Source organism: Rhinopithecus roxellana, chromosome 10, assembly GCF_007565055.1.
Source record: "Rhinopithecus roxellana isolate Shanxi Qingling chromosome 10, ASM756505v1, whole genome shotgun sequence".
Classification (NCBI taxonomy): Eukaryota; Metazoa; Chordata; class Mammalia; order Primates; family Cercopithecidae; genus Rhinopithecus; species Rhinopithecus roxellana.
Window position 1 is genome coordinate 28,072,579 of NC_044558.1, and position 1,131,889 is coordinate 29,204,467.

The 1,131,889-nt window shown below is 36.7% G+C and overlaps 2 protein-coding genes and 4 pseudogenes across 6 annotated transcripts; 3 read left to right on the forward strand and 3 right to left on the reverse strand.

Annotated features, from left to right (window-relative positions):
- The first annotated feature begins 130,700 nt into the window (after positions 1-130,700).
- LOC104659533 lies at positions 130,701-131,572 on the forward strand (annotated as a pseudogene). The gene has a single exon (XR_004059659.1). The product of XR_004059659.1 is annotated as a shieldin complex subunit 2 pseudogene (transcript).
- A 29,524-nt stretch (positions 131,573-161,096) lies between these two features.
- On the reverse strand, positions 161,097-161,625 carry LOC104659535 (annotated as a pseudogene).
- An 80,015-nt stretch (positions 161,626-241,640) lies between these two features.
- Positions 241,641-842,269, forward strand: SYT1 (synaptotagmin 1). Of its 3 annotated transcripts, XM_030939619.1 has the most exons (12): positions 241,641-241,994; positions 242,651-242,762; positions 355,263-355,387; positions 420,154-420,219; positions 595,040-595,222; positions 670,152-670,336; positions 675,820-675,942; positions 680,077-680,244; positions 683,411-683,578; positions 735,709-735,826; positions 833,996-834,129; positions 839,166-840,300. In XM_030939619.1, exons 5-12 carry the CDS (start codon positions 595,057-595,059, stop codon positions 839,370-839,372), a joined length of 1,269 nt encoding a protein of 422 aa, XP_030795479.1. In that variant the 5' UTR covers positions 241,641-241,994; positions 242,651-242,762; positions 355,263-355,387; positions 420,154-420,219; positions 595,040-595,056; the 3' UTR covers positions 839,373-840,300. The 3 variants fall into 3 exon arrangements, with proteins under 3 accessions (XP_030795479.1, XP_030795480.1, XP_010378725.1); XM_030939620.1 differs by lacking the exons at positions 241,641-241,994; positions 420,154-420,219 and having other exon boundaries at positions 242,427-242,762; positions 675,829-675,942; positions 839,166-842,269; XM_010380423.2 differs by lacking the exons at positions 241,641-241,994; positions 242,651-242,762; positions 355,263-355,387 and adding an exon at positions 418,533-418,691 and having other exon boundaries at positions 839,166-840,536.
- A 26,648-nt stretch (positions 842,270-868,917) lies between these two features.
- LOC104675771 lies at positions 868,918-869,454 on the reverse strand (annotated as a pseudogene).
- A 45,671-nt stretch (positions 869,455-915,125) lies between these two features.
- Positions 915,126-930,338, forward strand: LOC104675774 (annotated as a pseudogene).
- A 27,524-nt stretch (positions 930,339-957,862) lies between these two features.
- Positions 957,863-1,049,721, reverse strand: PAWR (pro-apoptotic WT1 regulator). 2 transcript variants are annotated; one of them, XM_030939993.1, is made up of 7 exons: positions 1,049,487-1,049,721; positions 1,048,333-1,048,995; positions 995,205-995,336; positions 986,143-986,177; positions 966,153-966,300; positions 963,998-964,102; positions 957,863-959,117 (listed from the first exon to the last, which is right to left on the reverse strand). In XM_030939993.1, exons 2-7 carry the CDS (start codon positions 1,048,846-1,048,848, stop codon positions 959,031-959,033), a joined length of 1,023 nt encoding a protein of 340 aa, XP_030795853.1. In that variant the 5' UTR covers positions 1,048,849-1,048,995; positions 1,049,487-1,049,721; the 3' UTR covers positions 957,863-959,030. The 2 variants fall into 2 exon arrangements, with proteins under 2 accessions (XP_030795853.1, XP_030795854.1); XM_030939994.1 differs by lacking the exon at positions 1,049,487-1,049,721 and adding an exon at positions 1,049,160-1,049,194.
- Between the last annotated feature and the right edge of the window lie 82,168 nt (positions 1,049,722-1,131,889).

The window sequence follows — 1,131,889 nt, forward strand, 5'->3', positions numbered from 1 at the left end:
CCCTGTCTCTACCAAAACAAAAAACAAAAACCAAACAAACAAAAAAGAAAATTAGCTGGGCATGGTAGTGTGTGTGCTTGTGATCCCAGCTACTCAGGAGGCTGAAGTAGGAGGATCCCTTGAGCCCAGGAGGCGGAGGTTGCAGAGAGTGGAGATTGTGCCACTGCACTCCAGCCTGAGCGACAAAGGGAGACCCTATCTCTCTCTCTCTTTCTGTCTGTCTCTGTGTGTGTGTGTGTGTGTGTGTGTGTGTGTGTGTGTGTGTGTATAATCTCACTGAATGGTAGACCACGAGGTGGCTGTGAGAGTAGAAATATTTGAATTGTCAAAGAATAATTACATCATACAGAGTTAAATAAGGAAGGAAGACTTTACTCAAGATAATTGCAATAATGGAGAGAGTTCAATCTCTCTTCTTTATTTCCACTGAAACAAAAAGTGGGAAATGACGGAGTTGCTTGTTTACTTTTTAGGTGGTTCATTATGTAGCAAAGGTAAACAAAAGATAGGCTATATGAAATATTTTTATAGTTAGAAAATGAAGATTTTGTAAAACTATATTCAGACACCCGAATCACATCTCTTTCCCTCCCATGCCGTCCCTCCCAATCCAATGCTAACATACTTATAGTTAACCATTTTTATTAATTTCTTGCTTATTCATCCAGTTTTTTAAAAGCTCTCTCTCTCTCTCTATATATATATATATTTGAAATGCACATAGTAGGAGAGCTTTTAAGCACTGTAGTGAGCCAGTGGAAATGTACTGGAGAAGTTGGCTTGAGGATGGGGTGGAGCTTGGTCAATGTGATGAATCCATTTGTCCCTGCTTATTGGTGCTTATCTAAGCCTTCTACCTTCCCACAAAGATTGGGAAACAAGGACCTTATCTTTCTTAACAATTACATTTCAAAGGAATGGTTTCCAGGTTATTGAAAAAGACATTCCTGGGTTGTAAAACTGGCCAGAGACTAGGAAATTCGGATCTTAAAGGAGGAATGCTGTAAGTTAGAGTGATTAGGAGCCTACAGTTAGGAAGAAACCTAAAGTTTAATCAAACTGAGGGAAACTTTAAGATCCTCTAAGTGGATTTTACTGATGTTAGAATTTCTAGGCCATGGTGATTATAAAAAGCAGAGCAAATTTAAAACAGTTTTTAAAATGTTTCTTTAAAAGACAATTTAACAGTCAATACACACCCTTATTGCCCGCACCTCAGGGCAGGCTACTGTAACTGCCCTCCAGTTGCTATGCTACTGCAGGTGAGATTAATTTTATACACTTGTCAATAAGAGTTTTAAATCTATTTTATATTCTCAAAGATACATATGAAGTCATGCCATTCACTAAAATGAACAAGAAATTACAAAACAAAGTAGGTAGAAGTGAAACAAGAATAGGTTTACAGGCCAGGTATGGTGGCTCACGCCTAAAATCCCAGCCCTTTGGGAGGCTAAGGCAGGCAGATCGATCACCTGAGGTCGAGAATTCAAGACTAGACTGGCCAAAATAGCTAAAACCTGTCTTTACTAAAAATACAAAAAAAAAAAAAAAAAAAAAAAAAAAAAAAAAAAAAAAAAAAAATTAGCTGGGCGTGGTGGTGAATGCCTGTAATTCTAGCTACTCGGGAGGCTGAGGCAGGAAAATTGCTTGAACCTGGAAGGCAGAGGTTGCAGTGAGCCAAGATCACACCACTGCACTCCAGCCTGGTGACACAGTGAGACTCCATCTCAAAAAAAAAAAAAAGGTGTATAGTATATGAAAAGAAGCAGTTAGATATATTGCAAACGAAAATGATGGTTGGGCGAGACAGCTCACGCCTGTAATCTCAGCACTTTGGGAGGTCGAGGCAGGCGGATCACGAGGTCAGGAGATCGAGACCATCCTGGCTAACACGGTGAAACCCTGTCTCTACTAAAAATACAAAAAATTTAGCTGGGCGTGGTGGCACGCGCCTGTAGTCCCAGTTACTCAGGAGGCTGAGGCAGGAGAATGGCGTGAACCCGGGAGGCCGAACTTGCTGTGAGCCAAGATAGTGCCACTGCACTCCAGCCTGGGTGACAGAGCGAGACTCTATCTCTGTCTCAAAAAAAAAAAAAAAAAAGAAGGAATTAGATGTATTGTAAATAAAAGTGATATTTCCTGGAATAAGTATTCTATCAGGCTCAATTCTAGAGAATTAGTGAACTGAAGAGTAGTACTATTATTGAGACTCAGGAAACAATATTCCAAAATGAAGGCATCAGAAGAAGCCTCAGAAGCAAAAGCTTTTCTTTAACCTTCTCCTGCCCTCCTGTCTCTCAGTTCCTTCTCTCTGAAGATTAGCCATAGAAACTAGAATCCCTCTTCCCCAAGGTGGGCCATAGAAACTAGACTCCCTTGTCCCCAAAGCCAGCCATAAATCCTAAAAATGTTACTCTACCTTTCCCTCCACCTTTCTGTGTAAAAACTGGCCAAGAAGAAATTATCTGACCTACATTGTTTGACTATAGGTCATAATATCCCATTCCAGAGAGGGTCCTGTCCCATATCCAGAAGAAGGAGTACTGCACAGAGAGGACAAGAAGAATCAAAATGCAGGGTTTCTTCACTCAGTCTATTGCTATTAGTTCATACAATTTTTTTTTGTCCAATTATATTTCTACACAGCTATCTATACTTCATTGAACCTAATGGACAATTTCCCCCGAAATTCTGTGTCTTCATTCTGAAAGCTCCCATGTACATGTTAATAAAATGTGTATGCCTTTTCTTAGATTAATCTGTCTTTTGTGGGTTAATTTTTAAGTGAAATTTCAAAGGGTAAAAGGGAGGTTTCCCCTTGGCCTCCACGCTGTGATAAAACTAGATACTCAGCGCAAAGTGATAGAATAGTTAAGTTATTTGAAAGGTAGCTCGTGATACGCCAACAAATACCTAATGGGAATTCTTGAATATAAGAATAGAGGAAATAGTAGAAAAGTAATCATTAAATGGCAAATAAGCAACATTTTTTTTCCAAATTAATGACACACATTCTCAGATTAAAGGTTTACTGTAAGTTTTTGCAGGATCAATACAGTTACATCTCAACATGTTGTATTGAAACCTAAGAACGTCAGATACACAAACAAAAATGCTTAGAAAAGTTACTGGAGTGAATTCAAATTACCACCTTCAACAAAAAACAATTACAATCAACACATACCTCATTAAAAACAAAAAGAAATATCTGAAAGTGGTGAGGGATAATAGTTGTGAAACGAAGATATTGTAACTTGTTAAATTATAAGTTATGTGCACAGGTAAAATAAATATATTTTTAGTCACAGCATGTCTAAGAGAGTTAACTCCAAAAAAAAGTGAAAGGCCGGGCACGGTGGCTCAAGCCTGTAATCCCAGCACTTTGGGAGGCCGAGACGGGCGGATCACGAGGTCAGGAGATCGAGACCATCCCGGCTAACACGGTGAAACCCCGTCTCTACTAAAAAATACAAAAAACTAGCTGGGCGAGGTGGCGGGCGCCTGTGGTCCCAGCTACTCCAGAGGCTGAGCCAGGAGAATGGCGTGAACCCGGGAGGCGGAGCTTGCAGTGAGCTGAGATCCGGCCACTGCACTCTCCAGCTCCGGGTGACAGAGCGAGACTCCGTCTCAAAAAAAAAAAAAAAAAAAAAAAAAAAAAGTGAAACCAGGAAATAGGAAACAATGTTGAGTACATAACTGATAAAATATTTTGAAAGTTAAATATAAAATAGTGATATTTTTATTTTTTAACTATACTTCAGATTCAGAATACAACTGCAAAAATATTTCTGTTCTTGCCGGGCGCCGTGGTTCAAGCCTGTAATCCCAGCACTTTGGGAGGCCGAGACGGGCGGACCATGAGGTCAGGAGATCCAAACCATCCTGGCTCACACGGTGAAACCCCGTCTCTAGTAAAAAAAAAAGTACAAAAAACTAGCCGGGAGAGGTGGCGGGTGCCTGTAGTTCCAGCTACTCGGGAGGCAGGAGAATGGCGTAAACCCAGGAGGTGGAGCTTGCAGTGAGCTGAGATCTGGCCACTGTACTCTAACCTGGGCGACAGAGCGAGATTCCGTCTCAAAAAAAAAAAAAAAAAAAATTCTGTTCTTGTACATTGTGAAAATGTAAAACGATTTAAAATATACTATCAAATTTTAAAATTAAGCAGTCATATTTCAAGAGGTAACCAAAAATTAGAAATACAATCTATAGCTCCCAGAGCAGCACGGGTAAAGCAGGAGGAAGGGAGATGACAAAATTATGTCAAGCTACAAGAAGGCAAAAAAAAGTTCATGTATTATTAATTAATCACAAGATAAGTAAGAAATAAACTCACTTATTAAGAGTGATACAGATTATTAGATTAGCAATCCAGTTGCATTTTACTTATGTTAAAAAAAAATCCAGGATTATTTATATTGAAACTACAGGAAAGTTCAGTATGATTGCTAGTTCAAAATAAACAGTATTTTTTCCCTATACCAGAAAACATCTAACTAGGAAAGATAGTTTCAGAATACTGTTCATAGAATTTTACATTTCTTAAAAGTATATCTAGCAAAATATGCAAGATCACATGAAAAAGTTATAAAATATTGAAGCATAAGACAGCATTCAAAAAAATGGAAATTATAATGTGCTTATGAACAGAAAGACGCAATACCTTGAAGATGTTAATCTGCCTCAATTAATCTATAAATCCAATGCAATTCCAATTAAAAAAAAAAGGAATTTTCATGAATAGAACAAGCTGACCCAAGAAAGCATTGCCATGTACAAAAGACCAAGAGCAGCTAAAGTAATTTTGAAAAACAACCAAATATAATAACTTTTTTCCTGAAAAGCATCAAAATATGCTATTAAAATGTCATCATAATTAAAACAATTTTACTTAGACAAACACACTGAAGGAACAGAATAGTGAGACCGGAAATAAACCCTCATATGCATGGAAAGCGAAGTATGAATGAGATAGCATTAGCAATCAGTGTGGAAGGAATGATTTACTCAAAACAATATTGCCAAGGTAATTGGCTAAATAGTAATATACCAAATAGAAAAAAAACATTAAAATAGATAAATAGATTCTAATTTTGTTGTCAACCTGTGTGAAGACACACATGCACATGCATGCACAAAATTTATAACTGATTAAAAGCTTTGAAAAACATTGAAAATTTTAGAAAAAGGATAACATGTTTATGATTTTAGGAGAAAATTCTTCAATAGCAAGCATCATTTTTAAGACTTTATACCACTCCCCCCGCCAAAAAAAAAATGTGAATTAAGAGTTAGGAGAAGCTAAAAATGGCGAGAAGGTTTTTAACCAACAAAGGAAGAGCATCCAGAATAAATATAGAACACTCTCCAATTATAAACATACAGACATGACCCCAAATAAGAACATTTGGAAAATGGACAACAGTAAAGCAAATTGGCAATCCATGTAAGCAAAACATAATTGACCAAGAAATGCCTAAAAAGAAGCTAAGCACAAAAGAAAAACTATTTATTTCACCCATCAAAGTGGCAGTATACAAAATACGAACAAAAATAAGTACTTTTGAAAAAATGGAGAAATGCCTTCCTTCTTGATGCATGTATTCATTGAAAATTTCAAAGCGCAAATAGACAAATTTGTAAATTGAAAAAACACATTATCTTCCTACCTAGCAATTCCATTTAGAGGTGTACTCCTGAGAAATGATCCAACTCACACATGTACAGACATATTGCAATGCTTATTACAGTTTTTTTATAGCAAGAAAAATTAGAAACAAGCTGGGCATGGTGGCTCTTGCCTGTAATACGAGCACTTTGGGAGGCTGAGACAGGAGGATAGGTTGAACCAGGAGGTTAAGACCAGACTGGGGAACATAGTGAGACCCCATCTCTACAAAAATAAAATAAAATAAAATAAAATAAAAAAATAAAAATAAAAAAAAATTAGCCAGGTATGATGTGTGCCTGTAGTCCCAGCTACTCAGGAAACTGAGGTAAAAGGATCATTTGAGCCTGGGAGGTCAAGGCTACAGTTAGCAGTGATCATGTCACTGCACTTCAGCCTGAGTGACAGAGCAAGTTCCCAACCCAAGAAAAAAATTTGGAAACACCCAAAACATCCATTATCAGAAGATTAGATAAGTCCATTTTTGTATGTTTACATATAAAGATACCAAACAGCATTTAATATGAGTGAATTATAATTAGGTTAAATATGTCAACATGAATAGATCTCAAAAGCATAATATAGAGTAAAAGAAATTAATTACAAAATGATAAGCATAATATAGTTCTTAAAAAATAGAAATTGAAAACATGCCAAATTTATATCTTGCTTATGTTTTCTTTCATATGTAAAATAGTATAAAATACTGAAAAAGATTTTTAAAATTCCAGTTGGGAAGGAATAAGTTATTCTAGGAGAATTATGCAAAAGGCTTGAAGATGATTTGTCATTGTTATGGGTTGCCTTTTTTTCCTCCTAAATTCATATGTTGAAGTCCTAAGCCCCAGTACCTCAAAATGTGATTTTACCTCGAAATAAGGTCATTGTAAATGTAATTGGTTAAACTAAGATGTCATAATGAATAGGGTGATCTCTTAATCCAATATAACTAGTGTCCTCATAAAAAGGAAAATTTTGGACATGGACACACACACACACAAAGAATGCCATGTGAAGATTGGCATTTCACTTGAGCAAGGCAACAAACTCCTAGCAGCTGGCGGACAGACCTATAGCAGATACTTTCCTAGCACTTTCAAACAAGGATGGTTCTGCCAACACTTTAATTTCAGACTTCTGGTTTCTAGAATTGTGAGATGACAAATTTCTCTTGTTCAAGTCACTCAATCTATGGTACCTTTTCAGGAAACCCTAGCAAATTAATACAGTAATGCTTAAAAATTTCTTTAAAATTATCTATGGCAACTATTGTACAAATTTTTAAATTAATAAACTGTAGACTTATTCTCTATAGTTTTCTTTGAAGTTTGCATAATTTTGAAAAGTAAAAGTGAATTCCAATCTAAAGGAATAATTAATAAAATGGAAAAGTTGAACAAGCATGTTCATTTGAGGAAGCTAGAATATGAGTATTAAAAAGTCAGCTTTATGAAAGGCAAGAGAAAAATTGCAAAAATGTGTACATACAGAAGTAGTAAACAGAAACACAATACAATAAAAATCATTATTTAATTTTAAGAAGCAAACTCTGAAAATTCAATTAATAGGAAAGATTTATAAGCAGAAAATATATAAAAATTGATTATGTCAAGGTATACAGAGATTTTTAAGGAATAATGATACAATTAGCAAATTTGTATTCTAATATACTTAAATATCTTGAGAAAGAGGATGATTTCTTTTTGTAACTGTAAAATAACTGATATACAATTTTTTTTAACTATAAAACATCCAATATATATTGTCACCTATAACCCCTTGTTTCAATGAAACCTATGGAGGCATGGAAATCTTAGGTACTGTAGCTGGTTGGATCCCTACAAAGAAATGGGAGATGATAGAGGATTTTGATATTACAGAAGTAGAAACATTACTCTGAGAAAGTCCTCAGTACATTGTTTTTGTAAATACATATATCTATATACAGACATACACACACACACATATATACACATATGTATATATGTGTGTGTACATGCATACATATACACACATGTACATGTGTGTACATATGTACATATGTGCATGTATACATATGTATATGTGTGTATTTGTGTGTGCATATATGTATATACATATATCTATATATGTACATATGTATATGTGTGTTTATGTGTGTGTGTTTATATATGTACATGTGTGTCTATATGTGTGTGGTGTATATATGTACATGTGTTTATATGTGTATATATACGTGTGTGTGTATATGTGTGTGTGTATATATATACACACAAATGGATAGTGAGGGCAAAGTTGTAGGTAAAATGTAAGTTTATTATACGGTTGGGCAGAATGGACATTGAGAAACTCTTAGAAAAACAATTTTGCAAACTTAACAACCTTCAAAATATTCTCTTTCCTTCAATAAATCTATTTCACAGAATTGAGTCTAAGGAAATCATCAAAAATTTAAAAAATGTTTTGTCAACTATGGTCATCATCTGTAATAGTAAAAACCAGAAATCAACAATTGGAAAATTACTATGTAAATTACAGTAATTTACATTCTGTAATATTTTAAATAAACTTGATTGAGAGCTTTAATGATGTAAAAAATGCTTATGATATAGCATGATTCCATTTTTCTAATTTTATACAGAGAATGAAATAAATTATGTGAACAATAATTGGAAAAGGGAAACATCAAAATATGAAGACAGTACATCTTCAAGTGGTGGTCTAATGGTCCATTTTTATTATTTTGTTGATAATGGCATAAATTTTTTGTATTTTCCAAGTCTTCTTGAAAACAATGTATTATGTTGCAGTCATGAAACACACTTTTGAAAAGGTGACTTTTAATTTTTCATCAACGTTAAGGCTTTGTCTTGTTATGAAATACTGCAACAATTGTTAGGTATCTACACTGCACTAGGCAAACAGTTGTTAGGAAAATGAATTTGACAGGAACTCTTCGGACATGTTAGCAATCTAGTTAACATAAAGGCATTAAGTGATAAAAAGTAATTTTAAGAGCTTATCATCTCTTGCCTGGAATATTATAACAGACTCTCACTGCATCTCTGTCTCCTGTATCCCACCCTTCAGTTCATTTTCTGCACCGTTGCCAGAACGCTCTGTCTAAAGCACAAATTCGATCATGCCTTTTGCTTCCTAACCTTATTTGGCTCCCCTTGGTCTGAAGCACTGATTCTCAACCATGACTGCACATTAAAGTCACCCTGGTGAGTTTTTTAAAAGCTCTAGTGCCCAGACCTTCCTCCCCACCATAAAGCCCTGGAGTTCCTGATTCAATTAGTCTTGGGTAGCGCCAAAGCATCTATTTTTCAAAGCTCACAGAATTAAGGATCTTAGAATAGCATATAACGTCATTCTATGGAAAGGTCTGGCTATGTTTCCAGCCATTTCTTACCACTTTTTCTAAGTGAACTCTGAATGTTAGGCTGTTCTTCAAAAATGTCGTAATATTTCACGACTCTGTTTTTACCTATGATTTTTCTTTCCATTGTTACCTGGAGTTCTCCCACTTATCCTTCAAAATTCTATCCAATCAGTCATTGAGGAAGCCTTCTCTGTCTTCTCTAAGGCAGAGGTAGGTGCCTCTATCCACAGCAGGGGAAGAAGCAGCCCATACACAGCTAAACATGGAGAGATTCAGTCCTGCAGCACAGTGAGCCATTACAAAAAAATAGGAGGCGATAGAAGATTTTGACATTTCAAAGGTAGAATCATCACTTGGTAGAGTCCTCAGTACACTGTTTGGTACATGTTCTTTTACGTTTCTTTCTCCTACACCATACTGGAAGCTCTTTGAAGGCAAGGATTTTATCACGTTGATCTTTATGTATATTAGCACTTAGTCCAATATCAGGCAGTTTGTGGGTACTCAACCAATGTTTTTAAAAATAAATATAACAAATAACCATTAATCCAGTATATGATAAATGCCAAATGTATGGTACAGAATGAAATATGGTAGGAATTCGAAGGAGAGCAAGATTTCTGGACAAAGTCTCCATTGCATCACAGTACAAGGGGAAGCTTTGGGTTCACTTAGAATGGGGTGCCATTTGCTAGGTGGGTGACTATAAACAAATTACTTAATCTTTCTGAGGCTTCATTTCCCCAAGTATTGTGAGGATAGCCATCCTGATTTCACAGGTTGTCTGGAAAGTATGTAATGAGCCTGGCAGATACAGGTGGTCAGTGAATGTTGGCTCCTGTCCCTCTTATTTATTGTTTATTCCATTGTAATTAAGACTTTCTCTACAAGCTATATGCTCCTTGGAGGCAGAGACAATATCTTACATACAAGTGCTGTTTCATAGTATAGAGCAATACTTACCACAAAGCAAGTGCTCAATAGTTTTTGAAATAAAGAGAAATTATATAAGATTGAAGGTTGATTTGAATTTTATTTTACTAATTTATTTTTTTTTTGAGATGGGGTCTCACTCTGTTGCCTGGGCTGGAGTTCAGTGGCATGATCTCAGTTCACTGCAACTTCTGCCTCCTGGGTTCAAGCGATTCTCCTGTCTCAGCCTCCCGAGTAGCTGGGATTACGGACACCCGGCACTATGCCCGGCTAATTTTTTGTATTTTTAGTAGAGACGGGGTTTCACCATGTTGGCCAGGCTGGTCTCGAACTCCTGACCTCGTGATTCGCCCACCTTGGCCTCCCAAAGTATTGGGATTACAGGCTTGAGCCACTGCGCCCAGCCTAGGTTGCATTTTAGTATATAAAAATGGAGCAAGATGGTGAGAGGGAGTAATATTGACAATGAAAGTGAAAAAATAAATTCAGTGTGCAGAGTAAAACGATCAAGGTGGAGGTCCCAGAGGAAGAGTCAACTCAGTGAAGGAAATGATTCAAGTAAGAGATTTAGTGGAACAGTGTTCAGAAAAGAAGGGTAAGTCCTTGTTGTGAAAAAAAATAATAATAAGGATTTGAGCTATTATTTGTTACATAACAGGGAGCCATAGAAGCATTTCAAGCAGAAATGTAACATACTCTTTAGCTCAAGGTCCAAGATAATTTCTAAGATGTGTGTAGGGTGAAAGGGAGGTAAAACACATTATAAGCATTGAGAACACTTGCAAGAAATATCATTAGTATTAATTATTTATGTTTTATAGTCCTGAAATAAAATGACTTCAAAAGAAATAAGCATGAAGCATTGGACAATTAATATTACATGATAGATTTATAGGCTACGATAGGGAAAGACATAAGAAGCATGCAAAATAAGAAAATTGAAAAATAAGCTTGAGAACTGAGGGAAGATAAATTCAGCATTAGACAAGTGGTGGTTGCATCTCTAAATAAATGACCAGTAGGCATTTGGGGAGGTGGGACTGGATGGACTCATAATTACACAATTATCACCTAGTTAAAAGTTACAAGATCAGAGTAGATGAGGAGGCTGACCCAAAATGACAAAGACAATGGGAGCAGGCCAGTTTGTCTCAGGAGAACAAACAAATAGATGTTAGGAACCAAAGAAAAAGCATACAACCTTCGTATGCTTTGCAGAATTCTGATATTTGTTTTGTTTGGTTTTGTTTTGTTTTGTAACTAGAAACAATGCTTCAGGGAAAAGCTGAGTTCCATCTTTGGATGCATTTAAGGCAATCATTTTAGGAAGATAATTTGATAAATGATTTCCCATCATGTATATATACTGCTAGAACGTGGAATTCTGCTGTAATGACCCATGATTTACTTCCTTAAAACCACATAATGACTTTTTAATATTCATATGGGTAAAAGTTAATAATGAGTTAATAATGATATTCCTTAATTTTATCTCCTCTAAAATAATTAGAATTACATAGAAATTTTACCATATACTTTACAGATAATTCTTAGTAAATTTCCTTTTATATAAATGAAATGACAGCAGTATTATCATTTTAATCTGAAATAATTATGAATTATTCAAAAAGTACCATTTTCAGCATTCTTCCATCAGTGTCTTCGATCTGGATGAACTGATGGGCATTCTATCCTTTACAAATTAATCTCCAATTAAAAGTTCCTCTTTGGGATGTGGGTGCTGATAATTTTAATAAGGAACCATGGAATGGATTATTTCATTACTACTTGGATGTAGTAGACTTTCATGGGCTTTCAAATGTAGGGCTTTTTAAAATAAAATTCAAAGTAGCCCAAAACAACTGGATATCTTACTTAAAAGTATGTTACTCAAATGAAAATCTCTCTTCTGTGCACACGTTCATGTCAGCTTGAAAATTAAATGCCAGATATTTCTTTCCTACTGGAATCGATACTCTATCATTTCTTTTTCTCTTTTCAAAAAGATTATTTCCTTTAAAAATGAAATACTACTAAAACCTCCTGTGTAATATTGGAGTGTTTTTTATAAAAACAAACAGAAAAAGGCAATGGAAAATTTCAAGCTTACAAACATAGGCTACATAACACAGAATTGGTCCTGAAGTTTCTCAAATGTATAAAAAATGGTAAAGGAAGAAAGAGATAAAATTCATGTTTCTACTATTTCTCTCAAAAATCTAGGAAATTTTCTTGTTTACTGATTCACCAGTGACTTGCATGTGTGGAAGCAGAAATTTTCCACACAATCCCAGTTGTGTGGAAAATTGTCTTAGACTGGAAGCTGCTTTGACAAACACAAAGACTCCTGCTTAAATGCCAAGAGACTCTGCCAATCTACCCATAGTACTGCAGTTAGCTGACAAACAGATATTAAACAAAGCTCCTTCACTCTGTGACTTCCTGTTGATAAGTTTCATGAACACCTTTCTTCCTAAAACAATAGGCAAAGAAAAAGCTGGAAGCCTTCTTGGCAATTCATACATGATAATGTTGACAGTCCTCATCCTAGCTTCTCCTTAAGGGTGTTTGTCCGTCAACTATCAAACTGTAAAATACACAGTTCACATCATAAAATGTCTGCTTCCACACATGCAAGTCACTGGTGAATCAGTAAACAAGAAAATTTCCTAGATTTTTGAGAGAAATAGTAGAAACATGAATAAAAGCCTTATGTAGCAAGATCCCATTTGAAAAATGTTTAGGAACTAAGGCGAAACTAATCCTCATTAATGATTTTAATTAAGTCTCTAACCATCAATTTATTTTCATTCCTGTTAAGTGAACAGATAGATGCCCAGAGGCAGAGACTGTTCTTGTAAGTACTGTGGCTATGAGATTTGTGAGAGATTCCCATAAACCCTGCTCTGTGCTGGTACCTTCCACTTCCCTTCACCGATGATCCTCTCAGAAATGTCAACTTACTCAGTATTTAATGGGCCTCTACTTTGAAAGTGATGTCACAAGGGATCCAATGAACCATCTTCCTCACATCTTACCTGGAGAAAGTAATGTTCTATAACAGATTCTACTTTCATCCAAGCACAAAGGAAAAATGATTTTCCATACTTAAACAAGAAAGACATCAAGATGGGGGATGGTGGGAGTGAGCAAGAAAGATGCACTCACTCCCTCCTGGCGTGACATCAGGGTAGGAGCCCACCAAGCTGGGGCCCTTAAGAGGAGCCCTCATTGTCATTTGCCTCCCAAACATTCCTAAATAGATTTTTTTTATATACGTGCAAAGCAGGTATCTTTCATTTTTTTCCCAAGAAATAAAGGTCAACTGTGTTGGAGAGAATATAAGTGTTCTTAGGTAGCTGCTTTTTGATAAAAGAACAATAATTTTGTATATATTTCTTTTGTTTTCTTAAAGTTCTTACTTCTGCATCTCAGAGATGCTTGACTTCTGAGCAAACCTAAAGCTACTAGGGGCTGAACCAGTTAAAGAGTAGAATATGTATGAGCGTTTTTGTTTTCTCTATTTTACATTACTGATCTAAATCACAAATACTCTAAACTTACAATAGAGAAAAATTAGCAATAGGAGAAATAGTTTATAGGAAATCTTTTGCAATACAGTCTGTCAAATCCCATAATTGGTAAAAGACTAGCTGGTCTTTACAAAAATTGGGGGGGAGATCAGAATTGGGAAAATAAAATATCTATAATTAGATATTTTAGAATCAAAGGCAACTGTCCTGTATTCCATAACTATGTAAAGCAGGATTAACAGCAGACTGGAGTTGAATTTGAAATAATTGATTCATATTTTTGAGATAGCACTACTGAATATTTATCAAATGTTTTATCTCTAAAGGGTACATTGACTTTTTTCCTGAAAAATTCAGATAGTCTCATCACCAAGCAGACTAAAATGACAACCTAGCAAAGGCAAGATTATTCTTTCTTCCTTCATTGGCTAAGCAAAATCCTAAGTGAATGCTGACTCTCAAAGTAGTCACTTTCTCCTTAGTCTTAGAACTTTGTAACCTGAACTTTTCCTGACACCATAAGGACTACAAGAGCACTGCTTTATACAGTTATCAATGCCTTCCTAATTTAGAATCTGCCCTTATCTAGAATCTGACCTTAAAATAACCAAACCTTTGGGGATCAGAGCAGGTTTGAGATCCCCATAAAAAGTAAAGGTGAAGTGAAGAATCGAGGAAAGTTGAGAGGGACAGCCCTTCCTACCCAATCCCTTTTACACAACCTCAACAAAGGTTGTTAGCTCTACAAACCAAGGACTTGCGATTTTATTGGCCGTTATGCTTACAGGATGAGTTTTGTGTACAAAAGGGTAAAAATCCAAGGGTATATTGGGATGCTCTTTCTTCTCTGGACCAATTTTTTTTTTTTTTTTTTGAGACGGAGTCTGGCTCTGTCTCCCAGGCTGGAGTACAGTGGCCGGATCTCAGCTCACTGCAAGCTCCGCCTCCCGGGTTTACGCCATTCTCCTGCCTCAGCCTCCCGAGTAGCTGGGACTACAGGCGTCCGCCACCTTGCCCGGCTAGTTTTTTTTTGTATTTTTAGTAGAGACGGGGTTTCACTGTGTTAGCCAGGATGGTCTCGATCTCCTGACCTCGTGATCCGCCCGTCTCGGCCTCCCAAAGTGCTGGGATTACAGGCTTGAGCCACCGCACCCGGCCTCTGGACCAATTTTTAAAAGGAAGTTGGGGAAATAAAATGAGGATCGAGAGAACTGTTTACCCTTATAGAAGGCTAGTTATTTTATTGTCTATCTTCTCTCTCTCTTTGTTTCTCTTTCTCTCTCTTCTCTTTGATTCCCATACTACCTTCAAAATAGAATGGATCCTGAAGGTTTTCTCAAGGCCTTTGAGGAGGAATGCTCTGTCTTGTTTCCCCTCTACCCCACCTCATACAGTTTTATTCTTTTATAATTTTTTTTTTATAAGAAGACAAGCTCTATTGCGGAAAACCATTTCTTATGGAACTGCCTTGAGAATTGAATACAAAGGCACAGCATGGAATAAAAACCATTTTGTGCACATAATTTTCCCCATGATTATTTTTCTATTAGGAAGCTTTTGCAGATATCTGGTTAATTTAGAACAAGTCTAAATAGTATGACTTCATTTAAATTTCAGCTACCTCATGATGATATTTGTACCAAGAGCGCAGGCCTGGACTCAGGCTTGGTGCTCTACCCCACTGTGGCCAAGCTGATACCCAAGGTGCAAGACAGAGTCCCCCTTACTATTTCCCAAGCTTTTCTAAAACAGAAAGAGTCTGTCACCATGGCCACCACAGCTATGAATGTGCTGGCTCACACCTGAAGACAGCACATATCACAGACCAAGGCCCACAGTGTATTACTGGTTATCACTGTTATTCAGGGTCCAGGGGCTCTTTAGTCAGTAGGTCATGAATCCTTCCAGGTCTTCGCTGTGACAGGGCAGAACTGAGTTCAGTGTGAAGTCCCCCAGTTGCTGCACTCTCCCTCTCCCAAGTGCATATATTTCTCCATGCCACCTGGCTGCTGCAAGGGTGTGGGGGCAAGGGGTGGAAAAATCTCAGTATGTCACATGCCCCCAGTCCACTGGCCCTGCACCCAGCTCAGCACGAGGACTTACCTAGGAGTCGCAGTCCTTGTGGCCTAGGCCTGCAAAAAAATGTTCACCTACAGTCCCAGAGCACTCCAGCTTTGAAGCCAGGTATTGCCTTCTTCTCTATAGCTATAAAAGTCCTAGATGGCATCTTCTTTCAATGGAAGATGATTTTGCCTCTATTAAACATTTGTTGTTTAGTGTAGCCATCTTCATCAATTCTCTTAGCTAGATCTTCTGGGTAACTTGCTTAAGCTTCTCTATCAGCATTTTCTGCTTCACCCTGCACTTTGATCTTATGAAGATGACTTCCTTCTTAAACCTCTTGAACCAATCTCTGCTAGCTTTCAACTTATTTCATGCAGCTTCCTCACCTCTCTCAGCCTTTATAGAATAGAAGACAGTTAGGGCCTTGCTCTGAATTAGGCTTTAGCTTAAGGGAATATTGTGACTGGTGATCTTCTATCCAGACCAATAAAACTTTCTCTAGATAAGTGAAAAGTCTGCTTCACTTTCTTATTATTCATGTATTCACTAGGGTGGCACTTTTAATTTCCTTGAAGAACTTTTTATTTACATTTAGAACTTAGCTGTTAGATGCAAGAAGCTTAGTTCCACCCTCTCTCAGCTGTCAACATGCCTTCCTCACTAAATGTAATCATTTCTAGTTTTTTATTTAAAGTGAGACATGTGATTCTTGCTTTCACTGCAACATTTAGAGGCCATTGCAGAATTATTAATTGTCCTAATTTTAATATTGTTGTGTCTTAGAGAATAGGAAGGCCTGAGGCAAGAGAGCAAGACAGGAACAGCTGATCGGTGGAGCAATCGGAACACACACAACTTTTATCAATTAAGTAATTCACTCAAAACAATTACAATAGGAACATCAAATATCACTGACCAGAGATCATAACAGATATCAATAATAAATGATTTGAAATATTGCAAGAATTACCAAAATATGATACCGAGAAATGAAATGACTGCATGCTATTAGAAAAATGGCATTGGTAGACATTCTTGGCACATGGTTGCCACAAACTTTCAGTTTGCAGAGAACACAGTGTCTGTGATGCACAAGAAAATGAGGTGCAATAAGGTGAAGCATGCCTACACTGACTTCGGCCCTGAGAAAATATAAAATAATACTACCCACAATGAAATTAAACCTATTTAAGAAGATTAAACATATACATAAACATAATAAAATAGCATTAATAATAAGTGGAATGAGAGAAGTAAACAAGACTTAAAAATCTTACAGTTTACCTGAGTAAGGAGATTTTTTTTTTTTCCATTTAGGGTTATGGAGGAGGGTTCTAGGAAAGAGTAGATTTTGAGCAGAGACTTGATAAATCAACATGATATCAGCAAAGTTCACATTAATAGTTATTCCTTGTCATAAGTGTGACAGAGGAAAGGTATGGAAAATTGAAACTTGTGAGTATACTTTAAAAATGGAAAATAGTCTAGTTTGAGAATACTTAATGGAATGGCAGGATTATAACTCCAAACTTGGAATGGGATTAGTTCATGAAGAAGCTTGAATAGTCATGTGAGCTCTCTGTATTTTAGTCTGAAGAAAATGTGGATCTGGCCATGATTTTGGAACAGAGGTTCAAACTAATGATACAGAATGTTTCATCTGATAATGTGTGCTTACTATACTTTCTGAGACTAAGACTACATCCTAGCTCTCAAGTAAGAGCCTCCTTGTTTGCCCTTAAATATGTTTTCAATACTGCTTCCAGAATGATCTCCACATAACACAAAATGGAACATGCCCTGTCCAAGCCTTCAATGGTTCCTCAATATTTAATGGGATAAAGAAAATGATTTTATGTGGCTTTCCAGACCTTCCATAGCTGGGAGCGTACCTCTGCTTTAGTGTAATGTTTTGTTACAGTCTACATGAAGAGTATCTGTAGTCTACATGGGAGAGAATCTGAAGAGTATTTTAAAATGTGAAAACTGACTTAAGTAGATGTAATACAATGAAGAGAAACTGCAGTTGACTTTATGCAGGGTGACATGAAAAATAGTGGTAATCATTTAAATAGCTAAACTAGAAGAAAGAAAGCTAAACCATTAGAAAACCGGGATAATCATTTTGTATTTCTACTTGTTCAATGAGAGAAACTAAAAATTTACCAGGCTAAAATCTTTTCATATGCAATGAATACATGGGATCCAGAACTCAACTGTCCAGAGAAGTAGCTCTAGAAATTCAATATTGATAGTTTTCAGCATAATGATGAAAGTGGAAGCCACACACTTATTAAAGTTGACAGGGGACCAAGAATGGTGTTTCATACCTGTAACCCCAGCACTTTGGGCAGCTGAGGTGGGAGGATTGCCTGAGCCTGGGAAGTCGAGGGTATAGTGACCTATGATCACACCAAAATACTCCAGCCCAGGCAGTAGAGCAAGATCCTGTCTGAAAAAATAAATACATGAAAATTTAAAAGTTAACGAGGAAATTGTGTAGAAGGCAAGAGGAGCCAAAGAATAATTGACTATAATGTGTACAATTAGTAAATGGATGTAAGAGACACCTTGGGGAAAAACAAAAATTCCTTACCAGAGAAGATCTTTCTAACAAACCTCTCGAAACTAAAATGCCACACACACAGCATACACCTTCAGGTATGCACTCACTAGCACACACATACTATCCGTTTCCCATCCCCCTGCCCTGCTTTATTGGTCTTAGAACTTTTTACCATCACTTATTTATTCTGAATACGTATAATGTATGTCTCCTTTCATGGTAACAGGGACTTTGTTTTATCTCACAGTACTCCTGCTTCTGGAACAGTGCTTAGTGCATGGAGAGATCATTGTTAAAATGGCTAAATATAAAACAAAAGCATAAACCGAGATGATACTGAGACCTCTTCTTCTCTGTTTTTAAAGACAGGGTCTCACTCTGCTGCCCAGGCTGGAGAGAAGTGGCTTGATCATCCTCACTGCAGCCACAATCTCCTGGGCTCAAGCAATCCTCTCACCTCAGCCTCTCAAGTAGCTGGGACTACAGGCATGCATCATCACGCCCAGCTAACTGAGACATTTTCTAGCAATACTAAGTATTTCAGCATTTGGGAATGGTGAAAATGAGTAATTTACACAGTGTCACTCAGGATTCTGTATGGAGAAATTCTTAAGAGCTATCAGAGACACTGTTGAAAAGATGGGTCATGAAACTAAACTAAGTGAAGAGGCAGATAAAACTAGAAGGGGATGATGGGCTTGGAAAGAAAGGAGACTGAAGAACCTGAGACCAAAAGAAGAATAAAGAATAGCATTTGCAAGCATGAAGACAGGAGAAAGGAGACGTTATATAGATTGCAGTGAGGGACAAGACATATTAAATTCAAGATGCTGCTTCAGCTCATTTTTCTTTCTCGAGGGATTTATTTTTTAACTATTTCTCTGTCTTCAACAGTTACCTAAATGAAATATATTGAATGTTTGCCTCTAAAGAAGAATTCAATGAAGGTTAGCTATTATCTTTTATGTATTATTATTTGTTTATTGGCAAAGGGCTTCTACACAAGTTTTCCGACTTAGTTCTCTAGATCATTCAAGATTTATCATTCCAATGCTGACTTCAGGCATCTCAGATTTAACTTACTCAAAATAGAATTTAGCAGTTCTCTTCAAGGAAAAGTTTTGTTCTTTCCTAATGTCACAGTAAATAGCATCATACACCCAGGTATACAAGTTAAAAGAAAAGAATCATTAATTACCTTTCCCTTTCAGCCATAGTCACATTCAGTCACCATATCCTGCCAATTCCCACTCAGAAATTTCTCCAAAATTGGATCCCCATTCATCCATTCTACTGCCTCTCTCATTTTGGCCCCCACCATTACTCTCCTAAACTATTAGAGCAACCTTTTGTTCCAGTCATCAGCTGTATATACATGTCACTGTCCACATGAAGAGTAAATGATATATTTGGTGAGAATCTGATGAGCATTTTAAAATGTGAAAACTGATTTAAGTAGATGTAATACAAAGAAGGGAAATTGCAATTGACTTTATGCTGGGTGACTCGGAACCCATTTTCCACACTGTTATCATTACTATTTTTCTAAAATTCCAATCATGTCACTAACACTCAAGGTATCTGATGGCTCCTGATTGACCATGGGATAAAAACCATACTTTCATTTACTGTATATTACTCACTGTGCCAGTGCCCAAGGTACTATGATGAACAAGGCGGTTGTGATCTACCCTTCCTATCTTGACTCCCCTTTACTTGATGCTCATCTACAGCACTTCATTGCCATGCCTTCTCTTTCCTTCACATTGTATTTATCAACATCCAAGAACATTCCAGACCTTTGCACGATTTAGTGTTAGTACATGCTAATCCCACTATCTAAGAAACAGTACCTGCCAACATTCAAATGAGACATTTCTCAAATTCAAATATACATACATACAGATATATGCATGTATATATCAGACACATATATATATGCTTTACAGAATGAATGGCATTTGGGATATTTCTCAAATGGTCAAGATATTTTTTCTTATCTGTCCCAGGACTCTGCTTATGCTATTATAATACATATCATGTTTATCTTTCTCTTTCCACTTTATTATGATCTCCTGCCAAAATTTATTATAACCAAAGCCTTACACAGTATCTGACACAAATTATATGCTGAATGAATGGGAACTAGTACTGGGAAGCATATGAGTATACTGGTGATACTATAAAGCCAATAGAAGGTGATAAGCACAGGTTTTGGAGAGAAATATCCCTAATTTGAATTCTAAAATCACTACATTTTGGTTGTAGTACTTGAGCTAGTCACTTAATGTTCTTTTTTTCCTTACGTATTATGATAGAAATCTCCAGTCATACATAGAGTCAACAAGAATAGTGTTATGAACCATCCCCATGCATTCATCACCCATTATCAGTAATTATAATATGTCTAATCTTATTTCATCTATACTCAATATATTGTTTTCCTCTCTCCTTCTGAATTTTTTTTTTTTTTTTTTTTTTTTTTTTTCCTGACAGAGTCTCACTCTGTTGCCCAGGTTGGAGCGTGGTGGCACAATCTTGGCTCACTGCAACCCCTGCCTCCTGGATTCAGTCTATTCTCCTGCCTTAGCCTCCCAAGCAGCTGGGATTCCAGGTACACATCACCATGCCTGACTAACCTTTATATTTTTACTAGAGATGGGGTTTCACCATGTTGACCAGTTTGGTTTTAAACTCCTGACCTCAGGTGATCGGCCTGTCTCCGCCTCCCAAAGTGCTGGGATTACAGGCATGACCCACCGTGCCCCGCCCATCTGAAGTATTTTGAAGCAAATCTCAACTTCATAAACTTTAACCCATAAATACTTTAGCATGTATCACTAAAAGATAAGGACTCTCTATTTTTTATAAGACCTCATCTTGTCTCAAAGAAATTAATAATAATTTATTAATATCATCAAATATCCATTTAGTTCAGATTTTCCCAACTATCTCTAAATAAGCATATGTGTTTTCTAAACCACTAGCTTGTTTGAATCAGCATCCTAATGATTTTTACATTTATGTGTTGATATGTCTTTTAAGTACCTTTTAATTTGTAAGTTTCTTCTTTCTCTTCTTTATATCCTCCTCGCTGTTGAAGAAACTGGGCATGTAGAGCTGTGCTTCTCAAATGTTAACGTAACTGTGAATAACCTAAGGATATTGTTAAAATGCAGATTCTGACTCAGTAGGTCTGGATTGAGGCCAGAAAGTCTATATTTCTAACAAGCTCTCTTGTAATGCCAAAGCTGCTAGTTCATGGGCCGTACTTTGAGAAACAAGACTGTAGAATATCTCACATTCTGGATTTTGCTTATTCCGTCTTCTTAATGTAATTTGCCATGTTACTCTGTACTTTGTGACACCCTGTAAAACAATAAACCTGGAGTAATGCTTCTTGACATTGGACTCAATAGAATCCTCTGGGGTACATTAAAAAATCATCATGTCTAGGTCAAACTTTAGACAGGATATTCAGAATAAAATTCCTTGATTCTTTTTTTTTAACCAGTTTTAAAAACAATTAGTTATTTTCCTAGCATCTTCCAAAGTATTGTACTTAAATTTACCTATTTATATCAATATGTTTGTACCTATTTATCTATATACATATAAAATAATTATAATTTTTACTAGAAAAGAAATTATAAATCTTGCAATACATGTATTGATGAACCATTTAACTGCAAAATATATTGCTTTCTTCTCGGTGGTGGTGCTTTTTCTTCTTCTTTGTTTTGTTTTGTTTTTTGGAGGGGGTAGGGGCTTTTGTGTTCTCTCTCTAGGAGCCCTAAGAGAACAAAAGTCTCAGTGAAGATATGCCATTATCAGCCATAAGTACACCCTGTAATTTGGTTCTCATATCTCTGCGAAGGCCTGGACTTCCCCAGACCTGGGTTTTTGCCTCCCAGCTGCATGTATGGTTTACTCCCTGCATCCTAGAAGCCCCAGGGCAGTGTGAGAGCTGCTGTGGCTCTCTGCTGTCACTAGCAGGATGAGGGAAATTATTTTCCATATGCCCAGATCTTCCCTCACTGTTCTCCCTTTTTAGGCCAAGTACAGATTTTTATCAGAAACAAACAAACAAAAAAATCTTTGTCTTCAAACAGTGCTGCTTTCCTCTGTAGAATTCCACAAAGCAGTGAATGGTGGGCTTGGCTACTTGCTCAGAATAGAGAGAAGAGGTAAAAATATGGAGAACAAAATCAACAAAAACATACCTTGTGACATGTAATTGTCATTGGCACAAGTCACTTGTCTACTTTTTCACTTTCTTCATGTAGTTTTCAAGAAAGCATTTACGTTAAATCCAGTCTTAAATTTTACTTTATAGAAACACAACAAAAGATTTCATGGATGTGGAACATTCAACATATATATCAGCCATGAAAAATTTATACTTAATCTGAAAACCTTCAGAAAATATTTTATGTTTATTTGTCTATTGCAGGGCTAAGAATTTTGATCTGCGTCTGCCTTCTAATCAGAGAGGTTATGTTTAAACAAAGTACTCCAAATGAAAATAACCCACTTGAATATAATAATCAATTTTGAGTGGCTTTTTGTTTTCGCAATTTACAATGGGATTTTAAAAACAAAACATACACAAGATCAGGGTACTTTAAAACATTTGTGTAAAATAGCTCTGAATTTTAAACACAGAGGCTAAAAACATGATGAAAACTCAAAATATCGTCCAAAGGTAAACTAAATGATACGGTAAGATGGAGGCTAATTTTTCTTCAACTTCTGCTGTTGATTTATATCTATTATTTTTTCACCATTATGTAACAGAATTCATTGAGGAGTGGGAGCCTTGACGTCTATACTGGTATTATAATTATTACAATTAGCATCACACTAAATAAATTACAAAATGTATGCCAGTGTATATGTGCTTGTGTACCTACTTGAAAACTCATTCAATCCTAACAACACCCCGTGAGACAGTACTACTTATTATGATCATTTTATTGAGATGGAAACTGAAGTTCAAAAGGATAAAAGCTTGTAGATAAAAATCAATATTTTCCAAACTAGAACTCAGGTTTTCTGACTGCAAATTCTTTTGTATGTATGTGCTTTTGTATGCACATACCAGATGATATGTGCCCTGAGAAGTATAATGATGTTGAAACCAACCATATCTATGATTAGGTATTCAAAAATGATTTGCCAATAATGTATAATACACAAATAATTGTGAATTTTGATATCACATTAAGAACTTAAAATACCTTTATTACTTTGATATCATTTTAGCCTACCAAGAAGTGTGTGAGCTAATACTTGAACACCAAACCGACAGGTGCAAAAGCAGAGGTCTAATAAAGTTATAGACCAAAATTACTAATTCATATTGCTGCAGAAGCCAGAAAAAGATTCCAGTCCAGGCCGAGGCAGGTGAATCACAATGTCAGGAGTTCGAGACTAGCCTGGCCACCCTGGTGAAACCCTGTCTCTATTAAACAAAAAAATACAAAAATCAGCTGGGCATGATGGCAGGCGCATGTAGTCCCAGCTGTTCAAGAGGCTGAGGCAGGAGAATTGCTTGGACCCGGAAGGGAGGTGGAGGTTGCACTGAGCCAAGATGGTGCCACTGCACTCCAACCTGGGTGACAGAACCAGACTCTGCCTCAAAAAAAAAAAAAAAAAAAAAAAGATTCCAGCCCTTCTGATTCCCCAAAGTGACCCATTCCACTAGAACTACTTTACTTATAAATATTTATCTAGACTAAAATTTAGCAACAAAATCAGATTTACTCACTTATACCCATTTCAGGACTACAAAGCTGTTTAAACTACTGTGGAGGGAAAATATGCATATGAATGAGGGAGTGAATTTTCTTTTAGAAAAAGAAAACAGCTATGTTTGCAACTTGTAATTATACAAATCTGCTACACAGTTTTATATGTACTGCAGCTAACCTTTACCCTACTCATTGGTTTAATCCTTTAGCCCAATATTTAACCATAAAGCAAATTATAAAATAAACATTTGGTGCAAATGAGAACAGACATGTTTTGTTTTCAAAGGTAAGGATGTTAACCTGCTTACAAATTACTCTCTGAGATTCATCCTACATCATTAAGACGTTGACTGTTATCAACATCATACTTTCAGGATTTTCTATCTCTCAAACAAATTTTGCACAGAGAAAATGAACATGTTGTGCAGTAGAGTCCCCAGGGCCTCGCAAACCACACAGCTGTAAAAAGCTCCTCTTTTGAAGTGAGTTGGGCTAAAGTAGAAAGGTTTATTTAGGCCCGTATATGAGATGATTCAGGAGGAAAGTCCTTTTCAGCCCAATTACCACTAGCTGAGTTGGGAAATCTGTCTTGATACCTTTATCCAAGAAATGAGTATTTGGATATCCAATGCTTAATGGAAATTGAGGGGAGGGCTCTGATACTTAAACAGCAAAATATTCAGCCAAATCTCACACTAAAATTTTAAGTATTTCTCATAGAAGAAGAAAGTAACTGCATAGCTTACAGTGACACCAAAGATTCAATGTGAATCAAATATATTTTGAAGATTCTAAAAGTCTGCTGGAAGCTTCAGACAGCCTGTCAGCAAGCTAGCCATGTGACTAATCAGAGGTAACATCAGAACTACCAGTTTCCCAAGCAGGAAAGCCTTCCAAGAAGCCATATGCCACTAGAAATGTGTCGGTCAAAATTTAGCATCTGAATCTAATGCTTGATTTCAGCTCAGCTAAAAGATATCATAGAATGCTTCCACTTCCCACTGAAATTCTCTCTTGCCTTCAATTAAATTGTTATGTTATTTAGTGCCCAGAGGGTACAACAAGTAGGTATGAATTACATATATATATATATATATATGTCACTAAGAAACAAGGATCTTAAACTTCAGAAGCAAATAACCTTATTGAAATATAGTGGACAGTGTTATGATGCATAACACTGTCCCAAGCCTTCTTAGTCCCTTCAAGGTCTTAACTCCTGAATCATGAAACCCAGGTATAAGAAAGGTACTGAAAACATCTTGCATACAGGTACAAAATATAAATATGTCTATGCTTCCAGGGCTGTTTGCATGTTAACAGGGACCAAGAAACCTTAAGTCAAAATAATGACACTCTAGGGAATTAACTTCAGGTCCAAGTGAGCTGGAGGCAGACGTATATTTCAGGGCACTGGTCCCTGTTCAGCATCCCAGAAATCATAGGACCTGAACAGGTGATTGCCCAGCTATATGCAAGTTTAGTCCCTAATTAGATTATATTAGTCCAATTGCCTATAAAGCAAAGATTTCTTTTGCCTCAATAATAATAAACCAAAAATAACAACAAAAATATGATTAGCACTGTATGGTACTTACGCATCTATTAATTAATCTCAACAACCTTGAGTTATGAAAAGCACTTATTTTTATATTCTCTTTTTCTCAGAAATGAAAAGGCAGACTTGGGAGGTCTAGATTAGTTGCTTATACATGACAACTCTTATGAATTAGAATGAACTTGTGAGCTGATGAAACTGAGTCCTCACCAGTGATGGTAGTGTATTCCAGAGGCAAACATGCCTAACACAGTGAACATTTTTATTCAATGAACAATGAGATTAGTAGCTATTACTACATGGGCAAGTGCTACGGGCATGAAATGTGGGAAAAAGCAAGTTCAGACAACAGCCAGAAGATTATAATAAAAGAGATCGGTGAAATTAAAGGAAAAATGAAAGAAATAAAAATAAAATCAAAGGTAATAACAAAAATATCCACAGATACTCTGTTTCTGTTATTTGAAAAAGGGAGAAAATTGATTATGAATATCATATATGAAGAATTTTCCTGACCAAGTCTCAGTGAGATATAGAATTTAAATTGTGAAAATTATGAGAATCTTCAAAAATGTCACCCACAATCTTGACCAAAACACGCTGTAAGTTGCTGCCAAACGACTGGACAGAGAGAAAGGCAAGAGACCATTTCTGACTACAAAACAATTTCTGCATGAAAACATAAAGATGGAGCCTGTGAATATGACTACATTGACTCCATTTTATAATATTCTTCAATAATGACCACCAATGAGATACATGCATATATCCAAATAAAACTGGGGAACGAATGGAATATTCAGAAGAGCTAGACAAAGCACTTAAAGCAAGCATTAGTGATAGAATCCCGAGCAGGGTAAATTATTTTACTTATATGTATTTTTCAATATGTTACGTTAATAAAAGGCTGGACTATTCAGGCCACTTTGTATATTTTTGATAACTCCCTACCTAGTTTCTACCATCTTCCTAACAAATGTAAAATATTATTAGGATAAGTCCTATTTCTTAAGCCTTGATAACAATGTAATATGAAGGAGAGCTTAAGGCAATAGAGGCTCCCATTTCATTTTTCCAATGTGCTCTGAGGTGAGCTCAAATGTGCAATATCATTAGGAATTATGACAATGTTTCATAAAAATTGAACTAAATTTACGTAAACATGATGAAAAAGACACATTAGGAAATTGTTTCACATTAGCTAAGATGTTTCACATTACCTTCACACTTACCTAACATTTAGGATAAACTTTAGGCCTTCATTAAATGATAGCCTAATTGGTTAACAAAGTTATTGATATTGCTCATTTTCTGTTTCTCGTGCCAGACTCTTAAGAGAATAATAAGATTAATTTAATACAGAGAAATAAAAGGAGTTCTGAAGGTTAATGAAACCAAGGGTAGCAGAGAAGGAAGATGTTAGTTCTGGCGCACCAGCTGCGTATTTCAAGTACAGAAGCATCTGTCTCCTGTCTGTGGGCCTATTACTATTAAATTTGTCAAAGCAACAGCACCTAATGGAGCCTTATGTGTTTTTTCAGGGAAAGGGCATTTGTTTGACAAAGTCAAAAAAGAGTTCTTGAGTTCACGGAAAACTCACGTTTTGAAAACATAGTTTCCTTCATACATTTTTGAACTTAGGTCTTTTATTTCTTGCCTTCATCAAGTCTTACAGATCAGCCTGGCCAATGTAGTGAAACCCTGTTTCTACTAAAAATACAAAAATTAGCCAGGCATGGTGGCGGGCGCCTGTAGTTCCAGCTACTCAGGAAGCTGAGGCAGGAGAATGGCGTGAACCTGGGAGGTGGAGCTTGCAGTAAGCTGAGACTGAGCCACTGCTCTCCAGCCTGGGTGACAGAGCGAGACTCTGTCTCAAAAAAAAAAAAAGAATACCACCTGTGAGGAACCATACAAATAAAGGGGTACAAACTCAGCATGACTACGCTATATAATTACGGAACACACACAACATTTGTTAAGTTTGGCATCTTATGTGGGCACAGTTTGTGATGCCCCAAAACAATTCCAATGTAACATAAAAGATTACTGATCACAAGTCACCACAGAAGATGTAATAATAATGAAAAAGTTTGAAATATTGTGAGAATTACCAAAATGTAACACAGAAACTCAAAGTAAACACAGGCTGTTGGAAAAATGGCACTGATAGACTTGCTCTAGGCAAGGTTGCCACAAAACTTCAATTTGTAAAAAACACAATGTCTGCAAAGTGCAATAAAGAGAAGCACAATAAAAAGAGGTAGGTCTGTATACCTAAAATGTTCAATTTAAAAAGGCATAAACAAAATTCAATAGGTTTCCTATATACTGGTGAGAAATATATATATTTCCTATGAGAAAATTTGCTTTCTCATAGTTTCCTGATTGGATTATAAACGAAAATATTTTGGAAGGTAACTTCTTTGACATGATAATTTATTTCTAGAAAATTCTCCTACACAAAGAAAAAAAAAAGTAAGTATTGAAAAAAGTAGCCTTAAGCACATGATGTTTATCTAGCTGTATCTATATAAGTGAAAGACAGGAGGCAACATAAATATTTAGTAAAGTAATACTAAATGGATAAATACCCTCTTGATGTAATCTCACACTACTATAAACAATGATAGTTATGCTTATTCAAAATAATATAGAAAGTGCTTATGTTGCCATGACAAATTTTTTAAGTATACTAAATTATTTATATAATATCAACATACTCTTTATTTAACATAAATCAAACCTCAAATATAATGCATAGAAAACTAGGACACACACCAAGTATTCATTATGGCTATTTTTATGTGATGAGAAAATAGTTGTTTTTGTCTTTATTTCTTTAATTGTCTAGGTATTCTTTCTCATAATTTCTTACATGGCTACATTTTATAATGAAAAATGTTTGACCTTTTATTTCAATGAGTAAAATAGACAATCAGACTTATAAAAAGAAAGACTGATTAATGCAATTATTGTCTGCAATTAGTACTCTGGGCATAACAGCTTTTATAACCTACTTAATAAATGCACAGTCTTAAATGTCGTTGGTATGCTTAGTAGTTCCTTAAACCCCATTAAAGTATACATCCCTTATATATTTCATTTTAAACTGGTTCTATTACTTTTTCCTATGTCTAAAATTGAAGTTCAGAGCTTTTAAACTATTATAATAGGACATCATCGTCATCATCATCATCATCATCATCCTTTTCACCATCATCCTTATCATCATTATCATCATCTCACTTTAGGCAATTAACAGAGATACTCGGAAAATCTCTATGTGTTATTCCAGGCTAGCCCTCTAATAAATTCAAAGACTTCTCACATGCTTTTATATTTGGTGAACTATTTTAGATAACTTTTGTTTTATAGCCCAATGCAAATTTTTTTAGGCCAACTTATTCCAGAGGCAGAATTTTGTTTTATAGTAAACATATGTGCCTTGGGTCGGGCATGGTGGCTCACGCCTGTAATCCCAGCACTTTGGGAGGCTGAGGCGGGTGGATCACCTGAGGTCAGAAGTTCAAGACCAGCCTGGCCATCCCGGTGAAACCCCATTTCTACTAAAAATACAAATATTAGCTGGGCATGGTGGCAGATGCCTGTAATCTGAGCTACTCAGGAGGCTGAATCAGGAGAATCACTTGAACCTGGGAGGTGGAGTTTGCAGTGACCCAAGACTGCGCCGTTGCACTCCAGCCTGGGTGACAGAGCAAGACTCTTAAAAAAAAAAAAGGGGGGGGGGGTCTAATTGAAAGACTCAAACAATCATTAGTCATTCTAAGAATCCTTAATCCAATAGCCACTATGCATTTATACCTGATTTTGTTACTTTATGGTGAGTAATTACCACCTGCGTCCTGGAGAAAGCCTTGATAAGAGAAGCTAATTTCCATTTTCATGTTTACCATTTCTTTACATAAATTATTATAGATCAAGCTCCTGATTCACATTTTGTTTTAATCAAACCTTTTTAAAAATCCTGATACCATCAATAGAAGAACAAGCCAGATTCTATTTAATAATGGAATTACATTGTTATCGACATACCAAAAATTGAATTTTGATCCTTCCTACTGTCAAATAACATACAACGATTCAGTTCAGTCTTCCATTAAAATTTCACATTTATTTGTTTGTTTTCAAACTCAAACCCTTTTATGCTCAGCTTGATGGCAAGTTATCGTATGATTAAAATGAAGGTACCCAACACTTCTACCAAAACCATTATTGACCCAGACATAAGTCACATACCAAGGAAAATGGCCATTACATTAAATTCATGAAGATTCTAGAATCTAAGGTCATGTCTATCTACATGGTCCTCTGAAAAGTGTTACTGTGGCTACAAAATCAATTTGTGATGCCTGTCCTCATTGGGAAAGCAATCACTTCTGAGGCCTTTAAGCTTTAACTCTCTGATATTCAACAGCATAGTCCTGTTATTTCTTCATCAAACTTGTCAAACATGACTAATCACTTGTACATATAAAGATTGCCTAGAGCTTACCTCAGGCCATATAAATTATACATGTAAGATATAAAAACTGTACAGTTATAAAATAGGTGACAACTGTAATATCTAACATAATGAAAGAGGTTAAGATTCAAAAACAAGCTTGATTGGTCTTTTTGTTCTATGTTGAATTTAACCATCTTTAGGTCTCCAATCTAGTCTTTACCCTGTTCAAAGGAAGAGAGCTGGGAGAGGAAGAGGTACAAACTCCCTCAAATTACACTAAATTCTGGCTTCACTGTCATGAAAGAGAAGTCCTCCAAGGGATACAACAGCCAGTGAGAATAATTTGGATAAATATCGTCTAACCAGACTCTTGCATTCTCTGAAAATGTTAACATGTAGTGGTCACAATCAAGTCATGCATTCTCTGGCCTTGTTTACCACAATTATTAATGAGCTAACCCTGAAAATACTCGATCTAACACAAAAGGGGTCAGGTTCCTTTAACACGAAGTGTGTCAGAGAAGAGAGAGCCCAAGGTGTTATCCTGAAATTCTAGAAGACTTTCAATGTGGCCTAATGCTTTACTCTCAGGGAGCAAGCCAGAAGCGTTGCATTTTCTGTAAGAATCTCTAACCCACTTAGCACTCTATCTCCTGGGCCTGGCCTTTTGTTTGTTTGCCTTAAGCCTAGACCTGATTTAGTTAGACAAGCAGACTCAGTCAGAGTCTTGTCATTCAAAATCCCTTCCTGAGCCTTTTTTTATTTTATTAATATCATTAGTCTGTTCCCAACACCCTGTGAAGACTTTCTCAATTATCATGTTCCTCATATATCAACATTTAAATTCCAAGATAAATGTAAACAAGCTACTTTGGGTTGCAAAGTACAACAAATATATACACACATGTATTATATTTAAATGTATTTAAAAGTCACAAGCTTGCAATTTAAAAGAAATGTATGGAGGTCCTTTTATAAGGCAAATAAGCTTGAAATAAAGCAGTGAGGAAACGTGTATTAGAGTAAGCATGGGTTGTGAATTACAAGAGTCAGATACATGTCCCAACCCTCCCAAAGGCTTATTGTATAATCTCAGGCAAGTAAATCACTGAACCTCCCAACTACGATTTTTGTTCTTTACAACTGGAGTATTGGATTATATAATCCCCATGTTCCCAGTAGCTTTAAAATTTAACTAAATTATGTTTTAATTAACCACCTGAGTTATGAGCCCTCAGCTTCTACAGTTTATCAACACAAATGACCCTCTGCATATGCAGTGTCCACTTCTACCCGTGAGTTACATCTCATACCTCACATGCCACCCACGCAAAAGTTTTAGGCCCTTGCTCTAAATAGAGACAATTATAACTTATGCCAAATGAGACATTGGCTGGGATTTTGCCATCTTCTGTATTTAGGGACACTAATTCCTTAGCTTTAAAAGGTAGGATCATTTTTTCCTTTCTCACAGAATTACTGTAAACATTCAATAAAATAATGCATATGCTGATGCTAGTATATCTGGAGGAGAAAAGAGTAAGTTTGATTTTTCACATTTAGATAGAATTGCCTATAAGCCATTGGTTATTCTGGCCCCAAACCATGACAGATATTTTACTAATGTGAACTTGCTATTAGTCAATAATTTATTGGTCCATCTTTTCTCTTTTCCCCTTTATTCGCCTTCATCCCCAGCAAGGCTGTGAATTCACCAGTAGCAGAGCCTATGCTCATAATGAAATTCACTGTAGTATCTACATTGTTTGGCACAGTATTTTGCACATTTTAAGACTTCATGTTTAATGAAGGTGATGGTAATTTTGGCAATACACAAGAAATGGTTTCAGAAAAATTTAGGGAGACCAATTAGAAGACAATTAAAGTAATACAATAGAAATTTGATTTCTAAGAAATAGAAATTTCTAAGTTTGTAACTTAGAAAACAGTATTAGCAGTGAGAATGCAGTTATGTGGATGGATTTGCGATACATTTATAAGGTAGAGTCATCAGTACTAGCTGATGAAGTGGACGTGAGGGGGAGGGAGAGAGAGCAGTCAAGGACAATCACCAGCCTTCTAGCTTTAATCGGGTGAAAGGTGGTGTCATTTACAGAGAAGAGTAGAGGTTTTGTACATATTAAGTCTGAGATGACTGTGAGCTATCCAAATGTCAAACAGATGGTTGAATATGAGAATCTTGAAATCAGAAGCAGCATGACAGCTTTAGAAATACAGCATTCAGATTATAAATTATAAGTGAAGTCATGGAAGTCCATGGAATTTCCTAGATGAAAGGATATTGAATCGGGGACCTAGAAGAGAATCCTGATAATTTCTCATATTTAATAACCTAGTTGAGAAAAAATAACCAATAATGAGAACAAGGAATAGATGACAGAGATACTGGAGCAAAATCTAGAGATGTTATCATGAAAGTCAAGGGCAGAAGGTATTTCTAGTAAAAGAAAGTTACCAGCGGTATCACATTCTACTAAATCAGCTAAATCATAAAAACATTTTCAATATTTATACCATTTTTATATTGCACTATTGTAAATTGTTTGCAAACTACAGAAAACTAAAAAGAAAGAAAGTAAAACAAACACTCATAATCCTATAACTCTGAGATAACTCCAAATAACTTGATATGTAGCCTACTGGTACTTTTTTGATATATACATCACAGATATTTTAAATACCACAATCATAGCATTTTTTAAATAAAAATAATATGTTACTATAGCTATATTTGGCATAACATTAAATCAGTCATTGAACACCTCTTATAATCTGTTTTAGGCACAGGAGATAGCAGGATAAATCTCAATAAGCTGCAGTTTGATAAGGTATGGTAAAAAATAAAATAATTAGAGTATAAATGAAATAATGGAAAAACAAGTAATTAACTAAGGAAAAGCACCATAAAGGGGGAAGTACTCTTCTCAGATCATAAGAATTGATTCCATTTGTCTTTGCGACACTCCTACGCAAGCAGCACAATTGTTTTCCTAAATTCATAGATAAGAAAACTGAAGCATAGATGATTAATAACTTACCTGAGATCACACAGCTAATACGTGATATAGCCAGGAATCAACCAAGACAATCCAATAGCAGAGCCTGTGCTCTTCATCACCATGTGATGCTGCTTCCTATCACCTGTAGGACTTTATTTAGCAGAAGGTATGCACAAACGCGGGGAGATACAAGTCCATGATCTACTAAAGGAAGAGTCAGATGTTTTCTGTAGCAGTACAGAGTGTCAGTGTAAAATAGTGGAGGAGATCAGACTGGGAGAATAGGTTGCAGATAGATTATAAAAGCATTTATGCCATATTAAGGAATTTGGACCTTACCCTTGAGGCAATAGGGAGCCACTGAATGATTTTATGCAGGAGGAGGACATAAATTCTGTGTGGACTTCCAACTCAAAATATTGGCATCACCAATTTCAGTTCTAACGTGTCAGAAATCATTTGTTTCTCTTTCTTTTCACAGCATTATACTTTAACTTGTTTTTAGAAGCATAGAGGCATTAATAATAAAATTAGCAGTAATGACATCTTAGATGGAACAAGAAGTCTGTGCCTCACTCCAAGGGGCAGTTGGGAGAATGTTAGGACATGTACTGTGTGCCTTTGTTTAGATATAAATGTCTTCAGAGAGTTTATGACCAATTGGAAGGGCCATTTCTTCCTGTTTCTTGTGTTCCCCAGGTAGCAACTGAAGAAGGTGCAGGCCAATGAGACATTATCTTTAAATGTTAAGAGGATACAACTGAGTAAGTGGAAGAGCACATATTTACTACTGGAGATAGTTCTGATTAGGGTATATATTTTCTAGTACTTTGCTACAAAGTCATTCCTTACTGCTTTGTGACTACATTGGATATGTTTTCTTTAACTTCATTTTCCTGTCTTGTAGAATACACATGATTTTACTAGAAAATACAGAATTTCAAATCAAGGATATAACTTAAGATATTATTAGTTTCCAGATCCACAAAATATTTTTAATGCACTTGGGAATTTGTCTTTCAGGTTTTCAAGGTGTTTGATATCATATAGAGCAAATGTTTTGGAAACATGAATATAGTCTTACCTTTTTAAATTGATATTAAAGGTATCTATTTTCTAATTGATATAAAAGGTTTTCTATAGGAAAACCTTTTCCCAGAACTATTAAATGGAAAAAAAAAAAAAAAAAAAAAAAAAAAAAAAACAACTAAGTTAAATTTATAGACCTTGATTTTTATTTCCTCATTTTAAATGGGAGTGCCAGAGAAAAACCAAAGTGACTAAAAGATACGAAAAAAAGGCATAAAGTGTAGAGCTGAATCATTTTCAGAGCACTGGTAATAGGATTTGTTCATGCTCCATTTTAGCAAATGAATATGGAAGGGACAGACAATGTTTTATTTGGGAAATTAGACCATTTCCTTTCTCAGTTAACTGTAAACAACCCGTGAGATTTTATGAGCTTCCTTTTATGTTGCAGCTGAAATTTGTAGAGCTACGGATTCTGTTATTCTGCTTCCTAGAGACCAAAGGTAATTAGTCATGGTTTGCCAAAATCCAGTCTCACAAGCAGAATATTAAATTAAGGTGAATAAGTATGCCCCCACATTCAGGAAATTTAAGCAGCAGAACAAATAAAAAGGAAAGGAGTTTTGCTCTGTTGGATAGATTAAAAGCTAGTACTGAGCCTTGAATTCTAAGGCTGAGCTCTGCCACTCCCTTGTTGTTTATGAGAAACTCTGTTAAAGCTGGAAAAGTCCTAGGCAAAAAATCTCACTTTATCGCTTTATGTAGCCACTCCCCTCCATCTTTGTTCAACACACTATCCTCTCACACTCCCACCACCCCATCATCAGTTGCCTCTTCTTTTAATCTGATTCACATCAAGGTAAAAATGACTTGATATTGGGGGGTGATGTGTGGAATAAGCAAAGCTAATCCCCAAGGAATAAGTTTCCAATAATGAACAATAGGCAATATAACACTTCAATCAGCACACTGTTTCGAAGCTTATGAGTTTAGGTAGTTTTCCCAGGTCTCACTGAATGATGCTAATTAGGCAGCATGATTTTGCTCTTCCTAAACTTGAATCCCGAATTCTCTAAATACATACACTTGGACACAGCTATAAAAAACCTTGGGTGTAATACTTCATCTCTCTGGTTTTAGTTTCCTCATCTCTACAGCTGAAATGACAATAATAATGCCAGCCTTATTACCTCGCAACCACCCCATAATACCTCTTGAGTATCTGGAACTACAGGTGCATGCCACTAGGCCTGGCTCAATTTTTAATTTTTAGTGGAGACAGGGTGTCCCTGTGTTGTGAGGGCTGGTCTCGAACTCCTGAGCTCAAGTAATCCTCCCTGATTGAGAGGATTGTCCCAGGCCGGGAAGGGAGGTATTATAGGGTTGTCAGGAGGAATAAAAGAGCTACAATTGTCTTGGTCACAGCAAGCACTCAATAATTGTTAGCTGTTATTTATTTATAAATGTTCTCAGGGTTCTAAAGGAAAAAGATAAATGCTCGGCATCAATTTTGTTAACAATTTCCCAAAATCATTATTATTATTAAGAATAGGCCAGCATGGTGGCACACACCTGTGATCCCAACTACTTAGGAAGCTGAGGTGGAAGGATCACTTGAGCCCAGGAGTTTGAGGGCCCAGTGAATGGTGACTGTGCCGCTGCACTCCAGCCTGCGTGACAGAGCAAGACCCTCAAGAAAAAAATATATATATGTCAAACTTATCATTTATGATTTGTGGGTTAAAATATTTAAAATATTTGCAATTTCCTCTGCCAAACTTACAGTTTTTGTAGCACCGCTCCTTTTTTTTTTTTTTTTTTTTTAGACAGAGTCTTGTTCTGTCACCCAGACCAGAGGAGTGCAGTGGTGTGATGTTGGTTCACTACAACCTCTGCCTCCTGAGCTCAAGCCATTCTTGAGCCTCAGCCTCCAAAGTAGCTGTGATTACAGGCATGTGCCACCCCACCCCTGGCTAATTTTTGTACTGTTAGTAGATGTGGGGTTTCACCATGTTGTCTAGGCTGATTGCCAACTGCTGGCCTCTAGTCATCTGCCCACCTCAGCCTCCCAAAGTGCTGGAATTACAGGCCTGCACCACCGCACCCAGCCTAGCACTCCCTTCTTACAAAGAGTTGGTAGAGGTAGGATTGATGTATCATGATGTAGTAGAAAAATGCTTGGACTTAGTTCTCCATGAACTGGAGGTGGCAATTGCCCACTTTGTTGAGTCATAGTGGTATATGGAGGACACTAGTTATCTAGATTAATCAAACAGCATATTAAAGAAAGAGGAAGAAGGCGGCTTGTGGAGGTATATAAATTCAGCCATGGTAAGATGTCTCCATTTCTACTTTCCACCAAATAGAACTTTCTACGGAGTAATCCATTAATTGTCTTAGTCCATTCAGGATGTTATAACAAAATACCATAAACTGGATGATTTACAAACCACAATTCTAAATACTGGGAAAGTCCAGGGTGAAGGTTCCAGCAGATTTGGTGTCTGGGGAGTGCCTCTTTCCTAGACTACTGTCTTTTCACTACAACCTAGCATGATGGAAGGGAGGAGGGTGCTCTCTGGAGTCTCTTTTATAAGGGCATGAGAAAAAGAAAAGTAGAGAAAACAGCTCAGAGCAATCTGGGCTATGCAAGATATGCAGGTTGCAGGTTCACGTGAGTATGGGACTTCAGACTTCAGTCAACTTGCCGCTGGCCCTGCCATGGCCCCATTATCTTCATGTTGCTAGAATTTATAATACAGTGAACAATGTATAGTCAATCAATAGCTTATGTTATTTTAATATGAATTTTTGGTAAATGCCTCAGGAACTGCCTCTTTTTTTCCTTTAAAAATTTACTTGTAACTGCTGCTAATCAGAGCTTATATTCAGGGCAATAGAATCTATGCTTCTGAATTGTTACTTCTCAAGCTTAGCCCAAGCAAACTCTCTACTTACATTAATTTTTGACTCAGCATCTTCCTTTGGGTTGACACATCTCATGTAGCTAATAGGATTCAGAGTGACTCCCTCTGACCACCTGGTACTCCTCTTTTTTTTTTCTTTGAAACAGTTTCACGCTTGTCACCCAGGCTGGAGTGCAGTGGCACGACCTTCAGCTTACTGCAACCTCCACCTCCCAGGTTCAAGCGAGTCTCCTGTCTCAGTCTCCCGAGTAGCTGGGATTACAGGCATGCTCCACCATGTCCAGCTAATTTTGTATTTTCAGTAGAGACAAGGTTTCACCATGTTGGCCAGATTGGTCTCCAACTCCGACCTCAAGTAATCTGCCTGCCTTGGCCTCCCAAAGTGCTGGTATTACAGGCGTGAGCCACCGCGCCTGGCCTGGTACTTCTCTTGAAAGTGGCACTTGGAACAGCACACACTCTTCATCTGTAGATGTTTCATTGGGTATTTCAGGTGAGTTCTCCTGAATTCAGACCTCCAAATCTTTGACTGGAGATCTAGACTTTATTTGAGCTGTTTTCAAACCCTCTCTTTTTTTAAAAAGTGAGAATTTTGGTCTCTTCTTTAGACAGGAGATTCAGGTAAAAAAGCGCTGCAGAGAACCACCTTTTATTCAGCTTCTGTCTCACAGCAGACGTTTAGGTCCTTGTTCATTCCTGGGCGTAGGCTGAACTAACTCTAGGAGAAATTTAGTTTATAGTTTAAACAAAGACAGTAACAGCCCTTTCCCAAAGCAGACCTCCTTCTTGTCTCAGGACTAGATTGCCTCTGTAGGACTAACATTAGCCAAAGGACTAACATTGGCCACAAGATTAGAAATTATGGTTTAGGAATCCTGCAGCTGGAGGCTACATGATTCTGACCCTCCCTAAACTGCTCCAAAGATTAGTGCTTGAGATATTTTGCAGACTCCGCACTTGATGGATCAGCTGGCACCACCCAGCTCAAGTAGGCACCGGTGGTTTCATTTTACATAGCAAGCTTTTAAGATTGCAGCTGTTTTCTATTGCTTGAAACTTCAGACTTAGCTTCTCATTTGTGACCAACTCCTCTTAGTTTCTTCTTTTCTTTTTTTTTTGAGACGGAGTCTCGCTCTGCCGCCCAGGCTGGAGTGCAGTGGCCGGATCTCAGCTCACTGCAAGCTCCGCCTCCCGGGTTCACGCCATTCTCCTGCCTCAGCCTCCCGAGTAGCTGGGACTACAGGCGCCCGCCAGGTCGTCCGGCTATTTTGTATTTTTAGTAGAGACGGGGGTTTCACCGTGTTAGCCAGGATGGTCTCGATCTCCTGACCTCGTGATCCGCCCATCTCGGCCTCCCAAAGTGCTGGGATTACAGGCTTGAGCCACCGCGCCCGGCCAACTCCTCTTAGTTTCTAACTGAAAAGTGTGCCCCCATTTGCTCTTCTGCATGAGTATAATATGAGAGTCTTGTTCTCCACACCTTGAGCGCTCTGCTACCATCTAGCAGTTAGAGGCAGTCCAAGATACATCACACTTTAACCCTAAATACATTCCTGGCCTCAATCACTTTAGAAAAGCTTCTGAATTATGGAAAATCAAATTTCAAAATCTAAACACTTTTTTAAAAACATCAGATTAATTTATGTATAACATTATAGGGCATCCTTTTGTAAATATCTAGGAAAATGAAGCCACCTAACCCTGAATAATCATTAGAATCGGTAGCCAAAATACAGATTCTTTGAAATGTCTGAAATAATTTATTTGCACTCACATTTAGAAAAACTTGGTCTTTGGTTGGTTTTAGAACCAAACAAACTGAATGAAAGACCTGGTTTATGTTTGTCATGCCTAAAATCTGATAAGAGAAAGCTGATTTTAGGCTCTACTTTTAATATCTTTCAGCTTTTCCTCTTTTGGATCCTGTTTCTGGGAATTTTGTCCTTTGACTAAAACCCCCTTTTAAATGTTTTTCTCCTCTGTTTGCTTACTATTGAAAGCGTCTTTGCAAAATTGTGACTGAGACAGTGAAAGAAATCTAACTTAACTGACTTCATCTTGCTTCTAACCTCCAAGCTGTCCTTGTTCATTCCTGGGCGTAGGCTGAACTAACTCTAGGAGAAATTTAGTTTATCGTTTAAACAAAGACGGTAACAGCCCTTTCCCAAAGCAGACCTCCTTCTTGTCTCAGAACTAGATTGCCTCTGTAGGACTAACATTAGCCAAAGGACTAACATTGGCCACAAGATTAGAAATTATGGTTTAGGAATCCTGCAGCTGGAGGCTACATGATTCTGACCCTCCCTAAACTGCTCCAAAGATTAGTGCTTGAGATATTTTGCAGACTCCGCACTTGATGGATCAGCTGGCACCACCCAGATCAATAAACTGACTCATCCGATCTTGTGGCCCCCACCCAGGAGCTGACTCAGCACAAGAAGACAGCTTTGACTCCCTATGATTTCATCCCTGACCAATCAGCACTGCTGGCTCACTGACTTCCCCCCACCCACCACGTTATCCTTAAAAACTCTGCTCTCCGAATGCTCAGGGAGACTGATTTGAGTAATAATAAAACTCTGGTCTCCCACACAGCCGGCTCCGCTTGAATTTTTCTTTCTCTATTGCAGTTCCCCTGTCTTGACGAATCAGTTCTCTCTCGGCGATGGGCAAGGGACAACACTATCTTGTTGTCATGATTTTTGCTGAAGAATGTAAAACTATACTGATTTTTTTGTTTGTTTGTTTGTTTTTGAGATGGAGTTTTGCTCTTGTTGCCCAGGCTGGAGTGCAATGGTGCGATCTCAGCTCACTGCAACCTCCACCTCCCAGGATCAAGCAATTCTCCCGCCTCAAACTCTCTACTAGCTGGGATTACAGGCATGAGCCACCACCCTCAGCTAATTTTTGTATTTTTAGTAGAGATAGGGATTCACCATGTTGGCCAGGCTGGTCTCAAACTCCTGACCTCACGTGATCCATCCCCGCTTGGCCTCCCAAAGTGCTGGGATTACAGGCATGAGTCACAGTGCCTGGCCTGTATTGATGTTTTAGAAAGCTTCAAATCTCTCAAAATTAGTTCCTCTAAGATTTATTCTTCTATTACCTTCCACTTTTGCTCCTCCTTTCTTTTGCCATATTGATACCACATGAAGAAATCTAGAGGAGACAACTAATGACTTTGAGATCCCTTGAAAAACAGAAAAAAGCACTACTCACCCCGCCTACTTTGTGGGGTTTTCTGTTTTCCTTGTAAAGCCTGAAGAGTTCTGGGCAGTTTCTTCTCAGTTTCAAAAAGCTCTGCTCTATTTTGCACTATGTTACCTGAATCTCCTTGGTTTGGGGTGGTAGCCGGGATTACTTTGTATTGTGAGCGATAACTTGACTTTTTTGTGTGCAATGGCCGGCAAGTTACCTGTGAAAGTTGCACTTTTGAAAATGGCTGACAGCAGTTGCAATGAATGGATGTAACTGCAGGGGGCCTACCTACGTCTTTGTGCACTTAGATAAAAAAGGCACTGCTTACACATTTAGAGAAATGTCTTTTTGGTAACATGTACTATCGAAGCTTGTGTAGCCCAGTGTCATGGCTTTTCCCTCTTTTTGGGACCCAAGATTCAGTGTAAAAGTGGGATCCTTGATTTTTAAACATGTAGATACTTTGCCTTCCAATTGTACCCTCTTTTCAAATTTAAATATTAGACCCTGGAAACTATAAATGCTTTCTCTGCTCTACTCATTAAAGCACTCTACCCTGATGTCAGTAATCTAATAAAGAAACAAAGTTGAAAAGATCACCTATCCAACTAGATTGGTCTCCAAAATATGACTTTCAGGCATTTAGCTGGTTATTTTGAAACTTTTTGTAAAGAAATTTACATCTGTAAAGGAAATCTCCATTTGTAATGGCATTTCCCTGCAACCAAGCCATTAGAAACTTTTTGTTTGTTTGTTTGTTTGTTTGTTTGGAGATAGTGTCTTGCTATGTTGCCCAGCCTGGTCTTGAACTCCTGGGCTCAAGCAATCCTCCCACCTTGGCCTCCCAAAGTGCTGGGATTACAGGCATCAACCACCATGCGCAGCAAGCCATTGGAAACTTACAATGGGAAAGGCATTGGCTTTACATTTAAATACCAAACCTTACCTTAGTTTAAGCTACTTTTTCTCACAATCTTGTCTTGACTGGTTATTTCTGTTTCCACAAACAATGGTGTTTAGATCTAAGTTCTATGCCTATGGAATGTTAATTTTCACTTGAGTCACATCTTTGAAAATGAAAATTTAGGGTTGCCTAGCTAACAATTTTTTATAGCAATGGTACAGGTAATAAATAAATTGATAAGCTAAAGGAGGAAAGAAAATTATTTGAAAATCGACAAGTGAAGAATCTTATATAGCTACAAGATTTGTTTCTTTGTTCCTATGTCTGTAGGTTTATATCGGTCATGTATGTAATATTTCACTACCAAAATATATGAAAGAACTCTAATTAATTGGACTTAAGAAAAAGTGCTTGAATCAAGTATTTATCAGAAAAATAGAAACTGATTCAAATGTCTTTTAGTTCACATGACTGGTAATTATTTGGTAAATAAAACTGGTTTTATGGTTTAAGGAAAGCAGCCATCTCTTCTACCAGCGAAAATACCCATGTATTTTAACTTGATGGTTTTACAGGCTGTAGAAATGATGAACAAAGAAATAACTTGAGTTGATAGCTAGCTTTTTAAAATAAGCTACTCAAGCATAATTGTTAAGAATGAATAAATTGGCCGGGCATGGTTGCTCACACCTGTAATCCCAGCACTTTGGGAGGCTGAGGTAGGTGGATCACGTGAGGAGAGGAGTTTGAGAACAGCCTGGCCAACATGGCAAAACCCCGTCTCTACTAAAAGTACAATATCAGCCAGGCATGGTGGTGGATGCCTGTAATCCCAGCTACTCAGGAGGCTGAGGCAGGAGAAACACGTTAACCTGGGAGGCAGAGGTTACAGTGAGCTGAGATTGTGCTACTGCAAACCAGCCTGGGTGACAGAGAGAGACTCTGTCTCAAAAAAAAAAAAAAAAAAAAAGAGAGATTGAATAAATTACGTTAATGTAAATGGAATAAAAGCCCAGCACTCTCGGAGGCCGAGGTGGGTGGATCACCTGAGGTCGGGAGTTTGTGACCAGCCTGGCCAACATGGTAAAACCCTAACTCTACTAAAAATAAAAAAATTAGCTGGGGTATGGTGGCACATCCTTGTGATTCCAGCTACTCGGGAAGCTGAGGCAGGAAAATTGTTTGAACCCAAGAGGCAGAGGTTGCAGTGAGCTGAGATCACACCACTACACTCCAGCTGGATGACAGAGCGAGACTCTGTCTCAAAAAAAAATAAAAAATCATAAAATATCTGAGTCATTTCTATAGAAAATCTAAATGCATTTAGATCTTTTAATAAACAAAAATTGTGAAAATGTCTTTCTAGAAATTATGAAATGATTTCATCTATAAATACTGATATAAAACAGTTCGAAATTACCTACTTTTGGGTTTTCCCTGGAAGATAGGATTACTAAGAGTTAAAATTGTTGTTAATATGTGTAATTAAAATTAAGTATAACAGAAACAATTTCACATAAAGAGTGTATAAAGAAAGCAATATGTAAAGAAAGCTGAAGAGAAATTAATTTTTTTCCTTTTAGGTGAGAGACAACTGTGTGTTTGAAATTATAAGAGGAAAAGAGAAGTAAATTTTATTTCTGAGATAGACAGCCAAAATAAAAAAGGAAATATAGGACAAAACTAAAGGTTTAAACAATCTGTAGAAAGTTTGTGAAAGGTTTATCTTGTGAAAGATTCGGTATGTGATCCAATTGGCTAAAATTAAAAGGGAATACTTAGATTTTGTTTGTTTTTGAGATGGAGTCTGGCTCTGTTACCTAGGTTGAAGTGCAGTGGCACGATCTCGGCTTACTGCAACCTCCGTCTCCTGGGTTCAAGAGATTCTCCTGCCTTATCCTCCTGAGTAGCTGGGAATACAGGTGCCCACAACCATGCCTGGCTAATTTTTTTTTTATTTTTAGTAGAGACGGGGTTTCACCATATTGGCCTGGCTGGTCTCGAACTCCTGACCTTGTGATCTGCCCACCTTGGCCTTCCAAAGTGCTGGGATGACAGGTGTGGGCCACTGCACCTGCCCAGGGAATACTTAATTTTTCTAAATATTTATAATTAATATCAAAATCACGCTGACATAAAGAGTGTGAGGGCCTGTGTTAGAATAACAGGATTTTCTTAGAGTATTGATCTGCTCTTTAACTGAAATTGTTAGTTTTGCAAGGTTTGTGAAAATCTTATCTTTTGTGGTCAAAGCTATTGAGATTGGATGAATATGTTTATAAGTTTATACTAATATGCTGATGCAAAGAGAGAATTTGGTTTTCTCTTTTGTACAGAATTTTCACATAATAGCCATAAGTGATCATAAGACTTCGTTCACCTTTTGAGTAAACTGCAAAATAAAAATAAAGCGAGAAAGACAGATTGTGTTGGGGCTCCTGCTGTCTTTATTAGATGTTTTGATTGTTTAAAAACCTGATTCTTCTATCAAAGATAAAAGATTTTGCTTTTTGAAATCTTTGAATTATCATTTTGGTTAATTGAACTATTAGTTTAGAGTGACCTATGATCCCATTTTTATCAAGTGTTTTAAACCTTTAATATTTAATATACTATTGGGGAACTCAACCCCAATATTTCAACATAGGTTCTTTCTATCTACTGTAAGTGTTGTCCAGCGAGAAATAAAGAGAGACAGTACAGAGAGACGAATTTTACAGCTGGGCTGCCAGGGATGACATCACATATCAGTAGGACCGTGATGCTTGCCTGAGTCTCAGACCAGCAAGTTTTTATTAAGGGTTTCAAAAGGGGAGGGGTGTAAGAACAGAGAGTAGGTACAAAGATCACATGCTTCAAAGAGCAAAAAGCAGAACCACTGATAAGGGTCTATGTTCAGTGGTGCACGTATTGTCTTGATAAACATCTTAAACAACAGAAAACAGGGTTCTAGAGCAGAGAACCAGTCTGACCACAAATTTACCAGGGCTGAGTTTTCCCAACCCTAGTAAGCCTGAGGGTACTGCAGGAGACCAGGGCTTATTTCAGTCCTTATCTCAACTGCACAAGACAGACATTTCCGGAGTGCCCATTTATAGACCTCCCCCAATGAATGCATTTCTTCCCCAGGGTATTAATATTAATATTCCTTGCTAGGAAAATAATTTAGCGATATGTTTCCTACTTGCACGTCCATTTATAGACTCTCTGCAAGAAGAAAATATAAGTCTTTTTGCCCGAACCCGCAGGCAGGCAGACCTTATGGTTGCCTTCCCTTGTTCCATAAAAATTACTATTGTTCTGTTCTTTTTCAAGGTGCACTGATTTCATGTTGTTCAAACACACATTTTACAATCAATATGTACAGTTAACACAATTATCATAGTGGTCCTGAGGTGATGTACATCCTCAGCTTACAAAGATAACAGGATTAAGAGATTAAAGACAGGCATAAGAAATTATAAAAGTATTATTTGAGAACTAATAAATGTCCATACTAAAATGAGATCTTCACAATTTATATTCCTCTGCCACGGCTCCAGCTAGTCCCTCCATTTGGGGTCTCTGACTTCCCATAACAACATACTTCCAAAAATAAAATTTTAAATTCTAAAATTAAGTCTTTTCTTAACCCCTGGAAGCCCAAAGGTTTATTAGGCTCTATTAGGTTCTTATTAGGCTTATGTGGTATATTAAAATCTTATTTAAAACATTGTCAAATAAGAAACTCTGTTTAACTTTGTTTAAGTTATATTTATATGAATGTTAATATGTGTTCCACACTTTTACAATAGTCCTAAAATTCTGATATGTCTATATATATGTTATTAGAGGTTAGTGTAGTTATTATTAGAAATTGTTGTATGTCACATAAAAGACCAAATTTCCTTATTAATAGTGGTTTACAATTGGCTATAGACCAAAATTTGCCTGTTTTTCAAGGAAATTCATGGAAAAGGACACTGAAATGTACTCTTGAATACAAGTTTTTAAGTTTGGAGGTCATATAATAAACTGATGTGTTCATGAAGATTGCTAACCCAACATCAAATAGAATGAAAATTAATTACATGACACTAAACTAATTAGGAGCGACATGATTTTTAGAGCTTTTTATTTGAAATTTTGCTGATTATTTTTATATTTTGTTTTCCAGAGCCAGGAAAACTTTTTTCTTTGAGCTATTTATAACTTATAACCATTGCATAAAATGTAACTTTGTGAGCAAAATGGAAACATTTGCCTCTCCACCCGGTTTTTCCAAAACTTGGAAACTATTTGTGAGCATTCTGATTTTATGATAATCCAGGTATTTGCATAAGCTCAATATGAATCTGTTTTCTGTAACAGGACATAATTAGAGACACTGGTTGTTTTATCAAGGTCTTGACTGAAGTGACATGTTTTGTGACCAAACTGCTTTGAGGAATTGAGGTTGACTTTTATAGACATGATAAAAAGCACTGTGTAAAGGCAGGCCTGGTACTTTGTCTTCATGATTCTCTTAATTTAATTTTATTTTATTTTATTGGCTCTCACCTTTTTTTTGTTTTGTTTTGTTTTGTTTTGTTTTGTTTTGTTTTGTGATGGAGTTTTGCTCTTGTTGCCCAGGCTGGAGTGCAATCTCGGCTCACTGCAACCTCTGCCTCCTGGGTTCAAGTGATTCTCCTACCTCAGCTTCCTGAGTAACTGGGATTATAGGCATGCACCATCATGCCTGGCTTATTTTGTATTTTTAGTAGAGATGGGGTTTCTTCTTGTTGGTCAAGCTGGTCTCAAACTCCCGACCTCAGGTGATCCACCTGCCTCAGCCTCCCAATGTGCTGGGATTACAGGCATGAACCACCATGCCCAGCCCTAGCAAAACCGACTTTAAAAATGTATACAGTCAATCACTATTCTTACTGAACTTTATGCAAATAATCAGACTAAGTATAATACTACTAGTTATTTTGCAAGTAAATTGACTCTACTAAGATTTATTTTTGGTAAAAATAGGAACTGGAGAGAGAATACAATTGTGTGCACTTGTTAATAGATTATTTCAGCCCTAACCATTGTTTTTGAATTTTTATTATTTTATTAAAATTTGGACCTAATCTCCAATGGAGTAGATGTATCTCTCATTGTTTTACTTCTTCTGAGAAAACCAAAAACATGAAATTCCAAGATTAGAGGTGATTTAACAAGCAGCAGCAATTACATAAATCAGTGACTTGACTGAGGACTATCGAGGAATGAGCCTTCCCAGCACCAAGGGATGAGAACCTCTATCTCTATAACCTAAGCAGAGATTTATTATCATGCTTCCATGGGAAGATTTTTTTATCAATGGAGGGGAAATGAGAAAAGAAAAAATAGCGTACAGTAGTTTGAGTTACATGAGTTATGGAGACGGAGGGAGATATGAGTGTGGGATTTCAGTCATGCCCCTCCATTTCCCTCACCCATGCCTGGAGGAAATTATTTAAGTCTTTTTATTCCCGGCTAACTGCCTCAGCTGTTATCTTCATGTTCCTGGAATTTGCGATAAAAAGAACAATATATAGTCAATCAATCATTTATTTTGTTTCACTAATTATTGATAAACAACTCAGGAACTGCCTCTTCTTTCTCTTTAAAAATCCACTTGTAACCCGTTGCTGATTATCAGAGTGTATATTCAGGGCAACTTGAATCTATGTTCATGGATTGCAATTCTCAAGCTTGACCCAAATAAACTCTCTACTTATACTAATTTTGCTGCAGCGTCTTCCTTTTAGGTTGACGGGCATTAATCACATTCATGTGCCCTTGTAACTTAATCACTTCCCAAAGACCCCATTTCCTAATATCATCACCTTGGAGGTGAGGATTTCACATAGAAAATTTGGCAGGACACAAACATTCAGACAATAAAAGTGTTAATCTGGGCTGAATGGACCCTGCTTTCCTAATGTCCATTGGGAAGACGAATCAGCCAATGTGTAGCATTGACTATCTCTACTTGTTTCTCTCTTGGCTTTTGTATCATTTCTGGTTTTCCTCCTACTTTAGTGACCATTATATCTCAGGTTGATTTTTATTGTCTTATCTTTTTTTAACTCTCTCATTTAAAAGTCCAGTCATTAATTGCCCCACTGTTATTCATATGCAACATTCCACTTGGAAAATCTCAGTAGATTCAACTACCATTTTTAAGTGGGTTACTCCCAAAACACACCTATCTGTAGTTTAGCCTTCTCGGCTCTACTTTGGACTAACCAGCTACTTGCTGTAAACCTCCATGAGATATTACACAATCATCTGACACTTAGCCCAGTACTGAACTTAACTCAAATCCCAAGTGAAAAGAATTTTTTACACTCTATCTTGGAAAATTACACTACTATCAACCCAGTCACTCAAGCCAGAACCTAAAAGTCCTCTTAGTAAAGTGCTTTGTATGTAACCTCCATTATCACCGCTTATGTCTATTCTCCCTTAATATTTCTCACATGTCTCCAATCCACCACTGTAATTTAATTTAGCCTCTCCTGGCTTCTTGACTGATTGAATATAATAGCCATAAAGTGGTCTCCCTACATTTGATATTCTCATTCTTAAGTCTTTCCTCTCACTATGACCAGTGATCCCTCATATGGCAAACTGAACTTGTCTTTCTGCTTAAAACTTGTAATAGCCTCCCACAGCTTTCAAGATAAAATTTAAAATATATAGGCTGGTACATGGGTATTCACACTCTGACCTTGACTCTTCGTCTATCATTGGACTGTGACTGCAGTATCCACATTTATCCCCTTGAGGCCACAGGACAGTTTCTGACACAGGCATCAAGATCAGCAATTGAATTCAGGCAATGCATTGAATTCCACTTGAGACACTCTCTATTACACCAAATTACTTCCAGAGACAAAGGAAGGAACTAAAACTGGCTTTCCAACATTTGAGAGTAGTTGGCCATGGATGTGGAAAATTCAGTGACATAATGTGTAAATAATGCTAGTTGGACTCCACAAGCCGGTTTGAGCTAGATGAAGTACAGAGTACCCAGGCTAATTAGTGGTGTCTTTTTCAGACTTAAGTACTATAAGTATAGAAATCATATATTAATGGACTTTGTATATATGGTGCTTAATACACTAACTAGTCAAATTATTATTTAGGGAATAAAAGAAAAAGCAATAGGGGAGGACATAAGAGCGTTTATTTGGCACCTCACTCACTTCCTACATTTCCTTCATTATTATAGTATTCGATGTGATAGAAGATGAGAGAAAAGGAAAATATTCACCAGAATTTTAAAACATTTACTGAGGTAGGATTTACATATGGTAGTGCCTCCTTTTCTGAGGTTTCATCTTCTTTTTTTTTTTTTTTTTTTTTTATTATTATACTTTAAGTTCTAGGGTACATGTGCATAACGTGCAGGTTTGTTACATATGTATACTTGTGCCATGTTGGTGTGCTGCACCCATCACCTCGTCAGCACCCATCAATTCGTCATTTATATCAGGTATAACTCCCAGTGCAATCCCTCCCCCCTTCCCCCTCCCCATGATAGGCCCCAGTGTGTGATGTTCCCCTTCCCGAGTCTAAGTGATCTCATTGTTCAGTTCCCACCTATAAGTGAGAACATGCGGTGTTTGGTTTTCTCTTCTTGTGATAGTTTGCTAAGAATGATGGTTTCCAGCTGCATCCATGTCCCTACAAAGGACAAAAACTCATCCATTTTTATGGCTGCATAGTATTCCATGGTGTATATGTGCCACATTTTCTTCATCCAGTCTGTCACTGATGGACATTTGGGTTGATTCCAAGTCTTTGCTATTGTGAATAGTGCCACAATAAACATACGTGTGCATGTGTCTTTATAGCAGCATGATTTATAATCCTTTGGGTATATACCCAGTAGTGGGATGGCTGGGTCATATGGTACATCTAGTTCTAGATCCTTGAGGAATTGCCATACTGTTTTCCATAATGGTTGAACTAGTTTACAATCCCACCAACAGTGTAAAAGTGTTCCTATTTCTCCACATCCTCTCCAGCACCTGTTGTTTCCTGACTTCTTAATGATTGCCATTCTAACTGGTGTGAGATTGTATCTCATTATGGTTTTGATTTGCATTTCTCTGATGGCGAGTGATGATGAGCATTTTTTCATGTGTCTGTTGGCTGTATGAATGTCTTCTTTTGAGAAATGTCTGTTCATATCCTTTGCCCACTTTTTGATGGGTTTTTTTTTTTTTTTTTCTTGTAAATTTGTTTGAGTTCTTTGTAGGTTCTGGATATTAGCCCTTTGTCAGATGAGTAGATTGCAAAAATTTTCTCCCATTCTGTAGGTTGCCTGTTCACTCTGATGGTAGTTTCTTTTGCTGTGCAGAAGCTCTTTAGTTTAATTGGATCCCATTTGTCAATTTTGGCTTTTGCTGCCATTGCTTTCGGTGTTTTAGACATGAAGTCCTTGCCCATGCCTATGTCCTGAATGGTACTACCTAGGTTTTCTTCTAGAGTTTTTATGGTATTAAGTCTAACATTTAAGTCTCTAATCCATCTTGAATTAATTTTCATATAAGGAGTAAGGAAAGGATCCAGTTTCAGCTTTCTACTTATGGCTAGCCAATTTTCCCAGCACCATTTATTAAATAGGGAATCCTTTCCCCATTTCTTGTTTCTCTCAGGTTTGTCAAAGATCAGATGGCTGTAGATGTGTGGTATTATTTCTGAGGACTCTGTTCTGTTCCATTGGTCTATATCTCTGTTTTGGTACCAGTACCATGCTGTTTTGGTTACTGTAGCCTTGTAGTAGTAGTTTGAAGTCAGGTAGCATGATGCCTCCAGCTTTGTTCTTTTGACTTAGGATTATCTTGGCAATGCAGGCTCTTTTTTGGTTCCATATGAACTTTAAAACAGTTTTTTCCAATTCCGTGAAGAAAGTCATTGGTAGCTTGATGGGGATGGCATTGAATCTATAAATAACCTTGGCCAGTATGGCCATTTTCACGATATTGATTCTTCCTATCCATGAGCATGGTATGTTCTTCCATTTGTTTGTGTCCTCTTTGATTTCACTGAGCGGTGGTTTGTAGTTCTCCTTGAAGAGGTCCTTTACATCCCTTGGAAGTTGGATTCCTAGGTATTTTATTCTCTTTGAAGCAATTGTGAATGGAAGTTCATTCATGATTTGGCTCTCTGTTTGTCTGATACTGGTGTATAAGAATGCTTGTGATTTTTGCACATTAATTTTGTATCCTGAGACTTTGCTGAAGTTGCTTATCAGCTTAAGGAGATTTTGGGCTGAGACAATGGGGTTTTCTAAATATACAATCATGTCATCTGCAAACAGGGACAATTTGACTTCTTCTTTTCCTAACTGAATACCCTTGATTTCTTTCTCTTGCCTGATTGCCCTAGCCAGAACTTCCAACACTATGTTGAATAGGAGTGGTGAGAGAGGGCATCCCTGTCTTGTGCCAGTTTTCAAAGGGAATTTTTCCAGTTTTTGCCCATTCAATATGATATTGGCTGTGGGTTTGTCATAAATAGCTCTTATTGTTTTGAGGTACGTTCCATCAATACCGAATTTATTGAGCATTTTTAGCATGAAGGGCTGTTAAATTTTGTCAAAAGCCTTTTCTGCATCTATTGAGATAATCATGTGGTTCTTGTCTTTGGTTCTGCTTATATACTGGATTACGTTTAGTGATTTGCGAATGTTGAACCAGCCTTGCATCCCAGGGATGAAGCCCACTTGATCATGGTGGATAAGCTTTTTGATGTGCTGCTGAATCTGGTTTGCCAGTATTTTATTGAGGATTTTTGCATCGATGTTCATCAGGGATATTGGTCTAAAATTCTCTTTTTTTGTTGTGTCTCTGCCAGGCTTTGGTATCAGGATGATGTTGGCCTCATAAAATGAGTTAGGGAGAATTCTGAGGTTTCATCTTCTTAGTTTTTTTTTTTTTTTTTTTTTTTTTTTTTTGAGATGGAGTCTCGCTCTGTCACCCAGGCTAGAGTGCAGTGGCCGGATCTCAGCTCACTGCAAGCTCCGCCTCCCGGGTTTACGCCATTCTCCTGCCTCAGCCTCCCGAGTAGCTGGGACTACAAGCTCCCGCCACCTCGCCCGGCTAGTTTTTTATATTTTTTAGTAGAGACGGGGTTTCACCGGGTTAGCCAGGATGGTCTCGATCTCCTGACCTTGTGATCCGCCCGTCTCGGCCTCCCGAAGTGCTGGGATTACAGGCTTGAGCCACCGCGCCCGGCCATCTTCTTAGTTTTTGCTACCTGTAGTCAACCTCAGTCCATAAATATTACATAGAAATTTCCAGAAATAAATAATTTCTAAGTTTTAAATTGTTTGTGGTTCTGAGTAGTGTGATGAAACGTTGCAGTGTCTCCCTCTGTCAGGGGATTGGTTCCAGGACCCTCTTAGGATACCAAAAGCCAAGGATGTTCAAACTCCTTATATAAAATGGGATACTGTTTACATATAACGTATTCACATCTTCCCATGTACTTTAAATCATCTCTAAATTACTTATAATATCTAATGCTATGTAAGTAGTTTTTCTACCTAGTGTTTTATTTGTGTTATTTTTCTTGTTATACTGTTATTTTTTATTTATTTAAAAATATTTTTTATTTGTAGTTGGTTGAATCTGTGGAGGTAGAATCCACAGAGGGTCAATTACAATAGCCTGATGCTACATCACAATGCCTACATCATTCACGTCACTTCATCTCATTATGTAGGCATTTTATCATCTCAAATTCTCACAGAAAGAAGGGTGAGTATAGTGCAGTGAGATAGAGAGATCACATTCACATAACTTTTATTACAATGTATTGTTATAATTGTTCCAGTTTATTATTAGTTATTGTTGTTAACCTCTTAATGCACCTAATTTATAAACTAAACTTTATTACAGATATGAATGTACAGTCTTAATGTCACTTTTTTTTCTTTTTTATTTTGAGATGGAGTTTCACTCTATTGCCCAGGCTGGATGCAGTGGCCTGATATCGGCTCACTGCAACCTCCACCTCCTGGGTTCAAGCAATACTCAGCCTCCCGAGTAGCTGGGATTACAGGCAATTGCCACTAAGCCCGGCTAAAGTTTGTATTTTTATTAGAGATGGGGTTTCACCATGTTGGCCAGGCTGGTCTTGAACTCTCAACTTCAAGTGATCCACCCACCTCGGCCTCCTAAAGTGCTGGGATTGCAGGCATGAGCCACCATGCCTGGCCCAGTCTTAATGTTACTTCATGATAGAAATACATTCTGAGAAATGCAGCAGTAGGTGATTTTATTGTTGTGCAAACATCAAAAAGTGTACATACATCAACCGAGATGCTATAGCCAGTACACACCTAGTCTATATGGTACAGCCTATTTATCGCTCCTAGGCGACAACCTGTACAGCATGCTGCTGTACTGAAAACTGTAGTCATTTGTAACTCAATCGTAGCATGTGTGTATCTAAACATAGAATAGGTACAGTAAAGAAATGATATAAAAGATAACAAATGGTACACCTGGATAGGCCACTTACCATGAATGAAATTTGCAGGGCTGGAAGTTGCTCTAGGTGAGGCAGTGAATGAGTAATAAGTCAATGTGAAGGCCTAGGGCATTACTCTATATTACTATAACATTAGTAAACACTGTATATACATACCTAGGCTACACTCAGTTTACAAAACAGTACTTTCCTTTCTTTAATACTCACATAATTTTAGCTTATTGTAACTTTAACTTTATAAACTTTTTAAATTTGTTAAGCTTTTTGACATTTTATAATAAAACTTAGCTTTAAACTCACATTACACAATTGTAGAAAACATTTTTATCTCTTTATTCTGTACGCTTTTTCCACTTTTAAAATATTAATTTTTTACTTTTTAAATTTTTTTGTTAAATTGTAAGCACAAACACACACATTAGCCTAGGCCTACACAGCGTCAGGATCACCAGTATCACTGTCTTCCAACCTCCACATCTTATCCCACTGAAGCTCTTCAAGGACAATAACACACATGGAGTTGTCATTTCTATGATAACAATGCCTGGATCTGGAATAACTCCTGAAGGACCTGACTTAGGCTATTTTACAGTTAACTTTTTTTTTTTAATAGGGAAAAGGAGTAAACTATAATAATGATAAAAATATAGTATAGTGAATACATAAACCAGTAACATATTTATTGTCATTATCAAGTATTATGCACTGTAAATAATTCTATGTGTTATACTTTTATACAAGTGGCAGCCCAGTAGGTTTGTTTGCACTGATGTCACCAGAAACACATGAGTAATGCGTTGTGCTGCAACATTACAATGGCTATGATATTACTGGTGGTAGGAATTTTTCAGCTGCATTATAATCTAGGGGATCACTGTCATATATGTGGTCTATCCTTGACTGAAACTTTGTTGTACAGCTAATGACTACATAGAAACCAACATTGTGCTTATAGGGTTCAGTACTATCTTCAGTTTCAGGCATCCACTAAAGGTCTTGGAATGTACCCCCATGAATAAGTGGGGACTACTAGACAGTAAATGCACATTTTTAACTGTACAGTATGATGCATTTTCACAAATGTATATTCCAGTATAACCACTACTCCAATCCAGGTATAAAAAATTTCCATCACCCTAATTCTTTCATGATCCTTTTCCATCAATCCTTCACCTCCACCCAAGTAGCCATGTTTCTTATTTCTAACACCATAAATTTATTTGCCTGTTTTTGAGCCTCATTTAAATGGAATCATGTAATGTACACGTTTTAATTTCTGGCTTTTATTACTCATCATAAGGTTTTAAGAACTGACCCATAAACTTGAAAGGTTCAATCATAAGTTATTTTTTATCACTAACACTTCACTAGATTAATACAAATACACCCAAATTTATTTGTACACTCACTTTTTGGTAGACATTTCCACCCACCAACACTCCATCACTCAGTTTTTGATGATTATAAATAAAGTTTCTGTGAAAATTCTTATACAAATATTTCAGGAGACATATGCTTTTATTTTGTGGAAGTAGAAACTTAGGAGTGGAATTGCTTGTTCACATGGTAAATATGTGTTTAAATTGATAAGAAATTGCAAACTATTTTCTAAAATAGTCATTGATTTTACAGCAACAGTGCTCCAAATTGGGGTAACATTTAATATTAGCAGTGTTTATAATTTTAGCCATTCTAATAAATTGTAATTGTAGTTTTAATTTGAATTTTCCTGATTACTGGTGATGGTGACCATCTTACATGCTTACTGTCCGTTATATGATATCTTTTGTAAGGTGTCTGTTCACATCTTTTACCCGTTTTTATTGTTTATCATTTTATTATTGAGTTCTACATGACAGACTATTTATATATATAATGAATATTTATAATACATGTGTAATTTTTTTCTGAATCTGTGGCTTGTGGGGTTTTTTCCTTAACAATGTCTTTTGAATAGTAGAAATTTTTAATTTTGATGAAGTCCAATTTATTATTTTATATTTTGATTCATGCCTTTTTATTCTAAGAAAGGTTTTCTACCCCAAGATTATGAATACATTATTTTATTAATTTTGAATTAACTTTTGTGTATGTATATCAGTTAAAGTTAGATATGGGTTAGGATTAGATATGATGTAGTATTCATTATTTTCCATGTGAATGTCCATTTTCTCCAGATAATTCATTGAAAATTTTCCTTCCACCGTTGAATGGGTTTGTCATTTTGTCATCCATTGGCCATATAGGTGTTTGTATATTTCTGGACTCTCTATTCTGTACTACCAATCTATTTATGGATCCTTACAGCATACCACACAATTTTAATTGGTATAGGTTAATAGTAATTTGTGACATTAAGTAGTAGATATCTGCTCAATTCATTCTTTCAAGACTATTTTGGCTATTTGGTGTACTTTGCATGTAATAATTTTATATATGTTAGAACCAGCCTGTTTCTACCAGGAGAAGAAAAAGAAAACAAAAAGTGAGGAGAGGAGAGGGGAAGGGAGGAGAGGAGAGGGGAAGGGAGAAGAGGAGAGGGGAGGGGAAGGAAGGGGAAAGGAGGGGAGGGGAAGGAAGGGGAAAGGATGGGAGAGGAAGGGAGCAGAGAGGAAGGGAGGGGAGGGGAAGGGGAAAGGAGGGGAGAGGAGAGGAGAGGAAGGGAGCAGACAGGAAGGGAGAGGAGAAGAGAGGAGGGGAGTAGAGAGGAGAGGAGAGAAGAGGCGAAGAGAGGAGAGGAAAGGAGAGGAGAGGAGAGGAGAGGAGAAGAGGAGGAAGCGAGGGAGGGAGGAAAACTTGCCAAGATTTTGATTGGGACTGATCAATTTTGGTGAAATTGACATCTTAACAGGTTGACTCATCCAATAATTTGACATATTTCTTCATTTGTTAACTATAGTTTCTCTCAACAGTGTGTTGTAGTTTTTCAGTGTAGATATCTTAAATATTTGTATTAAATATATTTCTTTTTTATTTTAAAATCAGAGATGACGTCTTGCTATGTTGCCCAGGCTGGTCTCAAATTCCTCGACTCAAGCAATTCTGCCTTGGCCTCCCAAAGTGCTAGAATTACAGACGTGAGCCACCGTGCCTGACCCATATTCCCCACTGCATGATCTTATAAATGATAGAAGTTCTAAATTGTGTTATCTAACTGTTGCTAGTTTCAAAAAATTCAGTTGAGTTTTGTATATAGACCTTGTAAACCATGTAATCTGGACAATTTGCTTAGTAATTGCATCATTTCTTTTCTTTTCTGTTTGGCAGATTTTTTAAAAATTCGCTATGAATACAGCTACGTTGACTATAAAAAATGTACATTTCACTTTTTCCTTTCCAGTCTTTATTATTTTTTCTTCTTTTACGTGCTTTATTGCACTGATTGGTAACTCCAGTGCAGTATTGTTAGAAATGATGAAAACAAAGCTTAGCTAGTTCTGTCAGAAAGGAAACCATTTTAATCTTTAAGTATGATGCTAACTATAATTTTTTTATAGATGACCTTTATCAGATTGAAGTTTTTCTATTTCAATTTTATTGAGATTTTTTTTTTTTTTTTTTTTTTTTTTTTTTTTTTTTTGAGACAGAGTCTTGCTCTGTTGCCCAGGCTGGAGTGCAGTGGCGGGATCTCAGCTCACTGCAAGCTCCGCCTCCCGGGTTTACGCCATTCTCCTGCCTCAGCCTCCCGAGTAGCTGGGACTACAGGCGCCCGCCACCTCGCCCGGCTAATTTTTTTTATTTTTTAGTAGAGACGGGGTTTCACCGGGTTAGCCAGGATGGTCTCAATCTCCTGACCTCGTGATCCGCCCGTCTCAGCCTCCCAAAGTGCTGGGATTACAGGCTTGAGCCACCGCGCCCGGCCTTATTGAGATTTTTTAATGAATGGATACAAAATTTGATCAAATGCCATTTTTGCATATATTGAAATATCCATACAATTTCTTAAATGTTTCATGGAATTCACCAGTGAAGTCATTTGAGCCTAAAGTTTTATTTGAGGTAGTGTCAAATTATGAGTTCAAGTTACTTAACAGATATAAGGTTATTCAGGATCTCGATTTGTTCTTGGATTAGTTTTGGTAACTTGTGATTTTCAAGAAGTTTGTCAATTTCACCTGCGTTGTCAAATTTACTGGCATAAAATTATTAATAATATCCCTGTATTATTCTTTGAATACCTGTGGAATATATAGCGATTGCTTCCCTTTATTGTTGATATTGGTAATTTGCATTTTCTCTCTGTTTTGTTGTTGTTCATTGTAGGTACAATTTTATTAACTTTGTTTCTGTTTTCCAGAAGCAGGTTTAATTTCATTGATTGTCTCCATTTCCTGTTTCTATCCCATAATTTTCACTTACTTTTTAAAATTTTCTATTCTGCTAACTTCGAGTTTAATTTGTTCACCTTTTGCTAGCTTCTTAAAGTGGAAACCTGGACAAAAGATTTTAGAGCTTTCTTCTTTTCAAAATCTATACATTTTCTCTAGGAGCTGTGTAAAAAAGGTTCAGTATACTCTGCTCAATTATAGAGGCTGGTTTCTCCCTGCAATTTCGCTTATCAAGATTTCATTGCAAATGCTACTTTTTCTTAATTTCACTAAGTATGATTTTTATTTTTTTATTTTTCTTGTTTTCAGCATGGGAGAAATGGTCTTTCAAATCCTTTTGCATCTGGACAGTCATGGTGCCTCACACCTATAATCCCAGCACTTTGAGAGGCTGAGGAGGAGTTTGAGACCAGCTTGGACAACATGGTGAAACCCCATCTCTACTAAAAATACAAAAAATTAGCTGGGATGGTGGCTTGCATCTGTAGTCACAGCTGCTTGGGAGGCTGAGGCAGGAGAATCGCTTGAACTCAAGAGGCGGAAGTTGCAGTGAGTCCAGATTGTGCCATTGCACTACAGCCTGGGCGACAGAGTGGGACTCTGTTCAAACAAAACAAAACAAAACAAAACAAAAACCCTTCTACTTCTAACCTGGCTACCTGGTAGTGAAAGTTTATTTAATGACTGTTTAAAATACATATCCTGAACATACAGAGGTTCTGCTAAAATCTAGTTTATGAAACATTCATATATTCTTAGTATCTTTCACCATTTTCCTGATTTACTCCTAAGTAAAATCCTAGCATATTAATTCTGAATAATCTCAGAAAAATTACTTTAAAACTCAAAATGATAAATATTAGAGGTATAGTTCAAGGCTTAACTTTCCAGGCAAGGAAACAACCAGTTATCATTTTAATTCATTCCTCTAAATGAGTTACTAATCTGCTCAATTCCAAGATAAGTTACTCAAAGAATCTCTTTCACATCTTTTTATTTCTGCTTTAATTTTTTTAAGTAAAAAACAGTACTGTAAAGTGATTGTTAAGTATAAAATATCTTCAAAGAAAAAAGAATGAAGGAACATTTTATTCTATCATAAGACTCATTCAACAGATATTACATTCTTTTATATGAATTTTCTTTTTGGCCTTTTCAATAAATGACAGCTATTACTTGTATTTTAGAACATGCACACTTCAATACTCAGAGAAATTGCCAGGGATCGCTAAAGGGTCACTTTTTTTTTTTCTTCTTTGAGACGGAGTCTTGCTCTGTCCCCCAGGCTGGAGTGCAGTGGCACGATCTCCGCTCAGCAACCTCCACCTACCGGGTTCAGGCAATTCTCCTGCCTCAGTCTCCCAAGTAGCTTGGACTACAAGCTCACGCCGCCACGACTGGCTAATTTTTGTATTTTAGTGGAGATGGATTTCACCATGTTGCCCAAGCTGGTTGCGAACTCCTGAGCTCAGGCAATCTGCCCGCCTCGTCCTCCCAAAGTGCTGGGATTACAGGCGTGAGCCACCGCGCCTCGCCAGGGTCACCTTTTTCTTTGTGGATTAATCATGTCAGATAACCCCACTGTGATAAGCTAAAGCCATACCCACTGGATGATTTTATTTCAATAGATTTCATTTTCTTCTTTTGACTGCCACTTTCTCTCTGGTTACATTAGAGAAAAGCAGAAAGAAGTCCCATTGTGAAGAGAAACCAGGAAAAAGCTTTGCTACAAGGCAAGAGCTAATTCACTATTCTGTAGGGACTGATATTCATCTATCTTTCAATAAAAGCTAATGGTTCAATAGGCCCAATGCACCCAGCTAATCTAGAAAGAAGTTGACGCTTGGGAACAGGGATTCAATCAAGATTCATGCATAAGTGCTATTACTACATATAAAATATACTTGTAACTACTTGATATAAGATATGACCAATTTGAGAACATAACTAACTGACTTTAGCCTTGGCAACATTGCATAGACATTTGAAAATGTGATGCTACTGCATATATCAGTTTGGGTAATATAGCAAATGTTTATATCAATTAGAAAATAAATAAATGAATTTCTGACCTGGAAATCAGCCATGCATTCCCAAGGTCCTTTAAAAGATTGAAAATATGTAAGTGATGCCATCTAAAAATAACTCAGTGACTGCTGTTTACTATTCAGTATTCAGATATTCTAATAAAATGAAATAAGCTTCCCTATGAAAGGTATTTTTGCTGAACATTCCCAAGGGTAAGAGCAATTTCCTTTTTAGATGAGTAATGTGTTAGTTAAAGGCACGACTATGCAGTGCATATCAAGTTCTGTAAGCAGATAGGAATTCATGAGCAGAGAAAGAAAGCAAGTGAGAAATCAGGAGCATAGAATTCTGAGACAATTAAAGTTCTTAAATAGGTAAGAAACAGAGTAGTTTCTGCATGATTAACTGCATGACTTGGGGATAGCATTGGGTAATCAGTGCAAAAATAAAAAAGTCTCCTAAAATACCTTTTCTTTACTTAATTGTATACTCTTTCTTTAGGTGGTTAGTTTTAGTTAACACAGAGAAATGTTAATGCTAAATTGCTGCCAATTGCATGAAGATATAGACATTTAAAAGTGTGATTTTAATTTATCAAATACTCCTAATATAAAAGCCACATGCTACTGTTTCCATCATTTAAGCCACAATAATATCAACTTTCAGTTTTATTTGGGATTTTGTTCTGCATCTAAAGGCAAAAAGTTAATTTTTAAAAGGGGTACGATGTCCTCATGATGTGTTAAATGCAACTACATTTGTCTATATTTACATGGGGTTTTATGTAAAGCACATGCATTTAATTGATACTTATTCACTTGACATTTTACTAACAAGTGTTTGAGTATTCTCTGGTATTTGAGTATGCTGAAACTATGTTAATATTGGTCTAAGCAAGTAGAAAGTGTACCATGGTGAGTTATTTCTTCTTAATATAATAGATATTAAATTAAACCCTAAGAGTTGTATTACATATTGAACACTCATTGTAAAAGCTCTCTACTAGGACTTAAATTTGATCATCAGAAAAATGACATGTGACTCTATGATCTCCTACACCTTTTCTTATTCTATTACTGTATAACTATGTGATTGTAGTTTTGACTTATAAAGGATAGAAGTAGGCCTCGTATCTTAACCCAAGGAAGTGCTGTGCAAAAGTTTTCAGATTACCAGATTCATCTCTAGATAGCTGTGACCTTTGAGAGATTCAGAAGCATCAACAACAATTGACAGGTTTTTTTTTTATTATTATTTAAGGTTAAAATGCATTACTCATCCCTGTAAAATTTAAAGAATGAACTTTGCATTCTGTAAAAGCTTTGTTCATCTGTAAACCAGAGTGGTTTGCAAAATGGTAGCTATTTGGCTTGGAAGCATATCTTTTTATTTGTGAATCCTAGAATGAAACTAAACAACCTCACAATGGACTACTAATATTTAATGTTTATTGACCACTAAATATATGCCAAGAATTCTTCCAAATGCTCTAATATATGAACCTATGTAATCTTCACAACAATTATTTGAGACAGATATTATAAGTATTGTTATATCCATTTTACAGATGATACACATGTGAACAATTAACTTGCACAAGGTATAGTAAGTAGCAGATTAAGAATTCAACACAGACATTCTGCCTCCAAAGTCCGCACTTACAATTAATATTCTATAGTGTTTCTATGTAATACATGTTAAATTGAACGATGTCATCTATAGTTCCACATCACTGGTTTTTGTTTTTGTTTTTTTTTAATCACCAAATTAGATAACATGGAGCATCCTAGTGGTCTGTAACAGCTGAGTCCTGCTTGCAAAGGAGGTCATAGGGACCCAAGTTTTCAAGGTCTTTTCCTTCCAGACCCTTATTTATTAATGTATTCATTTAAATATTAGCCAGTGTCTTAATCTACTTGGGCTACTATTTTAAAAAGGAGCCATAGACTAGGTGGCTTAAACAGCAGATACTTACTTTCTCACAGTTCTGAAGGCTGAGAGTCTGAAATCAAGGAACCAACATGGTCAAGTTTTGGTCCCTCTTCCTGGCTCACAGGTATTCTCTTATCACTGTGTCCTTACACAGCTGAGACAGAAAGCTATGGTGTTTCTTCCTCTTTGTATGAGGGTGCTAATCCCATCATGCAGGTTCTATTTTTATGAGCTCATCAAAACCTAATGACCTCTCCAAAGGTCCACTTTCTAATACCATTACATGGGGGGTTAGAGATTCAAGTCATAAATTTAAACAGTCCCCAACATGGAGCTTGTAACAGCTAGCCACTGTTCTAGGCACTGGGGATGCAGTAGTGAATAAAGGAGACAAAAATGCCTTGCCCACATGGAACTCATGTCTCATAGGGAAGAGAGTAAGATAAATGAGTAAAATAAATAGACTATTTGATATTAGTAAGTGCTATGGGAGAAAAAAGAGGAAAGGAATGCTAGGAAATATAATGTGCAATTGAATAGGATAGTCGAGAAAGCCTTTCTGAGAATCTTGGTTGACTCAATCTGAATAGGCTATGATGGAGAAGGCAACTGCAAAGGACTTGAGGGGAGCTTAGGGCGTCTGTTCGAGACAATGAAGCAGGGTGGCCCAACTGGTGTGAATTAGACAGAAAGTGTAAGGAATTTGGTTAAAGAAGTAAAAGAAAGGCCCAGACCATGAAGGTCCTTGCAACTCATAATATGAACTTCAGATTTTATTCTGAGTAAAACAAAAGCTATTAAAGGATTTTGAGCAGAGGAGTGGCATGTTCTGAACGTTCATTTGAACAGAATAATTCTGACTGCTTTGCTGAAAATAAACTGAAGATAGGAACAAGAGCTGAAGCAGAGAGACCAGTTAGGAGGCTAACACGTCAAATCATTAAGAGATTAGGCAAATGGGTGCTAATCATGCCTCGTATGAATTGACCAAATGTTTTATTTGCTGCAGAGAGAAAATGTGAATATGATTTTAATGCTAATTTGGGAAGACTTCCAAGAAAGTTGGCATAGTGCACAATGCATTAATCTCTCTCAAACTCTTTGAACAAAAACAAACTTGAATTGGATATAAACTACATATACAATGAAACTAAACTGTGGCAGTAAAGTCCATACTTAACATTCTGAAAGTAGTCTGCTAGAAAATATAAAATGAAGACATAAATGAAGTATTCTGTGATTGCAATAAATATTACTTGTAATACTAAATATGAAAAAGAGTTTAAAGGTGGATGATAACATTCTGAAGACCACTACTAAATTCTTAATCTGCAGATCAATAGTGAGAAATGTTCATGGACACATTTGCATTCTGTAGAACAGGATGGATAGTGAGCAAGAAACCTCTTGACCGTACAGAATAACTTTGATTCCTAATGTAAGAGAAAAGGGAGCAGATTGTAGCAATAGCTGGATCAGAGGAGAGACAAGGGAACAAAAGGTGGGAATATTAGGGGTCAACAAAGATACCCTGTGTATAAATTCAATAGCAAAATTCTGTGGGCTACAGATATGCACATTGGATGTAACTTTTCCCAAGGTTGGTATTCATTTTTGGAAGCCTAGATATGGAGCTCCCATACTCGCCTCACACCTATTTGACCAGAAATGCCAGTAGGAGCTGGGGTTCAATGAACCTGTAGGAAAAATCAGCAAAATGTTGACTGCATACTGCCCTTTTTCCCTTACTACCCACTTCTCCAAGCAGCTGAATAAGCTTTAGCAGTTGAACGCTGAGCATTCCAATTTAAGATATTGAGTGATATGATGGAAAGAAGAAAGGAAGTCAAAGAGAATTTCTGCACAGTGTTTGGAAACAATTACTGGCCTTAGTGAAAGTGTCTACACTGAAGTCAAGATTAATTGCAGTATTTAATTGATACAAATGTTTTTCAAGATAATGAAAGAAGATAAAGTTGTATGCAAAGCATAGATAAGTCAGCTTTTTGATTTTAGAAAAGAATTGCTTACTCTGTCCAGCAAATTAAAGATATAAAAGCGAAGATACAAAATATCAAATAAATTGTCAATTGGAAAAGGAGCTACTACAACTAATAAAATTGATAATTTCAAAAACATATTGAAAAGAGCAAAAACATACTATTAGTGTTTTTTCAATGGCATACCAGACAAATTTGAAGAGTACAAATACAACACTGAGAAAAAAGGAAAGAGATTAATGTTCTCAATGCAAAAACTTGATTGGAAAAATTTGGCTGGACAAAGTTAAACAAGTAAGGAAGACTTTATTCAAGGCTATTGCAATAACGAAGAAAAACCAGAATGCAATGTGACCTTGACTCTGCTAAAAAAGGAGTAAGAGAATTTTTAAGTTCTGGAGTATGGAGATCCTAGTCTATCTGTGTGTGCTAATTGGTCTCACCCAAAGGAAAGGTAAGTTTTTTCCATATCTTCATGACAGGAGATAATTACACAACTTGGAGAAAGACAAGCTAGTCTCCTACCCTCCTACAAAGATTGGGAGATAGTTGGTGCTATCTCTTTTAACGATTACGCCTGCTCCTCCTTCACCTTCTGCCATAATTGTAAGCTTCCAGAGGTCTCCCCAAAAGCTGAGCAGAAGCGAGCATCATGCTTTCCATATAGCCTGCCAAACCATCAGCCAATTAATTCCCTTTTCTATAAATTACCCAGTCTCAGGTATTTCTTTAGAGCAACGCAAGAATGGTCTACTACAGTCCCAGACTTACAATGTTTTGACTTTTCATTTATTAGGGTAGTAGATGCAGTTTTGACATTTTGACTATGGGTTTATTAGGAAGTAACATCATTGTTAGTAAAAAAACAAAACAAAACAAAAAAAAAACTGTATATTTCATTGTAAAACAAGATAACTGAGACTATATCATCAAAACCATTTGGCCTTAGAGCTTGTATGGAAACAAAAGTTCATATTCGTTTTCTTCTAGGCAGCCAGAAGTGAATACAAACCAAGCATTAAAGTTGCCTACCTATCTTTTTTAAAAAATCAGTTTTTATAGTGATACAGTATAATTTCTGGAGCCAATGAAGTCAATCAAATTCAGTTTTAATCACAGCCGTTGTTTCACTTTCTAAGTGACATAACGGCTGCCATGGCAAAATACCAAAGGTTGGGTGGCTGAAACAACAGAAATTTATTTTCTCAGTTTTGGAGGCTGGAAGTCCACGATCAACTTGTTGGCAAGTTTGGTTTCTCCTGAGACCTCTTTCCTTGTCTTGCAAATGCCTGCCTTCTTGCCATTCTCACACAATCTTTTCTGTGTTTATGTGAATTCATGTTATCTCTTCATGTTGGATTAAGGCCCTCCTTCATGGCCTTATTTAACCTAATTCCTCCTTAAAGGCCTTGTCTTCAAATGCAATTATATTCAGAGTTAGGACTTCAACACATGAATTTGAGGGAACATCATTCAGTCCCACCCTCTGCATGTCCCCGCCAATCCATGTCCTCTCTCATGCAAAATACATTCACCCCTCCCAATAGTCTCAAACATCTTAACTAATTCCAGCATCAACTCTAAGTCCAGAGTATCATCTACATATATAAATTAGGTAACCATGAAACTTGAAGTATGATTTATCCTGAAGTTAAATTTCTCTCTAGCTGTGAACCTGTGAAACTCGATAAGTTATATGTTTCCAACATACAATGGTGGAATAGGGATAGGGCAGACATTCCCACTCAAAGGGAGAAATTGATAAGAAGTCAGGGGTGACAAGTCCCCAGTAAGTTCAAAACCTAGCAAGGCAAACTCTATTAGATCGTGAGGCTCAGAATAATCCTCTTCATCTCAATGCTTGTGGCAGCATCATCCCCATGGCCCTAGAAGGTAGGACTCACCCCCATCATTCTGGGCACCCAAGTTTGTTCCTGAGGCACTGGCTGGCAGTAGCATGGCTTGATGGCACTGGCTGGCAGTAGCATGGCCTGCTGAAACCAACAATGAACAGGCTTGACCTTTGAAACCAAGAAGAAAACAACTTGCACCCTCTGCCTCCCCAGGCCTGAGCACTCAGGACCAATCGCGATGGAGATGTCAAAATTAAAGATCTCTGAATCGCCCCCAGAGTCGTTCTTTCCTTTTCTTGAAGGATGGTGTGCACATTCTACACAAACAGCTCTATTGCCCCATCCTGTGGAATCTAGAAGTCTGCTAGCCTTCTTTTATTTTGTTCTGTTTCTGTTACCTTTTGTCCCACCTGGCAGTGTTTCCACTGGTATAAATCTGTCTCTGTTCCCAGTTTCTGCTGATGAAAGATTACATCCATGAGTCACAGCCATCATCTCTTTATTAAACGATTTTTTCAGCCAACCCCTTGGAGTTCTCTCCAGAATACACTTTCTCTTTTTTCACAATATACATAGGTTGGGAATTTTTTAAATCTTTACATCTGACTTCCTTTTACTTAACAATCCCTTTGGCCAGGCATGGTGGCTCACGCCTGTAATCCCAGCACTTTGGGAGGCCTAGGCGGGTGGATCACGAGGTCAGGAGATCGAGACCATCCTGGCTAACACGGTGAAACCCCGTCTCTACTAAAAATACAAAAAATTAGCCGGACGTGGTGGCGGGCGCCTGTAGTCCCAGCTACTCGGGAGGCTGAGGCAGGAGAATGGCGTGAATCCGGGAGGCAGAGCTTGCAGTGAGCCGAGATCGCACCACTGCGCTCCAGCCTGGGTGACAGAGCAAGATTCTGTCTAAAAAAAAAAAAAAAAAAAAAAAATTCCTTCAATTTATCTCCCTCCTCTTACATTTTACTATAGGCAGTAAAGAGAACTAGACAATATCATCAACACTTCTTAGAAATCTCCTCAGCTAAATATCCAAGTTTTTCATTTTTGATTTTGCTTTTCTTAAAACATTAGAAAACAATTGAGCCAAGATCTTTGCCACTTTATAACAAGGAAAGCCTTTCCTCCAGTTTCCAATGACTTATTGCTCATTTCTATCTGAGACCTCACCAGAATCACCTTTAAAGTCTATGTTCCCAACAACCAGCTCTTTAAGGCAACATAGGCATTTTTCAACATGCACCTGAAAACTTTTTCAACCCATTACCAGTTTCAAAGTCACTTTTATCTGTGTAGGTATTTGTTACAGCAGTATCTCACTTCACAGTATGAAAATCTGTATTAGTTAGGGTTCTCCAGAGAAAGAGAACTAATAGAATATACAGATGATGAATTTACTATAAGGAATTGGAGGCCAAAATCTGTAGTTTAGGCCAATATACTCAATAACCAGGAGAGTGGATTCTATAGTTCCAATGAGAAGACTGGCGGTAGTGTGGAGACCCAGGAGAGCCAATAGTGCAGATGGAATCCAAAGGCAATTTGCTGAATTCCCTCTTGCACAGGGAGGCAGGTCTTTTTGCTCTAGTCAGGGCTTCCATCTGAGGTTGGATGAGCCTCATCCGTATTATGAAAGGCAATCTGCTTTACCCAAAGTCCGCTGATTCAAATGCTAATCTCATTCAAACAGCCTCCAAGTTGGCATATAAATGTAAACATCAAAGAGTTAGATTATGTTCATTTATCTTGATTGTGCTAATGGTTTCATGGGTGTACACAAATATGAAAACTTACCAAATGATATATTTTAAATATTTACAGTTATTATATGTCAAATATACCTCAATACAGCTGTTAAAATATTATGAGAAACAAAATAAACTAGTCTTTATGTTAAAGAGCTGTTAAAATATTATGAGAAACAAACTAGTTTTTATGTGCATATAAAATAATCATATAATTTACTGATAAAGAGCACTCTATAATTTTTTAAGGAAGCTCTATAAAGCACAACAGTGGTAAGAAAAATTAATCATAAACAGATGTTTAAGAAAACAATATCTCTAATGAATAGGGTCATCTAATGAGTAGGGATCTGCCACAAGAAAAGGTCAGCAAGTTTGCATTTATCTTTGTATTCATTTATTGCCATGTGATGTGTACTAAAATACATATCTGAAATCTAACCCCCCCATTAAGAAATAAAAATTTTGGCTCATAAATATTTGCCTATTTTAATTAAATTTGCTTATTCCTTTACTTTCTTAATCCAAAGTTTTAAAAAATATGTTTTACATCTATAGTAATAAAATCATTTCTGTTTAGTTTGAACAAACTGGTGGTTTTACAAAATAACTTTCTAATAAGAGACAGCAAGATCAATATATACAGAAGCTGGCACCAAGTGTCACAAGTCAAAATGTAATGCAAAGTAGATTCAATAAGTATCCTTGAGAGGTAAGTTGTTAAATTTTGCGATATTTTTAAAATTCACAACTAGCTGTTTCTCCCAAGTTGTATGAAGCTCTGCCTGATATTTGTTTATCACTCTGAGCAATATACCTGTCTACTGTTAGTAAGCCTCTGATTTAGTATGAAGCTGCTGCTTATATAAGCAACAGGTCTAAATTACATAGCACAGTAATGAATAAATACATACTGATGTAGTCATAAGAATTCAATTAGTAAATACAGTGAATTTAAGGGAAAAGTTATCATCATTTGGGGAGCTCTCTGTATCTGACTCCAAACAATAAAAAGATTTTTATGTACATCCACTAATTTTTTCTTTGAATTGCCTATTTTTGGTTCTGAGATATTACTTGTATACTTGTTAGTATTTAAGTCACCCCCCTACTTATCAGGGGAATTTGGGAATTATATTACTCTTTATAAACAGAAGGTTTCATTTGTAGAGAAGAGTAAATAATTATGTGAATGAGATATAAAGTATTTTATCAATAAATGCAGCATATGACACTTTGCTTCTTTTCTAGACACTACCTACTTTGCTTTTTAAATGTCATCCATATTTATCAGACCACATACTTCTTGACATTTAGGATTTTTAAAAATCAAATTATAACTGAAGCTTTGACAACAGGAGCTAATTATCAAGGGACTGAAGAGTAACAATTTTTTTTCAAGAGGTAGGCTACAGTAAAAGTGTGAATTATCAGTCATTTGTGATCCTCCTCAGCTGATTATTTATGCTTATTACTATAATGCATTTAAGTCTTTCTTAAAGCACTTAATAGTTCTTGGAAAGTTCCATGGAAAGGTTTAGGAGTTGAGTTTATTAGCCAAGTTATTCTTTCTGTGTTCCCAAGTCATCTGTGTACATCATGTTAGAAAATTGTTCTGAAAATCTTCCACAAAACAAAAAGTCTTACTTGAAAATAAGTGTTTAATGAAGATAATTATTTCTTCATGAAAAGTGAATTAAAACAAATGTTAAAATGTGTTTGATTATTCAAATTTATCTCTTAAAAGCCACATTTCAAAGTATATTAATGACTTGTCAACACTTTATAAACTTTAATATTTCCACTAGACATGTCTGTAAATTATTTATCATCAATTAATATTATAATTACTTTCCTGCTCTCAAACCAGTTCATAATAATATCATCCAACATGTTTAGAAATCTCACGGACCACAGGTGAGGGGGAATATTTACTGGGAAACTTTTAGTAAAAATAGTGGGTTTGTCAGGAATTGTGACGGGTTTGCGACTTTACCCTATTTCAAGGTTAACAAGTTAGTAGACCACAGTTTACATTTGAAAAATATAAATAAACAAGGAAAACATCAATTCACTTTTTGAGCGCAGTATACCCAGATAACAAAACCATACAAAAGCATCACAAGAAAATAAATGAACAAATAAAAATCCCTCATGAATGTAGACACAGAACTCTTCAAAGAACAGTGGTTCTCAAAATGCATTTCTAAATCAGGAGCAGCATCTCCTGAGAACTGACAGAAATGGAAATACTTCAGTCCTATCCCAGAGCTGGGGAATCAAAACTTTCAGAGTAGGGAGGGCTGCTATTGGTGTAAGATACAAGACTCCTGGATCAGAGACTAATAATAGTTTATTTCTCACAGGATTGGCTTTAGACAGAGTATCATTACTTTTACTTTGGTTTTCTGAGGCTTGATTCTTACAGGGTAATATGAAAAGAACCAGTGGACATCTGCATAGGTAGTGGGTTGCATTATAGGAGAAGAACCCTGAGGTTAGAGAACCTGAATATTTTGTAGTGGGCAGTGATTGTGCTTGGCCTGTGCTCTGGAAGGAAATACTATCTTTATCTTTTAAGTTTGTTTGCTTCTCTGGAAAATATAGTGTGGCAACATGGTAGTCAATGCCTCTGATCTCAAGACATTCTATTTCTGAATAGAAACAGGAGAGATTCATAAAGAATTATCTCTCAGTAGTATTTTTTTTCTGGATGTATCTTTATTCACTCTACATAGCAACTCCTCTAATGAGTATTTATCATGTTACTTACATGAAAATTTGTAAAAGCCTCTGTATATTGAGATCTATCAAATTATGTATTTAGTATCAATTCATTTACCATAATTTAGGAATGATATGTAAAAATCCTCACATTTCTACATCAAAGGAAACTTTATTGTTCTGAATAGTACACAAGTCAGCCATATTTCGTCGATATAATAATTCTGGCTTCTATTACTGATTTCTTGTTTAAGAAATCCAGTTCATTTCTTTTTCATTAAAGATATTATTAATGCAGTTTTTTATGTGCAGTAAATATAGAGAATCTGAGATTGAAAATGATCAGCAGTAGTTAAAACAATAGATAGAAAAGGAACAATCCAAGAGCCACAACCATCTATTCCTCTAATAATGGACTACACTTCATAAAGGCTCTCCTAAAAATCCTTTAAGCTGCCGGGCGCGGTGGCTCAAGCCTGTAATCCCAGCACTTTGGGAGGCCGAGACGGGCGAATCACGAGGTCAGGAGATCGAGACCATCCTGGCTAACATGGTGAAACCCGTCTCTACTAAAAAATACAAAAAACTAGCCGGGCGAGGTGGCGGGCGCCTGTAGTCCCAGCTACTCGGGAGGCTGAGGCAGGAGAATGGCGTGAACCCGGGAGGCGGAGCTTGCAGTGAGCTGAGATCCGGCCACTGCACTCCAGCCTGGGCGACAGAGCGAGACTCCGTCTCAAAAAAAAAAAAAAAAAAAAAAAAAAAAAAAAAAAAAATCCTTTAAGCTGATTAAGGTATCTTAAATATGAATCTTTAGAAGGATGTTTTATTAATTTTAAGATAACGCTGACCAGCAGCTATGTACTAGAAAAAAATGCAGCTGAAAAGAAATTGTATTAAAATCAAACATAGTTTAATATAAACACAAATAATAAGGTATAAATAAATCTAAAATGAACAATGGGATAAAAATAATAGAGCCTGAAAATGGCCAATATTTGATGTTTTGGAGGTAGGAATTAACATTGTGCTAGAGATGGAGTAGTTAGGACTTTGTTTTAGAAAGCTTCAGAGTCCCCTGCTTCTAATGTTATGAATAGATGTGGTTCTTCTCATAAGATTTAGCCCCGAAATTAAGTATTCTCCTGCCTTAGTCCTGCCCATAAAATATGAGATATACCATAAATCAGTGGGAACCACCAGGAATACCAGCACTGAGCCATAAAACCATCACCAGAGAGTGGTGTTCACTCATTAGCCAAACACACTAATGCTAGGATGCTTGTTCAAAACCTGTGCCTAATAAGTGCAGTCCTTATTGGGTGGACTTAAAATGACTCAATTGGATACTCTCTTGTGGAGATTTTTAAAATAAGGTGCACAAGTTTTAAACAGACGATTCTTGATTCTAAGAAAAATGAAGCATGATGTGGTTATTGGAGTTGTCCTTTAGCTTAAATCATAGCAAAACATTTTTTTTCTATTCTTCTTAAGTCTGGTACCCATTCAAGCCATGCAGCTGTAAGTCGGATCCAGTAGTCATACAGCTGAACATGGCTTTCCATTATCACTCCCTTCTCCCTGCATTGATAGAATACATCTTCATTATCTAAAATAAGCTGAGTACATATCTTCCCTGAAGGGGGAAGAGTTTCCCTGATACACAAACATAGGATTAATTATGACTGACGCATATAGTTTAAAATATGGTTAACATAATGATAATTGTGTACAAAATTGCTTATGCTACATAAGGCAATTTTCTACGGATCTCTCATTGAGAATTCATTTGTAGAAATTAGGGAAATTATTACTTATGTGTGACTAAGGCGAATAATGTCTGTGTTGACCAAGTGTAGTCCAGACTTATTACCCAGTTTATCTTCTATATCTGTATCAATTTCTCTAGAAATACTTTTTAATATTAATTTGAGAGAATTCTTTCTCTGAATCTGAAGTGGCTCAAAATTTAATTTTAATCAAAGAACTCTTATAAATAGAATTTTTATAGCTCTGGGAACTCTGTTTTAAATTTTATTCTTAATTGCCTAGAAGATAAAATAGGCTTTTTCCTCTTCAATATAGTTTTCCAAATGTATTGGGTCAGCTACAAATTTGACCCCCCACAAAAGGCTTGTCAGATACTCCACAGGACACTGTATCTTTCTGTTCTTTCTCTATAATGCTCTGCCTATATTTATAAAATCACTACAGCAGCTATGTATCCTGTAAATCTGTAATCCAATTATGCTGCAATCTGTTGCAGAAGGTTGGGGGGAGCAGAATTTATCCTGTGAATATGCTTGAGAAGAGGGTTCAACTTGAAAGTACTTCCCATGTGCACAAAAGTCTGATTTCTTGTGCATCACTATTTTTTACAAATCTGGTTTCAACAATGTCTCCTCACTTTCATAGCACTGGTTTTATTATTTCAAGATCTCTGGTGTGTAAAAGTAGTACAATAGGGTAAAATTTTAGCTGTAAAACTGCTTTGTAAATATCTGGGGAAAAGAGAAATCATAAGAATAAATCTACCAATGATAGAAATTACTTTGCTATGTAAGATGAAATTAAAGGTGTGGGCTGGGTGTGGTGGTCAGGCCTGTAATCCCAGCACTTTGGGAGGTCGAGGTGGGTGGATCATGAGGTCAGGAGATGGAGACCATAATGCTTAACACGGTGAAACTCCTCCTCCACTAACAATATAAAAAGTGAGCCGGGCGTCGTGGCGGGCGCCTGTAGTCCCAGCTAGTCCGGAGGCTGAGGCAGGAGAATGGTGTGAACCCGGGAGGCGGAGCTTGCAGTGAGTCGAGGGCGCGCCACTGCACTCCAGCCTGGGCAACAGAGTGAGACACTGTCAAAAAAAGTAAAAATAAAAATAAAACATAAAGGTGTGATTTTTAATTTTTAAAATATATTTAGGGAGTACAAGCACAGATTTCTTACATGCATATATTGCATAGTGGTAAAGTCTGAGCTTTATTGTATCCATAACCTGAATAGAGAACATTGTAGCCAATAGATAATTTTTCAACCCTCACCCCCTCCCATCTTTGTAAAAGGAAGTAATTGTGATTTTGCCATTACTTTCAATGGCAAAAATGACAATATGTTTTGCACCAACCTAATAGATGATCTTTAAGGTTTCTACTAGTTCTAGCACTTTAAATTCATAAGATTATTTTTAATGCCATCCACTAGCCAGTATATGAAAAAAAAAAAAATCTTCTAATAACCACTCCGAAGCTCCATTTTATTTTAGTATTAAAGGCAAACAAAGGCTATAATGAGATAATTGGTCATAGGAAGCATCTCTTTGCCTCTATATAGCATGGTCCTAGCCCATAGACACCTGATGGGCCTCTCTGGACAAAATATTTATACACAAAATTTTCCCAGATTTTTACTTAAATCTCTTACTATGATTGATACAATTGAAATTAATCTATCCGGTCTTCAAATGATTTGATGGGAGAAAGAGATTATGAGAGAGGAGAGGAATGAAGATTCCAAAACAAATGATGGATCCTATTGTTATCTTGGAGACAGGGTCTCCATGTTTTATTTTGTTTCTTGATGTGTAACCATTTTTCTTGCAGAAGAGCACACATACTGAGAAATGAACTGAATGTTTATCATATAACAAATGCCCAGAAGAGGAAAGCTTAATTTTATGAGTGGGTGTTGGATGTGGGGTGAGGAGTTTGGGTTGTTGGAGGTACTGAAACATGTCTCTCTGCCTATGGATAAGATGCATCGATAGCCCCTTCTCTTTTCCTGTGTATCTATGGAGAAATGTTTGTTGATCAAAATGCAGAGAAGAAAAAAACAAACAAACAAACAAACAAAAAACCAGAACAGTACAGGATAGGTAACCCTGATCCCTGGGAATATGAAGCATTCATCAGAGCCATCATTTAAAACCTTTGCATGGAGAAGGTGATTAAATGAGGCTTGAGAAAGTAGGCTCCAAGAGAAGGAGAGGAATTAAGTTTTTATCTAATAAAATAGCAGCCAGCCACAAGCCTGAAAGATTACCCTTTCCTTATCTTCAAACTTTGTAATAGAGCCACAAATATTTGAAATGCTTGTTATGATTGAAGCTCTTGTCATGGCCAATGGTAGAAATAGTTTAGTGACAAAGAGCACACATGAGTCTCCATGAAGGTAGGAACCGAGACCAAACGGGTTTTGAGGAGTTAAGTTTGGATGCTTTCAGGAGTGGCAAGGGAGTCTAGTGTTATGAAGATGGTAAAACTCGTGATCTGAGGCATGCTTATAAATCTCAAACCTTATGAGGCCTCAGATGACCTAAATATATTTAGTCTGTCCAGTTACTTAAACACATTTAGTATGCCCATTAATTATAACACTACACAGCTTCATAAACACAGTGATACAATTTCTGTTTTTGCACTGGGAAGTATCCAGAGACCATCCCATAGCTGAGGGAAGTACTGGACTCCACTCCCTCTGGATCTCAAATTATTCCTTTATTTATACTTCCTTAAATTATATTAAGATGAAAAGGAACTTAATAGTGTTGAGAAGTTTAGCTGAGTTTATATATTCAAAGTACAATTGCCCCTCCCTATCCATGGGTTTCATATCCATGGATTCAACCAACTGCAAAAAAAAAAAAAAAGGATAGTTGCCAAACATGTCCAGACTTTATTGCCGTTATTTCCTAAATAACACAGTATAGTAACTATTTACATAAATTTTACATTACATCAGATATTATAAGTAATCTACAGATGATTTAAAGTATACAAGAGGATGTGAGTAGGTTATGTGTGACTATTATGCTATTTTCTATGAGGGACTTCAGTATCCATGGATTTTGGTATCCATAGGGATCTTAGAATCAATCTTCTGTGAACACTGGGGAACGGCTGTTCTTAGAACTGTTTCTAGCACAAAATAAGGATTCGATGAATTTTAGGTATTGTTGATGTTATCTAATCTGTGCTTTTTTAATCTATTTTTTTATCTAATATTTTTAATTAAAAAAACCATACATCTTACTAAAATGCTTTTTGTTATATGAATAAATAAATGTTTTGATCAAAAAATTTTATGGATTGTCATGAAGGTGTTGTTAGGGAATATTTTATTTTATTTTTGTTAGGGTAAAGGAAGCATGAAAGCATAAACAACACTAAAAGCTAACCAATTAAAAAACTCACATACTGAAAAGTAGAGTGACTTTTCAACAAAAATCACTTGGTTTAACAATTTCATTTTTCAAATGAAGAAACTGAGGGCCAGAGAGTGAGACTCATTCTTAGAAATAAAGTGACAAAAAAAGACCCTAGAACTTAAGTATTTTGACCTCTAGAACCTTTGTTCACCCTGCCACATACACATTGCAGGGAGTTAAAAGGATCAAATGACATTTGATTCAGAGGGAAAAACACACCAAAACAAGCAAACAAGAAAATGAAAGGGTATTTCCTGTGTGAGATATTAATTGGGGTGGGGGAGGAGCTTCTGGCAGTTGTTAATTAAGTAATAGCCTCTTTCTGTTTCCATAGACCTCTATTAAATATTATCTTCGGGGCTGATTTTTGAAAATATTAAATGCAAAATCACAGGACAGTTTATGCACTTTGATTCCACATATGCGTGTGTGCAGGCACAAATGAGACATCTGTATAAAAGACACAGCAAATGAGAAAAGTTGCTTTCTCTGGAAAACAGCATGGTGGTTAGAGGAAGATCCAGTTATTTCAACTGTATACAATCATATACTTAATGTATTTTTATAATAGTATGTCACACTTTACTATTAAAATAATATAAAGCTAACGTAAAATGCTAGTTTTGTCTTTCACCCTTTGACTCTGAAAAGATGAAATTTCTTAACAACATCAACTGTCTTTAAATTCATGCAGAGACAGCTACTTCCTTGCTCTGGACCATCTATATTTTCTTAAATCAGAAGACAAAAATCATGCTATTTATTATTTCATGTCTCCTTATGTCTCCATTGGAATATTTATTTTAAACCCCTCTCCAGGAAGACCTTTAAAAAAAGAAAGAAAACATGATACTCAGTCTAATGTGAATACTGAAATTTATGACAGTAGTAACAAGCACTGTATAGCAATGATTTGCTGTATTTAGATTGCATGTGATCATAAACAAAGAATTGATCTCACACAAGCCTACTTATACTTCCTATGAATGCCATGCAAGCCTACTTACACTTCCTATGAACCCAGAGAGACATTATAAAGTAGCAACTATAGTAAAAAAATTTTCAGATGCAGTGTGTCTTTAATAACGTATTATAGTTTTGTGATTTCCAAGGAGCCATTAAAAAGTACATTTTCTTTATGGTGGGCTTACCAATGCAATTCTTTTTTTATTACAGTTACCTTCCCTTTCTTTTTCAAAACTTTCAAAATCAGTAACAACTGAGTTCACAAAACAATTTCATTGCTATTCTTTATTACATATTTTACAAATAAGCTTTTTATTCTCATATTTTATGATTAACCTATATATGTTAAAGTAGGACTGCTATACAGTCCATGTGCATAACATGCAATCATGTCAGAAGTTCCAGACGTTAACATGTTTGAATATTTCAGAACTAGTAGAAAAACAGCCACCTGAGTTCCCTTAGCACCTCCCCCAGTGTTTTGGCCATCCTGTCAAGATTGCAGCAAGATCCAGAACTGAGGAGCTAACATTTAAGTAGGGAGCCCCTAGGACTCTGCCTTAGCCCCTGCTGATTTGTGACATAATTCTTGTTAAATATTTTGAATATCAAGCATCAAGGGATGCTGATTTGAATTTAAATGTACATTGCATACTATTTTTGTTACCATTTTTATATTAGAAAGTGGAAGAAAAACGTTGCATTTAGGCCCAAGAATGTGGGCTATAACCTTATCACACTGACGTATCTGGTTGGGTTTATTTCGGGGATGTTTTCTGGAATAGTTGTTGGAGGTCCTGCTTTCCAACTGATGATTCACTGGACACCACAACCCAGTTTTAGTAAAAAATGCAAGATCAGGAGTTAGACTGTCTGGATTTGAATCTTGGTTTTGTCACCCCACTAGCTGTGAAATCTTAGGTGATTTTTTAACTTATCTATGCCCTACGTAATGACAATCATAAACAGAGTAATTTTTATACATATTTGATAGCATATTTTTAAAGCATATTTTATACAATTAATATAAAGCACTTATAAAATGTATGAAAAATATTATGTTCAATAAGAATTACTTGTCATTGTTGTGTTGAAGGTCATTGTCAGTATTACTGGGTCATATTGCCATGATTCAGCAGGCCAGAAAATTTCTAGTGATTCGTAAATTTAGACCTAGCTTTCAGAAACGATGAGTGATTGTTTTATATAATCTATTCTGGCAGAAGCACCCCCAAAGTAAAAGTTATCTTTCTGTCTATCAAATAAAATCTTTCTCAGAAAGGCATTCATTAACAAATCACCTTTAATTTAATAAAGTATACTAATGATATGGTATTACAATAATTCAGTTACAATTCTGCTCTGTACTTACCCTGCTTCTCGTCTGTTCCTTGAAAAAAGAGAATATAGTTGATGAACTTCTGCATTCTGCACAGGTTGGAGACAGTAGCAAGCAGAAGAACCACATATATTTAAGTCGATTATCCTGATTCCTCACAGCACTCTTAAATAGTAGTTATCATTATTTCCATTTTACAAACAAGGAAAAAGATGATTAAGAAAGACTAAATAACGTTTCTACGATTACAGACCTAAGTTGAATAACTGTTTTCCAAAATTAAATATTTATGCCATTTGTAAAAGTATTTAATAAATAAATAGCCATGATAAAAGTTGGATAGAATGATCTATGGCAACCCTGCTTCAGTATATCTTCGTAATCTTAGGATGCATTTTTCTTTCTTTTCTTTTTTTTTTTTTTAGACGGAGTCTCACTCTGTCCCCAGGCTGGAGTGCAGTGGCACAATCTCAGCTCACTGCAAACTCCGCCACCTGGGTTCAAGCATTCTTCTGCCTCAGCCTCCAAGTAGCTGGGATTACAGGCGCCCACCACCATGCCCAGCTAATTTTTGTATTTTTAGTAGAGATGGGGTTTCGTTTCACCATATTGGCCAGGATTGTCTTGATCTCTTGACCTGGAGATCCGCCCGCCTCTGCCCCGCAAAGTACTGGGATTACAGGCTTGAGCCACCATGCCTAGTCCTTAGGATGCGTTTTTTTTTTTTTTTTTTTTTTTTTTTTGTTTTGTTTTGTTTTTTTTTGAGACGGAGTCTCGCTCTGTCACCCAGGCTGGAGTGCAGTGGCCAGATCTCAGCTCACTGCAAGCTCCGCCTCCCGGGTTTATGCCATTCTCCTGCCTCAGCCTCCCGAGTAGCTGGGACTACAGGTGCCTGCCACCTCGCCCGGCTAGTTTTTTGTATTTTTTAGTAGAGACGGGGGTTTCACCGTGTTAGCCAGGATGGTCTCGATCTCCTGACCTCGTGATCCGTCCACCTCGGCCTCCCAAAGTGCTGGGATTACAGGCTTGAGCCACCGCGCCCGGCCAGGATGCATTTTTAAAAAAATGTTTAAGAAGGTCAAGCTGCTTTTTTTCACTCCCAAATTAACTCTTATGTGAAAACTATATGCATCATAGCTAAAAAAGGTTTGTCAATATAAGCATATTTTATACTTTCAAATTTACAATATATTGCTGATAAAATCCATGAGTGAGAATAAGTGAAGCAGTTTTGAGTAAAAATGAACTTTTCATCTAAGGGGTTACGGGCATCAGCTGCATAAACCCTTGACATCGAAATCCATTTTTTTCACTTGCATTCACAAGAAAAACCTTTGTTGTATCTTTATTAGTTTTGCCTATGGAAACAGTTTTTCAAGTAGATTTTGTAACCTCAGGTTATTCTTGCATTAAAACTGATCCAAAAGCCTGAAATTGGAATAGAATGATACTTTAGTTTCCAAGTGAAAAATTAGCCATACCTAACATAGATAACTTTTCTGTTTTAATAGTTTTTATTATTTATTTATTTGTTTGTTTGTTTATTTTTGAGACGGAGACTCACTCTCTCCTCCAGGATGGAGTGCAGTGGTGCGATCTTGACTCACTGCAACCTCCACCTCCCGGGCTCAAGAGATTCTCGTGCCTCAGCCTCCCAAATGGCTGAGATTACAGGCACATGCCACCATGCCCAACTAATTTTTGTATTTTTAATAGAGATGAGGTTTCACCATGTTGGCTAGGCTGGTCTTGAACTCCTGACCTTAAGTGATCTGCCCACTACGGCCTCCCAAAGTGCTGGGATTACAAGCATGAGTCACCATGCCTGGCCTTTTAAAATAGTTTTTAAATAAAAGAAGAAATATTCATAAATTACAAAAGCTTTTTAAAAATAAAACCACCTAGTAGATTAAATATTTATTTGATATGTAACAACTCATATAAAATGGTGACGATTCATCTAACTCTTACCTGGTAGGATAGTTATTTATCGCCTTTCCCTTGCTTTGCTTTATTTCCCTTACCTTCTCTTTTCTTGATCTTTCCTCTAATTCTCTTTTGCCTCCACATTTTCAAGCACCTAATTGTGCTCTCTTCTTTCAAGTGCTCTATTCTATCTTTGGAATAATCTTGACAACTCAGCGATTTCTGATGTTGCTGAAAATAATGCATCTCTCTGTGATAAATATGAGATTTAATTAAAAGCAAGAGAATAAGTCCAAAGGAAAAAGACTTGAATGCCAATGCGAAGATGGTTTCTTTTCTAATTCTGAGGCTATCTTAGTGTATTGTTTAATTTTTTTTAGAAAAAGATCCCAGATGCAATAAAATGAGATATTCAATGTGTAACATAAATGATTCTGCCATTTCATTTGTTTTATCATTACTTCTCAAACAAAAGGGAGATTAAATCAAATAATTAAATCAAACCAAAGACAAAGTTGGAGCTAACTCATACTTACATGCCCTAAAATGACCAGCATTTTGTACCTATCTCTATGATGAGGATAAAATTAGATGACTTATCTGGTTTAATGCGAACATTCAGCATGGAATTAATGAATGATTATTATTCATGGAAAAAGTAATGAAACAAAGTGGCTTCCCAAATTGGTAGTATTAGTTGTTGCTTCAGAACAACAATAACAACAAAATAGTTAATGATTCTGCAATTGCATACTTTTTCCAATAAAATTAGCTGGCGTAACCTCTTAAATTTCTGAAATATTTTGCAGTTTGATTATAAAACATTCTCTCAACTGCCAAAGTTCAGCTTCATGCCAAGACAGTAAAGTGCTAAAATTAAATGCCATTCTCATTTTAAACAATTGAAATAAAAAGCCGGTTCATATTGAGTAAATTTAACAAAAGACTTTGACATCAGAGCATCACTGAGAAAAATCCCTAAACAAAAGCACGTTCAATGTTAGTCAGTAAATCCCTGCAAAGCCCTAACCAAAGTCAAAAACATATTATAGTATTTTAATATACTGTGAAATGTTTTCAACTTACATAAAATGGATTAAAAGGGGTTGAACTGTAGGTGTATTTATGCAAGAGCTTGTCTTTGAAAACACCAGTGAAAGAATGACATCTCTGTAAAACTTACCTTTTCATAGAACTTAAACATTGTACAAATCTAGGCTACTTAAACAGATTGTAATTCACCAGGATATTTGATTTGGCTTGACTCCGTAGTACGAAGGATATACTGCTGTAGCATGGTTGTTCATCAAACAGTTCTCTTTGCCCTGCCTAACAACAGCGTGTCCATGGCGATGCAGTTAGCACAGAGCCATGTGAGATCAAGGAACGAGGAATCAAGCTATAGTGTTACTTCAACATTCTTTGCACCATGCAATCTCTCTCTGTAATCTTGTATTTGAAAATCAATGAGTAGAACTAAATTATTAAATGGATGGCCTCAAAAAATTTACAATTACTCTAGAATCGCTAATCAGTCCTGACAGGAGCTTAATCTCAAACTGAGTGTTACTCAGCTCCAGACAAAAGGTATTGAGAGAAGCAAACTAAGGCACAAGTTATGATCTACTCCCTAGGATCTCAAGATTTGTCTTCATAAAAGTAAAGCCATCAGGCACTCATTTTTTAGAATTTTGACCTAGGGAGGCTATAAGAGTCACCCTTATATAAGTTTTTTTAATCTTTTGCATCCGTTGCAAATCATCTTTTTCATTTTTTTGAGAACATTGGCCATTAATTTGTTCATTGTCCTTAGAGACAGCATTGAATAGCAGAAATTTCAGTGAAATGTGTAATAAGAAAATCTACGTTCCTGTCCCAGCTCTGATACTTTCAAGTGCTGTAATCTTTTACAAGGCACTTGATCTCTTTGAGCTTCAGTTTTCTCTGAAAGATAAGCAGGTTGGACCAGGTAGTTTCAACTACCTTTTCTAGGTTCAAATCATCATAAACTTCTGACAATAGTCTCTCTGATATAGGGTGGCAGAGTGTGTCTGACATCTACCTAGTCTCTCAGCTCCAGACTCACCTTTCTGTGCTCTGGCTCTGTGATTCTCAGGGCTGGGACTCTACAAACCACATTTCTCCTTTGCCATCTGATTTTCTCTTAGATTTTGTCTTCAGGAGGCACTATAGGGAGACTGCAAGGCTGAAGGAAGGAAATGGAACTTGCTCCTTTCTGTTTGCTTTTTGTTCCATGAGCAGTGTCTATCCACCATAAGTTGTCCCAGAAATTGGTTTCTGTATCCAGCTACTTTCAATACTACTTCTTTTTCAGTCCTCTACCACCTGTTTAGCCATTTATCTATATCATATTCTGCATTGCCTTTTCCAGTTCTCTGTCTGGACCTAGACTGGTATTTAGAGCATGGTGCAATGGATAGAGCCACATGTATCAAGAAGTCATGAACCTAACTTATTTACCTTATTCACTGTTGCATTTATTGTTTTGCATTACTAAAACAAAGTAAATTCTTGATACAAACTGACTGAGTGAATATGAACTTTTACACAGGTAACCTTGATTCAAGTTCTAACTTGACCACCTTAAAGTCCTGTGACCCTGGGAAAGTGCCTGACATTTCTGATCACCCTCGATTACATAATCTATAAAATACAGAAGTAGAAACTGTGTTTAGTAATTTCTGTTTACTTAAAAAAATGTTTCTTTCTTTCTTTTTTTTTTTTTTGAGAGAGATTGAGAGTCTCACACTATCGCCCAGGCTTGAGTGCAGTGGAGTGATTATGGTTCACTGCAGCCTCAATCTCTTGCCCTTCAGCAATCCTCCTGTCTCAGCCTCCCAAAATGTTGAGATTACAGGTGTGAACCACCATGCTCAGCTGAAATTTTCTTTTATACCATACTGTCCTTAGCATCCAGCAGATGATCTGGCTCACAGTTGATTTTCAATAAATGTGTGTTGATAAATAAAGTGAAGTCTACATGTAATAAACAAAAACAATTTTTATAATTGCTAGAACATGGTAGGTATTTGACCCATTTTGAGTATATCATCATTATTATTGTTTTGTAAGAGTCAAGTTTCCCCAAAGAATAGAAACTGTGTGGGTAAGGACTGTATTTTACATATCTTTCTGATGTCAATGCCTAGCATAGCATCTTGGCATTATTCATATTTATGAATAGATTAATGAAGTATATTGTGAATAATGCTCAACTACACCGAGTGCCTCAACCTGCTCCCAGTTGTAATCATCTACATTTTTATTACTTTAGCTGCATTGTGTATGGACATGGTAAACTTTTGAAATTAAGAGCTTAGGTTTCTTGGGTTCAAAACCCATCTCTACAAATTACTAGTAGTTAACATCTCTGCTCTACATCTTTCTCTTATGTAACAGAGGATTAAAATAGTACCTATCTCTTAGCGTTAGCTTAAGGATTAAATAAATCTTACTGCATTGAAGCGTTTAGACAATGTCAAGCACATGGTAATCATTGATAATGCTAGCTATTTTTATAGAAGCGTTCACCCAGAGCACCTGATATCTTATTTCTGAAATAAGTAAGGTAGATATTGATTATCAATAAACCAATTACTGAGCTGACCATATTCTGGAGATATAACAACTAGTTATTCAGAGTATTCAGTTGATCGTATAAAAATAGATTGACGCTTTTTAAAATAATATTATTATTTTATCAAAGGATGGTGAAGGGGTAAAGGCACAACCTTAGCAATATCAGGTTCATGTAACACCCTGGAAAATGGAACATATAACACAAATCCAAGAAGAAAAATTATATACAATTATAATTCTCATTTTTTCCGCAGTTTAGGTAAAGATGAGACATAAAATAAATGTTACAGTTTAAAAAAATGCTATCCATGCTATCTCTGAACTGTCTGTTTATCTACCTATTTCTCTATCTACTTATAAATATTTCTTAGCACCTACTAAGTGCTAAGTATTATTTGTTTTGCCCATGAACGTTCAGAGTTGTTTTATGATCCAACAGAAATTCAAAACAGAAATCTGGTAGCCTTTTCTTCTTCTTACCCTGTACATCTACCTGCTCACTGTGTGCAACACAAAAATAAACAAAGAAGGCCTTTTTTACATAGTTTATTTATTTTACATCCAATTTTTGAGTCTCCTTTATATACCAGGCTTTGTGCATGGTGCTGATATTAAAACAGGTAGAATAAATCCCTGACCTAAAGAAGTTTAAGGGTTTGTTGTTGTTGTTGTTTTGTGTTTTTCAGGAAAAAATATATACAGTTCTATGGGTGGGTGAAAGTGACTCTACATGGTTTTGTTTATACAAGATACAGATGTGACCTCAAGGTGTTGTATTCAACCTCCTTTAGGTAAGTGAAAGGAAAGACTACAAAGAAGAAATCTTTGGCCTATATCAAACAAAGAGAGAAGTTCTTAAAAGACAAAAACATTAGCTGGAAGGTCGCTGCAAACTAGAGTATCCTAACCCGAAACTCTAATTATTAAATAACCTGATAGATAGTATAAATGGTATTTTAAGACAATAATTTTTCTTTCTTTCTTTCTTTTTTTTTTCTTTTTGAGATGGTATTTCACTCTTGTCACCCAGGCTGAATGCAATGGCTCTGGCTCACCTCACTACAACCTCCACCTCCCGGGTTCAAGCGATTCTCCTGCCTCAGCCTCCTAAGTAGCTGGGATTACAGGCACCCGCCACCACTTCAGTCTAATTTTTTTTTTTTTTAAGTAGAGATGAGGTTTCACCATGTTGGTCAATCTGGTCTCAAAACCCTGACCTCAGGTGATCCACCTTCCTTGGCCTCTCAAAGTGTTGGGATTACAGGCGTGAGCCACCATGCTTGGTCTAATTTTTAAGTAATATTGTTTCTCTGATATAAGCTCCCATATTTGGCTAAGTATAAGACTAGAAGTTTAAAGAGGTTTAAAAATAAGAAAAAATATATATCTAGTCCTTTTAACTATACATCTGTCTACAGGAAAGCATTTTTAAAAATTTTTTAAAGCTATCTCAAATAGATTCGACCATTTTATTTAACCCCAAAATGGCATGTAAAATCCTCACAATTTACAGTTTAATAGAAAAATATATGTACTGTACAGATTATATATGATAGAAAAGTGATCATTGGTGCCTCAGTTTCATCTGTAAAATAGAGATACTAAAAGCACATAGCACATAGGGTTATGGAAAGAAATACATGACCTATATAAAGGGCTTAGAGCCTATCACACAATAAACTATTAATAAATGGATTTATAATTATTATCATCAATATTGTGACAATATTCTAGACAACCATACATATTTTTCAATGACTCTTTAAATGAGACAAAATAGACAGATGGTACTTTTCATGCTAAGTATTTTGCTATATTTATTGTTCTCTTGATATAAAAGTAATAGCATCCAGGCACAGTGGCTCACACATATAATTCTAGCACTTTGGGAAGCCAAGGTGTAAGGATTGCTTGAGCCCAGGAGTTCGATACCAGCCTGGGCAATAGAGTGAGACCCCATCTCTACCCAAAATTTTAAAAATTAGCTGGGCATGGTGGTGTGAGCCTGTGGTCTCAGCTACTCAGTAGGCTGAAGTGGGGGAATTGCTTGTGTCTGGGAGGTTGAGGCTGCAGTGAGCTATGATTACACCACTGCACTCCAGTATGGGTGACCGAACAAGACCCTTTCTCACAAGTAAATAACAACAACAAAAAAATAGTTATTTGCTCCAGAAATTTGATACATTACATTTATTTGTAATATATTATGTATGCATTAATTTAAGGTAGTATGAGATGATTTGTGCCCAGTCTATAATACATTGCATGAAAGACCAAAGAGGGTATCAATATATAAATGGCTTCTACACCCTCCAGCCCTGAAAGTGAGTAGAGGTGGAGGAGAAACATGGTTTGAAAGGTGCAGAGCTAGAAGCTAGTCTGTGAAAAATCTTTCCAATCTTACAGCTCATCCCCAAAAGAACTTGACAGTTTTCCAAAATTAGAGAGTGATTGTAAAAATCTGTGTGGTATTGCCTAACATGGCTTCTAAATCTCAAATAATTATGTATGTATGTATGTATTTATTATTTATTTATTTGTTTATTTTCGTCAGTCTTGCTCTCTGTCGCCCAGGCTGGAGTGCAGTGGCACAATCTTGGCTGACTCTAACCTCTGCTTCCTAGGTTCATGCGATTCTCAAACCTCAGCCTCCCGAGTAGCTGGGATTACAGGCACCCACCACCACACCCAGCTAATTTTTGTATTTTTTGTAGAGACGGGGTTTCACCATGTTGGCCAAGCTGGTCTCGAACTCCTGAGCTCAAGTTATCTACCTGCCTCGGCCTCCCAAAGTGCTAGGATTACAGGTGTGAGCCACCACGCCTGGGCTAAAGCAATTACTTCTAAACTGTCAATAAAATATTCAATCTACCATGATAGAGGAAGAAGTAAACTTTTAAAAAACTTATCTCTGTAGAAAGTGATTTAGAAAATTGCTGTTCTAGGAAGAGCCAATCAAGAAGTCTGCAGCCAAAGTTCGTAGAAAGCAAAAAGTATTAAAAAGGTAAGCAGTTAATAAATACAAATATTACTTTATTTTTTAAATTTTGTGAAACCATGGTCTCAACTGGCTTTTAATTAATTTTACCTTATTTTTATTTCTTTTTTGTTCTTAACATATACTTTGTGCCTATTTTTAGTCCAAATTTTGCTTTTTTATAAATTATTTTATCCTGTAACTGCAGTAGGTGGTTATTTTGTGTTATTTTTTTAAGCCCCTCAAATTGTCTGAGTTCAGGATCCTTTTCCCTGAATACTGTTGTTATCTCTGGTTTATAGGACAGAAAACTGAGTCACGGAGCCAAGTCACACAGCCAGTAAGTGGCAGAGCAAGATTACAGCTATGATGTGTTACGTATGAGAAATGCAAAGGTTGCAACTTTGAAAAAAAGAAATCCAGAGCAAACAGCTCAAACAGCCAATGTGATGGAGAAAAATAAAAAAATACATTATAAGTATTTTAAGGTCAGAGAGGTGTGTGTTTGTGTCCTGAGTAGATTGAGGGGTAGAGAGGAGAGCTTCAGAAGTTTCGAGACTGAGTGAGGAGATGCTCTGACAGTTTGGGAGGAGATGGGGAAGTAAAGCCAGAGAAGAGAGAAGGAAAGAGAAAGATGAGAATGAACGGAGAGAAAGAGTCAGAGAAAACAAAGGTTTTGGTTTCATTGAGCAATCTGTTAGGGTTCCACCTCCAAAGAATAGAAACCTACATGAAAGTTTGTTTTTGAGTAATATTGTGCAAGGAACATATGTGAAGTATGTAGAGAAAATTTATTATTTAGTTCTCTTAATGTTAGCTTACAGTTAAAAAATATATAAGAATAAAGAGCCGGGCGCGGTGGCTCAAGCCTGTAATCCCAGCACTTTGGGAGGCCGAGACGGGCGGATCACAAGGTCAGGAGATCGAGACCATCCTGGCTAACCCGGTGAAACCCCGTCTCTACTAAAAAATACAAAAAAAACTAGCCGGGCGAGGTGGCGGGTGCCTATAGTCCCAGCTACTCGGGAGGCTGAGGCAGGAGAATGGCGTGAACCCGGGAGGCGGAGCTTGCAGTGAGCTGAGATCCGGCCACTGCACTCCAGTTTGGGCTACAGAGCGAGACTCCGTCCGTCTCAAAAAAAAAAAAAAAAAAAAAAAAAGAATAAAGAAACGAGCACAGAAAAGATGAAATAAAAACAGTAGTTATTCCAGGTCTAAGTAAAATTATATGCTATTATTCCATACATTGTAATTAATATACAATAAAATAACATTATTACAGCTTAATGGAGGTTTTAAGTTAAAGCTCATGACTTTAGGGGAATCTTTATTGCATGGTTTGGCTCTGTGTCCCTACCCAAATCTTTTTTTTTTTTTTTGAGACGGAGTCTCGCTCTGTCGCCCAGGCTGGAGTGCAGTGGCCGGATCTCAGCTCACTGCAAGCTCCGCCTCCCGGGTTCACGCCATTCTCCTGCCTCAGCCTCCCGAGTAGCTGGGACTACAGGCGCCCGCCAGGTCGCCCGGCTAGTTTTTTGTATTTTTAGTAGAGACGGGGTTTCACCATGTTAGCCAGGATGGTCTTGATCTCCTGACCTCGTGATCCGCCCGTCTCGGCCTCCCAAAGTGCTGAGATTACAGGCTTGAGCCACCGCGCCCGGCCTCCCAAATCTTATCTCCAATTGTAATCCCCATGTGTTGAGGGGAGGACCTGGTGGGAGGTGAGTGGATTATAGGGGTGGTTTCCTCATGCTGTTCTTGTAATAGTGAGGGAGTTCTCACGAGATCTGACGCTTTAAAAGTGACAGTTTCTGCCGGGCGCGGTGGCTCAAGCCTGTAATCCCAGCACTTTGGGAGGCCGAGACGGGCGGATCACGAGGTCAGGAGATCGAGACCGTCCTGGCTAACACGGTGAAACCCTGTCTCTACTAAAAACTACAGAAAACTAGCCGGGCGAGGTGGTGGCACCTGTAGTCCCACCTACCCGGGAGGCTGTAGTCCCAGCTACCCGGGAGCCTGAGGCAGGAGAATGGCGTGAACCTGGGAGGCGGAGCTTGCAGTGAGCTGAGATCTGGCCACAGCACTCCAGCCTGGGTGACAGAGCGAGACTCCGTCTCAAAAAAAATAAAATAAAATAAAATAAAATAAAATAAAATAAAATAAAATAAAATAAAATAAAATAAAAGTGACAGTTTCCCCTGCACTTTCTCTCTCCTGCTGCCTTGTCTCTCTCCTGCTGCCTTGTGAAGATGGTACTTGTTTCTCCTTCACCTTCCACCATAATGTTAAGTTTCTTGAGGCCTCCCCGGCCATGTGGAACTATGAGTCAATTAAACATCTTTTGTTTATAAATTACCCAGTCTCAGGTAATATCTTTATAGCAGTGTGAAAATGGACTAATATACTTTATTTGCATTGACATAATAAAAAAATAGAGTTTAAAAATCAAAAGGGCCTTAATCACGTAATTACATTGCCACATGGCACCACCAAAACAAAGGTAATCTGCTGATGTGAAATATTTTATCTAGATTGTTTATGTTTTCATCTGTTATATTTTTTCACCCAAATCAGTGAATACAAAATATCTATCTTAGCCAAAGGTTGAGCCATGAACCAAAAAGCTGTTTGCAATATTGGAAATCATTCCTTCACTTATTTACTCATTTATTCAAAAAATATTCAATGCAAATTGTGTTCTGAGCACTGTGCCTTGTGCCAGGCAAACAGTGGTAAGGAAAATGAGGCACAATCACTTCAGTCAAGGAATATACAAAGTAATTGGGAGACAGCCCCTAGTCAAATAACTACATAAATGAACATATGAATTCATTGTGAGATACTTTTAAGAAAGTAATGGAAAGGGAACTTTCCTGAGGATGTGTCTTTTTGAAACAAGAGTGATGGACAGAGAATGTTCTAGTCAAGGGAATCAGTCATGTTAAGGTCCCTGTGCCTTAGCCTAGGAACTAAAGAAAGTAATTTGAGGGTGGAGAATGGATAGAAGAGGAAAAAATTGTGAATGAAGAAAGAGTAAGTGTAAGTGACAATTGAAGTCGGACAGAAGAGAAACAGAGATATCTTGGGTTAGCTGGTAGTGTTGGAGATCGGGAGAAATAAATATGTAGAAGATAAAGTATAAAAGATTTATTGATAAATTAGATATGAGAGGAGTGGTGAAAGGAAGGGCAGAATCATGAATAATTTCCAGATTTCCAATTTGTGCTTCTGGATAGATGGTTCCACTTATTAAGATGGAAAACACCAGAAATGATGGAATATATGGGGTGGGAGGATGCTGGAGATAAGAAAAGTTACTGGGATTACATTGGGCTATTCCAGCGATCTCCTGCTAATACAGCATTATTCTAAGATGCAAGGCTGTATGCTGAGCTACAATTACCTCTAATGATAAAATGTCCATATAGGTATAAATTGCTTAGTAGTGAAGAGTATTTTATCTTCCTCACAGATAATTCTGTAATAGGACCAAGGGAAGTATTACAGCACAGATTACATTTTGTTCTTTAATTAGGTAGCCTCTTCTGGCTCATATAATTGTTAATTTGGTATCAGAATAGAAACAGCATATGTAAACAAGCACACAAGTACAAAGTTGGCCTTCAAAAAAATCTATGCTAAATGTGTTTTTCTCTACGTTATTCCTAAGTAGCCTTTCTGGAACATGTAGTCAGTTTATTATAATCAATTTATTGATCTCATCTCCCAACATAATTTAAACCAGAGTGAAAATATTTCATTTAACAAGAACAAAAAAATCTGGTAAGCTTTTATACTTGGTTAAAACGTATATTTCTAAAGAGTACCATGGAAAAGAAAACATTCTTGCATATCCCAACTGCATTTCTACACAATTTGCATTTGTTAAATTTTCTGACAATTGATGGTATGTAAAACAGATGATAATTATTTGTTTATATTACATTTTCAATAGATTTTTGCTTCCATCAGAAGATAATAAATTTTTTATTATGTTATCCTGAATATAATCCCAATTATTACAGCCCCATAACTTTGTAAATTTATTTTCATTCTTTGTGGATTCTAGGAACAGATGTTGAATACACATCAGATCTTGATTTAATCACTGTATTCCCATGGTGTTAAAAATGCAACGGCTCATGGAATTTTAAAAATTAGAGCTAATTTCAGATGAGAAAATCAAGGACCAGAGAAGTGAAGCAAGCATTGTACAGTCACATAGGAAGCTCCTGACCAGAGGAGGGCTAAAGCTTTGTCATGTGCATCCAAAGCATTGTTGGTTCCACATCACTAAGCACTGCTTCTCCACCAACTGGCTCTTTTATTTAATACCTACCAGGTGCTATAAAGACGACTTGATAGCACATCCAATATTTATTCATCTCTTATCATCTCACTTTTATAGATGAGGAACTTGAGGCATAAGAAAATTAATAACCCCAATACAGGGTCAAACTGAATTCCAACTATGCCGTCTGACTTCTGCATTCATGCAGTTAATCAACACACTATGCTGCCTTTTAGAAAGGCTTTCAAAAAAAACAAATTTGACCATGCTTCTTTTTTAATAATTTAATAATTAATTGTGTATAAATATATAAAAATGTGTACTTTATTTCCTTAATGTGAATAATTTATTTTAAACATTTTCAAGGAAATATTCTCTTGCCAAATTCTAAGAAATCATCATGAAACCTTAGTCAATAACACCTCATAAAGTTAATTTAATATGTTTACTTCTTCATAGGCTAACATTCATTATATTCTTTGGATGAATTCTCATTAATATGACTACTGAGTCAAGTGTAAAGTCAGCAGAGAATCTCCTAATAGTATTCAGAAATAGAATAATGTAATTCAATAAAGGTTCCAGTCTGGTTAGTTTCCTTCTTTTTCGTAGGGAGGAAGTGGTAAAGTAGTAAAGAAAGTCCCAAATGCCTTCACTTTCTCATTATAAGTTTATCAGAATGCACTTATTTGAACCAAATTCTACCCTGCTTTTTTTTTTAAAGGTTTCTATTTAAACATCCATTTTTAAACACCAACATCTATTCTCATCAGATGTGATAGAAAAAAATACTGAATGAACTGAATTAAGCACAGTTAATGTTTTATGGGATTTTCTACCTTGATATTCTCTATATAGAACTAGGGAGAAATGTCTTAAACAAAGAGGAAAAACATTGTTGAACTAGGTGCTAGGTATTTTCACATAGGTCATCTTATTTATCTTTTATTACAGCTCTGAGATAGGCATATGTTTTCTTTATTTTACAAATAAGAAAACTAAGGCAGAAAGACCGAAAATACTATTCAATGCGCAGTCAATTATAGGCAAATTCAGAGCACAGATCCAGAAATACCTGTACTATAGCTGAAGCTTTTTTTTGTATTAAATAGTCTGCAAGGGTAGAGATCACTTCTAAACCTTTCCAAAAAAAAAAGAGAAGCAAGATGGACATTTTTATTTAACGAGACAGAAGCATTTTATAGAAAGGTAGGTAGAAGGGAGAAGTGAGGTAGAGAACAGTATGGATGTAAGATAATAGCTTGGGAAAGAGAGAGAGGAAAAAATGAAAGAGCGAAAAGTCACATACTGGGAAGACAGAGTCGGGATAGGTTGGGGTAACAGAGGGAGAGGAGAGAGGAAAATATTTTCTAGGAGTTACCCTATGGCATAGGTGAGAGACAGAGAGAAAGAAGATTTTAAATAAGGTGTAAAAAAAAAAATGCCTTCAGAATTTATTGTCCTTGGAGTAGCTTTTAAAGACTGAAGCAAAGATGTACATTTTCTTCTGATGGAATCTTGTTACTTGTTTTAATGTAATTTTGCATAAAATCTGGAATGCACGGGCCCTCAATTTTATTAGTGTTACAGAAGATTGATCTATACTGATAAATTTCATTCATAACTATTCTTCCATATTACTGCCAGTATTTTTCCCCTTTCTTTTTACTATGAGGGAAGGGTAGAGAAGAATATAAAAGACATAAAACATGTAAAGTAGTTCTTTCCACTCTAGAAATAAATACAAATATAACATGTTAGCATTTAGCATTTTAGCTAAATTGAAGAAAGCTGAGTTTTGTGATGTTGCGAATAGTTTAATTTAGGCATTAATGACTAAAAGTGTGATTTTTTAGCTACTGCCATACACCTAGATGGACATGAAAAATATGCTTCTCTTATGCCCCAACATTATTTTTAGACATTCATCATTACCCTGTTGTGCCATTTTTCTCAACTTTCCTATGAGCATTACTTATATGTCCTTTGGGGAGTCCAAAATTTCCTGATTTTGTTCATTTACCCACTTAACAAAAACACTGAGTACCTACTTTGTTCCAAATTCCCCATGAAGAATTGTCACTTACACCCACGATTTTTGTGCTGCTAAGTGAATGGGTGTGTCATAGATGACCAACGGAGTAAATATAATTACAATAGATCTTAGAGCCCCTTCCTTCTCCTAATGCATGACTACTTACCATGCCACCCTAGGGAGATGGTAAAAGAGGGTCAGCCCAGGAAGGTATGTTCTATTTTTAAGCAAAAAAAAAAAAAAAAAAAAAAAAAAAAAAAAAAAAAAAAAAACCTAAAATAGCTACTAAAATCTTATTCCTTTTCAAATCAAACTACCTCCCTAGACTAAAGCTTGAAAGTGGCTTAGAAATTTGAAGAGAAATATTCAGTTTAAAAAATAAATGTAGAAGGTTGAAAAATCCTCCTCCAATTGTGAATTATATGGGGGATAAAAATATATGAGTTCGCCATATGTCAGCAGCCGACTTTTGGCCCCTTCTCATTCAGTGTGTCTGGGAGCAAAACACATACCCTTTCTCACCGTCATTGGAGGATATCTCAAGGTACTAACAAGCATCGACTCTGGTTTTTTGTTTTGTTTTGTTTTTGTTTTTGGGACGGAGTCTCGCTCTGTCACCCAGGCTGAAATGCAATGGCATGATCTCGGCTCACTGCAACCTCTGCCTCCTGGGTTCAAGCGATTCTTCTGCCTCAGCCTCCCAAGGAGCTGGGACTACAGGCATGCAGCATCACGCCTGGCTAATTTTTGTATTTTTAGTACAAACAGAGTTTCACCATATTGGCCAGGTGTGAGCCACCGCGCCCAGCACAAGCATCAACTCTTAAAGAGACTTACATTTGAAAAAAGTCTCAACAAGTATGACAGTATCTAGGAAAGCATAAATTATGGAAATTGACTGAATAAAGTTAAAATGTTTATATTAATCATAAACAGACACCTAAAATATAGATCAAACCAAATTTTTAGAATAGATAATTATTTAGGTATTTGAAAATTTCCAGAATAGTAACAAAGATTAAATCTTCCCCCAAATTATTTTAAAGCTAAAAATGGTTTGTATGTAAGCTTAAAATGTTATCATACAAAGAAAGAACAGTTTAATATAACTTATAGAAGGGAAAATCTTGCTGGGCGCAGTGGCTCACGCCTCTAATCCCAGCACTTTGGGAGGCTGAGGCGAGCGGATCACCTGAGGTCAGGAGTTCAAGACCAGCCTGGCCAATATGGCGAAACCCCACCTTTACTAAAAATACAAAAATTAGCCAGTGTGGTGGCAGGTGCCTGTAATCCCAACTACTCGGGAGGCTGAAGCAAGAGAATCACTTGAACCCAGGAGGCGGAGGTTGCAGTGAGCAGAGACTGCACCTTGCACTCCTGCCTGAGGGATAGAGATAATGAGACTTTGTTTCAAAATAAAAGGGAAAATCTTGAGAGAAATCCTTGAGAATTTCATGCAGCAGAATGAAATGCAACAACAAGGTGTGTTTACTCCAAGAAAAAAAGGATAGCTAAACGTTATAAAAATATTTTTATTAAATCCATTATACAAATGCATTTATAAGACTTTGTAAAAGTTATAATCAATTCAAAACATTTGATGAAATTTAACATCTTTTCCCTAATCTCAGAAGCACTCATAAACTAGTGTTTCTGAAAACATACCTCCCATAACATGTTTAAAAATTTTCCATTTGGACCAACAGTAAACATCAAGTTCAATGCTGAAATTCTATAGCAATGCTCTCCAGTAGAATTTAAATCAATATTGACAATGTTCTCTGCACTGTTCAATATGGTGGCACTAGTCAAATAAGGCTGTCAATCCATTGAAATGTTAATAAGAATTTTAAATTGTATTTAAGGCAACTTAAATATATATGTAACTATCACATTAGCTAGTGGCTATTATATTGGAAAGTGCAGGCCCAGATGCAAACGTCTTAAATTGATGAATAAAGCAAAGATACATACTATCACTCCAGTTTTTTTACCACATTCCTTGAAAGTTTCAGATAATGCAATAAAATAACGAAATACCTTGTAAAAAGTGTGAAGAAAAAGATGAGAGTTTAACAGTGTGATGCTTGTATAAGAATAAACAAATCAACAAGATGGAATAAGGAATTTAGCAAAGAATATAAAGATTATGTAATAATGGCCATAAATAATAATAAAATTTTTCATTGGTGAACATACACTAAATAGCTGAATAAATGGTATTAGCAAAACTGGTATTTGGAAAACCATTCAGTATACTTACATCATATTGTATAACGAAATATTCAGATGAGTTATAGACACAAAACTTAAAATCTATAAAAGTACTAATTCAAAATATATTTATGGCATGCCAGCTATGTTCCAACTATTCTATTTTCCAGAATAGTAATGAAGATTAAATCCTCCCCAAATCAGGAACTATTCTATGTTCTGAGGATGCAAGAGTAGTTGAATAGATCTAACTCTTTCCTTCATTACATTAACATCCAGTTTATCTCAAAACAAGCAGCAATATTATTAAGAGTATCCACAGATCTCATTTTGGCATGCTGATTTTCTAAAAAAAAAAAAAAAAAAAAAAAAAAAAAAAAAAAAAAAAAAAAAATGCAGAATTTAAAAGGAAAAACCTAAATAGATATTCACTTATTTTTTATATAAATAAAATCCAACTAGAATAAAAACTCCTTGAAAAACAGACTTTATTTTGTTTACTATTGCATGTCCTTGATGAGAATAGGGTATAGCACACAGTGGATAATCAATAAATCTTGAAGGGAGAAACAGAAAGAAGAAAAGAAAGGAAGGAAGGAAGGAAGGAAGGAAGGAAGGAAGGAAGGAAGGAAGGAAGGAAGGAAGGAAGGAAGGAAGGAAGGAAGGAAGGGAGGGAGGAAGGGAGGAAAGAAAGAAGGACCACATGGTTTTTCTATTAAATCTTACAATGCTGGATTATGGCATTGATGTTAAATTATTTGATAACATTGATAATAATGCAAGAACAGATTTAATGAGATTTCCTTACCCCTGAGCCATTTATAATGCAAATTATATCACTTAGGCCTACACAAGATTGCTCCAAACATTTGATAAGGTGTGTTGGAGAGGATAAAGAATCTTTTAAGATTTTTACAAAAGCAAATGTATTTCAAGAGTCCCTACTGCTATTAATTACCAATTTCATGTTATTCTAGCCAGTGACTTGCAAATCAATGGGAATTATAATGTATTTAATATCATTATTTTAGAATTGAAAGAGTTTTGTGTTTAACAAAATTGCTAAATACTGAATGCGGGAAAAAGAGGGGAAAGCAAAATTAACAAGTCAGCTGAGGGTTTTGGTCTCAAGATGATCTGATCCCTGGAGAAACAAAGGTCTAGCAACCATGCAAGTGACACTGAGAGCAGGATCCATGTTCCTCGAGCTATAGCATAGGGAAAAAGGGTGTGCTTTAAAGTCAGATTAATCTGAATTCCAATTTTTTCTGCTGCAAGTACTGACTCTGTGACCCTTCGATTCTCCATGTATAAGTTTTTATGATAATACTTTACTAGAATGATGCAACTGTTTAACCTAATAGTGATAAAAAGCACTCGCACTGAGCTTGATGAATAGTGGGCACTTAATAAATGCACGACTCAACATGGAGTCCATCTATCCCTGCTCAGTAACTCAGTACACATCTTAAAAGAGTTTTATTCCATGGTCAGATAGCAATTTGCATAGCTGGACAAGAAAAGTTTTACATACACCCAAAATTTCACTAGTAGTACATTAAAACAACAGTGTTTATTGTCACAGAAACCTCATATTTGCTAACATGGTTAGGCTTTTTTTAGTGCCATAGACTCTTTTGTTAAAAGTTCTCCTGTTTTTGAAATTCCAGTCAATGAAAGCGGGAATATTTCTTGTTCTTCAAAGACCAGTTGTGGATAAATTACAAGTAAGATACCACACCTAGTCTGATAGAACTTTTTCAGTCTAAACACAAGTCTTTTCATGTAACCTAGGCTCCATAAAATAAGTGAACCACATCAATTCATAAACGTTATTTCTCAGTAAATTTCAATCTCCACGAAATCCCTTTGAAGAACTTCCATATTGACCTTGGTTGACTCTTGTACTATTCCTGTCATAGTCGCTGATTGATCACAGGGAAAAGTAGGTTGGGATTGAAAAGTGAAAGATGAAGTAAGACTACGAGGACATTTTGGCCCAATTTTCACTTACAACTCATATCCCCCAGCTTGCATGAAAAATGTAAAATGCCAAGTATTGCTTTAAAAAAAAATAGATTTCAATGGAATAAAAAATGTGATATGCTACCTATTCATTGAGATGTTAAGAAAGCAAACTTGACTATTAAAAGTGATACTGGGTGGTCCTTGACAAGCTCTTTCTCTCCTTCTCTGAAAATAGCAGGATGACAAAATTAGGAAATCTTCTATATTTGATTTTGAGAAGCACTGTTTCATTTCAATCCAGATTCAGTTTTCTTTTAAGATTGACAATATGACCTAGCTTTGCAGTGCATTTCTTCCAAAAGCAGTGTACTGAAACAACATTGCAGTATTGATTCATTCTACATGGTTGATAGTGTGATTGTATAATTAGAAGAACTGTGAAAACAGCTTTCACAGCTCTGCCCTTGTTGAAGAAATAAACAGCTCCATAGGCTGAATCTTTAAAACATTAAAGGATTTAAAAAGCAAGTGCTGTGTTTGTGATTCATGCAGCCCATAATAATTAGGGTTACAATTATCATTTAGTTACACGAAAGATACTTGACTGAGCAAAATTTTCTAAGAGAAGGCTTAGCTATTTCTTGACTTACCATAGGTAATAGCAAAAGTTAATGAAGAATGCTTAAAACAGTAGTTCTCAAAATTTAGCATATATATGAATCACCTTAGCATCTTATAAAATTTATATTCCCTGGCCTCCCTCCATGATATTCTGTTTTAATAGGCAGAGTTTGGGTCTAGGAATCTGTATTCTGAATAAACCTCCAGGTTATTTTGTAACAAGCTGTCTTAAGACCACATTTTGAGAAACAACAGAGTAGAACAAAACCTCCCCCTTATATTGGCTAAAAATATTTGTCTTTACTTCACTAAAGACAACTTTTAAATCTACCTAAAAGACACTGCAAATAAGATATAGTAAACAAACCCCCAAATATATATTTTATATATATATAAAATAAGATATAATATATATAGTGAGATATAGTATAAAATAAGATATATTAAATACATATATTTAAAATTTTAAAATAAGATATCATAAGATATCTTACTATATTGTATTTTATATATACATATATAAAAAGATATATATGCTATATAAATATATACAATATCTTACTATATCATTTATATATATATTTCTGGATGTTTTACTGTATCTATGTACTGAGGAACAATCTGGTGACACAGAAATCACTGAGGACATAAAATTATTTCATCACAGCAACCAGGAGACCTAAGGACTGAATCAGAAATCTAGGAAATACCAGTGAAAATCAGATACAGTGGTTTGGAGGGTTTTGTTCCACTTTCAGGTCTGACATACAAAGAAGAGCTTCAAAGTCATCATTCCACTCATTATAACAAGGACACACAGAAATCAGCAACTATTTGGACCCATCAGAGAAATTACGTTTCAGGGTAAGCTTACACACTGAAATCTGGAGAGACAGGACAATATTGAGTCACATCAGAGATAAGTTAACTTGGAGTAGAAAACTGGAGCCATAAATTAACTAGTAGCAACACTTGAAGAGTAATTTTGATGAGTCACTAGAGGTTGAGTGTGAACTAGCATGAGAACGGGAAACTCTTTGGGCTACAGTCTTAGCGGTTCTCCATTCCATTCTGGGCTTTACTTCCAGGAACCTTGCTAGGTTTTCATATTGAAGATCAGAGAAAGACCCCTCTCCTAGCTCTGGCAAAGAGGAGAAACAATAAAAATCCAGGAACTGTGGGACAATTAAAAGCGTGTAATACACATGCTATTGTAATACAAGAAGAAAGAGAGACGGGAGCAACAGAAATATTTGACTTAATAATGGCCAAGAACTTTCCAAAATTAATGAGAAACCCCAAACAATAAATTCAAGAAGCTCCAAGAATAGCAGAATAAATATAAAAATACTAGCAAGCAAAAAAAGCCTATGCATTTTGTTTTTTGTTTTTTTAAATTGGCAGATAATGTTGTATATTTCTATCGTGTACAACATGATGTTTTAAAACACATATACATTGTGGAATAATTAAATCTAGCTAATTAACAAATGCATTACTTCATATAACTTTTGTGGTAAGAGCACATAACATCCACCCTCTTTACATTTTCTGAGAATACAATGTAGTTGCATTAACTATAATCACCTTGCTGTACAATGAATCTCTTGAAATTTCTCGTAACTGTAATCATGTATCTCTTAACTGATATCTCCTCATTCTCCCTTCCCCAGTAATCACCTCAACCTCTGGAAACCACTGATGTACTCTCTACTTCTATAGCTCAACATTTTTAGATTACATGTATGAGTACTATTGTACAGTGTTTGTCTTTCTGTGCCTGCTTTATAATGTCCTCCAGGTTAATCCCTGCTGTTTTAAATGGCAAGATTTCTTTCCTTTTTATAGCTGAATACTATTCCACTGTCTGTATATACATTTTCTTTATCCATTCATACATTGATGGACACTTAAGCTGATTCCATATCTTGGATATTGAGAATAGTTCTGCATAAACATGGGAGCACAGATATCTTTTTGACATACTGATTTCATTCCTTTTGGCTATATACCCACTGATGGGATTTCTGGATCATATGGTAGTTCTATTTTTAATTTTTTGAGGAACTTTCATACTCTTTTCCATATGGCAATACTAATTTACATGCCTACCATAGTGTATGAGGTCCTTTTTCTCCATAGCATCATCAGCACTTTCTTTTGTCTTTTTGGTGACAGCCACTCTAACTGAGGTGAGGTGACACATATAATATGCATATGATTTTCAAACTGCAGAAAATCAACCACAAAATGAAAGTCTGTATCGCAGCCATGGTACAAAAACACCATTTCTATAGAGGAACAAAGAGAAAAGTCACAATGGGCTTCAGGCCAGAAAGCAAGAAAGTAATGAGTGGAGTGAAATATTTAAAGTGATAAAAAAAAAAAAAAAAAAACCCTCAACAACCTAGAATCTTATATCCAGCAAAATTATTTTTCCAAAGTGAAAGGAAGATAACAGAAACTCTAGCAGACCTTCTCTGCAATGAATGTTAAAAACCATTCTTCAAGCAAAAGACAAATGATGTAGGTCACAAATTTGAGTCTGTACAAAGAAAGAGCACCAGACAGGAATAAAGAAAGATAAAATAAAAGATTTTTATTTTTTATTATTAACTTATCTAAAATATAAGCCTTTAAATAAATCAACAATTTAACAATGTGCTAAATGATTATAGAAAATTGATATGTGACTGATAGCAATATCCCAAGTGATGGGAAAGAATTGGGGATAAAATATTCTATTAATAAGATTCCTCTTCAATAGGTGAAGAGTATAGTATGATTTCAGCATCGAATTAAATTAGTTAAACATGGAGTAAATATGTATAGTAAATTCTAGAACAAGCTCTAATTAGTGTATTAAGGAAGAAAATTAAAATGGATTCATCTAAAATGTTCAATTAAAACCAGAAGAGCCAGACAAAGGGAGAAAAAAAACAACAAAACCACTATTAATAGTAAACAGTTACAAACAAGGTAGTATTAATTAAACTAAATTAATAACTAATACTAATTACAAATTATCTAAATGTGCTAATTAAATAACATAAATTTTCCAAATGGATCAAAACAGAAGACCCAACTCTATACTTTCAGACACATGCGTTGAATATAAAGACTATATAAAGTTAAAAGTAAAGGGAAAGGGAAAAATATGTCACATTAACAATAATCAAAAGAAGGCTGTAGTAATTATTTTTATTTCACAAAGAAGATTTCAGAGCAAAGAAAAATATCAAGGATAAAGAGTGGCTTTATGTAATGATAAAAAGGTTAAAAGGTTAATTCTCCAAGAGTGTATAGCAATCTTAACTGTATATGCACATTACAATACACAAAATTTGTGAGGCAAAACTGGATAGAACTTGATATTAGTGTAAGCAATGGAATAAACATCCCTAAGTTTGTTTTTTTTTTTTTTTTTTTTTTGAGATGGAGTCCTGCTCTGTCGCCAGGCTGGAGTGCAGTGGCATGATCTCAGCTCACTGCAACCTCCGACTCCCTGGTTCAAGGTATTCTCCTGCCTCAGCCTCCTGAGTAGTTGGGATTACAGGTGCCCCCCACCACGCCCAACTAATTTTTGTATTCTTTTTTAGTAGAGACATAGTTTCACCATGTTGGCCAGGATGATCTCGATCTCCTGACCTCGTGATTCACCAGCCTCAGCCTCCGAAAGTGCTGGGATTACAAGCGTGAGCCACCGCGTCCAGCCCAAACACCCCTAAAAATTCTTGCCTTCATAATAGTAATAATAACATCCAAAAAAATAACTGGTATACTTTTTTCAAAATCAACCTTTCTAGAATGCTGGAATCTAACCAGAGTCTGGAAGAAACCCAGGGAGCATTCATTCAATAAACAAACCAAAGAAGCAAACAGTTAAATCTTGGAAATAACAGTAAGCTTTGTGGCATTTTAGCTTGTCCTAGTCTCATCTCTTCTTTCCAGCTATGCAGTAATTTTAAAAATTAAACAACCCAAATTCCTAGCGCAGCCTGGAAGGTGTCTGAGGAAACACAATTTATTTACAACCCTTTCAAAGTCTCATGCACAAAGAATTGTCATTATTTAACCTGTCTGCTGGTTCCCTGGAAGACCCTAGTTGCAAGACTGTTTGTATATGACATTACAAAACGTATCTGAGTGTTAGAAAGCCCTTTCTTTCACAGTTGTTTGTTGAAAACAAATACAGCAAGCATTTTAATTTTATAGCTGTCTGGAGTGGTGAATAACAATGCAAACAATAGACTAACTGTAAACCTTAAGAGGCAAATCTGGTGAATAATATGCCTAGAGTCGTTTTGAAAACCTCTGACATGTTCTTCGTAATCTAAAAATTCACATGCATGCTTGTATACATACTGAGGATTGTGTGCATGCCTAGGAAAGACCTGAGAGACCCTGAACATTCACCTCCAGCTGATACTCTGGCAGGTACTTAAAAGCAAAAAATAAAGGCTAAGAGATGTCAACTGCTTGCCTGAGTGTTGAAGACATGCCCCAATATGTACAGAGAGCCTTTGGCAGAGATTGGGATATTCACTGGTTCCAAGCAACAAAGAAAATGTCCGTTCAATATTAACTGACCAGTAAGCTAATTGAGCAGAGATTTCAATGGCCATAACAATAAAAAATGCATATTTTGCAGAATTCATTCAGAAACATCACTAAAACAAATGAAAACTACAGTAAACAGCAACAGCAGCAAACTCTGGTGAAGGCAGAGAACCTGATTTTCAGATTTGCCACATTATATTATTTTACTTGTCCAGTATTCAACGCAAAATTATGACACAAACAAAGCAACAAGAAAGTGCAGCTCATAAACACATAAAAAATAAACAGTAAATACAAACTGTTCTTGTAGAAACCCAGACAGTTGACTTACTAGACAAAGACTTTAAGACAGTTATTTTAAATATGTTAAAGAGCTAAAAAATGTTTCTTTTAAACATGGTTTAAAGAAGTACAGGAAAGTATGAGAATGATGCCTTATCAAATAGAAAATATCATTAAAGATATAGAAATTATTAAAGGAAACCAAATATAAATTCTGAAGTTCAATAGCACAATAACAATGACTAAAATGAAAAAAAAAAATCACTAGAGGAACTTAATAGCATATATGAGCAGATGGAAGAAGAAATCTGGAAACTTGAAGTTAAATGGGATTGTTCAGTTTGATAAACAAAAAGAAAAAATAATGAAGAATAATAAAGAGACCCTAAGAGACCTGTAGGACACCATCAAACGTATCAAGAGAGGTATAATGGGAGTCCTATGAGGACAGAAATGAAAGAAATGGGCAGAAAGAATATTTGAATAAATAATAACCAAAAACTTTCTAAATTTGGTGGAAACATTATATGTTCAAGAAGCTCAATGAATTCCAAGTAGGAAAAACTTAAAAGATCCCCTCCTAAGCACATCATGATCAAATTGTCAAAAGCCAAAGGGTAAGAGAGACTCTTGAAATCAACCAGAGATAAATGACTCATCACACTTATATTGAGGATATAAATTATCCTCAATAATATTTATAGCGAATTTCTCATCAGAAACCATGGAATCCAGAACACAGCTGTGTGACATATTCAAAGTGCTTTAAAAAAAAGTCAACCAAGAATTCTATATACAAGAAACTATTCTTCAAAACTAAAGGAGAAATAAGACATTACCAGGTTTAAAAAAAACACTGAGAAAATTCATTGATGGCAGACTTGAATTAATGTTTATATTAACATTATTTATAATAGCTGAATAGTAGAAAAATCCAATGTTCATCAATTGGTGAATGGATTAATAAAATATGAAATATTCATACAATGGATTATTATTCCACCATAAAAAGTAATGAAGTACTGATACATGTTACAAATGGATGAACCCAGAATACATTATGCTAAGTAAAATAGCCAGATACAAAGGACGACAAATTATACAGTTTCATTTACTTAAAATATCCGAGAATGGAAAAACCCATAGAGATAAAATGTAAGTTAGTGATTGTGAGGAGCTAGGGTAAGTGTGAAGTAGAGAATGGCTGCTAATGGCTATGAAGTATTTTTTTTTTTTTTTTTTTTTTTTGAGACGGAGTCTCGCTCTATCGCCCAGGCTGGAGTGCAGTGGCCGGATCTCAGCTCACTGCAAGCTCCGCCTCCCGGGTTTACGCCATTCTCCTGCCTCAGCCTCCCGAGTAGCTGGGACTACAGGCACCAGCCACCTCGCCCGGCTAGCTTTTTGTATTTTTTAGTAGAGACAGGGTTTCACCGTGTTAGCCAGGATGGTCTCGAACTCCTGACCTCGTGATCCACCCGTCTCGGCCTCCCAAAGTGCTGGGATTACAGGCTTGAGCCACCGCGCCCGGCGAAGTATTTTTTTTTGTTTGTTTTTGTTTTTGTTTTTCGGAGAGAGGTGATAAAAATATTTCAGAATTAAGTAGTGGCTATTATTGCACAACTTTAAATATAATAAAAACCACTGAATTATAAACTGGTGTATTTTATGATATATTTCAATGTAAAAGTCTTGCTAGAACTAAAAAGAGAAATAAATTAATCCACTGTTACAGTTAGAGACTTCAATACCCCTCCATAAATAATTGATAGATGAAGCAGGCAGAATATCAGTAAGGATATAGATTATCTGAACAGCTCAATCAACAAATTTAATCTAATTAATATTTGCAAAATACTCCAGCCAAGTGTAGCAGAATGCATGTCTAAAATGTTTACCAAGAGAACCACAAAGAGCCAAAATAGTCAAAGCTATACTAAGCAAAAAGAACAAAACTGGAGTAACCACATTGTCTGACTTCAAATTATACTACAGAGTAATAATAACCAAAATGGCATGGTACTGGCATTAAGGTAGACACATAGACCAGTGAAACAAAATAGCTAATCCAGAGATAAATTTATGCATCTACAGTAAACTCATGTTCAACAAATGTGCCATGAACATACACTGAGGAAAGGACAGTCTCTTCAATAAACAGCGAGCTGGGAAAACTGTCTATCCATACGTAGAAGAATGAAAACAGACCCCATCTCTTACCATATACAAAAATTAAATAAAAATGATTTAAAGACTCAAATCCAATACCTCAAACTATGAAACTACTAAAAGAAAACAACGGGGGAAACTCTCCAGAACATCGGAGTGGGCAAAGATTTCTTGAGCAATAACCAACAAGCACAGGCTACCAAAACAAAAGTGGAAATATGGGATCACATCAAGTTTAAAAGCTTCTGCATAGCAAAGGAAACAATAAACAAAGGGAAGAGACAAATAGAATGAGACAACATATTTTCAAACTTTCCATCTGACAAGGGATCAGTAACAAGAATATATAAGTTCAAATGACTCTATAGAAAAAATATAGTAACACAACTAAAGATGAGCAAAGACCTGAATAGACATTTCTCTAAAGAAAATATACAAATGGCAAACAAGCATATGAAAAGGTACTCAACTACACTGATCATCAGAGAAATGCAAATCAAAACTACAATGAAATGTCATCTCACCCCAGTTAAAATGGCTTTTATCCAAAAGTCAGATGATAACAAATGCTCGTGAGGATGTGGAGAAAAAAGAACCCTCATACACTGTTGGTGGGAATGTAAATTGCTACAACCACCATGTAGAACTGTTTGGAGACACCTCAAAAAATTAAAAATAGAGCAACCATATGATCCAGCAATCCCACTTCTGGGTATATACCAAAAAAAAAAGGAAATTGGTGTATTAAAGAGATATCTGTACTCCCATGTTTATTGAAGCACTATTCCCAATAGCTAAGATTTGAAAGCAACTTAAGTGTCAATCAACAGATAAATGGATTAAAAAAGTCTGGTATATATATAAAATGAAGTATTATTCTGCCATAAAAGAGAATAATATCCATCATTTTCAACAACATGGATGGAACTAGAGGTCATTACGTTAAGTGAAATAAACCAGGCACAGAAAGACAAACACATGTTCTCACTTATTTTTGGGTGCTAAAAATCAAAACAATTGAACTCATGGAGATAGAGAGTAGAAGGATGGTTACCAGAGGCTAGGAAGGGTAGTGAGGGGTTGGGGCTGGGGAAGTCAGGATGATTAATGAGTACACAAAGATAGAATGAATAACACCTAGTATTCAGTAGCACAACAGAGTGACTACGGTTAAAAAAAAAAAAAAAAAAGTGTACATTTAAAAATAACTAGAAGAGTATAATTGGATTGTTTGAAACACAAAGGATAAATGTTTGAGGCACTGGATACTTGATTTACCCTGATGTGATTATTATGCATTACATGCCTGTATCAAAGTATCTCATGCAATCCATAGATATATACACCTACTATGTGCTCACAAAAATAAAAAATTAAATAAACGTTTACCAAGACAGACCACATTTGGGTCATAAAATATAACTTAATAAATTTCAAACCATAAATTCATACAAAGTATCTTCTCAGACCACATTGGAATTAAACTACAAATCAATAACAAAAAGATAGCTAGAAAATTTCTAAATATTTAGAATAAAACAGCATACTTCCTAATCATCCATTTGCCAAAAAATAAGTGTTAAGAGAAATTTTAAGAATATTTTGAACTCCATGAAAATGAAAGTACGACTTGTAAAAAATTGTGAGAAGCAGTGAAAAGAGTTTAGAGGGAAATTTATAGGATTAAATGTACATACTAGAAAAGAAAAAGGATCTAAGTTTATTAACCTACATTTCTAGTTTAGAATTTAGAAAAAGAAGAGTAGTTTAAACCTAAACAAAGTGGAACAAAGGAACTTCTAAAAAATTAGAGCAGAAATTCATGAATTTGTAGACCAAAAATTAGAGCAAATCAATAAAACTGAAAGCTTGTTATATGAAAAGCTGAATAAAAATAAACTTTTAGCCACACTGAGACCAAAGGAGAGAATATACAAATTGCCAATAGCAGAAATGAAAGAGGGTTATTACTACTGATATCATGAACATAAAAGAATAATAAAGAGATACTTTCATGTGCACAAATTTGAAAACTTAGATGAAATGGATCAATTACTTGAAAAACACAAGCTATAAAAACTCACAAAAGGCGACATAAGTAATCAGAATAGATCTATATCAATTAAAGCAATTGAATTTATAATTAATAACCTTCCAAAACAGAGCACAATGCCTAAATAATTTTACTAATTAATTCTACAAAACATTCAAGGAAGAATTGATAGCAATACTCCGTAATCTCTTTCAGGAAATAGAAGCAGAAGGAACACGGTCTAAAAAGGAAGTAACAGGCCAATATCATTAATAAACATAGATGTAATAATCCTCAACATAGCATTAGCAGATGTAATTCAAAAACTCATAAAAAGAAATATACTCCATATACTCCATAAGTAAGTGGGATTAATTCCAAGTATTCAAGGCTGGTCTAACATTCAAAAATCAATATACCATATCAAAAGGCTAAAGAGAAAAATATTCTGTCCTATTTATTGGTGCAGAAAAAGGTTTTGACCTACTGATGATCACAATGTTCAGCAAACTTCTAATAGAAAAGAACTTTCTAAAGTTAATTATTGAAAAACTTTATTAAAAACCTACAGCTAGTATAATATTTAATGATAAGAGAAAGATATTGAGAAGGCTCTGGTATTGTTTACAACACAAAGATATAATTTCTCAGCACTTTTATTCGGCATCATACTTGAAATTCTACCTAGTGGAATAACATATACATGAATAAACAAATAGCACAGAGATGGAAAATAAAGTCAAAAAAAGTTTTTGTTCCCAAATTGTATGATGGTTTATGGAGAAAGTCCCAAGGAATATTACCCAAAAAAAGAAGAGTACTTAGGCACTAATCTGACAAAATATGTACAGGTTCTATATCTATAAAACTGCAAAATACAAATGCAAGAAATCAAAGAAGAGTTGAATAAACGAGCTATTTCCTGTTCATGGATTGAAAGACTCAATACTGTTGCCAATTCTTCCCCTATCTGATTTTTATATTTAATCAAAATCCCAGAAAACTATTTGGCAGATGTTGACAAGTTGATTCAAAAGTTTATATAGTAGGCTGGGCGCGGTGGCTCAAGCCTGTAATCCCAGCACTTTGGGAGGCCGAGACGGGTGAATCACGAGGTCAGGAGATCGAGACCATCCTGGCTAACACGGTGAAACCCCGTCTCTACTAAAAAATACAAAAATCTAGCCGGGTGAGATGGCGGGCGCCTGTAGTCCCAGCTACTCGGGAGGCTGAGGCAGAGAATGGCGTAAACCCAGGAGGCAGAGCTTGCAGTGAGCTGAGATCCGGCCACTGCACTCCCGCCCAGGCGACAGAGCGAGACTCCGTCTCCAAAAAAAAAAAAAGTTTATATAGAAAGGCAATTCCTAGGCTAGTCAAACAATATGACACCAAAGTTCAAAGGCTTACACTACTTGTTTTTAAATCTTACTATAAAAACTACAGTGATCAAAACGGTGTGATAGTGGAGAAAGAATAGACACATAGATCAATGAAACACAATAGAGATCCCAAATTGACAAACTCAAATACAATATATTGACTTTGGACAAATGTACAAGTCATTTCAATAGTGAAAGATTAATATTTCCTACAAATGATGCTGGAACAATTGGGCATTCACACGCCAGACGTAGATGCAGACCTCACACTTTTCAAAAATATGACTCAAAATGTATCAAAGACTATAAAATACCAACTATAAAATTTCTGGAAGAAAACAGGACAATCTATATGATCTTGTGTTTGATTCTGAAGTTTTAGGTAAAATATGAATAGCCTAATCAATGAAAGAAAAAAAATTGACTGAAATGAAATTTGAAGTTATGGATAAAATATAAATAGCCCAATCAATGAAAGAAAAGGACTGAAATGAAATTTGAAATTTTAGATAAAATATGAATAGCCCAATCAATGAAAGAAAAAAGGAGTGAAATGAAATTTTCTGCTGTGCAAAATTCACTTGTAGAAAGCTTAATAATCTCTCCTCAAAGATATAAGGTCCTAATCTCTCAAACCTGTAAATATTATTTTATATTTGGAAAGAGGAGTCTTTGCAAATGTGATTAAACAAAGGATATTGAGAAGGTAGACTATTAAATGTAATCACCTCTATAAAAAAATAGAAATAAATTTTACACAGACAAAAATGATCACAATATAACCACAAATGCAGAGATTGTAGTGATGTGGCTACAAGCCAAGGAATTCCAACAGCCTCTAGAAGTTGGAAGGGGACAGAAACAGGTGTTTCCCTTGAGCATCTGGAGATTGTGCTGCCAAGCCAACGCTTTGCTTTCAGCCCAGTGAAACCGATTTTGGAATCTGGCCTTCAGAAATGTGTGAGATTATATCTCTATAATTTTAGGTTTTTGTGGTAATTTGTTACAGCAGCCACAGAAAATGAATACAACACTGTTATGAGAATGAAAAAACAAGAAGACTGGGAAAAATATTTGAAAAGTGTGCATCTAATGATGAAACCCCTTATATAATAATAATAATACAAACCATCTAATTTAAAAATGGGCAAAAGATTTGACCAGTCAGCTTAAATATATATATACATGTTTATATATATATTTGTGATATATATTTATATATATGTGATATATATTTACATATAAATTTGTGATATACATATATATCACATAAGTATTTGAAAAGATGCTCAATATCATATACTATACAGGTAATAAAATGCTAACAAGGGCCAGGCACGGTTGCTCACGCCTGTAATCTCAGCACTCTGAGGTGGGCAGATCACCTGAGGTCAGGAGTTCGACACCAACCTGGCCAACACAGCAAAACCTCGTCTCTATTAAAAAAACAAATATTAGCCAGGTGTGGTGGCACGCACCAGTAGTCCTAGGTACTTGGGAACCTGAGGCAGGAGAATTGCTTGAACCTGGGAGGTGGAGGTTGCAGTAAGCCAAGATCGTGCCACTGCACTCCAGCCTGGGTGACAGAGTGAGACTCCATCTCAAAAACAAGTAAATAAATAAATAAAATGCAAACAAAATAACAGTAAGAAAATATTACACACTTATTAGAATGACTAAAATAAAATAAAAAAATGGTAATACCAATTTTGGTAAGCAAACATGGAGCAACAAGAATTCTTGTTCATTACTGTGGGAGGAAAAAAATGGTATAACCACTTCCGAAGACAGGTTGGCAGTTTCGTACAAAGTAGAACATAGTGTTTACACATGATCTAGCATTGCACTTCTAGGTATTCACTCAACTGATTTGAAAACATATGTATATATAACTCTGCATGAGAATGTTTATAGCAGCTTTGTTTATAAACACTCAAAACTGTTATCAACCAAGATGTCCTGAAACTTACAATGGATAAACAACCTGTGATACAGCCATATAATGGAATGCTTTTCTGCAATAAAAATGAATGTGCTATCAAGCCACACAAAGATATGGACGAATCTTAAACAAATATTGTTAAGTGAAAGAAGCCAGCCTAAAAAGGCAATGTATTTTATTACTGCCTTTAAATGGAATTCCTCAAAAGGCAAAACTGTAGAGACAGTAAACAAGAGGCTGTGAGGGGATTGGAGGAGTATGGAGGAATTACATAGATGAAGCAAAGATGATTTATTTTTGGTGGTGAAACTATTATGTGTTATATTGTAATGGTGAATACATTACACTATGCTTTTATCAAAACCCACAGAACTTTACAGCACAAAGAATCAAACTTCACGGATGCAAATCTTAAAAATATTTTTAAAGCCAGGGGATTTAAGGATAGGATGCTGAACATGACAAAAGAACCTTAACTATATTATTAAACTATGAAGTAGCTTCACTTAATGGGGTAGGGCAATAAAAATGCTGACCTAAGTAACTTTGGAAGTGAGTGGAGTCTTTCAAAGTAAAGGCAAAAGGAACTAAACATAGCACTGTACTCTGGTTGATAAAGTTAGTTTCCAAAGGGTTATTTGTTAATGATTCTGAAATTACATATATTGTAATTGCACAGTGAAGTAAGTGGAAGAAGTCGGCAGTCAGTTTCCTCACTGTTTGAGTGGAAGGGTACATGTAATTAGGGATCGTAGGGTAGAATGACCCATGTGCTAATGGATTAAAATGGCAATATTGGTATCAACTCATATCTTGCTTACTGTCAGTAGGTATATTTACATGTAGAAACCTTTGTAGATATGCGTATATACACAGGTTGGTATACACATATTTTCTTTGCTTTCTCAGTTGAGAGTGCTTTTAAACAAATAGTCAAAATGTATAACTTTGATTTCTGAACTTCCTTTTGAAATTCAAAACAATTCTATTGTTTATCAGTGTTATATAGCCCTGATTATTGGCTTTATTCACACCTGAATTAACCAAACAAGAAATCTTAAACAAAAGAGTCTATTCATTCAGTTCATCATTCACTCATTCAAAAAGTATTTACTATGTGTTCATTCTGAGCCAAGAATGTTTCACCTTGGGAATATAAAATCAATAATATTATTGACCTCACGGATTAATGAGGAGGCCATTCAATAAACCTAATAATGATACATGTACTCTATATTTATATCTTTGATACATTAAAATATTTCTAAAACAAGTAAAAGAAAAATGTTCTTACCCTGAAACAAAATTTCAGAGCAAGAAAATGAATTCAGTTCTTGGCTTGGTATTTGACAATTGCCTACATATTTTTTCTTTACCATCCAGCCTGATAGTTGCAGTGTCTTCATTAATCCAATTTTGCACTTAATTCAACAAATTCTTGTTGACATCTAACATAAGATACTCATTCCCTTGTTCAACATTTTTGGAGGATAACTATAAACCTGTTTCTATTTCAAGATTAATTGGACTATTACTTATCCTTAAATAGGTCAGTACAATAGGAGAGAAACACAATTAAAACAAAACAATTTAAATGCACTGTGTCAAGATATGTGCAAAGCATCATGGAACTATAGGACTTACCACTTAACCTAGGCTGAAGGGCAGAGCAGATTCCTGTTAGATACCTTTTTTGAACTGTCAGACTAAAAGTTTGAGAAGGCACATGGACTCCAGAAGCAGACAGGAAAAATGTAAAAAATGAGAAATATACTGCATAAAGAGCATGAACAGTAAGAAAAAAACAAGGTGGCCGGGTGCAATGTCTCACTCCTGCAATCCCAGCACTTTGGGAGGCTGAGGTGGATGGATCATGAGGTCAGGAGATCGAGACCATCCTAGCTAACACAGTGAAACTCCGATTCTACTAAAAATACAAAAAATTAGCCAGGCATGGTGGTGGGCGCCTGCAGTCCCAGCTACTCTGGAGGCTAAGGCAGGAGAATGGTGTGAACCCGGGGGCGGAGCTTGCAGTGAGCCAAGATGGCGCCACTGCACTCCAGCCTGGCTGACTAAGCCAGACTCTGTCTCAAAAGAAAAAAAGAAAAGAAAAGAAAAGAAAAAGAAAAAGAAAAGAAAAGAAAAAAGATAAGGTGAACACACAGGAAACTGAAAGAAATTTAGGATGTCTCTTATGTCAGGCAGGAATGACAGAAGATGAATCTGAAGAAAGAGGGAGACTAAGATTGTAGAGAGGCTTATGCTATGTTATAAAACTTGAATTTTATTCTATGGAATGAGGATAGCACATAAGCTTTAAGATGGAAAATTATATGGGCAGATTAGAAGTGAAAGATGTATTCATCTCCTTGAAAATCTTATAGCCTCAGAAATCAACTTTCTCTTTATAGGAGGTCAATCGTGCTTACTCTTTGAAGAAACCTAGAGTTTAGGGACAAAGAAACAAATTCTTTGCATTGTACCAGTGGCAAGGAGAGATACCAAGGACTCAAAGAAAAATAAACACAGTGAGAGTTCTTATTCTAGTGAATTTATTTATTTATTTATTTTTTGTATAAGAAAGTTGGGACTGTGGATTCTGAGTTCTGAGGCTGATCTTTAGAAATATCTATTTTAAGGACTGGAACATTTGAAGAGCAAGACATCTCTACAACAAGTTGGCATGTGTGGGAGAATGATATTTTGTATACTTTGCGTGATCTGAGCAGGATCACTCAAATGGTCACAAGCAAAGATTATCATAATTGAAATTAAACTTTTGGTTTCTTCTTGTTAAGAATGTGCCTTTTGGTTGGCATTATAAAATGCTTAACACATGAAAGCACCGTCTTTTTAAGCTGGTACAGTGATTACAGAAAAACATAACTTTCCTCTTAGTCAGCCAAACGAAGCAAATTATAGTGAGAGCTGCAAAGAAGAAAATTACATGTTGTCAACACTTTGGGCAATAGAGTAATAATTTTAATAAAAACTTTACCTATTAATTTTGTCAATCACTTTCTTTCTATGTGTTATTGTTGGATGACTAACCATCCCAATGGTCTAGACAGGCTCACATTAAACGTTTTCTTCTTTAGCGAAGGTTTTTCTAGAAGCTTTCATAGCATTTCATATTTTTATTCATTTATCAAAAAGTATGATGAAAGTGACTAGTAATAAACTTGAAGTTGTTGGCCGGGCGCGGTGGCTCAAGCCTGTAATCCCAGCACTTTGGGAGGCCGAGACGGGCAGGATCACAAGGTCAGGAGGTCGAGACCATCCTGGCTAACACGGTGAAACCCCGTCTCTACTAAAAAATACAAAAAACTAGCCGGAGGGGGTGGCGGGCGCCTGTAGTCCCAGCTACTCAGGAGGCTGAGGCAGGAGAAGGGCGTGAACTGAACCTGGGAGGCGGAGCTTGCAGTGAGCTGAGATCCGGCCACAGCACTCCAGCCTGGGCGACAGAGCGAGACTCCGTCTTAAATGAATAAATAAATAAATAAACTTGAAGTTGTTGAGAAGGGTGATAATTTGAAAGAAAAATCTGACAGTGCACTTAATCTCAGATTTAAAGCATCACAGAATTACTTAAAAAGACCAGCACTATTCACAATAGCAAGCACTTGAAACCAACCCAAGTGTCCATCAGTGATAGATTGGATAATGAAAATGTGGCACATACACACCATGGAATACTATGCAGCCATAAAAAGGATAAGTTCATGTCCTTTACAGGGACATGAATGAAGTTGGGAATCATCATTCTCAGCAAACTAACACAGGAACAGAAAATCAAACATTGCATGTTCTCACTTATAAGTGGAAGTTGAACAATGAGAACACATGGACATAGGGAGGGGAACATCACACTCCGGGACCTGTTGGGGAGTAGGGGGCTAGGGGAGGGATAGCATTAGGAGAAATACTTAATATAAATGACAGGTTGATGGTTGCAGCAAACTGCCATGGCACATGTATACCTATGTAACAAACCTGCACGTTCTGCACATGTATCCCAGAACTTAAAGTATAATAAAAAAAGAAAAGAAATGTATTAAAATAATAATGATAACAAGAAAAAAAAGAAGATTATTTAACATATAATGCCACCAGCCTCATCTCTGTTGATCTCAAGAGGGTAAGTAACATTTATATTTTTTAACACAGACATTTCTGATGCACCCCAAAGTTTGAGAATCAGGGTTAGAAAATAATATAACCTTCATAGATCAGTTTAGAAAACTGACTTAAAATTTTATAGCAAGAAAAAGAGTGACTCTTTGCAGTATGCTTAAACATAGAAGTTTTGAAATGCTGTTAAATTCTCTGTTAAAATATACATGTCATTACAATATCTGAGTTGAAGATAAGATTTATTTGAATGACTGAGTACAATAATATTTCATAAAAAGTGCTATCTATGCATTTAGCAAGTTACTTAATCTACTTATATCTTGGTTTCATCTTCTATAAACTGATCAATAATAGCATTTCTATCATAGAGTTTTAAGGGTTAAATGAGATAATATGTAAGGTGTTTGGCATTGGACGTGGTACAGAGTCAACTCTCACTGAATGTTGCATATTGATTTTACCATTACTATTTTTGTATGTATATGATGATGATAGTTCTTATTTAAGTTACAAAATAGAACATAAGTAAAAAGTTGTAATTCTCACTCATAAAATTTGTTTAAATTAGTTTCTAAAACTCTTACATCAGAATAGAAAAACCAGAAGCTTGTGTAGAGTGAAAGGATTCAGGCTTTTTGTAAACAGCTAATCTTAGTATAAACTGGCCAACTTTGCAAAGAAAAGCAACATAGTGAGAGGGAGAGGGAAAGGGTACAAATGAAATTAGTTTGCTTCCAGGACTGCTCCTTTTATCTATTGCTGCATAACAAACCACTCTAAATTTAGTTGCATTAAAATAACATTTTAAAAAATATTATCTCTTGTAGTTCCTGCATTTACTGGGCTCAGCCAAATTTCTCTTTGTTAGGATTTATCATGTGATTGAAGTCAGTAACTGGAACTGGAGGCATATCAAAGGCTTTTTAAAAAATATTTTTTAAAGCTCAACATCACCAATCATCAGCATGCAAATTAAAATCATATTGAGATGTCATCATACAGCAGTCAGAATGGCTTTTATTTAAAAAAGTTAAAAAAAATTGGGAGACCAAGGCAGGAGACTCACATGAGGCCAGGAGTTCAAGACCAGCCTGGTCAACAGAATGAGAGTCTGCTTCTATGACAAGTAAAACAAAACAAAACAAAACAAAAGAAAAAACTATCCAGGCTTGGTGGCATGTGCCTGTAGTCCCAGCTACTTAGGAGTCTGGTGCAGGAGGAGGAAGGATCACTTGAGCTCAGAAGTTCCAGGCTGCAGTGAGCTATGATCACACTACAGTACTCCAGCCTGGGCACAGAGCAAGACCTCATATCTAAAATAAGTAAATAAAAATGAAAAACAACAGATGTTGGCATGGCTGTGGAGACAAGGAAATACTTATGCACTATTGGTGGGAATGCAAATTAGTTATTTCAACCTCTATGGAAAACAGTATGGAGATATTTCAGAGAACCAAAAATAGAACTAACAATTGACCCAGCAGTCCCACCACTGGGTATCTACTCAAGGGAAAATAAATTGTTATATAAAAAACAATACCTGCCCTTGAATGATTATCCCAGCACTATGCACAATAGCAAACACATGGAACCAATCTAAGTGTCAACCAATGATTGATTGGATAAAGGAAATGTACAAATACACCGTGGAATACTATGCAGTCATAACAATGAATGAAATCGTATTTTTTGCAACAACACGTATGGCGTTGGAGGCTATTATCCTAAGTGGACTAACTCAGAGGCAGAAAGCAACAGAATCTAATACCACATGTCCTCATTTATAAGTGGGAACTAAAAATGGGTACACATGGACTTCAAGATGCAGAAAATAGAAACTAAGGACTCCAAAAGGCAAGAGAGTAGGAGGAAGTGAGGGCTGGAAAATTGCCTGCTGGGTACAATATTCAATATTTGGGTGATGGGAACACTAGAAACCCAGTCCCCACTGTGATGCAATATACCTATGTGACAAACAAGCACACATACCCTCTACAACTAAAATAAATAATAAAATACGTTTTTTGTTTTTTTACAAGTTTCATGTTTACAAATTATTACAAAACAGTAGTTTTTTTATACCTCATGCCCAGTTTTCACAATTATTAGCAATTTGCATTAGTATGATATATTTGTCACAATTAATGAACTAATATTGATATACTGTCATTAACTAAAGTCCATAGTTTATTCAAATCTCTTCAGTTTTAGCATAATTTTGTGTTTTAGGATTTCATCCAGCATAATGCATTACATTACATTACATCACATTACATTACATTCTACCTTAGTCTGTTTTCTGCTTCTAGAACAAGATGCTACAGACTGAATAATTTGTAAAGAAAGGAAATTTATCTTTCACAGTTCTGTAGGCTAGGAATTCCAACAGCCTGGCACTGGAACTTTGTGAGGGTCATCCCATGGAAGAAAGGCAAAAGGCAGAAGTAAGCACACTAGGCGGAAAAATATGACTAAACTTATCTTTTTATCAGGAGCTCACTCCCTGATAACTGACTCGCTTTTGTGATCATGGTATTAATCCACTAATGAGGGCAGAATGCTTATGATCTAATCAACTCTTAAAATCACCATCTCTTAGTACTGTTACAAAGGCAATTAATTTTGACACAAGTTTGGTGGGGACATTCAAACCATAGCACATACAGTCATTTCTCCATAAACTCCTTAAACAGCCTTCAGACTCCCTTTGCTTTTGATGACTTTGAGAGTTTTTAGGATGAACAGTCAGATTGCTCATATAATGTTCCTCAGTTAGGGTATGCCTGTTGTATTCCTCATGATTTGACTGGAGTATGTTTTTTTGAGGGGGGGAAGACCGTGGAAGTAAGGGGACATTCTCATCATAAAATGTCAAAGAAACAGTCTGTCAATATGGATTCCCACTGTTGATTAGCTGTATTTATTTTCTATTACTGATATAACAAGTTATCACAAATTTAGCAGTTTAAACAACAATAACAAAATCTTACATTTCTAGAGGTTACAAGTCCAACATGAATCTCACTAAAATGAAAAATGTCAGCAGAGCTGTCCTCTCTTTCCAGAGGCTCTAGAATATTCTCAGGTTCTATCCCAAACTGAGGTCTAAGGGGAGTCGGTGGGCAGGAAGCTGGAAAAACACTTGAGGAATCATAGGCAGTTTCAACATGGCTTTATTGTCTCTCTGGGCATGAACTATATGTACAGGGTCAGCAGGGTAATTATATCCTTTGCAGACAATAGTGGCTCTGAGCCAAGCATGAGCTCACATGAGTGAACACCTAATGAGCCTCACATGGTGTGGCTGCATAATGTGCAGAGTTATGCACCTGCACTCCAAATCCACTGAGTCCTGCTGTGCGGGAAGGCTGCTTTGGCCTACTCCTGACTAAAGCACAGCCATTTCCCTTACAAATAGATTCCATTTTTTTTCTTTTCCAGCTTCAGGATGCTGCCCTCTTCCCTTGACTCCTCGTATCTTTCACCCACCATCAAGGTCAGCAGTGTTGCATCTCTCTCTGTCTTTTCCATTGTCACATCTCCTGACTTTCCTCTTGTGTTTCTGTCTTTCATTTTTAAGGATCTTTGTGATTTCATTGGTCCCACCTGAATAAGATAAGATACTATGCCTATATGAAGGTCAATCGATTAACAATCTCAATTCTTTCTGCCACCTTAATTCTCTCTTGCCCTGTAACAAACATATTCACATGTTCCAGGGACTAGGACATGCAAGTTGTTGAGCCAGTATTATGCCCACTGTCATAATCTTGATTACCTGGATTGAGGTAATGTTTTTCAGGTTTCTCTTCTGTAAGTGTACTCTTTGTTTCCTCGCTTTCTCTACTGTACTCTCTACAAGAAAGTCACTATGAACTGTCCACAGTTAAGGAGTGGGAAAAATATATTCTACTTCCTTAAGAGCAGAATAACTACATAAGTTATTTGGAAGTATTTGTCTATTTTCCCCCATTTATTTCTTATTGAATCATTTTTATAATTATAGACACATGAATATTTATTTTGTGCACTGGTTTATGATCCAGTACAACTTAGTTTACTTTGTATTTCAAGTTTTTTAGCTTGGTTCTTGGGAGCTCATTCAGGTGACTTCTATATCCCTTTAACATGCCCTCATAATATGTAGTTTATTTTTATTTTTTTGAGCATGTTCTTCCTTTCTAGAATTACAAAATGCTCCAGCATCTGTATGTATATTTTGCTCTAGTCCAAGAATCAGTCATTTCTCTAAAACGCCCTTGCTTCTTTTACTGAAGTCCAAAGTCTGGGTGGTAGGTATATTTGTTACTATTAGAGTATCATTGCTTTTAGAACCTCTCAGCTGATAAAGCAAAGAGACATGTGTGTATTAAACTATGCATACAAACATATCTATAAATATTTTATATTTAACCACCTGTATCCATATTAAGCTAAAGATGAGTTAATAATGATGCCTCCAACTCGAATCAATTATTACATGGGTGATGCTACCTTTTTTCCCTTGTGTATTTATAATCTCCTGCTCCATTAATTAGAAATATGACTCCATATTAGTTCATTTTCACACTGCTATAAATAAATACTGGAGACTGGGCAATTTATGAAGAAAAGAGTTTTAATTGACTCACAGTTCCACATGGCTGGGAAGCCTCAGGAAACTTATAATTATGGCAGAAGGCAAAGGGGAAGCAGGCACAATTTTCTCATGGTGGCAGGAGAGACAGAGATAGGGAGGAAGTGCCACTTTTAAACCATTGGATCGCATGAGAACTCACTCACTATCACAGAAATCCACCCCCACGATCCAATCACCTCTCACCAGGTCTCTGCCATGACACATGGGGATTACAATTCAACATGAGATTTGGGTGGGGACAAAAATCCAAACCATATCAGATTCCTACCATCTTCTTCCACTTTATTGTTCAATTTTTCTATACATATGTGGTGGTTTTAGAATTGTTAATGCCTATGCCATGGAAAATAATGTTATCAACCAGAGTGTAATTTTTTCTCTTTCTTTTTTTTTTTTTTTTTTTTTTTTTTTTTTTTTTTTTTTTTTTTTTTTTGAGACAGAGTCTTGCTCTGTTACCCAGGCTGGAATGCAGTGGCATGATCTTGGGTCACTGCAACCTCTGCCTCCTGGGTTCAAACAATTCTACCTTGTCCTCCTAAGTAGCTGGGATTACAGGCAAGTGTCATCATGCCTGGCTAATTTTTGTATTTCACCATGTTGTCTAGGCTGGTCTTGAACTTCTGACCTCAAGTGATCCTCCTACCTTTGCCTTCCAAAGTGCTGGGATTACAGGCATGAGGCACTACACACAGCCCAGAGTGCAATTTTTATGTATACTTTATTTTGCCTTCAGTCTAATACTCTCTGCTTATATCTAAAGTTATTTATATCAGTGCTTTATCTGCCACTCCATTTGGTGAGGTTGTTTTATGTATTTGTAGTATAGTCATGTTGTTTTATTACATTTAGTATTTTATCCTGGAATTCCCTCAACCCCTAAATGATTTTTTAAGCATTGGCATACATAAAAGTTAACACTTTGTACAGTAAAGTTCTGTAAGTTTTAACAGATGCTTAATTCCTGTACTCACTATTAGATTGTCATACAGAACACTTTTAACACCCTAAAAATACCTTTGTGATTCACCTATTCTAACCACTGTCCCCTGAATGCCTGGCAACCAATAATAGGTTTACTCTCTCAAGTTTTGTCATTCCATAATGTTATATAAATTGGAATCATACAGTATGCAGTGTTTTCAGACTGGTTTATTTCCCTAACAATATGCTTTTAAGGTTAATCTATGTCTTTATTTGACTTTATAGTGCATTTCTTTTTATTGGTGAATACTGTGCCATTACACAGATAACCAGAGTTGGTTTATCTATTCACCTATTATTGTGGGACAGCTTGGTTTCATCCAGTTGTTGACTCTTATGAATAAAGTTACTATAAACATTAATGGAAGGTGTTTGTGTGAACATACATTTCAAATCAATCGGGTAAATATATAAGAGCACACCTGTGAAACTGTACAGTAAGACTATGTTTAGCTTTATAAGAAACTTTCAAGCCATTTTCTATAGTCATACCATTTTTTAATCTCTACCAGCAATAAATGAGAGTTCTTATAGTTCTGAATCCTCACAAATATTTATATTGTCAGTGTTTTTAGATTTTAGTCATTCTGACAGATATGTATTATTATCTCAATGTTGTCTTAGTTTTCAATTTTCTGATGGCAAATGATATTGAGCCTGTGGGGAAGGAAAAAGTGTAATATTTCTACAAGTAAAGAGAACATTAAAGTCTTGGACAACAGTCTAGGACAGGGAATGCCAAACTTTTTCTGTAAAGGTTCGGATAGATACTTATACTTCTGGCTTTATGGGCCAGATGATCTCTGTCATAGCTACTTGTCTTTGCTTTTGTTGTTCAAAACAGTCATAGACCATACATAAATGAATGAGTTGATTAAACTGTAAAATTCATTTACAAAAATAGACATTTTGTAAATGAAAAAATTTTCACTTACAAAAATTTACAAATTTGGCCCATGGACTTCGTTTACAGACCGCTGGTTTAGAACAATAATGTAAGCAAAGTTGAAGGGGAAGAAATTTACAAATGCTGTTTTTGAAATAACTAAATAGGATATGTTGGCTAGGATAATGGTTTTGGGTAGAAGAAAATAAAGAGTAAGATTGAAGAGAAATCTGTGAACTGATAGTGTAAATTCTTGAGAAAAGTTGAGAGCATAGAATTTATTATGTTAACAAACAACATCCAAATATAATTAATTAAATATTTATTATTAAATAATAATATAACAATGTAAAGGGCATGTTAAAAACTGACCATAATATAATTTCTTTAATGCCATGACTCTGTGCATTTTTGCATGTTCCCTGTGTGTTCCCAGAGCTTTCTGACTTTCTCATACTGCCTTACAGTAATCTGTTTATAGGCCACGTGGTCCCCTGCATGGAGACTGAGAGCTTCTAGAAGGCAGAGTTTAACTGTTTCTGTATCCCTGATACTGAACACAGCATCTAGTACTTTAAAAAATTAAAATAAAATTCATATATAAATATATACAAATATGTAGGTAAAAATGTATATATACATATTACCTGTGCTCCTTAAAATGGAGTTATCTTGATAAATCCATCATAAGTCAAAAATATTGTATGTCAAAACATATTTAATACCCTGTCAGTCCATCAAAAGTAAAAAAATCACAAGTTGAACTATTTTAAGTCCAGATGCTTTTTGACATACAAGGGGGTTACAACCCAGCCCAAAAAATCTATCATAAAGTCCAAAAATGGTAAGTCAAACCATGGGGATCATCATATATATACATGTCTATATATACATATTTATGCAAATACGTATAGTTTTTTTACAGGAGCGTTGCCTACTTCCGGTTAAAAACTAGCAATAAAGAAATATACATAATCGGCTGGGCGCGATGGCTCAAGCCTGTAATCCCAGCACTTTGGGAGGCCGAGACGGGTGGATCATGAGGTCAGGAGATCGAGACCATCCTGGCGAACAGGGTGAAACCCCGTCTCTACTAAAAAATACAAAAACTAGCCGGGCGAGGTGGCGGGCGCCTGTAGTTCCAACTACTCGGGAGGCTGAGGCAGGAGAATGGCGTGAACCTGAGAGGCGGAGCTTGCAGTGAGCTGAGATCCGGCCACTGCACTCTAGCCTGGGCGACAGAGCGAGACTCCGTCTCAAAAAAAGAAAAGAAAAGAAAAGAAATATACATAATCAAAAGTAAAAGGTCTTCATACCACAAAGACAATGTTATTAAGAATTTATATATACTCTGAAACACTATTTTCTGTTCATCCTAACTTCCTGTCCATATAATATTAAAAAATATGCTAAGCAAATTTTACACAAAGTATATTTTGCGTGTTTGAGTTCAATATAGCATAGTAAGCATAATTCATGTTATCAAATAGTGAGTGTAATTATTTTTCTCATGTCTGCATCAAAATTCATTGAACTGATAAGCCCTAATTAACTTAATAATTCTTCTATTATACAGCATTTAGTTTCCTTCCAATTTTTGCAATTATTAATAAAGCTTCAATAAGAGTCTTTAAGGCTATAGCTATAAATAAATTGAATTAGTATTTTAAAATACATTTCCAAGAATAAGATTACTGAATCCAAATATATATATACCAAGTTATATCACCACCAGTTATGCAAATGTGACTACCTTATAGTCATATCAACATTGCATATGTATGTGTATATACACACGCAAATGTACACAAATATATATATTTAAATAGATTAATTTATTTAAGTAAAATTATACCTGATTATTGCTTCTTCTTGTGCTTATTTGATTAATAATTTATACTATTTTATAATGAATTGATTTCCTACTTGTGTTTTTTATATCATTATCCCATTTCTTTATTGCTGTCTTAATGTTCATATAAATGTGAATGGACTCTTCATACACTACAGTGTTAACCCTTTTTATATCCATGATTAAGATTTTTACCATTTGACATCCCGTGAGTGGTTTTTATTATATTCCTTAAAGACTTTTACATTGTATTCTTATTGTATGTTTCTGAACAGTGATTTGGTGTATTCCTGACCTACTTTCTCACTAATTTGATAGTAGGGGACTATAAATTTATTTTCAATTGTTTGAGTTTTTGTTAGATTGTTGTTTATAGATATATTGTTATATTACTTTAAATATACATAGCAGTCAGGAAAAATACTCTGTGATATTTCTGATTTTATGTATTAATCTAATCTTATGTTTAGACTATTATATGACCAAACACCATTTGGTCACTAACGGTAATGTCTATTAATTATCTTATTATGTAGGAGAATATTGTTAATTTGATTTTTGTGTGATTTTACCACTTTGATCAATCAGAATGATAAGAGAACTAAAATAGTCAAAATCTTTCACTTCAATTGTCTTTTCATGTATATTTTTAATTATCCATTTATTCCTCTTTTATGCACATTTAGCATTGTTTGGTATAACTAGATGTAATGTTTCTATGTTTTAATTGGTGCTTATTTTCTACTCATGATATTATTTTAAAATATATAAACCACAAATTTTGGAACATGGAATTGAAAGTTCTAAATATATTTACCCCTAGAGAAGACCAGTGTTAACCATTTGGCATACAGTTCTTTATTTCTCTTTCTTTTAAATGTACATAGTAATGTTTGTAGAGCTACATCTTTGTTTTTACAAATAAAACTGGGTCTATATTCAACATGCTCATTTCTTTTAATTGCAGTAAAATTTATATATGTGCAATGTACAAATCTTAAAAGTATAATCCTGTGCATATTGAATGTCTATGCAACTGTGTAACCAATATTCCTGTAAAGATTTACAGTCAACTGACTTTTAACAAAAGTGCTGTAATTTCAACAGGTTCACTTGTGGCAAATAAATCTCTCCCCACATACTCTAATTTGTACTAACATAGATAATATTGCCTATGCTTAAATTCCATGTAAATAATATTATACACTATGTATACATTTGATCTGATTTCTTTCACTCCAATGTTGTTTTCAAGATGCAAAAATATTGTATGTAGCATGTGTCAGAAACTCATTTTTCCTATTGTTGGAAATGATTACACCATTGATATAAAATGATATTTGTCCATTGCTCTGACAAAGGATATGTGAGTTGTTTCTAAGTTGTTGTTTTTTTTTATTTTTTATTTTTTTTGAGACAGGCTCTCACTCTGTCATCCAGGCTGGAGTATAGTGGTGCTATCTTGGCTCACTGCAACCTCTTCCTCCCGGGTCCAAGCAATTCTCCTGCCTCAGCCTCCTAAGTAGCTGAGACTACAGGCGCCTGCTACCACGCCTGGCTAATTTTTGTATTTTTTGTAGAGACAGGGTTTTACCATGTTGGCCAGGCTGGTCTCAAACTCCTGACCTCAAGCAATCCATCCACCTTGGCCTCCCAAAGTGCTGGGATTATAGGCTCTAAGTTTGGCTATCAAAATCATTAGGAAAAAAGTAACTGCCAAAATATTTTTCATAATGATCATAACATGTTACCCTTTCATCTCCAACATATAAGTATTCTCTTGTTCCACATCCAAGACAACTTTTGGTATTGACAATTATTTTATTATAATTATAGTGAGATACATATAGCATAATATTTACCATTAGTGACTTTTAGTACATTCACAATGTTGTATAACTATTGGTGCTATCTAGTGCCAGAGTATCTTCATTATTCCAAAGGAAAACCCCATACCCATTAATGAATAACTTTGTCTCCTTCCCACTCTAGATAATAATCAATTTGTCTTCTGTTTCCATGTAATTTTGGCAGTTTCTAATTTTAGCTCTTCTAATAATGAAGTGACAGCTTTAAATTTTCCTTTTTTTTTTTTTTTTTGGTGAATAATGATGTTAAATATCCTTTCTTATGCATATTGGCCTTTCGTATATGTACTTGTATAAACCATCTGAGTAGTTCAATTAGTTTGGATACAAGTTACAGGGCAGGTCAAATATATCAGGGGTCCTCAAACGCTGGGTCACAGACCAGTTCGTGACCTGTTAGCAACTCGGCCACACAGCAGAATGTGAGCCATGGAGGAGCGAAGCTTCATCTGTATTTACAACTGCTCCCTATCACTCGCATCACTACCTGAGTTCCACCTCCTGTTAGATCAGCAGCAACATTAGATTCTCATAGGATCGTGAACCCTGTTGTGAACTGTACATGCAAAGGATCTAGGTTGAATGGTCCTTATGAGAATCTAACGCCTGATGATCTGTCAGTCTCCCATCACCCCCAGATAGTTGCAGTAAGAAAAACTCAGGTCTCCTATGGATTCTACATTATGGTGAGTTATATAATTATTTCATTATGTATTACACCATAATAATAATAGAAATATAGTACACAATAAATATAATATGTTTGAATCATCCCAAAACCATTCCCCCACTGCCCAGGTCTGTGGAAAAATTATCTTCCACAAAACCGGTCACTGGTGCCAAAAAGGTTGGGGACCACTGAAATATATGTATTGAGACTACTATCTCTAAGTTTGTAGCTTATACACATTTTTCATTTCTTCTGATGAACAAAAATTTTAATTTTGATATAGTCTAATTTTTCCCTTTTTAAGATTATTGCTTTTTGTGTCTTCTCTAAGAAATGTTTGCCCATCCCAAGATCATGAGGATATTCTACATTTCCTTCTAGAATTAAGAATTATTTCATATACAGATTTTAAAATCTCACATTGTTAAAATATTGATACTAGCCAAAGTGATCTATAGATTCAATGCAATTCTTATCAAAACATCTATGATATTTTCACAGAAGTAGAAAAAAATTCTAAAATTGATATGGAATCACAAAAGACCCTGAAGAGCCAATGCAAATTTGAGTAAAAATAACAAAGCTAGAGGCATCACACGCCTGGCTTCAAAATACACTACAAAGCTATATAACCAAAATAGCATAGTCCTGGCTTGAAAATAGACACATAAACCAATGGGACACAATAAAGAACCTAAAAATAAATCCATAGATTTACAGCCAACTGACTTTTAACAAAGGAGCAAATAATACACAATAGAGAAAGTAGAGTGGCTTCAATAAATGGTGTTGGAAAAACTGGAAATGCACCTGAAGAAGAATGAGATTAAACCTTTATCTTACACCATATATAAAAATCAACTCAAAAAAGATGTCTTACATTTAAGAGCCAAAGCTGTAAGGCTATTAGAATAAAACATAGCTGAAAAGCTCCATGACATGTGTCTGGGCAATGATTTTTTGTATAAGATCCCAAAAGCATAGGCAACAAAAGCAAAAATAGACAAATGGGATGAACTAAAAAGATTCTGCACAGCAAAGGAAACAATCAACTGAGTGAAAAGACAGCCTATACAATGTGAGAAAATATAAGCCATACATAAGATAAGTGGTTAATATTCAAAATATAGAAAAAACTCAATTCAATAGCAAGAAAACAAATAACCTGATTTTAAAATGGGCAAAGGTCCTGAACAGACATTTTTCAAAAGAGGATACACAAACGTCCAACAGGTATTTGGAAAAAATGCTCGTCATCAGGAAAATAGAAATTAAATTCATAGTGAAATACCACCTTTCTCCAGGTAGAACAGCTATTATCTAAAAGACAAAAGATAAAAAATGTTGGAGAGGACGCTGAGAAATGGGAAATCATGCACACTGTTGGTGAGAATATAAATTAACACAGTCATTATGGAAAACAATAGGCAAGTTCCTCAATAAACCAAAATTAGAACGAACATATAATCCAGCAATCCCAAATGGGTATTTATCCAAAGGAAATAAAATAATCATGTTGTAGATATAACTGCACTCCTATAGCCAACATATGGAATCAACCTAAAATGTCTATCAACAGATTATTCACTATAGCCAACATATGGAATCAACCTAAAATGTCTATCAACAGATTAATGAAGAAAATATGGTGTACATACACAATGGAATACTATTTAGCAAAGAAAAAGAAGAAAATTCTCTCATTTGGGGCAACATTGATGAACCTGGAGGACATTATGTTAAGTGAAATAAGCCAGACACAGAAAAACAAATATTGTATGATTGCATATGTACGTTGATTCTAAAAAAGTAGAACTCATAGAAGTAGAGAGTAGAATGGTGATTAACAGGGACTTGGATGGTGGTGAGAGAGGAAGTTTGGAAGATGTTAGTCAAAAGTTACAAAGTTTCAGGAAGATAGAAGGAGTAAGTTCAAGCGATATATGACTATAGTTAAGAACAGCATGGTGACTATAGTTAAGAACAATGTGTTATATTTTGTATTCTATTTTTTTAAATTATGTATTGTACTCTCGAAAAATTTTAAGAGAGGTCTTATGTTTTAACCACAAAAATTATAACTATGTGAGGTAATGTATATTTTAGTTTGATTTAGCCATTCCACAATGTATACATTTTTCAAAATATAATTTTCACAGAAAATATACAATCTGTCAGTTTCAAAATAAAATGAAACTTACAATAGTGTAGTTCCAATTACTCCATTCTCTTCATTGTTATATGATTTACCTCTACAAAGGTTACAAACTTTACAATAATACACTTTATTTTTTGGTCAATTGACTTTTGAAGAAATCAAGAGAAGAAAAAAAATATTCCTTCATATTTACCCACATATTGGTGATCTTCATTCTTTCTGCAGATCTGAAATCCTATCTGGTATCAGTAACTTTCAGTCTAAAATATTTGCTTTAGCATATTTTGAAGTGTATGTTCATTAGTAACTAATTCTCTCATCTTTTGTTTATCTGGAAATTTTAATTTTCATCCTCATCTTTGAGAGATATTTACAGTACATATGACATTTTGGGGTTTTGAATGTTTTGTTAGTATTTTATTTAATACTTTAAAGATATCATTACATAAGTGGTATCACATAGTCAATATCACCCCACTATCTTCTAGCCTCCATTTTTTCCCACCAATCAAAAGTCTGCTGTCATGATATTCATATTTTTCTATATTCAATGTATCTTTTCCTTTATATTTCATTTTCAAAAATTGACTAAGATAAAGTATGTAGGGTTTTCTTTGTAATTATCCTTCTTAGAGTTCACCAAGCTTATTTATTGAAATTTGCCCTGAATTTAGAGAAATTTCAGATATTATTTCTTCAAATATATTTTTCTTTCCCATTCTCTCCCTGTTTTCTTCCTTGGACTCCAGCATGCAATGATAAACTGCTTGACATTGCCTTATGGTTACTGAGGCTGTATTCCTTTGTTTTTCAACCTTTCTTTACTTGATCTTGTCACGGAATTATTTTTGTCTGTCTTTGATTTCTGACCTTTTATTTTTTAGTCTCAAGTTTGTTGTTATATTCATTTAGAAGATTTTTAAATTGTCAGATATAACTTTTAGTATTAAAATTTTCATTTGGTTCTTGTTTGTGTTTCCTATTTATTTAGATTTTCTATGTATTAATTCTTTATATGTTTTATGTAACTCACCGAACATATTACTACTAGTTATACTGAAGTCTTTGTCTGCTAATTCCAACATCTAGGTCATCCTGAAGGTCTGTTTTTGTTAACTGCTGCCTTCATTTCTGGCCACATACTCTTGTTTCTTTATATTTCTAATAATAATTGTTTTAAATTATATTCTGGACATTGTAGTTGATGTGCTGTAGAGAATCTGAATGTTGTCTTCCTTAAAGAATATTACATTTTGTTTATTTGGGCAAATCAATTACTGTAACACTACTTTATCAATTACACAAATTGATAAGCCAGAAATTTGTCTATGAGACTCCTAGTAAACAGAGGAAAGAAGAAAAGTGAACACAGTATCAATATTGCTAAAAGAAAATCCATATATTTAGGAGAGATAATTATTTTTGACTTGCTAGAATGGTGTGTCTGTGTGTGTTGTTTTATTTTTCCTTCTTTGTGCATATTCTCCACAACTCTCAGCCAAGTACATAAAGGGAGCTCTATCAGAGTTCTGTGCCCATCTCTCTGTCTAGCTGTCTCCTCTTTGGTACCCTATCCAGTACATTCCAGCAACCTCAGCAGCATTTCCAACATCTGCCTCTTCAACTTACCAAGACTTCTGTGCTCTCCTTGGTTTCTATATCCTTGTAGCAACATCTAGAAAGAGACCACAGGTAGAAAGAAAGGGTAAATGTGCAGTTCACCTCATCTATCTCTCTTCTCTTGAGAATCAGAGTTTTTCACTTCTGATGCTTAATGCCTGTCGAGTATTTTATCCAGATTTGGAGTTGGTTGTAGAAGAAGGGGAAGTCTAGTACTAATGGGTGAGAGAAGTCTTGACTGGAGAACTTTGATCAGTTTACAATCACTTTGTGTTACAAAATGATGATAATTTATATTTATAACAATATTGCTCTCTCTATCCTTCAATATTTTTGGTCCAGAGTAACATATTTACCTCGTTTTTTAGCCTTGCATATGTTTTCATATTTTTCTATGAAGCATATTGTTTGTTAAAAATCAATTTAGAAAGTGCTTGAAGGGCTGTTAATTATATTCTGTTGCAATAAAATGGTAAAAAATATTGAATATGAATGGGAAGTTACAAAATTAGGATAACTTTGGAAGTAGTGTTAAAGGGACTGTTATAACAAAAACCTAGTGAAGACAATATAGTGTGTAGGTTACTTCAAGGTCTAAATAAGATAATGACATGGAAATAGAAAAAATTAGATTGTGGCCGGGCGCGGTGGCTCAAGCCTGTAATCCCAGCACTTTGGGAGGCCGAGACGGGCGGATCACGAGGTCAGGAGATCGAGACCATCCTGGCTAACACTGTGAAACCCCGTCTCTACTAAAAAATACAAAAAACTAGCCGGGCGAGGTGGCGGGCGCCTGTAGTCCCAGCTACTCGGAGGCTGAGGCAGGAGAATGGCGTGAACCTGGGAGGCGGAGCTTGCAGTGAGCTGAGATCCGGCCACTGCACTCCAGCCCCGGCGACAGAGTGAGACTCCGTCTCAAAAAAAAAAAAAGAAAAAGAAAAAATTAGATTGTGAGAGATAGGGAGGTTCTGATGACTCAGTGTACGGTATTTCAAAAATCTCTTTTCTATATATGTTACAGAATTGTGAACACTGACATACAATAAAATAGATTACTAAATCAAAGATTCAAAAAATACAATTAAAGTCAAAATGCTCAAATCCTAGACTACATGTTCAAGGACCACAGATTTGCCTATGACATTCCTAGTAAACAAAGAAAAGAAGAAAAGTGATCATGGTATCCATAATGCTAAAAGAAAATCTATATATTTAGGAGAGCATCATTAATTTATTAGTTAGATAGTTTATTTTTTTCCCACCACTTAAGAGAAATTTCCCTGGTGGGTTCTACCAAAAGTAACATATTTCAGGATATTCTGTGGCAACACCTTTATTTTAACCACAATGATACAGTTTGTTCAAGTCACGGAAATACATATTTTGATGTGTGGGAGTAATGTTCTTTCCTTCACCTTGCTCATCCATTCCAAAAGAAGTATATTCACAAATACTGTGTTTTATTATAAAAAGATTGGGTGGTATAGTGTTCTTGATCTGCAGTCCTTTTCCTTGATATTACTCATCAGTGTTCTTTAACTATTTTTGCATTTTCAATCACAGTAATTCTTTCTTCTACATGTAATTCTGCATAACATGCAGGTATATAACTGAATGAATGAATTAAATAGGAGAAAGAAAAATACACTAGTTCTAGATGATAGCTTTCTGTGTTGGAAACAAAAACCTATTTGTTGCAATAACATACACCTACCAGTGTGCCAGTTGGCCAAGTGAGAGATTTAGGAGCAGTAATCTTCTAGAAAATACTGGATCAAGGCTTATAATTGACCTTTTTGATATTTGTTAGAGTTCAGTCTTCTTGCTTTCTATCTTTCTTTAGACTCCAAATGTTGAATCTATGCTAATCTCAACAGGAACTTTTCAGCCCTAGCCTTTCCAGATATAAGAGATATTTGCATAGTGTGAACTTTATACTGATTCTTAGGATTCCTCAGATAAATGTCATTGATGTATTTAAAAATGAATAAAATTCATCTCATAAAACTGATACGGAAAATTAAAGAAAAAAATGTGATTTTCCTTAATTCTAAACTTAAAAGTCACTGTCTTATAACAAGAAAAAATTTAAAACTTTCTATTTCTATATATCTTTGGTCATGATCCTTAAATAAATAATCCTTCACTGGAAAAGAGTAAGAATATTAATTTTGATTATTTTATTTGTCCATGTACTTCCTTCTTTATTTTACTATCTATCACACATGAGTATGAGTTAGTGTCATTATGACAACTCAAATTAGAAACAGCAAAAAGAGATCAGGTAAAAAAGCGGATGAAGGATTTTAGTTTTGGTTGAATTAAATAAATATGATTGCTGAGCCATTTATCTGACTTATTGGTAGGAAGAATTACATGAAAACATTTCCTAAAATGTAAGTAATTTTGAATGTATGATCAATAATCCTACTTTGTCAAGGATTTTTTTTACTATACTACTGGATATTTTATTTGTCACTGGATATCTCTAAATGAGATTATTTTTGAAATTTTAATGTCTTGACTCTTTGATAGATATTTGTATTAGCAATATATATATAATATTAACTAGGCAACTGTTTTTCCTATTTCCTGGAAGATTCCATAAACTTTTTTATTTAAAACCATTTAAAAAGCTATTAATCAAATGATCTGGGGATGTAGCTTGTTTTGGTTATAATTCTTTACAAATTATTTACATACTTAATTATTATTGACTCATTTTGTTTTGTTTCTTCTGTCAATTATGGCCATTTATATCTTCCTAGAAAATTACTGATTTAATATGCATGTTTTCTTGTATCATAATAGAATGGTGTTCTAAAAACTTGGTTTCTTGAGATACTAGATTTGGAAATTGTTAATAGATATGCCAAGAAAAAGTATTTATTAGTAAAGTAGATTAAACAGGCATATAAGTCAGCAATATGCATTCACTATCAATTTTTCTGATTAGCCCTGGAGTCAAAATACCTCCCTATTTTTGTTTACCTCTGGTATTTTTCAAACAGACAATGAGACTTTTATCGCCTATACACAAACATAAATATGCTGTAAAGCAGCGTTCTGTGCAATAATGATTTAGAAACACTAGCGAAAGGAAGGGAGAGGAGGGGTGGGGTGGGGCGGGCCCGCGGGCGGCCGGATCTGCTCGCAGGCCGCACCCGCCTCCGGCTGGGTGTTCAGATGTTGTTATTCATGAGGACCAATGGGTTGGCGAGACAGTACTACAATCAACATTTAGCAGTCAATTGTTAAATCTTGGGAGTTATTCATCTATTCAGCCTGAAGAATAGGCAGTATACAGTTATAAAGGACGGAAGCAGAAAAAAGTTATGTTAACAGTGGAACAGGCCCAAGATCAACATTATGTGCTTGTATTATGGGGTCCTGGAGCAGCCTGGTACCATCAACTTCAAAGGATAAAAGGTTATATTAGGGAATTTAAATATCTTTTTGTTCAGCGCAATTACACACTAGAAAACCTAGAATTGCATACAATGCCTTGGTCATCCTGTGAGTGCTTGTTTGATGATGATATAAGCGCAATTACATTTAAAGCAAAATTTCAAAAAAGTACACCCTCCTTTGTGAAGATATCAGACTTAGCAACCCACCTAGAGGATAAGTGTTCAGGAGTGATTCTAGGTAAAGCCCAGATTTCAGAGCTGGCATTTCCTCAGAAGATAGCTCTAAATGCTCACAGTTCTCTGAAGAGTATTTTCTCTTCTCTTCCCAACATCGTATATACTGGCTGTGCAAAATGTGGATTGGAACTAGAAACAGATGAGAACAGGATCTATAAACAGTGTTTTAGCTGCTTACCATTTACTATGAAGAAAATATACTATAGGCCAGCCTTAATGACTGTAGTTGATGGAAGACATGATGTTTGCATCCGTGTAGAATCAAAGCTGATAGAGAAGATTCTTCTCAACATTTCTGCAGACTGCCTCAACAGAGCGATAGTTCCTTCCTCAGAGATCACCTATGGGATGGTCGTGGCAGACCTGTTCCACTCCTTGTTGGCAGTCAGCGCAGAACCTTGTGTACTGAAGTTTCAGAGCCTTTTTGTATCAGATGAAAACAGCTCTCCATTACAACAAGATTTCTCCCTCCTGGATTTTTATCTTGACATTGTAAAGCATGGAGCTGATGCCCTTCTCTGAGGCCAGAGGAAGAAATTGCAGACATTTCAAGGAGGAAGTACTGAAATGATTTGTCTTTTGAAAGAAATGAATGACAGGACTTTTGCTTTGGATTTTTTATTAAATATATTTTACAAAGAGAATTGCAGTAGATATATAAATTAAAACTGTTTTCTAAGAAAATCCAGTGAGGTTTAAAAAGATTGTTTTTGTTTTTTTGGTTTCTTCCTTTCTTCTGGAGAAATGATCTACCAGTCAAGGCAATATGTAGCCGATCCCTGGGAATTAAAGGTTTGCCCATTTGTTCACTATGTTTAGTCCCTGCTACATTCCAGGCATTGTACTAAGTATGGGGAACTACATGGAAGACATTCCCTCAGAAACTGCTGCAGTGCTTTTGCTTATCCCTACCTAAAAAACCGTTAATGTGAAATCATTTCCTTGATTATAACTATACATGATAATGGATTAGTTTATATAAACCTATGTTTAGACAAGTTGAAAACAAGAGTGTCTTTCTATAAAAAGCATTGAAAATGAAGGAAATGAGATCATGTTTCAATTTATTAAAACGGGGAAGAGCGTTCTGTGGTTAGTTCGTGTCTAGGATTTGAGTGCCTTACTGAATGTATTCACCAGCAAACATATAGCAATCGGTTCTCTCATTGTGATTGTAGAAGCTCTTGTAAAATGGTAGTCATTAATGAGGAAGTATGGAGTGGTACTTATTCTGTAAGTTCAGAGTATGCCAAGTGTTAATATATTATCAAATTGCCTGAAAATAAATTTATGGTGACATAAAAAAAAGAAACACTAGCATATACATATAAAAAGTGATCATCTATATTTGTTTATCTTTTATTAATATTGCCTTTGTAATTCCAAAATAGTAAGTGGACATTGCAAAATATGCATAAATGTAAACGTGAATAAAGTTAGTAAAAGTCTTCATTTGTCTCTTTCAACTTGAGCCTCATTTTATAAAATTTTGAATAGAATGATTATCTTATTCTTCTTAGTTATTAGGTAGTATATAATTTAATCATATAAATTATATGCATTTTTATAGTTTTTAAAGGTCATTTTGATTTTTAATTGAAATTATAATTTAGACTGTTTCTTAACAGTGAATGATTTCTCATTTAAGTTTTTGCTATTAATATTCAGTTTGTTTACCTGTAATTGGAAATTATACCTGGATAAACCTGACTTTTAGGTACTTATGAAAGTATTCTGTGTAGTCTGGTATATAATCAGATTTTATAATATGTAATCTGATGTATAATCAGATTATTTGATGTTTGCAAAAATACATAGTCATGTGTTGTAAAGTAAAATAGTCAACATGAATTCTTATATTAATAACTTATTCATTACACAATATTCATTCATTTTAAAATTCACATGAAAATACCAAGGTTGAAATTTCCAGTTGATCACATTAAAGAAACAGTAGTATAAAGAAATTAAAGGTGTTTGCAAAGAAATATTATAATTGATAGGGCCGGGCGCGGTGGCTCAAGCCTGTAATCCCAGCACTTTGGGAGGCCGAGACGGGCGGATCACGAGGTCAGGAGATCGAGACCATCCTGGCTAACACGGTGAAACCCCGTCTCTACTAAAATATATACAAAAAAAACTAGCTGGGCGAGGTGGTGGGCGCCTGTAGTCCCAGCTACTCAGGAGGCTGAGGCAGGAGAATGGCGTGAACCCGGGAGGCGGAGCTTGCAGTGAGCTGAGATCTGGCCACTGCACTCCAGCCTGGGCGACAGAGCGAGACTCTGCCTCAAAAAAAAAAAAAAAAAAAGAAAGAAAGAAATATTATAATTGATAATAATTCCTTTATTTTAAACTTTGGTTGATCGATTTATTTTTGCCTAATTGGTCTGCACAAAATTTGAATGGTATTTTGCACAACTCAAGTACACTTATTCAATGTTTATTGAATTTATAGTGAGTTTTTGCTTTATTTATTTATGAGACTAGATCTTGCTCTGACACCCAGGCTGGAGTGCAGTGGCATCATCACAACTCACTGCAGCCTCACCCTCCCAAGTTCGAACAAGCTTTCCACCTCAGCCTCTTGACTAGCTAGGATGACAGGTACATGCCACCACACCTGGCTAGTTTTGTGTATTTTTTATTTTAGAGATGAGGTCTCCCTGTGTTGCCCAGGCTGGTCTCAAACTCCTGGCCTCAAGTGATACTTATACATCAGCCTCCCAAAGTGCTGGGATTGTAGGTGTGACCCACCATGCCCAGCCAGTTTTTGCTTTGGGTTGAGTCATTCATTCATTCAACAAATATTTACTGAATATCTACTATATTCTAGATATTTTGCTGGGTACTATCGATATATTAGTTAGAAAAAAATTGAAAGAGCCTGCTCTCATGAAACTCGTTTTCTAGTACCTCAATACCATCTTTGGTGCTGTGATATTTGACATTAAAAGATAATGAAAGGTGTGCATTAATTTTGCCTTTTTTATTACTAAACCTGTTCAGTATAAATAGGCAACTTTGAATATTTGTACTTATACGCAAGTTTGTACTTGCCTGGCATGATTTTTTCCATAGTTGGAATTTTTGTTTTACTTCTTCTTCTATTTCTTTATTGATTGTTCCTTTATAGAGAATATACCATTCTGATAGCCTAGATATTGTTTGCTCTGTTTTTACATTTATGTCTTCTCTTCAGTAACTATGTATTGCTGCATAGCCTAGGGCAAGCAGTTTTTCAATTCCTGAAAATAAAGTCATGTACAATATAGCCAATATTCCCACTCTCCTGAAATATGCCTTCAAGTGGGGAGAGACAGACTATATTTCAGATATTTCTAAGTGCTATGGAGATAATAAAGGCAGTTGAATAGGATAAAGGTGATATGGGATATTCTAGATAAGTGAGCAAAGAAGGATTCTCTGAGTAGGTGGCATTTGCTAATTTCTGAATGAAGATCCTGTCATGCAAAGATTTAAGATAATAAAATTCTAGGGAGTAGCAGTAGAATGTACATGAGATTCAGGAATTGGAGAAAAAGCCATTGCAGCTTAAGTGTGTGGAGCAAGTGGGAGTGAAGGTAGAAGGTATATAGGATTCAGATTACTTAAGGCTTTGGATTTGTAGAGTGGGCTAAGTATGTAACACAATGTTAAAATAAGACCGTGCATGAAGTCTGGCCTCAAATCCGAGAACAACAGTGCAAAGTATTGTGTTATTCTAAGCAATAGAACTTGTATGCAGGACATGCAAAGGAGGTATCCAAAACTGTGTGTGTCAGCTATGAATGCATCTCTCTCCGTGATATTATATGAGCAAAAGCTAAGAATTCCTTAGAGAGAGTGGTTTTTATGAAAAATATAAGAAATTCTATGAAGAGAATGCTGGTTTCTTCCTCCATCTCCATAGACACAAGTCTGGCACATCCTCCCAGTCAAGTAAGAAAGCTTCTATGAGCATATTCAGAAAGATTGGCAAGAATCCAGGGACTGCAAAGGAACTACCACTGATGTCCGTGTCAAGCCCAAAAATACCTAAAGGCCAGAGACTGGCTGGAGGGGTCTGGCCTGACAGAGGTGAGAAAGGTGTGTTGGAAATAGACTGAGGTTCAGAGTTCGGCAGGTAAAGATAGTGAACAATGAGAACACTTGGACACAGGATGGGGAACATCACACACGGGGACCTGTCGTGCGGTGGGGGAAGTGGGGAAGGATAGCATTAGGAGATATACCTAATGTAAATGATGAGTTAATGGGTGCAGCATACCAACATGGCACATGTATACCTATGTAACAAACCTGCACATGCACATGTACCCTAGAACTTAAAGTATTAAGAAAAAAAAAAAAAAAAAAAAAAGATAGTACAGATTTTCCTGTGGAACACATTTGAGGAAGGTAGCTAGGGGAGAGACCAATGGGAAAGGCAACTTCTACTGACTGGGTTTAGGTGGTGAAGACTGTCTGAAGGTAGAGCAAAGGGAAAGTCAAAATTGGCTACCAGAGGAACCACTGCCCACATCAGGGTGCTGCAGGTGAGAGATTTTACTGACAAAACTGGTCTAGCTGAAGAAGTGGAGGCAAAACTTTAAACCCACCACCTTTCTACTTATCAGGTGTGCCCGGCATCAGTGAGGGAAGTACAAATGATTTAAAAGGAAAAACGAAGTCCATTGTTGCTTCAGATCAAATCAGACTTTATAAATCAGAAAAATGAGAATTTTTATCAGTATCTGAGAGTGACTAAAAATCTGTGAAATCTGAATGGTATTTAGGAGCAAGGGTATGAAAAAAGCCTATTTGTATGATTTCATTCCTGTAAGTGTATTTTGTTCAATAAACTGACTCACAGGACTTTAATAATTAGCTCCGTTTATTTTCATAAGTGACAGTATTGTCTTACTTTCTGCATAAATGTAGTCTCCGTTTTTGTTGATGTAATCTGAAAATTACATTGTATTAATAATATTTAAAAAATTATTTACCTTTCCATCAAGAATAACTTTTTAACCTTTATACCATATTCAACCATAGGACACTTTTTAGACAAATTATTTGCCTCTATTCCTCAAAATAAATTTTTATAAAATCATAGTTTCCTTATTCTTTCATTCTTCATGTTATTTATTTCTCAATCACAATTCATCTTTGAGTAATTTTTTAAAGAAAGTATATTAGTCTGAGGATGGTTTTCTATTGTGTTTGCATAGACATGACAACTTGGTTGGGTAAATATTTTCTGGTTGTGCAATCTTTTTACCTTAAAATTCCTGTTTTGTTTTTTGTTACTCAGTATTGCATAGATGTCTGCCAAAAATCTGATTTTGATTCAAAAAGTATTTGTAAAGTTTTGTTTTGCTCTTCCTTTGCCCTTTTTATTATCAAACTTTGTCTATATTTAGGTCTATTTCCCTTAGCTAAAATTTCTTTAGAAAGAAGTTCAAGAACTTCTTCCAGGCCAAAAATATTTTGTTTGTATATTTATTTGATTGCTGCTTTCAATCTACCTAGTCTGTTTCTCATTCTAAGCACTGTATTATGTGCAAAATTAAACTGCCCACTTCTTGTATGGGTTGGTCCCAAGAACAAGCATTTCCTACTTGGAATCTGCATTGGTCAGGTTGTTACAACAGTGTCCTCCCTTCCTGCTTCTCTAGCATTTGTGCCTTCATCTAAAAAGCCTGTTCTGCCTGCATACTGATTTGCTAACATAAATTTGTAAGAAACAAAAGACTGATGACTTGTTTTCTGTTTTCACTACTGATACAGCCTTTCTCTTGATATTTTTCTTTTTTTTTAAGCCATTTCTATGGAAATTTGGGAAGAAGTTGTATTTACCTGTATTCTAGTAAAAATCTTATTCAGACAACCAAAAGCATTTGTTTTAAGCAGTGTTATATGTTGTACCCTTATGAAAATATCTATATCCACATCTCTGAATGTAATGCCTAAGGTGAATTGATATAAGTAGAATTATTGGCTCAAAATCATGACCATTTATATTTTTTGATGTATATTGTCAAACTACTTTCCTGAAACATAATGTCAAATTTTAAATCTCCTACTGTCTGGTTTTCATTTTGATAGGCTAAATTGTGTCTTAATATTTAAGTAAATTTGTATTTTATTCCAGTGAGGTTGGACATAACTTCATAAAATAATTTGGTGTTTTGGCGATTACCTTTTCAGGTCTTCAATTTGTTTTTAAAGCACATTTAGTATGTCACTTATAAATTTGAAAGAGTTATTTGTATATTCAGAATACTGATATCATATATAAGGTTGCGTTAGGCTTACTGCCATGATGAATAGACCCTTAAAAGTCTTTTATTCCTATGCAGATTTTTACTTAACATGGATTGAAGTAATTTTATATATGATTTTAACAAATGCCAACACAGGACTTTTTACAAGTTTTATGAGTAAGTTGTTATGTCCACTATCTTTATAATAGATTACTTATGCTTCATGATTCGTTAGTCTTTTTTTTTTTTTTTTTTTTTTTTTTTGAGAAGGAGTTTCGCTCTTTTTGTCCAGGCTGGAGTGCAATGGCGTGATCTCGGCTCACCGCAACCTCCATCTCCTGGATTTCAAGTGATTCTCCTGCCTCAGTCTCCCCAGTAGCTGGGATTACAGGCATGCGCCACCATGCCCAGCTAATTTTGTATTTTCAATAGAGATGGGGTTTCTCCGTGTTGGTCAGGTTGGTCTTGAACTCGCAAACTCAGGTGATCTGCCCGCCTCGGCCTCCCAAAGTGCTGAGATTACAGGCATGAGCCACCATGCCTGGCCTTTTCAATCTTTTTAACCTCTAAATCTAAGGAGTTAGTATATAAGTATTTTGCCAATATCTTTGTCAAAGATTCCTTTCTTGGAGAGAAAATTTTTGTTGTTGTTTTTATTTCAGCACAATTATTTTAAGTGTGTGTGGGGTTTTTTTTTGGAAAAAGAAAATAAATTTGAAAAAACATTTATGTGTATTGTGGGATTAAGGATGTGGCTCAAAAATCACATTTTTCCCTTACTGGAAGAATAAACATTCAGGGTCAAAATTCATGGAATGCACATGAGAAAGCTGAGTGAATCAAATTATTTCCCAAATTCAAGAACCAAACTGTATTAAAACTCAAAATGTTCTTGTACACCACAAGTTTTTTAAAAATATTTTTAAAGTTATTATTTTTTCCTGTTTATCTCTATAAATCACCATGAAGGAAGGGTCAACCTCTGTTTTGATCATCAATTTTTCCCAATGCTTGTAAGCACACTTGAAAAATATTGTCAGATTAAAGAAAATCTTTGTCAACTACAACAAAAAAACTTAGTTTTATGTCACTGTATTTTGTGTGTGTGTGCGCGCGTGCGCGCACATATTCATCATATGTTCAATAAAACTACATAGGTGGCATGTTTTCTGAGCCCTTGAATAGCTGGAAATTTCACTGTTTTCTAACATAGAAGAAACTTTTCTCTAAACTCCTTAGGTCCTAATCGTCCCAGTACTCTTTCATTATTACTCCATTGCCCTTTGATCTTCTATTACATATGATATAAAATTAAAACTTTCCTTTTAAAAGTTTATAGGTTAGGGACGGGACCTCGTCTCTTTTTGAAATTCAACACTTCTATTGGATATGTCTTGATAAGGATCTTATTTGACTGAGTTGGGACATAGTACAGTGATTCCCTTAATTTATATAATAGATTACTATTTAAAAAACATTTTTTCTCACTTTTAAAACAATATTGCTTTTATTCTTCTTTATTCTTCCAGAGAAGTCAGGGAAATCCACAGTCCACTCATAGACCCAAGAAAGATAAATCAGTGCTTACTGTGAAGGCCATTTAATTTTGGTTTTGTCGTTATGCACCGTTATTGCCAAAAAAACTGATTAATATATTGAAAAACTCATACATTGAGAAAACACTAGAGACACTTCTTTAAAGTCTGAAGTGAGACAAAGATACCACTATTGTCATTACTGTTTAACATAGTACTAAGCTATCAGCCAATAAAATTAGATAGAAGAATGCAGTTAGAGGAATGATAATAGAAATTGAAAGAAGTTTTACAGATGGCATGATTTTATATCTGGAAAACCCAAGAGAATCCATGAAAAAAACTGCTACAAACAATAACAGACTATGATAACATAACAGGAAATAATCATATAGAAATCAATACAATGAGTAACCAATTAGAAGGCACAGCAGAGAAAATCCTATTTTCTATAATAACAATAATAAAAATCAACGGAAAGCCAGAAAAATGTTTATGCACAAACTTAAAACTGCTGTGCAAAATTAGAGAAAAACTTAAAAATCCAATAAAAGACACATAATATATTTAAACAAGTGAAAAATAAAATTGTCCCGACCTGCAGGACAGTCGAACAGACCCTGGAAGGGGGAGTGGGAATGGAGGAGACAAGAAACACGAGAAATGGAGACAAGACAAATAGCCTGATCAAGTCTCGTTTAATGGTGGCGGTGCAATGCCTTATATAGGCTGGCAGGGAAGAGGAAGGGCTCAGAGCAGGCGGGGAGGAGAATAATGAGAGACGTCACCAGGCGCATGCTCGGTAGACTTAGTCTTTCCCGGGCATGGGAGGTTAACTAAGCGCGGGCGGGAAAAGTTCGCGCGCGCGGGTAAAGTTGATGATGAAGAACCAGAAAGTGAGCCATCTTGTCACCACAATGCGGAGCTTAAGCAACAGAGGCCGTGGCAATTTCCGGGCCTCACGGCTCCCGACAGGTCCTCCTTTTTTATATTATTAGCGACTAGAAGATAGTCCCTCGGGAACTGCGCCTGTCTTAGGTTGGAGTGACACATTTCTTCACTGGTACCCGTCATGGGATTAGGCAGTAGCTATGACGGCCCTCCTGTCTTAGGTTAGTGAGAGATGACACTCTCTTACCCGTCATTGGCTGTCCAGTTCAGCGCACAGGGAAGGTGGTTTACGGCAAGCTTAAGTATGGACCACCGTGATCTTCCTGTTCAAGGCGATGATAATGGACCTGTATGGGTTTGGCTTGGATGGCCTCGATTTGTTGCTTAATGAATGTCATGAGCTTATTGAAGATTATAGGCCCCAAAGAGAGTAAGAGCAATAGGCAAAGCAGGGGGCCCAATAACGGTTTAATATAGGGGAGGAGTCCATGGAACCCAGTCCAAAACGGGTTATCAGTCATTTCTTTTCGTCGTTTTTCTAGGTCTTCTTGTAGACGCTTGATTTTATCTCTGACGATCCTGGACTTGTTGGCGTAGAAACAGCACTTTTCCTGTAGAGCTAAGCAGATACCTCCCTGTTCGGCAGTTAATAAATCTAGGCCTCTCCTATTTTGGAGCACTACTTCTGCCAGGGAATCTACTTGATCTTGTAGATCCTGTATAGTACTTGAGATGGCCTGCATATCTGAGATCAATTGGCGAGACAATTTGGTGTATTGAGTAACAGAGACCCCTAGGCTTGAAACCCCAGTTGTTACGGCAGTAGTGATGCCTAGTCCTACAAGTAAGGGGATAAATTGTATTGCCCTTATGGCTCTTCCCAAAAAGCGATCTATAGCTGGAATAGGTACAGGTTCATCTCCAGGGATAATGTCTATATCTGGCAGAAGAGTGGCTAGGATACAAAGTCCTGTCCAGTTTATGGGCAAATATGTATATGCTCTATTGTTGCCGCATATAAAAACTGAACTGTTTGGGGCACACAGCGAATGAGAAACATTAGTGATAATAGAGCAATTAGTAAACTCAGCTATGCCTACGTCAATGTCGTAGGAATTGTTGAGAAGCGGAGAGTAGATGCAAGAGGAGTTAGAGAATTCGAGGGGCTGTACTCGAAGGGGAGGAATGATGGCGCAGAAAGTATTGGGTGTATAACTTGAGTCATTACTGGGCATGGCAAGAGGAACAGGATCTCCCAATGGTAAGCACAGCCAGCAATCATTGGCTAGACCAGAGTTGGAATTATTGAGCAGACTATGTGTAACAGTGAAGAGGTCAAAAGTCTGGGCATCAATTTTTTCTCTCCCTCGAGTTTTGGGCAAGGCCAAGGGGTGGTAGTAAATTTCCGGGTACAAGGACCTTTGCAACTCCTCAAGTTTTTTGTGTACCATAATTTCTCGGGCCTTGTCTTGTGGTCCTCCTCCATCAGAGATATGAAGAGGGGGGCGAATATTCCAGCAGACAGGCTGTCCTACCGTTCCAGTACAGCCAGCTGATATAAGGTTGTTGGTATTTCCTAATACTGTAGGGACATTGCTGGCCCCTATAGTAGGGGTTCTAGATCTTGTTAAGATAGCAGTATAGTATGTTTTACCGCCAGAGGTACATTTTTGATAAGCGGTGAAACAGGAGCTGTGTATAGAGTCCCAAAATGTGGTACAAGGGCAGGTTATGTTATCCCCTCCACTAGATATTCTTGGGGTTAATACACACCTCCACTTAAGGGAATTAGACGGCAGGTATGCTGTGTGAGAGGAGCAAGATACAGTTGTGATATAAGGATTAGGTGGGCTGGCGAAATATCCCCCAGCGCAATCACAAGGCTTACCATGCCGTTGTTGTAATATCGTAAGAGCTTCACGTGGATCACCGAAACCGGCATGAGCCTGGAATGCCTTGTAAGTCAGCACGAGGGTCCAGAGGAATCTGTAATTGGAGTCCATCTCTGCAATAGAGGAGAAGAGTATTCTCAGGGAGAAAATTACTCCCTGGATTGACTATTGTTAGGTACCTGTCTTACCAGTCGTTCTGAGGGGTCTTTCCATTTAACCATGGCAAATTGTTTTTTGGACTCGGAATGCCAAAATCGATCGGCTGCTGATCTGTTCAGGTTATCCAAATTTAAAAAATTTAAAATAAAAAGTGTGTGATTAAGGATATTTCTAGGGGTGCCCTTAGTAGGGTACCATTCTCCCTTTTTTATTTTGTCAATGGTGGTTTTTAAGGATAGGTGTGCTCTTTCAAATATTCCTTGTCCTTGAGGGTTATAGGGAATTCCAGTAATGTGTTTTGTTTGTAATTTAAGACAAAAGTTTTGAAAGGCTTTGGATGTATAGCCAGGACGACTGTCTGTTTTTAGTTGTTTAGGCTTTCCAACTATGGAAAAACAGTGTAGTAAATGAGTTATAACATGTTTGGTAGCTTCACCTGTTTGTAGGGTGGCTAGTATAAATCCACTAAATGTATCTATACATACGTGAATATATTTTAAATTACCAAATTCTGAATAACGGGTGACATCCATTTGCCAGATCATATTGGGAACTAGCCCTCTTGGGTTCACTCCTAAGTGAGGAACTGGTAGGTAGGTTATACATGTCTGACATTGTTTAACTATTTGTCTAGCTTGTTCCCTAGTTATTTTAAACATTAATCTTAGAGTTCAAGCATTAAGGTGGTGTAAGGCATGAGTAGCCTGTGCTTGGGCTAGGTTTGTATTTGTAGCTATGGCTACCGTCTTGGTTGCCATATCAGCCAGTTGGTTGCCCTGGGATAGAGGTCCTGGTAATCCTGAATGAGCTCTAATGTGTCCAAGAAAGAAGGGTGTCGTTCTATTATGTATTAATTGTTGGCATTGTAAAAATAACTTGGCTATATGTGACACATGCTTAATTTGTGCTACTGTCTCAAGCAGAGGTATTGAGTGAACTAAGTATGCACTGTCAGTATAAATATTAAGGGCCTGATTAGGGAAGGCTGACAGCACCGCGATTAGGGCCTGTAATTCTACTAACTGAGCCCAGGTATGGCTGGTTTTGAATTTAACAGTGGTGTCTGCAAAGGTATATGCAGCAGTTCCTGTGGATGACCCATCAGTGAATATTAATAAGGCATTGTCTAAAGGTGTTTTACTGATGACATGAGGAAAGACAAAAGCATGTAGTTTACAAAATTGGATAAGCTTATTTGGCGGGTAATGGTTATCTAAGTTACCAGCATAAGAGGCGCAAGCAATCGGCCACGTTTCAGTGTTTTGCATTAGCCAATGGATTTGTGGCTTAGAATAAGGTTGTATGATCGTAGAGGGTTCAATTCCAAAATATTTTTTGCTATTGTCTCTCCCTAGAATAATTAAATCTGCTATGGCATCATAATAGGGGAGTAATACCTTTTTGGGTGATGAAGGCAAGTGGACCCACATAATAGGGTTATTTTGCCAGAATAAACCAGTAGGTGTTAGTGTTGTGTTAAATATTAAAAGGGTTAATGGCTGTGAATAGTCTATGTTAGTAACAAATTGCTCAGCAATGGCCGCCTCTACTTTATTAAGTGATAAAAGAGCTTCTTTTGATAACGACCTAAGGGACTTAGGGTTGGGGTCACCTCTCAGGGTGTTGAATAAAGGTTTTAAGTCTCCCGTGGTGAGTTTTAAGTATGGCCGGAGCCAATTTATGTCTCCAAGGAGCTTTTGGAAATCATTGAGGGTTTGTAACCTATCTTTACGGATAACTGCCTTTTGATTAGTAATTTTAGGTCCATTTATTTGAAAACCTAAATATGTATAAGGGTCTTGTAGTTGTATTTTTTCTGGAGCTATTTGTAACCCCGCTGTTGTTAGTTCTTGTCTGAGTTGCGCAAAACACTGTAAAACTTGTTCTCCCATTTTTCCTGCTATGAGGATATCATCCATGTAATGTATAATGTATATTTGTTTCCATGTCTCTCTGAGTGTATGGCTGTAGCCACATATTTTTGACACAAGGTGGGACTGTTGGCCATACCTTGAGGTAACACTTTCCATTGGTATCGCTTCATTGGTTCTTTAAAATTTATAGATGGTAAGCTAAAGGCGAATCGTTTTTGGTCAGTAGGATGAAGGGGAATTGTAAAAAAGCAATCTTTAAGGTCTATGATAATTTTAAAATATCCTTGAGGGATTGCTACTGGAGAGGGTAGTCTGGGCTGCAAGGCACCCATGAGGATCATAGTAGCGTTTACTGCCCTTAAATCTTGTAAGAGTCTCCACTTACCGGACCTTTTTCTGATAACAAATATGGGTGTATTCCAGGGAGAGTTACTCTCCGCAATATGCCCTGCCATTAGCTGTTCCTGCACTAACTGTTGGGCCGCAATTAGCTTTTCATTAACTAAAGGCCATTGATGAACCCAAACAGGCTCATCCGACTTCCATGTTATGGGGTCAGCGCACTTTTGGGGTGCAGGCATGTCAATGGCCGAAGCTAAAAATTTCCAAACCCCTTTGTGTTAGATTGTCCTAAGGCTGGAATAGGCCGTTGAATACCATTTTCCCTTTTTCCCAGTCCTTTTCCAGGGCTATAACCTTGGGCTAGCATTTGTGCAGTAACTATATCGTTAGGGCTGCACATCATAATTTTCATCTGGGAGAGTAGGTCTCGGCCCCAAAGATTAACAGGCAATTGAGGGATAACAAATGGTTTAATGAGACCTGAGTTATTTTCTTTGTCTTTCCAGGTGAGGTATTTAGAGCTTTGTCTGGGATTACTGCTTTGCCCAATTCCTCTTAAGTTAGTTAAAGTCTCTGTGGTAGGCCAGTGAGAGGGCCAGTCCTCTTGTTTGATGATGGTTACATCAGCCCCCGTATCTATTAATCCTGTAAACAACTTACCATCTAGCCACAAGGTCAGGGAGGGCTTTTGATTAGTGATTGGCTGTACCCAATATATATTTGAGGATCCAAAACTTCCCTTTCCTCTGTTAGAATGCTGGACTTTATTAGTTGTTTTAATTAGAGGCAGTAGGACTAATTGTGCTATTCTATCCCCTTGAGGGACAGTAATAATATTGTCAACAGCCCTGGCCATTATTTTAATTTCGCCAGTATAGTCGTTATCGATTACTCCTGGAAAAACTTGTAGACCCTTCACAGTGACACTACTTCTTCCCAGGATTAATCCAAAGGTATCAGGAGGCAAAGGCCCATATATTCCAGTGCCTAAAGCTTGTGCTCCCATCTCAGGTGTTAATACTGTGTGGGAGGTGGAACAGAGGTCCAGTCCTGCACTTCCTGGGGTTGCTCTACTAAGTCTTGAAATGGATTGTTGCTGCTGGCTGGAACAAAGCTGACCGCCCCATAAGCTTGTTTCGGGGCCTGGGGCTGGCCCCTCATCCTGTTTCCCTGTTGGGATGGTAAAGGATTTCCCTGTCAGTTTTAGATTTACATTCATTAGCCCAATGTTTTCCTCTTTTACACCTTGGGCAAAGGCCTGGAACCTTTGCTTCGGAGTTTTTATTTGAATCCCCGTGGCAATCTTTTGCAAAATGTCCCCTTTTGCCACATTTAAAACACCCTCCTTTTTCTTTGTTCTTATTATTAAGGAAGTCTTTTACGGTTTGTCCACTGAAAGCTGCGGCCATTGCTAAACCCTGTTGATAGGAGGGCCCAATGTCTGAACAGAGACGGATATATCCAGTTAAGTCTGTTTTCTTTCTATAAGGTCGGATTGCCGCTTGACAAGCTGGATTGGCATTTTCATAAGCCAATTGTTTAACATAATCTACACCCGCCTCGGTATTACCAAAAATCCTTCCTGCGGTTGTTATGAGCCTATGTACAAAATCTGCGAACGGCTCATCAGGTCCCTGCTTGACTCCAGTGAGCGAAGCTCCTGGGTCTCCTTTAACAGGGAGTTTCCTCCAGGCTTTGGTAGCCGCTGCTTGGATTTGAGAAAACAGTCCAGGATCATACTGCATCTGAGCATCGGTTTCTGTGTAATTACCCGAGCCAGTTAGCATATCAAAATCCCAACCATTTCCGGCTTGTTGGTTTCTCTTGGCCGTATCTCCACAATTTTCATAAAATTCTGACTTCCAAATCAGATGGTCGCCTCCGGAAAGAACTGCTCTAACTAAGGTATTCCAATCTATGGGAGTGAGCCAATTTTCGGCCACAGATTCGACTATGGCCAGGGTATACGGGGCAGTAGCTCCGTATTGCGAGACAGCAGTTTTCAGTTCTTTTATTACAGTAAATTCAAACCCATTGTGGTGTCTCCAGGCTCGACCCTGCGTATCTGTAGTTTCCGTTACTGGAAAAACATCTCGAGGAGAGGAATCCTCCCTATCCCTACTACCAAGCGACCTTCCTTTTGGGACATGCTGTCCGGGTCTCTGAGGGTGAGAGGGTTTCTCTACTCCTTTAGGGTATTGAACGCTCTCACTTCCTGTCCTTAATTTCTGCAATCTAGTGATTAAAGACTGATGTAGTTCTTCGAGCTTTATTTGCTCTTCAAGCTGTGCAATTTTTTCTCTAAGCTCCTCTTTTGGGTCTATTACTGCCACAACTGCGGGGACAGAAGCCTTATTATAGGGAGGGGGATAAGTAAGAGTTTGTGGCCAGTCAGAATTATGATATTTTGCTGCCCCTTCCTCTAAATTATCCCAGTCTACTTCTGAAGGGTTAAGGTTAATTTTACTTTTGCTTTCATTAGTTGTAGGTAAAACTGGGTATTTTTTGGCCTTTTCCTTATTTGATGTTTCTATATTTGTTATTGAGGGGACCCCAGCCTCTTCCTCATCGCTTTGTAGCGATATAAGGTCTATTTCTTTATTAGGTATAGATTTTTCGAGGTCGGTTTGGGAGCTGCCTCTTAATATTTCCTCAGTCTGAGTAACCACCGCCATTACCTCAGGATCTTTTTCTTTTTCCTTTTTATCTATTATATCTCTGATTAAGTTCCAATAGGAAAAGGCTGTCACCGGAACCTTTTCTGGTCCAAAAATACTATAGTAATCTTGAAAACAATCTCCCACTCTACGCCACCTCTTTATGTCAATGGTCCCCTCTTGTGGAAACCAAGGGCAGGTTTCTTTTACAAAATCAAAAAACTTAAATAAATCATTACTTTTAACCTTTACTCCTCGTGTTTTTAAAGCCTCTTTTAATTGCCCTACATAAATTTGATGCTGGCTTAATTCTTGTCCCATAATCAGACACTATTACTCACCTCTGGTTCCAACGCGGCAGGCTCCCGCGACGTCCGGAGGAATTTCTTCCACTTTTACTTTCGGCCGACTTTAGTGCCTTCTTCCTCACTTCTTCCCCCATGTCCAGGTCCCTGTCCGGGCGCCAGGTGTCCCGACCTGCAGGACAGTCGAACAGACCCTGGAAGGGGGAGTGGGAATGGAGGAGACAAAAAAACACGAGAAATGGAGACAAGACAAATACCCTGATCAAGTCTCATTTAATGGCGGCGGTGCAATGCCTTATATAGGCTGGCAGGGAAGAGGAAGGGCTCAGAGCAGGCGGGGAGGAGAATAATGAGAGACGTCACCAGGCGCATGCTCGGTAGACTTAGTCTTTCCCGGGCATGGGAGGTTAACTAAGCGCGGGCGGGAAAAGTTTGCGCGCGCGGGTAAAGTTGATGATGAAGAACCAGAAAGTGCGCCATCTTGTCTCCACAATGCGGAGCTTAAGCAACAGAGGCCGCGGCAATTTCCGGGCCTCACGGCTCCGGACATAAAATGTCAATTCTTTCTCAGTTATAAATTTGCATGATTTCTGTAAAAACATCAACAGACTTATTTTTCTGCATTGATTATAAAGTTTGTGTAGAAAAATTAACAAATAAGAATTATAGGGAAACTCCAGCAAAAGGGGGAAAAAAGAAGGCTATTGGGAACACAGTCCTACCAAATATTTAAAAATATTATAAAGGCCCTATAATTAAATGTTCATTATTGGTACAGATCTACCAATATAACAGGGTCCAAAGCCCAAAAACAGATCCAAATGCATGTGGAAAAGTAGCACACAAAGAATAGGACATTTCGAATGTATGGAGAAATAAGGACTTTTTGATAAGGATTATTAAGGCTAGTCATTTGAAAGAGATAACTGAATCTCTATTTCATACCGTACTGCATGATAAGTTACAAATGGATCAGAAATGTAAATGTAAACACTAAAATCATCACGTACTTAAAGAAACAATAGTTAAATTACTTTAAAACTTGAGGATGGAGAATAATTTTAACTATGATTCAAATAATTAGTAGATTTGCACATTAAAAGTTGCATTACAGAAAACACCATAAACAAGTAAAAATAACATACTGACTGATAAATATCTAAGACATAATATACACAAAAAGTTTCCCTATAATTATTGTTTGCTCATTTTTCTATGTGAACTTTACAATCAATGCAGAAAAATAATATACAAAGAGATCTTAAAATTTGAGGAAAATAAAACTATCAATAATTTTTTAACTGGATAAAATATATGAACAGACTATTCAAAGCAAGAAATGAAAATGGTGTTTAAACATGTGAAAAAAGATGTTCACCCTTACTCATAATAATACAAATGAGCATTAAAATTATACCTCGCATTTATCAAAAATCTAAAAATTTGACAACAAGCTCAGTTGTATGGAAACGGGAATATTCATACATTGCTTATGGAAATGCAACAAGCTTTAACGCTTATGGTGAAGAACACAGCAATATCTGGAAGAACTTAAGGGAATTTATTACTCTTTCACCCAATTGGCCACTTGTAGGAGTCTATCCCAAATATATACCAGCAAACTTATAAAATTTCTTAGGCACAAAATTATTATTTGTGTTTATATTTGTAGTGCCACATGATTGGAAACAAATATCTCTCAATTTGGGACTGATTGGTAATCTATAGTCGACCTACGTAATGTATTATTAGGTGGGTGCAAAAGTTATTGCGGTTTTTGCCATTACTTTTAATGTCAAAAACCGCAATTACTTTTGCACCCACCTAATAATATTACACAACTGCAAAATGTTAAGAACATATCCCTAAGCTGATATGTAGTGATCTTCAGGATATAATATGGGATGAAAAAAAAAAAAGAAAGGTGAAAAACAGTATACAAAATATGCTCTTTTGTGTAAGAAAAGGAATAAATGAATACACGTATACAGGTTTTCTTACATTTCTAAAATAATCACTAGGTGGATAAATTTTAAAATAATAAAAATAGATACCCATAGAAGAACTGAGAAATAAGGTCAAGGAGCTAGTGAATAAAAGGTCAGACACTACGGTAAGTATTACAATATTGTTTTTGTCACAACTCTTCTATTTCTGGACTAAGCATAACATCACTGGAGAAAACAAGGAAAAGGCATCTATCTCTACTTTCTGTAAGGTAAAAATGTTTGCATCATGTTTTGGTCAGAGTACAATATGTTTTTAATTGAAATATTATTGACATTATGGCTATTGGAAATTTTGCAGAGAGTGCCAGTATTTTGACGACGAGTCCTACTGTTTTTAATCTGGCAATTTTATTCCTTTTTTTTTTTTTTCTCTTCATAGGCATCTTAAAGGAAAAGAAAATCTAGAAACTGCATTAGACTGCTCATAAAATGTACACACTCACTAAATTATGAAATTGTACTAGTGGTCTTTATGCTATATTTCTAAAATCTAACAAGATATGTACTATTCAGTCTTCTTAAAATGGCTTGGCTAATCTTGTTTGTTTATTTTATTCAGCTGATACTCCAATTCAATCCTGCAAAAGAATAAAACATTTCCCACTTGAAGCTTTACTCAAAATTACTTAACTCTCTAATTATTAAAGGAGAAGACTTTAAGGATTTATTTGTTTTTGCAAGACCAGATCATGGTGTACCTCTTCATTTATAAGATTTCTCTTACATTGCTCCATATTTGTAAATAACTTCCATCATATAATTTCATCATATTTATTGTTATTTTTTCTCAATATTTTATATTTTTGTACCAGTTTTTATATAGGGCAGCTATTTATTTTGGTATATTTAGTTTTTATCCAGACACTGCTATAACATTAGTTCTCATAAATGGAAAAGCATGTTGTCTGCAAGTATTTATGATTATTACGCAAGGTTTTCAAAAATTATAACCAAAATATCTGATTTGTGGCTTATTGATCTAATAAAATATGAGGCTCGTAATTCTTTTCTCACTTCAAATTATAATGAGAATGCCTTCAGAGTTGCATTTACATATGATGCTGGCTGTTCTTTGAATTAAGAGAGAACTTATCTGTAGTTTCTATTGGGGGTTTTCTGATATTCTATTCTTTGGACCCACTTTAAAAAGTGGGAATTCCAGCAAATCTCTTAGGAACACATTCCAATAATTAATAAATCTAATTATCAGGAAATATATTTGTCACTCACTTGAATCTTTAGCACTTCACTTCAAATCAACTACATCTAATACTACGCCTCATGAATTAAGGTAGTTCATTAAAAACATTTTCTCTATAATAACCCATCTGATACAATATTGGAAAGAATTGATTATATCTAATCTAAGCCTCTTCTCTGCTTGGATGAAAAATAAATAAAACTTACTTCACATGGTACTTACATACCTCTGAATCATCACTAAATTTTTCTTGGATGATTTTTCAGAACAGGATAAACAGTCATATTCTTTCTAAATGCGTTAGTGAATCTGCATGTGAAATGTTACTACTGGGAAATTTCTAAGTGAAAACAATAATGGAGAACTTGAATAATGAGACCAGATAATGAGAAAATCCATTCTATTTAAATGCATGCATACATAAGTTAAATGTTAATATAGCTGAAAGAAAACCTAGAGATGCTAAATCTGAGTGGCTTTTATAATGCCAATAAAAATATCTTACTAAAGGGAGAGTGTGGATCATTTTTTGGAGTATTTTCAATGCAGATACAACTAACTAAAGAAAAAAGAGAACTATGAAGACATGGACTTTCATAAACAATATTCATAATTATTAATAATTAAAAATAATTGCACCTCAATATTTTATAATTCATATATTTATACTCTTTGTTCTAAACTTCAAATAACTAAGGAGAGTTGGGAAATCATATATATATATGTATATATATTATATATATGGAGAAAACTGTGGTGTGTTTTAGACAAAAGTAATTTTCCTTTAACTTTTTAGGCAAGTTGCATTCTTTTAAAATGTCAGATTGGATTCCTGTAATTGACATGCATTTGAGATTAAGCAGGTAGTGAGTAGAAGATGTAGATGTCAAGAAACTCTGGCATTATCAGTGAATCCCAGATTAATTTTGTTCTATCTCTCTGTGTCCATTATTCTTCATATGAAAGTTATTACTCTTTAAATTATTCTCCTAGATGCTTCAAAAACATTAAGTGAAGAGTATGCTTATTTGAACAAATACATCGTGGGATAGGTTACAATTACTGTTATTACTTCCAATTCCTTATATAATCATACATTTTATGCATGAAAAATGTTCAAGTGGACACTTGGTCTGATGCTGAAAATTATTTAGTAATAATTTTTAACCTTATTATACCAGAAAAATGTTAATCAAAAGAGAATATTCTAATTTAACTCTAAACAATCATTAGGTAAAAGAAAATTCTTGGGAAATGAGATTTCTGACTTGAAAGTAAATAAGCTTAGAAAATTAGTTTAGCTACATAAAAAATTTTAAGTATGCTGCATAGGAGGTTGTATTTGTCAATCAAATACAACCATGGAGTTTCGATTACTAAAAATGTTAGGTGATTAAAGGTAAATATATACATTGGAAAATACATATGAATTAGAATGGACTTTATTAAATTCTATTAGTAGTTAAATGCATATCAGGGCAATAAAAATACAGATTATATATGTAAGATTATATGGTCTGAAGTTCTCATTTTAGATAATGAGGTAAAACTTTTTTTCTAATTTTCAAAGAGCGTTATTTTTATACATAAAGATTGGGAAGCCCAACATTTTAAAAGAGGACTACATTGATATTATACTATCTCTCTCTCTCTGTCTTTCTCCCTCTCTCTCTTTCTCTCTTTTTCACACACACACACACACACACACACACACACACACACACACACACACGGTATATTGCTTTCAGAAGCAATTCTCAAGACTTGAGACAGATACGTACTTTGTTTTAATTCATTGTTAGTTTTCCTGCTTGGTTTGGTATATTCTAAATAAAGCTCGTTTCATTAATAAATAAATGTATGTATTTGTTAAATTCAGCTGAACGTATTTTTGATCAGTGCAGATTTTGAAACAAACTATAATAATGAAACACTTAGGGTAATATTAATCTTATTTCTTTGTGTTTTTTTTTTTTTTTTTTTTGAGACGGAGTCTCCCTCTGTCGCCCAGGCTGGAGTGCAGTGGCGCGATCTCTGCTCACTGCAAGCTCCGCCTCCCGGGTCCACGCCATTCTCCTGCCTCAGCCTCCCTAGAAGCTGGGACTACAGGCGCCCGCCACCACGCCTGGCTATTTTTTTTTTTTTTTTTGTATTTTTAGTAGAGATGCGGTTTCACCATGTTCGCCAGGATGGTCTCGATCTCCTGACCTCGTGATCCGCCCGCCTCGGCCTCCCAAAGTGCTGGGATTACAGGTGTGAGCCACTGCGCCCGGCCTAATCTTATTTCTTTAAAAATTTTATTTTTATTTCAAAATTGGTTAATTTTATTTTCTCAGAAACTAAAAACACATTTCTTAATCACATTATTTAACTAAAATTTTCAATTTGATTGAAAAAAATGACTTTTTCTCTTGGTAGTCTTCCAGATATGTGCGTTTTACTTCAATATTTATCTGGAGAAGCATGTTGTAAGTATCCCAGGACTGTCTTTATCAGTGGAAAGTAATAAATTAAATATAAACTCCTATCCTTAACCAATACTGTTCACCCTGGGTCTAACTCTGATAGACAGCTATTCCTTCTTCACAGATTGTCAGTGACCTAAGCAAAGCATGCAGAAGTTCTAGCAATTAAGCAGAAGAATTAGGTTTTGAACTCCTAAACACTGAGTGTACTGTGATCACCCATCATAATTAAAATAAAAAATCTTTCAAGTGTCACTAATTTAAATAGGGCTTTTGTTGTTTTATAAAATCCAATGGACCATTCAGAATAGCGGAATGGTTTTTTTTTTTCCTCTTACTATAGCACCAAAGGTCTAATTCAGCCTGTAAAGCAATTCTTCCTGTTTTCCTATGGCCCAACCAGAATTGAAATATGAGGGGAAAATGGATATTATTGATTACTTTTGCTTTTGGTCCTTCTCATTACTTTTGATTTTTCAGTGAAAATAGATTGGGAGAGCAGTGGTTAGTATGCTTGTTATTTAATGATATGGACGAAGTGCTGATATAACTGATAGTTGATTCTGCTTTGAAATTTAAAAGCTTCTCTCACAAATATGGGACTTTTAGGCCGGGCGCGGTGGCTCAAGCCTGTCATCCCAGCACTTTGGGAGGCCGAGATGGGCGGATCACGAGGTCAGGAGATCGAGACCATCCTGGCTAATCTGGTGAAACCCCGTCTCTACTAAAAAAAATACAAGAAACTAGCCGGGTGAAGTGGCGGCTGCCTGTAGTACCAGCTACTCGGGAGGCAGGAGAATGGCGTGAACCCGGGAGGCGGAGCTTGCAGTGAGCTGAGATCCGGCCACTGCACTCCAGCCCCGGCGACACAGCGAGACTCCGTCTCAAAAAAAAAAAAAACACAAATATGGGACTTTTTTCTGGAATAAGCACGTGAAAGTGTAAGGGCATTTATAGGTAATTAAGACTGATAGTAAGGATACATTTAAATGGTTTTTCTAATTTCTAGAACAATGTATTTTCATCTCTAGCCTCAGCTGCTTCTGATAATAGAAGGAAAGAAAGAAGCGGATGGCATTTATCTGGCACATACATATTTTATGTGAACTTTGAATACTCACTCATACAACACAGATCTATTGAGTTCTTACATGACAACTGCTGTTAATAGACACTTGAGATATAATGATGAGCAACACAGATAAACTCCTTACTCTCAAGGAGTTTATAATCTATAAGGAGAAGGTAGAAATTTAACAAACACACAAACTAGAAAAAGTTCTATATACATGGACTTTTAATTTTGCCTAAGGTGTTGTAGCTTGCAACAGAAAAATGTTCCACTAAAGAACAAAAAGACAATCCTGATAAAATAATTTTTACATTATAGGCATTAAAGAAGTACTGAGATAATCAGAATTGGGGTGGGGGTGGGTGTAATCCCTGAAAAACAAGCAGTTTCAAAGTTAAGCAAACCAACATTTTGTAGCCAGTTTACTTAGAATTCTAAACACAGGCAGTAAACTGATGAACACAGTATGGACCCAGAGAGAAGGCCTCTATTGCTAGATCTAGAAGTAGCATGTAGTTATTATTGCCCCATGGAGAGAAAGTGACAAAAAAATAAGCACTTAGATTGTTAGTAAGAAGGGTGGAGCAAATAACTGATTGCCAACACCATCTTAATTTTCACACAGAGTATTTGCCAAATTTTAAAACCACGTAAGACAAGAGATTGAGAAACCAAGCAGAAACTCTCAAAACTTAAAGAAAAATTTTCAATAGCCTCCATGTTAAACAGGATTAGGATTCAGGGTTCGTTTGTGAATACCCAAGTGTGGCTGGAGAGTTACATCCAAGATTATAGGTAAGCCAAAAGTAGACAAAACCTTAGTAATGCTGAAATCCACTTTCGAGCTCAACCTTGATTGGATTACAATAACCTATCTGCATTTTTTTATGTTTAGCAATGGAAAGATTAAACACATTTTGGAGAGTCTCCAAATCCTTAACAATTTTTAATACACAATATCTAATAATCAATTTTTAAAATCGTGTGCTCTTAAAAAGGCAAAACTCCAGCCAAAAGAAAGAGAAAAGGTGGATAATAAAAAAAGACCCCTAGATGACATTGATTTTGAAATTAGAAGACAGGACTTAAAAATAGCTATGATTAACATGTTCAGGAAAATAGAGGAGATGTTAGAAAACAGATTTTCCTGAGAAACTTGGAATTTGTAAAGATAAAGTGAAATTCCAGAACTGAAAAGTAGAGTATGAATGGATGCTGCCAAAAAGAACATCAGTTTAATTGGCTTAAAAAAGAATGACCAGTGATCCCAGTGGGGAAACTGTTCAAGTTGGTCATTTCTTACATCCAGTACAGCACATAAGATATCAAAGGATCAGATTGTGTGACATTTTAGGTCAGTTCCACACTATATGGAAATGTTAACAGAAGTTATTGGATCTGTATCCCCAGGAGTGAAAATAGAAGGAGGGCAAAGCAGCAGAAAATTAGAGGAAATGAATCCTACAGAAGCCTCTGCATCCACAGAGGAAGGAATCAAGATCATCAACTCCAGAAGGCATTAGACTCCTATCTTTTGCATCTCAGAAATATGAGGACCTTCTCAAAAATTCTTTTTTTTTTTTTTTTTTTTTTTTTTTTTTTTTTTTTTGGGACGGAGTCTTGCTCTGTCGCCTGGGCTGGAGTGCAGTGGCCGGATCTCAGCTCACTGCAAGCTCCGCCTCCCGGGTTCACGCCATTCTCCTGCCTCAGCCTCCCGAGTAGCTGGGACTACAGGCGCCCGCCACCTCGCCCGGCTAGTTTTTTGTATTTTTAGTAGAGACGGGGTTTCACCGTGTTAGCCAGGATGGTCTCGATCTCCTGACCTCGTGATCCGCCCATCTCAGCCTCCCAAAGTGCTGGGATTACAGGCTTGAGCCACCGCGCCCGGCTTCAAAAATTCTTTTGGTCACTTAACAGAAATTCTTTGCTTCTACTGTTTGTCCTTTATAATGCATGAAATAACTTATGTTTACATACACTGAAAATGATTATACTTATGTGTCTATGCGTCTTTGAAGGTAAAATAGAGCTCTCAGCTGACCTGAAATATACATGCAGCATGAGTGAAAACTAAACCTTTATTGCCTTATGCCTCTGAGATTATGTTACTGTGAGTTACTGACATGTAACCTGGCTTTATCCTATCTGATACACTTCCCAAAATGATCTGGCCATATGATCATTCTTCATGCTGTGCACCACTTTAGACACACTAGCCTTCTTGCTGTTCCTGAAATGAGCCAGATGCATCTCTGCTTCAATACCTTTGTTCTTGACACCCCAAGGCTGTAATGCCCATTCCATCTGTTATCTGTATGGATCAATCCCTCACTTCCTCCATGTCCTTTGTCAAAAGTCACCTTCTCAATGAAGCCTCCCCTACTGTGTCAACTAACATTTCAATTCTCTCAATAGAATCTCTCTGCCTCCACCTGGCTTAATTATTCTACATATAATTTATCATCATCTAACATACTATATTTTTTCTATTTTTTTATTTTGCTTCTCCTCCACTGCAACATAACTTCCATGAGGGCAGGAAGTTTTTTAATAGTCTTCATTTTTCAGAACCATTTTAGATTTACAGCAAAATTGAGTTGAAGGTACTGAGATAGCCCATATACCCCTGGTCCCACACAACCACAGCCTCCCCATTATCAACATCTCCCACTAACGTGGTACATTTGTTGCAACCGATGAACCTGCCTCGGCACATCATAATCACCCAAAGTCTACAGTTTACGTTAGGGTTCACTTTGGTGTTGTACATTCTGTGGATCTGGACAACTGTATAATGAATGACATATGTCCACCATTACAGTATCATACCAAATACTTTCGCTGTCTTAAAGATGCTCTATGCTGTCTACTAATTCTGGCTTCCTCAACCCTCAACTCAACTCTGAACAGCTACTGATCTTTCTGATCTCCATAGTTTTGCCTTTTCCAGAATGTTATATTGTTGAAATCATATAATAGGTAACTTTTCTCAGATTGGCTTATTTCACATGGTAATGGGTGTAAAAGTTTCTTCCATATCTTTACATGGCATAATAGTTTATTTCTTTTTAGTGCTGAATAGTGTTGCATTCTCTGAATATACCATACTTTGTTTATCCATTCACCTACTGAAAGACGTATTGTTTCCAAGCATTAGCAATTATGAACAAAGCTGCTATAAATATCTATGTGTAGGGTTTTCTTTTTGTGTGTGTGTGTGAAAATAAACTTCTGATTCCTTTGGGGAAGTACCAGTAATTTCTATTGGATCACATAGTAAATATTTGTTTAATGTTGTAAGAAACTGTCAATCCCTATTCCAAAGTGGTTGCACCATTTTGTATTCTTACCAGTAATGAAGGAGAGATCTGGGTGCTCTGTATCTTCACCAACATTTGGTGTTGTCAGTGTTCTTCATTTTGGTCATTCTAATAAGTGTGCAGTAACAATTCATTGCTGCTTTAATTTTCATTTCCATAATGACATGACATGGAGAATATTTTAAACGTGAATTTGCCATCTGTATACCTGTTAATGTCTCTGGCTCATTTTTAAATCAGCCTTTTTTGTTTTCTCTTTTTGAGTTGTAAGAGTTTTGTGTGTGTGTGTGTTTTGGATAATAGTCCTAAGGCCTGCAAATATTTTCTCCCAGTCTTTGGCTTGTCTTCTCATTCTCTTCCCATTTTCTTTCACAGAGCACTTTTTAACTTTAATGAAGCCCAGATTATCAATTATTTCTGTCATGGATTGTACTTTTGTGTTGTATCTGAAAAGTCAACACCAAATCCAAGGTTATCTGGACTTACTTCTATGTTATCCTCCAGGAGTTTTCTGTTTTTGTGTTTTAGGCCTGTAACCTATTTTGAGTTAATTTTTGTGAAGGGCATAATGTCTGTGTCTACACTGATTGTTTTGTATGTGGACGTCCGGTTGTTCCGGCAGGGCAAGATTTTTTTGTCTACTTCTGAACTCAGTCCTCGTTGCCTAAAAAAGTGTCTGCTGCATAGCAGGCTCTCAGTAAATTTTTTAAATGAAATAATATACATTTTATTGTGTTTGTGAATGAGTCACAATAATATAAACACAAAATAAAAATTCACTTGGATTAAGACCTACTCTCTTTTAATGTATGATTATCTATAGGAAAATTATTTTGTACTAGAAATTTGTTAGTGTGAGCTCATTTTTTTTGTTTGTTTTTTATCTAAGAGCTGAAATCAGGAAATTTGAAAGGGTAGAAGATTCAATTAAGAGATGAGGATGGGAATAGTTGAAAGAGAGAAAGAAAGGAGAAAGAAAAGTAGCAAGGCCAGGTAAGCAAGGAATCAACTTTTCAAGTCCTGAAAGCCTTTATGGTCAAAATATTCTAAGGACTCAGTGCTACACCAGCTTTCTAGAAAATAAATGTCTTCACGAATGTCAACACACTATGGATAATGAGTTGGATCTTAGCATAAGAGTCTGGTGGTTTTAGACGAACAAACAAGATAACACTCATTTCACTCAATTGTTATAGAGCAAATTAATATTCATTAGATAAACTTTGTTGAATTCTTATTAGGTTCTGGAAAAACTACCAGACATTTTCACTTTAATTATGTCATTTAATCTTCATAAAAATCTTGAAAGAGACAGAGCCAGGGGTGAAACTCAGCTCTGCTTGACTATGAAGCACAGAGAGTTTGTCAAGTACAGTATTTTGATGGATAGTGCAAATAGGACATTAAGGACTGTTTTTATGTTACATAGAAAAAGAGGTGGAAGAAACCCTCTTCAATGCCAAGATGTATGCACAAAAATCTACAAACATATTATTATTTCGATTTTTTAAAAGAAGTTTACTGGTCTTTAAATGGCTCAAATTGAAAATAAACAAATCAGTTAGTGGCATCAGCCTAAGACACATGATGCATCTTTGTCAGTTGGCTTCATGGCACTTCAGTACCCAGAAGAGGAAAGGTCTCAAAGCAAAGTCACAATGTTAGTGGTTAGGACTCCTGGTTAAATAGGACTATAATGAGTACACATGGAGATTGCCGGGGCCACTGGCCAGTGTTACATTGGTTACGAATTCTGCATATGGCATAGCCTATGAGGAATATGAAAGATGTACATCTCTAATCCTTTAAGGACAAATATTTAACATGAGAAACTGGATGTCCTATCTAAAGAGCGAGTTCCTAAAAAGCCTATTTTTAACTTTACATACACACCTATTACCTGGAATGCCTGAACACATCTTTGACCTGTTGAAAGTAGGATTGAGCAAAAAGAAAAAAATACTCTGTTGAATCAACTGTCTTAGCCCCACTGGAAAGAGGGAAAAAAAATATGACAGTGGCGTATTTCCCACTGAAATTATGTCCCCAAATAACGTGCTCGAATTCTTCTAGCAGGGACACCACGCAATGGTGACTCGGCCTCATGTTTGGTTAGTGTGTGCCAAACGTATTTTCTGCACTGTATCCCGGTTTGACTGCTTGATGTTAACTTCTGAAAATGTTAGCTACAATGTTCTTCATTATGAACATAAACGGGCAAAAATTACTCCTAATAATTCCTATATAAAACTGTAACTTCATGAATACAAACTTGGAAATGAACAGATGGCAAGCATGAATATTTTCCCAAAGTGTCCCAGTGCAAGATGCATTAGCATTATTGACATTTTCTTCCTGTGCTCTGCTCCCAGGAGATTAAAAACTTAATACTTGCCAGGCGCGGGGGCTCAAGCCTGTAATCCCAGCACTTTGGGAGGCCCAGACGGGCGGATCACGAGGTCAGGAGATCGAGACCATCCTGGCTAACACGACGAAACCCCGTCTGTATTAAAAATACAAAAAACTAGCCGGGCGAGGTGGCGGGCGCCTGTAGTCCCAGCTACTCGGGAGGCGGAGGCAGGAGAATGGCGTAAACCCGGGAGGCGGAGCTTGCAGTGAGCTGAGATCCGGCCACGGCACTAAGGCCTGGGCGACAGAGGGAGACTCCATCTCAAAAAAAAAAAAACTTAACACTTACATGTTCACCACTGGCAGAAAGTGATTTCCAGGGACCAACATCTTAGAGAAAAAGAGGGTTCATTCAAACTGGTGCTGAATCCTCGCAGTCAAAAATTCTCTTACAACTATATGCTGTTCCTTCATTTTATGTGACCTTGTAGTTTATTAAAAGCGATCAAAGAGTTCTGGAATCTTATTTTCAAGAACCAGAGAATGGCACAAATTTTAAATTTGGGCAGAGTCCTAGCAGACAGTTATTTCTCAAGGATTTTCCATACAAAAACTGTACTCCATGCTGGGCATATATTTTCTCACCACGACATATGGGCAGTCGAGCCCTGGTGTCAATAAGAACACATCCAGAGTCATATAGCCAGGTATTTTTCAGTTTTTAAATTAAGGTATATTCAAAAATTTCCATGTGCACGTTTACACCACTTTTCTAAATTAATCACCAGGTAATTAAAGCAGATTCACAGATGAATTACTCTCAGTTTAACTACATGCAACAACCATACCAATAACTTTTTCTTCTAAATTTTGCATAACGATGGTTTACAAAAAGTGGTAAAATTTATCATGTTCACAATTGTCATTTTTCAAGGTAGTAGAAGACCAAGATATTTTAAAATGATATAAACTTTAAGCTTTATTAAAACACACACACACACACAGAAAGTCACCTTTCCTCCCATTCCCCACCCCCATCTCACCCCTTTATTTAACATTTCAAGAAAGACTGCCCGAGAAGCACAAGCTCATACGCTACGTTCAGGACCATGATAAATGTAGGCAATAATGAAATAAGTTGAACTTTGCTTCTTAGTGAAGCCACATTTATTTCTTTTTTAAATAAATTTGACTTTTATTGCAGTTCCAATGCATGCTTTTAGCAATATACAACAATTTCCAAAATGTTAAAGTAATTTCAGTCAACTGAGCCTTCAATGGCAGTGCTTATAAATTACATTTATTAGTATGGTCAAGATAAGAAAGGAATTTGGCGGCCGGGCGCGGTGGCTCAAGCCTGTAATCCCAGCACTTTGGGAGGCCGAGGCGGGCGGATCACAAGGTCAGGAGGTCGAGACCATCCTGGCTAACACAGTGAAACCCCGTCTCCACTTAAAAAAATACAAAAAATTAGCCGGGCGAGATGGCGGCGCCTGTAGTCCCAGCTACTCGGGAGGCTGAGGCAGGAGAATGGCGTGGACCCGGGAGGCGGAGCTTGCAGTGAGCTGAGATCCGGCCACTGCACTCCAGCCTGGGCGACAGAGCGAGACTCCGTCTCAAAAAAAAAAAAAAAAAAAAAGAAAGGAACTTGGGCTTTGATTCTAAATTGCAGAATCTTTCTCTGATTCTCTTGGCCGAACTTTTCCTCTTTTTTTTTCTCATTCTTTTCGTTGCTGTCTTCCATCTTTCACGCTCGAATTTCTCTCAGTAAATCAAAAAATGCCTTGTCAACATTAGCTCGTGTTTTACCAGATGTTTCCACATAGTTAACATTCCAATGGTCAGCTCTGTTTTCTGCCTCTTCTACAGAAACCTTTCCTTCTAAATCTGATTTGTTACCAATCAGTAGAAATGGAACATTCTCATCTTCTTTTATTCTTAAAATCTGCTCCCTGAAGTCAGCTGTAGCTGCAAAGGATTCCATTTCTGTAACAGAGAAGACACAGAGAAACCCCTCCCTGCTTCGGAAATGGTTGTCTCTAATTGCAGCATAGTCCTCCTGCCCAGCTGTTTCTAATATATAGATCTGTACTCTCTCGCCATCCAGTACTATTTTCGTCTGATAGGTGCCTTCTTTGGTAAGCTCATAGTCCTCCACAAACTCATCGTACATGAATTGTAGAGTCAGAGCAGCCTTGCCTGCACCGGCACTGCCCACCTGATGACTTTGTGTAAGGCCAAAGTATTCTGATCCTTGGGTTTATTTGCGGCCATCTTGTGTCGTAGTTCTCACCAATAGGTTAGGAAGAATCTGCACAGCGAGCCAGTCCGCTGCCCAGAGGGCTCTGGAAGCAGCGGGTGCGTGGCTCCGGCTGGTGGGTGCTTGGCCCTTGTCGCATGGGAGGCCCCACGCTGGGAGCAGTGGAAGGAGGAGTCTTTATTATTTCTGTTTCACCTGTGATGAATATGATCCTCAGTTGATCGAGGTTTTTAAGAGGTGGTACCAAAATTCATAGCCAGATAGTTCTATCTCCTAGCCTAGTGCTTTTCAAATATTGAAGTGCATGAGATTCACTAGGATGTATTATTAAATGCAGATGTTTATTCCATGAGTCTAACGTGTATCAGATTCATTGTTTCTAACAAACTCCCAGGCGATCTCGATGTTGCTGCTGATGTACCCCACTCTGAATAGCAAGGTCCTAAAAAGTTGAATTCTGAGATATGGAAAGTATGGCAAATACAAGAGTAGCCTGTTTGAGCATTTGGAATCACACAAAAAGAGTAATTAGGCTCTTGTCGTCTTTTTTTCTCCTACAAGGTACAAATCTCAGTAAGCAGCAAGACCGTTTATTACACATCCTCTAACATAGAGAAACAATCAAGAGTTGAACAAAAATAATGGGATAATGGACATAAGCAACCGAACCATGTCATTCTCTTCTGGGGAAGCAGGGATGGTGGTGGAAAGTCCTTGGGTTTCAGCAGGCTTTTGCATATGGTTTCTGTATCAGTTACCTGTGGGTTTGACCACACCTTTTCCCCTATAAACCAGAATGCTATGTGGATTACTGAGAAAGGAAGTAAAATCGAAAAATATTCTTTTTCTAATTATTTTGCAGAAACCGAGCATACCTTGCATGAGACTGCCTAAGTCATTGTGCTCGACTGTGCTTAAAAATTTTGCATCTCGGTTAGATATCACTCCTTACCTGACAGAAAACAATATATGGAAAAGGCCAAGCAATAATCCTCCAAGGACTTCTAAGTGTTCAAGTGAAGGAAAGAGTTACTCATCTTCCTTTAAATCAGAAGCTAGAAATGATTAAACTTAATCAGGAAGGCATGTCAAAAGCCAAGATAGGCCAAAAGCTAGTCCTCTTGCACCAAACAGTTGGTCAAGTTGTAAATGCAGAGAAAAGATTATTGAAAGAAATTAAAAGTGCTACTGCAGTGAACCCATGAATAATTAAGGGGGAAAAAAAAGAAACAGCAGCCTTACTGCTTATCTGGGGAAGTTTTATTTATTTATTTGTTTTTATTTTTAGTGATCTGGATAAAAGAAGAAAGCAGCCACAACAGTCCCTTGCCAAAGCAGAATTCAGAGCAAGGTCCCAACTCTCTTCTATCTTATAAAGGTTGAGAGAGGTAAAGAAGCTGTAGAAAAAGTGTTTGAAGCTAGCAGAGGGTGGTTCATAAGATTTAAAGAAAGAAGCCATGTCCACAGCATCAAATACAAGGTAAAGTGGCAAGTGCTGATGGAGAAGCAGCAGCAAGTTATCCAGATCTACCTAAAACAACCGATGCAAGTGGCTGTAACTAAACAACAGATTTTTAATGCAGATGAAATGGACTTTGGGAAAAAAAATACCAGGTAGGACTTTACTAGCTAGAGAGAAGAAGTCAATACCTGTTTTCAACATGTGAAAGAACAGGCTGACTCTCTTGTTACAGGCTAATGCAGCTGATGACTCAAAGTTAAAGCCAGCACTCAAGTACTCATTAACCATTCCAAAAATCTTAGGGCCCTTGAGAATTATTCTAAATCTACTCTGCCTGTGCTCTATAGATGGAATGACAAAGCCTGGATGACAACACATCCGTTTACAGCATAGCTTGCTGAATATATTTTAAGCCTACTGTTGAGACCTACTGCTCAAAAAAAAAGATTCCTTTCTAAATATCACTGCTCATCGAGAATGCACTTAGTCACCCAAGAGCTCTGATGGAGAAGTACAGTGAGGTTAATACTGCTTCCATTCCTACTAACACAATACCTATTCTGAAGTCTGTGGATCAATACATACATTTTGTAAGGCTAAAACTGTCATAGATCACTATGGATGGATATGGGCAAAATAGATTGATAAACTTCTAGAAAAAATTCACCATTTTAGATGCCATGAAAAGCACTTGTGATTCATGGGAGGAAATATAAATATTAACATTAACAGCTATTTGAAAGAGTTCAATCCAACCCTCATGGATGTCCATGAGGAGTTCAGACTCCAGTGAAGGAAATAATTGTGGATGTGGTGGCTATAGCAAGACAATTAGAAGTGGAGGAGTTTGTGATGTTACTTAATTCTGAAATCTCATAAAACTTGAATGAATGAAGCATTGTTTCTTATGGATGAGCAAAGGAAGTAGTTTCTTGAGACAGAATGTACTTCTGGTGAAGATGTTATGAATATTGTTGAAATAACAACAAAAAGGCCAGGTGTGGTGGTTCATGTCTGTCATCCTAGCACTTTGGGAGGCCGTGGCAGGTGGATCGCTTGAGGTCAGGAGTTATAGACCAGCCTGGCCAACATAGTGAAACCCTGTCTCTACTAAAAATACAAAAATTAGCAAGGCATGGTGGTGCATTCCTGTAATCCCAGCTACTCGGGAAACTGAGGTGGGATAATGACTTGAACCCAGGAGGCGGAGGCTGCAGTGACCTTAGATCATGCCACTCCACTTCAGCCTGGGCAACAGAGTGAGACTCTGTCTCAATTAAAAAAAAAAAAGAAAAGAAAAGAAAGAAAGAAATGAAATGAAATGACAGGAAAGTATTTAGAATAGTCATAAATTTAGTTGATAAAGTAGTGGCAGGGTTTGAAAAGATTGAATCCAAGTTGAAAGAAGTTGTGCTGTGGGTAAACTGCCATCGAGCATCATTGCATGCTACAGAGAAATTTTCATGAAACGAGGAGTCTGTTGATGTGGCAAACTTCATTGTTGTCTTATTTTAAGAAACCCAACCTTCTGCAACTACCATCCTGATCTGTCAGCATCCATCAGCCTTGAGGCAAGACCCTCTACCAGGAAAAAGATTACAACTTACTGAAGGCTTAGATAATTGTTAGCATTTCTTAGCAATAAAGTATTTTTAAATTAAGGTATGTCCATTTTTAATATATAATGCTACTACACTCTTAGACTACAATGCAGTGTAAACATCACTTTCATATGCACTGGGAAACCAAAAAATTTGTGACTCACTTTATTGAAGGGGTCTGGAGCTGAACCCACAGTATATTTGAGGCATGCTTGTACTGTGAGTCTGTGAGTTACATTTTGCAATAATAGGCAATGAACATTTGCAAAATAACTTATTCATGACCTATTACTTGTGTTTCAAAAATTGTATTCAGTTGTATTAAAACTATTTGCATAATTGGAATGTTATTGATTTGACAATAGCTGATGATCCATAGTATGTTAGAGATTAATTTCAAATAACTCAAAACTGATTTTCGAGAGCTTTTACGTTATATTGGCATTTCAATGAAACTCGATTTTAAAAATTGTGTTCCGTTGCCTTGACTGGTTACTTAGCAATTAACATAAAGTTTCCAAAAAGCCTATATACATTTGAGAAGCAAAAAACAAAATTGAGACAAATAACAAACCAAACATATGGTGTTTGAATTGTTTTTTAAATTAAGGACTGTATTTATAGTTGCTGTGTTTGAGTTACTCATATGCAACTGAGAAACTGAATTTTATTTTCCTTCATTGGTTATATTGTCAGGCCTCTGAGCCCAAGCCAAGCCATTGCATCCCCCGTGACTTGTACGTATGCCCAGATGGCCTGAAGCAACTGAAGAATCACAAAAGAAGTGCAAATGCCCTGCCTCGCCTTAACTGATGATATTGCACCACAGAAAAAGTGAAAATGGCCGGTCCTTGCCTTAAGTGATGACATTACCTTGTGAAAGTCCTTTTCCTGGCTCATCTGGGCTGAAAAACCTCCCCCACTGAGCACCTTGTAACCCCACTCCTGCCTGCCAGTGAACAACCCCCCTTTGACTGTAATTTTCCTTTACCTACCCAAATCCTATAAAACAGCCCCACCCTTATCTCCCTTTGCTGACTCTCTTTTCGGACTCAGCCTGCCTGCACCCAGGTGATTAAAAAGCTTTATTGCTCACACAAAGCCTATTTGGTGGTCTCTTCACACAGACGTGCATGACAATTATAGTCAAACCTACAAAGTTATTATTTTCTTTTTAATCATTGTCTTTTCTGTTTTCAGCACTACATTTCTCTTGAAGCTTATAGAATTTACCATGTCAGTCTTCTCCCCAGGGTGACAGTCTCATTTTCTAGAACTTCTGAAAACACATGAACCATGCTTCTTCATAACTTTTTAAAATATTATTTTCTCTTGATTTGCCATGTGAAAATACTGCAAATTAGTAATAATAATCCCATTTCTATGGAAATATTGTAGATACTATTTAATCTTGCTAAATGTTGAACAATTCATGAACTACTTGCTGAAATTCAATAAGCAATTCATGAATACTTGAATCGAGAGATTCTGTTTTTTTTGTTTGTTTGTTTTTTGTTTTGTCAGAAACTGGTAAATACCATCAGTGACAAATATTATTCCATCGAATTCAAACTGGTTATGAAATATCTCAATTTTTAAACTCATCCTGAATCCACTCACAGCAGTGAGAAAGATGAGGTGTGACTACAAGGTAATGAAATTCATTTTCTTATACCAGCTCTCTGAACACAATTCAACAAGAGGAATTCCAAAAATGTTTTAAGCCATGGTAACATCATTATCATCAACATACAGTCTCCCAGGGCAATTCCTAAGAAGGTCAACTCATTGTGGTATTTGTTAATGACTGTTTTTTATTATTTTATTGTCATACTTTGTAAGTTGGTGTAAAGGCACTTTGAAACAGAAGGAATGCCTCTCAGAGGTCCTGGGAGAGCATGATGCAGGGAGCCTCATTCACATCTGAGTACTGAAAAAAGAAAATAAAGTCATTCCCCTCGTATATCAGTATACATCCATATCCTGCTATGGATACATTTTTAATTGCTCTCCTTAAAAGCTTGATCCAAAAGCCTTTGAAGTAAGCAGCCCTCTACTGTTATCCTATTACAAGTAAACAGTCTCTCAATCCTGCCCTGATTTTTAGAGCCAGGGGAAGAAAAGCATTTGGAAATTGTTCTGAAATATAGTTTCTACTAACATTTTCCTATGGGTCATCTTACTAGCCTATTAAACATTTGTAATCACACAGGGCTTAAAATATGGAACTGCAAACACGTTAGCACAGTGTGTAATCTCAGAGCTCAGAAGGGATCCAGCACTCACAGTGAGCTTATTTCCAGAACTCTAGCTGCACCAGCTCTCCAGGGAGCTAAAGCTGCCAGTCCATCCTCCTAACTCCCTTGCAGGAGAATAGGTGGTAGCAACAATTTGTGTGGGCGGAAACTGAAGAAATGGAAGAACACAGTACAAGAGGAGGGGAAGGTGCACATGCATGACAGTGACAGAATAAATGACACAGCTTGAATTCATCGGTGCCTCTGTCCCTGTTTTTAGACTGATGATGTGTGTAACTTCCCCCTCCCTCTTTTTAAATTAGCAAACATAATCCTTACTAAGCACCTCACTGCCTTGCTTCTAGACCACATCAGCGTCTGTCTCCTTTCATACATCATTCTAATACAAAATATGAATGCAGTTTCACTGCTTTTAGAGATTCATTGGGAGTCTACTGACATTTTCCCAAGTACAAGAACACTTAAAAATACATCTTTGTATCAGAATTTCAAACACTGGAATAATAAAGGGATGATGACAAGAATGAGCAAATGGTTTAGGAGAAAATCACAGTCTACTTTCCAAAGTAACAGTTTTTAAAATCCTATTCCTAGCACAAAATTGCAACTAAAATGAAATAATAGATTATGTTAATTAAGTGCTATGTTTCCAGCTTTTTTCTCTCTTCCTCCAAAGAGGGTTGGGGGAATATGAAATGTAGCATGATTTGTTTGGGATGACATGAATAGTCCAATCATACAAATATATTTTTAGTTGGTTTGGTAAATATTGAAAATTTTGCTATATCAATATGTTAGTATGCCCTTTTCTTCAACAACACAGATGTTTAAATCCCCTTTGGCTGCTCATGCAAATTCAGCCTAACCACCAGTTCTGTACCTTGTTGCAATTATCTTTAAAAACACAATTCCCAAGGTAGACTGTTTAAGGCTGGGTGGAACGGTTGCTCTTCGTATTTCTTACACACAATGAGATAGATTATTGTTCATGTGAAAGCCCGTGAACCCTCCCACACAAGAGGGTGATCTATCCACAGCAGTGATAGTTTCTGACTGTAGCTACATTCTTCAGAGGATATTCTTCAATCTGCTATTACCACCCATTACTTTAGATCAGACTATACATAATGCAAGATGGGAAGGTGTGGAAGTTTTAAATGCCCAGTTTCTTTTGACTCCTGAAGACATTCACAGTAGTGGTAGCTTAGCCAGTTCTGTGTATATGGCCTATACCATGAATCAGAACCACTAGTTATTTTATGCTTCTCTTCCACTTCAGTGTATGTGAAAGCTTGCATACAAAAAGAAGGGGTAACAACTATACAGGAAGTAGGACAGGTAAATATAAACACAGAAAGGTAGCCAAGTTAAAATAACTCTTAATTCTTTTAGGACACTTTATAATAAAACAATAATCAGAGTGCAAAATTGATGTAATTAAAAAGTTATGCATACAAGAAAATGTTGAATTACATGTACATTTCAGAATCTCCACTGCAAGTATAGGTGTAGATACCCTCTTATTTTACTTTTGGTAAGTGCTTTTTACAACTTCCATGTTTCAAATGTGTTCTAAACTCTGTGCTACAGAGCTAATGTGAAAATAGCTTATTCTAAAATGGTACTCCTGTTACTGTTACTGCATGTATCCACTTTTGAAAATAATTAGATTGCTTAATATCTTGAAAACTTATGTTGAAAAAAAAACTCATGAATAAAATATTCAATAGGATTGCCGTTTGACAATGTGTGATAATGAATCCCAGTACTACAGTAATGTTATAAAATTGTAACCTCACATTTGATGAAAAATATTCCAAATGCAAACTAAAGATCTTTGGCATATCTTATCATTTAGCTTTACTGAACCACCATCAAATCATCAGAGATTCTGGTAAAGATGAATCAGTCAAAAGTCTGTCTCTTTATGTAAAACTTTCTAGTTTATTTAAAATCTTAAAGATTTAATGGATTATTTGAGATTCACAGAAAATATATTTCAGTTTTCAAAGAAGTTATCTATTTCAAAGACTAAACAGTTTTTTAGTTTTAGTCACGAAGATACTTTGTGAAATAACATATACTATTGGTTAAGATCAAGGGATATGGATTCAGGTCAACCTGAATTTCACCCTATGTTCTTCTATCATTTAGTTGCTTTTGGGGCCTGGATAAATCATAAAGTCACAAAGTCTTGATTTTAAGACTTATAAAATGTAGATGACAAAAATTGATCCCATAGGTATTTTTCTGAGGATTTAAATAATATAAGTAAGTTGTTAAGAACAGTGCCTGGGATATGAGGTGCTATTATTATTACAAATCAAAGGTAAAGCTTAAATTACTATAGATTAAATAGCAATCTCATTAGAGAACATCAGAATGATTGCAAATCCAGTACAAAATATCATTGTTCTGCATTTGGGAAATTATTAAATACCTCTTAATAGCCAATGCCCAAATTTTTAGGATAGCCAAGAACTAACATTATTAAACCTTGAGGAAACAGAGCATCTACCAAATATGTGGGTTGAACTAGCTGGTCTCTAGTATCAACAGTAATATGGACCTAAAATCAGGAGGTTTAAACAGTTCATGCTCAAAAGAAGATTAAAGCTGTCTAAGATGTAAGGACAATCAAGCCAGCCCCCCAAAAATCTTATTTTATTGAAATGAAAATAAAAATGTCAGAGATACTTGAGATGAGGTCTTTCCTTCCTCCAGTAGAGAAGGTAAAAAATGCAGAGGAGAGTCTATGTATTACATGATTCAGCAATTCTTACGGAAGTTTTTCATCTTCTGGTCAGTAGATCAGATATCAGGAAATACAGAAGACTAAATATACCCATTGTTTCTGCTGCGAAAAAGACAGAGTATGATTAAGCTTTCATACCACCCAGGTCCACACCAGACTCAGCTCACCCAGGAATGACTCACTGCTCTGATGGACTGATTGCCCTGGGCTGAGTCAAAGCAGTGATTAAATAGCTTAGAGCTTTGGAGCTGAAGGGAACCTCTGCACTAATTCTCCTTCATGCTTAAATGAAAGCTGATTCTGGAAGAAATCCAGTGATGGCTGGGATTTGGGAGGATGGTCTTCTGCAAAAGCAACCACAGGAACTGATGCCAACAGGCTCTTCACTGAGCAGATGAAGTGCGGGCTGGGGAGCTCTTCGGCTAATTTGTTTTCCATGTATAGTGAATGTTTTCAAACATAAATTATTAATTGTACTTTAAAAGTTGACTGTATAAAATGAATTTTCAGTTAACCTACACTCCAAATGGTCTGCAACAAATAAACAACTAAAATACCAAACATTACTTTACTCAACATATGACTAAGTTATTCCTTTAAATAAAACATTACTCTTTTTTTTTTCCTGGACTCTGTGTTATATTACTTAACATTTATTTTTCCCATGGGAAAACATTATTGTAATGATCCAGAAAGATCCTTTCTAGCCTACTCAAAATAATATATTCTAAATTAATTGGCCTAGTAGTTTATGGTGGATGCTGGTTAGTTTCATAGGTTGAACTTTGTGATGCTGCTGCCAGGGTCACTGGCTTACGTTCTGTGTATCAAGGCGAGCCATAGATATCCATCCACGGCACATCCAGGTGAGCCATAGATATCCACACACTGCATGTCCAGATTATCCATAGATATACATGAACGCATATCCACATTACCCACTGATATCCATGCACCACATGTCCAGGTTACCCATAGATATCCATGCACCAATGTCCAGGTTACCCATAGATATCCATGCACTGTATGGCCAGGTTACCCATAGATATCCATGCACCCCATACCCAGCTTATCCATAGATATCCATGCGCCGCATGTCCAGGTGAGCCATAGATATTCATGCACTGCATGTCCACGTAAGCCATAGATATCCATGCACCGCATGTCCAGGTTACCCATAGATACCCATACACCGCATGTCCAGGTAAGCCATAGATATCCATGCACTGCACGTCCAGGATTATTCATAGATATCCATGCACCGCATGGCCAGGTTCCCCACAGATACCCATGCACCGCATCTCCAGCTTACCCATAAATATCCATGCACCACATGTCCAGGTTACTCACAGATATTCACACACCACATGTTCAAGTGAGCCATACATACCTATACACTGCATGTCCGGGTTATCCATAGGTATCCATGTACTGCACGTCTAGGTTATCCATCAATAACTATGCACTGCATATGCAGCTATTCATAGAGAAAAGTTTAGTTCCATCCCCTCATTTGTGTGCAATTTCACATAAGATAATGAATTTTAACATGTCTACCACCACTTAGATATATTAAATATGTGAGAAGGACTTGATTCAATCCATCATCACTGTGAAACATTGCTCAAAGTGAATACATTTGGGAGAGTTATGAGGACAAAATGCATTTACCAACAAAGTGACTCAAATACATAGATGGATCCTGGACTTCTATAAGTTTATAAGCAAAAACAGATTAACTAACTGACTTTCCATGCAGACTATCTATTGTTATCACAGTGAATAAGGTCATTAAAAATGCATTAAACAAGTGGAATTTCATTTTCAGTTATAAGGTAACAGAAAATGTATTTTTTTCTTCTAGTAGAAATAGGAATATAATAAAAGAAACAGTTCATCATGCTTAGAATCTCCTGCTCTGATACTGTGTTCCTCTCATGAGTTCATGGTTTCTGTTTGTCCAATTTGATTCAAAGAGCCTTGAGCAGTGAGCTCAACAGTGATAAACACAGAGTTGAATTCAGAGCAGCGTTCATACTCTGGAATCCACATTCTAGCTGTCTCATTCGAAAAATGTGTAACTCTCCCAAGCCTTGACTTTCTCATTTGGTAAAGCGGTTTGTAAGCCATAAGATGCTTTTTAAAGAAAGGAGTAGTATTCCCTGAAGTCCCTCATCATGTCTAGCACAATCTCAAACACTTGGTAGATGAAGACACATTGCTAAACCTTTCTAATTGCATATTTAAAATTTAAAATGGCCTATGTTTATCTTTTAAAAATCAAAAGTAGATATTACATCATTGGCTAACACTGAAGAGTACAAGACAGAATAATATGGAAGTTTAAAGAAAAATGTATTTCAATGCTTAATGGAAATTAAATATTTATTTTATTTACTGTATTCCTATAAAGTTTTTAAAGCCTTATGAACACTATTTTACTTTTTGTGAGACAATGTTTGGACTACCCTAAAGAACTAAAAAAAAAAAAAAAAAAAAAAAAAAAAAACCTCATGAAATCCATTGAAATTTGCAATAAAATTTACCAACAGGTTTTCTTCTCTTCTGGTGTCATTCAGCACCACATAGTTTCTTTTCCATCACATACAGCTGTATTGCAAATGATTTTTATCAGTGAGTTTGCATGATTTAGGTCAATTACTGCTTCTGTCTGCTTATGCTATTTAACTGAAAGGGTACTCTTAATTGGCAGAAATTTATTGGTTAAAAGGATTTATCAATTTTTTTCTAACATTTTTATCCTTCCATGAGAGCTACAAAATGGGAAAGAACAGAGAGATTTTTATTCTATTCATGCCTCATCACATAGTAAAATATGAAAGTCATATTAATTTGCACATCACATCTGAAATGCCACACAAATTACATAACCATATGGAAGAGTTAACATCTGAATTAAAATATATTAACCAATTGAAATACTATAACTATGAATATGTGTTTTAAACTTAGTGAGACATTTACTTTGGGATATAGAAAGAATATAAAAATCAAATTTTAATACTACTCAGTGAAATATAATAGGGGCATATTAATATATTTAATTTGGGACATTTGAATTTATTTCTTTGGTGCCACCTTTAATTTCTGTTTCTATTGTTTTGTATTTTTAAAATGTATTCCCTTATATTATAGGTTCAGCTATCTAACTCCCCAGAAAAAGCCATGTCTTTCTCAGTTGGTATTCTCATGTGGCCCACTATATTGTGCCTTACATAGCATAGGGGTAAAGCCATGTTTATTAAAGTAAAAAAAAATTAATAAATAATGCAATGGGTATATTATAGACTATTATGTGAACATTAAAACTCTATGGAAAAATATTTAATAATGGGAAAATATTCATAAAATAATTTGAAAAGACCTAATTTGAAAAGCAGGATACAAAATTTTGTAATCATAGCTATAATCCCAATTTTATGTAGAAATGTGTACATACACTGAGAAAAATGCTGGAGGTTAATACACCACAATCATTTTTTATATACTGAGTGTGTTGAGAGCTAGAAGGTGAGATTAGAGATCTCTCTTTTCTTTCTCATATATTTCTGTATTTTTCAAAATGTCTACAGTGAAGGTACATTAATCGTATAATTAATATGCACCTAATTACCTCTCAAAATATATTTTGAATAATAAATTTATTTTTTAAATGAACAGAATTTAGCTTTAAATTTTTGAGGGGCACTGTCTTACTTCCCCCATTTCCAGTCTGATCTTATGCCTAGAGATACTAATGTTCCTTTTACTACTCTACCAGAATGTAAAATACACTTGAGTCCTTCAGTTACTATCACAAATTGAGGAAAGATCAATTATTCCATCTTCTTTTAATCATGTATTCAACTTAAAATTGCATATACTGAATAGAAAATAATAATAATAAATCTAGTCAGTCAACAATGGAGCATTTCATTATGAAGAACAATGGCAATAAATTTTATTTTAGAGTTCCTGGTTTCCTGCTCCAGTAGTGAAAAAAAAATTGTTTTTTGTTTTTGCTTTTTTTTTTTTTTACAGGGTCAATAATGTATGAGAGAGAATAGTATTTTTTGTTTGATCTTTTAAACTTTAATTTGGGTTTTAAATAAGTTCACAGAACTCTTCAATTTTTATATATTTTTTCCTTTTTGAAAATAATAAATGTTGAAAGGTTCTGTAAAATATAAGTACCACTTAATACGTTGATAAAACAAAGCTACAAAGAAGCATACTGTGTGGAGATGACCCAATTGAGCATGAGTTTTAATGGTAATCTTAGCTGACACTTACCTAATACTGTCTCTTACTTTGTCATTACACTATTACAGGTACAAGTTTGAGTGGCCCATAAATCAAGAGGTTCTCTAATTCTGCCTGAAAAATCAAGACTGATTTATTTAAATTTATCTGAAATCCTAAGGCCCTTAAAGAATGGAAAATTAAATAGAGATATATGGCTCTCTAAGAAGGAACAGACATTGCATTATGGTCTATAAATGCTCTTAACCTGCTTCAGACTTTTAACTTATTAAGGTTCTTTATTTCAGATTAGGGTGTATAAGAAAATAATATGCACTTTATCGAAAAGCTTCAATATATTGTGTTTCACCCATAAAAATTTATCTTAAACTGACCTTGAGAAGCTTTCTAAGAGAGTGCTTTTTTTATTTTTATATTTATTTTTTATTTTTTTTCTTTTAAGGTGAAATCTTCCACTCAAGAATTCTACCCAGGAAGATTAGACGTGGCTTTATCTCTGTTTATCTCTGTTATGCATGTGGAGATTCTTACGGTTGGGTAAATTTTCTAGTCTGTTTTATGCCAGATCCTTGTCTCTCAATTTACCACTCTAATGGTATTTTCTCATTCAACATACACAGTTAAGAGGAAAAGGACATATATTTGCATATATTAAATTACTGCCATCCTTTATTAGATTTATATCTCTAAGTGTTTTCATTTTAAAAACAAAGAATTTAGACTTTTCAAATAACATCCAAAACAAATTAAGGATTACAAAACTTGAATTTTAACATAAGCCTTGAAAAAATGTGAGGTTGAAGAGTTATCTGGTTAATACATCTTTATGGCTTCTCTGCTGCCTGATATATTCCTGTCTAAAATTTTGACCCAAATTTAATATCTCTTGTTATACAAGATTTATATAAAAAGTAATTTCAATTGCTTTCAAATTCATTTGTGTTTCAGTGAAAACAGAATTTACTAATTGCAAATCTTCTGGAAAGCATAGTTTTTTCCTGCCTCTAACTGTACCTTTAAAACTTCAGCCCATAATTCATTCTTTGAAAGAAAAGTACAATTTATAGTATAGTGGTTATGATTATTTAGTAAAGCAAATATGTTGGTAAAATAAGCAACTTTTTTAAAATCTGAAATTATCACCAAGATGAAATTACAGAATTTATAAAAATCACCTCTATCATGAATTACTTTTTACTGAAACAATTTCTAATAACTTATTTTCACAAAGACTTAAGAATTACGCTAGTTGTAGTAGTCCTTCAGAAAAGTTACAGAGACTTAAAGTCTTCATTTTGTAAGAATACCTTTTTTGGGCTGGAACATTGGCTGACTCCCTCCCACAAGATCAATGTTGTATGAAAAATGGAAAACACTCGAAAGAGAAAACCTCACAAAGCTTATGGGGTTCTGTTTTGAACTAGTGTATGTGTTTCGTGTCAGGGGATGGTGAGGAAGGGCAGATAATAAAATTTTTAGCATGGGGCATGGCAATGTTGCAGAAAGATAAGTAGAAAATAACTCTTGGGATTAAGTTTCTGCCATTGCCTTGGAGAGAACAAATGCATGCCCCCACACTGGCCATGATTTAGAGCACCAGTCAGGAGTTTATTAGGAATAAAATGTGGAGCCATATGCATTTGAGATTTTGAGTAAAACAGGTGAAAATAACTAAATGTAAGCAGTGTTTTCACACCCTTTTTTTTCTAAACTTACTGGACTGATAAATTATATTCTAAAGAGGCTCTCCTCCTAATGTTCTTTTGTAGGGATGGTGGTGAAGGTAAAACCTTTTCTGATTTTAGGAAGTGAAAAGGGAATTTCTGTGGTTTTCTGATGATTTCGAATCTTCATCCTAGAGCTTATTTCAGCTCTTCAGAGCTGTCCTGGTCTTTCCAAATTGTCTGCAAATAGCTGATATACTCATAAGCAAATACGTTTACTGGGTAAAATAAAATAAAACAAAACAAAACTTCTCCCAACACAACTGCTTAAACAAACTGTTCTTATTGTGAGTAAGCTAATGTTGAACTAATAGACAAAATAACCCAAACACTTTTTTGTTTGTTTGTTTTGAGATAGAGTCTCGCTCTGTCACCCAGGTTGGAGTGCAGCCTCAGATTACTGCCACCTCTACCTCCCTGGTAGATCACTGGCGCGATCTCAGATCACTGCCACCTCTACCTCCCTGGTTCAACCAATTCCCCTGCCTCAGCCTCCCAAGTAGCTGGGATTACAGGAGCATGCCACCACCCCCGGCTAATTTTTTGTGTGTTTTTAGTAAAGACTGGTTTCACCATGTTGGCCAGACTGGTCTCAAACTCCTGACAGGCAATCCGCCGGCCTCAGCCTTCCAAAGTACTGGGATTACCGGCTTGAGCCACCGCATCCGACCACCCGAACACTTTTATCTTCCCTCTGTAGAATTATATGTTATTGCTGGTCCAGGGAAATGTTATAAAGTTTATCAGCAACCATAAAAGGAGAACATTATTCATAGAAAGCTGTTATGAGAAGAAAAGATATAGTAAGAATCAAAACTTTTTAGCTGAAGCAACATTCCCAAGACATGCCAACCATGAATCAGAGGAAGACTGACACACAACATCAACATAAATTAAACTCAATTGAATCAATTGTTAGAGATAAGACACACCACAATGAAGTAGAAGTTCAAACTAATGAATTTTAAGTAGAAATTCTGAAAGTAGAAATGGAAAATACATTATTTACCAGATTAATTGAAGAAAAATAAAAAGTCACATCTGAAGTAAATATTAAAATAAGAAATGGCCATGGGGGAATAAACATGTTGAGTGTACAGTGATAGATAGAGACAATACACGCAAAAACAACAAAAATAAAATTTCAAAATGTAGATTAAAACATGAATAAAAAAATAAAGATCGAGAAGGCAGGCACGGGAGATCTAACATACCTACAACTGGAATTGGAATATGTAAAAATAAAACAAAATAGTGCAGAAAAACTAAACGTTTTCAAATGTCCTGAAATTAAAAGAGACCTAATCTTTCCACTAAAAAGGTCCATCTTTGTAATCAGAAAAATGAACCCAGAAGGGTCAAGTCCGACACGTATCACAGTAGAATTTTTAGAAAATTTGTGCTTCTAGACAAGAAAATGAACAAACATAACAACAACAAACACAAAGACAAACCAAATCACCTTTTAAAGAAAAAAAAATGGCATTAGAATTTCCAACAGGAAACTACAAACTGTGTGGACCAATATTTTTAAGTTACTGGGAAAAAGTAGTCTAAGCCAAGCATTTTCTTTTGGATAAATTAGTTTTTGAGTATCAGCGCTAATAAAAACTGACTTAAATGTTAAAAAAATACAGAAACTATTTTACTAGAGGAATAAGTAAACATAGGGGACAAAGAGAAAATAACAAATACAATGGTTGACATGTTCTCACAAGTGGGAGCTGAACAGTAAGAACACATGGACACAGGGAGGAAACAACACACACTTCGGGCCTGTTGTTGGGGTCGGGGGAGGAAGAGCATCAGGATACATAGCTAATGCATGTGGGGTTTAATACCTAGGTGATGGGTTGATCTGTGTAGCAAACCAGCACGGCACATGTTTACCTATGTAAAAAACATGTGCATCCTGCATCCTGCACATGTATCCCATAACTTAAAGTATAATAAAATTTTTCAAAATATAGAAGCTTTTTTACTTACGACCCAACCTGAAATATTTACTGGTGGACAAGCATCATCCCACCAACACATGATTGGATACATTTCAAAAAAAATATTTTTTTAGGGAAAAATTCCAATAGAAACACCTAGAAATAAAGCCACATTACTAACAATGAGCCTAACTAGTGAAAATTTTCTGAATATCACTCACAACAGAAGGAATGAGGAAAGCTTGAAGAAATGGCTAATTCTGAGTCTGGAGAGGTATGAGTATGAGATATTCTAAGCCAGAGTATAAGAAGTATGAGATATTCTGAGCCAGAAAGTAGGGAAGATATCAAATATTAATGTACACAAAAGCTAGTTGTGTGAAGAAAATTTAACCAAATTTGGAACAAGTTTAGCTTAAAAGAAGGACAGTAATATTGTAATTGGTATGTATTAAGTATTTAAATATGGACTTTGTGGGGTGTGTGTGCGTGTGTGTGTGTTTGTGAGAGAGAGAGAGAGACAGCGAGAGAGAGAGAAGAATCATATTCTAACATTCCCCAGGCAGAGATCACCAAAAGCTACTAAAACCATAAGACCATTAGGTGAAATGATATTGTGAAAAGATATTCAGCAGGTACAAAAGTGTCACCCAAAATATGTATTGCAAAAGAGAGAACAGTCCTTTACAATAGAGACATTTGTCAATCATGACCTTTAAGTCACTAAGCTTAGCATCACTAATAATGGAGCAAGCTGATATATGTTTCCTATTGTGACATTTTCTGAGGTATATATGATCAACTATGAAGTATTTATTCCAAGAATGCTTAATTTAAATCTGATCAAGTCCGCAGGCATATAATATCCAGTTTATAGGAAACACAGGGCAATTTATTATTATACTACATTAATTGGAACCAAGAAGTGTGGCTATTATGATATTTACAACTTACATTTAAATAATACAAGTATGTATAGGCAAGACAGAAATCACAATTTTGGTTTAGTTATTGAATCTAGGTAAAGGGTAAATAGGTGTTTCTGTATTATTTTTACAACTTTAAATGTTTTTTACACTAAAAAGTTATGGGAGGAACTCAGGTTCAAATTCCTTATAAAACATTGAAACTCAGGTTCAAATTGCTTAACCAAAAATTGTAAGGAAAATCCCACACACACACAAAAATACAATCCTTGGAAACATTTTGGTAAGTTTTAAGATTTCACACACAAAGATATATTTAAGGATATAGACAAAACAATAATACACAAAGAAGAAAAATTAGTTTATCCGAATTTTTAACATTTGATGCAAAGTGGCAGTAGTGTCACATTTTCTAAGAAAGATGTTACTTGGAATTTAACATGTAATACCAGTCATTGCGTAGTTCAACTACAGTGTCATGGTAAATTTTTAAAAAATTATATAAATTACTTGAAGAGAAAAAATCCAAGAGATGCTGCAAGATAAAAATAAAAGCAAGTGATCAAATAACATTGCAAGTTTTGTTGTCATAAAAAATTTACAAGAGTAAGAGTGAGGTTGGAGTGGATGAGGAGATCAGTAAATCAGAGTGTGCTAAAATTCTTATGACAGGTAGAAGCAGTAGATATTATTTTTAAAATAAGGTAAAATGAAGGAATAATACAGAAAAGGTGATACAAATGGAAATAATTAATTAGGGAAAAAATTCAAATAAATCAATGATTATAAAAAGCATCATTGGAGTAACTCAAAAATTAAAGGCAAGTAACAGCAGATTGCATTAAGAAAATAAAAAGATCTGGATGTCTAGATGACAGCAAGGAATACATTCAATTCATAAGGAATCAATGAATTGAAAGTAAAAGAAACATAGAATAAAATACCATGTAAATGCCAATCAAAGAAGGATAGGATGAGTAGGGATGGATAGGTACACTACACAATGATGAAAATACACCAAGATAGTATATAAATTATAAACATGTAAGAAATGTAAAGTTTCATATAAAGTAAATATTATTGATACATCTAAAGAAATAATTTGAGTATTTTACCATCATACTTTAAGATTTCAATATCACTCTCAATTATTGATAGATTATGAGGAAAAGACAAAAATACAGAAGAGCTACCACCTAATAACACAATTAAGTTTTGATCTCATTGAGGGAGAAGTATATATACATACTTCCATGTTTATATATACACACATACCTATATATGTGTGTGTATACAGGTGTGTGTGTATATACATATATATACAGAGAATAGCGTTTATTTAAACACTTATTAAATATTAAACATTAGTAAAAACATACCAAATACTAGGCCTTAAAAAATGCCATATGAATTCAGAAAATTTTTCAAAAAATGCAAAATAAAAAGACTGTGATTTCACCTTATTGGCAATTATGATAGAAGTTCCTAGTGAAAATATAAAGTAAAATTTTCACATTTTGGAGATTAAAAAGAGAATATATTGATAATTAATTCTTCAAAAAGGAACTTGTAGAAATTAAACAACCCTGAAACTGAATAAAAATGAAAACATTATTTGTAAACTTACAGGCTAGATTAAATATAATTGTTCTGCACTTTCCATTATGGTAGTCACCATCTACTCAAGTCTATTTGATTTAAATTTAAACTACTAAACTTGTAAGTGCTCAATGCCACATGTGAAAAAGCAATCTATGAACTGGGGAAAAATTATTGAAAAAGTATATGTGATACATATTTTAATATAGACTACAGTACTCTTACAGCTCAATAACAAAAGAACCAGTCTAGTTACAATAGAAAAAGTTCTGAACAGACATTTTAGAAAAGAGTATACACAAATGCTCAATTAGTACATTAAAAATATTCAATGTCATTAATCATTTGGGAAATGTAAATTAAACTACAGAGAGATACTACTATAAACTAGAATGGTTTAAAGACACTGGCAATCACAAATGTTGGAAAGAATGAAAAAAATTGGAACTCTCCCAGAGCAAGATGGCCGAATAGGAACAGCTCCAGTCTCCAGCTCCCAGTGTGAGCCACACAGAAGACGGATGATTTCTGCAGTTTCAACTGAGGTACCAGATTCATCTCACTGGGGAGTGCCTGACAATGGGTGCTGGTAAGCTGGTGCAGCCCGACCAGGGAGAGCTGAAGCAGGGTGAGGCATCGCCTCACCTGGGAAGCACAAGGGGGAAGGGAATCCCTTTTCCTAGCCAGGGGAACTGAGACACACAACATCTGGAAAATCGGGTAACTCCCACCCTAATACTGTGCTTTACCAAGGGTCTTAGCAAACAGCACACCAGGAGATTATATCCCACACCTGGCCGGGAGGGTCCCATGCCCTCGGAGCCTCCCTCATTGCTAGCACAGCAGTCTGTGATCTAACTGGAAGGCAGCAGCGAGGCTGGGGGAGGGGCACCCGCCATTGCTGAGGCTTAGGTAGGTAAACAAAGCCGCTGGGAAGCTCGAACTGGGTGAAGCCCACAGCAGCTCAAGGAGGCCTGCCTGTCTCCAGACTCCACCTCTGGGGACAGCACACAGCTAAACAAAAAGTAGCAAAAAGCTCTGGAGATGCAAATGACCCTGTCTGACAGCTCTGAAGAGAGCAGTGGATCTCCCAACATAGAGGTTGAGATCTGAGAATGGACAGACTGCCTGCTCAAGTGGGTCCCTGACCCCTGAGTAGCCTAACTGGGAGACATCCTCCACTAGGTGCAGACTGACATCCCACACCTCACACGGCGGGGTACACCCCTGAGAGGAAGCTTCCAGAGCAAGAATCAGACAGGATCACTCGCTGTTTAGCAATATTCTATCTTCTGCAGCCCCTGCTGCTGATACCCAGGCAAACAGGGTCTGGAGTGGACCTCAAGCAATCATCAACAGACCTACAGCTGAGGGTCCTGACTGTTAGAAGGAAAACCAACAAATAGAAAGGACACCCACACCAAAACCCCATCAGTACGTCACCATCATCAAAGACCAAAGGCAGATAAAACCACAAAGATGGGGAAAAAGCAGGGCAGAAAAGCTGGAAATTCAAAAAATCAGAGCGCATCTCCCCCTACAAAGGAACGCAGCTCATCGCCAGCAAGGGATCAAAGCTGGACGGAGAACGACTTTGACGAGTTGAGAGAAGAAGGCTTCAGTCCATCAAACTTCTCAGAGCTAAAGGAGGAATTATGTACCCAGCGCAAAGAAACTAAAAATCTTGAAAAAAGAATTGAAGAATGGATAACTAGAATAATCAATGCAGAGAAGGCCATAAAAGAACTGACAGAGATAAAAACCATGACACAAGAAATACGTGACAAATGCACATGCTTCAGTAACCGACTCCATCAACTAGAAGAAAGAGTATCAGCGATTGTGGATCAAATAAATGAGGGCCGGTCACGGTGGCTCAAGCCTGTAATCCCAGCACTTTGGGAGGCCGAGACGGGCAGATCACAAGGTCAGGAGATCAAGACCACCCTGGCTAATACGGCGAAACCCCGTCTCTACTAAAGAATACAAAAAACTAGCCAGGCGAGGTGGCGGGCGCCTGTAGTCCCAGCTACTCGGGAGGCTGAGGCAGGAGAATGGCGGGAACCCGGGAGGCGGAGCTTGCAGTGAGCTGAGATCCGGCCACCGCACTCCAGCCTGGGCGACAGAGCCAGATTCCGTCTCAAAAAAAAAAATAAAATAAAATAAATAAATAAATAAAGGAAACGAAGCGAGAAGAAAAGTCTAAAGAAAAAAGAGGAAAAAGAAATGAACAAAGCCTGCAAGAAGTATGGGATTATGTGAAAAGACCAAATCTACATCTGATTGGGGTGCCTGAAAGTGAGGGGGAAAATGGAACCAAGTTGGAAAACACTCTGCAGGATATCATCCAGGAGAACTTCCCCAACGTAGCAAGGCAGGCCAACATTCAAATTCAGGAAATACAGACAATGCCACAAAGATACTCCTCCAGAAGAGCAACTCCAAGACACATAATTGTCAGATTCACCAAAGTTGAAATGAAGGAAAAACTGTTAAGGGCAGCCAGAGAGAAAGGTCGGGTTACCCACAAAGGGAAGCCCATCAGACTAACAGCAGATCTCTCGGCAGAAACTCTCCAAGCCAAAAGAGAGTGGGGGCCAATATTCAACGTTCTTAAAGAAAAGAAATTTCAACCCAGAATTTCATATCCAGACAAACTAAGTTTCATAAGTGAAGGAGAAATAAAATCCCTTACAGACAAGCAAATGCTTAGAGTTTTGTCACCACCAGGCCTGCCCTACAAGAGACCCTGAAGGAAGCACTAAACATGGAAAGGAACAACCGGTAACAGCCATTGCAAAAACATGCCAAAATGTAAAGACCATCGATGTTAGGAAGAAACTGCATCAACTAATGAGCAAAATAACCAGCTAATATCACAGTGACAGGATCAACTTCACACATAACAATATTAACCTTAAATGTAAGTGGACTAAATGGTCCAATTAAAAGACACAGAATGGCAAATTGGATAAAGAGTGAAGCCCATCAGTTTGCTGTATTCAGGAGACCCATGTCACATGCAGAGACACACATAGGCTCAAAATAAAGGGATGGAGGAAGATCTACCAAGCAAATGGAGAACAAATAAAAGCAGGAGTTGCAATCCTAGTCTCTGATAAAACAGACTTTAAACCATCAAAGATCAAAAGAGACAAAGAAGGCCATTACATAATGGCAAAGGGATCAATTCAACAGGAAGAGCTAACTATCCTAAATATATATGCACCCAATGCAAGAGCACCCAGATTCATAAAGCAAGTCCTTAGAGACTTGCAAAGAGACTTAGACTCCCATACAATAATAATGGGTGACTTCAACACCCCACTGTCAACATTAGACAGATCAACAAGACAGAAAGTTAACAAGGATATCCAGAACTTGAACTCAACTCTGCACCAAGTGGACCTAATAGACATCTACAGAACTCTCCACCCCAAAGCAACAGAATATACATTCTTCTCAGTACCACATCGCACTTATTCCAAAATTGACCACATAATTGGAAGTAAAGCACTCCTCAGCAAATGTACAAGAACAGAAATTATAACAAACTGTCTCTCAGACCACAGTGCAATCAAACTAGAATTCAAGACTAAGAAACTCAGTCAAAACCGCTCAAGTACGTGGAAACTGAACAACCTGCTCCTGAATGACTACTGGGTACATAACGAAATGAAAGCGGAAATAAAGATGTTCTTTGAAACCAATGAGAACAAAGATATAACATACCAGAATCTCTGGGACACATTTAAAGCAGTGTGTAGAGGGAAATTTATAGCACTAAATGCCCACAAGAGAAAGCTGGAAAGATCTGAAATTGACACTCTAACATCACAATTAAAAGAACTAGAGAAGCAAGATCAAACACATTCAAAAGCTAGGAGAAGGCAACAAATAACTAAGATCAGAGCAGAACTGAAGGAGATAGAGACAAAAAACCCTCCAAAAAATCAATGAATCCAGGAGTTGGTTTTTTAAAAAGATCAACAAAATTGATAGACCGCTAACAAGACTAATAAAGAAGAAAAGAGAGAAGAATCAAATAGACGCAATAAAAAATGATAAAGGGGATATCACCACCAACCCCACAGAAATACAAACTACCATCAGAGAATACTATAAACACCTCTATGCAAATAAATTAGAAAATCTAGAAGAAATGGATAATTTCCTGGACACTTACACTCTCCCAAGACTAAACCAGGAAGAAGTTGAATCCCTGAATAGACCAAGAGCAGGCTCTGAAATTGAGGCAATAATTAATAGACTACCAAGCGAAAAAAGTCCAGGACCAGACGGATTCACAGCTGAATTCTACCAGAGGTACAAGGAGGAGCTGGTACCATTCCTTCTGAAACTATTCCAGTCAATAGAAAAAGAGGGAATCCTCCCTAATTCATTTTATGAGGCCAACATCATCCTGATACCAAAGCCTGGCAGAGACACAACAAAAAAAGAGAATTTTAGACCAATATCCCTGATGAACCTCAATGCAAAAATCCTCAATAAAATACTGGCAAACCGAATCCAGCAGCACATCAAAAAGCTTATCCACCATGATCAAGTAGGCTTCATCCCTGGGATGCAAGGTTGACTCAACATACACAAATCAATAAACGTAATCCAGCATATAAACAGAACCAAAGACAAAAACCACATGATTATCTCAATAGATGCAGAAAAGGCCTTTGACAAAATTCAACAACACTTCATGCTAAAAATTCTCAGTAAATTTGGTATTGATGGAACGTATTTCAAAATAATAAGAGCTATTTATGACAGACTCACAGCCAATATCACACTGAATGTGCAAAACCTGGAAACATTCCCTTTGAAAACTGGCACAGGACAGGGATGCCCTCTCTCACCACTCCTATTCAACATAGTGTTGGAAATTCTGGCTAGGGCAATCAGGCAAAATAAAGAAATCAAGGGTATTCAGTTAGGAAAAGAAGAAGTCAAATTGTCCCTGTTTGCAGATGACATGATTGTGTATTTAGAAAACCCCATCGTCTCAGCCCAAAATCTCCTTAAGCTGATAAGAAACTTCAGCAAAGTCTCAAGATACAAAATTGATGTGAAAAAATCAAAGCATTCTTATACACCAGTGACAGACAAACAGAGAACTAAATCATGAATGAACTTCCATTCACAATTGCTTCAAAGAGAATAAAATACCTAGGAATCCGACTTACAAAAGATGTAAAGGACTTCTTCAAGTAGACCTACAAACCACTGCTCAGTGAAATAAAAGAGGACACAAACAAATGGAAGAACATACCATGCTCATGGATAGGAAGAATCAATATCGTGAAAATGGCCACACTGCTCAAGGTAATTTGTAGATTCAATGCCATCCCCATCAAGCTACTAATGACTTTCTTCACAGAGTTGGAAAAAACTGTTTTTAAGTTCATATGGAACCAAAAAAGAGCCTGCATTGCCAAGACAACCCAAAGTGAAAAGAACCAAGCTGGAGGCATCATGCTACCTGACTTCAAACTATACTACAAGGCTACAGTAACCAAAACAGCATGGTACTGGTACCAAAACAGAGATATAGACCAATGGAACAGAACAGAGTCCTCAGAAATAATACCACACATCTATAGCCATCTGATCTTTGATAAACCTGACAAAAACAAGAAATGGGGAAAGGATTCCCTATTTAATAAATGGTGCTGGGAAAATTGGCTAGCCATAAGTAGAAAGCTGAAACTGGATCCTTTCCTTATTCCTTATATGAAAATTAATTCAAGATGGATTAGAGACTTAAATGGTAGACCTAATACCATAAAATCCCTAGAAGAAAACCTAGGTAATACCTTTCAGGACATAGGCATGGACAAAGACTTTATGTCTAAAACACCGAAAGCAATGGCAAGAAAAGCCAAAATTGACAAATGGGATCTAGTTAAACTAAAGAGCTTCTGCACAGCAAAAGAAACTATCATCAGAGTGAACAGGCAACCTACAGAATGGGAGAAAATTTTTGCAATCTACTCATCTGACAAAGGGCTAACATCCAGAACCTACAAAAAACTCAAACAAATTTACCAGAAAAAAACAACCCCATCAAAAAGTGGGCAAAGGATATGAAGAGACACTTCTCAAAAGAAGACATTCGTACAGCCAACAGACACATGAAAAAATGCCCATCATCACTGGCCATCAGAGAAATGCAAATCAAAGCCACAATGAGATACCATCTCACACCAGTTAGAATGGCAATCATTAAAAAATCAGGAAATAACAGGTGCTGGAGAAGATGTGGAGAAATAGGAACATTTTTACACTGTTAGTGGGATTGTAAACTAATTCAACCATTGTGAAAAACAGTGTGACGATTCCTCAAGGATGTAGAACTAGAAATACCATTTGACCCAGCCATCCCATTACTGGGTATATACCCAAAGGATTATAAATCATGCTGCTATGAAGACACATGCACACGTATGTTTATTGTGGCACTATTCACAATAGCAAAGACTTGGAATCAACCCAAATGCCCATCAGTGACAGAGTGGATTAAGAAAATGTGGCACATATACACCATGGAATACTATGCAGCCATAAAAAAGGATGAGTTTGTGTCCTTTGTAGGGACATGGATGCAGCTGGAAACCATCATTCTCAGCAAACTATCACAAGAACAGAAAATCAAACACCACATGTTCTCACTCATAGGTGGGAATTGAACAATAAGATCACTTGGACTCAGGAAGGGGAACATCACACACCCAGGCCTATTATCGGGGGGGGGGGGGAGGGGGTGGCATTGGGAGTTATACCTGATGTAAATGACAAGTTGATGGGTGCTGACGAGGTGATGGGTGCAGCACACCAACATGGCACAAGTATACATATGTAACAAACCTGCACGTTGTGCACATGTACCCTAGAACTTAAAGTATAATAATAATAAAAAAAATTGGAACTCTCATATACGGCTGGTATGAATTACACATTAGAATATACTTTTACCGTTTCTTCTAAAGACACATGGACACTTACCACATGACCCAGCAATCTCACTCTGAGGTTTACACCAAGAGAAATGAAAATATATGTGGAGTCAAAGATGTATACATGAATGTTAATAAAGACTTTTTCATAATGACCATAAGCTGTAACCCAAATGCCTATCAACAAATAAAAGCATAAACAAGGGGCTGGGCGCGGTGGCTCAAGCCTGTAATCCCAGCACTTTGGGAGGCCGAGACAGGCGGTTCACAAGGTCAGGAAATTGAGACTATCCTGGCTAACACGGTGAAACCTCATTTCTACTAAAAATACCAAAAAAAAAAAAAAAAAAAAAAAAACAACTAGCCGGGCGAGGTGGCGGGAGCCTGTAGTCCCAGCTACTCGGGAGGCTGAGGCAGGAGAATGGCGGGAACCCAGGAGGCGGAGCTTGCAGTGAGCTGAGATCCGGCCACTGCACTCCAGCCTGGGTGACAGAGCGAGACCCTGTCTCAAAAAAAAAAAAAAAAAAAAAAGAAGCATAAACAAATTGTAGCATAAACCTACACAACAAACAACTGCTTACTCACAACAAAAGCATTATGCTAAGTAAAAGAAGGCCAAAACAAACCAAAGAAATTCATGTACTGTGTAATTCCACTTAAATAAAATTCAAATAAAGGAAAAATGAACAATCAACAGTTATTAGTGTTGAAATGGGTATATGGAGGGGATCTACTGCAAGAGGATGTGAGGTTACTTTTTAGGGTCATGGAAATATTCTGTGTCTTGAATGCAGTGTTAGTTACATGGATTTGTACATTTGTCTCAAAACTTACCATACAATTCACTTTACATTGCTGAAATTTACTGTGTGTAAAATATACATCAATTAAGCTGATTATGAATTCCTAGGAAGTAATAATTGTGATAGTAGAACTCATAAAAGCTGTAGAATGCAGGAACATCACAAGTACTTTGTGGAAAACTTATAGCATTAAATATTTATATTAAAAAAGTAGAAAATATCATAATGAAAAAGTTCAAACATTCATCTAAAGAAATGTTAATATACCAAGATATTCAGGACCTGGACTCAAAATTAAACCAAATGGATCTGATAAACATCTAAAGAACTCTCTACTCCAAAACAACAGAATATATATTCTTCTCATTGCCACATGGCATATACTCTAAATCAACCACATAATTCAACATAAAACAATCCTCAACAAATGAAAAAGAATTTATGTCATACCAAACACACTGTCGAACTACAGTGCAATAAAAATAGACATCACAACCAGAAAAAAATCATTCAAAACCATGCAATTACATGGAAATTACACAAGCTGCTCCTGAATAACATTTGGGTAAATAATGAAATTAAGACAGAAATCAAGAAGTTCCTTGAAACCAGTGAGAACAAAGATATAACATACCAGAATCTCTGGGAAAAAGCTAAGGTAGTGTTAAGAGGAAAATTTATAGCACTAAATACCTAAATCAAAATCTTAGAAAAACCTCAAATTAACAACCTAACATCACAGCTAAAAGAACTAGAGAAGCAAGAGCAAATCAACTCCAAAGCCACAGAAGCCAATAAATAACCAAAATCAGAGGAGAATTGAAGGAGATTGAGACATGAAAAAACATTCAAAAGATTAACAAAACCAGGAGGGTTTTGGGGGTTTTTTTTCTTTTTTTTTTTTTTTTTTCTCCTTGATGAACATTTTGTTAGACCTAAAACTATAAAAACCCTAGAAGAAAACCTAGGTAATACCTTTCAGGACATAGGCATGGGCACGGACTTTATGTCTAAAACACCAAAAGCAATGGCAACAAAAGCCAAAATTGACAAATGGGATCTAGTTAAACTAAAGAGCTTCTGCACAGCAAAATAAATTACCATCAGAGTGAACAGGCAACCTACAGAATGGGAGAAAATTTTTGCAAACTACTCATCTGACAAAGGGCTAACATCCAGAACCTACAAAAAACTCAAACAAATTTACCAGAAAAAAACAAACAACCCCATCAAAAAGTGGGCAAAGGATATGAAGAGACACTTCTCAAAAGAAGACATTCGTACAGCCAACAGACACATGAAAAAATGCTCATCATCACTGGCCATCAGAGAAATGCAAATCAAAACCATAATGAGATACCATCTCACACCAGTTAGAATGGCAATCATTAAGAAATCAGGAAACAACAGGTGCTGGAGAGGATGTGAAGACATAGGAACACTTTTACACTGTTGGTGGGAATGTAAACTAGTTCAACCATTGTGGAAAACAGTGTGACAATTCCTCAAGGATGTAGAACTAGAAATACCATTTGACCCAGCCATCCCCTTACTGGGTATATACCCAAAGATTATAAATCATGCTGCTATAAAGACACACGCACACGTATGTTTATTGCTGGCACTATTCACAATAGCAAAGACTTGGAATCAACCCAAATGTCCATCAGTGACAGACTGGATTAAGAAAATGTGGCACATACACATCATGGAATACTATGCAGCCATAAAAAAGGATGAGTTCATGTCCTTTGTTGGGACATGGATGCAGCTGGAAACCATCATTCTCAGCAAAGTATCACAAGAACAGAAATCCAAATACCGCATGTTCTCACTCATAGGTGGGAATTGAACAATGAGATCACTTGGACACAGGGAGGGGAACATCACATACCGGATCCTATTGTGGAGAAGGGGGAGGGAGGAAGGATAGCGTTAGGAGATATACCTAATGTAAATGACAAGTTAATGGGTGCCGCACACCAACATGGCACATGTATATATATGTAACAAACCTGCACATTGTGCACATGTACCCTAGAGCTTTAAGTATGATTAAAAAAAAATTATGGAAATATTAAAGAAAAAAAAACCAAAGAACAAAAAACAAGGTCATGAGGTCAGGAGATCAAGAACAGTCTGGCTAACACGGTGAAACCTTGTCTCTACTAAAATAAAATACGAAAAATTAGCTGGGTGTGGTGGGGCGCACCTGTAATCCCAGCTACTCTGTAGGCTGAGGCACGAGAATCATTTGAACCTGGGAGGTGGAGGTTGCAGTGAGCTGAGATCCTACACTGCACTCCAGCCTGGGCAACAGAGCTAGACTCCATCTAAAAAAAAAAAAGAAAAAAGAAAAGAAAAAGAGAGAGAGAGAGAATCCAAATAAACATGAATATTTAGAAATGAGAAAGACAACATTACCACTAACGCCACAGAAATATAAATAACCTTCAGAGAGTACTACAAACATCTCTATGCACACAAACTAGAAAGTATAGAAGAAATGGATAAATTTCCGGACACATATACCCTTCAAGAAGTGAACCAAGAAGAAATTAATTCCATGAACCGACCAATAACAAGCTCCAAAATTGAATTATTATTATATAGACTACCAACCAATAAAAGCTCAGGACCAGATGGATTCACAGTCAAATTATACCAGATGTACAATGAAGAGCTGGTAACATTTCTACTAAACCTATTCCAAAAAATTGAGGACAAGGAACTCCTCCCCAACACACTCTATGAGGCCGGCATCATCTTGTTACCAAAACCTGGCAGAGACACAAGAAAGAAAGAAAACTTTAAAGTTTGTCTAAGTTTTTAATGTAGGTATTTATTTAAAACCAGCCAATATCCTTGATGAATACTGATGCAAAAATACTCAACAAAATACTACCAAATCAAATCCAGTGGCACATCGAAAAGCTTATCCAGCCGGGGTAGGTGGCTCATGCCTGTAATCCCAGCACCGTGGGAGGCAGAGGCGGGCAGATCACTGAGGTCAAGAGTTCGAGACCAGCCTGGCCAACATGGCAAAACCCCATCTCTACTAAATATACAAAAATTAGCCTGACATGGTGGTGTGCACCTGAAATCCCAGATACTTGGGAGGCTGAGGTAGGAGAATCGCTTGAACCCAGGAGGCGGAGGTTACAGTGAGCCGAGATAGCACAGCCATTGCATTCCAGCCTGGGCAACAAAAGCTTGCTCAAAAATAAAAATAAAAAGCTTATCCACCACAATCAAGTAGGCTTTATTTCTGGGATGTAAGATTGGTTTGACATACACAAATCAATAAATACGATTCATAACAGAAACAAAACTAAAGACAAAATGACAAAACCACATGATTATCTCAATAGATGCAGAAAAGGCTTTTTATAAAACTCAACACTCTTTCATGTTAAAAATTCTCAATAAACTAGATATTGAAAGAACCAATTTTAAAATAATAAGCACCATCTATAACAAATGACACCCAACATCATACTGAACGGGCAAAAGCTGGAAGCATTCCCTTTGAAAACCTTCACAAGACAAAGATGCCCTCTCTCAACACTTCTATTCAACGTAGTATTGAAAGTCCTGGCCAGAGCAATCAAGCAAGACAAAGAAATAAAGTGCATCCAAATAGGAGGAGATGAAGTCAAACTATTCCTGTTTGCAGATGACATGCTTCTATATCTAGAAAACCCCATAGTCTCATCCCAAAAGTTCCTTCAGCAGATAAACAATCTCAGCAAACTTTCAGGATACAAAATTAGTGTGCAAAAATCAGGACCATTTCTACACATCAGCAGCCAAGCCAAGAGCCAAATCAAGAATGTAATCCTATTCACTATTACCACAAAAGTAATAAAATATTTAAGAATACAGCTAGCCAGGGAGGTGAAAGATCCCTACAGGAAGAAATACAAAATACTGCTCAAGAAAATAAGAGATGACACAAACAAATAGAAAAATAGTCCATGCTCATGGACAAGAAGAATTGATATCATTAAAATGGGCATACTGCCCAAAGCAATTTATAGATTTAATGCTATTTCTATTAAATTACCATTCTTCACATAATTAGAAAAAAAACTATTTTAAAATTCAAATGAAACCAAAAATGCATGTGAATAGTCACAGCAATCCTAAGGGAAAAAAAAAAAAAAAGCTGGAGGCATCACATTACTTGACCTCAAACTATATTACAAGGCTACAGTAACCAAAACAACATGGTACTGGTGCAAAAACAGATACATGGACCAATCGAATAGAATAGAGAGCCCAGAAATAAGGCCACACACCTATAATAATTGTCTGATCTTTGACAATGCTGACAAAATAAGGCAATGGAGAAAGGACTCCCTATTTAATAAATGAAGCTGGGATAACTGACTAACCATATGCAAAAGATTGAAACTGGACCCTTTCCTTACCCCATGGTGTAAGATGGGTTTAAGACTTAAATGTCAAATCCAACACTATTAAAACCCTGGAAGATAACATAGTCAATATCATTCTGGACATAGGAATTAGCAAAGATTTCATGATAAAGATTCCAAAAGCAATTGCAACACGAGCAAAAATTCACAAATGGGGTCTAATTAAATTTCAGTAAAAGAAACTATCAATAGAGTAAACAGACAATCTACAGAACAAGAGAAAATATTTGTAAACTACGCATCTGACAAAGGTCTAATATCCAGCATTTATAAGGAACCTAAACAAATTTAAAAAAACAAAAACAAAAACAAAAAACAAAAAACAAATGACCCCATTAGAAAATGGGCGAAGGACATGAACAAACATTTTTTTAAAAGAACATATACATGTGGCCAAAAAGCATACGAAAATATGCACAGTGATTTCTCTGACCATTAGAGGAATGCAAATCAAAACCATGATGAGATCCCATCTCACACCAGTCAGAATGGTTATTATTAAAAGTTAAAAAAAAAAAAAAAACAGATGCTGGCGGCATTGTGGAGAAAAATTTTGTCAGATAATCATTGACAGTTTTACAAGAGTTTTTTTTTTTTTTTTTTTTTTTGAGGCGGAGTCTCGCTCTGTCGCCCGGACTGGAGTGCAGTGGCCAGATCTCAGCTCACTGCAAGCTCCGCCTCCCGGGTTCCCGCCATTCTCCTGCCTCAGCCTCCCGAGTAGCTGGCACTACAGGCGCCCGCCACTTCGCCCGGCTAGTTTTTGTATTTTTAGTAGAGACGGGGTTTCACCGTGTTAGCCAGGATGGTCTCGATCTCCTGACCTCGTGATCCGCCCGTCTCGGCCTCCCAAAGTGCTGGGATTACAGGCTTGAGCCACCGCGCCCGGCCCAAGAGTTTACAATAACCAAAACCAAAACAACAAAAAAATTATAAACCTACAATGACTTTTTAAAAACATTGCTGATACATAATTGTATACATTAATGGGATACAAGTGATATTTTGATAACTGCATACAATGTATAATGATCCAAAGCATTTAGGATATACATTACCTCAAACATTTGTCAATTTTTAATGTGTTGGGAACATTGCTAATCATCTATTCTAGCTATTTCAAAATATACAATATAGTGTCGTTAACTATAGTCACCCTACTGTACTATCAATGCTAGAACTTATTTCTTCCATCTAACTGTGTGTCTGTACCCATTAACCAACCTCTCTTTTTTACTCCCCCAGCCTTTCCCAGCTTCTAGTAGCCATCATTCTACTCTCAACCTCCATGGGATCAAATTTTTAGCTCCCATATATGAGTAAGAACATGTAATATTTATCTTTCTGCCTTATTTCATGTCTGCCTGATTTATTTCACCTAATATAATGACTTCCAGCTCTATTCATGCTGCTCCAAATGACAGGATTTTATTCTGATTTCATTTCCTTTGGGTAAATATCTAGTAGTGACACTGCTAGAAAGTATGGTTGGCCGGGCGCGGTGGCTCAAGCCTGTAATCCCAGCACTTTGGGAGGCCGAGACGGGTGGATCACGAGGTCAGGAGATCGAGACCATCCTGGGTAACACGGTGAAACCCCGTCTCTATTAAAAATACAAAAAACTAGCCGGGCGAGGTGGCAGGCGCCTGTAGTCCCAGCTACTCCGGAGGCTGAGGCAGGAGAATGGCATAAACCCGGGAGGCGGAGCTTGCAGTGAGCTGAGATCCGCCACTGCACTCCAGCCTGGGCGACAAGCGAGACTCCGTCTCAAAAAAAAAAAAAAAAGAAAGTATGGTAGTTCTATTTGAGAAACCACCATAATGTTTTTCATAATGGCTGTACTAATTTACTTTCCTACTAACAGCAGCCTACACTGGCACTTCTTACACAGAAGTAAAGCTTTAAAACTTTTTAGTTTTCAATTAGTCATGACATAGTAAATATGTGTCAATATAGCCAAATCTATATTTAAAATTACCCTTATATCCTCAATTTTTATATGAAAACAAGAGTTTTCTCTCTCACGTAGCCTCTCTCTGTAAAAGCACCTACATGGATTTTTACTGGAATAGTCAATTTGGGTGCTTACATATTCAGATTCCAAGGAGTGAATGAGAATTCAAATGAGATATAACACAAAGCTACAGATACAAATCCATGAATAAAATTTTAATAACTCAAGTTCAGGAAGGTTTATTTATTGCTCACTTACCAGTTTAAGCAGCTAATCCTGATCTTGAAGTAATTAGACCCAGGATTCTTCCATCTTCATTTCACTTTACTGGAGAGCCTTACTGTAATTTCCATCATCCAACCACTTGAACAGGAGAGAAAGGGTGGAGCAGCCCCACCCATCTTTCTAACCCTTGTCCCAGAAAAGGCATGTAGCACTTCCGCTGCATTGCACTGGCTAGGTCTCAGAGACGTGTTTACCTTTAACTGCAAGGAAGCCTGGGACTTGTAGTCAAATTGTGTGCCCTGCCCAAAAAAAGAGCAAATAGATTGCAGTAAACAGCAGTTTCTGATATAGAAATTCATTTCAGTTTGTATTTTAACATTTGAACTGTTAAGTGAAAAAGCTGAGTTCCTCTGGTGAAAAATGTATATGGCATAGTGTCATAAAAAGATGAACAAAGAATCATTATATTTGGGTCCTAGATACCTCTGCCTTTAACAAATGAGTAAATAGACAAATAATTAAAGTTCTGTAAAGTTACATTTTGATCAATTTTCTGACTGGATTATTTCTAAGATTAGCTACAGATTTTAAATGCTATGATTATACTTCTGACAGTTTCCGAGGAGTTGAGCGAGGCTTAAATATACAAAACTCTAGCAAACTGAGAAAGTGAAGAGCACAATCTGAAATAAATATTAAGGTTCATATGGGTGATTTTTATTACATATCAGAGTCAACCTATTCTTTTTGTAGAAATTAAAGTGAGAGTCAGTGGGTAATTATATTATATAACAACTTATTTTCATCACTTTTTAAATTTTATACTTTTTAAATACTATATGCTGACACTACTATTTCTGGCACATAGTAGGCACTCAATAAGTATATGCTGAATTAATAATGATGAATAAATGGACAAAATGAATTAAAATAAAATTTAGGTATTATAGTCTATATTTGTATCAAAAATATCTCTTACCCTAGACATCATCTCCATGGTCAATAGAAAAACATATTGAAAAGGCTCCTATAAAATTTAATACTTAAAAGGCAGTACTCTCTGACATTTTCTTCAGGGCATGTTTTAAATGAAATTCGAATTGGCCTAATAATTAAACTAACTGTAACAAAAATCGAAGAAATGTACTTCTACACCTGGGACTAGTAAATGCATAGATATTATGTAGTTCAAATGAAAAAACACTACATTTTCCCACAACATATTACATACCAGAATTGATATTTTTGGAGGAATTTCCTAAGGGAAAGAACTACAGAAGGAAACATAATATGGAAATATTGGGCCTATTTTCATTCATTTTTCAACTTAAACCTAAAAATATAGTAGCAATAGAGTGGTAGATAAATTAGAGGACTTTGATTTGAAAGCTGGCATAAAGCTTCAAAACACTGTGAAACAATTGCCACATTTCCTATTCTTGAATATAACTATCATCCTGCTCCCACACCAGCTTAAGGCAGTTTTCCTTTCTTCAGTGCTTGTGGGAGAGAAAAATTTACTTATATTAATGTAAATGCAGGCAAGTTCCCTCCACAAATTTATATTCTTACATAATTAATTATCACCTTTGTTATCTGTCCAACAAATATGCATTCATCAAGCATTTCCTTTGGGTCAGGCACAGCTCTAGGTCTGAGTAATACTGGTAAGATAAAAACACATAGTTCCTGTCTTTTTTCAATCTGTACTAAAATAACATAGTGTGGACCAGTACGTACTTTTGATCTCACCAGTATCCCTAATTATAAATGCTGCGCCACTGTATTTACTGAGTTAAAATTTTGAATAATTTGCCATTCACTCATTATAGAAAAGCAAATTGTTCAAAAACTAAAATTAATATAGAGATTAATTTCATGTAAAAAGATAAATGAAGTTAAATAAAGTAGGGTTCAAATCCAATTTCTTTTTTCTTTTATTATCCAGAAGTGTGTGGAAATGCTAGAAAAATGTCATAGAATAACTTAAATATATCTAAAAATCAAAAATAGCTACTTTGGAAGGTAGATATTATATATTAATTCATTTATTCATTCTGCAAATATTTATTCTCACCTTGGGCCAAACATGCAAAGATTTAAAATTTAGATCAAGGGTCTGGTTCATAGTAAATGTTCTATAGTGGTCACTAGTGTTAGACTCACTTATAGAGTCTTAAGTTCACATAAGAGTAGTCAATGATGTTTCACATAAAGAAGAATACAAATGGAAAAGCAGGACAATAGAATGATTTTATATCAGGTCCCCAAATAACATTTGAGAAGCTTGCAGGAAGTAGGCTGAATTGAGAAAAATTCAGTACAAAATTACTCTGGTAAAGTAAAGTGGCAGAAGTTTGATAACTAAGAACTTGTATGATATGCTATAGAACAATGTATAACAGATTTATGTTATAGAAAATTATTCTAATAGCAGCTAGAAGGTAAACTGGAGATGAAACAATACTTGGGTTAGAGAGATCATTTACAAAGCATTTGAAGGCACATATCCATTCCCTCCATGTACCAGGCACAATGATAAGTGACATTGAGGCACAAATGAAGAGACGTCCACTTGTAAATCCAGCAGAGAAAGGATGAGGCTTGAAATGAAGTGGAAGAGGGAATAGTGAGCCATGTATTTGGGAAAACTTTAGAAGGTATAATTGACAACAACATATGACCAAGTACATGTGGGCTTTGAGGAACAGGGAAGTGTCTAGGATGACTGTCAAGTTTCTGACTAAAGCAGCTGAGTAGGCTAGAGGCAGCACAGGGCTGGTGAAGAGTGTGATCTCTAGAGAAAAGACTGTTTGGATTCAAATCTGGACTTCATGATTTTTTAGCTGACATACCTTGGATAAGTAACTCCTCCACTTATTAGCCATATGCCTGAGGTGGAACAGGAAAGATTTGAAGGTCACAAAAGTAGAGAAATCCTCCCAGAACTTGGTTGTTTTTCTGGAGGGAATTGACTGTGTTTGCAGTTTAGGGTTAGTTTTGTTATTGAGAATATTATTTTTAGCAATGTAGGTATAGACACAAGAATATATGTGCAAACCAGACAACCAAGGAGTAATTGCATGAATATTTGATGGTTTGAGGTACCATCAACATTAAATCCTTCCTCTTTCCATTGGTAAAAGAGGGAATAACATGGACAATATTTGTTCTATTTTCTTCTATGGAAACCAAGAACAATTTCACCTAATGGCAGCAAAGCTGTGTGCAAGTATGTAAAACAGAGCCCTGGGTGTCGAATCTGAATCTGAAGCAAATGATGTAAACACATGAAGATGGTTGGAATCTTTAAAATTAGCTGTAGCTAAATCCAGAGACAGAAATGCCTTAGCTGCTTATTTATTTAGTAAGAGCACTTATAATTCTTACTATGCTTCAGGTCCAGTTCTAAGTGTTTTACAAATATTCACTTACTAGGAAATGTTTATTAGTCATTGGCACTTTTCATCAAATACTCTGAACTCATGGTACAGCTGTACTCCCTGACAGTCTTCTGGTTGAGTGAAACCAAATAACCAGTTTTGGCCAATGAGTTAAGTGACAGTAGTTCCTTCTTTAGCCTGGATATAGAAATGAGAATGACAAGACATGGAGCTGTCACCCGCCAACCCATAATAAACATGCACCATGAGTATAAAATATACCTTTATTTAAAAATTGTTGAGATTTTGAAAAGTTGTTACCAAAAAGTAGCCTTCCCTAACCTATCCTGCCCAAGACAAACCTTTATGAGGTAAATACTGTTACTATTCCCATTGTATAGATGAGGAAGCTAAGCCACGGAAAGGTTAAGTACCTTACACAAAGTAACATAAGAGTAAGCAACAGACCCAGGATTCAAATCCAGTCACACTGGCTTCAGAGCTTAGACTATTAATTGATAAGCTATGCTGTCTTTCTAGATTGTCAAACATAAACGATGATTTCTGTGCTTTCTGATTTTTATACTTCCAGACTTGCTCTATACCTGTGTGCCTTATTTATTAACTACCCATTACTAGTGTGGGCCCTCAAATAAGTTTATCTTTTCTTACCTAACATAGAGTTGTTTTGGTGCTTAAAACCAAAAACTCCAAAAGACACATGTATATACGTGCATGGCTTTCTATCTTAAAAGCAACAGGGATTCACTGAACAAGTTAAAATGCAATGTCATAATCCAATTGTATTAAAATAAGTCAAATATCCTACAGAGTGATCTTACATTCTAATTTTATGAATTGGAAGTGTAGTAAAACAAATTTATTTAAAATAAGGATATTAGCAAAATGTCTTCAAGGTCCCAATGAATGGAGTCATGAATCTCATAGAATTTTAAATATTAGGGAAGGGTAACACAGGAATGCTGTGCTCTCTTTATGATGCTAATATCAAATAAATCCTAACTCTAAATATTCATTCCAATTTTTAGAAACTGATTTCTAGAATGTTATGACTAAGAAAATATTTTCTGAAAGTCCCACAGAACTACTTTTCTACTCACTATTGATGCTGAAGTATTTCCAAAAATCCTGGTTAAACATTTGGAACTCTATTTTAAAGGTAACAAAAGAAACTTTGAAAAACTAAGACTGGATTTTACATTTGATGACTGTCAATTACTTTTCAATTTGGCTGTTAAAAATATTGAGAGAGTAAATTGAAAGTTTTTATATCTACCACTAAAAAGTGGAGTTTGTCCTCAGAATGTCTGAGATAGAAATACGTGATGATGCAAAGGCCTAAGAAAATTTTTAGTTACAGTGGCTGGAACTCAATATATACATCTCTGAGAAGCAAAACAATACATACTGTCAACTTTGATTATTTCCATAATTGTCTGCCCCTTTAAATCAGATTTTTAAAATCCGAAACTAATTGAAACAAAATAATAGTTTTACCCATTTTACTTGAAAATTGCAGATAAATTTTATTATTATTTGTATATATTAAACCTCTCCTAGAAAACATAGGACTAGATGTTATTGCACAAAACTAACCATAATTTTTTAGATTTTAGAATTCCCAAGGCAGTTAATGGAGTATAAGGATGATAATTTTGTTTTAGGCCATATAAAAGAAATTATGGTTATAAAGATTTCTGTTTTTTCCTTTTAAAGAATAGTTGCATGTATTTGTTTCTATGTGTGCCTGTTTATTGTAATTTGCTATTTTTTTTTCAGTAATCTCAATTGCAATGACTTCTTTCTATGTGAAGAGAGAATATTAGTAAATTCAGGACCATTGTTTATAAGTAAGGTTTGCCAAAAGATCAATACATTATTTTCTGTAAAAATATAATTTCATGTTTGCATTACAGGAGGATGAATTAACATATGCAAATCCAATGACATTTTCGTTGGAAATCTTGCTGTATAACCCTATCATCTTAATCTACTTAAAGTGAAGTTTGCCCGTTTGTTTAAGTTCTAATATGATTGCTAAGCAAGGACCTTTGCTTAGGAAGTACTGTGGGGAATACAATTCAGAGATTCTGTGAATAAATTTTTGTCATTAACTTTGTCAAGTCACGCTATAATTCTTTTCATAACTTCTCTCCATGGTGGAGTAGAATGATCTGGTAATTTCCTGCCAAGGTAAAACCGTAGGCCAGGAGCTCCCTAACTTCTTAGTTTGCCCCAGCATGAGCCAGCCTGAGAGCTTAGACGCACAGAACCACTAAGATGTTTCAGGTTTTAACTGTCAGGCAGAGGGCCGAAAGCAGTCATAGAATAGTTAAGTATGGCTTGAATATTGTTTTTAAGTAGAATACAAAAGGTGCTTGGCCTAATCAGAAAGTACTGCCTTGTCAACTTTTAAGACTCGCCCAAAACGAATTACCAGTGTCTATTTAGAATCCAGGAAAAGACACCTAAACTGTGGGCAATTAGGATGATTTTTATATTTTTCTACTATATTTCTTCCACGGTAAATATGAAAGAAATAGACTTGTATTGCTTGTTTGGAGAATCTCACTCTTCTGTTATTAATCTCATTATTTGCCTAAGTGCTAACCATGCAATCATTAGATGAAGAAGTATACAACAATAGAAGGAAAATGTATGAATTCTAAAGTAAGGTTATCTCTGAAGTCTGTCAATTATACATTTTCCTATTCCCCTAAATGAGGAGAGAATATTACTTGTAATTATATTATTTAGTTACCGGAAAGAACAAAGATCTAAACATAAGGTTCAAAATCATAATTAGATGGTTCCTTGCAGTGAGCTCAGTAATCCATAATAATTTGATACAAACTGACATTTGGCTAAACCTGTGACAAGGAAAAAAACAAACTTTCATTGGAAAATAAGTAAATAATCTCCTAGGATCTTGAAGTATAGGCTAAAATTAAGGGTTTCTGGCTGAAGATAAGCTGGTAAGAGTTACAGCACTTTCCTCCAGACTTTTAGCAAGCCCACAATCTACAATAGTATCTAGTATTCCTTTTATTTTGCCCTATCACTTGCTTTTCTTTTTCTTCCTTTTTTTTTTTTTTTTTTTTTTTTTTTTTTTTTAAACTCCCCAGTGACTGCAGACATTTTTCTTAACAGGTGATTTTTCAATGAAATGTCATTTTGGCTTTGTGAGTATCCTTAGTGGCATGTACCAAATGACTCATTTCATTTGTGAACAGAGCCAAATTCAAATTTAATTTTCCAGAGGGGACAAGTTAATGTATAACCTATTGTGCCACCTGGCATCCTAAATTAAATTTCCTGAACTGTTTTCACTGAGAACAGAATCAGGTATATTGCTGTGTAAAGGCATTTTCAAGTGTCAGTTGTGACTTCAATCACTCTCATAGTCATATAACCATTTTGTTAAAACGAATAAATAATAAAAACCCAAGATTCTTAATTTCGAAAATGACAATTGAGTTATTTGGCTCTATGGAATTGCAAATGCCTATATTCTGAACATTACAGAAATACTAGAAGTTTTCACTTGGACTTTCATTAAAAATCATATATCCAATAGTTTGCTCAGAACAGAAAACCAAACACCACATGTTCTCATTCATAGGTGGGAACTGAACAATGAGAACACTTTGACACAGAATGGGCAATGTCACACATCGGGGCCTGTCGTGGGGTGGGGGGAAGGGAGGGATAGCATTAGGAGATATACTAATGTAAATGACAAGTTAATGGGTGCAGCACACCAACATGGCACATGTATACATATGTATACATATGTAACAAAACTGCACGTTGTGCACATGTACCCTAGAACTTAAAGTATAAAAAAAAAAGTTAAAAAAAGAAAAATAAAACAAACATCAATAAATAGGAAAGCATCTTTATTAAAAAAACATATATCCGAATGATATGCTTTATGAATACAAACTTAGAGTGAAACTTTAATTTGAAATTCAAACCCAAACAAATTTAATTCCAAGGATTCCAAAGCCCATGTTCTTTCCACCACATAATATTATAGTTCCAGGTATTTTGTTAATTTTTATGGAATATGTGTATATCATTAAATTAAACATAAGAAAAAAACATTTTAGACCACATCAAAATGGCATCTAGACACAAAGCCCTGGTAATATTTTATATGTGTAGCTTTAAAAAAATGAAGTAAAACTCAATAAAGATTCTGTGTTTATGAAATTCTGATTTATTAGGGCCACATTTTTTCTGGAGTAGCCTGACATGTCACCAGAACACAATAATCATCTCTAGCATAATATATATCCTGTAACTCACCAATTTACATTCCAGTAGCAACTTGCTCATTTTTGTACAAATATTCAATTTTTCTCTATATGTTTGACTAAGCCCAAAATGAGCCATTTCAAAGAGCTAACAAATATTATATTTTTTAAATTAATTAAATACAATTTGAATTTATGAATGAATTTTTAAAAAATTTTTATTTGAGAAGTTGTTACTCTCTTTCTTATCCTTAATTGGAAGTTAAGACTACAGATTCTAAGTTAGACCAAGCTTCAAATTACAGGTATGCCATTTATTTGCTGAGTAACCCTGGAAGACAATAATAACAATTTCATTGGCTAATTATGAGAATTAGGCAATTTCATTTGACTAAAGCACTTCAAACAATACCTGCATATAGTGACTACTCAAAAAAATCAAGAAATACCTGTCTAAAATACTTGATTTCTAGTTTATTTATTTTCTCTTTTCCTTCCTTTTTATTTCATTTTTCTGACAAGTGATAAATAATAATTATAAAAAATTAGAATATATGAAAAATAAGAAAACTCATGGCATCTCCATCTAATCACATGTACTATAAATATTTGAGAGTGTTGCTTCTTTTTTAAATTTTATTTTAGGTTCAGGGGTTCATGTGTGGTTTGTCATATAGGTAAACTTGTGTCATGGGGGTTTGGTGTACAGATTATTGCATCACCCAGGTACAAAGCCTAGTACCCAATAGTAATTTTTTCTAATCTTATTCTTCCTCCCACTCTTGGCTCTCAACTATGCCCCAGTATCTGTCATTCCCTTCTTTCTGTCCATATGTACTCGATGTCTAGCTCCCACTTATAAGTGAGAACATGTTATATTTGGTATTCTGTTCCTGTGGTTGCTTACTAAGGATAATGGCCTCCAGCTCCAGCCATGTTACTGCAAAGAACATGACCTTGTTCTTTTTTTTATGGCTGCACAATATTCCACCTTACGTATGTACCACATTTTCTTTAACCAGTTTACCATTGATGGACATTCAGGTAGATTCCATGTTTTTGCTATTGTGAATAGTGCTGCAGTAAACATACACATGTAGGTGTCTTATGGTAGAACAATTTATATTCCTTTGGGTGTATACCCAATAATTAGATTGCTAGATTGAATGTTAGTTCTGTTTTTAGTTCTTGGAGGAATCACCACGCTGCTTTCCACAATAGTCAAACAATTACACTTCCACCAGCAGTGTATAACTGTTCCCTTTTCTCCACAACCTCATCAGCATTTGTCATTTTTTGTCTTTAATAATAGCCATTCTGACAGGCTGAGATTGTATCTCACTGTGGTTTTGGTTCAATTTCTCTAATGATTAGTGATATTAAGCATTTCTTATATACTTGTTGGCCGCATATAGACCTTATTTTAAAAAGTGTCTGTTCATGTCCTTTGCCCACTTTTTAATGGGATTTTGGTTGTTGTTTGTAAATTTGTTTAAGTTCTTTATAAATGCTGGATATTAGATCTTTGTCAGATGCATAGTTTGCAACTATATTTTTCCCTTCTGTAGACTGTTTACTCTGTTGGTAGTTTCTTTTGCTGTGCAGAAACTCTTCAGTTTAATTAGATCCCATTTGTCAATTTTTGCTTTTATTGCAATTACTTTTGGTGCATTGATCATGAAATCTTTGCCAGTTCCTATGTCAAAAATGGTATTGCTTAGGTTACCTTCCAGGGTTTTTATAGTGATGGGTTTTACATTTAATATTTAATCCATTTTGAGTTGATTTTCATAGATGGTGTAAGGAAGGGGTACAGTTTCAATCTTCTGCATATAGCTATCCAGTTACCCCAGCGCTATTTTTTGCATACAGGACCTTTTCCCCATTGCTTGTTTTTGTAAGTTTTGTCAAAGATCAGATGGTTGTAGGTGTATGGCATTATTTCTGGGTTCTCTATTCGGTTCTGTTAGTCTATGTGTCTATTTTCATACTAATACCATGCTGTTTGGATTACTATAGCCCTGTAGTATAGTTTGAAGTTAGGTAACATAATGCCTCCAGCTTTGTTTTTTTGATTACCTAGGCTATTCAGGCTCTTTTTTGGTTCCATTGGTATTTTAAAATAGTTTTTCCTAATTCTGTGAAGAAAATGTTATTGGTAGTTTGAAAGGAATAACATTGAATCTGTAAATTGCTTTAGCCAGTATAGTCATTGTAACAATATTGAGTCTTCCTATTCATGAGCATGAAATGTTTGTCTGGTTAACTGTATTCCTAGGTGTTTTATTCTTTTTGTGACAATTATTACTGGGATTGTGTTCTTGATTTGGCTCTTGGTTTTGATGTTGCTGATGTATAGGAATGCTACTAATTTCTGTATGTTGATTTTGTATCCTGAAACTTTGCTGAAGTTGTTTGTCAGCTGAAGGAGCTATCAAGCAGAGACTGGGGTTTTCTAGATATAGAAGCATGTCACCTGTAAACAGAGATAGTTTGACTTTCTCTCATCCTGTCTGAATGCCTTTTATTTCTTCTCTTGTCTGATTGCTCTGACCAGGACTTCCAATACTACGCTGAACAGAAGTGGTGAGAGAAGACATACTTTCCTTGTGCTGGTTTTCAAGGGGAATGATTCCAGCCTCTGCCCATTCAGTATGCTGTTGGTTGCGGCTCTGTCATAGACAACTCTTATTATTTCAAAGTATGTTCATTCACTACCTAGTTTATTGAAGGTTTTTAACATGAAAGGATGTTGAATTTTATCAAAAACTTTTTCTGTATCTATTGAAGTATAATCACGTGCTTTTTTGTCTTCAGTTTTGTTTCTGTGATGAATCACATTTATTGATTTGTGTATATCAAACCAACCTTGCATCCCAGGAATAAAGCCTACTTGATCATGATACATAAACTCTTGTGCTGCTAGATCTGGTTTACTAGAATTTTGTTCAGTATTTTAGCATCAATGTTCATCAAAGACATTGGCCTGAAGTTTTATTTCTTTGTTGTGTCTCTGCCAGGTTTTGGTATCAGGATGATGGTGGCCTCACAGAATGAGTTGGTAAGGAGTCCCTCCTCCTCAATTTTTTGGAATAGTATCAGTAGAAACGGTATCAGCTCTTCCTTGCACATCTGGTAGTATTTGACTGTGAATCTGTCTGGTCCTGGGGTTTTTTTGGTTGGTAGATTATTTATTACTGATTCAATTTCAGAGCTCATTGTTTGTACGTTCAGGGATTAAATTTCTTCTTCTTTTTCCTAGGAGTACATACATACACTGTTATGATCACATTGCAAGTAAGATTCTTGGTCTTGCCTTATTCATATAATATTACAACAACAGCAAAATATTTTCTAAGAAACACGTAGACATCATTTTAAATATCCACATAATGGTTTAAATTATTAATATATACTAAGTTATCTAACTATATTTCTATTATAGAGCATTTAGTTTATTTTTATCTTTTTATCATTATAGCTAGTGTCAAGATTCATTCATTCACCAACTAAGAGTGTTCTCTAGCCAGGAGCTACAGTAGAAAACAAAAGATGGAGAATCTCTACCTTTGTGAAGCTAATATTGTGGCTGGGGAAGTAATAACATAGACACAGATAAAAACTTCTATATACATATAAATAAGTGGCATGGGACACAAAGAATACTAAGGCAAGACATATGTATAAAAGGTGACGGGGAGTCTCTCTTTTAGACAAGGATGAATTTAGAAAGCTTCTCTGAAGGGGAGATATTTGAACAGACACCTGAATGCAATCCTGATGAGATCATAAAAATGTTAGTGCTTAAAATGTCTCATTATAATTTTTTAAGTATGTGTATATTTATACATATATGAAAAATCAAAGGTGCAGAAATCCTAAATATTTTCATGCCATATCCTAAAGGCACTCTCCAGCAAACATTAATATAAGAAAATCAATAACATGATAACAGCAAAATAAACACATTTGACTCACTGGTTGATAGATGACAGGTTCAAAATATGGCTCAGGGAGTTATGTAATTACTCAGGCCAATTTTCTTGTCTGGCAGTTTACAAGTCATGGATCTGAAAAGGAACTTAGGCTTTATACTTCTCAGCAAAATCTTCTTCATCTATTTATAAAAGAAAATATGGTCAACATCCATGAGTATGATTCTAACAGGCTCATCTGCTTGGGTTCAAACTATTGGCAACAACATATCTACATATTATTATACTTATAAAACAATTTAGAATCTCTTGTGAAATCTCAGTAGACAGAAACCTGTTATATTCAGCAATCTATAACCTGCAAAGAATTTCTTCTGGCAGTCAGGGTGCATAATGGAGGCTGCCTTTGCTTAGAATTTTACATAATCACTGACAGTCAGCCTTCCTGCAGAAGTTCCCATATTCAGCACTACAGCCCTTTGATCATAATGCAATAGGACACATGTCAGAAAATATATTTCTATAAAGTGAAATAAATCTTGTTCTTTAACCCAGAAATGACTATAAACATTACCTTCATGCAAATTTCACTCATATGCATATATTCAGCTTCTGTAAGGAGAACACTGAATGACAATTAGGTAGTGATATTTTTAATTGAGGACAAGATTAAACTTTACTTAGCAGATTGTTACATAGTACAAACAAGCTCAAAACTTTCGTCTATATGCTATAGTGAAAACACAACCTTTTGACCTCAAAGTATTTGAGGTTTTTAAATTTTTCTTTGGCTGAAAGAAAAAGTGAAATTAATTTGGATAAGTCCTCTTGATGAAAAAAATCCATACAATCTTTATGTATCTGTTTTGTTATTTAGTAGTGTGTTTATATATTTACAGATAAAACCCAGCATTTCTTTTTTAGCTTTTTTGTTTGTTTGTTTGTTTGTTTGTTTACAATGTAGTACTATAGGAGCTCAAAAAACCTAAACAAAGCCTTAGGTGCATATACAAGGCTCAAACTGGAGATATGATGGATTTAAGACTGGGCAATGGTAAGAAAGAAGAAAAATAATGAAATGAGAATATAACTAAAACACTAGGAAAGAATTTGTGGTAAGAATGGGCAGATAAGTGTCAGGCATGGTGGCTCACACCTGTAATCCTAGCGCTTTGGAATGCCGAGGCTGACAGATCACTTGAGACCAGGGGTTCAAGACCAGCCTAGCCAACATAGTAAAACCACAGTCTCTATTAAAAATACAAAAAATCAGCTAGGCATGGTGGTGCACATCTGTAATCCCAGCTACTTGGTAGGTTGAGGCAGGAGAATTTCTTGAACCCAGGAGGTGGGGATTGGAGTGAACTGAGATCGGACCACTGCACCCCAGCCTGGGTAGCAGAGCAAGACTGTGTCTAAAAAAAAGGATGTGTAGATAATAATCAGAAGTACCATGAGAAGGAGAAAGCAGAGAAGGAGGTAGGTAGAAAAAAAGACGTAAAGAGTAGATAGAAATAGAAGCAAGAAGAAAGAGAAGAGAAAAGAGGTATTAATAGGGAGGATTAAATCAGCCCACAACAAAATGGAGGTATCAAGAAGGGAAAAGAGGAGAAAGTTAGAGGCAAAGGAAAGATAAATTCCAAGACTGAAAGTTACAGAATACCACTACAACTAGGGATGGATGGATGGATAGACGCATAGATGATAGATAGATAGATAGATAGATAGATAGATAGATAGATAGATAGATAAACTAGCTCATAAAGATACACAACTATCTCAGAAAACACAATATGTGGAAGTTCAACCAGGTCTTTCCAGGAGTTAACACCAGGACTGGAAAGCTGAAAATTTCAAGATCTTATAGTCTTAATTGTATGTACTTGCTCCCTTCTTCTCTTTCTGCAGTTTGGCTTCTAGTTAGAATTTTGTTTTCTCACAGTTGCCAGTTTTTCATCTACTCAGTACGACCAACATCAGAGAATGGCTAGGATTCCGAATTTTAATCCTCGAATATCAAGGGAATTTGTTTGATCCAGTTGTATCAAGGATCCACCTTTGGTACAGTGGGTTTAATCTGCCTTCACTAGGGAGTTAGAATTAAATTGAGATTAGTTAAACTCCCACCTATTAATTGTGGGACAGTTCTCAGGAAAGAAAATCATGAAATAGAAAAGTTTAAAGATGTCAACTTCTTAAAAGTAAAGATAATTAATTTAGAAATAAATGAAAGAAGAATACCTATAAGTTGGTAATGTAAAACTCATGTTGAGAGCAAAAACAAACAGAAGAAGAGATAATAGGAGGGAAGAAATATTACGTTAAAGAGGAATCTCTTCAATTACAACCAGAGTGCTTCATATTAACATCTGTGTTGGTAAACATTTTGTAACACCACAAAAAGTTGGTAAAAATTTTTATAACACCACATTCTGTTCTCTCTAGGACAGAATGTCTACTTATGAATTCACATAATTTAACCTTCTACAACCAACACCTCTTGAGGGCAAAGATTGCGCCTTATTTGTGTTTATGTCAGCATTTCACAAATCGCCAGGCACTTAATCAATAGTTATGGAGTAAATATACCTCATAGTCAAGGTGAAGGTAAAAAAGTTTAGTTAGAGGTGTGATCACATTATACGTATCCATAAATAAACTAAGAATGCACTGTAAGGTATTTCTAGACAACAGGAAGATTGGTGATATTAAATCATACACTGTTAAGACTTTGGTGCTATCTACTGATTCAATAAATTACATATTCATTTTTAAAAAAACCTGTGTGTCTTCTTTTTACCGAGCACATTTTTTCCCAAACATGAAAGGCTATCCATTAGGAAAGATGTGGATAGAATGGCCAACTTGATATACCCAATGCTCGGAATGCTCTAGGTTATGTTCCTTGAGGGAGCTCAGTAAATAACATCCTTCCCTCTCTGGATCTTGAACAAACTGGGGAGCAAGATAAAAGACCAGCATGTGGAGAAACAAAATATCTCCTTTATTATTGACAAAGTTTGAGGAAGGGTAAAATGGGAAAATCAAAATTGCTTTGCTAACTGGACCCACAAAAATAGACCGACTTACCCAAAGAGCAGCTCTGCATTGGGTCAGCCACCTCTGCAGAAGAGCCTGCCACCAGATAAATAAGGAGAAAATATAATATCCATGAGTATTCTTAGAAGTAAGGGAAGAGGAATGACTTACTCCTACCTACAACATTCCAAATTAGTGAACTCATATGATTAGTGAAGTGTATTAACTAATATTGAAGCAAAATACAAAGGAATAATGAGAAAAAATGAGATTAAAAAATTTTTACCAAATTTTGTTTTAAATAAAGATATACGTTTACTCACTAATAATGCCATTGATTTCTGCTTGTAACTAATACATTATTACTGTTTTTATTTATTTCTTAGTGATAGCAATTAAAGCTTTGGTTATAATTCTCCTACATTAATTTAGTGGAAGCTGTCCAATAGTAATCTATTAAATTTTCCCTGTTAAATTAGCATGATTGACTTTTAATGGATCTCTTAATAAACATTATGATGATCAAAAATATTGTGAAATCAAAATCACTCTGAATGACATCTCTGACTTTGTGTAGTAAAACAGTCCTCAAAGTCATGGATTCTGGTCCTCTGAGAAATAATTCAAAATCCATTATTAAAAAATTTCTAGGCCGGGCGCGGTGGCTCAAGCCTGTAATCCCAGCACTTTGGGAGGCCGAGACGGGCGGATCACGAGGTCAGGAGATCGAGACCATCCTGGCTAACACGGTGAAACCCCGTCTCTACTAAAAAATAAAAAATAAAAAAAATAAATAAATAAATAAATAAATAAACTAGCCGGGCGAGGTGGCGGCGCCTGTAGTCCCAGCTACTCGGGAGGCTGAGGCAGGAGAATGGCGTGAACCTGGGAGGCGGAGCTTGCAGTGAGCTGAGATCTGGCCACTGCACTCCAGCCTGGGTGACAGAGTGAGACTCCGTCTCAAAAAAAAAAAAAAAAAAAAAAAAAAAAAATTCTGTACTGCTAGCAAGAAAAATGACAAGTGAACATAGACTAGGTCACATTTAACAAGATTTTTTAAAGAAATAAGCTCTTTAATTAGCTAATTTAAAGTTTTCGTTATAATTCTCCAGTTCTATGATCTTTCCCAATAAAATAGAGATAAAAGAGATGAGATTTGATTTCGAATTAAGGGAGTATAACAGATGGGTCATCTATTTGTATTTGTAAGTTTCGTGTCTTGGGATCATGTGTTCAGTTATTTGGATCACTCATAAAGGCAAACCTTGAGGAGTTTAATTTAACGTAATTTCAAAAACGACATTTCCTCTAGGATATAGATTCTTAAGACCTTCATGTACAGCCAGCAGCTATTTCCCTTTGCTTCTGTGGAAACAAACAACAAGACTCCTTGAATTAGCAAAAACTGGAGAACTTCAATAATTTAACTTGGTTTGTGTCATTAAAAAAAATGCTAAGCTTCATTCTTACAGTCTCTGAGGATATATTTTAAAGAAACTTCTGCAAGTGGTTGAAAGTTGTGCTCTATGCAACTGCAGTAACAGAATGAAAACTGCTTACCTTGGGAACAATCACTATATCATGCTTATGTCATCTGTGAGCTACTTAAATAGTGTACATTGCTGAAGGGGTAGCAAGGCTCATTGTTATGTTTCCCTCTTGCCACTGTCATTTCCTATACTCACTGGGTATTTATTGCGAGAAAAACAAATAGTTTTTATTTTAAGTTTTCATTAGATTTTTATTATTTGTGTAATATATTTTCACCAAAGAAAAAGTAAATATATACATATAATGACAAAAGATAATTTAGGAAATATTTGTCTTTTTTTTTTTTTTTTTTTTTTGAGACAAAGTCTCGCTCTGTCACCCAGGTTGGAGTGAGTGGCACGATCTCCGCTCACTGCAACCTCCGCCTCCCAGATTCAAGCGATTCTCCTCCCTCAGCCTCCAGAGTAGCCGGGATTATGGGAGCCTGCCACCACTCATGGCAAATTTTTGTATTTTTAGTAGATATGGAGTTTCACCATGTTGGCCTGGCTGGTGTCGAACTCCTGACGTCAGGTGATCTGCCAGCCTCAGCCTCCCAAAGTGCTGGAATTACAGGTGTGAGCCACCGTGCCCAGGCAGGAAATATTTGTCTTATAATCTAGCACTTAATTATAAATCATGGTAATATTTTAATTAATAACCATTAAGACATATTTATATGAAAATATTTGTTTTGCTTTGTTTTATTTTTCCTCATTATTCATTTAGCTCATTCATATATAAAGAATATTTCAAATACATTAAACTTATCATTTCTAATGACCCACAAATGTTATAGAAAATCTTTTTAAAAATAAACGAAACATAATAAAGTGGAAATACTATGTATCATTGCTCTGAGACAACTACTAGAAATATTTTAAGATAAATATTTCATTTTCCCAATTTGTATTCTGAATAATTGAAATAACTGAATAATATATATTAAGAACATACCCCATGTCAGTAAATGTGGAGAGACATCAATAGCACAGTGATCCAAAACATCATTTCTAGAACCACATTTCCTGACTTTCTGAATTAAGACTATCACTCAGTTGTGGAAAACAGGACAAATTGCTTAATTTATTGAACCTCATCTCTTTAATGGGGAATAAAGCACTACCTACCACATATGGCTATTGTAAAGTAACTAGTATATAGTATTTTATATAATACTATGTAACTTGAAACAATATTATACCACTAGTATATACTTTGCAAATGAATAGCTATATTATGAACTATTTAACCGATTGTATTTTGATGGACTTTCATGGCATTTCCAATTTGTCACTATTAAATAGAATGCCTGTGATAAAAATCTTTAGACATACTCCTTTTTCATTTATCAAATTATTTTGCACAAAATGGAAAGATAAGTCCAAGATTATTCATTTGAAAGAATTTCAGAAAATACAGAACTTTTAAATTTTAAATCTTAATTACATATGAGTATAAATAAAACTATGAATAAGCACAAAAAGTATCAGAACTCTTCTTGCTGTCAACAAATGCCATTATTTATAACTTGCATGGAGGGACAAAAGGACTCACAATCTTTCAGAAACTTACCTGTTCATAAATAGAAGAATTTCTCTCTTACCAAATTTCTTCTAGAAAGTTTATACCATATATCTTACATCACATATTTTCTGTTTAAAATATTCAAACAAATATTTAAACAAAAATAAAAACTATGTAACATAAGTTTATAAGTAACTGTCAGTGTGTAAATGCTTTGTGTTCAGGGTTTTATTTTAAATTTGTTACTCGTTTTTTGTAACACATCTTTCCAACTGAAGAAGTGATAGACATAATGTGATTTTCAGGCTACCCTCCAAAAGCCTTTATAAATCATGGTGTGTCTGAAATACATAATTTTACCATTTATTACAATCTAATATTGAAACAAAAAATACATGGTGCAAGGAAAATAAAATTTATATTTCTCACAATACTTGATACAGCCACTAGATACTTGCAAAGGATGTTGGCTCTAAGAGAAAGTCTATCAAGCCAGTTCTTTGGGGTTTTGGAAAGGAAAAAAAAAAAAAAACAGAAAGAGATAGAATAACAGAAATGAAAGAGACATAAATAAAGAAAGCTTAGGATTAGGAGACATTCAGCTAAAAATAATAAAAATTTTGGAAAGAGACGGAAGAAGAAAAATAAATCAGTAGCCTTAGGATGGTGATTGATTTTTCCTGATGGTCTCCAGGGCAATTCTTCAAGGACTCAGAGGCAGAAATACTATTTGACCCAGCAATCCCATTACTGGGTATATACCCAAAGAAATAGAAATCATTCTATTATAAAGATACATGCACGCATATGTTTACTGCAGCACTATTCATATAACAAAGACATGGAATCAACCTAAATGCCCATCAATGATAGACAGGTTAAAGAAACTATACAGCCATAGAAAGAAATGAGTTAATGTCCTTTGCATTGACATGGATGGAGCTGGAAGCCATTATTTTCAGCAAATTAACACAGGAACACAAAACCAAATACCGCATGTTCTCACTTATTAGTGAAAGGTGAACGACAAGAACACATGGACACTTGGGAGCGAGCAACATACACTGGGTCCTGTCGGAGGCTGGGAGATGGGAGGAAGGAGAGCAGCAGGAAGAATAGCTAATGGGCTATTCGTAATAACTAAATGCTGGGCTTATTACCTAGGTGAGGGGATGATCCAGGCAGCAAACCACCATGGCACATGTTTACCTGTGTAACGATCGTGGGCATCCTGCACATGTACCACTGAAATTAAAATAAAAGTTGGAGAAAGGAGAACCTGAGTAACGCGAGAAAAATGAACGAAAAGGAAAAGATGTTTTAATATATTGTAGTGGAACATGTATTTTTATATTTTTTAATTTTTTTTCAAAATAAGTGAATAGAGAATGGCCTGTAGGGAGAAAAAGACAAAAGACATAACAAAGAAAAAGTAGAAAATGAGAACGATTACAAATAATTTGAAATAACTACTAATTATAACTATAGATGGACTTAGTTAAAAAATAAAGCAGTTCTCAGGGGAACATGCATAGCCTCAAATGTTTGTTTTCAAAAAAGTAATGACCATAAATTAAGAGGCCAAGTCTTTATTATTTTCTTCTTCCTTCTCCCTCCCTTTCGGATGACATCTTTGGCCACAGATGCGTGTCTTTCACGATTCCTCTCTGAAGTCTCAGCTCTCTGGGGCCAGCCTTCACAGCAGGAGGAACCAGAGAGCATGGCTCCTTAGAGGTGGTAGTTGTTCCCTGATGCTGTGGAACTCTAGATTCTCTCAGCTTCTCTGTATGACCCTTCGAGTCTTTCAACCTTGGCACCCACTTGGCTCTTTGAAATGTTTGCTGTTGAACTACTTAGAACACACTCTAGTTTTGCTGACTCTATCCTTACAGACAGACGAAGGATTTTCCACAATTATTTCCCGCCCCCCACCTGGCAAAATAGTCTGCAAATGATTGTAAAATTCACCACATTAAAATATATACATCTTTTTATCAAAAACAGTGAAAATAAAAGACAAAAATGACAAGATATATGCAACACATATAAATGATTAGTACCCAAAATATGTATAAACATCTATAATAAGCCAAATTAATAACAATATAAGAAAATGCCATAGGTAAGGGAATTTTAACAGAACATCTGCATGGCCCATAAACATATCATAAGCTTAAGTCTATTAGTAATTGTGAAAATGCAAATTTAAATAGCATAATTTTATACTCACTAGATAGAAAAATACTTTAATCTCCCAATATTAACTGTTGACAAGGATGAAAAGCGACCTGAAAATTATACAGTGCTGGAAGCAGTACAAACTGGTTTAACCAATTTCAAAAACAATTTAACATTATATAGTAAACTTAAGATTGCATGTACCCTCAGATCAGTGTTATCTGACTTTTAGAAGTACGTACTCAAAAAATCCTCCATGCTTGCAACAAAAAATATGTGTAAAATTGTTTCCAACAACAACACAGAAGTAGCACAAAAAAGCAAATGTACATCATTTGAGAATCACACAATAAATCCGCATATATTCACATAACGGAATAATATATAGCAGAAAATAAATGACTTACAGCAACACTAAAAAGTATGAACTGATCTCAGCAACTCAAAATTGAGTAATAAAAGTAAATTATAAAATGATAGAGCAGAAATTCAATTATATAAAGTACAAAATTTTTAAATGTACAATTAAATAATGTATTGTTTAATGATATGAAGATGTGGTAAACTATAAAGAAAACTATAAGTATGTAGGGGAATATTAGGCAGCAACTTCTGGGCAGTGGTAATCTCTGAGGGGGGATGCAGTGGCTTGGGTCAAGGAGGGGCATACAGAAAGCTTTAAAGGTAATACTATTTATTTTGGTCAACTAAATAGTGTATAAAAATTGGATGATATTTTCATTGTATATTATTAAATTTAAATATGCTCATAAACATTTATCTGTATCTATGCAACAGGTCCCAAAAGACAAGTTTTTAAAATGACATAAAATTACCAACTTCAGCTAATAATTAAATCCTAAAATACTTCATACCTTAATATGAGTTATTAAACATAATTATTCAATAATTCACTATTATTGGACATCATATACTTGCACCAAACATCATCTCCTGTATAAATTGGGAAAGATATAGTATTTACAACCAGTGTCATTCTGTCTATTTATAGATATATGTTACATATCATGTTTGAGTATTTCTAATTCAGAAAATGTCTATAGTATGTTCTAAAATCTAAAATAAGTAACTTTTCTTAAGTTAAAAAATGTATTCTATCAGCAAAAGATTTAAAATGTAGGCCCTCTTTCTCTGAGTAACATTAAAAATATAATTTTATGATAGTTGAACTTTACATACAGACAAACTTATCTTGATGTAATGAACTCACATTTTATTTAACTTCTTGCTCATTTTTAACCCCAAATAAATTTAGGGAATTCCTATTTATACACCATATTTTCTGAGTTACCTCTTTTAAAGAAATGCCAAACTTAAATATAAGCGTCACAGTAAAAGATTCCAGAACTTAATTCTCAAAATTGATTCACTTGTTTTTATTGATGTGAGATGGACTAAAAACTTTATTGACATTCAGGGTTCCAAGTTTTATTTCCTTGCAGGATTGCCTTTATGATCAGAGGAATAGGTGAACAGCATATCTTAATACAGAAAGAAAAAAGGTCACCATTTTATGAGAAATTTTGCTTAAGATTTATCTGATCATGAAATAATTAAAATCCAGTAATTTTTTGAAATGCCTAAAGTTCTACAAGTCTTAAAAATCTAGTATTAGGTTATCATGTTTCACTGAAATGTTTCCTCTATTGCAATGCTTCCTGAAATGTTTTTTTCTACTTTTTTAACTTACATTCAGTGCTACTTTCCCCACACAGTATGCAACTTGGTCAGTATTTCTTCTCTTATTTTAAATAGAATAAAATGGGTATCAAGGGGTTCTTAATTTTCATATTTCAGATTGTGCCAATTGATACCAATTCCTTACATTTATAATTATAAGTGAGCAATTTTCCAAGTTCAAGTAAAAGCACTTATTCTAAACCTTGGCTTTATTATTTCTATTCTTACAGTTCTTAAATAATTTACAAGTATCACTATCTTCCACTTTAGGTTATTAAGTGAAATCAAGTAATAAATGTACATAGTATAATTACTTGATGATGCTCAATATATTGTAGTAGTAGTATTGCTTCCAGGTGATGAAAATAGTGGAGGTTTGTTTATTTGGAAATCTAAATAAAGAGTGCATAGTACCAGGTATCAAAATCATGCAGAATTTCATAGTCTATGGAATGAGGGGGAAATATACATTAATCATATTATTTGCATCACTTTTAAACTTGGAAACATATAGAAAGACATTTATGTGAATGATATGTTCAATAAGGAAATGAAATGAATACTGACGTTTTTTAACAACATAAGGTTATTTTCTAATACACGAAAAAACTTGTTAAAGAATATGCCTAAAGATCTCACAGCATAAATGTTTTTCACAATTTTAATTAGAAAACTTCCCACAATCCAATTGGAAGGAAAGCAAAAGAAGTGAACTCCTGCAGTGTCATATGTTTGAGAGCAATGAAATCCCTTCAGTCCAAGCATTAATAAGCATTTTCAGACCATAGAATAGTACACTGTCGGCATATTTTAAGAATGAACTTCTGGTTACACAGGAAGATGGGCATGTGTGTGTTTCTCCATCTTTCTTTCAATCATATCAAACATAAAAATATGCCTTATCTGTATAATCCTGTAAATCAAAAACTTGTAATTCCAGAGGGATTGCAATTGTTTACGTTAAAAATAACTTCAAAATGTCTCGGAAGTAAATGATTTAAACTCTAATTTGGATTTAAGAGCTGCTTAACTGTACAGAGCTTCCACAGCTGCTGGACAATACAATTCTGAAAGCACATTAAAAAAAAAATAATAATAAAGGAATCAAAGATGATTCAGGGGTGGAAAAGTAACACTAGTAAGAGAATATTAAAGGAAGAGGGTTATAATGTAAAAAAAGAAAACTAGAACTAGTAATTCCTTTTCACATATAGTTTGTCTAACTTTGTAGAGACTGAGGCAATATGCTGATACCTTATTGGGAAGGGGTATCTGTACTGTTATGCCCTGAAAAAGTATCAGACATTAACTATGGGGTAGGAGAAGACAGATTCAGTATAATATTGTTTCGGTAACTTTCCCATAGAGTGCTACACTTTAAACAGCTTTCTTTGTCTCCCCTTCCTCCCTTCCTTCCTTCCTTCCTTCCTTCCTTCCTTCCTTCCTTCCTTCCTTCCTTCCTTCCTTCCTTCCTTCCTTCCTTCCTTCCTTCCTTTCTTTCTTTCTCTCTCTCTCTCTCCCTCTCTCTCTCTCTCTCTCTCTCTCTCTCTTTCTTTTCTTTCTTTCTTTCTTTCTTGACGGACTGTCGCTCTGTCGCCCAGACTGGAGTGCAGTGGCGCGATTTCGGCTCACGGCAAGCTCCGCCTCCCGGGTTCACGCCATTCTCCTGCCTTAGCTTCCCGAGTAGCTGGGACTACAGGTGTCTGCCACTGCGCCCTGCTACTGTAAACAGCTTTCTTAAAAAAGAAACTTCAATCCAAAACCTCATCAACATTGAAACGAAGTTCTATTTCAAGGGTCTCTTAACAACTCTGTTGATGGCTTTTAACTCATGTGATCATGACCATCAAAAGCGATATTCTTAACACTAAAACATACACTGTTACTCTCTTTTACCGCTATCTCCTGAGCACATGTAATAATTCATCTTTGTAAGTTTTTTATGATTATGAAATACTTATAAAATAAGACATTTATTGTCTTCTCCATTTTAAGGTATACAATCCAGTGGCATTTAATGTCTTAATGATGCTGTCCAATCATCCCCATGATCTAGTTCCAGGAGATCTTTATCACCTCTAAAAGAAACCCATACCCACCAGCAGCCACTGTCCTTAATGGGTTGTCTCTTTCCCCTACAACCCTTGACAACTATTAATATGCTTTGTGTCTCTATGGATTTAACTATTCTGGATATTTTATCTAAGTGGAATGATATAGTATGTGCCCTTTTGTGTCTGGCATTGTTTACTTAGCATAATGTTTTCAAGGTTCATGTATTTTATAAGCATGCACCAGTACTTCATTATTTTTCGTAAAAACCATATTCCATTGTTTGTTTATACCACATTTCGTCTGTTCGTCGATTGATGGACATTTGAGTTGTTTCCACATTTTGACTGTTGGAAATAGTGCTGCTATGAATATAAAATATAGAATTTTTAATTTGAACACTTGTGCTCTATTCTTCGGAGTAGGTATCTACAAGTGGAAATGCTGGGTCATGTGGTACTTGCATGCTTTACTTCTATGTTTTAATTATTGAAGAACTGTTTTCCATAGCAGCTGCATCATTTGACATTCCCACCAGAGATATATATGAAGGTTAACATTTCTCCACATTCTCATCAACACTTATTTTCATTTATTAAATGATTATAGCCACCGTACTGTCTCAGAATTGGCATATCATTTTGCTTTTAATTCTCCCTAATGACTAATGATGTTGAGCATTTTTCATGTACCTGTTAGACATTTGTATATGTTCTTTGAAAAAATGTCTACTGACATTTGCCAGTGTTTCAATTGGGTTGTTTTTATTTTTATTGGTGATTTGCAAATGTTATTTATATACAGATACCATATTTATTTCACTTTGCAGATATTGCTTTATTTTATTTTATTTTATTTTATTTTTTTTACAAATGGAAAGTTTGTGGCAACTCTAAGTCAAGAAGTCTACCAGAACCATTTTTTTTTCCAATGACATGTGCTCACTTTTTGTCTCTATGTCACATTTTGATAATTCATACAATATTTCAAATGCTTTCATTGTTATTATACCTCGTTATGGTCATCTGTGATCAGTAATATTTGATGTTACTATTGTAATCTTTTTTTTTTTTTTTTTTTTGACAGAGTCTCAGTCTGTCACCCAGGCTAGAGTTCAGTGGTGCAATCTCGGCTCACTGCAACCTCTGCTGCCCGGGATTCAAGCAATTATCCTGCCTCAGCCTCCCGAGTAGCTGGGATTACGGGCACTGCCACCGCGCCTGGCTAATTTTTTTTGTATTTTTTGTAGAGACAGGGTTTTGCCATCTTAGCCAGATTGGTCTTGAACTCCTGACCTTGTGATCCACCCACCTTGGCCTCCCCAAGTGCTGGGATTGCAGGCATGAGCCACTGCGCCTGGCTTTGTAACCATTTTGAGGTACCACAAACCTCAGCAAACTTCATTGACGATATTGTGTGTGTTCTGACTGCTCCACTGACTGACTGTTCCCCTGTTTCTCTCCCTCTTCTTAAGCCTCCCTGTTCCCTGAGACAGAGCAATATTATAATTACATGAAGTCATTAATAATCCTACACTGGCTTCTAAGTGTTGAAGTGAAAAGAAGAGTCATGCATCTTTCATTTTAAATCAAAAGCCATAAATGATTAAACTTTGTATGAAAGGCATGTTGGAAGCCACGCTAGGTCAAAAGCTAGGCCTCTTATGCTGTGAATGCAAAGGAAAGGTTCCTGAAGAAAATTAAATGTGCTACTCCAGTAAACACATACATTCATAAAGAAAGTTAAACTATTTTATAACTAATATGGAGAGAGTTTTAGTGGTGTGGATAGAAGATCAGACCACCCACAACATTCCTTTAAGCCAAAGCCTAATACAGAGTAAGGTCCCAACTCTTAAATTCTATGAAAGTGAAAGAAGTGTGGAGGCTGAAGAAAAGAAAGTTTGAAGCTAGCAGGGGTTGGTTCATGAGGTTTAATAAAAGAAGTTTTCTCCATAACATTAAAGTACAAGGTAAAGCAACAAGTGTTGATGGAGAAGCTGCAGAAATTTTCCAGAAGACGTGGCTAACATATTTGGTTGCCACACTAAAGGTGGCCACACTAAATAATATGTCTTTCTTATAAACGAAACAGCCTTATATTGGAAGAAGACGTAATCTAAGACTTTCATAACTAGAGAGAAGTCTATATCTGGCTTCCAAGTTTCAAAATACAGGCCTACTCTCTTGTTAGAGACTAATGCAGCTGGTGACTTTTAGCTGAAGCCAGTGCTCATTTACCATTCCAAAAATCATAGGGCCTTTTAGAATGTTGCTTTATAAATGGATCAACAAAGCCTAGATGACAGCACATCTGTTTGCAGCATGGTTTATTGAATATTTTAAGCCAACTGTTCAGACCTACTGCTCAGAATAAAAGAATCCTCTCAAAATATTGTTGCCCATTGACAATGTGTCTGGTCCCTCAAGAGCTCTGATGGAGATGTACAAGGAAATTAATATTGTTTTCATGCCAGTGAACACAACACCCATTCTGAAGCCCATGGATTAAGGAGTAATTTTAACTTTCAAGTCTTATTATTTAAAGCATACATTTTGTAAGGCTATTGCTGGGATATATTGTGGTTCTTCTGATGGAACTGAGCACAGTAAATTAAAAACTTTCTGGAAAGGATTCGCCCTTCTAGATGCCATTAAGAGCAATAGTGATTCATGAGAGGTAGTCAAGATATCAGGATTAACAGGAATTTAGAAGAAATTGATTTCAACATTCATGGATGATGAGGGACTCAAGACTTCAGTGGAGGAAGCCACTGTAGATGTAGTGAAAATAGCAAGAGAACTCACATTAGGAATGAAGTCTAAGATTTGATTAAATTCCTACAATCTCATGATTAAACTTTAACAGATGAGGAGTTGCTTCTTATTTGTAGCACAGAAAGTGGTTTCTTGAGGTGGAATGTGCTCTTCTTGAAGATGCTGTGATCATTACTGAAATAACAACAGAGGATTTAGAACATTACATAAACCGAGTTGACAGGGCAGTGGCAAGTTTTGAAAGGATTAACTCTAATTTTGAAAGAAGTTCTATTGTGGGTAAAATGCTATCAAACACTATTGCATAGTTCAGAGAAATTTTTCTTGAAAAGTTAATCAATCTAGCAAGCTTCACTGTTGTCTTATTTTAAGAAATTACCAGAGTCACCCCAATCTTCAGCAACCACCACCCTGATCAGCCAGTAGCCAGCCATCAACAGCAAGCAAGACCCACCACCAAAAGCAAAAAGATTACAACTTGCTAAAGACTCAGATTATTGTTAACATATTTTAGCAAAAAATTATCTCTACGTTAAGGCACGTAACTTTTTTAGACATAATGTTTTTGCACATTAATAGACTACTGAATAGTGTGAACATAACTTTTATATGCACTGGGAAACCAAAAATTCATGTGACTCTGTTTACCGAACTATTTGCTTTATTGCAGTGGTTGGGAACCAAATCCACAATATCTATGAGATAGGTCTGTATTCTGGACACCAGAACCTGACCAGATGTATGATTTGCAAGTATTTTCTACCCATATGTGGATTATCTTTTAAGACTCTTGATTGTGTCCTTTGATGGATAAACATTTTTAATTTTGATGAAGTCTAATGTATCTATTTTCTTTTGTCTCTTGTGTTTTTGGTATCATATCTAAGAAACGATTATGAAATCCATGGTTATGAAGATTTACCTCAGTTTTCTTCTAAGAGTTTTATAGTTTTAGCTCTTATCTTTGGGTCTTTGATCCATTTTTAGTTACTTTTTACATACGATGCGAGGTAAAAAAGTACAACGCATTGTTTTGCACATTGCAATCCAATTGTCACAGCACCATTATTGAAAAGATTGCCCTTTCCCTTTTGCAAAGTCTTGTCACCCTTGTCAAAAATTAATTGGTCATAGGTATTTGGTTTATTTCTGTACTTTCAAATCTATTTCATATGTCCACCCTTATGCCAGTACCACATTGGCATTGATTACTGTAGTTTTGTAGTTACTTTTGAGATCACAAAGTGTGAATTTTCCAGTTTTTTAAAAAATGCTGTTTGACTCTTCATTGTTCCTTGCAATCTTATATAAATTTTAGGATCAGCTTTCCGTTTCTACATAAAAGACCATTGACTTTTGATAGAGATTTCATTGATTCTATAAATTGCTTTGAGAAGTGTTGCTATTTAAGTAATATTAAGTTTACAAATTCATGAACATGGAATGTCTTGCCATTTATTTAAGTCTTCTTAAATTTCAACAATTTTAAGAAAATTTTAGTGTACAAGTTTTATACCTCATTTGTTACATTTATTCCTAAATATTTTCTTCTTTTGATGCTATTATGAATAAAAGTGTTTTCTACATTTTGGAGGATTGTTCATTGATAGTATACAGAAATAAAACTGACATTTTGTTTTAATGTTGTATCCTGAAAATTTTTCTGAATTTATTTCTCTAACAGTTGTGTCTTATGGATTCTTTAGAATTTTACATGTTTAAGATCATGTCGGCCGGGCGCTGTGGCTCAAGCCTGTAATTCCAGCACTTTGAGAGGCCGAGAGGGCGGATCACGAGGTCAGAAGATTGAGACCATCCTGGCTAACACGGTGAAACCCCGTCTCTACTAAAAAATACAAAAAACTAGCCGGGCGAGGTGGCGGGCGCCTGTAGTCCCAGCTACTCGGAGGCTGAGGCAGGAGAATGGCGTAAACCCGGGAGGCGGAGCTTGCAGTGAGCTGAGATCCGGCCACTGCACTCCAGCCTGGGTGACAGAGCGAGACTCCGTCTCAAACAAAAAAAAAAAAAAAAAAAGAAAAAAGATCATGTAATTTAACAATAGAGATAATTTTACTTTTTCTTTTCCAATTTAGATGTCTCTTACTTCCTTTTCTTGCCTAAATGCTTGGACTATAACTTACAGTACAATATTGAATAAAAGTACAAAATGAAATTTTTGTCTTTTTCCTGATCTTAATGAGAAAAGTTTTATTCTTTCTGCATTGAGAATCATGTTAGATGTGAGTTTTTCATAAATGCCTTTTATCTTGTTGGGATATTTCCTTTTTATTCCTAGTGTGTTGACTGTTACTATAAAATGGTGTTACATTTTGTGAAACACTTTTTCTTCACCAATTGAGATAATCATATAAGCTGACTTTTTGTTGTTGTTTTTCTTTTCTTTTTTAACCTTTGTTCATAATGTAGTATATGATACAGATTTGTCTCTGTTGAGCCATTCTTGCATTCCTGGTATAAATCCCACTTGTTCGTGGTCTGTTTCTCACTTGGTCATGGTGTATAATCTTTATAATATTTTGCCAGATTCACTTTGGTAGCATATTGTTCAAGATTTTTTTCATCTATGGAAGTAAGGGATATTAATCTGTGTTTTTGTGGTAGTTTTGGTTTTTTATCAGCCCAGGCACATAGAATGAATTAGAAAGCATTACTTCCTCTCCTAATTTCTGAAAGAGTTCAAGGAGAATTGAAGTTAATTTTTCCCTAAAATTTTGGTAGAATTAACCAGTAAAGTGATCTACTCTTGTACTTTTCTTTATTGGGCGGTTTTGTAGGGATATTTTACGTTGTTTTAATTTGCAATTTACCAAACATAAATGATTTGAGCACTGTTAAATGTATTAAACATATTCTTTTGTGACATGTCTGTTGAAATCTGTTCCTCATTTTTTAAATTGCTTAACTATATTTTTATTATTGGATTTTAGGATTTGTTCATATCTCTTGGATACCAATGTGGCTTGCCTACTTAGTTTCTTAAGTATCTTTTGAAGAGATTTTTAATATTAATAGTCTAATTTATCAATATTTTACTCTGATAGTTGTTATTTTATGTGTTCTGCACAGCTAAGAACTCTTTAAATGCTGTAGATTTCAGTCTTTTATTAGAAACGTGCAGCATAAATGATTTATCTCAGTTTGCAATGTGCCTTTTCAATCTTTTAATAATGTTTCATGATGATCAGAAGTTCTTAATTTAACGAAGTTCACTATGTCAATTTTCCATCAATACTTAGTTTTTGCATTTAAGAAAAGTTTGCCTATCTGTACCATGTGAAGATATTTTTCTGTATGTTACACCAGGAGATTTACTGTTTAACTTTCACATTTAGGTCTATGTTCCAATTCCAAAGATACATACATCCAATTGGTTTAGTATTATACATTAAACATAAATCCTTTTTCCCACTGAATTGTAGATATGCCTTTGTTATAATCAGATGACTGTTATAATTACTGAAGCTCTATAATAAATCCTTATACATAGTAGTATAAGATTTTCAATTCAGTTAAACTTCTTTAAGAAATTTTATGGCTACTACAAGACCTTTGGAGCTCCGTATACATTTTTAATCAGCTTGTCAACTTACATTAAACTTGGTATTTAATTGTGCTATAAATCAGCATAAATGAAATTTATTTTTACTCCTCTAATATAAAAATATATTTTTCCATCTTCTTAGGTTTTCTTAATTTTTCCTCATCAATGTTTGTCATATTTAATATAGATGTCATAACTATATTTTGTTAGGTTTAATATTTAACATTCTTTGATGTTATTGTAAAAAGTATTTTAAATGTTATCTATTTCTAATATATAGAGAACTTATTTATTTTTACATATTGATCATATATCCAAAAATTGGTTGTTTATTAACTGTAAGACCATTTATCCTTTCAAAAATTTTTTTGCATACAGAAAAATGTAATTTGCAAATAATGAAATGTTGATTTCTTAATTATTTATAAACACAGAGACACACATACAAATTCCTGGGTGAATTTAATTAGATGGGAATTCTATTTTCCAGAATTTCTTTCTATGTATGATGTAAATAGAGAGTTGGTTCAGCATTACTTGTGTAACATATGAAAGACAGAAATGAAGTTGCAGCTATTGGTCACTGAAGGTCCTCATCCTCAGATGTGATATCAGACAGAAACTGACAAATGTGCAACATAAAGAACTTGTCAATTTCTAGCTTTTCCTCATATCTCTCCATTCTATACCCAGTTTTTCTTCCTAATAATACCCTCAGACCCACAACCAGACCCTTGGCTGCAGACCCACAGACACACAACCACTTTCTATAAATCTCTCCATAAGTTTCATGTGTTAGCTCCTTACTAAATATTAAGCTTACAATTATAAAGGACAGATAACTTAAACCTCTAACTATTTTGTAAAAAGCAAAGAAACAACAAAATGTATTCTCAGGCATTCAGAAGAAAAAAATTTTAATATGCAGAAAAAATATAAAATAGGTTTATATTTTATGATGGGTTGCTTGGAAAACATAAGGGTTGAAACTTGAGGAAGTTTATAAAGAAATAGTTGAGATAAATTTGAAGAAAAAAACACTATAATTAAATCATAAACACTTTTATACTTAAAAATGAAATGTCCTTCAACTTCTAGAGACATTAACAATGTAGACTGTTTATTTTAATTTTAGCACTATTAAGTATGTAGTTTGCAAACATATAAATTGCTACAAAATATTTTAAAGTACCATATAATAGTTAAAATCTTACACATTAAATTTGAGATTAAAATGTACCTCATTGTATTAATAATATTTAATTTCCAGTTCAATCTTTTTATGTTTTAAAAACTGTTTAGTTTAAATAAAAATAAACACATAAATTGTTCAGCTAAGAAACCCATATGTAAGCAGAGAAATAAGGAAATTTTTAAAATAATAAAACAATTGTAAGCAATACTCATTGAATAGCTGATATGAAGTTCTTAATCGTTTCATCATGAATGTTTACATTAGACATGTCAAGACATTTGGTGTAATTTTGATAAAATGCTTAAGAAAGTTATATCGTCTCTACTATAAATACAAAATTAGCCAGGCGTGGTGGCGCATGCCTGTAATCCCAGCTACTCGGGAGGCTGAGGCATGAGAATTGCCTGAAACCGGGAGGCGGAGGTTGAGGTGAGCCGAGATTGTGCCATTGCACTCCAGCCTAGACAACAAGAGTGAAGCTCCATCTAAAAAAAAAAAAAAATCTGTATCTGTATCTTGCAGATACATTTTAATAAAATAAAATCATAGAAATATCAATTGTACACACCTACATTTTTAATAAAGTAATTCTTTGACCAATAAATACCTATCTTATAGTCTTAGGAATAGGCAGCAAAACAAAGTTAGTTTCCCAAATTTTAGACCAATTCAAACTCACTTGAACCACCATTTTTACTAGCTCTTTGCAAACTGTGCTCTGAATTTTCTTTCAATTCAGTCCATTTTCATTCTCATTGACCTTCTCCTAATTAACACTTTTCTAATCAATTCCAAAATCCTCTGGTCTGTTACATATGCCCAGAATCAGCTTGCCATCTCATCACCCCAACATCAGAATGTTAAATTCTTACTATTTAAGCTAACACCACCACAGATTTTTCTTCCCTTGGGAAAAGCTTTTCTGATCATTGAATTGAAATGGCTGCCTTTGCCTAGTTACACCAATTTTTTTTTTAAATGCTTTACTGGCAAAGCCTGAAACTATTCCCAGCTATTTCATTCTGGAGTTTGCCTGGCATCAACATTGTACTCTGACACTACCAATGTAGATGATACAGAAGTAAACTAGGTAAAGCAATAGACATAACATCAGTAGAACCAAGTTACACTCCTATACCATTAATTGTTCTGTAATGTTTATTGTGACCTTTAAACACTCTGAATGTTAATTTCATCCTCTGAAAAGTGGGATCAATGGAAAAGAGATCAGAAGGCTATGAGAATAAGATGATATGGGTACAAATACTCTATAACATACAAAGTATTCCCGTTACAAAATATGCCAATTTTGAAAATATTTTTGTAATATTCTGACATATTGCACTGATGTTTTCTCCTGTGGAAGCAGTATTACATATGGAGGTTAGGAATAGTTAATATGAATTATTATTATTAAGCTTTAGGTGTATAATGGATTACACAGACCCCTTTGAGTCTTCTAGAGGAGCACTATGACAATCCCCCTCTCTCTCTCTCTCTACCTCTACCCCCACATATGTGTGTGTGTGTATATATATATTTAGTAAGCAACCATCTTACAAATAAGCTTTTCATTATAATTTATTAATTTGCTTATTATAAGTAAAGGTACCTGTTGTTTTTATCTTTATATAAAATTATGATCTAAGAAGCTTATGCAAACAGGGTCAATGTTGAGATACAAGTATTCTACCTTATTGTTAAAAATTGTGTGCTAGAACAATAGTACAAATGGCAAGAGTCCTTTTTTCTTATTTTGTTCCATTAATTTGATCACAAATAAGCAACCTCTTCAAAGTACTATCAGAGACCTGTACCTAATTCTCAGAGCTGAATATTTTTGACCTATGCAACACCATCATATCTCCTTTCCATAGGCAACCTAAACTTCACAACTCCCACATTGAACTGACATTCTTTTAAAAATGTACTTTTTCTGTATTTGCACCCTTAGTTAATAACTAATTTAAAATTTTCAATTAACTGAGTCAGAAATCTGCTATCCTCCTATATTTCTCTTTTATCAACTCTGCCCTCGGACCTGAAGAAGTCTTAATTTTATCTGTTAAATATCTCCCCAGTGTGTTCCATCTTACCCATTTACTATCACTGACTTCATTCGGGGCCACCTACATGCTGAGGCTAAGGGCCAGCACATTTTTCTTGTAAAAGACCAGAAAGTGAATATTTTAGGATTTCAGGCCATATAACCTCTGTACCAATTACCTACCTCTGCTGTTGCACCCTGAAAGCAGCCATAGACAACACGTAAGCAAGAGGGTGCTGTTGGGTTTCACAAAAATTTTATTTACAAAAACAAGAAGTCAGCCCTCAGGCTGAGACCACTGAAGCGGCAATTCATGTCTAATCCTGTAATCTCCCTCTCAAATCCATACTCCACATTTTATTTTCTGCATTGAAAAGAAAATCTGACTATATTTATCTCTTTTGGTAGTTCTTTATTATTTGTAGATGCTCAAGGTTTGACCTTCATAATGTAAGTCCTGGCTAAAATTTCAAACTTATTTTGAGAATCCTGGTATACTCACCTAGAGTTCTAAAGTTGCTAAAGTACTTGCGGTTCTTGGCGTCTTACTCATGGATTTGGTAAACATTTATTAAGTACATATTATCTGCCAGTGTGGATTATTTTCTTTTGTGTGAATCGCTCTCTAGACTGAACACCTGGGGTGTGTCAATCTGGTAGCCCAAATTTGCCTCCTCCAGTTTCACTTAAGAGCTTCACATTTTTATTTACTTATTAAATTTTATAATCTTTCTAAGGTTTTCATTTTTAGCTCTTGATTTTCCATCACTATATATTTGATCTACTTTTGTCACTTCAATGCTCACTCATAGTTGCCTGAATCTAAAATACATATTTCTGGTTTCAATTTCTGCTTTAGTTTCAATTCTGTATTTACTATTGTCACATACAAATCCTTTGAAGACATCTCCAACTGAACATATCCAAAACCTGAACCATTAGCTTCCTTTATTTCTTATCTTGATTAGTACAACTATTAAATCAATTACCCAAAGACTCTCAGTTGAATGTAATAAAGACTACATCTTAAGGGTGACAGGAATGTTTATCAAAATTTGAAACTCAACTTTTGTTTATTTCAGCTTATTAATACATTAAGATGAACAGCTCTGTTCTATCTACCTACCAGAGGAAAAGGTAAATTCTCTGTGGATGAATATATTTTAAGGCTCTACATTTTTAATAAAAAATGTGATGCATTCTAAAGGAAAATAATATTAAGTTATGCTGAGAGAAAAAAAAGAATGACAACAATCAAAGGTTAAAAAAACAGACACACAAAGATACAAGTGATACAAATATTGTAATTAATGGTTAAGCCTTTTTTAAAATAATCATGATTGACAGTCAAAAAAGGAGATTAAAAAGGAGAGTGTGAAAATATAGGAAAGGTGTGATAAAATAGAATTATAGTCTATGAAATGAATGAAATAAGGCCAGGCTTGGTTGATCATGCCCATAATCCCAGTACTTTGGGAGGCCGAGGTGGGCAGATCATGAGGTCAGGAGTTTGAGAACAGACTGACCAACGTGGTGAAACCCTGTCTCTACTAAAAATACAAAAATTAACTGGGCGTGGTGGCACGTGCCTGCAGTCCCAGCTACTCAGCAGGCTGAGGCAGGAGAATTGTTTGAACCTGGGAGGTGGAGGTTGCAGTGAGCCAAGATCATGCCATTGCATTCCAGCCTGATGACAGAGTGAGACTCCATCAAAAAAAAAAAAAAAAAAAAAAGTAAAGAAAAGAAATGGATGTTCTAGAACTGAAAAATACAATAATTAAGTATTATTATATGGATTAAACAACAGGTTAAATAGAGTAGAAGACAGAAATTGTATATAAGAATCAAGTTAAACATAATTCCAAGCTGAAAATAAAGAAAGATTGCATATAGAGAGAAAAAGAATGAAAATACACAAAGACTATAACACAGAGGTAGAGCACAGTAAAAATGGTCTAGCATACATATAACAGGAGTCCCAGAACAAGAGAAGGTAAAAGAAAGAAAACAATATATAAAGACACAGTGAGTATAAAATTTTCAAAACTGAGGAAAGATATTAAGCCATAGATTAAAGAAGCTCTGTAAACCCAAAGTAGGACAAATCAAGGGAAACTACAAATTAAAATAAGTTAATAAAATTACTGTAAAACACAGACAAAAAATTTTAGAAGTGATCAGAGTGAAAAATAAATATTATATTTTGAGAACAATAAAATAGATGACTTACTTCTCAACAGAAAACAATAAAATGAAATATTTAATTGCTGAAAGAAAATAACTGACCGCAGAATTCTAAACCCAGTGAAAACATTCCTTAAAATGAAAGCAAATATGAAAAATTTTCACTTCTAGCCATGACAAAATAACAAGTTCCCAACTTATATTCCGTTCATAAAAACACTAGAAAACTGAATAAAATATATGAAACAACTGCTTTCAAATATTGAATACGAAATACATAATTACATTCCCTAAAATAGGGAAAGAAAAGAGTGTTACAACCATCCTGAAATTCTGCCTGGAGGCACTTTCTGTACTGCAGTTTAGAAAGGAGAAACTGAAGCAGTGCAAACTCAAATCATCTTTGAGTTTGTCTGACTCAAGAGAGACCAGTTTGGACAGTCTGAAGCAGCTGGAATTAACAGGTAAGGGAACTGGAAAAGGCACCAGAGACAGAACAGAGATCCTGAAGTCAGCATAGAGATTACTTTGACTCTTTGGGTGAATACTAAGATCCACATGAGGGAAAAAGAGAACTTCCATGAGTGTGTGAACTCAACAGCTCACACAGGGCAGAGAAATAACCAGTTTCTGACCTACTCAAGTGGAGGAACCTTGCTGAACACCCAGAGCATTTAGTGGAGACCTCAGAGAGGTCATGCCTGAGGAAGAAAGCTAAAATAATCCTATAGTAATGGCTACTCTAGATGCACTCTAATGAAGCTAAAAGATAAACCTTAAAATGAACAAGTTGATCTTGGAAAAATAAATCTTCATGCCAATATAAAATTCAACACATTTCAAAAGACGGCAACAATGCTCAGGTGCTTGACAACATAATATTTACAAAGCCTTGTATTTTTCTTTCTATGATCAGGAAGAAAAGCATTAATAGAAAAATAACAGAAATAGCAGAGATGATAGAATTAGCAACAAGGACTTCAAAAGAGCTATCATAAGTTCAAGCATTTAGAGGTAAACAAACACATAACAGAGAAAGAAGTAGAAGATGGGAAACAAAACAACATTCTGAAGTTGAAGGCCCATGATCTGAAAGGAAAATTGATAGGCTAAATAAATATCAAATAAGATACTGAGAAGAAAAGAACAGTGTATAAAGTGACATAGCAATAAAATTATCAACACCCATACTGAAACAAAGAAAAATAAAACGTTAAATATCTGAGTTTTGGTTAACTGTGAGAATATTAAGGAGTCTAACATATGTATAAGTGAAATCTTTATTAAAAAGAAAATAGGTTTAAGGTGGGTAGAAGAAATATTTTAAAGATTAATGGCCCTAACTATAGATTGAAACTCTAAATCCATATATTAAAGAGACTTAATGAACCCAGCCAAAATAAAACAAAGAAAAGCTTCACACACAAAAATTATACTGCCATTGGTAAAAACAAATTATAAATAGTAAATCCTAAAAAAAAATCAGACATTTGGAGACTGTACATGGCGAGGTTTGCAGGGGGGTAGACGATGAAAAATTACTTAAATGGGTACAATGTATAATATTCGGGTGATGGATACACTAAAAGCCCAGCTGCTACCACCTTACAAAATATCCATGTAACAAAATTGCACTTGTATCCATTATATTTATACAAATAAAATAATAAATATTACAATAATAATTATTATAATCACCTCAGTCGAAGAAAATGAAAACATTTTATGAAGGTCAACAAAGAAAATAAATTCCACCCACTTCTATCAAAAGCAATGCAAACTAGAAAATAATAGAATAAGGCTCTAAAGGGCTGGGAAAAACCACACATATTTATCAGTCTAAAATTCTATGTTCAGTGAAAAATTATTCAAAAATTAAGAATAAATTAATGACATTTTCAAACAAACCAATCCTCAGATAATTTGTGAACAGTTGACCTGTACTAACACAAATGTGACAAGACGTTTTTCAAGCTCCCAGAAATATGAACCCAACTGGAAACACAGAAATGCAGAAAACAATAAAGTAAAACAAAAAAAAGTTTGTGAGTAAAGATAAATAAATATTGTGCATTAATAATAATAACCTATAGATTAAAAATATTTGCATAACTATAAATGAATTACTAAAATTCTACTAAAGGTAGCCTAAGGATAAATACAGTTAAACATTTCTATTATTGAAAATCTGGTAAATATATAATGCATATTAGATTGTAGTAAGCAAAGAATAAAAGTTCTATAAAGCAATCACTAAAAAATAGTAAGAATAATGATTAAATAACAAGTAAATAGATGGAAATAAAAAAATAAACATTTTGTTTACCACAGAAAAAGAGGATAAGGAAAAAACAGGGAAAAATATTAAGATAAGTATAGATTAAAATGGTGTACATAACTACATTAAATATAAATGGATTAAACCCTTAGAATATTTTTTAAATTGGAGATAAATAAATATGTACATGTAGCAAAGCATACGTTAAACATAACAGCATACATGAGCTTAAAGTAAAAATACGGAAAAAATATACCATTAAAGTACTAACCAAAAGAAAGTTGATGATGTTACATGATGTTTTGAAATTGCATGATTATTAAGCAAAGTAGATATAACATTGCTAAATAAAAACAGTTATATTTCACAATTTAAAAAAGGAGTCAATCCATTTATTAATAGAAGATAAAACAATTTTAAATCTGATTGTTTCAAATACATAGCTTCAGAATATCTTATAAGCACAATCAACTAAATTCACAATCTACAATCCATATCCACAGTTGTAATACAAGTATTTGACATCTGTATCAATTGTTGACAAGTAAACAGACCAATAAATAATGATATTGAATATTTAAATCATAAAATTTACAAAATGAGCCTAATTGACATAAATAAAATATTGCTAACAACAGACTATACATTATTTTCAAGTGGCCATGTGCTTTTATCAAGATATATCATCTGTTGACCAATAAATCAAGTTTCAACATGTCTTAAAAGATTGAAAATATCCAACCATTCCATTTAAAATAAAGCTAAAAATCAATAAATAATTAAATATCCAAACTGCTTGAAAATTAAGAAATACACTACTAAGCCGGGCGCGGTGGCTCAAGCCTGTAATCCCAGCACTTTGGGAGGCCAAGACGGGTGGATCACGAGGTCAGGAGATCGAGACCATCCTGGCTAACACGGTGAAACCCCGTCTCTACTAAAAAATACGAAAAACTAGCCGGGTGAGGTGGCGGGTGCCTGTAGTCCCAGCTACTCTGTAGTCCCAGCTACTCGGGAGGCTGAGGCAGGAGAATGGCGTAAACCCGGGAGGCAGAGCTTGCAGTGAGCTGAGATCCGGCCACTGCACTCCAGCCTGGGCGACAGAGCGAGACTCTGTCTCAAAAAAAAAAAAAAAAAAAAAGAAAAGAAAAAAAGAAAAGAAATACATTACTAAATAATCAATGGGTCGAAGAAGAAATTACAATACAAATTAGAAACTATTTTGAACCATAATGTAATGAAGATATGACATAACAAAACTGTATGGAAATGTAGCTGAGGCTGTGCTTAGAGGAAAACTTATTCCTTAAGTGTATATATTGGAAAGAATCAAATACTAAAGACAAATTATCTAACCCATTACTTTAAGAGTTTGGAGGAAAAAAACAGCAAGTCAAAAACCTAATGAAATAATAAAAAAGTGATTGTACTTGCAAACAAGTGTTCAAAGGAAATCAAACAAAATAGTTACTATTTTCAAAATATAATCAAATTCATGGGTATCTATCAAAATAGTTCAAAGTATAGCAAAATAAAAGCTACCAACAAGAAATGAAATTAAAGAATATTAATAAGGCTCCTACTGTTACTAAAATACAATGGGGGATATGAATAACTTTTTGCTAATACTTAAATTACTTTATTAATCAATAAATTATTTAAAAACACTATGTACCAAAATAGCTTTTAAAAGAAATAGAAATCAGAAAGCCCTGTAACTCTTAAATAAAATCCATTAGCAAACTTTCCTGTAAATACTCCAGTTTTAAATATAGTTATTTATATTTATATAAATAAAATTTATTTTTAGAAAAAGAAACTAAATATAAAATGATTAAATTTTATTAACTTATACATATAGAGAATATAAAGAAAAAGTGATAGAATTGGACTACACTAAAATAAGTTTCTCATATAAAAAGAAGAAACCTCCCCAAAATTTAAAATATGAGTCAAAAGCTGGGAGAAGATATCTACAGTATATATTAGCCAACAAAGTATTAATATTCAGACTATATCAAGAATTCCAGTGAATCAAAAGGAAAGATTTAAAAATAAATAGATTATGGGCAAAAGATCTGTGAAGGCATTTCACAGAAAAGGAAATATGAATGGTCAATAAATATATGACATTGTTCTCAAATTTTTCGTATAAGAAAAACACAAATTTAAATCTCAAAATATATCATTAGCATCTACCACATTGACAAAAAGTATTAAGATTTGTTGTGATTTATTTTCTTATCCCAAGTAAATATAAACATCAATGGCTAATTTCGGGCTATTTTGTTTTTATAAAATACCTTAAATTATAATTATTTCCAATCTACAAAACCTGGATCCAATTCTTACCACAGGAGAAGCTTACCCAAGAGAAGCTTGTGTATGTGTGACAATGTTCATAGCAGCATTGTATGTAATATAAAATCATCAGAATAATGCAAATATCTAAAGACAGAAGAATGGGTTTAAAATCAATGCAGCAGGGCGCAGTGGCTCTGTAATCCCAGCAGTTTGGGAGGCTGAGGCGGGAGGAACACAAGGTCAAGTGATTGAAACCATCCTGGCCAACATGGGGAAACTAAAAATACAAAAAAAATTAGCTGGGTGTGGTGGCGCACGTCTGTTGTCCCAGCCACTCAGGAGGCTGAAGCAGGAGAATCACCTGAACCTGGGAGGCAGAGGTTGCAGTGAGCCGAGATCACGCCCCTGCACTCCAGCCTGGTGACAGAACAAGACTCCATCTCAAGGAAAAAAAAAAAAAAAAAAAGCTATGCAATTGAACACAATCACGCCTGTAATCCCAGCACTTTGAAAGGTCAAGGCAGGCAGAGCACTTGAGGTCAGGAGTTCAAGACCAGCCTGGCCAACATGATGAAATTCTGTCTCTACTGAAAGTACAAAAATTAGCCAGGCTTGGTGGTGCGTGCCTGTAATCCCAGCTACTTGGGAGGCTGAGGCAGGAGAATCACTTGAATCCAGGAGGCCAAGGTTGCCGGGAGCCGAGATCTCACTACTGCATTCCAGCCTGGGTGACAGAGCAAGTTTCCACCTGAAAAACAGAACAAAACAAAATAAAACAAAACAAAGTGATAAGAAACTAATTTCAGTCACATAAATCTCAAATTTTATTCTTAAACTAAGAAAGCAAGTTGCAGAAATAAATCTTAAAGCATGATTCTATGTATAAAGCATCAAAAACAGGTAAATCTAATACATACGGTAAAACTATAAAGAATAGCAATATAATGATAAACACAAAACACAAGATAGTAGTTACCTTGGTTGTGCAGCTAGGGAGAAATATCAGATGGGGGAGAGAAATAGGTGATGGCAAGGGTTACCTTAATACTTGATTTCTGAAGCTGAATTGTGGGTATACTGGTGGCTTTATTATTAACCTTTACAGCATGCATACTATTTCATAATGAAGTTCTAAGAGTTCTTAAGCCCATAGCTAAAACTCAGTCACCTCATTGATTAAAGAGAGTGATGGAAAAATATCCCCGCTCTAGTTTCATGGATTTCCCTTGGTGGTGATGAGATAATTATATTAATAGATGTGATTCAAGCTGTTCCTACATACAACTTTCAAGTTACTCAGTATTTCTAGAGTCTACTCAACCAGAGTGGTAGTCCTTGAAATAGTCGCAGCTATTTTCAATACATCGTAAATGTCTATTAAGATTATTAAGCCATGGCAGTTGAAGGCATGGAAGAGGGGGAGTCACCCACCGTGTGATCTTCAAAAAATTACTGAACATTTCTGTGTCTCAGGTTTTGCAAAAATGTTTGTTTTTATTTATACTATTGACCTCCTGATACTCAAATCTAGTTATTCAGTTCTACTTAGGATCGATGTGAGGACACACATCCAGGACAGCTAAGGTCCAGGAGATGTCGTTTTTGTTGCACCCATAATAGGTTCCCGCCCCCTGGAGCGGAAGCATGCCCATAGACATAGAACAATCACTCACGTCCCTATCAACCTCTAGCAAATCTTCAATATCCCCAAAGACTTAAATAAACAAATGGAAGTATGCCCATATCCATGGCAGACATTTATGCTGGAGCTGGGGGTAGAAAATCTGGTGTCCTTACCCTTTTTTTTTTTTTTTTTTTTTTTTTTTTTTGAGGCAGAGTCTCACTCTGTCGCCGGGGCTGGAGTGCAGTGGCCGGATCTCAGCTCACTGCAAGCTCCGCCTCCCGGGTTTACGCCATTCTCCTGCCTCAGCCTCCCGAGTAGCTGGGACTACAGGCGCCCGCCACTTTGCCCGGCTAGTTTTTTTGTATTTTTAGTAGAGACTGGGTTTCACCGTGTTAGCCAGGATGGTCTCGATCTCCTGACCTCGTGATCCGCCCGTCTCGGCCTCCCAAAGTGCTGGGATTACAGGCTTGAGCCACCGCGCCCGGCCCCTTACCCTTTTTATTAATTCAATGTCCAGTAAATGAACCTTCCTTAACAGTCCACCAATTTATGGTGCTTTATTTAGTATTAGGTGAACTAGGAACAAGTAGTACAGATTGCATAAAATATTGAAGCAAACTCATATGGTCCGCTCTGCAAAAAGCCATCCAGAAGTGTCCCAGAAAGAATCAAATGTATTTTTCAGCCCTATCAGAACACTAAGAACTACTGCAGAATCAAATTTTGAAGTAGAGGTTTTGATTGTCTACCATCCTTCTCTCCACAATTGTATTATTAAAATAGTTTTATTTTGTTGAAAACACAGACTCCTCTCCCACCCACACCCAACCCTCTATGGCTTTGGGTAACTCGATTAGTCTCTCTGGACACTTTTCAAATAAGTTGAATGAAGCAGCTGAACTATAATTCTCTATGTGTTCAATTAGATAGAAATCATTCCTCTGATTTCAAAGGGAATTAATGTAAACTTTAATGTTGCCCTTGCTTTATTAGCAAACTAGTTTTCACCATGTTATATTCCTTTTATGATAGAGTATTTGAAACATACATCATTTGTTTCTTTTCTAAGACCTTTAGCTAACATTAGCTCAAACTATTTTATTTTGCCCCTGAGATAGATTCACCTAAATGATATTTTCCTTGCTAACCTCAACAGCCTGACACAGTATATTACTTTTTGAGTCACTGTCCTCCTTTTCATTTCCAATATTTTCTTAGTCATATCTTTAAGAAAAGGCTTTTGTAAAGCCACATAGAAAACTACTAGCTCTTTATTTTCCTTTCTTTGGAAATTGTGAAGTTTCGTCGTTCGATTATGGGGCTCTAACTCTCTGCTCCAGAGACTTTACTCCCATCAGTATTCATTTTTTTTCTTCTCCCATTTCTAGATTCTCTTTATTAAATACCATGGATGTTCAGTATAAAAATCCACATGGCCAATTTCTTATCCAATTTTGATATAGGGACTCTTCATATTTTTTCTTCACCCATTGGTTATAAAATAAAATCACTACCAGTAATCCCAGGACAAATGATCTTGAGAAAGATGAGTGGAAGAGAAATAAAAATGATGGCTCTACTGTCTTTAAGGGCATTTTCTAGAAAACAAAACAAAAAAGTGTTCATTTTTTTACCACCAGAATTGGATATTTCTTAATTTTAAAGAATAATATAAAGAAATGTTTTTATGGAAAAAAAAAAAAAGCCTAAGTACACATTCCCCCAGAACTAAATTATTCCTATCCTAGATGATTACAGCGTAAGAATACTACATGCAAGACAGATGACTGTTGTCATTTTACGTATTAAAATTTTCTGTGTCCAGGCGTGGTGGCTCATACCTGTAATCTCAGCACTTTGGGAGGCCAAGGTAGGAGGATCACTTGAGCCCAGGAGTTCAAGACTAGCCTGGGCAAAATGGCCAAAAAAAAAAAAAAAAAAAAAAAAAGCAAAAAATTAGCCCAACATTGTGGCATGCACCTGTAGTCCCAGCTACTAAAGAGGCTAAGCTGGGAGAATCACCCAAGCCTAGGAATTCGAGTATGCAGTGAGCCATGATTGAGCCACTGCACTCTAGCATGGGCTACAGGGTTAGACCCTGTCTCCTCCCTCCAAAAAATAAATAAAAGTTCTTATAACATGAATTAACATCCTTCTACCTTTAATGCTCATAGGTGAAGAGACTATGGCTGACTATTGGCTTAAATGGATGAGTTGATGGGAGGAAACCCAATAACTCAGAAATCTGGAAAAAAATAATAGTAGCAGAAGTAGCAGCAAGAATAATGATAAAATGATAATAATGGTCATTAAGTTCTTGCTATGTGCTTGGAACTAGCACTTTATGTGCACTGCTTTTTTTTAATACAAAAAAAAAAAACCTAATTATAAATGCTGTGTTCTTATGTACATATTTTAGATGAGAAAACTGAGGCTTGGAGGGGTTTTGTACATATTTCAAGGTGACATAGCCAATCAGTGGTGAAGCTGGAATTCTACCCCAATTCTGACACCAGAAAACATTCAATTAATTATCTGTCCTGCAAAGAGAGCAAAAAGTCAGTATCTTGAGAAACACAGATAAAAAGTGAAAAGAATAGTATGATATACATCTATATAAAAAATAAACAAAAAATAGAAAAATTTAGAGAAGTCAATTATTTTTCTTTTTTAAAGAAACAATCCTGGGTAATGATATTTATAAATAGTTTTCACCAGACAGCTAGTGTGGCTACTAAAGATATGAAGTTTAATGATGTGTGAGTCTTGATTAAATGTAACTCTTTTTTGAGACAGAGTCTCGCACTTGTCGCCCAGGCTGGAGTGCAGTGGCGTGATCTCGGCTCACTGCAAGCTCTGCCTCCCGGATTCACGCCATTCTCCTGCCTCAGGCTCCCGAGTAGCTGGGACTTCAGGCGTCCGCCATCACACCCTGCTAATTTTTTGTATTTTTAGTAGAGACGGGGTTTCACCTTATTAGCCAGGATGGTCTCGATCTCCTGACCTCATAATCCGCCTGCCTCGGCCTCCCAAAGTGCTGGGGTTACAGGCGTGAGCCACCACGCCCGGCCGGATTAAATGTAACTCTTTAGTATTATTGATTGACCAGGGAATTCTGGCCTTTCCAACAACATGCAGAATTTTCTTGATACCTCTCTCACGTTGAGTATTCTTTCTGTGGTTTACAGAAACCTTGGCTAAGTTTCCACTTAATGAATTTCTAGTTCTAAAGTCCCTAATTCCCACTCTTGCCATAAGACACACTTTTCTCCTCAGCGCCCCAATCCAATTTAGTTTCTATTCTGATCCTGTAGCCTAAAATAGATGGCAAAGGAAGCATGAAAGTAGTAAATAGATGAATCCAATAAAAAAGGAATAGAGAAAATATTGAAAATGAGATCTTGATCAGAGCAAAATACGAAGAAAAATTAATAACACTTTTTTAACAAAGAGGAAAAAAACATTAAAATGGATTTTTTAAAAGTTCTGAAAATAATATTTTTAAAATACCATACAATCAGGAGATAAATTAATTCTCAATAGCAAAAGATATAGGAATTCTAGATATAAAAGTACTTAAGAAATGGGATAATAAGAGTGACAGAGAGACAGAACAATTGATCTGATCTTCCTTTTAATAAAAATGAGTCTGCTTCAAAAGGCAAAGAGATGATACACACTCTCTGCAAAGTATGATGTTGTCAGCCCAGTAGAAGCAGGAGGACATCTTCAAAACATTTCCAAGAGCTTGGAGATAATTTAGGAATAGGAGGGAGAGTTAAAATCTTAGTATAGCTGCAGCCACCATATAAAGAGTCTTCTTAATATTCATGCACAGAAAATGCTATTAATTTTAAAGTTAAGCACAATATACATGTAAAGCCCATTTCTTATTTTAGCTTGCAGTCTCCCTCAAGGTATTGGGATACAAACCTCTGATACCATTCATGTTGCCAAGGATTCTGGCCACTGAAAGAGAAAGATTGCTAGGTAAGATGTGAAGTAAACAGGAAAAGAAATTGACTAAAACATTGATGAAAAAATCAGCGTCTGGAGCAGAAATTTTAAAATCTGTATTTGTATTCTATTGCCTAATTTCTTCTAAAATAAGCATTTTTTTTTCTATATGCAGCTATTGGTAAATAGGATAAATGTGTCCGTTTTAATCACTGGAATCTAGAAAGTATGCTAGACATATATTTAGAATAAAGATTTATATTAAGTGGATATTATAATAATCCTCTCATACAAAGATGTTTATTGGACAACAAAATTACAGGGTTACTTAATTCTTCTTCGTCTCCTCTTCCTCCTTCTTCTCTTTCTCCTCCCCTTCCTCCTCCTCCAGATTCTTCCTCTCCTTTTTCTCCTGTCGTTTTTTCCTCCTTCTCTCCTTCTTCTTCTCCTTCTGTCCTTCACTAAATAACTGAAATAAAATTTAGACCAAATTCTGTTATCTTCTTTCTCCAACTATGAAATTATTTAAAAATAAGGATTGGAGACTATTTTGGGAAATGGAAAGTGAATATTTACATAAAGTCACAAGTCTGGGGTGCATTATTTTCACACTTCTACCTCTAAGGTTAAACTTCCTATTATTCAAGCATAGTGCAAACACAAGTATTTGTCACTTAGAAGGATATGTTTATATCACGTTGCCTTCTTTTCCCATATACTTAGAATAAGGATCTTAATCTTAAACATTACATAAGTAGAAGAGATTTAATTAAAAACTTGAAGAAATGTGTTACTGTTAATTGAATTCTTGCAACATTTACCTTTGCACACCAATGTTAATAAAACTCCAGTTCAAAGTGGATGGGTTTGGGGAATTGAGATAGCTATTTATTTCCCTACCTGAGATGCCAAGATAATCTTCTCAGTAAAATAAAGAACCCAATTAGGTGAGTTCTCATTTGTAGCTATTGATCAAGTTTACACAAAATGCTAGGATTTCTAAGTAAAACAAATAAGAGGTTCAAAGGCCTTTAAACGAGGTTGAGGGAGTGAGAAAGGGAAATAGTTCTCTGCGTTTTGAAAGCCTTTCACCTGTGGAGCAGATAATGGACGGGCCCCTCTCCCAGCTGGGCTCCGCTCCCGCCCCTAGCCTGGCGCGCGGTCCCTTCCCCCACCCGCTGAGCCTTCCTGTTTGGTATCTTGGCATTACCAAGCTATAAATTGCCTGAGAGCTTAGAGACAATCAGGTCACCACCGCCCTCACAAGGGAAAAGCTTCTTACTTCCGAGCACAACGGTTCAGCTGGGAAGAGAGGAAGCAGGGAGAGATCTGTGCTTTAGTCGTCACTGCTCTGGTAAGGGGTCGAGAGAGATGGGGGAGGGAGGTGGCAAAAAATAAAAATAAAAAGCATCCCCAACAATGCCGCACTTGACCCAAGTCTACAAACTTATTGGTCGCTGCAATGGAAACTCCCAGTGCACTCTCCACGGCCTGGCAGCCGCCGCTGATGGGTGGAGTCGCGTTCCCGGCCCCACCTATGGGACGAAGCTGCTTCTCCTGCATCTCGGCAACACCACACCCTTCGCGGGAAGTCTCCAGGCTTCCAGCAAAGCTCAGCTTATCCCGCCCCCGCTTCCAACCCGGAACCCCAGAAGAACAGCGTGATGAACCTCCAGCAGCTCGGCGGGCCACCTCCCCGCGGCTCAGTTTGAGGACACTTGTGCAGAACCCTTTCATGTTCCCACCCTGCCCAGCTTTCACAACTCCGCCGGGTTAAATGGCCAAAGACAAACTTCTGCCTCTTCTATCCCCGGTCCCAGCTTTTCAAAAATCCACAGCTGGCGAACCCACACACATCGAAACTCCTAGGTCGCTGTTGCAGTCTGGGCATGCTCAGTATCAGGGCAGGTTTTGATTGAAAGTAAAAAAAAAAAAAAAAAAAGCTTTGTATTATGCTCGCTCTCTTTCTCCTGTGCATATGACTTGCTGAACAGGTTTTGGGGCATTCTTGAGTCTACCCAGAGGTTTTATCAGATGCCCTTGATTGTGTCTCCTTGGCATCTGTTCCCCTCTTACTTCACTCCCTCCCCCAACCCGCTTCCCAGGTCCCTGTCCGCTGTGGGGATGGAGGGACACTAACAGAACTGGGATGGGAGATGTTGGCTGAGCGGATCCACCTATTATTAGTGCGCTGGGATTGGCTTCTTGGCGCAGCGTAGCCGAGGTGGAGCCAATCAGGATGCTAGGGCTGGGAGATGATGGGCGGCCGCCTCCTCACTGGAGGGATTCCTGGAGAAGCTGCAGTGTGGGGATGCTTTAGACCGAGTACTGCCCCCAGTGTCTTTCCACCTCCTCCTGCAGCAGCGGCAGCGGCAGCAGCAGTTAGCAGCGGCAACTTGAGGCTGCACCCCGGGCAAGCCCCCAGGGTGGTGCTCAGCCGTGAGGGGGGCTCGACGCCCCGAAGGGGTGTGTGTAGGGTGGGGGCGACCAGCTGGGACCAGCTGGTGGCCCTGGAAAACCTCCCACACACCCACACCCACACACCCCTTTTGTGTTGCAGGCTGCCCCTCCAAGAGCGGAGGCAGCGAGAGCACGCGTGTGCCTCGCGCCGGTCCACGCGGGGAGAGCACCGGGGACCGAGACCGGGCACCACCTCCCGGTCCGCCCTCCAGGTAAGGAAGCGGGACTGGCGGTGCGGCCACCTCAGCGGTGCCTATCTGCTCGAATCCATCCCAAAGATTTTCTTCTCGATACACTTGGGTTTTAGTGGTGGGAGTCTGAGACCTAGGGAGGGATCCCCGGGTGGCCTATTGTGAGAAATATGAGACCACATGTGCATCTCCTGGAAAAGCACTTTGCACAGCGCCTGTGATTTAGAGCTTGGAGTTGATATTGGGCATCCCCCATCTTCTTGCTTCCTCTTTCCTTCTCTTGTTCTCTCTCCTCCGTCCCCCGCCCCCAATCTCAATCTTTTCTCTCTTTCTCTCCCACACCTCCCCTCTCGCCCTCTTCCCACCCTAAGCACGCACAGGGTTTCTTTCTCCTCCTGGAGAGGATTGCCTTTCTTAGAGGAAAGAGGGGGAGTGAAGAAAGGAGAAAGATTTATTTCTGTTGGGGAGAGGGATATGGGGGTGGGTGGGTTGGGGCGTAAACAAGATAGAATACAATCTCTGCGAAAATCAGAGCACAGAAAGCAATTAACCTGAATAAGGGGAGTAGACAAGCCGTCCAGCTTGGGCTGTCAGAGAGGGGAAGCGTCAAGTTTGACTTGATTTCCTCCTTGCAAGAGACTATGTCTCTCACTTGATTCGTTCAAATGGAACAAAAATAAACCGACAATCCAACCCACTTTCAACTGCTTAATTGCTGTTGCTTTTGAGTGCCAACCATCTGACTTTTCCTGTTTCCATCTGTCCTGTGGGACTGACAATTTGGTATTGCACATCAGTGTTAATATCTGAACTTTGAAAGGTTTCTTGAGTAAGAAAAAAAAAAGCACAATTAAAAATAGATTATTACTTTCTTGAGGTTTCTTGGTATGGTCTGTTGTTGGATCAAAAAATGTAAAGTTTCAAAACATTTGCAAGGAACAACAGTTTTATAGGGAGGCTTGGATTTCTACTTTGAGAAAGCTAATCTTCTAGTTAGCTTTGTGTACATGTTGATATTCACTTTCTCCAGTATTAACCCTTTGGTGAAATAAAGCAACTGTTTAACTTTTGTGTGGAAGCTACATTTGTGTATGAATTTTCACTTTATTCTACCTTTCTACTATCTATTTGAATTTTATTGTCTGGATACCAAACTTATGCCTGGCTTTATTTTCTTTTAATAGGAGGATATTTAATGGATGTAAACATGATGTTTATACAATTTCAGCACTCCCTTTAGAAGGCACATGGAGGCTCAGTTGGACAAGAATCCTCCTGTACTGGAACAAAGTTTAGAAAGTAATGCTAGAAAGATAGCCTAAATTTTAAAAATCCTGACGGGGAAAACATTTTTGTAACGTCTTGTTAAAAGAAAGAAAAATATATCAAAACAGCAACATGCCCCTGGCTGCCTGCATAATAGGTCAAGTAAATGGTACTTGTTGGACAGAACCTTTACAGCAGCTTCAGCAGTCTCTTAATTCCATCATTGGGTATATAAGCTTTATTTTCTTAGTATTCATCAGGGACAGCGAAGCGATAGTATTGTCAGATGGAAGGAGGTATAGAGAAGTGCCTAGTTTGATGTAATAGGAAAGCATTCCAAGTGGGTCTTACCTGAACACAGAAAGATCAGCAGATGTTAGTATACAAAACACTTATTTTTATGTATGAGGGGAAATGCAGATTCTTACTTTTTTTTTCTAGAAGTCCACTTGATATAAGAAAAGGGAATCTTCTATCCTAGCTCTGCCTGACCTTCCACACTAATTTGTATCTCAGAGAGTATTTTTTCACTATGTATCTTTAATGTATAAGTTTACACACCAACTTAGAGAAGAGCTGGATTCATTTGCCATCAGTGTAATGTGTACTATTTCTAAACCATTTTGCGTTTGAGGCAATGATCACTCCTACCTAAGCAGAATGACCAAGTCACGAAAAAAGATTTTCTTTCTAGGGCTTTAACATTTGAATGACTTAAAAAAAAAATACTGTCTCTGTTGAAAGCTAACTCTGGTTTTTAGAGGTGCCACCTTTTGGTTACAAGGACAAAGGGACAATCACTTAATTACCTCATGTGTATGTACAACTGAATTAACAAGTTTAGACATGAAAAGATGTACAAAAAGGAAGCCAGCTGTCTTCATGTGAGAAAAATAAAATTTTGTTGTCTCATTTCTCCACTGTCTTAGGAACATGTGAAAATTTAGGCTTGGTTTGTGACATTTATTTTCATGACTCTTTACAAATGTTAATTATAGAAATAACATCTAAAAAGATGGATATGAGTAGTTTTTCACATACTTCTAAAAAATTCAATATCTATATATTGGAAATCAGAACTAATTCCAATATATTGTGAGTGGATTGTGGAGAGACCTTAATGATACATTATAGGAAATTCTTACTCTGTTATCCCACAAAATAGTCTAATGTTACAATTTCATACAGTCTTTATTTTTTTTCCCCTTTGACAGGCTTTTTTAGTAAATCTCATTCATGTTTCACAGTAAACATGATAATTATGTCTTAAGGTATTTTTGTCATAATTGAAGACTGCTAATACATAGGGAAAATCCTAAAATACTAATTTCACAAAAAATACCACATGATTGAGAGTTGTTGCTGAGTAGTTTTGAACTTCATTTTATAATGGAGAATATTAGTTATTTCATCTGGTCAAATTATCAGATAGTTCTGATCAAGAAATATGAAAATGAATAACATTGTATTTATACGATTTGCATATTAGACTGAAAATAAAACTAAAAAATAGTATTAATTATATGCTTGTATTAATTATATGCAAGATGAGCTGGAAGATTAATAAAATAAAATGTAGAATATGTTAGAAATCTGAAAGTTAATTTGAACTTCCCATTAGCCTAATAACACCATTAACATAATATCAGTTCATCACTTTTAATGTCAGTATATTAAATTGATTTTGAGCAAATTCCCAAAACAGTTAGAACCATCTAATCTTAAAGAATACACACTTAATGTAGACAATTATATGAGCCTGAAATATAGTTCTTATGATTTCCAGTTTATGCAACAGCCAAGAAGAGCTATCACTAATTCCAAATTGAAACATAATACTTATTTTCCTAATGGTAATAATTAAGTAATTTGGGGGCAACAAGAAAGTAAAACAGTTTGATTATATAATGGAGCAAATCTTTGTCTAATATTACCAAAAACCCATACCAAAGTTAGACTTTCTGTCATTGTACAGTGTAGGTATGGGTCTTGCATGCATTCTGTTGAAAATACAATATTTTTAAAAATTAAATATCTGATGTAGTTGTCATATTTTAAAAGTTTTAAATAATTTATTTGTCATAAATATATCTGTACCAAAAGTTCAATACATGACGTGGCTGATTTTAGCTGAATTTTTTTCATTGAAGTTGACCAAAGCCATTTAAACAGAGATAAAATATATGGCAATCTGAATAATAATTTCAGTTAGAATTTAAGGATATGTGTGTGTGTGCATGTATATATATATATACGTATGCATATGTTTGTGTGTATATATATATTCCAAAATTATGTAACTTTTTCAAGAAGGATTAGAAACTCATGGACAGTAGGATATAATTTGCTGAAACTAGGGGGTATTCGTGTACAAAGTACCATTTAAAGAAAGATGACGGAGTCTTGGGAATGCTTTTAAGTCTGAGAATACTCAGAGATAATATTAATGGGAACCTAGTTTTTTTTCTTTTAAAATGGGGTTCTATGACTTTGGGCAGAAATGATTTTTATATGTATCATGATTGAAAAAACTCTCAGTACAAGATGATGCACTTCTTTATACAGGTAACAAATAAGTTGAAATCATATTTTTACATGATTTAGATATGATGGCTGATAAAACTTCTGTCTTTCTAAGGCTTTTGGCAGATGTTTCTTTCAATATTTGCATTAAGGTAAACATTCTTAATTTTTTATGTAATTGAATGGCATGATTATCATTGCATTGGGTGAGAGAATGTGGGTTGATATGTTTTGATTCAATTCCTCAAGAAATGATCAACATTTTTTCATAGTCTTTTTGTAAACTTGATTTAAATTTCTCCACTAAGTGTGTCCATTTTCTTAAACAGAAATTTAACATTTAAAAAAAAAGAAAACCACCATTTTTCTTACAGCTGGTCATTTTAAGAGTGTTCTTGAGGAGCTAGTTTTATATGGACTATAAGATAAACTGTGGTAGCTGGGTATATGAACATCACTCTATTCATATGTACTAGCAATACAAAATAAACTTATTTAAAATTGTAGTGCAAATGTATGCTACCTATTACAAGTAAGAGAGCATGCCATCAATTCCTGTCTATATCAATAAAATTTACTTTTGTTTTATTAAAAAAGGAAAACTTTTCTTTAAAGTGGACAATAAATATGTTGCTATGTTGTAGAAATGGTGAACACTAGAGATGCTATTTCTGCAATTTTAAATATAATATTAGAGATTCTATTGCAAAGAATCCTCCTTTTAAAATGGTATCTACATTACATTATTTTAAAAAAGCAGTATTTAAGAGAGTTTCAAAAGAAATTAAACCCTACATTAAAGTAAAATAACACATTTATGGTAGTGTTAGAAATGAATTTTCTAGCATGTCTTTGACAAATGCAAAACAGATATTTTAAAGAATTATTTCTGTAATTGCTCTAATTTTTATGTTTATTTAAACCCCAAGTTCTCATTGCTGATTTCCATACTTTACTAACAAAATAAATGAAAGGTCAAAGTTTATCTTTTTTGGTTACTGCTATTCTGGAGATACAAAGAAAGCATACTGGTCACTCCTATAAATGTCTCACATATAGTATGTTTAGCATATTACTTACGCATATAAAAAGACATTTTGTTAAAGAGGAGCTCTAGAAAATCATAAAGCAGATGAAGATAAAAAAAACATGCCTTCTATTTCTTAGCTGTTTGTACAAAATGAGAGCTGGGGAATTTCCACGTAGAATGGGAATGGCCTATAAACTAGTGTAAGAATTTGGTGAAACTACTTGGTTAAGACATAATTTCCAAGAGTTCATAACAGCCCTGTTGAAAAACATTTCATCACAGATACTAGCTTGCAACCATGCTACGCCAATCATAAATACTGTACACAAGACATTTAGCTAAGTACCTCAGTTAGAAATTAATTTCTGATTGAAATATCCACTTAATTAAATTCAGGTATGGTACTGAAACTTGGTAATACCTTACCTCAAAGAACCTGTTTCTGTACTTGTGAAATGTAGCTTTGTTAATAATTTTAAAGTGCTTAGAGTTCCTATATATATATATATACGTATATATATATATATATACACATATATATATATATATTTTTTTTTTTTGGCCAAAGGGTATTATATAAGTAAAAGCAATTGTGTCTTATTTCCTGTGATAGATAAATGTTTTCTTTTTCTTTTGAAATAATTTACTAAATCAAAGATAAAGTGCACATATGTACTCAAATGCAAACATATTTGAAGAGTTTGAAATGTAAACATTCTTATTTTGCAATTGCTTACATGAGAAGTACAGTCTCCTGTCCTCTTCTATCATGCTTCCTGACAGCAGCCATCATTTCAGTCCCTTGGGAATAGGAAGGAAAGCAGACAAACCACCTGAAAACTCTGGTGAAAGTTCGGGTGATGTGGCCTCCAGGGAACAGCCTCTTGTTTTACTTGACGCTCATTTCCTCTGGGCTAGCCTCCTTGCATGTCACTCCATGCCTACTGTGGGTAGGAAACAGGTACTTGGATTGACTGATTGCTGCTTTGAGATTCCTTGACGTATTTTTTCATCAACATGAAGGCAAAAGGACATGAATACTCAGTTAAAACATACAGAGCTGTACTTTCGTGAACACTTTTAAAATACGATACTGAATCTTATATAATTTTAGGATAATTTATGAAAGAGCTTTTCTTTCTTGGAATTTCTTTTGTTTACTCACAAGTGATCCAAGCAAAAGATGAGGCTGTTAAACCATGAGTCAGTATGGCATTTTTTTTAGCTTAACACCTGAGGATAAAGCTGAGAGGATTGTTTAGAAAGAGTTTCAAGTCATACTTTGAAAATCCATCTGTGTCTTGTTGATGGAGGCCTTTAAATAAGCACATGCTTCATGGTCATTATCCCAGATAACTGACAATTTGTTTTTCTACAAAATCTCTAGATATTATGAAACATCACACACAAGCTTGCTTTTGGGATGGATTATTAATAATGTATTTTTCAGATACAATTGTATGTGAGAGTTTCTGCAAGTGTAAACAACAAGATAACATCCCAGCAGCGGACAGCACTCACTAAAATATCAATTTAGAATTGTCTGCTGTCTCTTTGAGAAGGAGAAAGAGCTAATTGAGTGTCTTTTTTCCCTCATGATGTGCTGGTCTCCAGTATCCCATGCCATACAAACAGTGGGTATGGTCCTTGCTTCCCTCCTATGAAATATGGAAACTGCCTACCTGCTTACTTTTGAGGGGGGGAAAACTTATCTAGAAAGCTTTTTAGACAAATGATTTAATGGCCTTTGAAGCAAGGACAAGTGCTATAACAGCTTATTAAGGGATAGTTGAGCTCTAGCAATCAGGTTTTGAGTTATCAAGATTATTAGAAAGAAAAGTTGACACAGTTTCTCAGGAGAAAGACAAGGAATCAAAGCATTGAAATCTGTTTCTGACTTGGAGTGTCTGCCAGATCCTAGTTTACAAGGCTGGCTTTCTGCCTAATCCCTAGCATTTTCATCAGATTTGAAGACTGAATAAAGTGAGCCTTTGGGCATTAGAGCATATTTCTAGAGCACTGAGACCTCTTCTATAAATAGCATAACTTCACCCTTCTATTATAACCAATGTTCAGAATCCGAGGCCACACTGTTTTTATATTTAAATATGTATAAACCAGATCATTCTGTGCCTGAAAGTACTAGGGTTTTATCTGTCTGTGTACAGGAAATTCTTCTGTGAAAAGCTTAGTTAACAATATGACAATACAAATAATATAACTATTTTTAGTAGTTTTATTAAATTATAATGTTAAATTTAAAAAGCCAAGCATTCACCTTGAGCTACATCTGAGCCTGAGAATTCAAAAAGTGACTTTTCAGTACAAAGCCAACATACGCTTAAATTGACAAAACTGCCCCGCTTTTAAATTGTTTTGTGAAAAAGTACTTGATATGCAAGTTTCCGATGACTTTTTTTCTGGAGAATCTTAGATACTTTCTGAACCACTCTTAGACAACACAGAATGAATATTAATGACAGGAGAGAGCTGACTCCTTCAGGCAAAAGTGGATGAGACAAGTTCTGTTATGCCTTTGAGAATCTGTTTCATCATTTATATATTGAACACATAACAACAGTTTTATTTCTCTTGATTTCTTGACTTTTAGACCTGTATGCATTGAAGCATATTACAACTCACAGCCTGAATAGAAAAGATTTGTTCAGTTCTCTGGTTATAAGAATGATATAGGAATTCCTTTGTGTTCCCTTCCGTTCTGTGCATTTTATTCCTTTCTCGTGTATTCCCTTCCTACTCTGCCCTTCTTCCTTCTTTTCTTCATTCTTTCATATTTCCTTTCTTTTTTCATATCTTAATGAAATATTTTCCTATAGAATCACTAAATGAAGGTTTAGTACTTTTGACTGATAGTAATCTTCACCGGCTGGATTTATTTTGTTTCAACAACCAAGAAATGTAATTCTTAGTTTGTATACATTTTAGGTTAGCTTCACAAAATATATATATAGATAAATAAAGAAGCAGCCTTTTAATTTGTTTATGTAATTGGCACACTTAAATGGAATGTGTCATGATTTGAATGTTTTTAAAATTTTGCATGTAAAGGCTGGCTTGCTGATAATTTCTAAACCAGAACTGTTTGCAGAGAGACAGAATAATGTTTGAGAGTCCAAAAAACTGGCATGTACTATTTGGCATGTTTTTCTTTATTTTCTATTTGGCCATTGCAATGGTAATAAGTTATTGTTTTTGTGACAGGTGTGCAGCACTGTATATTTCTTTATTTCATTGCCTTATTTGATGTTGATAACAAGGAGGTTCTCTCTCTTACAGATGCAATGAAGGAGACCCAAGTGTTGTTACTTGCCTGCAATTACACATTGAGAAAGCCTCTTATATTTTTTTTCTATTGGAACTTACTGCCTCAGCACTTAATAAAGGGGGAAAAAGCATGTTTTGTCATTCTCTTAATATGTAAAAACTAGTTTGCCTTTGCTTATCTAACATCATTATTGAGTAGAGGATATGTAGTCTTTATTTATCCCACTGAAAAAATAAGAAAGATTTGATATGCTATCATTTCTTCTGTGACTTTAATTGCAAAACAAGTTGAGTTTGTGTTGTAAAATTATTCAAGGGACATTTTTTTGTAATCTACAAGAAAAGTCACTAAGCTTGAGTCACTAGGCTAAGTTGGCCTTTAGCAATTGCTATATCACTGTGATGTTAGATAAGTCATCTTATTTGTTTTCTTATTTGTAAACTCCATAGTTCCAAGCCACCAAGTAGGGTGCAGTGAGAAGTGATTAGAATCGTAAGTATTACAGCTTTATCACTAGCTCTCCAAACTTACCTCTTATTATTCTCCTCATTGATATTCATACACATCTTCTTGCTGTTCCATCACATAACATTAATGGAAGTTGTTGAATCTATTGATACTTTTTATCTTCTCTTCCAAGGTAGAATGGTTAAACATTCTGCTTTAAGTGAACATATCCAAACCACAATTATTATTCAATTCAAATGTAAAGTCTATCAGTTGGCAATTCTTTCATTAAGAAACACATTTCAGAGCAATAGCGAATAACCATACCATTGCAATGTGGATTAATATAAATGCATTTATAGCTAATCTGATTGAAGAAAACAGGAATTATAGTTGGGAAGGGCCTATAGAAAGAATACAAAATTATGTGAAACATAGGATAGGTATTAATGGAGATATTTGAATGAATACAGGTAATCATATTGTTTCTTACAATATGTCAGGCACTTTTCTATGTACTTTCCATGCTTCATCCCATTTAATATTCTCAATAACTCCTTGGGATCTATACTAATTTGTTCATAATTTTAAGTGAGAAAGTTGTGGAAAAAGAATAATTGGGTAACTTAAAGAATAATTGGGTAACTTCCCAGGGTCACATTATGTAGTAAGATGTAGAATTAAACCCAAGCTACCTATTTACAGAGCCAATACTCACTCATAGGTAGTCACACAATCAATAAACTCATAAATGGCAGAAGAAGAGAATAGATGGTGGCAAAGAGGTAGAGGTAGAGGTACTCAAAAAAGATTAAATAGTGATAGGCAAAGTGATCCACTTTATAGGTTAGGTCGATATGACCATGACGGCAATAGGATAAAAGTGTGAAACTTAGAGAGCTGGATTCAGATAGCCAACTCTGGAATGGTGAACTTCAATAAGATATTTCCCCAGGAATGAAAATGCAATCATGTTTGTAAATTGTCTAGTACCCTGTTACTATATGGTAGATTTGACCACCTTTGCTCTCTCTTTCTCTTTTTTTATTCTCAGAAATTCTTCTACTTGTAAAAATGCCACCTGACTCAAAATGCTTAAGCAAGAAAAGGGATTTTGGTGCTCATATGACCGTAAAGTTCAGAAATATTCTGACTTCAGTCATAGGTGGATATGGGGACTCACACCATGTGGTCAGAACCAAGCCTATTCTCCGTCCCACCACTGTACCACTAGTACTCAATAATTTAACAACTGGTATGATCATACCAGTGTGAAAAGTCTACCTATAAGAGGCTATCGGCTGAGTTGAATGTTATTTACTTCTAGTTATGGCCTTGCGTTACTCTCTTTGGCTTCCTCACTTTTTAATGCAGAAGGGTAGATAGTCTTTATTCACTTAATTGCAAAGATAAGAAGAAAGTCTTTTACAGAACTTGAAGAAATTTAGCTTAGTAGAACTAAGAACAGCAAATTGCAGAGGCACTTGTGTATAAATGAGAGTTTCAAACCTTTATTAGTTTTGTGAGGAAGGAGGGCTTATTTCAAGGAGTTTATAAAGTTTTAACCTATATATGCTACAGATTAAACATTATCAATTTGTACAAATATATTATACATTTTTATATTTGCTATACCCTGAACTGAAGAGGAAATATTTGGGAATAATATATTTCTTCAGTAAGCATGATGATGTGCCTATTATATGTCAGGCAACATTTGGATGCTGGGGATACAGAAATAAAAATAGTACACAGGTTTCCTGCATGTAGGAACTTACCTTCTAAGGAAGAAGAGAGACCATTAAAAACAACAACAAAACATAGCTATGGTACTTATACAATAAATACTACAAAAATCATCAAATACTCTAATAAATAAAACACAGCAATACTGGGGAATGTGATTAACCAAAAGTTGAGCCTGAAAAGGCAAAGGAGCCAGCCCTATGACTATCAGGGGAAAGCACTGAGGTCAAATGAAGCAACCAGTACGGAAGCTATACAGCGGGAACTAGTTTGGTCTACTTAGGTATAAAGACGCTGGTTTTATGTGTTTGCCCTGCCTTAATGTTTCAATTAAAAATAATCTGCAAACATTATTAAGAAATTTTCAAAACCATATAATCATGTATAATCTCACCATGCTTTAAATATATGCTGTCTCATTTCTGTGTATATATTTCCAGTCTGTGTTCGTATGCTTACATTTTTTATGGCAACAATCACAGAATATACACTGTTTTTACTCTGACTTTTAAAATGTATTCTCAGGTGTCTTGTAGACATGTATTTTTATCTTCCAGTTTTATCTTCAGAAGAGCAACTGCTTTTCTTTTATTCTGTACATTCCTTAGACACTTTCTGCATGTCTTTTGTTTCTTAAATCTTAATAAGTTTTTCCCTTTCCCCTCACTTCTAAAGAAGTTAAATACATGGCCTAACTCCAGTTTTATTGTTCCCGTAAATTTAAGTCAACACTTTAACTTTTTATCACATTCATGGCATTTTTCAATGCAATTTCCTTTTAAGTGTATTTTTGATTATATCCTACAAAACTCTAATTTAGATTTTGAAACAAAAGTAAATAAACACTGAAAACATAATGAAACAAATCATTTTGTGTCGATTATCACTTAGACAACACAGGTCTTGTAGCATTAACCGGAAATTATTTTTCCTCTATCTAGTCTCATATCCTGGTTTCAAGAACTCAATAACCTAAGTCTACTTAAGTCGCTATATGATAGTAAACCAGTTGCTTACAAAGGCATATTAACTTTTGTGAGACTGCAATACTACTCAATCTGCTACACAGTAATGAAGTAATAATTAAAGCATCAATCTTAAATGTCCCCTCTTTTTTTCTCCTAATGCTCTCTATAGACATTATATTCTGATAATAACATGTTTTGCAAATGGAGGTTTTTTTTTTTTTTTTTTTTTTTTTTTTTTTTGCCAAGCTACTGTGCTCCATTAGGCTCCTTTGTATCCTAAATATTTTATGTTATACTATATATATGTGTATGTGTATATATGTGTATATATATACACACACATACGCATATATATATACACACATGCATATATAGTATATTTTGATTTTTTAGCTGCACCTGGCTCCTCTACTAAATGCAAGTTTTTCTGAATTTTGCAATGACATTTTTATCATCTCTGACTCTTCAGTACCTGAAAGATATTAGGGAGTGAATATTTTATAGAATATTTATCAAATGAGTGTATTAGTCTGTTCTCAGGCTGCTAATAAAGACATACCCGAGACTGGGCAACTTATAAAGGAAAGAGGTTTAATGGATTCACAGTTCCACATGGGTGGGGAGGCCTCACAATCATGGCAGAAGATGAAAGAAGAGCAAAGGGATGTCTTATGTGGCGGACAGGCAAAGAGAGAACATGTATAGGGGAACTCCCCTTTATAAAACCATCAGATCTCGTGAGATTTACTATCATGAGAGCAGCATGGGAAAAACCTTCCCCCATGATTCAGTTAACTCCCACTGGGTCCCTCCCACAACATGTGGAAATTATGGGAGCTACAATTCAAGATGAGATCTGGGTAGGGACACAGCTAACCCATATCAATGAGTAAATCCACTAACTCTGTATTTTCTAACATTTTTAACTGGCATCCAAATTTAGTATATATGTACACACACTATTAGCAAAAGTTCTATGAAGTATTACTTGTTATGCTTTCTGATACTTTTCAATTATCCTTTTCTATTTCATTTAAAAAGCACTAGTGATGATCAACTAAGTTTATATTACAATTTAACAATGTATAACAGCCTGTAGTTTTTTTGTTGTTGCTGTTGCTGTTTTTTTTGTTTGTTTTTTGTTTTTGCTTTTTGAGACAGATTCTGGCTCTGTCATTTAGGTTGGAGTGCGAGCACATGATCCTCCCAACTCAGCCTCCTGAGTAACTGGGACTACACGTGCATAACATCACACCTGGCTAATTTTTGTATTCTTTGTAGAGACAGGGTCTCACTATGTTGCCCAGGCTGGTCCTAAACTCCTGGGTTGAAGAGATCTCCCTGATTTAGCCTCTCAAGGTGCTAGGATTATAGGCATGAGCCACCACACCTGGCCTCAAAATTATAATCTTCTTGCTATATTCACATACAGGTAAATTTTGCTGTGAATTTAGAATGCATTATTTTTAAGTCCACAATGAATCTAGCACCAGTGCTGTTATTGGCCACTCTTAAGCAGATTCATGTCAGTTGACTACCTTCTAAGAGGTTCAGCTAATAGCTCTTAAGCTTCTTTTTGGTTGTCATGGGGTTGATATATTGTACTCTCTCTCTTTTTTTTTTTTTTTTTGGTTGTGTATAAACTTTCTCATAGATCAGAAGAGGATACACAAAAGGAATAAGGGATTACTCCTTTTCCTTTAAAATAGTGAGTGGAGAACTAGTCTATGGAAAAAATGGACAATGAAGATTGAGCATAGGTATTTAGAGTTTTGTATTCAAATTAAGAAACAAACAAATAACATAAAATCTGTCAATCCGTCACCAAGTTCATAATGTGGAAATTTTACTAAATGATTTCCCTGACACCTTTCAGTGCTAACACGTGAAGGTCTGTAATTGACTATGGCATTTTGTTGCAAGAAAATTAGACATATGAGTAGCCCAGCACATAAAGCCTTTGGCTTCCCTTCTAACATTTGAGTACTCTCATAGTGGTGAATAAGGTTGAAGATTGTATCCGTCATTCATTAATCTACTCAAAAATAGTTAACGAACTACAAACAAACTCCAAGACACAGCCACCCATGGAAGAATTGAGTACCATCTAGTTAAGAGTGAAACCATAAGCAAGTAATGATTCACTCACATGTGAGCTGTGAAATAGCATAGTGTAGGATATTCTGTGGTAGCAAACAATACAAAAGCCTCAAGAACTTCAGCACAAAAGCTTTATTCCTTGCACATACCACATAGCCATTGTGGATCAGAGTGTTTGGAGAGTCCGTAGGGGAGAGTGTCCTCTGATTTACATACTCATTCAAAAATCTAGACTCTGAGAGCTCCAGAGCCCCAGTGTCTTATAAGGCTGTCATCTCAATGTAAAGTTTAAGGATTCATTGCAGTAGGGCGAAGAGCATCAGAGAGTTTCTCACCAGCAATTATCTACTTTGACCCTGTAAAAGATACTATAAAATTTCTGTTCACAGTCCATTAGCCAGACCCAGTCACGTGGCTCCTAATTACAAGGATATAGGAAGTATAACACACCCTTTCCCACTCCAGGCTTGGAAGAAGAGGATATTGGCAAGTACTTGAAGAGATAACCTGCATCAGGAAAATGCAAAGCTTTCTGCAAACACTTGAGAGTGAATGACAGTTAGCTTGAAACAGCAATGGCTTCATACAGGAAGTGATGCATAAAATATACTCTAAGCGACTTTGAGGTTATGTTAGGTATTCAGTTCATTCCTTAATGAAAGCATCTCTTTTTAAAAATCTAAGTCTCAAACAATGATATGTGTTTGGTTTAGAAGGCCAGCACTCCTGGCAAATTTGGAAGCTGAACTAAATCATTCCCACTAGGATTCCTGACACATAGTCCAACCACCTACATGGCAGACCTATTTAGATGGCTGAAAGACATCTCAAACTCACCACATTCAAACTGAATGCATCTTCATCAACATATCTAGTCCTTCCCTAGTGTCTTCAATCTTAGTGAATGATTGCACCATTCATCTAATTTTGTTATCTAGAAACCTGGGAGTTATATTTGTTTCATATATCTCTCATTTTTAATCTCAAATTCAGAATAAATAAATCTTGATAAAATTTTTAACTCATAAATATCTTTTGAATATGTTTACTCTTTTCTATCTTCATTGCAGCACCATAATTCAAATCAACTTGCCTTCTGAAATTTATTATCCTTAACTTGACTTTGAAGTCCATGCGTTATCTGGCCCTACCTATTCACCAGCCACATTTATCATATTGTTCCTTTGTTATGATACTCTGGCCATATTGGCCTTCTTTCAGGTTTTTAATATTCCAGATTTTTTTTTTCTGCCTCAATATCTTAACACATGCTGATTATGATGTTGGAGTGCTTTCTTTTCTCTTTTATCTGGTTAAATTCTATGCAGCCTTCAGATCTCAACATAGGTATCAGTTATTCAGGGAAGACATTTTTGACTCCCAGAATCACTCAGAACTTTGCATTGTACCTCGTCATAGTGACCTGTATTTTCCCTTTACAGAATTTATCAATTTATGATTATATATTTATTTGGGTGGTTATTTGATTACTAACTTCTTCCCCAACCAGATTTGGAGTTTCAACAAAACAGGCATGATCTGTTTTCCTCATCCGTGTGGACCAGAGCCTCACAGATAGTAATTAGTTATTATATTACATTCCTGCTTCAGATCCTTTGTTCTTCCCCTTCCTACTGGCTGGAATGCACTTCCTCTATATTCTCTTTTGATTACTTCTTCAAACCTTTTGTGTTTTTACTCAATTTTTGTGTGGTCTTTCCTGCCTAGTATTGCTGTACACTTATATCTCCTCCCTCTTCCCCAACATCTTTCTTCTTAGCACTTATCACTCTTTGAATACAGTTTTTAAATAAATAAATTTATTTATTTATTGCCTCCCTGTGATCATTAGAATGTAAATTCTATGGTAACAAAGATTTTTGTATTTTTTACTTCCTGCTCTCCCAATGCCTAAAACAATACATATTTGTTGTTCCATAAATATTTGTTGAGTCAATGAATAAATGAACTGTAAATTGTCTCTCCATGAATTAGAATAGCTCTGTGCATCTCATCCAATGAAAAAATATTAATTTACCAATCTTAACAATTTCCAAAGAGATGACAAGCTTATACCTTTAAAGTGCATATAGGAAATATTTTTTTGTAGAATGTTACAATTTACAATAAGAAGGCCAAAATGACTAATTTGTCTATTATACCATACTTGGAAGCTTAAACTTTCTAGTGAAAGGGTTATATTTGTTATAAAAATAATTTTCAGCTTAGCTATTTTCTGACTGTCATCATCCAATCAACTTCATCCTACTGAATTTTCCTCCTAACTATTGCTCATTTTTTCCTCTAATCTCACATTAATTATTGTAAGAAAAAAACAAACTTTTTCCAATGGTTTTTCTACCTTACAGTCCTGCTTTCTTCCAACTCCTGTTCCTCACTGTCACCTAAGTAACTGAACACAAATCTGATCAGATTATTCTTCTGATTGACATACTCATGCAGCTTCCTCAAAATTAGAAAACAAAAGGAAATGCCTCTCATTCCTATATGCCCATTATAATTGACTTTGCTTGGCTCGTCACAGTATTTGTCACCCCCAAATACTTCCCTCCTGTCCCTCTCCACGAACAACTTCCATCCCTAACTACATCCATTTTATATGGCTCCCTTCATTTCTAATTTATTTTTTATGTCTGTTTCTCAAAGAAATTTTTCCCAACCTGTCTCTATAGTTCAAAGCTTACGTAATACTCTCAGCATATTTCCAGCATTACATTTGTCATGTTGTTGTAGGATTATTGTTCATATAGCCACCCCCTGTTGGCTTTGAACTAACTAGGTTTAAAGATTGTGTCTTATTCTTTATATTCCCATTTACTGGAGGAATGTCTGGCACTTAACATACATTATCAAACCTTGTTGAACAAAAAGAGAATTAGTATATTTAGCCTTGATGGGGAGAAACTTCTAAAATATGCACAAAACTCCGGCATTTTCTAACTGTGTTTGTAAAGATAAACTTGATTATATCACTAGCCATTTATGCTTTGGGGAGAGTAAGCTTCATGTAGTCTAGGGAAACCAAGTAACCTTAACTTGGTAATTTGTCTTTCTAAAGAAGAGAAGAGGAGAGGAGAGGAGAGGAGGAAAGGACAGAGGAAGGGAAAAGATAGGAAAAAAAAGAGGAGATAAAAGAAGAAGAGTATCAGCTCTCTTTGAGAAGCTGATTCTAGGGCTCAGCTTTGACAAGAGAAATGTTAAGATGATTTTTTTTTTTTTTTTTTTGCTTGCTAAACTTGACACATCCCTCAGGCATCAGCTTAAATCAGAGAGTATATTTCTAATCTCTCAATGACAATTTTGTTTCCCATTATATTTCCCATAGCACCCTGTATTTTTTATAGCACTTGCACAATTTGAAATTATATATTTATTTATTAGACTATTTATTAAATGCCATGAGAAGCCACTAAGAACATAAACCACAAGAGGTCGGGGGCCATGTATGCTCTATGGAAGCGGCCACAATGCCAGTTACACGCATCACCTGACACATAATAGATGCTCAAAAAACGTTTGCTGAATGAATGGGGAGATGATAAGATGCATAGGAGATTGACTGAACTTTAAATAGATGCTTTCTTTATCCCCTAATCTTTAAAGAAGTATGAAGTTTTCTATATTGGGGAGGAAACAGAAAATAATATTGTAGCTTGGTATATCTGAGGGAGGATGAGCAGGCTTGGTTAAAATAGAAAGCTGAGCTTTCCACAGTGATTGGATCCAATCTGAATACAAATTTAATCACTCTATGAATGTATCTACTATCATTAGACCCTAAAATTGTAAATTCAGCAATGTAATATGGCTGACTCTTTAAAAATAAATTTTATTATTTATATCTGAGAGTAAATATTCAGTTTTTTCATATTATAGTAGGATGAATAAGTTGCTTTCCAAAATTCCTCCAGAACCTGCCGAGAATTGGCAAACTCTGTGTGGTAGAGAGATTTGAACAAATAATTGCAACAAAATGAAAATATTTTGGTAAACCCTAAGTAGACATTAAGTTTGAAAATACTGAAAACTTAACTGATTTTAAAGAAGAAATATATTTATGAATTCACATCTCATATGTGAGGGTACTGATGAGACTAAATGTAGTTGATGGAAATCTGAAGTGGGATGTAGAGAAGTCCTTTAAATACATATTGCTAAAATTTTAACCTTCAGTTTTTATCCAATTATTTTGATAACGTGTTTTCTCCGAATCATGGCATCACAGATTTTTTTTTCTTGTTTGCTTCTTTTCTTTGTAATGGGAACAGTCTGTGATCTTACCTCCTCTGGGTGTGAAAACACATTTTCAGAAACTAAAAAAGTGCAGTGAAAAATAAATCTTCTAGCTAAAGATAAAATAGAGATTGTTTCTGAAATACAAGGTCATATGATTTTTTACAAAAATCTCTTATTACTTGATTACCCAGTTGAGAATAACTATGTCAAAAAATCTCTGAATTATATGTGTGTGTTTCTGTAATTTCTTTGAATAACAGTACATTAAATTATGATGTTATAACAGTGAACAATTAATGTTTATTGCCACAATGCAAAAAATAAGATTGAATTAAGGGCTCTGTGATTGCAGGAACCATTGCTATATTGTTTGCAACTTTTTCCCCAGTGTGGACCTAGCAATACATGCCACATACTAAGTAGTACTTAAAAATCTTCGGTGGATATCGTTGAAGTATCATCTTTGAGTTTTTTCATTCGTTTCTCACTCACTTATATATTTCTTTTGAATAAGTGTAATAATTTAATGTGTGATTTTGGTAATAATTCTTCATGAACTGAAACTAGATGTAGTCAAGTCTTTTCTTCCAAGATGAAATATGACTTTCTTTCTTTTCTCAGTCTTTGCTTCCCTAGATTAAATCAACAGGTAGCTCACTGTTAAGTTTCAAATAAAATATGGTAATTTAAGTGCTCATTTTGTCATAGACAATTAAGAGTGAAGAGATGATATATAATAATATATGCCAATTCCTCTTTAATGGGACCAACTAATGCTTTGGATTATTTGAGTCAATGTTACCTATCTCTGAAACAGATAATCATTCTTGACTTTCTCTTTTCCCTTTCACTTTCTCTCCACCTTTTCTTCTTGCTCTATTTTTAACCATTTCTTCAATTATATTATAAATCTCTATGGCATCCAAAGTGCCGAGGGGTTCTGTCACTGAAAAGTTATTCCTTCTGTAAAGATGTTCAATATATACTTTAATACTATAAGAGAAACATTTTAAAAGAAATATTTTAGCTTGTTTTTTAAATAAAAAATTATTCCATAATATTATTTAAAATACTCAAATAATCTAATAATATATAAATGGAAAAATTAGTCTTTTTTCAGATACTGTTTTCTTTCAGTCAGCCACTGTTCCCAACCTCTTATATTCTCTAACAGAAATATTTAAAGCCCCCAACAGAAATATTGCATTTGCAAACATCACATTTAAAATCAACATTCCATGATATACACAATGGTCAACACATTTTCAGTTAGATTATTTCATTTATGTTGGATTACATTTTACTTTATATAATCTACAGTCATTTTTAAATGTATAGTTATATATTTTATATATTAGGAATAGTTATATCTACTGTTTTTGGTTAATGCAGCATTAAGTAATTGTGTGAAACGTTAAATTGAAGTGATTTTTTACTTTAAGCTAATTCAGTTTGATAATTTAGTTTTTTTCTAGTAAAATTTGTGATGATAGTAGCAATGCACATAAGGTGTATTAAAGGGTTTTATAGATTTGATCGCATTTAAAGATTTTTATAAATGTTCCACTTTTTTCATACTGCAAAGTATCCTTGCGTTAACATATTTTATAATATCTTGTTTGTTTAATATTTTCATTAATAATTGATTCTCTATATCATAATCTTATAATATTTTAATGTTTGCATTTCTATATACATTCAGACATTATGAATACAATTTTATAATTATATTTAATATATCTTTGGTCTGGGGCTGCAATTGTTGAGCTTAAGAATATTAAAGCTTTTCAAAATGTAAACTTGTTAAGAATGAGCTTGCATATGTTAGCTACATGTAAAATATTTTAAAACAAAAAGAAACAATATGGAATATGTCTGAAGAAATATTAAGTTTTAAAAGTGTTTATAAAATTTGGCTAATTTAATAATAGTAGTTTATATGTATGGAGTTTTCATTACATATCAGGTATTATTTTAACTGTTTTTGTATATTGCTTATTTAATACTTTCTTCAAAACCTCTCTGAAGTTTCAACTATTATCGTGCTTATTTTGGAAATAAGAAAATTGAGGCACAGAGAAATGATACTATTTGCTTTAAGAGCAAAGCTGTTAAATGTTAGGGGATTTGGATTTCAATTCACTAGGAGGATCTAGATAATATTTTACTTTATTAATTCAAAAATCTCTGAGCATTAGTTCAAAAATTTTCAGTTTTCAGTATCAATAAGTTATTTATCCTCAAATAACTTACCTTTCAGTGAGGGCAGAAAAATAAGTGGAGAAAGGAAGGCAGGCAGGAAGGGAAGAGTGAGAAGAAAGGGGGAAGGAGGGAAGGGAAGGAGGGAGGGAGGAAAGGAGGAAGGGAGAGAGGAAGGAAGGGAAGGAGGGAGGGAGAGGGAGGAAGGGGACAGGTGCTATTAATAAGCTTTATCTTTATGAATGCTATCAAAAAATAAAAACAAAAAACAAGGAAAGAGAGTAGAGAGTGCCAAGTTGGGAATATGAAGGCAGAATACATTGTTAAATAAGATTGTCATTGAAAGTCACATTTCAGCACAGATCTGGAAGAGGTGAGGAATTAGGCTAGGGTTAGAGATCAGGCCATGTCTGGTGATTTCAAAGAAAGCAAGGTGTCCACGTGGGCCAAGTGGTGTGGGCTGAGGAAGCACTAAAAGCTTTTTTCTGAGAGGGAACACAGGGCCAGATGGTGTAAGGCCCTGGGGCAACTTTGGTTTTTATTTGGAATGAGAGGGGAAACCAGTAAAAGATTTTGAGCATATGAGTAGCACATCCAACTTCGATATTTTTAAGGATCATTTAGAATAAAATATTCTTGCTAGAATAGACTGATTGGGGCCAAGGGTGGAAACAAGAGGGGAATTTGGACTTTGTTGGTTTATGATGGAAGCAAAATGCATATCTAATCTATGTATTTCCTAGATTTTGTGGTTTCTAAGTACATTAAGATAGCAGTGGAAAGCTCATAAATACATTCCTATAAAATTTTTATAAGAAATGGAGTTTAACTTCCCTCATACATGGTAGAGCTTATCATAATACCATTTTTTAACATGTTATACATACTTCCTCAGCCACTTTGCTAGCTAATTTATTATCCTGGGGCAAGTAAATAAAAGTTGGTCTAACTTCAAGGCATCTAGGAAAATAGCCGAAAAATATCTTTTTATTTTTTTCTATGATTGAAAGAAATGTGAATGCACTCACAAACGTCAGAATGAGAAGCATTAAGGGTTCATGAATATAGAGCGAGTGCAATTGGTTCTAAAAGCTGTCCTCCACAAAATTCCTGGATTGGTATTACTTTTCAAGTAAGTTATTTTGAGACAAAATGAGTTTTCTTTCCAATATTTACATTTAACTTCATTTTAAACAAAACAGATTGATACCAGTATTCACAATGATACCTACTATGCTGAAGGCTGATTTTGACAGTTGTAAGATAATATATGCAGTTCTTTGAAATTAATCATCACCTAAATGTTGCTTATTATAGCCAAATGCATAGCAACAAATTTAGAATTAAAAGATGTTTGTAACCATATGCCTGTGGTGATCTGTATTTTAATCAGTACATACTCCTGATGTTTTTAGTACACAGTCAGCAAGTATTTACTTATTGCCTGCTCTGAGATGAACATTCAGCCACATTTGAATATTTTTTTTAAAATTTGGGTTGTTTTCAGGGAGAATATAATATAAACAGCTGAGAAAGACCCACAAAATGCTTTTGGATAAAAGTGTATGATCGTGTGTTATTTATTGCTCAAATAAAGACAATGGGTACTTAAATAAAAGCCATGAGAAATAAGCCGATACAAGCTATATGGGGTTAAGTCATTCAACACATTTTCATGATCTGTATTTAGGCATGAGATTAGACTGGAAGCCCCACCAGTGAGTTTCGAATAGAGTGTCAGTTTATGTATGAAGTTTTAGGAGGAATATTTTTCTTTGGGATTAAGGAAATAATGGTATCCCATGATACTTTCGCTTTCTAGCTTTTACAGTAGTCCCCGTTACCCACGATTTCACTTTCTGTGGTTTCCGCTACCCATGGCCAACCATGGTCTGAAAATATTAAATGGAAAAATTCCAGAAATAAACTATTCATACATTTTAAAATGCATGTTGCTCTGAGTAGCATGATGAAATCTCACGCCATCCTACTCCATCCTGCCCAGGACATTAATCATCTCTCAGTCCAGTATCTAGATGCTGTCTGTTATCCACCCATTAGTCACTTAGTAGTCCTGGCAGTTGTCACATTGGCTGTTGGTATCACAGTGTTTGTGTTCAAGTAACCCTTATTTTACTTAATAATGGCCCAAATACACACGAGTGTGGATGTTGGCAATTCGGATATGCCAAAGGGAAGCCATAAAGTACTTCTTTTAAATGACAAGGTGAAAGTTCTTGACTTAGTAAGGAAAGAAAAAAGAATCATATGCTGAGATCATTAAGAGCTATGGTAAGAATAAATCTATTCATGAAATTGTGAAGAAGGAAAAATAAATCCACGCATGGTACACATAATTATTGGTACTAGCCGTGGTTTCAGGAATACTAGGGGAGCTGGAACCTATCCCCCACGGATAAGGGAGGATTTCTGTAATGTAATTGTTTTTGCATATTATCTTCCCTATTAGAACAAGAGCTCCTCATAAGTAAAGAGGATATCTCAATCATCTTTATATCCAAAATTATTTCTCATAAAGCTAATATTCAGTAAATATTTATTGATTGAAGTAGGTCATGAAATACTAAAATATAATTTCAATATCTAGCCCTTTCTTTAGGAGAAATTGATTATTAGTACTTGTTTTAAAAACCTGATTGTATTTCTTAAATATAATAGTCTTGACTTATTGAAGACAGGTTTACATTGTTAGGATTTAAATAATTAAAACAAACTAACTGAATTTTATTCCTAAAGAGGACTGCTCAAGTTCGTACCCAAAAATCTGTGATAGACAATTTAAGCGATTTTCAAGTTATAATTAGTAGTTGAACTCATTACATGAGAAAATTAAGATGTTGTGTCATTGGCAGTAGTAATAAGAAATATGAATTTGTACAATCACAGATATTAAAATATTTTTAAATCCTTTCTTAAGAAATTGATAGTATTTTTTTCAATGTCTATGATTTTGGAGGACGAGTTATTGCAGGTATTGGCTTTGTTTGCAGAAGATTACACATATAATTGTATAAAGTTAGTGTAAATAGATTGCTGATATTTCAATTCTTAGACCTCATCTTCCTTTCCTCTCCTGGAAATCCTTGTGTACAATTACCCTGGTAAATGGATGGACCCATTTCAATACTTTAGATTAATTTCATTTTAAAGAAAAATAGATCGACATCAACATCCCCAGTGATACCACTTTGCTGAAGGATGATTTTGAAAGTTGTAAGATATTTTATGCAATCATTTAAAATTAATCATCACCTAAATGTTCCTTATTGTAGTCAAATGCATAGCAACATATTTAGAATTAAAAAGATGCTTAGCACAGTGCTGGACACTTAGAAATGTCCAATAAATATTTCTATGATAGTTATTATCATCTTTTCTAATCTTGTTGGAGTTGTTCACTTTTAGGAGTGCTTCAAAGATCACTTCTTTCAGTCACCTTCTGAACTCCTCTTTACTTTTTATAGTTCAGCACACCACTGCCTGCTGATTGGTTAATATCTTTGGTAGCTTCTGAGTCATGGTTCATCAGGAAACCAAGGGTGCGATTTGCATTCCAGCAAATCCTCCTCCTTCCTCCTGCTCACTGTCACTTCTATTTTTACTTTGGAGCACAAGGTTCTTTAAGGCATCTTGTATTCTGAGGCTTCCTGCATTTACAAATTTACTACCTGCTTTATAAGAAATGTATACTTGGTGATAAATCTTTACTAGAAAAAGACAGTTGTAATTAGACTAATACCTAAGACCAAAGCTTTTCTTTGCTCCGAAACCCATATTATTTCCCTTTTTTAGACTATTATCAATTTTTATCCCGGTTCCTTCAGAGCTCCTGGTTAATTTTTTAAAGAAAAAATCAAAACTTATTTGAGAAACTTATAGTTAATGCATTGACAAACATGTATTGAATTCCTACTTTATCCAGAAATGTTTGTTAAGAACTAGTTCAGGATTTCTTATCCTGGCATCTGTGTTTCTTCAAGGGTTTCAGAATATTTTCCCTGAAATTATATACAAAATGTGGTGTATATATTTGCCTATACATTTTTCTGGGGAATGAGCTTATAGTTCCAATCACATTGCCAAAGGGTTGTGACTCCAAAGAAGTTGAGATTCACTCACTACACTGGCAGAAATACAAAAAGCACATTTCATTGGTTGAGGAACTTGTAATATAAGTGAAGCTGACACCATAAATGGTAGTATAAAAATAAAGTTGAAGTGCCCTACAATAGGTAAAAAGAGAAGAATCACTTAATAATCATTTTGGAGAGGAAGAACTGAGACTTTGTCTGGATTTAGAAATGTTATTTATGAAAGTTTTATGGGACTCCTATCCTGGATGGGAAAGAGCATGAGCAAAGCCTTGGAATTAGTATTGATGAGAGTGCATGGGAACATAACAAAAAGCCCATGTCTTTTTTTTTTTTTTTTTTTTGAGGCAGAGTCTTGCTCTGTCGCCCAGGCTGGAGTGCAGTGGCCGGATCTCAGCTCACTGCAAGCTCCGCTTCCCGGGTTTACGCCATTCTCCTGCCTCAGCCTCCCGAGTAGCTGGGACTACAGGCGCCGCCACCTCGCCCGGCTAGTTTTTTGTATTTTTAGTAGAGACGGGGTTTCACTGTGTTCGCCAGGATGGTCTCGATCTCCTGACCTTGTGATCCGCCCGTCTTGGCCTCCCAAAGTGCTGGGATTACAGGCTTGAGGCACCGCGCCCGACCAGAGCCCATGTCTTGAGTAATATTGATTTATAAAGAAAGAAAAGCTATTGCACATGTGAGATATTAATAATTCCCATGGCTTAAAATGTTGACTAGTACAATGATACATTGTAGATGATCTTTTAGCTAATCACCCTTAGATTTAAGCACTTTTGGATTTTGAAAACCTTAAATATTCTTCAAGAGTGTTTTGTAAAATGACTCAATCACAATGATCGTCATGATACATAATTAAGAAAGACACTGGTCCATTTCCCAAAGGGGCCAAGCACAGTTTTCCAATAACAAATTGCATTATAGCAGTTTACACTAACCCAGACTGCCTCAAACTTATGTATATTTGAGTTTTATTAAGCATATTCAGTGCATTTTGCATCTGGGCTTCTGTTTTATTTGATTAAAAGAAAAAATGTTCAAATTTTATGGCTAAAGGGAGCAGACATATCTACTTGAATATTTCACTGTCACCTCAGAAATAATATATCTTAAACTAAACTGTTCAGGATGCTCTCCTCTCTTACACTTACATCATCTTTCTCCTCGTTCTTTCTTCTTCCAAGCTACACAGTTTCTATCCATTGCAACCAGTCTTTCATTCTCCAACTCCCTCATCCTTCTGAAAATGGACTCATTTTCCCCAGAAAATTACTTTCTTCATCTTCTTCTTACACTGTCTTTCTTGTTTTCACTCCTCGCTATAACCGCATTTCTGTTATCTCCAATCTACAATCCAGAGTCTATCTTTTCCTTTCACCATTTTAAATATTGCTCTAACTTCAAGGCTTGGCTGAAGAGTAACTATCTGCTAGAATGTTTCTGAATTATAACTATGCAATACTTAAGCAATAGAACTATGCTCCTAACATGCACCTCTCCAGATATTAGATACGTAGCTCACTATTTTATTTAGAATTAATCCTACTGATTCCTCATGTGTATGTATAGTACCTGTCTTCTCACCCAAAGTATAATCTTCCTGTGGGCAGATATAAGTCTATTTTATTATTGGTTTATTGTTTGTTTTATTTTGTTTCATTTTCATCTATCAGATCATTAGGCACAAAATGAGCTCTTGATATGTAGTTATTTGTTAAGACACCGGCAAGATTTTAGGAGGGGAATAACACATAGTTGCTAGCCACCAACATATAATTTATGGTGTACAAAGCACTTTTACATGCTCTTTCTCATTTGCTAATCATAACAACACTATTATATGTTGTCACCCACATTTTGAAGATAAGAAAACAGTACATTTAGAGAAACTCACTGATTTGGTTAGGAATAGGAAACTAGTAAATTGCTAAACTGAGCATTAAACTCAACATTTTACTCCATACCCAGGTTTCCATGTTACCACAGCTGTCTTCTAAGGCTGCTTTTTCTACAAGAGAGTTAAAAATGAAATCGTTTCTAATATCTGTTTGATCAAAGGAAAATATCTGGAACAAATTTGTCAAGATAGCTGACAGAATCTAGGTGTTACTGAAGTTTAAACTCTCCACGGTGAAATGATGGTTAACTAACATTTATTTACATATGGAAGAAGGTATTTTTGGCAGCTTTTTAAGGTGTAAAACTTAAGACACCTCAGAACATGTAGGATAAAAGGAAGCTTTGTCAGGGATGTCTTGAGAAATCTGTGACAATTTGAACTGTGCTCAGGAGGAAGGACGCAAATAACGGCTGTAGTGATATCTGTTAAGTAGTCTTCCCTCTACAGCCTCTCTTTAAAAGCTAAGCAATGGGTGGCAAAATAAACCAAACTCAAACTGAGATGCATGTCATCTCATTAGTGTCTTCTTAGATCCATGATACTAGTACTGATAAGCTCAAGTGCTGAGAATTGTTCAGATCAATCCTATGTGCAATCAAAAGAAGATCTAAGAAAACTATGAATCACTTAATCACTATGATTTTATATATTAACAGTTGTTCATTCTCTTCCTCCTGATATAAATTATTTTTGTCTTAATTCTTATGTATTGAAGGTCAAGTTCTGTCTGGTTTTCCTTCCATATCATGTATGGTCTACCTGAACTGTAGATCTGGCAAGTCCTTGAACTATGCTAAGTGGTTTAATTGGGATAATACTTAACATACTTTGATAAAAACCAGGTGGCTTCGCTCATTAACCTCTTGGATTCACTAATATGGAAAACATCATCTTATCATGTTTTTAAACAGAAAACAATCTACCTACTACCTACCACTAATTTTTAAAATAATAATCTTATCACTCAAATTATAGTACATTTTAGCGTCTGCACATAATATTACTCAGAAATTAGCTTAGTCACATACACCCAGGGGATCAGTCATTGCTGTTATAAAAAATCAAAAAAGTTCTTCAGTAATAGAAACCACTCTTCAGTAATATAAAATAGGGAAAATATTTTAGCAATATGAAAAATGACCAGTATAGACCTAATCAATCAGTTGTTTCCCTTTCCCCACCTCTCTAAATACACACTTTAAAATAGGAGTCCCCCTGCCAAATTTTAAATTTTGACAAATAAATAGAAGACTTCAATCTTCCTTAGAAAATAACATTTTATTTTACTGGAGATCTGATTTAGAATTCAAAAGGAAGTCAAAATTTAAAAGGAAGTCAAGATTAATTTGGTAATAGTGGGACGCAAATGTATATGGATATTTAATTTAGCAATACATTTATCACCCAAAATTATCTCAAGGGAAAAGTTTAATGACAAATAACAATAAAGAGGAAATTTATTTTTTGAGAATTACACAACATTTTTGAAACAACTAGATATGAATCCTAATTTGAGTAAACTCACTTTCGCAGAGAACTTTAGAGAAACATGTCATATTCTTGAATTGAAAAATTAGGATGTATAAATAGCGTTATAATGTTCTCATAATAGTTTGGATTCACTCCTAAGTAAATTGCCCAAATAAATTGATTTACCGCTGGCCTTTGCCATCAAAAACAGTTACCAATCTCCACTAGGATTGTACAGATAAATGCTGTGGCTGCCATCATTACAATCAGTATGCATGTACTTACTGAGGAGGAGTCTACAAATGAAAACCAATTCCTGGGAATTTGTGGGCAATTTCAATACCAAAAGCAGCAGTGACTAATAGTAAATGACAGGCTACATTTTTCAATTTGCTAATAATGATTCTTGCTTTAATTTTTTTTAATTTACACTGGCTGATTTATCAAAATATATGGATTGTTAACACTGACTGTGAAGTTATAATCTAGATGAATCATTATTAATTCTTAGTACTAAAATCCATATTTTTTAATTAAAGTTGTCAAAAATTCAATTTTGTCTCCAAAATTTGAATCAATGTTAAGCATAACTTTCAAAGCCAACTCACCTAGCAACATTCTTCTCCATCTATATTAAAGAGGAGGAAAGTCTTAGTGCCAATAATCACTGAGTACTAAAAAAATAGCCCACAAACTTAGATACTCATGAAGTCTGAACTGTAAGGGAATATCATGGAAAAGTTGAGGCAAAGGTGTCAAGTCTTCTATCTGAATAAAATTTGTTATCCTATAATTTCTGCATACACTAGGCCAGTAGATGACAATGTGTTATGAAAACAAACTTCTCTTAAGAGAAACTAAGGCTTTAACCAAAAAGGTAAGTTTAAGGCTAGAATTTATCTCATGTTTTATAGATACGCAAAAAATAGAAACCATGGTGCAGTGTTAATAAATTAGAAATGAGTTTAATGTGTATTTTTATACAGATTATTCTGCCATAACCAAGGCAATGATTAAAAAAAAAAAAAAAAAAAAAACCATAATAAAGCTGCCCTCTGCATTTCTCCTGAAGACCTCAACTTTCAGAGTCTCTCATGTACAAAGATCCTTCCAGGGGCCTGGGAGAATCAGGAGGCTAGCAATGGATATGTTTTATTTTTGGAAAATCTGCAAAAATAAGCTATTTTAACCAATATTGGTGAGAACACTGCATTCTTTTTACCTAACTTTGTATTCACACTGCTTTTATTTTTTTCATTTTTTTCCCAAAATAGTTCTGATAATTGTACAAGTGTCAGGAAACATAACACCTGGACCCACTCTTACATTCTTTTACTCTGCTTCAATATCTCTCTCCATCAGTCCTCCTCACTGAAATCCTTCCTAGCAGTCAAGTACTACCCTAAATACCTCCTCTTCTAGACATTTATTACAGTATGTTTATAGTACTTTGATTGTATCTATTTTCAGTTTTAATTTTACTCGATCTTAATTTATGATTGTGTTTTTTAATCTGTTTTTTTGTTTTGTTTTGTTGTTTTGTTTTTTGTTTGTTTGTTTTTTTTGGGGGGGGAAGATCAGCATAATATAGTAGCAAATGTCTACAGCCTAAAATAAGGCTAGCAGAGACTTGTACCCAAGTCTTGTGACTCTCTAGCTGTGTAACACAGACAAAAAAAGTCACTTTTTCTTTTACCCTGATTGAGCCTCAGTTCCCTCACTATCAAATAGGCATCAAAATAATGGGATTCTCTTCATAAACTCCTCACGATTAAATGAAACAATGCATATTAAGTGCTTATCAGAGATCTTGGACAAGGATGAAAACTCATTATGAGCTAGTTCTTACAATTATGGCTATTTAAAGCCAGGCACAGAAAGCCAAATATTTGATGATATCACCTATATGTGGAATCTAAAAAATCAAAACTCATAGAAACAGAGAGTAGAATGGTGATTATCAGAGACTGGGAGGTGGAGATGGGGAGCTGTTTGTTAAAGGACACAAAATTTCAGTTACACAAGAAGAATAAGTTTAAGAGACTTATTGTACATGATGACTGTGGTTAATAACAGTATATTGTATACTTGAAAATTGCTAAAAAGTAGATTTTAAATATTCTCACCACAAAAAAAAAAATTCAGTGAGGTAATGCATATGCTTATTAGGTTCATTTAGCCATTCCACAATATGTACATATATCAAAACATCATATTGTACAATATAAACATATGCAATTTTTATTTGTTAATTAAAAATTAGTTAAGCTAAAATTAAAAATTAAAAAAATTTGTGACCGAGCCACTATTTTTGATGTGTTCTCCTTTGAGGTTTTCCATACCATCCTGCAAAATATTTAGAAAACAAATATGTATTGAAATGAGTAACTCATGAGAATATTAATTTTTTGAGACATAAAATTATTTTGAATACAAAATGAGCAAAGATAAAAAAGTGTTTTCTTGTAAAACAAATTTGTGACATTCAGGATTATAGGATTAAGTAATCAGCATATTAAATAAAACAACAAAAAATTCTTCAACTATAATGTTTATTCTGTCAAATGCCTAATGTAAAATAACATTTGTTTTGGCAATTACTGAAGATTTAGCATTTGTTTGCCTCCCACATAATAAACAGACTGAAAAAAACTACATTTGGTAGCTTGAAAAATGGCATCTTCATATGAAAAATTAAATGTTTCTATAGACATTTTCATTTATTTGTGATTAAGATTTAATTTCAAGTATTTTTAAAAGTATTCTATCAAAGAATTCCATTTGTTGTTGTTGATCTATATACTTACCCATATGTAAAATATTTTAAATAACAACATATTTGAAGTCACAGGGCACAGAAATGAATGATTGTGAAATGTGCAAAGTATTTGAATAGTGAGAGTTAATTCTATACTATTAAGGACAATAAAAAGTGCAAGAGTGATTGTAACTGCTAAAATGCTCTTTCAAGTTTTAGTCCATATTGTGATCTATGGTCTAAATTGAAGTTCATTGCTTCTGTAACTCATTGGAGTTCCAACCTAGAGAAATCAGTCACTGTATTATGCTGGGGGCCTTATAAAAAGTATAAATGTGTAGGAGAAAGAAAAATGGATAAAAGAAACATAAGGACAGGAGGCAAGCTCAGCTATTTAGTTACCATGCAATGCAGTCATTTGTGGGCTTTTTCTCAAATGTACAATGGGAATAATTATACCTAATTTAAAGCTGAGTGATGCATAGAGCACTTGGATCAATTTCTGGTATACAGTCTGTGGCTGAGCTATGTCAATAAATGAATGAATTTATATCTAGAAATCCAACTCTGTATAGCACCAAATCCCTTTATTATTTTCATTTTTCAAAGCATTTAATGTAAAGTTTGAACTGTATTATTCTTTCCTACAAATTTAAATTGTTGCTTGCCCTATTTGAATTTAAAAAATTGCCTATTTCTATGGTTTTGCTAAGTAGTGAATAACTAGTGCCTTTACAGGAATTACAAGAAAAACACACTGAAAAATGTACTTGGAAGAAAGAATATATGGAAATATATGATAAAGAAATAACTAGGAAAATGCCTTAGGATAAATTATGAAAGAAAATATTTTGGCTACCCTTTTCTGTTGAACATACAAGAAAATGTGGTCAATAAGCAAGTATAAATCTGTTGGGAAAAGAAATTTATCTCCTACTACCCCAAATTTTACCTGAAACATGTTTTTGAGGAAAGAGAGAACAAACATATTCTGAAACATAGAAGAGGTGAATTTAACTTGAAATTAAGAGCCACCACCCTCCCCAAAGGGAAAAATATCTCCAAACCCCTCTCCTCATGTAAACAGAGACTTTTTAGTATTAGCAGTCAGCAATATTTTTATTAATTATTTATAATATAGAAAGCAATGTCATTTAGTTCCATTTTCATTTAAAACACTACAAAATATGATATATCTTAAGATATAAAAATTACGTGAAAAGAAGGTATCTGAATTATCTTCATTTCTTTTTGATGAATACAAAAAGAGAAAAAGGGAATGGTTTTTACTTTACAATTTATACATCTTTAGGAAGATAATAAGGAATCTTAAAATCTAACATATAAAATATCACTTTCTACAGCAAAATTACTTTCAATAAACAGAACCCTATAATTAAATAATTTCACTTTCTTGAGTCTGAGAACCTCACAATCATGCTCTTCAGTTCTTTTGACTTAACAAAATATCTATATAAGTGTATTACAATGTCAATAGTCAACTAAAGACAATATATTTGAAGTAAATTTTATTTTAAACTTCTATTTCTTACATACAGACTACAAAATAGCAAACCTGGCATTTAAATATATCATTCCTTCAATTAATTAAACTAAAACATGTCATAGGTAGCTTTTATACATTTTTATTAAAAATAACACTTAGAAAATATTCAGCCTAATTTATCTTTAAAAATGTCAAATATCAGGATACTTGTAATGATTTTTGAGCATAAAAGAAAAGCAACTTTTCTTTCTCTGTGGTTCAAAGATACCAACATAGTAATATTACCTAGTAAACTATCCTTGTAGGATTAAATGTTCAGTGACCAGTAACTAGATTGTTTTCTTTTGTTTTGTCTAACAAACTAGCCTCAAATACTGTCCAAACCTAAAAATGGATCTTCATCATTACATAAATTCTGCAAGCCTAAAAAATGACAGCCCAAGACTGTTATACAGAGACATGCGAGACTTTATCCTGATCCTTTAAAATGAATAGTCAGATGATGCCTTCACTCTGATACAAATTAGATCTCGCATGCTGATATGCTCATAACACTAACAAGGATCTATATATAATTTATTAAGTGCTACAGGCGGAGCCTATGCTAGGGCTTTACATCTACCATTTCAAATACTCATCAAAATCACAATTAACCTATTGGTAAGTTTGTACTGAAAATTTAAAATTTGGAGATGTTCTTTTTCCAGTGGTTTTGAAATATTATGTTCATTAGAGAATACAGTGCCGAGCCTCTGATGCTTTTGTTGGTTTTTATTTCATGAAGTTAGTGTGAACAGCACCTCTGCCTGAGAAGAGCTGAAACTCTGAAGTTAGGACATGAACCGAATATAAGGGCCACTCAGAGCTTGGGTTTAGACAGCCTTCCACACCTTTAGCTCCTAAAGGGTGAAACATCTCAGATGAAAAACTTCACTAACCAAAACTCCTAATTGCTAAATAAAACTTCTCTTAAGGCATTCATAAATGCTTGAATGTCTGAAATTGCAAGTCTATACAGTTGAAAATGCATTTTCTGAATTCAGATTTTTGCCCTTGCTCCATGACTATAGAATGTTGAGCAAATTACTTAAACTCAGTGTCTCATTTGTCTTATCTGTAAAATTGGAGTAAGACTAGCACTGCCTCATAAACTTGTTTTGAGGATTAGAGTGACTGAATAAATATCAATATTCTTGGAAAGATGCCTGGCAAAATTATTATTGTTTTGCATTGTTGTTATCTCAGGTAGGTCGTCCCTATACCATGCCAAAACTATTGTGTCAGTTGGAGGCGGAAAAATGAAGAGTCAAAATAGCAAGTTGGTGCCTGAACATTTACTCTCCTTTTGGTTATTTTATCATTGTGTCAAAGAATTACAAACAACACGATACCTATTTTCAAAACTTCTTCAGCCCTCTGATCTTCCCAGAGTCACAGAAAGTAGTATGAGAATGGCTTTCATCTAGTTTGTCTTAGTAATAGACCCACAGTCCATCAAGAAACAAATGCCATTCTATGGCCCTAGTTAAATAGAATTCATGATTGTTTTTTCCCTTATGACTGCATTGCAACCTCAGACAAGAATGGCAGACAGCCAGCAGGTTCTGCCAGCTGGCTTTGTACTGCACTCTGGGTTTTAGAGAACAGTAGCACAGATATTTTTGATCCTGCAGGCCAATTCAAGCACAATTTACAGTGAAGAAGAAAATTTTTAATAGTGATTTAGCATGTAGAGAACTTATATTTTTAATATAAAAGAACATCACAATTTTTTAGCAGGCATGCTTTTGAAATGGATACTGACAAATCATCAGCTAGCGTGGGACATTTCTTTAAAAAGCATGTTTTCCAACAATTGATTGCAAATCCAGTAAAGATATAAAATGACATAACTGTTGCTTTTGAGATATTTTATTCATTCATCTCTTCAATACATCGTGCCTACTATTTGCCCGACACTGGCATGACACTGTATTAACTTTATTATTGAAAGCTTTAATGTGGCAAATTCTGGTGTAATATTGTTGCTTATACTATACTAATAGTGGAAACTATTGCTCAGTAACTATAACTGTTTCAAATAAAATCTGAGATTAAAATTAAGCATTTAACTCTCTTAATAATTGAGATTATTGCTGAAATCATTATGAATGCTTTCAGTGTAGGAAACTTTGCCTTGTCCCTCAGTGTACTAGAACAGTACCTGCCAGTTGAGAGTGCAATGTAATAACTCATTCAGTAAATAAGTATGAAAATCTAAGAAATGCACAATGTCAATTAGAGGAATTATGCTTATGATGAAAGGCTACAAACCCTGGAAAAGTATTTTCATTCCAAAAATATACATAATATTCTCGAAATATAATTTTTATTTGTATTTAAAAAGATATGTGTAATTTGTATTAAATATGTATGAATGTATTATAAGGTAAAAGATGCATGTCTGTATTTAACTGTGGGTAGAGAGAAATTACAATCTACTCTATTTAAAAGTTTCTAAAATATACTTGTGAAATATTAATATTTTTCACCTAAAAGAGATTTTTCTTTTTTCTTACTCAAGAAGACTTTCTCTTTGAAATTTAATATAGCACTTAAAAATATTCAGTGCTTTGTTTAATATGCAAACTTAGTATAATTGGATTTTGTGAGCCTGGCTCTTAAAACATTATGTGAAAACTTTTCCTCTAATACATTTAGTTCAATATGCTTTATACTTTTTACCAAAACTTTGTAATGAATTTCAAAATAATTTGATAGCTAGATTATTTTGTAGGTAACACAGAATATTTTCCAAGATGAAGTTCTTTGAAGGGAAGTCAGTAATTTTTGTTACATAATTGAATTTAGCTCCTACTTTTTAATCTAAGATACTTTTAGAAATATAAATTAGAAAGTCATATGAATAGGTAGACTCCTTATCAGAAGGAAAGATAGCATTATCTTGTAATTGTACAGTAAGACCAAACATAAATGTGACAAACCAGGTTAATCAAATAAATGGTCATTGAAAATTGCTAATAAATGCATAAGTGGTGATTAAGACAGGCTGAGGTAATGATAATTATATTTCCATAGTTTTCTGATAAAATAGATGTTTTGGGTGGAAAAATACTGAGGTGATGTTTATTTACTTATTATTTTATTCTTTCATTTAACAAATATTGATTTAAATTGGACTTTTTGCCAGGCATTCTTCTATTACTAATACTAAATTTGTGGACAATCCAAATAACATAACTGCTCTCAGGGAACTTAAATCTAGGAGGAGAAGGCAGATGTTAATACATTATAACTATGGTGCAATCAGGTGGGTTTAATTGTGAGGAGAAAATAAGAAAGGCCAGAAAATGATGTGGGAAGACAGAGCCAATTTAGATTGAATAGTCAAGGAAATCTCCTTTGAACTGAGATCCAATGATAAGAAGATGCCAGCCATTAGAAGATTGTCCTATTCTCTAGGCAAAAGAAAGAGCCAAATTTTCCAAGGGAAAGAGCTGATCTTGGTTTGTCTGAAAAATGGAGAAAAGGCACATTTGAGTGGAGCATGGAGAACTGGAGGAAGGATGTGGAGAAGAAGCTAGAGCACATGCAAAGTATACTATATAGGACCTTGCAGGCCATGGAAATAATTGGACTGAACTCCAAGTATAATGAATTGTGAACAGCATATTGGTAGTATCTTATTTATAATTTTAGAAATTTCTTTTATGTGAAGGAATAGCTGTTCTATACTTTTTATAGTTACATGAATTTGGATTCCTATTGGTGAACATTCTTATTTCTTAATTTCAATACTCAACGCAATCAAAATGCATGTAATTTTTAATTCATTGTGGTTTGTCAGAACACTAGAGGCAATTAAAATCATTTGACATAATATTTCCCTTTTTATCCTTTTACATGAATACATTTTTCAATTCTTCCAAAATTCAATTGAACAAAACTAAACCATTTATTTCATTATATCCTTTATAAAAGATCACATTTTTAAAAAATGTGTATGGATATGTATCTCTATCTGGTTGATTTTATATTAATGCATTGCTTCTCTAACCAGAAAGAATAGTAATGAACAGCATCTTTTCAGGTTAATGATTTCATGTATCGTGAAATTTTTCATGAAGTGTATCATGAAATGTTTCATGATGATAAAACTACTATTTTCTAAAATCATTAACTTTGAATTGAATGTGGACCTTCCTAAAATAATTTTTTCCAAAAAGAAAGTCTTCTTCCATGAATGATGAAGATTAGTGTTGGTTACTGAGTTCGAGATTTTATTTTGGTATAGTATTTTTTCCCTTTTCTTCATTTTCCAGACATGAGTATCTGCCAAGAAAACACTATATTTAAACCCCTGGGAAGTTCAAAAGGGATTGGAGACAGCAAAGGGAGGTCTTTTATATTTCAATGTCCTCTGTAATTAACATTTCTGTCTTAGCATTAATAAAACTAAGCTTTTGCCTACTTTTGCTTTTGATTTTAGTGGTTGAAGCCATTATTATTTGTGCAAAAAGACAATCTAGTAACACAAGTGTAAATTGGAGGGTAATTGGAAGAGATAATTTGCTGTCGTGAAAACATGTCCAAATATTTGTTCATGTAGTTGTTGGCAAAATGGTGATCATAGACCAATCCAATTCTCCTCAGACACCAACTGGTTGTTGTTGAGTGTTTGGCCTTCACAGTACTCATGTGATCAAACTCCATCATACATGCTTGAAACATCTTTAAAAATGGAGATTACTCTTAATGGATGAAATGTGGATGCTGCTTCCTTACCTCTACATTCCTAAAAATAATCTACATTCCTAAAAATGTACTTCAAGGTGGAAACCATCATTCTCAGCAAACCAACACAAGAATGGAAAACCAAACACTGCATATTCTCTCTCATAAGTGGGAATTGAACAATGAGAACACATGGACACAGGGAGGGGAACATCACACACTGGGGCCTGTTGCAGAGTAGGGGGTGGAGGGGAGGGATAGCATTAGGAGAAATACCTAATGTAGATGACTGGTTGAGGGGAGCAGCAAACCACCGTGGCGCGTGTATACATATGTAACAAACCTGCACATTCTGCACATGTACCCCAGAACTTAAAGTATAATAATAATAAATATGTATATATATACACATTAATGTATATGATTAATGCTGATCATGTAAAGATAATCACAATTACATACATTGTTAATCTTATGTGTGTAACTATGCCCACTGATTCTTGAAAAAATGAAAACACATTTGTTTACTTAAATTGTAAAGAATCTGAAAGCAAGCTCAACATATAGAATAGTAAAAACATGAAGTGTATCTTAGGGACATCTCTGTACCTTCCACATAAGGCAATATAATGGGTCAGAATTTATAAACAGCTGTCTTCCAGAGTGTTAGTTCCTCATAGACAATGATGCAAACTCCTGTAGATAATATAAACTGAAAATACGGAAAAGAAAAAATAATTTATCAGTAATAATAGCCCTCACATTGAACTAGAGCAATACTATTGATGAGTATCAGTATTATTGGATTTTTTCCAGGAGGTTTCTCATTTTTCTAGAAAGTGGTAGACCTTGAGTTTTTTAACAACCAAATAAATAAATATACAAAATCAAATTAAAGATAGACGAGAAATTTAAGTTTATTTTTTTCGTCGATGTGGGTGCACACACATTAACTGTAAAGCAGAAGTAAATGGATAGTTGGCTATTTCACTGGCAACTGTGTTTTGTTTGATCTTGACATCTGATAGTCATGAAATTTGTAGCATACTATGAAAGACTCTGACACTATTAAAAACTTGAAGCTCTAAATAAACATACTGGATGCACCATTTTCTGAAAGTCATTTGTGGGATTATGTACTAAAGCAAGGACCTTAATTTCAAGTGTTAACTATTCAACTCTACTAACGTAAGTTCTGAAAGCTGAATTAGGGTCATAATATTAAATCAGCTGGATTTGGCCACAATTTTACAGAATCAATTCTTAATTCAGAAAATTGACAAAAGTCATTTATATTATACCTCATGTGAAAGTAGTGTGGCAGTTCAAAGTTAGAAGTAAATTTAAAAATCGTCAAATCTGAAATTTATCTTTCAAAGTAAATGTAGATACCTTTTTGTATTTTATATTAAAAGGAGTTTTGTGTTTTAAATTAAAAACAGAGAAAAATCTCAATATATTTTTATATAGACAAAATATATATACAAATATATGTTATATGTGTATATATATATATTTTTTTGAGATGAAGTCTCACTGTGTCACTCAGGCTGGAGTTTAGTGGCACAATCTTGGCACACTGCAACTTCTGCCTCCCAGGTTCAAGCTATTCTGCTGTCTCAGCCTCCTGTGTAGCTGGGATGACAGCCAAGCGCCACCATGCCCGGCTAATTTTTGTAATTTTAGTAGAGATGGGTTTTCACCATGTTGATCAGGCTGGCCTCGAACTACTGACTTCGTGATCTGCCTGCCTCGGCCTCCCAAAGTGCTGGGATTACAGACTTGAGCCACTGCACCTGGCCAAAATATTTGTATATTTTATATGTAATACTTGTTTTATAATTATTTGTAAAATTCAATAGGCTTTTATTCTTTCTGTATTCTTTAAAAAGGTTTTCTTTATTGGTTAAAGAGATACACATATATTAATTTCAAAAATTGCTGAGTGAAAATGATAATTTATAATCTTCTGAATATTTAATAGGTATGTATATTTAATTATAATCTTGAATGACAAATGATAAGATAGTTATACATAAATTAATTTACAAATGTGCCAAGAATTTTCTTATAGTTTTTGACCATATTTTATAAAAAGAAATTTTTGTACCCTTTAAGCCAGAGGACAATACTCTTACCCCATTATTTTCTATTAAAAAAATCACATATTATTAAAGAATCACAGTTGAATGTATATTACAGAAAACTTGATCTGTCTCATTAATGGAACCAAATAACTGCTGTATTTAGTAAGAAAAATAATAATTTAAACAGCTATATATCATAACGGTTATTAGAATCCCCAGTAACCAAAATTTGGTCATAAACCAAATTTACTAATTTTTGTTTTTATAGTAAAATGTTACAATTTAAAAAACAAACTGGAAACACTAGTATGTATTAAATTTGAATTTATATTTTTATAGACAATGTTTGCCTATAAATATTTGTGAGATTTTAAATTGGTCATGATCTGCATATGACTGAGCCTTATGATACTTTTATATTAAGTTACATGTGATTTATCCATTGAAAGCTAATGTAAAGCTTAGATACATTGAAGAGAGATGCTATTAACCTGTAAAAATATAAAATTTGAATTTTTTTAGTAAGTATTCAATGAGAACCTACTCTGGAAAAAGTAATGTACTGGATCTATGGAGAACATGGATGTATACAACATCATAACCTCTATTCACGAGTTTTCAAGTATCCCTACTTAACTCTGCCCAAGGATGAACCTCATTAACTCTAGAGTAGCTGATGATGCACAAGTCAACATCAAACACAGAAAAACTATCCTTATATAGAAAACTTTTAGAAAGAAAAGTGCTGCAAAATAATGTTATTTGACATTTGAGGGGAAAGAAATACATATTCCATTGTTCAAAAATGATGCAAAATCAGCCTCATTACATGAGTAATATTATATGAGCCATAGTCTATACAACATAAAAATACACAAATGGACATTCTTAGTGTTTTATTAACATACATACCATTTTAACCTGAAAGATCATATTATATATAATTGTCATTGGCAATTAGGCATAATAGAACTAAATATTTTAGAAGAGATTTTTTTTTTGGTAAAAGATTTCAAAATTTAAATAGAATCAACTTTTGCTCAAATCTATTTAATAGTTTGTAATATTGTCCTATAATTTTTGAATCTCAATTATCATTGTATTTAAGATTCCTATAATAAGAAGGCCAAATATGAATTAATCTCCTAAGTTATCTCATTTAACTGTAGCTTTTTTTTTGTTGTTGTTCTTACCTGAATACATCCAATAGTAGGCACTGATTACTTTGTAAGGCAATTTATTGTTTTAGGACCACTCTAATCTTGAGAAAGGTCTTCCTATTTTCTGTGGGCCAGAAAAGTTTATCATCTTTCTTTAGTAACATGTTGCCATGATTTTAAAGAGATTAATTATCTGGGGCCAGCCCGTAGTTCCTTCTTAGTAGAAGTACAGAAATCCCGCGGGGGGGGTGGGGGGAGCAAGAACGTACTTATCTACACACTTCCACATTACATACAATGGGTTTTGCCATTATGATCAGCTTTAGGAGTACATATCCACTAATTTCATGAAGAATTGGAAACTCTCCCTATCCAAATTATCTAACTTGTATGTTAACAGTGGTGGCATGGTGTTAATTGAAGGAAAGCAGTTGTAATAGTAATAGCTAAATTGTCTTGAGCACTCACTAATATCAGCTTTACATTCAATGTTTCATTCAAAGTCATACAATTTATATTTATTAAAAGTCCTTAAGCAGGAATAGTTTGGAGAAAGATAAACCATTCATTCTTCTCCCCTAACCTTTTATTACATGGAATCTACAAGATATTGGATTTTGATTTTCTTACCGTTATTTATTTTCATTTTATTTTGTTTCAGTAATAAAAACATAAATACCTGAACATTCGACTATTATTCCTTTTAAGGGAAATGACTTGGAAAATTAAAGATAGAGTTTTTGGACCTAATTTATTTTGTTTTAATTACAGCACATTACAAGGCTATTAAAAGTGTTGTAAATAATGTAAAATCTATTTAAAACTCTAATATGGAGAAAAATTACTCTAATTATATGTGTTGCAGCATCAAGGAAGTTTTTTTACCCCAAAGGGCTTCTCATATTTCATAAACACGGATGAGGTTTTCCTTCACTGAGGTAACATCAAAATTATATTTGTAATTTAGAAGTACGTCTCCTTGTCAGTATATTTCAAGGAATCTGAAGAAATAAAAGCACTATTTTTAGCATACTCCAATCAAGTCAGTAAATAAAGATATGGAATATATAAATATAAAGAAATTTGTGTATTTAGAAAGTACAATTGTAAGAGAGGTTCCTTTCAATAGAAGATGACTTATTGAATTATTTTCAATAACATTAAGAAAGTCTTGAAATAGAAAAAAAAAAAACAAAGTCAAATCAAATATTACGTTTTGGTGATTGCTTTTATTGTAGGCTTTGGTGTATATATTCAAAAAGTAGGAAGATGTTCTAAAGGAAAAATGTATTTCCTCATGACAAGTGGATGTTCATTCAAATATTTAACAAATACTGATGAGTACTTGCCAAGTACCTGATTCTAAGGGCTGAAGATATAGCAGCGCACAGAACAGAAAAAACATACCTACTTTCATTTAGTTTATGGGATAATAGAGAGAAGCAGATAGACATACTAAGTCGTAAAATATTTAGTATGTCAGACTCTAAAATGCTATAGAGAAAAGAAAGGGAAAAAGACCATAACAGCTGTAAATGTATGCGTTGTCTGTGGGCCACTGACTCATGTGACAGCATTCAGGGTGTGAGGGATACACTGGAAGTCCTGGCCTCTTGTGAAAATTAGAGTAAACAGAGGATTCGTTCTGCCTGTCTTGATGCAGGTCCTGGACAGACTGGGGGTGTCCTGGTGTAAGAAATGACCAGAGTCCTGCCAGGAGGAAGCAGTGTTCTGGGCTCTATCTTTATTCTGCTGGAGCACCATGGTATCCCTAGGCCATATTGATCATTTTGTCATTTTCAGGTTAACATCTCATCACCAAAACATTTATTTTAGTGCCTACTGTGTCAAAAGTTATGCTCTATCTTGTGTATACAAAGACAATTAAGACTTCATAACCACACATGGAAAGCTTAAATTCTGGCACTTTAATAATACCTACTGCTATAACTTTTGGATATACATTAATTAAAGACAAGATTTTCATGTTGCATTTATTAAAGCATACATTTATGGCAAAGTGTGGTTAGACAGGGAATTTAACATTTATTGAGGTCCTCCTCTTGTTTGGGTTTGTGGTATGTGCTTCATGTGCATTACCTTATAAAATCAATAAAACATTATCTTCAGTTGGGTGTCATGATTCCCATTTTAACAGAAGAAAAAACAAGATATGCAAGTTCTTAAAGCAAGCAAGTGGCAAAGCGGACAATTGAATCTTAAGTATTCATTTATTCTTTCTGTCAAAATAGGATGTTTGCAAAAACCACCCCATAAAATAGATTCATTCTGTAGCTTGATAATATTATCATAATTGCCTACGCGATATGGAAAAATCAATTAGTTTATATGAAAATACATTAAATCAGAATATATTACAGAATATACAAACAGATTTACATATAATAAGTTTATATATAAATAAGAATATATTACATAATATATATTAGTTCTCTGGAATATCTCTTCTCTAGTGAAGGACCAAGAGATTGAGTTTCTCTAGTAAAGCAAAGTGATCAAGTTTAGGTAATGATTCTTAAAGATTTACATCGTCAAAGCAGTCCTTCTTTCCAGAAGTTGCATACTTATTAGAGCATTCAACACTAAATTCTTCTTTTATGTACTGATGAAAGTATCCAAAGATGAGCTGTCTGAAGCCAAAATATAAAATGCCATGTGCCGTTAGGTCAAACACTCTGATCTGCCTCCCGGTTATTATTGTCATGAAGCTACTTTTTATTTTGTCAAATGAAATAAAAATGTGAGTTTGCCTATGCTTTACAACCAAAAAAGCATCATCAAAACCACACGTTCTTAGGACTTAATAGAAGCAAAATGATCAAGATGACTGTTTATACAAAGCATTGATCTATTCCTCTGCTTTATACTTTGAAGGTAATGAGTAATTTAATTACCTCTCAGGTATATAGAGAAAAGCTTTTCTCCACACATTTTCTAGGGTCTGAAATATCTGAAATTGATCAGCCAGCAGCTGTGTTATCACACTGAAAGTATGCAAATTTTGGTTTTGCCTAGGGGTCAAAATAATAGAAAATCACGCCAAGCTATTATAATCTTACTTTATTTTTTTTCTGTTTTTCTCATCTTGCCAGAGTTTTCAGAAACTCAAGGAAAATAGTCTGTGAAGGATTCTTCACTAGCTGATCAGCCGGAGGCAAATAACTCCATCTCTCTCTGCCACAGTTTCCTCATATCCACAATCTCCACAATTCCATGAAAATCCTACTCATTCAATTAATATTCATGGAATTTTCCGTTTCTAAGCACAGAGGGTCTTTCTTAATCCATTATTTTAGTTGAAATACTGAATTTAAAATTCGGACCAGATTTTTTGTTGTTGTTGTTGTTTTAAGTGCTGGTTATGTTATTTCTAGATATAATGTTACCTTAAGGGCCCATGGTACAACTTCAAAGAAACCAGAAGCTCAGGCTACAGTCTCTGTTAGTTTTCATAAGAACATATCTCAACAATATAAAACTGAACAGAACTCAGCAGTTCACTCTTAGAGCAGAATCTGCGTCAATCATTCTGCTCTTATGATCAGTACTTAAAGCCAAGATATTTTCCCCTAATCACTAAAACATGGTTTTCCCATATTCCAATGGTTATTTGATAATATTTCCACTTTACCCTGTATTACAACTTCCTATATTTCTATAAATAAAATAGACTTAATAGAATATTGCAGTGGAAATGAATAAAAAGGACTCACGGGAAGAGTCGACAGAGTCCACTATTTTGGCCCTTAGTAAAGTCACGACATGTCCAGGTTTAACCTCTTATCTGTAATATGCAGAAAATCATTTTTTTTTTTTTTTACATCACTTCGGTTTAATTAGGTTCTAGGACACTGATTTCTATTATATGTTTCATAAAGAAATGATTTAACAATCAGATCATGTTTTACTAATATATAATTAAGACATTTCAATCAACCAAAAGATTCCTAATCCCTGCAGGACAAAGAAGGCATGGAAGTTGCATTTTATGACAGATTCTCTGTTGCTCCTCCATGTGGATGTAGAATGATTTCTGTCCAGAAATGGCTATTTTATTGGCATTGCACTGAGTAAATATATTACAGTTACTGTTTTTTCTGGCCTTCATGCATTTTTTTGTATTCCCATTCATAATTTTATTAACTTATTGTAAATATTTCCAAGGTGAATGGTTATCTAATATAAGTGTATGATTAGTTTAATGCCTTTATGAAATTAAAGTATGCTATGATTTATCATCCATTTATTTACAAAACATCTCTCAGGCTGAGTTATGTCTACATTGCTTTGCTTCATCTGTTTCCTTATTTCCTAAGTAGAAAAATAATTTATTATTTTTCCTATTATGTCTTCAAATTGTTTTCGGTATTTATAATTCCCTTTTACTCTTAAGATTCTGATTAAATTCTAACTGCAACAAAAATAACAAATACAAGCTTATGCTTTACCCATAGGGAAAAAATCCAGGGACATGTATACTTCCTTCTATCCAGAGAGAATTGTTATAGAAACCATTCTAACCAGACTTACTTGCTGCCATATTTTTCTTACAGTTAAATTTTGGTCCTCTTACAATCTAAGCCTAGATAGACATAGATATAGATAAAGACTTTGTCCTCATTGTCCTCCATGAAGGAAAATTACAGATAATGACGAATCAATATAATACCTACTTGATTTCTTGAACATTGCCATCACCAAACTAGTACTTTAATAACTAACACCTACCTCAATATAATCCATTTCACTTTTGGTTGTTGTAATTCATTTTACTGCAGCTGAATACCATGATATTCTAACTTAGTCTTCAAAGTGTCAAGTACCACCCACAACAGGTTGTTCTTTTAATTTTTTAAAATTGTGCTCTCTTTAAACAATATTCATAAAGTTGTCAGATATTACGGATGCCCTAGTACCATCTCCAGTATTGTTTGATTGAACCCCTTCTTCCTCCTCTGTTCACATATATCCAGCTTGGCATTATTAGCCCCCAGCCCTGCTGTTTCCTGTTTTATTCATGTGCATCCAAGAATCACTGCATTTCATATCTAGAAATAAATTAGAAATTGCTTCCTCACCATTGAGTGGGCCCCAGAACTATTTACCTACTAGGTTGTAAGCTTCCTAAGGAAGGACAATCGTCATCTTACATTTGTAGCCCAAATGCCTAGCATAGTCCATGTGGCGTAGTAGGTGTTTAATAGGTATTTGCTAAGTAAATGGATGAGTGAATAATTGGATAAACAAAAGCATGAACCTGAGCCCTGACCTCCTTGCCTAGTTTTTATTAGTTCCTTTATTGCATATCCAGTGTCTCAGTTCCTAAACATTCAATCTCTGCCTATTGCCTTGTACTAAACCTGGGTTAACTTTTTCAGACTCTTGGTGTCAAATAATAAAAAGGCTTAGGGATTTTTCTACCCTTTTAATTGATTCCTCAGCTCATCTTAAATCCCTGGATATTTGCATCCATCCAGTTCAGACTGCAAACATTTATTTGTTGATTCATTCAATTGGTATATATTGATTTTTTAAGGTAAGCTGTTGAAATGGCATACAATGGGGAGTAAACAAGCAACAAGCAAAGCCCTTGCCTTCATGAAAACTGCAGTCTAGACAAATAGAATAAGTAGATAATTATTGCAAAAACCGTGTAGAGTTACAACTCTGAAAAATTCTACAGAGAGGGTAAAACATACGGTGTTATGAGAGCTCATAGTAAGGAAACTTGACGTTATCGAAGAATCTAGGCTTTCCCCAATAGTGTACACATGAGCTGACACCAGAAGGACAAACTGGAAAGAACCCGAATGATGTGCATGGGAAAAAGAATCCAGGCAAATTATTGAGAGGGCAGACAAGAGACTGAAAAGTCCCCTATATGTGGAAGTTCAGGCAATGCAGAAAGGCATCTGTAAGAAAAGATCAAAGTAGAGATAGTCAGGTCATGCAGGGCCTTTTAGGTTATGGTGAGATTTTGTTTAAGAGTAATGGGAGGCCACTGAAAGGTGTTGAACAAGGGAGAAAAATGATCAGATTTTATTTTTAAATTATCATCCAAGCTTCAGTGTTGTAAATAGATGAAAGTAGCACTAAGGTGAATGTAGACATATTAGTTTGTTGTCAAGATGAGTTTTCTGGCTTGTACAACTAGACGGATGTGGGTGTTATTCATTGAGATAGAAAACACACTGAGTGTGTGGGAAGGCTGTGAAATTGATTTTGGACATGAATATGTGTTTGGAAATAAATCCTAGCAGAGATGTCCTATAGAAAATTGAATACATTGGTCGAGAGCTCAGAGAAAATAATTTGTGTTTAGGTAGTAATTCAAGCTGTGGATGTGGAAGAAATATACAATAAAAAGATGGAGAGCCTAAGACTGAACCTTGGGGTACTCCAACATTTCATGTCTGTGTATACGAGAATGAGCCTGCAAGCTGATAAAGGAAAGACTAAAATAAGGCAAATATGTGAGAGAAGACCTGGGAAGAACATGGTTTAGGAGAGAGAGAAGACACTGTAACCGCCCCCCCCAAAAAAAGTCTGCTTTGAGATCACCTAAAAACTGAAAAATGTCCATTAGATTTAGTAATAATGGAAGTCATTCGGGATTCCAGCAAGGACTGTTTCAATGGAGTCATGGGACCAGACAACACAATAGTGTGGGGTGAGGAGATAAGTAAAGACAACTCCAGCCTCTCTGAGATTTTTTGGTCATGATGTTGGTGACTCCTTGGGAAAGTGAGGAGACTTAAATGCTGGGGAAACATTTGTCATTGCGTCATTTCTTTCGCTTTATTCCAGCCATGGTAGTGATGGAGTCCTAGAGGCTCCCCATTGGGACTACTCACTTTGTTAAATTACTAAATGTGATGAATATTTGTTGAGGATAGTAGCTAATTTGTATTAATAGAATCATAATGTCTTCTACAAGGCTCAAAGTCCTACACGATTGATGACATCTGTGTCTGACTTCCAATATTCATGACTTCCCAGGTGAGTTTCCATATTTCTGCAAGTTTTCTCTGAAACACTTGAAAAATACAATTTAGAATTGGGATATATAAGAAATGTAATATCAGGGATGGAAGGTTAGGTGTATCTGTCATTTGCGATATTTTACAAAGTGAGAATGAATTTGTTCATTTATTTTTACCCCATCTTCTTCCTTTCTTATTCTTTTTTTCTTCTTGTTCTCTTTAAGAAATGAATACTAAATGTTTATTCTGTACTGTACAAGGCACTAGATGATAAATAGAAAAAGGAAATTATGAGATAATGATAAATACACTGAAATTGCTGAAACAGAAAGGCTATGTCAGAATGAATAAAGATAAGGTTAAAGAGAATGGAATTGAGAGGATGGATATGATAGACACTTCTGAATGCAAGGCTGAGACGTGGTGGAGAATAAAGCAGCATTGAAAAAAATAACATTTAACAGAGATTTCCTAGCAGCTCTGTGAAGGTCTAAAAATAAAGAGAGTTTGGTTATTGTAATAATCTGGATATCAATTTTAGGAAGTGAATATAAATGAAAAGCATTATGTAATGGAAGTAGTCTGAAGACTCAGTAATCAACAGGGGCACGCAAAGGTAAAGGCAGTGATTTTGGAATCAACAGGAACTTTTTTTAAAAAGATACTTTAAAAGGAAGATGTTTTAAATAAGTAAAGTTATAATTATTGGCTTATTGGGCATCATGTGTTGGTAGGACATCTAAGTATTCATATAATAAGCAGGAGAAAATGCTCACACACTTGGGGTTGCCCTGTAATTCACCTCAAATTATCACTGGGAGTACCCGCTTAGTAACCAGCATTTTCTTTCTTTCTTTTTTTTTTTTCTGAGACGGAGTCTCGCTCTGTCGCCCCGGCTGGAGTGCAGTGGAGTGCACCTCACTGCAAGCTCCATCTCCCGGGTTCACGCCATTCTCCTGCCTCAGCCTCCCGAGTAGCTGGGACTACAGGCGCCCGCCACCTCGCCCGGCTAATTTTTTGTGTTTTTTTTAGTAGAGACAGGGTTTCACCCTGTTAGCCAGGATGGTCTCGATTTCTTGACCTCGCGATTCGCCCGTCTCGGCCTCCCAAAATGCTGGGATTACAGGCTTGAGCCACCGCTCCCGGCCTGTAACCAGCATTTTCTAAGAGATGCTCTACATTGATAAATACATGTGAAAATGTCCATTGATTGAAAATATGTTACACATCCATTAGATTTATTTACATAAGACTGGAAAATTATATTTTACTTCTAATTATAAGTAAAATTATTTTATTGTATTCTCTTCTACTAGATGTTATTGAGTCTATTCTTAGATTACCTAAATAGAACATTTCAACTTTGTCATAAGAAAATGTACACAATAATCTTGATTTTCCATTTAAAATTCTTATAAAGAAGGCTTATTTTTAAGGAACTAAATTCTAAATTTTATTTCTCTGTTCTTCGTAGGTATGTTTTATTTAATTATTGAATTTATTTTCAGTTTTCTTTCAAAATAATTTTTAAGCATATTCATTTTGTATCAGTTTACACTCGTAAAATCTAACATTGATCTAGAACTATTAGGTAATTTTAAATTAAGCAAAATACACTCTCTTTGTCTTATTAATTGTGTAAGTATTTGAGAAGATCCTTAAACTTCGAAAAAATTATATTTCTTCAAGAAACGATTATTAAATTTTGATATAATGCAGTACTAAATACTTCATTATTGTTAAGGAACTTTATGTATTTTTTCTCTATATCTCATAATGATTTAAAATCCATCCATGCTTGAAAAATGCTTTAGTATGCTCATTTCTCCAATTGTTTAACTGAAAAATGTCCTCTAATGATGTCGGTGATTATTTATTATAAAATGCAGAATTCCTCATTCATTATTTACTCTGAATAAGTCTTTAAATAGCTTTTTCCAATATGAGTTGTTTGTTTATGCTTTGCTTGATTATCGGATTCTTTGCAACTTTTATTTGATCTTGTAAAATATGTGATTTATTTAACACAATGGTGGGTACATGAAATGATTAAACTAATAGTAATTACAGTCTAACCATTAACCAGTGATATAGATGGTAAACAAATCAACCTTTTGTATCACTAGTCGCATACATGGGGATATTGGAAGGGTATCTTGCTATCCAAAATATTTATTGTGTCTCTAGGAATCTCATAAAAATTGAAATATCTTGGGAAAAACAGGTATGTTGTAAAGGGCATTGAATTGGATTTGCCTTGAGAAAATCAGTTAATTTCATTAAGTTTCAGTTTCTTCATTTGTGAGATGTAGATAATAATTTTTACCTATTGCACAATGTTATTCTGACCATAAATTAGATAATGCATGTAAATTTATCAAAATAAAAAGATGATATTAATGTTCAATTAATTATTCTTTTGATCATCTATCAAATTAATCACTAATCAAAATTCTGAGGAAATATTATGTAAGTAAATTTTCAAAAGGGGCATTGGGAAATGATAGTGGATCTTTTACATTGGAGAAATGGGTATTGCAGTGAAGATACCCTGGAAACTATTTCTTTGAGTGGGAAAAAGATGGCTTATGGTGCTGATAATGAAGAGTGAGGTACGTAATTGGGACTAGAAACACAATGGAAAACTTCTATTTCCCGGTTTGTCCTGGAATCTATTCTGATAACAGTCTATGGCCTCTGCACAGGTGTTTTCATATGACTTAGCCACCTAGCATTTTAATGAATTAAGCCTACTATAACAGCAACAAATTATAAAGTAATTTGTTTGTATTGATGCACATGATAGATAAATAGATGATAGATATGTGTGTATAGATAGAATGATAGATAGCTAGATGATAGATAGATGATAGATATGTGTGTATAGATAGAATGATAGATAGCTAGATAGATAGATGATAGATATGTGTGTATAGATAGAACTGATAGATGTTTCCACTTTAATGCCCTCATTTACATACATTTAAATGGACATATGAATTACAGCTCAGGCTGATTCGACTTCATTTATGGTTCCTATATCTTTTGATGTTTGCCTAACGATATATTCAGCTTAAATGCTATATTAGGACTATTTATTTTTCTTCTTGTAAAATTTCTGAATTCAAGAATATTATTTTGTTTTCTATTTATTTTTATGTATTCATATAATTAAATATGTATTGCAAGATATGTACACAGAATACAGATTTTGTACATATGCAATTATAATACAAAAGTGAAGATTACAAATGCCACGTTAGTAATACAGAATGTTTGGGGATTCCAAAGAGGGAAGGATGACTTCTCACAAGTGGTGAAAGTGGGCATCTTAGAGGAAGTGTCTTTTGAGCTGTGCCTTGAAAGATACCTAGTAATCTCTTTGAAAAGATAGATGGGAACTCAACTATGAGCTATTGAACGTTTTAAAATAAAAAGGTGATATCATCAGAGAGATGCTTTAGGAAGATTGAAGTAGTGGCTTGAACCAGGTGGATTGGAAGGCAGAGAATGACTCTGCAGGTAAAAATGCAGTCAGATCACTATTTTAATAATAGATCAAAGGTTCCCAAGCACTGAACCCCTGCTACAGAAGCATCTGCAGAGACTTTTGAACTGCAAATTTCCAGGCCCCTCCTCAGAGCCTAATTCAGTGGGTCTAAGATATAGCCCCAGAGTAATATTAAAAACCTACAGAGTGATTTTGATGCATAGCCAAGGTTAAGAACCACAGGCGGCAATGAGAAAGCTCTGGCCTCGCTGATAGACTCGAAGCTGGGTGAAAAGAAAAGGCAATAGGGTCAACAAAGAAAAAAACGTAGAAATGACATAGAAGATATTTTCTTTCCTGTTACTTGCCCAGAATTCAAAATGATAATTTCTACTATTATTTGAATTTAATAAAATACACTTGCCAAAAAGTTTGTCTTATATATGTATTTATCTGTATTTTAGCTATAGATGTATTGAATGCTTCTTTTCCTGCGATTTTTCTCTTATTTAAATAACAACAAAATTTGTCTGAATAAGCTTACAATATTTCTCTTTTTTTCCTATTTATTCTGGCTAAAATCTTGAAATTGTTTTAAGATTTTATGTCCTTTTATAATTACACTGATATTTAAAATGACTCTGCTTGCTACCATGGATATTTTTAAGAAGAAAAATATCAGGTGATGAGAAAGAAAACCACTTTGCTTGAGACCATTTTCAGGGCTTTGTTATCTACTTTTCATCCCAAATTCTATGTATTTTTATTAAGATTTGCCAATGCATAAGGATAGAAATTATAATATATTTTTAAATGCTAGCTTAAAATATCAGTATTTAATTATGCTGTGTTAATAGGGATGTTTTATTCTAGACTTTCATCAGATGTTTTTGTGCCTAAATGAAATTTAGTCTTATTTTAATTAAATGGATAGAATATGCTAAAAATGATGGGTAAAACTAGAAGAAATGAACACTAGCAGAAAATTCCAGGTTTCAGTTATCAGTTTTGTAGCTGGAAAGTTAAGCTCTGTGGTTGAACCTGCCAGACAGGCATTAACATTATGGTATAGGATTCATCTGTTGAGATAAGATTTTCTCTTATTTAACTTTATTGAAAAGTCTGAATAAATTACTAAGCCAAATGTATGGTTTCTTGTTTAAAATATATTAAAATCATGGCATAAAACAAAATTCTCATATGAAGTAAATAATAAAAATAATTGTGACTACATCATTCAAAACATTTTTCCAATAAAAAATGTTTGAGAAGAGCTCAGATTTGGTTATTGAAACCAATATTCCTTTGATAACTTATTTCTCTTTTTTCTTTCAAAATTCAGACTAGTTAAATTGACTTATTTCCCTCTTATTCTACTCTTTTGTATTCTTACAACTAAATACATTTAGTTATTACTTATTGATCTGTTCGCTTGAACCATCTGACATTTTTTTCCTATTGTGTACATATAAAATAAACAAAGTATCTTTTATTTATAAAGGCATTGGTTAATTGTACCCAATGAAATTATCAAAACCTGTTTTAATTACTTCTAAAACTCTATTCTCTGTTTGAGTCTCTGAGTTTAATATTTAATATTGAAACCATAGTGTTTACTGTTTTGCTACCTGATCTCTTTTTAAAGACTTTATTTTTAGGGCACTTTTAGGTTCACAGGCAAAATTGAGAGACAGGTACAGAGATTTCCTGTGTACCTCCATTCTCAACATACATTTCTTTTTTAAAAATATAAACTTGAAAATTTTTCTTTTTACAATCTTAATATAAATTCTGAAAGCATTTGCAATTGTCCCTGTCCTTTATTAGAAAGTTCTCGCCCAGGCTGGAGTGCAGTGGCATGATGATGACTCACTGAAGCCCTGACTTCAAAAGCAATTCTCCCACTTCAGCCACCCAAGTACCTGGGACCACAGGCATGCACCATCATGCCCAGCTATGTTTTTTATATTTTTTAGAAAACAAAAGAAAGAAAGTTCTTTCCTGTATTGAGTTGAAATGTTTTCTTATATTTCCACCAATAGCTCAATCCCTTGTGGCTATACAGAACAAATCTTACTCTACACGGCAGCCTTTCAAGAATTTGAAGACAGTTATATTTATCCTCCTACATCGTCTCTGCTCTTGGTAATTTTTCATGAGTCATGACTTTGACTTCTTTCCTGTCTTCTGAATGTATCCCAATTAGTTTCCATACCCAAAGTTGACTGTAGGACTCAGTTTTAGTCTGAACGTCACAGCAAAAGGTAAAACCAATTTTGTTCTTGAGAATATATTTCCATTAACACCCTTTGCTGCCCACCCACACATCCCCACAAACCTGCCTGATGAGATTAGCTTTGAAGATGATTGTTTCATAATCTTGACTCACATTGAATTTAAGGTTGATGAGAATTGGGCCTTGGACAGAACTAAAGCCTACATTGTTCGATAGAGTAAAACACAATATTTGTTAACTCTTAAGAATTAATGTTTTATATGGAACAAAATCTTTCAGGAATTCTAAAAGTCATACATCAGTAAAGAGATTTTTATGTCTTTAGTAAGGCTTTTAAGTACTCTCATATTAAATCCTCTATAAAATTATTTAGCTCAGAAATGTACAAGCAATATTAACGTAGATTTTTTTTTTCTTAAATAATTCATTAGCCTCTGTAACTTATAGAATATACAAAATAATGCCAGGATTTTTTTAAGGTGTCTTTAAATCTGCTAGCAAGTTAAAGAAAAGGTTAAACTTTTTCAGACGCTATGCTTTAATGAAAGCAACAGAAGACACATGTTTTATTGCAAATAAGTGGATAACTTTTCTATTGAGATTTGGAGCAAGACTATGCGCCATACATGCTCTGAGTGGGCTTGATTCCTCCAGGGAAGAGGCCAGGAAAGCATTGATATGAAAACAGCCTTTCCCTTGCCATTCTCTCCATTCCAGGCAGATTATCTGCCAAGAAGCTCATCCTTATCTGTAAAACTGCCAGCATCAGTTCATGCAGCGTTCATGTGTAATTTGCTTTTTCTGGAGAGCCATACCAGGGCAGAGTTGACTGATTGAGGGAATTAAAAGCTACAGACTCTGGGAGAGGAGGGCTGCCCTGTGGGTATATGAGCTGGTTACATTTTGGTCCCTTTTCAAACCAGGGATATACAACTCTTGGTATATATAGGAAAGGCAGAATTGCCAATACTGACAGCGCTCCTGAGCAGCGCAAATGATCCACATGGCAAGTGCATCATTCACAGAGGACTCATCAGAGCAGCACCCAGACGAAACCCAAACAGAGCAATATACAGAGAGACCAACTGGGGCCAAATTTTGTGTATAAAACATTCCTCATATAATAACTTATAATGGGAAGAAAAAGGACAAGTTCTGAATGGCAAAATATTATAGTATTAATTATAGTACATCCATAGAAAGAAATATCATATATCTATGTATGATGATGGTAAAGAAAAACCTTTAAGATCTTCAGGAGAAATGTTTATGAGATACTAAACTAAATACTAAATTTCAATGCAGTATGCTTATTGGTACCTCATTTTTAAATTCTTAACTAATGTATTTGGAAAGATAAATGGTAATTAAGATCGAGATGTGGAGACAGGACAAATGAAAGATTACAATGAACATTTTAAAAGAGGCCAGGAAAGCATTGATGTGAAAACAACCTTTGAGATGACAAGAGTTATTGATGAGTTTTCATGATTATTAATTCCTGTCTTTGTACTCCTATGTGTTATGCAAATATTCCACAGACAATAAAGTTACTACTTTTGTAATAAAAGTCTATGTAATTAAAAATTTTTTAAAAGTGACAGGTGTAAAAGTTTCTAATTTGTGAACAATAAAAACTTCCTCTGGGGACCTTGAGCAAAATAATGATAGGTTAGAAGGCTATTAAAGAACTGCTAGAATCTGCTGGGTGGCTAGATCCAAGCTTCTGAAGGATGTCAAGGGAAGCTCAATACCAGGTGAGACCAGGAAGCTGAACACAAAGCTGGATCAGGCAGACCAAGAGAATAGTCTGGCTACAACTCTTCCACTTGACAGTCGATCTGTGCCACAGCCATTTTGACCCCTGGGCTCTTATGCCCTGAATAATCGTTAGTTCCCCTTACATTTTTGCTTTGCGTTGCCAAGATTTTGGCATCATCTGTTTGTCTATGATGCACATTTTGTCTTTTCACTTTCATTTGTTGAATGTGATCTATTAGCTCATAAGACAACTCAGTCACAGGTATTATATCTATGCTTTGCCAAAATTAAGGTGGTGTAGTATATATGTAGTATATATTACTACTCCATTTCCCATGGCATATGCTGATGTCTGAGCTTCCAGGGACTGGCATGTATATTTACTACTTCCTTTGGCTTCTAGTGAAGGCATTTCTCATATTTTGAGATTTCTATAACTCCCTGTCTCCGATAGAAAGGTGTTGGATGCTAAGTGGCAAATGTCATGCACATGAAATGTTGGAATAGAGGGTAAAGCATTGTGTTAGCATGTCTCTGGATATTTTTAAATCCTTAAAATAAATTTTTACCTGTACAAGAAAGTCTAATTGTGTGTGCCACAATTCCTAAGACTCTAGAACATTTCAATAATTTATATTATATAGTTCAGGCATAATACCAAAACATTGTCCTAGTGATCCATGTATGATCTGATTTATGTATGCATTGCCAGCCGCAGACACCATATACTAGCAGCAATATATTGTAGAGTATCATTGGGGTATTTTTTTTTTGTTCAAAGAGCTATGGAATTTAGTCTTTTAGCAATACTAAGGCAGAAAAATACTAAGCTAACTACCAAAATTTAAATAAAAAAATATATTTTTCAGTTTTGAGTGATATATAGTAATTTGTCTTTTTATTAATGGACTTGAATGAAATGTGCAAACTAAATTAAAATCATGGAAATCCATAATTAGGTTAATAATGTAGTGACAACTTCTTACCAGAGAAACAATAGCATTCAATAGGATATGATTTTTTATTTTATAAGATGTTTTACAAGATAGGAAATAAAGTCATAGATATAATACCTGTGACTGAGTTGTCTTATGAGCTAATAGATCACATTCAACAAATGAAAGTGAAAAGACAAATTACGCATCATAGACAAACAGATGATGCCATCATCTATGAATGTGCAATATGGGTTACTGGAATGGCTTTAACACATTGAAGTTGGTCTAATAAAAATTCAAGAAGCAATTTAGTTTTTAATTCACATGTTTTAATTTCTTCTTTTACCCATTTAGGTGCATGCATATTTATAAACTTTTATAACCAAAAGTTCTCTAAATAAGAATTTTTTATTAAAATGCTTACATAACCATATTGAGAATAGAAAGAGTTCTTCAAATATTGCTGTTACATTGGTGTATATAAAGTAAGTCTCGACTGGCAATTCACAACCTTCTATGAACTATTCAGTTGAAATTAATTCCTTTTCTTTCCCTTCATGTTTCCACTAAACTTTGCTTTTACCTTTATTATCTGATTCAAGTTTGCATAATATGATGCTGCTAATAATGTTGATAATAATGAACTTTTAGTGATTTGCAAATCAAAGTTTAGACAGATTAGCAGGTTTGTTCAAGGTCATCCAGCTGATAAATAAGGTATTAATACTAAGATTCAGTCCTGAGCTGTCAGACTTGAGTCCGTCATTTTCATTTCTATGCTCTTGATAGATTATATATTTTCTTCTCTGCATCATCAGTTTTTTGAAGGCGAGACATTGATTTTATTTACTATTATGACTTTTAAGATACTTAGGACCACAGTGACCACCAAATAAGTAAAATTAAAAGAAAATATACCAAAAATTTTAGTACAGTTGTTGTATAGTGTGATTGTAAGTACCCTATCTCATGCTGTTACCACTTTAATTTTTTAATATTCTATAATGAACAGAAGTTAGCATAGGGAAATAGTTAAGAGTAGACATTTTGGTCAAATATGACTGTTTTAAATTACTTCTTCCTCACTTTACAACTATAACAGGTTATCTATTGCTTCATCTAATCCATGAATTGGGAGCTGTTGGTGAAACTGATACTCAAGATTGTTGTAACAACTAAATAGACACTTTATTAGAGTCTCTGGCAGAAAGCAATCAATAGATGCTAGTTATTATTTTTAAATCAAACAAAATATTTAAGGAGAGACTTTAAGATTATTAAATATAACCCTTCAAATCCTTAAACCAGATTGTTTTCTATACAAGACAGTCTGGTTGTATATGCTACAATTCCAAAAACTGGAACATTTCAGTAATGTTATTACACAGCTCAGGTCTTGATTCTAGTGCTCAGGGTGGATAGAATAGGCAAAAAGTGCTAGTAATGAAGACATGCCCCACCAGCCTTCTTCCCATTGGTATGCTACTTTGACACGGTCATATTGAACAGTGAACTCTGTTTCGAAGAAATTTACATGTATATATAGATATGTTCACATGGCGCTGCTGAGATAATTACAATGTTATTTACTAGTTTGGTATTTCTGCTATGTCTTTAATGACAAAATGTTGCAGAGACATGGATGGGAGACATAAAAGATGATGAGAATGAGGTGATTTTGTAAATAAGCAAAAAGAGGAGTATTTCTGCATACTTTTGTACTGGATGAAAGCAGTAGAAGAGCAAATTTAGGTCTAAGAGAAGGTAATAAATTATATGTTTAAATCGAGTACCTTTAAAGAATAAAAAAAACCCTTTGATTGTCACAGGAAAAATTTCAGTATATTTTATCTTGCATCAAAAAGTTACATCTAAATATTACTTCATAAAAATTATCCTAGGGTTTACTTGACTTTTCTCCATGCAATTCCAAATAAAATAAGGTTTTATGAACTCTGAGATTCTTTGAACAGTTCGAAGAACTTGAACTGGAATATCTCTTACACTAAGCACAGGAGACTGTTCTCCATATTTAACACTATTTTCACAGTGTATACTACCATATCCAGTACATACTATGTGCTCAATAAATATACAATGAATGTGTAACTAATAGAGTCAAGAAGCATAAAGGACTTGGAACTGCAAGACCTCTCTTCAACCCTAGGCTTTGCCAGTTGTTGATTATTCTACTTTAGGCTAACAATTTATCATATAAAATGTTGTATATTATAAAATTATAAATATGCAGTTTCTTAAGAAAACTTATTATAAAGTAAATTTATTTGGAAAATTTAAAAAATTATCAGACTTTATTAAGGAAATATATGTAAATGATCCTTGCAAATTATAAATGCTAATTGTTTTAAAGTCACTTCCAGGGTGGAATGACAATGCTCTTAATATTATGAAATCATAGAGCCTCTGTTGAAAGAGAACTTAAAAGTCATCAAGTTCAACCACACCTCTGGTTTTTAATTATCTTTCTACAAGGGACCTGGTGGACACATGGTGTATATTTAATTTTATCTTTAAGGAAATTGTTAACTCTATCCCTGGTATGCCTCAGAATGTTCCCTTTGAATTATAAAGGAGTGTTCTTTTCAGTACTTTATTTCACTCATTTAGTTCTCACAAAACCCCGTGAAGTACTATTACTATTCCCATTAAACAGATGAGAAACCTAAATAAAAAATGTGGTTACTTACCCAGTAACTCAAAACTAGTAAGTTGTATAGTCAGGACATGAACCCAGGTAATCTCCAGAGCCCATTCCCATAACCAGTACTGAGTACTCTTTCCATGTGAAGTGGAACGTGAAACTCTCCTCTGCTTCTTGCACACGGTTGTGGATGAATGTAAGGAGCACCCCTTTTAATTGCATTACAGTATATCATCCAAACCAACACAGTCCAATAGAAATTTCGGATGTGAAAGAAATATTCTGTATTTGTGCTGTCCAATATATTGGTTAGTAGCCACACTTGTCTTTTGAGCACTTGGTGTGTGGCTAGTGTGATTGAGGAACCAACATTTTTATTTTGATAATACTAATTTAAATAAACACACATGGCTGTCGCACATGCCAGCATTTACTGGGCAATGCAGTTTAAGTTCTATATCAAAGCTCTTCAGTGTTTTCTTTATTGACATGTGTTACAGCTCCTATTTATGTGTGAGAAACTCTCCCATAGCTATAGGCTGACAAGACAGAGAAAATAGTGACTAAAACTTTAGATGCTGAAGAGACTTAAGTTTAAATCTTGGCTGTGGAGCTTAGTATTTACTCTGAGTGTAGAGTTGACTTACCCTTAAACTGGGATGATTATAGAACTACATCATAGAACTATTTTTTGAAACATTTTATTTTGATATAATTTCAGATTTCAGACATTTGGAAAAGAGACAAGAATTATACAAAGAATAACTGCATGTACTTCACTCAGAATCTCCAAAGATTCCTGAACTCTTTCTCTGTCCCTCTCTCTTTCTCTCTCTCTCTCTCTCTCTCTCTCTCTCTCTCTGTGTATGTGGGTATGTGTGTGTGTGTGTGTGTACACTTTATTATTTTCGTGAATAATGTGAGAGTAAGTTGCTGACTTACTCCTTTTCTTTTAGGTGCATATTTTCTAAAAATAAAGGCATGATCTCATCAGGAAATTAACATTCACTAGTCTTAATACTATTACCTAATCTACAGACTTTATTCAGATTTCATAGATTTCCCAATAACGTCTTTTATAGCTAAAGAAAATATCATCTTATGTCTTGCATTCCATTTTTATGTCTTTAAACTTCTTTATTCTGAAACAGTTCCTCAATCTTAATTTGTGTCCCATGACATAGATATTTTCTAAATAATGCAAGCCAGTTATTTTGTAAATAGTCTCTCAATTTAAGTTTGTCAAATGTTGCCTCACGATGAGATTTATCCTATACACTTTTGGTGGCAATACCACAGAAGTGATGATGTGTCTTTTGCAGTGCATCGTATCAGAAGGCACATGCTATCCACCACCCCATTATGGTGATTTTAACTTCGGATTAAGGTGGTGTCTATCAGAATGGTGTTTGCTAGTTAAGGTGACGTCTGCCAATAATTTCAATGTAGTTATTACTTTTTCCCTCTGTAATGAAAAGTATATTGGGGAAAGTTACATTGAGAATAACTGAATATCCTGTTGCTGCCTCGGATTTTTACCCACTTGTGTTTGCACTTGTTAATGATTCTTGTGTGAATTCTTATGATGATTGCTAAATAGAGATTTTCTAATTCCATATTTTCTTTACATTTATTAGTTGAGTTCCTACCAGAAAAATAGCTTTTTTCCACCTAATTGTTTATATCCTGGTAGACTTACATTATTCAATGGGTAATAATCCTTTATTTCATTACGTATATGTGAATACACACACACACACACACACACACACACATATAGAGACAGATCTGTATTTCTTTATATCGTTGATGCTCAAATTGTCCTGGATTTGAGCTAAGGGAGCTCCTTCAACTTGGCTTCTATGTCATTTTGATGTGTCTCCATAATTCTTTGAATACATCCCTAATTTCTGGCATGAGACAATGTTTCATACTGATTTTCTGCTTTCTCTCACTAGCCCTGGAATCAGTAATTTCCCTAAAATTCCTTCAATTCTTTGAGTGAATAAAAGTATTTAGAAACCGAGATCATGGGGCTAGGTCTTCTTCTTCTTGCTACTGGGTGTCATTGCTTCTAGGCTTTCTCAGCAGATAGCCTGGAAGTAGGACTAGAAATATTCATGAATGTATATTTATCTACTTGAATAAATACACATACATGCATATATATTTATACATGTATATAAGTATATGTGTCACTACATATCTATTTCTATTTTTATGCCTATCTATGTATCTAGCTATCCATCTTAAAAGTCCTAAGTTCAAACTGACACCTCTAAAATCAACACCTTGGAGTTCATTCTATCTTCTCCCTTTTCCATATTTGTAATTCCCTTCTCTAATTTAGCAAAACTTAGTTGCCATTGGCCACAATTTATTTTATTTATTTGCTCTTCTTAGAATATGTAGAAACCAGTTTCCAAACTGTTAATCTAGGAACCTGAGCAAAAGCTACTCACTACAATTGAATATTTGTGCAGAGTTCTTTGTCTTCAGACTGAGAGTACGTAGTTCTAATAGTCAAGGTTCATATAGTTCAAGAGTTAACTGAGGTTCCCCCTAAGCTGTGTGGCCATGTTATTCATTTGAAATATGACTCTGTTCATGTTTTTGTTTTAGGTTTTTAGATCTAGGAGTTTTTCCCTCCCATGCTTGTTGGTTTTCTATTCTTTTTAAAGTATGTATGTGAAACATTAAAATTCCCCAAAGTCAGAACCATACAAATATTATACTCAAGAAGGTGTGATTCCATCCCCCCTTTCTTCACAGAGCTGTTTTGAAGAGTAAATAATATTATAAATGTTTAGATTTTGTACTACCTGGCACATCTTTTGGTCTCAAAAAATCTAATATAGCTATTCATCTAAGAATAGTACTTTTTCTGTGTTCAATTACACACTCACTAAGTACTTCATACCTTTTTCTCAACGTATGAAACCAAATTGGAATGCACATATGTGAACAAAGCTCTTCTAAAATTTTGGTATTTAACTCTTACTAGCAAAATATTATTTGCAATCTTTCTCACAATTGATCACAAAACAAACTATTGTGTTTGATTTCCCAGCTAAGGAATAATGGCTTATTTTATTCCTTAAAAAGTGGAACATGAATGCTGCATGTGGAATAAGCGTAATGTTATTGCAAGAGTCATATAGAAAACATATCAGGGTCAGAACTCATTTAGTGGTGCCTTAAATATGAAGAAAATAGCTGTAATTCTGCATAAATGTTATAATTGTTAGATTGCAGAGAAACAAATAAGAGCCCTGAGGCATGTCTGAAGAAATGAGCGGATTACATGCTTAACTAATTTTGGAAGATAGGATTTCTAGATTAAGTCATGCTCTGCAAGGGAAACAAATAAAGCAAGCACTACATCATTAGAATCTATTTTATTTTAATGTATTTCTTTAAAGAGAAAGCTTTGATTCTAATGTCTAACACTGCTGCATTTTCCTCAAGAAGTCTTCTGTGCATACATAACTAGCGATTCTAATATGTATATTTTACTAGTAATATACAGTAAATATGTCAGAGAACAGAATTCTTCTCTTGGCTAAATGCTTGCAATAAAATTTCTGGATAAAATTTGAATTATTTTCCAACTTTGTGAATCATATATCATTAATAAAGCATCTTTTTACTTTTTTGATCATGTATAAAAGTTATTGAATATAATAAGAAATTTTAAAACATTTTATTTTGATCACGTAACAGAAATAGAATAAACAAAAAAGAAATATATTTAGAGAACTCTTAAATGACAATACAACTATGAATCTTAAAGATTTTTGGGGAGCAAATAGAGATGACACATCAAGATCAAATTGTAAAATCCATATAAGTATCATCAGCATGACAATCTTTCTAAGAGATGGTTACTTTTAGATATACTCTCTATGTTATTTATAATATACAGAAACTTTTTTTTGTCCATATCTTTTTTTTTTTTTTTTTAAACAGAGTCTTGCTCTGTCACCCAGGCTGGTGTGCAGTGGCATGATCTTGGCTTACTGCAAACTCCACCTCCCGGGTTTATGCCATCCTCCTGCCTCAGCCTCCCAAGTAGCTGGGACTATAGGTGCACTGCCACCATGCCCCGCTAATTTTTTGTATTTTAGTAGAGACAGGGTTTCACTGTGTTAGCCAGAATGGTCTCAATCTCCTGACCTTGTGATCCACCTGCCTCGGCCTCCCGAAGTGCTGGGATTACAGGCGTGAGCCACCGCGCCCGGCTGTCCATAGCTTAATAGCAGGATGAAGTTAGAGGTAAGTTACAAGTTGCATACATTTAAATGTTGATTTTAATGTACCTTTGGTACGTTTTATATTTCGAGTTGAAAGGAAATTTTAATTCTAAATTCTAACATAAATATTTTAATAGATACTTATTCATATATCCAGAGACTTTAACAGATACATAGTTTTACCAAGAATTTTCTTAAAGGAATATACAGATGCTTACTGATTGGTTAGTACTCTTCTTTCACATTTCTGAGGTCTCATCTTCCAAATGAGGTAGATTCAACAACATTCTCCAGCTGTAGCACCTCAGGACCCAAGTCCTCTCCATACTGTGATTAGGGCTTCCAAAGTCCCTCATTTCCCTACATCACCACTCCTCTTTAAGATCTCCTTCTTTCCTGATTTCTCATACAACCTTTTTATGCCCACCTCTGTCCTTGATGTTGGAGGAGGAAGTGGAACTGCCAAACATCATCACCAGGATGTGCATGAAATCCAACCACATATGGAACCCCAGCTTTCCTTGGGCTGTTTTGAACACCCAATCTTTGTGTCAGATTATTTCTATGAAAATTTGGTTTCCACTTTCTAAACAATTGAACTGTAAATTTTACTGTAAGATTACTGTGCATCATTTAAAAATTTTTACATCTTCCATGCATTATGAGATATGTCCCATTCTGTAATCTCTGACCATGGAATCAAGCTTAAATTTTCATGACCCTTTTTGAAATTACATAGGTGTCTTGAGTTTGTTTTAAAGTGATATTCACCTGCTGCGCTTGTTGGTCTAAATGAAAAGAAAATTATCCTAATGGCTTTATTTTCCTTCTTCGGATGGAATTGTTAGCATGGCAAGGAAAAAAAAAAATTAGCTTTTCCACTTTTATTGCAATAAGATTTCCAGTAGATATCAGGATAATTTAAGGCTTCCGTTGCTACAGTTGCTTGCCTTTCTCTCTTCTGGTTTTGAAATTATCACTAGGAATAAAGGACTCATTGCTTTCTCCTAGCCAGCCGTCTATAGCATAGTACTAAATACCCTTTCAACAAGATGCTTCTATTTGCATTTATCTTACTTCATTTTAATTTTCCCTATGCTTTCACTCAGAAACCTATGGATTCCTCCACACTTTGTTTTTCACTATTTCTCCCCGTGTTCATCTGCTGGGATTTGAAAGTATGCACTTGAACTTGAAATAAATAATAGTAATTGATGCAGTGTAAGAAATACTCTGTTGTTATAGGATGGGGAAAGAGATAACTTAGAAAGACATCATTTGTAACAATAAAAGTTTTGAATATTTTCCCTTCTTGGCTGACTTCATTAGTGACTATCATAGAAACATTTGACACTTCATTTTAAAGTGCAGTACTCCCCCATTATTCTCCAGGGATATATTTGAAGACCCCCAGTGGATGCCTGAAACTGCAGATAGTACTGAACCCACTTGCTGTCAATCAGTACACCTTTCTGTTCATCCTCCAACTACAAATTTAATACTTCTTCGACGTTAACTAAGCCCTTATCATACACTCTAGCCATAACTTTAATAGTGAAGTATGACAGCAAAGCTTGCATAGTTTGTTTTCCTTCTTCCTGATTTCATGAATAGAAGACTCATTCTTACCATAAACATTAGAAACAGCATGCTTCCTTTTTTCTTTCCTTAAATGGAGAACTTTCACCTTTTCCCTTAAAGGAAGCACTTCCCAGCTTCTGATTGGCATATCCAAATTCTCACCAACATTACTCTTGTGCTTTGAGGTTATTATAAAGTCAATTAAGGGTTCCTTGAACACATGCACTGTGATATCACAGACAGTCAATTCATCACAGAGATGGATACTAAGTGACTCACAAGCAAGTAGCGTGGACAGCATAGATACACTGGACAAAGAAATAATTCACATCCTGGGCCTGTCAGAGCAGGATGGCATGAGATTTCATCAGCTACTCAGAATGATGTGCAACTGAAAACTTATGAATTGTTTATTTCTGAAAATTTTTATTTAATATTTTCAAACTGCACGGTAACTAAAGCCATGAAAAGCAAAACTTTGAACAAGAGGGGAATGCTGTATATATGTCTGAATCATATTCCATTGGGAATAATTTACATAAGATATACAGCATAGCTATATCTGTATAAACAGCACAGGTTTGAGCTGTGCAAATCTTCTTATAGATGAAACTTAAGATTGTTAACTGAAAAAAGGTGGTAGAAAATTACATACAGTTTTATGTCTTAAATAATAATAATCAGGAAATTTTGATAAATATATAAGTTATTAGCAGCCAGGCATGGTGACCCACTCCTGTAATCCCAGCACTTTGGATTACTCCTGTAATCCCAGGTGATCTGAGGTGGGCGGATCACCTGAGGTCAGGAGTTCAGGACCAGCCTGGCCAACATGGTGAAATCCCGCCTCTACTAAAAACACAAAAATTAGCTGGACGTGGTGGCGTGTGCCTGTAGTCCCAGCTACTCGGGAGGCTGAGGCAGGAGAATTGCTTGAACCCGGGAGGCGGAGATTTCAATGAGCGGAGATGGTGCCAGTGCACTACGGCACTCCAGCCTGGGTGACAGAGCGAGACTCCATCTCAAAAAATTAAAAAAAAAAAAAAAGTTATTAGCAGCAATTAGTTTTATAAAGATAGGAAGAATTTTTACTCAGTAATTTTACTTTCTAACTTCACAATTTAGGTAGTGTTTGAATGATTTACAGTTAGCAGTTATTACCTGTCTGAGTAAGAAAAGATAGAGATTTTCGAAGGACAAACTTTATTTTAAAAAGCCAAGTGATGTAATGGAAACTTGTGGAGTTTACAGTCAGAAAATGTAGCAGCCATCTAATCATACGACTTACTAGATGTAATTTATTCCTTTTGAGCCTCAGTATTCTTACCTGTAAAGTATGATAATAATTACCAGCCTAAAAGATTGTTCTGCAAGCAACATGTGAGAAATGTAAGCTGCAAATAGCAAGATACATCTTCTGGTTTTGTATGTATGATTTTATACTTACTTATAGATACTTATAATTCAGAAAGAATGTGGTTGGGAGGGTGGTAGTGAGTAGGCCCATTTGTAAAATGATGAGAACAAAATTCAATAAAGGAAGCTCATGTTTCTGTGAAGTGGGCTTTTTTGGGTTACACAACCAAGTGAGATCATAAGAGGACAGAGGGGAGGAAGAGTTATGAAGAAAGAGGAGCTGTTGATCCAGGGATAACATTTCAATTCAATTGTAAGAATAAGTTTTAGTAATCAATTGCACTGCATAGTGACTACAGATAATAATAATAATGTACTATATATTTCAAATTGCTTGTAATAGATTTTAATATCTTCATCACAAAAAATCAGTTGGTGAGGTGATGAATACATTAATTAGACTGGTTAAATCTTTCTGCAATGTATAGATGGATCAAAACATCACATTGTACCCTATAAATACACACAATTAATAATTGTCATTTTAAAATAAATTAATAGAAAAAGAAAGCTCACACTGAAAATTCAAGACAGAAAGAGAAGGAAAATACAATGCAAATATACTGTACTACATTTTCAATCAAAGTAAAATAGCTATTCAGTGCTGGAAGTAAGGAGAAGGGAAATTGAAGAAAAAGTAACATAGTAAACAAAAAAGTCAAAAGTTGAGAAAAAATAGATAGAGCTAATGACTCAGAGACTTTTAGAAATAGCACCAAGCTGTGACCCCCAAGAATGGTCATTCTATTTGGAAAGGATGATCGAGGCCTCAATCACTTTTGTAGATTGATAATGATAGGATTAAAATATTTTTAAAGACTTTCACCACTTCCCAACCTCCTCCATTGGGAGGTTGGGAAGTCGTGGAAAACTTAAACATAATCAAGTGATGCAAGCAAAATTTGATCTACTGAATGTAATGCAGCTCTTCATGGATTCAGGTTACAGTGAGCAACAGGTATAAGCTAAGCTTTAGAGTAAGATGGGGATTTGTAATCTTGTGCCAATTGCTTTTCTTCTTTAAGCCTCAATTTCCTCACCTGTTAAATGAGGTTAAAAATAATAGCTATTCCATCAGGCTATCAGGAGGAAATAATGTGTTGCTATACTTAAGACTGACTAAATGGTAAATATTGTTGTAGTTGTTAGAAATTATCCAGGCATTGTGCATCAATGAATAAGAAGTTAAATATTCAGGTCGGGCATGGTGACTCATGCCTGAAATCCCAGCTACTTGGGAGGCTGAGGCAGGAGAATCACTTTGAACCCAGGAGGCGGAGGTTGCAGTGAGCCGAGATCGCACCGCTGCACTCCAGCGTGGGCAGCAAGAGTGAAACTCTGTCTCAAAAAAAAAAAAAAAAAAAAAAAGAAAGAAAGAGAGAGAGAAAAGAAGTTAAATATTCAGAGAGCTTCCATCTGTCCATAGAAAGCAGGACTTCAATTCGTGTCTTGAGAACTGAAATTGGTTACTTAGAACTGAGTGAACAAGTGTGTAGGCATGATGTAGATTTATTTATTTTTCTCTCAGGAGTTATTTTAACAATTTTGTTTTGAGACTTCTAACAGACTTTCTGGATCTCTCCTACCAGCTGCTATTGTTCTGTGCCGCTTGCTGGCAAGTACTGTCTTTCAATAGAGATGAGCCAATTTATTTGATGCTGCCTCTGGAGAAGAGAGAAGCCCTTTGGGTACAAAGTGTGCCTGTCATGCAGATGTCTTCTCTAATCTAATGAGGTAGAGAGCTGAGCAGTCAGGAGAAGAAGGAGTGTTGGTAAAAGCAGAGTCTGTTCTCTGCACCCACTTCTCCCATCTATATATGAATAGTTAGTACAAGAGCCACTTTCTACAAGAATCTTTAAAATTTGATATGACTTGACAAGGATGACTATCCTAGAGATGATCACATCTGAGTCTGTGTGTGGCTGGTGTATCAGTGCAGTCTGTTTGGACAGATACTTTCCTCTACTGCAAGGTGTGTTTTCTTTTTATTCTTCATGACAGTTTGGCTTATAAAGTCTTCCCCTATTGATGCAATTGTGAGAGAATAAATTTAATTCTTCCCCTGAATCTGTAATATCTTTAGAATATAATCTGAATATCCAAATTTAGGTTTTTGGTTTTGTTTTGTTTAATTAATTCATTTAACCATAAATACTTCTGTAATGAGAAACCAATTGTAGCTTATACCATGACCTGATAGTGGTGATGAGGGAGACATATGCCTGCTGCCTTAATGCATTCTGTGCCTCAGTTTCCTCATGCATATAAGTGGGAAATATGTCACTGTCTTTTACTGGTTTCATGGGATTATATTCAGTGCCACTTATATTTGTTCTAAAACCCTTGAAAAGCTATTTGTGCCTTCAAAATTATCTAATGTCATATGAAAATACAAATTTTGAAAGGATACTATTGCAATGAGCTGTCAGTTTTAAATATTTTTATTTGAATTTTATTGAAAAACCAAAATCCACTTTAGGTTTTCTATGTGAAATGTTTAAAATTTGTGTAAATATTAACATCACATGGAAATCGTATTCTATTTAATTTTTTAGCCATCATTTATTTTTTATCTGACTCTCCTTGTAATTTTCTTTTCAATTGCCTTCAGGGAACAATATGCAAACTCTTCAAGAACTTATTTAACTCTTATCAATTTGTACCAATAAAAATCAGAGCTTATATAGTATTATGCAAATATTTTATTCACTTGGATAAGAGGGAGTCCATTCAATTCCACTAAGTCAGTTTTTGTATTAAAATCATTATTCATTTTATTTCATCATTTCAATTATAGGTACATAAGTTCTTATATCTTTTCTCAAACACAAAATCTCAGAACGTCTTACTTTCATGCAAAAAAAATTAAGTTCTAAAAAAGCAAATTTATATCACCTTAAGATGTCCAAAATTATAAAGGTTATTGGACGTCACTCCTGGTATCCTTGGAAATATTTGTTTGATTTTGAAGGAAGCCTCTAAGCAGTCAAGTTGAGTAATATTTTTAACTTCCTTTCTCTACTGTGAAAGAGTGCACCTGTGAAGAAATATCTAAGACACAGATATTTCCTCATCTCTCTTTATCATCTTGCTTTCTACCCTGTTGGTCTGCATATGGTTAGATGAATCTGTGTGACTAATATTAGGGCAATCTTGACCTCAGTGTATCAACTTCTGTGAGCCTGTCTAGTCTAAAATGAATTTGGCTGAGTTATAGAGCCTCTAAGAAACTCTTACTAGAGGAAGGAAGACAAAAGTTTGTGGTGGGAAAATGAAGAGGTCAAAAAAATGAGCTAGAACTTACTAAATAAACATTTTAGCATATATTATCAATATAAGAGTAACCCAGGAAAATTATTGTTATGGCTTCTATATTCTTGAATTTAGTAATAAAAATAATTTGATTTTGGCTTAAATGTAATGTTCTATTTCTTAGGGTCCCATTTCTTGCTTCCTATTTCTCAGGTCCCATTTCTTTTCACTCTACTTATCAAGTTCAAGACCATTTTAAAAATTAGTATTTTGCTAGTACAGTTTATTAATAACCATCTGATTTAAAAGAGTAGAGATATATGTCAGATGCACTCAACTTTAGGTTTCAGATCACCTTGGATACTATTTGTTTGAGCATTAGTTTAATAATTTTTGATAATTCATCATAAACTTCCATCACAGGTATTAGCATGAAATCTACAGGTCAATTTTTTTATATATCCTTGTTTTACCTCATCAAGAGAGACATAAAGAGCGAGAGAAAAGTGAAAGAGACAGTGAGATGGGGTAGAGTCCGATGACATTTAGATTTAAGGGAGCATGCCTGCTTTGTGTGTTTGTCTGTTTGGTTCTTTCCAGAAACATAGGAATCTCAGTAGGGGAAATTGAGTATAATGTTCTGTATTTAAGGGATGCAGTTTATATATCTTTTTGGTCAATACTGTTATCTCTTTTATTCAGGGGGATATGTTCCAAGACCCCCAATGGATGCCTGAAGCCATGGATAGTAGGAAACCCTACATGCACTGTTTTTACATATATATGTGTGCATATATTTGTGTGTGCATATATACGTGTGTGTGTGTGTACATATATATACACACACACCTCATACCTGTTGATATGGTCTGGCTGTGTCCCCATCCAAATCTCACCTTGAATAATCCCCATGTGTCAAGGACGGGGCCAGGTGGAGATAATTGAATCACAGCTTGGATCACTTGAGTCAAGGAGTTCAAGACCAGCCTGGGCAACAGGGCAAAAAACTATCTCTACAAAACAAAACAAACAAACAAACAAAAAACAATTGGCCAGGTGTGGTGGTGCACATCTGTAGTCTCAGCTACCCAGAAAGCTGAGATGGGAGGATCACCTGAACCTGTGGGGTTAAGGCTGCAGTGAGCCGTGATTGTGCCATTGCACTTTAGCCTGGATATCAGAGCAAGAGTCTGTCTCAAAAAACAAGCAAACAAATACAACGAAATAACAACAACAATGAAAACACTTCTCTTATATCATGTCTGGAATTGAAAACATCTGTCATGCAGTCAAAAACTAGATTAATTTTCTATGTGGAATGTATATAAAAAAAGAAGTTGAAGTGAAAAATCTGGAGCGAAATATTTATATTGAAATAAAATCTGAACTTTTTTTGAAAAGATACACTGAAATTTACTACACAAATAAGTCAAGGCTGTCTCTAAAGAATGTGGCATATTTGTCTTTAGAAAGTGGTAGAAGCATGGGGATGGCTGCACGGCCTCCACATTCTCTGCAGGTAGATGAAATCTTGAATTTAGAAATTCTAGCAGATCATGCTCTCTGTCCTTAGAGAAAAGGTATTACATGTTAGTAACTGAGGTATAAAAAAACCAAAGCCCAGATCTTGTCTCATGCTCCACAGAAATCATGCCTCGCCCAAGTCAATAATTGGTTGAATTCATTTCCAATGAATGAAATGCAAAAACATGGAAAAGACTGAAATTGAAACTTTTTAATTTAAAATATTTAAGCTGTGAGGATGGTACATACTTGACCTAGAGAATTTTGAATCTGTCTTTGGACAGGTGGGCAACCATAGGAAGCAAGTAGGTGTCTGGAGATGGCTGCAGACAGGAGACACCCGTCCCCTAGGTAGCACTGATTGCATTTTCCATGAAGGTTGCTGTTAAATTCAAAGCAGACACTCTGCTGAGAAGGTTCTGAGAGGTTAGTTCTGGGTCTCATTGTTTCAGTTAATCATTTATTCAATTAATAAATTTTGAGCTCCTGCTGTGAGTCAATCAGTATGCTAGGCCCTGTGGCTACAATATAGGCATGGTTCATGTTTTCAACAAACGACATTTTACTGCTTTTGGTAAAAATAACAATTCATCAGAAGAAAGGCTATATACTAAGTTATAGAACAGAACAGAAGTAAGACCCCTCCAAAAAGGAATGCAAATATACAAGAATGGATATGGATAATTTTACAAAGTATTTTCAGGTTGGGTAAAGAAAACTGTGGGATTAGTTACCCTTGCTTTATGCTGAGAGTTAAGAAAAAATAAAATAAATAAAATAAAATCAAACCTTTCATGGTAATCCTAAGACAAACATGCTTTTATATTCTGATTTTAATTTTCCATTTGCCAATAAAAGGCTCTTAGATAGCAGTTAAAAGAAATATATAAAAATTAAAACGTAAAAGGAAATTATTCCTAGGTTACTAAGTATTTAAGAGCTACAAACATATATAAAAACGAAAAAATTTGTTGTAAAGCCATTTGAAAGGGAGCATACTTACCTGTAGCCACCTAAACTATATCTTAGGGCAGAGCAAGCACAGCTTGATCATATAATCTGGAAGCCAGAATTATGTTAGCCTCATAAAATATTTCCAAGTATGAAGAGTTCATTTTCTTTGACATAACAAAGGAGAGATACAGTAATCTTATAGCCAAGGCAAGCCTTTGGATATAAGATTTTTAAAAGCTTGGAGAAAGTTATTTTATTATAATACAATCAATTATTGAGATCCACTGCATTTATGTCACTTCTTTTAGAGTTACATAGAAATTTTAAGCTTTGTCTGCAAAGAATTACACTTTAAAAGAACAATTTCAGTGTAGGAAAGGTTAACTGATGAAAAGATCATATCATATTTGGGAATGTTTGCTTAGATAAGGACATAGTATTCATTGTTTCCTCATTTGTAATATATGGTGGTTTAATCAGCATTTTCTCTAAGTTTCCTGGTAACTTGAACACTAGGATTCTTTAAACTCTAAGGAATCAGAATTCAAATTATGACTCGTGTGCTTGCTACTATACAATTGAAAAGTTAAACCTTGGTTATTTACTGTTTCGTAAATCATTACATAATGTGTTACGCCTTTTTTTTTTTTGAGACGGAGTCTCGCTCTGTCGCCCGGACTGGAGTGCAGTGGCGCGATCTCGGCTCACTGCAAGCTCCGCCTCCCGGGTTCACGCCATTCTCCTGCGTCAGCCTCCCGAGTAGCAGGGACTACAGGCGCCCGCCACCTCGCCCAGCTAGTTTTTTGTATTTTTTAGTAGAGACGGGGTTTCACCAGGTTAGCCGGGGCAGATCTCCTGACCTCGTGATCCGCCCATCTCGGCCTCCCGAAGTACTGGGATTACAGGTTTGAGCCACCGCGCCCGGCGTGTTACGTCTTTTAAGCAGCTTTTAGTATAATTCTTGTAGATTGGCCTTGTAGGTATGCTTGTTTATTTTCTTTGTTCTTTAAGTTGGGTATTTATAGGTAATTAGGAGATAAGTTTAATTACAAGTTTTCCTTAAAAAGCCTACTTTTATGTTCACTAAATAATTTAAAAAATGCATATTCTTTATTTCTTAGTGTATGTAGACTGTATTTTTCTGACTTTAACCGAGTTTGGCAGTTTTGCATGAACAAGCAAGAGACACTTTATTCAAGACTATTGCAATAGGAAAGAAAGGCCAGAATTCAGTCTGAGCTCAATTCCACTGAAATAAAAGGCACATACATTCTTAAGAGCTGTGGTGGGTGAATGTTAAGCCATATGTGTTTGTCAATTGTCTTTACCAAAGTGAAAGGAAAACTTTCTCCTATCCTCCAGACAAGGGATGGCTTTACAACTTGGAGCAAGGTACCCCTGAAAGTTAGGATCCTACCCTCCAAAAGACAGGGGAATAGGAGCTCTATCTTCCTTGATGATGACATTTCAAAGGGATGGCTCCCAGGTCCTTGAGAAAGACATTTCTGGGTTGTAAAACTGACAAGAAGTTTTTTTAAAGATTTACATTTCAAAGGAGGAAAGATTTTACAATTACAAGTTTTCTAAAGCAAATGTTCTAAGAGAGATCAAGGGCCTAGAATCAGGAAACAGCCTGTCTAAAATTTAGTCGAGCTGGAGCTGAGGGGATTGTTTAGTCCACCTTGGCCTTTTTTTTCCAAGGTCCTGTGATTGTGGGCCTTCTGGGTATGACTCGTTTGGACTCTTGGAGATGGGAGGAACAGTAGGGACGATGCTTTGGGTACTCTCCTTTACTCTCTGCTATCCACTGTTTATTTCTTGAGAAGCCTTTGTGACCTTTAAATTCTATAAGTTGAGTAGAAATTAAATATTTATTCTGGTAACAAACAATGAAAATGTATCTTAAATCAGTGAGATTGCACAGAAGAAGATTATCATTGAAACACAATTATTAATAGTATTTTTATTACTTTTTTTTAGACTATAAACATGATGGGGAATAAAAAAGGGAGGTTGTCATATTACAAAGATAGATAAATTCAGAAGTAAGTCACAATAAGCCACTGCTTAAATAGAATAGCCATATTCTTCTATTAGCTGCTTCTTATCTTCCAACTGAAGTTAAAAGAGAAAGGGTGTTTATATGTCATTTTAATAAGAAGACTGTGATAAGTATAAATTTTTTTTTCCTTCAGAGTCTTCTCAACAAAAAGCCACAATTTCTGGAAAATTCTATAGTGTGCTATAATGCTGAAAATGATTCAGAATACATTTACTCATAAAAATGTCAGTAAGAAAAGCTAACCTAGATAATTTTTATTTATCTGAAAGCCAGAGCTTGCTAATATTTACTTTTGGGGTGCTGCTTAGGGTAGTTAGGTATGATTTTCCAGTTACTTGGGGACGAGCAGATGTGACTGGTATTGCTGAGATCCTACTTTTATACTGCTAATGCGATGCTTACCATACAAAGGAATGTGAAGGTGAGACAGTTAACGGTCATCGTAAAGATCGGAAACTGGGAGTCTTTCTAATCTATTTAAAATAATTACAACTAGGGCTAAAATAATTTTATCTTTGCATTTCTCTTTTTTCTTCTTTGTTTTCATCCACCATTCCCATAGCACCTGAATTCTCGAGGTCCCTCCTCTCCCTTTCCACCCTTTTCCTTCTATTTCAACACAGCTTTTCTCCAGGAAAATAGGACACATAAAGAACATCTACCTTCAAACAGCCATCAGCGAGTAAGTCCCGATCATGCCAGTACTCAGTAAGCCATGCCTGACAACTCATCCTTTCCTCTGAGTTTAATAGGATAAAGCTAGTAGTGGAATAGAAACTGAGAAATGTGGTTCTACTGATAAGGAAACCTTGTCTTAAAGTATGAATTAGCAGCAGTTGAGCAGATTTACTTCAGGGGTTGTTTCACCGCTATTATATTGTCTGTTTTATCCTTTGGCTTCTATGGACATATAATCTGAGATAATGACCCTCCATCTATTTGCACAGGTGCAAGTAAAAATGTCCTAAAATGGACACACAAACTCACACACATACACACATACGCATGCCAGGCATACTAAATTACAGAAATGAATAATTCATCAATAAAGCAAATGTTATAATGTCCTGTGACTCATCATTCATTATTTACTCATAACACAAATTAAAAAATAATTCTGAAATAAGTTGACAGATTAGACAAGAGGATAAATCTAGGCTATCCAGGAAGTATAACTCTGTACAGTAACACTAAAAGAACAGCTGCTGTCTTTGTGTAGCTCACACGTAGTCTGCTTTTATAGACCATAATGAGGACAAAACCGATTAGCAAATTAGAAATTGACAGAAATCAGAGACACTCTGCTTAAGAATCACTAAAGATGGATAGTATTTCGACTAATGCTATTCTTTATTCATCTAAAGATTTATGGAATGAGTGTCTTATGTATAAACATCTGCTTCTTCAGGGAAGCATCTGTCATGTAGCCACCAAATAACATGACAGAGGGGTACTGTGTGAATCTGAAAAGCCTTAAGATCTGTGGTAGTGCTCAAGTTCCAATCGCAGATTAAAACTTTTAATCAGGTAGTTTTTTAAAAAGTAGAATAAACCTAGCTCATAAAATGAACTGTTGAATAGTTTAATGTAAAAGAAAGCATTTCAAAGGATATTTCATTTAAATGCAAATGTGGACTATGAGTTGTTAAAGAGAATCGAGCTTTTCATATTCTTGTTTTTCTAGACTCCTGGGATCAAAGTCACCTTTTGAACTTGCAAAGTAAGCTTCAAAACTGATATCTTACTGTTAGGATTTGAGTTTATTATTTTCACTATTAAAAGACAAATGCTATCTGAAGCTTTATCTGCAGTATTAATTGTCCCATAAAGACAAGGGAACTGAATTAACAGGGGAAAGAGTAGGACTCTAGAACATTTAGGTCATGGCTTTGGAATCAGAGCTCTCGGCAGTTTCATGCTTTGTGGATAATTAAAATCGATACAAAATAATTACAGAACTAGAAGGATCTCCAGATACCTAATCCAGTCCCTTGTCTCCAAGAGAAACTAGCTCTAGTCTAAACTAACTTCCACACAGACACTTGGGTTGTGTGAGGAGAAACTGGGACTCTAGATTCACTCTCTGCACTTACCAAGAATATTGCAAATGTGGCTTGGTAACCAGTGTTCAAAAAGAGATTATGGTTTTTATAAGCATGACCTTGGCATCATCAAGCTATCTTCTACAGTCTCAGATCTGCAATGCTTAAATGCTAGTCCCCAGAGCCTAACACAATACTCTTTACTTAGTCACTACTTAAAAAATGCTGGTTGATGATATTTTTATCTAAATCTGGTTGAAATTAATTCTCTTTATTATTCTGTTCTCAGGGAAGATGAGGACAAGAATGAGATGTACTGAGTCTCCAGATTTCAATTCTCTATTCCAACATTATATTTCTCTTTATACCATTCTTAAGGCTCCTTTTTGTTATAAGCTCAAACATGAGTGAAACAAATATATCCAAGTTCCATTAATGTTCCATTTCTTTAAGTAATTTTAAAGAGACAGAGTCTTGCTCTATTGCTCAGTCTACAGTGCAGTGGACCAATCATGGCTTGCTGCAGGCTCAAACTCCTGAGCTCAAGTGATCCTCCTGCCTCAGCCTCCTGAATAGCTGGGACAACAGGAGCCTGCCACCATGCACAGCAATTTTTTTTTTTAATTTTTTTTTTAAGACATGGGGCTATGTTGCTCAGGCTGGTCTTGAACTCTAGGCCTCAAGCATCCTCCTGCCTTAACCTCCTAAAGTGCTGGGGTTACCAGCGTGAACCACTGCACCTAGCCACTTTAAGTAAAATTTAATGTGACAAAATTACTTTGCAACATAAGTTTCTGGATGACTCCTTGGAGTTTAGTTTTATTTTTAGATACATTTTCTTCCTAAAGAAAAGGGCCATGGTTATCGAAGCATTTTGTAAATCAGTAGAATTCAACATGCATAAGGTAACATGTCGAGTTAGATTAGTGGACTAGTACAACAATACTTTCTCTTTCAGAAAGGTCAACATTGAAAACATGTGTGTCTACATTATTGAATTGAATTGGCGAAGTTGAATATTTAATTGTGTGCTCTGTGAGAATAACTGCGGTGAGATACATGTCCTTTAGAACATTTCTTAATGAAATCTGCATACACACACACACACACACACACACATACACACGCACTATGTAACACGAGAAGAGAGAGATGGATCATTTTCATTGTTAGAGAAAGTCTTAGGAAAATTTTATTACATCTACTACATGCTTTGCAAAAATAGAAGAGAGCTTTTAATCAATAGCTGACATTAGGCAGCTATAGGAAATTACGTCCTATTTCACTGAATCTTGCCATCCTTGACTACTGGTCAAAATGAAAGACTGCTATTACACTATTACAGGAAAAGTTTCTCATTGATTGTTATTTCTACAACCAACAGTCTCCACCATCACTTTGCTACATTCTCTGACCCACATCTTACATTTCTTTACAAATGCTTCTTCTTCCTCCTTGAGCTAACAGACACCTGGTTAGTTCACCTGCCAAAAACTCAAGGCATCCCAAGTGGAGGCTATTCATTTCATTACATCAGGTGGGGTGAAAAGAGAGGGGAGGGCTGAAAATAGGGATGACATTCTCCTCAGTTTCTATTGCCATTCAAGGACCATCACTTTCCTCTCATGTAAAACCTTTCCTCTGCACACACATCCCAGCACTGCCTTCTGATCATTGAGGGCACTGGAATCTAGCTTACTATTTTCCTTTTGGCCTCTTTTGTACAAATTCAGTGTCTTTGTGGAGAACCCTTCAATATGCCAACCTCCTCTGTTGATGTTCCATTCAGCAAACATTATCAAATCTGAGAAGAATTAACCTTCATTTGATTCCTTATTAAAATCTCTCTCTCCATTCAAACTTTATGTTCTTTAACCCTTTATGTCCTTTAAAATTATCCATTGAATCCTCCAAAAGCAATACATTATTGCAGACAATTACTGCTTCCCATGATCACATGTTCAATCTTCTTATCCAGGCATTCAATGACCTTCAGGATTGGTTCTTAACCTTTATCTCTAGACATTTTTTAATTACTTGCATGAGATTATAACTTATGCAACAATTCTCCAAATATGCCTAGCTTTTCAGACTCCAAATCTTTCTTATGGCCTCTCTCCGTCTTTCCAATTCTCTTCCTCCCCCACAACCCCAAATAATCATCCCCTTTAAAGCCCAAATTTCCAGGAATTCCATCTTTCCATATGAAAGTGTCCATGTCCTTCTCTGAACTTCTGCAGAATTACGTCCCACTGTCTGAAAGCATTTACTTTCTTGCTTTGTGGTTACCTATATATTTATCTAAGTCTCCTTAACTACTTGGAAGGTAGAACTAGCTTACTGTATTAGTAAAATAGGGTATTAGTTCAATTTATGGTTCTAATTAGCTCTTCTGACTTATCTCTTCACTTGTGTGAACAATAGTTGTAAAATATGTCATGCAAGGATACTGGTTACAGTGCTTTGAGTTCTGTATGTGTTCTATGAAATCATCAGTAAAACTGACCAGGGATTTCCTATGTTTGTATTTTCCAAATCACTCTCTGTGCGGTAGCCTGATAATAGTAGATATTCAATGAGTGTTCATTGACTAAGAAGAAGTTATTAACTATATTCTTTTGCATAGAGCACAATAATTTATAAGGTGTTTCTATTCCATTCGTGTGGCTAGTTCTTTGGTCATCTATTAATTCTTTTATCCCATCTGTGGTTGGAATTTCTCATGGAGTCTCATTGTGTTAGGCTGTTCTTCCACTGCTATAAAGAAGAACCTGATCATGGGTGATTTATAAAGAAAAGAATTTAATAGGTTCATGGTCTTGCAGGCTTTATAAGAAGCATGGTCTTGGTGTCTGCTCAGCTTCTGGGGAGGCCTCAGGAAGCTTACAATCATGGCAGAATGCAAAGGGGAAGCAGGTACCTCACATGGCCAGAGCAGGAGCAAGAGGTGAGGGGCAAGGGAGGTGCCACATGCTTTTAAACAAATAGATTACTTAAGAACTCATTCACTAGCTTGAGGACAATACCAAACGCATGGTGCTAAACCATTAATAAGAAATCCACCCCCATGATGCAGTCATCTCCCACCAGCCCCCCTCTGGTGGGGACTATAATTCAACATGAGATTTGGCAGGGATATATATTCAAACTATATCACCCATCTCGCAGGCCACAGCTTTAGCCTATGTCAAATACTAAAACTAGTAAAAAAAGCATGGCATGTCAGATTTGGCAAAATAGATGTTTAAGTAATAATGACAAGTCATACCGTGTTACAATGCCATGATTGCTTTGAAAATACTTTGCAAAACTCCTCAACTACAATTCATCATACGGTTCTTGTACCTTGATAATATTTCCCCGATAAAATGACATAAAATTGGCATTGTTACTCACCATTGACAAGGCTGCATCACATGATCCATCTGCCTTGAACCTCATACTAAGTCAGAAGTTATAAGTTCTTCCTGTTGAATTAGTTGCCTATCATCACTAATTTTGCATTATATAGGTGTTTCTTTAAATGATATCTTATAAATATTGCAATTTATATCTTTCAGAAGCTTATACCTTTTGGTTGTATATATTGATAAATAATATTTAAAATTAGTTTATTCTTATAAAGCTTTCAGAATTTTAAAAATCTCTGGGAAAGAATATACGCTAAAAGATGCTTAATGTTTAGTGTAGCTGAAATATATACTTAGAGGAAGGTTTTTCTTTTTAAACAGTTAAATAATGGTAAATTTGGCAAGTACCATACCAATTCCCCTTCTTGCCATGTGTAGTACAGGAGTGGTGATAATGTTAGCTGTTAGAGATATTAATTTTATTTATCTTTTTTCCTGGAAATAAAGGCTTAGTAAAAGATGAAAATCTTTCTTATAAGTAAGTTACTACAAATCACTTAGTTTTTATTTAAAAAGTGGAAAAAGCTTCTAACTCAGCCTCAGGACATTAATTTTATTTGTTTATCATCTAATATTTGTAAGTGGACTTCATTTTATCTTGGGAGTTCAGAATGCAAATATAAAACAATTCCTGGGGGGAAATGCAATTATTGAAAACTCCCTTAGAGAATTATTCAAAAGACAGGTTACTTTATTTATTTCAATAAATAAAGTAAAAGAATATTGTGATCACAACATGAAAAAATGAAATTAATCTGTATTTGATACAGAACAGAAATAAAATTAAGTTGTATTAATTCAAAACAGAAATATGCCGTATTTGCAATTACCTTATTTATGACAGTATTTAATTTTTCCTTTAAACACAATTTTGGAGAAACTAAATTTTTGACTAAATTTTGATTTTAATCAACACACACACACACACACACACACACACACACACACACACACACAGTGTAGCCTTATGTCATAATAACTGAGATTAATATCCAGTATGCAAAATACTTGAGATTAATGTAGAATAATTTTGAAGCAAAAATGTTTTTCTCTCAGATATGGGACATGATTCAACATTTAATACTTAGAACTTCCTTTAAAATGTTGCAGAGACAAACTGTATTCAAACTCAAATAAGAGCAATTTCCATTATTACATCTCGATCCTGGAAATGTGTGTGAGAATGACAACTTCGATCACCACCACATCAGTTTGCCTTCCTTGTCGATTTCTTAGTAAAACCAGTTTAAGAGAATGTGTAGCTACAGGTGTGTATATACAAAACTGAACTTATAAATAACACAGCAATTCAGCTGTTTTAATTGTTTCAGAATAAATAAGTAAATATTTCATTTTTACAAATTATTTCTCAACTTTAGAAATATAAATGCACTTTGACTTGATTTTTTTTCTTACCTGAGCATCTGTGGATGATTAATTGGATTTCTAGCCTAAGATATTCTTTCATGTATGTTTTGCTTTGTAGGAAGTTATAAAGCTGTGCACACATATATATAATATTACACATATGATATACATATGTTATACATATGAATATATGTACATAATATATTCATACATATTTTACATGTATATTGTGTGTGTATCTATATATACATTTATTTCTTTCTTTATAAAATTACACAATTTTAGGTTAACCAATGGTGTAATTAGGCAAATGTTTTCAAGCCAAACCTCCCTCCTCTGTTCAGAAAATGAGATTAGCAGTGCTTATATGACACACTCCTTGAATCATCAGTCTTTGGTGCTAATTTAGTCAAATTAGGTTTATGCTTCATTACTAATGTAGATTTTGACAGTGTAATCCAAAGACATGAATCTCGTAATATTAACAGGAAGTCACTTCCATTTGTAAAGAGAGTGAAGAATGGACAGTTGTGCCCGGTCCACCCTTATTCAGTCCGTGATCCTCATCCCCACAGCCAATGTGCCTCACACATATCCTACCTATAACTGAAGGCAACCCTTCTTGGTTTTACCACTTTTTCGAAGATGCTTTAGCCTTGTAGAAGAAGGTTGAAGGGGGAAATAAAATAAGTCTAGTTCAAAATATCCAGTTTCCTCTTCAATGACACCACTCAACCTAATACTGTTCAAAGAAAAATTCAGGGCCCTTTTCTTTCAAGCAGTAACATCCAGGAGAAAATTTTAGGCTTTAACAGACTAATAATATTGAAGCTGATTAAAAACACACAAATAGTTATATATTAACGAATTCTTAAACAAAACTCCTTTGTTTTTATTTCAATAAAATGTCCTTTTAAAAATATTTAAAATCTGAAGTAAAAATTTCCAAAATATTTTGAGGGATCCAATGAGGGAGCAGGTTTATTCAGGCCTCAAGAATTCGTGGGGCATCTGGTGAATGCCAGGCGTCTTCTAACTGAAGATATAGCAGGAAACAAGAAAGACAAACGTCTTGTCTTTGAGAAGCTTATGTTCTAGTCATACTTAGTGGATAAAAGCATTTATTTATGGCTGGGGCACAGTGGCTCATGCCTCTAATCCCAGCACTTTGGGATGCCTACACAGGTGGATCACTTGAAGTCAGGAGTTCGAGACCAGCCTGGCCAACAAGGCAAAACTGCATCTTTACTAAAAATACAAAAATTAGCCAGGCGTGGTGGCACACACCTGCAATCCCAGCTACTTGGGAGGCTGAGGCAGGAGAATCACTTGAACCCGGGAGGCAGAGGTTGCAGTGAACCAAGATCGTGCCACTGCACAGCCTAAGCGACAGAGTAAGACTCTGTCTCAAAAACAAAACACAACACAACAACAAAGAAAAGAAAAGAAAAAATACGTATTTATAAAACCCGGAACGGTTCTTAAACCCACTAAACTCCGTAATTCTATTGTGCCTTTAACATTATACTAAATAAGCAATAAATACTTTTCCGATGATACACATACTTACCAAATGTAATGACCAGAGAACATGTTTTTAGCTAAAATATCCTAGCTTTGGGATGAACAGTAAGAGCACTGGACTGGATCAGAATGCAGTATAGACATATTTATTTGTTACGAGTCTGCCTCTTAGTAAAAAGTGTATTTTATACCACTCTGTTTTCAAAAACACACCAAAACCCAAGTTTTGTTTCCTCAAATGTTTAATGACATTTATTTATTGTATCTGAATGATTTATTATGATATTGTGATACAGCGTCACTTAAGGTTGTTTGGATTTAAAGCTATTCCCGAAAGATTTGCAACTACTTTCTCCTGCTATCTTGGTTTCCTCCTATTCTCACAGGAATGTGGATGATGTCCCTCATGTACTACTTATTTCTTGAGCTTTTAGGTGCAACTTGGCAAATATACCAAATGATAGAGAGGAAAAATGAAGGTATTTTTACATTGAAAATTTTTCACTGGCAAAGCTCGTTTCCTGAAAGAAACATCACTCATGTTTAGAATAGATTATGTACACATCATGACCTAGAATTGGAAATCCAGTGGCTACTAACTGCGGCTCTTCTAAAGCTAAACCAAACCATTTGAGCAAGAATTATGGACTATTCATACAGGTTATCAAATTTAGCCAGATGAGAGAGACCGTATCTGACAAAAGGTTGAATCTAGTTAAAAAAAAAAAAAAAAAAAAAAAAAAAAAAAAAAAAAAAAAAAAAAGATTCACTTAGGAGAAAATGTCTAATGGAAGATTAAAACTTTAAAATATGTACTAAATTGGTGTTCCCCAGGCTGTTAATATTCTCAGCAGCCTACAGAATACAGAAAAGCTAGAAATAGCTAATGTAGCTTTGGAGGATAACAGAAATTTTGTTTGGTTTTGGTCCTATGTTTTCTTCAAAATGTTGTTATTCTTTATAGAACTTTTTAGGTTATTTTCATTGGTTTAAAAAAGCTTGAGTCTATTCCAGGGGGGATTTTTTTTTTTTTTTTAAAAGATAGAATTTAAAGGGATTGAGTCTCTACATGGATGAGAAAAAAAAGTCAATATAAGTATTTTATATAAATCAATCTCTTAAAATATTTTAATAAATATTTTGTATTAATCTATTAAAATCCCTTCATAGCCCACTAACATTCTAAAATACCAGCTATAAATTTTCAAGTTCATTTTTTAGAGCTTTCAAAGAAGAATAGATACATTGTATAAGAAAGTTGATGAACTTAATAATAGTTATGGAAAAAGATACAAATATAACAATGAAAGGTCCTGCAGATTAATTTAACCATTTAAGTAAAAGAGAGAGCACCATTACTTAAGTAATTTTTTAAAGTCAATATTACTATAACTCAGTATATTAAAGGATTTCAAAATGAAGGAATTAGTCATGGAATAGTGTTTTGTCTGATTAATGACATATTTAACTTTTTTATTTAGTCATATTGCTATCTTTACTCCTAATCAAAATACAATTTACAGAATGTATTATTTCATCTAGAAATTAACAGCTGGCTTGTAAGAAATGTTTAAGTTAGGTTAATTACTGCCTTTTAAATTTGTATAATATACTGTGACAAAATTAATGATGCTCACAGTATTTAGCATAGTTCATAACCCATATTTTAATGAAAATACACTGTTAATAGTGATATACATGATACAGATATAATACACTCTAATTGCTGGTCATTTTATGTCTGTTCTATATAATTCTATAAAATGAAGCCATATTCATTCTGCTTATTAATTTAGACTTCACAGAGAAAAATTTGCATTTAATATATTCATGCTTATATTGGATTATGTGAATTTAATCAACCTAAGGCATGACAAGTGGGGTTTGACTGACAGGTTCTCAAGATTCTAATCTGGTCAAGAATTCATTTTCCTTTCATCTTATTACAGACATATGAGAATCTTAAATTAAACTGAACATGTTAGCATTTTAAGTAGTATCCATTTTCTTCCTGTGCACTGTGCCAAAAGTGAGATAACTACTTGTATAGTGTCCATGGAGATGTGTTTCCATAACATGCCCTGATAATAAATTTGTGACAGCTCCAGTTCTGGTGTCTCAAATGTAAGTTTTTTACAGAAGCCTACATTAAAATCTCTTTCTTTTTCTGTAGCAAAAATCAAGGTATATTATATTATATTATATTATATTATATTAACTACCAAATTTAAGTTTCTCAAATTGGGTCACTGCTTTCTTTAGTCACACTAAATTCAGTGATTGTCTCTATGCCAGTGGCTAGTGATTGGCTATAGGACTTCTCCAAACCAAGGACTACAATTATAGGAAAGAAATGGTATACCTCTGAGCTAATATGAGAACACATAATTTTTGAACCATAGGCAAAAAATACTAGAAAAAGTGTCTTAGTAGTTTTACTGTAGAACATAATTTTAGAAATATATGACTCCTGTGAAATACTTGCAGAAAATTTGATAAATATATTGCATGAATAGTCAAGATGGCTATATTACTAATGAGTATGAAATAAAGCTTTAGTTACTTTTGTAAAGTAATACCAACTAACTTCTGTGCAGGGCAATGATAATGAGTAAAATATGTCTACTGGTTTCAAGATACTTCCAAGTAAGTTTAGAAGATGTGAGTTCTCACAAGATAACATAGCTCATTAAAAAAAAAAAAAAAAAAAAAAAAAAAAAAACCTTAAATAATATCCAGTTTAAGAGATTTCAAATACCATTGCATTTATAATTCACTTTGAGGTATCTATATTCCAGAAAATGACTGACAATGGCAAGTGTTTCTGAGTCATTGCTATAGAAAATATCCAAGATGGGTTATTGCAGACATAAAACTTCCCCTAAAAGAAGATAATTCAAAGGAGCCAAGTATGGAAATTCATTTTTGAGTGAGAAAATATAACAGATTTTCAAATCTCTCATTTTGTCTTATTCAGCATATTGAGAAAGAAGCATATCAGAAAAACAGAGACGCCACAGAGGATAGTAGGGCAGTTCCATCTCATTAGGGTGAAAGGACAAGCATAAAAATGTAAAACTGGGCAACCTAAATTCTACTGGATTATCTGAACTATGGAAACCTTTAAGATATGCATTTCTAACTGAACAGGAAGAGTAAATAAATAATACGATCAATGTTTGTACATGGCAGCAGAATAACTTTTTTTCACAAGTTACAAATATTTTAGCATTTTTCTTTTAACCCACAATTCTCCAATTATTTTTTTCAAAAACACAAAGAAAGTAAAAGCCTCCCTGGAATTATTACTATATACTCTAAAAGAAACTGCAGTCATCAGTTTGGTGTGAATCCCTTCAGACTTTTGATAGTACATGAATATGTATTTTTGCATTAATGACATTTTTCTATAGCACTCTGCTATAGACTAGAGTTCCGTTCAATCATGAGGCATAAACATTTTATATCATTACATATGAACCTACCTTATAATTTTGTCACTACAGTGTTTAGTTAAATAACTCTATCATAATTCAATTAAATAATCCTTTTTGAAGTATCTTTTAAATATAGTAATATAAGCCATCATGCAACATAAGTAAATGAACAATTATGCAACACACACACTTCTAGTGGAATTTACATTTTTACACAGTTTCTAACAAGCCTCTGTGATACGAGAGGACCGATTTCGGTGGAGTATATACGAAGTGCCAGGGACTTTTTCATATATAATTTCATAAAATCACAACATTTGTTTGTAGAAATTGTGAGCATTGTTTTACAGTAGAAGACAATATGTTTCAAAGAAGTTGAAAAGTTTGTTGAAAGACACATAGATAATGTATGGCAAAACAAATCTTCAAAGTCAGTTGTGTTTGGATGATTCCTTGCTCATTCCAGGTCAACAAACTGCGGGAAAGGCACTTTAAATGTACATGTATTTATTTGATTAGATCATGCTTCTTTAATCAGATTATTTGAGTCTGAAACTGTTTCCTGAACCACAAATCTCTGATTTGCCTTTCTAAACAGCACAAAAATTGTGCTGTTCTGATTTTCACCTAGCATCCTTAACAGGAAACCTGGCTGCTCAGACAAAAATGGAGTCGCCATTGTGCTCTAGCCAAAAGTATCAGCTTCCAAATTGTCTCAGCAGGAATGATGGGTTTCTATATTTCTACATTTTAAATACAAGTTGACATCATCCATGGACATCAAAGATAAAATTTTCCCATCTAGTGCATTTTATAGTATATTGGAGCTAACTGGTTTGGTTGGAAAATGAGGCAATCCTCTATATAAATGAACATATGTATTCTCTCCAGAGTAATAGTCAAGTCCAAACTCTCAGTATATGAACCAAATTTTTTCCGTAATTCAGTAATCCCATTGTTTACATAATGAATCCTTACTTCTAACTATTTAGACTAATATTTTTTTTTCTTTTGAGTAAAAAGCATTCATTGCCTCCTAATATGTCAGTCTATTATGGAACCAGGAACTCATCTATTTATTTATTAAACAAAACTTATGAAACAATTATTATTTTCTAGATATATGCTACACTCTAGGGATATAAAAACAAATTACACATAGAATCAATGTCTTCAAGTACTAGTTACCTATATAGTAGGTAGGAAAGTTATATGGGCAAGGAATTGTTATAATATAGACTATAAGGTGAAATTATAGTCCAAAGGTCATTTTCAGTTATAATACAGAAAACATATGAACACCAGTGTTATTTTGGTTTCCGGGACAACATTAATGTGATATTTAATAAGATAAAAATGTTAAAGTAATTGGAATACTCCAAGGTGGGAGAAACATTAGTTTAAAATGTACCATTTAATATTTGATGTCAATGTGTAATTATGCAAAGAACTACAATGCCTGGTTAACATTAATTTAAAACTCTCCTAGTCTGTATTTTGAGTCAGTACAGTGAACAGGTTAGTCAACCTACCAGTGAGCATCAGGTTAAAAGCCAGATGAATGACCAGATGTTTTTGTCCACCTGAGTGGGTATTTTGCTGTTGTCTAGTCGCAACCTCCGTGCAGCTCCCAGTGATTTGGCTACAAGAGTGCTTTCTGGAGCTTATATGTCATTCAGGGCATCTCTGGCGTCTGCACTTCTGTCTGTTCTAATGACCACACTCAGCAAGCACCAGCTTTGGAAGGAGACTCCACTAATTAGCTTAGTCGGCATAGCATCCGGTAACTGGTTGGTGGGATAAACAGAAAAGACTCCTGAAGTGAAGGGTGGAAAAATGAATTCTCCAGGCCATGAAGAGCACAATGAAATTATGAGCACACAACCCAAAGCCATGAAGAAGCTTCATCATTTACATTAGCCGCATCTGTAACATTGCCTGGCACGAAATCCTGGGCCAAAATTAAGATAATTGGAATTACACAATACTCAGCGCTTCAGTTTGGCATCAGTTTCATAATATAATAAAACTTATCATTTGTAAGCCTGTCTGCTTTTTCAAAAAAAGACCTAGAACAATTTGATCTGTCCTGCTACAGCAGACACTGATGCAGGTGGTTTAAAAACAAAGCACTTAATCAGGCAGGGTTTTACTTAAACTACTTGATGATTCATCATCCAGCCTCTGCTCATTGTCAATTGTGCCTCTCTGAGCTATTATTTATAGAATATTTAAAGAGCCTGGACTGCATGTGCCTCTGTCTTGGGTTCTATTGTACTATAAATTATAGGTCCAATTTGTTTCAAATTCGGCATGGACTGTCAGGATACCATGACTCATCCTCTGTTCAGATGAATACTGTATATGGCTAAAACAAAAAGTACTGTTGTTACTATTAATTTGTTGGTAATTCTGGAATATTCTGAGACTACAGTTTTGTCATGTTTTAGGTCCACAGAATCACTCTATTCCTACATTCCCGTATGTTCTTCTTTCTACAGGGTAAAAATAAATGAATGGCATTATGACCACTATGTAAATTCTGGTCTTCTAAAATGGCCACTGTTAAAGGAGGTTGTTCGGGATGACACAACCCTTTCTTCATCATGAAAACAGACCAACTTTTCCTAAGTAGAGACTGCATAGATTTATTGAATCACATTCTATATGCTGAGGGATTTTTGTTTTGTTTTGTTTTTCTTAAGCTGACTATTAAAAACAAAGTAAGTCAGAATTGGATTAAAGAAAGGAAAAGTTGACCTTTAATGAGAAAACCAAGAGGATAAAATTTTTATGCCTCATTTTTTAGCACTTAATCATTGCAATTAAATAAACATTCAGTTTACTTCCTCCTCAGAGACTCCTTGGAAGCAGAACTGTCTAATTTTCTTCATCACGGTACTCTAGTCTTTAACACCTAGTAAGGGCACAATAAAAAGAGTGGTGGTAGGAATTGATGCATGAGTGAATGAGTAAAGGACAAGTTGTGTGGCTAGACTATTTCAAGTCTGGAGAAAGTGGATTTTTTTAATATTAAAGGATGAGAATAGGAATGAATAATATAGGGAAGAGATGAAATGGATATGTTTGTATCTGGTTTGAGAGTCCACTTCAAAATGAACATTCCCTCTTCAGAGTACACATGCATTACTCATGTGCTGCTATTGCACCCATCACCATGATATGTTATAGCTCCTAGGGGTTACTTAGATGGATTAGTTCACCTTTTTATTTCCAGCGTAGAGTGTGGCACATTAGAAGTACTCAAAGTACATTTATGTATACACTGACTCATACTGGATGAACAGTATAATCATCACCCAATCCTAAAGTCTTGCCCCGTTCAAGGAGCTTTGAGGTATTGTCTTGAAAAGTCATGCAAATTGAAATAATGCACTGAAAGAATTTAGGCATTCAGCAAACACAAATTTTAGTAAAATTTGAAAATCCAAACCACAGCATGACCTTCAGAAAACACAAATATTACTTAGCCAGAAGAAAAATGATTTTGAAATTTTTCATAACATATTTAGAAAGAACAAACTTGGATCTTGGAGCAGTTGAGTGAGAAATAAGGAAAGAATACGTGGGAGAGAAGAGAAAGGGAAAAGGAAGTGGATCAGATTTTTTTTGTTGTTGTTAGTACGAAACTGGTTTGCTTTGGGCTCCTAGCCAGGATTGCTTTTTAAATCTATCCAAATATCAAAAAAAAAAAAAAAAAAATCCTCAATGATATTTATATGTCCACTAACGTTTCAGTTATTTTTATAGAGTCAGTGACATGAAGGTAAATTATTGCGATTCACATGGCGAACAAAGGCACTTCATAGAATTCTTGGACTTCTCAGAGAATCAGAGAGATACTTTCTCTAGCTGCTACTTCATTTGTGGCCTTAGAGAAATAATGTATTAATCTGCAATTAGATCATGTCATCTTTCAGGATATTTAGCTAAGGTGAAATGTGTAATTAGACATTTTAAATTGCAAGTCACCTCCACCCACAGGGTTGACACATGTTTTCTCTTTGGTATAGTTTTGTGTAAGGATTCACTCAATATATCCAGAAGTCACCTTGACCATGAAATTAAGTCTGCTGCAAATTACAGCCTCACAATTAACTCAAACATTATCTTCTATTATTTGTGTTCTCTGACTTGAGGAGCAGGTGTTTGATTATTTTTTAACTTTTTACTTATTAACATAACTTTTATATTTGAATATATAATAATTTTTAAATTATCAAAATGATAGCAGGTATTAAGTGACAGTCTTCCAAATGATGTTATGTGGTGCCCTGTGTACGTTTTCTTATAATAAAAATATACATGGAACGTCAGAGAGAGAGAGAAAGAGAGAAAGAAAAATATATGTAAATATCTTTTTAGTATTGAATTAATTTAAGCTTCATCAGTTTGTTGTGCATGTGATATTTACCCTACAGATTTTTGTTTTCAATAATGGTATATTATAATGAATAACTTTAAATAGAAGTATTTTTCATTTAGAATTTTGTTGAATATTAGCACATGAGGGAAAAATAAAAAATGTAGCTCATCTATCTGTGTAAAATAATAAATGCTAGATCTGAAGGAGCCATTTGCTAAAATGTACTTAAACAAATGCGTATTGTCTGCATTATATTTCTCTACTCTTTTATTGCACTATTAATCAGAAATTTAAATTCCATTTTTGAGCTTGTGATTATCCTGAATACTATGTGAAAGGGAAGTAATGATGCAATTTTTATTTTAATGATAACAGTTTTCAAGGGAGATAATCAAAATCTTTATCTGAAGCTTGAAGATGAGAAAACTGTATAAATCCATCTGCTGAGTTCATATGACTTTTGAGATTTGTTTTTCAATCTTTTAATTTCACATTTCTGGTTTTTAAATTATTTCTCCTATAAAATAAATTTTTGATGTCATTAATGCCGTTTCATTTAGAAGTAACAATTAAACAGGGTTTCTAATAATTCAACAGTTCTGTCTGGTTTTGTACAACATGTCGTATTCAGATGGTATCTGAATGATCAACAGGATCAAAATTCAGAAGACAAGAAAAGCGTTGCTTGATCAGTTTTTGAACACACATTCAGGTTTTGTCCGTAGATCTTGAGTGCCATAACACCAGTTGTGCCTCTGGGAAAAGTATATGCTTACTTTTCGCATAGCTTTTTAGTTGGTATCTTAGACCATTTGGGTCATTATAACAAAACAGCCTTAGACTGGGTAATTTAAAAATAACAGAAATGTATTACTCACAGTTTTGGAAGCTGGAAACTCCTGGATCAAGGCACTGGCAGATTCTGTCTGGTGAGGGTCCATTCCTTGTGGTGGTAACTTCTACATGTCTTTCCATCACAGAAGGTGTAAGCAAGCTTCTTGGCCTCTTTTATAAGGGCACTAATTTCACTCATGAGGGCAGAGCCCTCCCAAAGGCCCCACCTCTTAATGCCATTTGTGGAGACACAACATTCAAACCACAGCAATTGGTGTTATTGGTTATTTTAGTGCCATTGAACTACAAGCTTTTTAATGCCCAGAAATAAACTTTGTTTTTTGTTTTTGGTTTTTTGTTTTCTGTTTTTTTTTTGCCCTTAACCTAACAGTTTTCTGGGTCCATGCATGTTATTTTCTGCCAAGATATTATGTGTGTGTGTGTGTGTCTCTGTGTGTGTGTGTGTGTGTGTGTGTGTGTGTGTAGAGAGAGAGAGAGAAGCACTCAAATATAATGTCTGCACTATCAATTGCATCTTCTTTTATCTTTTGAAATTTCAAGGTCAAACTCATAGTTTAAGATTAATATTTTTCTTTGGCTGAAAATAAATGAGTTGATCTGTGTGGAATGGGGTGATGTAAAAGGTCAAAATGTGTGGGTAAGGATGGAAACTTCTATAATATGAAAAAATATTGCAAAATGAAGGTGCTTTACTTCTCTATTGAACACAGATACTTTTTGAATGGAAATGTGGTATGTAGTAATTTGGGAGAGAGCATCTTAGTAATAATGGAGTACCAACATTGATAGAATGACTGGCATGGGGGGGGGCGGAATGTGCATTTCATAAATATTTCACAAAAGTGCAATAACATTCTGAGAAATAGCTGGAACATTTTAACATAAGATATTAATATAAAACACACAGCCAAAGAATCTGGAGACACGCTTATTGAGTTTGAATCCTAGCTCTTCTCCTTCTTTTTCTTTTATTATGGGCAATTTGTTTAACTTCCCTGAGCCTCAGTTTCCTCATGGGTAAAATTGGGAAAACAGTAGCATCTATTTAATTAAATTGTCTTGATGATTAACTGAGTTAATATCTCTCTCCCTACCCCTGCTGGAAAGAAAACTTGAGGAGGTTTTAACGTTTTTCAGAAATGTGACCCAAATACCTGAAACAATGATGAAAATCATTTTAAACTGAAAATAGGCAGCAAAAATGAAAAAAAAAAAGTGTTTTTTGTCAAAATTAATGACATTTCTGCAAATTACTCTGTAATTAATACAGTAACCAATATGTCTCTCTCTGACGTTCCATGTATGTTTTTATTATAAGAAAAGGTACACGGGGTACCAATTACTCTGTAATATTTATTGAGATTTGACTTCCTATATATAAAGAGGTTTCACAAAGCTTATGGAAAATGTAGTTAAAAGATAAAATTAAAAATATAGACTATTTCTTGACATAAGTTCCATCAAGCTCAAGATACTTTTGTACATGAAGAACTAAGGTTCCTGGGAATTTCAATATACTCTAGAGCAGTTAAATGGAGTCTGTTTTTCAAAACCCATCTAGGCCATAAAGCCTTTCCTGACTTGAAAAAGAAATATCAAATAGGACAGGAGCCACACATCAGTGATTTCAAGGAGAATGCACAGCAGAGTGAATATGGACTGTATCCTCTGGCCATTTTATCAGAGGACCAAGGAGATAAGGTCAGAATCAGAAAAAGATTTGCTGTTGAAAGTCACATTTATTGAATCCGCTGGGTGTCCACTGTTTGAGGGAGACTGATGGACAAACATCTGCTTAGTTTTTCTATTGACTGTCAATTTACTGGAAAATATACCCGTGTGCCTTGATTATTAAGAAGAATATCTAAAACTGGTCACAGTGACTCACACCTGTAAACCCAGCACTTTGGGAGGCCCAGACAGGAGGACAACTTGAGCCCAGTGTTTCAAACTATCCTGGGCAACATGGTGAGAGCCCGTCTCTATTTCAAAAAAAGAAGAAGAAGAATACCTAAGAAGTAGTTACATTTTTTTTCCTACTTTCATTTTCTCCTTAAATAAAAGTGCTTTCTAAGTATTTTAAAGAAAACTCTTCTTTCTCATCCTGCCTCTTGCTGAAGCACTTATGACATTCAAGCATTAAGCATAATACTGACATTATTTCAACTAATACAAAAATTCTTTGGGATGGATTTTATTGATTTTATTTTGAAGCTTTGAAATGAACTCAGAAAGATTAAGTAATTTGCCTGTAGTCACACAGCTGGTAGATGAGTAGAGCCAGGGTTGTATCCTGTTTCTTTTTAAAGGAAAAGCTTATATTCTTTGCATTTCTTTGGGAGTCAAAATAGCATGCTGACTTTAATCACTACATGGTTTTTGTTATTGTTGTTGTTGTTGTTATTTTGGGTTGTTAAGGTCCTGTGCACATTTTTTTTTTAAACCTGGAAATCTTAATCTTGTAAGGTGTTTTCAGATAATACTCAAAAAATAAGTAAATATAGAAATCCTACAAAATGTAGAAAATTGGTAACATTATACCAAATTGTTTGGTTCCGAAATTGCTTAAGACTTTAAAATCAATTGACCCAAGCTGCAATTTTATTTGCTTTCCAGAATTCAGATAATTTTCAAAGATAAGAAATAGCTAAAAACTTTAATTTCTGTTTTCCTTTAGATTCTTGTATAGTTTCATGTGAGATCATAGCCTCTTATAATTCTGTTCAAACTAATTTTTATGGAAAATAAAAACCATTTTTGAGTGTACTTTTCATCTTTCTTTGTGAAGAAAGTTATAAGATAAAGGTTTATCTCCCTTCTCCAAATGTCCTTTAATAAATGGATTATGCTTCTGAAGCCCAGGTAGTTTCAAACAACACCACAAACACTGCACACAAGAGCCGTCACTTAGAAATGAAGTAATCAATAAACATTTCAAATTTATTTTTAAAATTTATTTCACAAATCCAAACAACACAAGTTTGTCTATAAGTTCCTTGCCATGTTTTTTCTTTTTTCTTTTTTCTTTTTTTTTTCCTGTTTATATAATTCTTATTTAGTCCCTATCAGTTATGTTCAGGAACAGGCCAAAATAAGTCAAAACACAAGACTGGGAGCAATGGCTCACATCAGGAATCCCAGCACTTTGGGAGGCTGAGGTGGGTGGATCACCCGAGGTCAAGAGTTGGAGACCAGCTTGGCCAACACGGTGAAACCCCGTCTCTACTAAAATACAAAAATTGGCTGGGTGTGGTGGCACGCACCTGAAATCCCAGCTACTTGGGAGGCTGAGGCATGAGAATCCCTTGAACCTGGGAGGCAGAGGTTGCAGTGAGCCAAGATCGCACCACTGCACTCCAGCGTGGGCAACGAAAGCAAAAGGCTCCGTCTCAAGAAAAACAACAACAACAACAAAACCAAACGAAAACCTATGCATTATTGTTTATGGTGATTGAGTTTTAGTATTTGCAGCTGTAATTTGAAATAAAGGAAACCACACTATGCTTTAATCTCATTTTGGATCATTTGTGCAAATGTGGAAAACTTTCAAGACCTGTATAGTATCTGAGAAAAATATTTAGAGGGCTTATGAGTCTAATGTTTTTATGATATGTGAAATGATTTCATATGTGAATATTCTTATAATATGCTAACTCAAACTTCATTCTTTCATTTTCAGCAAATTATTAAGTCAATTCATCTAGTTACTTTTCTACAAACTGATAGAAAGCTGTCAATGTATACAAACTGATAAAAAGCTATAAAAATACAGCATAAGGGAAGCCCATTTGCATTCAGCTGAATTTAACTTGAATGCCTAGATAACTTCTGGGAATTTGAGAAGCTACCTAAGCTGGAATGTGCAAATTTAGCTACCTGCTTACTTCACAGTTGTTGTTATGAAATAAAAGACTAAAACCTTAAAAAAAAAGCATGTATATAGATAATATATATATGCATGCTGCATTGAGAGAAACTTGGGAGATGTTCCAAAGTGTTGAATCAGCTAGAAGAAATTTTTTCAACTAAATATGTATGTTTCTAAATATATTTAGAATAAAATTATAGGTAACTGCAAATATAATAGCTTAAGATGTTTGTTTAGAGTTACTGAGATTATCTTATTTTAAAATGTGTAATTTAAAAGCTACATAAAAATACTATTTTATTTTGCTTCAAATTTGTTCTTTAATTCTTTTGTACACATCTGATATCACAAAAACATTGTTTATTAATTGGCACTGCTACCATAAAAGGTAAATGAGGGTGAACTTCACCATAGATATCCATTATTCTGTCGGACAATTCTAGCAAGAGAAACCTAAAAAGGAAGAATAAATCAAACATAGAGGTTCTAGCCCTTATTACAAACAACAGCTGTCAGGGCTTCTTAAGAATATGTGCCTGTCAGAGAAGGCTGCTGCGTTCTTCCCTCTCTGAAATTAATAAAAACGCAGTTGCAATGCCAGCTATGTAAGCCAGGGAGGAACTCGGTGGAAAAGTGAGATAACAGGGTAAATGTTTTTATGTCTTTGGAGCTGTAAGTGCGTTTGAGTGTTACGCTGTGATCAGAAAGGCCATATGAAGCAATTTTGTTTCTGAAGAATTGTGTATATAAAGAGTTTGAACTACAGGTATCAGTAAACAAATAAACACCACTGGTGATTTTGAAATTGATACAAAGCCAAAGTTAGGAAAACCTGCATTCCAGAACTGTTTTAAAATGTCACATACATTCAAAGTTTCAAAATTTATAGTTTTTAAATTTTTTTTAAATTTTAAGTCTGATAGTCAATATATTAGTGAAGAAATTTAATTAAAATGGCAACTTTACCACTCATATGTTTTTCTGGGAGTTTTGCTGGTTTTTGTTTTAACCCCGTTTGAACCCACTCGTTTAGGTAGATTTCTTTCTAACCATTAGCCTTTTCAGATTTCCTCTAAATAAGCACTTCAAGTAATGACTTGGATTTCAGGAATTTTTTGGTCACATTTTTCTGCCACAATTTAAATATATACAGCAATCTGGCAATATGGTGACTTGCACATTCAGTACTCACTTCTTGAGTGAATAAGTAAATAAGTTTAAAATTTGGAAAATAGAAACAATTATCTGACTCAGTCTTTCTCCCTAAGTTTCCCTTATCTTAAAGAAATGCAAAACAACAACAGCAACAACAGCAACACAACTGAGTTCCTTTAGCACAAATGAAACCATTTGGTGAGCTAAGTGTAACAGACAAATGTTTTTGCATGCCCCCTGCTCTGGGACATCCCAGGCTCTTGAAGAGGACCAAGTACTGAGCGGCACCATCACTGTCATGAAGGGGGTTACAGGATCTCCAGGTACCCAGGAAGGATTCTCACTTTAATCAATAGGGTTAGAGATGGCTTCTGGGAGATGTCACTTGGAATATGGAACACTTTTGAAAATTTTCAAGTGAAAAAACTTAACCTAGCTAGAAGTTTTAAAGAAGGACCTATGATATTTTTTTCCTGTAGAACGAAAAATATTAGTTTATACTCGAATTGCAAGAATATCTATTAGCCCAGTGGTCTGTGTTCACATGTTGGCATTTTGAAGCATACGGTAGAGGTGGAAAGCAATATAAAGCTATCAGAATTGTTTTATATAGCCCGATATGGCTCTGTCATCCATTAATTTTCTGAAGTTTTCTTCAAAAACATATATATTCATTCTACCTTTCTGAAGTAGTTTATTTCTGTACTCAAAATGCCCGTTGTATTGAAGATTGAGTATTTTTTTGGTTGCTGTTTTCTTAAGTTTGCTACTTCAAGCTTTTTTTTTTTTTTTTTTTTTTTTAAGAAAACTTGTTTTTTAGAAAAAAGTTCTCACTTTATCATGCAGCCTGGAGTGCAGTAGTGTGATCAGAGTTCACTGCAGCCTCCAACTCTTGGGATCACTTCCTACCTCAGCCTCCAGAGTAGCTGGGACTACAGGTATGCCCTAGCTACTCCCTGGCTAATTTTTTGAATTTGTATTTTGTAGAGACATGATCTTATTGTGTTGCCCGAGCTGGTCTTGAACTCCTGGCCCAACGTGATCTTCCCACCTCAGTCTCCTAAACTGCTGGGACTACAGGCACGAGCCACTGCTCCCAGCACACTTCACACTTTAAATACTTCTTACCCTCTTAAATTCTAGTGATGCAAAATTTCTGTGACCAAGTTCATATTGAACCAATTGACTGTATTCATGTCTTCATGAAAATTGGTCCTACCTCTTTGTCTTTGTAGAAGAAGATTTTATGTTTGTAACTATATTTCCTATAGTAGGTTGGTATTTCTCTGGGTCTCAAACAGTATGGCATATAAACATGAGAAGGTAGTCATAGGATACATTGCTTAATAATGAACAATTCTTAGGCATTACTAATGGCAACTTGAAACTATTTAGGCAGAAGGGCTCTTAGTACAGATAAAATGAGCATCCTTCCAGAAGATGTAAGCTGTAGAATTGAACTGGAATAATTGTTGAACATGGTATCCTTTTCTTTTCTGCTTGATATGTCATATTTTGGCAAATGGACATGATCTTTTACTAAGTAGTTGGTATTATGCTTTAGCAACTTCATAGTGACACCTTTTTGACTCATAAGTTACTAAGAACCAATCAAAGATAAAGGGTAATATTATAATATTCTTACAATTTTTTTAATGTCACATAATTCTGTGTAACTAAATTGTATGGAGACGAATGTATTGGATTATGTTGTTTGTTGTTTTATAGGTTTCTTCTCTTGTTTTTGTTTTTGTTGTTGTTTTACTTTGTTTAGCTTGGTTTGAGTTAGTTTAGGTTTGCTTCCTTCAGTGTTTTGGACTGTGCTGACACAAAAAGTCTACACAGAAGTTTGGGTCACTCAGCTAACTTAGGGAATTATCTCAATGAGGTTGGGTATATAATGGAGCAAACATATATAGGAACTATCTAATATGATTGTTACCAACATTAAATAACTTAATACGAGGTGAAGTATTTTGACCACTGCTTGGTACACAGCGATCACTCAATAGCATTCTTTTTTTGAGTCTTATAATTAATAATATCACCACTTCATAGGTCACGTACCTTATCTTTTCTCTTGTGCAAACTTATCCTGAATAGCCTAATGATCAATAAATACTGGACATCAGTACCAGAAAACTATCTCAATGTTTATGATCTAATTACATCAACCAAGTGGGTAAATTTGTAAAGAGATTGGACCAATTGAATGAGTATATATATGTGAGGTGTATGCATTTTCATCTTGTGTGGTGGAGAGAGAGAGAGAGGTTGGCCTGTGTGTATTCTCATTCCTAATCTCTATAGGATATTCTAAACCCAACCTGTCATTTAAATTACATTTTAATAATGTGGCTCATAGGAACAAGGAATTTGATTAATCAGAATTGGAAAGAAAAAATTGTGTAGCTTAACTTGTCCATCTTTGTTTCCCTGAAATCTACTCACCATGCCACAGTCAAAATGATGTTTCAAAAATTCAGTAGAACAGAAGTAGAACTGCCCACCCGGCTTAACAATTTTTAATGACTTCCTTTTTCATTTTATTGTGGTAAGAACAGTTAACACAGTATCTCTAGAATTAATTCATCTTCATAAACTGAAACTTCATACCAGTTGAACAACTCCCCAGTTTCCCTTGCCCATAGTCTCGGGCAACCACCATTCCATTTTTTATTCTATGAGTTTGACTATTTTACCTTCATGAGAACCATGAAGTATTTGACCTTCTGTGACTGTCTTGTTTCACTTAGTGTAATATCTTCAAGTGTCATTCATGTTGTTGTATATTTAGGAATTCCTTCTCCTTGAAGGCTGAATAATATTTAATCATATATATATATATATATATATATATATATATATAATATTTTCTTATCCATTTATCTGTATTCCTAAAATAAACATAGGGAAAAACATCATGACATTGGTCTTTGTAATGATTTCATGAGTATGAAAATAAAATTACAGGCAACAAAAGCAAAAATAGCAAATGTGACTACATTTAGCTACAAAGCTTCTGCACAGTAAAGGAAACAATGGTGTGAAAAGGCTACCTACAGAATGGGAGAAAATGTTTGCAAACCATAGATAATGATGGGTAAATTTTCAAGGTAGGAACTCCTACAAATCAATAGCAAAGAAACACACTGACAACCCAATTTAAAAATGACCTAAATACCTGGTCAGACATTTCTTTAAAGAAGACATGTATACAGCCAGCAAATATATGAAAAGATGCTCAACATCACAAATCATCGGGAAAATGCAAATCAAAACCACGAGATATCACCTCACATCTGTTAGGACAGCCACTAACAAAACAAAAGCAAAACAAAACAAAACAAAACAGATGCTGGCAAGGTTGTGGAGAAATTGAAACCGTTATAGGCTCTTGGTGAAAATGGAAAACGGGTGCAGCTGCTAAAAAAGCAAGAGGAGGCTCCTCAAAAAATTAAGAGTAGTACTATCATATGATTCAGTAATATCACTTCTGGGATTTAGTCAAAAGAATTAAATCAGGATGCCAAAGAGACATTAACACTCCCATAGTCATAGCAGCAGTATTCACAATAGCCAAGATGTGGAAATAACCTAAATGTCCATCGACAGATGAATACATTTTTTAAATATAGTGTATACATGCAATGGGCTACTGGTCCACTCTCACTTTGCTTTCTGTGCTTCAGCTGTCCCTGGCACATGCTCACTCATTTCAGAGGAATCTTTGTGCATTCTGAATCATCCTCCTAGAACACTCTCCCATCCAGGCCCCAGCCAACTAATTTTTAATCATACTTTAGATCTCAACACAAAGGCTGGCATGGAGTAAGTACCATAAATATATGTAGGATGAATGAAAAAAAGATGAATACATAATTAATTGGATGTGTATTTTCTCAGAGACTCTGGAATAAAGGATAATTTGAAAAGTTTTCATTAGTTTTCCCTCTATTTGAGTTAGTTTTATATTAGAATTATGTCAAAACTCAACTTAAAGCTTCCTTTTCTTATATTTCATAATCATGTATCTGAATTTTTAAAAGATTCTTAGCAGGGTAACAGAAAAAAGTCCTTTATGTGCTACTATTTTCTTTTAAAATTTACGGTTAATGCATTAAGCAGGGGAGGATAACACATACTGTCTTTAGAATTTTGGAAGATTTGAGATAAGGCCGAAAACTTAACTCACTGAAAATGGAATGACTGCATATGTCAAAACTACAGTGAATAGTCACAATTGAAATAGTGAATATGCTGCATATGGCATAAACTATTTTACTATTTGTGCTCTAAAGGTGTTATAAAACTATAGTCATAGGAAGATAATAAAGTTAAAAAATCTTAAAGTAAAAGAATTCCTGTACGTGTTATGACCTTAATCCACTGCAACTGTCTCAGTCTCCTCTCACAGCAGCCTTGGTTGTTTAGAGTGAGTAACTGAGACAAAAATAATTCTTTTGAAAGAAAAAACATTTAAGCCCCAAATGCTGATAACTTTTCTTCTCCTCTTAGAAGGGCAAGAAGAAAGAAAGATACAACCTCTGAACTTTACTTTTATATATAACAAGGTTGTTGTGGTCAAATAAATGTGAAGAGTTTAGAATTCCATAAAACTGTAAAACACTGATGTAAATAATAATATTTTATTATTAACCATTATTAATGCAAATATATTCTGATATGCCACTGAGGAAAGTGATATATTTTATGCACACTACATAAAAATAGACCCAATCTGACAATGAGAAATTATTCCTAACCTTATTTCTAAGCTTTGTGAAATTTGTAAATTTAAATCATTCAAAATTTTATATTCACTTTAATCTTCCTCTATTTGTAAGTTCCTTACCATATTGAAAATCTATATTTGTTGTCTGATCTATTTCTTAAATAATATGAATTAAATATTGTGGGATTTTTTGGCCTTTAAGAGATGTCATTTTTCCTTTTCAGTTTATGAAAATGCTAATTGTCATTTTATATATACAGATTGGGCAGCTACTGTGAGCACAGAATAATAATATTAAGCAAGTGATGCAAAACCTCTGCTCTCCTGGAGCATATAGTCTTTAATCCTCTGTTTCCAGCTTCCTACTGGATATTTGTGCTTGGTTTTCCTATGAGCATTTCAAATATATGATATTTAGTCCAAATCAAATACATGTGTTCCCCTCAAATCTACATCTAGTACTAATACTTACAATCTTTACAGTTATAACCTAGTAAATCAAATATTACTTTAGTGTTCGAAGGAAGCAACTTTTTGAGAGTTTTCACAGGTGAGAAACAGTGGTTTAATGGGGCTCAGCCACTTGTCAACAATCACATAGTTAATAAGTCCCAGAGCTGACACTTGAGCCAAGATCGGTCCCTAGGCCCCATCACCATCATGTGATACTCTCTCATCAGATATCTCATGTTGCCTGGAACCTAGTAAATCATCAAAAATATTCTTGAATAGGCCTGGTGCAATGGCTCACACCTGTAATCCCAGCACTTTGGGAGACTGAGGTGGGTGGATCACGAGGTCAGGAGTTCAAGACCAGCCTGAGCAAGATGGTGAAACCCCGTCTCTACTAAAAATACAAAAATTAGCTGTGCATGGTGGCAGGTGTGTGTAATCTCGGCTACTCAGGAGGCTGAGGCAGGAGAATCGCTTGAACCCGGGCGGCAGAGGTTGTAGTGAGCCAAGACCACGCCACTGTATTCCAGCTTGGATGACAGAGTGAGACACTGTCTCAAAAAAAAAAGAAAAAAAATTGAATACACGAATATAAACGACAATTCATAGTTCACATTTTTTTACTCTGTTTTCTGTTTTTTTGACAGGGTAGTGGGAAGGGACCAACATTTGCCCGAACATTACACATTTGCATACCTGAATCATTTATTTGTCATATATCATCCCATTTTATCCGCTTAACTCTAAGATTGGTACCCTTACCATCATTTTAAAGAAGTGAAAACCCAAGAAATTGAACAATTTTCTCTAGGCCAGTGTATGTTAAAGTCACAATTCAATTACAAGTCCGTCTAATTCTAATGACTTACTTAAATCTACTACACCTCTTGCCGATCCACTTTGCCTGGCAAACTACGGAGAGTAGTTTCCTTCTTCACATTTTTAGCATTTCAAAAGATGTATGTCAAACATTTCTGCTATATCACTTCTATCAGATAAGTCAGAATAAAAACATTGATGAGATGTCACCTATTTACTTACAGTGCCTCAGCCTGAACCCAGGAGCATTATTCAAAAACTCAGGCATGTGTGTTAATTTCACATTACATCCTTTTGATATGATGTTGGGGAAAGTACTTATTCCTTCTGTATCCTACAGATACATATAAAGCATACCAAAACGTTAACATTCATAAAAGCATTTTCTTGCCCAAAATAGACAAGTTCAAGAGAAATCATTGTTGATTTCTGAGTTACATGTAAAGTCAATATATGCTTCTAAACTCTCTTTAACTTTTACAGTATGTTACAGTTTTTAACAATCTGTTGTTCAAAAACTAAATACCAGAGATATATAAAATATTAGATAATATTTGAGCTTAAACTGTTGACGGCAACAGCATAATTTTATTTCCTTATGTCAGAGTAGAGGATCGCATCTCAGTCAGCCTACCCCAATGATGACATATTTTCTGAATTGTTTTTACCCACACATCTTATACTCAGTTTAGCAAATATTTATTAAGTGCACACCTGGCAAGGTGACAATATGGAGGAGATGAAAAATACTAAGATATCATTTGTGCCCCTGAGGAATTAATAATCTGACGGCAAAAGCTGACATATATACAATCAACTGTAGTATGTGAAAGGATAAAGTAAGTCCTTTAATGGCAATATAAAGTGCTCTGCTAGTATTGAGAGAGCAAGGCTAGAGGGCAGAGCAATGTGGAGCTTGGATTGAAGTGGCAGGATATTAAAGGCAAGACATCAGTTACGAAGCTAAAGCACATATAGGCAATAACATGATAACGGTCTGAATTAGTCAGTGGACTGACAGAATAGAAGGAAAAGGAATACCAGGGGCATTTCACTGGAAGAATCAATAGTATGTGACAATCAGATGTGAGAGTGGAAATTAGGAGGAGTCAAAGATGAATTCAAGTTTTCTTATCAGATACTGGACTAGGAAACACAAAATTAGAAAGCTGTGGGAGAAGCATATGACATTTCATTTGAGGTTTGTGGGTTTAATATACCAGCAAGCCATCTATGAGCAGATAGCCATCAGTGGGAAATTTGAGTCTGCAAAGATATACAGCACAACAGTAATTGGAGTACACAGAAGATTATAGAAATAGGAAAGTGCTGAGGATAAAAACTTGGGGGAAATTAAACACAGATATGATAAAGGAAGAGTAAGCAGAAAAATACACTGAAGTAGAACACAAAACTAGAAAAATCAAAATGTTTGTGCATTGACACGGAACCCAAATTTTGAAACAAAGAGTGAAGAGAAGCTCAACAATATTAACAATGTAGAGAAGTTCAGAATTGAGAATGAGGTATGGGATTTGACAACCAGGACTTTTGTGATGACTTTAGTAGGATGAAATGGGGAACATGGATAACTAAAGATTACATATCTATATATGGAAGAAAATGCATAAAAATTTACTATGAAAATTTAATTGTAAATAGTAAAAAGATGTGTATATGGTTAAATAGGATGCAGTGTGGAATTAGTATTTTGACTCAGTATGGAGAAAATTGAACATACTTGTGAACTAGTAGGGAACAGAAATTGAGAAAAATGTAGCAAAGGATTCTTAACCCAAAATCAAGGATTAGGAGTCTGTTAGGTTTTTTTTGATCTCCTGCAAGCATAAGCAATATACTGAATGTACATGTAGTTTTATTGGAAGCATCATCACATTCTTATAGAGATTCATACACCTCTTTAGCTCCCACCACCCCCAAAAGGAAACTTTGGAATCTCTGAAATATGTAGACAAAATATTTTATGAGCAATGCCCAAGGGAACAAGATGACATGCATTTGAGAGGATATATATTCTACACTATTTCATTGAAAGTTCATCTGTGAATTTCAAGTGTTCCCTGTAAATGTTAAACACATTTAAAAAGAGTAACTCATACATCTCTTAATTTACTCTGAATCTTGAGAATAAAACAGAACCTAAAAGGATCTCCACTGTATCCATTAGTTCAACAAATGATTATTGAGCACATCCCAATCTGAGGCAGGCATAGTGCAGAGTGTACTTCAGCAATCAAGCCTAATTAACCCAGACTTTAGAGGGATCATGCCGAAGTGGGGTTCAGTAATATTTTAGCAGACATAATATCTATGCTTAGGCATGAAAAATCCATTCACTCAACAAATATTTATATGTTGCTCATACGGGCCATATAGTGTCCAAGATGCTGGTATCATGTGTGTGAATAAGACAAAGTGCCCACCCTCATGCATTGTATGAAAGAGAGAAAATAAACAAATGAACAAGTAAACAAATTCTATAATCATGTCATGATAAGTCTTTTAAAGAAAATATATATGCAGTCATCCTTCTGTATCCACAGGTGCAACATCCTTGGATTCAACCAATCATAGATCAAAAATATATTTTTGAGAATTTGAACACGTAGAGACTTTTTCATGTTCTATTTCCTGAACAATAGAGTCTAACAACTATGTACATGGCATTTACATTGTATTAAGTATTATAAGTAATCTAGAGATAAAGTATACTGGAAGATGTACATATGTTATATTCAAATACTACAGCATTTTATATCAGGGACTTGAATAGCCAAATATTTTAGTATCTACAGGAGGTCCTGGAACCAATCCCCAATGGATATTGAGGAATGACTGACTAAGATAAAGGTACAATGACAATGGAAGACTTCTCTACAAAGGTGTCATTTGGAAAAAGACTGGAATAAATAAAAGAATAAGCCAGGGTAATATCCAGAGGATGTGGAGGGAAGATCAAATGCAAAGACCTGGATAAAAGCACATCTTGGTTGGGCTTCAGGAATGACCAATGTGGCAAGAGTATTTTGAGGAGGACAGAGAATGGTAAATAAGGCCAGCAGAGCCTTTATGGACCATAGCGGGGGATCAGGAGAGGAATAAGTCAAGTTAGGATCCAACGGAGTAGCTTGGATTGGAAGGAGTAGCTTGGATTGGAAGGAGTAACATGACTTATTCCAGAAACTTGATTTGACTGTGATATAATGAGCGGAGTGTGGTGAGATGAAGTAGGAGAAGTCAGCAGGACCCAGGAAATAAAGGGCATTATAAACGTAAGCTATCATCAGAGCAAAGGTGAGCCACTGAAGATTTTAAATGGGGAGGTGACGTGCTTTATCAGTCTTGCATTTTGAGTATTGCATTTTCACTGGGTACATTATAGAAAATGCCTTGGCAGACTATCAAGATTGTCTTCAGGGAGAAAAATTCCAAGTAATGGCCCAGGATTCAATGTCTATTGCTCTTTCTACTAGTATTTTCTTTCCTAATAATGGGAATGGTTATGTACTCAAGTATATTAGGAAAATTAATCTGAAACTGGTGTTTAGGATGAAGGGGAAGTAGAAGATATTCAGGAGTTTGTTACAGTATCTAAGTATAATGTGATAAAGATCTCAGTCAGTCCACTCAATGTATTAATGATGGAAATTGAGAAAAAAGGTGAGTTGCTGCTAGAGACATAGAAGAAAGAATTGATCGACTAGTGCCTGATTACAGAAAGAGAGGAAAAAGTCAAAGATGACCTCATGTGGCATTAATGACTAAAGATATTGTCATTTGTATTTGTGGGCCTGGCCCATTGCAAACCTCCAATAAACCCTACTTAAAGTGAATAAATGAACACAGGACCAAATGAGAAAGAAAGAAAACAAGGTCATGGGAATTGGTTTTAGTTTTAGGCATCTTAAGTTTGAATAGAATGGGTAAAGACAGTTGCCTAAATTTTAAAAGGTTATCAGTATATTAGTTTCATTTTACATCCTGGACTAACTCAGTAGTATTATAAACATGAGTCAATTTAACTAGGTGCACCTGTCTTGCAACAATACACAGAAAAAAATGACAGAGACATGTTTAAGAGTAAGGGCTTGAAGCATGATAGCCAGGGTTCAAATCTCAGCTCAACTTCCTATAAGTGTGACCTTGAGAAAAGTACATAATCATGATATTCCTATTATCTTCTTCAGAGGATAGCAAAGATGTGATAAATAATCCACTACCACTAGCCTTTAGCAAATACACTATAAATCTGAGGTTTGCAGATCAAAGACATCACTGAGTAATTTAATTACCCAAGATTCTCAACCAAGAAATAAACCGAATATGGCTTATTATGTGCTACACATTTTAATTGGATTAATTACCCAATCCTCATAACAGCAATGTTGGGATTTACTATTATACCCGTTGTTTTAGTTCGTTTTCTAGATGATGAAATAAAGAATTATAGCTAGGTGGGCAGATCACCTGAGGTCAAGAGCTCGAGATCAGCCTGGCCAACATGGTGAAACTCCATCTCTACTAAAGAAAAAAAAAATACAAAAAAGGTTAGCAGGGTGTGGTGACACACACTTATGATCCCAGCTACTCGGGAGGCTGAGGCAGGAGAATTGCTTGAACCTAGGAGGTGGAGGTTGTAGTGAGTTGAGATCGCGCCACTGCACACTCCATCCAGCCTGGACAACAGAGTGAGACTTATGTCTCAAAAACAAAAAAAGCAAAAAAGAAAAAGAATTATAACTAGGAGGTGCTAGAACCTGGATTTGAACTCAAAACTGTCTGAAAAAAGAAGCCAATGACAACCAAGAACTAATGACTTTTAATAAATCAATTAATTTGTTTTGAAATTGACAATTTTTAAAAGATTAATCTAGTCATTTACTGTAAATATCACTCAAAAGATTATTTTCATATAAGATTCCATTCATTGTTTCTTAAATGGACTTTGCAGTAAAATGATGATAATTATATATAATAATATAAATGTTTCAAACTATTTAAAAGTTTAAATATATTAAATAGTATAAATATTATTAATTATGCTTCATAGAAAAACTTATTAAAAGACACCTTTTGAAACAAGAAACTAAAAATATTCTAAGAACATGTCAATGTTCTTCTGGTTCTAAAGTCTCCTCCAGATTTCTGAAACTTGCCTACAAAGTATTGCTCTTTTTAGTTCCCCTCTCCAGTCACACATGTCAGAAAGTCTGCTGTGCTTGGAGCAACTGAATCCTGTGCGGAGTAAACTTTTAATTTCTTAGCTTGTTCAATCCGAGAATTATTGTTAAATGGAGGTTTGTGACTGACAGTTACTCTGACTTTTATTTCCTAAAGTGTGACTGTGAGTGTGTGTGTGTGTGTGTGTGTGTGTACACGTATGTCTATAGCGAGGGAGGGAGATTTTTCGTGCTTTTTTGCTTTTCCCAAATTTATTCTCCCAAAGATTTTTCCTGCACTTCAGACCAGAGTTTGCCTAAATTCCCACAGTGGTCACCTGTTTCTGTTATTGCTGTTATTCATTATCTAGTAATCAATATACATTCTTCACTGTTCAATAGATCATGTGCATTAAAAATTTTCTCTCAGGATAATACTTTTAGCAAATCTCTAGACTAGATTCATTTCTTAACCAAATTTATCTTATAAAGGTGTCCAAACTTCTTTTGAACAATTTCAAAATCAAATTTGAAAGATAAGTTTACAAAAGATAAAAGAAATACATTCATCTGTTCTCACTAACAAAGGACTAGAGAAAGTGAAGGCAATTCAGTTGAACAAAAACAGGTTGTTAAAATTCACAGCATAGTCTGTGTTGAGATTTTAGAAATAATAAAAAAATGAGAGTAGATGCATTTTTCCATGGATTAAATCAGACAAGAGAGCTAAGCTTTTCAAATTCACGTTTCTGAACAATTGACAAAGAAAAATTATATAAAGTTTCTTGTCTTTCATTTCACATTGAATAATATGGTAAACAGTTTTTCCCAACATTTTTGATTAAAAAATCAAACAAATTTTTCTTTTAATAATGAAGCTGAAACTTGTTTTTCTAAGTATTTTATGCTATTTTAACTTTGTGATTCTAGAGGCAAATAAAGTCTTAGGATGGCTTGACTTGGACTGTATATTATAGCAGAGGCAATGTATAATGAAAAGGGCACTTTTCACTGACTAGACTGAGAATCAATAGATATGAATAATACTTCACCTATGCTGCCAATAAGCTGTGAGACTTTGGGCAAGCAAATTCAATTTCTGAACACTGTTTTCAAGGAAGGGAATCATTGACCTCTTTTAAGAGTCTGGTGAAAATGCATAAACATATATAATTTTAAAAAATATTTCAGAAGATTTGCAGACTTCTAGGAATTAAAGTTCCTATTAATGGGTAATTAAATGAAGAAATACATAATCCTATGTCTGTTTTACGTTGTGTTTCTAATACAATTTGTAATTATTTAATTGTAAATTATTTCTTAAACTAAGAACAAACACTTGGTGTAGGTGAAAGCCTCACTCTTATATTTTCTCCCCCATTTGCTGCCTTTGCCCTTTTAAACCAAGATTCTTCTTATGTAAATATCATGTAAGATATCTTGCCACAAAGAACATTTCAGTGTAATTATTCCTTAAATATTCATGTCTCAGGTAATTAACTGGTATACCATCTGTGATTTGCTTATACATAAGGTCAAAAACCTAAGGTAATGCATCATAAACTAATCATTTATATTTTCTTTGCCAAGGTTCACTGTATCTTTTAACCTACATTGACTACGATGAAGTTAATTTTCCATATTAAAGTAATATTCAAATTAGACTTTTAAAAATTATACGGTGGGAAAAAATGAACACACATAAGTTAAAATTAAGGTTGCAATAAGCAAATAACTTGGCAGCTTTTTCTTAGCAAAAACATATATATATATATATGAAGCACATTTCTCTAAATTATTTAAGTTGGTATACTAAACCAATTTATATCTAATCCAGTGAAATTTATGGCACATATGTTCATTAGGAGAAAATAATTGATAAATTAAGAAACACTTCACTGTGAAAAATCTATTAATATTCCTAACTCATTCGATTTTTTTCTTTCACTTTTGAGTTTTTATGAACTTATTTCTATGCCATAACAATATAGTATTGATAAGTATAAAATATATACATTTGGCTTAAGTTATATTCCCACCAGTCTCCCTAAGAAATAAAGGGTGCCAGACAGTCCACTATCTGCATTTATGTCTAAATTGGTAATAACTAAAGGATTCCAAATTTTATGTAAACATCAAGAGAATGTGCTTAAAATAATTGAAACTTACTCTACAATAATCGAACTTAAGGTCTCAGAGAAATATGTTAGTTAGGATAAATGTATTTTGCTTTCCCATTAGCCTCTTTACCTTCTAATTTTTCATCAATTTGCTTTGCCCAATCAGGTTTTATTTACACATTTTTAATAAGCTACAACAACTCTAACGAATGTTTCTTTTAACTTTATTTTTTAATTCACAGGAAAAATTATATGTATTTACATACACAACATGATGTTTGAAGTCTATGTACATTGTAAAATGACTGACACTAGCTAATTAACATATGCATTACCTCATGTAATTACCATTTTTGTGGTAAGAACACTTTACATCCACTCTTAGTATTTTTATGACTACCTCATATTACTATCTATAGTCACCATGTTGTACAGTAGATCTCCTGTACTTATTCCTTCTAACTGAAATTTTGTGTCCTTTGGCCAACATCTCCCCAGCCCAACCTCCAACCACCCCAGGCCCTGATAACCACCATTCTATGGAGGCTTCTCAAAAAATTAAAAATAAAACTACATTATGATCCAGCAATCCCATTACTGGGTATATATCCAAAGAAAATGAAAACGATATGTCGAAGGGGTATCTCCATTCCCCTACATTTGTAGTATTCATAGCCAATGTATGGAATCAACCTAAAGAATGTTTTCAATGACAAATAACCAGGAACACATTTTATTAATCTCATATGCTCCAACTTACTACGCAAGTTGACCTTGTATAAAAGTAACTTTACAAGAACATTAGCACTAAATAATTCCTAATATCTTGGAGAAAATTTTCAAAACAATGCATTTGTTTACTCATTCAAGATGTATTTACTGAACTACTACTGTTCTATGCCAAGTGATGTTCTACATCCTAGACATGCAGCAAAAACCAAACTGAAAAAAAATTAACTCTTGTAGATTTTCAAAGCAACTATAGTAGCGAGAAAAAGTATACGCAGTCATGTCTTACTTAATGACGGGGACATGTGAGAAATGCATCATTAGGCATTTTGTCATTGGGTGAACATCATAGAGTGTATTTACACAAACCTAGATGATATAGGCTAACTATACATGTGGGTTAGATGGTATAGCCTATTGCTCCTAAGCTCCAAACCAGTACAACATGTTACTGCACTGAATACTGTAGACAATTGTAACACAATGGTGTTGGTGTATTGAAACGGTACAGTAAAAATATGGTATTATAAACTTATGAGACCATTATCTTAAATGCAATTCATCATTAACTGAAATTTTATTATTTGGTGCATAGCTATGTTAGATAATGATCAGTACTATGAAGAAAAATATAGCATTACTTATAAATTAATAAAACAGATCAATCTACTAAACATCAGGTCTTCCAAAAATTATTTTTTTAAACCAATATAATAGTTACTCCTGAGAATAGGTACAAGAATTTTTTTTAATCATGATAAATCTTATCTCCTATCCCTCTTCAGTCCTGCCTCCACCTCAATCCATTCTTCAAAGAGCAACTAAAGAAATTAGATCCTCCAGAGGCTTCTCATGACCCCCCTCACATAGACCCCTCAGCACAAACTGACCCATGCCCACCTCCAGCTTCATCATCCTCCGTGTTTCTCTAAACTCACTATATTCAAGCCATAGTAACTTTTTTTTTTCTTAAGTCTGTCAAACATATAAAGTTCCTTCCTGCCTTAGGTCTTCACACACATATCTTTCCCACGTTGGGCTCAGTCCCCACCTCCCTCATCCCACCCCAACCCCAAACCCAACTAACTCCTGCTCACTTTTTAATACCTGAGTGTGATTTCTGCATGGAAGCCAAGTCTCCATGAGGTTCCCCTGTTTTCACTCTTCAAGAGTCTTTACCTATCCTTTGGGAACTTATTACTATTTAAATTATGTAAACACTTATGTTATACTCTGTGTATTTATCAAATACCCCTCCTCAGATTGCAAGTTCTGTGGGATGAGGTGAGAGGAGGCAGTTGTTTCTCTCCTTGGCCGGTGTACTTTCACTGCTTTGCACCCTGCCTGGCATAAACTAGGCATTTAGAAAATTGTTCCTGAGAGAATTAAAGAATAAATTTCATCAAAAGTGTCTTCAATTTACAACATGTAGTTTTATGCAACACTTGGCAAAGTGGGTTCTTGTGGGAGCTGGTAATATCCTTTAAACCATGGGACTGAGAAAATGATTCTAGTTGAATCTGTGTTATTTAATCTGTGTTTTTTTAATCTGTGGGGCTCTTGCCCCAGACTCTGTTGGAAGTCTGCTGTGCTTGCTTGTAAGCTCATAGTCCCAATGACAGATGGGTTTTAATCTTTGCTATTTGGCTTCTAGAATGGGTATGTATTACTAACTCATGCATTTTCTCTAACATGTAGAATCTGATTCTGGTGGCCGTTCCCTCTGAGGAATAAGATACTTTCTGGAACTTGTAGCCATGGGAGAAAGGTTTCAAACACTTTCAGAGAGTTGAGGAGAAGCCACTTTATACTTGGAATCATTGTTTAAAAAAATTTAATTATGAAAAATCACAAATGGGTAAAACCACTAAATAATCCCAGATAGCAATAGCTCATGGCATGATTGTTTAATCACCTCATGCTCGGTATTCTAAAGGACACACACATAGACGGCAAACACACAGTGTTGCTGATGTTTTCTGTGTTTTTTAGAGTGAGAAATTAGAATTATTTTTGAGGATGGGAAGACTCTTTCCTCACTGACTAGCATATCCCAAATTTACACCATGACAGTTACCAATTTATAAAAATATTTTATTTCCATATGTGTCACCCTAACTTTTTTAGAGGCAGAAACCTGTCTTTTCTCTTTTTTATCCCCATGACCTGGCAAAAAAAAAAAAAAAAAAAAAAAAAAAAAAAAAAGTTTTAAAAAGATGATTAATATTCATTAAACAAATCACAGATAGTAAAGAAGTATTAAAAGCAGCCTGAGCTGGAGTCAACTATTTCTTGTCTGTATCAGCCGGGCAAAATGTTGCTCAGAAGCCACTCAGGGAATAAAACTCTCTTGTGAAGAATCTGTTCCTTTAAACTAAGGACTTAAGTTTTCCCAAACCCTGTAAATTCTTTTGTTTGTCTATATGGATTTATGCCAGAATGATTTCAATCCACTGGTTGGCAGAGAGAATGGTTTAATAACTGCAGAGGAAATATAAAATTCTATTCAGCATATAATAAAAGCTGTAGGGGATTATGTATTCATTTATCCTGTAGTAGGAAAATTCAAATCTTCATATAACAGAGTGTTGCCATGTCAGCTTCCTCTGGAGAGTTGAAAACTGAACTGTAAAGACAGCAGAATGATGTGATTTGTATTGGAGTCACTGGAATCAACAAAACCTAAATTTTTTAAAATTTATTTATTTCAATTGACAAATGACATATTTTATAAACTAGTGGTATACAATATGATTTTAATATATGTTCTACTATGCAAAGCCTCAATTCTTAATTGGTCTACAGGATTCAGCTGATAACATGAATTCTGTCTACCTGTGTTTTTATATCTGTGAAAGAATTATGCTACTTTATAACTCAGTTATTTTGAGATTCCATATTCTAAAATTATTACTTTCAACCATCAAATATAAGACAGTAGAAATATGGGGCAAAATTTTTTGCAGTTTTATATCAAAAAAGTAGATAAATGCAATAGGGAGTGCAGTAAAGAGAACAGAAAGAATTTTTAAAAAGAAAGAATGGGGAAAAAAGAAGAGAAAAAAATGTAAAATAAAGGAGAGAGGAAGGGAGCCCGAAAGGGCAAAGAAAGTGAGGAAGGAAGGGAATATTAAAGTATTTGATAGAGCTTCCCTACCACTCAGATGCTTTTGTATGTGCAGTATTTCAAAGTTCTTCCTAGGTAAATAGCAATGTCTTTCCTTTTTGTTAGCACTGCTGCAGCTGCTGTTGCTCACAAAGAGATTCACAAATCAAAATAGACTCAGTTAGCTTTTCAATAATTCTGAAAAGGTAGGAGAACATTGCCAGAAAAGGATAGCACTCCAGTATCCTAACATGGAGTCTTGTTAGCAAAACAAAGTGTGAATTGCTTAGATAATTCCCTGCTGTTGGTAATTCCACTGGGTGCCTTCTGTGGCAGCACAGGCTATTTCTCCTCTATAGACCAATGCCATTGAGCAGGAGATGTCAGAATAATATGAAAAAGTTGCTCTTTTGAAATGTTTATTCTTCTAGTTTTTTTTAAATGTCAGCATGATTCATACCTATTGGTTCTTAGCCTGGAGCACCCAGCACAACCAGGAATTGAGGAAGCTAGAGTGGGACGTGAATAATGAATGGGCTGCATAAGCAGAAGTCTATACCCAGTCAATAAGCAGAAGTCTATACCCAGTCAATGTGCAGAGTTGCAGGCTAGCATTTTCACAGGTTATTTCTATTATTCTCTCTCTCAAGGGAAAACAGGCAAACTAGCAAGAGAACTAGCAAGAGATTGAACAAACGCCTGGACTCAGATTGGAAGACTGCTCATTTGTCTACTCCCTCATTCCTGGAAATTGCACTGAAACTGTCTGATTAAGGTATTTGGAAAACACAAATTTCTGACACATTTTGTTGATGATCAACCTCCGTTATCCATCCATATCTTTTTATATGTGGCGGTGGGGCAGGGGGGTAGTATTTGTGCCAAAGATTGAAGAACTGTATCACTTTAAAAGTTTTTGTGATATTAAGGGGAAATTAGTATTTGTCACATCTTCTGAAATTATTACTATTATTAATGTTTTCGAAATGCTAGTTTCACTGGTGGCACACTGGCTCCTTGTATAACATGTTTGCTTTCTCCCACTGTCATTTTTTACTCTATCAAATCCAAAGCTGTCATGGTTCATTATCTGTAGATGATCTTGAGCAGCCTTGCATTCTAAAAGAATATGCCACGGCATCTGCCTCTGTGCTTTTGTGACCTGCTGCAGAGATGATATTTTAGCATGAGTCTTGGGTGAGGGGCTAGAGGGGAGAGCAGAATTTGTCTCAGACTGATGTTTCTTTGTACCATGCTGTGTCTTATTCTTTCCTATATGGCTAATTCAACAGTGAAGTACATATATCACACTGTGACTATTACATATGTTAGAGTATATAATTGGGGTTGTAAAGTATCTGTCTGAATGTCTTCACTAATGAATTCCGTCAAATTCAATTATCATTCTTAGACTCTTCATTAACCAATCAAATTACTCCTTTGGTCTAAGTCATTTCTAACACACTTTTATTAGGCATACACACAATTCTATGAAGTAAATGTGAGGTGATTAGATTATCTCATGATCTTTATTTGGAGTCCCACGCTACTGAAGTTTGGATTTCTAAAGAATAACCTTTCACATTACTTCCACTGTATACAGGAGAAATAATGTTACAGTGTGAAGCTCTAAAACTCTATTTTACTACTTATATCTTAGACTTTTTCTTTTTCCTGACGAAGTTTGCTACAGTGGATCACCAATACAAAAATACATAGAAACATACCGACTATATATTCCTATCAAATTAACCTACTTATTAAATAGATGTATCTATAGGCTTATACTATACTGAATCATAATGTTCTTCACCTTTTAGGAATAAATTATTTCAGTACTAGAACTTTCTCCTATCTCTTACAGTAAGATACCACAGTGTAGGATCACAGTTGTTATTGTTGAAACTTTTTTTCAAATTATCACTATTTCTCTACATGGATTTCTTCTTAAACAAAGTGGTTCTGGAAATGCATATACCCAGTATTTATAGTACTTTAGTTTTCTAGGAAATAATTGCCACAGTACTAATTTACATTGGATATTTTAATCATTTTACAATGAAGGGCAGGTGCCTAATATCCTTGCAGTATGATTCTTACCATACAGATCTGAAAATATTTCCATTTTGTTCTCTTCTACATTAATGTCTTTTAGGAACATTTTCATCTTCTGTCCTACCACTATTTTGAGAAGCATCTCAAAACGTGGTCTAAAACCAACCTACCAAAGTATATGTTCTGGGTCCCATGCCAGACTTAAGTCAGAATCTTTGAGAGTAGGCCCTAGGACCAGCATTTAAAATATACATATTAGGTGATTATAATGTACTCCAATGTGTAATAACCACTGCTCTACAAAATGAGAGCAAAGAAACAACTGACAGAAAAGCATTGTAAAACTAGATGTATAACTGATAACAAAAATAAAAGCACCAAAATCAAGTTAAATTTGGATTTAAAATTTTTCTACATGTTTTCATTACTTGCTGCACAAAGCATTCTAGGTTGTTTATTTTGCCTTTAATATGAGTCTTAAATATTTTAAATTAAAATTTTTAATATTTAGTGTTAATTAAGGATATGGATGTCTGTTATTTAAAAGCATTTTCCAAGCTGCCAAATAATGAATGATATTTATAATGGTAAAAGGTATTAAATTTATAATTTGTATAATTCATTAGTATTTTCATATTTGAATCTTGAGTTTTACAAAGCTTTGTAAATAACAAGTCTATCTTTAATATTTTGTATATATATATATATATATATATATATATATATTTTTTTTTTTTTTTTTTTTTTTTTTTTTTTTTGAGACAGAGTCTCGCTCTGTCGCCCGGGCTGGAGTGCCGTGGCCAGATCTCAGCTCACTGCAAGCTCCGCCTCCCGGGTTCACGCCATTCTCCTGTCTCAGCCTCCCGAGTAGCTGGGACTACAGGCGCCCGCCACCTCGCCCGGCTAGTTTTTTGTATTTTTTAGTAGAGACGGGGTTTCACCGTGTTAGCCAGGATGGTCTCGATCTCCTGACCTCGTGATCCACCCGTCTCGGCCTCCCAAAGTGCTGGGATTACAGGCTTGAGCCACCGTGCCCGGCCAATATTTTGTATATATTAAAGTATATAATAAACACCACTTTTTATAGAATTTCAACATATCTTTTTGTTGTTATATACTTTACATATTAAAGTATATAATAAACACCACTTTTTAAAGAATTTCAACCTATCTTTTTGTTATGGTTTCCATTTAAATGAATTACTTGAGTGTCTTACTTTCAGAGGATGCTTTATTAATATAACTAAATTGAATTCTTTGGGCTGAGATTTTTCCATTTTTTCATAAATGAATATTTCCATATTATCTAATCTTAATAAGAATATTTTCTCAGTACGACAAGTAAGACATGTTTGCCAATTTAATATACCAAACTCTAAAGTAAGTATACACTCAAATGAGAGTTAGGGGACAAAGAACTGTCTTCTGAACCATGAAAAGACAGAATGTCATAATTACCTCAGGCACTGAAAGACAGCAAAAATCTACATTAGTTCTAGTAGAAAGACTACAGAGAATGTTTGACCCATAAAATTAATTTTTGCTTCCTACACAGCCGACTCCATGGAGACAAGGTCTAAAAAGTGAAAATGGTCAAAATCTTAAGTTTGTAGGTTAACTTACTTTGTAAATTAAATATGTCCTGAAAAGACTGGAATAATTTAAATTGTTTCTGCGTTCATAAGAATCACTTTATGTATCAAAAATTCTTTTGTTTCCATCTAGTTTTAAAGATTGTTTTTAGATTATGGACAGGCACTACTTAATTGGGTTGTGTTTCAAAAGTTTCATTTAGAAGTTAAATATTTGGGACCCAAAACTTATTTTCAAATATAAAGAATGCTATAAATGACATTTCATGCCCAGATTCAATTTTATGAAATCCACATTTTAGTAAAATTACAAAAGTTATAAAACTAGGAACTGAAGGGAAGAATCATTGAAAACAATACTATATGATCCTGAAAATTAAATCCATTAAACCAAAAATATTAAATTATGTATTTACTTTGAATATCAATGCTAAAGGAAAATAAATTTGCTTATAAATAAATGAGAAATTAAAAGAGGGTAGGATACTTTTCTAAAACACAGAGAAAGTGGGATTATAGCATGAGCAGTATTCCTCTGAGCAGGGGAGAGGGAGATGGAAGGGACAGATGCTGGCTAGATTTAGAGAATGAAAGGCAAAAGGATCTCAAGTATGAGTGGCCAACAGCATTGAACTAGCTATTAAATAGAAAATTTGCTCATAAATGGTATGTTTATAATCCAGAAGAACAGGTGTATTCAATTTTTCTTTTCCTTTTGAGACAGTTTTGCTCGTGTTGCCCAGGCTAGAGTGCAGTGGCGTGATCCTGGCTCACTGCAACCTCCACCTCCTGGATTCAAATGATTCTCCTGCCTCAGCCTCCTGAGTAGCTGGGATTACAGGCATGAGCCACCACACCCAGCTAATTTTGTACTTTTAGTAGAGATGGAGTTTCTCCATGTTGGCCAGGCTGGTCAAAAACTCCTGACCTCAGGTGATCCACTGCCTCGACCTCCCAAAGTTCTGAGATTACAGGCTTGAGCCACCATGACTGGCCTTAATTCTTTTAAAATGAATAGATAACTATGCTGATACACATCCATTTAGAAAGCAGCTGTGTAGAGGAAATGGTAAGGAGAGATAGTGAGCATGCATGCTAACTCAGTGGGTGCCAACTAATGGAGTGAAGGGAGAGCTAATGAATCTCTGGCATTCCACCAACAGCTTTTTCTGAGTGGATTAACTCCTTACTCAAGGTTTTATTGAGCTCCACTTTCTAAGGAATTCTACCCTTTGTTTCTTTCAAAAAAGTCAGCATCAAGTGAACCAAATGTAGCAATTTGCTGCCTTTGTGTGCATAGTTGTTCATTTAATTTATGAAATATTTATTGAATACCTACTGTGTAGTCAGCACTATGCAATTTTTGTTATTTTTAGCTCAGACATTAGGACACAAAGATTATTTTGTTATATTTGAATTTTAGTATTTTGTATTTTACCATTTCTCCTTTATTTTCTGTTTCTTAAATTTGGATGGTTGAAGGGAACAGGTGGCATCCATGCCTAGGGATGGAGGGCTAGGAGTGTGGATAACCCAGAGAAGAAGGTGCAAAAACAGGAGGAATCTGTCTTGTTCCTCTATTCTTCTGATTTTAAGGATGTCTTAGCAGCCCTAAGTAGATCCCCTATCACTTCCATTTAACCTTAAAAACAATTTTTAGAGATGGAAAAAAAAAAATTGAACTATTTGCTCATGATAAAAATTCTCCATTCAAAGTGAAGAAAAACTAATACATTCAAATTGAAGACCTGCAATATATAGCTCTTTTTGGGCTGATATATCTCACTACTAGGCTAATCTATGGTTTAAGAAGCAAGAAGTTAGAAAGGCATCCTGGAAAAATTGCCCATAATTCTTCATCAACTGTAATTTTCAGTGAAATAAAAGTCTAAATCTCCATTACTAGTTAGTTTGAAGTACAGAAGGTCATCATGTAAGTTTCTAAAATCCCTTTTAACTCTAGAAATTCTACTGGAGAGATAGGTGAATAAGACTGGGAAAAGAGAATGGTTCATCTTTTATTGAAGAAAAGTGTTTAGAGGAATTTTTCAGTATCAAACACTCCTCATTTCCATTCCATTTTCAAGAAACAAGAGCAAAGGATGAGTTTTGGCAATGTTCAAAGAAGTGTCTTAGGGCAGGAATAGTCAATGCCTGTGTTGAGTTACCTGAATCTCTATTTGGCACCTTCTGAAAGTTACTATACAAACCTGGGCTTAAGAAGAGGATGATGGTATAGTCTCGCAGCCTTGTGTGAATTTTCCAAATGGTTTTGTTACCTCAAACCATAGAAGTGATAGCTCAAAATTTATAACTGATGCTATGTCATCAGTTGTACTCACATATAAACTTGCTTGATAATATTTACTACACTTAAGTTTCCAATCCATCTATTTTTGTCTCCTACATTTCCCTGATCCAACAAATCTTATCCATCATGCAGCCTGAGTTCATACCTTTGTTTATTCAATGATTTTATTAAGCATCTACAATGTCAGTTATTCTTCAAATCCTCTTGTCCAGGCCCCTGTCCTCATGGAGACTACCGTCTAGTAGAGAGGTTGACTATTAACAAGGAACAAATATATAAATAATAAGACCCACCAAAATCTTGTTTATTCACTAACTTTAATCGTATTTTTGTCTAAATTTTCTTTCTCCAAGTTTTTTTTTTAGTCAGTAATCCTACGCTTCATTTTAGCCTCCTTGATTCTTACTGTTTTCAACATTGCACTAAAATTAATATAATCCACTTATTTTAACTCTTTTAAGATTTTCCATCATCTTAAATGGGAGGAACAAATAAATTCATGAATTAACATATTAGATAAGATGAATTGCCTAAGAAATTTAATCCATATAGCCAGACATAAGTAACACTAGAGTTGCTCCAATGTGGCCATTATGGAATCAAATACCTCACAGCCCAGGCCTCAACGGCATCTTTTGTTGTCATGAGATTTTTCTTAATTACATTTTCCAGTGATTAAGTGTCCCATTTCAACACATCGGAATGCATTTTCTGTATTAAGTTGTCAATGATCATAAACTATCTGGCAAGAACTTATTCCAGTTATCCAAACAACCTCCTCCAGGATCTCTAGCTTAACCATTCAACATTTACTATGTGTACTTGGCACAAAGATGGTATGAAGTTTTAGCCACTAAATTGTTTATACGTTTTTCACACTATTCCAAGATACTAGAACAGGATACTCATTTACATGTGTACACATATAAATGTCTGAATATACATTTTGAAATGCAATCGGTTACATCTGATGATGGTTCAAGAACTAGAAGGATAATCTTAAGGAACATAAAAATTTCACATTTGAAGTTATTGCTAAGAAGAATAGCAGTGTAAGAGTTTAGATAACTGCAAAAGTAAAGAATCAAGGCAGTGTAAAGTTTCTATATCTTAGGGAACTTAACTAGCTGTTGAAAGGGCACCTCTCTGGCATCATTAAAATTTTAAAAATTTGATACATAAAGATGTGCCAGTAACAAGTTTGGTCCTTAGCAATATTCCATTAATGATACTGTCCTTTTCATTCAGTGAATCCGAGAATAATAGTTTTCAGACCTAAATATTTACAACCACGGTTCCATCAAGATACAGAGAACATATATTGTATTGAGTATGCCTTTATCTAGGGCAAATCTTAATAGTGTCTAGAGACAGACCAACTACTAAGAAAAATTACCAAGACAAGTATTAAGAAATTCATATAAATCCCTTTATTACATCTTAGATTTTAAAAATTCTCAAAACAATTCCAGCCTTTACATACCTGTGATGGATTTTTATTCCCTGGACAATTTATCAAGAAATTAAAAATTCAGAGCATCCTAGCAACACAGTGGTATCTTTACCATTACAATATGCCTATTTTATTTATTTTTGTGGCACAAATACCCCAAAGTATTTTATTTATTAACCTATTGGCTGAATTATAATATACCTACAGAAAAGTGAATAAAACATGCATTTTATATAGCATTATGAGATTTTTTTCTCTTGCTTTTTGGTCATTTGATCTTGTAAATTGTTATTTTTTAGTTGTTATGATGAGGATTTAATATCCACAATATACAAAGAAATCTTACAACTCAACAACAAAAACCTAATTTGTCTATTTACAAATAAAAATTACAAATTAGATTGGATAATTACAAATTAGAAAACAATGAAGAATAGAATTTAATTGAATGGAAAATGTATTAAATATTTATATTCGTGGAAGAAACACACATGAAAATGAATTATAATTTGCTATCAAATACACAGAAAATTAGGTGGAGTTTTTGGTTCACAATAGCTGACAAGTTGACAATATGCTAATGTCAAAAATAATCAAATAGAAACATAACAAAAATAATCTTGGGTATGATCACTTCATTAGAGACTTGGGTTCAAATTTAGGTCCCACAATAGAAAAAGAATTAACAGGAAGGTGGAAAGAGCAACAAAACCACAGTTATTTGTAGTTCGTGACACAATCTTGTAAGAAAAGAAATTCCAGATGCTAAAATGAGAAAAAAGAAGGAAGCATCAAATGTGGATTGAAAGTGAATATATACCGTTACAAGACACACTGTATACCAAGAACCAAAAAGAAACTTACTGAAATTGTAGGAAAGAACAACGAATGACATAATACAATATTTTGAGAAGAAAATGTTGACATTTCTTCTTGAATTCTTTTTAAAAGACAGCTATTTATCTTTTGTGAAAAATCGTAATACAGTTCTGTTTAAAAATGAAGAAATACTCTTCTGTATTACCTCCCAATTCTCACATATTTATAGATAAGTATTAAAACTATACTTAGTATAATAAACCTAAATTTCTGAAATATGAACACTCACAATTTTCTAGGTGATTTTGTTATTTAACTGTAAGCAAGGGAGAATCTAAGAAAGAAAAATATATTATTTCTAAAACGACTCCCCTTCAAGATGGCACCTGAATACATAGAATAATCAGATTAATCATTTGGGGTTAGTGGTTGTTTTTATGTTATATAGAAGTAGAAATGACCACTATCTGATGGCATCCAAGGAAGTACCTCTACGGTGACAGAACTGTCACCCTGATCACCATTGCTCGTGAACCCCCTTCCTGTTAATGGGCACATTCCAAGTAGAAGACATGATAACAAATTCTTTATGTACTTTTAGGACTGTTAATTCTAAAACTGTTGGGACTTCTTATATACTGCTGGTTAACTTCTGAGTATAAATGTAAGGAAATTCTATTTCATAATTTAGTGTCTTGAATAGGACTTTATAAATTGGTTTATGATCAGTCTGCTTCAAGTTTATTTTGGATACCAGATGTTCCCTTTATTTAAATCTACTTAAATCAACAAAAGAAGTAATTTCAAACAGTATTCATCCAATAAACTGTAGTTAGGAAAATATACATTAATCTATTTTTATTTACCAACAACTTTGTCCTTTTCTTTAGAAAAGCACTTTGAAGGAGGGAAAAATAAAAACAGAAGGAAAGAGAAATTATATATAACTGTAAAAATTATATGCAGCCTTGCCTGCTTTTTATGTAACCTAGTATTCAAAACTTATCTGGTTTTATCATATTCCATTATGTTATGGACACACAGGCCAGTATTTTCCCACCAGTTTCTCCTAACTAAGGAGAACATTCAAACTGAAAATCTGAGTTTGTGTTTTTCTACTGAAAGAAATGTCGCTGGTAAATAAGGAAGATGATTTATGTGCATAGAGCTGACCTTATAAAAATAATCTCTGTGTTCATCATAAAGTTGAATTTTATTGCTATGTAACATTTGTTCCAATTTCTTTTTGTATATCTCTGATAAACCATTAGTTTGTAGATCTCTGATGCCTTAGAACAGATGACAGTTTAAAAACATCTATTGTGTTTTCCCCCAAATTCTTTCATTAGTCGGTATTTTTTTTTTTTTTTTTATGAAACAGTGACAATTTCTTTCATGGTTACAATTTTTGCAGTGTTTTAGCTAACATATTGTACTCACTGAAAATTATCTTCAATTAAATATATTTATTAATTAACAAATGTATCTCCAAAGTAAAGAATTTTTGGTTTCTAATGCTAGCAATTCTTGTTTATATTTAATGAAATTCACATTTCTCCTGACAGGGGAAAAATATTTTTCCACATTAAGAAAGCCTTTTCATTCATGTCCTGAAACTACATATTTTTGTTCTGGAATATAAATCATCTGTTTATTTGATATGTATGATGAAATTTAGTTTGTGAAACAGGATATATATCTATTTGTATGTCTCTCTGTAATAGAATTCTGGACTGTAATGAGTTGTTCTCCATATACATGAAGGATTAGATACATATCTTTCTTCTTTCCAAAAATGCCATCAACATTGTCAGTCTCAGAAAACAGGTGAAAAATTGCCTCCATGTTTCTGATATCTCTTATTAAAGATAGTCACAATGCAGAACTGAAAAATATTAAAGTTTTATGAAGCATGACCATGAAATAATAAAACTTTCTTTTTTATCTTATTTTATTTTATTATTATTATTGTTTTTTTGAGACAGAGCCTTGCTCTGTTGCCCGGGCTGGAGTGCAGTGGCGAGATCTCGGCTCACTGCAAGCTTTGTCTCCCAGGTTCACGCCATTCTCCTGCCTCAGCCTCCCGAGTAGCTGGGACTACAGGTGCCCGCCACCACGCCTGGCTAAGTTTTTCTATTTTTAGTAGAGACGGGGTTTCACCATGTTAGCCAGGATGGTCTCAATCTGACCTCGTGATCCACCCCCCTCAGCCTCCCAAAGTGCTGGGATTACAGACGTGAGCCACCGTGCCTGGCCAAAACTTTATTTTAATAAAGGGCTCATACCAAATAAAGGGCTTATATCCAAATGAATATTGTCCTTCACTATGGTCATCTTAGATTTCAGAAATGCTTCCATCGTTCAAAACATTCCGCTATGTGTTTGCAACTTTTAGAATCAGTTTATGCACCAGGAAGCAGTCTTCGACAAACACCACTGTGAAGGCGTTGTCATTGTGATCAGTACAAATGAGGAGGCAGCCTTTTTAAGCATAAGGAACATTTCTTTTAATGAGTCTGTGTCCTCTCCAAAAGAAATATGCATTCATCAAGTACACTTTAATTTGAAGTGCTGTGTGTTTTTTAGACAAAAAGATACATCTCTCACAAAGGAGAAGTACTCTGAGGCTGATGGGTTCATGAGGTCACGTGTTAGCTAAACGACCTCATAGGCTATGCCCAGAACATTAGTTAGACCTTTTCAAGATGTGGGAAAAAAAAGACACATAAAGTTTCAGGCTGAATCAATGAGACTATTTTTTTACTCAACTCTTTTTATATTTTATAGTTATATCCTTATCCCAGGCAGGACATAAGGTCCTTTCAAGAACCCATGAGGCTATACATGACCTTCCCCTGCTACCTCTCTTTATTGGAATATAAAACCTTACTTGAGCCTATAGTACTCTGCATACATAGTTACCATTCACTATTTACTTTACATTAGGGATATATAAAATAAACCCTAAAAAGCCAACCTATGCCAAGCTCAGATGGGTTGACTAGTGAATTTTACTCAACATTTAAAGAAGAGATTTTACTAGTTCTCTATGATCTCTTCCGGAAGATAGAAGCAGAGGGAATACATCCTAACTCCTTCTGCGATGACAGAATTACATGAATATCAAAACCAGACAAAGGCAATACAAGAAAAGAATACTATAGACCAGTATCTCTCATGAACATAGATGCAAAACTCCTTGACAAAAGCCAGCCCATAAGCTATCATGCTGGGTGAAAAGGTAATGGAACTGTGGAGGGATGTTCTGCTTTCCATTATAAACCATTTATTTATTCAAACAATATTTACTTTTGTGAGGTTGATTCTATGTGGTCAAGAAATCAAACTTGTCTTTTCTCTCATTCAGTCAGTCACTTATTCATTGACTCAGTGAACAAATATTTTTTCAAAATGTACAATGCGTTAGGCATTATACCTGGTGCTGGAGGATACAATAGTGAGCAAAATAGGCCAAATTCCCACCATCATGGTTTTTACGTTATATTGGAGAAGCAGACCATAAATGAGATATTACACAAATAGATAATGAACGAGATAAATACATCTACATTATATTACTGTTATCTTTATATCAATAAATCAAGATACATAGATATATAGCTTGCTTATTATCTATCCAATATAATGCAAGGTATTTAGTAAGATTTATATTATGTACAATAAATATTATATAAATATAAATAAATACATATAATAATAAATATATATAAAATGTAAAGTATGCTAATGATAAATGCCAAGAAGAAAGCAAGAACTTAACTTGTACACAGGGGTGAAATTTACATAGATTGTTTAGAGATGTCCTCATTGAGAAAACGACTTTGTGTAAAATCCCAAAGGCAATGAAGAAGAGTCTTGATAATGGTTCCTGGAAGAGCATTGCAGACATAAAGAACGAGACACAACAACAGAGGCTGGTGTAGAGTGAATGAGGAAATATGCTTGGAGATATGAAGTCATAGATGTAGATGGAAATCAAATCATGCAGAGCCTTGTGAGAAATGGCACGGAGTTTTGATTTTCAGCCAAATGTAATGAACAGCCATTGGAGGGTTTTCAACAGGAAAATGCTATAAAATGATTGACTATTATAAAAAATGTATTCCAGTTTCTGTACAGAAGACAATATTTAGATGTCAAGAGTACAGGCAGATAGATCAATAGGAAGTTATTGCAGTACTCCAGGTGAGACAGCTACCAAAGTTGGTAATTTTGATTAGGCTTGTGGCTGCACACTACTGAGAAGTTAGTAGACTTGAGATATATTTTAAAAGTAGAACCTATATGACTTGTTGATGGATTGAATATGGAAAGTAAGAGAGAAGGAATCATGAAAATAATTACCCTAGAGTTTTTCCTTGAACACTTTGGTGAAGCCATTTACTCTGATGGGGAAGACTCCAACAGAAATGGGTAGGGGAGGAGAAAACAAGTTTTGTTTTTATGTTAGGTTTGAGGTCATCTTTAGGCTTCTAAGATAAGTCAGTTAGGCAGTTAAAATATAGGAGGCTGGACCTCAGGGAAAAAGACTGGGATGAAGATATCAAATTAGGATTTGTATGAAGTAAGATATTCCCAATAGCAAATTAAAAAACACCTTACTAAAATTTACTTAAATATTATTAATATTTGTTATGTCACTTTGTTATATCTATTTATTAAATCCAACTCTAGAGAGTACCAATGTTTATTCAGTAGATAATTGATATTAGAACCCTGGGTCAGCCTCTCTGGGAGTCTCCGGGCCTATCCCCCATGTTTCCAGACTTTGTGCAGCATCTCAAGCAACATGTCCTCCCATGGCAACAGAGAAAGCAGAGTCACTGCAAGGAGAACACGCAGGAGAAAGGGGTTCTTTTTAAAAGAAGCTCTCTCTTCTGACTGGGGAGAAGATAGAAAATATCTTCCAGAAAACTACCGATGGATTTCCCTAATGTCTTCCTCCAGAGCTACATCAAATGCCCATCCCTATACCATCCTTTGCAAAAGGGAAGTGTATTATCTAAATTTGAGAGGACAAGTATGAGTTATTACTTGTGACTGAAGTTCCATCATCAAAGAAAAAACTAGGACATGTTGGGAAGGTAACCTTCCATGTCTGCTACAGTAGACATTCTCTTATAGCTTGTATTTAAAATCAGGACCAGATAATGTCTCCAAAAACACACCCACTGTGCCAAGATATCTTCATCTTCTCTGTATAAAACTCTATATGGCTACTGGAAGAAACAGATTATATCAGCGTGATAAGGGGATAGACAGACTTGTTGAGTCATAAATAGAACAAGCAGAAATAATAGAAGAAGAGCTTAGAACATTCACAGGAAAGTAGAAGAAACTGAATTTCAGAAAATAAGTGTCTGTGTTTTTGTACTGTAATTGAGGGATTGTGGGTGGTATTTGAACATGAGCTAGTGCACCTGAATGTCTTAAGTGTCTGTGAATGCTGCCATTCACCAGCAGCCTCTGTGAGAGGGCTTAATAGGTACTAATTGTTCATTTGTTTCTGAGACTCTGCAATATACCAGGTGCTGTGCCCGGAGCAAATAAAAGGCAGGCCTCTATCCTCAAAAAGTTCATAATCTCTGATGGTGATCTAGGTAAATAATATATTAAATATTTTTGCCATAACTCTCCTATTATTGTAATTTTTTCTGACTTTAAAAACTATAACTCAAGAAATCTATTGACATTTAAACCACGACTATCTGGTTTACACTGTCTTTCCAGACATTTACTTTGTTCTATTATAGAAAAGACAATGCGCATGGATATCTGCATGTGTTTTTAAGTACAAATTCTTATCTGTGTCTGCCATATCACACTGTATTGTGAGAAGTCCAAAATTTAGGTTCTTTCTTAAATTTAATTATCTAGTACTTTCCTACAACAATGTGTCTCCTATTGACATTTCGAATTTCATTTTGTTCACATATCTTGTGTTTGTGTCTCCTTGATATTGATAACAATGGCTGGTATAAGAGCTTATCTCCTATTGATTCTGAAAATGTAATAAGGAAGGAAAATGCAAAGTGTCAGCCACATGTGCTGGTTATTCAAGCAACCATCCAACTTCTGTATGAAACTAGTATTGGGGGAAATATGGTATGCATGCTGCAGCTCAAGCTCACTTGTGTCAAAGAGAAATACAAAGGCAAGGGATGGTGCTGCTTTGACAAATACATGAAGGAATAAAGTATTGAAATAAAACAAGTGAACGTGGCCTTATGAGAATCTTTGTTTTACTTATAAGGCACAGCAGTTTCACGAATGTTATCTTGCTTATTATATTACTATATTTACTTCAAAACAACAGCATTTGTATTCTTATCTAACAATTTATGAATACAAATGACGTGAAAATCAGGAGATACTTTTATTCTTTATTTTGATTTTTATTCCATTTACTCCACATGGATATATATCCTAAGTAATCATCAAAATTAAATGAATATTTGATGGAAAATATAACAGTAAAAGAAATCCTGAGAAGTTATATAGTTCTTGCCTGACTCTAGGCAAATTTATAATATGTAAAGATCTTCTAAAGAAGAAACTCATATAATGTATTCCTTATTTCTAACTCAAATATTTATATTTTATATTAAGTTTGTTATATTTTATATTAAGTTTTTTCTTAGAAAATTTGTAATAAGGCATCGTGTCTTTTGGCCTATAGCAAATGAAAAAAACCTTACAGTTAATTAATACAGAGATTTTAACATTGTAGATCTCTGGATAACTCATTTTGTTTCCTTTGGATTTTACACATAAAAGTAAGCATTGATTTGTAATTAAGAGAAGGGAAGAATTCGTGATTTTGAATAATTTTCTGTAAAAGAAGAATAGAATTAAAGATGTGTCACTATTTAAAATTAGATATTAGACATTTTTATCCAAGAAAATTCTAGAGAAATAATTTTGATTTTCAAATATGATTAGAAAAACTCAAACATTCAGCCTTGCCCTTTCTTTGAACTCTTTCTTAGGTTAACAAGTTCTCCTAATCTTATAGTTTTTGGTGCTGTTTATAAAATTGATAGTTGTACATTTATAGATTTTACAAAATTGTACTCTTTTTGTGGATAAGTATCTTTATGCCAAGTTTATTTGGCTTTGTGTGAATTACTGTTTGAAAAAAGACTGATCATTTTGTAATGAGTATCATTACATGAAGAGCTATTATTTCCTGGAACCTTTATTCTGCAGCCTCAGAATGTAGGTCGGGGCCCTAGCAAGTTAAGGGCCAGGCTCCTCATCAAGGTTATTTTCCTCTTCAAAACACTGCCCTTTCCCTAACTCAAAATCAGCCTAATGGTCAGGAAAATTCACTTATAAGGAAAGAAAAGGAACAGTGCCTTCTTTACCTATGCCCTGCATAGCAGGTAACAATTACCTCAAATTCATTGTGGAAGATTGGAATATCCAAGAGTTTTAGAAATAGTTATGCTCAGACAGCTGTGTGTGACCCTAGGCAAAGTGGCTAAGCTCTCCAACATATTGTCCTTTATACACGGTCAGTAAAAAGGGTCCTCAAAACATTATCTCTACAATAAGATATGAAGGTACTTTGACTTGTACTTTGTCAGTAGCATGAGGCTATATTAAGATATAACTTAAAATAGTGCTTCATAAACAGTGGATGGCCATGGAATCGAATTAGTGGCTGGTGATTGGCATTTTGAATAAAATAGAATAGAAAAAATAAAGGATATAAGTTACATCAAATGCAGCAAGGATTAGTATTGCTATGTGAAACTTTGTATATTTGTGCTGTGTATATGAAATTATGCTGTAAAATGTATTTCTTACCATGTGTAAAAATTTTCCAAAAATGTTTGAAAGATATCAGCCTACAGAATTGGACCATCTAGTACAACATGAAAACCCCCTAAAAGATACCACTCCAAGATACAGAGCACAGACTGGCATTCAGGACCACTAGAAAGAAGCAGTGCAGTGATGATCTTCAGGGTCTGCGATTGCTTTGGGTAGTCTTCTTGCTGTCATGTTGCATTAAGTAAGGTTTCTGAGCTGCAGTCGTCGTGTGGGTGTAATGAGTAAAAACTCACAAATGCCCATTCAATTGGGCACTTATGGGAAAAAAGCAAATATAATAGTGTATCCTTATTTAGTTTACGTTAAGAGCTGTGTTTAGGAGTCTTTCCTCAGAATTCATGGTACTATGATGACTGCAGAGAAAATTATCTGTATGTTTCCTCTACAAACTTTTACATTTGCTCTCTGGCATTTCTTTTGTCAGCAACAAGATGGCTACTGTATGCTAATAAAATCCCTGTGCATCTACCCACAACTCATCCCTTCTGATGGCTTTATATCTAATTACTTAAAGCCTGTATTATATTTTTCTATTTTCTAAAACAGAATATGAAACTGTCAGGCCTAAATTATCCTGAACCCCAATCTGTGAAAGGACACATAATGATGGGGAAAATATATTCCTTATCAGAACAACCAGGTGTTCTCAAATATTGACTGAGCTGCATAATCATTTGGGCAAAGTATATCTTGCAAGAAAAGCAGTGATGTTCAAATTCTTGCATTTTTATTTTCCATGAGTTTGATGTTTTCCTTTCAGAATAATCATTGTTCACGTTCTTGATAAAATCAAGTTGATTCATCAAGGCAGCCATCCTTGAAGACATAAAGCCTATGACATTAGGTCCTGTGATATTGTTTTACATGCTGCTTACTGGCATGGATGCCCATTCAGAAATTCTGCTATTTTACTGGGACTCCATTTTTGTTTTTCTAGAAGCAACTGCACATCCACAGAATCTATCTTCTGGAAAGACAACCTTTCAAATAAAACACACTCTGCATTTATTTATTTTAAGCCACATTAAAATTTTAAAAGGCAAACAAAATTTTAAAAGTATACACATGAACCATATGAAATTGTTGATGTTTTAGTTTCTTTGGCCTATAAAAATGATGATTTCATGTAGCCCAATCTAATATTAAGTAAGGCAAGGTTCTAAACCCAATATGCAATTGCTTTTAAGTATCCAAATTCTTTGAGTTCAGCTAGTATTAGAAGCAATCTCATGCTTTTCTTCATTCTCATACTTAACAAATATTTTCCTAAGTTTCTACTATGTTCAGAGTACCAGGCATGTGGTAAAGAAAAAATATAGAGCTGACACAACTTAATAATTATGAAACATTTTTTCTGATGATAGTGTGCTGTTGGCAGAACAAAAAAGTTATATGTTTCCTTTGCTCATAAAGTGACCCAAAACTTTATAACTCCTTCACATGCCTGGTTTTTCTTAAGCATTTCCTCAACTTGGTATTGCTTTTTATCAAATTCCCTGTGTTTATTTCTCCTGAGTAGATTCACTCTGATCAACCTGTCCGTGTAGCTTAGTCTTTCCCAGACATTATTCCCCAATTTTTCGTGTAAGAATTAGCCTGGTCTCTCTGTGTCTTGAAACATTAACAAAGCACTTAAGTGAGTCTTTATCATTTCAATTGCACTAACCACGATAAATAAAACATTAGTTGTTCTCATAGAGTATTAATTGTTCCTTCAGTTTTGAGGAGAGAATCACAGTGGATGTCTATGTAGTTTGTCCCTTTGTAAGACATTCACTGAATGTCTATTAGCTCTTTCACGTTTACTTGAGAAGTTGCATCATATTTTATTTTCTTTTTCTTTTCCTTCTCCATCTTTTTTTTTCTTTTCACTTGGTGAGAATCCTTTGTTCTGAGGATGAAGTTTTTGAAACGAATGCTTCCCACCATCAATACCCAATGCTGCATGGTTTCTGGGGTTTTGTTTTTTTTTTCTTTTTTTCCAGAGCTCTCACTTTGTTTCTCCAAAATTAGTCATCCCACTGTGATTGCTGCACTGAAGCTCCCCAGTCTATATGCTGAGTACAGTAGGGCAATTCATGGAAGCCAGCAATTCTTCACCTTCACTTCACCCTGGATCACCTGGGGAGTTTTTAAAATACTGACACCTGGGTTTCACTCCCAAGCTTCAGATTAAATAGGCCTGAACCAAAGCCTGGGCATTAGGATTTTTTAAAATCTCCCAGGGGGAGCTTAATGCACAGTGAAGCCTGAGAACCACTGATTGAAGTTTTAACAAGAATCCCCAGGCACAGCCTTGTATCTTTGACCTAATTGAAACCACGCCCAAACTTTGGAATAAGCTAAAAGCTAATGTCTATACCCACTTTTAGAAACCCATTGTGGTGATTCGTTGGCTACCATTTATTAAGTTTTTCCTATCTGCCCAAAATTCATCAGAGTAGAGCTCAGATCTCAACAGGGGTGAGAAACAATAACCGTAATAGTCTTGAAGTCACTCTTTGGTATCCACTACCAGATTATGCTACTCACCTAACAATTTGGGCAGCTTTCTCCAGAGAGTAATTAACATCTGTGTAAAGATGTAATCACCTGAAGCGGCTATATAAGCAAGAGCAATCTCAAGAGCTTTCATTTCTAGCAGCAAAGAAATTGTATTACAGTAGCATTTTGCCAGCATATCTTAGAACATCAGTGTAATCAGTATTAGAATGACGCATTGTAAGACTGAATAACAGAAAGAGATTAATTTCTATTAAATATCTACATCTGTTGGTTCCCCAAGGTAGATTAGGCTGGGAAAATCTAATGGAGGATTTTTTTTAACCCAGCCTCCTTTCTCTCCGCGTACAATTCCTGCAGTTGTTGCTGAGGTTCACCAGACAGATTAAAAAAGAAGAAGTGGCCCCAAACATGTAAGCAATCCCCAATTAATTGCTGTTTGAATGAACTGTGATGTTATTTGCATTCAGTCTTAATTTACATGGAAAATGACATCCTTTTGCTTAGAAACAAAGATAGTTTTCTTTTTCTATGTAACATTACTCACTGTAGGATCAAAAACTTGCCCGAAGTTTCTGAACCGAACTTATTATTGTCCATAATGTCACTAATAACCCAGGTCTATCTTCATCCAGGATTGTTACAATAAGGTCTACAGGTGTAATTGTAGGTATAATTTGACCTCTTTTTTACTGCCTTCATACCATTTACTTGGTTGAAAGATCTCTGTTAGCTTTTGCTGAACTTTATGCTTCACTGCCTCAATGCATTAAGTAAACCATAAAAAGAGGCATTAATAGTAATTTCCAATGAATATAATATCCAGCTGCTCTCAAGAGAATCCCTTGATCACATCTATTGCCATGATTTTGGCTTAGAAAAATGTTACTAAGCACCGTCTTCTCCCTTAAGGAAGGGCTGGTTTCGGGATTTTATAGGGGAATCTTGCAAAGGCACCTTTTCCCTTTGACCAATGTATTGAGACCAACTTAGAGAAAATAATGAGATAGGAACTCTGCTAGTTGTCTGTTCTGTTTTGTGAGAATTTTGTTAAAGCCATGGGGAAGAGCTTTAAACTTCCCTTGATTGTTATTTTAGACACTAATAGTCAGATTATTCTTTAAGGTTCTCAAAGTTCAGAAAGGCCATGTTGACACTGTTACCTATAAAGAGTTAGGTTTCTAAACACCACATCAAACAGCACATGCAGAATAAGCCCAAGAACAGTATGATTTGAGGATGCTGTAAAGTTCTATACCACACCCTACAAATCCATATATCTTCTTTTCCTACTCAACTCTAGTTTGTCAAAATACAGAAAATGGGTCAAATAAATCGGAGAGGTAAAGAACACGAGTAAACTAACAAAAGCAGCCTGAGAAATGCAGTGCTTTAAAGGAAACAGAGAAACAGAGTTTGGATTATTTATAGGATAAATATAGGCCTGGTCACTGTATGAAGAATCTTTGAATGGTATGTCATAGAAACCATGTGAGCTAATCTCAGTGATTTTTATCAAAAAAGACACTGGGCTATCTACAAAACCCAAGGAAGCATTAAGCTTTAGCATCTCAAAGAGAGAGTTATCAGAAGCAAATACAGGGAGCTGAGCAGCAGGAGTATGGTCTCCAGGTTTCTGGAAGTCTCTTAGAGGCCCAACAGCATATGTCTCTACATCTCTCAGTTCTAATTCCAAACTGGCAAGAAAGTCATTTGATTTTTCTATTTGGATAAGAGACCCATCCTATATGAATTAGTGAATTAGCAATAGCCAGGAAAGCTGTTCTTAGAACAAAAACATGGCCCGTGGGAATCATTCCTATGGACAGTGTGAGCAGTTCTCACTTAGAAGGACCTAGACAGATAACTCTATAAGATTCTGTTATGGCTATTTTCACAGAATCCTTAAAATAAAGAGAGGTCACCAAAATATAGGGAAACTTATGTATCACGTTATTCCCAATGCCTTGGGCTTTTCTATTTTGGCTAAATTGTCTTATATTCTTGACAGCTAGGTATTAAATAATTATGCACTGAGAGAAGGTGGTAATACTTTGCTTTTAAAATAGGATTAAACTATAGTTTGTGAGCAACCTTGAGTTTCTCTTCTCTTGAGTTTATAAGTGATACTTGAGGAGGAGGAGCATGCACTGAGAGTATCTTCTGCCCTCCCAGAAGCCATCTCTTACCCAAATTATGTATATTTCCGCCTTGTTTCTTTCCTTCCTTCTCATTCTTTTTTTTAGAAATGAGGAAGAAAACAGTGGAGCTGGGATGAGTGGAGTTGGGATGTGATGATGGGTAGGAAGGCCGTGAGGAAGAAAAGACACATGGGGAAGAAAAGACAGTGTATAGCAGAGAACACTGTTGTTCAATGTATCCCCTCACCTAGCAGCCTCATGGAAAGAGAACCACTGCTTCAAGGAACAATTGTGGAGAAGTGAGACTGACTCCACAGTCACTCCGTCTTCCTCCTAGTGGCCCTGGTGCCTGAAATAACTTTACAAAAGCTCCGACCCTCAGTCCACATTTAACAAGGAAAGACTGGGTTCATTTAAGTTCAAAACAAGTAACAAATTGACTCCTATCAGATCTTTGCCCCAGTTCAGGTTTTGGTACATCTGAGAACAAATGGAACAAAAGAATTACAATAATCTGAAAAGAAAAAGGAAAGAAAGAGCAGGATCTGCTTACTCTTATGACTCTTACTCTCTTCATAGTTTGCCTGGTGCTGTCCTTGATTAGAAGTAATTTTATTTCATTTGCCTATGAAAAAGAAAAATATTGAAATTATGACCAAGCATGGAGATATTTTACAGACACTGACCTTTAAATTAGCTGAAGGAACAGTTAGGGCAAGAGCACAACAGTCAGGATTTCACTATGAAACAAATTTCATTCATCCTCACTGGAAGATAACCCTAAGTGTGTGAACTCATTGCAACCTATATCTGAAGTCTCTTTGCCAGGGAACAGTGCTGCTTGCTTTGTTCGGGGATCTGGATTGTGAGCACTTTGAGGACAGAAGTCATGTCTACTGTGCCATGACATAACACCAAGCACCTAGCATAAGGCCTGCACATGGAGGCACTGGGCTGAGTAACATTTACTGAAAGGATATTAAATCATAAAGCAGTATCTAAAAACGATATGATATTTGAGAAATCTTGGGAAGCAGTGTAGAATTAGTAGTGTTTAAGAGTGGGGACTCTCAAGTTAGACTAAATTGATTCAAATCATGACTGCATTCTCTAGCTTTGTGATCTCCAATTTGCTTACTCTCTCTGTAAGCAAATCGATTTGCTTACTCTCTCTGAATCTGGTTACTTTCTTTGCAAAATTGGAGTAATAATATGAGCTTCCTCATGGGATCATTCATTAAGTACAACAAGTTGCTGTACAGCCATATGCAAAGTCCAGTGGAAATTTGGTCAATATCTTGAGTTTCCATATTGACAGAAATTTTCATTCTATCACACTGATTCCTGGTCAAGGGATGGGTGGAATAAAGTGTGGTGATAAAAAGGTCTCGTTTGTAGATAGTAATATTGATGTTCTACAACATCAACACTCTGGACTGTGTCACAGAACATGGCTTATTTTAGTGCTCTGCCCTATCAACTAACCAATAAATAAATTATAAAATTCAAATAGGAAGTTCTGACCCAGCAAGTAATTTTTGGAAATTCCTATCTGGTGTTTTTCATCTGCATTAGCATCATTCAAGGAGCAGTAGCATGCTCTTGGCTGTGGTTCTAAGTGTTTTTGAGCCTTCGTTTGTAACATTCTCTCTAGAAAGGCAGCAAACAATGTAAAGGCAACAAGATGGTGTTATTTGTAAAAGAAGATTGTTTTGTATATCTATAGTTTCACCTTCTGAGGGTTATTTTTCAAGAGTCTGGATCTTTGACGTGTTTTTCTATTTTTTGTCTAAAAGTAGGAGACTAATAGTGCTGATCAAAACCAGGATAACCATGATGTAAACTGTTTCTAACAGCCCTTCTAATGACAAGTTCAATTTTGATTTATATCGCCCTTCCTTTTCTTTTCTAATCCCTCCAGCCTGGAATAGTCTATTTTGGATGAAATGTATGTCTGTCAGAACAAATGTGATTAATAGCAACTGGAATTAAATTAATCCCACTCTCAATATTTGAATTTGTGTGTTATAGAGAGGATAGGCATGTGTAATGCAGCATCCAGTGTAGCACTTTGGCCCACTGAATTGAGGTAACTCAGGAATCAGTCATTGTCAGTAGTTAATATATTCAATGTTAGTGAGAATAGGAGAGGAGATCATCAGAAGGTGTAGAAGCTTGCTAATATCCCTACAAAGAATTCATTAACTTCAATATGATGTGATTTGAGAGAAAATGTTCTAATCACTACACATTTTAAATAAGGACTTGTACTTAATAGGTGCCAGGGTTTCAATTATACAGCTGGATATTATTTCATACTGAGAACTGCTGACTATTGGAAATGTATCAGTGAAGTTCATGGAAATATACAAAATGTTTGAAGTGTGAAATAAATGCAAACATTACCAATATTAGATCAGATTATATTAAATTGGATTGGAGTGTGTTAGAATATAGGACAGACATCATCTCTAAAGTAATTCAAAACTAATTCACCATTACTAAGCTGTGATTCAGCTGCAAACAAAATGGAAAGCAGAGTGTAATTTTTTTACAGCTAAACAGTGGAAGGATTAAAAATTGTAAACTTCTTGGAAACAAAATACCTCCTGTGCTGTTTAACGTACGTGGTATTTTAAAATGAGTTTTTAGAATTGCCTTAACTGCTTTTTTAAATTTATTTTTTATTTTAATTAATTAATTAATTAATTATTATTTATTTATTTAGTGAGACGGAGTTTTGTTCTAGTTGCCCAGCCTGGAGTGCAATGGTACAATCTTAGCTCACGGTAACATCCGCCGCCTTGGTTCAAGCGATTCTCCTGCCTCAGTCTCCCAAGTAGCTGAGATTACAGTTATAGGCATGTGCCACCACACCTAACTAATTTTGTATGTTTAGTAGAGATGGGGTTTCACCGTGTCGGTCAACCCGGTTCAAACTCCCGACCTCAGATGATCCACCCACCTCGGCCTTCTAAAGTGCTGGGATTACAGGCATGAGCCATCGTGTTTGGCCACCTTAACTGCTTCTTAATTTGAATACATAAAGCTCTTTATACTTAAAGGGAAATTATACTTTGTCTCTACAGTTGAAGCTGTCAAGACTGAGGTTGGATTTTCTAATGGTGCCTTAGTCATACACATTCTGGGGCCAAAGGGTTCCAATCAGTATTTTGTTTGGGGAATACATTTTTTTTATCATGATTTAATGAATTAAATATTGTTGTTAGACCAGGTGGTTTACCTTTTACATCAACATCCATTGGTCAAATACCTATGTACTCAGTTTCTCCGAGAAACGCCAATTTAAATTCCTCAAAATATCTCTACTTACAAAATATAAACAAAAACAATCTTAGCCACACTGTCAACAGAAAGTTTCAAATAAATTAGATAATTGAACAGCGCCTTTCCAAGAATTCTGAAAGTTTACGCTTCTAGTGTGTATGCCCATGGGATCCCTTATTTGTCCATACCTTAATTCATATAATATTCTCGTGTAAAAATTACAGCAAGTATAAGGGGCTCCAGAAGATTTCTAGTTTAAACTTTCAGTAGCTAAAAATTGCCATTATGTAACCAGTTTACCTATTTTACATGCTACATTTAATGGACAAAAACGATGGCATTTTGCAAATCCTTTACACATTATGAAGTTCATTTCTTAAATAAAAAAGCCCCTATCCCTCTAATGAAGCCACTGTCAGTAGTATAGTCAGTAGAACATTCTGAAGTTTCATCATTCAGAGATAATTTAGAGAACATTAACTTTACTTCCTATTATTAATTGGATTCAAATATCAATACTTCATAGTTTTCTCTTCCTTTAGTGCAAATTTTAACTCTATTTTCTAAAGAAGAATGCAGTTCAAACAATGCATTTAAGGAGAATCTATGACTAGGGTTTAGAAGACTAGAGATGTTTCACTGCTCTCTCTACAATCCATTCTAATGGTTGGAAAGATCATGTGCTATTAGTGACTATATAGAGGCTCAAGGAGTCAGCACACCACCATTATCTGACTAATTGCTTTGTGAAGTGCTTTTAGAAAAATTGGAACTGAAAGGCACTCCATACTACCAATTTATTTTCTATTCTTAGTGTCAATGATGCATGAGAGAACAGCATATTGTAAAGTGTGTTTTTCTGGTGATAATATTTTTGTCAGAGTGATGCAGATTTTAAAATACTGTCTTGCTGAAAGGTACAAACTTATCATCTGTTTTTTCCTGATGTGAAGTTTATCTTCTGGATATTGATTTCTTCAACTGTCTTCGCTCAAATAAGCTAGTTTTGTTTTGTTTTTTTTCTGTTGTTGTTTTTTGATTTTTGGGGTTTTTTTTTTTTTGGTACTTGCTTGGAATTTAAAAGAAGCTAAAAAGAGTACATGGATTAATTTCAGTGGTTGAATTAACCGAGATGTTTTGCTTTTGGTGATTTCAGGATTTTATAATTCTATTTTAAGAGCATTCTCTGCTTTTAATCATCTGCATGATAAAATAGCAAAAATATTTAAGGAAAAAACACTGCTGCAGTTGTATAGAAATGTTTATAGATCCTTTTTATAAAAAGTATAAAAATATAGTTTTTATTTCTCATTTCTTTCAAACAATTAAATCAATTTTATTATAGACTTACTACAATCCTTTGCTGGTTAAAAAATTTTGCAGAAATAACATGGATAAAGTGAGCTTAAGCAAGGATGAAGTGCATCAATGCAATGATCTCCCTCCCCAGTCGAAAGACTATGAAATAAAAGCAATCATGACATATGCTTGCTGTTCCTTTATTATAATTTTCATTTATGAACAACTTACTTGCTCTTAGCTGAAATTTCTCAGTAGGAGGAATAACAACGCACTTGTGATTTCAACATGAAATATTCCTTGTTTGGCTTTTTGCTCATTGCCAGTTTTTTTTATTTTTTTTATGAAGGAAAATTTTGCTTAAAATAATATCTCATCATTTCACATTTTTAAAAGTTTTTCCTAATGAATGAAGTTTGGCTTTTGGACCTCAATTTCAATATCCAGGGAGGGAGCTACACAGAAAATATTCTTATGCTGTTTTTATTGAAATGCCCTGAACTCTTTCCCTGAGCTTATTTCATTTATATTCCAAGTCTCCTCTACCTGTGAATCTAGTTTAGCATCACTAATAACTATGTATTCCTTGTCTCTCAAATTCACTGAGTCACTTCTTTGGGATCCTTCTATTGTTGTTAAGGAGATGAGGAGGTAAAATAAGGCAGAATGAGAAAAATGGGAGCCCCCACTTTGTTTGCAAATGATTTTATGAGATTTAAAGTTTTAAAAATATATCTGTTATATTAAGATCGGTATGTAGTTTCCTTTTAAAATGAGTACAAAGATCTTTTATTTATGCAGCACTTTTCTTCCTTAGGAAATGTTACAAACTAGACAAACTATACAGAGTACAGAAATCACTTGACCCACCACTGGAGTGGAACACAGCAGTTGTTTAACAGATCACAACAATACTGCAAAATCATTTAAGAAAAGAATTCAATGAGAGAGTACAACTCCCAAAGAAACTACAAAGAGATTTAGAAAAGAAGACTACAGTCTCGCGACTTAGAATTTGGCTACAAAATTCAGGCCAAACACTTCATTCCATTTTTTTCCCTTAAAAATTGTAGTGCTTTTGATCCAGTGACTGTTATCTAGAAATTTAAGTGTTTCTATCACGTGACATCTCCTAGACCTAGTCCCTTGAAAATTACTTGTCTAGAACTGATCCCTCCCCTCCAAACACACACAAAAATTCCACTTAATGACTTGCAATCTTCACTCTTCTAGTGTACCTTCCTTCCTACCTTCATGTATTCTCTCTGAACACCAACAGTCCTAGTCAACGTTAGCAACATTGCAACACATATGTTATTTAAAACCCACAGTGGCAGAGTTGTAGCTTATCAAAAGTCTCATAAATATGAACAGGCACACACTTAAGACATCACTGCAAAATTAGAAAAAAATTTAGAGATATTCAATGAAGTTAAGTAAATAATGTAGTAGTAAAATAAACCTAGTATGCATCATTGATTGGTTGTTGCTGCTTTAATTCTGATTATAAAAGGGTATAATTTAATTCATATTATACTGCAGAGCTTTCTGAGCTCCTTAATATGACCTATTCATACTTTACACTTTGATGATGTAGTCTGTTTTCTCAATTTGTAAGTGTTGGACAATCCCATTTAATTTTACATAATTCTATAGAAACTACTTCTACAAAGAAAAATGTAGGCTTTGAAGTCAGATTACAGTTATTTTTTTTTTCCATCTGGCAGGTTTGAATCATCACTCTCTCTGAAAGGATTAATTTCTTTTGTTCCAATTTAAAGCAACAGTTGCCAGCATCTTGAAAAGCATCAATTATGTGTAAAAACAGCCATAAGCAGAAACCATAAGAAAATAGTTAACCTTCATCTTTAGAGTAACTCTGATGCCACTAATAATTCCATTTTCTATGTTCCCAAATATCTAATGACCCTCCTTTTAAAAATCTAATACTCTATTCAAGAAAAGGTAGTCACATGTAGTTTATATGTATAAGAAATGATAATGAAAAAACATCAATTCACTGAAATTTTATTTGATTTATAGTTATCAGTGAAAGCTACCAGTTGTCTAAAATTCTCAAAGGTAATGTATTTGGGCATTTTAAAGTATGCTACATTATTATTAAAAACAAATTATAAATATGAAAGTGATGACAATTGCAATTTCTGTCAAAATAATTGTGGCATGTAACTAATTCAGCTAATTCTCACTGACCTCTCTTATGTACCCGATCAATGCCAAGATTTGGATATGAAGCACTGAGGACAATTTTGGGAAATACTGAGCTCTACACAAATTTTGCCATTTTTGTTTTATTACTGTTTTCTTTAGTTGAATAAGTAATTGTATAAATTACTTTAGTTAGCATAAGTAATTTGAATGAAATTTCAATAAAATGTCAATAAAATAGCTATTTTGTTTTGTTGGCTTGGGGCTAAAGAGAAGAAAGATTTGATGTTGCAACTGCTTTTGGATATTTTATTAGTACAGTAGCAATTGTTCATAAATACAGAATGAAAATAATAACGTAATTTTGATATAGATGTGAGAAGACTCTAGACCAATATTTTGTATCTAGTATGTCTCAGCTTCCTTTAAGTACTTTGCCTCATTTCATTTCACAACAACATTATCAAGAAAATATTATTTCCATATTTAGATAAAGCAAATGGAGCAGAAAGTGGTTCGGTAACTTGCCCCAGGTCACATGGTTATAAGAGATAGATCAATACAGCTAACTCTAAGATCCTTTCTATTAAACAATAATATTGATTTGGTGAATAATATGCTCATATAATTTCAAACTTTCAAGGCAGAGTTTACACAGAAACTTGAAGCTTAACTTTAGTGGTATGAAACCCCAGGGTTTCATAGGAGGTAACTTGAAAACCATAATAGCATCTTATAAAAAGATGCTTATTGTGTGGCCACAGTAAAACTTTCCTTTAGCACTTTCAGTCCTAGCAAATAAGGCTTCTCTGTGCCTATGCTAATTTTATTTGCCCTAGCTATACGTGAAGTCAGCAGAGAACCTTATTTCAAGGGTGCACCAAACATGTGTTATAGGCCAGCCATAGACTTTAGAAAGAGAGTATGAATGAACTCATAATATATCTGAACCTATTTATTAATAATATTTTTCACGATAATATTTTATTCATATCATGAAATTCAATTATATAAACTTTTATTAATAGAAAGCATACCCCCATGGATATTAAGAACATGGAATTTAAGGTCTCACAAACCTGAATTGCAATCCTAGTTTTTCTTTTGCTAGCTCTAGATCTAGGACAAGTAATTTTAATTCACTCATCTACAGTTTCCTTATAGGAAAACTCAAGCTAATAATAATGTCTATCTCAGGCCTGTTGTACATTAATCATGCATGAAGTTAGATAGTATATGTAAAACACTTAATGGGATATCCGACCCATAGGAAGCCCTTCAGAAGTGATTTTATTATTTTTGCATATATAATAGCATTATTAGTGATATATATCAGATACTAGACAAGGTCCTTAATAGTAAATAGACACGGTTCCTACACAGACATGTAGGTTATGGACTGAGAAGAGAGGCAGTTAAACAAGCATTGGCCATGCAGTTTACTAATTACTAAACCAGAAAATAATTAAAGTTTTTGGAGTTCCAAAAGCTTTCACTGAGTTCAAAAGTAATTTCAAGTTGAGAACTGGTCACATTGAAGGTATATATGTCATGAGGGCCAGAGTCTAAACTCACATTTTCAAATTATCCTTCCCACCATGGAAACACCTCATCACTCATGGGTGAGAATTAGACACCCCAAAGAGTACTGCCATTTGGACAGGTGCTTTGTTTGACTACATTTCTTTTCCCTAATTGTTTTGCATTGAACGTTTCCGATGCACCTTTTAAGATGCCGAAAGACCACAGGCCTCATCTCCTAACAACCAGATGTGACTGTGAATAAAAAGTTTAGAGAGGTTTCTCATTCAAGGTTTTCTTCTAGGGAGGACCAAAATCTTGAAATTGACTAAAAATACAATTTCTATTTTAGCTTAGAGAGGACATGATGGCATTCATTACTTTTAGGATTTCCTGTCTCTGGCAGGCCAACTTGTGACCATGTATGAAGATCGCTTATATCAGGTTTGGGAATTAAGGTATTAGATTCAATTATCAAAGGAATGCTTGCTTAAGACTAGCCAATGGATCAAGTGGGCGCCTGTATGGCTGAAATTGCCAAGGCCAAAGGGTGGCTAGTGTGTAAGAAGTGGTTCCCATAATACGTTGTCATTGGAATGCTCAGTGAGGGGAAAAAGCAGAAGCAGCAGTGACTATAAAAGAGGTCTAGGCAACAGGTGCTTTTCTTGAGAAACTGGTCATGTTACTAAGAATGATGATGATGATGTATGTTTGGCTTTTCTTATCTTTTGGCAGTCAGTAGGGATGAGTATTTGGTGCCATCTTCTGAGAGCCCCTGAAATGACATCTGTCCCATCTGTTTTATTTATTTGTGTGTGTGATTTTTTAAATTTTGTTTTGGGTTTTGTTATCTGAAATATACTATGTAGGATCATTAGATATTTGTGAGAAGATATTCTCGGAAAGCTTCAGAGCTTTGCATAGTAAGTCTGATTGCAATGGGGGAAAAAGGGAGGATCCTGCAACACAGTTCCTGCTTTCTCCATGATCAGCCATGCCAACGCTTTTGGCAAAACCCATTATTATCACACTTAATTCCTTTGAAACACGGTTTATTTATAAGTAATTCAGATGTCTTGCATTGATTATTGACTTTGATTGATATGTAGTTCCTGATATTTCTTGCTCTGTAAATTTTTTCAAGCCACTAGCAGAGTTGTAAAGAAAGAAGTGGTCTGTATCCTTACAAATATACTCCCAAGCTGCTCTGCCCATTAACATTTCAATTTATGAGTGTTTTCAATGTGAAATTATTCACAGTTACCTTGTTGGCCATCTTTCAGCAAAAGGGCCACTCCTGTTGCTGACGGGCATGTACAGCCAGCCAGGAGAAACTGGGCATAGAGGAGATGCAAATCTCCCCTCAAAATTAGGTGAGGGGAAATTATATAACTAAATATAGCACTTTCATATTTTTATTTTAACTTTTTTATTTTAACTGTTTACATTCATCCGTAATTCAAAGACTATATCAAGTCCCTCCTCCTCTGTGATGCTTCTTTAATTACTCCAAGCCATGTTGACCACCCTGTCCTCTGGACCTTCATGACTCTTAGTTTATTCAGGTATTTAAAATTAAAAGTAAGACACATTAGTCATTGAGCACATGGAAACTATTTTCCAGAGGGTGAAAACATGCATGTTTTATGTGATTATTGTATTTTTTTTGTAGTCAGCTTCATTAACATTATTAGGAGATTATTGCCTGGCTCAGTCCTGACCAAAGCCTTTTAACCATCATGTACTAGTAACAGTACTGCAGGAACTTGATGCCCTTAAGGACCTCTATGTCCAAATATCTCGAGTTTACTTTCTCTTAATCTAATAGATCATTTGAACTCAGAAGGTAATGAAAGGTTAATTTGGGAGTGGAGGACAAAAGCTAGATCATACTTATACCTTTTTTTGTTCCCATATATCAACGTTCATTTCCTGGGAGGTGTCAAGAAAAGGCTTTGGGAGCAGAAGGCGAATAGATTTGAGAGCTCAATTCTCATTAGAGAGGTAACGAAATAATTTCAGTGCAAATGTTCATCAAAGACAGAAGAGCACATGGGAAGTAGATGGCTTCAGAGATAGGAAATGCATGTGGATAAAAAGTATGAGGAATGACCCCCTTCAGTCATTCAACATTCAACTAATGAATGCTTTCTAAGTGTCTGGCACTGGTTTTAGGAAGGACTTGGAGATATAGAAATAAATATGTTAGCCAGGATCGCTGCCCTCAAGGAACTTATACTCTAGTGAAATAAAAAAAGAAAATAACATATATACCTATAAATAGTGATTACTGTGGTGAGGGGAAACACGAAGATTAAAAGGGAATAACGAGTAGTCACTTGGGAGTAGAAGGTTCATTTGTATAGGATGGTCAGAGAAAGGCTGTCTGAAATGCTCGCTTCTTAGTTGAAACCTAAAGAGTAACAACCATCCTGGAATGTCTGAAGGAAGAGGGCTCCAAACAGAGGATTCAGCACGTGCAAAATTCCTAAGGCAGGAGTGACTCTGGTTTGTTCTAGGGGCAGAGAGGAGTGTATGGCTAGAGTTTAATAAAAAGAGGAAGAGAGGATTGGATGAAATAGGCAGGAGCACAGCATGTAGAATCCTATAAGCCATGACAAGTGGTTGGACTTAATTCTAATTGCAATAGGAAGCCACTGAGATGATTTCAGCAGAGAAATACTATGATCCTAGATTATGTTCAAGAAATTTACTCTGGCTATTGGGTAGAATACTTACTATAGGGAGAAAAGATTAGAGTTAAGATACTGAAGGGAATAATGGAAGTCATTTAGACTATAATAGTGACTGTGAGAATGATATGAAGTAGTTAGATTTGGACCACTTTTTGGAGATGGAATAGATAGGTTATGATAATGTAGAGAGTGAGGGAAAGAACCAAATCACAGTGATTTCTAGGATCCTGGATTCAGCAGCATGTTGGATATGTAAGGTGCTCCAAATGCCTTCTAGGCCATCTCCCATTGCTTATTCCTGCTTTTTGCTAGCCTTGTTTTCGTGCCTAATGTCCTCCTGGACAAGTGCCCCCATGTCTTTTCTCCATACCGAGTCTAGCATAGCTTGAAGTACACAACAGGGGATCAATTAAAACTCCATGAATTGATTTTCTTTACTACTTGGAAAAGAAAATATGATTCAAGAACAAATTTCTTCTATAGGAAAAACATTTTGGTAAAATTTATAGAAACTTTAGCTTTGTTCTAACCATGTTTATGGTTCCAAGATTACTTGGAACATGATTGTTCCATTTAGTGGCCTTCCATCAAATTTAAAATATGAGTTGTTCATTTTCATTACATGTTTAACTTGCACGAGGATACCTCTTTTTGTTACTATGTGACAACTTCTGTTGTGGCTGTTATGAAATACAAAACAATATTTTAAGAGCTCTGTAAATGGTTAGTACTTTCTATAAGAAAAAATTGTCTATGATTACTGTGTATTGTATTTTCCTACACTAATACTTTAAATCTTAGTGACATTATCTTTACCATTTAGATAAAGAGCCCTCTGGTTTTTGTTTGTTTCTTTTGTTTTGTTTTGTTTTTGAATTCCAATTATTTATGCAAGGCCATACACTTTGTGGATTGTCAAAAGCAGTGGGCAAACCTACTTTCAGTCTTCCCTGACCTCACAATAATCTTTGGTTGTCTGCATACTTCCTTATGGATGAGCATTAGCAAATGCAAATCATAGCTATTAATACTAAACTACAGGTATTAAGTTCTTACTTGCTCCCTGGTACCATGATAAACATGTGTATGTTTTATTTAATCAATGGAAATACCCTATGAAGTAAGTAACATAATTATCCCCATTTTACTGATAAAGACTGAGTCTTAGAAAGGTTAAACAATGTGCCTGATATCATCTAGCTGTTCAACTAGAACTGAAATGAATAAAATTCTACAACTCACGCTCTTAACTGTTTAGATTTTCAGCATTTTGAAATTTGATGTACTTATGCCTGCATCTCCTTGTTTCCCCATCAATATCAATTCCATTTGTTTCATTATCCTCTTATGTTTCCTTTCTTTTATTTTTGTTTCTGAACCTAGATTTGGTGCTTTTCCCCACAGGTACTTTGAGCTTAGCACAGAGACAGCATCCTCTATATTTCATGGCACTTTCCCGCCATTGCTGTCACTGTCCTCTCTCCTGGATTCACAATACTGAGCTCTGATAATATTTCTAACATTTCTTACTTGCCTTTCAGTGTCTGTGAATGGAATGCTGCTGTGTGAGTCTGAGGTTTGTACTGGAGGTTTTGTGGGTTTCTTGTTATTTCTAGATGAATACTGTAGGTTATTACTATTACTGTAGGTTAATATTTCTTTATCCTGTTCTTTCAATATCTTCCTGGCATGATGGAGAGAGAGGTTAAAATATCAATAGAATTAGAATTGAAAAGAGACCATGACAAGATGAAAATTGGATAGAAACAAATTGAATGATTTTTTTTTTTCCAAGTCGAAGTTCAAGATTAGAGTAAGGAGGTGTCTCCAGTTTCTCTCAGAAAATAAAAGGTGGGCAATGTCTCACACGTATCTATCATGTGCCCTTTTCTCACTTTGGTTGCCTACTATGGAATCCTCCATTTCATTCTGAACAAGTTCTCCTTTCAAAGTGTTTCGTTATGTGTTCATAGCAGGGACCAAGCTGTTTGTAGTAGTATTTCCTACTGCCTCCCTTGATGAAGGCCTCACATCTTTATACGCAAATGGGGAGGGGAGGTAGCTATATTTTAACCCCTCACTTATTAAATAAAGCCCACCAAACTATTCTGTATTATAGTTTTAAATTAAACCTGGATTCCTGATTTAAAACTTCAGTTCCTCATATAATGCCTCTAAAACACCCAGATCTTCTGATTTTTTGGCTCTCACTGATTATGCCTTTATTCCTTCACTACAGACTCATAAAGTCCTGTCCTGCTATCAGTTTTCAGGCCATCCCTATGGAAGTTCAAAAATTTTTCTAGAGCCCATCCTAATCATTTTATCTTTCTATCTGTATTTTCATTATTCATTTAATGAAGACAATTTTCTTCTAAAGCTAGACCCTCTAATTGTACCCCTCATTTTGTATTTACCTAATTCTTGAGCAGTCTTGTTCCCATAAGAATGTTTTCATTTTCCAAACCTATTTTATTTCCCCTCAAAGGGAAGGAAGGACAGAGGTGTCTTGATCTAGAATTGTACCTGCAGAGATGGTGGGAGGTAGCCAGATTTAGGTCATTATGTTAATCATTGTTGAAAAGTTCTTCCAGAATTTGCTTTCTATTTCTTAAAAGAAATAATGGCTAAAAAATTGCATTAGAATCTAATATGAAACTTTACTCGAAATAATATAATGTCATTAGTGAAGAGGAAGTTAAGGAAGAGACCACAGTCTTCAAGTAATAGAAACATTTATTTAACATTTACTGCATAATTTTTCATGCAATAAGTATTTATTAATTGCTAAGTACTCTGCCAGATATTAAAGATTCTGTTGAACATACAATAAACAATATCTCCTTAAGTTTACATACTAGCTTAGAAGAAGGATAATTAATCAGTTTATTACAAGGAAGTGTAATGAGTGACCAGACTGGGAAATTACAGAGAAGTATGCAAATTCATAGTAGGGCATTCCATCTAGTCAAGAAGGAAATAACATTTCATCAGAGACCCTAAGAATAAATAAGAGTTAATCCTTTCCTGGTATTAAAGAGATAAAGTTGAAAAAAAAAGTGTCCCTGACCTCAAAGAACTTACAACACAGGAATCTGTATGCTTTCTGAGAGATCTTGCTAGAAATAGTTCAAATAAACTAGAAAGAATATTTAAAACAATAGCTGCCAATTTTGCTCTTAACATTTACCTGAGATTTGTAAAAACAAAACAAAACAAAACAAAAATCTGTGACCAATCAAAACCTCCTGAATTAAAATTTCTGGGTGTAGATCCTGGGAATCTGCATTTTATAAGCTCCCTGGGTGCTTCATATATATATGAATAATTGGGAAACTTTGCCTAAAATATAAACATAGGTTTTCTTAAGAATCATCTGTGGGTGTTTTAGGCCAGGTGTGGTGGCTCACACCTGTAATACCAGCACTTTGGGGGGCTGAGGCGGGTGAATCACCTTAGGTCAGGAGTTCAAGACAAGTCTAGCCAACATGGTGAAACCCTGTCTACTCTAAAAATACAAAAATTAGCCGGACATGGTGGTGTGCACCTGTAGTCCCAGCTACTCAGGAGGCTGAGGCAGGAGAATTGCTTGAACCCAGGAGGCAGAAACAGCAGTAAATGGAGATTTCCCCACTGTACTCCAGCCTGGGTGACAGAATGAGACTCCATCTCAAAAAAGAGAGAAAGAGAGAGAGAGAGAGAGAGAGAGAGAGGGAGAGAGAGAGAATCATCTGTGGTATATTATGTCTGCATATTCTCAGGCTGTACCTGAGAACTTGGAATTTGTAGACGTAAGAGGTCCAGACTCTATTTTTAGGAACCAGCACAGTGGGTGCTGATTGAGGAGACCACACATGGTAAACTGAGTACTGTGAAGTTCCACCACAATGTTATCTATTACGGAAGACAACTGTGGACTAGATACTGATTTAAGTTTTAGAGGCAAATTGGATCCAATCACCTGGATGATATCTTACTTTTTTACCACACATAGCACAAACCATCTCTTACTCAAGCATAATTGAGCAGGTACTATTCTGATATACAAATGGCAAACACTTCTTTGTTCACAAAAATGTAAGTATATGTAGAGCTTTAAATATGTAAGGAGATAATAACTTTTCCAGTTCTATTATTTGTTATTGTGGTACTTCTGGGATCGATGTGGTCATGTCACCATTATATAGCTCTTCCTTTCAAAAAGAGCTGAAGGGAAAATTTATTATAATATCTCCTCGTTCTTTGTGAAGTGTGTAGGCAAAAACAGACAGCTGTCGATAAACAAGTATTCAATGCTTCTGAAAACAGCAGAGTGCACCCTGTAGCTGCTCCCTGTGCCTCTTTCCGGACTGCCACTCCTTTGTAGTTAGAATGGCATTTTCCTTCTGTGGTTTCTCATTACGCTTTATGATGAGGTAATCTCCTTAATGTGGCCTGCTGTGCTTTCTGGGTCGTACCCCAGCCCACTTCCAGATGCATCCCCCCTCTTTCTTTGTTTCATTAACCGTGCCACACCCCTTTCCATTACAAGGCCTCTCCTCCCATGCAGTCCCTTCTACCTGGAGGTCTCTGCCACCTCTGCTTGCTTCCACACCAGCCTAGCTAACACTCATCTTTCACAGGTGAGCTCAATAGTCACTTACTAAAGAAGCCTGCCTTGATTCCCAGTCAAGGTCAGTTATTAAACACCATTTCTGTCTTGTAGAGTGCTCTTCTCAGTTTGTTATTGTATTCTCTTTCATGAGTTTATTTGCTTAATATCACCTTAACTAGACTGAATGCAGGGATTGTGTGTTTGTGTGTGTGTGTGTGTGTGTGTGTGTGTGTTTACCATATTGCCTAAGCATAGTAGGTGTTCAATAAGTATTTGTTGAAGAAGTGAATGAGGGTTTAAAACACTCTGAGAGCATCAGGTCTATGGTTTCAGTTCATTGAGTGGGTTCATCAAATAATTGTTCAATATTTTCTATGTGCTGAGTCCAGTAATGGGCACCAGGAGCTCCAAGAGGGATTAACTGTTTGTAAACTGTAACTACAACATGCACCCTGAGTTCCAGCCAACTCTCTTACGAGTAGATGCTGTTGGAGCACCCATTTGTATAAGTGGTAGCCCTTTCTCACTAACTTATCTCCCCATCTTACCTGCAAGCATCTTAAGCATATTTCACTATATTTCTTCTGTTTTTTGCTCTATAATCCTAGGAGGTCTTAATAAAACAATATCCAATCCAGTCCAATTATAGAAAACAAAGCAAAAACATCAGATGCGTTCTTCGTTTACTATATAAAGCCACTTTTATTCTAGCTAGTTATAGAATATAAAGGCTAGGAGAAAATATTAGAAGGGTAAGCTTATGAACATTTTCTTCATATAAGACCAAGATTCTATCATTATATCCATTTTGTTAGAAAATAAGCCTTGGGTATTTTTGACAACTTCTAACGAAAAACCAGTTCAAATACTTTCATCAGTAACAATTATCATAGTATAATTTATTTTTTCTGAAATTTAACCTGAAACCTATGTTCAGATATGATTCCCAGTCTTTTCAAAATACTTTATACTATTTAGAATAATGTTTAGAATTCTTCCCTTTAACCATTCCATATCATGCCTATTTTAGTGAAAATATTTCTTCTCTTTGAAAAGTGCATTCTGGCCGGGCGCGGTGGCTCAAGCCTGTAATCCCAGCACTTTGGGAGGCCGAGACGGGCGGATCACGAGGTCAGGAGATCGAGACCATCCTGGCTAACACGGTGAAACCCCGTCTCTACTAAAAATACAAAATAGCCGGACGACCTGGCGGGCGCCTGTAGTCCCAGCTACTCGGGAGGCTGAGGCAGGAGAATGGCGTGAACCCGGGAGGCGGAGCTTGCAGTGAGCTGAGATCTGGCCACTGCACTCCAGCCTGGGCGACAGAGCGAGACTCCGTCTCAAAAAAAAAAAAAAGAAAAGAAAAGTGCATTCTAAAACTTTGATATTAAATGTAAGTTAAAAGTTTCAAAGCTAAACATGCACTCTCATATAAGCTTATGCTGCATAGCTTATATATTTATTTAATTTAAATAAATTAAATACATTTGTATTTTAATACAAATTTAAATGTATTTGTAATATTGTCCTTTCATTTTAAGTAACAATAAGTAGTCAACTTTTTTATTTGCTTTTCCTATTTTTTATAGCTGTGCACATCAATTTATACCATATGTTATCTCTTTGACAATTTGTTTTATCTGATTCATATTGTTGCTGTCTCTATCACTATTTTGCTAATGGTTTAAACTAGAAGAATCAGAGCCTAAATAGCCAGAAAAATAAAAGTTTATGTATTAAATATATTCATCTAAACAACATATGCAGCCAGAATATTTGGATCTAATGGACCGAAGTAAATATAATCGTTCCTCATTTGCTTAAACGAATCCAAAATACCTAGTTGTCAAAACAGTTCTGAAGTTCAAATGAAAGCAATTTGTTTAAAGGCTTATGTGAAAGACACAGTAATATTCTTATGCTATCATATTTATCCTTTATATCAATAATCTTCCATGTACATACCTATTTAACGTATTCTGCTAGTGTTTGTTTTTGCCAGGCTAGGTAGGCCAGGATTATCTACACTTCTTGTAAATGAAAAATCTGAGGTAAGGAGAGGTTAAATGACTTTGCCAAGGTCACACAGTGAGTCCACAGCAGATCTAAGATGAAAACACAGTGTAATGAGTCATGGTGCCTCCTTTCCTGGAAAATAATTTATCAAGCACTTATCCCAAATCAAGATTAATAGGGTCAGATGATAACTCTTCCTTCACTGAAACACATTCAACTATTACAACTGAGACCTGTTATTTTTATGTTATCATTTCTAAATTTTGTGTGTAATGAAACACAAAGACAAAGACAGTTAAAAACAGAAGTTCTTTCTCTCTAATAATATCAAAGATTTCACATATTTTCACTATCACAGCATCTGTGTGAGGTAGGACATGTGTAGTGAATTTACCACACCTATCTCCAGATAAAAGCTCAAAAGAAAAATAGGTCTATGGCTCCTCAATGCTCTGATATCATACTTGTTTCTAGAATTAAGGCTGCATCTAGTGTGTTTCCATAAGCATTATGCTTTCCTTTGGAGTCACATGGTTCCTGTTTAAACAGCTGTCCTCAGTGCCACTGCTTTCATACTGGTTGCAATTATATTTCAACTAACAAACATTGTTTCATTGTTATTTATAAATTGGGGAGGGAGAGCAACATAAACTACCTAGAGGTCAGTTTTTCAGATCTGGAATCAGTTAAATTATTTACTAAGGGCGCCAGTGTCAGAAATATTATCCTCTGGTATATTTATACATTTAAAGGGGAAAAACTCAATTACAAAATCCTTGAGCATTAAATGGGTAGGAGTGCTTTCTGCAACTTAATTTGAAATGGATTTTTAAAATCGATGGAAGTTGTTACTAATGATGTCATGGAGAAGGCATCATGATTAAGTTAAGGTCCAGTATATGCCCAGGATTTAAATATCTGCATGTGGTCTCCCATTCAGTTTGTAACAAATAAATAACTACCAACAAGATATAAATTTGGGAAAATTGTTATTTTTTATTTGAAATGTCGTGTAGTATGATAGATAAAGGCCACCATAAATCCACTCCACTATATACTAACTATGATGATTTAGGGCATTTTAAGAGGCAAAGCATTGGTCTGTTTAATTATCTGCTTCTAGATATGGACAAGGGGCTTATTGTGTTTACATAAATTTTCTTACGTCCATCACTTCTTGACCTATTAGAAATCCCTGATGAGAATGGAGAAAAATATAGTGACTCCCTAATAATCCACAAGATTTCCAAAGGTGGCTTTAAAAAACAACCTCAAGTCAGCTACCTGAGAACTTGGAAGTTCTCTGCTTTATGATATGTAGATATTCACATTTAAGAAAAATATGACTTCAGATCAGGAGACAAGAATATCAGAAATAATTGTAGTACATTCATTTTATACTTACTTGTATTAGGCATTTATTTTATATCAAGCGTTACGCCAAGTGTTAAGAATAGCAAAATAATTAATCATAGCCCTTGTCTTCAATGAGCCGTCTAATAAAATAACCAGGCATGTAAGCAAATAACCACAATGTAGTGGTAGAGTCTCTAATTGAGACACAGTAGATCAACAAAGAAAAATTAACTAGGATATTTCAAAAAATATAATAGAGATGTTACTGAAGAGATAATGGTTTAATGGTTTTTCAAAGTATTTTATTTACCAACAAACTGATAGATGAGGAGGGGGTTGTGAGCAATGTGTGTGATACAAAATTAGGAAGTCTAAAGGGCCATGACAATTGTGGGGCAGGGACTTCAACAAAGCCAGAACATGTAAGAGTTGGGAGCCAATGCTGGAGGAAGAGGTTGGAAATAGGAAAAGAGGCTAGGCTGATAAAGGCCCTGCATGCTCTGCTAAGGAATTTCAGGAAGCTGCTGTTGAAGACTTTTAACCGGAAAATTGACATGATTAGATTGTACTTTGATAAAATGTCTCTATCAACAAGGAAATAAATGGATAGAAGGAGTAACATGAGTCATATAAAGCTAGTGGCAAAGAGTCTAGTATAGAAGCCATGGCAATGGTCTAGGCTGAAGGTGAAGAGGTCAGTAGGGAGGGTTTAAAAAGATTGGTTTGAAATAAAATCGTTTATTTTTGTTAGAAGAGTAGTGTAGCATGGATGGCAATGGATAATGAGGGCAAAGAAGGACACGAAGATTTCTTCCATCCATAAGAGTAGATCTAGGTTTAGGGCAAAAGATACTTTTTAAAAAAGTTTTTGTATATTTATTAAAATATTTCCTCTTATCTGACACAAATTCTAAGTGAAAACCAAGTGCCAAGAAAGGAAAGAGCTGCTAGAAGTGGATTTCCCTTGATTGGATGGGCCAAATCTAAGTCCTATAAAGGCCTAAAGAAAAATATTTGCCTTTTGGGGGTGGAGACTTTCTAGAGTTGGGCACCAAGACATTCCTGGAAGAAAAGTTGCTCCTTATGGGTGTCATTATTTAGCTTCAATAAGCATAAAGACTGGGTTCTTTGAGAGTTAAAGAGTTTCCTCCTAATAATTTGGGAAAGACATACGTTAATCCCAGTTCCATGAATTAGTAGTTATAAAACATTTTATGAGTTGCTTGGATTCTCTCTGAAACTCAGTTGTATTATGCTTAAAATGGAGAATAATATCTGCCTCATAATTATTTCTAAAATTAAATGAAATAGTATAAGTACAGTGTTTTGTATTCTGCTAAGCACATACATAATTTATAAACAGTAGCTATTCGTCAAATTCCTATTGAAAGTAGTACATGTGTCCATTAAATTAAGGAGTTGCCAAACCTCAATTTTATATTTCTTTGTATCTTGTTTCTCTCCTTTATTCAATCAACAAGCAGTTTTTAAAGCCTTGTCCTGTATCAAGGGGTCACAGATTTGCTGGCTATGGTCTGACAATCTAATGGAAAGAGAGAAGTATTGTCAAATAAAGAGAGTACAATGTGATTTCACAGTCTATAAATATATGAAAATAATATTTCATTCATGAGTATTCTGTTAGTGTCCTTCTTAAAATAACTTAATTTGGAGATTTGTCTTTAAAACTCTTGCAAAACTTTGAAGCCAAATTAAGTTACTCATGAGATAACTAGTTTGAATTATCATCAACATTCCAGGATTATATTGTAAAACCTATAGATGATATAACTACGTAAACCAATCTACACAGTGATAATGAATATCATAATGATAATAATCATAATGAAGTTAAAAGTTAATGCAAACACTGTAATTCAGAGTGCCTACCTAACACAGTTGTTATCTGTATAGATGTAATTATCAAGAATAATCAACATGAGAGACATTTTATCTATGATTCATCTTCCTGGTTGGTACTATGTTAGTTACTTTTAACTTTGATGGGAAAAATGACCTGGGACTGGGAGGAGTTAGAAGTGAAGAAACAACCTACAGCATTTATTTATTTATGTTTTTACTAAACTCCTTTCATGTCGGAGAAACATAAAACTGCTGGCTAGAGAAACCAGGAGTAGAATTTGTAAGTGTGGCAAAAGAAATTCTAATCAATTCTTGTTACAGTATTAAAATGCTTTCATTTTCATAACCCATTTAACAAGTAGATGTTTCCTGTGATGCAAAAATACATTTTTTTCTTTCCACACCTCTACAAATTGCTTTTGTGTGATATACTGCACCACAGGACACTTATCCAAAGAGCTAATGTAAAAACCTCATTTTGAGAAATAAAAGTAGTGTCAGTTTATATGTCAAGAGAATGAATACTGCATTCCAAGTTGATATAGGATCTGACATTTCAAATCCAAGATAAATTATTTGGAAGACCGCTGTCTTTTTCCCCGATCTCTGTATTAAGAGCTTTTGTGACCTTGAATGCAAATGAAGTACAATAGTAAGGATGTCCTTCATCAGTATGAATTAGAAGATTTTTAACGTATGTTTCTGTGATCATCAATTTATTTTCCAACACTTATTTTTTACCTACCTAAATCAGTTTAACCAGCAGCATGTTGCGAATGTGACTCATGTCATATGTGCCTGTGGTTAACATTATGTTGCTGCAACAAGTCCACCTGACAGATTTTTTGAGCCTAGGAAGTTGTCCATTTCAATTAACAGGATGCCCAGGACATTTCCCTGGCAGAATAATAAAAGTGCACACTGGTTCTTCTCCTCTCTGAAAAAGAAGGAAATATTATGTACTATTACCGTGAAGTCAACTTTCTGTTTTTTTTTTTTTGAAAGCACAGTCTTAACAGGAAACCAATATAAACAATAAAAAATAATATGTATGTGCTGAAACTTAGAGAAGTGTGATTTCTTTATTCTCTGCATTACAGTATATGCACCAGGCATTCCTTTCCTAATTCTGTCTCTCCTGTGGAAAATAGATGGATACATCCATGAGTTTATATTGCTGCTATTGCCTGCTGTTCCCTGTCCACAGCAATAGGTCTGGGTTTTCTGTGCTCTGGAAAGAAAGCACTTTGAAGAAAATGTATCATTCTAATGTTTCAATATTTTTAACTCTGTGAACTCTTTGAAGAAACCTGCGGTGTTTAATTCCTAGGCCAGTGCTAAGCAAGGCTATCTCATGTGTGGTAAAGTAAAAACACAGTGTGATGATGACTCCAAATGGTTTCGTGAAGAATTGATGCAGCTTCTCAATAATACTTTAATGAGATAGGAAACTGACATTGTCTCACACTTAGTCAACATTGTGCTAAACTTTTAACAAAATTGCATTGTAAGCCGTAACTCTTTAGTCTAACTCAATTTCTCTCTGTTCTATTCTTGATATATATTTTTAATTTTTTTGTAAACTTACATCAGAAAAGAGGCCAAAAAACAGAAAACCAAACTGAAGCAAAGCTCCATTCAGCTATGAAAACATCCTTGCAAATGTATGCAGGCACTCCTTAGATATACCATTTTGTATGGTTGAGCTTCACAAACTCATCTCTGCAGCAGGCTGCACATTTGGCTAGGAGACAGCTGAGTTATAAAATTGGTTTTGGACTGTTGAGAAAAGAAATGGAGCTAAAGGATAGAGATTCTATCATGAGCCTAGTAAAACAGGAACCATTTCTTTTAGTAAATTTCTCCTCTAATATTGGTTTATTTTATTTTATAAGGAGCTTGATAATTATCAAGTTGCCTCACCCTGTTTCTCCATGCACAGTGATCCTCAATTAAAATTGTGCATATATAGGTAGTGAGGTAGTGAGCCTAAAATACTGAAAACATCTCCTTTCTTAAAAAATCAATTATTACTGAAAATAATATCATGGCATCATATGATTGATAAATTATAACATTATGAAAAAGAATTATAAGGAAAAAGAACCATAGCATCATACAATTTGGAACCTGAAAGGATGATCAGTTAACCCCTCCAAAAATTATTTTAAAGATGAAAACTGCTGTGCACAAATGTCTATTTGCACCAAATCAGAAAGCTAGCTAGTATTGGAAGAACAGAAGTTTAGAAAATGTATGGTGCCCAAACCTAGGCTTTTTAAGAAAATAATTTAGTGTAATTCTTTTTATTTGATCTTTCAAAGAATTGAATTTTGTCTCAGTAGAACATTTAACTCACCCATTAACATTTTTATTCTGTTGCCAAAATAAATTTATTTTTTATATTGTGTGCCCCTTTTGTTTCAAAGCATCTTCAAATCTATTTTTGTCATCATAGCTATTCTGTAAGTTAGCTATACAATTTCTGATTTACTTTTTTCCCACCGAGGATAGTGAAAAACAGAGATAAACTACAACACTTCCAAGTTCACAAATCAATGTCACTACAGACATTGACCGTATAATTATGAGTGCCAATGAATTTGCAGAAGAAAAAAAGAAGAGGAAACTAACTTTCACTGAATACAAAGTTATTTGTGCTGAAAACTATTGAGAGAAGTTTTATATTTATTATGTAATTATCTGTGGAGAAGCATTATCTCAATTTCCGAAACAGCAGACTGAGTCTCTCAGATAGGGTGACTAATTCAACTGAGGTTTTAAAACTACTTGGAGGCAAAGGTGGGATTCAAACCCAGAATTGTTACTCCAAAACATGGTCTGCTACATCAGTGGTTCTCAAAGTATGATCTGGGTACCTATAAACCCCAAGACCTTTTTAAGGAAGATTCTAAGATTAAAACTATTTTCTTTATAATACCATTTAAAATCTGATTATCTAACAATTGTACACTGGAGTTTTCTAGAGGTTGCCTGAAGCTGCTTGACTGAAGAAGCAGAGTCCAACTGTCTTCTCTTAAACCAGACATTTAACAAGATTTGCAAATACATAAAACAATGTCATGCTTCTCATTATTTTTTGTTTTGGAAAATTATTTTTAATATATTAATTCTGTTACATGTTAGAGGTTTATTGTTTATTTTAAAATAAATTAATTATACTTTATATTTTTTACTTTTAATATCTAGTAGGTTATATATCTGTAGATGCAGCTCACATACATAAAACCTGTCATGCATCCTTAATTTTTAAGAGTATAAAGGAGTTCTGACACAAAAAACATTTTGAGAACAGTGCTAAATTAAGCTTCTTTACTGACTAAAATTGGAAGCCATGATATACAGCAAAATAACCCAGGATCTAGCTTTCAAAAGACAAGCAAATCTCTGTGTACCTTAGTTTTAGTGCTAGAAATGACCTTTAGATAAAATCTTGCTTCCATGCCGGTTTTTTATTTAACTTATCCTAGAAATAAATCAGTAATTATTGTTCTTTGCTTGGAGGTCATGAGTTATGAATTGTCACTGAACCGGGTATTTAAATCTGACTCTTTTGACTTAGTTTGAGCAAAAGTCTAAAAAGCCAAAAAGGAAAAGATGGGGGATAAAACTTGCACATTCCAATGCGAGGGGCTAGAGTCTCCACAGGGCTTTCAAAGGCAACTTTAAAAATTGGTTTGACAATGCTGCTTCTGCCTGAATAATATAAAAGAGTTGAAGTAGGAAAAGCCAGGTTTTTGGAAATTAAATAATTTATTTGGTTATGGCTGTCATTGTGCTCTGAATCTTCATGGAGGAGGGAAGAAGAAAGCTTCTGTCTCCCACAAAACCTGAGGAGTGGGGCTTTAGAGAGACTATCTGGACATCCTCGACTGTAACACATGACATTTCTGGGGCTCCACAGAGGATGTCTGACCCAGGGCAGGAAAAGTCAAAGGTGGGATATTGTGACTGGCTCAGCCTTCAAATGGAGGAGCATGCATTGGAGGCTTCATTGAGAGCCATCTGTACTTACAGAGACTGAGAGCCAAGCATGATGTTTCCTCTGGGACCAGATATTGAGAAACCAGCCTGTAGTCATTGTTTTTAGTAACCTTTTTTTTTATTATATATTTTATAGCTGATAATAATACATTCATTATTATTACATAATTATATTGCATTATTTCATGCCTACAGAAGTTACAAGACAAGCACAAAAATTCCCATATACTGTTTACCAAGCTTCATCAATTGTTTCTGTTATCTCCTTTGCTTTATTATTCCATCTCTCTCTCTCTCTCTCTCCATGCACATTCATCACACATACACTTTGTGTTCTGAACCATTCACCTGTAAGTTAGAGACATCATGCCTCTTTACTCCTTAACACTTAAGTGTGTACTTCCTAAGAATAAGCACGTTTTGTTATATAACCACAGTATAGTGGTCAACATCAGAACATTTCACACTGATACAATACTATTACCTAACATACAGCTAGAGTTGTTTTAAATTCTTCCCAAGACTGCCTGGAAGAGCATCCTAACCTTACAGAGGGAGAGAACTGCTATTTTTCCAAAGGTTGAAGGAGGAAGTGTGAAGGGCAAACCGATGAAAATGCATGGGGTTCTAACTCAGTCTTGAGTGTCTAGCAACGATTCTAGGAAGTTGGGGCTGGAAATAGAACTGAATCTTTACTGAAGGACAATTCAAAGATGTATTTGCTGGGTAATGGGATTGAGAGAGGTGTGTGGCCAGCAAGCAGCAAAGCAAATTCAAGGATGGGTTGGAGAGCACCTACCCCAAGCTTCTGTTTGTGCCTATTGACTAATGTCAGAATTGATGGCAGAACCCAGGGTTGTGCTGCTTCAAAAAGTAAAGCACATTTATGTTCAGCAGCCAAGATTAGCTGCTGCATTCTTATTCAAATCCAGAATTTTGCTTGACAGTATGTTAATATAATATGCAATGTATCTTTATAATTCTAGGGCTATAAACTCATTTATTCACTTAATAATCAAATATTAACTGAATGTCTACCTTGTAAAGATACCTGGGCAGTTTGTTCAACATTCATTCTTCAACAAACATTTACAGATAAGAATAATGTACCAGAGTTTCTAATTGGTAGGAAAACAGTATTTGACTAAAATGGGCAAGATCCCTGCTCTCCCCTGGAAACTACTTTCTAGGGTGCATTCTGTTGTCCTTGTTGGACTTAGCAATATCATTTCTGTAGGGAGATGCTAAAATGGTGTTTTGGTATATCTGGCATACTATAGTTTGTATCCTTAGTGATTAATAAAAGATTTGGATTAGAGAATAATGCTAAATAAAATTTTGATCTAACTTTGTTCCTCTGAATGATCTACTATCTTCGTAAGGTCCTATTTGTTGGCTACATATTTTGTTATTTTTAAATAGTTTCAGGATAGTAAACACTTTATGCTTCATTTATTGTGATCTTTGATACTGTAAAGCAAAGCAGAACACACTTATTTTAAATGTGCTTATAAGATGCTTCTTTAGGCAAATAAAATTTATACATTCATGAGCAAAAGCTTACAGATGTATATATTAATGAATTAATTATTGTGAATATCAAGTGTTGATTTTATATCCAAAGTTCCATGTGTAGTTTTAATATTTAGGCAGTTATGATTTGTCTACAAGTATTTTGACATAATCCATGTATTAAACACTCGAACCTGAATTCAGAGTAATTTTCCTCTGGAGGCAAAAAAAAAAAAAAATTATCTGAACCAACATTTGTTTTACTTCGATGTGAATCATGAGTCTGCATCAACATGATTCCATTTCTCCTAAGTTGAGTTTAAACCTCTAAACTGAAAGCCAAAACTTAATGACATTTGCTTGTTGAGCTTTACAGAAGCATTGGGAAGCCTGGAAATGATGCTTAAATTATTGAACCTTGATGTTTCTAGTAGCCATTTATTAAATCATGAGAAACTAAGTTTGGTAGTTTGCTTCGGGGATATTATTTCTAGACACACAAATCTAGTGAAAAGAACACAAAGTACACTGTGTTAGATTTCTGGCTATTATACATTGTAGAATAAAAACATGATTGATATCTTAGGCATGCACACACATATAACACATATGCATATATATGATATATGTATGTATATGTGTTTTATATATACGTATATATTTCTTCTATACATATGTATATAGGCTCTGTATTTTGTTCTGCAGGACTTGTAATGTGTGTGTGTGTATATATATATATATATATATGTTTATGTATGTGGACATAATAGCTATTAAGTGGTAGCAAATTATAAAGCCTGTTTGACTCTAGAGCTTTTTTAAAAAAAATACCAGACATTGTAACTGTATAAGTGACCTTTTCAGAATGTTGGTAATATTGACAACCTCACTGGGAAGTGTGTTTTTATTTTGCTAAATAGAAGTAGATTATGTTTACATAGGAATGTTAAACTACTTTAAAATGAATCTTTCCCTCAGTGCTAGATATAAGATACTGAAAATAGCTGTTTAAAAAGATCCTTGAAATTCAAATGCCTTTGGCATAATATTATGATAAAGCATTGTGTTTAAAGCCTGATTTGTTAATTTTATGCATCATTTATTTGAATTTTACATAATTTTTAAAGGAAATATTACTATTCGAGTGTTTTAAATCACTTCCTTTTATAATTCTAAGTTAACAGATTGCTTACAGAAGTTTATGCTTCTGCTCAAACATTTTAAAGAAAGAAGAACGTTATTAATTTGTTAGGCATAGAAATTATATCTGTTCCATAAACATGTTCCAAGTACAGCACACAGTTATTATTGTTTCTTGATCAAGGAGGAGTTCATGTTCTAGTTATAGAAATGAGGAAGCAAAGATGCAAAGTGTTAGTTGCATTCTCTGAATGTGTAATGCATTTATATATTGAACATTGGAAAAAATGTCCATTCTTATCCATTTAACATGTCTTTCTTGATAAGAAAATGCCATTCTGCAGTTAAAAAAAAGCAAAAAGTTATAATAAATAAATCACTATGCTTTTATGTTATTGGGATCACGTGGTTTATTTATTTATTGGTTTTTAGCTATTAGAATATATTTAAAGCTAATTGAAAATCCACACAGAACTGAATACTGACTTGTTCTTTTTATACATATATGTGTATAATTACACACACACACACACACACACACACACACACACACACACGTATATCACACTTTCATTGTCCATTCACTATCAATGGACACTTAGGTTGTTTCCATATCTTAGCTATTGTGAATAATGCTGCAAGAAATATGAAGTGGAGATATCTCTTTGAGATACTAATTCAGTTTCCTTTGGATTTATCAAGACCACAATGAGACATCACCTCACACCTATTAGGATGGCTACTACAAAAAAGTTAAGTGATAACAAGAGTTGGCAAGGGAATGCAGAAAAGGGAATCCTGTACACTGTTGGTAGAAAAGCAAATGGTACAGCCATTATAGAAAACAGTGCGGAGGTTCCTCAAAAAATTGAAAATAGAACTACCATACAACCCAGTATATCCCACTTGTGGAGGTACTCTGCTTTATTACAAGAACTGAGGTTCTTGCTATTTCTTGAACACAGACAACTCTCTGCTGCCTCAGGCCATTGGGCCTTCAACTCTCTCCACCTGGAAGTTTCTTACCTGAATCCTCAGCTGAATGTCTTTCTCACTTTACTCTGGTTTCTGCTGAAATATCTTTCCAGAGACCCCTTTGCTGACCACCTACTTTAAATAGGCTCTCCTCCTTGTCTCCTGCTTACTTCCATTAAGTTTTACCTGCATATAATTTTCTTCATAGCCATTATCACTACCAAGAGTTATACTGATTCATTTTCTCAATGAGTCCATGAGAGTAAGGACTTCGTCATATTCAACACTAGAAACACTGTCTATCATATTAAGGAGTCATCAAAAAAATAAAGCATAAATGCGTATATAAAGCATACATATAAGTATGCTTTTTATTATATATAACAAATAATACACAAATATTATGTAGATATATATATACTTGTCAAACCCTCTGTGGAATAAATGCATTGGGCGGGTTGAAAACCGAAAACTTTTAGGCAAGTGACAACCATACATACTCGAAGTCAATTTGTGATCTTAAAAAAATTCATTTTTTTTTTCCACAGAAGAAGTCAAACTAAAACATAATGTTCTATGGATATTTTAACGTGGAACAATAGAAATAATTTATTTAAAAGCATAAATAAAAAGCTTTATTAAGATACATTCTATCTGCAGCAATGTAAAGGCATAGCACCACATCAATTATCTTGAGTTTGCTTTAAACAGATAGAGACCAGTGTAGCCATAGAATTCACATCAGCCACTGGCCAAGATTTCATGGTCTGATAGCCTTTCTGTGGATGGACATTTCTCCTTATACATTCCCACCTTGCATGCATTTAAACGTGTCTGTCTCTTTATGCAGTCATATTATAGATTGATAAAGATCTCCACATTTGATCAAAGGGAAAAAGAGGATATTGAATACGACCAAATCCATAAGATGAGATTATCAATTGCTTGTTCAAGTAATATTGTAAAAACACATGGTTAATTTTGTCATCTGAACGGCGTTTCTATGATTAATGTGTTCAAAAACCAGAAAAATCACATACTGTGTATTGAAAGCCTCTTCAACTTTTCTGTCTATTGAGTTATTATTTGTGTTCTACTAACCCTATCAGACCTTATCAGATATTTCTTCACTTCAATAAAAATCTGTTTTTAAGCATAATCCTCTCTTACATTACTGTTCTTCTAAAATTTTAAGTGTAAATGCTGCAGAATAATGCATGTTGCTGACTAATCTAATACTACAGAAGTTCAAAATTCAAAACACAGAAATAAAGGAATATGGATAGAGCTGAGTGCTATTCAGTCTTTTTCTGTAGAGAAAATTAGAGCCTGCATATTCATTACAGAAACTGTAAACACCAGGAGAGTAAAGTCCCTGTGTGCACTGTGGGCCTCATATCCAAGTCCCTGTGTGCACTGTGGGCCTCATATCCAAGGCACTTAGTACTATATAGGCACTCAATACATCTTTGTTGGATACACAAAAATTTGAGGCTATGTAAATGATCCCTTCTACCCCAAAATAAAAATAATTATAACAGTATTAGCAATTTAGGTATAACTGGTAAATAGTTAATATAGTCTTACTTTGGTCTACAATGTGCCTGTTTTTCTGAATGTGGTATTGGGAAGGAATGAATTATATTCAGTAAACAATGAAATGTATAAGTATGATAGTTGTATAATTGAGTGAAGATTTTATGCTGTTCCTTAAGTGAAAACTTCACTTTACTCATGACTTTGTCTCAAGAGCAATAGAATAGTTGAAATGGGACAAGACATAGAAAATGTATATAGAGGTTCCTGGCATTCAAGGTGGAATAATAACAGTAATAAACTTTCTAACAGCATTATTTCAAAAGAGTCTTTTATGTTAACAATAGTCACACAAATAATTCATTTTTCTTTATCTTGTGGTTGGGACATTAGTCTCTTATGCAGAAATATGTACAAGATATATTTTGTTTTTGAAGTCCTACAGGGTAGTAGGATACTTTTTTGTTCCTAGGTAATTTCTACTACTGCAGATATCAATTATGCCTTCAAACTATTCAATATCTCACCCTTGTGTGCTATGGGTAGTGCAGATTGTTTTTGTTTTATAGCCTTTGTTAATGCATTTGCAGATTGCACTGAAAAGAGCCTGAGAAAATTGCTCCATATATCAGCCTCAACAGTACAAATTGTTTTTGTTTCTTTTCTTTTTTAATCCACACACTGTGCTAGTGTGCCATATTGTACAAATCAGTAAAAAAAATAAATAAATAACTGATTGAAGCTATTCTGGAAAGTTGTAGTGCTGGAGCAAATATATTTTTTCAATGTTTCTCAAAACTAAGCACCATAAAGGGTAAATAAAATAAAATGTGAAGCCAAACGTACATTCTGCCCTCTTCCAACCACAAGGATTCAGAAATATCTGCAACTTCTGACTTGGTGATTAATTTAGCATCACTTGTGAAATTAGTGAAATTAAAATATTTTTCATGCATGTAATGTTTTCTCTAGCTAATGAATCCTGAATGAAATTTTATTTATGTAGATATGCTAAGTGTGAACATAGGAGGTTACATGGCATAAGTTAATTAATAATAGCTGTAATAAATGTTATTTTAAGAAGTCTTACAGTAACATTTTATAATTAAGGATTATTTTATAACCTTATCTTATAACTGTAAATATTTTATAACTGTATTATCAGGATAATGATTTTCTTCCTTACTCAAATGTAGAAAGAAAAGTTAACTGATTTGTATGTTGCTAGCCACATGTATTACATAAATTCTAATACATTTCGGTGTCACTGTGTTTAGTTTTTATGTCAGACTTGCTTCACCATTCACACTTTTCCTTTTTCTCCTTGAATACAGATTATCAGTACCATAAAAACTACATGAAATTTTGTGATTTTAAGTCAGTCATGTTTTCTCTTCCACACGTGATGAATTTCAGTATTAAATACACTTCTATGAAGGAAACAAAATTGCTATATACTTCATAATTCACTTTTTAAATTTTGCCCAAAATATTTTATTGTATTCAAGTACTGTGACACAACATTAAATGAAATATTACCTGATCAAATAAATGCTACCAAATTCTCGTGCTATATGAATCTTCTCTATCACTGTTCTTGTGAGAAACCTGAATTTGCTCTTTGTTGCCCTTTGTGAACTTACTCTAAGGATGTCTACAATGTGGTCCAATCTACTTTTTCAGTCTTCTTTCTCTCTCCTTCCCATACTTACCTTATTCTCCTGCCACACTAACCTACTGTCTAGAATCCAAACATTCCCAGTGCTTTTCTCCCTCTATAACTTTGTTCCTTCATAACTGAAACACTTTTATCTATGAAAATGCATAGAAAGAATGGTCACCCTTCAAGGACCAAATGCCATTAGGGCTTTTGCTATTCTATTGAGCTTTAATTTGTATGCATAGAAAACTCATCATAATCTGCCTTGGGTGGAGTTATAAATGGGTTTAACTCTTCTTTTCCCACTCCGTCTTCTGGATTAAAAATTCTTGAAAGCAGAAATTTCTTGAGATTTCTCACTTTACTATTTTAAACAGCATTTGGGAAAATGCTTTTATCAAAATATTCTATCAGCAAAATATAATGAACCAATATATATTATGAGTGAATGGCACCAATTACTTTGTTGAGGCCATCTGAATATAAAATAAAATAAACTGCTCTTTATACAGTTTTACATTTAAATTACGTGAAGGGGTAGGGTGAGGCCATCAGCTCTACTTTGTCTTAGAAGTATACCTACATTGTCTTTAAATAATGATGACATTTAGATGAGATGGGTTGAGTTTTCCTCAGAACTATGCCATGTCTCCAGTGGAGTTATAGTATTCTTTAATTCTTACCTCCAATGCATACTCATTCCCCAAAACTGCTATCTAAACCTTTGGAGCTGCTGCCCTTTTATATATGTTACAGAAGGAATAAAATGGCATAAGTTTAAATAGAGAATAAACACACAATTTAAAAAAATGATTTACATAAATAGCATCTATTAAAATTGTCTGCTCAATAAAATCTATACTACTTGAAATAATCATCAAAATAGTATTGATCATACTGATATTAACTATTAATGTCACAAAAACCACATGATTATCTCAATAGATGCAGAAAAGGCCTTTGACAAAATGCAACAGTGCTTCATGCTAAAAACTCTCAATAAATTAGGTATTGATGGAACATATCTCAAAATAATAAGAGCTATGTATAACAAACCCACAGCCAATATCATACTGAGTGGGCAAAAACTGGAAGCATTCCCTTTGAAAACTGGCACAAGACAGGGATGCCCTCTCTCACCACTCCTATTCAACATAGTGTTGGAAGTTCTGGCCAGGGCAATCAGACAGGAGAAAGAAATAAAGGATATTCAATTAGGATAAAAGGAAGTCAAATGACTGTATATTTAGAAAACTCCACCGTCTCAGTCCAAAATCTCCTTAAGCTGATAAGAAACTTCAGCGAAGTCTCAGGATACAAAATCAATGTGCAAAAATCACAAGCATTCTTATACACCAATAACAGACAAACACAGAACCAAATCATGAGTGAACTCCCATTCACAATTGCTTCAAAGAGAATAAAATACCTAGGAATCTAACTTACAAGGGATGTGAAGGACCTCTTCAAGGAGAACTACAAACCACTGCTCAACGAAATATAAGAGGACACAAACAAATGGAAGAACATTCCATGTTCATGGATAGGAAGAATCAATATCGTGAAAATGGCCATACTGCCCAAGGTAATTTATAGATCCAGCGCCATCCCCATCAAGCTACCAATGACTTTCTTCTCAAAATTGGAAAAAACTACTTTAAAGTTCATATGGAACCAAAAAAGAGCCTGCATTCCCAAGACAATCCTAAGCCAAAAGAATTGACTTCAAACTTTACTACAAGTCTACAGTAACCAAAACAGCATGGTACTGGTACCAAAACAAGAGATATAGACAAATGGGACAGAACAGAGCTCTCAGAAATAATACCACACATCTATAACCATCTGATCTTTGACAAACCTGACAAAAAGAAGAAATGGGGAAAGGATTCCCTATTTAATTAATGGTGCTGGGAAAACTGGCTAGCATATGTAGAAAGCTGAAACTGGATCCCTTCCTTACACCTTATACTAAAATTAATTCAAGATGGATTAAAGACTTAAATATTAGACTTAAACCCACAAAAACCCTAGAAGAAAATCCAGGTAGTACCATTCAGGACATAGGCATGGGCAAGGACTTCATGTATAAAACACCAAAAGCAATGGCAACAAAAGCCAAAATTGACAAATGAGATCTAATTAAACTAAAGAGCTTCTGCACAGCAAAAGAAACTACCATCAGAGTGAACAGGCAACCTACAGAATGAGAGAAAATTTTTGCAATTTACTCATCTGACAAAGGGCTAATATCCAGAATCTACAAAGAACTCAAACAAATTTACAAGAACAGAACAAACAACCCCATCAAAAAGTGGGCAAAACATATGGACAGACACGTCTCAAAAGAAGACATTTATGCAGCCAATAGACACATGAAAAAATGCTCATCATCACTCACCATCAGAGAAATGCAAATCAAAACCACAATGAGATACCATCTCACAGTAGTTAGAATGGCGATCATTAAAATGTCAGGAAACAATAGGTGCTGGAGAGGATGTGGAGAAACAGGAACACTTTTGCACTGTTGGTGGGACTGTAAACTAGTTCAACCATTGTGGAAGACAGTGTGGCAATTCCACAAGGATCTAGAACTAGAAATACTATTTGACCCAGCCATCCCATTACTGGGCATATACCCAAAGGATTATAAATCATGCTGCTATAAAGACACATGCACATGTATGTTTATTGTGGAAGTATTCACAATAGCAAAGACTTGGAAGCAGCACAAACGTCCATCAATGATAGACTGGATTAAGAAAATGTGGCACATATACACTATGTAATACTATGCAGTCATAAAAAAGGATGAGTTCATGTCCTTTGTAGGGACTTGGATGAATCTGGAAGCCATCATTCTCAGCCAACTATCGCAAGGACAAAAAACCAAACACCGCATGTTCTCACTCATAGGTGGGAATTGAATAGTGAGAACACTTGGACACAGGAAGGGGAACATCACACACCGAGGCCTGTCGTGGGGTGGGGAAGGGGGGAGGGATAGCATTAGGAGATATACCTAATGTAAATGATGAGTCAATGGGTGCAGCACACCAACATGGCACATGTATACATATGTAACAAACCTGCACGTTGTGCACATGTACCCTAGGACTTAAAGTATAATAAAAAAGTCACAATTATTTGACTTCTCTCATGTTAAAATTCTATTCTAGAAACTAAATGATAAGAACATTTTCCTTAGTATATTAAATAAATGTAAATTTTATTTTATGCCTTCTGCAAATACTTCTGATTTTCCCTGTTAAGTAATATTATAAAATTTGAGGTTGTAGTAGATTGTTCCTAATGTATTCATCAGGGCTTCCATGTTAAGTTATTTTCTTGGCTTTGGCTTCTTTACAATAAAGAAACATGAATGATGTACAACACAGAAGCGACTTCTCAGGATTGTGGATAATCTGTTATAGCTTGTCAGAAAATGCAGAGGAATTTTATATTTATGGTTTGAATATCCCTAAATCACCAATTCCATCCGCTCTTACTTCCTGTTAAGATGCTAATTCTTGTTAGAACCTTATTATGTAACTTTCATATTAAACACATCACAGAGTTAATCCTGGCTCTTCCTTATAGAATTTAAAAGAAAAGTGAATGCGTGCATAGTTAGTGGGCAGGAGGTTAGTAAGGTTTGAGGTGTAGTAATTATCAGACTGGGAAAGAGAAAAAATGAGACATAGAATAAGATATAATAATATTCTACTTTTGGAATTCCTAATCATGGGAAATGTCTAGAATATATGCCCACATATGGCAAAGTATCTCCTGTACCCCTTTTTTCTTTCTGGGAAAGAGAAAAAATGAGACATAGAATAAGATATAATAATATTCTACTTTTGGAATTCCTAATCATGGGAAATGTCTAGAATATATGCCCACATATGGCAAAGTATCTCCTGTACCCCTTTTTTCTTTCTATTAATGGTCACAAAGTATGTTTAATTATGCAAGTTGGCATGTAAGCCTTTATGAAAATATATATGTTATCAATCTAAATAAATAAATATCATGGGAGATAATTGAAAATTTATGTCCTACATAATATCTAAATATCCTGTAGAAATCAAGTAACTTTTTTCACATTTACATAAAAGTCAGGAGCACAGCTAGTATTAAGCTTAAGTATAATGGTAGCTCTATGATTCAACTGTACCACCAGATTGGCAAGTGAGAGGACGCTGTGTTGAGAAAGGGGACTGATTGTGTCCTTCGAGCTTTTAGTTCAACAAATGTTTACTTAGAAACTTATATGTATATGCCAGGCAATGTGCTAGATACTGTGAACTGAAGATTAGTTAGATAGGGTTTCTTAGGGAGCTTCTATTGCCATAAACAACAATAACAAAAATAAATGTCAGTGTAATGCACTAAGTGATGTATGATAGAGACATGAATTTTATAGGCAGGGACCTTATCTTGTACTCTTTTTTACACCACACAACTCCTGGAATAGTACAATTGAAAACTTTGTTGATGTTTGCTTGTTTTATAGAGATGGAATTTTGGCTTCGCTTGGGGCTACCTCCAGTGTATTGATAATAAGAATGCAACTCACAATAATACTGTGATTTGTATTCTGCTAGAAGGGCTGAGCTTCCCATCAACCTCTGCTAACCAAGTTTGCTACTCTTAATACAGTTAGCATTTAAATGATTTTATTATGTTGACATTTTAGTTCATGTTACAATTGTTAGTAAAATTAAAAATCCATGTGATAGATGGTGTTACAAGATTCCATTAAAGTCTGTTAAAACAAATTTTTATAGGATTCTTTCCTGATTATTCCCTATTTCAAGGATATGAAGTAATTGTAATAAAGACAGTTTCTTTTCAAAAGTGATACAAACTTAAACCATAACAAAAGAGAAAATTACAATGCTAAGGGGTTCTATGGCAAATATCACAATGATGACACTGAAAAACAAAGCAAAAAAAAAAAAAAAAAAGAATCACTTGCTATAGTATATAACTCCAAGGAATTTGAATTTCAAATTGAACTTCAGTCGCTTTAGCTGAGTTTTATATCAGGAAGACCAAAAACTCATATCCTTATAATCTGCCTCGAGTTATACCTCCCAGGAAATTTGCCTGTTCTAAGGTATTAATCTGATATTTCTCTTGAATATGTTCTTTTGTCAGTAAAAATTAGTTGCTATTCACATTAGACACCTAAAAGATCAAAGATTGGAAGCTGAGAAAACAGCTCATCCATGTTATTGCTTCACTGGATCTGCTGTTATTCCATTCATTGTATCAGTTCATGGGTGAAATGAGAGTCTCCTTCCAACCAAGTCAAATAGTATCAAAATTGTAAGTGAAATTGGACTGAACTCTTCCCCTAATCTCCAACCATAGTGCACCCAATTGCTTCCTCTAGTAAAAACTTTAGTATGACTTCACTATACATTCCTCATGTAATTTGTTGAATGCTGTCCATTTCTCTCAAATATAATTATATTACTTTAAAAACATCTTTGAATTCTCCTCTAAATAAATCATTGATTTAGAATTTCATAGAACTCCATTTATGCTCATTTTAACATTAAAGAATAATTTGATCAGAATTAGGTGGTTGGTTCTTACTTATGGTGAGTTTCTTTCCTTCATCCTCTCCTACCTTTTGTCTTTTCTGTTTATCAGTATGTTTTCATCCATTGAAGGGGGATCTAGAGTCTAGTATTCTGAAATCATGGCTTCATAAGTACTACAACTTCCGAACATCTAAATCTAAGAACTAGCTTTTAAAATGTTTTAACCAAAGTAAATTTTTAAAAATTTTACTTCGGTAAAATTTTTAGAATTAAAGAAATGCTGTCCATTTAAAAGGAGTGTGACTATTTGGGTTAATGTGGTCTTTTGTGATTTCAAGTCTCCATATAACATATCTTACCCATCTCTCTAGTGCTTACCTCTTCACTTATATTTTCACTAATATTTTATAGACTATGATTAAGACAAAACATATCTGTAGACCTCGATAGCCATGTGGTTTTGTTTTATGCCTAATGTAATTCTATGTGAACTATGTAGAAATAGACGTTCTGGAGTTAAAAGTAGCATGACAAATGTTTTGTACTTCTCATAAATTTATCCTGAAGGCAAGCCCACTATATTAAATCATCACATGTAGAGGAAGCTGTCCTGTTGATTTTGAATTTTTTAAATATAAGAATCATGCTGTTCAGGCAAAAGCCCCAGGAAAACTGATCAATTTAAAGATGTTTTATCTTGAAAATTCTTCGGAAAGCCCTTTTGTTTTAAGGCTTTTGTTCCTCTAAGATTAGATAAATAATTTTCAGAAATCTAAGATACTCAATAAATTAGTAGATCTACTGTCTTTCCTTTGGGTAAATGCTGCTTTCTCCCCTTCTTACAGATGAAGAAATTAAGATGAAGAAAACTTATATTAATATAAAGGTAATATATCTAATAGGTAGCAATGAATGTCTAAAAGAATACATTTGCTACCCTCTCAAAGTCCATTCCAACATTACAGAGACTTTTTTGCAAGAGAAAAACAGGATTTGGATACAGACAGAATTGAATTTAGATCCTAGCTCTACTACTTATTAACTCAAAGAAGTTATGAACTGAGTTTGCTCATATGTAAATAGAGATAATTAACAACTACTGCACCATTTCCTTGTGAAGCTGAATGTGATAAACATATGCAATCTGCTGAATGCAGCTTATTAAATAGCAGTTAAAATTTTTCAAACTATCTGGCTTCTCCATAAATAGGCCTATAGCCTCCTCCAATGAATCTCTGAAGAGGGCAATTTTCATGTGAATATAAAGGCCCAGGACACATGTGAACCAAGCTGTATTGTTGTTTATAATCTGACACTTTTTAAAAAAAGTTTTATTCTATTTTTAATTGACATATGGCCTTTTGATATACCTGTAAGTTGGTATCTTAGATAGGGATTTAAAAAAATGGATCTTTAGAGTAATTTTGCATGAGAAGTTGATTATTTCCTATTTTATTTCTACAGTTGTTCTCCACATAGATGCCCAACAGTGGAAACCAAAGACTACTTCGTCTAGACTGTAATTTTTGTCCTTGTTGGTCTTGCATTTCCAGCTTGGCACTTTCCCACCATTGTCATCACAGGGTATGGTGCTGAACTAAACTCAGAATATAGCAAAGCACCTAAAGATGAGCCGCTAGTCAGCTCAGAACTATAAAAATATCATGCTGAACCCCAACATACCACTTACTTGTTCAATGACACACTGCTGGGTTTGAATATGGAGCAAACCAAGGTTTAAATACATAATTTTCTCTTCTTCAGCCTTAAGCATGTATAGAGAATTGCTATCCCGTTCTCTCTACCTCACTTCCCCAAAAGTTGGGAAAGCTGAGTCCATTTATGTGCATTGTTTGTCATTTAACCAGCATCCTCCATCCTCTTAGGAAATGTGCAGAGTTTAGGCAGCTACATTAGAGCACTTTGTAAAGATTTTTGGTTGACTTCTCTTTTCTATAAAGCCAACAATTATGTATCTCTTTTATCTCAACATTCTCCAGACTCTGTTGTAGCATCGGAATCTGTGTAGATACTAATCCCTTCTGGAAATGAAACAATTCCTTCGCATTCTCTTGCCCTCATGCCTTCCTACTCTTCTGTAGCCTCCTTCGTTTACCCACCACTTCCTGCCCACAAAGCCACCATTTCTGCCATCACTGCCCTGCCAGCTGTCTTATAGGAATATTGCCATGGTGGTCTTGATTTTTACATAGAATCATAAGAGACATTCTGCTCTGTTTTGATACAGCTGAGAAAATGATCCCTGCTCACCGCTGCTGACTCAACTGGCAAGGAGACTTGAAGCCATAGCTTCAGATGCTTTTAACGCTTTTTAAATAGACCTTTCTCATTAAAGAATTGTACAGCTTTGAACCTCATATGATAAGTGCCCTGGCCTCTCTTTCCAAGAACACCTATGACAATGAGAAAACGACACAAACAAACAAAAAAGGTTGAGGCATCACAGAAGTCCCAGGATCACTGTCCAGTTTTCATGGCTGAGAAGTCATCTTTGGCAGCTGCCAATCAACATTCCTGTCCAGTTTTTAAGCTCAGAGTATTTTCTGCTCATTTCTATTCATTGATGAGAGCTTATCTAGCATCTACTCATTTTTAGTACCAGCTTATTACAGGGAAGCACAAATATATAGTGCATGGCCTCCTCTAGTTGTCAAGACAAAACCAGCATTGATGAAACTGGGAAAATAGATCATGTGTAAGTAAGTGCTGAATTTTGCGTCACAGAATGTAAGTACCTGAAAAGCTTGTGGGAAAGGCAATACCTAGGAAGCCACTGTTGGTATGGAAAGCTTCATGGAGGTGTCAGTAATTGCCAGATAGGTATTGAATTAGCTCTTCATGGAATTAAATACAGATGCTAAGAATTTCTTCAGCCTTCTCTCCTCTACAATGGTAGTCTCAATTCTATGACCCTGTAGTAAAAGAATGTTTACATAAACTCCTACCATTTTATAGCATCTTTTGAACACTCTTCATTTCTCTTCACTTGGGGATGCTAAACTTGGGAGCAGAAAGTGTGTAGAGTCACTCTGACTGTAATAAAAAGAAAAGATAAAGATTTCTACATCTGCATACCTGTATCAGTAGTACATGTGAATGTCACTTCATGCATACAAAAACCATAAATTACCTTTTGCATTCTCTCTTTTATGTTAAAGTCCCTTTCAGTAGTACTTACTTTTCATTATTTGAATCAGTGCATTGATCCTTTATTCATCTTTTCTATTTTTCTCATTTCTCTTTATATAACTCATGTCAGGCTATTCTCTTTCATGAGAGTGTTCACAATGGCCCATTTTAATAAACAAACCTGTATACAGAAATATTTAGAGCTGGAAGTCACCTTGGAGAATCAACTTTTCCCACTCTCTCATTTCACAGCTAATGAAATCAAGGTCAAAATAGATGAAGTGATTTGCCTAAGGTTATGGACTGAATAGAAGCAGTCGGAAATAGGATTATAAGATACAGAATTTTACTCCTGTCATTATGTAACCTTACTAATTGAACAAACATTTATTTATGTGACAGGTACCATTCCAGGGTCTGGGGGCCAACCGAAGCCCCCCCGCCCCCGCACAATTCTGCTCCTGATATTCACATTTCTGCAGAGTTCAGTTAGATGTGTTCAATGTGACTTTCTGCTATACCTTTTGGTAAATAGTTTTGTTTCTTCATGCTTTGATAGTGCCCTTATCTTCATTCAGTCCCAATTAACTTCCCCAAGCTTCTCATTTAATTAATTCCCGTCCTTTTTCTTTTTTCTTTTTAAGGTGCATACTGGCTCTCCTGACTTAGTGCCATCCTGCCTCATTGTTATCCCCCATTTCTAAAATAATTATTTTGAGTATAATGAAATGTTAAACATGGTTGAACGCGGTGTGTGATTATTGTAACTTTGGCTGCCAACAGATGTTTTCATATTTGTTGACTTGTATAATAAAGTGCCACAACAGAAAAATGAGTAGTTCCTTCATCCCTGCCCCCTCTCCCTTTTAAAAATCTTTGTTGGTAAATATTTGTTCTATCATAATGACAGCAGACTTGTAGACTTATTCCTCTGAAATGGTTGTCAATGGTTAGACAACAAAAAACAAAAAATAGAAAAAATTCTTCTGCCCTAAATATGAGGTACAAGCTTTTGACCTTCTACCTTCATTTCCAAGAAAGTTCATATTCTGTACCATTGCCTTCCATCCTGTTTCTACCAGCAACCCCACAGGTACTTCTAGTGGTTACCTGTAATCACAGAACATTTCTTTGTCTACTCTATTACTTGATGAATTCTCTTTCTTTCACTGCCTAATACTCTTCAGTAGTTATCCAGATAAACAATATTATCTTTTATAGCTATAGACACAGTTAGATAATGTTGTGCTTAATGAACAAAAGAGAATAGCCACAGTTTCATGTAATACAGTATTAATAATGAAAGTGGCATTTTATTTTTGTTTAATATTTTTAAAGGATAGTTTTATGGTCTTTTTTTGGTAATGTTTATTTCTCTATAATTTTAAATACTCACAAAAAGCTGCAGGTATAGTACAGTTTCTCACATGCCCTCTACCTTGACTTACTAATTATTTACCTTTTGTCATATACTATTTTTTCTCTGTCTTCTCTCTCTCTATGTGAATATATGAAATATATATATATATATATATATATATATATATATATGTCCAATAGAGGCAATTTATCTTTAATATAGTACCATTATCTAAATCACAATTTATATTAAAATTTCATCTACTGTCCTAATAATGTTCTTAACAGCTAAATGTTTTATTTCCCACTGGTCCAGGAACTAATCTAGAATCATGCAGTGAATTTAGTTGCAATACAGTGCTTTATGTTTGTGTTGAAATGCTTACATTCACAGTAATGATCCGGAGAGTGTCCTTTTAAAAATAATCCCTGCTTGCTGACTGCTATTCCAATAATAGGAATTTAAGCCAAAAGATATGTAACAAAATCCCTTAGGATTAGTGATATCTGTGTTAAGGATATCTGTGCACATCAACCTTGTAACTATTTTCTAATCACAATTTTGGCATTTCAATGGGAGAGGGTCCAAGACAGAAAACTCTGAGTTTATTAATATTTTACAGTTTTGAAATTTAAACCTTAGGATCAGGATTCTGCTGCCATTCTAGCGCATGATGGGTTAAAGGGATAGTGTTTATAAGTAGCCATGGAACAGGGATTCACAGTGCCCTCTTTAAAACCAATCCTAAATAAATATTTAGCTTAGCACTATGCTACTGAAGCCTCAACTAAAATCAATATTCTCCTCAAAAGAAATGCCTGATATATTTAAAAACAAAACCTAGATGTAAATATGAGTTATTTGTCATTCTTGAAAGTAAGTTCTCTTTTGAAAAGCATACAACTATGCATTTTTAAATGTCCAACATTAAAATGAATATAAATAGTTGTCTTCCTCCCCAAAAATACCACAAAAAATTATTTGTGTATTTCTAATGCCTAAAGCATGCAGTGTTGTGCTTAATTCTGTAAATAGATTATGGTTAGGTCTGCAGGGTATGAGCAGTTTGCTTTCTAGCCACTGTCAAAGCAATAATAATCCCTAAATCTCAGATATTTTTTTCTCCATATCAAGCCTGATTCTAAAATTGGATTAAAAAAAAAAACCACTAAAAAGTCATCAGCTTTATCAACTATGAATGTATATAATACTTTGTGAAAAACACACAACCCTGCCTAAACAGATTGATGTTCTTTTAAAAGTATTGTACAAAAACATAGAAGTATCAAGCCTTGATATGAGAAAATTATCTGAGTCAGTTAATACCAATTATGTTACTGAAAAGTCAGATAGATGACGGAAGGTGCAAAATAATCCTGTGCTATGTTCACTTTTTCCTCTAAAATAAAGACAAGGCATTTGTACAGGCAAGAGACAGAAATTAGCTACCAGAAAAATGCTGTGCACATCCGTATTCAGAGCATAGATTAAGAATAAAATAGTTGTTTGTCCCCTACAGTAGAACAAGTTTGCCCATTCATCCTTGTGATAGATATGCACGCAAAACCAAAGTGAAATCAATTCCCTGCAGATGGCTCATAAGTCACAAACACTGTTTAATCCTTCCCTTTGGGAAGCCTGGCCCTTGGTAAGTAATAATGCACAATGTATATAGTGTCAACTCTTCTCTTACTTTTTAATAGGATGTCTTTGTCTTCTTTAGCAGATTTTTGTCCCATATTTCTTGTAAAGAGCTCTGTGTCACTCTTACCTTCATGTGTATGTCCACAGAATCTTGCTGTAGTTTTTGTTTTAATAAAAAAGAAGTGTCAGTATACTTAAACTATACAAAGCATATCTAAAATTGATTGTGGCTCTAAGTCATGGTTTTAGAGGCAGTCAGGCAAACCTAAGTGCATTTTAACATTGCTCTTCCTAATGCATTTTACCAGGAAACAGTTGAGTTTCAAGCAGGAATAAAGGAAAAGCAGATCTTGGAGGTTTAACTGTTGAACAGATGCAGTAAATGTGGCTTTGGAAATACAGCTGTCACTTTAGATATTTTATGCTGAGTTACTTATGTGACCCAATAGCTAGAGCTGCTGACATTAAAATATTTTCGTAATTCTGTTGAAAATAGATGCCATGAGAACTCTTAAAAACAGAGTAACATACCTATTATAAGACCTATTTTATTCTTTCCTCATTTTCATGATACTTAAATTTTTTGAAGACTGAAAATGATGAGAACTTATATAAAAAGGTACTTGTCTCTAGCACCATGGAAATTTTCATTTATGAGTTGTTAACATGTCAAACCAAATCAGAAATTCCTGATATCTTTATTATATTAAAGCAATGTAGCCTCTTGAGAAGGATTTAATTTTTTTACTCTTTTAAACTGAAAGTTGATCTTTTTTATGCAATGATGTGCAATTATTTTTCTCCTAATTCCTGATGGGCTTTTAACATATACATATTTTTGTGTGTTTGTGTACACACATATCTATTAACATGTATATAAACATGTATATTTAAATACATGTATGTTTATCCTATGTACTAGAATGGCCAGTAGGTTATATCAAGACATTGATTAGCTTCTCAAAATAGGCAAATATGTATAACATGTTGAAGTGTTTCTAACATCAGTGAAAAATATAAAATTTAAAAGTAACATGGGGCTGTACAAGCTTGATTTATAATAATCATATTGGTACCTGAGACAGCACCAGAAATTTAATTGACTAAGAATCATGGGATTTATTTCTTAATGAATGTAATATTCTCTAATAATGTCTGTCTAGATTAGTGTTATTCTAATTTCAAATTAAAACACTATAGAAAGCATAATTGACTTTTCACAAAATCAGTATATAAACTATCCACAGACTCTTGATCTCTAGCTCATCAAACAGCTTTAAAATCTAAACTATCTATATTATACTACATATACTAAATATGGATATATGACATTATTTTCATTGGAATATGTAGTAAAATTTTAAGTAGAAATATTAAATAATAAAATTAACGTATTTATAACAATCTGAAATGATTCTGAACTATGTGTAGTCAAGTAACCACTGTATATATTATTTTCCTTTTAGAAAAACAAAATAATTCTGAAAGAAAGAAAACAAAGAAAAACATACTCCAGAATTCCTAATAGAACAGTAAGTACTTTAATGACACAATGGTGATAATAAGTCTGTAAAATTAGAGCTTACAAACGTCTTTTATAGAAACACTAACTTTTCTTACAAAGTAAGATATTTTAATTTTTATTCTAAATGAAAAAAAAAACCTTTTTACTTGAAAAATAATTGTAAGATATTTTAATTTTTATTCTAAATAAAAAAAACCTTTTTACTTGAAAAATAATTGTAAGATATTTTAATTTTTATTCTAAATGAAAAAAAAAAACCTTTTTACTTGAAACACTAACTTTTCTATTTTCTAAGATAATAAATTAGCAGAGTAAGCAAGTTGAGCCGTCTCTTTCAATTTACTGGAGTAAACTGAAAATAATTTGTCCTATAATCCGCTCAGATACGAGGGCAAAGTAATCTTTGTGACACATTTATGGAGCAGAAAATGTTTATGATGACTCCATCATATCTTTTGACTAGCATAGTATCATCTTAAATTCTAAAGAAGAAAACAGTAATAAGCTAGATGTAATCAAAGTACCTCATTTTCTCCATATGTGATAAAAAGTTTTTACTTATTTTGAACAAAATGTTAAATACTATTGATGTGTTTGGTTTATTTATAATCACTAAATTGAAATTATTAAAAAATGGCAGCTATCTGCAGGCTTAAAATCTACACAATATTATCATTAGTACATTTGTTTCTAATCTCACAACTTAACTAAAAATGTATTTCCTAGAAATGTATTTCCTTGCTATTGTTTGATGATAATAATAGTTTCCCTAAATGTTTTCACTAAGCAAAGCTAAGTACATGTTGATGTCAATCCTTATGGTAAAATTGGTGACAAAATAAAAATTTCAAGATGCAGGCAATTATAAATTTTGAATATGTGAATATGAAGAACAATAACATAAAGACAGAAAAGCAAAATCCATGTTTATGACCCATGTTGTATCACATTTAATACCATTGAGTTTGAAATGCAGTTTCAAACTCAGTGTTTCAAAAGTTTCAAACAAATATTAGAGTAAAACATAGTATAATAAATTAACAAAATGAAAAATCTGTGTCAATACATACCAAACTAGAGTCAAGTTCAATGGAAAAAATGTAAGTTTGATATATAAAAAGTGAAAATTTCTAAATAATTTTTATAGGATGTATACAAATTATTCTTACGTAATAAAATTTTTTAGCCCACAAAGAAATTTGATGCATAAATTACATCTTAACTTTGAATGGTTGGATATAATTAATCATCATCACGATGATATAAATGACGTTTTCCTGAAATATATTTTATTTATTTTTGAGGTATGAGAGAGGCAGAGAGAACACCTGTTTCTTTTACCTGTCTGTCTGAAGATGCTGTATGTTACGACTTCACACAAAGCACTCTGCCACTTACTTTTTGTTATGAATGGCCATATATTTTAAATCAGAAATCTATAAAATTTATAATTCAAAATGTTTACACTGTTAAAGACTTCTCTTTGATTTAAAAAATTAACTCTAAATGTGTGAAAGTCTATTTTGAGTTTTCAGAGCAGGTTGTGAGCATGTTTACCTAGTTCTGGGTACAAGGATAATTTAAGAATCAGATTTTTCTGTCATATATAACAATTTTTGAAATTCTGAAAATCTGAGTGAGTTACAAGATATGAAATAAGTGAGAAATGTCTTTTTAACATAGAATTTTTTTTATCATCTTAATACCCAACATAGACAATGAAATCATTCAGCCAAAACAAACATTTTTAAACACCTAAAAGATTAGACTGTCTTAAAGTTTTATTTTTATATATATAATTCTGTTTTTAAACATAATTTTGATTCTGTGCAATAGTCATTGAAAAGTGGTTGAATTTTTTTAAACTGACAAGACCAGACATTTTTGTTTTAAGCTCTTTGTACAAGAACCATGTGATATCTACTTCATTCTCTCACAATTTCTCAGCCCTCTGAGTATAATTTCATGTGAAAAGCCATCAATGACTCATTTTCTGCTCTGACTTACGTATAAGTTATTTGGTCTATTGTTCAGGTGTGACCTATATAAGTTATTTGACTGGAACTGTAATTTTCATAATTGTATTGAAATAGGATTTAGCCTAGCATACCTAGGAGAGATCTCATTCAAGTAATGAGATCTCCTGTTCATTTGGAGTAATCTTAGAAAAAATAACATACATGTTTCCAAAGAAGAAATTATGCCTCTTTTTATGGATTTTTATGTGGTTTGGAGCAGTTTTTCATCTCATATTTTAATTGCCTATTATTTAATAATTATATGCTAAATCACTCATAAATTACATGCAAAGAAAAATGACTCAATTCAAGCCCACGTAATAAAAAGTATAAAATTTTTAAAAATTTTATCAGATATTGTGAAGAGGAATACTCTGACTTAAATGACATTATCAAAACATAAGAGTTCTTAATATGTCTTAGCCACTAAAGAGCTCATGAGTTAGTGTTAGACAATAAATGGAATAAAACATGATATCAGATGAATATAATAGATAATACAGTGACATTTTATCTATAGACTGTGCATCTGTTGCTAGCCCATGAATTAGTTTTATGAATTGTATTTGAATCAAAACTTTATAAATGAAAGCTTTTTAGCACAGGAAAACTCTACAAACCTCTTACAATTTTGCTTTTAAATTCATAGGTTAAGAATAAGTTGATAATTGATTAAAATATTACTATAATATTACTGAAGACATTTACAGCACATTGCATTTGTTGCTCACAAAATGTTTTTGTGCTTAAGAAAGAAATATAAGATAAAAATATAAGGTACATTCTTATAAGAATATAAGAATAAAAGGCCATTGGAAAGTGTATTCTAAAACACAGTTGACCCTTGAGCACCAACTCCCACGCAGTCCTAAAATTCCGCGCCTAACTTTTAACTCCCCCAAAACGTAAACTACTAATAGTCTACTGTTGACTGGATGTTATCAATAACATGAATAGTTGATTAACTCATATTTTTCATATTATGTGTATTATGTAGTCTATTCTTAACAATAAAGTAGGAAAGTGGAGAAAATGTTACTAAGAAAATAGTAAGGAAGAGAAAATGTATTTACTATTCATTAAGCGGAAGTGGATCATCATAAAGGTCTCCATCCTCCTCTTCACATTAACTAGGCTGAGGAGAAGGAAGAGGAGGGGTTGGTTTTACTGTCTCAGCATTGGCAGAGGCAGAAGAAAACCTGTGGATAAGTGGACCTGCGTAGTTCAAACCCGTGTTGTTCAAGTGGCAACTATAGTCATCTTTCTTTTGATTGCTGAAGCTCAGTAGTACTTTCAAGAACGTCATAGTCTGCTCCTTATAAACTCTGATCATGCTGGATACTAATAATAAAGAGGGTGTGTTTAAAAACTCATTCAGATGCTCAGACATCCTTTTAGAAACTATTCATATTATCCTAGATTTCCTAAGCCTCTTTAATACAACTGGGAGTTGAGACACTCACTCAAAGTGTGACGATTATTAACAACCCTGCTTTCCTGAAAAACCAAATACAGCAAAAAGTTTTCAGTAAGAGTGATTCTAATGGAAAGCAGATTTTAACCAATAAAACATCTTGTGACTGATTAGAGAATAAATATTATTTGCAAATACCCCAAATGTTACCTACAAATGCTCCTGACAAGTTTTACTTAGTCAATATTTCCCTATTAGAAGTAATAAATTCCTGCAATAAAAAAGCATAAGCCTGTGAGTGTGTGTAATAGTGGCATAAAGCTAGGAGAAAATGTAGAGGTCACCTATTCTAATATTTTCATTTTATAGAGGCTACCTCCTCTAATATTCTCATTTATATATGGGCTGAGAGGTCAAGCCATTTGCCTAAGCTCTTATATCTAGTGATAGAACTGAAAAAAAAAATCTGTGCTAATTAACCACCCACCATTTTTTTTCTATCTACTATATTAACTGAAAGTGCCGTTATTAAAAAATGTGTGTGTCAGAACTGTTAAAAAAACCTCTTCTCCAAATTTAATCTTTTTTCAACCAAAACACTAGCGAAAATTTATGTAAATTATTGTCTAATCTCTAGTAGTCTAAAATTGTATTTTGATATAGTTTATTAGAATGATGTTTATAAAGGTTATATATCTCCACTGTATAACCTTTATAAATAAATAAATATATATATGTATCTCCACTATGTATGTATAAAGAGAGCTCATTTATATAGGTATTTATTTATTTATATTTATATACATCTCTACTATATATGTATAGAGAGAGAGGTAATCTGAGTCTTGACTTAATCCAACTCCATCTAATATTTATTAATAAGTAGTAAAGAAAAATAGCATATGCACATTAAGTTTTCATGAGCAGAGAATCCATAGGAGAAGGTGAGGGCATTTAAGATTACACAGTTAAAAAACTACTAGATAATAATAATATGTAATAATAATACATACATGCAATCTGCCATCAGCAACACTTAAACAGTTATCTCAATGAGTCTCTCTTTTCTCATCTGGGTAATGAAAAATGTCTGCCTAACATACTTCCCAAGATTCTCTGAGATCAGATTAAATATATGAAGATCTTTACAGTGGTATTTAAGTTAAAATTCTTATATATATTATATAAATTCTTATGTATAAAATAATGTATATTAATGTTAATTAAAATTATTTTATAATATTGACAAAATTATAGACATATTAGATATCACTAATAAAATATATATATTTAATTAAAAATAATTAAAATTTATATATATAATAAATAAACAACACTTATTTTTAAATAAACAATAAGTATTATTACATAAAAACTTAGATTATTATTATGAAAAGAAGTTCTTTTTGCGAACATTTGTCTTGTTTTTGGAGTACCATGTGTCATTTTATAAAGGCATATTTCTGAAAAAACCAAAGTTGTTGGTTGATTTTTGTTTTAGGCAATAATGATCATACAGAAAAAAAATCCCTTTTTCTTGAATTTATAATTTATTTTTAATCCTGATCCGTGTTCTCACACATAAGCCTAAGAGAGCTCATATATGGAAGGAAGGGAATTGGGAAGGAAAGGAAGCATTTACTGGCCTTTCGTTTTGTGTCAGGTGTTTAGTAGGCATTGAACTAAATTTCATTTAATTATTCAAAGAACGCTTCTGATGTTATAACGGTTTTACAGATGATGAAAATGCGGATTCAAAGGTTTATAAAGTTAGCTTACTTAGTATGCAACAGAGTTGCCATAAACTCAGGTCTCTCTGATTTCTCCTTTTCAATTTAGGACTCAACTAAACAGGGACAACCAGTGAAAGTAAGGCATATTTCACCTTCCTATATGAATGTCTATGCAAAATACTTAATGTGCACACGTTACTTTACTACTTATCGTCAATAAATAAGAGATTGAATCATGCATATTTGTCCTTCAGATGCTAAAAATAACCCATGGTAGGAGAATTTAATTATAAAAGACAGCAATCTTTTGATAGGAAAAGTAGAACCAAAATCAAAATGAATTATAGCCATAAGTATAAAAATTCACCTAAAGGAGAAAAACAATATTTATTTTGTTTGTAAATAATAATACAGTGGATATTCACCATATATACTTAGGTTTTTATATATACTACATTATTGGGACTTATTTTCTTTAAAAACTTTGGTACCACTTTGGAAATTCATTCCTTTATTTATCCTTCATTCTTTATTCAACAGGCTGCTATTGATTATCCACGTATACATAGTTCCAGGTGTTTTAGATATAGGAATAAATAAAGCATAGTCTCTGTCATCAAGTAGTTTATATATGGAATAATTACAAATATAAGAAAGTTTGCTTCATAAAGAGAATAAAAGTTATGTTGACTATAAGTCATAGATTTTCTTTTCAAGCTACTCATCTGATTAACCATAATCAGATTAAATTAGGTTTTTATTTGTCAAATGATTCAGTGTTTTGTCACTTGCAACCAAATGATTTAGCTATATGAATTATTCGTTTTGATCTGCTATAACATTATGATTTATTTACTTGTCTATACCAGGGTATTGCCTTGGGTTGCATTATTCTCCTTTGTAATTCAGAATGTTTGCACTGAATAAAAAACTGCATTCAAGTGTTGTTTCTGCCATTTATTACCTGCGTGTCTGCAGGAAGACAAAATAAGCTGCCTCAATGTCCTCTTCTATAAAAATGAAAATGAATCCTATTTTATAGGTTTCATATGAGAGTAATGACATGTTTATTAACTTCTTATTACAGAAATTAATATAGTAACATAAGTAAAAATTAATGTTGTTAAATTTGTTATTTAAAACATCTTAGTAATATCAAAGGGGCATTCTTTTATTTCAAATTTATTTATTATAAATTAACATCTTTTAAATTATAAAACATAGTCGTGTACCACCTAATAACATTTCAGTCAGTGATGGACTGCATATACAGCAGTGACCCTTAAGATTATAACATCAGATTTTTACTGTACCTTTTCTGTTTAAATACACAGATACCACTGTGTTACAGTTGCCTACAGTATTCAGTACAGTGACATGTACAGGTTTGTAGCCCAGAAACAACAGGCTAAACCATACAGCCTAGGTGTGAGGTAGATTGTACCATCTAGGTTAGTATAAGTACACACTATGGTTTTCAACAACAACAAAATTGCCTAATGATGCATTTCTCAGGATGTATCCCTGTCGTTGAGTGATTCATAACTGTATATAGAAGTCTAGATGGAATAAAGAGTAAGGGAAAGTGTAAAGGAAGAACGAAAAGGAGAAAAGTCTGGTTGGAAATCTTGAACACAAGATGCAATTTGGATTTGATAGAGTAGGATGCAGGCTTGCTTTGGGAGGAGTCCACCACGAACCCTCTCCTTGAAGGCCTCTTGCTTCTTAAAGCAAATACAGAAATTGGACAATCTCAATAGCATGACTCCCTTTCAGAATGGTCAAGAGTAAGGCTTGAGACAGTCTTCATAGCCCTAGAAGTAGGCTGAATCAGTGTGCATCATGGTGTGAAGGGTAGCAAAAATGCTTTCTATCTTACCATGAAATTATTTTCTTTGGAATAACAAAGGGGCCCATTTTCTCCAGAGAAAATAGACCTAACCAAACTGTAGGCTGAGTAGATGTCCAGAAATAAATTGCATCCCACACATTGTTATTACATGCACCCTTTTAAAGTTGAGGGCAATATGATGCCATTACATGGCAACTCTTATTTTAAAAAATAAAAAATTTCGTATGTGACGTCTGAAATTGAAATCGCAGCATTATTCTTTTACCAAATAAATCTCAGTTGACAAAGATGCTTGTTTTGCTCCATTTTTCCCTCATGATACAGAATACTGTTTCTCCTCATTTTAAAACCTCAATTAATTATCTTCAGATGAAAATTTTCATATTCACCATTTTAAGTGGCTTTGCTGTTTGAGTCACTCTTTTGATAACACCATAAAAATCCCTTTACAATACTGACATGGGCTATCAGTCCTAATACCACTTCTTCTTTCCATGTAAAATCTTGTTATGCCTCTAAAGATGAGTATATCCCAGTCTTAATAATAACTATTCCTGTTTCAGCAGAAAATAATTCATAATAAATATCTTAGCATTTTCCTCCTTTCCTTGGAATTGAATCAGTACAAATACTAACAATTTTAGTTCTTTTCTGTTCTGAAAGATGAAAAATCTGGCTCAGCATATGCTCCATTGTACATTTGAGCAATTTATGTCCCCTGTTCTTATGGTTGATATGAATTGCTTAATCCTGTGATTGTTTTTGTTTTCCATTTTCAAAGGGATCCTGGCAAAGCCTGTGTTTATGAATTTGTACAAAATGTTTCAGACTAAGGAGAATGCCTCTAAACAAATGCTCAAAATACATTGGTTTCTAACTCATATGACCCCCCAAAGTGATATTATATGATTTTTCAATAGTCTGAAATATATTGTAAGAAATAATTCTTAGCAGTAGTTTTGCAAGTTGCTCAGCATTTTTGCTTATCCGTTTTATATTTGCATGTGGCATTGACACAATTGGCTATAACATCTCCTAGGACATTATATATTTTTATCAGGCATATACTATTTGAGCTATGAAGGTTAGCTTTAGATGTTCTTTCTCTTTTGTCCTTTGAAATATTTTTTCTAATTTTAGACGAGGTTTTCTTAATACCCTCTATGTCTTAGATTCACCATGCAGGGATGTCCAAGGGAGAGAGTACAGTCATGGGTTCTCAGTTTCTGTTTCTGGTAGCGCCTTCCTCATCCTTCCTTTCTTCTTACCATTAGACACAGAAACCAAAAATTATGGCTTCAGGCTGCTGAAAGCCTGAAACAAAACAAAATAACAACAACAACAACAACAACAACAAAATAAGGCAGGTTGGACAAGCTCATGAGCATTACATATGTCACAACCTTTATAATAAATACCATTTTATTACAAAATGCAACAAAATAATTATTTGAATTATTCCTAGTAACATAATTCCAGAAAAAAATGGGTTTGAATAATTGTATACTTATGGCTATATCCATTGTTCCCATTTTAAGAATTGAACAATTATTAGTGTGTTTTTTTGAAAGGCAAAGCCAGATTTGTCACTGAGACAGCTAAAAGAATGGAAGCAATACAGGCAGTCCCCAACTTATGAATGAGTCACATAACAAAATTCCTTTTAAGATGTTTTCTTTCCATTTGATAAGATGGCTGTTCATCCAGAGTGGCCACACAAACAAACCTGTGAAAACCCACAGCTTACGCCAAATGACAATATTTTTAGCATTGGTTACGGCGACCGTGTGAGTGAGAGGCACACAAGGAAAAACAAGTTTCTCCATTTTTCCTGATACTCAGGTGACCCTGCCCAAAATGTGAAAAATAACTAAAGCTGGCTTTTCACACAGGCTTCTCTCTCTTTCTCACCTTTGTTTTCTTCCTGAGGTAATTCTGCTTCCCATCTGATATTCTCTAGCTGCCTTTTCTTTAAAGTGGTTTTGGCTTCCAATTTTCTAACCCAACTTGTCTCTTGATCAAAATGACTCAGTACAGCTGGTATGGGGAAATGTCTAAGGAAAAAGTAACTGGACCAAAGTGTTCACACCAGCCCTGCATCCTGCATCCCCTCTGCTTCTCACTTCCCCCACCCGCACCCCACAATTGTTAATTTAAATAAACAAATAACTTAAGGAATTTCTGACAGTGTGGGGTCCTGGAGTGATAAATGTATAGATAGTATGAGTGAAGATATTTGAATACAGGAACTGAGATAGGTGGGACTTCAGCCTTAAATGCAGCATCCCCTGCACTGCTCTTGAAGTGGTACATTTTCTTCAATACTATACTTAGGAGCCTATAGTTTCTTTATTTTAATACATACACATTTTCCCAATGGGTCTTGCAAAGCTTATGATAGAAGCTTTGTTAATGAGGTGTGTATGTCTGTTCTCACACTGCTAATAAAGACACACCCAACACTGGGTAATTTATAAAGGAAAGAGGTTTAATTGACTCACAGTTCCACATAGCTGGGGAGGCCTCACAATCATGCCAGAAGGTGAATGGGGGGCAAAGGCATGTCTTATGTGGCGGCAGGCAGTGGAGCATGTGCAGAGGAACTCCTTTTTATAAAACCATCAGATCTCATGAGACTTATTCACTATCACAAGAACAGCACAAGAAAGACCCGCCCCCATAATTCAGTGACCTCCCATTGGGTCTCTCCCACAACAGGTGGGAATTATGGGAGCTACAATTCAAGATGAGATTTGGATGGGGACACAACCAAACCATATCAAAATATAACAGGCTAGAGATAACTGCTTTCATTTTTTCTAAAATGTAAAAGTAAGTGTAAAATACATGATTATATAATATTGCTTACCTACATTTTAATTTTCATTCTTTTCAATACCTCAAATGTAAAACCATCCACTCATAAAGTAAATTTTAAGATTTACTTCTATATGAAGGAAATCATTATTTGTATTAGCTATAACATTCCTTATACCTGGCCACCCGAAACAAGAAAATATCAAGTTTTTAATTTTCAATTTTTTATCTTAACTCTGAATATAAATATAACTAAAATGTTTTCAGTAATAACTCCATGCACAATGATCAAACAAATACTGTACTTGTTGTGTGCTGGCATCAACAATTATGAAAGTGGCTTGATAAGACCAGGCCAGATCTTTGTACCCAGTTATACCAGGCTACTGTCAGACAGCCCCAGACAGCCCATCCCTCTGATCCAGGGCTTATGGTAACAGTGGATGCTGGTAACTGAACACTTACTCCCTGCTGCATGCTTCCCATGTCATTTCATTCCTGTGAAGTGCATATTCATATCTATATTTCATAAATGAGAAGACAGATTCTGAAAGACAAACCAACTTGCTCAAAACAACATAGCTTATAGATTTTGAGCCAGATGCAAACCAAGTCTGTGTAATGCTAAAAACTGTACTCCTAGACATTATGCAAATTGTTTCATGGACTTAAACTGAAATAATATCTGATGAATTTCTCTTTGTGTAAGAGAGTGAGCTCCACAAGTGTGGCAGGCAGAGCATCCTCATATCTCAGAACCTGACACAGTGAAGATACTCAATGCTGGTTGAACCAAAGTGACAACTTTTTTACCCAGCTCTATCATAGCAGTAACTTTACTAAAAGTTCTTTGTTCCCTTACTTTTTTTCACAAAAGTTATCCATGTCCCTGAAAAAATCCTACGTCCCTGTAACAAAAAGCTTTTATTTTCAAGAGCTGTATCTTTAGCACTTTTTTAAAATTGTGGTAAAATATATATTACATCAAATTTACCATTTTAACCATTGGAAAGTATACAGCTCAGTGTTATTAAGTACATTCACACTGATATTCGATCATCAACATCATCTACCTTCAGAATTTTTTCATCTTCCCAAAGTGAAATTCCATACATATCAAACAATAACTCTCCATTCCCCCTCCCCACAGACCCTGGAAGCCACTATTTTACCTTCAGTCTCCATGAACCTGACTATTCTAACTACCTCATATAAGTGGAATTATACAGTATTTTTCCTTTTGTAACTAAGTTATTTCATTTCATATATTGTCAAGGTTTATCCTTCTTGTAGCACATGTTAAAATATTCTTCCTTTTTAAGGCTGAATAATATTCCATTGTATGTATATATCACATTTTGTTTATCCATTTATCTGATGATTTATTGAAAAATGTAGTTGTCCAAAATGGAATCTTTTTGCCAATTCTTTAATGGAAAGATAAGATGTAAATATAAAAACGCAATGAGTTCATGATTTTTAGAACATCTCTCTTTTTATATCATAAGCCCTAAAATTAATCATGGAAAACTAGTTCAGTTTAGGCAATCAGCAAAAGAAATAGATGGGTTTAAGATAATTTAGGATTTATGAGTTATAAATATGCCACATTTTAACTACTCAGGCTGGAATTAGCCTGTCTTCATTTGATTATCTGTTTTGATACATTGACTGTTCTTCAGAAGATTTGTGAAGCTAGGGGTATTTTTAAACTGCCATTTCTCTAAAATTAAATAGAATAATAGGGAGGGGAGCATTGATTCTACATAAGAATGCAAATTTATAGCCGTCAAGTTTTCTAATACTACCATGTAACTTCTAATCGGTGTATTATGGAATATTCTTGTTCAAGAATTGGTGTTTCAGTGTTAAGTCAATAAGAAGGAAATAATCTATAGTTTTTAGTATTTTCAACAGCTTTCCTTATGTGCTCACCAATAAATTTTTAGCTGGCATTTATCAATGCAAGAGACACACTCATATACACATAGGTATATATCCTCTAATACACAAACATTATTCTCTAATCCACTAATCCTTACAATAAAAAGTAGACGTCATCACCATTTTACAAATGGGGAAGCAGAGGATCGGAAAGGTTAAATGACTTTCTCAGTTAATAACTGGCAGAGTCAGCATTTGAGAACAGGACTTCTAGATACAAGGCTGCTGCTCTGTCACCTCACACTTCTGGGCCACAAAAATGAATGGGACAGTCTCCACCCTGGAGTAATTTATATTATACTGGAATGGATGGGCATTTTTAACTAATTAAAACATAATAGTATGAAGATTAGAAGTGCTTTGGAAGCCAGCAGGTAGACATAGCTTAATAGTGCCTGAAAAGCTTGGCAAAGGAAAGGGCATTCCATCTTGGCCTTACATGACTTCCTTCCATGCTGGTTTTCCATTTTAATTAGTAAAGAATTCAGTTAAGCACATAGGACAATTGGTTAAAGTTGAAGCTGTAATGAGATCATGAAGGTTAAATTAAATTGTTTGAAGTTTATCTCTTAGCAGTGGAAAACAAATGTTTTAATGTTTTTATTCTTGTTATTTTTTTCTGCTTAATCTACCATTCTGTAGAAGCCTTAGTAATAGAACAATAGTAGGAGAAGAAAAAGATTAAAAAAAAAATCCTTTTATGAGCCTATGCTAGTTTATTTTAATGTTCTTGCATTATATACATGATTAAAGATTTTAAGTTTATGACTTTGCATGTTGATCAGAGTTATCATATGCCTCAAGTGCTGCTCAATAACATGATCCATAATGACATTTTGTTGTTATTTTCTGACCTGTTGGGTGAGGCACTAAAGCCAACTTCCCTAGGTCTATGTAGCTTTAAGTTACTGCAGTGAGGAAATTTCACAGTGCTGTCATGCTTTTGGTTAATACAGTTTTGTGTTTTGCTTGGGAAAGACAATTCTGAGAGTGTCCTATTGATTCAGATGTTTTCTGACAGTAGCTGCCTACCAGGTTTGCCTTCATTGACTTTTCAATGTTCTGTTACAAATAACTTGCATGTACAATTTGATAGTGAAAAGCCTAGAAGGTTCCCCACTGTGCATGAAGTTAGAGCAGCCCTGAGCCATGGGGTAGTGAGTGCTTATTATCATTCTGAAAATCATCCATTTGTCCTGGGCTGTTGCCATAAAAGGGTTGTGTTTTCTCTGTTATTCTTTTTTCTTCTACTCCTTCTTTTATTTTTTCAGACATTCCAATGCACTTCTTATTCTTTAAAGGTTTAAACTTCATTCTTAAAAATTCCCCATGGTGACTGAAACTTGAAATATAAAGTCACAGGTGTTTTCTGATATTTTTGAACACATGGAATGCGAGATGGCTTGGATTGCAAGTACTTATTTTGTTAGTACAATTTAAAAGAATCTCTTCTGTGAGATTTTTCTAAAATGGTGAATGGTTAGAAATGTCTTTTATAATCACAATAAAAATAACTACCATTTATTGAATGCCTACCATCTGCCAAGATCTGTGCTTAGCAACTTTCATGTTATCTATAATATTGACAACTCTGTAAGGTAGTATCATTAAACAATTTCCAGATAAAGAAACAAAGACTCTGAGAAGTTAAGTGACTTGTCCAAGACAAGAGTGATTACTTCTATCTTTCTAATTGTGGTTGACTTCTACTTACTAAAAATGATGGCAATATCATTTGGGTTTGCAGAGCACTTTGCAGTTTCACATATGCCACCTCCTTTAACCTCACAAAACTGATAACTATATTTTGCATTTCCCCTTAATCTTTGTGAGACCATCTTGAGGCTTTAGATCGGAAATGGAGTATGAATTTCTTTGTGCTGAAATATGACCTTTTGTTAAGTTAGCATCATTTGCAAAATGGCTTCATTTCTACCATTACTAGTTTATCAGGGGAGAAGGCAGCTGGAAAACTTGCCTGTTGATGCCCTTGAAGAGTTTGTGGGATTATGTTCACCCAGACAACAGTTGCCTGTAGCAAAAGCATAATAATGTTTTTGAGACCCAACTGCTCTGCCCCTGAAAACTATGTAGGAAATACTTACATAGCTGCTGTTTCCTGCTGTCTCCTCCCAGGATCCCAGCCCGTGGCATCTCTGCCTTTCAAAGATATTCCACTGTGCAGTCTGTCCCCATGTCTGCTTGTAAACCAAAGCATGATGTTCATTTATACACATAAGTGGTAGAGGGGGAAGGAGAACCTTATAGAATTACAAATAAGATAATATTATAACGGGTAATAAGTACATTTCTGCCTCATCACCAGTATTTCCAAAACTCAATGGCATCAAATTCTCTGAAATAATTTAGGGCTGTGAAATGGGAATTGGGTAAAGAAAATAAGTAAAAAAGGTTGTTGAACTCAATAGGAAAAAATAATAAAACAAATACAGTAACAGGTACACTACCCTCCTCTATCCCCCATGGAAACACCAAAGCAAACCCACTCACCCTTCCAAAAAGTATCATTACTTTCAGATATCAGAATTTTGACCCAGGACTCTGACCTCACTTTTCCTGACCTAACTCCTCCTAGGTGATGTTAGTTTCTCCCGCTCTTCTGTATTCTCAAAGCACCTAGGACATGCCTCTACTTCAGTATCCATCTTCTCTGCTGGACATGAGCAAAATGAGCCTCCTCCATATCCCTACCATTCTGGAGAACAGTCCATCACTCGGAGCACAAAGCTTAGTGCACAGTAGATGAATCTATTCAGCCATGCAACAGTACCAGACCTTCTGCTAGTACTGAGTACTACACTCAGAGAATGTTTAAAGAAATGAGGAACAAAGAAAGGGAGTGAAGAAGGCAGGGAATGTAGGAATGAGAGAGACAGGGAAGAAAAGACTAAAGGAGGAAGGAAAGAGGGAGTGAGGAAGGAAAGAAAGAAGAAAGCCTGGCCCAAGATGTGAATAAGAATGTAATGATTTCATTTATCACATAGTATTTCACATAATACCTATTGTTTACTTTCAGCAAAGAAATTTATTTTGAGAATATGAATATTTCAGAGGGATAATTCACAGTGGAGATGGGGTAAATAGTTTGTAGAAGACTAGAAATCAGTTTTTAAATGTTTCTCTTTCCACTAATTTCGAAGTTTATTTTTCTTGTTACTAAAATATTTCCACCTTTATATACGTGAAGATAAAACTTTTGCTTACTCCTTAGCTAATGAATTTTATAAACAAACTCTTTTATATGTTTCTATAATATAATATGTGAAATGAGAAGATTAAGGGATTTTACCCACCACCTACATATTACCATATTAAAATATTCCTGAATAAAATAAACCCCACCATAAAAGTGTGTGTAGGGGGGTTGGAGGGTATGATTTTTCTTTTTGGTCTATGAAACGGATTATGCTAATTTACACCAGCACTTCTAATAACAACTAACTATTCTGCACCCCAAACACACACACACACACACACACACACACACACACACACACACCATCTACTCTTCTCTCTCCTGCTCCAGTACTCTGTAGCATTAGTTTAGTTTTTCTCTTTTATTCCCTCAGCCCCACTCTTTAGGCCTAAAAAAAAGGAAAGAAAGAAAGAAAAGGAAACCTTTCCTTCTCATTTCTAGGGCTCTTAGGGGTTGCACGCTGCCACTCTACCATTCTTCACACAATCCAATTAGAAACTCAAGGGTGGCCAGCATAGTGGCTTGTGCCTGTAATCCCAGCACTTTGGGAGGCTGAGGTGAGTGAATCGCTTCAGCCCAGGAGTTTGAGATCAGCCTGGGTAACACGGTGAAAACCCGTCTTCACAAAAAATAAAAACAAACAACAACAAAAATAGCCGGCATTGTAACACACACCTGTAGTTCCAGATACTAGTGAGGTGGGAGGGTCGCTTGAATCCAGGAGGTGAAGGATATAGGCTGCAGTGAGCCTTTAGTGTGCCACTGCACTCCAGGCCTGGGTGATGGAGCCAGACTCTGTCCCAAAAAAGAGGAGGGGAGGGGAGAGGCACAAAGGTGCCATGCATATCAGAGGATGCTTTCTTGTCTGCTTAATCTCAAATCTGGCCATACATTTGAATATCAAATAAAGCTGATATTCTCGTTTTCTTCCTCTCTACTGAAAAACAATCTATCCCACTGACAATAGTTAGCAGTCACTGCAGGCAAGATGATAAACAGGAAAACAAAAAAGATCTTGAGGGGAAAAAAAAAAAAGTCGAGGATGATTTTGAATATTTATTATATTATCTTGAAATCCATCATAATCACTTCTCAAATTCTTAATCAAATCTGACCAAAATGTGCTTCCCCTATTTTGAGATCTATAGGAAAGTCAAAATGATACAATTTCTCATTTTATCATTATTTTTTGTTATACACACAGAAAATAATGTGTGTATAAGAAGATACCGTGCGAATTGGTTTAAAGTTTTCCTTCTTTTCACTATCTTTTGGCTTAATTGGTAATGAGCAGCAAATTTTAAAAGACTAAAAATTACAGGGAGAAGGGGAGAGGAAATTTAGTGCCCTAGATAGAGTGACAAAAATTACAAGAGAACAAAGTAATTATTCACAAGATGGGAAAAAGATATAAATGAATTGAATTATGAGTCAGATAGAAAAGACCACACAAATATATACCTACATGCAGGATCATACACAAACACAAATACACATGTACCCACACAAAGACATGCACACACAGTCTACAATACCCACATATCATCCACCCACATAAATGCAGTGACCACACATTTGCGCACATGCTCACAAACACTCTCACCCAAACAATGGCAAAATTATGTTCCCAATTTAATTAGCAAAGAATACATTTTACCAGAAGCAAGGTAAACACCACATAGGATAGTAGCATATATCAGAGTAGCTTCCCTTGATCCCCAGAGTCCTTGAGGGTGCTCATAACCGCCCATGAACTGGACATGTAAGCAAACCTATAAACCTTAATTATTTCTGCAACACTGAACTTTTATATGCCAGAGGTACAGCATGATTTCAGAAAATCTTAAACTTCCAGTCTTTGTGCCTCTGATTAACATTAAGCATCACATTTCTTGGTTCTCAAAAAAAAAAAAAAAAAAAAAAAAAAAAAAAAAAAAAAAAAAAAAAAACTCAGTGACATGGACGCCATGTCATCATCTGGGGAGAGAGAGAGCAGAGTCAGTGAGCAAAGGCTATGAGTAAAATGGCATTATCTTGCAGCAAATATTGTGAATTATACTTAATCTAATATTCAATTTATAAATAGGAATAATTAATAATCAGTGCCTAATTAGAAATAAATGAAATAATATTGGTAACATAGCTAATACAATGCCTGGCACATGAAAGATGCTTAAAAAAACCGAACGTGGAAAGGTGAGAGAGATTTTCACTTCTTTGTTATGATGATGATTATCCAGTTGCTTTTGGTTTGGTTGCTTTCCCTCGCATAATCCATTAGCTTAAACTAATTGCATTTTCCAACTTGATCACCATTTAGAGTCCTAAGATGTATTAATATGGGCTACTGAATCTGCACTCATATGTCTATGAAACCTGAATAAAACCTTAAAATTTTCAGGGATAGGTTGGAAATACACATTACATGAGTGTTACTATACATTGCCTTGATGCAGTGTGCTTTGGGATCATAGATCAAAATGGTGGGAAAATCTTCCTGCCAAACAAGCCAGTTAGTTTGTCCCACTGTGAGATTCTCCCCTAGCTTACAAAATAGACATGCTTTTTCAAAAGTGTTTCTTTTAATTTGTTGAAATGTCAAGAAGAGCCTAATGTTATAGATTTTGATGAAAGGTAGTTTTCCCTTATCAAAATCATACAGCTCATACCTATCTATTTTTTTCAAATGTCCATTATGCAAAAATAGTCTTAATGGGTATTGAACTTCTACAGTTGACTTTAAATTCTGCCCTCTATATTGAGCAGAAAAATAGTCAAGGGGAACTGTGGAACTGGAATTTGAAGGTATGTATTTCAATGCCATTTAAATATTAAAAGTAGTCCATCAATATAAATATAAATTTATCAATATAAATATAGCCATTTTCTAGAGTCAGTTAGTTCCAAGAGGCTTTTCTTTTCTTTTTTAACATTTAAGATGCTTACTTGGAGTTCCTTAGAGAAAAATTTCTTCAAATGCTAAGATATGAAAACCATAGCTTTCCAAAAAGATTTACATTAACTTTGAAACAAATAACTAACATGGTATGAATGGAAGTGAGGCCAAGCAATTAGTTTGTAAGGAGACCTTGTAATGTAGAGGTGTAGGGGATTCCAGGCAAAACATCAATACCAACTGCACTTTTTTGCTCTGTGGTGTAGAAAGGCAGATGAGAGAAATAGGGATATGGACACAGGTCCTGAACTCTAAAGATTCACTTAAATTTCCCTACTTCTTTATCCTGGCATACATCCTCCCCTAGGATCAAACTGCCCTGGGCTAGAAATAAAGACTCAGAAGATATTTGTTGAAGACCACACAGATCAAGTAGAAATCGTTGTAGAACATATATGTGCTGTCGTATTTCAGGGCTGAATATAATTATTTGGCAATATCACCTCTACGTTTTCATTTCCACAAAGACACACCCATGCGACAAGCCTTAAAGAAGGTGACAGCAATAGATATTATTTCCAGAGCTCCTGCCATGCTTTGGATTACAATCTTATCAATTTGGGTTGAAGTTGCAAAAAATTCAGGCCAAAAATGAACTTTGAGTATTTTATGAAACCCAAACACACTTGTCAAACCTAACCATGCAAAACAGCACAAATTAAGTCAACTTTCAATCTGGTTTTGTGCCAAACAGAATGAAGCCTCTGGGGGGCTGAACAGCTCTATTTCCTGCTTTCAATTTTGGAGAGTCCAATTAGTAAATTAAACTTTAAAAAGCTGTCTAAAATAATTAATTAGGTCATAATTATTCAGAAGCATATTTTATAGTGTACTCTAATCTAGTATCTAGTCTAAATACTTGAAAAGGGTATCAATTTCATTATTAAAGAATTAATTATAATTGGGCCTAATCCTTTGGTGATGAACGTTGAAAAAATACTCTGGGGATAAACTGTTCACATACGAAGTGGATAAATTCTTTCAGAGCTCAAGAATAATAGTTATGCTCTAGAAGTGTTTTCTGCTTATATTAATTCCTTTACTAAAATCCTTACAGATATCACCCAACAAATAAAAGTTTCATAGGAAAAAAAGCCCTCTGTTTAAATGAGTTTATCACATATGGACAACTGATTTTCCTCCTACTCTATCACAAACATTTTCTATAATCAGTACATTGGCATAGAAAACAGAAAAGAAACAGGGAGAACTAACCTGCCGGGCATGGTAGCTCATGCCTATAATCCCAGCACTTTGGGAGGCTGAGCCAGGAGAATTGTTTGAACTCAGGAGTTCATGATAAGCCTGGGCAGCATAGTGAGATCCATGTGGGAAAAATGTTGCTGTCTCTTTAACTTCTATCTCATTTCTTCCTAATGTTCTTTTATGACCTAGCAAATCAAATTTAAAATCTCAACATATCATAAATAATGACACCAGAGATCAGTATAGCTTACCTGTTTCCATCTATGTCAGAGAGAAGAAATAAATATAGACCATTTCAATACCCTTTCCTGCATATATAGGCCAAGGAGAATTATAAAGCCAAAGCTCTAGAGTTCAATAAAGGAAAGGCAGTTAGTGATTATAGTTTTATGAGTAAATTGTTGTAGTGAATTAATGTGTTTTTCAGAAGAAAGAGAATAGGAATGGCAGGTGTTCATCTATAAATGGTAATGAACAATGTGAAACCAAGACCACAGGTAATAGTTCTGGTAAGGATTTCATAAGAGTATAAACCACAGCAGCTAAAAACAAAACTTACATCCATAAGTAGACAAGTTAATCAGAAACATATTTTATGCAGTGTTTCTTCTATGTTTTCAGGCTTCACAAAATATATTACATACATAACTAAGGCTATAATGCTGACTTAAGCTCTTATTTAAATATATTTGTTGAAAATATTTCACAAACTTTTTCAGCACATATATTCTTTTTATATTTGTCTATACATATTTCTATTTTTTTCGATTGTGTTTGGATGTTGAGACTCTAAGTGATTTATTTATGGATATTATAATATTAATTTTAATACGAATTCAAAATTTTAAAAATATAAAAAGGAATCTAAAAGTCCCTGTAATGTAGAATGATGGCTACTAACTATGACTTACATGTGACTTGACATTGATAGAAAAATATTCAAGTATATCTACAAATGAACACATAATAAGTATGAACTAAGGATATTGTCAGATGTTAAAATCCCTTTCTGGATCTCAGTCGTCTTGGCAAACATAACTGTTGTGCTACTCTTTGTATTTTAATGGGAGTAAAGTGTTTGGGTGAAAGAATAATTTTTACTTTTATCTCTTTCCAAAAATACACACACTGCTGTTTTGAGATGCAAAATGGAAAAATTGAATTGAATGGAATTAAGTCTCATTGTCCACCAGAATCAATAAATAATAAATGAGAAAAATAAAGAGATGCCCAATATAACCTTGAATATAATACTTTGCAGGGTTATAAGAGTTTTCAAATGCCATTCATTTTCATCCTTTTAAATTTTTTGAAAGCTAATTAAGATGTCATAGGTAAATAATAATGCTTCCATTAAAACCAAAGCCTATTCTTTGAAGGCTGTTTATCACCCATTTCTGCTATTTTATATAACCATAGTGGACCTACCAATACACCCAGTGAGTGGCATACAAACTGATAAAGATAGACCCAGGAATCTAGATCCACGTCCATCAGTGTGAGAATAGCAACATTTTTACCTCCAAAATGCTTTATAGACCTCAAGAAATTCTAACAACACTCCTGAGAGAACATTTGCTCTTATTAACAATTTCTAGTGAGAAATTAATGGCTGATTAATTTACCCAAGGACAAAGAAAGTCAGATTATGGTTTTCAGGCTCAATTTTTTTAGTCTAATTGATTATTAGCATTGCATTATCTCTTTTTAAACCTTGAAGGTCTTTTTCTTCTCTTAAAAATGCGGCATTCTTTGCTATTGTGAATCTACATTGTGGCTATACTTGTACTTGAGGTTACACTTCTATTGTAAGTTCCTATTTCCAACACCAAGATTTTTAGGCATTTTTCTCTTCTTTTTCTCTTTTTTTAAAGTTTTACTTTATTCTGGAAAGCTAAACTACAAAGATGTACTAAAGATTGTTTGACATTGGGTACACTTGAACATAAACATGGGAACAACAGACACTGGGGATTACTGAAGAGGAGAGACAGGGATAGGGGCAAGGCTAAACAACTACATATTAGGTACTATGGTCACTACCTGACAGATCATTTATTCTCGAAACCTCAATATCATGCAGTGTACTTTTGTAACAAACTGCATGGGTGCCCTCTGAATCTGAAATAAAAGTTGAAAGGAAAAAAAAGAAATAAAATTGTTTGGTTTTGTTTCAATTCACCAAAATTTGAAATAAGTAATAGCTGCAAGTAGTAAAAAATAGTCTACACTGTGTGTACATAAGAGTAGATAACTCAAACCTCGGTTCCCCTCTAAACACAAACTCTAAATAAAGGAAGAGAGTTCTGCCCTTCAAAAGTGAAGATATATAGACAAAAGAAACAAGTATCTTAAAATGCTGAGCCTCATTCTTTTCAAAAAAATATTTTAATAAATAGAAAAACAACATAAAAATAGAATTCATCGTGTGTATTTGAGAGCAACAGTATATTTTTTCAGTATATTATTGGCTGGAAGTGTACAGAAATCATTGTAAATTTTATTTAAAAATAATCTATTGGCTAATTCAAGATTTTATTTATTACTTTCCATGCCAGACGCTATTATGAGTTCTGAAGTTACAATAATAAATGATAATGAACTTTGTCCTTAAAAAGCTCACAGTCTAAGAGAGTGGGGGAACCCAAATATAATAAATCTGTGCTAAAAGAGTACAAGGGAAGAAGTAATTATTTATACTTCTGTGGACAATAAACATTATTATAGATCAGAAAACTGGATCCCAAAGCCTAAATTTGATTAAATGCCTACTATATTTGTTTGCTACCATAACAAACCACCAATTTGCATAGCCTCAACGAAAGAAATTGATTCTCTCACAGTTCTGAAGGCTAGAAAGCCAAACTCAAGATGTCAGTCAGGCAGTGCTTCCTCTGAACCCCTCTAGGGAAGGCTCCTTCCTTGCTTGTTCCAGCTTCTGGTAGCCCCAGGCACTTCTTACCTGTGGCAACATAACTCTAATTGCTGTCTCTGTCTTCACATGGCTGTCTTCCCTCATTGTATGTGTCTCCACATACATTACAGGGACATTATATGTTTCCCTCATTGTATGTGTCTTCCCTCATTGTATGTGTCTCATTGTATGTGTCTTAAACTGGTGTTTAAGAACACCAGTTATGTTGGACTTAAGGCCTACACGACTCAAAAATGACTTCACCTTAATTACATCTGCAAAGACCCTATTTCTAAATAAAGTCATATTCATAGATACCAGGGATTAGGACTTGAACATATCTTTTTGAGAGGTACAATTAAACACAAAACACTTAACTCAGGTAGGTGCTCAGTAAAACACTGGATTTTGCCATTCTGAATGTAAAAGGTAATGATTTAATTAAAACATCAGACAGTAAAATGACATACTAGTGTTTTGCAGTTTACAGTTCTATATATAGGCATATATATACACAGCTGTCATTATTTCATTATCTATAGAATTCTTATTCTGTCTTTAAATATAAAAAGGATTATCTTCTCTGAACAATAAAAAAGATAAACTAAATTTAATTACCAATTAAAGATGGGGGTAAAAAAGAGCAACAACACTCTAAAACAGTTTAATCGTGGATATTGTGTAATCTCTCTCTCTCGCAGTTTGTTTATACCGAGAGACTAATGAAATAGAATGATAAAATCTTGTCCAGAGATGACGAGGAGTATTAAATGACATCCTGTTCATTTAATGTGAATATAATAAACTTTAAAGTCAAAAATGCGAATATAATAAAGTTTAAGATTTTTAAAAATATGATACATAAGCATAAATACATATATAAAATTAACACATTTTATCTATGTTATTTAAATTTATATATATATCCAACCTGAAAACTGTTCAATATTTGAGTTTTTTATAGTGTCTAAGAATGCATAAATGATATGCCAAAATATTTTCAATTTTTTGCTTACCATAGTTGAATGTTGCAAACTTACTGCATCGAGCAAATTCCAAACTATCTGCTAGAACCTGGAGAGAAAACAAAATGTTTTCCATGACAGCAAGAGATAAATGATTATTTAATCATTATATTAAGAGATTTAAGCAAGATGAGAATTAAGGATGGGATGGATATTCCAGAGAAATGGAACGATTAATTCATTCAATGTATATATGTTGAGATTCTGCTTTATACCAGGCACTGGTCAAGGTATTGGGAACGCAGCAATGAACACAATGTTCCAAGTCTCTGCCCTCAAATAGGTTAACCTCAAGTAGTTTAGATTCTAGGTGAAGGAGTAAGGGGAAGAAAGGAAAAAGGGGTGAATTATAGATAAACAACAAATAAATTTTTAGTACAAGTATGTTCCATGCAATATTTGGGACACTTAAATAATTAAACAATGAATACATTGTCAGAATTAGTAATGACAAGGACAAGTAATAATATTTTTCATATGTCTGATGCAATAGTTAGAATGTAATTTTTTTTTAAGAGACAGGGTCTCACTCTGTCATCATGCGGGGGTGCAGTGATGCCATCATAGCTCACTGCAGCCTTGAACTCCTCGACTCAAGCCATCTTCCCGCCTCAGCCTCTGTAGTAGCTGGGACCATGGGTGCATGCCACCACGCCTGGATAGGACATAATTAACTGAAAAGGTTTGTGTTGTTTGTCTGAAGTTCAAATTTAACTGGATGCCCTGTGTTTTCATTTGCTCCATCGAACCATCTTAACAGGAGGAGAGAGCAAATAAAGGCATTTTAAAAAGTAGTATGTCATCGGGTGATAAATGCTTTGGAGAAAATAAGGCAAGGTTAGGCGAATTCAGAATGTTGTGAGGAGTGGAGGATCCCTACTCCATACATCAGAGGGATGACCTCTCCAATAACGAAACATTTCAGCAGAGACTTGAAGGAAGGGAGCATGTGGTCCAAGCCACCAGAGTCTTCCTGGCTTGGCAAGAATGACAGCAGGTGAAAATCCCTGAGGCAGGAGAATTGTGGGTCTCTCCAGGGACAGAGAGTCCAGTGAACTGGAGCAGAGGGAGTAAGGAGAAAAGCAAATTTTTTGCTTACCCTTGCAGTATCTGTTGTTAGCCAGAATTACTTCTTCGACATTAATCAAAACCTGACCTTCAGCTGTATGTATCTGCTCACCTCTGTCTGCCTGTCTCTCTTTTTCTGTCTCTCCCTTTATCTCTGCCTCTCAGCACAGGCACTTATCTATCTTCATATATAGCTTACGTATAGACCAAACACAAAGTAATGTCTGCTGCGAGAAAAAATAATAAGCAACTTAATTAATCCAGGCCTTATTTACACTCATGTTGTCAATTTTGATCATTTGCTTATTTAACTAAATCGTTCTGCTTTCATTCCAGTCATTAGCTTCCATCTATAAATAATAATGTGTTCACATTCCATAAGTATGTTAGAGTTTCACACATTTTGCATTTTGCAATAGAGACCAAGACTCTGGAGTATTTTTATTTAATGAAACCTCTAATCAGATCCTGTGGATTTACTAGTAAGTAATCTTTAAAATAACACCATATACAGGACTTTCATACCCCAATTTGTTAATCTCATCTTTGGTTTTGAAAATCGCCCTCTATTTAACATTCTATCACACCGTATGCTGCCTCGCTCCTGCAGCCGTCATCCCACACAGCTGTGGTCTACATGGCCCCAACATGTGGATTCGTACTGCCCCCTCCCCCAATTGTAAATGAGAGGTTTATAAGGCTCCAGATCCAAGTGACACATGCAGCATTTGTGCTGAGGTTCTGCCGCCATCTTTGTGCCTAAATCTCGGTGTAGTCCCTAGAAGCCTGGAACACTACCTTTCTCCTCTTGTTAACTTCTTAAAAACTCTACTTGTTCTCTGATTTCTAGCCCAGTTGCTGATAGAATTTCACCTGCTAATAAAATTTTCTGAATAAAATGTCATAATATGAATCATCCTTCATTCTTGAGTTTTGCTTACTCATGAACTGTGACATCCTATGTCAGCCTGTCAGACTCCTATTCTTGACTTTTCTCTAGACCTGTACCCTGCTATTATCATGCTTCTTGACAGGCCAAGGTTTGCCTTATACACTAAACTTTCTCTGAGCATCAGCTGATGCTCTTGGCTTGATTCAAGCCCAATTCTGAATGTGATTCCAGATTTTATTATCCCTGTCTGCTCTCATTGGATTTGGCAGGGCTGAGACACTTAGGCATAAGGTAAGTTCTGCCCCTCTTCTCAGTAATGGGATTGGTTGGATATTGCTTGTTACTTCTTGTTTTCCACACAGTGGGAATATAACCAAAAATACTGTGTACTTCACTGTGAAGTCCTCAAACAAAAATATCATCGGAAATACCCTGGATCTCAAGGATCTCTAATTAAATGTACCATACACATATTATACAACACTTCCAGAACCAGGGATTAGAAGAACAAGCCCTAGGGCAGACGCGGTGCCTTACGCCTGTAATCCCAGCACTTTGGGAGGCTGAGGCGGACGGATCCCGAGGTCAGGAGATCGAGACCATCCTGGCTAACATGGTGAAACCCTGTCTCTACTAAAAATACAAAAAAATTAGCCAGGCGTGGTGGTGGGCGCCTGTAGTCCCAGCTACTCGGGAAGCTGAGGCAGGAAAATGGCGTGAACCCGGGAGGCAGAGCTTGCAGTGAGCTGAGATCGCGCCACTGCACTCCATCCTGGGCGACAGAGCAAGACTCCGTCTCTAAAAGAAGAAGAGGAACAGGCCCTATATTTGCAGAAATGCAAACCTAAACTAATATATTTCTAATCTCTCTAATTTTACATACTGATGCAAAAGAGATACTAAGAGTTCCCCCATCATCCGTTCATTCAATCTCTTGCTTCTTGGCCAAAATCTTCAAGGTTCTTGAATTTCATAGTGAATTTCTCTTTTTGGTCTATGGGCCTACTCTCCATCTTTGTTATGTCTCTTTTGAGGCTTTCCCCTTATACTCACTACAACTTCTACAACCTCTCTCTCTCTTTTTTTTTTTTTTTTTTGTGCACGTATGTGTGTGTGGGAGTGTGTGTGTGTGTGTGTGTGTGCGCTAATCCAAACAGACTTTTTGGCCTTGTCCTAGCAGACGTTTAGATTTTTCTTCCCAGCAAGTGTCTGTCTCTAAAGCTTGATGCATAGTTGCCAAAGAACACTTTCCTGATGTAAGTAAATAGAGCCATGTTTGGTTGGGGTTTAAGATGAAACACAGAATTGTCCTTTTCACTGTGGTGAAGTACATCTGATGCTTTAACATTTATATTCTAGATCTAACATTTAGACTATCAGTTGTCTGACCTTAATCCCCAAGTCTTGGTTTCCTTATTTGTAAAATAAGAATATTGGCTATTTGATCTTGAAGGTCACCTACACCTCTGCAGCTTGTGACACAACTATTCATCACATTTAGCAGATGCCCTTCTCTTTAGAAAACTCTCAAGCCTATAGAATCGGATAGAATTTAAATGATCCCCAGCATAAATTTGCACTCTCAGGATTTCTATCTTCATAGTCATATACAGATTTTCTCGAAAACCCCAAGAAGAGAAAACCATGCAAATTAGAAGTAAATATATATTAGATGATTAGAAATCACTAATTATATCAACCTTGTAGGGAAGAAAATATTTCTTTTCTCACCCGTAGCTAGGCTCATGGCTGAGGCCTTTATAAGAAAAGTCATATTAACAAGAGAAAAGCATACAGATTTTTAAAAATTTTATGACGTCATAAAATTACATTACAGAACACAGGAACCTTCAGAAGAGAAAAGCAAAAGAATGGGGAAACCTGTGACTTTTATGCTAAGTTTGATGAAGAAGTGGATAGTTGTGGAGAAGTATGATGTGATCTAATGGTAATAAGCTGGAGGAAACTAGGAGGGCCTATTTGTTCAGATTCTCCTCTGTGTCCCTGTTCCTTCAGAGATAAGGATGTTTCTTTTCTCTGGGTCTAGGGAGGCACCTCTAGAATGAGGGTTTTGTTACCTGCTTCAGGGGAGAAAAATCAGGGGAAGGTGACACCGACTTTCTTGCTTCTGTTGTTTCCTCAAATGCCAAAATACAATATTTTGTGGTAGCGTGTCCTGAACTCCATCATATTTAAAAATAGAGTTATTAAAACTTTCTAAAAAGAAATCCTATACAATTTTATATGTTGTTACTTTCATACTTTTATCCATTCTTTTTTTTTTTTTTATTGTACTTTAAGTTCTAGGGTACATGTGCACAACGTCCTAAGCAGGTTTCTTACATATGTATACTTGTGCCATGTTGGTGTGTGGCACCCATCAACTCATCAGCACCCATCAACTCGTCATTTACATCAGGTATAACTCCCAATGCCATCCCTCCCCCCTACCCCCCCTCCCCATAATAGGCCCCGGTGTGTGATGTTCCCCTTTCCGAGTCCAAGTGATCTCATTGTTCCGTTCCCACCTATGAGTAAGAACATGTGGTGTTTGGTTTTCTGTTCTTGTGATACTTTGTTGAGAATGATGGTTTCCAGCTACATCCATGTCCCTACAAAGGACTCAAACTCATCCTTTTTTATGGCTGCATAGTATTCCATGGTGTATATGTGCCACATTTTCTTAATCCAGCCTGTCACTGATGAACATTTGGGTTGATTCCAAGTCTTTGCTATTGTGAATAGTGCCGCAATAAACATACGTGCACATGTGTCTTTATAGGAGTATGATTTATAATCCTTTGGGTATATACCCAGTAATGGGATGGCTGGGTCATATGGTACTTCTAGTTCTAGATCCTTGAAGAATCGCTGTACTGTTTTCCACAATGGTTGAACTAGTTTACAATCCCACCAACAGTGTAAAAGTGTTCCTATTTCTCCACATCCTCTCCAGCACCTGTTGTTTCCTGACTTTTTAATGATTGCCATTCTAACTGGTGTGAGATGATATCTCATTGTGGTTTTGATTTGCATTTCTCTGATGGCCAGTGATGATGAGCTTTTTTCATGTGTCTGTTGGCTGTATGCATGTCTTCTTTTGAGAAATGTCTGTTCATATTCTTTGCCCACTTTTTGATGGGGTTGTTTGTTTTTTTCTTGTAAATTTGTTTGAGTTCTTTATAGGTTCTGGATATTAGCCCTTTGCCAGATGAGTAGATTGCAAAAATTTTCTCCCATTCTGTAGGTTGCCTGTTCACTCTGATGGTAGGTTCTTTTGCTGTGCAGAAGCTCTTTAGTTTAATTAGATCCCATTTGTCAATTTTGGCTTTTGTTGCCGTTGCTTTTGGTGATTTAGACATGAAGTCCTTGTCCATGCCTATGTCCTGAATGGTATTACCTAGGTTTTCTTCTAGGGTTTTTATGGTATTAGGTCTAACATTTGAGTCTCTAATCTATCTTGAATTATTTTTCATATAAGGAGTAAGGAAAGGATCCAGTTTCAGCTTTCTACTTATGGCTAGCCAATTTTCCCAGCATCGTTTATTAAATAGGGAATCTTTTCCCCATTTCTTGTTTTTGTCAGGTTTGTCAAAGATCAGATGGCTGTAGATGTGTGGAATTATTTCTGAGGACTCTGTTCTGTTCCATTGGTCTATATCTCTGTTTTGGTACCCGTACCATGCTGTTTTGGTTGCTGTAGCATTGTAGTATAGTTTGAAGTCAGGTAGCATGATGCCTCCAGCTTGGTTCTTTTGACTTAGGATTGTCTTGGCAACGTGAGCTCTTTTTTGGTTCCATATGAACTTTAAAGCAGTTTTTTCCAATTCTGTGAAGAAAGTCATTGGTAGCTTGATGGGGTTGGCATTGAATCTATAAATTACCTTGGGCAGTAGGGCCATTTTCACGATATTGATTCTTCCTATCCATGAGCATGGTATGTTCTTCCATTTGTTTGTGGCCTCTTTTATTTCACTGAGCAGTGGTTTGTAGTTCTCCTTGAAGAGGTCCTTTACATCCCTTGTAAGTTGGATTCCTGGGTGTTTTATTCTCTTTGAAGCAATTGTGAATGGAAGTTCACTCATGATTTGGCTCTCTGTTTGTCTGTTACTGGTGTATAAGAATGCTTGTGATTTTTGCACATTAATTTTGTATCCTGAGACTTTGCTGAAGTTGCTTATCAGCTTAAGGAGATTTTGGACTGAGATGATGGGGTTTTCTAAATATACAATCATGTCATCTGCAAACAGGGACAATTTGACTTCTTCTTTTCCTAACTGAATACCCTTTATTTCTTTCTCTTGCCTGATTGACCTAGCCAGAACTTCCAATACTATGTTGAATAGGAGTGGTGAGAGAGGGCATCCCTGTCTTGTGCCAGTTTTCAAAGGGAATGCTTTCAGTTTTTGCCCATTCAGTATGATATTGGCTGTGGGTTTGTCATAAATAGCTCCTATTATTTTGAGATACGTTCCATCAATACCTAGTTTATTGAGAGTTTTTAGCATGAAGGGCTGTTGAATTTTGTCAAAGGCCTTTTCTGCATCTATTGAGATGATCATGTGGTTTTTGTCTTTGGTTCTGTTTATACGCTGGATTACATTTATTGATTTGAGTATGTTAAACCAGCTTTGCATCCCAGGGATGAAGCCCACTTGATCATGGTGGATAAGCTTTTTGATGTGCTGCTGGATTCAGTTTGCCAGTATTTTATTGAGGATTTTTGCATCGATGTTCATCAGGGATATTGGTCTAAAATTCTCTTTTTTGGTTGTGTCTCTGCCAGGCTTTGGTATCAAGATGATGATGGCCTCATAAAATGAGTTAGGGAGGATTCCCTCTTTTTCTATTGATTGGAATAGTTTCAGAAGGAATGGTACCAGCTCCTCCTTGTACCTCTGGTAGAATTCAGCTGTGAATCCATCTGGTCCTGGACTTTTTTTGGTTGGTAGGCTATTAATTATTGCTCAATTTCAGAGCCTGTTATTGGTCTATTCAGGGATTCAACTTCTTCCTGGTTTAGTCTTGGGAGAGTGTAAGTGACCAGGAAATTATCCATTTCATCTAGATTTTCTAGTTTATTTGCGTAGAGCTGTTTATAGTATTCTCTGATGGTAGTTTCCATTTCTGTGGGGTCCATGGTGATATCCCCTTTATCATTTTTTATTGCATCTATTTGATTCTTCTCTCTTTTCTTCTTTATTAATATTGCTAGCGGTCTATCAATTTTGTTGATCTTGTCACAACAAGATCATTGGTTGGAATCATTGGTTTTTTGGAGGGTTTTTTGTGTCCCTATCTCCTTCAGTTCTATTTCTTGCCTTCTGCTAGCTTTTGAATGTGTTTGCTCTCGCTTCTCTAGCTCTTTTAATTGTGATGTTAGAGTGTCAATTTCAGATCTTTCCAGCTTTCTCTTGTGGGCATTTAGTGCTATAAATTTCCCTCCACACACTGCTTTAAATGTGTCCCAGAGATTCTGGTATGTTGTATCTTTGTTCTCATTGGTTTCAAAGAACATCTTTATTTCTGCCTTCATTTTGTTATTTACCCAGTAGTCATTCAGGAGCAGGTTGTTCAGTTTCCATGTACTTGAGCGGTTTTGACTGAGTTTCTTAGTCCTGATTTCTAGTTTGATTGCACTGTGGTCTGAGAGACAGTTTGTTATAATTTCTGTTCTTGTATATTTGCTGAGGAGTGCTTTACTTCCAATTATGTGGTCAATTTTGGAAAAGTGTGATGTGGTGCTGAGAAGAATGTATATTCTGTTGATTTGTGGTGGAGAGTTCTGTAGATGTCTATTACGTTCTCTTGGTGCAGAGTTGAGTTCAATTCCTGGATATCCTTGTTAACTTTCTGTCTTGTTGATCTGTCTAATGTTGACAGTGGGGTGTTGAAGTCTCCCATTATTATTGTATGGGAGTCTAAGTCTCTTTGTAAGTCTCTAAGGACTTGCTTTATGAATCTGGGTGCTACTGGTTGGGTGCATATATATTTAGGATGGTTAGCTCTTCCTGTTGAATTGATCCCTTTACCAATATGTAATGGCCTTCTTTGTCTCTTTTGATCTTTGATGGTTTAGTGTCTATTTTATCAGAGACTAGGATTGCAACCTCTGCTTTTTTTTTGTTCTCCATTTGCTTGGTAGATCTTCCTCCATCTCTTTATTTTTAGCCTATATGTGTCTCTGCATGTGAGATGGGTCTCCTGAATACAGCAAACTGATGGGCTTGACTCTTTATCCAATTTGCCAGTCTGTGTCTTTTAATTGGACCATTTAATCCATTTATATTTAAGGTTAATATTGTTATATGTGAACTTGATCCTGTCATTGTGATATTAGGTGGTTATTTTGCTCATTAGTTGATGCAGTTTCTTGCTAGCCTCGATGGTCTTTACATTTTGGCATGTTTTTGCAATGGCTGGTACCGGTTGTTCCTTTCCATGTTTAGGGCTTCCTTCGGGGTCTCTTGTAGGGCAGGCCTGGTGGTGACAAAATCTCTAAGCATTTGCTTGTCTGTAAAGGATTTTATTTCTCCTTCACTTATGAAACTTAATTTGGCTGGATATGAAATTCTGGGTTGAAAATTCATTTCTTTAAGAATGTTGAATATTGACCCCCACTCTCTTCTGGCTTGGAGAGTTTCTGCCGAGAGATCTGCTGTTAGTCTGATGGGCTTCCCTTTGTGGGTAACCCGACCTTTCTCCCTGGCTGCCCTTAACATTTTTTTCCTTCATTTCAACTTTGGTGAATCTGACAATTATGTGTCTTGGAGTTGCTCTTCTCGAGGAGTATCTTTGTGGCATTGTCTGTATTTCCTGAATTTGAATGTTGGCCTGCCTTGCTAGGTTGGGGAAGTTCTCCTGGATGATATCCTGCAGAGTGTTTTCCAACTTGGTTCCATTTTCCCCCTCACTTTCAGGCACCCCAATCAGATGTAGATTTGGTCTTTTCACATAATCCCATACTTCTTGCAGGCTTTGTTCATTTATTTTTCCTCTTTTTTCTTTAGACTTCTCTTCTTGCTTCATTTCATTCATGATCCTCAGTCGCTGATACTCTTTCTTCCAGTTGATCGAGTCGGTTACTGAAGCTTGTGCATTTGTCACGTATTTCTCGTGTCATGGTTTTTATCTCTGTCAGTTCATTTATGGCCTTCTCTGCATTGATTATTCTAGTTATCCATTCTTCCATTCTTTTTTCAAGATTTTTAGTTTCTTTGCACTGGATACGTAATTCCTCCTTTAGCTCTGAGAAGTTTGATGGACTGAAGCCTTCTTCTCTCAACTCATCAAAGTAATTCTCCGTCCAGCTTTGATCCATTGCTGGTGATGAGCTGCGTTCCTTTGGAGGGGGAGATACACTCTTATTTTTTGAATTTCCAGCTTTTCTGCCCTGCTTTTTCCCCATCTTTGTGGTTTTATCTGCCTTTGGTCTTTGATGATGGTGACGTACTGATGGGGTTTTGGTATAGGTGTCCTTCCTGTTTGTTAGTTTTCCTTCTAACAGTCAGGACCCTCAGCTGTAGGTCTGTTGATGATTGCTTGAGGTCCACTCCAGACCCTGTTTGCCTGGGTATCAGCAGCAGAGGCTGCAGAAGATAGAATATTGCTGAAAAGCGAGTGTTCCTGTCTGATGCTTGCTCTGGAAGCTTCCTCTCAGGGGTGTACCCCGCCGTGTGAGGTGTGGGATGTCAGTCTGCACCTAGTGGGGGATGTCTCCCAGTTAGGCTACTCAGGGGTCAGGGACCCACTTGAGCAGGCAGTCTGTCCATTCTCAGATCTCAACCTTGGTGTTGGGAGATCCACTGCTCTCTTCAAAGCTGTCAGACAGGGTTTGCATCTGCAGAGGTTTCTGCTGCTTTTTGTTTAGCTGTGCCCTGTCCCCAGAGGTGGAGTCTACAGAGACAGGCAGGCCTCCTTGAGCTGCTGTGGGCTCCACCCAGTTCGAGCTTCCCAGCTGCTCTGTTTACCTACTTAAGCCTCAGCAATGGCAGGCGCCACCCCCCCGCCCCCCCTCCCCCCCCCCCCCCCCCCCCCCCCCCCCCCCCCCCCCCCCGCCTCACTGCTGCCTTGTGGTTAGATCTCAGACTGCTGTGCTAACAATGAGGGAGGCTCCCTGGGCATGGGACCCTCCCCGGCCAGGTGTGGGATATAATCTCCTGGTGTGCCATTTGCTAAGACCCTTGTTAAAGCGCAGTATTGGGGTGGGAGTTACCTGATTTTCCAGGTGTTGTGTGTCTCAGTTCCCCCAGCTAGGAAAAGGGATTCCCTTCCCCCTTGCACTTCCCAGGTGAGGCGATGCCACGCCCTGCTTCAGCTCTGGCTTGCAGCAGCTGACCAGCACCGATTGTCTGGCACTCCCTAGTGAGATGAACCCGGTACCTCAGTTGAAAATGCAGAAATCACCCGTCTTCTGTGACACTCGCACTGGGAGCTGGAGACTGCAGCTATTCCTATTCGGCCATCTTGCTCGAGGTCCCTGCGTTCTTTATTATTTTATTTGGAGGTGAATACATAAAAAGTTTCAGAATTTTCAAAATTAACCAGATCAGCTGAAATGCAATTGTGATCCTTGGTCCTCTGTTTTTGCTTGTCGTAGTAGATATTATAAATGTAAAACATTCAGCGTGAGCATATTGATAAGAATATGAAGTGTCGAAGCTGAGTGTGGTGGCTTACACCTGTAGTTCCACCACTTTGTGAGGCTGAGGTGGGTGGATCATGAGGTCAGGAGATCGAGGCCATCCTGGCCAACATGGTGAAACCCTGTGTCTACTTAAATGCAAAAATTAGCTGGGCATAGTGGCACGTGCCTGTAGTCCCAGCTATGTGGTAGGCTGAGGCAGTGGGCTTCTCATTGCAGACTTCCATATCTAGATTTCACTAGTATTTACAGTGATGTTTTTTAGCCTGTCTTCGTTGCTATCCCAACCCCAATTCTTCTCTGGATTTTCCACTTGCTGGGTCTACTGTGTCAATTACTGAGCCATTCTTGACAATGTTCAGGTGTTTTATTGCAGGCTACAGCTCAGCATGCCTTTATTCCCTTGTCCCAGCTGTTGCATTAACCACCATGAAGTTTCTACTTTGATCTGCTGCTGGCCTGAGCTGTCTTGGACAAAGCCTTATTCCTGCTTGAGCTCTCTTGGATAAAGCCTTATTCCTGCTTTGTTTCTGTCAGCCCCACCTCTAGAGAATGAGAAGCTATTTATTCCCACAACATTGCTATGTTCCTTCCAGAAACAGGCTACTTTGCCCAGATGAAAAGCACTGCCATACACCTAATTCTGATATTAAACATACTGCTTATTCTTCCATGATACAGTGCATTCACACTATTGGATTCAACACTCACAGTAACCACACAGATATCTACCATTTAACACTGGATAGGACCAAGGACAAGTGCACTTTCCAGTTTCCAGTTTCTTGCCCATTTCCTTTCCATTGTCTCTTGTTGATGAAATGGCTCTCAGGCCCATTCTCACAGATCCAGATAGTGAGGGAAATGAGGTGGTTGTTTGGGTCAGTTATCATGTTCTTGGGCAATTAATGGGAAAGGAATTGAGGCAATTTATGAATATTCCTCTTTTCAAATAAAGTGATATTAAGCAATGTATTGAAGGATCAACTGTGCAGTATTTGCAAGAAATAAATGAGAATGAATTAAAGACAAAAATTTTGACAAGAACATTACATACTTTCTTCTTTTCAATGTATTGTTGCTTTTCCTGCAGATTGTTAGCTGAAGGGAAGCATGAAAAGCAGATTAAAAATAATGTAACATAAAAATAAACATTGGGCCATTCAGTATTATCATGACTATCTTGCTGGCCCTATTAGAAATATCATGCCCTTTTAAAAAAAATTGTATGCTTTTTTTTCTGGTTTGATAAATTTTTGCATTTAAATTTTAAATCATTAAAAAGTACTATTCACATTTTTTTCTGACACGTTTTCTGAAATATGTTTGCATTAGTTTTTATGATAGTAGGTAATATTTTGCATTTTGCATTAGTTTTTATGATAGTAGGTACAGAGATAATTTTTTAAAACTACATTTAAGAATACATTTTTGGTGTTTAAAATTTGTTTTTCATGAATTTATTTTTCTAAAATTTCAATAAGTTTTGATAGAACTATAAAATTAAGGTTACCTTCTTCCCTACTCACTGGTAATTGTCCAGTTGTAATTTATCCATCACTGGAGAGCCAAAGCAATGTTGGGGAAGAAGCAAGCTGACTTTAGACTTAGAGTTGGGAGCTAAATGTGCCATCTCCCCGTGCCTTCACTCTGTTCGTGGATCTCACCCTCTTCAGCACTCAAATTTTCTCATCTCTAAATAGTAAGAATATCAGTATCTTCTCTAGTAGAGGTCATTGTAATGTCTTTTATAATAGCCAGTATATGTAAAGTACTTAGTTTAGTGCCTGACATACAGTAGGAGCTTAATAAAATACTTTAAACGGCACAGTAATTACCTAGTTCTGAAGAAATTACCCTTTTTATATTTTCCACTATTTTTTTCTAATACTAACAACCTGCCTTGTTTTTTCTTCAACTTTTTAAGTTCCAGGTTTCATGTGCAGGATGTACAGTTTTGTTACATTGGTAAATCCATGTGCCACAGTGGTTTGCTGCACAGACCAAACCATCACCTAGGTATTAAGCCCAGCATCCATTACCTATTCTTCTTGATGCTCTCCTTCCCTCAACCCGACCCTCGCAAAAGGCCCCAGTGTGTGTTATTCCCTCCATGTGTCCATGTGAAAAAACTGCCTTTTAAGAGAAGAATATATATACACACACATATATACATACATATATGTATACATACTATATGTATACAAGTATACATACATGTATATGTATGTATACAAGTATATGTATGTATGTATACATGTATAAAAACATGTATGTATACAAGTATGTGTATATGTATATGTGTATACATATATGTATGTATATATGTATGTATATGTGTATACATATATGTATGTATATATGTATGTATATGTGTATACATATATGTATGTATATATGTATGTATATGTGTATACATATATGTATGTATATATGTATGTATATGTGTATACATATATGTATGTATATATGTATGTATATGTGTATACATATATGTATGTATATATGTATGTATATGTGTATACATATATGTATGTATATATGTATATGTGTATATATATAGCAGTTTGTGTATACACACACACAGAAAGAGACAGGAGCACTATTTCCTGGTTTAGATTTTCAAGAAGGTTTTATACATATTGTTTGCCCCTGGATGCAAATGGATACTTACGCTGTATGGTATGACTTCATGGAGAGTCCATTGTACTCAATGGTAAGTGATAAATATATTCAGCTATATTAAGAGGAAGAATTTAAAAGGCACATGAATTTAAAAGAATGCATGAGATCCACCTAAAAATTCTCTTCTGACAGGGACTAATTTAGGCTACAACCCTGAATCCCCAGTATTTTTAGCCCTTCTGATGTTTGGAATACCCTATAACTAAAGAATGAATAGAAAATATTTAACTTGCAATCATGGTAAAAATATAAGTCTAATATAGAAACTATTGTCACAAGTTGGCAAGAACATGAGAAAGATATTTCAACTGACTTTCACCTCTCCCTACACAGAGATTAATACAGTAATAATTTTACTTTGATGTATAATCCATATTAAAATACAGAGTGATGTAAATGTTTCCTATGCTATATGAAGTATTAGATATATCAAAAGTCACTGAATCCAAGCTGTAAAAGCCTTAGAACTTTATAAAAGGATTGACATGTATTTCTGAGATTATTTTAGAATGTAAAGTAGGAAATTTTATCTAACTAAATTTGAATCCCCACTAACACAGATTATCATCTCATTTAAATTATGATATATATGTTATTATTTAAATTAATTACCTAGATATTTTATACATAGATATATCAAATAAAATTAATGTATCAGAGTATGATAGCAGAAATGACATTTTCAGATATTTGAACTCCTTTGTTTTTTCTTTTATTATAGCAATGTTCTATATCAACCACAGAACCTTTGAAATGTGCATGTTATGTTATGAACATATAAATAATTTTATTCTTTTGAAAGGCCACAATAATTTCAAAGAACTATTTGCAGTTGACATTGACCAAAATAAAATACACTGAAGTGATAAAACAGATTTTAGATCTTAAAGTTGTAGTGGCTGTTAATATTGAATAGATCCATAAATATGAAAAATGGGCCATCTGTCCTTTTTGCTGACTCAAGGAGAATACTTAAAAATAAGATCAGTACTTTCACATAGTTGCTGATTGTTATGGATAAGGAGAATCTTAAATTCAAAATATAATATTTTCTATTCTTCACCAACGAGTCATTGTTACCAAAGTAAAACCTTCACTTCTTCCATAGCAAACCTTCTGCTCTTTCAATGAGATTAAGCATTGGACTAATTCTCATTTTATGTTCAATATTAACTTATTGATCCTATAGGAAAACAGCCTGAGGATTTAGTATATAGGTGTTTATCCAATGATATAATATCCATGTATTTGGAAAAGAAAGAAAAAATTACACACATTACTTATTTCTTTTTACATTATATCGGACATCTGCATATTTGGGACATCTGGATATTTGACAACCACGAACCTCAATATGATTAACTGAGCATTTCATTTTTTATCTAAATTATTTGGCACCAAGGCAAAACAGATTTAATGATTATTAATTAACCTTCAGGTCCAAGGAGAGTTAGAGAAAGTTCTGTTATAAAATATAAGAGAAGCCATTCACTACACTAAAATTATACTCCCTAAATCTGAATCTGAAAGGAATCACAATGGATTCTGATGGATATACATACAAATACATTTTCTTCCATCTTTAAGAAAAAAAAAATTCACAAAAAGATGGTAGGATTGAGTATTTACATTTTATAGGCTAAATATCATAAGCAAAAATTGATGAGAATGTACTGGCTCCCATATAAGTTAGCAGCAATTACGCCAGACAATCTTTAGACTCTATTATCTTAAAGGCATTCAGATCTTACCAAGTCCACAAGCCATCTACTTGGATATAACAGCTCCAGAGAGGCTGCCTAGCAGCCTTGTACAAGAATGCTGTAGACTAACTAGGTTAGTACCTTCCACTTTCAATACTTCCTCAAAACAGTTTAAGATGACAGATGGGGCAGGGAATTTAGGAATCCTGGTAATGGACGTGAGATTGGAGAGTGTCTACAGCCAAGCCATGGGTTTATGATAAAAGCAGATTAAATAGGATACTATTGTGACTATACAGGGGATTTAGGTCATGCTGTAAAACTCTTCAGATGGTACAGAGCTATATGTTAGGTCAGTGCAGAGGCTGTGGATGGCGGGAATGGGTCTGTAAAGGAACTGATAAAAGTTTGGGACTTAAAAGATTTTAAAAAGGCAGAGATCTTGGAAAAGCTATATGTTATGTCAAAAGCAATTGTGTGCCTGTGCATATGCATGTGTGCAACTTGCACACATAACCTGCTGCTTACTCCTCAGCTCTCTTGTGTCTTCTCCCCTTCCACAGTAGGCTGTATACCTATGAACATTTTAAAGCTCGTATGTAAAATCTACAAAGAAAAGAAAAAAGCAAATTACTACATTTTTACCTCCGCAATGGAATCTGGAGCACTGTTATGTCGCACAAATTCTCTTTTTCTTTTTCTTTTCTTTTCTTTTTTCTTTTGTTTTGAGACAGAATCTCGCTCTGTCGCCCAGGCTGGAGTACAGTGGCGTGATCTCGGCTCACTATGACCTCTGTCTCCTGGGTTAAACCGATTCTCCTGCCTCAGCCTCCCCAGTAGCTGGGGTTAAAAGCACCTGCCACCACGCCCAGCTAATTTTTTTATTTTTTAGTAGAGACAGGTTTCACCATGTTGGCCAGGCTGGTCTCAAACTCCTGACCTCAGGCAGTCTGCCTGCCTTGGCCTCCCAAAGTGCTGGGATTACAGGTGTGAGCCACGGTGCCCAGCCCAAGTTCACTTTTTCTACAATTGACATGTGAGGCCTATTCTGTATCTAGCCTTTCATCCTCATTTCTCTCTGTATTCCACAGTTTTTTCTTCCTACCAAATTTAAAATTAACAATTTGTTTCTCTGATGGAGCATATTCTCTGTCAATTCAAGTACTTCTCTGCTTTCCCCAGGAGCTTCTAAGCCACAAGTGACTGCTTTACCATTGAATTCATCTCACTGTAAAGGAGTGTTTGTCACTATAAGCCTCTTATTTTCATACATGATAGCTGACTGATCACGTGACATTAAAATCTTAGTTTTCCTGCATCTCAATTAGAAAAACAGAAGTAGTTCAATGTATATACTACTTCTATTTGGTAGAAAAATACATATTTTTAATAGAAAACTATTTTTTCTACAAAATAGAAGTAGTACATACATTGACATTAAAACTTTTTCCTGCGGAAACTACTGTGGCAAGATAAATAATGTAGTAAGCTAGACCTCAAGTGCCCCTCTGTTGAAAGGCTTGTGTGGATTCAACACAGATTTTGGAAGAACTTTTGACCCTTTTATAGATGCTGTGTTCGAGAGGAAGTTATATAGCCTTCTTTTGGACTTTTGTCATTTTTAAATGTTTTATTATTTTTAAAAATGTTTGTGGGTAGGTGTCCTTTGTCTTCTTTTCTCTGTTTCCACAAAGACTTATAGAACCATCTCCCACTCAACAGTCTTCAAGAAGTAGCTTCAATAAGCATCACAGGATAGCAACTTTCCAGGGAGAATAAGGAAATCTAATCATTCATTTATTAGTTCATTTAACATACTTTTTTTACACCTATTATATCCCAGGAAGTACCCTAAGTACAAGCATGTTACCTATGAACAAACACGACCCCTATCCTCAAGAAACTGGTACAACAGAGCAGAAATCAGACAATAAATGAGCAAATAATATCTACATAAACATATACCTCATATTAAGTGTTACGAAGAAAGTAAGTTGAGCAGTGATAAAAAATAGCTGTCAGAGAATTATGGGAAGAGGATAGCTAGAATATATCCTTGAACCCTTGCTGCTTGCTGTATCTAAGCCAAGCAGCTGCTGGGGCCTCCTACCCTGCTGAAGTATTGAAAGAAAGAGCTAGGGCAAGAATTTTTACTTCATGAGCCAAGGAAGAGACAGGGACTAGTTAGGGGAGGTCTAAGGGCTGGTGCACGTGTTAGATTCTGACAAAAGCCTGGCCTGAGAGGTAGGTGAGCAAAACCTGCCTGTGAGAATGGTCCTTGCCACGTGAACACATCTTCTCAGGCTTTGAGCAGCTTCCAGGTAAAGGAAAAAATTTTTAATGAAAAAACAAAAATAAAATAAAATAAGTAATAAAAGAAATGATTGTCAAAGATAACTCCAAGAGGATTAAAAGAAAAAAATAGATGCATATGAAAAAGAAGGTAAAAACCATGAAAGAACAAGTCAAGACTAAGAAAATATATTTAAAAAACAAATAAATAATTCAGAAGCAAAATAGGTAAAAGACAACATCAGATATTTCACTGAGGAAAAAATTAGAATGTCAATAAATATATCAAAATATGTTAAAGCTCACTAGCACCTTCTGAAATATTAATAAATAAAGGAGGCTGATGGAAATCAATTAATTTTTAAAAACCAAGGTACTAATGAAGATGTGAAGAGGTAAGACTTCTATACATTACTGGCTGAAGTATAAATTAGTACCACTGCAAAGGAGAGTATCTTCAAAACACCTGGTGAATTTGAACAGGCTTATGAGCTATGATTCAGCAGTTTTAGTAGATGAATCCCCTAGAGTAGCTCTCGCACATTTCCATAAGGAGTTATAGGCCAGGATGCTCAGGTCAGCTCCCTTTGTTGAAGTGAAACATAGCAACAACACAATTATATTTTAGTAGGAAAACAGATAAATAGTATTGGCTGAAAAATATGATACTGGCCGTATGATTTTTAAAAAGCAAATTGCTAAAAATAAGAGTATTAAAGTATTTAAGGTTGCAAAACATATATTAAATGTAAAAAATGCATTTATATACAAATTTTAAATCTAGAAAATAGCATTGTATATATTGTTTCTATAGATATCCATATTTTATGAAATATAAAATTATGTGGAGATGTAGTATACACCAACTTCAGCAAAATGATTGCATTTCAGAAGGAAGGGGGACAAAAGAATAGGAGAAGCTTTAGCTGATGTCTAATATTCAATTCTTGGAGAGAGAGAACACTGATGCAAAGATATCAACACAAACGTCTTTGTGTTCATGGAAGTGGACATCTTTTGTAATATTATTTTTGTTTTTCATAAAATCAAAATTACAGTGGAAGATTCACAAATGAGCATATCTCCTAACAAGAACAAAAACAGCAGTTTGTCAAGGAGAGAGGCAGGCTGAGGGTGTCCTGTGTCGCAGAAGTGCGTATGTGTAGAGTAGCTGCTGGTGTGCTTTGAGATCAGGTGTGGAACAATTCAGATATAACTGTTTACCAGATGTGAATTTTTGAAAGAGTTATTTCTCCTTTTAAAGATTCATTTTTTTCATTAATAAAGTGGAGACAATAATGGAATCTACTTCACAGTACTGTAAGGCAATGTACTAATATTGCCTATATAAAACAGTTATCACTGTGCCTAGAACAAATGTTCCATAAATGTTGATGGACACATACTTTATTCATTCATCTAGACATTATTAAAATTTCAAGAATAAAAACATAATTAGCATAAAGATATTATGAGGGTAAATGGTAATTTAATAGTGAGAATTAGTTGAACATACTCTAGTCTCCAGCCACCTTACATAATTTACCTGATACCCTCCAACTGACCATGCAGTGGTGCCTCCATCATTCTATGTAAGGAGACCAAGACTCCAAGAGGCTCAGTGCTTTGCCTAAATCTGAGGTCCAGATTAAAGTCCATATCTGACTCCTGCACTCTTTCACTTATAGTGAAAAGTCCTCTGGACTTGCAGAGGATATGACAGCTTAAAAATATTTGAGAACCATAATTCCACACTACATGCTCTTTATGAATACTAGTAGATGTTTTCTAAGGTTCAGAGGAAGGCCTACACAATTGGTCAATCTATAACTTTGATACCAGTATATCAATTATATAATACAAGTAAAATTTTAAAAAGAACAAAATTGCTTAACCTTAAGCTTATGATTTAATTTTTTGATGTGTATTATAGAATTAGATATAGATAAATTAGTTAACCAGATGTATAAAGAAAATAATACAGGTTGAGGATCCATCAGCCAAAATTCTTGGGACCAGAAGTGTTTCAAATTTTTTGATTTTTTTCAAACTTTGGAATATTTGATATGCATAATGAGATATCTTGGGTTTGGGACCCAAATCTAAACACAAGAATCATTTATATTTCATATAATACTTATACACATGAACTGAAGATAATTTTATATAATATTTTTAAAAATTTTTGTATGAAGCAAAGTTTGTGTACATTGAACTATCAGAAAGCAGAGGTGTCACTGTCTCAGCCACCTATGTGGACAACCTGTAGTTGTTTGGCAGCACCATCATTCCTGACTCTGAATGTATATGCTAATGATAAGCAATCATTTTCTTGCAGTTACTCACACATAAGTATTAGCAGTAAGAAATATGACATACCATTACTATAGTGAAAAATTAATGTGTCAGAGGTGGAATTTTCCACTTGTGGCATCATGTCTGTGCTCAAATAGTTTCAAGTTTTGGAGCATTTCAGATCTTGGATTTTTGTGTTAGTGATGCTCCACCTATACAAAAATGACTCTTATGCTTGAAAATCTTAGTCCATCTCTTCTGGTTTTTAAGTCATCCGTCAAGTTTCTATGTGGTGGAAAATGCAACTGACCATGTCCCAGGGCAAAGGCCTCCTCCAGGGCTCACAGTGGAGGTCACTGAAGTGTTATGACCGTCTTCTGTCAGTGATATGTTCCTTTCTTTGGGCTCACAAAGGCATAGAAAGATGTGACCTAAGTCCAGGGAGTTGGGTCCTAATTAGAGAACTGCCAGTAACCAGGAGTAGGACCATAACACCTGGGACCCTGAGCTTCATCTCTCCACGCTTCAGTTTCCTCATCTATGTAAACGAAAACATTGAACAAGAACAGTAAAGCAGTTATCAGGTCTGTTTTGACTCCTACAGCCCTTTATTCACTTGAAATTTTAAGCAAATGTCAAATATGTAAATTTGAGCCTGAGATGGGACTTTGAATACTCTCCCCATATCCTCAGAGACATTTCAAGAAGCACTTTGGAACAGCTCAGAGAAATCCTTGAAAAAATTAGTGGACAAGATGAACTCTAAGATTAAATTAATTAAGGAGAAAATGAGGGTCCCATGATATGATCACCAGGTTTGAATCCCAGATCTTCCAGTTACTAGTCAGTCTGATATTGACTAAATTACTTAACTACTCTACAAGCAGTTTGCTAACCTTACAGGATTATTGTGAATATTAATTAAGATAATTCGTGTGAAGCACTTAGAAACGAATCTAGAACATAAAGAAGAAATCAATAAAGTGATCTGTGATCAATTAACCATCACCATCATTATCATCATCATCATCATTGTTATTATAAATGTAATCAAATGTATGAGAAAAACCTAGCAGTTGTCTGGCACAAGGGAGCTGTGTATATGTATATGTGTGTGTATGAGCCTGTGACTAATTTTTTAGCCTCTGTCATTTTTCCTACTTAATCCTTGAAAAAATTAGTGGACAAGATGAACTCTAAGATTAAATTAATTAAGGAGAAAATGAGGGTCCCATAATATGATCACCAGGTTTGAATCCCAGATCTTCCAGTTACTAGTCAGTCTGATATTGACTAAATTACTTAACTACTCTACAAGCAGTTTGCTAACCTTACAAGATTATTGTGAATATTAATTAAGATAATTCATGTGAAGCACTTAGAAACGAATCTAGAACATAAAGAAGAAATCAATAAAGTGATCTGTGATCAATTTACCATCACCATCATTATCATCATCATCATCATCATTGTTATTATAAATGTAATCAAATGTATGAGAAAAACCTAGCAGTTGTCTGGCACAAGGGAGCTGTGTATATGTATATGTGTGTGTATGAGCCTGTGACTAATTTTTTAGCCTCTGTCATTTTTCCTACTTTCCTGTCAAGGTATCTACTTTCTATCAGACACTAGAAATATAAAATGTTATTAGTTTAGATTAAAAGATACTGAGGAATGAAGTACCAATCTCAGAACATGGTGATGAAAAACATTTTATGCAGATTAAAATGAATATTGAACTAATAGCTTTTTTGTTAGAAATTTTCTTTCATCCCCAGAAGTTTAGTATTCCCTTTTCTGGACATTTTAGTGGTTGAATCATTCCTGGCTACGTGGGATGTCAAATGTTCATTAAAAGAAGCATCATGGTTACTGCCTCGTAAAGATGATTCTAACAGCTTAGTTCTTTATGAACTGCTTGTGTGTTGGCTTGCCGTGACTTTGCACAAGTTGGCCGCTGAAGCAGAAGAATCACCGCCGGGGTTGTCAAATATCATTGGTGCAAGGTGCCTTTCTGTGTGCCTGGCTGAGCAGCTTCCAATGACACGTGATGTGGGATTTTCTCCCAAGGCTGTGGCGTGCTGTGTGCAGCATATCTAAGCTGAAAGACTAGCGCGTGGCTGGGTATTCTCGGTAGGCCTCCAGGCATTTCACATTCATTTATAAAATGCCTTTTTTTCTACTTCAAATTAATCTTATGTTCTTTCCAGTGACCATTGTAATACTCTTTTGACTGTATATTCTGACAAGCTTAAAATAACCTGATAGGATTGAACTAAAGCATAAAAATCCGGAGTTACAACAGTCAGAAACAAATGAAAACTTGAAACCAAGTCTGCAGCGTTACTTTCACAGCTGTGTTAGTACACAATTTGAGCCTTTTCTAGCTTTATGATTCTAAAGTATGTCTTTGTTTTGAATTAAGTTGCTGGCATTATGTTTGCAGAGCAGTTAATCCGTCTCCACAATTTGTAATGCTCCTGGTTATTCTGTGACTTCCGTTGCAAATGGAACTTCAGTGTCAGGTTTATGGGACAGCTATTAAAAAAAAACAGAAGGGGCCGGGCGTGGTGGCTCACGCCTGTAATCCCAGCACTTTGGGAGACCGAGGTGGGCGGATCACAAGGTCAGGAGATCGAGACTACAGTGAAACCCTGTCTCTACTAAAAAATACAAAAAATTAGCCGGGCGTGGTGGCGGGCGTCTGTAGTCCCAGCTACTCAGGAGGCTGAGGCAGGAGAATGGCGCAAACCCGGGAGGCGGAGCTTGCAATGAGCTGAGATCGTGCCACTGCACTCCAGCCTGGGCAACAGCAAGACTCCGTCTCAAAAAAAAAAAAAAAAAAAAAAAAAAAAACAGAAGGAGAGTTATCACAAGTCTCTTATGGAACTCGTTAACTTATGGTAATTAATCTAAATAGGACATTTATGTGAATTCTATCTCAGCAAACCAAATAAACTTTCTCTTCCTAGATGTGCAGTTTAATGCTCATTTATGTTCAAATATTATATTTCTTTAAGTTGTTAATCACAATTTGTGTTGCTGTCTCATCCATTCATCTAACAAGCATGTATTTGGCACCTCCTGTGTGTCTGACTCTTGGAATTGAGAGATGAATAGGACTAGTTCCTGTCCTCAGAGAGAGTTCTTAGTCTGGTGGAGGAGAAGCTTTGCAGACAAAGAATGAGTAAGGTGCGTCAAGTCCAGTGGTGATTAACATGTACCAGGCATAGGAATAACAGAAGAGAATGGCATTAACTCATTCTGAGAGTTCAAAGAACACTTTGTGAAGAAAGTGATGTCTCAGCTGGATGAAAAGGAGTAAAATAGTGATAATCCATGATGGAAGCTCAGGTTTGGTAATTTGTTAACCAAAAGATTACAAGTAAAAATAATTGAAATAGGGCATCTGAACGATTTGCATGTGGCTTTATATTTAGCACTTTCCTGTTTTCACCTGTTCATTTTTTACTCCCTCTTATAGAAACTCCCTGAGATAACACAAACTGATATTCCTCTGAGTTTTCAAGTTGGAGAACTGGCTCTCAGGATACACTCAGTGACTATAAGTTGAATGAGATAACACAACCAATATTTGTTGAGTGCCTGCTGCCTCTCTGTGCCTTAATTCTTTATTTGTAAAATTGGCATAATAACCATGCCTCTCTCCTACGATTATGGTAAGGAAAAAATGAGATTAATATGTTATTAACATAGACTAGCATTGGGCTCAAAATCAGGGTTATATAAGCCAGTTATTGTTACTAGTAACTATTACGGGTTATTAATTAGTTATTATTATTAACTGGCTAGTTACTAGCCAGTTATTATTACTAGTAATTTTTCTAGATAACAAGAAGTTGGTTTGGGGGAGAAGGTAATCTTCCTTACCCCCTTGGGAAGGTTCAATAATTTGAGTCTGTAAAACAAACTGACAATACACAAGTTAACAGGAAACAGGCATACAAAAGAATACTAGTAATAATAACTAGTAGAGACATGCCGTGCACTGTTTTAAGCACTGAAGGTCAGCTGAACAAAGGCTGGCTTTCATGCAGTTTAAACCGTGTGGCCAGAGTGGAATGACTAAGGAGGGGAGTAAATAAAAGAAACAAAGTTGAAAGACTTGCTGGAGGAGGGAAAGGCACAGATTGCAGAGGGATTTATAACCCATGGTGAGACTTCAAAATTTTAAGCCAGGAAGGAACCTGATCTAACTTAGGTTTTAAAAGAATTACTTACATACTCTGAATAGATTAGAGGAGAGCAAAAATGGAGAGAACAGAAGAGTCAGAAGGTTATTCAGAACATAGTGGCTTTGGGCCAGAATGTATGTGTGTGTGTGTGTGTGTGTGTGTGTGTGTGTGTGTGTGTGTGTGTGTGTGGAGAGAGAGAAGTGGTCAAAATCTGGATATATTTTGAAGGTTTACTAGGCAGAATTCACTAATGGAGTAGATATGTGGCATTCATAAGAAACCTTTCATAAGTAAGAAAGGTTCCAGAATTTTGGCCTAAGCAGAAAAATAGAAGCTTCCATTTCTTGAGATGGAAGATTTATGAGGAAGAAAATTGGCTTCAAGAAGGAAAATTTCCATTTTAGACATGTTAATAATAAATCAGTGAATATAATATGGTATTGCAAAAGACCAAGGAATTAACCTGGGTTAGGAAAGATGGATAGAGATAAAAGAAAAAAGAATGGAAGAAAGATGTTGTTATGACTTCAAGATCCAAGGTGAGAAGTGGGAGACAATAAGGCTCATAAAAGAGAAATCTGTTTGGATCTGAATCAGAAAGATCACACAGTATGGTAACGAGAATTAAAACTGGACAGAAACAATCAGGGTTTAGAAGGCTAGAGTGGACAGTTTGAAATCATTTACTAGTAGCTTGGCAACAGGTGAAATTTTCAAAACAAGTTGATTTGAGCTAAGTATCTTAGCATTCACCACATTATACTGAGTTATGTATTTCTGTGTTTTGCTCTGCCACCAAACTGCAAATTCTGCTATGTTTTATTCATCATTTTACTGCCTCTGCCTAGCGCGGTACCTGGTACCTGATTGCCACTCAGTGACTGCTTGTGGAAGTCAATTGGAAAAAAAAAAAAAAAAAGGCTTGTGCCCAAACAACGACCCAAATTGGAATAACAAGCTCCATTGGTTCAAATTCAAACTATTCCCACATGCAAAGGATGCAAGTTTGCTGAGACCCCAGATCCAAGGTCCCATATCTGTCTTAACATAACAAGGGATTACACTCACCTCATATATCCCAAAAATAATTTTTAGTATCCTTCTACTGCCTCATGTTGTCTCATACCAGAATTGAGAGCAACCATTCAATGTTTCTTTTTCTCTTACATTTAATTTGCTAAACTCCAAGTCAAATTGAACCCTGGTCTACTTGAAGAAAATACAGTGTTGTAGTTTCTCCTCCCCTGTGCAGTTCCATTTATCTGTATCCTAATTCACTCAAAATTCAGGAAAAGCACATCTGTATTGAAACATTTGTGTGGCATTGATTGCTCCCCATGTGATTATTCCAAAAACAACTATGTAACAATGTGAGGGCGAAAATAATCTCTGTAGCTTGTTTTGTGTGGGCTAACACCCTAGTGAAATGGGAAAATGCCCTAAAAGTATGTCTACTTTTTCCTGAGACTTGTCTTTTCAATAAGAGCTTATTTACTATACCTCCTGCTTGCTTTTAGTCAGTAATATGTTTTGAAGATAGAACAAATTATCTTTTCCATTGTTATTTTTATTGTAGTAAAACTATCCCATTAAAAAGTTTTTAAGATGTGGAGAATAGATCTCATTTGAAGTTGGTACAATCTGTTCAAATTTTGATACAATAAATCAAACTGAAGGTGTTAAAGGCGTAGGATAGCAATTTTTTCTCCAGTCCCACTTAATAGCCAGAAATACATCATTCCAATATATCTGCCTCCATTTGGTTTCTTGCTCTTCCTGTCTTCCCTCAATTATTATGATATCTCAAAACACCTCTCACACTTTCCTGTTTTGCCTGCCCAGCCAATATTCCCTCATTCCTTAGAATTAGCTCCATCAGAGACCCATAAGCAGTACTGGGGTTCATGTAAATTGTAATTTTCTAGATAATAAGAAGTTGGTTTAGGAGTGAAGGGAATTTTTCTTACCCCCTTCTGAAGGTTAGATAATTTGAGTCTATAAACCAAACTGACAATAGACAGATTCACAGGAAAAAGCATACAAATTTATTGCATGCACGTGCACAGGGAGCTACACAAAATATGGGACTCAAAGAAGGGCCTAAAGTTTTTACATGATACAGAACGAAACAGAGGCCTGGCGCTCCTGGCGGCTGTGGTGACAGGTTATGGATGGGTGAAGGGAAGAAATGCACTGTGAAAAAGGCTGTTGTTTCATTGTGCAGATAAAGTCTGTCAGGTAATAGCCCTCAAAAAGAATAGATGGTAACCTGTGGTACTACTTTCTCTGTCAGACCTTTAAAAGTGTCAAACCTGTCTTTAGTCCTCTTTTCCTGTGAGTTAATCTTTCCTAGATTCAAATAAAAGGACCTCAGAGAAACCCTCTGCCTGTATCCCTTGTTTGCTTTATTAATACATACATGTAAATTTATTTTACAAAAGGATACATTTTCAGAGCCATGCTTGTGTCTGCAGACCCTCTGAATAGCCATCTCAAAATATGCCAAAGAGGCACGCTTTGGGGTGGCATATTTTGGTTTCCCACAGCTCCCTCTTTGAAATTTATTTTCAGAAAGTTTTACATATTAAAATAGGATTGAAAAGAATAAAATAAATAAAATAGGATTGATGGAAAATTTGGGTTAGACATTTTGAGATAAGACATTAGCAAAGGGAAGAAAAACATAAATTGGAATAAATAGAAAAATGTCTCATTTTAGGAAGTGGTGTTGCCGGGTTCCCACAATTAAGTCTCTACATGGTGTAAGCAAACAGGTTTTTAATATGAGGCTTCTCTAAAGAAACAAAAGAAAACAAAAGTTAACAATTGGAGCAGAATATAAACTACTTCTGAGTCCAGCAGCTGAAAAGATTTCTAGATTTGGCCTCAAGACATCTTCAGTTGAAGTGGGGATAGGCAGTGACAATCTGACAGATTTTAAGTTGTTATTGTGATTTCTCTGGAGTCAACCAGCTTCAGCTTTCAGGACTTCAAGAAGAAGGCACATTTAATTTCAGTGATTCCAAGTCAGAAAAAAATGGGAGAAAAAAAGTGAAAATGTTAGTTTGGAGACTTGCAGTCAGATATGAGAGGAAACTAACAATTTCAGAATCCAGTCTAAATTATAGGTAAATAATAAAATATCAAAAAAAAAAAAGAACAGAGCTAGAATCTAATAACAGATACACTATAGCTTTCTTTTAAATCATAATTTTTCTCTCTTGAGTTTCCCCTTTTTACCAAAGTTAATCACAGTAAAACTAACTTACTTGCAAAATAAGTTTTAGGCTTGTTATATTTTGCCTAATAATTTACATAAGTACAGCGAAATGATTAATCATATAAGCTCATTTTCAATTTTGCTTTGCTGGAACTTTTCACAAGGAATCTCAGATTAAGCTTTTGAAAGGCTTTTGAGGTTGGGAAGCCAATCCAAGGAATCACCCTCAAACTGTGCCTGTAATACCTTTAAACTTGGGTGAATACTTCTTTTCTCAAGGTTTCCAAAAATAGCTTCAGGTTTCAGGTCATCTCAGGAAGTGATGTCTTTTTCTCATCTATAAATCAACTATGTTAATTATTTATCCAAGATATCAAGATATATTTCCCAATGGGTTTTAATTGGCTTCATAAAGTCAACTCTAATTCCTTAGAGGAATCTGGTCATATCTGAAAATACGACATGTCAGGCAAAGTCTTAGTAATATGGCTAATGTTTCCAGTTGTGTCCTATTACAAAGAGAATAGATTCTTCTTGAATGTAAGCAAGTAACTATATTGCTATTGAAATAAGAATACTCACAAATAATCTCCAAACTCTGGAGGTATCAGGTAGGGAGGAAAAAAAGTTTCAATTCTGCACACAAAAGTACACCTTCCCATATTCCTATAAACTACAGATAGCCGAAAGAAAAAAAAATTTAATGTGGAAAATGAAACATAAAAGAATAAGCCATGTTTCAAACAAAAAAGTCATAAAATCATAATCTTTCATTACTTTAGTCCCATGTAATAATTCTTATTGTGCTTGATGTTAGGTTAGTAGTTTTATGAGTCCAGTTTTTTCATTAGAGTTCTGGAATTCTTACCCAATCAAATACTATGATCTCAAAATCAATAGAAACCTATATTCAATGGTACTTGTCAGAGGCTTTTCTATAAATTTCACTGAAGAAAAGCAAATTTGGGGCTATAACTGATTGCAAGATGCTTTTAGAGAAGAAGCAAAACCACTGTCTGTCAATGACAAAAACTTACAATAGTCATTGTTAAAAACCTAATGAGAATTCATAACAGGTCATTGACAAGGAAATGTATTTGTGGCATACACCATTTTAACATAATAACCATAATTATTACTGATAAGTGTACACCAGGACTATAAATTTCTAGAAATTTCATACAATTTTGGAATACATGTGGATAACATATATGAAATTATAACTCAAAGAAGGTTAAACATACATGTGACTAACATATCTATAAAAATATAACTCAAAGAAGATTAAACATTACTTGCTATTTGGAGTGCTTCCCATATAACTTAACATAATAAATGGGCCTGACTTGTTTAATATCTCTCTTTTGTGCTGCTAGGGGTCCTTCCGGAATGCCCAAAAGTTAGTTTGAGGTCAAAAAGACTTAATTTTGATTTGGAGAAGGTTGTTAAAAATAAAGGTTCAAAGCATTCGATCAAAAATAGGAACACAGGTTACTGTGAAATAGTAGTTATTCATTTAACCAGAATGATAATTAAAAGACTTCAAAAGAAAATGCAGGAAGTTACACAATTATAGAAACAGTTTAACTCTTTAACCCAGTTTTTCTAAGTATTCAAAGACCTAATAAAACAGTATAAAGCACAGGAAATTATTTTGATAAAATGCAAAAATCTATCAATACTCTTGTTTTTAAAAGAGAAGACCAAATTTTAGTTTTGTACCAGTGTACTTTTTCTATTAAAGCTCATTTCTGAAACCTTTATAATAATTTTATTCAACTTTAGTCAGTTTAACCTTACAATATTTTCTCTCACTCTCTTTTCCCAACTCTCTTGAACTGTCATTCAGCTTTTTATGTATCATTTCTTCATTCTGAAACAAGCTTTAAACTAGAATAATTATTTTTTCTTCAACAACAACAAAAAATCCTCATGCCTTCCTTATAACTTTCCTCACCAAAAACGCATCCTAGTTTCCTTGTACACTTACATACAGAATTTTTTTCTTATTTCTAGTAGTTTTAATTACATATATTAATTAGAATGTCAATTCTTAGTAATCTTATTTTCCAGTGAAAACCTAGGAAGTAAACAATCTTGAACTGTCATGTACCAACACATGTTAGCAATACAGATTTCATAATTTCTAGAAACATAAGCTTTCTCATAAAATAATTTTACAATGTGGATGGGGGCATATTTACCAGCCAACCCAAATATATTTAGTTCTCTTATAACAAGAAGTTAAAGTAAATAAGCTAAAATGTATGGTTAGCAATTAATGTTCCATATTATATCTTACTTGGAAATGATCTAATTATTTAAGGAATATTCATTATCTAATTTAGTTTAGCAATACTTTAAGGGTGTAGTTACCTGAAAGATTTGAGAAACCTTTGGAAGTACATATTATGAAACATGATTATTGTTAAAAATTAAATTTATAAAGTTTTATCTCACTTACATCTATTTGATTACTTTAAAACCAACCGCATTAAACTATTCCTATTTGTGAAAGATTTACCCAAGTCACACGAACTGGAAAACCCTTTGAGTTTGTTACTATATTTCTAGCAGTCTTAAAAGTATTTATTTTATGAAAACTAATTTTACTTTAAGCCAATTTGAAACTCTTCCAAGGAATTTTATCCCATGTAGATACATCTTACAGCATACATGCACACATGTATAAACATATACAAACATACAAATAGGACACAAACAAAAATATTATAGTTTTTATTTTAAAACTTTCAACAGATACAATAATATAAAATTCACCAATTTATAAAGTATTAACCAAGTTAATACTACCTGTTTACAATGGTCAAAACCCTTTATCAATATTAATAAAAAAGACATTCAAGATTTTTCGTTTGCTTTAAATTTTTAAATAGCCTTTTTTTCCCTGAGCATATAGTTCCATTTTAGCTTAGGAGAGAAGGCGAAGAAGTTCTTATTATGCTCTGAGTATGAGCCAGATCCCTAAACCAAAGTTATATCTATAAGAGACTCAACACCAAAAATAATTCTCTTGACCAAAATTAATAAGTCTTTTAATGGCTTTAACCAAGTGTCTAAAGTTAGAGCAAAAAGATACAGGCTGTTGAAAATCCAAAGCCACTCCCAAACAAAGACAGTCAAAAAGAAAGAAAAGCTTTGCTTGTCAAAAATGGCGTACAACCCACATTTCTGTCCAGCCATATTTGTGGGTCTCTCAGTCTTTTGGTAAGCCACCCATACGTGAGGGCCTGATAATCTGTGTGCCCTCAATAGACAAAAAGTTTAAAAGAGACAACAGTTGGTAAGACAAACAGGAAAACAAAAGCCATTCATGAGAGGGAAAAGGATCATTATCAAATGAGTACCCCAAAAGTCAATAGTTATATAAATTCAAAACAAATAATTCAAACAAATTCTTATCAACTAATTCTTACAAATATTTATCTCCCAATCTAAAGAAATTTGCTGAAAAAAATGCAGGTAGATTCAGAAAAGGGAAGTTTTAAAATCTGGAGCCCAGAGATCCAAAAAATTTTCTCATTTATAAGGGTTTTAACTTTGTTCTAAAACTTATTTTTATTATTTTAATATTGTCAAAGGAGTCTTTAAGGGTAACAGGTATATTTACTTGTGTCTCTCTCTCCTTTTTTTTTTTTTTAATTTGATCTTTTCATAGATAGCAATAGTTAAGATGAGAGTTTTTCTACATACAACCAATTTATTTATTACAACAGTGATTCAAATCAATAAAATACCTCATTTATAGACATGTTTTCACCAGCAAATCCAAATTTGAAGGAAAAAGAGACAAGGAGTGACTCTTGCCACCCTTACTCAACTGGGCTTTAAAGGCCGAGATCTGGGAATACTGACCTTGGTAAAAATTCTTACCTTTCTTGGCTGACTTTTTTGTCGGTTGTCCCAGGGTTCCATTTACAGCCTCCAAACTGAGCAGAGTGATTTGGTCTGCTGGCTGGGCTCACCAAAACTGTTAGGGACAAAAGCAACTTTTCTCCCTCTTCCTTCTGAAGATTCAATAATTTGTGGCTATAAAACAAACTGACAAGAGACAGATAAACAGGGTAAAAACACATACAAATTTATTATATGCACATGAGCATGAGAGTCACACAAAATATGACACTCAAGAAAGAGCCTGATGGTTGACATTTTTATGTTGTACAGGAAGAATAGAGTCTTGGAGGTCCTGGGGGCTGTGGTGGCAGGTTAAGGGAGGATGAGAGGATGAGGGGAGGAAATACACTGCGAACAAAGGCTGTTGTTTCATTGTATAGATAAAGTCTCTCAGGCAATAGCCCACAGAAAGAACAGATGGTAACCTGTAGTAATAATTTCTCTGTCAGACCTTTAAAATTGTCAGACCTTGCTTTAATTCCCTTTTCCTGTTAAATAATCTTTCCTAGGTTTAGAAAAAAAGGACCTCAGAAAAAGCCTCTGCCTGCAACTTTTGTTAGCTTGATTAATATAGATAGATGTAAATTGCTTTTACAAAAGGATAAATTTTTCAGAGCTATGCTTGTGTCTGCAGCCCCTCTGAATACTCATCTCAAAATATGCCCAAGAGGTGCACTCTGCGGTGGTGTATTTTGGTTTCCTGCATTGGTCAGGTGGAACAATGTACCAGCTAGCAAGGATCTTTTGATTTCCTGAGAAACAGGTCATGTAAACAAATTTTGCTAAATGTGATTAATGCTTTAATAGATGTAGTCCAGAGGATACGTTTCTTAACACTTCCTGGGGCAGCTGATGAATATTACACGGCAGAGATGATGTTTAGTTGAACCTTGAAGGATGAGACAGAGTTTCCTCTTGAAAAGAGGCATTTTAGGTGAAATAAGCAGTATGTTAAAAGAAACAGAGGAATGCAACAATACGACCCATTTGGAGGAAAGAAACTAGGTGTGATTGGAAGGAAGAATCATGAAAGATCAGGGGTAGATACTGGTGGGGCAGCTATTAAAGGAGTTTGAGCAGAGGCATAACATCTTCACATTGGAAGCAATGTGGGAATCAAATTAACTTTAGTACCCAGTTGAGATACAAGTTCATTGCCATACTCACAGTGAGGTGGGACAAAGGCAGAATCAAAGAGATTACGAGGCTGGGAAAGATTCAAGTGATTTTTAGGAATCAGAATCCACATCAGTTGATGACAAGTAAAGAAGGGCAGAATAGCAAGGAAAGGAAGTAAATGATAATTCCTAGATGCCATCAGCCACAATCAAGTACAGAAGAGACATTGACTGAGGTTGAATCAGGGCAGAGAAGATAATATACCGATTTTGGAAGTGTTGCATGTCAGGGGGCTTTGATTTGAGCTAGTTACATACTTGGGAATCTTTACAAAAGCAGGAAGGTTGAAGCCACAGATGTGGATGTAATTACTAAAAGTAGAAGAGGTAGAGTGAAAAGGGACAGATGAAGCAAAAACAACATTTGAGATTGTCCAAAGAATACAGGTGTATTCCCTTACTGCAGTAGTCAAAGTCCAAGAGACCCTGAATAGGGCTGGTCCCTCTTAACTAGTCTGAGGGCTATGAGCCATACATCCAGTAGATAAGCATATATTCCTTGGTTTTAAAAAACTAAAATGATATATTATCATCCTCTAAGATGCATAAGACTGCCACAATGACCCGTTAGCCAGAGGTCATTGATATCATCTATCCACAAGAGATTAAACCTCAGAGGTCTTAGAAAGCAGTTTTTGGAGGGGCTATAGAAACAAATGTTTCCCTTTTCTTATGACTCCCTACAGCAGCCAGTATCACCATAAAATGCTATGTAATCTTTGAAAGTCCCTCTAGAAAAACCAACACACTCACAAAATAAAGCTAAGATTTTGTCAAATGAGGCCTTACCCAGCTTTATTCAAGAAAAAAACCAGTACTATTAACCTCTGGAAAATGACCTATTTGTCTTCTCCTCCAAGGAATAGTAGTAACACTATAACAACTGTAAATTTATATTTGATAATGATAGAAAATTTAAACTTTCAAGTATCCTGCTTAGAGATGGAAAGGCAGGACTCCCAAAGCTACATTGCTAGTTCCTAACTAGGGAAAAGCTTACTTTTTTCGCCTTCTTAGTGTGAAACAAGAGTCCATTTTCAGGTGTGTGCATGTGAGCATGCATATTACTCATACACACACATTTACCTGAAATCTATCAGACATTGCATGGTCTTTTAAAAACTTGTTTTGTTTTCCTGAAATGTTTTCTATTTTGTTTTCTCCCAGTCTCTCTGGGCTTATGTTTTATCTCAGCCACCATTTAATGAGTTTCTCTGCTCTTCAAACACCATAGAAGTTTCACGTTCTTTATTTCATTTTATTTTCCAATATTTATATGAATGAGATGTTAACATCCAGTTTTATACATGAATCTCCCTCTGCAAAAGATTCAACAACTTGCCCAATGTAAGTCTTTCTGATACGAAAGTCATCACTTCTTCCACAACACTGTCAACTCCAAATGAACTGGGTACAAAGTGGTCCCTAATAATTCTAAGTTACCTTGAACCTCTTTATTCCAGAATTCATCATCTAATAGCAAAATTTGTGTATGTCAGTAATAAAACTAGAAATGAAGAAATCTCAAAGTATTAGCAACAAAAACCCAATAAGTATGAAACACCCAGCAAAAGAAACTATATTGGCTAGATCTAAACTTGTCTATATCAGTTAATATTATTTATGCTACTCCATCTCAAAGGGTATACTAGAATTTCAGGTTATAAAGATGTGGTTTCAATTAAATATATTAAAGTAGTTCTCTAAACAGTCACTGTACAGTGTCCAGTTATTCACTAAGAAAAAACCATTTAGTGTTCTGGTTAGTGGTGACTTACTACAATGTTTCCATCCTTGGGCTCTTGGCCGAAGTCCAATCATAAACATGTTGTACCCTGCTATGGTACAACAGGAGAAAACCACTTGTTAGCAGAAGCTCGTATCAGAACCTTTGAGGAACTGAATCTCTTTGTGAATACGCAGCTCCTAAGAAATATCTGATCTAAGCATAACATGATCTCAAAATTTTTGCCTTTCCACATGCTATTTCAGAACCTGTGAAGAGCACACTACACAGATTGGTAGCGGAGCAATTTCAACTGGTCCAATGTATGAGTATCAACTTTTTATCCTTTAGAGCTTTACTGCTGCCACTCAAGGGCAAATTAGGAAGTAACTCCAAAAAATGCGGCCAATGGTAATTTTCTACATTGTGAGCACAGGAAAGGAGGAAATAAAAGAAAAGATAAATAGGTTACTTTAGTGCTATCCTTAGTAACTCTGTCCAATCTTGGCAATGACAAACCTATATAAACTTTAACCAAATAAAGGCAATGCAGCCAGAAGGTGATTTTTGCCACTTGGCTCACAGTCCTGATCCTGAGAAAATTGTTAATTCCTTGATGTCACTAAATACTCCCTACCAATTGAGAAATGTATTAATTCAAAAAATCCATTTTCCACATAAAAGAGAAGCTTTAGCACAATAATATTCTTTTGTCTAAGCATTATTTATTCATTGCCACTGAGAATTTTAAAACAATGCAATTTGGAATAAACATATGCCTGGTTAATGTTATCCTTTAGAAAGAAATAAAAATTAATAATTTAAAACCATATAGTTCTAAGGCATCTGGTTTGATAGAAATGTACTCTTGAGGTAGAACAGTGAACAATTACTCAAAAATCAGAAATATTGGAGGAATCACAACTTCTCAGATGGTAAAAGTAGTCTATCTGTAAATACAAAGTAGGATTTTTAATCCTTATATAGCTTGTCATTTCTAATAATGTGAAGAAATGTGTTGATAAATATCTTTAAAAGAATAATTTTTTTTTTTTTAACTTCTGTGTCTGTGTTAAAAACAAACACTGGTATACTTTGAAATAAATTGTCAGTCATGTCCTGTGTGATTTTATAAAAATAGCATAGACACTAATTCCTAATTATGACAGTGACTGGCTTACTGGATTCAATTGGAGATTAATCTAGTTCACATTTTTCAAAGCACAGCACTAATACTCTGGACTCCTAATCCGGATTCTCTACATTAGAATCCCAGGGGAAGCATTTCCATTCAACATTTCAGGTAATTGTAGGCATGCTAAAGCTTTAAAATCACAGTAATTATATTTTGCCATAGAAATTTTCGAAGATTTGTCAAATTATTTAACACTTGATTAAATGATTGTACATGTTCTTTGAACTTTAAGGTAATAAAGTAATATATTATTCATATGTTATATATAAGCATATTCAAAAATAGATTTATGTTAAATAATATCAAACATTTGGAGTGCTTCTTTGGAAGTATTATTTTAAGGAGTAGTTCATTATTATTGTTTTGTTGAGGACTCACAGCAACTGTACAAAGTATTATGTTTATCCCCCATTTTATGATGAGGAAAAGAGGTAACTAATTTGAATAAATTGCCTGAGGTCACACACCTAGCAAGTGGCAGAGCCAACTTTGGACTCATGCAATCTAGCTTCCAAACCTCTTCTTAATCACCAGGTCATACTTTTTCATTGAAAACTGGTCTGCTAAGAAGTCATAATAATAGGAAAATGCTTTTAACACATTATTAGTTGAAAACAAGAGGAACGAAGGTAAGGAGGAGGGAGGAGAGGAAGGAGAAAATAGAAAGGAGGAGGAGGAGAGAAAAGATCTTACAAAACAATATAGACACAACTGTCTTGCAGTGAAAATACACATAGAAAAAAAGACTAAAAAGGTATAAACCAAACTACTTATTATCTGATGATGGGGTTGCAGTAATTTACTATGTTTGCTCTATTTTCCAAATTCCCTGTAATAAGAGAATGAATGATCATGGATTGCTCTTATAATCAGGAAACAATAAATGAGTCATTTTACAGGCTGATTACGTATGTCTTAGTTGACCTGTTTCATAAATATATAAATTGATTTAGATTTTTAATTATACTTGTTACTTAGCTACCTTTAGAACTACATAAATATATAACTTCAAAGTTTAAAAACTTTGAAGAATGGTTTAATCCTTATATGTAAATTCTATATTTTTATATTATGTTTATGTGCTTTATGAAGAAAAACATGCAAAACACATTGTGGCATTAAAATAAGTATGTTATTTCTACATCACTGCAGTGGAAAACATTCCAATCTTATTTTGTTCTCCAATATTATGTACATAATGAAATAAATAAGATTATTTATCAACACATTTTATTTTACATTTGTTTTATTATTCTGATCAGAATTCATTTTGTTAGAATCCAGAAAAACTGTACCTTAAAATGAAAGGTAAGAACAGATATTTGCACACTCGTGTTCATAGTAGCACTATTCACAAGCATTATTCACAAGTCAAATAATTCATTGCACTATTCACAAGCACCAAAGGTGGAAGCAACTCGTGTTGATTCCATCAGTAGATAAGTGAATAAACAAAATGTGGTATAACTGTACAATGGAATATTTTTCAGACTTAAAAAAGAAGGAAATTCTGACACATGCTGCAAGATGGATGAACCTTGGAGACATTATGCTAAGTGAAATAATTCAGTCAAAAAGAAATATTATATGATTTCACTTATATGAGGTGACTAGAGTCCAATTCATAGAGACAGACAGTAGAGTGCTGAAGGAAGGGGAGAAATGGAGAGTCAGAGTTTACAACATACAGAGTTTTAGGGAAGGTGAAAAGTTCTGAAGATGGAGAGCGGTGTTGTTTGTACAGTGTAAATGTAGTTAATGGCACAGAACTGTCCACTTAAAGTGGTTAAAATAGTCAAGTTTGTGTTATATATAAATTTCCTCAATAAATAAATAACCTTGGTGTGGTGGCTTATACATGTAATCCTAGCACTTTGCAAATTTGAGGTATGTAGACCACTTGAGAACAGCCTGGGCAACATGGCAAAACCCCATCTCTACAAAAAGTAAAAAAATTAGCCAGGCATGGTGGTGCATGCCTGTAGTCCCAGCTACTCGAGGACTGAGGCCACAGGATCACTTGAGCCTGACAGGTTGAGGCTGCAATGAGCTATGATCACGCCACTGCATTCCAGCCTAGGTGACAGAGTGAAACACTTCCTCAAATAATAAGCAAAATTAAAATAAATTAATAAATAAAAGATGTTAAATAGTATTTTTTTCATTGTTATTCTGTTCAAGACAGATCACATTCTCAAAATCTTAAAATTTCCTATTCATAAGGGTTGCACTCCTAAAGATGCTTTAAAAGACATCTTTTTTTAGAAATCTTGCATTTATCACCTCGTAATTGGTCTTTGATCATAATATATCCCTGCTTATTGAACTCCTCCTGTGGCTATCATTCACATTATAAATAAAATCCACATTCTGCAAAGGATGCTTTATAATATTGATCTCTGTGCATAGAAATATACCTACACATATGTCCCCTCTCTCTTTCCTTCTCTCTTTGTCTCTCTCTCTCTGTCCTTCCTACAGCTGCACAGGTTTCTTGCTGTTTCTGGTACATACCAACTTTTTAGCATTGGCAAAGACATGACACTCAATACTTCCACCCATAGAAAGCTTCCCCTAGACTTCTGTGTTCCTTTTCAGCAAGGTCATTCCTAAGGGCCCCATCCAAAACAGTGCTGCTTCTAAGATGCAACCACTCTACTCTATAGTCTTCTCTCTGTGTTTCCTCCTTAGCATTTCAATAACTAAAATGCTGTATGGTTCACTGGTGTGTTTTCTTTCTTTCTATAGTGGAATGTGAGCTCCAGGAGAACACACATCTCAACTGTCTTGTTACCACTGTATCTCCAGTGTCACAGCACTTAGCACAGTGCCTGGTACAAATACTGCGTGTGCAACTGTTTGTATATTGTATAAAGATATTCAAAATACCTTATTGACTGTCATTGATATTTGTGGTATAGATAAAATGAGATTGAGGCTTGCAATAGTAAGGATGAACCATTTCTGAATCAACAAATAGTTAAGTAGGTGGTCATCTGTTCTCTGAGATAATATCCTGATTGTAGGTAATAGATTTTCATAAAATGGACTCAACCTTTTTCTCCACTGAGAAATACTTTGAATATGAGCATTTGTCAGGTATTTTCTTAAATGCTTTACATTCATTGTAGCATTTCATCCTCATAACACTATAAGGTAAATATTATTATTATTACCATTTTACAGATACAGAAACTGAGGTACAAAAGTCATTTACCCCAGGTTGAGTAAGTATTCAAATTGGATTTCACTATTAGCAATGATTCCCAAGCTAATGCCTTTAAGCAGTATTGACTGTGGCTTTCCCTAAACACAGATAAGTTTTATTTATCATGGCATTTTCTTTATTACTGATTACATTTAAAATGTGTGCTCATTCAAAAAAATGAAGATATGGATATTCAAATAAGAAAATAATATAAAAATTATCCCTAATCCTTTAATTAGACATTACCACTTTTAAAATAAATTTTCCTTATCTTTGGGCTTTGCATAGACAACTTAAAATAAATCAAAATGAAAGAGGAATGAAAATAGTGAACTAGTAAAATTCCAGAATAAGCAAAGTCCTAAAAGATATTTTTTTCATTTAACTTGTTAAATGTTATTTTCAATTTTTACTTTATGATATGGAACGAGGAGTGAAATTTTTCTTACCAAAAAAATTTTTTTAAAAACTGACCTAGCAGACAGTAGATATATTCTTTTATGTAAGTAAAAATAAAATTGTTTAAAGGGTATTCAAAAAGTTTTCATTGAATAACATAGCATAATATTTATTCCATAAAGTAAAAATATTTTAAGTAGTTGTTAATGTTAGATTCATAGTGGCTTCTAATACCTTTAGGGAAATAAGAATGATGTGACCTCTTACTGTCTAACTCAACTTCCCTGGTTAAACCATATCTGTGATAATTAATCATATTTTGAACAGATTTTCTCTGAGCAGGTATTTTTCATATATGTGAAAATGACCCATAAGAGCTTCAACAGATAATGCCGGAGGATGGGGCTCTCTTAAGAATATGTACTTATCCACACTAGTAGTGCAATCTTACCCTTGGGTCTGTAAATTTAACTTGATAGATATTCCACATGCCTACTGTAAGAACATAAGGCAGGAAATATAGAAAAATTGAATGCTCCCACAGTGACAAATAGTAAAATTATACTAAAAATAGCTGCACAGGGATTGTTTTACAGTATTATTGTAGGCTGTTGTCACTGGAAAGTAGTGTTTTTCTTGCAATACATTGCAATGTTATATGATACGAATTATAAAAAAATTATGTTGACATCATTCAATGGAGTAAAAAAAAATTTTTTGTAATTTGGTCTACTCTATTAGACAAGTCATCTCAATATGTCCTTCAAAATACAAAGAATTCTTTTTTCAAATTTAATAGAGATTTAGTGAAAACTATAGAAAGTATATAAATAAGGATTTTATAGTGCTTACGAAACTGAATAAAAGATCATACCTCTCTTTAGGGAACTTACAAATTAGGAGGGGGTAGGATTTTTAAAAACACACTACATGATATATATACATATATACATATATAGCATGTTCTCTAATCGCTACAAAATCCTGAAGCAATTTGAGAAAAAAGTGACCATAAAAAATATGATTAGGAAATAGTGGGGAGATGCATAAATCCTGATGTTTCATCAGGGTAATAGTTTTAGTTTGGATCCTGAAGTATTAGTAGGTTATTAATAGGCAAGGATCTCTTTATTCCTTACACACATATTAATTTAGCATCATACTATGAACTTGTCCAAGGGCTAGACAGATCAATTGAACAGCAGTAACTAAACCCTACTCTAAAGCCTTCCGGTAAACAAATACTAGATAAATTAGGTAAGTTCAGATACTGATAAATTCTATTACAATAATAAGATAGGATAACAGCAAGTTGCTTGAGAGTAAGTTTCAAGCAAACTTGAAAGTTGTTTGAAAGAGGGGAGAAAGGAGCCTTTTTGTGAGGTAGGACTTTCTGGAAACACAGTATCTGAATAAATATTAAAAGCCAGTCTCAAATAGAGCATTTCAGAAAAAAGGAAATAGATTTATTAGAGATTCTGAGATTGAAACAATATTGGTCATGAATTCAAGAAACAATAACTAGAACAAAACGGTGGTGGTACAGAATGAGGTCAGATTAGAGAGGTAGACACAGATCGTACTGTGCAGGATCAAGGAGATATTCAAGACAGAAGGAACAGTTAGAGCCAAAAATACAATTCAGAACACATAGATCACAGTGGTTGAACACATGTGGCTACTGGGAACAAATGGCTTGGCTTCAAATTCTAGCTCTTCCACCTCCTGTTTGTTTAGCATTGACCACATTATCTATTTTTTTGAGCTTCAGCCTTCTCATTTTTAATGCAAAAATAATGATGATGCCCAGTTTTCCATGTGTGATGAGTACTACTTGGTATAATGCATGCACATACAAGGCTTAGCAACGTGTCCAGCACTAACAAAGTAACCATTCTAGAGTATTTTGGAGAACAGAATTAAGTCCAGTTTAATTGTTACATATGAGGAAGAGTAATGGAAAGTAAGCAGAATATGAAACATCAGACTGTTTCATAAGCAAGAGAAAATCCTTACACTCCTTTGAGCAGGGAAGTGATGTGTCAGCAGTAGGCTTTGGGTAGATTAATACAGCAATTGTTGACAGAATGTTTTGGATATTGGAGATAAGAAAATAAGCAATTTGGCCCGTCGCGGTGGCGCATGCCTGTAATCCCAGCACTTTGGGAGGCCGAGGCGGGCGGATCACGAGGTCAGGAGATCGAGACCATCCTGGCTAACACGGTGAAACCCCGTCTCTACTAAAAATACAAAAAATTAGCCAGGCGTGGTAGCGGGCGCCTTTAGACCCAGCTACTCGGGAGGCTGAGGCAGGAGAATGGTGTGAACCCGGGAGAGGAGCTGAGATCGCGCCACTGCACTCCAGCCTGGGCGACAGAGCAGACTCCGCCTCAAAAAAAAAAAAAAAAAAGCAATTTAATTTGTTCTAAGGTAGAGACCAAAGAGAAGGACTGGACTGCAGACATTGTAGAGGTTAACTTGGCAGGACTTTGTGACTAAATTAATGAGTACAATCTTAGGAGCCTGAGAGATTATATAATTGAAATACAGATGGTGGGGAGGGAACCAGTTTGAGTCAGAAGAAAATTAGTCAACTGTAGACCTGCCGCTCTGAGATTCCTGCAGCTATCCAGCAAGCAGTTGGAAATGCAAGAGTAAACTAAGGGGAAAAGTACTGGTTGGAAGTGTAGGTTAACATGCAGATTTTAGCTGCAGCTTTCTGATTGTCGGTTGGATTGTCAAAAGAAAAGAATGAAGATAAAAGAGCGGAATACTAAGGATATAACCCTAAGGTCCAAGTATATTTCACTAACAAGACCAGAAGAATGAGTTTATAAATGAGATAGGGGAGTGATCCACATGGTCAAAGGAAAGACAGAAGAACAGGGATCGTATTCTACATGTCAATTGCTGGATATAAATGATACCTAAATAATGAATTTAAACATTTTAACTCAGATATTCAGTTTATAGGATGGCAAACAACTGATTTAAAAATTGTTTATAATGCTTTTTTTTTTTTTTGCTCATAATGAAAATGATGTAAAAATTCCTGAACTCTGTGTATTTTTCCTGTATATATCTAATTTACTTACTCTCATAGGGAACTTTTTTTTAATGTTCCATTTTTAAAGCCTAGAATAACTTCCCAAGGAAACTGTGAAATATTCAAACCCATAATAGCTTCCTAGAAAGTAGTTCTTACTATTATGAAAAAAAATTTTCTTTGACATAATAGCAAAAGGTGATGAAATTGTTTCTTCTTTAAATGACTCTAGTCCTATGGTGGCATTTAGAAATGCATCTTAAGTGAGGGGTTATCACAAAGTCTTTTTTATCTGCGAGTTTTTTCTCTACTTTACCTTTAATCATAGTAGGAACAAAGTATAAACAAAATCAGCAAATATAAATAAAAATTGTATACATTGTTCTATTTTATTTGTTATTCAACATATGTCTCACTTTGCATTGTATAGACCAGAATTCAGGTTCATAGAAGAAAAGTCTTTCTTCAAATGAGCATCTTTATTTATATAAATGAATTTAGAAATGGGATTAAGAAATAGTAAAACTTATATATGATATTGAAATCCTATGACCAAGTATATATTAATAAACTTGAAAATATCAGTGAAATAAACATCTCAAAAACTAGAAATGATCAAAATTAACTCAAGACATATAAAACATAAAGAGTTCAATAAACCAGGATTAAATTTTATTTTTTATCCAAGAACTTTAGGGCCAGAGAGTTTACTAATGTTACTTTTAAATTCAAGTAATAGCTTGTTATAGTGTTCGCATAACATAGAGAAAGTGAAATGGTTATTATTGTTCCTGATGATTACAAAATTTGATCAACAGTATGAAAAAATATAGTACAATGGTGCAGATATTAACATAAATGAATACAAAAGTATAAAATATATACCAACAAGGTATTTCCAATAATACATTAATGTATTGATGAGGTAAGATAGGTTTGTTCCAGAAGTTTAAAAAATGTTGTCAATAATTTGATAAAATTTAATGTTCACATTAAAAGTATTACCATTAAAACCAAAATATGGCATACTTATTCTCTCCATTATTTTGGAATAGAAAAAGTTATTCTTTGCAGAGCTCATGCTTATATGCATAGAATACCCCAGAGAGTTATTTGAAAACTGTCAGACAGTCTTAAAGACTTTAGCTACAAGAATTTAGATACAACGTAAATAGCCTAAAAACCAGCAACTTGATGTATCACTGATGACTGCTTACAAGATGGAAATGATTTATCATCAATTAAGAAAAAAGCTAAAACGTATCCGGAAACAATCCTAACAAATCTGTGAGAACTTTACCAAGAAAACTGTAAAGCTTCATTTAAAAAACAAAACACGAAATAAACAGAGAGATGTATTAGATGGGCTACTGGATGGAAACAAATATTGTAAAAATATGAATTCTAAATTTAGAGATTTAATGCAATCTTCAGCAAATTACTAGAATATTGTTAAGAACTTAACATAATTATAAAGTACATTTGGAACAATAAAAGTAGAAGGACAGCTACAATTAAATGACATTACTTTTTTTACACAAGAAAAAAGAATGAATGATTTTTTAAAAGAGCAAAGATGAAGATATGCACCTAGCTGATAACAATATAATCTCTTGGGGGTGGAATTAAAAGGGTTTCATGGCAGGGTGAGGCTATTTCTTTTTTTTCTATGTTTCTTTAGGGGGAGTGATTTTTACTTTCTTCTGACTGTATTTTTTTAAAAAGTTGTTAAAGCAATAAAAGCTGAAGATCTAGGGAAATATTTACAACCAATATAACAAATGTTTAATATCTTTAATACATAAACATATGTATCACTTATAGTAATAAAAATATTCTAATAGAAAATTTTATAAATAATATCAGGTAATTGGCACTGAAAATAAGAAATTAAAAATTCAATATGACAAAATATTTTAAAAATAGAGATGGCGTTTTTATCTTTGTAATTTTGTGATTTAAATGCTAAGACTGATAAGAATACAGTGAGAGAGACCCTCCCATGCTCTTTGGATAGGAATGTAAAAGAGGAAATGAAAATCTCCGATTGCTGAATCATAATGCATTTTTTTTCCTTCTCATACATTTGTGGATTTTAAAAAATTCTATAATACTACACATTATTTCTATATTAAGGAAAATAAAAAGTATTTCAAATTCAAGAAAGTCATGTTTTATGTAAATGCAGCAAGCTATAACTTTTAAATATAGTACTTCCTTAAAACACTGCTTTTCTTAATTTATTTATGAGTAGGGAACATGGTTATGGTCTCAAATTCTCTCCCCAGTAAGTTCATGCCTAACATTTCAGTCATTGAAATGGAAATACACAATGTCTTCTCATAAGGATAGTAGGTGGTATATATAGTAATAACTATCATAACATTAGCAATGTTGCAGGAACTTTTCCTTGGTTCAGCTAAAGACGGGTGTCCTTATCACACAGCCACAAGAAATTAGGCTTGCAGACAATTTGAAGTGTGAGGAGGGCAGGGTTTACTGGGTGAAAAGGAAAAGAGGGAAACAGGGACTCTCCGCAAGGCCAGAGGCCCTGCTAGAGTACTTCCCGCCTGGCAGATTGAATCCCAGGTTCTACCCAGGAAGAGGAGGGCCAGGCCCCTCCCTGCTGCAAACAGCACAAACTTTTATGGCTCCAACCCAGTGGGCACCCCTCCCAATGTTCAGGCCAGTTGGAGGCTCTGCCAGGGAGCCCTTCCCACCTGTCTCAGTAATAGTCAAAATATTGAATATTATCATATGCTGGATACCATGTTAAGCTCTTCAGAGGCATTAGCACAGTTAATCATCAAACCCTATGTGATGGATATTAGTGCTTTCACCATTTTATAGGTAAAAGTATTGAGGGTCAGAGAAGTTACATAAATGTCCGGAATGTTGGGACTTGGGGGAGGAATGCCAACACCTACACCCAGCTAGATCACTTATTTATTTGCTATCTTCCCTGAGAGGCCATTGAACTTACTTGAGCCAAAAGGTTCTCAACTCAGCTGTAAAATGGAAATAATAATACTTGGCAATATTGTGAAACCCAAATGATGTACTATATGTGAATGCACCCTGAATAGCAAGTTCTATAAATTCAAAGCATAATAGAGATTAAATATTTACATAGTTTACCTCTTTAAAGTATCTTTCTTATTTTACCACTTATCTTTGCCCGAAACTTTTAAAATTGCGGTATTTCATAGGAGAAATTATGTTTCCTTATTGAGTCCAATATCTGAAGCTTTGTCTACCCGGTGTTGCTAGTCAGTGTTTTATTGCAAACTAACCTATTAGTGACCTCTTTAAAAGTAAATCCTGGCCGGGCGCGGTGGCTCACGCCTGTAATCCCAGCACTTTGGGAGGCCGAGACGGGCGGATCACGAGGTCAGGAGATCGAGACCATCCTGGCTAACACGGTGAAATCACGTCTCTACTAAAAATACAAAAAAAAAAAAAAAAAAAAAAAAAATTAGCTGGGCATGATGGCGGGCGCCTGTGGACCCAGCTACACGGGAAGCTGAGGCAGGAGAATGGCATGAACCCGGGAGGCAAAGCTTGCAGTGAGCCGAGATCGCACCACTGCACTCCAGCCTGGGCGACAGAGCGAGACTCTGTCTCAAAAAAAAAAGTAAATCCCAACCAGAGAACCTGTCTTCCTGTGTAAGACTTTAGATGCAGCAAATAATAATGTATGTACAGCAAGTTTTCCACTATATATTGCTACTGCCAAAGAATCCCAGATGAGATATGAGAGAAAATAAATTAGTCTCATATGATTGAAAATGTAGTCTCATATGATTGCAAAATACACTTTGCAAACAAGTATTTTTTTAGCACCTTAAATAAATTTTGGTTGAATTACAACTCATTTATAACATCACATTTCATCCTAATTTCAGTTGTTTTCCATATTGTCTCCTATTGACTTCTACTCCATTTCACAAGAAGAGTAAACCTTACTTTAATTCCTCCCTGAACAGAAGATTGAAGGAAGACCCTGCCATAAGCATAGAGTACTACACAAGGAATAGCTAGAGATGTAGGACAATTTTTATTGATTGGAAAAAAAAAGTGAGCTGACCTCCAATATTTTCTCTTACGTTTTCTCTGTGATATGGCACAGGAAAAAATAAAAAACAATTTGAAAAAAGAGGCAGCTTTTTTAGTTCCTTAGCAATTTATGAACAGGACATAAGAAATCCTTTTTTCCTTCTAAAATAAGGACTTTATGGGGTTTTGATCTTATTTCTTATTAGTGGTTGGAGAATCTGATCATTTACATTGTAAGAAACACATGAAAATCTAGAAAACATTTTACATTTTGTTATATTTACAAACAGCATATTTTCACTTTCATTCTAAAGCTAATTATTGAACAGAAATTTGTATCTTACCTAGATCATTGGTTAATAAGACAGATTTTTAATTTACAAACTTTAATTCTTCATATAGCAGTCTGATTGAACCAATACGTTTTTTAAAAATTTATCAGTTAATTGAAGTATAACGTGAATTAAACACACATAGACTTGAAAATAAAGCATAAATCGAAATGCACGGAAAGATGTACCTGTGATCGGTTCTTAGGAAATCAATAATAAACGTTAATATTTGTTGAACTCTTACCAAGTACAACATGCAGTTATGATATGCATTACTTCTTTTAATATTCACAATAATTTTATAATTAAGTATCATTGCTATTTTATACTCAAACAGTTAAGTGACTTGCCCAAGGACATGCTACAAAAAAAGTGATGAAGTTGGATTATGCAGGCACTGGTCGAACTTAACAAGCAGTGTTCCTCATTCCTCATCTACACTGTGGGTAACATTTATTTTTCAAAATCTTAACTATATAAAGTATAGCAGTGAAAAATGAAGAATGTTCTAAATATAAATTGCCCTCACTTAAAAGTGTAAAAAATAATTAGCTACAATGAAAAGAGAATCCGTATGTGTCAGCGTGATCTAGACAGTATTCGTAATAAAGCTGAGGCTGGGGGCAGTGGAATAAAGGAGGGAAAATTCCTAGAGGAATATATTAGAATTAAAAAGGAGCATTTTAATACTATGTACACACCACCTCCCAACTATAGAATTTCCCACCAGTTTTTCTTATGCCTTACGTAGCCTTTCAAATACTCTTTCTCTTCCTGGAACATCCTCTCCCTCACTTCAGGGCTAAGTTCTGCAAGTTGATCTCTTCTAAACTATCAGAACCTTGCAAGCAAGGACAATGAGTTTTTTATCCATCTTAGCGTAATAATAAGTTGTAATAATCGTAATAAATTATAATAAGTTATAACAATTTTTAAAACTATCATAATGCCTGCCACAGACTCAACACTCAAGAAGTATTTGTTGAATAGACAAATATGATCTATTTCAAAGCATCTCACAGTTTGCAATGCATTTTCTTATAATACCTCATTTAATTTTCATGGTAAGCCCCTATGGTAAGTATTTAAATAAGAAACCTGAGACACAGAGAAGCTAAGAAACTTGTCTAGATTCACAAATCCTGCAAAAAAAAAGCACTGAGACCCAAACTCAAGCCTTTCAGTTCTGTGCACAGTGTTGTTTCTCTCACAGCTCAGACAAAAAATTGGTCTTCTGGTAAATTATAAGGCCTACCTCTCATGTACCTAATTTCATGTTCTAAAAAATTTTACTACACTGAAGTAGTTACATTCCACAGAATTTTTTTTAACTTTTCATTTCAAGTTAACTGTTCATTGCAGAGCACAGTGGTGGTAAATAATAGATACAATCTTTGCCCTTGAGAGAACTTAAAGTTTAGTTAGGATCAGGAAAAAAAGCACAAAGAACTGCCATTCAAAGCAAGAAAGAGATGGTATAAGAGAGTCAACAGTTATTTGGACAAATTTTATTAGGTAACTAATTCTATGTGCCAGCCTTGATACAATATGCTAGCATGTGAGGAATTTAAAAGAGAGGATTGTGGACTCGAAAGATACTAACAGACTCATGGATATGGTAGAATCTGAGACAAAACTTGAAGAGCTGGTTTACTTTTAAAAGACAAGTATAAAGGTAGTCATTCTGAGGTAATAATGAGACATTAAGTAAAAGCCACACTGTGGAGATGTGTGGGGTGTGTTTTGGAGACAGCCAGTTTAGTAAGAGTATTAAAAAAAAAAAAGTCATATTTCTTAGAATATAAAAGTGAAATATTAGGACCTTAAATGCCAGACTAAGGAATTCATTCATAATTTGATAAGCAATGTGGAGCCATCGAGAGTTTTGAGCAGGGGAATGACATTATTGGAGGTGGGTTTATAAAGATTGACCTACCAGTGAATACAGGATGCTGTAAGAAGCTAAAAGCAGGGACACTAGTCAAGTTTTCAAAGATAAGAATGATAAAGTAGCATCACTTAATTATACCATTGTATCACAGAAAATATTTAGGTGATCTAAAATAAATACATGCTTTTAGTTTATTCCCTCAAATAGATAAAATGATTTTATGAGAGTCCCTGATGATGAGTTTTTATACTAAACAAAATGTTTATTTGGGTGAGAGATTGCAACTCAGTATGGTTAAATTAGATTTGTTATTTCTTAGAACTACATTCCCTTTGGTACTTGTAGAGAACTTCTATTTCAGACTTAAAAAGAAGAACATAAGGCATATGGCAATTTTTCATAGTTATTACAGGTGACATCTAAACTGACAGAGTGCAGACAAAGGAAAGGTATATAAATTAGACAAATAAAGTTTCTTTAGACTCATCCACAAACACCAACAGAAGTGTATAAAGAGATAATGAACTTGCCTAGGGTCACTGCAACTGAATGAACAAGCCCAGATATCTATCAATTCCAAAATGTATTTGACATAAAAGTCAAGTTATTTTTTATTGCTCTTTTCAAAAGCAGCCATTTTTAGGATATTTGTGTTTGTGATATGTTAGCCAAAATATTTTATATATGGTGTCCATTTTAATGGTGTCATTACTGAGTATAATGTGCTAATAATGACCATGATAACTGGCATCTCTAAACAACATAGAAGGTCAATTTCATTGATTTAACTTGATGTTTTCAGCAAATAAAATAGAAAAATATTTGCCTTGATGCTGACTATGGAGTCTGGCACTTACTGGCACTGAATAAGCAGTTTTTTAATGATAACTGTCTTATACTAGAGAGATACGACTTTGAAACTACATTGTATTCGTTGACCAAAAAAAAACTCTGTGAAAAGAAAAAATTCTATTGTCAATTGAATTTTGGAAATTTGTATATCTTTTTCTTTTGGAGGTACATACTGCATAGTAGCATATTAAAGTCTAACATGTGCTACCTAAAAATAAAACCTATTTAACTTTCTTTAACCCAGTGCTTTCCAAACTTATTTGACCATGTAATTGATTTATCTTCCTTGTACATATATTCAGATTCCATGCTGACTTTAGGAAATACTGCCAGAGAACAAGGAAAGCAGCATTACATACCAGAGAAATGTGAAGTTTTAATAAAAGATCTGCTCACCACTAATCCCAGTTCCCCAAAAAACTACTACAATGTCCTGTAACTTCACCCAACACCTCAACCCAATAGGTGTTCAAATTTAACATAGGTGTTTACAGGATTTTCATAGTCCTATCTAATTCTGCCTCAAAAATAGAAAATTATCTCTGATTATCTTATCTCCCCATCTCTGCTGCCTCCATCCATTCATTCAATCAGGGCTTTCTATGTTCTGACTCCACAACAGGAAGCATGACATATGTTTGAAATGAACTCATCAACAGACCTCGTGGTCCTCACCTTCACGAAACAAGCAGGGTAGTAGAAGAAAAAGACAAAGAAAGAGCCTGATAAATCTTTGTGACGGAAAATACCTTGTGTTGTGAGAACTGCCTTGGTGGATAAATGTAGTACTGTGAACAAACCAAAATCTGAAGGATGAGTAAGAAAGAAGGAAGGAAGAGTTTCAAACAAGGTCTTCGTGTGGGAGAGCAGATTTATGGGGAAAAATAAGTGCAGTAATTCATTCTGTCCATGCAGTACAGAGCCAAAGGGAAAATATTTTTACTGTTGTATTTCCCTTGTCAGAAAAGCTTAGAAACATTAAGCAAACCCTGGTACATGTAGGATAATCTGGAGGCAGAGTGAGGTGGCATCACACCTCTTACAAGCTTGACCTTTGGCTCTTTAATCAGGTAGCTACAGGTACTGAGAGGTAAGGGGACTGATGCTCAATTCCTCCTACCCCTAACTCCCATGTCTTAAGTCCAGAGTTGCAAAGGGTGACCCACCTACATCACAACTCCTACAGTGCTTTTTCCTCTGGGGTTTTATCCAACCTTGGAGAAATTCCTTCACGCAGACTCTGCGTCTTGATTGCAACCATATCTTCAGGCCAGAACACTTCTTTATTGGGATAGGACACAGCTCTTTGAAGTATATTCCCAAAATACAAAATATGTTAGAATACTTCTGGCCAGGCCTATATTGATGTGTTTACTTCTTGTCAAAATATTAATTTGTCTTTGAGGAGAAGACCTACCAGATATTGAAATCAATGTGTAAGCCATACATAAGCAAAATTAAAGAGTTTCTACAATTGAAAATTTCAGCATTTTTCACGTAATCTCAAAAATACCAAACTGCCAACATTCCAGTAAAATGAAGATTAAAATGTTCTAAAAAATGAAAAACTGGAATATATTAGTATATGCAATTATTCTACATTTTTAAAAGGAAACATTCACAGGAGAATGTACTCATTTATCATCTTGACCAGACCTCTCCCACTCTTTTCTCTCTAAAGTTGAAAATGCTGCAATTATTCTGTTATGCCTCATAAAATAGTAAATTATCCCCAATTACTGTAAATTCACAGTAGCAGTAAAAAGCTTGTGTAGAACAACATACTCCCCATAGTCATCTTGAAATGTATTAGAATATCATAAAATTATAACTCAGAAAGAAGTTTCAAAAACATGTCTAGTCCATTTTTATTACCTCTGGGTAGGACTGAGTTGCAATTCCAGGAAACTATCTAAAGAGAAGATTCAACAATTAGTCTTGTTAGCTAGAGGGTTCAAGCACACTTATATAGTGATAAATATTTTTCCTATATGATACATTTCTTAAATGTTTCTTCATGTTCATAGGCAGCTAAATTTCAAAATTCACACCTACCATTCAACACATTGAATGGCCTCTGAGCAATACGTAAATAACTAATTTTACCCTTATGAACTTAGGAAAAACCTTTCATTTATTTGCCTCAATATTTTTATTTTCATCTAAAAGACAGCACTACCTAGAAAATTTTTAGCCCCATTAAATGAAATATCAAAAGTAGTGTTTTAAGAGCAGGAGGGTAACTTTGCCTCTGCACAAAAACATCTTGTTCTTCCCACAGAAACCACAAAGTAAGCATAGCTTTCACCACTGATATTGTAGAATATTAAGTAAATTTTTAAAATTATAATTACTAATTTTTGTTGGGAATCAGGGCAATGCCAGATATCCTTTGTAAAATTTTAACACAGTCAACTGTTCCTTTATCGCTCAGCATGCCATCCAGGCTCCATTCCAGGACATGCCCTTCCACGGTTTAGGGTTGCTTTGATTATTTCTACAGGATTTTTCAGACATTAGCCTGTCAATCAAATATGTAGTAAGTTCTCATAAAATATCTCACTTCCCCACACCCTGAAAGCTATAATGGGCAAACAGTAGATTCTAATGATGTGAACAAGATAGCATACAGCCTCTGAACTTAGATCTTTGTTTGACACCTGGTTCTGTCACTAACTAGCTGGATGACCTTGGAAACATCATTTGTCTTATCGTCTCTCAATTTCAGGTGACTTGTCGTTAAAATGGGAATCATGATGGTTGCCTCATAGGTTAGAGTAGGATTAGTTGAGATAATTAATGGAAATCGAATAATAGGTGGTCAAGAAAACTGGTCCTCAGCCCATGTTTGTAGTTACTATGGCTGATATTCTCGTTGTTCTTAGTACTACTATGTCTATTGGGAGTGCCAGAGGATGGTGGCTCAAAAAGCCTAACAAAGATATTTAGGATTGGTATTAGTGTTCAGTAGGAGAAGTGCTTGGGGTTTTACACTGGCAGAGATGTACACAGTATTCAATGTAGGAAAAGGTAGGTGCAAATTAAGAAGGCAAAGTATTTCCTGCACATGTTGGTGAGGTGTTGACTTAGGATCCACACAAAATCTCTAATTAAGCAAAACACTCTCTTATTTGTATCTTACTTCATATTGAGGAACTCACAGCATAGAGTATTAATATAACATGCCCAACATGGGTGAACTAAGGATTCAGACTTAAGATTTCAAAGTCCAAAGTGAATCTTTATTCACTTTTACCAGGCTTGCCCTCTGCCATTTACAAAAGCAGTCTTTCCCATATTCTTCCCTAAGCAGACATCCATTTAGCCCTTACGTATATTGAATTCTCGTAGTATGCTATACTTACTTTATTATAGGATAATTATTTGCTGTATTCTATCACTTTCTACTAAATTGTGAGCTCTGGGAGGTCAAGGAGAATTTTCCATTCAGCTACAAATCTCAAAGCCTGCACCAAATCCTGAGTTTCACCTCTGATGGTCTGAGTAGGCAAGTTGCTCCTTTCCCCCTCCAGTGAAGATGGCAAGCAGGATTCTATCTGGGCTTCTCCAAAATCCACGAGCAGCTCTGCAAATAGAGAAGCATTGATGTAGAGATTGTTGGGTAATAAAATTAATGAGGAAGCCATGGTACAAAATTTTAACGCCTTTCTGTTCTGAACTACAGTTAAATTCTTGAGCGTAGGCATTCCTTCTTGAAAGTCCTGTTACTGGAGAGATTAATCTACCAGCAATATACGAAGACAGATTAGTGAGAGATGGCGGTCCCAATAAAATCATTTAAAGGCTAATTTAATTCCTTCTTCACTCGGTTTTACTACAATAAAAATGTAAAAGGTCTCTTTACATGTTTGGTGCCTCAATATGTATTGAGAAATACAGTATTTTTAAGCAGGTTTTCACTTTGCATTTCTCTGCTTTAATATAATGAAGTCATTATCCGTGTGGGCCCACAATGCTTCGTGTTAAATTCACCAACTGCTGTTCTGTACATTCCCTCAGCCAATTTATTTCAATTTCAGAAGGAGCAACCAGTTCCACACCATCACTCTTCAAGAGTAAACTCAAATCAAGGAAAAAGCTTCCACGTGTGAGTGTGGGTGTGATCAATCTCCTGTTAGCGGCAGCCACAGCTTCAGGCCTGATAGACCCCAGCTTCTGCCCATGGGGTGCAGAGCTACAGACAGTTCACTTGCCTCTACCACAGGACAGGGTGTGTGTGTGTGTGTATTACATCATATATATGTGTGTGTGTATATATGTATATACATATATATTCTATATATACATACAGATATGTGTATATATTCTATATATACATATAGATATATATGTATATGCATATATTCTATATATACATATATGTATGTATGTATATTCTACATATGTATATATTCTACACATATGTAATATGTATATATGTATATTCTATATATGTAAATATATGTATATACATATATAGAATAATATATATATAAAATAAATAGGTTGCATAGAGAAGATTTTCAAACCAATCATTAACACATGTAAGAGGTAGGTCATATTTATGGCATTGTTGGTGGTAGCCAGATATCATAAACATTGTATCATAAATGCAGTGTCATAAATACTTTTGTATGAAATTATATAACTCTTAGGGTAACACCTTAAAACTCATAATTTGCAGAGTTCCAGGGTTAGAACCTAAATGTTCAGAAATTTTCCACAAATGGCTATCATCAATTTTAAAAAGCTATGTTTACCAAATAAATTTGTACTGAGCTAGACACGTGGATTAGCAAATCTACAGCACAGAGCCGAGAAAGGAACCCCCTGGTCCTTTTGACCTCCCTGCTCTTGTCTCTTATTTTCTCTGTTTGCTGATTCCATCAAATCATTTGATGTTTTTAGAGCTGATCTAGCCTGTTGTTCGACAAGACCCTTTTTTCTTGAACTACACTTACCCCATTACCTTGTACTTGTGAATAGCATATTAGAATGAGTCATTTTGGCATTTAACATGTGTGGTTATAAATTATTGGTTATGTATTGAACTCCACTAAAACTATGATTTTAATATAAAAGCTGATGTTTCAAGAAATCAGCAGTCTCTACTGGGCTATGTTTTTCAAAGTTTGGGTTGTGCATGATCATAAGGTTAAACATTTTTCAAGTGTAACATTAAGGACAAATTTTTCACGTAGTTTGGATAGACAGGTCATTTCGTTCAAGTCTACATACAATTTTCATGTGCTAGTCTTGGTGTAAAAACTAATGGTAGACTGTCTTTTTCTGCTCTTGTTGTTTAAAATGATAGTAATCAAGTTTGCCATCTCCACCATTTAATAAAGCAAAGAGCACTAGTATAGAAATTAGAAAGGAAATAAAAGGAGCATTTAGTGAATGTCAATGTTGATCTAGTCAAACATTGTACATGAGTTAGCTCCTCTAGTTTCCACAAAGCCAAAATGAAGTAATTATTATCTGAGTTTTAGAGGTATTAAGAAATTTACCAAATGTGCCCTGATAGCTCTTTAAATGCTGTTCCACAGGCTCCCCATCCTGAGGACTCTAATTTTCTATGATACATAATTTACCTGGGTGATCTCATCTCTTTACTTGGTTTCAGTTACTACTTATATACTCTGATTACTCTCAAATCCATTATTTTCCACTGTTACCTTTCTTCTCAACCTCAGATCCAGATATCTAACTGCCTACTAAACATCTCTTCCTTGTCCCTAGACACTTCATCCTTCACATACCCACTTTTGAATTCCCTGGTCTCTATGTTTCCTGTATTCTTCAGTGGTTACTGGTACCATCCAGCCAAAGTAGGAAAGGGCTGATCATTTTCTTCTTCTACATTACCCCTAATATATTCCTACAAATTTTACCTCCTCAAAATGTACAAAAGCAACTAGAGAATCTGTGTCTGTCCTCTCCACTGTCACTAACTTCTTATTGTGTCTATCATCATCTCCTGCCTGAACTTTTAACAGGTCCTCCTGCCTTCAGTCTTAACCTCCTGAACTTTGTCCTCCATACTACTGCTGGAGAAGTCAGTAGTAAACAATGCACGTATGCCATTTTGCTTTTTAAAAACCATTAATGGTTCTCCATTTCCTGGAGAAAACAGGCCAAGCTTCCTAACAAGGCCCTCCTTGATCTGGTTCACGCTTTCTTCTATAAAACTTCACCCCTCTTCAGTTTTTGACCCTTGACTGTTTTCTCCAGATACACAACTCCTTGTATATTTTCTAACATAAGGTGATTTTTCTTTAGTCATAACTTTTCTTCAGCTGAGAAGGTCCTTCTTATCTACCCTTTCACTTTTTCTATCTGACTCCTCCTCACCCTTTAAGATTCAGTAAATGTCACTATCACCAGAAATCGTTTTCTGACCCAGTTTTACAAAAATTTGTAAGGGTCTTATATTTTGGAAGTTGTTAACTAAATGTCTAGAGAGTTGACTTGACATCATTAATGTTAGAACTTAGTGAGCAGAAAGATATTCTTGCAAATGAACCCAAGAAACCCAGGACTTACTGAAACAAAGAGGAACATTTCAAATCATTTTGGAAGATTCCTTTACTTCCTGAATTAATTCATAAGTTTTTTTTTTTTTTTTTCTAAGCTAAATTACTTAAATAGCGTTATTCTCCCCTTGAGTAAGTACGGAAGCTAATTAGGCATTCTCCAAGGCACAGATGGGAAAAATATCATCTCCATTCCTCTTTTCTTAATCCCCAGTATAGCCAGATGTAGTGAAGGTCCCAGCTGCCTCCTAAAAACCTGCTGTGGAACAACAGGATCCAAGAGACTGAAGGAGCCAATCAAGCTTAACATTTGCATGCGAAGGCCTCCCAGAAGCAAGGACTTCAGCTCCCTGGCTCCTTATCCATTCTGCTGCTTATGGGCAATAGGACCACACAAAGAAATGCGCCTGTGCTTAGGAAATAAAAATATTTACCCAAGTCAGAATGTTCGTATGTGGTGATGAGAACCCAATCAATTCAAGAGGACAGAGAAATTAATTTATATATTAGTTTTAAAAATACAAATTGACATAAACATTGGAATAATAGACACTGTAGACTACTAGAAAGGGGAGAGAGAAAGGGGGGTATAGGTTGAAAAACTACCTATGGGGCACTAGGTTCACTACCTAGGTGTAATATTCCCATGTAGCAAATCTGCACCTGTACCTACTGTATCTAAAATGAAAGTTAAGATTTAAAAAAACTACATAAAAATGCAAAATTTGAGACGGAGAGCTGCTTAAAGCAGCTTCAAGGATTTTTATCTTTCTTGAATTTCTATTTAGCAGTCAATGTTTCACACTTGTAGTATATAAATTATCAAAACTAACACATTTTCAGTAAAACTGGACTTGGATGATGTAACTTATGCACAGTATCCTCTAAAACACGGTTGTTCCCCCATGTAGAGCAGCTGAGTGAACTATAAGGATCAAACAAAGAAATCCACATGAAAAATGTATGCTTATCAAAAAGTTATATGATGTTTCATGTGATTAAATTCTAAGAAGATGTTCCTAAATGTTTCATTCTTACAGCTGCAAAGCAGTGTTGACATCATCCGATCCAAATTCCCTGCTTTACCGCTGAAAATCCAATGCATGTAGCAGTTCAGTGACTTTAATGATGGCACAGCCAGTGTTAGCCTACAAACCCAAGGTGCCTGACCTTGAAGGAAGTTCATATATATACACATATTTGTACATACATATATACGCACAAATATGCATATGTTCATACATCTACCACCAATCACATACATATATGTAACCTGAATATATATATCCAGGTTAGGAATCTGTTTGTCTTCCTTCAGATTACTCCTAACCCCTGCCTCCTGTCTTCCTTCTCCTCTGGCAAACCCATTTCCCAATCACGAGCATCCCATTGCCCACTTACACACTGCTCACCACCCAGAATATAGGGATTGAGTCTTACTCCCAAGAGACTCATTTCAAGCCACCTCTTTCCCAGGCATTGCTGGACTTGGCATCTGAATATGTTTTGTTCTGCAGGAGTAGATAGCCTCATATGCTAATCGAGGGTGAAAGTTTTCTTTGTCTGTTGGGTTTCCTCTAACATCTTATGAATAATCTTAAATAAAATGTAGGGAAAGCATTCAGTGACATGAAATAGATCTCGAAAGAAAGGCAGACTGCTATTCAACATTGCTAGCCTCTCACTGATTCCAGAAGCAAAGTGTCTGTAATAAAGTATTCAATTTTACACTATCCCCACTCAGGACTTGCTAACCACAATCACTCCCTCACCCCACAACCTGCTCGCATGCCCATTTCTTAGTGTGGATATAAGGTCACCCAGAGACAGCTAACGAGCAATGAGTCTGCTGCACTTGTGTACTGAGCCACCAGAGGTGCTAATAGAAAGGAAATATTCTTATTAAATGCTTTAAAAAAATAAAATTCTGGAACCCAAGTATTGTCTTTAATGTCCTAACAGTAGATCTTGTATAGAGAACTCAAGCCTTGTATTTGTTTAAATATCAAGAACCTGTCAATGTATTGAATAATATACAACATAGAAGATGTAATTCAAGTCAACTAGTGTTTATTAAGTTCCTAATACAAGATAGCCTGATATACACAAAGAAGTGAAAAGCTCTGCTTCCATGGTAAAGGGGAACTAAGAAAAGCTGAATTTAACCACACAGATTAATGAAAATATTCTGCTCTTGTCATTGCTTTCAGCACTTTTTTGAAGTAGATGTCTTATGTTTATCATATTTCCTGGCAAGATTTATAAGAGTCTTCAAATTATAAATCATTAGCACATCTTGAGTACACTCTCATTTCTTCAAACTCATCATCACTCATAGAAATAAAAGACTGTAGAAAAATATGAAATTCCTCTGAAATAAGTCAATAAAGATATGCATATTTCAAATGTACATGAATATAGTTATTAAAAATTTCCAATAAATTGAGCTATTACTAAACTGTAATATACCTAATTCAGATTCCAAATGTGATGAGTAAGACACATTTTTCTGTGTAAGTTCCATTCATTTTACTGCCCATAAACTGAATCTGGTAAGTTTGAGCGAGAGATATTTGAGCATTATGCTATTTAAGGGAAGGCTTTGTTTCCATCAAGTTCTTAGTAAATAATAAATTCTCAGTTATTTGGAGAAAGATGGCTTTTATTTTCTCCATATTGCCTAAGCCTCCAAGTTATAATTCTAACTGTTCATCCAACTTGCTCTATTTTTTTATATAAATGATGACACCTCCTAAGTAAAGTGATCATTAACATCCATCATTTTTAAAAACAGTTTCACTGAAAATGAAGAATTATAACGAGAAGAGAGCCTACAAGAGGGAATTTTACCTTTTCTGTGGAGACAAGTTCTACAGTCACCCACAGAAACTTGTATGTTTAATTCAGTTATGATGGAAAGAATAAAATACCTTTTAAAAGCTTCAAACTAATTTACCATTTTATCCACAAGTTTCTAGTAGGCTCTAACACTAAGCAAAACAGAAGCTAGTGAATTTTAGACAGAACCTGCCTTAAGTGCCCGTCTATCTAAAAATGTGCTTTCAGTTGGCTGCCTTAGCATTACAATTCCTATCAATGGGTCCAGTACTCAGTAACACTCTGTTATTTCTAAAAATCTCTAAAAATGCAGTGTGTGTGTGTGTGTTTAGCTATCATCTCAGAAATCAGGTAAGCGAGTCATCGAGGAAACAAAATACATAACTATGTTAAAAATAAACACCTGATGTTTATTTCATTTGGTCCTCTAGGTACTAACATCATCTCCATTCTAAAGATGAGGAATCTGAGGTTCATAGAGATTGAGTAACTTGTTCAAGGCTATGCTCTTAACCACAGCACTGCATTCTTATATTGAAAGCAGTTTGTTTACTTACAATTTAGAAACACATTTACTGCATAAATGCAGTACTGTTGTGCATAGAACCTTATTATACTTTTTTCCTCTGGCTAAAATAAATTTGAAGCATTTTACATTTCCTTAATTGTCAGCAGGTGTCTAAAGGTTCTGTTTTCCATTTTCTGGTGTTAAACCTGAATGAGCTCAAATTAGTGATTCCTGATAAATATGGAATAAACAGAAATGCTATTTAAAAATTAACGAATATTAGTTCTTTATTTCATTGACCAGTAAATTAGCAAAAAAGAAAAAAAAAAGTTTTGAAGAGCTTTACTCTTTCCCCTTAAGTGAAGAGGAAGCTAATTAAAGACTCTTTAATGCCAATAGGAGAAATATATTTCCCAGCCTGCTTCTGTTTTGTTATTGATCTTGTTGTGTTTTTGGCTAACATTTATCAAGCACATAGTATGTGCCAGGCACTGTGACAAAAACCTGCATCTAAATATTCAATGTTTGTCACAACCCCATGAGGTTTTCCTGAAATAAGCCACATTAAAATTGTCAAAAAGAGAAACCTCTTGCAAATAGCTCATCAACATTCATCCTCTAAAAGCTATCCTCTAACTCACATATTTTGATTCTGCCCTAAACATAGCCAGAAGTATGTTGTCTTTCAAAATTATGTGGCCTGCCATAGGAAAAAATTCTCCAGGACCAACACGATGTAATTGGAAGAACATAGATGCCTAGTGTTTGAATATACCCTTTGCAACTTTCTTGCTGTGTGATCTTGGAGACAATACCAAACCTCTCAGAATCAGAATATCACATATTATCCTATCTGAGAAGGGATTATGATACCGAACTCATAATCTTCTGAGATTACGACTTATGACTCTTCTTTGGCTTGTCGTGAGGTAGAATATAGATAATATATGGATAACCTGGAAGAAAGGGTGCCCAATAAATAACAGGGTATTACTCTCACCATCATCATCATCATTACCATCGCCATTGTCATCATCATTACCATGGTCGTCATCATCATCATCATCACCATCGCCATTATCATCATCATCATCACCATCATCATCATTGCCATTATCATCATCATCATCATCATCATCATCATCATCATCACATGATACATTCTTCGATTCTTTGGGAGAAAAATGGTAGGAAATGAGTAGAAAATAAAACTCCTCCATGTGGTAATTGTATGTATTGTACAAATACAACAATATATGAAGTCATTTCATGTTTGGTAATTAGACAATTACATCTCTACTCTTTTTTTAACATTATTAGTCAGATGTCCAGTCCATAAAGGTTTTAAAAGTTAAGTATGGAGTAATTTGAGTATAATTGGAGAGCTTCATTTGTTTCAAATAAAACTAAGGGGAAAAAAGACTGGAGGAAAGCCAGGAAAGAAAGGAGGGAAATTGAGAGATGGGGAAAAAATTGGAATGGCAATTTTTTTTTTCCATTCTCTGCCCTTGTGGGTTTTGTTTTGTTTTGTTTGGTAGGACTACAGAATAGCATATGCATCCTTGCATCTTTTTATTTCTCATGACGAATAATCCATCCATTCTTTGGTTGGTGTCTTAGGGCTCAGCAGATTGCTTTATCACAGAAGGTTAAATCACAGAATCCTCAGAAGAATGGATAGAACCCATGAAAAACTGTGCAAATGCAAAATAACATACCGAATTATTTTTATTTTTCTGTTTTCTTCTTGATACTTCACAACTTTATTCTTCTTTGGCAAACATTGTAAAGAAAGGAAAATGTTCAGAGGCTGGGCACAGTAGCTCACGCCTATAATCCAGCAATTTGAGAGGCCAAGGCAGGAGGATCACTTTAACCCAGGAGTTCAAGACCAGCCTGGGAAACATGGTGTGACTCCCCTGTCTCTACAAAAAAAAAAAAAAAAAAAAAAAAAAAAAAAAAAAAAAAAAAATAGCTGTGTGTAGTGAGTGGTTCATGCCTATAATCCCAGCCACATGGGAGGCGGTTGAGGTGGGAGGATCGCTTGAGCCTGGGAGGTAGAGACTGCATTGAGCTGTGATTGTACCACTGCACCCCAGCCTGGGCAACCGAACAAGCTTCTGTCTAAAAAAAAAAAGAAAGAAAGGAAAAGAAAAGTGCTCAGAGTTCTCAGCATAGTTACACAAAATTTAAAATATAAAAACTATATTAATCCTTTGATTGCTCTAATATCAATATGCAGCTTGCTAATAGGCATATCACATTCCTGAATAAATGATATTCACCCTTCCTGGAAGAGGTAGCCCCCAAATATCTTCATGTCTTTGCACAAAGGCCTCCTTATCAAAGAAGACTTTTCTAACCTCTACAGGAAGTAAGTTCCCTGGCTCATCAATCACTACCTTCCTTATTTGGTTTTTTCTTTATTTTCTTCAGAGCACTTCTTGCAGTGTAACATCTATCTGTTTATTTAGTGTCATTCTCAGTCCGTTAGAAAGTAAGCTCCATGAGACCATGGATTTTCTTTGCTTCACTACTGTATGTCATGGTAGAAAACTTCAGTAATAATTATTTCAATGATAATGCAGTGATTACTAAAAAGTGAATATTAAAGACTATTGTCTTCTGGAAGAGCAAAGTCCTAATTGATTAGAAATCAAAGACTGATAAAAATTAATATCAGCACATTTAAAATACATAGCTGATACCTTGAGTATGTAATCCATATATATGGCCATTAATAAAAGTGATTTTTGTTCTGTTTTATTTTGTTTTTGTTTTTGTTTTTGTTTTGAAATGGAGTCTCACTCTGTCGCCAGGCTGGAGTGCAGTGGCGTGATCTTGGTTCACTGCAACCTTCGCCTCCCAGGTTCAAGCAATTCTCCTGCCTCAGTCTCCAGAGTAGTTGGGACTGCAGGCATGTGCCACCACACCTAGCTAATTTTTGTATTTTTAGTAGAGATGGGATTTCACCATGTTGGCCAGGATAGTCCTGATCTCCCGACCTCATGATCCACCCCCCTCGGCCTCCCAAAGTGCTGAGATTATAGGCGTGAGTCACTATGCCCAGCCAAAAGTGTTTAATAATATGCTAGAATTGTCCCTTAGATAACTCCAGTGAAATAACCACTTTGGAGGATTTATATATGCAGTGTCAAATAACCTCATTTAAGGTGTCTATTTGGACACCTTGAAATGGTGTTAGTGGGAATTATTTTCAGACCCAGAATAAGACAGTGTCCTGGATATCCTGGATTAGTAAGTGAGCAGGTTTAAGGGGTACTAGAGAGTAGGGAGTCTCTTACCATATCTTGGACTCAAGATTGTAATTAGGGTAAGGGTTTACCAGTAACATGAATTCTGTGCTTATTTGTCAACCCTATGGTGTTTATACCGAATTCAGTAAAACTCTGGCTTTCAACTTGAGAATTAGCACATCATACTTGTTTCCAATTTTATGTCATTGGCATTCGTGAGAGACTCCTATGTAGGACCATAGCCCACCAGGAAGAGACACTTGGGAGTCTCTGGCAGCATCTCTCAGCATTTAATCTATTGTCTCACACTGTTAAAATGTGGCCCCAAAGTTTCATATTTTATTCCACAAAATGAAGCCTCAAGAATTATCTGGACTGATCTTCCACTGAAAGCAGGCAAGTGGCATTAGTTACTTAAGCATAATTTTTTTTAGAGCTTCACTCTCTTCAAGCAGGTTGCTCATCAGAGTGTTCCTCCCAGAGGCATAAACAAACTCTAGTAGATGCAATTTTCTCCATCTTCTAACGTTCCAAAAATAAATTTTAGTGTCCCTCACACATTGGCTTTCTGGCAAATGCCTGACTGGCCCACACTTAATCTGACTTTGACTTAACATAGCACTGGTTGCAAAAGATGTGAAAAACATGGGCAGTTCTTACAAAACAGACCGTGGTTCTAGAGCTCAGTCATATTTAAGAGCAAGAGTTTTGAAGCCAGTGTAGGTGGTAACAGCCATCTGAATGTGGGAAAGTCACTTAATGTTTCTAAAGCTCAGATTCCTCAGTCGTAAGATGGAAATAATGATAGTACCTAGCTCAGAGGACTGATGTGAGAATATGAGTAAGCACTGAACAATGTTGTCTTAAGGACTGAGCAGAATAGTGAACATGAAAATGACTATCACATAGCAGTTCAACATGTCTGTTGTTTTCACGTGCTGCCAAAATTCTGCATTTGTGTGACTGTTTCTGTTTCCAACTGTCTTTAACCAGCCACACAGAGGACAAAAAGCTCATAGGAGTCCTAGAAAACAATGGTTACTTTTTCTTTATTGCAAGCAATAGAAGGGGCCCTTCTTTAGGAATGAATGTTGGATCAAGTTGGAGAGGTTGATTAATATTGTTTAATGTTGTTTAAATTCAACTGTTTAAGAAATGGAATGTCTGTGCTGATAATAAAAAAGATCATAAATAGATAGATGGGTCGATAGGTAAATAAATGCATGATGAATGAATTAGGTAGACAGAAAAACAGAAACAGTCATAATATAGATGGGTGGATGGACACAGAGATAAAAACATATATGGGTGCATAGATGGATAGTTAGATAGACAGATTAGATAGATAGAAAGCCCAGGCAAAGTGGCTCACACCTACAATCCCAGAACTTTGGGAGGCGAAGACAGGGAGGATCTCTTGAGCCCAGTAGTTCAAGACCAGCCTGGGCAACATAAGGAGACCGTGTCTCTTAAAAATGAAAAAATTAGTCAGGTGTACTGGCTCACACTTGTAGTCCCAGCTACTCAGGAGGCTGAGGTGGGAGCACCTGTTCGAGCCAGGAGGTTGAGGCTGCAGTGAGCCACAGCACTCCAGCCTGGGTGACAGAACGAGATTCAGTTTCAAACAAACAAACAAAAAAAGATAGACAGATAGATAGATGACAGATAGATAGATAGATAGATAGATAGATAGATAGATAGATAGATAGACAGACACATAGAAAGAACAAGCCTTGGAACTCCCTTCCTCTTTTGAGTTACAGGTGAACACACTTATGTTTAAAGTCTATGCTTTTCAGGCATGGTGCACTCAAGGTGCAAGGAAAACCTGGTACATTTTCCTAGAACTTCTGATTTTGTTGATACCCTATTTAAAATCATCAACATGCCCCTGCAAAATTTGATAAAATCCAAATTTCTTTATAGAACATAAAAACCCATTATTGAGTTGATGGGTGCAACAAACCACCATGACACATGTATACCTGTGTAACAAACCTGCACTTTCTGCACATGTATCCCAGAACTTAAAGTATAATAAAAAATAAATTAATTTTTAAAATCCATTATCATACTTAACCTTACTAACTTCTGTTCCTGTCAGTACTTCCTAGTCTTTGAGCCAAGCTGGACTTACTGGTAATTCCCTGCACACATTATGGTTTCTACATGATTTATATATGCCATTCTTACTAGAATTTTGTGTTTGTGTTTCAAAAAGTATAGATATAAGACAAAACAAAAAATATATATTTATATTTTATAGAACAAAACCTTAAAGGATCAGTATCATTTTATGTTAGAGGAGCATGGCCTTCGGTTACAGTCCCCCAGACCCTCCTGATGGTATCCCTTTCCTCTCCTTTGGCTTTGTGGGTACTTTGGTGAAAATTTTTAGAAATGCGTGGTTAACCAAAGGACTGCAATAGTTGGTGTGGCCTGACTCATAAGACCTTTGCAATTTTTGTTTTATTATGCTTTTATTTTAGCAATGTATAAATTCATTTTTGCTAATATTAAATACACATGCTATTAAGGTGATGATGATCAGATGATATGTTCAGCAGAAAGGCTATGAGATGCAATGGAAAACAGAACACAGTTTGCTATGAGCAGAAGATAAAAGGCATAGATGCATGCTAAGCCAAAGAAAGATCAAATGCTCAATAGACCCATAAAACTTTCCCTCATGGGTCTATAAAGGAGCATAGTCAAGCTGATAAAAGTTCTACTGAAAGGAAGAGTCACTGTTGAAAGAAGATCAATTGAGTAGTGTATTGACCATGGATGCAATTTTCTAAAGCTTTGTAGAAATATTGATGTACTCGAAGAGGGATTACATTGCAAAATTTGCTGCCTCATTCACCATATTTGAGTATTTTAACCCCATTAAGTATGAGTGTCAGCAAAGATTTAGTACTTGAAACTGTGCTAAGAGTTCAAAATGTTTAAGAATCTCTGAGTTAAATTTTGCATTTTAAATCAAGAGACTTACCAACACCTTTTATCATCAAACCAGAACCAGAAAATCAGGGTTGGGGAAGAGGCGGTGGCTTTTAATATAGTAAATCTAAGTATAAATGCATAAAATTCCATTTAAGTCATAGTGCTTGCATGGAATGTAAAGTTATAACAAAGATGATTCAAATATGGGTATATTATAAACATTTACAGAGATGTATTATTTTGCAAATGGTAAAGACCTCTGCAAATGGCCAGAAGGAGAGAATTACACATATACAAAAAAATTAAGTAACATTTTTAGATTAAAAGTTTGCAGATCTTTATCAGAAACCTTTATAAAATCAAGTAAACCTTTTTTCATTATACATAATAACATGGAAAATTTGCTGAGTTTCAGCAGGAATTTGGGGTATACAGTTATAGCCACCAAAGAAGAATTTTTATGCTCATCTGAAAAGAATATTTTTTCAGGAATAAAGTGTTTTTTCACAGTGAGCTGTAACCGAGTGATTATATATGTATTCATATGAGACATTTTTGAGAGAGGAGGTGCTAAAACAAATTTAAAAATATTAATTGATCTAAAGCAGGCTTTGTCCAGGCTTTTCTATGAGGAAACTGGAACACACAGTTAATCGAGGAATAACAGCTACTGCCTCAATATTATTTGCCATCCTATGCATTATATTGTCCACAATCTCTAAACTCTCTGAGTCTCACCATTGCATTGTCCAGAAACAGTTCTCCAGGAATGTCTGTTTTCACACATCTTGAGATCTTGAGAGCACAGGAATTGTTTGCTTTGATTCTAGATAATATTTTCAAGAAATTTTGTATGGCAAAGAGCTTTGGAAATTAGAGATTTGGAGCAAAGACCAGGTTCATTTGTTTGCATCTTTTATAAGAGTTGGATTTTCTAAGACTAGGATTTCTCAGTTCTGACTTAAACCTAGTATGTGAACATCATCTGCGTGGGCCATGCCATAATTACCCCCATAGTACTTGGGACTTGGGGTGTAAGGGGGAACTTGCACAAATATAAAGCTCATGCTGCTTGTCATGTCATAAATAATTTGGTCCTTTGTCGTTGAACCAGGAGTCTCATGTCTTCTGCTAGCATCCATGAATTTATAGCAGGCTAACTTGTTAGCTTACAAGTAGGTCAGAACCTCAGTCCCTTCATAGTTCTTAACACACATCTAGAGGGCAAAAGCAAAACAAATAAACATTATGATAGTGATATTCAATCCAGTTGAGTGTTAGACAGGGTATTGAACAGGGATTTGGAAATAAATTGTAATCCCACTGCATTACAACCATTTTGAGTTACTCAGGGCAAATTATTTCATTTCTTTCTGCTACTCAGTTTCTTTTGTTTTTAATAAAGGAACTTCTGCTAAAATGCAAATGTGTGCACATGTGTTTTCTTTTCGTTTTCTTTGCCCGTTGTTTTATTATACTTTAAGTTCTGGGATACATGTGCAGAACGTGCAGGTTTGTTACATAGCTATACACATGCCATGGTGGTTTGCTGCACCCACCAACCATCATCTACATTAGGTATTTCCCTTAATCTATAAAGTTTTTGAGAGAGGGTGGTGGCCCTATAAGGTCTAACTCTAAATTCTTAAAAGTTGTTATTCTTTTTTTCAGTGTTTTTCATAACTCTGTCCCTTATCCCTTCCACAAGCGTTTTGTTTTGTGTGTGTGTGTGTGTGTGTGTGTGTGTGTGTGTGTGCATGTGTTGTGATAATTTAAAAATCAGAGAATATTACATATGGGAAGCTCCTTAGAGATGATGTACTTTAGGGACTTCCATAATTATGTTCTGATCAATCCTAGGGTTTCTTCAGAGAAAATTTTTGGTTTCCGAAATGCTTGATTACATTTTAATTTTCATATACAATTTAATTAATTTTTAAGCTAATAAAACAGCATGTATAATCAGATGTGTTATAAGCCAAGTGCTAACACATAGAAGACCATCAATGAGTCAATTTATATATTCACTGACATTAAAAATGCAAATGCCATAAAATTCAATCTCTAAAACAAATCTACACTGATAATATATTTATTTTGACTGTTTTTCTATGGAAAGTTAAAAACAATAAATCACCTTGAACAGTCTATTTTATAAATCAGAAATATGAAACAGTAATAAGAATATGAGTATGATGAAAGAATGTAGTTAATTCAAGTAAAGACAAGACAGTGGAGACAGGAAGTTAGCTGTACACGTATGGAGCTATGATAATTTAGTTGAAGTTTTTTATTCCTTTTGAGTTGAGGATCACATTTTGTTTCTTTTGAGTTTCTGTGGTTAAATGCTGCAATACTTTGGAGTGTGGTTAACCAGAGTGAGTTTTCTTCCTATTAGAAATTGTTATTAAAGACTTTGTTACAACTAAAAAGCAAAAAAAAAAAAAAAAAAAAAAAAAAAAAAAAAAAAAAAAAAAAAAAAAAAAATGAATAATCCCATTAAAAAGTATGCAAAGGACTGAATAAACATTTCTTGAAAGAAGACATACAGGCCAAGCGTGGTAGCTCACAGCTGTAATCCCAGCACTTTGGGAGGCCAAGGTAGGTGGATCATGAGGTCAGAAATTCGAGGCAAGCCTGACCAACATGGTGAAATCCCATCTATACTAAACATACAAAAATTAGTCTGGTATGGTGGCACGTGCCTGTAGTCCCAGCTACTCAGGAGGCTGAGGCAGGAGAATCATTTGAACCTGGGAAACGGAGGTTGCAGTGAGCCAAGATCACACCACTGCACTCCAGTCTGAGCGACAGAGCAAGATTCCGTCTCAAAAAAAAAGAAAAAAAAAAAAAAAAAAAAAGAGAGAGAAGACATACAAATGGCCAAGTATATGAAAAAATGCTAAACGTCACTAATCATCAGACAAATGCAACTAAAAGCCACAATAAGATCATCTTACCCAGTTAGGATGTCTATTATCAAAAAGACAAAAAATAACAAGTGCTGGGGAGGATGTGGAACTCTCATACATTGTTTGTGGGAATGTAAATAAGAATAGCCGCTATGGTCAACAGTACAGAGTTTTCTCAAAAAAAAAAAAAAAAAAAAAATCCCTGAAAATAGAGCTACCATGAGATCCAGCAATCTCACTCCTGGGTATCTATCGAAATGAAAGGGAATCAGTATATCACAGGGATACCTGGATCCCCATATTTATTGCAGTACTATTCACAATAGCCAAGATATAGAATCAACCTAAGTGTTCATCATTGGATGAATAAAGAATATGTGCTATATAGACACAATAAAATACTATATAGCCATAAAAAATAATGAAATCCTGTCATTTGCAGCAACATTGATGGAGCTGAAGGTCATTGTCAAGTGAAATAAACCAGAAGCAGAAAGATAAATATCTCATATTCTCACTCATGTGGAAGCTAAAAAGTTTCTCTCATGGAGGAAGAGAATAGAATGATAGTTACTAGAGGCATGGAATGTGGTGGTTGGTGTGAGATGAAGAGAGGGTAGTTAATGAGTTAGATAGAAGGAGTAAGTTCTTGTGTTCGATAGCACACTAAGGTAACCGTAGTTAACAACAGTATATTGTGTGTTGTATATTTCAAAATTGCTAGAAGAGGGTCAGGTGCAGTGGCTCACACCTGTAATCCCTGCACTTTGGGAGGCCAAGGTGGGAGAATCACTTAAGCTCAGGAGGTCAAGTCTGCAGTAAGCCTAGATGGTGCCACTGCACTCCAGCCTGGGTGACAGGGTGAGACCTTGTCTCAAAAACGCAAACAAACAAACAAGAGAAGATCTAAAATGCAAAGAAAAGATAAATGCTTAAAGTAATGGATATCCTAAATACCCTGTTTTGATAATTATACCTTGTATGCATGTATCAAAATATCACCTATACCCTGTAGATATTTACAAATACTATGTATCAAAAAAATTTAAACAGCTTTTATGTACATTTCTTGCTTGGCATTGCTACCTTTAATGATGAGATGATAGACTTAAAACTTGGGAGAAACCAACCAGAATGAAAAAGAGATAGGTATAAAAGACAATATGGAAGAAAAACCACAGAACTTAATGGCAGGTACAAGTACAAAAAGTTAAACATTGCTCTTGCATCCTGGTGACTGGGAAATGATTATGTTGTTGACAGAAATATGAAAGTTGAACAGAGTAACCAGTTTTGAAAGGAAAAATTATGAACACAATTTCAGAAAGTTAGGAGTTTGAAGAGATAGCAGAACTCCTGCTATAATTCCCCAATGAACAGATCAGAATTGAGGAGAAAGGCCTAGATAGAATTATAGATTTGGCAGTCATCTGTGTCCATAGATTGCAGGCTTCATGTATCAGATATTATCTGTTATTCTTGAATCTTGAAGTGCCGGTCATGTGGCAATTTTCTGCCACTCTTTCCAATAAAAAGTCCACATTCTGATTTCCCTGTGACTCAGTAAATTGCATCAAATCTCATACACTGGTTTTCATGTTACTGGATGTCAAACCCAAATCTACCTTCACTTTAAGTGTAAAAGTTTTAAAACTATGTTGTGTATATGCAAACTGGATAATTACATATTCCTTTTCTGAGAAATATGGAAGCATGGAAAAAATACTAATAAATCATTTTCCTCAATCAGTGTAAGGAATCCAGGTTTACAAAGGTATATTTGAATTACTTTAAAAGAAAAGGAGACCTGACAATTTCTGTTTGATTGTGGGATGTACAGCATCATCAAAATGACAAGGTAAATGCTGAGGAACATTTTTCTGAATGCTGGAAGAATTGACCGGGTGTTCAGCAGAAGCTGAATGAAAATGTCAGGCTAAAGATGAAGATTTTGTACTTTATCAGACTCTGACTGGTACATAGCAAGATTTGATCATGGCTTCATAAAAGGAGGAAATTCAACTTTCAAAGACATTGCTAGTACTAGAATATACTAGAATGCTCCTTTAGTATGCATTCAAGTGTTTTTATAGTATGTTACTTGATTAATATTTATGTCTTTCTCATTCCTTAAGTCTACATACTTCTAAATTTTATTTCTTTGTAAGTATAAAATTATTCTAAGCTTACCTCAGACACTAACAAATAAGTAACAAGGGCTCGATGGGTATCAGTTCCATGCCTAACAGGGCTGGGCATTATGAGAAGTTTAAGACACTCTAATAGAGTAAAATGGTGGTCTCCAGGGGCCAGAAGATGGAGAAAATAAGGAGATGTTGGTCTAAGGGTGCAAACTTTCCATTATAAGATGAATAAGTTCCGGGGATCCAATGTATAGCATGGTAATTATAGATCATTATACTGTATTGTTCAAAGATTTGCAAATCTTTGAAATTTGCAAAGAAAGTAGATCTTAAATATTCTCACACCACACACACACACACACACACGCACACAAATGGTAACAATGTGTTAACTAACTTGATTGTGGTAATTATTTCGCTATATATATGTACTGAAATATCATGGTGTACACATTAAATGCATGCACTTTTATTTGTCAATTATATCTCAATAAGGGGAGGGTGGGAAAGTGAGCCAGGACTTCTGACATCATGCTAGTGAAGGCATTTATAAAATGTTATTTAATTACCATGTTCCTATTGTAAAGACTCAGTTTCAATAGTCCATAAATTATTTATTCATTATTGGTGTCCCTGACAAGATGAATAAATATGAAACAGCCTTGCACTTAAGCAGGGAAAAGCCTATGAAAAAATTACAAGCTACTTGGGAAGCCTATTTGGATACTTATAAAGTAAGTTACTCCAGATTTATTCTGTGATGAGGAAGAATGAGAGAGCTAGATGGTTTACAGGAGCATCTTGCATTCGATAGTAAAAGACACTCATTGGAACATCAGCTTTTTCAACTCCATGCCTTTACTTTTAGGGCCACAGGAAACAGGGGTCAATGATGGTGAATGCATGCTTTTTCTCTTGACAGAAGTAGGAGGATTGAAAGATTCTGGTGCCCTTAAGTGTGGTTGAATTTCTGAACAAATAAGATCCTTGCAGGAGTGATTAAAATAAGCTGCTAATTAAAAACTTTTGCTGTTTGAACTTGGGGAAGCAAATCAAAGTGGCAAGCTTTCACTCCAAGTCATCTCAGTGCTCTTTGACTCCCAGAAGGGCAGCTTGGGACAACATTGCCTAAAAATTTCTTGAATGCCTTAAAGGAGTTGGGTTGAGTTCAGCTTAGAAGTTTAGATTGGAAAAGATGCCTATTTTAGAATAAATTGTGGATTTTTAGATGTAACATTTAGACAGAAAATTACTTAATTTCAATTATTCTAAAAATAAATCTACCATTCCAGTTAGTAGAATAGACACCCTTTCAGCTACCATCTATTGAACTCTTATTAACAGTCAGGCACCTGCTAACTGCATAAGCTTAGTTAAATCTCACAGTAGTATTATGAGGTTGATATTTTAGTTATCCCATTTTTATAAAGAAGGAAAAAAAAAAAGAAGGAAGATGTTAAGTAACATTCAAGACTCATTAGCTCACAAGGGTGAGGCTGGAATTGGAACCCAATGTATGACCCCAAAGCCATCTTCTTTACTACCATATTTTGGCAACCTTGACCAGTCATAAACTTCAGGAATCCTATAGGAATGTGCTGGGTAAAATGGTTTCCAATTACAAAAAGACTTCTAATCTCCATTTTTTGCACTACATATTACTATTATACTATTTTCTGTAGCTTTTAACAATATATAAAACTGTAATAATGATGTTGTAATTATTAATAAAAATGACTAATGCAACTCTATAATTTTCACTTTTAACATGTTACCTAAAGCACTTTTTGCTTAAATGTTTCTTCTTGGTCAATAATTTATTGCTCTTGCTAAACTGAAAAAATATATATGTTTGATGAAGTTATTTCATGTAAATGGTAAATCCTTTACATTTAGAAAAAAACATTTTCTTGTGTTTTTCATTAATTATAATGGCAATGATCAATTTTAAATATGGCCTTGCTTGCATATTAAAATTGATTTCCTTCCCAGGTTTAGTTCTGCAAGTGTTACTTATTTAGGAAACAAGAAAAATTATAAAATGTTTTTACTATTCCGTGTTTGCAAGGTATGAGTAGTTATTCTACAGGTCAGATATTTGTTCCAAAATACTATTCCTTTGCTTCCACAAGCACCAATAATAGAAACAGTTAGATCTAACATTTATTATTCAATAAATTGATATGTTCCAAATACTATACTTGGAGCTTTTTTTTTTTTTCTCCTCGAGACGGAATTTCACTCTTATTGCCCAGCCTGGAGTGCAATCGCGCGATCTCAGCTCACTGCAACCTCCGCCTCCCGGGTTCAGGCAATTCTCCTGTCTCAGCCTCCCGAGTAGCTGGGATTACAGCCCTGCACCACCACGCCCAGCTAACTTTTGTATTTTTAGTAAAGATGGGGTTTCACCATGTTGGTCAGGCTAGTCTCGAACTCCTGACCTCAGGTGATACATCCACCCCAGCCTGCCAAAGTGCTGGGATTACACACGTGTGCCACTGCGCCCGGCCGGAACTTTTTATACTTGGAGCTTTATATCTGTTATCTCATTAATACCCACAACCGTCCTATAAAGCAGCTGTCATTATACACAATTATACAAGAGCAATGGGGCTTAGATAAGTTAAATAACTCTCCCAAGTCATAAATTAGAAGAGACAAATGATTTTCTAAAACCAAGACTGCCTGCTTTCTAGTACTAATTTTTTACCCTATCAACTTGGTGCATCCAAGATACCTTTGAAAATATTAAAAATTAAACTATAAGTATAAAATAAGACCTTGAGTTCATTTAATATTTGATTTGTTCTTCATAAACATTTTATTGCATATTTTTAAATTTTAGATGAATAGAATTTGATTTAGCTGTAATTCTATAATGCATTTCTTTATGTAATTGGTATCATATTAACTCTTTGTTAGCCTTGCTGACCTTTCCTAGCACTGGTATTCATGTATATGAGCCTGCTTTTGTATTGACTATGGGCATTTCTTCCTTTCCTATTTCTCTGCACAAATCTCTTTGCTGTCATCTTGTTAGCAAATATTTATTCCATTTCTGCAAGCAGTCATGCATAAAAATATGATAATAGATATTCATGTCCTTTCTTAAACCCCAACACATATCTGCTTAACCATCACGTCATTCAACAATATTTATTTCACCATGACAAGAAGGGCAACATAAATAATTAATATTGATTTCCCTGATCTTGCCTCTAACCCATACAGCTTTCTCAAGTACTGACTGATAGAAAAACACTTTACCTCTGAAGCTGTCTGACATTTAAATATTTAACTCCCATATCATAGTTCATGAAATATTACTAAAATACACAGAAAAAAACACTAAAAAAGCAGTAATTCAAACTAAAAACTTAAGAAATCAACTGAAACCAGTGAAATCATGTATGATTTTTAAAAGATACCTTTAGAAACTTACATTCAGGGCATCAAATTTATATTTTTAATCTCCATGAAAGAGGCAAGAACATTATTGCTATTTAATAAAACCTTGATTGATATTTTGCTGCATTTCCCAGATGCAGTAATAGCTATTAGTAGTAGTTTACTGGTTTATAAAAAAGTACTACCTTAATTCATAAATAGATTACTCTCTCTCACTTCTATTCACCTCCTCCCTTTGACTTCAGCTCTGCAACTTTGGGTAAGTTACCGCTTTGAGCTTTCCTCACTTCATCTATGAAATGTAAATGTAATTCACAGGATTAAATATGAATACACATACATATTCTTTGTGTGTGTGTATGTGTGCGCGTGCACATGCATATGTATAAATAAACAATGCCTGGCGTACGTGTAGTAGGTTCTCAAAAACTGAGAGTCCTGTCCCTTCTGTCCCTTTTTGTATATTTACATGACCTACCTATGTACACACCTCGTTAAACACTTTATATGTCTCAAGGCTTTCATATATGGTGGGGCCAGGGTGAGGCAAGTGTGCCACTTGCCTTATGCACAAAATTTAATGTGGTAAGAAAAAAACTCAATAATTAAGGTCAAATAATATTTTAGGCAATATTTTCAAAAATCAGAATTTATTCAAAATTTCCTGATGAACAAAACCTCAAAATATTAAATAAAGGCAAGGTCAACAGTACTGGCATTTCCTTCACCTTAGCCTCCAGTGTGGCTTAGCCCAGCTCTGCTTTCACCAGCATTACCTACGCATGTCCCATAACTCTGGCCCACACACAGAAACAACATCCAAGATGTCTGTGTCCTTAGTCCCAGGCCTCCTACATAAGGCAGCTCACAGCCTCATTCCTTATTCTCGGTTTGAGGTTGAAAGCTTTAAATCTTGGATTTGGAGATAGGAATGAAGGCGAAACTCAAGCTAAGTATCTGAGAGAAAGCAAGAATGAGACAGTACAGAAGATCACAAAGATCTAGCAATGAGGGAGCTTCCTTCTGAACTCACCATGGTTGAAAGGCTGTAGATGAGCACTGTTTGTTCCCTCACTCTGCATCAGCTTCATCCAAGAATGAATTTTGATGATGACATTGAATAAATATCCATGTTTCTATAATAGTTTTAGGAGGCACAAAATGAACTTCTGGTTCCTCTTAGGCTTATAAATATAAAGGAGTATTCCGTAGTTATTTTTTCTTCCTATTGGCCTTGAAAAAAATACCCTATTAGTTATCTAAATCCTCATCATGTGTAGGTGTAGAGTCAGTTAATAGTACTTTTTGATAAATAAAAATGATTACATCCTCCTATAATACCTATTCCCAGATATTTAAATATGCTTCTACTAAGACCAAATCATAGATTAAGTTGGAGTGCTTGGTGTTACATGGTTTTGATTTGTTCTCTCCTGAGACAGGACACCCTTTTCTCTTTGATTTGTCCCCAGGAGAAAGAATGGTCACCACTGGACAACTAGGGAGCAGAATAACCAGGCCACTGAGCAGAATGAGGGAATGATGGTGTTTCTAGCCCTCCATTACCAAATTGTACACAAAATATATCTGCAGCTGGTGCTGCCGTGTATTCAGCATTTTAGGTGGGTTATGGAAAAGACCATACAAACCTATAGAAAGTCCCAGATTTATTTAACAAGTACGCTGAAATTAATGGAACAGGAGCTCTCCACAGCAGGAAAAGATGGCAGCATATGGCCTCCCCTTTGCCCCTGGGCTCCCAGAGGGGCACACAGCTGCCAGAAACTTGCTTCATCTGAGAAGACCATGCTAATATTGAAAGTATAGCCAAGTTCTTGCTATGCCACAGTTGCTTAAAATAGGAGGCATATAATAACCATATAATACTCCAGTGGCATTTAGGCTACAAATCTGCATGCTTCCATTACAGAAGCATTTACAAACTTCAGACTCTACAGGTTCTTCTGCACACAAGAAGCTGACATCCTTTTCTGGTAGATAAAGCAGAACCAGATTTCCCTTTAAAGTGTATCTGCCTTTAGAATTCTTGTGGCTATAAAAAACTCTTTTCTAACAGAACACTCCTTGATGGAGATTTAGTATGCCTTTACCTAAGTGTTTTCCATATATAGTGTAATCTTAAGATAATAGTCACTTCTCTGAAATATATTGTCTTTACTGTGTGCAAACTTAAGTATTTGTTGAGGTCTTAGATCAAATGAATGTGTTTTAATCCAGGCCTAACTGACTATCAAAGACCGTGTGCTTCATTACCATGCAAGGGTCTACAGATTGCATACATCAGAATCATCTGGAATGCTTATCAGCACCTCACTGATTAGCATTAGCATCTGCTACTGAATCTTTGTCTTTGGGTATGGGGCCCAGGAATTTTTAGTTTTACAAGCTCCTCATACATGCTGAAGTTTGGAAATCATTGCTTTAATGTTACACTGCATCCTGGTTGCCCTGATTCCTTCACAATTTGAAGTTCTGGTTGTCTTAGGAAGAGAAGCCTATAGGCTAACAGGTTGCCAGCACCCCTGTGACTGTTTGCTTCCCTCAGAAAAACCACATTGTTGATTGGCATAAGTCCTCTAGTCACTACCCCACCCTGAGCTCAGCTTGCCGACATCGGAATGAAGTGGCAGTCAAAGCCATACAGTGCCAAGGGAGTAAGCTTCCTAAGAGTTGCTCATGAAAAATGGAGGCCAGGTTTTCCCCCTTGCTTTCTATCTTGAGTTTTGTTAAAACAAAAACTATTTTTATCTGTGGAAACAAGCATGTATGCGATATGTTTTCTTTGAGATATCAAAGTTCTGAATTGTTTTTAATTCAGCAACAAATACTTATTTTACCCTTCCATATGATGTTTATTCATCCTTGTCTCCTTCACCCTACCAGCTTTATCCGATTAAATTCACTCTATACATTAGTACATTAATATTGTCTTTCTGTTAATTTTTTTCCTAATTAAACCTAAGGAATTTTACATTTTAATATATTGTGACACTATAGATTCCTTATTTCTTCAAAATTATACTCCTTTGGAAATGTACAAATAATGCATATTTGCCTCTCTGCCATTTCTTAAGTTTATTATTTAGGCACATAATATATATAACATTAGACATGTTGGTTTAACTAAAATAAGCTATTTATTTTGTTTTCTTCCATTTATATTGTTGTGGTTATATAGGTTAATATATTTGAAAACCATGAGAAATATATTATAATTAAATTATTTTGCATTTCATAGTCCAAAAAAGTAAAACTAATGTTGTTCTAGCATTGACAAGAAAAAGAGGAGTCATTGAATCATTGGGATAAAAATTAAAAATATCTAGATTAGCAATGATGGCCGGGCGCAGTGGCTCAAGCCTGTAATCCCAGCATTTTGAGAGGCCGAGACGGGCGGATCACGAGATCAGGAGATCGAGACCATCCTGGCTAACACGGTGAAACCCTGTCTCTACTAAAAAATACAAAAAAAAAAAAAAAAACTAGCCGGGCGAGGTGGTGGGCGCCTATAGTCCCAGCTACTCGGGAGGCTGAGGCAGGAGAATGGCGTAAACCCGGGAGGCGGAGCTTGCAGTGAGCTGAGACCCGGCCACTGCACTCCAGCCTGGGGGGCAGAGCGAGACTCCGTCTCAAAAATAAATAAATAAATAAATAAAATAGATTAGCAATGATTATTTAGACATGAAAAATAAGATGATATCTACTAAAATATATATAAACAGATATTCCGACATATTCCACTTGTCATAATTAATTTGAGCCTTGTGTATGATATTCATTGTTGCTTCTAATGCTCCCACAATTTTTTTATGTCTTATGGAGCCCATATTTTCTAAGAAACATCATGGGGTCATAAGAACACATTTCCTTTAGATGCGTAATTCATTAGGTTAAACAGTGTATGTCATTGGCTTGGGTTTCTTTCTTCAGGGTGCTGCCGAAGTGCATCAGAACCCAGTTTAACTGGCAGCAATTTGAGATGCAGAATTAGCATATTGTTTCTTGGGGAATGCCCTTGAATGTGCTTGAGTAGCTGGTTGTGTAAGGCATGAACAGAATTGCCAAGAGCCAGGGAAGAAATGGATTCCAAGCATCATGCGGTAATCTTGTGTGCCTGTGCCTAGTTTGAAAGCTCCTCAGGAAATGTCAGATCATTGCTGAATGATTAATGCACAGACATTGCAGACCAGAGTTATACCTGGGGACTCACAGCTCACTCATATTACAGCACACCTGTGCAGAATTCCAAAGCAAGGGATCCCTGTGGTGCCAGGTAAGACTCTCACCTTCACTACTAATGCTCTAAAGTTACAGCTGATAAATTATTGAGAAGTTAAGCTACAACTTTGCTACAACTTGAAAACTTACATTTTTCACCTTCATGGGGATGGAGCTTAATATATTTGTGTTCTGGAAGAGACAAAATATAGAAATAAATAGAGGGCTGGTTTGGATAAGTATACTGAAAATGTGACCATAAAAAGATGTAAAGAAAAACAAATCAACTTCCATGTGCACCAATCATGAGAGCTTAGCAATATGACTGTGTATTAATCTCACATGCCAAGAAACCATCCCATACTAAAATAGACAGAATAGAATATTTCCCTTTGGCAAAATGCTTGCAGGTGGAGCAAAATTTAATCAATCAAATTCAAATATTAGTAAAATGAAGAGAAATAAACTCTAGGCAATTCACAATTTCATAAGAACTTCCATTTGTCTTTTGAGCTAAGAATAAAATGGCTGTCATTGCTTTTAATCACTGGAGAACCAGAATTCTTTTTAAACTTCTGTCACTTATTGTTGAATATGCTTGTGTATGAGTCCTCCAGTGTTCTGTACCAGAGAATAGTTTCTTTATGGGATTTGTGTCTGCTGCAGAATGCTTGGAGGAATATAATTTTTGCTTACAGAAAATTGAAATAGGCATGGTCTATGTCTCAAGTGCGTTTTAAAGTAGGAGGTCAAGCACAAGTCCTTGGCAAGTGAGAAGCAGACATAATAATAAAACTTCAGACCGTAGATTGTCTTCATATAACCTTGTGGGTCTATTATTCTGAGAAAATTTTACGTTTAAAAAAAAAAAGATGGGTGATTAGGTATAGAGAGCGATATACAGTTTTCTCCAATGATACTCCAAAAATTGATTCTTAAAAACAGACCCTGTTAAGATCTTTCCATGTTGCTAGGAGCAATTGTTACCATAGGAACAATGGTACTAGCAAGCATCATTTATACACACATACCATACAACCCATAAAGTAATTTAATTAAATTACCTTTACAATTATATACTGTTGTCTTTTGCAGCATTTTCACGTGTATAGTACAACTTACTAGGCCCTCTTTTAGGCAAGCATATGTAAATTTGCTCACTGGTAACTTTCACTGGTTTATATCCTCACCCATTTTGTTACATTGAAGTTTAGTCTTTCTTTGGCATAGAAGAAAAGAAAGGATTCAATATTCTGAGCTCAATTGTCATTTTTGCAGGGAACGTTGAGTCACAGCAGTGATGGGTGCTCAGCCCTGATGGGGCTGCTATAATCAAATAAGAAAATCAAAGAAAACGTTGACACTGCTGCAGATTTAAATTGTGCTTCACCCACAACCCAGTCATTTTATGTTGAGTATTATTTGGAAACATAAAATCAGAACAAGTAGTCATCCTCAAATTCCTTAAAACATTCTTTTTTTAGTTTTTCGTTAAAAATCACATTCTCTGATCAAACTGAAAAGAATTCAGCTCAAGCAATGTTAGGAAATGCTCCTCTACTTCCCTCCTTAAAAGAATAGTTAATTAGACTGTATGACACAGATACTGATTACAGGCCTGTGGTTTGCTGTTGAAAGAATATCCTAGCTCAGGTTACAGGTCTCTCTAAAGCCAAAAGACAGAATTCTGAATTCAGGATGTAAATTGTTAACATATTGCCAGAAAACAAATTGGGAGATGCGGTCCTCTGCTGTGCATGTGGATTTGTGCGATGATTGTGGATTTCCTGAAATACTCTTACGTAGAGTCTTAGGTACTGAGGACAGTAAAGCACACCACACTTGACTACAACAGACTTCTGCCAATGGCACATCCATCCTCACCTCCTTGATCTGTCATTTCCTCCAAAATTAGCTCAGTTTACAATGCATCAAATTACTTTTCAGTTTCTATCAATAAAGTGTGCCATCTATTATTACAACTGTGTAATACACTGGCAGGGCACTAGACTTATTTCTCCTGAATCTCAAAAGTAGACAGGAAAAGCAGAGTCAATAACACCTATTAACAAGGATTATGCATTCAGCAATGTATATAAAATACTGGGTTCTTTAAAATATAATAGAGAACAGAGATATCAGTCCCAGGGCTCAAATCCCTTCCGTGACATTTTTCAGCGAGATGCTTCCTTTTTTTCCTCCACCGCCCAGGAGGGCATGTCTCAGCAGTTTCCTCAGCCCACATTAGGATAACGGAAAGAGGCTTCTGATTTTCTGTGCAAGGACCCTTTCCAAGAGCACCCAGACCCCAGGAATCCATGGCCCAGGATGCACAATTTCCATTTGCAAACAACTGGGCTAGACAGTACCAGGAGGTAGGTGGCTCTTCCAACAAGACCCGTCATCTGGGTCAGTCATTGCAACTATTGACCCAACACTATGAAGACCAGAATACCTCTCAAACCTCTTCACACCCTGGCTCATTGCATTTAAGGGACTTATTTCCCAAGAAATTTGCATGGGATAAGCTTCTAATAAGCTTTCACTTTAAACTACCAATAATTCTGTTTTACCTTTTCAGGGGAGAAATCCTCTTGAATCCATCTGCACCATCAAAATCAAAACACTGTTTCATCCTATTTAGCTGTAGCCTAAAGGCACTTTCTAAATTTTGTTATCATGTTAGTGTTCAACACATTCAGAGCTTGGTACCGTCAGAAATGAAGAGTTTCAGAGTCTGACCTTGCCTTGGACAATTTTTTTTTTTCCTACAAACATCATAGAAAGAGTAAGAACCTTGGTATTAGCAACTTTCTAAACTTCAGTTTACTTGTATAGAAAATAAAGAACATCACTTTACTCCATAATATTGGAATATTAATGAGGATCAAGCTAGATAATGCACATAAAAGTACACAGGACAGCATCTGAAACATAACTCTTGCTTATTTCTACTCTTCCCTTAAATGCTTTAGATGGTAACAAATTCACTTAATATTCTAGAATGTGTATTATATGTGCTTATTAATATATTATCTAATTTTATAGATCTCTATAGCTTTGACTCATCTTGATTAAAAATGTATTTTTCTAATTTTATTTAGAATATTAACATTTTTCAAAAAATATGAATGAACTTTGTCATTTTGTTATATGTGAATTTTAAAGATCATAATCTTCGTAACTCATCAGAAATATTTAAATTAATATTTATTTTTTATCTGATTCTTTCCATGACTTTAATAATTTTTTATCTAATTATTTCCATTCAATAATTAGTAATAGCTAACATATATATGGTATGTGTGCTTACAATGTCCAAAACACCATAACCGTTTTTAATGATTTTACATATTAAAATTTACTCCTCATGACAACAACCCAATAAGATTGACATCATTACCAACAGCCTAGTTTTGCAAATGTGTAAATTGTGGCACAAATGGTTTATGTAACTTCCCCAATATAACACAGCTAATTTTTCAAACCCAAGTAGTTGAACCCCAGAACCAAAGCTTTAAACATAGTGTTTTAAGTCCTGTGGAGGAGAGGGAAAAGCAAAATGCTAACAGCACAACAACAAAACAAAAACTACTTCAGACTTCAAGGAGTTTTTAATGATGAGAATGTACAGCCTGTGTCCTAACCATCTTTCAGCCCTATATTCCCACAGACAGGCAGCACATTCATACACCCTCAGCCAATACACTACTCCATCCTTGCACTTTATAGTAGAATGCAAGTTACAAGAGAATGTAAATTAATGTTGTAGGAAACAGTCCATTGGAAGGACTGGAACTAACATAGATTGTCAGCTGTATGTCAGACTCTTTCCCTGTACTGTCTCATGTAATCTTCATCACTTTAGAGAAAGCTGAGGCCTAAGAAAGTTCATTAACTTTCTGAAGACTACACAGATAATTATGAAAGTTCTAGAATTCAAACCTCATTCTGACTTCAAAGTCCATAAGACCACCACACCACAGTACAGAGGCCTTAAGCCAAACATCTAGTTTGAGAAGACAATGCTTTGAGTAGTGTGAAATGCTAATCTTCTCCAGATATTCACCTCAGAAGCCAGGAGACATTAATAATTTTTTTTTAAAAAAGAGTGTCGTTACTTCAACAATTCTGGAAAATAACAAACTTTAAAACATGACCTTATGAAGTGATATGGTAGAAAAATGAACAGAGCCTGTAGAAGTTCATCAAAGGTCGTTTTCTGAAGGTTTTTAGATCTGACCTGGGTTTTAAAAACAAAATTGTGTAAAGTGTCTACAAAGTAAAGGAGATAAAAGGCTAAACACCATATATCTACTTTTTTTTTTTTTTTGAGATGGAGTCTCACTCTGTCGCCCAGGCTAGAGCGCAGTGACACGATCTCGGCTCACTGCAAGCTCCGCCTCCCGGTTCAAGCAATTCTCCTGCCTCAGCTTCCCGAGTAGCTGGGACTACAGGTGCCCACCACCACATCTGGTTAATTTTTGTATTTTAGTAGAGACGGAATTTCACCACATTGGCCAGGCTGGTCTCAAACTCCTCACCTTATGATCTGCCCGCCTCGGCCTCCCAAAGTGCTGGGATTACAGGTGTGAGCCACTATGTCCAGCCAGCATATATCTACTTTAAAAAATAAATAAATCTTCAGAATGTACACCTTGTTTATAAACTGGATCTTTGTAATTGTTACCAAAAATTAAGCTGCCTATTCTTCATATTTGCTCCCTTCCTCCACCCCTTAGCTAATATAATATTTATTCTTAGCTATCATCTCCTTTATTTTCTAAGTACATGTAAAGGAAAGACAGGTCTTTAGAAAATATATTCTTAGTGTTCCCCTAGTCACAGACTTTCTTGAAAATTAAAAGACAAAGAAAGGAGTTAAAGTGTGTTTCAGGTGTACAGCCTGGTTTTTTTCTAGACTTAAACTGATTTTTAAAATATTTTTGTGAATTTTGAAACTGGGGGAGAGAGAGTGTTACAATGTTCAATACAGTAATTATAACTTAAATTTGGACAATTTTAAGTAGGCTTTGTGAGATTAAACCATATTAACAGATCTTAAACTCAAAAGTTTGATAACTAATAACTACATTTCTTAACAATACATTATTCAGTACCAAACGCAAGTAGCTAATAATTAACTTGAACAATCCCATCACAATGATTAAAAATATGTCAGCTGACACAAAAGAACAGTTATACCTAATGAGTTCATGAAAGTCTGAGATTATCTACAGGAACAAATATGAAATATCAATCCTGAATATTTTTATGTTTTAGTATTTGTAAGTCAGGATGAGGGTCAAACATAAAACTTTTCAAGGATGTATAAGGGAATTTGTGTTTGGTGAAATAGCAATGAATTTCTGCAGTAACATATAATTGGTTTGAAATAGGAACTTTTGATGCCACATCTGGAGAACAGAATAATATAATCCACAACAGGTAGTAATTACTGAAGGTAATTCTAATGCAGCTTGAGTTATAAACATTAATGAAAAAAAGATTTCTAAGCAAATAAAATCTCAAGCATCAAAAAGACAAAAAGTTTGTGATAAATGGTTCATTTAGGCATGCAGTGCTGTGTGGGCAAAATTGGATTGCAATCATAGGCATTTCAAAAAATGAAAACATTAGGAGAAAAGAAAATTGGACAGAAACGGCAGGGAAATTACAGCCTTTGATCCATTCTGAAGAACCTTTTTTTTGAGGCATCATCATGAGTGGGCATCAAACTCCTTCTAATCTTCTGTTAAAACTTTTATGAAACCCTGGAGACCACAAGGTAAAAATAATCAATTTAGACCAGACCATGGAAATATTTTTCAGCGATAATATTTTTTTCCATAAAATTGTACAAAACTATTTCCAATGTTAAATTGCTATCTGGTCTTGAAATTGACACTTTTAATTTCAGGAGAAGGTCTTTCCTGAATCATTTTTGACCTCTCCAACTAAAGATCAATTGTTAGACACATGCTTTCATAGTAAATTACATGGAGATAGCACAATTTCAAAAAAATAAAGAGTATTGTAATGCTCTTACTGATAGATCATTGAGAACATCATGGGCCCAGGAATCATACTCTGAATAATCACACCTTGAAACATAAATGGGCACTATGCTATGGAAACAGTTCTTTGGCTATTGTAAATAATGCACTATAGTTTCCAAAGGCCTGTGGTGCTATATCTGCATGTGCAAAATCTTAAATTAATCCCTACAGCTTTGAAACAATGATGATGATAGACTTGTTCAATCACTATTAAAATGTCTGTAATTTGATTGTAAACCATTAATATTTGAAATTACTGATTGGTTTTCTTTATTAAACACTGGTAATTAGTCATTTCATGAGGTTTTTTTGACCTATATTGTTAAATGTAGGCTTTTAAATTAGCTTCTCAATATCACTTAAATTAATTCTTGTATATAAGATTATTTCAAGTTATTATCTTTGGAAGAGTGTTACATCCTAAAGTTGAAAAGGAGAATTACTGGCTAAAAAGTATAAGAACATTACTTTATATTTGAGTAGATAGTAGCTTCATTTTTCTGAGAGGGCTGTTTAAATCAGATTTACAATGCCTGAAGCAAAATCTAGATTTATTTTCTTACTTTATTTGACTTGACTACATTCTGTTTTCATTAACATTTTCTATTTGACCTTTTGAATTATAGACCCCTTCTAACCTAAAAAGATGTTATTATGAAGGAAGAATGTGTTTGTTTTATATCTTTGAAAGTGAATACTGATTTTATTGCTATTTGAAAATATTACTTAAAATACAGGGAGGTGAGATTTCAAATGAAATGACTGAAATACGTTTTTTTCTGTCAAGATTTTCAATTTCACTATGGGTAGAGTAGTTTCTAGGATTTATTAATCTGCAAATTATATAAAATGAATCATTTGCATGACACTTTTAAGGTTGTAATGCTAATTTTTCCAAATTATCCCTAACAGCATTTCGTATCATAAAATAGTTTCCTAAATAGCATTTTTCTTAGGTCATTGTAACATACAACATATTTTTTTTAATCTGAAAGACATGAAAATCCTTGCCCTTGCCCTTGAAGAATCCATACTTTCTGGGAAAGATTGATAAGTAATAAATTTAAAAATAGTGTGATGAGTGCTGTAAGAGAAGTGCTTAAACGTCACTGCCTCAGGGACTGCTAGACTAGATTATATCCCCTGTGATAGACTGCCTTAGCACACTGAACTTCTGTTAAAATGCTCCACATTCTACATGGCAATTACGTTTTTCAAATCTGTATTCATAACAGACCATAAACTCTGTGCTGGCCCCACCCCTTCTCTCTTGCTCACTACAGTATCTTCAATGCCAAGCATCATTTCTGACACATAGTAGCGGACTTACACATACTCACTGAAGAAACAAGCAAATGAGGGTGAATGAATGAAAGGTATGAAATGGTGTTTTGTTATTTAACCCAGATTAGACTAGTTTTGAATTTTTTATTTTAAATTTATAAATAATAATTGTATATATTGATGGGGTCCAGTGAGATGTTTTGATATTTGCATACAATATGGTATAATTAAATCAAGTAATTAACATATCCATCAGTTCATATTCTAATGTTTCATGGTGAGAGGATTTAAAATCTACTCTTTTAACAATTTTGAACCATATATTATTAGTAATTATATTCTCCAACAGATGAATAGATTTAAAAAATGGGGTATATAGGCACAATAGAATAGTATTCAGACGTTAAAAGGGAAATTCTGTCATTTACAACAACATGGATGAACCTAGAAGAGTCTATTCTAAGTAAAATAAGCAGGCACAGAGAGAGAAATACTGCATGGCCTCACATATGGACTCTTAAAAAGTCAAACTCATAAGAGTAGTGTAAAATGGTGGTTACCAAAAGCTGTATTGGAGCAGAGGGGTAGTGAGACTTTGGTCAAAGGGTACAAAGTTACAACAAGACCGCAGGAATAAGTTTTTGAGATGTAGTGTACTGCATGAAGACAGACCATAGTTAATAATAATGTATTGTATATTTCAGATCAGACCACTTTTAAATAAGCACTGAACTGTCATAAAAGAAAGTCCAAGTGAACATGATGAGGAGGGTACAAAAACAAGATGATAGTCATGCCAAGGTACAGAGGTGAGAAAGAGTACAGAGCAAGTTAAGTCAACTGCAAGGAATCTGGAATGATTGGGCATTCATAGAATAGTATTGCAAAATAATTGCTTAAGATATTATATTGTATTTTGTTGTTACCCTCCTCCATTTCAAGCAAGTAACCCATTCCTTGTCTAAGGGCATTTTATTTTCAGAGAATAGAGGAGAAACAGCCAGGAGTCATTAGCAGTTCTTGTTTTTTATGAGAGTTTAAATGCATTGAAGGGATACGTTGTGTACAGAAAAAAAGGAGCATAAAGGGGAGCATGATTTTGAGGACACGGAGGGAATAAGAAGAGCGATTCCTTGAGATAGGAAAGGGGAGCTAGTTTGTCGGAACGTAAGACAATGGTAATGAGTGTGCCACAGACCCAGAGGCTGCTGGCTTCACCTCAGAGCCCCGTGTCCCAATGACAGAATGAAGAAAAGGGAAGAGGGGGTGATAAACCTATTGAAGAAACCATGCTGGCTGAGAAATTGGGCATCTCAGAGGTGACAAGGGTTGGCAGAGGAATTATGACCAGAGGAACTTCCATTCCTGTTTGGCATTCAGTAAATTCCTGGGACTTCAGAACAACCTGGAGACTATAAAGTTCCATATTTACTAAGATTGACATTCCCACCTGCCAGGAAGAATGGGCACTTGGAGTCAGTTTTAAGACAATTTATGAAAATAAATAAATGCAGTAATTTTGTCATTTGAATTTGCAGCTTGAGATTCATATGTGCTACTTAACCTAGAAAGACAGGTTGGAGGCACATCATCGAAGGGCATAGTATATCAAGCTAATACATTTGAAATCGATTCTGCAGAGAGTCAGCCATTAATGGATTTTAGTCAGGAGAATAATAAAAAACATCACCCTAATGGTGACAAAAGGTTGGACTGGACAGCAATAAGACTAGTGGGAAGTTGATCAGGTACAGGCACTATTGCAGTCGAGTTGATGAGCTGGACCTAAGATTATGAGTATAAAAAGGAGCTTATGATTTGAGAGCTATTTAGGCTGTAGAATCACCTTGATTAGATGTCTGTGGTGAAGTAATAAACAAACCTCAGAGCGCTCCCAGGTTCCTGGTTCACAGCAGGGCAGTACGGGGGAGATGTAACATTATCATTTGTCCCAAAAAGTATGAGGGATGTGCTGATGAGAGAAGGGAGAAAATGACATGGAGTTCAGGAGAGAGAAATTGGGGGCTTATCAGCAAAGTTGAATGTCAAACCACATAAAAGAGACATGGCCCAGAAATGTGTAGATAGTAAAAGGACTGAGAAAAGAACTGTGTGTATTCAGGAAGTTTCAAAGAAGACTGAGGAAGAGTGAGCACAAAGCTAGAAGAACAGTGGAGAATGATGTCACAGGAGAAGCGAGAAGAGAAGTTTTCTGGAAGGAGAGATTGGTCAACTGTGATAGATACTACTAAAGGGAGAGAAATTAAAATAAACTTAGGAAATTTGAACGATAGACCTTAGATGACCTATAAGAAGAGAATGTGTGGATGTAGGGAGAGGATGTGGAAACCAGACTTCAGCGGGTCAAAAAGGCAGTTCTAAGTGATGATGTAGATGTTACAGAAACTGATCAGGAGGAGAGAGGGAGATGCAGGACTCTGAGTGGGTTTTAGGACATAGGAAGTTGGTAGCAGAAAGGAGTGAGATACAAACAAACACACCTCTTCTATTGGCCTGGAACGGGGGTTGGAATCCTTATGAAGTTAGAATCGTGTTGCACTTTGTATAGGGCAGTTAGAAGTGGAACAAAAGTGCCAGCTATCAAGGAGATTGTGGTTCGTTTGTTTGCCTCTATTTTCTGAAGGGAAATGTGTGAGAGAGAAATTATCTGTTATATGAGGAATATTATGTGAGGAATTATCTATTCCTCATATAAACTCATATTACCTAAACATTTATCCATTATATCTATTCTACGAGAAATTGTATGGCGGTGTCTCTATAAAATGAGAGAGGAATTATATGCTGAGAGTGAGGACACAGCTTGTAATATTAATAGTTTAGAAGTAAGCATAGTAAGTATTTGAAGAATAGAGTGGAAAGGGAAGCTTGACTAGGGACAGGTGAAAGGAGAATTATAGAAATTTTTGCTAGAAGCAAAGCTTTCCTTTTGGGTCCAAACTATGGAAATTAATTTACTGATGATGCTTCATAAAAAGCAAGAAAAATGTAAAAAAATAAAATAAAATAAGAGAAATTAAGACCTAAGAGAAATCTTAGGTTTTACCCATTATTATTATCCTTCTCATTTATATAAGAAAATTATTACCCTTCTAATTATATGTAAGAAAATTCAAGACCCTTTAATTTAAGGTAAACTATATTAATCTTGATAATAAGCTATAAGCACCTATTTCCCAAGTTGTCATCAATGACCCAAAAACAACCCCATAAAAAGGCATTAAACGCAGAAGGAACCCTCACTGGGAGAGGTTGAGGGAAACGGGACTGAGTTCTAGCCCAAGACCTAGGTATTTGCAAAATTATTTAATTTCACAGGTTTCTCAGCTTTTGTCATCTGGAAAATAAAAACTTTAAACTTAATAGTATTTATGATCTCTGTAATCAATAGGATGCCAATCAGATCAAATTCACCTGTTTTCAAATTTAACAATAAACCCATGCCTCTAGCTAACTATCTGGAAAGTTGTAGGTGGGAAGAAGAGCCATTGAACATGTTAGAAAACTCTGTTCTGTTTCACTATCTAAAAGAAAAATCCAGTTACAAATTTAATGGTTTATTGGCTACCCTAATGCAATCTATGTTATAGGATGGCTGTGATTAAAAACTCAGTTGATGAACAATAGAGACACATTGATTATGACTGGAAAAAATAAACATAAGCACAGAAGATATAATGTATTTTATATGTAAATTATCCTGCCTTATGATAATCTAACTATGTAGCAGTGGTAACCCTTCTTTCACTATAATGGTTATTTTCAAATGCTTTTACTTCATTAAGTGGACTTCATAGATAATAATCTCTGGCATAAAAATCATTCACTATTTCTTCAGAAAATTTGAAAGTTCATAGGTCTTTACTTAAAATGAGTCATTATGATGGTACTATTTTTCTTTCTATGGTTTGTCTGCCCATGTATTCAATTAGACATTTGAGGTTCAGAAATAAAGTCAAGTTGAATGTTTATCAGTTGGATATAAAACATGTACCCACATGTTGCTCTGTTGCTAATAATACTGTCTCTATTTTACAGTCAGAGAAATTTACATTCAGAAAGATTAAAGAATTTATGAAAACCAAGCAGATTTTAGTTGACAAATCTGAGAATCAAGCCCCTCACTTTATAAACTTCAAGTTCATTGATGTCCACTCCATAGCTTAGACTTCAGCTACCTTCTGCCAATCATTAGTGTGAAGTTAGACTGAGACCTGCCAGCTCATGTTACTACTAACCTGATTCTTGGTTAAATTTCTGTGGTGTATATCAGAGTCAAATATTCATGGGTATGTTAAAGAGCCACTGAAGAGCTAAAATTTCAGAAATTACAAGAAAACTATTATTTTAGTTTAGTTAAATGTTACTTTAAAATATTGGCCAACATGTATTGATTACTTACCCCATTGTTATGAGAACATTACCGGTAGGAATTTATTTAATCCTGAAACATCTCTATGACATAGGTATGTTTTTTTCTCCTTTTTTTAAATAAATGAGGCATCCGAGGGACAGAGAAGTTAAATACCTTGACAAAGTCATACAGCTTGTAATTTTGGGGGGCTAGATTAGGAAACAGTCTGACCCCAGAATCTAAATTTCACACCACCATCAGGTAGAGATAACAGGAGAAAAAAGAGCAAAACATTGAATTCAATGATTACTTACATACTACATTTTGACGAGAAGCAGGAAAATCCTCGTAGAGTGAAGCATTTAGAAAATATTGGTGTTGGGGGCATGTGATAACTAAATGAGGAGCACATAGTGACAAATGGAGAGAACTTCAAACACTTCACGAAAGGGTCACTGAGGACACACTGCTTCATAGTTTCACCTGAAGTGTGTGAAGATAAGTTTAGAGGAAAAAGCATATGGACTTGAGGCCTTGGAATCAACATGAGAACTAAGGTTTTGGGGGAAAGAATTGCTGTTTCCACTCTACTGAAGGCATATTGCACCACTTAGAGGTGTTTATCACTGAATACATCTACCAGGAAACATACGAAAGAGCCAGGAAATTATCTCTACTCCCACATGAAACAGCCATATGGCCATGGTACCACCATTTCACTCTTCTAAGCTCTTAAGCTCAGGATCTGATGAGCAAGAAAATATAAAAATAAATATTTAGCTAAATTTCTGAGCCAAGTGTAGAAATTGAAAGTATATCAACATCAAGTTAATGGAAAAAAACGGAAATATATTATAAAAGCAGAAAAATACATCTTGCTAAAGGACAAGCTAAAGAACTATGTTCATTGCCATGAAAGACCAAACAAATGTAAGAGACATGAAAATAAAGCAAGAGATTATAAAGAGACATAAGAAAAATCATTTTACTGAAGAACTAATCAAATATTAGAATGGGCTGCCAAGAGGGATTATAGAGGCTCTGTCCCTGAATATCAGAAGGGATGCTGTTCATCCTTATTAATTAAAAATTCAGATGTCAGAAGGCAGGGACTCCCTAGGATCCCACTGTTAATACAGAAATCCATACTCAGCTGTAATCATTGTCTCTGAGGCATTAACAATCCAAACATGCTTGAATTTCTCTGCTGACATATTCTTTTAAAATAGGGTAAAACTTTCTTCTCATCTAGGCATCAAATCAACTGTACAGATTTTGTTTAAAATCTGTGAGCAATTTAGTAGTGTCCTAGATTCACAGTGATGTCCCTAAATAACACAAAATATGTTTTAATGTACTTTACATATCAGGAAAAACAGCCTATTACAGTTATGTTTCCATTAATGCACTCTTTATCACAATTAGAAATATCTAGTTTCACTTTTAAAATGTGCATTAAAATGGAACAAACTTCTCTTACAGACTTTTAATGATTACTGCATTTCAGAAGGAAAAGAGCCAAAGGGAATTCTTCTGTTGCCTTCTGGCCCCTCTTGTGTATTTCCTTTTCACAGAGTAGACTTGAATACTTTCAACCAACCAACGTGAGATGGGAATTTGTTAACAATTACATAACCTCGGTGGATAACTTGATTGCCTCATCAGCCATTGTTACATGTGTGGAGCAAATTACTAAATCATGTACTCAGTCTCTAACCAATCTTCCAAGAGGAAAAACATATTAAAATCTACTTGGGTCTAACATCTGGTCATTTTGTACCTATCAATTACTATATGCCAAATGTGTTCCATATACGACCTCCACCTCATACTAAGAACAACCTTGGACAAGATGAGTGCTATTATTATTCATTTTACAAGTGACAAAAACCAAAACTCAATATTGTTTCACAGAATGGAATAGCAGAATTGTGAAGCTAATCCAGAGATGTTTATCTGACTTAGAAACTCACCATCAGTGAACGAGGTCATATGACCTCATTTTAATCAAGGAAGCTCACTGGTGTTCCTTGTATACACAGATGGCTTGTACAGGTAAATTATCTGTGTATGTGTGTAACCCTTTCAGGTTGTTTGCCTTCAGAGACTATGCTTATCCCCAAACTGCTTGAAATATGTAGGCTGTTCAGTTAATTGTTGTTGTTGTTGTTGTTGTTGAGACAGAGTCTCGTTGTCACCCAGGCTGGAGTGCAGTCACATGATCTCAGCTCACTGCAACCTCTGCCTCCTGCGTTCAAGCAATTCTCCTGCCTCAGCCTCCTGAGTAGCTGGGACTACAGGCACACGCCACCAAGCCTGGCTAATTTTTTTTTTTTATTTTTAATAGAGACAGGGTTGCACCATGTTAGCCAGGATGGTCTTGATCTCCTGATCTTGTGATCTGCCCGCCTCAGCCTCCCAAAGTACTGGGATTACAGGCATGAGCCACCGCGCCTGGCCTGTTCAGTCAATTTTTAATTAAATTTTTTAATCAAAAATCATCAAAATTTAACACAAGTTCTGATTAGATGTACTCAGTGACTTTATTCAGAGAAGGGTCCTGCTTGGCAAGCTTGACTGTCAGTTGTCACAAGCAAACACTTCCAGGTCACCTTTCCCCTCACCAACACAGGCAGGACGTGTCCAGAGCTTCACCTCTAGAATTGGCTTCAGCAAGGGAGAGACAGACTGGTGGGGAGGAAACGAAAGGAGGAGGAGGGAAAGGTGGTCAAAGTGAGGTCAGAGAAGAGGAAGTTGTAGGGTTCAAGTAGACTGCCTAAACTGATCCTGGGTCTGGGTCACCCATCCCTGCTCCTGCCACCTCTGCACCTGCTTAGTACCCTGTCCTTTCCACTGTCAGGCAAGCTTGTTACGCAAGACAAAGTGAACTGCTTGCCGTTTATTGCAAGGGAACTTTTTAGCAGTGACCTTTAAAAGCACCACATCCTATAGGCGTGACTATCATTCACCCTTTGCATTGATGCAGCTGGCTGAAGTATGACACCAGGTTATGCACCTTGGGCAATTAAAAATTGCAAAAGACAGACTGACACTAGGTGAAAAACCAAAATAGCTACTTTAGAATCAACCTCCATCCCGCCGCTATTTTAAGACTTCCTTTATGAAATAGAAAGTGACAAAACGTCCCCCACTTTAAATGAAACCTAAACATGTTTAACTCTCTCTGTACAAAGAACCTGACAAAAATGCTTTACTCATTTGACCTTATATATAAATATGTGCTTCTACTCCATGTTGGTTTGATGGCACTGTTCATCTAATAAATACTTACGGAGTATTGGACAAATGTCAGGAACTAGATTGGGTATTAAAAAAGAAAAAGAAAAAACAGGATATTGTCCCTGCCAGTGAAAGACTGGCTTGTTAATTGGGAAGGCAAACAATTAATAGGACTTTGTACTAAGAGTTTTAACCTTACTATGCCCTGGAATTCTTCTAAGTGATTTAAGTATATTAACTCAATAATTCTCCCAATGACTTTTTACATTGTTGCTGTTATTATCCCCCATTTTACTAATAGAGAAAATAAGGCACAGAGAGGTTAAGTGACTTACTAATTTATTTATTAATACCTCTGAAACTAGGACTCAAACTCAGGCCGCTGACTCCAGAGTCCACGTTTACATCCACCATGCTATAAAGCAGACGTCCCCAATCTTTTTGGCATTGGGGACCAGTTTCATGGAAGACGATTTTTCCGTGGACCAATGGGGAATGAACAGGGTGGTTTCGGGGTGATTCAAGCACATTACATTTATCATGCACTTTATTTCTACTATTATTACATTGTAAGATATGATGAAATAATTATATAACTCACCCTCATGTAGAATCAGTGGGATCCCTGAGCTTATTTTCCTACAACTAGATGGTCCCATCTAGGGGTGATGAGAGACAGTGACAGATCATCAGGCATCAAATTCTCATAGGGAGCACACAACTCAGATTGCTTACACGCACAGTTCACAATAGAGTTGGCCCTCCTAGGAGTATCTAATGTCACTGCTGATCTGACAAGAGGTGGAGCTCAGGCAGTAATGTGAGCGATGAAGAGGGGCTGTAAATACAGATGAAGCTTTGCTGCTTACCTGCCACTCACCTCCTGCTGTATGGCCTTGGTCCTGAGAGGCCACACACCAGTACTGGTCCATGGCCTGTAGTTTGGGGACTGCTGCTATACTCACCTAAAATAAGAGAGTGACGCTTTCAGGGGAACCAGGAAATATTTCTGAGCAATGATATTAGATAATAAAAGGCCAGGCATGGTGGCTCATACCTGTAATTGCAGCACTTTAGGAGGCTGAGTCGGGTGGATTGCTTGAGCTCAGGAGTTCAAGACCAGCCTGGGCAACATGGTGAAACCCCATCTCTACAAAAAATACAAAAAATATATGGCTGTAGTGGAGCGCACTTGTAGTCCCAGCTATTTTGGAGGCTGATGCAGGAGAATCACTTGAGCCCAGGAGGTCGAGGCTGCAGTGAGCTGTGATCACGCCACTGCACTCCAGCCTGGGTGACAAAGTGAAACCTTGCCTCAAAAAAAAAAAAAAAAATTGATAAAAGATAGGTTGAATTTATAGTCAAAGAAAACTATTTCAAGGCAAAACATGTAGCCTGTCCTGAGGCAACACAGTTTGTTCGAAGACCCTTGATGAAGTCTGTAAAAAATGACATTTAAAGTAGGTGTGAGAAATGAAGAAAGGCAGGGAAATTACATTAGGACCAGATTGGAAAAGGCTCTTATGCTTTGCTGAGGAGTTTGCAGTTTATCCTGCAAACAATAGAGAGACAGAAAAGGTTTCCAAAGCAAGGAAGGAGAGGTGAACAGTAAGGTGAAGCATAGGCTGGTGGATTATCTCCAAATTATAGAAAATGCAAAATGTAGAAATTAGGTAGGTTTAGAGATGATGCATACATATCATATTCAGCATTTTGTTTTCTAAGACTTATTCTGAGGACTGACAAAGAGAGTACCGGGGAGTGAAGATAGAAAGAGGAAACAGAAAACAGAATGGCTGGGAAGGTAGAGTAGTCCCACCCTTATCTGTGGATTGCTTTCCAAGGTTTTAGTTACCTGTGGTCAACCACAGACTGAAAATATTACAGTATTTTGAGACAGAGAGAGACAGAGAGATAGACCACATTCATGTAACTTTTATTATAGTATATTATTATAATTGTTCTATCTTATTATGGTAATTGGTATTCTCTCACTGTGCCTAATTTATAAGTTACACTTTATCATAGGTATGTATATATAGTAAAAAAACATAGTATATCTAGGGTTCAGTACTATTCTATGGCTTCAGTCCTCCACTAGGGAAATTGAAATATAACCCCCAGGAGAAAGGGAGATTAGTGTACACAGAAAACCATTAGCATGTTTCATCAAATCTAAGGCACCATCAACTGTAGAGCACATTCATTTTAAGAAATCCTAAGAAAGAAAAATACTTCCAGTTAAACACCATCTGTTATTAGATGCATTCCAATTTCTCGGAGATTAAAATGTAGCAGTGAATGCATCTCAGAATCTATGAAATATTGTATAATAACTTAGGCAAAAGTAGAATTGATCACTGGTTCCAGTCACTGAGTAAATGAGAACATAAATTAATTACAAAAATACGTATTGAGTATTATATGGAAATATAATGGAGATGTTGAGAATAAATGGCAGTTGTGATTGAAGGGAAGAAATGCTCATGTTTTAAGATATTTAGAAAATAGAACCATTAGGCTTTGTTGTGCTACTGAATGCAGATGGTGAGGGAGAGACGCTTAAGTGATGTCTAAGATGGCTGATGAGGTAATGTCTTTAAGACCAAAAGGGCAAAAAGAAGAGCATGTTGGACTATGACATCGAGTTTGGCTTCGGACACTCTGAGGTTGAAATATAAGTAGGACTTACACGTGGGATACCCAGCAGGCAGTTGGAATATTGGCCCTAGCTCAGAAAAGAAGATAGGGCTAGAGGTATTGATTTAGGAAGCATCTAAGTGATGTGGTCAATGAAACCATGGAAGTGGATGAAGCCACTTACAACAAAAAGTCTGACTAAGAAGTTATGTTCACATGAACTAAGGGAAAGCATCAGAAGTAAATGAAAGGAGACAGATTCAAGACATACTGTGAAGATGTCTTTTCTAAGTCTTGATGACTGATGGTCTTTAGGTATTGAGAGAAAGATGGTTCCAATAAGAGATATAGGCAAGTTAAGAAATATAGTTATATCATATATAAGAAATAAGAAATATAGTTTAGTTGGAGAAGAGTAAAAATTTCCATTCTAGATGTGCTATGTTGAAAGGGCTGCCAAGACATCAAGTGAAAATGACCCCAGAATAGTTGAAAATGTGGTCTGTATTTCCAGAGATGGGGCAAATCTAGAGATGTAAATTTGAAACTCATCTATTCATAGTGAGAGTTGGTGGTGTGGCATAAAAAAATGCCAAGAGAAAAAAATATAAAGAAATAGTGAAGGATTCAAGCATAGAACCTTAAAGTGAGTTATACTTAGCAGAAGTCATGTGGTGTATAATGACATTTTGATCAATGACAGGCTGCATTTATGATAGTGGTCCGTAAGATTATAAGACTGGGCCAGGTGCAATGGCTCACACCTGGAGTCCCAACATTTTGGGAGTTCCAGGCGGGTGGATCATTTGAGCCCAGGAGTTCGAGACCATCCTGGGCAATATAGCAAAAAAACCCATATCTATTTTTTTAAAAACACAAAAAATATTAGCCAGGCATTGTGGGTGCACCTGTAGTCCCAGCTACTGAGATTAAGGCAGAAGGATCACTTGAGCCCAGGAGGCAGAGGTTGTAGTGAGCCAAGATTGTGCTATTGCAATCCAGCCTGGGCAACAGAAGGAGACCCTGTCTCAAAAAAAGGGGGGATTATAAAATTATATTTCTACTTTGCCTTTTCTACGTTTAAATACATTTAAATATGCAAATGCTTACCATTGTGTTATAGTTTTGCCAGAGTATTCAGTACAGTTACATGCTAGGTTTGTAGTCTAGGAGAAAAAGGCTACACCATATAACCTAGCTGTGTAAAAGGCCATACCATCTAGATTTGTACAAGTACACTCTATGATGTTTGCTCAGTGACAAAATCACCTAGCAATGCATTTTTCAGACTGTATTCCATCGTTAACTGGTGCATGCTTGTGGTTCAATCTTATGCTAAATGATACTATTTAATAAAATACTAAAACTACTACTATATAGTGAATGCTGATATGTGTAAGACATTTTACATTTGATTTAAAATACTTACAATTGCATAATAGAAAATCAACTGTCTATTTTGCACCTGAGGAACATCTGAGGTTTAGTAACTTTCCCAGGGTCACACAACTAGTAAATGACTGAGTAGGGATTTGAACCTGAGGCTCTTGCTTGAAAGTTCTCATGTTTCATAATGCACCCAGCCTACACAAAGCCTACCCTCCTCTAATTTTTATACATTGCTCTTACTTATTTATAGAGTATAATATCAAACCCAAATGCTTACAGAAGTCACAAGTAAGTAACATGTGAGAGACCCTAGCTGAGTCTTTCCCTAAGGATATCTGCAATTGTATGCTTCTGATTCTGGAATGCTTCTTTTAACTATGAAGACGTGTTCTTCGATTCCACACACAAAGAAAGAGTTTTCTTGATATATGTGATCTTCTTATTCTATTCTCATTTTTCCCTCTTTTGACTGAAACATGGTAACAAGTATTTCTCTACCATAAGAAAGCAACAATGTAAGATGATGGTAAGAGCACCAGATACTTGACTTCAGTTTTGTGTACAGTAAGGAATGGTGAGAACTGTTGCAAAATGGAGAGTAAAACTCTATCTAAAAAGGTGGCAAACCTGGCCAGGCGCGGTGGCTCAAGCCTGTAATCCCAGCACTTTGGGAGGCTGAGACGGGCGGATCACGAGGTCAGGAGATCAAGACCATCCTGGCTAACCCCGTCTCTACTAAAAAATACAAAAAACTAGCTGGGCAAGGTGGCGGGTGCCTGTGGTCCCAGCTACTCGGGAGGCTGAGGCAGGAGAATGGCATAAACCTGAGAGGCAGAGCTTGCAGTGAGCTGAGATCCAGCCACTGCACTCCAGCCTGGGCGACAGAGCCAGACTCTGTCTCAAAAAAAAAAAAAAAAAAAAAAAAAAAAAAAAAAAAAGTGGCAAACCCTCAAAGTTCTGTGTTGCTCAAATTTCAGATTTTGTAAGGGAAGGTGGAAACTTAAAATATTAGGTGAAACCTCCCATTTTCGTTATTTTAAATACTATGCAAGCTAAAGATAAAATGCCTGTGAGCAAAATGCACTTTAAAAGATGACACCACATTGCCTTATATTCTCCAAATTTAATATTTCCAATTCCTTCAATGGTTTATGTTGCTTGATTTACAAAACTTTACTTTCCTTTGAACGGAGACCATTCTCTCAGTGTTCCTCTTAAAATAGGACATCTAGAGCTAAACAAAGTCATGCAGCTTTTCTCTGGCCTTCTCAGAATTCAGTGAAACTGCTACTATCTTTGTGCTGTGCACTGTATGCTAATGTAACCTAGTATTGCATTAGCTTTTTTCTTTTTTTAGCATTTACAACATTTTACTTGTGCCTAATGAGTTTTAGTCCATAAAAACCCTTAGTTATTTTTTCACATTAACTGCCGAGCTAAATCTTAACTCATCCAATACTTATAAAGAAGCAGCAATTTTGTTTTGAAATTAAATGCAAGACTTTACATTTTCTCTATTAAATTTTTCAGTGTAGAGTTGATTAAACTTTATTTTATTTATTTGGGCCCATTATTCTAGATTTCAGGCAGAGTTTTCAATCATCTGTCTCTTTCCACAGCTTCCAGTATAAGGATCTACAATTCATTATACATACTGTGCACAGGTACAATGAATGTTCCTGAGAAGTCTCATCTACCAAGGTGCACACAATTTTAAAAGGTCCAAACCAGAATTGATCCATAATTAGAATATTACATTAGCCTTTAAGAACTATCCCCACAGCACCCTACAAATAACCACAGCATTATCTGCTTTTGCCTGCATTATTTATATGCACCCAGAGATGTCACACTGAGTGGGACACCTACTGCACACAGGATATCATTTCAGTAACTTCAGCTATTTGGTTGCTTTTGCTATCATCCAGAACTCCAGCCTTAAGTCCTCTTCAGTGTTCATCTTAATTAGGAAATTCCTTTCTGGCAACTTTAAACATATGTTTGATCATAAAAAGCATTATCTTCCTGTTCCTCTGTTTAAAAGAACTAACCCATAAACATCAATTTATCTGGCTCACTGGGTCCTTGCACTCCACATAGCTTCCTTTCAGGGAACTGTGTAGGCTACAGTATAAATAATGATGGCAGCTCATGCATCCTAAGGCATCACTATGTGCCAAGCACTATGCTGTGCACTTTATGTAAGTCATCTCCTATATTTCTTGAGAACATGGTCTAAAGAAGGACTTTACAGCCAAGGAACTAAGACATGAAGAACTTGAGTAACCTCACAAAGTCAGTAATTGTCAGGGTCAATTTTCCAATAAGCCTGTCTACACTGAAAACTCTGCTCTTGCTATTGCTGTTCTCGTTCCTACAGAGGTCATCTGACCCTTTCTTTGGTATAGTCAAATAAATTACCAGTTGGACAGCAGCACCCACCATCACCAATGAATACCCTGTGTTCTGTGTTCTAAAGAACTTATTTGGCAGGCATGTATCAAACCCTAAAGTGGAGTTCCCTGATAGTCCACTACTAGGTCTATACATTTTAGCCTTTTTCAATCAAGGGGAGAATTTTTCAAACATTTTTCTCATTGTTTGTTACGTAGGTGCTTTAGAGCTCAACATACACCTTCATTTGTTCAATCAGGCTGTTGGTAAGATATTGTATGAGAAAGAATTCTGGGCTGTACCATTGTTGTATGACTTTCTATCTTTTCTCCACCATGACACAGATAATTGACATACATGTCTGTATCATGTTCACAATACCCATTGCACTCCTAATTCTGAAGCTTCTTTTCCATTAAAAAAATAAGATCACAAGCACAAAATAACGTAATCATGGTATTATCATAGGGACAACATCAAATCAGTTTTACTTTTGAAAGGAAATAATTAAGAAATGTTGGTGCTTTACTATCAGGGATAAATTACTGGTGTCCCAAGACACTACTGCAGAGGACCACTTAGTTTGAAGCATTCACAGAGAATTTAGTGGGCATCTTTTCTTTAAAACTTCCATTGTTCCACCAACTATTAATTCATCTAAACTAGACTGCCCTCTCATTCTTCACTTTTCCATTCGTTTTTACAAAAAAAATTGCAAGAAGTTGTATAGATGCCTCACTAAATTGAAAAGTATGTGTGTACGGATAAATATTTATTACTTTTTCATCCACATCAGGCTTTGCTGTCATGAGATGAGAATAAAGAGAAAGACCTGTGTCCCTTTACCTGCCTTGGAGCATGCCCAGAAAAACACAATATAGAGAGAAATCCTTAGTAATTGCTTCTCTCAGTGGCTGCAATCTCTGTTGAGCCTTTTGTTTTGTCTTTGGAAATTTAATGTTTAACTATTTTTAATATGTCAAAATATTAGTTTCGAGAGAGAGACTGTGCAGTAACAGGCATTTGGAGATCATTGTTTGCTTTGCAAAGTGGATAGATTAGATTTAAATTTGTTTTTTAATGGATCAAGAAATATCCAGCTTTTACATTTAATAAATAAGAAATGGTAAATGAACAAAGGGAAATGGTGATGTACACAGAACCCTGGTGGATATCTAAATTTCTATTGAAGGTGATTTATCCCTTTAGTTTAAGACTTTGATATAAAGTAAAAGGCAAATATCTAGAGAGGTAACCTTTTGGCTATCATTGGTCTTTTGTGAAGGAGTTGGACACAAATTTTGATAAGACTGTAGAAAGAGAGCAATCTTACACTGGCATCCTTGTGGAAGTGAGAGGAAAGCAGTAATAGGGTTGTTGGGTTTTCTTTTTTTTTTTTTTTTTTTCATTATCTTCAAAATTTTTGCTGACTAGTGTCCCATTAGTGTTTAGAAATGTAATTTTTCTTAGACAAATATCAGCTAAGCTCATTTAAGAGAAGCTTGCTCTGGGTGACATTTTTTCTGCATTTATCTTTAGAAACAATTTTTAACTCTGTTTTTCTATGTCATTTATGGCTGAAAATTATAATTGAACAGTTAGAAAAAAACTCTGTTGATTAATTACATAGCTTATGTGGTATTTAAATAGCCAAATTTATTACATATTTGTAGCTTGAGAGGATTCTTCACAAATAAAAGCTTTTTTCTGTCCTGGGCACCATCCCAAATCAGATTTAGAATAATGTTGGAAAGGTTTTGTTCACTAAATTTATTCCAAAATTCTAATGTTCTTTAAGGACAGTATGGTTGCTGATTTTATTTGATGGTTTACTGTGAAGACTCTTCGATTAAAATGTGTTTCACTGAAAATTTATTCCTCAAGCAGACGCCTTAGAAATTTATCTTGATTGCAATGGAAGATGGTAATTTAGAACAATTATTTATCCTTATAATAACTCAAGAGCTTTTATCATCAAGCACTTGCTATTTGAAGACCTGACTCCCATTGCTAAATAAGTGAATATTAATCTGATTGCTTTTAGTCCTTATAACATAACTTAATCTTTTGCTAGCCTATTGCATGAACTGAGTAAATATTAAATGGGAACTAAATTGTCCACCTTCTCCACTGTTTATAAAGATACATATCAGATATGTTACAACAGAATGAGTGCTAAAGCACATTTTCTTTTGAAGAATAATATTCTAGGAAACTTAAGTTTCATTTCTTCTAAAGATCACCCATGGAATTCAATTTTTTCTTACTTTTGACTACCTGCCTTATTACACAAAAACATATTACTGTTACAAGAAATCATTATCCTTTATTTTCAAATGGAAAAGGCAAACCAGAGACAATAATCAAAATTGGATGTTACGTCAGATTCATCAACTTGAAGTTCTGAGATTTGATTATTCAAAACATGGAACAGTACCTGTAAATTTTTTTTTTTTTTTTTTTTTTTTTGAGACAGAGTCTCGCTCTGTCGCTGGAGTGCAGTGGCTCGGTCTAGACTCACTGCAAGCTCCGCCTCCCGGGTTCACGCCATTCTCCTGCCTCAGCCTCCCAAGTAGCTGGGACTACAGGCGCCCGCCACCGCGCCCAGCTAATTTTTGTATTTTTAATAGAGACGGAGTTTCACCGTGTTAGCCAGGGTGGTCTCGCTCTCCCAACCTCGTGATCCGCCCGTCTCAGCCTCCCAAAGTGCTGGGATTATAGGCGTGAGCCACTGCGCCCGGCTATAAAATTTTTTTTGCCTTTGTAAGCCATCTGAAACTCAAGAGCCATTAGACCTGCTTTTGCAAAACACTGTTTATACAAATGAAACCATTTTTCAGAAGGCAATTTAGAATTTTGAAATACATAACAATTATCAGAATCAGTCTGTCAGGTTCTGCTCATCATTAATGTTTTAAAACATCAATTATAGTAAACTATCATAATTGCAATAGAATACAATTCAATAATGAATAAAAACATTTAATGCAATGCATAGAATAGAATTCATAAGCTGACAATAGTGGTGGTCACTTCATATTCTATGCTGGGAAGCCCAAGCTCTAAACTGATATATACACTGCAGAGACTGAGACAAAGGTAATATTCTGAAGAAGAATATTTTAGGGAGAAAAAAATGAGAAATTGAATAGCCATGTATGTCACTTTTAAACCAAAATTTTATTTAATTTTTTTTGTATGGTGTGATGCCCTAGTAATGGTTCAACAGCATCACAAATAGTCCGAAACACTGGGTGATATAACATGTTCTCCTTCTATTTTCAGAAATGCAATTGACATCAACATAGGTATAAAAATACCTACCTCACTGGGTCTTGTGAGGATCAAATGAGATGATGTGTATGAAAAACTCCAGATGCTATACAAATGTTGGTTGGATTTTATGGGGAGACTTTAGACTTTGCACAGTGGGAGGATCCTTGGACTTGTTGGTTGAAAAATCTTAGTTTTGCTAGCCATGTTATCTTGAGTAAATCATTTAAATTTAATTCCTCTGGGTCATACTTTTTACATGTAAAATGAGGATGTAATTTCTACCACAGTGCTGTTTTGTAAATCACTTCAAACAAAATGAGATCTGTGATGAAAGTGCTTTATAAACAATGAAGCATAATGCTAATAATGTAACAGATTGTTAATAGAGTACTTACTAAATATGGCATAAGTAAAGGAATGACATTTACAACAAAATAAATACAATTGTTTAAGTGAAAAATCTATGTAGAAAGGATTGAGAATTGAACTGAGTTCTTCTGTTGAATACTTACCATATCGCGATCTCAGGGTCCCTATGAAGAGGACAAAGTCCTGGCCTTGAAAATGTTAGGATTTCAAGAAGAGGTAGGGCATACTTTGGGTATCTACAAGATATAAAGGAAATAAACCCAAAACTAAAATTTGCATTGTAAGCCACTTTTATGGTTAAATCTCATTCCCAGCATGAATAATACTTTTTATTGAGAATCAATTGTATAGAAAGCATTGTCTTATGTCCTGATTTCTGGGAGAGTGTGTGTGTGTTTGTGTGTGCTTGTGTGTAGTGGAAATGGATTTGAAAGGTACACTACAAAAGAATGTAAATATGTTTACTTCTATTCCCTCAAGCTCATATACTTGAGAAACATAACATTTGATAATATGAAAGAATCACAGAATAAATATCAAATGACTTACCCCAGAATGTATTACTGAAACTTATTAAGCCTACTATGTGGAAAATGGTCTTTAGTTATTTTTACCAAAGAAAAAAGAAGGTTAAATGTCACGGACTGAATATTTGTGGCTATACTTTCCCCCAAAATCTAATAAATTGCAATTAAAACATTAAGAATTAAGAATAATTATGCTTATAATCTAATACAGCAGTCCCCAACACTTTTGGCACCAGGGGCTTGTTTCATAGAAGACAGTTTTCTCTGGTGGGTGTAGGGGGCTGGGAATGGGATGGTTTGGGGATGAAACTGTTGCACGTCAGGTCATCAGGCATTAGATTCTCATAAGGAGCGTAACAACCTAGATCCCTCACATGTGCAGTTCATAATAGGGTTCACTCACCACAGGGGTCACGATCCTATGAGAATCTAATACCTCTGCTGATCTGACCGGAGGCAGAACTCAGGCCGTAATGCTCATTCCTCATCTCCACTCACCTTCTGCTCTGCAGTCCAGTTCCTAACAGGCCATGGACTGGTACCTATCCCAGCAGGAGTTTGGGGACCTCTTGTCTAATACATATGTATACACTTAACTTCTTCGTCTTCTAGTGATTCCTTCAGAAATGTAAAGAGACAGGGAGCTTAGGAGAGACAACTAGATCTGGTTAGAGCCTTATTTGAGTGAAAGTTGTCAGATTACCTCCCTAAGCCTCAGTTTCCTCATCTGTGAGGAGAGTCCTAACTCACTGGGTTGTTGTAAAGATTCAGCATTATAACCAACACAAGTGAACCAAAACTGTGTCAGACAAATGCTTGAGTCTCAAAAAGTGAGTGTTTATTAATCTTTATTCTTAATAAACCCACCAAGTGATAGTTTGATCTGGCAAAGATGGGATGGGACACCCAGCACTAAACTTAACTGTTCTCTTTCCCACAGAATATTGCTAGTTTTTACTGGTGACATTTTAATTTTAAATTTACATTTAAAATTTTTCTGATATAGTCACTGGGAAGATAAAGGACAGAGTTTGTTATAGTGAGAAAATAACACAATTTTCTGAAGTCTTTTTCATGAAATGTTTTAAACTGGAGCTTTGTCTTTGGAAATTCTTGCTCTTGGGCATAGTTATCATGTTGTTTGAAGTTAGCAAGGATGTGATTTTGAGGTCACAATCAGATATTGTTTACTGAATGTATATAAGATAAAATGAGATGAGAGGGTAATTATCTATAGGTTTGCCTTAATTAGCAGATAACATTTTCTAATTTAACGAGGCCTCAGTGATAATAATCAACAGTCAACTTTCTAAATAGCTTTCCGATATCTTTGTGGGCCATTAATCCCCTCATCTTTAAGTTTTCGACATTCTTTTCAAGGCATCTTGAATACTTGAGCAGCAATTTTCCCTGTTTGCAGCAATCACCAGTTGAATGCTTCTGTGAATGAGAAACTAAATGGGTTTTCAACAATGTAGATAGTTTTAAATGAGAGTCCCAATGAAATTATGGATGAATCAAGGGACAGCAGGAAGTCTGTGATTTTCTCCATTTGCAAATGTTTTTCTAAAAAATGCCTTTTAGAATATTTATCAATATTAACCCATTAATTCCAGTGCCTCATTTTTTTGAAGTAATTCTTATTCTTTTTTTATGGCTCCAAAAAGTTCACAGAAGAATAGTTAGCAAAGCAGCAGTCAGCTATACTCACCAAAGTTTATAAAGTGCATTAAATGTACTACTATTCAGTGGAAAACTTACAAAATATAGACATCCATGATTACAAAAGTATAAATTATAAATGGTATGAAAATGCTTCAAAATCTAAAAAGAATGTAAGAACTTATGCAGGGAAAAAAGAAATATATAGAATCTTATTTAGCGATCAGCTTATTATCGCATGAATTTGTGAGCAGAATGATCTAGAAAAGGCCTATGAGACGTAGTGAGGCAAGCAACATTTATAAAACTCCTCTGGAAGAAGATGGAATCGATGAAGTTTCAAATTCACCTGCAAAAGTTACAAGCAGATTTGAACTATGTGACCAAATCTGGCAGCACCTAGATTTGAAAGGATACCATTGGGATTTGCCATATGTGCTTCTGAGAAGGAGAGTGGTATGAGTAGAACTTTTTTTTAACTTTTAGGTTTAGGGGTACAAGTGCAGGTTTGTTTCATAGGTAAACTCGTGTCATGTGGGTTTGTCGTACAGATTATTTCATCATTCAGGTATTAGTCCTAGTACCCATTAGTTATTTTTCCTGATCCTCTCCCTCCTCCACCTACCCGGCTCCAAAAGGCCCCAGGATGTGTTGTTCCCCTCTATGTGTCCATGTGTCCTCATCGTTTAACCCCTATTTAGAAATGACAACATGTGGTATTCGGTTTTCTGTTCCTGTATTAGTTTGCTAAGGTTAATGGCCTCCAGCTCCATCCATGTCTCTGCAAAGGACATGATCTCATTCTTCTTTATGGCTACATAGTATTCCGTGGTATATATGTAGCACATTTTCTTTAGCCAGTGTATCATTGATGGGCATTTAGGTTGATTCCATGTCTTTGCTATTGTGTATAGTGCTGCAATGAACATACACATGCGTGTGTCTTTATAATAGAATGATTTCTATTCCTTTGAGTATATACCCAGTAATGGGATTGCTGGGTCAAATGGTAGTTCTGTCTTTAGGTCTTTGAGGCATTGCCACGCTGTCTTCTACAATGACTGAACTAATTTACACTCCCACCAACAATGTAAAATCATTCCTTTTTCTCCACAACCTTGCCAGCATCCATTTTTTTTTTTTTTTTGACTGTTTGATAATAGCCATTCTAACTGGTGTTAGGTAGTATCTCACTGTAGTTTTGATTTGCATTTCTCTAATGATCAGTGATGTCGAACTTTTTTTTAATATGATTGTTGACCACATGTGTGTCTTCTTTTGAAAAGGGTCTGTTCGTGACATTTGCCTACTTTTTTATGGGGTTGTTAGTGGGGTTTTTTGTACATTTGTTTAAGTTCCTTATGGATGCTGGATATTAGACCTTTGTCAAATGCATAGTTTGCAAAAATTGTCTCCCATTCTGTAGGCTGTCTGTTTACTCTGTTGATAGTTTCTTTTGCTGTGCAGAAGCTCTTTAGTTTAATTAGGTCCTATTTGTCAATTTTTACATATGTAGAATTTGTTTTTGGTATCTTCATCATGAAATCTTTGCCCATACGTATGTCCTGAATGGTGTTGCCTAGGTTGTCTTCCAGAGTTTTTATAGTTTGAGATTTTACACTTAAGACTTTAATCCATTTTATGTTGATTTTATATATGGCAGGGGTCCAGCTTCAATCTTTTGCATATGCCTAGCCAATTATCCCAGCACCTTTTATTGAATAAGGAGTTCTTTCCCCATTGCTTGTTTTTGTCAGGTTTGTTGATGATCAGATAGTCGTACGTGTGCGGTCTTATTTCTGGATTCTCTATTCTGTACCATTGGTCTATGTGTCTCTTTTGGTATAATACCATGCTGTTTGGATTACTGTAGCCCTGCAATATAGTTTGAAGTTGGGTAGTGTGATGCTTCCAGCTTTGTTCTTTTTGCTTAGGGTTGCATTGGCTATTTGGGGTCTTTTTTTGGTTCCATATGAATTTTTAAATAGTTTTCTCTAGTTCTGTTGAAGAATGGCAAGAGTAGTTTAACAGGAATAGCATTGAATCTGGGTAGTATAGCCGTTTTCATGATATTGATTCTTCCTCTCCATGAGCATGGAATGTTTTTCCATTTGTTTGTGTCATCTCAGATTTCTTTGAGCAGTGGTTTGCAGTTCTCCTTGTAGAGATCTTTCATCTCCCTAGTTAGCTGTATTCCTAGGTATTTTATTCTTTATGTGGCAAGAGTAGAACTATTTTTAAGGAATATGATTCTTGCTACTACTAAATAACTATAGGAGAGGAAGAATCATTTGGCTTTCACATGACTCATGTATTATAAATAAAAAAGTCTTTCAAATTAATTCCATTTACTATGTTCTGTATATTCCTTCCATAATTCAATTATTCTATTCAGTAAAGGCTTAATCTGCCAAAACCACTGCATGATTTTCCAAAGGAGGTATACAGTTAAAAAAAAAAAAAAAATGATTAGAACCATAAGTTCTTGAGTTGGACCGCATGGGTTTAGATCTTGGCTATACTCCTTGCTAGCTGTGTGACATGGATGAACTAGTTAATCTCTCCAAACCTCAGTCTCCTCGGCTCTCCTATTATTAATAAAATGGGTTTAATAATAATGTATTCCCACTTATTTTAATGAGAGAATTAAGTGATAGCATGTTGAGAAAGCATTTACACAGTATCTGGCATATTATAAATGCCCAGTAAGTACTAATTATTGCTAGAATTTCTGAATCTAAAGAGATCACTTATTTTTTAAAGATATCTTGATTGTTACTACTATATCATGCAAATATTTATCTCTTTTATTTATTTAATAACAAAAATACTGTAAAAACTGAAAATTTCAAAATTAATTTTCCAAGTGCCTAAGTAATTTCTAAGTAGAGATATAAACACTTTTAAGTTCACAATAACTTTGCATTTCATTGGAGTTTTACAACTACAGCTTGGTTCTAAGTGCTTTGAACTAGATAGTTAAACTTCTCATATTTTAAATTTTCTTCCAAACATAAAATGCATACATTGAATAACCTAACTTTAGGTATACTGAGACTTCATTTTATAATGAACAGTTTTTGGGAGTGCCTGCTCCCAAAAAAAGGAATTATAATGCTTCAGTTTTAAGTGGTAACACATTTACTGAGACACAGAGTAAAATTACAGTGAAAAATATGAAGATGCTATCTGAGTAATGATAAGATAATTTTATTGTCTATTTAAAAACAGGCCTTGGCAATTGGAAAATATTAGTTAAATCTTTTTTGAGCTTTTTGCTGTTATTGTTGTTTTTATTATGTTATTAGTTTTCCTTTCTTTCTTCTATATTATAATATTTTCCCTAAAGAATGGGGTTAGTTATGTGGGGCAATGTAATATGATGGATTTATAATGCTCTGAATTAAATTTTTGAGCTAAGAAAATCAGTCATAACACTTAAGATTTGTCAATTTTCTAGTGAATTATACTTCTCTGTAAACAGTTTTGATTATGAAACTTCTATAACTCACTCATTATTTTGTAACTTCTTTCCCTTATTTATTTTACAGAGTAAGGCATTTTCTCTTAAGCCTATGTTAGCAGCATCTCCCTTGGAAATACTATGATCATTTGATAATACTGAGTTTCAAACTCTAGATGCCTTTCTCACATTGGCTTCATAGTTCAATTCCATAAGTTTGTGTCAAGATACTACCACATGTAATTCAGGTTACTAAGAGTTCCTGCTCTTGAAAAAAAAAAAAAAAAAAAAAAAAAAAAAGAAGTTTTGCATGTCCAGAAATAAAATAATGTGGCAGAAAAGGCATATAAAAACTCTTGAGATTTTAGGGAACTGATTAACAGCATCTCTACCTTTTCACGTCAGAGTCCTGAACCAGCTAAGAGGTAGAACAAGGTATCAAGCTGCTACAGATCAGGATAGTAGCTTTTTGCATTATGGGCTTCAATGTGTGGCCCCAATTTGGTTCCTTAAATTGAGCTTACAATTCAGATCACAATGCTCCCCTGCAGGTTCCCTGTAAGCTCACTACACATCTGACAGGGCAGCATGCAGCCTCTTAGGAGATAGGTAGATGGATAGTAATAACCCTAAATGTCCTGGACTAAGCATGCTTAATTTCTTCTCCCAAATTTATCAGTTAGGCCAAGCATCTTCCCCACTGCCCCATCTAGGGAAGATGGATGGAGGAAAGGAGCCCAAAAATGTAAGTGTTGCTCCTTTTTTCTCCTTTAGCGCATGCAGTGGAAATTCCCCATCACTCGATTGGAATATGAAGAGTAAAAATAAGTGTTCCCATCCTAAAAGAGACAACATGAACTGCGATTCAAAGAAGAAAGATTCCAGATGGTTGGAATGATCAGGAAATAATTCAGAGAGAAGATAGTATCTGAGAAAGGCTTAAAAGAGGAATACAAATTAAACAGGCAAGATGAAAGAAAAGGGCTACCATAAGGAGCCTCGTCAGAAGAAATAACTAGGAGAATTTCCAGGCTTCAAAAAGGACTCAGTTAACATTGGAGTGAATTTTTAATGAATTTAGTCAGTATGATTTGAGACTTTATTAATATTTAGGAGGCAAGGATAAGGCAGACATCATAAGGTGTTTACAGGTAGCAAGTGCTGTGATGTATATTTAACTTAATGTGGCATTCTATGAAAGTAGTGTATCATTACAATAGATGTTGTGGAGTTCAGGCTCTGTTGCTGGACAAACGAAACCAGTATCTGTGTCAGTCTAGGAGGAGTAAAGAAAGGAAAATAATGAACAGTTTTATGGGGACAAGTAGAAGACAGACGTCTATAATGAAAGAGAAATTTTGGAAAGTGGATCAATGCCCAGAGATAAAACCCACACTATAATTATGAAAATCATTAGAATTTTAACAAAGGGAATTTTGAGGGCCAAATAGCAGAGGGTCATCAATGGATGTTGAAATCATGAAGGATGCTTCTAAAAATGTTGGCACGGTATGGTGTAAGCTAGTGGAGAAAGATGGATACCCATCCCAGAAGTTGTTGGTGACACTGATGAAGAATTAAATAGCATACATACAGACAAAATAAGGGCTTCAGTAAGTGCTGTAGGTTACTAATCTGAAAGTGGTATTGGGTGATAAATAATATGGTGATACATTCTCCTGGCCTTATAGAAAAATAGGCTAGGAGGCATCAGGGAGCAATCGGGTTTCAATTAATAAAAGGTGTAAAGAGCCTTGAAAAAGATTTGAGAATGTATTACAATGTGCAATAAAATGTAGCTAGTCAGTAACATATGATGTATGAGATACTAGTAAGGAAATGGGCCAGAGTATATATGTGGCCTGGGAAACAAGAGCGATCTAGATAAGAAAAGGGAGTTGGGAACTATCAATAGCAAGGATTAAGAAAATGGGTTGAGAGAGAAGCTCCAGGAAACTGCTGACAGTACAGAAGGTGGCATAATTTAATCACTTCAGTCCTTTAGAATGGTATTGCCAAGTCACTTTGGGATGTTAAAAAATTATCTTCCTTCAACACTTTATAATTAGGAACAGGAATTGGCGTCATCCTATTGGAGCTTGCTGCTAACGACGTGGGAGTTTTTAGAGACAGGTACAAGGTCTTGCCAACACATTCTAATGTAGTCACAATGCCATCCAGTGGTTACTTTAGTTACTTTATAGGTACTTTCCATTGCTCTTTAAGAATATATTTTATTTTATAGTCAATATTCATCAAAGTTTCAGAAAGCTTGTATGGAAAGTGTTTTATTATATCTTCAAAAATCGCATAGCAGGGATTTGATTTGCTATGTACTTCTAAGCTAATGGAGTTTTATCCAGCTTGTTTTCTATATGTGTTATGCTCTGGGAAACATGATTTAGCCTGTCCTCTATCAAAATTAATGCAATAAGGAACCATGAAATAATGGGACTTACACTGTATTCAATTTTAGTTCTAATAGAAACACAATGGAAAATAACATCTGCGACATAGGCCTGGTTGATCAGAGGAAAGTAATGGAGATTTGTTGCTGTGATTTTATTGGTGCTATGGGCTTTATCCTTCACGGTATGCTCATCAGTATAGTGATAATGTAATAAATACTTTTGACTTGACTTGTATTTAGTCTCAGTTTGTCTATAAGGTCATAATGGGCAAACTTAAATGGGAAACTTTAATTTGGCAGCTGACAACGTAAAATAAATCTAGCTGCCATTAGCAAGGACCCTTCTTAAAATTTCTATAAAAGCACAGCTTTCAAGTTTATTGCACATCTCTTTAAAAATGTATTTCAAACTAATTTCAGAGACATCTATTTGGCACACTCAAACTTTTGGTGATGAAATTCCCTTTTGCCACAAAAATTCATTCTTTGAATCTCCATGGTAAATTAGCTTTATGAGTTAGCTATTGTAATTATTTTTCTGTGAAGCAAAGGCAGGAGTAAAGACAATTTCATCATCTTACCATCATTTGTATGTGGAATCACTAAAGAGCTTGCCCATGTGGAACCATGAAAGTCCCTGGTTTAACCCTCTATCAGTAGGCATAAACATATCTAAACCACCCAAGAAACTGTACATTAATATTGCTTATAAGACCTGGGGGTTGGGGGTAGCATCACCACAGTCAACAATGTTAAACTGATAAAATATTTTAATGTCAAAATTATTGGAGTCATTTCTTATTTGATTATTTTCATACTGTTGGTCCTTTAAGCTGTTTAAATTTGGTTCAGAAAATACAGAAGTGGGACGGGCGTGGAGGTTCACACCCAGCACTTTGGGAGGCCAAGGCGGGGGGATCACCTGAGGTTTAGAGTTCAAAACCAGCCTAGCCAACATGGTGAAACCCCGTCTCTACTAAAAATACAAAATTAGCTGGCTATGGTGGCGCATGCCTGAAATCCCAACTACTTGGGAGGGTGAGGCAGAAAAATCACTTGAACCTGGGAGACTGAGGTTGCAGTGAACCAAGATCGCTCCATTGCACTCCAGCCTGGGCAACAACAGCGAAATTCTGTCTCAAAAATAATAATAATAATAAATACAGAAGTGTTTTGGAAAAGACAGTGATATTGACGTAAATGATGGCAGTGTCTGCAGATTTTCAGGGGTGTAGGAGTAAGAGATCTAATGTTACCCAGACCGAGTGGCAAAACTGAAGATGATGACCATAATAGAAACACTTTACAATTCACAAGAATTATGGCGTTTTATCTTCACTCATGTAGCTAAATACTCCACATTGATGTTAATTTATCAATACTAAATTAAGCTGAGTAATTTTTTTAACTAAACACCGATACTCTACAACCTGCTTCATACAATACATTTACTGGGGGCTTTGTTCTTGTTGTTGAGTTCTATATTTTTTTAACTTTACATGTGAAAAAGTTTTAGACTTACAACGAAAGCTGAAATAGTACAGTGAACACACATATACCTTTGCTTACAGCAAATGGTAACCTCTTTGCCACATTTGCTTTGACTATTGATTTTTTTTTTTAGTAAACTAGATCAAAATAAGTTGAAGATACTTCAACCTATAACCCTGTAAACCTTAGGGTTTACAACCCTACATACTTCAGTAATATCTCCTAAGAACAAAAATACTTTCCTGTATAACCACAATGTCAATCACACATCCAAAAATTGAACATTTATCCAATAATATTATCCAATATAATCTCTAAATTTAAATTCCCCCAATTCTCCAAAATTTCATTGATGGCTCCATTGTAAAAGCATATTTCTATTTTATCATTAATATTCTCTTCCCCAGATAGCTTCTACCCAGTGTTTTTAGCATAGTTGGCCCTTGCCTGAATCACTTACTATATTGACTGTTACAAAAGGCAATTTTCTAATTCTATCATTTCCTTTACATTTTGAGACCTTTTTTCTGTGAAGAATATCTCATTCTTCTACTATTAATAGTATCACTCAGCTGCATAGATTCCTTTTTATTTCATTTTTTTGTAATCCATCACCATTATTTTTCTTTTTCTTGCTCGTAATGTCTGAAATTTAGCTGGTGAGAGACCCCTGAAAACCAGCTCCTGTGTCTTTCTGACATGTCCCCAACAGGTTTGGAGCATGCCCTTACTTACAAAATAAGGTATTCTAGGCCCGCTTTGTACCTTGCCTGTTCCAGACGTTTGTTTTTTGTTTTTTTTTGTTTTGTTTTGTTTTGTTTTTGTTTTTTTCCTATGGGCAATGATATTTGGAAACCTGCATATGCTCATTTTAACTGCAATATTGTTTTCTTAGACTCTTTTGGTGGACAAAGCTATATTGTTCTTAATAATGAGTACATAGTTATACCTCCAAGTCAAATCCAATACCATAAGATGTTTCCCCACTTTTTTCCATTTCATGTTTATATCACATCTCCCACTGTGAAACAGTAGTTTCTTTTTCTTTCTTTCTTTCTTTCTTTCTTTCTTTCTTTCTTTCTTTCTTTCTTTCTTTCTTCTTCCTTCCTTCCTTCCTTCCTTCCTTCCTTCCTTCTTCCTTCCTTTCTTTCTTCCTTTCTTTCTTTCTTTTTTTTTTTTTGAGTCCCAGTCTTATTGCCCAGGTTGGTGCGCAATGGCGTGATCTCCGCTCACTGCAACCTCCACCTCCCAGGTTCAAGCAATTCTCCTGCCTCAGCTTCCTGAGTAGCTGGGATTACAGGCTTGCACTACCATGCCCAGACTTTTTTTTTTTTTTTTTTTTTTTAATAGAGATGGGGTTTCTCCAAGTTCATCAGGCTGGTCTCGAACTCCCGACCTTAGGTGATCTGCCTGCCTCAACCTCCCAAAATGCTGGGATTACAGGTGTGAGCGACCATGCCTGACTGAAAGCAGTAGTTTCTAATGTCATTGATCTATTTGCTATTTGCTGTAGCCCAAGTTTCAGATTTTTAATCATTCATTTTTGTCCTTGGACAATGTACCACTAAGGGTGTCTCACTTAACAATGTATATTGTAACTAACTTTACATCAGTTTATAGAGATACGCTTTTTTTTTTTTATGGCTTCATAGTTCTTCATTTTATGGATCTATCAGAATTTACTCAACCAATCCCTGTAATTTGATATTTGGGATTTTCCCCAATATTATGCTATAATGACTTACTTTGTGCATGTTATTTTATATTCTTCAAGACGTATCTTCAGGGTGAATTCCTAGAAGTGAGATTGCAAAGGGAAGAATTACTGAAGATATATACTTTTGTCAGATATTGCCAAATTTCCCTCTATTAGAAATTGTACTATTTTGCATTTCCACCATTGTCCTTCCTAAAATAACCAAATCATTATTTCTCTTTGAAAATATGAACAATATTAATTAATTACTATTTAAAAATAAAGAGCTTTTCTAGAACAAGCATAAGAATTCCTTACACACTATCCTCACTTCCTGATTCCAAATTCAAATTGAGATTTTATAGGTAGACTATGCCACTGCAGAAACAGAGAAGAGTATAATTCTAGACAACCCTCAACATAGGTAGTCGTTTAAAGCTTTAGTATTGGTATTAGTCCATTCTCACATTGTTATAAAGAAGTATCTGAAGACTGGTAATTTATTTATTTATTTATTTATTTATTTATTTATTTATTTATTTATTTTAAAAAAGGGAAGTTTAATTGGCTTGGGGTTCTGCAGGCTGTATAGGAAGCATCATGCTTAGCTTCTGAGGAGGCCTCAGGAAACTTATAATCATGGCTGAAGTGGAAGGAGGAGCAGGCATCTCACATGGCAGGCGCAGGAGCAAGAAAGTGAGGGAGGAGGTGCCACACACTTTTAAATGAGCAGATCTCAAGAAAATGAACTCACTGTCCGGAGGACAGTACCAAGAGGATGATGCTAAACCGTTCATGAGAAGTCACCCCTATGATCCAATCACCTCCCAGCAGGCCCCACCTCCAACGTCAGGTGATATGGTTTGGCTGTGTCCCCCAGTCAAATCTTATCTCGAATTATAGTTTTCATAATCCTTATATGTCGTGGGAGGGACCCAGTGGGAGATAATTGAATCATGGGGGCAGTTACCTCCATGCTGTCCTCATGATAGTGAGTGAGTTCTCATGAGAGCTGATGGTTTTATAAGAGGATTTTCCCCTCTTCACTCTGCACTTCTCCTTGCTGCCGCCACATGAAGAAGGACATATATGCTTCCCCTCTGCCATGATTGTAAGTTTCCTGAGGCCTCTTGAGCCCTGCAGACCTGTGCGTCAATTAAACCTCTTTCCTTTATAAATTACCCAGTCTTGGATATGTCTTTACTAACACCGTGAGAATGGACTAATCCATTGGGGTTTACAATTGAACATGAGATTTGGGTGAGGACACAGGTTCAAATGATATCAGTATTTATGATTGCATTTCTCTTGAGCTAGTTAAAAATATAAAAATGTCATTCATACCATAGAAATTTGGAGTTGAAAGAAATCTCAGGGATTTACTTTTATGGATCATATTAGCAGAAGGTGAAGTACTGACAATATAAAAATGATTGAATGCATCTCATATTGTTTCTTAGAGTATGGATCAATCTATATGGCATTTTTGCCGCTTTCTACTCAAAATACAATCTCCTCTCCGTTTTTTTCTTTCAGGGCCCCCATTGTTCTCCATATCAACCCTATACCTTTCTAAATGTCTAATATGTTTAAATAGATCCTAAGATCCTATGATCTGATTTCTCAGTTTCCATTCCCAAGTCTCGAAGTGTGGCAGACCAGGTCATGTGACTGGAACCACTGTGGATTCTCCTCCTGAGACACCAATGGGCTTTCACTGCCACTCAGTGCTCCTTGTGCTGCTCCAGGCTTCAAATGTCTGAAATTTCCCCAATACCCCTAATACCTTCTCTTTCAGGTGATGACCTTAGTTTTTACTTCATATGAAGACCAACAACATCCCATTGTGTTCCTATCACTTCTATCCTCCCTTTTCCTAAACATCTTTATTTTCACTCTTTTATCTCTTTCTCCTAGACAACCCCAACCCTACCTCATCCTCCATGCTCTTCCTTTGGAGCTCTATAAGTCATCTCCTTTTTAATTTATAATGCTTTAAATCTTCCTCACTTCTGGTAACTTCTCTTTGCCTATACACATGTATAGGTCTCTAACATTCTAAAGGCAGCTTTTCACCTTGTTACCCTGAGTTATTACTTTGTCTTCGTCCTTTCAACTGCAATTTTGCATTGTTTTAAAATCACAGCGTTTTACCCATTTGTCAAGCACTTGTAATCTAGCTTCCACTTCCTAATGCTGTTCTCTTAAAAGTTTCTAGTGACCTCTAAACTCTAATTTCAATAGTCTTGTATTAGTCTTCATCCTCCTTAAACTCGTTTTAATGTTTGGTATTACTGATTGGTCTTTTTCTTTTTAACTCCCTTTCTGTGATTTTTCAGGACACTTTGATATCATGGTTTTCTTCCTAAATGCTCTTATTTTCCCTTGTTCATTAGTTTGTCCCAACTCCTAAAATTAAGCATTTCCTGAAACATCTTCATAAACCCTACTTGAGTAATTCACCGGATGAACAACAAGTTGAGGACCATCCAACGAGGATTTACCTCCTGGACTGTGAAAACAGCATAATGCATCCTGGGTACTCAATCAACAAAGCCTGAGAGTAAAAGGAGAAAAAACTGTAGATATGGGTAGGTCCAGATTATATGCGTATAGTTCAAGGATTTTATTTTTTAGACCAATACATATTGCAGTTAATTGCATCAATAGTTTTTAACTGACTGAAAGCAGAGATCTGAACTATAACTTAAAAGCATAAATGTTTACCCTTCTTCTAGCATCTCTGCTGAAAAGATTTTCTTTCAATCTACTAACCTAAAGCAAATTGCATAATATTAGTGTATCTAAACTGCCCTTAGTTAATTCTCATTAGAAATCAGTTCTGTTTCCCCATTTTTAAAGTCCTAACAATTTTAAATCGTTAAATATTGTGTACACATAATAATATTGTTAAAGCTTCATTTGATGTAGGTCAAATTCTGATGCACCCTGGTCCTTGTAATAATCATTCAGAATAAGAACCAAATGTGTTATGTTCTTTTTAATTAGGAATTTAAGAAATATTCCATCATACATTCATTGCCTAAGTCAACAAATGTTTATTGTGCACTGATTATGTGGAATTCACTCTTCTGAGCATTAGAGATTCAAGCTAGACAAACCTTTGCCCTCTGGAGCACGCACATTTCATCTGAATGAATTAAACTGGCTGAGATGTTATGGTATATGTAGTTTATATATGCAGCACCACTCACTTCGGGAAGAGACAAGTCTTCTGCAGTGAGTGGTGCTGCATAGGATGTACCAGCTTTTAGTGAACACAGTAAGTTGTGCAGACAGCAAGATACTTGTCTTCTGTAGAGAGGAACTGGTTCATCCTGGCCAGTGGTTCTCATCCAGGGATGATATTGCCCCCAGGGGACATGGGCAATATCTGGAGATATTTTTAATTGCCACAACTCAGGAGAAAGGGTGCTACTGGCATTTAGTAATGCTGCTAAACATCCCACAATGCACAGGATAGCTACCCTCAACCACCAAACAAAGAATTATCTAGTCCAAAATGTCAACAGTGTCAAGGCTGAGAAACCCTGCTCCAGGTTAAAGAGTCCATGTGGCTTAATTACTGGGTTCTTTCTTAGAAGAACATACACCGTGCTTCTGCCACAGCCCCTCTCCTCCCTCTGACCATAGAGATGGTCCTTTCAAGCTAATTTTTCTGGCTTTTCTTGTTCCATGGGTAAACAGAATGTTCAGGTTAGTTCTGTACCTTCTATTTGTTTTCCAAGCTGTTCTCAAGGGTCAATCAATGCTTACTAAAGTTTTTGAGCAAGCACTAAGGTAGTAAGTTCTGTGCCTTCTGTGCCTGCTGGGCATAATTATAGGAAACAACTTTGTTTTTAAAATCTCATAACAAGAAGCACAAGCACAATCCACAAATTACAATTCCTTTGCAGTGTGTTTGTACCCTTAGCAGCTCACAGCAGGGCCACATCACCATCTCCGCCAGCCACCATTTTTCTAGCTACCTTCCTAAAATATCAGAAACAACAAACTTCCCAGGGTGAGGAAACAGCCTGTAGTTTTGCCCACATGGATCAGTATTTTTCCCATTCAGTCATTATGTTGCTATAAAGTAGACAATAAATTATTATGAAAACATGAATAGAAAGAGGAAGTGAGTCATGTGAATCATTATTAGTATTCTATTTCACGTGATGGAAAACTCACAGGGATCTTGGTGTTAGTCCAGAATTCACTTGTGTTTTCCCTTTCTTTTAAATGCTGAAAAAAAATTAGGTTATAATGTTATCATTGTACTTGTAAAACTATACGACTAGGTATGAACTAAGTTACTTGGCAACAGTTGAACTCCAAATGGGACTTATACCTTTATTAGTTATGTAAAATTAGATACATTGTTTAACCTTTCAAGGACTGAATTTGGTAATATGTTAAATAAACAAATTGAGCTAGTATCTGGCATGAGAATCCTGGGTTTGAATTTGGCATCATCAGTTTCTGGCCATGTGACCATCAGCAAGCCACCCACTGTGCAGAGAGATTATAATGAGATAAGATTAACATGGGCGTTACAAAGATTTTTGCCATTGCTGTTGTCACCAACAGATAATTATCTTGCATGTGTCTTCTATAGCACAACTGAAAATCACTGTAAACTGTATTAAGAGATAATATCCAGCATTCAGAATATCTAAGTTGGTCAGAATTAGGTAGGTTTTACAACTCTATGTTTCAGCTCTTTCCAAGTCAAATATGAATAAAGGTAATGCACATCTAGGAATAGAAGTATAAGAATGGAAATCTAATTTGCACCCCGGTGGTTCTTGACATCATCTTTATTAACATGCACACACTAAATATTTTAGATTCATTGGGAAACTGTTGATATTTAGAAAGGGAATATTTCTCTTTAAACTGGTAAAGTTTAGGCATCTCCTCTGAAAATTCTTCTATCCCAGGATCTCTTTCCTGACATAAAACTGCATGAGCTGTGTTCTTACAGCAAGAGCATCTTCATTAGCAAACAGAAATGTCACCTAGCAAAAGGAGGTATCAAGAAACCAGTTCTCTCCACCATGAACTGCCATCTTGGTCTGTACTACTGATCCTCAGGAGCGCTAGTTATGCTCAGAAATTGACATCAGACGTTATTTACGGATTCTGTGAATTTCTAATTACCTTTGTTCACAAGAAGTTAATCACCAATGCTTATGAAGAGTCACCTATTTGAATGACAAATAACTAAGTGCTGGGGATTTATTAAAATGAAGTTAAACGCTACTCAAATTATCTTTCACCTATCCACTTGCATTTCCATTTTTCCAGACTGTTTTTCTAGCAGTTCTATTGAGCATGGTAAGGTCTTCACCTCCATCAGGAACTTTAGGGTTGAATGCACATTTGAGTGATTCTAGCGTGAGATTTTACAGAACAACTATTCCACCTTTCCAATATCCCTTCTGTGTTAGATTTCTCCAGAGTACACAGATAATAAGTGGCCACACTATATCTTGTTATATAAGTTTGCACTGCAGAAGGAATGGTCTGAGTCTTCAAGGAACTGACATCTTTATTAGAGATAAATGACAAATATATGTAAAAAAGAGTAGCCCATTCAAACAAAAAAAATCAGTCAGTTCATTACAGCAAATCTTCATTATATCAGCTAACTACAAGCAGTATGGACTAAAAATGTGGAACAGTAGTATGTATATAGAAGTGATTCGAAAATATCCATGATTATATACCAGTTCCACTGAACCAAGTAATATATCATGTAATGATTATTTTAGAGCAAAGTTAACTATACAGGCTTTTTCTATAAACTACATCCTATACTTCCACTAAGGTCCATTAGAAAATGAGAGATATTCTCCATTTTTTAAAATCTTCAACGTTTTTGGCCAAAAAATATTTAAATGCAATCCCACAGCATGTTAAGAATTTAACGGTTTTACTTTCTGATATTTTAATTCTCAAAAATAGTTCATTTGGTGTTATAGCATTTTTATATCTTTCTTTGTTCAAGATATAAAATAATGTCTATCTTTGTTCAAGATATAAAACAAAGACTTCTTATGTCACCTTTTCCCCTGGCACTAAAGGATTTTCTTTATGTTCAAGGATCCCCTCATATTTACATCTTCTATAACTTTCCTGTCATCTTTTTTTGCATGTAATTTTCTAGTATCTTCTGGATTTTACTTATTTCTTAAATATAAAATTTTTGTAAGTAATATGACATAAAATTCAATTACTTTATCAATTCTAAACATTCAAATTTCCTCTTATCTAGTCTACCTCACTTGCATGATACCTATATTAGTTTGTATTTTATTTATATTTGTTGCACAAAGCCATTACTTTGTAAAAAGCATTCTTATAGTATACTGGAAAGAGTGTAGAAAACCTGGGTTCTAGTCTTACATTGCTTGATATTTTCTTTCATCAATATTAGAATGGGAAGACTGGACTTGATTGTGTTCCTTTGCCCATAACTTTTTAATCATGTGTGTTTTTTTCATTCATGTGCACTTCAATTTATTATCCTCTATAGGTCTAGAAATGAAACTGAACTTCTGAAACTTTTTCTTTGAGAAAAAGGAATAATTTTATTCATGATGTCCATTTCAGTTAATAAACATGTCTTTAAGAGGCTAAGTGGCTCCCCAAAGATTAAATGTCCAATAAGCGATAAAGTCAGAAGTGGACTCCTGGCCCCCTGGTTTCCCACATCAAACACTAGCTGCCAGATACAGTTCCTCCTACCAGGTTTCTCTTGAAATTGTAATTTGTCATCTTCTGAGTAGTAGACAATGAAGGCCTAAGATTTATTTTCCTTGCAAATGAATAATTAGTGAATGTCAATTTCATGTTTTTTTTCAGTCTATGTGAAAGTCAAAAATAGTCATGCTAATTATACTTAGCAGGCACTCTTCTGTGATGATACACCAAAACCTGGAGATGACAAATGTAAATATTATTGTTTTTCTCCTTAAAAGATAATCTAATCTGGTATTATTTAAAGTTCATTTCACGTTACCTTCCTTATAGATAACTTCCATAGTGTTTTGCTAATTAGATATAAGAAAGACAACCCCTCATCTAAACATTATTTTATTTACACTTGCTTTTAGGTTTTTGTTGTTTCTTTTTTTTTCTTCTACACCCCCTTACAGCACAAGGTATCTCAAACCTCAAGCAGCTACCATCTGGCTTGTTTTATATAACTCTCTCAGCCCATTCAAGTGGCAATACACCAGTGAAGAATAAAAAGATATATATTGGATGGAGCCCAAGAACTGCACCCAAAATAGCTTTTTAAAAGTCATTGAGCATAACAGTGGGAATAATAGGAAGGTCTTAAGTGGCAGCTGCTCAGAGAGCACTGGAATAACTCTCCCATCATCATGCTGCAGGTATCGTCCAAAAAGCAATGCTCCTAGCACCTCCACTTTCTTTTTTACTTTAGTTTTTATGTCTATCTTTAGTTTTCATGTCTATCACTCAAATTGCAACAGCTGAAAAACACCTGGGATTTAATTCCTGCCGGATTTCATACATTCACATTAATTTTGGTAATTTCCCAATTGTAACAGTGAGAACCTTCCCCAATTTGGGTGAGCAGCTTTAATATTTCATTGCATATTAATATATCACCTCACGTTATTTTTAGTTTCTAATGGAGATAGCAGATGAGGCTTCATAAAAGATTAGTAGGAGCCCTAGAAATAGCTTTGTCACTATTCCGTATATTTCTTTTTTCTTTTCCTGAGAGAGCAGAAAAGGATTCCCTTCAAAGAAGGCATATTTGGTAGTGAACAAAAGGGCAGCTTCCCAAGACCACTAGCAATCTCGCTGATACGTTAGAATGTCTAATTTTGATTCTCTCAGGATAGGCTATCACAATGCCCCTGTTCAGCTACTGTAGGGCACAAGCTAATCTTTACATTCTGTTTCCTTCCTCCCAATTCTTCCCATTTGAGTTATTTAAGGAGTATGTCATGTTTCACTATTTCTACATTTCTTTCACTGAAATATCAAGACTTGGGAAAGAAATACATCTTTTTTAAACACACACACACACACGTACAGCACAGTTTATTCCTTTTCCATTTCAAATAATTTATTCACATTATATTGGTGTCTTGTAACTTTCATATTTGCTGTGCTGCTTTTTAAAATAATTTTTAAATGAAATTTCCTATTCCATTTCCCTTATTCATCCAGAGATTTTTATAAGATTGTATAGCATGTAATACAGTAAAAAACTCAACATACCAGAACATATTTTTAGAATAGAGACATTCTACAAATGGCAGGAGATTTTTTCCATTTTATGCCTTATGAAAAATGGATTTGGAACTTATAAAAAATGTATCTGGAACATCTGAGTGCAAGATTTTTGATTGGATTTTAGAATTCAGATCTATGATTTAAAAGCAATGTCTTCCTTTCTGAAAAGGGCCATGTCAAATTGATTTTTAAGGAGAAAGAAAGGGTGTAATTTGGATTTTGAACCCTTTTGTCAGGACTTAAGATTGTTTTCATTTATGTTGACTTTCTTTATCTTTATTGCATCCTCATGGAATGGGAAAAGGCACATGTTTTCACAACTCTTTTTTATAAGGATTGACCATGGGCAAAGCCATAAATAAGGCTTTATTCTTCGTTGTTCCATCTCACCTTTCTAGCTACATACACATCTATTCAACACCAATGTGGCTTTCTAACTAATACTCTTTTTTTCTATCTTGAGGGAAAAGTCTTAATATTTTGTGGCATAACTCCAAAAAAGAATTTGCTTCCCCCCCAACCCCCAAAGAGTAAGGAGAGGAAATAGTCAACACAAATGAATTAATCACTAATGGTTGAATTTCAGGTAAAAATCTAATGAATGTGTAGTAGTTGTCTAGGAGATGTAACTGGAAATTTTACAGAGCCCCACTTTATCATTCTTATAAAAACCAAAGATCTGAGTATCAAATCACTAACGTATTTTTTTTATCTTGATTCTCAAACTCTGAATGTAGTTCTTTCTCAATCGGGCTTATAACTTCCATGATGGTTGCATTAACTTTAATGTTCTAATTTTTAGCACAGCTAATGGAGTAAATTGTAATTGAGTAAAAAGATGACTAGACCACTATCTAGCTTTCTGACTTCTGGAAGCAACCATCCCTTTCTGAATGTTATTTGCCTCCTCTAAAATTAGGAAGCTCAAGCATATTTTTTTAAAAATAGCTCTGCAATAAGCTTCTTGGGTTTGAATTGGATTCTATCACTTTACTAGCTCTGTGGTCTTGTACAAACTATTTAGTCTGTCTACACTTTAGTTTCCTTACTGTAACATGGAGATTATTGCGGTACCTACTATGGAAGGAATTCTATCAAATGATGTTGGCTTAGTTGACTTTCAATAACTTTTAGCTATCATTTGATTCAGAGGTATGTTCAAATCATTATAGCTGTGTAAAACAATTAAAATAACTGAAAAATGTAAACAATTCCCAAATATTTGTATAATAGCTGACATTTTATTAAATGTTTATTATATGTGAAACACTACATTATTGATTTGTATATTTCAATTATTCCTCTCAGTAACACAGTATAGAAGATAAAATTATCCCTGGTTTACCCATGAAAAAATTAACCTAGGCCAAGCACGGTGGCTTACACCTGTAATCCCAGCACTTTGGAAGGCCAAGGCAGGCAGATCACCTGAGGTCAAGAGTTTAATACCAGCATGGCTAACATGACAAAACCTCATCTGTACTAAAAATACAAAAATTAGCCAGGCATGGTGGTGCATTCCCGTAGACCCAGTTACTCTGGAGGCTGAGGAAGGAGAATCACTTGGATCCAGGAGGTGGAGGTTGCAGCAAGCCGAGATCATGCCACTGCACTCCAGGCTGGGAGACAGAACAAGATTCTGTCTCAAAAAATAAAAATAAATATAAATATAAATAACCTAAATAAGCACACAGTCACACAAGTGAAAAAGTGCTGGAAGTGGCATATAAAGGAAAGCATGTTTTCCCCCAGAGTTCACACTTTTAATCATTGGACTGTATTTTGCCTTCCACTCTGGTGTCCTCTGCCTTCAGTCTAGATGACTAATGCATAATTAACTGCAGCACTACATCCTCATGAAATAAAAAACCTGTCTGTCTTTCTTGAATCATTTTTACAATTAATATCTGATTTATATTACTTCTTTTCTGAACTTGCCAGAGAACTTTAGAACATGATGCATATATATTTTTCAAGCATGCAAATCCATTAAGTCAAAGAGAGTTTTCGAACCACAGCTTGTTACTCCCCTACCTTCTTTCCTGTCAAAATCACCTGTGAAGAATCAAGTTTCTCAGAAAGCTCAGCAACTTATTGAGATTTAACCTGGAATTCACATAAAACTAGATAAAATTAGTGCTAAAGGGCCTATAAGAGCACCATAAAAGAATTGATATCAACACACACACACACACACACACATACATTTTCATTTCAAATGTAAGAAACCAGAGTTCTGACCCCATTGCTTTCCATAACTGGCGAAAAATATGACTTTTGAAATCAATACATTTCAATCTCCATGTTATCATCCTAGTGCAGTACTCCACGGTGCCGGGAAGAAACAGCAGTGTTTCATTCTCCAGATTGATCCTCTTCTTTCAGAGAAATGACTTTCAGCTATTTTAGACTATATGCCCTTCATTTGAGAAGCAGTTTATATTCATTCACTTACATTCATTATTCACTAATATCATGGATTGATGGAGTTAAAAAGCTTTTCATTAGTTCTGTTAGCAAGGCTAATTATTACAGCATTTGATCATTTTACTTCTAGTTACCCCTCTTTTTTTCAGAACCTTGTGTCCCCCAATCATTCTTTTGATACAGCAATATATTACATGTTTTTATCTACAAAGATGTGTCTATGTCCCCAATAATGAGAGCAGCTACTGACAAAGAAGGTTCCTGTTCCTTGTACTAATTATGCACAGAAAGTTCTACCTCTCACTTACCAATGAGATAATTAAAATGTGAGTCTTGGAGCAGAGAAGATCAGAGATTTAGATGCTTGTATAATACATATATTACTGGCTAGTAATTTGTACTGAAAAAAACATAAATATAAATATATATATATGTGTAAACTCTTTACTCCATTTATCAAGTATCTTATTTATTATTGCAGATGTTATTATTGCTAAATTCAAATTGGTCACAGGTTCATTCAAGATAAACACTATACCAATGTAACTACATACCAATTATAAAAATAAGGAATATCTTGGTGAAACATAGATATGGATATAGAATAGATATTCCTGATCTCTAAGTGTACATCAACAGTAGGGTTCTTTCCTCATTAAATTTAACTTACCAAGAACTTGTGTTAAAACTCTATTTTACTGTTCAAACACATTCATGTGAAATTGTTTTAGTGAAGTGGCAGATCCAGTACATGAAGAGCCTTGGGAATAAAGAATAGACAAAGTCTTATAATAATGATTCCTACTAATAGAAATATTTATAATTACAGTATGACATCCTGTTTTTAGTTGCTACGCAATTAACATTTTCTCTTTTCTTCTACTTCCTCTTATACTTACACACATGAGGATATGTGGGTTTCATTATGCCAAGATGATTAGGTAGAGACATTTGTTGATATTTTAAGAATTTTAGGACATTTCTAGACTGCAAAAATGTGTGGTTAGATTTTTCTTTTTTACTGTCAAAAACTTGTAGTGGACATTACTATGCTTCAGGGACTTCACACATACATAACATCTCCTTTAATCCTCATGCAACCTCTGAGGACTTGCTGGTCTAGTATGGAGTATGGGACATATACCTGAATAACCACAACTTAAGACACAAAACGGTGACAGCCATGAGCAAGGTACAGAAATAAGTGGCCATAACCGTGCAGAAGAAAACTGGTGCTTCTACCCGAAGAAATAAAAAAAGGCTACTTTAAGCAGTGACATTAGGAGTTGACCTGATGAAAAAAGAAATGGTACTTTTAATATCAATCCACCCCTATAACTTCCCCTTAACTTTAATGTGTATCATTAGCATTATTCTTGTGTTAAACAAACAACATTAGGGGGATGCTTTGGCAAGAATCTAAAATGAAGACAAGGGTATAAGTAAAAAGGAAAGAGATTAAAGGCCCAGGAATGCCAGGAGTACCTAGCAAGGACTAGGAGTGTGTTTTAGTGAAAAGAGGTCACATAGGATGAAAGGAACCAAAATCTATTCCTAAGGAGTTAAAATTCCTAAAAATAAAAGGATGCAGAGTAGGAAAATCATTGTTTGATTCTCCTTTGATACAATCAGCAGTTGATATCATTAAGACAGCCTAGTTTATTTGTTGCTTAAATTGACCTATTTGGATGCCAAAGCAGACCTTTTGTCTTCTAAATGGGTAGGGATAAAGTGAGAAGGGTTTAATTTCTGATCCCAGGTACAGGACATTGGAGGCTCAGATGCTCATTACTCGTGGAATACCGATGAGGATGAAACAAGAAGTGTGTCATCTACTGAGGGTTTGGAAGTTTACTATTGTTAATACCTACAATGTGGAGGGTGGGAAAAGGATGCAAAGGAGGAAGAGACACTTGTTTTGAAGGTGGCCAAGATGACCTTTATCCTATAGCTAAGCTGAATGACCTTGCTGATAGGTGAAGTATTTTGCGAAATAATTCTGGCTCACTTGGGGGCTAGCCTTGTGGATTGTCATTTTTCATAGAAAGACACAGTGTCTGCTCCTAACACTGACCCCACAGTATGAGAGTTGAGTAATGTGGATGAATTAATTATTTACTACTTATTCCAATTTTAAGACTCACTGACCTCTAACAGAACCAAAGAAATTTTTTTCTTCCTTCTTTTCCAATAAGTTTATACCTCTATCTATGCTTCTCATAAATGGATTCTCTAGAATCAAGTGATTCCTTTCAATACTGTGGACTCTCAAACTGGCTAATTATACCTGAATTGGGGTCAGCTCCATTCAGGTGATTCTACATTTCATTTTACACAATGTTATAGCCAGAAGTGACCCAAAACAATTTACTAACAACCTGATAGAGTTCCTTAACTTTCCAACAAACTTCAGGAAAAACACATAGGATAATTAAATAAATCCAGGAAACAATTTTTTAAACATTTTCTTTATACTAGGGTTGAGCTAGACACTACCTAACTCTCGAGGAGTTTACATTATGATCTTTTGAAGCATTATTTTTTACAAATATGAAATAGATGTATAAATAATAAATATAATGCTAGGCAGTAGTACATAAGAGATGTACTAGAGAAATAAATAAAGTTTTACTGGGCTGGCTCAGAGAAGAAGAAAACAGTTGACTTATAACCGAAACCATTACAAGGATTAGGATAGTAAAGAATTAAGTGGGAGTGGAATTTGGATAGAAAGTTTGCCAGGACTGAGGAAAATTGAGCTCCTGTCAATATGTTGAGTTAATTAATAGAGTTAAAATTCAGGTGTGTAACCCAATAATTTACTTTCATTTCCTGGCTTATCATTACTTATTTCTATATTTTCATTTTTTACTATTATTAAGATTCATCAAAGCTGGGTACTGTGCCTCATACCAGTAATCCCAGCTATTAAAGAGGCTGTGGCAAAAGAATCGCTCATGCCCTGGAGTTCAAGGCTGCAGTGAGCTATGATCACGCTACTGCACTCCAGCCTGGGTAGTGAGAATCCCATCTCTAAGACCCATCAGGTCATTATGACCAAAATATCTTTTTTCCAATTCATGAAAAATGGATGAAGCTAACATTAAATATCATTCTCATACATTTCTTCTTCAAATTTCATATTTTTTATTTTTAAAATGATTCATTTTGTATTGTTTTATTTTTTCTTACCTCTTAGGTATTTTTAAATCCCAATGTGATCTGGTAAATAACTATCATAGAGCATACAATTTCAAGCAGAAATGTAATTGGCTTTAAAAAATACAGACTCATCATTGTAGTCATATAACTTTTGTTGAACCCCAAATTTCAAATTCCCACTAAGCACTGCGACTCGTATAAAATTATTCAGAAAAGCAGTGTTTTATGCAGAGTAGGCCTCTGATGAAAAAATTATCTATAGTCTAAATAACTTTTGTAAATAGGCCTATTATAAAATTCAGTAGACTGATTTTTTCTGTCTCTCAGTAAATCTGGTATAACATTGAAAAAGATCACCATACTTGGTTTGAAATCTAAATGAAATAATGGGCTTGATTTAAGAGCCATATTGTATGAAAAACATAATTGTTTTTTACTATTTTTTTCCTGAATGGGTATGGTTGGTGTCACCTATGTTTAATAATGTAACTACTACAGTGGCTCTCAAAGACAAGCCACATTAGAATCACCTGGAGGGCTTGTTAAACTCAGTTGCAAAATTCTACACTCAGAAGGTCTGAAGTGGGGCTTAATAATTTTGTTGTTATTATTATTATTATTATTATTATTATTATTATTATTGTGGAGACAGGTCTCACTATGTTGCCCAGGCTAGTCTTGAACTCCTGGCCTCAAGCAATCCTCCTGCCTTGACCTCCCAAAGTTAGAATTACAGACATGAAAGGATTTTTATTTTTAATGAGTAACCAGTGATGCCAATGCTGCTGGTCCAGGGGATCCACTTTGAGAACCACCGTGTATGCACACCCATGCTTGAAACACATAAATATATATATATATATATATATATCTTAAATTAATTTGTGATCATGAAGGGTATGTGTGTGTGTTTAAATATCTGTGTGATTGTACATCATACAACCAACTACATTTTTTAATCATTAGTCATTTCTTATTATGTGGCAGTGAATATAACCACTTCTAACCTATAGAACTGTTCTGATGTTCAAAACCGGTTCTCAGCTGCTGGAAATGCCTTAAACGCTAAGGTCAAATTGTCAATAGAATCCTGCCTGCATAGATTTAATACCAGTAAGACCGATCTAAAATTGGCATTTCAGTAAGCTATTTTGCTAAACTTTAATAACACAAATTCTGTTAACCTTGAAGCCCTGATTAAAACACAAACAAGCAAGAAAATCCCTATTGTTAACTAAGCCCTTTTTGCATATTTATTGCTACACCTTTAATTTGTAAGGCCATGGCAGACTGTATAATGAAATCTGTTCTCCAGTTGCTAGGTCTTTCATTTTGTGTTTTCCACATTATATTACATGTAGGTGCTGGATGTAAGTGTAGTAGCGGCTTACCTACATTTGGAGAAAATATAAAAACCTTTGAAAAAGTGTTTGTTATCATTCTGTCATTCCTTTCTTAACTCTAACTTTTTCCTGTATTTGTCCATCATCTGTTTTCAGAGTCCAAAAATGTTAAGTAGTTTTTTGCTCCACCAAAATAAAAATTCTAACTCTATTTATTTAACTACTTATTTTTTTAAAGAAATGCTGTATTTTGTTGGGTTGAGTAGTATATAGAGTCTACCAAGTGCTTTGATTAATTCAAAGTTATCCTTTGCACAATCATATACTTGAAAGAGAGAGGTAACCCTGAAAAAAAAAAAAAAAGACAATACAATACAATATGAATGAGCTGGGGTTGGAGAGTTTGAGAATACCAAAGTTCAGAAACATGGGGACTATTTGGCACCCAAGAAAATAACCACATAGTCAACATCAGGTTTTGGGACTGCTTATGGGGAGGAAAGAGGATGCCCAAAGTAGTTTAATGAAAAACTGAAAATAATGATTTAGGAACAGATTAAAAGATGCCAAATTCATCATTTCATCACATGATCTGCCTTTCTTGGGAGATCCTAACTTGGGAGAAACTAAGGAAGAAAGTATAACAAATTACCTGCTTTTCCTTTTTGTATAAAATTATGTAAAATTATAGAAAACAAAGTGAAAACTACATGTCTCGTTTCAACTACTATATCTATGGATTTCTTACAGAGAACTGTCTCCAGTGACACAAATAATTTTAAATTGCATGCATTGTTTACATTTAAAGACTATAAATTCTATTTTTTTCTTCATTCAACAAATATTTATTATGCAACTTCTGTGTGCCAAGTGTTAGCTGAAGGAAATATAGTTGTGAACAGACATCTCTTGCCCAGCCAGGTAGTTAAGACATACTAAGAAACACTAATAGCAATAAAATGTACATGGAGTTATGTACATTTCTAATTCTGTTGTTGTTGTTGTTGTTGAGATGAAATCTCACTTTGTCACCAGGCTGGAGTGCAGTGGCACGGTCTTGGCTCACTGCAAACTCCACCTCCCGGATTCAAGCAATTCTCCTGCCTCAGACTCCCAAGTAGATGGAACTACAAGCATCCACCACCATGCCCGGCTAATTTTTGTATTTTTACTAGAGATGGGGTTTCACCATGTTGGCCAGGATGGTCTCGATTTCTTGACCTTGTGATCCATCCACCTTGTCCTCCCAGATACTGGGATTACAGGCATGAGCCACCACACCTGGCCATACATTTCTAATTCTATAATATCTGGGTACTCTTCTCAAACTCAGCCTTAACTTGGAATTTAATTTCAGTTATATGGAGGAAAAAGAATTAGTCCAACCTCTATACCTTTTCTTTTAGTAACAACTACAGAGCAGAGATATGTCCCTTTAACCTTTCAGAGGCTATTTTCCCTTTCAACACGGGGAGGAAGGCTTCAGATCAGAACTAATCATTCTGTGATTGACTGATAGTTTCCCTCTTTTTGCTACATACAGCCCAATGACATGCATTGTACACACAACAGGAGGTAAGAGAGAGTCAATCAATTAGGGAAACAATTAGTTCCAGTTTCTACAATTCATTTGATGTTGTAGATGAAATTGCCTGAAAATATTAAGAACATTAAAGATCAGTGGTGAAACCTAAGTAAATACATTTATATTCAAATTTTAGAGGCAGATGCTTAGTTGATGCTGCTGTTCTGCAGACAGGCAATGTTAATGCAATAACAATTACAGTTTGGCAGCAATTAATAAATGGACTGTCAAAATCAGTCAAGTTGTGTTCATGGTTTTGGAAGACTGGTGATTTTAGCTTTGACAAGATGTGGCTGAAGTGTTGCTGAAAAACTCAAAACCATTAATTTAGAAGATAGCATTCTGTGACTCCCCTTTAGTAGCTGGAAATGGAGGAACCCAAACATTCAGTGCAACTTGATGCTTTCTTTGGGGTCCACATTTAATTAGTATTTCTGTTTAGTAAATGCAATGTGTAGGAATATTCTAAGATTTATGAGATCGATGAAGTTGCAACCAAGTAAATATGAGTCAACTTGGAGTAATATACTTTGGTGAGATCTTCAGGTCACACAGAATTCTAGATTTAGAGCTTTTGTTGCAATATTAGGGTATAAAATTCAGGATGGGGAGGAAATTAGGATGGACTAAGAGTGATGGGCTAGCTCTAAGTGAACTCAAAGCTATGTCTCACGCAGAGCAATGTGAGAGACTGAGGTCCCTCTGCACCTTGGAGTAAGAAAGCAGAAAGACAGTTAATAAAAATAGTCAAGAACATTTCATCCACAACAGTGGAAAAGGGAAAATTCTTAAGAATTCTACTATATTTCCTCTAAAGCAAAATATATGAACGAGTTTAAAGTCATAATTCCATCAAATTTTGAGTTTATATGTTAGCCTATTCTTCATAATGATCAAAGCTGCTTAAACCCAGAAAGTAAATCCTGATCAGTTTCACATTATCTATTAGTTCGTTCAGCAAAAGAATAAAGAGAATACCGATGTTAACATGTGTATTTCTGTAGTATTTAAAATCCAACACACTCTAAGAGAAATGTTCTAGAGTGACTCAAAATCGATCCCTCAAAGAATATTTATATATTTGTAAAAGGTAACACTGTTACTTTGATGAATAAAGTTTTTTCTTAAAAACTCTGGATACAACTAAGACAACCAAGACATATGGAAAGCAAATAAAACATCACTATCATCCAGAAAAATAAGGTAATACTAACAGAGAAAATTAATTATAACTATTAAATCCATTTCTATACCAAAACAGAAAAGAATTCACATTACCTTATTCAGGTTTTTCTAGCCTTTCAATTAAAATCTTGTAGAAATTTTTCATAAAATTTCATTTTGTAATGTAATATTAGGAATTAATTAGGAGGGAAAACAAATTTATATTCTCAGCTCCTTATCTTTGGTGTTTTAGAACTTATATTGTCTTTTGTGTTCTAATTAATTTTACTAATCCCTTTAGTTAATGAATAAGTAAATGAGGACCAGGGAAAAAATTCATCAATTGCAGGAAAAGTGTAGAAAATTATTAATTCAGAAGTAACCCATAACAACCACAGTGAACTTGTCAGTATTGCTTTGCTCTCTTGCTAATATTCTAGTTTCTGTTTCATTGTTCTTTATAGAGCAAAATGTTTCACAGTTAATCTTAACAGTACTTTTGTTTCTAAGCCTTCTTAAAGGCATTGATTTGGGAATAGCCAAATATTTGAATACAAATTGATTTTATGCAATACACAGAAAACAAGCATTTTATTGATATAAATGGTTTCTTTATTTGTAGAATTACACTTAAAATTATTTTAAAGCAGCATGAACTCTCTCCGGACGGTATTAGAATTTCATGCCTAAATCAAGTTGAACATTACTTTTATATGAGCTTTTTTTGTCTTCTGCAGTAGCATAAATGCCTATGATTAGAAGTGTCAGGGGAGTAGAGATAGAGATAAAAGCTTCAGGAAACAACATGTAAGTGTGAAAATGACAGAATGTTCATGTGGGAAGAAATTGCTATAGCTTTTCTTTCCTTCATTCCTCTTCCTAAAAGAAATACTTAAATTTAAGGACTTCAGTCATTTTCTTTCAATCTGGTTGATAATAGCAGGAGACTTAGGCCTACCTACATATTAACACAGAAAATGCCCAGACACTATACAGACAGGCATGAAGAAGGGAAGCCTGCATGAATTTTTGGAATGACAAACTTTCTGTGCTGATATTCTGATGTCAGTTGACATTCTGATATTGATTTCTAGGCTTCCTTCACTGAGGAAGTAGTTATAATCCTTAACCAGCATGGCCAAGAAAGAAATCTCAAGGGCAGTAGAGACTTTTGCTGTTGCCTAAGATCTTTTTATGCTCTTTAATGCCACACCATTATTACCTCTTTGGAAGGCTGTTTCTCATTCACAACCAATTCAATTCAGTTCAGTCTCTGATGATGGACTTCTACAAAGTGCATCTTAATCAGCAGATTTCCACGGAGACTTTTCCTCCCTCTAACACCCTCTGCAAAATGCTGGCTGAAATTTTTACTTGTTACCATGAATAACAGCATGATTTTGCAGCTACATGTTCCCCTCTTTCAAAATTGAATGCTCTATATCCGTTTTTCCCTACCAGCTGCCTTCCCTCTCTCCACTGTCAGCATTTTGTGATGAAAAAGATTCAGTTGCAATATGTGCCCCATATTGTGTAGGCTTTATATTCACTCAGGCTTTGAGTCAGGCCTCCATTCTCACCATAGAAATGCCCTATCACCTCTCCAAATACCAATTCTCTCTAAAATTAAATTTAATCTGATATAACATGAAAAATCTAGAAAGGCATCCAAAGCCTACTTCTGACACCAGAGAAAAATGAAAAACCATGAACAATTTCACCTAAGTTTACTCACATTTATGTGTTTTACTCCTTTATAGGAGAGTAATGCAATATTAGGTTTATACCAGTATCAATACATATCATAAGCACTATTAAATTTTATACCATGGTAGGGATTGAGACATTGTACTGAGTACTGCAAATACAAATGTTAATAAAATCCTATCCCAAAACTCAGGGAGCTCAGAGCTGATTGATGAAATAGATATATAAGAAGATAATCATGGTATAATTCTAGAAATGCAATAATTCCTAAAAGTCCGGATCTTTTCCCTTTCCCAATATAATGGTGAGGAAGTTTGTTTAGGAAAATATGTTTAAGAGTAGGTAGTATAACATTTTCTCATTAGAATTATAAAGAGGGCTTCTCTTCCTGGTGACATCTTAACGACAAGAGATTATTTATGCTTCTTTCCAAAAGCTACTGAAATGGTATAATAGAATAGAGATGAAAAGAGTGAAGATGTAAAATTCTTTGCAACAAGAAAGTACCTTAACATATCAGAAATTCTGAAATGTTTCCAAGACATAGAAAGCATTTTAAAATAATTGATAAAGATACCAGTTCTGAGAAAACTGCAACCCAGAAGTGCTTGGAAGAAACGTGCTGCAGAGAGAGGAGCCATTTTCCCCAGCTGGCCATTGATAGTCTAACAATTGCCAAAGGATTTCTGCCTGGAGGGTAATTACAGTGGAGTAATTTATTAAAGGAGAATTGCCTACTCACAGCTGGACAACTGGCTCCAGTTTACATAGAGGTACTTAGAGCCACTACGAGAGGTCTCTGAGTTATGTGCACAGGGTGTAGGACCAAACAAGAAGCAAAGCACAGTCCTCTGAAGCTCAAAAGGATAGAAAAGAGTAAGAATAGCCCCTCTGCCAGACAGAAAATGCTGTCCACTCCCAGAAAATTTCCTCCTTTACCTTGAAAAATGAGGGAACTCCTAGCTTATCTCCTGCTACGTGCCCAGGCACTTAGAAGGGTCTGCGTCACCATGTGTAACACTCTCTCAGTCAACACTTTCATTCAGAGAAGAAGTAACTGGGGAAAGAGATTTGCCCAATTTAGACAAAATCTACACCAGTCATAAGATTAATCAACATTAGATTCCAACATAGAGTATCTAGCTTCAGAGTCCATGCTGTTATCCAGATAATAACTGAACCAGTCTATATAATTCAGAAACATAATCTGTCCACCATCCCTGTCATATTTATCTTGATTAAAGGGGATTTTTTGTAAGCCAGATAAATATCCAATTGGTGAATCATCAACCTGTACAAATAGTGAAATGGTAAAAAATTAAGGAAATGTATTTTGGAATCAGAGGGTTATGACATGGGTCAGCCCATCATTTCATGGAGTCATCCTTTGATCATTTCCCGGCTGTTTCCAATTCTCAGAGCTTTTTACTTCCTTCATTGCTGATGCTGTGGAGCCTCTAAAAGGCTTATAGTCACATTCCTAGGAGCTGTAGCAAAACGGCCCATGCTAGGCAAGGGTGATTTCCACGTATGTATTTTCTGGAAGTTGGGGCTTGTAAATAGTTGACTAACTCTGAGTGTCATGCAAAGCTGGGCCAGAGCCAATGAGAGATTCTAGCCAGTTTCACACAGAATCCTGAATAATTTCTTTGGCAGCAGCTATCATTGTATTTAAAAGTTGATAAATCTGAAAACATCTTTAGACCATATTCTATAAAGAAAGGCAAACAGCCTTCATCAAGAAATTGACAAAAATACTTTCAGTTCTGTATGAGTCTAATTGATGTTGCTATAAGGCCAAAGGATAGTGAAGTAGGGACACAAAAAGTTAGTCATATTCCAGGATCTGACCTTCAAAATAATAGGCTCAAAATTTGTTTAAAGTCATCTTTTGGTATGACTCATACTACCCAATTCACAAGGGGCTAATACGTAAGCCAGAATTTTAATAATTGTTTAGTACTGAGTATCTATAGTATCTTTAGATCTGTGCATTCTCTCCTGGTAGAAAAATCTACAGGAAAACACTGTATTAACCTTTACAAACTCAGAGTAGTAGAGCTCTACTCTCTAGTAGAGCTGTAGTGTGCATATTATTTCCACTTCTAGCATGGAAAAACCCCTGACTTTAAGTTGCCTGTGTGAAAATCCTTCTCATATAATTCAGTTTTATTTTATAATTTTACTCCAATTATTTTAGTGGTGCTTTGCTAGCATTTCTGCTTTTCCTCTTTCTTTCTTTATTTTTTTTTTAGGCACACAATTTTGACACAGTCTTTTGGGATTCTCTTTTCCCTACCCATTGATTTTGTCTTTGATTGCAAAAGCCTTTGAGTGGTTTCCAAACATAAAACTGCTGGTAAACAAGTGGACTTTTATTGTCATATATTCTATTTTACTCTGTATTTCACCTTCTATAATATAGGGTGGTTTTAGTTGATTAAAATCAACACTTATATTTTATTCATGCTATCAGTATGCTTTTTAGCATAGTAAAATGTTAGTTTATCTGTAATGTAATATTCAGTTATGAATTTGTAATCGTGTGTCCTCACTCAGATATGTCTCCTTAGCTAGTTGGATATTAATTGAGATTTAGCTACTTATATTACCTATTTTAAGAAAAAGCAGTTGGATCTGCATGGCATGGAAGAAAAAATATCCGACTAAATACAAACATGTTTTCTTCCAACAATGCATCGTAGTTTATAACTAGACTGATGAAATAAACTTGAAGTCCTAGTCATCAACAATCTCGAGCTACACAATAGGAAAAGGTGCAGATCTTCCATATATCTGTTGCTTTACAGTAAGGTAGAAATGACTTCTACTTAAGAATATTAAAAAATTATAATAGGGCATTTTGAGAATAAAAGACATCCAACAACTTTTAAAGTGGAAGTTTGGCACACTATAAGCACTTTAGATCACATTTTAGTTTTCTTTTAATGTCATAATATCAAATTATTGATCAGTAAGTATGAAAAAAGTCTAAAGAAATGAGCCAACTGCCTGTAGAATGACTTCATATCAATGGAATTATAGTATCTATAATTACTGAATAAAACATGAAAAGGCAATTTAGCTCCATATATTGCTCTTGTCAGTAAGCCAGCATGCCTGTTTATCATGTAAATAGGATAGTATTTACAGATCATGCTCCAAATCAGAAACTATATTCTTTCTAAACTCTTTGAAGATCTGAGATGCACACTGTGGTATATGCATCAGTCTTATTAAGCCACTTAGATGGAAATGGAATTAAGTCCAGGCATTGGCCAAAATGAAAATAAAAGTTAAAGAGCCAGAGATAATGAACTTTTATTGAACTTACTTATTTCACAATGTTCAATGTCATGTTCCAATGTGAGATGGTGACTCAATGGTATTTTATAGGAAACCTGTTCTTAACCCCACTTTCTTAAAGTGATGTGTTCTGGGTTTGTCAAGACGAAAGAGAAGATGTGAAAATTCGTCATGGACATATCTCTAATTTTATTAAAGCATGACTTGTTGAAGAAACAGAAAATAAATTGTTTCTTACTAAGAAACAAAAGCAAAGAAGAAAGAGAAGGAGACAGGGAAGAAGCAAAGTAAAAGGAACTCACTAAGAAAAACATGGAGATAATGCAACATAAGAATCACAATAGGGCACCTGCCTTTCAAATATTCTTTCCAGTCCTCCAAGGCCTGCTGATTTATTTGTAGAGTACTCCTAGTAGATCAAGGTGTAGTTGTCCACTGCCTCCTCACTCGCAGACTTTGATCAATGATGGACACACTAAAAGGTAGAACATTCAATTGGAATGTAATATATAAAATTGAACCCTTACCTAAACCTTTCAAATCTTTTAAAGCAGCTTAAACTAATCACAAAACCAATTCTCTTATAATTCACATCAACTCAATTCATATTTATCCAGCTCCACAGGATGCAGAGTGCTGAACTTCACCATAATTTACAGAATGTAGGGAAGACATAACCCTGTTTTGAATAGGAAAGCAAATGTAATGAAAATCTCTTAGACCTATTGAGAATCAAAAGCTAGGAGTCAGAGGCACACGCAGGTAAAGAGTATTAGCAATAAGGCAAGTTAGCTTCGCCTAGTAGATAATAAGCCTATGGAAAAAATAAAATTTTTTATTGCGAAAATAAGATTATTAAGTATTTGTGTATGCTCTTTTTTGGCAGATGTAATACAAACTGAATTAAACTGTAAGGGAAATGTATTATTTTCCATTATAAGAAATCCCAAGGTATGGTGGTCATAGGTTGATTAACATCATTGTGAGGTTATGGTTACTTTCAGTTTATAGCTCGCTGTCCATAGAGTATCTATCTGCCTTACCTTTCACCAGATTCTCTCATACGACATGGCTGCAAGCAGTTCCAGGTACCACATGCAAACACACCACCACCTAGCAAAGGAGATATTGCTTCCTCTGTATGTCTTTTGAAAAGTTAGAAAAACGTTTCCAGAAATCACCCAACAAAATTCCTCTTATATTACATTTCCAAATTGACTCATATGCCCTTGCCTAAACTAACTATCGGCAAAAAGAATAGGATTTCCATGATCAACATATAGACTAATAAGATTTTTTCATGAAACAGGGATAAGGTAATCTCCCCAAAGCAGTACTTGTCAGAAAAAAAGAGGGGTGGGGAGCATCTTAAATTGAAAGGAAGGAATAGCTGTTAGGTAAAAAACCAACATATTGTTAGGTAAACAGCCAACAATCTTGCTTTTATTGTTTCGTAGATTGTGGATACTGTTCATTCTTGTCTCATGTCTCCAAATTAATTCATTGGCACACAACAGAAGGTAGAATTTGGGAAGAAGTCTCCTATAATTATTTATACTAGAGTATATTTTGGATTTTAACCATCTGCATACATGGCTGTATCCCCAGGCATTCACATGGTGAATGAATTACTTGAGAATTATTCAAAGCACCTAGTATAATGTTGGACACATTGTAGACACACAGTTTATTCATTCGATCAACATTTATCTATTCATTTATTAGTGAGGCAGACTTCCATGGACTCAGAGCTGGCCTGTTTCAATTTAAATCCTGGCTCCACCACTTACTAGCTGTGCAAACTTTGGCAAGTTCTCTCATCTATAATAGAGAGACACTGTAATAATATTGCCTGACTCGTGGGGTTTATTTTGTGAGCATGATATGGGCTTAGATGTTTAAAACACTTATAATAATGTCTAAGTAATAGTATGAGCTTAATAAATGTTAGATATTTTTATTTATTAATATATTATTTATAACTGATAGCTTGCAACATTTTCCATCATCCTGTTTACCTCAATCTGAACTGTGTATAGAGGATTTTAAAGTTTTGCTTCACTGTGTGGCAAAACAATGACTGTTTGAACACAGTGTGATAAAAGAGGGCTGTGAGCTGCAAGCTCATATTTTCTGTCAAATGCCTGCAGCTCAGAAATATCAAGAGTTCAGATTTGAGTTTCAGCAAAGCAACGGAGAATGGAAATTCCAAATTATTTATCTGTAGCTTCTATTAAAAAAAAAAAACACTATGAGAGCCAATTGGCTTGCTTCAGCTAAGCTATATCTCTTCGTAACTACCAAAAGCATCTAGTACCATCTTACTATACAAAAGTTAGAGATCACTTCAATTAATATTCTATTCAATGAGCACAGTCACTTAGAAAAGCTCTGTCAAATTGATCCATGGAAGATTTCATTTCCATCTCTAGGCCTTTACATCTCCCTCTTCTATCAAAAATAAATTAAAAAGAAAAAAGAGATACTTTACTCCTGTTGTAACTTTTTTGTTGTTTTTCTTTTCTTTCTTTGTTTTTTTTTTTTTTGTTTGTTTGTTTGTTTTGTTTTTTTTTTGTTTGTTTTGTTTTGTTTTTTTTGAGACACAGTCTCTCTTTATTACCCAGACTGCAGTGCAGTGGTGCGATCTCGGCTCACTGCAAGCTCTGCCTCCCAGGTTCATACCATTCTCCTGCCTCAACCTTCCAAGTAGCTGGGACTACAGGAGCCCGCCACCACGCCCAGCTAAATTTTTGTAATTTTAATAGAGACGGGGTTTCACCGTATTAACCAGGATGGTCTCGATCTCCTGATCTCGTGATCCGCCCGCCTCGGCCTCCCAATGTGCTGTGATTACAGGTGTGAGCCACCACGACTGGCCTCCTGTTACAACATTTTTTAAAACACTGTAAAATCCACCTGAAGTTTTTTATAATGCATTTGAAAAAACTCATATATTTTCTTGATTATTAACCTGCCATTCCTACTAAAATCTTGGGAGGCTTTTTAAAGCCAGAAATATTCTACATTATTCAGTGGCACTTTTAAAATAAATGTAGTTTTTGAAACTGCAATGATAAAATATTTTATTTATAGAGAAATGAATGCATAAGTGGATTATCAGCAAAACAATGTTAAACTTTTGAATTCATTAATGAATATGTTTTAGTTACAACTCTAATGTACCATATTTTTAAGATTCATATCACTATTGTACGTGGAAAATTTTCAGGTTTGTATAAAACCTTCTGATTTTCTGTATATTATTATCATAATTCAGTACTTGAATTTTCTCTTGGACATGTTTTGCTTATTTGTTTCCATTATTTTATTCTCAGTAATATAAGTCCAAAGGGGAAAATAACACAGCAATGAATATAGTTTTCACTTGGCTCATGGATTTATTTTTATTTTAGCTAGTTCTTCTGAAATTTATATTGACTACCGTTGCTGAATATCATTGTAATTGATCTTCTGAGAATGAGAAACACAGTTTGTTTAAAGTTTTTTTTTAAGTTTTCCCTTTCCAATACATTATTTATAAACAGTACTCATATTTTCTCCTCATTCTTTAGGAAATATGTATTTCATGTACTCTAAGAGACTGTTAATTACAAGATGCACCGTTATTTTATATAGCACTAAGAAAGAATGTTGCAAAACAATTTCAAAAATGGTTTCATACAATTTGAATTTCTATTTTGTATTAAACGATTATTTAGACTTATTTAGACAGATTTCATTTTGTCACTTGTGCACACAAAAAAACAAAAATAAGAGCAAAATAAATTAGTTAATGAATTTCTAAAATTTCTAAATCTGTTCTCAATGCTCAGATTTGATAACACTCTTTTTTTCACATACCATTTCTGCAAATATTGCTTTACCGTTGCCTCCAAAATCTTCCAAATTGCTTGACTCTCATTCTGCTAGTTTTGATGGTAAAGCCAATATTAGAAGGTTTCAGATGACAACCCAGATGCAGATCCCTTATTTAAGTCACCTTTGAGTGATTTGTTGACTGGAACATCAGTAGGAATAATAACTGTGTTGAGTGTACACTGAGCAAATGACAACTGGGCCTGGCAGACAGCGATATTAAGATACCACAGATTTTAAGAAAAATCCCCATTTCAGAGATGTAAAAAATGTGAAAAAAAATATTGTGAAAGAATGTATTCAGTTGAGTGTTTAATCCATCACTCAACTATCAGTCTCCATGGCATTTTCCTTAGCTTCCATGATAGGATCCCACATCACTCAATGCTGTCAGTTCTAACAGTCTTCCTTCCATGTACAGTTAGGAATGCAGAGTGAAGAGTTACTGACAAAATTCATCACTTCTGGCTATAAATTCAAATGATCCAGAAACTAACAAGACTAGTGACTCCACACAGTAGGTTTTGTTTCTCACAATACTTTCTTGATTATAAGGTGCAGATACTTAGATCATCATCAAGTGTTAGTATTTGTGGGATACTACATACTGAAACTCAGATCGAGGTGAAAACCAGGCCAACGGAAGTGGAGTAATGCAAGGATGACATAACACAGTGATCACAGATGTGAGCCCTGGGATCAGATAGCCATACTGGAATCCTGGCTTCACCATTTATTAACTCTGTGACCATGAGCATGTTTATTTTTTTCTCTATGCCTTAGTTTCTTCAAAGGTTTTCATAGTTTAAATTTCTAGGGAATGATTCTTATTGGCCTAACTCACCTTTTCATGCTAAACAGTGTCATTGGCCTCAGTCCAATGAGCTGCCGTTGAATCAGGTACACATTCCTCCTTAAATTTGCTGTGACTATGCTGTAGGGGGTGGTCACACAATGTGCATGAGCTCGTTTCCACCTTTAGAGCTGTGAGAACAATTTTACTGAAAAGGAGCTATCGATGGGCACACACTGGATTTCATACTTTGAGTACATCTCCCACCCACCACCTTTAGGATCAAGGGTTAGATCCATCTCTCCTCAGAGAAAACAAAGTTTTTTGTTTGTTTTAATTTGATTTGATTTTAGGTTCCAGGATACATGTGCAGAACATGCAGGTTTGTTACATAGGTAAACGTGTGCCATGGTGGTTTACTGCACCCATCAACCCATCACCTAGGTATTAAGCCCCTCATGCATTAGCTGTTTGTCCTGATTCTCTCCCCGCCCCACTGACAAGCCCCGATGTGTGGTTCCCCTCCCTGTGTCCATGTGTACTCATTGTCCAGCTCCCATTTATGAGTGAGAACATGCAGTGAAAAACAAAGCTTGAAAAACGAAAAAAAAAAAAAAAGATATAGAGATGTTAAACCAGTTGGGCCAGCTTGGAAATAAATCTAGAAAAATAAAATGACACTTTTTGACGCAGGATGTTATTATGATTTTTAAACAATGAAAATTAGAGTTAGATGGGAAAACAGCTGAATTCTTGATATAATATAATATAAAGTCTCCTTCCACCTTTAAGAAAGATGGCTCCTGAGCTTTTGCTCAGCTTGAAGAGACAGGGTTGGTGGGGAACGAACACTGAAGAATCTAGCAAACTAAATTGCCTTACATAAGAAAAAGACAAGAAACAATTCTCATTAACAATATGAAATTTGCAAGTTGGTAAGTCAGTTTTCCAACCTCTAGAAGTAAGATTAACTAGCTACTTAAACAGTTTAACCCCTGGTTTTTTAACAGAAACATTTTCCTTTTAAGCTATTTGTTCATTTTGAGAAACTTACAGCTGCATCTCTCTGCACTTATCCTGTTGAGCCCAAATTTCCTAATTCCTGGTCCTATTTGCTACTTCTTCTTCATGCTTTCCCACCTGCTTCCTGGAAATCAGAGTCATGTTCCCAATTACCTAACTATGTCAAGAAGATAACTATGAGTTGTAATTTACCACTACTGGTTTCAGGAGATGCCATTGTGGGGCCATATTCGAGTTTCCATAATGGGAGGAAGGGTCAGCAAGCAGAAATTCATGGGCTGTTTTAATGGTGTGAATTGAAATCTTATTCTCCTGTTCTCCAACTCCACACAAAGCATAAAGCTCACTAAATTCTCATTACTTACATCAAGTCTTTAGTACATGATAAGTGAGACCTAACTGAAAATGATTGTTGTTCTCCCATTAGGGAAAAACAATAATCAAAGAAAGAAAAGAAAAAGTTAAGACCAAGGAGAGGTTATAAGAGAAAACGGAGACTGGAGCATTTTGATCAGAGCAAGAAGAGAGGCAGACAGGAGAGAGGGATATGAGAAGGAAAGCCAATAGGGCTTCAGAAGCTGCGGAGAAGTTCTGAAGAAGGAAGAGAGAAGACATACAGCATCTTCTATAGAGCCAGAAACCAGGGGGAACAGAGATGTTTAAAGGGAATTCTTAGGAAAGACAGCTGGTGAGCATACAATATTTCCTTCTGCTTACATTCTTCCAAAGACACCTTCAGCATAACACCTCTACACACCTCTTCAATGTTTGTATTGTGGGATTTGTGACAACGGGTAAGAATGTTTGTTCTATTCTTAAAGTAAACCTAAGAAGGCCCAGTTATATTCAATTTGCAAAAGCACTATGAGAAATACTTCCTGGCAGGCACACACTTTAAAAAATTCTCCCTACACTTCTGAGGAAATTTTTGTGACTTGTTAAATGGGTAAAATCTGGAGGCGACTAGATCCATTTTGGGAAAAAGGGAAGAAGAATCCAGACACCTGTGTGTTTTAGGTTAGCCAGACTGCTGTGCTTCCAGTTGTTCCAAGGTCTGAAAAACAACCTTTCATCAGTAGTCCTTTCTTTGGAACTACCGCCGTATAAGTCAGCTCTCCTCCATAGTGACAGCGCTGTACAGTCTCTTGCTTCCCTCTTACTTCCCTCAAGAGAAATTATGTTTGAACTAGAGAGAAGATACACCTCAAGCCTGACATTCAGACATCTGCAAACTTGTGGAAGATTTTGATATGCTGCTAGACTTTACTTAACTGCCTAAGGATCTTTGGATTTGGAAAGAATTTAAATGAAAGTTTTGACAGTGGTTCATTTTTTTTCCAAAAACATTTCAGAGTAGGTGTTATAGGTCAGATTCCCTGGGAACCTGCTCTCAATCAGAGGTAGTTTACTAGGAAATGTTTTCCATGTAACAAACTGAAGGAAGCAGATGTACAGAAGGGGAGATGCTTGCTGAACTGATATGCCATGACAACAAGCTTTAGCTGATCCTACAGTGTCCTTCAGAGATGAACTAAATCAAGACCAGCATCCACCACTCATTGCGTGAAGGCTATTCCTGGGTAAGGGGGCTTAACCCTCAGCAAGGCAGCTGCTTTTGGTCAAGGGCAATTTCTTTGGAGTGACTCCTTGACTGTGAGCAATCAGCAGGCAGCACTTCTAGAAGCTGAGGGAAGAGGCTGAAATCCTTATTCCTGAGAGCCATAGGGCATAGGAAGAAGTGAATAGACGTGGCCGTCACTTATGGATTCTACCTATACCCACAGCAGATCAAGGGAAACTTGGATGGAATAAAATCACTACATTCTGCCCTTTGCCTCAAAATATACTCAACACCTTCCATAATATCTCCCAGATTCTTTTTAATAATTATTCTAAGAGTTAGTTTCAATATGGGACTTTTCTGCTTTAGACGACTTTTTTTAGTAATATTTTTTCGACCTTCTCCTGTATGTGATTTAATTTTGCATGCTATTGTTATAAAATACAATACTTAAATAGAGATGGAAATAATGCTTTGTCTAAAAATCATGATGCTCTTACAGCATAGTAGACTATCTTACTATGTAATCTGAGAAATCTATATTAATTTGTAGATCTAGAGATAGGTATAATTAAAGTCCTATTAAGAAGAATAATTATAAGGGGACAGAGGGAAGTTGTCATAGCAACCAAAGTCCTGATTTTCCTCATTTTATACCACAAAACTATAAACTATTTTTCATATCTCATATTTTTTTCATTTTTCATAACTTATTGGTGTACAGGTGGTATTTGGTTACATGAGTAAGTTCCTTAGTGGTGATTTGTGAGATTTTGATGCACTCGTCGCCCAAGCAGTATACTTTGCACCATATTTGTAGTCTTCTATCTCTCACCCCTCTCCCACTTTTCCCAAGTCCCCAAAGTTCGTTGAATCATTCTTATGCCTTTACGTCCTCATAGCTTAGCTCCCACATATCAGTGAGAACATACAATGTTTGATTTTCCATTCATGAGTTACTTCACTTAGAATCATAGTCTCCAATCTCATCCAGGTTGCTGCAAGTGCCATTAACCCATTCCTTTTCGTGGCTGGGTAGTATTCCATCATATAAATATGCCGCAGTTTCTTTATCCACTTGTTGATTGATGGGCATTTGGGTTTGTTCCATGATTTTGCAATTGCAAATTGTGCTGCTATAAACATGCTTGTGCAACCATCTTTTTCATATAATGACTTCTTTTCCTCTGGAAAGGTACCCAGTAACGAGATTGCTGGATCAAATTCTAGTTCTAACAAAAGTATAAACTTTAATGATAACTTCATATCTTTTCTACATTGTATTTTAACCAGTGGCCATTTTACATATTTGCTAAATATGTAGCTGCATCATTCATTCTTGAGATTTAGCTTCTGAATTACATTTTAAAGTTTTTTTTTTTTTTGTTTGTTTGTTTGTTTGTTTGAAAATCTGGCATTAGGAAATTAAACCTCTTCTGCAAGATCCAGTTTTCCCTAGAATAAAAGTTTTAAAGATTTTTTTTTTCTTTTTATAATTTAAAATAATTCAGGTTTGCAATATATTGAGAATGTAGAAATATAGGGGAAAAGTGGATATTCTTCCACAAGGCTAACACTTTTTAATGCATCTTTTCAGCCTCTTCTCTGCAAAAGATTTTTTAAAGAAAAATTGGACACTTTATATACTGTCTCATAATTTGTGTTTTTACCTAACACTCCCATGTATTTCCAGGTTTATAGATGGCTACCTTTTAGATAATTTGTATAACATTATTTTATAGATCATTATAATTAAGAGGTCTCTCTGTTGGATAATTTCTGGTACTTCTAATATTGTAAATAATGTTACTACAAACATCCTTATATTAAATTGCTTTTATATCCATTTAAGATTAATTTTTATTGAGAATTCCTAGAAGAAAAATGACCCTTTCTAAAGCTTTCGATATATATGTTCTGTTAGTTTGGTATCTATAAAGTATCCTAATAATCTAGTCTCCTTCCTAATTGCCCAGTTTCTTGTACACTCACCTTCACTATCTATATTTAGCCAGACTTATAAATGAATGTCTTCTCACTGTTATTTTAATTTTCAGTTCTTTATTTGTGAAATTAAATTTTTTAATTTTAGTTTTTGTCAGGAGGGAGACGAGTTTGCATTTCTTTCTTTGAGAATTGTTTGTACTGCTATTTACAATAGCAAAGACTTGCAACCAACCCAAATGCCCATCAATGATAGAGTGGATAAAGAAAATGTGGCACATATACACTATGGAATACTATGCAGCCATAAAAAAAGAATGAGTTCATGTCCTTTGCAGGGAAATGGATGGAGCTGGAAACCATCATTCTCAGCAAACTAATACAGGAACAGAAACTCAAACACTGCATGTTCTCACTCGTAAGTGGGAGTTGAACAATGAGAACACATGGATATAGGGAGGGAAACATCACACACCAGAGCCTGTCAGGGGTGGGAGGCAAGGGGAGGGAGAGCATTAGGACAAATACCTAATGCATGCGGTGCTTAAAACCACCATAGCGCATGTATACCTATGTAACAAAACTACACGTTCTGCACATGTATCCCAGAACTTAAAGTAAAATTTAAAAAAAAAAGAAAATTGCTTGTGCTGGACTTTCTTTTAGAAGATAATTTAATTTTCTATTCAATAATATTTTTCTTGATAATTTAATTTTCTATTCAATAATATTTTTCTTGATAATTTAATTTTCTATTCAATAATATTTTTCTTGATAATTTAATTTTCTATTCAATAATATTTTTCTTGGTATATTTCAGGATGCTGAATTCCACTTTAACAAACTAAATGCCTGTGCCTCTAAAATTAAGTGCTATGTTTCCTTTTAGTAAGATGACTTGTGTCTTCCATTTACTGGCAAATAGATTCAAAAGAAAATCATAAATACTTCTTCAGTATTGATTTAATTGTTTAATGATGCTTAAATGTTATTAATAGAGTAGACCAGTAGAAGGAACCTTGGATCAGGCTAAATCTGTGTAGGACCAATCACTTAGTCCTGGGGAAGCCGCACTCCAGTTACTTCTGTAAAATAAGATTGAGTTACTTTTCAGGGTTGTGATAGGAATTGAGAATTTTCTCCCTAAGTATCAACAACAGTATTTTGGCACAAAGTAGGTGCCTAATAAATGGAATCATTAGTTAGTATTAGCTCCTTTTGATGTTATTTTATATTAATATGTCCTTTATTTTAGTGATTTTTCAAACAACAGGTCTCAAATCATGAGTGGATTGTGAAACTAATGTACACAACTTTAAGATACAACTAGAATTTTTTAGTGATAAAGAACAGAGTAGAATTGAATATATCCAAGTATTTCACAGAAGCGTTTTTATGTGAAATTTCTCTTCAGTATATAATATCTAGGCAGACAGAGTGTGTATACTGGATGACATTGTAAAATAACCTCCTACTATGAGTTGTATCCAAAAACTCCTTCAAAAAACAGGATAATGTTACATACTTATCTCATAGTTTCCAAGTCTCCTGATACTACAGTGGCTAAAACACCTTGGTTCAAATCCCAGCTCCACTAATTACTACTGTATGACTTTAACTGTCTGGGTTTTACTGTATAACCTCCTATGACTTAATTTCCTCACCTATGAAATTGGTGATAATTATTAATGGGAATAATATGAAAACTGCTATATGCTTTAATATGTTTAAACCGCTTAGCAGGTGCTCAATAACTGTTAGCTTATTTTATGAAGACTAAGTAGAATATCTTTTTTTCTGAATAAGCAAACTGTGTACATGAAAGAATATAAAGTCGTCAGGCTGGGAGCCATGGCTCATGCCTGTAATCCCAGAACTTTAGGAGGCAGAAGCAGGCAGACCACTTGAGGTCAGGAGTTTGAGATCAGCCTGGCCAACATGGTGAAACTCCATCTCTACTGAAAATACAAAAATTAGCCAGCCAGGTGTGTTGGTGGGTGACTGTAATACTGACTACTCAGGAGGCTGAGGCAGAATTGCTTGAAGCCAAGAGATGGAAGTTGCAGTGAGTAGAGATTGTGCTACTGCACTCCAGCCTGGGCTACAGAGCAATACCCTGTCTCAAAAAAATAAAAAATAAAAAATGAAGTCATCACATTAGCCAGGACTGAATAATCAACTAATTTTATAATCCACAAAATGATGCCTCCTGATAAGCATTTTATTTCCATAAATGTGAATTTTCAAGAACCAAGTAACTATTCTTAGGTTTGCTATTTACAAACAGTATTATCTCTCAAGATATGAAGAAATAAAAATAAAACACTAAGCAATCCCTTAGTCTTTCTTTGTCAATATATTAGATCCTCAATTACCCACTACATTTTTGTATTTTATGATTTTTTTAAATTTCACAGTGGTATGCACTAAGTAAAAAGAACTTTGTCTATATTTCTTACAATTTTTTTTATTAAAAAAATAAGAAACAATAGGGATAATATCATTGGCTGGTAAGAGTTAAAAGCTTATAGCTCTTACTTTTTTGATGAACACCTTCCACGGATATTTTATGTCTATAGAGGATTGGTTTGGAAATTATAGAAACATTCTTTGCTTCCTTAAAAAAAAAAGAAGCTGGGTAACTTTAAGAACATTTTCTAAATGTTGGCCCCATTTAGCAAAAGTCTTATTGTTCCTATAGTCTTTTATGTCTTTCAAACTATATGTAGAAATTTTTTATGTACAAGTATAAGCTGGAGTAAAATGAAAACTATTTAACAACTCAAGAAGTGAAGGAGGATCCAGCTATCAGTCCACACAAAGCCTAGAAACAACTGTGTAGCCACTTGGAGGTAGCAGCTGAACATCAGTCTGAATGACCAGCAATAATATCCCACCTCTAGAACTGGACAAAAATTATGCAGAAACATAGTTGAGCAATATACCTTTAATGTAATGATGGAGCTATTATACTTAGTTATTTTCATTTAACTCAATCATTTCCTTTAAATTCTACAGTAAGCCATAATTCCTCAAATATCTTCAACTATCCTGTACAGAGATAAGTAATAATGTGTGTCACATCCGGTGTTTCCCACAGCAAAGGAACAAATTAATTTTTTGAATACGTACATAATAGTGTGTGTGTGTGTGTGTGTGTGTGTGTGTGTGTGTGTGTGTGTGTGTGTACAATTTCAGTCTGACTGACTCAATGAAATACAAAAGTTAGGACATCATCAGCATCAACAGTTTCACCCAAATTGTATCAACAGAGCAAACAATACTTCAAAGTTTTCCAGGGAGATGGGCTCCTAAACTGAACAAAATCAGATAATCAGGAAAAGCTTCTGGGATGTGACTTGAGTTGGAAACAAAAAGTTTCCACATTTCTGGGAGGCCAAGTGCTATTAGAGATGGATGGATAGATCAATTGAGCAATCAATTGATTGAGCCACTGGTAGTTTGTTCCATTGATCCGCTGATCTATGGAACAAACTAATATGCCAGTGGATCAATGGAACAATGGATCAATGGAACCAACTAATATGCCAGACACTATGCTAAATTTTTTGCGTAAATTATTTCATACTCATAAAATCCTTACAGATTTGGTCTGGTTATCCTCATTTTACAAATGAAGAAACTGAAAAACAAGATCTGAGCCGATATCTGTCCAATTCTACCCTTTAGGATTATATTAGTAGCTAGTAATGGAAAATTAAAAACTTAAAAAAGAGAACGAGGCCAGGTGTGGTGGCTCACACCTGTAATCCGAATACTTGAGAAGGCTGAGACCAGTAGGATCACGATCACATGAGCCCAGGAGCTCAAGGCTGCAGTGAGCTATGATCTCGCCAGTGCTCTCCAGCCTAACAACAGAGCAAGACCCTATCTCATAAAAGAGAAAGAGAGAACTAGTCAATTATAAAATAAAAATTCTTATCTATGTGTAGATGTTAGCCTCAGCCATGATATCCTGGAAGTAGATCCAAAATCTCTGAATTTTGATTAAGATTTTAATAAAACTCTTAGGCATCTGAGATTATTCTATTTTCAATTGTACTTTCACTAAATATGTAAGTATGCATAACTAACTCACACATCATTTGAATTTCTTTTCTTTCCTTTTTTTTTTTTTTTTTTTTTTTGAGAGTTTCACTCTTATAGCCCAAGATGGAGTGCAGTGGCACAATCTTGGCTCACTGCAACCTCCGCCTCCTGGGTTCAAGCGATTCTCCTGCCTCAGCCTCCCGAATAGCTGGGATTACAGGTGCCCACGACCACACCCAGCTAATTTTTATATTTTAGTAGAGATGAGGTTTCTTCATGTTGGTCAGGCTGGTCTCGAACTCCTGACCTCAAGTGATCTGCCTTCCTCAGCCTCCCAAAGTGCTGGGATTACAGGAGTCAGCCACCACGCCCAGACTAAATTTCAATTTTTAAAAACTTTTGTTTGCTGGTTATCTCCATGTCTTTGCAAATTAAAAGGTTTTTATAAGTTCATCTACTTTCCTGTTGAGAACATGAAATGAATCCTGTCCAGGCCTCTTTACTTCTCTATTTCTGCCCCAAATCATGGCATTCTTTCCTCAGAAAGTCTGAAATCTTAAGTCATGCAGGAGAATTACAAAGTCCGGAATATTTTTAGATTGGAGAATATACGTTCATTTCTACTGTCTTAGAATACCTTCCTTACATTTGTACCTTCACGTGTTCTAAGAAAAATTTAGGAAGGGCAGGTTTTAGTTCTTCATATTTCTGAAGGTGGATAACTTATGAAGTCAAATGCCTTGTTAAAGTTTAGGTAGCTAGTGAACAAGATGAGAACTAATGTCTTCTGAATTCACAGCTAAGATGTTTTTATTGATTACTTTATTAATTTTTTTGGCATATTTGGGAGGTAAACAAATACTTTGAACAATTGAATGAATTAATAAAATAAAATATTCTAATTAAATAAGCTAAATAAAGTAAAATAACTAAACTTATAAGTTGTGTTTCATTACCAGCACCTTGACGTATATAATCAACCATGCCACATTTATAGTGACTTAAAAAAATTACCCAACAAGACAAGAAAATTATTGATCAGAGTATTGTTTACAATAAATGTCAGAAAAGTGACTGAGGTGAAAACTTACCATCAATAAATAAGATTCAAGAACCAATTACTGTAATACATTCATAACATCTTAGAGTATCAATATGATGAATAGTATTACTTATAACCATTTTTAAAGTCACTAGCATTTTGAATGCATGTTATTTATCAACATTTCCAATACAAATATTTTATCTCTTTTTTTCCTTTTAGAAAACACAAAATATTTAAAGTATAGAGCATGTATTTTGTCAAGAATTGTTTCATACACGTTTTGGTAAGATATGGTTTAAAAGTTAAATCTACACAGCAAATAATTGGCTATATAACTAATAGATTTGACAGTATATGCAGTATTGTTGGAATAGGATACTATTGAGTAACTATGTCTGGTCTTTACCTTCTGGGGAAGAGCTCTTCACTCTCTGTGTTTCCATAAATATTTCATGAACCAACACAAAGCGATATGCTAATAATGGACTATTTACCCAGTGAGCAGGTGCCACCTCTGATGTTGTTTCATCTCTGGGATGCCTTTGATGTGGGAGCAGTTAAGCCATTTTGAATTGTTCTGTCTTTGCTTCCCTCCCCTCACAGCTTCACCTGAACCTAAAATGGTGAGCGAGAGTCACCATGAGGCCCTGGCAGCCCCACCGGTCACCACTGTCGCGACTGTTCTGCCAAGCAATGCCACAGAGCCAGCCAGTCCTGGAGAAGGAAAGGAAGATGCCTTTTCTAAGCTGAAGGAGAAGTTTATGAATGAGTTGCATAAAATTCCATGTGAGTATTCTATATTAGTACTTGGGTAAAAATAAGTGGTTGAAAAACACCCCATCCATTGGAAAGAAAGCAGAACTCCTTTTAATATACTATAAATTTACATTTAATTTATTATTATGGGAATGATAGTATCCCGATATAAAATGAAATATTCTTGGAAATGGAATATTATTTTTGTCTTTAAATATACTTCATAAATGAAAATGCAGTTTATAAAAAATGTCTGCAGCTTGTATTTAATATAGGTAGGTTCTTTTCTTCGATGTCTGTTTCTCTCAAGAATATTAATGTTTATGGGTTCTGTTGTATTTATTTTGGATTTGCATTTATGAAATTATTTCATTGCAAAGACTGTTTCTGAACAGTAGTCAAGGTTTGCTTTCTCAATATCGCAAGTTTGATTTTCTGTCACTCATTTGTCATCATTTAAAAATCTTATTGTTATTTTTTAAAGTTTCTTTATTGTTATTTAAAAAAAACTGGACCTAAGTTTATTTGGATAAGTATAGTACTAAGTCTAATCAGTGACATTTAATTTTTTAATTTTATTTTTACATTGACAGATAAAATCATACTGTTGTACAACATGGTAGCTATCATTAATAATATATCTATGATGTATTCCAGAAAAATATTAAGAGAATGAATATAAAGTGTTCTCACCACAAAAATAACTATGTGAGATTATGCATATATCAATTAACAGGATTCAGTTATTCCACAAGGTATCAAAATATGTTGCAGACAGTAAACATCATGTTGTACAAAAGATCTCTCAAACTTATTTCTCCTCTCTAACTGAAATGTATTCTTAGACCAACATCTCTCCCCAATTGCCACCTCCCCTCAATCACCACAGCCAGTGGTAACCACCATTCTACTCTCCACTTCGATGAGATCAACTTTTTTAGATTTCACATATTAGTGAGATCATGTAGTATTTGTGTTTCTGTGCCTGGATTATTTCACTTAACAATGTTCACCAGGCTCATTCATGTTGTCACGAACGCCAGGATTTCATTTTTTATAGCTGAATGGTATCTCTCAAGTGGATGTACCACAATCCATTCATCCACTGATAGACACTTGGGTTGATTCTATATCTTGGCTATTGTGAAAAATGCTGCAACAAACATGGGAGTGCAGATATCTGTTTGTCACACTGATTTCATTTATTTGGATACATACTTGGTAGTAGGATTGCTGGATCATATGGTAGTTCTAGTTTTAATTTTTTTTTTTTTTTTTTTTTTTTTTTTTTTTTTGAGACGGAGTCTCGCTCTGTCGCCCGGGCTGGAGTGCAGTGGCCGGATCTCAGCTCACTGCAAGCTCCGCCTCCCGGGTTCACGCCATTCTCCTGCCTCAGCCTCCCGAGTAGCTGGGACTACAGGCGCCCGCCACCTCGCCCGGCTAGTTTTTTGTATTTTTTAGTAGATACGGGGTTTCACCGTGTTAGCCAGGATGGTCTCAATCTCCTGACCTCGTGATCCGCCCGTCTGGGCCTCCCAAAGTGCTGGGATTACAGGCTTGAGCCACCGCTCCCGGCCTCTAGTTTTAATTTTTAAAGAAACCTCCATACTATTTTCCATAGTGATTGTACTAATTTACATCCCCACCAACAGTATGCAGGGGTTCTCTTTTCTCCATATCCTTGCCAACACTTATATTTGATTTTTTGATACCAGCCATTCTAACAGGGTTGAGTTGATATTTCATTGTGACTTTAATTTGCATTGCCTTAATAATTAGTGGTATTGAGCGTTTTTTTCATATTTCTGTTGACCATTTAAATGTCTTCTTTTGAGAAATGTCTAGTCAGGTCGTTTGTCCTTCTTTTGATTGGATTATTTGTTTTCTTGCTGTTTGAGGTCCTTATATATTTTGGATATTAACCCCTTATCAAGTGTATAGTTTGCAAATATTTTTTCCCCTTCTGTAGATTGTCCCTTTATTTTGTTGACTGTTTCCTCTCCTGTGCAGAAGCTATTGAGTTTGATATAATCCCATTCATCTATTTGCTTTTATTAACGGTGCTTTTTGGGTCATATCCAAAAAGTTATTGCCAAGACCATATCATAAAGCTTTTATCCTGTGTTTTATTCTAGATTCATAATTTTGAATCCTATATTTAAATCTTTAATTCATTTTAGTTGATTTTTGTATATGTTGTGAGATATAGTTTCATTCTTATGCATGTGGATATCCAGTTTTCCCAACACCATTTACTAAAGAGACTACTCTTTCTCTATTGTGGGTTTTTTGCTCTTTTGTTGAAAGTGAGTTGGCAGTAAATGTGTAGATTTCTTTCTGAGTTCTCTATTCTGTTTCACTGTCTATGTGTCTGTTTTCATGCTTGTACCATGCTGTTCTGGTTACTATAGCTCTATAGTATAAGACTATAACCTGTAGTATATTTTGAATTCAGTTAGTGTGATACCTCCAGAAATGTTATTTTTGCTCAAGATTACTTTGGCTATTTAGGGATTTGTGTGGTTCCATACAAATTTTAAGATTGTTTTTTCTATTTCTGTGAAGAATGTAATTGATATTTTGTAGTACCTTTGTCTGGCATTGCTATCAGGGCTTTGCTGGCTTTGTAAAATGAGTTTGGAAGTATTCCTTCTTCCATTTTTGGAAGAGTTGGAGAAGAAATGGTATTAGTTCTTCAAGTGTTTCATAGAGATTAGCAGTGAAGATATAAGATCTTCACTTAGGGAGACTTTTTACTACTGATTCAATCATTTTGCTCATTACTGATCTATTAAGATATTATATTTCTTTGTAATTCAATCTTGGTAGGTTGTATGTATCAGGGAATGTATCCATGTTTTCTTGGTTATCCTATTTGTTGGTATATAATTGTTCATAAGAGTCCCATGAGCCTTTGTATTTCTATTGTATCAGTTGCACTATCTCCTTTTTTGTTTCTTATTTGAGTGTTCTCTCTTTTTTCTCTTAGCTAGTCTTGCTAAAGATTTGTCAATTTTGTTTAACTTTTCAAAAACCCAGTTTTGTTTATCTCAGTTTTGTTGATCTTTTCTGTTGTTTCTATAGTCTCTATTTCATTTCTTTCTGCTCTGATCTTTATTGTTTCCTTCTTTTACTAAATTTAAGCTTAGTTTGTCTTTGTTTTTCTAATTTCTTGAGGTTCAACATTAGGCTATTTATATAAGATTTTTCTTCTTTTTGTGAAATAGACATTTATTTCTGTAAAATTCCCTCTTAGAATTGCTTTTGCTGTATACCATAGGTTTTGCTATATTGTGTTTCTTTTCCATTTGTCTAAAGAAATATTTTTTGTCTCCAGAAATGTTTGTTTCCTTTTTAATTTCTTCAGTGACCCATTATTTATTCAAGAGTATGTTGTTTAATTTCCATTATTTGTGCATTTTTCCTAAAGTCCCTTCTGTTTTTGATTTCTAGTTTTATATCATTGTGATCAGAAAAAATAATAACTTAATATGGTTTTAATCTTCTTAAATTTATTAAGACTTGTTTTGTGGCCTTACATATGATCTGTTCTGGGGAATGTTTCATGTGCAGTTGAGAAGAATGTGTATTCTGTAGCTGTTGGACAGAATAATCTGTATATGTCTGTTGGGTTGATTAGATGCAGATTGTAGTTTAGGTGATGTTTCCCTACTGATTTCCTGTCTGGATGATCTGTCCATTGCTGAAAATGGGGTATTAAGTCACTGTTGTTGTACTACAGTTGATCTCTCCCTTCAGGTCTATTAATATTTGCTTTATACATTTAGGTGCTCCAATGTTAGGTGCATATATGTTTGCAGTTATTATATTCTCTTGCTGAATTTTGACCATTTTATAATCATTATATATCATTATATAATCATTATATATATTTTATGATCATTTTATATCATTATATAATTACCTTTATTTCTTTTTACAACTTTCGCCTTTTATTGTATTTGATCTGATACACATATAGTTATCCATGCTCTGTTTTGGTTTTCATTTGCATTAGATATCTTTTTTTATTCCTTTATTCTGTATGTCCTTACAGGTGAAGTGTAGGCAACATTTAGTCGAATCTTTTTAAAATCCATTCAGTCACTCTATGCCTTTTGATTGGAGAATTTAACCTACTTACATTCAAAGTAATTATCAATAGTTACTACTGCCATATTATTAATTGTTTTCTAGTTATTTTGTACATTGTTTATTCCTCTCTTTTCTCTCATACTGTCTTCTCTTGTGGGGAAGGGAATGATTTTTCTCTAGTGGTATGTCTGATTTCTTGCTTTTCATTTTTTGTATATCAACTAGAGGTTTCTTCTATGTGGTTACCATGAGATTTTCAAAACACATCTATAGTTATAACAGGTTATTTTAAGCTGATAACAAATTGACTTTGATCATGAAAAAACCTCTACAATTTTACTCCTCCACTGTCCACATTTTAAATTTTTGATGTCAAAATTTACATATTTTATATTACATATTCCTTTAAAAATTATTGCAGCTATTACTATTTTTAATCGCTTTGTTTTTTGGCCTTCATACCACAGTTATAAGTAATTGACACACCAGGATTACAGTGTTATAGTATTCTGCATTTGGCTGTGTACTTACTTTAACCAGCAAGTTTTATACTTTTAAACGTTTTTGTGTTAATCATTAGCAATTTTTTTTTCAGCTTGAAGAACTCCCCTTAGTATTTTTATAAGACAGGCCTGGTGGTAATAAACTCCCACAAGTTTTGTTTGTCTAGGAAAGCCTTTATCTCTCCTTTATTTCTGAAAGATAGCTTTGCTGGGTACACTATTCTCTGTTGGCAGTTTTTTCTTCAGCATGTTTTATAATATTCCACTCTCTCCTGGCCTATAAAATTTCTGTTGAAAAGTTGGCTGCTGGATGTATTGGAACTCCCTTATATATTATTTGCTTCTTTTCTCTTGCTGCTCTCAGGATCCTCTTTTTGGTCTTTGATCCTTGACAGTTTGAGTATATGTCTTGGGGTAGTCTTATTTGGAATGAATTTAATTGGAGACCTTTGATTTTTGTGTATCTGTATATTTACATCTTTCTCCAGGTTTAAGAAATTTTCCACTACCATTTATTTATTTATTTATTTATTTATTTATTTATTTATTTATTTTCTTTTTCTTTTTCTTTTTCTTTTTCTTTGTCTTTTTTTTTGACAGAGTTGTGCTTGTCACCTAGACTGAGGTGCAGTGGCACGATCTTGGCTCACTGCAACCTCCACCTCCCAGGTTCAAGAGATTCTCCTGCCTCAGCCTCCTGGGTAGCTAGGATTACAGGTGTCCGCCACCATGCCCAGCTAATTTTTTGTATTTTTAGTAGAGATGGGGTTTCACCATGTTGGCCCAGCTGGTCTCGAACTCCTGACCTCGAGTGATCCACCTGCCTTAGCATCCTAAAGAACTGGGATTTCAGGCGTGAGCCACTGCACCTGGCGTACTTTAAATAAGCTCCCCACCCTTTGTCTCTGTCTTCTTTTTTGTCTCCTATGGCTTGATTGTTTGCTTTGTTGATGCTGTCCCGTAAATCCCATGAGCTTTCTTCATTTCTTCTCATTCTTTTTTCTTCTCTATTTTTAAATAGCCTGTCTTCAAAATTAAAGATTATTTCTTCTGTTTGACCAGTTCTGCTGTTAATACCCTCTATTGCATTTTTTTCTTTCATTATATTTTTCTCAACTGCACTTTTCATTTCATTCATTGTATTTTTTAGCTCCAAGGATACTTTTTTATTATTTAAACTTCTATTAAATGTCTTATCCTGGTGTCATATTATTTTCTCATTTTGTTTTCTTGAAGTTCACTGAGCTTCCTTAGTTATTTGGAATTATTTGTCAGGCATTTTATACCTTTCCATTGATTTATGGTCAGTGACTTGCACCTTATTTTTTTCCTTTGGTGATATGTTTGCCTGACTCCTTGATCTTTATGATCATGTATCAATGTCTGTGCATTTGAAAAAATAGGCACTTACTTCAGTCTTCACAGTCTTCATAGACATGCTTTGTCTGGGAAAGTCCTGCAGCAGGGTATAGTGCTAGAGTGCATCAGAAGCCCAGGGCAGTTGCAGCCAGCATGGCATTGCCAGAACCTGGGGCTCACTGTGGCAGGTGAAGCACTGGAGTGGGCAAGAAGCCTGGGGCAGATGCAAATGGAAGGACACTAAGGTACTCTAGCAGCCTGATGCAGCTGAAGTCAATGCAGTGCTGCCAGAAGCCTAGGGCCCACTATAGCAGGTATGGCACTGGGGCAGACCAAAGCCTGGGACAGCTGTGGCCAGCATGGCACTTTCAGAATCTCAGGGCAATTATGGCCATAAGAGTGCTGCCAGAAGCCTGAGGTTCACAATAGCAAGCACAGTACTGGGACAGCTGAAGCCAAGGACCACTAATGCTGCCTGCTGCTGAGGGCAACCTGAAGCCCAAGAACACTGATACAAACCCAGTGGTGGTACATACCAGATATCGAGTTTTCCGTACAAGCCTGAAGCCTGGGGCTGTGTGGTCCCTCCTGGCACCAAGGCAAGTTTAGAGGCTCAGTCACTGGTATAGGTCTTGAATTTAAGGCCACGTGGGTCTGCCTGGTACTAAGTTTTACTGTGCAGGTGCAATGCTAGGGTCCAAGGCAAAGTCCTGTGCTCGCTTCCCTCTCTTTCCCCCAAGTCGACAGTATCTCTTTCTGCACCTGTGCTGCCTGAGGCTAGGGAAAGAGTGATGCAGGTGTTGTAGAACTGTCCTTCCTATCTCTCCAATGCATTTTTTCTTATTATTATGCTACCACCAGCTACTGTGAGCTTTCATGTGGTTTCCATAGCTCTTGTGAAGTTATTTTCATGCATGGATAGTTGTTCAAGTTTATGATTTTGTGGGGGATGGTATCTGGAGAGTCCTACTCCTCCATCTTGCTCTGCCTCAGTTCCAGTTGCATTTCATTTGAATCTTAAACTACAACTTAGTCTTTTTTCTTCAAGTATGAACACTTACTATGTATAGTCACTTTCCCGAATGTTGAGAACAAATATTTAGCACTCACAGAGCTTGTATTCTAGTGGAGAAAAGAAGTTAGAAGTTAATAAAGAGGAAAATATATAGTAATAAATGATGTAAGGAAAAATATAAGAGCATAAATGTAATCAGGAAGGGGAAAAGCGTAAAAAGTTGTTATTTTGGGGATGACCAGGGCTGGTTTCCTTCATAAGGAGACCTGAAGGAAGTGGAGGAGAAGATATCACAAAATCTGGCAAATAGGGCAAAGGCCCTTAGGCAAGAATCTACCTGGAAGAGCAAGAAGCCCAGTGTGCCTTAAGTAGATTGAACGAGGTGGAGACTGGCAGAAGATGAATTTGAATGTAGCAGAAGCCATGTCATGTGGGGTCTTGTCAATTGTTCTAAAGAACTTAGATTTTACACTGGGTGAAATAAAATGCCTTTTTGAGCAAAAGTGTCCCATGATCTGATTTTGGTGGGGTTTTTTGTTTTATTTTATTTATTTATTATTATTATTATTATTATTGTTATTATTATTATTATTTGAGACAGAGTTTCACTCTTGTTGCCCAGGCTGGAATGCAATGGCACTATCTGAGCTCACTGCAACCTCTATCTCCTGGGTTCAAGCGATTCTTCTACCTCAGCCTCCCAAGTAGCTGGGATTACAGGCATGCACCACCACGCCCGTCTAACTTTTTGTATTTTGAGTAGAGACGGGTTTTCTCCTTGTTGGTCAGGCTGGTCTCGAACTCCCAACCTCAGGTGCTCTGCCTGCCTTGGCCTCCCAAAGTGCTGGGATTACAGGCGTGAACCACTGTGCCAGCCCTGACTTGAGTTTTTTTAAGAGATTATTCCTGCTACAGGGGGAAAAAAAAAAAAGCTGGGGTAGCAGGCTATAGAAAGGCAAGGGCAGAAGAGAAAGCAGGTTGTTGAAATAATCCGGATGAGAGATTTATGACATGTATAAGAGAATTATTCTATAAGGACACTGAAAAACTAAATGAAGCATACAAGGAATCATCTTCTTATTCCTCTTAATTAGCAACTTGTTAATTTGTCTGTCCACTTTTAAGAAATTGGAGTTGATCTAAGACACACACTTAGCACAGTTGTCAGTAATTACCATTCTTAGCAGGAAGACTCGTGAGCCAGTAGAGATGAAGATGGTCCAATACATCAAACACTCGAATGGGAAACACAAAATCTCAGTTCTTGTCATTGCTCTACCGCTGAGATAATGGACTGATATACAAACTCCAGGTACTTTTGATATAACTTTGAGGTCATAACTATCCAGGCATAAACCAAATACATATATTATGGGTACAAACTTTCACGTAAGGAATATTTTCTCAAAATGTTTACATAGGAGAAATGTGTTTTAGAGGAGCGGAGAAAACAATGAACAACATAAATCAAATTCATATCTTGGCTTTTAACACCATCTTTCTCTCTGGAAGAATAAACAATATGAGACACATGGCAAGGCTGATAACTATAGGATTGAAATGCTCCCCTTATACGAGCCTAACTCATTTACCCAGTTCCTTTTGGTCTTTGCCCAATGTTGGCACCTCCCCAACCACACTATTTAAAATTCATCTTACCCCACCTTTGCCAGTATTTCCTGTCCCCCATCCTTGCTTTATTTCCCACCATATTACTTAGCAATATCTGAAATATCATGTATTTTATTATTTGGTTTTAAACTGTTCTAGCTTCTTCCAAAATAATGTAAGCTCTATGAAGGCAATATGTTGGGTCTGTTTTATTTAAGGTTATATCCATGCTGATGCCCAGAACATATGAGGCACTAAATACATATTTGATGAATGGGTGGATTAATGACTACCAATTTAACTTATATCCTGAGCCACTCCTCTTAGACTTTGAGGCCTTAATATGCTGACAAATTTAAGCATCTTACTAAATCATACATTTTAAATTTCCAACACTTATGAAAGCATCATTTTAATGCTTGACTATGTCATAAACATCAAAAATGCAATTGTTTCTATCTTTGGTCACAACTCCTCTATCTTTTAGCCTTTCTCACTCAGAGCCAGCTATTACTTTATTTTTTCCTCCCTATTCATTAGTAGGAAAGCAATCAGCTGGAAAAAAATCATCTATGAAACTCTCCTTTCTTTTGTTTCTCTTGGGTAATCTCATCTCTTTCCTTCCCAAACCATTGTCTTCGTCCTCTGTCCCTTTATTGGGCACTGGAAATCAGACCAGATAAACAATCTGCTTGTCCATGGAGATTTGCCTTTGACCAGCAACCTAAAATAATAGAATATCAAAGAATCTGAGTACCACCCTTAAAAAATATTATGTTGCTAGCACTCTCCTTGATTTAATAGGAAGAAAAAAGTAAGATAACTAAAATCTTAAAGTGGTATGGTAAATCAATGTTAGAAAACACTGCATCATAAATAAAAGCCATGCCATTTATTAAAAGTGTGTAATAGTATGTATTTTACACTTTCATTTTAATCCATCATAATTTTTCCTGCCTGTGTAATTGACATTTCTAATAGGATTTATATGCAGAAAGCAATAATAAGCAAAAATAAAACACATCCTTAAAATCAAATTCCTTCAAGAGCATATGTTATATAAAGGTTATCACTTTTGGCTTGGCATAATATACTGTGACGCTAATGACAGGTAGCAAATTAGAATATTAATTGATTTCAGTTTCTGAACTAAATCTTGGCTACCTGGCAGATGTGTTTTTGCAAAATTGATAGCAAACAGCTTTACTCTGTCACTTGAAATTCCCACTTGTAAGAAGAGAGGTGTCACAATGGCAAGGAGTGTGCATGTCATTAGTTGGGTAATCTGCACAGTCCAGCATGAAACATATTCAAACCAAATTGCCTGATGATATCATCCATAATACCACAGGGCTTAAATTTTTTTTTTAAAAAAGAAGGAAATGGTAAATGCTTAGCATTTTTATCTTTCAATTCATTCTTCACACTGTTATCTAAATGAAGCAGACAAGGTTTTTCAGAATGTTTTTTTATTTTGCAACTTTGATTTCAATATGACTAGGGCTATGGTTGGTTTGTAAAGCATGAACTCATGTCATCTGAATAGCTGTGATTAAGGCTTTGATATTCATGAGCTTTTTGAAGTAGAGTGTACCTTTCTTTAAGCACAGTAGAAAGTCAAATAGCCAGAACCTGACTCTTAGTCCAGAATAAGAGCAAGTGGATTAGGAATAGTTGTATAATTTATGCAGAAATGTTATGGGATAGACAGTTTAATTCAGAAATTAAAAATACAAGCTCTAGACATAGACTACAAGAGTTCAAACCCTAGCTCCTCTGCATACTGGCTCTGTGACCTTGGGCATCTTAATTAATTTTTCTGACTCTCAGTTTCCTCCTATATAAAATGGGGATGAAAATAATACTCCCATCATAGGGTTGTTTGGTAAAGGTGTCAATGCATGTGAAGTGGTTAGCAGAGTGTCTGGCACTGAATAAGTGCTCTATAAATGGTAGCTATTATTAAACTCAAGCTGTCACTTTAACAAGTCTATTTCTATTTTAGAAAAACTCTCTATTCAGGTCAGTCACCCAAATTGAGAAAATTCCGGAAACTTTGCAGCCAAATACATATGCATTGCATTCTTTAATCCCACTCCAATGATCTCTGTATTAGAGAAGGTAAATTCTCTCTTGGTGTTTCTTATTTCGTCCTCTCTCTCTCTCTCTTTTTTTTTTTTTTTTTTTTTTTTTTGGTCCTATCTCCCTCCTTCTTTCTCCCTCCTTCATTCCCTGTAGCCTACCACACATACTCAAGATTCACATATATGAAAATGCCTAGCAAAATTCCATACATCGTAGGTTCTTAAGGAATATCAGTTTTCTTCATTTATGCTCTAAAAATTTCTCCCCCTACTTTACCTCTCCCATCAAGCTATCATTCTCTCTCCTTCCTTCACATTTCCACCATACTTATTTAAAAACATAATCTGGACGCTGACATTTGTTTTATCAACTCCCATTACCAACTCAATTCCTTTCACTCTAATTTCCATCCTTTGCATACTATTAAAATTGTTTTCACTAAAGTCCCCAGATACTTCCCGATGTACAATTATGAGGGTTATTATCAATATTCAGCAGATATTTCTGAATTATTATCACTTTTGGCTTTCATCTACTGAAAACTCTTGACTTCCAGGACCACTCTCCTTTCTTCCTCTTCTTTCCTTCTCTCCTTATTCTCCTTCACTGACTGGTCCTCCTTTTGTTATGATCTTTTCTTCCAATAGATATTAGAGGTCCTTGTTTTCTGGGGTTTCTCTTTTAATCCTATTCCATTTTTATTCTACACGCTCTCCTTGGGCAGTTTCATTCACCCAGCCATTCAAATAAAAAAACCACCCTATTATTCTTGACTCCTTGAGCTATTTTACCACATATTCTGTACCTGCATTCAAGTTATGTGAATTACCCTGAATGCCTCTCAAAACCAGCCAGCACTTCACTACACCAGTGTCTCCCCTCATGATTTTTTGTCTTTCTGAACTCCCCTTCCCCAGTAACCCTGATACACTGTTGGGTTTTTTGTTTGTTTGCTTTGTTTTGTTTTGTTTTGTTTTTTGCCATTCAAGAGCCAGTTCAAGTGTCACCACTTGGATGAGAAGTTCCCTCATTTCCCAAGGCAGAAATATATGAGTCTTCTCCAACCTTTCAGAGCTCTTCATTCAAATCTCTCACTGTTCTGGTTACCTGGGGGTTTCTGCCTTTCTCACTGAAATGTAAATTAGCCAAAGGCAGGACCATTTTCTTACATATCTTTGTATCCCCCACATCTTGAAAGTGTCTGACACCAAAGGCATTAATAAAATCCAGATCTTCTCTTCTCGGCACTGTGTTGGATGAGGACAAACAAAGCTCTCCTTCCAATATATGGGGCAGCCAAAACAGAGAGGAGGAGCTGTTAATTACTGCTACAAACAACTATTTAGATATCAAATTACAAAAATTAACATTATATCAAACAATGTGGTCCTTATGCCGTGCTCAGAGAAACTGTGATCTAGAAAGCGGTAGTTTTCAAAACTTTTTAGCCAAGGATTGCTTGTTCAAATGCAGTATTACATAGATACTTAAATGTATAAGGTCTTATTTTATTTCATCATCTTCTTTAGTTTATAATTGTAGCTTAATTTCGGCTCAAAATACAGAAAGTGTGTGTTTGTGTGTGTGTGTATATATACTACTGTGTATGTGTGTTTTAAGAGTTACCATTAAAAACAATCCTATGGCAGAAAGTTCACCTAGAGCAGTAGTTTTTGTTTTTTGTTTTGTTTTGTTTTGTTTTTTTGAGACAGAGTTTTGCTCTGTCACCCAGGCTGGAGTGCAGTGGCACAATCCCGGCTCACTGCAACCTCCGCCTCCCGGGTTCAAGCGATTCTCCGCCTTAGCCTCCCAAGTAACTGGGATTTCAGACACTCACCAACATGCCCGGCTAATTTTTTGTATTTTTAGTAGAGACGGGGTTTCATCATGTTGGCCAGGCTGGTCTCAAACTCCTGACCTCGGGTGATCCACTTGCCTCAGCCTCCCAAAGTGCTGGAACTATAGGCGTGAGCCATTGCGTCCAGCAGAGCAGTAGTTCTTAATAGAGATGGTACTGCTCCTACAACGTAGTGTAAATATTTTGGGGTCATTTTCAGTATATTAAAAAATGGGCATGCAGGAAACTCCTGGCATTTAGAGGGCATGGTCATAGGACCCTACACATCCTGCGAAGTGTGGGACAGTTTCACAAAATGAAGAATTGTTCTGAATCCCACACAAATCTCAAAAGCCCCATAGGACATACATATAGATGGAAACCCTTTCTGTAATTATCTGAACCTAAAACTATTTTCCATATAAACACAAAGTGTTTTTGCATGGCTCTCATATATGAATACATGGAATAGTCTAGTTTGTATTCTAATGTCCATCTAGCCTTTAATCTCTGATTTTCTTCTGATTTTTAAAAATTCTTCTGATTGCCTTCTCTAAATCTAAACATCCTTTTTAGTATTACATAGTTTCAAGCATTTGCTTATTTCATTGTGTCTTATTGTATAGCTGCATCTGAAGATTTTTGTATTGAAATAGAATTGTTTAAATAAATTACTGTCTTATTTCTCCATTATATTATAGCTGACACATTTTATTAAATTTAAAATTATATATGTAGGTATGTGACATTCTTATTTACACTTAGAGACAGAAAAAAGGAATATTATAAAACATGTGTTATGAACTGGGGTAATACTGATTTTAAAAAACAATGGGCAATAGGACTCTATCAACATTCTCTATCCAAGGTGGAAAACTAACAAAAGTACATTCTACTGATGCCACATTTCAGGAAGGTTGTTTATATGTCTCCTTGGATTTTGTTTTATAAACTAGTGTTGAGGGATTTTTATAAACTTCCAAAGCATAGGTAACACAGAGTAACAGTAAGCACACAAAGCCACCAAGTAAATTAAAATCACAACTATGTTTCTAAACTTTATTCAGCTACATTCCATTAGCATTTCAAAGATATTAAGCAAACACACCTGAGGAAAATTAGGGGCTTGAATAAGATTTTGGACCTATATCCAAAATAATTCAGGAATTACCTTGCTGAAATACCATACAAATATACTTTAAAATAGCTTTAACATCTATTTTGTTTTTACCACGTAGCAGATACATTGCAAACTACAAGACTACATTTTCACTAAGCAAAGACTGACTACAAAAACAAATCTACAGAGACAACAGAATGAGAGAAGCTGGGAGACTGCTGTTTTCTCCTCACTCATGACTATGTAGATCTTTTATTGCATTGCTGATCTGTCAGGTTTGTGCCAGTTTCTATTAAATTGAGGAAAGAATTTAGAAGCAGAAACCAGAGGGAATTTATGAGATGTATCATTATATTTTTAGTGCTTGGCTTTATTTTTGTTTGTTTTGATTTTCATTTATAAGAATACTGTAATAAAGGGATTTGTACATGATATCTTCTGAGTCCACATGTTTCCCCAGCCTGTCTTTTAAGTGAACCTAGGTAACTTTGAAATAAAGATTAAGAAAATATTGGCCCATTGAAAGATTTCCTCACTAAGCAACACTTTCATTGACACTGCTGCCCTGGAGAAATTTCAAAACCACTTGAACCCTCTCCTTTTTTCTCTTCTCTTTCAAGCCATTTTCACACAAACAAGTTTTTTCTTAAAAACAAACAAAAAAAAAGGATAATAGTAGGCAACAAATAATAGAAACATATTTGAACTGATAAATATGCCATTTTCTGAAAGTAGTTTATATCTGTCCATAGAAACTCAGAAAAAAGCCGGGATTGAGAGACAATAAGCTATAATTAATTGAGTCATATTGTTCAATACCTTGAAGGTAAAACGTTATTTTAATGTAAAAATGTAAAAAATTTATTATTTAATGTAAAATGTAAAAAATTTATTTTTGTAAGGATTTGGATCAGATGATTTTAAATCTATTAACTATTGCAGTGGATTTAAAACACTGCTGTTATAATCAAGCAAATATTACTACCTAAATTATTTGGTACACTTAGGTAGCCCAATAGTGGTAGCAATTTATCCATAATGCTGTCTTAATCACTCAGAGATTCTTAGACAACATTAGCAACTAACCCAGGTTCAGGGGAACATTGTTTGCTACGGTGAGAATCTATGAAATGAGGTCATTTGTAGGATGAGCTACAAAGTTGGTCTTCCCAAATTCAAAATTCTGACTCTGCCATTGCTAGAGTATGACCTTGGACAAATCATATAATTTCTCTGTAAAATAAAGACAGTAATAGTACTTTACCTCTTGGAAGGTGTGAGTAGTAAAGTATTCATGCATATAAAGTGCTTAAAACAATGTCTGGAATATAATGGCCACATTCAAATTCCATAAGCTTCCACTGCATATTTATAGAGCGCCTACTATGTGCAAGGCTGTATATGCCATAGTAAGGAATTAAATCAAAGCACATAATTTTTCTGGACCTCAACAGCATTACAACTCAGAACTTTTCTGCAAGAAGGACTTCTAAATTAAAACGTCTTAGCAGGACAACAATGGCTCTTTATGACCTGGCTCTCGCGTATGCTCCAGCCTCCTCTGCAACTGTTCACCCTCACACTGTTTGCTCCAACACGACAGAACCTCTTAACAGTTACTGAATGTATTATCCATAGTTTTTCTTTCTTCCAGATCTTTATACAAATTGTCTCCTCTGCCTGAAATTCCTTGCTTGTCATGGCTTGTCTACCTAGACTCCTCCTAGTTAGCCTTCAGAACTCTACTTTTGTTTAAAGCTTTTCCTGTTTTCTGGTGCCAACTTCCTAATCCACTATTCCTCAGCAGTTCTCCCTCCATAACAAGTTTGTACTTTGCATATGCTTAGAATTTTTACTTTTATTATTTTGTATTTAGTTGAAGCCAGGGACACACTGTCTTTTCATCTTTGTGTCTCCAGTTCCAGCACAAAACCTGGCTCATAGGTGGGCAGAATTATTACTCTCCTTTAGCTCAAAGGCCCTCATATCAACTTATCAAGAAAGACATCCAAAGAGCTCTTATGGGAAAAGGGTGAGAGAGGACATAATAATCAAGGCGACATTCACTGTGAAGCTGAATCAAAGGTGGGCAACCTTCCAGAGCCATTCTGCCTTGCCCTCGACCGCACTCTACTTTGCAATCTATCTTTGCTTTTTCTCTCTCCTTTTACTTCTTTTCTCCCTTTCCTCGACCTTTCTCTAACATTATCATCTTTTGTTCCCTTTCGTTCCTCCTTGCCCATGCTGTTTTAAAATGTTCATTGTTTAATTTTTTCTCTATCCATCTCGTGGTAGCCCCATCTAATTCAGAGTCAAGATGCAAGCAGCCACCAAATTGGTCCTCCAGCTAAACAGTGTCCTCACCCCCAAGCATGTTTGTTCCAAGTGGAGATCAGGTACTCAGTGATAGCTTCAACTTTTTGTTTTAAAAATAATGAATTGTATTGACACATCCAGAAAATAAGATTGGTTCATTTCATACGATGATTGTTATCTAACATAGCCCAGTTTCCTGTGTTTTCACTGATACAGTTCAAAAGAAAGCTGGATACACTGTTACAGTGGCATTTCCCCCAGTGGGTACATGTGTGAGGTTTGCTTTGCTGAGTAGCTGTTTATAGGAAACTTGTGTAGATTTCTGTGTTTCGCCCTATCAGGCACACAAAGCACAGCAGTTCCTCTTTTCAGCTATGTTGTCAATATCACCACGACCATCGATATCATTTGAAGTGGTGCTTCCACATGGCCTTGACAGCCATATTCTGCCCACACTGATTGGAACTGTTCTGTCACCTCACCTTTCTACAGCTGCTGTCACTCATCCACCTTTCTTTTCCAGATCTGCTAATGTAGCTCTAATGCGATTTACCTGGCTGCCTTCCAGGCCCCCATCAGTAGTGAATCTGTTTTGCTATTTTGCATTCAGTAGTCTTAAGCACCAGTGCTATTGATGTGAAAGGCAAGGCACTTCCACAAGAGCTTGAATGTAATAATCTTTCTAGCAGCTGAGCCCTGCAGGATTTTACTGGTGCTGCAATTACAGGAAAACATATAGGCAGTTTCCCAAGGTCAGCTGTGCTACTGTTATCTTCCATTGGAGATTGATGCCGCCTTGCCTCTAATCTGGATTACTTGATTTGGCCATTCCCTTAGGCAGGGATAGTTGGACCTATATGCACAAGGCACCCCATACAACGTATCTTACTGTTATTGAAAAATCTCTTCTCCTTTGGCTTTGATACTCAATTCTCTTTCCTTCTAACATTCTTTCTTTCTTTCCTTTTAACACCTTTCTTTCCTTCTAACATTCTTTCTCTTTCTCGCTGCCTCCTCCAATTGCCTAGAGGTGGGTACTCTCTAAGCCTCTGCCTCTGACATTCTTCTACCTCTATGATTTATTTGTAATTTCAGGATTTCCAATACTATCTTTATGTAAATCACACTCAAAACTCAATCCTCAAACTTGATATCTCTGTTGAATGCTCCTCTTTTGTTAAATTAACTTTATCGAAGAATGGTTTACATATAATAAGATGCACCCATTGAAAATGTATAGTTCTGTGCTTTTTGTCATATAAAAGCAATGTAATCATCACCCCCAAAAATTGCTTCTAGTTCCTTTCTAGCAATTGCTGCCCTACTACCTTTAGTTATGGGCAGTAATTAATCTGCTTTTCTGTTACTACAAATTAGTTATAACTGTTCCAGCATTTAATTAAAATGGAACCATGCACGTATTCTGTATCTGATTTCTTTCACTTCGCGCAATGCTTTTGCGATTCATGTGGCATGTTTCAGTAGTCCATTTCTTTTTATTGCTGAGTAACATTTCATTTCATTGAATGGATATCCATGAGTTGCTTATCCATGTATTTGTTGATAGATATTTAGGTTATTTCTAGTTTGGGGCTTTTTTTTTTTTTTGAGATGGAGTCTCGCTCTGTCGCCAGGCTGGAGTGCAGTGGCGCAATCTCGGCTCACTGTAACCTCCACCTTCCCGGTTCAAGTAATTCTTCTGCCTCAGCCTCTTGAGTAGCTGGGACTACAGGCACATGTCACCATGCCCAGCTAATTTTTGTGTTTCACCCTGTTGGCTAGGATGGTCTCTTTCTTTTGACCTCGTGATCCACCCGCCTCGGCCTCCCAAAGTGCTGGGATTACAGGCATGAGCCACTGCGCCTGGCCTAGTTTGGGGCTTTTAAGGATAAAGTTGCAATAAATATTTTTGGGCAACTCTTTAAGAGGACATAGATTTATTTATGTTTTCGTTTCTCTTAGGAAGTACCTAGGTATAGAATTACTATGTCTGGTAGTATAGAAGTATATTTGTCTTACTTTATAAAAAAGAACTGCCAATCTGTTTTTTAAAGTGGTTTTATTATTTATATCTCCACAGGTGATGTATGAGAGTTCTAGTTGCTCTACATCCTTGCTAACACTTGGATTTGTATAGTCTTTTTCATTTTAGTTACTCTAGTAGGTGTATAGAATATATCATTGTGGTTTTAATGTGCAATTCCCTGGTAACTCACAATGGGTTGTAGACCTAAATGTAAAACTTAAAACTGTAAAACTTCTAGAGGAAAATATAGACAGTAATTTCATGACCTTCATATAGACAAAGATTTTCTTAAGAGGTCACCAGAATCGTTAAGTGTAAAAGAAAAACTTGATAAGTTAGAATTTTTCAAGGGGTCAAGACTTCTGCTTTGTAAATATACCATTAAGGAAATACAAAAAACGGCTAGTCACAAAATGGGAGAGAATATTCATTTTATATATATATAAATATATAATGAATATATAAATATATATAATGACATAGAAGTCATTTCCATAATATATATATTTTAAGACTTCTTACAATTCAATACAAATATGAGCAAAAGATTTTTAATAGACACTAAATGAAAGAAGATATGAATGGCTAAGTTCATGTAAACATGTTCAGCATTCTTAGTAAGAAAATATGAAATAACAATGAAATGGATTTTGTTTTTCTTTTTTTGAGATGGACTCTCACTCTGTTGCCCAGTCTGGAGTGCAGTGGCACAATCTCGGCTCACTGAAAGCTCTGCCTCCTGGGTTCATGCCATTCTCCTGCCTCAGCCTCCCAAGTAGCTGGGACTGCAGGCGCCCGCCACCATGACCGGCTATTTTTGTATTTTTAGTATAGATGGAGTTTCACCGTGTTAGCCTGGATGGTCTCGATCTCCTGACCTCATGATCCGCCTGCCTTGGCCTCCCAAAGTGCTGGGATTACAGGCATGAGCCACCGTGCCTAGCCAATGAAATGGATTTTTAAAGCTCTCTTTTAGATTTGTTCATCTATATACCCATTAGCAATTGAAATTCAGTATATCCAGAGCTAAATTCACCTTCTTTTCTTTTTCCCCCAACAAAACAAACACATGCATGTTTCTGGACTCTGAAGCTCAATACCAGAGCTTATATTTAATTATACCCACTTTTGGACCCCCATTGTCCAACTAGTTAGCAAGTCATATTTCCTAATTTTCTGTCCTCTCTCTACTCTGTGTCCACTGTCATTGTTCTGGTTTGAGCCCTCATCTATATTGTAAGAGTCTCTTAGGAGGTGTTCCCACAACGATTTTCCATTTATGGCCAGCCTATTGTACATAAATCTTTCAGATGATTTTTCTTAGAGCCCAGCTCTGAACATGCAAGTCCCTTGTTCAGAAATGTTTAGTACTTCCCCCTTAGCTGGCTTTTCAACTTCTTTATTTGACATTCAAACCCCTCTATAGTTTAACCCCAACCTACCTTTCCAACCTGTCTTTTACATACTCAATACTTCATGAACTGAACTAATTACTGTTCTACAGATGCATGCTTCCATTTCCTGTCATTTTACCTTAGTCCATGATGTTCTCACATCTGAAACTGCATTACACCCATCTCTGCATATTCAAAGCTCCCTGTCCTAAAAGACTAAGACTCAATTCAAATGCTAGCTCTTCTATAAAGTTTCTGCCAAATATCAGCATTACTCATTTAATATACTTTTCATCTTCCACTGAGTGGTATCATTATAAGCTCATGTCTTCCTTACTAGATTTTTAAGATAACTGTAGAGGTTGACCCATTCCTACATAGTGCCAACTACATGCTATCTGCCCTACAAGGATAAAACAGTGAGCAAATGTTTGTGTCATGGATAAACAGCTTGATGGTAAGATATAAAACAGAATAAGTCATCATTCTTACAATCTGATAAGAGAAATAGGATATGCATGGAAACAGTAACAACATAAGAATGTGATGCATAATGAAACTTGTGAGAGATGTGTAGAGGAGTCATCATAGAGTAATTTGGAATTAGGTTAGGGAGGTCCATCAATATCAAGATGAGTTTAGACTTTATTTAATAGTTAAAGAGGTGCCAGGAACCATTCAAGATATTCAAACCCAGAAGTAACATAATTACAGTTTTGTTTTGGTAGTATCAATCTGGCAGCAGTGTGTGGGTAGAATGGATTGGGAGAGACAGGCAGGACAGAGGGAATTGAAGGAACAGTAGCTTGAGATAATGAAAGACTAAACTGCTAGCAAAAGTGCAGATGTGACAGACTCTGTGGACATGCTGTTGACAGGCTGGGTCTGAAGGTGTGTAGAAAAGAGAAAATGATATATAATTTCAGAGAAGCTGGGTAACCATTCCAGGGTTATGCCCTGTAGGGATTGGAGAATACAAGAAAGAGTTCAGTTTTAGAAATTGAGATTTCTTTGACCACATACAAGTTTAGGTTGTATTAAATAAGAGTGGATATATGTTATTAGTAAGACTACATAGAAGGGGGAAAAAAAAAGAGAGAAATCCAGTGATAAATTCCTAAAATACAAAACTCATGGAAGAGTAGAGAAGTTGATGAAGAGATAAATGAGCTGTCAAAGAGTATTGGGTAAAGTAGAACAGCAATGTGTCATGGAAGCTAAATAGAGCGTTCCAGAGAAACAATAGTCATTTCCATGTGAAAGAATGTTTTTGAAAGTACTGCTTAAAGTTTGGAAGAAACAAAAAATAGGGAGTCTCTGAGCCCACTCCAGCTCCAGAGGCTGCCCATTAAAAATTTTAAATTAAAAAAAGAAACAAAAATGATTAAAGCAGGCAATCTACCCTTATAGTGTTTTCAGTCTAATGGGGCAGAAGGAGCAGACTTCATCCTTATCATCACCATTCCTATCATTTTCCGAGTGCTTAGTACAGGCCATCATCTGTATATTGAATTATAATTTTGCTAACCCCATACACTTATGATCCCAATTTTATAGGGGAGTAGAAAGTCTCAAAGATGTTATGCAGAATACATTTTAGTACAGGGTTTATTGAAGTAAATATTAAAGAGAGATACAAGTGAGCTAAGCTCAGAGGAAGTAGAACCGGCATGGGAATGACAGAAAGGGAGTTAATAAAAAGATAACCTCTAGACTGTGCCATGAATCACAGAAGGATTTGCATAACCAGAGAGTTGGTAAAAAGTTATTCCACACTGAATGAAGTGAGTATCATCAGCGTTTTGTGGTTAACAGTGAGGTTGGTGTAATTGCTTGGTGTGCAATATATTGTATATCCTACAACTCTTACTATAGTACGCATTTAGTGGTATGGCTGGAAGAGAAAGCATGTGACTCAATTTTCTAAGAACTTTTAATGCCATCCCAAGCAGGTTTTATGCTGAAAACTGTAACCCTTTGTGGACTTTAAGAAACAAAGTGAGACCCAACTTAATTTTTTTTTCTTTTTGGATCATTAAAGAAATAACTAGACATATAAGCACCCAGGCATGGCAAATGCTTCAGATAGATCACAGAAGATTATGACTGAAAAAAAGGCCAGTAGATTTAGAGCTCTTTTTTGACCTTGGAAAGCCTTGTTTCATTAGAGAGCACCAACTTGCAGGGTGCAGGATGGGGAGTTAAGAAGTGAGGAAACAGAGTGAGAATGTGAAAGCAGTGAGCGTGAACTGTTCTCTCCCATAAGAGGACAAGTAGAATTACAGCTCATGCACTTAACAAGATGTAGGGCAATTGGCTATGTGTTGTGGTAGTGAAAAGAAGGAGATGAAAATAAATAGGTTTTCATTACCAAAGACAGAGCTAACTCTACTGCCTACTTCCAAATGCTACCACATATCCACACCCTTGATGTTATTACTAATCCCTCATATTTTTGCAACAGAAGTTGCTTGTGAACCTGGGACAGAAATGTTGATGGCAATCCAACTGATAATCTTGAATGTGAGAAATCCTTTTGAATATCTTCATATGGCTAATTTGCTTTGACTATAAAGTATTGCTGAGACCTCATTAACATATTTGTGATATTTTCCCTGCTTCTTTGATCAGAGTCTCCCTGTCCTTGGAATTCTCCATAAGCCTCATGCATATAGCACTTGCTAATTTTATTCGTATGTTCCAGTTATTTGCCTTACTCTTTCAGATTATCCTATATTCTTTGGTGGCAGAAATTGACATTTAATATGTATTGCTCCTATAGAGCAGGTACTAAATAATTATTTTTGGTTTGAAATAATTTTAGATACTATGTTTCTCTATTATAAATATGTATAAAAAATTGACTTGTAGAGATACATTAGTTTTCTATTGCTGCATAAAAGTTTACCACAAGCTATTCCTCTGCAGAACTCATAGCCCTAATGTAACTATGAGAAAAATATCAGACAAATCCCAATTTAGAGACATTTTGAAAATACTTGACCAGTACTTCTCAAAACTGTCAAGGTCATCAAGAACAAAGAAAGTCTGAGAAATTGTCACAGCCAAGAGAAGCCAAAGGACACATGACAACTAAATGTAATGTGGTGTCCTGGAACAGAAAAACTCAGAAAATCTGAATAAAGTATGGACTCTAGTTAATAATAATGTATTTATATTGGTCCATCCATTGTAATAAATGTGCCATATTAATGTAGATGTTAATAATAGGGGAAATTAGGTATGAGCTATATGAGAAATCTCTGTACTATCTTAACGTTTCTGTAAATCTAAACCTATTCTAAAAAAATAACATTTGTTAAAAACATTTGCTACAATCTTAGTGGCTTAAAACAACACACATTTATTATCTCACAGTTTACATGGATTAGAAATCCAAGCACAGCCTAACAGGGTCCTCTGCTCAGGGTCTCGCAAGGCTGCCATCAAAATGTCAACTAGACCACAGAAGAGGGAAACAAGGCTTTTTTCCAAGCTCTTTCAGACTTCTTGGCAGAAATTCTGTTCCTTTAAGTTATAGGCCTGAGACCCTCAGTTCCTAAAGATGACACTTCCATATGCAGTTTACAACGTGACTGCTTCTTCAAGTCCAGTGGAACAACTCTCTCATCTCAGGAAGGGCCTAGTCATGTTTTAAGGGCTTTCAACTGGGCTCACCCAGGACAGTCTCCCTTTGGATGAATTGAAACACAACTTATTTGGGACTTTAATTATATCTGCAAAATCCTTTCACCTTTGCCACATAGCACAATCCATTATAGTCACAGCTCTTTCCCATACTCAAGGAGAAGGCTTACATAGGGCATGTGTGCAGGAGAGGGTAGAGTCTTGAAAACCATCTTATTAATAGAATTCTGCTTACCAAAGATTTGGAAAGAGTATGAACATATGAGAGAGAGCAAAAGAATTGTTACTTTATGAAAAGGCAATAGATTACCTTTTATCTAAATAGGGTCAATTTGCACTACTCTATTTTTTACAAAATTTAAAGGACTTGAACTGGAAAGCACCCTTCTTATTCTCATTTTCTTCTCTCCTTTTTGGTATCATTCCATCACAGCCACTAAAATAGTGTATTTTTGCAGAGTTAGCGGCAGCATGGTTATTGTAGTGGTGATATCTTCCAGTGCAGATTCTTTAGAGTCTGAGCATTATTTAAAAAGAAAATGAAAGCTATATCAGTTTACTATTAATTATGCTAGTCTAGTGAATCCTTCAAAGGTTATATTTTGGTGATGGTGATCAGTTCACATCAACAGTTCGGGAATGTCTATTTCCAAGACTATGAAAACAACATAGATTCCAGGTTGGAGACATGGTTCAAATTCCAAACTTTTGCTTACAATAAAAAAAAAAATGATTAGGAAGAAGTAGAGTTTCTGTGCTTAATTTGATCTCAGATGTACAACTTGAAATTATGAGCTAGTATACATGGGATTGGTTATTAGAAATTGCTAGCTTGACACATTCATTTTTTAAAAAGTAATTATATATTGCAAGGTGTTGATACTGTCTTTTATAAGAAATATGCATCTAAAAAAATGTAGAGGAGAATATTTTATTTAAAAAAGAAAGGGCTGGGCACAATGGCTCACACCTATAATCCCAACACTTTAGGAGGCCACAGCAGGAGGATAGCTTGAGCCCAAGAGTTTGAGACCAGTCTGGGCAACATAGCAAGATCCCATCTCTATAAAAAATTTTAAAACCAGCCTATCATGGTGGCACATGCCTTTAGTCCCAGCTGCTCAGGAGATTGAGGTGGGAGGATTGCTTGAGCCCAGGAAGTCAAGGCTACAGTGAACTGTGACAGTGCCACTGCAATTCAGCCTGGGCAACAGAGTAAGACCCTATCTCAAAACAAAAACAAAAACAAATGGTAAGTAAAATTCTGAGATTCTAGAAAAAAGCTATTCGTTTACTGAGGAATGATTTACACTGGAAACTTTTTTTTAATTTTATTTTTGGAGATGAAGTCTTGCTCTGTCACCCAGGTTGGAGTGCAGTGGCACGATCTCGCCTCACTGAAACCTCTGCCTTCCGAATTCACATGATTCTCCTGCCTCAGCCTCTTGAGTAGTTGGTACTACAGGTGGACGCAACCATGCCCAGCTAATTTTTTGTATTTTTAGTACAGATGGAGTTTTGCCGTGTTGGCCAGGCTGGTCTTGAACTCCTGGCCTCACATGATCTGCCCACCTTGGCCTCCCAAAGTGCTGGGATTATGGGCATGAGCCACCATGTCCAGCCTACACTGACAACTTTTGAATATGTTTCCCAAAACATAAAAATTCATGTTTTTATAAAGCATAGGAAAATGACTGAGTACAAAATAATTGGTGTTGGTGAAAAGAGAAAAAAATGTACCTGCAATAAGAAATTAGAAATGTATTTTTTAAACTCAAAAGTAGAGAATGTATGCTTTGGGTCGAATCATGTGCCCCATACCATATGTCCTAACCCTTGGTACCTGTCTGCAAATGTGACTTCTTTGGAAATAGATCACTTTTTTTTTTTTTTGAAGATCTCATCAAGTTAAGGTGAGGTCATACTGAAGTAGTACCTTAGAAGAGAAGAGACCAGTGTCCTTAGAAGAGAAGAGAAAGAGAGACACAAGGAGAACACCATGTGGCAATGGAGGCAGAGATTAGAGTGATACATCTATAAGCCTAGGAACACTGAGGATCGCGGGCAACACCAGAAACTAAGAGAAAGGCATGGAACAGACTCTCTCTGAGAGCATTCAATAACAGCATGGCCCTCTAATACCTTGATTTCAGACTTGAAGCCCCTAAAACTGTGAGCAAATAAATTTCTGTTGTTTTCAGTCACCCAGTTTGTGGTCATTTGTTACAGCAGCCATAGGAAACAAATATAATGGACAAATTGCATGTGGATCACCTGGGTCCTTGTGAATGAATGCTGAGATGACTTTACCATCTCTGCCCAGGATCATTGTCACCCACCGCTCCTGAAGGAGAGAATGTCCCTTAATAAGAAGAGGGTGATAGAGCAGCTTGGGAAGCTAGACTTCATCTGCTTGTCATCGTCTCTTGGGCTACTTATGTCTGCTTTTGATTGTGTGAGGACAAGGAAAACTCTGGCCAGAGAACCTTTTGGTGAGAGGCCCCTCCCCTGTGGGCTTGAAATGCCAATTTATGCACTGGGGCTTGATTGTCCTAATAGTCACCATTGACTGAGTATGCACCTAGTAATGCACAGACAGAAACTGAGTTTTCAAGCACCAAGCAAAGTGATTTTTTTTTTTTTAAGCATGGCTTCTACAGAGAGGTAAAACAGTTTCAGAAATTGAAGATAGAGAGATTTATTAACCAAGATTATTCAACTGCCAAGTAGCAGGGCAGGATTCAAAACTTAGCCAAAACTAAGTTCTTGAACCAACCAGGTTCTCTGCTACTACATGCTGCCTCCTCCTCCCAAAATGCCAGTGGAAGATTGTGTGTTATATTTAATAGGTAACTTGTACTTGTGTATAACTTCTATGTAACTTTACATTGAATATTGTATCTTGCTGCTTTTTTCCTAAAATGGTATATTAGTCCATTTTTACACTGCTATGAAGAAATACCAGAGACTGGGTAATTTATAAAGAAAAGGTTTAATGGACTCAGTACTGTAAGGCTGGGGAAGCCTCACAATCATGGCAGAAGACGAAGGAGGAACAGAGGCACATCTTACATGGCAGCAGGCAGGAGAGCATGTGCAGGGGAACTGCCCTTTATAAAACCATCAGATCTCATGAGACTTATTCACTATCATGAGAACAACAAGGGAAAAACCCACCCCATGATTCAATTACCTCCCATCGGGTCCCTCCCACAACATGTGGGGATTATGGGAGCTACAATTCAAGATGAGATTTGAGTGGGGACACAGTCAAACCATATCAAATGGTCTCCAAAATGTTCCCATTTTATCATTTTTTCATGTTTGTTTTCTTTATGACTTGTTAAATAGAATTTCTTAAATTGCCCTAGTACAGCCACATGCTTGCTCACATTTCAGTGTCAAGCAAAACATCAAGTACAGGGCATATTTTTCACACTGATGCAACTTTGCTGGTAAATTAAGATAAGAATACTTATTAGATCCCTTTTGTGTTTATGTATTAAAATAAATTCTAAAATTAACTCAGCACAGTGAGAATAAATTTGACGACCTTCCTTGGGAGCAAGAATTGCTAATGTTGGAGACTCAGTGCAGAAAATCAAATCCCTTTTCCCTGCTTCCAAATTCAAGCATCATAAAGCATGCTTACTGGCAAGCAGGAGGTCTCTAAAACTAAAGTCACTCCAGAGTGGCAGAGTTGTCACTTTAAAGCCAGGTCTTAACGTAATATTAATTTCAAACCTCTGCTCCTTAAATGTACTAAGTATCCTTATCTTAGAAATGGAAAACAAAGTTCACAGGGCCTTCCGGGCAGGAAAAAAAGGCAAGATTACAAATTTACATAGCATAAAAAGTAAGGAAGGAGGAAAGGAGGGAAGGAAAAAAGAGAGGAAGAAAAAAAGGAAGAAAGGAAGGTGAAAAGGAAGGAAGGAAGGAAGGAAGGAAGGAAGGAAGGAAGGAAGGAAGGAAGGAAGGAAGGAAGGAAGGAAGGAAGGACGGACGGGAGGGAGGCAGGGAGGGAAGGAGGGAGAAAGAAAGGAAGGAAACACAGGATGGGGTGGCTAAATTATACCTAATAAAGCTTAGAATGTGGTATAAATTTTATGACATGAAAAGCATCTTGTATACTCTATCATAAAGTAAAAGAAAGTTGTTATATATTTTACCCAGTTTCATAATGAACTCTTACACCACATTTTCAAATGTGTTAAAACAATTGATCCATTCTCCTTGATTCCATTCTGGGCACTTTAACGCACTGCACTGAAAGAGTTCATACTGATAATTATTAGTGTTCTCTTTTCCTGGCCAAAAATTAAGGTGCTTTAATTAATACCTTCATCACTATCATTGATTTTGCACATGCCATACTGTCATTTACTTTACAATTGGCTAAACCTTTTTTCTCTCTCTTTGGTAATCTTGATCCTCAAGAACTTTCCACATGGTTTCTTTCATAGTCCTTTTGCATTCTTTTTCTCCTTAGGAACTTTCATTTCTTCTACACTGGCACAGGTAACATCAAAATTTGATCATAAAGCTAAAGCGACAGCCTGGCACAGTGACTCACGCCTGTAATCCCAACACTTTGGGAGGCCAAGGTGGGAGGATCACTTGAGGTCAGGAGTTCGAGACCAGCCTGGCCAACATGGTGAAACCTGTCTCTACTAAAAATACAAAAATTAACCAGTCATGGTGGTGGCGCTTGTAGTCCCAGCTACTCAGGAGACTGAGGCAGAAGAATCGCTTGAACCCAGGAGGCAGAGGTTTCAGTGAGCCAAGATCACGCCACTGTACTCCAGCCTGGATGACAGAGACCCTGTCTCAAAAAAAAAAAAAAAAAAAAAGCTACAGTGATCCATAGTTTTAGTAACTATAGTAACCTTCCCATCTAAGTTTCCACACATCTCAGTTTAGTACATGTTGAGCTAGTGAAGCTGGGCTTCTAGTTTAGCTTTTTTTTTTTTTTTTTTTTTTTTTATTATACTTTAAGTTCTAGGGTACATGTGCATAACGTGCAGGTTTGTTACGTATGTATACTTGTGCCATGTTGGTGTGCTGCACCCATCAACTCATCAGCACCCATCAATTCATCATTTATATCATGTATAACTCCCCAATGCAATCCCTCCCTCCTCCCCCCTCCCCATGATAGGCCCCAGTGTGTGATGTTCCCCTTCCCGCGTCCAAGTGATCTCATTGTTCAGTTCCCACCTATGAGTGAGAACATGCGGTGTTTGGTTTTCTCTTCTTGTGATAGTTTGCTAAGAATGATGGTTTCTTAGTTTGGCTTTTGAATGGCTTTTTTTTAAACTGAAATTTCTATCTTTAGTTTCTTTTTCTATGTGGCAAGAATGGAATGAGAACTTTAAAAGTTACTCAAAAACTTCATCTGATGAAGTAGGTAGCTGCCTTGGCAAGTAAATGCAATTACTGAAAAATTTTTCCACTGGAATGATAGCTACTATGGCTACAACATAAGGCATGAGGAATGAGTTTTCTAGCCAAAGGAATGACTCTGAAATTGCCATACCTCTGTGTAGAAGCCATGCTTCAAAAAGTATCACTTTGAGGCCAGACGCAGTGGCTCAAGCCTGTAATCCCAGCACTTTGAGAGGCTGAGACGGGCGGATCACGAGGTCAGGAGATCGAGACCATTCTGGCTAACACGGTGAAACCCCGCCTCTACTAAAAATACAAAAAATTAGCCGGGCTTGGTGGCGGGTGCCTGTAGTCCCAGCTACTCGGGAGGCTGAGGCAGGAGAATGGCGTGAACCCGGGAGGCGGAGCTTGCAGTGAGCCGAGATCGCGCCACTGCACTCCAGCCTGGGCACAGAGCGAGACTCCTTAAAAAAAAAAAAAAAAAAAAAAAAAAAAACCTCATTATTTATTTGTGCAGAACTTTGAGAAGTAATGTTTGTAAGAAGAAAAATATAATCGCAAAGCATTGAGACAAAAAAAAAAAAAAGAAAGAAAAATAACACAGAAAATAATTACGCAATTTTGTTAATTCTGAGACCAAAACAAGTTGTTCTGAGGAGCAACTCGGGATAAATCCCTCAAACTAGCTTCTATCACTATCTAATTAAATTCAACTTGATTTCTTATAGATCACATAGTAGGATAAATATCGGTGAGATACCAAATGAACATAATACATGATTCCTTCAGTTCTAGAAATGTTTAACAGAGTAGTTTAAGAGGATTTCATGAAAAGTAAAAAGAATATATAACAGTAGACTAACACTTTTTTGTTGTTGTTGTTTTTAAGGAAAAGAAACCACATCAGCAAATAGATGTGGCCTGAACAGGGCATAATTGACAAATGTAGAAAGATCAGTCTGGTTGCAGAAAATCAGCCCCTGCACCATAGCATGAGATAAATGTTTAGCATCCAAACATAAAGTACTTTTAATATCAATTTAAAGCAGAGCACTTCTTTTATTTTAAAAAATAGGGAGTTATTAAAGATTTTTACTAGTATTTTAATCATAAGATTAAAGTATTTTATGGAAATTATGCAAAAGTCTTAATGGAGAACAGACTCTGAAGACCAGTAGACAGATTAGTGGTCAATTCCAAAAGACAAGGCAATTGACATAAAAGATATGATTCTCTTTTCCAAAATAGTACTTATTTTCACCTCTGCTCTTTTATTCACATTGCCTCTCTTTCACCCATCAGCTTTGCATGTATGAATTTTGCACATTTTCATGATACCACTTTCATAAGAACTTCATTCATCAGTATAAATTTCATTCCAGTTCTTCTCTTCTTTCTCTGAATTTCCACATTTTTTTAACTTTTGCCTCTGTCTTAGTCCATTCCTGCCACTATAACAAAATATCTGCAACTGGATAATTTATAAAGAGCATACATTTATTGCTCACAGTTTTGGAGGCTGGAAAGTGCAAGATCAAGGTACCAACAGGTTCAATGTCTGGATAGGGGCCTGGTCCTTGCTTCTAAGATAGTGCCTTGAACACGGTCTCCTCACATGGTGTCAGGTGGAAGGGCAAAGGGGCAAATACTGTATAAAGCCTCTTTTATAAGGCATTAATCCCATTCACAAGGGAGGAGCCCTCATGACTTAATCACTTCTTAAATACCTTGACTTTTAAAACTACCACACTGGTGATGAAGTTTCAACATATGAATTTTGGGGGACACATTCAAACAATAATGGCCTCTGAGGCAATTATCGTTAATTCTATCTGGAATCATAGTCATTTATCTCTTATCTCAATTATTATGATTTTCTGGAAAATTAAGGGGCTGCCTTGATTTCTTTTTATCACCCTTACCCAGCCCAGTGGCTGGAACGTAAGGGTTCAGTATAAGGTTAACAGAGTATTCAGTTGTTGGGGGTGTTAGAGGGATAGAGTGACAGAAGTAAAGATGTACAGTTGCTAAGAAGTCAAAGAATAAAAGCAAGAGACTCAAAGGATGAAGGTTTTTTAAATTTAGAAATTTTAAATTTGTTTCTGATTCCAAGTGTCATAGAGGTTGGGAAAAACAAAAATAATTACATTTGATGATTAGTTTGTCACCTATGACTTTCCAGTGTATGGTTTTTATAGAGCAGATATTAAAATTTTAGGGAGGGTATTCAAATGTCAAGTATGATGAGGCACCTTTTCTCACCTGTATAGAAAATGCATTCTCATTTCTCCCATTTACCAGTACTTTCGGTTCACCGCTTTTAAAAAGATATCTGAAGTTAAAAACCATCTAATATGTATAACTCATAAGGCAGGGATGGCTTTTCTTATAATTAGACTTTATAATATTGTTTTTAAACATTCTTGGCCTAGAACTAACATACCAGTGCTGGGATATATAGAGTATAATGCAAAATAACACAAGCAAAGTCAACGATACACAATTCTTCCTCATGAGAGAAACAATTTATGGGGAATTATTAAAAACTCCAGGATTATTAGCATCCCACCTGCAATTGAGAAAGATAAAAATATATATTCCCTTAACACATGGTAGATTGTTTAGCAACCACCTACACATTGGCCGTGGATCACTAAACATTTAATGAGTGCCTGCTGTGTACTAAACAACCTTCTAGAGTACACAACAATGGCAGTGGAAGACATTTACAATACAATAGATGCTTACAGCACACAAACATAGATACTCAAAAGGCTCACCGTTATAAAAGAAAACAAAAAATATATATAAGAGTTGAAAAACATCTTCCAGAGCAGTATTTCAAAAACCGCAGGAAGCTATAGTGAAAATCTAGGAAGATGCACAATGAAGGAACCCAAAGTATAAAAGTGATAACAGCCACCTTGGCTGCTGAAAATGTTTCTCTTAAGAAAGAACATCTTGAATTACGTGTTCAGAAAATGAAGGTCAATAAAGATCTTATTGGTTAGAAAAAATAGCAGAGAATAGTCCAAATGATTAAGTCAAATTTTAAAGTTAACTTACCCAGAACTAAGCCCATTTGACCCAGTTGGCACAGTCCATTTAAATCTTCCTTAGCATGCCCCACATTAAAGTAGGTGAACTAATCACATAACATTGGTGCAAACCAATGATATTTCTGAAAAAAAATACTTTAAGTGAATCTTCCATTAATGGAGAGTTGAGAAGATTATTTTTAGATCCAAAAGACAGGATTTAATAGTAAGTGAGATGAGTGAGCTGGAAAAAGAGTACAGTAAGATTAGATTGATTAAAATAAAAATATATTAGAAAGAAACTAGGAATCAGTAGAGGGAGAGATTGGGTTGTGCAGGTGATGGAGAACCTCTATTGTACCTGACATTCTTTGAAGGAGGAAAATGAACATATTCAAAAAAGAAAAAGTATTTTGAAAATAGCATGAAAGTCAGAGACCTTTCTTGCCTCCTTGTTTAGAAATTATTATAGCAATTTAGGCATGGAAATATCAAAAGGAAGGAGAAGTATGGTGTTTGTGAAAATGAAAAAGTCTTAAGTTTCAAAAATGCCATGGAGAGGAATTTGGCAGTGGATAGGATGTAAATGAGTACCAAAGATGCAGAAGGCTAAATTTACCAAAGACTAAAATGAGAGTCACGAGGAAATGGTATGTTTAACAAAATGCAAATAGGCAAAAGAGACTTGATTCTGGAACATATCCGATTTCAGATCTTGCTCACACAAACACCTCTGGGCCAAAAGTTTAAGTCAACTGGAGACCCTTGACATTCTAATTGAGAGTTAGCCCCGCAAAGGAGGTGATTGATTAAATTGATTCTAACGCATAACTGATTATATAGAAAAACAGAATATTGACCCTTTAAAAGTTTATGAAATTAATTATCTGTTTTTAGAGGTAGGATATCCTTGACAGAATAAGCTGATTTTATTTCTCTGCATGTGTTTTAGCTATTTTTGACTCCGGAGCATGTTTCATCTCCCAAGCATATGGCTATTCCGGCTTAGAGTTGTTGAAGGGCAACCACTATGCAAATTATTCCCTCTTTTCTTTACCTTTTTCTAAATCATCCATCTGAAGAGTTGGAAGTGTGAGTGGTGAGAAATCAAATGCATCCAGAGGAGACAGACTCTAAATGACATACACAACTCTATGGAAGGACTAGACTAGCTGCCCAATCAGGTAGTTAAAGAAAGACCAAAAGTTGTTTTTTTCTTTAGGGAGATGGCATCAAAACATTTTGAGCCAGAAGTTAGTGCTAAGTACCTGCAGGAAGGAGGTAGAAACAAGGGTCTGGTCATTTAGAGATAGCCAAGCAGGTAATGTGGTAGCCAATAGCAGCAGCCCAGCCTTGGGGATGACTTTAGTCCTATCAATGAACCAACAAGAGAAGGTTAGGTCCCCATTCCTGGAGAAATGGAATTTAAGACTTTTCGTATTAACAGCAATTTAGGAGAATTAAGCCTATTTTAGAAATTAGAGTAGAATGTAAAATATCAAAGTTTTGAACCCAAACATCTCCAAATCGGAATAAGGCAAATTAAGAAAGCTAGAACTCCAGGCCGGGCATGGTGGCTCACGCCTTAACCCCAGCACTTTGGGAGGCCGAGGAGGGCGGATCACCTGAGGTCAGGAGTTCAAGACCAGCCTGGCCAACATGGTGAAAGCCTGTCTCTACTAAAAATATAAAAACTAGCTTGGCATGGTGGTGGTTGTCTGTAATCCCAGCTACTTGGGAGGCTGAGGCAGGAGAATTGCTTGAACCCAGGAGACGGAGGTTGCAGTGAGCTGACACAGTGCCACTACACTCCAGCCTCAGCAACAGAGTGAGACTCAGTCTCAAAAGCAAAAAAACAAAAAAACAAAACAGACAAAGAAAGCTAGAACTCCTTAAAGTCCCCAGACCAAATAAAAAAAAATAAGTTTGGGTCTGGAACCTGTAATATGGTCATTATCATTAATATAGTGATTATTAAGCACTTTACTTGAATAATCGTAATTAATCTTCATGCAATTCTAAAAGATGAATATTATCATTATTTCCATTTTAGAGAAATTAACTTACCCAAAGTTTTACCAATAATATGTATCTAGGAAGATACAAAATCTATCTAAAAGTGGGTGACAAAAAATACCACTGTGTAGGTAAAAGGAGGATTCAGGATGAGAGTTTGAACATCCCTTTTATAGAAGTCCTTCCAGGAAAGAAAGGACCATGGCTTGGTGTGTCTGACTTCCAGAATATGATACCTCCCAACAAGAAAAAGCTCTTATTTCTTGTTCTTACTCACCCTTTATTAATAAATACAATTCCAGTATGTAAACATATTCCTCCATATTCCTAATAAGGGCTTTCCTGGAATACTCACATTGAATCACCCTCAGATATGTCAATTTCCTTGAGTCCAGCAAGAATAGACCACTTGAAATATTTCAAATTTGAGGGTGATTCTCATGCACAACTTTGGTATATCTCTGGAGTGTTTTTATATCTTTGGAGATGTATTCATAATTTATACTGCAGCAATAATAAAATATCTGTGCATAAAATGGTGAAGTCAGTGATTTTAGGATTATATAATTCTGGTCATTTTGTTATAATAACCCAGAACTAGAAGAATCTTCATGTGATAAAATGGATGATCTATGAGTTGTATTTTAGGTGGGGGGAACTCAACTTCAACTTGTGTTAAGTGTTAAGGGGAATTTATTTATTTATTTATTTATTGGTTGAAGAATTAAGAAGCCACCACCTACCCTGGCTTCCACAAAGCTGGACAACAAAGCACAAATTATGTTATCAGCATTTCGTTTTTTTCTTTTTCCATCTTTTGGCTTGGCTTTCTTCAGGTTTTAACATCTCTGTTAGGCAGGTGTCCTCTACATGGTGGTTGTCCAGCAGCTCAAGGTTTCCATTCAGCTAGTGGAGCAGCTCAGCATAAAGTGACTTTTCACTCACTCAATAAATAGGTTGAGTGCCTACCATGTGACAGCACTGTACTCAATGTGAAAATACATCAGTAAAGAAGACTGCAAAATTTCTACCCTTCTGTTGCCTTTTCTAGTTCCAGCATTTGTCACAATAGTCTCAAGTCTGAGTACTACTAATACTGACTTGGGTCATATACTCATCTATACACTAGTCATTTTGCCCTGGAGGAATAGAATCTCCTGACTCACCAGACCTGACACTTATATCCACCCTTAAAGAAGAGAAGAATCACTAATACTCTAATTACCCTGATTAACAATGAGGAAGCATTATTTTTCCAGAGAGGAATTTGAGTGCTTTTACCAAACAATGGATGTGAACTTGGAGGAAAAAAAATCAATTAAAACTCCAAAATCCAAATTCAGGGAAAATTAAATGAGGAAATCTCCCCAGAAAATAAATAGAACTTGCTCAGATATGAGAAAATGGAAATTTGAGTCAAAATAAACCTCCAGAGTCATCAAATCTAGATACACCCTCATCTAATCAATAAGCACATTTAGCAAAATAGTCTTCCCTAAAGAGTAAGTTGGTGGATGAAGTTGTACATCTATGGATAATCACTCTCTGTAGTCATTGTCTGAGGTTTATAACTTCTATTTACAGAAGTTCAGCACTCACCAAGTGAAGAGTGCTGGGCTATAGATACTCACTTCTTTCCATGGACAGTAAAAAGTATGTTCAATCTTTACTTAACCCCAAGTGAGTAGAACTCAGGCTGTTAGTGATTGAGGCCTCAAGCTTGGTAATTTATAAAATATACTTTACTCTTCTGTTTTATGGAGGAAAACCTGCCTATGCTTTGGAAAAACTGAATCAAAATTTGTCTAATATGCTGATTTCAACTAAATGTATAGTAATGGATAAATATCTCCTAATGGAGTTTTATCTTTTTTTTTCAATAAGTGTTATGGTAGTTGAATATGTTTTTTTCTTAACAAGATAGATGATAGATAGATAGATAATATATAGACAGATGTGTATCTATATATCTACAGATATTTGAAGAGCAAAAATTTACAGATTTATGACATGGTAGAGCATGTTAGTTAAGAGCATAGATTTCACAGCTACATGGCCTAAGTTTAGTAAAAAATCATGACTCTATCATTAAGCTTCTAAATGTGAGCAAGAAACGACTCTGAGATTTTCATCAGATAAATGAGAATAAAAATGGTACTGACATTAAAAGATTATTGTACATATTAAATGCATTAACATTAAAAATTTAGAACAATGGCTAATGTATTATTGACATTCAATAATTTTAAGGATTATTATTATTATCATCATCACCACCATATTTAGTATATCTTCACTGCAAGTAACAGGATTCTCATCTTAAGCAGAGGTAGTGGTCATTAGCACTATTCAAAAAGTATTTCTGACTGCCCCTGCTTAGGGGCACATGGCAGAATTACACTTCTTTTACTGTCTTGTGGGTAGAATTGTGTGATTCGTTCTGACAGGGAAGTTGTGAGTGGAAGTGATATGCATCACTTCTGGGATAAGCATTTGATTGTTGATATGAGATCATCCAGAACTCATTCTTCCTTCCGGAACAGAAACCAGCGATTTTGCTAGTGCTCCTGCTCCAACGACCCAGGTCTCTAAGTGACTGCAATAAGCAGAAGCTCTACTGATCTACCATAGACCTGTAGCATGAGTGAGAAATAAGCCTTTGTGGTGTTATACTCCTGAGACTTTGGATTGTTTGTTACGTTACTGGTGCATAATCTAACTTATCCTGACTAATACAGCCACCTTACACATTAAAGCATTTAACTTTCTCAGATGAAGTCAAGTAATGGAGAAGGAAGTTCCAGACCTAGCTGACTGGTTGAGCCAGTAATTCTGAGCTTCTCTGAATCATTAAAGAACAGCTGCGGCAGCTCCAAACATCATATTCTCACATAGCAACACAATCAGGAAGTGGGATGGTGGGGAGCAAAGGCAAAAAGGATCTTTTTCCCCCATGCTCTCTCTTTTATCAGGCAGGAAAATATTTTCCAGAAGTCTCCTCCAGGTTCCCATTATATCTTATTGTTTGTGCTAAATCTTATTTCCAACTCTAGACCAGTCAATGACAAAAACTACAAGCATACCTCATTTTATCATGTTTCACTGTATTGCACTTTACAGATACTGCAGACTTTTTTACAAATTGAAGGTTTGCAGCAAATCTGTGTCAAGCAAATCAGTGCCATTTTTCCAAAAGCTATGTTCACTCTATCTCTCTTATGTCACATTTTGGTAATTCTTGCAATCTTTAAATCTTTTTCATTATTATTGTATCTGTTATGGTGATCGGTGATCTTTGATGTTACTATTGTAATTGGGGGCACCAAGAACTATACCCATATAAGGCAACAAATGTAATCCATAAATGTGGTGTATGTTCTAACTGTTCCACCAAAAGCCATTGCCCAGTCTCGCTCTCTCTCACTCTTTCTACCACACACACCTCAAGCTTCCCAATTCTCTGAGACACAACAATATTGAAATTAGGCCAATTAATAATCCTACAATGACCTGTAAGTGTTCAAGTGAAAGGAAGAGTCTTGTGTCTTTCACTTTAAATCTAAAGCCAGGAATGATTAGGCTTAGCGAGGAAGGCATGTTGTAAACCAAGATAGGCTGAAAGCTAGCCATCTCGCACAAGTTAGCCAAGTTTTGAATGTAAAGGAAAAGTTCTTGAAGGAAAGGTGCTACTCCATTGAACAAACAAATCATAAGAAAGTGAAACAGCCTTAATGCTGATGTGGAGAAAGTTTCAGACAGAAGGTCAAACTAGCTACAACTGCCTCATCTGACACCTAATCCAGAGCAAGCCCCTAACTCTCTTCACAGTTTTATGAAGGCTGAGAGAGGTAAGGGAGCTGCAGAAAAACAGTTTGAAGTTTGGTTCATGAGGTTTAAGGAAAGAAGTTGCCTCCAGAACATCAAACTGCAAGGTGAAGCAGGAAGTGCGGATGGAGAAGCTGCCACAAGTTTTCCAGAAGACCTGACTAAGGTAATTGATGAAGGTGGCCACACTAAACAACATATCTTCCATGTAGATAAAGCAGCCTTGCATTGGAAGAAGACTTTCATAGCTAAAGAGAAGTCAATGCTTGGTTTCAAAGTTTCAAAGGACAGGATGACTCTCTTATTAGGGATGAATGCAGCTGGTTGAAGCCAGTGCTCATGTACCATTCCAAAAATTTTAGGGCCCTTAAGAATGGTAACACAGCTACTCTTCCTATGTTCTATAAATGGAACAACAAAGCTGGATGGCAGCATATCTGTTTACAGCATGGTTTATTGAATATTTTAAGCCCATTGTTAAGACCTGCTGCTTAGCCAAAAAAAAATTCTTTTCAAATATTACTGCTCATTGACAATACACTCAGTCACCCAAGAGCTGTGATGAAGATGCAGGAGGAGATTAATGTTGTTTTCATGCTTGTTAACACAATATCCTTTCTGAAGCCCAAGGATTAAGAAGTAATTTTGACCTTCAAGCCTTATTATTTAAGAAATACATTTTGTAAGGCTGTAACTGCTGTGCATAGTGATTCTTTTAACGCAGCTGAGCAAAGTAAACTGAAAATCTTCTAGAAAATATTCATCATTCTAGATGCCACTATGAACATTCATGATTCATAGGAGGTCAAAATATCAACATTAACAGGAGTTTGGAAGAAGTTGATTCCAATCCTTATGGATGACTTTGAGAGGTTCAGAACTTCAGTGGAGAAGGTAAATGTAGATGTGAAAATGGCAAGAGAACTAGAATTAGAAGTGGAGCCTGAAGATGTAACTGAATTGCTGCAATCTCATGATAAAACATTAACAGATGAAGAATTGCTTCTTATGGATGAGCAAAGAAAGTGGTTCCTTGAGATGGCATTTACTCCTGGTGAAGATACTGTGAACATTATTGAAATGACAACAAAGGATTTAGATTACTACATAACTTAGTTGATAAAGCAGTGGCAGGGTTTGAGCAGACTAACTCTACCTTTAAAAGAAGGTTGGCTGTGGGTAAAATGTTATAAAACAGTGTCACGGGCTGCAGAGAAATCTTTCATGAAAGGAAGAGTTGGTCGATGCAGCAAACTTCATAGTAATTTTAAGAAATTGCCACAGCCACCCCAACCTTCAGCAACCACCACCCCAATTAGTCAGCGTCCATCAGCCTTCTACACTGAAGCAAGATCCTCTACCTGCAAAAGATTATGACTTGCTGAAGGCTCAGATGACTGTCAGCATTGTTTTAGCCATAAAGTGTTTTTAAATTAATATATGTACATCGATTTTTAGACCTAATGCTATTATATACTTAACAGGCTACAGTATAGTGTAAACAGAACTTTTATATGCACTGTGAAACAAAAAAATTCATGTGACTCACTTTATTACAATATTCATTTTATTGTGGTGGTTTGGAACCGAGCCTGCAATATCTGTAAGTTATGCCTGTACAAAGCTGACTTAATTTGGTCATAATCCATCTTGCACATCTGGGAAAGTAGCCTACTATTCTTGAGTAAATGAATCCCTGCATAATACCAGAACAAAATCAGCATTTTCTTAGCAAAAATAAGGAAGAAGAATGTCTGTGTAACCAGAAACGTTTATCACAAGAGTAATGGCCTTCTACAAGACTGTGGAATTGAAAGATTTCTTAAAATGAGGTGACCTTGTGTTTGTAGCATATGCAGTTTTGTCCCAAGAGAGAGTTTTGGGTCTACTGAGAGAAACTGAGGTATACTGATAAGTCTCAATGCTTGTGTATTATAGTGGATAGTGTGGATTTCTAAATAGATTTGCTCTGCCACATTATTAGACAGATGCCTAATAATTTAATGTACACTAAAGTATGTTAATAGGGATAATGTGTAATCATAAATTAATTACCAAGATTATTATTATTATCCCAACTTTAAACAGTGCTTGAATTAAAATATATCCCTAGAATACAAAATGAGTAGTGGCTTAACTGTGTTCTAAGGTGAGAGATAAGGGCTCTGCAACCCTTTGTGGCCTTTGGAAAATGACACATTTTGCAGTTTGAAAGCATCGATTTCAGTTAAACGTTAAAAGCAGATGACTGCCATGACTTTCTATAACATGATCATGCAGGACAACGAGAGAAACGGCAAAACAAATTCTGCCTTGTGGCACATGTTTTCTCTACTAATATTTGCAATTCCAATTTTCAATAGCACAGGTATGTTTTATTGCCTCTGAATATTGCAGTGCAAACCCATTCAGTGTTGAAAACAGGAGCCCAAAAAGGAATCTCAGGCTTTGTTGGCCTGCAGAATCTTGTAGCTGCAGATTGGTTTTAATATATCCAGGGAATTTTTTTTCTTTGTCATTGTGCTTTCTTTAGAAGGGCATTTAAATTATCAAACCATTACCTTATCAAGCACAAATGTGATGCCAATTCTTGTGATTTCTGAGTTATATGTGCTAAAATTACATGAGTTCCATTGAATATTTTTATCAAGTCCAGTGATAGAAACATGTATTTTCTCATGCTGTAGTTACAAGATCTTTAAAAGGGATTGGTCAATAACTCAAAACCATATTTTGATGAAGAGACATACACTACTAATAGTAGATATGCTTCCAAAAGTTTACAAACAATAGAAATGCTTCTAAAAATTTTAATGCTGGCCGGGCGCGGTGGCTCAAGCCTGTAATCCCAGCACTTTGGGAGGCCGAGACGGGCGGATCACGAGGTCAGAAGATCGAGACCATCCTGGCTAATACGGTGAAACCCCGTCTCTACTAAAAAATACAAAAAACTAGCCGGGCGACGAGGCGGGCGCCTGTAGTCCCAGCTACTCGGGAGGCTGAGACAGGAGAATGGCGTGAACCTGGGAGGCGGAGCTTGCAGTGAGCTGAGAGCCGGCCACTGCACTCCAGCCTGGACGGCAGAGCAAGACTCGGTCTCAAAAAAAAAAAAAAAAAAAAAAAAATTTAATGCCAATTACTCTGCCTGATACAGAAGAAAAATGCCATCTACTCAAGTTAATTAATCCAGATTTCTCATTTGTTTGCCCTACACTTGAGTTTTAGCTGAGTAACAATATTACAAAATGTATTTACAGAGTATGAGAATATTATATTTTCCACAGGGTATACCCATGATTTACCTTTAAATTAACTTCCGGAAATCTCAAATCAAAGCTTGCTAATGTTAACTTCAGCTCCATTTCCAGAGGAGACCATGTTACTAATAAAAATAGCTTATAGCAACTTGATAAGAGAGTCTCTGTGTGTTCCTGGCCAAGATAAATGATCTTAAAGATTTAGGGCACAAAAGACAATTTTGTTGAATTTAGCCTTAACAGATATTTAGTAGCATGTATCAAAATTCAATTTTATCTGAAACTGAAGAAAACCCATCAGATATTATAATAAGACAATAACTCAGTTTCAGACTTGTAAACAAAGGTGATATTAATCAATTGAAATGTTGAAAAATAGTCAACCTGTATCCTTCTCATACCATAAATCAGCATGTTTGATCACTGGAAGCTTCATTTTGATGATTAGCAGTCACGTATTGAGGCTAAATGATATGTTTGTCTCACAGCTAATATTAACTAAATCTATTTATCATCTTGCCAGTGGTACTACAGTGAGGCACACTTTTGGTGTAGAACAAAAAGAAACCAGGAATCTGTCAACAGCATCCCATTGTAACATTACTGTTGAATGAACCAAAAAAGAAAGAAAAGCCTCTGACTGTAAACCTTATATACTTTGGAAAATGGATGTTTGTGTCCACATCCCCTTTGATATAGTGGGTTATGGCCTTGGCAGTGAAAATCCCTTACTGTATATAAAAAGTAGGATAAATGCTAACAAATGTTTTAGGATGTATCACAACAACATCTGAATTCTCCCTTCTGATGCCTAGCATTTTATTTCACAAAAGGCAAGGCTACTAAAAGAAGAAAAAAAATCAACTCTTTAGATGAAGAAGCAAAATTAATTAGTAAATGTAAAAAGTGATTATTTGGGTTTTGCTATGAGAATAAACAAGATATCTCATTCTTAGAAGAAAGTCAGCTAAAGTACACCTTTATTTTACGTATTTCTATGGATTACACATTTGAGAATACTAAGGAATAACCATTCTGATTTATTTCAGAATGACTGTGATGGTGTTGGAAAGCAGGGTTTTGTGCTTCTTTTCTTATGTTTTTCTGACTTAACATCTTGTCTGACTTTCAAACAGTTCAAAGGAAAGAGAGTACCAATTAGACCAGGGAAGAAGAGAGACTGCCTGAACAGCATCACTTTTGTAAACTGAGAGTTCTTCCAAGGACAGAGTGTGTAAATGCTGACCTACATTAAATACAAGTGGCATGGATTTCTGGGCACGTGGGCTGCCTTGGTAATTTGAGTGGCAAATCACATACGGTGGTGCATTTACTACTCTTTTGTGGCTTTAAAGTTAGGTGATTTTGACTCTAAAGCATGAAAGTTCAAAGAGCTGTTAAAATTTCTCTGTGATGTATGCAAGGGTTTTCTTAGGAATAAAAAGTGTACAAGATTCCCAAGAAGACATGTATGTGCAATAAAAGCATAAAGAAATGTCCAGGAATAAAAACACTAGATTTTGTGTAGAAGTTACCCCTTGGGAAGAGAGAAAGGGATGCAATCAAAGGTAGTTATATGTGGCCTCAGTAGTACCCATACTATTTTATGGGTATATGGCTTCACTGAGTGTGGGTAAATAAATATCATAATTTTTTACTTGACTTAATTTTAATAGTATTTGAAAGAATTAAAGAAGTCCATGAGGTAATGTGAAAATCTGTAATGAAAAAGGCTGAATACAAAATTGTATATGCTGTGATGACAACTCTAAATGTTTGTGTGGAGATGGGGACAAGAAGAAATAGAGTTAGCTTGCTAAGGTGGCAGAAGTATGAGAAATTTGGACAGAAATTGATGAGAAAAGTGATTTGAGGTTTTGGTGATGAAGAAAGGGAGAATATAACCCAAGGAAGATTGAAGCTTCTTTCACATAAAACTAGGAAATGTTTAGCATAAATCAATTTCACCAATTTGAACCTGGTCTTCCTCTGTCCTCTCCCTTGTATTCACCAAATCATTTTACAATCTTCCAATTAAGGAAAAACACTTCCTCGGTATGAATGTCTAGAATTAATATTCAGAGTTCTACAAAAAAATTCAGAGCTCTAAACCTAAAACAAGTGAAAGTACAATTGTTTTTAAATGTTACAAATGCAATACCTGACATTAAACTCTATTTCCTCTATATTGCATATTCTGAATTTAAAATTGTCTAACACCTTTAGGCTTAAAGCTTAAATTAGGCATGTAAAACAAGATGATGACAAAAGAAGGCCAGATGTGATGGCTCATGCCTGTAATCCCAGCACTTCAGGAGGCAAAGACTGGAGAATGCTTGAGCCCATGAGTTCAAGACCAGCCTGGGTAACATATGGAGACCCCATCTCTACAAAAAAATGAAAATATTAGCCAGGCACGGTGTCATGCACCTGTGGTCCCAGCTACTCAGGAGGCTGAGGCAGGAGAATCTCTTGAGCCTGGGAGGTCGAGGGTACAGTGAGGTATCATTGTGTCACTGTACTCCAGCCTGGATGAAAGAGTGAGCCCCTGTCACAAACAAAAACAAAAAAACTCATATTTATTTTCAGAAGGGACTCGACTTTATGGAGCCATATGGGGCAAAGTACAAATATGCCTTAGAACTACTTAAAAATACCTATTATTTTTTCTGTAAGTATCCACAGCCAGCAAGAGCAAAACTTGTGGAGTATGATTGGCAAAAAGATTTTCTTTTGTTTTGATTCCACCATTCCTTATTTTTCAGGCCTTGAATAAAGTCAAATACAGAACTGTTATGAAAAAATTCAGTGTAGAACCTATAATTTAGCTACTATTGTTCTGTTGGATTTATTTTATTTTGATCAATTTCAGTCAGGTTCCCTTGATTTCTCTGAAATTGGAGAGTATTGTATTCTAAACAAATGACTTGTCTTTCCTGGTTGAAGTAAATAAGCAATTAGAGCAAAAGGCTATTTCATTGAACTTCAAAGAAAATTGTTTTTAAGATTCGGTTGTTGTTCTGTGGCCCTTAATAATGCAGACAGTCATTATACAACAGAAATCTGTCAGAGAAGAAATTTTTGTTGGTGGCTAACTTTACACACACACAAACACACACACACACGACTTCAGAAGGCAGAAGCACAAGGTGCTTCCTCAGACAACCACAAATATCATCAAAGTCTTATTTTGACATAATGCTACTTTAACAAGAAATTCAGATTTATGGAATGAAAATTGCTGTAGTAACACATATTTTGAAACCCACCTAATACCCAGAAAGTGACAGCAAATCCCAGTGCTTCAGTAACTCTGAGTCAGTTAAACTGTGGGGCAAAGTTCTGTTGTGTTCTAGTATTACTGTCTTTCTGAACTAAGACTGTCTTGCGCTTTGGATGATAGGAAGCAGTGAGGGTCCTGCCTTTCCCAGGTTTGAACTTTCTCAGGTGGTTGAGATCTTCCTTGCAACTTCTAAATTTCATTACATTTTTCTCCATTCCACAATCCCCATCCAGTAATAAAAATCTATTCAAAAGATGAAATTAGGAATTCTTCCGTTTACATCTAAGTGTTAGATTATTTTTCTAAGGAAAAAAAAATAAGATTCTGTTTTTACAGAAAGTCTCTTTTTTTTTTTTTTTTGGTAGACTTGGGTCTCAAGCCATTCTGTTAAAAGGGGAAAGGAGTAATATCATTATATTAAAATATACAACCATATCATGAGATCAAAGAATAAAAACATCTTGAGGATCATCTGGTGAGTCCCTCTACCTGCAGAAACCATGCATGTCTGCATTACTGTGAACAGCTCAGGATGGCTCACAGGTCACCTGCTATTGGAACTTCAGTGGTCTCACACAGTCCCTAAATCCAAACCACTCCGATCATTGTTCTTTGGGGTTGTAAAGGCCATTAAGTGCTCAGTAGTCTTATAAACACATGCAGATTCCTCAAACAGAAGTAATAGCTTCAGTTAGTATACTTTAGAACCATAAGATTAAAACCCAGCGGGAGACTATAAGTGATGACCAGGCAAGAAAAACAAAATTCCCTGCCAACCTTCACTGCCTACAAAACTTAATGATCTATGCCAGATCTACTCTTTGTAAAATTCTTTCAGAAAGTATCCGTTTTTAACGTTAAGAAATGTGTACCTTCCTTCCTCCAAAATTTTCACTCTCTCTGCCACACTATGTTTATATTCTCTCAGAATTCTAGAGGATCCCATTGTCTAAGACTTAAAAGCTGTTATTTTATACTGGATTAATTTTAATCATCTGTATTTCTTCAAAGTTGTAGAGATTACATTGGGCCAACTTTCTTTTCCTTCAATTTTTAAGAGAGGCAAATCAAACCAAGTCTTTACAGGAAGCACAGCAAGTCTCATAATTTTATTGTTTGGGTCTAATTATTTTAAATATGTTACCAAGGAACATCTTTAGGTTAAAAAAAATTAAATGTTAGAACAGAATTTGATATATATTTCTTATTATTTAAAATGAGAAAGGGCATTAGCATTTATTAAATCTCATCTGTCTGCCAGGTGTTCACATGTATCATCTCATGTAATTCTCACAATTATTATTGTGGTATTATTATTTCAATTTTCATGTAAAGAAATAAAAGCTCAAAGAAGAAAATGACTCACTGAGTTCTGAACACATGATTCTCTGAGTCCAAACCTCTAGCACTTTCTAGAATACCATGAAGAGTGGAAGTAATATGTAACATTATAATTAATGTTTTATTATTTTACTGTTTTATTATTAAATTTCACTTACTTAAAAACTACACATAAGCATTTATTTTAATTTAAAATCAAATTATACTGACACAGTGCCAAAATAACTGCTCTATGAGATCAGTAAATACAATCTATTCTGATGTAGAAAGGCAAAACCCATGTGTGTTGCTTTATAATAGTAACCAAACAGTCATTATGTTTCAGCCATTTCAGGAACTTATTTGTGATTGTTGTATATTAATTATGATTTTGGTCAGTTGTGGTTAACAAACCTTTTTTTCCTTATACTTTTTTTTTTTCCAAAGAGCCTATTTTGTTTTATAGCATGGTTGAATTTTGCCTAGAAAATTACAAATTTATTCAGTATAACCAGTATTTATCCCAATTTTCTGAAGAAGAAACTTCTCCTATTTAACTCCAACATCATGACTCTTCTCTGACATTTTTCCAGCCGTAGGTGTTAGCATCTGCTGTTGTAAAATCTGATGTTGATTGGTGAGGACCGAGGTGAGGACCAGAGCCAAGATCACTTTTTATATGAAATATTATACAATTCTGCCACATGTTCAACTCTATAAATTACTAGAAGTTTATGGAAGTGTGTGCATCTTCAAGCTCATCTTAATCATTTCCACATTTGTATTCTTGAGCTTATACCTGAGATTCTGACTCGCTTCTCACAATGTAGGAAAATGGGGGTACCAACTGCTTTCTCTGCCAACTCCTGAGTACTGTCGAAGCTGAACTATCTCCTCAACCCTTCTTCTCTGGGAAATGTACTGCAACTCTCATGCTACTCATCACCTCCCCTCCTCATTTCAAAAATAGTGCTGATCAGAGACATTCAGAAAAAGTGCAAAAGAACAAAACAGCTCCAAATAGCTTTCCGCAGTTCTGCACTGTATTCTTCCCTCTGTTGATTTCCCTACAAAACAAATAGGCAAAAAAGCAGCTCACAAAAGAGGTAGAGTACATAGAAAAGAGAAAACTGAGGCATAAGACCGCACTGTGTGCTTCAAGAAAGACCTGGAGTAAAACTTGGAGCACGAGGTTCAGGTGAGAATTGAAGTTATATTAGCATAAACATATGGTCACTTACTGCCCCCTCTACAATGTCCACAGAATGTATTTCTAATTTTCATTCCATTTGTCTCCAATGTGTGAAAGGACTTCAAAGAATCATGATTAAAGAAATTGTTCAGTGCAATCAATCACCACTTATAAGTCAGTGAGCTCCCATTCTGAGGTGAGTGCGAAGCTTCTTCAATAGGAGATAGCACACTCCATTCACTTCTTTGTTGTTCTTTCTTAAGATCCTTCTTCTGGTGATTTTTTTTTATGTCCAGAGTTCTACTGTTTTCTTTCTTTCTGCCTAATAACACTTAATTTAAAATAAATACATCTTTTTCAGAGATAATAATTTGATCCTTAGTGAAAACATTTACCTATATCAGCCCACTATATTTTGTGTTTTATATTCTTTCATTTAAAATTATTGAGATGAACTTCAGTTATAAAATTTTACATTGCTTGAAAGGCATTTGCCTAAATATGTTACATATCTACTGTAGTTTTTCAAAGAATTTTGATTTAAGAAGCCACAAGTATATTAAAATAATTCTATTTCTTCCAGGAAATGGCTGGAGTTAGTGATCCTGTAAGGTTATAAACATATAATATTTGTATAGTGACTAGGCTCTTGATTTAGATAGTTACATATAAGCAAAATACTGAATGAAGACAAAAAACATAGCTATCCCTTTTATTAAGTTTCATAGCTTTTAATCCCCTAAGGAAATCCTCTAGCTATTTCACTATTTTACTAAATCATATTAAAATGCAAATTTCCACTAATATTACAATTCTAGTCAAAACCACAAAAAGAAAACATGGGCTCTTAAGCTTTTTTTTTTTTAGGTATGAGCACAGACAGCAGAAAATAAAAGTTTCTTGTAAGTGAATATGGCATCTACTTTGGAATTATGTACACAGTAAAGGACTAAAAATTGTATCATCCTAAGTAAGTTTAAATTCTATTATCATTGATTTGAAATAGAATTATCAGAGATTGGATTAATAAAAAGAACTTGACAGTTCAAAGAACTAAGCTTGCGATTGGGCTATGATTTTTCCCAAGGATTTTTTGGGCAGTCATATTATTTTCTGTACCTTAAATTTACCATCTACGAATAAAGATAATATTGACTACATGAAATAATAAGCCCACCTGTTTTTTAAATTATTCAGTGGAAATGTGATAAAGTTGTTTCTCAATGAAAAGTGATCATTATAATGAAAATGTGCGTGTAACTAGTTATTGAATAATAAAAGTTGAACTCAAGGTAGCTTTTTCAGCACTTAAAATACTTGGCCAATTTTGAAGGAAAAAAGAAAACAGCACCCAAAAGTCTATTGTTGTTGATACACTATAGAATTGAGAGTGTGTTCAAGCAAAACCTAGCATGTTGCCAATGGAAAGATAGTAAAAATCTTGCTACTAATATCTGTACTGCTCTGCTAAAACATTTACCTCAGGTAGTGTTAGCTGGGATGGCTAGTTATTGAAAATACAAAGTAGTGCATATTGTTTATTTCCATTAGTACAAATTTAATATTATTCTAATACTGCTTCCATTATTTGATTAAGATAAACAATTCTCAGTCACTGTGACTTCAAAGGACTATTCTTTATTCTTCCCAAAGTTTGATTTACTCATTCTATTATTTATTCATGAATAGCTGCGTACTACCAAATGCCTTGCCTTTCAGTTTTTTGACAGCAATCTTTATTTTAGAATGTTACTCTCACCTTCTGATATATCATTACGTTTCAACACGTTGAATGCTTTGGGGGTTGTATTATACACGTAAAATTGCTTGTATTTCATCTTTTATCTGGATAGCTTTTATAGTTTGAGTTTTTTTCAACCAAGTTTTCAACATTTTTAAGTTATGAAATTTAATAGGAATTGCCGACAAACAATAAAAACTGGCATTTTTAAACTCTTCTTAATATCCACTACACTAAGTACTTTATATATTATAAATCTATATATCACAAATCACTTAGAGGGTTTTTATGCTTAACTCCTCTCTCCACCTGCCTCTCATTTTATACATAGTAAAACTGAGGTTCAGAAAGTTTAACTAACTTGATCAAATTTATTTGGCAATTTAAGTGGCAAAGCTAGGAGTCAAAATCCATGAAACTTCTTATACTTGATATTGCCTTGTTGTTGCTATGATTAATAGCAATTATGTTTTTTGACAAATGATTTTCACTGATTTGGAGTAAATAATTTAAAATTATTTCATTTAAATTAAGCCTGATAGTACTATACTAACTGATATATTTACAAAACTAAACTCTTCTTAACAGTAATATCATTAGCATTTGCTCAGTTTTCATCATGCACACAAAAGAATGCCAGAATACATGGAAAGAGCTGAACCCCCAAGACCTAAGTCTGATCTCAACTCTAATAGTAATCACTTTACAGGAGCTACATTTTAGATTCCCAATGTTGTAATCTTTAAAATGAAGATAATGTTAGCCACTTTAGCTATTCTGCAATTTGGTATTTGGAATCAAACCAGTTGAGGCCATGTGAAAGGGTCTCAGAAAGTAAAAAAACTATAAATGAAAGAATTAGTCAATACTGCAAGTGCTGCATGCAAGAAGAGTAAAACTATTAGCATTGCTAATACAATGTTAAGAGAATCTTTTCAAGAGGATCTGCTATGCAAAAATTATTTAGAAAAAATAATTGACAGAAAACAATTGAGTCTCTCTGTCATTTCCATAGTCTATCTAGAATAAAGAGTAAGAACTATTCACATAGGTTTTCTAAGTAATCTGGAAAAGTTGATATAGCTCGGAAGTTTTATTAGGATTTGATCCATGATATTTTTTAAGTGTACCATTTAGATTTAATAAGGAGTCCAGTGGAGCCATGCTTACACTTTAGGTAAACAATATTTGAAGAAAGCTTTCTCTGCCTCTGATTATATTTTTATGTATTCAATAAGCATTTTCTAAAGATTTAGCATGTACCTAACTGACATTTCATGTAAGGCAAAGGAAAGGAAGAAAGCAGTATCCCTCTTCAGGTAGCCTCCCCCATGTTAGAAAGACAAGTCACAAAGCTACTAGAGAGCAAAGATAGATATATGATAATACAAAACAAAAGGCGTGAATACATGTAGATAAGAAACAAAATAAAGGGCTCATATATGGTATTACTCAGGTAGACACTTGGAAGAAATCTTTTGGGAGCAGCGTCTTATTTTGGCAAAGAAAAAAATAAAGGGAATTCTACATCCTTAAGGGAGATCTGTGAAAACCTACAATAGCAAGAGTCATGCAGGGCCTTGTGGTCATGTGCTTACATTTGCAGTGCTTAGAATACAAACTCTAAACAGAAGAGGCATTTGATGGTAAAAGAAAAAAATCATGAAGAAAAAGTAACTGCATAAGAAACTGACGGGTATACGGAAGTCCCTTCAGACGCAAGAACAAACAATAAATCAAGGATCATGGGAGTTGTAGAATGAAGATGACAGTTTAAAAGCCAGGAAATGAAAAGCAAAAATGCTGCTACAAATTGAAAATTGGACAGATAAAATTGCCATGGAGACAAACTGATTGACAAAAACAGAGCAAACTACAGATTGGGAGGAAAATTAATTGACTTGGTCTGTAGCAGCACAAATCCATTGGAGAATCAAAGAAAAAAGGCCCATGGATACTTACACAAGTGAGGGGCTTTGTTTTCACTGTTGCCTACCTGTCACTTTGTATAGTAATGAAATTAATGAGCCTGAATTTTCCCTTTCACGACTGTAAAGATTCAAACGCCCTGTTCTTCTCCACTCAAGCACAGCAGCCATACAATTCTGCTGTCAGTACAATCAAATCTTTCCAAGTTACAGAGAATTCTAAAAACACGCTCACTTGTTTCTAGAATCTTAAAAGAAAGGTAGTGGAGGAAAAAAATCCTTCCAAAAAACAAGTAATAAGGCATTTTTGTTTGTTTATTGCTTGTAGCTACTGGCCTTAAATTATAAAATAGCAGGGAATGTATCTGCCCCTTTAGCTGATAATCTTTTATCATAATTGAATTTAATCTCAATAACATTAAATTGCTTAGAAAAGAAACAAGTAGATATTAAAATATTGAATTATTCAGAAGTTACCAACAGGGGCCATGTTCAATATTTGGAATGAATTTCTTTTTTCTCAGGCATCTTTGCCAAAGTTAGAAAACAGGTTAACAAAATTGTTAACCAAATTGAAAGCATCAAAATAAAGCCAAATACAAATTGGGTCAGAATCCAAGAGCTATCTGTTGTGAAGTCCTCTAACATAAAAGTTGAAAGAAAGTTAGCTTCCCTGAGAAAGGAAAAAAAGATTAAGAGGTTATGTGTTTTTAGTTTTGAACTTAGAAATCAGAACTTAAGAAAGACATACTGAAAATTTCATAGGATAAATGGATTTCCCTTTAACCACAAAATTGTGTTGTCCAAAGCATGACTGAAAACTGTTACAAACTTCCAAAGGCTTCAGATGATTAGCCTGTGAATTGCCTTCACCTCTGCCAACTTACCTGGCATCCTTTATGTTTACCAGCGCACTCTCCCTGGAGCCTGCAGACAGCAAGCTCCTGGGCTGACTGTGGAGCCTTATCTAAATCCTCAGAAAGTTGTGCTGGGGTTTATCTCTGCCTGAAGACCCATCATTTTGCATGTCAATTTTCAGACATTCCAATATTGTGAAGATATGGATGGCTTTGCCTTATCATTTAAAGCAGACTAGTATTATTATAGGCATTTTATAAAATTAATTATTTGACCAATACATGTGCAGGTAAAATGTCCTTCATTCAACTAACTTCCATCATCAAGACTAATCATTGCATGCAGTGAGAAACATCAGTAACCTTAATAAGTTATTCAGTAGGGACTGTGAATTTGTTCAGCAGCGCAGGAAATACAGAAATCAGATCAAAGGGTAGAGGATGTGGTAAAAATTTATCAATGCATAGGTTGTGACTTTGTGTATATCAAAACAATATAATTATATTTTACTAAAGTTTTGATGTATTGACAGTTGAGTTTATGGGAAAGAGAGGGACAGTTACCACTCTAATAAATGTTAAGGATTTTTAAAAAATCATCATAAAAAGTGTATTCATTTGACATGTAAAATAAAGTTGCCATGACTATATAGCAGAATCAGAATCCATTAACCAAGGATTAACCATTAACCCTTTAATTTGAAATTTAGCATGCTATGTGGTATTTTTCACAGTACTTCATGTCAAATCTGCCCAAGCAGACTATAAACTAATAAATTATTTCAAACTTGTTCAAATGGATGAGCAAAAGAATGAATGAATGAGTCTCTCTTCTAGATGGCTATTAACCACAATTTATCTGCCCTAAAAAGTCACAGGTAACTGACCCAAGTCAATGGCTTGGAGCATTTTTACAGTATTTTTGCACAGACATATCTTCCGGTTTCCTCTTTGTCAGGAACACAAATTGAAAAGAGAAATAGAACTATGTGGGAGGAGAATGTGACATGTATTCTTAAGGAGACAATTCTGTAGGCTATTTGGAGAAGGCTACATGAATTTGCTACCAGGAAACATCTTTCCATCTACTATGATAAAAAAATCTGATGCAGTTTTTGATCTGTGTCATAATGAAAGTCTGTGTCATATTGAAAGCTCTGTTTAACAGAGTAATCACTGGGTGATAAATAAGATTAAAAGGAGTCTGAAAACCAAAGGAAAGAATGGAAGGAAAGAGAAAGGATGAAAGGGAGCCAGATAGGAAAAGAACTGGAGTCTTCCAAATACTATTTTCACTGTGGAACAAGCAGGGCTTTGGAGCGTACGTACCTCAGAACTCAGCTCCCCTGTGAAGTCTTTTTTGAATTCCAGGCCCCTTTTATCTTGCCCTTCTGTACCCAGCTACCTATGAAGCCTTTCTGCTCCACTGAATTTTGTGCTTACCTCTGTATTGCCTCCCATCTCTAGTTTTATTTCCTGGGAGTTAGTCTTTCTAAGCTCCTAGGGAAAGGGAACCATCCTTTCTGTGTTCTCTGTTCTATCACTCCATCCCTGTATGGTTTAAACACACCACAGATTGTCAATAGGAAAGAAATGAACAGTTAAATGATCTGATGAGGAAATAAGTTTTTCCTTTGGCCTTGGTGTGTCTTGCCTTGATGCTCTGAGAAACGAGTTTTTAATTGGGAGTCCAATTGTCTTCCAGACCTGGAGAACAATAATCTGCACTCAGGTACCACATATTAGCAACTGTATGAAAAAGTGCACACACACAATGCACACACACATACATGCAATTTCCCATGAAGAGTCCACAACTTTTATCATATTTTAAACTGGACATATGATTCAAAAAAGGTTTAGAACTATCGTTCTAAAGAGGAAAAGATACTTCAATACCCAGGAGCCAAGAATTGGTAGTCTTTGAAGCCATTTTAGGCTATAATGAGAAATTCTTCATTTGGACTTCTGACCGGTTGATTTAATCTTAAATTATGTTCTATAAGACTTTACACATGTTTTCAAATACACATTCAATGTTCTGTCTCCAGAGGTAGCTAATTAGTATATTAATGCACATATTTCCAGAACTTTTTTCCATTTGTATTGTACAATTTAGAAAAAGCTTATTTTGATCTTTGCCAGTTTTTGAAAAATGATTATCCTTGTGTGTTTTTGAAAATTATTCATAAACATTCCCAAAAGCAAGACTTTGAAATAAAGATTTTTTTGTGCTAGTTAATAGCAAAATAATTATTTCTATATAATATTCTGCACCTTGCATCTACCTATAATGATCTAGAAAGATGATGGATTATTTTGGGTAAAACTAGAAATTGGCAAAAAGCATCAGTAAATATAAGAATGAAGAAATATGTAGATTATTCATAAAATGAATAATGCAGACAGTGCAGTGGTGAAGCATTCATAAGACAAAATAGAGATATGTTGAAGGTAGAAAATGCTTGAAGTTACTGCTGAATTTTTGTAGTGATCATAGCAATGGTATTACCTGTATTGTCTTGAGGCTCCTGGCTGAAATATCTGGGACTGATGCAAATGTACAAGCTTATATTTTCCAGGGACAAAAATACAGCTCATCCTGTGAAAAAATTGTGGATTTAAGGTTGTTTCTTAATATGATGAATGCCAGTGGAACTAATAATACAAATCTGCCCTTAAAAGTGAAACCAAGGCAGAAATACAAAAAACAGTGAATTATGCCATAGATTAAACCAAGATCCCAGTGAGCAAATCTACCAAAGTTTTCCAGCCTAGGAGACCGAAATAGCTGACTATGAATGGGAATGAGGAAGAAGAGAATCAGTGCTAAGGAAAAGCCCCTTCAGATGGTGGCATACTTGAAAGACTGTCCACTCTACTTCTACTTGAGCTTAAGAACATGACTATGTGGGTTTCCTTTGGGTCATCTAATATTTATTGAGCACTGACGCAGGCATTTTAGGGACTGCAAAAAAGATCCATTCAGAAATAAATGCGTAGAATCACATACAGCCTGCCTCCCCTTAGCCATAGGGCACATTGTATAAATTAGAAAAGGAGCTCCTCCCCAATTGTTAATTCAGTAGGTCTGAGATTCAGTGAATGTCTGATGAGTAGGCTTCAGATTTGGAAGCATGAACTTGACATGCACAGCTGCCAGTCTATAATGCCAAAGATTTTCCTTTTTAAAATGTATACTCTGCAACAGCCTTGCTCTTGGTGAAAATTTCATCTTTGGTTTCACAATGCTCAAATAAAGAGAAAGATATTTGGAACATTTACTTTTAAAATATATACATACCAGGACTCTTTAAGTAAATAATTTAAAAAATTTTTTTATTTAGTGCCAAAACCCCCTGGAAGAAGAAACAATGATGTTTTTCCATCTGAGAGTGATATTTTTATTGTAGAAAGAATATTTATTAGTTGGCTTCATCAATAGTTGTATCCCTGAAGCACTAAATTTGTATACAAGAGCCTATTAAGCCATGTAGATTTCATTTGAAAATGTACCATATTATGTTCTAAGAGCTGAGTTTAGCAAATATGAGAAACTGAGTTATTTTAGTACAATAAATAAGACTGAGATTTTAACACCTGGGAAATAAATAATAAGCTTCATGATTGCATAAACCATCCTTAGCACTGTATCCCAATCCTGAGAAAAATGCCTTGCACATAGTAGATGCTCAATAAATATTTTTCGTTACATAATTTTTAACTGCTCAATTTATGCCTATTTGTCATGAAAAACAGGCTTTCTTAATAAAGGAAGATCATTTTTTTCAACAAAAGACTTGTTAATGCTAATTTATTTCTAAATGATTCCAAGTATTTCTTTTGTGTTTGTATTAAATGGGCTTAAGTGATCCTGTGTCATGAATAATCTACAGAGAGCCAAGATTTAAGTCAGTAAGAAATACATTTATTGTATAGGAAGGGAGTTTACTAAAATACATTTTATACATTTACACACATTTATCTCTTTTTTTCTTAATGCATCTTTTTATACCAGTCTAACATAAACCACTCAATTTATTGTATCACATACTCAATATTTCTACCAATGGGGAGCAGATTTTAACAGATGTATCTGATATTTTTATTTAAAAATCTGTCAATGCTAAGTGAGGCATATGGTAAGCCTTGAAAAGGAAGTATTATTAAAATGACTAGAGAGGAAGAAGAATAGCATTTGAAAAAAGAAAGAATGCACTTTAGAAAACACAGGAGTAGAACTGAGCAGGGAACAACAAGTTACCCAGTCTGATGAGAATAGAAGTGAGTGTGGGGGAACAGTGAGAAATAAACACAAATAAGTAGGATGGGCTAAATGACAGAGGACTTTGAACACTGTGCACAAAATAATTGATAATTATATATTAGAAAGTTTTATCTGATTACAATGAATGGGTAAAATGGACAGAGGAGATAATTGATGGGAAAAGAGATCAGATGGGAGATAATATCAGGGCTATACCTTATAAATAGACATAAAAGAAGAGTAAAACACATTGAAGGAGAAATGGCAAAGCTTGCCAACCAGTTGGATTTGGGAGTAAGTATTTCCCCATTTTTCCAACGTGGTAGGAAATGACAGAAGCACTGACAGAGCCATAGAGCTGTTTTGGAGAACTGGTTTGGGGAGGAGATAAAGGATGCACAAAGCATGCTATAGACTTTGGGAATACACTCCTAGAGTATAGAATAGGGAGCAGAATAGAGTAACTGACCAAATAGTGAGGCATGGGAAAGGATGTGCTCAAAAATGAGTGAATGGGAAAATAACCAAGGGGCTAAGAAACACCTTAAACAACAACCACATTCAAGCTTTGAGAATAGAAAGGGAAAGGGGGAAAATGTAGAGATGTAGCAGGACATGCTGGTAGGGAAGAGTAACATGAAAATAAAAGCAGAAGAAAATTTTAAGAAGGATTATGTGATCAGGATTTTTCTAATACCACAGACAGTGTTGTTTGGGTTTGGCCAAAAAAAGCTATTCGTTATCTTTTGGAGAATCCTGAGTACAATGTTAGAGTCTTGAGAATGGTTACGGAATGAATGGATAGAAAGGGTGGATAAGAAGAAAAGACAGTTTTTTATCCCCAAGATAGCAGATTGGAGCCTTTGTTAGTGTGCCTCAGTCACTTGGAGAGAGCAAGAGCAAAATAGTGTGTGTTAGCTTTTTTTTTTTTTTTTTTTTTTTTTTTTTTGAGAAAATATCTTGCTCTGTTCCTCAGGCTACAGTGCAGTGGCACGATCATAGCTCATGGCAGCCTCAAACTCCTGGGCTTAAGTGATCCTATCACCTCAGTTCCCACATAGCTGGGACCACAGGTATGCACAACACCCAGCTAATTTTCTTTTTATTATATTTTGTAGAGCTAAGGTCTCATTATGTTGCCTAGATCTTGAACTCCTGGGTTCAAATGATCCTCCTGCCTCAGCCTCCAAAGTACTGGCATTATAGTTATGAGCCACCATGCCTGGTGACACATTGTGAACTTTTATCCAAGAAAGAAAAGAGAAACTTCACAGAAAAAGTGAAAGAAACTTCAGATACTTTCAAAGGAGCAGTAGGCAGCAACTTACACCATGAGTGAGGCAGAAAACTGTGAGTCTCCACGGTGCCAAACAGGGAGAGACCATCACCATGATTCTCATTTCCACTGCAAAGCCTGGCAATCCAGGCCACAGGGGAGTGCCTTAACCCTACCCAGCACTGAAGCTGATTTTGTGAGCAGTGAGGAGGATATGAGAAGGAGCAGCATCAGGACACACTTTGCAGGCACTCCTAGACCCCAGTGATACAGAAGGAAGACATTCCTGATCCTAACTCGTAAAATCCTCACAAAGGTTGGCAAGTTAAGCTCAGCCAGTGCTTACAGGTTGCAAGAAACTCCCAAATGTGGCAGGGCGTGGTGGCTCACGCCTGTAATCCCAGCACTTTGGAAGACGGATGCCGGCGGATCACGAGGTCAAGAGATGGAGACTATCCTGGCCAACATGGTGAAACCCCGTCTCTACTAAAAATACAGGAATTAGTTGGCCGTGGTGGCGCGTGCTGGTAGTCCCAGTTGCTCGGGAGGCTGAGGCAGGAGAATCACTTGAACCCGGGAGACAGAGGTTGCAGTGAGCCGAGATCGCGCCACTGCACTCCAGCCTGGCGACAAAGCGAGACTCCGTCTGAAAATAAATAAGAAGAAAGAGGAAGGGAGGGAGAGGAGGGACAGGAAGGGAGAAAGGGAATGAAGGAAACTCCCAAATGAGATTCGTGATCTAATCTCAAGTGGGGATGAATCCCCACGGCCAGAGCCGAGCACAAGTGGGAAGCGTGCTCTTGCCACAGATGCGGGAGCTGGACACCTCTGCTTTGCGCGTCAGTCCAGGAGGTGTGTGGCCTGAGAGCCATAGTTTGTGTCTTGAGTGGGAAGTCTTGCATCCTGGGTCAGTTGGTATTCTGAGCATGGACTGCCTGGGATTCTGCTGGCAGTTACATCTTTCTTCCGCAGAAGTCTGCAGGTGTGAGACACACCATGTCAGGGTCATGGGAGCTGAGTGTGTCTCATTGTGGCCTGCTGCCCCTCTCTTCCTGTGCAGACTCTTTTGTGCAGCAGAAATGGTCCCACTCCTCTCTGGAACATTACCCCAGTGGCCAGGAAACTTCCTTTCAACCTCCGCTGCTTTGCATCTGCACTTGGGGAGCCAGAGCACAAACTTGGCTGACCCAGTCCCCACACAGCTTTGCCTCCTTTATATGCCTTAGTAACAGACTATGGATAGAGACTTTTGAGAGTTCAAAGGCCCCACCCATCACCTGTGATATCTGAGTACTCTTCCTGGGTAACATAGGGATGCATAAATCCCACAGCCACAACTGGCTTCCTCCTGCAAGTGCCGCCTCCAGGCAGGAGGTCAACTGGCACAGCCTGTTACAACATCTACTGACACAACATAGTGCTCAGGAAGAAGAAAACTTTTGTGCAAATTCAGCTAACACTATTGCCTACACCATCCCTGCTACTCAGAAGGCATGGACCCTGTTTACATATGCAGTAAGCATGTGAACATGCTTACTATAGCTGGCGATTGAGAAAGCCACCACACTAAGGCTATTTATAACCAAGGAAATCTTACAGAGATACATCACTTGCCTGTCACACCCATCAGAACTGGTGCTTGCACCTGCCACTGGGAGACCAGAGGGCAGATCAGCCTTGTCCAGCTCCACCCATCACCAGCATGGATTGTGGCAGCCCCACCAGGTGACTAGATCCAGAGGAGCAGGAGCATTCATAGTCTTCTGACCCTAAGGGATTGCCACTCCTAGGGGAAAAGGGAGTGCACCACACCAAGTGAGCACCCCACAGGACAAAAGAAACCAGAGTGTGAGCTTTTCTCTACTCCAGAACTTCCTGCTTGTGGGCAGAGAACAGCTGTACCTCTTTAAGCAGAGGCACAGGCAGAGTGCTGGGCTCAGTGGAGGAAGACTATAGCTCTGCGCAGCAGTTGAGTAGCCCCTGTGCTCATGAAGAGATTTGGATAACGGTACTTCTTGTCCCCTTTGGCCATTGCTGCAGACACAGCCAAGAATTCTCCTGCGAAAGCTCAATGAGAGTGCACCTGTACACAGCCTTTCTGGAACATTTGGGGGTGACTGCATCCCCAAGGGAGGTGTGCCCTCCAGGTTAAGGCTTGCATGAGGGATGGAGTTCCACTCCCTGCTACATGAATATTAGTATTCCTGCAGATGGACCAAGGTGCCTATCTGATCTGAATATAAAAAATCCTGGGATGGTGGCATGATAGGAAGTTAGGTCACTTTTGTGTTGGCCTCATAGTGGAGCTGAGGTGACTCCCTCCCTTCGCCCACGAAGATTTCAATGTATTTCGCTGGGAGCTCCTTCAGCCACCTCTATCAGAGCTGGGACTTTTGCCCACTATTGGGTTTTGCATTTACCCACCTGCTTCAGCCACAGGCAGTTCTTACCCTTAGGTCCCTTCTACTGGCCTGAAGGCTGAACTGTTCAACCCAGTGAAAAAGTACTGAGGGTGGGGGGAGGGAAGTACACATGACTGGGGAATGAGGTAAGCTTCGTGAGACCTCTGCCATCCTAGCCCCACAGGAGACAGTAAACCTGCTCACACACCCAGTACATCGCTACTACAAGCAGCATGTGAGAAAGCCATTGCACAAAGATTCTCTATATCTAAGGAACTCATACAGAGTCTTTTACATGAAAAGCACCCAGAGCCAAAGCTAGTCAATCATAAACTATACACATTATAGTCACAACCTCAAAGATCAATCAAAATAAATTTTAAAATAATAAGAAATATCCCCAGATGAGAAAGAACCAGAAAAATGATTCTGGCAATATGAAAAAACAAACAAACAGTTTTATAACACCCCAAAAGATTACACTAACTCTCCAGCAATGGATCCAAATCAAAACGAAATCTTTGGAATACCAGATAAAGAATTCAAAATATTGATTGCAAAGTTTCTCAGTGAGATCCAAGAGAAAGTTGTAAACCAACATGAAAAGTCAAAAAATACAATTCAGGATATAAATGAAAAATTATCTAAAAACAGATATTTCTTTAAAAAACAAAACAAAAAAACAGAATTGGTGGCGCGTGGTCGCTCATGCCTGTAATTCCAGCACTTTGGGAGGCTGAGGCAGGCGGATCATGAGGTCAAGAGATTGAGACCATCCTGCCCAACATGGTGAAACCCCATCTCTATTAAAAATACAAAAAATAACTGGGTATGGTGGCACACACCTCTAATCCCAGCTACTCGGGTGGCTGAGGCAGGAGAATAACTGGAACCCAGGAGGCAGAGATTGCAGTGAGCTGAGATCGCACCACTGCACTCCAGCCTGGTGACAGAGCAAGACTCCATAAAACAAAATAAAACAAACAAACAAAAAAAAAAAAACAAAACAAAACTTCTGAAAATAAAAGACTTGCTTAGGGAATTACACAATGCACAATGCAGTTGAAAATTTTAACCATAAACTAGACTAAGCAGATGAAAGAAATTAAGAGCTTGAAGATGAGGGTTTTAAGTTAACCCAATCAGAAAAAAATAAATAAAAATATTAAAAGAAACAAACAAAGTCTCCAAGAAATGTGGCATTACATAAAATGTCCAAACCTAACAATCACAGGTATTCCAGAAGAAGAAGGACAAATGATGATGGAAGAAGAAGAAGAAGGAGAAGGAGAAGGAGAAGGAGAAGGAGAAGGAGAAGAAGAAGAAGAAGAGGAGGAAGAAGAAGGAGGAGAATGAGGAGAAGAAGAAGGAGAAGTAAAGGAGGAAGAGGAGGAGGAGGAGAGGAGGAGAGAGAAGAAGAGAAAAAGAGAAGAAGAAAAAGAAGAAGGAGGAGGAGGGGAAGGAGGAGAAAAGGAAGAGGAAGAAGAAGGAGAAGAGGACACCAATAAAATGTTTAGAAACCTATTTGAGAGGACAACTGAGGAAATATTCCCTGGTCTTGCTGGAATATTAGATATCTAGACACAAAAAGCTCAAAGAACTCCTGGGAGATATATTACAAAAAGGATATCACCACAGCGTATAATTATCAGGCTACATAAAATCAATGTGAAGGAAAGAATTCCAAGAGTAGTGAGACAAAATAACTTATAAAAGAAATAACATAAAGGAAATCAAATTACTTATAAAGGAAAACCTATTAGACTAACAGCAGACTTCTCAGCAGAAACCTTCTAAATGAGAAAGCTTTGGGGTCCTGTCTTTAGTCTTCTAAACAAAATAACTATCAGTCAAGAATTCTGTATCCTGCAAAACTAAATTTCATAAATAAAGAAGTAAAGTCATTCCCAGACAAACAAATGCTGACAGAGTTTGTCACAACTAGACCACCTCTACAAGAAATGCTCAAAGGAATGGTAAACATCAAAGCAAAAGGTTGATATGCACCAGTATAAAAACACTCAAAATTATAAATTCATGGAGCTTATGAAATAATAACAATGGAGAATACAAAGCAATTAATGATCCACATGATAAATGGAACAGTTACCCACATATCAGTATTAACTTTGAATGTAAATGTTCTAAATTCTCCACTTAAAAGATATAGGTTGGCAGAATTGATAAAATACATAATCCTAATATCTACCTCCTTCAAGAGACCAACTTAACACATAAAGATTCTTACAGAGTCAAGGCAAAAGAGTGGGAAAATATATACCATGCAAATGGAAGCCAAAAGCAAGCAGTAGTACCTTATTCTTACATCACAGAAAACAGACTTTAAATCAACAGCAGTAATAAAGACAAAGAAGGTCATTATATAATGATAAAGAATCAATTCAACAAGAAGATATAACAATCATAAATATATATGTACCTAACATCAGAGTTCTCAGATTCATGAAACTAATACTACCAGACCTAAGAAAAGAGATAGACAGCAATACAGTAACAGGGGAGAATTTAACAATCCACTGACAGAGTTGACAGATTGTCAAGGCAGAAAATCAGCAAGGGAGCACTAGACTTAAGCTGGTCTCTGGAACAAATGGACCTAACAAATATTTACAAAACATTCTGCCCCAAAAGTGCAACATATACATACTTGTCATCAGCACACAGAACATTTTCCAAGATAGACCATATGACAGGTCACAAAATAAGTCTCAACAAATTTTTAAAGATTTAAATCATACCAAGTATCTTCTCAGATCACAGCAGTATAAAACTAAAATCAATTTTAGGAGGAACTCTCAAAACTATAAAAAAAACTTGGAAATTAAACAACCTGCTTCTGAATGATCTTTGGGTCAATGATGAAATTAAGATAGAAATTTAAAAAATTTTTTGAAAGGAATTATAGCAGTAACACAAAGTATCAAAATCTCTGGGATGCAGCAAAAGCAGAGCTAAGAGAGAAGTTTATAATGCTACATGCCTACATAAAAAAAGACAGAAAGATCACAAATTGACAAGCTAATGTCATGCCACAAGGAACTAGAAAAACAAGAACAAACCAAACCCAAAGCTAGCAGAAGAAAAGAAATAATAAAGAGCAGAACTAAATGAAATTGAAACCAACAAATACAAGGATCAATGAAACAAAAAGCTGGTTATTTGAAAAGATAAATAAAATCAATAGACCAATAGCTAGATTAACCAACAAAAGAAGAGAATTTAAATAAGCTCAATCAGAAATGAAAATGAAGACATTACAACAGATACTACAGAAATGTAAAGTATTATTCAAATTACTCTGAACACCTGTAAGCACACAAACTAGAAAATCTACAGGAAATGGATAAATTCCTAAAAGCATATAACCCCCCAAGCCTGAATCAGGAAGAAACAGAAGCTCTTGAACAGACCAATAACAAGTCTTGAAATTGAATTAATACAAAAAAAAAAAATCTCACAACAAAGAAAATGCCAGAACTAGATGAATTCACAGCCAGATTCCACCAGACAGTCGTAAAACTGACATCAATCCTACTGAAACTACTCCAGTGGATCAAGAAGGAGAGAATCCTCCCTAACTCATTCTACAAAGCCAGTATCACCCAAATACCCAAACCAGGAAAGGACACAACCAAATAGGAAATGTCCCTGATGAACATAGATGCAAAAATTCTCAACAAAATACTAGCAAACCAAATCCAACAGCACATGAAAAAATTAATTCACTGCAATCAAGTGGATTTCATTCCAGGGATGCTAGGATGGATAAATATATGCAAGTCAATAAACATGATTCACCACATAAGCAGAATTAAAAATAAAAACCATATGATCACATCAATAGATGTAGAAAAATCATTCAATAAAATCTAGCATCTCTTCCTGGTAAAAATTATCCACAAACTAGGAATAGAAGGAAAATGAACAAAACTCAAAATAATAAAAGCCAGATACATCAAACCCATAGCCAACATCATACTGAATGAGGGCAAATTTGAAAGTGTTCACCCTAAGAACTAGAACAAGACAAGGGTGCCCAGTTTTATCACTTCCATTCAATATGGTACTGGAGGTCTTAGCCAGAACAATCAGGCAAAATAAAGAAATAAAGAGCATCCACATTGGAAAAAGGATGTCAAACTGTCTCTGTTGGCTGTTGATATAAATGTATACATAGAAAACCCCAAAGACTCCTATGTTTGATAAATGAATTCAATAACGTCTCAGTGTACAAAATCAAGGTACATAAATCAGTACCTCTGCTATATGCCAATAATGATCAAGCTGATAATCAAAACAAGAACTCAATCCCATTTATAATAGCTGCAAAAAACATAAAATACCTAAAAAATATGCTTAACTAAGGAGGTGAAACATCTCCACAAGCAGAACTATAAAACACTGATAAAAGAAATCATAGATGACAAAAACAAATGGAAAAGCATCACATGTTCATGGACTAAAAGAATCAATATTGTGACAATTACCATACTATCCAAAGCAATCTTAGGACTCAATATAATTACTATCAAAGTATCAACATCATTTTCCACGGAATTAGAAAAAAAACACTAAAATTCATATGGAACCAAAAAAAGAGCCTGAATAGCCTAAGCAATCCTAAACAAAAATAACAAATCTGGCAATATCACATTACCTGACTTAAAATTACACTACAAGGCTATAGCAACCAAAACAGCATGGTTGTAAAATAAAAGTAATATGAAAGTAGACATATAGACCAATGGAACAGAATATACCCAGAAATAAACCCAGAAATAAAGCCACGTATCTACAGCCAACTGATCTTCAACAAAGCAGATGAAAACATACACTGGGGAGTGGATATCCCATTCAACAAATGGTGCTGGGAAAATTAGATAGCCAAATACAGAAGAATGAAACTGGATCCCTATCTCTGACCATATACAAAAAAATTAACACAATATGTATTAAAGACTTAAATGTAAGACCTGAAACCATAAGGATTCTGAAGGAAAACCTAGGGAAAAAACTCTTCTCAACATTGGCCTCAGTAAAAAATGTATGACCAAGACCCCAAAAGCAAATGTAATAAAAACAAAAATAAATAAATAGGACTTAATTAAACTAAAATACTTCTGTATAGCTAAATTATCAACAGAGTAAATAGACAACCTATAGAATGGGAGAAAATATTCACAAACTATACATCCAACAAAAGGCTAATATCCAAAATCCACAGGGACCTCAAATCAACAAGAAAAAAAAAAATCCCATAAAAGTGGGAAAATGTAAAGAGATATTTTTCAAAAGAGCCATAGAAAGGGCCAAAAAACATATGAAAAAAAATGCTCCACATCACTAATCATCAGAGAAATGCAAATTAAAACCAAAATGAGACGTCACCTTACAATCAGAATGGCCATTAATAAAAAGTCAAAAAACAATAGACATTGGCATGGATGCTGTGAAAAGGGAACTCTTACTCACCATTGATGTGTTAGGTAAATTGGTACCACTTCTGTGCAGAACAGTATGGAGAATTCTCAAACAACTAAAGACAGTTCTACCATTTGATCCAGCAATCCCACTACTGGGTATCTACCCAAAGAAAAAGAAGCCATTACGTCAAAAAGACACCTGCACTCACATGTTTATTATAGCACAATTCACAAATGCAGAGGTATGGAATCAACCCAAGTGTCCATCAATGGATGAGTGGATAAAGAAAATTTCAGATATAGATATAGAGATATGGATAGATATAGATAGATCATGGAATACTACTCAGTTATGATAAGAGAACAAAATAATGTCTTTTGCAGCAACTTGGTTAGAATTGGAGGCCATTATCATAAGTGAAGTAACTCAGAAACAGAAAACCAAAAACTGCATGTTCTCACTTATAAGTGAAAGCTAAGCTATGGGTATGCAAGGGCATATACAGTGATATAATGAACATTGGAGACTCAAAAGTGGGAAGGGAATGAGAGATTGAATATTATGTATTGGATACAATGTACACCATTCAGGTGATGGGTTCACTGAAAGCCCAGACGTTACCACTATACAATTCATCCATTTAACCAAACCCCTAGAGCTACTAAAATAAATAAACAAGGAAGAAAAGATAGCAGAAAACACAGGAATAGCCCACATGAATATTACTAATGTATAGTTACCTATATACAGCATATATTACAAATCTCTTGAGGTCTTCTTTGTATCATTTGAATTCCTATTGTTGCTATAATGAATTATTCCAAGTTTACTGGCATAAAAGCAACACACATTTATTATTTTCCCATTGTGGAGGTCAGAAATCTGAAATTGGTTTCACTGAGCTAAAATCAAGGTGTCCACAGGGCCAGTTATTTCTTGAAGGTGTAGGGGATAATCCATTTTCCTGCCTTTTCCAGCTTCAACAGGCACCTGCATTCCTTGGCTTATGGTCCCTTTCTTCATCTACAAACCCAGCAACAGAGACTTTTCAAATCTCTCTCTCTTGGACTCTGACATTTCTGCCTGCCTCTTTCACTTATAAAAAACTCTGGTAATTGCATTGAGTCTACACTCAGATAATTCAGGATAATTTCCCCATCTCAAGATCCTTAATCTAATCACAATTGCAAAGTCCCTCTTACCAGGCAGGGTAACATATTCACAACTTCCAGAAAATAAGATGTGGACATCTTCGAGGGGCCATTATCATGTCTACCACAAGGTATAAATTAAAACATCAGAAGCAGTTTTAAATTAATTTTCCTTGGACTTAATTATTACATATCAATTTACCTTCAGGTCAAATAATATATGTGAGATTGATTCATCAACTAGAAAATGAAAATAATATTTTTAATAGAGTTTATTTATTTATTTATTTATTTATTTATTTTTATTATACTTCAAGTTCTAGGGTACATGTGCATAATGTGCAGGTTTGTTACATATGTATACTTGTGCCATGTTGGTGTGCTGCACCCATCAACTCGTCAGCACCCATCAACTCATCATTTATATCATGTATAACTCCCCAATGCAATCCCTCCCTCCTCCCCCCTCCCCATGATAGGCCCCAGTGTGTGATGTTCCCCTTCCCCAGTCCAAGTGATCTCATTGTTCTGTTCCCACCTATGAGTGAGAACATGCGGTGTTTGGTTTTCTCTTCTTGTGATAGTTTGCTAAGAATGATGGTTTCCAGCTGCATCCATGTCCCTACAAAGGATGCAAACTCATCCTTTTTTATGGCTGCATAGTATTCCATGGTGTATATGTGCCACATTTTCTTAATCCAGTCTGTCACAGATGGACATTTGGGTTGATTCCAAGTCTTTGCTATTGTGAATAGTGCCGCAATAAACATACGTGTGCATGTGTCTTTGTAGTAGAATAATTTATAATCCTTTGGGTAAATACCCAGTAGTGGGATGGCTGGGTCATATGGTACATCTAGTTCTAGATCCTTGAGGAATCGCCATACTGTTTTCCATAATGGTTGAACTACTTTACAATCCCACCAACAGTGTAAAAGTGTTTCTATTTCTCCACATCCTCTCCAACACCTGTTGTTTCCTGATTTTTTAATGACTGCCGTTCTAACTGGTGTGAGATGGTATCTCATTGTGGTTTTGATTTGCATTTCTCTGATGGCGAGTGATGATGAGCATTTTTTCATGTGTCTGTTGGCTGTATGAATGTCTTCTTTTGAGAAATGTCTGTTCATATCCTTTCCCCACTTCTTGGTGGGGTTGTTTGTTTTTTTCTTGTATATTTGTTTGAGTTCTTTGTAGATTCTGGATATTAGCCCTTTGTCAGATGAGTAGATTGCAAAAATTTTCTCCCATTCTGTAGGTTGCCTGTTCACTCTGATGGTAGTTTCTTTTGCTGTGCAGAAGCTCTTTAGTTTAATTAGATCCCATTTGTCTATTTTGGCTTTTGCTGCCGTTGCTTTTGGTGTTTTAGACATGAACTCCTTGCCCATACCTATGTCCTGAATGGTACTATCTAGATTTTCTTCTAGGGTTTTTATGGTATTAGGTCTAACATTTAAGTCTCTAATCCATCTTGAATTAATCTTCGTATAAGGGGTAAGGAAACAATCCAGTTTCAGCTTTCTACTTATGGCTAGCCAATTTTCCCAGCACCATTTATTAAATAGGGAATCCTTTCCCCATTTCTTGTTTCTCTCAGGTTTGTCAAAGATCAGATGGCTATAGATGTGTGGTATTATTTCTGAGGACTCTGTTCTGTTCCATTGGTCTATATCTCTGTTTTGGTACCAGTACCATGCTGTTTTGGTTACTGTAGCCTTGTAGTATAGTTTGAAGTCAGGTAGCGTGACGCCTCCAGCTTGGTTCTTTTGACTTAGGATTGTCTTGGCAATGCAGGCTCTTTTTTGGTTCCATATGAACTTTAAAGTAGTTTTTTTCCAATTCTGTGAAGAAACTCATTGGTAGCTTGATGGGGATGACATTGAATCTATAAATAACCTCGGGCAGTATGGCCATTTTCATGATATTGATTCTTCCTATCCATGACCATGGTATGTTCTTCCATTTGTTTGTGTCCTCTTTGATTTCACTGAGCAGTGGTTTGTAGTTCTCCTTGAAGAGGTCCTTGACATCCCTTGTAAGTTGGATTCCTAGGTATTTTATTCTCTTTGAAGCAATTGTGAATGGAAGTTCATTCATGATTTGGCTATCTGTTTGTCTGTTACTGGTGTATAAGAATGCTTGTGATTTTTGCACATTAATTTTGTATCCTGAGACTTTGCTGAAGTTGCTTATCAGCTTAAGGAGATTCTGGGCTGAGACAATGGGGTTTTCTAAATATACAATCATGTCATCTGCAAACAGGGACAATTTGACTCCTTCTTTTCCTAACTGAATACCCTTGATTTCTTTCTCTTGCCTGATTGCCCTAGCCAGAAATTCCAACACTATGTTGAATAGGAGTGGTGAGAGAGGGCATCCCTGTCTTGTGCCAGTTTTCTAAGGGAATTTTTCCAGTTTTTGCCCATTCAGTATGATATTAGCTGTGGGTTTGTCATAAATAGCTCTTATTATTTTGAGGTACGTTCCATCAATACCGAATTTATTGAGCGTTTTTAGCATGAAGGGCTGTTGAATTTTGTCAAAAGCCTTTTCTGCATCTATTGAGATAATCATGTGGTTCTTGTCTTTGGTTCTATTTATATGCTGGATTACGTTTACTGATTTGCGAATGTTGAACCAGCCTTGCATCCCAGGGATGAAGCCGACTTGATCATGGTGGACAAGCTTTTTGATGTGCTGCTGAATCCGGTTTGCCAGTATTTTATTGAGGATTTTTGCAGCGATGTTCATCAGGGATATTGGTCTAAAATTCTCTTTTTTTGTTGTGTCTCTGCCAGGCTTTGATATCAGGATGATGTTGGCCTCATAAAATGAGTTAGGGAGGATTCCCTCTTTTTCTATTGATTGGAATAGTTTCAGAAGGAATGGTACCAGCTCCTCCTTGTACCTCTAGTAGAATTCAGCTGTGAATCCATCTGGTCCTGGACTTTTTTTGGTGGGTAGGCTATTAATTGTTGCCTCAATTTCAGAGCCTGCTATTGGTCTATTCAGGGATTCAACTTCTTCCTGGTTTAGTCTTGGGAGAGTGTAAGTGTCCAGGAAATTATCCATTTCTTCTAGATTTTCTAGTTGATTTGCGTAGAGGTGTTTATAGTATTCTCTGATGGTAGTTTGTATTTCTGTGGGGTTGGTGGTGATATCCCCTTTATCATTTTTTATTGTGTCTATTTGATTCCTCTCTCTTTTCTTCTTTATTAGTCCTTGCTAGCGGTCTGTCAATTTTGTTGATCTTTTCAAAAAACCAACTCCTGGATTCATTGATTTTTTGGAGGGTTTTTGTGTCTCTATCTCCTTCAGTTCTGCTCTGATCTTAGTCATTTCTTGCCTTCTGCTAGCTTTTGAATGTGTTTGCACTTGCCTCTCTAGTTCTTTTTAATTGTGATGTTAGAGTGTCAATTTTAGATCTTTCCTGATTTCTCTTGTGGGCATTTAGTGCTATAAATTTCCCTCTACACACTGCTTTAAATGTGTCCCAGAGATTCTGGTATGTTGTATCTTTGTTCTCATTGATTTCAAAGAACATCTTTATTTCTGCTTTCATTTCGTTATGTACCCAGTAGTCATTCAGGAGCAGGTTGTTCAGTTTCCATGTAGTTGAGCGGTTTTGATGGAGTTTCTTAGTCCTGAGTTCTAGTTTGATTGCACTGTGGTCTGAGAGACAGTTTGTTATAATTTATGTTCTTTTACATTTGCTGAGGAGTGCTTTACTTCCAATTATGTGGTCAATTTTGGAATAAGTGCGATGTGGTGCTGAGAAGAATGTATATTCTGTTGATTTGGGGAGGAGAGTTCTATAGATGTCTATTAGGTCCACTTGGTGCAGAGATGAGTTCAATTCCTGGATATCCTTGTTAACTTTCTGTCTCGTTGATCTGTCTAATGTTGACAGTGGAGTGTTGAAGTCTCCCATTATTATTGTATGGGAGTCTAAGTCTCCTTGTAAGTCTCTAAGGACTTGCTTTATGAATCTGGGTGCTCCTGTATTGGGTCCATATATATTTAGGATAGTTAGCTCTTCCTGTTGAATTGATCCCTTTATCACTATGTAATGGCCTTCTTTGTCTCTTTTGATCTTTGATGGTTTAAAGTCTGTTTTATCAGAGACTAGGATTGCAACCCCTGCTTTTTTTTATTCTCCATTTGCTTGGTAGATCTTCCTCCATCCCTTTATTTTGAGCCTATGTATGTCTCTGCATGGGAGATGGGTCTCCTGAATACAGCAGACTGATGGGTCTTGACTCTTTATCCAGTTTGCCAGTCTGTGTCTTTTAATTGGAGCATTTAGTCCATTTACATTTAAGGTTAATATTGTTATGTGTGAACTTGATCCTGCCATTATGATATTAACTGGTTATTTTGCTCGTTAGTTGATGCAGTTTCTTCCTAGCCTCAATGGTCTTTACATTTTGGCATGTTTTTGCAATGGCTGGTACCGGTTGTTCCTCTCTAAGCATTTGCTTATCTGTAAAGGATTTTATTTCTCCTTCACTGATGAAACTTAGTTTGGCTGGATATGAAATTCTGGGCTTAAAATTCTTTTCTTTAAGAATGTTGGATATTGGCCCCCACTCTCTTCTGGCTTGTAGAGTTTCTGCCGAGAGATCTGCTGTTAGTCTGATGGGCTTCCCTTTGTGGGTAACCCAACCTTTCTCTCTGGCTGCCCTTAAGATTTTTTCCTTCATTTCAACTTTGGTGAATCTGGCAATTATGTGTCTTGGAGTTGCTCTTCTGGAGGAGTATCTTTGTGGCGTTCTCTGTATTTCCTGAATTTGAATGTTGGCCTGCCCTACTAGGTTGGGGAAGTTCTCCTGGATGATATCCTGAAGAGTGTTTTCCAACTTGGTTCCATTTTCCCCCTCACTTTCAGGCACCCCAATCAGACATAGATTTGGTCTTTTTACATAATCCCATACTTCTTGCAGGCTTTGTTCATTTCTTTTTCTTCTTTTTTCTTTTGGTTTCTCTTCTCGCTTCATTTCATTCATTTGATCCTCAATCGCTGATACTCTTTCTTCCAGTTGATCGAGTCAGTTACTGAAGCTTGTGCATTTGTCACGTATTTCTCATGTCATGGTTTTCATCTCTGCCATTTCGTTTATGACCTTCTCTGCATTAATTAGTCTAGCTGTCAATTCTTCCACTCTTTTTTCAAAATTTTTAGTTTCTTTGCGCTGGGTACGTAATTCCTCCTTTAGCTCTGAGAAGTTTGATGGACTGAAGCCTTCTTCTCTCATTTCGTCAAAGTCATTCTCTGACCAGCTTTGATCCATTGCTCGTGATGGGCTGCGCTCCTTTGCAGGGGGAGATGCGCTCTTATTTTTTGAATTTCCAGCTTTTCTGCCCTGCTTTTTCCCCATCTTTGTGGTTTTATCTGTCTCTAGTCTTTGATGATGGTGACGTACTGATGGGGTTTTGGTATAGGTGTCCTTCCTGTTTGCTAGTTTTCCTTCTGACAGTCAGGACCCTCAGCTATAGGTCTGTTGGAGATTGTTTGAGGTCCACTCCAGACCCTGTTTGCCTGGGTATCAGCAGCAGAGGTTGCCGAAGATAGAATATTGCTGAACAGCGAGTGTACCTGTCTGATTCTTACTTTGGAAGCTTCCTCTCAGGAGTGTACTCCACCCTGTGAGGTGTGGGCTGTCAGACTGCCCCTAGTGGGGGATGTCTCCCAGTAAGGCTACTCAGGGGTCAGGGACCCACTTGAGCAGGCAGTCTGTCCGTTCTCAGATCTCAACCTCCGTGTTGGGAGATCCCACTGCTCTCTTCAAAGCTGTCAGAGTCGTTTGCATCTGCACAGGCCTCTGCTGCTCCCCCTGTTGTTTTTTAGCTGTGCCCTGTCCCCAGAGGTGGAGTCCACAGAGACAGGCAGGTTTCCTTGAGCTGCTGTGAGCTCCACCCAGTTCGAGCTTCCCACCGGCTTTGTTTACCTACTTAAGCCTCAGCAATGGCGGGCACCCCTCCCCCAGCCTCGCTGCTGCCTTGCGGTTAGATCGCCGCAGACTGCTGTGTTAGCAATGAGGGAGGCTCCGTGGGCGTGGGACCCTCCCGGCCAGGTGTGGGATATATTCTCCTGGTGTGCCAGTTTGCTTAAAGCGCAGTATTGGGGTGGGAGTTACCCGATTTTCCAGGTGTTGTGTGTCTCAGTTCCCCTGGCTAGGAAAAGGGATTCCCTTCCCCCTTGCGCTTCCCAGGTGAGGCGATGCCTCACCCTGCTTCAGCTCTCGCTGGTCCGGCTGTAGCAGCTGACCAGCACTGATTGTCCGGCACTCCCCAGTGAGTTGACCCCGGTACCTCAGTTGAAAATGCAGAAATCACCGGTCTTCTGTGTCGCTCGCGCTGGGAGTTGGAGACTGGAGCTGTTCCTATTCGGCCATCTTGCTCCGCCCCCCAATAGAGTTTTTATACTAGTCTATTATTTTCTGCTGAAAGGCCTTTAAGTTGAATTTTAAAATTCTTATTATAAACTTCCACATAATGATAGTTGGGTAGCAATAACAATAAACTGATAGTTTTCTGCCTGTAGCAGTATTTTGATGAGACTATGTTTGACTGAAACCCTTATTTTATATTTAAAAAAATCACTGCATTTTATGCTGTTATTTGCTTCACTGAATTTTTTAATTTAACATGTTCTATTAAAGAGATTTTAAACCTAGATACAAATTTTTTTCTCTGTATACATTTTTAATATTCACATTTTTAACCTAACAACCTAAAGATAAATTTGAATTTCTCAAACTATTCAACCTATAGAGTTTTTCCTCTGTAAAACTGAAGTGATACTAAACAAAACTGCTGCAAAGACTAAATAAGATAATGTATCTGTAACTGTAGCCCAATTGCTGGGCCATAACAGGTAGGTGGGTCTTCCATAAACTTTTAGCCTTATCCAAAATATATTCCAGAAGATTTGCATGACCAATACTGAGACACGTTTCTAGAAATACTGCAGATGAATAATACTGTGGGTGTTGTTTCTTAGTAAACTTGACAAATTTTAAATATTTGGTTACTCTACGCAATGAAATAAAATTTTAACATGAGCATCCCAGTACTCTATTTACTAAAAATGGCTGTTTCTTTACATGATATACGACTAATGAGTCAAGCTATCCTATAGCTATACAAAATGATAACTTTAAGCATTTTTTTATTTTATCTATCTAAAGGTGCCAATACATTGTGAAGAAAATTCTGTTAATTTCATTATATTTAACATAGCATATTCCAACTTAAAGTTATTCAAACTGAAGGCAAATCTAAAAGATAGCAGTGCTTTAAGAAATAAAAGCCATAAAATAAAAGTTGTCCAGTGGTTATAAATTCCCTTCAAGTTGCATTATTTCACATTTCTTCCTGTAATCTCATGTTCCTAGCTCTTTAACTCCCTTTGATTAAATAATGTTCCTTTGCTTTCACTGTTTTCTTTTTGTGAACTTGTCAAGTCGTCTTTGTCTTGTCTTGTATAATTTAAGAGACTTTCATGTAGCTCTCTGAGCGATTATCACCACACAAGTCCAACTGGGAGAATAATTTATGAGGTTCAAAATGAAGGGTCATTATGAATGCCATCTTTCCTGCAATGGATACGTACACTCTCTTGTTCATGCATGACAGGATTTTAGCTAGATCAAGGGAGATAGATGCTTTTAAATGAAGTATTATGAATGATGTCATTGGTTACATAAAATAATTTACTTTTTTAATCTTTACATTGCTTAATAAGTTTAAAGAACTGGAAGAAAACGTCTTTAGGTGTGGGTTTTTCTGTAACTTTCACATAAGTATTTCTTTGGTAGAAAACACAATTTCAAAAGTTGTAGTTTTACGTCCTTAGGTTAACATCTAGTATCCAGTCATAAGCTGGAATAATATGCATAGTAAGTATTCTGCACAATAATACTAAATGCAGAGGAAAAGCAAAGAGAGTAGATTTTCTCGATTTTGAAGAGAGGTTAATTTTTAAGTGTTTTTACTTTATCAAAGTACTCCTGACTGGTGTTCAGCAATCACTGGTTCTAGTAATGTTTATTTGGCTTTCTCTTATCATTTCAGTGCCCTGTATCATTTTTTCTTACAACAGACAAATAAAATTACTTCTGATTAATCTCAATAGCTGTGATTTGTTTTATGAGTACTTCCCTTCCAACCTAACCGAAATCATAAATGTTTCCACGTCACCTTATTTTTTATAAGCACATAATGTAAGGCATACCAAATAAGAAAATATACCAACTCTAAGCAGAGGGACAACTGTAATAGAAAACTAAATGTTTATTTGAGTATATTTATGTATATATGTTCTATTATTTTAAACAGCCTGTAAACCTAGGCCTCTCCTCTTATCTAAAAATCATCCTTCCTCCTCTCATTCCCTTTGCATTTTCACTAAACTCCCCTCAGTGTACTCATCTTGCTTTTTACACATTTATTTGTGTGAGTAGTTTATGTTTTTTCATATGTCCTGAGCTCTTTACCTTACCCACAATGCCTTGACTGTAAAGAAATGATAGCTAACTTTGGTCAGGTGCCGTGGTTCACACCTGTAATCCCAGCACTTTGGGAGGCCAAGTCAGGCGGATCACAAGGTCAAGAGATCGAGACCATCCTGGTCAACATGGTGAAACCTCGTCTCTACTAAAAATATATATATAAATTAGCTGGGCATGGTGGCATATGCCTGAAGTTCCAGCTACTCAGAACACTGAGGCAGGGGAACCGCCTGAACCCAGGAGGCAGAGGTTGCAGTGAGCCAAGATCATGCCACTACACTCCAGCCTGGCAACAGAGCGAGACTCTGTCTCAAAAAAAAAAAAATCTAAACCTGGGTTAAGAGCCACCAAACGCATGAGCATCACCCACATCTAGAGAAACTCAGTGCATGCATTTCCCCATGATTGATTTTCAAATCACCAAGTACTTCTTCTTAACCTTCACTATTGTTATGATTTTACATTTGTTGTTCTACATATATGACTAATATCTGTCCCCCACCATGCCAGAACATGCTAGTATTTTATAGATGAGTAATAGCAGCTGCCATTTATTAAGCTTTTGCCATGTGCCAGGCACTGCATCTTATTATTTAATACTCAGAAAGATCTTTGGGGTACCTACCAATTTACTTCCACTTTAGAGATGAGGAAAGTGAGACAGAGAGAGGTTAGATGACTTGCCCAAGATCACACAGCTAGTAAATAGTGGAGCCAGGATTTAAACTCAATGGCCGAACTCCAAAGCTTGGCTCTGAATAAGTGAAGAGATGTGTTTCTAGAAATCTAGCTTGGAGAGTCAAGAAAAGTAATAGGAAGGAGATGATATTTGTTATATCTGGAAGGGCAAAGTGGGAAAGAAAGGAAACAATACACTCAGTGGAGACAACAACGTGGATAAAGTACTGAGGAATAGTGTACCTGTAGCATAATGGGTGCTCAAAAATGCAAATGAAAAACTGAATATCTTTATAGCCCATGAGTTAAAAGGTTTTGCACATCTAAGTGTTGTATGTTGTATGACTAGTGCTCTCTGTGTATTTCTTTCTTTCAGTGCCACCGTGGGCCTTAATCGCAATAGCCATAGTCGCAGTCCTTTTAGTCCTGACCTGCTGCTTTTGTATCTGTAAGAAATGTTTGTTCAAAAAGAAAAACAAGAAGAAGGGAAAAGAAAAAGGAGGAAAGAATGCCATTAACATGAAAGATGTAAAAGACTTAGGGAAGACAATGAAAGATCAGGTAATGTATTCTTTCCACATTTCTTCTTAGATTATTTTGTTTAAAAACGATAAACAAATGGTTTATTATTTTATGCCATATAATTATAGAAATAAACAACTTCTGGACCCATATTGTTTTTGAGATGCTTTGCAAACCTTTCAGTCATTGTCCAAGATCCCAAAGCATAATAGAGGCATTTGGCAGGGTTTTCCAATCTCCTGAGCATATAGAACAGAAAAGGGAATCCATGATCATCAGGTCCATCTTGATGGGTTTGGCATATGAGGATGATGCCTGAATATTTTGATTACATCTGTTTAACCAGTCTTCATTGTGTTTAGAGTTAGAAAAATCAAATAAAAAGTGCCTGAGTGTTTTTGCAGTTGGGCAGGGGATCTTTCTAATTTCTACTGTTCATAATTGCTGTTAAATAGCTGAGTTTTACAGCTGTTCATCAAACTTGATGAAAGCTGCTTTTCCTACATGTCCATCCAGTTGAAAAATTAGTTCTCAAGAATAATGAGTTATATGGGAGAAGAGAGAGAAATATGAGCCAGTTCTAAAGAACAAGACAGGACAGAATTTTTGCCTTATAAAAAAGTTTTCTTTCTTATTTCTTAAAAGACAAAATTCTCATTTCAATTTAATAAGGACAATTACAACCATAACACTGGTTATAAAATCCATCTGGCTGGGTTATCTTTCCAAGCCCAAAAAAGCTATTTGGATGTTCTTTCTGTTGCTATCTGTTTTTGGCTAAATTAATTGGACAACTTGGTTCAAGTTAATGTTTGCCATTATTAATAATTTTTAAATGCCCCTTCATTTTTTAAATAATATTCATATTGAATATCTCTAAAGAATATTTAATTCATATTTTAAAATTAAAATGTATATATACAGATTTTTTATAGAAATAACATTTTCAATTATCAGTGTTTTCCATGAAATACAAAAGTTTTATTTATTCCCAAATAGCAAAATACATAGGCAGTTTTATAAATTCCTCTTATACTATTAATTACTATTAATCAAACTCTTAAACCTGAATCTCCTTAAGAACAATTTAATCAAGTGTTACAACACGCATTTTAAGTACATTTGCATTGTTTCCTAGTTCATTACATATTCAGGACACTAATTCCCCTTCCCAGCTTGAGTTTTAAACTCTTTTTCCTCAAAGACACTATAGTATCTATTGATAATAATTTCACAAAGGCTCATTTTTTGCTTCCTGCATTTTTGTTTGGTTTTGGAGCCATGGAATGGATGGAATGCCTGTACTCATACTCAGAGAGTTTGGGACTGAGTTCCAAGTAGCAAGAGTTTGATTTTTCTGGCAATTTCTAATCACAGTCACAAAAGCCAATTCATAAACGTCCAACTACAAGTGTCTAATAAAGATTTTTCTCTTCAATTAAGTAGAACTAAAATTTCAAATCATGTCTTTATTTCCACACTTTTCATAGCAAGCAGGACTTGATAAAGATTTATTTAAACAACTTATTGGGAGATTAAGTGTGGAAATAACCTCCTAGATGGGCACGGACTGAATAATATGTATGTTAATTTTATCAATATTATGAAAACAATAATTTGACAATAGATTACTATCATTTTCATAATTGTCATAAAATTTGAATGTGGTTTCACTGTGTTCTAGAATTAATTAAAATTACTGAATAATGTTAAGTGATAACTATAACATTTCTTCCTAGGACAATAAATCTATAATATTTGTGGGATTTGTTCTGTATGATATAAGATTATAATTTATGGCATAGTGGTGGTGTTTATTACCCCTGTTATGACCTGGATAAATGACCAAGATCTCAAATATAGAGAATTAATGGGGGTTAATTTTTCATTGATGATCTATTTTTTGGATGGGGAGAGACAGAGAAAATGATTCAAACAAAGAAATATTAAGAAGTCAGTGATAGTTTATAATAATCTGTTATTGCAAATTATTTAGAATGTCAACCACTCAAAAAGATGTTTTCAGTCATTTTAAGTAGATCGCTTTGTCTACATAGGACATTAGCTAGGTCTCAATTTTACTAAGTTATGAGTAATTAAATGCACAGAATAAGATATAATTTGGACAGATGAATATACACTCCAGTGATAAACGTTTATATAACTGTAGCTTACGCTACTTTTTGAAGCAGACAAAAGTAGCTAGTCATGGGTTCCATCAGTTTATGAAGAGGAAGGCTGAAAAAGCAAAACAGAATGTGCAGATTTTAAGAGGATGTTTTGTCACATGATGATCATCAGATCACCCAAAAATCAAAATAGCATGAATACAAATTAAAATTATTATTAAATAATTATATTTTCAAAATATCTTCAGCAGAATGTTGAAGTGAACATGGGAAGAAAATAAAGATGGCTTATGCCTCTCTTGTTTAAAAACAAGACAGACGTGAGAGGCATTTTAGATATAATTTCTTAATCTTAAGAAATAAATAGGCCGGGCGCAGTGGCTCAAGCCTGTAATCCCAACACTTTGGGAGGCCGAGACGGGCGGATCACGAGGTCAGGAGATCGAGACCATCCTGGCTAACATGGTGAAACCCCGTCTCTACTAAAAAATACAAAAAAAAAAAAAAAAAAAACTAGCCGGGCGAGGTGGCGGGCACCTGTAGTCCCAGCTACTCGGGAGGCTGAGGCAGGAGAATGGCGTGAACCCGGGAGGCGGAGCTGGCAGTGAGCTGAGATCCGGCCACTGCACTCCAGCCTGGGTGACAGAGCGAGACTCCGTCTCAAAAAAAAAAAAAAAAAAAAAAAAAGAAAGAAAGAAAGAAATATATAGGCTCTAGATACAGGATATAAATGCTCTAGGACAATCAATACATTTTTACCATTTCAATTCATATCAAACTCACAGAAATTCAAATTTCAATATTCATGGCTACATGTCTCTATAGTAAGATTTTGAAACCAAGGAAGATTTTTTAAATATTCTGCAATGATTACAAAAAGTATAGACATTTATGTTGCATAAAATACATATTTACATGTTCTTTTGTATGCGTTAAAACTGGAGAACACTAAGCAGACAGAAGGAAAATATTCACTTGTACAGTCATAGGTCTGGAAAGGTCATTTCTCCATGGTTTTCACTAATGTGTGTGGATATTTTAATTTTTATTTCTTCCTTCTATGTCCTTATCTGTGTTGTGTCTCATGACTGTTCTGGACTGTCCCTTGCGGTAGGTTTCCTCTGCTACTTAGACATCCCTAGTCAACGCTCAGATACATTTAGTGGCCTGGCACCTGGGGCTCCACAGCTGAGGGTATATCATTCTGACACACATCAAGAGGCTGAACTAAATTGATTTCTTTAAAGATAAGGTGTTCTCATTTTAAACACGCTAATGGATTAAATATAACAGTATTAGAAAGCTCAAGTTTTAAGTTGATGGACACAGAAAGAAATTCAGTCCCTTGCGCTACTTTTCCAGTCTGCCTTATTAAATCCAAATCTGAACAATGTCACTGAGAATGAACAAATGCTCCTTCTGATGGTTGCGAACAAAGCACCTGTTGAATGTCAAAGCAAACCATAAGCATGTGCACTTAATCTTTGAAATTTAAAATAAGGTCTGATATTCCCAACCCAGCTTTTTCTACTGCAATTTATCAAACCTCAGAACTGCTAGGTTTACAAGCTTTTTCTTCTGAATTTTGTTCCATGGAGGGGAAAATAGTGCTCTTGAGATATTGTAATAGCTACTGATTTAATAGGTCTGAATTTAATGTGATGGTACAGAAAATGTCTTGCTTAAGCTCAGCCTTTGGGACAGGAATAGACTTAATCACTTCAGTGATGAACAGTGGCTCTGAGAAATTATCAAAAATTTAGCCCTATTTCATGCAGAATAATTGCAGAGATGGTCCTGCCTTCTATTCAGGTAAAAGCCACTTAGGGAGAAGGAGATTTAATATATCAGCTATTTCAAATTGCATTGGGCTGAAACATGATACATAAATTCAGTTCTGAAAGAGACTTTTGAAAAGACATTTTAATCGATGAATTTTTTATTATAATAATAGACTGACATGCAGATTTATCAAACAGAAATAGATGTTAAATAGTTTGCTATTATTTTTACAAAACCAAAAATCTTATAGGGAGGCAAATTACCTAAGCTGCAATTTCCTGAGCGCATCTACGACAGTGTTAAAGACATACTCAGCTAGGGTTTAGAAAGGACAAAGGGATTCCACTGCCTAAAGTTCTCTAACTAAACTCAGTAGTCTTTTTTTTTTTTTTTTTTTGGTCACTTTACTATCACATGTTACCTTTAGTGACCAAGCCTCTTGTTCACAAGTTAAACAATTAATATAAATTTTGAAATATTTTCATGTTGTTTCCTGTCTTTAGCCCTATTAGTAATTCAACATTTTAACATTCAAAGAAACACCCAAGCATAGATTAAATTTTCCAAATTAAGTGGTTTGTAGCCAACCAAATTTGATACTGTTTCTACACAGATGTATATCATGATGGCAATTTTCAATTTTCAAAACTCACTGTAGGTTCCTAAGAAATTTGTATGTTGGAAAAACATATTATATTTTTTGATTTTTTAAAAAGAAGAGCATTTGAATGAAACTTACGAGATAATGAGCTTTCTAATATTTCCATTTATAGTAGACTTAAGTTTTAGGTTATAAAGAGTATTCAATTGGTCAGACTGAGTTTTGAGAGTTCAATACAATTGATTTTGCTCTTAAATACAAAATGAATTCTTATACCAATTTGTTTTTGACAGAATTGCAAACCTAACTCTTTTTATCTTTTGACATCAAATAGACTCTTAAATCAATTTAATTCAGCCTAGCTTTTGGTGGAGCTGTTATGAAAATAAAGTGGTAAACTGAAACTGGAAGTGGGGTGAACTTTTCTCTAAACATGGATTTGCTGGTGGCATGGTTTTTTCCTCTTTTTCATACCATGATAAATGTAGATGTGAAAGACAGGGAATTTAAATTTTCTGAGGATCATTACTGAACTATCCTTTTCATAGGAAACAAGGCAACAAAAGGCCATGCATTTTATATTAATTATTCCACTGCATGTAGCGATACTTTATATGATGCTGAGCATCTCTTTAAACTACATGAATGTGAAACCTGGCCTGGTTAGTAGCATGTTTTATCTTTCCTCTGAAAGCAGCAGTTTTATCAGAGCCAAATACAACACCAAGTTGATACTTTCTTTGCAACAATGTTACATTTTTTGCTTGCAATATTCTGAGGGGCTTCTTCCATCGCTTTCATTTTGCTTGCTGATTGGGGAAAAAAAATTCCGTGCACAAAAGGAATTTAAAAACATATGTAAGCAGCAAATGTGAATGTGTGTCAAACAGATTTCCAGCATCTTAGTGCTTGCTTCGAACAGCTTGGAAGTGTAACTACAGGCCCAGTTCAATTTAAGTTTTAATGAAAATTCACTGAAATTCACATGTGATCCATTTCTCTATACATAGGCCCTCAAGGATGATGATGCTGAAACTGGATTGACTGATGGAGAAGAAAAAGAAGAACCCAAAGAAGAGGAGAAACTGGGAAAACTTCAGTATTCACTGGATTATGATTTCCAAAATAACCAGGTCTGAAGTGGAGAAATGTCTTCAAATTCCATTATGTTTTCTGAAATTACCAAGTAGAAATTGCAGCAAGATACTTCTTAAAATATTTTGTTCGCTGCGAGGAGAAAATGCAATTATCAAAGCTATGGATGAAATAATTTCTAAGAACTGGCAGTCCCCTACTTGCTAATTTAACTTCTGGTAATTAGAATTCACAGTATTCAACCGATTACATCTACTTGTGGCACTTTCAGCAGGCAGACCGAATACAAATTAACTTGAAGCAGTCAGTCTGCTTCTGAGAGCTTCTAGCCACAGTCTCACCTTGTCAGCTCCCTCAGCCGGAGCTGCAGCAACCTCCCTTGGACTTTACAGATTTAGAACTAGACAGGGCTAGGGGCCTTTGAGTTTGGCCACTATTCTCGCCAAAGTTTTGAAAAACAATAGAATGATTTGATAAGGGATCAAAGATGAAAAATTGACTCTAGTCCTTTAAATTTAAAAGCAGGATTGCCTTATATGGTACTAGGTGAAACTCCTAGTGCTAATGAGATAGCAATTCTAAAAGAGTGAGAAGACCAGAGACTTACTTCTAGTGCCTAGGAATATTGCCCAAAAAGTGACAAGGAACTAAAGAAGGTAACAAAATAGGCATTTTTGCTTCAATTTCTCATAGTCATGAAATACCACCTAGGTGAATAATAGTGGCTACCTTTTATTGACTGCCTGTCAATAAAATAGAGATTGATGAAAGATAACTGTTAAAAGTCGCTTTACATTCGAAGACATTCCAGGATCCACAACATTGATGAAAATGTTCCTTACCTTCTGAATTGTTACAGAAATGTGAAAGCTGGATAAGAATTAGGGGAATACGCTAAGTTAGAGATCAGGTTTTTAAAAATCTGTAAGACAGACTGGGCACGGTGGCTCACACCTGTAATCCCAGCACTTTGGGAGGCCGAGGCGGGCGGATCACGAGGTCAGGAGATCAAGACCATCCTGACTAACACGGTGAAACCCTGTCTCTACTAAAAATACAAAAAATTAGCCGGGTGAGGTGGCGGGCGCCTGTAGTCCCAGCTACTCGAGAGGCTGAGGCAGGAGAATGGCGGGAACCCGGGAGGCGGAGCTTGCAGTGAGCCAAGATTGCGCCACTGCACTCCAGCCTGGGCGACAAGGGTGAGACTCCGTCTCAAAAAAAATTTAATTTAATGTAATTTAATTTAAAAATGTGTAAGCCATAGCACTTCTCCAAGTAGGAAGGTTTTAAACGTCTCCAGTTCATTTTGCTTCACTTATCTTTTTGGGTAAAGAAGAACTGATGGGCCGGGCGCGGTGGCTCAAGCCTGTAATCCCAGCACTTTGGGAGGCCGAGACGGGCGGATCACGAAGTCAGGAGATCGAGACCATCCTGGCTAACACGGTGAAACCCTGTCTCTACTAAAAAATACAAAAAAACTAGCCGGGCGAGGTGGCGGGGGCCTGTAGTCCCAGATACTCGGGAGGCTGAGGCAGGAGAATGGCGTAAACCCGGGAGGCGGAGCTTGCAGTGAGCTGAGATCCGGCCACTGCACTCCAGCCTGGGCGGCAGAGCGAGACTCCGTCTCAAAAAAAAAAAAAAAAAAAAAAAGAAGAAGAAGAAGAACTGATGAATGTAAAATAAATACAGTTACTAGTAATGCAGCATGTGTTAATGATTTCCAGTTTGATGAGGAATGAACAATAAATAAATAAAACACCAATGTTCATCTTTGATGACTAACATCCAAAGTCATTAGTGCTGTGAGAGCTCTAAGCTGTTGCAGAAATTCTGTGTTTTATTTAGGGATTGACAGTTCAAATAATGTCTTCACTTTCTGAAGTTTCCAGAGGGTTCCTCATGAAGAATGTGTAAATATGCTGTCATAGTAAAAATAATTTTTTGATCAGCTTCATTATAGCCCTGGCTAGTTATTATATAATACGTTCTAGAAAACTACATTATTGGTTTACAGGTTCAGGTTTATAATTCTACCATTTTTACTTAATTACATATGACATTTGTGATCATTTCTATCACTTCTACTAAGATTTGAGCATCAAGATTTGGTTAGGAGCAAAACCTCTTATTGATATATTCTGGGAAAGATCAAGGACAACTTATATTGGTCTTAATGTATAACATATTTTCAAAAAAATTAATCTGACTTTCTATATGCATCCAATACTTTTCTCATCATTTATTGACCATTCATATTTTCCAGTGGAAATCAGGTGTCTCATCCTGGTTAGTCATAATTTTGAAGCTTTTAAGTTAGCTTTAATTATTAATACTGTAAGTATCATTTTATAAAGTAGTATTTTTAAGAACATAATAACACTGAAAATATTTTTACTAAAATATAGTAAGCGTACATTTACTGTTCCCTTTCCAGCAAACATCAAATCTAAAAAGTTATTTCATTCTGAGAAACTGATGAGTTTTTAAAATATTATGCATTGATTTTTTTCCCAAATATTCTCAGCTAATTTGATTTATAAAGTGATTCCTAAGAGGCAGGAAGATAAAGTCTGAAAAACTTCATAAAGTTTGGATCAAATATATATGTTTGCTTACCAAAACTAAAAGACAACCCTAACATATTTTAATTAAGACACTTTCATGGTAGAGAAAAATGTGATATTTATCTCTTAGGCAGAAGGCAGAACAAGGTTGGAAAAAGTAACCTCATTCTTTATTAACAAAATATCCGAAAACTCTAAATCATAAATCGTCTAGCTTCTAAAGAGTTTAAGCCATCTCTCTCGTGTTTTTTTCTGCTCAAAAGAAAATTGTTTATAAAAAGTGAGGATACAAATTTAGCAAACAAAGAGACAGACTGTTTGCTTTACTAATCATGTCTTTATAATCTGATGCCTATTTTAGCTATTTTTTGACCATCTGTCTGTGTTTTGTGTACCTACAATCTAGCATTCTTATTGCCACTGTCATATCATGATTCCACAAAAAAGATATTGAGGCATTAAAATGGAAACAACATAATCATTCAGGTTATTGGTCCATGTTAAAAATTGAGCCAACTAGCCAAAATGCACTTCAGTACATGGCGGGTCACAATGAAAATGGCTATGCTTTTTTTTAAGGAGGTGAATTGCTGTTTTACTCTACTAGTTAAAAAGGCATGAACTCAAATTCTCAGACTGTGATGTAAAAACCTGTGGTGTTACTGCATTTACCAAATAGCATATACCTTGAATAACTATAAGAGTCTACTTTGTTTCCTGTATGGATCTAAATCAGTCTGTTGACGCAAAATTTCTAATGGCAGAGTATCTGTGATGGTCTACTCACACCTCTTTTTTCTTTGCAAAAATATTAACAATGCCATAATACTTTAATATTCATAATGAGGCTTAAGAATGCATCAGTAAGATAACAGACTTAAAGAAATGTAGATAGTTCTGTGGTGCTTGGAAAAAATAAGAAACATAGTTACTCAACATTAAAAAACCTCACCTCCAATCTCCCTTCCTCTCTCTGAAGCTGAAATTACATTTCTTTGACTCCATGTCCTATATTTAAACACAGAATCTCACAGATAATAATCATTCTACTGTAAGTTAAAATAAATGTAGCCAGCCCACAAGCGAAGGTCAAATATAATAGAAACTAGAGGATCTTATTTTTTATCTCAAAATGCTACCCAATTTCTAAGAAATTTCTACTCAGCTGATCTGAGGCTTTGATAAAGAATAAAAGCTTCCCACTTTATAATTACAAACTTGTGATTGCTTAACAATGTATTTTCACTTACAAATCACGCTCTGGAAAGAAAACAATGCATGAGGGTTTTTAGCAACTGGAAAGTTATTTGATTACAACTCTTTTGCAAAAATGAACTCCATATTTAACTGCAATCAGCAACCTTTTAAAAAGCCTCCTTTGTGCTTAAAACCAGGCTTCCCAGAGCCTGCATCTGTCATAATTGGGTTTCCGAAGTCTACATAGCTCACTTCATTTGCCTTCTGTATTCAGATTCATAAGAGAATAAGAGTTTATTAAAACGAAATAGGAAGAGGTAGAAATCCCAATATGCAGCATTGTGAACAAATTGATCTTTTCCAAAACGTCCACTAATATTTATGTTTGCTGTATCCTCTCATTTATTTCAGCTGCTAGTAGGGATCATTCAGGCTGCCGAACTGCCCGCCTTGGACATGGGGGGCACATCTGATCCTTATGTGAAAGTGTTTCTGCTACCTGATAAGAAGAAGAAATTTGAGACGAAAGTCCACCGAAAAACCCTTAATCCTGTCTTCAATGAGCAATTTACTTTCAAGGTATTTTTTAATATTTATTTATAACCTTTCCTTTGTTGTTTTAGTTAAAAGACTGATCTCATCCTGTCACATACACATGAACATGCACATGAATGCTTGTTCAGGGACTCACATTAATTCCAGTAAGAACATGCAAAATTCTTATCTTCACTACAGTCAAGATGCAATATTGCCTTTCAGTGTGTTCAGAGTATGATTCAGTTCAGTCATTTCGGAATGGAATTGACTAGAACATGACTAGGATGTCACAGTCACATCTAAAAAGTGAGATCCCTACCTAACATAAAGCCAAAAGAATGAAATCATTATTTTTCTAAATTTCAAAGTTCGTGAAAATAGGTACATCTGTTGCAATCCCAATTAAGGATTGCAACTATATCCCAATGCTTAGATTAAGGATTAAGCTATATCCCAATGCTTAGATGGTACAAATAGACATGACTCTTATAACAAAATTCTGTGTGTAGAAGGGCAGTTTGAGCACGTTAAAGTCATTCTTCTTAACTAATCAATAAAAGGAATATGAACACACTGTTTTATTGCATTTCTAGCCTTTTTCCTTTACTCTAGGTTCTGCCCTGATGTTCTTCATCTTGTTGAGGCACCTCAGTTGACAAACAATAACAGAGATTCCAGCCATATAATATCTCATCAGGAAAACATGCCCTGCAGGTCTCCAGGATCTTTGTGGATCTTGGCTTGAAATCATTCATAAAAACAATTCTTTTGGTGGATATCTTTAACATGTGAAAAAAAACTTTCTAATGCATTACTCAGAACAATATGTTTGTGAAAAATGACATGTCTGTGAATATGCCAGCGGGCTAATTCAAAATCACCACGTCCATCAGCCAGGCTTAGCATGTGCCTTGTGTTAGCAAACATTCTGGGATGAAATAAATTGAAAATGAGGGCATGAGTCATTTTCTCAAACCTTGTTTTCAATTATGTAAAGGGGAAGTGTCTTTCTATTCACTCTAAAATTTCTGAGTTTTCAAGACAAAGGTCCCTCATGGATTGTCAGTAATCTTATTTAAAATCTGGTTTTTCTGTACCTAGACAGTGAATTTAAAGTAGCAGTAAAGACATTCTGGAAACACTCAGCTCAGGAAGAGTATTTGCTCATGAAGCTTAATCACTATAGTCAACATACCACAAAACATAAAGTGGAAATAAAATTTTAAAAATATTGTAATAGTAATCACAGTTGTTTTATTCATCTATTTATTAACCTTAACTTAGGTCAGCAGTTTCTGACCAAAACTTAGTGAGGAAATTCTTAAATTATATGAGCTAATGTATTGGGGCTTTGTTTTGTATTGCATTGCCTACATTATTATTTCTTTTAAAAAATGCTAATAATTTTATTAGTAATTTCTATAAAACCAAGTGTAATTATTGAAATTTTTGAATTCTCTATACATTTTTATCAAGTTTCATTTTATTTCAGACAGGTTGATCAAACTGCACATAATCCACAGTATAATATATTCTGCTATATTTAAAAATACTTCAATTTTTCTAGAGAGCTAGTTAGACATTGTAGATTACTCATCTTGAAATGCCAAGAGGCAATATGATATAGGAATGGAAGTATAAAAGACTTTAAAGAGGACTGGCTTTACAATGGATTTAAACACTTAACAGGAACTCAACATGCCTGAAACTAAATTCGTCTTCTTTTCCTCCAAACAGTTATCTGAAGGAGCTAGTAATCATGCGAACAATAAATATTTTCAAGGGCTTCTTCTGCGCTAGGTGTTTTACATATATTCATTCATCCCCAAAACAGCCCCATGAAGCAGCCATTATTACAGTATTATCACAATTTAATAGATGAATAAACTGATGTTTAATCACGTGCCCCAGGCCCTTTAGTTGGAAAGTCCAAATCTGGTACAAGGTCTGTCTGACCCCAAGCCCAGAGTTTTGACTGTTGGCTCTTTGAGTACAATCATTAGAAAGTCTAGAGAGATTTTAGATATACAATAAAATTTTCAAGGGTTTATCCCTACTCTAAAATATTTTGTTTGTTTCTTTGAGAGTCAGCCCTTTGGAAGGGTTTATTTTCCATTCCTTCTAAAAAAAAGTATGATGCTTACTTTTTAACCATAACATCTTAATAAAATAATCAGATTCCAAACAGATGATACATAAATGACAGAAAAGAAAAACTCTTCAGAAAACTAAAATTTCTTCTATGTAGATGGCCTAATATTCTTCCTTTTCTTCCCTCCTTAATATACAGAGTTAATTGAGAAATGTTTGCTGAAGCATAAGACAACCATTTACACTGATAAAATAATAGGAAGTGTATGAAAATTGATCAAACCTTTAAGACAAGTCTAAACAATTTCTTAATTAGGTATTTCTACCCAGTTACTGAAGTGTAGCTTACTTGGATTGCACTGCTTTCACTGAATATTAAAAATGTCACTAATAAACATCCCAACCCATAGCATCTGTCCCAGATATATTTGAACAGCTGGAGAATTCATCAGTTCTTGGCCTTTTGCCACCACTCATCCTAAAACATGTCATACCCAAGAATTAACTTCAAAACCCATATTATAATGCACCTCTGATATTCAAAACATCAATTTCCTAGTCAGTTCTTGTCAATCAACAAATTATTTTAGGGAGTAGGTGAGGCACTTGTGAATATCATTTCAATCCTTTCAGACTCCTTGCATAGTCTTTAATAAATCATTGCTCCATTGAACTGTGGCATTTAAATGCCTTGCAAGAGTTAATGGAACATTTGAAAAAAGTTATTTGCCCCTCAGTAAGTTACACCCTGACAATATAACTTATAAGAACAATAACAACACAATATTCTACAAGAAAAACTTATTTATAGTCAGATGCAATTGGCTTGTTTATTCTTTTACTAATCTTAAGGATTTATAGCATGACTAATAGCAGGATCCATTATTAATAATGCTAACAGCTTCTAGAACTTTGAGATAAAGCAATAAATCACTAAAAATTCCCATTTTCTCTCAAGTAATTTTAGCCTCAAGCAGTTTGTCAAAAGTCTGAATTTAAAAAATAACCAAAAACAAAATTATATCCCTGTTCTGTTTATGCAACATAAATATTAAATTAAGCACCATGAACAAGTAACATGTTTTAAGTATTTTTATCCTCCTCGCTTTTTATTTAGGTGCCATACTCGGAATTGGGTGGCAAAACCCTGGTGATGGCTGTGTATGATTTTGATCGTTTCTCTAAGCATGACATCATTGGAGAATTTAAAGTCCCTATGAACACAGTGGATTTTGGCCATGTAACTGAGGAATGGCGTGACCTGCAAAGTGCTGAGAAGGAAGAGGTAAGGCAATTATTAGCATTTCTAACATCACAAGCTGTACTCGCCAGTTGCTGCTCATATAATAACTTACTGAGAAATACTCTTTACAAAGGGGGCTGTAGGCCTCTAGCTGTTGATAGCTGGTAAAGTAGGGCCAAGGGCATTGCACCACTTTGTTAAAAAGTGTACAGGTCTTCTGGGTGTTATTTGAAAGGAGAGAGAGAAATTTGTATACTGAATCTAGAAACAGCATCCCTGGACACAAACAAATGCACATGCACACAGGAACTCTTTCTAAGAGATTACAAGAGGCCACACACGCTCATACACTACTGCTTTAAAAGGACAATGAAAAATTATTTTATTTCTCATATTTTTCCACAATCATTTTGTGTTTTCTGCATAGGTTATGTAGCCATTACACAGAAATAAAATGGTACTTTTTCCTTGATTGTTTCTTCATATCACAGACAGTTCATTGTTTCTCCTAAAGATATGAGAGCATAATTGGTGAAACATCAAATAAAATTCACAAAGCCTGATATTAAATCCATTTTTTAAATGACTCACATTTTATGCTACTCCTCACATTGTTTATCCCCAGTTTTAATAGTTTAGCCCAGTATTTTTCCATGACTTAAAAAGGGAAGTTCAATATGTTTAGTGCATTTAAGCTTCATAATAATCAATTGTATCTGATTATGCAATGCCTGCCTGGCACCAGCATTTTTCTCTGCAAACATTTCAGTGGACCAATACTAGAAAAGCAGACAACCCGTAGCTTCTCCAAATTCCTAAAACAACTCCTTTCCCAGTCACTCTTTAGTTCCTGACATACGGCTGTAATTACTCAAGGGATGGCTGACCGCTCAGTCATTTTGGATCTCCAGGTCCCCAGGATTCCCTGGCCTCTTGGGGTCCCCAGGGAGATCACGGAGAGAGTCAGACCTTCAGAGAAACTCAGTCAAGTCCATCACCTGGGAATCCTCTCAGCCTAAGGTCTTCTGTGACCAATCTGAAGCTATGAACTTTATACCCCCTATATGATGAAATGAGGTTTTAGAACAGGCCTATTAATTCCCATGATGAAACTGAAGTTTTCACTCTAAAATTGCTATTTGCTATTTGATTTTACAAAATGAGTCAAAAATACTTAAGTTAAGCTTTGCTTTTTTTGGGGAAAAAAGTATATATACTTATACTTTCCAAAAAGAAAGCAGAGCTTAAGTATTTTTGTATATAATAGTCATGTATACATAATACATATATATATATATATATGCCATCTCAATATCTAAGAATGTTGACTAACCTTTCTTAGACACTGAGACAGATTTAGCCCTACTGTGGATATTCAAGAATACCCAAGAAAAATACTGAGTTTTAAAATCATATGATTTTATGGATAGTTCTTTCCCATAAGTCAACTAATAGTAATGTTACAGACATAATGAAAAAAATTCAATCATTCAATTACAGTGTTCATAATTATTTAACAAAGTAGTGAGACATTTCATTGAATATTTTATTGAGTGTTTGACTTTGTATAAATTGTTTGGGGGGAAAGTAGGACCATAACAAATGTTTATTAACTGATTGGTTTTTATTAGTTTGCTGGTGTTTGGTTGGCTTGTTCGTTGAATATGAGAACATGAACCACTGGTACTTCACAATGCCCACCTGTGCAGGGTGCATGGCTCACATTTGTTACCTTCACCTGGATAATTATCGAGTGGTAATGACATCCAAGATCACACCCAATGGGTTTCTGAAAAATTGTGAATATTTTTTTTTTTCTGAGTTAAGGGAATGTAGACCATTGAGTAAGTTTCTTCTTTCATAAATCTTTGAGTACAAGCAGAATTTGAAACCTAACACCAAGTTGACAGGTTTTGCTCTAGAATCTAGGGGGTTAGGTACACTGCCCATTCAGAATTTTAACCTAGAAAGTGGCCTGACATGATTTGCCCCTTATCTTACTTACCGATGAAATAGAATAGAATGTGAAGTACCCAGCATAGAGTCTGGCATATGTAAATGTTCACAAAGTGAGAGCTCTCTCGTACCTTTTTCTTGGTTAATTTTGTGTGTTCTCTTTCCCCATTTTGTGTGTTCATCTCCTCATTTGTTGTGTCCCTCTATTTTTATCTACTTCTCCATCCTTTTTCTCACCACTGCGCTTACTGAGTATCTGTAAGAGTAATTAATGGGAAATATTAATTTTATCATTACACTTGTAAAACTGTAGAGACTTTTCTCTTTGATTTCTACTCAGGAATAGAAATTTTTGGTTTTCAGTTGGACTATTTCTCTTTATCAAGATATAGGTTATAAAAACCTGTATAAGACAGATGTCTAGCTTACAAAGTATCTCTAGATGACTAGACCCAGTTAGAAACTTTTTCATAATAAAGGAAGTAAGATTCCAATTACATTTTATATATGAAGAATTATATATTCTCAATGATATGTGCTCTAACTTTGCATGCCACTGTCCATTAATTGCAGAAAATTATAATTGTGTGAATAAATTGAAGTCTGATTGACTTTAGTTTTATGATTTTAATGAAATTGTTTTTCCACTTTACATGAGTAATTTTGTTCATGATTTTAGTTTTGCTTTCATCTAACAGTGTTAAGCGTTATTTTTAATGTCATAATGAGATGAAAGATATCAAAGAAAGTGAGAAAAAAGAATTCAAGGAACAGCTTTGGAATCTAGAAACAGTACTGCTAATCATAGTAAGCTGTTCTGCCAGAGACTTGGATTTAAACAGGTTAAATCAGACCCACTGACAGCCAACTCTGTGATGTTAATTAAATGCAGTCAGGTTTTGTTGCCAGAAAGTTGACAACTATAAGTCATAAGATGATGAAGTAATTGTGTAGCTTAAAGGATTATGTGCTATTTTTTGTGACCAAATAATGTGCAAGCAATTTAGAAAGAAATGGGAATGAACATGGATAGTGTAAGAGCTCATTTGGAAGTGATTAGACCCATGTTTAAAAGGAAGTAATGTGGAAGAGATAAGCTGTACCAGGAAGAGCAACAACAAAAGCATGTGGTTCCCACTATTTGATTCTGTCCCCAGGTGGAAATATTACTGGTGAGGTTTCCATTTGGCTTGATCGTGTTCTGCAAATTTACACAATCAAAGCCACCTCACTGGTTTCCATTCACTTGCCAGTTTGTTTTTTTAACGATGCATGGTCGACTACTTTCTTCCTCCACTTCCCCACCTTCTAACAGATGAAGGTGGAATTTGACCTTGGAGACAGGTCAACCTTTCTCTTATTTTTGTTTCTTTAAAACAGAAATATGTATCCTCTGAGTTCCTAGAGATGGTTATATATAAAACTGTTGTTTCTTAATTTTTTTCTTTCTCAATATATGGCTCCAAATTCATCTTTGGTAATCAGTATATAATTCTTCAATGTGCAAAAGGCTACCAATATGTATAGTCCCAAGCTGTCTAAGTTGAATCTTCGAGATTTTCTTCTTTTTAATCTTTCAAAAAATAAGTATTTATGGTATACGCAAGTCAAACCTGAAACCAATCTTTATCCTTTTAGAATAATCTATTTAAAATTTTGACTTAATTATTTCAAACATTACAATCAACAGCTAGGACTCCATTTTCCCTTCTTATAGATTTCACTTATGTCCAATTTTAAAGTTGTCTCAGTTCTGTACGCCAGGATCAGATAGATCATCAAAGTATTTAAACCCTTTTTATTTTAACATTTTATTCCATTTTTAAAATTTATTTTTATCTCCATGCCTTCTACTATATAGAGAGATATTTGTTATCTCGAAAAACAGCATAAGGAATAGATAGCACCAGAAAAAAAAAAAAAACTAAGCCTTTTTTTAACATTCCACCCTGACATGCTGCAAGCCCTCATGACTTGAGCAGTTACTGTTTTATTGTTTTGTTTCCATTAGAGAATAAGTCTATCACCTCTGCTTTGTGTAAAATTTGGTAAAGAGTGATTTTTAAATGAGATTCGGTAATCTAGTGCAAATGGAAAAAAAATTGATTGCAGAATTAAAACGAGTAGGAACATAATTTAATTAGTATCCAAGCAGAAGGGAAGAGAAACTACTTTAATGCCTTAATGGAAAATCAATTTTGCAGGAAAATTTCACATTTTTAAGCCTAATTATAAAAACATTTACTTCACAGAAAAGTGTGTGAAGAATACATATTCAATCAAATGGCAACAGTTTTTTAACCTCCAATGGTCAATTCTTTGGGACTTCTTCGGAGTGAGTTAAAGTCATTATTCCTTATGGCATCTTTTATGCCCAAGGATCATGAAAGAAGTGATGCTGTTTCTAAGTACATTTAGCAATCAGATGGCAACTATGCTCTCCAAGAATCTCCACCCACCAATCAATGCCCTGATTGGAAATCCTTTTAAAAGGTTAATTGCTGGAATTTTAAACATGGATGCCAGTAAGAACCTTCCTGGTCATTCACAACCTGTCACATTTAAGAAATGCAACAAAAACATTAATTTGCATCCATAGCATTTCAGGAATTTATACTTGTTCTTCTTTACTTTTTCATTGTCTATCTTCCCCACTGGACTGAAACTCCATCCAGGCAGCAGCCATTTCTATGGTTCCTCGCCAAGGTTAATCACAGAGGCAAGAACACAGTAGGCGTGCAAAAATATTTTTGAATGAAGGAATGGAGATGTTTATTATACAGTAAGAAACGTTTCAAAACACGCTTTTTAAAGTCCGTGTTAATAGTCATTGTGTTCTTATTTTACAAACAGTGGTTAAAGTATTCTGAAAGCTGATGAGCAAAATGTCCTAGCTCTGAATGCTGAAAATAGTTTAGTGCCTCTTTGGGTTTTTTTGCTATGTTTCTTTAAAGACAGAGGCAGTACAGATGCTTAGCAAAATCAACCTTGTTACTGTTTTTGTTTCTGGTTTTGAAAATAATAGATTTTGTCTCAGTAACTTTTGTTTGTTAAAGGCTTATTCAGTGTCTGCCTCTCTGTAACCCTCTTTTTCATCCTGTTTCCATCATGCACACGGAGTTCATAGATTACCTTAATTTAACTTTTGTTTAAATTTAAGACTTAAAGCTATAGTGTAAGTCTCTGCCTACATCATGGAAATTGATCCAGAGGAAAATGTGAAAGAATTAGTTCTAGGGAGAACTCAAAGAATGCAAACAAAATCTAAGTTTGTCATGCCTAGAATATTTGTTGTTAATCAATTTTATAATATAGTAGATATCATTTCATAGTATTGAATTATTTTATAGTATATTAAAACTATAATATATATTAGTGTAACTAGTAGCTATGTGTCCATATCATGAGACTTGGAACATATTGATTTCCCTTTAAACTGCTACAGAAGTATAAATGTGTTTTATTTTTTATGGTATCTTGGGCCATAGCTGTGGTTTGAGTTTGAGTCTTTGGTTAGAATTTCTGTCACCAATTGTAATTGTATTCTTATGCATAATAAATGCTATCCACTTCATGATGTGGTTTCCAAGAACATGATAGGAAAAAGCAAATAACTTGGAATATCTCTCTAGTATGTAGGACTATAATTTGCTTGCCTTTCTGATTAAGAGGACTTTTCAGGCACAGGTAAAAGAAATCCAAATTCTCACTTCAGAATTTCTAAATAAAAATCCAATACTTTTTATTTTAAATTCCCTAGAAAAGTAATATAAATTAGACTCTAATTTGAAGCAATAATTAAAGCGAGGAGAAACCCTGGACATTTTCAAAATGCACTTTGGCTGCCTTCCATTGTTCTCCCTCCCATTGTCATACTTTAGCCTACTGCACCTGCCTTCCTCGTCACAGTGAGAGCCACCCAAAGGTCTGGGCTGACAGCCTGGCTCTCTAGCTTCCAAAGTTCATCTTCATTAAAGCTTATATCAACTTCTCTACCTATGCTATAAACACAAATAATAGCTACCATTTACTGAGAGTCTACTGCATGCTGACCAAAAAAAAAAAAAAAAAAAAAAAAAAAAAAAAAAAACATAACGTTCTTCAAAATTGGCATTATCACATCTGCTTTACAAAATAGGGAAGGAAGGGAAATGAGACCCAGGAAAGTTTAAGTAATGTTTCCAAGTTTACACAGGCAATGCCATAACTACAATTCAAATACAGGTCTAAAAGCCTACACTTTCCATTTATTGAGATTGAGTCTCACTCTATCGCCCAGGCTAGAGTGCAGTGGTGTGATCTCGGCTCACTGCAAACCCTGCCTCCTGGGTTCAAGCGATTCTCCTGCCTCAGCCTCCCAAGAAGCTGGGATTACAGGTGCCTGCCACCATGCCCAGCTATTTTTTGTGTTTTTAGTAGAAATGAGGTTTCATCATGTTGGCCAGGCTGGTCTCAAACTCATGACCTCAAGTGACCCAACCGCCTCAGCCTCCCAAAGTGCTGGGATTACACGCGTGAGCCACAGCACCCGGCCCACATCACCTTCTGTAAAGAGTCTCTCTTGGTCTTTTCAGGTCTGTCTGGCTCCCAAAGCCATTTTCTCTCTACACTGCCATATTGCCACAAAGAGAGTGCAAGGATATTGTCTGTTTTGTTTATCTACTTATGCCCAGCACATTGCACTGTGACTGCAACGTCCAAGGTGCTTAAATATTTTCAAGTAGATTGGTTGAACAAATTAGAATTTAACAAACATGCCTTCTAATGTTCTATCACCTTTGAGAGAGTCATCTTTAAAAGATACAGTTATTTCAGTTGCACTGTGGTATCCCAAAATATTTTTGAATTCCAGTCCCTCTCTCCAAATATCTTTCTCAGTGTATAATACATTATCTGTTCTCAATAATGATTTGTCTTTGTCTTGAAAAGGTAAATTTCATTGAAATGGCCATAACTATGAAGGGTCAAATACAGGCTATTAGTTGATGATCGAATTGGGTAAAACAGTTGTAATTACTGTGGGAAAGTAATGAGATGGATGTTCTTATGAGGTTTATATTCTGACTCTGTCCTAAATGCTTTGAGCATTAACATCATTACATGGTCTCTCAAATGATTTGCTATGGGGAAAATTCTCATTAGGAGATATAAATTCTGATACAAGTTGTACCAAGAAAATATAATTGTTTGAATAGAAATCAATGTAAGTATTAGGTTTTCTTTTTATCCAAAGAATAAAAGGACTGAGAGTTTTCAGCTGAATTTTAAATAAAGCAGAGCAAAGTGGTTTTGGAAGCCTGGATTTCATGTATACAGGCTGGCAGAGCAGAAAGTGAGGACTGTGTGTTGAAATGCGAACAAATATAAAACAAAAGGAGAATGAGAATGATGATGTAGACAAGAGCAGTCTTGTTTACATCTGGTTTTTCATATTATTGAAATAATGAAGAGGGTTTTGAGTGGGAAGCAATGTGAGCAATGCAGGAGAATGCTTTGTTCTGTCTTCCACGGATTTAAACCTTTTAAAATGTAATCTTTTCTCTTGAGTTCATCATATGCTTGGGAGCAATTTTTTTTATCTTGTTTGTGAATCTTCAAATGAGATGTTTTTACCTTCTGTCTTACTCCTACCTACCTTTGAGCAGGCCAAATGTTTGTGCTGTAAAATCTTTAATCCATTACAATCTGTTACTCTGCAATTAGATGAAATGTCAGTGATTGAGTTGTACTAGTTGTACTACAGAACAAGGGAGGAGAATGAGGACTCGCTGAAAAACAAGAGCTTAAATAAAGAATTCGAGAGAGGAAGCATACACAGACACACAAACTTACTTGCTTTAAACATGATTAAATTATTGCCAATTATGAACAAGAACTTTTAAATACTGCAAATTAATTTTATTCATTCTTTCATTGATTCATCATATATTAAGCCTCTTTTATAAGCCAGGTATTATGCTAATTTCAGGGTATATAGTGGTGAATAAGATAGACCCCTAAATCCGGCCACCCGACCTCCCGAGCCTGCAGGGCTGAGGCTGGAGTCCTGCCAGACGCCGTGGGGGAGTGAAGTTTGCAAACTTCCAGGGCGCCTGGCCCTGGGTGTTGGGCGAGCCCGGGGGTGGTCGGAGGGTCTCGGGGGCAGCCGGAGAAGCCCAAACGCAGCCTGCGTGATTACAGTTATGGCCACCCAAGTGATGGGGGAGTCTTCTGGAGAAGGGCTGTTCACCGGCAATGGCAACATTGGAATGGCCTTGCCTAACGGCATGTATGACTTGCATGATCTCTCTAAAGCTGAACTGGCCGCACCTCAGCCTGTCATGCTGGCAAATGTGGCCTTCACTGGGAAAGTAAATGGCAGCTGCTTTGATTACGTGTTCGGTGAAGAAAGACAGATGGCAAAATTGATACCTGTTGGGGATAACAACATTTCAGATAGTGAAGAAGGAGGGGGACTTGAAGAGTGCTGAAATAAAAGGTGAACCTCGTGAGCTGAGACGTTTGGAACTCAGGGTTGTAGAACTTCAGCCTGTATTTGAGGCAACAGCTCCTCCAGAGATTTACAGCTCAAATAAAGATCTTCCTCCTGAAACACCTGGAACAGAGGACAAAGGCAAGAACTCGAAGACCAAATCCTTTTGCTGTAAGTCATGCCAATAAGAAGCATAATCTGAAGAACGGTTTGTGCATCGCCTCAGAGTTCACAGTGCCAAGAAATTTTTTGTGGAAGCGAAGAGAGGCCGGACGCGGTGGCTCACGCCTGTAATCCCAGCGTTTTGGGAGGCCAAGGTGGGAGAATCACCTGAGGTGGGGAGTTCGAGACCAGCCTGACCTACATAAAGAAACCCCGTCTCCACCAAAAATACAAAATTAGTCCGGTGTGGTGGCACATGCCTGTAATCCCGGCTACTCGGGAGGCTGAAGCAGGAGAATCGCTTGAACCCGGGAGGCGGAGGTTGCGTTCCGTGAGCCAAGATCACGTCATTGCACTCCAGCCTACTGAAGAGCGAAACTCCGTCCAAAAAAAAAAAAAAGGCGTGGTGGCTCATGCCTGTAATCCCAGCACTTTGAGAGGCCGAGGCGGGTGGATCAGGAGGTCAGGAGATCGAGACCATCCTGGCTAACACAGTGAAACCCCATCTCTACTAAAAAAAAAAAAAAAAAAAAAAAAAAAAATTCAAAAAATTAGCCGGGCGCTGTGGCGGGCGCCTATAGTCCCAGCTACTCGGGAGGCTGAGGTAGGAGAATGGCATGAACCCGGGAGGCGGAGCTTGCAGTGAGCCGAGATCACGCCACTGCACTCCAGCCTGGGCGACAGAGCGAGACTCCGTCTCAAAAAAAAAAAAAAAAAGAAAGAAAGAAAGAAAGAAAGAAAAAGAAAAAGGAAAAGAGAAAGAAAAAAGGAGAGCAGAGAAGCAAGCAAAAGCCAGGGAATCTGGCTCTTCCACTGCAGAAGAGTGAGATTTCTCCAAGGTCCGTATTCGCTGTGACCGCTGTGGCTACAATACCAATCGATATGATCCCTATACTGCACACCTGAAACACCACACCAGAGCTGGGGATAATGAGTGAGTCTACAAATGCATCATCTGCACATACACAACAGTAAGCGATGTGTTTGGAAAGTGTAAGCCTGGAATTAGGAGACATAATTATTCCTCCAAGAATATCACTTGGGAGATCCCAAAGCCATAGCTATTACATGGCAAACCTAGGATAAGAGGGGTAGTATGAGTGCCGGCAGACCAGCTGCAACTTTCCTATACAGTGAAAAAGGCTGGGGAAACAAGTACAGGTCAGATTTTTTAAAATCATACTTTCTCAAGGATCTCCACAAACTGGTGGGTGTCCTGGCTGTCTGTGTGATAGCCTCTTTCTGCAGGTGAGACCTCAAATGAATTACAGCTATCCTAGTGTTCATGTGGGGGTACTTTGTATGAAAAAAGGGTATGTACTCCAAAACATTTTTGTAAGTTCTTTGGCGAGGCACCAAAGAGTATGAAAGAATCCAATATAGGATTTTTCTTACTGATAGCAGTTATTCGTTGCAGTAATAAAATATGATCCCAGTGGGAACCTTGAATTCTGACCTCCCATATTCTGTTTTGAAATAACCACTTTATGTTTCTTTTTTTTTTTTTTTTTCTTTTTCTTTTTTTTAATCTGATGATCTCTTTAAGGCCAGCTTGAGATTTTGGCAGTAAAACATGAAAGATTAGGAAAAGCATTAATAATCTATGGATGGAAAACTTGTTAAAAATCTGAGAGTAAAGTTTGAGTTAAAAGTTGTTTGAACATGGAATTGACTGGGAGGCCAAAGATTTAAAAAAGCAGAAGATTCTTCTCTTAAGACATGGGGAGTAAGTTGTGTGGTAACGGTGTGTGTTTTGTGTGCATGAACAGAAATTGTAAATGTTGAATTCTAGGCTCCAACGATCACTGTCAACAGAAGATCAAGCTGCAAATATTTATGCTTTAAAACTTAAATTATAAAGCTAGTTAAACCTTTCTAACAACTAGTTTTAATGTTCATGGGTACATTTTACCTAAGTTACTGTTAACATTGTATAGAGAAAGATTCATCTTAAGCACAGATTGGCTATCAGGAATTAGTTTGGGGAAGAGGTTTTTTTGTGAATTCTTTCATTCTGCAAAAGAAAAACCATTTGCCTTCTGGGGAATTGAGCTAAATTCTAATCTAGTCTTTAAGACTAGAATGCTAAAAACAAAAACATGAAGGAAATTAAAACCCCTTATTATTAAATCGATTTGTAAAAGCGTTGTTACTGGAAATTGATTGGACTTGAGGCCTTCCTCCAGAAAATAAGGACTTGATTGTCAGGCCTGTATTAGGTTGTGAACCTTAATGCCATGTATTCATACTTATTAGAAATTGTTTCAGTGAAAAGCACATTAGCAGTTGTTCTGCTTCAGTTGGAAGTTCTTCCATTTGAAAAATGTGATATTTGCCTGGAACTGTTCGCATCTTTTTGTTTTCTAATCCCACTCGCCCACACTGGATAGAATGTAAGGTAGAATTTTCCCTTTTGATAAAAGAACAAAAAATGAACATGTTATTTGTAAACTGATGTGTAGTAACTAGTGATAAACTTGAAACCCTAGAATACATGACAAGCCTGATCTTAGGTAGTTATGAAAATGAATCTCTTACCTATCTTTTGAATCTATATTCACATTGGTTTTTAAGACTTTTTAAGTTATATTTTTTCCTTTTTTCTTCAGAGCTGCTTCTTAATTGGGGGCCACTTTTTTCTTTTATTGTGTAATTCATAAGGGGCTGCCTTTTTTTTTTTTTTTTTTGATAAGGCTTATAACTATGGCTGGATGTTTTGCTCTAGTCTTCTAAGAAGGGCCATTTTATTTTTCAGAGTCACTTATAAAGTCATGTGTAATTAACTTTGGAGACTGTTTTGCATATGACTGCTGCTACAAATTAAAACCCAAATAGACCTCATTGCATGTCACCCTATGAATGCTTACAATGGAAGGAATACCTTGCCTGTAGTATACTGTCACTTCTGGACTGAAAAGCTGAGGAAGAAACTTAATTTTCTTTTTCACATAAGTCGGAAAAACTTACTACTGTTCCCAGTTTCCTGATTGACCCCAGCAGATGAAATGAACAGATAGTGTTAATTCAGATTGAAGAAATTATCTGAATCTTGACTTGCATAGATTTACAATCTACATGCAATATTAACTAAATCAGATAGCTTTTACAGTTTCACATGTGTACATAGGTTCCCTCCCAGTCCCTTCCATACCCATTAGTTATTGAACTTTCTAATTCTATTGAAACATTACAACAGTGTTTTGTTGCACCAGTTTTATAAACTTATGCAGTGCAATATGGGTTATTTTTCTGAGGCAAACCAAAGGTAAATTTCTCAAGGTTCTTGCTGCCTTCTTTAGCAGCATTTGAGGGAGGATCTTTTACACATTTGTAACAGATAAAAATAAAGCAGAATGCAAATCCTTTTTTAAAATCTTAAACCATGTACCAAGTTTTTGGTCCAAGTTGTGTAGGATAAGTTAAACTTAAAATGCATTCTGTTAACCAATATGAGTGTATTTCTGTAAGCATAGTTATGTTAAAATACAGTTTTAAAAAGAAAAAAATATCGACCCACTAAGCTCAGTCAATTAAAAATTAAAGGTGAGACAGAACTGCAGGGTAGATTATAACTCAGCCTATGTGGATCACCATGACTCCGTTTACTACTGATGTGTCCTTTGGCTTGTTGCTTAATCCTTTCATAAAATGAGATTAATATTTACTCACCTCCATGAGTTGTGACACACTCTAAATGAAATAATTAATGTAAAGCACTTAGAACAATACTTGGCACCAGATAAACTCTCAAAAAATATTAGTGGTTTTTGTTATTGAAAACATTGGTCAGAGCCCTTATTTCCTTGCCAGCTGAAAAGCATTTTTCTGATGACTAGACTTATATCTTTCCTTTTTTGAGGACACTGAGACAGCCTAAGTGTTCAGAAGGCATTGTCATATATGGTTTTAATAAAAGAGTGGATATCTGAACCTAGATCCCATGTGTGAGAGTCTGTGGGGTGTAAAAAGATTTCACAAAGACGAACCCAGTTTAAGGCTCAGCACGTGTGCGTGGAAGATAGTGCTACCATGGTGTGACCTCAGTGATTGTGCACCAATTAACTCCTCTAAGCTCTGACACCCCACAAAGGAACTCAAAGTTTCAGGCTCTGCTAAAATAAGACAGACAATAACAAGTGTTGGCAAAGATGTGAAAAAATTGGAATTCTTATACATTGCTACTGGAATGTAAAATGATGTAGCCACTTTTGAAACCAGTTTGACAGTTCCTCAAAATGTTAAATAAAGTTGCCATGTTACCCAACAATTCTACTAAGTTCTACCCAAGAAAAATGGAAACTCATGTATACACACCAAAAAAAATGTGCAAGAACAGTAGTAGCATTTTTCATAACAGCCAAAAAAGTAGAAACAACCAAAATGTTCATCAAGTGATGAATGGATAAACAAAATGTGGTATATCCATACAATAGAAATTACTTAGACATAAAAAGAAATGAAGTCTTGATACATGCTATAACACCAACGAACCAAAATAGGCAAATCCACAGACAAACAGAAAGTAGATTCATGCCTAAGGGTAGGGATAGGATAGGGAATGGGGAATGGGGATAATGGGTATGGGATTTTTTGGGAGTGATGAAAATCTTCTAGAATTAGATAGCAATGACAGTTACATGATCCAGTGAATATACTAAAATCCACCAAACTATACACTTTAAATGGGTGAATTTTATGATATGTGAATAAATACCATTTTTTCTCAATAAGCTATTTCTTATCTTCTATTTTCTTTATTATTTTTAAATTAAATTAAATTAAAATAAATTATCTGAGACAGGGTCTCTTTTTGTCACCCAGACTGGAGTACAGTGGCACAATCATAGCTTACTGCAGCTTCAAACTCCCAAATCCAAGCAATCCTTTCACCTTGGCCTCCTGAGTAGCTGAGACTGCAGGCTGGCACCACCATACCCAGCTAATATTTTTTGTTTGTTTGTTCATAGAGACAGGATCTTACTATGTTACCCAGTTTGGCCTCAAACTCCTGGCCTCAAGCAATCCTCCCACCTCAGCCTCATAAACTGTGACTCACCACAGCCGGTCCTAAATCTGTTTTTAAAAAAGTTTCAGGGACAGAGATACTAAACATCAAAGCATGATGTGCCAGGCTGACTGGGGTCCCATGTGAAACAGCCCTCAGGTATGCTGGGAATGTCTTTCCTGGGGCTGTTTCAAAAGTTTTGGGATATTTGCTGAAAATATTCTAGTCTCTCTTTAAACCAGGACACTTGTCTCCAAAATCACACTCCTTATTACCATTTCTATTGATATAAGGGCAGTACTAAGGTTCCCTTTTTAGAGAGGAGGAACCCAGGCCTAGGGCATATGCTAGCCACTGAGAACTCAGGATGAAAATGTCAGTTTTTCTGATTCCACAGCCATTTTCTACTAGTGTACTCTCCCTTAGGATAAGAAGTTTTATGCTTAATTCTCCTGATGTAAAAACAAAGTTTTAAACATGAAAACCAATCTTTTTGCAGCTTGTTTTCATACTGTACCTTCTCAGAGATTCCCCGAGTTGCTCTTTTCTGGACCTTTTTTCTAGCAACATCATGGCTTTTTAAATTGAAATAACATTGGCACGCAATAAAATGCACAGATGTTAAGTGTACAGTTCAATGAGTCTTGACAACTCTATACACAGTGTAACATCACTCCGATCAAGCTACAGAATATTTCTTACCCCAGAAAGTTCCTTATACCTCTTTCCAATGTGTCTTAGCCCTGGCTCCTAGAGCTAACTTCTGTTCTGATTTTCCTTACCACAGATTAGCTTGCCTGTTTTGAACTATATACCAAGGAATCATATTATTTTGTGTCTGGCTTCTTCAACTCAAGATGATGTTTTTGAGATTCTTCATACAGTAATATTTCACTCCTTTTTATTGCTAAGTGGTATTCAATTATGTGAATATATCAAGATTTATCCATTTTCCAATTTGGGTTACTTCCAGTTTGAGATTGTTAGGAATAAAGCTGTTGTACTTGTACAGCTTTCTGTGGACATATGCTTTCATTTCTCCTGAACTGCTGGTTCATAGGTAGGTATATGTATATATGTATCACACTACTTTGAAGCTAAAATGACCAGGACCCCAGGTAATAGTCTATATAGGAATGTATTGTGAGACCTACCGTATATTTTATTTTCATTCTCACTAGCCTCCTTGATGATGCTCAGCACCACCTTGATTCTTGACCTGGGCACTATGTTTTCTATCCTGCACCATACAACCGGCACCTCATTACACACATGCTTATTCTCTAAGTGTAGGTGCATAGCCACACAATGCTGTTACAAAAAGATGCCTTGTTTAGCTGTTTCGTTGTCTCAATAGATAGAATATAAGCTTAGAAGTGAGGAAAATGTCTTAGCACTTTTTCACATCATAGTAATTAGCTCTTAGGAGAAAATATGGCATGGATCAAATGAGCATAGAACTTGGAATCCAAATCACATCAACTCTCTGAGCCTCATTTCCTCATATGCTAAATGTTATTGAAAAATGTCAAATAAATTATGTACCTATGTGTTTGAAGTTTAAAAGTTATTTTTCAAGCATAGGTCTGTCCAATGCCAAATGAATTCCTAAAATAAACAATCAGATACATCGAGTAGCTATTCACTTTCACTATTTTATGGTGGGGAAACAAAACAATCCATCGTTTCCAGAACCATTTAAAAAGTTTAAGAGTATTTTCACTCTCACTGCGGGGATGGTGAACATCTCAGTATCTTTATCACCACTTCTTTCCATCCCTCCCAGATTTCAAGTGCCGGAAGGCAAAGTGGAATGACCCCTAAGTTTTTTTCAAAAGCTGATGGAAGAATTCCCTGTCAGTCTATGTTATGCAAAACAACTTCTGGCACTGGCTGTCACCCTGCCAGCCTTATCTCCACTCTTCCTACTTTTTGTTCTACTTTAATGTCTCTCAAATCATTAATCATATGCAATTATTTTCCCCCTGGGACAGGCCAGAGCAAAATTGCAAACCAGAGATGGCAGAGTACTCACCGGGGCGCCTTGCTCTTGGCTTTCAGGAGCTGGCAGACTTCTGGCTTGGAAAAGAGCAGGACATTGCACAGTGGGAGAACCCGGGGCACACAAGCCCAGCTCAAGCCAAGCTATCTACTTACAACTTTAAAATGCTTATAGGGCAGTGTTGTCAGAAGTGACTGTCGGGCGAAGTGTCAGAGCCCTGGCATCAGGAAGTGGTCAACTCACGTGTTGGTAATTTACTGACAACAGCATAGGTTGAAAAGGAAAAGTTTATTAGAAAGAAAGAACACCGCAGAAGAGTGCAGTGGTGCACCTCAGTGAGAGGACTGAGCGCACTGCTGTGGATTTTTCCATAGGGGTATTCAAGGACCTTAAGGCGAGAGCTTAAGGGTAATTTGGACTATATTAACCACATAGATCATGATAAATGATTATGTTTGTAGATATTTTGGAGTGTTAATGTCAGCAAGGGTTGTAAAATGAGTTTTGGAATGGCATTACAAAGATATTGAGCTGTGAAGAATTGCCCCCAATTTAAAACTTTTTAAAGAAAAAGCTACCAAAAATGTGTGGCTCCCTAAATGTACTGCAGTGTGAACTGTGGCACTGGCTATTCTCCTAAATTTCCATTTCTATATACAGAGACATTTAGAAATTTTAATTACTTAGAAAGATTGAAAGAGGACTGGAACCAGAGGCCAATTTTAGATATTAGGAAAGTCTAATTACTTCTAATTTTCCCAGATAAGGAGTTGTGCCTCCAGAGAGCCTGTTTGATAGTCACCAGGTGATCCTTACTCCCTTCTAAATTCCTCAAATAAGGAGGTTCGTCTCCGGGGCCTGTTCAATGGTCACCAGGTGATTTTCACTCTCCTCTGTGACAGGTTCATCCTTGAATGGAACCTTGTTTCAGGCATCCCTTCTGAAAGCCTTCTACACCAATATTTCTCTTTTCATGTGGACTATAACTAGGTTACATGCAAGAATAAATTTCTGGACCCTGGATAGCACTAGAATACAGATGGGAACATTTATGAGTGAAGCGAAAGACCCCCACATACAATTCTAGAAGAGGACAAAAAGGAAAATTTGAAACTATCTCTAGTCAACTTTTCTTATTCTCTAAGCTGCAAATACTCTGGAATGTGGTCAGAGGTTGTGTTTTGCCACAAATTAACCAACTGCTCTTCACTTTAAGCTGTGATTTCTACATGAATAAATCAACATTCCGACAAGGTGCTTCCCTGAATTTTCATGTTCTGCTAGTGTTTTAAAGATAGGAGAAAAAAATGTTTTTCAGAAACCAACATAGCATCAGAAATAGTCTGCTCTTAATCGTATCTCAGTGTTAAAAAACAAAAACAGAGTGAGATTAGAATATTAAAATAGGTAGAGAGTGTGGAACTTTGTTTTTATTTTAGAACATATTTTTTGATAGCCTCTCAAGTCATAAACAGGGAATATAGAAAGCAGCCTTTGAAATGCCTGCCTGAGATTAAATCAACATTAATGTTTAACTTAGATTCTGAGGAGAGATGTATGCCTCTTTGCAAGGTCATTGACTTTCCAAGCTGTGTCACATTGATGTTTTGCTTATGTTGAAGCCTTGCTGTCATGTTTGAAGATGACATAAAGGCAATGGAACCTATGTGTCACAGTAGGATTGCCTAATTTTGGTTTAAAAAATGCCATTTTTGTTTCTTTTTGGTAAACAGCGTTCTCTGTTTCCTGGAAAATCATATATAGTGCAAATTTACCTTTACTCATGTTTAAGCTCACACCTATTGAGTATCTGTTTAAGTCAAGCACTGTGCTAAGTCTGTAACTCATTTACTCACAACAACACTGTGGGGTAGGCACCATTATTATTCCCAATTTATAGATAAAGAAGCTGAAACTCAGAGAAGTTGGAATTCCATATGACCAAGTAGCTAATAATGAGAGGACTGAGATTCAGAATTTTGTCTGACTGCAAGGTTCTTATCCATCATGTTAAATTTACTCTAACTTAGAAATCGGTTACAGGGCCTATGCTAGGGATGACGTTTTGGTCTGCAACACATACACTCTACACATGTCCTACAGTTGTGTGTTTCCTTACTCCAAACTCCCAACAATTCTACCAACACCACAACACCACAAAGTACCAAGGGAGGGCTACAACAGCTAGCATCCATTCAACACCATTCCCAAGTCTCTTAGCTGCTCCCAAGATTTCTGGGCCACTCTTTCCATGATACACCTATGCGTGAAAAATCCCATATAAAATTCACATGCTTCTGTTTTCAAGTCCCTCTATTCCCCATCCTTTGCTTTATTCCATTCCACAATATTGCAAGTTCCTGGAAAAATGCAATAATGTCTTCCATCTCTTTCATCACCTTCCCTTTTGCCAAATAGAATGAGGAACATGGAGTAGAATATCCATCCCTGTAATTATACCTAAAACACTAAAGATCAATGAAGTGTGTATTTTAATGTTCTCCAAATAGCATTTAATTAGGGGTACTTGAACACATGAGAAATGTCTTTGCAAAGTAAATGTTTTGTACGCTTAGAGTTTTCTAAGCCCCTGTGTTTCATAATGCAATATAAGTTCTTTATTAGTACCCTCTGGCTGAGATAAGATATTGAGCTGTGAAGAATTGCCCAAAATTTAAAATTTTTTAAATAATGAAAAAGCTACCAAAAATATGTGGTTCCCTAAAATGTACTGCGATGTGAACTGCAGCACTGACCATTCACCCAAATTTCCATCCCAAAACCCTACCTCTCATGAAAGAGAAAGAGAAAAATAGGGAGAAAAAAAGCACGTGGTACATTTTACAAAACGAGTTAATTACTAAATGCTTGTCATTTGGTCCCCAAATTATCCTTTCTTGAAATCCAAATCTTTAATATTTTAAAGAATAAATTGCAGAATTTCTGCCTGGAGGTTTTTACGTCATCTTTATAGGAATTATTTTGACCAATTTTACATACAGCTTAGCTAAATTTGTGAAGATTTTTTGTGTTAGATCTGAATCTTGCAGCATAACTAGTCTGTATTAGATGAGGAATGGTTGTCATTTTCAGTTATGACTCCCCAAACTTCATATCAGCTGGTGCTATAGCCCTGGTTTCCTGCATCAGCAGCGCCTCTCTCGGGTAATTTATCTTTTTTTTTTGAGACAGAGTGGCGCAATCTCAGCTCACTGCAACCTCCGCCTCCTGGGGTTCAAGCGACTCTCCTACCTCAGCCTCCCAAGTAGCTTGGACTACAGGCACATGCCACCAGGCACAGCTAATTTTTGTGTTTTTAGTAGAGATAGGGTTTCACCATGTTGGCTAGGATGGTCTCGATCTCTTGACCTCATGATCTGCCTGCCTCAGCCTCCTAAAGTGCTGGGATTACAGGTGTGAGCCACCACACCTGGCCTCTCAGGTAATTTCTGAAGACCTTGATTCTCACCACTACTGCAAACCCCCAAACCCAACCCCTTCTCCCTGCTGGCCTGTGCTCCCTCTTCAGAACTTCCCTAATTTTGTGATTCTAATTGCTGGTCAGTCCCCTTGAGAGGAAAAAACAATGGACAAATTTAATTTAAATCTGAAATAACTAATTAGTTCAATGAAATCTCACAAACTGTGTTACAGAAATTATTAAGTCAAATTTGCAAATGAGGAAACTGAGACTCAGAGAGTCTAAGAAATTTATCTGGAATCATATAACTAAACAAGTAATGGCCAGAAATTTAAATCAAAAGTTTGCCTTACTCCAAAGTGTGTTAATTAGTACTTTAAAATTCTGTTAAAGCAGGGACTTCATGTTAAATTCCTAGTATTGGAAGTTCAGGAAATGTTCAAGAAAAGTATGAGGGACCCTGGTAATGAACTTATGAAAGAAATGTATCCTGTGAATATGGTGGCTTTTCCTCTTTTAACAAATGGATTGAAGGTTTTCCTGAAAAAGTGATGAGGGATAACTTTAAAAGGTGCCTATTTAAATTAGCATACAGGCAGTTTGAATTCTAGTTCTTCCTCTTCTAGTATGTTAGAGGGAAGGAAATGGTTTAGCCCAGTGACTGCTACTCCATAGACACCTGAACTGAACCTGAAGACAGAAAAGGGATGGGACATAGCTGAATTTTAACAAGGATAGTTTAGGCCAGGGCTGCTGCTCAGGGCACTGGGTTTGAGTCTGAGACTAGTATTTACCAAAACGTGTTGTATAAGTCATCAGGGGATACATTCATGGAAAAACTCAGTGTGCAAGCACAAGCACCAAACCTTCTTTCAGATCCTCATGTTGAGCACATAATGAATTCAGTGCCCTGGGCTAGAACTTAAGTAACTGGGAGCAGAAACCAGTTCATCATGTGTAATTTCTACAGGAAGATAATGCTTCAGATGTCATGTGATCTCCTACAAGTGGAGCACAGCCACTTGCCCAGCCATTAGTTAGAGTGCTCAGATGAGAGAAGAGAAGCAGAGGCTGGGAACATAACAGGGGAGTGCAGTTGATTGTTCCTCTCAGCGCCAAGATGGCGTGACCCACCGTTTCCCAGCGCCCCTTCCATTCTCAGTATACAGTCTGGTCAATGTTCCTAAGAAAATGATTCATTCAGCTTGCCTCCTTTCTAGTTGAAATCACATACACTTGACTTCAGAACTGAGAAGGAAAATGGTTCTTCCTAAATGCAAGTTCTGGCATGCCTAAACAAAAATTTCGTATATAGTAAGCTAAAATCTTGCAACGAGTTTAAGGCATAACTTATTCAAACGTATTCTGAGACTGTGAAAATTGAGGACTCATCTATCCTCAAATGGAAACTCCTGCTGGCCTCATCTTCTGCGCCTTATCTTTCCATTTTAAAAAACTCTGAGATTTACCACTTAAATGCCTGCATCCATTTGGATTAACTTTCATGTTCCATATATTTCTATTTTTATTAGTTCATCTTTGTCCTCCAAATGTAGGTCATCATACAAGTGATAAGTTTAAGTAAGATTTACATTCTCTTTGTTCTTATGAGTGTATCAGTGAATATTATTAACATTGCCTCACATTTGCAGGACACGTTCATGTGCTTTAGAAACCATTGGAACCCAGCCCTGTATTTCTGAACCAAATTCTCTCCTCCCTCAAACCCTCGGGGCATTGGGCACTCCCTCAATTATGTGGCATCTATGGTAGTTTCTAATCTGATTGGGGCTCTTAAAATAGAACCAGAATCTCTTTTTTGGAGTGAGAGAACGCAGTGATGAGTATTTATTAATTAGGGGAAAAAACCTCCACTTGAGGCAGCTGGGAATGACTTTCTAAAGACACTAAAATCCAAATAAAAAGAAAGACATTCAAATGTGGGAAGAAAAAGTAAACCCAGTAAGACCCTCCTGAAAGTGTTAAATGTTGAAACGGATGTCTGAAACGGATATCTGAAAGAACCAACTTCTTTGGAGGATTTTTAAAAATAAGAATTGGGGCATGGATTTGTAGTCTTGCTTCAAGGCAAGGGAATAGAGAAGGTGATCTCCCGTGGGATCTAACAGCCCTGTAATTCATCAAAGAAGGTATTTAAAAGCAAAGCCATGGGGGAAAGAGAACAGTAGCATCAATCTAAATCAAGCCTTACATGCATTTTCTCTTTTCTTTTTTTTTTTTTTTTTTTCACTTCTAATCTCTCCCTGCGTTTTTGTAAGACCCATCACAGCAGGACATACTCTCTACAATTACTTTGACAAACAATAGTAACAGCACTTGGGTTTTTAGTGTCTTCCAAAGTAATCCATTTTTGACAGTGAAAAGTAGAGGAAATTGATTCCTGAAGCTATGAACTAAAATGACAGATTTGGGGATCTGATTTACCAGAGTGGATTTTCCATATATCAGCCTTGGCTGACATTCCTGGGCAAGTACCCATAGGCACAAACTCTCAATGGAAAGTTGTATAAATGTAACACAAACAACAGTCATAAGTTGACTTTCCTATCAGGAACCTTGTAAAAAAAAAATAGGTACAACATTTTATAAATCTTTTATTTTAATGAAGTTTACTTAACACAGAAAACTTCAATCCAGAGATGTGAAATTTTACATAATAAAGAGTTATGGCAAATAGAAACACTAACAAACTGAGCCTCTAGCTGTCATATCTGAAATACTATACACACCCATATTCATGGATGCCAACATGCTCTAACATAATTTTACATATTAAAATAGTCTCAATTTTCAATGATAATAAAATGGCTACTGATACTATGACTTTGTGGAATATTAGATAGCCATTAGACATACTTACATGGAAAAATGCTTTAGTATGTTAAATAGAAAAAGCAAAATATAAAATTACATATAGATTATATAGATATGCTTTTGTAGTGGGTTTTAAAAGTATTTGCATATGTATAAAAATAATTCAGGAATCTATGAAATGAGAATAATTATCTTAGGAGGCTAAGATTATGGTATTTTTTTTTCTTTTTTTTTTCTTTTTTTTTTTTTTTTTGTGACACAGAGTCTTGCTCTGTCGCCCAGGCTGGAGTGCAGTGGCGTGATCTCAACTCACTACAACCTCTACCTCCCGTGGTCAAGCAATTCTCCTGCTTCAGCCTCCTGAGTATTTGGGATGACAGGTGCACGCCACCACTCCTGGCTAATTTTTTGTATTTTTAGTAGAGATGGGGTTTCACCATGTTGGTCAGGATGCTCTCGAACTCTTGACCTCGTGATCTGCCCACCTCGGCCTCCCAAAGTACTGGGATTGCAGTCGTGAGCCACCGTGCCCGGCCCGTTTCCATTTTCAATACACACAAATACAATTGCACACACACAGGGAGATACACATTTGATGTAACAAATAACCATGCTTTCAGAATTCAGTCCAGTATATTTTGGTTTAAGAACAGACTTACATTAAGTGCTCTGCCATGAGTTATCAGAAAAAGTAAATAGACCCACATGATCCCACCTTCATTCCCTTTTCTCCTCTTAACACCTCTGCCAGCAAAAACACACACATTGAGGGGGCCATTGTAACTTAGATCCATCTGGTAAGATTCTTTTTCTTCTTCCAAATTAGTTTGTTCCAGAAATTATCTGGTAGATTGTTCAAGAGAAGCATTTAATATTTGCCTTTAAGGAATGAGAAAATAGGGAGGTCAAAATGAATTTGCATTTAAAAATAAGACCTAGATTACCCCTGCAGTGCATCTGTGGGGTTTGAGATGTGCAGCATCATACAAATATCACTAGGAAACTAAGACATTTGGAAACAGCTAAGAAAAGCCATGTTGCTGGAAAAAATCATGACTGGCAAAAAAAAGAAAAAAAAAAAAAAAAAAAGCTTTTTGTGAATATTCCATACCCTACAAAGAACGGGACAAAAATAAATACATGAAGACTTACACCCTGGAATAACACAGCAGAAAATATCTTATTAAAAGATTTTCAATACCTTTGAGATACCGTGACATAATTATATAAATCCAAAATACTTCCTTGAAGCATGGATTTTTAAAGCTTGACTTTTTAATGCCAGTTGGGCTGTATTATAAGTAGCCATCAAATTTTTTGTTTCCTTTTCCTGGCCATCACAGAAAAATCTTTGGTAATTGGTAAGTTTGCTCTATTACAAGAAAACCTGGTAACCTTGGGATATTCTGCTGTTAATATCTGATTCCTATTTATGTATCTTCCCAGGAAAAGCATGGGGGTTGTAGGGGGAGACCGAACCATCTGCTTATTTTAACAAAGCTTTTGACCAGCTTCTGATGGTTAAGGAGCGCTAACTCCCTGGCTAGCCTACCAGAAGCTCAGAGAATAGGAGTTCCTGGTATTTACCGTGTTAATTTTTAAATCAGTTTCAAAATGTGACTAGTACACCTTCTTCCTAGGTAGGAAAAAGCTATGTTATGGCTGAAAAGAAAAGAAGCAAGTACTCTTATTCTTGGTGGATGTGGAAAAACAAATCATTTGGATACTGAACAAGGAATAAATACTGTCAAGCACTTAATTTCATACACAAAATATATAGAGAACTTATTTTAAGCTTTCTATTGCCTTTTAGATGCCAAATTCAGATCTATTTATAGATGCCAGCTTTGAGTAATTCAAAAATTTATATAAAATAATTTCCGTGAAACTTACAGTTTATGGAAAACAGAGAAAGGATTGCCCATTTCATGTAAGGCCTGTGATTTCCTCTTTTTACATGGATTTAGTATGGCTACAGATAAGGTTCATGGAATAAGAAGGTTTTTGTAGTCAGACCCGGGTTCGGATTGCCTCTGCCATTCATGAACCATGCAAACTTGAAGTCAGCTAACCTCCCTGTGCTTTAATGTTCTTATACATAAGACAGAAAATATAAAACCTCATCACAGTGTTATTGTGGGGATTAGATGAGATGCAATATGCAAAAACACCCAAAACTAACAAGTATGCAGTGAATATTAGCTCCCTTTCTTCTTTTCCTTCCTCCAGGCTCTTGGGCTACTGTAATTTACACATTAACTAATTGTGTAACTTAAATTTCCTACTACCTCTTTAAAATGCAGACCATATCTATTGATGGGGGAAAAATATACAAAGCTTAAAGCATGTGCCATAAAATAGTTCCTTAAAGGGTAGTACAGCAAAATAGAACAGATTTTCTTGCCCATTCACAGGACGACAGTTAATTTTAGCATAATTATTTAAAAAAACTCAGCTACTCTGACTTTTTACAATATCTAGTGATCAAGAAAACCTTTAGATCATATTACTTTTCCTCTCAATGTTGTAGTTAGGCTATTCACTCAGAGAGGCCTGTGACAAGCTATAGTTAATAAGTTTTCCATGGTGTCAAAAGTAATAATATTAACGTGCCGTTGTGAGTTAAATTAATTTTGTTTTGTGCACTGGCCTGCATAAACGTGAATGACATTTCAAAATATGATCAGGCAGGAGCTGAGAAGGAGCCAAGTGGCAAGGCAGAATGAGATGCGGTCATTAGAGCAGAGAAGCCAGCTGCAAGCATTTGTCAGTGCAGGCAAAGAGGTGCAGGATATTATTACAGCAAACTTAGGGGGGTGTTCTTTCAGTTCATTTTGCCCTTTGAAAAAAATACTGATTTTTGTCTATAGAGAAAACTAGAGATGTTTGACATCCGGCTCTCCATGTTTGGAAATGAAAGACCATCTTCCTGCTAATCACTGATTTCAAGAGTCTTTCAACCCTCACATTTTTTCTCTCTGCCTGCGAAAGGTGGCTGATTGGTAATAGCTTTTAAACTGATGACCAAAAAGTGGCATTTTAAAGTCTTAATGGTTTGTTTGTTCCAGACTTCTTCAGATTCCCCACCACCACCATACACAAAGGCATATACTTCCTGCCAACAGAACAGATAAATATGCTGTCTGTAAACAGTTGAAAGATACAGGTTGAACCTAGGAAGAAAACACCTCAGGATGACTCAGGGATCAGATGACCAAAATGGCTTGTGTAATAAGTTTTATACTTATTAAAAAATGACTGGACAAGCCCTTTTCCACTTGAGCTCTAGTATTTTAACTACTGCAATCAGAAATCAAATTATAAGAAAAATGGAGATGTTCCTATTAAGGTAGTCACTGTAAACAAGAACTGGATAATTTAAAGGGCTCTGTACCTCTTCATATGTTAAACTTGACAATTTAGTCTAGGCAACATCTCGTAGTAATAAGCCTCTATATTTCTTTCATACATCTAGTATCACAATCTTTTTGTCTGTTCAGAAGTATATGCACCAGGCAATTTTTAAATTTGTCTATAGAAGTTTCTCTATTTTAATAAAATGAAGAGCACTATATTCAGAGTTCTACATATTGTTTAGTATCCACAGCAATCCTACATGATATGAAAGCATTGTTATCCTCATTTCACAAAGGAAAAGTAAAGGAATTCCCCGAAAGTCATAGGACTGTTAAGTCACAGAATCTGTGTTTTAACTCAGATCAATTTCACTCCAAAGCCTATGCTCTAGGTAACATATATCCACAAATACTCATGCCCTATTTCCTTCCAGCAACCAATCCACTGTGCCTTCTAGGATAAACAACTATGTTCTGTAGCTTCTGCATTTAACTATCTCAAATGAAAAGGCACCAGCAAAGGAAATGGCTTATTCTGGGAGATTTTGCGTTAATCTGATGATTGACTTCAACAAACGTACATCTTCAGATCATTTCATGCTGGGCACTGGTGATGTAAAGATGAATTAGACAGTGCTAGGCTCAAGGACTTCATAGGCGATGAGGAAGGGATGATGCTATCTGGAAGTGAGGAGTTCAGAAGAGATGGTCAGAATGTAAATTTGAAATGGGTTCTAAAGGATGACTAGGAATTCAACAGGTTGAGAATAAGGGCTTCTAAGAAGAGGAAGCAGGGCAAGCATTGGAACATGTAAAGAACAAGATGTCCAGATTTGATTATAATCTAGTACTGTACATGTGAGAGGGGAATGGCGTGAGGGGTAAGCCAGAAAAACAAAATAAGGGTAATATTTTAGGGTCTTGAAGGTGGGAGTTAACATTTTAAGTCTCACATTTGGAAGCCAGGGAGGATATTAAAGTTGTCAGTGGCCATATCAGCTCTGCGTGTCAGAAAGCCTTATTTTGGTGGTGTGAAGATGAATTGGAGGCTCTTGCATCCATTTAGGAGTCCGTGAAACTATTATATGGCTGTGAAGATAGAACATGAACTAAAATTTGAAAAAGTATTTTCAAAACTAGAATTTGCAGAATTTTGTTATCGATCAGATAGAGAGATGAGGGGCAGAGAAAGCTATTGAAAATAATTTCAATTCGTTTGACTGAGAAATGAGTAAACAGGGCGATAAATGAAATTACAGAAAGATGCACTAATTTTAAGGGAAAGCATTAAGTTCTGTTTTGGACATGTTGATTAAAACAGAGTTCATTTCTATTTAAGATGATATTACATCTTTACCCCACCACAACTTGTTTTAATGTTTTATATGCAGTATTTAATATTCTCCTAAATAGTATCATACCCACAGTCAAGGAGCATTATTTAATTTTTCTGATTCCACTATGTCTTTACCAACCTAACACTTTTTAAAAATTACTCATGGCAGGGCGCGGTGGCTCACGCCTGTAATCCCAGCACTTTGGGAGGCCAAGGCGGGTGAATCACGAGGTCAGGAGATCGAGACCATCCTGGCCAACACAGTGAAACCCCATCTCTACTAAAAATACAAAAAATTAGCTGGGCTTGGTGGCAGGCACCTGTAGTCCCAGCTACTCAGGAGGCTGAGGCAGGAAGGCAGAACTTGCGATGAGCCGAGATCGCACCACTGCACTCCAGCCTGGGTGACAGAGCGAGACTCCGTCTCAAAAAAAAAAAATTTACTCACAAAGAAATCCTAAAACCACGTTTTTTTCTTTTAAAAGAATTCCAAAGGAAAAAATGCCCTGAAGAATAACAAACATGGCCTTTATCCTTGCAGCTTAGGATGGTGCATTTTCAAGTTTCCTCATGGACTTTGTGATTTCCATTTCAACACATCCCAGTTAGCAGCCAGGTGTAATAAACCGCTACAACCATCTGCTCTTTATTGTGCTGATCCAAGCTCATGGCCACAGAGGGGTTAAGTGGAAAATGAAATCCAATCTGTGTTATCCAAGCATAGGATTCAGTGGACTTCAGCTCTGTGAGACCCATTGGGTGAGGAGGTCCTAAGCAACCCTGAGGAAGGAGAGCCTTGGAAAGGGCCCAAGTGTCGTAAAATATACACCTCCACATAGATGTCTTACCAGGCCTCAGTCCCTGTGCCTTTCCGTGTGTCTAAGAAAAACCTGGTAAGAGAGCTGACTTAGGGGAAGTCAGTGTCTCTATATAAACACTTACATGACATTATCTTTCCATTAATTAATATACTGAAAATATAAGTGTCTGCTATGTGCCAGGCACTAGCTGAGCAGGAACTATACAAAGTTGGATAAAACATTTTAAAATTATTCTTAATTACCTATGGATGTGAATGCTACTGTACTTGAATAATAATGAAATAACTAGCATGCATGTACACTTTCCACATTCGAAGCACTGTTCTGAGCACTTTATCTCATCTCATTTAATCCTCACAGCCAGGTGAGATCAGTACAATTATTATCCCCATTTTATGCAATAGGAAACTGAAGCTTAGAGAAACGAAACAATCTGCACAAGGTCACCTACCTAGTAAGTGGCAAGCCAGAGTGTTCAAGCTGTGTCTGTCTGACTTCAGGCTTCAGCTCCAAACCCCTACTCTGTGTAACCTAACAGGTGCTTCACTCACACAGCCGTCTCTACCCTGTATCCATTGACCTTCAGCCATATGAAAACGGAGAAGAGAGCACTTATCACTTGTTTAGAGAAGGTGGCTTGCTTTTATCTTTTTCTAATTCACTCCTTAAAATAATCCCTTTCTTGCATTTATCCCTCTCTTTTGCAGAAAGCATATCTTTCCACCTATTTTATCGTATGTGACCACATTAAATCCCTATAAGGAGAGAGGAATAAATTTTATTACCCCTCCTGAGTCAAGGCACTATAATACATCTCCTCTTAATCAATCTGTTTAACTCAGGCAACCTCAGGAACATAAAGGAAAGTCGGAAGCTTGTGTTTGGACATGCTTCTGCTCCTCTGAGAAACACTTTCACCTCAACAGTCTACAGATTTCCAAGGAAGACCTTGAGATGGTCATTCAGGAATTGTAGCCTGTTGTTTCCTGTGCATTCAGGAAGACATGAAAGCAATTACAAATTTCTTAACAGACGATGCATAATATTAGAGATGAAGAGTCTGGCTGTGAACACTTACACCAGGGAAATTCTGCCATGTGATTTCTTTTCCAGATCAGCACCTTGTGCTAACAGTATCTTCCTGGCATAATGTTGAGTACTCCTAAATAATGATCCAGTATAAGAAGAAAATTAAAATTTCAGAAACTTTCACTACATAGAAGAAAGAGCATGGATGTCTGTGCTTAACAGACCTGTTTTCTGAGTTCTAATAACGTTAGAAAAATTACCTTACAGGGCTGACCCTCCATTTGTTCATTCACAAAATGGAGATAATAACTATATTTCAGGGCTGTGAAGATAAGAAATAAATTACATTAAATACCTGGCATATAGAAGCTGTTCCATAAATGATAACCTGTTATTGACATTGACTAACATTTATTGAGCACTTCGTATATGCCAGGTGCTGTTGTTTGCACTTCATATGTATTAATCCATTAAATCCACACAACGGTCCTTTCACTTAGGTACTATTATCATTTGGATTTTCCTGATGAGGACATGAAAGTCCACAAAGTTTAAGAATATTACCAGATCACACAGCTAGTAAGTGGTAAGCCAGACTTTTTGAACCCAGCAGTCTAACTGTAGTCTTAATTATGGCACTCACTGTCTCTAAAATCATTCTTGGGAACCTAACATCTTTCAGGCATACAGACTTAACCTCCAGTCCATTTTCATTTCCTGCAGTTCCTTATTCATAAACCTAGGAAATATTTCTCAGTGACCCCTGGAAAAATTGCACCAACTTCACTCTGCAGCCTGTTCAATTTTACCCTCACATGCAATTGAGAAGTGTTGTTAATTTATAACAGCAACAGCTTCTTTCAGAAAGCTTTCCCGCCTAACTCTACTAATCTCACCTATAAGCGACATCATTGGCTCATTTCTCTACCTTGAATTTCACTCTGGATAAATTTAGAAATCACCTTTTATAATTTTACACATTTTCTTTAAATTTTTCCCACAACATAAACCTGTAAGATTCTTCTTTTTTCTTAACGGCTTGCAAAAGTAGTCATATATACCTATGATTCATTTCCTTCAGCCAAATGGTCTTAAATATTCAAGGACTTCAACTACCTAAAGGCTTTTTTCAGATAATACAATTGTGCATATACTTTTTTCAGCTTTAAATTCAAAATATTTTCCCTTAGATTTTTCATATTCTCCTAGTTGAAAGATTTTTTGGGATATCTAAAATTTATGTGATTTTTTAAATGTATGTCTTTTGAGTTATTTTCTTTTATTTTGCCGAGAATTAATATGCATTTTAAAGCAATAGGAATAATTTGTCCCTTTGCAGCATTTTTTATCCCTTTGCAGAATTTATCAAACAATAGTTACTACTTTTATGAAGTAGATTTCCATGGACATCTACAAACTTCTTTAAATTACAGTGTCAGTAGTAAACATGCTTTTATGAGATTCCACATGTGAAAAAAAAATAACTTTTTAAAAATGTTTAGTTTGATCTCCACCCAATATGATATAATAAATAATAAAATTATAGGTCAAAGTCATAAATGAAAATAGTCATAAAAAATGATAAAAGTTATCTGGTGAAATTGATTAGCAATTTATGGATTTTTTTCTCATTTACATTTTTCTAGAAACTTATTAATTTTTCTAAACTAATTAATTCATCAAAATGTGATGCTCAAAAGTTGAAAGTCAGAATGCCATCACAAATAAGGAGGAAAATTGTCATAGTTTAGAATGCCTAAAGTTACAATTGCATAACATATGCTGTTAAAAAATATAGCCTCTATTAGTCATTTCTCATAAAAATCTGTGATGAACTTTACATAACTAAAAATCCCTAGCATCTCATCAGGGTCACTCCAGCTGTCAGTCTGAATACATGCAAAATGAAACAAACAACATATACCTATTTTCTTTCTTTGTCTGAAAAGGATGGCTTTCATTCCAATTCACATCATACTCATTTGCAGATAAACTATATTTTTGCACTGTGTGATTTAGTGACATCACATTTTCATGCAAAGGACCATTGAATTCCCTCATGATGTTCTGATTTTCTTAACAATGAATACCAGTGAACTTTCCCCTAGGCAAACCAGATGGAAACTAAATTGTTTCTGCAGAATGAACAACTTGTGAAATCTTGGCAAATTGAATTCCAAATATGCTTAGAGATGATCTTGACTTTCTCTGTAACTCTGCCACAACATGCAATGCATTTAAGGCCTACATGGGAAATACACTAATTAATTGCATACTCTGTAAGCAGAAATGAATGAGAACAGAAGATCACTATCAAAGGAATAAAAGTCAAAAACTCTGAAAAGAAGTAATATGCAGATGGGACATCTTCACTAAGAAAGTATGAGTTTAATGTACATATTGTGGGAGGTATTCCCTTGTCATCTTTGAATTGGTTCTTTTTAACCTGTTTTGTGAAGGAGGTAACTTAAGCACATTTCTTCGCATTGTCTCAAATACGTTATTTAGCTAGTTATATGAAAATCTGAATTCAAATTCTTAATCTATGTGTCTATATTTGCTACTTCACACACTCCTACCTATACACCAAAATGGAATTAAATGGACTGTGCGTGAAAAAGATTTTGTTTCTATTACCCACAATCTAATTATATTATTTTCACAGTGACATTATGAAACTATCCAGTAGATGCAACATGCTTGTCGCACAAAAGATAAATTGTGCTTTCTTCTTTATTTCAAGTAAAGAATCCTCACAATTCTCATAGCATTCCTTCTACAGAGGGTTATAATTTCCCCAGATGTGAATAAAATGGTCATAGTTATCATTAGGTTTTATATCTTGTCTTAGTCCATTTAGGCTGCTGTAGCAAGATACCATAAACTGGGTGGCTCATAAACAACAAAAATTTATTTCTCACAGTTCTGGAAGCTGAGAAGTCTGAGATGAAAGTGCCAGCAAATTCAGTGTCTGGTGAAGTCCGCTTACTGGTTCATGGTCTTTTCACCGTGTCCTCACATGTCAGAAGGGGCAAAGGAATTCTCTCTGGCCTCTTTTACAAGGACACTCCTCCCATTCAGGAAGACTCAGCCCTCATCACCTAATCACCTCCCATTGGCCTCAGCTCCTAATACTGTCACCTTGGGAGTTAGGATTTCAATGTATGAATTCTGCAGAGGAGACACAAACATTCACAGCACAGTGTACCTATTCAGAAATTCAAATATGCCACCTCAACTACTATGTCATCAAGTAATGAGGGCTTTTTTGCATTTTTACAAGGTTCACTCATACCTAAATCTAAATCTAAAGAGGGTTATTTTGCATCTTTACAAGATTCAGCCACTCAATATCTTTAAAAAATAATGAGGCAAAGTCAGGGAAATGCTTTTTAGAAAGGGTTATTCTACTGGCATTAAACTGGCAAGAAAAAAAAATTGGCATCTTTCATTTGTAGAACAGGTTTAATTTATCAACACTTTTATATTTTGACTTGTTTATTCTTACCAGCTCTTCGTTATAAAAGATAGTAACATTATTATTTGTAAATCTAACAACAAATAACAAACCAGCCAAATTCCCAGTGTTATTTATGTATCATTTTCCAAACCTATTCATTTATCTCAAATTGTGATTGCTTTTTCTTTGTCTCCTTTACATTTTTTCCTGCCTAGTTAATTCTCCAGTAAACTTTATACATTGTCCATGACATTGCTCCTCTTCTGGAAAGATTGATACCCAAAATCCTACTTTATATTTTTACCTTTGCTTTTAATAAGAAACCCAAATGTATCTTAACTCTTAAAAAAAAAAAAAAAAAAAAAAAAGGTACTGAGTATCAGCTATGTGCTAGGCAGCTTTTTCTTTCTAACATCACTATTGCCTATAGCTTAGTTTTTCATTTTTTCCTCATGGTCTTGACCAACTAATTCCAAACTTTTCTTACTGAGGTACAAACTAAGAATGACTATTTTCTCTGTCCTATGCCTTTCCCACAGTAACAAAAAAAAATCTCTTTTGCCTGTAACTCTATATTCACCTTTAGCCATATGATGCACACTGTTAGGCAAACCGATTAAAACCTAGGACATGTTTAATGAAAGAGGGAGAAATGTGAGCAGATATTTACAGCACAATATTGCAAGTGCTATACTGAGGGTTTGGGAAGGTGTTATAGAAATGCAAAGGAAGAAGAAGGGCCAATGAGAATGGTCAGGGAAAGGCTCAGTGAGGAGGTCATAGTTAAGAAATGAGCAGGAGACCAGTAGGAAAACAAGGGAAAGGAAGTTATATCAGGCAGATGAAGTAGCATGTTCAAAGGCTTGGAGGCACAAAAACATGGTGCAATCGAGAACATGCAAGCATCAGCTCTCCTTGTTCTATTTCCTGCAACCCTATATGAATTTACTTTCATGTAGTAAGATTTCTGTTGTGTAAGCTTAATCTCCTTTGATATTTCTTTGATAATACTTCCATCATTTTTCTTTTTATGTTCATAGCTTTTATCCTCTACTCTGGCATCATCTTCATAGGTTGCCCTTTGTGTTCTTAAAAATCTTTTCAAGTGGGACCACCTTTTCCAAGAGCCTGTCAAGAGGTCAGGTTATGTTTAACCTGGACCCTCCCATGTCTACTGTGTTAATCCTTCTTGCTTATAAAGATTAGGAGATCCAGGAACATTCACAAAGCTGGTCTTTTTTATTTCTCATGACACATTGACACATCTAACTCACTTTTTCCTTCCCCACAATTCATTCCCCCACTCCAGGTGACATTCTTCCACTATTGATGAGTATCAAAACACCCCAAGCCTATCCCTTCAGGTGTGTTGACCTTCCTCTTTCCATTATTGTAAAGTGCTTGTGCTTAATAGTAAATTCCATTCTGCTTCCAACACCGCAAGCAGTGCTTTCCTACACTTCTGCGATTTTATTTAGGCCCCCAAGACCCTTTCAACTAGATCTTTCTTTCTGGAATCTAATGTCTCCTCTTGTCAGAATGTCCTTTCTTCTGGAACTTGGGTTTTATCCACAGAAAACCTGTTATGTTTGTCTGTTTTTCCAGCCTTTCCTTGTATTTCTTCGGTGTTTTCTTATGCCTTTCCTTGTGTTCTCCGATGCTTTTTTTTTTTTTTTTTTTTTTTTTTTGAGACGGAGTCTTGCTCTGTCGCCCAGGCTGGAGTGCAGTGGCCGGATCTCAGCTCACTGCAAGCTCCGCCTCCCGGGTTTACGTCATTCTCCTGCCTCAGCCTCCGGAGTAGCTGGGACTACAGGCGCCCGCCACCTCGCCCGGCTAGATTTTTTTTTGTATTTTTTAGTAGAGACGGGGTTTCACAGTGTTAGCCAGGATGGTCTCGATCTCCTGACCTCGTGATCCGCCCGTCTCGGCCTCCCAAAGTGCTGGGATTACAGGCTTGAGCCACCGCGCCCGGCCTGATGCTTTTTTTTTTTAACTCCCAATCCTTTCTTTATTCCTCTGTGGACTTCAAACACAGGTCTGTGTTTGAAAAGGCAGTGGTTTCCCTTTCCTCTGCAATAACCATCTTCTCCAGGCAGCTTTATCTCGGCTCTTGCTCTTTCTGACTAGCTAATTTAAATTCCTGCTGTACCTTTAAATCCATTTTGAGAGAAGTATGAATAATATATAATATTGATAACATTTTCCTCAGCAATAGTTTACCAACACATACACATACCCAAAATACCCAATGACAACCTCTTTTTAGGGTCCATTCATTCAAAAACACATGCCCTGTGCTAAACCTCTCATGCTACCTTGTCCTTATCTGAGACTTTTTTCCAAGCACTTTCTTCTCATGTGATTTGTCGACACACATGTAAAGGACATCTCTGGCTGTTCCAGCATCAGCCAGAACTTGTTTCTGTTCTGCATTAAAAGCAGCTGGAAAGTAGAATGTCCCTGTTCATCTTGACAGCTTTCTATCCCATACTTATGTTTCCCTATCCTAATGCCAAATTTCTCTGCTGCTGTTAATGAAACTTTACTACATCAAAATGGGATTTTTCAATGAAATTGCCATATGACCTATCTCCTGTGTTACAGTCCTGAAGAGAACTAACAGCCTTTGGCTTTAAATTGCTTGGGGAAATCACTAGTACCTCCTGCTTTTTCTCCCAATACAGCCTACAAAATATATCCATTTTCTCTATCATCTGAGATTCACATCAAACTCTTTATTTCTGTGGGTTTGAATTACTGCAAATATGTCTCCTGGGTTCTTCCCAGTTGAGCTAATAATTAGGGTCCTGCCACATAGTCCCTCTCCAGGCAAGAGCTCTCATCCATTATGAAGTAAGTCCACAGAAAAAAGTCTTTCAAAATCCTTCCACTGCTTTCCCCATGATTCCTGAGTTGATTTTCCTTATCTTCTCTCTTCCTTCTGTCCTCTTCCTAATGGAAGATAAAATAGACAAATTAGCACTTTTTCCCCTTTATTCTCTTCCTCAAGCTTCCTCAAGCTTCTTTTTTTCTCCTCGATATCTTTCTCTATTTTTCCTACTGCTTTGCCTCCCTAACTACAATTCTTTGCCTTTTTTTTTTTTTTTTTCTGTCTTCTCTCCTTTTTTAAGTGTCCAATTTGCATTTGCTGTTGACAGATGCCATGGCCAGCTGGAGCCAAAAGTAGAGAAGCTGGCTTTGGCCCCCTCTGACCTCCCTAACACTGCACTCATTCATACATTCATTGAGACAGGATCTCAGTCTTTTACCCAGGCTGGAGTGCAGTGGCAATCACAGTTCACTGCAGCCTCATTATAACTTCTGGGCTCAAGAAATCCTTCCACCGCAGCCTCTTGAATAGCTGGGATGGCCGGCGCACACCACCATGCTGGGCCATTTTTTTATTTTTTATTTTATGCATTTGTTTATTTATTTTATTTTGGGGGGTAGAGACAGGGTCTTGTTTTGTTGTGCAGGCTGGTCTCAAACTCCTGACTTCAAGAGATCTTCTGCCTTAGCCTCCCAAAATTTGGGAAGTACAGCACCAGCCACTGTGCCCAGCCCCTAACACTCCTTTAGATAGCTCTTCTCTTCTCACCACCTTCTGTGTGACTTGCCTTAGTCTATCCCATGTCTTTTATGTCCTCCGTTTTGGTTCTCCTCCCCTCCAGTGTTGGGCCGCCCTTGGCTCACAGATAGATTGTGCGCCATCTTCACTGATAGGTAAATAGACATTTACAGTCAATATTGCAGTAGACAAAACAGGTATTATTTATCCATTTTAATGGTGGGAGGAGCACATGCTCAGCGTGCGCCTAGGAGCTGATTAGTGGCAGAACTCACGTCTGCTGGGCATTCCCCACAGCTCTTCTTTTATGACAGCTCCCTGACAAGAAGGAAAACCTTCCTTGGGTAACAGCATCTCCAAATTGCGTGGCCATTCCTATTCCCTCCAGAGATTTCTTCTTGGTTACCATTGTCCCAGAACTAAAAAGAGAAAAATATTCTTTGGATAGAACAGCATCCTGGCTTCTGAGCTTTCTGTATCAAGACCCCATTTTCCCCATGATATCCTCTCAAGTTAATTAGGATGCACTAGCGGAAGTAGCTACAGAGTGACAGAACTTCAGGATACAAAGTTTTTGCAGTCATTGAGTATGATCAGTAAAAATGTAATGCTGCTCTGTCAGGAAGCCTGTGTATAAATCATTCAGATACATATCTCTGCCACTAAAGATTATGCTTCTCAGAGTTAAAAGTACTACACACAAAAAAAAAAAAAAAAAAAAAAAAAAGTACTACACAAGGACTTCTAAGGTTTATCTGCCATTGTTTTTCATGAACGCTGCAGGATCAATAGCACACTTTCTGGTATATTGCTTTAAAATGCCTCCTTTCTAACTGTGCATCAAATCTGCATTGTTATTTAGAAATATATGTTGCCCATATTTCAAAATTGCTTGGTATCCACATTTACATTTACATTTTAACAGAGGATAATACTGGTTCCCATAATCCTAATCACTATGAGGCAGCTTTATCCCAGACCCTCAAAGTCAGGTGAGGACGCGAAAGTCGAATGTTTAAGAGTGAATTTGACCCAGCAAACCGAGGACATGTAGTTGACAGAGGGAGAATGTTAAAGTGGCAAAGCAAGTTGGTAAAGGCTTGTCTTTGGACACCGTCCACAAACTGCTCTCCATTAGTTTCTTTCCACTTCACATGTCCTCAGGCAATTGGCCATTTACCTGGATTCCTACTTAGCCCTCTACTGAAAGCAACACCCAAGCTATGGGGCCGACCTACCATCTTCCTCATTTTTGACCATTTCCATTGACTTAGAGAAATCGTCCATATTCCAAGAAAATGTCAACTAAAAAATTTTCTTTTTTCTTTTTCCTTTTTTTTTTTTTTTTTTCTTTTTTGGACAGGATCTTGCTCTGTCAGCCAGGCTGGAGTGCAGTGGTACAAATCGTAACACACTGCAGCTTCAAACTCCTGGGCTCATGCAATCCCCCTACCTCCTACCTCAGCCTCCCAAGTCAGTGGGATTACAGGTGTACGCCACCACACTCAGCTAATTTTCTTTAATTTTTATTTTTAGCCACTTTGTTGCCCAGACTGGTCTTGAACTGCTGGGTTCAAGTGATCCTCCCACCTTGACCTCCCAACAAACTGAGATTACAGCTGTGAGCCACTACATTTGACCAACTAAAATTTCTTTTTTTTTCTCCCTCCTTCCCTGCCTCCCTCCCCTGCCCTTCCTTACTTCCTTCCATCCTCCCTCCCTCCCTCCCTCCTTTCCACCCTTCCTTTTATATTTGTGTATTATGCTTTAAGTTCTAGGGTACATGTGCACAACCTGCAGGTTTGTTACATATGTGTATATGTGTCGTTTTCTTTGCTGCACCTATTAACTCATCATTTACATTAGGTATTTCTCCTAATGCTCTCCCTCCCCTCTTCCCCCACCCCATGACAGGCCCCAGTGTGTGATGTTCCCCACCCTGTGTCCAAGTGTTCTCATTGTTCAATTCCCACCTATGAGTGAGAACATGTGGTGTTTGGTTTTCTGTCCTTGCGATAGTTTGCTCAAAATGATGGTTTCTAGCTTCAACCATGTCACTACAAAGGACGTGAACTCATCCTTTTTTATGGCAGCATAGGATTCCATGGTGTATATGTGCCACATTTTATTAATCCAGTCTGTCATTGATGGACATTTGGGTTGGTTCCAAGTCTTTGCTATTGTGAATAGTGCCGCAATAAACATACATGTGCATATGTCCTTATAGTAGCATGATTTATAATCCTTTCGGTATATAACCAGTAATGGGATCGCTGGCTCAAATAGTATTTCTAGTTCTAGATCCTTGAGGAATCACCACACTGTCTTCCACAATGGTTGAATTACACTCCCACCAACAGTGTAAAAGCGTTCCTATTTCTCCACATCCTCTCCAGGACCTGTTGTTTCCTGACTTTTTAATGATCGCCATTCTAACTGATATGAGATGGTATCTCATTGTGGTTTTGATTTGCATTTCTCTGATGACCAGTGATGATGAGCATTTTTTCATGTGTCTGTTGGCTGCAAAAATGTCTTCTTTTGAGAAGTATCTGTTCATATCCTTTGGTCACTTGTTGATGGGGTTGTCTGTTTTTTTGTTTTTGTTTTTGTTTTTTGTAAATTTGTTTGAGTTCTTTGTAGATTCTGGATATTAGCCCTTTGTCAGATGGGTAGATTGCAAAAATTTTCTCCCATTCTGCAGGTTGCCTGTTCACTCTGATGGTAGTTTCTTTTGCTGTGCAGAAGCTCTTCAGTTTAATTAGATCCCATTTGTCTATTTTGGCTTTTGTTGCCATTGCTTTTGGTGTTTTAGACATGAAGTCCTTGCCCATGCCTATGGCCTGAATGGTATTGCCCAGGTTTTCTTCTAGAGTTTTTATGGTTTTAGGTCTAATATTTAAGTCTTTAATCCATCTTGAATTAATTTTTGTATAAGGTGTAAGGAAGGGATTCAGTTTCAGCTTTCTACATATGGCTAGCCAGTTTTCCCAGCACCATTTATTAAATAGGGAATCCTTTCCCCATTTCTTGTTTTTGTCAGGTTTGTCAAAGATCAGATGGTTGTAGATGTGTGGTATTATTTCAGAGGCCTCTGTTCTGCCCCATTCCTCTATATCTCTGTTTTGGTACTAGTACCATGCTGTTTTGGTTGCTGTAGCCTTGTAGTAAAGTTTGAAGTCAGGTAGCGTGATGCCTCCAGCTTTGTTCTTTTGGCTTAGGATTGTCTTGGCAATGCAGGCTCTTTTTTGGTTCCATATGAACTGTAAAGTAGTTTTTTCCAATTCTATGAAGAAAGTCATTGGTAGCTTGATGGGGATGGCATTGAATCTATAAATTGCCTCAGGCAGTATGACCATTGTCACGATATCGATTCTTCCTATCTATGAACATGGAATGTTCTTCCATTTGCTTGTGTCCTCTTTTATTTGTTGAGCAGTGGTTTGTAGTTCTCCTTGAAGAGGTCCTTCACATCCTTTGGAAGTTGGATCCCTAGGTATTTTATTCTCTTTGTAGCAATTGTGAATGGGAGCTCACTCATGATTTGGCTCTCTGTTTGTTATTGGTGTATAAGAATGCGTGTGATGTTTGCACACTTATTTTGTATCCTAAGACTGCTGAAGTTGCTTATCAGCGTAAGGAGATTTTTGGCTGAGACGATGGGGTTTTCTAAATGCACAATCATGTCATCTGCAAACAGGGACAATTTGACTTCCTCTTTTCCTAACTGAATACCCTTTATTTCTTTCTCCTGCTTGATTGCCCTCTGGCCAACTAAAATTTCATACAATGATGGATGCCATGTTACACATTAGGGGGTGAAACGGTGTTTCATACTGTTTTAAAGGACCATAGAGATCTAAAGCTTTAGCTAAAGGTAATAAATGGTAGAATTTCAGTTACCTCAGCACACTATAGCATAAAGAATCTTTTGACAATTTGAAAAGTGAATTTTTGGAATTCACTTTTCCCTACTCTGCACTAAAAAGTCACAGAAGTAATTATTTACAAATTCCTCTACTTTCTCTATAGTGGTCCTTTCTAATACATGTTTCTATAATGACACCTACAATTTTATGTTGAATTTTTGTTTACATGCCTGTCCACCCCAGCACTGAAAAAGCTTCTTAGGGCAAGGACATGTTTTAATCATCCTTTGTTTCTAGCTCTTTGTAGCATTACTGGCATATTGAAAATCCAAAATAAGGGTTTGACATATAAGACTAAGCTTTATTCATTTTCTACAAGCCACAGATTGTTAAGTGGATCACTAATTATACTTCTGAAAACGCTGTTTAGAAGTCATTTATTTATTAGTATTAATTATTTCAGGCTAGGCTACAATAACAAATAGGCCCAAACATGTAATGGGTTCCACAAAAGAGAAGTCTATTTTTTGCTTGCTCAATAAGATAAGGAGGTTCCAGCTTTGCAGGTAGGACTCTGCTTTATTAAATCTTCAAGGATCCTGTCTCATTGAACCTCTGCTATCTTCAGCATTTCAGCATGTAGCTTCCTGTCTCATTGAACCTCTGCCAACTTCAGCATTTCAGCATGTAGTTTCCAAGGTCACTCTGAGGTCACTGTCACAGACATAGAAGAGAAAATAAATCATGGGTAGAAGTTCTGGGGGACTGGGTCTAGAAGTGATACACATCACTTCTGTTCACATTCCATTAGCTAGAACCCAATCACAAGACCACATCTAAATACAAGAAAGGCTGGGAAATGTAGTCTAGCCGTGTTCTCAGGAAGAAGAGAGTGGACTTTTGGTAAACTACAGAGACTCTGGCAGGCTCTGCCAGAGTGGAATACTCAATAAATATATTCATTCTTTAGCTTCATAAATATGTACTCATAATACAAGCGCCAGGCCATCTGCATATAAATAAAAGGGTACGATGTAAAGGAGATTAAATTCATGGAAGTGAGATATAATCAAATAATCACACAAATCAATACATCATTACAAACTAATAGATATTTCAAAAGAAGAGTACAAGGCACTACTAACAAGTCCATTAAAAGGGTCTGATCTAGTCTGATGCATCAGTTGAGTCTTCTCTAAATAAATGAATTTTGAGGAGAGACGTGAAAGATGAGTAAAAGTTAACTAAGTAAATGGGAGGGTGGCAAGAGGACAGAATGTCAAGCAAAAGGAACGGTTTATGTGAAGCCTCTGAAAGTGTAGGTGGCATGGCACAGTTAGTGATATAAAGAAGGCTTTCTCCTTGTGGCTGTTGCACAGAGGGAGAAAGAGGGATGTGATGAGGCAGAGGAATAAGCAGGAAATAGAACTGGAAGATTATTCTAAATGAAGGTAAGAATTTGGGCCTTTTAATGCAAGAGAGATAGGAGACCTACTTAAGGATTTTAAGATTTGGTTTTTTGATGTTTTGGTTTTTAGAGACAGGGTCTTGCTCTGTTGCCCAGACTGGAGTGCAGCGGCACAATCACAGCTCACTGAAGACTCAAACTCTCGAGCTCAACTGATCCTCCTGCCTCAGCCTCCTGAGTCACTGGGACTACAGGCATACACCACCATGCCTGGCTATTTTTTGTTTTTTTGTAGAGACAGAGTCTGGCTTCGTTGCCCAGACTGGTCTCAAATCCTGGCTTCAAGCTATTCACCCTCCTTGGCCTCCCAAAGTGCTGGGATTATAGGAGTGAGATACCATGCCTGTTATTTAAAAGGTGACTCTGTCAATTGTATTCCAGGAGTCAATTTCAGGAAACCAATTAAGAGGGTATTGGAGTAATCTATATGAGAGATTATTTGATCAAATGGTGAAGACAATAAAGACAGAAACAAGTGAACCTATTGAGAGATTTTGTAATAAATAAAATCAGAACTCAAAAGAAGTCAGTGATCAATGATCAATGATAATGACCAGTTTTCTGGCTTAAGCAACCCATTGGATGCTAGTATCATTTGTTGAAATTGAGTGAACCAGATTTAGAAGAAAGATCATAATTCAGTTTTTGGCATTTGAGTCTAAAACGAGTGTGAGATATTCAATGACGAGTGGACAGTTGGATATAAAAGTCTGGGGCTTAGAGAAAACATCTAAACTAGAGATACAAACTGGAGAATCACTTCCATATTGTAACTAAAACCATATACTGGGATAAGATTAGTTTATGAAGAAAAGATGTTAGCTCTAACTACGCCCTGCAAAAAGGGACCAAGAGTCAGTGGCCAGGGAGGCAAAGAAACTAAAATCAGGAAAGCATTGTATTATAGAATCCAAGTAAGAGAAGGGAGTCAATAAATTCTGCTGAAAGTTCATGGAAATGAGACCTGCAAAATATTAATGTTTCACTAATATGGATGGCATTTGAAATCTTAGTAGCAGTCATTTTAATAAAATGGTGGAGAGAGAAATCAATATAACATGAACAATGGGGACAGTCATTGTATCCAATTTCTTTAAGAAATTTGGCTGTGAAAAGGAGCAGAGAGACATGACATGTGTAGAAAAGAGGATAATTGAAATAGGAATTTTGTTATAATAATAGCGAACACTCACACAGTACATTTTGCGAGCCAGGACTCTTCTAACTCCTTTTTACATACTAACTAATATAATTCTACTGACTCCATCACTATTCTTCCATTGTAGAGATGAGAAAAGTGAGGCACAAAAGAGAAAGTACGTTGTCGGAGGCTTAGTAGGTAATAAGAAGCAGACCTGGGAATTGAACCTGAGTAGCCTGACTATAGAGTCTATGTTGTCACAAAGTCACTGAGCAATCTTCTAAGCATATTTTAATGTTGAAGAAAAGATCTCTAATGTTATTTTTTCTTTTGTCAGTAGTAAACTATTCGGCACATACTCCCAATATTTCTATCTATCTTTAAATCAGATATACATTGTGCCATACCAACATATGATGTGTTTAATAAAACATATAAATGAAACACAGTTTTAAAAATATGGGATAGAAGTAAATATAAATAGAAGGTCTAATGTTTTCTTCTCGTACTCCAGTGGATTACGTTATGAAATCCACAATGAAGATAACTAAATAAGAGAGGGAAAGGAGAGAGAGAACTGAGTGCATTTACTGGTTTCGATTGCATGTGACAAATTTCCACAAATTCCGTGGCTTAAAACACCCATTTATTAGTTCACAGTCCAGTAAAACAGAAAAAATAACCAGACAGGCAGCTCTAATAAAGTAAAATCATGGAAATGTATGATTTCCCAGCCAGAAGAACCTTCAGGACCATGTTATCCAAACCTGTTTTATAAAAACAAGGAAGGTGGGGCCCTGATGGTTAAGCAGTTGACCACATTTCACCTCCTTCAAATCCTTCTTATCCAGACCTTCCCTGAACTTCCTGTTTCAAATTGCTCTCCTTATCACCCACCTACTTTACATGTTTCCACAGCACATACCTCACCAAACATGTCTTTTATTTTACTCATTTTTCATTGACTTTGCATGTCTTACTGACCACTGTGCCCAAGGGTCTAGAATAGTGCCTAGCACGGAGGAGGTACCCAATAAATATCAGTTAAACTAAAAAATAGTGAATGAATACCCATGGCAGTCCAGTACTCTTTCCACCGCTCTCTACTGTACTTTACTGTCACTTTTTGTTTGTTTTTGTTATTGAGACAGGGTCTCACTCTATCTTCCAGGCTAAAGTACAGTGGCACGATCTCTGCCCACTGCAACCTCCACTTCTTGAGCTCAAGTAATCCTCCCACCTCAGCCTCCTGAGTAGCTGGGGTTATAGTATGCATCACCACACCTGGCTCTTTTTCTTTTTTTTTGTAGGGACAGGGTTTCGCCAAGTTGCCCACGCTGGTCTCAAACTCCTGGGCTCAAGCAGTCTGCCCGCCTCAGCCTCCCAAAGTGCTGGGATTACAGCCATGAGCCACCATGCCCGGCCTACTGTCACTTTTCAGAAGCATTTTGATTTTCTATTTTCATCCTTATTTTGATCACATCAGAATATCTGCTTTTCTGTGAATTATTATTTCTAATGGGACCACAAGTGTATCAGTTAATCAAAATATAAATTATGGATATCGTGAGGAAATTTTGAACTTCTAAATCATAAAGTGGAAATCCATTTTCCATTAAATTACATGAATTTTATACTTACAGAAGAGTAACTTGGTTTAAGCAGTTCAAGGGGTATAGTACTGTGGACATGCATTCCTGTGCTAGAACACTCACGCCCTCTTGTGGACAGGGTTCATCCTGACTTCCTGCTGAACCTTCCTTATGTCAGCCCAGGTAACGGCTCCTCCAGGACACTTACATGTCCCCTGCCCTCCTCCTCCTCCCATAGACACCAGCTCTGGTTAAAAGGGGAAAGCTAGAAGGCGTGTTTTAAAGCTACATTTACATGGCCAGCACATTGACTTTACAAAGAACATGCATTTGGAGTGGCTTGCAGAAATTTATTATTATTATTGGGGGAATAAATCTCGAATTAAAGTCCCCCTCTCCTCAGTTCTGTTACTAGACCCTGGAAAGTTTCAATCTTCACCTCCTACAGCGTTTGTGCCACTTCTGTGGTACAGTCAATACATTATATTGTTACTCATCTAGGTATCCATAGAGCCTAGACTAGAACCTAGAAGAGTCTATGGTGGAACTCAGTAATTATTTTTTAATAAGAAATGAACGAATATAAACCAATTAATTATAGAGTATGCCTAAAGAATAAGCATCCAAAGATACACTCTCTCTTTCACCCGAACAATTTACTGTACATTTGTACACTAGGCCAGATTCAGTGTTTCTAGCCTGAACACATCACACAGCAACATTTCACACTGTGACCATCTGGTCCATTAGATGTAAATACCTTTTTGGCAGATACTTCAGGAGTATGAGAATAATGTGGAAATAAAATGAAGATGAAAAATACTACCACCCAAAAGATATATTTAAAGCCACCCATTATCTTATTAAAATTAAAAACATGACATTGTCCTTCATATAAGTGAAGACCATCTTAGTATTTTTATTAATGGGGACTAAGCAAATGGTCTGAGTTTTCATTTGAGAGATAATTAGGTCTCCATTTGTTTGTCACCTCTAAACAAGACTCCCAACCTCAGAGAAAAATCATCTACTCATCAAAGAATCTGTTGCCAATTTAACACATAGAAAAATCTTCCTACAATTAACATAAATAGAATGTCCTTTTAAAATGTCACAGCATTAATTCAGGTACTTTTGAAAAACTCACTCAAGAGTACAATGCTTCCATCAAATGTATGAGCTTAGCCCCGTTTGCAAAGGTCACTGAAATGAACCCATCTTTTTCCACATAAAACGATGTATGGGGCTACAGAAGCCATTAAATAAATATTCATTTTAAATCAAGCTTTTTATTTATTCTTTGGAGATGACCTCTGTTCTAATTATCTATAATGCTTTCCAAAAAGGAAAGGTATTTTTGTCATTGTCTAGTAAATCATTAATTTTGTGTCTATTCAGTGGCTGCATTTTTTAAAAAATAATGAAGTTATCAAGCTGCTCAGAACAAAGCTGCCTTCTGATTGTCAGCTCCATATTCTAAAAGAGCAGGTTAATTTCTCTGAATCTCACAGCTGGAACTTTTCTAACATTAACTGGCAGTTTCCACCTAGTGATCAAGGCAATTGACTAAAATAAATTACACATAAAGCTGAAATTCCTAATAGTAATAAGGCCCCTTCATGAGATAATCACACCAGCAAAAGCACTTATGTGTTGGCTGCAACCCTACAGGGTCTTGAAATTATCTTATAAAAACTGTACCTCCAGAAATGGTTTTGTTTCTAGTTTCATGACAGGGCTAATATGGCAGTGTCCATAGTACTAGGCACAAAGGAGGAGCTCCAAAAAAATTCCTTACTTGACTGGATTGAACTGGAGACACTGTTGTTAGAGCACTAACATCAGTGCTATTTGCAAAGCAGACGACTGGTGAGGTCCTCATTTCAATACAGTCAACTGACAATTATTTAGAAGCCTTTATTATGTGCCTGGAGCTAGGCATAGAAAAGCAGTATATAGTTCCTGCTCTTCTGGAGTTTAAGGTGAGTTGAGCTCACATATAAGAAATAACTAGGGAAAAGCAATCTCTAGGCACCATTCTACCGGCTATAAAGCAATTGCTAGCAGAAATCCAAGTGGGCTAAGAATAGTAAGGATAGTAAGGAGGGTTTGGGTTTTTTTGTTTGTTTGTTTGTTTTGGAACATGGACTAGGGCTTAATGGTTAGGAGTAATTTGATTAGGCAGAAGGGAATAAAAGCATTGCAGATGGATTTTCAACTAAGCAAAAGTCTGGTAACTGGAAGGAATATAGCTCACAGAGAAACAGTGATTGCTGTAGCAAACTTCCCAATCTTTGTACCATCTTCATGACCAATGCATTTATTAACTGGGCTGAAGGGAGTGTTGATGGCTTATATCTCATAACCGAGTTCCCCCTTCCTGGCATCACCCTCAGCTGAAAAGATGCTGACCCAAGATGTAGGAGCAGCCCACATCCAATATTTGGGGGATTCAGGATGATAAAATCTCATTGTTGTTGCCCCGGTTCCAAATATCTTTGAAGAACTCACAATGCTCCAGAGTTCCCCATAGAATTGACTGAGGCCTTTGATGTAACTGTATCACAGCCCAACTTCTCCTCCTGTGTAATCCTGATTCCCTCACTCCCAAAGAGGGCTTGATCTAAAGGACACACCCCTATAAACCTCATGTTGAAAATCTGCCTGAGTCTGCTTGCTCAGAGAACTCAAGACAAACGAAGATGCTGCAAAGACCAACCTGACTTATTCAGTTGTAGGGAAGCTGCATGTTCTCATTCAATAGGCATAGACACTATTCTAATTCTGGGAACACAGCAGTAAGGAAAACAAGTCTCTTCTCTTATGGATCTGATATGGATCTGGTGAGGAAAACCTAAATAGACATAATAGAATGTCAAGTAATGACATGTACTAAGACAAAAAAGAAGCAGGGCAAGAGGAGAGGTAATGTTTGTGTTTAGGACTGCATTGGACTACATTAGATAGAGTGGCCATGGAAAAAGTCCCTAAAGAGGTAACATACAAGCAGAAAGCCGAATAAACTAATGAAACAATTCATACCAGTATCTAGGAGAATAATGTTGCTGACAGAAGGAACAGCAATGCAAAGACCCTCAGATAGAAGGGTGCTTGGCATGTTTTGGGACGAGGAAGTGAAATCTGGAGAATAGTGGTAGGATACAAAGGGGTCAGATCATATCAGACCTTTTAGTATAAGGAACAGATGTTATTCTAAGTAAAAAGGGAAGATATCAAAGGGCTTTGAGTAGAATTGTCCCATGATCAGATTTCCATTTTAAAAGGATCACGCTGCCTTTTATGCAAGAAGGAAACTAGAAAGGAGCAAGAAGAGGTGCAAAGAGGCTATTATGAGGCTATTACAGAGGTCTAGGTCAGAAGTGACAATGACATGGACTTAAGGTTGCCACTGGTCATGGCTTGCCTGGGACTGAGGGTTCTCCCAGGATGCAGGGCTTTTAGATCTTAAACCAGGAGGATATTGAACAAATCAGGACATTTAGTCACCCTACTTGGACCAGAGTGACAACGCTATGAATGAAGGCATGTGGTCAGGTTCCAAATATATTCTAAGGGTTGAAGAAGCAGTGAAACAAGAGAAAATGGTTTAGACATTTAGGACAGAGGCAAAGTGTAAAACTTCTTGAAAGTCAGGAAGAGGGGTTCAGACCTTTCAAACATTCACTTGGCATTAGTATGTAGTATGCATTGAATTTTGGAGAGACTATAACTAAAGAGGTCTTTACTCAGACTATTTCAGAAAATATGACAGAAGTGTCACTAGGGCTCAAACACAATGGAGCTGATGGTAAAAATGGAGGTGGAGGTGATTGAAGTGGTGGTGTTGGTAGTAGCAGAGGTCATAGTGTAGGATGGTGAAGGTGGTGGTGATAGTGGCAAGTATCATGTGGAGATGGTGGTCATATTGACGTGGATGTGGAAGTGAAAGGAAAGAAAGAAAGCCAGAATAGGGAGGGAGGGAGGGAGGGAGGGAGGGAGGGGAGGGAGGGAGGAAGGAAGGAAGGAAGGAAGGAAGGAAGGAAGGAAGGAAGGAAGGAAGGAAGGAAGGAAGGAAGAAGGAAGGGGAAGGGAAGGAAGGAGGAGGGAGGGAGAGAAGGAGAGGAGGAGAGAGGAGAAAGGAAAAGAGAGAGCGAAAAAAGAAAGACAGAAAGAAAAGAAGAAGAAGAAGAAAGAAAGAAAGAAAGAAGAAAGAAAGGAAAGAAAGAAAGAGAAGAAAGAAAGAAGAGAAAGAGAGAGGGAGGGAGGAGGGAAAAAAGAAAAGAGAAGAACGGAGGAGAACGAAAGAAAGAAAAGAAAAAGAAAAGAGAGAAGGAGGAGAAAGAAAGAAAGAAAGAAAAGAGAAAAAAGAAAGAGAAAGGAGGAGAGAAAGAAAGAAGAAGAAGAAAGAAGAAAGAAGAAGAAAGAAAGAAGAAGAAAGACGAGAAAGAAAGAAGAAAGAAAGAAAGAAAAGAAGAGGAAGAGAAGAAAGAAGAAAGAAAAGAAAGAGAAAGAAAGAAAGAAGAAAGAAAGAAAAGAAAGAAAGAAAAGAAAGAAAGAAGAGAAAGAAACCCCCGCCCGCCCCACGCCGACTGGCGTGCGGGCGTGTTCTGGCGGGCAGGTCGGTAGGGGGAGGGCGAACGGCGGCCCCCTGACCGCCGGCATGGGACCGTCCTCGTAATCCTTCCGCCTTACTAGGCCGGCACTTCTAGTCAGCCGTGTTATCCCTCTCTCGGACATTTCCAAACCAAAAATATTAGTCTTTTGGTTTCACTCCTCGAGAGGAAAACAGAGGGAAAGGAAATTGAGATGCGTTAGTGACCCTGACAGAAGGATGTTGGAAAGAATAGTTGAGGGGAGGGATTGGTATTAAACATTAATTTAGTTACAGATATAAAGTAATAGTGGAATAACCAAGTGGATGGCCAACTGGAATATTAGTTTCTATCATTCCAGACAGCAGTGTACTAGTAAAGAAAACTCATGATTTTGAGTCAAAAGAGTTTGCCCCAGTTCCTCTCTGAGACAGCTATGTAACCTACACCCTCTGAGTCTCAAAGTCTTTATATATAAAATGGACATAACAGTACCTAGTTCACAGGGCTATTCTAGAAAAAAAGCAGACAAAATTGTCAAGGAGCAGCAAGGATCTGATTTGGGTATCTTCTTTTTTTCTTTGCAAATTTTCCAAGAACCCTTTTAGTCTCCATCACCATAATCCCACCAAAGAAAAACTTTCTTTTTAATTTAGAAAAACTTGGTTTCTAGAACTTTAGAGTGATAAATAAAATATTTATATTAAATGTTTATAAATTACTACGCAGCCATCTTTCTTCCAAACTGGCATGCCAAAACTATGAAATTAGAGTTTGATGTAAAACTCTTCATATAAAACTATTGGGTTCTTCTAATTCCTCTATGTTGATGGACAAGAGATATAGTAAAACCTTCACATGCTAGAACAAGACTCTAGGGTCAGAAGTGCTCTTCTTCTCATCACAGAAGTTCAATGAAAGACTTCACTGAGGAAATGAAAATATTTGCTTCCAAAAATTCATACTGGCATGAGTCTTTAAATCTGATTCAGGGTAACAACACTGGCTTACTATATAAGCCACAAACACAAGCCTTGTTTTGACTGGGGCAGATTAGAACACACCTTGTGGGGATGACACAGAAGTCCAGATCGTCCTGCCATGAATGTCCTTCTTGCAGGCAGTATCAGGGCCTCCCCAGGATGCATATTCTAGGTCTTGTTTTACATGAACTTCAAGTCCCTCATCCTCCACAACATGTGAGAAACACATGACAATCATATCTGCAAATGTCCTAAATCAATTAATCTAGGATCAAACCATCAGGTGGCAAAAGAAAGCTGCCCTAATTTTCAAACTTTTGGTAGACAATTATTAAAGCTGATTCTTAGAGCATTAGCTAAAGCAAATACTTAAACCTCCAAAACCTTCACTAACAAGACAAAGGTTAGTATAAACTGGGTATTTTCCTTGCCATTTCCTGGAAATGAGTTTTTCTGTATCTTGTTGATGCCCATAAAGGACACAAATTTCAGGAAAATCAAGGGCTAGCTTTCAAATATTTTGGAGATCCAGAAGTAATAAAATGTTAAAACTTTTTGAAAAGTAACTTCAGTTAATTAATATAAACTACACATTCAATTTGGCATATCAATTATGATAATTTTATGAGCAAATGAAATTTTACATGTTAAAGTTCTTAAACTAATGAAGCAAATGTAGATCTGTAAAGGGTGCTTTAAGAAAAGCACTTTTTCATTTTTTTTCTCCCAAAATGCCCGTATTTTTCTTTCAAACACTCATTCTTCCCCCATCTCATAACTTTAAAATTATAAGTAACATCACAGGTTTCTCCGCTTCCAGCATGCTTTTTCAAACGGTACAAATACTCTCTTCTGAAAATAAATATTATGTAAAATATTTTACATCTCCTATGTGTCATAAGATTGAGGAATAAAAAGATATTGGAAGAAAGACATTTGTGACATTTCTCTGTTTAACACAATTGCAATGCCCCTAAATTAATCATAGAATTAGATTATGGCCCATAAAGGGAGATGTTATTTAAGAGAGAGCAGTGATGTCTGAAATCCCTAATTAGAACAGTTAGAGTAACCTGAACCTGCAACACAATCAGTTCCCCAAGGAGGCTATTGTGGAAAATAGACAGAATTCTGGGGGGGGGGGGGGGGGGGGGGAAGGGCCCTCCTCCTAATGAGCATTTTGAACAGTAATTTTGTTCATTTACATTTCTCTTGTCCCATACATTTCAGATAAATTTGTCCATATTTTATATTAATTTCCATGATATTGTCTCCCATTCTTTATTTTCAGAGACTCTGAAGAGTAATTTATTCCACTAGCCTCTCCTGTTGTATAAATTAATTCCTAAGAGTGTGTAGGCACATCAGGTGAATTCAGCACATTAGAAGTAACTCTTTATTATTTATATTAATGGAAGGGGGTTATGACCTAGATAATTCAACACAGGTATTTTCTAAAGTTTCCACTTATTTAAGTTTTGAAACTGTGTGGAAAGTGATAATTTAATCATGGATCCTGTCTTCAAGGAGTTTACAGTCATGTGGGAGAATTAAGACATATACACACTAAGACAAAAACAGAGTTCTTAGTAACATAGAGATGTATGGTAAAATGCTATGGGGACTCAAGAAATGAAAGACTTGGAGCTATAAACATATATGGTGATGTCTCCAGCACAGACATTACTTTAGCAGAAAGAGACACTATTTCTCCCTCACACATTGAATGTATTACCTCTCAATTATAGATAAATTACAACCTTTCTCTTTTGAAAAATGGATATAACGAATACACCCCCCCCAAAAAAAGAGGGGGGGGAATTACATTTTCTTACCTGTTAAATTACATCTAGGTGCCTATTTCCACACTGGAGACTCTGGCTGACTTAACACGTATGTCAAGTTATAGATAAAGACACATATAGTCACAATATGGGTTTAACTTGAAAGTGCCTTAGTATATGGCCTTCTGTAGCTCGTTCCTATGTTAAAAGTCTATCTGCAGAAGTCTGACATAACTGTTGCCTTCTATAGCATCGGAATTCACATTTCATTGTGGGAAACACTAAAATAAGTCCTGATTTGCCATCCTCCATGTCAGAAAGCACTCTAGAGCCTCCAGTATCTGGGAGGCTTACAACAAACTCTCTCTCTTGCACTCTCTCTCTATCTCTATCTCATGCTTATAAATGTGAATGCAAATTCTACTTATGTTGCACAATAATATAGTTCTTAATTAATCACCCTAGAAAATAAAAAACTTAAGGTAGGATAATCAGTCGGAATCTTTTCCGAAAAAATGTAAAATTCCCTATACCATCATCATTGTAAACACTTGATCAGTTGTTCAAAAACGCCTGAGTACAGGACTGTTGAATGTTCTTTGGGCCTAAAGTATGGTATCAGCAGAATAACATGAGAAGTTATGAGATGCATTTGCATTGTGTTAATATGGATTTCCATTTTCTAGCCTGCTGCTCAGATTTTTAGGATTAGGAAAAAAAGTTAGACCTCACTTAAGATGAGTAATACTAAAAATGCAAAACCTTATCCTTTGTTACATTTCAGCTATCAGGAATTCAGAATTTCTCATCAACAAACAGAATTTAATGAAACACAAATGCAAGTCTTTTTCCCAAAAACCTAAATATAGAGTATTAGAGGTAATCCTATTTGAAATGTAAAAGGACAAAAATTTAGGTAGATTGATTAGACTAAAGTGTTAGGCTTTTTTCAAAGTTATTTAATAAAAATATGAAAATTTTGCCAAGAGTTTTGCAGTGCTATTCAGAGCACAGACTCTCTTTAAAAGTCATGTTGTTCTCATTTCCTGCACCATTCAATTATAGATATATTTTGATGAACATTAAAGTATAGATGATATTTGTTAAAAACTGAAATAGATGGTCTTAAAAAAGAATAAAAGCTGTTACTACTCTTGATACCTTAGTCAATGAAAGGCCACTGTGTAAATGCCAATGGATCTAAAATTTTCAAATTCTAACCAACATAATCCTCCTCTTGAAGAATTTACAATATATATGTTAAAACTCTATTTACTTGCATTTGAAAAATTACTAATGCTTTCTTATTGGTTTTCTTAGCAAGAGAAATTGGGTGATATCTGCTTCTCCCTTCGCTACGTACCTACTGCTGGTAAGCTGACTGTTGTCATTCTGGAGGCAAAGAACCTGAAGAAGATGGACGTGGGTGGCTTATCTGGTAAGCCTGCGGTGTTTATTGATTTTTTTCAAATGCTGTCTCATCGTGGATACCAAATGCATGGCGCACATGCTGCGACTCCCCACTCCTTAATTGATCACAGTTCTCTTTCCTACGGAGCCTGGAAGCAGTCTCAGAATTCATCCCAACACAGTGCCCCAGGAAGCCACTCTCAATTTATAGGAATTGGCATAGAAGACGAAATCTATTTTCCTTCTTTGGAGCCAAAGTATCCATTGTCTTTTTGATGGCATTGAAAGCTGAAAATGTTTGCTTCTTTTCTGAAAGGGAGTGATTATGACAGATTATAATAATTTTGTTGAGCGTGGAGGGGGTTTTTGGTCAAAATTCACCCACGATATAAAAAATAATGTTTTCTCTGAGACTTATTTATTAGGTATTTGATAGCCTAACATAGTTCCTACAATACCATTTATTAAAGACATGGTATTTCAACATATATACATAATGAAATCTCTGTTTGAGAGTGAACCCCTATGGTAATGCATTTAATTCCACAGCTTACACTGAGGATAGGAGAGATGTGGGGATTTAAAGTTCTATACAACCCGATCTCAGTAAAACATAGTGAATAACGTATACCCTGCCTCAAAAGCAAAGTCAGCTCAAGGACTTGTCACTTCCACGGTTGAACATAATTTTTCTTCTTCTCCGTATGATTAAATCAATTATGTTTTTAATTTTCCGCTAAATCATTAAAGTGTGAGGAATTTTCTTGATATGCCACAAGGTCATCATAAATTGACTGCAGTTGTCATTGTTCGTGGCTGTGGAATTACAACCAACATTACTGGTTATTCAATGCTTTCTTTAATAAAAATATTGCAAACTTTAAAAGGTCATCCTAAGGCAGCATGGTGATTTTTTATTCTAAAGCATAACAGCTAAAAAGTGCTGCAGCTGAGCTTCCCCTCATTTACCCACTAATTTGTCAGCCAAATTCTCCTGGTACCTAACTTTATTTCTCTTTATAAATAAGTCATCTGGGGAAGCTGTACTAATTCTTTCATGTCATTAAGACCCTATTTAATAACTTGCTGTTTTTATTGTGCCTAGTAGTGTAACAAAGCAAATGTAAAGCAAAGAGCACAGTGTTCTCTAGAAATATAGAGTATTTAATGTGACTATAAATGAAAAACATGCAGAGAAATTTTTAACTACAATAACAGTTCACTCCCAGATTATTACTTAGTATCCTAAGGTAACTTCAGACACTTTTAACATTTCCCTCTCCTTTGGTTCAACAGCCAACTATCATGACATGATTTCTTTGTATCCTCTCTCTTATGCTTTATCCCAAATGTCCATGCCAACCATCCCCTCATCACCTATGTCTAGTACTCTGCTAGTCTTCCTAAGGCATCCTATATGCTTCAGCAGAATTCCAGAGCAGTTTTACCATGAAGCCAGAAAAGCTTCAGGGCCCCTCATTTGTCCTGGCTTCTTCCAGGGTCCCAGAAATGAGTTCCCATCACCATAGATAGATATTTCTTTTTTTTTTTTTTTTTTTTTTTTTTGAGACAGAGTCTCGCTCTGTCGCCCAGGCTGGAGTGCAGTGGCTGGATCTCAGCTCACTGCAAGCTCTGCCTCCTGGGTTCACACCATTCTTCTGCCTCAGCCTCTCGAGTAGTTGGGACTACAGGCGCCTGCCACCTCGCCCAGCTAGTTTTTTGTATTTTTAGTAGAGACGGGGTTTCACCGTGTTAGCCAGGATGATCTCGATCTCCTGACCTCGTGATCCTCCCACCTCGGCCTCCCAAAGTGCTGGGATTACAGGCGTGAGCCACTGCGCCCAGCTAAAAAGCCCTAATTTTAAGGGCTCCTCACTGCCTGTGGAATTAAGCCATAATCAGTCTCTTCACTTAAGTATATGTACTGTAGATACATCCAGCCTATGTCATGCCATATCTCATTTTCAACAAATTGACCAGCACACTATTTTGCAAACAAACTATACAACTTTTTGCCTCCATTACTTGCTTAGGTCATTTCCTTCACCTGGAATTCTCTTCCTGCCAACAATGTCTAGCCAATTCTACCCATTCTTTAGGCCCAGCTTAAGCATTATCTCCTCCATTCATTCAGTAAACATATATTGTGTCCCTACTTTAAGTCAGCATTGTTCTGAGCACTAGGTTTACATTAGTGGATAAAACAGTGCAAAGACCCTCCCCTCCTGCAGCTTGCATCCTAATGCAGGGAGACAGAAAATAAACCAACAGATAGCAAAAGCATGAGTCTACCAAGAGGTAACAGGTGCTATGGAGCAGTCAAGCAGGAAGTAGGATAAGGAATATTGGGGATTCATCTTAAATGGGGTTTAGGGAAGACCTCATGAGTAGGTGGCATTTCAGCAACAACCTGAAAGAAGTGAAGAATTGAGCCATGGGGTGTCTGGGAGAGAGAATAGCCATGGGGCATCTGGGAGACAGAACAGCCATGGGGTGTCTGGGAGAGAGAACAGATACCTCATGGCTCACTTTTTTCACTTCTTCCAGGTTGTTGCTGAAATGCCACCCACTCATGAGGTCTTAAGACCTCATGGTTTTAAGATCCATCCCAGTAGAACAAATCTTTGCCTTTTTTAAAATGCCGCTAGCTGTTTGTTTACACCCCTCAAACATCATGCTTCTCTCTCACTAGACTGTGTTCTGTATTTATCCCTCCCACAATGCTCTCAGTGACGGGTAGCACTAAGCATAGCTGCTGAATGAATAATGAATTATTTACAAAGGAGCTATGGCCTGAAAAAACAACTCTTGCATTTCAAATGTGTCTAACCCACTTACCATTAAAATAACTTTAAGCACTTGGATGGTCTGTCTCAAAGTAAGTTGACCGATGTATGAGGAGACCAAAATTATATAATAAGATCATTCTAGGTAATTCAAATGCCAAAGTACATTTGCTGGAAATGACTAGTTAATTGGAACCAAAGTGGGTTGTTTTGCCAGAGTTTAAACTCCATCTGCCACTAACTAGCAATTTGACATTGCACAAGTTATTTATTTAACTCTTCTAAGCCTCAGCTGCATTATCTATAAAGTGGGAATAATGAGAGGACTTTGTTGATGATGCTATGAGAATTAAATGAAAGCACAGGGCTTGGCACAACTAAGTGCTCACTAAATACTATTGTAGTCATTTCTATTAGTAATTTTATCAAATCTTGGGCTAAATATGCAACATGGGAAAGCAACCAATGGATGATTTAACCAATTACTTGCTTCAATGGGGAAAAAAGTTTATCTGATTGTTTGATGGAATTAGCTGATTAATTCAGGCAAACGTATCAGTAGGCCCACGTTTTGCATAGACACTATAGTGAATTAAGATAATTAACAAAACATTTGAGAAAATAAAACATGGAAACATATGTAAAATAATTTTCTTATTGCTCTCCAACAAGGTTGTTTCCTTCCTACAGTATTCATTCAAAATGCATTACACAAAGATTTTGCCTCCATTGTATATCCATATGCCAAAAGATGCAAATCCCAGCCCTTCATACTTTACAGTGACAAGCTTAATTGGACTATACACATCTCGACAGTAGATTCTTGCACTTGCATTCTTAATATCCCAACTTTCAAGTGCTTGTGAGCAACAGTGAGGATTTCTGAATTTAACTGCAGTCGTGTTGATTAACGACAGGCACACATTTTGAGAAATGTGTCATTAGGTTATTTGATCATTGCACAAACATCATAAACACAAACCTAGATTCGGCAGCCTATTGCACACCTAAGCTATGTGGTATGGCTTATTGCTCCTAGGCTACCAATCTACACTTTACAATAATGAATACTGTAGGCAATTGTATTTATGTATCTAAAAATAGAGAAGGTACCATAAAAATACAGTATCATAATCTTATGGGACCACCATTCTATAGGCAGTCCATCCTTGACTGAAATGTGGTTACACAGTGCATGATTGTATTTGTATTGAGATCTTGAATCTTGCAGGCTGCAAGACTGTTCTTCAGGAGTGAGTCGGTGCTGTAGAATACATGTAGGATTTTTTGCCTTGTACTTGGAAAGAATCAAGCCTTTTGCCTAGTAAACATGTCTCAATAGCTTTGTTGCCTTTTACACATCTCTGTGTGGAGTAAATCTTCCTTCAAACAATAAATGTTTTCTACTTGGGAAAATTGGGGAAGAGAATAAAGAGGTCAAAGTGAAGGCATTGGAAACGTTGAGGATTCCCAAAGGCATGAGGCTATGTGTCTCATAGTTTTAAGCTAAAGTATGTAACTTTTATTCTTAAATTTATACCTGTGTAAACTCCCAAGTCAGAGACTAATCAGATACTTTGCTTCTTGTCCCTATTTGTGTCACAGCAATTACTTTCCTCAAGTTTGGTGTTTCGCTTTGTTTTTTGTCATCTCAGAAATTTGACACTTCTGAGTACAGCTTTAATGAGGAATGTCAATACTGTAAGTTTAGTTTAGGCTTTCTATTGTAAATTAAATGAAATTCTGAAAGTTTTCTGTTTAAGGACATGGCTGTTTAAAGAAGGAAACACTAAACTTTAAAATCAGCAAAAATTGAAGTGATTATAGCTTTTAAATTTTGATCTATTCAGTAGAAATTCTGTTTTTCTACTTCAATCTGAGAATTATTTTTGACTGTTAAAAAGTCACATTATCAATTAGAGAACAGTTTCTAATTTAGAAATCTTTTTTAACTTGGTTTTCTCATGTGGTTCTCATGATAGCACTGTGAGGTAGTTTCTGAAGATGACATTCTTATTTTACCAGTGAGAAAACTGAAGCTTAGAGGCATTAGACAGTATCCATAAACTATCTTCCTGCATGTGGCACACAGATGGGGATGTTCATTACTTGCAATTGCTCTTATTGCTACTGACATTTGATCTCAGCTGACCTGAGGGTAGGACTGAAGTTCAGATCCCCCTGTTCTCAATGCAGAGGACTTTCCAATATAGCATTCAGCCTTGCCCACATCCCTACCTTCAAGATGGGAGAGAATGAGGATTCCTCAGCTCTTACCTGCATGAGGTGCCTTCCTTGCCCAAAATCAAAACATCAAGATGAGGTCCTCACAGTAGAGAAGACTAGAAATGGAGTCTTCATGGATTGTTGGAGATGGAGGGATTCTTGGAGACTGGGGAAAATGTTCATAAGTGCAAACCCTTATGGATTCTCCTAGTCAAATAGCTCCAGGGCAGCCCCTTTCTTGCCTTCTCAGAACCACAAATTGATTTTCTTGCTTCACTTGTGGTTTCTGGCAGATTCCTCTTCTTGCTGGGCCCAATATGAAACAGAATGTGGTCTCACAGACCTGTTATACTTCCTTCATTCCCTGAAGCTAGCATGTAGTTCTTTTGAGACCTCTTTCTGTGTTTGTACTGCTAGTAGCCATGGAAAATCAACAAGGGTAAAAAGCGTACAGTCCTTTGATGTGGTTTGCATTCACCCAAATTGGGGGAGTGGAGAACATAACAAAAGTATGTCAAGCATGGGAGCAACCTGGAAACCCATATGGTAAAGGGCTGAAATCACATGTAGCTGTTCTAGCAGCCTCCTGAACATCAAGGAGCTAGCGGGGTGGCTAGGAGGTGGGATCAGGTCAACGATGGTTGCAAAGTGCTCTCCTTCATCATTTTTCTGTCCCTTTCACTCTCTGTTCTTTGCCCCATCCCTAGTCCTCTTCCTGGCCATCCCTGGTCCTGCCTTGTCACTATGAAATGAAATCTGTACTGCGAAAGGCAACATTTGGAGCTGTAGAAGAGTTCCCCCAAAACATCTAAGTCTCCAAAAGAAAAGGGAAATGAAATGTTTGAAAGTGGCAGCAACTACTTGAGGGAAACGATAGAGAGGGAACAGGGGACTCGTGGTGATGAAGGAGTCGCCATCACTATATGTCACACTGCCAGTGTGTGAATTAGCTACTGTGACTTAGGCCAGCAAAATTTACCCTGTCCCTCTCCTGCCACCCACACACACTCTGTTTTCTGGAAAATGCCATTTTTTAAATGTTACTCGTGGGTTTGTCTTTTCTCTATCTCCTTTTCTACTGTCCTAGAAATGTAATTTGGGAAATGCAGCCAGATTTAAATATTTGAGATCATTTAGGAAAGAGCAACTCACCCAACCTCAGGTAACTACTAGATTCCAAGGAGAAACCATGAACCAGCAGAGGTAGGTCCTTCCCTCAGGCAGTATTTATCAACATGTGATATTTTGCATAACCCCATCAAAATCACCTCAGGTACTTATTAAAAGCTAAGATTTCAAGGACTAATTCAAACCAAGCTGTAATTGAATTATCTAGGGGTGGGCACCTGGAAATTGCATTTTAAACAGGTCCTCCCCATCCATACACACATACCTATGTTATTTGTATGCATCTTAAATTTGAAAACTATACTTCAGAGGCTTAAAACACTATGTCATAATTTTAACTGAGGCCTAGGTCAGCCAAGTTCCAAGTTAGAATTTTGTGTGTGTGTGTGTTTTTTTTTTTTTTTGTCAGTAACATAGAATACATCTTTTGCTTTATATAATGGAATTTCCTCAAATAAGAAGTTCTATTTCTTTCATCAGTCCAGTATCCTCTTCCCTGAAAAATACCTTGCCCACATGTCTAAATTATTATCTTTTTTTCTTGAGTCTCCTCCACTGAAAGAGGAAATAAAAGCAATAGATGTTTCCTTTGTACATTCTGAAGCTATTTCCTAATACCCTTGACTACCACCCTTATCTGTCCTTACACTGGTGCTGAAAGCACAACAAAGAAAAACACTCCAAATTCAATTGATTTGAACTAAAAGCCACTAGTCTGGGAGCCAGGCCAATAAATAAAATGGCAAAAACTTATTTGAACCAATTAGATAGGGATATGCAAATTAATTGGCCATGATATCAGGGTCAAGCAATAATATGCAAATAAACTGGCATCTTATTGAGCTAATGGAACAGGAATATGCATAATAAGTTGGCTGTGATGTCAGAAGCTTCATCATAATTTTAGGCATGAATGTTACAATATAATATCAATTCTGGGACACTTCAAAATGCTTAACTACAATATTGATAAAATCATCTAAATTCCTAAAACGTGAACAGATTGGTCTAAAAAACAAATGACAAGTCTTGAAACTGGATCTTTCTAGAAAATGAGTAATTAGAAAGGATTATAGCCAAGCCCGGTACAAGTTGGGACCCAGGCACAGTTACTCATTTCCACAGAATGGATAGAAATGCTATGCCTGAAGGACTAACAGTTTTAGAGAAATGAGCAGACGTGAAATCAAGAGAAATAAGTGATAGACTGTAATGTATTTGTTCAGAACAGTTAGCACAAAAACTCCTAAGTAAATTCTTTAGCCAGCAGGTATATATCCAATCAGTCAACAAACATCATGTGAAAACTCCTTTGTGCCAGGCACCATGCCAATCTTTGGGAATATGAGCAAAAACAGCAGACACTTGCATAGCAGAATGTGAGCCAGACACTGTTCTAAATGCTTTACATATGGCTGATTTAATCTCCATTACAACCCTATGAGGTAGATACTATTTTTAATGTGATTTTATTGATGATGGAACTGAAGGACAGAGAGGTACATAACTTGCCCGAGGTCACAGGATTACTATTTGACAGAGCTAGGATGTCAACCCAAGCAGACTGTCTTCAGACTCCAATGAATAAAACATGATGTCTAGGTCCTTATCATTGCTCAGCAGGTTCAACCTGGAGAACAGGTGGGTAACTACATGCTGCAGTTTGAAAGATATCCAAAAGTGACCTGATTCCAAATATCCTCTATACTCGAACTAAAATTCTATCATGGAACTCACTAACATAAATCAGTTGGTTGACTGTTTAATTAGTTCTTTGGCTACTTAGACAGCAAAGGTGAGATCAACAAGTCCATAACACCAGACATCGAATAGTCATCAATGATTTTTATTCTGGAAAGGACTGTATCAGTTTCTTCCTAATGCACAGATTGGTATGTTATTTTTAGTGACTTATTCTTCATACACAAAAGAGGATGAGACACAAAACAGTGATATTTCAGCTGTACCTGTACAGGTGCAGAAGAGAGGTTGCCGAACATGGTGGAAGAGAGTCCAAGTTTAAGGGATTTGGATGCCTTTTGGAGATTAAAGAAAATTTTTACTTACAACTAAATTTTAGCAAGGGCTAATTCTGTAAAGGAGTCCGTGATATTATTGCGAGAGGGGCAGTATGATGTAGGAGTACAAAAGCTTACTACCCCTGTAAATTGTTATGGCACTCTTTGGGTCAAAATTACATATATAAATATTAAAATTAAAGAAATTTGAATTGCAATAGACAACTTACCAGGAAAATACATTTCAGCTAGATAATGTTAACAAGAGAAATCTACGGATGAAGAAGTAGAAACAGGGAGGTCTGTTCTAAGGCACTTTCACCAGTCACCTTAAAACTCATAATTCTGAAGGTAAGATAAATGTTTCCAGCCATTGAAATGCAAAGCTCAGTGGGTAAATTTAAAAAATCTAGCTAAGCTGAGTAAGCCAAAAAATGTGGTAGATGTGCTTCATTTGGGTCAAGCTAAAAAATAATACACTGAAGGGAAAACATGACCCAATTTAGAGTATAGAGGAATAAGATCAATTATAAATCAAGAAAAACGTCACATAGAACCATCCATTGAAGACATTCACCAAATGAATGTGTCTTTTTTGCTACCCCCAAAAAGTCTTGATGTTGTCACAGAAGATTTTATAAATAAAAGGGAGGGAAAATGCCCTACCTTTGTCCAAGTCCAGAGCTCATTCATGTGTACAATACACAGAGTTTTGGTTGTCCACCTCAGGAAAGACGGTGGTGTTAGATGACTATCTGCTGGAGGACGGCAGCTACAATAGAGGGATGAAGGGGCTGTGTGTGAGGACAGGCTAGGAACAGTGGGACTTTGTGGTCTGGAAAAGGAAGGCTGAACAAGGATATGATGAAAGTCTGAAAATCTTGAAAGGTAGAGCTAGAGTAATACCTACCTATTTATCACATCCCACAATACTAGAATCAGGAAGTCACCTTGATGTTTGAAAGAGAATAGATAAAAGGGACAGCTATTCAGGATGATCTCAAAGGCACCTTTCTACTCAAAAATTCTTTGTCAAATTTTCTTTACTACTTTACAGTTGGGTTGTAAATACGTGTTGCTCTAGGAAATGGAACAGATTGAAATATAAGACTGAGATGAGTGTATTGTCTGTTTTGTGTTATAGGCTTATAAGGAGACATCTCTAAACCTTTGTGTTGTCTTGTAGGAACCCCTCAAGCCTTTCCATGGGTAACCATAAATAGCCCACAGCTGCATATCTCACTAATCCAACCCAGAATGCTTACATTTGCATTCTTGAGTTGGACACTTCTATTCCCTTCTCTTCATTCAGTAAACAGAAAAAAAAAAAAATAAGAAAGGTCGGAATTTCTAGCAGGTAAATAAATGCACTGGGAGGAATAGAGCCCCAACAAATTCCTATTTTTAAAAATTATATTTAGTGGGTTCTTCCAGGAGATACTTGGGAGTTTCTAATAAAACTATTAAAAACATGTAGCAAAAGTCAGTGCTATTTTCTCCTTCTTATACCTTTTATAAAGTTATAAGATTCCTGATAGTAAAGCCTATAATAGGTGACAAAAGCATGCAAAGTTTTGAGTCTCAAACTCTACAATAATGCTCAGAAATGGAAACATCAAAGACAGTCTTAAAAAAAAAAAAAAAAAACTGTACTGGCCAGGTGCAGTGGCTCACACCTGTAATCCCAGTGCTTTGGCAAGCCAAGGTGGGAGGATCGCTTGAGCCCAGGAGTTTGAGATCAGCCTGAGCTGCATAGTGGGACCCCCATCTCTACAAAAAAAATTAAAAAAAAAAAAAATACTAGCCGGGAATGGTAGCGGACACCTGTGGTCCCAGCCACTTGGGAGGCTGAGGTGAGAAGACCTCGAGCCCAGGAGGTCAAGGCTGAAGTGAGCTGTGATTGTGCCACTGCACTCCAGCCTGAGTGACAGAGCGAGTCCCTGTCTCAAAAAAAAAAAAAAAATTGTACTTTATTAAATCACCTCTGCTTCCAAAAGTATAAACTGTTTCTACTTGGTTCCTTAATACCTTATTCTTAATCTCAGTTATGAAGATATTGTTCGCTTTTCACCATAGTCTTGCCACCTGCTGCAGCATGAGCTACTTTGAGAGCAGGGATTGTGACTACTTATGTCTCTGTTCTCAGAGCCCCTAAAATATATGTGAAGAAACAGACTTTAATATACCCTGCCTAAACAATCAGTTATGAATTTTTAAATTCCACTAATCTAACTGATTATTTTATCTTCATCTTCCAAATGATCTGACTTATTAGTTTCATCACTTAATGCAATTATTTTGGCATCATACAGTAGTAATCCTATTATAATAGAAATAGCAGCTCATAAATAAAAACTAGATAATGGAATTCTTCAAATCAATTGGTTATTTTAGCCATCATTTTCAGAAGATTTTACTTCCTTCCTTCCTTTATTTCCCCCCTCCCCACCACCTTTAGTGGTTAAAAAAAGAAAAAAGAAGCAGACTATCTCTAAGAGATAAGAGAAGAGAGTGACACAGAAATGCACACATTACTGTAGTTATACCTCAATGACAGTCATAAAGGCATTTTCAAGGGAAAAAGTAAAGACAGAGAATGATCCCTTGGTCACCTTTTGCCCAGCATGAACAGACAAGGCAATGATTCAGCATCTTACTTGTCCACTGTTTTAAAGACGAACTCCTTATCAAAGGAAGTCAAAAGACCATAGCAGCTGACTGCCTTCTTGAATTACTAATGGCCTAAGTTTGGTGGCACATCATTTTCAGTGATGACTGGAAAACTAGGAGGCTTTCTATAAATTTTTTCTTTCAGAAATAAATGATTTTATTTAACTTTAAAAAAGAAATAAGCACATTTATTTTATATCCTCAGAACCACTGAAACTGCTTTTACCCAAAACTAAAGCAACGTGATTAAGAAATTAATAGATTTCAAACTACTGATTTCAGTCAACAATATGATGGTGTAATTAACTAATAAAGTGTCCCGTTAACAAAAAAAAGAGCCGAATGCACATTTCGTGATAGTGCACTTGCAGAATTGCTACATATACTACATATACATATGAAACTGCAAGATTACTCAGTAATCTACTGATGCAGCTGTGATTTGTCGAGAATATTATGAACTTTCATATCCTTATTAAGGAAACAAATGCTTTCACAAATAGCACTGTGTTTAAATATTTCTCTAGAATTTTAGTTTTAAAATTATAGGAAAGCTCAAGAAATAAAGTTAACCCATAACCCCACCACTTCTTTTCATACATAAGTAAAAAAGTAACTCAAATCAGCCCCTCTAATCCTTTCCCATTCCTCAGAGTTAATTGACTCAAGGAAATAATTTGAAATTTTATATCCTTTCAGGTATTCTTTCTGCTTATATCAATTCTATACATATATATATACAAATATATATGCATTTTACAAAATGGGATTTTAAACACATTATTCTGTAATTATTTTTCACCTAGCAATATATAATAGAGATCCTTTGGACCAACATATCGGTCTGCCATATCTAGTGGTTGCATAGCATCGCTTTGTTTGAACATATCATAGTATATTTAGTAATTCTCTTATAAATATAACTATGAGAAAAACTATATAACTTCACCAAAAGACTTCAAATGAGACCTAAATAAATAGTTAAATAACATGCTCTTGGATAGGGAACAATATAGTAAAGATGTCATTCTTCCCAAATAAATGCCATAAATGAATTTGAAAGGTAAGTAACACACTAAAAGAAAGCTTTGCCTCACATAAACAGATCAAATATTAATATCCCTATAATACAAAGAGTTTCAACATATCAGTGAGAAAGTAAAGCAATAGGAGAAAGTCTCTATTTTATTAATGTTCCTAAAATGTACTTGCTGCTGCTTCTACTACTGGCTGCTGTTGCTGAGAAGTAAGACGTTACATTTATACAATGTCATTATGCATCTAAATAAGAAAGGATTTTAAAGTAAGATGCAATTACCCTAAGTTCAAAACCTAAAAATGTGTTGCTTAAAAAACCAACCTAGACTGATTGCAAAGAGTACCAGAAAAAAAAAAAAAAAAAAAGAAAAGAAAAAAAAAAGCAAGTCATTAGCTTGTAGATTTTCAAATTTTCATCAACTATATTGCCAGGAGTTTGAATCCATTAAAACACTCAATCCAGCAGCATTATTATGATAACAACTTGCAAAGATCTGTGACAGTCACTAAAAGTCAAAGTTAAACTATATACCGCTATGAAAGTCATTTTTAAGGGAATTTTCCAATTTCTAGACTTTACAAAAACAAGTAAGCATTTGAAAGCTACTTTTACTACAAGTTGCCAGTTCAATTTGTGTCTCTAGAAAACACTCCTGCATTTTATGGCACTGTCTTTAATGCAGTGAAAATATTGCAAATGAAACTAGCCTAAAGGGCAATAATATATCACAGCAAATCTCCAGTTACTATAATTAGGAATCTATTCTAATCTTACCGGAAAGACATGTTAGTGTTTTATGTTTGTAAGGATTTCACTGAAATTTTTAAAAAATAGCTTAGTAGAAGAGATTTTAAAAGAGGCAGTGAATGTTTATGAATTATGCAAGTCTGAACTTTCATTTTAATAACTTCATTAAAATATAAAAACCTTAAAAGCCTCCCATCAGGAATTTAACTTTATAGAAATGCTTTATATGTGCCCTGACCTTGCCAAGAGGCAGACCTAAGGTATGATTTAACAGTTACTACAGGGCAAAGCCTAATAATAAATACCTATCTGAAAATGCCAGCATTTGTCCTTGCCTCCTTGGCCTCCGGTGGAGTTGCAACTCAGCCATAAACAGGCCCTCTCCTGAGAGCCAGCAGGGCGCAGCAGAAAGGGAACAGCAATTGGCCCCAGAAAGCCTGGATTGGAAGCCTTTAACCTTTCTGATCCTCAGTCTGTTCATCTATAAAACTGGGGTATTAGAGACAGCCACATTGTTGAGTAAACAAATGAGATAACGTTAGGTGGAAGCTCCAAGTAGAAAGCACTATATATATAAATATTGGTTGTTTCTAAGCAAAAGACAGTTCTTGGTTAACTCTTAATTTTTCTCACCGTATCCTGGCTCCAGGAGAATATGTGTCCCTATATGGCTGATATAAATAATACTGTGTGTGTGTGTGTGTGTGTGTGTGTGTGTGTGTGTGTGTGTGTGTGTGTGGTGTGGTGTGTTCAAAGAATGCCTCTTCATTATTTGGATGGCAGTCACATGCTTTGGCTAACTTATGTTGGCATCCTGAAGCTAACAGCAAATCCTCCTCCCATCTCCTGTTACTATGTGGATGCAAGACCCAGCATATTTTATAAGAAATCAGACCAGTAGTATATTTCTACCACCTTCAGCTTGTTAAGCTATTTATTTGAGTTAAGACACCGAGTTCCCTTCCAAGTACTTCTTTTATGACAACAGATCCAAGACAGACACAGCTAATTGAGCCAATAAATAGGGACAAAGAGGAAGAACAGAGCCTCTGTCATCCTAATTATCAAGTTAATGCCTGGTTGCTGGACAAACTCTCCCTCTCTCTAAAATGAACCACCACAAGATGGAACCTGCTGTTGCAATGTTAATTGGACTAGAAGTGGCAGGACCTGGTCCCAGAGCAGCTCCTGGTTGTCTTTCCAAATAATTTTGCCCCAGCTAATAAATACCTAATTGGATACGATATGAGTCGGTATTTGTTGTTCACTGCTACATAATTGAGTGGTCAAGATTTCATCTTTCACCTGTCTCTACAAATTCTCAATCTCCACAAGTAGTCAACATTAAAAACAAAAAAGTTACCCATGTAAATTTCTACATCCTTGCATCCAAAGACCTTTTAACTCTCTTCAGCTTGCTTTCCTCTACATGAAATTTCATTGTCTATATTAAACATATCCCCAGGCTGTGCCCATCTTGGCATTTCAAAAAAAATAGAAAAATCTGGTTGGATTATACGTCTGCCTTCTCCTTAAATCAGATGAATTGCTCCACTTGCTGATAGGATAAGTAGCTCAGTTAAAGCATATACTAAGAATCTAGGTAAGAAATGTGAAAAAAAAAAATGTCGCTTATCAGTACTACAGCAGAGATGATACCTTTATACCACTTTGATTTGTTACTTAACTAATTGCTATATTTACCCTATCAGTCGTGTTGAACTGTGCCTCCCTCAAACAACTAGCAAGACTGACCTGAGGTTGAACCAATTGCTTAGGACACATCCTCTATGAAGCTATAAATAAACCTGAAACCTATCTATATTTCAGTCTCTGGAGATGAAAGTGTCAGAGCTGGCAGGGCATGGTGGCTCATCCCTGTAATGCCAGTACTTTAGAAGGCTGAGGCAGGAGGATTGCTCGAAACCAGGAGTTTGAGACCAGCCCGGGCAACATAGTGAAACCCTGTCTCTACAAAAATTATTAGCCAGGCGTGGTGGCATATGCCTCTAGTCCTAATTACTCGGGAGGGTGAGGCAGGAGGATTGCTTGAGCCTAGGAGGCTCAAGCCCATGATGACTCACACCGCTACATTCCAGACTGGGTGACAAAGCAAGACCCTGTGTCAAAAAAAAAAAAAAAGTGTCAGATAAATTTAAGAGGTATATTTCAGCCTGATCCATATTGAGATTAAGGGCTGCTTTCTTTTAAATAAAGGTATGTTTAGTATTTCTACAGTAGGATTCAATACAATAGAATTAAAAGTATGTGTGAGTTTAGCCCAAAGCTAAAGAGAAAGATACTATTCTCAAGCCAAATTACATACAGTATGTAGATGTACCTGTGTCTTTATCTTTTTTTTATTTTTTTGAGACAGGGTCGGATATATCTTTTAAAATCGACTTGCCCTCGTACTTTTATAGCACGTGCAGATTTTGATTCTTGTAACTGTCACTTGAAATTTTGTTTTTTAAAGCTAAATTAGTCCAACCATCTTGCATGCTGCAAGAGGAACTAGTTATTCAAGCTCTGAGAATTTACTATTTGCTTACAAGCAAGATAACAAGAATGGAATCTTTTTTATCTTGGGTGGGTCAGTGAGCAAAAAGATATTTCTTTTTATTTCTGTGTGCTATTGGTATGGGTGGTTCTCGTCATTGCCTCTCTAACTTTTCATTTAAATTTCAAAATGATTTAATCTTAAATGTAAAATAACTGTGAAATCTTATTACCAAGATTATTTATTTCAAAGATGAGTCTCCAGCAACAGAGTTCCTACACTCTATGCTGAGAGATCTGGAATATTGCATTCATTTCTGAGAACACACTTAAGAGGAGAGACATTAACTTTCTGAAGCATATCCAGCAGGAAATCAGGGTCGTGCAGAGGGCAGATACAGTCTCAGTTAAGGAACAGTTCAAAGAACTGGAGATATTTAAGCTGCAAAATACAGAACTCAAAGAGGACATAACTGTCTGAAAAATGTGGGAAAAGAATTGAACCTTATTAACCTATAGTTAATAAGAATTAACTATAAAGACCTGAACTGGGATCCATGAATATAAGCCATGGAAATCCATACTTTGTTCTTCCCATTTTAGTTCCCAAGCAAAAGCTAGATGAAGGTTTAACTCAGAAATACTGAGTTAGGGATGGTACCCTATCTACCTGCCATAGGTTAGGGAATTAACCTATTAAATCCCTCCAATCTCCTAAAGTTTCATTTTAAAACTCTAAAAGATCATGCCCAGCCTAAAGATAACATCAGCCCATGGAAGAACACATCTATTAAAGACAAAGGTATCCTCACCAAAAGTGATTATTTTATTTTTTCCTTAAGATAATAAGAATGAAAGACTACTACTGCTAATAATAATTATAGTTGTAATCTAGTCAGTGCTTTCTCTGCTGTGGATTTACTAATTTGGCCTTGTTTAATCCTATTCACACCCTCATGAGGTAGGTATGGTTATCCCCATATATGAATGAGAAAACTAAGGTTTAGAAAAGTGACTTGCTCAAGGTCACAAGGTAAAGAAATGGCAAAGGCCCAGCTCCTCACTCCAGCTGCATCTGTTTCCTAAGCCTGCCCACTTTCTCACAGCTTCCCTAGCTAGACTGTGCACACTGTAATTTCAATTGGCTATAATCCCCAAATCATAGAAACCTCAATTCTAGAAGATAATGAATGCTCTTGAGCAGCAAAATGATCATCAGTTGACTCACAATGAATACTCTCTATAGATTATTTTGACAAAGTAACGCTATCCAACTGTGCCTGCAAATGCCAACACATGCAAATCCCTGCGACTTCATAAACAGCAAATGCCCTAATGAGCTAAAGAAACAATTGCTCTTTATTCATTTTTTTCAGTGTGTTTCTTACTTCTGCTGGAAAATAATGTCCAGAAGGAATTTGTGTTCTATTCAATGACTATAAAAAAGAGGAAGGTTAGTGTTTACAAGTTTACATCATACAAAAAAGAGTGGCCGTGAAATAGTGAGCTGTGGCTTCCTGGTGGGAAGACACTCATATGCAGCCCGTGACTTCCTGGGAAGTTTTAACTTACTTTTAATCATTTCAGAAGTTGTGCCTCAGAAGTTTGAGATAAAAAAGTTCATAGCATCTTGCCTTTTTCTCTCTTTTCTGCCCCTCCTTTTTTAGCTTGGTAAAATGTAGTCCAGAAAAAGAGGTGGAGGGTGAAGAACCAGTTTCAGTATTTGCTCCTCCAGGAAACTTCCCCACATATCCTAAACCCATCTTTGTTCTTCTTTACCTTTATACTGTCCATGTTTTTTCACTTGATCACTGACTGTTGTGTTTCTTTGATTGTGTTCTGTACATACCTTTTTTTTTTCTCATTCATGAGACTGAATTATTTAATCATCAGGGTTACCAACACCCTCATTATTTCTTTTTCTGTGTTCCCCTGGTCCACTGGAGTTATCTTGTCCCATGATTTATCACACACTGTAGGTATCCATGGCTCTTGCTCTGTGAACCCCTTTAAGGAGACCCAACTCAATTCACTTTTGCATAACCATCACCTAGCATCGCCTAGCACATAGTAGGCCCCCATGAGGAAATTAGATTAAATGAAAACTCTGATAGTTCTTTTAATCCCCAGTGTTTGACATATAGTATGAACTGAATTGAAGTAAAGTGAATTAAATTCAATCAGAACAAATCAAAATGAACTGAAATGACTATATTAAGACATTATTATGTTGGATAAAATTATCCAGTTTATATTTATAATTTGAAGAAAAATTGATTAGCATAGCCTAGCTATGTTGTTGTGTGATTCCTATGATGGACACTCAAGATTGCCCATTAAGTTACTACCCTAGAAAGGTCAGCAGCCTTTAGGCCCAATATTGCAGTTACTTATTTAAGTTCAGGCCATAAGGGTAGACATAGTCTAAATCACTGTGTATTTAAAGAATGGCTGAGAAATGTAGACCGAACCCTGGAAGGCTGACAGTATTTCTGAACAAGCAAATGATGTTTAAAGTGAACTGATGCTGTTGATTATACAGGAGGATTCCCCAAAAAGTAGATCTAAAATTTCGTTTCCAGGGCTAAGTCACCTTCTTGGTCCATGGTTTGCTGTGATCCCAGAAGGAGAGGAAACCATACCCACAACACTCTCATCCCTCCCCTCTCTTCTTATCTCTAGCTTCTAAAAAGTAGTCCATTAGCACGCACTGTGCACCCCATCTGGGTTCAGCCCTGTGTTAGGCACCTGAAATTCAGTCAATACAATGAACATTATCTCTCCATTTTTGGGTCCTAACATCTCAAAAAGGAGACCAACAATAAGTAAGTACCAAAAATATTAATCATAAATGATCACAAATTCTATCAGGATGTAAAGGAGAGAAATGACAAAATATTCCCCTTGTCCAAAAATGTAGACTCTGACTTAGGAGTATAGGCAATTCTTTTCTCAAAATTATATCCTTTTTCATCAGAAAAAGTAATTACTGGTAAACAAGAAAACTAAGCATTTTGTAAAAATGAAAATGATTGGGGGAGAGAGGAATGTCCTCCCCTACAATCTGTGCTTAACTAGCTTAGGCTTGTCTAATGAGACCAGACATCTTTTAATGTTGATGATGTTCACCTATCAGTAAAACTTTGGGAGCACATTCCTCTTTATACATTTACTTGTAGGTTTGTAAGTGTATATTTACTGCGATAGTAATATAAAATGGATATTATAAACTTAAAAGTCAAAAAATGTAAAAGATAAAGCAAAAGTAAACATTTTACAATTATTTGCCTTATGAATGATAAAAATGTTACTCTCCCTTTAAAATATAATTACTAGTATGTTAATAAATATACCTCACTTTTCTTTAAGATATCTGTTTAACTTTGTCATGTAGCAATTCACAAGTGTAATATTAGATTCCATTTATTTCAAACCTTAGTTTTATAGACAGTCACATCTGAAAAAATGCCTCACAAATGCACAATATTCATAATATTTAATATGAGCTTAGTTTGGAATTTACAGAAAATATGTCAATGTATCACATCGACTGAAGTTTCTGATGTTTTTTTAAATTTTAGCCAGCTTCTCTAACCTGAAATAGATGATCATTCTTACCTGTAGGCATGACTGACAGAGCACAGCTGAAGAAGAGGTACCAGCTCTGTCGTATTCTCATTTCTCACTCATATTTGCATTATCAATTTTTCTTCAAGCCACAGTTGTTGTTTAGGACTCATTTTAGGCAACATGCTCATTTTGTGAGGAGTAGTTTGGTACAATTAAATAACATAATCTATAAACCAATTTAACTGGCCTCACATAAAGTGCAATACATAGAAAAACGTTAACAGCAAATAAAGTGCAGGCCCCCCACCCCACGGTGGTGCTTCCATGCCACCCTCAGGAAACCTTGACTACTGCGTGTGAATCATGCCCGAACAGGGACACCTCTGTGATACTGTACATCAGACCTCAGTAAATTTCCAATCCTTTATTTTTAGAAGGAGAAAATAAAGTAGAAACTCTGGCATTTTCTTCTGGGATGCCAGAAGTAAATATTTGAATTTTTACTTCATTTTTTCCACACTGAAGATCAGAGAAACTAAAGGTTTCAAGTTTATAAACCAAAAGTCAGCCAGCAAATACATTTTCCTTTCCTTTTTCTTACCAAAGAGAAAAAGATGATATCATATTGATTCAGTTTTGTCTTTATAGACCAATTACTCATTAACCAGAAGGAAAGATCATCGTTATTTATTAATGTGATACTGAATTTTTATTTTAAAATGATACACATTCTAACCAACGGTAAGTTCTTCATAATTTTCATAAATAATGCCTGATTTTAAAAAGAAAAACAGATGTAAAGAGGCACTAAACCAGATTAGTTTCAGGACATTCGATGTCACCAGAAGAATAGGAATGGCTGCATGTTGCGCCTGTAAAGGGAAACACTGGATGGGTAGCAGGATGGCTGCTTACAAGAATTTGAAGAACTACCCTATGAACAAAAGTATGGAATCAGACATTCAGCAAATATGTATTAAATGCTCCCTAACTAAGGACCACAGTGAGGAGCTGGAGAGCTGGCGGTAGTGAGATGGATTTTGTGATACCTGCCTACAAGGAGCTTGGAACCAGCTCAGGGAGATCCACTTTAAAATACTGTGTGATTTAGATTAGGAATAAACTAACTTTTTTTGTAAAGGACCAGATAGTAAATATTTTAGGCTTTGCAGGCCACATGGTCTCTTACAACTAAATATTCAACTCTGCTATTGTAACACAAAAGCAGCCACAGACAGTCTGTAAGGAGTACACATAGCTGTGTTCTAATCAAACTTTTTATTTGTGGATACTGATATGTAAATTTCATATAATTTTATATGTCATGAAACGTTAATCTTTTTTATTTTTTTCAACTCTAAAAATGTAAAAATTTTCTTAGCTTATGACCTACAGAAACATGCAGCAGCTAGACCTGGTCCACAGGTAGTAATCTGCCGAGAGCTAATTAACAGGATTTCACAAGACCTCAGAGGAAGAGTACTTAACCTCCACTGGAGATTTCATGGGCACTTCCTGGAGAAACCAAGAACCTCGGTGGGGGATTGTGCAGGGCAAGGGGATAGGCCAAAAGGACAGTGAGAGCAAAGGCAGGATTGTACAAAACAGACATGGTTGTACAAAAACAGTGTAGAGGAACTGTTAAGAAATGAAGTTAGAGAGGCAGAGCACAGTCAGGAAAATTGAACTTTATGTTCCAGAGGTGGTGAGTAGCCACTGCAGGGATTTAAGCAGGGAGTTTGTGCTGGAAACTGTAACATTAATTCCAGCTCAGGCTGTGGAATCAGCCTGACATGGTTAGGATCCCAGTCTGCCACTCACCAAGCATATAGACTGAAATCATTTTCTTATCCTCTTCAAATATCAGTTCCATCACCTGAAAACCAAAGATAATCCCTATCTTGCTGTTTGTTATTCTCTATTCTTGTACCTGTCTGCTTCACGTATTGCTCATAGTGTCACAACTAGTAATATAAATTTCCTGGCTGACTTGTTATTTGACTGGTGCCCCCTCTAGATTGTGGGGCCATGTCATCAGCCATATAGACCAAGTGCCTAGCAGGGCGCCTGACTGAAAAGTACCTGATGAATAAATGAGGAAAAAAAAAAAATCAACTAACAATGATAAAGCCAACGATCTCCCACCTTGTAGTTCTATCACTATCCATGCTTGCTTCTTGCCTTACGAGGATAAATATGTTGTATCACTTATTTAAAGCTTGGAATAAAGTCATAAAGAAAAATGATTAACCATTTCTATACAACTATTTTATCCACAATGTTTATTTTCTTGAGCAAGTTCTCATTACATTTCACTTTGCCACATGGCTTTTCCTTCTTCCACTGAGATACACTTCCTCCAAGAAATTTTCTTAATCTAAATGTTACAGGAAAGGAGTCCCAATCCAGACCCCAAGAGAGGGTTCCTGGATCTTGTGCAAGGAGGAATTCAGGGTGAGTCTGCAGTGCACAGTGAAAGCAAGTTTATTAAGAAAGTAAAGGAATAAAAGAATGGCTACTCCATAGACAGAGCAGTCCTGAAGGCTGCTGGTTGTCCATTTTTATGGTCATTTCTTGACGATATGCTAAACAAGGTGTGGATTATTCATGCCTCCCCTTTTTAGATCATATAGGGTAACTTCCTGATGTTGCCATGGCATTTGTAAACTATCATGGTACTGGTGGGAGTGTAGTAGTGAGGACAACCAGAGGTCGCCCTTGTCGCCATTTTGGTTTTGGTGGGTTTGGCTGGCTCCTTTACTGCAACCTGTTTTATCAGCAAGGTCTTTATGACCTGTATTTTATGCTGGCCTCCTTTCTCATCCTGTTACTGAGAATGCCTTAGCCATCTGGGGATGCAGCCTAGTAGGTTTCAGCCTCATTTTACCCAGCTCCTATTTAACAGAGTTGCTCTGGTTCACACGCCTCTGACATAAATGGGCAATTTTCTAGTTTATATTCTAGTTTATATTGCAGTGAGCTGGAAATGAAGCAAAATCTTTCCAATGCATAATTCAGCCTAATTTTTTTAACTTAAATTCACAGGTAGGCTAAATGGCCCATTTCATTAATGATCTACAAATGTCTGCATGCCTCTTTATCTAAATTGCCAAAATACCTTTATATTTCATTGCCCAATGTCACATTATAAATTGTAAATATATGATTTATCTATTCATTGGATTTCCAGAACGCTTATTCTAGGGCAAACAAGAAAGCAATAAAATCCATGTTAAATTTTAGCTCATATTGCTCCTTATTGTTCAACTTCATTCATTCGTTCAACAAACACCTTTTGAATGCTTACTGTGTGCCATCTACTGTTAAACCTTCCCTTTTAGAGATATTTATGTAACATGTTTTTTAAGGTGTTTATTTTCTAAATAGCTTAAGTCTTAACCACCAATTTATTTTTTTCTTCTATATGTGTTGGTAATTGTGGCCTAGATAAAAGCCCTAGCGATTATAGTGACAGGACAAAATGTAAAAATTCTCAGGGCTATTTAAATTATACACAGATTTTAAGAAGCACTGTGTTGTGTTTCTGTCATCCTTCTACTTTCCAAAAGAATATATCTGCATCCTAAAATGTAATCACATTTACTTAAGACAAAGTGGCTTTTGAAAATTCAGACTTTGCTTCTATTGTGTTTGTTGTATGTATAAACAACTTAGCTTCCCTTTCTCCCTTTTAGTTACAGAATTCTTTAGGACTAATTATAGATTGAGAATATCCGGGGTGCTAAACTTATGTACAATTTACTCAATATACCCAATCTGTTATTTAGGAAAGCACTGCCTTTTTTTTTTTTTTTTTTTTTTCTCTGAGACTGAGTCTCACTCTGTTGCCTAGGCTGCAGTGCAGTGGCACAATCTCAGTTCACTGCAACCTCCACCTCCTGGGTTCAAGCAATTCTCTGCCTCAGCCTCCCTAGTAGCTGGGATTACAAGCACACACCACCATGCCCAGCTAATTTTCGTATTTTTAGTAGAGACAGGGTTTCACTATCTTAGCCAGGTTTGTCCTGAACTCCTCACCTCAGGTGATCCACCGGCTTTGGCCTCCCGAAGTGCTGAGATTATAGGCGTGAGCCACTGCACCCTGCAAACCCTGCCATTTTCTAAGGAGTGCTTATACTTACATTCTAACATGTATTTTGTTATCACTCCAATCTTGAGTAAAATTAATAAGGGGATCATCTGTATGAGAAAACAGATAATTTGATTATTTTTCTAGAAATGAGTTATTTCCAAGAAAATTCTTTTCAACTATGACAAGATTTCCTGGGATTTAATTTGCAATTACTAATTTGTTAAACCAAAAGAAATTGGAGATAATATATTCATTCAATGCCATGTATCAATATTCTATAAATATATATATTTCACGTGTGTGTATATATATTCTTTCTTTAATTTATTTATTTTTATTATACTTTAAGTTTGAGGGTACATGTGCACAACGTGCAGATTTGTTACATATGTATACATGTGCTACCTTGGTGTGCTGCACCCATTAACTCGTCATTTACATTAGGTATATCTCCTAATGCTATCCCTCCCCCCTTCCCCCACCCCACAACAGGCCCCGGTGTGTGATGTTCCCTGTCCTGTGTCCAAGTGTTCTCATTGTTCAATTCCCACCTATGAATGAGAACATGCAGTGTTTGCTTTTTTGTCCTTGTGATAGTTTGCTGAGAATGATGGTTTCCAGCTTCATCCACGTCCCTACAAAGGGCATGAACTCATCCTTTTTTATGTGCATAGTATTCCATGGTGTATATGTGCCACATTTTCTTAATCCAGTCTATCATTGATGAACATTTGGGTTGGGTCCAAGTCTTTGCTATTGTGAATGGTGCCACAATAAACCTACGTGTGCATGTCTTTAAAGCAGCATGATTTATAATCCTTTGGGTATACATCCAGTAATGGGATGGCTGGGTCAAATGGTATTTCTAGTTCTGGATCCCTGAGGAATCGCCACACTGTCTTCCACAATGATTGAACTAGTTTACAGTCCCACCAACAGTGTAAAAGTGTTCCTGTTTCTCCACATTCTCTCCAGCACCTGTTTCCTGACTTTTTAATGATTGCCATTCTAACTGGCATGAGATGGTATCTCATTGTGGTTTTGATTTGCATTTCTCTGATGGCTAGTGATGATGAGCATTTTTTCATGTGTCTGTTGGCTGCATAAATGTCTTCTTTTGAGAAGTGTCTGTTCATATGCTTTGCTTACTTTTGGATGGGGTTGTGTGTTTTTTTCTTGTAAATTTGATTGAGTTATTTGTAGGTTCTGGATATTAGCCCTTTGTCAGATGAGTAGATTGCAAAAATTTTCTCCATTCTGTAGGTTGCCTCTTTACTCTGATGGTAGTTTCTTTTGCTGTGCAGAAGCTCTTCAGTTTAATTAGATCCCATTTGTCAATTTTGGCTTTTGTTGCCATTGCTTTCGGTGTTTTATACATGAAGTCCTTGTCCGTGCCTATGGCCTTAATGGTATTACCTAGGTTTTCTTCTAGGGTTTTTGTGGTTTTAGATCTAACATTTAAGTCTTTAATACATCTTGAATTAATTTTTGTATAAGGTATAAGGAAGGGATCCACTTTCAGTTTTCTACATATGGCTAGCCAGTTTTACCAGCACCATTTATTAAATAGGGAATCCTTTCCCCATTTCTTGTTTTTGTCAGGTTTGTCAAAGATCAGATGGTTGTAGATGTGTGGTATTATTTCTGAGGGCTCTACTCTGTCCCATTCCTCTATATCTCTGTTTTGGTACTAGTACCATGCTGTTTTGGTTACTGTAGCCTTGTAGTATAGTTTGAAGTCAGTTAGCGTGATGCCTCCAGCTTTGTTCTTTTGGCTTAGGATTGTCTTGGCAATGCAGACTCTTTTTTTTTTTTTTTTTTTTTTTTTTGAGACGGAGTCTCACTCTGTCACCCAGGCTGGAGTGCAGTGGCCGGATCTCAGCTCATTGCAAGCTCTGCCTCCAGGGTTCACGCCATTCTCCAATGCAGGCTCTTTTTTGGTTCCATATGAACTTTAAAGTAGTTTTTTCCAATTCTGTGAGGAAAGTCATTGGTAGCTTGATGGGGATGGCTTTGAATCTATAAATTACCTTGGGCAGTATGGCCATTTTCACGATATTGATTCTTCCTATCCATGAGCATGGAATGTTCTTCCGTTTGTTTGTGTCCTCTTTTATTTCATTGAGGAGTGGTTTGTAGTTCTTCTTTAAGAGGTCCTTTACATCCCTTGTAAGTTGCATTCCTAGGTATTTTATTCTCTTTGAAGCAATTGTGAATGGGAGTTCACTCATGATTTGGCTCTCTGTTTGTCTGTTATTGGTGTATAAGAATGCTTGTGATTTTTGTACATTGATTTTGTATCCTGAGACTTTGCTGAAGTTGTTTATCAGCTTAAGGAAATTTTGGGCTGAGACGATGGGGTTTTCTAAATATACAATCATGTCATCTGCAAACAGGGACAATTTGACTTCCTCGTTTCCTAATTGAATACCCTTTATTTCTTTCTCCTGCCTGATTGTCCTGGCCAGAACTTCCAGCACTGTATTGAATAGCAGTGGTGAGAGAGGGCATCCCTGTCTTGTGCCAGTTTTCAAAGGGAATGCTTCCAGTTTTTGCCCATTCAGTATGATATTGGCTGTGGGTTTGTCATAAATAGCTCTTATTATTTTGAGATACGTCTCGTCAATACCCAATTTATTTAGCGTTTTTAGCATGAAGGGCAGCTGAATTTTGTCAAAGGCCTTTTCTGCATCTATTGAGATAATCATGTGGTTTTTGTCTTTGGTTCTGTTTATATGCTGTATTACATTTATTGATTTGCATATGTTGAACCAGCCATGCATCCCAGGGATGAAGACCACTTGATCATGGTAGATAAGCTTTTTGATGTGCTGCTGGATTTGGTTTTCCAGTATTTTATTGAGGATTTTTGCATCGATGTTGATCAGGGATATTGGTCTAAAATTCTTTTTTGTTGTGTCTCTGCCAGGCTTTGGTATCAGGGTGATATTGGCCTCAAAAAATGAGTTAGGGAGGATTCCCTCTTTTTCTGTTGATTGGAATAGTTTCAGAAGGGATGGTACCAGCTCCTCCTTGTACCTCTGGTAGAATTCGACTGTGAATCTGTCTGGTCCTGGACTTTTTTTGGTTGGTAGGCTATTAATTAATGCCTCAATTTCAGAGCCTGTTATTGGTCTATTCAGGGATTCAAATTCTTCCTAGTTAGTCTTGGGAGGAATTCCTGTACATGTCCAGGAATTTATCCATTTCTTCTAGATTTTCTAGTTTATTTGCATAGAGGTGTTTATAGTATTCTCTGATGGTAGTTTGTATTTCTGTGGGATTGGTGGTGATATCCCCTTTATCATTTTTTATTGCATCTATTTGATTCTTCTCTCTTTTCTTCTTTATTATTCTTGCTAGCAGTCTATCAATTTTGCTGATCTTTTCAAAAAGCCAGCTCCTGGATTCACTGATTTTTTTGAAGGGTTTTTTTTTGTCTCTATCTCCTTCAGTTCTGCTCTGATCTTAGTTATTTCTTGCCTTCTCCTAGCTTTTGAATGTGTTTGCTCTTGCTTCTCTAGTTCTTTTAATTGTGATGTTAGGGTGTCAATTTTAGATCTTTCCTGCTTTCTCTCGTGGGCATTTAGTGCTATAAATTTCCCTCTACACACTGCTTTAAATGTGTCCCAGAGATTCTGGTATGTTGTGTCTTTATTCTCATTGGTTTCAAAGAACATCTTTATTTCTGCCATCATTTTGTTATGTACTCAGTAGTCTTTCAGGAGCAGGTTGTTCAGTTTCCATGTAGTTGAGCAGTTTTGAGTGAGTTTCTCAATCCTGAGTTCTAGTTTGACTACACTGTGGTCAGAGAGATGGTTTGTTATAATGTCTCTTCTTTCACATTTGCTGAGCAGTGCTTTACTTCCAACTATGTGGTAAATTTTGGAATAAGTGCGATGTGGTGCTGAGAAGAATGCATATTCTGTTGATTTGGGGTGGAGAGTTCTGTAGATGTCTATTAGGTTTGCTTGGTGCAGAGCTGAGTTCAATTCCTGAATATCCTTTTTAACTTTCTGTGTCGTTGATCTGTCTGATGTTGACAGTGGGGTGTTAAAGTCTCCCATTATTATTGTGTGGGAGTCTAAGTCTCTTTGTAGGTCTCTAAGGACTTGCTTTATGAATCCGGGTGCTCCTGTATTGGGTGCATATATATTTAGGATAGTTAGCTCTTCTTGTTGAATTGATCCTTTTACCATTATGTAATGGCCTTCTTTGTCTCTTTTCATCTTTGTTGGTTTAAAGTTTGTTTTTTCAGAGTGTAGGATTGCAACCCCTGCCCTTTTTTGTTTTCCATTTGCTTGGTAGATCTTCCTCCATCCCTTTATTTTGAGCCTATGTATGTCTCTGCACATGAGATGGGTCTTCTGAATACAGCACACTGATGGGTCTTGACTCTTTATCCAATTTGCTAGTCTGTGTCTTTTAATTGCAGCATTTAGCCCATTTACATTTAGGGTTAATATTGTTATGTGTGAATTTGATCCTGTCATTATGATGTTAGCTGGTTATTTTGCTCATTAGTTGACGCAGTTTCTTCCTAGCATTGATAGTCTTTACAAATTGGCATGTTTTTGCAGTGGCTGGTACCGGTTGTTCCTTTCCATGTTTAGTGCTTCCTTCAGGAGCTCTTGTGAGGCAGGCCTGGTGGTGACAAAATCTCTCAGCATTTGCTTGTCTATAAAGGATTTTATTTCTCCTTCACTTATGAAGCTGAGTTTGGCTGGATATGAAATTCTCGGTTGAAAATTCTTTTCTTCAAGAATGTTGAGGCCGGGCGCGGTGGCTCAAGCCTGTAATCCCAGCACTTTGGGAGGCCGAGACGGGCGGATCACGAGGTCAGGAGATCGAGACCATCCTGGCTAACACGGTGAAACCCCGTCTCTACTAAAAATACAAAAACTAGCCGGGCGAAGTGGCGGGCGCCTGTAGTCCCAGCTACTCGGGAGGCTGAGGCAGGAGAATGGCGTAAACTCGGGAGGCGGAGCTTGCAGTGAGCTGAGATCTGGCCACTGCACTCCAGTCCGGGTGACAGAGCGAGACTCCGCCTCAAAAAAAAAAAAAAAAAAAAAAAAAAAAAAAAAAAAAGAATGTTGAATATTGGCCCCCCTCTCTTCTGGCTTGTAGAGTTTCTGCCGAAAGATCCACTGTTAGTCTGATGGGCTTCCCTTTGTGGGTAACCTGATCTTTCTCTCTGACTGCCTTAACATTTTTTCCTTCATTTCAACTTTGGTGAATCTGACAATTATGTGTCTTGGAGTTGCTCTTCTTAAGGAGCATCTTTGTGGTGTTCTCTGTATTTCCTGAATTTGAATGTTGGCCTGCCTTGCTAGGTTGGAGAAGTTCTCCTGGATAATATCCTGAAGAGTGTTTTCCAACTTGATTCCATTCTCCCCGTCATTTTCGGGTACACCAATCAAACGTAGATTTGGTCTCTTCACATAGTCCCATATTTCTTGGAGGCTTTGTTCATTTGCTTTTACTTTTTTCTCTAAACTTCTCTTCTGTCTTCATTTCACTCATTTGATCTTCAATCACTGATACCCTTCCTTCCAGTTGATCAAATCAGCTACTGGAGCTTGTGCATTCATCACGTAGTTATTGTGCCATGGTTTTTAGCTCCATTAGGTCATTTAAGGACTTCTCTACACTGGTTATTCTAGTTAGCCATTCATCTAATCTTTTTTCAAGGTTTTTAGCTTCTTTGCAAAGGGTTTGAACTTCCTCCTTTAGCTCAGAAAAGTTCAATCGTCTGAAACTTTCTTCTCTCAACTCGTCAAAGTCATTCTCCATCCAGCTTTGTTCCATTGCTGGCAAGGAGCTGCATTCCTTTGGAGGGGGAGAGGTGCTCTGATTTTTAGAATTTTCCGTTTTTCTGCTCTGTTTTTTTCCCCATCTTTGTTGTTTTATCTACCTTTGGTCTTGACGATGGTGACGTACAGATGGGGTTTTGGTGTGGATGTCCTTTCTGTTTGTTAGTTTTCCTTCTAACAGTCAGGACCCTCAGCTGCAGGTCTGTTGGAGTTTGCTGGAGGTCCACTCCAGACCCTGTTTGCCTGGGTATCAGCAGCAGAGGCTGCAGAACAGTGAATATTGCTGAACAGCAAATGTTGCTGCCTGATCATTCCTCTGGAAGCTTTGTCTCAGAGGGGTACCTGGCCATGTGAGGTGTCAGTCTGCCTCTACTGGGGGATGCCTCCCAGTTAGCTTACTCAGGAGTCAGGGACTCACTTGAGGAGGCAGTCTGTCCATTCTCAGGTCTCAAACTCCATGCTGGGAGAACCACTACTCTCTTCAAAGCTGTCAGACAGGGACATTTAAGTCTGCAGAGGTTTCTGCTGCCTTTTGTTTGACTATGCCCTGTCCCCAAAGGTGTAGTTTACAGAGGCAGGCAGGCCTCCTTGAGCTGCGGTGGGCTCCACCCAATTCGTGCTTCCCAGCCACTTTGTTTACCTACTCAAGCCTCAGCAATGGCAAGCACCCCTCCCCCAGCCTCACTACCACCTTGCAGTTCAATCTCAGACTGCTGTGCTAGCAATGAGCAAGGCTCCATGGGTGTGGGACCCTCTGAGCCAGGTGCCAGATATAATCTCCTGGTATGCCATTTGCTAAGATGGTTGGAAAAGCACAGTGTTAGGGTGGGAGTGACCTGATATTCCAGGTGCTGTCTGTCACAGCTTCCCTTGGCTAGGAAAGGGAATTCCCTGACCCCTTGCACTTCCCACGTGAGGCAATGCCTCACCCTGCTTCGGCTCATGCTCAGTGGGCTGCACCCACTGTCCGACAAGCCCCAGTGAGATGAACTCAGTACCTCAGTTGGAAATGCAGAAATCACCCATCTTCTGCATTGCTCACACTGGGAGCTGTAGACTGGAGCTGTTCCTATTTGGCCATCTTGGAACCCAATCCTATATATTCTATTATATATATTCTATAATTATTATCCAAAATTCTGAGGACAATTTAGCATTTTAATAAAACATACATAACATACACAACATGTAAAACCTTAATATTCAATTAGGCACATAGTAAATACACAAAAATAGCTGTTGAATTAGTCCATTAAGAGTAAATTCCATTTAGTATTTGTTTCCCTGATAGCTTTATTTACTCATTAATTCAAAAAAATATTTATAGAACACCTGCTATGTGCTAGGCATATCTACAAGTTAAAGATATAGCAGTGAATAAAACAGGCAAAAATTCTCTCTCACAAAGATGGCATTCTAGAGGGGAACAAAAACACTAAACAAGATAAATTATCAAGATACAAAGTGTTTTAGATAATAAGAGCTTAGAAGAAAAATAATGCAGGGAATGTTGATGAAAAATGGTCAGATTCTGGAGATATTTTAAAGGAAGAGTCAACAGGATTTGCTTCTGACCATGAAAGAGAGTGAGGACTCAAGGATGAGTGCACTGGTTTTGCCCTGAGCAACTGTAAGAGTGGAGTTACTAAACGCTGGGATGCAGAAATCGGCAATAGTCCAGGTATAGGGAGAATCCAGGTTCAGGAAGAGTGGACAGCATGGGCTTAGTTAGGGACATATTAAGCCTATGATACCAATTAAGACAACAAATGTAGATGTCTAATATGCAGTTAGTCACCAAAATTATAACTTCTTATTTCTCACATTTTTCAAACTGCCATGGAGTAGTCCCTTTTTCCATTGTCTCAACCATGACAAATTTCTCATATTTATCACCCCCAATATATGTAAAAGGTGTTAGCTAGAGTGTCTTTCTCACTTATTCCTCATATTATCTAGTTGTTAAAGCTCTTAACTATATAAAATGCAGGCCATAAACCATGGAGTTTTACCTCATTCTTATTTTTCATTCACATCCTAGATTATCAAATTCAAATTCCCTCCCATTAGAAATCTTTTCCTCACTAACTGGAAGAAGCTCAAGGCTTGATTCCTTTATGTAATCCTTCCAATCTAACCCCAGTTTACCTATGTGTGCCTTTTTCCAGGATAAATTTGGAAACCTCCAGAAACATCACAAATATGACCGACTTTTGAAGGATCTTCTACTGTGGTTATGTAATCTGTGACACATAAACACAACTCTTAAAATTTCAAAGAGAACAGTCCACTGGAAAAAAAACCTTTTTTATTCTTCTTACTACCAAACAGGCTGGATTACATAGCCCATGAAGCCAGTTTACAGAAATGAATTTGTAAAAAAATTGCTTTTAAAGAATCAACTGAAGACAGGTTAGTTTAGTGGCCTCACAGACTTCATTAAAAACAAGTCTGGGTCCTGATTGGCAGTGATTTTCAAACTATTCTGATTCAAGAACCACTTGTGAAGGTCAAAAGTAAAATTTACTAGCCTCAAAGGCTACAAAAACAAACAAAACATGACCCCCAGTGGGGTAAAGGCTTTTGATGAGACACTAGCATTAAATCACTAACTCATGCCAAAAACAAAAGTATAAAGATTGGAATCTAGATCTGTAGTGATTAATCCAAGGAACAGGCTGGAATGAAACAACCTAAGGACCCAACTTGGGGAAGTACTAAATATCATAACCAAGAATGGCCATTCGACGGATTTACAGCCCCAATTAGGAAAGTTCTTCTATCAATTACTTGCATACAGAACTTAGGAAATTTATGGAAGATGTGACTGTGACTTCCAAAATGGATACAAGAATTAGTGCATGTTTGAAAACAGACTTTGGGTCCAAGTGTTTCTTTTCAAAATAGGGATGAGAGTTGGGGATGCATTTCCCTCTAAAATCTTCCACAGTAATTTCCTCCTGAGAAAAGAAATTCATTTCATTTTAGTGTTCCTATCATGTTTTTGACAATTTACAGCCTCATTTTCAGTTCTGAGAGCATGGTTTAGTAAATGGTCCTCAGACCCAATAAACATATCAACAGATAATTTGTAAGCAAGTTAATCAAAATATGAGGAAAACAATGGGATATACTTGAAATAACAAATCACTTGATTACTTAATTAGGTTAGCAAGACTGCTAGAAATTGAAACCTTGTCATTTTTTAAAACCTTGGCTGAAAATATTTCTGGGTAATGATTCAAAGAATGAAGAAAATTGGCCTTTTTGAAGGTTACCAAAATGTACCAGCTGTGTACCATTCCAAGGAGTCCTCTGAGAACCCTGAAAGTACATATGGGTTTTTGTTAATCATCTTAAAATCTCAAAGAGAAGTCTGTGCTACACAATAATACACAAAATTCACATGAAGCCTCCTGATGTTTTATGGAAAGTCCTAGTTAGGCCAATCTTTTTGGATTTGCTTGAGATCTTTATTTCCAAGCTCAGTAACAAACCCCTGAAAGCTTTGATTTCAAATAAACACCTCTGTTTTGTCTTTTGCCTCTTCATATAGTAATCATGTATATGTTTACATACTGAAAATCAAAACAATAGAAATCTAGCTTTGATAAGTATGTTTACTAGGAGAATACTAAAATTACCCATAACGTGATTTAAGGGAATTAATTACCCAAATAAAAGACTATGACCATAAATAACTATAGATATTGCTAAGAGTTTACTTACTGTGCTTAATACTTCACATGTACTATTATGGCTAATATATCTTGTTGAAAAGATGCGGAAAGAAGCCTAAGGAAATTAAATAATTTGCCGAAGGTTATACCCGAGAGCAAGCAACTGAACCAATCATCTGACCCGGGCCTTCTAACTCCATTTGGGTCATCTTTTCTGATTTGTGGCTCTAAAACCCCCTTTCCAGAGACAATTTGACATTTTTAGAAATCTTCTTTTAGAATTAACCTATTTTACTGAAAAAGATTCCATTTCTTTTGAAGATTAACCAGAGATTTTAAGGCTCATCTTGGCTTTTCTTTCAACATTTCTTCACCACTGCCACCCCCACCAAAAAAAATAAGAGAAAATACAGTTTCTGTCATTTAGATATTTTGAGAAAATATTAACAGCAGAAACAAATTAGCATGCTCTGAAAAACAAGTCCCAGAGTTTAGAGAGACTCTAACAAAGATGCAATTTGAATGTGTTCCTCAAGTACATTCATTGCCATTTATACCTTATTCACTATCAGCAAATCTGGCTGTGCCTGGGATGAGTAATTTTTTGTTTATTTATTTTAGAGACAGAACCTTGCTCTGCCACCCAGGCTGGAGTGCAGTGGCATAATCATAGCTCACTGAAGCCTCGAAACTCCCCTCTTTCCTCAGCCTCCCAAGTAGTTGGGACTATAGGTACATGCCACCCTGCTCTGCTAATTTTTTTTTAAGACATGGGGGTCTCACTATGTTGCCCAGGCTGGCCTCAAACTCCTGGCCTCAAGCGATCCTTCCACCTCAGCCTTCCAGGTATCTGGGATTGCTGGCATGAGCCATCATGCCCAGCTTAACAAGTTCTTTCCTAAAAGTGAAGAGGGCTTGTTTAGAAGGACTGGAATAAGCTTCCCTTGCAATTCCCCAAGTGGATTTTGTAAAATGTCCTCTTCCCGTCAACTCTTCCACCTCCTAGAAACACCTATTCATGCCTTCTTCCTTCCTGGAACCCCTAGGAGTTTCCTGGGCTTCCTTGAGCTATGGCAACCCCATACATATGATTCCAAATTTAGACAGAGGAGTGTAACCTGTGTCCTAGAGTGCCAAGAGCCCAGGAAAGAGAACTAGCACCAATATGTGATACTGTGCTAAATACTTGACAATCTTTCCCTCATTTAATTCCTATGACAAATCTAGGTAATACTGTCATTATTAACAATTTCCTGATAGGGCTTAGAAACTCAGAAATCTAAAGTCCATGCCTTTGGCTACTACACCATAATTTCTCCTAGGATTTAATAGTTTTTATTCCTTGAAACATTGGCAATGGATGGCCGACTATATTATTATGCTGAATTCCCTGATTCCTACTTTAAAACACAACAATTTCCATTTTTGAAAGATTATAGATCCATCTCTTTTGCTTGCCGAAAGTAACCCATTCTTTCTTCAAAGGTAAAACTGTACACCTAAACTTTGTAAAACTCTGTAGTTGAGACTGTCTCAAGTTCCTATTGAATCAGATAATTGTCATCAGATCTCCTTGAAAAAGATAAAAGGACCACCATGGTTACAAAGTGCAGAGCAACAAAAGCCAAGGTCCAGTTAACCGCACTTCATTGAAATGCAAGAGGCATCTCTGTGTACTGACTTCCCATCTTAGACACAGCAGAGCAGGGGGTTTGAAGGATTTGAATTCTGAATTTCTGTTAGAATAACATCTGCCAAGAACAAGCCCTGAATGTACTACTTGTCCCTGTAGAGAAAAATGAGGAGCTTATCACGCAGGTCTTTGTCAAGATAATACCTACACCTGTTGTCAGGCTAAAGATTTAGATAATCCTGGATGAAATTCCAGGTCTGCTGTGTGAGGGTTAGGGAGCATGGTTGAGCTACAAATTGCCTGGAAGCAAGCTGACTTTAAGTCGCCATGGCAAAGAAAATGCAGAGAATGAAAAGCTTTTACATTAATATTTTCTACATCTTGTTATGATAAGATTGTCCAGCTGAGGGGTGCTTTTTTTGTGCTTCTACTGACATGAACAGATAAAATAATAAACACTAATTATAGAGTATTATAATGATTTCTGGGCTCGCCTCAGAGGGGCGTCTATCTAGCTAGGTAATTACTTCCCTGACAGATAGGTTTTTACGTGAGAATGGAGCATGATGAGCCCAGTTTATTGCCTGCTGATGAGACCACGGGGGAGGAAGGTCATGCGGTATGCTCATTAAGACCATTTTAGTCAACGTGTTTTTCAATCAGCCATCAGGGTATCCACCCCTGGTTAAAGAAATGCTGCAGATGAAAATGGCACAGTGATTCTCAGTCGTGTGAGTCTGTTACTTTAGGGAAGTGACTAAATGGTGAGAGACTTCTCAGGTGGAAGTGGAAGGCATTTCTTGAAAATATGATACCTTTGCCTATAATGCTCTAAAGTTGTTCCCTAGTGTGAAAGAGAGGGCTGGTTTCTGTATGATACTTCATTCCCTGAAAGATTATTTTCCCCAGCTAATTCAGATTCAAGTTTCTACACAATTCTGGATAATGTTTAGGAGGTATCCTGACTTCAGGGAATTTATATTCAAAAATACACAAACACATGCACTTTTCTCCTTCTTCCATACCCTAATTGAATTTGCCAGGAAAAAGGGGCAATGATTCTTTCCTCTTGTTATTTACCAATAGATAATAAAGAATATATAGTGGAGTAAAAAAGACAGAAAATCAGAGAATCCAGAGAGGAAAGGAAGTTAAAAAAAAAAAAAAAGATAAGAAAAACTAAATGAAGCTTTGACGAAAATGTGATAGTGTACACATACTGCCCTTCTTGCAATGATCCATCTTCTTGAAATGATGTGGTTTCAGTGCTTACCTCTTAGTCCTGCTACACCTATGGAAATTCGGAAGAAAGCTAGGTTTATCACTTTTTAAATGATGGCAAATGTTATGTGCTCCAAAGGCTGAGTAGAGATTCTTGGATTGTGACGACATATAAAAGTATAGTGCTGTCCCCACTTTGAATTACTAAACAAACTCAAATATTGTAAAAAGGCAGGCTGCTTTTCTTGACTGCTCATGCAACATAAACTTTTCTCCCAAGTAGTCTGTGTCGTGTATGGAACTGCAGATAATAAATCTAGGATTGTTTGCCATGTCTTCTATGAATACTCTGAAGGAAATTTATCCATACCTAAACATAACTGTTGAAAATATTATTGGCATGATATGGTAATAGAGGCCCTTGTAGTGCTTTGTGGAACAGACACATATACAGTCACGGGGGTAAGAGTATGTTTTGAGAAATGCACAATTAGGCAATTTCATCATTGTTGTGTGAACTTCATAGAGTGTATTTACACAAACCTAGGTGATCTAACCTGCTACATGCCTAAGCTATAGGGTAAAGCCTATTGCTCCAAGGCTACAAATTTTTACAGAATATTATTGGACTGAATACTGTAAGAAGTTGAAACACAAAGGTAAGCATTTGTGTATCTAAACATAGAAAAAGTACATTTAAAACACATCATTATAATCTTACAGGACCACCATAGAACATGTGGTTCATTCTTGACCAAAACATCCTTGTATTTCCACTTCCTCCCTAACTATGAATACTTTTATCCTCTTCAATATGGGACAATGGCAAAATAAGTTTATATAGTATAGATGGCTATTGAAGATATAGTTATTTAAATAAAAAGTGGAGTTTTTTTTTTCCCAAAAACAAAACAAAAGAAAATCTCCTTTTGCTTTTCTAACTACCCTTTGTGTCCATTTACAGTATTAGATAAAACACGCAGTGGAAGATCAGAATTTAATTAGGTTTATTTGTTGTTAAAACAGCTTTCAAATTCTTTCATCTTATAAGGAATGAATCCTTAGATTACTCACAGACACATGGAAACAAAAAACTACAGAGGAATGTTCACATTGCACTTCAGTTCTTAATCATGTAAAGCACCTGGGCCTTTCTAAAAGATGCAAATCTCTCTTTATTATTTTGATGAGCTAACAAGATGAATTCATCTCTAGAACACTATAAAAACTAAATTGTGAAAAATGGCCCCAACCATATAACCTGTCCTTGATCATACCTATTATTTGGTAATTCTCTGGGGAAACTAGAATCTTTTAGAAGTAATATTTGTGTCCTATTTAAGTGGATGATTTACCCTCCTCTAGGAAACTTAATATTGAGAGTAGGCTGAGAGGTGATCATCTTAATCTAGGAAATTTTTCATAAATTAAGGAAATTGAGTTTAATAGTTAGAGCAAATTCTCCACATGCGTCATATTTCTGTACTGAGTGCTGAACTATACCATAACCAAGCAACTGAAGACAAGCTTTGAAAATATCCAGCAGATTCAAGTATTGCTGTTTGCCCTAACAATCTCTTAAACATATGCTCATTTGCAGTAGCCAATACAAAAGCTTTTGTGTAAAAGGCTTTATATTTTATACACAAAATACAAACCAAATTTTATAATATTAGATTTGTATGCCAAAAAGAATCTTTCATACATATAATTCTCTAATTCTTAGATATCAAAAACAAGACTATTTGAACAGTTTAGTATTCAAGTAAGTGGCAACTTACATTACCCATGGGGGCATGTAACCAGAGTGGCTGTATATGAACTAGGTACAAAAATGCTTAATACTCTGCTTACCACTAGCATGTAAAATGTATGTGAATTCAACAAAACATGTTTTAAATGGCTTTACATTCCATTACTATGTGGGTTATAGACACAAAGTTATGGCACTGAGATGAATCACTACTTTTGACAAACATTTTTGACACTCTGACCTGGGAGATCTGGAGCACCATCTACTGAGAGCCAAAATGATCTAAATTTATACTTCCATCATTTCAAGGCTTGAATAGAAGCATAGCAGAAAACAAGCATGAAAGCTGATTTTCTATTGTTGGCAGATGTGAAAAAACATCATCACTTATTATATGATAGGTTTGGTTGGCTTTCTCCTGATCAGTTACATAAGATGTTATGTTCCTGATCTGTTTATGTATAGGTGTTTAATACCCAAATCTTTGAATTATTGTTAGATTATTTAGCATCTTTTGCTAGTGGTTATTCCCACCAAGCAATTTATAATAAACAACTAATGGGAGGGACCACTGGATTTTTTTTTTTTTTTTTTTTTTTTTTTTTTTTTGAGACAGTCTCACTCTGTCACCCAGGCTGGAGTGCAATGACGCAATCTCAGGGCATTGCAACCTCCACCTCCCAGATTCAAGTGATTCTCCTGCCTCAGCCTCCTGAGTAGTTGGGATTACAGGTGCCCACCACCACGCCCAGCTAATTCTTGTGTTTTTAGTAGAGATAGGGTTTCACCATGTTGGCCAGGCTAGTCTCGAATTCCTGCCCTCAAATGATCTGCCAGCCTCGGCCTCCCAAAGTGTTAGGATTACAGGCGTGAGCCACTGCTTCTGGGCAGGACCACTGGATTTCTGTATGGAACAAACTACTACCAAAAAGAGAATTGTTTTTCCAAACTCTACATAGATAAGGATTATATAATCAGTTATTGGAAATGCATTCTCAGGATTGTCTGCATAATTTATTGTGTATGTATTTGTGGATGTTCAATCAAGGTTTATGTATATTCATTGATTTTTTTCAAATCTGATTAGCCTTACAAAACATAACAAAATGTTGTGCATGTTTATTCCCCCCAAAAATGTCAGCCACAGTTAAAATTAAAATTATGATACCAAACTTACTGGTTGCTATAATTTATAATTCAAGATGGTATCAGAGCCACAATATATACTAAACTGGTTTTGTATATGCAGGTCATCATAGGATATAGAACAAATTGGTGTATTAGGCCATAGTTACCAACTGAAGGGAGCATCAACCAACTGTGGTTATACAGTCCATTACCTGTTTTTATTTTTTTCAATTCAGGAAAATGTGTCGTATATGAACATACTAAATAAATGAAATAAAGCTATTAATAGAATGTGCCCCTGGTGTCTTAGGTGAAAACATATACCAAGATTCATAACTCCCCTAAAATTGTTACTGTCAGTTAGCTGGATAAAGTGGTCTATGACTAAGTTAAAAGGTTAGAAAAATCTTGTAGTCAAAAGGAAAACAAACTTTGTTATGTATACTCAGGCTGGCCCACAGAAGGTGGTGCATGGCAGTGCTAGTGAATATCATTGCTGCAGTCTCTAATACTGCTGTAGCGCTGCCCAGCTGCTACTTTAAACCAACACTGGCTAATCTGGGGCCTTGAATTAACCCTTAAAGGTTGTATGGTGCATTACCCTGCTATTTAAAAGTTATTTTAAACCATTCCTAAAGAAAGGTACCACATCCTTCTCCAGAAAAGAAGTTATTAGATTCTTTACAAAAATACATATTCATTTAAATAATAAATTTCCAACAAAAAAATCACAATTATAAGATTCCTTTGAAAATTGCCAGGGTTTTCCCCAAAAACATTTTTGGGTTTTTTTCCTTCCTTACTGTTCATTAGTTTTCTTTTTTTTTCTTTTTACACTTTAAGTTCTGGGGTAATGTGCACAACGTACAGGTTTGTTGCATAGGTATACACGTGCCATGGTGGTTTGCTGCACCCATCAACCCGTCATCTACATTGGGTATTTCTCCTAATGCTATCCCTCTTCTAGCCACCCACCTCCCAACAGGTCCCGGTGTGTGATGTTCCTGTCCCTATGTCCATGTGTTCTCATTATTCAACTCACACTTATTAGTTTTCTATTATATGGACTATCTTTCATGTTTATTTTGCTTTTATTAAAAATAAGAAATCTGTGTTCCTGGTATTCCCTGGTGTTTGGATCTTTAAACACCTATTAGAACCATAATTTCTGTAACATAATAATGCTTTTCAGACTGTCTCAGTGTCCATTCCTGAGTTACTAGTTTCCAAGTCTCCTCAATGCCTAGCTTCGTGCATCCATAGGTCTGTAGTTGCGCCTATAGCATTCTCATTGCTGCTTCAGTTTCCCCGTGGTCTACTTCTCTTCTCTATGGTTGTGTACTCTCCTTATCCTTCTTGCTTTCTCTCTCAACATTAACTTCACATATGTGAAAGACCTTCTATGGGAAGAATAACCTACTCCAGCATTTAATAGAGCCATTCTAAACATGTCTGACATAGGGATGTCCGCCTGTCACCTGCCTATTCAGGATAAAGGAAGTGACCTTGAGATTGGAGATACACATATTATTGCAAACCGCAATCAAGGCTAATATCTTAACCTGAGTTTATCCTAATTTATCTCTATTTATCTTCATTTTTAGCACTTCTGCTATTTCTACCCTCTCTACCCACCTTGTAATCTTCGAATACTGTATCTAACTGATATCCTTCATAAAGGGAATATTTTTGCACATATTATGCACTTTCACTTGAAGGGACAGTAACCCTCCAAGACAGCAATGGCCCAGAAAAGAGACTGGAAATGTAGTGATAATTCATAAGTCAACATCTGCTTCTCTTTTCTACCTTAGTCAAGTTTAATGCAGAGGGCATTACACTTAGTTCTAGTCTCAAGTCTACCATAATTAGAACCATAATCACGGGCAAATCACTTAACTTGTCTGGGCATCAATCTCTCAATGAAGAAACTAAACTATTTGACACATATGGCCCCTTTTATGTTTAAATCAATGTTATTGTTTTTTACTAAATGAGGTTTAGAACACTGACCCATCAAATGAAGTCACTGTAAAGAATATAAAAATTATAGTTAAATAACATTTCAAATATGAAGCTATTTAAATGTCAATTGTGCAGGCAGTTTTTGAATATTTCTAGTTAATTATAATCACTGCTTTCTCCATCTTTCTATTCTTCCTATAAGCATTTGATTAAAGTTGATACACAGAAATATCTTTTAATATGCATTCTATTGGGGATACCAATTAAGATTTCTTTGTTTATTTTAGAAGTTGTTTATAATAACAAACAATAGTTGTTAAGAGGATAACATTCCCAGTAGATGGTTTTGAAAACTTCTATAATACCTAATTATGTATAGATCCAGACTGTTTATGTTTGGCATACAAATAATTGCTGGGAATTAGACTTGTTTGATCAATACAAGCAATTAAGTGCACATAGGTTAAACTTTTTCTTTAAAAGTTACTTTGTTATATGAACATTTATTTTTTAGGTTATATATTTAATCCCAATCTTTGCTATCTCATGAAGACCAGTTTGTCATAAACACTTAATAAATGTCATTTTGTTCAATTAAAACAGAAGAGCCTGTACATCCCATGCATACATACTTTTTCTTCTACTGCATTGTACAAACATTTAAACCTGTGTGTGTATAGCTTCAGGAAACTATAGCCGGAGCTGGGCCAGAAAATGTCTATAGTAGCCTTGCAATAGCTTTCTAGTTCCTTGGTCACTACTATGCATCACTAGTGCCTTTACCTATGTCCTTTTTCTCTTCAACTTATATACACAAAGACTTTTTCCTGCTTCTTTAAGGGGGGAAAATGCCTGCTAATTCAGGCGAGGGACTATGTGTTTGAAAAAGTTTCAAATAAGATACTTGGCCAGTCACAGTGGCTCACATCTGTAACCACAACATTTTGGAAGGGTGAGGTGGGTGGACCACCTGAGTCCAGGAGTTTGAGACCAGACTGGGAAACATGGCAAAACCCCATCTCTACTAAAAATAAAAATAAAAATAAACTTAAAAAATAGCCGGGTGTGGTGGCATGCACCTGTAGTTCCAGCTACTAGGGAGGCTGAGGTCAGAGGATTACTTGAGCCAGGGATGCAGAGGTTGCAGTGAGCTAGGATTATACTACTGCACTCCAGCCTGGGCAACAGAGTGAGACTCTGTCTCCAAATAAATAAATAAATAAATTTTGTAAAGGTAGAAGTTTCTAAGCAGGGATTTCCATGTTCTACTCATAGAAAACCTTACAGAACAAGCAGGTACTTTAAACCCCAACTTCTAGGGCTTACTACATCATATAAATTATTCTATAAGGACACGATCCACGTCTGGAATCACACATGATTCCAGCCCTCTTTGTCTAAGCCTGCGACATATACTTAAACCCTGTTGTTTAACAAATCATCTCCAAAGCAACCCATCTTTGAATGTCATTAAGGATGTGTATCTGCAATGCAAGAAACTTTGCTATCCCATGATGTTTAGAAAAACCTGCTTAATGAGTAGATATATTCCACTTGTTTGTTACTCTCCATAGGTACTCTCTCTCTCTACTTACAACAGAATTGTATGTAATCAGTTGTTCTCATTCACATATACAAACTCTGACAAGAAATAAAAATGTGGGACTATCAGTTCTTTGCATCAGGGAACATTTTTAATAAACTATAGAACTTCTTACTAATCAGATCTTTTAACAACACATATGTTAGCCATAATTTCTGTACTAAGACACTGAATCTATATTACATTGTAAAAATTCAAGTATGAGCTATTTATATGTTCTCAGCATCGTATCCTACCTAAAAATCATAAATTAAATAGTACACCCAATGAAATTGAGACCATTTTTAGTTAATTTAATCCCAGCACTTTGGGAGGCCAAGATGGGCGGATCACGAGGTCCAGAGATCGAGACCATCCTGGCTAACACGGTGAAACCTCGTCTCTACTAAAAAATACAAAAAACTAGCCAGGCGACGTGGCAGGTGCCTGTAGTCCCAGCTACTCGGGAGGCTGAGGCAGGAGAACGGCGTAAACCTGGGAGTCGGAGCTTATAGTGAGCTGAGATCCGGCCACTGCACTCCAGCCTGGGAGAGAGAGCTTGACTCCGTCTCAAAAAAAAAAAAAAAAAAAAAAGAAAAGAAAAGAATGTAATGTCAGATATTTCCAGTTGCTAAGCATTTAATATGAATCAGGCACTGTGCTAAGTATTTTATAGAGAGTAGCCCATCTAACCCTCACAGTAACCCTATACGGTAGGTACTGTGGTTAATATTATTTTATAGAGGAGGAAACTAAAATGTTAAAAGCTTAAATAACTTGCGCATAATTGTAAATGGAGCTAGAATTCAAATCAAGTTTTTCTGGCTTCTGAATTATGTTTTTATACCACCTCCTACCAGTACATTTATATTCAGGTTTCTTTGGCTATCTCACCATAAAATGCTGCCACCCCGTCTTAATGGTTGAGGAGATTCAACTCTCAGTTCCACTGTAAGTAGTAGCATGCAATTTTAACTATAGCTCTAGAAGTACCCAAGATTATTTAGCTCAATTTCCCAGGTCTTTAGGTTAAATTAATTGTCTTTAATGTGTTTCACTGCAGCTACCCAATGCAAATTATGTCACTAAGAACAAAGGAATAGTCACTACTTCTTTTATTGTTTGTTTGTTTCCAATAATTCTTTATTATAGACTGTGCTGTATTGAATTACCTTGCATTCCATTATTTTGCCAAATCATTTATAAGATAAATTCCTAGAAGTAACATTGCTGGGTCAAACGACATCAGTAATTTTGATAGGTACAAAGGCTTTTTGTTATTGTTGCTTGTTTTCATTTTTATTAAAGTTATACATACAAGCACATAGATTTAAGAATCAAACAATTCTACAATTGCTTTTGATAAAGGATAAGAAAAGCAGACACCACCCTCACAGTGTTTGCAGGCACCTCTTTTAGATTTTTTTTTTATTTACCCTCTTGTCTCTAGATGATATGCTGCTTGATGAATTTTGTTTCAGTGTTACCCACTGACTCCCCACCATGGAAAATGAGGGTTTAGCTCTTTTCTATGCACACACATATTCCTTTCATTCCCCCATCTTTCCAATATAGTTATGCCATAATTCTGTCTAGCTCAACATTCAATTCACATTATTGGGATTATGTGGAAACTGCACAATTGACTCATGTAGTAAACTTTCAACACTTTTCCTTTCTCATCTAATGTTGTTTAATTGTCCCATTGGCTTAGTTTTCATGTATTTATCACCAATTCAACCCCAGTCTCGCTGCTGATTGTCTAAATCTCTCTCAAACTGCTCATCCTTACCAAGTAGCCTTCCCCAGCCTGACTTGCTACAGTCTAGACTGGTTGCTCTCCGAGTCATCCTGGGGATTCCTGCCATCTGTGTTGGAGCTCCTAATGTCTTCCTCTTTCAGAGTTGGCTCCATCTTGGTGGCAAACATCCACTGGTAACCAACTGCCTGCAAGGTGACTTTGGGCAAGCTGCTTAAACAACTCCAAACCTCAATCCTTTCATTTCACCTTAATTGTGTCACTACTTTTAAGATTAGTCATAGCATCTAGACCCAGTGGTTAAAACAGTTGTTTTCAATTGGTAGAATACATTAGAAGTTCTGGGGGCAGGCCGGGCGCGGTGGCTCAAGCCTGTAATCCCAGCACTTTGGGAGGCCAAGACGGGCGGATCACAAGGTTAGGAGATCGACACTATCCTGGCTAACATGGTGAAACCCGGTCTCTACTAAAAAATACAAAAAACTAGCCGGGCGAGGTGTCGGGCGCCTGTAGTCCCAGCTACTCGGGAGGCTGAGGCAGGAGAATGGCGTAAACCCGGGAGGCGGAGCTTGCAGTGAGCTGAGATCCGGCCACTGCACTCCAGCCTGCGCCAGAGAGCGAAACTCCGTCTCAGAAAAAAAAAGAAGTTCTGGGGGCATTTGTTAAAACTGCAGGTGCCCAGGCCCACCCCTGTGATCCTGATTCAATAGCTCTGAAATAGGGTGTCAGGTATCTGAATATTAAAAATAGCTAGTGGTAATTCTGATGCAAAGTCCTGAAGAATCACTTTTTAAGAAGCACCAGCTCAAAGATACACAACAAAAATAACAAGTCAGCAGTGATTTTCAAAGCCAACAGTAAAAGACGCTTTCAAAAATTCCTTCCCAGTTCTAAAATGTATACATCGGGGATGCCAGAAATATATTGCTTAAGATTTTTGAAAAGTTCCCTAGGAATTAAAAAAAAAACTAATTTATTAAAGGATAACACAGTCCATAGGTTATTAACTTCAAATCATGTATTAGGAAGATGGCCAAGAGCTAAAGTGACCCATTTTTATTATTTTCTGAAAGTGGAAAAGATGTTGCCAAGAGCAAAGAAAAGAAGATATTATCTTTTGTAATCATTGAAATAGAATTTTTAGTTGATCCCCCCCAACAGTTTTGAGTAGACAGTAAGAATTACATATGATTACACCACTTAGAAAAGCCAGAGAAAGGAATAAATAGATGTATTTTTGTTCAGAATGACTGATTTGTTGTGATCAGAAACCAAAGGATTTTAAAATATTGAGTACGAACCTGTGTATAAGGTTTGCAAGACAATGGGTAGAATACTGGATGTCACAACTAAAAATGAGGCCAGTGCTGCAGTAATCTTGCAAGATGTGTGGCAAATATCAATCCATTGTTGAAAGGTCTCCAATTCACATATAACCTAAACCTCAGTGAAAAATGTGCCACATCCATACCACATGAACAGCACATATCATCACAAAAATTGTGTTCTTTGAAGAATGGGTGGGTACCACTAGAGACCTATTATTAATCATTGTTTCTCCAAACAAGGGTTTAGATATTGTTTTGTGAGAGTATCTTAATGACCACCACTTTTCAATATTTTTAAAATATGTTTGAAATATCCTAAATAGGCACGTTTCCATGGCAATATACTTTGGGCAATTTGAGAGCAAACGAATAACTATGAACAATTTTCCTTAAAAAGTTTTTATTTTCTAGCATATCTACAAAAATCATATCAACTCTTTGCTATTGTGAAAAACTACATGTCATAGGAAAAACAAGTAATGCTATAAACAGATTTCATAATTTGAAATAAACTATCAGCTGAACAAAGATTACATTAAGAACATACCCAGTAATACAGATTGTAGATACATAAGAATTTACACTGGTTTATAGCAAATGAGGACAGGAGGATGGAGGATAATTTACTCCCCATTTGATCCCACATAGGGGATACAATTTACTTGGAGTATAAAAGACAAAGAAAAAGGGTATAGGGAGACTATCAGGAGAGGTAAACCAATTTAAGCTGATAAAAAATGAAAAAAAGACAAATGTTTATGTCTGATGACATAAAATTAAGAGATTACTACTTCAATCAGTTTAACGAAGATTAATCTGGTCCAGTTAATAAAAAAAAACTGACTACATCTATTGTAACCATGTCTGAAGAGGCAATCCTGAAAGCATTTGTTGTTTCTGAAGCAAAACTCTTTATTTTTCTTTCTTTCTTTTTTTTTTTTTAAATTATACTTTAAGTTCTAGGTTATATATGCACAGCGTGCAGGTTTGTTACATAGGTATACATGTACCATGTTGGTTTGCTGCACCCATCAACTTGTCATTTACATTAGGTATTTCTCCTAATGCTATCCCTCCCCCAGCCTCCCACTCCCCAGCAGGCCCCAGTGTGTGATGTCCCCCTCTCTGTGTCCATGTGTTCTCATTGTTCAGTCCCCACTTATGAATGAGAACATGCAGTGTTTGGTTTTCTCTCCTCGTGGTATTTTGCTGAGAATGATGGTTTCCAGCTTTGTCCATGTCCCTGCAAAGGACATGAACTCATCCTTTTTCATGGCTGCATAGTATTCCATGGTGTATATGTGCCACATTTTCCTTATCCAGTATATTATTGATGGACATTTGGTTTGGTTCCAAGTCTCTGCTATGGTGAATAGTGCCACAATAAACATACGTGTGCATATGTCTTTATAGTAGCATGATTTATAATCCTTTGGGTATATACCCAGTAATGGGATCACTGGGTCAAATAGTATTTCTAGTTCTAGATCCTTGAGGAATCACCACACTGTCTTCCACAATGGTTGAACTAATTTACACTCCCACCAACAGTGTAAAAGCATTCCTATTTCTTCACATCCTCTCCAGCATCTGTTATTTCCTGGCTTTTATGATCGCCATTCTAAGTGGCATGAGATGGTATCTCATTGTGGTTTTGATTTGCATTTCTCTGATGACCAGTGATGATGAGCATTTTTTCATATGTCTGTTGGCTGCATAAATGTCTTCTTTTGAGAAGTGTCTGTTCATATGCTTTGCCCACTTTTTGATAGGGTTGTTTGTTTCTTTCTTGTAAATTTGTTTAAGTTCTTTGTGAATTCTGGATATTAGCCTTTTGTCAAATGGATAGATTGCAAGAATTTTCTCCCATTCTGTAGGTTGCCTGTTCACTCTGATGATAGTTTATTTTGCTGTGCAGAAGCTCTTAGTTTAATTAGATCCCATTTGTCTATTTTGTCTTTTGTTGCCATCTGAAAGCATTTCTTTAAGCTTCTCTGTCAGCCTCACTCTTCTTTTCCCCACTCCATCCTTCTCTCTGATTTCTTCTGCCTTCTGGGGAAGAAATGAAGACTGAGCAATTTCACCAGTATATACCCCTCTGCTAAGCACTAGCATCTTGTGCTGTTCCCTCCTGGGATAAAGAAGACCAGAAACAGCTGCTATGTCAATTTACACCTTGTCTCTGACTAACCTAGAAGCTACAGCAGGGGCTGCATTAAAGACATAATATATCATTTGGCTGTAATCTGCTCTAATGCTTTGGCATCTGGTCACATGTATTATTTAAAATCAGACAAATACATAAACTGTTGACATAGCCCAGATAGCTTGATGATAGCACCTGGTAAATGCTAGGGGTATGTAGCCGGGTATTAACTTCAATTGTAATGAACCAGCAGATATGAAAATGATTTGGGATATTACCAAAGCAGTTGTTAAACGGAAATAATATTGCTCTTACTGGGAAGAAAAAAATTGAAAACAGTAAAAATGCAGCTACAAAAAAATTACAGGCAGAAGCTCTATAGTACGTTAGATTTAACCTGTGTAGGCAACTGATAAAGACTGATAAAGATAGATTGCTATGACAGCATATAAAACAGTCTGCAGGATGATTCAGTGTCCAAATGTGAACCCATTTAAGCTAATAAAGATCAATACCAACCAGAAGTTGATGATGTATAACCCACCCTTTATTCTTATGTCTCATTTTAAAGGTTACCACATTTCAAAATGTATACATTTAAAGATGCTTAACTTTTAAGATAGGAATTGATTTGGCTTACTTTATGTTAAAGAAAACTGTTTCAGCTCACATCAATAAAATATAATACCTAACTAGAATTCATCAAAAACAGGTTTCTACTGCAACATTTCAAAAAATTAGATGATATGTTTTTATGCTTATTAATCACTCAAATGGTAAAACATCTGGACTGTAAATTTAATCTTCCAATGAAATAGCTACACAATAGAGTTTTTTTTTTGCTATTAAATACATTAGGTTATTACCCTGTTTACCTAAAGTTACCTCCATAATTACCAATAGAATTAAAGTTAAGCAGATAAATTTCATGAGAATCCCAATGTTTGAAAACTATTTTCACACAACACACACATAATTTTAGTATCTTATATTATTTTTTAAGGCCAAGATAATTTTAAAGAACTTGATACATAATAAGCCTTAAATACATTTTTCAAAGAGATGAGAGAAAAAGAGGAAGGGAAAGAGGTAGAGAGGAAGACTGGTTGTGGTAGAGACATGAATCAACCATGTCTGTGCTTAAAAATTCCTCTGAATGATTTATGAATTCATTACAGAGGTCAACTTTTTTGTTTTTTTGGGTTTTTTTGAGATGGAGTCACTTCTTTTGCCCAGGCTGGTGTGCAGTGGCACAATCTCAACTCACTGCAACCTCTGCCTCCCAGATTCAATCAATTCTTATGCCTCTGCCTCCTGAGTAGCTGGGATTATAGGCGCCCACCACCATGCCCATCTAATTTTTGTATTTTTAGTAGAGACGAGATTTCCCTGGTCTTGAACTCCTGACCTCAAGTGATCTTCCAGCCTCGGCCTCCCAAAATGTTAGGATTACAGGTGTGAGCCACCATGCCTAGCCCCAGAGCTCAAGGTTTATTACAGATTTTGTTTTTTGTGTTTTGTTTTTTGTAGCAACGTCATCTCACTATGTTGCCCTGGCTGGTCTCAAACACCTGGATTCAAATAAACCTCCTGCCTTGGCCTCCCAATGTGTTGGGATTACAGGCATGAGCCACCATGCCTGACTATTACAGACTTTGATAGTAGTCTACTTGATTCATAAAGATATTTCCTCTCCTAATCCATGTGTAGTAAACACTTTACTTATAGTATAATAAAAGGGGGGAAAGAATATAGAAATAATATCAAAGAAGAGAGAAGTCAATTTAAACTGATGCATATCATATCAAAATAAATTTAAAATAACATACTCAGTAAGGAACTATCCAGATTTTCCTAATTTCTAAATTAACAAAGTTAGGGAGACATCTTTATAGTTTACAAGATAGCTGTTGACTATTTTGTTATCATACTATGACTGCAAAATACCCAATAATACTCTGTATCCTAAATTAGTTACTACACCTAGAAATATAATTTTAATTGCTTAATGCTTACATATGAAGTTTTCTATAACCATTTCTAAACAGAAGATTTTAATACTTCAGAAACTGAATGAGGTATTTAGTATGCTGACCATTTTATAAGGTCCAAAGAGTATGCTAATGGAGTTCCAGGTGAGAACAAGACATTTTTATAATGACAGCCAATTGTCATCTGGGACCACCCTAAATGCAGAAGGATTGGTTGATGTCATGTCTGCCCTAAATTGATAGTTTTTCACATGAATACAAATTTAGAAAAATATGTTGATAAGTCCACAGCATATTGCAAGCAAATATTAATTTAAATATTAAATGTAGAAGTATTAAATTAAATATTAATCCAATCTTTCTCAACCCTCCCAGTACATCGGAATCACCTTAGTGGATTTTTAAAATACGGGTTCCAGGACTCTATCTCAAGAGAAGCAGTTAGTTGAAGGTCATAGGAAATAATTATTTTTTGAAAGTTTTCCCAAATGATACTAATCCAGTACAAAACAGGATTAAATGAAGTCATCATAGTCCTTTTCTGTCAGAATACAGGAATAGAGCTTCTTTGTGTGGCTTGATTGAAGGATGATATTCTTCTGACAGTGTGTCAACAAATATTTATTGAGCATTTATTTAGTGCCAGGCATTATCATGTTGGTACTAGGAATAGTGAGGTTAACATGATATTTTCCCTTCAGCAATTTATATTCTAGAAGAGATAATTAAATAATAAACATAAAATAACTTTGGGTGCTGGTAAGTGCTACAAACAAGACAAACAGAATAATGTAAAAGGTAAATGAAGGGGTGGACTTAGCTCTGGTGAACAGACAAGTTTCTTTAAAAAAGTAACATATGAAAACCTAAAGGAAGAGTGTTTCAAGCAAAAAGGAAAGTGAATGCTAAGGTCCTGAGATGGGAAGAAACTTTATAAATATTTCAGGAATATCCAGGAAGCTGGAATGGTCAGAACTCGGCCCAGCATTGGGAGAGTGGAAGGGACGAGGTCTGAGAGGCAGGCAGGAACCAGCTGGTGTAGAGGTTTGGAGACCGCTGGAAGGGGGTTGTTTGTATTCCAGTTGCACCAGGGAGCTAGCCATCAGATATTTTGTTTATTTTATTTGAGACAGGGTCTCCCTCTGTTGCCCAGTCTGGAGTGTAGTGGCATAATCACAGCTCACTGCAGCCTCGATCTCCTGGGCTTAAGCAATCCTCCCACCCGAGCCTTCCAAATAGCTGGGATTACAGGCCTGTGCCACCATGCCTGGATAATTTTATTTTCTGTAGAGATGGGAGTCTCCCTATGTTGCCCAGGCTGGTCTCAAACTTCTGGGCTCAAGTGATCCTCCCACTTCAGCCTCCCAAAGTGTTGAGATTACAGACCTGAGCCACCATGCGTGGCCCGTCAGAGGTTTTTAAATGAAAGGAGATCTGCCTGCATTTTGGAATGTTACTCTGGTTGCTGTGTGGAAGTTGGCCTGAAGAAGGAGGTCAAATTTGGAGGCAGGATCTCTGATGCTGCAAAATGATGGTACTGGGTACTGGCAAGATTCTAGTTGATGACCTAAGTCTTACAAATAATGATTCTTCTTTATCATTCTTTTAGGTCAAAAACTCTATGCTACAAAGCCTAAAGATGTGGGGAGGATGTGATTCATATAAAAAGGAAGCATCCTGATAGATTTTTCCAAGTATATGTGATTTCCCAATCCAAACAGCTTTTCATCCAGGAAGTTTCCATCACGCTGTCCACTATCCACTGTAAATTCCATAACACTATGCAGAACTGAAGTTCCTGACATTTTTGTGTTTCTCAGAAAATGTTGGTGCACCTTTTTAGTCTTGTAACTGAATGAGGTTAGGTTATGTTCATGCTACAAACATTAGATTCCAAATTACTGCTTAAAGTTGAAAGTTAACTTTCTAATTGAATTAATTTCTACATATGTTTTTCCTGTTCCACCAATTATATTCCATTTGTCATTTGTTACATTTCAGGAAAAGTGTTCAGTATGAAAGGTCAGTCTGATCCACAGAATAAGGGTAGGAGGGCTCTTGCTACAACATAGACTGAGCTCCTCTGAACTAACAGGGAAAATGTGCTCAAATGCTACTGAATGAATTCCATACTTTAAGAAGAGAGAATACTAAGGACCATGCTCTGAGTTCATAGCAGTAGTTATCTCATATTTAATAATTGACTTGGTTTTTAAATACTGTCTTAAAATATCTTCTCAATTATTATGTTTAATTTTTAATTTATACTGGCTTTGTACTGTTAACCAGCTTAACTTTAAATTTCCTGATAACAAGGAGTAGGTATGTGGTCCATGTGTGTTAAGCCTATTATGGCATAAGATATGTAATAAGAAGTCAGAAAATAGGTGCCGAATAAAGTAAACTTTAACAGAATATGGTCCTTATATGGTCCTTATTATGGTCCTTGACTCTAGAAGTCACGAATAAGGTCCTTATACTTTAGACTTTAAAATGGATTTAAAATATGATTGATGTTAACTTTACAAATCAACATATATAAAATTTGTGAACAGTAGACGTGTATCAAAACAGTTGCAAATAGGATTTATTGATGAGGAAAATTTTCTGGGATAACATCTAAATTGCTATTTTAGAAGGAAAAGGACTGTAATATATAAAATGAACATGTTTTTAAAATAATGCATTTTGAGTAGGATAGGGTACAGAATCTGATATCAGGGGTCAAACAATTTTCTGTTCAACAGTGATTCCTTTTACAGTATTTTTGCCATGGCCCTTGTAGCTGATTCCTCTCCAACCCCTGCACCAAGTCACTGTCCAGCTCAACACGACCATACGAATAACCAGTACAGTAGATGAAAATAAATCATGTAGTTTCAGAAAGTCTTCTATATTTCCGTCTGCTTAGTCAGTCAATGTTGACAATATTAATACATAGTCCAGTATTGTTGTTCCTGGTCTCCTTTGAAATGCTACAATTTTAGAATCCTATTGTTTCAGTGACATTTATTTTCTTAGGGGATTGGATTAGGGCATGAATAAGAAGGAATATTCATCTTTTCCTTGTTCTTTTCAAGTTTTAAAAGGGTTTCTGATATTGTTATTTTTGATGCAAATTGTTATATGACATTGAAGCAAGTCATCTGCAGTAATTTGAATTATTTTTCTGACTTTCAAAATTTCAATCATTGTCTTCAGTAGGTAATCTCAAGCAATATTATGATAAAAGATAACATAAAAATTCAGATATGATATTCCTGTTATTTAGAGGCATATTTAATTTTCCTGTAAGTCAAAGTATTCAAATATGTTTCAAATATATTTTCAAAAATTTATTTCCAATCAAACTTAAATTGACTTTGTTTATACTCGGAACAGTCTATGTTAACTACATTTATCCCATCTTCTATAACATATTAGGGGAAAGAGCAGACTAAGTGTTATCAAGTACATTTGACGATTGCTGATGGATTTAGTTTTAAAGGCAACTTTTAATATACAAATAAATTAAAATTCTCATGTAGAAGATATTACAGAGAAAAGAAGTGCCTCTGAAACATTGGGGTTTCAGAATAATCTGGAGATCTTGTTAAAATGCAGATTTCCCTTCCCACTCCCAGATGTCTGGGTGGTGCCCAAGAATTTCCATTTCTAACAAGTCCCCAGCTGATGCTGATATTGCTGGTATAGGGCCACACCCTGAGTACCACTTGTAAAAATGATGCTCATCAGTCCCCTGCTTTTCTTAAGGAATAAAATTTTTCAAGCTAATCAGTTATATCCACCAGAACAATATCACTTAAGAGAAGCTTCTAGAGATCTTTAACCATATTCATTTACAGCTCTGCTGGACAAACCAAATTGACTTGAGTTGACGCAAAGAGCTTATCTGAGCATCTTTCCCTCTAAAGCCAAGATGACTGGAATATACCTAGTCCTACTCTTGGAACTTCACTTTTTCTCCAAGAATACACTAGTCATTCCCTCTCCATCAAGTTCAGACTTCTTACTCTGCTTTCTCACTCCTCTATGCCTAACTTATCCTTCATGTTTATGGACATAGTATAAACCATAGAAAGAAGTAGGTACCAGGACCCATGGTAAGTCATTAAGTTGAGCCACGATTTCATCAAAATGTAAAGGTAATAGTACCTACTTCTGGCTATTGTGGATAGAAAAATGAGATGATATATGCACAGAATCAAGCACAATACCCAGCACTCAGAAGGTCTCCCCTCCGACTACCTGCAAAAGAAGCTTTTTCCTGTCTTTCTAGAACTTCTGGCCTCTATATGTTATTGATCTCCCTGTCAACTGCATTCCATGAAATTCCCTGCTAATCCTAGAGTGTATTAGACAGAAACTGAAAAAATGACCATATCAGACAGTGTTTTCAGTTTTTTAGAAGGCAGAAAAACACAAAGGGGATAATTTGATGGCTGCTTGCAAGAAAGTAGCAGGACAGAAATTAGAGCTATGGAAATTTGTAGCTGTCTTAATCACCTCTGGCAGCACACCTTTCACTACAGGTAATCACAACATCTGACAGAACATAACAAATGAGACCATGCCATGTTTGATAGTAAGTTTTAGACTGAGGGCACATTGCTGAAAGGCAGGTGTTGTTCTGATCACCTTTGTACTCACTGTTGCCTGTGCTATTGCCATGTTTTCATAAGCCTCGGTAGTGCATTTGGTTTCCATGGAGTCCATCCATGAAGAAACAAACATCTAATCCCAAAGCAGAATACGGATCTCTTGTAGTTTCATTCACCCTTTTAAACAATATCACAATAATTTTTAGATTCAAGTAATCACTCCTAGCAAGTTTGAGAGACCCTATACAGTTAGGGACATGTCATCTGGACATTGGCTGTATTGAACAAAGTGACCTTAAATAAACCTCTTCAGTTCCTTGGGTCTATGACCCATCTCTAAGATGGACATAATGCTGCCTGGCTAACCTGACTTTCATTGTTATTATAGTATATATCAAATTGCATTGTAGAATAAAAATGTTAAACAAGGGCCAATGGAATACTGGTGACAAAATTGAATAGCACTAGTACCTAGAATCAAGTCAATTATCAGCTTTCAAACATACTGAATATCAAGAAAGTGCCATAAGGCCAGGCACGATGACTCACATCTGTAATCCCAGCGCTTTGGGAGGATGAGGCAGGAAGATGCTTGAGCCCAGGAGTTCCAGGCTGCAGTGCACTATGATTGTGCCACTGCACTCCAGCTGGGGAGACAAAGCGAGACCCTGTGTCAATTAAAAGAAAAAAGAGTGTGCCATAATATTCTCATAATGCTTTCACTTCGTATTCATGAAGCTAGTAATGTAAGCCTCCTTCATGATACAGCCTATTACAAAATCCATGTTTGCCCCTTCTACTTTGGAACAAATGTCTTCTATGAGTGCTTTGGCTAGCTAATGAATTTCTACAGAAATAATTTTACTTTTCAGTTTTCTTCATTTTGATAAATGGAGATTACCACATGGAAGAATGATATTAAATATAATAATTAAAACTCATCAAAACTCAAACTTTTTTTTTGGAGACAAGGTCTCACCCTGCTACCCAGGCTGGAGTGCAGCAACACAGTTATAGCTCACTGTAACCTCTAACTCTTGGGCTCAAGAGATCCTCCTGCTTCCGCTTCCCAAGTAGCTAGGACTACAGGTAGGAGCCACCATGTCCGCTAATTATTTCATTTTTGTAAAATCGTGGTCTTACTATGTTGCCCAGGCTGGTCTCATACTCCTGGGCTCAAGCGATCCTCCCACCTTGACCTTCCAAAGTACTGGGATTAGAGTCATAAGCCACCAAAACTCAAACATTTTTAGGCCAAAACTCAAACTTTTTAGGAAGAAAGAGATTAAGAAGGTGGGCTGCCCTGGGACTTACTGATTGTGTAAGCCTAGCATTGTTGGCCTAGTGAGTGTTTTAGCACTTTCAGAATCTAAGAGCCCTTCACAGATCGTCTGACAGGAGTTGACCCTTCGGCCTGAGTCAACCTACACTCCACCCATCGCAAGCTCAGATAGTAGAAATTTCTCCCATAAAAAGTTTCCATAATGCTACATGCAAACCTCTTGGGAATAGTAGCTCCTCTCTTGCCTGGAAGTGCAGGCTACTTTCTGGAGCTGCCATGTCCCGCATGGCCAGTAAGTGCTGCCATGTAAACTTGTGCAATTTCCCAGTCTCAACACAAAATCAAAGCTTCAAGCTTTGGGAGATAAAATCCAGGTTTCAAGTCTGATAAAATCTTTTTCACAGTAGTTATCTAGGATTGATTAATTCTGAAGGCTCTAATTTCTGTTCTTCAAGGTAATTTAACACAAGGCAGCCTGAACAATACCACTCTTGGATGGGCAGCCTAAGAAACAGATTTTCACAGGTGTTTCCTCTGTGCTGCAAACCTAAATAGCCCCCTGCATTCAATCACATCGATGCCAGAGGCAGGAAAAAAACTTCAACAAAAGAAGAAAAGAGAGCAAGCTCAGTAAAGCTGAGGACTCCTCAAGAGCCGTTTTGATGTAGAGATCTCTGTGAAAGCTCATTAAATCCTCAGTGTGTGAGGCAGGGCTTAGGGACAAATCGAAATAAGGATAATAAGACACCATATCCATCCATACTGACATATTTGTAAATCATTCATTAGTTAAAATACTCCAAGGAAATTCCACATGACTCCTCAGCATATTAGGGACCTAAATCAGCTCTTCTGGTTAAACCAGAGTCAAATTAACAGTTGCATACTTGAGAGATACAGTTAGATTTTGCTTTTTTTGTTTGTTTGTTTTTCATAATACCACAAACAAACCTATTGAAAAAGCAATTCAAAGCATGGTTCCCATAATGAAGAACCAGTTGGGTCCTCTTCAGGAGGAAAGATAGCCCCATACACCATGAATATCTAATACCACTGAATAAGTGATAGTAAGTCATTAGATGATAGGTGTATATGAGAAAAGCCAAACTTATTAAGTTAGGTCCCTACTGCTTTTATTTTCTGGAAAACATTCATAAGGAAAGGTGTATCTTCAGCCTTCAGCCAAAACCTGGATGGGAATAAGACCTTCTATTATTCAGGATTCCCCAGAGAAACAGAACCAATAGTGAGGGGGTCAGGGGAAGAGGCAGTTGGGAGAGAGGGAGAAAGAGAGAGGGGCTTTATTTTAAGGAATTGGCTCATTCAGTTTTAGAGGTTGGCAAGTCCAAACTTTGCAGAGTAGCCCAGTAGGCTGGAGACCCAGGAAACACTTGATGTGCAGTCCAAGGGCACTCTGCTGGCAAAATTCCCTCTTCTTCAGGGGAGGTCTTTTTTCTCTTAAGGCCTCTAACTGATTGGATGAAGCCCACCTAATGACCTCATTGTAATTTAATTACCTCTTTAAAGACATTGTCTCAAAATACAGTCTCATTCTGGGGTGCTAAGGGTTAGGACTTCAACATATGAATTTAAGGGGACACAATTTAGCCCATAAAATACCTCAATGGGTTTTATTATGATCTAGATATTAGAAAGAGAGAGAGAGAGAGACATAGGGAGGGTGATAAATAACAGATGTATTTCTCAAAGCAGTGATTCTCAAAGTATGGTACCAGGCCCAGAAGCATCAGTATCATGTGAGAATTGGTTAGAAATGCCAATTTTCAGCCCCCACCCCAAATCTACTGAGTCTGTGAGTGGGGCCCAGCAATTTGTGAATAAACCTTCCTTCCTGGTGGTCCCAATGAAGGCTAAAGTTTGAAAACAACTCTCTTAGAAGTTGCTTGATTACAAGAATGATGCCACCTAAGAAGTTTTCCAACAAACATGGGTGTAAATATTGTTTAATCTGTGTGTTTTCATTAAATATATCAAGCTGAGTCATATTTTATAAGTGAGCCTTAGATCTATTTTACTCTTATAAATTGAAAACGAAGCCAGAGCTCCAAGGATAAGCATCACAACACTGCAAAGAAACTTGGCCTCTGAGTACAGATTTCACAGGGTAAAAGCAAAACTGTGAGTACCCAATAAAGCTAATTTATCAAATACCAGAGCAGTCTAATTGCTGTCTGTCTGGTTAGAAGCCTCAATTACCTTATGTAATTCCTATGAATGGCAACTAAATTGTAACGGTGGTACTTAATAAAATTCATTCTACCCTCTTCTTAAAAATGAAAAACTATAAATAGAACTACTGAGTGGCCACTTTTGAGCAAGAATGTAATTTATATTATGTCCCAAAACACCTTCCATACATACCTTCACAAGGTAGCATTTGCAAATACACTGGCATTAAACAAGCCTCTCCCCCATATTATTTGAGAATCTACAGTACAGCGGCAGGAGCAAGAAGTTTTAATTCACCTGTGAGTTATTTCTAAGCCTTGCTGGATGGTCAGATCTGTGAACAGTCATACACACAACCAACTTATCTGGAGAAGTCAGCTTCATTTGAACATATATTCTACTTGGTGGTCAAGTACATGTAACTAAAGGTAAAGCCTACATCCAGGAAGCTTACGTGACTTGCCTAGCGTAGGTCTCAGCACATAAGATGCCAGATCACATTGCATAATGCAATGAGAGCTAACACTCATAATTACTTATGTAAATCATATGGCAAGAATTTCCCAGGCCTTTAGGGGGAAAAAAATGTTTATTTGCAGAGTCTAATTTTTTAAATCAGCTATCAAGAAAAAGATTGTCAAGGAGCGTATTTGATTACTGGACTTGGATCTGGATGTACCCTCTTTGTGACATTGTCACATAATGACAACCTGGAGGTTAATACATTAAGGCAACCTCTATGTGAGTGACGATTCAGAACTACTTGAAAGTTGCATTATTTAACTGTGTCCAGATGGAATAGAGAACATTCTCATGCTGAGCAATTATACCAGCAGGCCATTGATTGGGAAGTTGATGTTTGTCTTTTTCCACATGAACAAGGGCAGGCCCATTGCTGGAAGCTAGTGCTCTATCATTTTTAAATAAAGAGAATATTTGTCATTAGCATTTTCTAAAGCATTGGAGATATTTGATCTGGATTTGCTTTTATTTCTTCCTGATCAAATGAAATCTGCAAAGCCTCCATATACTCTTATGCAATCTTAGCACTTACTTAAATCATAGAAGCTCATAGAATCAAAAGTATACTTTTCATAAGAATTTTTAAACCCCAAAATTCCAAACAGGCAGAAATAAGTATTACCTAGAATTCTTACAAATTTTTCAATGGATGCCTTCCTAATCAAAATATTATAATGTAAATACTGATTAATTTATCTAGAATTTTAGAAGATTTAGAATAATATCAACCCAGCTATGGGGAATACAAAAATAAATCATCAAACAAACATTTTATGACCCTTGCTATATCTCAGGAATTATACTGGAGTTTGACAAAGAAATTTCTGACCAGAAGCACTCATAGACCCCTGCCCTCAAGGCTTCACAGTTGGGATACACCCTAAGCAATATCTATTTCCGTTAAGAACACACTGGGCTGCAAGTAACAGAAAATCCACTGTAAACAGTAGAGTAGGCAACTTGGGAATTACTTTTTTCACATAACAAGAAGTCAGAATGCAAGCACTGGTTTGCCTAGTCTATGATGCCATCAGGATCCTGTGTTTTTTCCTTCTTTTCAGCTCCTCTATCCTTAGTATGTTGGCCTCTGTTTCCATGATTGTCTCCTCATGGTGCAATTGAAGCCAATGGCTATCAACCAAGTTTTTCCTCTTTATCAGTAAAGCAAAGGGTTTCTCAGAAATCCTACTCAGACTTTCGTTAGATCTTATTAACTGGAGAGTCAAAGGGCCACTTTTATCTAAAAGACTAAAAGAGAACGAAAGGGACAAGATCATCATGGCTGGCTTTTAAGTACAAGAATGACATAGGAAAGTAATGGTTTAAAAAAAGTAATATGGAAATGAAAGAGTAGAAAGGGAGTCAGTAGGACCAAGTGGAACATTGTTAATATAATTCTGTCATGAGAACAAGAAGGTCTAGGTAATGGATCCTCTTACGATGGTTTAGTTTGTAATACCCTTCATGAAAGAAAACATTATGGACAGGTGGTCAGATACTTTCTAAACAACAGTCACAAGTTGTGCTGCACTATGGTGACTAGTATGTCTATAGCTGCAGGTTAAGCACTCTCCCAAGCACAGAGGTGGCCCCTAGGGCAAGATAGTGCCTCTGAGCTCCTAAGGGTATATGTTATAGGCTCTAAGCCCCTGAGAAAAGTCTAAAAACCACAGGTCTGACATGGGTGCATCTCTGATACATTTTTCCAGGTCTACAAAACACAAGGTCTGCTTACATATATCTTTTTCAATGTTATCTCATGTGCTCTGACTTCCACCTTATTCTATACACTCTCTGAAACTTCCAAAGATTCTGCTACATAAATCAACCTCATGCCCACGTTGGTGGCAGCAGAAATGAAGCTTAACTTAGCCCAAAAGGGTTTGAAGAGACTAAGAAATAAAGCTAGAACCAGATCCACCACTATCATTATTCTCATGCTACTTTACATTAGACAGTAATAGAAAACTGATGTTAGAAACACTGAGCACCTAAGTGTCACTCACTCTGATCTCTAGTTGCTGCTTCTGATAATTTTCACCAATTAGCACAGGCTTAGAGTCAGACTATCTGGGTTTGAATACCAGTTCTGCTACTTAATAGTGGTGTAATCTTGGGGAAGTGCTTAAATTCTCTGTATTTTTCAATAAAATATTGATCACAATAGCACCTACCTCACAGAATTGTGGCGAGAAAGAAAGTGAGTTAATATTTGAAAGCCCTTGAAAAGTGTGCGGCACATGTCAGCACTCCCAGAATGTCTGCTATTTTTGTTACTGCAGCCATTATTATTCTGGTGTAGAGGTGAACTACTCTGTTTCGGAGGTCATAAAGACCTTGATTCAAATCCTGACATTATCACTTACTATCCCTATGACCCTGGGCAAGTTAATTAATGGTTCTGAGCCTCAGTTTATTTATCTGTTAAAAAGGGATAATAATGCTTGTTTCAGCAGCCTGTAGTATTAAGATGGCATGTGACAGTGCTTAGCACAGGCTCTGACAAATAAGTAATTTGTATTCTGTTTTCTACTCCATGATTCACTCTTTTCTCTGGGTTTATCACTAGAACTCCCCCGGGATGATCTGTTACTTGTGACTAAATTATACTCTGTGTACTTATCCCACTAATATTATTTGAGTGAAACAAACTTAAATTCAGAATCAGGAACTACCTTGAAAGGAAAATAGACTCATAAGAGTAGTCTCTTCTGGTTTTGAGAAGAAAAGATGCCATCCTACAAATATGGTAAAGGTCTTGATGAGAGAGGTAGAACCATGGTTCTTTAGCATCAAGAGGTAGTACCGCCACGCCTTCCTCTCACTTCCCCACCACAACTGAGTGGTCTAGCCACCCTCTAGAGTTGCTACCACCATTCGTTGGGAAGCCATGAGGGCAAAGAAAAGTTTGGGACCTGAGATAGGTGTCCCCATTTGTCATACCATTGGGATAGCTCTGATTGTCACATTCTGAGAAATGCAAATACTAAGCTCTGAGAAGATATAGTTTTCTTTGTGAATCACCTCCATCCCAATTTTTGACCTCACTTTTGGGTGGGATGTATCTACAGAACAGATCTGTGACTCTGAGACACATCAAAGCCTATTTGGTGGCCCCTCCTGAAAAAGGAAGAGGATGTAATTTTCTATGGTTTTTGCAACTCTCTTACACACAGTCCAAGCAAAGAACGCTATAGTTTTAGAGTGGATGTGGCTGTCCTTACTCCGGTATACTCACAGGAGAAGGACATTGACACAGTACTTCTTTCCTTCCATCTTTGACCACATCACTACTGTATTGTGACCTCTTCTTCCCAAGCCCCTCCTCCTACGAACAACAGTTGTATCCCCTTAATCTTGTTCAAACTGCCTTCTAACACTGATCACGAAAAGATGTTGCTTCCAGAACAGGCTGAATGGAGAACCTTAAATGCATGGGGAATATTTCTGACTCTCACCTGAAATCAGTTTAGCCTGGGTATTACACTTGAATTTAAAGCAAATGTATTCACAGGCAATCCTGGGTGAGCTACTCTGAACAGGAGATGGCAGTAGCAGCCAAGGATTTGGGCAGCCCTTTCTAGCCCTAACAGAGGGGATTTCCTATCAGTTGACTGTCAATTCTGGACTGCAGTTTTGCCTCACCAAAGTCAAGGTGGCTAAATAATATGCCCAAGATCCCAGACCTTGCTGAATCTCACAACTATTAAAGAACTAGAAATTGCTCAAATTGAAGGTTGAACAACTAAGTGAACACTGTGGAGAGCTGTTACTAAGTCTCACTGCAGAGGAAAGGAGGAGCCCTCCAGGAAATAAACAGATATGCCCACTTAGATTTGCATTAGTGGGTTTATTGGAAGGAGCACGGATCGGAGATCCAGTGCACATTCTTACTGAGACTTTGAGCAAGTCATTTAGCGAGGTGATTCAGCCCATGCTCTTATGTGGATTCAGAGGATAAGGAAGTCTTCCTCACAGATTTTACAAAGGGTTAAGTAAGAAAATAGCCAGGAAAACTCATTTTGTAAACTATGACATGCTATAAAAATACAAGAAGGACATTTTGGTTGGTTTTAAGTCATTTCTTTGAATTTGTCCTGGCACCTCCAAATTTTCTAGACCACTTTTTTTTCTTTCCTTTTCTTTCTTTTTTTTTTTTTGTTCAAGTAATATGGTCAGAAGCTGTTTGACCATGAGTCTATTATTTCTCTGATAATTATAATTTCCCAGAGAGTTATGGCACACAAATTACTTTGTAATAGCTCTAAATTCTTTGCTTTATCCTGAGTCTACAATTATGCACTTATCCATGCTCCTGTCATCTGTGGTACTGATTTATGGAACCTCTGTTCTCTGATCTCATTTCTTACCTCTGCCTCCTTTAAAACTCAAGAAATGTGGCAGCAAGGTCAAATTTCTCATCGGTCCAGCATTACATTCTCAGGTGTAATCATTCCGTCTTAATAAAGCAAGCAGTTAGTTCCACAATGGTCTGTTTAATCCACTAGATAATTGCTAAGCCTTCATTATATAACCCCGCATCCTGTCCCTTGCTATAATTCCAGAACCACCATGTTGTGGTTTGAAACATCTATTAATTTGGTGCAAATATTAATTAAAAATTTATTTCTAGCCAAGAATATGATGGATTAAGTGCCATGTATTAAAAAAGGAAAATATAATTAATCTTAACCAATTTCACTTGGAGCAAAAACAATGTAACCGGAAAGTTTTCTGGTAACTGCCACACACTCACAGACTTTTTTCAAAATTTGAAAAAAAATATCTAAATTGTAAAGTATTGCAGAATCAGTTTGGTATTATGGTAGAAGATTTATAAACCATGCAACTATACAAAATTTTTGATATCATTAATAAGGCAAAGATATATTACTTTGCTTTGTTCCACTTGTGACCTAGAGTGAATTTTATCCATAGTAAAATTAGACCTTACTAGCTTCTTATACCTGAATGGCCAAGAGGTAGAGAAATTTCCAGAACAGCCTTATTAGAGAGTGGGATGCATGACAAGACCATAATCTAAAGCCAGTTCTCAGTTTTATTATTTACTTTGCTGCCTTGATCATTTTTCTGCACTCATTTGGCTTGAAGGCATAGACATTCCCTGTTGATTATCTCGGCTTGGCAGTGGGTTTCTGCTACACATTTTGATTCCTAATATGGTAGTAGGAGAGGATTTTGTATGAGTTCCAGCAAGTTTCTCTGGGCTTGTGGAATGCAGCAAGGAAAGAATCCTACAGAGATGAAAACATGAACATTTGCATTGATTAAAGAGAAAAATGAAAGAAAGAAAAAGTATCACTCTAAATTTTTTTTTTTTTCTCCTTTTCTTACTCTGTTCACTTCACTTCTAATAATGTCTTACACTTTTAGGGGTGGGAGGAATTAATGCTGTGTGTTCTTTAATGTTCATATCTTCATGGCCATTTCAAAAATTATTTTGAAATGCCTGAGTGGGTTTACAGAGGCAACGTTAACACAACAGTTTTCATCATCATCAAGGTTGAATCCCCGAAGCACCCTATTCCTCTGTTCTACAAATTAGCCACATGAAGAAAACTGAGAGAGTAAGTTTCATGTCGCTAAAAGAGAATAATAGGCTGTTCATGTATATTCACAGGGTACAAATTTTGCAGCAATATGAACTATTACTAAAGAAATACCTTACTTGCCTATCCATCTATTGATTTTGTTGGAGTTCAATACAATTTTTCTCTCAGGGTCATAAAGTAATTCGCAAAATCAGGGGTGTTCAAAGGTGAGAATTCAGTCATGGGTTCTTAGTTTCTGTTTCTGGTTGGGCCAGTAAAGCCCCTTCCTCAGCCCTCTTTTCCACTTATCACTACAGATGCAGACTTAAAACCATGACTTCAGGCTGTTCAAAGTAAAAAAAAAAAAAAAAAAAAAAAAAACCCTAGAACAATAACAACAATAAAATAAAGCAGATTGGACAAATTCATATGCATCCCAGACGAAGAACTTTCCTCTAGTAATAGGCTCCTTTTCCCAAATGTATTTACTGAAGGCCTCTGTATCTTAATAAGCTATATTTGCACTGGTTTTAAAACTTCATTATTTTCACCATTATTCACATCCACTTAATGTGTTACTTTTATATAATTAAGAATTACATTTGGCAGTTATGCTCTCAAAACTGACTATATCAACATTCTGTCATGTATTTGTAGGCTTATTTGGTTCTGTATCAAAAAAAAGTCACTAATGAGAGATCATTTACAAATCCAAGAAATTCAGCATGCTAGTGTAGATGTGAAAGTGTGGTTTTCATAATGCTCCAAATATTTTCTTTTCTGGACAACTTATTTTAAGAAGCCCTTCAATAAACAGTTCTGATTTGACAGCAATAACCAACCACAAACACAATTAGTCAGTATATTAGATAAGCCCAAGATTGGCTAAAGAATCATGCAAACCTCAGAATAACAATGATATGAATGACATAGAAATTTATTTCTCTGGAATATGAAATAATGTAAAGATAAGCAGTCCAAAGCCAACATGGGGTCTTCATCTATCACAAGGAACCTAGGCTACTGTCTTTCTCTTCTGCCATCCTCAGCATATGACTTTTGTGTCATGGACCTGTGTGGTGCATGGGCCTCTAGAGAATGAAGAGAGAAAGGGAAAAATAAGTGTGAACCTATGTCCTTTACTGAAAGTCCCACATAGTACTTCCACTTACCTCTTGATGGTCAGAATCTAGTCTTGACCACCTGCAAGGGAAGCGGGGAAATGTAGTCTTTTATACTAGGTGGCAATGTGTTCAACTAAAAATCAGGGTGCTAAAACTAAGGGAAGGTGGTGAAATGGGTACTGAAGGAGACCACACCTAGTTTTGGTCATGGTCAGGTTCCCTGGCTCCTTGACTTGCTATCATTGTCAGATCATACAGTGACTTGGCTTTCCATGCATATTCATATTTATTTATATAAATCAAAGCATTTGTGTTTCACTAACATAAATATAAATATTTGAAACAAACATAAATAAATATATTTACATAGAAATATATATGTAATTGTAGAAATTTTGAAGTGTAGATAATTAGAAAAAAATACTAAGCAATCATAAAATTCACCACCCAGAAATAAGTGGAGTTAATTTTATGGTACATTTTTTCAGGTCTATTTTCATATACATATGTGTATCTATATACTTCCCTTAGTAAAATTGAAACATACAAAGAACATCATTTTTAACCTCTTTTTTTTTAGCAATAATATATTGAGGCATCTTTCTGCACCAATATTCTTTTCAACATTGTTTTAAATTGCTATAGATCATTTCATGATATCATTCCACAATTTAACCAGTGCCCTATTGTTGGCAGTAGTGAGTCTGTACAGATCTGAAATGTTACAGTAGGTACCTAGTCAGACATGATCAGGGCAGTAGAGGGCCTCCCCACCACCACCAAGAATGTCAGGTGGTTATTAAACTGCCTGTCTAAAATCAATTGGTTGCAGCCAGTGACAGGGAAAGGCAGTCTCCCAACAGATAGAAAAACGTGAAACTGGTGACCAACTTCCTGATAAGATCTCAGGAGTTTGGTGAGTGGGCTCAAGAAAGATGGTGGAGTTTAACTGGCATATGACCTTACAGTAACACTCCACTGGTAAGGGAAGAACACATCAAGTAAGCATGTGTACAACTCCTGTAAACATACTGTGCATGCAGCTCTCCCAAACGCTAGCAGGCCACTGTGCATGCAGACAGCCCACCCAAGGGAAGAGTCAGGGGAGAAGGGACACAAGACCCTGGAAGTATGCCAACGCATAACACCCCATGCACTTGATCTTTCAAGTCACCAGGTTGGCCCTCTTCCAAGTGTACTTTACTTCTTTTCATTCCTACTCTAAAGTTTTATTAATTAAACTTTCACTCCTGCCCTAAAACTTGCCCCAGTCTCTTACTCTGTTTTATGCTCCTTGGTCAGATTCTTTCTTCTGAAGATGCAAGACTTGAGGTTGCTGCAGACCTGTATGGATTCACTTCTGCTAACATACTTGCTACCTCAAGAAAAGCAACCAGGTGGAATCCTTAAAGGGCCACAGAGTGATGTCTTATGCAGGTGGATAAACTGCTTCAAAAAACACCAAATATTTGGTGTTGGAGCAGAATAGAGAAGAAAAGTGTATGATAAGTCATAGGAGCTGGTAGAGCCAGGGTTCCAGTTAATGTCTGTCCCGGCAATGGGCCAACAGACAGGGAAGGGTTGGGGGTCATCTGAACTGGTAAGGTAAAAACAAGTATAAATCTCAGAGGATAGCTGCAAGGGAGCCCGTATCTTTGCTGCCAAGCAAATGCAGCAAGGGCTGCAGGCGCACAAATAATAAACACAAATTGTGTGTTTTAAGGCAGAGAAAGAAGTCACACAACATGTGATGTGAAACCAGGGAAAAATGCAGACTTGACCCTAAGATGGAGAGTCTGGTGGGTGTGCAAGGCCATTGCAGAATACACGCAGAGAAAACCCAACTAAGTGGTGCAAGTTCTTGGGGGAGAGCTGATTTTAGTTGAAAAAGCAGAGGAAACACCAGACGTTGCACGGTGTTAGGCTGTAGCCCTACCACTCTCGCACGCCTCCTATCCTGCAGGGACTTTAGTACCTCAGTCCTATTCCTACTTGGCGCAGACTCCAAGGTCCTTCCTACCCCATCAGGCTGAGCTGGGAGATCAGCCAAGGGGAGTAGGGCCACTGTGGCAGAGAGGAATCATTCTGGGAGTTGGTTAGTAAGCAGGAGAGCAAAAAGGGAGAAGGAAACCATGTGCGGGGGTTGAATGCCTCTGCTGAAGAAGGTAAGATGTAGAGGTGTCTTACTACTGGGTCTGTCACACAGTACCAAAGTATGTTAGCAGCAGTGAATTCATACAGGTCTGCAGCAACCTCAATTCTCTCCTCCTCAGACAAAAGAATTCAATGGAATGGTATGAGGCAGAGTGAGAGACCGAGGCAGGTTTTAGAGCAGGAGTGAAAGTTTACTAAAAGCTTTAGAGCAGAAAGAAGTAAAGTACACTTGGAAGAGGGCCACGCAGGCGACCTGAGAGATCAAGTGCACAGTCTGACCTTTTGACTTGGGGTTTTATACACCGGCATGCTTCTGGGGTCTTGTGTCCCTTCTGCCCTGATTCTTCCCTTGGGGTGGGCTGTCCTCATGCACAGTGGCCCGCCAGTGCTTAGGAGGAGCCACATGCACAGTGTGTTTACTGGAGTTGTACGCATGCTTACTTGAGGTGCTCTTCCCTTACCAGTCAAGTGTTCCTATAAGGTAATGTACCAGTTAAACTCTGCCATCTTGCCTCTTAATTTGCATGCTTCAGCCCACTCACCCAACTCCTGAGATCTTAACAGGAAGCTGATCACCAATCTCAGGTTTTTCTGTGTATTGGGAGACTACCTTTCCCTGGGACTGGCTGCAACCAATTATTATTTTAGAGAGTCAGTTAATAATTACCTGACCATCACCTGATGGCTGCCTGACATTCCTGGGTGGGGGCCGAGGAGTGGTCTCTCCTCCTGCCCTGCTCATGTCTGACCAGCCACCTACTGTAACACTGTTGTTAATCATTTTGAGTTTTTCTGTATTATAAGCCACACAGCAATTAACATCTTTGTTACTAAATCTTTGTTCATATCCTCAATTACTTTTAGAAGATAGTTTTTCTGATCAAATAATATGCATATCTTAAGGCTTTGATATGCCCAATTCCTCTCCAGAAAAATTAACATTTTACATTGTTACCCTTCCATCTGAGTATATGCCAATACCTTTTGCGCAGCAATGAACATCATATAATTTTTTTAAAATTATTTACTGATTTGATAGACCAAAACATCAGTCTCAGGTTAACTATGCCCTTGATCACTACTGAAGTGGAACATTTCCCCTGCCTTTATATTTAGCCTTTTTTATTATTGTGGAAAGATATAAGAGGAGAGAAAGAAGCTCATGGGCTCAAATTTGGAAACACTAATTTCAGACTGAAAGGAAAAAGCCTCTCGTTCTGAAGATAAGTCACGTATGCTAACTCAGAATGGCAATATAAAAGGAGAGGTTATCCTTCCATTTCAAGAGGCAGCCAATGAAGCTGTCACCCGACCTCTTCCAATAAGGTACCCAGATATTTTCCTCCTTTGAGGAAAGAAGCCACCATGATCTTGGCTCACATTGTGTTGAGTTTGAAGGACATGGCTTTATATGCAATTTATGAGTTTTCTCCCAGCACAGTTTTTCCCTTTACTTGACTGTCAAGCTCTTGTCTCTGCAGAGTGGCAAGTGAAAATATTCCAAGGGGCTCAAATTTAATTCAAGTAGTCAATAAACCACAGGATCTGTCTGCTCAACTATTTTCATACCAAATAGGACACTTCCCATCTGAATTTGTAACTGAGCTGAAAACAACTTTGTGCCTTTAAATATCTGATGTTGTGTCATGCTTCACTACATTTAAAGCCAATACAGTAAGTAGCCAGATCACAATATGCCAAACAGCTGTTTGTATCATTTCCTGATATTTACTAAGTAAAGAATTTCAAATACCCTAGGCACACGCTATGTGTGAATGGGATTGATATATTTTCTTGCTTCTGTATTGTATAAAATACTCTGGAGTAGTTAATTCTTTGCAAGTTTTTAAACCTTTCCTCATGGCCAAAAGCTAAATCGTAAATCAAGAATTCATGTAAGAGAGAGTTTGAATACTCTCTCTTAATTCCCAGTTAGATTATAAGGACAAAACTTCAGGTAATTGCATGCCTAAATAGTAAGGTACAAATAAAAATAGGAAGAAAACAATAATCCTCTAACAGCAAAATCAAAAATTAAATATTGAACCATAACTCTCTTCTCCTCTATAAGCCTAACAGTTCTTTTCCATATATGTAAGGAAGGCAAATATGCATTTTTGTTTACAATTTAGGCTGGGACTGCTACAGTGACTCACTTGGAGTACACCCCAATGAAAATTTAGTGGACAATAACACAGAACACTATAAGCCCAAAGAATCATAAAACATTATTGGGGTTTGCCCATCCTCCAATTGTCTTGCTGAAGTCTATTTTTCTTCCTGTATAGGAGAAGCTATTTAGAGTCAAGCATCATTAAATCAAAATGCAAAGGAAGGGGAAAATGAATGTAGGTTAATTGCATTCTGAATGCAACTGAACCGCAGTTGGTACAAATTACTGGAGTATAAGAATGCATTGTGCATACCAGGAAGACAAGTCTTTTTGGTGAAGCCGGAGTATGGGTGTGTACCAGGAAGTGGCAGCAGATGAGGATTCTGAGTGTGTGTGTGTGTGTGTGTGTTGGCAGGTGGAGACACATTAGATCCTTGTATGTTGCACTAAGAAGTTGGGACTTTGTCCTGAAGCATACATCTCCCAGGAGAGTTGCAGCTACTGTCTAGGTGTGTCCCATTCTATACAATTTGGCACACTCTGTGTAATCTTCTCTCCTTTATTGCACAAAGAAGTCCTATACCTGCAATCTTGCTAGAGAAGTAAAACTTGTATTCCTTATCAGTAGATCTACAGGGTAATAAAGGGAACACTCTGATGGGAGCAGCTGTAATGGAATTGAAGGCCTCTTTCTTCTTACCATCAACCACCTGAAGATAAAAGGAATAGAATTAATATAAATAAAGGGCAGAAAGGTACTGACTCTAAAGCAATGAATTTTTTTGTATTAGGAGTGGAAAGAAAGCAGAGACCAATGAGGGCTACAAGAATCACAACAGCCTCCTGGGAGGAGGTAATACTTGCTGTCCCTGCCAGATGTAAAGCATAATCTTCTGGGTCCTCAAGAATTAAGTGACAATAGGACTCAAAAAACCATTTCTCCAGTAGGGATATAGTGATGTGCAAAACAGACAAATCTCTGGTCTCATGGCTCACCGCAGAAAACACAGGTACCTGTATTTTTTTGCAGGGCCTTGTTAGGTTACCTGTACCCAAAGGATTTAGGTAATTGTTCCTTTATAGATTTTCCATTTCATTTACTTATTTATATAGAATTATTTGCTTGCTTCTTTACAATTTGTTTGTTTAAATTATAAAAGTAATATGTGTTTATGACAGAAAAGTAAAAACATACCAGAAGTATAAAGTTTCTCTCTCCCCGCCCTACCCAATCCTTCCATTCAGAGAAAACCAATGTTAAAAGTGTTGCATGTGCAACCTTTCAGGAATTTTTCATACGTATGCAAGCATAGATTTATGTTATATATAAGAATTATCATACTATTTTACTTTTTCATGTAACTGCTATAGTGATAGCACCATAATGCTGGTATAAAAGGGACTCCACCAGGGCAATCTGGTTGGAAAGAGGGTCTTGAAGCTCCATTGCAAAACACTTAAATAAAATACAATATCAATTGTTCGTATCAAGGAAAGGAATGTGCTGAAAAGTAGGAGACAGTAAAGCCCCAGCAAGTAATTCCTTGGTTTTACCACTTAAACATTTTTGTATAATGGCACATAAATAGCTGCCTATGATTCCCTTGAGTGAACGGACCATAATTTCTTGATCATTCCCTAATAGTAGACATGAAGATTATATGTAGAGTTTTTGCCTTCATAAACAATACTATTTTGAATCCCTTTGTACAAAGCTTATACGCAGGCAAGGGAACCTATAACAAATTCCTATAAGCAGAATTCCTGACTGAAAGGGAATATGCATTTTTAATGTTAATAGATGTTGCCAAAATTAAGCCAATTTTCCAGTTAACAGTTAATGGGAAAGGACATTGTTTTTTAAGAATTTCCTTGTAAAAAGAAAGTGCTGAGTAATGCGGCCGCAGAACTAGTTCTGCTAGCTTAATTAAGTTTCAAAGTCTACCTACCCTTTTGCAAGCCAGGCTTTACATGTTCAGCTTTCTCTGAGCTTTTGATAACAAAGCTGTTTACATTAGTAATCCAACTAAACTGTGGAGCGGCATAGTCCCATTTACATTGAGAATCATTTTTGTTTTAGCTTGTAGGAGTGTAAATTACTATTAAAGGAGTTCTATTTCAAATCCAAAGAACATTCTGCTGAGAAGAAAACTAATGAGAGAGGGAGCCACAAAAGACAAGTCTGAGCTGCTGACAGCAAGGCAGATAGAAAGAAACAAGGCAAGGCAGAGAAACAAGTTCAGGGAATTGAATAAGAAACTCTGTCACAGTCACATGACCATCTAGGTCTCATGAAACAAAAGGTATGGTGGATGTTTGCCTGGAAGTCCCTTGGGAAAGAATGGCAGCAAGACCAGATGGCAAAAACAAAAAGTTGAACATGTTTGCCATTTTCATTTCATGTTCAAATGGTTCTTAGAAACATACAACCTTATTGGCATTAACATTTTGACATTTTATGTATAGATCCTCTTCTAAATAGAGTTTAGGTTTATATTCATATTATTGTAATAAAATAATAGATGATAACTATTTTTTCAAAGATTAAAAAATATGACTCATAGAAAAATGCGAGCATTAGTAATTTAGTTTCGGGCTTTGTCAAATATCTTTTAAAACACTCAGCTAATAATACACTAAGTCTTCTCATACATAATTCATATTGTTGATTAAAACCAAAGAATGGAAGGAAAAGGCTAAGTCTAATTTTTTTGCTAAAAGAATGAGTAAAAAGTAATCAGCCATGTTAATATTTCAAACAGCAAACTATTTGAAATGCATTTCTGCTTTGAAAGAAAAATTTGAGACTAATAAGTTCTATTATACACTACTGATAAAGAAAGAAGATATAAAAGATATGATATACTCTTAAAAATGATCATACTTTCAAGGAAATATAAAAGAATAGCTTCTTTTTTTGGTCAGTAAGAAAACTGTTTGAATCCCTGTGTAGTCATAAATAGCAAAAATACGACGAAAATCCTAGTGTGTGTGTGTGTGTGTGTGTGTGTGTCCTCTTCTTCAAGATTCCTATGATATCTAACAATGATATATTTTTAACTTAGTCTGAATTGTAAAGCATGTATCAATTGTCAGTTATCAAAAGTGTCTCTGACAATCTGAGGTAGCAAAAAGCAAAGAAACAATGAACATGTTCATTTAGTCTTCCCTGCTTTTACAATTTGTCATTGAAACCTGTGTCTTCCTCCTAATCATGTTTTCTTAAATTTTACTTTTATTTAGGATTTGGTGATTGAGAGTTTGGGTTTTCTGTTTGCTAGTTGATTGGTTAGTTGCTCAGGTGGTTGGTTTCTCGTCATCCAATTGCACACAATGCATTTCTAAAAGGACTTTTAAGGAAATGTGGAATATCATGTAGTAATATGCCCTGTTGCTCATTCCTCCTCAGTCTCTCTTATATCCACCTCTGCCTGCTTTCCCGTGACCTGCCTTGGTTTAGGCCCTCACCACTTCTCTACTGATGATAACAGCCTCCCAAAGCCCAGCCCCTTTGGCTCCTGCCTTAACGTTACTGCCAATGACCTTGTCCTAAAGCAAAAATCTCATTATGCCACTCTCCTGTTTAAAATATTTAATTGGTTTTAATTAGCTTCTCAATTCCTTTATGATGAAATCCAAATTTCTTAGAATGCTCTGCAAGCCCTTTCATGACAAGGCCCAGGCCTGCCTCTCCTAATGGAATCACTTGTAAATGGCATCATTTACCCTACGCTCCACCAGTAATAACACTATGCATTTCACACAGGGGAGCTTTTGTGGGTGTCAGTGTTCTCCCTGAGCTGTCATCATTGTATCCACCCACTCCCACCCCCCACTTCAACCTGAAGAACCTCTAAAGTTATGCTTTTCTGTTTTTCTTTTGCATATCATGTCCTGAGAATCTTGTTAAAAAGACTTTACTTCTGTGGGTCTAAGATGGGGCCTGACGTTCTGCATTTCTAACCAGTTCCCAGGCAATGCTGGGAATACATATGCAAGACAGAGCTCAAAAACCTTCCTCTGCCATCACTCCCTCTGTGAAAAACTCTCCTACAAAGCGGATCTACACTAAGTGTCCTCTTTCCAGTGTTTATGATTTGTGTATAGAACATGTACAGTCCTCTTAGATGTCTCACGCCTTATTTAATTACTTGGTTATAGGTCTGTCCCTGTAATCACTTGTCCATCATCAAGGGCTGGAACAGTGACTGCTGCTCCTTGTAGTCCCAGAGCTAACATTTGGTCCAGATGTATAGGAATTTCACAGAATTATTTTGCATGGAAATTAGTGAAAATTTTTCATGTGGTACCGGAATGAGCATTTGATAAGGTGTTGTTAAAAATGTCCACTGGATGGAAGGTTACAGTAACTTTTTAGCTCTCAAGTTCATGGTTTTTCTTCATGTTATTGACAATCTCTCCAATGGAGTTTTGGTTAGGGGGAGGCTTGAAAGTAATTGATTTATGATTCTTTTAACCAACATGTAAGTCAAGAGGCTGGCCAAAAGTTTGAAGAGCCCAAACCTGTTAGACAGTACAACCAATTATCTTTGTGGCCTTGTGGGTGACTTCGCCACCCCCACTGCATAGCACAGCCCTGCCTGTTTCCAAAACACCTGGCCTTGCACAAAAGAATGAAGAGCAAGCCAAGGCACAGAGAATATTCTCCAGCAGAGAGTTTGGGCAAGAAGTCTTAAAGATGTCTAAGTAGAGAGACAATTAGCGGAAACAACATCTGTCCAAGGTTTCTCCCATCATATCATGAACTTGACAAGAAAGGCCAGCAGTAACTGTTCCAACTGTGTTAACCAATGGCCCTGAAATTTCGTCAATATCAGATATATCAGAGCCTGAGAGATAAGAGTAGTTTTCAATGCTGTGTGCACATTAGAATCACCTGGGAAGTGATATTTGTAAAATATGAACACCGGAAGCCCCACCCCAGAACAGCTAATTCAGAATTTCTGGGGGAATGGCCAAGGGGTCAGTAGATGGTAAAACTCCAGGTGATTACACTGTGAAGCTAGAATTAACAACCACTGGTAGAGGGTAGTACCTTCTTCCCCTATGAGTGCCTCAGAAGTGAACATCTACCTTCGGCTTACACATCCCACTAATTGGCCACTGTGTCTTATTTATTTTAGGCCAAATGAAACCAATAGAAAGTTTTGCCTTTTCTCCATGTAGAAGGGACTAATGATTCTATAACTAAGAATTTTTAAATTTCTACTTACATTTCCCATCACACAGTTGTTGAGAAATTGGTAAGTTGAGAAAAAAATGTGAGGTGTAGAAAGAAGGAAGCTGAATTCATTTAGAAAAGAGAATTCCACATGAGCTTAATTTCTTTTTTTCTAAATCTTAATAATCTACCTTGCTTTTCTTCTCCTTCCACTGCACCTTTCTCCATATATTCATCAGTCATAGTCAGGTCAGGTGGGATCACACTGGCTAACAAAGGATCTGAGGGTACAATGCAGAAGTTGCCAGATAATGGGATTCAATTACATTTCTAAGCATAGACTTCTCCAGTGTTGGCTGTCACACTGCCTAATGTGGAAAAGCACTGCGTTATGTACATGGTAGGTGCTTCATACATTTTAGTTGAATTTGATTCGGAGTACCTCAGTTTTTTAATGAAATATTTGAGGTCTACAATAATAAGTACCAATAATAATATAACGAAGACTCTTGTACCTACCACACTAAAGAAATAAAACCTAACATCTATAATCAAAATATCCTGTGTCCTCTTTATCTCCTTTCTCTCATTCTCTCCTTAGAGGTAACTGTTACCTTGAATTTATGATTCCCAACCCTGTTTTTTCATTTTGTTCATCATTCCAATGTATGCTTTTATTACACACACAGTTTTGGTTTTGTATGTTTTCAGCTATATAAATGGCACTTTGCTGTATGTATTTTGTGCATTTTCAAGCTTTATGTAAATTGTATCATATATGCTTCTGCATCTTGACTCCATATTTTATTCTTGGGATATATCCATGTTGATTAAAGTAACATTGTTACTTTTTATTGCTGTATAACATGCCATGGTAGGTAAATACCGCAGCTGGTCAGCTAATGGATTTTTGAATTGTTTCTGATCTCTTGTTGTCACAGACAATGCAACATATCTCCTTGTGCAAATGTGGATGAGTATTTCTAGACATTTACATAAGAGTGGGATTGCTGGAATGTAGGGTATGCACATTTCTAAATTTCCTAGATGTATTAAATAACACCCCAACCAGAAGTATGTGAGCTTTCCTATTGCTCATATCCTTGCCACGTTGGCATTGTTAGACTTAAATGTTCGGCCAATTTTAACTGGTTTTTCCTTAAAAACCCTGAAGAGGGCAGCATATCCTGGTAATTGCTGCATCTTATACCTGCATTCCAGTTTATGGGTCCCTCCCTTCTTTACTGCTTGAAATCCTTTGATCTTCTCAGTTACTATTCAACCCACTCCCTCACCTCAGTCAGCTCTGAGCAGTATCTTAGAAGGACAGACAAATATAACACTATCTCAAAGCTGAAAGTTACCTCCAGCTTTTTCATTCCACATTCCTGACACACTTCTGTCCTCTGACAAGGAGGCAGGGAAACAGAAACAAGTCAGTCTGGAATTAAAACACTTTTTCCATTCCAAAGTAGCACAAGAGAGATACGATGTGAGTAGAGGGCAATCTTCCACCATTCTAAAGCAGTGGTTTGTAATCTAAATAGAAGGGCATTGCACACTATCAAAAACTATGCTTCTATAAATGGGAGAAATACTGAGAAGTAGGAAAAAGTATTGCAAAGTGGTAGTGGCATTGTTTTTCTTCTGGAATAAAAGATACTTACTCCTTTGCCTTCTCAGTTACATTGTTCCTGGTTCCCTAAGGAAAAAAAACAGTGTTCGGCTTCAGAACATCTCCTAGAATTTCTCTCGTTTAATACTGAGCTAAAGTCCTGCCACTTCCAGAGTTCCACAGTGGGAATGCAGCCTTCACAAAGATGCTTTCCCTTAAACAAAGCAGATGGGGAATTGAGCCGTGCTTAAAGATTTGACATGTCTGCTTTATGAGGGAATTTATTGTTAGTACTTTACCACCACTCTGCTTTTTTATTCCTGAAGCTGAATTTTAAGATTGTATTGCTTTAAAATAAATGGATGAATAAATAATAAAATTTTATTGTTGGGGAGGAGGAAGTAGACAAAAAAATATGAATTGTTTTGGAATTGATTGCTATTTTGAGTTATTAATCATTTTTCCACTCCATTGTGGTAGATGAAACTTCCTCCAAACGAGATCTGCTGCTTTTTCATTACTGTCTTGAACTCTTTTATATGCTGGTGTGTTTTATAAATTTCTAAGGTGCACCATTTAGAGAGTCTGTGCTTCCTAACTGTTTGACCATAGTTTCCTTGTTTAAGGAACACCTCATTGGAGTTCAAAGGTCACAGTTTGGAAAACTGCTAGCTTAGCTATTCTATAGGTGGCTACACCATCATTACTAACCATTCTGGCCAGACATTCACAAGACCCAATTATATGTCATCTTGACTGAAATTCTTTCATGATAGAATATCTGTCTTGACATGTTGTTTGGGATACATACTGCTCTTGCATTGAATGTTGTTATGGAGACATTTGAAGCCAGTCTAATTTGTGCTTTATCCAATGTGACACTTTTTTTTGTTTTTTGGGTTTTTGGTTTTTTTCTTTTTTTCCCCTCAAATTCCCAAGGAATGTCTTTATGCTTGAATTTTAAGTATTCAACCAGGGCTGTGTTAAGCATTCTGTTATCAATATTTCCTAGAACATGGGATGCTCTTTCAATCTATAAATGTGGTTATTCTTTCTCTTTAGTGAAATTTCCTTGTGTGGTATTTGTGAATACTTTTCCTGTTCCATTTATTGAAACTTCTCCTTCAGGGACATCAATTTCCTCAGGTTAAGTGCTTTTGAACTCCAATCTGTCACCTTCTAATTTCTTTCGTTCCCTTGTATTTACAAGCCATTCCTTGAGGCCAGTAATTTTATTTGCAGCCATGTTTATTTTGTTGCTTGCTCTGTCACCTTTTAAAAATACACTCTATAATACTGTTTTTGTACTCAGCCTCCTTAGTTCTGTAACCTTCCTGTGGTTCTGTCAACTCATCTTTGAGCTCTTGTTTTTCTGAGTTCATGTTCTCATTAACTTGATTCATAGTACAAAGCACTTCTAAGGAATTTTGTTTTGTTCTTTGGACTATGTTTTCTTTAAAAGTGGGAGTTTTATCTTTCTTTTGCATGCTATGTTCCTTTCTTTTAAGGTTGATTGGTTTTGTTTGTTTTTATTTGGGAGCATTGCCTTAGCATGTTTGGATATTTGTCGATGGTTTTCCCCATCTTATTCATACCTGAACAGCTTTATCCAGATCTTCTCTGTTCTCTCTGATGTAGGTTACTTATTGACTCAATTTCTATAGACTCTAACTTGTTTTCCCCGAAGCTATGATTAAAGAACTTGATTTTGGATACCATCCACTTAACTGCAGCCTAAGGAAATGGTGCAGGGAGTAGAGAGGGAAGGGAAAGCTCTGCTGAAGCTGTGTGACATCTGAGTTAGAACTCCTGGGCTCTGCACTTTTGATTGCTCTCTCTCTCTCTCTCTCTCTCTCTCTCTCTCTCTCTCTCTCTCTCTTTCTCTCTCTCTGGGATTTGTCTGATGTTTTGAATTACACTTTAATCCCTCTCTTGAATCAGAATACATATCCATCCTGAAAGGGAACACTCTAGGATTTTTTTTAAATCATTTAGCACATTTTTATTGAGCCCCTCTCCTTTGCAAGGCGCTATTCTAATCTAGGTGCTAGAAATAAGCTGTGTGAACAAATGAGACAAGATTCCCCTTTCTAATGAGTTTATATGCAATGTGGTATCTTTACTGATACATGCAGTGTCAGAAAGAAGCAACCCACTTCTGTCCAATAGCAAATCCACCATCCTTCAGACAAAAATGAGAAAAATAAGGATAGTCATTTAGTTTCTCTCCACATTTGAAGACCATAGTGAGGTCTTAAGATTTCAGTAATTCACCAGTAAGGTTCCAGGGACAGGAAGGAAGTTCAAGGTTAGAAGCTACACTGTACCACTCCAAGATCTGTTCTTTTCTGAGCCACCATTGTATGTGTGTGTGTGTGTGTGTATGTGCACACATGTGCATGAATGCTTTGTTGTGTTTTAATGTCTGTATTATTAGGTTACAGTATTTTTCTTCTTTCATTGCTGACTTATTACCAGAAAGGAGGGAGCTAGTGGTTTTCATTTTTGGCATCCATTGTTTTTAGTTCTGAGAGAGAGAGAGAGAGAGAGAGAGAGAGAGAGAGAGAGAGAGAGAGAGAGAGAGAGACTGTATAATCTGCTTTCATTCTATCATCTGAGGCTGGAGGCCTCAACTAGTTCTTTTAACTCGAATGAACCCCAGAGTCCGCTAGTATAAGATCGCTATGAAGCAGCTCTGCCCTCAAAATTTTGTAAGTACTTTAAGACACACATAAACACACACACACACACACACACACCCCAAAACAAAACATGAAGCTGAGGTGTTTTGGTTGGGTTATTTGCCAGCTTAGCCTCTTACTCTTGGCTAAAAAACATTTCAAGGACTTAAACTGTGGGATACTTATAAGAAATTGCTTTGTCTTATCCCTGGACACTGCAAAATGGATTGCCTCAGATCTAAGAAACCCATTTATCAGAAAAATTCTTCAATTTCATGACACGTTATGCTCGAGATGTTATTGCACAATCCCACAGAACTCCAGTCCCTCTCCTAAATATGCCAAGTACCTGTACAGATGGAGCAAGCAGAGAGAGGAAGTGACAGCGAACACCTGTTCCTAAACTCTCCCAAGATACCTGCTCTGGGTTAGCATTAGAAGGCCTAAGCACCTGGATCTATTAACCTAAATAGAAAAAAGAAATACTTAGAGTATTTGGTTATTTCTTTTTTCTATTTAGGTTAATAGATGGAGCATTACCTACAAATGAGATGAAGCATCACCTACAAATGTCCCTCAAACAAGTCATACTTAGTTCAGATTATAAAGACAGTATTTGATAAATGCTGTACATATAAGGGAATTTGAATGGCACTAGCTTGCAGCTTCTTGTGTCACTACCATGCCTCTAATGCAATTTCCCCCATCTAGAAATGTAATCCTCAGCCAGTTGCCTTGAAAGCTGGTTACCGTGGAGATGATTATCAGTATTATGATGACCTATTTAGAAGAATTTCTGCATCGCCAGAAAACAAATAACCACAGAGAGAGCCTTTCAAATGAATCATGCTCTTTCTCTGAAAGTGCCTTTACAAACAAATGCCATGGATGCATTGTGTGTGTGTGCTGTGTGTGGGTTTGTTCATTATTTAGATTTGCAAAGGTTTTAGTGAAATTCCAGTTGTCTTTAAGCATTCCAAGAGTAGAGGAGATAGTACAAACAACAGGCATAAGCATATAGATATCTGTCCTCTTCCTACAATTTGAAATGCATGGCCATGGCTGTATTGATTTCTCAGCAATGTTAACATTTCTTTCATTTGTACAGTTGTTCTTGCTCATCCACTGCTTTGTGAGGCTTTTTTAGGAGTGCTGGAGTGTGGTTGGCTGGTGGTTGGTAAAGACTGGTTTTTACAAACTGATTGATCGGCCATTAATAGCTCCTAAACATACTATGACTGCTCGATGGCTATTTTGATTTTCTCAAAATTATGTCATGAAATCTTCTCTTAACTTCTGTTTGGTCTCCCATTTTTCTGTCAAATAGTTTTGTGTGTGATTGTATGCAGATCTAGTGCTTTTTTTTTTTTTTTTTTTTAAGTTTTTAAGTTTGTTATCCATTAATCATTGCCCTGCTCCTTATAGGAAAGACTGATGTTTCAGCTGCTGCCCTTTTTGGTTTTGTTTTGCTTTTGGGTTTCCTTTTTCTTCTTCTTCTTTTTTTTTTTTTTTTTTTTTTTTTTGAGACATTTAATTTGCACTTGTAAAGATTTCAGTGATAAAAATTAAACCTTTATTATGTTCACAGAAGCAGCAAATAACAACATAAGCCAAATGTTACCCCAAAGAGGTCAAACAGATCTAATATTTTCCTTCCAGTCTATGGAGGTCATGTATTCATGGCATTTTTATATTTGTTCTTACTGTATTTTCAGGCACACTCCTTTTTCTACTCTCATCCTTCCACCCACTGTCACTTCTTCCAAGGTAATGGCAGGAATGTTCATATTTTCTGCTGTTATTTCACATCATCTAGCAAAGTGCTGGATAATGGATGTTTAGTAAACCTGACCCCTCATACAACCTCCAAAGTTTTTTTTTTTTTTTTTTTTTTTTTTTGTCTGTTCACATTCACAATGGCCTTCCAGTGAATTATCTAGGAATCTCCATTTTTTAAACCAGGTACAGGCAGTCTGTTTTCCACAGAACATTTTGAGTTCAAGTCAATTGACTAATTTTGGCTCCATTTTCCATTTCTATACCATAGACGTGTCCTTATGCCTGAAATCACATTGCTCTGAACTGACGGCAAATATCAAATTCATATTAATTGCCTCACTAATATTCTTAGGCTGGTTTAAATGCTATGCAAATCCCAATAAAAATCTTAGTGTGAGAAAATTTTCTTCCATTCAACTAAATATAACTCTTTCTCTTTTGATACTTTTTAGAAGGAAGTACATTGCCATTTTAATTAACAAGTTCTTAGTTAAATTTTAACTCCAAAGAGTCTAGCATAATATATTTAAGTAGTCAACTACACAGTCAGTGTAAAATGTTGACTTCTGTCCATCTAACACAGTTGCATAGGAACGGTTTTACCTGCAAAGCACTAATAATGCTTACTGGCATATGGCCTTCGACTCATTTATACCATTTCCTAAAAGAGGCATGAAGGACACAGAGAGCTTTTCCATGTAACTCAGAGCCCATAAATGGTAGCTCTTCTTAGAATATTATGTCTACTCTCTTATTCAATTATTCAATTATTCAATAAAGATTGTTAACTCTCCCTCTAAAATGGCCTTCAGATTAAGTAACAAGTTGTGAGTTGTTTGAAGCATATTCACATCCAGTACTGCTTGATAAAAAAAAAAAAAAAAAAGCCTTTCTGAAACCAGACTTGGAGTCCTAATCACCCAGAATAGTTCCAGACAAGATTCAGAATCAGACCACTGACTCTGCCCAACCATTCCACTAAATTAATTCACTCTGCACTCCCTTGGATGGACTTGGAAGGCAAATCATGAGCTTGCTGTAGAATATTTCCTCTTTGCCTAATCTTCACTCCTAGAAATGACAGTGCTTAGCATTTAGCACTTGCAATCCTTCCCACCCTGAAACTAAACTGGGAAGAATGAGAGCAGAGTGTTCTAACCTTATTCATACCACAGGCAGTTATTCAAGGAAAAAAAAAACATATTTTACAGCCTTTAACTAGATAAACTTGCTTTGTGAATATAGCACAGTCTTCAGAAGAATGATGTGGAATAACTTCTCTCCAGAAACATTCCATGGCTTTATTCCCTCTTCTCTAAGAAAATTCATGTCCTTAACTGCTAGCTGTCCAAAGCAAATCATTAACACTCCATATGTCTTGCAATGTTGTATGATAGTGATAATCTAATATTGATAACCTGCAGACCTGCTCACTCCAGGAAGCTATCAAAAAATGATAAGGCAAGTGAAAAAAGTACAGCCACACAACAGAATGTTAATATTTGTGTTTCTAATAACATTTTTAAAAGGTTTCTAATTAATGTAAACGTATTATGATATGGTTTGGCTGTGTCCCCACCTAAAATCTCATCTTGAATTCCATTCCCCATAATCCCCACATGTCAAGGGTGGGACCAGGTGGAAGTAATTGAATCATGGGGGGAGTTTTCTCCAGGCTGTCCTCATGATAGTGAGTGATTCTCATGATATCTGATGATTTTATAAGCATCTGGCATTTTCCCTGCTTGCAATTCTCCTTCCTGCTGTGTGAAGAAGGATGTATTTGCTTCCCCTTCTGCCATGATTGTAAGTTTCCTAAGCCTCTCTAAGCCATGCTGAATTGTGAGTCAATTAAACCTCTTTCCTTTATAAATCACCTGGTCTCAGGTACGTCTTCATCAACAGTGTGAAAACAGACTAATACATATTAACTCACCACAGTTATTCCACTTAATAATTTTTGTCATGTTCTATCCAATCTGGAATAGTACCTGTTAGGGTATTCCTGATGAGAAGCTCAGGGAGGGTGCTGTTGGATAAATCAGCTGTTTACAAGTTCCATTCACCATTATTTTAGTGTCCAGTGAGTAAACTATGCCATCTAAGATTTCCAGGGACAGCTCTTACGGGGCTGTGCCCAAGAAGTCCCCACAAGGTTTAGAGCCCTCAATCCAACATGCTAAAAGAATAAACCAAAAATAATGTATTCATTAAAGAAGTGATCATTGAGGGCCCATTGTGTGCCATCAGGTTCTCAGCTAGTGCTGAAGATATGGTGGGAAGAAAAAAATAAAAACAGAAATCGTTCCATCTTTTGAGGCTTAGAGATTAGGAAGGAAAAAGACATTTATAAATCACACAAACAGAAAGAATAAATTGGCATTTTATAAGAATTATGAAAGGAAACGCTGCTTTAGAATGAGGAGTCAAAGGAGTTTCCATGAATAAATGATGTCGGAGCTGAGCTTAATTGAAGAGCTGTGGGAAAGGGACATGATGAGGAGGCATCCCAGGCATGAGGCATGAGAAGTGAACACATTCAAAGGGCTAAAAGGTCACTGAGGCTGGAGTAGAGGCAGGAAGCGGGAGTGTCCTGAGAGAAGAAACTGGAGAGGTAGAGTAGGAGCCAGATCATTCAGGTTCTATTAGTCTAGCTCAGACATGTCTGCATTTAACTTATGGTATAATTACTGGATTAAAAACAATATAAGGAGTTATACCATGTTTTAATCCCTCCTTACACAATGTATATAATCTAAATTGATAATGCTTGTGCATGTTGAATTACAATGAATGTTCAAAGTCACAGGACTTCTGTGATAACTAATATTAACTGTGTGACTGTGGAGTGGTAACTTTTAGTCTTAAGAACCTCATCTGTAAAATGGAGGTCATAGTACCTACCTCTCAGGGTGGCCACTATGTCTTCATAGATAAATTGGAGAGACTGGATGGTACAGTGGCTGGTCAAAGCCTTTTAAAAATTGGGAGTTATGCAGTACAGCCCTTACACCTGGGAAAGAATGAACTCTACCCTGGAACCCAGAGTTTGGAAGGTCCTATTCTGGTCCTCCCCTAGCTACACTCTCATGGGGTGGAGAGTCTTCAAGTCCAACAGAATATTCTCACCTGGAGGCCACACTGAACTCCATATTCTAGATGATGCTCTGGATACCTGAGACCCCAAAGTTTCCTGCCAAAATCATCCCATGATGATTCACGAGGCCTTTAAGTGTCTTTTCCCAAAGCATGCATCATCTGATGGCAGATGCATACCCCATGTCTGAGGGGTGGCTAGGGAGCAATGGTGAATGGAAATTGTACATGCAGGCAGAGTGTCCTCAAAGGTACATGTGAAACTTCTTGTAATGCACGTTGTAGCTCAGTGTGAGAAGAGGAGGGGGACGGGACAGGGCCAGTAATAAACTTTACCCACACTACCAGGTTCTATTGTGGGACCCCAATCTGAGAATTATAACTGTAAATCTAGATTCTCTGGTCATTATGAACATTTATTTGTCAAGATATGAGAACAGAAAATATATATTGCCTTAGTCCACTTGCGTTGCCATAAAGGAATACCTGAGGCTGGGTAATTTATAAAGAAAAGTGGTTTATTTGGCTCATGGTTTTATAGGCTGGACAAGAAGCATAGTGCCAGCATCTGCTTCTGGTGAGGACTTCAGAAAGCTTCCAATTGTAGTAGAAGAAAGGGAGCAGGAATCACATGACAAGAGAAGGTGCAAGAGAGAGAGGGAGAGGAAAGTGCCAGGCTCTTTTTAAAACTCAAATCTCTTGGGAACTGATAGAGCAAGAACTGACTCATTACCATAGGATGGCACCAAGTCATTCATGAGAGATCCACCCCCATGACCCCATGACCCAAACACCTCCCACTGGGACCCACCTCCAGGATTGGGGGTCAGATTTCAACATGGAATTTGGAGGGGACAAATATCCAAACTATATCACATATGTTAACATTTGAATTTTTTGTTTGTTTGTTTGTTTGTTTTTGAAATGGAGTCTCGCTCTGTTGCCCAGGCTGGAGTGCAGTGGTGTGATCTTGGCTCACTGCAGCCTCCACCTCCCAGGTTCAAACGATTCTTCTGCCTCAGTCTCCCACAGAGCTGGGACTACAGGCACCAACCACCACGCCTGGCAAGTTTTTGTAATTTTAGTAGAGATGGGTTTTTGCCATGTTAGCTAGGCTGGTCTTGAATTTCTGGCCTCAAGTGATACACCCGTCTCGGCCTCCCAAAATGTGGGGATTACAGGCCATCATGCCCAGCCTGGATTTTTAATTTATAACCTTTCACTATTAGATATATGGCACATGGACTTGGATTTTTAGTGTTAATCTGGGCAAGTAAAACAGGGAGGTCTGAGCCTGTGATTTACAAAAGTCTACATATCAGAGAATTCCATTTCATTTAAACCATCTTAAGATATACAGATTTCCAAAAAAAAAAAAAAAAAAAAGATATATGGATTTCCTATTTATGAAAATCACACCAGGTTAATCACGAGTTTCCATTATGCACAGGAAGACTAGAGAAAGCCAAAGGAAAAAGTAAGTTCAAAGGAAGACAGTCCCTCTAGTGACCTCGTTCCCTCTCTACCTAAGCGTAACGCTATCCAAGTATCACTGAATGTATGTCTTATGAAACTGTATATCTATATGTAGAGATGGAAGGAGAAAAAAACATGAAAGATGATGTTTAGAATTAACAAACGGTTAGCTCTCTAGCTGTAAAACTTGCTTGTACTCCCTGACTATAGAGCCTCAAATTCAAATTGAGCATTTCCAGCTGAGTGAAAGGTGCCCGCCTGCTCTGAATTCCTCTCACAGTTACTGCTGTACATAAGTCATTCAGCAAGAAAACACACATGGTCTTAGGCTCTCTTTCCTACTACAAAAAATATGGGCAATTTAAATACAACTTTTTTAGGAATTGATGTCTTCTCTTCCCAATTGAACTATAAGTTCTTTAAAGAACAAATTGGAGTCTACTGTTTTCTGTGTGCCTTCATTCTCTTGCAGCCCCTAAGAGTTGCTCAGGAAAGCTGGGCATGGTGCCTCATGCCTATAATGCCAGCACTTTGGGAGGCCAAGGCAGGAGGATCACTTGAGTTCAGGAGTTCAAGACCAGCCTAGGCAACATAGCAAGATCTCGTCCTACTAAAAATCAAAAGAATTAGCCAGGTGTTGTGGTGTGCACCTGTAGTCCCAGCTACTTGGGAGGCTGAGGTGGGAGGATCACTTGAGCCCGGAGGTTGAGGCAGCAGTGAGCCATGATTGTGCCACTGCACTCCAGCCTGGGCAACAGAGCAAGACTCTGTCTCAAGACAAAACAAAACAACAACAAAAGAGATGATGTTCAGTAGATATTTATACTTAACTGGTTCATTCAGGTATCTAGCAAATATTGACTGGATCCCCACCGTGTACCAGGTTCTGTGTCAAGCATGGTGATATGGAGTTGAACAAGACACTGGCTGAAAGATAAATATCTGGCACATAACAGACACTCAGTGAGTGAGTGAATAAATGAATGAATGAATGAATTCTGTACCACAAAGTTAAGAGAAAATATCAAGAAAACTGGAATCACCATTTAAGTTATCTTACATCTGAAGTTATCAAGGTGAAATATGTCAGCCTGGCAGAATGCCCACAATTCTAGAAAATCTGGGGAAAACAAGACAGTCCCAGCATTTGTTCATCTGGATCATCTCCATGACTATTTAGTAGTATGTGGTGCTAGAATCTTGCAAAGAATTAACGTTTTTCATAGAAACCAAATTTTCTATATAAGGAATTTAACTAATACCCCCACTCTCACTTCTCAGGGACAGAGCAACATATGTAACGAAATTTCTTTTGTCAAAGAAATCAGTGTATATAAAACATTATTGTATTTTTTACTGAGATCTGAAATACTGATGTGTGATGATTGACTTTAATCACAAATTTGCTTCATAAAAGTCTGTGGAATCAGCACAGAATTATATTCCTCCATGTCATTTTCCTATATATGGTATAATATTAAAGCCATAGTTTATTTTATTTTTATGTATGTATGTATGTATGTATGTATGTATGTATTGAGATGGAGTTTTGCTCTTGTTGCCCAGGCTGGAGTTGGAGTGCAATGGCACGATCTCTACTCACTGCAACCTCTGCCTCCTGGGTTCAAGCAATTATTCTGCCTCAGCCTCCCAAGCAGCTGGGATTACAGGCATGTGCCACCATGCCTGGCTAATTTTGTATTTTTAGTATAGACGGGGTTTCACCATGTTGGTGAGGCTAGTCTCAAACTCTTTACCTCAGGTGATCCCCCCGCCTCAGCATCCCAAAGTGCTGGAGTTATAAGCGTGAGCCACCATACCTGGCCCTTGAGCCACCGTGCCTGGCCTCATCGTTTGTTTTTATTTTCTCCTTCTAATATTGTAAGAAAACTAGATTACCAAGGTAGAAGTTGATCTCTCCTGCAAAGCTATTTATCTCCTTGATGTGCAGTATGCCAGCTGATTTTAAACAGAATTTTGCAGCTATATGAAAGAGAATCACATTTGGTCATCAATGAATTAAAATGAAATATCTCTCAGGAAGGATAAGGAAAATCAACATTCAAATATAAAAACTTAATAATAAACCAACTAGCATGTTCAAACTTTCTGTTTTTAAAAAAGGGCCTACATTATTAATACTATAAAATTTCAAACCAAATATTATTGGTATTAAAAAAATTATCACTTTTTCTTTTTTTTAATTATTATACTTTAAGTTCTAGAGTACATGTGCACAACGTGCAGGTTTGTTACATAGGTATACATGTGCCATGTTGGTTTGCTGCACCTGTTAACTCGTCATTTACATTAGGTATTTCTCCTAAAGGTATCCCTCCCCCATCTCCCCACCCTACGACAGGCCCCGGTGTGTGATGTTCCCTGCCCTGTGTCCAAGTGTTCTCATTGTTCAATTCCCACTTATGAGTGAGAACATGCGGTGTTTGGTTTTCTGTCCTTTCATCACTTTTTCTAATGGGAGAAAACAGTGCATTGTTCATCCTCTTCCAAGTCCATAGGCTCAACAGAGTCACTTAAGGATACGAAGGGGGTAGCACAGGGAAAGAAATTCCCAAAAAAATAAATTTCTTTCCTTTTTTTTTTTTTTTTTTAGAGGGAGTCTTGCTATGTCGCCCAGGCTGGAGTGCAGTGGCACAATCTCAGCTCACTGCAACCTCTGCCTCCCAGGTTCAAGCAATTCTCCTGGCTCAGCCTCCCGAGTAGCTGGGATTACAGGCGTGTACCACCAAGCCTGGCTAACTTTTGTATTCTTAGTAGAGACAGGTTTTCACCATGTTGGCCAGGCTGGTTTCAAACTCTTGACCTCATGATCCACCCGCCTTGGCCTCCCAAAGTGCTGGGATTACAAGCGTGAGCCACCAAGCCTGGCCTGATTTTCTTTTTTAAGCAAAGAAAGAAGCAGTGAAATGTTTTCAGCTAAGAAAACTTAGAAGCCATTACCCAACCCCCTAGGAAATATACCGAAAACATTGAAAAGTACTAGAAATCGTTCCAAATGAGGAAATGAGAGTGATTTTTTCACTTTTTAGAAGCATTTCCAGGTCTCTCCCTCAGTTGTCCTAAGATTATCTCAGTCCATACACTGCCTAATTCTTCGATGGCAGAATGTTTTAAAAACCTGCAGATATTTTAAAGCAAGTGCATTCAAGGAATAGAGAGTTAATGAAAGTAAAATTGATTCTGGCTAAACCAGTTGTAGAACTGAGTGAGCCTGAGTAACCCCACTGAAGAGCATGAACCCCATGTAGTCATATGATGTATAAGATACCCTCTATTCTCACATTATTTTCATTTTGTACTCATGTTAAATTGTCTGGAGACTGTCTCTATGTGGATAAGAAGTAGCATTAATTCGTCATGTTACATGTACATTTTTTAAAATCCTAGCAGCAATGTTACCAAGTAACAATGTTACTGATATTATTTCATCAATTAGAAATGCTGAATTATTTTTAAAGAAAAATCTCACTAGTGACCTTTCATCTGACGTAAATAAGAGGCTAAGCCTGCATCTCAAAAAAAAAAAAAAAATGAAGTCAAATTTACCACTTGTAATTTTGTCTGCATTACTGAATCATTTGACTTGTTTTTGTCTTTGTGTTTGTTAATCATCTCATACAAACAGTTTATCCTCAGTCATTCCACCAAGCTCTTTGCAGTCATCTAGAAATAATCAGGCATTATTACTACCATTTCTCCTCTCATGTGTTTGCCCTTCCTGAAAGATTTTCCAAATAAAAGGAGAAACAGGTTTGCCTTATACATGAAGAATTTCACCATAAAATCTGAACAGAAAAGATGCAGATTATACAAACATAATGTACTTGCCCTCTACTAAAGGTGGTGCTCCAGCCCTCACACTGATATTTCACCTGCTCATAACCATGCCCCACCTGAGAACTCTTTCTTTGCCATATTCTTGTTTTCCAGCTTTTGTATATGCTTCTCTACATTTTTAGTCAAGAAGCTGGCAGTCACATGCAGTCCATTTGCCAATGTTAGAAATGACTGTTGGAATTCAATGGTTTCCCCCACCACTAAGAAAAATGCTTTCCATTTAATTCATAATAATAACAGTTTGCATTTACGTTTTTTATCCATTTCAAAGCACTCTGCCACCATTAATGAACTAAATCAGCCTTTGCTATTTTATGATCTGTCTCATTAAAATGGAGTTGATTTTCTCTGTGGTAGTCACTTGCGTAATGTTGTTTTCTTCTAGCAAACCCTGCACTTAACTAATGTAAATTCACTTTTAAATTGTGTGTTTACATAGAAAATTTTCCCAGAATATATTTTTAATGCTGCATCCTTACAACAGCATTACAGGGAGTATTTTATTCTATATAGACATTTTAAACTATAAAGACACTTAAATGCTTTAATGTAGTCTTCTCTAAGTACTCGTAAATTATTTATAAAGACACCCTTAAGTAAATGTGTTGAAACTGCCCGTGGTAGAAATAGAAATTGTTTGCTCTGTAAGCCTTATTAATACTTAATTATTTGTATACTATTAAATGATTGGCTTACTGATGAACTAAGGCTTACTCAGTAAGTGAACAAGAAAACCTACAGTTGGCAAAGAAACTCTGAACGTTAAATTAATTATATTTTAACTCTGTCTCTGTTACTACTGGACCACTTTATACAAGTGCCTGATGGCTCATGCCTAGGAATTTGATCTAATGTGGGAGGAAGATGTCTCTCTCCAAATAAGTGCAGGCACATACTTAAAGTTTAGGCAGAGATGGTATTCTAGTGACTCTAGGTTGAGAAACTATAAACATTGGTTGGTTGCCGCCCACCTTCCATCCTCCCTTCTTTTGGCTAGAGCCTTCTGGCTTCTGCTTGAGAAACCACCCTATCCTACTCTAGCCTTGTGCTTAGAATAAAATTGAGCTTACCCCCAATTCCAAAGGGAGGTCTGCCTGGCCTTCCTAATGGTTTAAAGATAGACACACAACTCAATTTAGCTCATCACATTCTTTTAGACACGGGGATTAATATAGAATAAGTATTTCATCTATGTTAGTCCAATCAGAATACACTTAGGACTTTCCCTGGGAATTCTGGATGTAGACTGTCTTTTCCCTTGGGTGGTATAGTGTGATGATATAAGACTTGTAGCTGGTGCAGTCATTTGCATCCATAAGAGGAAAGCCTAGAATGGCTGGAAAACAATGGCTGGGGCCTTGCTGATACTGTTGGATTGTATTAGATAGGGAACAGACCAAACTGCTGTTAACAAAGAGATTCTAAGTTACAGAGACTGAAAAAGATAAAATTTCCTTTTTAAATTCTTTTTTTGTCTTTTTTTTTCTTTTAGTGGAGAATGGGATCTTGCTATATTGCCCAGGCAGCTCTCGAACTTCTGGGCTCAAGCTATCCTCCCGTCTCTGCCTCCCTAAGAGCTGGGACTACAGGTGTGAGCCACCGCACCCTGCTAAACTTTTCATTTTCCTTATGTCTCCTTTTCTCTACCTCATAACTATGTGGCTAGCCAAGACTGATAGATAGGCAGTTTGTGGTCATGGGGTCAGTTAGTGACCCAGGATCTTCCTATCTTGTTGTTCTGCTGTTCTGTGAGGGTATTGTCTTCATGTTGCAAAGCCGGTGATGCTTCACCACTCTCCCATCACAGCCTTGTTTCAGTTACAAGAAAAAAGAAAGGAATAGTGGAGGGCAAGAAGCTTATTCTAATGCAAGGCTTATCAATCTAAGTTCTATTGACATTTTGGGCCTGGTAATTATTTTCTGTTTGGGGTTGTCTTGTATATTGTATGTTTAGCAGAATCCCTGGCCTCTACTGCCTAGATGCCCGTAGCATCCCTCTCTCCAAGTAATGACAATCAAAAATGTCTCAGACATTGCCAGCTGTCTGGGAGGGAAAACAGCCCCCCACCGAGAACCCCTGCTTTAAGGATATCTATGGAGGTTACACATATCACTTCCATGTAAGAGTCAGAAGATAACAGTCTTCTGACTGTTTATCTCCCAGATAAAAGTCTGGGAGAAATATTTCTAGCTGGGTGAACTTTTGCCCAGGTCAAACCTCAGGGACTCTATTGCTAAAAAAGGAGGGAAAATGAATTTCAGGGGACAATTCAAAATTTCTTCTACACAGCTGTACTTTTGAAGCTTTCTATCATATTAGTCAGTAAGTTACCTTTACAATTTAAACAATTTGGAATAGGTTTTTCGATCACTTGTAGTTCAGAGCCCTAATTGATACCAGTATTATTATCTTTATCCAACACTGTAAGTTGAAAATAGTGAACATTATCCAAAGAAAAAAGGATAAAAGCAATAATACCTGAAGATACTCAGAAGCTGGGTACTGGCTGAGAAGGGATTGAATAAAACAGCAGAAATGAGGCTATTTCTTATCAAGAGAACTGTGGTTGAAATGGAAAGGCCATGGTCACAGGAGCCTGCGGTCACTGTAGTAGTTAAAAAAAAAAAAAAGGCAGTATAATTATGCAAAATTACCAAAACGAAAACTGCAGGCATCTTGCATCATTTGGCTTTGAACTGCTACTTTCTAGTTCTCATTGTAAATACAAAAAGCATTCAGTGGCTCCTTTATATCTCACACAAAAGGATCATTGCTTACAGCCAGCTGTTTGGCAATTATATTTCTAGGAAGTTAGCATAATTTGAGATTAGAACTGCCTGAGAAGAGGGGGGTGGTGATAACATTCTAGGGTATTAAAGTAGGGTATGGAATAGTGATGGTGGAATCTCTGATTTTAGAAGTGAATGGCCTTTCCAAAGTTCATCTCAAAGCCAACAGTTCTGAATTCAAAACATATTTTCCCATAGGAATCTTATTTTTTTAAGTTATTAGATTAGCAGAGGAGTCCTCCAATACCAAAAAAGAAAGAGATACGTACTTTACGGTAGTACAAAAGAAAATGCTGCAGGGCAAAGGAAGATTTGTCTGAAGGTTCAAACTGAGGAAATCATCAGTAAAATTTTCAGGGAAGAGGTGACTTTTAAACTAAGCTTTAGATGAGGAAAGAAAGAAAGGGCATTTCAGGCTGAAAGACAGTCACTTCAAAGACACAGTATTTAAAATTCTCCTTGAGGAATAGTAAGTGTCTACCATGAGTACAGCATAGGGTTTGTGGAGATATGACAATAAGTCAGGACGGGGCTGTGAATGCATGGTAGAGTTCAGATTTTTTAGTCCACAAGCTACTAAAGAGTTTTAATGAGGAGGATAGTATGATCAAATATAGCTTTAATAATTATATGAAGAATGCTTTGAAATTGAGGGCATTACTGCAGGAGAACTGGATTTCTGATCTTGAGACGTGGCAGTGGGTTAGAAAGAGAGAAATAACCAGAGAAACAATGTGAAGGTAAATTGGCATGGGAGGTAGAGAAGAAAGAATCAAATATGGCTCCAAATTTTTAGGTTTCCGAGGTTGGAATAATGGCACAAGGAGAGACTTAAAAGGAAAGGAATGAACTCAGTAGGTCTCTGTCTGCAGGATAAGAGAAGAGTTAAGGTGGTTGTGGCCTTATAGCACATGGGCTGCATTTACATTGCTGCAAAGCTTGCCCATTGGGGTCCCTATAATTGGAGAAAAATCACCTACTGGATTTTGTACCTAGTTCCAAAGTCTTCCTCCAAGTTTACTTTATATTACTTGTTTGGGATATAGCTCCACATGTTGAAACTGTGCCTCTAACAACAGTGTTTGTGAAGACATTGCATTCCAGTGCCAGATTCTGTGGTTAGAAATTTTGTTTTAACAGAAGTAGCAATAATATCGGAAGCATAGGTTGCATTGTAGAGTGTCTGAGAAAAGGGGTGCAGAGAAAAATCCTATCAAACGTGTTAAAATCATGTCAAATGTGATATACTCATAAGAACATGCTCTTGAACATCTTGGGGCAGAGGAAGGGATGGGAGAGAATAAAGGAGGATCATCTCATGCTCAAAGAGAGAAAAAGAAGAGAGCAAAGGAGAGTTTAGCAGGAAGGGTACTGTGGAAATGCCAGCAAAGGTGGGATCAGGGATTATCCGGAAAAGAGAGAATTTCTGGAGTGCCTGTTGATCCACATCCGAATTCCTTATGTCTATTCCCTCCACACAGTTGAAGTCATCAAACCAACCAAACCTTTGTATAGCATGGTGGGTGATGGAGAAGAACAGTAATTGGAACAGCCAGGAAACAGGCATACCTCATATGCCATATTTATCTGTATATTATATATCATCTCCTCTTGATCCCTGACCAAAAAAAATGGCAGATTCATTGCATCCAGGATATACTGATGGAGGCAAGTAGGATGGAATGCCATGCCTGAAGGACTAGGTGGAGGTGATAGTTCATGCCACTTAGAGCTAGATATTGGAGCATCAGGGCTAGATATTGGAGCATCAGGGCTAGATTAACCTGGTTACTGGAAGGAACCCTTCAGAAATGAAACTCCTACCAATTAATATGAGAGATCTATGTTTCACTCAAAGTTAATGCCAGAACATGGACTAAATGAACAAAAAAGAATGGCACCAGGCCACAGGTGTCTACCTCATGAATTGTATTCAGAAGGGGCTGCCCATTTGGCAGAGTTGTAGAATGGCTAGTTCATCTTTAGAGTTGTTCATAGACTGCAGCTAATCAGGTAATTACAAAACCAGTCAAACAAGGTCTATATCCTCATCCCTGAAAATAGCTAGTGAGACCAAAGTAGTCATCTGGTCACCATGCTAGGATCCTCTGCTTCCCTCTCACATGGCATAGTCAGTGTTCTAGGTCTCCACTGTCTTGGAGCTGAGGAACAATTTGATTAGCTAAGTCATATCACTGTAGCTTTAACACAGTGACTTCCTATTCCTCATTCTGAATAGGAAAAAGTTTGGGGTGGAGAGTAGTTGTACAGCTAAGTGGAAACCAGAAAGAAGAAAACAGACTATAAAATTTTCTCAGAGTAGAAAGGAGTCAAGAGAAAAAGCAAGGGAGGAGGTATGGATATTACCTCACTCCAACGACCAATACATACTACCACATCTCTAACAACAACAAATCTCAAGCCTGAGGGATTCCTTTTCTCTAATTCCTCATTTTCAGCAGAATAAGGAAAGTAGATACTCCAGGCATAATATAGCTAAGTGTATCAACATTAGCTGGCCTCAGAATCTGGAAAGAAGCTCAGTAAATCAGTTTTGATTCACACTATCCTCCAGCCTCAGTAATAAGATTCCATCTGGAACTCTGAGTTTAACTTTTCAGCTCTGTGTGATTTGATCTATTGATGTCAGAAATGGGAGCAAACCGTACGGGATGTTGAATCAGTTTCCCATCTCACACCGTGAGACCACCTCATATAGGTGGTAATGAAAGAAATGCTCCCTTTGTCTTTCATCTCATACATGATGACATTCTTCAAAACGAACCAGTTGTTTAGAGTGGGTATGCTTCTTTCCAGAAATAAACTGGGATAGCTTGGCTTACTTGTGCAGCAAATGGGAAGGCTTTTTCCCGTTAGCTAATGGTGGTTACCAATTCAGCAAAGTGAGTTGAAGGAGAGTCTGATTCATAGATGCTGACTTCGATGTTAGCCCTTCCATAAAACCATAGTAATAATTAACAATGAAATGTGCCAGCCACACTTTGAATCACTTTCCATGTGGTAACTCAATTTAATTTTAACAACTTTATGAGCTAGGCATTATCATTTTCACTATTTTACAGTTGAAGAAGTTATGCCACAAAGAGGTGAAATAACTTTTCCAAGACCACACAGCTAGAAAAAAGCAGAGCTAAGATCCAAGTTAGACTGGCTGTAGAGTCTGTACTTGAAAACACTGTAGTAAATTATCTCTCTGACATATCACAAACAGCAGCAGGTTTGGAGTCAGGATAGACTGGTTTGAATTCTTTAAAAAAAAAAAAAAAATCAGCCTTTCTGGCTGGGCGCAGTGGCTCACTCCTGTAATCCCAGCATTTGGGGAGGCCGAAGTGGGCAGATCGCTTGAGGTCAGGAGTTCAAGACCAGCCTGGCCAACATGGTGAAACTCCGTCTCTACTAAAAATACAAAAATTAGCTAGGCATGTGCCTGTAATCCCAGCTACTTGGGAGGCTGAGGAGGGAAAATCGCTTGAACCCAGGAGGTAGAGGTTGCAGTGAGCCAAGACTGTGTCACTGCACTGCAGCCTGGGTGACAAAGCGAGACTCCATGTCAAAAAAATAAAAAGGACTCAACTACTTTTTTATGATAAGTTAAACAAACAAAAGAAATGAAATGTCCCACATCCTGCATCTATTCCATTGGCAATAAGGATTATCTAAATGATCACTGAAGACGAGGTGTCAGTATTTAGATGACGAAGGTTTCCATGATTCTTGTTTTGGGGAACAGAATGAATCCACACAGTTGCAGAGATACAGAATGCCTAGAGACAGTAGCCCAACTTTTTGGTTGCAGGTTTCCTATGCTATTTACATGTTTCAAAAAACATAGTGAATGTTTAGATGTTATGCATGGTGTCCAGCGGCTGTACTCAGGAAAAGCAAGAGCAATATTTGTGAGTTTCATTATATCTTATTTTATTATTTCCATAAAATTTTGTTTTGTTGTGCAATCATGAGGACTTCTAAGCCACCAAGAAACTGACAAGGATTTTGCTTTGCAGAACAACCCCTAAAACAGAAAAAATTCAATTATCCAGTGGCCTATTTTGTAGGAGAAGTAATCTTTGCTTTAGAATTTTCAAAAGTGTGTTCTTAAAGCACAAATGTGACTCATAGATGGATGTATTTCCATTTAGAGAACTCAATCAGTAGCTGGGGATGGAGGAGAAAGGTCTAGATCTCAGAAAAAGTTACGAACAAGCTAAACAAGAGATTAGGGATATTGCTAAAGGGACCCACGTTCAGGACAAGACTTCAGTACAATGAAAGAACTAAAAGACACTTAGCTCCTTGGCAATCAAGACTGGAGGAAATGGAGAAGCAATCTAAGACTTCAGATTGTTGGGCTAAGAAGATGCTCAAATGTGCCCATCCAGGTACATAACATATAGTCTAGACTTATCCAGGCACAAAAGCTGATAAAGAACTCTAAGTTTCTTCTAGCATTTGTTTTGATTAAGATGGGAATTTTGCCTGCAAAGTAAGTGCTTTGGTACCTGTGCCGGGGTCAATCTGCAAAGGCAAAGACCGAGACTTCCCGTTTATAGCAGTTCCAAACCTGCTCCGCTTTCAGCCCTCTGGTTTTGTTTGTTTGTTCGTTTTTGTTGTTGTTTTGAGACTCTGGCTCTGCTGCCCAGGCTGGAGTGCAGTGGCGTGATCTTGGCTCACTGCAACCTCCGCCTCCTTGGTTCAAGTGATTCTCCTGCCTCAGCCTCTGGAGTAGCTGGGATCACAGGTGTACACCACCACACCCAGCTAATTTTTGTATTTTTGGTAGAGATGGGGTTTCACCATGTTAGTTAGGCTGGTCTCAAACACCTAACCTCAGGTGATCTACCTGCCTTGGCCTCCCAAAGTGCTCGGATTACAGGTATGAGCCACTGCACCCGGCCCCCAACCCTCTGTTCTCTTTTTTATGTATTATGAAATTGTAGGATACATCTGAATCATCAGAACTGGCAGCCTCTGCTTACAAAAGCAACAGATCAGCAAGTCCTAAGTTAATTCTTTGACCTCACCATCTACCTCTCTTCCCCCTGCCTTCTATTGTTTCTCAAACATGCAGAAGGAGGTGCTGCATAGGGCCTTTGCAGGTACTGCTCCTTCTGGCTGGTACAAGCATCCACCATACAGCCAAATGACTGGTTATCCAGTGTCTTTTGGTTCTCGGCTAAAACGTTGCCTTCTCAATGAGGACTTTCCTGATCAACCTTATTAAAATCACCCTATTCTCCCCAAGGCATTAATAACATCATGTCAGAGCTTTTAGCAAAATCTGAAACTATCCTGTTGGGTTTTTAATTTGCTTACTGAAATGGCTGATGTGCAAGGTTTTTTCTTATCACTTATTGTGTTAAATTAATCAGTAGATACTCAGAGTGCTTCTCTTGAGAAAATCTATGCCTCAATTAGGTTGATAAAGTTTCAACACATGAACACAGGAGGCATATACAATATATACATGTATTTCGTCAGTGCCAAAGAACAACTGGAGACATGACTATCTTTATAAAATTGCAAGGGGTTGGATGAGGGAGCTAGGGAACTTTATAAAACAAACAAGGTCTCTGAACCAAAAATCAACTGTGTGTGAACCAAAAATCAGTTGGCTGTGAACAGTAACATGGATTATCAGTGACATTTTTTGCTTCCATTTACAACTGTTTACAGTGGATTTTTTTTTTAACTGACCAACTCTTTTGTTTATGGAGCTGGTTTCATATCTCTAGGCCTGGTTTTTAAAGATATTCTTAATTTTGATGAAAATCTTCATTATGATCCCCTGGACTGGATGTAACATTTTTAAAAATCTCCTAACAACATGTATCCTAGTAATGTAGGCTTTGGGGTAGTGGGAAAAAGACAGGAATGGGAGTCAGAAGACCCAGACTGAGGCCCTAAATAAGTTCCACTTATTCAACAAAAACTGAATATGTGCCAGGCACTGTTTTAGCAAATTCAAACAGTGAATATAACAGACAAAGTGTCTGTCCCTTAGGAATTATGTTCTACTGGGGATAGGGAGGGGGAGGTAAAAATACCCTTTTTTCATCTGTAGTTTTCTCTTCTAAAAATAGGTGGCATTAGACCAGATCATCTGGAAAGTTTCTCCCAGCTCTACATGTTCCGAGAGAGAGAAAAGAAAATTTGAAAGGCTTAGCAGTAGTTATTTTAGGGAAGTAAAATCCTATATTTAAATTTTTTTTTCTTTTTGGTCATCATTGCTTTCTGATATTTTTTCTATCATGAACATGCGTTACATATGAAATGGAAAAATGTTTAAGAAAAACAGTAGAGATTTTCCTTTCAACCGTGAGCATTGGTTTCTAGTGACCTGAAGGTACAACATTCATCCATTAGGAATGGGAGCTGTAAATGGAAATTGTCTTGCCCCTGCAGTGACTTATTAATCTTTGCCTAATGAGGCTTTAAGGAAACTGCTCAGGGGATCTTTATGCTCCTTTTCCCATTGCTTTAGTGTGTACCGTTCTCTTCTCTTTTCCTCAAACACTTGAAGGTCTTCTCTACCTAGGAATATTTAGGCTCAGTTGGCCTGATCTTACCCTTCAACCTTCACATCTCAGCTTAAATGTTACTTCCACAGATGCCTTACCAGAGCAAACGAAAACCTAAATTCCCTCTCTACTTTACTACTCACCATATCATCCTTGGTATTTCCTATATTATTTCTACTCTGCTTTTTTCTTACAGAGCACTCTTGTCAACTTGTAATTTCATGTCTTTTGTTTCTGTATAAACTTAGTCTATTTTTCCCCACAGTCTGAAGTTTCATTGTGAAGACAGGGATAGTCCGTTGTGTTGAGGCTATATTCCTAGGGTCTAACAGTGCCTATCACATCATAGGTACTCAACTCATATTGATTGAGTAAATTAATAAATGAATGAATAAAATGGTTCTTTTGTCCTCTCTCTGTTAAGAGTTTTATTCCCATACAGGGTTGTGCTGCAGGCAAGCCCTTCGCCAGCTCACAAGAGCGAACTGTTAATTTTTCAGGAATTTTGCAAGCCAATTGTTAAGCTTAGTGGCTTGACATTGGCCTTGGTTGGAGTATATATATAAATACCATAGACATAGGAAAATGCTACATGTTAAGACTTTTTTTTCCCCAAAGAGCTGGTTTACCAGCATACCGCTACTCTCATCTTCTAAATCAAACTATAAATATTGAGCTATCATGCAAAAAGCATGCCCCATAGGTTACTTAAAATATTTCAATAAAAAATTATTGAATTTAAAAAATGCTAAATACATGCTATATAATTATTTACCCATGGGAAATACTTAGTTCTTTCATAAGCTAAATTATAATCTAAAATACATGTCTCTGATCTCCTAAAGTTTTTTTTCTGTTTTTCATTCAGATCCTTATGTGAAGATTCATCTGATGCAGAATGGTAAGAGGCTGAAGAAGAAAAAGACAACAATTAAAAAGAACACACTTAACCCCTACTACAATGAGTCATTCAGCTTTGAAGTACCTTTTGAACAAATCCAGGTAATGTCAAACATAATTTTGTCTTCACACTCAATTTCATTCATTCAGACCACATAAATTATACACACAGACTTTGTAAGTTATCAACGCACATGCCTTCATTAGAACTGCCATTCTTACTCCCATGCACATCTGATGCTTGAGCTACATCAAGAAGGATAGGATAAAATATACAGCGCAGGATGTGCTGACTCATCAGCCCAAAACAGCTGGCACTGTGTTGAGCGGAAAAAGAGGAAAAGCAAGTAGGAAAAAGAAAATCAACAGAATAATTCTGCTTACTCAGAAAGTGCATCTATAAAAGTTAAAAAGCCCAGAGAAAAACATGAGCTTTCACTATTTACTCCCAGACCATAAATAAGTCTCCTCATCAGATCTTGAGAGCAAAAAATAGTGACAAGAGAAATATTTTTGGTTGATGCTAAATATACAGCATGTTGAGTCTTTATTAAAAGATGATTAACAATAGAAAAATTAGGCTACAGTTGTATTTTCAATTATTTAAATTCAGCTTCCTGTGTCTGAGTTGGAAAGGATGGCCATTTCAGTAAAAATGGAGACTTAATTTGCCAGACAATAATTATGATGGGAAATATTCTATTAAATGTCCTTGTAGTTAACATGTTCAAATTAAGTTGCTACATGTAGCCACAATGATAACATGCAATCTTATCATTTAGGGGTTTTTAAAAATATTTACATTTTCTCACCCCATCTCCATAGTTAACCTATAAGAATCTAAAGTTCAGCCGGGCGCACCGGTGGCTCAAGCCTGTAATCCCAGCACTTTGGGAGGCTGAGACGGGCAGATCACGAGGTCAGGAGATCGAGACCATCCTGGCTAACCCGGTGAAACCCCGTCTCTACTAAAAAATACAAAAAACTAGCCGGGTGAGGGGGCGGGCGCCTGTAGTCCCAGCTACTCAGGAGGCTGAGGCAGGAGAATGACGTGAACCCGGGAGGCAGAGCTTGCAGTGAGCCGAGATCCGGCCACTGCACTCCAGCCCGGGCAACAGAGCGATCCAAAAAAAAAAAAAAAAAGGAATCTAAAGTTCATATCCAATAATTTTGGGCCATTTCTTGCAAATCTTTAATGGGCATCATAGAGTCAAACTGCATAAAACAACACTGTTGTTACATTTTATTCAATAATTGGCACAGGTGTATATTTTCAGTGATGTAAAAGTTTGCCCATAACTTGAAGGAGAAACAAAGAGCAGACATCAAATCTACAACAAAGAACCTTCTAAAGGTCCGGAATAACAAATATTCTTTAGTATTTTATTTTATTTATTTAAATTGCCAAATAGTAGTTGTACATATTCATGGGGCACATAGTAATGTTTTCATATATATAATGTATTGTAATCAAATCAGAGTAATTAGCATATTTATCATCTCAAACATTTATCATTTGGTTTGGGAACATTCAATATCCTACTTGTAGCTATTTGAAATTATATCATATGTTATTGTTAACTATAGCCATCCTATAGTGGTACAGAACACTAGAGCTCATTCCTCCTGTGTAGCTGTGATTTTGTATCCTTAAACAAATCTCTCCCTATCTTCCCGTTCCTAGTCTTTAGTATCCTTTGTTCTACCTTTTATTTCTATGATATCAACTTTTCTTTAGCTTCCACATGAGTAAGAACATACAGTGTTTAACTTTCTATTCCTGGCTTATTTCACTTAACATAGTGTCTGCCAGTTTCATCCACTGCCACAAATGACAGGATTCATTCTTTTTTATGGCCAAATCATATTCCATTGTGTATACGTACCGCATTTTATTTATCCATTCATCTGTTGTTGGACACCTAGGTTAATTCCGTATCTTGGCTGTTGTGAATAGTGCCATACCACCCTTAATAGGCCCAATTGTGTCTTCATTTACCTTTAATCTATTCTTAGAAGACAGTATCTTATGAATGAATCACAGCTTTATTCCATGAAGAAAACTAATATAGCTACCTTATTTTATATATATATAATATATATTTTATATATATAAGTACAGCTATATAATATATACATATATAAAATAAGTATAGCTATTATATTAGCTTTCTTCATAGAAACATTAATCCAAAGACTTATATATATATATATTATATGCCTAGGTCCAAGTTAACCACTTTATGTATGTAATCTCATTTCATCCTTAGAAGAACTTTATGAGAAAAGTACTATTGTTATTATCCCAATTTTATATGTAAAAAAACTGAGGCTTAGAGTTTCTTTACCTTTATAAAGCAGGAATGATAAGAGTCCTTGTCAAAGTGAGATTATGCAATAAAAGCACTAGGAACAGTGCCCGATACATAGGAACACACAGTAAACGGTCCTATCATCATCATCATTATTATTCACATGCTAATGTCCTCTCTTTTTCAAGTTAGCATTTTATTAGAAAATGGATCTAACCATAAGATTAAATCAGTATACAAATCAGTGCTGTCTAATAGAACTTTGTGATGATTGAAATATTCTGTCATCCATGCTGTCCAATAATATGGTAGCCACAGGTGGCAAATGAGTACCTCAGTCACTAATTTGACCAAGGAACATTATTTAACTTCCATGTATTTAAATTTAAATGGATACAGCTAGATGTGGCTGGTAGCTACTCTGTAGTATAGGGCATCTTAAATGACCAAAAATAACCAATAACTCTACCATCTTCATATTGGTTAATAGTTTTAAATACAACCTTTATCATATAAATTTTCCCATAGTGTCAAAATTATACATATTTATTTTCAACATCTGTTATATAAGTAAATACAGAGGACACTGGTTCCCTCTTCCCAATAACTTGTTCACTAGCCTGAACCAGGGGGCCCCCTGCTTTGGACCCACTCACAAACCCTCAAGACATCAATTTTTTCCAACAGTTTATTCGCAATATTTCTTCAGTGAACTCTTTTGAGTTCTAAGACCTTATTCCTATGGAAACTAACACCTCCTGGCATTTAATTTTTTAAATTTCACTAAATAGTATAAAGCAAGGCACTGAGATGAAAACTCCCATTGAGCTACAATTCTATGCCTTTAAAATAAATATCCTTTTCAACTACAAACTGCAGAAAATGCAAATATATCGAAAGTGAAGCACATTAGAAATAAGACATAGGTTATAGATTTCTGGGGCAGCATTTCAGAGGCAATAACATTTTGTCAGGACAGACAGAAACTAAGCCCAACATAGAGTACATTAGACATGGAAACAATGAGCATTCCTTTGGCTGTATCCCTCTTTCTCTACTTCTTGAGTCAGTTTGTTCCTTTTTTTTTTTCCTTTTTTTATAGGAGGCAACTTTTCTGGTCTTTACCTTTTCCTAGAAAAAATAATTGAGTATTTCACATGCTAAAATAGGGGTTTAAGTTTCCCTTATCCTGAGGTTATAAGAAAATCTGCCTGTTCTTCTGTCTTTCTCTATCCCTATAAAATTATGAAAGAAGCAAAATACGCGAATTTCCAAATGCATGTGAAAATGTAAGACTTCCTCCCCCAAATGCAGAAATAAACTACATATGCAGCTGGAAACATTAATCCAAAGGCTTCACAAGGATATTTTGCCTTGAATGCTATTAATCAATGCATTCCTAAGTGGAGTAATCAAACTCTAAAAACTTCTGTTGCCTTTGTGTATCATGTCCCCTACCCCATTCATTACAATATGATTGCTTCCTGTTAAGTTTGCTTAGGACAAGTTCTAAGAATCAATATAGCCCTCTTCTTGGTTCCAGAAACTACCCAGTGGATAGTTAATTCCTTTAACAATGGAATCACTCCCAGGGAAGTTTGTCTCTTTTATTGCCAATGTGTTGCATTTTACATTCTAAATTCCACTTTCAGAAGTGATTGCTTTCTCCGTTCTGAAGCTGTATATCAATGACATTTCTCATTTCATTAATATAATAAATCAGTCTTCAGCATATAAAGTCCACTAAAGGGCTCTAACTCAGCTGGCTCTTCATCTGGCCCTAACTTTTATAATTATATTTTCTGCTACTTTTAACTCTGGCAATAAATGTTATATATTCCATTTATTTTAAACTCTTATCCTTACACTCATCTGTTAGATTGAAACCGTCACATATTCTGCTAAGTAAATTAATTACTCAGAAAGTAGAACTGAAATGTACTTTTAAAAAGTATATCTTTTATACCATAATGGTATAGGTTTGCTTTCATCAGTTTAATCATTCAGAAAAGGAAGCTATCAAATAAACTTTCAAAATCTGATGGAATCATTGAAGTAAATCCTATGTAGCCTAAAATGATATTTACATTTGATATCTATGCCAGATACATAGTAGTTACTCAGTAAATGTTTACTAAGAGAACGTATGGATGAGGAAAAAAAATCTTTATTACTAGTTTTTAAAGACTTTCACTATAGTATCATGTTTTATGCTCACAGTCATATGATTAGTTGAAATTCTACATTAATTTTTTTGTAACATGCTGTTCCCCCTTGAAATTGGATTATTGCACATGGTTGCCTTGGGAATTGTAATCAAATAGAGTGGCCTGAACACCAATGCCAGAACTTTCACCGATGAGACAATTGAAGCAAATGAATTTAGAGGTTAGCACAAGTTGACACAGACCCCATGGCACGGAGGTTTACAGCATAGGCTCTGAAAACCAAACAACTCATTCCTTAAACAACCTCAGACAGGTTATCTAACTTCTCAGAGCTTCAAGCATCCTTATCTGTATAACGGCAATATTAATAGGATCTATTATGAGAAGTAACTGAGTTCATTCATGTAAAAGACATAGTGCAACATATATAATAAAAATTAACGTTTGAGTAGTAAGATGATGATGATGACAATTATGATATAGTAATGGAAAAAGGAAATTTGGACTCAAGTTTCTACATTCAAGTCATTTTCATCCTCATCCTAGTGCTTGGAGACTGATTCTTTTATTTCCAATTCTTTAGTGCTCAAGGAAGCTTTACAGTCGGGCCTTATCTCTAGAGCTAGATGATTCATATTCGTTTCACGTCTTCTTTCAGAAAGTGCAGGTGGTGGTAACTGTTTTGGACTATGACAAGATTGGCAAGAACGATGCCATCGGCAAAGTCTTTGTGGGCTACAACAGCACCGGTGCGGAGCTGCGACACTGGTCAGACATGCTGGCCAACCCCAGGCGACCTATTGCCCAGTGGCACACCCTGCAGGTAGAGGAGGAAGTCGATGCCATGCTGGCCGTCAAGAAGTAAAGGAAAGAAGAAGCCTTTCTGCATTTGCCCATATAGTGCTCTTTAGCCAGTATCTGTAAATACCTCAGTAATATGGGTCCTTTCATTTTTGCAGCCATGCATTCCTAACACAATTCAGTGGTACTTCGAATCCTGTTTTAATTTGCACAGATTTAAATGTAGAGAGCCCCTAAGTCCTTCATCATACCACTGCCCTCCAAATCTACTCTTCTTTTAAGCAATATGATGTGTAGATAGAGCATGACTGAAATTATTTATTGTATCACACTGTTGTATATACTAGTATGCTAAAGATTTATTTCTAGTTTGTGTATTTGTATGTTGTGTTTCCTAATCTGTGTATATCTAGATGTTTTTAATAAGATGTTCTATTTTAAACTATGTAAATTGACTGAGATATAGGAGAGCTGATAATATATTATATGGTAATATAGTATCGTCTGCATTCCAGCAAAAATATCAACTCGTAAGGCACTAGTACAGTTAAACTGACATCTTAAAGGACAACTTAAACCTGAGCTTTCTATTCAATCATTTGAGTACCAAGATAAACTTACACCATATACTTGGTGGGTGAATCCAATTTTGTAGAATTCCTACACAGGCAAAATAGCATGATCTGAGCAGCAGCATCCAGGCTGACCTCAAGGAAGCAGAGCCACAAACCAGAATAGCATCTGTCTGTACATATTTACAAAGCTAAAATAATGGCTTCACTCTTACATTTGAGGAAGCAACTGAACAGGAGTCAATGATTTCATATTACTCCTTGTAGAATAACAACAAGGTGTTCCGTGTGTGTGTGTGTGTGTGTGTATGTGTGTGTGTGTGTGTGTGTGTGGTGTGCACGCATTTGTTTGGGGTTGGGGGGAGAAGAAGCTAAGGGGAGAAGTTAACATTTATGAACTATTGCCTGACTATTTAAAAAGAAAAAGTAGCTCTCCGTTATCACCTTTATACAAAATGTGCATCCTGTGAATTCTGTTCCAGATTTCACACCTATCGTAATTCCAGAAGGTTTGCACATTAGAGTTTGTAACAAAATATTTTATTATATAAAACCAGATTAGAAGGAATGCAGGATATTTTTAACACAGCAATCTGTGCTTATTACACAAAATTACTTTGTGGTAAACAGACAGTATTGTAATCCCATCAAAAGATGAAAAAAAAAAAAAAAAACAAAAACCAACAACAATTAGCCATAGTTCTGAATGCACTTCAATTAAGCCAAAACAGACAGCTAGTGATCTTTTTATATACTCTTTTTACTTAAATAAGTTTTAATTTGTCCTTTAAAAAAAGGTGAAACAAACCAAGAACAAGTTCTAGAAAACTGAAGCAACCTCTTACGTATACTAGATGCTTGATTTAGGAGGAGTTTTTAAACGTTTTCAATGTTATTATGTAGTAAATGGCACTATTATGAAGCTACTAGTCATTCCATAAGAGTCTTAAAGGACTGCTCTGTGTAACACTGTGACTGCCGTGTGTGCTTAGACCCGTAGTTTTCTCAGTGGATAGCACTCAATTTATTCCGTAGTGATATTGTAACAATACTGCCATTCCCTTCTACTGCACTGCCCAAGGTGTGTGTAGCACAAACAGTTCTCATTACAAAGGACCAATCCAGAACTGAAAAGCTATGCATAGGACAAGGAAGATACATAGAATGGGGTGGAACACAGCATTTTGTCAAGCACTGTGCAATATTCCATATTTTTCCCCACTATGGTAGACAACCACTTCGTGGAAGGGCAGCCTATTATCTCACACTGCATCTAGCCTTTTCTCCCATTCACTTCTGTGACCCATTTTAATTCCCAGGCCACAGACAGTAACGATGCTGTGAAATGAAAGTTTGTCTTCACAAATACCAAAACAAAATGGAGGAAAACTAAGCATTGGCCTCATGTTCACTCTTCAGGATATCACACCATGTCTTTTCAAAAACTAAAGAGAATTCAAAAAGGGCTGATGGTAGGCTTTGAACATGGGGTTGGCTGTTTCCCAGTAAAACTGGAATTCCTGTCGTTACTGTTTCCTTATCAAAGAAGGGGCACGCGCTTTTGCCTTTTAGGCCAGACACAGCAAACGCTTTATAATTGGCACAGACATAAAGGATAAAAGGAAAATAACATCACCGTCTGCTGATGGTCCATACTTCTTTAAACACATAGGCAATAGAAAATACACACAAGTCAGAATGTGAAATTAAATAACGGTTTGAACAGAAAATTCAAACAAGACTCTTTCCAATTTAAAGGGCCAAACCCTACCAAAGAGAGGGAGTTGACTGGCTTTTAAAAAATATTTAAATACCACAAATGACATTTAATTTCACTGTATTCAGCTTTAAGTTGTACACAATGAAACCACACTTTAAAACAAGCAGGTTCAAGCTGCTGAATATACATTACTTCTTGCATTAAAGTACTACTAATGCATTCTCTTGCAACACTGCCAGACATGGGATTGTCACCATAGAATTAGTTGGTACTATGCCATCTTTCACAAGTCAGTGATGGAACCTGCTTTATGACCAAGATTCATCCTCAAATAAGCCACATGTACCCTTCTGACAAAGCTGTGTAAAGTATTAGAATCCGATGCTCTAGAAAGATCCTAGTTGCCTTTGTGTATATTTACTGCCTGCTTGAGTGTTTCTATGTGTGGGTTTTCCCTGTATCTTGTAGAAATGTTGGGGTGTTTTTTTCTGCCATATGGCTCGTGGCCTGCGAGCCAACTACTTCAGCTGTATTTTACCTTCATTTTTGATGAGGTGATTTAAATTTTGTTTCACTTTGTGTAGTGAATTCCATAGTAGTTTTCTGATTGTTGTTAAAAATGACTTAACATATTACACAGATATTCAATAAAAATGTTTTATTTCCTGTTGATGTTGCTGCCTTCCCACTCTTTTCCTTGCCTGACTCTGGTGGTAAGCTAGTGGCCTATTGACTTTGGGGGACTCCTGGAAGCAGCAGCAGCTAAAGAAAACTGCACTGAATGCCAGCGTCTGAGTCACATCTGAATACAGAATGGCTGGAAGGAAAACAACACCCGGGAGCATTTGGCCATGACTGTGTGGTGTTCCTGGGCAGTGTCATTCTCAACCTGTGTTTCTCTATGCTTGTTTGTCATCAGTTCATCTGGCAAACTCGGAGGCTTTTCACTTCGCCCAATATGTGTCCTTCAGGGTTTTCACTCCAGAACCCAAGTCACATAGCTTCTCCAGAATGGGACTGAAAACAAGACTATTTTAACCCCAGTTTCAGAGGACAGCATGATACATTAGATTCTATGCCTACTGCAATTGCTAGGGAAAACAAGTAAACATTTTTCCTCCACTAAATTTAACATTTATCAAGTGCCTACTGTACTGGATGCTGGAGCCCACAGTCTCAGGCTGATGTAAATACACCATCCCAATGCACTGTGTTTGCACTTAAACGTAAGGGTGTTGGGTCCCTGAGGATTTTTTTTTTTTTTAACAGAGTCTCGCTCTGTTGCCAGGCTGGAGTGCCGTGGTGCGATCTCAGCTCACAGCAACCTCTGCCCCCCGGGTTCAAGTGATTCTCCTGCCTCAGTCTCCCGAGTAGCTGGGATTACACGCGCCTGCCACCACGCCCAGCTAATTTTTGTAGTTTTAGTAGTGACAGGGTTTCACCATGTTGGCCAGGATGGTCTCCATCTCCTGACCTCGTGATCTGCCCATCTCAGCCTCCCAAAGTGCTGGGATTACAGGCGTGAGCCACTGTGCCCGGCCTATTCCTGAGGACTTTTACTGGATCAATCGTAGTAGATACCATGGTGTATCACCATGATCCCCCTTCAGCAGAGAGGTACTCTTGTTGCAGCTGCTAGAGGTAGTGCTTGCTGATAGCTGACAGTTGTGTTCCTCTGTGCTCCACAGAAGGAAGCTGTCTCACCTAAGTTTATGCACCCTCCCTGGGAGCAGCCCACAATCGGCTGCTGATTCAGGATCTCTCTGAAGTGCCATCTCAGTTTCATAGCCCCAGGGGTTAGTGGAGACTGCTTTTGTGACTGCACTGCAGTTCAACTTCTTTCTCTGCCCTGTTGGTTTTCTTCACTGCTTTGCAGGTGTTGCTCCTAAGAGCACTCCCTCCAATAAAACCCCTTCCTGTACAGCTTCACCTCAGAATCTGTATCCTGGGGATCCCATCCCACAACACATTCTTTGGGGAGGAGATATCAAAGAGTTTTCTAGAGAGGATAACACAGCGAGCGAAGTACTAAAGGAACTGGCAGGAGTCATCCAAGTCAGGGAGTGAGCAAGACTTCTGCAAAATTTATCTCACTTGACAAGTGTATTCATGATGGAGTCTTTGAGGGTTGGCTACATCACACTTCCTTCAATCAGTACTATCAGTCATGGCCAAATAAAAATAGGAACTAAACCCAAACTGCTAAGACAACAAGGGAAATATCGCTTAATAACTATATACTGTGAGGAAGTTGTTGGTAAAGGGTTCAAAAATCTAAGTTCATAAAAGGAAACTTAGGGCACAACTCGGGTTAGAAATTTTTTTAAAAATCAGCATTAAACAATCACAATCATTTGGTTTTCAATGGTGAGGATTCTGTTTCTTAAAATGCTCTTGAAATTTGATCTAAAACTATTTAAAGAATATTTCTTAATGAATTATCAAAAAAAAAAAAAACTTGCTTCATCCTTTTTCAATGTCATTTTCCCAAAAGGTTTGAACATCTAATGCAAATATATTAAAGATATTTATTAGCCAGGAATACAAAACCATATCACATATTTCAGGGAGAGAATGTAACATAGGAAACTGGCTGCATAGGGAGAGCTGAGAAAGCAAAGCAGAAATAGAGTAACCCAAACATTAGTAGATAGCACCTCTAGGGTTGGGAGAAGAAAACAGAGAATGTAGTATTCATGGAGCCCAGGACTGGAAGGGAAGGACTGGAATCTTGGAGAAGTTTGCATGGAGACTCCATGATTCTAGGACCACAAAAGTGTATTAGGTGCTGGTCCACCCTGGAGTTGAGGGAACTGCCGGAAAACCCTGATCCAGTCTGCTCACTATTGCTAGAAGGAAACTGATAGAAGCTGAAGGCAGGAAGAAAATCTCTTCTCCTCTCCTCCCTTCCACTACAGCCAGTGCTTCCCATTGACAGAACCAGCTGGTAAGGGATTCTAGGAAAAACAGTCTGCAAGGACTCTGATCCCACCCCAAGTATACAGCAGAATATAAAGGCGGGAATGAGAACAGCCAGCAAATGATCAGTGCGTTAGGAAACTTGTTACCAGCTGCAAACACTTTTTAAGTGCTTTCATTTTTCCCACAGAGGAGTCAGATGTTTCTGAGTCACACAAGTCATCCCCCACCTGACAAAACATGCATAGAAATCACATTCTTATTCTTTTTATGCACAGAGTTGACTCTTAACAGATTTGAAAATTCCAACCATGATTGCAGTTACCTTCCACCCCCACTGCAACACATCTTTATTACATATGCACATGACTCTTTGATGTTTAGCAACTGATTTAGGCTGCACACAAATCTCTACCATAAAACAGTCACACGGTGACTTTGGAATAAGAAGGTAAAAAAGCAGGAAAATAAAAATGAGAAATAGCCTGGTACTAAATGTACAAAAAAATTTTCCAAAGCATACAGAGTAATAATTATGCAAGAGGAGCCATCAAGAGAGACCCAGAAATAAAAGCACCATGCAAACATGCTGATGATTTGTGTAATCTAAGTTCTGAGGCTGGCTGTTATATACATTTTAAAATCCGCATTTCAACTATATTGATTTCTTCACTCCCCACTGCTTCCCACCAATGAATATCCCCAAAGTTGTCACATTCATCTTTCCTTAACAGTAACTATCCTGCCAGCCAAGCCTATCCCCTGTGCAAAATATTCTTGTTCCTACCAGGGCACACACAAGGTTAAGAGATATTTTATACTTAGCAAGTTGGGACTCACTTCCTTTTCAGCTGTCCACTTTAAGTCTGTCAACTTCCTACTCCTCTGGACTCTGCAACAAAGTGGTTGACACCTTTTATAGGTAAGAATGAGCTGCAAAAGGAAGAAATCTAAATCAAGTTGTGTTAAGGAAAAAAGACAGAAAGAAAGGTAAAAGAGGAGGCAGGGAGATAGAGATAAACCACCAGCTCACCTAACCAGGAAGTTCAAGGTGGGTGATTACTTTTAGGAACAGCTGGGTCAAAAGCCACAAACAATGTCATCCTTTTCTCTCTCTTTCTCCTCCTTCGCCATAAACTCTGCTATCCTTAGTATTGACTTCATTGCCTAGCTACTATGTCTCCATGTAGCAACAGGGATGACCCTTAGCAGCTTCACACATACTCTTCCAGCTTAGCAGGCTTGCAGGCAGTGTTTGTTTCACAATTATACCACCAAAATTCCCAAACCTGACTTGCATGCCTGGGTCACATGTTCTTAAAACAATCACCATAGCCACATGATGATATAATCTTTACTTCAGCCAAAACTAAGCGATGTCTGTAGACCCAGAGCCAAAGAGAGAGGGGGAAAATAGCTCCTCAAAAGAAAATAAAAATGATGTTAACAAACAAGAAAAGTAGATACTGGGCAGACAAAAACAGCAAACAGCTACACTTTGGCTCCTGGCACACCACGAGCCCCAAGAGGAGCGACAAACTCGGGTGATAACAGCATCCTGGTCATTCCTCCTTTTACTAAAAACACTATTAGAAAGGAAATTGTAAAAGTGTATACCGCCTTTCAATCATCTGAAAATTTCCACTTACTTTCCTATTTATTGACCGGAAAATCAATCACTTGCTGTACGTTTTCAGGGATTTTTTTTTTTTTTGAGACAGGATCTTGCCCTGTCACCGGGCGGGAGAGGGTGATAATATCCCCCCTGTGATATACTTTGTAATATCCAGGGGGGGAGAGGGTGACATTACTCGCGATATTGCGGGGGAGTGTACAATCCTTTGTAATATCTAACTTGGAATTAGGAATAACGTTTTCCTAGAATATTTTGAATAAATTCACAGGGTGTATACCTACTGTGACATTAGGTGTAACATCTCCCTACGATATTACCAATAATATCACAAGGTGTACAGCCACTGTGACATCAGGAGTAACCTCTCAGTAGGATACTATGAATAATATCACTGTGTGTACACTGTGACATTAGGTGTAACGTCTCAGTAGGATATTACAAATAATATAACTGGAAGTACACCCCATGTGATATTAAGAGCAACATCTCCCTTGGATATTACGAATAATATCGATTAATACTTATTATAATAATTATTAATATATTATTTGTAATACCCTAGGGTGATTTTATTTCTAATGTCACTGTGTGTGTACACCATATGTGTATATCCTGTGGCATTATTTGTAGTATCCTAGAAAAATGTTACTCCTAATGTCAGTGGGTGTACACCATGTGTTTATACTCTGTAATATTATTCATAATATCCTATGGGGATGTTACATGGGTAGACACTATGTGATATTATCTGTAATATCCTGAGGGATGTGACTCTTACTGTTACAGTGGGTGTGCATGATGTTTTTACATCCTGTGTTATTATTCATAATAACATAGGGGGATGTTACTCCTAATGTCACAGTGAGTAAACACAATGTGTGGGTACTCCTAGTGATACGAACCGTAATATCCTAGGGCGATGTTATACCTAATGTCACAGTGGGTGTACACCACGTGTGTACCCCCTGTGATACTATTCATAATATTCTAGGAAAATGTAACCCTAACACCCTGTGATATTATTTCTAATACCTAGACAAATGTTATTTTTAATGTCACAGTAAGTGTACACTATGTGTATACAGTGTGTGACATAATTCGTAATATCCTACGGGCAGTAAAATCCTGATGTGTACACCCTGTGATATTATTCATAATATCCTGGGGTGATGTTACTACTAATGTCACAAGGAGTGTACAACCTGTGATATTATTCATAATATCCTAGAGAAATGTTACTCCTAATGTGACCGGGTGTGTACACCCCGTGATATTCTTCATAATATCCTAGGGAATGTTACTACTAATGTCACAATGGGTCTACACTGTGTTATATTATTCACAGTATCCTTCTGGGTTGTTACTCCTAATGTCACAGGGCATGTACTCCCTATGATACTATTCATAATATCTTATGGGGATGTTACTCCTAGTGTCACAGGGGTGTACACCTTGTGATATTATTTGTAATGTCCTAAAAAGATGTTAGTCCTCATGTCACACGGAGTGTACACGCTGTGATATTATTCATAATGCCTTAGAGGGATGTTACTCTGAATGTCACAGAGGGTGCACACCCTGAGATATTATTCGAACTATTATAGGGGAATACCACTTCTAATGTCACAGGGAGTGTACTCCCTATGATATTATTCATAATATCTTACGGGGATGTTACTCCTAGTGTCACAGGGGTGTACACCTTGTGATATTATTCATAATATCCTAAAAAGATGTTAGTCCTCATGTCACACGGGGTGTACACGCTGTGATATTATTCATAATGCCTTAGGGGGATGTTACTCTTAATGTCACAGAGGGTGCACACCCTGAGATATTATTCGAAATATTAGAGGGAAATACTACTTCTTTTTTTTTTTTTTTTTGAGACGGAGTCTCGCTCTGGGGGAATACTACTTCTAATGTCACAGTGGGTGTACACACGGTGATATTATTAATAATACCCTAGGGGAATGTTACTTGTAAAGTCACAGGGGCTGTACACCGTGTGATATTATCCGTAGTATCATAGGGGGATGTTACTGCTAATGTCACAGGGAGTGTACACCCTGTGATATTCTTCCTAATATCCTAGAGGAATGTTACTCCTGATGTCACAGAGGGTGTACACATTGTGATATCATCCGTAATATTTTAAAGGGATTTCACTCCTGAGGTCACAGAAGGTGTACACCCTGTGATATTGTTCCTAATATCCTAGGGGGATGTTACTCCTGATGTCGCAGGGGGTGCACACCCTGTGATATGGTTCGTAATATCCTAGGGTATTGTTACTCCTAATGTCACAGCGGGTGTACACACATATTATTCATAACATCCTATAGGGATGTTATTCCTAATGTCATAGGGGATGTCCACCATGTGTGCACACCCCTGTGATATTATTCGTAATATCCTAAAGTGATGTTACTGCTAATGTCACAGGGGGTGTACCCCATGTGCATAAACAGCCCGTGATATTATTCATAATATCCTAGGGAAATGTTACTGCTGATGTCACAGTGACTTAAACAATGTGTGTACACCCTGTGGTATTATTTGTAATATTTTAGGCGGATGTTACACCTAATGTCACAGTGAGTGTACACCATGTGTGTACACCCTGTGGTATTATTTGTAATATCCTAGGGGTATGTTACTCCTAATGTCACAGTGAATGTACACCATATGTGTATATCCTGTGATATTAATTGTAACATTCTAGGGGGATGTTAGTTCTAATGTGACAGTGCCATGTGTGTACATCCTGTGATATTATTCGTATTATTATAGGGAGATGTTACTTCTAATGTCACAGTGGGTGTACTAGGATATTATTCGTAATACCCTAGGGGGATTCTACTCCTAATGTCACAGCGGGTATACAACATGTCTGTACATCTGTGATATTATTCGTAATATCCTAGGGAGATGTTACTCCTAATATCACAGGGGCTGTACACTATACCTTGTGTGTACATTCTGTGATATTATTTGTAATATCCCAGAGAAATATAACTCCTAACATCACAGTGAATGTAGACCCTGTGATAGTGTTCGTAATGTCCTCAGAAGATATTACTTTTAATATCACAGAGGGTGTATGCACTGTGATAATATTCATAGTATCCTAAGGAAATATTACTCCTAATGTCACTATGGGTGTATGCCCTGTGATATTATAAGTAATATCCTAAGGAGATGTTACTCCTAATAACACAGTGAGTGTACACTCAGTGATATTATTCGTAATTTCCTAGGGAGAAATTACTCCTAATATCCCAGTGAGTGTACATTCTGTGATATTATTCATAATATCTTAGGGAGAAGTTACTCCTAATATCACAGTGGTTGTACGTTCTGTGATATTATTCATAATATCATAAGGAGATATTACTCTTAATATCTTTGGGAGATATTACTGCTTATATCACAGTGGCCATACACCCTGTGATATTATTTGTAACATCCTGGGGAGATATTACTCCTAATATCACAGTGGGTGTACATGCTGTGTGTATACCCTGAAATATTATTCATAATATCTTAGGCAGAAATAACTCCTAATATCACAGGGAGTGTCAATGCTGGGATATTATTTGTAATATCCTGGGGAAACAGTACTCTTAATATTACAGTGAGTGTACACCATGTGGGTACACCCTGGGATATTATTCGTAATATCTTAGGGAGATATTAGTCTCAATATCACAGTAAGTGTACACCATATGCGTATATCCTGGATATTATTTATCATATCCTGAGGAGATATCACTTTCCTAATACCACAGTGGGTGCAAAACATTTGTGTACAACCTGGAATATTATTCATAATGTGCTGCAGAGACATTAATCTCCTAATACCACAGAGGGTGTACTCCATGTGTGTACACCTGGGATATGATTCATAATATGCTGTAGAGATATTACTCTCCTGTCATCACAGGCTTATAAAATAAGCATTCAATAAATGGCAGTTACTGTCTTTCTAAATCTAGCCCAGCAGTCAGCAGCCTTTGCCGTAAAGAGCCAGAAGTAAATATTTCAGGCTTTGTGGTAGATACATTCTGTCACATCTTCTCTCTGTCTGTTCATCAGCCTACCCTTCCTTTCTTTCCAATCCTTTACAAATATAAAAACCACTCATAACTCACCAGTCACACAAATACAGGCAGCTGTAGTTTGCTGCCTAGATTCAAGTCATGTCACTCTGCTTCTAAAAAAGCTTCGGCGTTTCCTATTCCTTAAAGATTAACATTGAAATTCTTTGGCATCGCAAGAATGCTGAAGGCCATCCCCAGGTACTAGCTATTACACTCTCTCAAACCCTACCCCATTTTCTAGCAACAAAATTCTCTAAACAAGCTGCATCCTCTCACATCTCCATGCCTTTATAATGTCATCCTTCCACCTGAAATTTCCTGGCAAAGTCCTCCAGGTTGGTGAGTGAGGTGGGGAGGAAGGGAAGGTGGGAGACACTCAGGCAGTTTGGGGGAGGAGAGAGACGTACCATTTATTTCCAACTGCGCTGCACTGCCAGTCTCTCTGTGAAGCACAGCTCAGGTTCTCAGGTTTTGTTCATTATTGCTGTGTTCTTCTAGCTCACAAATGGTTCCTTAATTTCCAGATGCTTCTGACCTTTAGGCAAACAACAATGCTTCTTAGAGTAACAGTGCCTGAAGGACACACCACTTTCCTGGAATGCATTGCAGAAATTTTTTTAAAAATTCAGAGGAAAAGAAACACATTTCAGAATATGTAAGCAATGCTTCCTCCAGCAAATGTGAGATAGTAGGATGCCTTATCAATTATAGAAAGGAATCAGAAGACAGGTCCCTGACTGCTTTTCTGTGAGTACCACAGTTGCTTCATTTTCTCACATTTCCCTAAAAATATGTGCTTCTGAGTTTTTCACAGCTAGGACTCAGACCCAGATGACTCAAATTAGGCAGGTTTGGGATAGTAATTACGGGCTACACGACTCACCTTTGCTCTGCCTCAGCCTACCATCATTGCTGGTGTCTCATGGCCAGGAGAGGAAGAGATAAAGGCATCCTCATTTGCCTCCCCAACCCCAGAAGCCCCTGTGACTTGAGCTCACTCCGGCCTGCATTTTTACTCTGAAAGATTCTCCTAGTTTGCTGACAGTTCTTTAGGAAGATGTATGCCATCTCTACCTATTTAGTCTTTGAACACTTGCTCTGAACTAAGTGCTTATTATTCGGTTGGGAGACTAAGGCAGACCTAGGTGGCGTCACTTGGGGCCTGTTATAGACTGAATTTTATGTTCCTTCCAAATCCATCCTAATGCCCAGTACCGCAACATGTGACTGTATTTGCGCATAGGGCCTTTAAGGAGGTAATTAAGTTAAAATGTGGGCACTAGGGTGGGCTCTAAGTCAACCCAACAGATGTTCTTATTACAAGAGGTGATTAGGACCCAGTGAGCCACCAGAGGCACCTGGGCATAGAGGGATGACTGTTTGGAGGCAGCAACCAGGTGGCCATCTGCAAGCCAAGTACAGAGGCCTCGGAGAAACCAAACCTGCCAGCACAGTGGTCTCTGACTACTAGCCTCCAGAACGGCGAGAAAATTAATTTCTCTGTTTAAGTCACCCAGTCTGTGGTATTTTGTTATGGCGGCCTTGGCAGACAAATTCAGGACCCATCTATTTGACCCTTGACAGAATTAAAAATGCTTCAACACAAGCAAAACTGGCTTTGCTAGGACTGTAGGTCAGATCTCTCTGGCCCTCTTGAAACAGAATATACTCTCTCCTTGCAAAGTCAACATAGACTCTTTCCTTCACACTTCTCATGCTCCCTTCCTCTTACGCCCCGGAAAATATAGCACCTCTCCTCCTGCCTCACTTACCGATTCCCAATGCACATACTTCTCTTCCTAGATTGATCACTATTCTGCGAAACTCTGGACTCTAGAAATGAAGCAGGGAGGTGGAGTAGGGGGTTCTAGATATGGTGTGTGTTTTTACTTTGTCTCATGCATGTTGTATTGGTTCTCCAGAAAAACAGAACCAACAAAGTGTGTATATGTATTGATGGAGAGAGAGGGAGAAGTATATTTTAACACATTGGCTCAAGTCACTGCAGAGGCTTAGTAAGTCCAAAATCTTATGGGCTGAGCTGGCAGGCTGGAGACAGAGAAGAGTTGCAGTTTGAATCCAAAGGCCACCAGCTGACAGAATTCCTTATTGGGGAAGTCTGTCTTAGTTTTAATCAGGCCTTCAATGAATTGAATGAGGCCCACCCACATTATGGAAGATAACATGCTTTACTCAAAGTCCACTGATTTAAATGTTAACCTCAACCGAAACCACCTTCACAGAAACATCCAGAATAGTGTTTAACCAAATATCTGGGCATGTGGCCTAGCCAAGTTGACACATAAAATTAACCATCACAAATGTCATTCTTGTACTCAACTTCTTTGCCCCATTCTCAATGAACGTATTAGAACTATATTGTCAAATATGATCTCCACTAGCCACGTGGTGTTATGGAGCATCTGAAATGGAGCTAGTTCAAGTTCAGACGTGCTATATATGTAGGATATACACTAGGCTCCAAAGACTAAGTACAAAAAAGTAAAATATCTCATTAATAATCTTTATGTAGATTTCACCTAGAAATGATAATTTGGGGAGTATATGGAGTATATTAGCTTCCTGGAGTTGCCATACAAATTATTAGAAACTTAGTGGTTTAAAACAGCACGTTTATTATCTTACATTTCTGTAGTCCAAAAATCTGACTCAGGTCTCATTGGGCAAAATCAAGGTTTTGGCAGGGTTGCATTCCTTTTGGAGGCCTTAGGTGAGATCCTTTCCCTTGCCTTTTCCAGCTTCTAGAGGTTTCCCACACTCCTTGGCTAGTGGCCCCTTGCTCCATCTTCAAAGCCAGCAATATCTCCTCTCTAGCCCTTCTCCATCCTCACATCTCCCTGACCATAGATTGGACACACCTGTATGATTCTTGACACTCTATTCTTCTCAAGCCCTAGCCTTAATCACATCTGCAAAGTCTGTTTGCCATGTAAGGAATATATTCACGTTTCAGGGATCTTGGACATCTTTCAGGTCATTATTTTGCCTACCTCATTGGGTTAAATAAAATATGTTATTGAAATTAATTTCACATTTTAAAAAACTTTTCTTGTGGCCACTAAATGTGGCCACTAAAATTTTTTTAAATTACATATGTGGCAGGCATTTGTGGCTTTCAATATATTTCTATTGGACAATGCTAGATTAGAAACTGAGAAACACAGAGATTGAGGGGCTTGTCAGAAGTTATAGATCACATCAACAATGATGCTAAGAACTTTGGGGTTTTTGTTTGTTTGTTTGTTTTGTTTTTTGTTTTTTGAGATAGGGTCTCACTCTGTCGCCCAGGCTAGAGTATACTAGTACTATCTCAGCTCACTGCAAACTCTGCCTCCCAGGCTCACGTGATCCCCCGCCTCAGCCTCCTGAGTAGCTGGCACTACAGGCATACAACACCACTTCTGGCTAAATTTTTAATTTTTTTGTAGAGATAGGGTTTCACCTTGTTACTCTGGCTGGTCTTGAACTCCTAGACTCAAGCAATCCAGCCACCTCGGCCTCCCAAAGTGTTGGGATTACAGGCATAAGCCACCGCACCCAGCCCCTAAGACCTTTGAAGGGCCTCAGGGCTCAGACCTCCTCTCCTTCCACACTCATCTTAGGTGATCTCATCCTGTCAAATTAATGCCTTGTTGTTTGTTGCTGTTGTCACAGGTTCTCACCCTGTAGCCCAGGCTGGAGTGCAGTGGCACCATCACAGCTCACTGCTGGCTGCCTCAATCTCCTGGGCCCAAAAAATCCTCCAATTCAGCCTCCTGAGTAGCTGGGACCACATGTGTGTGCCACGATGCCTGACTTATTCTATTTTTTTTTTTTTGGAGAGATGGGGTCTCACTATGTTGCCTAAGTTGGTCTTGAACTCCTAGGCTCCAGAGGTCCTCCCACCTTGGCCTCCCAAAGTGCTGGGATTACAGGTATGAGCCACTGCACCCAGCTGACTTGAATACTATGTACGTGCTGATGACCCAAAATGTTTATCTTTAGTCCAGGCCTCACCCTTGAACTCTAGCCTGACATCCAACTGCTTATTCAGTGTTTCCACTTGGATGTGTAAGAGGCTTCTGAAATGGAATGTGTCTCAAAGGGAGCACTTGCTCTTCCCCAGCACCCCTGCCACTCTTCATCCCCACCCACTATTCATATTATTTTCCCCATCTCACTAAAGCCGAAAACAACCTTTACTCCTCTTTTTTCTTTCATGACCCATGTCCAATTTATCAGCAAGCTCTGTCAGCCTTGCCTTTGAAATATATGCAGTATCTAATTATTCACCACCTCTACTCCTCCCACCTGATCCTAGCCACTGTTGTATTTCACAACAATTAGTGCCACAGCTTTTTTTTTTTTTTTTTTTTTTTTGAGGCGGAGTCTCGCTCTGTCGCCCGGACTGGAGTGCAGTGGCGCGATCTCCGCTCACTGCAAGCTCCGCCTCCCGGGTTCACGCCATTCTCCTGCCTCAGCCTCCCGAGTAGCTGGGACTACAGGCGCCCGCCACCACACCTGGCTAATTTTTTGTATTTTTAGCAGAGATAGGGTTTCACTGTGTTAGCCAGGATGATCTGGATCTCCTGACCTCGTGATCCGCCTGCCTTGGCCTCCCAAAGTGCTGAGATTACAGGCGTGAGCCATCGCGCCCGACCGGTGCCACAGCTTCTTAACAGACCTCTGTGCTTTCGACCTTCTCCCCTTTAGTATATTCAATACAGCAGCCAAAGTTGTCGTGTTAAAACACAGATTGTGTCATTTCTCATCTTAAAGTTTTCCAACGGGTTTCCATCATACTCAGGAGAAAATCCAAATTTTTTACCATGTTCTACAAGGCCTTACATGGTCTACCCTCTGGCCACTGCTTTGACCTCTCTACCCAGCACTCCTTCCCTAGCTTGCTCCTCTCCAGTCATGCTTGCCTCCTTGTGTTCTTCAGACATGCCAACGTGTTTCCACCTCAGGGCCTTTGCACCTGCTGCACCTGCTTTTCCTTCTAAGTCAACAGTCATTCTCCAGAGAGCTCCATATCTAATTCTTTCACTTTTTTAGGTCCTTGATCAAATATCAAGTCATCAGCATCCCCATTCCATCATCCTCTATCCTGGAGTGCAGTGGTGCAATCTCAGCTCACTGCAACCTCTGCCTTCCTGGTTCAAGTGATTCTCCTGTTTCAGACTCCCCAGTAGCTGGGATTACAGGTGCACACCACCACATCCGGTTAATTTTTGTATTTTTAGTAGAGACGGGGTTTCACCATGTTGGCCAGGCTGGTCTCGAACTCCTGACCTCAGGTGATCCACCCACCTCGGCCTCCCAAACCCTGCTTTTTTTCCATAAAACATCACTATCTGACATACTAAATATTTTCTTGCTTATCTGTTTATTGCCTATTTCTTTTCCTCAAACCCTGGGGACTAAGCCTTTCAACTGCTTGTTCATTCCTGTATCTCATGTATCTAGAACATGATACATGAGAGTTGTAAGCCCTCAGTAAATACTGACCAATAAATATATGAACTATCTGACTCAAAAAGAACTAGTAATATTAGGCTGAATAATTAGGAATAAGCTAGATAACCATGTGTTCAATATTATTTTTTCCAGAACTGCATTATTTAGTTTGGCAGATATTTAAAGGCAATTTATCACCATGTTAGCCAATTTTCAGACGACAATCTTATCCACCAAAGAGCTAGTGGTTTCAAATCCTAGTTGTCCTTTTTCTATTCAAGATCAGTGTTTTTTTTGCATAGATAATTGTTTCAATCTAGTCTTTAGAACTGGCAGAAGAAAACTACAGATAATTCCTGTTATAATGGAAAAGCAGCAAAAATTACTGATTTTTTTTCCAGTCCATTTAATCCCTAATCAACTGTCAAACAAAACGTCCTTCCCAACTGACAGCCTCAGTTAGCAAACTTAAAGGGCCTGCTTTTCTCAGGCTCCTGCCACATTTCAAGTCTCAGAAAGCAAGCTAATTGCTTATCACTTATGCAGAATGGGAATGGGGCATTATATGTTCTTACTACTGTACAACTCTATCCCCTTATTGGCTAATATTTTTGGAGCTGTTGATTTCAACTTTCAAATTGCATGTTTTCCCCAACCCATATCAATACCAGATGTTTACGACTTTGAAATGAAATCCTCTTTTGCTTTTTCTTAAAATCACATTGCACTTGACACTATTGTCTACATAAGGTATTGTCATCTTTTAAAGAAACTTCTAAACTACGAATAGCCTTTATCTTCTTTCCATAAAACCTTGAACTAATGTTTATATTTTTTCCCAATGACTTACCAGTCCTATGGCCCTTAAAGACATTAAAAAGAAGGAGGCCGGGCGTGGTGGCTCACTCCTGTAATCCCAGCACTTTGGGAGGCCGATGCGAGTTAATCATGAGGTCAGGAGTTTGAGACCAGCCTGAACAAAATGGCGAAACTGCGTCTCTACTAAAAATACAAAAATTAGCTGGGCATGGTGGCACGTGCCTGTAATCCCAGCTACTCAGGAGGCTGAGGCAAGATAATCGCTTGAACCCGAGAGACAGAGGTTGCAGTGAGCCAAGATCGCACCACTGCACTTCAGCCTGTGTGACAGAGTGAGACTCCGTCTCAAAAAAAAAAAATAGAAGGAGCTGTTCTACTGAATCATTTTAAAAATTACAATGAAATTGGACCTAAAAAGAGTATTAAAAATTGAAAAAAAATCATAATCCATAAATTAGGTCAGTACTAATTCTTGCTGGAGCAAGATATTAGTACACAGATACACCACACTACACCAGTACACCACACTACACCAGTACACCACACTACACAGATACCCCAATGGCACAGAAAAGAAAGTCCAGAGAGACCAAAAATATATATAAGAATTTAGTATATGAGAAAGTAGCCATTTCAGTAGTTTTTGTTTAGTTTTGTTTTGTCTTGAGACAGGTTTCACCCTGCACCCAGGCTGGAGTGCAGTGGTGTGATCTCAGCTCACTGCAGCCTTAACCTCCTGGGCTCAAGCAATCCTCCCACCTCAGCCTCCTGAGTAGCTGGGACTACAGGTGCATGCCACCATGTCTGGCTAATTTTTGTATTTTTCATAGAGACGGGGTCTCCCTATGTCTTGAACTGCTGGGCTTAACTGATCTGCCCACCTCAGCCTCCCAAAGTGCTGGGACTACAGATGTGAACCACTGTGCCTGGCCTTCAGTGGATGTTTAAGAGTGTTTTATAACTGTCCAATAAGTTGAAAAACAAAAAATTCAAATTCTACCTCAGTTTAAAATGCTCTGGCTGCAAGTAACAAAACACAAGCTAACAGAGGCTTAATACACAAAGATGTCGTATATTACATAACATGAAGTCCAAAGATAGAAAGTCCCAGGATTGGTTTAATGCTGTAAAGATGTTTTCAAACGCACAGGCTCTACATTTTTCCTTTTCACCATCTTCAGTGGGCTGGCTTTTTGTTCTCGGGCTTGTTGCTAGTGATCCAAGATGGCTATCAGAACTTGATGTCAAGTCATCATACAGCAAAGGCAAGAGGCAAAGGTGGGCCAGGGTAGTGAGACAGAGAGCATTCTCCTTTACTGCCTCTCTCCTTTCATCAGGGACTAACATTGTTTATTTAGAAGCCTCCCAGAAGAATTCCTCTTATGTTTCAATGGCTAGGCTAAGTCCATGAGCATTACTTGCTGCAGAGGATGCAGGTTAAACCAGTATCTGACTTTTTCAGTGTCTGCAATAGGCAATGGACAAGGGAAGGGGCATTGGAAATGGATATTTGGTAGCCAATCAGATCATCAATCACATATATCAATGGCAAATACATACTCTGTCTTACATGCAACTTAAAAATCCACCCTCTCTATAACCACCTTCTCTATAACCACCTTCTCTATTGTGTAATACACCTAACCTGCTTTAGAAAAATCTAGGGTCCAAAACTGCCAGAGAATTTAATTTCTCTTATTTGGTTTCTAAATTTCTCTGCTATATTTCTTTGTTTTCATTCTCTTTAGGAATTCAGTTGTTGTTTTTACTGACTTCTGATTTACTGTTTACACAGATTTCTACTCTTGATTTTTTTTTTTTTTTTGGCATAATGATTTTTGGGGGAGCCTATGTAATGGGTACATTTTGTTCACTTTTATTTAGTTTTTTTATGGATCACTATGTTTGGAAATTTAAAAGTAACATGGTAAAAATAAGATATATCTATTGAGAAGCAAAGTGAAATTCATTCCGATGCAGTCCTGTATGTACTAGTACTTAAATGAACTTTTAGTTTTTTCTTACCTTGTATTAAAAAGTTATTTTTGATATACTACTCATCTCCAGCTGACTACATTCCAAAAATATGTCCAAAAACAAACAAACAAAAAAGAACAACTATCTTTCCTACTACTGGAAACACACCAATCCCCAACCCAAATACTATTACATAAAGTTAAAGATACTTAATGCTGATGTGAAGTCAATAAATCTTATGTCGCATGATAACGAAGAAAGGAAATAAAATGAAGGTATTTTCTTAGTACACGTGTATACATGCACAAACATGTTTTTAACGAAAGAAGGAGGAAATACTCATGACAATTACAGTCCCTGTTTCTGCAGCTAGTCATGTGGTCATAGCTAGTATTGATGACTACCTTCTTCTACTATCCATTCTGTACACCCACTGCCTTCAGCATGCACCTCAGCAGGTCGTGGTTTTTTGTTCGTTTGTTTGTTTTTGTGGTGGAGTGACCCAAACCTTCATTCCTGAAGCATCTGGCCATTTGTAGTCCTGCCTAGATTGGGCTGTTGTAGTTTCCCATTGACCTTAATCACAGAACACAGCAATATTGAGAAACTAAGAGATGCTCTAATGGATCTGTTTGTTGTTGTTGTTGTTGTTGTTTTAAGTTTCGAAAGTCTTTAATTTCACCCCTCCACAAATTCTGGATAATACTTATTTTTATTTTTAGCTTAGAGACAGGGTCTTACTATGTTGCCCAGACTGGACTTAAACTCCAGAGCTCAAGTGATCCTCCCAAATCTCTGGTATTTCATGCATACTCTTCCTTACCTCCGTTGTGGAGTAGTAGACTTATTTCATCTTGATAGTCCGGGTCAATCACCCCAGTCAACACTGTAACTCTCTTCTTAGTCTGTTGACTTAAAGGTAGGAGGAGTCCAAAGTGTCCAGGTGGCAATCTTAACTTCCAGTTTAATGGAATTATTGTTGTGTCTCCTGGTGGCAGTATTCCTCCCTCTGGAACTAAGACCTCTAGGCCAGCAATGTGAATGTTGTGGGAACAGGAAGCAAAAATTTTGCTAGTGGATCACTAGGGGTGATGGTGAGTGGTGCCACTTCCACTTCCACCCCTTGATTCCTGGATCCTTGAATCCTGGCTATAGGAGAAACAGTACCATATATTGCACACTGATTCAGAGCATACACAGCCTTCTAGAGAGCTTTGTCTCAGCCCTGCAAAATATTGTCACCTAGTTGGAGTTTTGTAATTGTGACTTCAAAAGCCCATTCCACCATTTTATCAATCCAGCTGCTTCAAGATGATGGGGAATGTGGTAAAACCAGTGAATTCCAAGAGCATGAGCTCACTGCCACACTTCTTTAACTGTAAAGTGAGTGCCTTGGTCAAAGGCAATGCTGTGTGGAATACCATGATAGTGGATAAGGCATTCCGTGAGTCCATGGATGGTAGTCTTGGCAGAAGCATTGTGTGCAGGATAGGCAAACCCATATCCAGAGTAAGTGTCTATTCCAGTCAGGACAAACCTCTGCCCTTTCCATGATGGAAGAGGTCCAATATAATCAACTTACGACCAGGTAGCTGACTGATCACCCCGAGGAATGGTGTCATATCGAGGGCTCAGTGTTGGTCTCTGCTGCTGGCAAATGGGTACTCTGCAGTGGCCATAGCCAAGTCAGCACTGCTGAGTGGAAATCCATGTTGCTGAGCCCATGCATAACCTCCATCCCTGCCAACATGGCCACTTTGTTCATGGGCCCATTGAGTGATCACAAGGGTGGCTGAGAAAGAGGCTGAGTCATGTCCACAGAACAGGTCATCCTCTCCACTTGATTATTAAAATCTTCCTCCTCCAAGATCACCTGCTGGTGAGCACTCACATGGGATAAAAATATATTCACAGTTTTTGACCATTCAGAGAAGTCCATCCACATACCTCTTTCCCAAATTTCTTTGTCACCAATTTTCCAATCATGCTTCTTCAAGACCCTGGCCATCCAGCCAAACCATTGACTACAGCTTATGAATCAGTATATAATCAGTCACACAGCTGGCCATTTCTCCTTCCATGCAAAGTGCACAACCAAGTGCACTGCTCAAAGTTCTGCCCACTGGGAAGCTTTCTCTTCACTGCTGTCCTTCAGAGATGTCCTAGAAAGTAGTGCAGCAACTGCCCACTTTCAGGTGGTGCCTGTGTAATGTGCAGAACCATCTGCAAACCAGGCCCCAATCTTGTCTTCCTCTGTCAACTGAATCACAGGGAAATTCCCTATAAGGCCATCAGTGCAGGCTGGGGGAGAGAAGGCAGGGTGGCAGGAGTGGAAACCATGGGCATTTGAGCTACTTCCTCATGTAACTTACTTGTGCCCAATCACCTATATACTACTTTCATTTAATGATGGAATGCTGCTAAGCATGACCCACTTTATGGCTAGATGGGTCAGAAAGCACCCAGTTCATGATAGGCAGTTCAGGTCACATGGTGACTTGATGACCCATAATCAAACGTTCAGTTTCCACCAAAACCCAGTAACAGGCCAAGAGCTGTCTCTCAAAAAGAGAGTAGTTATCTACAGAAGATAGCAAGGCCTTGCTCCAAAATCCTAGAGGCCTCCACTGTGATTCACCTATGGGAGCCTGCCAAAGGCTCCAAACAGTATCCCTATCTGCCACTGACACCTCAAGCACCATTGAATCTGCTGGGTCATATTGCCCAAGTGGCAGAGAAGCTTGCACAGCAGCCTGGACCTGTTGGAGAGCCTTCTCCTGTTCTAGACCCCACTCAGAACTGGCAGCCTTTTGGGTCACTCAATAATAGTCCAGAGTAACCCACCCAAATGAGGAATGTGTTGCCTCCAAAATCCAAATAGGACCATTAGGCATTGTGCCTCTTTCTGGGTTTTGGGAGGGGCCAGATGCAGCAACTTATCCTTCACCTTGAAAAGAATATCTCAACAGGCCCCACACCACTGGACCCCTAACAATTTTAGTAAGGTAGAAGTTCCCCGAATTTTAGTTGGCTTTATTTCCCATCCTCTAGCATACAAATGTCTTACCAATAAGTCCAGTGTGTTTGCTACTTCTTGCTCACTGAATCCAATCAGATAGACCACTAGCCAGACTAACAAATAAGAAAAGAGAGAATAATCAAATAGACACAACAAAAATTATAAAGAGGATATCACCACTGATCCCACAGAAATACAAACTACCATCAGAGAATACTATAAACACCTCTACACAAATAAACTAGAAAATCTAGAAGAAATGGATAAATTCCTGGACACACACACCCTCCCAAGACTAAACCAGGAAGAAGTTGAATCCCTGAATAGACCAATAACAAGCTCTGAAATTGAGGCAGTAATTAATAGCCTACCAACCAAAAAAAGCCCAGGACCAGATGGATTCACAGCCAAATTTTACCATAGGTACAAAGAGGAGCTGGTACCATTCCTTCCGAAACTATTCCAAACAACAGAAAAAGAGGGAATCCTCCCTAACTCATTTTATGAGGCCAGCATCATCCTGATACCAAAATCTGATGGAGACATGATAAAAAAAGAAAAATTCAGGCCAATATCTCTGATGAACTGATTCATTGATTTTTTGAAGGATTTTTTCATGCCTCAATCTCTTTCAGTTCTGCTCTGATCTTAGTTATTTCTTGTCTTCTGTTCGCTTTTAAATTTGTTTGCTCTTGCTTCTCTTGTTCTTTTAATTGTGATGTTAGGATGTTGATTTTAGATCTTTCCTGCTTTCTCCTGTGGGCATTTTAGTGCTATAAATTTCCCTCTAAACACTGCTTTAGCTGTGTCCCACAGATTCTGGAACATTGTGTCTTTGTTCTCATTGGTTTCAAACAACTTATTTATTTCTGTCTTAATTTAATTATTTACCCAGTAGTCATTCAAGAGCAGGTTGTTCAGTTTCCATGTAGTTGTACGGTTTTGAGTGAGTTTCCTAATCCTGAGTTCTAATTTGATTGCACTATGGTCTGAGAGACGGTTTGTTATGATTTCTGTTCTTTTGCATTTGCTGAGGAGTGTTTTATTTCTGATTATGTGGTCAGTTTTAGAATAAGTGTGATGTGGTGCTGAGAAGAATGTATATTTTGTTTATTTGAATTCTGTAGATGTCTATTAGGTCCTCTTGGTCCAGAGCTGAGTTCAAGTCCTTAATATCTTTGTTAACTTTCTGTCTCATTGATCTGTCTAATATTGAATGTGGAGTGTTAAAGTCTCCCACTATTATTGTGTGGAAGTCTAAGTCTCTCTGTAGGTCTCTAAGAACTTGCTTTATGACTATGGGTGCTCCTGTATTGGGTGCACATATATTTAGGATAGTTAGCTCTTCTTATTGCATTGATCTTTTACCATTATGTAATGCCCTTGTCTTTTTTGATCTTTGTTGGTTAAACATCTGTTTAATCAGGGACTAGGATTGCAAGCCTGCTTGTTTTTTTCTTTCTTTCCATTTGCTTGGTAAATCTTCCTCCATCCCTTTATTTTGAGCCTATGTGTGTCTTTGCACGTGAGATGGGTCTCCTGAATATAGCATACCAATAGGTCTCGACTCTTTATCAATTTGCCAGTCTGTGCCTTTTAACTGGAGTATTTAGTCCATTTACATTTAATGTTAATGTTGTTATATGTGAATTTGATCCTGTCGTTATGATGCTAGCTGGTTATTTTGCCTGTTAGTTGATGCAGTTTCTTCATAATGCTGATGGTCTTTACAATTTGGTATGTTTTTGCAGTGGCTGGTACCGGTTTTTCCTTTCCATATTTAGTGCTTCCTTCAGAAGCTCTTGTAAGGCAGGCCTGGTGGTGACAAAATCACTCAGCATTTGCTTGTCTGTAAATGATTTTATTTCTCCTTTGTTTATAAAGCTTAGTTTGGTTGGATATGAAATTCTAGGTTGAAAATTCTTTTCTTTAAAAATGTTGAATATTGGTCCCCACTCTCTTCTGGTTTGTAGGGTTTCTGCAGAGAGATCTTCTGTTAGTCTGATGAGCTTCCCTTTGTGGGTAAGCCACCCTTTCTCTCTGGCTGCTCTTAACATTTTTTCCTTCATTTCAGCCTTGGTGAATCTGACAATTTTGCGTCTTAGGATTGCTGTTCTTGAGGAGTATCTTTGTGATGTCCTCTGTATTTCCTGAATTTGAATGTTGGCCTGTCTTGCTAGGTTGGAGAAGTTCTCCTGGATAATATCCTGAAGTGTTTTCCAATTTGGTTCCATTCTCCCCGTCACTTTCGAGTACACCAATCAAATGCAGGCTTGGTCTTTTTACATAGTCCCAAATATCTTGGAGGCTTTGTTCATTCCTTTTCATTCTTTTTTCTCCAATCTTGTCTTCATGCTTTATTTCATTAAGTTGATCTTCAGTCTCTGATATCCTTTCTTCAGCTTGATTTATTTGGCTATTGATACTTGTGTATGCTTCACGAAGTTCTCGTGCTGTGTTTTTCAACTCTATCAGGTCACTTATGTTCATCTCTAAACTGGTTATTGTAGTTAGCAATTCTTCTAACCTTTTTTCAAGTGTCTTACCTTCCTTGCATTGGTTGAGAACATGTTCCTTTAGGTCAGAGGAGTTTGTTATTACCCACCTACTGAAGCCTACTTCTGTCAATTCATCAAACTCATTCTCCATCCAGTTTTGTTCTCTTAATGGTGAGGAGTTGTGACCCTTTGGAAGAGAAGAGGTGTTCTGGTTTTTGGAATTTTCAGCTCTTTTTCTGCTCTTTTTTCCTCATCTTTGTGGGTTTATCTACCTTTGGTCTTTGATGTTGGGAACCTTCGAATGGGGTTTTTGTGTGGACGTCGTTTTTGTTGATGTTGATGCTATTCCTTTCTGTTTGTTAGTTTTCCTTCTATTTGTTGTTAGTTTTCCTTCTAACAGTCAGGCCCCTCTGCTGCAGGTCTGCTGAAGTTTGCTGGAGGTCCACTCCAGACCCTGTTTGCCTGGGTATCAGCAGCAGAGGCTGCAGAACAGCAAAGATTGCTGCCTGTTTCTTCCTCTGGAAGCTTTGTCCCAAAGGGGCACCTGCCAGATGCCAGCTGGAGCTCTCCTGTATGAGGTGTCTGTCGACCCCTGCTGGGAGGTGTCTCCCAGTCAGGAGGCACGGGGGTCAGGGACCCACTTGAGGAGGCAGTCTGTCCCTTAGCAGTGCTTGAAGGCTGTGCTGGAGATCCACTGCTCTATTCAGAGCTGGCAGGCAGGAACGTTTAAGTCTGCTGAAGCTGTGGCCACAGCCGCCCTTTCCCCCAGATGCTCTGTCCCAGGGAGATGGCAGTTTTATCTATAAGCCCCTGACTGGGGCTGCTGCCTTTCTTTCAGAGATACGTTGCCCAGAGAGGTGGAATCTAGAGAGGCAGTCTGGCTAAGTGGCTTTGCTGAGCTGCAGTAGGTTCTGACCAGTTTGAACTTCCCAGCAGCTTTGTTCACCGTGAGGGGAAAACCACCTACTCAAGCTTCAGTAATGGTGGATGCTCCTTTCTCCATCAAGTTTGAGTGTCCCAGGTCGACTTCAGACTGCTGTGCTGGCAGTGAGAATTTCAAACCAGTGGATCTTAGCTTGCTGGGCTCCATAGGGGTGGGATCTGCTGAACTAGACCACTTGGCTCCCTAGCTTCAGCCCTCTTTCCAGGGGAGTGATGGTTCTGTCTCGCTGGTGTTCCAGGTGCCACTGGGGTATGAAAAAACAAAAACAAAAAACTCCTGCAGCTAGCTTAGTGTGTGCCCCAACAGTCACCAAGTTTTGTGCTTGAAACCCAGGGCACTAGTGGTGTAGGCACCTGAGGTAATTTCCTGGTCTGCGGGTTGTGAAGACTGTGAGAAAAGCATATCTGGGCCAGAATGCACTGTTCCTCATGGCACAGTCCCTCATGGCTTCCCTTGGCTAGGGCAGGGAGTTCCTCGACCCCTTGTGCTTCCCAGGTGAGGTGATGCCCCACCCTGCTTCAGATCACCCTCCATGGGTTGCACCCACTGCGTAACTAGTCCCAATGAGACGAGCCAGGGACCTCAGTTGGAAATGCAGAAATAACCCGCCTTCTGTGTTGATCTCACTGGGAGCTGCCAACCGGAGCTGTTCCTATTCAGCCATCTTGCCAGCCACACCTACCCCTGCATCTTTCAACTCCCTGATGATGGCACTAATCTTTGCAATCCTTCCAGGGATGCGATATTGTTTTTTATTTACTTTTTTTTTTTTTTTTTAGATGAAGTTTCACTCTGTTGCTCAGGCTGGAGTGCAGTGGCACAATCTCAGTTCCCCACAACCTCCGCCTCCAAGGTTCAAGTGATTCTCCTGCCTCAGCCTCCCAAGTTGAGTAGCTGGGATTACCAGCATGCACCACCATGCCTGACCAATTTTTTTTGTATTGTTAGTAGAGACAGGGTTTCAGTATGTTGGCCAGGCTGATCTTGAACTCCTGACCTCAAGTGATCCTCCCACCTTGGCTTCCCAAAGTGTTGGGATTACAGGTGTGAGCCACCATGCCTGGCCCTACTATTTTTCTAGGTAAAGGCAGCTCTAATGGCTTCCATTTGGCCTTTCCCACCGTAATAGCTTTTACCCTACCAGTCAAGGAGCCAATGTGGGTGTTCTGCCAGGTGCTAAGTATGTCTATGCCAATTATGCATTCTGGCACTGAGGAAATGACCAAAGGATGAGTCCAGGGACCCAATGGACCCACTGTAAGTCAGACCTGAGTGAAAACTCCATTAATTACCTGACTTCCATAACTCCCTACTTTAATTGGAGGACCACAATGACGTTTTGGGTCTCCTAGAATCAATGTCATCTCAGGGCCAGTGTCCAGTAGTCCCCAAAATGTCTGATCATTTCCCTTTCCCAATGTACAGTTACCCTAGTAAAAGGCCAGAGGTCTCCTTGGGGAAGGATGGGAAAAATATTCACAGCATAAAGTGTCAATTATGTAGTAAGGTCCTTCCTTAAGAGATCCCGGCTTCCCCTTCATTCAAGTGGTTCTGGGTCTGTAAACTGGCTCAAATCTGGAAATTGATTGAGGGGCCATGATTCTCTGTTTTTATATTTCAAATTAATCTTTTGTCCATTCGACTTAGTTTTCTGCTTATATAAATTAAATAGGAATGCAGTAGGTTTCCTATCAATTTCACTTCTAGGAACATGATTAATTAGCCAATGCCAGAGCTCTACATGAGTCAGACTATTCTGATTGCTGCTTTGCCTCTGCTGTCCATTACGGTAGCTATGTCTACCTTGCCTTTGACAGTTGAGTGCCACCACTTGGCCCCTGCCACCTTGGGATCCAATTATTCCCACTGTATTGAAATTTTGTAGTTGAGTGACTGTGGTCCCCACTGTTAGGTCTGACATACAGAGAAAAGCAAGTACAGGGCTCTTCAAAGATGCAGGTGCTGCCTTCACAAATCTATTTCACAAGTCATTGGTCAAGGGTATATCTTCTGGATCCTTCCACCCGGGATGAGTAGGTCTAAAGTGACTAATCCACTCCACCATCCCAATCTCCCTAAGCCTTTGGATCCCTTCCTCTACATTAAACCAAGGGAGATCGGGCATTTCCAGCTCACTCACAGTGGGCCATCTTTTAATTCATACTTCAGCTAACCAAGCAAATAAACTATTATAACCTTTTTTAACTTCCTGAGCTGCAACATTAAATGCACAGTCCCTACTTAGTGGGCCCAAATCAATAAATTCAGCCTGATCCAATTCTATGTTCCTTCCACCATTATCTCACAACCTTTATATCCATTCCCATGCCTGTTCTCCAGGTTTTTGTTTATATAAATTAGAAAACTCAAGCAGTTCTTTTCAAGTGTAGTGCACCTCCTCATGAGTCACACTCTCAACCTCACCTGTAGGGGCCTGCCAGGACTTTAGTTATATGTCTAGAAGCAAACAGGGATGTTGGGGGTGGCTCCTGAGGAGAATCAACATTATCTTGCCTGGCAACTGCCTCAGGGGAGGCCATCACTATTGCCTCAGGCAGCACAGGGTTTATCTCCTCAGACAAAGGTGAAAAGGTTGATGGCAGCATGGGTCAGGGAGGGGTTGTTGCCACTACTGAGAATGGGGAAGCTGTTTCTTCTGGCAAAAAAAAAAAGGTTCATTGGAGTTTACAAACTCATTGTCCCCAGCTTCATCAGTATCCTCCCACACATTCCCATGCCAAGCTGCAGGATCCTATTATTTTCCAATCAATGTCCTCACTTTAAAGTGGACACCTGGTGAGGCTGTGCATGCACCTTTCCTTGCAGGTCAGCCACTTGCATGATAAAAGCTTGTGTCTGTGTTTCCACAATTTCAGTTCTTTCGCTACAGAAGATAAGACTCTTGCTCAGGGCAATCTTAACAGATTTGAGGCTCATTATTTGTTTCTGAAGCTGGGATTTAGAATACCTGAATTCATCATTTTATTTCATCATTTTGTCCATTGAACTTAGGAGCAAATAACCAGCTTCATTAAGTTCCTTGGTTTTCCACATATGGTCAAAGGTATTATGTATGAAGTCACTAAACTCCTTGCCTCTCATAAGTGATGAATCAGGAGTGTCAAATGCATTTATTTTGCATAATTCTCTAAACAGTTTATGCCAAGGACGATCAGTGTTCTCTATATTATTAGAAGTAGAGTCCTTAGCATTTTTTAGTCTAATCATATTAAGCAGCCAACTCCAGAAAGCCCCGAACCAATGAAGGAACCCCATCTTTAATATTCTGTTCCTCTAGAACCACTCCTGGTGCCCAATCTGTATTAGTCAGGGTTCTCTAGAGGGACAGAACTGATGGAATATATGTATATATATTCTGTAATATATATATATATATATATAGAGAGAGAGAGAGAGAGAGAGAGAGAGGAATTTATTAAGTATTAACTCACATGATCACAAGGCCCCACAATAGCTTGCTCCTGCAGGCTGAGAAGCAAGGAGAGCCAGTCCGAGTTCCAAAACTGAAGAACTTGGAGTCCGATGTTCGAGGGCAGGAAGCATCCAGCATGACAGAAAGATGTAGGCTGGGAGGATAGGCCAGCCTCTATTTTTACATTTTTCTGCCTGCTTTATATTTTAGCTGTGCTGGCAGTTGATTAGATTGTGCCCACCCAGATTAAGAATAGGTCTGCCTTTCCCAGCCCACTGACTCAAATGTTAAATCTCCTTTGGCAACACCCTGACAGACACACCCAGGATCAATACTTTGTATCCTTCAATCCAATTAAGTTGACACTCAGTATTAACCATCACATAGTCCTCATCTTGCTGGACTTTGCCTGGCTTTTTTTTTTTTTTTTTTTTTTTTTTTAACTTTGGACCTCTCACCTGTGTGATCTGTTGTACTTGGGCTCACCGAGCTTGGGGTTCCACTACCATCTCATGTCTCTTCATATTCCAGGGCTCTTTTTCTTTCTCCAGACAGTTGATTAGGTCTGGCTCAGAGGCAGCAATACTAAGGAAGACCAGGTTTCTGTAGTTCTCTAACATGACATTTCTTTCTCTTTCTTTTTTTTTTTTTTTGAGATGGAGTCTCACTCTGTCCCCCAGGCTGGAGTGCAGTGGCGCGACGTCGGCTCACTGTAAGCTCTGCCTCCTGGGTTCACGCCATTCTCCTGCCTCAGCCTCCCAAGCAGCTGGGACTACAGGTGCCTGCCACCACACCCAGCAATTTTTTTTTTTTTTGTATTTTTGTAGTAGAGACGGGGTTTCACTGTGTTAGCCAGAATGGTCTCGATCTCCTCACGTCGTGATCTTCCCGGCTTAGCCTCCCAAAGTGCTGGGATTACAGGCATGAGCCATCGCACCCAGCATCTAACATCACATTTCTACAAAAATTACGCTGTGCTGTATTTAGGCATTGCCACTCCTCCAGATAGAATTCTATAGCCATGTCCATAAATGTCATTGGTCCCATTTCTAGGCTTCCAGGGGGTCCTGGTGTCTTAGTTGTGGATCTCCCAACACCTGCAGGCCACAGAGGCTGTATCTCTAGAGGCAGAGGTCACAGAGAAGTCTACATTGTTACTATAAAAAAGAGTACATTGAATCTGAAGATTGCTTTGGGCAGTATGATCATTTTAATGATCATAATCCTTCCAATCCATGAGCAGGGGATGCCTTTCCATTTGTTTGTATCTGCTTCAATTTCTTTCAACAGCGTGTTTGGTTTTCCTTATAGAGATCTTTCACCTCTTTGGTTAAATTTATCCTTAGGTATTTTACTTTTGTGGCTATTGTAAATGAAATTGCATTCTTGATTTTTTTTCTCAAGTATTTCATTATTGGTGTATAGACATGCTACTGATTTTTGTATCCTGCAACTTTACTAAATTTAAAAAGTTAAATCGGAATTTTTTGGTGGACTCTCTTGCCTTTTATTTCATTTTCTTGCTTGACTACTCTGGATAGAACGTCCAGTAATACGTTGAATAAAAGTGGTGAAAGGCCGGGCGCGGTGGCTCAAGCCTGTAATCCCAGCACTTTGGGAGGCTGAGACGGGCGGATCACGAGGTCAGGAGATCGAGACCATCCTGGCTAACACTGTGAAACCCCGTCTCTACTAAAAAAAAAATACAAAAAAAAAAAACTAGCCGGGCGAGGTGGCGGGCACCTGTAGTCCCAGCTACTCGGGAGGCTGAGGCAGGAGAATGGCGTGAACCCGGGAGGCGGAGCTTGCAGTGAGCTGAGATCCGGCCACTGCACTCCAGCCTGGGCGACAGAGTGAGACTCCGTCTCAAAAAAAAAAAAAAAAAGTGGTGAAAATGGGCATTCTGTCTTGTTCCAGTTCTTACAGAAAAGACTCTCGGGCTTTCCCCATTCAATATGATAATAGTCATGGGTTTGTTATATCTGGCCTTTATAATGTTGAGGCGTGTTCCTTCTATGCCTAGTTTGTTGAGAGTTTTTATCATGATGAGATGTTGGATTTTATCAAATGCTTTTTTTGTATCTACTGAGGTGATCATGTGATTTCTGTCTTTCATTCTGTTGACGCGATGTATCGTGTTTATTGTCTTGCATATGTTGAACTACCCTTGCATCCCTGTAAGAAATCCCACTTTAGTATAGTGTATTTTTATTGTTTCTTTGATGTGCTGTTGAATTTGGTTTGCTAGTATTTTATTGATAATTTTTCCATCTTTTTTTTTTTTTTCTTTGAGGCAGAGTCTCGCTCTGTCCCCCAGGCTGTAGTGCAGTGGCGATCTCGGCTCACTGCAAGCTTCACCTCCCGGGTTCACACCATTCTCCTGCCTCAGCCTCCCGAGTAGCTGGGACTACAGGCACCTGACACCACGCCCAGCTAATTTTTTTTGTATTTTTAGTAGAGACGGAGTTTCACCATGTTAGCCAGGATAGTCTTGATCTCCTGACCTCGTGATCTGCCCGCCTCAGCCTCCCAAAGTGCTAGGATTACAGGCGTGAGTCACTGCATCCAGCCTTCTTTGCATCTACTTTCATGAGGAATGTTGGGTAGGTCTAGACCGTAGTTTTTTTTTGTTATGTCTTTGTCTGGTTTGGTATCAGGTTAATGCTGGCTTCATAGAAAGAGTTAGGGAGAATTTCTTCCTCTTAAACTTTTTGGAATCATTTCAGAAAAATTGGTGTTAGTTCTTTTTTGAAAGTTTGGTAGAATTTGAGCCAGGCATGTGGCATGTTCCTGAAGTACCAGCTACTTAGGAGGCTGAAACAGGAGGATCTTGTGAGCCCAGGAACTTGACACTAGCCTGGGCAACATAACAAGAACTTGTCTCAAAACAATTTTATGTAAAGAAAAGAAACTTTGGTAGAATTTGGCAGTGAAGCCATCTGTTCCTAAACTTACCTTTGTTGAAAGACTTTTTGTTACTCAGACAATCTCAATACTCATTATCAGTCTATTCAGGTTTTCTATATATTTCTTGGTGATTTATTTTTGGTAGGTTATATGTGTCCAGGAATTTATGCATTTCTTCTCAGTTTTCCAGTTTGTTAGTGTATAGTTGTTCATAATAGTCTCTGATTAAATATTTTTAAAAATTCTTGTGGGTACATGGTATGTGTATACATTTATAGAGCACATGAGATGTTCTGATAGAGGTATGGAATGTTCTGATGATGTTTTGTATTTCTGTGGTATCAGTTGTAATGTTTCCTTTTTCGTTTCTGGGTTTTTGGGGGAAGGGAGTCTTCTTTCTTTTTTTCTTGGCTAGTCTAACAACTGGTTTATTAATTTAGTTTACCTTTTCAAAGAACCAACTTTTCATTTTGTTGATCCTTTATATTGATTTTTAGTCTGTTTCATTGTGTTATGACCTGATCCTTGTTATTTCCTTCCTTCTATCAGTTTGGGTTTGGCTTCTTCATGCTTTTCTAGTTCCTTTTGGTCCATTGTTAGAACGTTTATTTGGAATCTTTCTACTTTTTTGATGTAGGCATTTTTTGATGTAGGCATTTGTCTTAGTTTGTTTGCACTGCTATAGAGGAATACCTAAAGCTGAGTATTTTATAAATAACAAGGGTTTATTTGGCTCACTGTCCTGCAGGCTGTGCACGAAGCATGGTACCAGCCTTTGTTTCTGTTAATGACCTCAAGAAGCTTCCAATCATGGAGGAAGGAGAAGGGGAGCACAAATTACATGGTGAGAGTGGAGGAAAGAGAGAGAGAAGGAGATGCCAGCCTCTTTCTAACAGTTAGTTCTCATAAAATTAATGGAGTTATTCAGCAGGATACAGACAAACAATAACAACAACAAAATAACAAAAAGAGAATTAATAGAGTAAGAACTCACTCAGAGGATTGTGGCCAAGATGGCTGACTAGAAGCAGCTAGTGTGCATCACTGTTATGAAGAGAAATGAGTAAAAACAGCACCTTCAACTGAAATATTCAGGTATGTGCATTGGGATTAATCAAGGATACAACTCAACCTATAGAGAATGGAGAAAAACAAGGCAGCATGACCACCCACTTGGGAGCAACGTGGAGCAGGGGGAACCTACACTGTCCAGGGAAGTGGTGAGTGAATGATCAGCCCTGGGAACCCATGCTTCTCCCATGGATCTTTGCAACCCTCAGATGAGGACGTACCTTCATGAACCCACTCCACAACGATCTTCAGTCTGACACACAGAGCTATGTGGAGTCTCAGCAGATCAGCCACTCAGGCACACGCAGAGCCCCAGGAACCTTAGATACCCAGGCTTCCTTGCAAAAGCAGCTGCAACTCTAGCAAAGCAGAACATTTGGCCCCACACATACCCCTGGAAAAAGGGACTGAATCCATGGAGACTGAGCAGTGACAGGCTACAGGCCCTGCTTCCACAGCACTTTGCAGGATAAGATCCACTGGCTTGGAACTCCAGTCAGCCACCAGTGGCAGTGTTAACCTCCCTGAGACAGAGGGAGGGGTGGGCCACCATCTTCGCTGTTTAACCAACTTAGCCATTCTTGCCTTCTGGTTTTGAAAAGTCTGAGACAACCAGGGTTTGGGGCAGACCCTCCACACAGTATAGTTGCTCTATGGAAATGTGACCAGACTGCTGTTTCAAGTAGGTCCCTGATCCCATTCCTCCCCGCTGGGTGAGACCTCCAGACTGGGGTCTCTAGCTACCCCTAATTTTTTGGCCAACAGAGGTTTCAAACCTCCCTGGGACGAAGCTCCCAGAGGAAGGGGCAGGCTGCCATCTTTGATGTTTGGCTGACTTAGCCATTCTTGCCTTCGGGCTTTGGAATGTCATAGACAAACGGGAGCTGAAACAGACCCCCAGCGTAACACAGCTGTCCTACAAGAATGTGGCCAAACTGCTTTTTTTTTTTTTTTTTTTTTTTTTGAGACAGAGTTGCTCCGTTGCCCAGGCTGGAGTGCAGTGGCATGATCTCGGCTCACTGCAACCTCCACCTCCTGAATTCAAGCAATTCTCCTGGCTTAGCCTCCTGAGTAGCTAGGACTACAGGTGTGCACCACCACCACGCCCAGCTAATTTTTGTATTTTTAGTAGAGATGGGGTTTCACCATGTTGACCAGGCTGGTCTCAAACTCCTGACCTCGTCGTGATCTGCCCTCCTTGGGCTCCCAATGTGCTGGGATTACAGACGTGAGCCACTGCATCTGGTCCCAAACTACTTTTTAAAGCAGGTCCCCAATAACATTCTTCCTTACTGGGTGACACCTCCTGAATGGGGTCTCCTGCCACCTCCTACAAGTGCATTCAGGCTGGCAACAGGCCCATACCTCCCTGGGACAGAGCTCCCAGAGGGAGAGGTGGGCCACCATCTTTGCCACTTCACAGTCTTTACTGTTGATACCTCAGGTATTGGAAAATCCAAGGTAACTAGCGACTGGAGCAGACACCCAGCATGCCACAGCAGCCCTATAGAGAAGTGGCCAGACTGTTATGTGGAAGCCCATTCTCATATCTTCTCACCAAGCAGGTCCTCCAGACCTGGGCCTCCAGCCACCCCCTGCTGAGACTAACAAGCCAGTAGCAGCTCTGCAACTTCCCGGACACAGCTCCAGGATGGGAGGAGTGGGTTGCCATATTCACTGTCTTGCAGCCCTTGCCCATGCTGTCTCCAGGCTTGGGATAGTCTGCAGGGAACAGAGACTGGTACGGATTCCCAGCACAAAGCAATCACCTCTCAGAAAAGTGGCCAGACTGTTCCCCATGCAGATCCCAGTCCTCACTTCTCCTCATTGAGCAGGGTGGCCTGACCTGGGACTCCAGAACAATCACCAATCACCCTGTCTCTACCTGATCACCACAATCAGAGACAGCCCAGCATTTCTCCAAGGAGGAAATCTCAGAGTCAACCCACAACCCCTCCATCACCACATTTGCAGAGGTACAGCTGTAACAGCCCTCGAACTGGGAAGGAACAAAGGTTCTAGTCATTACACTGGCACCTCCAGCACACTGCAGCCACCATAGAGAGAGGGGTCCAGCCTCTGCTGGGAACCCCCATCCCCATCTTCACCAGGCAGGATCCCCAGCTCATGAGTGCAGAAGTCACTCCACCCATAACTGAGCATACTCGCTGGTAGTGGCTCAGAGTTTCCCTCAGGAGAGGTTCCCAGAGGCATACAACAGCCCCTCTGCCACTACCACAGTAACAGTTCTATCCCTCCTGCCCTTGATCTGGGAAAGAAACAAAGAACCTGAGAACTGCACCGAAGTTTACAGCACAACACAGCCACCATATAAAGATGAGATCGATCTCTCTCCCTGTGAACATTTGATACCCTGCTCCCCAACAAGTAGAACCCCAAGCTCACATGAGCAGTGTAGCCACCCTGCCACACTAGCTTAACACTCCCAGCAATAGCCACTCCACATGTCTTGGAAGTGGAGCTCCCAGGGGCAACTGAAAGATTCTCTGCCATTACCTATGTAGTGAAACTGCCCTTGCTACCCTTGGACTAGTGCAGAAGCAAAGGCTGTAAGTGCCTTAACCACACCTCCAACAAACTACAGTCAACCCAAGGAGAGGAGGCCAGTCCATCTCCCACAGGTACCATCCCACCACCACCCTTTCATCACCAGATAGGAAATCCCTGGCTTGGGCCCACAGCACAGGGATGATTGCACTGAGCAAATTCTGACCTTCATCTCTCCGGGGTGGAGCCCTCAGGAAACAAACAAAATACCCATGGCCACAACCACCACTAAGGTCCCTTCATCTGCTGCCTCCAAGTTGGGGAAGGAACATAAATCCTGAGGTTGTCCCAGAGCTGCGGTAGACAGCACCAGGAGCACCAAGCCATGATCTACAGCCAGCACTCAAGTGGACAAGGAGCCCATACTTTCAGAGCATTGAGAGGGAGCATAGTGGCAACTGTGAGGAAATATAGGGGAGCCACACAACTGAGCAAGAGCCTACCAACTGACCAGTATGCCTAAGCACCACCTACTGGCTTACACTGCAAAGCTTCACCACCAAAATACCTTGCTAACATACACCCCTGTGAAAGCAAATACAATAAATTAGCTACAAATAAAGACCGTGCACAAAGCCTCAGCCCTGTGAAAATATCCAGAAAAGAAGTTTATTGATTGTACTCAATCTAAACTGCAGTTAAAGGAACACCCACATGCAGAGATGAGAAAGAACCAATGCAAGAACTCCAGTAACTCAAATGTCCAGAGTGTCATACGTCCTCCAAATGACTGCATCAGCTCTCCAGCAAAGATTCTTAACCAGGTTGAACTGGTTGAAATGACAGAAATAGGATTCAGAATATGAATAGGAATTAAGATTACTGAGATGCAGGAGAATGACAAAAACCAATCCAAGGGTGTTATTTCTGAGGCCTCTGTTCTGTTCCATTGGTCTATATATCTGTTTTGGTACCAGTACCATATTGTTTTTGTTACTGTAGCCTTGTAGTATAGTTTGAAGTCAGGTAGCATGATGCCTCCAGCTTTGTTCTTTCTGCTTAGGATTGCCTTGGCTATGAGGGCTCTTTTTTGGTTTCATATGAAATTTAAAGTGGTCTTTTCCAATTCTGTGGAGAAAGTCAATGGTAGCTTGATGGGGATAGCATTGAATCTATAAATTACTTTGGGCAGTATGGCCATTTTCACAATATTGATTCTTCCTATCCACGAACATAGAATGTTTTTCCATTTGTTTGTGTCCTCTCTTATCTCCTGGAGCAGTGTTTTGTAGTTCTCCTTCAAGAGGTCCTTCACATAACTTGTGCGTTGTATTCCTAGATATTTTATTCTCTTTGTAGCAACTGTGAATGGAAGTTCACTCATAATTTGGCTCTTTGTTTGTCTGTTATTGGTGTATAGGAATGTTTGCGATTTTTGCACATTGATTTTGTATCCTGAGACTTTGCTGAAGTTGCTTAGCTTAAGGAGATTTTGGGCTGAGATGATGGGGTTTTCTAAACATACAATCATGTCATCTGCAAACAGAGACAATTTGACTTCCTCTTTTCCTAATTAAACACCATTTATTTATTTCTCTTGCCTGATTGTCCTGGCCAGAACTTCTAATACTATGTTGAAAGGAGTGGTGAGAGAAGGCATCCTTTTCTTGTGCCGGTTTTCAAAGGGAATGCTTCCACCTTTTGCCCATTCAGTATGACATTGGCTGTGAGTTTGTCTTAAATAGCTCTTATTATTTTGAGACACATTCCATCAATATCTAGTTTATTGAGAGTTTTTAGCACAAAGGGCTGTTCAGTTTTGTCAATGGCCTTTTCTGCATCTTTTGAGATAATCATGTGGTTTTTGTCATTGGTTCTGTTTATGTGATGAATTGTTTATTGATTTGCATATGTTGAACCAGCCTTGCATCCCAGGATGAAGTCAACTTGATCATGGTGGATAAGCTTTTTGATGTGCTGTTGGATTCCGTTTGCCAACATTTTATTGAGGATTTTTGCACCGATGTTCATCAGGAATATTGGCCTGAAATTTTCTTTTTTTTGTTGTGTCTCTGCCAGGTTTTGGTATCAGGATGATGCTGTCTTCATAAAATGAGTCAGGCAGGATTCCTTCTTTTCTATTATTTGGAATAGTTTCAGAAGGAATGGTACCAGCTCCTCTTTGTACCTCTGGTAGAATTTTGCTGTGAATTCGTCTGGTCCTGGACTTTTTTTTGGTTGGTAGGCTATTAATTGCTGCCTCAATTTCAGAACTTGTCATTGGTGTATTCAGGGATTCGACTTCTTCTTCCTGGTTTAATCTTGGGAGGGTGTATGTGTCTAGGAACTTATCCATTTCTTCTAGATTTTCTAGTTTATTTGCAGAGGTGTTTATAGTATTCTCTGATAGTAGTTTGTATTTTTGTGGGATTGGTGGTGATATCCCCTTTATCATTTTTTATTGAATCTATTTGATTCTTCTCTCTTTTCTTCTTTATTAGTCTGGCTAGCAGTCTATCTCTTTTGTTGATCTTTTCAAAACACCAGCTCCTGGATTCACTGACTTTTTGAAGGTTTTTTTTTTGTATCTCTATCTCCTTCAGTTCTGCTCTGATCTTAATTATTTCTTGCCTTCTGCTAGCTTTCAAATGCAAAAGAATGGAAATAATAACAAATGGTCTCTCAGACCACAGTGCCATCAAATCAGAACTCAGGATTAAGAAACTCACTCAAAACCGCATGACTACATTGAAAGTGAACAACCTGCTCCTGAATGACTACTGGGTAAATAACCAAATGAGGGCAGAAATAAAGATGTTCTTTGAAACCAATGAGAACGAAGATACAATGTACCAGAATCTCTGGGACACATTTAAAGCAGGGTGTAGAGGGAAATTTATTGCACTAAATGCCCACAAGAGAAAGCAGGAAAGATCTAAAATTGACACCATAACATCATATTTAAAACAACTAGAGAAGCAGGAGCATACATTAGATTTTATATCCATTTTTCTATCTATCTTTACAAAACAAAACAAATCCTTTTGTTCAATGAGGAAATGTGCTCAGCTAAAAACACTCACCTAACTTAGATCTCCTTATGATCTTGTGACCAAGTTTTAGCGAATGAGAGCTAAGCTGAAGTAATGAGGTTACCGTTTATAGGAAAGAAATTCGAGAGGTACTAATTCTATTAATGCACCCATTTGCCTTTTGTCTCTGTCACTTTATCCTACCTGGAACACAGTCATGATGCCTGAGGTACAGCCAGCATTTTGCAACTATGAGATTGAAAACCACACTTTAAAGAGAATAGAGCAAGAAGATGGAAGCAGCCTGGCCCCTGATGGCGTTATTGAGCTGCCCAGGCTCCAGAACTTCCTTTTGTTTCAGAAAAATAAGCTTCTTTCTTATCTAAGCCAAGTCTTCTTTCAATTTTAACAAACACATTCCTAACCAACAGTCATATTTACAACATTTTACATAATTTGTTATCTTGCAATTAGTTGATGATGTTTTGGATTTATTATTCTTATACTTTTATTGACTATCACCTCAAGCCCTTCTTAAAAGTAGGTACAGTGTGACTGGGCATGGTGGCTCAGGCCTGTAATCCCAGCACTTTGGGAGGCCGAGGCGGGTGGATCATGAGGTCAGGAGATCAAGACTATCCTGGCTAACACGGTGAAACCCTGTCTCTACTAAAAATACAAAAAATTAGCTGGGCGTGACGGCAGGCGCCTGTAGTCCCAGCTACTTGGGAGGCTGAGGCAGGACTATGGTGTGAACCAGGGAGGCAGAGCTTGCAGTGAGCCGAGATCGGGCCACTGCACTCCAGCCTGGGCAATAGACCAAGACTCCATCTCAAAAAAAAAAAAAAAAGTAGGTACAGTGTACCTGAATCAATAAAAATACTTATATTTATAAGTATTATATGTTCTACACTGCAAACTTTGTAGAAAAGCAATTAGAAATAAAAAATACAAGTGGCCTGCAATGGATTTTTCTAAACCAAAACATTGATAAAAAATCTAAAACCATTTTTTGTAGCAATCACCTCCTACAAATTATAATATGTTCCCATTCATAATTTAAATACGTGAAAATAAATTTTGTGGTGATAATTTTATTTTACCTTTTGTAAAACTATCACCACCCTTAAGTATTACACTCTTGAAGTTGAGATGCTAGAAACCAAACACATATCTGTAACTTCTACTTTGTCTCTTTTCATAGAGAAAATTTGACTTCATTCCATTTCCCAGCACAACCAGACTTGGGAATGATGGGAAATTGATAGCTCTAAAATATGAGGTAAAATGAAGGGGATATAAATTGCTAAGTATTATCATTATCTTGCTGGCATTGTCATCTTTTTCTCTTCTTTAGACACAGATTCACTGGCTGGGAAGAGAGATAAAATTAAATTCTATAAGTCTACGCAAGAATGGAAAGGCAATAATTCAAACCACCACTCTCCAAGTTCTACTGAAGATGAGTTGGTTTGCAGTTATGGCAAATTGCCTTGCAATTTTCAAAGGCAACTATAGAGACTTGACATTTTTAGCTGTGGAAAAGTGATGAGACAGAATGCAGACTCATTTAGGAAGTTTCACCTGATTGAAAAAGGGCCAAGGAGGCCGGAAGCAGTGGCTCACGCCTGTAATGCAGCACTTTGGGAGGCAGAGGAGGGCAGATAGCTTGAGGTCAGGTGTTCAAGATCAGCCTGGCAAAACCCCGTCTCTATTAAAAATACAAAAATTAGCTGGGTATGGTGGTGTGCACTTGTAATTCCAGCTACTTGGGGGGCCAAGGCAGGATAATTGCTTGAACCTGGGAGGTGGAGGTTATGCTGAGTGGAGATCATGCCACTGCACTCCAGCCTGGCAACAGAGCAAAACTTCATCAAAAAAAAAAAAAAAAAAAAAAAAGCCAAGGAAATCAAGCCCAATTCTGGAAATGTCCATGCATATTAGTTCTTCATAACTGCAAATGGAATTCTATGGAATGCTGAGGCTGTCACTTAAAAGCCTTCTAAATAACCTGCCATAAAGAGAGAAAGATCAAAGAGGGCAATGCTTAATCTTAATCTTTGGCAAGAGTCACCTCAAATAAATTACAAAGAATGTGCCTCTTAGCGTCAGGAGATCAAGACCATCCTGGCTAACACGGTGAAACCCCGTCTCTACTAAAAAATACAAAAAACTAGCCGGGCGAGGTGGCGGGCGCCTGTAGTCCCAGCTACTCGGGAGGCTGAGGCAGGAGAATGGCGTGAACCCGGGAGGCGGAGCTTGCAGTGAGCTGAGATCCGGCCACTGCACTCCAGCCTGGGCGACAGAGCAAGACTCCGTCTCAAAAAAAAAAAAAAAAAAAAAAAAAAAAAGAATGTGCCTCTTAGCTTTGCATGCAAAAGCAATCTCCTTTAGGTAAGTAATTAATTGACTCAAAGTATATTCTGAGCAATTAATAAATTTAACAAACTCTATTGAGTGCCTATTATTTGTTATCACTGAGATTTATGCTAAGAATACAAAAAAATTTATATGGCAAAAGTATGTAACTTTAAAAAGTTTATAACAGAAAAGGAAATATAAAACAAATACAGGAAAAAAATAATGATACATAGACTAAGTATTCTACATCCAAGTGATACAGCAAAAATGACTACAGGAATCCAACATAATAAATAGAGTGCCATGGGTAAGAACTCTGTAAACAGAATGGACTTGAATCCCTGTTCCATCCACTTCTGTGACTTGAGGCATGTTGTACAACCTGTCTATGCCTCAGTTTCCTCAATGTAAAATGGACATAAGAAATGTACCTCCTGCACAAGGATGTTGTAAGGATTAAAGATGATAATGTATGTCAAATGTTTCTTATGAAGTCTGGCAAGAGTAAGTACATGATAAATATTACTCATTATAAAAAAATTATTAGAGGAATGATAACTGAGGACTGGCTCTGCAACTGCATTGGAAGTCTTTTTACAGATGTTGTAAAGGATCCAATTTAAACAAGAAGAGGACAGGGAATCACTGAACACATGGACTGACATGAATACATACAGGAAAACAGGAATGCACAGAGAATGTTTTAGAATTACAAATTTGCATGCAGCTGAGCAGTTTTTTACTTTAAAATGAATATTACAATGAATAAAGCAAAGAGTATGAGTGGCAAATTAACAAATTAGGGAATGATTAGTAAACGAACATGGAAAAAATGTAGGCTTACAAAGAATCAAAAGTGCAAATTAAAACACAATGTGAGAGGGCACCTGAGTCAAGGTGGTGAATTAAACACACAAATCTAATTATTCTCTGAACCCCAAATCCCAAAAATGACAGCCATGATATTAAGAAAATAGAACAAATTGCCACCAGCAGACTAGAAATGTTGTGAAATTTTTTAACTATAAAAATCACACTGCACTGGACTGATTGATGGAGAATATTCAAAACAATGTGCAGGAAAAAAAACCTCTACCTTGCAGAATGCAGCCCTTCTGGAGGTTATCCAGCTTCACAGGTAATTAAAACATGGAGGAGCTGGGATGAATAGTTGTGGGAATTATTGGGCAGCTGCTATAACAGACACATCCTGAAATCTCATTGGTTTAATACAATAGACGCTTCTTTCTCCCGCTTGCATCATGTGCAATCAGGGGCAAGGATGAGTGGGAACTGCAAGATGGCGGCGCTGTTGCACGCTTTTCTTCAGTTTGATGGACGCTCAGACATCTTTATAACTTCAGGTATTTCTCTGGGAAGAGAGAAAGGGAGGACGCAGTAATGCCTTTAGACTAGGGCAAGTGAGGCTTTTCTCCTGGGTCATGCCACTCAGGGATCCCTGTGCTTTGGAGCATCTTCCTTGACATTTTCTAAACCTGGTGTCTGAAACTGCCCAGAGACAGCCAGTATCTTCCATGCAAGGTACTTCAAGTCTGGACCTGGTCTAACATGACTATGGTCATCAGAATTTCCTCTTTGAAATTTGCTAAGCTCTCTCCCAGGACTGGGAACAGCCCGAGCTGGAAGTATCATCCAGGTGAGGCACCCTGGGCCAGGACTAAGTGCGTTTCAGTCTGGTTTCTCCCCTTTGGACTATTCTGTGACTCCTTCCCATATCTTTGTTTTTACTCTAATGTGCCTTTTTTTTTTTTTTTTCCCTGGCTGTTTTTAAGATTTTTCTCATCACTACCACTTTTCAGCAATTTTATTATGAGTTGGTGTGGCTTTATTCGTATTTCTTATGTTTGGTGTTTGATATCTATAGGTTTATAGTTTCATCAATGTTGCAAAAATTTTTTTTTTTCCTCAAAGCACTTTTTTTTTTCAGTTTGAATGTATAGTTCTTTATTTACAATTAGTTATTTATATAAGTGTTAAAGTTATTTATTTAAAGTATGGTTATGTATAGTTATTTATTTATTTATTTATTTATTTATTTATTTTTATTATACTTCAAGTTCTAGGGTACATGTGCATAACGTGCAGGTTTGTTACATATGTATATTTGTGCCATGTTGGTGTGCTGCACCCATCAACTCGTGAGCACCCATCAATTCATCATTTATATCAGGTATAATTCCCCAATGCAATCCCTCCCCCCTCCCCCCTCCCCATGATAGGCCCCAGGGTGTGATGTTCCCCTTCCCCAGTCCAAGTGATCTCATTGTTCAGTTCCCACCTATGAGTGAGAACATGCGGTGTTTGGTTTTCTCTTCTTGTGATAGTTTGCTAAGAATGATGGTTTCCAGCTGCATCCATGTCCCTACAAAGGACGCAAACTCATCCTTTTTTATGGCTGCATAGTATTCCATGGTGTATATGTGCCACATTTTCTTAATCCAGTCTGTCACAGATGGACATTTGGGTTGATTCCAAGTCTTTGCTATTGTGAATACTGCTGCAATAAACATACGTGTGCATGTGTCTTTGTAGTAGAATAATTTATAATCCTTTGGGTAAATACCCAGTAGTGGGATGGCTGGGTCATATGGTACATCTAGTTCTAGATCCTTGAGGAATTGCCATACTGTTTTCCATAATGGTTGAACTAGTTTACAATCCCACCAACAGTGTAAAAGTGTTCCTATTTCTCCACATCCTCTCCAACACCTGTTGTTTCCTGATTATTTAATGATTGCCATTCTAACTGGTGTGAGATGGTATCTCATTGTGGTTTTGATTCGCATTTCTCTGATGGCGAGTGATGATGAGCATTTTTTCATGTGTCTGTTGGCTGTATGAATGTCTTCTTTTGAGAAATGTCTGTTCATATCCTTTCCCCACTTTTTGATGGGGTTGTTTGTTTTTTTCTTGTATATTTGTTTGAGTTTTTGTAGATTCTGGATATTAGCCCTTTGTCAGATGAGTAGACTGCAAAAATTTTCTCCCATTCCGTAGGTTGCCTGTTCACTCTGATGGTAGTTTCTTTTGCTGTGCAGAAGCTCTTTAGTTTAATTAGATCCCATTTGTCAATTTTGGCTTTTGCTGCCGTTGCTTTTGGTGTTTTAGACATGAAGTCCTTGCCCATGCCTATGTCCTGAATGGTACTACCTAGATTTTCTTCTAGGGTTTTTATGGTATTAGGTCTAACATTTAAGTCTCTAATCCATCTTGAATTAATCTTCGTATAAGGAGTAAGGAAAGGATCCAGTTTCAGCTTTCTACTTATGGCTAGCCAATTTTCCCAGCACCATTTATTAAATAGGGAATCCTTTCCCCATTTCTTGTTTCTCTCAGGTTTGTCAAAGATCAGATGGCTGTACATGTGTGCTATTATTTCTGAGGACTCTGTTCTGTTCCATTGGTCTATATCTCTGTTTTGGTACCAGTACCATGCTGTTTTGGTTACTGTAGCCTTGTAGTATAGTTTGAAGTCAGGTAGCGTGACGCCTCCAGCTTTGTCCTTTTGACTTAGGATTGTCTTGGCAATGCAGGCTCTTTTTTGGTTCCATATGAACTTTAAAGCAGTTTTTTCCAATTCTGTGAAGAAACTCATTGGTAGCTTGATGGGGATGGCATTGAATCTATAAATAACCTTGGGCAGTATGGCCATTTTCACGATATTGATTCTTCCTATCCATGAGCATGGTATGTTCTTCCATTTGTTTGTGTCCTCTTTGATTTCACTGAGCAGTGGTTTGTAGTTCTCCTTGAAGAGGTCCTTTACATCCCTTGTAAGTTGGATTCCTAGGTATTTTATTCTCTTTGAAGCAATTGTGAATGGAAGTTCATTCCTGATTTGGCTCTCTGTTTGTCTGTTACTGGTGTATAAGAATGCTTGTGATTTTTGCACATTAATTTTGTATCCTGAGACTTTGCTGAAGTTGCTTATCAGCTTAAGGAGATTCTGGGCTGAGACAATGGGGTTTTCTAAATATACAATCATGTCATCTGCAAACAGGGACAATTTGACTTCTTCTTTTCCTAACTGAATACCCTTGATTTCTTTCTCTTGCCTGATTGCCCTAGCCAGAACTTCCAAGACTATGTTGAATAGGAGTGGTGAGAGAGGGCATCCCTGTCTTGTGCCAGTTTTCAAAAGGAATTTTTCCAGTTTTTGCCCATTCAGTATGATATTAGCTGTGGGTTTGTCATAAATAGCTCTTATTATTTTGAGGTACGTTCCATCAATACCGAATTTATTGAGCGTTTTTAGCATGAAGGGCTGTTGAATTTTGTCAAAAGCCTTTTCTGCATCTATTGAGATAATCATGTGGTTCTTGACTTTGGTTCTGTTTATATGCTGGATTACGTTTATTGATTTGCGAATGCTGAACCAGCCTTGCATCCCAGGGACGAAGCCCACTTGATCATGGTGGATAAGCTTTTTGATGTGCTGCTGAATCCGGTTTGCCAGTATTTCATTGAGGATTTTTGCATCGATGTTCATCAGGGATATTGGTCTAAAATTCTCTTTTTTTGTTGTGTCTCTGCCAGGCTTTGGTATCAGGATGATGTTGGCCTCATAAAATGAGTTAGGGAGGATTCCCTCTTTTTCTATTGATTGGAATAGTTTCAGAAGGAATGGTACCAGCTCCTCCTTGTACCTCTGGTAGAATTCAGCTGTGAATCCATCTGGTCCTGGACTTTTTTTGGTGGGTAGGCTATTAATTGTTGCCTCAATTTCAGAGCCTGCTATTGGTCTATTCAGGGATTCAACTTCTTCCTAGTTTAGTCTTGGGAGAGTGTAAGTGTCCAGGAAATTATCTATGTCTTCTAGATTTTCTAGTTGATTTGCATAGAGGTGTTTATACTATTCTCTGATGGCAGTTTGTATTTCTGTGGGGTCGGTGATGATATCCCCTTTATCATTTTTTATTACGTCTATTTGATTCCTCTCTCTTTTCTTCTTTATTAGTCTTGCTAGCGGTCTGTCAATTTTGTTGATCTTTTCAAAAAACCAACTCCTGGATTCACTGATTTTTTGGAGGGTTTTTTGTGTCTCTATCTCCTTCAGTTCTGCTCTGATCTTAGTTATTTCTTGCCTTCTGCTAGCTTTTGAATGTGTTTGTTCTTGCCTCTCTACTTCTTTTTATTGTGATGTTAGAGTGTCAATTTTAGATCTTTCCTGCTTTCTCTTGTGGACATTTAGTGCTATAAATTTCCCTCTACACACTGCTTTAAATGTGTCCCAGAGATTCTGGTATGTTGTATCTTTGTTCTCATTGGTTTCAAAGAACATCTTTATTTCTGCTTTCATTTCGTTATGTACCCAGTAGTCATTCAGGAGCAGGTTGTTCAGTTTCCATGTAGTTGAGCGGTTTTGATGGAGTTTCTTAGTCCAGAGTTCTAGTTTGATTGCACTGTGGTCTGAGAGACAGTTTGTTATAATTTCTGTTCTTTTACATTTGCTGAGGAGTGCTTTACTTCCAATTATGTGGTCAATTTTGGAATAAGTGCGATGTGGTGCTGAGAAGAATGTATATTCTGTTGATTTGGGTTGGAGAGTTCTATAGATGTCTATTAGGTCCGCTTGGTGCAGAGATGAGTTCAATTCCTGGATATACTTGTTAACTTTCTGTCTCGTTGATCTGTCTAATGTTGACAGTGGAGTGTTGAAGTCTCCCATTATTATTGTATGGGAGTCTAAGTCTCTTTGTAAGTCTCTAAGGACTTGTTTTATGAATCTGTGTGCTCCTGTATTGGGTGCATATATATTTAGGATAGTTAGCTCTTCCTGTTGAATTGATCCCTTTACCATTATGTAATGGCCTTCTTTGTCTCTTTTGATCTTTGATGGTTTAAAGTCTGTTTTATCAGAGACTAGGATTGCAACCCCTGCTTTTTTTTGTTCTCCATTTGCTTGGTAGATCTTCCTCCATCCCTTTATTTTGAGCCTATGTATGTCTCTGCATGTGAGATGGGTCTCCTGAATACAGCAGACTGATGGGTCTTGACTCTTTATCCAGTTTGCCAGTCTGTGTCTTTTAATTGGAGCATTTAGTCCATTAACATTTAAGGTTAATATTGTTATGTGTGAACTTGATCCTGCCATTATGATATTAACTGGTTATTTTGCTCGTTAGTTGATGCAGTTTCTTCCTAGCCTCGATGGTCTTTACATTTTGGCATGTTTTTGCAGTGGCTGGTACCGGTTGTTCCTTTCCATGTTTAGGGCTTCCTTCAGGGTCTCTTGTAAGGCAGGCCTGGTGGTGACAAAATCTCTAAGCATTTGCTTATCTGTAAAGGATTTTATTTCTCCTTCACTTATGAAACTTAGTTTGGCTGGATATGAAATTCTGGGTTTAGAATTCTTTCCTTTAAGAACGTTGAATATTGGCCCCCACTCTCTTCTGGCTTGTAGAGTCTCTGCCGAGAGATCTGCTGTTAGTCTGATGGGCTTCCCTTTGTGGGTAACCCGACCTTTCTCTCTGGCTGCCCTTAAGATTTTTTCCTTCATTTCAACTTTGGTGAATCTGGCAATTATGTGTCTTGGAGTTGCTCTTCTGGAGGAGTATCTTTGTGGCGTTCTCTGTATTTCCTGAATTTGAATGTTGGCCTGCCCTACTAGGTTGGGGAAGTTCTCCTGGATGATATCCTGAAGAGTGTTTTCCAACTTGGTTCCATTTTCCCCCTCACTTTCAGGCACCCCAATCAGACGCAGATTTGGTCTTTTTACATAATCCCATACTTCTTGCAGGCTTTGTTCATTTCTTTTTCTTCTTTTTTCTTTTGGTTTCTCTTCTCACTTCATTTCATTCATTTGATCCTCAATCGCTGATACTCTTTCTTCCAGTTGATCGAGTCGGTTACTGAAGCTTGTGCATTTGTCACGTATTTCTCGTGTCGTGGTTTTCATCTCTGTCATTTCGTTTATGACCTTCTCTGCATTAATTAGTCTAGCTGTCAATTCTTCCACTCTTTTTTCAAGATTTTTAGTTTCTTTGCGCTGGGTACGTAATTCCTCCTTTAGCTCTGAGAAGTTTGATGGACTGAAGCCTTCTTCTCTCATCTCGTCAAAGTCATTCTCTGACCAGCTTTGATCCGTTGCTGGCGATGGGCTGTGCTCCTTTGCAGGGGGAGATGTGCTCTTATTTTTTGAATTTCCAGCTTTTCTGCCCTGCTTTTTCCCCATCTTTGTGGTTTTATCTGTCTCTGGTCTTTGATGGTGGTGACGTACTGATGAGGTTTTGGTATAGGTGTCCTTCCTGTTTGATAGTTTTCCTTCTGACAGTCAGGACCCTCAGCTATAGGTCTGTTGGAGATTACTTGAGGTCTACTCCAGACCCTGTTTGCCTGGGTATTAGCAGCAGAGGTTGCAGAAGATAGAATATTGCTGAACAGCGAGTGTACCTGTCTGATTCTTACTTTGGAAGCTTCCTCTCAGGGGTGTACTCCACCCTGTGAGGTGTGGGGTGTCAGACTGCCCCTAGTGGGGGATGTCTCCCAGTTAGGCTACTGAGTGGTCAGGGACCCACTTGAGCAGGCAGTGTGTCCGTTCTCAGATCTCAACCTCCGTGTTGGGAGACCCACTGCTCTCTTCAAAGCTGTCAGATAGAGTCGTTCGCGTCTGCTCAGGCCTCTGCTGCTTCCCCTGTTGTTTTTTTAGCTGTGCCCTGTCCCCAGAGGTGGAGTCTATAGAGACAGGCAGGCTTCCTTGAGCTGCTGTGAGCTCCACCCAGTTCGAGCTTCCCAGCGGCTTTGTTTACCTACTTAAGCCTCAGCAATGGCGGGCGCCCCTCTCCCAGCCTCGCTGCTGCCTTGCGGTTAGATCGCCACAGCCTGCTGTGTTAGCAATGAGGGAGGTTCCGTGGGCGTGGGACCCTCCCGACCATGTGAAGGATATATTCTTCTGGTGTGCCCGTTTGCTTAAAGCGCGGTATTGGGGTGGGAGTTACCCGATTTTCCAGGTGTTGTGAGTCTCAGTTCCCCTGGCTAAGAAAAGGGATTCCCTTCCCCCTTGCGCTTCCCAGGTGAGGCGATGCCTCGCCCTGCTTCAGCTCTCACTGGTCAGGCTGCAGCAGCTGACCAGCACCGATTGTCCAGCACTCCCTAGTGAGATGACCCCAGTACCTCAGTTGAAAATGCGGAAATCACCGGTCTTCTGTGTCGCTCGTGCTGGGAGTTAGAGACTGGAGCTGTTCCTATTCGGCCATCTTCACCACCCCTTTGTTGCAAAATTTTGAACCTTTTTTTTTTTTTTCCAAATATTTTTCTCTCCTCTCTCCCTCTTTTCCTGGGAATCCAATTACATGTAGTTTTGACTGCTTGATATTGTCCCACAGATCACGATGCTCTGTTGATGTTTTTTTTAAGGCTTCCTGTACTCTGTGACTTTTTTTTTTTTTTTTTTTTTTTTTTTTTTTTTTTTTTGAGGCAGAGTGTCATTCTGTTGCCAGGCTGGAGTGCAGTGGTGTGACCTGGGCTCACTGCAACCTCCCCCTCCCGGGTTCAAGCGATTCTCCTGCCTAAGCATCCTGAGTAGCTGAAATTACAGGCACTCACCATCACACCCAGCTAATTTTCGTACTTTTAGTAGAGACAGGGTTTCACCATGTTGGCCAGGCTGGTCTCGAACTCCTGCCTTCAGGTGATCCGCCCACCTTGACCTCCCAAAGTGCTGGGATTACAGGCATGAGCCACCACACCCGGCCAGGCCAGTGAAAGGCTAATTTAGTTCCAATACTAAGATAACACTCTAGAGGTTTCTTCCCAATGTTTTGTATATAATGAAATCTTTCCACTATGTCTGGTGGGCAAATTAACTATTCCCAGCCTTGAGCTCCAGGCACGATTGTTCTACAACTTTCCGATGGTTGTTATTCTGGTCTTGGAGAATTTTTTTCTCACATATGTACAAATCAATACTCAGGACCCCTCTGCAGCTCAGTCTCTCCTTCCCTCTTCTTCCTTCCCTCCCTTTCATTTTTTTCTTTCTCTCCCTTTCTCCTTCCCTCTCTATGCCTTTTCTTCTTTTGTCTCTTTTGGGAATTCCTTTTTTTTTTTTTTTTTTGAGACAGTCTCCCTCTGTCACCCAGGTTGGAGTGCAGTGGCCAGATCTTGGCTCACTCCAAGCTCCGCCTCCCGGGTTCACGCCATTCTTCTGCCTCAGCCTCCTGAGTAGCTGGGACTACAGGCGCCCACCGCCATGCCCGGCTAATTTTTTGTATTTTTAGTAGAGACGGGGTTTCACTGTGTTAGCCACGATGGTCTCCATCTCCTGCCCTCCTGATCCACCCGCCTCGGCCTCCCAAAGTGCTGGGATTACAGGCCTGAGCCACCAGCCTGGCCAAGAATTCCTTTTATGAGGAGGTTAGTTAGCTTGATGGTATTTCATAATTCTTGTAGGCCTTCTTAAGTCTTTTTCATTCTTTTTTTCCTTTTGCTTCTCTGATTAGGTGATTTTATATGTTCTGTCTTCGGTCTTGTTAATTCTTTCTTCTGGATGATCACGTCTGCTGTAGAAGGTTTCTAATGAGTTTTTCAGTTCAGTTATTGTATTATTTCTAGGATTTCTATTTGGTTTAAAAAAAAAAATTGGCCGGGTGTGGTGGCTCAAGCCTGTAATCCCAGCACTTTGGGAGGCCCAGACGGGCGGATCACAAGGTCAGGAGATCGAGACCATCCTGGCTAAAATGGTGAAACCCCGTCTCTACTAAAAAATACAAAAAGCTAGCCGGGCGAGGTGGTGGACGCCTGTAGTCCCAGCTACTCAGGAGGCTGAGGCAGGAGAATGGTGTAAACCCGGGAGGCGGAGCTTGCAGTGAGCTGAGATCCGGCCACTGCACTCCAGCCTGGGCGACAGAGCGAGACTCCGTCTCAAAAAAAAAAAAAAAAAAAAATTGGTTTCTATTTATTTATTAAATTTGTTATTTTGTTCCTGGGCTGTTTTCTGAATTTCATTTAATTTTCTATCCATATTTTTTGTGATTCCCTGAACTTTAAGAGAATTATTCTCAACTCTCTGTCTGACATTGTATACATCTTCAATTCTAGATCCATTGGTTCTTTTTGATGGTGTCATATTTCCCTGAGTTTTCACAATCTTTGCACCTTTACATTGATGGCAGTGCATTTTAGGAGACAGTCACCCCTTCAAGTTTTTTTTTGTCGGTGTTCTTTGGTAGTATTAGACCTTTACTAATTAGTATCAGAACTTAAATCTTGGACTGTTGTCTCTTCTCATTCTAGGGAGGACCTGTAATGAGCACCAGAACTAAAACACTGCAGTGGAAGTGATTCATTGTCCTGTTGTTATTTTCTGCTCTGGGGAAGACTTCAAGTGAGCACCAGAACTAAACACTGCAGTGGAAGCGATTCATTGTCCTGTTGTTATTTCCTGCTCTGGGGAAGACTTAGAGTGAGCACCAGAACTTAATGTTGCTCCAGAAATTCCTGCTCTGCCATTGTTTTCCAGGATGGGGAAGAGTAAGTGGGTACTGGAACTTAATCCTGACCTTTTAGTTGCTTCTAGGCCAGGGAAAGGCTCCACACAAGAACCTGGGCTTAATGAAAAATCTGACCAGGGAATTCAGGCCTTCCTGTGAATTGTGCCCCCTGTAGCACTATGGCCCCAGCCTGTCTCTTTATCATGGCATCCCTGCTGATGGGAGCACAAAGTATCCATCAAAATCCACATGCTATTTGCTGCAATCTGTGTCCTGCTCTTTGTCTGCAATTCACTCTGGGTGGTTCAGCCCTCATTGCACTCCAGTGGTTCCTATGGGACAGGACTAGAGTAGGATTCCCTTGAAGATTTCCAGACTGATGGAAGATCAAATGTCCACCTCTGATTCTCTTCTCAAACCTGGGAAATTCTCTGTAAGTGATGTTATGCAGGCTTGCCAGAGGGGCAGCACAGTCTGAAATGACCATTTTTCTTACAAGTCATAATTCTCTCTGTCTGTGGGCCCAGGGGGTTTTTCTGCTTCTCCCCTGATTTCTGGTAAATTCAGGATGGTATTCTTTCCTGTCTTGGAGTAGTTTCAAGTTGCAATTTTTTTGGGTGGGGAGTGATGCTATGGGACCTTTTATCCCACCATCTTGCTCATATCTTCTCCCTCCCTCCCTCCCTTCTCCCCTCTCTCTGTCTCTCCCTCTCTGCAACTCCATTCTCTGTGGTACTCTGACCCACAAATTCTTGCTACTTTGGCCTCCCCAAACTAATCTGTCTTTTCTTTCTTTTTTTTTTTTTTTTTTTTGAGATGGAGTCTCACTCTGTCGCCCAGGCTGGAGCCAGTGGCCGGATCTCAGCTCACTGCAAGCTCTGCCTCCCGGGTTTACGCCATTCTGCTGTCTCAGCCTCCCGAGTAGCTGGGACTACAGGCGACCGCCAGCTCGCTCGGCTAGTTTTTTTGGTGTGTATTTTTTAGTAGAGACGGGGTTTCACCAGGTGAGCCAGGATGGTCTCGATCTCCTGACCTCGTGATCCGCCCATCTCGGCCTCCCAAAGTGCTGGGATTACAGGCTTGTGCCACCGCGCGCCCGGCCCTGTCTTTTCACTTATCGGAGAATGCCAGGTTCTATTTGGGGCCCCCTCCCTGTGTTGTGGCCTGGAAACTGCCTCCAGGCAATAAGCTGGCACAGTCACAGAGCTAACCTTATTTGTTTTCCTTCTCCCAGAAATATATCTCTGTGTTGCCTATCATCCAATGTCTGAAAACTGTTGCTTCACATATATTTTGCCCAGGATTTTAGTTAAGAAAGCAAATCTTGTCCCTTTATTCCACCCTGATCAGAAACTTCTCAATGTAGCTTTAATTTACATTTCTCGATGCTGAATTCTTTTTTTTTTTTTTTTTTTTTTTTTTTGAGACAGAGTCTCGCTCTATCACCCAGGCTGGAGTGCAGTGGCACGACTGATGCTGAATTCTTGATCAAAGAGTAGGTGCATTTCAACTGCTGAGAATACTGCCTACTTGCTCTCCAGAAAAAAATGTTACAAATTTATATTTTAAGAATTTGGGGGCCAGGCGCAGTGGCTCACACCTGTATTCCCAGCACTTTGGGAGTCTGAGGTGGGTGGATCACCTGAGGTCAGGAATTTGAGACCAGCCTGACCAACATGGAGAAACCCATCTCTACTAAAATTAGCCGGATGTAGTGGCGCACACCTGTAATCCCAGCTACTTGGGAGGCTGAGGCAGGAATCACTTGAACTCAGGAGGCAGAGGTTGAGGTGAGCCAAGATTACACCATTGCACTCCACCCTGGGCAACAAGAGCGAAACTCCGTCTCAAAAAAAAGAGTTTTGGGGAGTGAGTATTTTCTTACATTCAGGACAATCCTAATGTTGCTAATCTTAAAACATTGGATATGGATAGGCAGTGATCAGAATAGGAAATACAAATGCCTTTAAACATATGAAAACATGCTCAACCCAATATGGAATACAGAGACCCAAAGCACAAAATTAGGAAAAAAAGTAATTTAGTAGAAGGAGACACCATGCAAAAACAGAAAATATCAACATGTTTTGTTTTTTGAGACGGAGTCTCGCTCTGTCACCCAGGCCAGAGTGCAGTGGTGTAATCTTGGCTCACTGCAGCCTCTACCTCTCAGGTTCAAGCAATTATCCTGCCTCAGCCTCCCAAGTAGCTAGGATTGTAAGCACCTGCCACAATGCCTGGCTAATTTTTGTATTTTTAGTAGAGATGGAGTTTTGCCATGTTGACCAGGCTGGTCTCGAACTCCTGACCAGGTGATCCGCCCACCTCAGCCTCCCAAAATGCTGGGATTACAGGTATGAGCCACTGCACCCAGCCAAACAATACATTTTTGATCAGAGAAGATAATGCATTCATAAAACAAGATGCTATTTCTTAAAAGAGACATTTCCGAGAAAAAAAAAATGCTCTCATAAATTTAAAATGTGATCACAAAAGTTAAAAAAACAACAACAAGAAAACCCCCAAGAAATAAAAGAAGGGTTGATAAAAGTTCTCATAACATCCACATTCCTTCTAGATACCTCAACTGTGGTAAACCCTGTTTCACCGCATTCACTCATGACCATGTCCCCTGACATCCCAAAAGAGGCCCCTGAAATTTTTTAGGAAAGCTGAGGCCAGGCTATAGTAGTGATTCTGCACAAGTTGTTTTCTTGGAAGTTTTCATCTAATAGTGGCAATATTGACTTTTCCTTACACAGCTAAGTTTGTGCTTTCCACTTAATTTATTTAAAATTAAGCAATGTTTTCTTAAAAGATACAAATATAGGTGGTACAGCAATACAGAGAAACATAATAAACACAAAACTCGTATAGCATTTCCTCTGGAAGGGAAAAAATGAATGAAATTAGGAAGAAACACAGAACTTTTTCTAAAGTGTCAGTAAAATTTTGATCTGGTTGGCATATATACAACTTTTCATTTTCTTTTTATTTTATTATTTATTTATTTATTTATTTTAATATACAGAGTCTCGCTTTGTTATACAGGCTGGAATGCAGCAGCATGGTGTTGCCTCACTGCAACCTCCACCTCCCAGGATCAAGCGATTCTCCTGCCTCAGTCTCCCAAATAGCTGGGATTACAGGCACCCACCACAGCGCCTGGTTAATTTTTTTTTTTTTTTTTTTGTATTTTTATTAGAGACAGGGTTTCACGATGTTGGCTAGGCTGGTCTTGAACTTCTGACCTCAGGTGATCCACCCGCCTCGGCCACCCAAAGTCCTGGGATTACAGGCATGAGCCACTGCACCCGGTCAATTTTCATTTTCTAATTACTCTTTAAAATGCGTGTGTGTGTGTGTATATATATACACACACACACACACAGATATATACATTTTATGTACTCTTCCATGTGTGATACACTTCACAAACTTTACAATAAAAAAGAAAAAACATATAACAATGTTCATAACTGGAAAAGTTGGCCATAAAATTGAATGCAGGCTATGATTACAACTATATGCCTTATATGACTAGAGGGGAAAGAATGGAAGGCAGTTATATCTAAATAAGAATAGTGAATTATATTTAAAAGATTACACATAATTTTCTAACAAATGCAACAGTTTTCAAGTGACTCCAAATGCATTATCCCACTTGGTCCTCACCATTCTGTGACACAAAGATTTTTAATAACTTTCATATTACTTATGAAGCAGAGGGCTCACATAGTTTAACAAAGTTTGTCCATAATCTGACAGCCAAGGGTAGTGGGCCTGGAACTCAATTCTCAGTCTTCTGGTTTTAACTTTGCCCTTTGCTCTGTCTTCTATGCCATACAACATCTCTATACCATGCTATTTGCCTACCTTGGTCAAGTGACAACTTACTAAGCCTCAACTTCTCCATCTGTAAAGTAATAATAACAATGATAGGGCTTCATTCAGTTATCAGGATTAAATGAAATAAATCATGTAAAGCACATAGTAAGTGCTCAATAACTGTTAAGTATCAGTAATGGTAATGTTAAAATTAAAAACTAATTAGCCGAGTTCAAGTACTATTCAACTAGGCATTAGGCATACAAGAAAGAATATGAGCTCACTGTCCAGAACAGACACATAAACAAATTCAGGAACCTGTGGGAACGATGGCAGTATACACAGGATGCTATGGGAATTGGGAAAAGGAACATTTGGATTGAGATTGGCTGGGTAAAGGCAGCTGGGGAAGGCTTCCTTGAGATGTTACATCCTCTGAGATGTACAATCAAATTGGAAAAGATATCTGAGATGATCATACTATCCCCTCAACCTCCACCTGAGAAAAGGAGACATGATGATAGTTAGAGTAGAGGCCAGGGTATGACTATATCCAGAGTTTAATATTACCTTACTGAAAAGGTCTACAGTGGCTGTTAAAACAAATCAAAGGAATAAAGACAAAAGATCACTTTTGACAAAAGATAAACAGTATTTTTAAAAACTTGAATATGTACTGGGGATTAGATAATATCAAGGAGTTGTTAATTTTGTTGTGTGTGCTATGGTTACAATTTTTATAATAATTTATAAAATGTCTTTCTTTATTAGAAATATAGAGTTCAGTTTCCATAGTTATATTTAATTTATACATTTGGCCCACAATGCAAATGAGATGGAAGGAGTCAGGATTATTAAAAGTATCCCAAGAAAAAAATCACCAGGAATTAAATGAGAAGAATAATTTTATCTGTACTTTTATCTATTTTTGACATTTTTATAATACAAAATTTAAATTAAAAAAAAAAGTCAGCCAGGTGCAGTGGCTCACGCCTGTAATCTCAGCACTTTGGGAGGCCGAGGTGGGTGGATCACTTGAGGTCAGGAGTTCGAGACCAGCCTGGCCAACATGGTGAAACCCTATCTCTCCTAAAACTACAAAAATTAGCCAGGCACCCTGGCGCACATCTGTAGTTCCAGCTACTCAGGAGGCCGAGGCAGGAGAATCACTTGAACCCAGGAGGTGGAGGTTGCAGTGAGCCAAGATCACGGCACTGCACTCCAGCCTGGGCGACAGAGTGAGACTCCATCTCAAAAAAATAAAATAAAATAAAGTCACTAGTGATCTTGATGGAAGCCATATCAGTGCTGTGGAGAGAAGACAGATGGCAAAGGATCAAAGAGTACATGGGTGAAGAACTATGAAGGTAATGAGTCTAGCATGACTCAGGAATGTGGGCCATAGCTCAGTGGAATATCAGGTTGAGAAAGCACAGAGAGTTATAGAAATACATAGATATATACAAAAATAAACATACTTTGGTTAATTCTTTTTTTTTTTTTTTTTTTTTTTGAGGCAAGTTCTCACTCTGTTGCCCAGGCTGGAGTGCAGTGGCGCGATCTCGGCTAACTGCAACCTCTGCCTCCCGAATAGCTGGGACTACAGGCATGCACCACCATGCCTGGCTAATTTTTGTATTTTTTAGTTGAGACAGGGCTTCACCATATTGGCCAGGCTGGTCTCGAACTCCTGATCTTGTGATCCGCCCACCTCGGCCTCCCAAAGTGCTGGGATTACAGGCATGAGCCACCTTGCCCAGCCTACTTTGGCTAATTCTAAAAGAAAGCTAAACACATATGTAGGTCTAAACAGATCATGCTATTGCCCTCCAGCCTGGGGGACAGAGCGAGACCTGTCTTAAGAAAGAAAAGGAAAGGAAAGGAAAAAGGAAAGGAAAAAGGAAAGGAAAAAGGAAAGGAAAAAGGAAAGGAAAGGAAAGGAAAGGAAAGGAAAGGAAAGGAAAGGAAAGGAAAGGAAAGGAAAGGAAAGGAAAGGAAAGGAAAGGAAAGGAAAGGAAAGGAAAGGAAGAAAGAAAGGGAGAAGGGAAGGGGAGGGGAAGGAAGGGGAGGGGAGGGAAGGGGACAGGAGGGGAAGGGAGGGGAGCAGAGGAGAAAGGAGAGGAGGGAGCAGAGGGGAAGGGGGCAAAGAAAGACTAAAAAAGTAAAAGAGAAAGATTAAAAACCCTGATGACAAAATACAAAAAATTAGCCGGGCGTGGTGGTGGGTGCCTGTAGTCCCAGCTACTCGGGAGGCTGAGGCAGGAGAATGGCGTGAACCCGGAAGGGGGAGCTTGCAGTGAGTGGAGATAGCGCCACTGCACTCCAGCCTGGGCGACAGAGCGAGACTCCGTCTCAAAAAAAAGCCCAAAAAACAAAAAACAACCCTGATGACAGACATGGTCCTAAAAGGAGAGGTGATTCAACTGTCAACAAAAAAGCAAAAGAAACTGTATTCAAAACCGCATCCAATAGGACAAAATCTTCAGCTTGCTTTCAGCCCGATCCCCCACTAGTTTCAGGGAGACAGCAGCCATTGCCATTATGGCTGGGATAGAGCTATTTTGATGGAAGACCTGACACACTGGAGATGCCAACAAAAAGGAGAGAAAGCAACATAGCTACTCAGAGTGAAAAGTTCCGTATTGAAAGACTCTGGCGTTGGGGTGAATCATGCCATTCACCCACAGCCCTGCTGCTTCACCACCAAGTTTAATCAGACTTGTTCCAGCAAATGACCTACCCACACCCTCAGGCCTCAAGTTCAGGAAAGGCAAGAGGTCTGACCTAGGTTGGAATAACCCAAAAGGGTTAATATGGGCTCAGCATGAGGTACCTGGGGCAGGGTTGAGGACTGGAGGTGTCAGTATCCATATCAGAGAAATTCTAAGTCCCAAATTTGGTCGGTTTTTAATCTCAGGGGTCAGTCCAAACTTAGGCCAACTTTCTTTTGGTTTGAAATAGCAGCACGCTGCGGCCAGGCACGGTGGCTCACGCCTGTAATCCCAGCACTTTGGGAGGCCAAGGCAGGCAGATCACAAGGTCAACAGATCGAGACCATCCTGACCAACATGGTGAAACCCCGTCTCTACTAAAAATACAAAAATTAGCTGGGCGTGGTCGCGCACCTGTATTCCCAGCTACTCAGGAGGCTGAGGCAGGAGAATCGCTTGAACCCAGGAGGCAGAGGTTGCAGTGAGCCGAGATCATGCCACTGCACTCCAGCCTAGGTGACAGAGCGATACTCCATCTCTTCGTCTCAAAAAAAAGAAAAAAGAAATAGCAGCAGGCTGCTTAAATGGCTACTCACTAACAGTACTCATGCTATTATTCTATACTAAATTCAATGATACAGGAATTGTGGCTCACCATTTCTCTGTAATTGAATTTCCACAGTTACCCCTAAGTTGGCCCCACAGCAGGAGAAAAATATTTCAAAATAATCATCATAAGAAAAAAATTAATTTCAATGAGAGGAATAAAATTATTCCTCTCCTGTATGCAAACCAAAAACAAATTTTCCTTCCTTTCCCGCTACACCATCCAAAGATGTCCAAAGATTTATCTGAATCAGTGGTCTTTTGAGAGCCAACAATAACTCCCAATTGTTAAGGAACTAGAATTCTACTAGAATAAATCATTCTCCTAACAATGCCATGCAAGAACTGGAAACTATTTGTTGCACTCTTTAGTTGTCTTAATAGGCCATCATTAAAATTCCCTTTTCCATTCACTACTTGAGATGCAAAGCCAGGGAAATGGTCCACTACGTGTGGGTAAAGACACTCTAATTAGTGTTATTGTAACCCGGTTTCCTGCCTGTGGATATGCTAAATCATGTGAACTGCATGAATAGCGAAATACAGTGGCAAGTGTTTCAGATCTGCCTGCTGTGCTGAATCTATATTCTGCCTCTAATTAGAGCTACAAAGATTTCCTATATACAAGTCCACATTTCTAACTCTCCACCCGTTATTGACTCTTCCTTGAAGTCACCTCACCCCACAGTCCTCTTGGCAATACTCACTCCTGTGTATGTTTTTTATTCCCTGGAACACAATCCATTTCCCCTGGCCAGGAATTCTCACTGACGATACCTGGAGAGCAGAGTTATTCTCAGAGAACAGCTTGCCCAGTGCCAGGCTTCATTTGTCTTTCCTTATGGGTCATTTATCACAGGAAGGTGGCCTGTTGAGGTAAATCCCGATTGAAAGCCTGTATATTCTCCTGTGTGCAACCTGATTCCGGCACTGAGCAAAGGAAATTACTTTGCACCCTGCATATAGGGTGCACCAGTACAGAAATGAAAAAGTCTCACCAGCTGGCAATAACACATGCCCTATCACTGTCTTTGGAAGACAGTCTTGAGTTCTTAGAGAAGAGTAATCACATAGTATGGTGATTTACATATGCTACCTGAGATTTCCCCCATTCCAAAGGCTTTAACTACCTTAACATCAGAACCCAATGTCAGAGGTCAGGTTCCTAAACTTAGGCATGTTCTTTCATTCATTTCCTCACCCTTTCCCACCTTCTCTCCACCCTGTTGAACTTGACATTACAGGTAGAATCCATTTATAAACAACTCAGGTACATTTATTCTTCATTCAGTAAACATCTGTAAGTTGCTGGTATGCACCAGGCACAATGGTAATAAGCAAATCCAAATCATTGAAGGAAAGTAGAATTCTGATTCTGAAGAAGTATACATCACAGTAACGTAAGCATTCATTATTGATTTTCAATTTTTAGGGTCAATCTATACACAAAACTTAAACTCGATAAAAATACACAGGGCAGCATGTAAATGTTAGCAAACGTGACGATGTGAAAACACAGATGACACAGTCTGGGAAGTGGAAGGCAGGAATCATTGTTCATGGGAAGGGTTGGCGAATCAAGAAACAATTTCTAGGGTCAATAGAAGAATAAAAAAAGTATAAATAAATTAAACCTATGGAGCTAATTATAGCAGACATTATTTGTGCCTGTCCTATTGCTGCCTCTCCTTCTCCCTCCCTTCCTACTGCTTTTTGTTGTTGTTGTCGTGAGCAGAGGCCATATTTTACTCATGTCTCCACATTATTCTTTGGGATTGGGTCACAAGCTCAGAAGGATTGAGGTAAATCATGATTATTGTAGATTATGGTAATGGCACACCCCTTGTCAGTCATGAATAGTGGGTATATGGCTGGTTTTAGTCGGAGACATGAGGAGGAATCTGCACTGGGCTTCCAGGAGTGCTATAAAGGAACAAACAGCCTCTCATATTCTTCTAGACATTATCTGAATTAATTAATCTTATAGCTGACTTATCTTGGGAAATGTTATTGTGAGAAAAATACATTTTCCTTACTGCTTAAATATTGAAATTGATTTTCAGTTACTAGCAGTGAATGTACCTTTACATAAGATAAACCACTGAGGAATTAAAAATGATGATTTAACCATACTGGAAGGAAGGAGAAAAGATGCGGGAGGAAATCCAAGTGAAGAAAACTTTCATGTAAATAGTAGAAAGTCAGTAGATAATAGACATATAACTGATTTTTTTAAAGGAAATGAAGTAGTGGTATAATACTATTTAGAGACATGGAAGTAGACATCAAAATAAACAGGAGTTAAAAATGGGACCAGAGTTGAGGACGGGAGCAGTGGGTAAACGTTGCTTTCCATTATTAAGTCCTTTTGCAATATTTTTTTTTAAACTATGTGCATGTATTATTTGATAAAAGTTTTAAAATTGATATAAAAAAGAAAATGAATTTAAAATCACAAATTAATTTCCTCTTCTGGAGGCACTAGAAAGAAAGAAAATAGGAATTTTTCTCTGAGACGAATCAGCAAGTTAATAGAAGTGCTTTTAACCCAGGAAGAGTTCCAAGGGCTCCAGTGCTTTTCCTTGTGCTATTAGTGCAGTAGTATTCTCTTTGTGCAGATATGGATTAGGCTTTTGGCAGTGAAAGTGTTTGAAACAGGAAGAGATAAAGGAGCTTGGAAGGCAAATAAAGAGAAAAATCCCCTAGCTACAGTCTAATCCGTTTTCCTTTCCCCATCCAAATAATGCAAATGACACAGATTCTCAGATTCCATTTTGTGTTTGTCTGCCTGTTTGTTTTAGAGATGAGGGTCTCACTATTTTGCCCAGTCTGGAGGCCAGTGGCTATTCACAGGTGCAATCCCACTACTGATCAACACGGCAGTTTTGACCTGCTCCATTTCTGACCTGGGCTGTCTCACCCCTCCTCAAGCAACCTGGTGATCCCCTGATTTGGGAGGTCACTACATTGTGGCCAAACATAGCGTGGACACTCTATCAGCATAGCACACTACAGCCCAAAACTGCTGGACCCAAGCAATCCTCCCACCTCAGCCTCCTGAATAGTTGTGACTATAGGCATGCACCACAGCGTCCAGCTCCATTTTGTTAAAACAGTATTATATGAATTAGATAACTCAGCATGCTGGATTTCTCTCACTAAAGTAACTCACCAACTTTCTCCAAGCTAATTTCACTCTTAGAAGTACAAGAGAAAATTGTCTTGGTTATCTTGACAGTTTCCTCAGGGATATGAACACAGATCATCCTTCAAAGTGGATCTCCCACACCTCTTTGATGTTGTTAACTAAAAGGTACTAATGCCCTAACTTGAGCGACCAGCACTGCTTTAAATCAGCCAGACATTCCTCTTCAATAAATTCCAAAGCCTCCAAAGCTACAATTGTGTTCTTAGGAGAACAGAGTTACTAAAACAAGTTCTAGGAAGAGGATGATCCTATAACTTCCAAAGTCCAAGAGAAATAAACATTTAACTTCCAACTTTATTCACTTAGTGATGTCCCATTGAACCCACTGGTCAACAGGCCATTTGCTTTAAGTTGTTTTTCAGTAATGCAAGCCATACATATTGGTTTAAAGTCAGTTAAAATAAATCCTAACCTGAATCTAGCGAAGTCTTCTTTAACCTACTACAATATTAAATATGTCTTTATCTAGCCATGCATATTTCTATTAATATATCCTTCAGAAAAACATACAATGTTGTACATTGCAGCATCTTTTCTTGAGGCAAAACTTTAAACAGAAACTGGTAACAATCTGAAAGTCAAATAGCAGGAGACTAATTGAATAAATAATGATGTAATCACTTTGTGGAATATCATGCAGCTATAAAATCAAAAACAAACTAGATAGAATTCCATGAATTGACAGAGAAAGGCGTTCATGATACATTGTTATATATTTAAAAAGCAAGTTGCAGAAATATGTACCCAATTTCATTCTATTTTTCTAAGAAAAGGTATATATTCTTTTTTCATATAACTGAGGAAAGGTATGAAAGAGTATATGACAAACTATTAATGATGATCATCTTAGTGCATGGAATTAGAGCACAGTCGAGTTTTACTTTATATACTAGTGAATATTTTGAATTACCATATCAACCATGCATTATTTTGCATCAAGGGAAAAAATAAAATTCGTCTGTTGGGAATGTGAGAAAGTTATCAAATCCTTCTTTCCAGGACACTCCTAATATCACAATTTAATAAAAATATAACCAGTTTTTTCAATATCTTTAGTAGATAAAGATTTTATAAACTTCTGTAATTTTGTCATAATACTAGTTTTGTTTATCAAAAGGCTAAGATGTATAATATAGTAGGTAATTCACATACAGTTACTTATCTACTCCTCTACTAACAGCACAGGCTCTATTAGGTCCATTTTACAGACAAGAAAACAAAATAACTTAAACAAGATCACATAATTCTAGAAGGTAGCCTCGCCAAGATAATAGATAGACTGGAAAGCAGACCTAACTGGAAAGCCAATGTTCTTCCTAACACTATACTAGATCTATTAGGCACATACATCTAAGTTAAATCATTCACTTCATTTCAAATTCATTTGTAAATGAAAATAGCATTACTATGGGGACCTAAAAAACCTACCTTTTAGAGTTGATTTAAAAGGATCAAAGTGTTTAAAAAGGATCAAAGGAGTTTTCCCAGTCTTCAACAAATCCCTCTTCTTCCACTCATCACACTCGTTTCCTAAAGAAAATTGTCCTTCATGAGCCACCATGTCTTCTGGTACTCAAAGTCATAGTCTTCCTGCCTTACATTCTCCTTCAATCTGTTTTACTTTTTTTGAGAAGGAGTCTCACTCTGTCACCCAGGGTGGAGTGCAGTGGGGCAATCTCGGCTCACTGCAACCTCAGCCTCCCGGGTTCAAGGGATTCTCCTGCCTCAGCCTCCTGCGTAACTGGGATTACAGGTATATGCCACCACACCCAGCCAATTTTTATATTTTTAGTAGACACAGGGTTTTGTCATGTTGGCCAGGATGGTCCTGACCCTCCCAAAGTGCTGAGCCACTGCGTCTGGCCTACGTTCAATCTATTTTTCAAAAATTACCTCAGTGAAGTCTCTCCAAATTCTCTAGGTTTCTCTAGACTTGATACCTGATCAGGGATCTTCAATATTGAAGATTACCTCACGACTTCTAAAAGCTAAGATTGTATTCATATGTCAGAATATCCTGCAGGTGTAGTGTTATGTTTTGTACATTAACAAAATAAAAAGTATTGCAGACTTCACAGTCATTTAACTCTAATATCTTTTTCAGTTCTACTTGCATATGGTTTGTCCTTCCTGGCCTTGAATTTGTAATATTTGTTAGCAACTCTATTGGGGGGACGGTGGCCAACAATTTTTACAGGGAAATGCTCATTACAGCAAAAGATGAAAACTCAGTGGGGTTTAGAAAATGCAAAGCATAGTAAATAAGAAATGGGAAAATACACTAGGCACCAGAGAGGAGGTAGCTCTGTCCCCTATTGTGTACCCTGAGACATGGCTGAATTTATTACTGATGCTGTATTCCTACACAGTTTCAGGGACCAGAAATGCTTTTCATCCCATCTCTGGCTGGTCCAAAGATCATACTCCCCAGGGACCTAGCACTTCATAATAATGAGTCATTATTTATTCTAGCCCCAGGACATTTCAAATGAGTGTTTCAAACCACTGCTGGTTATTATATTGGATTTAACTCTACTGATGCATTTATTGACACCACAGGATCCACTGAAATGCAGTGGTCTCCATAGCTCTTTGAAAGCTGCATCTTTATTTGATTTTCTTTCTTGAATCCTGAAACCTAGCACAAGAATCTGTGATAATTAATCAAAATAAACATATTTGTTGAATTAATTAATAAATGAATATTTAAACTAGCAGAGTAAAATCTAATGACTTTCAAGTTTTAAAGAATTAATTATTTTCCTTAATGAGCATACCAAACGTTTTCCAAGCCCATGCCAAAATAGCCATGAAAGTAGGAGTGGCATCTGGTGTTACCTGGCATACTGAAGAACTCAATTAATAGTTGCTGAGACAATGAATGACAAGCTAGATTACCAAAACAAATTATCTTATTATTTTTCCTGATATTATACAAGTGCTATGGAGTAGAAATTGGAAACATGTCTGCTCCTTTTTTATCTACCTTTAACCTTTCTGCCTGGGGTCATTGCTATCTGAGTTACGGTGTCTACATATCCTACAAATAGAAAGAGACATAGGTCATCAGAGAGAAAATTCAGAAGGGTGCTTCCAAGTCATTTCCAGAAAACCAGCCTTCAGGATCAACAGAAGAAAAGAAAACAAAATAACACACCCTACCCCCAAACCTACCCCATATCTCCCTAAAGCACAGATACTGCTAATTGGAAAGTGTGCTTTAAACCCTGGAGAGAAACCTCATCTGGAGTCTACTACAAGTAAATCTTCACAGTTGCATTTGCTTGAGCCCATAAGAAAGGACGTAGAGGAATGAAAAGAAGAGGCTATTAGTGTAAATGGTCAACCACATGCAGTCATGTGCCACATAACATGTTGATCAATGACAGATCACATTAATGATACCGGATTATAATACCATAGGATTATAATACCATATTTTTACTACACCATATTATGTTTGGACACACAAATACTTACTGTTGTGTTACATTTGCCTACAGGATTGAATACAGTCACATGCTATACAGGTTTGTAGCCTAGGAACAAAAGGCCATACCATAGAGTGTAGGTGTGTAGTAGGCTATACCATCTAAGTTTGTGTCAGTACACTCTATGTTTGCACAGTGGTAACACCTAACAACGCATTTCTCAGAATGTGTCCCCTTTGTTAAGAAACACATGACTGTACTTCCCTTGGACAATCCTTGGATTGGAATATGACTCAAATGATACAATAAAGCAACTGAATTATGAGATTTAAAAGCTACTGGTATTAACTGATTTGGCAATTTTCTTACTCTGATCTACAAGAATTTGCTTATGGAATTTCAAGGAGGCACATATGAACCTATCTTTCCTAAGAGCACCAAATACACTAATGGTGGCTAAGTCACAAGCCTATGTATACGGAGAGACCTAGGAGGGAGGGCACAGGTCTTGGGGGAGGGGTGAAGGGTACTGGTATTTATTTACTTTTCATGGCCGTACTGTTGCCATAGAGATCTAAGTAACTCCCACATGTAAAACCCTTCAGTGGCTCCCCATTGCCCTGAAGATTACTCCCCTCCCTTAACATGATGTCTACCCTCTTTCAGGATCTGGCACAAAACTTCTCTATCTGGGATTTAATCAAATTAAACTTGTTGCTATTACTCATTCTAACTATGAAAAGAGGTAATAATAATTGCCAGAAAAAACTAATAGGCCGGGCACAGTGGCTCACTCCTGTAATCCCAACACTTTGGGAGGCCGAGGTGGGCGGATCACCTGAGGTCAGGAGTCCAAGACCAGCCTGGCCAACATGGTGAAACTAAAAATACAAAAATGAGCTGGGTGTGGTGGTGCATGCCTATAATCCAGCTACTCAGGAGGCTGAGGCAGGAGAATCGCTTGAAACCAGGAAGCAGAGGTTGCAGTGAGCCAAGATCGTGCCATTGCACTCCAGCCTGGACAACAAGAGTGAAATTCTGTCTAAAACAAACAAACAAAACTAATAGATTATATAAGTTTTTGTATCCAGAGGAGCTAAGCGAGTGCTTAAAAACAGTAGATGCATAATGACTAAATTAATGAACGAATAAAAGAATAAACAAATGAGACATTTTTCTTATGTGATTCTGTCCAGTTGTTTTGATACAAAATTTGCTAGTTTATATTCACAGGAGGAAAAAATTTTAAATATATCTATATATGCTAATATTCACAGGAATAAAAAATATTTATCTATCCATCTATCCATCTGAAAGCCCAACAGAATCAGGCATTTTAGATATGGTTGTTATCTTCAATGGGGATTGTTGAACCCAAGAAAGCAAGGGATTTACTTGTGTTTACCTTTTCATCCTCAAGTCTAATTTTTTTTTAATCATTCAACAAGCCAAAAGTCCCTGAAGCCAACTAAGCAAACCATATGATTGAAAATAAAATTGTAACCTGGTCGTCTACTGACTAGGGAATTAATCAGGACCCCAACTCACTTCCTTAGTACCATTTTAGTTTGAAAAAAAAAAAACAACTAAAGAAATAATGGCCAGGCACGGTGGTTTATGCCTGTAATCCCAGCACTTTGGGAGGCTGAGAGGGGCAAATCACCTGAGGTCAGGAGTTCAAAGCTAGCCTGGCCAACACGGTAAAACCCCATCTCTACTAGAAATACAAAAATTAGCCAGGTACGGTGGTGGGCACCTATAATCCCAGCTACTTGGGAGGCTGAGGCAGGAGAATCGCTTGAACCCGGGAGGCAGAGGTTGCAATGAGCTGAGATCGTGCCATTGCACTTCAGCCTGAGTGACAGAGTAAGACTCTGTCTAAAAAAAAAAAAAAAAAAAAAGAAATAAAAAATATCTGGTATTAATGTATCACCCAGGCCAAAAATTGCAGACCACTGAGTTATCAGAAAACAAACTGTCACCTAAAAATGTCTCCTGAATAGATATCACTAGTTTAGAAAGTATTAATGCAGTTTTTTTATTACATTAATGAAGTAGTTTAGAACAGAATGACTAATTCCTTGCACAAATATGAAGAGAACTCTAGAGAATTATTTTGCCATAAAATCCCTCTTTCTCCCCAATGCTACCAGTAGCCTTAATAATAGTACCACCATCTACTTATTGCTCAGATCAAAAACCTAGTAGTCATCCTGGGTTCTTCTCTTTCACATCCAATCCATTTATAAGTCTTGAGAGCCCTGGCTACAACAAATGTCTCTAAACTGACCATTTCTCACCTTCACTGTTACCACCCTATTTAAAGCAATTAACAGGTCTCCTTGACATCACATTTGCCATCACATTGGCAAGTCATTGACGACCCATTTGGCCGTCTTCTTCACAGCAGACAATTTTTTCTAATTACATCAGACCTCATCCCTTTTCTGCATCAAACACTCAATGACTCTTCATTGCAACATGAATAAACTCCAAGCTCCTTACCATGACCAAAAACGCCTTCAGTGACCCAGCCTCTGCCTTCCTCTTTAGCCTGATCATCTTCCTGACATTCTCCCTTGTTCACCCCATCCCAATCTACTGATCTTGTATCAGACATGCTGAGCTCAATCTCTTTCCCCTCAAAATTGTCAAATGATTGCCTTTTCCCCAACATTCACACTTTAATTCAGATATCATTCTTCTGAGAGATCTTTTTTTTTTTTTTGAGATGGAGTTTTGCTCTGTTGCCCAGGTTGGAGTGCAGTGACGCAATCTCAGTTCACTGCAACCTCCACCTCTTGCGTTCAAGCCATTCTCTGCCTCAGCCCCCCAAGTGGCTGGGATTACAGGTGCCCACCACCACACCCGGCTAATTTTTTGTATGTTTAGTAGAGACAGGGTTTCACCATCTTGGCCAGGCTTATCTTGAACTCCTGACCTCGTGATCCATGCGCCTTGGCCTCCCAAAGTGCTGGGATTACAGGTGTGAGCCACCGCACCCAGCCTCTTCTGAAAGATCTTTCTTAACCAATTTAGTCAATCTGTAATGCATCACTTTATTTTACCTTTTCATGGCTGGACTTATCATTTGTCTTCCCCCACTAAAGGGGAAGCTACTTACGGGCAAGGGGTCATCTGTGTTGTTCTTTTCCCTGTCCTGTGAACAAAACAGTTCCTAGCACAAAGTATGCATTAGTAAATACTTGCCAACTAACCTAGTACCACCATAAAAGGATATTCTTCTCCAAATAACAAAGTCTCACGTTCAGAATTAACACACCTGGGCTGGGCACGGTGGCTCAAGCCTGTAATCCCAGCACTTTGGGAGGCCGAGACAGGCAGATCACAAGGTCAGGAGATCGAGACCATCCTGGCTAACACGATGAAACCCTGTCTCTACTAAAAAAATACAAAAAACTAGCCGGGCGAGGTGGCGGGCACCTGTAGTCCCAGCTACTCAGGAGGCTGAGGCAGGAGAATGGCGTAAACCTGGGAGGCGGAGCTTGCAATGAGCTGAGATCTGGCCACTGTACTCCAGCCTGGGCGACAGAGCGAGACTCTGTTTCGAAAGAAAAAAAAAAGAATTAACACACCTGGAAGCTCCATTTTGAAAAACAAACAGCTTATCTCTTTGAAAGGAATATTCCAGACCACTGTGTGATAAGATTTGCATCCCTAAGTAAAGAAATGACTTGTCATGGGCAGACACTTAGGTAGTTCATCTTTCATTCTCACTGGATTAAGATGTAAAAGTCTGATTTCAACATCCTGAGACCTTCAAGCTAAACTTGATGAATTATTTCCCTTCTCTGGTCAATGGATAAACAGAACTTCTTGTCAATTCTCACTATAATTTACTGAATCTTACATCTTTGGAAATCTGTTTGCTCCATCTCAGTGCAGTTACAGCTCCACTCTGTGGAAAAACAAGGAAGATAGGCAATACAATGTAGGTAATGTTACCTAAGTGACCAGTGAGAAAATTTGGGAAACTATGTATAAGAGATTATAATCTGTAAAAACCTATGCACAAAATATCAGAATGATAAAGAATATTTTATTCTTATCTAGATTGGATATGGTATTTCTAAAAATTAATTATGTATCAGGGCCCAATAAATATTTGATTAGTTACATGCTGTCTTTCCCAATCTTCCCGCCTCTTATTTCCATAGCACACTTAAAGCTGTTCAGCAATTTTCGCTTTTAACTATTGCATCTCTGTCAGTAAATGCTGTGACATGTATAAAAATCACAAATACAAAACTCAAAATTCATTCTAGTCAGATCCAGAAATGAGACATTTTAAAGCAAATAATTCTCTATATGTAGATACATAGAGATGCAGCCATGGGAACCAGCAGAGGCAGCACTCTCTTTTCTGAAAAGAAAAGACAAATTTTTCACTGACTTGCATCCCTTGACCTTTGCCTAGGAAAAAAGATCCTTCATAAAACTGTCAGTAGTTATGAGTGACACTAAATCAAGACCTAATCAATGTCCAACTGGCTCAGTTTCCAGGAGATCAGGTGCGGAAATAAGTTAATCTCTTCCCAAAAGGCTCAGAAATATTTTTAACATTTCTTAGGATTTAATACATTGCAATTTTGGGTCTTCAGAAATCAGAAAGCAGTCTGATTTCTAGTAACACAGCAACACCCAAACAAACAGCTATACAGTTTCTACTAGTTTACTGTTTAAGACTTTAAAACCATTTCAGACCCAGTTTCAACATATGATTGATGGAAATAGTATAATTCTTTCCCTCCCTAGCTTCAGTTGGTAGAATTTGAGCTCCACTATATACTACTGCGTCTTTCATTGCGTAACTCATTAGAAGGCTTCAACTGTTAGTGAAATTAGAAACTAGGCAAAGTTTGTCTTTGGTGACTCAAGAAAGATAAACTCTCATCTCCACTCTCTCCCATGCTCCTGTTGCTCTTTAGCTCTCAAGTTCTTTTCCTATCAAAACATCCTCTGTGCAAGAAATCAGAACTCCTTAGCATTAAAGTAAATGTTTGCTAGAAGCTTCAAGGATGACCTTTCTCAAGGAGCTAAGGAAACAAACAGGAATCAGGGCTCTGAATTATAGTATGTTTTCCAGAATAAGAGAACAGGTAGGGAGATGACAGGGGAGTTTTCCCTGAACCTGTAAAATTGTACCACACAGCAGCTGCCTGCTTTGGCTACACTGTGGTTGTCCATTCAGTTAAAAACTTCAAAACCAGACTCTTCTCTCAAGTCGTTCGTAATTCAGACAAGTAAACAATTAATTTTCATTTATGAAATAATTGCAAGGATATTTGAAGGACAGAATTAGTACAAAAAAGGTTAAGTTTTACAGAGGAGGCAATGATTGAGTTTGGTTTTCAAGAATGAATAAAAATTTGTCAGTGGTTGAGGTTAAAGGACATTTTAAGCAATGGGATCAAAATGAGCAAGGTAAGGTGAACTGAAAAGCATTATATTAGTAGCATGGACTCTAATTCACCCTCTTCCCCCTCCAGAAGATTCTGACGTTAAGTATTATGAACTCTGCTTACAACTATCAGTGCTCAGCTTGAGGACATAAATATGTATTGAGAATATTATTGATGGATATTCACTGTGTGGAATACAATGACGAGCAAGGTACAGCCCAACCTCAAAGCAGTTTACAATATAATGAATGAGTTTAGACAGAAATGTATGCAAATAACATAAGATCACTCAAAATGAAATTCAGGATATCTCCCAATCTGGCCATAGTTCCCTGTATGGCTGCCAGCAGCTGCTTAGACCAGCCTTTACTCAGCTAACAGTATGCAGGTCTGTTGGAGTAAGGAGAGCTCTGCTCCAAGTGTTGACAAATGTCCCTCCCACTGTAGCTAGATCAGCCTGCCTGATCATCCATAATGAAAGTTTGAGCTCACCAGGAAGCCTTGACTCCTTTGGCCAGATATCCAGCTAATTGTTTTGGACAATTATTAATTGGGTAAATATTTTTCTTAAGGCTGAAATGTTAACAGTTTGGGTAAATGCTCTCCAAAGCTTCAGGTACGGAGTCAACCACACTTTTCCTTTAGAAAGTCTCATCCTCTTGCTTTTAACTTTTTTTTTTTTTTTTTTTTTTTTTTTTTTTTTTTTTTTTGAGGCGGAGTCTCGCTCTGTCGCCCAGACTGGAGTGCAGTGGCGCGATCTCGGCTCACTGCAAGCTCCGCCTCCCGGGTTCCCGCCATTCTCCTGCCTCAGCCTCCCGAGTAGCTGGGACTACAGGCGCCCGCCACCTCGCCTGGCTAGTTTTTTTTTTGTATTTTTTTTTTTTTAGTAGAGACGGGGTTTCACAGTGTTAGCCAGGATGGTCTCGATCTCCTGACCTCGTGATCCACCCGTCTCGGCCTCCCAAAGTGCTGGGATTACAGGCTTAAGCCACCGCGCCTGGCCGCTTTTAACCTTTTAAAGCAGTATGGCAAGATTGGAATTCTCTGTTGCTTTTCTTTTTGCCTTTATTTTCTTGAGTGCAGAAGCATGGAAGACCCATGTTAAGAGGTCCTTCCCTCTTGAGAAAGCATCTGAAGTCCAATCACCTGCCTTGAGATTCCCACTTATGGAATATGAGCCACTCATGTAAAATGAATGCAGTAACAAAAGATGAAAGCAATCTCAGTAAACACTGAGATCTCACTATATGAAAAAAAATGTGAATGGGGTATTCTCTAGTTCAGAATCACAGAAGCATAGACTCAAAAAGACCTCAGAGGCCATTTCATCTAATTTCTCATTTTATGATTTCGGGAATTCATTTTCATTCACTGACTTATTCAAAACTCGAAATGATTCATCCTAGGTCAGCATTCATCTTACTGACTCTCAAAGTATAATCCCAGCAGCATTAACATCACCTGGGACTTCCTAAAAATAAAAGTTCTTTTTCATTTTATTTACCAATTTATTTATGAGACAGAGTCTCACTTTGTTGTGCAGGCTGGTTTCAAACTCCTGGCTTCAAGTGATCTTCCCACCTCAGCCTCGCGAAGCGTTGGGATTACAGGCATCAACCACTGTGCCCAGCCAAAAATATTAAAATTCTTGAGTGCCATCCCAGATCTACTGCATTGGAAGCTGCGGCAGTAGGGCCCAGCATCTGTATTTTAACAAATCCTCCAATTTATTATAGTGCATGTAGAAGTTCGAGAATTACTTCCCTATACACTATAAGTTAAATGTATTAGTCAGGGCTATATAGTTTAACTGGTTTAAGCAAAAAAGGGAATCTGTGCTCTATGCAACTATTAAGTTCAGGGAATAACACTTTCTCCAGAATATCTGTGAAAAACACTACATTTTTGCAATGACTCTCCTTTTCCTTCCCCACCAACTACATACTCCTCTGTTACAGTTGTACATAATCTTGCTCCCAAGTTGCCTAACTTGATTTCCCACTGCTCTTCAACAGGCATCTCAACTAGACTTTGTGGTCTCCTCTCCATGCCTTGACCATGCCATGTCCATTTCCCTCATTCTCATTTCATCCATGAAGTTCCCCTTGACCACAACACTTTCCATTCCCTCCACCTATCAAAAATCCTGCCCAGACATTAAGATTTAAGTTCACATTCCACTACTTACATAAAAAATCCTTTGTCTGCTCCAACCCTTTCTTATAACTGTCTTATTAACTCTCACAACATTTAGTCTCTGACTCACACAATGTAGCTGTTAATTACATTTCTGTCTTAGGGACTGTTTTGTTGTAAAAGAACCCATCTGTGTCAGCTTAAATAAATGTAGATAGTGGTAAGAATTCGGATGGATTTCCCATAATCCAATTGCAGGATAATGAGCTAAACCCCAACAGGTTTGAAAGTCTTAAGTATTAGATAAGAGCACTTACTCCTCATGTTGCAATATGAATAGACATATACTGGCCTCTTGCCTTAACCCTCAATCAATATTAATTATCTGACTGTTGAGTTTGAAGGAAGAAACTACACATGCTTTGTGCAGTCCTTTCCTTTCTTCTCCTTGGGGATCTTCTGTATGGGGCATTCAAGGGCAGGCCCCACAGCTGGGAAAAACTATGGTGGGACGGTGGGCAGCACTGCAGTTTTCCAAGTCTACCTTTGATTAGGTAGGTAAGTTTATTTCTGCAGTGAAGTTGATAAGCCCCTTGATACTGCAAGATTAAAGTTGTCTTCCTGGCCAGGTGTGGTGGCTCACGCTTGTAATCCCAGCACTTTGGGAGACGAAGACAGGCAGATCACGAGGTCAAGAGATCAAGACCATCTTGGCCAACATGGTGAAACCCCATCTCTACTAAAAATACAAAAATTATCTGGGCGTGTTGGCACGTGCCTGTAGGCTCAGCTACTCGGGAGGCTGAGGCAGGAGAATGGCTTGAACCCACAAGGCGGAGGTTGCAGTGAGCTGAGATTGGGCCACTGCACTCCACCCTGATGACACAGTGAGACTCCGTCTTAAAAAAAAAAAAAAAAAGTTGTCCTCCAAACGGCTTAAACAGCAATAAACACTTTTATTTCCATGTGCCTGACTTAATTATCTGTCCCTCAGTTGGTTTGGAACTCAGGAGATGAAAAAGGGCGTGTTATCAATGGTCACACTAAAATTTAGATAATAGGCAGTGATCCTTTCTCTATCTGGAGCTGCATATTTAGGATTTCTGCTGTAATCCACTCCACTTCATCTCACTCTGAAAACTAACTTCTTTTTAACTGGATCTTCTGGTTCCTCACTAACCTGGGCTTTTATATGGAACTAGTGTTATTATTAGTGACAGAGACTATTAATTTTCACCAAAATTTAATCTCCTCTGCTTCTTTAGTAGCAGAACACCCAAATAGGTGTTGAATGGTGGCCCAGAATAAAGAATACATTTCTCACCTAGGTGTTGCCATTTGTTAAAGTTCTCACCAATGAGATTTAAGTGGAAGAGCTGTGCACACCTCCCAGAAGATATCCTAGAAAGGGAAGGAGTTTGATCTTTTCTTCACATTTCTTCCATACTATTGATTGAAATGCAATTCTAATGTCTGGAGTGAGGGCAGCCATTTTGGACCACGAGAGAGAAGCAGAGGTGTGCTAGATCTGGCTTATATGAGCTTAGGAGAGCAGATGGTTAAACACTGAGGAATTCTGCAAGCTGGTTGTTAAACCACTGTAGCTTGAAATTGGCCATGGTGGGAGTATTTCTACCATGAAAATCAGGCAAATGCTACAGCTTATGCCATTTTTTTCCCCCAGAGGGCCAGTTTATCAGCCTACCACTGGATAAAAGCCACATGTTGAAAATGGTAGAGCAATAAGACAGAAGGGATCTGAGTCCCTGATGATCATGAAATGGCTAGCCAGATGAGCCTTCAGGACTGCCTATATTTACATGAGAGAAAAATAACTTTCTATCTTGCTTGGGCATTGTAATTTTTGCTTTCTGCCCCTCAAAGCCAACTTTAATTGTAACTAAAGCCCATTTGAGGCACTAGACCCAACTCAACACTATCTAAATACAGTTTTGGGGTCATTAAGGAAACTAAGAACGAAAATGTAACTAGTTCAGCTTAGGTCAGGTATTCACATTCCTAGTGCAATTTGTGGGACCAGAGATGTGGGTTCCATGGTACAAACCTGGCCACCTAAACCTATCCTTTCAGCAGGGACTATTGATTCACATCTGAAAAAGAAGACATGGGCTGACAGACATCCCAAAATAGTTTACTATGCTACCATTTACTATATTAGCACATATTAAATACCATTTGCCATATTAGCACAGAGTAAATGGTAGTATAGCACATAGTTTTTCTTTTCCTTTTTCTTTTCTTTTTTTTTGAGATGGAGTTTCAGTCTACTGCCTAGGCTAGAGTGCAGTGGTGTGATCTTAGCTCACTGCAATCTCTGCCTCCTGGGTTCAAGTAATTCTCCTGCCTCAGCCTCCCGAGTAGCTGGGATTACAAGCATCCACCACCATGCCTGACTAATTTTGTATTTTTATTAGTGAAGGAGTTTTACCATGTCAGTCAGGCTGGTCTCAAACTCCTGACCTCAGGTGATCCACCCACCTTGGCCTCCCAAGGTGTTGGGATTACAGGCATGAGTCACCACGCCCAGCCCTTATCTAATATCATTCTATGTAGTATCTATTCCTTTTAAGCCTATTTGTCTGAATTATTTTCCAAAAACATTTTATAAATCATTGTTCATATGCATTTTTCCTTTAATTGCTAGATAACAGATTTTCTGTTTTGCCATAAGTGCAGTAGACTATTTTATACTCTGTCAGTCACTGAGCACTCTACTATGCTGTCCTAAGTACCTTGTTTATTCCAATATGGTCTCTCTCCATTTATTTTATGTTCGAGTCAATCATTTTGACCAGTAATGCCTGACAAAAGCTATTCAAATGATGGTGCTGTACCTGCTTAAAGGAACAAGAAAAAGAACCACAGGAGACCTTCAAATACCTGTTTTACTGCAGCTCTAAGCACCTTCAAGGAAACAGAGAATAAAGTTCTTTAGGGAATAAGAGACTTGTAAAGATCTTTTGACTATAGGAAAACCCTCATAAACATGACTGCATCCAAGGAGGATTGACCAACAATCATGTGAATATGGAGCTAGAGGAAGACATAGATGGAGGCCTATCAGACTTCAGGGGATCTGAAAAGACTGGAAAAACTACTGTCACTGTAGTTTTTTAGTGGAAACGCATTTCCAGTGGACTTTGCTATCATGACCTTTTATACTGCTGATTCACTTAGGGCACCCAAATTCAAGGATACAATGCAGCACTCAAATGCATCTACTTAAAGTGGATGTGCGTGTGTGTGTGCATGTGTGTGTGTATTGCATAACTGAGTTGATATATTATTGTTAATCAGATTATAAATTCCTGGAGGACCTTGAGAGAAATAAAAAAGTAAGACAGGATCCTTAACCTATTAAATAAAAGAGGAAAATAAAGAGAGTACTACAGAACGGTGTGAAAAGTGCTATGAGAGAGGTAAGCAGAGTGCAGTGTTCATAAAAGTTGACTTTCCAATATCCATTTCACCCCCTATGAACAGTCTAATCCACCCATGAGAATCCTATTCCCTTCACTGGCCATTGGTTTCAAAAGTGAACATCTGATTCAGTCTTGGTTAATGAGACACAGACAGAAGTAGAAAGTTTTCTGAGAAAATTTTCTCACTCCTAAACTGGAGACACAAAGAAGAGATGCTCCCTCTCCTTCGCTGAACTTTGGACTGGGCTTACTGTAAGGCAGCAGATATTATTTTAGCAAATGGAAAAGAAAGCCTGGAAAGAAAAAGGTATCTGAGTAGACAGACTTTAAATGCCATAGGAAGAAGTACCATTCTTCTCATGGCCAGGAGCTAAACCTTTTTAAAAAGGCCTAGACCAACTGCTTTGCATGATAACTAATTGCAGAAGTCTTATCCCTACTCCTTACTATGTTATAGGGCTAGGACCAAGTCTAAAGCAAGACCACAAGCACAGCACTTTGGCCAGCCCAACTGGCAGTGTCAAGAACAAAAATTCCATTTTTTTTTTTTTTCTAAGAGTGAGATTGAGTATTTGATGGTGAGAAAAACAAAATGATTAGTAGGAAAAACTTTTTGGGGGAAACGGAACTATTCAATGATCCCCTCCCCAAATTCTTCATCCCTCAACTACTCATACAGGAGTTTTGCTTTCTTCAGGTGCACCTCAAGAACCACAAGTTTCTCAAGAGATGGGTATACTAACCAATCTCTATCATTATTTCTAAATCCTGTCCTTTCAGAGTCTTGTTCTACTCTCCACTGGTCACGTGAGGTTCTTAATCCTCACTGTGCATCAAAATCACTAGATCAAAAACAAAACAACAAAAACACCCCTAAAACTATAATACCCAGACCAATTGAAACTAGTATGAAGCCAAGGCTAAGAAACACTAACTCATTGTACTGGGGGCTAAACATCAAGAATCGCAGAGGAAGTCCTGGAGCTAAAAATAAAACTCTACTTCACATTCTATGTCTAGAGAAGTTACAGATGTAGGGGACAGACATCCTCATGCAGGCATTAAAGGCAGTTAATACTTCAGCAGCCTCACTTCTCTGATTAAAGACTTGGAGAAAACAGAGGTCACGCTGGGCGGGTGGTTCACACCTGTAATTCCATCACTGCCAAGCCAGGCAGATCACTTGAGGTCAGGAGTTCGACACCAGCCTGGCCAACAAGATGAAACCCTGTCTCTACTTAAAAAAAAAAAAAAAAGAAAAAGAAAAGAAAAATTAGCTGGGTATGGTGGCACACACCTGTAATCCCAGCTACTTGGGAGGCTGAGGCAGGAGAATCGCTTGAACCTGGGAGGTGGAGGTTTTAGTGAGCCAAGATTATGCCACTGCACTCCAGCCTGGGTGACAAAGTGAAATACTGTCTCAAAAAAAAAGAAAAAAGAAAAAGAAAACAGGCATCATCTCTTAGGGAGATGCATTTTGTAGAGAGCTGACTATCCCTTCCACCATCTCTTACTGTTTGGGGCGTTAGAATGTGACCTAGGCATTCCACATGAACTAGAATGTGCTTCCCACCAACACCACTAGGCTAGGGATTGGAGATTGGCTCTGATCTGAAAGTTGTCACATCATTGACCTGACACAGCACCTGATCCTTGGGAAAGCAGAGGGAGGAGAGAGGTGCTGAAGCTGAGAAGTGCCAGAGGACAGACTGCATTGCCACTCTTTGGAATAGCAAGAATAAAGAGTTTTGCACGGCACTAATAAACACCAAGGAAGGTGGCGGGAGGCTTAAGCCTTCATGGTTTCCCATGAAACTGGGTACTATGGTATGAAGATTATTATACCTGAGAGAGGTCTCCACCTGGAGCTTGGTCACAAATATCCTACAGAATCCACAAGAACCAGCATATATGTCTCAAGAGAGACCATATTCAGACTCCTTCCTATGGATTTAACCAAAGGACAGTCTGTTGGCCACATAAACAGCCACAATCTATGGAGAGAAGTGAGGACAAGACAACCTCACTAGAGGCAGGCAGGCAAGAGGAGTCAATGTTAGCTTCAGTTTCAGAGGGTAACCACAGGAAAGGGGACTAGGATGTGAGAGAACAGACCAAGACCCCCCACTCCACCCTCCAGTATTTAAGATTACTAGACTATTCTGGGGGTAGATAGAAGAGAAAGAAGACTTTTGGATAGAAAATGATTTTTACACTTTTTAAATGAACACTTCTGAGTCTTAAGATTCCAATGACAGCATTTTTAATAAACTGGACATGACACAAGTTATAGAACTAGGCTGAGACATCATTAAGGAAACTTACTACCCAGCAGGCAAAGAGTTTTTAAAAAAACACTGTTAGTAGAAATTATGGGGAAAATAAGATCCTTTCATGTTTATACCTTAACATAAGGAAAGATTCTCATGAAATTGGTTAAGCATGGTAATGTTTGCACTCTTTGAATGTGAGTTGAAGTGTTGACTCTCCTAAGTGACACATTTATGTTTCCAAGGTGATTTTCATGGAGACAAAAGGTGGAGAAGGACAGTCCTGTGAAGTGGCTGCAACATTTGAAGGTAACAGTAAGTCTTCATCAAGAGCCAGACAAGCCTCAGAATAACAGGTAAATAAATAATTTAAAGCAGAGGTCTCACATTACCAGACTAAGTCCCAACCAACCAAACCATGTTCCTTATTTGAAATTCCTCTAAGTGTCACAAAGGTTGTTGTGTTTGTGATGTAGGTTTTGACTGTCCTCATGTTACCAGAAAGGGGTCCTGATCCAGACCCCGAAAGAAGGATATTGGATCTTGCACAAAAAATAATTTGAGGTGAATCCATAAAGTGAAAGCAAGTTTACTAGGAAAGTAAAGGAATACAGGAATGGCTACTCTATAGGCACATTATCCCCAAGGGTTGCTGGTTGCCCACTTTTACGGTTATTTCTTGATTATATGCTAAACAAGAAGTGGATTATTCATGCCTCCCCTTTTTAGACCATATAGGGCAAACTGTTATGGCGCTGATGGGAGTGTAGCAGTGAGGACAACCTGAGGTCCCCCTCCTCATCATCTTGGTTTTGGTTTGGTGGGTTTTAGTCGGCTTCTTTACTGCAACCTGTTTTATCAACAAGGTCTTTATGAACTGTATCTTCTGCCCACCTCTTATCTGATCCTGTGACTTAGAATTCCTGACTGTCTGGGAATGCAGCCCAGTAGGCCTCAGCCTTATTTTACCTAGTCCCTATTTAAGATGAAGTTACTTTCGTTCAAACACCTCTGAGTTGAATGAAAAGCATTAAAAAAAAAACCAAATAAAAAACTTTACGTGGATAAAGAATCAGAAAGACTGTGGCAACAATTCTGAGTCAAAACTTCACCATTTTCCCCTCCTTCCTGTAATGAAATTAGAGTCAGGAGAACTTCCAGGATTTAACAAACCCAGGAATAATAGTCTATATTTCAACAATGAAAAGTTTTCTTACTTTGTCTACCAACTATGGGGACTATGACTAAAATATTACAAGAAATAACTCATGTCTCAAGACTCAGAGCCAAATTAATTTCACCTATCTATAATTTGCTACACAAACAACCACTTCCCCAGAGGCCTCTGTTCCCATAGGTCAATAAACATGAGATGACTCCACGATGAGAGTCCCAGGCTTCAGACAAGTCCATAGTCTTAGGTAATTATGATCTGAGGTGGTTTTGAAGCTCCTCTTACACACACACACACACACACACACACACACACACACACCCCCAAACCCATCCCTCCCACCCTCTGCACCCCGCCCCATCTCTGGGCCAAAACTTTCTTTCCAGTGGGTCTGAAAAGTAGTGCCTGAAATTCTCAGCATTCCTGTCATTCCCTAAGGGCTGAGGCAGCTCTCTAAACATTCTTTCAGGCACCTGAGGAATTGGGCCACCAGCTCTTCTGTTGGGAGCCAACAGGAAATTAAGTATAAAGGGCAGCAAAAGTATTTGGGGAGATGACAATGAGGCATAAAGGAAACATAAAGAAGGGTGGGGGTGCAAGAAAAGAAGTCTGGTCTACCTACACACTTTGCCCTGCAGACAGCTCTACCTCTCAGCACGTGTGATGACTTACCTAGGAATGGAATGTGGGCCGGGGAGGGGAAGCTGGTACAAAGCTGTGGAGGCTGGAAAGGAACCTGGGGCCCTCGTACAAATCCTGAACAGTGACTTTTAGCTGGAATCACTTGCCAGAAGCTTGGGGAAAAAATGTTTTCACTGAGGGGTCTAATTGGATGTCAAAAGCCCTCTGCAGAAAGCCTGGCTCCTAGAGCTTCTTAGTTGCTGAGATGGGCTATCCTGGCAAGAATCCTCTCCCTCCTCCTTTCTTTCCCTCTTCCTCCCTTCCTCTTTCCCCTCCTTTTCTCTTTTCCACACACAATCTGACAGTTTATTTGGGACAATTCTTTGGAGAACTGGGATACACCTGCAGAATATTCATTTTTAAGCCACGGACAAACCACTAGAGGGCAATGCCATCACTAATCGCTGAAACTTTCCTGATTTCCTCTGGCTTCAGCATTCAGCAGGCCTATCCACACATCCTGTGACAGGATGTTTCTGAACTTTTCCTTCAATTCTCATTGTAAATAAACAACCTCGGGGTGAATACATCCAGATGCACATCATAGCGACATGCAGTATGAATTGCACAGGCCAAAGTTTCTGGCCTATCTGGAACAATCTTGCCTAATATGCACCACAGTTCAGAAAGCAGAGCTTAAGCTTGCATTTTTGTCCTGAATTTCTGCCTAAATTTTGGAGTTTCTCTCAAATGCTATCTCTAAGGGCAAAAGGAGCCCTTCAAAGAAATGAAAAGCTAAATAATCCAGCATAGCCCATTTGTACAGGATTTCTGTTTTGTTTCCATATTCAAGTTACAAGTATTTGGTTTGCTTAAATGCAGGGTTGTCCAAATGGTCAAAAGCTATTAGTAGATTAGTCATGTATGCAAACATGGGGAGCAGGAGCACATGTTTCTATGTGTATAAATGGGGTCCCAATAACTTTGGTCCTAGCCGGGGCATACCAAAGAAAGCAAAGCTACAGCCAGGAGTGGTGGCTAATGTCTGTAATCCCAACACTTTAGGAAGCTAAGGCAGGAGGATCACTTGAGGCTGCGAGTTCAAGGTTAGCCTGGGCAACATAGCAAGACTCCATCTCTACAAAAATAAAAATAAATTAGTCAGGTATGTACTGTCATACAGGTGTGCACCTGTAGTCCCAGCTCCTCAGGAGGCTGGGGTGGGAGGATCCTTTGAGCCCAGGAGTTTGAGGCCGCAGTAGCTATGATCACACCACTGCACTCCAGCCTGGGTGACAGAGCAAGACCCTGCCTGATAAAAAAAAAAAAAAAGCAGAGGGAAGGGAAGGGAACGGAAGGGAAGGGAGGGGAGGGGAGGGGAGGGGAAGGGAGGGGAGGGGAGGGGAAGGGAGGGGAGGGGAGGGGAGGGGGGAGGGGAGGGGAGAGAAAGAGAGAGAGAGGGAAGGAAGGAAGGAAAGAAGAAAGGAAGGAAGGAAGGAAGGAGGGAGGGAGGGAGGGAGGGAGGGAAAAGGAAAGGAAAGGAAACAAGGCTGCTAGAAATCTTAAACTCCGCTGGGTGCAGTGGCTCATGCCTGTAATCCCAGCACTTTGAGAGGCCGAGACGGGTGGATCACCTGAGGTCAGGGGTTGGAGACCAGCCTGGCCAACATTGTGAAACTCCATCTCTACTAAAAATACAAAAATTAGCCAGGCATGGTGGCGGGAGCCTGTAATTCCAGCTACTCGGGAGGCTGAGGCAGGAGAATCGCTTGAACCCAGGAGGTGGAGGTTGTAGTGAGCTCAGATCGTGCCACTGCACTCCAGCCTGGGTGACAGTGTGAGACTCCTTCTCAAAAAAAAAAAAAAAAAAAAGAAATCTTAGAACTCCTTGAACTTTTTTGGCAGAATCTCCCTTCCTATGAGTTCAACTAGTGTTCTTAGGCATACACTCTGCTCTCCTGTATAGGGGCAGACTAGCATCTGACTTCTCTGAGATTAGTATTTCAAGAAGTTCTGCAAACTAACCTACTGAAGTTAGATTGAAGATCTGGGTAAAAATGTCAATCAGAAAGTATTCAATATATCAGGTAAAGGACATAACAGGCTATTCATGGACTGGAATACTGCTGCCTCCAGCACTGGTGCTGTACTTCTTCATGTACAGCACTTCTTCAAATATTTGCTGATGTCAAGCCTATCCTCCATTTATCAGCAGAGGCAGATAAGGTGAGGAAAATATTTGTAGGCAGAGAGATTTCTGGAATTTTCCTACAGTGCTGAAATACCATCCAGAGTTCAAGTTGGCCATATTTGGACAATGACTGCTATGTTATTTTTTCTATCTCTTGTATTTTCACTGCTATATCATAACATTAACACTCTTTACACAAGGTCAGTGCTATTTACCTAAGACTTTCCCAAATCTTTTCCATTCTCTCCCCTCTAAGGGTCATGAACACATTCTATGTTTCTGAAGGAAAACATATAATAGAGGAAAAGTTTATTGAGATTAGTCAGGTGGGGATTGTAATCCACCAAATCTGTATTTCCTAGGAGGAAGATAGAGCAGAAAACTAGTCCCAGGGTTTAAAGATTACAATTCAAAGAAGACGCCTATGGTTGGGCCAACACTGTATTTCACAGCAGGTGAAGAGAGAAAAAGTACAGAAAAACAAACAAGGATGGAAGTATGGTGCAGGAGGGTGCAGTGAACAGAAGAAAATGCTATGGAAGACTACTCCTCACCGAGCTAAACCTGTTTAGGTGGAATGTGGACTGAAGGTGGAGATGAATTCAAGGATTTTACAGAGGGCACGTGTCAGCTAATCACAGCCCCAACGACGCTACCAAGAAAGCATCATGGCCTTTTCTTTTACAGGCACTTTGTTTACAGGACAAATCAAGGAAATCAAGGAAAAGGCACCTTTTCTCTTCCAGATCACTTTTAGAATCCAAGATTTGGTACACTGAGACAAATAAAAACACATAGCTAGGAAAGGGTAGATGAGATTCCACTTGTAACTTGGCTAAATAGAGTTGTTTCATTACCTGACAACTTAAGTTCAATCTGTATTATTCTGAATGTATAATTGATGTGGCCATCTGTTTCCAGTAAAGGAACTTTTGTTTTGCTTTTTTCCCCTCACTTTCACTCAGGAGAAATGGCTTTCTCATTAGGAAATATTCATATGCCCTCAGAATCCCCGGAATCACAGATTAAAATGCCAGCAGAGTTGAGTATGTTCTTCCCCATTTTGAGCTAGTTAAATGAGAATTCACGCCATCCTCCACGCAGGGAACTTCTCAGGTAAAACTATTAAAGCCATGGAACCATCTACTTAGTGGGGTTATTAAATCCTATGGCACTCTGGTGAACAGTGTTGTGGACTGGCAGCCAAAATATCTTTTCCAATTCTAGCCCCTATATTTCCTGGAGTTATAGAAGTAAAGCAACTAGGAAAGCTGTAGGTCTTGTCACCCATTTTGTAGATATTTATTGAGTACCTACCCAATGTTTTAGGCACTAGAGTACAATAATAAATGAGATCTAGCACAGTCCTTGCCTTCACAGTTCAGAGTCATGAAGGAAACAAACCAGTAAAAAGGCAATTGCAACTTCATACCCACTAGCATGGCCATCATAAAAGAAAGAGAGAGAGAGAGAGGAGAAAAAAAAAGGAAAGAAAGAAGTGTTGGTAAGGACATGAAGCAATCAGAACCCTCATATAGTGTTGATGTCAATGTAAAACGATGTGGCTACTCTAGGAAAGTCCTCCAAAAGCTCAATACAGAATCAGAATAACTATACAATGTAGCAGTATCACTGCTAGGTACATACTCAAGACCATTGAAAACATTATGACCATACAAAACTTGTATACGAATATTCATAGAAGCATTATTTATTAATATCTAAAAAGTGGAAACAATCCAAACTTCCATCAGCTGATGAATGGATATACAAAATGTGGTATATACATACAATGGAATATTTCAACCATAAAATGAAATGAAGTACTGATACATAATACAACATGGATGAACCTTAGAAACATTATATTTAGTGCAAGAAGCCAGAAACAAAGGGACAAATATGGTAGGATTTTGTTCATACAAAATGTCCAGACTAGGGAAATAAATAGAGATAAAAAGTAGATTAATAATTGTCAAGGGATTTGGTGAAGGGGAAACATGGAGTGGCTGTCAATGGATGTATATGTGGGTTCTTTTAGGAGTGATGAAAATGTTCTCAAATTATACAGTGATTGCATAACCTTGTACATATATTAAAAACCACTGAATTGTACAAGTTAAAAGAGTGACTTTTATGTTATGTAAATTATATCTCAATAAGATAAGGTAATTATAATACAATAAGATGATGGCCATATTAGAGGGTGCTAGTCTACATGTGTGAGGTAGTGTTGGACAAGAGGTTCAGAAAAGCTTTCTGAAAAAAAAGACTTTTAAGCAGTGATCACAAAAGACAAATAGGAGTAAGAAGGAAAAGGAGGAAGAATGGATGGATGCTAAAGGAACAGCAGAACATGCCCACGGCAGAGGAGAGAGAGAGCACATGGCACATTTGGAGGAATCGTGGTCCTGCTGGGCTAAAACATGGTGTTCACAGTGGAGAGAAGTAAGGCTAGGGATAGAAGGAGCAAACTAGTCAAGCTAAAGAATTTCTACTTTATCCTAATTATAACAGGAAACCGTTGAAAGAGCTAAAGAACAGGAACGACAAAATCTGATCTGTTCTTTGGAAAGGTTGTTCTAAATGCAACATGAAGAACGGACTGGTGGTAAAGCAAGCATAGGGGCCAAGAGATTAGTTAGGAGGTTATTGCACTAACTCAAGTCTGACCTGACCAAATAGGGAAAATTGGAAGGTACTGGGGAAGTTCTTCCAAGCTCCCTGTAATGCTCTGCCAACTATAACAGTACTAGGCTCTGCCAGGAAGTAAGATGTGGTTTCATAAGGAGGTGGTGCCAATGCTAAGGCTGCTAGCAAGCCTTCCAGCAGACTCCACTCCTGCTTTTGGCCCAGACTTTATACTCAATCTCCTCCAGACTTGGGCTCCCTTTTCCCTCCGCAGTGAACATAAAGATCCTCACCATGTGCAACAGAGAGATCATCTACTGTAAGAGTATGGATTTGAGAGTCAGAAGCACCTAAGTTCAAATTCCTACCCTGCCATTTCCAAGCTTACGTGATAAGATATACTTAACCTCTTATCTCAGTTTCCTCGAATGTGAAATTAGGAAGATAATAACATATCTCAGTTTTGTGCTAAGGATTATATGTGATTACCGACATAAAAAGGCCTTGCACCAGACCTGCCATTTACTAGGTGCTGAATAAATGTAGTCTTAGTGCTCTTTGGATCACAATCCTATAGTTACAATCATAATTCTTCAATGCAAGCATGAAACCAAAGGGTGTGGCCTGCTACTGTCAAAATTTTAGTGAGCTAGGAGGACTACTCCACATCTTCCTAGACATAGGTATTTGCTAGTTGACAAACGTAAGTTATTTGTATCCACGGTTCCTTAAAATACCATTTCAAAGCCAAATGTATTTAGGGCCAGGTGCAGTGGCTCGTGCCAGTAATCCCAGCACTTTGGGAGGCCAAGGCGGGTGGATCACCTGAGGTCAGGAGTTTGAGAAGAGCCTGGCCAACATGGTGAAACTCCATCTCTACTAAAAATACAAAAATTAGCCAGGCTTGGTGGCAGGCGCCTGTAACCCCAACTACCTAGGAGGCTGAGGCAGGAGAATTGCTCAAACCTGGGAGGTGGAGGTTGCAGTGAGCCAAGATCACGTCATTTTACAGCAGCCTGGGAGACAAGAGTGAAACTCCATCTCAAAAAACAAAAAACAAAAACAACAACAACAACAACAAAAAAAGGCTGGGCACGGTGGCTCATGCCTGTAATCCCAGCACTTTGGGAGGCCGAGGTGGGCAGATCACCTGAGGTTAGGAGTTCAAGACCAGCCTGACCAACATGGAGAAACCCCATCTCTACTAAAAATACAAAACTAGTCGGGTGTGGTGGTGCATGCCTGTAATCTCAGCTACTCGAGAGAATGAGGCAGGAAAATCGCTTGAACCCAGGAGGCGGAGGTTGCGGTGAGCCAAGATCGCACCACTGCACTCCAGCCTGGGCGACAAGAGCAAAACTCCATCTCAAAAAAAAAAAAAAAAAAAAAAGACAAAAACACAGTCAAATGTATTTAAAGTAATTCCTAAAAGGAAAGATCTGAGAGCTCCTCAGACAAGTCATCAAATCAAGTGCTTGTTTATGCTCAAGCAGGAAGGCCAAAGTTCCAGGTAAAGGCTCTCCTTTATAGAATCAGCATAACTGCAAGGCAACAGACCATATAAATAGTTTGAGGCACTGAACAAACGGAATGTTGTCTGGAATGACAATGTGGAAAGAGTTCATGTTAACACAGCAGACCATTTAATGTAAAGAAATACATTTTAAAAGCTACCTAGAGCTTTCTAGGTACAAGTGTTTTGTTCAGGTTTTTATGCAGACAGAAACAATTTAAAAACAGGCAAGGACAGAAGGTATCAAAATGTGTTTTAAAAACTATCTGAAGGAGTTCATTACTATCAGCACTAAAACCCAGTCTCTACTCTCCTCCTTAACCAGGATGCAGTTCCTAGAGATAAAATATAATTTTAATACTGATCTAACATAGTAAACAATCCTCAGAACTTTGGAAAGATTTCTCTCTCTCTACACACACACGCGCCTGCGCGCACACACACACAGACTCACACACACTCACACACACACACTCACACACACACGTTTTATCTTCCATGTATCTCTCTCCCCCTCCTTCCATACTATGAAGTAATATTTAACCCCAAATAAATAACAACCTTGTTAAGTTTGTTTCCTTCTTTGCTAATCACTGCAATGAATTTCAGAAAGCACAAGGTGGCAGAAGCACACTAGAAATCCAACTGGAATAAAGGCTACAGTACAACGTGAACATTATGAAAATGGCAGCAAACTATTTTTCATAAAAATAAATGAGTACTTTTTCATCATAACAAACATGCTCAACAAAATTTTGAAAATGTGACAGGTAGAAAAAGGTAAGGGGATTGTATTACCCAGACATATGGACAAATGTTTAATTCTTCCTACTATAATTACTAGATGTGATTTTATCAGATATGCAACTTTATATCCTCCCTTTTAAACTCTAACAATGGGAGCACTTTCAAACCTGATTTATTCAAACATCTCTTTGTTTCAAAAAAGATTTAAGGCATCTGCATGTGTCCATATTTTTATAAACATTTTCAAAAGATCATTGATTAGAACATGGCTAATTTTATCTAGCCATTTTCTCATTAGCAATGATTAAGTTAAACATTATCAATGACACCTGAGCCAGTAAATTTACATTTTAAGATCTCATTTCAAAAAATAAACAAACAGGCTAGGGGTGGTGGCTCATGCCTGTAATCCCAGCATTTTGGGAAGCCAAGGCGGGTGGATCACCTGAGGTCAGGAGTTCAAGACCGGCCTGACCAACATGGTGAAACCCAGTCTCTACTAAAAATACAAAAATTAGCCAGGTGTGGTGGTGGCCACCTGTAATCCCAACTACTCAGGAGGCTGAGTGAGGAGAATCGCTTGAATCCGGGAGGCAGAGGTTGCAGTGAGCCGAGATCACACCATTGCACTCCAGCGTGGGTGACGGTGAGACTCCGTCTCAAAAAACAAAAACAGCCATCTGAGAAAATCAGACATGAACAAGTAACATTTTATTCCAAAACAGAATCAAATGATGCTATCCTGTTTACTTTTTGCACTGGCCTGTGGGTACTTGGACCTTTTTCTTATTTTACAAACCTGTATCTACAGTGTGTGTTTGTGTGTTTAGAAAATCATTTTATATGTCAAAAATATAATGCAATAGTTTTAAAAATACTTAAGTACTGTGGTAGCAGTCAAAAGTTATTTATACTTTTAAAAGATTGCTACCAACTAGATTTGCCCCTGGAAAATTAACCAAAGCCGTAATTCATTTGCTACTTTGGAATCAACATGAATACTAAAAACAACTGTATAAAATAATTTGGTCTAGTCATCTGCTTTAGACAGGTGAAAAGCCATTATTATTCCCCTCTATTATGGGCTCAGGCAAGTAAAGCCAACATCAGTGGAAGACGGTGCTCAGAACCCTGTCAAATATGGGGAAAATTCTGTATCTCCGGATGTCTTGTGACCTTAATTCAGACTTTTAATCCACAGGTCAAAATATGTAAAATTAGAAATAATGTAATGACTCTTCCCACATTTAACTGAAACTCAGTTTTCTCCATTATATGAGCAAAACAATGACTTCCATGGGAGAGGAAATTCAATTGTCAGGAACTAAAGTTATGACATTCCAGCAACTTCTGAATGTTTAGTCTTGAGTCTTTCTTTCGTTAAGCACTAACTAAGCAATCACAGGGAATTCTCTTCAAGGAGCATTCTCATTCATGATTTTCTCCAGGCCCCAGTGAGAACTCTAAATTAAAGGGCTCTCCGCCCAGCGCTCACACCTGTAATCCCAGCACTTTGGGAGGCCGAGGCAGGCGGATTACGAGGTCAGGAGATCGAGACCATCCTATCTAACACGGTGAAACCCTGTCTCTACTAAACATGCAAAAAATTAGCCGGGCGTGGTGGCGGGCGCCTGTAGTCCCAGCTCCTCCTTTTGGGAGGCTGAAGCAGAAGAATGGTGTGAACCCAAGGAGACGGAGCTTGCAGTGAGCCGAGATCGCACCACTGCACTCCAGCCCGGGCAACAGAGAGAGACTCTTGTCTCAAAAATAAACTCTTTATGGCTTTACTTGCTTATTCCTTCCCCAGTAGCTTAGAAGAAACTTCCCTTTTTATTCAAATGTGCTCAGCTAGGTCAGAGAGGAGATTTCCTCAACTCTGAGCACCAAGGTTAAATCTTCCATGGTCTAACACCTTGCAAGCTGCAAATAATTGAAGAGGGGGAAAAAGATCACCTTAAAGAAATTATTAGTATAGAACCTTTCTGCACTTTCCCAACATTTCTTCCCCTTAGGCCTGCATGTGAAATTCAAGACCAAGTCTGGATAATTCAACTATAAACAGCATCAGAATGTTTTTTGCCTTCCTATTTGCTAAGGTTTCCAAAAACTGGGCTTATCCATTTCCACAGCCCTGGAAAACATTTGAAAACATGAACTACATTAATAATAATGTGCCTCCTCTACAGAGCATCCACATTTTAAACGCCTAGAGATCCTGGCTTGGGAAAACTAGGAAAGTAAATACCAACTATGATGACTGGAGAAACTAATCTAAATTCCTCTGCTGAATCTTGTCCCCAAACTTCCAATAAAAATAAGTTAGGTTTTGGCCCTCAGAACTATTCCTTACAAAAATTACTTATCATTGTACAAGAATAGTTTCCCCCATTTTCTGTTTGTTTTTTCCTCTAGTTCTATTCTTTCCCACATAGATTAAACCAAAATAAGATTAGCCAAACCTTTTGATTCTAATCCAAGCCACACACCCTATGTATTCCATTACAAATCAAGTTTAATTTACTGACTTCCTTGGGTTCCAACTGAATGACCTACTGGAAGCTATGAAAGGGGTCACCGAGTAAGATTGCAGGCCAAAAAAAGAATGTGAAAAACACAAGCAAGCCTGGAAACAAATTCACCCAAAGACATAACTTGGTTAAGATGTTTCTTGTGGAATTTGAATGCTAAAAGATCAAGTCTCCGAACAGGAAAAGCAGCCAAAAGAAAAGCAGATGCATTCATTCACTCATCATTTGTTCATTCATTCATTCATTCAACAATCATACACAGACCTCTCATATTCATGAGTTTTAACAACAGTAGAAACTTTAGGAGAGTATTTGTTTTCTAGTGCTCAGTTCAGCACTGAAGCCAGTCTCCCATTACCACAGGATTTTTTTCTGTATGTTGTAAAATCTGTGAACATAAACTGTACTTTTTAACTGCTTTTTTTTTTTTTTTTTTGGTGATTTGGAAGCTGAATTAAAAACTTCCTCTTTAATTTTGGCAATGAGTAGCTTTTAGATTCTTTTAATCCAAGGGATTTTACGCCTTCTGAAGTCAAGGTTTTCTTCTAAAGAATAAAGAATTTTGTTTGCTAACAATGTGAAAGAGCTAATATAATAGCTACATATGGTCTTATACCAGTGATAAGTCACTAATGTTGTTACAGCTTATGTTACAAACGTTCACAATATTTTTGATCCTCAAAATCACCCTCATGACAGCAGTACTACTGCAGAGAGGTGTGAGGAAACGAGTGAAAAACCTAAAAAGAAGAAAAAGCAAAAGACCCAGAAGGTTCCTCAGGAGAATGGAACACAAGACCCATCTATCTCTTTCTCCAAACCCACGAAAAAGAAATCTTTTTCCAAGGAGGAGTTGATGAGTAGTGATCTTGAAGAGACCGCTGGCAGCACCAGTCTTCTCAAGAGGAAGAAATCTTCACCCAAGGCGGAAACAGTTAATGACTCCAAAGATGCAGGCAAAGAAGTGCCTCCAAGAAAAAGAGGAAATTCTCCAAAGAGGAACCGGTTAGCAGTGGACCTGAAGAGGCTGCTGGCAGCAAGAGCAGCTCCAAGAAGAAGAAAAGGTTCCGTAAAGAAGCCCAGGAAGATCAGGATGCAAATAAACATTCTCTGGGAGGCGGGGCATACCATAGCCCAAGGTGACATATCCTACCTTGTCTAGTTCCCCAATAAAAAACAAATGCACACACACACACACACACACACACACACACACACACACACACAAAAATCACCCTCATGAAATAAGAGAGGAATTATTATAACCACTTTGAAGATTAGGAAGTGGAGGCTCAGGAAAGGGAAATGATATGTCCAATGTCAGTTTTTCTAAGTGGTGAATTCAAATCTTAACGACTATCTGATCACTGTTCTTCTCTACTTTTCTTCAATTAATATTTAGTTTAAAATTTAAGATTTTGTGTATTTTGTTCTAGGGGTTGGGACTATAAAGCTATACACATATATAAAATTCCTCCTTAGCCTAGGTAACATGGCAAAACCCTATCTCAACAACAACAAAAAAATACAAAAATTAGCTGGGCATGGTGGTGTGCATCTGCAGTCCCAGTCACTTGGGAGGCTGAGGTAGGAGGATAGCTTAGGCCCCAGAGGCAGAGGTTGTAGTGAGCGAAGATGGCACCACTGCACTCCAGCCTGGGGCAACAGAGCCAGAAACTGTTCAAAAAAAAAAAAAAAAAAATCCTCCTTATGATTCAAGAGATTTCTGCGTAGTCCTCAATCTTTGGTTTTGCTGTAAGAACAGATCATCTGCCCCATTTGGCTTAAAAACAAAAATTAAACACATAATACAAACATGAGACTACAAATACATTAGCCTTCCAATAAACAGAACAAAAATGTTCAGTTTAGTTACAGCATGTCATTTGGTGAACAGAAAATTAGAAAAATGATTTTAGTCCACATTACAGCATTATTTAACTAGAAAACTTTGGGTAAATCTCTCAAATTCTGTGCCTCAGTTTGTATACACTATTAAATGGGGATAAAAAATTGTCCTTCAAATGTTATAACAAGTACAAAATCATTAAATCTAAAATTGGTATATATTTCCTAGTTCTACTGGTATAAGAATTCTGAAAAAAGAGAAGAAAAGTTCATTTCCAGTTTCATCTCACGCAATAGTTAACATACAAGGTAGTTTTTTTTTTTTTAAAGTTTGTTTAGTATCTAGAATATTGTGTACACATTCATTAAATTCCTTAAATTCTTTTAACTGATACCCTTTGGACCCTGAATCCAAAATTATGTAGCCATTTTCCCTATTATACAAATAGACTGGTTTGCACAGGTTACACAGTATGTTAATGGCAGAATCAAAGGCCAAAATGTCTGATCGATATCCTAACCATGCCAGGATCATCCACCGCTAACAAGACAGAACTGTGACAGTCCCTTTAACGTCAGCAGAATTCTCTAAGCTGAGCCTTATTTTAGCTATCAGTTTCCTTCAGTTCCCATGCTGAATTTTATCAGATCTGCTTCTTTCTCTTTCTCTATTCATGCCTAATAAGCAAAGAAATAAAAAATAGAAGCTGTAAAAAGCAGAGCACAACATCTGGATAATCCACAAACCAGAAAAACCTGACTGACAAATAAGAGTTAACTAAATGGATTTTTTGTGGGTTTGTTTTTTTTTTGAGACAGAGTCTCACTCTGTTGCCCAAGCTGAGGGCAGGCACGCAATCACAGATCACTGCAGCCTCAAACTCCTGGGCTCAGTCGATCCTCCCACCTCAGCCTCTTGAGTAGCTGGGTATATAGGCATGCACCATCACACCAGTCTGATGTTTTGTTTTGCTTTGTAGAGACACTTCTTGCTATTTTGCCAAGGCTGGTTTTAAACTCCTGGCCTCAAGTGATCCTCCTGCCTGGCCCTCCCAAAGTGCTAGGATTACAGTGGTGAGCTACTGTGCCTGGCTGGATTTCTTGTCTACAGTTTAGAAACCGAATCTTCTTCAATCACATAATGAGTCTCAGGATATAACAGCAAGATACAATGTGAGTTTGTGATTAAATTTTATTTTCATGAATTTTTTTGCATAGCCAGAATCACAAAACAAAAATGAGGAAATGCTTAAGTTGATTTACAAAAAGTGAAAGAAAAAACACAACTGTGGGAACTCCATCACCAAAACAGTAAAAAAAAAAAAAAAAAAAAAAATTCTCAAAAACCTTTCAGAAAAGGCAGTCTAGTCACCCAAAGAAATTCATAAATTGACTGGCTGGAGAAGATCTGTTGAAAATATATACATAGAACTTACAAATTAAGAAGTAACATATGGAGTAGGTAGTCAAAGCATATGTGGAAACAGTAGCAATAGTTCTGCATTTACCACGTGATTTATATTGGGCAATGCATTTTTTAAATCTATTATTTTACTTAATCCTTACAAATGCTAGATTGTTAAGAAGTCCTGCTAGTCCTTAAGAGAAATAATCTCTCCTTACTCTGTGCTTGTTCACGTTATATCTATACTCTAAATGTAAACTTACCAAAGACAAAAACAATGTGATTCATGTTAGTCCTGCCTTGGGCATCTATAGTTGCCTGCCCAGTAAATAAACTAGTAGAGTTTAAATGAGTAATTTTCAAACTTCGGGTGCATAAGAACCTTGAGTAGATCCTATTAAGAGGGCAAAGCTCTATAACCCACACCCCAAAAAATGACTCAGTATATCTGAGTTTGATCTAGTGCTTATGTGAAATATTCAACAAACACTTACTAAATACTTTATGCAGTAGGTATTATTAACTCCACCTTACAGACAAGGAAACAGAGCCGTCAGTATATAAAGTAACTTGCTAAAAGTCATAAAACTTAGATAAGAGTCAGCATAAGTACAATAGACAAGATCTCTCACTCATTTATTCCTGTATTCACTTATTCAACAGGTATCTGAATACCTCCTATAGCCTTTTGCAAGGGAAATGCATTCAGATAACAAAAATCAATTATTTCTGTACCATTAGCTGACAGTCCTGAAAAGCTACCCTCTACCAGTGTAGTACTGGAATATACACCAAAAGGGATGCAAATCAAGAGGCAAGAAAAAAGGGACGTTCTAGTTTTATTTCTAGAGATAGCAGCAACTATTTTAGAAATAGCTGTTTCCTTTGGACACTAAATTTTTTTCAATGGGGAATAATATTTTAAAAGGTGCTTTTTCTAGGCCTGGCACAGAGGCTCAAAACGCCTGTAATCCTAACAATTTGGGAGGCCAAGGTGGATGGACTGCTTGAGCTCAGGAGTTCAACACCAGCCTGGGCAACAAGGTGAAGCCCCAACTCTACAAAAAATACAAAATTAGCCTGGCGTGTTGGCATGAGCCTGTAGTCCCAGCTACTTGTGGGGGCTGAGGCAGGAAGATCACTTGAGCCTGGGAGGTCAAGGCTGCAGTTAGCTATTGCACCAGTGCACTCCAACTTGGGTGACAATTTAAGTAAGACCCGGTCTCAAAAAAAAGTGCCTTTTAAATGTCTTTTTCTGTTTGTCTTGGTCGTCTTTTCATTGTTCAGAAAATTCATCTACCTCTTTAAATCTGTATTATCTTTGGTAATCCCTATCAATCTATATTAAAAGTCCCCAATATTTTTATTAATAGTTAAAAAGATTCTGTTTCCTGCTTTTTCTGTTTAATATCACTCATGGAAAAAATAGTTCCTACTATGTCTGAATATATATATGTATTTTTAGACAGGGTCTCACTCTGTCACCCAGGCTGGAGTGCAGTGACACAATCTCCGCTCACTGCCACCTCTACCTCCCAGGCTCAAGCAATATTCCCACCTCAGCCTCCCGAGTAGCTGGGACCACAGACGTGTACCACCATGCCCAGCTAATTTTTTGTATTTTTTGTAGAGATAGCATTTCACCATGCTGCCCAGGCTGATGTCACACTTCTGGGCTCAAGTGATCCGCCTGTGTTGGCCTCTGAAAATGCTGAGATTGATCATAGGTGTGCACCACCCTGCCTGGTCCTGAATTTAGAGATTAAACTTTATTTCTTATATTCCACAAATTTCACATCATCACAAGTAAATATCCCATGTTTATGCTGAGCAGAGTACTGACCTACTTACTAGAGTGTATTTATCAGATATGTAGAGTCTAAGAATGTAAGTATAAGATCCAACATATTTAAGGAAAAAATACAGCATGAAGAAATTGTCCCGTATGTATAATTTCAAACTAATACATATAATTGGACAAATAAAATATCCACTTTCCAGTTAAGTTCTTTTTCTAGGTCATAAAATAAACATTACTTTCAAACTTGTGCAATTCAGCAGGAAAAATGTTTTGTTCTAGACCCTTTCAAGTGCCCCTGTGACCTTCTCCCGCAATGATTAAAAAAAAAAGCCCTATTGCCAACACCTATACTTGCTGCCTTAAAGTATGTGTATCCAAATCAATAAAAAATGCTTCTTGTTGTACAGGAACAGGAGCAGGTCAGTAGACAAACTTCCTGCTTTGGTATGCTTCCTGTTTTCTGCTATCAGGACATACCTGTAAGTAGTAATCAGGATCACTGAAAAAACAAATTGAGAAGTAGAGAAAGAAACTGACTTGTTGCCAACCCACCTGAACTCAAGCTAATTCTTCCTGTTTATTTAGTTCCTGTTTCAGCTTGGTTAATGACACTTCCCTGGAATGTATTTGTTTAGGAGTCCAAGCAGAGACATTTCTTACTAGGAAAACAGGCCCAGGGTGAACCCAGAGATTTGAGAGGAAAAGAAACCTAACTGGGAAACATTTTAAGCTTCTCAAGTAAACTAACTCAAGAAACTCTTTCTAAAAGATGTTTTCCTTTACCCAAGATTTTGTTCAATGTTCCTTCAATAGCTACAATTTACCAGGGACTGTAGAGATTACATCTGTGTCAACACATACTGCATTCTTTTTTAGAACAGAGTTCTGATTTACTTCAATTGGGTTTATAAGGGACATAGAGTTTTCCTAGAAAAGCAGAAACTTATGACCAGAAGACAATTTTGTTAATAGTCCAGAAGCTTCCTTACATATTTTTTAATTTTCAGGAAAGACAACCATTATAATCTTCTCAACTTCATTACTGATATAAACCATGTATCTATGAAAATGCACTGTATCACACAATTTTATATGCATTATCTCATTTGTTCTTCACAATGACCCAACCAAGTTAGGCACATTTTGTCCTTGCTGTAGAAGAGGAAACTGTAAAGCAACTTGCCCTATGTGACACAGCTAGTAGTGGTTGAGCCAGGATTTGAATTCAAGTAGGTCTAACTTGGAAGCTAGTGCTCAAGTGGGTCTGATTTGGAAGCCATCACTTCATTAGGTGGTGCTTGTTCAGAGAGCCTTAAATGCAGCACTCAGATGTAATAACCATGGTTCAGTCAGATGTTCAATGCATTTTTCTAAGTATTTCTATGATTGAAACCAATCTTTCCATCTCAATTCCTTCAAAGCTTGCCTTAAATACTAGATCCTAAAGAAGTCCCTCCTAGTCCTTTAAGGAACGAATTAATATTTCTCCTTTGCTTGTGCACATTCTATTCTCTATACATAAGCTTTTTTGAGAATAGAACGAGGCCGATTTCCTATGCACTCCTGGTGCTTCTCATACATAAGTAAAAGGACCATATCATACTTACAGAAACAGGTCTCCAACTGTTGTTTGTAATACTGAATTCATATCATGTTCTAAAGAGGCAAGAATAAATAAGCGTTAATTTCTATTCTGCTCAAAAAATAGTTTTTATAACTTCCTATACCATATAGCTTCATAATATTTTGTAATCCCTAGTCTTTCTTCTACACACACCCGTGCTGCAGACTAATTTTATTAGTGGTTAGATACCTCAATTTTCAGGTACTGGCAAATATCTGATTTAACTTATATCATCATGTGATCTCAAGTAAATAAAATATCTCCCTCAGCCTTATTTCCCGATCTACAAATAGATTGATCAACTTCTAAAAAGTCAGGAAGATGTTATAAACTCATTTGAGGCCAAATAAAAGAAACTTCTCAAGTATCCTAAGGACGGAATTTAAGTTGTTTTAAAAGCTTTTAAAAATCAATGTATAAAAGGCTAAATAAATACTATTCTAAGTTAATAAATGAGCTAGGTACAGTAAATCACCCAAACTGTATCTAATTCCCCCACATGTTCTCAAATGAAATAAATATTCACATAAGAATCACAACAGAAGAATAAAACGTTGGCCGGCACAGTGGCTCACACCTGTAATCCCAGCACTCTGGGAGGCCGAAGTGGGTGGATCACCTGAGGTCAGGAGTTCATGACCAGCCTGGCCAACATGGTGAAACCCCATCTCTACTTAAAAATACGAAAAATTAGTTGGGCATGGTGGTGTTCACTTGTAATCCCAGCTACTCTGGAGGCTGAGGCAGGAGAATCGCTTGAACCTGTGAGGTGGAGACTGCAAGTGAGCCAAGATTGCGCCACTGCACTCCAGCACTCCAGGCTGGGTGACAGAGCGAGACTCCATCTCAAAAAAAAAAGTGTCTTGACCATTCAGTTCCCCCCTCCTCCCACCAAAACAGTAAAAGGATGATTATTTCAACCATAATGGGAGTGTTTCTCAAGTAACTAGATACAAAGAGCTTGTCAAGTACACTGTACTTTCACCTCAATTGCAGATCTCAGAAGGAAAAACACAGGAATAAATAGATTTAATTGTGGGTGACTTTGGAAATTTTATGAGCTATAGGAACTCAGATATTTGGAAATCCATTATAAAATTAAGAACAGAAACTGAGTGTAAATAATTACAAATGCTTTAGAGGATCAAAATGTATGAGAAAATGTGGGATTCTGACTGCCCACCAAGTACGTAATAGCACTGGCCATTAAGGACATGAATTCTGGGCAAAAATAAAATGCATGTATAGGGGGCGGGCTTCAAGACAGCTGACTAGAAGCATTTCATGCTTGCCTCCGCCAGTTACAAGAACCAAAAATAGGCCAGGTGTGGTGGCTCATGCCTGTAATCCCAGCACTTTGGGAGGCCAAGGGGGGCAGATCATGAGGTCAGGAGTTTGAGGCCAGCCTGGCCAACACAGTGAAACCCCGTCTCTACTAAAAATACAAAAATTAGCCGGGCATGGTGGCATGCACCTGTAGTCCCAGCTACTCGGGAGGCTGAGGCAGAACTGCTTAAACCTGGGAGGCAGAGGTTATGGTGAGCCAAGATCGCACTACTGCACTCCAGCCTAGACAACAGAGCGAGACTCTGTCTCCAAAAAAAAAAAAAAAAAAAAAAAGGAATCAAAATAATGTATAAACAATCACGCTTCAAATACTATCCAAAAGAGAATACTAGAATTAAACAGAAAAGTGTCATGAGATACCAAAAGCACAAAAGGAGAAGGAAGAAAGGCAGTCTGTTTGGCTGGGAGCCATGGGTGACTTCCCAGTGTGGGGCGAGGTAAGTGAGAGACTTTTAGAAGTACACATCTCCACCATGGAATTATGCATTCCTGACCACAGTAGAATCCCTTGATCCTCCCCATCCTTGAAACTAATAGGGAGCTGCCAAGAGACCATGGGACAGAACTGCTGTCTCACATACCTTCTGAGTCCTAAGTGGCTACAGCAAGGCATCATTTTCAAACCTGGCCTTTGGCAGACTACACTCTGTGCTGGATCCAAGCAGCACCAGTACTGATGAAATAGGGAAACTCAGGCTGTCATTGCTGGGACTGGGGCACAAACTTGAGAGCACTCCTGCTGGCAGGGCTGAGCAGCCAGTGAGGTATGAGCTGCAGCTGCCAGTCCTGTGACCTTCTAGGACTGGGCCATGAGATAGATGCACAGTCTCTACCTGCTAACCCAGGTTGTGGCCACTGGAGCCAGCTTCGCCCTCTCCAGTGGCAGGGTGTCAGTGCAGCTGCTAGCACTCATCATGTAAGCATTCTGCCTGGGACCTGAGATCACTTGGTTCCAGTTCACCAAAGCTAGTGCCAACTCTCACCATTGGGGGACTTCAGCAAAAGCCCACCCAGCCTGATTTCATCTCTACACCCCAATGAGAGAGAGGACACTGCTCAGGACCCAGAAAATCGTTCTGCCACTGCTACTGCCATTGTCCACACAATGCTGAATGCTCAGGGGCCTAAAAATCTGCCCACCTGCCTACTTCATTGCTGCCACTACTGGAATAAACAAGCCATCTGAGAAACCAAGAATCAGCCCACTGGTAACTGCCAACACAAGTGACGGTGTATGCCACCCTGGCACACAAAGATAGCCATAAGAAGCCTACTGCTGCTACCACTAGGGCCTGAAAACTGGCTTGACATCCCAGTCTCCAGCACACAGCTTTGCCACAGCCTTCACTAATAACAGTACACTAAGCCACAGAGGAAATCACAGATACTACTAATGCTGTTTATAGCTGAAGAAATAACACAGAGAGAACACTACTGTATACACCCAAAATCAAAGCCAAACTGCCCTACACAAGCAACACCACAGATATGTCTTAAGGAAAAAGTTCTCCCCCACAAAAGTAAATCCGGGCCGCGTACAGTGGCTCACCCTTGGAATCCCACCACTTTGGGAGGCCAAGACAAACAGATCACCTGAGGTCAGGAGTTCAAGACCAGCCTGGCCAACATGGTGAAACCTCATCTCTACTAACAATACAAAAATTTGCCAGGCGTGGTGGTGCACATCTGTAATCCCAGCTACTTGGGAGGCTGAGGCAGGAGAACCACATGAACCTGGGAGGCGGAGGTTGCAGGGAGCCATCCAAAAAAAAAAAAAAAAGTAAATTCAAAAATAGGAAAAGCAATTGTTACACCAGATGTACAGATATCAGTGTAAGGACACAAGAAACATGAAAAAATGAGGGAATATGACACTTAAAAAGGAATATCATTATTCTCCAGCAATATCTTTTTTTTCTTTGAGACAGAGTCTCACTCTGCTGCCCAGGCTGGAGTACAGTGGTGCAATCTCAGCTCACTGCAAGCTCTACCTCCTGCATTCATGCCATTCTCCCGCCTCAGCCTCCCGAGTAGCTGAGACTACAGGTGTCCGCCACCACACCCGGCTAATTTTTTTTTATTTTTAGTAGAGAGGAGATTTCACCATGTTAGCCAGGATGGTCTCGATCTCTTGACCTCATGATCCACCCGCCTCAGCCTCCCAAAGTGCTGGAACTACAGGAGTGAGCCACCACACCCGGCCTTCTTTTTTTTTTTTTGGAGATGGAGTCTTGCTCTGTCACCCAGGCTGGAGTGCTGTGGTGTGATATCAGCTCACCGCAAGCTCCGCCTCCTGGGTTCAAGTGATTCTCCTGCCTCAGCCTCCCAAGTAGCTGGGGCTACAGGCACAGACCACCATGCCCAGCTAATTTTTGTATTTTTAGTAGAGACAGGGTTTCACCATGTTGGCCAGGATGGTCTTGATCTCCTGACCTCGTGATCCACCCACCTTGGCCTCCCAAAGTGCTAGGATTACAGGCGCGAGTCATCGTGCCCACCCAGCAATACCTCTTAATCAAAAAAATTTTCTGACTCCAGAAATAGGAAAAAAAAAAAAAAAAACCATTCAAAATCTCAGATAAAAAATTCAAAATATTGATTTTAAAGCTCAGTGAGAAACAAGAGAATTCTGAAAAATAATACCAAAAAACCCCACAGAAAAACAATTCAGGATATAAATGAGAAATTTACCAAAGAGATAGAAATTTTTAAAAAGAACCATATAGAAATTCTGGAACTGAAGAATTTACTGAAAAAGTATAAGACATATTAGAAAGCTTTAACATTAAACTAGGTCAAGCAGAAGAAAGAATGTCAGAACTTGAAGACAAATCTTTTAAATTAATCCAGTCAGGGAAAAAAAAAAGAAAAAATATAAAAAGTAATGAGCAAAGTCTAGGTGACACTTGGGACCACATAAAGAAATCAAATTTAAGGCCAGGTGCAGTGGCTCATGCCTGTAATCCCAGCACTTTGGTAGCCAAGGCGGTCAGATCACCTGAGGTCAGGAATTCAAGACCAGCCTGACCAACACAGAGAAATCCTGTCTCTACTAAAAATAAAAAATTAGCAGGCATTGTGGCACATGCCTGTAATCCCAGCTGCTCGGGAGGCTGAGGCAGGAGAATCATTTGAACCTGAGAGGTGGAGGCTGCAGTGAGCCAAGATCACCCAGGCAACAAGAGTAAATTGCCATCTCAAAAAAAAGAAATCAAATTTAGGCTGGCAGCAGTGGCTTATGCCTGTAATCCCAGCACTCTGGGAGGCCGAGGTGAGGGAATCACTTGAGGTCAGGAGTTCAAGACCAGCCTGGGCAACATGGTAAAACCCCATGTCCACCAAAAAATACAAAAATTAGCCAGGCGTGATGGCACGCACCTGTAGTACCCAGCTACTCAGGAGGTTGAAGCAGGAGAATCGCTTGAACCTGGGAGGCAGAGGTTTGCAGTGAGCCGAGATTGTGCCACTCGTACTGCAGCCTGGGCAACAGAGAGGACTGCATCTCAAAAAACAGAAAAAAAAAAAAAAAAAAGAAAGAAAAGAAAGAAAGAAATCAAATTTCAAGATAATAGATGAAAACTGCTCAAATCAAGGAAGAGATTTAGATATTCTGATACAGAAGGCTCAGGAATACCCAGGTAGATACAATGCAAATAGGTCTTCTTCCATGTTACATTGTACTCAGATTGTCTGAAGTCAAAGATAAACAAAAATCCTAAAAACAGCGTAAGAAAAGCATCCAGTCACCTCTAAAGAAAACCCAATCAAACTTACAGCAGATTCCTCTGCAGAAACCTTATACATAAGAAGAGAATGAGATAATATATTCAAAGTGCTGAAAAGACAAAACTGTCTGCCAAGGATACTATATGTAGCAAAATTATCCTTCACAAATGAAGGAGAAATGAAGTACTTTCTGGACAAGCAAATGCTGAGAGAATTTATGTATTACCACTAGACTACAAGAAATGCTCAAAGGAACCCTAAACTTAGAAGTGAAAGGATGCCACTTACCATTGTGAAAATATACAAAAGTACAGGCCAGGCACAGTGGCTCATGCCTGTAATCCCAGCACTTTGGGAGGCCGAGGCAGGCGGATCACGAGGTCAGGAGTTCAAGACCAGCCTGGCCAAAATGGTGAAACCCCATCTCTACTAAAAATACAAAAAATTAGCCAGGCACGGTGGCAGGTGCCTGTAATCCCAGCTACTTGGGAGGCTGAGGCAGGAGAATTGCTTGAACTCAGAGGGCAGAGGTTGCAGTGAGCCAAGATCATGCCACTGCACCCAGCCTGGGTGAAAGAATGAGACTCCATCTCAAAAAATAATATATATATATATATATACACACACACACACACACACACACAAAAGTACAAAACTCACTGGTAAAGCAGTCACACAAAGGAGAAAGAGAAAGGACTCAAATGGCCCCATTTGAAAAATCTACCAAACTACAATGACAAACAATAAGCGAAAAAGGAAAAATAATATATAAAATCGCCAGAAAGCAATGAACAATCATGACAGGAACGTAATAACCCTGAAGGTAAACGGATTAAATTTTCCACTTAAAAGATACACAGTAGCTGAATGAATTAAGAAACATGATCCAACTTTATGCTGCTTACAAGAAACTCACGTTAGCACTAAAGAAACAGTTTGAAAGGGATGGAAAAAGATATTCTACATAAACAGAATTCAAAAGCAAGCAAGAATAGCTATACTTGTATCAGATAAAACAGACTTTAAGTCAAAAACAGTAAAAAGAGACAAAGGTCTTTATATAAGGATAAAAGGATAAGTCCAGCAGGAGGTTATAACAATTTTAAATATATATGCATCTAACACAAGAAGCACCCAGATTCATAAAGCTAATATTACTAGATCTAAAGAGAGAGAAAGACTGTAACACAATTGTGGGGGACTTTGAGACTTAAGTCCCAGCATTAGACAGATGACCTAGACAGAAATTCAACACAGAAACATGGATTTAAATTGGACCTTAGACCAAATGTACCTAACAGACATTTACAATACATTCCCCAAACTGTAAAATATACATTCTTTTCATATATATGAGACATTCTCCAGGATAGGCCATATGTTAGGCCACAAAATAAGTCTTGACTTATTTATTTATTTAGAGATGTCATTTCACTCTGTTGCCCAGGCTGGAGTGCAACGGCTCAATTTGAGCTCACTGCAAACTCTGCCTGCCAAATTCAAGTGATTCTACTGCCTCAGCCTCCCGAGTAGCTGGGATTACGGCTGCCTGCCACCATGCCCGGCTAATTTATGTATATATATGTGTGTGTGTGTATATATATATATATATATATATTTTTTTTTTTTTTTTTTTTTTTTGAGGCAGAGTCTCACTCTGTAGCTCAGGCTGAGTGCAGTGGCACTATCTTGGCTCACTGCAAGCTCCGCCTCCAGGGTTCACACCATTCTCCTGCCTCAGCCACCTGAGTAGCTGGGACTACAGGCGCCTGCCACCGCGTTCAGCTAATTTTTTGTATTTTTAGTAGAGACGGGGTTTCACCGTGTTAGCCAGGATGGTCTCAATCTCCTGACCTTGTGATCCACCTGCCTTGGCCTCCCAAAGTGCTGGGATTACAGCTGTGAGCCACTGTGCCCGGCCTAATTTTTATATTTTTAGTAGAGATGGGGTTTCACCATGTTGGCCAGGCTGGTGTCAAATTCCTGCCCTCAGGTGATCCACCCACCCTGGCCTCCCAAAGTGCTGGGATTACAGACATGAGTCACTGTGCCTGGCTGAACAAATTTTTAAAAATCAAAATCATACCAAGTATGTTTTCAGACAATAGAATAAAACTAAATATCAGTAACAAGAGTAACTCTGGAAACTATACAAACACATGGAAATTAAACAGCATGCTCCTGAATGATAACTGAGTCAATGAAGAGATTAAAACAAATTTTTTTAATGCCTTGAAACAAATAAAAATGGAAATGCAATTTATCAAAACCTGTGAGATATGTGAAAGCAGTGCTAAAAGGGAAGCTTGTGGTAATAAATAACCACATCAAAACAGCAAAAGATTACAAATGAACAATCTAACAATGCACCACAAGGAGCTAGAAAAGCAAGCACAAACCAAACCCAAAATTAACAGAAGAAAAGAAATAATAAAGATTATAGCAGAAATAAATGAAGTAGAGAATAAAAAGCACAAAAGATAATGAAAAGCTGGTTTTTCTTAAAGATAACATTATAAACCTCTAGCTAGAATAACCAAGATAGAAGAAACAAATATACAAAATCAGAAATAAAAAAGGAAACACTACAAGTGATACCGCAGGAACAGAAGAGATCATCAGAGACTATTATGAATAAATACATGCTGACAAACTGAAAAACCTAGAGAAAATGGATAAATTCCTGAAAACGTACAGCCTATCAAGATAGAATCAGGAATAGAAAACCTGAACAGACCAAGAATGAGTAATGAGATTTTATCAATAAAAAGTCTCCCAAAAAAGAAAAGCCCAAAACTGCATGAATTCATGGCTGAATTATACCAAATGTACAAAGGAGAACTAATACAAATCCTTGATATTATTTCAAAAACTGAAGAGAAGGGAATTCTAACTCATTCTATGAGGTCAGCATCTCTCTGATTTGAAACCAGACAAAGATGTAACAAAAAAAAAAAAAAAAAAAAAAAAAAAAAAAAAAAAAAAACAAGAAAACTACAGGCCAATATACACAGGTGCAACAATTATCAATGAAGTACTACCTAATCATATTCAACAGCACATCAAAAAAAAAAAAAAAAATACACCATTACCAAGTAGGATTTATCTCGGGGATGCATGGAAAGATGGTTCACCATATACAAATCCATAAACATGATACATCACATCAACAGAATGAAGGACAAAAACCACATGATCTTTGCAATAATTTCAGGAAAAGCATTTGGTAAAATTCAATATGCCTCAACTGCCTCAACATAAGAAAGACCAGATATGATAAACCCACACCTAACACGGTGCTGAATGGGGAAAATCTAATTAGAACAAGTCACTACTCCCATTCAACACAGCACTGGAAGTGCTAGCCAGAGCAATCAGGCAAGAGAAACAATAAAAGGCATCCAAATTGGAAGAGGGAAAGTCAAATGATTCCTCTTTGCTGATAATGTAATCTTGTATCTAAAACAAACTAAAGACTACACCAAAAAAAAAACCTCTTAAGTTTGATAAATGAATTCAGTCAAGTTGCAGGATACAAAATCAACGTACAAAAATCAGTTGCATTTCTCTACACCAGTAATAATCTAGCCAAGACAGAAATGAAGGCAATTCCATTTACAATAGACCACACACACACACACACACACACACACACACACACACACACACACAAAGATGAAATGCCTAGGAATAAATTTAAGCAAGGAGGTGAAAGATCTCTATCAAGGAAAACTACAGGCCAGGCGCAGTAGGGCTCACGCCTGTAATCCCAGCACTTTGGGAGGCCAAGGCAATATGTAATCCCAGCTACTTGGGAGGCTGAAGCAGGAGAATTGCTTGAACCCAGGAGGCGGAGGTTGTGGTGAGCCAAGATCGCACCATTGCACTCCAGCCTGGGCAACAAGAGTGAAACTCCGTGTCAAAAAAAAAAAAGGGGGGAGGAGGGAACTACAAAACACTGATGCAGTCCTAGCTACTAGGGAGGCTGAGGTGGTAGCATCACTTTGAGCCCAGGAGTTTGAGTCTGCAGTAAGCTATGATCCTGTCTCTAAAAACAGCAATAACAAAAAACACCGATTAAAAAAACTGGTAACACAAACAAATGGAAAAACATACCATACTCAAGGACTGAAAAATATCATTAAAATGACCATATTGCCCAAAGCAATCTACAGATTCAATGCAATCTGTGTCAAAATAGCAATGTCATTTTTCACAGAATTAGAAAACACAATCCTAAAATTCATATGGAACCAAAAGAGCCAGAACAGCCAAAGCAATCCTGAGCAAAAAGAACAAAGCTGGAGGTATCACGTTACTTGACTTTAAAATATATTACAAGGGTACAGTCACCAAAACAACATGGTATTGGTATACAAACACACACACAGACCAATGGAACACAGGCGAGAACCCAGAAATGGGATAAAGCTAAATGTTTACAGCCAACTGACAAAGCTAACAAGAACTTACACTGGGAAAAGGACAACCTCTTCAATAAATGGTGCTAGGAAGAGTGAATAGCCAGATGCAGAAGAATGAAATAGGATCCCCATCTCTCACCATATACAAAACCAACTCAAGATGGATTAATGACTTAAATGCAAGACCCAGAACTATAAAACTACTATCAGAAAATATAAGGAAAACACTTCAGGACTGTATTAGTCCTTTCTCACACTGCTATAAAGATACTGAGACTGGGTAATTTATAAAGGAAAGAGGTTTAATTGGCTCAAAGTTCCGCATGGCTAGGAAGGCCTCAGGAAACTTACAATCAAGGCAAAAGGCAAAAGGGAAGCAAGACACATCTTACATGGTGGCAGGAGGGCAGGGAGCACCAGATAATTACCAAACAACCAGATCTCATGAGAACTCACTATTGTGAGAACGACAAGAGGAGAACCTGCCCCTGTGATCCAATCACCTCCCACCAGGTCCCTCCCTCGACATGTGGGGATTACAATTTGATATGAGATTTGGGTAAGGTCACAGAGTCAAATTATATCAAGGACATTGATCTAAATAAAGATTTTAGAGCTAAGACCTCAAAAGCACAGACAACAAAACAAAAATAGACAAATAGGACTATAAACTATAAAGCTTCTGCACAAGAAAGGAAACAATCAACTGAGTGAAGAGATAACATGTTGAATGGAGAAAATATTTGAAAACTATTCATCTGACAAGGGGCTAACATCCAGAATATATGAGGAACTCAAATAACAGTAATAAATAATAATAATCCCATTAAAAATTGGGCAAAGGACATGACTAGATATTTCTCAAATGAAGTTATACAAATAGCCAATAGGTATATTTAAAAAAAGCTGAACATCACTAATCATCAAGGAAATGCAAATCAAAACCACAATGAGATATCATCTTACCCCAGTCAGAATAGTTATTATTAAAAAGACAAAATATCAGATGCTAACAAGGATGCAGAGAAAAGGGAACTCTTATACACTGTTGGTGGAAATATAAAGTAACATAGTCATTATGGAAAACAAGTATGAAGAATTCTCAAAATACTAAAAATAGAATTACCATTTGATCCAGCAACCACACTGCTAGGTATCTACCCAAAGGAAAAGAAATCAATATATCAAAGCAATACTTGCACTCACATGTTTATGTAGCACTATTCACAATAGCAAAGATATAGAATCCACCTAAGAGTCCATCAATGGATAGATGGATAAAGAAAATGTGGCATATATACACAATGGAATATTATTTAACCATAAAAAAGAATAAAATCATGTTATTTGCAGGAACATGGATGAAACTGGAGGTCATTATGTTAAGTGAAATTAACCAGGCACAAAGAGAGAAACAATGCATGCTTTCACTTATATATGGAAGCTAAAAAATTTGATCACATGCAGATAGAGAATGGAAAGATACTAGAGACTGGGAAGGGAAGGGGGAGGAAAGAGATTAAAGAGAAGTGGGTTAAAGGATACAAAAATAAAGTTAGATGAAATGAATAAATTCAATGTTTGATAGCTGAGTAGACTGAAGACAAATGTATTGTACTTAGATGATGGACACTCTAACCTGATTTGATCACTATGCATTATAAACACATAACAAAATCTCAAATGCACTCCATGTATTTGTGAAAATAAAGTACTAAGATTCATTTAACAAAAATTAATGGAAACATGAATTTGTGCACCAAATCCCCACTCTCAGTTTATCAAGATTAAGGGAATAAATTTGTCTTTTCCAAACATTAGACCTATCAGCATAATTTTTTCATCACAAATTATGACCCATGACATGTACTGACACCATCTCTGTCAAAAAACAAGCGGAGTTCAATTTTCATCTTTTGGAAAGGATCAGAGAACATTCTAACAACCAGTCCTCAATTCTGTGTCAACACTCTTTCATTGGGTAACTAAAAATTAAAATGGTGTCGGCTAGGATTTTTTTGTTCACTACTATGTTCCTAGTACCTAGAACAGAGTAAAAAGTAGGCACACAATAAGTATTTGTGAACCAATACAAAAGACAAAACGCGAGAATTTTAGGCTTCAGCTGCTTTTCACATTCTGGAAGAAAACTGGATCCTTCCATCTGGATGGAGGTACTAAGGGAGTAGAGGAAGGGTTTTGCCAGAATTATGAAGTGGTGTCCCAGGTGATGGCTGCCAGGAACTGGGTTTTATTCCAGGCACTGCAGAGGGTCTTGGTGGTTCCATCAGTCAAAAGGGCAACTTCACAGCCTGTTTTGAGCCATCAACCAACACTTTCCTCATCAGGGCTGCCTCACAACCAGCTGTGAAAACTTACCAATGATTGGCACCTCCACACAGACCTCCATTCAGATATGGCTAGAGATGAAGTATCTAATCAGAAGCACAATTTGGGCACCACTTTTTAAATTATGTATTTAATTTACATAGTTCTGATGTCCTTTCACACCTAATGAATATCTATAAATTTTTACATAATTATGTGGCTACTACCTAATTTGAACACAACTACTAAAAAAAGTCTTGCTTTTTATAGCCAATCTTTAAAATAAGTCTTGCTTTTTATAGTCAATCTCCTGAAGTCCATTACATACATGCATAGATTTGAATTTTCAAAAAAAAAAAAAAAAATCAAGATACAGTCAGTTGTCCCTCAGCATATTTAGGGGATTGGGTCTAGGACCCCCTAAGGATACCAATTATCTGTGTAGTATTTGCATATAGCCTATGCATACCCTCCTGCATACTTCATCAGCTCTAGATTACTTACAATACCAAATACAATGTAAATGTTCTGTAAATAGTTATACTGTATTTTTAAATTTGTATCTTTTAACTGTTGCAATTTTAATTTTTTCCTAATATTTTCCATCTATGGTTGGTTGAATCCATGGATTCAAAATCCATGGATATACAGAGCCAACTGTACGTCTATGATCTGCTGTCTTGCACAGAATATAAGTGAGAAAATAAATTTTAAGAAGGAAAAGAAACAAGCACATTTCTGTCATCATCTTAAAAATTTTCAGTGAAAGTACAAGTTGGAGTCCGGTCACGGTGGCTCACACCTGTAATCCCAGCACTCTGAGATGCCAAGGCAGGCAGATCACCTGAGGTCAGGAGTTCAAGACCGGGCTGGCCAACACGGTGAAACCCCGTCTCTACTAAAAATACAAAAGTTAGTCGGGCGTGGTGGCAGATGCCTGTAATTCCAGCTACTTTGGAGGTTGAGATAGAAGAATTGCTTGAACCCAGGAGGCAGAGGTTGCACTGAGCCGAGATGGTGCCACCGCACTCCAGCCTGTGTGACAGAGCAAGATTCTGTCTCATTAAAAAAAAAAAAAAAAAAAAAAAAAAAAAATAGTACAAGTTGGAAAATGTTTCAAAGTCCTTATAGACTTTACAATTAAAAACTCCAGGCCGGGCGCGGTGGCTCAAGCCTGTAATCCCAGCACTTTGGGAGGCCGAGACGGGCGGATCACGAGGTCAGGAGATCGAGACCATCCTGGCTAACCCGGTGAAACCCCGTCTCTACTAAAAAATACAAAAAACTAGCCGGGCGAGGTGGCAGGCGCCTGTAGTCCCAGCTACTCGGGAGGCTGAGGCAGGAGAATGGCGGGAACCCGGGAGGCGGAGCTTGCAGTGAGCTGAGATCCGGCCACTGCACTCCAGCCTGGGCGACAGAGCGAGACTCTGTCTCAAAAAAAAAATAAATAAATAAATTAAAAAAAAATAAAAAAAATAAAATAAAAACTCCAGAAATGGGCCAGGTGCAGTGCCTCATGCCTGTAATCCCAGCACTCTGGGAAGCTGAGGTGGGTGGATCACCTGAGGTCAGGAGTTCAAGACCAGCTTGACCAACATGGAGAAACCCCATCTCTACTAAATACAAAAATTAGCCAGGTGTGGTGGTGGGCACCTGTAGTCCCAGCTACTCAGGAGGCTGAGGCAGGAGAACTGCTTGAACCGGGAGGTGGAGGTTGCAGTGAACTGAGATTGTGCCACTGCACTTCAGCCTGGGCAACAAAGCAAGACTCTATCTGAAAAACAAAAACAAAAAACCTCCATAAATGTCCTGTTTTTTATACCATCTAATAATTTAGATGGTTATCAGGTTTTAATTATCTGCAAAAGAAGGTAACTCTTAATTCCAGGTCCTGAAAAGGAAATATACAAGATGAGATTGGAACCTCTTATGCCAGAAAAAAAGGAAGTTATTGATAACCAAAATGATACAGGAACCAACTTCAAGAGGCTTCCACTGGCCAAAGATGAGACAATCTGGACATAAAAAATAACTACTGCAATGGAGTAAAGCTCATGAAATAAAAAACTCATTACTTACCTTTGGAGGTTACTAAGGCTATAGCCCATTATTATAAAATTGGTAAAGAATCAGTATGATTTTATCTTTCTTGTATTTTAGGGAAACCAAGCAGTTGATGAGAAAAAGTTTCTCTAAAGAACTCCAACTACTCATGTAAATGAATCACAGAATTGGAAAACTATCAATTTGCAACACCTAAAGATACAACAGATGTGAGCAATAATCATCAATGTTTGCTAAAATTATTCCACAAAAGGTTGATGGGGAGCTTTCAAACAGAGCAGATTCAGATAAGATTCAGATGCTTATCTGAATCTGCTTATCAATCTTAACATCATTAAAAATGAGACAACCAGACATTATGTGTCCTCTGATGTAATTCAGTTGGAAGCACCACTTATTGAATCTAATAAAGGTTCTACATCTAACAATTAGGAGAACATAGAGGTTGATAGAGGGATACATTAATACCCTAGACACAGTGAAATTCAGAATGTGGGAAATTCTGTAGAGCAAATGATCTAGATTTTTCAATTTGAAAAATGGTCTAAGAATGGCAAAGAAGGAATAATTTATAGGTTAAAAAAGACTCGAGAGACACACTAATAAAATGCAATAGGTGACCCTCATTTGGATTCTTAACCAACACTGAAAGGACAACTTTAGAGGCATCTGGAGGAAATCTGCACACAAAGTATTAGATGATGTGACAGTCATAAGAAAAACGGACCTCTCAGATCTCCAACTTTAGGGTGGGCAATTGACTGGCAGTTCCAGTCACCGTGGTCTGAATCCACCATGGTATTCAGCTGAGGGCACACGTCCTACTGGCTGCTCTGTGCCAACAAATGAGCACTGCAGGATTACAATGGCACGTCCATTATTACAAGATGTGAGACTGCTCAGGAGTGGGCACATTTGGTTTGAGGACTCCCAAACAGTCTTGTTAAAACTTTTTTAGAACTACTGCTGTAGTTTGGTTTGACCTCGTCTGAATCTCATGTTGAAATTTTATTCCCAATATTGGAGATAGGGCCTAGTGGCAGGTGTCTCGGTCATGGTTGCAGATGCTTCATAAAGAGCTTGGTGCCATGCTCAAGGTAATGAGTTCTCACTCTATAGTTCATGAGAACTGGTTGTTTAAGAGTGCTAAGGCCTTCTTTTCTCACTCTCTTCCATCCTCTCTTGCCATGTGACACGGTGGCTCCCCTTCCTCTTATACTGTGAGTGGAAGCGGCCTGAAGCCCTCACTCAAGTGTTGGTTGGGGCCAAATAATTTGTATTTCTAACAGGTTTCTAAGTGAAGTCAATGCTACTAGTGTCAGAAACACACTTTAAGAACCACTGGCAAAACATTTAGTAAGACAATTCCATGATAAAAGTATATCATAGCATAAAACCACAAAACTGTGCAAAGACTAGCTTTATGATACAACGTCATCTTACCCATCTGTACACTCCACAAGTTTTTAAAAATTATATATAAAGCACCTAACACAGCCTGGCACATAAGGCTACTGAATTACTAATGAATGTTATTATGCTATAAGTTATGGTTAAAGTTGTGCTCAAATTGTTACCTGAGACACTTTGCTTCATTGAAACTATATTTCTTTTTGGCCAGGTGCGGTGGCTCACGCCTACAATCCCAGCACTTTGGGAGGCCGAGGCGGGCGGATTGACCAGGTCAAGAGATCGAGACCATTCTGGCTAACACTGTGAAACCCCGTCTCTACTAAAAATACAAAAAATTAGCCGGGTGTGGTGGTGAGCGCCTGTAGTCCCAGCTACTTGGGAGGCTGAGGCAGGAGAATGGCGTAAGCCCCAGAAGCGGAGCTTGCAGTGAGCCGAGATCGTGCCACTGTACTCCAGCCTGAGCAACACTGCGAGACTCTGTCTCAAAAAATTAAAAAAAAACTATATTGATTTTTATTTTTTATTTATTTTGAGTCTCGACCTCCCAGGCTCAAGCAACCCTTCCCCCTCAGCCTACCAAGCAGCAGGGACTAAGGTGCATGCCATCTTGCCCAGCTCATTTATTTTTTTGTACAGACGGCATAACCCTGTGTTATCCTGTTGGTATTACAGGCATGAGCCACTGCACCTAGCCAGGTATATTGGTTTTGAAAGGGTTACAAGAAACAAGATGCAGTTTTAGGCCTCCTATAATCCTGCATTTTTAAGTATCCATTTATTCATCTCATTAAAATTTTCACTGATTTAAGTAACAGTTAATATGAACAGACTGACATAATTTTACTTTAAATTAATGTTGTTTATTGTCCTAAGCCATCCATACATAAAACGTTTAAAGTGTTATGGAAGGCTAACAGTTTTTCAACTTTTCTTAATACTATCAGATGAATGTATTCTTACCAAATATGACTTACACATTTTTCAAATGTGGATTTCTTAGGCCTTTGACTGACAGCTTTATGCTTTTGCACTACACAAAGAAAAATACACCTTTCTATTCATTTCTTAATAATGTGTTTCCATAAAGCTAAAATGTCCACTGATGACATCATATACGTTTGGTTAATCACAGCAAATAGTTCACATTTTAAAGGAATGCAGATATTTGGATAGAAGCCTCTAACAATGTAAATATTGCGAATTTCAAGTTCCATAATATGTCTAAACAGAGATAGCAACTGATTATATGTGGATTAACAATAGTGAATGAGCACATTTTAATGTGAACAACATACACAGCAGTCAAAACTTATTGTTTTTCCTATGTGTAAAGTAAAAATTCAATCTATCTTTAACTGGCTCACATTGTTTTCATGTTGTTCAACTATTTGAAACAAAGAGCTTTTTCCTTTCTTTAAAAGGATTTTGATTCAGTCATTAACAGATTTTTTAAAGTGACAGTAAAATTATGCATTTGGTCCAGGATTAAGAGGGAAGTTTTACTTGCTAACTTCCTTTTTATCTGGTTAGACATCAGAATAAAATGAATGGACTGTAAAGGATCTTATAACCAGTCTCTCTCTTTAATATGAAGGTCCAATATTACATAATTCTTTACAAGGGTTGACCAGGAATGAAATATAACCTCTTTTAAAGATGAAGAAAAACTGAAAGAATAAGATTAAGCAAATATGTGGGTAGTTTACAGCTGCTGACAGAACTGTGTGCACGCGTGCATGCATGCATAAACACAAAGTGAATCTAGAATGGAAAAAAATAGAGTTTGATGAAGTCTAAGATGAAAGGCTCCAGTTTCATTTGATTATGAGACCTTGGAAAAATTTACTGGCTTGCTAGTGAAATACGTTCTTACATAGGGACTTGAAGCGTTTATCTAAATAGACTGACTCAAGGATGCTTTTTCTCTTGTTAGACTTGTATGACATTACTGAGATTAATTTAAGAGTTCTAGAAGTAGAGAAGTCTGATTATCTTGTGCCTGTGTATGAAGAATGACAAATTAAGACAAAAGGTTATGCAAACCATTTACTAAAAAAGTCTAAATTTTTACATTCCTAGGCCCCTACTTATCTTTTACAAACTTTGAAGGACCTGAAATTCTTTGGACACCATCAGATTTAGTTTGTAATAGTTACGATTTTGAATTAAGAAATTATTCATGTAGTTTTAAAACACAACTAGAATTTTCAGTCAGGCTGAACTTTTGTGCACTTCCTCATTTATTTGAGAAATCCCACCATTAATGTATTTAGACCTTAACATGATGGCTTTGAGTCTTAAATCATTGTCCACCTAAAATAATATACCAAATAAAGATTTTAAAAGTGCTGCATATGGTTTCTGTAAGAGATATATAAGTTAATTAGATTACCAGAATTACCCTTTAGCTTCAAAAGTAAAACTCATTGTCAGGATTGTACTGATAGTATAGGAAGAAAAAAAACCACTGCTGAAAAATAAATGAAAAAATTTTTATTGAGTATTACTTTATACATGCAAATTAAAAGTGAATCTACATTAAGCTGACTATTCCACAATAAAAACCTATGCAATGGGAATGATCAAAGCCGTCTACACAGTACTAATGTGTTCAATAAATTATCCAGATGTTTTTCCGCAAATATTTGGATTACCTGAATTAGCTGATTCTTCAACAAAAGTTAAATTTTAGCTTTAATATGGTAGCAGCAGAATGCTACTTAAATTTAGAAGAAAAACATAAGAGTAAAAACTCTGAATAGCATAGTCAAATCTTCCAAGAAATAAGTTCACCAAAAAAGTAACATACACCTATTTGGTATCCAGAGGAGGAAACAAAACAAAACACAGGCACTTAATCAACATTCACCAAGTGATCATCACTAACATTCTATTATTACCAGAGCAACTGTCAATATGTGAACTGTAGATCAGAACAGACTTACATATCTAAAAACAAACCAGTAATCAATAATATATACAGAAATACTAACTTGAAGTCACATTTAAATACCATCAAGTTTGGTATATCTCATATAGACTGAATTCATTTCATCACTGCTATAAATTCCTTAAAAGTGTTCTTTTCCTAATGTAACATTATCTTTAAAAAATGGCAAAGTATTTCCCAATATGCATCAGTTCTTTCACTCCACCATTCAGTAAATGTTGCAGCAAATTAAACAGAACCTGTTAACTAGATCTAAAAACAATGGCTGAATAATTAACACAAAGAAGTACTTTTGAGTAAACTATTCAGATTAGACAGGCTAATGCTAACTAAGACTGCATTTTCTGCTACTGACATGCACTATATAGATCATACACCAAGATGGAAGGTTGGTCCATGTCCATTTATTTAAAGATTCTGTAACACCTATAATAGTATTTAATACAGCTCCCACAAACACTATTCTTCTCACACAGATGTAGTTATTTTTAGTGGGGATAAGGATATGACACATGCTATGAGATTCTAGCTAAGAAAATAAAAACAATATGGGCTCAGGTTTTCTTAGCAAGTTTTTAAACTGGGAAACTACCAACTTCCATATATCCAGGAGAAACTTAGCATGGGGGAAGGTGCCTTACTTGATGTGCCTGATAAGCAAACTGTTAGTTGTCTCTTAGTATTATGTTTTCAGCTTAATGTAACAACAAAAGAAAGGTGTCACACTACCTCTCAGATAATAACAATTGCAATCTTAGAGATTGTAATTGGGATTACAATTACAATCCCATGGGATATCCTTTATTAATGAAAGCACAGTTCCAATGCAAAAGTCAAGCTTTATGGTTACATATTAGGATAGGTTCAGACCCAATATGACCATGTTTAGCACTAACTTTTAACATGTTAAAGTTCTGATTCCTGAAAGTTTTTCTCACTTAATATATTCCCTCCAATGACAAGTTGGTGTGTTTGGCTTCTTATGCTGAAAATATATACCTGAATCCTATAACAAGTTATTAACAGTATCATGAATAGTTATTAAATAAGTGCCAGCACTGCACGGAACTTACTGTCACCGACTCAGAACCATAAAACTACACACATATGCACACACACACAAAAAAAATCCCAAAGAGACCTATCATTGTACATATGAATACTGTCCAGGGTATCAGATCAATTATCAAATCCAAGGTCTCTGCTGTTTTGTCTTACGGTGTTGAATATATGAATGCTTCTCTATTACACTGACTTTTTTGTATTATTTTCAAGAAATTATTAACTGGATTCAAAATCTTACACTTTTATTTCTAATTATAAAATCCAGATTAATCCAGAAAACACAAACCACATGTAACCGAGGTAGGTTTTTCACCTTAAGAATACATTGATTCTACCACAATTTAAAATTTTAAAAATTGAAGAAAAAAAAAAAGACTACATTGCTCCATATACCTGCCTCTGATACTTAATTTTCCGCATTTGAAACTACTTGAACAAGTGTGACAGTGCTAATCTACTATATTTAGTAAATCCCTTAGTACCTACAAATACACACCCAAAAGCCCTTCCCCCCTTCTCTAATGGTAACTGTTGTATAATAAAATTGCCAACAACTCTAGAGAGATGACATGAAGATTACTATAGCAATCTTCATTTAATTCATTTCAGAAATCAAGGAAGCAAGTCATGTTCATTTTAAATATGACAAACTTACTATTTTGAAAATGAGCTCATAAACACATTAGAACTTTGAATGTGCTTTATTATGCCACAAATTCCCAGGAGATTTAAGAAATAGTATTTCTGAACAGGAATAATAATTTCACAAATACTATCACTTTATTGACAATAGACAAGTCTTTTAGGGTAGTGCACATGTACTTAACATCTACCTTCTAACAATCTCAACACTTTTTATAAATTTTCAGGGGAAACTGCAGCAGATCCTACTTTATTTTTCAATGGTTAATGTAAAACTCTGTATGTAAAATAAATACGTATTTTAAGGAGATGGGAGAAGGACTGCATGTGAAATGCTTTGCCTAAGTTGTAAGGCTCCTGTCTTTACACTATCATTATGTTAACAAGGCCACAATAAATCACTGCTAGAAATGTTCCCCCCAAAATTCTTAAACAGCTCAGTCTTTAAAAGTATTTAATAATTTTTTTTTTTCTTTTGTGAGACAGAGTTTCAACTCTTGTTGCCCAGGCTGTAGTGCAATGGTGCGATCTCAGCTCACCAAAACCTCCGCCTCCTGGGTTTTCAAGCGATTCTCCTGCCTCAGCCTCCCAAGTAGCTGGGACTACAGGCATGCGCCACCACGCCCGGCTAATTTTGTATTTTTAGTAGAGTCACGGTTTCTCCATGTTGGTCAAGCTGGTCTTGAACTCCTAACCTCTGGTGATCCGCCCGCCTCCGCCTCCCAAAGTGCTGGGATTACAGGCATGAGTCATCGCGCCCAGCCTAATTGATAGAATTTTTTAAAGTGAAATGAAGTGCTCCTTTATTTACATATGAATTAAATAGAAAATTCAAAGTAATTTTTTAAATGAAAACCCACATACTAATATATTTTAAGGTTGGATACTAACAGCATTTTCACAAGATCCAAAGTGTGGATGAGGAACTAGGCAATAAGGACATGTGTGGCACATAACTAAGGGTAACTAAAGAAGGGCGAGTACCTCACGACCAAAAGCAGCTAACTATGCCTGGCATACCAACCTGTCATGTGGGCAGCAGATCACTGTTCCCATGCTGGGAAAGAGTCTCCAAGAAGGGAAGCCCTTATGCAGTAATTCTGCAACTATATTAAATTTGGTAATCTAATATTAAACTTTTTTGTGAGCAGTGAATACACACATGGTCATATAAAAACTGCCCTGGAGACCAGGTTAATTATTAAATAAACTAAAAGGGGAGAAATGCTGGTAGATAAAATTATGTCAATTCCAGGGTTTTCAATGGAATAAAGAAACAGCAGCAACTAGGCTATGTTATGATCAAACTAGGCTATGATCAGAAACCTCAGATGATAACCTTTAAAAACTCTGGAGCCCAGAGTCTAAAGCTAAACCTACATAGGCGCTACAGCCAGGGAGTTCTTTCTTTAAGTTCCTCAAGTGAGTCTGATGATCAGCCAAGTTCAAAACTTCTTAACTGGGGAAGGGAGAAAGCCAACCTAGGTAAATGTAGAAACTTTTAGAATTCAACATTTGAGCCAGGTGCGGTGGCTCACGCCTGTGATCCCAGCACTTTGGGAGGCCAAGGCGGGCGGATCACAAGGTCAGGAGATCGAGATCATCCTGGCTAACATGGTGAAACCCCGTCTCTACTAAAAATAGAAAAATTAGCCGGGCGTGATGACGGGTGCCTGTAGTCCCAGCGACTCAGGAGGCTGAGGCAGGAGAATGGCATGAACCCAGGAGGCGGAGCTTGCAGTTAGCCAAGATCATACCACTATACTCCAGCCTGGGCAACAAAGCGAGACTCCGTCTCCAAAAAAAAAAAAAAAAATTCAACATTTGATACTTATCATTTACTCCACGTTTTCCCCCAGCTGTCTCACCTTCTCTATTTTTCTAACAGTGAAAAATAAAAGGGCTTGGCAAGTGAAGGAAAAAGTCAGTAGAGTACCCAAAATGGATTTGACTATATTCAAACCACTTTCATATATTAACTAGATAAAAGGATATCATACTGCTATTTGAAATTCAATCATCAAGCAAAAATAATGTCAATGTATGTTAAGGGAAGGGGGTTCTTAACATGAAAATGTAATACAAAAACAATTCTAATAATAATATTTAATACAAGAGAAAATTTGTATAATTCTTTAGAAGTAATTCTGTTTTTAAAATTTCAAAGCTAGGAAGAAAATCCCTTAAAATTGAAATAGGGGAATATTCTCTCATATGAAAAAAACTGTGTCACAGTGTTATTCTTCAACTTAGAAATCAGGCAAAGTATTTTAGTACTATTTCTGCTTACATATTGTTTTGTATAAATGTTTTAAGTATGAATAACATTTTGGTTTTTATTTTAGTGTGCATGCTAATATAATAAAAATATGGATTTTTTTCTCCTACACTGACTTTGTACACTTTCCAGGCCTGAAGAACAAACAACTTTTAAAATATCCTATGTTCACTTGCAAACCTTAGAACAATAAAAAAAAGGTAGTACCTACATAAGAAATTTTACATTAAAATTACAATTGTATGTTTTTCAGGAGTTAAAGTGATTCAATTTTTCAATATTCAAACACAAAATAGTAAATTTTTATTTACTATAGCGCAATTCAAGTATTCTCTTAAATTTATATTTAATCGACTAGAACATGACAGTGACTTTATAAGAGCTTTCCTTTTAAAAGGTTGCTGTTATACAAAAGTATGACTCTATTACTCTAAATGCTTAGAATAAGTGGAAAGAAATGACAGTAGACAAAAACCTTTATGAGTGAGTCATCAACACATAAAAGGTTGCACACATCAGTAATAAGGCATGTGTAGGTAATATCCCAAAAGTATTTAAACTCATGTAAACAAAGACTATGTATATTCCTAAGGGAGAAAATGTACTACCAAAGATAAAATATATTCAAACAGCTGTGACTTTAAACCATCTATTAGTTGAATACCACACAAAACCAAAAAGGCATTACCTATCATTTAATAACTGAAAGATATTACTTATTTGTGAGATAAAAGGTTGATGCTTTTTTTAAAACCAATAATGAAAAAGAAGTATTTTGAAAACAAACATCCATTTTCTAGAAATAAATATACATGCTTAGTTATTTTCATGTATTGCAGCATAGGAATATTGTGCTAGCATTGACCATAACATTCAATCAGTAGTTTAAAATATTTTTTCCACATTGAGTCTTGAATCTTCTACCTGGTCAGCTGACCAACAACTTTCAAAAGAGTTTTATTTTCCTGCTTTAGCTGTTCATTTTCATCTTCTATGTCATCTAGGTCCTTAAGAAAAAAAAAAACAAAAGATAACTTTAAAAATACTTAAAAATATTTGATGAGAGATGAAAACACTTAATATACATTCAAAAATAATTCATACAACCAATTAATTTTGAAATGAGGGTAAGCTCTGAAAACAACTTTAGATGTAATATGTCCCACCAAAAATGAGCATCCATTACTTAAATCTTCATTCTTATAACAAGTCTATAGGCCAACTCTTAAAGATCTTTCAGTTTTTCTAAGGAAGCCAAAAGTCAGAACTTTAAAAATGTGAATCTTCCAATTTTCAATCATCATAAATAAGTTAGTTTTTTAGCTAAACAAACTTCACTTCCCTTCCCTAAAACTGAGGCAAAAAAAAAAAAACTATCCATGCAAGTCATATGTGGTATTGAGCCCTAGGTTGCAACCTCGTATCAAATTAGGCATCAAAAGGTGCAGGTACAAGTTCTAGATGCACTCCTACCACTTTGTCTGATCTTTAAAGGTGTACAATGGGGATAACACTCTGGGGAGGTGACAAAACTGAGGCCTACAAAAAAGGGGATCTGGAGTATAGAGAGCTGATCTGGATCAATTTATATGTTGGACTTTTCTACGACATTTTGAAGCAAAGGTTTTAGCGCTAAAAATAATTCAAAGCCACTAAATTAAGTATTCGCTCTCCAGCTTTAAAAGCATATGATCCACCTCTTTTTTCCCTGTATTAATCCTTGTCCCAAATACACAACCATCTGGTTAAAAAAATTCACCATAAGTTTTAGTTACAAGAAACGTGATTTCAAGACAGACTCTTTACTGTTAAAAAAGCAGACATTTACAGATTTATTCTTGCAGTTTAAAGTTTGATGTAATCAAGTTGAATCACTGCTATAGTATAAAAGCTTTCTAATACGTTTAATATATTGCCTTTGGATAATTAGGTAAATTATTTTAAAATTTACAAGATCAGAATTTGCATTTATTTACAAACTAAATGAATAATGTTGGGAAACATTTGTTTAAACAATAAAAAATATGGGATTTCTAAAATTGCCACAGTTGAAATCTACCTAAAATTTAGAATTAAATGATAAAACATATTCATGTACCATTATTAGATTATAAACTCTATGAAGGCAGGGGTTTTATTATTCTTAAGGCCCACAGTGCCTAAGACAGTTCAAACCCATCAAGGACATCAAAAATATTTGCAGAAACAGGTTGGACATGGTGGCTCACACCTGTAATCTCAGCACTTTGGGAGGCTGAGGCAGGCGGATCTCTTGAGGTCAGGAGTTCGAGACCAGCCTGGCCAACATGCTGAAACCCCATCTCTACTAAAAATACAAAAAATAGCCGAGTGTGGTGGCTCTTGCCTGTAATTGCAACTACTCAGGAGGCTGAGGCAGGAGAATTACCTGAACCTAGGAGGCGGAGGTTGCAATGAGCCAAGATTGCGCCCCTGCACTCCGGCCTGAGCAACAGAATAATGTAATCCAAAAAAAAAAAAAAACCTTTTACTGTCTGTCTATATACCCCAAAGAAAATAAATTCTTCTATCAAAAAGACATATGCATGTGTATGTTCACTCCTGTGCCATTCACAACATCAAAGACATGGAATCAACCCAAGTGTGGTAAATATATGTCATGGCATACTATAAAGCAAAAATAATAATAATAAATATTTGCGGAAACAGATAACCTACAGAATGGGAGAAGATACTCACAAACTATGCATCCGACAAAGGTCTAATATCCAGAATCAACAAGGAACTTAAATCAACAAGCAAAACACTATACAATACCATTAAAAAGGGGCAAAGGACATAACAGACACTTCTTAAAAGAAGACATATGGCATGGTGTATGTAATCCCTCACACCTGTAATCCCAGCACTTTGAGAGGCTGAGTCGAGCAGATCACTTGAGGTCAGACCAGCCAGGCCAACACATGGTGAAACCCCATCTCCACTAAAAATACAAAAATTAGATAGCTGTGGTGGCACATGCTTGTAATTCCAGCTACTTGGGAGGCTAAGGCAGGAGGATCGCTTGAACTCGAGAGGCAGAGGTTGCAATGAGCTGAGATTACGCCACTGTACTCCAACCTGAGTGATAGAGGAAGACTCTGTCTCAAAAATCAAAAACAAAACAAAAACACAAAACAAACAAAAAGAAGACATACAAGCGGCCAAGAAACATGAAAAAATACTCAGTATCACTAACCAGAGAAACGCAAGTCAAAATCACAATGAGATACCAACTCACAGCAGTTGTGATGGTTAATATGAAGTGTCAACTTGATTAGCCAGTCAAAAACTGCTATTAGTAAAAAGTTAAAAAACAACAGATGATGGTGAGGCTGCAGAGAAAAGGGAATGCTTATACACCATGGTGGGAATATAAATTAGTCCAGCCACCGTAACAAGCAGTTTGGAGATTTTTCAAAGAACTTAAAACAGAACTATCATTAGACCCAGCAATCCCATTACTGTCTACATACCAAAAGAAAATAAATCTTTCTATCAAAAAGACATATGAATGTGTATGTTCACTGCTGCGCCATTCACAATATCAAAGACATGTAATCAACCCAAGTGTCCATCAATGGTAGATTAAATGAAGAAAATGTGGTACATATATGTCATGGCATAGTATAAAGCCACAAACAATAATGAAATCATGTCCTCTGCAGCAACATGGATAGAGGTGGAGGCCAGAATCCTAAGCAAATTAACTCAAAAACAGGAAACCAAATACTGCATGTTCTCACTTGTAAGCAGGAGCTAAGCACTGAGCACACATGGATATAAATATGGGAACAATAGACACTGTGGACTACTAAAGGGCAGAGGAAGGTGGCATAGGTTAAAAAAAGTTACCTGTCAGGTATTATGCTCACTACCAGGGTGATGGGATCTGTATTCCAAACCTCATAATCACACAATACTCCCATGTAACAAATCTGCACATGTACCCCCTGTATCTAAAATACAAAGTAAACATTTTTTTTTAATTTAACATTTTTAAATTTTTTTAATTTAGAATTTCCTAGATCAAATTCTAACACCAATATAGGAGTACTTGTATTTTATTTTGAGATGGGAGTCTCGCACTTCTGTCCAGGCTGGAGTGCAGTGGTGTGTCTTGGTTCACTGCAAGCTCTGCCTCTCGGGTTCATGCCATTCTTCTGCCTCAGCCTCCCGAGTAGCTGGGACTAGAGGTGCCCATCACCACGCCCAGTTAATTTTCTGTATTTTCAGTGGAGATGGGATTTCACCGTGTTAGGCAGGATGCTCTCGATCTCGTGACCTCATGATCCGCCCACCTTGGCCTTCCAAAGTGCTGTGATTACAGGCGTGAGCCACCACGCCCAGCCATAGGAGTACTTGTATTGGAACCAAAGACAAAAAGCAGTCCACAAAAAGTAGAAAGACTTAAAATACCTGAAGTCAAATACTGGCTCAGTTGATTCTCTATATGACTTTCAGCAAGTTAAATTCTGAGTTCCACTGTCCTCATATACAACCTATAGTTAATGCCTCAGAGCTTTATTAGAACAAGTCGGCATATGATGAAGCCTCTCTTTTTCTCCTTTCATGGTTGGAGTTGAGACTGGATAGTGGATTTGCTACAGTTTTCCCTGAAGCAGACTTATTCTTTCCTCAATCTTAGCCAAAAGCCTTCTAAAAAGCAAAATTATGGAGTCTCTTCTCATCACTGTTACCTAATAAGCAATTACAACTGCTTCTAGCAAATAAATTCTGGGGCTGAAAACAAGAAGGAGAGTTAGCTACAAAGAATATAGGGCTAAGGCTAAACCTAAAGTTGGGGTTGCATTAAGTACAACTGGAGAAAAAAAGTGAAGATACACAGACATCTGGAATTTCTTATAGTGATAAAGTACCAATTTTAGGGCCAGGCACAGTGGTTCACGCCTGTAATCCCAACACTTTGGGAGGCCAAAGTAGGCAGATCACTTGAGGTCAGGAGTTCAAGACCAGCCTGGCCAACATGGTGAAACCCCATCTTTCCTAAAAATACAAAAATTAGCCAGGCGTGGTGGCACATGCCTGTAGTCCCAGCTACTCGGGAGACTGAAGCAGGAGAATCGCTTGAACCCGGGAGGTGGGGGCTACAGTAAGCTGAGATCGCACCACTGAACTCCAGCCTGGGCAACAGAGAGAGACTCCATCTCAAAATAAATAAATAAATAAATAAATAAATAAATAAATAACAATAATAATAATAAAGAGTACCAATTTTACTGTTGTTTTTTTTTTGGTGGGGGGACAGAGTCTTACTCTTGTTACCCAGACTAGAGTGCGGTGGCACAATCTTGGCTCACCGCAACCTCCGCCTCCTGGGATCAAGCGATACTCCTGCCTCAACCTTATGAGTAGTTGAGATTACAGGTGCCCATCACCACGCCCAGCTAATTTTTCGTATTTTTAGTAGAGTTGGGGTTTCACCATTTTGACCAGGCTGATCTCGAACTCCTGGCCTCAGGTGATCTGCCCTCCTTGGCCTCCCAAAGTGCTGAGATTACAGGTGTGAGCCACCGCGCCTGGCCTATTTTAGTTATTTCTTGAGGCAACTCTGTGCCAGTGCCCTTATGTATGGTGGTGACAAAGCGCCTGTCACTTCCAGACTTTAACAAAACACAGAACAAATCCATAAAGCAGTCTACCTCCGAAAGAATAAAATTAAGTGAGCTAAACTGATAACTGCCCAAAGGAAATCAGTTTTTGGAAGAAAATGATACTTCTTACTAATTATTATTTCACTAACAAAAGAACAAAGTGAATAATGCAATTAATAATTTCTTCATATTTGTATATTTTCATCAAATTGAAAAAAAAACCCTCCAAACCTGAAATATGGTGAAATACTTACTCTATTTAATAAATCAATTTCTTCTTTGAGTTTTCCAATCATTTCCTCTTTATCTTGCATCAGTCTCACAAGTCTTAGGTTTTCTTGTCTTTCTCGTACTACTTCCTGGTAGACACAATTTAAAAAACAGTAATTAGGAAGTAATTGGTCATTTATAATATTCCTAAATGGCATATATCTGCCAAGTTTGGTAAAATATCTTACATACATGAAGATTTCCAATGAATTCCTCAAAATATTTGGTGAAGGAACAAAGATCCCACAAGGAGAATGAGGGGAACAGGAGCTGTTAGGATGCTCCGGAGTAAAGCTATGTTTATACAAGTCTTTAACAAAACTAATGTAATAGACTCAATGATTTAACTTCATGTGAGTGTGTATGTATGTGTGACAGTGTTTCGCTCTTGTCACCTAGGCTGGAATGCAATGGCATTATCTCGGCTCACTGCAACCTCCGCCTCCTGGGTTCAAGCATTCTCCTGCCTCAGCCTCCCAAGTAGCTGGAATTACAGGTGCACGCCACCATGACTGGGTAATTTTCATGTTTTTAGTAGAGATGAGGTTTTGCCATGTTGGCCAGGCTGTTCTTGAAATCCTGACCTCAAGTGATCTGCCTGCCTCAGCCTCCCAAAATGCTGGGATTACAGGCGTCAGCCACTGTGCCCGACCTGTGATTTAACTTCTTTAGCTTCTCACCACTGTAAGTTATGAACTACCTTATTTTTTAATGGGTATCTTGTTTGAAATAATTCAAAATTAATTTTTATTAAAAATACAAAGTTTAAGAAAAGGAGATGGCTCAATAGAAATTCTAAACAGAAAAACAATTATCCTAGTTTTACTTCTGGCTCTGCCAGTTAACTGATAATGGATAAAAAGAAGGAACTAAAGTAGATTACTGACTTTTAATTTTTTTTCTTTAAACAATGCAATACCTTTTTCAAATAAATCTTATTTAGAATCCAAGGCATTGGACTTGCTCAGCCACCTTGGGGGCAAAAGGGAAGCAGAGCTCAAAAGGCTTTGCCCAGAACTTGGCTTCTTTCCTACTAAACCTCCCTAGACAGCAATCAACCATCCATATTCCTTAGCTGCTGCCAACTAGTAGCAATTCAATCCAAACTCTTGTGGAACTCACGGGCAACTCCCTTCAAAACTAGTAGATTGCATATTACTGAAGTTTTTAATTTAAAATTATGAAATAATAGGCTGGGCAGAGTGGCTCACACCTGTAATTCCAGCACTTTAGGAAGCTGAGGTGGATGGATCACCTGAGGTTAGGAATTCAAGACCAGCCTTACCAACATGGTGAAACTCCGTATCTACTAAAAAAAGAAAAAAAATTAGCCGGGCATGGTGGTGCATGCCTGTAATCCCAGCTACTTGGGAGGCTGAGGCAGAAGAATCGCTTGAACCTAGGAAGTGGAGGTTGCAGTGAGCCAAGACTGCGTCATTGTACTCCAGCCTGGGCGACAAGAGCGAAACTCTATCTCAAAAATAAATAAATAGATAAATAAAAATAAATAAAATTATGAAATAACAATTCCAAGAAGAAACTGTTGTTAAAGCTTAGAAATGTGACCTCAAAATAATCATAAATGTTATAAAATAGAAACAAGTTTTAAAAATGAAATTTCTTTATATAACATATAAATTAGATCTTTAATAATATAAAGAATAATCTCAAGTAAAACAAAACACATTTTCAACAATTACAAAAGTATTCAACACCATTGCTAATTTTAGGGGGTGAATGTCAGTGGCACAAACCTGAGACCCTACAGTTAATAAATTTATGCCAATAGTCATCTGACTTGTACAGAAAGACACTTTTAAACAGGCACATTCTTACACAAAATTGTTTCAAACATCAAAGATGGACCTAACTCAGATTTACTCCTGTAATTTGTAAAATGAAATGAAAATCTATTCAGACAATATAATAAATACACAGTAGTATATATTTGCCAGCTCAGGCTTCTAACCACTTCAAAAAGAAAGACTTTTAATATATTAAAGGTAACACTTGGCAGAATAGAAGCGCATATATTAAATATTAAGGAATATTATTTCCTTTCTCGCTCAGCTGCTATGAAACAAAAGAATTCTAATGGTATATTAATTTTATCAATCTTAACTAACTTATAATCCATACCTTTTCAAGATCTTCAATTTTCTTTTCCAGTGTGCTACTTGAAACCAGATTACCTGAAACATTTGCATCCCTGTTGTATCTAGGGAACCCACTTCTATCTGTTCGAGAATATCTACTTGAGACATCTTCTTCAGAGACACTGGTTGTGCTGTGGAAATATAAACATTTTATTAAGATCTCTAGTATTCAGCAAGAAAAACACCAAGAATATTTTCTATTCGGCTTAAAAAAATTAACATTCCTCAAGGACATATGGCTATAGTAGCAACTTATTTGTAACTGCAGAAGTTAATCATTATTCCAACACAATGAAAAAACTGTAAAAGTACCATTAATTCTTTCAACCATTATCTACCGAGTAGGTGTTAAGTAATGACTGAGTAGGTGTTAAGTAATGAACACTGTTCTGGATACTGAAGACTTAACCGCGAACATAAACGTGGACTCTGCCCTTGATAGAGCTTTTGGTTAAACGGGAATATAACTAATAATAAATAAAGCAACATGATCAGTAAAACAAGGTCAGTGATGGATACTATGAGAACTATGATAGGACAGGTCTCCCAGATTTTTTTGAGATGGGGTCTCACTCTTGTCACCCAGACTGGAGTGCAGTGGTGCAATCACAGCTCACCACAGCTTTGACTTCCTGGGCTTAAGCGATCCTCCCACCTCAGCTTCCTGAGTAGCTGGGACTACAGGTATGTGGCCACCACACCGGGTAAATTATTTTGTTTTTTTTTTCCAGAGACAGGGTTTCACCATGTTGCCCAGACTGGTCTCAAACTCTTGGGCTCAAGCAATCCACCCACCTTGGCCTCCCAAAGTGCTAGGATTACAGGAGTGAGCACTGTGCCTGGCCTAGATCTCCCAGACTATCTGTGTTGAAAAACCACTTTCCTTCTTCAAAATTCCAATCTTTCATGGACCAACACTTTTAAAAAGTAAAATTAAAATGAACTGCTGGAAAAGTAAAAGTTAAAAAGGTCGTAAGTCCAAATGTTTCATTAGATTCAGATCCACAAAATTATAAATAGAAAAAAAGAAAAGAATTACATAAAGTGGCAAATTCTCCACTGTAAGTATGCATACAGGCAATTAATACAGAAAATTGCTACCACACTGATAATTTTGTCATGCTGTAATTTTAATTTAATCAAAAGTTGTAAGTAAAACAGCAATTCCTTAAATGCCAATTCATGTCCTCTGAACAGCACATATGTCAGTATTTAAAGTTTTTTAATGTAACAAATGAGTTTGCTTCTTGTTTGCCGTATTATTACTCCATTAAAAATTACCCCCAAACTTACACATATTTCTTATCTCAAAGTTCCCATTGGTCGGGAATTTCGAAGCAGCTTAGGTGGGTGATTATGATTAAGGGCTTCTCATGAGCTTTTAATCAAGATGTTGGTTGGGACTTCAGTTATCTGAAGGCTTATCTGAAGGCTTAACTGGGCTGGAGAATCTGCTTCTAAGCTCACTCACATGACTGATGACAACGGCTTCAGTTCCTCACTATGTTGGCCTCTCCACTGGCCTGTTCACCACATGGCAGCTGGCTTCCAGAGACAAAGTGACAGAACAACTGAGACAGATGCTGCAGTGTCTGTCATAATGCAACCTCAAAAGGGACATACTATCACACTGACCTTATTCTATTGTTCACACATATCAACCTGGTATATTGTGTGAGAGGATTATACACGGAGCAAACATTAGGAGGTAGGGTTCACTGGAGGCTATCTTGAAATCCAGTTACCACATTTGTTAATTAATCTATGTTGGACTGATGACAATGCTACTCAACAAGGGATAATGTATATCTAAACTATTTCTGTGTTTTAATAGCACTGAGAGAAAACAGTCTCAAATGACAGAAATAGGAGTGATTTGAATGCAATTTCAACAAGCTTGGACATTCATTTCTTAAAACTTTTGTCTAAAATGCAGAAAATTTGCTTTTCAAAATTTGTTTTCAATCCTTTACTGACTTGTATCCATTTCCAATAATTTATCCAGCAAATTTACAGCCAAATCTAAAGTGACTTCTGGTTTTAAAAAATTGATTCCTCATCTATGAATTTCTTACCCATGGATTTTCTTGTGATAGAAAATAAAAGTGTCCTATCAAATGTCTAAGGTATTTGATTGTAACCTTTTCAAATGTGCAATATCAAGATCACCATCTACTTTACTGATAGTTGTTACTGTATCGTAGTACCATTTATAACAAGCTAAGGTAACTTTCTCCTCAAATATCCAACTTTCATTTTTGTCACCTGATCTTATCTGCCATTGAAAAGCCTTCTCGGCTCACTGCAACCTCCGCCTCCCGGGTTCAAGTGATTCTCCTGCCTTAGCCTCCTGAGTAGCTGGGATTACAGGTGCCTGCCACCATGCCCAGCTAATTTTTTTTTTTTTTTTCTGAGACGGAGTCTCGCTCTGTCGCCCAGGCTGGGGTGTAGTGGCCAAATCTCAGCTCACTGCAAGCTCCGCCTCCCGGGTTCGCGCCATTCTCCCGCCTCAGCCTCCCGAGTAGCTGGGACTACAGGCGCCCGCCACCTCGCCCAGCTAATTTTTTGTATTTTTAGTAGAGACGGGGTTTCACCATGTTAGCGAGGATGGTCTCGATCTCCTGACCTCGTGATCCGCCCGTCTCGGCCTCCCAAAGTGCTGGGATTACAGGCTTGAGCCACTGCGCCTGGCCGTCTTTTTTTTTTTTTGAGATAGAGTCTCACTCTGTCGCCCAGGCTGAAGCGCAGTGGCACGATCTCGGCTCACTGCAACCTCTGCCTCCCGGGTTCACGCCATTCTCCCACCTCAGCCTCCCGAGTAGCTGGGACTACAGGTGCCCGCCACCATGCCCGGCTAATTTTTTGTATCTTTTAGTAGAGACACGGTTTCACCCTGTTAGCCAGGATGGTCTCGATCTCCTGACCTTGTGATCTGCCCGCCTCAGCCTCCCAAAGTGCTGAGATTACAGGCATGAGCCACTGCGTCTGGCCTAATTTTCCTATTTTTAGTAGAGACAGGGTTTCACCATGTTGGCCAGGCTGGCCTTGAGCTCCCGACCTTGTGATCCACCTGCCCCGGCCTCCCAAAGTGCAGGGATTACAAGCGTGAGCCACTGAGCCCTGCTGACTGACATTCCTTCTTTGCATGGAAAGCTAAGATCACTTAAAAATAAACAAAGAATGAGGCTATCAGACAGTAAGTCTAACTCACATATTTGAAAAGCTGGGAACCAAACCGGTTTCTTATCTTGCAAAAACACCAAGAGTTCATCCCAAAGTTTGAATACTCTTGACTGAAAAGGTTGCTTTGAAGACCAATGTACACACTAGCATCTGATAACAGTTGATCAGCTAACTCCCAAACTACAGTATCTAATTTTTTAGAAACCTCAAATTTAATAAATTAGTGTTTAATAATTCACACTTTTAGTGAACTATACTGTGAATTCAGCTGATATAGCAAGAACACCATTGAGTTCAGCTGACAAAGCAAGACTTTCTCAATGCAAGAAGCAGGACACCGATTTACATTCTGGTACAAGCTTCAGCATGTTTTTCTTATCACTGTGCCTGCATAATTAGAATATACTCCTACAAAAGTAAAGCAAAACTCCAAACAAGTGTTATATAGTTTAGAGCAAGCTGTATTTGTCAGCAATGAAGGTGAAAAATAAATTGTTACTTCCTATGTTAGCAAAACCAATGTGTTCATCAAATTGTACCAAAAATTCCTTTGCTATCCTTATTTGTCTGAGAGTTAGTTTTCCATATCACTATCCTGTCCCTAAATACATCAAGCTATGATGTTGCTGGAAAGTGGTACGGGAACTATCTTCTTTACTACAGATTCATCCAACATTTCCAAGCAAATATATTTTGTCTTGTCATTTGTATGCAGGTTTTTTTTTTTTTTTTAATGTTAGCAACCTCAAGTGAGACTATCAGAAACCCCAAAAATACTAATGATTATATGTGAAATCCTGAACATCTGTTCCGGTCATCTTTGTAATATTCTTTCAAATAATGAACTTGGTTTTGAACATATTTGATGAATTGGTTTTGAACATGTCATGCCTACAACTACCAATTAAATTTTGATCATTTTATATTGTTTAAATAGCCAGTGTATCTCCAAACAACCCACTTTGGTTTTAGCACTTTGCCCATCAATTATGGCTAAAAACTAAACATAAGACACATAGTACTTTCCAAGAAAACTAGTACAAATTCTTCTGATTTGTATCTCTTTGAAATTGCTTCCATCATCATCATTTGGTTTACTACTGCTATCGCATTCAAAAAAGTGTATCTTTGTCAATAAAGTCCAGTAAAGCTTGTGTTGTCATCAGTAAATCAGACCTATAAATAATATAAATTTTGCTTCCAGGATTTAACTACTACTTGTAAAAGATAAAATTCAAAAGAATGAAAAAGTTTTACATTTTTTATTACTATATATTTTTAAATTATTTATGGCACAAGAATAATTAAAATTAATGAGATTTTAAAAATAAATGCTTTGTTTTTTGGCAGGGGGTGCGGGGGGATACAGGGTCTTGCAGCACCGTCACCCAGCCTGATGTACAGAGGTGTCATCATGGCTCACTGCAGCCTTGAAACTTCAAAACTCCTGGGCTCAAGTGATCTTTCCACCTTAGCCTTCCAAGTAGCTGGGACTACAGGCATATGCCACCATAACTGGCTAATTATTTTTTTTGTAGAGACGTGTCTTACTATGTTGACCAGGCTGGTCTCAAACTTGTGGCTTCAAGCTATCCTCCTGCCTTGGTTTTGGGATTACAGGCATGAGCCAGCCACATTTTATTTAATTCTTATACATTTTTGGGTTACAAATGACTAACTTCAAAATGTCACACATTTTAACAGTCCTGCTGTGCATGATTAGCATGCAACTCACCACTGCACTTGAACAACTCTATATCCTGTTCACAGAGTAATCCACTGATCATGCACTTGGATGTGATGATGACAAGTCAAAATGCAATTCAAGTTGCGAAATGCTTATTCTCAAGTTCTTTTCTTGTCTTAGATTGATAACAAACCGTTCAAGGACTACACTTTGGGTACCACTATGTTAAGAGAAGGCTGAAACTTAAAAAGGAGAAAAATGTGCAAAAACCTAGAAACTGTAGCCCATTTGAGAAACAGAGAACTCCAATATGGCTAAAGCATGGAGTGTAAACTTAAGAGTAATAATAAATATGAGGGTGAAAAAGCAAGTAGGAAACCTGAGTTTTTTTTGTTTTGTTTTGTTTTGTTTTGAGAGACAGGTTCTCACTCTGTGGCCCAGGCTGGAGTGCAGTGGACAATCATAGCTCACTGTAAACTCAAATTCCTGGGCTCAAGCAATCTTCCCACCTCAGCCTCTGGAGTAGCTGCATGTGTGACCATGCCCGCTAATTTATCTTAATTTTTTTTTTAGAAGTTAGGTCTTGCTATGTTGCCCAGACTGGTCCTGAAGTCCTGGCCTCAAGCAATCTTCCTGCCTTGGCCACCCAAAGTGCTTAGAGTAGAAGTCTGAGCTACCACGCCTGGCCCTGAAAGTTATTTTATGGAAGAATTTAAACTAAGGGTCTCCAAATATTATTCACAATTACATACCCATGTTGGTATGTATGTATGTTTACTTATCTACCATTTTTATAGGATTTACAATATGACAATATAAAATAATCATCTGCATCCCAAAAATACGGCATAAGAAAAAGACTAAAATTTGTTTTATTTATGGTACAAAAATTTGTTCTCACAAATATTTTAAATTAAAAATTGAATATGCTTCATTATTTCTGAAGATCTTAACACCATATGATACAGAGATTCAAAGATCTAGTTCTAACATCAGTTTGAATATTTGATTTTTAATGGCTATCAAAGCAGAAAGGGATGCCTTACAAAAAAATGAGAATTTTCTTTAAAAGTTTCACTTAAAACCTCAAAATCAGCATAATTTTTCTTAATTCATGAGAACAGATTTGATTTTGTGTATCTTACCCGCTGAAAAGCAATGTGATCTTATTTGCAGTTAGACACTTGATTTTCTCCATAAATTCCCTAATCCCAGACTTGCATATTTTGTAATAAACTAGATAACTCATAAATCCACATAGATGGACATTCAAATTATAGTACTGGGCAACATGCAGAAAGTGAACAAAGCATGCTTCCCTCAGGACACCTTTAGTACCAAATGACCATCTGACATATAGAGCAAAGAAGGAATGACTAAATAACTATTACACAGTAGTAGCTTTTAAATATTAATGCCTTAGTGTTTTTCAAATAAAAAGGTAAATATGAATAAAAGTTCCAATATTTTCCTCCTGCACCCTAGCAGATTATCTTGTATATCACCCTGATTCATATTCCATTTAAAGGTAACGGTAAGCCATTAAAGCAGGGAAAGTTACAGTATCATTTTTATAAAATATACTGGAGATGAGCTAAATGGAGACAGAGAGGCCAATGTGGAGGCTATTGTAATCACCTATGTAAAAGATGATGGTGCCCTAGATTGGTGTGATGGCAATGAGATACTCAGAAGATAAACTCAACAAGGCTTGGTGAATGAATGGATATGGGCGAGATAGGAAAAAAAAATATGTGTCAGAAATAATGTCCAGGCTACTGACTTGAGCAAAAGTAGATGTTGATGTCAACTGAAATCCATCAGGTTTCATAAGCTTACTTTTGAAAATGCTTAGTTTAGTACGCTTCTGAGATATCTAACAGCAGATATTTAATAGCTGTTGATTATATAGGTATGGAGATAACGATCTGGAGTCTTCAGCATTACATATAGATAGTAATTGAAGTCATTGGAGTGAATGAAATTTCTACCACAAATACACAAAACCAAAAGAGAATAAAGTCTAAGATTAACAACTGAGTAGGCTTAGCATAGTGGCTCACACCTGTAATCTCAGCACTTTGTGGGGCCAAGGCAGGAGGACTGTTTGTGGGGCCAAGGCAGGACAACTGTTTGTGGGGCCAAGGCAGGACGACTGTTTGTGGGGCCAAGGCAGGATTGTTTGTGGGGCCAAGGCAGGACGACTGTTTATGCCCAGGAGTTCAAGACCAGTCTGGACAACATAATGAGACCCTGTCTCTACAAAGACAAAAATAAAAAATTAGTCAGGCATGGTGGCATGTTCCTGGAGTCCCGAGCACTTGGGACTTGGGAGGCTGAGGTAGGAGGACTGCTTGAGCCCAAGAGGTTGAGGCTGCAGTAAGTGATTACACCACTGCACTCAGCCTGGGTGTCATGGTGAGACCCTGTAAAAAGAAACAAAAACAAAAAAAATCAAGTAATACCAATACATAAAGAAGAGGTACAGGAAAGAAAGAACTACAAATAAGAATGGGTAATACCAGCAAAGTGTTAAAAAGAAAATCAACAGAGGCAGGTATCACTAAAGCCATACCGTATTATTAAAGAAGACCATTAGAAGCATTTTAAAGGACCCGTTTTATACAAAAACAGAAGTCCAACTTTCTGCATCCATCCATGACCTTTTAAGTAGAAACTATAATGCTGACAGCTACAAACAAACCATCCAGAAACATGGATGTCCATTAGTAGTCGTGTTTTTGCTTGATGAACAAGTTTAAAACAATATTTCAAAAATGTTTAATTTATTAACAATTTTTAAAACTTTCCATCTTAGGCTTGTCAATGATACATAAACGGCATCATTATGCAATTTTTTTTTTTTTTTTTTGAGACAGAGTTTCACTCCTGTTGCCCAGGCTGGAGTGCAATGCCACTATCTCGGCTCACTGCAACCTCCACCCGCAGTCAAGCAATTCTCCTGCCTCCACCTCCCAAGTAGCTGGGATTACAGGCACCCGCCACCATGCCCGGTTAGTTTTTGGTATTTTTAGTAGAGATGGGGTTTCCCCATGTTGACCAGGTTGGTCTCCAACTCCTGACCTCAAGTGATCTGCCCACCTCGGCCTCCCAAAGTGCTGGGATTACAGGCATGAGCCACCACACCCGGCCTTCATTATGCAAATGCAAGGAATAGTGAAAAACAAGATCAGTGCTTCATTCCCAATATGTATTATGTTTATAGGAAATACTGTCATAATTGCGAAGAATTGTGTTGCTTGATCTTATTGCCAAATTTAGCCGTTTAACCTATTTTAAAGGCCAGATATGCACAGTGCAAAATACTCAGAATAAAAGGCTGCTTCATTAACTCCAAAAAGTTTTTAACATTCTGTTTATGAACGTTAACACAAATCTCTAATATGATCCAAAAAGAATCCTCCCTCCACTCTTAGCTACAAAGACATGAACTATAATGCTCAGAAAAGGGAAAAGAAACAGTATCATCAAAAATAAATGCCACCCCTTACTGGAAGTTTTCCCCCTCTGGGAAGTTTCGCATCTTATGTAGAAACACCAGGGGGTGTTGTGTTGAGGGAAATTACGCTATTATTCTAAAACTATCATGAGAATGAGATTGGCAGCATTAAGAGATTACAGCTAGAGGAATTTTCCACTAAAATAGACATTATAAAGCTTTAGCAATGAGAAGAAATACAAGACTCAAGGGTAAATCCTACTTTTACAATAAGTATCAAATATTCAGAAGTACAGGATATATTCTGAAATTCCTAAATAACCAGCAACTACATGACTGGCTTCCGTACTTTTAGTGTCTTTCACTGCCCTATTCTCTTCAACCTCTGCCACTCTCACTCTTCAAAACAGCTCCTTGCTCTGTTTATCTCTCTTCTTCCTTTAAATACAAACATACACATAAGCACATACGCCAACAACTAAAAATCAAAATCAAGTCTCATTAAACTCTCATAACTCTTTATTGAAATTGATACATATTTATTATAGAAAACAGAAAATACAAATGAGAGTAATTCCACTAACCCAGAGACAATGTCCATTAACATTTTATAACATATTAGCAAATGTTTAGCCTTTTGGATTAGATTCTTTTTAAAAATCTTAGGAAAAATATTTATCTCCTCCCAGAAAAATAAACAATATCTTCTTTTACACAGAATTTTAGCAGTTTATCATATGAATAGTTCTCAGATAATACTTTATATATATTATGATACTTTGTTTTGTATCATAGGTTTTTGTACTATGCTCTCTCCTCCATTTTACATAAACAGGTAATAATTTTCTTACGTAATATTTTTCTATAGCATCATTTTAATGGCTGCATTATAACTCTATAGCAATATATTATAGTTTTTAATCTATCTCATTATTAAAAATTTAAGTTGTTTCAGTTAGGGAATATCATACATACTCATTTCTGGTATATTAAATATAGTGAATTATCCTAAAGAGATCAAATACATGTGGCTGCTCAAGTTTCACCACCTGAGAGCTAGACAAGTCCAGAAAACACTCTCCAAATATAGTTTATTATATACAGTAGAAATAGCTAAAATTATACATTCCTTATTATCAACATGGGTGTCCTAAACAGCCAAGCATAGTACTCTGCATCTTTGAACTATTCAATAAATATTTGACATATAATGTGTATATATATATTTTTTAAAAGCCTTCAACTAAGCAATATGAAAAATTTCTGTGTACTAAGAATAAGGGTCACACAAAAACTTGTACATGAATGTTCACAACATATTGTCTATTATATGTATATTTCATATTAGTCAAAAAGTGTAAAGAATCTAACATGTCCATTATGTTAATCCAAATGGTAAAACATAATATAGTACATCCATGCAAACTACAATATGGAATCATCTTGAAAAAATTATGCTTAGTAAATGATGAGACACAAAAAGCCACATACTTGGCCAGGTGCAGTGGCTCATACCTATAATCCCAGCACTTTGGGAAGCCCAGGAAGGCAGATCACTTGAGGCCAGGAGTTCAAGATCAGCCTGGCCAACATGACAAAACCCTATTTCTACTGAAAATACAAAAACTTGGCTGGGTGGGGTGGTGCCTACCTGTAGTCCCAGACACTTGGGAGGCTGAGGCACAAGAATCACTTAAACCCGCAAGGCGGTGGGGTTGCAGTGAGCCGAGATCGCACTACTGCACTCCAGCCTGGGTGACACAGCGAGACTCTGTCTCAAAAAAAACCAAAAAAACCAAAAAAACAATAAAGCCATATACTGTATGATTCCATCTATCTGAAATATTCCATATACACAAATCTATAAGGACAGAAAACATACTACTGGTTGCTGGGGGATAGGGGCAGAGGAAGAATGGATATGAAGGGTATGAAGTTTCCTTCAGGGTAGAACAAATTTTGGAACTAGACAGCAGTAATGGTTGTGAACACTGTGAATGTCCTAAAAATACTGAACTGTACACCTTAAAAGGGTGAATTTTATGGCATTTGAATTACATCTCAATGAAAACAGGGAACAGTATCATCAGTTTAGTGGTTAATTTCCAAATAAATGCACAAAATGCACTTAAAATGATACCAAATATTATTACATGGTTTATTTTTCATTATAATGAAGAAACTCTAGATGTTAGACTACCTAATTCAGAACAAGTTATTTTCTGACTTTGTACTATAGCTAAAACAAAGTAAAGATCTGAGTGGATCTGTGAAATCTACAGCCATATATCCAGAAGTTACTTTTTGGGAAAAAATAAAATGAAACCCTACGTTAAAAAGAAAAGAAATCTAGTTACTGGTACCATCCAGTCACTTGGAGTTTAAATAAGCTAATCAAACTGCTAATCAAACTACCACACTGTACCTATTTCCTACCCATGCTAGGCAAGTTAACATTACTACCATGAGGTAATGCAACATATGCTGACACAATCTGCAAATTAACTGTTTAATCTCATACAAGTCACTAAACTTCACTGTGCCTCAGTTTACTCATTTGTAAAATAAGAATAATAAAAGCATCTCCCTAGGACTATCAAGGAATTAGCTGAATGGAAAGTACTTTGAATAGTACCTGGTACACAGTAATATTATATAAATATTAATAATATTTATGACCTAGAAAAGTTCACAAATCCACCAGTCCACAAAATGTACAAGAATCCCCGATTTATTTTAAATAATCATTTTATGACTTTCATGTATTATTTCCAAATCTATTAACTAGAAAGGTCAATGCTATTGCATGTCTGACAGCATTGGGTAAAATACAGAACATATTCTAATATAGAAGTAATAGATCTTGCCAGGCGCAGTGGCTCACACCTGTAATCCTAGCACTTTGGGAGGCTGAGGCAGATGGTCACTTGAGGTCAGGAGTTTGAGACCAGCCTGGCCAACAAAGTGAAACCCCGTCTCTACTAAAAATACAAAAATTAGCCAGGCTTGGTGGCACATGCCTATAATACTAGCTACTCGAGAGGCTAAGACAGGAGAATTGCACCACTGCACTCCAGTCTGGGTGACAGGGAGGGGAAGGGAAGGGAGGGGAGAGGAGGGGAGGGGAGGGGAGGGGAGGAGGGAGGAGGGAGGGAGGGAGGAGGGAGGGAGGAGGGGGAGAAGGGAGGGAGGGAGTGAGGTGAGGGGAGGAAAGATGTAAAGGAGGAAGGAGGAGGAAGGAAGGGAGGGAGGGGTAAGGATGTGAAAAGGGAGGTTTGGGGAGGGAGGGAGGGAGGAGAAGGAAGAAGTAAAAAAAAAAAAAAGGGAAGGAAACAATGGAAAAGGAAGGAAAACAAGAACGAAAAAGAAAGAACCTAAAAGGAAAAAAGGAAAGAGAAAAGAAAGCACAAGAAAGATCCTAGACCGAAAGAAAGAACCAAAGAAACAAGCACGAAACAAAGAAAGAAAGAAAGAAAGAAAGAAAGAGAAAGAAAGAGAGAGAGAGAGAAAGAGAGAGAGAGAAAGAGAGAAAGAGAAAAGATCTTGAATAGATTTCTTTAGAAAGGGCCATATATAGCCCAAGAAGACTCACTTTTTGGTCGTCTTTAGTTTGGATTTCTCACCTTTAAAGAATCTGGCTGGCTGGGCATGGTGGCTCAAGCCTGTAATCCCAGCACTTTGGGAGGCCAAGGCAGGCGGATCAAGAGGTCAGGAGACTGAGACCAGAGTGGCTAACACGGTGAAACTCCGTCTCTACTAAAAAATACAAAAAACTAGCTGGGCATGAAGGTGGGTGCCTATAGTCCCAGCTACTCGGGAAGCTGAGGCAAGAGAATGGCATAAACCCGGGAGGCGGAGCTTGCAGTGAGCTGAGATCCGGCCACTGCGCTCCAGCCTGGGCGACACAGCGAGACTCTGACTCAAAATAAATAAATAAATAAATAAATAAATAAATAAATAGAATAGAATAGAATAGAATAGAATAGAATAGAATAGAATAGAATAGAATAGAATAGAATAGAATAGAATCTGGCTGATTTCTGGCCAGGTGCACTGGCTCACACCTGTAATTCCAGCACTTTGGGAGGCCAAGGCAGGCAGATCTCTTTAGCCCAGGAGTTCAGGACCAGCCTGAGCAACACAGAAAAATCCCGTCTCTACAAAAAATTTTAAAATTAGCAATTTAATTTTTAAAAATTTAAAAATTAGGGTGTGGTGGCACATGCCTGTAGTTACAGCCACTTGAGAGGCCAAGGCTGGAGGATCACCTAAGCCTGGGAATTGAGGGCTGCAGTGAGCCATGATTGCACTACTGCACCCCAGCCTGGGCACTGGAGTGAGACCTTATCTCAAAAAAAAAAAAAAAAAAAAAGAATCTGGCAGATTTTTCTGGTCTTGACCCTTGACCAACAAACCAAGGAAGTTTGTGTCTACTTGGTGGTTCTCAAAGCAAGAACTACTGGTTAAAACGATGATCGTGGTGAAACCCTGTCTCTACTAAAAATACCAAATTAGCCGGGCATGGTGGCACACGCCTGTAATCCCAGGTACTCAGGAGGCTAAGGCAGGAGAATCACTTGAACTCAGGAGCCGGAGGTTGCAGTGAGCCAAGATTGCACCATTGCACTCCAGCCTGGGCTACAAGAGCGAAACTGACTCAAAAAAAAAAAAAAAAAAAAAAAATCATTAAGTTCCATTTAGGAAAAAAAGTTAACATTGTTGTGTTGCAACATCTTAAATCTTGAATGAAAACTATGTCTAAATAAATTATTAATCTCTAAACGAACAGGTTCTAGTCGGTTTCTTATGAAAGAGCTTGAGAATGAAGTTGAGAACTAAAGGTCTTAACTGGCTATCCCCAACCTTTATGGCAACAGGGAGCAGTTTCAGAGAAGACAATTTTTCCATGGACCAGGGGGATGGCAGGGAGGATGGTTTTGGGATGAAACTGTTCCACCTCAGATCAGCAGGCATTAGATTCTCATAAAGGAGCATGTAACCTAGATCCCTCGCATGAGCAGTTCACAACAGGGTACGTGCTCCTATGAGAATCTAATGCTGTTGCTGATCTGGCAAGAGGCAAAGTTCAGGCAGTAATGCTCACCCACTGCTCACCTCCTGCTGTGTGGACTGGTTCCTAACAGGCCACAGACAGGTAAGCAGTCCACACCCGGAGGGGTGGGGACCCCTGGCTTAAAGTACTTCACAGTGTCTCAAATTAAATGGATTTATGTTATGTAGAAGTCTTACTTAAACAGCAGCAAATATTTAGTTTATGGAATCATCTACCCAGAGTTAGTTCTGCTATAATACAACATAAGTGTTTCTAAAATCACTGTATTATGCAAAAATCACTCAATAAAAACATGAGGAGCCAGGCATGGTGGTTCACACCTGTAATCCCAGCACTTTGGGAGGCTGAGGTGGGTGAATCACTTGAGGTCAGGAATTTGAGACCAGCCTGGCCAACATGGCAAAAACCCATCTCTACTAAAAATACAAAAATTAGCCAACCATGGTGGCAGATGCCTATAATCCCAGCTACTTGGGAGGCTGTGGCAGGAGAATCACTTGAGCTCAGGAGGTAAAGGTTGTTTGAGCCCAGGAGGCAGAAGTTGCAATGAGCCAAGATCATGCCACTGCACTCCAGCCTGGGTGACAGAGTGAGACTCCACCTCAAAAAAAAAAAAAAAAAAAAAAATGGTGGGGGGAATTATACAGAAAATGGGGTTGGGGGACAATGTTCTAAAACTTCATCAGTGACACATTATAAAAGATAGTAGCCTAATATAAAGTGGTAGTACAGTTTTACAGGTTAAACAGCTAAGAAATACATAAATACGGCATTTTATCTTGAAAAAGCAGTGAAGTTTCCTTATAGAAGCTGGTTGGCAGCAGAAGGGTTGCAGCTTATGGGTTAATATGAAATGTGAGAAAGAAGATATCTGAAATTAGACTGGTAGTTGTAACATCACATGTGGAAGTGATAGGGACAGGAGGCAGGAACATTCTGGGCAGAAGAGGACGGTCCTGGTGAGGGTCCCACCCTCAACCCTTGAACTGTGGCCCAAAATGAGAACATGCATTCCTGTTGCCCTGCTTGAATGTTGCCTTTTCCAAAACCACCCATGGCCTGTTCTGCTCCCCATTCTGGGCCCATTAAAACCTCAGGCTCTGCCACCAGAGAGAGGAGAGGAAGAGAAGAGGAAAAGCCATTTGACTTCAGAGTAATGGCTTGATAGTGTTGCTCCAGGGAAAGATTCTCTTCCCCTCCATCCCCCCTTCCAGCTCCCCTTTCATTGGCAACATAATCCTCCATATTCACCACCCTTCAATTCGTTCATGTGACCTGATTTTTCCTCGACACTGAAGGGTGCACATGCTAAAGGCTGTCATACTGACCCTATGCTCTTGCTGGCAGAGAGCAAATGCCTCACAAGAAAAGGCAGAGGGCCCACTGAACTGTTTTACACTTAAGCTGTCCATGGACAGAAAAGCTAAAAGAGCACTAACTGTAACACTCCTTCTGGGACTTCAGGGGTAGTAGGCATCCCCCTAGATACTGCCATGGGGACAGTACAGAATTCATTCCTGCCAGCGTCCAAAAGCACTCACCCCAGCTCTTGCACCTGCTCACCTGTACTCCCCGCTCCCACAAGGAGTAGAATGCAGTGGGTTTGAGTGAGTGGAATTTGCCCCTGCCCCACCAAAGCGCCTGGTTAGGTCCAGTACCTGTGCACTCCAGTTCCTGCCTGCAAAGGGGCCAGGGAAACTTTCCTGCTTCAAAAGCAAAGCTGTAGCTCATACTCAGGTACCTGGTAGATGTTTGCCAAGAATGACTGAGAGCCTTTTGTGTATTCAGTTGAGCTGGGTAAGGTTTTCAGCATTTACCTAGCATTTCTGGTGAACAAAACTGTGTATAAGCAAAGGTGAAATTTGAGGTAGGGTCAAATTGTTCCCTAATGTACCAATTAGGACCAATTTGCATTTCCAAAGCAAGCATTATAACAGAATTGACTTTGCAAGAAAATTCTGACCCCGAAGAAAAAGAATCATAGTCATCTTTTATCCAAGTAAAGTAGACAGAAATTATGGGTCACCACAGCAGTGATAGTGAGGATTTCTGGTATATTTATGCTATACTTCATTTAAAAAGCAGAAATCACTCAGTTGATACTAGCCATTATTTAGAGAACTAAAAAGTGAAGATACTCATGTTACATTAGGTGAGGAGTAAACCAGAATGTAAAAGTGTACATCCATTATGCTCACGGTTATACATACAAAAAGCCTAAAAAAACAAACTGGAAGTAAAAAGTAAAAGCAAGGTTAACAGTGCTTGACTTAGATTTGTTAAGATTTTCTAATCCTAACTTTCTCTATTTCTTAAATCTTCTAGTGAGAATGCATTACTTTTTAAATGGAGAAAACAATGTTTAAGTTGTATAATGTTTCTATATTGATCATATGCAGTAGTTGCAAAAAGTATTAAGGAAAGAAAAGTCCTGATGAAGCTACATGAATGATAAAACTATAATAATACTGTGAAACACTGCAGATATGAAATAGGGCTTAACATCAAAATTTTGGCTAAGATAAGGTTAATATTTTCTGACATTCATATCTTGATGTGTCTATGCTGTTTATAAAAACAAAAACTAGTAATATTTCCTCTTTCTGCTCAGAGGGAATGTGGTAAAATAGTTCACTGAAGTAAACAAAGTCTTTTTCCTCATCTGTGAAAGACATGCCTGCCCTGGCTGTCACCTGATGAGGCTATTAGGTAATGTATGTGAAAGTGCTTTACAAACTACTAAACCTATTAAGGTTGCTTGGAGGGGAGCGGGTAGGAAGAGAAGTGCTGAGAAGCACTTATTACTTTGCATAAATGTTGCTTAATAAAATAATACTGAATTAAGCATATTTGTGAAAACAAGAGCCAGTTAATAACTAACTGAATGGTAAACCACTGTCTTGTTTCCCCTGTTGTTTGTTTCATTTAGAGTTGGGATCTCACTGTCTCCCAAGCTGGAGTGAGGTGGCACCAATCATGGAAGACTCTGGGGCTCAAGTGAGCTTCCCATCTCACACCTCAGCCTCCACTGTAGCTAGGACTACAAGTGCTTACTACAAGCAACCAACTAATTTTTTTCTTTTGCTTTCTACTTTTTTAAGAGATGTTGTCTTGCTATGTTGCCCAAGCTGGTCTCAAATTTCTGGCCCTCAAGTAATCCTCCCACCTTAGTCTTCTGAGTTGCTGGGATTATAGGTATGAGCCACTACACTAACTTCACCTGTTATTTATGAATAGTAAGTTGCATACCCTGGCTAATCCTGCCCTTTATAAGTCCTTAAGACTGTCTTGCCTTCTCTTTTCTTTTTTAAAAGTTTTTAACCAATGTACTATAAATTTACTTTCCAAATAAAAATTTTGTTAAGAAAATTACACACTGAGGCTAGGCACAGTGGCTCATGCCTCTAATCTGAGTACTCTGGGAGGCAGAGTTGGGAGGATCACCTGAGTTTGAGATCACCCTGGGAAACATGGAGAGATCCTGTCTCTACCAAAAATTAAAAAAAAGAAAAGAAAAAGAAAATTACACATTGAAAAAAAAAACCCCCACAAATTCGTAACACCGATCCATCTTTACTAAATCTTGAGTTTCAGAAATTACATAACCCTCACCTCCAAATAGTTCCCTACAGTTAAACACATTTTTATAAGGAAAACTGGGAATATGTAAGACACATTCTACATAAGTCAATTCAAGTTTAAAAAACAGCATAATTAGACTGAGCATGTAACAGACTCAAGGCTAAAAGTGTACATTCTTATTTGTGAGAAAAATTAAGTATTTAATCCATACCTTATAAGAGCATACACTCAAATGAATCTTCTGGGTGTTTGAACCTCCTAATGACTTTAAGAGTTATTTCTAGTTATATAAAATTTATAGGTTTATATATAAATCTTATATCTATTTATATGTAAATCTTATATATTTTATATTTATTTTTATATATACAATATATAATTTATATATTATATATAATTTCTCATGTTATTTGGTTTACTTAAAATATTTTCTATTTTCAGTTATATATATAAAAACTAAGCTACTAGATTTACTGGAAATATTTTCTTACATGAAATTGCCAAATTTCTTTTACTCTATTCTCCCTTTTCTTCATTCCCATTAGTCAGCAGACACCTTCACTAAGAAACATCTATTCTCTAGTCATTGCTATAACTTGCTGACAGATTAATGAAAATAACGAACTGTTGATATAAAATGTAACACATTTCTACTAGATAAGAGATAATTTCATATATAGACTCTAGGTTTTGTGGCTTTTTAAGTCTTTTTTTTTTTTTTCTTTTTAGACTGGCACTGAAATGGGAGCTCCAAACCAATAAAAAATGATGAGAAGTTTTAAGATATTTATAACAGTATTAAACAGGGGCAAATCTTTGAAAGCTGAAAAGTAACAAACTACATGCTCTAGGCTATGAGAATACAAGTATGAAAAAAACAAACACATGGACATGTCACAAGTAAGGGTCTCAAAAGTTTCACAAAAATGTATACAAGAATAAGTTTGCCTTCTGATTTAACACAATGACATGTAAATAAAGCTTTTGATAGGATTTATAAAATTATTCCCCTCTTGATTCAAATTAAAGAACACAAATTTGAAAAGTGTCATTCGTAATTTAAGACTATTATTTGATAAGAACTAAATGTGTAAGATCAATACAACAAACTTGTTAAGTTGCCACAGTTTATCTTTAGTCTCCAACCAAAAACCAATGAGAATGTGGTATGGGAACAGGCCACATCAAGGCTATTTCATAATTATTTCTAGAAAAAGAAAAAGGATTTTTTTCCAGTTTAAACTATTAATGGTAAACAAAAGGGCCGGGGTGTGGTGGCTTACGCCTGTAATCCCAGCACTTTGGGAGGCCGAGGCGGGCAGATCACAAGGTCAAGAGATCGAGACCATCCCGGCTAACATGGTGAAATCTCTACTAAAAATACAAAAAATTAGCCAGGGTGGTGGCAGGCACCTGTAGTCCTAGCTACTCAGAAGGCTGAGGCAGGATAATGGCGTGAACCCAGGAGGCAGAGCTTGCAGTGAGCCAAGATTGTGCCACTGCACTCCAGCCTGGGCAACAGAGCAAGACTCCATCTCCAAAAAAACAGGGGGGGGGGGCAAACAAAAACAGGTTTTATTATACCTACATCAAAATTACCCAGAAATGAAAATAAAAGCAGTAACAGTAGTAAACGTACTGATTGTTTTCCCACGTGCCAGAAACTATTTCAGACTTACTCACTCTTGCTGACTATCTTGACCTTCTCATCTCTTTCTATTGCTAATAAATACTGTAGCTCATGACAAAAATTAAATTTTATTTTTATGTAACAGTGTAAAAATAGAGTATTGGTTAACGAATGTTTTATTTATAGCCTAATTATTTTAAACTCCAACATACAAATAGATGAAAATAAGGGTTTTACATGTATAAATCTAGGCAGGTGGTCTTACATAGTTAATAAAAATATGGGCTCCAGAGTCAGGTTGCCAGAGTTCAGATCGATTTTACTGCTGACTAGGTTTTTAACCCCAGAAAAATTATTCTACTTATTTAACCTCACGTCTCTCATCTATAAAACGGAAATAAATATTATTCCTGCCTTATAAGATAATCATGAGAATTGAAAGAACCCTATGTAAAGCACTTTGGACACAGCAAGTACTCAATAAGATTCATCATTCTAGGATTATTAGCACAAGTATGACCACATGCTTCTGCAACATTTATGGACTCAACAGGGAAGAAGGAAGTGAATATCCTAGACACCTCCACTTGTACCCAATTCTGATTTTCTTCCTATACATAAACACGCACAAACACATTCTCTGGTAGAAGTGTTACTCATTGTGTACAGGTGATGCAATGCGATCTGTGTCCTCCCAAAATTCATATGTTGAAGCCATAACCTTCAATGAGATGGAGCCCTTAGGACATAATTGGGTTTAAATGAAGTCACAAGCATGAGACCCTCATGACGGGATTAGTTCCTTTATAAAGAGGGGACCTCAGAAAGCTTACTTTCCCTCTTCCTCCCTCTTCCTCCCTTTCTCTTTCTCTTTCTCTCTGCCGTGTGAGGACACAGTGAGAAAGTGGCTACCTATAAGGCAGGAAGAGAGTCCTCACCAGAACCTGACAATGGTGGGCATGTGGCCTCCAGAAATATGAGAAAATAAATTTCTGTTGTTTAAGCCATCAGTATATGGTATTTTGTTATGGCACTCCGAGCCAACTAATACAGATGGGTCTACTTTTATTTCCAATGTTTAAATACGTGAGAAATAGCAATTCAAGGCATTTATTTTGCAAAGTTCATCAACCCATGCAAATTCATGGTGAGTTTTCAAAGACTGTGGCATGTCAGAGTAAGCCATGGTCAGGCAGACATTATACTCCTGCTTACAATGTAATTTATTTTTAAGAGCACAATAGTAAGTAAGGTTCGTTACTTTTCAAAAAGCTACTTTAAACAGTTCTAGTTAAGTCAACGTCAGACAGACATTACATTCATGCCTACAGTATGTTTAAGTCATAAGGATTCTTACCTTTTATATCTGCCTGATACTGTTCTAGGTGGCTCCTGTAAAGTAAAAATAATTACGTATCAGTTTGAGTATGTATGTACACAATTACTGATTATATAAAATAGTTGATAGAGAACATCTAATTTTTTTTTTGAGACGGAGTCTTGCTCTGTCGCCCAGGCTAGAGTGCAGTGGCGCGATCCCGGCTCACTGCAAGCTCCGCCTCCCAGGTTCATGCCATTCTTCTGCCTCAGCCTCCCGAGTACCTGGGACTACAGGCGCCCGCCACCACACCAGGCTAATTTAATTTTTTGTATTTTTTTTAATAGAGACGGGGTTTCACCGTGTTTGCCAGGATGGTCTCGATCTCCTGACCTCATGATCCACCTGCCTCGGCCTCCCAAAGTGCTGGGATTACAGGCGTGAGCCACCACACCCGGCCGAGAATATCTAATTTTTTTTTTTTTTTTTTTTTGAGATGGAGTCTCGCTCTGTCGCCCAGGCTGAAGTGCAGTGGCCGGATCTCAGCTCACTGCAAGCTCCGCCTCCCGGGTTTACGCCATTCTCCTGCCTCAGCCTCCCGAGTAGCTGGGACTACAGGCGCCCGCCACCACGCCCGGCTAGTTTTTTGTATTTTTTTAGTACAGACGGGGTTTCACTGTGTTAGCCAGGATGGTCTCGATCTCCTGACCTCGTGATCCGCCCATCTCGGCCTCCCAAAGTGCTGGGATTACAGGCTTGAGCCACCGCGCCCGGCCGAGAATATCTAATTTTTAAAAGACTAACTTGAAGCAATTACTGTTTTAAAAAATTCACATATTGCTGGTCAAACAAAACAGGAGTCTACATCTGATTTTTCAGTCCAAATCAATCACTTTTTAAAAATGATGTTTTTAATAAAGAAGTATTTTTAAAGCTCAGAAAATGGACAAGGCTGGGGGCATCATTCATCACCCAGTCAGCTTAAATCCCTTTGAAAGTCAAGGGGCATTAAAAAGTACCACCATTATATTCTTTTTTTTTTTTTTGAGTTTCGCTCTTGTTGCCCAGGCTGGAGTGCAATGGTGCGATCTTGGCTCACTGCAACCTCTGCCTTCTGGGTTCAAGCGATTCTCCTGCCTCAGCCTCCTGAGTAGCTGGGATTACAGGCATGTGCCACCACGTCCGGCTAATTTTGTATTTTTAGTAGAGACGGGGTTTCTCCATGGTGGTCACGTTGGTCTCAAACTCCTGACCTCAGGTGATCCACCCACCTCGGCCTCCCAAAGTGCTGGGATTACAAGTGTGAGCCACTGCACCCGGCCTTACAGTCTTTATATATCTCCCTTTGTCTTTTTTATGCCATCATTTTTTCTAAAACTTACAACTCACCATATGCATATAGTAATCAGTTCCTATTTTTAAAGACTATATATACAGCTAAAAATGAAAAGTGAAAAAGTACATTTTAATATTGTACTGATTCTAAGCTACTAAAAAAAAGATTGCTGAAAGTTAACATTAACCATTGGGGTAGAAAAATCGTTACCTTGCAAATAACTAGGCAGTCATTTCTCTGTTCAATCTTTTGACAGTCTAGGTTCTCCAAATACTTCTGCAGTTTCACTTTAATAAAACAGGTCAAAATCAAATGATGTCTTTAAAAATTGTTAACTTTGGCCGGGCGCGGTGGCTCAAGCCTGTAATCCCAGCACTTTGGGAGGCCGAGACGGGTGGATCACGAGGTCACGAGATCGAGACCATCCTGGCTAACATGGTGAAACCCCGTCTCTACTAAAAATACAAAAAACTAGCCGGGCGAGGTGGCGGGCGCCTGTAGTCCCAGCTACTTAGGAGGCTGAGGCAGGAGAATGGCGTAAACCCAGGAGGCGGAGCTTGCAGTGAGCTGAGGTCCGGCCACTGCACTCCAGCCCGGGCGACAGAGCAAGACTTCGTCTCAAAAAAAAAAAAAAAAAAAAAAGTTAACTTTTTCCTAATTAATCATTAAGTTGCCAAGAGAAATCCTACAATTAAAGAAGTTCTCATCCAGTTAAAGTAAAAGAATACCTTTATAAGATAACCAATTCCAGAGTAAAAGAGAAAATACTGACTGCACGATGTGATAAAAGACTAGCAATGTGGGGAACCAGATGATTTAAGAGGAGGGATCAGATCAAATTTCCAAGCAGACAGGCTACTCAGCAGCTAGGAGACTATGGGTTTAACTTCTATCAGTGTCTACTTATCTCTAAAATGGAATAACAGTGCCTATTTTATTGGGTTGTTGTGGAGATAAAATGACATAAGTGAGTAAAATTAGCACAGTCCCTTCCAAATAGGCTTTCAATTTCAATTTGATAGCTAAAACAAACATACAACTAACTGGGACAAGGAAAAATCTTAATTGAATTTTTTGCATGGAATTTGAGTAAGTCTGCCTTAATTATTCCAAGTTAATAAATTCCCATTACAGAAGCCTATATTACTTAAATATAATTTTTGTCCCAATTTTTCATGTATATATCTTATATACTAAGTAAAATGTAAGTGTCTGGCAGATAGAGACCCTCCACCAGCAATTCCTTTCTTTCTCCCCCGAAACCCCAGTTCGCCTAGTATGCAATAAATATATACTGACAACTTAGGGAAATAACTTCCTTGGTAATCTACAGTTACAAAAAAGTACCACTTGGGAAATAATCAGCTGCAGGAAATAACCAGGTGACAAGATATTCGACCACTTGGGAAATAATCAGCTGCAGGAAAAAACCAGGTGACAAGATATTCGAGTGACTACGTATGTGGGCTTGACCCCACAAACAGGCTTAGTGCTGGGGAAGTCATGCCTTGACAGTTGATACAAAGACACTTTAACCATCCCTGAGCATCAGCTGTTCTTACAGCAGGACAACAACAAAACCTGGCAAGCAGACTTTAAAGAGTTTCTTATCTGCCTGTCATTAAGCAGATAGCCACTAATCTGTACTTTTGATTAAGCAGATAGCCACTAATCTGTACTTTTGATTAAGCAGATAGCCACTAATCTGTACTTTTGTACCAAACATGTAAAACAGATCCCCTATTTATTTAGATGGCTATTTAAATAAAGTAGAAAGAATATTAAGCTTATGTATACTCACTCAAAGTATACGTTATTAAATGTGAGTGATAATGATTCATACAGAACTTTTCCCAGCTGGGCCCAGTGGCTCATACCTGTAATCCTAGCACTTTGGGAGCCCGAGGGGAGTGGATCACTTGAGCCCAGAAGGTCAAAACCAGCCTAGGCAACATGGCGAAACTCTGTCTCTACATAAAACACAAAAATTAGCTGGGTGAAGTGGCATGCACCTGTAGTCCCAGCTACTTGGGAGGCTGAAGTGGGTGGACTGCTTGAACTCGGGAGGCACAGGTGGCAGTGAGCTGAGATCACACTACTATACTCCAGCCTGTGCAACAAAGCAAGATCACATTCAAAAATAAAAATAAAAAGCTTTTCCCCTGCTAGTTTCACAAACAGTATTTGGATTAACATTTTACAAACAGCCTCTTTTATTAAATTCCGTGATATTACCCTATATGAACTAAACTAAGGCATATGATGTCTGTCTACACATGCATTAGAAAAAAATGCCAGAATCTCCAAAATAAAGTTCTAAAACAACACATACCATTTCTCTCACATCTCTCTCATTTGGGTTATATTTGAAATATCTCAGAACATGCCACATCAGCTTGATTGCCCAGACTGCCTTTTACTGAAATGGAGTCAGCAAAATTGCTAAATGAGAACAACCCTTACTAGATTTATTGATTTGTGGGTTACTGGTATATCAACTGAAATGGTACGAATAACTTGACAACAAACACTAATTTTTTTTTTTTTTTTTGAGATGGAGTCTCGCTCAGTCGCCTAGGCTAGAGTGCAGTGGCGTGATCTCGGCTCACTGCAAGCTCCACCTTCTGGCTTCACGCCATTCTCCTGCCTCAGCCTCCTAAGTAGCTGGGACTACAGGCGCCCACCACCACGCCTGGCTAATTTTTTGTATTTTTAGTAGTTATGGGGTTTCACCATTCACAGGATGGTCTCAATCTCCCGACCTTGTGATCCGCTCACCTCAGCCTCCCAAAGTGCTGGGATTACAGGCGTGAGCCACCACACCCAGGCCAACAAACACTATTTCTGAGCCTTGAAATAGACATTTTCTGTAATATGGTAAAACTTAGAGTAATAGATATGTAGAGTAGAATTTTAACAAAAACAGAAATGTAAAATGGAGGGCATTTTCAGCAACTCTAAATTGCAGTGGCATTATAATAATTTCACACTTTGATCCAATTATAAATGACTTAAAAGTCAGTATCAGACAAGTTTTGAGTTAAGTAGGCTAACCAGAAGTCATGTAAAAATATCAGATTTCTACATTTATCTACAGTTGTTTGGTTTTTTTAAAAAAAAAAAACACTCAGTCACTTAAAACATACCTCAGTAAGTAAGTTTTACACAGTATTTTCCACACTGCTAGCTTGATGCAGTTGATAAAATTAGAACTTCCACATACTAGGTTGGTACAAAAGTAATTGCGGTTTTTGCCATTAGTCATTCCATACTCAAGTCTGAGATACACAAATACTCAGAATTTAAGCTATACTTATTTCTGGTATATGGCTACTATTTCAATAGTTAAGATTCTGAAGCACACAGACGACACTTAAGTTTATTCCTTATTGGTGGATTTGAATATGGTCTTTTATTAGAGATTATACATTTTGAAGCTAAGTGTTATTTTATAATGATTCTTGTAATCAAAGTATAAACTTTAGGCAGGGCACAGTGGCTCAAGCCTATAATCCCAGCACTTTGGGAGGCCAATGTGGGCAGATCACCTAAGGTCTGGAATTGAAAACCAGCCTGGCCAACATGGTGAAACCCTGTCTCTACTAAAAATACAACAATTAGCTGGGCGTGGAGGCAAGTGCCTGTAAGCACAGCTACTTGGGAGGCTGAGACAGGAGAATCACTTGAACCAAGGAGGCAGAGGTTGCAGTGAGCCGAGATCCTGCCACTGCACTCCAGACTTCATCTCAAAAAACAACAACAAAAAAACCTTTTAAAAGTAAAATGTTTCCCACACTGGATAGATTATATCAGTATGATTAGAGACTGGGAGGGGCGGTAGCCTTCTCCTGCATGTTAAAAATGGGCAATTAAAGGTGGAGTTTAAAGTGATTTCTAGGCCGGGTGCGGTGGCTCAAGCCTGTAATCCCAGCACTTTGGGAGGCCGAGACGGGTGGATCACGAGGTCAGGAGATCGAGACCATCCTGGCTAACACGGTGAAACCCCGTCTCTACTAAAAATACAAAAAACTAGCCGGGCGAGGTGGTGGGCGCCTGTAGTCCCAGCTACTCGGGAGGCTGAGGCAGGAGAATGGCGTGAATCCGGGAGGCGGAGCTTGCAGTGAGCTGAGATCCGGCCACAGCACTCCAGCCTGGGTGACAGAGTGAGACTCCGTCTCAAAAAAAAAAAAAAAAAAAAATTGATTTCTATATCCTGGCCAAAAAGAGAAAACTGGGCATATCTTAAATTAGAAATGTTAGAGAGAGGAAAAAAATTAGCCTATATGGTGCAGTAAAAGAGTCCCTTAAAATTTTTTTTGGTTTTATTTTTAATTGACAAATAATAATTATACATATGTATAAGGTTCAAAGTGATATTTTTATTTCAATACATGTATATATTATGGAAGATCAAATTACAGTAATTAGCATGTCCGTCTGATATATTTTCGATGTCCCCTCCAAATCTCATGTTGAAATATAATCTCCAGTGTTGGAGGTGGGGCCTGTTGGGAGGTGACTGGATCATGGGACTGGATTTCTCATGAATGGTTTAGCACCAATGAGATCTGGTTAAGAGTATGGGACCTGCCCCCTCTCTCTCTTGCTCCTGCTCCTATCATGTGATGTGCCTGCTTCCACTTTGCCTTCAGCCACGAGTAGTTCCCTGAGGGCCTCATGAGAAGCTGAGCAGATGTTGGTGCCATGCTTGTACAGCCTGTAGAACCTGTGAGGCAATTAAACCTCTTTTTCTTATAAATTACCCAATCTCAGGTATCTCTTTATAGCAATGCAAAGAACGGCCTATACAGATTACTTCAAATACTCATCTTTTTTTTTTTTTTTTTTTTTTTGAGACACAGTCTCGCTCTGTCACCTAGGCTGGAGTGCAGTGGTGTGATCTCAGCTCACTGCAACCTCCGCCTCCAAGGTTCAAGTAATTCTTGTGCCTCAGCCTCCTGAGTAGCTGGGATTACAGGTGAACACCACCATGCTCAGCTAATTGTTGTATTTTTAGTAGAGACGGGGTTTTGCCATGTTGGCCAGGCTGGTCTTGAACTTCTGGCATCAAGTGATCCACCCACTTCAGCCTCCCAGAGTGCTGGGATTACAGGCATGAGCCATTGCACCAGGCCCTTATCACTTATTTCTGGTGAAAACATTTATAATACTCAGCTATTTTGAAATATACATTATTATGAACTATAATCACCTTGCTGTGCAATAAAACAAATTATTCCTCCTAACTGTAACTTTGCACCCACTGGCCAATGTTTCTCCTTTCTCCATCTACCTTAGCTTCTGGTAATCACCATTCTACTCTCTACTTCTATGAGTTTGACTGTTTTGGATTCCACATTTAAGTGAGATCACTGCGACAAAATGGATGAAGGCAGCTGACATTACGTTCACTGAAGTCCCTAATAATTTTAAAGAGGAAAATGCTTAACATTCTTACATGTTAGAACAAAATTCCACACAAATATAAATGTCACCTTAGATGTCTTAACTATATTTCTGTAGCCACAAAAATTTCTAGGCAAAGAAACAACTATATAATTCTTTGGTACTTTAATAATTACTACTCCATACTAAATAGGGACAAAAAATGAAGAAATACAGTAGTCCTTTTCCCTTTATCCAAGTTTTCACTTTCTACAGTTTCAGTTACCCATGGTCAACCCATGGGCATTAATAAAATTAAATTTTTAATATTGTATTATTTAATAATTTTACTTAATAAATTTATATTATTTAAATTATAACTTAATTAAAATATTAAATGCAAAACTCAAAATATAAAAAATTCATAAACTTTAAATTGTGAGTTGTCCTGACTAGCATGATGAAACTTGGTGCAGTCCTGCTCCATCTTGCTCAGGGCCTAATCCCTTTGTAAAACGTATCCACAGTGTCTATGCTCCCTACCTGTTAGTCATTTGGGAGCCACCCTGGTTATCAAACTAACTGTTGTGGTATCCCAGTGACTGTGTTCAATTAACTTTTCTTTTATTTAGTAATTGTCCCAAAGTACAAGAGTAGTGATGTTGGCAATTCTGATATGCCAAAGAGAAGCTATAAAGTGCTTCCCTTAAGTGAAAAGGTAAAAATTCTCAACTTCATAATGAAAGAAAGAAAAATCATACCCTGAAGTTGCTAAGATTTATGATAAGAACAAATCTTCTATCCATGAAATATAAGGAAGGAAAAACAAATCTGTGCATAGTATAAATAGCGTTCAGTACCATCTATATTTCAGGCATCCATTGGAGGTCTTGGAACAGAACTCCCTTTGATAAGGGCAGACTGCTATACTAGTATCACTGAAACTGCTTGTAAAAAGTGCAACTGTTAAGACTGGTACTGGTCTTAAAAGTTTCAAAGACTATGTAATTAGATCTCCCAAAAATCCTTAAGTCTGTTATACAACTGATCTCAAATATACTTTTTCTGAAATAATCTTCCTTGCAATGGGATGGTTTCTATCACTAAAGGGAAGGGGAAAGATCTATGTAGAACTGAGAAAATGTTGGCAAAGCACAAACAAACTATTTTGTGTAAATTTAAATAAAACACTCTGCTTTATTCAAGCTTATAATGATCAATAAGGAAATCCCCATGAACAGAGTCTTTACAGGTGCAGTGGCAGATCAGAACTTCCAACGTATAAACAAGTATAAAAGCATAGGTGAAATAAGATCAGACAAATACGAGCCCAGATGAATACAGTAAAGTAATACTGATGTCATTCAAATAATCCAGCAACAAAGCCACAGCCTCAGTAAAATTATGGCATAACATGCTAACTTACCCTCAGGATTAACTTAAAATACCTATATTGCCATGTATAATTTAGTATGATATACTGCTGAAGATGACTGCAGAATAAAATTTCTCTAATGTGTAACTGATAAAATAAGAAAATGAAAAATAAGAGCTTTATCAAATTAATGAAGATTTTAAAAGGAAAAACTCATCCTTCCCCTTCCTTTCCTGAACAATTAAGTCCTAAAGCCATTAGGCAGGACAGAGCAACGTGAGGAAACACAATGGCTCAGATCGGGGTATCAGAATACGAGAATCTGCCATAAAGAAGAGCTGCCTGGCATAGAAAATTCAAGTCCGAGCAAACTAAGGAGACTGCCCACATAGCAGAGCTCACTCAGTCTAACCTAAGAAATCAGAGCCTGAGCAGAATGAGAAAGATTTCTACAAAGCAGGGAAGGGAAGCTCTCATTCGTGAGGCAAAGTCAGAAAGGGAGTCTCATAAACGGATAGCCAGAGTTCCAGGTGGAATGTGAAGTTTACCTTCTCAGGAGGGTGGTTCAGAAAAGGGTGATAAGAGCTCTAGCATGGTAAAAAATGTCTACCATCTCAGAGGCAGCCTGGCATGGGGTATTCTGTGCCAGAGCCCAGGCAAGATGAAGTGAATGTCCACATGGAGTGGCCGTCTGGCCTGGAGTTGCCAAAACCTAATCAAGTTGAGGAAGAGTCCCCATGGAGAAGCAATCCGACATGAGTTCTCCGAGTCTCAGCAGGAGTAAAGAGAGGCCCTACAGAACAGCCTGTCAAAGGATGCCCAAGCCAGAAAAGAGTGAAGAGAGTGTTCATGCTTAAGGTGATGTCAGAACCCACTTGTGGTAAGGAAGGCGTAAGTAGGAGGAAAGAAAGCAATGGGAGATATGTTACTACATACAACTCGAGGCATAACTGAAAAATTGCCATTAAAATATATAGTGACTTCCTGGTATTTTTAAATACTCACCTGTAGCAGATAGGAACTGCCTGGATCTAGTAAGTTTACAGCTTCATTCTGCATAGTGTTCTGTTGTGTAATTGCATCTTCTCGTTTCCGCTCTTTCTGCCCTGCTTCATCATCTTCATACTCATCTAAGCACTGAAAGAAAAAAGTCTCCATTTTATTTCTACTATTAATAGACTGTTTCGATAGTACGTGAAAATACATTTTCATAGCATTACAGAAATATTTGTGCATTCAGAAATTAGTTTGCACAATAAAATTTTTTCTTGGCCGGGCACGGTGACTCAAGCCTGTAATCCCAGCACTTTGGGAGGCCGAGACGGGCGGATCACGAGGTCAGGAGATCGAGACCATCCTGGCTAACACGGTGAAACCCCGTCTCTACTAAAAATACAAAAAACTAGCCCGGCGAGGTGGTGGGCGCCTGTAGTCCCAGCTACTCGGGAGGCTGAGGCAGGAGAATGGCGTAAACCCGGGAGGCGGAGCTTGCAGTGAGCTGAGATCCGGCCACTGCACTCCAGCCTGGGCGACAGAGCGAGACTCCGTCTCAACAAAAAAAAAAAAAAAAAAGTTTTTCTTTCAGCAATATATACGTTTAATTCCTATAAATTATCTGCTTAAAACTTATACTTCCATAGCCACACCACTGCCAACAAATCTCTTCCCTGAACTTCAACCACCAGTGACAGGGTTTTCTTAAAGAAAGGTTCATTCATTCTTTTTCATTCATTCAATAAGTAAACTACGTCTACTTTAAGGCATTCTGCAGAAGGTAACAACGGATACACTAAATAAATGGAATTTATAATCTAGTAGGAAAGATAATACAAATATAGATAGATAACTTAGGATAAAAGCCCATTTTCTAGCTTTATATTCTATGAGCATATAAAGGAAGAGTATTTTTACCTGGAGAGTTAGAAAAGACTATAAAAAACCATGTAATTTAAAGAATGGTTACAATTTGGAATTGCAGATATATATAAAAAAGAGAATTACACGTAACAGCATATTGAAAAAGCTTACAAGAGAGGGTTGCTAAAAAACAGAATCAACACCAGAAATTATCTAACTCTCCACTTTCTACATTAAAAAAAAAAAAAAAAAAAAAAAGAAACAAATCTCTAACCATTATACACATTATGGGCTGGGTTATCCATTCCTTGCAACTGAATACATTCCTAACCAATACACTGCCCTAAAGGCTTCTGTGTGAGAACCCACAACCCTTCTCCAACAAACAACAAAAAGAAAACCTCTCTGTAGAGACACCAAGGAACTGACCACAGCAAAGTATAACAGTATGGCAGTGAAGACAATAGCAATCAGACATTAAAAAAAAAAAAAAAAAAGCTATGCAGAGAGAAGAAAACACTGAAGCTACTGTGCAAACCAAAAAGGTGCACTGGAATATTTGGAGATAGGAGAAACATATTGAAAGGGGTACCAAGCTTGATAAAGACAAGGTCTACAATGGAGGACATGGAAGAAAGCATCTGTCTGAGATGGAGTCTTACAACATTAGGATGATACAGAGAAGAAGTCTGAGGACAGAAATGGAAAGGGCAAATGAAAGGAGCAAGCAGGTTGAGATTCAGAGTTCTGAAATTCAACAGACTGCTTATACGGTGTCACCTGGTCCTTGTCATATCAACCTGCCAAGAGTGGGGCTTGGGGAAACAACACAAAAAAATTATGATACTGCAGCTACTGTTATTGCTATGAGTCTAAACTGTTCTTGACTCTAACTAACCCAGGAGACTAGTGCCTTTTGCCAGGATACACAAGCTAACATGTTAGCCAGCAAGTGGGGTATGATCTCAAAGCCATCAGTTTTTGACAGAGGTGAGGATTCGAAAGGCATAGAGGGAACATAAATCATAGATAACCCAAGAAGTTTAGACTTCTCACTCCATAGCTTGGAATGATGTTACAATACTACACAATTCCTTGGGATAAGAGCAAAATGATCAAAATTCTTTTTGGGAAGAACCTGAGTATAGCAATGCAGAGAACAGGAACAGGAATAAAAGTGAAAAGACCAGTTAAGTGACTAGTTAAATGACATAAGCAATTTTTATCCCATGAAAAAATGATATATCCTAAGTGGAAACAGAGTCAGCGAAAGAAATCTGGTATGGGACACCAAAGTGTTAAGAAATTAGTCTTCATTAGAAAAAAAATCTCTCTTAGGACTTTCAAAAACCCTCTCAAATCACTAGACAATATCTTGTTTAATGACAACATACCAGCAAAATTTAAAAGTAAAATCAGACTCAAGGCATTGATGTCCACTATCAACGTAACTGTTAACATCATTCTGAAAGTGCTAGTTGATAAAATTAGGTAAGAAGAATAGACAATTTTAACATCAGGAAGGAGGCAAAATTACCATCATTTTAGAGGAAATGATATTGTAAAAAACAAAAACATTTTAGAATTATGAGTTAAGATTTTTTTTCAGTAAATAAGCAAAAAATTTCCCAAAGTAACATCAACAGCCAGTTACGAAATTTTTAGTAACAACCATAAATAAACTAAAAAACAGTATGTGTATGAAGAAAGCTGCAAGACTTTACTGAGGAATACAAATTAAAACCTACACTTAAATTAAGAAAAATCTAGTATTGTGAAGGTGTCAATAGTCTCTTAACTCATAAATTAAAATTCCAATCAAAATCATGAAGAAATTTATTTGGAAAGTAGGAGTACATCATCCAGAAGAAAAAATACGTATCAAAAAATTATTTTTAAAAAAGAGGTATGAAACCAAACACTCTAGTTAACGTTAAAATGTATAAAACTACAATAATAAAAATACCTGATAGAGGTCCTAGAACAGAAATTACAAAATAGCATAAAAGGTATTTTAAATCAAGGTGTTCCTTAAAAAAGGGAGGAGGTCATTTAATGAATAGTAGGAGAAGCAAAAGAATGAAATCTGGAAAAGAATAAAGAATGGTCTCATCTCTAGTCTTCTACTCTGTGAAAGAAATCATCACTCATTCTCCAGCATATGGGCTCAAAAATCTCTCACCATAGGCTCCAACATCATTAGCTTAAAGTTGGAATTCTTAAATTATCATAGATCAATATAAACAGAAAGCAAAAGTTGAGGCAGGTAGCCATTAACTCCCAGAGCACTGGGATGCTATTTTATTTATCTTTGTTTTCATTTTCTGAGACCCAGCCCCACAACACTAACTTTCCCTCCTCCTGTCCCCTCAACAAATCTAGACTCCCTCACCAGCACACTAAAAGAAAAAAGAAAGGAAAAAACAAAATACTCAGTAAATGTTTCATAAAAGAATGAATGAGTTACCAAGATGAGACAAATCATCTTGGAGATGAACTGGGAGGTGAATCGTGATACCCTAAGTTAAAATTCTGAATGCTCCTTCCCATAGCAACACTGTTATCCACTGAACTGGATATTCATCACAGGTAGCATTCCTATGGATACAGTATGTATCTAACATTCCAGGCAGCTTTTAGTATAGGGATTACTTGATGAATCACAACTTCCCTCCAAAATTCTGCTAGCAACCAGTACAGTTCTTTTGATGACAAGCATCCTACAAATTCTTAAGCAATCTTTTCTAACTGGGATAAATACATCTGGAGGAAGAAGTTGGTGGAAATCATGAGAAATAAGAGAATTCCTGTATCTGCTATACTTAAGAGCAGAAGTGGATTCTCCTCATTCCTTTCTTCAGCTGCACAATAATTTTATTAAGTAGACATACCTACCATATTTTAAATCAGAGCTTTATTGATGAACATAATACAGCTCATATTGGAGGCTAGAGTTTCAACATAAGAATTTGAGAGAGACAAAACTTAGTCCATTAATAACATAATAGCTGATCTTATTGGAACCAAAAACAAAACACTTGGAACCTGGAATGCAAAACATCGTTTCTGTTACAGCAAGCTACTGTTGAGGTAAACAGTCTTCAATACAAAGTCATTTTTACATTAGGATCAACAACTCACAAAACAAAACCATACCAGCTCTTCATTTGAGACTAAAGTTAATTACCATAATAGGAATTTTTTTTTAATTGTTTAAGGCTTAAGACAGTGTCCTTATTTTTGGTTCCTGCTACATTCTTACATACCAGTCAATTCATATTTTGTATTACAAAGGCAATTCTTGCTTTCAGGCAATTTTTGCACACTATTTTCTATACTATGTGACAAGAACCACTGTTTATCTTTGACTCACTAGTGCCTTCAATGTGTGTGGCATATAGTAGCTATTAAATATCAGAGGGAGGAAAGAAAAGAAGGAAACTAAGTTAGATACTTACCAATTTATATAGCACCCTTAACTTTTATTTGCGTTAGTTTGGCACCCTGCAGATTATATGAATCAAAATACTTAATATTCAAAGAATTAATGAAAATACACATAACAAATTTAAGGTACAACACAAACTTCTTATCACAGAGTATAAAAGTAGAAACCAAGAAAATCTTCTCAACAAAACGTCCAGGTACTCCCTGCCGTGAATGAGCATTTAAATGCTATTTGAAAGTACAAAGACAGCACTTGAAAGACATTTCAAAGCCTATATAAAATTGCCAAAATGTCCACTAGTAGAGTTTTTGAAACTCGCTAATTCTGATGTTTCAACAAGAAATTTTTACAAAAATTCCTCCCCCACCAAAAGCACAGCATTTACATACGAAACCTACTCTAAATCCTAGATAATCAGAAATCATCCACTGAACAGTCAGCTCATTTGGAGTTTATTTATATTCGTGGCTCTAATCTACAAAGGCAAAAGTAAAAGCAGAGTAAGCTAGAGCTATGTGAAAAGAGATACTCAAACATTTACCTGCGATTTTTCAGCTGTCAGGGAATACCAAAATTTTACACAGCAAAAATAAAACAATATGTAAGTGTTTGGTTAGAATGTTAACAATATAAAAAATATTTCACTGACATTTGACTAAATAATTACTACGTGAACAAACATGAATTTTGGTCTACTATGTGTCATGCTGCTCTATAAATTCACACAAGTTAGTATGAAGCAAATGGTAAGACAATAACACTATTGATTCAGATGTGTCAAATCAAACATTAACATACAACAGTTGTTTAGAAAGGAAAACATTCCTTCAGTATAAATGTGATTATGTGGTTGCTCTTCTTTGTCACTGAAATTTTAGATTTGTTTAAATTGCCAAAACCCCGTATCATTGGGTTTTGCTTTACTTTAAAGGACCCAAAGTTCTTGATTTCATCTCATAAGGACAGACCAAAACTTTTATAAGAAAGAGAAAAAACAAAATGTCTACATAAAACAAGTTAATTTTGTCTCAGTTTTGACATTTACTGAAAAATGCTCTTGTGCAGCGTAAGCCTTTTAAAGAATGATAATCATATGGCTTTCTCATTACATAGTTTGGATCAAATTATATGCCTAACAATTACAACCATGAAGTATTCATTTACATACCTCCCTTCAATGTTCAAAACACGTTACTGTTGACCCAGTCACCTAAGTGGAAGATTTAATTAGGACACTAGAAGACAAACATTCCATTTCTCTCTACCTCAGTTGCTTTCCTATTCCCTTTATCAAATAATCAGTACATAAGGAGTGCTGTGCTTCAGAAAGTTTTAAATAAAAACTTTTGTAATTATTTCTCTTTTTAAAAAAAATCTGTGGGCAAAGATAGAAAGCTTTGTGCTTTTTTATTTTGTTAGCAAAAACATTTTCACATAAGGTAAAACTAAAAATCTAAGGTAAAGAAAACACAACTTTACTTGAAGTCTAAACTGAAACTAGGCTTTAAAATTCCCTTAGATTCTAAACAGGTTTGTATTTACATGTCCTAACCTAACCCTAAGATGGTTTCCAAACAACACATCAAAGTTCAGTGAACTCAGACACCTCAGACACTTTAAATTTCTGAAGGAAACAAAGTAATTTTAGGTAATCTGTAGAATACTGCATGAACCACTAACTCAAAAGTCCACAGTTTCAAAATTAGATCCTATTACACTTTCCATAGCATCACAGGTTTACAAAACTAAGTCTCTGTAACGTAAAACAGAAGAATCATGCTCCCTCCAACCCCACCACACACACACACAAAAATCAACGCGGAATAGGAAATGAGGGTAGAGCTTCTAATCGGATTCCAAGTTTTAAGAAGTTGTACAGTGTCCAAGAGATGCACACATCCCATTAGAAATTTTGATTACTTAAGAATGAAATAAAAATATTTCTTCCAATAATTCATATATTATTTATTCAAATGGCTACTAAGTTGTTAGGACATAAATACATTGTTTGGACCAAACTACTAAGAAAATAAAACTATTTGATATTTCTTTAGATCTAAGGACACCAAGAAAAGATTACTGGCCCACTAAGAGTGTGATGAACGGAGAAAGTTTGGGAACCTTTGCAGCATATGGGTAGAAACTGAAATGATACTGGACCTGTCACTAAACTTAGTGAAGCATTAACTGACTAGCTTATATTATTACCCAAAGGCCATTAGTGCTGTGTAAGGGCTAGTATACTCTATTTACAAATATCTGAGGGCTAATTAACTGAAATCCAGCTGTGGCCTAAGGAGTCCAGTTTCTCTGCAGCTCGCTCCAGGAAGAAATGCTCCTCTGTTCTCATCTGGGCCTGCACAAAGTCATCTTCCTTTATCAGTACTTAGGAAAAACATCCATGTTATAGGTCTAAAACTCGTAAACAAATGAATAGATCTTGGTAACGTTAACCTATCAATAACAACATTATTAATATTATACGGAACTTTTCCAAAAATACTTTCAGAGCTATTAGCTCCTAACTATAGTGTTTCATTGTATAATCTGAAGGCCCATTGGGTCAGCTCACTGTGATTTGATTATAGCAATTTAAAGAAGCAACAGCTTTTGGTAGATAACGCCCAGGATTCACAATTAAGAACATGTGTTTTAGAATCAGGTTCTGTCACCATGTAACTTTAGGCGTGTCTCTCCATATCCTGAGTTTCATTATCTTCAACCATTTTTAAAAGAATTATTTTTATATTAATACAGGTACAGTCTCCCTTGTCCGAAATACTTGAGACCAGAAGTGTTTCAGATTTCAGGTTTTTTCAGAGTTTGGAATATTTGCATTATATTGATTGAGTAACCCTAATCCAAAAATCCAAATTCAATGAGAAGCTCCTAAAGGCAAGGGGAAGGGATGCGGAAAAGCTGGAGAAATGATGAAAGTCTTCAGGAAGTTAGTGAATCTTAAATTCAGTTGATTAAGAAAAAGCTGTAGTAGCAGTACTAAGGACACTCCTGCCCTGCATGTCACCTTAGTCAGGCAACTATCGCATACCCATGGAGACAGTTTATTCTCAGTAGATAATGAATTAAAGACATGTCTGACTCTGAGACATCAGTAATAGTCAAGAGTGGAGGTAAGGAAAAAACCATTTGAGAAATAAGGAGTGAAAGTCTACACACAAAATACTGGCATTTCCAGTCCCCTTCCCCGACATGCATCTACAAATATTAAAATGAAAAAAGTGTAATAAATATTTCCATATATTCATATTTATCAGATTTACTGTATACAACAAATCTTTATAATGGTTCCTGTCCACCAAAAACCCATATCTCACTATAGAGAAAAATATTTAACTATGGTCAAGCTTTATATAGAAAGAGAAAAAAGGAGAAAGAGAATTATATTCAGAGGTTAAATGATCTTTAAGAGATGCCTGAAGCAGTAAATAATTCAATACAATTAGGTAGTATACAAACAAAATGGTTTATGTAGTTACTTTAATATACATTAAAAAATATATATACAGCTAGTATATAGAACCTGTAATTTCAGAGACATTATTGCTTAGGCAAGGCAAAGTTTGTAAACTATCAAATAAATATTAACATAGGCATTTTGGCCAGGTGCAGTGGCTCACACCTGTAATCCCAGCACTTTGGGAGGCTGAGGTGGGAGGATCACAAAGTCAAGAGATCAAGACCATCCTGGTCAACATGGTGAAATCCCATCTTTACTAAAAATACAAAAATTAGCTGGGTGTGGTAGTATGTGCCTGTAGTCTCAGTTACTCGGGAGGCTGAGGCAGAAGAATCGCTTGAAACCAGGAGGCAGAGGTTACGGTGAGCCGAGATCGTGCCACTGCACTTCAGTATGGTGACAGAGAGGGACTCCGTCTCAAAAAAAAACAAGAAAAGAAATGGCAGTAGTATGTGAATGTCTAAACTTTCAGGCACACTACTGCAGAGATAATTACTAAATTTGGTGGTAAAGTTAAGGTCAGATAAACTATAATTCCTTTAAATGCGATGCTAGAAACTTTTAAAAATTGATACAAATGTTATTGTATACAAAGTTTAACTTTTTGAAATTGAGATGCAAGTTTTTTGGGATTTACACTGACATAAGATAGGTTGACCAGAGATATGCTTTTTCAGGGAAATTTTCCCAAGATAGGAGTTAACATCAGGTAAAATTAATTACTGCAGCTACTGCAAGTTTAAAGTTCTAAAAACAGTTAACAGACAAGATGTAGAAAAAAGAAAGCAATTAGATAAAGACAGAAAGGAGGATAACTAGCAGCTATACTGACAGAACCACCATTTCGTTTGTCATGCTAGGCACAGAGTTAGGTCATCAAAATAGGTAGTCTTTATGCATATCTGCCTTTTACAGATTAAAAATATAAGATTCAAGTAAGATAATTTACTTGCAGCACCAGTTCTGGGGGAGGGAAAGTTGAAGATGAAAAAAAGTGTAACATAAAGGCAAAAATCCCTTTGATAACCAACTAAGTATCAAAATTAAATTCCCAATATAGTTTTCTAATACAGCAGTCCCCAATCTTTTTGGTACCAGGCACTGGTGCTGAGGAAGACAAGACAGAGGTAGGTGGATGATTTCAGGATGAAACTGTTCCACCTCAGATCATCAGCCATTAGATTCTCATAAAGAGCATGCAACCTATATCTCTCACATACACAGTTCACGATAAGGTTCACACTCCTTTGAGAATCTAATGCCCCTGCTGATCTGACAGGAGGCAGAGCTCAGGCAGTAATGTTCACTTGCTTGCCAGCGGCTCCCCTCCTGCTGTGTGGTCTGGTTTGTAACAGGCCAAGGACCAGGGAATGGTGACTCCTGTTCTAACATTCCTAACCTCAAAATCTTTATAAAATCCATAAAGTAAATAAAATGACTAAAGATGACTGCAGACTAGTAGGTTAAGAGATGGTCAATGAATTAGATTTGGTGTATTTAGCATTCCAAGAAGGTACTGTGCCCAGAAATTTGATAAGATAGATTCATAATGTTCTTCTTATTCTAGCTGAAGACTTAATTACATTGCTGGTTCAGTAAATGAAGAGTCATACCCAAAACTTAAGTGGGCACATTTCCACTTTTCAATTAAAGTCAGAAGTTACTGAGTAACCCAAAAAACAGTAACACACACACATTTGGATATATGCTTTAAACTTCTATAATCAGGCCAGGCGCGGTGGCTCAAGCCTGTAATCCCAGCACTTTGGGAGGCCAAGATGGGCGGATCACGAGGTCAGGAGATCGAGACCATCCTGGCTAACACGGTGAAACCCCGTCTCTACTAAAAAAATACAAAAAAAACTAGCCGGGCGAGGTGGCGGGCACCTGTAGTCCCAGCTACTCGGGAGGCTGAGGCAAGAGAACGGCGTAAACCCGGGAAGCGGAGCTTGCAGTGAGCTGAGATCCAGCCACTGCACTCCAGCCTGGGCGACAGAGCGAGACTCCGACTCAAATAAATAAATAAATAAATAAATAAATAAATAAATAAATAGAATCTGGCTGATTTCTGGCCAGGTGCACTGGCTCATACCTGTAATTCCAGCACTTTGGGAGGCCAAGACAGGCAGATCTCTTTAGCCCAGGAGTTCAGGACCAGCCTGAGCAACACAGAAAAACCCCATCTCTACAAAAAATTTAAAAATTAGCAATTTAATTTTTAAAAATTTAAAAATTAGGGTGTGGTGGCACATGCCTGTAGTTACAGCCACTTGGGAGGCCAAGGCTGGAGGATCACCTAAGCCTGGGAATTGAGGGCTACAGTGAGCCATGACTGCACTACTGCACCCCAGCCTGAGCACTGGAGTGAGACCTTGTCTCAAAAAAAAAAAAAAGAAAAGAATCTGGCAGATTTTTCTGGTTTTGACCCTTGCAGTGAGCTGAGATCCGGTCACTGCACGCCAGCCTGGGCGATAGAGCAAGACTCCGTCTCAAAAAAAAAACAAAAAAACAAAAAACAAAAAAAAACTTCTATAATCTGTATAATGTGCATAAAAGGGACTACGCGCAGTAGCACACACCTGTAATCCTAACACTTTGGGAGACCAAGGTGGGAGGACTGCTTGAGCAAAAGAGTTCAAGACCAACCCAGGCAACACAATGAGACCCTGTCTCTACAAAATTAAAAAAAAAAAAATTAGTTCGGCATGGTGGCACATGTCTGTAGTCCCAGCTACTAAGGAGGCGGAGGTAGGAGGGTCACTTGAGCCTAGGAAGTCCAGGCTGCAATGAGCCATAACTATGCCTTTGCACTCTATCCTGGGCAACAGGATGGCTCTAACAGGAGCTAGACAGACTGTGTCTCAAAAAAAACAAAAAAAACACCTAAACAGTCGTTTAGCAAATAAACTTAACTTCTCTAAGTTTTTAGAAATCCTCCTACACTTGGGATATCATAAAAAGTAGTAATTTTGTGAAACTGTAGGAAGACTCTGCTATTCATGCTTTTAAAATGTGCTTTTAATTTATCTGACTACTAAAGGCTATAATAATGTCACTTGGAAAACAGAAAGCTGAGTGAGCATCTGAGGGTAAAAAGGAATGTTTTCACAGACTCAGTTGGTAAATACCACTGGTTCTAGCTAAACACTGCGATTCCTTAACTGGAAGCCAATCAAGATCTTAATTTTAAAAGTCTCCTTGTTACATAGGGCAATGGGCAGCCATATTATCTCAATTACTCTTTCACATAAAACTCAAGGATTGAATTAACACTTTGAAGCATCATAAACATCCTTTCCTTTTCACCATATTTCTGAGTCCATATGAAGAGGTCAGATTTAACTGAAATACTCAACAGGCTCAGATGTTAGTCTACTTTGGGTACTACAAAAGGCTGCTTTTTCTTTATGTTAAGGACATTTATATTATATATAATATACAATAGGTCAACATATACAAAAACATATGTCAAGGATACATATAACATATAATACATGTATGTTAGGATATTTATTATAGCACTGTCATATTAAAAAGTTGGAGAGTCCAAATACCCATCAATAAGGAAATAGAGCTAGTCTCAGTGGCTCATGCTTGTAATCCCAGCACCTTGAGAGGACAACGCAGAAGGATTGCCTGAAGCCAGGAGTACAAGACAAGCCCAGGCAACATAGCAAAACACTGTCTCTACAAAATATTTCTTAAAATATAGCCAGGCATAGTGGTGTGTACTTGTAGTCCCAACTACTTGGGAGGCTGAGGTGAGAGGATGGTTTGAGCCCAGGAGTTTGAGGCTGCAGTGAGCTATGATTGCACCAAGGGACTCCAGCCTGGTGACAGGGTGAGATCTAGTATCAAATAAATAAATAAATAAATAAATAAGGAAATAGTTAAATCAGCAGTCCTCAACCTTTTTGACAACAGGGACTGGTTTCATGGAAGACAATTTTTCCACGGACCGGGCTGTAGCAGGGGGAAGGTTTTGGGATGAAACTGTTCTACTTCAGATAATCAGTCATTAGTTAGATTCTCATAAAGAGCATGCAACCTAGATCCCTCACATGCACAGTTCATAATAAGGTTTGTACTCCTATGAGAATCTAATGCCACTGCTGATCTGATAGGAGGCAGAGCTCAGGCCGTAAAGCTTGCCAGCCACTTACCTCCTGCTATGCCACCTAGTACATGTCTGCAGCCCAGGATTTGAGAATCCCTGAGTTAAATTTGCATACCCATAAAATAATGTAGTGTGCAACCATTTAAAACAATGAGGTCAGATCTATAATGTATTGGTTACTTCACAATTAAAGTATATTTAGAGCATTTCATTTTATGACACATTTTAAGCAAATTTTGCTAGAATTCTTGTAATATCTGCTAAGTTGCAAAGGAAGGCTACACGCTACATTGACGCTGTACCTTGTTATCAACAAAACTGCTAGTTACTAAATTTTTGGTTTTTTGTTCTCAATGGGTACATGCTCAAATGTTGGACCTTCAGACTCATCTGTATATTGCCAAAGGACTGCACGTGAGGATTCATATTCCATATAAACATCTCAGTATATTGGGCAAAACTTACTAAAATACATCAAAGGATCTTTGATCTACTAAACCAGGAGTTGGCAAACGTTTTCTCTGTAAAGAACAGATAGTAAATACTCTAGGCTTTGTGGACCGTAAGGTCTCTGTTGTTGTAGACCAAAATCTATCCGTCACAATGTATGAACAGGTCGTGGCTGTGTTCCAGTAAAACTTTACTTCTCAAGTCCAACAGAGCTTAAAGGTGTTTAAAAAAAAAAAAAAAAAAAAGTACTTACAAAGACAGGCAGTGGGCTAGACTTGGCCTACAACCACTAATTTGCTGACCCCTGTGCTAAAATCAAGGTGCTGCTAATGTAGTCTATCTTCTTTTTAACAGTACCCTACATGCACGCCATTATCCTTCAAAGACAGATCTTTATACTGCATGCTTTCATTTTGATTTTTCAAATGTTCAATTTGCAAATTACAATACAAGCGCTTTAAGGGAATAATATATTGTGGGACTCAATACAGAACTTCAATGTCAAAGCAATTTTTCATTGTATCAAAGCACAGAAGTGCAATTAAGGCCAGCATAACATGGGAATAAATAATTCTACACAAACACATTCTATAGTAATAAACCTGCAATCAAGAAATTCACGTGCATGCTGGAGTAAATGGCCTTGAACAGAAAGAATTAGTATCTAGGAAATGCATAATCACATAAATAAAAATTTCTAAAATAAAGCAAAAGGTTACATTTCTAAACTTTAAATTATTTTTCTTTCTTCACACTTGAATTTTTATTCTAAGTGACTGAACAAAAAAAATACACCATCAAGATGAAAAGGCAATTCAGAAAATACAAACACCTAGCAAATAAGTGTAAATATATGCAATCTCCAAAAAAAGTAAATTATAACCAGAAGAAAGAATTGGTTAAAAAAATTAGGGTGCATAATTTGCATTTGAAGCTTTTCCCTTACAAGCCTGAATCCTCAACCAGATTTTCATCTTCCGTATCTCAGCTCAGACTCTCCAAATATAGCTGCCCCATCAGGTATTTCAGTTTAGATCTGGCCAGATGATAAGGCTATTCCCCTACCTAGTCAGGGCCACAAAAGATTTAAACGACATTAAGAAAATTCAAAGAAGATGAGCCAGGAATGGTAGCTCATGCCTGTAATTAATTATACAGAGGCTGAGTGGGGAGGATTGCTCAAGCCTGGGAGTTCAAAGTCTTCCTGGGCTCACAAAAAAATGGCGAGGGGCAGGTGGGAATTTCGATGCTTAAATTCCTTGTCCCTTCTGTAGTGGATTTCTAAACCGTTTGTAAGCCAATAGAAGGCAACGGCACAATCAGTATTTTAAATCTATGCCATGAAAGAAAAAGAAGCAAGCCAGTATCTACCAACCTACCAATGAATGAAGTGTTAGATACATATAATGGAAGATTATTCAGCCTTAAAAAGGAAATTCTGACACATGCTGTAACGCAGATGCACCTCTGAAGACATTATGCTAGAGGAAATAAGCCAGTCACAAGAGGACAGATATGTATGATCTCCCTTCTACAAAGTACCTAGAGTAGTCAAATTAATATAGACAAACTAGAATGGTTGTCGGCCAGAGGGGGGTGGGAAATTAGGAGTTATTGTTTAATAGATATGTAGTTTCAGTTTGGAAGGATGAAAAAGTTCTGGAGATGGATAATGGTGATGGTTACAAAACAATGTAAATATACTTAATGCCACTGAACTCTACACTTAAAATGGTTAAATGGTAAGTTTTATATATGTATATGTTACCACATTAATAAAAAAGAAAAGATGAAAGCAATTAAATTTGCAACTGCAATGACCCTAAAAACCTTTCAACAGCATTAGTGGAATTTAAATACTAATTTATTAAGTAATACAAAGATACTCACTGGCTCAATATACCCTGCAATACAGACCACAACCTGATAGATGTGAGGATGTGAGCAGATTAAAGAAAAGAAAGGCTTTCAAAACAAATTACTTTAAAGCTTTTATGTGAAGAAGCTTCAGATTTGTAATTCTGAAGGGAATGTGCCTTTTCAAAAGCTCTTTGGAAAAAGTTCAATCATAAAAGACGATAAAAATATGGAGCGTCATGAATTTATTTCATTTTCCAACCTCTATATTAAACTGCTCCTAAAATGCATTTAAAAAGAATGCATATTCTTCAGCAAATCTTTTCATCAATCACCATGTGAAAACCTTTGGCAGGGACACTGTGCATTCCTGGGAGGATTTAAATTAATTTGTGAGGGACTGAAACCTGGCTTATAAGCGAAGAATTGGATTTAGGATTTGACAAAGAGTTCTTTTCTGAATTTAAAATGTTGTATCATGAGTTCACATTTATGTTCTGCATCACCAGTAAAGTGACGAAATAATACAGAACTTCAAGTATTTATGGTCATAGCTTTATCTGTCTAAAACAACAAAAGTATTTGAAATCACATTTCTACTTTGAGTAAAAAAAAAAAAAAAAACTAACTAAATTAAATATTCCAACTGTAAGAAATTCTGTTTTTCTTTTTTCTTTATTTTTTTGAGACAGAGTCTCACTGTTGTTGCCCAGACTGGAGTGCAATGGCGCAATCTCAGCTCACTGCAACTTCCACCTCCCAGGTTCCAGCAATTCTCCTGCCTCGGCCTTCCGAGTAGCTGAGATTACACCACCACACTCAGCTAATTTTTGTATTTTTAGTAGAGATGGGGTTTCACCATGTTAGCCAAGCTGGTCTTGAACTCCCAACCTCAGGTGATCCGCCCACCTCGGCCACCCAAACTGATGGGATTACAGGCGTGAGCCACCGCACCTGGCCTCAGTGCTTATTTCTTAAGAATTGACCTCCTCATTTTATTTGTATTTCAAATTCAAATTCTTTAAAAAAAAAAAAAAAAAAAAAGTTAAATTATTTTAACTGTAGACAACAGGAAATCATTTAATTCTGCAAGTTTTAGTTGAGGCCTAAGAACTCAAACTGATTTATAGTATCCTTATTTGTACTGAAGTAAATCACAGAAAAATCAAGCCCAGTTGGAGGTACTACTGTATCTGAATGATATAAAATCTTCCTATAATAGCCAAATTGTCAGATCAGTTTACAGTCATAAAACATGTTAAAACAGCTGCTGTAAATATGAGGGGGAAGATAAAAAGGTTAACAAAAATGAAGTGATGGTCCTTAAGAGACAGGGAAAAACCAATTAGTTTTATGTTTGGTTGTATCAAATGATTAAATTTTAAATGACTGCATTTAAGATTTAAGTACAATACTATTCAAAGCACCAGTCAAGTGTGGGGGAGTTACGGGAGACATGGACTTGTCAATCTAATGGTTACAGTGACTAAAAATAGTAACAATGAGGCAGTACATGTGATCAATAAATTTTAAAAGGGAGAGGGATGTGTTTCCATATGAATACAAAGCTTTGCATCATTTCTAACACACTGATTCAAATAGCTTTTTCCTTGCCCCCTGTCCAAAAGCAATGCAATGCTCCTTCCCATAAATCAAACAACCAAAGCTCTGGGAGAGCTGGCTTCCCTTCTTAACATGGGAAGCTGTTCATAAAGCCGAGTTCTGGTAGAGCTTTACCACCTGTATTAGTCCATTTTCACACTCCTACAAAGAACTGCCCAGTTTATAACAGCTGGGTAATTATAAGTAAGAGGTTTAATTGACTCACAGCTCCACACGGCTGAGGAGTCCTCAGGAAACTTACAATCATGGTGGAAGGTGAAGCAGGCACCTTCTGCAAAAGGTGGCAGGAGACTACCATTTATAAAACCATCAGATCTCATGAGAATTCACTATCATAAGAACAACATGGAGGAAATCGCCCCCATAATCCTATCACTTCCCTTCCTCTAAACAAGGGGATTACAATTCAAAGTGAGATTTGGATGGGGACACAGAGCCACACCGTATCACCACCCCATGGGAAAGGGAGTTACCACTTGGGTACTGGGGATTGCCAGCAGCTAAATGCCCTTTATTCTTTATTCTGTTCAATAATAATCAAGGAATTGAAGGAATTCTTTCAGCTTGCTAAGATGCCAGGTACTGCTGTGGTACTTAAGGGAAAATTTAAGGAAATAAAAGAAAGAATAAATTTGCTTAAGTGTAGCATCTCTATTAGTTTTCTAATGCATTGCCTGGAGGCTTGTTAAGAATGGAATGTCAGGCCTTTAAACAAATCCCAGTCGCTTTAAACCAACTCTGCATTTTAACAAGAGCCTCAGGTGATTCGTATGCACATTAAAGTCTGAGGCCTCCTGGTCTATAGTGACCACAGCTGCCAACCTGACAGCCCCAATTAGCTCCAGGCCTCCACTCTCCAAACATTTAGGCTTTACAATAAATGTATGAAAGCAGCTCAAAATCTAAATATGAAATGACAATTTCTCAAATTCCAGACTAAAAAGAGAGAGGACTTAAAACTAAAACATAGGTTCTTATTCCTGGCTCTCCCTAGAATTCCCTAGGCACTAGCTTTACCAAACTATGGGTGCCCAGGACCTACCTACACCAAAGGATTAAATACTGGGCATCAGTTACCCAGGTGATTTTAACATGTAGCTAAAAAGGATAACCAATAAACTTACAGCATGCCTTCTCAACCTTTAAATGCAGATTCAGATTTCAGGAAGTCTCTATTGAGGCCTCAGATACTGCATTTCCAACAATATTCTGAAATGGAGCAACTCAGCCTCTGCCCTTGTGGTCCATAAATTTAGAAACAGGTTGTCAAAAAGACTTCAAAAGCTTTTGCCCTCAGAGCATCTTTCTCTATAGTCAAGTATGATTACTGCCTCCAATTCAGAATATTAACATATGTGTCATAAACTGTTTTAGACAAAGTCAATACAAAAATTAATATGACATAAAATTCCTACCCTCGTGGAGCATCTAGTGTAAAATATGTGAAAGAGACAAATAAGCAATTAAAATAGAGTGCTGATAGAAGGTATCTAACCCAGATCTGGGATCAAGAAAGATTTCTGGAGTGATAAAGAGAGATAAGCAAATGTGGGATACAACTCCTTCAGGCAAAGGGTAGTACATCTCAAGACCTGAAGATGAGGGAAAGCATATCACATCCAAGGTATCAAGGTATACTTCCAAGAATATGAAGGATAGAATATTTGAGAGGTGAGACAGAAGGGGCAGAGGGAGCAAAGGCCAAAACATGAAGAATGCTGTAAACCACCTTAAATATATTTTGGACTTTTCCTAAAGAAAACAGAAAATTGTATGAATAGATTTGTGTTTTGAAAGCTAGCTCTAACTGCAGGATAAAGAACAGACTAGAGGCAGATAAATTAGGATCTACTATAGTGATTCAACTGCTTGATACTGGTAGCCTGAAATAGTATGGTAGTAATGAGAATGGGAAAGAAGTAGATGAATCTGAGCAATATCTAGAACGAAAATTGACAACATATGGTGAATGAACGCATAACATGGGAGTGAGGTGGGGAAACATGGAAGACACATGTCAATTCAGAACATTTGTGGTAATGACTTGGAAAAACATTTGTGAGATGGTGCTACTACTCACAAGTTAGGAATACAAGAACAAGAAGGTTTAGCAGGAGAAAATTATGATGTTTTAGAAAAAAGCAGAAAATGTCCAATAGGCAGACTAGCACACAGGTATCAAGCTCAAGAGGAAAATATGGACTGGAAATATAGATTAGCAAATTCAATAATGACATCCAGTTCTGGCCAAGTTGGAATAACTGGGACCAGATTTACCACCATCCCTGAAATAACAACAAAAAACAGATCAAATATACAAAACAATAGTTTTCAGAGACTGAACATAAGATGGCACAAAACAATGACCCTGAGAGACAGAAAACAAACCAGGTGAGTTCTACAATTACTGCAGCTTAGTGAGGGAGAATCTGGGCAGAGACCAGCACTCTCCCTGAATTGAAAAGATGGAAATGGGAGTCCAGGAATGCCAAGGTAGCTAGTTTTCAGGTCAGAGTTCTGAAGAGGAAAAAAACAGCAGAGATCTCTCTGTAACCTAAGTATTGAACAGTATATTATGCACATGAAGAAATACTCCAAAGCTGGGGAGAGTCATCTGAAAGGTTAAAGGAATAAACCTAAACAAAGCCGATAGACGCAACATGAATGAATCTCAAAATAAGTGCGTCTGTGAAGTCAGATTTTATGGAAAAAAGAGTCCATAATGTATGTTTCTATTTATATAAAATTATAGAAAATGCAAAGTACTCTATTGTAACAGAAAGCAGATCAGCAGTTGCCTTGGGCTGGGGAAAGGATTACAAAGGAACATGGGTAAACTTGTGGGGGTGATGGACTGTTCATTCAATACCTTGACTGTGGTGGTTTCATGTGCCAAAACTTGTTGAATTGTACACTGCAAAAAAATGCAGTTTACTGTATGTCACCTATACTTAAAACAAAAACCTATCAGGATACATAGAGTAACTAAGTTAAGGGGGGTGGGTTGAGATTTCTGAGAAATCCTATATAGATTCTATACAGACTCAAATAGGACCATAAAGAGTACTAACATTTAAGGAAGTAATAAAACAGAGATTATGAAGGAATGTCCAAATAATTGGAGGAGAAACCTGAGGAATATGGCATCACTGAAGCAAAGGGGGAAAATTTTTTCTCTCAGGGAGGAAATATGAAAGATCCACAATGTCAAACAAGGTAAGGCCTTAAAACGTCTAACGTGCATATGACAGAAAGACTATAAGGTGGGAATCATGGTGCAGGAAGAAAGAGCACCAAGGAAGTCTCATATCCAAAAATTTGTGTCACTTTACCTAGAAAGACTAAGAAATCTAGAGGAATTTTTATTTCAGATTTGATAGTTAAGAAAAACACATGAATCCTAGATGCCAACAAATTTTTGCATCTGGCATTGGCACCCTCCTAGTATGTTATATTCAATATAAACAATAATTAATCGTTCTTAAAGAGTCTTTAAAAGAAATTAAGCCAGAATCAAGCTAAGAGTTATTAATGCATACAACTCATTAAGGATAAGGAAAAGTTCCACTTAGAGGTCTATGGTCCCATCTGAATTTAATAAGAAACTAAATACTTGAAATTCTTCCAGTTTTTCTTTTTTAGTGAGTAATAGGGTTATTTGTGTTCCTCTTATCGGACAACCAAGCAGAGAAACAAGATTTTTTTGCCTTGTGTTTGAATAAAAACTTGTGTTTACATACAGATGCACATCATCAGTACACATGAGAACTTAATCAGTAAATTAAATGTAGTGAACAATCTCCAAAACAAATGTAGATTTATGTTATATCACACTAAAATTCCTAGAGGATATTCATCCTTCAAAATAAATAATACAATAAAACAGCCGTTTAATTGTTGAAGTTTACAGATTCAGTTGGAATGAATCTGTAAGGCTGGAGTGCAGTGGCACGATCTCAGCTCACTGCAACCTCCACCTCCCAAATTCAAGCGATTCACCTGCCTCAGTCTCCTGAGTAGCTGGGATTACAGGCACCTGCCACCATGCCCGGCTAATTTTTGTATTTTTAGTAGTGATGGGGTTTCACGATGTTGGCCAGGCTGATCTTGAACTCGTGAAATCCTCACCTCAAGTGATCCACCCACCTCAGCCTCCCAAAGTGCTGGGATTACAGTCATGGGCCACTGCTCCTGGCCTTTTAGCACACTTTAAAAAAAAAAAAAAAAAAAAAAAATGGCCGGGCACAGTGGCTCACGCCTGTTATCCCAGCACTTTGGGAGGCTGAGGCAGGCGGATCACAAAGTCAGGAGAACAAGACCATCCTAGCTAACATGGTGAAACCCCATCTCTACTATAAGTACAAAAAAAATAAGCCAGGCGTGATGGCAGGCGCCTGTAGTCCCAGCTACTTGGGAGGCTGAGGCAGGAGAATCGCCTGATCCCAGGAGGGAGAGGTTGCAGTGAGCCAAGATGGCGCCACTGCACTCCAGCCTGGGTGACAGAGTGAGACTCAGACTCAAAAAAAAAGAAAAAAAAATCTAAACTCAAGCTAAAAAAAGAAATCCCTGTAATGTATTTCAGCAGGGGCATTTTAGACACTGGGAAACGTGAGTAAACACAGTTCAAATCTAACCATATACTTTCACATAAATAGGCTTTATTTGTTCTTGTCCTTAAAAACACTGCCTCTGTCCTCTTCAAGTGAGCAGCCAATTCCCCATTTGTACAGAAGTAATATATGACTAGAGAAAGCCCATTAGTCTACGTATTGTCTACACCAAGCAACCCCTAACTAAGGCTAAAGTGTTAATAAAATTTTTCCATGGCAAATCCCATTTTACAACTATGCACATTTCTATCTATAATTATTCAGATTTATTGTATTCTTGTACAACTAAAGAGGAAAACAAACTATAGTAGATTGAGAGTTCACATTAATTAAAAATCCTATCAATGATAAAAACAGAACATCAACCAAGTTTTTAAAAATTATTTTGTGATATTTGGAAAACATTTTGTCTGTTGCTCATTCTGTTTAATTTTTTTTCTTTTATGATATTTAAAGGAAATATTTGGATTTAAAAGACTACAGACTCCCCAAAAGTAGTTTTTGTCCAAAAGAAGGGAGATTAAAGGGGGTGGGGAAGGAAGTAAAGAGATGGAAAAAAAGATTCACTCTTCTTAAGCAACTATTATATTAGACAATTAATATTAGACAAGGTTGCAGGAAAAATAGTAAAAAGAAAATGCTGAGAACAATACACTCTGTCACTATGGTTAGTGCCCAGGCCCATATTAACAGTTTTGCCGATAAAACTAGCCATTAAAAAGCAGTGAGCAAACATACCACAGACATTATGGGTTATAAATGTTATTAATAGTACTTGGAGCTTTGCAATTAGCTACAGTGAATTGTCTAGTCTCTTACAAATTTATCCCAGTCAGGAGTAGCCAAGGAAAATGAAATGAGGGAAACAGGTTAACAGCACAGATAAAATTCTTTGTCCTAGGGCAACCTTCATAGTGGCACTGACAGGAATCTCCTCCTTCCCCGATAAACTGAAAATGTCATGAGGCAGAGAATGAAAGGAATTAAGTATTCCAGGACAATTCAAGATGACAAATAGAAACAAACAGAAGTGCTAAGAAGTTACACTGAGAGAAGTGTGTTATAAGAAGCCTTCCAAATGATGTTATGCACTGAAGTTTGAGAACCACCGCCATAGACAGACTGACTAGGTTCACATCATTACCTCTAAAGACCTCTTCCCTAAAATCCAGACTTGATATATCTAGCAAGATGGCTAAAACACATTTCATTGTACGTTATTTTTTATTTTTTATTTTTTTTTGAGACAGAGTCTTGCTCTGTTGCCCAGGCTGGAATGCAGTGGCACGATCTTGGCTCACTGCAACCTCTGCCTCCCGGGTTCAAGTGATTCTCCCACCTCAGCCTCCCAAGTAGCTGGGACTACAGGTGTATGCCACCATGCCCGGCTAATTTTTATAATTTTACTAGAGACAGGGTTTCATCATATTGGTCAGGATGGTCTCAAATTCCTGAACTCAGCTGATCCACCTGTCTCACCTATCAAAGTGCTGGGATTACAGGAGAGAGCCATTGCGGCCAGCCACTATATTTTTTTAAAAGTATGTAATCATACAGACTATGGAATATAAAGATTAAATCCATATAGCTAAGAAAAAAATCTGTCCTTAAGAACATACAATTTTGGCTGTGTGTGATGGCTCATGCCTGCAATCCCAGCACTTTGGGAGGCCAAGGCAGGTGCATCACTTGAGGTCAGGAGTTCAAGACCAGCCTGGCCAACAAGGTGAAACCCCATCTCTAATACAAAAATTAGCCTGTAAAATCCCAGCTACTGGGGAGGCTGAGGCAAGGGAATTGCTTGAACCCAGGAGGCAGAGGTTGCAGTGAGCTAAGATAGCACCACTGCACTCCAGCCTGGGCAAAGAAGCGAGACTCTTATCTCAAAAAAAAAAAAGACAACAACAAAAAACTTACATTTTAATAAACTTTTGGCCATAATATTTCTAAAATCTGTCCTTAAAAACTTAAATTTTAAACTTTTAGCTTATAAACAAAAGATTTCAAATCCATTATGCCATTAACAACCTTGAAAGAAAAAAATCTCTGGGAATATCCACACATATTTCTTGGTAAAAACAGAAAATATCTCTGGAAGGATACTTAAGAAATAACAACAATGGTTGTCTGCACCACTTGAAATTTTATCATGGACATGTCACTCTTTTCTTAAGAAATTAATTTATTACATTTAAGATGATGTTTTAAGCCATAAGACAGTTTTTTTTACACAAAAATTTGATGTTAGTAACATTTTACACTTAAAAAAACTATTAAAACTAGGAAATCTTCAAAGTTTGATTCATTTTAAAGACATTATTACATATATTAGACCGAAGCCATCTCCCTACACCATGTTCCCCTTATCCTCACAAACACTTATTTCAATAAACATCTATGAAAAGTCTAAGTGTCATCAGTAAACGGTAATACGATCAGCTGGGGCCATACACTAAGCAGAGGAGACTACAGAGTTCAGGGAATTATAATACAGATAGTGTTACGGCTGCTTAATCATATTCAGAAAGTAAAATGGAAAAGTAACAAAAAGTAAAGATAAATAAAAATATCTCAAACAATAACCTAAATGTTGCCACTTTAATAAATAATAAAAAAGATTTTCATGCCAAAAGATAGTATTTTCAAAAAGCTCTATTTCAACTTGGAATTCAGGATATATTACCTAAATGACAGAAAAATCTCAGTCAATAAGCATAGCGGCATTTAGCCAAGCACAGTGGTATGTGCCTGTGGTTGCAGCTACATCAGAGTCTGAGACAGGAGGATCACTTGAGCTCACAAGTTCAAGGCCAGCATGGGCAACACACTGGGACGTCTCTCCAAAAAAAAAAAAAAAAAAAAAAAAAAAAAAAAAAAAAAAAAAAAGCATACTAATGCTTAAAAGATACAGAACTTTCAGGACAGGAAACAGTAATATAAATCATTTGTAGTTCACATTTGACAAAACAGTTTTCACTGATAACATCTTGTTTAATCCTCACAACAACCCTGGGAATAGGCTTTGATGTATTCTAACAACAAAATAATCAAGGATCAGAACTGCTCAGAATCATCCAGAAAAGCCCAGTCTTTTAGTTCTTTCTTTGCCTGTGACTTTCTACTGCATTTACTGCATGAGGAAATCTAGATATCCTGCAATTATTAATCTCTTGCTTCCATTCACATTCTAGTTCTAGACCCTTCAATAATGGACCACACTGCCAAGCTGACCTAGAATTCAGTTCAGCTCACTTCCTTCTACAAAGCAAAAGTATCACTCACACATAAAGACAAAAAAGCAGGAGCCCAGCTCTTTATGGATTCCAGACTAAGAAATGCACAAAGGTTTAAATCAAATCACATAAAGCCCATTTACACAAAGACTTGAATGAAATCACATGAAGCCTATCTACTTTTTCTTAGATTTCTATGGGTTACTAAGTACTCTCAGCACTTGGCATGTGAAGATAGAGTAAGGAAACATCAAGAAAATGCTATTTTTAAAGAGTTAATTATTAACCACAAGGAAATAATTACAATGATTCTATGGTGACATGTCTTTAGAAATAAAAATAGCTATCCTTTGAGAATGAGACCCTCTTACATGGCAGATATTTTGAGTAAATGCTTTTAATTTATTTAATTCTAAGCCTAAAGATAGGCAGCTGAATCTCCATTATACTAATGAGAGCCTGTCCACCTACCTAACTTTACACAACAAATAACTATCTTACTCCAAAATTCATCAACTTCATTTTTTGTGTAATGAGAAAACAATGAGTGGATAAGGTGTTTAGTAGCACAAGGTTTGCTCCCTTGGTGTGGCCAAAGAACCCCAGTCACTTACTCCGTATTCTAAGGTTTTGTACATGGGATATGGAGATTTTTGTTGGTGCTTTGCCTCTTTCTCCTATCTTGTCTGTGGTTTTAAGTGTTGATGCACACATTTTAGAACTATTTCTTTATCTTCTCTGTCCTTTAGGAATACACCTGATAGAGATGGGTGCCACTTTTGACTTACAGTTTACACCTTAATCAGAATTACCTGGGAAGATTTTTTAAATGTAGATTCATCAGTCCCGTCATAGATTCATTAAAGTTCCCTTCATGATTCTTAGGCAAATAAAGTTTAAAAACTTTATTTATTTTACACTGTGGGAGGCCGAGGCAGGAGGACTGCTTAAGCCTAGGAGCTCAAGACTAACCTGGGCAACATGGCAAAACCCCAGCTCTACTAAAAAATACAAAAAATTAGCTGGACATGGTGGTGCACACCTGTAGTCCCACCTACTCAGGAGGCTGAGGTGGGAGGATCACTTGAGCACAGGAGGTGGAGATTGCAATGAGCCATGATCTGCACCACTATACTCCAGCCTGGGCAATGGAGTGAGACCCTGTCTCAAACAAAACCAAAAAAAAAAACTCTATTTATTTTAAATAGAACAGTATGAACTTCTGACACAAACTTTTAAGAGAAATAAACGAAAAGTTTTATTATATGTAGTGATTTATTAACATACTAGTTCACTGAAAAATAAGATTAACCAGGCTATGTGTTTACAATATAATAACAAAAATAAATCCAACTACAAAGTATATGCCAAATATACATTTTAGGAAAAGTACTGAGTATTGGCAAATATGAAACTGCTAATGTGCCAATGGGATAAATAGCTTACAATAAAATAGTCCATCTTACATTCTAAACAGAAATTTGCCCATTAAAAATAACTAGTCATAGTGAGAAATGTGGGACTATTTATTACTATTCATAAACGATTATTTTCTTAAGAGTGTACAAAGTAAATCTCCTTGAGACAGTCAATAGAGCCACCACCTCAAGGGCTGGGACTGCAACTAGACCCCAACTATTTTTTAAGTGAATTTTCATTACTCAAAAAGATCTGGAAATAAATGACGATGATCGGAGTGATCTCTTCTTTCACTCCACCTCTGCAAAACCTTCCCTTGATTAAAAAAATTATACGGTAAATTAAACACTCACTTATTTACTATCTTACTTAGAGTCTTCTCTAATTTTCAGAACTTTAGGATCATGCTATGCTTCCAGATCATTAATTACCAAAAACTTTAATACCAAGTTTTTACACTAAACCTATATTTACTGGAACATGCCCTGAAAGGGCATTTTTGTTTATGTTTTTAAACCCATGCCATTATCTTGTTTGGGGCCACACACTGTTTTTCAGAAAGTCAATGTTTCAAAAGGTAGTGTTAAAAAGAAGGTCCCAAATGTGCTATCAAATTATTTTAAGGACAAAATAGACTCTTTTTTGGGGGGCGGAGGGTAAGAGAGAGAAAGATGAGGTCTTGCTCTGTTGTCCATGCTGGCCTTGAACTCCTGGACTCAAGGGATCCTCCTGCCTCAGCTTCCCAAGTACCTGGGACTACAGATAAGCGTCATCATGTCTGGCTTTTTTCTTTTTTTTTTTTTTTTTTTTAAGTTCCAAGGCCTATACTTGAACAACAAAAAAAAGAACAAAAAAGAATAGTGATTATGGTGTAAGTATAGTTAATACACATCTACTATTTATGTAAACCGAAACTGTAGTGAACATTCAGTCACTGCATTCATAATTTACAACTAGACAACACCTCTTCAATTTCCAACATGGAGGGAGGAGCAGCAATTCACTAAACCATTTCTCAAAAGTCAATGGTAGTTACATTTTAAGGTTCAACTGTGAGGTTTACTGTGTACCTCCAATAATATGAAAAAACAGATTATAATATTGAAAATATTTAATTTCCGAGACATGCTTCCATAGAATGATGGTACTACTCAGAATATGCCCCCCCAAAATCTGATTTTTAAGGAAAAATTTTATAGAGACAAAAATTATTTCAATTTCTTACCTATTTATTTATTTATTGAGAGAAAGAGTCTTTCTTTGTCGCCCAGGCTGGAGTGCAGAGGCCCGATCTCGGCTCATTGCAACCTCAGTCTCCCAGGTTCAAGCAATTCTCCTGCCTCAGCTTCCCAAGCAGCTGGGATTTCAGGCATGTACCACCACGCCCGGCTAATTTCTGTATTTTTAGTAGAGACGGGGTTTCATTATGTTGGTCAGGCTAGTCTCAAACTCCTGACTTCGTGATTCGCCCACCTCAGCCTCCCAAAGTGCTGGGATTATAGGCATGAGCCACCGCGCCCAGCCTCAATTTATTTTTCTTGTCGTCTACAAATACGTAACTAATACAGATATCTTCAAACCATAACTATGCTATTAAGTTCCAATCTCTAAAACAATTTTCATCAGGTCCAAAAACAACAAGAGATTAAGTCTAACTAGAAAAGATTTATTTTGCTGACAGATTATTCTATTTGGTCCAGCTTCCTTCCATCCTTCAACTCACGTCCTTCCCACTTCTAACCCACATTAAATAACTATTTAAACTGCCAAATATTTTAAGATGTATAGATAGTTGGCTCAATAAACTTGTCTCGACATATTTCTATAGTATCATAAAAATTCTGTAAGACAATTAAAAATTGTTACACAGAGGAAAACTGACTTCACATTTCATCTCAAGTATATACAAGTAAGGAATTAAGACGACCTTAACCTTCCCTTTTCATTTGTGTTTAAGAACAAGAACTGAAATTTCATTATGCTTAATTAATCTATTGCTTACACTACTCTGATACACATCTCTTCTCTCCAGACTTCATTCCATTCCAAGTCTTAGTTTCTGGGTTGTGTCATTTATGACAGCTTACAACTCCCTGTCTTGCCTCAAGAGCACTCAAGTTTTTGAAGCAATTCTGGAAGCAAATTAGTTGAGTTTTATAAAATCAAACTGCAGCAAAACTCAATATCCCATAACAGAGCCTGATTTTTCTCTTCCATGGAGTTAATACTAATATATCTCACAATAAATAAGCATTTTAAACTAATTGGAGACATTGTCTTGTTAATCTTTACATTTTCTTAAGGAAACAGGTAAAAGTATCATCAGATAACTTGAAAGCTTCCAATCCTTTCTAGACTCTTCAAGCAAGTTTCTTAAAGAGATTATATAGTGTTATTTGATATAGTACCAAAATAAGCAACTTGTAAGATACAAACTACAACTTAATAATTTAAGAAGGCAACTGTATTAGTGGAGTCCTTCCTCCACTTGTAAGTGGAGGCGGTTTCAATTAGCACAAAGGGGGCTTAAAAGTAGTCCTCTCATCTTTCTCACATAGTGAAATGAATTCAATAAAGCTTCTGTCTCCTTAAAGGAAAAAAATTAGGCATCTAGGCTATCTTATTTGTACAAATTGTATCTCAAGGTAACTAAACAGTTGATGAAAGGAAATTTCTCAATTTTCTCTTGAAAATATTCCAAGTAATAAATTACAGAAGAATGAATTAGAATATCACTATTTTGCAACCAATAATAAAACAGATCTAGGCCAGCACTAAGCATAGTCCAAGCACCCCGTGAGTCCCCAAGACCATTTCTGAGGATCTGCAAGGTCAAACTCTTTTTAGAATGCTAAAATCTTACCTGCCTTTTCCCTCTCCTCATTCTCCCGTAAGTATACACAAAATTTCCAAAGGTTATATGATATGTAATATTACAACCAACTAAAGGATGAAGCGGATAGGAGAAACAGGATGTCTTCTTTTCAGCTGGACAATAAAGAGATTTACAAAAATGTAAAACAGTGGACCAATTTTCTAAATTTTTATTTGGAAAATAGTTCTTACAAAAATGTTATTTATATAAATATGCAACGGGCTTTTTTTTTTTCCAATTAATAATAGCTATTTCTAAAATTTCTTGGTTTTAATTTCTAATAAAGTAAATGCCCATACAGTGATATTTACACAAACAAAACTCCTCTAGGATACTCAAAAATTTTTAAAAATGTAACGGGATTCTTAAGGCTGAAAAGTTCGGTGTGAAAGTAAATAAATCTTGGGTCCCCAAAATCACTAAGCTGAAGGGAAAAGTTAAGCTGAGAACTACTTGGGGCAAACCTGCCTCGGACCTAGAAGCCCCTTCCCCTCTTCAAGTTGTCCCGCCTTTCCAGATGGAACCAATGTACATCTTACATGATGTCTCACGTCTCCCTAGATGTACAAAACCAAACTGTGCCCGACCACCCTGGGCACATGTTGTCAGGACCTCCAGAGGTTGTGTCACAGGCGCATCCTTAACTTTGGCAAAATAAATTTTCTAAATTGACTGACACCTGTCTCAGATATTAATATTTTGAGTTGACAGCTAATCTACGTAATTTACCAATGATTGCTGACATAGAAAAAGAACTGACCAGACTTTTATTCCTCATGATGGAAGTACAAAATACCACATATAATGTATCCTTGTCAAAATAATAATAATAATGAATGGATCTGATCAAACCACTAGTTTAAATCTAAATTTATCAAATTGTAGGAAATAGTTTACAGGATTACATTAAACAAGACCACGGGGATGGATTCAGCAAAATCCAGACTGTGAGAAACACTATAGGACAAACAACAAGCTTTATTCAACAGATAAACTGTGAAAAAATAATACAGGAAGAATGTAAAGATTACAAGTTAAGAGACAGTGCAAGCAATTATAATGTATAGATCTTATTTGAACAAAATATAAAAGACATATATATGAGATGCCCATGAAAATTTGGGCACTGACTGGACATTTGATATTAATGAATTATTATTTACATGTAATAGTGGAATGTAGCTATCTTTAAAAATGAAGAGTCCTTATCTTTTATAAATTCATACTATCTACAAATGAAATGATATCTAGTATTGCCTCAAAACAATAATTGGGGGAAATCAATAAAGTAAGATGAGCCACAAATTAATAATAACTGAAGCTAGTTAACATGTTCACACATAGGGTTGATAATACTATCTTGTTTCCTTTTGTTCATTTGATTTTTTGTTGTTTTTTTTTCTGTTGTTGTTGTTTTTGAGACAGAGTTTCGCTCTTGTTGCCCAGGCTGAAGTGCAATGGCGCGATCTCGGCTCTACCACAACCTCTGCCTCCCGGGTTCAAGCGATTCTCCTGCCTCAGCCTCCTGAGTACCTGGGATTACAGGCATGCACCACCACGCCCAAATAATTTTGTATTTTTAGTAGAGACGGGGTTTCTCCATGTTGGTCAGGCTAGTCTAGAACCCCTGACCTCAGGTGATCTGCCTGCCTCAGCCTCCCAAAGTGCTGGTCTCATTTGATTTTTCTATAGTAAAAGTTTGTGGAGTTTTTTTGTTTTTGTTTTTAATGGTTCAAGTTAGGAGAAAATGTATTTCCTTAGGTAAGCTGAATCATTTACTCTTACACCTAAGGGCATTAATAGCGTTTCCTCCCACAGAAACTACCTGATGAAGTGGTGTTTCTGCTTCACAAGATAGCCCTGAAGTAGTTTGTCTTTGGCCTTCTATTATCTTACTTCTGAACTCTTTACCTCTAAAATACTAGAAACAAAAACTGGTTAAGTAAGGAAAGTTATAGAGCAGTGGTTCCCAACCTTTTTTGGCAACAGGGACTGGTTTCAAGGGACACAATTTTTCCATGGTCTGGGGGGGGGTAATGGGGACAATGGTTTCTGGATGAAACTGTTCCACCTCAGATCATCAGACATTGGTTAGATTCTCATGAGGAATGCACAACCTAGATCCCTCACATGCGCAGTTCACAAGAGGGTTCGTGTTTCTATGAGAATCTAAGGGTGCCGCTGATCTGTCAGGAGGCAGAGCTCAGGCAGTAATGCAAGCGATAAGGAATGGCTGTAAATACAGATGCAGCTTTGCTTGCTTACCCACCGCTCACCTCCTGCTGTATGGCCTGGTTCCTAACAGGTCATGGACCAGTATGGGTCTATGGCCCAGGTGTTGGGGACCCCTATATAGAGAATACAAACATAAGGAGAGGAATCCAGACAACAAGTTGGGGAATTCCTACTGGAAGGAAATACTCTCATCCCAATCAAATACAAACATATTTACACACATGCACTACCAAACTGTGTGCTGTTATGAAGGAACAGTTCAAAACAAAGCTAGGGAAAGAGGAATGGAGTACATTTTTAAATAATTTCACTTATCTTTTTCTATTCAGATATATCAAAGACTTTAGTCTTCACATTTTGGTTTGAATGACTTCAGTCTTGGTGATATTTAAAAAAGAGCCCTAAAAGTTACTGGCATGAACTATGCAGAAGATTCTCCATACAGTGGAGATTATGTAAAGATTTGGGATATAACACCAACAATATTAAATTAAGGGTTTCTTGTACAACGATGTTAACAGAACTTAAAAAGTAATTTTCAAAATAGATTTAAGAATCAGAAAGGCCTCAGAACTTTCCCTGCATGGTACGGAATAAACCATATTATAGAGTAGAGCAATATCTGTTCTCAGGACTATGCAAATTTCAAAATACACTGTTCTATCTTTTCAACTTGCCATATTATCTTATATCTTGATTACTGGTTTGGGACATATGATTTTCATATCTGCAGACCTTAAATTACTAAGAAACATATTTTTAGAAACTCCTAATAACCATCTTAAATTATACATACTTCATTTTCAAATCCTCCAACAAAAGCAACTCTAACAAACATCTAGACAATCTAACCTTAGTTGGGTAATTCTCAAGTGTTCTTTAAAAAGAAAAATCAAATAGGCCGGGCGCGGTGGCTCAAGCCTGTAATCCCAGCACTTTGGGAGGCCGAGACGGGCGGATCACGAGGTCAGGAGATCGAGACCATCCTGGTGAACACGGTGAAACCCCGTCTCTACTAAAAATACAAAAACTAGCCGGGCGAGGTGACGGGCGCCTGTAGTCCCAGCTACTCGGGAGGCTGAGGCAGGAGAATGGCGTAAACCCGGGAGGCAGAGCTTGCAGTGAGCTGAGATCTGGCCACTGCACTCCAGTCCGGGCGACAGAGCGAGACTCCGCCTCAAAAAAAAAAAAAAAAAGAAAGAAAAATCAAATAATATCTGCACAAAAAGATTCCAAAATATACTGAAACGGTTAAATAAGTTATTTACATAATGAATAAAGAGTTATTCTTTTGTTTGTTGGGTTTGTTTTTTTAAGATAGTCTCTTGCTCTGTCACCCAGGCTGGAGTACAGTGGCACAATCTTGGCTTACTGCAACCTCCGCCTCCCAGTTCAAACATGCTATAGGCGTGCACCACGGTACTGGACTAATTTTTGTATTTTCAGTAGAGATGGGGTTTTGCCATGCTGCCTAGGCTGGTCTCAAACTCCTGAGCTCAAGCAATCCACCCTCCTCCACCTCCCAAAGTACTGAAATTACAGACGTGAACAACTACACTTGGCCTTTTTTGTTCTTAAATGGGTTACTTTTCTAAGAAAAATGTAAATATTTTTAACCTATGAATATACAAAATGCTAAAGATAGGTGGATCTTTGAAATAGGGAAAAAAAATTAAGTTGTTAATCGCACTATATTCATTCGTTGCACCACAGCATGTTTCTATTGTTTTTTCCCCATTTTAAAAAGCCACGTAAATAGTTTTAACAACGACAAAAAGTTTTAAGCAACTAACTGGTAGTACATAAGCAAAGTCCAAGAGAAAAATTCAAGGAAAGTTACTAAATTATAGATAAGGTTGGTTGGTTGGTTGAATTACATTCTCAAAGATTATGGAATTAGGTAATGAAAGCTTAAAAAAACAAATTATCAAATCTGTTACTGAAACCGAAATAAAATCAAAAGAGTAATATATTTCACCAGGAGGATGTCCATCTTACGTGTCACTATTATACATCATTTTTTCTTGGGAAAAATAATGCAATGAGTAATAATAAAAATCCTTCATAGAAAATAATTAGGTTTCAAAATGCCAAAATATCTCTTTCAATTCATTCTGAAAATTCCATCTGACATTAAAAAAAAATTTCCTGAGACAGAAAATGTTACAAAGGAAATAATTTACAAAATATCAAGGTAATAGCAATTACTGTAACTGAACCTTTCTTATAACTACATAAAATTATCGACAGATACTCTCTAGTATCAAATATTAAAACTTCAGTTCACAATAAAAAAAGGCTATCACAAACTGAACTTCAACTTTTAAGTGTATTTCAAGATTTTGTGATTTTAAAGCAAAACCTTAGGAGAAAACACAATTTATAAATGAAATAATTTCCATATCAGAATATGTTTGCCACTTTTTTTTTAGGGTTTTTTTTTTTTTTTTTTCATTATTTCCCTAGTTGACAGAACCACCTTCTTAATCCTACATGTCAAGCACTGAGTTAAGTATTAAGGATACTAAAATAGACTGTCAAGGAAAACCTAGCTTAAAAAGGAAAAACATTAGCCAGGCACAATAGCACGAACTTCTAGTCCCAGCCGCGCTGGAGGCTAAGGCAGGAGGACTGCTTAAGCCCAGGAGTTCAAGTCTAGCCTGGACAAAGAGCAAGACCTTAGAACAACAACAACAAAAAAAGGGTGGGGGGAACACTACATTCAAATACTAATTTTAAATTCCACTACAGCCTAAAGTTGGTGTTGTTTTAAACTCTAATTCAACAAAATGGAAAGTACTAAGTACTAGACAACATAATTGAAATCTCTTTTCTCTAATCAATTTACCACCTAAAATATTCCACCAATTTCAAGATTAAATCCCTTCACTAGGAGAATCATGTGGCTAGATTTCCTCAAAACAGGAAAGGTTTTAATCAATATTCTATACTAGAAACATAACTGTTATGTGTAGTTAGCGTAGAAGTGGCTTCTCTAAATTCAAATATATGGCTATAGCTTTTTGTAGATAGTCATCAAACCAAGGTCATTCCCATCTATTCCTAGTTTACCAAGAAGTTTTACTATGAATGGGTATTGGATCATGTCAAATACTTTTTCTCCATCTATTAATATGAGATTTTTCTTCTTTAGCTTGTTGATGTGATTGATTACATTAATAGATTTTCAAATGCTGAACCAGCTTTGCATACCTGGGATAAACTGTACTCGGTCATGGTGTATGCTTTTTTTTACGGGGTAAGTTTTTTATCATGCTAATTGTTCAGTTTGCTTGATACGAGGGATATAAAGACATATAGTTCATATAATTTTTGAGGATAATTAAATAAGCTTATACATGAATGAACTTAGAACAATGCCTAGCATATACTCAAAATGTTAAGATTATTTATAAAGAGGCTCAATCATAATTTCTATAAAAAGGCTACAGCCAGGCACAGTTGTGCACCTGTAGTCCTAGTTACTTGGGAGACTGAGGCAAGAGGATGACTTGAGCCCAGGAGCTCAAAGCCAGCATGGGCAACATAGCAAGACCCTACCTCTAAAAATAAAAATATTAAAAAGCTATACTTCTGCATGACATTCTTTTACTGCACGAATAGCAGTGTAAAGTATTGTTAGTTAATGGCGTCAGCATCCACCCAATTGCTCTAAAGGAAAACCTAATTATCATTTTGATTGCTCTGCTTCTCACAGAAAGTGCTGTCAGCTCTATCTATAAAACATACTCCATACGCAATCTCGTCTCTCCATGGCCCCTACCTCCCACCTGGTTACTCTCCCCTGTATTGCTGTAGTCGTCTGCCCTCTCTCTCCTTCCCACAAACAGAGCCCATTCTTTACCTACAACCTAAACTGATCTTTCTGAAACAAAAATTAGATCAAGTACTTCCTCTGCTTCAATCAACAAGCAGCTCCCAACTGCACTTAAACTCCAAACTCTACCATGACCTGGTCTCTATCTCTTCTCACCTACCCAACTTTTGCTCTAAGCTGAATATTTCAAGTTTCCTGCCTCAAAGCCTCTGTAATGTCTGTTCCCTCTACCTATAACATTTTGTTTTGTTTTGTTTCTCCTCACAATCTCTTCTGATTCTCCTACCTAGAACATTTTTAATACCCCAGTTCCTTGCCCTGATTTTTACCTAACTGGCTCCTTCCAAAGTTTGGAACTAAATACCTTGCTCCATAGAGGCTTTCCTTGCCAACCCTAAAGTGCTACCACCACTCTGCAGCCTCTACTCTGTAGCCTATCTCCCTGTTTTATCCTCTCCAAGGTACTTATCACCAAGTTTATTGTGTGCATTAGATCACATTCACACTCCTAAATGAGAATCAATCAGTTTTATTAACTTGAATGTACCACCAAAAAGAAATGATTTTAATACTTTTTTCTGTATTTCAAACATATACAGCAGTAGAGAAAATAAAATGAAACCTAATTTGTCCGTTACGGCAATTTCAGCAAGTATCAATTTCATTTATACTTCTATTACTTTCTCACCACCACCTGTCTTATATTATTTGGAAGCAAATCCCAGGCATTTCTTCTCTAAATATACCAATATATATCTCTAAAACAATTCTTCTACAGCACACACTACAACATTATCAAAACTAAAATAACGAACAATGATTACTTAATATTATCAAATATCAACTTAGATGTCAAATTTCTCATTTACCACAACCATTGTTAAGTGAGTCAAATTAATCATATTTCTGTCAGTCTCTACCAATACAGAGAGAGAGAAGGAAACCAAGGCTGGAGAAGGAAGAAGTGATTTGTTCTTCAAGTTTGCTTCCTGTTCCTGTCAGTTTCACCTGAGCCTCACTTATTCAATATAGCAACATTCACTCAAGTAGCAACAGCTGAAACTAGCCTTATTGTGCCCCTCAGTGACTCTGTTACCAGCCAGTTGGAGGCCTCTCCTCAAAGAGCTGAGTCTGAACTCCTCTTTCAAACTCAGTAACCCAGTACCAGCCAAACAGCACCACCTTCTCAGAGGTCTGAGATTTGTGAGAACTTAAAGAGCTAAAAATAGGTAATATACTTTATGGTAGCATTTTTTATTCCTCGTATAAGCACTTCACAAGGTTAAATTCTTCTACTTAGAATGTAATCCCATTCACAACAAACACAAAAAGAATAAAACACCCAGGAATAAGCTAACCAGGGAGGTGAAAGATTTCTACAATGAGAATTACACAACACTGCTGCAAGAAATCAGAGATGACACAAACTAATGGAAAAACATCCTATGTTCATGGATAGGAAGAATCAGTATTGTTAAGATGGCCACACTACCCAAAGCAATTTACAGATTCAATGCTATTCCTAACAAGCTATCAGTGATACTATTTGCAGAATTAGAAAAAAAATTCTAAAATTCATCTGGAAACAAAAAAGAGCCCAAATAGCCAATACAATGCTAAGCAAAAAGAACAAAGCTGGAGGCATCACACTACCGGACTTCACTGTACTACAAGGCTACAGTAACTAAAAGAGCATGGTACTGGTATAAAAACAGACACATGGACCAATGGAACAGGTCAGAGAACTCCAGAAATAAAGCTGCACACTTACAACCATCTGACCTTTGATAAAGCCAACAAGAGTAAGCAAAGGAGAAAGGACTCCCTATTCAATAAATAGTGCTGAGATAACTGGCTAGCCATATGCATAAGATTGACATTGGACTACTTCAACAGATTAAAAAAAAAAAATCAACTCAAATGGACTAAAGGCTTAAATGTAAAACCTGCAACTATGAAAACCCTAGAAGAAAATCTAGGAAATATCATCTTGGCATCAGCTTTGGCAAAGATTTCATGATGAAGACTCCAAAAGCAATTGAAACAAAAACAAAAATTGACAAGTGGGACCTAATCAAACTAAAGAGCTTTTGCACAGCAAAATAAATTATCAATAAAGTAAAAAGACAATCTACAGAACGGGAGAAAATATTTGCAAATTACGCATCCAACAAAAGTCTAATGTCCAGAATCTACAGGGACCTTAAGCAAATCAATAAGCAAAAAAAAAAAAAAAAGAAAAAAAAATGACCCCAATAAAAAGCGGGCAAAGGACATGAACAGAAACCTCTCAAAACGTGACATACATGTAGCAACAAATATATGAGAAAAATGCTCAATATGACTAATTATTTGAGAAATGTAAATTAAAACCACAATAAGATACCATCTCATACCAGTCAGAACGGCTACTGTTAAAAAGTCAAAAATCCACAGATGTTGGTGAGGTCGCAGATAAAAGGGAACACTTAAACACTGCTGGTGATAATTTAAATTAGTTCAGCCACTGTGGAAAGCAGTTTGGATATTTCTCAATGAACTTAAAACACAACTACCATCCAGACCCAGCAATCCCATTACTGGGTATACACCCAAAGGATTAGAAATCATTCTACCACAGGGCCAGGCACAGTGGTTCACGACTGTAATCCCAGCACTTTGGAGGCCAAGGTGGGTGGATCGCTTGGGCTCAAGAGTTCAAGACCAGCCTGGGCAACATGGCAAAACCCTGTCTCTACTAAAAATACAAAAAATTTTAGCTGGGCGTGGTGGCGCACTTGTGTTCGCAGCTACTCGGGAGGCTGAGGTGGGAGGATCGCTTGGTCCTGGAAGGCGGAGGTTGCAGTAAGCTAAGATCATGCCACTGCACTCCAACGTGGTGACAGAGCAAGACCCTGTCTCTCATATATAAAATAAATCATTCTACCACGAAGACACACGCATGCGTATGTTCATTGCAGCACTATTCACAATAGTAAAGACAAGGATTCAACCTAGATCCCCATTAACAATTGACTGGATAAAGAAAATGTGGTAAACACCATGGAATCCTACACAGCCATAAAAAAGAACAAAGTCATGTCCTTTGCAGCAATACAGATGGAGCTAGAGGCCATTATCCTAAGCAAATTAACGCAGGAACAGAAAACCAAATATTGCATGTTTCCGATTATAAGTCGGAGCTAAATATTAAGTACACATGGATGCAAAGAAGGAAACAATAATCACTGGGCCTACTTAACAGTGGAGGGTGGGAGGAGGGTAAGGATATTATGGGTACTATGCTGATTACCTGGGTGACAAAATCATGTGTACACCAAACTCCCATGACATGAAATTACCCATGCAGCACACCTGCAAATGTACCTAACCCCCTGAATCTAAAATAAAAGTTGGGAAGAAAAAAAAAATAATAATAACAAGCTTAATACATTTGTTTTGCTCAGGCTAGTTATTTAAAAGGTGACAATGGCCGGGCGCGGTGGCTCAAGCCTGTAATCCCAGCACTTTGGGAGGCCGAGACGGGCGGATCACGAGGTCAGGAGATCGAGACCATCCTGGCTAATACGGTGAAACCCCGTCTCTACTAAAAAAATACAAAAACTAGCCGGGCGACGAGGCGGGCGCCTGTAGTCCCAGCTACTCGGGAGGCTGAGACAGGAGAATGGCGTGAACCCGGGAGGCGGAGCTTGCAGTGAGCTGAGAGCCGGCCACTGCACTCCAGCCTGGGCGGCAGAGCAAGACTCCGTCTCAAAAAAAAAAAAAAAATAAAAATAAAAAAAAATAAAAAAAATAAAAGGTGACACTGACTCCATTGTGAAACTGGAAGCACAGGGGAAAAAATGACCCTGATCCCATTAAGAAGTTGGAAACAGAGAAAAAAAAAAAAAAAAAAATCAAGAATTTTATTTTTGGCAAGTGCAAAGTTAGCAACTAATTTCTCAAATCAGAAATATGAACTTCCCAATGCTTTGCTTTCCTCACCTGTAAAAGAGAAATAATAATAATAATAGCAGTGACCCGTCTAGAGCTGTTCTAAAGATTTAATGAACTAATACATGTGAAGGACTTAGAATAGTACCAGGCTTAAAAAGCACACAAGTGTAATCTCACATTAATATGGCCTGTTTATTCAAAAATACAAATACCTTTCTTCACCCATAATTAATAAAATATTCTAAAAGCCAGCCTGTAGTATAAGCAATTTCTGATTTAATCAGTCTTTCAAATTACCATGTGACTCAAGATACTAATAAGCTCCCCTATGTACTCCAACTGAAGACACTAACAATCAATTAAACAATCATAAAACTGAAAACATATTAATAAACTGTATTCTCTACTATAGTGTTCTGTGATTTCAAACACAGTATCTCCCCAACTAGAGTATGGCAACAACCTCCCAACTAATCTCCTTACCTCTATTCTCTTCTTCTTCTAATCTGCTTTGTACCACAGCACAATAGTTGATCTTACTAAAATTTTGCTCTCACAATATGAACATATCCTGCTCAAGTTCTCCTGTAGCCAGACACATCAAACCAAAAACCTTCGGGCTTGTTTTTAAGATCCTTCACTATTCTGCTCCCTCAGTTTCACCTGCTATTTCCTAATATAAGCCCTCTACCCCAATGAGGTTACTAATTCTCACCTTTGCACTACTGCCCACTCTGTTTTCACAGCGTGAAATGAAACTCTCCTCTTCATCTGTCCATTTCTTATCAGTCCTTCAAGATTCAGTTCAAGGCCGGGCGCAGTGGCTCATGCCTGTAATTCCAGCACTTTGGGAGGCCAAGGCGGGCAGGCAGATCACGAGGTCAGGAGATCAAGACCATTCTGACTAACACAGTGAAACCCCGCCTCTACTAAAAATACAAAAAATTTAGCCGGGCGTGGTGGCGGGCACCTGTAGTTCCAGCTACTCGGGAGGCTGAGGCAGGAGAATGGCGTGAACCCAGGAGGTGGAGCTTGCAGTGGGCCCAGATCGTGCCACTGCACTCCAGCCTGGGCGACAGAGCGAGACTCCATCTCAAAAAAATAAAAACTTAAAAAAAAAAGATTCAGTTCAAATCTCACATTCCCTCCACAAAATTACCTGGACCATTCAATCCTCCAAGAATCTCTCAAATATCTGTACCAAGAGTATGAACTAACATTTAACATTTTATTATACTCATTTTTTAATGTTCAAGAATTGTCCTATATAATCTTGTTTTTCTGGGTTAGATTATAAAGTACTCAAGGACAAAAATTAGTTTGTCCAAATCCTCGCAGTGCTGGTAACAGAAAAGCTATATTAACTCAAGCGTTCAAAAGGCCTAGTATAGTGTCTTAACATGTACTAACAAGGTAGTAAATGTATGCTAGCTATACCAGAACATCCAAATTAGAGAATATTCTGTAGACATTAAGAATAACACATCTACGATGTTTGTAAAGATACTGATAACAAAAATGTTGTAACAATATCTATAGAATGATTAAATTTCTGGATAAATACATTTACTTTGTGTGTGGCTTCGAAGAATTGTATTCCAAAAATATAAAGTACTAGTTATCACTGGATAGTCAGAATCACTATCCAATAAAAATGTTATGAAACAAAAGTGTTTATGAAACAACAAAAAAAGTAATAATTGGCCGGGCGCGGTGGCTCAAGCCTGTAATCCCAGCACTTTGGGAGGCCGAGACGGGTGGATCACGAGGTCAGGAGATCGAGACCATCTTGGCTAACACCGTGAAACCCCGTCTCTACTAAAAAAATACAAAAAACTAGCCGGGCGAGGGGGCGGGCGCCTGTAGTCCCAGCTACTCGGGAGGCTGAGGCAGGAGAATGGCGTAAACCCGGGAGGCGGAGCTTGCAGTAAGCTGAGATCCGGCCACTGCACTCCAGCCTGGGCCATAGAGCGAGACTCCGTCTCAAAAAAAAAAAAAAAAAAAAGTAATAATTAACATTTCTCCTTTTAAAAAAAGCTTAAAATGAAATAATACAACAATGTCAAGTTCAGAGGCAGGTTATAAGAATGTAGATAGAATATAATCCCAATGTATACAAATAAAAATGGAAGAAAATTCGTTAAATTTATAAATAATATTCTATAGCTGATTTTTGCACAATCCTAGATTTGCTATTTTATTTCAAATTTTCTGAACACTATTCCTAAAACATGGTTTGGAGATGCCCTTTAGTTCCTCTAAGATACTACTGGGAAGGAAGGAAGTATGGAGGGAGAAAACACTTGTAGAAGTTAAACAAGTAATACATAGGGAAAAATTCAAAGGCAATTCCCATCCTTAAGCACCTGTACTCCTACCATCTATATTACAGAATGAACTAGAAGAACCAGAATGCAATAAACTGGTTTTATATTAAAGTGCAGGGCAAAGTACAAACTCAGGGATAACGTTAAGCTACAAACTTCTCCATTACACTAGAATCAAACTCTAGCAATTTAGTATCACTGGAGTTCCCCACCTCCACTCCATCTGCCCTCGACCCCCACTCATTCTCAAATTTATTCATTACATAATTATTTTTGTCATCAAAAGAAATCATCTGGTACAACTTTGTTTAGATCCTATCCTCTAGTTTCTTTTTAACGTATATGGAAATTTTGATTTATTCTACTATGTTATCTTTACAGTATTTTGCGTTGTTTACTACTCTTGAATATCTGCCTCCAAACAACAAAATCGTTTTAATGATTTCAAATTAGGCAGACAAAACTGTTTTATCTCCAAAATCTGTGAGAGTTATTGTATAAACAGATATGGACAGAGGAAGGAAGTACCCAGTCAACAATAGTGAACAGCAGAATAAAGTCTGAATTCTTTGGCATGGCATTAAAATTCAACACAATTGTTCCATATCAATCCTCTTTAACTGTTCTCCATTCACTCCCCACCATGAATTTTCTGAACATCACCATTTCCTCTGTTAGAACATATCCTGCTTATTTCCAACAATGATAACCAATGTGTGGGCACTGGCACCCAAACAGACCTGGAGTCAAAGCCAAGTTCTGCCAGAATGGCTTTTGGGCAAGTCCTAACTTCTCTGAAGCTCAACTTCCTCATCTAGTAAAATGATAAATATAAAAAACCTACCTCATGAGTTAATGTGAAGATTAGATGTAACCCATGGTAAGCCCTCTGTGCAGTACTGGACATACAGCAGGCATGCAATATAAAGTTATTATTTCTATTACTTCCCAGTTCTGTGCCTTTGCACGTGCTATTTGCTCTACCTGAAATGTTACCCTGTTCCCCTCTTCACTTGGAGAATCTTTCTTACCAACTAAGACCTAAAGCATAATGCCATCTCATCTTACGTAAAGCCTTTATTGAGTTCCTTAATTAATGGCTCCCTTTAGGGTTTTTTTTTTTTTTTGGTGGGGGGGGAGCAGGGTGGTGGTTAGAGACAAGGTCTCACGCTGTCACCCAGGCTGAAGTGCAGTGGCATTATTATAGCTAACAGCAGCCTAAAATTCCTGGGCTCAAGCTATCCTCCTAAGTCTCCCAAAGTGCTGAGATTACAGGTGAAAGCCACTGTGTCCGGCCCATGGCCCCCTTTTCTGTGCTAGTAGTACTTTGTTCTTTTCTCCACCATAGTAGTTGTTATTATACTAAACTATAATTATTTATCTTTTTACCTGAAATATTAGAAGTTCCTTAAAGTCTGGTAAGGACAGGCGCGGTGGCTCAAGCCTGTAATCCCGGCACTTTGGGAGGCCGAGGCGGGCGGATCATAAGGTCAGGAAATCGAGACCATCCTGGTTAACGTGGCGAAACCCCGTCTCTACTAAAAATACAAAAAATTAGCCAGGCGTGGTGGCGGGCGCCTGTGGTCCCAGCTACTTGGGAGGCTGAGGCAGAAGAATGGCGTGAACCCGGGAGGCCGAGCTTGCAGTGAGCCGAGATTGCGCCATTGCACTCCTGCCTGCAGGAGGAGTGCAGAGCGAGACTCCATCTCAAAAGAAAAAAGAAGAAAAAAAAAATAAAAAAAGACTGGTGAGGCCGGGCGCGGTGGCTCAAGCCTGTAATCCCAGCACTTTGGGAGGCCGAGACGGGCGGATCACGAGGTCAGGAGATCGAGACCATCCTGGCTAACACGGTGAAACCCCGTCTCTACTAAAAAATACAAAAAACTAGCCGGGCGAGGTGGCGGGCGCCCGTAGTCCCAGCTACTCTGGAGGCGGAGGCAGGAGAATGGCGGGAACCCGGGAGGCGGAGCTTGCAGTGAGCTGAGATCCGGCCACTGCACTCCAGCCTGGGCGACAGAGCCAGACTCCGTCTCATAAAAAAAAAAAAAAAAAAAAGACTGGTGAATATTTTCTATCACACAGCACTGAGCCTGGGGCATACAATTGGCATTCAAATGTTTCTGAAGAAACCAACTTATAAAAGAATCTATAAAAAATGCTGCAGCATATGAGAGGAGTGACAAGGGCAAATGCTACAGAGAAGACAAATGGAATGAAAGAAGCTGTCACATTTGGCAATTAAGAGGTCACAAGTTTGGTGACACCGGTATAAAAAAGGTCACAGGCAACCTTAGAGAGATGAATTTCAATACAGTAGTAAGAAATGAGCAGTCAGCAGATGAAAACGTTGCCTTTAAGAAACTGACCAATTATGGGGAAAAAACAGTAAGCTAAAGTAAAGCAAAATTAAGGGAACGTTTCTGCATAACAAGATGAACCAGGAGGTAAAGACTGAGTATTTAAGTAAGAGGTAATAAAATAAAATCTCTGATATGGATGTAGTATTAGCCTGGTGGGGCCAGGAGCAGTGGGGGATATGCTAGACTCAGCTAGAAGAAAAAGGTTGAGGTTGAAATGCAACTTAAGTATTGAGGTAAAAGCTTTCTGGAAAGACTAAATTAATGTTTTGTTTTTTGTAATAGGCTAGATAATCTCTAAAGATTTTTCCAGCTCAAAACATTCAGTTCTGTAATTTTTTTTTTTTTTTTTTTTGGAGATGGAGTCTCGCTCTGTCGCCCAGGCTGGAGTGCAGTGGCGTGATCTCAGCTCACTGTAAGCTCCGCCTCCCGGGTTTAGGCCATTCTCCTGCCTCAGCCTCCTGAGTAGCTGGGACTATAGACACCCGCCACCTCACCCGGCTAGTTTTTTTGTATTTTTTAGTAGAGACCGGGTTTCACCGTGTTAGCCAGGATGGTCTTGGCCTCCCAAAGTGCTGGGATTACAGGCTTGAGCCACAGTGCCCGGCCCAGTTATGTAATTTTTAATGCCAATGAAATGTCTCTGAAATCTATCCTTCCTTTCCCTTTCTAACACCATTTCCCTAGCAGTCATTATTAGTATACTCTTAAACGAGTACTCCCATTTCTCTGCTTCCTATACCTTTCCTCTATGTCATTACTTGGATTGATCTTCCCAAGCCATTGTTTTCTATGTTTTCACAACATTTTACATATTTTAGATAGATTGATGGGGATACAGATATCTATGTATGGGTAGACATATAATGCACTGTAACATTTGTTCAGAAAAACATGGATTTGTCCCAATGCCACTGATATGAACATACGTTAGGGAAAAAGTTGAGAATAACACTAATTTTGCATTTGCTTATGTTCAAATGCAAGAAATGTTCAGCAGGCACAGTTAACTGCAACCCAGTCACGTAGAAATACATGCATACACCCCTCAAACATCTGCCAGTTACCTCAGTTCACTGCATACGTTATGAGCTACGCCCATCCACATCTGGTGTAACAATCCCACTCCAATTTCAGATAACCTTCCTCCTACCATAATTCACAAGCTGGAATCCTTCTAACACATAGTTTTTAAAACGTGTAGGTATTTTTCAAAGTAAAGTGTCATATTTGTTGTATTTATGTATTTATTAAGCATTTAACATGTGTGAAACTGCTAGTTTTTATTAGGTTTCTATCTTTTTAAATGCCATTGACAAAGTTTTTGAGTATTAAGCCCCAAACTCTGTTTTCACATATGCCCTACAGTTTTTACTGTGCAATTCTGCATACCATGATGAGTTTCAGGAACTTATTTGAGCTACAGCATACATATATTTATAATTACTGCAGCTCTAACCACCAGTTTCCCAGTGAAATCAAAGGTTATAGAGGTTTAAAAAAAGAAAAAACCTCTGGTCATCCTTCACAATTATCTAAAGGACTTATACCTGTGAGGCTCAATGGCACAAACACTTTTCTTGAGCAATGTTTCAGGAAATACAACATATGAAAAGAAAAAAATAGGCCAGGTGGAGTGGCTCACACCTGTAATCCCAACACTTTGGGAGGCCAAGATGAGAGGAGCACTTGCATGTAGGAGTTCAAGACCAGCCTGTAGAGACCCCATCTCTACAAAAGAATTTAAAAAATTAGCCAGACGTGGTGGTGCAAGCCTGTAGTCCCAGCTACTCAGGAGGCTCACGTGGGAGGATCTCTTGAACTCAGGAGGTTGAGTGTGCAGTGAGCCATGATCGTGCCACTACACTGAGCCTGGGGGACAGAGACCCCGTCTCAGGAAAAACAGAAAGAAAGAAAGAAAGAAAAGAAATAGCTATTTATCTAAGACTATTTATGGGCTAATCAAAAAGCCACTTAATAAGGCAGATAAGCAGTAAGGTCCTTTCCCAATGAAGTAACGGTTAAGTATTTTAATACCAAACAGCACAAAACACATGCATCCAACTAGACATGGTGGCTCATGTCTGTACTCTCAGCTGCTTGGTTGGCTGAGACAAGAGGATTGCTTGAGCCCAGGAGTTTGAGGCTGAGTGATCACACCATAGTACTGCAGCTTGGGGAACAAGCTAGATCCCTGTCTCTAAAAAACATGTAACAAAAAATCCACATCTACCCCTATTTTTGAAGTTATAGAATAACATTATAAAAATATTCATGATGAGCAGTTAAGTACACACACAAATCGATAACGTGGTTCCATTTCTCAAGCAGATTCACAGAAATAAGAGTAGAAACACAAACATTAATATGTATAAGATAATAGGTTTTTCTACCTTTTCTTGGATTTATTTCTGTAAGGGAACTACAGTGAACACATTGCCTTTTTAACACATTACTTGTGTTAAAAAAATTAGGATTATATAAATTTGACTTACATTAACTTTCGTTTACATTATAGGATATGGAGAAGTATTTCAATAATTTGAAACCTAAAAGTAACTTCTTTGATTATTTCAGCTAATGTAATTATACTTTTCATTTCTATTCCTCAAGCACCATCTTCTGAATGTTAACTCTGTTCTGAGATTTATATTCTTTTTAAATACAACTAAACATATTCTGGAAAAAACTCCAAAAATAATAGAAAATAATAGAAAATCAATTGATATTTTATGTAACCTGTAAATTCTAAAATATTAAGTAGTTTGCTTACATGACCACAGATAAGCTTAGTCTAAAAGATGTCTTTTTAAGTTAATTTTATCTGTTTCAGTTCTATATTTCAAGCTGTATATTATTACGTTTATTTATCCTATTCTCTTAGTCCCCTTAGAGTTTTGTTTTGTTTGGATTTTTCTGAGCCAGAGTCTCACTTTGTTACCCAGGCTGTAGTGTAGTTGAGCAGTCACGGCTCACTGCAGCCTCGACCTCCTGGGCTCAATTGATTCTCCCACCTTAGCTTCTCAAAGTGCTACAATTAGAGGTGTGAGCTAGGGCGCCTGGCCCCATAGAATTGACTATGAAGAGCCTGAAAACAAAGTTTCAGCTGCCATAGAATTGTAATCTACCATATAAATTCTCTCCTATCTGTTCATTTCTGCAAAACCTAACAAAATATTAATTTTCAGAATACAACTACCCTATTTCCTCAACTACCTAAAATAAATGAGGCTATCATTGAAAAATACACTGTGACCCACAAAATTTTGCTGAACAAAATCTCCAAAAACTATCACGGAATAAACATTTACTAGTCAACTGACATGCTAAGATTTGAACTTGCTGGAGCTCTTTCTACCTTTGAAGTGTGTGATTTTGCTGCTTTCAGAAATTAAATATTCCTGCAATTTTGTTCAGCCATGGTGCCCAGTGTATTTTTACATAGCCTAAGGAGAATGTAATAGGTGGCTGAGGCTCAATTCTATACATGCAGGCATATGGCTGTAACACAATAGCCTAAGATCTAAACAGAAAATTGACTCAGCAGTTAACCAAGTATGTTTAAAATCAATTGCCAGTCAAGGATGCTTCTAGGTCTAACGCAAGACTTGTAATCAATGGGGAAAAATTTTGTACTTGATAGTAGTTTGATAAGATGGCAAACACAATGCTTTAAAAGTTTGAGTTGCTAATTATCAAATACATTTATAAATGCAATTATATGCTTTCACTTAAAGATACATAAAAATTAAAAACGAGTGAAAGTAAAGTTCTAATTACACATTAACTATCTGAGGTGTTTCTGTAGTCTAGACTTGTCTAAATTCTGGAAAAGAGGCAAAGCAGACACAGCATTTTGCACTAAGTATGTGACATAACATAACTGTTTAAAGTACTTTGAATTTCCAAGTAGCTCAATCTTCTGTTAAAATATGCACAGTTTTTAACTGGAAGAAAAAAATGAGAATATTTAACAACCTCACAGGAAATTAACCTATACAGTAACTACAATTTGTGATTTGGGCATTTTTATAACATTTTCACAAACATCATTTTATTTAATTCATGTAACAATCCTGTTAAGATAATCAGTATTCATTTCATTTGACGGATCAGTAAACTAGTACAGGGTATTTAAGATAGTTCTTCCCAAACTTTAGTGTTAAACTCAAGTTTAACTCAAGTTAAAATGCAGACTCTCAGATAAAATCCCTAACCCGGACTGGGGTGGATCCCAGAAATCTGCATTTTAAATAAACAGCACAAGTGATACTGGTAGAGATGGTCCCCCCAGACACATCTTTTAGGACACTGATTCTAGTACTATAACTAAAACGGTAAGTGTGGAAACTCCTTTTTTTTTTTTTTTTTTTTTACTCTGAATCAGTGTTCCCAAATGTTTAGATGACAGAGCTTTGCAGATCTCCATGAAAGATATGTAAAAATTTAAGTAAATTGAAAGTATTACACTCAGTTAAATCGTTAGGTTTTTGCAAAAGTAATCCAATTGCAAAATTAATCCAATTATTAGGTTGGTGCCATTACTTTCAATGGCAAAAACCGCAATTACTTTTGCACCAACCTAATAAATACCTATTATACTAAACTCCACTGCAAACAAATGGTAGTGGGTGCCCAAGTTTAAGAAACTTAAAATTGAGGAGCTCCTACAATAATTTCATTTTCTCTGTAAAATGTGGGAAAGGCTGTTAAATTATTTTAAGTTAATGACTTCTCATAATTTGAATAACCTATCACTTTACTGAAAGGAAAGCTAAAACTTAGGGACCAGAGGTTCTAAGAACATAATGAAAAATAAAGATAAAAATATAAAAGCACTTAAGAGCACACCGTGTGAATACTAAAAAAACCACTGAACTGTACACTTTAAAAGGGTAAATGTTATTGTATGTGAATTATATCTCAATTTTAAAAAAAGGAAAAAAGCACTGAGAAAATGTCAAACCCTAATATTTGCCAATAATTTTATACTTGTAAAACATTTTATCAACCTTGCTATTAAATGGCATAATTATTTTCTGGCACACATCATAGGTGCTAAAAAAAAAAAATGCGGAAATAATAATAAATAGCATAAATAGGCCGGGTGCAGTGGACCCTGCCTGTAATCCAAGCACTTTGGGAGGCTGAAGCGGGTAGATCACTTGAGGCCAGAAGTTTGAGACCAGCCTGGCCAACACGGCGAAACCCTATCTCTACTAAAAATACAAAAATTAGTTGGGCGTGGTGGTGCATACCTGCAGTCCCAGCTACTTGGGAGGTTGAGGCAGGAGAGTTGCTTGAACCCGCGAGGTGGAGGTTGCAGTGAGCTGAGATCACACCACATGCCACTGTACTCCAGCCTGGGCAACAGAGCAAGACTCCACCTCAAAAAAGCAGAAGGAGGGAAGGAGGGAAGGAAGGAAATAGCATAAACAGGCCACTAGCTGGATAATGACTTTAAATAAGAATTTTAATGCCTGTGTCTATATATTCATTTGTTCTCAAAATTTTCCATTAAAGTTTCACTTCACCCATCTTCTATAAATAGGGCTATTTTCAAATTCTACAGTCATATACTAACAATTTAACACTAAAATATTCTTTGTATTTCTTAAACTAGGTATATAGTATGTAATACACTGAAGTGCAGTAAGATGGTTTATTATGCACAAGACTGTGAGTGCAGACTATCTCTAATCTACTTCTCGCTACATATATGACCTGAAGCAAGTAACATACTCTCTCTTCCCCACTTTCCCATAGGGCTGTGGTGAGAATTAAACGCACTAATGTATATTAAGTGCTTAGAACGGTGCCTGGCACTTAATAAGCACATCATAAATGTCAACTACTTTAATTATGTAATTATTATTTTTATGAGAAATGGCATCCCAGCTCAGACAACTCAGTACAAATCCTGATAATATTAAAATTTCAATTTACTTTACAAGTGAGCTCAAACATTTAGGAAAGCTGGGCTAATATCAGCCCAGGTTTTACACTAAGCAGTCTCAGTGTTTACATTATATCTACCCCATTCACAAATCAAATTTTCTCCAACTCTGAGTCATTATTAGTTTCTCTCCTGACTCATCACATAGAAAGGTAGACAGTCTGGAGCATAATGGGAATAACAAAAGGCATTTCTTAATCCACCTGGATTTATAAAGTTTACTAAGTGGAACTTGTCCTATATTCAATACACATACTAAACAATTATGACCTAACCTGTGTTCACTTAAAAGTGCTTTCTATATGTTAAATGCTCCTTTATCTTCCCTTTCACCAACACAAGTTCAAACTATGGAGTAGGTGTTATGATCCCATTTTGATAGAAAAACAATTTATCACTTAAGTAAAATCAAAGATTCACATTTTCTGACCACTAGCCAAAAATAAATTTACATTTTGCCAAGAGCCTGGTGTTCAAAATTTTGCCACCCTATAGGTTAGAGGGTCAGAAGCAATCTCTGAGTACACAAATTTGACCCGAAATTCTATTCAATTCCATACCTTTACTGTTTTCCTCATTCAAATATTTAAATTAATTCAGATAACCTTTAAAAAGAAGTTTTGTAAAAGTCTAGGGAAATATGCTCAGTAATGAAAGGTAGGTTGTTTAAAAACTCTCCTTTTCCTAGATATATACATACACACAAAATACACAAAAACATTTAAAATATTGCTCTATCACTTAACTTTCTACGTGATCTTGAATCATTTAAGCTCTAAGTCTTCATTTTCTCCTCTGGAAATGGGGATAAACAGTGTAACTACCACATGAGACTGCTGTGAACTTCGGTACATAAAGCACTTTAGCCAACCACTAAAGTTAAACCACTTTAGCCAACCACTATTTTAAAACATAAGTTTTAAATACTGTATATGTTAACTTTTACACTTAAACCAAAACTTCAGTGCCACCTCTACCTATTCAAAGATTCTATTTTCTATGGCAACCATCTCCATTAACCCATTCACACAACCCTACTCAATGGCAGTAACTTCACAAACACCCTGAAAACAAGTATATAACTGTCTAGGGAGCTTTCTTCAACTGTCACTCCTCCTCCCTGGGTTAGGTACCTTGCTCAGGCTCTTAGCTGTACTTACTACTCTACTTTTCAAATTTCCTTATATTACCTGAGAGCACCTCGTGGGCAAGGCTTATGTCCTATTCATTTCTATGCCCAGACTGCAGCCCAACAGTTCTTATCACTGACTCACATTTGAATCAAATGGGGAACTTTTAAAAATATTAATGTCTGGGATCCATCCCAGACCTATTCAATTATTAGAGGGTGGGGTGAAGGGACAAAGAGGGCAAGGAATTGAATTAGCATGAGCAAACATTTTTTTAAAGATTCTAACATACTATCAATGTGCTGCTCAAATTAAGAAACACTGCATGCTGATACTTAATATACTATACGAACAATTATGTATACATGTACATATGTGAGAATATATGTAAAAATATACAGGTACTGAAAAGTTTAAGACTCAGGACAAGATTCTCATCCTCAATACCTTCTCCCAGCCCAATCATCCCCTCCCTTTAAACACACACTATTTCCAATAAATAGTTACATGTTTCATTAAGACGACTTTTAAACTGTTAACTCAGTACTTAAATTTTTTCATGTAATTATGCCTTATCCTTCTTCCTAGATTATAGCCTTGCTCCTTGAGAATATACACTGCCGTATTCTTGTTTTCTCCACTGAAGGATAGTGTCTTTAACAGGTATGTAATAAACAGTTGACTGATCTGATAAACACACATAAAAATTATTGGCAAGAAGTATGCCATGTCCAAATTACCCAATTCGGGTGAATTACTACCAAAAAATAGAAAATGTAAAAATTTAGAAAAAAGGATTTTCTTTTTAATCTCTTAGTAAATTTTATCTCATTAAAGAAGCTCTGGGTATTTCGACTTTAGCCATCACATGCAGTAACCACCCAGTTTCCTACCTCCCAAATGGCTAGTTTCAGTTTTTGACCTGGTTCCTTGCCTATAACTATCTTCTAGTCAATTCTGGTATCTTTAGCTGCTGTCAGGTACCTTTATAACAGTATTATATACACACTATATAACTTGTAAAATGAGGTAATGAAAGTCATGTATCACACAGATGTTTCGTAAGTACTTCCTTGAAGGAACTTAATGTTTATCCACCATTAAAACAAGATCTCTACATACGAACTACATGTTAATCTACTAATACAAACTTGGTTGGGAATCATGTCTGAAAATAAGAGTCTTACTCGACATTAGATAAAATAAAGACTACTGTTGAATATAGAGAGATTGGTCATTTTCATCTTTTTACATATTTTCATACCTGAAAAATTTGCAAAATATGTATGGCTTTTTAAAATAGGGGTGTTAAATTAAATATTACACAAGAAACTCCACAGCAACTGGTATCCTCAATGTTGAAACTACTAGGAGAAATGGCACACAATTCTAAAAAAGCAACAATATAAAGACATGAAAATGGCTCAGCTTTAAAGTTTTGCATCATGTATTTTACCACTATTAAAATCATCTGAAATACATAAGTTGTTTTGAAAAATATGAAAATATGAGGAGGAGGCACTCAAGAAGTATGTCTGTTAATTAGATACTGTGGTAAAACATTACTGTTTTGTTGGGTCCTGCAGCTTGAAACGGATAGAGCCATAGTTACCACTAAAAGAAAGAAGTCCTCAATTCCCTATTCAATAAAAAAGGTTCAAATTCCACAGACAAAAAAAGGTACCGTTGGTTTGTTTGTTTTTAAGGAAGATTAAATTTAGGAGTTGCCAACACCCAAACGAAAAACATTCCAGAGTATTAGACTCCATTGTAGTAGGAAGTCATCTACATTCTCAGCACTATGTTCTCTCACTCAAAGCAGGGATATTAACAAAAGATGTTTCTTAGGATCTCACATGATACACTCTACTTACTTCCCCTAGGAAACATTACGCTTGTTTAAAAAAAAAAAAAAAGTACTTGAAAAATAATTTTAGCACATGCAGCCAGAAAAAAGTCAAGTTTAACATCTGCCAAGATATTTCCCAAAATAAGACCCCTGTTAGATAAACAATGAGGAAAAGATTGAAAATGACAAATTCTTTTATTTGGACCATCAGCTACTTTTAAAAATCAAGTTGAGGAATGTAGCTTTTCCAAAGCCTCGTCTTCAATTTCCCCTTAATCTTCATATTTTTAACTAAAAAAAAAAAAAAAAAACCCTGGAAATTTGATTACCACTCTTATGAATTCCTTCTAAAGCAATTTAATGAATAACAGACCTTTTGTGCAAGTAGCAAACCGCAGAGGACAGTTTTGCTGGCTGATAAAAATCTCTGAAACGCTCATATAAATACATCCTACAAAAACACACTATGATTTTCCAGGTATGGAAATCATAATACTAAAAATTTAGGTACATTTAATATACACTCTAACTTATTGCAAATGCTTTTACTTAAACCACAATTAAAGTTAGTAAATTCGAAATAGTTATTTACTGGGTGACAAAGTTGAGTAAAATTAGAAAGCCAGGAGAAGAAAACGTGAAAGCTAAAGAGTCAATGAGAAAAAGATGCAAGTACTTTAGGTGAAACAAGGTGTTGAACCACTTCCTCAAATCCATAAGCTACTATCAAAGTAACCAAAACTTGTTTGAGATTATTTTGTCTTGTTTCTGGTAGAGGGAGGTGCGATTATACACTTAGTAAAAATGTTTTACCAGTCACTCTAATGGAAGATGCTGCTACCTGCAGCAACGTTTTGAAAATGGTCAAAACTGCAAACAACCCAAAACAAACAAAAAACCCTACCACGTATGTTTCAGACACAGTACTCAAAAAGGGATCGTCTTAGCGAACAGAATTGTGGGTTATTAAAGCATCCCTGTTGTCGTAAATATCACTCAGAAAAAAACTGTGTGTGTGTTTAGGAGCACAACTTATAAACATTTGATTTATACATAAAATAGTGAATGTACTCATTCGGATATACTCATCTAGAGTTCACTGGAAGATAAATCTGTCTCGGATATTGCTAAGGCCACATTTTCTTTACAGGTGCTATTAAACATTGGTAAGAAAGGAGAAATAAACCGGTAACTTCACATGGGCACGTGGGACCCTAGAGAATGTCGTCACCACCATTAATCAATTTTTCTAACTGATCAAGCACAAACAGCCAAGTTCAGGTGGGCAAGTCCTGGAGCCACAAGTTGTCTTTCTACCACGGTAAAAAAGGATCCTGCATCCTGGCCAGGAAGCCTGAAAAGCACGTGTCCTACTCTTGAGTTTGGGGAACTTCCCAGGAGGCATTTGTTCAGAGTAAAACTCCATCACCCCCTGCCTGCCTAACTCGGTGAAGGGACAAGTACGAGCCAAAGGAGGAAAACTCTGGGCCCCGGGTAGCTCCCAGGAGGAAGACACCGGGAAGAAGCTGCCGGCTCACCTCTGCAGCAGGGATGTTGACCACGCCGGTGGAGCGCCGCTTCTCCCGCAGTTTCCTCTTCTCGATCTGCCCCTTACCTTTCCTGGCACTGGGGCCCGAGCTCTTGCCCTTCTCCGGGACGCCGTCCTGCTCCTCCTCGTCACGCCGGGGAGGCGGTGCAGCCGAGGCTGAGGCGGCTGGGGGCTCGTCCTCCGACCGCCGCGGGCCGGGGGCCGCCCGGGTCAGCATGGCGGAGCTTACCGCGCAGTTCACGCCCCCGGGGCCGGGGACGGCAGGTGCGGGCGGCGCGCCGCCCGGGAGATTGTTGTTGAGCTCGTTGGCAGCGGCGGCCGCCGAGGTGCCCAGAGCCCCCGCGGGGGACTTCCCAGCGGCGTCGCTGCTGCCCCCTCCCGGGGCGGCCGGGCCCGGGGGGTTCTGCTTGGCGCGCATCTTCTCGCGTTTAGCCTTCCACTCCTCCAGGAAGTCTGTGGTGCTGCCGCCAAGGCCGCTGCTGGTCCGGTAGCCACCGGTCGCCATATTCCCAGAGGGGCTGGCCGGGCTCTCACCTCAGGCCGCCCACCAGGGCTCCGGCCGCTGCCTCCTTTTCCTTCCTGCGGCCCCGAGGATGCCAGGGGACAACCTCCAGGAGCGGGACGGCCGCCGCTCCCCCAGCAGCTGGTGGGGCTGAGGGGAAAGACAAAAGGGGGCGGGTAAGTGAAGCGTAAGATCCCCGCCCGACCTGAGGGTCTGGCCCCAGGCTGCGCCCCTCGGAGACCCCGAGCGCGCCCACTAGTCCCTACCGGCGAGCAGCCGCCGGGTCCCCACCCTGCGAAGTTTCTCCCACGCACCTACAGTGCGGACCCCGACGATCACCGCCCCTCGAAGGGAGGAGAGAGGACTGACCCCACCCCCAAGTCGGCCCGCCCGCCCCGTCCCCACCAGGGTCCGCGCCAGCGGCGGCCGAGGTACTACGGCCAGACCCGCCACCTGTCGGCCCGTCGTATCGCTTGCTCCGCGCTCTGGCCACCGCCGGTCTGAGGTCCCCGCCAGCTACACTCCCATTCCCAAGGCGAGGCGCGGAGTTCCTAGTCGGTTCGAAGAGGAGGCGGGGACCCAGCTGTCCCGCGGAGTGGGGAAAGGGCCGGGTGTGAGCGAGCGGCCGGGCAGCCCCTTACCTCGGAGGAGCTTGTAGGGGACGAGGCGTGTGGCTGGGATCGGGCACCCAGGTGTGCCGAAGCTGGCGCACGCTCTTCCGCCGCGCGGAAAGTGCTGCGGCAAACTCGCGGTGCGGCGCTCCAGGCAGTCCCAGGACAGTAGGGAGGGAGGAGAGGGAGGGAGGGAGGAGAGGGAGGGAAGGAGGGAGCAAGGGGCGGGAAGGGAGCCGAGTGGCGCCGAAGCAAGAGCGGAAAAGGCCGAGGCAGCGCTTGAGGGGCGCGGCGCGCTGTGGGGAAGGGTCGTGGCCGCTGACGCCCCGCCCCCGGCGCTCAGGTGCGCGGCGTCGCGTCCCGCCCGCCGCCGCAGCCCGCCCAGCGCCTGCCGTCCTCTACTCCGCACCCGTCGCCGACCACCCAGCGCCCGCCGCGCTCCGACCGCGGCCGGCGGGTTGGACCGTACGTTCCTGGGCTAGCAGCCTCGCGGCGTCCGGCCTCCCGGCGCCTCCGACTCCGGGGCGGGAACGGCACTCCACGCCCTTCTCCTTGCTTGTCTTCTCCGCCTCTCTCTTCTCCCACCACTCTTCCTTTTAAGTACAAGACCGAATTATTTGAGAGAAAGTCTCGAACGCTGCTGGCTAAGGGGAAAAGAGCGATAACTTGTGATGATTCAGGGAATGACCAGACAGGATGGGAAAATACCCACGTGTCTCTTTTCCTAGTCGCTGCTCCCTTTTCAGATGTACTAGGGCAGCGGGCAGAAGAATAGAAAGAACTGAAGCAAACCCAGCACCCTCCTTCTAAGAAAACTGCCGTGTCCTGGTGAAAAGGGTTGGCTAAGAGGAAGGACTTACAAGTATCTTAGGGTTGCGGGAGAAAAAACTCAGTTCGACAGTTTATTATATTGGCGATTCCAGTCTCGGAGTTTTCCCCTTAACCCTGTCTCTGCATCTCCTCTTTACAGGGAATGAATTTAGCAGCAAAGCTCCCTACCAAATAACGCTGCACTGATGCTAATTTGAGATGAGCTGGGGCAGTGATTGTCTCTATTTTTTCATTATTAACATGACATGCCAGAGGCTTATCCTCAGATGCAAGTCATCTAAAATTTCTGGATCAGAGCGGGGTGGGCTGCCACTGACGCACCTGAGAAGACTGACCTTTCTATATCCAAGTAATGTCAGGGCACATCATTGTGGGAGGCTACAAATACCAGGTCTCCATTTTGTGAAAAAGTAGGAGAGCCCTAAGTCACTCTTACCTAACAACCTTTCTTCCTACTTAATATTCGTGTTTTGCCCAGGTAGCACGTGGTGAGTGAGCAATCAGTGTTTGCCTGCCACAGACCTGGGAACAGAAGAAAGTGATTCATATGCTCTGTATTTCTCCGGGAAAGACAGTTTTGGTCTTTGGTCTGGCTGTTGTGGGAAACGTATGGAGAGAGCTCTGGAAAAATCCTTAGAAAATTAAAGGCTTTTCTTGGGAATAGATCTAAAAGGCTGAGGGGCTGTTTAAGCTAGTACCAACCCCAGTGTGCCACCTGAAATTTCTCAATTACGTATTCATTAGTTTGTTTTCCGAGTTTTAAGGAGAGTAAGGGAGGCTGGGACATTAAACGTATTCACATTAATATGCTTTGTAACTTACCAGAGGTCTTTTCTCTTGGAAGGGCTGCAGGATATAGTGGAAAGGGTATAGTCAGCTAACTGAGGGATCATGTTTACATTACCTGGTACTAAGCTTTCTGTACTATAAAATCAGCAAGAGTTACTTTTTTTTTTTTTTTTTTTTTTTTTTTTTGAGACGGAGTCTCGCTCTGTCGCCAGACTGGAGTGCGGTGGCGGGATCTCGGCTCCCTGCAACCTCCGCCTCCCGGGTTCAAGCGATTCTCCCGCTCTCAGCCTCCCAATTGCATTATATTTAAGCTGTCCTAAGAACTGACACTGCACATAAAATGTGCTTGATTCGAGGAAGGCACTCAGTAAACATAGTCCCTTCTAGGGACTTAACAGTCCTTGGTCTCTAAGAAGTGTATGAGAGAAGAGGAAATTAAAACAGATGGGGCATTGAATATACAATATCAACCTAAAATCGATAGACTTTGAATGAACTAGGATAACACGCCACATAAATTTCTCACGGCATGGCTTAAACCAGTTCTCTTAGTCTTAATAGGTTCTGAGTCAGGAATTTTGGCTGCTACTGACTTGTGTGACTTTGGGCAAGTTGCTTAACTTTTGTGCCTCTATTTACTTACATATAAAATGGGGATAATAATACTTCCTACATTGTGAGAGTGTTGTGAAAGGGCCTCCAGTCCTCAGATAAAAGGTGGTATGTGAGTACCAGAGTAGTTATTATTAGTCTATAAAGTGCCCTAGGAACCATGGATGAAAGAGATTATTGAGGTACAAAGCTCTGTGTTTTGTTACTATTATCATCATTTATTATACCTTTTGTCTTTACCATTCTCAATATTCCCGAAGATATATTTCACAACCAGACTGCTTCCAACATTGGACTGGGGTATTTAGCTGAGTCAGTCCTAAATTGCAAGATGTTTGCATACCATCAATCTTTATATATAGCGTTTTGATGAAATAATCCTCAAAGACTTGGAGCTCGGTTTCTCAACCTCAGCACTATTGACATTTGGGACTGGATAATTCTTTGCTGCCCTGCCCATTGTAGGTTGTTTAGCAGCATCGTTGACTTCTGCCTGTTAGATATCAATAAGAAACCCACACCTATATTGTGACATTGCCACATGGTCCCTGGGATAAAGTTCTTCCCCAGTTGAGCACCTCTGAGTTAGCCTAAAATAACCAATTTTTAGCGACTCACTTGCCCTTAATAATATCATGAAATACGATGATATTGCTGACAAAACATTCATTTTAATATGTGAGAGTGAAACCTATTCTAGATGCTAGTCTTAAATGATTTTGAGGAAGTATATTATTATATGTATGGATAGCTAGTATATTGGTAAGTAGCCATTTTGCCTTCAATGCAGATATTTCTGGAACATATGCAATTCATCTGCTAACATCAAAATATTATATGTGCATAGTATAAAAAAATTACATACTTTAGTTCTATAAGGATTATAACAAAAAACAGCAATCTACTCTCTACCTTATCCACTCTGAAAACCCTACCCAAAACTTTGAACTTTGTAACTTTTCCATTAAGAGATCTTCATATTTATTTTTTATGTGCATATCTGCTATTGTATATCTTGATTTTTCCATTTTTAGATATAGAAGAGGATTTAGCTCTGATACACTAATAACACATATACTTTTCATACTCCTACACTCCCACTATATATCATGATTTTTATTGAATAAACATTCAATGTTTATAGTATTATGACTATACAAATACTGTTCATAGCTGAGTCATGTGGTGTACTGTGATTGCATTTCTTTTTTTTACAACTGTTTTTCCTTGTTGCGCAACTATACCTTTTGTCTTTACCATTTTTCTGCAGTTAAAACTTGGCTCTTTTTTTTTTGTAATCATCGGCTTATTTTTTTATATACCAGTCATGAGTATATACTCAAATTTTCCACCCCTCAATGAAGTTAATCACATTGGGTAAGCTATCAGTTCTATTCTCTTTTTTATTTTTTTGAAAACATCTCTTCTGGAGCCCTCCATCCCCTGCTTTAATCTGGATTGATTTTGTTTGTTTGTTTGGAGATGGAGTCTCACTCTGTTGGCGAGGCTGTAGTGCAGTGGCGCAGTCTCAGCTCACTGCAACCTTCGCCTCCCGGGTTCAAGCAATTCTCCTGCTTCAGCCTACCGCGTAGGTGGGACTACAGGTGCACGCCGCCACACCCGGCTTATTTTTTGTATTTTAGTAGAGACGGGGTTTCACCATATTGCCCAAGCTGGTCTCGAACTTCTGAGCTCAGACAGCCCGCCTGCTTTGGCCTCCCAAAGTGCTGGGATTACAGGCGTGAGCCACTGCGCCTGGCCTAATCTGGATTGATTTTAAGGCTCATTGCTCGTGGTCATCCTGGGATTATGCTCCTCTAACATCTTGAGAATCATTTTCTCTGCAGACTTCTTGTTTCCTGAATTGCATATTTTTCTCTTTTGGTTTCTCCCCTTCATTTTAGTAGAGTTATATCCTCAGTATATTCTGAAGATAGTGTAACTCATTCTTAGAGACCTTGCATATTGGAAAATATTTTAAATTTATCTTCACACTTTATTAATAGTTTGGTGGAGCATAGAACTCTAGGTTAGAAATCATAATTTTGAAGGCATCACTTTATTATCATCGAGTTTCCAGAGTTGCTGTTTAGAAGACCAATGGCATTCTGACTGCATTGTATTTTCTGTCTCAAATTTTTGGATCTTCTGACTTAGATCCTCTGAAATATCTTGAAAATATGCTCTGATTTGGTCTTTTATCATTATTACAGTACACACTCAGTGGACCCTTTTAATCAGCTATCTGCCCTCCAGTTGGGAAATTTTCTTATCCTTTTCCTTTTTCTTTGACATGGAGTCTCCCTCTAATGCCCAGGCCAGAGTGCAGTGGCCCGATCTAGGCTCACAGCAACCTTCGCCTTTCGGGTTCAAGCGATTCTCCTGCCTCAGCCTCCTCAGTAGCTGGGATTACAGGCACACATGCCCGGTTTTAGTAGAGACGGAGTTTCACCATGTTGGTCAGGCTGGTCTTGAACTCCTGACATCATGATCCACCCGCCTCAGCCTCTCAAAGTGCAGGGATTACAGGCGTGAGCCACCGCACCTGGCCTATCCTCTTTCTTTGATAAGACTTTCCTTCTACTTTCTCTGTTCCCGCCTTCTGCAACTCCTGTTAAGTAGGTGTTGGAATGCTAGAAGTTCTGTAACATTTTTTTTTATCTTTTCTCTTTTATTTTTCATTTCCTTGGCACATTATTCTACTTTTAGTGAAATTTCCTTCACTTTATATGCCAATTCTTCTACAGAATTTTCTGTTTCTAACACTATTTCTAATATCTCTTTCTTGTTCTCTAAATATTTTTTCTGTAGCATCTTGTTCTTATTGACACATATTGAGCATTTTTTTTCTAAGCAAATTGCTTACTTTTTTTTTGTTTTAATCTTCATCTTTCATGTTAGAGCACTTCCTCATCAGTCTGCTGTTTATTCATATTTAAGACTGAAGCACTGCAAAGCTGATTGAAAGCTCTTCTGTGAAAAGGAAGACCTTGTTGGACTGATGGACCTCATTTAGGGAGCCGGTGTTTGGCCCCAGACATTTTCTGGAGGTGTGTATCAAATTCAGCATCCATGGAGCTTCCCTTTTGGCCCAATAATTTTCCTTGAGTAAAACTATCTCTGCTTGTGTTGTCAGTTGCCAATTTTTTCAGGTGCCAACTGAAAAAGACTGAGGAGTCTCAGGGAAAGAAGACTGGAGGAGTCTCATTACTCAACATGCAGGTTTTCACTTAATCCCTATACTTAGTATATCTGACGTACCCAATTTCAGTGTGTTTGTAATTCAACGTCTGTACAATGTGGAAACTTCCAGTCCTCTGCCAGGATCAGGAGAAATAGCCTTCTTGCTACTGAGCCCTGCAGAAGGGATTTGAAAATCTAACTGTTCCTTGTGTAGATTTTCAACTAATCCTTCTGTTTTCATCCCCATCCTTCACTCTGTTTCAGAGGTATATGCTGCTGCCTCCAACTTCTGAATCTTCAGGGCTCTGCAGGACAAAAAGAGATTACTTCTTATTGGCTTTGTCTCTTGCAGGTTGTTAGAATTTACCTTCTCTGCTCTGCTAAAGTCTGTCTGCTTTCTATCTTTCATCTTCCAAAATTTTGTTCTTACTGTTCATCCTCTTTGTTATTACTGGTTTATAATTTTATTTTGGTTTTAGTGAAGTTACTTGAGGAAGTAAAGATAAACATGTGTGTTCAACCTGTTATATTTAATAGGAAGTCCAATTCATCCTTTTTGCAGATTTCCAGATACTTTGCAATCTACTCCATAAGTCCACATCAGCAGAGACCTCTACATCTTATTTCTGTCCTCAATGAGTTACATCATAAGCCCATATTGATTGACACTATAAGAAACTCTAAAAATTTGTTTTATTTTCTATAGGCTGTTTTTGAAGGTGTGGCCCATGACATTACATATGTTCCTGTTATTAAAAACTTAGGAAAAATTTTCTGAAATCCGTATTAAGAATAGATGTGGTTCTCTTTTGCAATTGTTTTCTTAACCATATAGTAAAACTATTTTTCATATAGTTAATGAATATTCTCTTTTCAATTGCCTATAGGTAATCTTAGACTAGATTTTTGGCCTATGCAGGGAAGACCTAGATTTTGTGGTGCCTGAAGCTTACATAATTTGGTGGACTTTCTATAAGAAAAATAATCCATAAGAAAATAAATATTTAGAATAAGTGAGAATTTTTTTTAATTACAAATTTTAACAAATTGCAAAATGCCATAAGTATCACAAAAATCCAGGAAAAACCCCTATTCTTTTACCCTCTGACATATTTCTATGCCACTTTGTATGCATTTTATTATTTATTTTATTATCTATTGATGCATAAAGTACATGTCTTTACATGCAGATGTATCCACTGTTTGTAGTACAAGTATATAGGTTTATGCATCACAAACACAAGAACTCTTATAAATTGTACATCAAAAAAACTACTTCAAAAAAGAAAATAATGGCTGGGTGCAGTGGCTCACGCCTGTAATCCCAGCACTTTGGAAGGCTGAGACAAGCAGATCACGAGGTCAGGAGATCGAGACCATCCTGGCTAACACGGTGAAACCCCATGTCTACTAAAAATACAAAAGATTAGCCGGGCTAGTTTTTTAATTAGTGGTGGCGGGCACCTGTGATCCCAGCTACTCAGGAGGCTGAGGCAGGAGAATGGCGTGAACCTGGGAGGCGCAGCTTGCAGTGAGCCGAGATCACGCCACTGCACTCCAGCCTGGGTGACAGAGCGAGACTCCATCTTGGAAAAAAGAAAAAAAGAAAAGAATGTATTGGCTATCCATAATTTTATACTCAGCATTATACCATACATTCCTGATAGCAAAGAATATGTGTTCCTGATAGGAAAGTATATCAAATGCCAATGAAAACTTAATTCTCTGCTTATTTTACATATCTCATGATTGGAAGAATTTCCCACAGACTGGCTTTAGTACCATCAGACTATACAACTCTCTGCAAGGAGCAATTCATTGTTTCTGTTGTCAACCTACTTCCAAGTCACTCTTGCTCACTCAAGACTTTAACTCCTAGCTGACCTTCTTTCTCCCCACTCCTCTTTATGTCCAGTTCTTAGTGATAACATCTACAAAGATAGTTTATCCAGTCTTCTGACATCTCAGATACTTGACCTTCTCACTCCAAGTAAAATTTTTCCTCTTTACCCCCTCTTCAGCTGGTTATCTCTTGACTTTGTCATCATCAGTAAGTACATCTTCAAAATTTCAGTTCTGAACATTCCATTTTTCAACCACTACCACCTAACTCTTCAGCACACTTCCTATCATACCCCTACTCCAACCATTTTTTGATCTATTGATCCTACTTATTTTTCATTATCCTTCCTTTCCATGTCCCAACTTCCTTACTCAGCTTTAGTTCTAAAGTTTATAATTATTAGCCTCTTCTGTGTATACCTGCTCAGCTGAAGAAGGATAGTTAAAAACACTATGGAATGCTTTCTAACCCTACTTTAATGCATCTCCACAGTCTTACTAGGCAGTCCATATTGTCTGGCAATCCTAGTAAGCTTGCTCTCCTGTACTCCAAAATGACTAGTTTATATCAGCCTTTTAAGCCTCTAATACCTCCTTATACCAACCTCACTCTCAGTTGATGAGCTTGCCTTCACCCTTCACTGACTATAAAATAGCACCACTCACAGTAGGGCTTATCTTCCCGAGACAGCTTTACCCATCTTCCTGCATCTAGATCTACTCTCTGCCTTCTTAATTAAATGAAATTAGCTGCTTCTCTTTTTTATTTTTATTTTTTTTTTTGAGGCGGAGTCTCGCTCTGTCGCCCGGACTGGAGTGCAGTGGCCAGATCTCAGCTTACTGCAAGCTCCGCCTCCCGGGTTTACGCCATTCTCCTGCCTCAGCCTCCCGAGTAGCTGGGACTGCAGGCGCCCGCCACCTCGCCCGGCTAGTTTTTGTATTTTTAGTAGAGACGGGTTTTCACCGTGTTAACCAGGATGGTCTCGATCTCCTGACCTCATGATCCGCTTAAAGGCTGTCCTGCCATCTGTGTCTTTCCCCTTCTGAGGGCTTTGCTTCTGCAATTATTCTCTCATGCATAATCAATTTCTTCTCTATTAAATCACTCCCTTCAGCATACAAATGAGCTCTAGTAATTCCCTCTGTATTAGTTTTCTCTTTATTGTCCTAACAAATTTCCACAGACTTAGCATCTTTAAAAGAAAAAACCCACCTTTATCATCTTACGGTTCTGTAGCATAGAAGTGCTACCTGGATCTCACTAGGCTAAAACCAAGAAGCTAGCAAGGCTGCATTCCCTTGTGGAAGCTCTTGAGAACAATCCATGCTCTTGCCCTTTCCAGCCTCTAGAGGCCACCCACATTCCTGGCTGGTGGTCCTCTTCTTTCAAAGTAAATAATGGTGCATCTCTCTGCCTTTCTTCCATGGACACATCTCCCTAGGATTCTCTTTTTTGCCTCTATGTTCTACTTGTAAGGATCATTGGGACCACCTGAATAATCCAAGATAATCTCCTTATTTTAAGGTCAGGTGACTAGCTACCATAATTCTATCTTCAACCTTAATTTCCCTTTGCCATGTAGCTTAATATATTCAGAAGTTCCAGAGATTAAGGTCTGGAAGTTGTTGGAGGCCATTATCTACCTAATGTGCCCCCTTAAAGAAATAAATTTCCAGAATCTAATATGATCAATGTTATAATTCACTGTCAAAATTCTTGGAAGGGTTATCTTTAATCACTGTTGGTATTTCCACCCTTACCATTCTTTCTGTAATAATTTCCAAATGGTCATTAGTCCTCACCACTCCACTTATTATTCACCACTCCTGTCAAAATTGTCGATAAGCTTCATATCTTTTTTTATCCTACCTAACCTTTATTATTCAGCACAAATGGCTTCCTCATTTTTAAAATCCTCCTTCTTATAACTTTTTTAAAAATCACCAAAAAAGTTTTCTTTTGTCCTCTAACTTCATTGGATGTTCCTTCTCAGCCTCCTTTACCCACTCCTTGCCGTCTGTTTGATCTGTGAAAACTAAGGTCTTCTCAGTAGTTAATCGCTGACCCTCTTTTCTTCTCATGCAACACTTTATGCCTAGGTGATTCCATGGAATACCATCACTTTAGGAGTCATTCTCATATCCCATTTGCCAGTTTGACATCTGTATTAGTCAGGGTTTCCTAGAGGGACAGAACTCATAGGATAGATGTATATATGACGGGGAGTTTATTAAGGAATATTAACCTGCAAGACCACAAGGTGAAGTCCCACAATAGGCCATCTGCAAGCTAAGGTGCAAGGAAGGCAGTCTGAGTCCCAAAACCTCAAAAGTAGGGAAGCCAACAGTGCAGCCTTCAGTCTGTGGCCACAGGCTCAAGAGCCCCTGGAAAATCACTGGTGTAAGTCCAAGAGTCCAAAAGCTGAAGAACATGGAGTCCAATGTTCGAGGGCAGGAAGCATCCAGGATGTGAGAGAGATGAAGGATGGAAGACCCGGAAAGTCTGCTCTTCCATCTTGTCCTGCTTGCTCTATTCTAGCAGCAGCTGATTAGATGGTGCCCACCCAGCTTAAGATGCGGCCTGCCTCTCCCAGTCCACTGACTCAAATGTTAATGTCCTTTGGCAGCACCATCACAGACACACCCAGGAGCAATACTTTGCATCCTTCAATCCAATCAAGTCGAAATTCCATATTAACCATCAAAACATCTTCATATGGATGTCTTCTCAAAATGAACATGGCCAAAAAAAAACTTCCATCCATTTCTCCATCCGCCCCCACCTTATTACTCTCTCATTTCTTTCCCATCTTGGTAATGGTCTCACCATCCATCAAGTGTTCAAGCAAAAACCTATAAGACTTCTTTGATTCATCTCTTCCTTACCCCATAAATCCAATTCACCATTCTGTCAGCTCCCATTCCAAAATGTATTCAATCCTCACAACAAATAGAATGTTCTCAAAATGTAATCAGACCACACGACTCCCTTGTTCTCAGCCCTGTATAACTCCCTATTTCACTTAAAGTCCAAATTCCTTACATTGGCCTTTAAGACCCTGTATGATCTGGTTCCTGCTTTCACCTTTAACGTTGATTCTGATGACTCTCCCCCTTTTCATTAAACTCAGCTTTTTGTCTGTTTCTAAAGTATTCAAAGCTCATTCCTACCTTGGTGCTCCTGCACTGCTTAGAAGCATTCGCCCCCAGATCTAGCTATACCTATCATTGAGGTCTCAGTTCAACTGTCACCTCCCAAAAAAAAGCCTTCCCTGATCACCCAATCTAAAAAAGCCCAATTCTCCACCCTAAACCTCAATCATTATTGTATTGCCATTTTATAGAATGTATAATACTAGTCACCACTAGAAATTATTCATATATGTTTATTGGTAACCTCTCCCACTCTAGAATTTAAACATACTGAGACAGACATCTTGCTGTGTTCCCACCACCAGTAACTCCCGATAAACATTAGGCATTCAACTTACTCTGAGTTCTATGGATAAATTTAGAAAGGTCTACAAATCAAGTAAGGAAAAAAAGCTTAGTTTCCCCTTCAGTGCTTCCTATTTGTTTTAAATTTGTCTGAATACAAAGAAAATTATTTGTATTGTCAATTTATGACTTAATGGACTACTAATAGATACAGAGGCTGAGAAGTAGCATACAATTTTAATATCATGTTATCTGTCTGTTGTTAGGAATTTACCATATGCTGCCCTTAAAATAATGAGCATCTACCTTTGTTTACGTCAAGCCTAGCTTAAGTTGGAAAATATCAAAGAAAAGAAGGATCTACAAAGGCAGGTAGGATTATGGTGGTCCAAAGCAGTTTACATTGACTTCAGGCGATTCTAAGTTACGTGACCTTGGGCAAATTACCTAATTTCTCTGCCACAATATTTACCTCACAGATTATTGGGGGTATTAAATGAAATGTATCCTTTGAGTTTTTTTTTAAAGAAACAGGGTTTTGTTCTGTCACCCAGGCTGGAGTGCAGTAGCATGGTCATGGCCCACTGCGGTCTCAAACTCCTGGGCTAAAGCAGTCCTCCTGCCTCAGCCTCCCAGGTAGCTGGGACCACAGGTGTATACCACCTTGCCCAGATAATTTGTATTTGTATTTATTTGTGTGTGTGTGTGTGGAGACAGGGTCTAGCTGTGCTGCCCAGTCTGGTCTCAAACTCCTGGCTTCAAGTGATCCTCCTGCCTCAGCTTCCCTTATTTGACTTTTGACATAACCACTAAACATACTAAGACAGAAAAGCCGTAGCATTTTTAATACAGAAAGATTCTTGCCAACAAAATCAGATTTCAACAAAGCTAAAATATCATATTCCACCTTGGAAGTATACAGCCAAAGAAAACAAGAGTTCCTTATGATACCAGAAAAAGGGGAAATGTCTTAAGGCATCAAAGCCAAGATTGAACAATTTGACTACTTTTTTTTTTTTTTTTTTTTTTGAGACAGAGTCTTGCTCTATCACCCAGGCTGGAGTGCAGTGGTGTGATCTTGGCTCACTACAACCTCCACCTCCCGAGTTCAAGCAATTCTCCTACCTCAGCCTGCTGACTACCTGGGACTACAGGTGTGCACCACCACGCCCAGCTAATTTTTGTATTTTTAGTAGAGATGGTTTCACCATATTGGCCAGGCTGGTCCTCAACTCCTGACCTCAAGTGATCCGCCCGCCATGACCTCCCAAAGTGCTTGGATTACAGGCGTGAACCACTGCACCCAGCCTTGACTACATTTTAAAAAGTGACAGTAGGCAGAGCAGTAGTGGCTTATGCCTGTAATCCCAGCACTTTGGGAGGCTGAGGTAGGACAATTGTTGAGACAAGGAGTTCAAGACCAGCTTGGTCAGCATAGCAAGACCCTGTTTCTACAAAAAAAAAAAAAAGAGAAAAAGAAATTAGGTGGTGGTGTGCGCCTGTAGTTCCAGCTTCTCAGAGGATTGCTCGAGCCTAGGAGTTTGAGGGTACAATGAGCCAAGATCCCACCACTGCACTCAAACCTGGGTGACACAACGAGACCTTGACTTAAAAAAAAAAAAAAGACAACAAACAAAGTAAAAAGACAAGTCACATGTTGAAAGTAGAAATTTGCCTGGCGTATAATATAAAGAGAATGATTAATATTGAAAGAACTGTAACAAATCATTGAGGAAAAAAGCAACCATGTTTTTTTTTTTTTTTTTTTGAGACGGAGTCTCGCTCTGTCGCCCAGGCTGGAGTGCAGTGGCCGGATCTCAGCTCACTACAAGCTCCGCCTCCCGGGTTCACGCCATTCTCCTGCCTCAGCCTCCCGAGTAGCTGGGACTACAGGCGCCCGCCACCTCGCCCGGCTAGTTTTTTGTATTTTTTAGTAGAGACGGGGTTTCACCATGTTAGCCAGGATAGTCTCGATCTCCTGACCTCGTGATCCGCCCGTCTCGGCCTCCCAAAGTGCTGGGATTACAGGCTTGAGCCACCGCGCCCGGCCGCAACCATGTTTTTAAAATGGTCTAATCACACTTGTAATCCCAGTAACTCTGGTGACTGAGGCAGAACTGCTTGAGACCAGGAGTTTGAGACCAGCCTGGGCAACATAACAAGACCTCATTCCCAAAAATAAAAATTTTAGAAATTAGTTGGGTAGTGTAGTGCATGCCTGTAGTCCCAGCTACTTGGGTGGCTGAGGCAGGACGATCGCTTGAGCCTGGGAGTTGAAGGCTGCAGTGATGAGCTATGATTGCACCACTGCACTCCAGCCTGAGTGACAGAGTAAGACCATGACTCTTAAAAAAAAAAAAAAAAATTGGCCTAAGAATATGAATAGTCCATTCATAGGAGAAGAAACTGAATGGCAGATAAATACAGGAAAATATAAACAAAAAATGCCAAAATAAAAAGTACCCTTTTATACCTACTGTATTTTCAAAAGTTAACGCCACGTGATGGTGGGCAAATGAGCAAATGAAGGGAAAACTCAGTACTGAGTATAAATTGATCCAACTATTTTGGAAAACTTTTGAGAGTACTTAAGTTGAAGATGTAATTTTCCAACAATTCAGCAACTGCATACTTAGCTGTCTACCCTAGAGAAATCCTGGACACACAAGGACACATGGACATAAATATTTATTGTGGCCAGGCACAGTGGCTCATGCTTGTAATCCTAGCACTTCAGGAGCCCAAAGCAGGAGAATTGCTTGAGCCTAGGAGTTCAAGACTAGCCTGGGCATCATGGCAAAACCCCATCTCTACGAAAAGATAAAAAATTAGGAAGGCATGGTAGTGCACCCCTGTAGTCCCAGCCTCTCAGGAGGCTGTAGCAGGAGGATCACTTGAGCCTGGGAGGTGGAGGTTGCCGTGAACCGTGATCGTGCCACTGCACTCCAGCCTGGGTGAAAGAGTGAAACTCCATCTCAAAAAAAAAAAAAAGTAGCATGAATTTTCAACTTTTAGTTTTAGAATGGATATATACAGTTTTTAAAAATATAATAGAACATGTTATAGCATCTCAGAAACATGTTTAAAAACTGGTTTCAAGTACATATGGAAAGTATGATACCATTCATACAAATTTCTAAAATGTGCAAACAATATGTATATTGTTGACAGATACATATTTTGTAATAAAATACAAGCACACAAAATTCAGTTTATTAGTTGCTGCTTAGGACAGATGGAGAGAAAAAGCTATAAGAGCTGTAATGTTTCTATTGTTTATAATGTTTTATTTCTTTAAAAAAAGCTCTAAGATAAACGTAAAATGTTAACATTTGTTCAATTTGAGTAGGGCGAGTACATAAACTTATATTATCTTTGCACTTTTGTATGTTTTAAACTTATATTGTCTTCTGTACTTTTGTATGTTTGAAATATAGGATTCAAAGTAACGTTTAGAAGAAAATACCTGGCCAGGCGCGGTGGCTCACGCCTGTAATCCCAGCACTTTGGGAGGCTGAGGCAGGCAGATCACCTGAGGTCAGGAGTTCAAGACCAGCCTGGCCAACATGGTGAAACCCCATCTGTACTAAAAATGCAAAAATTAGCTGGGCGTGGTGGCGGGCACCTGTAGTCCCAGCTACTCGGGAGGCTGAGGCAGGAGAATCGCTTGAAGCCGTGTGGCGGAGGTTGCAGTGAGCTGAGATCGCACGCCACTGCACTTGAGCCTGGGTGACAGAGTGAGGCTGTGTCTCAAATAAATAAATAAATAAATAATAACAGAAAATACATAGACTTACATTAATCATTTCATAAGAAAACATTGTATTTTAAAAGACTGCAACTTTAACTTGTCCCAACTTGTCTTGGGGCAAACTTAAAATGTCAGTATTTTTCTAACAAGCAAAAAAAAAAAAAAAAAAAAAAAAAAAAACCCACACAAAATTGGAGAAAATTCAATGAAACTACATACCCTGGAAATATTTGAATTGGTTTGTGGCTTGGGGCAAAAGAAGAAAACTAAAGTCATGCCAATTTTAAAAGCATAACCTCCTTTTGAATCACTGATCTTTCTTCTAATATTTGGAAACAGATCCCCAAACTGGCTCCTAAACTGCTTTACTTCAACAGTCATACAGCTGGGCAAAACTGCGATGCCTCTCATTTTAACCAGCTCTTCATTGTCATCTTTTATTTGTGCACTGGTGTCACTGAAGAAGTATTCCAATTGTTCTGATTTCCTTTTGGAAACTTGACAAGCCACTGCCATTTCCTTTCTTCCTTCCTTCCTTCCTTCCTTCCTTCCTTCCTTCCTTCCTTCCTTCCTTCCTTCCTTCCTTCCTTCCTTCTTACTTTCTTTCCTTCTTTCTTTCCTTCTTTTCTTTCGATGGAGTCTTGCTCTTGTAGCCCAGGCTGGAGTGCAATGGCACAATCTCGGCTCACTGCAACCTCCGCCTCCTGGGTTTAAGTGCTTCTTCTGCCTCAGCCTCCAGAATAGCTGGGATTACAGCCGCCTGCCACCATGCCCGGCTAATTTTTATATTTTTAGTAGAGACGGTGTTTTGCCATGTTGGCCAGGGTGGTCTCAAACTCCTGACCTTGTGAGATGCCTACCTTGGCCTCCCAAAGGACTGGGATCACAGGCGTGAGTCACTGCACCCGGCCGCCACTGCCATTTTCAAAGTGGTGAAAACATGTCTTTGTCAAGGAAGATTTTGATGGAATGTTTTGGTTCTCTGGACACAGATTGAGCACCTGAGAGTCTCAGTAACACACCCGGTTTGGCTGCTTTGCTGAAGACACTCCATACATTGTGACTTGTTGCTCTCACCATCAACAGAAATTGGGCTGTGCAAGCAATTTTGAAAGAAGTCTTGTCTACTGCTGTGAAAGTCATCAACTTTATCAGAGCCCAGTCCTGACCCCAGCCTTTTCAAGAAATTTTGTCTAGAAAAAAGATCAAAGTAGAAAACTCTTCTCTATTGCACATAGTTTACTGACTTTCCAAGAAACAAATGGTAAAGTATGTAACTGAACTTCATGGGGGCAGAGGGAAAGGAGGTACCTGATCAGAACAGTTTAGGAGTTCTTTCATGGTTTTGTTACATCATATATGTTTTTGGTCATGAGACTCAGATAAATTTTTTGATTCCAGATCTTAAAGCATGATGTATGCTGCTAAAAGAACCAAGTCTTATAGCTCAGCCATCGTTTCTTTAGTTACTACTTAATGGAGATGGGTTTTAAACTTCCCAGTATGGAGGAAGGACTTTCTATTGTCTGAAGCCCATTGAGAAAGTCTTATTCATTTCTCTGCAAGTAGATGTCTTCAACACCTGAAACACCACAGAATTCTTTTGAATGTTACTCATGCTCAGATGATTCCTGTTTAATGAGTACCTCACCAAAGACATCTCCATTGATTTACAGTGGTTATGATGAGATATGAATTCAATTCAGTCTTGGATTTTTAACCTATATGAGTCAATGTGTTCAGTACTTCTTGCCATGCAAACAAAAAAACAACTGGATGACACAGATGATGTAACATCTAGATTTTAATCTAAAACATAGATTCAAATCAGAAGCAATATTTCACTGGAATTCACTATTGAGCAAAGTAAAGGCTGCCTTTTATTGACACACTTTAATTTAAATTACTGAAGATAATATTTTGCATAAAATAAATTAGAGCAGTAATTTTTTTATTACTACAAGCAGGACACTATGCTAATCACTGCATATATAGTGTATTAGTTCATTCTTACATTGCTATAAAGAAATACCTGAGGCTGGGTAATTTACAAAGAAAAAATGTTTCACTGGCTCATGGTTTTGCAAGCTGTACAGGAAGCATGGTGCCAGCATATGCTGGGCTTCTTCTGGTGGGGGCCTCAGGGAGCTCTTACTCATGGCAAAAGGTAACAGGGATCCAGCGTGTCACATGGTGAGAGTGGAAGCAAGAGAGAGAAGGGGGAGGTCCCACACTCTTAACTGGATCTCACATGATTTAACTGAGCAAGAACTCGCTTATGACCAGGGAAAGATGCTAAGCCATTCATGAGGGATCCTACCCCAAGATCCAATCCCCTCCCACCAGGCTCCACCTCCAACATTGCGAATCACCTTTCAACATGATATTTAGAGAGGACCAACATCCAAACCATATCCATGTTTAACCCTGTAGCAGTCCTATGAGAGGAGCTTTATTAGTATTACTTTTCTTGGACTGATCAGAGCAGTGAGACATAGAGAGATTAAGTAACTTGTCCTGTGTTACACGGCTAGTACATGATAAAGCCAAATATTTCAGCACATCTGTGTGATTCCAGAGCCCATCTTTATACATAAAAGGAATCAATTTTCAGGGGAATAAAATACACCAAATGCAAACACCACAGTTTCTGTACAGTTTTCTCTAAGAGATTTGCTTTGATTTCATCAGAATTTCAGGGCTTCATAATCAGTAAAAGACAGAATCGCTCATCTACACAAACCACATAATTTGGACTCCTTAAGGAGTCTTTCTTTTTTTCTCTTCCCTCTTTTTGCATCACAGTGTCTGGAGTACAGCAGGTGGTCTATGTCTAAATATTTGTCAAATGGCATACAATCAGGATGACTGTCCTGAGGTGGCCCCAGAAACAAGCTGTCTCCTAGGGCTGTACTTGGGATGTGAGAGCAGTTTGTGGTGGGGAAGTATTCCTTAGTGTATGTACCATAGCTGGTGTTTGACCCTCAGTCTTGCAGCTTCGGAACTTTTGATTTTATCCATTTGAAGAGCCTATTATTGATGGCTCAGGGACACAGTCACATTAATATTGACAATTTGCTTGATACATAAGAGCCAAATAACTAATCGATCTGTAATGAAAAACATTAAGGTCAGAAACACAGGATTATTAAAGTTGTCGTGATCAGCATGTGTTCTCCAAGAAGGCAGACCTACATGGGAATGAAAGCATAACTGGAGTTTACTTGGTAAATATGAAGAATGAAAAAGAGGGGTTGATTAGAGGATTCCAGTGTTTACTGGACTCAGCTAAGAGAGCCTAAGGCATCCATCTCCACAAATAAGGAGAGCTCTGCCAAAGTGCATAGAGCAGAATGGCTGTCCCCAGGACCTTTGCCATCCAACTGTTTGCTAAGGAGCTCAACTAATGCTGCTATGATGAACACATTCATTCTTTGTATATGCTAATTATTTTAGTCTGGTTATGGTCATGTTTTATTGGTCAGATCTCTTTCAGGTGAATTTGCATATCTCTGTAAAATCCAATTTTTGAACTTTTCAAAGTTCAATTCTTCCAAGGCAATTTTATTGGTGGATGTTCTACTATAATTTTAGTGTACTAATGACTAATATTTTTGAAGGTCACTCAAAAGAGGTCTAGTCCCTTTATCTTCCATTGAAAATTGCTCCTAATTTTAAAGTCAATATGTAAACCACATGAAGAAAATAATCAGTCCTTCACTCAATAAACATTTTGGGGGCATACTTACTGTGTGCCAGGCTTGCTCTAAACAAGTTACTGTTCTAGGCAATGAAATCCAAAGATGAATGATAGCTCCACCTTCAAGGAACTTGCAGGTGTGTAAACAAATATGTAAACAAAAACAGGATCATGAAAGAATATCTATACAAAAAAGACTTGTAAACAAAATGATATTCAGTTCTAAACAGAAATATGAACAAATTACTGTAGGAAGCACAGAATGAAAAAAGAGATGACGTCACCAAGAATAAACAGATTTTTCAAATAGTCAAGATAAGGAGATACTTCTGACAGATGAAACCATTTAGGGAAGCGCACAAAGATGTAAAGTGCCTACAAGGAATGGGGAAGGTGGTGCCCTGGAAGGCCGGAATGGGGACAAAGATGGGTTGGAGGAGACACAGGCACAAGGATGAGACTAAATTCTTCAGGGCCAGAGGCACAGGAAACCTTCTCTACCTCCCTGGAATACTCAGCTCTCCTTACTTGCCTCCTGTACCTCTGGCTATTAATTTTCTGTCTTTTTCAGAAGTTTCTGTTTTCCTCAGTTCATTCTTTAAATCAGCAATTTAAAAAAAATAGTTTTTGAATGCATAATGCGTGTGGCACAATATTCAAAAACTATAAGGGCAAAGTTGAAAAAATCCTACTCCTGATTGCTAGCCACGCAGTTCTGCTCTCCTGTTCCCTGAGACAATCACTGGCCCAGCTTCCTGCATATCCTCCCCAAAAGTCTCTACCTAGGCAAGCATATACGTGTATGCATGTATGTGTGTGTGCATAGGTGTGTATGTATGTAATTTTTCATATATAATTTTTCACATGGAGAATAGAATATTAGTATATCTTGAATTCTTCACTCTAAAATAGATTTTGAAGATCTTTCCATATTGATTCATTATTTTATTCATTTCTTTTTTTTTTTTTTTTTTTTGAGATGGAGTCTCGCTCTGTCGCCCAGGCTGGAGTGCAGTGGCCGGATCTCAGCTCACTGCAAGCTCCACCTCCCGGGTTCATGCCATTCTCCTACCTCAGCCTCCTGAGTAACTGGGACTACAGGCGCCCACCACATTGCCCGGCTAGTTTTTTTGTATTTTTTTAGTAGAGACGGGGTTTCACCGTGTTAGCCAGGATGGTCTTGATCTCCTGACCTCGTGATCCACCCGTCTCGGCCTCCCAACGTGCTGGGATTACAGGCTTGAGCCACTACGCCCGGCCATATTTTATTCATTTCTTTGACAAGTATTTACTCAATGGCTACCATGTGCCAGGCACTCATGTGGTCAAGATACAGTAGAGGACAAAATAGGCTAAATCTCTGCCTTATGGAACTGACATTCTAGTAGAAAAAGTGCAGGAAAAACAGTCAAAAACTGAATAAGCAATGAAATATATATAATAAGCCAGCTGGTGATAAGAGCTGTGGAGAAAAATAAAGCTGGGAGAGTAGAAGTTGAAGAGTGGCTGTGAGGATCTAAAGGATGCAGAGAAACAGCAAGAGAGAGACTTTATTTCTTTATTGGTCCAGTAGCATTCTATGATTATACCACAATTTATATAATCAGTCCCCTTCTGATAAACATTTACGTTGTTTCTAATATTTTGCTGTTCCAGTGATAAATTTGTATATAAGTCATTGGATACATTTGAGAGTATATTTGTAGATTAAAATCCTAGAAGTGGAATTGTCATTTCAAAGGGTCTGTGCAGATTGATTGATTGATTGATTGATTGATTGATTTTTTGAGGCAGAATCTCTGTCACCCAGGCTTGAGTGCAGTGACACAATCTCAGCTTACTGCGACATCCGCCTCCTGGGTTCAAGCAATTCTCCTGCCTCAGCATCCCAAGTAGCTGAGTCTACAAGCATGAACCACCACATCAGGCTAATTTTTGTATTTTTAGTAGAGACAGGGTTTCACCATGTTGGTGAGGCTGGTCTTGAACTCCTGACTTCAGGTGATCCACCCACCTCGGCTTCCCAAAGTTCTGAGATTACAGGCATAAGCTACCGCACCCAGCCTGCAGTTGTAATTTTAACAGATATTGCCAAATTGCTCTTTATTTTCTATAAGCTTTCTGTTCATATTCTTTAAACAACAAAAATTGTTCAAATTTTTGCATGCACGTGTGTGTGTGTGTGTGCGTGTGTGCTAGGGGATTGCTTTTGTTTGCTTTTTTTTCATTTTTGATTTATAGAAACTTTACTTAGTAAGGAATTTAGCTCTTTGTCTGAGAGGTGGGTTGTAAATATTTTACCCAATTTGTCAGTTATCTTTTAACTAGGTTTACAATGCATGAAGAAAATGTTTATTGTCTTGTGGTTCAATTAAACAATCTTTTTACGGCTCCATAATTTTTTTTAATCTGCAATGTTTTCTTCTAGTACTTTTACAGTTAGTTTTTAACACTTACATGCTTAATTAATCTGAAATTCATTCTGTATGAGGTGTGAGGCATGGCTCCTGATATGGCTTGACTGTGTCTCCATCCAAATCTCATCTTGAACTGTAATCCCCATGTGTTGAGGGAAGGAGCTGGTGGGAGGTGACTGTATCATAGGGGCAGTTTTCCCCAAGCAATTCTCATGATAATGAAGGAGTTTTCATGAGATATGATGGTTTTAAAACTGGCAGTTTTTCCTGCCCACTCTCTCTCTCCTGTCTCCACGTAAGACATACCCTGTTTCCCCTTCATCTTCTGCCGTGATTTTAAGTTTCCTGAGGCCTCTCCAGCCATGTGGAACTGTAAGTCTTTTATTTATACATTACCCAATTTCAGGTAGTATCTTTATAGCAGTGTGATAATGGACTAATACAGCTCCAATTCTTGTTTTTTGTTTGTTTGTTTGTTTTTTGTTTGCTTGTTTGTTGGAGACGGAGTCTCGATCTGTTGCCCAGGCTGGAGTGCAGTGGCGCGATCTCGGCTCACTGCAAGCTCTGCCTCCCGGGTTCACATCATTCTCCTGCCTCAGCCTCCCAAATAGGTGAGACTACAGGCGACCACCGCTGCGGCCGGCTAATTTTTTGTATTTTAGTAGAGACGTGGTTTCACCGTGTTAGCCAGGATGGTCTGCATCTCCTGACCTCGTGATCCACCTGCCTCAGCCTCCCAAAGTGCTGGAATTACAGGCGTGAGCCACCGTGCCCACCCCGATTCTTTTTTTTCCTACTGCTACCCAGTTGTCCCAACACTATTTTTATCTTTTATCCACTATTTTGAAGTCCTACTTTTTTCATCTGCCAAATTCCAATAAGCATTTGGGTCCAATTTGGATTTTCTATTGAACTCTAATTGATATGACTACTCAGTTATTCAACAAATATGTATTAAATGTGTCAGGCATTGTTCTATCCATTATCAGTACCACATTTTGCAGTGTCTTAGATTATAAAATATATTCTCCTGTCTGGTAGAGAAATGTATCTCCTTTTACTTGATTACATTAAACGTCTTTAAGACTTTTCCTGGCTCTTCTTGTTTGTTTTCCATTTGAACTTTAGAATCAGTTTATCTGGTTCCCAAATAAAAAATTTGGTATTTTTATTGGGATTACACTACATTTATAGATTGATTTAGGGAGATTGATATCTTTGTCATGAAGAAATTTCCTGAACGTGAACAATATGGGTCATTTGAAACATCTTTTCCGTGTTTCCTTCAGTAGTGTTTTAATTTTCTTCACACAAATCTTCCACATTTCCTATTTTTTTTTTCAGTTTTTTTTTCCTTTTTTTTGGGGGGGGGGGGGCTCTCACTCGTTGCCAGCCTGTGCAATGGCGTGATTTCGGCACACTTCTACCCTGCCTCCCTGGTTCAAGTGATTCTCAGCCTCCCAAGTAGCTGGGATTACAGGCGTGCACTGTGGCCAGCTAATTTTTGTATTTTTATTATTTATTTATTTAATAAATGTGGCCAGCTAATTTTTGTATTTTTATTATTTATTTATTTATTTATTTATTTATTTATTTTTGGGACAGAGTCTCACTCTGTCACCAGGCTGGAGTGCAGTGGCATGATCTTGGCTCACTGCAACCTTCGCCTCCTGAGTTCAAGGGATTCTCCTACCTGAGCCTCCCAAGTAGCTGGGACTACAGGTGTGCACCACAATCCTCAGCTAATTTCTGTCTTTTTAGTGGAGATGGGGTTTCACCATGTTGGCCAGGATGGTCTCGATCTCTTAACCTCGTGATCTGCCTGCCTCAGCCTCCCAAAGTGCTGAGATTACAGGCGTGAGCTACTGTGCCTGGCCTTTTTGTATTTTTAATAGAGACGGGGTTTTGCCATGTTGGCCAGGCTGGTCTCAAACTCCTAGCATAAAGTGATCTGCTGTCCTCAGCTTCCCAAAGTGCTGGGATTACAGGGATGAACCACCATACTCAGCCCTGTCTTTTTTTTAGTTTTTAAAAAATTATTTTATTGTTTCTGACAGTTTTTCATTTGATTCTCTTTAGTTTTCCAGATAATCATAGCATCAGCAAAAATGATAATTTTGCTTTACTTTTTCCAATTTCAATTTTATTTATTTCTGTTATCTAATTGTGTTGGCTGAATAACAATGGTGATAAAGAAGATCCTTTGCTTATTATTGATATTAATGGGAATGCTACTGTGCTACAAGCTTCTTTGTTATAGTTAGAAACAAAAGTCTCTGGCCAGGTGCAGTAGCTCACGCCTGTAATCCCAACACTTTGGGAGGCTGAGGTGAGAGGATCGCTTAGCTCAGGAGTTCAAGACCCACCTGGGCAACATAGAAAGATCTCATCTCTAGTAGAAATTTAAAAGAAAAAATAGTCAGACATGGTGGCATGTGTCTGTAGTCTCAGGAACTCGGGAGGCTGAGGTGGGAGAATTGCTTGAGCCCAGAAGGTTGAGGCTGCAGTGAGCTGTGATCAGGCCACCGCACTCCAGCCTGGGCAACAGGGTGAGACCCTGTCGAGAGAAAGAGAGAGAGAGATAAATCTCCAATGAAAAGTTTTTAAGTCATCAAACGTGGGGTGCTTATCAAGGACCAAAGTCTTTGAACATGAAAAGGTTTATAGGTTCTTTCTGGTGATGGGAATTTATCATAAGAATATTTGGGAAAGTGAAGGGGATAAAAAACCTTGGCTGCATAGTTGCTAATTACTCTTCATCTCACTCTTTTTTGCCATCCTAACACTACAGTATTCTCACATTTTTACACACATAAAGTAGTCTGAAATGTGCTTCCTCAAGGGTTACAGGCTATATGCAGAGGCAAAATTCTCCAAAAGGAAACTTAATTGATAGAAATTACACTTTATTGCTCTGAAATTACTCATTCCTGAACGGATGTACTGGTGAATAATAAAATTCCCGAACAACAAGAATAGGAAAGCACTATGAGATCCAAGTGACCCGGTAGTACCCTAACTCATCAGTCCTTAATTAGACAAAATTTGGCCTTGGAGACTTTTTCCTCAAACATACAAAAATTTGCCCCCACTGGTCTAATCTGTCAATACTCAAGATTTCTTGTCTCAAAACATTGCACAAAACAGAGATTGTGCAAAGGCTTTCATTTTGATCCTCCACAGTGCCTCAAATATAACGAATGTTAAAAGACCTGTTGAATGAGTGAATGTCATGTAATTAGTGCACTGTGTGTGGTTTTATATTGGTGATATGTTGCAATGTACATTGAACAATGAAAGGCTTTAGTCTCACAAATGCATTCATTTTTAAAAGATGATAAATGTAGCCAGGTACGGTGGCTCACACCTGTAATCCTAGCACCTGGAGAGACCAAGGTCAGCGGATCACTTGAGGTCAGGAGTTTGAAACCAGCCTGGCCAACATGATGAAACTCTGTGTCTACTAAAAATACAAAAAAATCAGCTGGGTGTGGTGGTGGGCAACTGTAATCCCAGCTACTCAGGAGGCTGAGACACGAGAATTGTTTGAACCCGGGGGATGGAGGTTGTAGTGAGCTGAGATCACACCACTGTACTTCAGCCAGGGCAACAAAGTGAGACTCTGTCTCAAAAGAAAGATAAATGTAGTTTCAAAATGTCATATTATTATAAGAATATCATGTTTATGGATTGAACAACTGGATTAGTACTGAAACTTTATTAACTATCATGGTGAAAATTTACTCTGTCCTCTGCTATTTTATTTTTTGTTTTCCTTTTAAAACACACAAAAGGCACTATAACCCTCTGTTATTTATTAACAGCACGTATGTTGAGGTGAGGACATTTCTAAGCCCCCAAATCACTGACTTTTCAATGTTTTAGTGTCTGTTTGGTTTTTCTTTCATGTTGCAGTGGTGGGAATAAAGAGCTGAATAACTTATGTATTACTCTACATGTGATAGGACAAAACTAAGAAAATTGAAATAGTCTGGAAAAGGTTTGTCAAAACAATCCCTTTGGTTTAGTTCTTTAAACTCTCCTTAGCTATTCATTTGATGTGACCTATTGCAAATAAAATAGCTTAATCCTAGAAATGCAAATAATATATAATTCATCTTCAAATCAATTGCTAGACACTTAATAAATGATATTAAATGAAAAAATGAATTAATGGATAAATAAACTCAATATATGTTTCTTTTTGGAATTCTAACTTACCTACCTAACTAGCTATGGAGCTTAGAATTAGTAGATTCAACTGTTGATATATGACTAGAAAGAAATGTTTCATAAAACTTACTCAACACTTTTATTTGAAATAGGAAATTATTCATATTTACCTTCTGAGTCACTTTTTTTTCTTTTACAGTCAGGGTCTCACTCTGTCACCCAGGCTGAAGTGCAGTGGCGGGATCACAACTCACTGCAGCCTCAACCTTCCAGGTCAGGTGATCCTCCCATCTCTGCTTCCTGAGTAGCTGGGGCTACAGATGCATGCCGCCACTCCTAGCTAATTTTTTTTTTTTTTTGCATGTTTTTTGTAGTTTTTGCCATGTTGCCTAGGCTGGGTTCTAACTCCTGTGATCAAGCAATCTGCCTACCCGAGCCTCCACAAAGTGCTAGGATTACAGGTGTGAGCTACTGTGCCTTGCCCTGAGTCATCTTAAATGTTTTAGAATTTCCACAAAATTAAGAAATAAGATGAAAGAAAATAAATTTTCTATATTGTGCAGTATTTTGATGATGGCTGGTCATCAACATTCACTTAATCACTTATTCATTAAAGGGAATCCTAGGATCAGAGAACCTTGGAAGTAACATTAGACATCACCTAACACAGGGTCACAAATTGGTGACTAGTAGATCCCAGACAGGTTGTTCTTGACCAACACATTACTTTTTTTTCCCTAAACATGATTTTGAACCCTTTACAAGGGTCAAGCACCTAATGGTGCTGTAGGTTCTTAAGCGCTATATTATCTCCTGGGCTTTTCACCCAGCAGCCTCAAAAACTTTTTCCTACTTGTTTGATTCCCATGGTTATTTAATAAATGAATTCTAGTCCAACAACTCACTCTACAGATTAGACCCAGAATGTAAGTAGATATGATGTGTTAATGTTAAAAGTCAGCATAAGGCAGCAGTTCTAAAAGTAAAGCATGAATTCCTGGTTCTTGGGGGGATTTCTAGATGTATCAGAGGTTAGTTTCTCACACCATTATATATGGCAGTAGCCAGTGTGCAAAGCTGTTTCAGGTTGCCAGGGAGAGCTTTATACTCAGGGTCTGTCTGTCTGGTGATGGAGATTTATTGAAAGGATATGAGAAAGGAAGAAAAGAAACCATGGTAGCAATTGAAAGACCAGGCCTCGGGAACTAAAGCCTAGTGTAAAATGTAACAGTGGATTCAGTAATCTTCCATTCTCATGACTTATTGGCTCCTCTGTTTTTCTCTCTCCACTTTTCCATCCTAGTTCACTACTCCCTGTCTCCTAGTATATATTGTATTAAAAATCAGGAAGGAAAATATCGATTGATTCAATTGTCACAATATAGAATCACTTTCCTTCATGGGTTAGTTCTCACCTTAGATTCCTGGCTATCCTGGGAATCAGCATTTATCAGGTATTTTGACCACAACCTGCAGCAATAAACATATTTTACATGTGGTCTTATGCATGCATGCATAGACTTTTTTAAAGATGCTCCGTCACCCAGTCTGGAGTGTTGTGGCGCAATCTGAGCTCACTGCAACCTCCGCCTCCCAGATTCAAGCGATTCTCCTATCTCAGCCTCCCGAGTAGCGGGGACTACAGGCGCCGTGCCACCATGCTTGGCTAATTTTTGTGTTTTTAGTAGAGATGGGGTTTCACCATGTTGGCCAGGCTGGTCTCAACCTCCTGACTTCAGGTGATCCACCTGCCTCGGCTTCCCAAAGTGCTGGAATTATTGGCATGAGCCACCGTGCCCAGTCATTTATACTTTCTTAAGATAATAATAAAAATAAAAAAAAGATAAAAATAAAAAATAAAACTATGTTTTACACTCTGATAATTTCTGTTCTTAATCAGTCCTATCCTGTCCCATTCTACTCTATTCATTTAGCTGGTTATGCCATGCTGAATTGATTTCATAACTGCAAGCTTGTACAACAATGCTATAGATCAGTGTTTCTCAAACTTTAACGTATACACGAGTCACCTGGGGATCTCATTAAAAATGCAGATTCTGATTCAGTAGGTCTGAGATACTGTGTTTCTAACAGACCTCAGTGATGCTGACACTGCCAGTCTGTGTCCCACACTTTGAGAAGTAAGCCTGTAGGGAGTTTGTCTTTGGTTCTTGTGGCCCAATCCCCGGTTTAATCAGCCAAGGCCGGGGCTTAGAATCTTATTATAAAGTGGCTGGGCGCAGTGGCTCACATCTGTAATCCCAGCACTTTGGGAGGTCGAGGCCGGTGGATCACCTGAGGTCAGGAGTTTGAGACTAGCCTGGCCAACATGATGAAACCCCATCTCTACTAAAAATACAAAAATTAGCTGGGCGTGGTGGTACGTGCCTATAATCCCAGCTACTCAGGAGGAGGCTGAAGCAGGAGAATCACTTGAACCTGGGAGGTGGAGGTTGCAGTGAGCCAAGATCACACCACTGCACTCCAGCCTGGGCAACAAGAGCAAAACTCTGTCTCAAATAATAATCATCATCATCTTCATCATCATCATCATCACCACCTTACTATAAAGTTTGGAGATCTATGCACAAAGATCTTTGGCCATTTTGTTGAGAAAGAGCTGTGGCCGTGATAGACATTCAGAACAGCAGAGACTCTTATCAAGTACAGCAACATTTAGTTCAGATCTGAAACGTGATCATGTTCATTTAATGAATATTTATTTATAGAAAATTTGCTATGTGCCAGACCCAGTTCCAGGATAAGACAAAGTCTTTCTTTTATATTTTACATGCTTATGGAGTGAACAATTACATCTATAGTTTCAGGTTATGGTAAGTGAAATGAACAGAAATGAAGCAGGGTGAGGGGAAAGACCATGGCAATGTGAGGTGTTTGATGTGTTAGATTAGGTGTTTAGGCAATGCCTTACAAGGCCAGTGACATTTGACAGAGACCCAAATGAAGAAAGACAACCTTGGGAAGATCTAGAGGAAGGACAGTCCAGGCAGAGAGAACAGCAAGGGTACAGGTACTCAGGTGGGAAAAAAGTGATGTTGGAGGGTTCAGCAAGAAGGTGGGGCTGGCTAGAGAGGAGTAAGACAGGAAAGATGAAGTCAGGTAGGGAAGTAGCCCTGATCAGGGAGGACGTTACAGGCTGAGCTAAGTTTGGATTTTATTCTGAAGGTGACTGGAAACACTGAAGGGTTTTGAGCAGGAAAATGACGTGAAATTTTAGTTTTAAATGACTGCTCTGGTGAATATGTGGAGAGTACACTATAGAACAAGCTTATCCAACCCACAGCCCGTGGGCCACATTTGGCTCAGGATGGCTTTGAATATGGCCCAACACAAATCTGTAAACTTTCTTAAAATATTATGATTTTTTCTGATTTTTTTTTAGCTTATCTGCTATCATTAGTGTTAATTTATTTTATGTGTGGCCCAAGACAATTCTTCTTCCAATGTGGCCCAGGGAAGTCAAAAGATTGGACATCTCTGCTTAGGTCAGGAGTAGAAGTATGAAGACTGGTTAAGGCGTTATAGTAATAGATCATATTGACTCATTGTGTCCACTGATTGGATTGTGCCAATTTGTTTTTTTTTAGAATTGAGAATAAATTGAAGTATTTAGCACTGCTGAAAGACTATAAGATTGAAAATGTAAAGATACTCATTTATATTAAGAGCTTTGTTGATAATTGACATCTAGCAATGCAGGATGCAAAATCCAACAAAGGAAAGTGAAAAAATATAATAGGTTTCCCTATTTTTCCATAAACCCAGATTTCTAGGTGAGCTCCAAGCCTGCACAGCATCAGCCTGACCTCCATTCTCCAATGTCCAGATACCAGAGTAGAAAATTTCATCTGCCTAGAATAATCTAGTGTTCAATGTCCTGAGACTGACTTAAGTAACAGGAAATGATATGGTTTTTGTTTTAAATAATAAAGTAATGAACATTGGTTAAAGGCACCATCACCCTCATCTCTCATAGGTGGTAACCTTCTCCCTCTGGGCCATCTTGTTCAAATCTGATCTTGCTGCTCTTATTTCTCATATTATACTAAATCTAAGATGTCATCATGTGGAGAATGATGTGCCATTATTTAGTATAACATGGAGAAAGGAAAAAGGTACCAACACTGCCAATTAAGTAGACATACCGTCACATATAAGATGAACCTCAACTTCAGAGATGTCAAAATGTGAAAAATATGTCCTTCTTAAAAATTATGAGGTATGTATTTTTATCATTATCCAGCTACTCAGAAACCTAGAGGTCATTGTAGGCTATGCTCTCTCAACTCCCATATCCTATCAATAACCGGGCACTAGAATTTCTACTTCTCAAATCTCACAAATTCTTGCCTTATCTTTCACCTTGGAACACTCTTATCTGTTCTAGCCTGAACAACTTTATTAACTACCAAGTCACTCTCCACATTAAAAGCAGAATGATAATCCAAAATATAGATCTGATAATTATACTACTAGATTAAAAACTTCATTATTATCTAGTTTGTTTCTGGTCAAGTCTAATTAATCCTTCCATAATCTAAACATACTTTGTGATCTTGATCTTGTCTCTACCTTTTTTTTTTTTTTTTTTTTTTTTTTTTGAGACAGAATTTCACTCCTGTTGCACAGGCTGGAGTGCAATGGTACAATCTCAGGCTCACTGCAACCTCCACCTCCTGGGTTCAAGCGATTCTCCTGCCTCAATCTCCCGAGTTGCTGGGATTACAGGTGCCCGCCACCACACCCGGATAATTTTTGTATTTTTAGTAGAGACGGGGTTTCATCACGTTGGCCACACTGGTCTTGAACTCCTGACCTCAGGTGATCCGCCTGCCTCAGTCTCTCAAAGTGCTGGGATTATAGGCATGAGCCACCGCACCCGGCCTCTACCTCCTTTTTAAGTAGGTTCAGGAAAATACAAAAAATTAGCATGTAAAAAATGTATTACCTTCTTCTGTAGTGGCTTCCTCTTCTCCTTTTATTTTTTCCTTCCTTGAGACAGGGCCTCACTCTGTCACTCAGGCTGGAGTGTAGTGGTGCAATTATGGCTCACTGTAGCCTCGACCTCCCAGGCTCAAGCAATCCTCCCAGCTCAGTCTGCCAAGTAGCTGGGACTACAAGTGCATGCCACCACACCTGGCTAATTTTTGTATTTTTTGTGGAGATGGGATTTTGCCATGTTGCTAAGGCTGGTCTCAAACTCCTGAACTCAAGTGATCTTCCTACCTTGGCCTCCCAAAGTGTTGGGATTACAAGTACGAGCTACCTTGCCTAGCCCCCTTCTCCCTTTTCTGCCTTGAGAATGCCTACTTATCCTTCAATAATTGGTTTAAAGGTTGCCTCCTTAGTAAATGTTTTTGTGCCCTCTGTACCCACTCTCCAAGGATCTGTTTTTTTTTTTTCTTCTACAGTAGTTAACTTATAGGCCCCTACTTTAGCCTCTATCCAATGTTATAATTGCTGGCCCTTCTGCATTGTGAACCCCTTAAGGTCAACAAACATAATCTGGATATCATCACATCCTTAACACACAGCATTGGTCCTGGCACACAAGTAGGCCCGCACCAAATGTTTGCCATTAATAAGGAAATGGTGTGTCCAGGCATAGTGGCTCATGCCTGTAATCCCAGCAATTTGGGAGGCCGAGGCGGGCGGATCACCTGAGGTTGGTAGTTCGAGACCAGCCCGACCAACATGGAGAAACCCTGTCTCTACTAAAAATACAAAATTAGCCGGGCATGGTGACACAAGCCTGTAATCTCAGCTACTCGGGAGGCTGAGGCAGGAGAATCGCTTGAACTCGGGAGGTGGAGGTTGCAGTGAGCTGAGATCGTGCCATTGCACTCCAGCCTGGGCAACAAGAGCGAAACTCTATCTCAAAAAAAAAAAAAAAGGAAATGATGTGAAGCTGAAAAAAAAAAAGTCACCCTTAATAAATAATATGAGATCTAATGGTTATAAGATATCAATTACTCCAACTTTGAAGGGGAGGTTAGGACCAAAGAAAAGACATGGTCCCTCTCGCCTTTCTCAGCCCCCGTTGTAAAAACGTCCACTGCTGTTGCATAGAATGCAGAGTACTATGGAGCCCGGATCCTGGAACCCTCTGTAGCCACAGTGGTCCCTGAAGTAAGTTTGTGAGGCAAAGCAACCTGGGTGACTGTAGAATGTAGGGGTGCCTTTTTGTCAGCCACCATTGTATTCAACAAAAGTAGTCTAAATTTATAATCAGTTGATCCATGTGGCTTATCACTAGAAATTATCTTATGAAATATCAATCAACATTTCAAAAAATCACAACTGGTAATTTTCAAAGTTATTCAACCATATTGTGAAAGAGCAATAGCCCCTGTAAAACTTTTCTCTATAACTTTCCTTTAAGAATAGGTTGTCAAAAATCAGAAAATTCCAATTAAAACTGAATAGTTCAATGTACAGATTGTTCTTTAAATTCTTCTAAGGCCAAGGTGATGATTTTCTTTCCATTTCACATCTTTCTACACCATAGCACCTCATAGAGTGCCAGTACCTTGTGGGTACTTAATACATGTTGATTGAAAAATGTTGAAAGAAAAATCTTACTTTGAAAAATTTTGTAACTTTAATTTTGCCTTGGGCTTGTTTCTTTCAAACTTGGATAAATAACAGGGAAAAACATAATCAGTCTCTAACCCACTAAAATCATGACTGGCTTCCTTATGCCCCTATATTACTACAATATAAATATCACAATAAATATTCAAAGTGGTGTTCAAGCAGTAGAAGGTCAAAAAGCAATAGGACTATATTACAGGGAAGGCATGAAGACCCAAATTTCTTCTTATGTAATATTACTCTAATTGTATGGTCTACAGAGTGGTGAGAGGTTTGAACAGTAAGAGGGAGTATAAGGACTGTTCAAGAAGTAAAGGGAGAAATAAGAAAACAATTATTTCGAGAAAGACAATTTACATTACATCAAGCCATTTCAAAAGTGTCATTTTGTAGTAAAAAGTGGTTGAAGGTGTGAACCTATAATCCCAGCTACTCAGGAGGTTGAGGTGGGAGGATTGAGTGAGCTCCAGACTTCAACCCTGTCTCACACACGCAACAAAAAAAGGTGAAAAGAAAGTATTTTTTAAAAACAAAAGATGCGTTCATGCAATGTTAGTGCCCCGAAGGACTCAAGAAAATGAAAACAGCCGTTCAGCATCTGTATCAGCCAGAGACTATGTAGCATACTGGTTAAGATATGAATTTTTTAAGCTGTTGGTTCTTTTTGCTCTTTTTTAAGAGTTTAAAATATTTTTTGATTAACAAAAATTGTGTGTATTTATCACATGCAACATGTTTGAAATATGTACACACTGTGGACTGACTACATTGAGCTAATTAATATATGCATTGCTGAACATACTTATCATTTTATATGATGAGAACACTTAAAATCCACTCTCTTAGCAACTTTCAAGACTATAATACATTGTTATTTACTATGGTCTCCATGTGGTACAATAGATCTCTTGAACTTATTCCTCCTACCTAACTGAAATTTTGTCTCCTTTGACCAATATTTCCCCAACACCCCGCCTCCCCACCTCTCTCCAGCCCCTGGTAACCAGCATGCTACTCTCTACTTTTATGATTCTGACTTCTGACTTTTTAAAATTCCACAAATGGGTGAGATCATGCAGTATTGTCTTCCTGTGCCTGACTTGTTTCACTTAACATAATGTTCTCCAGGTTCATCCATTTCCAAATGACAGCCTGGTTGTCCTCCCTTTTTAAGGATGGATTTTTCTTGCTTTTAAGGCTGAATGTTATTCCATTGTGTATACATTTTCTTTATTCATTCATCTGTTGATAGACACTTAGGTTGATTCCATATCTTGGCTATTGTGAAAAATGTTGCAATGAACATGGGAGTGCAGATATCTCTTTGACATACAAATTTCATTTCCTTTGGATAAATATCCAGTAGTGTGATTGCTAGATCATGTGGTAATTCTTTTAAGATATGAGTTTTAAGGTCAGACTTCCTTTAATTGAATCTTGCCTATACTACTTACTATATGATCTTTGTCAAATTCCTTCATTTCTGCTGCCTCAGTTTCTTCACCTGCAAAATGGGAAAATAATATTTACTTCATTAGGTTTTTATGTAGTTTAAATGGGATAAAGCTATAATGAACTTAGAATGGTGCCTGGCACATACCAAGTTTCTACTAGATGAATGATGTTACTTCGATCAGTCCTCTTCAGTCAGAAAGGAAACTAGCAGTCAATTTATAGGGGGGTAAATAAGAATTTTGAGTTCCTAATTATTTTTATAGACTTATTAGGGGAGATGAAGCTTTGGGGTCAAACACATCTGGGTTTGTCTTTAGGGAAATTTATTTACCTTTTCTAACATCATCTTTTTTATCTGTAAAATGGGCAAAAGATTATAACTAAGTCATGTAGTTGTTGTGAAAAGTAAATGAAATTAGTTATGTAAAATCCTCAACAGAAAGCTCACAGAGCACTTAATAAGTGGCAGCTCTTGCTATCAGTAATAATTAACTACATTGATCTGTATTTTACAGATATATCTTCTTAGTTTCCTAAAATTACCCAATTCAAAAAAGAGCTTAAAATGTTTATTACACAAACCTATTCTTGAATATTCTGTAATAACCATTGCCTACTTAATTTTTAGAGCTAATTAGAATTATTAAAAATATATAAATTTTGAAGGTATACTCTATTTTATATTACCTAAATATATGAACAATGTTGAGATTTCAAAATGGGTATCACATAGAAACATAAAAACAATTATATTACTTAACCTGTTTTAAAATAAGAAAATCACAGTTTCTAGTGAAGTTCTATGTACAAAAATGAAAAAGAAAAAAATCAAAGCAAAAATACTGGTAAACAGGCCAGGCACGGTAGCTCACACCTGTAATCCCAGGACTTTGGGAGGTCAAGGCAGAAGGATCACTTGAGGCCAGGTGTTCGAGACCTGCCTGGCCAACATGACAAAACCCCATTTCTACTAAAAGTACAAAAATTAGCTGGACATGGTGGCACACACCTGTAATCCCAGCTACTTGGGAGGCTGAGGCATGAGAATTGCTTGAACCTGGGAGATGGGGGTGGCAGTGATCTGAGATCATGCCGCTGCACTCCAGACTGGGTGACAGAGTGAGACTGTCTCAAAAACAAACAAACAAACAAACAACAACAAAACTGGTACACAAAGGCGTATTTTGTTGATCACTGCAATGAAGAGGAGGCAACACAAGGTTGATAGAAGCCTAGTAAAGGAGGTGCAATATATTTGAAGGGATAGGTCATGTTTTACTTCCCTTTTCATAACCCTATATGGCTCTGGCACAGTGGTGTTCTGATTCATAGGCCTCAATTCTAAGGAGATATTCTTCCAAGCAGCGTATTCTTATAAATGATATAATTTAAATGATGATAATAAAAAATCAAGGGTAGTTGCTGAAATCGACTTGGAAGACTTGGGAGAGAAGCAGATAGAACATGAACAAGAAAAGATCAGCTCAGATTGAGTCTTTAAATAATTTTAAGAGGCATTTGTTTAGAAAGACACTTCTAGGGATCTATACGTTCAGAGAGAAAAAGAATGAATCTAAAGATGATGTCATGGCTATGCATTTGTTTAATGGAAGGGACAACATTAATGGCTATAGAAAATGTGCTTTTATATAACTTGAAAAGTTAGAAATTGATACACAACCCAAAACACTTCATCGACTAGGAATGTATTTTCCCCTGAGGCTCAAGAACTTTAAAGCCACATGAAATATTTCATTGTCTTGTGATTCATAATGCTGGTACATCTTACATCACATTCACTTAAAAAACAGGGCCTGTTTCTATACATCATCTTCCCAGAGAGAAACTAAGGAACATGAAGGTGAGTTACATTGTCAGAAATAAGATCTTCACTCCTATATTAGACATTTTTGTTCACTTCCTCTACGATATCTCCATAGCTGACTTTTAAGTTTCTGCTTCCAATATACCATATGCTCATAGGTTTTTCAATTTCTACCAGTCTGCAACAGTTTCATTTTGGTTGGAATTAGGCAGGTGGTACCTGAAAGCCCTCTACATACATTTGTTCTGATTTCAAAAGGAATGAGTCAGTATAGCAGAGTGGTTAAAATTCATTATTAGGTTTCAGACAGATCCAGTTCAAATTCAGATCTGACTTACGTACTTCAAGTCTCTAAGCCTCAGTTTTCTCATTTGTAAAACAAGTATAGTAATAATAATATTGACTCCATCTGATTGTCAAGAGCATTAATTTTATGTAAGGAACTGTGGTAAAAACTAAAGGCATGATAATTATTTTTGAGCTCTTTATTATATAATGTTTAGAGAATTATAGGACTTACAGGATGGCATTTACTTATTAAGATGGGAATTCAAGTCTTTCTTGCTTCATGGAGTATCCTTAAGCAATAACAGTCTCTTCTGCATTTAATATTAATTGTATACTTTGAAATACCTTTATTATTATTTTCTATGGTAGATTATTATCTCAATGAATGGAATACAAAGACTGGAAATGCGACTTCTGCTTCTGGTAAGATGGAGTAGATGTACTTTTCCCTATTCCTTCCATTAAGTACAACTTAAAACCCTAGATATTATCTATAAAACAAACATAAATAGACTATGAAAGGTGGAGGGAAGAAGGCAGACCAGCTGGGGACCTTGGAACCCAAGGAATGACATGGTAGTGAATTATTTAGGTTTTCTTTTTGCTTCATATATCCTGGATTGGGTGCTGCAGAAGACTATAATCCAAATCGCAACAAGCACAGACCAAAAAGTTAAAGCCCCTCAAAAAGCCTGCTTTCTCTAACTAAAAAACTAGGAATAATGCAGCCTAAAAGGACAGAAAACTTTGAGATAATAACCAATCTATTTCAGCCAAACACCATAGAAAAAAATGGCCACATCCCTCTCCACACCAGGAAAGGCCAAATGGCAGGCTTAGACCTCCATCATTTCCAGGCTGAAATAAAGCACCCCAACTACCCCACCAGTGTGGTGTCAGAGAAGACTAAGTAGGGAGCTGGGATTTTTGTGCCCATTAGGTAGCAATGAGCCCCCAACTGCCATGCTTCACAATGACAGTATAAACCACGTAGAGGCCTGGTCTTCCACTCCCACCAAGTAATAATGAGATGCCCTCCCTCCCTACTGTGGTGGTGTAGAGGAGGCTAGGTAGGAGAGACAGGACTTTCACTACTGCCCAGCAGTAATGAGACCACACTCTTCCATCCCTCTGTGATGTCAGTAGAAAACATACAAAGAGGAGTGTTGAGACACTCCTACTCCTCTAAGCCAAGGAGACCTAGAGTGAAGCCAGAACACGTAGCCTTTCTCAGAAAGAACAAGGAGTTCCTGACCTGAGTTGTCAATGAAGCTGAGTACTGAACTCCTACCCCTACCTGGTAATAATGAGGTAACATTCTGCCAGCCCACCTTCCCTGCTAGAGTGGTATCAGAGAAAGCCAACTAAAACAGAAAGTTTAAATAAGATTCAGAGTTTTGTAACATAACTTCAAAAATCCCCATTTCAATAGTCAATCACTTGTCATGCCAAGAACTAGGAAGATCTCAAACTGAATGAAAAAAGACGATATCAACTCCTAGATGACAAGAGAGTTTAGAATTATCTGGAAAATATTGTAAATGAGCCACTAAAGATGTTTCAATGAGCAATTACAAACATGCCTGAAATAAATTTTTAAAAAATAGAAAGTTTTAGCAAATAGAAAGTCTCATTAAAGAAACAGAAGACATATCAAAGGAACATAGAAGAAGAATCAAAGGGAAATTTTAGAACAAAAAATATAACTGGTATAAAAATGAAAAAGCAGAATAGAGAAGACAAAGCAAAGAATTAGTAAACATGAAGACACAGCAATAGAAATTACCCAATCTGAACAAGAGAGTTAAAAGCATACTGGGAAAAAGAAAAATGAACATAGCCTTAGAAACCTAAGGAACTATAACAAAAGATCTAACTTTTATGTTAATGGAGTACCAGAAGGAGAGGATAAAGAGGTACTTAAAGAAATAAGACTGAAAACTTCCCAAGTTTTACATAGGACATAAGCTTACAGATTCTAGAAACTGAGTGAATGTGATAAACCTAAAGAAATCTATAACAAGACATATCACAATCAAACTTCTAAAAATTGAAGCAAATAATCTTGAAAGCAATGAGGAAAAAAACGACACTTTACCCAATATTACCAGGGTATAAACAATTCAAATAACAGGGGATTTCTCATTATAAATCATGGAAACAGAAGGAAGTGGCACAACATTTTTCAAGTTATGAAAGCAAAGAATCATCAACTCAGGATTCAGCAAAACTATCCTTCAGGAATGAAAGAATAATAAAGACATTCTCAGATGAAAGAATCAAGAGAACTTGTTTCCAGCTGACTTACCCTTAAAAAATGGCTAATGAAAATGTTCTAAACAAAAAGAAAATGATAAAAGAAGGAAGCTTGGAACATCAGAAAAGAAGAAAGAATAATACAAGAAAGATCTTTCTCTTTTTGAGTTTTCTAAATTATGTTTGATGGTTGAATTAAAAAGTTACAATACTGTATAATGTGGTTTTAAATGCAGGTAGAGAAAATATTTAAGGTAATATAATATAAATGGGGGATATGTAAAAGGATAGAACGGGAGATAAATTTCTACATTTCACTCTAACTGGTAAAATAACACCACCAGTAGACTATGATAAGTTATGTATATGTAGTGTAATACCTAGAGCAACCAATATAAAAATAAAAATTTTCATTTTAAAACACTGTAAATAAATAAAAATGGAATTCTAAAAAATGTTAAGTAACCTACAGAAAGGAAGGAAAAAAACAGAGAAATTAAAAGGAGAGGACAAACAAGAAAAATAAAACAAAATAGTATACTTATGCTCCCAAATGACTATAATTACATTGAATGTAAATGGTCTAAACACACCAGTTAAAAGACAGATATCAGCAGAGTGGATTAAAAACATAACCCAGATATATGCTTTCACAAGAAACTCATTTCAAATATAATAATATAGGTAGATTGTAAGTGAAGAATAGAAAAAGATATATCATGTAGACATTAGTGAAAAACAATCAGTGGTAGCTATATTAATATCAGATAAGGTCAACTTCAGAACAAAGAAAATTACCAGATAGAGAAGAACAACAGAAATGAAAAAATGTCAATTCACCAAGAAGACTTAGCAATCCTAGATGATTATGCACTCTACAACAAAGCTACAAAATATGTGAAGAAAAAACTGATAGATCAGAAAGAAGAAACAGGCAAATTCATGATTATAGTTGTGGAGAACACAACACCCTTCTCAATAATGGAGAGAAAAACTGGACAGAAAATCAGCAAAGATATAGAAGAACTCAACAACAGCATTGACTGACAGTATCTAATCAACATTTATAGAATATTCCATAAGACAACAACAAAATACCCATTCTTTCCAAGTGCCCATGGAACTTGATACCAAAATAGATGATATCCTGAGCCACAAAACAAGCTTCAACAATTTGAAAATAGTTGAAATTATATGGAATATGTTATCTGACCACAATGGAATCAAACTAGAAATAAACAATGGAAAGGTAACAGGAAAATCTTCAAACACTTGAAAACTAAACAATGCATTTCTAAATAATCAGTGAGTCAATGGGGAAGTCACAAAGGCATTTTTTATTTTTTATTTTATTTTATTTTATGTTTATTTTTATTTATGCGTTTATTTGAGACAGGGTCTCTTTATCACTCAGGCTGGAGTGCAGTCGTGCGATCTTGGCTCAATACAAACTTCGCCTCCCAGTTCAAGGGATTCTCCTGCCTCAACCTCCCAAGTAGTTGGGATTACAGGCACCTGCCACCATGCCTGGCTAATTTTTGCATTTTTAGTAGAGACGATTTCACCATGTTGGCCGGGCTAGTCTCAAACTCCTGGCCTCCCAGTGATCCACCTGCCTCGGCCTCCCAAAGTGCTGGGATTACAAGTGTGAGCCACTGTGCCTGGCCACAAAGAAAATTTTTTTAAAAATAAGCTGAGCAGAATAAAAATGACAAAACAACATATCAAAATGTGTATGACACAGCTAAAGCAGTGCTAAAAAATTTTAAGCACTAAGTGCATACATTATGAAACAGAAAAAGCCTAAAATCAATAATTGAATCTCTTGAGAGCTTAGAAAGAAAGCAAAATAAAACCAAAGCAACCAGAAGGAAATAATAAAGATAAAAGCAGAAATCAATAAAATCAAAAGTAGTAAAACAATGGAGAACAACTATTTTGATTCTTCCTTTGAGTGAGATCATGTGGTATTTGTCTTTCTGTTTGGCTTTTTTCACTTAACATAATGTCCTCCAGTATCATCCATGTTGTTGCACATGACAGAATTTCATTCATTTTTGTAGCTGAATGATATTCCATTTTGTATATATACTACATTTTCTTAATCCATTCATCCATTAATGGACACTTAAGTTGATTCCATGTCTTGGCTATTGTGAATAGTGCTGTCATAAATATGGGAGTGCAGGTAAATCTTTGACATACTGATTTCAATTCCTTTGGACATATATCCAATAGTGGAATTGCTGGATTGTATGGTAGTTCTATTTGTAATTTTTTGAGGAATCTGCATAGTATTTTTCACAACAGCGGTACTCAGTTTACATTTCTACAAGCAGTGTATAAGTTTCCTTTTCTCCACATGGTGGTTACCAGAGGCTGGGGCTGCTACAGGGAAGGGGAGAATGGGAAGATATTGGTCAAAGCATACATAATTACAGTTAGGAGAATTAAGTTCAAGAGATCTGTTGTACAGCAAGGTGACTACAGTTAGTGATGATATAGTGTACTCTTGAAACAGTAAAGAGAGTAGATATTATGTGCTGTTACCACAAAAAAAGATACTCGTGAGGTAATACATTTGTTAATAGTGAGATTTAACCATCTAATAATGTGTCTGTACTTCAAAATATCATGTTGTACATAATAAAAATGTACAATGTTATCTGTCAATTTAAAAATGTAAAAATAAAAAGAAAACAATAAAGAAAATGATGAAATTGGAAGTGAAAAAACAATAGAGGAAAACAATGAAACAAAGAGCAGAGTCCTTAGAAAGATCAATCAAACCTCTGGCTAGATTGAAAAAGAAAAAGGAAACATGAATTATTAATATATTTGTTTAAATATTAATATCATGAATGAAATAGGGATATCACTATAGACTTTGCAGACATGAAAAAGACAGTAAGAGAATAATTTGTACAATTCTACACATATAAACTCCACAGCTTAGATGAAATAAAAGAATTGCTAGAAAAACAAACTATCACAACTCACCCAACATGAAAGAGATACTTTGAATAGACCTATAACCATTAAGGAAATTGAATTTGTCATTCAACAACTTACAAAAAAGAAACAAGCCTAGATGCTTTCACTGGAGAATTCCAACCAACATTTAAAGAACTAATGCCAAGTATACATTTTCTCTTACCTCTTCCAGAATATAGAAGAGAAACACCTCCTAATTCATTTATGAAGCTAGTATTACCCTGATGCAAAAGCAGACAAAGACAGTACAAAGAAAGAAAACTACAGACCAATATCCTTCATGAATACAGATGCAAAGATCTTTAATAAATATTAGCAAATAGAATTCAGGCATATATACATATGTATATGTATCCACAAAGAATTATAAACCATACCAAGGGGTTTTTATTGTTGGGGTGCTTAGTTGATTTAGTATTTGAAAATCAGTCAATGTAATTCACCATATTAATAGGCTAAAAATTAATTATATGATTAATCAGTGCAGAAAAAGATTTGACAAAATTCAATACTCATATATGATTTTTAAAACTCTCAGAGGGCTGGATGTGGTGGCGCACACCTGTAATTCCAGCACTTTGTGAGGCTAAGGTGGAAGGATTGCTTGAAGCCAGAGTTCAAGACCAGCCTAGGCGACATAGTGAGACTTGTCTCTACAAAACATTTTTTAAAAATTAGCTGGGCATGGTGGCATGCTCCTGTAGTCCCAGCTACTTGGAAGGCTGAGGTGGGAGGATTGCTTGAGCCCAGGGTTTGAGGCTGCAGTGAGCTATGATCACACCGCTGCACACCAGCCGGTGTGACAGTTTTTGTTTATTTGTTTAAGAGACAAACAAAAGAATATATACTTAATTTATGTGAGCTTACATAATAAAAACTCTCAGACATATAGGAATAGCAGAGAACTCCCTCAATTTGATCAAGATCATCTACCAAAAAAATTATAGATCGCATTATACTCAATGGCAAATGCTTTCCCACTAGGATCAGGAACAAGTCAAGTATGTCTGTTGTCACCCTTCTTATTCAACATAGTGCTAGAAGTCCTAGCAAGTGCAGTAAAACAAGGAAGTAAAAAGCATACAAATCACAAAGAAAAAAATAAAACTGTCACTATTTGCAGATTACATAATTATCTAAATAGAAAATGCCAAAGAGTCTACAAAATACTCCTACAACTAGTAGATGAATTCATCAAGGTCACAGGATAAGCTTACATAAATCAATTATATTTTTATATATTAGCAATTGTCACATGGACACCAATAGTAAAAGTACAATACCATTTATGATTGCTCAAAAACTTGAAATATTTAGGTGTAACCATCACAAAACAGGTACAGGAATTTAATGCTGAAAACTACAAAACACTGCTGAAAAAAATGAAACCCCTAAATAAATGAGAGACACACCATGATCGTGGATTGGAAGACTCAGCATAGTAAGGATATCAATTTTCACTGATTTGGTAGACAAATTTAATCCATTTGCTACCAAAATCTCAGCAGATTTTTGTAAATATAGATGAGACTATTCTAAAACTTATATGAAAAAAAAAAAAACAAAAGAAGTAGACGAGTTAAAATTATTTTGAAAAAAAAGAATTAAGTGGGAATCTATCCAATTTCAAGGTGTATTGCATAGCTTCATTATGAAGTCTGTGTTATTGGTGGACAGAGAGACACACATAGATCAATGAGATAGGATAGAGCCCAGGAATAGACCCGCACAAGTATATCCAACTGATTTTTTTTTTTTTTTTTTTTTTTTTTTTTGAGAAAGGGTCTCATTCTGTCACCCATGCTGGAGTGCAGTGGTGCAATCCCAGCTCACTGCAACCTCTGCCTCCTGGGTTCAAGCAATCCTCGTGCCTTAGCTACTGAATAGCTGGGATTACAGGTGAGTGCCACCATACCCAGCTAATTTTGTATTTTTAGTAGAAATGGGGTTTTGCCATGTTGGCCAGGCTGGTCTCTAACTCCTGACCTCCAGTGATCCACCTGCCTCAGTCTCCCAAAGTACTGGGATTACAGGCATAATCTACTGTGCCCATCCTCCAACTGATTTTTGACAAAGGTACAAATGCAATTCAGTGGAAGAAAGATAGCCTTTAAAAAATGTTGCTAGAGTAATTGGACATTCATTTTAAAAAGCAAATCTCAACCCAAACCTCAGACTTTATCCAAAAATTAACTTAAAATGGTATAGGGACATAAATGTAAAATATAAAAGTATAAAACTTTTAGAAATAATAGGGGAAGGCCGGGCGCGGTGGCTCAAGCCTGTAATCCCAGCACTTTGGGAGGCCGAGACGGGCGGATCACGAGGTCAGGAGATCAAGACCATCCTGGCTAACACGGTGAAACCCCGTCTCTACTAAAAATACAAAAAACTAGCCGGGCGACCTGGCGGGCACCTGTAGTCCCAGCTACTCGGGAGGCTGAGGCAGGAGAATGGCGTGAACCCGGGAGGCGGAGCTTGCAGTGAGCTGAGATCCGGCCACTGCACTCCAGCCTGGGCGACAGAGCGAGACTCCGTCTCAAAAAAAAAAAAAAAAAGAAATAATAGGGGGAAATGTTTGAGATTTAGAGATAGGCAAAGAGTTCTTAGACTTGACAAGAAAAACATGATCCATAAAAGGAAAAATTGACACATTGGACTTTATCAAAATTGAAAACATTTGCTATGTGAAAGATTCTATTAAAAAGATATAAGGACAAGGAGTAATGTTTACAATATATAAAGAACTCTCAAAACTGAACAGTTAAAAAAATCCAGAAAGTCAGGTACTGCATGTTCTCATTTATAAGTGGTAGCTAAATAATGTGTACAAATGAACAGAAAGGGAAGAATAATAGACACCGAAGACTGGAAGAGGAGGAGGGCGGGGGGAGGGGAGATGGGGGTGAGGAATGAGAAATTTCTTAATAGGTACAATCTATATTATTTGGGTGCTAGTTACACTAAAAGCTCAAACTTCACCACTACGCAATATATCCATGTATTAAAACTGCACTCGTACCCCTTAAATTTATAGAAATAAAAAATTAATTACTTAAAAATACATAACTAAAAAAAATTTTTTTAATCCAATTATAAAATGGACAAAATAAATTTTACCAAGGATAATATACAGATATCAAAAAAGCATATACAAAGATGCTTAACATCATTAGATATTAGGAAAATGCAAATTAAAACCACAGTGCATAATACTACACACCTATGAGAATGGCTAAATTTTTTAAAAATTTAAAAAATTAGTGAAAAAAACAAATTATGCTGAGAATGGGAAAAAAAACTATCACTCTTACATTGCTGGTGAGAATACAAAATGATACACCTACTCTGGAAAATATTCTTTTAAAACTAAACATGTGAAGGTACCAAGAACATACATTGGGAAAGAACAATAAATGGGGCTTGGAAACTGGATATTTATATGCAGAAGGAGAAAATTAAACCCCTATCTCATATTATGTACAAAAATCATATCTAAATTGATTAGAAACTTAAATGTAAGACCTGAAACTATGAACCTACTATAAGATAACATTAGGGAAATGATCTAGGACATTGATTTGTGCAAAGATTTTTTGAGTAAGACCACAAAAGCACAGGCAACTAAGCAAAAAATGGGCAAATGGGATCACAGCAGAGGAAACAATCAACAAAATGAAGAGACAATCCACAGCATGGGAGAAAATATTTGCCAACTACCTATCTGACATGGGATTAATAACCAGAATATATAAGGAGCTCAGACAACTCAACGGAAAAAGTCCAAATTGAAAATGGGTGAAAGATATGAATAGACATTTCTCAAAAGAAGACATAGAAATGGTCAACAAGTATATTACAAAATGTTCATCAGCATCACCAATCATCAGAAAAATGCAAATCAAAACTATGAGATATTATCTCAGTCCAGTTTAAATGACTTTTATTAAAAAAGGCAATAATGGATGCTAGCGCAGATGGAGAGAAAGTGGAACCCTCCAACACTGTTGGTGGGAGTGTAAATTAGCACAGTCACTATGGAGAACAGTATGGAGGCTTCTCAAACAACTAAAAATATAACTATCCAATGATCCAGCATTCCTATTGCTGGGTATAGGATTCATATAAAAGGAAATCAGTATATTGAAGAAGTCTCCGCACTCCCATGTTTATTGCAGCACTATTCACAGTAGCCAGGATATGGAATCAACCTAGGTATCCATCGATGGATAAATGGACAAAGAAAATGTGGTACATATATACAATAGAAAATTATTCAGCCACAAAAAAGGATGAAATTCTGTTATTTGCAACAATATGGATGGAACTGTAAGGCATTATGTTAAGTGAAATAAGCCAGGCGCAGAAAGACAAATATCACATGTTCTCATATGTGGGAGCTAAATGTGTTGATCTCATGAAGATACAGGGTAGAATGATCATTACCAGAGACTGGGAAGGATACCAGAGGTGGGGAAAGGGGGATAAAGAGGGAATGGTTAATGGGTACAAAAATATAGCTAGAAGAAATCAGATATAATGTTTGGTAGCACAATAAGGTGATCATAGTTAACAGTAATTTATTGTATATTTCACAATAGCAGAGTAGAACTGGACTGTCCCTAACACAAAGAAATGATAAATGTTCAAGAAATATTCAAGATGATGATATCCCAATTACCCTGATTTGATCATTACACATTTAATGCTTATATCAAAATATTACTTCTACCCTATAAATATGTGCAACTATTATGTATCCATAAAAATTAAAAATTAGAAAAAAAAAAACCTAAACATGCAACTATACAGTGACCCAGCAATTGCACTCCTGGGCATTTATCCCAGAAAATAACAATTTATATTCACATAAAAAGCTGTACACAAATCTTTATAGCAGCTTTATTTATGAGAGTCAAAAATTGGAGGGCCATGCGCAGTATGTGGATCTCTTGAGCTCAGGAGTTAGAAACCAGCTTGGGCAACATGGTGAAACCTCGTTTCTAAAATTGGCCAAGTGTGGCGGTGCACGCCTGTAGTCCCAACTACTCAGGAGGTTGAGGTAGAAGGATGGCTTGAGCCCCACAGGTGGAGGTTGCAGTGAGCTGAGATTGCGCCACTGCACTCCAGCCTAGACAACAGAGTGAGACCTTGTCTCAAAAACAAGCAAACAAACAAACACCTGGAAACAATTTAGATGTCCTTCAATCCTTCAATGGGTGAATGTTTAAAAATCAGTGACACAGGCCAAGCGTGGTGGCTCACGCCTATAATCTCGGCACTTTGGGAGGCCGAGGCAGGCAGATCAACTGAGGTCAGGAGTTCAAGGCCAGCCTGACCAACATGGAGAAACACCATCTCTACTAAAAATACAAAATTAGCCAAGTGTAGTGGTGCATGCCTCTAATCCCAGCTACTCAGGAGGCTGAGGAAGGAGAATCACTTGAACCCAAAAGGGAGGTTGTGGTGAGCCGAGATCGTACCATTGCACTCCAGCCTGGGCAACAAGAGCAAAATTCTGTCTCCAAAAAAAGAAAAAAATCTGTGAGATACCCACACCATGAAATACTCCTCAGCAATAAAAAGGAATGCATTCGGCCGGGCGCGGTGGCTCAAGCCTGTAATCCCAGCACTTTGGGAGGCCGAGACGAGTGGATCGCGAGGTCAGGAGATCGAGACCAACCTAGCTAACACGGCGAAACCCCGTCTCTACTAAAAAATACAAAAAACTAGCCGGGCGAGTTGGCGGGCGCCTGTAGTCCCAGCTACCTGGGAGGCTGAGGCAGGAGAATGGCGTAAACCCGGGAGGCGGAGCTTGCAGTGAGCTGACATCCGGCCACTGCACTCCAGCCTGGGCGACAGAGCGAGACTCCGTCTCAAAACAAAACAAAACAAACAAAACAAAAACAAAAACAAAACAAAACAAAACAAAAAAAGGAATGCATTCTTGATACATGCAGAAACCTAGATGAATCTTCAGAGAATTATGCTTAATGAAAAAATAAATCCCGAAAAGTTACATATATACAATTACATTTATGTAACATTCTTGAAATGACAAAAATTGTAGAAATTGAAACAAATTAGAGGTTCCCAGGGACTAAGGAGAGAGTCAAGGTAGGAGTAAAATGTGTGCAGCTATAAATGGGGAACATAGGGATTCTTGTGGTGTTGGAATTGTTCTGTATCTTGACTGTATTAATGTGAATATCCTAGTTGTGATATTATACTATAATTTTGCGAAATGTTACCATTAGAGGAAACTGGGTAAATTTTACATGGGATTTCTGGTTGTTTTTCTTTTCTTTTTTGTTTTGTTTTGTTTGTTTTTTACAACTGCAAGTGAATCTCAAAGGAGACTTTTAGAAAACTATTAAATTACCCAGCCTTAGTTTACTATTTATTTGTAAAATGGAGGAAATAATAGCTGTACTGTGTCCTGGAATTGGGCAGCTAAAGTTGGAAAATGCTAAATAACTTGGACATAGTGCTACTACTTGGATTTATAGACTTCTGGATCACAGAGTTGTCAGTAATTTTCTATTTCATTGGTATCCACATTTTTTTTCTGGACCACAGGTTGGACACTGAGGAGACTGGTGGGAAGCAGAGCAAAAGGTGCTTCTCATACCTTCTTCTCTTTCCGGCATCCAACCACACTTCCCTCTCCTCTCAGTCTTGCTTTCGTCTGTTTTCCATATTATAATTCTGAGGGATTTTGTAGAAGAAAAGAGGCTTTTACTTACATTTTGAAACCAACTCATCTAGTCCCAATCTTTTACTTTACTGATAGGAGATAGAAACCAGAGAGGTTTAGTGACTACTCAAGACACTGAGGTAGTTGATGGTGAAGCTGAGAACAGACCAAGGACTACTGACCCTCACTCCAGTGTTTTTTCCACTAAATCATGGTGACTTGTGTTTTGATTGCTTTCTCAATATTTTTTTTCAACGATCAAACAGCTTCTTAAGCAGTTAGTAATTTACGAAAGCAACACCATTTATTGTTGTCTAGAGACATAATTTTATGCAGTAATTCTTAAGCATATGGGTAGAATGTTTAAGTATTTTGGTAGTCGTGATCTGGGATATTGTTCAAGGAGTGCCTTAAACCTAGGTACATTGTTTATTGTACATATCAGAAAAGCTTATTGGTGCCACCTAGTGGTTTGAGTGACAGGTATCATAGCAATTAAGAAGACATTTCAAATGCCCCACCCTGCTTTTGTTTATGCTCTATCAGTGGATATACTAAAAGTCATCGCCAACTACCTCAGCTACTTTTTTTCTATAATATTTTAGGTGAAAAATGTTTTTCAGAATACAAACAAGAAGTTTTGGGTTAGCTGTAAAGTTTTCTTCTGCTAATTAAAATTTTTCTTCTTAATAGAGCAAATTATTTAGATAAATTATTTTCATACTCAAATTACCTGCTAATTACAGTTCATTCTTAAATCAGAAAAATGGACACTTAGCACAGATCCTTAGGATTCCTGTAAAATGAATAGTTGGGTTCAGTAGGTACTCAGAAGTACTAAATTTTTTAAAAATTCTGTGATTCAGATTTTTTACTAAATCAGGTATTTTTCTGTGTTAAAAAAATCTTGTGACCATATAAAGACTATTGTCATAAGAGCTACAATTAGAATTAAGTGCACGATTTAATCATTAGAAGGTTTTAACCATGTGAAGTCTTCTAATCATATATTTCTTTCAATGAAAACTTATACTGAACAGATACAACCTTTGTCCTAACATCAAAGCAGTTATTTGCAGACCAAACCTATAAGTACAATTGTCGAATACCTAAAACACTTAATGACATCTTTATTCTCACCATACAATTTTTTTCTCTTATGAGGGATCATGAAAGGAGTGAATCATAAAATAATTTGTTTGCCCAAGGTGTTATTAACTTTAGAAATTGCTGGCCTTCTGGGCTGGCCCACTTATCAAAGCCATTTTCAGAACAATTATGACAATGATGACTAAATACTCAAGTAGACAAAAGATGTTTGGTGGACAAGGAAAAGGAATGTTGTTAACTAGTCTGTGAAAGGCACCTGAATAAACCTAAGAATTGCAGGGTACAAAGGTGACCACTGAGAGGAATGGGACCAGTGACAGGAAGAGAACAGAAAACCATTTTAAGAAAAAAATGGCCAGGAGTGATGGCTCACACCTGTAATCCCGGCACTTTAGGAGGCTGAGGTGGGCAGATCACTTGAGGTCAGGAGTTTGAGACGAGCCTGGCCAACATGGTGAAACCCCGACTCTACTAAAAACACAAAAACTAGCTGGGCATAGTGGCGGGTGCCTGTGATCCTAGCTACTCGGGAGACGGAGGCAGGAGAATCTCTTGAGCCTGGGAGGCAGAGGTTGCAGTGAGCCGAGAGGTTGCAGTGAGCCAACCTGGGTGACAAAGCAAGACTCTGACTCAAAAAAAAGAAAAAAGAAAAACATGAGGTATCACCATCAGAAAAGAGAAAAAGGTCTGAGATAATACTTAACAGGGCTGAAAAAGTTTAACTAATGGGAGGAATTTAGAAAACATATTTAAGTGCCCATTTAAAACTTTCAACCTGTGCAAATTATGCTTTCAGGTGTTTGAGACTTTTTTTTCTTTTTTCTTTCTTTCTTTCTTTTTTTTTTTTTTTTTTTTTTTGAGACAGAGTCTCACTCTGTAGCCCAGGCTCTGGAGTGCAGTGGCGTGATCACAGCTCACTGCAGCCTTGACCTCCTGTGCTTAAGCCATCCTCCCACATCAGCCTCCTGAGTACGTTGGACCACAGACCATACCATCACACCCAGCTAATTTTTTCTATTTTTTTGTAGAGATAGGGTTTCGCCCTGTTGCCTGGGCTGGTGTCCAGTTCCTGGGCTCAAGCGATCCTCTTGCTTCAACCTCCCAAAGTGGCCTGAGCCTCTGTACCTGGCTAGATTAATTTTAATAATTGAGAAATTTTAAACCATTGACTAGGTTTATATTTTCAGACTAACAATTGAAAAAGATTTACTAAGAAAACATGATGCAAATGTAGTCCACTTTCAAGGGCAAGGATCAGACATGAAGTTTGTGGGTAGCAGTCATCACTCATGTCAGAAAATACTCCTTAAAGAAAATCTGCACATTGGAACACCCTCAGAATTCTTTAGTTCAGCAGTTTAGATTGAATGTTGAAGACGTAGGAGAAAACAGCAGGTTTTGAAGGAAAAGTACATGAGAACTTTGGTGATGACTTGAAATTACATGAAGTAGAATGGGCATTAAGTAAGATATTGTTCAGCTCCTGGCTTCATTGCTCGTGTCTTAAGCTCATGAATTCAATTTCTTCCTCTTAACTGAGTTAACTGGAAATTAGACTGCCTCTTATGGTTGTTGTGAGGATTAAATCATATACTGTGCATAAAGTGCTTATCGGCCGGGCGCGGTGGCTCAAGCCTGTAATCCCAGCACTTTGGGAGGCTGAGATGGGCGGATCACGAGGTCAGGAGATCGAGACCATCCTGGCTAATACGGTGAAACCCCGTCTCTACTAAAAAATACAAAAAAACTAGCCGGGCGACGAGGCGGGCGCCTGTAGTCCCAGCTACTCGGGAGGCTGAGACAGGAGACTGGCGTGAACCCGGAAGGCGGAGCTTGCGGTGAGCTGAGATCCGGCCACTGCACTCCAGCCTGGGCGGCAGAGCAAGACTCCGTCTCAAAAATAAATAAATAAATAAATAAATAAATAAATAAATAAATAAAGTGCTTATCAATGCTTGGCACATAGTAAGGTATCAAGAAATGTTAATTTCTTTTTTTCTTTATGACTAAACATACCAGATAATATTTAGGAGAGCAATCAGCAAAGCCTTCAAAGTTCTTTCCCATAGTTTTCTGGTTTCACTGGTTGCATAGACTTGCAATGGCAAAAAGTCACAAGTTTTTAACAATACTCACATAAAATTCTTAATACCCAAAAAATCTGTTATCACACATAATTATAACAAGTAGATTTTGTGCCTAGTGACACATATTTTTAAATTTTTGAATACAAGTTGGAAAACTAACACGTTCCATTTTGACTTGAGGTTGCAAATTTCTTAGTCTGGAGCCAACGTGGAACTTCTTAAAGAATAAGGCAATAATAAGCATGTAGGCTACAAAAAGAACACTTCTATTTTTAGGATCAGTATCAAATAAATGTGAAATATTGGTGATTTCTTTTTTCTTTTTCTTTTTTATTTTTAGATGGAGTCTTGCTCTGTCGCCCAGGCTGCAGTGCAGTGGCGTGATCTCGGTTCACTGCAACCTCCGCCTCCCGGGTTCAAGCAATTCTCCTGCCTCAGCCTCCCAAGTAGCTGGGACTACAGGTGCACACCACCATACTCAGCTAATTTTTGTATTTTTAGTAAAGAGAGCGTTTCACCATGTTGGCCAGGATGGTCTCAATCTCCTGACCTCGTAATCCGCCTGCCTCGGCCTCCCAAAGTGCTAGGATTACAGGCGTGAGCCTCCATGCCCAGCCAATATTGGTGATTTCTAAAGAGATTTTTATACCAAGATTTGAGAAAAATATTCTTGCTTCTATTAACATTTTCAAAGATGTATGAATGAACACAGGTGATAATTTTTTTTTTTTTTTTTTTTTTTTTTTGAGACGGAGTCTTGCTCTGTCACCCAGGCTGGAGTGCGGTGGCCGGATCTCAGCTCACTGCAAGCTCCGCCTCCCAGGTTTACGCCATTCTTCTGCCTCCGCCTCCCAAGTAGCTGGGACTACAGGCGCCCACCTCGTCGCCCGGCTAGTTTTTTTTTTTTTGTATTCTTTAGTAGAGACGGGGTTTCACCGTATTAGCCAGGATGGTCTCGATCTCCTGACCTTGTGATCCGCCCGTCTCGGCCTTCCAAAGTGCTGGGATTACAGGCTTGAGCCACCGCGCCCGGCCACAGGTGATAATTTTTAAGGATTCTATGCAAGATTTGCTACCCCTTCCAGTGCTATTCCTGCCCCAAATCCAGAAACATAAACATGCTATAACAGGCAAAATGTCATTATTGAGATATAGTATCTACATTATGGATCCTCAACAACTCCCTAACAATACTGACACAGGCTCACATTAATAAACTCTGCTTCCATTCAGTGGTTTACTGATGAACTTAGAAAAAAAATGTTGGCATATTGGTAAAGTGCAAATATAGCCCTTTTAAAAAAAAAGTCTGGCAGTATTTAAAGTAAAAGTATAATGTAAATTTTTTTCAAAGAGTAAAATATTGAGTACTAATTATATTTGAGAATAGTGCCTAATTTATGCCTGTTAAATATATAACTTTGCCATTTGAAATCTTGTTTAACATGTCCCTTATTAAGCTACTAAATGTATTTTCCAAGTAGGTCTTTTAAAAAATTGGCTGGGTGCAGTGGCTTATGCCTGTAATCCCAGCACTTTGTGAGGCTGAGGCAGTGGATCACCTGACATCAGGAGTTCAAGACCAGCCTGGCCAACATGGTGAAACCCCATCCCTACTAACAATACAAAATTAGCCAGGCATGGTGGTGCATGCCTGTAATCCCAGCTACTTGGGAGGCTGAGGCATGAGAATCACTTGAACCCAGAAGGCGGAGGTTGCAGTGAGCCAAGATCACGCCACTGCACTCCAGCCTGGGAGACAGAGCCAGGCTCTGTCTCAATTAAAAACAAAACAAAACAACAACAACAACAACAAAAAACACAAACATTAAGCCCATCAATACTGTTCTTTGCTTTCTGTGAATTTATGTTATCTCTTGATATATATCTAACATTATTCTGTTTAGTTATTCAGTCATTCACTCAGTTTTGAGTGTGCCTCACAATACAGAGGAGTTTGGATTGCCTGTATCCCTGTGCACATATTCCAGCCAAAGCTGCAGGAGAAACACTTAGAAGTGTATTTCTTTGTTCGGGGCAGTCATCTAAACTCATCTTCAGCACAGTTATAGTCCTCCTGCTATACTCCTCTCCCTTCCTATCTCAGGGGAAGAAGCATAAGAAGTAGGGATAGGAGCTTCTAAATGTTGCTCCAATCCCCCAAATTCAGATGTGAAGGAAAGAGGGCATGTGTAAGGATGTGCCCCACAGTGACAGCCACTGGCCTGTGCAAGGAGTCCCTGAAGGTGTGAGAAAGGAAAGAGTGTTTTCACATCTATGATTTTAAGTTGCTGGCACCCATTCTCCTCTGCTCCTGCTCATGATTTCCTCATTTATGACTCTGACATTCTAGCTTACTTGCCCGAGAATTTAGCTGCAGTAACTCTTTCTTCCACCTACCAGCTTTTTAGCCATCAACCTCCCTAGCTTGATAAGGAAGGGAGGACTAAAAAGGCTACAAGATCAATTTTAACTGTGTAATTCTATAGAATTCACTAAAGTTTTGTATTAAATTTTATAAATGACAAAGTGCTTCATTAACTTTACTATTATCATAATTTTTGTCAGATTCCATCAGTATCTTGTTCTATATTGCTGGACTAGTTTTGCTGCCTGTTATACATATTGTTCTTTTGTACTTAAAATGACCTCTATAATGGATTTAATTTGTACAAGCATAAAGGGGAAAATATGACTCATTTCAGGGCCTTAGACAAAAATAAGATGTGCTGACTTATGGTCTTGTGGGAGGAACTGATTGATGCACTTGAAGCCAATTATAACCACTATGGCAGAGGCACAAAGTAGTGCCATGAGAATCCAAAGAAAACCCAGCTTCACAAAAGGGGTGCCATGTTAGCTGGCTTTTGACAGCTGCATTGGAAACAAGGTAGATTATAGGTAAGGGCATGGAAAGTTAGAGGCCTGCTCTGAGAATGAAATATGGATGGAGCATAGAGGGGGGGAAATCAAAGTGTGACTGATTTTAAGAAACAGACCTGGCCCAGTGCCTGGCTTATAAGAGATGTCCAGTTGATGTTGAAGGAAAAGATGGATTATGTCACTCTTCTGCTCAAAATCTTCCCACCACATTTGGAATAAAACCCTAGGACCGTACCCTGATTCATGAGCCCCTATAATCCCTGCCCCCTTCCCCTCTCACCTTATGTCTTACTATTCTTCACCCTGGTTAGTTCTGCTCTGGCTCACTGTCTAGTGGAACCCATTTCTGCCTCAGAATGTGCATCTGCAGTTCCCTCTGCTAATCCCATTCTCCTTTCAGATATACACACAGCTCCACCTCTCACCTCCCTCAGGTCCCTGGTCAAATATCTTCTCCTCAGAGATGTCTTTTTTCCTGTCCAACCTACCTGGAATAGCCACCTTCTGTTATATACTACATGTTTATGTCCCCCCGCCCCTAAATTCGTTTGTTGAAATCCTACCCACCCCTCAATGTGATAGTAGTAGGACGTAGGGGCTTTGGTAGGTGGTTGGGTCATGAGGATAGAGCCTTCATGAATGGGATTCATGCTTTTATAAAAGAGAATCTGAAGGGCTCCTGCATCAGTGGTTGTCCAGGAAACAGGCTCTCACCAGACCCTGAATTTGCTAGTGCCTTGATCTTGGGCTTCCCGGCCAAGAACTGTGAGAAATAAATTTCTGTTGCTTATAAGCCACCCAGTAGCTATGGCAATTTGTTACAGCAGCCTGAACTGACTAACACATCCTTATACCCAGTAACTACCCCTTTCCTCTACTTTGATTTTTTTTTTTTTTTTGGAAATGGAGTCCACCTCTGTCAGCCAGGCTGGAGTACGGTGGCTGGATCTCAGCTCACTGAAACCTCTACCTCCTGGGTTCAAGCGATTCTCCTGCCTCAGTCTCTGGAGTAGCTCGGATGACAGGCATGCTCCACCAAGCCTAATTTTTTTTTTGAGACGGACTTTCACTCTTGTTGCCCAGGCTGGAGTGCAATGGCATGATCTTGATTCACTGCAACCTCTGCCTCCTGGGTTCAAACGATTCTCCTGCCTCAGCCTCCCAAGGTACTGGGATCACAGGCGTGAGCCACCGTGCCTGGCTTACTTTGATTTTTTAATAGCACTTTTCACTGCCCAATATTGCATCCTTTATTGATTTGTCAATATTCTATCTCATTCACTAGGCTATATGTTAAATCATCAATCATAGGGATTTCACTTTTCTTACCATTATTATCTCCAGTGCCTTGTACACAGCAGGTCTCAATAAATTATTTGGAAAAGGAAAGGAGAGAGCAAGGGGCTAGTTGGTGGGCTTTGAACACAATGTCAAATTATTCTGAAGGACACTGTCTTCCAGTCACACCTCTTTACTCATTTCCCAGCTTACAAATAAACACTTCATGCATCCTTACCATCTTTTGCTTGATTCAATGGGACTATATTAAGGACTTAGCATGTAGATGGTATACTATTATGCATGAAGTAGAAACAAAAGAAATAAGTAGATATTCTTTAAGTCAACAAACAGTTGTTGAGTACATCTTACTGCTAGTCTAGTCTAGGTGCTAGTCTAGGTGCTGGGAATATAGCGATGAATAAGACAGATATACTGTCACGGAGCTTATAGTTCAACAGGGAGAGTTACAATGAAGCATGATGAGCATATTACACAAGGGAAAAGAGTAGGTACTCTAGTAGATGAATGTTTATTAGAGGAAAGGTTGTTTAAACTCAGGCCTGAGAGATGAGCTGGCCAAACAGAAGAGAAAGGATGAAGAATATCTCAGAACAAGGAAACAGAATGTGCAAAAGGAAGTGTGAGGAAATCAGAGAAGTTGTATATGGCTGAAAGCTTAAGTTCTCAGTCTTCCAGATGCTTACAATCTAGGTGGGGAGATAAGACATGGACATGTGAAACAGTTACATAAGAGTCCAAGTAACATGGATGGAACTGAAGATCATTTTCTTAAGTGAAATAAGCCAGGTACAAAAAGACAAATATTGCATGTTCTCATTTATATGTGGCAGCTAAAAAATTGGATGAGATGGAGGTAGAAAGTGGAAAGAGAGATAACAGAGACTGGGAAGGATGAGAAGGGTTGGGGAGGAGGATGAAGGGATGTGTGTTAAAGGGTACAAACATATGGTAAGACAAGGAATAAATTTAATGTTTGATAGCAAAGTGACTATAATCAACAAAGATGTATTGAACTCGGCTAACGAACACCCCTAAATACCCTGACTTGATCACTATGTATTACATACATGTAACAAAATTTCACATGTACCCCATAAATTTGAACAAATAATAAATAAATAAATATGGGCCGGGCACAGTGGCTCACGCCTGTAATCCCAGCACTTTGGGAGGCTGAGGTAGAAGGATTGCTTAAGTCTAGGAGTCTAAGACCAGCCTCACAAAACTCCATCTCTACAAAAAAAAAAAAAAAAAAAAAAAAAAAAAAAAAAAACCAAAAATTAGCCGGGTGTGATGGTGCACCTGTAGTCCCAGCTACTTAGGAGGGTGAGACAGGGGAATCACTTGAGCCCAGGAGGCAGAGGTTGCAGTGAGCCAAGATCGCATACCTCTGCACTCCAGCCTGGGTGACAGAGTGAAACCCCATCTCAAAAAAATAAAAATAAATATGAATGCAAGTATCTGTAAGAAAAAGATCACTGGTTATAGTACTGAGTGAAACAGATTGTGAGTCCTGTAGAAGAGAAAAGAGAGGACAGTGTGGGCTGAAGGTGCCTACATGTCCACAAGAAGCAGGTAAGATGCAGGCAGAACATGGAAAAGATGTCTGGAATGTGGCTAGATAAACAGAGGTAAGAAGCCTTCTAATCAGGAGAATCGGTATTTTGGAGAATAGGATGGGCTAGGACTGCTTAGAGTGTTAACACAGGAATGGAGGGAATAATAAAGTTTGGTAGCAAGGTTACAAAAGGCAGCCCTTGAAGATAAGCCTGAAGAATTTAGACTTTCTCTTGAGGATTATTAGGAGAGTGAAAGTAAAATGTCTGTGAATAACTGACTCTGTAACAAATACTTATTGAGTACTTATTATATGCCAGGTATTACACAGTGCCAGTATAGCAGTGAATAAAACACATCCCTGCCTTCATGGAGGTTATAAAGAAAACACATTAGATGATAAAGATATGTAGGATAAACTGGGCAGGAAGATATGCCCTTACCAAGAGAAAGGGATGCACATGGAATTCATTTGCAAAGTAGGAAAAAAATGAATTGGACAATGAATGAATATGGAGAACAAAGGCAAGACAAGAGTTTTGGGTCTTTACTTTGCTTTACTTTCCTACCTGCCCTACTGTTTATCCTCACAATTGAGAAATTAGTCTGAAGTTAAGACTTTTAAATAATTGAGTGTTGACTGACACCTATTTACTAGGTTATTAAAATTTTTGATTTTTACAAACAGCTTATAACAGTCTAAATTACTTAAAACACAGATTCTCTCAGTCTCTGTGTTGTCTTACATGGGTGGTTTACCTAAACCAGTTAGGAACTGTATGTAATAAGTAATTTACAATAATGGTTGAAATAGAAACAGTGTATTGCACATAATAGGCATTCAGTAAGTGTCTGTAAATGAATGAACAGTTTTCTAATTATGTACTTTAATAAGTTAGAGCAGAATCAGGGTTTTCTGATAAGAATGTTTTTCTTACTTATCTGAGTTCTAATATACTTCCCTGAGTGTGTAGAGATAAAAGAATTGTGGGTAAGTAACATACTGCAGTCAGAAGGGGAATCTCCCATAATCTCCAGTTCGTCTTATCTATGCCAGAGGCCACCATTTAGTAGAAAACAATGGAATGTGATAGTCATCCAGTATGTGTATCCCAGGGGGAAAAAGTATCTGAGATCTTCTGCCTTAAAAATCATCCTCAAATGTCATCATTCTACAAATTAGTTGTTTTCCTTTTTCCATATCCCTTTCTGATTTGCTGTAATGCATACATATTAGTTGCATATGTATAGTATATTCATTTTTATTTAATATTAAGCTGGAAATTTAAAATGAAACATTAAAGGTCATCTACGGCAGATTCTTCTACTACATAAGGTAATCTGGTAGGTTTATAACCCAGGCATTCAGCAATGAGTTGCAGCTAATTGCCTTTGTATATGGAAGAGTTTCCTTGCTGCTTCTTTTTTTTTTTTTTTTTTCTTTTTTTTTTTGAGATGGAGTCTTACTCTGTTGTCTAGGCTGGAGTGCAGTGGCATGATCTCAGCTCACTGCAACCTCTGCGTCCTGGGTTCAAGCAACTGCCTCAGCCTCCAGAGGAGCTGTACAGGTGCCCACCACCACATCCGGCTATTTTTTATTTTTGTGTTTTTAGTAGAGATAGGGTTTCACCATCTTGGCCAGGCTGGTCTTGAACTCCTGACCTTGTGATCCACCTGCCTCAGCCTCCCAAAGTGCTGGGATTACAGGTGTGAGCCACTGCACCCAGCCAGTTTCCTTGCTTCTTTAAACTTCACCCCTGCAAAACCATCCTCCCCCACCCAACAGATAACCCAAAGATGACTCATGTTCACATACAAACACACCTTTTACTTTAACTTACACACTTTCTACCCTCTGGGCTGCCTTCACTGCAGCCCAGAGGGCAGAAAGTGTATAAGTTAATTTTCAATGCAGATTTCATTCATTGAGAAAAGTGTAATGAATATAAAAAATCGCTAGCTGTGGTGGCTAATGCTTGTATTCTCAACACTTTGGGAAGCTGAGGTAGGCAGATTGCCTGAGTCCAGGAGTTCAAGACTGTCCTGGGCAACATGGTGAAACCCCATCTCTACCAAAAATACTAAAGTTAGCCAGGCATGGTTGTGCATGCCTGCAGTCTCAGCTACTTGGGAGGCTAAGGCAGGAGCATCATTTGAGCCTGGGATGCGGAGATGCAGTGAGCTGAGATCACACCATTCCACTCCAGCTTAGGTGACAGAGAGAGACCCTGTCTCCAAAACAAACAACCCCAAAACCAATTACATTACAGAAAATTTGGAATATAAAGAAAAAACTATTACCTATAAAGCTAATCATTAATATAAAAGATTGATTTTTAGTCCATTTGTTTTAGCCCTTTTGTAAAGCTAGTTTTTAAATTATAAACGTAATAAAGTAATACAGAGGTTTTGTTTTCAGTAATGGCACAATAGCTTATATTGGACTGTTTTCCACAGATAACGATTTTGGACCCTGGACAAAATTTTTTAAAAAACCAAAACACTGGAAAGTTACCAAACATAGTCACAAACTGAAAAAGACTCCACTGCTGGTACTGTGGTTTGAATATGTCCCCCAGCTTTCATGCATTGGAAACTTAATCCCCTAATTTATATGTTGATAGTATTTGAAGGTGAGGCCTTTCGGAGCTAATTAGGATTAAAGTCATCAGGATGGGGCCCCTGTGATGAGAGAGGAGGAAGGAAGACCTAGGCTGGCACGATCCTGCCCTCTCGCCATGTGATGCCCTCTGCCATGTTATGACACGGCATGAGGTCACAGCCAGATGTGGCTGCCTGATCTTGAATTTCCCAGCCTCTAAAATGATGAGTTAAATTAACCTCTTTTCTTTATAAATTACCTAGTCTCAGGTATTCTGTTATAGCAACAGAAAAGTGGACTAATACACCTGGAAAGGAGAGAACACCACTTAGTAAAATCCATGTTTAAACAGATTAATCCCCAAGGGCATTTTCCAATTAGTGCCGTGGAAGCTAGAACTCAAGCTGAAGTCTGATTGGCTTTAAGTATGAGAGGTCAGAGTTTGGGGCTGCCAGAATAGCTGGCAACTAAGGAGGAAAGTTCTGAAAATGAGAGCCATGAAGATGGGATTTCCAAACCTGTGTATTAATTTTCCATCAAATCCTTGGATGATCTCTGAATTGCACATGCATGGTCTCAAAAAATGTCCATTGTAAAGTAATAGCTTTAAAATGCTCAGTAGAGGCCAGGCTCAGTGGCTCATGTTTATAATCCCAGCACTTTGGGAGGCTGAGGTGGGTGGATTACCTGAGGTCAGAAGTTCAAGATCAGCCTGGCCAACATGGTGAAACCCTGTCTCTACTAAAAATACAAAAAATTAGCTGGGTATGGTGGCATGTGCCTGTAATCCCACCTACTCGGAAGGCTGAGGCAAGAGAATTGCTTGAACCCAGGAGGCAGAGGTTGCATTGAGCTGAGATCACGCCATTGCACTCCAGCCTGGGCGACAAGAGCGACTCTGTCTCAAAAACAAACAAACAAAAATGCTGAGCAGAGATTTTAGTTGTTGCTCACCATAAGAGAGACAGATTTTGGAGTTTGAAGGCTATGAAGTCAAAAAGGGGCTTGGTAAACACCTCAAGCTTTCAATAGAAACTTGAGAGGGGCTACACCTTGGAGTAAAGACTCTTTCCTAGGACTAAGGATTTACTCTAAAACGAAGGATGAAATTGAAATAGATACATCTTAAAATTATGAAAACCAAGCTTACACAAGTTCAAAGTCATTAGCCAAAAACTTGGCTGCCTGCTAGAATGAAAATCAGCATTCTTCAGAGGAAGATAATGTTTTATCTACAATGTCTAGTATAAAAAAATTAAATATGTAATGAAAGAGGTAAATGTGACTCAAGATCAAGAGAAAGAGTAGTCAACACAAATAAATCCTGACTTGACCTACATTAGCAAAAATTTTAAAGCAGTTATAAATATTTTCAAAGGAATATGTAGCCATAGTGAGTGAACAGGTGAAGGAATCTCAGGAGATACATTATACTATTAAAAAAAGAACTAAAATGAAATTCTAGAACTGAAAAGTATAATATCTGAAATTTAAAAAAATCTCTTGGATGGGCCTACCACCAGAGTGAAGGTGGTAAAAGGGTCAGTGAATGTGAAGAGAAATCAACAGAAAATGTCTAATCTGAAGGACAGAAAAGAACAGGATGAAGAAAAAATGAACAGAGCCTTAGTGAGCATTTGGACAATGTGCATGCAGTTGAAATATAAGGAGAGGAGAGAAATAATGTAATGGGGAAGAAGGAAAATTTGAAAAAAGTAATGACTGAAATTTTCTCAAATTTGGTGAAAATGTCAACTGAAAATCCAAAAATCTCAGTGAATGCCTAGCAGCAAAAAGACAAAGAAAGCCACACTATGTACTACCAAAAATAAAGAGATGGTCTTAAAACAATGAAAGGAAAAAATTACATATAGGAAAAAAATTAATTATAACTGAATTCTCATCAAAAACGATGGAGACCAGAAGACAGTGGTATGACAAGTTTAAAAGGCCGAATACAAAAAGGGATACAAAAAGGGAATACAAAAAGATGTCGAAGGCAAATGACATGGTATGACAATTTGGATCTACAGGAGCAAAAGGTAAACACAAAAGACCATCTGTATTAGTTTCTTGTTCCTGCTGTAACAAATTACTACAAAATTAGTGGCTTAAAACAAGAGAAATTCATCTTATGACTCTGGAGGTCAGAATTCTGAAATGGGTCTTACTTGGGCTAAAATTAAGGGGTTAGCAGAGCAGTGTTACTTCTGGAGGCTTTAGGGAGAAATAAATGTCCTTGCTTTTTCCAGCTTTTAGAGGCCACCTGCATTCCTTGCTCATAGTCTCATTTCTCTATCTTCAAAGCCACCAATGGCTTTGAAGTCAGGCCCTTTTCATGTTACCATTTCTATTGGTCCTCTACTGTATCCTTCTTTTTCATTTTAAGGATCCTTATGATTACATTGAGACCTTCTGGATAATTCAGAATGTCCTCCCTATCCTAACATCAGTTGATTAGCAAGTGTAATTCTATCTGCTGTCTTAATTTCCCTTTACCATATGACCTAATATATTGAGAAATTCTAGAGATTACATGGACTTCTCATTGCAGGGGGACGGCATTATTCTGCCTACTACACTGACTTTTTTCCTCTTACTTTCTTAAGTATAACTGTTATTGCACAAGTCAAAACATGGTATTTTGGCATTAGTAAATAAGTAGATATAAAATGTATGATAGCAATAGCACAAGGGGTGAAGGGTGGTAAATAGGATAAACTGCTATAAGTTTACATGAAGTGGTATCATATTAACTTGTAGTAGACTATATTAGGGATGCATATTATCATCCCTAGAGCAAAGTTTCTTAAATAGAGTTCTATGGAACCTAGGTTTCTGCAAGATGTTGCTAGTTTTGAATTACCTCTTGAATTACCTTCTCTAATCTTTTATTTCATGCCACACACTGACTTACATTAGTGGACAAGCTCTGTCAGTGAAATAGCAAATAGGAAGGAAGTTTTCCTTCTAAAGAAGGAATTTTTATTTTATTATTTATTTATTTATTTATTTATTTATTTATTTATTTATTTTTTGAGACGGAGTCTCTCTCTGTCGCCCGGGCTGGAGTGCAGTGGCCGGATCTCAGCTCACTGCAAGCTCCGCCTCCCGGGTTTACGCCATTCTCCTGCCTCAGCCTCCGCAGTAGCTGGGACTACAGGCGCCCGCCACCTCGCCCGGCTAGATTTAGGAATTTTTATTTGTTAAGATTTACTTGCGCCCTGGCCACTCCACCGCTGTTATAAATGTTGAAAACATAAATTATGTAGGCTAGAAGTAAATTGCATTGTGAAAATTTTGGCATTTTTTTTGTGATTTATACACTTAGTTATCATATCCTTTTGTTAAGTATTTTATTAATGTTTTATAAAAATGCCTGATGATCTAGTATGGTAACTTTTGAAGAAGAGGTGTGAGAAGGATGAGAAGTATTTTAGGCCAACACTTATTTAAAATTCTAATATGTTAGTAATGAATAATTATAATCTTCAGAGTCATTTCATTACACTAGTGCAACAAAGGACACAAAGTCTGTCTTTACAATAATGCTCTTTATCAATAGGTTTTACATGGACTAGGAATCCAAGTTTTCCTATTCCATTTTATATCATTGGCATTCACTGATTTCTAAATGTAACAGTAGTTCCACCAAAAATGCAAAGACACTTACAAATTACTTCCATTTCACGACGAGAGGTGCTGATTACTTTATATGGCAAGTTCAACCTCAAAACATAATGAAAATTTACTTTTTTAAAAAAGTCACATTCTGTGAAAAGTCTCAGGAAGCAAGTTATTTAATAAGAGAACTTATTGCTCAGAAAAGGAAAAGTCACACATCTGTTGAGAACAGAATAATGCATTATTCAAAATTGTAGTGAGTTAAATGCTAGAACAAGATGCAGCATAAGAAATTGAAAAGTTCATCTCATGATGGTAAAGAAATGTTCTATAACAAATAAAAAATTAATAGCTTCTCCATCTAGGTTTATGAGGCAACATATTTCACTAATGTACATCATACTGTACCATTTGTAAGATTTGTAATTAATGGTAAAATTTTAAACTTTTTTTTCTGCTGCAAAGAGTTGCCTGCAATAAGCAAAGGCCAAGATACATTTAATGTTTTGTCCTCATAACTGGAAACAAATGGCCAGTCTTAAAGAAACTCTATTGGTATCTGTACTAATGATGCCCCATCAATGTTTGGCTGCAGCCTCTTGTTAAAACAAAAACAAAAAACAAAACAAAAAAACAAAACAAAAAAAAGAAAAAAGGAAAGAAAATCCTGTTTTTGATGTCACAGTACTCTGTTTTCTTTACAGATAGATGCTTGTGTCAAAAACTCTTAGAGATGAACGTGGTGGGTCATGCCTGTAATCCCAGCAGTTTGGGAGGCTGAGGCGGACAGATCACGAGGTCAGGAGATCAAGACCATCCTGGACAATATGATGAAACCCCGTCTCTACTAAAAATACAAAAATTAGCCAGCTGTGGTGGTGTGCACCTGTAGTCCCAGCTACTTGGGAGGCTGAGGCAGGAGAATCGCTTGAACCTGGGAGGCGGAGGTTGCAGTGAGCAGAGATCATGCCACTGCACTCTGGCCTGGTGACAGAGCAAGACTCCATCTCATAAAAAAAAAAAAAAAAAAAAAGAAAGAAATTTGAAAATTCATATGATGCTACCAAAAAATGGTTAACTGTGAAACAAAGATCAAGTCACTCAAGAATGTTTTTAAAAACTGCACGAAATTCTAGACAATCAGTAAGTAAATCACTTGCTACACACAGAGATCCAGGGGCTTAGTAGTGGAAGAGTTCTCAATAGAGTGCTTGAACTTAAAACCTTGCAGGAGGTTTTTCTTGTTTGTTTTTGAGACAGGGTCTTACTCTGTCGCCTAGTCTAGCATGCAGTGGCACAATCTTATCTCACTGCAACCTCTACTTCCCAAGCTCAAGCAATCCTCCAGCCTCAGCCTCCTAATAGCTGGGACTACAGGCATGAGCCACCAAGCCCAATTTTTTTTTTTTTTTTTTTTTTGAGATGGGGTTTTATCATGTTGCTCAGGTAGGTCTTGAACTCCTGAGCTCAAAGTGATCTGCCTGACTCAGCCTCCCAAAGTACTGGGATTACAGACATGAGCCACTGCACCGGGCCGCAGGAGTACTGTCAAGAAAATAAAGTGCCAGAGTTTGCTCAGTGCTTTGAAATGCAGAACAGCTGCAGAAATGAATCTGCTTAGCAGACACCTTTTATCGCATGAAACAGTTGACCAAATCTCTACAAGACCTTGTAAAAAGGTTTTCATTTCAATTGACAAAATTCTTAGACTTTCAAGGGAATTTAATCTTTGTGAAAATAATGTTGCAGAAGGAAATTCTGAAATGTTTTCACTACTGCTTGATTATGCAAGTGAGGCGGGATATCACTAAGTAGGCTTTTTATTGAAACCACCTGGAAGAACTTCAGTATACAGCTAAACAGTATTCTCCCTCCCTTCTAATACAGGAGGAGGGTCACTTTAAGATCTGCTCAGGTTGAGACCTTTGAGCTGCAGTCTGATTGTACACTCAAGATGAGAGCTACTGATATGCCTCTAGACAACTTCTGGCTTTCTATTTAAAAAGAGAGAGAGAGAGAGAGAGAGAATATCCTGTCATTCATAGAAAAATAATGAATATCTGGCCAGGAGCAGTGGCTTGCGCCTGTAATCCCAGCACTTTGGGAGGCTGAGATGGGTGGATCACCTGAGGTCGGGAGTTCAAGACCAGCCTGAGCAACATGGTGAAACCCTATCTCTACTAAAAATGCAAAAAAATTAGCCAGGTGTGGTGGCATGTGCCTGTAGTCCCAGCTACTCAGGAGGCTGAGACAGGAGAATCACTTGAACCCAGGAGGCAGAGGTTGCAGTGAGCCGAGATTGCATCACTGCACTCTAGTCTGGGCGACAGAGTGAGACTCCATCTCAAAAAAAAAAAAAAAAAAGAAAGAAAGAAAGAAAGAAAGAAAAATAATGAATATCTTGCTGGAGTTTTCAGTTCCTTATATGTGTGAATAGGCTTATTTATTTTATTTTTTTTTTTTTTTTTTTTTTTTTTTTTTTTTTTTTTTTTTTTGAGGCGGAGTCTCGCTCTGTCGCCCGGGCTGGAGTGCAGTGGCCGGATCTCAGCTCACTGCAAGCTCCGCCTCCCGGGTTTACGCCATTCTCCTGCCTCAGCCTCCCGAGTAGCTGGGACTACAGGCGCCCGCCACCTCGCCCGGCTAGATTTTTTGTATTTTTAGTAGAGACGGGGTTTCACCGTGTTAGCCAGGATGGTCTCGATCTCCTGACCTCGTGATCCGCCCGTCTCGGCCTCCCAAAGTGCTGGGATTACAGGCTTGAGCCACCGCGCCCGGCCGGCTTATTTATTTTAGGTGAAAATGAAATCTGTGTACTTATTCTAACCTATACCTAGAATTGAGCACCCATTAAAGCACATTATAACCAATGACATGCTTTCAATTCTTCCCTTCAATCTTCTGTGCTATTGTTGTTATACAGTTACATTTAAATATGTTATACTGTCAATGTGTTGTTCCTATTTTTTATTTAGCCATTTATTTTAAGAGCTATTAAGTATGAAAAAAGTCCTTTATATTTACCTATATCTTAACCATTTCCACAAAGCTTCTCTTCTTTGTGTAGTTCTAAATTAGTTTGATATCCTATTCCTTCTGCCTAACTTCCTTTAACATTTTTTTGTAGCATAAATCTGCTGCTATTGAGTTTCCCATTTTCCTCTTAAAAAACATTTGTCATTCATTTTTCAAAAATACTTTCCTGACTGGGCACAGTGGCTCATGCCTGTAATCCTAGCACTTTGGGACGCCAAGGTGGGTGGATCACCTGAGGTCAGGAGTTTGAGACCAGCCTGGCCAACATGGTGAAAACCCATCTCTACTAAAAATACAAAAATTAGCCAGGTGTGGTCGTGGGTGCGTGTAATCCCAGCTACTCAGGAGGCTGAGGCAGGAGAATCACTTGAACCTGGGAGGTGGAGGTTGCAGTGAGCTGAGATTGTGCCACTGCATTCCAGCCTGGGTGACAGGGCAGGACTGTGTCTCAAAAAAAAAAAAAAAAAAAAAAAAAAAAAAAAGATACTTTGCTGTGTATATTATTCAGAGCCAACAGCTCTTTTTCCTTTAAAGATGCCATCCCACTGTTTTTTGGCTTGCATAGTTTCTGAAGAGGTGTCTGCTATTATTATTATCATCTTTTTCTGTATGTAATGTCTTTTTTTTTTTTTCTCCACTGATTATCTACAAGATTTTATCTTTATCTTTGGTTTCCAGTAGTTTGAACATGGGGAATCTAGTTTTTTGTTTTTAAATTCTTCTTGGTATTTTTCTGAGCTTTTTGAAACTGTGTTTAATCATTTTTGAAAAATTCTCAACAATTGTCTCTTTCTAGGATTAAAATTACACATACGATAGACCATATGATATTGTTCAACAGCTCTTGAATGCTATTTGTTTTCTTTTGCTTTTGTTACTTATTTTTCTTTTTTTTTTTTTTTTTTTTTTTGACGGAGTCTCGCTCTGTCACCCGGGCTGGAGTGCTGTGGCCGGATCTCAGCTCACTGCAAGCTCTGCCTCCCGGGTTCACGCCATTCTCCTGCCTCAGCCTCCCGGGTAGCTGGGACTACAGGCGCCGCTACCTCGCCCGGCTAGTTTTTTGTAGTTTTTAGTAGAGACGGGGTTTCACTGTGTTAGCCAGGATGGTCTCGATCTCCTGACCTCGTGATCCGCCCGCCTCGGCCTCCCAAAGTGCTGGGATTACAGGCTTGAGCCACCGCGCCCGGCCCTATTTTTCTTTTTGATCATTTCATTGACCTATCTTTAACTTCACTGTTTCTTTCCTTGATTGTGTCAAATGTATGGATGTGTCTGTATAAGTCACTTTTTATGTATGTTACCATGATTTTAAATTCTACCATTTGACTATCTTTTATCTTCTATCTCTCTGTTGATTTTCTTTATCTGTCCATGCATGTTCCCCATCTTTTCCATTAAAGGTTAACAATTTAATCATAATTATTTAAAATGTCCTATCCGATAGTTCCAACATCAAAGTCATCTCCAAATCTGGTTCTATTGATTGCTTTGTCTCTTGAAAATGGGTTTAAACTATTTTTTTGGCTTTTTTGTATCTTGTACTTTTAAATTTCTTGCTGTACAGAGTAGAAATTGAGATAAATAATAGTAAATACTATTTATTACTGGAAATGGCATTTCTCCTGTTGACTTGTAGAGGGTTGAGTCAGTATAGTCAGGAATTGAGCTGGGTTTATTGTTTGCTGTTGCTATGTTTATGTTCCATGTACCACCAGTTTTAAATTGCACTAGATTTACCTTGTGCTTAGGGTGGGATTTGGTTCCCAGAGACTTTTTCCTCAATGTCCTGCTTCTTCCTTAACTTTATACCTTCTCTATAAATGTGTGCCTCAGAGTTCTCCATGTTTTTGCCTCTTCCACAAAAGTAGACTTCAGTTGCTTGTTACTTGGTGCTTGTTATTTGGCACTTGCTAGAGGGTAGGATGGGGAGAGAGAGGGCAGGAGAACTTTCTATGGTCCTGCTCCAGTCTCAGACTTAGCCAGACCCTATATCTCTGGATCTAGGAGTGGAGTTTTCTCAATGATTGTATCCCTCACCCAGAGGCAGGAAACCTCTCATGGACTAGATCCATAATAGTTTCTTTCCCCTCCTCCAAAGTTGGAGGGTTTTCTTCTTTGTATTTCTCCCAGATGCAATTGTATGTCACCTGTGCTCTGGGGGAGATAAGTTTACTGCCCTTACTCTAACAACCTAAGTATTTTGTTTCTTAGGGGAAGAGGGTCTGGGTGGAGATTTGTGTGTTTACCACAGAACTGGCCATTCTCCTCTCCAGGCCTATACTACAAAAGGAGGCTTCCTATGAAATCCCACCCTGACTCGTCTTTCTCATCTGTATCCAGTGAAGTTGGTGAAAACAAACCAGCAAAAGGATGCAAACCATCTTTGGGTCTAGGGCTCTCAAAGGTTCCATGATTTCATGCTAGAACAAACTCAGGCTTTAGCATTTTGTTCAATATTTTAGCTTCTTACCTGCTTGTGTGGTGGGCTTGCCTTCCTCTTATGCTCTGCCACAGGTAAGTCAGTGCTTTCATCTTCTCTGCTCTTGAAGGTGCCTATTTTTCCTTAGAATATCAGGCTATTTTGGTGCCTTACCTCAGTTCTTGAGGGGGGGTGGTTCAAGACAAATTATGATTTTGTACATTATTTTTCCTTGTTGTTAGCAAAATTAAAAATTCTTTCCAGTTTTCTAGATCTTAGGCAGAAGCTATAAGCATTCCTAAGGAATTGAAATGTCATATTTATCATATTCTAAATTCTCATATGTATTTGGATTCATTTCTCAACTTTTTATTCTATTTCATTAATCTGTCAATCTATGCATGTACCAGTTACATGAATTGTAGTTTATTGTAAATAATGATGAGGGGCATTTCATCCATCCTCATTATTGTTATTTTTCAAAAATTTCTTAGATATTCTTGCTAAGTTAATTTTTAAATACAAAATGTAACATAATTTTCAGTTTAGAGAACTGAACTTAAAATAGCCTATGTTTAAGACAGCACTCTACAGCTGTAGCTCTAAAAGAGACCCTATTTCTAATTCTTTTAACAATTTAATAATGTTTTTCTCTTATTAATTCAAACTTATTCACTATAGCAAAATAAAAAATAATAGATAGTTAAATAAAAAGAGTAAAATTACCTGCAATTCCACCATCCAACTATACCACTGTTAGCTTTGGACTATATCCTTGTTACAGAACTTTTACTACATAAGCAGACACATGTTACACCTATTACATATAAATGGTTTCACACAGCATTATAATCTGCTTTTAAACTTAAAATTTAAAAATTCTAATTATTAAAATTAAATTTTAATATATTATCAAAATAATATTAAATATTATTCTTATTAACAATATTTTACAAATAGATATCCTTCTAGAACAGTGATTTTCAAATGTGCTGCTGGGAACTCTAAGGATTTAGAACTCTAGATTTCTAGATTTCTAGAATTCTAGAAAACCTTTCATGGGCTATTCTGCATGGGGTTGGAGAATAAAGATTGCCAGGCTGACCCTAGCTCTGGCCCACTATTCTCTCTTCTAGTAGAACATTTACTTGTGTCTTTCAGTTCTTAGGATTCTGCATAAGTTTTAATTTAAAAAGGGCTCGGAAAAGAAAAATAAGTTTAAAAATCACCATTTTGCACCATCAATTAATTTACTATAACTACTTCAGGCATACAAAAAATAGAATATAATATAAAATTTGAACATATATCACTAACCTGAAGAAATGGACATAATATAATTGAAGCTTTCTGGATACTTCTTTTTCATTCTTCAGAAGCAATTGATCACTATCCTTTGTTTTATAAGTCTCCTGCAAGTTCTTTTATATTTTTGTTACATATGTTTCTATAAGTAAAATATGATATCATTTTGGACTCACGCCTGTAATCCCAGCACTTTGGGAGGCCCAGGTGGGTAGATCACCTGAGATCAGGAGTTCGAGACCAGCCCAGCCAACATGGTGAAACCCCCATCTCTACTAAAAACATACAAAAAATTAGCCAGGCATGGCAGCAGGCACATGTGATCCCAGCTACTTGGGAGGCTGAGGCAGGAGAATCGCTTGAACCCAGGAGGCAGAGGTTGCAGTGAGCCAAGATCCTGCCACCGCATTCCAGCCTGGGCAACAGAGCGAGATGTCATCTCAGAAAACAACAACAACGACAACAACAACAACAACAACAAACCAGATTCCTTTCCAAAGAAGTGGGGGCAGTTTATATGCATATTAAGAATATATGAAAGTTCCAGTTGCTTCACAACCTCACAGTTATGTCCTTTGTGAAAATTCCATTTTTTAAAAATTATACTTTAAGTTCTAGGGTACATGTGCACAACGTGCAGGTTTGTTACATATGTATACATGTGCCATGTTGGTATGCTGCACCCATTAACTCGTCATTTACATTAGGTATATCTCCTAATGCTATCCCTCCCCCTCTCGTCTCCCCATGACAGGCCCCGGTGTGTGATGCTCCCCACCCTGTGTCCAAGTGTTCTCATTGTTCAATTCCCACCTATGAGTGAGAACATGCAGTGTTTGGTTTTCTGTCCTTGTGATAGTTTGCTGAGAATGATGGTTTCCAGCTTCATCCATGTCCCTACAAAGGACACGAACTCATCGATTTTTATGGCTGCATAGCATTCCATGGTGTATATGTGCCACATTTTCTTAATCCAGTCTGTCACTGATGGACATTTGGGTTGATTCCAAGTCTTTGCTATTGTCAATAGTGCTGCAATAAACGTATGTGCGCATGTGTCTTCATAGGAGCATGATTTATAATCCTTTGGGTATATACCCAGTAATGGGATGGCTGGGTCAAATGGTATTTCTAGTTCTAGATCCTTGAGGAATTGCCACACTGTCTTCCACAATGGTTGAACTAGTTTATAGTCCCATCAACAGTGTAAAAGTGTTCCTGTTTCTCCACATCCTCTCCAGCACTTGTTGTTTCCTGACTTTTTAATGATTGCCATTCTAACTGGTGTGAGATGGTATCTCATTGTGGTTTTGATTTGCATTTCTCTGATGACTAGTGATGATGGGCATTTTTTCATGTGTCTGTTGGCTGCATAAATGTCTTCTTTTGAGAAGTGTCTGTTCATATCCTTCACTCAGTTTTTGATGGGGCTGTTTGATTTTTTCTTGTAAATTTGTTTAAGTTCTTTGTAGATTCTGGATATTAGCCCTTTGTCAGATGGGTAAATTGTAAAAATTTTCTCCCATTCTGTAGGTTGCCTGTTCACTCTGATGGTAGTTTCTTTTGCTGTGCAGAAGCTCTTTAGTTTAATTAGATCCCATTTGTCAATTTTGGCTTTTATTGCCATTGCTTTTGGTGTTTTAGTCATGAAGTCCTTGCCCATGCCTATGTCCTGAATGGTATTGCCTAGGTTTTCTTCTAGGGTTTTTATGGTTTTAGGTCTAACATTTAAGTCTTTAATCCATCTTGAATTAATTTTTGTATAAGGTGTAAGGAAGGGATCCAATTTCAGCTTTCTACATATGGCTAGCCAGTTTTCCCAGCAGCATTTATTAAATAGGGAATCCTTTCCCCATTTCTTGTTTTTGTCAGGTTTGTCAAAGATTAGATGGTTGTAGGCGTGTGGTATTATTTCTAAGGGCTCCGTTCTGTTTTTTGTTGTTGTTGAGATGGAGTTTCACTCTTGTCACTGAGGCTGGAGTGCAGTGGCGTGATCTCGGCTCACTGTAACCTCTGCCTCCGGGGTCAAGCAATTCTCCTGTCTCAGCCTCCCAAGTAGCTGGAATTACAGGCATGTGCCACCTTGCCCAGCTAATTTTTGTATTTTTAGTAGAGACCATGTTTCATCATGTTGGCCAAGCTGGTCATGAACTCATGACCTCAGGTGATCCTCCCGTCTTGGCCTCCCAAAGTGCTGGGATTACAGGCATGAGGCACCACGCTCAGCCAATATTAAGCATATTTATAGTTCATATTTTAGGACTGATGTTGGAACTAATCAGTACTATGTATTTCAAATATCTTCTCCTATTGTGTGACTTGTTTCATTTTTGTGTATGGTTTTTATGCAGAAAAATTTTAAAGTTGAATGTAATAAACTATGTCAGTATTTTTCTTTACGGCCATCTTTGTGTTTTACTTAATTTTTTTTTTTTACCTTACCTTTAGATCAAAAAGATAGCCTCCCACATTCTATTAAAAATGTTAAGGTTTTGCTTTTATTTGGGCTTATAATTTGCTTGAAATTTATGTGTGTGTGTGGTGAGATAGAGATCTAATTTGTTGTTTTATTTAGATAACCAACTGTTCCAACCATTCTTTCTCTAATCATTTATGATGTTGCATCTGCTACTTATTAAGTTCTCATAAGTTTGAGTCTATTTTGGAGTTCTGTGTTCTGTATGTATTGTTTATTTTTCTATTATTGAGTTCAACATTGTTTAAAATACTATGATTTTATAATGTCTTGATAGTTTTTAGGGTAAAACTTCACTTTATCCTTAGTCTACAAAATTGTCTTGGCTATTTTTGGTACTTAGCTCACTCATATAAACTCAAATTCTTCATTTCTAAGCAAGAATGTTGTTCCTAAATCATGTAATTTTCCATTTTTGTTAGTATATAGAAATGCAATTGATTTTAGAAATTGACCTTGTATCCTGAGACCTTGACAAATTCATTCTTAGTTCTAGTAGTTGTTTTGTAGATTCCTCAGGATTTTTTGTGCAAACGATATGTCATCTGAAAATACAGTTATACTTTTTCCTTTCAGATATTTATTTTTTGTTTTTTCTTAATACACTAGCTAGGACTGCCAATACCATGCTGAATGGAATGAGTAAGGGACTAAGAGGCGACCATCCATTACTTGTTCCTGATCTTAGGAAGAAAGCATTTAATATTTCACCATTATGTTGGGTGTAGGTTTTTAATGGATGACCATTATCAGATTGAGAAAGTTTTTTTATATTTCTTGTTTGCTGAGAGTTTTACATTATGAATGCGTATTATTATATCTTGTTAAATGCTTTTTCTGGGTCTACTGAAATGCTTATATTTTATTTCCTTTACTATGTTAATATGAATTATATTGATTATCAAATGTCAAACCAGCCTCTCAATTCTAGTATAAACCACATTTAATTATGATGATTTATTCTTTTTATATATTGGTTAATAGTGTTGAAGACTTTTGCATTCATGTTATTGAGGGATATTGGTTTGTAATTTTCTTGTAATGTCTTCATTAGGTCTTGGTATCAGGCTAATGCTGACCTTACAAAATGAACTGGGAAGTTCTGCCTCCTCCTTCATTTTTTGAAGAGTTTGCATGTAAAATGTTTTATTTCTTCCTTACTTTTGGGTAGAATTCAATATAGAAACCATCTGAACCTTTAGTTTTTGTGAATCACAGCTATTTTAAAGTTTGTTTCTGATGAAACAGTTGTACTGTCAACTTGGACAAGCTGCAACTACATTTCAAAGAATCTCATTCCCTGTTTAGTTCTGGATTAGTTGGTCAAAATCAAAATACGCATGAGATTTGGAAGGTAGAGTGAAGTAGTAGCTAATGTACTCTGATGGTCTTTGTGGTGAGAAGTAGTGAGATACAACTGCAGAGGTGCTGGTGGGTTCCAGTCTGTTCTCGTTCTTCCTTGCTCCATGTCCAACTTTTATTTCTAACTGCAGAACCTGTTGACCAATTATGACCCAAGACTCACTACCAAATGAAGTGACAATATCTTTAAACAACTTATCCAGCTTTCTTTTGAAGGCCCACTTCAGCAACTGGATATACCTGGCTTCTCAATTTCCCTGACAACCTCCAATTTGGCCAACTATACCTGCACTTCCTAAGGGCTGGTTCATGATTTTTCTCTTACCTACCAACTCACCCTTTCAGTTCCTTACTTCTTCAGTTTCTTCCACAATTGTGTCAAATCTTGTTGCTATAAATTCCTTATTTCATAATACTCACACTGGTTCTGCTTCCCTGATTAAGCTTTAATAGAGATAACTTAAAAATTATAAATTTCTATGGGCCTGTTTTAATTATCCTTTTTCCTTTCTGTTTTTACAGTCAGTTGGTTGTATCTCCTGGAATGCCTTGTAATTTTTTGATTGAATGCTGGACACTGTGTATCAAATGATAATAATTTTAGGCTCTGGATGATATTATCTTCTTCCAAAATGATGGACTTTAACATCTGGCAGTGAGTTAGGGTAAGAACAGATCATCTTAATCTTGTTCAGGATTGAGCAATTTCAGACTGCGATGGCTTACTTATTTTGGGTTTATGCTTTTCTTTTAGGGAATAGCCCTTCAAGGACCCCCACTCAAAAAAAAAAAAAAAAAAAAAAAGAAAAAAAAAAAACGCTGTTATTTAATGCAGTTCCTCCCCTTTGGCAGGCCATGAACTGTTTTGAATCCCCTACCCTGTGTGAGTGATAATATAGCTGCTCAGTTTTTCAGTCTCTTGGCCACTAGTTATAAATTGTCTTTGGGGAAAAGTGGTGCTGAATGTGTGGTTCACTTTTTTCGTGCTCCTCTTTTTTTAGGATCCTGGTCCTGCAAGGCCCTGCTGCAAAACATTGGAAAAAATTATCTATATTAAACTCAATTATTTCCCTCTCATTCTCATCTAAACAGGATTTCACCACCACCACTGTAGTTAAACTGCTTATATTGCTATATCCAGTTGACAGTTCTTATACCAGTCCTTATCTGGTAACAGCAGTCATTGCTTCCTAGAAACATTTTCTTCACTCTCTAGAGCATCAGTCTCCTTATTTTATTCCTATTTCATTGGCCAACCTTCATTATTTTTTGTTGGGTTCCTAGCAACCTAGGCCCCAATCCTGGGACCTTTACTTTTTTTTTTTTTGAGATGGGGTCTCACTTTGTCGCCAGGCTGGAGTGCAGTGGCATGATCTTGGCTCACTGCAACCTCCGCCTCCCAGGTTCAAGCAATTCTCCTGCCTCAGCCTCCTGAGTAGCTGGGACTACAGGTGCGCACCACCACACCCAGCTAATTTTTGTATTTTTAGTACAGATAGGGTTTCACCATGTTGGCCAGGATGGTCTTGATCTCTTGACCCCATGATCCACCCACCTTGGCCTCCCAAAGTGCTGGGATTACAGGAGTGAACCACCATGCCCAGCCCTTTACTCTCATTCAGTCTCATAAATTTCCCTGTCATGCATATGCTCAGACTCCCAGATTTCTATCTCTGGCTTCTCACTTCTGAACTCAACATCTTGACTTGGATGGTTAACAAATATGCACACTGATAAGCATCTCAGACTTAACATGTCCAAAACATAACTTCATACTTTCTACCACAAACTTGTTCTACTGTCTTCTAAGTTAATTGCAATTCCATCCTTCTAGTTACTAGGGCTATAATCGTGAACTCCTCTCCTACTTCAAATCCAATCGTGTGGGCTCTGCCTTCAAAATAGATTTAGAATCCTACCACTTCTCAGCACCTTCACTGTTATCTCCCTGGGCCAAGACACTATTATCTCCCATATGGATTACAGTAATAGTCTCCTAAGTAGTCTAAGGGAGATTCCTTAAAAACCTAAGTCAGATTATATTATTCTCTTAAATCCTTCAAATGGCTTCCAGTCTCAGGTTATAAACTTCAAGTACTTACAATGGTTTATAAGACCATACATAATCTTGCCTCCAAATATTCCTCTGGCCTCATCTCTCATACACTTGTCCTTGTTTACTTGGCTTCAGCCACATTGGCTTTCTTGCTATTTCTTAAAAATGCTTCTGCCCCATGCCTTTGGGTGTGCTGTTCCAAATAGACATACTTGGAATGCTTTTTCCCAGAAATCTTGATGGATCACACTATCATTTCCTTCAGTCACATCAGTGATGTTTTCCTTAACCTATTTAAAACCAAAATCCTCTTCCCTAATATGCTCTTCCCCAACATTCCTTAGGCTTTTTCCTATCCCTACTTTTTCTCCAAGGACTTGTAATTCTCCCTGTAATTATTTTGTTTTTCTGCCTACATCCAATAGCATATAAGCTTCATTATGGTGGATTTTTGTCAATTTTGTTCACTGCTTTATCCCTCACACCTAGAATAGCACCTGACACATAGTAGCACTCAATATTTGAATAACTCATCAATTTTCAATGGATTCTGATTAAATTTACAAGTCAATTCTAAACAAGTGGTGACATTTCAAGGTTTAAACTTCAGTGATCAGGTTCCTCTTAGGTGATACTCCTGTCATTGATTTTTTGCTTGCTTTTTGTCCTTCTTCTGGTTATAGCCCCCTTCTTTTTTGGGGGGACTGTACATCCTTTATATCTTCCGGCAATGCTGCTAACCATAAAACTTTACTTCACCCTTGCCCAGAGTGGTAAATAGAGACCGAGGACTGATCAATCAGTACTCCATCTCCATGGAAAAACAGATTAGTTCAAGGGATGAAAAAGGCTCATTTCCTGGGATTTCATATATTAGGTGTTGGGGTAAGAAATTACTTCTTTCCTCTGTGGTTGTTACTCATTCATAGTCATAAATTTTCTCCATTTTAGTAGGACAGATGAGGGTCAATGCACAGAAAAGGAGAGAGGTGACACCCAATGGATTCTGTCTTGTCTAAGGACAGCTAGACCTCTGAACTTCCTAGTAACTTGAGCCAATATATTTTATCTATCCTCCCAACCCTAACCTTCTAGGCAATTTGAGTTTCTTCACTTGTAACTTGACAAGCACTGAATAATATACTCCTCATTTTAATAGCATAACTTTATTTCCCCCTAAACAAAAATCTCTTGCTCGGTTCCTTCTGTGGGGATTCCCTAAAAAAGATTTTTGAAGTGAATCTGCTCAACTTAAAATGAATTCATCTGATGAGGAACTTCTCCAATCCAGTTTCTGAGATTAAGGTCTTCCCTAGCATTTTTCAGATGGTGGAGGGGTATCAGTAGTACATTCCAATATAGCTAGAGATTTCTCACCCCACTGATAATTCTTTTCACTTCTCACTAAAAGCCTTGAGAATTCTTCTTTTTTTTTTTTTTTTTTTTTTTTTTTTCAACCCGTAGTTCTACTTCAGCCCAGGTGATCTAGGTTTGAAACCTATAGGCCAGTAGTTCTCAAACTTTAGCTTGCATCATAATCCCTTGGCGAGGTTGCTGAAAAAGACTGTTGGGGTCAGGTATAGAGGCTTGTGCCTGTAATCCCAGCACTTTGGGAGGCTGAGGCAAGAGGACTGCTTGAGCCCAGGAGTTCGAGACCAGTCTAGGTAACATAGGGATACCCTGTCTCTACAAAAAATAAAAAATTAGCTGGGTGTGAAGATGTACGCCTGGTAGTCCCAGCTACTCGGGAGGTTGAGACCTGGGTGGAGGAGGGTGGAGGATCCCTTGAGCCCAAGAGGCCAAGGCTGCAGTGAGCCATGTTCACATCACTGCACACTACTTCAGCCTGGTAGAGGAAGACTCTGTCTCAAAAACAAACAAACAAAAAACCAAAAAACAGTTGTGCTTCATCCTCAGTTTCTGATTCTGTAGGTTTGGGATGTGGTCTGATAATTTGTATTTCTAACAAATTCCCAGATGATGCTAATACTATTGGTCCCAAGATGACATTTTGAGAATTACTGATAGATTCATATATTAATAATAGAAAGTGGTTAAGTATATTTTCCTTTAATCCAAGTACTCAAGTAACTGGCAGTCCTGGCATATCTAGCTGCATAAGTCATGCAGCAAATGGATGCATATTTTAGAAGTAGTAGAGTCCCTACCTATATCATGCTGTACCATGGTAATGATGCACTTTATAGAATCCAGAAAGCTTGGGCCTCAAAGATAAGCAGCAGTTGTGTTGGCTTTCCTAAGAATTTAAGCTTGCAAGAGATCTAGATTGTAAGACATTTGCCTCCCTACTTGGAATTTTTGGCTTTCTCTCCCTCTCTCTAGCAAGGGAAGACAGAAGAGATGTAGAAGATTGGCTACTCTTGTCCTGATCAAATGTAAGGGACTGTCATCCAGCTGCTTGTCTCATATGAAAAAATCTTTTTCCAATTTGATTTCCCGATAAACTAGATTAGATTTGTCTAGAGGTGTATTTTTCCTCTGCCAGGGAATATGTAGTATGATTGAACACATGATCTTTTATTTTTTAAGTATTACTCGTGTTACCCAAGGTTTAATATCTATATGATCTCTCTTTTAACTACTAACATAGAATACCTACATTTTAAGTTCTCACAAGTGATTTTACTAATGAACTCTATTTCCATTCAGAAAAAAAGATAATTGATAGTGTAAGTTTCTAAATACAGTTTCTGGACCAACAATATCAACATCATCAGAGAACCTGATGGAAATGCAAATTCATAGGACCCACTCCAGACACTCAATACTGACTTAGAAACAGGAGCAACCAAAATTGTGTCTGAACAAGCTTGCCAGGTGATTCAAGTTGAAAACCACTGTTGTAGAGGAATAATTAAGCTAAACACTCCTAGGACAAGAAAGATGGTGAATATTACACACTGGGATGATATTACTATGATCCCTGTTGGAACGACAGCACAACATTTATGGAAGCGCACCTCAGTATTCTAGCTGAGACAATGAAGAGACAAATGAGGACAATGTACGTTAAGTGTACAGACCAATAGTAAAATCCATGAGAAAAATCATTTTCTGAGAACTGCTCTAAAAATGTTTATTTTGCCCAATGAACTGATATGATTTTTTAATATAACAATGACATTTATAATGATCAATTTTCCTGTTCCTAGCTTGGTTGCTTGGAGACTTTGAAAATGTTTTATATTTAAATGAATGTTTCCTCTAGGTGATTTAGCTTAGTTTTCTAGTATAATTATCCTCCTTATTCACTACTTATATAATTATTTTATTAAAAAATATTTATAGTTATACAGTATTTGTGGGTTTTATTAAGAAGTTACAAATTCTTCTTGGGAAAAGGATATATAGATAAGGTTTTTGAGGGAGCAAGTCTAGCATATGGTCAATAAATATCTAAATGAAGTCCTGAATTTAGCTCTCCTGTTGCCTCTCTGACCTTCTCTCCTATTACTCTATTTCTTGCTCACTCCAATATAACCAAATTAACCTTACTGTTTCTCCAGCATATGAGAACATCTGCACCTCAAGGCCTTTGCTTTTGTTCCTCTGCATGGAAATGCTGGTCTCCCAGACATCAGCATAATTTTTGCCCAACCTTTCTTGCAGTTTTGGCTCAGATACTACATTCTCAGTGAGGCTTTCTCTAATTCTCCCTTCGCTCCTGAATTCTTATCCTGGCCTAGTCTTTGCATGATCTAGGCTCACTGCAACCTTTGCCTCCCAGGCTCAAGCGATTCTCCTGCCTCAGCCTCTCCAGTAGCTGGGACTACAGGCACGTACTATCACGCCCAGCTAATTTGTGTATTTTTAGTAGAGATGGGGGTTCACCATGTTGGCCAGGCTAGTCTCGATCTCTTGATCTCGTGATCTGCCTGTCTCGGCCTCCCAAAGTGCTGGGATTACAGGCCTGAGCTACCGTGCCCAGCCCTAGTTTTTCCCTAGTTATCTACTATCTTGTAAAGTAACATGTAATGGATTATTTTCAATCATTCCACTATTTGAATGTAGTCTCCACAAGGCAGGGATTTTATTTTTGCCTGTTTTTCTTTTGGATGTATGACCATCACCTATAGCAGTGCTTGGCATTTAAGTGCTAACAGGAGCTTGTGAATGAGGAGACAAAGTATGCAAGAATCTGAATGTTTATATTTAATAGCTTTAAAAAGCTTTCTTAAAAATCTAGATGCTAGCCTAGATTTTTTTCTTCCACAACACGTACCACAACTATTCAGATTTACTCTTTCCTCCAAAATATTTAATAAACACCTACTACGTGCCAGGCACTGTGCTAAGTGCTGAGAACAAAGATGAATGATATTCTGATGTTTCCAGGAGCTCATAGTAAAATAAAGGAAACCACTTTTTTAAAAAACCACAAATACAAGGTAAGTGTAGGTGTTTGTTCACAGAAAATACTAAAATTTAGGTCCTTTCCCCTCTGGTTTTTCTGCTACTAGTCTCAGTACAGCAAATATTAGACACTAGAGGGACAGTAAAGCCGAAAGAAAGAATGAAATAGGCAGGGCTAAAGCTTCAGACAAAAGAAGAAATCACAGATTATAACATTCTTACACAGAAGAGCATTATGTAACAAGGTTAGTCTCTGACCTGAAGGCTGACAAATGGCCCACATGACCTCAGGATATTTTGAGAAGCATTATGTAAACTTTAAGCATCCACAATTAGTGATAATCCTGACATTCCAACAAATAAAATTATAATTATTTTCTTAACAATTATTAGCTATTATCAAGTATTGATTAAAACATTTTCTAGCCCACACCACCTTTCTATGGCAAATACATTTTGTATATGACACCTATAAACACCCCGCCACTTTTCCCTATCTTTCCTTCTTTGATAAGAGCAACTAGGGTTCATAAACAAAGCAGACTCACATGAGTAGCAGGTCAGTGTTCCTGGAGTCCTTTAGGACAGACGTGGCAGCATAGTTAGAGGTTTACTTTGTTCTTTCCAATGATACAAGGAAGTCTTCTGAAATCCACTTCTTAAACCTTTCTCCCTTACTGGACTGAGTAAAAAAGTAGGTGTTTATGGTAACCAAATAAATTATTTCAAAATTTTGCTTTAAGGTATTTTAAAAAGAAACAATAACATTATCTTTTAAAACAAGATGCTTTGGATATATGTAATTGACTTTTATCAAATGAAGCTGAGATTTATTATCTAGATGTGATTGAATCCAAAGGCCCATGTCAAAGGTTTACAGATCAGCGTCCCCGTAGGGTCTGCAAAGGTATTTGATGGATTTCACCAAATTTAAATTCAAATTTTGCTAAAATGCTTTAATTTTTAGAAACTGTAAAAATAATGTTTAGATATAGGCAAAATTTGGACAATATTGAGTACTAAAGCACTAACTTGTACTGCGAGGTTATCCTTGTGTGGGGCTTCTCCTACTCCGTACCTATATGTTTTTCACTGTTGAGGAAAGTAATAGCACACTCACTCACATAAACTAGTATACTACTAGAGCATGTGTACAGTATATATTATATTATAAAAGTTTAGGTCAGATGCATCTGCTCAGCAATGCTGTGGTCACAACCTAAGAATTGTGCAGTAACAAGTGAAGGAGTCAAGCTGCTGTCATAAAACTGTCTTATAGAGGCCCATTTTGGCTACCTTTTTTGGGGGGTGGGGAAGTTCTTATCTACGAGTTTATATACATACAATTTTTATGTTTTACATATTTGGTATTCCACACATTTTTCACTGGGAGAAAAGTCTGTTAAAACTGTAGCACTAATAACGTTGCTTATCTTACTAGGGAATAAAAAAGGGAATTAAGTTCTGAGCATTAATTTTTTAAAAATCTATTTTTGAAGAATGCAAAGGAAACTTTTCATGCAAGTATGTTAAATCTTTTATAAACTTATAATGGACTACTGGCCATCATTAGAATGTGCACCAGAGAATCAACTAACTGCTTAAGCATTACAGCATTCCTCTATCTAAAACAAAAAACAAAAACAAATTATAGGGCAAAGGGGTATTAAGAAAGAAGCCCTACGAAAGGAAAAATTTAGCAGGTGTGGGGGTGAGGATGTGAGATTAGAGAATGAGGAGGGAAAAAAAATCAAGAAGCCAGGCGAGGTGGCTCACGCCTGTAATCCCAGCACTTTGGGAGGCCGAGGCAGGCGGATCACAAGGTCAGGAGATCGAAACGATCCTGGCTAACACGGTGAAAACCCGTCTTTACTAAAAGCACAAAAAATTAGCCGGGCGTGGTGGCGGGTGCCTGTAGTCCCAGCTACTCGGGAGGCTGAGGCAGGAGAATGGCGTGAACCCAGGAGGCGGAGATTGCAGTGAGCTGAGATCGCGCCACTGCACTCCAGCCTGGGGACAGAGCCAGACTCCGTCTCAAAAAAGAGAAAACAGCCAAGAAATGCCATCCTCAAAGATACTCAAATATTTTAAGCCTAAGTATATAGACCCAAGAAACTTATGCAGTTACATGCAAATAAACTATGCAACTAACTGGTATATGAAAAAAAGTCCTGGATTCAGAGTTGGGAAAAATCACCACCACAGTTTTGGTTAAGAGTTTTGTGTTGTACCAGGCTTTGGATGCTGAACCAATAAAGAAGCCGTAAACCTCAGCTTTCTCACCTGTAAAATGGAGCACTTTAAGGATCAAATGAGATACGCTATTGAAACAGACCTGTAAGAAAAAGTGAGAGGGGAGAAAGCAAATCTCTTCTTTTCCACTATCACTCTTCCAGACCTACAACCACCAAGTACGTGTTCTATTAGTTATGTATTGTTGAGGACAGAATCTACTAATACCCTTCATTTCTTCAAACTTTTCCCCTTTTCCTTCAGCTTTTTAAAAATAAAAATGCAGTTGGTTTATGAGACCCAGACATTTACTGGAATTTAAGGAGGGGTGTGTTGGGATAGCTTGGCTCAAAAGATCTTCCAATAACCTTTAGACTTTTAATAATAAAACTTTGAAGTTACAGTAATAAGGTAGAATCCATTATTTATGTTACCTTATTATAGAAATAAATCTCACACTTCTGACTCCTGTATTTTTATTTTAAATTTAGTACTTCTGTAATCTGGTTATTTTATAGGCAAGGAACAGTAATATAATACTCTCCACAACACTTACCTAAGAGAAAGAGCACTCATTTGTATGGCAATTAATGCCAGAGAACCTTTCCAAAATCAAAGTCAAGAAATGGATTTAGTTATAGAGAGATGAATAAAATATGAAAATATCTCACTCTAAGCCCAATGCTTTTTGGAGAGTTCTCATATGTACATTATCCCTGCTGCACATCATATTCAGATACAGAGACCATGCACATACAGTGTAAACAAGGAACATCAAAGACTGCATCAGTCAGCCTTCATCTTTGCAAACAAAAGTTATCATTAGCAAGATAGAGCTAATGAATAGTTAATAATTTTTAGTGGTGCTGTGTATTCTGCTTATAATGTCAAAGTGAAGGATAATCTACAAAGCTATTTATTACGTCCTATGGGAAATGTGTTGGGATTGGAAGTCATGACTGTCTCAGTTTAACCAAGGAAGACTAAGTAGTAATATACTTTTAAGCAAAAGAATAAAGTTAGCCTAATGGATTAGAAAATATCTACCTTACTCTTTTATACAAATACTCTTGTAGGACACATAACAGTAAAACCTACCATTCTAAGCATGAATAGGTAAAGTACTGGAAATAGAAATAATAGAA

What these genes read in the sequence shown, in the direction of transcription:
- SYT1 (XM_030939619.1), top strand. Translation starts at nt 595,057, where the DNA reads ATGGTGAGCGAGAGTCACCATGAGGCCCTGGCAGCCCCACCGGTCACC. An exon ending in GGACGTGGGTGGCTTATCTG is followed by an intron (nt 735,827 to 833,995) that starts GTAAGCCTGCGG and finishes TTTTTCATTCAG; the next exon opens with ATCCTTATGTGAAGATTCAT. An exon ending in TACCTTTTGAACAAATCCAG is followed by an intron (nt 834,130 to 839,165) that starts GTAATGTCAAAC and finishes GTCTTCTTTCAG; the next exon opens with AAAGTGCAGGTGGTGGTAAC.
- PAWR (XM_030939993.1), bottom strand. Translation starts at nt 1,048,848, where the DNA reads ATGGCGACCGGTGGCTACCGGACCAGCAGCGGCCTTGGCGGCAGCACC. An exon ending in GCAGTTCCTATCTGCTACAG is followed by an intron (nt 986,178 to 995,204) that starts GTGAGTATTTAA and finishes TTTACTTTACAG; the next exon opens with GAGCCACCTAGAACAGTATC. An exon ending in AAATTGATTTATTAAATAGA is followed by an intron (nt 959,118 to 963,997) that starts GTAAGTATTTCA and finishes TTTTTTCTTAAG; the next exon opens with GACCTAGATGACATAGAAGA.